At 51.2% G+C, this 1,141,819-nt stretch overlaps 5 protein-coding genes and 3 long non-coding RNA genes across 28 annotated transcripts; 5 read left to right on the plus strand and 3 right to left on the minus strand.

The window, feature by feature from the left end:
* Positions 1–96,517: 96,517 nt before the first annotated feature.
* On the plus strand, positions 96,518–637,497 carry AGAP1 (ArfGAP with GTPase domain, ankyrin repeat and PH domain 1). Of its 16 annotated transcripts, XR_006221027.1 has the most exons (20): positions 96,518–96,703; positions 282,237–282,295; positions 288,323–288,410; positions 289,112–289,123; positions 309,918–310,003; positions 312,399–312,540; positions 317,008–317,142; positions 361,802–361,929; positions 363,154–363,309; positions 370,269–370,361; positions 434,193–434,297; positions 456,084–456,252; positions 477,040–477,198; positions 508,923–509,084; positions 563,325–563,479; positions 567,375–567,465; positions 576,758–576,980; positions 634,713–634,968; positions 636,300–636,553; positions 637,297–637,497. XR_006221027.1 is itself a non-coding variant. In XM_042995745.1 (19 exons), the coding sequence occupies exons 1-19, from the start codon at positions 96,541–96,543 to the stop codon at positions 636,501–636,503; spliced, it is 2,586 nt and encodes an 861-aa protein (XP_042851679.1). In that variant the 5' UTR covers positions 96,518–96,540; the 3' UTR covers positions 636,504–637,497. The 16 variants fall into 16 exon arrangements, 15 of the variants coding, with proteins under 15 accessions (XP_042851679.1, XP_042851689.1, XP_042851691.1 ...); XM_042995745.1 differs by having other exon boundaries at positions 636,300–637,497; XM_042995755.1 differs by lacking the exons at positions 634,713–634,968; positions 636,300–636,553; positions 637,297–637,497 and adding exons at positions 586,160–586,294; positions 592,805–592,846.
* LOC122241075 lies at positions 194,406–195,765 on the plus strand. The gene is made up of 3 exons (XR_006221029.1): positions 194,406–194,495; positions 194,964–195,045; positions 195,338–195,765. It is a non-coding gene; the product is annotated as an uncharacterized LOC122241075 (long non-coding RNA).
* Positions 637,498–668,585: 31,088 nt separating the features above from the next.
* On the minus strand, positions 668,586–670,777 carry GBX2 (gastrulation brain homeobox 2). 2 transcript variants are annotated; one of them, XM_042997769.1, is made up of 2 exons: positions 670,255–670,777; positions 668,586–669,206 (listed from the first exon to the last, which is right to left on the minus strand). In XM_042997769.1, exons 1-2 carry the CDS (start codon positions 670,775–670,777, stop codon positions 668,683–668,685), a joined length of 1,047 nt encoding a protein of 348 aa, XP_042853703.1. In that variant the 3' UTR covers positions 668,586–668,682. The 2 variants fall into 2 exon arrangements, with proteins under 2 accessions (XP_042853703.1, XP_042853704.1); XM_042997770.1 differs by having other exon boundaries at positions 669,016–669,206; positions 670,188–670,777.
* Positions 670,778–687,399: 16,622 nt separating this feature from the next.
* Positions 687,400–729,938, minus strand: ASB18 (ankyrin repeat and SOCS box containing 18). Its single transcript, XM_042997771.1, has 5 exons — positions 729,698–729,938; positions 725,993–726,260; positions 706,484–706,988; positions 689,258–689,371; positions 687,400–688,769 (listed from the first exon to the last, which is right to left on the minus strand). Exons 1-5 carry the CDS (start codon positions 729,936–729,938, stop codon positions 688,584–688,586), a joined length of 1,314 nt encoding a protein of 437 aa, XP_042853705.1. The 3' UTR covers positions 687,400–688,583.
* Positions 729,939–790,673: 60,735 nt separating this feature from the next.
* Positions 790,674–945,499, minus strand: IQCA1 (IQ motif containing with AAA domain 1). Of its 4 annotated transcripts, XM_042995761.1 has the most exons (20): positions 945,225–945,499; positions 935,942–936,266; positions 932,721–932,840; positions 929,384–929,575; positions 926,430–926,501; positions 910,622–910,827; positions 880,009–880,093; positions 867,744–867,869; positions 858,978–859,053; positions 852,699–852,805; positions 852,438–852,539; positions 843,971–844,029; positions 840,635–840,717; positions 831,779–831,886; positions 827,524–827,723; positions 813,443–813,529; positions 803,277–803,454; positions 796,682–796,920; positions 794,090–794,256; positions 790,674–791,272 (listed from the first exon to the last, which is right to left on the minus strand). In XM_042995761.1, exons 1-20 carry the CDS (start codon positions 945,233–945,235, stop codon positions 791,224–791,226), a joined length of 2,592 nt encoding a protein of 863 aa, XP_042851695.1. In that variant the 5' UTR covers positions 945,236–945,499; the 3' UTR covers positions 790,674–791,223. The 4 variants fall into 4 exon arrangements, with proteins under 4 accessions (XP_042851695.1, XP_042851696.1, XP_007083053.2 ...); XM_042995762.1 differs by lacking the exon at positions 831,779–831,886; XM_007082991.3 differs by lacking the exon at positions 794,090–794,256.
* Positions 836,500–837,197, plus strand: LOC122241076. The gene is made up of 2 exons (XR_006221030.1): positions 836,500–836,531; positions 836,847–837,197. It is a non-coding gene; the product is annotated as an uncharacterized LOC122241076 (long non-coding RNA).
* Positions 945,500–945,639: 140 nt separating the features above from the next.
* On the plus strand, positions 945,640–951,144 carry LOC122241077. Its single transcript, XR_006221031.1, has 2 exons — positions 945,640–947,395; positions 950,463–951,144. It is a non-coding gene; the product is annotated as an uncharacterized LOC122241077 (long non-coding RNA).
* A 42,077-nt stretch (positions 951,145–993,221) lies between these two features.
* Positions 993,222–1,004,554, plus strand: ACKR3 (atypical chemokine receptor 3). Of its 2 annotated transcripts, XM_007082996.2 has the most exons (3): positions 993,227–993,305; positions 993,565–993,646; positions 1,002,688–1,004,554. In XM_007082996.2, exon 3 carries the CDS (start codon positions 1,002,714–1,002,716, stop codon positions 1,003,800–1,003,802), a length of 1,089 nt encoding a protein of 362 aa, XP_007083058.2. In that variant the 5' UTR covers positions 993,227–993,305; positions 993,565–993,646; positions 1,002,688–1,002,713; the 3' UTR covers positions 1,003,803–1,004,554. The 2 variants fall into 2 exon arrangements, with proteins under 2 accessions (XP_007083059.2, XP_007083058.2); XM_007082997.3 differs by lacking the exon at positions 993,565–993,646 and having other exon boundaries at positions 993,222–993,305.
* The last annotated feature ends 137,265 nt before the right edge of the window (positions 1,004,555–1,141,819 follow it).

Here is a 1,141,819-nt window from a genome sequence, read left to right on the forward strand (position 1 = left end):
GTATATGTATTCCTCATTTATACCTAAGGATTTACATATTTTTATACGTAATTTTATATTATACGACACATAATATATTATTAAAATTAATTTCACCTGTTGGGTGCCTGGGTGGGTCAGTCGGTGGAGCGTCCAGGTTCGGACCGGGTCACAATCTCAGTTCGTGGGTTCATGCCCCGCGTCGGGCTCCGTGCTGGCAGCTCAGAGCCTGGAGCCTGATTCACATCCTGTGTCTTCTTCTCTCTCTGCTCTTCCCCTGATTGCTCCCTGTCTCTCAAGAATAAATAAATGGTAAAAAAAAAAAAATTTTTTTTTTAATTAATTTCACCTGTTTACTTTTATTTTCTTAACGCCACTATTGGGAAACTCAAATCAAAACCGTGGCTTGCCTTGGTGGTTCCCATTATGTTGCTGTTGGGCAGTGCTGGCCTGGGAGATCGCAAAGACTTGATCATTTCCTTTGAGAGCAACATTTCCCAAAATATGTACCTGAGCATAAGAGACCCAGAGTGTGTTCTACACCAAAAGATTTCCTTGCCTCGGGAAAGGAAGTTTGAGAAGTGCCCTCGATCGCTTCTCGGCCTTTTGGCTAAGATCAAGTGGAGAAGTGCCCTCGACGCCTCCCTCCTTCGAAGACGCACACGTGTACAAAGGACCCTACGTAGTCATGTAACCAGAAGACCTGTCTAGCCCAACATTCCCCAAATAATTGTATTTTTCCATCCTGTCCTTGTACAACCCACGGAACGAGAGTCCCACGGGACCGACGCTGAGATTGCTTCACCAACCCACCGCGGGGAGCACGAGCCCTTAGCAGCGAAAGAAGCTGAAGACATGGCACGAATGCCACATGCAGAATTTATGAGGCTCCGTGGGAAAGCAGCAGAGGAAGATGCGATGTCCCTGTTCCGGGTCAGTAGCGCTCAAGATCAGAACTAATGGCTGCAGAAGGATTGACGCCCAAGCTCATCAGTCAGCGACGAGATCATCCTAATATCTTAATCACAGCCTGTTTTTCATGGGCAAGACAATTACTTGGGGAGGGAGTGAGAATAATAAGCTTTAAACACTCTGTGCTCTCCACCTATGTGGTTCCCGGGCTAACAATCGTGACTATTTCCACTAATTCAGCAACCGTTTGCCCTCGGAGGGTCTGTGACTTAAACGGTGTGTCTGTCAAACTGTCAACCGACTGTAGGAAGTTAGCGATATTCCTCTCTCCACCGTCTTTCCAGGGGGGTCCTGGTTGGGGGAGGGGGCTAGAAATGACCAGCAAGAGGACTGCCATTAACCCCAACAGCTGCTTCTCTGAACTGGGGACAGCAGCCACCTCGGTCGCCTGGAGTGACTTCTGTGTCCTAGAAGAATCACTTGAGTGTCCTCTCCTACGCCATTAACTGAGCCATGGCCTTGGGGAAGCGACAGCGGGACCCTCTTTGGTGTCTCAAAAGGTCCGAGACCTAGGCTCCCTTCTGACAAAGCTGACACGTTGGATCTGCCTGACCAGGCACTGCCTCCTCTCGGGACCCCCGTCACATCAATGGTGCTGCTTTCAGTGAAACAGACCTTTCTTGACATCGTGGACAGAAACCAGTAAAAGGATTTTCTCCGCCCGCCATCCCCTATCAAGGGCGACTTCGTGCTCTGTCCAGAAGCTGCCACACCACCCCAACCTCTGCCCAAAGATAGGGACCTTCGATGCTGGGAGAAGCTTGAGACCCAGAGAGTCGCAGAGTAACAGAGGCTGTCACTCCATGACAGAGAATGGATGAGCCAGGGCCTCATCTGTGACCCCCTGTGAACCCTGCGAGGACCACCAGGGTCCCTTCCAGTACATGCGTGCAGAGCTTCCGAAGCTTTCTATCCTTACCCTGGAAAAAAAGCGACAAGGCCATGGTAAAAGTCTGAGTTCAATTTCCTTCTTCCCTCTTTGGGATGAAAAAGATAAGTTTCTTCATAATCTGTCCATAGAGATATCCATATAAGAGGAAGGAAGAAAAGTGGGTAGAGTGGGAAAGAGGAAAGGAAGGAAGAAAGAATGGAGGGAGAGATGGAGGGAGGGAGGGAAGTAGGATGTGTGATGATTTTTCCCGCTTGAAACACTTCATTTCTGGGATGACCTTATTTGACCTTGGTTGGGATCTACAGCATAAAGCCTGAAAAAGCATAGCAAACTTGACATTACTTGCTTAACAATGATGTTCTTGGGGCGCCTGGGTAGCTCAGTTGGTTAAGCGTCTGACACTTGATCTTAGCTCTTTTTTTTTAAACTTTTAATGTTTATTTATTTTTGAGAGAGAGAGAGAGAGAGAGAGTGGGGGAGGGGCAGAGAGAGAGGGAGACAGAATCTGAAACAGGCTCCAGGCTCTGAGCTGTCAGCACAGAGCCCGACGCAGGGGTCGAACCCACAAACGGTGAGATCATGACCTGAGCCGAAGTTGGACGCTTAACCGACTGAGCCACCCAGGTGCCCCTCAGCTCTTTTTTTTTTAATGTTTACTTTTTTATTTTGAGAGAGAGAGAGAGAGAAAGAGAGAGAGAGAGAACACACATACACATGTGAGCAGGGGAGGGGCGGAGAGAGAGGGAGAGAGAATCTCGAGCAGGCTCCACGCTGTCAGCACAGAGCCCATTGTGGGGCTTGATCCCATGAACCATGAGATCATGACCTGAACCTAAATCAAGAGTCTGATGGGGGGGTGTGGGCGGGGGGGCACCTGGGTGGCTCATTCGGTTAAGCGTCCAATCTCGGCTCAGGTCATCTCATGATTTGTGAGTTCGAGCTCCACATCGGGCTCTCTGCTGTCAGCACGGAGCCTGCTTCAGATCCTCTGCCCCTACCCCACTCTCTGCTCTCTCTCTCTCTCTCTTTCTCTCTCAAAAATATATAAACATTAAAAAAACGAAGAGTCAGATGCTCAACTGACTGAGCTACCCAGGTGCTCCTCAGCTCAGGTCTGGATCTCAGGGTTCTGAGTTCAAGCCCCGTGTTGGGCTCTGTGCTGGGCAAGGAGCTTACTTAAAACAAAGAAAAGAAAAAGAATGATGTTCTTGATAAAAGTCTCCCCTGCCTTTAGAAGGTGGAATCATATACTCCAGGGGTCTCCTAAGGCTCCCCTCCACCACCCCCTGAGGCTCACCGGCAGGAAAGGTTCCAAGGGCCCAAGGAGAGAAGTCAACATGGGGAAGAAGCTCTAGGCCAGCAGGCCAGCTTTCAAGGGAAGGGCTACCTGGCAGGGAAGAACAGCTTCTGGAAGATGCCCCCACCCCAGGCCCAAGAGCAGAGCGTGGACATATACGATAAAGCTAGCTGGAGCCAGCAAGTGGGGGAGGGGATCTGGGACGCTCATGGGTGCCCTTACAGCAGGGCCAGGCACCCCAGACAAGGAGGCCCCCTCTTCTAGCTGCACGGGCAACGGCACCGGCCGCCAAACCCGGGCTCTGCTCCGAGAGCAGAAGGTCTCCGCTTCCCTCTCCAAGAAGCTCCCGGAGCAGAACTGTCCTCTTGGCAAAGGAGCCCCAAAGCTCACAGACAACACGGGGAGTGGCGGAGGCCCCTTTCCACCTGCAGCAGGAGGTTTTCTCAACTCTATCTTCAAGGCAAGTAGGACTGTAGTTATTCGCCATGAACAAGGAACCCGGGAAGATTATAAGAGTGAAGTTCTCCTCTGCACAGAGAAGACTTCTCCCAGAAGGACGCTTGTCTTCCACAAACGTCCTCTTCTCTTGCCATCCATTGGCCATTGAGCCATTGGCCATTGGTTGTCCAGTGAGGGCAGTGAGCTCTTGGCCAAAGGGAAGCAGTGGCATTTGCCTGTTGAACCACAGCCCTGTGGCCCGAGCTACGGAGGATGACAAAGTCCAGAGGGGCGTGGTGGTCAGGAGAACAGGCACGGAGCAGGTGGGCCAGGTGCCCCTTGTCCTTCCCAGCTGGGACACGGGGAAACCACGAAAAAACTTCCTTTACGACGCTTTGCTTTAAAACTAAAGGATGAATACATGGATGTCGAAAATCAGCACCCAAGCTCTCCCCTCGGTCTTATTAGGAAGTGCTGTTAGCTGGGGTGGAAGGCACTGGAACGGGGCGAGAACCCGCAAAGCTCGCTCACACCCCGGTCTTCCATGGCAAATCCACCCGCTCCCCTCCCCCCCATCCACACACACACACTGAACGAATCTTCCAGATTGCTCATCCACTCCAACCGTGCCCCGGGCTCTAGCTCCTGCAACCGTCTGCACCCAGGACGTTGAAGCACCTTCTTGCCACCCGCCCCACTCCCCCGAGTGAGGACGACTTCCTGCCCGCCCAGCCGGAAGCAGAACTGCAAAAGGGACCATTCTGTGGCCTGAGAAGGCGTCAGCAGTCGGGAATGGAAGGCTGGGACCTGGCCTTGCCAACCCAGGGCTCTGTACGTCCTCTGCGTGATCCCGGGTCTCAGTGTTTCCTCACCTTGGTGCTTGCCTCACGAGGGAGGAGATACGTAAATCCATCATCAAGGCCACATTAAGGATGAGCTCATTTGTTGGCAAAGACTTGGGTGAGGGTTCTGCACTGTTGTTATTTTCAGTCAGGGGGTTGGGAGTTGTGATGTGAGGCATCATTGCAGTCGGCTGTGTCAGCTTTAATGAGGTACCCATTTAAGCCCAAGGACGCACACTGAGTCCCGTCCTAGGTCAGGCCCCCATGGGCACAAGCCATTACGGGTCATTGGAGGAAACTGGCAGGGGGCTGGGCAGGGTCAGGAGCTAAGATGTTAGAAATCGTCCCAACACGCCCAATGGCCTCTCAACCACACTGCCGCCCCAACTGTATTTTCCTGCTCTTTGCAGCAAAGCCCTGGGAAGGAGCTGTCCATACACGTGTCTCCAGGTCCTTACCCAACATGCTCTCTGCCCCCCATACCACTGGCATACGCTTCCTGCCCCTCCATCCTAACCACCCTGGTCAAGGTCACCGATGACCTCCCGTTGCCGATTCCAATGGCCAACTGGCTCCTGTGTGTTTGTCCTGCCCCTGGCTTTCCTTCCACGCATACCCAACGGCCTCCTCCTCATCTCCACGTGGATGTCTCGTAAGCATCTCGAGCTCACCTGTCCAGACAGATCTCTCATTTTAGTGCCTCACACCTGCTGCTCCGTCATGAGGGGTGAACCATCCACCAGTCGGATCTGGCCAAAGCAACAGCCTCCTTCTAGAGTCCTCTATCCTGTCCCCCCCCCCCAACTCATCCGATCCAGAAGCAGATCGTGTCGGCCCACCTCCAAATATAACTGGAACGTGAGTAATCGTCACCCTACCTCTCGCACGCCAGTCGGAAACGCCCTCACCTCCCCCAGACCCACAGTACCTCCGTGCCTGTGTGGCATCCAACCAACAGTGTCAGGGGAACGTGGGCAGCAGGGGACATCACAGAAGGACCTGAAGATTTCTAAGTCTCAGATTGGCCTGCTGGTCATAGCAACCAGGACAAGCACGGAAGCACGTGGGTTCTCATCCTTAGAAAAGCCACCGAGGGGTCCCAGCAAGGACACGGTAAGGGAGACCAGCAGGCCCACCAAGGGCCATCCTCCTCTTTGGGCACCCGCTGGAAAACGAGGCACCAAGAGAGTCGACGAGTTCATAATGGAAATCTTATGCATTCATCATTTACAAGGTGATTTGGGATGAGGAAAGTGCCTAAGGAAAAAGCACTTTATCACACGGCAGAGAAAATCTAGATAACACCACAAGGAAAAGCATCTGTCAGTATCTACGGCTAGGGAAGAAAATCCTGTTCCGATTTTTGGAGCTCTACCACAGATGCGTTTTTAAGGGTTCACCATCAGTTGTAGGCTTTCGTTTTCGCAAAGAAAAGGAGCAGCAGACTCAGTCTGTACGAATTTGCATCGAAGCCCGAGGAAACGAAATTCACTAACGCAGGTTGTTACCGTGAAGAGCTCGAAAATCACAGTTTAAACACATCCTGAGCTCAAAACGTGGGCTCTGAGCAAAGCAAATTATCACATTTTCAAGAGTCATCACCAGTGGGAAGGAGAGGGAAGCGGATACGTGTGTGAATAGTTAAGAATGAACAATTTGCCGCTCTGCCCAAAAGTTTATGAATAAAACAAGGGAACGAAGTTCTAGCTGTGTCCTTTCCCATGTAGGCGGTGCTCGGGAGACTATGACTTGGAGGCTATGACATTTGGATTGGGTCGTGAATGCCAGAGACGAGGAGGGGCTCCCGAGAAGCCAGGCCAGCGTGCGCAAAGGCCAGGGGTAGAAAAGCACACCTAGGGGAACGGTGGCTACGCGGCCTGGCTGCTGGGGTCATGCGAGGTGCAGAGCGAGACAGAGAAGGGGAAGGAGGTCTAGAGCAAGGCCAGGCCAGGGCAGAGGAGGCCTTGAATGGCATACCACTAGATTGGAGCTCGATTCAGAGTTTACAGGCCTCATTCTGGTGGAGACTGCTCTCCAAGCATCACAGAGCTGCTCTCCCCGGGGAGAGAGACCCAGAGGCCCCAGCCAACCCCACCTTCTGGCAAGGGTGTCACTGTCACATTTCTGGGTTCACCCTGACGCCCAACTCAGGGGCATGGAGTGGTTTCTTTGGCGAGACTCGGAACGAGCAGAAATCAGCCTCTCTCCTCCAAAGACTATAAGCCATCGTGTTTCGAGGCTTTCGCCACCCCCTGTGACCTTTATGTATCTAAGGGTCAGACTCAAATGAAAGCCACGGTGGGCCCTCACTGTCCCCGGCCACTGCACACCCTCACGGAAGCGCGGGCCCAGCCGTGGGCGTCCCGTGCTACTCCTAATACCCCGGGCCACTGGGTTGTGCCCCACCTTCCCTGCCCCTGGGATGGGAGCAGACGCTCCCATCGGCGGCCGCAAACTGTTGGATCGTACCGGAACGACCTGGGGTACCGGCTCAAATTTGTCAAGCAGAGTACAAATGATCACTCGGAGATTATGTTGCAACCGCAACTCTTGTACCTAGAATTGTCACTTAAATGAAGCCCACAGGCCACTCCACAGCACGCCCCGTGAGGCACGGCGGTCGCCGCGAGGTGCGAGGCGGGCTGTGTGACGTAAGCGCCACCAGGCAGATCTTCTGTCTATTGTCCTGCCTCTGGGTCCTGTCTGCCAAACTTGCTGACGAGCCAGTTTTCCTCTGGTCTCCCTCCTGCTCGTTCATGAGGATGGACGGACAGACGCCCCCATCAACGTCCCAGCTCCGGCAGAAATCCCACCTGGAGGCCACCGTCCTGCCTCTTTGGAAATCTCCCTCCTAGAGGTAGGATAAAGCAGCCCCAGGTCAGAACCTCCCAGAAGCTCGCCTGTGCCACCCACCCCCCACCCCCACCCTCCGCAGACTCTAAGCGGGCACTCAGTGCACCTGCCATCGCTTGCTTCGGCCCCCTCCTTCTCCAGCCAGCTCAACTCGGCACCTGCTCTGCCCACCTGCCACAGCATGGCTCACACCCTCGAGAGGAGCCTAAAATGCAGATTTCCAGGCCCCTCCTTTGTATGCAGTGGAGCCTGGGAAGCACCACAACTGATCCTGACCTGGAGTCAAGCCGGTGAACGCCCGCCATCCTGTGCGTCCTGGCGTCCAGGTTCTGTGCCCTCGGGCATTGCGACAAAACCACAGCCTGCCCTCCTTCCTTGTGTCATCAACAAGGACGTCCTGAGTACCTTCCACGGTCAAGGGCTATGCTGGGTGCAAGGGGCAGGGGTTAATTATGAGACAGTAAGACACGAACTCTGCAACGAGAAAGCTTAGCGTCAACGACAAATAACAGAAATAGGAGTAAATCATTGCCGTCCACAGTGATCACGTCTCCGTTAAAATGACTATCCAGGGGCACCCGGGGGGCTCAGTCGGCTAAGTGTCCGCCTCTTGATTTCGGCTCAGGTCGGGATTTCACGGTTCATGAGATCAAGCCCCGAGTTGGGCTCTGCGTTGACAACATGGAGCCTGCTTAGGATTCTTACTCCCTCTCTCTGCCCCTCCCCCACCACTGAATAAATAAACATTTAAAAATAAAATAGAATAAAATAAAATGATTACCCAAGTTCCTTCAGAGAAAGGAGAAGCTAATCCTTCCTGAAAGCCAAAGGTGGCTGCCCAGGACTGCATCCTGCAGGACAAACGGACCAAACAGAAAAAAAGAGGGGTCACTCCAGGCACCTGGGTGGTTCAGTCGGGAAAGCAGTTAAGCGACCGACTTCGGCTCAGGTCATGATCTCACGGTTTGTGGGTTCAAGCCCCGCATCGGGCTCTGGGCTGACAGCTCGAAGCCTGGAGCCTGCTTCCAATTCTGTGTCTCCCTCTCTCTGCCCTTTTCCCGCTCACTCTCTCTCTCTCAAAAAAATAAATAAACATTAAAAAAAAAAAGCTTTTAAAAGAGGGTCACTCACCACCCCGACCCATTCTCTTCTATAGCTTTTTTTTCCGGGGTTACGAGGATAGCCATTTTAAGACTGCCCCATAATTTATAAAATCAGTCTCCCTTTATTGCACATAGAGTTTGCTTCTAATTCTTTTCTATTATAAATATACTACAGCCCTGAAGAATTAAAAATAATACTTCCCTCAGGAAAATTCCACAACATACAACTCCCCTTTCAGAATACTGAGTTTTAACATTAAAAAAAAAAAAGTCTGTGTAGGGGCGGCTCAGTCAGTTAAGTGTCTGACTTAAGCTCAGATCATGATCTCATGGTTCATGGGTTCAAGCCCCACATCGAGATCTGTGCTGACAGCTCGGAGCCAGGAGCCTGCTTTGGATTCTGTGTCCCTCCCTCTCTCTCTGCCCCTCCCCTGTCTCTCTCTCTCTCTCTCTCTCTCTCTCTCAAAAATAAATAAGCATTAGAAAAAAAACTATACAAGAATTTGTGTCAATTTTTAAAGGTGAAAATTTGATGATTACTTTGATTTCTATCCCTAAGAATATGAATAAAGAAGTATTTAAAAACTATTTATTGGTAATTTTTAATTCTCCACTTGAGAATTTTTTTGTCCTTTGTCTATTTTAGTTGGTCTTTTCTTTTTTTACTGGTTTCGAAGAATTTTTTAATCCTGTAAAAACACTGACCCTTTATTACATATATGAAATATATATTTTGAAATTCTCTTAATTTGTCGTTCATGTCTTATTTTTGAACATGATGTGTTTGGGGATACTAAAGTCTTCATTTGCATAGTGAAAACTACCAATATTTTGCTTTATGATTTCTGCTTTGGGTGGTAGTATCTCATTGCTAAATTACACTTTTTAACTGTTGTGTATTTAATAGCTTCTTCTACGTTGTCCTATATTTTATGTTCCATCAGGCAGGTCCAATCAAATGTCCCTTCCAGGGGCGCCCGGGCGGCTCGGTACGTTAAGTGTCCAGCTCTCGATCTCGGCTCAGGCCATGATCTCGTGGTTTATGGGATCGAGCCCCGCTACGGGCTCTGCGCTGACATCGCGGAGCCTGCTTGGGATTCTGTCTCTCCCTCTCTCTGCCCCTTCCCAGCACACGCGAGTGATCCCTCTCTCAAAATAAATAAATAAACTTTAAAGAAATGTCCCTTCCAACAGCTACAATTGTCATTAAGAGCACACGTCTAGACCAGTCTAACAGAATCTCTGTCCTTCTCTAGTGATGCCTTTGCAAAAGTTCTGTCCCTGTTCAGTTTCAAGTCAAGAAAATGCCATGAAGTAGAGAGTCCCTGCTCCCTCTCTAACCTCCTGCCCCTGTCATCAGACCAGCCTCTCCTCTCTAACGAGAACTAGCCTCTCCCCACTCTTAATTCCCAAACCACTAAACCAAGTCCCCAGTGGCCAGATTTAGCAAGCACGTCCCTGCCCCATCAGTCAGAGCATTCAACTCTGCTATCCTGTCCCATTTCCTTGAGGCCTTTCTCCACTTGGCTTTTGGGACCTGCCCTCTCCGGTTCACCCTCACCCCTTCCATCCTTCTTTGAAGGCTCTCTCCATCCACTTTCCTTTTTTTCTAAGAATCCCAAACTCAGCCTCCTTTGCTCTACCCCAGCTGTTCCCGAAGTGTGGCCCCTGGACCAACGGCATCAACTGGGAGCCCGCTAGAAATGCAGATTCTCAGGCCCCACCCCAGACCGACCGAGTCAGAAATTCTGGGGATGGGGCCCACAGAGGCTAACGTTTGGGAGCCCTCGCCTTGCATAATCTCATTAAAATGTTCCAATCATTTTCTCCAGGCCAAACATTGCTCGTCAGCTCTGCGCCGGCACACTAACCCCTCCACAGGACGTCCCCTGTTCTGAGGTCTAACACGGATGACTCCACATATGGCAATAATGTCACCCTCGTATCCCTCCAGCCCTCCTCTGTCCCCTCTCTCCATGAATAGCACCCCTGCCTCGCACTTGCTTCCAGGCTCTGGATGAAGCCTCACCTTCCCATGTTCCCAAAATTGCCACCTGCCACCCACCCCCTCCCCCAACCCCCCTTCCCCTGGCGATCTTTTTCCCCGTAGCACTTACCACCCTCCACATAGTAACTATTTCCTGTGCTTACTGTTTACTGTCTGTCTGGAACGGAACATCCATATGCCCTTCGGGAGACATCTTTGTTTTGTTCACTCCATACCCCGAGCGTCCAGAATAACGCCTGGCGCATGGCAAGCATTCGTTAAATATTTAAATGAAAGAATGAATCCTTCTGATTCAGTCCACAACCCCCCCCACATTTTTATGGCGTTAAGTCAGACTTACAAAGATGAGCAAGCCATGACTTCATGAGTTTCACAATCTACCGCTGGGTGGAAAAGTAGATTGTAGCGCACGGGCTTGGTACGATTCCCTCTATCTGCAACGTGTGTGCAGAGACGCTACACGTACATGGCCCTAGAGCAACGTCCAAGAGGAAAGTCACCAAAACGTCTGAATTAGTTATTCGTCCCTGGTGACCTCATTCACGCAGGTTTCAGACTCCACCGCGCCACGGGTCACACAAGAGTGCCCACCTGCCCCGACCCCGATGAAAGGCGACGTCCAGAAGCTTGGCTGCTTGGTCGTTTCCTCCTTTGGGGAACTTGCTCTCCACACCCTTGTTCCCTGTGGCATTTTTCCTTCCTGGTTCTCTTCCTTTCCCCCAACACTTCCTCCTTGGCCCCCCACCCCCACCCCTCCCTCTCCACCTGCTCGCCCTCCTCCCCTCCCTCTCGCCTGCACTGGCCTCCAATACCAGCCTTTCCTGGGGCCTCAACCCACTCCTAAGGTCCCTCCTGGAAAAGCCCACCGTGTCTGTTCTTGCTGGTTTGTTCTTCCCAATGAACTTTAAAATCGGCTAGTTTAATTCCAGTAAAAGAAACAAACAAACAAAAAACTGTGGGAATTTTTGCTGGAATTATGTTACAGATGTAAATTAATATCTAAAATCTCTTCTATTCAAGCACATGTGTGTCTTTCTGTGTGCTTACGCTTTGCTTCTGTTTCAGAAGAATTTCACAGCTTCCTCTGGGCAGGTTGTAGGCATTTCTTAAGTGCCTTCCAGCTGTTTGATTTTCTTCCTTGACTGTCATGTTGGATTTTCTCTCCTGCTGTATCGTTTGTCTTGTTTGTATATAAAGGGATGGATATGTATACATTCGTTTCGTAAGTGGTACTTTATAAGTTCTCTTTTTTATGGCTTTCCATCAGTTGTTTCATGTTTTCCAGATATATAAGCATGTCATTTACAAATAGAGATGCTTTTGGCTTTTCCTTCCAGCACTAATGCCTTTTATTGCTTTCCCTTGTCAAAAGGCATGGACTGGAATTCCAGGGTCTTTAATAATGATGAAAATAGAGGACATACTTGTCTTATTGTTCCCTTTAATGGAAAACCCTCGAGTGTTTTCTGATTAAGTAAGATGCTAGTTTGGGGGCCAAGACGTATATATTTTTGATGTATTAAGAAAGTAGTCATCAAGTCCTAATTTATTGACTGGGTATTACCCTTTGTTAAATGCTTTGGCTTATGACATCTTTGGAGATGAGTTTTAAATTTTTATCCTTATTTCTATTAATATAATGGAGTCTATTAATGGATTTCTTAATTTGATTCAACCTCACTGTGTTAGCTATCCATCGCTGATAACAGATCATCCCAAAACTTAATGGCTTAAAATAACAATGCACATTTATTTTCTTATAGTTTCTGAGGGCCAGGGATTTGGGAGCAAGTTATCTGTGTTAACTAGACATTAATCATCAACAGCTGTTAACATCACACACACACACACACACACACACACACACACAGTTGGGTATTATGCAACTCCTGATAGAAGAATATATCATCACTGTTAAAAAATTGAACTCAAATTAATTGATCAATTAATTTACAGGGAATATAGAAGACAGAAAAACATGTAAAAGACATCATAGGGAAACAACAAAGGCCAGGCCACAGGAGATAACCATGTGACAAATTATCTGATTTTCCAAAAAGTAAATTATAAAGAAAAGAGACAGACATACAGAGAGCGGGAGAGAGAAAGATGTAGGGAACATCTGTAGATTAAAACAGATTCAAGGGGCACCTGGGTGGCACAGTAAGTTGGGCATCCAACTTCGGTTCAGGTCATGATCTCACGGTGTGTGAGTTCGAGCCCCGCATCGGGCTCTGTGCTGACAGCTCAGAGCCTGGAGCCTGCTTCGGATTCTGTGTCTCCGTCTCTCTCTGCCCCTCCCCTGCTCACACTCTGTCTCTCTCTCAAAGATAAATAAACATTTTTAAAAATTTTTTAATTAAAAAAAAACAGATTTGAAAGACACACAGTATTCAACCACAATGTATGGATCTTATGTGGATTCTGACTCAGAGAAAGCACAAGAAAACAGAAATTTGATCACTAGCTGACTATGTGATCATATTCAGGAATCATTGTTAATTTTTTGTTGTCATATTCATATTTTGAACTTTTTAAATTTCTCATCTTTTAGAGAGATTTCCTGAACTGTTCATGGATGAATGAGACACGATGTCTGGGATTTATTTCAAAATAATATGGACGATGAAGGCACAGAAAACCTATATTGGCCGTGGCTGGTCATTGTTGAAATTGGGTAATGCGCACATGGGCTTTCATTACTCTCCTCTGTGTGCTTTTGTATGTATGTGACGTTTTACCATATCCGAGCTTTTTAAGCATCTTAACATCTTCTTGTGTCCTGAGCTGCTCTTTTTCTGGAAAGTCCTATTTCAGTTATGACATCACCTTCCACCCAGGTACCTGCACCAGAAAGCTCGCAGACAGCCACCCTCCCTCATCTCCCCCGCTTCCCAGAGTCCATCGAATCCTGCATCCTGAGGTTTTCTATCTCGCACACATTTTCACAGAGGTGAAATTCACACGACCATTCTGATGCGGACGATTGGGGGGCGTTTAGCACACTCGTACCCGTGTGCAGTCGTCACCTCTCTCTCCTTCTAAATTTTTCATCACGCCAGGGAAACGCTCTGTACCCATTAAGTAATCAGTCTCCACTGCCCCCTCCTCCCAGCCCCTGGCAACGGCTAATTGGCTTCCCATCTCCGTGGATCTGCTTACTCTGGACATGCCACATCAAAAGAACCATGTACCCATGGCCTTGTGTCCGGCTTCTTTAACTTAGCATCATGTTTTCAAGGTTTATCCAAATTATAGCAGGATTGTCCTAAATTTTTATGAATCGTTCCATTTCTCTCCATCCCTACCGCCCCTGCTTGACTTCAGGGCTTTAACCTCTCCTCCCCGGGCTGGCTGAACAGCCTCTGAAGTGGCCTCCCCGCCTCCCCAGCCTGGTTTCCCCACGGCAGCCAAAGCGGTCGTATATTTCCCCAACACATCCTGCTCCCCACATGAGCCAACCGCCCTCCCTCCAGGCTTCACGCCTCGGTCCCCTTAAATCCAAACACCTCCTGCGTTGTCCTTTCTTCTCTCGGTCCTTGATCACGTCCATTCGTATCATTCTAAATTGGAAACGCTCCTCGTCACGGTCACGCTTTCGTTAGCCAAACACCAGGGCCAACCTAAAAGCCCATCCGTGGAGGGAGGATTGGAGTCGTGATGTGGCAGCCACGGGGTCGAATGTCATTGTCATGCAGCTGTTAAGAGGACGCTGAGGTGACCCTGGACCAGCCACTGAATCAGAAAACTACACTGCATGTACGGATGTTATTGGGGCCGCTGGTGGAATCTGAATGTGGACTGGACATCAGGGAGTGGTGTTCTACGGATGTTTAGGATTTGTTTTGTAAGCTATCGTCACGTCGTATCCGCTGGCGTGACGGTCTAATTATCTGACCCTTGGTAGAGTGTTTGGGAAGAGTTTGTTAGTGCCTCACTTTTATTTTAGCCAGGGCTATGGTGCACCTGATGGGATTTACCCCTACGGCCATCCTTTTCGTGGTCTCCCGTTACGGTGCGGGTCTCTGAGAGCTCCGGGAATCAGGTCACGCAAACTCCAGGGCCGACAGAGCCGCCCCCGCACCCCTCACTACCTGACTCGGCCCAGCCTGCCGTTTTCTGTGTCAGCCTCTCCCGTGGGGAGGCGCGAAGGGAAACCGGCCCCCGGCCCAGCTGACTCCCGCACACAGGGCGCCTTTGTGCCCCCCGCCGAGGCCGCACATGACCAGAGTGGCAATGAGGGCTCCCGACGTGCAGCTCACCCTCTCCCACCGAATTCTCTTGCCTAATCTGCTCCAGGGGCCCGCTGGTGTTTCTTTCCTGCTTTCCCAGCCATTATGCCAGGCCTGGCGGAAGAGAGGCTTCCCCGATGCTTCCCGCGGTCCCGGAATGTATAATGAAGTCACCAGCCTGCAAAAGAAAAGGCCTCTGTTTCTATGGGTGACGGAGCTCGGTTCCGGGATGTGCATTATGCAACTCGATCTTCAAAAAATAAAGTGGTGACTGTTAGGGGCATGTCGTGTGGCCTGGCAGCTTTGAGAGGGGACCTTTTTATTTTTTTTTAATTTTTTTTTTTTAACGTTTATTTTTTTTTGAGACAGAGAGAGACAGAGCATGAACGGGGGAGGGTCAGAGAGAGGGGGAGAAACAGAATCCGAAACAGGCTCCAGGCTCTGAGCTGTCAGCACAGAGCCCGACGCGGGGCTCAAGGACCGCGAGATCATGACCTGAGCCGAAGTCGGTCGCCTAACGGACTGAGCCACCCAGGCGCCTGAGAGGGGACCTTTCATTTCTTGCTCTGTGAGTTCCCTGAAACCCTCGGATTGCTCTGTGGCCTTAAAACCAAATGCTGGCCCCTTGCTTTTCTGCCAGGATGGTGCACTACCCACAGGGAGGAGCTCTGGTCTGCACTTTCCCCCAGGCCGTGCAAGCCACGGAGGGCCGGTGTCCACTGTGAGCGGAGAGGCTCCTGGAGGCCGTCTGGGCCCTTAGTGGCTCTTAATCCAGGCCCAGATGACATGGCCTCACCCTCAGTGAAGACAAGAGGCGTCGCCCTGCCGGAGCCAAGAGGCCACAGATTCTGTGAGCGCTAAGTTGGGATCGTGGCCGTAATGAAACGAGCGGGGCAAATGGCGGGGGCTAATGCCACGTCCGCCGGACAAAGCCGGAGTCAGGGCCAGGCCCCCCATCAGGCAGCACAAAGCGGACCGCAGATGCCCACCGAACAAGAGCGGCTGAGAATCCGCAGGCCAAACCAAAGCCAAACCCCGCAGCCGTCGTCAGGGAAAGGAAGGGTCCGAACCTGGAGCATGAGGTATGTCTCGCTCAGTTTCTCAGACTGACCAAGGGCCAGAGCGAGCCCGTTAATTCACAATCCTGGTTCTCACCCCAAACCAGCCGAAAAAGAAGCTCCAAGGCTCTAGAAACCGCATTGTGAGAAGAGCTCCAGGGAAACCCCGTGAACTTCTGCAATCAGAGCCTGAGCAAGGCCGTCAGAGCAGGTGCACCTGTTGCTTTTCCAGGGGAGGAGGGAGAGCAGAACCTTCCTGGCTATTTTTAGGATCATCTCCTCTCATCGTATTTATTTTGTCCCCTCCCACCCCTGTTTCAACCACCCCGTCAAGCAACCATGCCGATGGGTTCCTGTGCATCTTTTCCTTTAAATGCATCCTTAACGAGGGCACGTTTCGTGCCGTGTGCCCCCATTGTGACTTCTATAAACAAGGTCGCCTCGAATAGCTGCTTCTTATGTTTTTCATACCGCACTGTTTAACACACCCCCTTGCTGCTAAGTGGGCTTGTCCATCGTTTTCATGTCCTGCTCAGAGCTTCATGGTGTGTGTGTGTGTGTGTGTGTGTCCATCACACCCTACCTCTCCACCCTCCATGGGGTGAGTGCCCCAGGTGGCCTCATCCCCTCACCAGCGACACATACACGTGCATACACGCATGTACACACACATATATGTATACACAAACATGCATGCATACACAGACACATGTACACACACATACACACATGTACACATGTATACACAAACAAGCATGCATACATAGACACATGTGTACATACACACGTGTACACACACGTATACATATATACAAACATGCATACACGCATGTACACATGCACACACATACACATATGTATACACATACATATATACAGGTGCACATGCATATATACACATACACACATACATATACACATATTCACAGGCACACACACATACACATACACTTACGTGCACAGGTACACATATACACACATGCATATACATATGCATACACACATACACATGTATGCATATATACATACAAACATACACATGTGCATACACATATACATACACACTTACACACATACATATACACATGCACACATATCCATACACATATATACATGTGCACCCATATATATACATGCACACAAACATATACGTATACATATACATGCACACATATCCATACACATATGTACATGTACACATACACACACACACAAACACATGCATACATGCACACACACATGCCCACAAGCACACACATATACACGTACAGAACATTTTCTTCTTGATGGGTGTGTGTGTGTGCATGTGTGTGTACCCAGAAGCAGCACTCCGTGGCCATACTGGAAATGACCCAGACTCATCAACTGATGAACCCAGAGCTGATGACGGAGCTGGAGTCCATCAGTTGAACTCTACCAGATTGTCCGCCAAGGATCTGTCCATCCGCTCTCCCACCACCCATGTACACGGGACCCCACCCCCTGTATTCCAGCATTAATGCCATCCAGCTTCTATTTTCCTGATTTTTGCCAGGCTACTAGGTTTGCAGTGAGGCCTCACTGTGGTTTTAATCTGCATTTGTCTTTTTACAAAGGAGTCAGAGTGTCTCTTCATATGACCACTATTCTTTGAGTTTTCTCTTCTGTAAATTGCCGGTTTGTACCCTTTTCTTGTTAATTTGCAGCATCTCCTTAAGTATTCTAAATATTACTTCCTCTTTAGTTTTAGACATTACAAACTTTTTATCTCACTTTTACATATTTTTTTCTCACTTTCTGGGGTACTTTTTAATGATGTATTTCGAAATATTTTCATTGAGGTACGATTGATATAGAGCATTAATTTCAGGTGTATAACAGAGATTCGATATCTGTGTACATTGCAAAGTGATTGCCACGGTAAGTCTAGCTAATATCCATCACTGTACATGGTTATAAAAAACTTCTTTCTTTGTGATGAGAACTTTCAAGATCTACTCTCTGAGCAACTTTCTTTTTTTTTTTTTCTTTTCAATGTTTATTCACTTTTGAGAGAAAGAGAGAGAGAGAGAGAGACACAGAGTGAGAGCAGGGGAGAGACAGAGAGAGAGGGAGACCCAGAATCCAAAGCAGGCTCCAGGCTCTGAGCTGTCAGCACAGATCCCAATGCGGGGCTCGAACCCACAAGGTATGAGATCATGACCTGAGCCGAAGTCAGACGCTTAACCAACTGAGCCACCCAGGTGCCCTCCTCTGAGCAACTTTCAAAGTTACAATGTAGTGTTATTAACCAGGGTCACCATGCTACACATTACGTCTCATGACATACTTATTTTATAACTGGAAGTCGGTGCCTCTTGACCACGCATTCTGCCCACTTTCACCCCTGCCTCTGGCAACCACCCATCTGTTCTCCATGGTGTGCTTTTTTTTAACTACTTAATTGAGATATAAATCACATGCTGTACAATTCACCCAATTAAAGTGTACAATTCAGTGGTTTTTAGTGTATTCACAGAGTTGTGCAACCGTTACCACAATCAATTTTAATAACATTTCCATCATCCCCCAAAGAAGCCGTATATCCATTAGCAGTCCCTTCCCATTACCCACCCCCTCTCCCCCCTCCTCCCCGCCAAGCACACCAGCCCTTCAGCAACCACTAATATCCTTTCTGTCTCAATAGATTTGCCCACTCTGGACATTCCATGTAAATGGAATCATACAACATGTGGTCTTTTTTGTCTGGTTTCTTTCACTTAGCATCGAGTTTTCAAGGGTCATTTGTCGTATAACATGTGTCAGTACTCGGTTCTCTATTACCAAATAATAGGTATAGACACACCACATTTTTGTTCATCCATTCACCAGGTGATGGACAACTTTGGGTTGTTTCCAGTTATTGGCTGCTGCGGCCTTTCATGTATATGAAATTTTGTGCGGACACATGTCTTTCTTTTTCTTAGGTAAATACCTAAGGGTGGAATCGTATGAAGGTTCCATGTCTAGCATTTCCAGAAACTGCAAAGCTGTTTTCCACAGTAGCTGCACCCTTTTACATTCCCACCAGCGACATATGAAAGTCCGCATTTCTTCACCTTCTCACCCACTCTTGTTACCCCTGTCTTTCCGGGTGGGTGGGGCGTGGTATCTCCACTCATGATGCCGAGCATCTTTCCATGTGCTGTTGGCCATGTGTGTATCTTTGCGTTGCAGAAATGTCTATTCAGATCTATTGTCCATGGTCAAGTTGGGTTAGTTATCTTTTTACTATCGAGTGGTACTCGTTCAGTACGCTTTCTGAACAAAAAAGATAGACCCTTAATTTGATGTAATCACCTCAGGTTCGTTTTGTGTTTGCCTTGTATACGGTTTGTGATCTGTTTGTGATCTGATCCCTGGGAAGTTTCTTCTGTTCTCCATCTGTGCCTCTATAATTATTCGCTTTAGAGTTCCTGTAGGACTTGGATTATTTCGGTGCCCTCCAGTTTTCTAGGTTCCCCATAACAGAGCCAAGGAGAAACCGCTGTGACTTTATGTCTAATGCTGTCTTAACAAGAGCCCTTTTGACTGGGCCAATCATTTTTTTTAAGTTTATTTATCTATTTTGAGACAGAGAGAGACAGCGTGAGTGGGGGAGGGGTAGAGACAGAGGGAGAAAGAGAGAATCCCAAGCAGGCTCCACACAGCAGTGCAGAGCCCGACGTGGGGCTCAAACTCACGAAACCGTGAGATCATGACCTGAGCCAAAACCGAGAGTCGGACGCTTAACCAACTGAGCCCCCCCGCCCCGGTGCTCCTTGACTGGGCCAGTCATTTAAATCAGCCAAATCTGTCTTCAAATAGCCAGGTTCCTAAGTCATTTTTTTAGGGAATTCTGTAAAGCATGACTCTATAACGACTAGTGCCTCGAGATGTCAAGTCTGGTTTCATTGTCACAAAGGTTCGTGGCCTCCTGCAACGAGATTGACACCACACTCTTCCTGGGGGTCCTGAGTGTCCCCACCTGGTGTGGATACCGAAGGAGCAATGCCACACCACAGAGTCTAGATAGCGATGGGTCCCCGTGTGGTCTAACGTCCTCTGTCTTTTTATGGATGAGGTATTCAGGTGCTAGGACATCCCTGGTGACATCCCGGACAGCACCCAAGCCTCCAGATTCTGAAAATATCACACTTTACGACTGTGTAACACTGTACAATTTTAGGAGAACATCTCCTCATTACACTAGACACTCAAAGCCCCATCTTGTTAGCTCCATTTTAAAGGTGGGGAAACTGAGGTGCAGAGGTGGTACGGGATCGTCCGCGATCCCACAGCTCATGAGTGATGGACAGAGCTCGGGAGAGACCTCAGCTTTTCTGACCCACACTACACAACTGTATGGGTCTGCTAGGGCCACCAGGGCCAAACCCTCCAGTCCAGGGGGGTGGGTTCAGACAACGGACATGTATTTCCAAGTCCAAGAGCAAGGTCCTGCAGAGTTTGGTTTCCGGCAAGAGCCCTCTTTCTGACCCGCAGACAGTCACTTTGTGCTCACATGGTCTCTCCTCTGAAGGTGTGTGTAGGGGAGCGGGGGTGGGGGAGAGAGGGAAAGACTGTGCTGTGTCTCTTTTATAAGGACACATCCTATCGGATCAGGGCCCCTCCTCTGGGACCTCATTTAACCCAAATTACTTCCTAAAAATTCCGTCTCCAAATACAGTCACGTTGGAGGTCTTATTCGTTAGCATATGAATTTGGGGGGAACACCGTTCTGTCCACGGCCCCACTGTAACAAATTGCCACGAACTTGGTGGCTCAAGCAACACAGTGGCGCTGTGTCACAGCTCTGGAGGGCCAAAGTCAAGGCTTCACCAGGTTTCGGCACAGCTGCATTCCTGCGGGAGGCTTCCGGGTAGAAGCCCTCTCTTTGCCTCTTCCAGCTCCCGGGGGCCACCTGTGCTCCTCGGCTCATGGCCCTTCCTCACGTCGCCCCAGCCACCTGCTCTGTCCTCACATCTGCTCCTCCTGACTCTGATTCCCTGCTTCCCTTCATGATGGGACCTCATGATGACGTTGAGCCCACTCACATAAACCAGGAGAATATTACCGTCCCAAGATGCTCCACTCAGTCCCGTCTGAGGAATGTCTTTTGCCAGTTTAGGCGACGCTCTCAGGTTCCAGGGATTAAGATGTGGACCTTTCTGGGGGGAATTATTCACCCCCCATGTTCACGTAACCCCTCTAGAACACGGAGGTCTCCTCTGTAAAGTGAGAAAGTACAACAGGAAGATTTCTAAGACCCTCACAGACTCTCTCTGGCTGTGGCTTGTGGTTAAGCCTGCCCGGAAGTGTCTGATTGTTTTGTGCATACGTTTCATCCACCAGCCATGCCTCTCTAGCTCGGAGCGCCAGTGAGGTGATGTATCTGTTAGAGCGTAGCGTTTCTCCTTCCATGGCTTCTCTCCTTTCTTGGAACACTTCTGTGCCAACACTTTTGCTCATCAACATTATTTTCCACTTTTAGGAAAACCAAAATGAATACATTTTGCTCAAGTCTTCTTCGACACTGCACTTCTCAGGATTTCTCATTTTTTCCACATACATTACAACGCATACACATTCACTGACTCATTCCATAAATGTTTGCTAACATTTGTGTACCAAGCGCTGTGCTATGTTGCACACGTGCCTGCAAGTCCATGTGCGGAAGTAAGAAAAAACTCGATGGGGATTTGGGACACCTGCTTCCTGTTACCTGGATGCCTCATCTATAAAAAGACCGATGATGATGATGATGATGATGATGATAGTAGATCGCTTAAGGACCTATCACTATTCGGGACACCTTCAGTCCTGAAGATGGCAGGAAACGCAGCTCAGAGACCCCAGTGAAAGGACCCGTGCCTTGCCCAGAGGTGTGGACAGGGCTAGGGGACCACCCGTGGGTTGGTGGGGATCCCAGAGCCTTGCCACAATGGGCAGTGCTGTCCTCCCCAGGGTCACGGGGACAAGGGAGACAGGTGAGAAATGGAAGCCTGGGCGAGGGAACTGTCATCACAAAAGGTCAGAGCGACTATCAGAGACAAGATGTCAAAACAGACGGTGGGTAGGTGAGGAGCCCTACGGGCCCCAGCCCCTCCTTGTCCTGCCCACCCGTCTTATGCCAGTGCCTCCCAGTGGTCAAACCCAGCCAGAAGGGATCCCAGGAGATGCAGCTATCGGGGGTTCGTCTCTTGGTGGCACAGAGAGGACAGAGAAAAGCAGAGAACGGACCCTGCTGGGGTGAATGGAGGGAAAGAACCAAGAAAGGCCAGCTCTCTGGCCCTGTCACCAAGTGACTTTGCCTCCTTAGGCAAGTGACTCCCTCGCTCTAGGCTTTTGTTTTTTTCACCTGAAAATGAACCAGAGGGGCACCTGGGTGGCTCAGTCGGTTAAGCTTGATCTCAGCTCAGGTCATGATCTCATGGTTTGTGTTCAAGCCCCACATCAGGGGATTCTGGCTCTCCCTCTCTCTGCCTCTCTCTCTCTCTTTCTCTCAAAGTAAAAAAAAATTGAACTTTAAAAAAAAATGAACCAGAGGGGCGCCTGGGCGGCTCAGCCGGTTGAGTGTCTGACTTTGGCTCAGGTCATGATCTCACGGTTTGTGAGTGTGAGCCCCACATCAGACTCTGTGCTGACAGCTCAGAGCCTGGAGCCTGCTTCACATTCTGTGTCTCCCTCTCTTTCTGCCCCTCCCCCACTTGCGCTCTGTGTCTCTCTGTCTCTCAAAAATGAATAAATGTTAAAAAAAAAAAAAAGGCTTTTTTTAAGTGAACCAGAGAATTGGAGTCCACTAGTTAAAGGATGATCGCTCCCGTTTATTTCAATTTTAATAATCTCTGGTTCGAGATACAGACATAAAGTCGAAATACAGAGATATGATATATGTTCAATACACCGCCAAGCCATATGTTTGTTTTCTGTAAATATATAAAATACTGTGAAGATGTGGCTTTCGAGGCAGCACTATGTATAAATATATCAACTGGGTTTCCCTCAGTGCTCATAATTCACAACTGACTCGCACAGAGGTAAGAGGCAAGCCAACAAACAAATGCATATTCTAGCATTTGGTCTGGCCTGACTGGGGGGTGGGTGGGTGGGTGGGTGGGTGTTCAAACTCCCTCGGGATTTTAATCGATACATGAGCAGCTGTCATGCAGATAAATGAAGCTTGGGGAGCACAATGCATCCTTCACGGTGGCCTTCTCTCCTTACGAGCCATAAACCCAATGATGGGACAGTTGACCGCGTGCACGGGGGGCAGGATTCTGCAAAGAGCCGGGGCCTCTCCGAGGCAAGGGAGGGAGATGAAAAGCCTCTCAGCCCGGGCCCCAGCTATGGCGATGGCATCTGACAGTGGCCTAGCACAGAGCTCTTTCAACCTGGCTGAGAGTCTGATGACACCTTTGAACAGAAAGAGATGCCCCCGGCAACAACAGAAAATACGGCGATGTATTCAGAGAGGGCAGCGGAAGCCAGCCTTCTGCTGTGTGCATTCTGCTGCTGACCCGCCGGCCCTTAGCTCGGGGCTGCGGCTCTTGCTAGGGCTCGTCCCCTGCCCTGGTTCCATTGGGACGTTTCTTTCTTCGTCCTCACAGTGGAGACGCCTCCGGCCCTCTCCTGGTGCCGAGACCCCGTGACAAGAGGAAAATCACAACTGACCGAAAGGGGCTGGTTGTTACTTCAAAACTGAACACGTGCAAGGAAATTTCTGGAAGAGCACACAGGCAACAGGGGATCCCCTGGGAAATAACAGGGATTCCCTCTGGGAAAGAGAATTGAGGTTTTGCGGTAGGAGGAAGAATTCTGTATCTTCACTACATGTCCCTTACGCCCGTCTAAACCTTTGACTTACGCATGTATATCTTTTTTCATTAAAAAAGAAATTCTCCTGAGGCACCCCACCGTTGCCAGCCCTGGTGCTCAGTTTTCCGATGAGAAGTTATTTACCACAGAATGGTTTGCAGAGAATCTGTGATGTATTCGCGCGAATCACACGACCCTGGGGAAGGCGTGAGGAATGGGTTTGCTCCGAATTCATAGAGTCCAAGCAAATAAAACCAAAAGGCCATAAAACATCTGAAGAAGGGCCATCTCTGCGCGCACTGACAGGCACTTGGCACGCTTAGCTCACAGCGGTGACAGATGCCATCCAAACGGGGTGGAGGGTCCTGCGATCAGCGGACCAGGAGAACGGACGTTTCTCTTTGAAGGAGAGGGTGTTGCTGGGGACAGCGTGGCCACCACCAGCTCTTCCTCTTTTCGGGAAATCGCCACTGGTACATTCCTTTTGGCTTCCATCTTTTTGGACTTTTGTCTGACTTTTCCCCCCAAAAGTGGAAAGAGAGCGGAGACAACCTCTGTGAGCTCGCACTGGCCTGGGATTTGGATGTGGTCAGGTCTCCACCACCTTATGACTCAAGGCTGCTGCCCATGGGGCAGAACTTGATGTCTCCAAGAGCCATGATTCTGTACATACTCCACCTTGACCATTTGACCTTCGGACCCCAGCCTGTGATAACCTGTGCTCTGGTACTCTTGATCTCTACTGTTAGGTCTCAGTAGCCCCTTCGGCGCTTTGTTTCCAATCCAGTGTTCCAACCCCATCCTCTTTTCCAAGCTCTGGAACTTGTCTTGTCCCCAGCTTCAGGTGCAACCATCCCTTGGAGTGAAAGGTCTAGAGCACTTGGGCTTCCCAGCGCCAGCAAATCTGGCCAAGAGGAATTCACTGGAAGTGAGTTTGGGATGTTAACTAAATTGAATGAGGAAAGAAATCTGGGAAAAATGAACCAAAACACTGCTGCAAAACCATCTTTGTGGTGCACAAAATTACCAATACTCAAAACATCATGGGCTCTCATTATCAACAAAACTGCTGTCTCAACCAAATGGTCGCGTTGACCAATTTGCTTTCTATCAAACTGCTTTCATGCAAATAATTTTCAACTTTGTCATTTGTTGCCCTGGCCCCCAGCCAGCTCTCCACCCAACCTGGTCATGCCACACTGTCACCCAGAACACCGCCTCCCCACCCAGCATCCACTCCCACACCTTCCCTGCCATGAGGCACCGTCATGAGGTCAGACATGATCCAGTAATTGGGGAAACTCCATTCCTTTAGGATCACCTGAGAGCCACCTGATAAAGAAAGGGTCAAAGACATTAATAACCTTTTGGCCAATGAACACTACCAGCTAGAGGACCATATGAGCGAAATTCCTAGAATGGCTCCCCTCCTGCCCCATCTACAACCACCCTGCCTCAAGGTGGGGTAAGACATCTGAATCCATTCCTTCCCATGGTCTCCTGCCCCTGTTCCCTTCTTCTAGCCACTTAATAAAAGCTCTGCTTGCCCTCCGCTGAGCTCCCCTATAACCAACCCATCCTACCCCTCTGTCCCGTGTCTTGCTTGATGTCTCATTTTGACCCTTTCCAGCCCTACAACTCGGAAGATGGCCATCAAGGTGCTGCCCCACTTGGGCCAAATCCTCACCCGCAGTGTCCTACGTGGAACATTTTGATCCTACAGAAGCTTCCTCAACGTGGGGGAAGAATCCCAGGATGAGAATTTTCTCAAGTCATGTTCAGGGCAGCCCGGTAGGTCACCATCATCTGACACAGCCTCCTTCTCCTTCTGGTTCATGACGTTTATCTAGGTTTGGAATTGCTCTTTATGAATCGGAAGCCAGGGTGTAAAATTTGGAGAGAAAGGGAGACAGAAAACAACATTGTAGGAATATATTTGTCATAGAAGTTAAGACACATAAATGACCTGAGATATCACCGTCCAACTGCTGCTGGACGTCTGGGTTAGCTCTGCGTCAGCCTGTACTTGAACATGGGGCATGGCAGGGGTTCGTTCACCGGAGTCAACACGAACACTGCGTCTGGTTCGATTCTTCGTGTCTTCCTTATTCCTTTGTTTTTTTTTTTTCTTTTCTGAGAGAGAGAGAGAAAGAGAGAGAGAGCATCCGTGTGGCAAGAGCAGAGAGAGAATCCCAACCAGGCTCCATGCTGTTGGTGAAGTGCCCAATGCAGGGCTCGACCCCATGAACCATTGAGATCATGACCTGAGCTGAAACCAAGAGTTGGACGCTCAACCCGCTGAACCACCCGGTCACCCCCTCTGTCTTCTTTTTTCTTTTCTTTTTCATACTCAAAATGCCTCATCACTTGATTGGTGCCCCAGTCAGGCAAGCCTAGTCCTCCTACAAAATGAAGTAATAAATGGGCTTTGATGCAGATACTGGCCACTGAAACCACCAGATCTATCGAAGAAAAGTTTCCCCAAGTTCAAAACACTCCACCTTTTTCTTCTTCCCCAACAATGATTGAAAATATAAAAACGTCTCATGTTAATTTGGTACGCTTATCAGTATTCTGAAAGTGTCATGAACCAATTCCAACCCTATGATGTAGACACATGGATTAAAATATATCTCTGTGATTTACAACAGTTAATCTTTTCCTGAATCCAATGCTCGGAGGCTCACCCTGGCTTGGTGACATCAGAACCAATTAATGACAAAAAGCTTATGCTGGCTGAGTATGAATATTTCTGTTCATTTCTGCATCTGCCCCCTTTGCCTTTGTCTTTATCAGACACCATCCCCCAACAATTTTCCATTTTGGCGGTGAGATTGGAGACACGTGAGTGTCTACCTTGCACCAAGCTCTGCCGTGTGTGTGTGTTTCCATACGAGTTCTGGTTTATTTCCCACCTCCGTGGGCACTAACCCCTCTCACTGGCTTTCCAAAGGGCGAAGTAGACGTTCTCTCCTGGTAGAGTAACTGAGAACTTTGCCCGGGCCACTTCCAATCAGAAGGAAAGAATGTTCTCCTACCCACGAAAAAAAGTGTGGCATTTTCTTCTACCCATGGATCGCTGCTCAGTAGATTTATATTAGAAACTTGACATTCCTTAGCAACGCCCTAGCAACAAAAGCTCACCTGAAATTTCATAAAGCTTTCCAGAAATTGTTTTCTAAAAGGACTCATTCCCTCCCAACATGTTTACCCTCGAGGAAATAATTTCTCTTTATTGCTTTTCCTGATCACAAAAGTAATACAGACTTGCTTTAGAAAATTCAAGCAATAGACAGATATGAAAGTAAAAACTCCTGGCTGGCACTACTCCTGTCCCCCCCCCCCCCAAGGAAAATCTCCCAACAAATGTTATTTAAAAAGGTTGGTTGGTTGTTGTTTTTAAACAGAGTTTAAGTTACTCTCGTGGGCAGGAAATAACAAAACTATGTTTGGGTGTCAAAAATACAAAGTCACTTTCCTTTCTTTTTAAGAAAGTTACCACCATTTCTGCCTGATTTTGTCACTGTTTCCCTTTCTTTCCTGAACAAAGTTCCCTTTATCCCGAATTTCAGCTTTCTATCCACCTTATTGAATGAGAATAAAACCAGATTGAGTTGATGTAAGCATAGACTCCGTTGAAAGAGTGCGTTCACCCAATCCAACAAACCGGGTTATGGCACGAGGTATAGACGCTGAACTAATTAATGTAAAGGACAAAGATGATATGGTTACTCAGCAGCTATCACACCATTAAGATGAGCCGGAAACTTCTGTGCCTGAAAATAACCAAGGTGCTTTTTAAAAGCTGGGCGAGCATCTGACCTCGTGCAATTTAAATGGGAGGAGAAAATCCATGATCTCAGCCTCACTATACGTCCTAAAACAATCCAGAGTTGTTCTTCTCCTAACTGTGGGAAGTCTCGGCTGACACTGAGAAAATTTCATATTAGCCGGCACTGAGAAAATGTGCATGATATATTAAGGTGTGGCCTCTGTCCTTAGAAAAGCTTAGCATCTTAATTCCAATTTTCTGTATCCAAAGTAAGTCGATGTCCTAAAACAAGGTCATCTATCCTATATGGTATAGACAAGATTAAAGTAATGCTCAAGTCATCACGGATTTCTCAAGAGAAAGAAAAAGCCTGTGTTCTGACAGTCATTTATTCATTCAAGAAATATTATTAAGTATAAATTTTTTGTGTCAAACCTCCCACCCAGACGTGTGAGAAGAATGTGTTCATGAATCTTGCAAAATGAAAGAAAGAATAAATTCTTGATCAGACCCGTTGCTAGGCTTTGAAGATGCCAAAATTCATAAGAAGAGAAGAGGAAACAAATATTAATACCACAAAATGCACCCTACAGTCGAGAGCATCTACAAGGGCAGTGAGTATATCCCAAAAGGAAGCCTGTCCCTAAGACAATGTGAAGCCTCGGGGAGCCTGGTGGCTAGGCTGGTTAAGTGTTGGACTTCAGCTCAGGTCACAATCTTGCAGTTTGTGAGTTCGAGCCCCGCGTTGAGCTCTGTGCTGACAGCTCAGAACCTGGAGCCTGCTTTGGATTCTGTGTGTGTGTGTGTGTGTGTGTGTGTGTGTGTATGTGTATGTGTGTGTGTGTGTGTGTGTGTGTGTGTATATATCTGCCCCTCCCCTGCTCTGTCTCTCTCTGTCTCTGTCTCTCTCAAAAATACATAAATATTAAAAAAAATTTTAAGACAATGTGAACCTCAAATATGTCAAGGAACATCTTCTCACTAGAAACAGCTACGAATCCTTCTTCAAATTACCCACACGGCAATTTTTCACTTCAAAAAAAAAAAAAAGGCTTGACATGTGTTAGTACTCCAGAACTGCTGTGACAAATGACCACACACTGAGTGACTTAAAACAACAGGAATGTGTGGTTTCCCAGCTCAGGAGGGCAGAAGCCCAAAGTCAAGGTGTCAGCAGGGCCACGCCTTCTCCAAAGGCTCTGGGGGGAGGGTCCTTCCTCTCCTCTTCTGGTTTCCGGTGGTGCTGGCAGCCCCAGTGATCCTTGGCTTACAGAGGTGTCACTTCAAAATGGCTCTGTCCCCACACGGCTTTCCCTCCTGTTTGTCTCATGTCCAAATGCCCCTACTCTTTTTTTTTCCAAAGTTTATTTATTTATTTCGAGAGAGAGAGCAAGCATGAGCGGGGGAGGGGCAGGGAGCGAGGGAGAGAGAAAGGATCCCAAAGGCTCTGAGAGCGCAGAGCCCAACGCGGGGCTTGAACTCACAAACCACGAGATGGTGACCCGAGCCGACATCAAGAGTTGGACGCTTAACCGGCCGAGCCACCCACGTGCCCCAAAATGTCCCTACTCTTAAAAGGACAACCCTCATTGGATCTGGGGCCCACACTCATCCAGTATAACTTCATCTTAGCTCAATTTCATCTGCAAAGACTATTTCCAAATAAAGTCACACGCACAGTTTCCAGCGGACCTTAATTTGGGGGGAACGCTAGGCTACCCAGTACAATTTGTGACTGCTAGAAGGGAGCATTTGTTGGGAATTGCCATCTGCACTTCATCGTCAAGCAAACTTGAGATCTATTTTTGGTCGGTTTTCCGCTTAATTTGAAACATTTCTCACACACATAAAGACTTCCAGAGTAAAGAGCAACGTGACCAACTTAAAGTCATTTAAAGTCAGCTACCTCTCAGAAGGAACCCGGGCCCTGATACAGAGGGTCTCAGAAGGGAGTCATGTTTCTGTTCACAGGTTGACCAACCACGCCCATTTGCCTGGCACTTTCTAGTTTCAGTACTGAAAATCCTGCATCCCGGGAACCCCTCACCACCAGGCCGCCTGGGACAGCTGGTCACCGCACCACGCCTACAGACGAGCTACACAGCTTTGAGAAAATCTGGACGTCACCAGAAGGTGAGCACACTCTGGGAAAGCCACCCTACAGATCTGTTTTTAAAGTGTGCTTCTACCCCAACAGATTAAAAGGTGGATTGGAATCTTGGTATGAGCACCAACACATGGTCTGCCCTTAACGAATATGTCTTAGCTGGGGCGCCCGGGTGGCTCAGTCGGTTGAGCGTCCGACATCAGCTCAGGTCATGACAGCCTCGTTCGTGGGTTCGAGCCCTGCGTTGGGCTCTGTGCTGGGAGCCAGGAGCCGGGAGCCTGCTTCAAATTGTGTGTCTTCCTTCCTCTCTCTCTGCCCCTCCTCTACTCGCACTCTGTCTCTGTCTCTCTCTCTCTCTCTCTCTCTCTCAAAAATAAATAAACCTTTAAAAAGAAAAAGAGTCAGATGCTCAACTGACCGAAACACCCAGGCACCCCTTTCCTTTGGATCTTAAAGACAAAGTTCAAAACTCTCATCAGTGCAAACGCCTTCAGAAGGAGGAAACCCTCCAGCCGTAAACTGTATTCACCGAAGAGTTGTCCAGGCCTCAACACCTAGCAAGTCCCCGAGGGAACAGGGCAGAGGCGAGTGGAAGACCGACAGTCTGAGACACAAAGTATTTAGACCAAGTCTTCTGGTACAGATGCTGACATAGGAAGCACATAAAACAGCCCTGCCCTTGTGGAAACAGGCAGGTGAGTTTGTAAATCCCTGGTACGGTGGGGAATAAGTGGGATTTTTATCTCAAATCCTGGCTCCGACACTCATTTTGTATCTTGGTCCAGGCGAATCACTGAATGTCTCTGGGCCTCAGTTTCCTCAACTGCAAAAAGAGGGAAATAATCTGTGCCTCCCGAAGTCACAGGGCTGGTGTGAAGTGTGTTAGGTACTGTCCGTCTCGAAAGCACAATTTCAATATAACATACGGTTAGGAGAACGGCAGAGGAAACGAGGCTTGTGGGACAGCCTGCCCACGGGACTGGCGTAAAGGGACATCAGCTCGTGACTTCAGAAATTCAATTCCACTGCCTCCAGCTGGAATTTTCATTCTGAGATTGTAGATTCCTTCTCTGGATGAAAATAATCCTCACTATACCTGTATCACGTGTAAGACGTTATTCACATGCGGTTTCGTATTAACAATAAAAAAGAAATAGGCTTATCGTAAAAAAATTGGGGGGGGGGCTAGAATACAGGTTAACATGAACCAAGACGAGAAATATTTTCCAGCACTTATCCTGTACCTACCCCAAATTGTATCATGACTCTTAGCCACCCGATGGTTCCTGCCCACTCTAAAATGTGTAAGGTCATGTACAGAGGTCCTTCTTCGAGGGACCGGGGCTGCCCCACGGCCTTTCCTGTTTACCCTCACGTGCAAGGGGCAATGGAGTTTGGACACGAAATCACGCCGCCCTGTACAACCTGCCTGTGTTTTGTTGCCTTTTTTTCAAGTCGTGGCAGAACCAGGTGGAGGGACTCTCGGCTGGGGCCCTTCAGGTGACCGGTGACAGGATGGGTTGGTGACTCATTATCCTCTCGGGGGCCAAGCTGGGGAGGCTGTGTCCCCCCCGCCGCCACCACCCCTGGGCCCTAAACACACACGTGCGTCTCTGCTAAAATTGCGTGAAAACCAGTGTTTGACGTCCTAAACATGCGAAGGCGATCCTTCTAGAGAAGGAATATCCTGGCTGAGAGAGTTGAAGCCTTGCACAAGGACTTTATCCCAGCCTCCAGAAGGAAAAAACAGCATCCCCAAGTTGAGCAGAACCCAGAGTCCCCATAACACGGTCCCAAATCACCTCTCTCCTAGCTGGACCCCCAGCACTGACCAAGAGTGATGGTTTCCGTACATTGCTTTTCAGTGTGTCCCACCCCCCCTCCCCGCCCTCCTCCTCCCTTCCCCCTCCTTCCCCTCCCTTTCCCTTCATCCCCCTCCTCCCCTCCCCTCCCCCATCCCCCTCTGCTTCCTTCCTTCCCCCTTCCTTCCTCTTCCCCCTCCCTTTCCTCCTCCTCCTCCTCCTCCTTCTTCCTCTTCTTCTGTCTTTCTCTCTCTCTCTCTCTCTCTCTCTCTCTCTCTCTCTGTCTCCCCCTTTTCCTTCCTTCCTTTTAAACCAGTGCAACACTTTCTTTAAACGAAATCTTATGTGGGAGCCCCTCACGAGCTTTTCCTTCCCAATCCCCCTTTCTGGACAGATCTCCTTTTTTAAGACCAGAAATCTTGTTGGCCCAAGTCACTAATTTCAAGTTATGCTCTGAGAGCTGGCCAATAATCGTCAGGAAAGGGCTCGTTTGCCCTGGTGATAGGACCCAAAGGACCTGAGGGCTCCTCCAGGCACCCACGAGCCTGAAGGACAGAACACAGATGCCGCAGGAACACAGGGAAGGGAACCGGGAAGGGAAGGCAGAGAGGCGTGGTGCAGAGAGCAGGAGGGGTGCCCTCTCGCTTCCTGGGTGTTGGCGGGGTTGGTGTGAGCCCTGAGCCCGGGGGGAGTCCCAGCCTCCACTCTCAGTCTCTCCACCGGTGCCCCTGGGCAGCTTGCCCCTGGGTTTCTTTCTCGTGATGAACGAACCCTGCGTGCGTCTCCAGATTTCGGCCACAACCAGAGGGTTACAGGCGAAAACTGAGAACTGAGAAGCCGGGCTGCTCTGGTCGCCACGGAAGGAACACAGGTATCAAGCCACTGACTAGCGCCTCCAGACCCCAAGTCTCTAGCCGCTCCCGACACCGGAGGCCGGAGCACTGAGGATCAGGACCAAAGTCCCGCAGAAACTGCTCTCAGGGACTCCTGCGAAGGATAGGAGGGAGGGCACGAGGCCAGGGAGCACTGCGGAGCAGGGCCATGAGGGAGGTCTCGGGGGACGGGGGAGCCATGGGGCACTTCATCAGGAGTCCCTTTCCCGGACTTGCCCTCCAGCCCAAGCAGGCAGGCCGAATGGCCCCCTCCCAGCCTCCCAACCAGGAAGAGACCCTGTAGGCGGCACCATCCATAAAGCCCTTGGAGGAATATAATGCCTGCCCTTTGGGCCCGCAGCCAGTGCTCTGAAAACAACTCTGTGGGTGTTGAATTCCTTGAACTTTGAGTAGGAGAAATGACTCTTCTGAGTTTGAGAATGTTGCCCAGGGCCTGGAGTCCAGACGATCATTTCAGAATAAAAGCTCCCACGGCAGCCTTTGAAATTCACCTACCTGCTTCTCCATATTCTTATCTTGAGAAGGAATAAAAGCAAAAAACAAACCACCCAATTTAAAACGGGCAATGCCTTGAGTCGACATTTCACCGAAGATACACTAATGGCCAGCAGGCACACGAAAAGATACTGGACGTCCCCAACCATGAGGGAAAACGCAAATCAAAACCACAAGGAGATACCGCCTCATCCCCACCAGGAAGGCCGCCGTCAAAGAAAAGCGTAAAATAACAAATACTGGCAAGGACGTGGAGACATTAGAATCCGTCCGCACGGTCAGTGGGAATGTGAAATGGTACAGTCACTCCAGAAAATACATGACGTCTCCCTAAAACATTAAACATAGAACTACCGTGTGATCGCACTTCTGGGTGTCTGCCCAAAAGGCTGAGAAAGCAGGGTCTCCAAGAACTATTTGCACCCGCATTCACAGAAGCAGTATTCACGACAAGCAAAGTGTAGAAGCCACCCAAGGGTCCACCGACCACGAATGGATCAACACTACAGTCTATCCATGGGCCGCAATATTATTCCATCCTTAAAACGAAGGAAACCCGATCCCACGCCACAACATGGATGAACCCGGAAGACGTTACAGTAAGTGAAATAAACCCGGTCACAGAGCAAATACTGTATGATGTCCCTGATGTGAAGGATCCAGAGGAGTCGCATTCTAGAGGCATTCTAGTCTAGGATTCTAGAGGCGGGACATAGAACGGTGGTTGCAGGGGCTGGGCGAGGCGGAATGGAGTGTTGTTCGTCATGGGGATGGAGTTTCAGTCTGGGGAGGTGAAGAGATCCGGAGACGTGTTGCACAGTGTGAATCTACTTAGCACCATTGGACTACACCTCAAGATGGCGCATGCATTTATTTATTTACTTATTTATGTTTTATTTATTTATTTTAAGAAAACCCAAAAATAGGGGCACCTGGGTGGCTCAGTCGGTTCAGCGTCCGACTCCAGCTCAGGTCATGATCTCACGGTTCGCGAGTTCGAGCCCCGCGTCGGGCTCTGTGCCGACGGCTCAGAGCCTGGGGTCTGCTTCGCGTTCTGTGTCTCCCTCTCTCTCTGCCCCTCCCCAGCTCACGCGCTGTCTCTCTCTCTCTCCCTCAAAATAAATAAGAACATTTTTTTTAGTTTAATCAAAAGTAAAAAGGAAAGGAAACCCAAAAATATCTAATTACTACATCTTTTGTTGATGTTGTGTAGCCTGATAGGACGCGACCAACGCTAAACAAACATACTCTACTCAGCCAGGAAGTCTAGTTGCCTAAAGAAATTGACCTTTTAAATGCCAGCTGGGCCTTTAACCCAAGAGGGCCTGCTTTCGAGCAGACTGAAAGTACCCATTCACTTACTACTTCTAAAGTCATTTAAAGCACTTAAATTCTTTTTATTTTTAGCTATTGCATATTGGTCTTCCATTAAGCCACAGGATTGGGCATTATGTTTTAAAATTTTTTTCTCTGCTCACGCATTCAGAAAATTTCCACTCTTTCAAAAAATTTTTTTAGGAAAATGAAGATGGCACATTTAATGTTATGTATATGTTACTACAATTAAAACTCTTTAAATTTTTAAAAAATTTTTAAAGTTTTTGAGAGAGAGAGAGAGAGCACGAGATGGAGAGAGAGAGGGAGAGAGAGAAGAGAGGGAGAGAATCCCAAGCAGGCTCTGTGCTCAGCACAGAGCCCGATGAGGGCCTCGATCCCACAAACCGTGAGATCATGGCCTGAGCCGAAATCAAGAGTTAGACGCTTGAGCCACCCACGCACCCCAAAATTCTTTAAATAATAATATTTTGAAAAGAAAGCTGAAGTCTAATCACATAAAGATAAATAAAGGCACAGCGATTTACAGTAAAAGAGAATATGAGTCATCAACAGTTGGTCCTACTTAATAAAGAAGGAAAATGTGGGAAAATGAGAGGCTAAGTGATGCTTAATGATGAAGAACAGAGGGAATAAATATGAACCAAAGCAAAAAAAAACCAAAAACCAAAAAACAAAAAAAAAAACAAAGGAGAGGGGGAGAAAAACAGACCATGGAGAGTTTCTTTGTTAGTTTTTGAAAGATCGAAATACTGCACACCAGATAGTTGTTCCTGTTTAGATAATGCCTTGTTTGGGGGACATCTTGGGGGGTAAGGAATAGGATTGGGCTTGAGGAGTTTTGAAGTCCCCGAATTCCTCAGGGTAGTCTCAGCTCTGCTTCAATAATGAGTAGACCCTCAGGAAAGGTTGATTTCTCGCAATGCAGATTGGGCAGCCCACCTACTTCGGCGACTTCCTAGGTGGTTAGGGCAGAGGAAGAGAGGCAAGTGGAGAATCCGGGGGAATGTTCTGAGAGGCGGGCTTGCGGGTGGCTCCCGTAACTTCTGCCCACACCCCGCGTCCCACGAGCCGGAACCCCGCCACAACCCGACTTCAAGGGAGACCGGGAAGGGCAGAGAAGAGGACTGGCGTGTAATCACTGACGGCCACAGCCCGGGCACCCTAATGTGTATCGTGACACCTGTACCTGCCGACGTCCCTGTGATGTAAAAAGGGAAGGCGCGTTTCTCCTTTTATAAGACAGCGAGATGAATGGTTTGTTCGGCATCGCAGAGAAGCCAAAGGCCAGGGCGTTAGCGCTGATCATGCGTGCACCGTGTGCCAAGTGCTCGGTGCCAGGGGCTCGACGTAAGTGACCTCGAGCCTCACAAGGAGTTAGTGTTTTTCCCATTTGATGGGCGAGGAAGCATGCTCCGAGGTGGGCCGCTCCTCCAGATCAGAGAGTGCCGAGGAAAGAGCTGTCCGGAGAGCCCAGGTCTCCGGCCCCTGCAGCCAAGTGCTGTCTGCCGTCCCGAGGGGCCAGCCAGCCCCCCGCGGACCCTCCCCCTCTCTCTCTTCCTCCACCATAACCGTCTTGGAAGCCACAGAAGCGGGAAGGCTGCTGCACCTGCCACCAGCTTGGCTTCCCCCTGCACCCCCATCTCTCAGCCAGTCCTGGTGGGGACCAATCCAGCCCCGGCCCTGCCAGGAGGAGGGGGCCAGCACCGTTGTCACTCTCCCAGGACACCCTGCCCCGCACGTGCACCCCGGTCTCCCGATTAGAACTCTGAATCCCATCTAGCCTCAGAGTCTGAAAGCCTGTAAGGATTTGCCGATCTACACCCCGCCGGCCCCCCAGCCCCTGACCGTCCTCTCTGCACAAGGTGAAGACCGAGCCCTAGACTCCCTGGCCCAGCCCTCCTACAGCCTCTGGCTCCAGAGGCCCACGTCCTACCTCCTCAGATGGCCTCACAGGAGAGTAGGGTTCCTGGTCCCTCGTGGGTGTGGTCTATACCTCATGACCGTCTGAGCCCAGGATTCCAGAAAGCCAGCCCCGGACATCGAAGCAATCGATTGTCTGCCCGTCTCCTCGTCCTGTCTTACTGACCAGGTATCCCACCCAACTCCTGATTGCATCAACCAGCGTGCAAAATGCAGGCCTTTGGATGTTGTCAGGGGTTCTGAGGGCTTCAAGCCTCTCCCTCGTTCCTGGACCCTGTCCCCTGTGTCCCACCACTAGCTGGAGCCCTGCCCCCTCCCTCTCAGCGTCTCAATGGAACCTCCACTGTTCCGAGAGTTACCTATTAAATCTTCCATGTTGGAGCACCTGGGTGGCTCAGTCAGTTAAGCGTCCAGCTCTTGATTTCGGCACAGGTCGTGATCTCGAGGTCCGTGGGATCGAGCCCCGCATGGGGGCGGAGCCTGTCCGGGATTCTCTCTCTCTCCCTCTCTCTCTCTCTGTCTCTCAAAATAAATACATACACTTAAAAAGTAAATTAAATAGGGGCGCCTGGGTGGCTCAGTCGGTTGAGCGTCCGACTTCAGCTCAGGTCACGATCTCACGGTCCGTGAGTTCGAGCCCCGCGTCGGGCTCTGGGCTGATGGCTCAGAGCCTGGAGCCTGCTTCCGATTCTGTGTCTCCCTCTCTCTCTGCCCCTCCCCCGTTCATGCTCTGTTTCTCTCTGTCTCAAAAATAAATAAAAAAGTTAAAAAAAAAATTTAAAAAAAAATTAAAAAATTAAAAAATTTTAAAAAAAAGTAAATTAAATAGTCCATATTGCAACGTAAGGATCTATAAATTGCTAGGGAAGCAAAGCACCTTTTTTAAGGAAACAGAGCTGAGTGGAAAAGAGTTTAGAAAAACGGCACTATGGCTGTGGGAGGTGCTGTGAAGCTGCTGATCAAGGGCTGGGCCCTGAACCCTGTCCCCTTCCTTCTGCTGGGACTGCCCACCGTGGCCACGTGGCCCGTCTGCGTGAGCCCCTGCAAGCACCCAGGCTCACATAACAACGGCCACGGGAAGCTTACCCAAGGCTAAAGAACGCTCTGTGCGGGGAGGAAGCCCCTGAAATCCCGATAGTGTTGAACAGTGTTGAACAGGGTGCTTTTAATTCAAAACTTACCAAGATTAAGTCTAACGTATACCTGATCGGGAAGTGAGGTTTTCCGCGTCAGCCTGACAGCTTGTCTTCGGAACTGAGGTCAACACGGGAGCTGCTGGGGGTGCCATCTTGAATTCTGTTGAGATGGGCCTTCCGCAACAGAGGAAGGACTGACGCAGAAACCCAGAGAAGGGGAAACCGGAGGCCCTGGGAGTGGTCTCCTTGAGGGTCCCATCAAGCTCCTGACAAGGGCCTGACTACTTTCCATCCTGAAACCAGTAGCCTCCAGGCCTTGGGTTCTTAGAGGCCCCTACACCTTTCAGATGAATTTCCCTTTGTCACTTCAGCAGCTCACATGACTCTCTGGGCTCTGCAACCCAAATTCCTCAGTAACACAAGGTGTAATTGAGAAAGACCGGCATTAATCGATTAGCAATCAGAATTTCCCATCAATACTCTCAAGAACTTTTATAGAATGCGTCGAAAGTACGAACAAATTTATTTGGCAGCCAGGCGACAGATGTTTAGCTTCCTTGAAATTATTTACTGTTCTGACCAAACCTGCTCAGCATCGGCAAATTACGAAACTAAATCTATTTTGTTTATTGTCCACAAGCCAAAATTCACCGGCAGCACAAGGTAGGTTGCTATTTTTAAGGTAATTGCCTTTGGCTTTTTGGCATTCAGAATCTCTAGCAGGATCTGCCCGTCCTTCTCAGCCCTGGGTGGCCGGGTGGCCAGCTCCCTACATTCCAAACCTGGTTTCTGTTTTGTTTGTTTCTTCACCCACAATAGGAACGTTTATACCTGATCACTTGTCCCGAATTTAACGGGAAGGAGGAAACTGGCTAAAAAGAAATTCAGTGAATTCCGCTCGTGTTTGTGTGGGCACACACAGCGCCACCCCACACCCATCTACCTCGTCCCTGCTGTCTGCCAGGCCCGTGCCAGCTGCCGGGTACTCAGAGATAAAGGGGACAGTGTCTCAGCCCGTCAGGGGCCTCACAGGGTCATCAGGAAGACAGACAGGTGGCCAGGAACCATGATGCTGTGTGACAGGTCCAAGAGGCACACGGTCTTTGGGGACAGAGAAGAGAGTGAGGCCGCCTGCCAGGCCGATCCAGGAAAACCACAGAGAAGTGCGGGCGTTGGGGGGCCAGGGCCCTGGTGGTGGACTGGCTGGTCTGCGGGCAGTCAGGAATGGAAAGAGCATTCCGGGAGGGAGACAAGGACGGACAGAAGCATGGTGTTGAGGAGCCATTCGGAGGTCTCGAGACACTGCTTGTAGGCCGGTTCCCTGAACCCAGGGAACCCATCCATGTCCTATGAGCACAGGAAGTAGAAATGCCTTTGCGTCTTTTTTTCTTCTTTACTTCTTTCTTTTTCTTTTCGTTTGATAACAGATATATGTATATTTCACATACAATTCGCCCGTTCAAGGGTACGATTCAATGGTTTTAGTACATGCACCATGTTATACAGACATCTCCACCACCTGATTTCAAAACCGCCCATCGCCTGGGGCACCCGGGTGGCTTAGTCAGTTAAGCACCTGCCTCTTGATTTCGGCTGAGGTCACGATGTCACAGTTCGTGGGATGGAACCCTGACCGGGACTCTGTGCACTGACAGCACAGAGCCTGCTTGGGATTCTCTCCCCCCACTGCCCCTCTGCTCCTCCCCAACTTGTGCTCCCTCTTTCTCTCTTTCCATAAAAATTAAAAAAAAAAAAAACTTTAAAAATTATATCCCATCACCTGAAAAAAAAATTCTGTACTCAGCAGTCACTTCCCCTCCCCCAGCCCCTGGAAACCCCGATCTAGTTCCTGTCTCTACAGATTTGCATACTGGACAGTTCATATAAATGGCGCAACGCAGTACGTGAGCTGTGACCAACTTGTTCCGCTGAGAATCACGTTTTCCAAGTTTACCCAGGTGACCGCACAGATCAGCACTCTGCTCTCTTTTACTGTCAAATAACTTTCCAGGGTATGGATAGACCACATTCTGTTCGTCCACTGATGGACACTTGGTCTATTTCCATCTTTTGGCTGTTGTGAATTCCATGTCGGTGAACATTCACCCGCAAGTTTTGTGTGGACGTACGTTTTTATTTCCCGTGGGTACGCACCAGAGCGGAATGGCGGGGTCCTTTGGTGACTGTACGTTTAACGTTTTGAGCAACCACCAGGATGCTTTCTGGTAACTTCACTATTTCACATTCCTACCCGCTGTGCGTGGAGGTTCTCATGTCTTTGTACATTTGCTAACACTTCTTAGTTTCTGTGCTTCTGATCAAAGCCATCCTAACAGGTGTGATATGATGTCTCGTTGTGGTTTTGGTTTGTATTTCCCTGATGACTAAAGAGATTGATGATCTCTTCCTGTGATCTTTCTTTTTATTTTGTTTTTGAGAGAGAAAGAGAGAGAGCGCAAGGGAGGGGCAGAGAGAGAGAGAATCCCAAGCAGTCTCCACGCTCAGCATGGAGCCCGACATGGGGCTCGATCTCGCAACTGTGAGATCATGACCTGAGCTGAAATCAAGAGTCAGACGCTTAACCCACTGAGCCATCCAGGCACCCCTCTTTCTTCTTTAAAGTTCTTTCTTAAGGCTCAATAAATAACCGATGTCTGGACTTAAAAAGTGACTCGAAGGAGCCAAGGGACATCACTTCAGACTGGGTAGGTAAAGGACTGCCAGTCCCAGATTTAATTGGGCGGCTTTGGGCAATTTACCTAATCTCCGGGAGGCTCAACTTCCTCATCTGTAATACGGGAAAACAGATATCTAATTCATAGGCTTCTGGAAAGTAAATAATATATGAAAAGAACCTGTTGCTTGATGGTCAATAAATGTTGGTTTCTTTCTCTTTCTTCTAATAGCTGACTGGGGACAGCTGTGTAGTAACACATTGTCAAGAATTTCATAACTGCTAATGTTTCACAGCAGTAAAATGCCCCTGAGGGTGGGAAAGGACTTTCCAACTGTATCTGCTCGGTTGTTTGGCAAAGGCCGAGACCTGGGGCCTGAAGCAAACAGCAAACCCGGCCACGCCTCCCCTAACCAGGTCCTCCACAGCTGAGGAGGCTCAAAGAAGGATCTGCTGGTATCTTCCCCTGGCCTTAAAGACCCCAAAGTCTCCGTGTGGACGGCAAAAGACTTGGCAAGGTGGTCCAGATGATACAGAGAATATGTGCTATGCATGCTCAGTCGAGAGATTCCTGGAAGCCTGAGTTTCCTGGGAAGGTCATGGCGATGTTGGTCTCTGAGCCGAAGAGGGGGAAGAGGGAAGAGGGGGAAGAATTGGATGGTTAAAGAGGAGGGCCATTTCTTCCCCCCCCCCCCCAAAGGGAAACTGATATGTGAGCTGGGCCTAGGCTTGCAAAGTATCTGGGGTTGGAAGGAAGGAGTAAAACTTTGGTTGACTGGATTTCGCGTGGAAGGGAGCAAGAAATCCAGCAGTGAGAAACGGCCTCTCCGAATTCCTACCATGCCACCATCTATGGCTTTGGTTGTTTACGTGTGACTGTCAGGGCTCTCCCAGATGGCTGCCGTGGGTGTTTCCCAGCGGCTGTCTCGTGATCTGTGCTCTCATCCATAGTCAACTCACGGACAAACAGAAAGAGCGTCGTCTTGCTGCTACCATCGACCCCCTTCCACCCCAGGTGTACTGAGCAGGTGCCCCCCAGAGCTGGTCGGAGAGCCGGTGCCTGGAAATACCTGTTACCAGGCCAGGGCAGGCTCCCTGCTGGGATCTTTCCCTTCTGTTGCACTCAGTTCCTGTCTGGCCGCCCCCCTGGCCCTGGCCGGGCGTTCCTGACTTTCCTGGCTGCTGGCTTTCAAGGCAACTGTCTAAAGATGTACATCTTTTGGGTCAATATATATATATGAAAGTCTGTATATTTATACTCTATATGTACAAAATTATGTTATGGACTGAATGCTTTGGTCCCCCTCCCAAATTCACATGTTGAAGCCCTACTCCTCAATGGGACAGTGTTGGGACAAGGGGTTAGATGGAGTCATGAGGGTGGGGGCCCCATGATGCAATGATAGATACCAGAGTTCTGATCTCTCCTCACTTTTTCACAGAGAAGAGGTCACATGAACACACAGCGAGCTGGCAGCTCTCCAGAAGCCAAGAGAAGAGGCTTCAGATTGCAACCTGCTTTGCCGGCACCTTGACTTTGGACGCGCAGCCTCCAGAACTGTGAGAAGTGAATTTCTGTGGTTTAAAGCTACCTGGTCTGTGGTGTTCCATTATGGCGGCCCAGGCTAAGACAACATATATACAAACATATTTACTGCCTGGCAAAACTCTTGACCCCCCCCATTGCAATTGTACAAAAACACCTGTTTCTCTTTATTGTTTATCAGCTTTTTTTTTTTTTTAACATTTATTTATTTTTGAAACAGAGAGAGACAGAGCATGAACAGGGGAGGGGCAGAGAGAGAGGGAGACACAGAATCCGAAACAGGCTCCAGGCTCTGAGCTGTCAGCACAGAGCCTGATGCGGGGCTTGAACTCACGGACTGTGAGATCATGACCTGAGCTGAAGTCGGACACTTAACCCACTGAGCCACCCAGGTGCCCCTGTTTATCGGCTTTTAAAGCAATGGTGAATTTTTCTAAGTTGTTCTCGAAGAAACCTGTGTACCTCGTGGTAAAGACCTCCCCTGTGCCTATGGCACTCAAGGAAGCGATTTCATATTACCAGGATAGCTCCCTGCTCCTGGCTCGAGTCCTCTGGGTCCTTCTAAGTTGTTAGAGAACATACATGCCTTAGAACATTTTTCTGAAGTTCTTACTCTGTGAAACATCGCGTTTGTCTTTATTCCCGTGTAAGAATGCATCAACAGTGAATAGATTTCGTTTTATCATTTTTCAACTTCAAACTAACATCCCAAACACCTATAGTGATTTTATAGTTTGGGACACGCATTTTTCCAAAGAGCGTATTTTTTGTGAGTGTCTTAAAAAGACACGGTCCCCTGGTGAGTCTGTTTGCTGCCCAGCAGGTCTGAGGGATGTTGAGCTGGAGACCAGGTTAGCTCACCCCTTGTGGGGCAAATTGGAACATCCGGTGGGACAGAGGTGCAGTGGAAGCCGGTGTCCCCTGTGAAGCTGTATTGATGCAGAAATATTTTCCTACAGGCCTTGCATATTATCTGAGTGTGAATAATATTGATTTGCCTACCTTGAGCACACCTAATCTTTGGCTCCATTCTGATATCGAACCACTTCATCAGGCCACGGTCAAGTTCACATGTTACCATTCCAAGGCACGATTGCTTTTGGAAGATGCGCTTGTATGGGAGACGTACCAGGCCAAAACTTGATAGAAAAGTCTTCGGCCTAGTCGCTCACACCTTAGGTAATTTTCATAAATGTCTTCAATAACTGCGTTGCTGAACAACTGGAAAAACTCTAGCACGAACCACCCCGAGGGCTTGAGCACTTGAGAAGGCAGGGGGCGGGTCAGACCTCCGTTTGCGCGTCTGCGCTGTGCCCAAACAGCTTCAGTAGCGCCCGCCTGACCTCAGCCTTGGCCCAGCCTCCGCCAGCTATGCCGAGCTCCGGAATCTGTATCCTGTTCCTCTCTGCGCCGCCTCTGGAGCCGAGAACGTTCGAACCCAGAGGAAATCACAGATCCAAAATGTCTGCGATGAAAGGGACCCCCGGGGTCACCCATCCAACCCTTCCGCGGATGAAGATATTGAATTGCAGAGATGCGAGGTGATCTGCCAAGGGCATTCGGCGCGTCACAGGCCGAACTCGGGCTGCCTCCTGGGCTCCTGACTTCCGGGCCCTTCCCCCGCCTCAAGTGGTGGCAGGCAGGTGCCCTCAGCATCGGGTACTCGTGCTCCTGCTGTGTTCAGACTGCAGCCGGTCCCCTGGGGCCGGTTCGCCAGTATTGTTAGTCACCTAATTAAATGGGAAGCCACAGCCACCACCCTGCCCTTAATTATTTCGAGGCATCCTGTTCCCTTGGAGTTTTAACACCTCCCCCCTCCCCCTGCTCCACCCAACGCCCACACCCACCTCTGCAGCCAGGAATTATTGTACAGATTTGAGCTGTTTTCCCAGTAAGAAGGCAAGTTTCAAAATAGGACGTGCAGCCATGAAGAGGAAGGGGAAGGGGAAAGGGAGGGGGAAGGAGAAGGTCGGTTGCACTTCAAGAGGAACCAGAGCCGACACAGACCTGTGAGTCGTGTGGACACGGTGGTGTCGTCCTTGAAGGAGAGTCCAAAAGAGAACAGAATAGCAACGGAGAACATTTCGCTTTGGCCTTCCGGTTCTGTTCAACGGCTGAACTCGGTTGCACCTGCTGTGCCCAGGCCCCTGGCTCTGTGGGGAACAAAGATAAAGCTGTCGCACCTCTGGCCTCAGAGAGCACACAGTTTCCAGGGGGAAGAAAGCGTGTGTCCAAATAAAGCATGTTATTATTAGTGGAAGGCAGGAAGGGTTCTCAGGCAAGACAGGGGCAGCGCCCGCTGTTTTGGGTGCAGGGCCGAGCTCTGTGTCCGCGGAGAGCGGCTCAAGGCCCCGAGGTGCTGGAACACACAGAAGCCCCACGCCAGCGCCGGCCCGTGTGCAGCGCCCTTCGCCAAACCCCCGGTCGCAGTTCGGGTATAACTTGGGGCTCTCCTTGGGGGTCAGATTCAGGGACCACGGGATATCCCGGAGCCTCGTTGGCACGGGAGGTTCTAAATGCCACGAAGGGGGCCCTTAAGGAGGATTTGGAGCTCAGGTTAGTTGGCCTGCATTGAGGTTAAGATGCTCCAAGTCTAAACAGGCAGCAGGGGGAGATGGGCCTAGGCCATCTGTGCTGACAGCTCGGAGCCCGGAGCCGCTTGGGAGTCTGCGTCTGCCTCTCGCTCTGCCCCTCCCCCACTCATGCTCTCTCTCTGTCTCAAAAATAAACATACAAAAATTGTTTTTAAAAAATAAAAAAAAAAACAAGTTATTTAACTATCACAAACTCATGAATACTTACAGAATATTATCACATCTGGCTTAGCAACGGGGGTAGGGACAATTCACATTTGTTGCAATGCATGCGTGTTTAAAATTGTTGGAAAACTCAAAAGGATAAGTGAGGAAGTGCATGCCAGTGCCCAGAGAGAACAAAGAGCCCACAACTTTCCACATGCATTAGCAGAAAGCTCAAATATTGTAACGTACAATTAAAAAGTGAAAAGAGGGGCGCCTGGGTGGCTCGGTCGGTTAAGCGTCCGACTTCGGCTCAGGTCACGATCTCGCGGTTTGTGAGTTCGAGCCCCGCGTCAGGCTCTGCGCTGACAGCTCGGAGCCTGGAGCCTGCAGCCTGCTTTGGATTCTGTGTCTCCCTCTCTCTCTGCCCCTCCCCTGCTCATGCTCTATCTCTCTCTGTCTCAAAAATAAATAAAAACATTAAAAAAATTTTTTTTTTAAATAAAAAAGAAAGGGTAAGTTGATAAGTGCAACGGCCCGGATGCATATCCCAGGTATTAAGCTGAGCACAAGAGGAGGTTTCAGCAGAGTACATCCTGGATGGTGTCATTTATATGAAATCCAGAGAAGCTCAAACTAACCAGGGCGGATGGACATCACATCAGTGGCTACCTGGAGGTATGGGGGGTTGGGGTGGAGATCGACTGAAGAGGGATATAGTGGAACTTTCTGGAGTGACGGAAATACCTTATATTGCGATTGGGATGGTGGTTGTATGAATAATACGCTTATCAAAATTCATCAATATCGCCATTAAAAAACATGCATTTTGTTGTATGTAAATCAGGCCTTCGAGATGCTTCTTTAAAAAAAAAAATAGCTAAGGGGCACCTGGGTGGCTCAGTCGGTTAAGCGTCCGACTTCGGCTCAGGTCACAATCTCCCGGCTTGTGAATCTGAGCCCCGCGTCGGGCTCTGTGCTGACAGCCGGGAGCCTGGAACCTGCTTTGGATTCTGTGTCTCCCTCTCTCTCTTCCCTTCCCCTGCCTGTACTCTGTCTCTCCTTCAAAAATAAATAAACATTTTTAAAACATGGCTAAAATTAGTCACTGTGCTCCGTTGAAGGTCACGCGGAAAATGTACTGGGAAGAACATGTTAAGAAGAAAACAGAACGGCTGCCCCCAAAATAAGAATCTTGATAAGCCTCATGTACACGGGCTTGCTAGAAACGTCTAACACCCGCAGCAGCCAGTTTTCCTAGAAGCCAAGAAAAGGCATCTCAGCACATGCTGGTAACCATCAGTTCCAGTTGCAAAATACTCGTCGCAGAAGCGGCTCACATCCCATGAGTAAGAGCGCACAGTCATAAATCAAACACGAGTCCTCGGGTGTGTCCCCTAGCCCACCAGACACCAACGGTAACTTGCCCGTGGGGACCCCTGTGAGGTCCACCGGTTGCATCTTGCTCAACATCCAGGGTTCACAAAGCACATGTGGGGATCCCTGCGGTGCCCACGCCTCCCGCCGCATCAGGAACCGGGGGACGGCACGCCAGGCCACTCACACATCTGGCGGCGTTGGTCGTGCGTGACAAACCGTGGTCGCTCCCTGCGCCTCACCTGTCTCCCGCCCAGCAGAGCGACAAACAGATGGTTTGCTGTGAGCTCTGTCCTCATACCTCCAGTCCGTCCTGGGCCTTGATGCCCATGACCCGGCTGTGACCGCCCCTGTGGAACCTGGCAGGCACCCAGTCTGTCTCAAGGAAGGCTGTCTGCTGGGCCCCACGTGCCCCATAGCACGGGGACCAGCTTTCCAGCGGGAAGTTCTCTCCCGGGCAGGCTCTGCCCTCCCGTCACCACCCCCCGCCCCAGAAAAGTGCAGCCCGGCCCACAGACAACCACAGGCCCCTTGCCCTGTCTTCTCTTTCTGCACTTAACAGCCCCTGGATCACAGCGAAGGCTTGGGTTGGGGGCCCCAAGTCTGTGCGGTCGGATGGAATGTAGGGGGAAACAGGCATCTGTGAATGAAGCCCCCACCTTAATTCTGTGGACACACAGAGAGGCGGAGGGCCATGGCCCGCAGGTCTAAATGCTGGCAAGTTATACATGAAGCTGCATTTACAATCTGGCCCTCTCCTTGCCCCCCCCCCCCCCGGGACCTTCAACTCTCACCCAAATTCATCCTCGTGACTCGGAAGCTAACCCAGCGACCATGGATCAGCTGTGCCAAACCCAGGACTCCCCGGAGATGACTGGCCTGGTCAGCTCTCCCAGAGCCCAGGACCGACCCACAGGTGTGCTCCCCTAGCGTCCCTGGGCTTGCTGGCACTTGGGGTGGGGGAAAGTACAGCCATCAGGGGGCCAGGCCTGCCTAGACCCCACCTCAGGTGGCTGGTGGGGAAGCCAGGTTGGTACAAAAGCAGCTCCACTTTGGGAGGGGGGGGGCAGGATGTGTGGAGGGGAGAAGCTGTCGCTGCAGGAGAGGGCGGCCACCACAGCGAAAGTCTCCTGTGAAGGCAGAGAAGGTGGTCTTTCCCTGATGACTCTGATGCCGGGGCGGAAGCACTCGCCCCAGAGGGTAGACGGGAAACGGGGCGCCGGGCTGAGCGCTCTGTCTCCAGCTTACCTGCCAGGTGAGCGCATAGGGGAGCACGGCGGGGCAGGGGTGGGATCAGGCGGCCAGCTGAGCTTGGGCCACGGGAACGTGCAGAGCCACTGTGAGTGACCTTCTGCCAGCTGTGTGGAGCCTCCCAGATGCAGGAGGAGAGGAGCGGCCCACGGATCCTGAGCGAAGGGACCATTTCTTACCCTTGTTTACGGACCCGAGAGTAATTTTCACAAGGACATAACTCAAGCAGTGCTTTCTATGTTTGCTCTTGTCGTCATTGTTAAGCAGGTCCTGTCTGGTGCTTTCAATATTGGCATGAACCAACTCTCCGAAAAGAGAAACAAAACTTAACTCTGAAAGACGTTCACGGAAATTATGATTTCGATGCACTTGAAAGCAATGTATTTTATTCTTTATTTATTTTTTCATTTTTTTAACGTTTATTTTTGAGAGACAGAGAGAGACAGAGCATGAGTGGAGGGGTGGGGGCAGAGAGAGAGGGAGACACGGAATCCGAATCCGAAGCAGGCTCCGGGCTCCAAGCTGTCGGCACAGAGCCCGATGTGGGGCTCGAACCCACGAACCGTGAGATGGTGACCTGAGCCCAAGTCGGATGCTTAATTGACTGAGCCACCTGGGCGCCCTGAAGAAAGTGCATTTTAAAACAATGAATGCAGAGGGGGTGACGGTTCACGCTTTGCCCCCTGATGCAAGGACCCCATCTGTCCCCGGTAAGAAAGTAGACCCTGGGGAAAGGAAAGACGGAATGGGCACATGCCCAGCTACACCTCACTGGAGTGGCCACGTCCCGCCAGAGACGGGGGACACATAACCTCAGTGCAACACATGTGACTAAGTACTCTCCAGACATGAAAAGGGAGGGAGAGAAGCTGTGTACATCAGCGAAAGAAAAGTTTACTATGCCGTGCTCAATGGAAATTAAGAAATGCAAGTTTTAGGGGCGCCTGGGTGGCTCAGTCGGTTGGGCGTCCAGCTTCGGCTCAGGTCGTGATCTCGCGGTTTGTGGGTTCGAGCCCCACATCGGGCTCTGTGCTGAAAGCTCAGCGCCTGGAGCCTGCTTCGGATTCTGTGTCTCCCTCTCTCTCTGCCCCTCCTTGCTCATGCTCTGTCTCTCTCTGTCTCCAAAATAAATAAAAACATTTTAAAAAATTTTTTAAAGAAATGCAAGTTTTAAAACACACAGGATAATACATAATGTTTCCCCAAATTGCATATACAAAGATCTAGAGAATAGATCAGAAGGACACACATGAATTACTCAAAAGTAGGATCTATGAAGGGGCAATGGAACGAACCTTGGGTTGGAATGAATAAGGGAATAAAATAAGACAAGATTTTTCTAATGGATTAATGAAGACAGGGCACCCTGAGCTGGAGACCAGGCGCAATCCAGCTCTGTGCACCTAAGATCCAAAACGAGCAAGAAACCGAAGAACTCGCGCGGCCACTGCACAGGAATAGCTGTGAAAGGCTAGAAGCTACTTAGTTATTCAAGAATTAAGGGGCCAATCAAATAAATTATGGTACATCCATATGATGAAATAATATGCAGCCATTAAAAATTACACTGCCCTGCAATATTGTGATTTATGAGAGGTACACACTTGGTCTTCATCCAATTCCTGGCACAAAACACCTAAAACCCTTGGAATTTCTTCTAAGGAGAGCAGCAAAGATGTCTTTTGTTATGTTAATGAGGCGGCTTTTGGAGAGCACCTTTGGAGGGGGCTGGTTGCCAAGGAGACCAACCTTGTAATTAAAGGCTTGCAACATTTAGTACCCCCTCCTCACTCAGGGGAGGAGAGAGGGCTTGAGATTGAGTTCAATCACCAGTGGCCTTGATTTAATCAATCGTGCCCCTGTAAGGACGCCTCCTTGTAAAGGATGGGGTTAGGACAGCGTCTGGGTTGGGGAGCTCTCAGAGACGAGGGGAGAAAGTCGCACTCAGAGCAGGGAAGTTCAATGCCCCTTCCTGTTCACCTGGCCCCGTGCATCTCCTGTTTTGAGTTGTATCCCCTGATAATAACCCAGTAACCTAGTGAGTGAGACTCTTCCCTGAGTTCTGGGAGCTGCTCTAGCTAATCGGTTGAACCTCTGTCCGTGGCCAGTCCATCGGAAGCACAGATAACAGCTTGGACTCATGACTGGCATCGGAAGAGGGGTGGAGAGGCAGCCAATCTTGTGGGACTGATCCATTAACCTGTGGAATCTGAGATCTGAAGCTGCCTCCAGGTAGTGTCAGGGTTGGGTTAAACTGTAGGACACCGGCTGGTATCCGAGAATTGCTTGGCTACAGAGGAAAAACTCCACACGTTGGAACCGGAATCAGAATCGTAGTGGCATAAATAAATTCTTTGACGTGGAAAGTTATTCATGATGCATCGAGAAGTTAAAAAGCAGATTATAGAATAGTATGCATGACTGGGGCGCCTGGGTGGCTCAGCTGGTTAAGCGTCCGACTTCGGCCTAGGTCACGATCTCACCATTCCTGAGTTCGAGCCCCGCGACGGGCTCTGTGCTGACAGCTCAGAGCCTGGAGCCTGCTTCAGATTCTCTGTCTCCCTGTCTCTCCTCCCTTCTCCCTTGCTTGTGCGCTCTCTCGCTCTCTCTCGCAAAAATAAACAAATAACATGCTAAAAGTTTTTAAAAATAGTATGTATGATTGATTCATACATAACATAGAGACCACTCCATAAGAATGTATACAGCAAAGGCTTAAATGTGGTTACTGCTGAGATAACAAGTACTTCTCCCACTTTTTCTCCTGGTTTCCCTGTGTCTTCCCATAGTTCAGCAGTAACATATATTGCTTACATGATAAAGAAATACAACATTTTCGAAAGGGGCTTTAATGCAGTAGGAAATAACGTGCTAACGTGCCAATTCGCACGTGCGACTCCTCTCCCCGCCTTTAGCGTATTGTAGAGACGGCGAGTGTCCAACTATCTTTGCGCCGTTCGGGCATATCAGCCCCTAGAGGTGTTGATTTCTGGAGGAAAAAGAGATCAGCACCTTGAGGTAGAGCAGGAATATGACCTGCAGGTGTTTCCCGCGATGAAGGAAGAGCCTAAATACAGAAAATTCAACTCTGGGAATGAACTCATGCTGTTCCGTGATGTAAACCTCAGCAAGTTTTCTTCCTGTGCCATTCTTCAAGTGCATGTGGAGGGGAGCCGTTTGGGCGGCTGTCGGGATATAAGGTAGTTTTCCGCTCTCTCCTCCGCTCGCCGCCTGTTTCTGCGTCGTTTGGCACCCGTGTGCCCACACCATCCTGTTGGAAGGGGCCCAAGGGAAAGACCATGGTGGTTAAGGGCACAAAATCTGGACTTTGCCAAGAACAACACTCAGGCCACTTGGGCTTCACAGGGTAGGACTCCATCCAAAGAGGCGGGCTCTTCCTGCCCGCCGCCCCCCCCACCCCCGGGAGAGAGCACAGCTGAGAAAAGTAGAATTTGCCCAGGACTTGCTAAGACTTTCCTGGAACTTACAAAAGTAACTTCCAAAGTTAGAAGGGGCATTACTTCGACTGTGTGTCCTACTCCCAACTGAAAATCAAACCACAGCCCAGAACATAATTTCCACTGTGACTTTGAAGTGCTTCCTCATATGTGCGTGGCCTTTTTGCAGGTTTAAATGTTTATAGGGGAAATAATTGTGTCATTGTCAGAAAAGGTTTTAGGGTCAGCCCTAAATAGTCCACCAACATAGTCATTGAGAATGCTCATTTTCCAACCCCACGGGAGTCGTTCCAAGCGTGTTTCAAACCCCGTTAGCTAACTTAGGCAGGATTTGGAGGCCCCAGGTGTGCCTATAAAGAAGCAGAAACTGATTTGGGGAAGGAAGGAGGGAGAGAAAAGATTGATTCCAGGCACCAGAAACGCCTGGAACAAACATCCTAAACGGGAGGGAGTGTGGCCTTTCAGAAGACGGGTATAATTCCGTCCCCCCAAGTCATCCAACATCAAAAATGTGTTACAAAAACCAAATGTGGTGTGGAATATATGAAGGAGATTGGTGTCCCCTGGACACTGAAAGGAGTGTTGAAGGCACAGCCCCTGAAAATGCTAGTTTTCGCAACAAGTTCACTGCCAAAGTAACCAAGGCTGTAAGAAGAACTGACGTGCTCCTTACAGGCTAAGCAACAAGGAAGAGACGATGGGTGCTGTGGACATGTGAGAACTTGGGAGACAGGCCACCTTGGTGTTCATGATTGCCAAGAAGGGGTTTCTGAGCCAAGCCAGTTCCATGGCTGATCTAAGCTACAGAACGGTAGCTAGGACCAAGTCCCTGAAGAGAACAACCTCCCTGCAAATGAGAAAGGGACTTCTGAAAACCCTTTTTAGATTTAAAAAAAAAATTAATGTTTATTTATTTTGAGGGGAGGAGGGACAGAGAGACGGAGAGAGAGAATCCCAAGCAGGCTCCACACTGTCAGTGCAGAGGCCAACGTGGGGACTGAGCCCACGAACCCGTGAGATCATAGGTGGGCTGCTGTTAGAGACGTGAGTTTCTGAACGTGTCATGACAGCTGACCTCCAGGAGATATGCCCTGTGGTGGACAGACTGTAAGATGGCACCCATGACCTCACCTCCTGGAGCTGGCTGTGCAGTGTCTTCCCCTGGAGTATGGACAGGATTTGCGACTTGCTTCTAATGAACAGAACATGGCAAAGATGATGGGGTGTCACTCCATGTCCATGTGCCATTATGTGAGACTCCATCTAAGCAGACCAACACTGGCGACTCTCGCTGATAAAACAAGGGGCCGCACTGGGAAAGCCCACGTTGCAGGGAACATCAGGTGGTCTCTGGGAGCTGAGCACAGCCTCTAGCTGACAGCCAGCAAGAAGCCACGGCCCTCAGTCCCACAACCACAAGACAGTTAATTCTACCAACTACCCAAATGAGCTTAGAAGTGGATTCTTCACCATTCAAGCCTTCAGATGAGAACACAGCCCGGCTGACATCTTGAGTACATCCTCGTGAGATCCTAGGCAGGGGGCCCACTAAGTGGTGACAGAATTCCTGATTTGAATTCATGATAAACGTGGCAGGGGCGGGGGGTTAGGCCACTAAGTGTGTGATAATTGGTATGAAGCAATAGATAACTAATACACACGCCCGGCTAATGTAGGATGGTGGCAGATGAAGTCTGGTGAAGTTGTTGTCCTTCCATTGGAAAATCAGGGCTAGAAAAGCCTCGATATACCACCTTAGTCCACACACACACACACACACACACACACACACACACACATAACCAGCTGTAAATCATTCCTTTTGTCATGGCAGGAAGGGGGACAATAACCAATGACCTAGTGCTGTGGCATTTTCTGCAGGCTGCTCATGGAATTGGAACAAATGCTTCAAGAAGCCCAAATAGAACAAATCAACTCCTTGAGCGCGGTGTTTGCACCAGAAACCAGAAGATCTGCTTTGACCTTATTATATCGGGAATGTTAATCTTTCTTAAGTTTATCTTTAAAGTAAATTAACTAATAGATAAATAATCTATTATCTAACTTACCTAAGATAAATTAGTTAACTAATAGATAACACCCATTGTTCTCTCTTATGGGATAATTTTGAATCTCTAATCATGCAACAAACGTGTCCTTAGACCTATGTCACCGCCAGTGTCCAACTTTGAGTTTTAAAATCAACACCATGAGGGGCACCTGGGTGGCTCACTCGGTTAAGCATCTGACTTCAGCTGAGGTCACAATCTCACAGTTGTGAGTTCGAGCCCTGTGCCAAATTTGAGCTGGGCTGACAGCTCAGAGCCTGGAGCCTGCTTCAGATTCTGTGTCTCCCTCTCTCTCCATCCCTCCCCTGCTTGTGCTGGCTCTCTCTCTCTCTCTCTCCCTTGAAAAATAAATAAGCAAACATTTAAAATCACCTCCATGACTACAAAATGGATAAACATGACCTTGCAACTGTTCATGGTGCAGAAGTTGACCACAAGTTCAAGGGCAGGGCTGTCAGGTGTCCAAATACCATCTTGGGCTGCAACGATTAGAGAACCGCATCCACGTCCGGGCAGGTAAGATGTTTGCTGTGTTAAAGCACATTCATTCCCTGGGGTCAGTCCTAGGAAACCGGTTGAAAGGAGACAATAGGAGGGACCAGCAGTGTTTAAGGGAAGCACGATCTGACAGGTGAAGTCTCGTTCGATCGTGGAAACTTGTAAGAAACCAGGAAAGGACAGGTAACTCTCTTTCAATACTTGCAGAGCTGTTCTCAAAGACAGAATTCTAATCCGTGACAAGCGGTACCCCTCACCCACCCAGGCACCTGCCCCACCATCGCACCAACTCTTTCCTTTGCCTGAAAGTGCTTTTCCGGGAAAGTGGACAACCCCTTCCTCTCCTCTTTTGCATCTCTGCTCAATGCAACCTCCCAGTACAGCCTGTCCTGACCACCCCAAACCTCACAGCCTCCCGACCTGGAACTCCCATCCCTGCTTCACTTTCCTCCACGATTCCTGGCACCTGACATACCAGTGTTTTACTCAGTTGTTTGTTTCCCGTCTGTGTCTCCCCTGGAGTGCACGTTCCGTGAGGACAGGCAGTTGGCTCACTGCCATTTCCCCAGTCCCTCCATTTGTTGAGTACACAGAGTGGACACTCAATAAATATTCAATTATTAGGTTAATTAATTGCTTAATCAGTCTTATTCATATTATTCTGCTCTTTATGGAGACATTTGTCATATCCTTCGTCTCTAGATTATAGCTTCTTAAGGGCAGAGACTCTAAGGGAAACATTTGGATTCCCTAAGTACTTAGCACATTGATGAATGAATGAATGAATGAATGAACCAACCAAGGAACAAGCCATCTAAGGCCTAAAGGGCAAATGACACATTAGAAGAGGACAGGGATGGGGCGCCTGGGTGGCGCAGTCGGTTAAGCGTCCAACTGCAGCCAGGTCACGATCTCGCGGTCCGGGAGTTCGAGCCCCGCGTCGGGCTCTGGGCTGATGGCTCGGAGCCTGGAGCCTGTTTCCGATTCTGTGTCTCCCTCTCTCTCTGCCCCTCCCCCGTTCATGTTCTGTCTCTCTCTGTCCCAAAAATAAATAAAAAACGTTGGAAAAAAAAAAAATTAAAAAAAAAAAAAAAAAAGAAGAGGACAGGGAGCCACCAGGAAGCCTTTGGACGGAGGTTTGGAATTTCTTCTTGTAGCAGAAGTCGGGCTTCTGTTTACAGTACTCGCAAAAGAGTAAGCCCAGTGTTAAATTTATTTTTTATTTATTCAATACGATTCAGAGTTTTTCAAACCAAACAGGAATTAAAAATTTTTTTTTTAATGTTTATTTTTGAGAGAGAGAGAGAGACAGAGAATGAGTAGGGGAGGGGCAGAGAGAGGGGGAGACACAGAATCCGAAGCAGGCTCCAGGCTCTGAGCTGTCAGCACAGAGCCTGATGCGGGGCTGGAACCCATGAATCACGAGATCATGACCTGACCGAAGTCGGACACTCAACCAACTGAGCCACCCAGGCGCCCCCAAATGGGGATTTTTAAAGAAAATTCTTCCTAGAGTCAGATAAGTTTGGAAAATTCTACATCTCACAATGTTGAACACACTTCTTTATAGCAAAGCTTATTCACAGATGCTTTTAAAATGCTAATATTCATTCTGAATAAATCACCAACATTCCCGATATTTTTTTTCCAATTTTGTTTTGTTACTGTTTCACCACAGGGCTCTCTGCCCATGGGATAGCCATGAACACCCTCCAGTGTTTCACAGCACAGTATCTGGGAAATGTCACTTCAATATATAGGTTCAAAATTAACCCTGGAGCCTCTGTCCACCACCGGCTTATTTAACTGGAAAACTCGGCGTTCACTCCTCTGTTTGCAGAAGATCTGACGTGTAAAAGTAAAGATAGTAAGACCCAGAAGAGCTGAGCAGGACCTCTCCGTCTGTCAGGTGATCAGAAAGGATCCAGCACTGTTTTTAAATAATAATAATAGTAAACTTTTAAAAAGTCTGCAGGTGGCAAGGTAAGGACACATGAGGAGGGGAGAGAAAGCTCGACCCCCAGGAGGGAGAAAGACACCCCTGTTTCCTTTGAGGGCTGAGTGTGTCCCGTACGTTGGGGAATGTCTTGCTCTCTCTCGGTCCTCTTCACGCTCAAGCGACAGCTAAGGCGGAGGGCGAGCTCCGTGCCCAGTGGACCAGGGCTGTGCTGCAAACCGCTAGCGACAGCCGTCAGAGCCACCCAGCTCACCTCCAACACTGTGTGGCTTCCAGGACGTGGGTGGCCAAGCCCCGACTCACAAGATGATGGCAGACGGGCAAGTGAAAGAACACCTACAAAAAGCTCTTTTCCTTCCTTCATCAAACAAGCAAGTGCGAAGGTTCCATGCCACCGGACGTCTTTTCTCGTTTCCACGAAGGAAGTGTGTTTGCGGAAAGCTGCTTCCCGTCCAGTGCGTGCCCCCGGCTTCTTCCCAAGGGTTTGAAATATCAGAGTCTGTCACTTCCCTTCTTGTTGGCAGAGGAGACTTGGCTGGGCTTTCCTACCCAAAGCTTTACTCCAAGTAGCACATTCACGTTACATAAGCACGTCTATGTCATATATGAGTGACGCTGACGTCTGGGGGGGACTGTAAACCCAGACGCTTGCCATATGCTGGTGGAGGGTCTAAACCCTGGGGGTGGAGGGGGCTGGTGACGGGCATCCCTCCCTGCACCCGGACTCCAAAACCCCCAGGCAGCCGGACAGCGTTCCCCAGGGTTGCTGTCCCACCCCCGTGGCAGGCTTTCCGTGACGGTGTGCCTCCGAGGTGTGGAGACATGTGTCTCTCTTCTTTCCTGCCCCTCTCCCAGCGAGGATTGTGTGGTTAGCGGTACTTCTGAGCCGGGGAGGGAGAGGCCTTGTTCTGGATTGTGCTTTTTCATCCTCAATGCCAGGCAGGCCCTGGCTCCCTGGGTCCTGGGGGGACAGCCTTCTCCATGATCCGGCCCATTTTCCCCTGCAGATTTCTTATGTCCGGGAGTAGAGGGCTTTTTGTTTTGTTTTGTTTTGTTTTGTTTCCTGTCCCTTCCTCCAAACCCAGTGGGTCTTGACCTGCACCCTTGGGGACCACGGTTTGCTACCCCTACCCAAAGAGCTTCAGGTTTCCCACGTGAGCAGGTCCTGGGTGGGCCTCTAGAGGCAACTGCTCCTGTCCCCAGACCTACACCGTTAGGGAGCATTCCTCCCGTGTCCCTCCCCACCCTGGTCTTTCCCATGAGCCATGCACTGGTGAGATCCATGGAGAAGAGCCAGGAGCCGGCACCAATTTCCCCAGCGTCTGCCGCTCCCAGGGATTCTAACCTCTCAGAAGAGCCCACATTCAGCCTCGACAATTAGTCGAAACTCTGGATGGAGCCTTCCGGCTGCTTGTGTGCCGGCCCCATCCTTCCCACGCCGTGCTCCGTATAAGCTGGCACTCCCGTCCAGCTCCTCGTGGGGACACGAGTCTCCCCCCCGGATCTCAGGCTGGTGGCTGCCCGTCTCGCTGTTAGGGTGCATCACCCTTCCCTCCACCTTCCTACCTCCTCGGCAGAGTCTGGAAGTCCCCTCCCCGCCCCCACCTCTTTCTGAAAAGAATAAAAAGGTTTCAAAGGGATTCAATTTCTTTTGAGCCGATTTTGTTTTTGTTTTGATTTTGATCAACGTAACAACCCTGGGGTGGGGGGGAGACGGGTGGAGTGCTTTGTTTTTTTGTGTGACCTTTCACATACAGCAAACAAAACCCTTGGAATTTCTGCGTGGTGTTTTTACAATTTACAATAGGCATTCTCTTGAGTGCATTACCTAATGATCTTCTCGCAGTAACCCGATTCTCATTCTCGCGCCCCGTCTCCACACTCACACGCCCGCAACGCCAAGGCCTTAACCACCGCTCCCGGGGCCAAGTCTATGATTATTCTCTCTATGACATGCTTATCCTTGTAACAGTTGTGCTCATGTCATTTTAATTAAAAAGAAGCTTCGTTTTCAAGCAATTAGGGCCCTTGCTCAGAGAACAGAACTGAGCCTTTCAGTGCAAGGCTGGCTCTTGAACCCCACTCTTCAATCAATAATGATGTACTGTGTGCCCCGGACCAGCTGTTGTATCAGATTCAGGATTAGTATTCACCGAGACCCAGCCTTCGGTGGGGCCCAGGCTCGACTTGTTCTCTGCCATCCATTTAATTCTTAAGACAGTGCCATGAGATCGAGACCATTATGTCCACTTAAAACATCGTTTTGTTGTTTTTTAATCTCTCAAGTAGTACTCATGGTTTTTTGCTTTTTGTTTTTGCTTTTAAATCAAACTTTGCAGAAGTATATGAAGTAGGGGCGCTTGGGTGGCTCAGTGGGTTAAACGTCCAACGTCGGCTCAGGTCACGATCTCAGGGTCCATGAGTTCGAGCCCCGTGTTGGGCTCTGTGCTGACAGCTCGGAGCCTGGAGCCTGCTTCGAATTCTGTCTCTCTCTCCCTCTCTTTCTCTCTCGCTCTGCCCCTCCCCAGCTCTCTCTCTCTCTCTCAAAAATAAACACACATTAAAAAAAAAGTATATGCAGTAAAAAATAAGGCAAACCTCCTCCATCCCAACACCTAGGCTCCAAAGCAACCACAAGTAGGCTCGTGTCTTGTGGAGGTTCCTTATATCTCCTTCCAGATAATATTTGTCCCCACAGAATCAGACCTATACATGATACATTTATAATACATACTTTTTTTCTATCTATGTGGGCTGACACTCTTAGCTACTTGACTTTTTGCACGAGATATGTGTGTGTACTGAGTATTTATAGATAGTATACATATCTATATAGACATATATAGGTATCTGGATCTACAGGGATGTGTTTATCTTAAACATCTTTCCTTATCAGTAGGTAAATAAGCATCTCTGTTAATCTTCCCAAGCAGCTGTTTGGTATTGCACTGAAGAGCTGTTCTAAAGTTTCTTTGCCAGTTCCCTCATTGAGAGCTATGTAAGTTATGTCTAGGTGTCGTGACTCTGTAATAAATTAGCTGGGTGTTTTGTGGGCAAGGTAATTAATCTCTATCTCAATATTCTCATCTGTGTAATGGAAATAAAAATAGTGCCTCCCAATAGGCTGTTGTAAAGATAAAATGGGAACAAAATATAAAGCACTTAGAAGAGCATTTGGCATGTTGTAAACATTCAGCAACTGTTGGATGTTATTATTACAATAAATTTCTGTGTTCTTTTGCGAGAATAAATGACGCATTTCTGTAAGTAAAATTCACGTGTAAGAGAGTGCAGACACTTAAGAGTTTTGGGAAGCCCAGCCAAATTGCCTTCCTAAACATTTACTCTAAAAGCGTTCAACCTCACAAATAAAAGCAAGTCAAAGCAACGATGTAATTCCATGTCTCACCTACTTAACTACCCAAGACTGAGCAGTTGGAAGGCAACCCGTATTGGTGAGGATTTGGGGAAAGGTGTCTTCAGACTGACCCGAATCATGTTTAAGAAACTCTCTTGCTGGGGCACCTGGGTGGCTCAGTTGGTTAAGTGTCCGACTTCGGCTCGGGTCATGATCTCACAGCTCATGAGTTCAAGCCCCGCATCAGGCTTCCAGAGCCTGCTTTGGATTCTCTCTCTCCTTCTCTCTCTGCCCCTCTCCCACTTGCATTTTTTGTCTCTCTCTCTGTCTCTCAAAAAGAGACAAATAAACATTTTTTTAAAAAAAGAATCTCTCTCGCTAATTTTGCCAGGCACCCTTGGAATATCTACAGGTTTTTTGTGTTTTGTTTTGTTTTTTTTTTTTTTAACAATTATGCAAAGTCTAGTTTGGCCTTCAAGGACCCTGAGGCTGAGGGGTGGTGGGTAGTGTCCCTCTGGTAAGAAATCCCCTCCAGGTGCCATGAGTCCACTCCTGGGCCCACATGGTTACCAGTGAGCGGCTCTCGTTGTATTTCAGCTCCCTAAGTCATGGGGTTAGCTTTTCGGCCGCTCATAGGTCCATATGCAGCACCCAAAGGGATAAAATAAACGATGTAGGAGGAGGGGACCCTTCATTTAAAGTCTCGGAGGCCAGTGGTGAAGAGAGCGAGCAGACTTCTGCCTCTGCCACCTTCCACTGTGTGAGCTGAAGCAAATTACTTGAGCCCTCTCCACCTCTCTCTCCTCAGTAAATGAATGCCACTATCAGTCCCTATCTCCAGGGCTGGTGTCCATGGCTATTGGCCCAAGGAAGACCATAGGACCCACAGAAGGCTGAACCGCTCCTGTTCCGGTGGGTGAAGAGCCACTGTCCTCAGCAACGCGCCTGACTGCAGGTCAACTCTTCCTTCCCATTCTCCCGCAGCTAAAGGGTTCACGTCACGCCTGGCGCAGCAGTGGGCCTCCCCATTTTATCGCTGGAGCCGAATCCATTCCCGATCGAGCACCGCTCTTGCCCTAACGGAGTTGGACCATTCGACTGTCACTCTGGCCTGTTCGTGGAGTCACGGGGGATATTTGAGTGCACAGGAATCGCCCGGCCCCCGGTTCAAGCTCACCACCAATAATAAATTATGATCACAATTGAAACTAAACTCTTAGTGCGGAACAGAGACAGGCAATCCTATCACAAGGTCCCACTCAATCTTCTCCCTGTCTCTAGCTTCTCCGGGGAAGGGATTCCTGTTGGCAGTGTCTTGAAGAGGAGAACAAAGACGGCCAGAGAGTAGAAGGTGGTCCTCATAGCGTGGGACTAGCAAAGGGAAAGGTGGGAAACAGCCAGAAAAGGCTTGCTGGCCAAAGGTCTGGGAGGGGCTGGCTGGGGAATGAAGAACTGAAGGTGGGAGAAAGCCACGATCTCAGTTGAGGGGGACGGCCAGAGGCTGATTCAGCTGAAGGGGTCTACGCTTTGGGGCCATTGGTTTGCGGGGGCCCCTTCCAAGACCCTGGGAGGGGCCGAGTGATGTATTGGCATGGCCGTACATGTTTCTGAAAACTTTGCAGAAGATATTTTAACCACAGTTACTTATGATCTCTCTCTGCCTCTTTCTCTCCTTCCCTTCTGTCAACTTCTCCTCATGTCGCTGGTATTAGAGTGAAGTTGCCTTGATGATATATTTAGTTGGGGCTTAATGGGCATATTTATCTGGTTTGTGGTTATCTTTGTGCATAACTGTGGTCATTCTAGCCAACCCAGCATAGGAACAATGGCTGCCGGGAATAACCCTATCACCCTCCCTGGGACTCCCCTGACGTACGGCCCTGGGAGCCACCTCGCTACACGAAGGTACCCCTTTACGTTCCCAGCATCGCAAGGATGTATATAACAGAGCAAAACTGAGTTTAAAATAAGAAGCAGGAGCTAGACTGTGAAATATCCTTCCAACACTAGGTGTAAAATTACAAGCTGAGAATTCAGTGCTCATAGATGCCTTGCTAACACGCAAGCCCTCTCCTTCCCATCAGGGACGTATCTATGATGCTGTACAGACGGCTGTAAATGGACCGTCTTTTTTTTCTTCTTCACCGCGGAATTGCATAAATAGAATTATCAGAGTCTCTATGTAACTGCATCAGTGGGAGAAACGGTAGGCACATCTGGGTATAAAGATACATAAATCTTAATGCACCCCAGCTCTTGGATCCTGTTTTCGCGTATCTGACGCATCATATCCTTGCAACGTCCGATGGTTCTAGGCGAAATGACATGCGAAGTTGCTGCCCACACAGCAAAACAGCCGAAGCAAAGAGGGTTCTCTTCGAAAACAGTACTTTTCTAGAAGTCTGCATTTGTGGGGCGAGTGCAGTTCAGTTACGAAATTATGTGTAATCAAAAACCTATTGCACTTTCTTTACTCTTTATAAACACTCACTTTTGTGCCTAATTTTATATTCATAGTTTTGTACGCTCCTTCCTAATGAGGCCCTCCAAAGTTGTACAAGCTTCAGACTCCACAAAATCTGGGTCTGCCCCTGCATAAACTCACAGGGGGAGAGAAAATGTGTTCCTTCGAACTCACTGAGTTCGTTTTAGATTTAAAACAAAATCGTCAAAGTAGGACACCCTGTTTCCAGCTTCTGCCACCCCAACCAGAGTGAAATCAAGAACAGGAAATTAGGGGCGGCTGGGTGGCTACAGTTAAGCGTCCAACTCTTGATTTCAGCTCAGGTCACGATCTCGTGATCGTGAGATCGAGCCCCACACGGGGCTCCGAGCTGGCCGTGAAACCTGGTGCACCTGCACACCCACCCACGAAAAGAACAGGAAATGAACTAAACTGCAGACCTTATTAGAATCTCACTGATTTTTTCCTCCAATATCTCTTTTCCGTTCCGAGGTCCCATCCAGGATTCCGCACAGCACTTAGCTGTTATCTCCCGGTTAGTCTCTGTGGTCTGGGTCAGTTCCTTAGTTCTCTACCTCGTGCAACTCTGACGCTTGGGGTGAACGCTGACTGGTTATTTTGAACAATGTTCCTCAGTTAAGGCCAATGTTCCCTCAAGACTGGAGCAAGGTGATACATTTTCAGCAGGAATATGACAAAACGGACATGATATTCTTTCGGTGCGTCTCCTCAAGGAGTTCATGACGCTGGTGTGTTCTTAATTATGACGTTCCTCTTGATCATTTTGGTTCATTTGGTGTCTGCTGGGTTTCTCCATTATAAATTTACTCTTTTCCTCCTTGGTAGTAGATAAGAATCTCGGGGGAGATGCTTTGGGACCCTGGAAACCCTACTTCTCAAACTTCCTCCCTCTAACCTTAGTATCAGGGCTCTTGTCTGCAAACGTTATCACTGAGGTGTGTGCATCGCGGTGATTCTTTATTTCCCTCTTTTCGTCTTTATTCAGCATTTGAAATTCTTTTTCAAGGAAGAGATGTCTCTCCTCCCCCATTTGCTTACTTATCGTTCAATTCTTTATGTACCCCAGTAGGAAGGCATGATGGCTTTGTATTTTATTCTATATATTATTCAATACCGTAGCTCAACTGTTTCAACTTTGGCCACTTGGGGTTCCCTTAGGTTGACTCCTGTGTCTGTTGACAGGCTCTCATCTCTTCTTGAGCTTTCCCTTACTTTTCGGCATCACAAGATGTTCTAGGCTCATCTTGTGTTTTCCCTTTCCCGGTACTGGCACCAACCACTTCCTTTTATTGGAGACTAAGATATGGGCAACAGGTGTGCTCACGGTACCTGGAATGTCACTGCTTCCAGGCTTTCGCAGAGGACAGAGCTAAGAAATATATGGAAGTATAGTCATGCTTGTGTATACCCACATCTGTATCTATCATCTATCTATCTATCTATCTATCTAGCATCTATCTCTACCTATCTCTATAAAATAATGAGCTTCTCCTAGTTATCTTATCTCCTCTTATCCCAGTTCAACACCTTTTTAGGTAAACAGATGGCGGAGGCTACCAGTGTCACAGAAATAACAGCAAAACCCATCCTCCGGAAACCCCCAGTCCATCCCACAGCCCTGGGGTCTCACAGATACTCCTCAAGGGTACCCATTATTTGAGCTCCCTCTGTAGTGTCCAGATGTAAGGGCTCAGCTTCCACTGGGAATAAGTGAATCACCTTGTCCTTCTTAAAACCAAGGACACAAAGCAAAATGAAAATGATCGGATTCCAATTGTTGGTCCTCCAAATGTTATGACTGGCAAAGACTCAGATATATTAAGATGCTTGGATTATGCCAGATTGCATCTTTAAAATTACGCTTTGTTCATAAGAGACTGTTAAAAACTGAGAACAAACTGAGGGTTGATGGGGGGTGGGAGGGAGGGCAGGGTGGGAGGGAGGGCAGGGTGGGTGATGGGTATTGAGGAGGGCACCTTTTGGGATGAGCACTGGGTGTTGTATGGAAACCAATTTGACGGTAAATTTCATATATTAAAAAAATAAATAAATAAAATAAAAAAAATAATAAATAAAAAAAATAAAAATAAAAAAAATAAATAAAATTACGCTTTGTTGACATTGGAGCTCTGCCAGTTCTCAGCACCCAATTGGATCGAAGGTAAAAGAGCTTCATATAATCTGAGTTAACACTTCAACCGGGGTGACTGAAATCACAGGGCTTAGGTGCTCATGTGTGCGGTGCCTTCTGTGTTATGCAAGCCAACACAACACTTTATCAGCAACGACCCCAGAGCAGTGCTAATGCTCCCAGAGGCAGCCAGTTTCTCCTCATTAATAATGTAACAGTAATAGCATTTAGAAGCTTGTCCCTCGCTACACTGGTTTCCACAAGAGGAATTTCCCCTAAACACTCTGGTTCCTGTCCTACCTTTCATTTTTTCCAAGAGAGCTGGGGTCAGTGAGCAGATCGGGAAGTCAGGAAAAGATAGCAGGCATGCACAGCCGGCCCGTCCTCCTCCTCCTGAGAGCAAAGAGGAGACACTCTGGTCTGCTCCTCGCAGCCCCAAGGGCTCCAGGACCACGACCACGTATGTGGAGGGTTATGGTTCCTTGTCTCTGCCTGCGGTTGAGCAGGGAGGTCTAAGCCCGGTGCTCCTGTACATGCTAAGTCGTGATCTGGTCCAGGAGTACCTTTTGAAAAATTTTTAAATGTTTATTTATTTTTGAGAAGAGAGAGAGAGAGAGAGAACATGAGCGGGGATGGGCAGAGAGAGAGGGAGACACAGAATCCGAAGCAGGCTCCAGGCTCCGAGCTGTCGGCGCAGAGCCCGACGCGGGGCTCGAACTCACGAACTGACAGATCATGACCTGAGCCGAAGTCGGACGCTTAACCGACTGAGCCACCCAGAAGCCCCCCCAGGAGTACCTTTTGGACTGCAAAAGACACAGGTCAATCAACACTGTAGTGAGGACAGGTCTTGCAGATTTTTGAATATTGACAGTTTTAAGCTGATTTAAGATCGTCCAAGTGAGACTTGATCTTGGTGCGTCACTGCTTTGGACAGTTTTTTTCTCAATTCTGTTTTTTGTTCCTTCAAAAAGGAAGGACAGCAGGACCTGACCTTGAGCAAGCATAAGCTACCCACACCTTAGCAAATGCTCCTACCCTTAGCAAACTCAGGTGGGTGGTAGAAGGCCACAGAGCCCCGGCCTTAGCCAAGGCGGGTGCTACTGGGACCAAGTAGGTGCATTAGCCAAACATGAGCTGTGTGTGGGCGGCCGCGGTATGCCAGCTGCTACAACTTGACCTTGAGCTATGCAGGCACAGCTGACATTTAAACATGCACACCAGTATCACAGGTGAGGCTAAAGCTGGAGGAGAGCCTCCTCGACCTTGACCTTGACTTCGGTAGGCAGAACATTTTCTGCTTTTAAACTAAGAGGCAGCTGAGTTCTGCGGGGAGTTCTGTCTAGCTTTTATGTGGGTGACAGGCGTGGGGAGATGGGCAGTGATGCACTGGCCGCCCAATCCCATTCTGTAAGCACATCCGAGGAGGAGGCTGGAGGGACAAAGCTTTAATCATGTGGTTCCCCACAGGGCCCTGCGCTGGCTGTACATATGTTCATTACAAAACCTCTGCTCCTGGCTTTGGACTTCAGAGACCTGAACTGAGTCACCTGCACGAGGTGGTGGGTTTTCGTAATAAACAAATAAAAGGAAACGGGAGTCTCTGAAGAAACAAAAGCTGTCATTTTGGATTAAGGTCGAGAAACAGCTCCCCAGAACTGTTGCAAACCTGAAAGCTACAAATGCCTGTGCCTCTAAGGATCACATTTGCTCAGAAAATCTAGGAGAAGCCAGAGTGACATTAAAAAAAAAAAAAAAAAAAAATCTTTAGGCTTATAGTCAGAACAGTCGCCCTGGAAAAGTAAAAATAAAATAAACCAGACTGGGAGGATTGAACTGGAGAGAGAGAGAGAGATTTCTTAAAGAGGCAGCAGAAAGGGCAGGATTTTAGCAGACATCCAAAAGAGTGGTAAAGGAGGAAGTATTGACATCTAAGGCCAGGAAAGACAGATATAAATAGGAAAGATCTAGCTCTAACAGGGAAATGGTGATCTTGGTTGTTCACAGATCAGAAACAGTGATGGAGTCCGATGAAATCTGGCAAATCTGCCCTCTCAGGAGCTATGCCAGGAGGGCTTCCTGGAGGAGGTAAGGAAGAAGAAGGTAAGGAAGAAGCCTCAGAGTCAATGGTAAAAGCAACTGGGAAATCGCCATTAGTGGTCGGGCAGACGTTCCAAGTAATCAGAGAAAATCTGAACAGATTCGAGAGAAGGCCACGCAGACCAGTGTGAAATGCTCAAAGTGGCATCCTCGGGTGGATTTCAGAGTGACCCGGTCGATGTGGCACCAGTGTGTCCTACCCTGTGAGGACAAGCCTCAGGAATAAGCACTCTGAGAAAGGACAGCCAAAAAGCTTTGAGCCAGGAGGACAGTGAGAGATAGGTCAGGTCCAGACCTTTCTGAGATACCCATCCGATGGCAGAATGTCCTCTGGTGGAATGATCCGGCTCAGGAAGGGAGTTGTAGGGGCACGGGCAGTGTGGATGGTTGCCACAGACCTAGAACATTTTTTTTCCTTTTTCCTTACTATGACAGCCTGGCAGTCTGGAGGGATTGTATGGAGGGATACGTTTGAAAAACAAAAGCCACAAGGAAATAGAAGGAGAAAAGGCACTCAGACGAGGCAAACGGTCCTAACCCAACATGCTTGAGACAAGGAGAGGAAGCCATTCGGCAAGTGGCTCAAGCTGCTGGAAACTCAAAGGGCCCTCTGAAGAGTGGGACGCAGAGAGAAGCCCACGCCACCAGACACATCACGATCAGACCCTGGAAAGGGAGCACTCCCAGCAGAGCAGCACAGAGCATGGGCTCAAAGTGCCCAAACCAGAGGTTTCCTTATGGGGAATGGAGATAAGCGTCCAACAAAACTGGGGGTGGGTCTCAGACCACGAATGTCTAAGCTCTGCAAGAGGGTGGCAGTGTTGGGTTGCATGTTAGCAGGTGGATTCTTCCCGGATGAGATGAGCCCAGCTCTGTAATAATATCTCAACAGTATATTTCTCCCGACTGAGTTTAACTCAGAGGTCAAGGACTTGAGCCAACTGACATAGCCTGATGGGCACCTGTGGGGGAGGGGGTGAAAGCAAGATCGTCTCCATGCACACCTTTTGTTCACATGCCCAGGTCACTGCAAGGCTGGGCACTGGCTTGCCTCACTAGGGCCGTGAGCGTGGCATGGGTGCCCTGTGATTCCTGTCCTCTTAACTCTTGGATTATTTAAAAGAGGCACACACGAGAGACTCAGGCACCCTCCTGCATGTTGGAATCACCTGAGAAGCTCTGGGAAAGTCCTGATGCCTGGGTCTCACCCCAGAGATTCTGAATTCACAGGTGTGGGAGTTATATATGGTCTCCAGGTATAGTAGGACGCCCAGAACTCAGCATGTTACCTTATTTGGAAATGGGGTCTTTGCAGATGTAATCAGTTAAAAGTCAAGGTCAGAGCACACTGGATTAGGATGTGCCCTAAATCCAATGAGAGCATTCTTATAATAGAACGGACACACAGAGACCCAGAGAAGTCAATATGAAGACAGAGGCAGAGACAGGATGGCAAGATGGGTCTACGAGCCAAGGAACGCCAAGGATTTCCAGCAACCACCAGAAGCTGGGAGAGGCATGGGCTGGTTGCTCCCTCCAAGCTTCCAGCCTCAAAAGCTGTGAGCAAATGGATTTCTGTTGTTTTAAGCCCCTCAACTTGTGGCACTTCGTTACAGCAGCCCCGGGAGCTAATGCACCAGTGGACTGTCCCATGTGGCCAGGTTGCCAACCCCTGCCCTTTCCAATAGAAGAGAGGCCGGATGCACGAAGAACCTTCTATCCACTGTGCATCCCATCAAGAATGTGTCTGGCTGAGCCAGAGAGGAATTAGAAACGGGAGCTGGATTTCTGGTCTTTCACTTCTTTGACTTTTAACTCACAAGGGAAAAAAAAAAATTAATTCCAAACGCTATTCCTTTGGATTCCCACTTCTTTGAAGTTTCCCTTGCAAGGGGGCCTAATCTGGTTTTATTTTATCCCCAGCAACTTCCTAATGAAGAGAGAGTTTGTATTCAAATTGAGGAATCTTATCACTGCCTCAATTTTTGGAGAACCTTTTCGGATGTCACTTGATCGTACTTGTCCCTTGATCATTGCCGACAGGCAATGTCAACAACGTGGCTGGATAGAATTGGAAAGGCCAAACAGAAGACAGAGTGAATGTGCGGCCTTGGGGAAAAAGTGACCTTGAGCTGATATAACTCGTGCAGTGTTCCCACTGATTCCCGAACTCTCTGGGAGCCGAGTATGTTGCCTCCGAGTCCCTAAGGGAATCTATAATCGAGCAGCGCCCGGCTAGGTGCCAGCATCATGGGAAGATGGGGCGGGTCTGTCCTGACAAACTGCTCATCTCCTCCTCAGAGATGGAGGGCTTGGGCGGCCCTTGCCCCAGTAGGCAAGTCCTATGGGTAACAGAGACAGTCAGTTGGGAGCGGGGAAGCCACCCCTCTGGCCATTGGAGGAGGGGTTTCCCCAGAAGACCCCAGGCCTCCAGGCCTACCCGACTTCAGTAGAGCAAGCTTTCCGTGGCCTTCATTGCTGGGCCCCATGAAAAAAACCTATCGAAAGTTTGTGGCCCTGACAGTCTGTCTTTCCCCCTCTCTCCCACCCAGACCCGGGCAAGGTAGAACAGGATAAAGCCTGTCAACTGGGTGCAGGCTCCGTCTCTGCCCTTTGTAGCCTGTGCCAAATCTCATGTGCAGGCCGGGAGCTAGCAGGCCATATCTTGAACCTGATTGTCTTCGTTTACCATTAGTCAGAAATCAGGAGGGAGGGGAATGCCATTTGCTGACCCTGAAAGCAAACGCCACTGGCCCGTACTGAGGACGGGCCGGATGCTGGGCTCTATGCCAGGACCCTACAGGAATATCGCAATATTGCTCTTTTGGGTTTCGCTACTGCTCTAGAAGGCAATCTTTCATTCCATTTCACAGAGGAGTACACCGAGGCACAGATAGTCTGAGTAGTATTACACAGACCGGGAGTGGGAGAGCTGAGATTTGAAGCCGTGTAGTCTGATCCCCAAATGCCAAAGTTAGTGAAAGAAAAGCAGACCTAGGTAGTACCAAAACCTTTTCTGGCAAGACATAATATATAATATATAATACACATAGGTGTATATATAATACATATGGGTATAATACATTTGGGTATAATATGTATGAATATATATATATATACACTCAAGTAAGAGTTGAGTATATATGTGAGCATATGTAGACTTACTTTTTTGATACATACCTATCTTATATAGTAAATCTATGTATGTGTATCCAGCAATTTCTCTTACAAGAATTTATTCTAAGAAAGAGTCAAAAAGCTGTATAAACATATATGTAGAAGACTGTCCAACATTTGTAATGAGAAAATGGAAATTATTTGAATATCCAAAATAAAAGTTGATTCATTAGGGGTGCCTGGGTGGCTCAGTTGGTTAAGCATCTGACTTTAGCTCAGGTCATGATCTCATGGTTTGTGAGTTCGAGCCCCACATCGGGCTCTGTGCTGACAGCTCAGAGGTGGAGCCTACTTCAGATTCTGTGTCTCCCTCTTTCTCTCACCCTCCCCCACTCATGCTCTCTCTCTCTCTCTTTCTCAATTTCTCTCGAAATTAAACATTAAAATTTTTAATTTAAAAAAGTTGATTAATTAAATATATCACAATAGAGTCACGCAACAGCAGAAGGATTTTTTTTAAGATTTTTTTTTTTTTTTATTTTAGGGGCTCCTGGGTAGCTCAGTCGGTTGAACATCTGACTCTTACTTCCAACTCAGGTCGTGATCTCACGGTTCGCGGGTTCGAGCCCCGCATTAGGCTTCGCACGGAGAGCACAGAGCCTGCTTGGGATTCTCCCTCTCTCTGCCCCTCCCCCCTCCCTTTCTCACTCTCAAAATAAATTGTTAAAAAAGAGTCTTAAAATTTTAATCTCTACACCCAAGGCGGGGCTCGGACTTACAATCCTGAGAGCAAGGGTCATGTGCTTTACCGACTGAGCCAGCCCCGCACCCCAGGAAGGATATTTTAATTTTTTTTTTTTTAAGTTTATTTATTTTTGAGACAGAGAGAGACAGAGCATGAACGGGGGAGGGTCAGAGAGAGAGGGAGACACAGAATCGGAAGCAGGCTCCAGGCTCTGAGCCATCAGCCCAGAGCCCGACGCGGGGCTCGAACTCACGGACCGCGAGATGGTGACCTGAGCCGAAGTCGGACGCTTAACCGACTGAGCCACCCAGGCGCCCCAGGAAGGATATTTTAAAGGCATACAAGTACCACACGCAGAAGCCTAACCAACAGAGGGAAGGTTGAGAATCGGGGAGGCCGACCAAAGAGTGGCAATGACCTAGCAGGGTTGAGACACCTTAAGCAGGACAGGCGAGCTAAGAGCCAAGGAGCAGAGTCCCCAGAAGGTCCAGGAACTGGGGCACCAGGTGCATCTAGTAGTGGGGTGAGTGGGGGTGGCCCAGAGCTGCAGCAACGGGAAGCGGGTGAGGAAATGCCTCTTCTCAACCCCTGCAAAGACTGAAAGCAGACCCTCTGGAGGGAGTGAGCCCCATGACCTCTAGGCTGGCTGCCCCAAGCTTCCTCGAGGGCAGGGCCACCTCTGATGACAGGGAAGCTACGGCGTTTGCCTTCCGGATGCCGAGACCCCAGGCCCTTTCCTCCGACAGCTCCCGGGCACAGCGTCTGGGACCTCAGCTTCGGACAGGATGCTAGCAACGTCTCTGGAAAAGGCCTGAAGATTTCAACATCAGGAATTTCCAACGAAATGCCCAGCCGTTGGAAGAGATTGAAGAGGCGAAGATCGGGATCCGGTTGTGCAAACGGGAGCAGGAGGTGACCCTGGAGGGAAGGCTACTGGCCCGCGTGTGCCTCTTGGGTGACCAGCAGGATTGTCCAGTGTGAGGTTTCCAAACTGAACACAGTGAGAGCCAGATGGAGGAGACAGGATCGACGGAACGTTCCATAAACACTGGTGGAAATTACACCCTATCTGGAGACACGCCCCAGAGTTGTGCTGCCAGGGAGAGAAGATGAGAGCAAAGCCGTTGGTCTGCCAGCACAGGAAACAGCACGGGTGTTGTGGACAAAGCACCAGAATTAAAGTGCCCAGAATTCAAAAGAAATTCATTTCAGATCTCAGAAGGAAATCAATGCACCCGGGGTACAAGCATTGTAATTCAACTAGACCAGAGGCCGGTGGTGAGAAAAATTTGCCACCTGTGGCTAAGAGGTGAAATAGATGAGAGCAGTTCATTTCCTAGCCGTGACCTTCTGCCTTTGTTTTTTATGCATCGGTTTGGGGGTTTTGTGACCAAATGAAAACCACTCATTACAACTGTTGGTCTGCCATTAGCCCCTCAAGAGTGCCGGGGAAGGTGCGGTTGTGCCCAGGCCAGCGGGATGTCACCAGGAAGACAGGCTGAGCCACGCTCCGGCACCAGAGATCTCCCTCCCGACACCCACAGTCAACACGCAAACCGTGGAAGCCAGGGTTCGAGGGTGTGGAAGGTTGAATCGTGTGCCCCTCCAACCACCACCACAAAAGATCACTTCTGGCACCTGTGAATGTGCCTTTATGTGCAAACAGGCTCTTCGCAGGTGTAACGGTCATACTGGAGTGGGGTAGATCCTTTATCCAGTATGACTAATGTCCTTACAAGAAGAAGACGAGAGACACAGAGACACGCGCAAGTCGTGTGTCCCCAGGCGCACAGATGGGAGTGGTATCTCCACAAACACGGGAACGCCAAGAATGGCTGGCAGAGCCGGGAGAGGGGCACGGAGGACTTGACCTTGGAGCCTCCAGAAGGGACACCCTTGATTTTTGGACTTCTGGCTTCCATCCATGAGAGACTGAATTTCTACTGCCTTGGGCCACCCAGTTTGCGGGGCTTTGTCTCAGCAGCCCGAGGGAACCAAGACAAGGAGGTGCGCCCAGAACCAGCACCAGAAGCCACATCTCCCCACGCGCTTCCCCCACCTGCCTCGACTCAAGTGGGAGCTCCTTACAGACACTCCTCCAGGGGCTTGCGGCAGTCGAGACGATCGTCCCCCCCACCCACCCCCACCCCGAGAGAGGAGGCGGAAACACACAAGTGCAGAGAACGGAGTACAAATGGAGTCCTGTCCAGGCGGTCCAGCAGCCCCAAAGTCGGCGGCCTGGCTCTGGTTATGGATTTGTATTTCGGGTAACTTAAATACAAGCCTAAAAGCCCTCCAACTTGGATTTCAAACTCCAATATTGGCAGAGAGGTAAATAAGCCTTTGTTTTCCATTGGCGAGGAAAGCTTCTCTGTCCACAAGCAATTGAGGAAAACGAACGTGGAAACAGACGACACCTGTCTCCCCAAAGCCCGTTTTCTGCCTCTTGACCGCGCTCTACTGTTTTTCAATAAAGGACAATTAGGCCCATTATGGCTGTGTGGTCCCTCAATAGCCGCAAGTCTGTGGAGTCTGTGCACCGTGGAGCACAAATTGGTCCTCTTTAAATTCTTATTAATTAGATACCTCTTATCTGAACGCAGCATAATCTCTGCCTGCTCCCCCAGGGAGACCCTATAGCTGCGCTAAGCGTGGAACTGTGTGCCGCCCGCACCCGCCCCGCGCACCTGCCCTCCCCGCACCGCCAGCCAAGGAGGCTCCTGCCTGGGGAGCTGGGGTGCCCGGTGTGAGGTCGGCTTCTGCCTCCCCAGCAGCACCCAGCACGGAAAGAACTGCCCAGCCGGTCGTAGTATCTGCCAACGTTCTAAAATTTCTCTCCCCCTCCCCCTAACCGTGGTCCTTGTACTTTGTTATAAAAGAATCTGAGAAGGGGTGCTGGGTGGCCCAGTCAGTTAAGTGTCCAAGTCTCACGGTCATGAGATCGAGCCCTGCATCGGGCTCCAAGCTTGAGCGTGGAACCTGCTTAGGATTTTCTCTCCTTCTCTCTGCCCCCACCCTGTTTGTATGCACTCTCTCTCTCTCTCTGTCTCTCAAAAAAAAAAAAAAAAGAATCTGAGAAGCTCTGAGAAAAGAGCTAGGAGACGTTAAAAAGAAGAGAGGGAGGAGGGGAAGGAAATCAGGGAAGATGTAAAAGCCAAGGAGAAAGGTGTTAACGTGCCATCGTATTTGTTTCTTCTCTCTTAGAATTTCAGAGAAGGTCCCATTCCTGAGGGCAATAGGTAATAAGTAACCTCCGGCTCTAACATAGACCTTCAAGACACATGCCTGGGGGAGTTATCTTCAGTTGATGTGGGCTCTGCTCTTCAAACCTACTACCATAAGCAGGCTCTCCAGGCGAAGACTAGAGCATAGTGGAGATAATTGTAGGAATAGAGAATGGTCACGCTGCGGTTGGGGGGGGGGTGTTAGGTATTTCGCATGACTCCCACCTCCAACCCCCAAAAGCTCCAAGACTCAGGGTTGCCTGTCTCCCACCTGGATGAAGACTGAGATGCAGAAACCTGTGGCCATCCTGCTGCCCTGGGCTGGAGAGTAGATGAGTGGGCTTGGGAGAACCGTAACCTGGTCCCCGCTGGAGGGCCCTGACGTGGGGTGCTGACTGGGACACCTATAATGGCAGGGCCGGGAGAGAGGGTACCACGCAGTTGCACAGGCGCCCAACATTTGGTGTAGCGGTTTTCTTTGGGCCAAGCGGATGCAGAAAAGGTAGCTTGGCAGAACCGACTTTATGGGGACCCACCCAAGAAGGCAGTGTTTGAGGGCAGTAAGAGGCTGGGCGTGGACCCCGGGGCGGGAGCTCAGTCAGGGTGCAATTGTCAGCCAGAGAGCCGGCCCTCAAAAGGGCTGATGCCTTCAGAGCTACAAGAGAGCCAGCATTTGGACACCTGTCATAACCAAGAGCTTTGGGAGTGGATCAAGATGGGCGAGGAATCTCTACTCTGTTTGGAGTGGGAGGGCCCACAGATGTACAGCTGAATCCTCTACCCATCACCATGTGCCTTGAGCTGGGTCCCCATAACACTTCGGGGCCCCGTGGGGGTGTGTGTGCGTGCTTGTGTATACATCCATATATGCATTTTACTTCTTAAAATGGCACCTCGATGCCTGAACTCTGTTGCTATAACATCACGGTTAGTGTAGATATCAGATGTTAATCTCTGCCATCACTAAGATATTAGTGCCATCATTAAGATATTAGATGTTCAATATTAAGGTGAAAACAGATGGAAATGAGATAGAGAAGTGTAGGAAATACCAAGGAACGGATGGCCATCTGCTGTGCTGAGGCTGGTGCAGAAATGCTTCTGTTGAGCGAGCCTACTGTTCCGAGCTGCTCTAACTAGAGAAGCTCTTAGTTCTTTGCAGATACAGAGGTTCGGTATAATCAATGGAGCCAAGCAGAGGGTCCAAAAATAGACTCCGATGCACATAGGAATTGAGCGTATGATAATGGCGACATTTCAAATCACGGAGGAAAGGTAAGTTCAGTAGATGATATTGGGACACCTGGTTGGGCATTTAGAGGGAGAGAGGAAGCAATCCTTACTGCAATCTTAACACCAAAGTAAATCCTAGATGTATGTTTATAGGACAGTAGCCACTAGCCATGTGTGGCTATTTAAATCTAAATTAGCTAGAATTATATAAAAGTAAACACTAGTTTATTTAATCGCATTAGCCGCATTTCAGGTGGTCAAGAGCCACAGGGGGTTAGTGACCACCAGACTGGACAGCACAGAACATACCTGTCATCGCAGAAAGTTCTATTGAACAAGACTGTTAGAGGGTTCAAATGTTCAAATGTTACAACTTACCTTATTAAAGCACTAGAAGAAAAATAAACCCAACTTTTTAAAATATTAGAATGAAGAAGTGTCTACAAATGATTCAAAAACATAGATACCAGGGGGTTGCCTGGGTGGCTCAGTTGGTTAAGCGTCCGACTATTGATTTTGGTTCAGGTCATGATCTCATGACTAGTGAGTTCGAGCCCCCAGTCGGGCTCTGGGCTAACAGTGCAGAGTCTGCTTGGGATTCTCTGTCTCCCTCTCTCTCTGCCCCTCCCTCACTCACGCTCTCTCTCTGTCTCAAAAATAAATAAATACACACTTTAAAAGAACGTAGACACCAGATAAAAGTGATTCAACTCGGTAAGTAAAATTTAACCTTTTCTCTGTATGAAAAATAACCTCGTAATCTAAGTTTCACATAGTGAAAAACCAGGGGAAGATTTATAATCCACAAGCAGATAAAGAGCTAATTTCCTTAATAAAATAGTAAGAAAAATGCCAACAGAAAAACGTGCCAGGGGCCAGTCACTTCATAGAACCAAAGCTATAAACGGCCAACAGATAGATGAAAACGTCACATGTAGTTAAGGAAATGCAAATGAAGTAATGACACCATCATTCAATAATGGAAGAGACCACTTTTTAAGTATCATTGATAAAAATTTTAAAGTTCGCCTAACCACAACATCACAATGGCTATTATCAAAAACACAAGACTTAACAGGTGTTGGCGGGGATGTAGTGAACAAGGAATCTCTTGCACTGTTGGTGGGAATGCACACTGGTGCAGCCACTCTGGAGAACAGTATGAGGGTTGCTCCAAAAACTAAAAATAGAACTACCCGACGATCCAGCAACCCCACTTCTGGGACTATACCCAAAGGAAATGAAAACACTGACTTGGAAAGATATCTGCACCCCCCCGTGTTCACTGCAGCATGATTCACAACAGCCAAGACATCGAAACAACCTAAGTGTCCGTTGATGGATGAGTGGATAAAGAAGCTATGCTACTGAAAGACAAATATCATATGATTTCACTCATATGTGGAATTTAAGAAACAGAACAGATGAATATGGAGGAAGGGAAGGAAAAACAAGATGGAAACAGAAAGGGAGACAAACCGTGAGAGATTCTTAAACGCAGAGAACAAACTGAAGGTTCCTGGAGGTGGAGGTGGGCGGGGGGATGAATTCGATGGGGGATGGGCATTAAGGAGGCCATGTGTTGGGATGAGCACTGGGTGTCATGTGTGAGTGATGAATCACTGGGTCCGACTCCCGAAACCAATACGACACTGTATGTTAACTAACTTGGATTTAAATTTTTAAAAGAGCAAAATAGAGAACATTAGAAGAAGAAGGAGGAAGAGGAGGAGGAGGAGGAGGAGGAGAGGAGGAGGGGGAGCAGGAGGAGGGGGAAGATGAGGAGGAGGGAAAGGAGGAGGAGGGGGAGGAGGAGGAGGAGGAGAAGAGGAGGAGGGGGAAGAGGAGAGGAAGCGGGAGGAGGAGGGGGGAGAGGAGGGGAGAGGAGGAGGAGGGGGAGGAGGAGGAAGGGGAGGAGGAGGAGGGGGAGGAGGAGGAGGGGGAGGAGGAGGAGGGGGAGGAGGAGGAGGGGAGTAGGTGGAGGGGGAGGAGGGAGAGGAGGAGGGGGAGGAGGAGGAGGGGGAGGAGGAGGGGGAGTAGGTGGAGGGGGAGGAGGGAGAGGAGGAGGGGAGGAGGAGGGGGAGGAGGAGGAGGGGGAGTAGGTGGAGGGGGAGGAGGGGGAGGAGGGGGAGGGGGAGTAGGTGGAGGGGAGGGGGAGGAGGGGGAGGAGGGGGAGGAGGAGGGGGAGGGGAAACAGCAGCCGCAGCTATGATGTTATCAGCCACGACACACAAGGAAATCCAGCCATTGGTGACAACACGGATGGGCCTCAATGGCAGTATGCGAAGTGAGAGAAGTCAGAGAAAAACAAGTACCATATGATCTCACTCATATGTGGAATCTAAAAAGACAAGAGCCAAACTCATAGGAAAAGAGGTCATATTTGCGGTTACCAGGGCAGGGGAGGGAGGAAGGGGGGGGCAGAAGGAAGGGGGGCAGAAGGTGCACGCTTCCAGAGACAAAATAAGTGAGCACTGGGAACGGATTGCACGGCACGACGGCGGCACGGGGGACGGGGCGCACGGCCCGACGGCCGCAGCTATAACACCACTGGCTGGTAGACAGGAACGTTGCTGAGAGTAGATCCTAAGAGCTCTCATCAAAAGAAGTTTTCCTTTCGGCTCTTTTGGCTTCTTATTGTATCTATGTGAGATGATGCACGTTAACATCATTTCGTGATACGTGATACGTGTGATTCAAACCATCACGCTGTACACATTAGTGGGTCCCTTACATCTCGATACAAATAGAACATTTTTAAAAAGTTTGCGTGCATCATGAGCTAGAATGTGGAAAATCTGGTGAGGTCATACAGGGGTCACACAGAATAAACTAGAGCCACGTCTTGAGAGGCAGTTCCTCCGCAGAAGTGTAAATTTCAAATGCATGTTACCTTTGACCCAGTAATCCCATCGTTAAGAACTTAACCCTACAAATTAACTTGGAAACGTGTACACAGTGATGTGCACGGAATGGTCACTTGCAGCGTTACCTGTTCAGCAAAAACAAAACAAAACAAGACCCTGGATGCCTATTAAACGGTCTATCTCAATAAATCATGCCACAGTCATGTAGGGAGCTATCATGCACCCATTAAAAATATATGTGCTGGGGTGCCTGGGTGGCTCAGTCGGTTGAGCATCCGACTTCGGCTCAGGTCACGATCTTGCGGTCCGTGAGTTCGAGCCCCGCGTCGGGCTCTGTGCTGACGGCTCGGAGCCTGGAGCCCGCTTCGGATTCTGTGTCTCCCTCTCTCTCTGCCCCTCCCCTGCTCCTGCTCTGTCTCTCTCTCTCCCAAAAATGAAAAAACGTTAAAAACTTTTTTCAATAAAAAAAACATGTATGTGCGGGTATGTTAAGATCCCCGAGATACATGAGTGAAAAATGTAAGGCAAGAACAGTGCATAGTGCGATCCGAACTTGGTTTTGTTTAAAGATGTACAAAATATACATACAGATGCTTCATACGTGCCAGTAGGCACAGACACTAGGGTACATGAGAGCCTGCTAACAACTGCTCCCCAACAATAGAACTGGGGTGGGGAAAGGGGACGTAGGTTTATTTTTCTCTTTAGACCTTTTTGTGCTTTGGAGGTTGTTTTTCTGTGGTTTGATTGTTTTTAGCATATGCGTTCATTTGTTTGTATTAGAAACGCATTAGTTTCAAAGAAGGATAAAGGCACGGCATCAATGGAAAACAGCCATCACCTCTTACCTACATTTAAATAAAACATTTTTTTTTATGTTTATTTTAGTTTTGGGAGCGAGAGAGAGTGTGAGTGGGGGAAGGGCAAAGAGAGAGGGAGACACAGAATCCGAGGCAGGCTCCAGGCTCCGAGCTGTCGGCACAGAGCCCGACGCGGGGCTCGAACTCACAGACCGAGAGATCATGACCTGAGCTGAAGTCGGAACGCTCAACCGACTGAGCCGCCCAGGTGCCCCCACCTCTCACCTAAATTTAACTCCAAAATGATGGTATGCCCCCAATAATGTAGACAAAGGGACGAAGATAAGTTGGGAGGTTCTGAGCTCAAATTGCCCAGCACACGCCAAGCTCGGGCCGTAAGCCAGTCACCAAGGAAGCAAAAGCGCCCCGTTCCTGACGTCTCAGTGTCAAAATGCCAGGCAGGTGTCACCTAACTCCGGCTACCGGATACTCAGGGAGAGCATCCAGCTCTGACTCAGAGAAGGATCTAGTTCCAGGGAATTTTGTCTTCAAGAGCCAATCGTGTGATAAGCCAGTAAGAGAAACAGCCAGCCAGTGTAAAGCCATGGAACGCTGAAGTTGGTCCTGGCTCCAGGCTTCACGGAGGGTTTTCTATTAACCAGAGGTGAACTCGGGTGCCAGGTTAATGGAAAGGTGCGGAGCCAGCTGTCGGGGACGGCTGGGACGGTTTACGCTGCTGTAGAGGACACGTCTCTGCGGCAAGTGGATGTTCTATTATCCCCCAGCACCCCTGGGACCGAGGCTCAGAGGGCCTCTTGTGGGTCTGGAAACAGCCTGGAGGAGACAGGCTGGCGAGAGGCACCGCTGAGGATGTAAGCTGACAAGTATAAGCCTTGTTTTGTTCTCTGTAGAAACAATGGAGCTTCCATGATAAGGGAAAATGTTTAAATTTTTCACATTCCCTGACATCCCACCGCCCTGAGTTAACTCCTTTAGTTTGGACGTAGTCTCTTCCTATCTTCCTTCACATGGGTACATATTTTTCACATTTCTAATCAGAACATACCAAAAAAAATAGCATCTGGCCATTTTAAACCATGTGACATTAAATGTATTGTCCACATCTCTGCACGGCAGTCCTAGGTACCGTTTCAATGGACTACAAGTCCATTACCTGACCAAGCGGACACGCTGTTCCTGTTTTGGGTAATTCTATGTTGCCGGACGCTTCTGATTTGGTAACCTGGAGGATGGCGTTCCAATGAGCCTCTTCAATGCATACAGATTTTTTTCCTCCTATTGAATCACTTGCTAAAAATACTCAGGACTGAAATCACAAGACCAAAGCCGTAAGCATTTTTTTTTTTTTTTTTTTTTTGGCAACATGTCGCCATATTGCTTTCCAGGCAGGTTATGACGGTATTTGGTGATCTGACAAGGATTCAGCCACAAAGCCAGGACGGCCTTAGCTGTCCTAGTCAGCTGGGCTGCTACAACAACATGCCATAGATGGGTGGCTTAGAAAAACAGGAATTCATTTTCGACAGTTCTGGAGACTGGAAGGCTGAGACGAGAACGGCAGTGTGGTTGGGTGCCGGTGAGAGCTGTCTTCTTGGCTCATGGATGGCCACCTTCTCATTGTGTCCTCACATGGCAGAGAGAGAGAGGGAGAGAACTCTTTTCCTCTTCTCATAAGGCCACCAATCTTATTGCAGTAGGACCCCATCCTTATGTCCTCATGGAACCTTAAATGCCTCCGAAAAACTTTATTTCCAAATACAGTCACACTGGCAGTGAGGGCTTCAACATATGAACTTAGGGAGAACACAATTCTGTCTGTAGCAGCAGCCTTGCCCACTAGGGAAGCTCCTGGACCATCTGAGCCCAAACCCATTCATGGATACATGATCACACCGCCACTTCTCTGGAACAAAGCCAGAGTGTGGTGTGACATGAGCTCTGACCTTAAAAGAAAGAGTTCAGGGTAAAGTCAACAAAACAGGGGAGTGGGGAAGGCTTTACAATTTCCATACGGAGACCTGGAAACTCATTCCAACCTGGTTTGTTTATAATCAATGATAACCATCGAATGTGAGGTCAGCCAAAGTGAATTGGGAACGAGGCTGTTACATTCTGGACCTATACCTGCTCTCAGGTGCTCCCACCGCCAACCTTTTTGGACCTTGCCTTGACCTGATACCACCACCAGGACCTCCCCAGCTTCCCTGGCATCCCGGGGTAGCTTCACGAAGACAGGCTTCGAGAATCTCTAAAAGCATTTTTGGCCTCCTGACATCACCAGGTGGTACATGAGCTCCGGCTGAGCTCAAGGGAGTCAGCGTCACAAAGATGAGTCCACGTTGCATCACCTTCCCCAGGCCCCGCCCAGTTCAGTCCCCATCCTCTCCCGTCCGCCTGATAAATCATTCCACACAAGCGAGCCTGTTCCTTTCAAGGCAAGACGGAAAAGCATGCCTGCAATGCACTCCCTTGCCACACTTGTCCTCTGCTGGACCTCTGGTATGTCCTGGGCAGTCAGCACTGGACAGCCCCACGGGGATCAACACTTGGGCCGTAGGGACTTTCTTGAAAGCACATATGGTGACCCCAAGACCACAGCTGGTGGCTGAGGCTGCGGAATCAGCCTGGCAAGACTCAGAAGCCCTGCTCTTACCCAACCACACCCTGTACCCGTGGGAGAACCCTGGAGTGTGGCTGCGCCCTCCCCACCCAGACTCATCGCTCCTTCCATCCAAAATGAAAGCTCCATATCTGGGTCCAACACATGTGCAAGTAATGTCGATTTTACTGATTTTCCATGGAAAGAAAAGAATGCCATATAGTTTAAAAAAAAAATCACGTGTCGCATCATAAAATTTAACGAGGCTTCCTTGTGAGTCATGCTGTTTCTCTCTCTAGGTTTTTGACCACAGGTTGCCCAACACCGGGTCTCTCCCTGTCCCCATGTCTTGCCACAGAACCTCAAAAAATCACCTTTTAGCCTCTGAGGCTTTTCAACTCTATTCTTGTGCAGACCTTTGGTCTCTTTCTCTTCAAAACAAGCAATCCTGTCATTTGATAAAACTTGACCGGATTCTGCTCGAGCCCATCCCTGGAGCTTCAGCTCACCTTGGCCCTTAAGGCCAAGGTCAAAGGAAAGTTGAGGAGCTACAGGGTAATAAAAGCACATGAACCTGGGAGAAAGGAAAGCGGAAATCTGGCCCAACCATCAGGCCAGATCCTGAAGCAGATACAAAGCGTAACTTACCTCATGTGCACTGGAACACACACTTGAAATGAGCTAAGTGGCCATGAGAAAGTATCCACTCACCTTCGACCACCTGGACGGCTCCGAGAAGGAAGCGACCATTTGTCACGGTGTCCTAAATCTGGGGCACGCTGCCTCACAGAGTCGGTGCTCAGTACACGTTTGTTGACTGGCTGACTAGCGCCATTTTAATATATATATTTTTAATGTTTATTTATTTTTGAGAGACAGAGCATGAGTGGGGGAGGGGCAGAGAGAGAAGGAGACGCAGAATCCGAAGCAGGCTCCGGGCTCCCAGAGGTCAGCACAGAGCCCGACATGGAGCTCGAACTCACAAATGGTGAGATCGTGACCCGAGCCGAAGTCGGACGCCCAACTGACTGAGCCACCCAGGTACCCCAGACTGGTGCCACTTCAATGCTACCCAACCTAGTCTATGCAGGTGTATATACTGAAAAATAAAAGAAAATTGCCGAGGGCGTATTTAACCTAAGCTCAGTTAGATACGCTTTGAGTTTGAGAATATAAAAAGGCATTCAATGTTGTCGTAACATGGGATTAAATTATTAACTGATGTTACTGATCAGATTGCGGGTGAAGTCAGTTCCTAGAAACATAATCCTAATACCGTATATAGTAGGCATTTTAGTAGCTTCATTACAGATTACAGATTAGTAGCTTCATTACAGATTAGTAGCCTCATTACAGATGAGGGGACCAAGGCCTGAAGATCACAATAAATTCACCCAAGTCACACAGTAACCATGGCAGTGACAGAATTGGAACCAAGGGGCCTGGCAGATCCAAGCTTGTTTGTGGTGAGTTTCGGGGTTCTCTGGAGAGGTCCTGGACTAGACATTTTGTCCTACGGCTGCCTCTGCCGTTGACCTTTGGGTGACTGGAGCCTAGCTTTCAGCCACTGTTTTCTCATCCGTAAGTAAGAGCCATCTGGAGGTGCTGTGCACAAGTCTGGCATGCTGACATCGTAAGTGCAAGGCCAGCGGAATCCATTACCACTTCCAGGAAGAGCAGTTTGGCCGAGAGCGAGTCTGGCCGTGGCCCGGTCTGCTGGCTAGGTGGAGGCAGGTGACCTGCCCAGGGCCAAAATTGCTGCCAGAAGGACCACAAAGTTCTACTCCACCTCTAGGCGGGGGTCACGGGGAGAAAGAATTGGCTAGAACACCAACCTCACCCCAATTAGGACATTATACCCTATAAACCTGGGAGTGATTTTGTGCTTTTAATAACCAAGCAGGCGGTAGGGGGTAATGGCACAGGCAGGACCTTTGGAATCTCAGAGAAATGCCCTTTGAGAGAAAGACACAGGGGTTGCGTTCATTTCTAAGAAACTCCTAGAAATTGCTTTGGTTTTCAAAAATACCATGACTTTCCTGAAACAGAGCTGTGGTCTGAAACATTTTAGAGAGAAATTGAAGGGCAAGGATTAGCATAGCAACAACCAATATGTTTCCACTAACAGCTGTGTAAGTTGTAGGACCCCCCCCCCCCATTCCCCTACAACCTGGTTAACCAGAGATTTTTGGTGGACAGGTGCACTACGGCCTGGCTATTCAACATGAGAGGCGCAGACGAGACCAATGGCTTCACCCGGAATCTGCTAGAAGTGTAGAATCTCGGGCCTTAGTGAGGCCTACTGAACCGGAAGCTGCGATTTTAGTGAGGCTCGGGTGATCTGTGAGCACATTAAAGCCTGAGAAGCGCTGGCCTGCAAGTCCTCTGGGCCATCCTGTGATTTTCAAGTTGGGAGACAGAAGCCCAGGTGAGGAAGTCATTTACTCCGGGGACAGGGAGTTGGTGGCTATGCCGGGGGAGCCCCCCCACACCCGGTCCCTGACAGAGGCAGGATTGCTACCGCTTCCTGGGCCCCAGCCCCTCCTCCCCACTTGTGACACTGTCTTCCCCTTCCTGCAGCCCCAGAGATGGATGGAGCTGGGACCAGCTGGGTGGCCTCCGAGAGCATCAGACTGCGAGGGACACAAAACACTTCTGCAGACGAACCAAGATGGGGGCTGTGCACATCCCAGAATCCTCACGCGGTGTGTGGAGAGGGGGCTGGAGAACATGAAGGGTGCCTCCCTGCACCCTAGGCTCACTGCCCAAACTCGCGGATGGATTTTCCCAGTGGGAACTCGAGGGATGTCTGTGATCACAGGAGCCTGCTAAGCTTGAAATGTCAGGGAACCAACACCTCCGAGAACAGCCCTCAACCAGTGGATCAGTGAATAGATATCTCAGCGTCCTCCCTTTTGGGGTGACACATTTGCACTCTCCTAGAGGACCCTGGGGGACTGAGCCCCAGTCGCCTCTAGAAGCACCCTTCCCGGGAGCACACCCTACACTGGCTTCCTCCCTTTCCTTCTCCCTTCCCAGCATCGCTTCTGGGGCTTCCTGGGATCACCTCTCAGGTCAACTCCCAGCGCTCAAATCCTCATCTCCAGGCCTACTCCTTGAGTCCAACTGGACTGCAGTGAGAAGCCCGAAGACGGACAGTGGCCAGGCTGCCTTCTACAGACGGTGATTCCGGGTGATTCTCCTACCAGAGTCGGATGTTCTCCTGAATGGGTGATGCAGGTTTGGGGCAGAGCTGAACAGCTGTGAATGGAGACGAGGGCTGGTGCGTGATATCCCCCAAGTGCCTTCCCCTTTAGCCTCCTGAGATGCAGCTTTGCAACTGCGTACGTTAATTATTTAGTGAATGTTGGTGTGGATGGCCCCCCACCAAGCTCCGTCCGGCTTTGCGTGATGCTGTTGGTTACACAACTGCTTCAAAGACCAGGTTGGTACAGCAAAACCAGTGACATTCAGGAATGAGCTGCCAAAGGTCGGTGTATGCTATTGACATATTCATAAACTTCCTGTTCCCTCAGTCCCACAGCATCAAGATAAAAGCTCTGTACTGACCTGGTTACCCTCTTCCTTATGGATCCATAGGTTCCCCTGCGGGGACGGCTAAAACCACAGGGGAGTGCCGAAGACTGACTCCCTGACCTTCATCCCAGACCCTTCCCGTGATTTCCTGTGTTCTGTTACCACTAGAGATCTGCCTCTAAAAGCAGGCAGCACCCTCTAAAAGTAACGTCAGGATCAGCAAAACCTCTATGGAAAGGGCCCACCAGGAAATAGTGTAGGCTTGGCAGGTCTTATGGTCTCTTTCGTAGCTACTCAACCCTGTGGTATGAAAGCAGCCATAGGCAGCATGCAAATGAATGGACCTGGATGTGTTCTAATAAAACTTTATTCAGACGCCGAAATTGAAATTTTATGTAACTTCCCTATGTTGTGAAATAGTCTTCTTTTGGCCCCTTAAAAACCATTAAAATGTAAAGATGAGGGGCACCTGGGTGGCTCAGTCGGTTAAGCTTCCGACTTCAGCTCAGGCCACGATCTCACGGTTCGTGGGTCCGAGCCCCACGTCGGGCTCTGTGCTGACAGCTCGGAGCCTGGAGCCTGCTTCGGATTCTGTGTCTCCGTCTCTCTCTGCCCCTCGCCCACTCACGCTCTGTCTCTCTCCGTCTCTCAAAAAGGAATAGACAGTAAAACAAATTAAAAATAAAATAAAATATAATATAAAGATGATTCTTACCTGATAGGCCATAGAGAAACAGGCTGTGGGTGGGATCTAGTCTATGTAGTCGTCCAACCCACAACCCAGTGTTCTGTTAGCCCCTCTCTGCCGTCAGTGGAGGGAATGATGGAAGGAAAACAGAACCCGAGGGTGGTGTGAAAAAGAAAAGCAAAGACTAATCTTCATCGGTTCCCCCTCTGCCCACATCATCCCTTTGCCCTCTCCTTCGATGGGTGGGCAGAGCAAAAACGCCCCAAGCCGATAATGCCCACAGATGATACTAAACACTTAGAAAGCATTTTGATGCCCTGTACTGGTGCTTGGTGCTTCCCAACTTTCCCCAAACGTGAATCCAGTGGGCAACCTCATATATTAAGATAAAGTGGAGGCTTTGATGTAGAGAGAACCAAAAAACTGGGGAGCAGGGGAGGTGGGAGAACCCAGCGGACTCAGGCCCTCCCCACCCACCGCCGCTGGACTTCCTCGGGGGTTCCCAGGAACACGGTTTGACAACCGCCGGTCCCGGAAAAGGAGGAGGGGAGTCCAAACAAATGGCTGCTGTTCTTTTCCAAAGGCGGCCCCGTGTTCTCGGGACACGTGCGGAAAGCTGGCGGCTCGGCCCCCTCGGCAGTGCTCGCTCACACTCTGGGCAGCGTCACGGAGGGCGCGGTGGGAAGGGATCCTTGCAGCCAGTGCGCCAAGCCGGGTGGGTCCCAGCTTAGCAGAGCGTCAGCTCCTGGTCCCAAAACGTGCCTGGTGCAAAGACGAGGGAACAGGGTTAGGGCAAGAAAACGCTCTTTGGTTTCACAGGAAACAACACTCGATCCAGATCTATTTTGTAACGGGCCCGTCTTCCATGTCACAGAAAATGTCTCTGCCATCAGGCTCATGAAAATTCTGCCGTGTTTTTTAACATCAGGAGGGACGCTGCGGTGAGGAAGGAAGGCACAGGGGTTTACACTCAGAAAACAGAAAGCTGGGCTTTCATCGTGGGTGCGTGTGTCTCTTCCGGCGGTGGCTTGGGGTAAGTCACCACCCCCCGATCCAGCCCGCAAGGTCTGAGAAAGGTTAAACGAGATAACTTTGGAAGACGCCAGGGACTTAGTGGCGATTCGATAAATATTTAAACTGAACCTATATTTGGAAACCAAGTGAAAATTGGAGAACAGGAAAGCACTCCTTGGTGGTCGGTGTCGTTTTGCATACATTCAGAAGGTACGCCGAGAGGAACAGATTACCAAATGTACGAAATCCTAAAGTTGAACGAAGCCCCCAAAGAGACTGCAGCAGGCAATCTAGAAAACAAAAAGCGTGAAGGGGCTTTCAAAACTACGTGACAAATGTGATGAGAGATGGGCGGTTGGTAAACATCACAGAAACCGTCCTTTTAGCTGCCTCGGTAGATTCATTCTAAATCATTACTTGGCTTTCACATGATCTGGGAGACGATTATATAATTTCAGAAGTGTCTGTAAACGACTCATTTGCATCTGATTTCTCAATGTCTCATTTGTTCATCAGCCCAAGCCCTGTGTATCAAACCAGCTACTTAATCTGCACACAGAGTGTGTATAGGCAAATTAATCTTGCGTTTTATGAGAGAAAAATTCATACACTCAGAATTATCACGCGTTTTGCACCTGATACGCAGAAGTGATTTGCACAATTGTGTGAGCACGTGTCTCCATCGACTCCTGCCTCTAAAACCATTGCAAATCTAAAGTCAGTGTGCAAATTATGGATGCATTTTTCACACCCCCGTAGCTGACATGAACACTCCCCAGTGTTTTCGTGGCACGCGGGGAATGGCTTGAGGGGGTTGCTAGGAGAGCGAGGCATCTTTGCCTTTTACCTTCGTTCGGGAGAGGGGAGAAGTAACGGCAGCGGAAGCCCAACGGCAGCTGGGCCCGCGGAAACCTGCCAGGGCCACGGGGAAGGGGCAGGGGCATTTCCACTGAGCAGTGCGTTTCTGCCCTGGGGCTGGCACTTCCTCTGCTCTGGGCACCCTGACACCACAAGCCTGCCAGGTCTGCAGCCGTGTGCGGTGTCCCCACCCCTGTGTCCCCACGTGGGGACCTGGTGGCCCTCACAGGCTCAGCACCGCTGCAGGATCTGTTTCTAACAAGCGGTGCGGGTTGGGGAAGTGACTTCATCCGCGGGGCCTCAGTTTTCTCATCAGTGTGTGAAAGGGACTTCGAGGTCCCTTCCGCAGCAATGATTCCATGGCACGCTCAGACTGCAGCCTTCCAGTGCCTTCTTTCCGGCACGAATCTGAGGAGCTGCAGCCCCGCCCTGAAAGCAGACTGAGTTTCGCTTTGACATGCGGTTACAAGGACTTGGCTTGTCCAGCAATCCCTCCTCTGGATGAACACCCCCAAAGGCAATGAAGGCAGGGTCTCCAGGAAGTATTTACACACCCATGTTCATAGAGTCCTCGTTCGCGATAGATGGAAACAACCCAAGTGTCCGTTGATGGATGAGTAGGTAAACAAATGTGATATGAACATTATGTATCATTTATATACATACAATGGAAGGTTACGTAGCCTTCAAAAGGAAGGAAGTTCTGGAGGCCATCACGCTCACTGGAAGAAGCCAGTCACAGAAAGGCAGATCCTGCATGATCCCACTTAGAGGAGTCAAATCCATACAGACAGAAAGTACAATAATGGTCTCCAGGGGCTGGGGGAGCAAGAATGGGAATTGTATTTAGTGGGGATGTTATTTCAGTTTTACAAGATGGAAAAGCTCTGCAGATGGGAGGCACAGCTATGTGAATGTACTTAATGTCACGGAAATATATACTTAGAATGCAGTATTTGCCTTTCTGTGACTGATTCTTTCAGTGAGCATGATGTCCTCAAAGTATGTATATATACATATATAGAACATGACTGTTTAAAAATGTTTTTAGGGGCGCCTGGGTGGCTCAGTCGGTTGAGTGTCCGACTTCAGCTCAGGTCACGATCTCACAGTCTGTGAGTCGGAGCCTCGTGTCGGGCTCTGTGCTGACAGCTCAGAGCCTGGAACCTGCTTCGGATTCTGTGTCTCCCTCTCTCTCTGCCCCTCCCCCACTCATGCTCCGTCTCTCTGTGTCTCTCTTAAAAATAAACACTAAAAACATTTTTAAAATTTCTTTTATGTTTATTTATTTCGGAGACCGAGAGAGATGGAGCATGAGTGGGGGAGGGGCAGAGAGAGAGGGAGACACAGAATCCCAAGCGGCTCCAGGCTCCGAGCTGTCGTCACAGAGCCCAGCGCAGGGCTCGAACCCACGAACCGGGAGATCATGACCTGAGCTGAGGTTGGATGCTTAGCCGACTGAGCCACCCAGGTGCCCCATGACATGACTGTTTATATCACATTTGTTTCTACTGCATTTACAGCATCAGAGGTAAGAGGAATAAAGGCCCCAAAGATGTCCACACCCCATACCGGGAACCTGTGAAAAGTCTATCTTGCGTGACAGAAGGGATTTTGCAGGTGTGGTTAAATTAAGGCTCCTGAACTGGGGCGATTATCCTGGATCACCCCGGTGGGCCCCATGTAACCACACGGGCCTTCTAAGCGGGAGGCAGGAGAGTCAGAGGGAGGTGAGAAGATTGGACACACGGCTGGCTTTGAAGAGGGAGGAAGGCCGGGCAGGCGGAGTCAGTGGCTCAGCCGTTGAGCAGCCGGCTGATTCTCTAGCTTGGCTGAGGTCATGATCTCACGGTTCTTGAGTTCAAGTCCCAAGTCGAGCTCTGTGATGACAGTGAGGGGCCTGCTTTGGGTTCTTTCTGCCCCTCCCCTGATCGTGCTCTCTCTCCCTCTCAAAATAAATAAATAAACTTCAAAAAGAAGTGAAGAGGGAGGAAGGGGCCATGAGCCAGGGAACACAGGAAGCCTTTTGCAGCTGGAAAAGGCAAGGAAACGGGGGCGCCTGGGTGGATCAGTCTCTAAACTTCCATCTTTGGCTCAGGTCACGATCTTGCGGTTCGTGGGTTCGAGCCCCGCGCTGGGCTCTGTGCCGACAGCTTAGAGCCTGGAGCCCGCTTTGGATTCTGTGTCTCCCTCTCTCTCTGCCCCTCCTCCACTTACCCTCTGTCTCTCTCCCTCTCAAAAATAAATAAAACATTAAAAGAAATTTTACAAAAAAATCTTGGAAAAAAAAGAAGAAAGAAAGAAAAGGCAAGGAAAGAGATTCTCCCCTGGAGCCTCCAAACACTTTGATGTCAACCCAGTGACATCTATTTCAGAAAGGTAAGACATTAAAGGCGTGTTGCTTTATACCACCAAATTTGTGGTAATTTGTTACAACAGCCATAGAAGCTGATACAACATGGGGACTCCGGAAGAGTTATGCTGAGCAAAGACATCCAGGTGGAAGGCAGGGTGGGCATTGTGCTTACATGCTTGTCCTCTGAGAGACAGTACTTACTCTCTGCTTTACTGAGTAACAGAAGTTCACCGAGTAACCGTTCCCTCTATAAATAGTACTCACCCCTACCGCCTCTGATGCACTGATATTCTGTTGTGTTGTGCTCTATTCTGTTCCATTCCATTCCATTCCATTCCATTCCATTCCATTCCATTCCACCCTCTTCTATTCTATTCCTTCTATTCTATTCTATTCTATTCTATTCTATTCTATTCTATTCTATTCTATTCTATTCTATTCTGTTCTACCCCTTTCTGCCCTATTATATCCTATTCTTCACTGATAGAATTAATCTTTCAACCTACTGAAGAATCATGACCCATAGAAATCATCTCTGAGTGACAATTACTCCTTAATTCAGGGGAATACAGTGATGGACTTTTTTTTTGGCCCCCTTGGTCTTTATCCAAAGAGGCAAAGTGAGTACCACACAGTATCATGGTTTGGGGCAAATTCCTTCCTGGCAATTCAAGATGGGCGAGGAGAGGAGCATGGCCCCAAGAGAAGGGAGGGTCCTGAGTGGAAAGATCAAAGGTGAGGGATCCCAATGACCAAGGAACTTCTGAGAAAAGTAACATCCAGTGTTCAGTTTTAATTTGCCCTATCCCTTTGAACTCTGATTTACCCTTGCCCTGTGTCTGTTATCCCCAAAACTTTCTAAGAGCCCTTAACAACCATACCCTCATTTTCATGACACGTGGAGGGGTAAAACTTGGATTTCAAGTGGGAACCATTTGCCTTGCTGGTGGGACTTTGAAAATGTAGATAAAAGCCATACATCGTTCATTGAATTCATTTTAAGGCTATCTCTTACATGAGAAAATCTTTTTAAAAGGACCTTACGCAGAAGAGTACTACTGCTCATTTTGTCTACTTTTCATAAGAGGAAGATATTCTTCTAACCCTACAAATAACCACTCACTGACCTAAATATGCCAGCATAAAAGACATAAAGGCATGAGCCTTTAAAAGCCGTGTTCGTCTGTATTTCTGTTTTCCTTCACCTTGGGTTGGGGGCCACGGGGTCCTGTGTGGGGTCCTGAACATGTTAGTGGCAGGTGACTTACCAGGTTACACAGATCTCATGAATCCCAAATAGCTACCTGGCAATTGAGTGTTGTGAGGGGGTCCAAGGCTGATTGTGGCAACCTAGCATTTCCTCTGAAAACTCTTCTGGTTACTCATGGGTTTCAATGCAACTATTACCTGTGACAACACCAAATAGTTAACAACAGTATTAGATATCGCCTATTGGACAACGGCAGAGTTTATTACTGTGATACCGACAGAATAATGTAGCCCCTCCCCAAAGATGTCCGTGTCCTAATGCCCAGAACCCTTGGAGATGTTACCATACATGTCAGAGAGGAACAAAGATTGCAGGTGGAACTAAGGTTCCAAATAAGATGACCTTGAGAGGGGGAAATTATCCTGGATTGTCCATGTGGGGTCAATGTAATCACAGGTGTTCCAAAAAGCGAGAGCCAGCAACAAAGGAGAGGGTCAGGGTGATGTGATGGGAGGAAAACTCCACTCATCTTCGCTGGCTGTGACATCGATGGAGGAAGGGGCCACAAGCCAGGGAGCGAGGACAGCCTGAAGAGGTTGGGAGGCAAGAAGGAAACAGATCCTACCCAGAGCCTGTGGACATGCACGTGGCCATTGACACCTTGACTGCAGTCTGGGGAGACCCAGGGAAGTCTTCTAGAAGGAGAGAATAGCACATTTGTGTGGTTGAAGCCATTAAGTTTGGGTAGCAATAGAGAACAGAGAATACTGCTCCGGAGGATGAGGCATGGCCCTCAGATAAGGGCCGCCTGGAGCTGAGAAGCAGAACTGGTGGGGAAAGTGGGCTCTCTCTCAAGGCGTCCCTGGTTCGGGGTAAAGGCTCAATGAATGATGACTCAAGAACGAAAATGTCTTACACACGTCCTCTCCCATACGCGCCACGATTCTCAGACATTTTCACAGGGTTCAAGGATTGTCTATCAGTATCTATTACTATGGCACAAACTACTCCAAAATGCAGCGGCTTGAAACAGAAAGAATCATTTATTATGTCTCCGAGTTTCTGTGAGTCAGGGATTCAGACAAGGCACAGAGGGGACGACAGGTTTCTCCCCCTCTCGCAGCTGGGGCCTCAGCAGGAGAGCTGGAATCATCTGAGCGATGTCTTATCCACATGTGGCGTCTTCACGTGGCTCGGATTCTTCACAACGTGGTGGCCAAGGGCAAGTGGAAGGGGCCGGAAGCGCCCCTTCCGGGCGAAGAGGAGGAAAAGCGCCCCTTCCGGGGAAGAGGAGGAAAAGACGAGCAGAAGTGGTCCTGCTGTACATGAGCCCCTCTCAGACATCCTGCGTCACTGTCCTTGCTGCATTCGATGGTTGGGAGGTCACGCATAAAGAAAAGGTGCACAACGTCCCTCCATGATTCCCTTAGGGAAGTGGAGTAAAACAGATCCGGACTCAGTCACCTATAATAGCTATGGGAACTTGGGAAAGCTGTGTTTAAATTTTTTTCAATGTTTTACGTTTTGAGGGCCGGGAGGGGCAGCGAGAGAGGGAGACAGAGGATCCGAAGCAGGCTCTGTGCTGACAGCACAGAGCCCGACATGGGGCTCGAACCCACAAACCGTGAGATCGTGACCTGAGCTGAAGTCGGATGTCTGACTGACTGAGCCACCCAGGGGCCCCGAAAGCTGTGTTTTAGGTATTGTTATCATCTATCTTTTACAGCTAGGAAAACTGAGGCTCATGGAAACGCTTACTCCCTTGCAAAGCACCTGACACATAAATCATTTCATGCTCATGACCACCTGTGACATGTCACTGCTTTCCTCCCTGGGCCAAATGACTGACCGATGAACACAGTGTCAACAGAATCACGGGGTTGCGTGGCCAAGGATGGCACGATAGACCAGGCTAGGAGCTGACTCTGTGCTGCCTCCCAGTAGCAGGATTATTCATCCATACCTGCCCAGGGCCATCCCACTGGGAGTGGGCCATGCTTCCTTCCCCTTACTCTGGGCTCAGCATTGTGACTTGCTTACGGATGTTTGAAATACGCTTGCCCGTTGGGGCTTGTTCTCTTGAACTTCCGCTGTTACTAACAGATGTACCTGCCTGGTCTAGCCCATGGTGCCAGGGGGAGAATGAGAGCTACGTGGGGTAGAAGCGAATGGCCCTGCACGGCGCAGCCAAGATCAGCCGAGTGCCCAAACTACAAACGCTATGGGTGTGTTCTGATCTCCATCCCAGAGTCATTTCCCCAGAGGCAAAAATCTGTCCTGGGGGAAATGCAAGATGAGGAAATGTAATGTGGGCACTTTCTGAATCCCCCCTCCTCCTGGTCCCTGCTCTTCTCTCCTACCTCTATACGACTCTTCCCCACCTTCCCCAGGAGCCCAAAGCCTTTATGGGACACTGATTCTCCAAAGCTCCCCACTGCCCTCTGCAGATGACCCCATGAGATGAGTTGACCTCTGTCATATTACAGCCCACACACATGCCAAATCAAAATCTCGCAGCCCTTCAACCATATGTACAAAATAATCCGACGAAATCAAATCAAGCTTGGGCAAATGGGTCAAGCACACAAAAAAATCCAAAGACGCATAATACATCATGAATTTTCTGAAACACTTCTTAGAGATGATTTAGGTGGAATAGCTGGGTGTAAGGGCAGCTCTGTGGGTTGGGGGATGGGGAGCATTTTGATGTTTAAGGTTATGGCTGTAAAATTATTCCTATGGACCACCCAATCTGCACTGCTGTGCTGTGAGAGAACGTGTAGGTCTATGGCAGGTCACCCGCAGAATTGCCCTGAATTCCCACTTTTCATTAGACATTACCAGAATTACTCACCCAACTCTAACTCAGCCACGGGATGTGTTTGTGCATGAACTCAGTGTTCATGTGTGTGTGTGTGTGGAGGGTCTTCGTGGATGCCTTCATCCACAGCTGTCCTCACTTACTCTCTGGTCATGATCTTGGACTTGGATTCACATGCTGAACCCTGAAAGCAGTGCCTCTTCGACACATAGTCTCCTGGAATGTGAGCTCATGAAAGGCAGGTATCATCTTTTCATCTTTGTGTTCCTAGAACGTGGCACCCTGCCCAGGATTCGTAGGTAAATGAACAAAGATCGGTTCAATGAGGAAATGAGACAATGAATGAATGAAGGAATGGGATGGTTATTAGCGTTTTCCTGGATTCTTCTGGTCACAGGAGAAATTCATTACGGTGAGGGCCAGCTTGGTCTCATAGTGAGGTTCTCACTCATAAATAGAAGTCCTTGGAAGGACTATCATATCAAAAATGGCCAGAATTCTTGGCTGTATTTGCATACGATGAATCTAAAGTAACCTTCTGGTGAATGCCACTGGGTCTCGTGTTGCTGGGGAAACTAACTTTCATTTCAATTTGGCTAACATTTGTTGAATACCTACTATGTGCGTGGCAAGAGGAGAGTCTTACTTTTTGAGAGATGTTTGCTCTTTCATTAATTTATTGACTATTTATTGCTCCTGCAATGACCAAGCAACTGTGCAGATGAGAGATGGTCCTGTCTTCATGGAAGTTACAATTTAATGGGGAAGCCATTCGTTTGACAAGCATTTACTGGGCACCTGCTATGTAGGGCACTTCTTACAGGTGCTGAGGATCAAATAGGGAACAAAACACAAAAATCCTGGCCTTTGTGGAGCTTATATTTTAGAGGCGGACACAGACTCTACCTAAGATAAATAAGTAAAGTAAGTATTGTCTCAGCCAGGGAAGTGCTAAGAAAAAAATAAAACAAGTATATTAGTTTCCTATCTGCTGCTGAAACAAATGAGCACAAACTTAATGGTGTAAATACAAATTTACTACCTTATAGTTCTGGAAGTTACACGCCAGAAGTGTGTCAATAACGCTGTGTTCCTTCTGGATCCTCTAGAAAAAGATCCGTTGTGCTGGCTTTCCAGCTTCTAGAAGTTGCGTACTTTCCTTGGCTCATGGCTCCTTCCTCCATCTCCAAAGCCAGCACTGTGTAGCATCTTCCAACCTCTCTCTCTCTCTCTGACCCCCACATCTGTACTTCCATCTCCTTCTCTGATACTGACCCTCTTGCTTCCTTTTTATGAGGACCCTTGTGATTACACTGGACCCACACACATGGTCCGGGAAAATGTCCCCATCTGAGCATCCTTAAGTTGATCACATCTGCAAAGCCCTTTGCCATGAAAGGTAACATATTTACAGGTTTCAGGGATTAGGATGTGGGCATCTTCTTCCTGCCACAGTGAGGAAGTGAGACATAAAGTATTGGTGAAGAGGGACGCCATTTTAGACAGGGTGTCTGGCCAAGCCTTCCCGAGAAGGTGGATTTGGAACAAATACGTGAAGTAAGTGGAGGAACCACATGGTTGCTGAGGAAGCATATTCCCGACAGAGGAAACACCAAGTGCAACACCTGAGGCGGGGATGTGCCTGGTGTACTTAAGGAAAGCAAGGAGGTCCACAGTGTGGCTAAAGAGGACAGACCATCCTTCATTGGTCTCTCATCCTTCTGCCCATCTGCGGGCAGAGACACGGACTGTCTTTGCCCTGAAACACCTCTTCAAGATCCTTCGCAGGGCAAACAGCCTTGGCAGATGGGGATAGTGTTTCCTGTTCACAGTTAAGGGCAGACACGCTTACTTTCCATATAGAAGGTTCTCTAAGCTCAGAGTTGCCTCTAGGGCAACCCACTCAGTGTGCCTCTGGACCTCGTGGCCCTGTGGGAAGGGGGCTCGGTGAAATGGCACATGAAAATGCTGATAATCTAGCTGCTGCTATTGCTGGGGATGATAAAGTCCTTTGTTTCTGACCCAGGAGTCTCTTGTCTTCTGCAGGCATCCATGACATTGCAGCGTGCTAACTTGTTAGCTTACCAGTAGGGGAAATGCTCAGACCCTGCATAGCTTTTGACAGGCACTGGTGCCTATACGGCTTCGGAGGCAAGAGTGAGAGCTAGATTTCACTCTGAGTGGGATGGGAGTCATGGGAGGCTTTTGAGCAGGGGTGTCACATGACCGAACTTAGGTTTTAAAAGGTTCATCAGAGAATAGACTGTTATTGAGAATAGACTGTAAGGGCACAAGGTAAGAAGCAGGGAGAGGGATGGTTAGATCAATCACCTAGCGATAACCCAGAGGCGAGATGATGAGGACACAGCAGTGGTGACAGGGTGTGGTGAGGAGCAGTGGGATTCTGGATCTTTTGGAGTATAGCTGACACCGTCTGGGCCATGAGAGGAGAGGCATCCAGGATGGCACCAAGTTGTTACCCTGAGCAGACAGAAGAGAGAAGTTGCCCAGAAGTGGGATGGGGACGATTTCAGGAGGAGCAGGGGGAAGGGATAGCAAGAGTTCAGCCTGAGATGTTGCACTTAAACTGCCAGTGGGCGTCCCAGAGATGTAGAGGCAGTTGGATACGCATTTGTTATTCAGGGGTGAGGTCTGGGCTGGAGAGATGAATCTGAGGTTCATGAACCTGTACTGTGTGTGATATTCAAAGCCAAATGACAGAGATCACTGCGTACAGAAAAGAGAAGAGGCCCAGGGACAAGCCCCACCTCCCTCCATATTTCAGAGGTTAGGGAAGCAAGCAGGAATCACAAAAGGGGCTGAGAAGCCAGGGAAGTAGTAGGAAAGCCTGATGAGCACGTTATCTCGGCAGCCAGGAGAAGAAGGGGTTTCCAGGAGAGGGAGTGACCAATGCCTGCTGATAGGTTAAGTAAAATGAGGCCACATGCCGGCATCCCGGTTATTAGTTACTTACAATAAGTGTAAAAGCCAGAGGCATATCACAGATGGAGCAGTGAACTCTAAGCATGTCAGGAACCCTGACGGGACTTGGGGACCTGGAGGAGGGCAGGAGCAAAGGCTCAGAATGCCAAAGATGATGGGCACATTTGTCTGGGGGGGGGGGCTTGTGAGCCCAGCGAGGCTGGACATCAAGGTGCAATATGCAGGGTGCAGGCGAACCTGGGGAAGGCTCAGCCGGCTTTGCTCAGGGATGGCTGGGAGGCGTTGTTCGGTTTCCAAAGGACCACTGGGGTGGGTGGGGCGCAGGGACTTGCCCAGGGCGCACAAACCGGGCCCCGTGGGGCCGCCGATCGGCCCTGGTGTTCCGCACGTCCGCAACGACCCCATTTGCTTGCGGGGAGAGCCCTCTGCGCGCCGAGGCCGCTGCTGCAGTGCGGTCCGGCTCCGCGAGGTCCCGGGGCTGGGCTTACGCGGGGGTTGCGGTGGGGGTTCACAGGCAAGGGACTGGGGACCCACTCGGAGCCGGCGGAGTACGATCCGTAGAATCCATACCTCTCAGCCCTTTTGTCTAAGGGGAAAGGATGCCTAGGAAGCCTCCGTGGTACATCATCCCCCCTCGCACCCACGTTTAAACTTCAGTTCACCCGTGGAGTGTGAACTCCACGCCCCCCCCGGGTAAGGCGACTTCTCGCCTTCGCGAAGAAATTTCCCTCATTAAGGGGAAGCACTCAGGTCACTTTCTGAAGAGGCAAAAAGTTAAAAAATGCGGGTGGGGGGCAAGCCAACCCGGCCCGGCCGTGGGACACCGGCGGGTCGCAGCGCCTTCCGGAGCCAGCCGCTGGGAAAGGAAAACGCGGGGGTGCGGAGGGGGGGGGGATCGCGCCCCGCCTCCCGGTCCCGAGGGCACCGGGGCAGCGCAGGGGCCCGCGGGGAGGGCTGTGCGCCCCGCGGGACCGCCCCGCGCCCCCCGCCCGCCCCGGGCCCCGGCCGCGCGCCCCCTGCCTACCCGCGGTCCCGGCGAGGAGGGACGCGGCGCGGCGCGGCGCGGACTACAAGTCCCAGGAAGCCCAGAGGCGGGCGCGGGGCGGAGCCTGGCGCAATTCCCCGGGATCCGGCGCGCTGGGAAGCGCCGCGGAGGACGCAGCGGCGGCGGCGGCCGGAGGGCGGCGAGCGCGCGGGCGGGCGGGGCGCGCGGGCGGAGGCGGGGCCGACGTGGGCCGGAGCCCTGCGTGCCAGGGAGGGGGCCGGCCGGGCAGGCGGCGGGCGGCGCTCGGAGCGGGCTCCGCGGCTTGCGCGGCGCCTGCGGCTCGGTCCCGGCTCGGCGGGCGGCGCACGGCGGGCACGGCGCGGGGGGCCCCGGCGCGGCGGGCGGCGCAGCACGCAGCGCGCGGACCCACGCCGCGGCCGGGCGCCCGGAGCGGCGCGGCCACTGTCCGGGGAGGGGGGCGGCCCTCGGCCCCGGCGCTCGGAGCGCGGCGGCTGCCTGGCTTTAATGGCTGCTCGGCGGGGCAGCGCCTAGGGGTGGAAGGCGGCTGCGGCGCAGGAAGGCGCCCGAGCGAGCCTCCTCCGGGGCCGGCCGCGCCCGCCGCGGCGCGCTCCATGGGGGCCCGCTGACCCGGGGCGCCGGGGCCCCGCTCGCTCGCCGGCCGCGCGTCCCGGCCATGAACTGAGTCCGCGGGCCGGCCCCGCGCCTGCTCCGCCCGCTCCTTTCTTCTCGCGCCTCCTCCGCCCGCCGCCGGCGGGCCCGGCTCCCCGGGGGCTGCGGCGCCCCGGGCTCGGCGGCCCGCGGGCCCCGGGGCGCGGGGCGGCGGCGGCGGCGGCGGCGGCGGCGGCGGCGGCGGCGGCGGCGGCGGCGGCGGCGGCGGGGGGCGCGCGGCTCCGGGCGCGGCGCCTGCACCATGAACTACCAGCAGCAGCTGGCCAACTCGGCTGCCATCCGGGCCGAGATCCAGCGCTTCGAGTCGGTCCACCCCAACATCTACTCCATCTACGAGCTGCTGGAGCGCGTGGAGGAGCCGGTGCTGCAGAACCAGATCCGGGAGCACGTCATCGCCATCGAAGGTGAGGGCCGGGCCGCCGCGGGGCTTCTGGAAAGCGCGGGGGAGCGGGCGCCCCCGGCGCGGCGGGGTGCGCGCGCGCGCGTGTGTGCGTGCGTGTGTACACACGCGCCGGGCCGTGGCACGCGGCTGCCCCTGCTTCCTGTCCTGCAAGGCCGGGCGACGGCCGGGGGGGAGGCCGAGGGCGCCGCCAGCTCGGCCGGGGAGGCTGGACCGGCGGCGTTCATTTGATAATGGGCAGCGGAGTCTCTCCTGTGTGAAAGTGGCTCGGTGCTGCCGCGTCCTGGGCCGCCCTAGTGACCCGACCGGTGGCGGGGCGGGGGGTGGGGGTGGGGGGAGGCAGCCGGAGGGGTTGGTGCCACCGGACCCGTGGCAGGTTACCAGGCCAGGGCCGAGCGTCTTTGCTAGACGCTGGAGACGTTTTGAGAAGTGCTGCTGGGCTGGCGGCTCTGGCCCGCGTGTTTAGTTGGGGCCAGGCCGCCCCCTTCCTGTCTTTGCCCCACTCAGGGGCCCTGTGCAGGCCGCCGAATGGAGCCCTTGCAGACAGCCAGCCCGGGTCGCAGGCTGTGTCACATCCAGGAGCGTGTCCACCTGCCTCTGTGCAAAGGCTGGTCTCCATAGAGTGTTTTCTCCCAAAAGCCTTGGGTCGTATTAGAAGAGGAGCCCTACCAGAAGGACAGGGGGTCCCTCAGTCTCTGGGTTTCACTTTCACACGCCCGGAAGGCCCTTTTCTCTTCCCGCTGGTCGAGGGTGGCTACAGGAGAGGTGCGGAGCTCTGCCTCTCCTGGGCCTGTGTTCTCTTGGGATTAGGGATGGCTTTTATTTCTCCGATACTAGGCTTCAGGATTGTCTCCTTGCCCTGTCCGTTTTGGTCCCGCCGAGATCCACCTGGGGGACGAGGTGGGCAGTCAGTGTCGAGTTCTACCCCAGCCACGCTCAGTCAGCAGTTTTTCCCCCTCGGTTGGCCAGAGATGGTACAAGGCCTGCAGGGTGGGCAGCGGTACAGACTGTCGTAACCAAAGGCCACTAGGGCCGCTGTTGAGGAACACTGAGAATGTTCCAAGGCCTGGCAGGAGATTGTCCAAAAGCCTGGCTGCAGGCAGTCACCCAGCTCCCCTCCATCTGTGAGGGGCATCGACCACAGGAAGGCTTTGCTTTGGCATCGTGCATTCTGTGCAACTGGCCCCAGAACGTCTTGCTTTGACGCTTGGCCAGTTAGATGGGGAGGGTGGATGTGGTGCTGACCTTCTTGGCATTTGGCAGCCTCACGGACTTGAACAGTGCCCCGGCCGGGCTGCTGATTGGCCAGCTATGTCCGTAGGGGACTCCGTAATTCACTGGGAGGATCTGAGCAGTGCTCCAGCCTTGTGTGGGACCTGGCTGTCAGACCACACGGCCGCCTTGTTGGCGATGTAAGTAAGATGTTTCCAGATTCCTCGAGAGGTAGACTCCCCACGTACCTCCGACAGGATTTGTGGGTGGCCGTGGGACCCGCATGCACCTGCCGACGGCCTGGGTGATACTGCATGAAGGTTCCTCTAGAGCCGGAGCCCTGGCTCTGTGGTGGTCAAAGTGAGAGAGGCACTCACTGGGCCTGTTTCCCTGGTTTCTCTGCAGCTCTCTGGCTGCATCCACAGAAGTCTGATGAAACATGATGAAAGCTCGAGACAAGGATTGAATGCACCTGACCGAGAGCACCTAGTGGCTGTGCAGAGACCTCTAGCTGAGTGATTCATGACGCCTCGTTTTCATTTCTCATTCTTGAAGCCAAGCTCTGGGGTCTCAAGCACTCCCAGCAAAGCATCCTGACTTTCTAGCAAGAGGATGTGGTTACATTTTTCTTTTCGCTTCTTTCTCTTAAAAAAAAAAAAAATCACGTGGTTCTTAGATGGTGGTTTTTGGTAGCTTGCTTTGGTACCTTTACCATGTGACAAGTTAAGCCCCTTCTTGGCTGGAATCTTTGTCATTTCTAATAAGGTTCAGAATCAGTGAACGAATCCTAGTTGGGGCTTTGATGTTGCTGTTATTTTTCTGTTAGAAAAAGGAATGTCTGTTTTGCATTTGGCTGTGAACGGAGCTTAGGAACCATTCAAATGCTCTTCTGTTCTTTGCCTTATTATCAGCAATGATACCACCTTTCATTTGTATAGAACTTTAGCAGAAATACTCTTGCATTTGTAATCTCATTGTGCGGCCCGCAGCAACCCGTGAGAATGTGGGGCAGCTTCATTATCTTCGTGTGGTAAAGGATGGCCGTTCAAGGAGGGATAATTTGACTGAGGTCATTCAGTCTGGTCTGAACCAAAGGATCATTTGAATGGAGAGCCTCGGTCTATAGCCTCCCAAAGCACCTTCCACTGCCCCTTCTCACGGAAGGCCAGTCCGTTTGCGATAATGACACGTTCTCCTGCTCTGTGCCAGTTTTAAGGTACGGTTGTGATTTATGTCTGTGCTCTTAGTGTTTTGGAAGTGGAGAGGATTGGTCAGTTCTGGCAGGGCGACATTTTTTGCTATGCAAAGAACACTGTGCAGAAACACTTTTGTGTAGTTGTGCAGGGCTTGGGTTACTCGCTCTTACTGAAACCAAGAGCACTGCCACGGGGCCCAGAGACAACAGCTGTTTGCAGGAGCCCCGTGCTGTAAGGGAGCAGGTGCCTGGAGTGGCGGAGTTAACTCAGAGCATGCACGGATCTGCCCCGAGAGCCTTGCGGGTTAGGGTGATACAGTGGCAAAGTACATGTCTTTCTGAATTTTAAAATAGAGCCACTTCCCAGCAGGAAAGTATGTGTACATCATAGCAGATAGTTTAAAAATCGTTTGTCCCGCCAAACGGAAAACAGTCTGCATCTCAGAGACCATCCAGCTAGGCCTACCGCCACCCCAACCCCTGTGTGTACGTACACAACATCGCATTCAGTTTCAGAGCTTCTTGGTGAACGTGTTGGGAGCACTTTCCACTGTTACGAGAAACTTTGGAGAGACAGTTTCTCGGAGTGATAATCCAGCACTTGGCTGTGCCATCATTTATTTAAAAATTTCCTGCTTTTTTTTCTTTTCTTTTTGGCGTTTCCAGGAATTTTTGCTGTTGGCCTGAGGACTGGCCTTGTCAAAGGGAATGATGTGTAGCTAACGTCCGTTCAAAGCTCATTTCAAAGTGATCGTAAGTGGGTCTGGATCGGAAAAATGTCTCAGTGATGGGCTGAATTGCACGATCTCATTTGAAAGAGCTCACCAAGACTCCCCAATAAGAATGGGTCTGTGACCCTGTTTGTGGGCATGGGAAATGTGATTCTGTTTTTGTTTTAAAGTATTACCTTGTCCAAAAAAAAAAGGTATTTTTTTCCAATTTTCATTTCAGACTCAGATTTATTTTTTCTGCCAGATCTCTGGCTTTTAGGGAAGCATGGCTGTTTTTCACATTTACCTGATCAGATCTGCGGGGTTCCCCACAGGGGTGTGGCGTGCTCTGAAACGCGGCTTGTAGCCTGGGTATTCTCCACACCCGGAAATGAGTTCGGAACCGCTCCTTCCAGGGTGGACAACCTGTTGGGTTCCCCCCTCGGGTTCTCCTTTAGAAAGTGTGTTGGGTTGACAGGGCCGAGGTAAATGAGCCAGCTGCCTTCCTTGTTAAATAAAACTTGTCCTTCTCTTAGGGATAATGCGTCTTTCAGCATCGCACGTTGTGATTCAGCCTGCCAGCGGCCGAGCTGTGGTGGGGAATGACAACACACAGGCTCATTGAGCTGGGCCAGAGGTTGAGCTCCCAACCACCCTTAACAGGTGGCAGATTAGGGGGAACCAGGCTCCACACTGGCCCTGCCGCTGGTTTGTGTGGCTTCCTCTTGAAGGCTTCGGAGAGGCACAGTGGCCCGGTTCTTACCCGCAGAGCTCTGCTCCGGTGAGGGCGCTTTGACAGAAGGCTTCAAGGCCCGAGCGCCAGCAAGGGGGGGACCTGAGAAGTTGGGGCGAGGGACCACTTAATCCCATGGCCCAGCGGCATTGCCGAGCATCTGTGCACAGCAGAGTGAGACGTGCTTCCCCCATGTCATCTCCCATCATGCTGTTGGCGATCCCATGATGCCATCCCTGAGGTCCCGAAAGGGTCGGAAACTTGCCCCAGAGAGTTGACCTGGGTTGGTGTGACCTCCGCTGGCTCCGTAGCGCCTTGTGAGTTGGAGATAGAGGTCCTGGTTCTTGATGGTTTCTGCGGGGTGTATGTGCAAACCGTCCCACGTCCGTGTTCCCTTCGCCCAAGGCGAGAAGGGTTTGAGATGCGGCATGTGGCTGCAAGTATTATGTTCTCTGCAGCCTTGCTTACCACGGCAGAACTTGTAAGAGTTGGTTTCCGTACAGAAGATTATTTAATCTGGTTGTTGCATATGTACGTGTCTGGGGAACAAATACCTTCTTCCTGCCTTGGATGAGTGTAATTTTTCTCTGCCAGTATGGACTGTATTCGAAATGTTTCAAGTTTAATCAAAGGGTGCAGGTATGGGGCCTTTTAGTTATTGATACAAATGTTGAGGTTTCTTCCTTAAAAATAGTTCTCCCTCCACGGGCTGGCGGTTCTGGCTTCCAGGTTAAAGTTCATACCTTACCAGCATCTAAGTCCTCCCCAATCCAGGCATCCCTCCCAACCTGGCTCAGGGCAGTGTCTCCCCTACCTCTCCCAGGCAGAACTCAGGCCCCCTGCTTCGTGTCCCCGGCTTCCTTTGGCTCAGCTCCAGCCCGAAGGACTGGGAGCTTTTCGAGGGCAGAAATAAGGTCCTGTTCATTTTTTTTTTTTTTAAATCTCCTCAGTGATTCAGGATGCCCAGGGGTTGCTTGCCAGAGGGGCTAACATTTTCTCTGGAGTTTGGGTCTTTTTGCCCGTCATTGGTTGTATGAATGGCACTTATCCTCTGGCAGAAGTGGAAGGTGTTTTGAAACCTGCTGCAGGAGTACAGACGTTAGGGCCGGGCACCTTTTGGATCCGACGGGGTTTGGCTTGGGTGGAAATGAGTCCAGCTACATGTGGTGTCTGGGGCAGAAGTGAGCTTTCCTTAGTGTGCGGAGGGAAAGGGAAGGATCTGCTTGCTGAATCCTAACACCTTTTTCAGCCAGGCTCTCCAGAAAACGTTGGTGTTTCTTTACGTTGGGTGTAAGCGAAGGTCAGACGTAGGCAGCTGACATAACGTAGCGTCTTCGTTATAACACAGAGAGCCGCCTGGTTCTGCAAGCCGAACGTGTGAATTACATGGAGGGCTTGGGAAAGCAGATTGCTGGCCCCCAGCCCCTGAGTTTCTAATTCTCTAGGTCTGGCGTGGGGCCCAAGAATGTGTTTTTCGAACAAGTTTCCAGAGGCTGCCCGTGCTGCTGGTGCAGGGACCGCACTTTGAGAAGCGTCACTGTGGATGGAAAAGCTCCAGCAGAAGGGGCGTGTTCTTTGGGCCCTGCTCTCCAAGGCTCCTCTTGTGCAGGTTACAGGTGACGGGAGGGCCAGCTGCCAGGGAGTTGCTCAGGGCCACAGAACTTAAACCTAGTGGAGGAGGGATTTAAAGCTGGTTCCGAATGAATTGACATCGATGTCCACACTACCTCCTCGATGAGGAGTGCCCTGTGAAGGGAGTGGTCGGATGGGGGGGGGATGGGTGGGATGGACATCATCAAGGGGAGCCTGCAGGGAGTTAGGACCACTGATGTCCCATGTCCTTTAAGTCCTAGTCTGCTGTTCTGTGGACCTTCCTTCCTGTCTTCTCGGAGATTGTGGATATTTAGCGTGCGTGCCCTCCGGTGTGTGATGTATTTAGATGGGGTTCCTCAGTATTCCCTTGTTCTGATAATTTGGCCGATGATGCGTTTTGGTATCGCTGGTTTGGAGCTACAAGAACATTTCAGGGAAAGAGGAGAGCTGTGTGTTATTAGCAGCTTGGGGAGGGGGGGGGGTGCTGTCAGGGAGCCTGAAGGAAGTGACTCAGAAGCAAGGAGCAGCCACAGCGGCTGCAGGAACCTTTGCAACAGAACGTGTGGCCCTGTTACGACCACTGTGTTTTTTTGTCCCAAAGCAGGCTTTTTCTTTTCTTAAGACTAAAATCCCTTAGTTTGCATCCTTTTTTCCTGTGTCCCCCGCAGGTGTTTATAGTTTGTGAGTCTCGCTCTGGCTTGTTTTAACTACTGATTTGATCTTGTCTCGTGTTTCTCAACATTCAAACAAACCCGCGTCCCCCAGCCCCCTTCTCCCGACACCACAGATCCTTTGAATCCTTTGCTTTAAGTGATTGAGTTTGGCAAAGCGGATCAGGCTTAGTTATTTTTAAAATCCAGGGTTCGGGGGTTCTGATCTGGTGCTTAGCTGCATAATTCCTTCCCTTTGTTAAGTACCTTTCTCTGAGACGCAAAATGCACTGTGCAGATATTAATCTCCAATCTCTGCAGCATCTGTTATTTTTGTGCAGGGTATGGGGGCAAGGCTCTGCATGTGCAGTGGCGCTGGACCCCCTTCTTCTGGGAGCTCCGTGCCCCTGAGGGGCTGACGGGGAGTTTTGGTTCTTCTAACAGTGTGGGAAGCCTGCTTGCAGGGCTGTGTGTGGAGTGACTTACCCAAGATACAGCGATGACCCATCCAGAGACAGGGCAGTTTGGGCCCAGTCCCTCCACCTCCCTGGGCTCCTGCTCACAGCTGATCAAGGCCAGAAGGGGGTGTTTTGGTTGCCTCTGGGGCTTGTGCGGGAGGGAGAGCAAATACCGCCCCCCACCAGAAGAGGTTGTTAATGGACCCTTTGAATAACCAGCCCAAGAGCTTGTCTGTGTGCGAGGTCGGAACGTTTTCCATGAAGAGCAGACTAAATATAGGCTCGAGGGTGGGGACCAGGGCCCAAGGGGGGGCTGTCATTGCTTAGATATTGTTTCTTCCACTGGTAATCAGAACTTGCCACCAGCCCGGAACAGGTGGCCACCCTAAGCTGTCTGGGAACAGATTGGTGTTTTTGTTTAACCAGGGGCTCATTTGCAAATTTCACACTTCTCCCGCTGTTTGATGGGGATTGTCTTTTTTTGGGCTGCAGTGTTGGAGTATTTGTACAGTGTTTCTACACAAGCAACTGTCTCCTCTTTAAAACTGCTCATGCCGTCTGGTTGTCATTAGCATCGTGGTTAGAAGCTGCTTTTTATTTTTCATTTTTTAAGGGTGGGAAACACTTTTCATGGTTCTGGGAGAAGAATTCCAAATAATTACCGGCCATGTTCACAAGCGATTTATGTTTGGTCTTAGAAATGTCAACATTCAGCGGGCTTTCGCAAAGAGAACCATATTGATTTCCAGCTTAGGACACAGCCTCACCAAAGCTAGCGTTACCATATTCTCAGATGATAGTCTTCAAGGGAGAGTAGCATCTTTAGGAAGTAAGTGTAGTTGAAATTCAGTGAGTTTCACTTGAAAAGGGACTTACCAACAGTATCGGGGAAAGGAAGAAGTTAGTTAGAAAGTTTTGTTTTGTTTTTTTAATCAGTGCCTTCAACCAAATAAGACCCAACTTAGTTCCCTAACGGGCTTTTTACTCCTGAAACACAAGCCCAGAAGCATGCTGTCTGTGTGAGGGTGGTCGGTGGTCCTCAGCAAGATTTGGTAATATAGGTAAGCTAATTACTTGCTAGCTTTTGTACTGAAAAATAAATTGATTTGGTGAGAGCCGATGGCCCTGAGGTTCAGCTGTTTGTGTTTCCAGTTGTCCTTTTCTGTGGGGGAGAGCTGGCATATTTTCCAGGGAGGGCACTTCCGTAAGCCTGCCTGCCCACCCACCCTTTGTTGTTGTTTTTAAGGATCTGGGGTGCTGCTGTGAGCCATGATTCCGTCTCCTGTTCTAACAAGGCCCCTGGTAGCTCAGGCTGGTGAACCTGATTTCAGACAAACAAACAAGAGCATTGTTTTAATTTCGGCATCAACAGGCAAGTCTGGGGCTCTGATTTCCCACGTGCTATTATTATTTCAAGTTTGGGATTGCCGGGATTGAGACCACTTCAAACTCCCTAATTTTTTTGAACTCTTTATTTTATTTTATTTTTTTACATAGCACATAAATACAGAAAGACGCCCGAGTCATAAGGGAGGAAGTTTTCACAAACCGACCATATGTGTGTAACCCGCATTCAGATCAAGAACCAGAAGGTGGTCGGCAAGGCAAGACCTATCTGTGTTGCATGTAGTTAAAGGTCGCCTTTGTTTTTTTAGTCTGTTCTACCATTGATAGGCATTTGCGTAGTTTCCTCCTTTCTGCTGGTACAACAGCGCCTCTGTGCACATTCTTGTGCCTGACTTTTGGTTCCTGTCAGGTGCCTGGGAGTGGAGAGCTGTGTCGTGTTACCTGTTCTCTCTGGTTGGACACAACCAATCATGAAACCACTGTATCTGGTGGGCAGCCCCTATCTGGAGAGACCTTTCATTGCTGTTCAGAGTTCATTACATGACACTCAGGTGGCTTAGGTGCTGCATTCGTCCTTTGATTTTTGTTCTTTCCATTGTTTGTTCATAAACAAATGTTTAAGTGGCTAATAAATTTCCGGCACTGTCTTAGACTTCCGGATTTTCTACGAGCTGTTAAATCCTTGTGAGTTGAATAATTACAGCTCTGTAAATAGGGAGCTGCCTGAGTGAAACCCTTCACCAGGAAGTACTTTTCTTTAAAACGTGAATGGCACAACTCCCCTGAGACCAGAACGGGCCCCTTTCAGCTCTCCCTGGCTCTCGGCAAATTAGTAATCAGTTGGGGTACTCTATCCCGCCGATCCCAGATCCCAGCCTGGCCAGCATTGGTCTCCCCACATCCATCCTGGGTTTTAGATAACCCTTGAATCTGTGTTGGCATTTGAAAGGAAACTCATTTTCTACTCTGGGCCTGAACTGTTCTGTGGTCTTATAGTTAGGTAGTAGCACTACTCAGTTTCTGTTTGTAGCAATTACGCGCAAGGCAGGAAAGAAACAAAAGCTAAGTGTTGCCAACGGTGCTACTCTCAAGGGGTTATTTTCTTTGTTCGTTCTGCTGTGTCCCGGAACTGCCCATCTCCCTCCACAGAGGCCCGCTGAGGCCATACCTGGTAGCTCATAAGGGTGGAAGTGTGTGAGCTTCTCCAGTGGCCTCACAGAGCAAATGTTTATTTTGAGGGATGGGGGTGGGAGGGCTCTGTTTATCTTCCCTGTTTAGCATGGGAAGTGGCTAGTGTGAGAAGCAGTAGGCACAGGATTTTATTGAGCACCTGCAAGGTGGCAAAGGGGAATTTTTTAATTTCAGGTGTGCAGATGTGTGGGACCTGAGCCTTCTCCCGGCACACGCCGGATCTCGCTCAGGAGGCCACAGGGATGCAACCTGAGATCATGGCAGCGTGGGGGGAGGGAGGGCTGCCTCCCAGGGGATGGGATTAAACCCAACCTGGAAGCCGGGTAGGAATCAGGCACCGGAGGGCTTTCCGGCCGGTGGGTAAGAGGACTGAGACATCTGCACTGAATCCTCAGCCTCCAGAGAATCGAGGAGGCCAGGATGAGGGAGAAGAGCCTTACAAGCCCCAGAGAGCAGGTCGAGAGCACTTTGGGCAGTGGGAGACCACTGGTGATGGATTTCTGCGTGGGGAGGGCAGTGCTGTGACGCTCAGCGGTGGCCGTGCAGCCTGGAAGCTGTGTTGGCCGCTGCAGTCGCTGCGGTCGTGGGGAATGGCAGGGAGGGCTCGAGACTGGGAACCGCCTCCTGGCCCTTGTGGCGGAGGGTGGGGGTCTGGGCGGGAAGGTGGGGACACGGAGACCAGGTCCGTGGGATGCTTATGGAGGTGCAGGCCCGAAGCCGTGTGGGAGCCTCAGGATGGGGGGAGGGGGGGCGAGAGACTGGGATTCGATCCTGGGAACGCGAGAGTGGGGCCGCGTGGTGGGGATTCCATCTTTCGATGTCCTGAGGTTTGGGTGGGGGAGGTGCTTGGCCACGCGCGGCAGGTACCCAGGGTTTGTGGAAGAGGACCCTGTCCCTGTGGGGTTGGTCTGCATATGTCGGTCAGGAATCGCCCCGTCTGTGGGACGGGCCCAGAGGCGGGCATCCGGGGTGCATCGCGGCCCCTCCCCCCTCCGCAGACTCTTGGATGGGGGTCCGAGGCACCTGCACGTGAGCCCCCTGGGAGCGTGGCTGTTGTGCCTCTCTGTCCAGGAGCTGAACCGGTGCACACGGGGACTTCTGTGATCGAGCTGTGGCTCACAGAGCCTGGACTGTGGTGGCCCTTGAGGCCCCGCTCGTCCCGCTGGTGGCCTCCGGGCCGGCGGTGCCTTTCTCAGAGTGGATACCACATGATGCTTGAGTGATGCGTCCGCCTGTAGCTACATCTAACTGTCTGTTCCCGTGCATACCGAGCGTATGTCTGTGTCTATCTGTTGGGTGTCGGTGAGTTTCACTCAATGGCTTGAATCCATAGACCCGTGGAGCCGGGTGCCAGGACTACAGAGGGGAATGGGCCGTTTGCCGTGTGTAGACCGGGCAGGTGTGTGCTTTGGCCTGGGTGCGTGGTGGGCTAGGCGACCTAGAGGGGGCGCCATGAAGAGGCCTAGGGGTTCCCAGAGGGTGCCCTGCTTGAGCCCCAGAAGGTGGGAAGCTGATGACATGGGGGAGGGGGTCGTTGACAGACGCGTCATCTCGTGTCAGCAGGAGGCCTTGGAAAACTCTCATCTTTGCCGGAGGGAATCTCACGGTCTTGCCACAGAAAAGTCAGGTTCCGATTTTTTCACTTAGGAAATTTCAGTTTTGAGGAGCCTGGGTGGCTTAGTCAACTTAAGCATCTGATTCTTGATTGCAGCCCAGAGATTCATGATCTCACGGTTCCTGGGTTTGAGCCCGTCGGGCTCAGTGCCGACAGTGTGGAGCCTACTTGGGATTCTCTCTCTCCCTTTCGCTCTCTGCCCCTTCCCTGCTCACATGCTCGCTCTCCCTCTCCCCCTCCCCCCACTTTCTCTCTCTAAATAAATATTTAAAAGAAATGTTTAAAAAGTCATTAAAAAAAGGGAAAATTTCAGTTTTACCAATGTTTCTCAATTTGTGTTTGTCCTCATGCTGGGGAGTAAAATGCAAAGGTTACTTAATCTCATTTTGCCCATCATCTAAATCTAGGGTTTTTTTTCCCTGCTTCAGACTCCCCAGGCCCCACACTGTTTCCCTAGACCCCCAGCTTGCCCGGAGAGGCTTGGGTGCTGCTGAAATCCTGGCCAGGGGTGTTTTGTGCCTCTCCCTACAAGTCTCTGCGGCCCCACCTGGAGGCCAGGTGAGGTCCGGATGTGCTGGCAGCGCAGCTCCTCTTGAAAGTGGTTCAGAATTCCACACTCAGACGTGAGAGCCCGCGTCCTAGAATCCCACCGTCTGCTCCTGATGGCATGTCGGCTGTGGGGCACTCAGATTTTTCATTTCACAGACTGCCTGGTTGGCATGAAAGAATCCCAGAGTGCTGTGGTCTTCCTCGTCTGGGGAGATCGGCACCCCCCGACTTGTTGAGATGAATATCGGGGCTCTTTGTGTCGAGCTGCTCACGGAGTTGACGGACCATCACCCCAGGCGCACCCCCTTCTGGGGTCTGCTTAGGGAGGGGGATATGCCACTAGCCTAGGGTCTGGGATTCATACGAACAAGGCGTTTTGCTACTAAGAGATGAAATTTGTGGCTTAACCACAGCCCTGGGAGGCTCTCTTTTCCCCACTGTTTTGTGATGAACAGTTGGAAACGCACAGAAGAGTTGAAGGAACGTGTAGAGGGAGCTGCTCTGTTCTCACTGCCCTGCTTCTCTACTCTGAAGTGTTGTATCTCTCTCTATCCATCCAGAGGGTTGCTGTCTAGCTCTTTCTATAGGATGCAGAGTTTTCCAAGGCTGGGCCGACGAGGGCTAGGAATCCAAAGGATTTGTAGAAACAGTGCCAGGCAGGGTGTCGTGGTGTCAGGTTCCAGCCTTAGTGTCGGCACAGTGGGGTCAAGGCCCTTACTAAGTGTGGGTCCCACATGCGGGGGTCTCATTCTGCAGGGGAAGTCCGTTTCACTTGTGCTTTGGAAGGACAGCTTTTTGTTGTGTTAATCTTGATTCAGTTTATTTCTTTACGGTTATGTGTGAGAGAGAGAAAGAGAGAGGAGGAGAGAGAGAATCCCAAGCAGGCTCCATGCTGTCAGCACGGAGCCTGATGTGGGGCTCGAACTCACGAACTGTGAGATCATGACCTGAGCCGAAACCAAGTCAGATACTTAGCCAACTGAGCCACCCGGGCACCCCAGTCTTGGTTCAGTTTAGATGTGAACCCAAAAGGAGACTTTGAATTGAACTCTGAGTTGAGTTCTGCGGCTCGATGTGTGTGTTCGGGAGGGCAGCCCCTCCTCCGGCCTCAGTGGTTTTGCGGGGGTGGGGGGGGGGTGGCTCAAAGGACTGTGGTTTTCGACGTGGCCGATGTATTGATGTGCAAGACAGGCATTTTCTTGCTTAACTGGTTTATACTGCGGCCACTTCCCTGGAAATCGAATGATGTCATAGCGGATCACAGCCATGGTGACTGTGGCCTGTAAGGCCTGGGGATCTAAGGCCCCCACCTCAGTGACTGGCCATGGAATTCTTGGCAAATACGCGTCCCTTTGGGCCTCAGTTTCAGAATCCATACGATTGAACTTTGATCTCAGGCTTCCTCCTGTCTCTGGAGTGGCTGCTGCGGCCTCATCCGTGACTCATCGTCCCCCAAAATGACCGGGTCTGGTGGAGGTGGAGGGGGGAGGTGGGGATGAAGGGTGGGGAGGAGATGGTCCGACGAGGCCAGCCTGCCCTAGGGCCTTGTGTTGAATGGTCTCATCTGAGTATCCCTCCTCCAGCAAACTCCCGAGTGAGATTCCACTCAGGAGAGTAATACCCAGCAAAGGGAAGGAGACACACTGGTGTGTGTGTGGAACCCATGGAGCACGTGGAGGGACAAGCACTAGTGTGCCTCGTGTAACAGGGGTACGTCTGCTGAAGGCTTCTGACACCTGGGCGCGTGCCGGGGTGAGCGGACGGAACCTCACGGGTACTGACCTCCAGTGTTCCGAGGTCCCCTGGTCCCCCATACTTAGGGTGGAAAGCAGGTGTGCGGCTGTCTGACCTGGTGATAGTGCGTCAAGGTCGTCACGAGCGCATGGTAAATGTTGCCGGTGCGATTAATGAGTCTATTACGTGCCCGACTTACACGGCAGGTTTTCAGGCACAGCCGAGAAGTGTAATTAAGCTCTCCATCACCTCCCTGGCTCGTGAGTTTTAGGGAGCAGCCTCCAGAATTGGAGTCATCCTGGCCCTGAGTTGGGAGCTGAATTACAGCGTGATCCCTGTCTTTGCCCTGTTAATTGCAGTGTTAATTACAGAACCTGATCGGCCCCAAATTCCTGTTCTCCAGAGTGGACGCAAACGGGGCCTGTCTTCCTGAGTTGTCCGCGAGCCGTGACCTCACAGGGGCTGATAGTCGGCGGCTTCCTCCTCATCTGCCCCCTGCAGTGCTGTCCACATCCTGCCCAGGGCTGGCCAGACCCCGCGGCCTTGGACCCTGCGGCCGTGGACCCCGGCGGCCTTGGGGGTATTGAGTCAGCAGATTCCACAGCCCTCTGCTGCCGCGTGCGTGTCGCCGAGTCCCCTCGGGGCCGGCCCGGGTTCTGCCGGCCGGTCGGACTCCACTGTCCTCTTCTCAGGACTTCAGCATCCCTGCTCACAGCCCCTGCCTTGGTTTCCATGCCAGATTTCTGTTCGAATGGGCCCGTGCGTCCAAAATCTCTAGCCGGAGCCCCGGCTTCGGTTTCCATTTTTGTCACAGTCGTGTGTTCAGCGCGAGCAGGCTTTGAGCTGAGGGGGATTTATGGCAGACCGTGTCTAGGTTGTCACCTCTTTGTCACTCAACGAGGGAAGGGTTGAGTTTCTGAAGAAAGGGTGGTGGCTCTGAGTGCCCCTCCCTCTCTCACAATTACCCTCCGGCCCCTGCAGTGGGAAAAGCTTGACTTTTGAACGCGTCCTCTGCTGTGAGACAGGGAAACTTGGGTTCTTCCGGTTCAGTGTGTGAAAGAACGTTCTAGTCTCGTTCGTGGGTTATCATGGTGGAAGACGTTTCCAGAAGACTTGCCTCGTACGTTTCATCGGGTAGTTTCCTAACGGGCAGCCCAGATTCTCCTTACTGCTTGCTCCCCTCCTGGTACCAAAAAGCCTCTTGTTTCTGGGGCTTTATCTTAAAGGCCACTTTGCAGGGGTGAAGGGACGTCTGCCTTTTCCACCCCTGTGTAGACGGACCCCCTGTTCATCCCTCCCTCTTCTCCTTTGTGTGGTGTGTGTGTGTGTGAATGCACGAGGGAGTCTTCCCCTGTTTTATCCTGAGAACAACCTTGGCCACCTCACCAGTGGCTTGTTCGCAGGAAGGGTGGGCGGTGGAGAAGTGTGTGGACGGTCTACACTGGGGTGTACATCTCCTCCCACTAGAGCACAGTTCCCCACCCTGCTGCAACCACATGTTCCTCCTGAAAACAGTCCCTGCCTGAGAATTCTTTAGGAAGATACCACGTAAAGCTAATTGCGGTGAACTTTTCCAGAAACTTGTGTTTGGAAGGTCCATTTTCCATGGTTACTGTTGCCTTGGCTCTTGTTACATAAGTCCTGTTAGATCCTGGGGTTTCTGGAGCTTGGGTTCCAATATTTAAAAAACATGACTTAAACCTTAGCGATCATGATACTGCCTTTTTGGGGCTTTCTGGACATAAAAACAGGAATCGTAATCAGAAACCTGAGTTTATTTGACCAAGAGTTTCTCTGTTGGTTTGAAAACGTGCCCCTGGGAACACTCCTCAGTGGAAGCCGTCAGGGGCTGCGTCCACGTGAGCAGGGCCACCGAGCCTCGAGGCCACCGACGCAAGCCGGGCACTTAGACTTGTTTTCCCCGACCCAGATCCACGCTGGCCGGTTCCCCCCCGCGCTCCACGGAGATGGGGAGCCAGGGGCCGGTGGGCAGGGGGCTGAATGGACAGGACGTTAGACTGAGGCCCCAGCCGGCCGCCGACGGAATCTGCTAGAGTGTGTTTTCCTGGTATTTTCTCTACGAGCGTTGTGATCTCGGGGAGATTCTGTCTAGGCTTTTCCCTGAGCTCGAGGGAACCCTCGGCGGCAACAGCCTCTTGCTGATTCTTTGGCCCTAGAGCCCCAGGCAGCCAGGTCCTACTGGGCTGGGCCGACTCTTGGAGCCGAGCCCTTCCCCAGAACTTCCTGCTCTCTCGTTCGGGGATCAGCTGGCGGTCACTCGTGGCCGGTTTCCACGCCGAGCTTGCGTACCTGGGAGGCCCCAAGCGAAACGAGCAGCTGCTGGGAATCGGGCAGGCGGTCGGTTCACGGCCACTCACGAGCCGTGCGCTGTGCCAGGCCCGGCACCGGTGCCGACTGGCCGAGCAGCCTCCGCACCCTCCTCCCTGGCGGTTCCGTTCCAGACGTCAGCTCCTGTTCGTTTTTAGGAAGAGGAGACCTAAACGGCCGTTTACCGCCGGGGAGAGGCTCGCACGGCCGAGGCCGCTGCGGGGGTCCGGGTCTCCCCGCGACCTGGGCACAGCTCTGCGCCGGCAGTCAGGCGGGCGGCTCACGGGTTTGCCTTGTAAATGACACCGTTGCCTGGAGGCATCTCTGACAGCTGCTCCCGCTCCGGATTCCAGAAATTTCTACGAAGCATTTCACGACCGCTCTCCCAACTCCTTCCTCTTCTTCACTTAATAAAACCCGTAATAATAGCTCCAGCTGTTTAGTGAACGTGAGCCGTGCCCGGGACCCCGTGATCAGGGCTTAAACCTGCTTTGTGTCATTTTATCCAGGTCCCCCCGGGGACAGAGGTGGTAGAACCCCCATTTTACAGGTCAAGAGCCTGAGGCCTAGAGTTTAAAGCCAGGCCCAAATGCACCCACGCCCAGGAGCTGGCCGACTCAGGATTTGAACTCGGGAGTCACGGTCGTGATGTGCTGATGAAACAGGGCGGAAACCTCTCAGATCAGCCCCAGCCAGGTCTGCAGGGGCACAGGGGGCCTCCCCCTTCGTGGACCGTCTTGCAGCTTCCGGTTTGTGATTCAAAGCTCGCATTCCCACCTCGCCTTTTAATCACTACTGAGGTGGTGAAGAAGGGAGCAGGCGCTGGGTCACTTGTACTCCCTTGCTGAGGTTTGGGGGTGCCCGGGCACTGGCTGGCCGTTTTGATTGCTGGAGGAGGAGAGACGATGGCAGAGCTGGCTGCCTGCAGTGACGGGTTCGCCGCCTGGGACAGGGACGGTTTCCAGTTGGTGTCCGCTGACACTTCACCCGAGCTCAGAAAATCTGCAGCACCTTTAATCTGGGTGGGTTGGAAATACGGCTGTTAAATTTAAGCCCCTCGAATTAGGTGACGTTTTAATAATGGAGATGCTAGCACGCAGTTAATTTTTAACATGTATAAATAGAAGCTGCTTTTCCTGTGGGCTATAATTAGCATAATAGGCAGAATTGATACCCTGAGAATCCAAGGGATCTGCCTGAGGTCACGCAGAGTTAGGTGGCTGAGCTGGCGGGACCGAACCCAGCCGGACCGAAAACAGCGATGCTGTTTTCACGGGGCAGCAGAGCTCGGCACGGGATTTGCTTTTCACCACAGGTGTGGGTCCGGCGGGTCAGACGGCCCCGCCTCTCTTCCAGATCGGCCCCCGGGCTGCAGAGCGAGCAGGGACCCACCCGGGTCGTGCGGTGGGTGGTTGACTTTCCAGGATGGTGTCCTGCGATTGCCGTCCGGGGCTGGCGATGGTCTGGATTCTTGCCATGTTCCGGGCCTGACTCCCAGCACCGTCCGTGCAGGGAGCCGACCGCAGCGTCCTGCCCGGGCCGCGGGCTCCTGAGGGGCGGTGGGGCCTCGCGCCGGGTGATTGCGAAGTCCGGGGCCCCCCTGTCCTTTCCGGCCCAGCAGCAGTGCAGCTTCCTGAGGGTACCCCCCACCCCGGCTGGACGGTCCGCGCGAGCTGAGGCAGGACGCCTGCCCTCACGTGATGGAACATCTCCCGCACTTTCTGTCAAAGCCGCAGCGGTGCTCTTTCTGCACACGTTTCCTTCAGCAATTTCAGAGAGTTAAGATTTACGTCGTGAGAGACACTGCACGAATCTGAAGTTTACAGTTGTGATGAGTTTTGACAGACACACCCGCGAAACCACCATCAGGATGTTGAACACGCGCGTCTCCCCACATAATCGCCTGTTCCCCTTCGCGACCCGTCCCTTTCTCTGCCCCCGTCTGCTTGCACCGGAGTGCTTTCTGGCCCTCCGGGTCAGTTCGCGTTTTCTGGAATTTAAGAGACATGAAATCACGCGGTAACAGACCCCTTCTGTGCTGACTGCATTGACACACGGTGGTGATTTTGAGATTTGATCGGCTTGCTGGGAGCGTCACAAGTGTGTTCCTTTTCGTTGCTGACTGGATTCCGTTATGTGGATTTGCAGCAACTCACCTTCTGATGGACGCTGATTGTGGTGGTTGCAGGGTTTGGCTTTTGCAGATACAGCGCCGTAAACATCCGCGTTCAGTTCTTGTGCTCACATGCTTGCGTGTCCCTTGGTCAGTACCTGGGACTGGCGTGGTAGGTGTGTATGTAAATTCGTTCTTTTTTTTTTTTTTTTTTTTTTAAATTTTTTTTTTTCAACGTTTTTTATTTATTTTTGGGACAGAGAGAGACAGAGCATGAACGGGGGAGGGGCAGAGAGAGAGGGAGACACAGAATCGGAAACAGGCTCCAGGCTCCGAGCCGTCAGCCCAGAGCCTGACGCGGGGCTCGAACTCACAGACCGCGAGATCGTGACCTGGCTGAAGTCGGACGCTTAACCGACTGCGCCACCCAGGCGCCCTGTAAATTCGTTCTTTATCAGGAAGAAAATTTTTAAGTTTGTTTTGAGCCAAGACAGCACGAGTGGGGGAGGGGCAGAGGGAGAGGGAGGGAGAGAGTCCCAAGCAGGCTCCGTGCTGCCAGCGCAGAGCCTGACTCCGGGCTTGAACTCACGAAACCTCCAGATCATGACCTGAGCTGAAACCGGGAATCATACGCTCAACCGACTGAGCGGCCCAGGTGCTCCGGGTGTATATCTGACTTCTAAAGAACCAGCCGACTTTTCCAAATCTGTTGTTTAATCTCATGCTCCCACCCACGGGGTGGGGGTCCCCACTTAGGGTGTAGGCTCGGCAGGCTCCTGGCAGTGACTGCTTGGGGGTAGCACCTGTCCTTCAGGAGGAGGATGCGGAGTCTGTGTGTCGTGGGCGTGTCTTGTACTAACGCGAGATGTGGGGGTGAGGCCGAGGTGGGGAAGAGGCAGAGTGGGAAACGGGAGGACGCCCCAGGGAGAGGAGCTGTGACCATACTCGTTTCATGTCCGTAAAAATCAGACCCATCTGGGTGTTTATAGGAGATTAAAAATTAAAAGCATCTGGGCAGAGTCCACGAGCTGGCTTGTAGGTGCCTCCGTAGCACACACGAGGCGCAGGCGATGGGGTGAGGCGGGCGGAAGGCTCAGGCACACATCGACGGTCCGGTCTCCACCCTCTGCATCACGCTGAGAGCCCCCGGCCTCAATTTCCCTGCTTGGTTCCCGGTGCTTCTGAGGAAGGGGGCAACTTTGCAATGTTTGGGGAAGTTTTGAATTGTCACAACTTTGGAGAAGAGTGTTAGTGGCATCTGGTGGGTGGTGACCAGGGATGCAGCACAGTGCCCAGGGCGGCCCAGCCTCCCAGCCTCTCATCTGCATGCAGAGCTCTGAGCTGGCCCGGTCCCCCCACAGCACACACCGCAGGTGTGTGGACCTGTGTGCTCCCTGGGACCCAGTACTTCTCCACGAGGAAGGAAGACGGGAGGGCGAGGTGAGGGGCTGTGCAAGCCTCTGTCTGCTCCTTGTCCCCAACGTTTTCTAGGAAACTGTACCCCCCCCCGTGGGGATTTGACTTTCCCTCCCCTCCTGAAAATGCCACCCAGCTCTTTATGACTAACTGCCTGGCAGCCTGAGCTCAGGGTCAGGACAAGTTAACGAACTTCTTTGTTGATTAACCTTTGCTTGGCTCAGGGAAATTACTCGTTCTCTGGCCAAAGAGTAAACCTGGAAACTTCTGTCAGTCTTTTTCGACAGCTTCACATATTCTGGAGAGTTTCTTTCTTTTATTTATAGGGAGGGGAGAGAACCCTGTGTGACTTCCTCCTGTAGTGTAGATTTTGCTCCTACAGAGGTTTTTTTTCACCAAAGTGCTCGTGGTGGGGTTCGGTGTAGGGGTGGGAGACGACGGTCAGTGTCCCTGTCGCTTCCTGCCCTGATGCCACATCAGCAGGACGCTGGAGAGCCACCTTTTATCTTGGTGTGTGGGGAGTTTGGGCATGTTTACCTTTTCGGGGGAGGATATACCAAGGATGAGGGGTGATTTCCTGGACGTGGCAAGGAGAAAACAGCACGTGCAGGCCAGACCTCTGGGCCGGACATACGCCCTGGCTCACCGCGGCCCCGCGTGCTCAGCAGCTCCCGCGTCCCCTGAGAGCTGTGGACTTCGGTGCCAGCCGGGGAACCTGCCCTTTGCCTCCGCTTCCAGGACGTAAGATACCTGAGTGCAGATGTCATTCTCTCAGGTGCCTCTGGAGGCTACGAGGAAAGCGTGCCATCCTGGCTGGCCAGGGCCCCCGTGCTGGCTTGTGGGTGGTCGAGGTGGGCGTGCCTGGGCCTGCATGGGGCGCTCCTCGGGGTGAACTTCACTTCTCTCCAGGTCTCGTCTGTAGTTGATGGGCCTCGCGGTGCTTCTCTGGCTCAGGTGTGGCTTCCCTACGGGCTTCTCTCGACACCACACTGTCTTATTAAAGGTTCGAGATCGCGAGTTTGGAAGACGTGTTCACGTCCCCGTGTTCCTTTCGGTGCGTCCGAGGGTGCCATGTGCTGCCGCCTGCCAGCTCGTGTGGCTGGCCCCGCGTCCCCCCCCCCCCCCCACACACCCCCCGCACACCCGTGCCGCCAGGGAGGCCGTTTTTAGTTAAAAAGCCAGAAGGTGTCACCACATACAGCCCTCTCCCGCCCCGCACGTCAGACTTTCTAGAGAACTGTTGAGCTCTTCCAAATAAATATTGATTTTCTAGGGGCGCCTGGGTGGCTGAGTCGGTTAAGCGTCCGACTTTGGCTCAGGTCGTGATCTCAGGTTCGTGAGTTCGAGCCCCTGTGTCGGGCTCTGTGCCGAAAGCTCAAAGCCTGGAGCCTGCTTCAGATTCTTTGTCTCCCTGTCTCTCTTTCTGCCCCTCCCTGCTCATGCTCTGTTTCTCTTAAACATTAAAAGAAAACAATCACTTTAAATAAAACAATGATTCTGTAGCCTTTCAGGGTTTAACAGTGTGATGACCCCCACGATTCTCTCGAGACGCTTTATGCTCAGCCTTACATGTTGTGCGTGGTCCCCTGCATTGTGTGTGCATGCGTGAGATGAGCACGTGTTTGTATCTACAGGATCCAGCACAGGCCATCCCGTCAGGTCACGGGGTCCAGCACAGCCGTCCCGTCAAGTCACGGGGTCCAGCACAGGCCATCCCGTCGGGACATGGGGTCCGGCACAGGCGATCCTCTTGGGACACAGGGTCCGGCACAGGCCATCCTGTCAGGTCTCACCTCCTGTGCCAGCACGTCTGCTCAGCGGGCTCAGATGTCCCAGGATGTTGATGGGTAATTCGTGTTGCATAGCTTGGCTCTCCCGTAAATAGATTCCAAAACAGATCCGGCCAGGCCTTGCCCTGCTCAAAGCCTCTAATGGCTCAAGGAAGTCGGAATTCCTTGACCTCACCCCTCACCCTCTGAGAACAAGTCATGGGGTAAATAAAGACAATGGAGTTACTTTGTTTAGCACCCGGGGCCCTTTGCCTGGGCCTGCCTGGTCTTGCCCGTCCCTGGGGGCACGTCACTTCCAGCTGTCCCTCAGAGGGCCCCCTCGTCCACCTCGGGTTCCAGATGATCCACATCCTGGCTCCGGGCATTCTTCTCTTCCTCTGACCCAGCTGACACCTGCACTGCTCAGGTCAAGTGCCACTGCTCCCCGAGGTCATTCAGGAGGCTCCCGACACCAGTGCCAGGCGTGTGGCCTGTGCCCCTGGTCTAATCGTGGGGTGACCCGTCCTTCCCCAGCAAGGGCTCAGAGAGCTCTGGGACTGTGGTCTTGGGACTGGGCCCCAGGGTCTCATCCAGGGCCTGCGGTGCGGGTGGTGAGAGCTCCTTGGAGCCTGACCGCCTGAGAGCGGAAGGACCGCGAAGGCCTTGTCCCTTGGCTGAGTCCACGGGTGGCAACGAGGAGCGCGCCTGATGTGTGGCGCACATATTCTCGTACTCAGATGTCCCAGAGGAGGGGCCGCCCACGGTCATAGTGATGACTCGGCGAGCCTGTTTGCCCGTAGCTGCCATTTTGGGAATTGTCTTCAGATTGAAGGCGCTAAAAAAAGTTCCTAAATGTAGGCAGTGTTTGCCCTAAGCGGATAGTCTTTGCTGTTTAAGAACAGAATTTGCTTCCTCTTTATGCTGGAGGGCACGGCAAGTTGGTCTGTTTGGGTCCTTGGTTGAAAACATCAGAACCCCATTCTGGCTAATGCAAGCCGATGTGGAATTTACCAGAAGAGTGTGGGGGTGAGCCAGCATGGGAGGCCAGCCTGGGAAGCAGGCCTGGGGATGGACTGGGCCCGGATCCACTGGCAGGGTCCAGGGAGCGGGCACAAGTCGCTGCGTCTGGGACGCCACACTTGTCTTCCTGTTCCTGGACAGAATCAGCCACCTCTTGGCCACCTTGATTGACAGCCCCACCGGGATGGCAGCAGAGGGGCCGGGCAGGCCCACAGACGCCGCCGTTGGAGAAGCTGTGTCCAGAAGCCGGCGTGGATCCTGAGCAGGCGGGGACCGCGCCCACGCCGTCCTGTCAGCAGGGAGATGCTCGCCGGGGGTCGCCGGCGTGATTTCAGGCATCTGCTCAAGTCCACCACTTCCTCGTGATTCCGTGTGGAAAATTCCGTGGAGCCGAACACTTTGTGCTTTTCAAAGAGAATGTGAGGGGCTCCTGGGTGGCTTTTGACACGGATGCTGATCTTTAACATGCACGCACATCACAGGCAAACTCATTGGTGGCCTCAAACATTTTGAATGATTGCTCGCAAATAGAAAGGACAGAAATTAAACCTACAGGGAGCTGGGACAATGCCGGAGGACAGGGTGGCCTTTTAAGCCTTCGTACAAGAGAGGTACTTCGTAGAGCGGGGGTGGCCTGGTGATACCAGGTGTGGGGAGACATGTGGACCGGTCGTCCTGTGGGCCGTGACAGGTGGCTGGGGCCGCTGCTCACGCCGACCGGGCGGCTCCCACGGGCGCGCCCTTGGCCACGCTTCCTTCCTCTCCAGACCTCGTGGCTCTAGCCTCCGGTCTTCCCCGCCCTCGGGGACACCCACTTACGTGCACGCTGTGCAGGGCTGGGTGCCCTGTGGAAGGAGCGCCTTTCCTGAGTGTTCTCTGCTCCCGGATCTGGATATAAAAGAGGGATGCCGTGTGCTTTTCATCTCTCAACCTCGGGAATCTTCTGTTTGAACCTTCCCTGTGGCAGCTCTGCCTCTCCACCGTAGATACTACTGGTCGAGGGACAGCGCGGGTCTCCTGGTGCTGCTTTCTAGCTGTGTGCCTCAGGGAGGTCTCTGGACTTCGGAGCCTCAGTGTCGTCCTGCTTTCCTCGGGGGACATGAGCGTACGTGCGTGGCACCCGGGGTGTCCGGTCCGTGCTGCCACTCTTCCTGGCTGACCTCCCTCCACCTGGCCTCTCCTCACACCCGCGGACACTCGGACAGTTGTCTGCCTGGTGGGTGCACATTCGTTTGGCTCCCCCGGGAGACTTGAGGTCATGTCCCTAGTATGGGGGTCAGTGGTGTGGATGCCCGGCTTGGGGATGCGTGCCGTGTAGGGCTGTCCTCCTCCCGCGGGGTCGCCACGGTGGGATCCACCCTCCATCATGTGATTGACCCAGAAGTTAGCCATGCGACTGCTGTCGATGGACAGGATCCTGCAGGGTCAGATCTGAGTGTCTGGGGACGCTGTGGGGGATGGGAAGGGCTCAGTGTCTGTGTCAGTCTGCAGGGCTTTCCCGACAAACTGTCACAGACTGGCAGGCTTATGCAGCAGACGTTTACTGTCTCAGAGTTTAGAGGCTGGAAGGCTGAGTTCAAGCTGTCCCCTGGTTTGGTTTCTCCTGAGGCCTCTCTCCTTGGCTGATGGATGGACACCTTCTCCCTGTGTCCTCACGTGGCCTTCTCTGCGTGTGTGCGTCCCCCGTGTCTCTGTCCTCTTAGAAGGGCACCAGTCTTCTCGGACGAGAGCCTCACCCTTATGACCTCATTTAACCTGAGTCACCTCCTTAAAGGCCGTGCGTGCAGGTGCGGCCACATGGGCAGTTTGGGCTTCAACATGGAATTGGGGGAGCGTAGTTTAGTCCCTAACAGTGTCTGCCCCTGCCCCTGCCTTTCCTGAATCACTTGGTGACACCGCGTGACGGGTGCTTCATTATTCACTCTGATCGGGGCTTTGATTTCAGCCCTGTCGGATCCTGTCAGTGCGGGTGTAGGTCAGCCATGGGCTTCCAAAGTGAACAGAAGCAAGGAGCAGCGAATTTCCACATGCAAACGGAACTATTTACTTCCTGTCTTTATTATAATTTATTCTTATAATATTTATGCTTATTTTATTATTTATTTACTTATAAATGTTTATTTTTGAGAGAGAGCACGAGAGAGGGAGAGACAGAGAATCCCAAGCAGGTTCCCAGCTGTCAGCACGGAGCCCACCTTGGGCCTCGAACTCCCGAACTGTGAGATCGTGACCTGAGCCGAAATTAAGAGTCCGACACTTAACCGACTGAGCCACCCAGGTGCCCCAGTAATATCTTTATTTATTTTATATATTTAATTGTATTTATGTGATGTCTATATTTTGATATCTTTGTTATTTTAATTGAGGTTGTTTTTACTGGGAAAATGTAAGAGCCATTAGGTTATTATGTCATGAACATTTGAAAGAATGTGTGTTTAGATCTGAGCAATGTTTAAAGGTATAAAACAGATTGTGAAAAAAATTATAAAATGTGGCTAATGACACATGGGGTGAGGCCTCAGTTAGGACTGCCTCTTGCTGTGCCCACAGAGCCTCCTTGCCCCTGCAGGGAGGGGAGGAGTGGCCGACTCAGTCAGGGCTCTAACCCTGCAGTCCCCTGGCCTTGAGCTTGGCCCAGAAGGAATGTCCAGACAGAGGGAAGGGGGTGGACCATCTTCCTCTCCCCTGAAGACCGCAGTGTGGCCACACTCTGTTTTGCAGCTGTGTTCTGTAATCCAAGTAGGAGCTGGGAAATGTGTTTTAGCAGTTGACTGATGAACTGATCCCATCACGAGTCTCTACAGCTTTGGGCAGAGGGGCGTTGAGTCGTCTTCCTCCGCTGACAGGATCTTTGAGTGCTTTTCAGAAAGGGGTTTTGATGAAGAACTTTAAAGATGACAGAAATAAAACTGGCTACAAGCCCGGATCCCAAGCCCCTTCAGTTAACCTTCTGAAGACTTCCTGTGATCATGGCCTCCCTGCCCCCCTCCAGCTCCCTAGCGTGGACTTTGATCTCCTTGTTTTAGGGTCAGCCTGTGTCAGCTGCAGATCAGCCTTTGAGGGGGGTTGGGGGGGGCGCGAAGCTTCCAGAATGGCTCTTAGGCTGGCGTTTTCTGCTGTTGTGCAAAGAGAAGAACGACACGTAAACTTTTGAGTGTTGACTAGGAAAACAACCTTCAACCCACACCACGCCAAGAAAAAGAGGAGTGATCTTTCTCACCCTCTTAAAAAAGTGAGTGATTATTCACTTTTGAAATCGTCAAAATAATACCACTTCTGTATCCTGATGGACAGTGGCATAGCTGTCGGTGACCATCATCCTGAAGTTAACTTTGTTTCCAGGCTGCTGCCTCTGATAGCCCTTCTTTGTGCCTGTTGGTCCTGTAGCTGAAGGGTCCTCTTGGGTCTTGTCCTGGCGGCCGGCCATGGCAACAGGGGCTAAGAGGGGACCGTGGCCGGGGGGCCCCGCCCTGTTCAGGGCAGTAGAATTGTCAGAGCCAAAAACCTTGACACTTGTGAAACTGGCACTGGTAATGATAATAATTTGCAGATTATGTGACATGAATCATGTTAATCAGCTTACACGTATTAATTGGCTTAATCCTCTAGCAACTCAAAGACATAGATTTAATTGCCAATTTATAGGTGTGGAAACTTGAGACCAAGGATATTGAATGATAATTCATCCCTCCCCTTCCCCAAAGGTGTAATGATATGCATAGAAAATACAGAATTCTGTGTATCTGTGTGTATGTGTGTTCGTGTGTATGTATGTTGTAAACTTAAAAAAAAAATGTTTATTTATTTTGAGAGAGAGCGTGTGTACAAGCAGAGGAGGGGCAGACAGAGAGGAGAGAGACAGAATCCCAAGCAGGCTCCATGCTGTCAGAGCAGAGCCTGACATGGGACTCAATCCCACGACCCTGGGATCATGACCTGGGCTGAAGTCGGACGCTTCACCGACTGAGCTACCCAGGTGCCCCGTTAAAACCTGCCTCCTTTGAAACTTGAGATATCAACGTGATCGTAAGCAAATAGCAGGACGGAGAAGGCTGGTTTATGAAGTGGGGGACCGAGTGAGGGCTGCATCCAGATTTCTGTGTTTCGGATGAATCCAGGCACATTTGGGCTCTTGCAGCTGATATACCACCTGCGGGCCGGCCACGACAAGCGTCCCCAGGGCAGCCGTGCGGAAGATGCTTGGTGTAGCTCCGATGCCAGGGCCTGCCTCCTTCCAGGGAAGGCTTGGACCTGGCTGCCGCCTTTGCTGAGAATTCATCTCTGCTTCCTCGGAGACTGTGAATTAGATTTTTATTTTTGCAGCCAGAAAATCATTCGAAAATATAGAAGATCTGTCTTGTAATCCTGTTACATAAAAAGGTTTACATTAAAAAAAAAAATCTCTTGTGGATGAGGGAGGGTAACAAACAATGAATTATTTAGAGAAAAAACGCCCCCCCCCCACCAAAAAAAAAAAAAAAAAGACTCAGAGGCAGTAGGAGCCTTATGAGATCGTTGTGCATAAATTAAAATGGGAAGAAGGTGCTGGTGAGGATGTGCACACTCAGAGTGATGTGTAAAAGGCCATCGCCACCACGAGATTGGAAATCTGAGGCACGTGTTGCTTCTCTAGGTTGAGAATAGTTTGGATGCGTCACGAGCCTGAAAGTTAAAGGAGTCCTGTTTTCCTCTCGCATCCTAAGTGTTTGTGGGTGAGGTTTGGTAGCGTTCGTCCACAAAATAAATAAATACACAGGCAAACTTCCACCGAGATGCCATAGCAGCTCCTCTCGGGAGGCATTTCTCTACACGCTTTGGGGAGGGGGACGGTCCGGTCTTGTTTTTCTCCTGGGATGGAAGTATTGTCACGTTTGGAGCCTTCCCGAAACCGTATCCAGCGAAAGTGAAACGGCGATCCTTCTGCGTCAGCTTCGTATTTTGTTCCGCATGCCACAGACGAGCAGGGACAGGTAGGAGCCGAGAGGTTGCACAATCCCCGAGAAGCAGCACGCGGTGGGTAGCTTGTGGCCACCGGAGGGGGGACCCAGGCTGCCTAGCGAGCCACTGGCCAGGTAGCAGTGGAGCTGTGGTTTGAAGGGACCTCCGTTAAGACATTAATAAGTGGGAAAATGCCTGACAAGTAGCCATCCTGTTATTTTCAAACTGTTACTTTGAACATTTATGTTCGTGTTCATTGTAGAATTATTCAAAGTAGAGACGGGAAAAAAAAAAAAAAACCAACCACAACCCCAGACCTAGCATTTCAAGATGCCATGTGTAGGTCTGGCCCATGTTACGCGCCGTTTGGTCCCGTCTGCCCACATCTCGGGACAGAGGCTCTTGGGAGGTTTTCACACCCAGCGGGTTCGAGTGGAGCCTCTTCGCTGAATTCCACCTGTCGTCTTTTCCGGTGTGTGGATGTTTCGTAGTTGGCCGCTTTGTTCAGTATCCTAAACCGTGTCCTAAAGTGTGCGGCCGAGGATGTTTTCATCGTAACTGCGCTGACCTCTCGGTGACGTTGTCCTAGATGGGTATTGTTGTGCCAAGATTTTCTTCAGTATAAACGGTGTGTTGTTGCATTGACTCCAGAAAGTTTGTACCGATTTACCCTCCGCTGAGGAGAAGGCCCTCCCCCCACCAGGCATTGGGTCGGAAGAGGGTGGTGGTTTCAGGAGGAGTTAATGCTTCCACCCTGCAAGCCCCATGGCGCGGGCAGGGGCAGGGGCAGGGGCAGGGGCAGGTGGCCCCACACACTCAGGTTCCCCCCTCCACCTGAGCCTTCTGTTTCTTAGGTTTCATTAGAATGTTGATTATGGACTTTGGGCTGACTTCAGGTCTGGAATTTGAGAGTGACACAGGGACGAGCCCCGAGCCCCGGGGAAGGTCAGAGCCAGGTGTTGGGGGGGGAGGCAGAGGGGAGAAGCTGGAGACGGTCGGTTCAGCTGGTCCGAGAAAGAAGATGGGCTTCTCAGCAAATCCCGTCTGCCCAGCTTCCTCCATGCGGGAACTTGGGAAAGATGCGTGCCTCCCGCCTTCCCTCGTGAGCCTGGGTGTGTGCAGGCACCCTCGGGTTCCTTCTCGTTCCTTCCTTGTCTGCAGGGCCGATTGTAGCCGAGGGCTGCAAACCACCTGGTTCTCTTGCTTCGGAATCTTAACTCCGCGTGCGGGGAGTGGCTCCACGCCAGCCCTCTGCTGCGGGGAGGGGGGAGTTCCAGTTGCGCTGCGAGAAAGCCTTCGTGTTGCCCTGTCACAGAGCACTGAGCCTTTGTTGTGGGAGGTGGTTAAGTCCTCTCCAGGGAACGAGCATTTCTGCAGCGGGTGCCAGGGGCTGCTCTGTGCCGCTGATCGCAGCGGCTGCAATTCAGCGGGCACCTACCGTGCGCCAAGAATTCGGTGTACGTTGGCCGCCTCTTCTGATGATCCACCAGATCCGTGTCATCGTGTCATGGTGGGGATTCAGAAGCTCAGGGGATGTGAGCCTCACGGGAGGTTCTCCAGGTGGGGATTGGAGAAACCAGGTCTGGTATCCAGGCTGCCCGACCCCAGAGCCCGTGGGCGGAGATAGAACTGGCAAGAGCTTGCAGGTGGCTTGTGTCAGGTGCCCCCGAGACCAGGGAGGGCGGTGCACAGCCAGCTTTAGGCTGCACAGCTCCGGGGAGAGAAGACGGGGGGGGGGGGGGGGGGGGGGGGGGGGGCAGGAGAGTTCAGCTCCCGTGCTGCAGAGTCCGGGAGCTGGAGGGACAGTGGGCACCTGGTTGTTTCTGATCCTGTGTTAATCTGTCCCCAGCCGGCTGATCCCCTAAGTGAGGTGCACACATTCGCATGAGAGCCTTTGGGACCATCGTGCATTTCACCCCCCGCAGGCTGACCTGTGACTCAGGGCTGTTGGCAGCATCTGGAGCAGAGGTGGAGAGGAAGAAGCAGGACAGGCACAGATCCCGCCTGGGCCTGCCCGGCCGCGAGCCTCAGCCTCGGGGTGGGGTGGGGGGAGGGCGGCACGCAGCTGTGACAGCACCGCCTCTGGGGAGAGGCTGTGCGCGCCTCCCTGGGCGATGGGGACGGCTGGAGAATCCTTGCCCTCCGGGGCTTGGAAAGTGGCGGTAAGGCACATCAGTGTGGCTTTGGGATCCTAGGGCCGGGGAGGCAGGGATCAGCACCCGGGCTTCGGGGAAGCCCAGGGCAGCCCGCCGCCCCACGCGTCTCCTCCCGGTGGAGACGTTTAAAACAGAAGCCGACATGCCCGGGGTCGGAAGTTTCTGTGGAAGAAGGGGCGGTAGGTAGAAGTGAGTTATAAAGTACCCGGGAAGGTAAACCGCGCACCATAGTGCTGGATGGGGCCTGCGGGTCGGGGGGGGGGGGGGGCACCTGGGTGGCTCAGTCGGTCGGGCTTCCGACTTCAGCTTGGATCACGATCTCACGGTCTGTGGGTTCGAGCCCCATCTCGGGCTCTGTACCGACCGCGCGGAGCCTGGAGCCCGCTTCGGGTTCTGTGTCTCCCTCTCTCTCTGCCCCTCCCCTGCTCATGCTCTTTCTCTCTCTCTCTCTCTCAAAAAAATAAAAACATTAACAAAAAATTTGAAAAACAACAACAAAAAACACGGGTCAGATTATTGCCGGGTCGCTGAGCTGGCTGAGCCACTGCTGCCCATTCGAGGTCTTGGTGGGTCAGAGTCGCCGAGCGAGGATGTCCGCACACTGCTGGTCCAGCCCCTGCCGAGTGTGGTGTCCCGTTAGACGGTGCTTGTACCTCCTTAGCGAGGGGCTACACGGTCGTGCTCGGGGTCCCTAGTGATCTTGCTGTTAGTTTCCTGTTATCCCAGCTTCGTGGTGCATACTTGTCCTCTTGTGGTTCTGGAGGGAGCACGTCCTAAAGTTAAGGTGTTGCCAGCAGACCTGTGCTCCTTCAGAGGCACCACGGGGGGTGGGGGGGGGTCATCCCCTTGCCTTTTCCTCCCGTCTCTGGCGGTCTCTGGCACACGGCTCTTCTCTGTCCGCAAGGGCAGCGGGGGTAGCTTCCTCCAGGCCCTGCCTGGCCTCTGCTTCCCTCCTCACATTCCCCTCTCTCTCCCACTTCCCCTTCCAAACTCTCAGGACCCTCACGGTTACATGGGCCCATGTGGACAATCCAGAACGAGACCCTTAACCTCCTCACACCTGCAAAGCCCCCTTGTCGTGTAAGGTAAGGTCACAGGATCTGGGGGTTCGGTGTGTGCACATCGGGTGTGGGGGGCACACTTCTCTGCCTGTCACGACAGTCCCCTTTCTCTGTGTTTCTGAAGATCCTGTAGGTGATTCATCTCCCGGACTGCAGGGTCGGGGGCACGCCTGTCATCACTGGGGCTCAGCCGTCTACTCAGGGTGGGGACGGGGCGTGGGCCCTGCTGGGCGTCAGGTATCTGGTGAGTCTGCTAGCTTACAGCACAGTTTAGGAAGTACAGTTAGGAGATGAGTAGCGGATAGTGATTTGCGGCCGTTGGCACAGGCCTGCTAATGTGTGTGTACCCCACGTCTAGTCGCGTGGGGAGGCTGAGTTTGGAATCCCAGCTTCTTCTCCTGGTCCAGACCCATGCCTGTGGGCATCCTTCTCGGCAGGGATCCCCTCCCCCTGTGCAGCCAGCCTCCCCCCCTGCTCATCGTCAGCACCGAGGAGGCCTCCTTACTCTGCCCTGCACAGCTTTCCCCGCCGCCCACTGCTCTGTCCCCTCCTGCATGCCGTTGGGGACACTACCTGCCTTTTGGCCCTGGTACACCCTGTCCGCATCTCCCAGACACTGTTTTTGAGTCCCATCCCTTGTGAGTGGCCCTCTCCCATGTCACCTGCCGCTCTCTGCCTGGAGATACAGTAATGATTTGTGCCTTGTTCACATGGTGTCTCTGGGGGGTGTTGGGAGACCATGGTTCTCTGTCCATGTTTGCCCCTGCAGGAGCCCCAGCTTTGCAGGGAGGGAGGACGCCTCCACTGACCCGGACACCTGGATACCTGGCCGATGCTTGTCTATGCTTGGGATTTTTATTTATTTTTTATTTTTTTATTTTTATTTATTTATTTATTTATTTTTTTAACATTTATTTATTTTTGAGACAGAGAGAGACAGAGCATGAACGGGGGAGGGGCAGAGAGAAAGGGAGACACAGAATCGGAAGCAGGCTCCAGGCTCTGAGCCATCAGCCCAGAGCCCGACGCGGGGCTCGAACTCAAGGACCGTGAGATCGTGACCTGAGCTGAAGTCGGATGCTCAACCGACTGAGCCACCCAGGCACCCCTATGCTTGGGATTTTTTAAACAGGAAACAGGGAAGACAGGAGAAGAGGTAGTATTGAGCCCCAAAAGCAGAATTTGCAGGGAATAAATTCAGCTCTTGTTCTGGTTGCTAATCTGTTACCTGCTCAATACAGAAAATGTGGGACACGAAAAGAAGGGAAAAAATCGCCCATTATCACTCCATGGGCAGGCAACCACGGTTACTTTGAGGGGGCGTGTGTTTTCCCCACCTTCCTGTTTGTTGAGGGGTCCTGGGTATCACGTGCACAACGGCGCGTCCAGTTTCTTCCTACTTAATCTTTGTCAGTGACCTTTTCCTGTGCCCACCTTCCCACCGACGCTGTTTCGGATGGCTGTGTGGTATTTAATCATGGACGGATTGGAATGGGCCCATCCCAAACTAGATCTCTTCGTAAAGCTTTTTGAGTGCTTCAAAGAAAAAAACAAAATGGCAGAAACTGATGTTATAAAGCAGGTAAAACCAAGCACCCCCACCTCAGTTCACCCCTCGTCTCCTGCCCGCCTGCGGCGAGTGGTGGCCGTGGTGTCCCTTCCGCTCGGAGCCTCCTGTGTGTTGGCAGACACATGGTTTGCTGTCCTTGGTTTATGTCCTCAGTGCCTGGTACTGGCATGATGGTGTTTGAAGTAAACAAAAACGTGGATTGCTTTGCTTCTGAGCCTGGAAAGAGAAAAATCCCAGGGAATGTGGGCGGCTCACCCGGTTGGGCGTCCAACTGTTGATTTTGGCTCAGGTCATCATCTCATGGTTCGTGGGTTTGAGTCCTGCGTCGGGCTCCACGCCGATGGGATGGAGTCTGCTTGGGTTCTCTCCCTCTCTCCCTCTCTCTCTGCCCCTCCCCCTGCTTGCTTGCTCGCTCTCTCTAAATAAATAAATAAACGTTTTAAAAAAAAGGCGGGGGGGGATCTCCCCAAAACCCTTAATGGTTCACACTTAAGTGTGAAGGCTGCAGAGCAAACCACGACCAGGTTAGTGAGCATCAGAGCCGTGTAGGGTCATGGGCCGTGCTGTGGATGCTGTGTTCCAGACGAGTTACTTTTCAGTCTACAGGTAGTCCGTTAAAAATCAAACACGTTTAAGTTCGTTAACAACCACAGTCAGCCACCTCCTGATGAAAGAGGTTTTGACTCTTTTCTTTATAAAATAAATGAAGATCCAGATGTTTGCGGTAGGCAGGAAATCAAGTGGATTTTAGTAGGAAATTATGTAAGGAAGCTTAATGATTATTAATGTTCCTGGATCAGACAAGTGTTGAACGGTCTTAGGGAAACGTGTACATCTCTTACTTACGAGTTTACTATCTTATAATTAAAATTGTATAGGAGCATGTCAGATAATTAGAAACTGGGTGGCATTTTGTGCTGAGGATGAAAACAAAGATTTTACTGGGAATGTTGAGCAAAATTACACTGGCTGAGATTAAACACATGGCAGGCGTCCTACTCCAGTGTTTAAAATCATCAGCCAGGCTTTATTATAATTTTTGGGGGGCTTTGTTCTTTTGTCTTTTGCTCTAATGAAAAGGAATGCTCAGAAAATGGCATTGGGAGGCCAGCGTGGAATCAGTGTTGGGGTTTTTCTCACGGCTGGGAACTGTCAGATCTGTCTGTCTGCTGCTCCCCTGGACCACCCCTCCGCCCCTCACTGGGCTCTTTTTGTCTCCATAACCCAAGTGAGCATCAAGGCCGTTTACCTTTTTGGATAAATGTTTGACAAGTAATCAGATCAGAAGTGTACTTACGCACATGCATTCATGTATACATTCTCGAGTTCATCATAATATATGCCCACAGCGGCTTGTTTCTGTAAAACTCAGGGCTGCCCTGTGCCTCAGTTTCCCGGTGCAGTGACGCTGGGATGGTGGTAGTGCCTCCTCTGAGCAGTGTGGGGGGGGTGTAAGCACGGTGACCCCTGGAAACCTGCCTGTGCCCAGGAATAGTGGCAGCTTCCCTCTCTCTCTCTCTCTCTCTGTCTCTCTCTGTCTCCCTCCCTCTCCCTCCCTCCCTCCCTCCCTCCCTCCCTCTCTCTCTCTCTCTCTCTCTCTCTCTCTCCCTCTCTCTCCCTCTCTCTCTCCCTCTCTCTCTCTCATTGTTGGGCATTTGGTTTCAACCTCACCCTGCCCTGTTCAGGGCTCCTTGGATGAGTCATCAGTTGCAGCATTGACTTTTCCCACAAAATAGCGCAGAGAAACTGGGCAAGTAACGATAGGAAGCAAACGCCAGCCTTAAGGGAGCGACCGACCCGGGGGTGCTTCTTTCCTGCAGATGCTTCCGTGCGCTACCCCCCACCCCCCGAGTTCTGCTGGTGTGTCTGCAGGTGGGGAAGGATCCACGGCTGGTGAACACCACCACCTCCCAGTGCTGAGCCCCCCACCCCCCCCAACAGCCTGGGTCCCTGCAGGAGTGCCCTGCGGAGGGGGCGGGTGGCGACCCCAGTGCTGCTGCCTGTCCCCAGGGCTCCCTTGTGACCTTTCAGGGAGAAGTGCGGTCTGGAACAGGCAGGACTATGTGTGAGTGGGGGGTCACAGGCGCCTGGCCTCGCTCTGGGCGGTCACTGCAAGTGCATTCAGAGCTCGGCAGCTCTCCGCGTGGCCCAGCCACGGAGCGGTCCTGGGGGGCCCTGGGGGAAGCCTGAGGCCTCATCAAAGGCTACTCTCTCTGGGGCCTGAACGTCTGCAGCCTTCAGCAAAAATGGTGTTTCTGCCCAATTGGTGAGTTTGTGTGCATAGTGAGCTGTGACGGTCCACTGTGAGGTTGGACTGGTGGGAGGGTGTTGGCTTCGCCTGCCCTTGCGTGCCCCCTGCAGGCAGCGGTCTGCTTTCCAGAACTTTCTCTGAGCGGAGGCATGTGTGTTTGGAGCTCAGGGCCCCAGCTGTCTGGCCTTGGGAGAGCCCTCCAGAGTCTGACCACAGAGGCCTTTCTGGTTTAAGGAGTTAGTTAGGCCTTTGCTTCTAACCCTGTTACTGGCTTATCCCCGAAAATGGCTCATCTTTTAAACTTCTGTTGCGTTGCATTTCCCTTTGCTCTTGATTTTTTTTTTTTTGATGTTTATTTTTGAGAGAGAGAGAGAGAGAGAGAGAGAGACAGTGCGAGTGGGGGAGGGGCAGAGAGAGAGGGAGACACAGAATCCAAAGCAGGTTCCCGGCTCCGAGCTGTCAGCACAGAGCCCGACGCGGGGCTCGAACTCAGAGCTGTGAGGTCAGATCATGACCTGAGCCGAAGTCGGAGGCTCAACCGACTGAGCCACACAGGCGCCCCTGATGGTGCTTTTCATCAAGAAGAAATAATTTCCGTATCCATTAGTGGGAGTCCTAATCGTTCAAGGACAGCTCAATGGATCTAAACGTCCAGTTTTCCATGAAAACTCTCTCGCTCCCCATGGGAGTAGGTGCCCACCTTCTTAGTGGCTCTTTCTTTGGCACGATCGAATGGAACCCAGTGTGGGTGGGTGTGCGCGTGTGTAAACGCGAGGGTGTGGACGTGGGTGCGTGGCTGTGTGTGCCTCATTTACTGGCGCTGCCTGGTCCCCTCTGGCCCCCTGCACCGTGTACCTTGGTGCTTAAGGCGGCTCCAGGAAATGCACCTGCCGGGAGCACTGTGGGCGGAGGGAGCATTCTGGGCGGAGCTCCGTCCGGGAGGAGAGCCCACCCGAGCTTTGCGGAGAAACGATTTGAACTGTGTGCCCGGCTCAGACAGCGTGTCCGCTTCTCTTAGGTCTCCGTGGCTGTTTTCCTCCCTCGTTCTGGTTCTTCGCTGCCCCTCCCTGAGCCTCCCGACACGACAGACTCCGAGCCCCTGGTTTTCTGGCAGCTGGGCAGGTGTGGGAGCCCCGTGGCTCCTTTGTGTGTTCGTGTATTCACTCGCTCAACCGCAGGGTCGCGGGTCCCTGGGGAGCGGCTCCCACGTGCCGGCCCCCGGGCCAGGCTGGGGACTCAGCGGTGAAGGAACCTGGCACGAAGCGGCCTTTCTGTAGCCAAGCCCGCTGTGGGGCGGGAGGGATCAGCGAGAGGCTGAATTCGGTACAGCACACGGCACAGAGGCGGGGAACACGGGATAAGGAACGGGACACAGCGGGGGGGGGGGGGGGGGGCTGTGCGTGTGCAGGTGGGGGCGTGAGAACGTGGTGAGGTCACGGCGGGAGGCGTGGCTGAGAGGGGACGTCTGGCCGCAGGGCTGGAGGAAGGGGGCCTGGAAGGACGGAGACGTCCGGATGGGGTGGTGGGAGCTCTGCGCGGAGCCCCCGATGGGGGGGGGGGGGGGCTTGGGATGTCATAGGAACATCTTGGGAGCCGGGCGGGGCGGGGGGGAGCCGTGACGCTCAGAGGAGCAATGCACCCGCATAGGGCGAAGGAGCGGCAGGCAGTGGTGGGCATCAGATTATGCCCTGGCCTCACCCCCGGGCTTAGGAGGAAACCTCGGCCACTGCGTGTGTGTGCATGCACGTTCCTGCACACAGAGCATGGGGGTGCCCCTGACCCCAGGGGCCGTGTTCTCTGGGACGTTCTCTGTGCACAGGTCTCGTCTGCTTTGCTTCTCCTTGTTGGGTGCACGGAGCAGGATGTCACTGGCGGCCCCTCCCCCTGCAGCGACCGTCCCTGCTTGTGGGTCCACAGTGCCTTTTCCTTTTGGGGACGCTTTGAAGTGTGCCATCCCGCATGGGATTTAGTATTCCAGAGGAGGACCTGGAACACCCTGGGGAACCAGAGGAAGGATGTTTTTTAAATTTGTTGTGAGTTTATTATGGTGTTTTAACGCCATTAAAATAAACGGACGACTATCACTGTTACTTCCTTCTAGCATTTAAGACCAGTTTTTCCTGGTGGAAGCCAGAAAGAAAACCTTGTGTGTCTCATCAGCTACTTTTGAAAGTTTTTCTTTTTTTATTTATTTGAGAGAACGTTCGAGCTTGAGAGAGAGCAGGAGGGTCAGAAGTGGGGGGGGGGGGGGGAGAGAGAGAGGGAGAGGGAGGGAGAATCCCAAGCAGGCTCCGCGCTGTCAGCCCAGGGCCCGACGCGGGGCTCAAGCTCATGAGCCGTGAGATCATGACCTGAGTTGAAATCAAGAGTCCCCTGAGCCACCCAGGCGCCCCTCATCACCACTTTTTAAAGTGCAAGTTTTAAATGGCTTATTTTCTCACAGCAAAGCATCACCTGTGTTTTACATGCAAACTTCCAGCTCCCATAAGAGGGAGCAGCGGGCTGGCGCGCCTGGCGGACGGTGGTGATGTCCGTGGGTCCGGAAGGACGCCTACAGCAGGGCAGCCGTCGGCGTGACTCGCTCTGTGTGCGCCTTCTGCTGGGATTAGGAATGTTACCGTCTGTGGCCGAAACTGGTGATGCGTTGGGAGGTCAGTGTTTAAGAGATGGCAGGAAGGGCATGAAGCAGGAACGGGGCTTTGGAATCTTGAGCTGTGCCAGGCGCTGATTTTTAGGGAGTTTTAAATTGAACCCCGTGCCATCTCTCGAGATACAGGGATGGTGACAGGTCTTGTCCCTGAAGGATGCCGGTCTCTCTGGCCTCCCGTCCGTGGTCCTTTTTAGGGATGCTGTGGCTGCCACGAGTGCTTGTTTCCACGTTGCACCTGCTTTTGTAAGTTTTCTCTCTAGCTCCTTCCTGCATTTTCCCCCGTGGAGTGAGAGGAAGGAGCCCTAGGGGTGAGGCGGCACGGGTCACCGCAGTAGCCCCCAGAGGGCCTGCGCTGGGGACAGAGGCAGTGGCAGTAGGTTTGCATCCTCATTCTCCTGAGGACACTAGTCATTCGTTTCTGAGAAGAGAATCTTAAAGAAGCTTGAAGGCGGGGTTGTGTGGGGCCGCTGAGGGCGAACGTGTTAGCTCTTGGGCCCTCCTTGGGGATGGGAGAGACTGTGGGTGTGGATGGAAAGGAGGAGCCACTGGGGGACACCTGGCTGGCTCAGTCCCTAGAGCATGGGACTCTTGATCTCAGGGTGGTGAGTTCGAGCCCCACGTTGGGCGCGGAGCCTGCTTCTAAAGAATAAAAAAAAAAAAGTTTTACAAAATGAAGAGCCAGGAGAGGAACATAGATTTCCTTCCCTCCAGGGTTTTGGGCGTTGGAAACGAAGCCCTTTTTTGGTCCGGGGCAAGGAAGTTTCTGACGCCTCCATCTTGGCCCTGCTGGGTCTGCGTTCAGCTCCCGCTTCCTCCCGAAGCTTGGGGAACGGGCACAGGCAGGGTGAGTGGCAGCTGTTGGTGACGCTCCGGTTCTGATTGTCCCCCTCAGCCCTTGTCCATATCCTTGTTGAGGACAGAACAAATCATTCTCATTTAACAAGACCGAAAAGAGAGAAGAGCCTGGTTATCAGGAACACAAATGATGTTTTTCAAGACTCCACACGGCTGCTGCTTATTCTCCTGGGAGAAGAGCAGACTCGAGAAAATCTCTACAGAATCTTCTTAAGGAGCCTAAGAGAATAGCTGAGGTGCAAATCCTCGATGCATTCTGGGGGGTGGGGGGATGCAGAGACCATTACGAAGGGATTAAAGGTACAGGAGGAATGGGAACCGTCCGTGGAGACAGGGCGTTTCTCCCTTCTCATCCGGGAGCCTTTTGGCGTGAAAAGGAGGAGGCGATTCAGGCTGGCACAGAGACTTCACAGAGGAATCAACGACTACTGCTTTTGGTGCCATGGAATAAAACAGGTGTGGATCCGGAGAGATGTTTGCAGCCTCATTTTAAACCCAACATCGTTCTTTACGCGATCAGTTCCTTGAACTGCGTGCGTCTAGATAGACGCAGCTTTGGAGAGCATTCATTTAAAAAAAAAAAAAATAGTAATATACGGTCAGGGTTTTTATTTTTGTTTTTGTTCTTTTTTTTTTTTTTTTTTTTTTGCTTTTAAGGAGTATAAATACCAAAAGTAATTACAGAGTTAATTTTCTCTGGAATATTCTGGAAATTTTTGTCCTTATACGCATGGACCTCTTCCTCAAACAGTTCAAAAACACAGTTATTCTGTTTAGCAGTCACAGTGGGACAGGGTCCTGCATCAGGACACGTTTTGACTTCACACAAACAAGCATTCACACGACAAACACGTGCCGCTTGAGGGACAGTAAAATGAACGCCTGCGTGTCCCCATGGCCTTGGAGACACACACAGGAGGGGCCCTGGCGGCTCCGTTGGTTGAGCATCCGACTTCAGCTCAGGTCACGATCTCGCAGTTCATGGGTTTGAGCCCCGCGTCGGGCTCTGTGCTGACGGCTCGGAGCCTGGAGCCTGCTTCGGATTCTGTGTCTCCCTCTCTCTCTGCCCCTACACTGCTCATGCTGTCTTTCTGTCTCTCTCTCTGTCAAAAATAAATAAACATTAAAAAAAATAAGCATTAAAAAAAAGGAACACACAGAAACAGGTGATGTTCTGTGAGTACCTCCCCTCCATGGACTTCTCATCTTCCCTCGTCCCTGGGTAACTACTGTCCTACATTTTCTCCTCGTTAGTCCCTTTCGTTCCTTTGCAGTTGGACCATTTAATCGATGTATCCTCACATAATGTATTGCTCGGTTTTGTCTGTTTTTTTTTTTTTTTTTTTTTTTTTTGTGTGTGTGTGTGTGAGCTTCGCATAAGTGTCATTTATGTGTTTGTGGTTCTGTGACCTGCTTCTTTGGCTGACCGTTATTTTTGTTAGCGAGCCGTGGTTAGTGCACGCAGCTGTGGTTCCTTCGTCCTTGCCCCTGTCGCGTTCCATTTTGTGGATGAAACCGCGTGACCGCCACCGGGCTTCTGTCTTGCTCTTCCTAATGGATGCATTGTTTTTGTTTCTTGGTTGTTTTTTTTTTTTTTTTATTCCTGCTGACGCTGGCTGGTATCTGGCATTTTAAATGGATAAAGGGCCCAGATGGTGAGCGATCATTCTGTGCCAGGAAGGAAGTTGCTGTTCTCTGTGCCGGTGGGGTTACTTTACCGCTCTTCGGGCTTCGGGACTATTCGTGTGCCCTGCGTCTTTCACTTTCAGGCATAGCTAGTCTGTGGAGCTCAGGATCCACCCAGGGAGCAGAGTGCAGTTCAAACAGCGGGGCCTGTGGGCCACCGTCAGGGATCCTGAGGTCAGGTGTTTGAAGGCAGAGAGCAGGGACCCGTCCTGAGCACAAGGGCCAGCGCCAGGCCTGGGTCGTGGCCTTGGCCTTCAGGGAGCCTTCCTTGTGTGGACATGTGCAGCCGAAGTGAGTCCCTAGATGAAAAGGAAGCAATCCGTGCAGATGACTTCCTCCTGTGGTTTCGGGCAGCTTCTCTGTCAGATCAGAAGAGCTTATCGGTCCCCAGCCTCCATCACTGAAAAGTATAGTCTCCTCGCCCTTCTGGTAATTCCCTGTTTGCTGTGGAAAACAAACAACCGCACAAAGCCAGGAAAGACCCGAATCCTTAAATCCTCCCCTCCTGCCTGATACTAACACATGCCTTTAATGTGTCCATTTATAGTTCTAAAAATGATTATAAAACCATGTATGTTATACGTGAGATGATCTTAAAAAGAAAGTTGATCTTCTTTCAGGCTGTTATTTATTTTTAAGGTTTATTTATTTTGAGAGAGAGAGACAGTGGTGAGTGGGGGAGGGGCAGAGAAAGACAGTGGTGAGTGGGGGAGGGGCAGAGACACAGTGGTGAGTGTGGGAGGGGCAGAGAGAAAGAGACAGTGGTGAGTGGGGGAGGGGCAGAGAGACAGTGGTGAGTGGGGGAGGGGCAGAGAGAGACAGTGGTGAGTAGGGGAGGGGCAGAGAAAGACAGTGGTGAGTGGGGGAGGGGCAGAGACACAGTGGTGAGTGTGGGGGGGGCAGAGAGACAGTGGTGAGTGGGGGAGGGGGCAGAGAGACAGTGGTGAGTGGGGGAGGGGCAGAGAGAGAGACAGTGGTGAGTGGGGGAGGGGCAGAGGAAGACAGTGGTGAGTGGGGGAGGGGCAGAGACACAGTGGTGAGTGGGGGAGGGGCAGAGAGAGACAGTGGTGAGTGGGGGAGGGGCAGAAAGAGACAGTGGTGAGTGGGGGAGGGGCAGAGAGAGAGACAGTGGTGAGTAGGGGAGGGGCAGAGAAAGACAGTGGTGAGTGGGGGAGGGGCAGAGAGAGAGACAGTGGTGAGTGGGGGAGGGGCAGAGGAAGACAGTGAGTGGGGGAGGGGCAGAGACACAGTGGTGAGTGGGGGAGGGGCAGAGAGAGAGACAGTGGTGAGTGGGGGAGGGGCAGACAGACAGTGGTGAGTGGGGGAGGGGCAGAGAGAGAGACAGTGGTGAGTGGGGGAGGGGCAGAGAAAGACAGTGGTGAGTGGGGGAGGGGCAGAGACACAGTGGTGAGTGTGGGGGGGGGCAGAGAGACAGTGGTGAGTGGGGGAGGGGCAGAGAGACAGTGGTGAGTGGGGGAGGGGCAGAGAGAGAGACAGTGGTGAGTGGGGGAGGGGCAGAGAGAAAGAGACAGTGGTGAGTAGGGGAGGGGCAGAGAGACAGTGGTGAGTGGGGGAGGGGCAGAGAGAGAGACAGTGGTGAGTGGGGGAGGGGCAGAGAGAGAGACAGTGGTGAGTAGGGGAGGGGCAGAGAGACAGTGGTGAGTGTGGGGGGGCAGAGAGACAGTGGTGAGTGGGGGAGGGGCAGAGACACAGTGGTGAGTGTGGGGGGGGGCAGAGAGACAGTGGTGAGTGGGGGAGGGGCAGAGAAAGACAGTGGTGAGTAGGGGAGGGGCAGAGACACAGTGGTGAGTGTGGGGGGGGGCAGAGAGGGAGAGAGAGAATCTCCAGCAGGCTCTGCACTGCCAGCACAGGGCCTGACACTGGGCTCCATCCCATGGCCCGTGGGATCATGGCCTGAGCTGAAACCGAAAGTTGGACGCTTAACCGACTGAGCCCCCCGGGCGCCCCTTCGTTCAGGCTTTTAAAAAGCATTTTGCGGCATTTGCCTTACATGTCTGCGTCTACGGAAATGTACGTGTGTTTTCTTTACTGAACCATTTGAGGACGAGGACGCCTTGCAGGCATCAGGACACTTCACCAAATACTCCACGTGTGGGTCCTGAGAAAGGAGGAAATAATTCTCAGTAACCACCGACCACGGAACGTTCGTAATCCAGTGCCACCCTCGTCTTTGCTGGCCGTATTTACAGCTTCCAGTTGTCCACTAATGGCCCGGTGGCCTTTTTGAAAGTCTCTGAATTTTATTTTTACCGCTGGGAGCTGGACCGCTGGGATGGGGGGCACCAAACTGCAGTTGGGATTTTGTCGTCCATTTTCGGCATTTGGGGCCGTTCACCTGTTGGCCGAGGGCTGGCTTTCCTTGGGACCTGTTGGGTAAGTTGAGGCACTGTTTTTTTGTGGGCATTGTCTGGCCCCCTGCCACATGGAATCAGCCTGTGGCAGGTCCTGGGGCCGGGCTGGCCTGTCAGGACCGCTGAAGGGGCTCCGTGTCCCCTGCAGGTTTGGAGTGGGGCGGTGAGCGGGCTGGTGTAATTACGATGTAGCCGTTTTCTCCAATATGAGGTATCTGCTTCATGGCTATTAAGTTTCCACTCCTGCGAGCATGCTCTGTGGGAGACTGTTAACTGCATCCTGGCGTTGTGGGTGGATGTTCCCTGTCCGCCAGCATTGGGAGAATTATTGGCTGGGGGTGAAGGGCCCTCAGAGCGTCCAGGTGAGAAGTTGGAGGAAGGTTGTTGGACTGAGCTTCAGGACATGGGTTGTGGCTCCCTGGGGGTAGTTTTTGGGGCCTCCCCTGGGCCTGGAGCTGTGCCCTGGGGTCTGGCAGCTTGAAGGCATGAGGCTTCTGTCCCTACAGGGTCCTTTGTGCCTGCCAGGGCCCCCGCAGGCTGGGAGTCTGGGATGAACCACACCCTGTCACCTGGAAGCTTCTCCGGGGCTGGCCGGGCTCTGCCCCCCCCCCCCCCCATTTGTTTTCCCTTTAACATTTACCCTCTGGCCTGTCCTTCAAGTCTGAAGTGCCTCCCTGGAGGCTGCCTGGAGCATCCCTGCTTGGAAAGGGCATTTTTCCTGCTTTAGAAACAAAGTATATCTCTTAACTCCTAGCTCCAGAGGGTGCAGACCATGTTACAGCAGAGAAGGGCACAGATCTCGGCCACCCTGGAGTGAGGCAGGGCCAGCCACTGCCCCAGGTCGGGGTTCTGGGGGCACCCCCACTCCCGCCATACCTCCTCCCTTGGACATTACCCCCTCCCCCTCCTCAGGGGTGTGGCTTCCTCCTGGGGACGGTCAGTTGGTACAATTTGGCATTTTGTTTCCAAACAGATAGAGGAAGAGAAGATAGGCTCCCCATTTCTGTATCTTTTTCTAGGAGTTTCTTGAGGACTCTTCAGCAGGACGGGATGCCCCCGGGAAGAGAAAGAACTCTCCTGTGAAGGCAGGAAGTATTTTTCTGACCAGATCCTATTAGGCTCCCCCCCCGTTGCTTTTCCAACTCCTGTGAATTTCTTTTGCTGCTCGACACCCCTGGCAGAAGAGTCGCGGGTGTGACCTCAGCCGGGTGCACCTGCGGTGAGCTCAGGTCTCACTCGAGCCTTTGCCTTTGCGGGAGTCGCGTGGGAGCTGGGAAGTGCCACGCTGAGCCCTCCCTGTGCTAAGCAGGTGTACCCTGGGACGTGTGGTGGTGGCCTGTGTGCTCCGAAATAGGCTCAGGAAGATGATCACAGGACGGACGGAGAGGACTCCCCACCAAGGGCGTGGCATCTGCTCTCTGCTGCCACAGACGTGACAGTTCATCTGTCTGCCTCCTGGCTCTGGTCACGTGCGTCTCCTCGTGTCCAGGCTGCCCCGTGGCCCTCCCTTCCCCCCGTTCAAGGAAGCGTGTTTGAATGCACAGTGACGGGGGACATCTTTTTATGAGGCTAACCTTGACTGCTCAGTGCTTACTGAACAGTTAGCCTCGAATGGCCTTCTGAGTGTTTGCTCAGATGTGGGTTCCACTGGTTCCGGGACGGGAATGAGCGGCAGAGGTCCCCAGTCCAGGTGGCCACTCAGTGGCCCATCAGGCACTGGCAGGACGGACGGAACGAAGCTGGCAGATGGACATAGGAAGCTGCGGTTTGCTTTTGTGAAGAATGTGTCCGAACCAGCGAGGCCCGTGTGCCACTCCGTGATGCTTACAAGGTCCTGGTTCCACAGGGACCGTTTCCCCTCTAGATGGGCCCCTGTTTAGTTTCTATTATATAAGCTTTAGAAGGAAAGGATGCTTTTTGGGGTTTGACCAGCCTCCATGGGGTAGAGATAGGATCCTTCCCAGAGTCACGGTGGCTGGAAATAGGCTTTGTTCACCGCAAGCCAAGTTCTCGAAGTACGGAGGCTGAGCTCGTGAGCGCTTTGCCTTAGTTCCGACCGTCGCCCATTAGGGTGGGACAGCGTGTGCCTGGCCTGGTGAAGATGGGAGGCCCCTCTGAACCCCACCTCCACTGGAGATGCCTGGAGCTCCTTACCACACGAAGCCCTTCGCTTCAGGCCCTCCCTTGCTGTAACCGTCAAACTCGAATTTCCAGTTGATGAAACGTGACTTTATGAACCTTTTTTCTCGGGTTTCAGAATTGCTTGCTTTCTGTGGGTGAGACTGAAGACCAAGCCAGGGTCACATTACCACCTTCTCAATGGCCCTGTATTCTGTGGGTGGAAGGTCTTAATAGTTTAGCTTTTACATTTTGGCTTGAGTTAAACAATATTCTGATGAGACAAGCGGTGGTTTCCACACACGGAGGGATCTGTTGCAGCCCGTGGAGTAGAATCCGGTAGAATCAGGCCCTTTCCTTCCTCAACTTTCCCTCTCTGCCCTGGGTTACTGCCTTTTTGTTGTGCGGATCACAGCCCGTTAGGGGCACAGGACTCTGTGCTCTCATTCATGTGGGCACTTCTGAAGCCAACCCGGCGACCCGCCTGGGTTCAGAGGGCTTGTTAATAACAGTGGTGTCGGTTAAGGTCATTTTGACTCTCTCTTCCTTCCCATGTCGAAAATAGTGTAAGCGTTCGAGAACAGCGTCCACGAACACAGCTTCATTTGACCACACGGCCGAGTCTGAGCGCTTTGCTTGTGAAAGGAAGGGACACTTAGTAGATAAGTTCAAGAGAAACACTGCCTCCTTCCTAGGAACAGTTCTGCAGGGCCAGACCCTGCCTCCTTCCTGGGGACAGTACTGCAGGGCCAGGGTATGAAACCTGAGCTAGAGGCTTATTGAGAGGAAATCGGAGACCCAGCTGAAACCTGGTCCGGATCTCTTGGAACTGCAGGTAAGGAAGCAGGGAGATGGTAGGTGGGATGTTGTGCTCCCAGCGCCTGGTTAGATTTAGTCCGACTCAGGAACCATTCCTGAAGCTGTTTGCTCCTGAACACGGAGGGCTTTTGGGCTGTGGTGAGGTGCGTGTCACTGTTGTTAGTGGGAGTTCGTCCCCTACAACCGCCCCTGCGGACTCTGCTTGGGGAGAGCAGCGTGTACCCGCTCCAGGGCCCCTCTGGGAAGCTGGCCCCGTTGCTCCTGCCGTCCTGTGCTTCTACTCTGGCCCTGTTGGATGCAGCGTTGGGACGGACAGAGCTGAACTGTTTCTGCTCTGCTGACGTTGAAAGCGCTTGAGGCCTGGGACCGTCTTTCCCACGCCCCGTTACCTGCCAAAGCACCGGGCACTGGTTGGCTCTCGCCGAGTCCTTGTTGGACACAGAGCACAAGGTGGGGGCAGGTGCGGCCCGGGAGACACGGCCAGGCCTTGGAGGACAGGGTGGGCTGCCGCGGGCAGGCATCCACCAGCTGGCAGAGCGAGCCCCGTGCTTGCTGGCTTCAGCAGTCGAAGCTGCTTGTAATCCCTTTATACCGTGTGCTCTCAACGGGGGTGAAAATCGGTTTGAGAGGTGAAAGAATCCCAAATGCTACGATGGTTTGCGGCTCTCAAAGGCCATAGGACACAAACAGATGTGCAGTATATCTCTGCTGTTAGGGAAAAAAAATCTGAAAAGGAATTCTGTAAAACAGATGAGAAGTAGGTTCAGAAGCACTGCTTTGTACTAAACGCGGTCCTTTCCTTCAGGCCTTGGTTCCTGGGGGGTCCTGTGTGCCTGGATGTCCGCCCGCCGCCCCAGGGTCATGGCTGGACCCTTCTCATTCCTCAAGATACGGCCTTGGCTTCACTTTGTCTAAGTGGTGATTTCTGTACTGGCTGTAATGGTTCTTGACAGAGGGGTCAGAGGGCAGAAATCCAGGGACATGGGGACAGCTGTCGCCAAAGCAGGCCAGACCGATCTGGGCTGACCCCCTGTACCTCAGTTGACTTCTTGCCGTCATACGTGAATGTCCCTCTGAGCCAAGAGTGGGGCCACAGGAATACCGAGGGCATGCCCCCCGCCCACTCTGATGAGAGCCGTCCTGCTTCCTTAGGGCTCGATTATCCTGCAAAAAAGACAGTAAGAAGCTTAAAACTCTTTTTTCAGGGACACAGGGGACAAGAAGAGTGGAGGCTGGAGTCTGGAAATAGCCTGGTCTTGAATTAGCCAGGTTGGACTCCTTGTGATTCCTGGCATCCTATCAAAAGAAGGAATTATGGTTCCAGAAGCATGCCTGGGATCTGCGCATCTGTCCCAGACCTCTGTCGGGAAACGGGGCTGGGGTCCTTCCAAGATGACTTTGGTTTCTGTCCAAGATGCAGGTTATTTAGCAGGGGATGGCAGTGATGGGGGTGGGAGCTTCTGGGGAGATTAGGGGGTGATCATCGGGGGGTGACAGTGACGGCTTGCCTTCTTACCACCGGTCCCGGGGTCCTGCATATCGAGAGAGCCCTTGTGGGGGCGGGGGTGGGGCGGCAGAACGAGGACCTGCTGGCCAGAGACCTCTCCGTCAGCGTCTTCCTCCTTGCCTGGAAGCTTGCTGCACCTTTGTGCTCTTCAGTTTCCTTGACGGAATAGAAGGTTTTGTTTGGATGCTGCTGTGAATCTTGAAACAGATTAAAGAAGGTTCTGGAATATCCTACTGGTAAAAGAAAGCCAAGCAGTTTGAAGCAGAGTGAGCAGGTGGGCACAACTGTGGTCATCAACTCATGATGCCCACGGACCTGCTGAGGTAGCCACGTGGCTGTGCAGAGGTGAGCCACCGAAGGAAAAGACACTTGGTCTCTAGGAGCCTTTGACTGTCTCACGGGAAGCACACAGTTTGAGGATTGTGGTGTAAGATGCCACCAGGGAGGGATGTTCTCTACCCTCAGCAGAGAGCAGAGTCAGACCCCACGTCGCCAGTCCCGGCAGCTAGCTTAGCCATTTGGTACCCATGTACTTTCACTTCTGATTCTAGAAGGCTTTAAGGACTCTGAGCAAATCTTTGCCACATATCTGTCCCCCCCCCCCCCCCCCCGCTTCCAGTACTTGAATAAAACTCCAGGGACTAATATGCTGCTTTTATGGACTTTTTGAACGTTTTCCCAAACTCTTGGAAGCTCAAGAGAATGAGCTTGGGGCTGTCCACAAGCCTCCTGGTCCCAGTTATGTGAATAAGAGAAATGAATCACATTCTTCCAGCATTTTCCGCCAGCCACCCTAGGAAAACTAAATACTGATGAGTGAGACCACAGACTTGTGGGGCCAAATTTCTAGCCTGGCACAGGCAAAAAAACCTGTGGCTGCCGTGAAATCTGTTAGCTCAAAGGTTAGCAAACCCTAGGCATGCGTCTGATGAAGGAGAGTGGGCCTTCGGTGTTCTTGTCTGGTGGGGTGCCCTCTGCCTGCATTGTTATGATTTCTAGACTCTGCCTCCCACGCCCGCCTTCCCAGCAGGGCGTGTCTAGTGTGCGGACTGTTTGAAGTGATGCTATGGAGAGCGTGTATCTTCTGTGCTCGATTTGGAAAGGCATCTGCTTCTGCTAGAAGATACTCAAATCCCTATGAGGCCAAGGTCCCAGGTAACCTCAGCTTGTGTGAGTCTCTTCGGCCGTGGGGATGGGCTTATTTTACTTTGTTCCCCTGAGAAGCTGAATTTGTGGCTGGGGGGGCGAACTTGGGAGTGGAGGCAACCGACAGATGCTTTGGTGGGGGGGTGTCTGTGCACCAGAAAGAAAAGACCCCAGTAAAATTCTCTGCTGGTCTGCGTGTAACAACCTGTTCCTGAAACCGTCTATGACAATGCATATACACTGGCAACAGGTGTGATATGTGCCTGTTAGCGGGACTTGGGGAGGTTAGTCTCTTGTGGCCATTTCTGCCCAAATGTCATGAGAAATAGTTACGTCCATTTAAAAAAATTTTTTTAGTGTTTATTTTTTGAGAGACAGAGAGTGTGAGCGGGGGAGGGGCAGGGGAGAGAGGGAGATAGAATCTGGAGCAGCTCCAGACTCTGAGCTGTCAGCACAAAGCCCGACGCGGGGCTCGAACCCGCTGACTGTGAGATCATGACCTGAGCCGAAGTCGGACGCTTAACCGACCGAGCCACCCAGGCGCCCCGAGTTATGTCCATTTTAAAGTGAGAAAACAAACAGGGTGATTGCTAGGAGGTTCCTGTTAATTCTGGAGCAGAGGGCAAAGTCCAGTGCTTTGGGCACAGATTTAGTACTCAGACAACCGACTTCTGTGTCCCCGGTTATCGTAGTGGCGACCCTGTCCTGGGGCGCCTGGATCCAGAGGCACTCACCTGCTTCACATCTGTCTCCGTGTTCCAGTCGTGCAATTCAGGTGGTGAAACACACTTGCAAGGCGGCCCTTAGTGGGCGTGTCTCAAGATTTCTCTCTCCTCCCCCCACAACTTACTTTCAGAAACCCTGGGGGGTGTGTAGAGGCCGGCAGCCCCTTATCTGGAGTTCAGAAATCTGGAAGCTCCTACGTTTGCAGCAAAGCCTGGGCTGTTCAGCCGGGAGACTAGTTCTGGTCTTCACGTGTTCGTGCATACTAAAGTACACACATTCCACACTCCGGTTTTCTGTGTGTTTGGTTTAAGGCTGCTCTGGAGCCGAGGTCGGCAAACTACGTCCCTCAGACCAAACCCGGCCCTCCATCCCTGTTTGTGTAAATAAAGCTTTATCGAAACGGACACACGCCTCTGCTCATGCCTTCCCTCCGGCTGCTTTTGCATCTGGCCTCCTGCGGAAACAGTGCCTTGACCCTTGCCCTAGAGACAGACCGGGGGGCGGGGGGGGGTGTTGCAAGGTGGTGGTGGTTCAGTTCTGCTGGAAAGCACCGCGTTCTGGGGCTTGGGCCCCTGGGTATGTGGAGCTCACCCAGGTGGCTAAGCGTCCCCCTGGTGTTGTATGTACTTCACCGTTCTCGGAGGAAGTTATGCTAAGTAAATGAACTTTTCCAGGCCTTTCGTGTTTAAGGAATGTGGTCTGGAAGAGGCCCCTGGAGGAGTCCAGCGGGCAGGGCCGGGGAGGACCAAGACAGGTGGGGAAAATCCTTGAATGCAGGCCGACGGGGGGCCTACTAGCTCTCTACCTCCTTCTGGAAGGACAGCATCCAGGTGTCCAGACCGCATAAGCCTCCTGCCCTCCGAGGACTCCTGAGAACGCCCCCCGCCCCAGCCGCCTGTTGGGAGGGCTGCCGTGGCGGCTTAGAGGAGCTGCAGAATATTCGCCAGCCCGCATGATGCCCTCTGTGTTCAGCCTCTATTTTTAGCTCTGCCAGCCTGCCCTAGCTTTCCTGGTACAAGTGGAGTTTGCCCGTTAATTTTCTGCAGGCCTTGTGGGCAGCCTTTGTTCCTTTAAATTAGTTTTCTTGTTGTTAGAGCCCCTTTCCACAGTCTAATTTTTAAAACCGAGCCTAATGCTGTTTACCTTTTAGTGCCTGGGGAATCACGTCAACAGTACGGATATATCCGAGCACTCCTGCGAGTCTATTTTATGAGCGCCCTTAGCAGTTTGTTCTGTACCGGAGCCCTCTTTCATCCACCCAGAATTGTTAATTTGGGAAGCGGGGGTGTGTCTCACAGTGTGACTGGAAGACCAGTGTCCCCTGGGAGCATGCTGGAAATGCAGGCTGCGTGCCTGAATCACAAGCGCATTTGGGTCCCCACGTGATTGGTGGACACGTCGTGGTTTGAGAGGCTCCGGGTCGCTCCGTGAACCCCCCACCCTTACGTTTTGTGCATGGCCCCCCCTGTGTGGAGGGAGGCGGGAAAGGAAACAGTGGCAGCTTCGTTATTCTCTCTGGTCCGTGGTGCACCTGCGGGGTGTCCCCTGTGCCAGAGGCAAGGAAGGGCACCGTCCTGCACAGCATCCCTAGGTCAGGCTGGGTCTGTGAGGGGGAGTCCCCTCTGCGGGCCTGGGAACAGGCAGCTCCTTTTCTCCGAGACCCTCCCTTAGGCCGGGCTGCCTCGTCAGGGGGATTCCTGATGGCACTCTGGGCCACCACAGCTACAGGGACCGTCACGTTCCCCGGGGAAGCCTGCGGTCAGGCCTGGGCCTGTGCTGGGGCCGCTTCATGCAGCTTTTATGCAGAGTACTCTGCAGACCCTTATGTAACCCATTTGTGACGAGTTTAGTCGTTACAGAGTCACTTGCATCTGGTGGCACTTCCGTTGTCGTGAGCTAGCTCTGAGGCTCCCGAGTAGCAGGCTGCCGAGTCGCTGGCTCCCGAGTTCCCTGCTCCCTGGGGAGTTCCCTGTGGCTGGCTGGGCTGGGCTAGGTCAGCTCCCCCTTGCCCGTCAGAGGGAGGGGTGAAGACCGCTGCTGGACCCAGTGGGAAGGCATCGCCCGGGTGCAGGGCCGCGAGGGGCTGTGACCAGAGGTGATGGTTCGCACCTCCATGATGCAGGGGCATCGGCCCTCGGCTGGGGTGGACTCTTGTGGACTCAGCTCATGCTTCCGTTTGTTCTCACGGTGTCGGGCGAACTTTCAGGGGCGTCTCGGGGGGGTGGTGCTTTAGCGGTCGGGTGCACGTCCACGTCTGGGTGGAAGTAGGACAGAGCTTGGTTTTCCAGGCGTGCCGGCCGCGAGTGGGCAGGGCAGGGCCCGCTGGCCCCCAGCCCACGCCCGCGGCCGGCTGCGGACAGCGGAGCGTTGGCCCGAGGCTGTAACCCTCACTGCTCTGTTGGGCCGGCCCGTCCCCACGTCCGTGCCCCAAGCTGGAGTCTCCTGTGCGCTTCTTTTCCCGCCTTTCCCCTTTGAGCCCTTCGCTGCTGGCGGCTTCCCACCAGTCATTCATTCTGCAGAGCTCAGCCGAGAGGAAGTGGCTCCCCAGTGCATCACCAGGCTCTGCCTCCGCGTCCCAAATGCCGCTGGCAGCAGCGGTGGGAGCTGCCGGGAATGGGGTTCCCGGGCCCCGCTCCACGGCCGCTGGCTCAGGAAGCCGGTGCTGCCGGGCCGCCGCGGGCCCACGCCTGAGAAGCCGGGGCTGCAGGCAGGATGCTGGAATGGGATGGAGAACCTGGATCCTTCTGGCTAAAGAGTGCACTCTTGGAGTGTTTCCTAACGGGGAGCGCACGCTGGGGGAAGGTGGCAGGCCTGGGGGCACTCGTCACCCGGTGTGAGTGTGTCCGTCTCTCAGGGGCCTGTTTGCTGCTTTTCCTTCCTTCTGGGAATGAAATCTCCAGGCTTTCCGTCTCCCCCGCTGATTCTGAGCAGGTGAAGGAAGGGAGAGGAGCCAGACAGGTTCTCGGCCCCCTGGTGAGACTCATTCCAAGGAGTTTCTTTCCTGGGCGCATTCTTGGAGGGCATTTGCCGAGGGTTCCTGAGTGGGGCGCCTGTTTTGGGGCTCCTGCCCCCTTCCCGCAGCTCTGAGGGAAGGAGGAGGAAGAACTCTCGTTCTGGTTTATTTCCCGCTGCTTCAGAAAGGTACAGGAAGTTTGCAAAGCTTCCGGAAGAACTCTAGTGTGGAGTTAGGGTATGAGCGGTGGACATCTGGCCCCTGGTGCCCACTTGAAGAGGACTTTGGAGAAGCCTCCCTCGGATGAGTTTGACCCGGCCCTCTGGCCACATGCTTCTGGACGGCCCCGCTTAGATCTGCTTTAACTTGTGCTTGTTGCTGGCGTTGAGAAACGCGGTTACCGCAGGGAGCAGAGAAAAGTTGGCACCAAGAGATTTCTCAAGGGACCTTTTATAACTGGAAATAGTTCAGGAAACCAAGCTTGGAAGGCTTCCCTGGGGTACTTGTAACGCCAGTGGGACCTCGTTGTGTGTTTAATGCTTGCTGTTGCAGGAAGCCAGGAAGGCCAGTGGAGTCGTTTGGTCGGGGAGAACCGTTGGTTCTTTGGATGCGGTGCGGAACCCTGGGGAACGGACCTTCCGGGAAGTGTGGAGTCCTTCCGTCACCGCTCCGTCCCCTCAGCCATTCACTCACCACGCACGTTAGAGGAGCGGTGCCCTTTTGCCAGGCAGTGGGGACGTGGGGGTGGGAGCAGCTCCCTCGCCTGCAGGGGTGATGGGCGGGTGCGGACACCTGAGGTCTGGAGACAGGTGTGACGGGGGTAGGCAGAGCTTATGTGGGTGTGAGTGTGGCAGTCCCCCAGATCTAGTGCCGTTTCTCTGAGCCTCCGTTTTATCGGCAGGTAGCATTGCCACCTGTCTTGCAGTGTCCTTAGGGTTGGTTAAGAAAAACGAGTGATCCCAGAACACTAGCACACGGTCAGTACCTCACAGATGATTCCTGCCGTCACAGTTACCGTCGTCGTTCTCGTCGTCCTTGGTATTAAAAGGACTGGTTGAGCCTTGGTGTGTGAGCACATCCCTCTGCCCTGTTCATTGACGTTTGGTGGCATTGGGGTCTGTGTGTGAAAATGGAGCCTGGTCCCTGGAGTTAGTGGCTAGCCATTTCTATCTGGAGCCACAGCTGGACCCTTGGTTGGGAGAAGACGTCCCAGGGCTTTGGACTTGGAGTCAGCAAAGGGCAGGTGTGGGTGGTTCTGGAGGAGCCAGCCGTTCAGGGCACCTGTGAGCATGTCTGATGTTGCTAAGTAGATCTCTGCAGCGGAAGTAGCATGTTTTCCTGAAAACGGCTCAAATGAGGTCTCTTGGTGGGTATAGGAGCTCAGCGAGCCACCACCCGTGCCACACCCCGACCCCAGTTGCCCCGAGGCAAGGCCAGACCCCTGGTGCCCGTTACTGGGTGGACAGAGGCTTTTCTCTTGAGTCACCTGTGGCCACAAACTCCGGGAAGCATACTTATATCTCCAGGGAAAGTGACTCTCACAAGTGCAGAGGTGTATTTGAAGGTAGGCTTTGGGGAGGAAGAGGTGGGGGCCTGAAAGATAGTTCATGAATCTGGCAGGTAATTAGGAACCCTGATCTCGAGCACCGCGTTTTAATTAGCACGGGTCTGCCTGTGTGTTTATGCCGGAGCCGAGTGTGGCCTGCTTAGTGGCCCTTCCTGATTTGTTTGGATTTCTTGTGTGGGAAGTCTGCTTGTGACTGGGGCTCTTGATTACATGCCCTGGGGTGGGAGTGGGGCACCATCTCGGGGTGGGGGGGCCCTGGGAGGCGCTTGGACCTTCCTGGTAGGGACAGCAAACCAGGACCAGGCTGCCGTATCACAGCCCTTTCACCAGAAACCCCTCGCTACCCTGGGGCTGCTGTTCGGGTGCCTCTCTCCGGAGACCACCAGGGAGGCCTGGAGCTTCGGGGGAGGACGAAGGAGTGTTCCATTTACACGCCTGTGGTTGGAGGTTCCCGGGGCCTCATAAACGTCTTGATGCCCATTTGGAACTGTTTTTTTGAGTCTGCCAAACAAACTTTCTCTCCAGCCAATAAAATCGTAGGGAGGTCTGGAGAGGCGGTTTCCCACGTGTGAGCCCTTGGTTTCTTAGCATTTCGGAACCCCGCGGGGCGGGGGGAGGGTGCCGGGAGAAGTGTGGCGGCTTGGAGTGGCCCAGGGCCCTGGTGCCCCTAGGCACAGCTCTGTGGTTCTTTTCTCCACGTGGATCCTTTCCTCGGAATCTGGGTCAATGAGGAAAGTATTTCTCCTCTAAGCAGCCAGCGGCTTGCCTGCTTTGTAATGGGATTCTCCCATCTGTCGCCATCCCTCTGAGGCCGAGTGCCTGCTGTCCTGCTCTGTGGGCCTCCCGAGAGGCCTGTCGGGTCTGCTCAGCCGAGAACCAGAGGTGACACAGCCTCGAGGAACGGCCGGCTGTCCGCTTGTGCCGGCCAGTCCGCGCTTCCAGTCTCTGAATAAAGGCACCGCTCGAATGTCCGAAGCCGGGCCGCACGCTCGGGCAGATGCTCGTGGTGTCCTGGGTTTGCCAAGTGAGTGTGCGCGTCTCCGGGCGGCCCACTCCACAGGTGCATCCCGGGCCGGGCGGGGGCCAGAGAGCTGGCCTCTGCAAGCCCCCAGCGCCCCCCGGCTGTACGGCAGGAGGACCGGCCGTGTTCGGAGCCTGGGCTGTGCACCGGCAGTTCTGGCCCGCGGTCTTTCTGGCAGGATGGGAGGTGACTCGGGGCAGCGCATGAGCCTCTGCTTTGGTCCCGGCAGCCTGGCTCCCGAATGAAGCCACAGTTGGCCGGGGGAGAGAACTGGGAGGTCTCCACCTTTCTCTGAGTACCTGAGGTTAAGAGCCGCCGGGCAGGTGGCACGCAAGGCGTCTGAGGCTGTGGCCGGTGGCCCACGCCACCGCAGTTTGGGCCGGGACATTTGATCGGTTGCATGACTGGACATTTGATCGGTTGCATGACTGATTGGTTGTTGAGTACTTGGGCCCTGACTGTGTGTGATGTGCCGTGTGAGCAAGGCCACGGAGACTGATGAGCAGGCCGCCCAGGCCTCGCCTTCCTTTGTCCTGGAGTTTGGTTGTGGGCCCGGTGGGAGCCGCCTGTGGGAGGAGCTGCAAGGGGGGTGGTGGTGGGTGAGGGGCTGCAGCCCCCCCCACCCCGAGAGGAGAGAAGGGGGGTGGTGTGTCCGTGGTGAGTGGGGGCCGCACCTGTCCACTTCCACCTGGGAGGTTGCTGTCTCAGGTATCCCTTCCTAACCACCGGCCCCCCTCTCCCAGAGCAGGCCTGTGATGCCCTGGGTCCCTTTGTCCTGGGCCTCCACCTGCCTCGTGCATTCGAGGACTTGGCCGCTGCTCCAGTGGCCACGGATGAGATGCTAGGGGTGCTGCCCCCACAGCGCAGGCCAGGCTGGGCCCCGCTGCCCACACCTGGGCCTCACGGGATGGAATGTGGCCCAGGTGGCAGCCCCCGCCCCTTCCTGTGAAGTCCCGGGTGTCGTGACCCCAGGAAAGGCTTCAGTAGAGAGGCCACCAGGGCCCAGACTTGCACCTTTCCCCTCTGAGGCTGCCCCTGGGTGCCTGGGCCCCGAGCAACCCCTGCCTGGGTGGGGTCCTGATTTGCCCCAGCCCTCCGAGGCCCCCACTGCTTCCTCGGGAGTCACAGGCGCCTGTTCCTCCAGGAGGCTGTCCGGGGTGGGGATTTTCTCCTGGGGCTGCAAAGCTTTAGGGAAGGCGGGGACGGAGCCACAGGCAGATAGCTCGGCAGCACAGAGGTGCTGGCAGGGACATGGGGCCGTTTTGATTCGGTGAAAGGAGCAGCGTCTGGTCTCATCCCAGAGGTTCTGACTTTGGAGAACTAATGAAAACGGGAACCAAGACACGATGGAGCGGATGCTGGTGTCAGGGAACATTTGTTGGCCTTCTCTGTGCCGGGAACTCTAACCGCTGTCCCAAAGGAGCCCACTGCTCCCCCACTGCCCCCCCACTGCCCCATGCCAGAATGTTCCCTGCTGTCCAGATGAGACGGAGGCTTCTCCAACTCACCAGGGACCACGGTACCATTAGGGAGATTGGAGTCCGCTGCTTGTGCAGCGCTGAGCGGCCTGCTGTGGCCCGTGTGCACCGCGTGCTGGGTTCGCGGGTGGGCGTGCCCGTGTGCGCCGCGTGCTCGTGCCGGGGGCCCCGGGGTGGGCGTGCCCGTATGCATCGCGTGGGCGTGCCAGGGCCGCGGGGTGGGCGTGCCTGGCTCAGCGCCATCCCAGGCAGTCGTGATCCGCATTTAACCACTGATGCCACAGTGAGGGTCGAGGTCTGCGCTGGCCCTTCCGCGGGCCCTGCTTCGTTCAAATGAGGTTTTGGTCGTGAGCAGGTTGGCTCACCTGTTCGCAAGGTGACAGGTGGGGCGATGGCCGGGGCGCCTCTGTGGAGGCAGGACTGAGTCCCCGCTGTGGAGGCAGGCCTGCCACCGAATCTCCACTCCGCCCGTGTGTGTGACGGTGGGCCGGGTGCCCCGCCTGCCCAGGCCTCAGCCCCGTTGTCGAGGGGAGCAGAAGGCGTGCCCTCCGGGGGCTGCCTTGTGGGGGGTGAGGCCTGCCCGGCACACGAAGGGTGTGGCTCTGTCCAAGGAGGACACACGGTCAACGTGCAGCTGTAGGCTCGTTCAGGTCCTGGGAGGTCGTGGGCCCCGTGTGTCTGTGTGTGTGTGTATGTGAGAGTGACTGTGTGCGCCTGTGGGTGTGGGTGAGCCAGTGTGTGAGAATCTGTGTCTGTGTGTGTGTGCACCTGCGTGTGTGAGAGAGCCTATGTGTGTGTGCCAGTCCGTGTCTCTGAGAACCTCTGTGTGTGAGACTGTGTGTCTGAGCCTGTGTGTGTGTGTGTGTGTGTGAACCTTTGTGTATCTGAGAGCTTGTGTGTGTGTGGGGGGGGCGATGCCCCTGGAGATGCCCGACTGCCCCTCCCATGCTGTTGCCCCCTCAGTGGCTCTTCTAGACACGCGTAGCCTTATTCCCCATTTCTTGACTTCTCTGTGACGTCGTTCTGTGTTACCCTTGCTGCAAATCTGTAGCCAATGACTTCAGCCACTTCTTTTCTCCGTATTTCAAACTGCTTTTCCTCCCTGAAAATCCTTTCTATCAACTCTTCCTTGTTACCCATGAAAACGTGTCTGCTGTTTGCCCCTGACGGGATTTTGTTCTCTGTGGGCCTCTGTGGGTTTCTCTCCGCCTCAGTTTCCCTCTCCCGGTACTTGTAGCGCATGTGATGGATTCCGGGAATGCCGTCCGCCCAGGAAAATCGCGTGTGTTGAAATGCAGCCTCTCGAGCCCTTGAAAATACTCAGAGTTCTTCCAGAATGTTCTCACGTCTCCATCCACTTCCTTTCTCTTTCTGGTCTAACCCAGCTGCCCTCCAGCCTCTGCCTTCAGGAGAAACGAGCACCCCGAGACTCCAGCCCACTCTCCCTCACACTGAGTTCCGGGAAGCCTCGGCTGGTTTTCCCACGGGAACAATGTGATGATGGGATTGGGGCCGCGTTCCTCACAGAGACGCCGCCTCGGAAGGTCTGATTGGAGAGACGCACCAGCTCGCCACGGCCGTCGTTCATGATAGGACATTCGTGCTCTCGGCCGTGAATACGTTGTACACGTTGAGGTCTGGAGGAGCCCCGAGGTCGGGTGGGTAGAAGTTGAACGTCTACACACGTGGGCTCTGGGAAATCGTGACCGTCGCCTCGGACGGGTCCGTCTGTGATTAGGAAAAAGAAGCTCATCACACATTTCGCTGAAGGTTTTTGTAATTATTCACCACCTTAGGATTCATGAGAATATGACTGTGGGGGTGTCGTGAGCGTCCTGAGACCTTCTGGAAGGTGACCAGGGAGGTGAGCGCCTCAGTGTGCCTCTCGGCGCACAAAGAGGGCCTCGCAGCGAGCACGACTTGGGCCGCTGGGCGCGAGCTCGCCTTGCGTGGGCGGGTGGCGGGGGCACTGCCGGGGTCTCGGCCTGAGTACTGCCCTCTGGGAAGATTTTAAATCCGTTCTCCATCCTGAGACTATTGTGGACTCACTGCAGAAAAAAACCAGGTGGCATGGGAGATAGAACGTTAAAGAACCGCTCTCACCCAGGTCCCCAGAGGGAACCACTGTTGTATTTCTTGGAGATCGTTCCAGAAATTTTCTCCGCCCGTGGAATCTGATACATAATTTTTTATAACTTAAAAAACAGCAGCTTTATTGAAATATGATTTGCATGCCATAAAGTTGAGCCCCTTAAAGCATACTTTTCAGTGATTTTTAGTATATTCGCAGGGTTGTGCCTATTCATAGATGGTTTCAGCACCACTGTCTGATTCCAGAACGTTTTTGTCCCGTCTCCCCCCACCAAAGAGAACTCTGTACCCATTAGCAGATACTCTCGGTTTCTCCCTCCTCTCAGGCCCTGGCAGACTTTAATTTCTGTCTCTACGGAGTTGCTTATTCTGGACACTTTGCAGAAATGGAATCATAGAATACGTGGTGTTCTGTGGCTCGCTTCTTTCCCTGAGCAAAGTGCTTTCAAGGTTCATCCATGTTGTGGCGTATGTCAGTCCCTTTTTAGGACTAAGTTCATAGAGAACGGGGGAGAGGGTGGGGGAGAGCTCGCATTTGCTAAGACATCCATTCACGAACGGACACGTTTTGGCTCTTGCGAACCACTTCTCACCAGCAGTGCACAAGGGGTCACGTTTCTCCACATCCTCGCCAATGCTTGTCATTGTCCGTCTTTCTGATTATAGCTCTTAAGGGGTATGAGTGTGCTGTCTCATGGTGGTTTTGATTTGCAGTTCCCTAACGATCACTGGTGTTGAGCACTTTTTCATGTATTTATTGGCCGTTTGTATCCCTTCTTAGGAGAAGAATCTGTTCAGATCTTCCGCCCGTATTTTAATTGGGTCATTTGTCTTTTTTTTTTTTTTTTTTGAGTTGTAATAATTCTTGGTATATTCTGGGTCACTATAGTCTTACCAGATATGTGATTTGCAAATATATTCTCCCATTTTATAGGTTGTCTTTTTATAGTGTTCTTGGATGTACAGAAGTTTTTGAGGAAGTCTGATTTAGTTATTTTTTATTTGGTTGTGTGGGCTCTTGGCATCCTGTTGAAGAAATCACTGCCTAATCTAAAGTCCTGGAGATTGACTCCTTTGTTTTCCTGTAAGTTTAGTGGCTCTGCCTGTTACATTTAGGTCTGTTTTGAGTTAATTGGTGTGAGGGAGGGGTAATTCTTCACTTTTTCCCTTCCCAGTGTGTTGGATGTCCCTCCACCTCGGGATGTACAGATCTCTTTCTTCTTTAAGGGACGTATGTCACGTATAGCTGTGCCATCACCTGTTTACCTGGACTTCTGTTTAGTGCTGCTTGGCCTGGTCCTCATTTTCCCGTCGTAAACGGTGCTGTAGGGACCATCCCAGAGCCTATGTTGAGATGCATTTTTAAACATAAGGGTTAGTCGGCCTCATCTTTCCCTATTGGGGTGGGCAGAATAACGTCCCCCAAAGACGTGTGTTCTCTAATCCCCAGCACCTGCAATTACATTACCTCGTATGGCACAAGGGACTTTGTAGGTGTGATTATGGTTAAGAACCTTGAATAGCGGGGATTATCCTGGATTATCACATGGGCCCGGTATAATCACCAGCCTCCTTAAACGTAGAAGAGGAAGAGTCTGAGAGGGAGGTGTAACTTGGGAAGAATGATCATATCAGATGTGATGCTGCTGGCTTTGATGTTGGGGGAAGGGGCTGTGTGGCCTCTAAAAGCTGTTGGAAAAGGCAGGGGATGGGTTGTTCCCTGGAGCCTTCAGATAGGAGCTAGCCCCACGACACCCATGTCAGACTTAGGACCTCCAGAACCGCAGCGTCGTTTTAAGCCTCCGAGTCTATGGGAGTTTGCCACAGCAGCCGTAGGGAGAGAGGACATGTAGCTTTTCAGATGCTGTAAACTTCAGGGGTGACGTTTTCTACTAGACCAGGTGATGCTCCAGGAAGTCTCTGGTCCTTGGTAGACACTCTGCCCTCTGTCGGAGTCCCTCGTGTTTTGGTGAAAAATTATTGGAAAAGGTTGGCCGTGCCGTCAGCGCAGCCAAAGGGCCTAAGTGCGTCCTGAAGTGTGCGTGCCGTTGGGACGTTGGGGCCACGTGGAGAAGGGCTGCGGGAGGGCAGGACGAGTCACCCTGGGAAGAGGGTGCCGAGATGGGAGCTGCAGGACGCCTGGGTCCCTCCTTAGGGCCCTCGCGTTGTGGATTTGCTGGCGTGCCATGGCACGGCTTCCTGAGGTCTGTCTTCTTCCAGGAGTGGAGTATGTCCGCTTTGTCCTGGGCCGGAGAGGCCTCGGGGCTGGCTGTGGACCTAGCCACCATTCCCAGTGTCCATTCTCTGTGTCCTGAATTCTGAACTGCCCGCAAACCAGCAACCTGTGGGAACCCTGCAGTTTGAGGGCCTCCAGGGTATGTGGGAGACGAGGGGGACTGTTCACAAAGGTCTGCTGCTGCTTTGGGGGCGGGGGGTGTGCTGGGTCGCTAGAGAGTTTCCCTAACATGTTGGAATTTTCCTGAATCTCCACCAGCGGGTTCAGGTGTGTAACCAGGTGCCTCCTTTATCTTGGGCTTCCTCTGGCTGCCCACCTGGGGCGGGGTGGGGGTGGGATTATGATACTGAGGGCCTGCCTGGCCCCACCCTGGTGACCAGGGACCCTCATCATGGCCCCAGGCCAGTCTCTTTGAGGCTCCAACCATCTGCCTCTGTGGTGGAGATGTAGAGAGGATTAAGCAGCTAATTCAGTATTTGGAAAAAATATCTGTGAGTTTAAATAAAGGCTCATTAAATACCTTTTTCGGATTAGAACTGTAATTGACTTAGTGTTTAAGGCAGAAATGGAGGCCTTTGATTTAAAAACTGTTGACAGATTTGAGCCTGAGCTACTTCTGTTTGCAGAGGAAAGCCGCTGACTTCCAGTCAAGTTGAAACATAACTTCCTTTACGCCCGCCTGAGTTTGACTTTTGTCATATTTTATAAAACACAAGGGTTGTAATTTTAGCTCACATTTATGGCGCTTCCACGAGCTCCCTTAAGGTCCCCCCCCCCCCCAACTAGCTAATACCGTGACATTGTTGAAATGAGTGGACACACAAAACACTCAACAAAAGATGAGAAAATACATGAGCTTAGAGATTGGGGTACGTGTGGTACTAAATGTTTGCACGTAAAAGATGATCTCAAGTGATCTTCCTGAAGGAAATGGGTGTTTAACTTTTACAGCTGTTCCCCACGATTGAAAGGGATTCCTTTCTTCGTCTGTGACATTAGCTGTAATTGAAACGATTCGTTTATGTTCTCATACCATAATAAGCAGCATAGTCGAATCATAACACATTGAGGCCTGTAATCAAGTGGTTATAGCGTATGAGTGTGTTTTTTGCCTCTGCGGGGCTCAGGAAGATCGCTAACCGTGGCAGGGGTGGTCGAAGCTGCCTCTTTGCGTGCGTTCTGGAGCAGAGCGTGTGGTTCCCGATCGGCGTGGACCCCACACCCCCTGGCACCCCCAGCACGGCGGGCGTCTGCTTCTCTTCGTCACCTGGGTCTCCAGCCTTACCCCACCCCCAAGCCCACCTTGCAGCTCCCAGCCTGTGCCTGGAGCTCTCCCTTCTCATGGTCAGACCTGGAGGCTGTCTTTCACTCCGTTTTCCTCGAAACCGTCGTCTCCTGTCGCTTCTGTTGGGGGAAATCCTCCATCCTTACTAAGAGCAAGACCTCTGGAGCCAAACGGCTTGGGTTCCAGTCCTGGCTCTGCTCCTTTGCAGCCAGGAGACCTTGGGCAAGTCAGGGTGCCTCCGCATGCCCATCTGTAAAATGGGTGTGGCAGCAGCACACGTACTTAGGGGTTGCTGTGGGGCTACGTAGGTGAACGTAGGTGCAGTGCCCGGGCGTGTCTCCAGTGCATGATGGAGCTTTGCGGGCCTCCTCTGACCTTCTGTCCTCACTGTCCCAGCACTTCAGGACGGTGACCCCTGCCCTGCCCCTCGCCCTCTGCGTCGGGTTCTGTTGCCTCACCCCGAGCACCCTCGCCAGTCTGCCTCGGTGCCCTCCTCTGTGCGGCTGTGGCTCCAGTCCACACTGGCTTTTAACTCTGGTCCAGACAACTGCTGTGCCCCCCCCCCCCCCCACACCCTGCGTCCTGAGCCCTCCTAATCAGCCCCGATTTCCTCCCCGTGGCCACAAGCTAGGATGTGCTGGCTCCTTCTGTGGAGGAAATTAGTACATTAATTGGATCCAGGGTCTTTGAGAAACGCTGCCCTTCTATTTTTACAATCGGACAGGAAGTGGTGGTTTTATAAGTCTCTCTGTAGAGATTATAACCCTAGGGACTTGGAACGTTATAGTAAAACCATCCTATTTTTGGTAGGGTGATTGTTTGATTTCTGGGTAAATTCCAGGCATTCTCTTAATTCTAATTAACTTTGCTGTGGGTAAGGGGCCCTGCGTGGAGAGAGAGAGGAGAGTAGCGTTGAGTGTCTGGTGTGTGTTAGGCACTGTGCCAGCTGCTTCCAAGTGTCGTTTGATTGAAACCTTGCTACGACCCCCGTGGAGTAGGTGCTGGTGTCGCGCTCCCAGATGAGGAAACCGAGGCTGGGCCAGTTGAGAAGCTTGCTTAGGTCGCTTGCCTATAAAGAGAAGCTGGGTGATCCGCCCAGGTTGCTGGTTTTCAAACCCACGCCTCTTCCTGAGAGCCTGTGTGTTGCTGCTGGTATGCAGGTCCCTGCTTAGGGGAAATGATCTCCAGAGAAGTCAGTAGGGCTTCCTCTTGGCAATTACCTTTCATCCTGCACGCTGTTTTCAGCCCACACAACCTTTTAAAATCTGTTTATGATCTTGACCCTGGCCTCTATTCATCGACTCTTAAAGTGGTCCAGCTACTACTAATGACCGAGATGTGACATCATATGACGCTTTCCTTGGACCGATGAACCGGGTTTAAATTACAGCCTTGCTTTTGAGCAGTCAGACTCTGGGGGATGCTGTTACTATTACGGAGCGTTATTTTGCACAGAGATTGAGCTTGTCTGACATACAGGAGGCCAGGGAGGCTTCTTGGTTCCTCCGTTGGGGAAGGGGTGGGGCGGGGGAGGGGGGCAAGATTTTATTACATTTGCACAGGGCAAATACCTGACACCGGCTTTCTGCAACTTCTGTGGAAGTTTCGGTACTTCTGAGAATGCCTTCAAGTGCCCCTCCTGAACTTAGGTTCTCGTGTTGCACACGCACGTTACACGTCGAGGGCCTGCCTGCTGTGAGCTGACTCAGGAGCAGGCTCCGCTCAGATCCTCACCCAGGGCCTGGCATCACCCCCTGCCGACACTTTAAACCAAGATAGAGGAGTCCCCGCTGAGCTTTGTGCTATTTGGTTTAAGGGAATTAAGGGGATCCTTTTCAAAGGTTCATCTGTTTACCCTGTTCCAACGCCGTGACCGTGGTGGGGGCATCCTGCCCAGCACCCCGGGCGCCGTGACCATGGAGGGGCTTCATGGGAGGAACTAACCGGCATTCGTGTATTCGGATGTTACCATGAAGACGCACGTTTCTTAGTTATTCGCGATGAAAATGTTCTTACGAGGCCATTGTGAAGCATCAATACCCAAGGTCTTCGTGTTGTTGATATTTACAAACTTTCAAAGGATATTATACGACTGAGCTGTTTATTGCCGTGTTTTAGTACTAAAATTTTCAAACACAGAGATGGAAAGGATTTTACGCTGAGTGCTTGTGCACCTGCGACCTGGATTCTACTGACTGTGGACATCTAACTGCCTGCATGTATGTCCCCCGCCCATTATTTTCTTTCTTTCTTTCTTTCTTTCTTTCTTTCTTTCTTTCTTTCTTTCTTTCTTTCTTTTTTTCTTTTCTTTTCTTTCTTTCTTTTCTTTCTTTTCTCTTTCTTTTCTTTCTTTTCTTTCTTTTTCTTCCTTCCTTCCTTCCTTCTTTCCTTCCTTCCTTTTCTTTCTTTTCTTTCTTTGTCTGTCTTTTTTTGATGCATTTCAGAGTCCACTGCAGACTTCAGTCCACAGCCGTCTGAGTACTGTGGTGAGCGTATCACCTGTTATTGACTTGAGTTGCACGCTGGTTACCAGGGGTTTTTCCTTTTGAGAGAAGCGTTTGTAAACAGTGAAATGCAGAGGTTGTAGGTGTGCCGTTTGATGAGTTTTGACACCCGTTTTATTGTACGAAACAGAGGGCCGGGTTGTCAGCGATGTGGAGCGGGGGTGTTTCATCTCCGTGTCTCAGGTTTCTGTCGGGGAGACTCTGCTGGAAGAAGCCGCACGTGGACGGAGACCCAGGCAGGAAGCGGTTCGCGTCGGACATGAGTGGGCCTAGAATTCCCTGCCCACAGGGCCCCCCGCCTTAGTCTCCTGGGGCTTCCATAATAAACTACCATAAACTCGGCTGAGAAAAACCCGGAAATTTATTCTCTCTTAATTCTGGGGGCCAGGAGCCGAAAATCGAGGTGTCGGCAGGGCTCCGCTCCCCGCAGAGGCCTGCCTTGCCTCTTGCGGCTTCTGGCGTCTTGTTGGCGGTCCGTGGTGCCCCCGTGGCTGGGAACTGCGTCGCCCCAGTCTCGGCTCCATCATCCCGTGGCCTCCTTCCCTGTGCATCTGTCAGGTGGAGGGGAATTTTGGGGGGACGTTGTCCAGCCCTGTACGGCCCGAGCCCCGTCTCAGGGGCTGCGTAGCTGTGTGGCCTGCCCCCTGACCCAGGCCCGCAGGCAGCTGCTGGCGGAGGGTGTAAGAGCTTGGGTATGTGGGCTGGGGTCTTGGTCTCTCTTCTTCAGTGTCACAGTTGAGTCAGAAGGATGTTTAGAAATGAAGATCCTGGAAAAAGGTAGAGAAACTGATGAGAGAGGGCCTGCCTTGCCAGGAGCCCCTTGGTCCCAAAGGAAACCCGCACCGGGGCCTCTCTCCGTCAGGTTGTTTCCCTTCTCAAGGCCCCGTGGCTCCCTCCCTCGCCTGGGAGGTGGGCACTGGGCACCATTCAGTTTGGGCGGCTGCCTCTTTGTCTTCCTGTGTATCTCCGGGCCCCGGCCCTCCGCACCCTCCGGTCACCTGTCCCCGTCCCTGTCCCCACACTCCCACGCATCTGGGGCCTTTGCTCCTGTTGTGCTCTCCTCCTGCCCCCCTTCCCCGCCGGGCCTTCTCTGCTGTCCGGGACCTTGCCTGCTCTGTACCTGGGCTGTGTGTCTGCAGGTTGGGGGGCATCTGCCAGCAGACACCGGGGGCTCTCTGCACCACGTTCGCAAAGATCGTGCCCGCAGCCTGCTTGCCAGGCCATCCCATTTTGTGGGACTGTTAAACGAACTAAATTCTCAACCGGAGATCCAGGGTGGGGAGAAGGGAGCCGGGAGCCCGAGCGGAGAAATTTCCAGAAGGTAGCTTTGGAGCCAGCATGCTTGCTGGTGTCCGAGAAGGGCTGGGAGGACGCCCTCTGGGAGTTTGTCCCGAGGTGTACTGGGGGACGGGGTGGATGACATCGTTGGTGCCCTTTGTTCTCTGGTGCTCTGACTCCGGGAACTTCCATACGGACCTTGTGATGGCTCCAGTGCCACCATGGCCCCAGGTGGCATCCTGAGACGGTTGTCTGCAGGCACCAAGGTCAGGTCGAGGCCCCTGTGGGTCTTTGTCAAGTTGGAGGGCAGGGCGGTGGTGACCAACCCACGTGCATTTCCACCCGTGTGGAATCGGAGCCTCTGTGTATTAGCTGCCCGCCCTCTGCCAGCGCTGTGCTGGGCACTCACACCCATTCTCTTGTTCCGTTGACCCAGGAACCCATCAGAGTGGCGCTCTCCCTGTTGTAGTTGGGAAGGAGGCTGAGGTTCACGGGCAAGGGTAAGACGTGTCCCAAAGCCACTAGCACTTAGCGCGTGATGGGCACCGGTGGGTGCGCTTCGGACGAGCGTTGACCCGGAGTGGCAGAGCCATGTCTTGGACACAGGAAAGAGACGTCCTGTGTGTGTACTGGGAGAGAGGATGTGGGTCACCCCCATCACCGAGCATTGTGCCCGCGTTTCCTGTGGCTGCCGTAACCAGTCAGGGTGCACAGGAGTTCTTGAGGTCCGAGGTCCTTAAATGTCCACTAGGCTGCGTTCCTTCTAGAGGCTCTAGGGGAGAGTCTGTTTACTTGTCTTTTCCAGGAAGTTTCTGGAGGCCAGCATTCCTTCTAGAGGGTCTAGGGGGGAGCCTGTTTACTTGTCTTTTCCAGGAAGTTTCTGGAGGCCAGCATTCCTTGGCCCTGGGCCCCCCTCCTTCTTCAGAGCCAGCCTCGTGGCATCCCCCAGGCTGTCTTTGTCCTTCTGTCACATTGCCCTCCCTCTGACCCGGACTCTACTGTTCCCTTGTGATTATAGTGGGCCCACCTGGATCGCCCACATTGGCTTCAAGGTACTTAATCCCACCCGTGATACCCTTTGCCACGTGAGGCGACCTGTCCACAGGTTCCGGGGACTTGGAAGTGAGCATCTCGGGGGCCCGTTACTCAGTCCACCTCACGCCGTGACAAAGGCTCTTAGAGCAGCGACATTCAGGCCAGGCATCCCTGTTCGTATGTTCTCATTTACTCTGCCTGGCAAGCCTTCCAAAGTAGGCTTGTTATTCAGTTTTACGGACAGGGAGACTGAGGCTCGACTCTCGGGGGCCCCCGTGCAGTAAGGGCAGAGTGGAAAGAGAACCTGGTGTCCCGTGCTTCCGAACCCAGAGTTCTGGAACAGCCTGGGAGCAGCGCTTGTGTGCAGATTCAGGGTCTCCGAGGAGGGATGTCGCTGGAGGGTTGTACCTGCGTACCAGGTGCGTCATGCACAGCCTCCCCACCTGAGCGAGGCTCCTGGTGGCTTCTTGGTCACCGAAGATCCTGGTTTCCTCCTGGATCCTGTTGGTGCAGAGACGGAGTTGTGTGCATATTTACTGCCCGGGCTGCCTGCGTCCAGAATCCCCATTGCTAATCAGGACCCCAGAGTGGATGCTCTCATCTTCCAGATTGGTGCTCTCTCGTCACCCCCTTAATCAAGTAAGTGTTAGGTGCTCGTAGGATCAGACATTAAAGCCGGAACTGTACGTGTAAGGGAGCGACTCACCCGTGACTAGAGATCTGTAGGGAACCAAGTCTTCTTTCCTTTGCCTCTGTCAGTTCTGTGTCCCTTTCCTTCCTTATCTCTGTTTCTTTGAAGGGTTTTGCTTTTTGAAGAGGAAGCCAGTGGGGAACTACTTTTCATTTTGTCCAGAACCGAGTCTGCAGACTTCCCTTCCATTGAGCCTTTGCTTTATTGCTGGGCTGAGCCTGATTAGAAGAGTTTGTGATAATCGTGTTCTTCCCGGAGCTGTTTGTTTCAGTGTTCTTCTTGGGGCAGCGATCAGCGCTGTCTGTCCGGTGTCCGTCCTGGGGCAGCCATCAACGCTGTCTGTTTCAGCGTCTGTCCTGGGGCAGCCATCATCGGCGCTGTCTGTCCCGGTGTCCGTCCTGGGGCAGCAATTGGTGCCGTCTGTCCTGGTGGGGAAGGCACATCAGACTCGCAGGCAGCCGTCTTGCTTGTCTGCCCCCACCGCACTGGAAGGCATCTGTGTCGGGCCTGGGTGGGGAGGGACGTTTGTCCCAAAGCAGCTTCATTAAGGCTGGTCTTCGTCTTGTTGGCTGAGAGGAATGTCAGAGCCAGACCTTCATCTTACAGCGCCTGAGAAACCCCTTCTTGCGAAGGATGATGACCTCGCACACACACAAACTTGGGTCCTTTTCAACATGGCACATCGTATGTCAGCACACCTTTCATTCTTGCCTTGCAAAGATGTACGTCAAGAAGGGACTCGTTAACTGAAGATTCTTTTGATTCTTTTCCAGGTGAGTTTGGAGTGGTTTTGCGGCTGCTGAATATTCAGTGCTGACCTTTGGCCATTATGTTAGGGACGAGTTTTCAAAATTGATTTTGTTAGGGTGTCCCATGATTCTTCTGTGCCCAAAGAGTGCTTGGATTCCGGCTTCACTGAACCTCAGTTTCTTCTTCTGTAAAGTGGGAATAAGGGCAATCCTCTGGTGACTTTTTTATCAGGATTGAGCGTGATGATGCATGTAGGTGGTTAGGACAGTGCCTGGTAAAATAGTATTACTCAGGAAGTCTTATTATTTATGGTAGAATATTTTAAACTATGTTTCTGTATTAAGCCTTGCGTCCACCAGTATGGTAGCCATTAACCACACGGAACAGTTTAAATTCAAATTAGAGGACAAATTCAGTCCCTTAGTGGCACTAGCCACGTTTATTGTCCAGTGGCTGCGTGTTTCTAGTGGCTACCATGTTGGACAGTGCAGATAAGAACCATGGCCAGGATTGCAGAGCTCTGTTGCCCAGTGCTGGTCTGGCGAAGGTTAAAGTATTAGCCACCTGAACTTCTTTGTCTGTTCATGAATTTCCTCTCTTCTCCAGTATTTATTTTACTTGGCAAACTCTTTTGTGTTACAGGGGAGTTGTGAATCTTTGTTTTAAAGACAGGCTTGGTTTTTTTTTTAGAAGACAGAAGGATGGATTGGCTTTAAGAGGCCAACAGGGCCCTATGGTGATGTCAGTAAAGGATGTTGGTAAAGGAAAAGTGACCTCCCTGAGGCCTGGCGGGCTGGAGGTCCACCGTCGGCCCTCTCCTCCAACACTGCTCTGGGCTCAGCCTCTGTTTGTGTTTGAATGTCACCGTACTTTGACGGTTCTTAGCGATGCTCTGTGGTTAACGCCTTTCACTGCAGCTGCCGAGCAGTGGGGCGGGGAGAGCTCGCCCTTGGGTGCTCCTTCGCTTTCCCTGTGGGCACAGGCTCTGCCTCCCCCTGGCATCGCCTGGCCCGTCTTCACGGCCGCCCACACCTGTGTGCGCGCTGCACGGCCCCCCTGCTCGTAGTCCCATCGTTCCAGGGACGGCGTTCGGGACGACCTCTGTAAGTTGCCGTTGGCTTAGCATCTCCAGGTGTGTGCCCCCCGACGGGGCTGTCCGGGAGCTCCTCTGGGGTCTGCGGCTGCCACCCCTGCAGGTGTCCCGGCCTCTCTCCACAGTGCCACCTGTGTGGCCTTGTGAACCCAGGACCCGGTCCTACCTGCTGTGTGTGGGCTGGGGTACTTCTCTAGGAGATCGGGGGGATGTCCGTCAGCTGGGTTCTGCTGCTCAGCCCCTTCCTGCCCTCCGGACTTCCCGCACTTGCACCGTTTGCCCCACGGTCCCCGACACCCCAGCACGTGCTGCTGCGTTCCCTCCCGTGGGTGCCACCTGGTTGCGGCCCAGATCTCCTCTCTCTGGGGAAACAGTGACTTCCTTCCCCATCCCCTTGGCCAGAAGTCGCCTCTCAGCCTTTGAAATGCTACCTCGGCCACCTCTCCAGAGCCAGATTATCACATGTGTCACGTTATTGACATCAGCCCTGCTCACAAGGACCTACTGTGTGCCGAATATGTGCGGGGGGGCGGGCAGACCAAAGCCTGGCCCCGCGGGGCCCCCAGACGTGGCTGTGCCGGCCGTGAGCACATGTTCTGCGTGACCTTTTGGACCAGGAACAGATAGATATGCGCGAGTAAGTAAGGAGCCACGCGACGGCTGCCAGTAGACCTTTGCTTTCTCCTCCCGTCCTTCAGGTTGTCCATGTACTTACTTAAACCTTTTTTTTTTTTTTTTTTTTTAAAGCATTTTGTCTTCATCAAGTCTTTCCCAAAACATTCAACTTAATTTTCAAAGGAAAAAGTCCTCTTCAATTCTTATTTAATCAACGTGTGTAATGTTTAACGAAATGATGTAATTATAGATACTCTTATTAAAACTTCCATTGAATCGATGTGTGTAGCAGTAAATTAAGTGATGTAATTATAGTTACAAGCACAGTGGGGATATGGAGGTTTGGAAACAACGGCGAGGGTCTTGAGGACCACGTTCTCCGCTGGTGGGTCTGAAAGGGTGTGGGAAGCTCAGCCAGCAGCCCTCGGCGTGGGTGGGCTTGGCAGGTACGTCTTGGGAGGAAAGGGCCCCTGTGAATCAGCCGTTAACCACATGGCATATGAGTTTCTGAAATCCCGTTCTTCCTGTGCCTCGTCGCTGCAACGGGCCAGCTCAGAGGCTGGGGTCTGTGTGGAGCCCCCCTGCCGAAGCAGCTCCAGGCAGGACCCACCTGGCCAGTGGGTACTCTGTTCAGCTTGACCGCACTCCTGGCGTGGCCTCTCCTTCTAGCCCGACCCTTCCTGTGCTGGCCAGGAGCCCCTGGCTTTGCCGAGTCCCTAGTGTTGGCTTCTCATGAAGATGACCTGAGCAGCTTGGGGCCCTGTTCACCGTTTCGTATGCAGAGCTGGGCCTGGGCTCAGAGGTCCGGCGTCTGCCTGGATATCACTTAGGAATTGTAATCTGCTTAGTAGCGCTCAGAATCATTTTTAATTTTTTTTTTAACATTCATTTTAGAGACAGAGCGTGAGTGGGGGAGGGGCAGAGAGAGAGGGAGACACAGAATCTGAAATAGGCTCCAGGCTCTGAGCTGTCAGCACAGAGCCCGGCACGGGGCTTGAACTCCTGGGCTGTCAGATCATGACCTGAGCTGAAATCTGACACTTAACCGACTGAGCCACCCAGGTGCCCCCCTCTTTTTTAAAAAAAATTTGTTTTAATGTTTATTTGCTTTTAAGAGAGAGAGAGAGGGAGAGCACAAGTAGGGGGAGGGGCAGAGAGAGACAGACAGACAGAACCCAAAGTGGTCTTGTTATCAGCGAAAAGCCTGACGTGGGACTCGAACCCAAGAACCGTGAGATCATGACCTGAGCTGAAGTCGGATGCTCAACTGACTGAGCTACAGAGGGGCCCCTAGAATTATTATTTTTTTTAATGTGTATTTATTTTTGAGAGAGAGCAAGAGCAGAGTAGGGGCAGAGGGAGAAGGGGACAGAAGATCTGAAGCGGGCTCTGCTCCGTGCTGACAGCAGAGAGCCCTATGTGGGACTTGAACTCATGAACCGTGAGATCATGGGCTGAGCCGAAGTTGGACACTTAACCGACTGAGCCACCCAGGCGCCCCGGTAGTGCTCGGTCCATGCTGGGTGTTGAGTATTCGCATGAACGCGTTCTGGAACCTGAAGGGTTTGGGGCTGGATGGACTGTTTCTTGTTCTTCTTAAGCGTGACTGAGGAGTCTCATTCTAAAAACACCTCTTTAATCTCCTCCCTCTGCAACGGGCATTCAGATCTAATGAACGGAGACACCAAGCGTGTTCCTCTGCCTTCACGGAAAGACATAATGGATTGATTTAATTGTATGTGTTGTGCAGTTTTGTTTTTTTGCTTTGCTGAACGCATAAACTGTTTCTCGAAATGTAAGTAGTTATGATGCACGATCTGATAGGGATAACAAATTACAGCCACCCGTGGAGAACCTTTTATGACAGTGTAGCCTCTCTCTTAATAGTGGCTCTCAGGTTATGCCTTTAGATCTCTATAGACACTTCCCACCGCTGAAGACTTAGGTGTCCTTGACTGGACAGTTCTCATTGGACTCTTGGGAAAATGGAGAATTCTGTTTTCAGGTCCATTTGGTGTGACAGTGGTGAATATCCCGGGCACGTGACTCAGGTAAGGGAAGGTCTTTTGCTTTCTGAAGAGACTGTGTCAAGAGCCGTGGCGAGCCCAGGCAACCAGGAGGGAAAGAACAAGCAGAAGGAAAGAAATGAACCCAAACGAGGCCAAGTGACTAATTTTGAATGTTTTCCGAGATCACCGGATTAGGATCTGAACTTTTGAGCAGTGACTTAGAGAACGAAGAGGCCGTTGGAATCGTGCTTTCCCACCCATTCAGTCGTTATTGAATGAAATGTAGCGAGGTGTAACTGTTCCCTAAACCGGTGTTGGGTGCGGTGCTCGCTGATGACTTGCGTTTGTATTTTAATGCACGTTAGAAAGAAAAGCTTGGGTTCCTAAGCGACCATACTTAGGGCACATCTCAGATATGAAAAGTTTGCAGTTGGCTGAAAGGGTGGGTAGCTTGGCTGGCACTTGCCATGAAGGTGGGTTGTGATGCTGGGTGTTTGGGAACAGATCCTGGGAAGCGTGATTAAGGCTGAGCCTTTTAAGGACCAATTTTGATTATAAGCTGCAGAAGAAAATATCGGTGAACGCCCACCTCGCGTTGTCCCTGTCATTTCTCTGGTTTGGTGACCGGAGCTGTCCTCACAGGTGCAGTGACAGCCAAGGCACTTGACCGAGGTGATCCTTAGACATGCTCGTTCCATGCCTCGGCCCTGTCCCTCTAACCCGCGAGATACAGCTGCCTTTGGGAGAGGTGGAAATGCACAGGCTGGCATGTTTGCTATTACGGAAGTTTTGTTTTTTCTTTTTTCTTCTCTCCCTTCCTTCCTTCTTTCTTGTTTATTTCAGAGAGAGAGAGAGAGAGAGAGAGAGAGAGAGAGAGAGAGACTGAGCATGAGTGGGGAGGGGCAGGGGGAGACACAGAATCCGAAGCAGGCTCCGGGCTCTGAGCTGTCAGCACAGAGCCCAGCGTGGGGCTCGAACCCACAAACTGCGAGATTATGACCTGAGCCAAAGTCAGACGCTTAACCGACTGAGCCACCCAGGTGCCCGTATTATGGAAGTGTTCTTTATTGAAAAGGTTATTTTCAGCTCTTTCTTTCCACGTGGACGTTAATCGTAACCGTCTTGTGTTTCTAGTGCCCTTTTTCTTCCTATTACACAACAGCTACCTCATTCCTGAGATTGCGGAGGGAAGTCTGTCTCCTTTGAATGATCTGTTGATATTAGATAAAGCATGCCCTTCTTTCTGTTCTCTTTTCAAGGAAGAAGCTGGGGGAAAGTGGCATTTTATCATGAGGCACGCTGTGCCCTCACGTGGCTTGTCAGGTGCCCTTCCTCTGTCCTAGGGACCCAAGCTCCCTGGTTGTTACTGCCAGTCTGTGAAAGCCCCCGGGTGGCAGAGATTTGCAGTAGATGCTGTGTCTCCCCAGAGGCCTGCTGCAGCCCCCCCCTCCCCAGGGCTTTGGGGGGGACCCGGCTTCCCAGCTGTTGCCTTGGGCTGTGGCACTTACTGATGGGTGATGCTTCCCTCGTGTGCCGGCACAGGGCGGGGGGCTGGTGGGGGGGGTGGCCAGGCAGGCACAGTCCTGGGGATCCACAGTGTGAGTGTGCCGGCCGACCCTGGCAGTGAGCTGTGGCTCGGGGAAGAGGTTTAGGAGGGGCTCAGCCGGGGCGGGGCTGCAGGCCGCTCTGGGGTCTGGCCGAGTGCTAGTGCGAAATGGTTTAGGACAAAGACAGCATAAAGCAAAACGCGTGGGAAAACCGGCAAAGGCTGGCAAAATAGGAAGAGGTTGAAGGAGGCCAGAACGCTTGCTGGTTCGTATGGTGAGCCATCTGGGGCTGGTAGCCCACCCCTCACGGGTCCGCAGGATGTGGGAGACGTGAGGTTAGCTGAGGTGGTGAGTGGGGCCCACGCACACCCCAGTCCCAGCTCGCCACTAAGGCAGGTGCCCTCAGTGGGGAAGGAAGGACACGAACCTCACATCCTTTTCTGTTTTTTCGATCTCTTGGAGACGTCTAGGGGAGGACGTGCGAGGTCACGTTGAGGGGTACCCCGGCCCCCGTTCCTCCAGCCTTCCCTATAGAGACGTGCTGTCGGCTGCTGCTGCCGCGAGTCAGACGGTGATACTGTGATTTCTAAGAAATGTGTGTGTGGTCATTCAGACGACCGAAAGTATATAAGTATATTTCTCATTTGTGCACAGTTCCCCAAACCCTTGGGATTTCCAAGGTTTTCTTGGAAGTGTGGAGTTGATGCCTTTGTTGCCTTAATGAAGTGCCCCCTCCCTGTAGGATGGGCTCCCTGCAGGGGGAGGGGGGGCGGGGGGACCAGGTAAGACTAGAGGGTTGGAACTTCCAGTCCCACTGCCCCCACCTCTTGAGAGGGGATGCGGTCGGAGGTTGGATCAATCAGTCATGCTTATGTAAGGGACCCTTCATAAAGTCCCAGTAGTGTGGGGTTCCCAGAGCTTTCAGGCTTGTGAATATATACACACTGGGAGGGTGACCCCTCCCCCCCGCCGCCAACTCCACTAGGACAGAAGCGCCTGTGCCCCAGACCCCCCTCCCCCACCACCAAGAACTTGCCTTTTATGTCTGTTCATCCGTGTCCTTTGTCACAACTGTTAATAGGCTGGTAAATGTGTGTCCCTGAGTTCTGTTAGCCACTCTAGCAAATTAGTCAAAGCTGGGGCGGGGATGGTGGGAGCCTCTGATCTGTAGCTGGTTGGCCAGGAGCACAGGTGGCAACATGGGCTCACTGCTGGCATCTGAGGAGTGTGTGTGTGTGTGTGTGTGTATGTGTGTGTGTGTGTGTGTGTGTGTGTCTGGGGGGAATGAGCCCCTAATGTGGGATCTGACACCGTCTCCAGGTAGACAGGTCAGAGTTGAGTTAAACCATAGACACTCAGCTGACGTCGCAGAGAATTGCTTGGTGTAGGGAAAAACGTCCCCGTGTTTGCGGACTGGAAGCGTCAGGATTGAAGTGTTCTCTGTGAAGGGAAAGGAGACACACAGGGTAGAAAGACGTAGTGGGGAAGAACTGTGTTATTTCCTCCACAGAAGGAGGGGAACATTGAGATTTTTCCATTTTCCTGGGCTTCCTTTAGATGAGCCGCACATAAGTGGCCTTCTGGTCCCCCCTCTGCCGCACACGTGCACCACTGAGGCACGAGGCCCTTTGCCATTCCGGCCATCCTGGATGGTGCCCACGGGTGCGCTCGCTCCAGTGCTCCCGGTGCCTGGTCCCCTCCCTCCTGTTAGTCCTGCGTCCTGCCGGCCTCCTGCCGGCCTCATCTCCCGTCCCTGGCCTAAATGCATCTCCCTCAAGGAAAGAATTTATATTGTTGCCAAATTTGGGACTTTTTTGATATCACTTAGCGCATGTGTCCAGTGGAAATAGATTGTGAACCACTCGAGTCCTTTAAAATTCTCCAGTAGCCACGTAAAAACTGTGAAAGAGACAGGTGAGATTAGTTTGACTAATACATTCTGTTTAATCCAGCGTATCTGCCGTATTATCCTTCTGACCTGCAATTATACGGAACTTAGTAAGGAGGCACGTTCATTCTTTTTGGCGTTGAGAGCACATCCTGGTTTGGACCAGCCACGTCTCAACGGCTCAGAAGCCACGTGTGGCTGGTGGCCCCCGTATTGCACAGCGTGGCCTCGGAGTTTTGGTTCAGTTGCATTCTTGTGACCCTCTGCCCAGAGCCTCTGCCCGAAAGGACGCTACCTCCTGGCGAGTGCCCTCGTGGACCAGACTCGTGTATTTGCACGGAAGTCGTCTGTAGCTCCCGCATCACTTGCCGGGCTCGGTGGTGGCCCCGGTCCTTGCCGCCCAGGGCACGGCGGTGCGGCCCGTCGGCAGGCGAGCGGTTTGCCGCCCCCGCACCCCCACCGCGTTAATTTTGTGTGGCCGGTTAACTCGGGGCACTCTGCGCGTTCGCCAAGTGGGGAGTGTGTGCTGGCACCCCGTGACGGCTCGGCTGATTGAGCCGTAAACAAAAAGTGCATTCAGCACAGACGTGTCGGCTGCCTCCTCCAGGAGAGAGAGGAGGTTGGCTATTCCTGAAATGTAATCCCTCCTTCAGCCCTGCACAAAAGCCTCATGTCTGCGGGCTTGGGACCTGATAGATTGCCTTTGTACTGATGGAAAAAAACCCAAACCGGGGCCTGGTGTGAATAGGGTTGTTTAGGGGAGGCCCCTGCTGCAGAGGCGGGCGGCACGGCTGGGTGCCTGGCCTGCACCTGAGCCCGTCCCAGGTGTTCCTTGGTGGGGACTTCAGGCTGGTGGTCCCCGCTGTCTGACTGGAGCTCTGGGAGCCCCAGCATGAGGAAGCCTTTGTCCTGGGAGCCGCCCTGCTTGCATCCTGAGACCCGGGAACGCTAACACTAGGCTTGCCGTCCTTGCTGCTCCTGGGGTTTGGTGAGGAGTCAGGGACGAGATCGAGACCTTTAAAGTGATAGCGAGCGCACAACATGTGAATGTACTTCGTGCCTCTGATCTGTGCGCTTAAAAGTGGGTAGAATGGAGGGCGCTGCATGGCTCAGTCGGTTAAGTGTCTGACTCTTGATTTTGGCTCAGGTCATGATCTCAGGATTTGTGAGATTGAGCCTCTGTGTCAAGCTCTGTGCTGACCTTGCAGAGCCCGCTTGGGATTCTTCTCTTCTTTCTCCCCCTCCCCCTCCCCCTCCCCCCTCCCCCTCCCCCTCCCCCCTCCCCCTCCCCCTCCCCCTCCCCCCCCTCCCCCCCCCTCCCCTCCCCCCTCTCTCCCCTCCCCCCCCTCCCCCTCCCCCTCCCCCTCCCCCTCCCCCCTCTGTCCCTTTGCCCTTCCCTGCTCTCCCTCTCCCTCCCCTCCCCCTCCCCTTCCCCTTCCCACTCTCTCCCCTCTGTCCCTTTGCCCTTCTCTGCTTGCACTCCCTTTCTCTTTCTCTCAAAATAAAACATTTAAAAAAAATGGGTAGGTGTGCCTGGGTGGTTCAGTCATTTAAGCTTCTGACTTCAGCTTGGATCATGATCTCCTGGTCCGTGAGTTCAAGCCCCGCATCGGGCTCTGTGCCGACAGCTCGGAGCCTGGAGCCTGCTTTGGATTCTGTGTCTTCCCCTCTCTCTGACCCTCCCCCGCTCACACTCTGTCTCTTTCTGTCTCTCAAAAATAAATAAATATTAATAAAATAATAATAATAATAAATGGATAGAATGGTAAACTTAATGTTATGTATATTTTTGCCACAGTTTAAAAGATTACCATATTTTAAAAATGTCTATGTTAAAGCCCAGTAGTTTTTCAGTGCTTAAGGTCAAAATTATACGCCTGTCATGTATTTGTATCTGCCTCTCTAACAGAAATTTCAACTCTGCGTCTACATGTAGGGACAGATCTGTAAGTTACTTCTGTTTCCTCTGATAGAGTATGAGAAGTGTTTTAGTGTTACTGGCCAAAGTGAACAGGTCCTCAGTTTAATAATCTTGGAGAGAGAATCAGGAAACAAAATTACCGTCGTGAAACAGCTTTCCTCACCGCTTGTCACAGCGATGTGTTTATTTTCCTGGCTTGTTCACTAGCGTGAAACCTTAGTGTCGGGGCACACTGTGTCAGCCTGCCCAGCGAGGCCTTCAGGAGCGAAGGGTTTCCTCTGTTATGACCAGCGGCTTCTGGCGAGCTGGGCTCTGCTTTCTCCTTGCCAGAAGCATCGAAGGCCTTACCGGGAGGTCAGACAAGGAGCGTTTGGGGGCGGTCAGGCCACCGTCCTGAAGGCAGCCATTGTTGGCACTTGAAGGTTTGCTTATTGGCAGGTGCTTCCTGGTTAAGATGACCCTTTACCCTGGCGCCCCCGTGGCCACAGACCTCTTCCTTCTAAACGCCTTCTTGGGCCCGGCACTCTTGCGACAAGAGTCTAGCTTTAGGTCACGCCCCCTCCCCAGCAGGTGAAGTGGCCCTTCTGTTATTGCCATTTTTTTTTTTTAATTATTGAGGTAAAATTCACAGCCCATAAAATTAACCATTTTATTTTTTTTAATTTTTTTTTTTTTTTAACGTTTATTTATTTTTGAGACAGAGAGAGAGCATGAACGGGGGAGGGTCACAGAAAGGGAGACACAGAATCTGAAACAGGCTCCAGGCTCTGAGCTGTCAGCACAGAGCCCGACATGGGGCTCGAACTCACGGACCGCGAGATCATGACCTGAGCCGAAGTTGGCCGCTTAACCGACTGAGCCACCCAGGCGCCCCAAAATTAACCATTTTAGAGGGAGCATTTCAGTGGCATTTTGTGCATTCACAGTGTTGTGCCATCACCATCACCTCTGTGTAGTTCCACAGCAATTCTGTCTCCCCCAAGAGAAGCCCGTACCCTTAGCATCACCCCCGGCCCTTGGTGGCCACCTTTACGCATCCTGGACGTGTCGTGTTGATGGCACCGTGCACCACGCGAACTCTTGTCCCTGCCTTCTTTCATGTAGCCTGATGTTTCTGACTTCCTCCGTGGTGTTCCTTTTTATGGCCGAGGACGACTGTATGTGGTCGATGTATCCACGGATCCGCCGCTGGACGTTTGCGTTGTTCCCACCTTTGGCTGTCAGGAGTGGTGCCGCCCTGTGTGTGCGTGTGTGTATGTATTTGTCTGAGCTACTTGTTTTCATTTCTTTAGGGTGTATTAATAGCTGAGTCATCGGCCCTGTGGGAATTCTACGTTTAACATGTTGAGGAACCACTGCTGGCTTTTCCCATTGTTTTTAATGAGGTATTAAAACAATTTTTTTTAATGCTTGTTTATTTTTGAGAGCGTGTGAGTGGGGGAGGGGCAGAGAGAGAGAGAGAGGGAGACGCAGAATCCGAACGAAGCAGGCTCCAGGCTCCGAGCTGCCGGCACAGAGCCCGACGTGGGGCTCGAACTCATGGACCTCAAGATCATGACCTGAGGCAAAGTTGGATGCTCAACTGACTGAGCCACCCAGACACCTCGTTGTAAAGTGTGTTTTTTAAGTTTATTTATTTATTTTAAGAGAGAGAGGGAGTAAGAGCAGAGGAGGGGCAGAGAGAGGGAGAGAGAGAGAATCCAAACAGGCTCTGAGCTGTCAGCACAGACCGTGATGCAGGGCTCGATCCCGGGAACCGTGAGATCATGACCTGAGCGGAAACCGGGTCAGACCCTTAACCGATTGAGCCACCCAGGCACCCTCGTTGTTTCATTTTTATTAATGGTAAGAATATAGAAATAATGGCCACTTGCCTGTTGTAAGGTCGATCTGTTTCCTTATTTTCTCTCTCTGCCACAGTGGCTTCTGTAGGTATGGCCCAGAGACACTGGGCACGCTTTCTCTCTCCAAGGGTCACAGTGTGGCAATGCCGAATCACTGTCTTGTACACCTAAAACTAAAATAAGCGTGTTAACTCTATTGGGATTAGAATATAAACTAAAGAAACAAAAATCTGGGTGTGCTGTCGCTCTTAGAATACGTGACATTCGTTTTGTAAAGAAGGAGGTACTCGTGTGGCCGTGTTGAAGGGCGTCCTCGAGGACAGGAGTCGTTTGGGTGAGTTGTCCATCTAGGATGGCCTTCGTAATTGATAGCTGTCTTTTCTCTTTGTGTTCAGTCCTTTTGGGCGTCTTTGGCCTCTAGTATTTTGCTGGTGGTGCTTCAGTGATTGCCAACAATGCCAATAATGAGTGAAAGCAGACCGCTCACCTGTTGGGGTACAAGCTAAAAAAAAAAATCAAGAGAGAACCTTCGAACAGGGGTCCGTGTCCGAGGTGATTTCTCTTTTTCCGAGCAGTGAGTCCTTTGCTCTAGGTGGTATCTAAGCCCTCATGCGGTTGGGGTGAACAACGGCACTAACTGCCGTGTTCACAAACGTGCCTTTCCAGTTGACACAGCACGTTCGCGTCTGTTGATCCTGATAATAACCCTGGGAGAGGTGGGGTGAGGTTTTCTTATCAGGAAGCTGGCGCTCAGAGAGATTGGGACTTTGAGCGCATCCAGGCCCTGAGATGTAAAACTTCCGCTGTGACCCCAGATTGACGTAGGATCAGACCATGAAGGACGGGGATTGTCTGGGTTTTCAAAGGCTCGAGTGTGAAACTCCCAGAAACACATTCATGGTAGTAGGTAGGTCTGGAGGAGGGACCTGAAAAGATCCCACAGAAATGCGAGCCCGTGTTTGCTAAATCTATTTTTTCCTTTCTGGAAACTCGAAGTTAAAAGCAGCAGTTGTGTTCGAGGCTGCTATACACACAGCTTTCATCCGTTGGCGTCCCCGCCGGCTGGGTTTCTGCTGCGGGGTCAGCTCACGCTTTTGTGTGCACCCCAAAACAAAGCCAGTGCCCGCGTTCTGCTTACTTGGAGGGTGTCTCGAGGTGTTTCCTTGGAGGGTGTCTCGACGTGTTTCCTTGGAGGGTGGCTCGAGGTGTTTCCTTGGAGGGTAGCTCGAGATGCTTCCTTGGAGGCTGTCTCGAGGTGTTTCCTTGGAGGGTGTCGCGAGATGTTTCCTTGGAGGGTGTCGCGAGGTGTTTCCTTGGAGGGTGTCTCGAGGTGTTTCCTTGGAGGGTGTCTCGAGGTGTTTCCTTGGAGGGTGTCTCGACGTGTTTCCTTGGAGGGTGGCTCGAGGTGTTTCCTTGGAGGGTAGCTCGAGATGCTTCCTTGGAGGCTGTCTCGAGGTGTTTCCTTGGAGGGTGTCGCGAGATGTTTCCTTGGAGGGTGTCGCGAGGTGTTTCCTTGGAGGGTGTCTCGAGGTGTTTCCTTGGAGGGTGTCTCGACGTGTTTCCTTGGAGGGTGTCTCGACGTGTTTCCTTGGAGGGTGTCTCGACGTGTTTCCTTGGAGGGTGTCTCGACGTGTTTCCTTGGAGGGTGGCTCGAGGTGTTTCCTTGGAGGGTGGCTCGAGATGCTTCCTTGGAGGGTGTCGCGAGGTGTTTCCTTGGAGGGTGGCTCGAGGTGTTTCCTTGGAGGGTGGCTCGAGATGTTTCCTTGGAGGGTGGCTCGAGATGCTTCCTTGGAGGGTGTCACGAGATGTTTCCTTGGAGGGTGTCGCGAGGTGTTTCCTTGGAGGGTGGCTCGAGGTGTTTCCTTGGAGGGTGTCTCGAGGTGTTTCCTTGGAGGGTGGCTCGAGATGCTTCCTTGGAGGGTGTCGCGAGATGTTTCCTTGGAGGGTGGCTCGAGATGCTTCCTTGGAGGGTGGCTCGAGGTGTTTCCTTGGAGGGTGTCGCGAGGTGTTTCCTTGGAGGGTGGCTCGAGGTGTTTCCTTGGAGGGTGTCGCGAGGTGTTTCCTTGGAGGGTGGCTCGAGGTGTTGCCTTGGAGGGTGGCTCGAGATGTTTCCTTGGAGGGTGGCTCGAGATGCTTCCTTGGAGGGTGTTGCGAGATGTTTCCTTGGAGGGTGGCTCGAGATGTTTCCTTGGAGGGTGGCTCGAGATGCTTCCTTGGAGGGTGTTGCGAGATGCTTTCTTGGAGGGTGGCTCGAGGTGTTTCCTTGGAGGGTGGCTCGAGGTGTTTCCTTGGAGGGTGGCTCGAGATGCTTCCTTGGAGGGTGGCTCGAGGTGGTTCCTTGGAGGGTGGCTCGAGGTGTTTCCTTGGAGGGTGGCTCGAGGTGTTTCCTTGGAGGGTGTCGCGAGATGTTTCCTTGGAGGGTGTCGCGAGATGTTTCCTTGGAGGGTGTCGCGAGATGTTTCCTTGGAGGGTGTCTCGAGGTGTTTCCTTGGAGGGTGTCTCGAGGTGTTTCCTTGGAGGGTGGCTCGAGATGCTTCCTTGGAGGGTGTCGCGAGGTGTTTCCTTGGAGGGTGGCTCGAGGTGTTTCCTTGGAGGGTGGCTCGAGGTGTTTCCTTGGAGGGTGGCTTGAGATTGCAGGCTGTAGCCACGTGTGTCCCCGGGGATGGTGCACGCTGGACCTGTACGGAGGGGTCTGTTAAATCCTGGGCTCATCAGAAAGCAGCTGGCGCTGAGGAGCGTATCTGGGCAGGTTCTGAGGACGGATTGGATGTGAAACTGGGGTGCAGGGAGGCTTAGGGTCTTAGCGCATCTCATCTGCTAGTCACACACCTGTCGGGGAAGTGGTGGCTGAAGAGAAACACCTGGAAAACAGGAGGTGGAAGGGTTCTTCTGGACTTCAGGCTCAGTATGAGTCAGCACCTCGGTGTGGGTGCGAGAGCTGGGGTGGGGCGAGCCCTCAGGCCGCCTTTATGGGCGTGTTATCTGGAAGAGGGACGGAAGCTGTCCGCACTCACCACCGCCACCCACGTTGATCTCTGCAGATTGCTTCCGGAAGCGCAGGCCTGCCATGGCCCCGTGGGTGTGGCAGGGGGGTGAGGAGGGATGGTGAGCCTGGAGGAGAGGCTGTGGGCGGGTGTGGGGGGGGGGCAGGGACCAGGGGCCCCGGGCACGGAGAGCACAGAGAGCAGGGACGAGTTGCGGTGCCCCACGCCCGGGCCCTTCCGGGCTGAGGCCTCTCGGTGAGGATCCGCGTGCCGTCCGAGCCCCAGCTCCGCTGCCTGTAGGGTTTTGTCCGCCTGAGGACCCCCGTGCGACATCTTCACTGCCCTACAGAGTTTGGTTTTGATACGCGAACGCAACAGACCGCTAGGAGATGCGACCGACTTGTCCTTCCCGCGTCCTGGGGGGGGGGGGGTGCTTGCCCAGGGGGCACGGGCATCCTGCGGTTTGCTGGGGCGCGTGCCCCGTTGGCGTGTAGTTCGCGTCCAGCGCGTGGTGCAGCCTCGTGCGGCTGGGAGAACTCACGCGTGTGGCCGGCAACGGATCAAGACGAGAAAATTAGCGGGGTGGCGGCTGGGGGGTTAGTCCTGTGAAAGCAGACACCTCGCCCTGGTCACGTCCGTCATTAGTTAATTCCCGCGCGGTTGAGTGAGGAGCCGCCCGCTGAATTCTTTTGTGAAGGGATGGATGAGTCAGTGGCTGGAATTGGAAACTTTTTGAGCGCTTTGGAGGGAGAAGGTTCCTACCCGAGGAGAAACTTGGCGGTGACGACAGAATACCTTTTTCAGTTGCCGAGTGAGCGGACACCTCTCACCTCCTCCTCACGGATCCACGAGGCACCAGCAGGTGGAAAAGGAGGAAAGCGTGTCTTGTCTCTTGAAGCAGGTGGAGCTGCCGTGAGCCGGAGGGGACGGAAGTCAGGGACAGCGGCTTTCTTTCCCTTCTGCCTCCTCCTTGGACAGATCACAGGTGTCAACACAGTCGGGGTTCTGAGCTCACCGCTGCCTGAGTGGTGAGCTTCCAAGGACGGCGACACTGACTCACCGAAGAGGGTCCTGGAGGTCCCCGTGGTGAGGGACCTGCCCGAGGCCTCTGCGGCCCCAGGGGAGCCGCCCAAGGACATCAGGTCCTGACGATGCTCCTCCCACAGCTGCCCAGCAGCCGAGTCCAGTCTTCTGCCTGGAGGGTTTTGTTCTACTCTGTCAAATGCAAATTATTATGGTTGTGGGGGGGGGAGTCGTTCTCAGAATTCCTTATGGGTGAAATACAGACCGACGGGAAAACCTAGCATTTCTTTCCCTAAGATCGCTTCTCGGCGATGCAGCCCCCTCCCCCCTTTATTTAATGCCCTCCCACCCCTCACCTGGCACCTTCCCAACCCTCGATGCTGCGAAGCGGGAACTTCGGCCTCTTCAGAGCCCGTGGCTCACTCCCGCCCACACGCCTGCTCGTGCCCGGCCTCCAACACTTAGCCCTCCGTGTCGTGAGATCCTGGTGAAAAGAACCACTGGCCGTTACTAGAGCCACTAACAGTCCTGAGCAACCAGGTCAGGGGTTTTACTCTATTCACTCAAATACCTGAGTTTTGTTCTTGGGAAAATGTCTGAATTTTCTTAAATTCACAGAGTGACATAGTTGTCATTTTTCTGGTTTTTTTTTTTTATTCTAGATTTTATTTTTTACTTTAATTCAGGTAGTTAATATACAGTGCAGTAATGATTTCAGGAATAGAATTTAGTGATTCATCACCTCCACATGGCACCCAGTGCTCACTCCAACAAGGGCCCTCCTTAAGGCCCCTCATCCCTTTGGCCCATCCCCCCACCAGCAACCCTCGGTTTGTTCTGTGTATTTCAGAGTCTCTTACGGTTCGCCTCCCTCTCTGTTTTTATCTTATTTCTGCTTCCCTTCCCCTATGTTCATCTGTTTTGTTTCTTAAATTCCACGTGTGAGTGAAATCATGATGTTTGTGTTTCTCTGACTGACTTATTTCGCTTAGCATAGTACCCTCTAGTTCCCTCCACGTTGTTGCAAATGGCAAGATTTCATTCTTTGTGGTCGCTGAATAATATTCCATTGTGTACATATACCACATCGTCTTTCTTCATCCGATGGACATTTGGGCCCTTTCCGTAGTTTAGCTATTTAAAAAAAATTTTTTTTAAACGTTTATTTATTATTAAGAGACAGAGCATGAGCATGGGAGGGGCAGAGACAGGAGGAGACACAGAATCCGAAGCAGGCTCCGGGCTCCGAGCTGTCAGCACAGAGCCCGACGCGGGGCTCGAACTCACAAACCGCGAGATCATGACCTGAGCTGAAGTTGGACGCTTAACCGACTGAGCCACCCAGGCGCCCCCATAGTTTGGATATCGTCAGTAGCGCTGCTATAAACATTGGGGTACATGTGCCCCCTTCGAATCAGCATTTTTGTTTCCTTCGGATAAATACCTAGTAGTACAATTGCCGGGTCGTAGGATCGTTTTATTCTTAATTTTCTGAGGAACCTCCAGACTGTTCTCTAGAGTGGCTGCACTAGTTTGCATTCCCATCAGCAGCGCAGAAGGGTTCACCTTTCTCTACGTCCTCGCCAACATCTGTCATTTCCTGAGTTGTTAATTTTAGCCATTCTGACAGGTGTGAGGTGGTATCTCATCGTGGTTTTGATTTGTATTTCCCTGATGATGAGTGATGTCTGTTTCTTTTTTAATCCACCTTTTTCTTGGAGATTATTAGTGTAAATAAATTATAGATCAAGCATACTGTAAGCATCTTTACTAAGTAGGTTTATCGATAGACTTCTGTGAATCCACCTGGGCTCCCTGTACAGAGCATGTCGGGGATCGTTATTACCGATGGGACCTTTGAAAGAATCTTCCAGCAGGAGGGTCCTCTGTGGCTTGTTTGCCTAGCTTATTTCAGAATTATAACTAGCCCCTAGGTGATCAGCTGTTTGGATGTCTTGCTGTTTTTCAGTGAAATATGGCCGTGTTTCCTTTACCTTGAATGTGTCGGTCTCAGCTGGCTAGGGTTGCTGTGCAAACATAACCACAGGCTGGGTGGCCCACAGAACATTTCTCACACTTCCGGGGGTCGAGATGAAGGCACCAGCAGATCTGGGGTCTGATGAGGGTCTGCTTCATGGCTTACAGATGGCTGCTTTCTCACTGTGTCCTCACATGGCACAAGGGGCTGGGAGCTATCTGGGGTCTCTAATCCATTCACAATGGTTCCCTGCTTGTGATCACCCCCTGAAGGCCTCACCTCCTAACATCATTGACACGGGGGTTTGGTTGCAACATAGGAGTTTCGTGGGGACACAGTTGGTTAAGCATCCGACTTCGGTCATGATCTCGCGGTTTGGGAGTTTGAGTCCTGCGTCGGGCTCTGTGCTGGCAGCTCAGAACCTGGAGCCTGCTTTGGATTCTGTGTCTCCCTCTCTCTCTCTCTGCCCCTCCCCTCCTCTCTCTCTCTCTCTGTCTCTCTCTCTCTGTCTCTCACATGAAGATTAAACAAAAACAAACAGAAAGCAACCATAATCTCTCCATAGGAGAGATATTATTAACCCAATGGTGCCTAGCCAGTACGCTTTCGTGAATGGTGCTTCCCGGGCATTTGCATATCCTGGTGATGAGGAAGGAGCCCTGTGTCCCCGGCCTGCGGGTTGGGTGCTAAAGCCGGTGATGAGCGACCATGGGCAGGACGGGCGTGAGGCTACCTGTGCAAAGACACGCTGATGAGCAAGGAAGGAGAGGAGCCTGGCCAAGGAGCCAAAAGTGATTTTAGGGGAAAAAAATGTATCTGCTGTTTCAGGATGGGATGCAAAGCGGGCAGACCCCCTGTATGGGGCTGCGCAGGTGATGGAGGCAGCAGAGGCCCCCCCCCCCCCCCCCCCCCCCCCCCCGCCAAGGGCTTTCGTGTCCCCTTGGGCCAACGGGGAGGCGGTGCTAGAGAGGCCTGAGCACAGGGCTTCTTCCCAAGTCACCAGCCAAGCTCCATATCTGCCCTTGGGCACAGCCTGCCCAGGGGACTCCTTTCTTGTAGGATCAGAGACATTTTTGTAGAATTCCACAAACAGAGACAGGAAGAATGGGCTTTGAGATGGAATTGGGTAGGAAAGAAGGCATCATCCTGGCCTTGGGTTTAGATAGAACCCAGCAGCCCTGGTGGGACCTGTCATAAAGGCTGACGGGCTTGGGCTCAGAGAGTCACTCTTTTTCTTAGTGGATGTGGTTCCAGAGGAACAGTGTGCCCCATTTGCTGTGCTGTGTCTGGGGTGGGAGTGGATGAAACCTCTTGGGTTCTGAGGGGTCCAGGCCAAGCAGGACAGGGAGCGGTATCCAGGCAGGGTCACTGAGGTGGCCACAAGCTGTATGTGTCATCCCTGCCCTGGAACGAAGGAGCGAGTGTTCGGCCTGCTCGGCTCTGACCGCTGGCATGTGGCATTTAATCCGGACACCCCACTCCTGAAGGACAAGGAGCCAAACTGTAACTTCCAGAATGAGCACGATGGCGAAGGGGCCTTTGCTTTGGAGAAGACTCTGCCTTCCGGTGGCTCCAGAAGCGGCTGGTTCTAGGCCGATAGTTTCAGAACGAGGACGGTGGTGGGTTTATGACCGGTGGGCGGCCTCGAAGAGAGCTCTCCAGAAGGAATCTGTGCGAGGCTCTCCACCCTGTCGGGTGTGTGGCATTCCCAGCAGGCCTCGGTAGTTTACCGGTGTTACGTGTCCCGGAGGGATGCAGTCATCCCTGCAGAGCTGACGCAAGGAATGCGACCCTCAGCGCCCGTCTGTGCTGTCGAGCCACAGGGGAACATGGAGTCTGGTTTGGGTGTTGGTCGAGAAGACCGAATTTGGCTGAGGTTGTTCAGGGAGGCAGTGGCAGGAATGCCCTGGCCTCTCAGGGCTGAAGGTACTGGGTAGGCTGTTTGCCTGCAGGAGGAGACCAGCTGGGAAATAGAAGATAGGGGCGTGACTCCTGACTGACCCCTGGCGGTGCTGGGTTCCCAGGAAGGCACGCGGTGACGCGGTCTAAGGAGAGGCAGCCTGTGTGTGCCCGTCAGTGATGAGCAGATGAGTGGGTCTCGGGACTGTGGACTGGAGGGTGCCCTCAAGGGCCGCCGAGCTTCTAGAAGAAGCCTACGGCACATCTTCACCTGGCCAGGTGTGTGACGGCTGGGAGGTGATGGGGCGCACAGTGTGGGGTCTGTTAGTTCTGTACTGATGTCAGCCATCCTCACTGTGGGTGAATCGGTGTTAAGCTGTGGCTTGGTCCAGGCCAGCTGTGTCCGTAGAGCCTTCCAGAAGATTCTGTTTGCCACTGATGGGAGCAATGGATGGGTGAGCATGGGCCCTCCTTGTGCAGGGATGGATGGTCCTCCCCACAAGTTTCTCCAAAGACAGAGGCCCTGACACAAGACTGACCACAGTCAGAGAAGCAGCTCGATTTCAAAATTTGTTTAAGGGTTAGTTTCAGAATGAAGTAGAGTGAGATTATTAACTTTCCCTGGGGGGTAGGGGAGAAGTTATGTTTAATTGTTTTAGATCACATGTTTCCTGCCTGGTTTACATTTTATATTTTATTTTATTTTATTTTATTTTATTTTATTTTATTTTATTTTATTTTATTTTATTTTATTATTTTATTTTATTTTATTTATTTTATTTTATTTTATTTATTTTATTTTATTTTTTTAATGTGTTATTTATTTTTTGAGAGAAAGGGTGAACCACTCTAGATTAATCTATGTCATAGATTTATATGTTATATTAATTACAAACTTATTTTAATTGCAGGCTCACATGCAATAAGAAATATTTTTAAGGGATGTAAAGGAAGTGGCCACTGAGCTATTTAAATGGAACTTGGTACATTTTCAGTTCTCAAATGGACTTTCAGTATCCGAGCTTCTTACTGAGAGACAGGATGGTGTTTCCATAGTCTTTAAGATGCTGCCCCCTTCTGGTGATGAAACGTAGTGTGCTACCAGCTCTTTGTAGCGAATTTGCATTCTGATTTTTGTTCCTATTTAAATAATATTTTTATTATTAAATCTGGAAAAGAAAACTGGAATCAGCCATGGTCTGTCCCTCTCCTGCTCCGTGAGACACGGGAATAACTTTCTAGTCTTTGTACCAACCCGACTTTCAAAACGTTTGTATTTTTTCTGTCTAGTGTACGACACCTGGAACATGTGTATTTACGTGCCAGGCACCATGATCGGCATCTCATGAGATACCGCACTTTTGTTTTTGCAAAGAATTGGGAATATGGTGTGTGGTTTTCCAGATCATTATTTTTTATGATACAAACACATGGCAAGAGCATTAAAATATTTATTTTTATTCTTTGTTTTAGAGAGAGAGCAGGAGCATGTGACAGGCAGAGGGGCAGAGAGAGAGACTCTTAAGCTGACTTCACGCTCAGCACAGAACCTGACATGGGGCTTGATCCCACGACCCTGGAATCATGACCTGAGCGGAAATAGAGTCGGACGCTTAACTGACTGAGCCACCCAGGCGCTCCGAGCATTAAAATAATTTTAAAGTTTATTTATCTTAAGAGCGAGAGAGAGAGAGAGAGAGAGAGAGAGAGAGTCAGTCCTAAGCAGGTTCTGCACCATCAGCATGGAGCCCGACACAGGGCTTAGTCACAAACCGTGAGATCTTGACCTGAAATCAAGAGTCGGATGCTTAACCGGCTGAGCCACCTAGATTCCCCAGAAATGATTGTAAAGGAATTTGGTCTCTCTCTATCCAGAGGAAGAGGCTGGAAGCAGGACCCCGGCTTTGAACACTGACGAGGAGACAGAGGCATACCTGTTGAGACTCTTGGGATATGGGGGCAGCCCCGGGGAGATGGGTGTGGGGCCCAGAGGAGCCTTTCAGGCCTGAAGGGCCCTCTTGGGTTTCCCCAGGAAAGGGCTCTCAGAGAATGAGGGGCAGCCTTGAAGCAGTGCCTGGAAGAGGGGCGGAAGGATCACCCAGGGGAAGCGGCTGGGAAACCATGGATTTGTAGGGGGGCCGCCCAGCGTGGTGACGGGCTCAACACCAGCTCTTAGAGTTGACACTTCCCTGGGGAAGCGTGCCCTCTGGGGGGGGGGGGGGCGGGAGCAGTGATAGTGACCCACGGTGTCCCATGCCCAACTTGGATGCCGAAATACCTTCTCAGACCCCGTTACCCGGGTCTAGAATTCGGCTCGTTCTTCCACACTGGACCCGCTGTTGCCTTAATTTGCCGCTCACGTGGTTTTAGTTTTGTGAAATGCGTAGAGCCCTTCAGAGCGCGCTGCCGTTTATAACTGAGCAAGCAGTGCTCTGGAGACTTGTCAGTGGACTTTTTGGGGACTCATTTTCAGCAGCCACCGGTAGATGGAGGGAGTGAGACGTGGAAACAGGAGAGAGCCCTTCCTGCTTGGAGACGGTGTAAACCCGTCGCGGAACCTCACTCGCTGATAAATCCCCCGCAGACGTGGCAGAGGCTCTTGTCGCTGACGACGTATGTGAAATTGACAAAAACAAGCTGTTGAGGGCAATGGGAGGTGGCAAGGTCTGTTTTAGAAGGTTTCTGGTTTTTGTTTTTTTAAGTTCAGAAAAATCGATCCTTTTATTTGCCTCGCTGAGAGCCGTTTAAGAACCCGCCCACAGAAACTGGGGTGGGTTGCTACGATACACGAGGCCGAAATGTTTTCCGGAAGGAAGCAGTGGCGTGCTGGTGTGCGTGCATCGTGCACTGGGCTCAGGCATTGCTCACACTTGGGAGGTTGGGTTCTTGGGGGCGGTCGTAGAGGTGCAGTGGTTTGCCCCGATGGGTGTTGCGCCCTTGACAGGGGCGGTCATGCCGTGGTTCCGTGGAAATTACCCACGAGAACAGCCTTTACGCTGATCTCAACTCAACTGCACGTGGCAGCGCTGTGCGTGAACCCTGTGAACTCTGTACCAACCCCACCTCCGTACTGGGGATTGGGCAGGAAGTCAGCACCCAGGGTAGGTGCTCAAACGGGACGGGGTCCAGAGGGCCGCGGGGCTGTGGCGTCTTGAAATAGACCCTCTTGTGAGTCCCGGGAGTGGATCTGTGTCTGACTGGAAGCCAAGGGACCTGGGCAGGGGCATCAGGCAGGCCTGGCGTGAGGCTGCTCTGATGGGATTGTAGAAGCAGCTATTAACCGTTGAATCGATTTTTAGAGCCGTAGAATTTTAGATCTCGGGGAGCCCTTGGGGACCGGCTCTTCCCACCCCACCCCCACCCTAGAGATAGGAAAGCCAGTGACGTCTCCCGAGGTCCTGCTGTGCACTGAATTGGATGCACACAAATTCACACGTGCAAGCCCTAACCCCCACTGCGATGGCATCAGGTCACGAGCAGAAGAGGTGTCCGAGGCCTCGCTCTCCCCTCGCTCCTCCACGTGAGGACGCAGCGAGCAGGTGGCCACCTGCAGGCCACGAAGGAGCTCTCCCACGGAACAGAAGCGGTGATACCTGGGTCTCGGACTCCCAGACTCCAGAAGTGTGATGAATGGATTTCCGTTGTCCGGGTAGCCCTGCCTGGGGGACTTTGGATTTTGGTGCAGTGGCCTGAGCTGAGTGGCACAGCAGATTGGGGGGATGGGGAGGGAAGAAAGTCAGGGTTCCGGACTCCAGGGGCAGAGGTCTTCCCTTCGGAATGATGCCTCTCCCGACACCATGCCTCACGGGCGGGGGTCCTCTCCTGGTCATCATCGTGCCCCTCTGCCAGCCCAGTGGGGGGGGATACAGTGTGGCTCTGTGTCTACCCTCTTGGAGCACACGTGCATCCTGGGGCCTGTGGAGCACTTTGTCCACGTGACCCCGGCACCACCCTAAGAACCATCCACACCTGAGGGAGCCTCCCGGCTGGGCTCCCTGGCCACGTAGCGGGCCCTCCTCGGTTTGCTGCTCTTTTGGTCCTTCCCCCTCTCCTACTTGTGGGGTGATTACTCCGTGTCCTGGGACGAGAGCCCTGAACCCCAGAACGGTCGGTTCCAAGCAGTGCCCACAGCACCGCATCATGTAAGGAAAGCTTGCAGAGGAAATGCTCCTGTGCCCCTTGGCACGCTCCTGGCTGGTGCCGTTGTTGTGTGGTTACCTGATGTATTGCGCAAAGCTAGGTTTGCCTTCTTATGCTCATCGCTCTTGGATAATCCAACTCTGAATTCAGAATTACTAAACTAAATGCAGTAACACAAGGAACCACTTAATTTTAAATGTGACAGATGATGTGCTTTTGCTATAACTAAGCCACCTTCTGGGGGTGACCCGTTGTAGTCCGGGGGGCCCGGGCCCTGTGTGATGGGGCTGTCATAGATCCCCAGATGCCTCTGCTGCACTTGTGGCAGGCTTTAGTTCCTGGAGATACTGAATCACAATGAAAACCCCCATCAACCCTGAAGGTTTCTGAGGCTGAGTCTGCTGCAGGCCTTTTAGGGAACCCTGTTCAGTCGCTTCTCAGCAAGTAATGCTCAGTCTTTACTTCCCGTGCGTCGCCCATTAAGATCAAGGAACCACATTTAAAGCGTAGACTTCTAGGGAGCTTGGATTTGGCTGCCAAGGACCTTACTTTTGAGCAGAGAGAACCTCATGCAACTGAGTCCACCCACTAGTAAAGATATTGGAGGCATGCTCCTGGGAATTACATTCCGAGGCCCAGGCCGATAACGGCAGCTTTGGGAGGGTGTCACCGCTGCAGCCTTGAGATCAGAGCCCGCTGCCTCCCCTGGAATTACGTGATGCTTAAGGCGCGTGGGTCTGGTCGTCCAGGGTGTATGCGAGAGACCCACCAGAGGACCCTCAGGGTCCCTAGAGAGTTGTTCCTCCTTTGCGAGCCCCAGATCCCTGGGGAGAGGGGGTGATTGGGTTATTTCTCATTTACAGGCAGAGGGGTGAGCTAGGCCCCAATTCTCCTCTCACTTGCGGTGTGCACCAGATTGAGTGCCTTTATTTTATTTTATTTTTTTTTTCAACGTTTTTTATTTATTTTTGGGACAGAGAGAGACAGAGCATGAACGGGGGAGGGGCAGAGAGAGAGGGAGACACAGAATCGGAAACAGGCTCCAGGCTCCGAGCCATCAGCCCAGAGCCTGACGCGGGGCTCGAACTCACAGACCGCGAGATCGTGACCTGGCTGAAGTCGGACGCTTAACCGACTGCGCCACCCAGGCGCCCCGAGTGCCTTTATTTTAAAAGCACGCGAGTAAATGAGTCCTTGGTTCGCTGATCTAAATATTTGGGCTGTGGATGGGCTCAGCTGATTTAAATACTTGGCCGGTGCAGTGATCCGGGAGCCCGTCTTCCTTTTGTGGATCTTCCCTGGTGCGGTAGATGATGCACAGATGAGCTCATTGTTTTCCTCTGAGCAGGTAAAAACGCATTTACTTTGGTGCCTTCGTATACTCGCACTAAATCAGTTTGAAATGCTTCCTCTGTTTTTATTTGTGGAAAACTTGCTTGAAGCCAAAATGTAAACTTGTAGCTGCTTCTAGAAGACATCCTGGTTTCCTGCAGCTGATTCCTTCCCCATATGCTGACAGAGCCCCTGCAGGTATATATTTTTAGCTGCTGAGGGTGTGTGGGCTGGAGTAAGTTACACTTAAGTGTAGTGTGTGTGTGTGTGTGTGTGTGTGTGTGTGTGTGTGTGTGTGTCTTCCTGTCCCAGTTTTGTAGTTGGTGAGGCTACTATGGAAACCGGTGTGTGTGTGTGTGTGTGTGTGTCTTCCTGTCCCAGTTTTGTAGTTGGTGAGGCTACTATGGAAACCAGTGTGGAGGTTCCTCAAAAAATTAAACAATAAAACTGCTATATGATCCGGCAATCCCACTTCTGGGTATATAACTAAAGCAAACGAAAACAGTGTCTTGAAGAGAGATCTGTATCCCCACATTCACGGCAGCCTTATTAGCCACAGTAGCCAACATGTGGAAACAGCCTAAGGGTCCGTGGGTGGACGGAGGGGTAAAGGAGATGGGGGTGTTCGTATACATACAGTGGAATATTATTCAGCCACAAAAAATAAGGAGATCCTGCCTCATGTGAACACGTGGATGGCCTTTGAGGGCATTGTGCTAAGTGAAAGAAGAGAAGACAAATAGTGATCTCAATCACTTGTGGAGTCAAAAGCCGCACTTGCAGAGAAGGAAGAAATTAGTGGTCTCTGGGGAGGAGGAACGGGGAGATGTTGCTCAAACGGCACAGGCTTTCAGTTATGAGGGGAGTCAGTTCTGGGGGTCTAACGGGCAGCATGGTGACGGTCATCAGCACTGTGCTGTGTGCTTGGAAGTTGCGAAGAGTGCAGCTCTGGAATGTTCTCCGCACGAGACAGAAGAGCCTCGCGGGAGGGGAGGCGGTGTTACCTAACCCGTAGCGGGGTGTGTGCGCGCGATCACCAGGCTGTGAACTGCGAACCGGCTTGTGTTCCGTGTCCGTTGGGCCTCGGTGAGGCTGGACGACACTCCTAGGCCGCTCCTCTGTGGATCCCCCTTGTTGCGCTCGGGCCAGAACACTCGCGAGCTGTGCCTCTCCCTGAAAGGGGACCAGTCTTGAGGACACTCCAGACAGAGAGAGTTCCTGCCCTGTGACTGACGGAGCCCGAGCGCCCACACCGCTCGGGCTCAGGGCTGAGGCAGCACCCACACCCGGCACACGGAGGCCGCAGAGGCCACGGTCGTTCTGCGTAATCGACTCCAGGAAGCTCCTGCTTCCGGGTGGAGGTTAAGCGGTCCTGTGAAAATAGCTAATTTCACGTTAAGGACGAATAGGGATTAGGTTCACACTGCAGCCGCTGTAACCACCCTTCTGGGAGCCCCCCCCCCCCCCCCCCCCCCCCCCCAGCCTTTGTAGTCACTCATTCGGCTGAGGTACGGTCAAGTCCCTTGTCCCATGTGCAAAAAGCAGTGAGAATGGGAGTAGTCTCTAGCTCATCTGGACACGGTCGTCTGTGGCCTCTGTTCCTCCCGCTGGGGTGAGGTGCTTCCCGTGGTGCACCGGGTTACCTTTCTGCAGTCCTTTTTTTTTTTTTTTTTTTTATAAGAAACTCTTCTTTTTTTAAGCTTATGTTTATTTTGAGAGAGAGAGAGCACTCGAGCAGGGGAGGGGCAGAGAGAGAGAGGGACAGAGAATCCCAAGCAGGTTCCACGCTGTCAGCGCAGAGCCCTACGTAGGGCTCGAACCCGTGAACTGTGAGATCGTGACCTGAGCTGAAACCGAGGGTTGGACTCTTAACCGACTCAGCCACCCAGGCACCCCCCCCCCCCCCCCCCCCCCGCTTTGTTCAGTCTTAATGCGGCGCTGCCCGTGGTGGTCACCAGCAATGCCAGCTGAGTGCACCCCGCCTAGAGCCCGAGTCCCCACCCGCCCTCCCTCAGCCTTTCCTGGCTCAGCTGGCAGCCGCCGCGTTTTTCCACTTAGGCCCCAAACCTAACACTGAGACATCCTTACTGCCTCTCTTTGTGTCACTACCCCACGTGTCCGGTCAAGCTGGGACCCTGGCTCTACTCTCGGGACATGAAGAATCCTGTCTGTCACCTCCACCTGGGTGGCCACCGTCCCTCTCCGGGATCACCGCAGTGGCCTGTTAGTCATTCTCAGAAAGCTTCTAGGTGACTCTTAAATTCCAGCTCTGGTCATGTTTCTCCTGGCCTTGCCCCCACAGTGACCTCTGTGGCAGCTTACGGCGATCCTCGAGGCCCCCAGGCGGGGAAGGGCAAACTGTGGCCCTCGAGCCAGATCCTTCCTGCTGCCTGGTTTGCATGGGTCTTGAGTTAAGAATGGCTTTTTTAGCTGTAAGTGATGGGATGGATGTCTTGTGATTTGTGAAAGTGATGAAATGGAAATGTCAGGTTCCGTAGATAACACTTGATTGGGTCCCAGCCACAGCCGGTGGCTGATGCACCACCTGTGATTGCTGTCAGGTGACATCCGCAGAGGTGAGTAGTTGGGGACAGAAACCACGGGGTCCCCTTGGTATTGTGTCTTTTGATTCCCCAGACCTAAACTCTGGCCTTTGGCAGAAGTTGGCGGGCCCTGCCCCAGCCTCCTCCCCTCCCTCACCCCCTCGCCTGCCCTGTTCCCTCCCTGCCTCCAGGCTGCCCTCTTGGCTGTTCCTGCAGCGTGCTGGCCTCAGGCCTTTGCCCTCGGTGCCCTTCCTCCGTGGTTTTCACTTCCTTCAAGTCCTGTTTGGCCGGGCCTCCTGGTTGAGAGCCCATGTGTCTTCCCTCCTGCCCCACCGCCCCTTCTCCTCTTCCTCCCCCACCGCCCCTTCTCCTCTGCACACGCTGCCTCTTACTACACTGTTTCTGAGCTGTCCTCCGTCACAGGACCATACGCTCCCGAGCACGGGGTCTTTGTCTCTTTGGGCCCCGATGTGTACCCGGCACAGCTTCGTGGTGCTCAGTCTATGTGTGTCGAGTAGCTTAACGTAGGGAAAACGTCAAGCAGTTTAGGGGCATGGGTTGGTGTGGAAGTCACAGAATGGATGCTTGCAGTCTCCATAGTAGACACCGGAGAAGGCAGTTTTTGGCCCATGCCTCCTCTCGGGTGTATGGAGAACACGCTAGATTCTGTGAGTATGAAACTCTCATTTTTTCTTTTGAAGAAATCAAAAAGTTGGGGCACCTGGTGGCTCGGTCAGTTGGGCCCGTTGAGTCTCGGTTTCGGCTCAGGTCGTGACCTCATGGTTCGTGTGTTCGAGCCCCATGTTGGGCTCTGTGCTGTCGGCGTGGAGCCTGCTTGGGACTCTCTCTTTCCCTCTCTCTCTGCCCCTCCCCTGCTCATGCTCGCTCGCTCTCTCTCTCTCAAAATAAATAAATAAAACTTACAGAGTATCTTCTCTCTCCACAGTGTCTCCGCGTGTCTCTGCATGCATGTGACCTGTTTTCCCGTATCTGCAAAGTCTGTCTGTAGGCGCTGTGGCTGTGAAACATTTCATGGGGGATCTGAGCACTAGGCTCCTTGCTAGGGAGAGAATCAGTTTAGGCTCATCTTACTTTGTCGGGAAGGGACGCGCTGGTTCCCCATCTCTCAGTGAGACGTGGCTGTGCGTGGCCGCTGCACCCACACCATCCATCGGCAGACCACACGTGGCCCACTCTGGCTTCTTCTGGCAGTCGTGAGGCCAAGGCCCTCGTCCAGGGCTGGTGCCCCATCTTGATTTCTCTGTCGCTTTTGGGAAGCTTACTATTAATACGTCCCTTATCTAACAATTTAGATTATAAAACCGTTGCCTGGCAGGTAGTTCTTGTTAAAAGCTCTATAGCCATGCAGTTCGCTCGTTCATTTCTTTCTCTTTTAAGAGAAAACAGTCATTGCCCTCACAATGGAGGCAGCCTCCGTGTGTATAACTTGGCATCAGGAACGGAATGAAGATTTTTTTGTTCAGCTTTGGCATGGCTTCCCTAGGTGTGTACGTCGAAGAAGTATTACTTGTCGCTCGATTCTTTAGGCCATTTTTTTTTGTTCCAGGTTGCACATTCCTATTTCCTCTGACAAATAATATTTAACTAAAGCTATGATACTCATCATAGAAGTCAACAGGCGGGGCCAGCATCGGGTGCTTTTCCTGGTCCATGCTGTGCATTTCATGTTCAGTTCTTAACCTCTCCAGACTCGTCACGTAGCCCCACATCCCTGGGCATCCTGTCATTCTTATCCCCGTCGCTGTTTTCTCCTTGCCGCGTCACCAAGCGAAATGGGGGCACCTAACCGGAGAAACTGGACACCCTCGGGGAGAACGTAAGGAAAGCGGCGTTTAAGAAATGGAAGCACATCTACAGAAATCTCCAAACTCTGCGTCAGAGATTGGGAGTCTCAGAAGACGCTGCTTTCCAAAACTGCCAGTTCTGCCCGCTCGGCACATTTTTGTTGTGCAACATTTCTTCCCAACCAGCAATTAGTTGATGACTCTAGAATTTCTGCCACGGATCTGAAGAGCGTTAGCGGAAGTGGTGCACACCCTCTGTGCCTCGCGTTGCCACGGTAACGGGCACGCACATCATCTTACTCCTGCGGCTCCGGGTCGGCCCATCCAGAGCTCCACACGAAGCTGTGTTGGCCTCCTGGAATCCGATGCTTTTTTTTTTCTTCCCCCTACTTTTGAGAATTCTCTAGACTTTAACAAGCATGTGTTTTACGATGAAAACAAAACAAGGAAATGCGTTTACATGTCTGCAGAGAATTCTTTGGACACTAGTAAATATTGATGAGTGATCACCAAGATTGGCTGTTTTCTAAGCCTCACAAGGTGCAAAATGAGCTTTCTGCCGTGGCCACGTGTTGACTTGCCGACTGTTGGCGTCCTTGTTTGCACTTGCTCTGCCAGTGGCCTTTCTCAGCCTCTTGGTGAATGTGGTGCAGGAAGAGGGGAGAGCAGGCTGCTGTTTTCCACCACAGCCCGCATGAGAGGCTGAGAACTCAGTCGTGTGTTAGGTTTTTTCATTCTAGTTTTTTAGAGAGAGAGAGAGAGAGAGAGAGAGAACATGGCAGGGGGGACGGGGGAAGAAGGGCAGAGGGGCAGAGAGAGAGACAAAATCTCAAGCAGGCTCCACACTCGGCACGGAGCCCCTAATGGGGGGCCCCATCCCACGACCCCAGGATCATGACCCGAGCTGAAATCAGACGCCCCACCGACTGAGCCCCCCAGGTGCCTGCTGGCGTGTCAGTGTTTATTGATAGCAAAATCGGTTCTCCTGAGATGAACACCGTTCACCCCATAGCTGTCCATCCTCTCAGGGATTGTGTGTGTGTGTGTGTGTGTGTGTGTGTGTGTGTGTGTGTGTGGCTTTCAGCAGTTTGGAGACCAAGACCTGCTTTGAGCCGTCAGCCGGTTCCAGAGTGAGCTGTTTAAAGAACCAAATGGGCATCGCTGTGACCCCTGCATGTCACCAGAGGAGCCGTGAGCCGTCCTCGGGGAATAGTGGCAGAATGAGTCACTGGTGCCACGGAGCTTGGACGCAGGGAGCAGCACTTTTTACCATAAGTTATAACTGTTTACAAACCCGTTATCATTTCACACCCGTTATCTCTTTAGCCCATTGAGGCCGGGAGGAAGGAAGAGAGGGTATTAAATCCTGTTTATGTCCTGTGGATGAGAACGAGGGTCAGGTGGGTGAGGGGCTTTCCCAGGTTCCCGTGGAGCAGAGTTGGCACCAGAGTGAGTTCCCATGTCTCCAGGCCCGGTCCCTGCGGTCCTCAGACCATGTGGGGGAGGGGGGGTCCTAGGTGGGAAGCAGGAGACTTCGTGGAAGGACGAGAGCGTGATGCAGCCCGTCGATACTCGGCTTACGGTTATTCCGGCACATCCTGGGCACAGTGTGCTTGTCAACTTCGCCTTGTCACCCACGCCGTCTGGCCAGCCACGCACAGTTGTCTCTGTTCCTTCAGTGCTCCCGCGGGGACAGCGACACCAGCATCCTGGGCTGGAGGAAGGCCTTCTGGGCATGGGGAGGCCTTCCCACTGGCTGGGAGCCCGCAGGCCGGGGAGGGGTGAGGGTGGGGGCCCCCAGCCTTTGCTCCACCTGACCCCTCCCTCCCCCGAGCACTGGGCTCCGAGGCCTCCTTCAGCCGGCACACGGTCGGGGTCCGTTTGGGTCCCTCCAGGACTCTGAAGATCCAGCCCCAGGGTGTCCTCCTGGAGCTGGGGGCACAGCGGGGAGAGGAGGTGGGCGCGCTGCTGGAGGTTTGTGTCCCCAAGTCCCCTGGCACTGCTGGGAATGTTCTCTGAGGATTTATTGGTATTTTAGAGTTTTAAGAAGGATACATGGTATCTAGATGTTGTGTTCCACGAAAACCAATATTGATCTTTTAAAAATATGTGAGACCAAGGGGCGCCTGGGTGGCTCAGTCCATTAGGGGTCCGACTTCGGCTCAGGTCACGATCTCACGGTTCGTGGGTTCGAGCCCCGCGTCGGGCTCTGTGCTGACGGCTCAGAGCCTGGTGCCTGCTTCGGATCCTGTGTCTCCCTCTCTCTCTGCCTCTTCTCCCCATCATAAATAAACATTAAAACTCTGTTTCAACCAAAAGTGCACCCCCATCTCCTTGCAAGGCATCAGAAATGCCTCGTGTGAACACCTGCGGTGTCCCAGGCGCAGGGGAGCCCAGGGGAGCTGGGCCTCTGCTCTGAGGGACGTCCGAGCCTGCAGGGTGGGCCTCTGGGGTCGGGGTTAGACTCTTGTCTCCTGCACGTGGATCATTAGCTCTTAGTTTTCTCCTTGTACTTTCGACATCACAGCTGCCTTCTCTGGGGCGTCCTCTTGCTGACTCCCAGTGTTAGTCTTCTGCCCGGTACACGTCTGAGCTCCTCATAGGGAAGGAGCGCTGGCCAGCCGTGTCACAGACCTTCGGAATCCGAGCTGGCTGGCGGTATTCTGTAAAATTCCATGGTGTATGTTTTTCCCCCTTGTCATCTGGCTCTGGGAACAGAACTGCCAGCTGAGAGGGCTTGGCCAGGACCGCACTGGGTGTGGTCCCAGAAGGGGGAGCTGTCCCAGGCCGGCCCCGAGGTGGGAGTGGGGGGTGCTCCGGGAGGGGGCGGCCAGGCCCCGGATCCCCGGGCCGCAGCTGGCCCTCCCGCCACCGTGGGGCCTTCCGCTGCCCTCCCCCGGTGTGGCCGGCCCTGCCGTCTGAGTGGGGAGGACATGGGTGGGGGGGCACCGTGCTCAGAGAGGTTACATGGTCAGATGGGTCCTCCAAGGTCACTGACCAAGAGCAATTTCCCGGGACATGGAACTGGTCAGTCTGGCGGAGGCCTGGAGGAAGCCAGGGACAAGAGTGAAGGCAGCGTTGCTTGGGATGGAAGGGACTCGAGATTTCACCAGAGACGTTTCCTGTTTAACAAATCAAACCTTTTAACGAGTCGGGGTGTCAGCTGCCAAGTTTTGGAAGGAGTCAAAATGACACCTGTTATAAGGTGGTGATCTGGGGGTTTGTTCTGGCCAGTGCTTACAACAATCTGATTTCTCATTTCCCAGGGAGATTCTGGGCTCCCGCAAAGTACGGCAATCATCATAGAGGAAGAATTAGCAGGAAGATCCCTTGCTCCAGAATTGTATGGTATTCGCCTCACGTGGGTTTGCCCCCTCCTTTTGCGCTTGGATTGAACACACTTTTCGTGTGTGTGTGTTTCCAGAAAACAGAAGTGAATATTAATGTTTTTAAAAGTACTTTTTTTAATTAAAGGCTATTTATATTATAGAAACTCGTTAATGTTTATTTTTTATTTACAAAAAAAAAAAAAAAGGAGGAGGAAGACAGAGCTAGGAAGTAAGGGGAGGTTTGCTCTGGCAGAACGCGCTCTGGGGCGTCCCGTCCCGTCCCATCTTCCAGCTTTCTCTTCACTTTCCAGGTAACCCCCTGGCTCCTCCCAGAGTGCTACCGGCAGTAATAGTAACAGAATAACAGAAATAGGAGAACAGCTTCAAGAGACCACAGAGAAAGGAAGCAGCGGTCCCGTGGGGTCCAGGACGCCACTCAGAGCTTTGTCATTTTGGAGGAATGTCTGTCTGTTTATGACAGAAGGTCTCCTTTCCTTCTTTCCGGTCTTCTTTTTGGGTGGTTTTCTTTTCTTGATGTGCGGGGGTGGGTGGCGGGTCCGAAGCCAGGAGTTACCACGCCTGGGTGGATAACTGGGGTGCTCAGGCCTGGGGCACGGGTCAGGTGCGGTCAGAGAACCTGCGTCTGTGTGTGTTCTCTGGACGGGAGCCCAGGGCTCATCGGGTCTCCTCGCCGGTGAGCAGGAGACGGAACCAGCGGTAAAGGACAGCCGTACAGACATCACAGACTAAAAAATACAATCTTGAGTTTCCGCTAAAATGGAGATTTGGTGTGACTGTCTTTGTTTCTTTAAAGGGCGTTCATCGATTATAAATGTGATTCGAATCTCATACCTTTGTGGGGGTTTTCACCTCGGTATGTTTACATGGTAGACAAAGAAACCCCTCCTTCTTCTGCCCCGGTTTTAGAACACGTGGTGGCCGCATGGTACCTCGTTCGTGGGTGTGTCCTTTAGGGGCCGGAACCACATCTGAGGCCCGCAGGTCAGAGCCCCGGGCAGCGGGGGGCCTCGCCTGCAAGAAGGGCTCTGTCCGTGTTGATGTTGATAATTATGTAAAATTATTCTGGTCTGCAGCCTGCAGACTCACTGGAGAACGATCAGACATGCTTGACTTTCTAATTATAATCATAATCCGAGCGCAATTTCGGGATTTTGTTTCCCAAATTGCTTATTGTTTCCTACTTCCCCTTAGCTCGGGAAGCCCCTCGTCTGCTGCCGGGAGGGAGGGTTGGAGGATTTCAGCCCGGCCTCCCCGCTTCTCCTCTCCCTGGGGCCCCCGCCGGCCCGTTAATTGATCGCACCTTTCCCCTCTCTTCGAGCCGGTGCCCCTGGACGGTAGCCTGTTTCAAGCGGGGCCCAGATGCACCTTCTTGCGGACGACGCGTGTGCGGAATCAAAGGACGAGGGCGGCAATAAATAACTCGTGTCAGCTGGGGCTCTTGCCGCTGGTAATGAGATCTCAGGGGCGATGCCTCGAGTGCCCAGACCCCTCCAGATGATCTATGAATCGGTCTCTGCCTTTGTGTTCATTCAGACCGACAAATACACACTTCACCAGCTAATCACATTCAGGTGCTAAGGGAACGGAGCATGACTTTGGGTGGGTGGGTCTGCCTCTGACTCTTGAGAACCCACGAGGCCATGGAGCCAGGGTAAGAAGAGTTGTGGCTCGGACGGGCACAGTTTGGGAGTTCCCAGCCGGTGGGTCCAGGGCCACGTGGCGGTTGGGTGGGACCCCGGCCAGGGAGCCCGGCTCAGTGGTTCTCCCCGGACGGACGTAACAGCAGCACGTACCGGCTGCTTCCCGGGGCTGGTCCTGACAGCCAGCTCTGTGCTCCTGGGGCCGCGTAAACCACGGTCCCTAGAGTCCAAACTAATGCCTCCGTGTGAGGCTGTGAGCTCAGGGCTTTGCGGTGCCTTTCATCTTTCAAATGTTCCGCCTCCCTCATCATCGTGGCTGGGGGTGCTCTTGTCGTTGGGCAGTGGTGTGGAGGTGACCCTGTTTCCCAAGGTGAGGTGAGCAGATAAGTTAGAAGTTGTATTGAAATAGTTTTACCTTTACTCTTTATATGAGATGCCGAGGCACACAGTCAGGAATACAAGGGCCTTAATAATTTGGCAACTTTAGAAGAAAATGGGTCCCACCTTGTAATCTAAAGTTGTTTACGTTTTTTTAAAGTCTTTCAATTTATTTTGAGAGAGGGGGGAGAGAAAGAATCCCAAGCAGGCTCTGCACTGTCAGAACCCGACACGGGGCTCAAATGCATGAACCGCGAGATCACAACTGAGCTGAAATCGAGAGTCGGACGCTGAAACAACGGAGCCACCCGGGCGCCCGTAAACTTGTTTACATTTAATGTGCTTGTCGGAAGCCCTGTCCCCCGAACCTTTATGCTTCCTTTATTGAGAAGTATTACATCTATTTGAAGAGAAGCTGGGGATTCAGAAATTACCACCACCGTGTTCCTCCGAGGAAGAAAAAGGCCAGGGCAGGAATTCTTAGCTAAATTTCTGCCTATGGCCGTTCCTTTGTCTCCTGCTCTCCCTTGAAAACTACTAGACGTTGTAAGGAAAAGGAAACATGAAAATATATCACAGGTAAATGGAACCACTTTATTGCTTATCACTCCAGGTGATCTCCCGATAAATTAAAAGAAGTATTTAAAATAAACTGGCAATCATTTAAAGATACTCCTTTGTGAGCGAGCCTAATTGGCACAGCCCTCCCCATGGAACAGGCTCTTCGAGGGCATTTCTGAGGAGAGGCTGTAATTAACAGCAAATTAGCATATCGCAACACGGTGCGGTCCACGGGTGTCCTTCCCCATCTGCTGTGTCAGGAACTGAGGGGACACCTGGCCAGCAGTGGCCCGTAAGAGTTCTTTGTCATTTAGGAATGTGCGGATGAATCAAAATCTTTGCTGTGATTTTCTTCCTACGTTAAAAAAAAAATACATATGTAGGTATATATCCTAACATGCGCGTATATATATTCTGGCCAGATGGTCGTGAAAACCCCTAAATTTTCTTTGTTGGTGTCTGTTCATTTACTGAACGCCTGCAAAGGTGCTAGGCACCCACCCCATCGGTGCTGGTGAGCAAGCAAACGAGGTCTTTGGTCTCGGGGTCCTTGGAGTCTAGAAGGGAAGGCAGTGTTGGCCATAGGCCCCCTACTAACCATGAAGTTAACAGTGTGGTCAGTGCTGCTTCGTGGGGAGGTGGCTGCTTCAGGGCATAGATGCCAGAAGTGGGATCGGGATGGGCGTCTGTGGAGACAGGAGCCCAGGAGTCCATAGCAAGCTGCTGTTCTCCTCTGACGTCTCAGTAGAGGTAGGAGCGTGGGTCATCCCAGAAGGGGCAGCACGTGCAAAGGCCCTGCAGTGGGAGGGATGGATTTGAGGACGTGGAAAGAGGCTGTTGTTGCAGGTGCTCTGGGGATGGAGAACGCGGGAGCCATGGAGTGGGGGTCAGGGGCTTTGTTCCTTATACGGCCTGTGAGCAGGGAGACGTCGTTGTCACCGAAGGCTTTCCGGTGTTGGATGTTCCATCGGCCTCGAGTTGGGAGCACGGAGGGTCTCCGTAGGAGCCTGGGTCCGGTTCCCCCGCCCTCCCCCACCCCCGACCCTTTGTAACCTGGCAGGGGATTTAGGATGTACCAGGCACAGGGGCACACACCAGCATCCACGTGGTTGGGGAAGAGGCTGGATTTGCTGCCTCTGTATTCACCATGAGTCCTTTTGTGCAAAACACAACAAAACATCGGGTACCACGAGGTGCTGTCTTTCTCCATTTTCTCTGCCTCTTGGGAATAAATTTGATTCTGTGGCTGCTCATTGTTCAGCTGAGATGTTTGCTCCACTTAGAGCACGTGCCATATGTGATGTTCTTACAACACATTCAGTTCCCTCGGCCTCCGTAATCCTAGGGCCAGCTTCCCAACAACCAAGGCCAACTCCGCGTCTGCCTGTGGGTGCTGTGCGCAAAGAAAGAATTCTGCGCGAGGCGAGCGGTTCATCTGTGGGTAGTTTTTCTAGTAAAACGCAAATGACTGTGTGAAGAGGGTGACAAGGAGCGTCTGGTGGTTCACTTGGTCGGAGGGGGTGTGGCCACTGGCCGGCCCAGCTGTGGGGACTGGCGGCCGGGCTTCCTCCGCCGGTCCAGGGCCACGTGACTGGGTGTCAGAGAACCAGTCTCCATAGGGCATCTGAGCACAGCATCGGTCCTCTGCCTTGCGCTGTCTCTTAGCTGAGGCCACTGGGGAGCCCGCCAGGATTGTGAGAATTGCAGGGATCTAAAATGACCTAAAATTGGAGGGATCGCATTCTTTACTCGCAGCCCAAGATTAGTTTTTCAAAGCGTTATCTCTCTAGTGTTTCTAGGCAGAGACTTTATTACATTTTGCCTAAATTTATCCATAAACATGGATCAGATGTACAGTTGGCACGACTCTCTTCTCCGAGCCATTGTAGCCCTATTTCTTATGCCAAGAGAAAGTATTTTAAGGCAGCAAGGGTCAGCTGTGCTCTGGTCCCCTGACTTCACAGGATAACTATGCATTCTGCCTCTCTTGGGGAGCTGGGTTATTGTGAAACTAGGTCAAATGATTGTTTTTCTCTTTTTGCCTATAGCCGTTCAAAAGACAGAATCATTTCCTCAAAAATGAACCTTCTTGAAAGTCATATAGTCTTGGGATGGCCATCAAAGGCAGAAAACAAAAGAAGTTTGCCTTGACAACATCTGAACAACTGAATGACTTTTGAGCACGACAGACACTTTAGCCAAAGTTAAAGGCAAATAAAAACAAGATAGTTATGATGTATGGCAAACGGTTGTCTTTTATATACAAAGAGCTCTTATGAAGCAATAAGTAATTCCCCAACAGAAGGAATGGGCACAGACTCATCAAAAGAAATAATGGGGCAGATAGTGTGTACATATATTTAGCTTTACTAAGGACCAATTGAAGTGATGAGGTGACTTTTTTTTAAACCCATTGAAGTACAGGGGCGCCTGGGTGGTTCAGTTGGTTAAGCGCCTGACTCTTGATTTCGGCTCAGGTCATGATCGCAGGGTGGTGAGATCGAGCCCCATATCTGGCTCCTGAGTATGGAGCCTGCTTAAGACTGACTCACACTCTCTCTCCCTCTCTCCCTCTCTCCCTCTCTCCCTCTCTCCCTCTCTCCCTCTCTCCCTCTCTCCCTCTCTCCCTCTCTCCCCCTCTCCCCCTCTCCCCCTCTCCCCCTCTCCCCCTCTCCCCCTCTCCCCCCCCTCCCCCCCCACCCCTCCTGCCTTTTCCCTTGTGTGTTTTCTCTCTCTCTCAAGTAAGTAAACATTAAAAAGAAAAGCCTAGTTAAGTACAATCATAAAACAAGAAAAGACCCTGTGTTGGCAAAAGCGTATGGAAATGGGTCCCTGTCTGGTCTGTTTTGGCTGCTGTGACAAAACACAGGTGGGTGGTTGAAAAACCACAGAAATTCAGATCTCACAGTTGTGGAGGCTGGAAGCTGAGATCACGGTGCCCGCGTGGTCGGGTGAAGGCCATCTCCCAGGTAGCAGACTTCTGGTCGTGTCTCACATGGCAGAAGGAGGTGAGGGGGTGCCCTTGGACCTGTCTTAAGGGTATTAACCCTGCTCACGAGGCTCGTGATAGCACCTAATAGGTTAGATTTCAACCTACAGATTCGGGGGAGACACGTGCAGGTCATGTCATTACCCTTTTGCATTAGTGGAAAGAATGTCGATCAGGATAGCCTCTTGGGGGGGGGGGATGGACAAAATGCAATAAAAGCCTTAAAAAAACGTATGTAGCCTTTGAGCACTTGTGCCTGCCAACCCTTAACCCTGGTCAATCCAACCCGTTAAATACAAACACATACGTCCAGTGCACAGAGACCGCATACGTCTATGGCTTCCTGCCCCACGTGGCGCCTCTGCCTCCCCAGCTGTGGTCCGTGTGACCTCACTCCGTGCCTAGCATGGGGTGGCCCTCCGCTGAAAGTTTTTGCCCTGAACAGATTTTTTTTTTTTTTTTTTTTTTTTGGTCAAGATTAATGGTAAAGAAAACAATTTTTTTTTTTTTTTTTGAACACACAATTTAAAAAACCACTTTGCTGTTTAACAAAAGCTTGGGAAAGATGCCCTTTTTGTTGCGTCTTTGAAGCCAGGGGGGACGTATTGTGTAATTTTTAAATGCCTTTAACTTCCCTAGAGATGCTTATAAAATGAGCAAATGTGGATCTTCAGTTTTTTTTTTTTTTTTTTTTTTTAAACTTCGAATGAATTAGAAAGTCAGAGTCACAGATTCTCCAGGGATTGGGCAGGGCCCACATTTTATGAATTTGCAGGGAAGAAGGGAAACATTTGCTTTCATTTTTGGCACGCTGGGGCGGCCTTACCAGGGGATTGTGACTTTAAGGATTCATTATAATGTGGGGGAAAAAAAAAATGTTTTAAAACCTAGAACAGATATGTGCAAATTAGTGAGCGACGGTAATAAAAGTAACGATTTTTAAAAACGAGGTTCACGCGTCCAGAGAAGCAGATTTTGTGCCGTGTGTCTGAAGCGCAGAAAGTTGGTCTTTGTACAATGTTGAAACGCCGGAGTTTCAGAGGAAGGTAAATGGTGGTTGAAATAATTAAGCCCAAATCGGCGGCAGGCCGCTGCTGCCGCCTTGTGAAGAACGTTGGCTCGTGAGTGGTCACCTCTGATCTGTGATGTGGCTAAAGGTTTGGGTAGAAACAGATTTTACCTGTAAGACATGTGCTCCTTTAAAAGATCCTCTGAAATCAGCTTCCTTTTATTGTGGAAGTGAATACAGTGCCTCCTTTCGGCAAGTGCATGAACTGACTTTTGAATCCAAGTCCTAAGACAGTGAATCTGGAAGCCTGGGTCTCTGGTGGGGGTGTGGGCTGGGGGGGGGGGGGAGGGAGTCCAGGTCCGTGGGTTAAGTAACACTTCACGGAGCATCCGCCAAGTGTGACTTGTCTAATTTTGAGAAAACCAGCATTCAGGAGGCTCACGTCTTTATTTGACTGCACGTGTGTGTTTGGAAGGGTTGTACAGATTTTTTTTTTTTTTAATGTGTATTTCCTTTTGAGAGAGGGGGAGGGAGAGACAGAACACGAGTGGGGGGAGGGGCAGAGAGAGAGCGAGACACAGAATCTGAAGCAGGCTCCGGGCTCCGAGCTGTCAGCACAGAGCCCGACGCGTGGGATTCAGACCTACGAACCGTGAGCTCGTGACCTGAGCCGACGTCCGATGCTTAACCTACGGAGCCACCCACGTGCCCCGAAGTGTTGTGTAAATTCAGTCCTCCGGATGCACAAAATTTTTGCTCCTTTTTTTTTTTTTCCCTGTTAACTGCAGTTTTCATTTGTAAACTCCTGTCCCTTAGTGTCACTTCTGATTGTGTTCTGGTTGGAACCCAGAGCTCCAAATTCATGGGATACTTGTGATTTCTGTGTGGTCGATACTGAACCACGGGGGCTGAACATTTCCAGTAGGTTTTTGTGGGTGATTTGGGAGAGCAGTGGCTTTTGTGGGCCCCACCCCTGCTCTGCCGAGCCATACATCATTTTGGGGCACCTGGCCGGTTCTTGGCAGTTTACACCCCGATCTATCCAGTTTAATTGGCTTCCTGCAGCACGTTTTCTTTTCTAACTGAATTTCCTGTAGACCCATTTTACATCGATGCAGAAATTTTGGGGCACGGTTCAGGCACAAGTTAACAAGGTTCAGGGTAAGGATTTACAGACTACAGGGGCTTTAATTATTTTTTTCCTTGTTTCCATGAATAAGATCGATTATTAAGCTCATATTTAGGCAATGTTCCCTAAGTTGGAAGACTTAATTTTAATCGTGCCTATTATTAATAAGCTCTGGATAGTAGTATTTAAATTTTATCAAGCTGTGGTTAAATGGCTTGTATAATCTCACTTAATATTCACCAAAAACAAAAACATAACTTGGGGGGAGGGGTGTGATGAATATATTAGAACAATGAATGGCTCCCAAGGACACCACATCCTAATCCCGCGAGTATGTGACCTCAATCCTGTAAAAAGGATTTTGTAGATGTAGCTAAATTAAGGCTGTTTGGAGGGGAGGTTAGCCTGCGGGATCCGGTGGGCCCACTGTCATCACAGGGGTCTTTGTAAGAGGGAGGCCTGAGGGTCAGGGTCCCCGGAGGAGATGTGGGCGGAGTCAGGAGCCAAGGAATAGGGGCTCCTTCTCTAGGAGCTGGAGAAGATGAGGAAGTGGATTCTCCCCCAGAACCTCCGGAAGGAACACAGTCCCGTGGACACGTTGATATTAGCCACAGCTGATTTTAGGTGTGAGATGCGAAGGCTCTGCGTTCTAAGCGATTCGTAGGTGGTAATTTCTTTACAGCAGCAGCAGGAAACTGACGGGGTGCAGGGACTTACCACCAGGCACCTTGCTCACTGTCACCTTGGCCCATGTCCCTTGTCAGCGTTCAGATGCGGGCGATTCCTTGTGCTCTGCCTCACCCTGTGCCGCTTTGTCCGGGACGCGTGCCCTCGGTGCCGGTCTCGGTGCCCTCCGGGCCCTTCTGATGCGGGCTGGCCGCCTGTGACGTCTCCAGCAGAACAGTGTTGTCCCCCCCGTGGGGGGCGCTGCCTTCTTGGGGCCTCTGCAGCGCCCACCCTTGGCTCCTGGAGCCCTCCTCCATCACACCCGCCGCCCTGCCCTGCCTGTGCCCAGATTCCTCACCTCCTTAGGCACCAGTTCTCTCGCCCTGGCCCTGGGCAGCATCACTGCCCGGTGGGTCACTGCTGGTCTTCTGGCCACTGCTCCTGCCCTCCCTGACGCTTGGCTTCGCGCAGCAGCCAGGGGAGCCCTCGAAGCCCAAGTCAGGGCGTGACCCCCTCCGACCAGAACCTCCCCCTGGCTTTCCAGGCCCGATACAGCCCTCTGGCTCCCCTGGTGCTCGCCTCCTGTCCCCTCCAGGCGCCACAGTACCTCTTCTGCCCATCAGTGTCTTGGTCTGCCTTCCTCTTCCCGGACGGCCTTCCCCCAGTGTCCTTGGGGCGCAGCCCCCACTGTTTTCAGCCTTCACTCAGGTGTCACTGGAAAAACCTCCTGGGCGACCACCCCCACTAAAGCCCCGCTCCCTTCCCCTGCCTCACGCTTCACCATGGAACACAGCCCCAGGCACACAGTGCTCTTTTCTTTCCCTGCTGTGGGTGGAGTAGGAGATCGGGAGGGCTGGTCAGTGCCCAGTGTGTCCCCAGCACTAAGGCGGGGGTCCAGCCCCTAGCAGGTGCCGTATCCGTGGTTGTCCCCAGCACGAAGGGGGGGGTCCCCCCAGCAGGTGCCGTATCTGTTTGTTCCCAGCATGGAGGTGGGGGTCCAGCCCCTAGTAGGTGCCGTATCCGTGGTTGTCCCCAGCACGAAGGGGGGGTCCCCCCAGCAGGTGCCGTATCTGTTTGTTCCCAGCATGGAGGTGCGGGTCCAGCCCCTAGCAGGTGCCGTCTCCGTGTTTGCTAGGGATGCAGGTGAGTGAATCTTGCACAGCTCCGTTTTCCTCTCAGTTGTGGGCGGATCTTGAGCCACAGCACCTGTACTTTCGTTGGTGATGGGGGTTGGCACCCCCTCCTCACTGCTGGGAAGGTGATGAAGTCTGGGGGTCGTTGTGACTTCTGGAGCCAGGGGGCCCCGTTTGGATCTTGGCTCTACTCCCAGATGGGCTGGGTGACTCTCAGTCTCCTCATCTGCTAGTCACACTGGCAGGTTATAGTCCCGCCTTCTCAGAGCAGGTGCGCCGGTTAAGTGACATGGGCGCGTAGAGCAGTGGGTGCAAACCACCACTGTGGTCTTTCTTGCCATCCTTACCTTGGGCACCCCAAGTTCTTGCGTCTGCATCAAGGGATGCCATCCAGCTCCTTAGGGATCCGTCATGTCTCTGGTGTGGTTCCCCTGGAAATGGGGAAAGATCCCCTACCCTTTTTGCTTTGGAGGCTTCTCTGACTTAATGTCAGTGACCCCACTGGTCGCTCCGATAGGAGGATGAGTCATTCCCCGTGTCCGTGCTTATTTCCTGTGTTAGAAATTGGACGGCCTGCTCTTGGCACGGGTTTATATCCCGAGTATTTGAAGACAGAGGAACTGTAGCTGTTACTTTTGACGTGTTCCGGTGCAGTAGGAGGGAGCACGATTATGCCCCTGGGGGCAGCTGTTGATGTCCGGGCTCCATGTGGGACAGGGTGCTGCTCAGGTGGCCATCCATGCCTAGGAATGGTGGCCTGCTTTCTGGACGTTTCCTGTTGCCTCTTATGGACTCGGCCCCTTTTCTTGCAGCAGAAACGCAAATACGCATTCTGTCTAGTGTTTGGCCTGCTGCTGTCCGTCGTTAAATCCTGTTTACTGGTTCAGAATGCCTCGACCTTCCCTTGATGTGTGGCGAATAGGTTACACGGAGACAGCTGTCCAATGGGATGACACATTCTTGGTTGCTTTGGTTTGGTTTTTTTGGCTGCCCCAAAATAAGTTTTAGTAAAATAGTTCAGGTTAACAGCTGATGGTTCTCTTCGAGTTCTTCCCAGCTTTGAGAAAAGAACTTTCCAGAATGGTCCATGCCTGCTGGCCACCCTAGCTCTCCTGCTGGCTTTATAGAGTGTTGGTTGTGGTTTAGCCTGTCAGCAGGTTCCGGAACGAGCTAATGAACTCTCTCTTACACTGTCCGGCCAGTCAGTGGCCGGTGGTATCTTCTTCCTCCAGAGTCACCTTAGCTTCGTGAGACAGGCGCTGCCCTGTCATCTGTGTGCCCACACGTGCCCGGGGTGGCGAACGGAGACTGGACCTTGTCCCTGGACTCATTCTGCAGAGCCAGGTAAGCATGATCTAGACCTTGTCCCTGGACTCGCTCCGCAGAGCCAGGGAAGCATGATCTAAAGATAGGCGTTGGAGAGGACAGTGTTGGCCTTGCTGTGCTTTTTCTGTAACTGAATTCTGGTAGGTCTAGTTGCTCCTGTTCACGGGCTCCCCAAAGTCAACCCCTCGGTCAGTGTCCGTTTTGAAAACCAGACCTCTAACCCTGGGAGCCGGGCCGGGACAGAAGCAGGTGGTTCTGTGGCCACTCACACCGGTCTTAGGAGTCAGTTGGACCCTAATGTTTATTGAGCACTTAGGGGCCAGTCTGTTCTTACCACTCAGTCACGTACCCCACCCCCGTCGTACGGCAAGATTTCGGGAAATGCGTGTCTCTCGCACGTCATGCACACCGGGCAGTCGTTGTAGGAAGTAAATCGCGATGCTTGTGGTCTCCCCTGCCGGTCAGCACTGCTTCAGGGGGTAGGGGACGTGGGAAGGTGCGGGTCTTGGTGGGCTGGGACCCACGCTCCCGGCCTTCCCTGCCCGCACCCTGGAGGGAAGCGAGGGGGAGTAGGGAGGCAACATTAAGGCCCTGTTATTTGAGCGTATTGTAGGGTTGTGCTCATTTTCCGTTGATTGCCCTCGTTCAGAGGCCGCCGTGGCTGATATTTTTACCTACCTGGGCCTTTCTTTTCCTTTGGGACTTCTGACAGAGCTGCAGAAACAGTGCATCCAAACGGAGGGACCGCTCAGGGGACGGATGCACGCTCGGTGGGCTGTGCACAGACAGATCTGCGGGTGGCAGCCTGTGGAGCAAGATGTGCTTTGCCTCATGCCAACTGGTGTCCACACTAGCAAAACATGTTTTGGGGACAGAAAATGAGCTAATTTGGAAATGGTGGGTTATTAGACTCCATTGGTTCTGCACGTGGCAGCTTTGAAAGTCCCTGCTGCAAGTTTCCAGGGTGTGGTGAGCCGTCCTGGGCCGAGACCTGTGTCTTAGCCCCTTCCTCAGTGCCCTTTCTGTCCCCATCCCTGTGCCGCTGGCCTCCACACTGGTGCCCATGGGCCCCCTGCAGGTATGTGGGCCTTCCAGCAAGGCTGGTCACGAATGGAAGGCTAGGCTGCCGTGTTGTAGGCCTCTGAACTTACACTTCTGGAAGCCTCCCAATGACACATTTGGGGTGTATTTCTTGACTTTTGGCTTTTTAACCCCCCCCCCCCAACTTGAGACATTTTCTCTGAATGAATGACACATCTCTGCTTTCTGCCACCCTAGGTCATTCCTTCCTATGCCAGATTTTTTCTTTTTTTGAGTATTGTAGTGTTTTTTAATATCCGTGAGACGCTCAGTATTTGTAATATGGCAAAAGGTCGTATTTAATAAGGTATAGCCCCCAAGAGGAAAATTTTGTTTCCGTTTTGAAGATGATTCCAAAGCAGGCTGCCTCATGGATAAGTTAGATCACACCGAGTGTGTCCATAAGCAGGGCCTTGGGGGAAATCTCTCACCACTAATTACTAACAGAAGAACCCCGAAATAGGGCCGGCCCACTCCGGAGAGCGTGGCCAAGCATTAGCTCTGCAGCCTGCGTCCCGAGTGACATTTTGCTGAGAGGAAACTTTAACTGAGCGAGCTTTATATCCTAACTTTTGAAAGCGTTGAATGATTCCAGTACTCAAGTCCAGAGAGGAGACCAGGTTGGGTGTTACCGTGCAGCTCCCTGATTTAAAAGTTTGCCTCGTTTGCTTTCTCTGTAGAGGGTATGTGTGTGTTTATGCTTTGTTTTTTTTTCCTTAGGTTATTTATTTTGAGAGAGGAAGAGAGAGAGCACGAGCAGGGGAGGGGCAGAGAGAGAGGGAAGGGAGAGAGAGAATCCCAAGCAGATGCTGCACGTTCAGCCCAGAACCCAGTGCGGGGCTCGAACTCGTGAACTGTGAGATCATGACCTGCGCCGAGATCAAGAGTCGGTTCCTCAACTGACTGAGCCACCAGGCGCCCCTGTGTTTATGTTTCTGAAAGAAAGAGCCGTGGACCCACTGGGGGGCCCATCCCTGCTCCCCTTCGCCATTGAAGACAGCCGTGCCTTTACCACCATCTGTGCCTCTCTGAACCGTGATGTGTGTGTCCTCACACGGTGTCTGGCATTCTGTGTGTACCAGGGGCAAGAACCTGCATGCTGAAGATACCCTTGTGCAGTTTGAATGGAAAACGGTGTGTTTTTCATTTTACCTGCTGTAGAATATTCCATTTAGAATTTTACTTGTTTCAGAGTTCAATGTATCTCTTTAAAGACTCACGAAATTTTATTTTCCGTGTTTATTTTTTTTATTTTTTATTTTTTTTAATTTTTTTTTAAACGTTTATTTATTTTTGAGACAGAGAGAGACAGAGCATGAACGGGGGTGGGTCAGAGAGAGGGAGACACAGAATCCGAAACAAGCTCCAGGCTCCGAGCTGTCAGCACAGAACCCGACGCGGGGCTTGAACTCACGGACCGTGAGATCATGACCTGAGCCGAAGTCGGCCGCTCAACCGACTGAGCCACCCAGGCGCCCCTATTTTCCGTGTTTAAAAACATTTTCCTGCCGCGTATGCGCCTGCCTGCGTTAGACTTGTGCTCAGTGCTTGCGTACGTGTGCGGAGGGGGCTGAGGGGGACCCGCGTCCTGCCCAGGGATGAGTTTGTAGCCTCTCAGACCGTTGTGGGTGTGTTTGATGGGAGGGCCCTCAGGATGGCTCCAGCCTCTGGGTAAGGGACTTGGGGTGCCGCTGTCTTCCTCCTCCCTAACCTTGAGGTCTCCGAATGTAGCAGGAAAGCGCACAGACCTGGGCTGCTTCCGGACGCCATCCAGACAGCCCAGTCGCGGGCTCTGGGATCGAAGCCTTCCTAGCAGCAGGGAGCGGAGGTGCTTGTGTGGCGATCTGAGTGCCCTGGGCGGTTGACAGCCTGGCGGGGGCAGCTGGAGGCAACCTGCAGGGGTCCCGGGCAGCTGGGGTCAGGGCTGGCTCTGCCTGGCTGGGAGAGAGGGGTATTCCTCCCTGTGGGGGGGAATCGTAGCCCTGATTGTCCAAAAGAGAGCGAAACTGTGCTGTGAAAAGGCACTGTGAGCAACCCAACAAGATAGCAGTTTTCACGTTTACGAGTCACCAGGTTTTTAATTCGTTAAAAACATGACCTCGGAAGGGAATTACAGGATGACGGCGTAAATACGGGCGCGTGAGCGTTCGGACCGTCTTCGTGCCCCTTTCCAAATGCGCCGTTGGCTGTGACGCTTTGTGCCAGGAGTGAGATGTGTGATCTGAAAGGTGATTTAGGACACTGTCACTGTTGGTAGGAGTGTGCACTGGCCGACCCGTCTGGAGGGGCACGTGACAACCTGTGTCAGAAATGTTCACACGTTTGATGTAGAAACTCCACATGGAGAAAGGCATAAAGCGAGGTCGAAGGTCAGCAGCGAGGGTGTCAGCAGAATGCACGGGGGTTAGTTGCTGCATTTTATGAGTGAAAACCTGGGAAAACGTAGATATTATCCCGGTTTCTGTCTTCGCTGAGCGGTGGGTGGAAATCACCGAATACAGGGTGTGTGCGCTCCCCGGGACGTTTGTTTGGTGGCTTAATGGGGAGACCCCAGGTGGGGCCTCCAGTGTCCCGGCTGGCACTTGGTGAGTGTGTGGCACGTGGGTTAATACCATTATTTTTAAAAAGAGCATTCTGTGTAGAGATCGCGAAGGACGTCCACCAGCCTGTGACTGGAGGTCACGGTAGGTTTTATGGATCATTTTTTCCCCTTCCACTTTTCTTTTTTGAGAGAGAGAAGGCATAAGTGAATGAGGGGCAGAGGGAGAGAGAGAGAGGGGACCCCACAAGTGGCAGAGAGGGAGAGAAGTGGGGCTCACCCAAAGTGGGGCTCGAGCTCACGAACCGTGACATCATGACCTGAGCCGAAGTCGGACGCTCAGTTGAGCCATCCAGGCACCCCTATCATTATTATTATTGCTTTAAATTTTTATTTTCATTTTTGAGAGAGAGAGCGAGCGAGCATGAGCAGGGGAGGGGCAGAGAGCGAGGGGGACAGAGGATCCGAAGCTGGCTCTGCGCTGACATCAGCGAGCCCGACGCGGGGCTCGAACTCACGAGCCGCGGGATCGTGACCTGAGCCCAAGTCGGACGCTCAACCGACTGAGCCACCCGGGTGCCCCTGCACATTATGTTTTTTTGAAGATGTTTGAGAGCGGGTTTGGAGCCTGCCGGCACAGGTACTTTCCCTGTCATGTGGGGTCCCGCACATGCAAGCTCTCCGCACCCTGGATTTGGTGAGGAGCCGGTGGGACGCATCGCGCTTCAGTTTCCACGTGAAGTCCCCGCCGCGGTGCCTCCGGGCTCAGCCCCGGCTTGGGTCGGGGCGCATCTGTCTTCCATCCCAAGGCGACCACCTTCCCCTGCCGCCTCCATGGCAACGCCCTGCCCCGCCGCCTCCGTCTCGTCCCTCCCCCTAATTATGTGACAGCGAGGCCCCCGCTCGGTGCCCGGGCCTGCATAATGCATGAATCCCCGCGACAGCCCGCGCAGCCTGAGCAAAACAAAGAGCCCGCCTCGGAGAGATGGGCAGATTGCGGAAACATATTGTGAACACATTCGCTGCTAACTGAGGATCGTGTCATAAAACGCGTCTCTGGCCTGTCAAAAAATATTTTGACAGGGCCTCCCGTCTAGCTCCTTCGTATGCAAATGTGCAGGCAGTGCCTGGATACCGGGGCCACGCTCCGGGCGCAATCCACAGAGGGGGCGACCCACGTCGTCAGGGTTCACGCTCCTGCAGATAAACACGCCCAGACCCTCTGCGTGTTTTCCTTCTGACGTGTAAGCAGCCAGCTTGATGATGCTAATGCTGTCGGATCCTGGGGCCGCAAGGGGGTTCCCTGAAGATTTGAAGGGTTGCTTCAGGGGAGTTTAACTGGGCAACGCAAGCCTGGAGCCTGGCATGAGCGGCGGGGAGGGTGGACCGGGCAGGCTGCGGGAAATAGCCAGATGGAAGCTGGCTGGGGGGCTGCCCCACCAGGGCGCTGTCGGTCGAGAGGGGGCCTGTGCCCCAGGACCGAGCCACGGGGTCCTGGTTGTTCCTGCCGTGGCTGGCTGGCGCCGCCTGCCAAAGGCCCGTGGGCTCAGGGGGCATCCTTCCTCGGGGTCGAGTCTCCCCCATGCTGCTTCCTCCAGGCAGTGATCCCGGGTTTACGATAATCCAGTGCCAGCCTCCCTGAGCTGGCTTCTGTAGGAGGCTGGCCAAGGGACTTAACCCCTCTGCCATGGTGTCCTCAGCTGGACAAGGGGGCATCCGTGACACATGGTTGTGGAGAAAATTCAGCGAGCGAGGCCTGGAAAAATGCTTGGACACACATGTGGCGCATGGAGACGCTGACAAAGTACAGGTTGTTGTTAGAACCAGCCCTGAGCTGGGTCTAGAATAGATCTTCTCCGCTGTTACCTGTGGCCGCTCCCTGGAGACTCCACTGGAGGTACTACCTGGCAGCTTCTGGTAAATCTCAGTACAAGAGAAAGGGTGGGGCCCTTTGCCCCATCCTTCCCCTTACTGGACCCAGGCAGTGACAGTCACATCGGAATTGGGAGGGTCTGGGGTTTTGGAGCCTCCTGCCCACCTGGAGACTTCACTGATGGGAGAGAGAAATATTTGCCTCTTGTGAAGCCGCTGTTGTTTTGGGGTTTTCAGTCATGTGTGGCTAAATCCAGTTAATCTGCAAGCCGAGAATGTGTTCTCCGCAGGACCCGAGAGGTGAGCTGCCCCTGCAGGTGAATTAACAAACAGATCTCTCGGTCGGATCTTACCTCTGGAGCAGCGTTCCCAGGGGCGTGCCCAGCGGCTGGCCAGGCTAGGGGGGATTGTCAGGGCAGAGCCTGGGGGGGAATCTGGAGCCCCCAGGCTTCCCCCTGCCTATGCACGGAGCCCCCACTTTGTCTCAGTGCCGGCCACAGCCGTGTGAACTCTGCGTGTGCTCCCGGCTTTGGTGAGCGGGCCGGTCTGAAATGCACCTGGGGCTGGCCAGGACCATCTGCCCACGGCCACGGTTCACACGGCTTGCTTTCTGGGCTGGGATCGGGCAGGCACATACAGGTCGTGGCTGCAAGCGAGAACCTTCGGATGCTTCGGTTGTCTTGTTGAGCCTGCCTTCTCCCCGGGGATCCAGGCTCTGTTGTCTCTCCTCGGTTTAGGTGGTCTTGTTTGTCCTCCGAAACCACGCCAGCCAATGTCATCAGGAGACGTGCAAGCAGGCTGACCATCTGCTGTCTTCCTTTTGCGCTTGCCCGATGGCATGTTGGCGCGTGGAATATAAAACGTGCCCTGTAAGTCACCTTGATGTTCCTGTTTATTTATTTATTAAAAAATTTTTTTAAATGTTTGTTTTATTTTTGAGAGAGAGAGAGAGAGAGAGAGAGGGAGAGAGAGAGAGAGAGAGAGAGACAGAGCATGAGCACGGGAGGGGCAGAGAGAGAAGGAGACACAGAATCCGAAGCAGGCTCCGGGCTCCGAGCCGTCAGCACAGAGCCCGACGCGGGGCTCGAACCGACGGACCGTGAGATCATGACCTGAGCCGAAGTCAGCTGCTCAACCGTCTGAGCCCCCCAGGCACCCCTTGATGTTCCTCTTTAGATCGATAGTTGTTTTAGCAGAACGTTCAGGTGCTTAGTGGCTAGAAAACGGAGGGAGCCACGTGGGAAGACCTGGCTGGCCCTGCCTGTGCCGGAGGGCGTCTCTGTTTCTTTAAGAACCGGAAGGAAGCCTCGTGCGAAGTCTTAGCCTCTCACTCTGGATGAGCTCCGCGGCCTTGAGTTCTGCTTTGCTTGAGCCCCTCCCCCAGAAGCTGCAGCCCGGTGCCCAGATTTTCCCAGATCTGTGAGTGGGTGCACCCTTGCACTTGCCTGGACACTGACGGAAAGAGGCCGCTGTGGCTTTAAGACAGGTGGTGGGGCTTTCCCGTCAGTCATGTATCTCTGGATTTTCTTCTTTCCGTTCTGGTAATAATTTATCATGCGTGTTTGGAAATACCTGCTTGAGCTTGCATCGGTGCACTGCTCGATGCCAGTTCTGCTCTTGAGAGCTCTGGGTAGGGACAGGGTAACCATTTGTGTTTGATGCCCTGTCACCTCCGCCTCCTTAGGAGCCTTGACCACAGCAGTGGCAACATCACCGCCGTGATTATACAGCCCGCGTGCGGTTCTGTTCAGAGCAGTAGAGAGCCCAGACGTTGGAAGGTCCCCCTACTTGGGACTGGGTCTCACTGGAGACCGTGCCTGTGGAGCTTCTCACGGGAGCCAGAGCCTGCACACTGTCCATCAGAGAGTTGGTGTCCCAGGCTGGGAACTCACCCACCCCTGACCCATTCTACCACCTGGTGCCGTGACCAGCTGTGTGCAAGGCACTGTGGGTCGCCAGAGGCCGCACCCTCCGGGGGGCTCGGGGAATCTTTCTGGAATGTTTGCAAACGTCAGCAAGCCCTTCCTTAGCGCCCCCACTCCGAGTGGGGCTTTTCTCCCAGGTTTCTCCACGTTCCCACTGTAGTCGTGCAACCGAGAACAAGACTGCTGGGTTTTTATGTTGGTCACAATAATGCCCTCTTTTCGTGGTGTTGAGATGGTCTGAATTGTCGCCGATGGGGGCCACCTGTATGATCTCAAATCCGCGTGGGTTTCCCGTGACGCTTCCTCAGCTCCAGAACCAACTCTCCCTCGGAGGTGGGAACGTTTCTTCCCTGTCAGGGAATCTTCTCCAACCTTCTGCCCCAGGACCTGGTGGTCAAGAGGCGCCTGACGTGTGAGTAACAGGTGTCCCGAGTTTGAGTCTTGACGTTGTAGCCCAGTCTTACGGCAGTAGTTGAGGCATGACACCTTTCTGAGCCTCTCCCTCGTCTGCAAGGGGAATGAGAATAAGTACCCCTAAACTCCTACCCCAAGTAATTTTAGGAAGGAAGTGGTATACTTCCGTGAACACACCGTGTTCACCACCAAGCTCCCCATACATGCAGGCAGTATTTCTTTTCTATTTCCCTTTCTCTTTTCCTCTGCTTGATGGGATTTGTCTTTCATCATGCTTGGTAATAGGCCCGCCTAGAAAAAAAGGTTGCCCTGTGTACTTGGTCGTCCTCAGGTGTGTAAGGTGGATTAACTCTTTCATCCGGCATTCAGAAGATTCCATCAGCTAGATCAGTGACTCTCCTGGTGCAAGCAGCCACGGGGCCCTTTCCGGACTCTGCCATTCCCTCCACAAAAGCTGTGCTGCTGGAGCCACTGTCCCCGGGGGACGTAGACTCTGGTGGGGACGGCTGAAGAATGTCATTCAGGGCGGGACGGTTTTCCTTTCTGTGCTCTAAGAGCTCATGTTCTGGAGAGCAGGCTTCTGAAGAATAAGGTTGGTCCTGAAATTGTCACCCACCTCAGCTGTAGTTTTCTTTCCTTCAGTGAGTGCGTTGAATCTTTGGGGCGTCTTTCTAGGACTTGGGCCTCATGGAGAGACGGGGGTAGCGTCCCCTGCACTGTGCTTTTGGCGGTGACCGTACTAAAGGATAAACACCCCTCCCCCTGAGTTTCGGTGGGGTCACTGGGCTCAGAGAAGGAGTGGGAAGGGAAAGCTCGTTGATTGTGGACGTGGTCATGGCTGTGGGGCGGGAAGTGGATGTCCAGTTGCGAGTCTGGCCGATGCTGGGGGCGTAAGAGGGCTTGTCTAGAACCCTGCCGGCTCAGCGGTGGGTCAGCCTGACCGAATCCTCGTGTCGCCACTCGTTACGGGCTGAGTTGTGTCCCCGCGAACTCCGTGTGTTGAAGCCCTGACCCTTGCTGCCTCAGAGTGTGATCTTGTTTGGAAGAGGCTCCGTTGCAGATGTAGTTAGTGAAGATGAGGCCTTCCTGGAGTCGGGTGGGTCCTGAGAAAGGTGCTCTTACAGGAAGGTTGGAGATTTGGAGACAAACACGCAAACCCCCCTCGGCACTCCACTCCCTGTGTGATTCAGCCCCTTGTATGCGGCCGTTGTTTGGATATCAGCTCCTTTATCTGTACAGCGAGCATTAGTCTTGCTGACAGGGTTATAGGGTACCCAGCACCTCGTCGCATCTCAGAACGTCTCTCTCTTTAAGAGGAACGTGAAGGTAGGTGCTCTGGGCCAGAAGGCAGTACTTTCAGGCCTTTCCACATGGGAAGGTGAAGCAGTGCCACATTATAGAGGCGCGGCCACGAAAGGTAGGCGGTAGGTGGTTGTGTGGCCACGAAAGGTAGGTGGTAACTGGCCACGTCCCATACTAGCCGTGTGGCCTGGCTGTGTGCCTCCTTGTTTCCTTGGGCCACAGTGTCCTTGGCTGTAAGATAGGAAGTTGGACTAGATGGCCACGTTCAGCCCTGAGATACTATGACCACGGGAAGGTGAATGTGGTGGTGTCGTGTCCCTAGGAATGGGAGCGCCTGGAGGTGCCTGTCTGAGTCTTGTCTGCTGCACTGCACGTAGTAGGTGTTCCACGCACAGTGGCTCAAACAGCGAAGGAGATTGGAGCGAGCTCCCAGAAAAAGTTGTGAAGAGCGTAAAGATAAACATCAGCGATGCTAATGTCTCTTTATTAAATTAAAACAAATTGCAAAACAGGTTGGTCTCTCAATTTTGTTAGTGAAATTAAAAATTAAGAAAAATCTTGGGGCACCTGGGTGGCTCCGTCGGTTACGCATCCAACTTTTTATCAGGTCGCGATCCCGGGTTCGTGGGTTCGAGCCCTGCGTCACGCTCTGTGCTGACAGTGCTAAGCCTGCTTGGGATTCTCTCTCCCCCTCTCTCTCTGCCTCTCCCTCACCCCCACCCTCACAATAAATAAATAAACCTTAAAAAATAAAAAGCTTTGTATATACCCAGATAAAGGATCGAACGGAAAAACCTCACGGCATTAATAGTAGCCATCAATGAGCGGGGAGATTACAAGTCACTGGCGTTGCTTTCCAGGATTGGGGGAAGAATAAACCGTGTGATCATGTGTCTGGGAGTCAGATGAGTACCCTGGCTCCCCTATAGAGAACAGTCTGGGCGAAAGCGGAGACAGGAAGGAGGGGGAGACCGGTCGGGAGGTTTGTAATAATCCGGCAGACGGAGGAAGTTGGCCTAAAACACGGTTTCTCAACTTGGGCACGGGAGGCAGTTTGAACTGGATGATTTTTTTGTTTGTTTGGGGGGCTGACCTGTGTTCCCGAGGATGTTAGCAGGATCCCTGTCCTCTGGATCCAGCAGATGCGGGCAGCAGCCTCTTCACAGTTGTGACAGCCAACAGCATCTTCAGCGTCCCCTGTGGAGCAAAATGGCTTGTTGGGAACCACTGTCCTAAGATAGTAACAGTGGAGGTGAAGGAAGGGGGCCAATCTGGAGAGATTTGAGAGGGAGGTTGGAGGACCAGCACCCTCGCTCCTGGCCTGGGGCCACAGCGGTCGGCTGGGTTTGGCACAGGGAACAAAAGGGGGAAGTGAGGCTCAGGGCTGGACGGGGAACCGTGGCTCTCGGGTTCGGGGAGGGTCCGGTACGTGTTCTGCTGTGGCCATGCCATTGCTGGGTAGGAAGTCCCCGTGGGGGCGGCTGAGTGGGGGTTGTTTGGAAGGCTGTTTGGCCGGGCGCCCCCCCAAAGCTCAGATCTGAGCCAGAGCATTTGAAGGTTGTCTAGAGATCGAGAACAAGCCTTGGGGGTGGATGAACTCATCCAGGGTGATTGTGTAGCATGAGAAGTGGGCCTGAGACAGAACCCTGGAGAATCCCAGCGTTTCCAGGGCGGGCAGGGGACGGGGAGGCTGAGGCGGGAATCTGTTTCTCTGGCCAGAAGTGTTGCTCAGTGACCAGACCGCTGGACGGGGAGGCTGAGGCCCCCGGACAGACGTGGATACGTGGCTAGGTGACGTCATGTGTCGTGGGACCTGCCCCCCCCCCTCCCCCCATCTGCTCAGTACTCGCCGGCCTTGCGTTTCTGGGCCTGTAGGAGGTGTGTTCTTTTGTTTGCAGAAGCAGCACAGAGAACCTCTCTCACTGTTGGGAAATAGAGTCTGGCCTGCGACGGCTCCGTCTGGAAAACCAAACGTCATGTGCAGTGCTCCCTGCTGCTGGGCCCTTCGTTGCAGCTTCTCAGAGCTGTGGAAAACACCTGAAGGGCAGGTTCCACTGTCCCAGGACTTTCTTTTGGGATGGTGGGCTGTTGACCTATTCAGGAACTGGTAACGTTGTCAGGAATGGACCGTTTCCCTTTTGGGAAATCGGCACGTTTGCCGCTGTGGTTCGTTCATTACGAACGAGGTTCGGGGGCCCACCATTGCTCAAAAAGCACTCACGGTTTTCCTGGACGTGAGGGTCTCCTCCGGTACTTGGTGTCCCCTTAGGGGAGGGGGTATCAGCCTCCAGAGCAACCTAATTCCGTTTCCCTGTCGGCAGACGCCCCAGCTCTCCTCCCCCCACCCCCGAGGCGTGCCCACACCATCACTCACTGGTGCCATCGGCCCGTGACGCAGGTGGCCGGTTGTGCACAGCCGTGTCGGGCTGGGATCCACTTGGCCGTCTTTGCTGGGTTCCCGGGTCTCACATGGACGTTGCTGTGCCAGCCTGAGATGCTAACGTTTCCTGCCCTCTGCTTGATTCGGGCTGGCCCATCTCCCACGATCCTGGCTGCTTTATTGTGCAGTTACACAAGAGAAATGATTCCTAATGGCCATTATGGCTGCAGGCCAGAAGGGAAGGTGCTATTCCTCCCCCCCCCCCCCCCCCAGGAGTTCAGGGGTCGGAGAGGCTGGCCCGACACAGGCAGAAGGATTATCTTCCAGAAAAGGGACCAACTGTGTGTTACCTCCCAGATCACGAGTCCCCGTCTCAAAAGCCAGAAGCAAGGAAATCCTAAAACTCCAAAGTACCATTTTCCCCACCCGTGTGGCCTGACAGGCTCAGCTTAATTAGAGGCCAGTAAGGAGTTGCCCTTCCTGGTCGGCTGCTGGCTGTTCTAGTCCATAAACAGCGAGGGTCTGTAATTAAGCTGTTTAATTGGGGACCACTGCAGGGGAAGCCGGGAGCCGGGCGGGCTCTGTTACCTGCCACTCTTTCTATCCCTTCGGCACCTTACGAGAATGTCTTGGGAGAAAATTCTGAAGACCTTGGCAGGCCGACTCTTTGAACTTGCCTTTGGTAGTAAGCCCACCCGAGAGGGTGAGGCAGGAGGCGATTCTTTCCTTTCCTCTGGAAGAACCGTCCAGAGTTTGGTGCATTGGGGGAGAAAAGTCCTCGTCTGTGTATCTGGGGGTTGAGGCAGGTTATGGAGTGGCCCAGTCTACCCCTGCGTGTTCTCTGGCCTAATAACAACGTGTCCAGCCTGGCATTTTTGTAATGACCAGTCTGATGCCCGTGCCTACAATAGTGCTTTTTTCCTCTGGGATTTTAATTCAGGTTCTGATGGGAGGGTATTTCCCATAAATCAGCCGAAGCACACGTCCCTGCCCACCAGCCAATTACAGAAATGCAGTCGGGCAGACCTACACATTACCCGAAACAACGTATAATGGCACTTTTGAACTTTAAAAAAATGCTCTCTAATCTTACAGTCAGGCGCAGGCGAATCAAACCATACACAAGCGTGTGTGTGTCCCCAAAACGTGGAGTTTTTTTTCTTCAGATGTGCCCTGGTTGTATTTTAGGGAAACTTGTAATTAGAAGAGAAATGGGGCGTGTGTGTGCACAACGCCTGCCTTCTCATTCCAAAGCAGTCGTGCAGGCGGCACCTTGGTAAATGTCAGAAGGTCGGAGCTACCGAGCTGGCCTCGTCCGCGTTTCAGGGGGTGCGCCGTGCCACTCCTTGTCCCCCACCGGGCTGCCTGCCGCAGCAGTGGCCCCCCGAGAACTCCCTGTGCTCTGTCTGTCCAAAGGCTTCGCTGTCCTCCCTCCTCCTTTGAGTGACGTCGTCTTCTAAACGCAAAAAGTACACATTTTCTTTTGCACACGGCGTTATTGCTGCCCTGTTACCACAGTACAGGAAACGATCAGCGAAGAAGATTCTCCCCAGCCTGATTTACCTGTGCTCCTCTCCCCACGCCATCCTCCAGCCTGGTTCCTCTGCGTGCGGACGTGACCTTAGCGTGGCCCCGCTTGGCCGTGCTGACAGGTGTTCTGCTGCACAACCGAGCCTTCAGGATCATCCCCTTCATGTGGCCCAGGGTCCCCTGGACCGTGCCTGTGCCCCCGCTTCTGTCTCCCTCTCCTTTCCACGAGCCTTAGGCCTTTCCCTACCGACCGGCCGTTTCTGTGCTGTGTTCTCACTCAGCATGCGGTCCCGAAGTGGGTCCCGGGGGGTCTGCGTGCTCCTGTGTTTCCGCGTTGCTTCCCCGAGGGTCCCAGAGCATCCCCGTTCGTGGTCTCAGCAAGTCAGCTCAGCCACCCCTGCACCAGGGAACCCTCTCCTAAGACCGGCTGGCCCCTTGCAGGTGAGGGGGCGGGGCAGGTTTCCCCTTGCAAGGTTTCCTCACCTTGCAGGTGGGGGGGGGTGTGCGTTTCTTTCTTCCCTGCAGTTTGGGGGGCATTTGGTGGGGAGGATTTACCAAGAACCATGTGGCTGGGGCCTTCTGCCTTCCGCACGCACCCTCCCGGGGCGGCGACCACGGACATTGGCGGGAAGAGAGTTTTCCTGACCGAGGAAAGCCTGGCCTGCAGGTAGTGAGAGCCTTTTGCGTTTACCTGGAGGGAGCAAGCCACGTCCTCCGGGAGAGCCTTCCCACAGCAGGGCATGCGCCTGGGGATTCGGGCTTGGGTCAGCCAGGATTTAGTGCACCGTCGTGCTTGAACTTGTCCTTCCTGCCCTCCGTGTGTCCCAGTGGCTGTCGGCAAAGGCATCCGCGGGGGCCAGCTGTCCAAAGACAGGCCCACCCGTGACCTCCGCTTGGCTGATGTGCCGGGAGGTGCATCATTGCGGCTCCCGCAGCCAAGGTCCTTTGGCCTCAGGAAGTCACAGGGGGTGGAGGGCCGTGTTTGTGAGGAAGCACGGACGGAACGCTTGGTTTTCAAAGGAAGAAAATGCGACTCGAGGAGCAGTTTGGCTTTGCAGCAGATTCCCTCAGGAGGGCTGGGAAAGTTCTCCGTGACCGTCTTCTTCCTGTGCCTTCACGCTGCGGGGGAGGAAACCGAGGCCCAGGGAGAGGGTGCCCGTGACCCCAGGGTTCTTGGAGAGCGTAAAGGACGTTAATGCTTTCCTCTGAACGGTCTTTTTCTTTTTTTTTCTTTTCTCATGCTTCTTTATTTTGAGAGAGAGGGAGAGAGAGAGTGTATGCACACTAGCAAGGGAGGGGTGGAGAGAGAGAATCCCAAGCAGACTTCTCACTGTCAGCACAGAGTCCCGACGTGGGGCTTGATCCCACGAAGCGTGAGATCATGGCCTGAGCCAAAACGAGAGTCAGATGCTCAGCTCACCGAGCCACCCAGGCGCTCCTCCCTAATTGTCTTCTAAAATGTGTTTCGTCCTTCAAGAGTGATCATAGTGCCATGGAAGGGATCATCCACTGCGGGAAAACATTATCGAACCAAAGGAAGCGGACGACAGAGCCCCGCGGCGTGCCTGCCCTTGCTTTGTGCCGGTGCTAGAGGAGGGCTGGAAAGGCCGGAGGGGTGGCGCCCCCCAGCCACAAAGTGGGGGTGCTCTACCGCAGAGCGGGGTTCATGTTTTGGAAATGGGGAGTTTTAGAAGCCATGGAAAGTCAGCCTCGCAGATGTCACAGGGCTCTTTGAGCTGCTTCCGCCGCAGGTGGCTGGGAGGTGCTGGATGGAGTCCTTGGAGGCGAGGTGATAGGATGGGAAGAAATCCTGGAGCGCAGCCGGATTTCCTCCAGATCAGATAATAGCGAGGAGGAGTGGGAAGGAGGAAACGGCACGTTGCCAGTGCATTCTCTTTCCCATCTCCCGCTCATGTGGCAAGTCCGCTGATAGGTCTGCCTCCATGGGGACTTCTCCTGAGAGTTTGTTGTTAATGTTTGTCTGTTGGACGTGCTGGTCCTTACACAGGCGTTTCCAAGGAGTGCACGCTTTGCAGCCCCGGAGGAGCACCCCTGTTTATATGAGAGGCTCTTCATCGTTCTCGGCTCTGGAATAAACAGTCTGCTCACAGTGTCTTACTCTCCCCGAGCGGGAGATCAACTGGGGTCCTTCCACTGGGAGGGAATCATTCAGACGTCCACGTTGAAGAAGCACGAGGCAAAGCCGCGTCAGGCATTCGGTCCACAAGGTGATCTGTGAGAAGTTGGCTACGAGGGCTCTGGGGTTTGACATAGTGGACCGTGGTGGGGAGGTCCCGCCAGGTGGCATTGCATCCATTGGTATGCCATGACCTGTTGATTGATATATTTATTTAATTAATTAACTTTGTTTAATGTTTACTTATTCTTGAGAGAGAGAGAGCGTGCGCGAGTGAGTGGGAGAGGGGCAAGGAGAGAGGGAGACACGGAATCCGAAGCAGGCTCCAGGCTCTGAGCTGTCAGCACAGAGCCCGACACGGGGCTCGAACCTGGGACCCGTGAGATCATAACCTGAGCTGAAGTCGGTTTAAGCAACTGAACCACCCGGGCGCCCCAAGATTTTTTTTTTAATGTTTATTGTTTTATTTTTGAGAGAGATCTGGAGAGGGCAGAGAGAGAGGGGGACAGAGCCCAAAAAGGGCTCTACGGTAACAGCAGAGAGCCTGATGTGGGGCTCGAACTCACAAGCTACAAGATTGGACGCTCGACTGACTGAGCCACTCAGGATGCCCCTCGGTTGGGATTTCTGATAGATTGACCTACATAGAAATATTAAAAAAATTTTTTTTTTTTTATTTTTGAGAGAGAGACAGAGAGAGAGTGTGTGGGTAAGTGGGGGAGGGGCAGAGAGCAAGGGAGGCAGAATCCGAAGCAGGCTGCAGGCTCTGAGCTGTCAACACAGAGCCTGATGCGGGCGGGGCTCGAACCCACGAACCGCGAGATCATGGCCTGAGCCAAAGCCAGATGCTTAACCAACTGAGCTACCCAGGCGCCCCATAGAAGTATTTTTTTGATAGTCATCATGTCTGTCTTTCAAGAGTGACTTTCTGCAGAGCACATTCAAGCATAAGGGGGCGCCGCTGACGGGGGTAAGGGCTCCAGATCTTACCCCACAGTGCCTCAAGGCCAGCAGAGTAGAGTCAAGGTTGAACTGTCACTGGCTGTACGTGAAGTGGAAGGTGGGTTCACCAAACTGTGCCGAGTTGCTGACCCAGACAGACGTCGCCAACGTAAAAGGAGGTTAGGGGGGCGAGTTCATCCTGACCTGGAAGGTCCGCGTGGGGTTGGTGTCCTGACCGTGACGGTGGCCCAGCGACACGAAGGGCAGCCTCGTTGGCTTTCTGAAGCGCCAGCTAGTTGGTCACAAGTGCGTGGAAATGAGTCCTGTAATTATCAGGTTGACGACCCGACCCATCGCAGTGTGCCTGCCGTGAAAGCATTTAAGTGATTTGCTGAGCAGGGAGAAGATACTTACCTGAGGGCACCTGAGTAATGTGAAAGTCCCCGCTCTGCCAGGAGGCCTGCGAGCCTGCGTTACGGAGGTTTTCGTTACGGAGGTTTCCAGTTGAGGAATCGCACTGCGGTCCCTGACCAAACGAATCCTGGTATTGACGGGGTGGGGCCTCCACATCTGGGATGAACTTCTGCCACGGTGTAGTCTGATCTCATCATCGTCGTTACTTTTTTTTAAGTTTCTTTATTTGTTTTGGGAGAGGGGGAGAGAGAGATTGAGAATGAGCAGAGACAGGGGGGAGAGAGAGTCCCAAGCAGGCTCCCAGCTGCCAGTGCAGAGCCGACGCGGGGCTCGAACTCACAGACTGGGAGATCATGACCCGAGCTGAAATCAAGAGTCAGACCCTCAACCCACTGAGCCACCCAGGGGTCCCTGATCTCATCGTTAATTTATCGTCCAGGACGTGACGGTGTGGTGCGGGCACCGCCCCCCCCCCCCCCCCCCGCCCCGCCCTATGCCCTGCGGGCACCTACCCCCCATCATGGACCACCACGTCCCCCATCACAGCAGGTTGTTGCCGCTTCTGAAGAACTAAATCCTTCGGTTAATGCCCCCCCCCCCCCCCCCCCCCCCCCCCCGCCGACACACACACAAAATCTAATCAAAGAAGGTTGGGAAGTACCGGGGTGACTGAGATGAGCACGGATGACCTCTTACCTTGAGGACACCCCCACTCCCAGTGTTCTTCGACAGCCACACACTGCTGTGGGCTGGTGCCGAGAAGGCTTCGTCTGGGAAGGTGTGTGTTGTGTCTGCACCAGGCCACCTCCGCTACCGCTGTCTTCTTGCAACGTCCAGGTCCCCCGCCCCCAGGCCTGCCCCTCTCCGTCCTCTGCCTCCGCAGGCAGTGATCTTCAGACTCTTATCTTTCCCTTTGCCCTGTTCTTGTTTGGGCTGTGTCCTGAGACTGTGACAGTGTCCCCCCGTCCCTGTAGCGGGGCCAGGGACGGGCCATCGGTGGGCCAGCCCGGGCCCACGTAGTAAGGTCCCGTGAAGAGTCTGCACGTGGCATTTTCAGAGTTGCCTGAAGTAGATGCCTGAAGTCGGGCTCCAAAGCCTCGGTGGGCGAGGTTCCGCTGTACAAACAGTGTTTTCCATTCCCCTCGTGAACTCAGCCCCGGCCCCAGGAGCACGCCCTCCCCGCACCCGTGCCAAAGCCACGTTCAGGGAGGGTTGCGGTGGTTGGCCTGTGCCCGGCGGCCCTGCTCAGAACATCCTCCCCTCCTGAGCGTTTTCTGGCTCTTACATCAGGAGCTGGCGTCTTGGAGCCAGACTGACTCGAGTTCAGACGGCTCTGCCCTCCCTTCCCGCTCTGCTGTGCACCTCGAGTGACTCTGTGCCCCTGGCCTGTTATGGGAAAAAGTTGGCGGGTAGTGGTACCTGCTTGGGGAGTTGCTGGGGACCAAGTGCCACCGTGTGGGACATGCACGCACCCTGGTGCCTGCAATGCTCTGAGCGTCTGACCTGCGTTAGCTTTCCGTAGTGGTGTTGTTGGTCCCACCTGTCGTCGCCCTGCTGATCCCTGAGCGCTACTGTGCCTCCTCCGATTGGATCTTGGCAGACACAGGGCGGTGTGACGTTTGTGACAGTCCCAAAGGAGGATGGTTAAACATTTTTAAAAGGTTTCTTTTAAACCCCTGTGCTGGATATGCATTGGAACTTAGTTGTATTGCTGTTTAGGGAGACAGGCACAGGGCTCCCTGGAGGAGGTGTCCCCCCCCCCCCATGGGGAGGTGAGTGTGGTCACTGGGCAGAGAGTTCCTGGAGGACTTTGTGGGGCAGAGGGGAACGTCAGTTTTTCCTAAACCACGGAGTGAGTCTAGCCGAGAGGTTTATTTTTCTATGACAGAGTAAGTTCTGGTGACCTTTTTGGGTGCAGCTCTGTCTCTCCTTCCAAAGATTTTAATTTTTCCATTATTCCATCATTGCCTTTGTCATACTTTAAAAACCTCTCACGCTTGTGTATGTCTTTTAAAAATGTGTTACTTTAATGATCTTTTCAATGATGTACCATTCTTCCAAAACTGAGGGGAAGGGGAGGGAGGGTGGGGAAAAAGAGAACATTTGGCTTTTTACTAAATCAGTCATTTTAAGACATTTAGTCAGTTGTTTATCTAAAACGTAATCTGTTACATCTGAAATGTCACAGAAGATATCAACACTCTGTGCCCGGGAGTGGTGCTTTGCACACTTGTGTGGAGATGCATGAGAAGAATCTAGGGGCTTCTTGAAACAGAGTCTGGGGTCCCGCCCCCCGAGATTCTGATTCTGGGGGTGTGGGCCGGGGCCCAAGACTCAGTATTTGTAACACCCATGCCATGTTCTCTGCAGATTCCGCTGGTCCAGGGACCACATGCCAAGGAGCAGTGCCTACAGGCTCCACGATTTCAACTGGCACTGCTCAGGATCACTGCCTGATGTGTCGCTGATGTAGGGACCTGGGGGGTGTGCCTAGGCGTCATGGGGTTGCCGGAATGGAAATCAATTAGAAATACTTCAGTGCTTCCGTTAGATCAGAGGCTAGCTTCTCTTGTTATTTATTCTGGAGTGCCTCTTGTATCAAAGTAGAGGCTTTGTCATTTCTAGCTTGGGTTAATTTATGGAGTTTCCGAAGCAACAGAAGTCAGTAAGTCAAACTAGATGACTGACCAGGCTGGTGGGCGATCAGAAAAATGTCTTTTTGATTGGAGCATGATCTTTGGACGGAGACGATGAAAATATGCATAGAGCAGACCTGAGAGGAGGGAGCCCTTTGCTGCTCTGGGAGCTGGGTGGGTTTATGGGTTCATTCATCCCTTCATCCCCCCCTCCCTTATGCTCCCCTTCCTCTGTTTCCCCATGTCCCATTACCTCATCCATCTGTTCATCCATCCATCCGTCCATCCATCTGTCTGTTCATCCATCTATCCGTCCATCCATCTGTTCATCCATCCATCCGTCCATCCATCTGTCCGTCCATCCATCCATCCATCCATCCATCCATCCATCCATCCATCCATCCAGTGTTAGTTGTTCTCCATGGCAGTTCCAGGCACTGGGGATACAGCAGGCAGAGAAGAAAGAACATGAACTCTGCACACTCCTGTATGCCATGCAGTGTCTTCTGAGGTCCTGGGGCTGCTTGCACACGAGCTCGTCCTCTACCCCTCCCACCCTGCTGCTCTGAAGTACCTGGCAAATAGCACACAGAAAGCTCAACATGAAAACAAGTGCCAGTTTTCAGAGTAGAAAAAAAGTGTGGTTTCTGCAAATCACAAACCTGTGAGCATAGCTGCAGTGGCAGTTAGAAGTCTAGAAAAACTATATTCTAGCCTGTGCCCCAGGCTCTGCGACTCTTGGCCTCATTCAGAGTCAGCCAACACAAGATGGGGACCACTGGATGCGTGATGCCAGCGGGAGAGAGACTTGTATTGCCGAGAGAAGTGCCCCGAATATTCACATCAGCAGCATTCTTCAAATTCTTTATTTTTGATGTACGCTGATCCCCATTTTGACACGGTAAGGAAAACATACTTGCAGTGAATGTCACAGACGGAATGGACAAAAACCAGTTAATCTGAGATACGATTTGAGCAAATAAGCAGACAGTAAAACCCCTGATGACAGTGACATAGAAACCCCCTCTTCTATGGCCTTGCTGTGGGGGTAGGAAGAAGCGGGTGTGTTGGTGGGTGAGGGTGTGCGTGGGCAGCCCTGAACGCCCTCCTCTCCCACCCTCGTAATCATGGAGTTGAAATCGTTTACTTTTTCTAGAAAGCTGTTTGGAAATGTGAATTGATAAAAGGTTTGTGCGCTGTGACCCTGGAACTATGCTTCTAGGAACCTAAGCTAAAGGAATAGAGATTTTCACGGTGCTTGATAGGTCGATTTATATTTTTTACCCTGTCTTGTTTGAGAAAGGATATAAAACAGCCTACAGGGATGGGCGGGTATTTGAAGGCAAGATACCATCTCTGAATATGTCTTCCCTTGATGAAAATTAGTCTTACATCACACCAGGTGTCTTCTGAAATGCTTAAGGTTTAAAGCACCCTGTTTGGTTTTTACACTTGATTTTTTAATCGTTATTTAAATACAGAGTGATAATGACTGTTCAGCATACCAAAGGGGTTCAGCTGACCTTCATTTTACAAAGTACCTGGACTGAGCAAGAGACTCTCTGACCTGCCTCCCAGAAGGCAGAGGAAAGGGTCTCAGTGAGTGCCCCTGTGGACAAGCTCGCCCCCTGGGAGCAGCCTGCCTGACCCCCCCCCCCCCCCCCCCGGGGTCGGGCCCTGTTTCCATGTTTATCAGGGATGCCACCTGGGCCATCTGGTCACTCTCCAGCCTCTGTGTACTGCAGGCTGCGATTCTGTCCTTCCGGCCCAAGGCCCTCCCCGGGGCCCCTGTTTCCCCGAGACTCCCTGTCTTCTACATTCTCCCCGTTGGGTCACCCAACCTCAAGGCACTGCCTTAAGCAAGTGAGCCGGTCACACGTCTGGAAGGTGACAACCCAATCACACCCAAAGAGAACAGCGCTCTACTGGGGGGCTGGGGAGGGGCACACATGGGAAAGCCAGAGATCCCCCAGTGGCCTTTCATAGACCTCGCTGAACCCTCAGGGAAGAGGGCTCAGCTCCCGGCATGAACAAGAGTGGAAGCAAGTACCAGTTCCCCCATTGACAGGTGTGGGATGGCAGTTTAGCCCCGAGAGGGAACAGAGCCTCGCTTTGGGGGCAGCTGACCTGGCTCCACATCCCTCACCATCCACGTGTTAGCTCGCTGGCCCTGGGCAAGTCCTTGACCTCTCAGAGCCCCTTTCTCCTCTGCAAAGAGATAATCGTGCCCAGCTGCTGTGTGGCACACCCTCTTGCTTTGTTACTTAAGGAAAAGGGGCGTCGATTGACTGGTTTCTTCTCTGTGATTTGTCCCAACTTAGCATAGTGTTGGGGGGATGAAGTAGCAAAGGGAGAACTTTCCAAGAAGGATTTTAAGGTGGTTAGCATGAGTAGAACACAGGGGGGTAGATGGAAAGATGCTTGGTTTTTTAAATCATTTAGGGGCGCCTGGGTGGCTCAGTCGTTGAGCGTCCGACTTCGGCTCAGGTCGTGATCTCACGGCTGGTGGGTTCAGGCCCCGCGTCGGGCTCTGTACTGACGGCTCGGAACCCGGAGCCGGCTTCGGATTCCGTGTCTCCGGCTCTCTCTGCCCCTCCCCTGCTCATGCGCTCGCTCTCCCTCTCTCAAAAACAAATAAACTTAAAAAAAAAATCATTTATATTTTGTTCAGAGCATAAACAAACTTGTTGAAAAGCCAGCCTACGTCTAAGCTGAAAAATTAAAAATAACCTTTCTCTTAAAAAACAATACAACTCAGGTTTAGAAAGTACGAAGAACCAGAAGAGAAGTCTTCAGAGTTCCTGGGAGGAGATTATAATGAATGTTCTCTCGCTGTGTATTTCGGTCTGGACTTGGGGAAGTGCTAGATGCAGAGACGGGGTTTTATTCATAACGTGTATTTAATGTCATGTGGGCTCTTTTTCCTTCTTCTCCTTTTCCCTGGGCCTCTCTGTGCAGCATGTGAAATCGTTGACAGGAACCCCAATTGATTCTTCTCTGCCCAATAATGCGTTCATTGCGGTGGTATTTCCTGGACAGCTGGGGTTGCTTAACTGCGTAGCTACGATGGTAAGGAAACAGATTTTCCAATTGAATATCTTAACACATGACGGATTGAAAAGGGTCACAGTAAACCACATCATCACGTACGCTGCAGACCGTGTGAGGAGCAGAAAGATATTAATAGGTTCATCACTGTTGCGCGGTGGAGACCGGAATAAAGAGTGGGTCACCCAGCCGAGGGTCATCTTCAGACGTTCCTGCGTGGGTTTAGTGGAGATGAAGTGATCTTGGGACAGTGACACATTACAAGTGACGTGAACTGGATATTGGTGGTCAGTAGTGCCTCCGGGCCAGTCCTGAAGTTGACATTGGTCCAGTCTTAACCCACAGGGCTTTCTGAGGACCTTGTCTTTTCTTGCCTTCCCGCAGGATAGGCTTGAGGATGACTTCCTCTGAAGAGTCCCCGTCAGAGATCTCTGCTGTATTTCCGGGGAGGCAAATGGTCTCAAGAAAATTAGGATAAAAATATCCAACATATTCTATCCGAGTCTCTGAGCTGCTTCTCACAGCTAGATGGGGAGCAAATTTAAACATTTATTAAGGAGTAAGCAGTGCATTTTCAATCCTTATGTTGTGTCTTTGTCACTGTGATTTGCATTCATATAGGAAGCCCAGCAAACTGGGAAAGAGAATGACTTTCTGATTGAATCCTATAATTTCAAACAAAGCAATTTCATGAATAAGGAATATTAATTACCGAGCCCAGAGTGATCCCCAGTTTTTTCATTTTGTTTTGTGTTTAGCTTTGTGTTAACAGAAACATTTGCGCGTTCCACACAAGGTCAGCAGAGATTTAAAAGCAGACATATGCTTTGAAAATTTATTCATGCTGGAACCGAGAACATGGAATTAATGAAGTGTACAGAAGCCGGAAGATAGAAGAAGGGGGCGCTGCCTCTATTTTTGTTCCGTGAAGCACTTTATTCCACCGGGAGGTCATCCTTGGCTGTCGGGTGTATGCAGTCTTCCCGCTGCGTATTAATAACCTGGGTGGGCGGAAGCCGTGACAGATACAGAACGGGGAAGTGACGTGTCTCGAATCTGTTTCTAGGAATGGTAATCCCAACGATGCCCGGGGATCTCTTTGGGAGTCCCAGTATCCTAGATCTGCACAGCCCCGTCTGTCCCAGCCTTGATGGCCTCACTTCTCTGTGAGTCTCTTGTGTCCCCGTCCCTTTAGTTCACCACTATTGTACTCCCCGCCCCCCGTTTCCAAAGGGAAAGCTGGTGCTTTTACCTGATCGCCCAGGAACAATTAAAGTGTGTCCCCGGCCAGGCTGTGGCCGAGTCTGGTCCCCAGTGCAGGGCAGCTGCCTTTGACAAGAGCGGGTGGCTTCCCTGTGTTCCCCTGGCCTCCCCGGAGCAGGATTCCTGACTTTGTGGGCAAATAAGCTGTAGTGTCTTATACATATTTGTAATGACGTTTCAGAAAGTGTGATTTATTCATGCTTGAATTTGTTCACTGGAGATTTCCAAGCTCCTCTTTTCCACCCCCAGTGAGGCTCTGTCTGTCCTGCATGCCATGGGGGACTCTCTGTTGGAAAAAGGTCCTGGTCTTTGATCCTGACCTGTAAGGAAGAGGGAGGGGCCGGTGCACAGTGAGGCTAGGCCCTTGGAGCTTTGATTCTTCCAGGAAGCGGCTGGCAGGGTGGCACAAACTTTGCTGGGCATCATTTACCCAGAAGGCAGTGACTGTCATGTCTTTTCCTTCCCTGCACAGATGTACAGGTCGTCCTTTAAGACTCCAGTAAGACCCAAGGGGTGTCTGGGTGGCTCAGTCGGTGAAGCATCCGATTTCTGCTCAGGTCATGATCTCACGGTTTGTGGGTTCGAGCCCCGCGTCGGGCTCTGTGCTGACAGCCCGGAGCCTGGAGGCTGCTTTGGATTCAGCGTCTCCCTCTCTCTCTCTGCTGCTCCCCTGCTCATACTCTGCCTGTCTCTGTCCCTCAAAAATAATAAGTGTTAAAATTTTTTTAAAAAATACACCAATTCTTTAAAAAAAAAAAAAAAAAAAAAAGAAGACTCCAGTAAGACCCAAGACTCCAACCCCCGTTTTCCTACTGGCCCAAGCCTGCTGCTGATTGCTAATGAGGCAGGAGAGAATATTGCTGTCATTTATCTTGGGGCCTTATTTCCACCTTGGAGGCAGATATGCTGGTCTGAAAGAGACGCCTTCTTTGCGACAGGGTCATTGGTCATCGTATCCCTGTTTTCAGAGCTACATTCAAAACAAAACCAAACCAAACCAAACCAACGGGGCTGCTGGGTGGCTCAGTCAGTGACGCTTCCAACTCTTGATTTCGGCTCAGGCCGTGCTCCAGCCTGCTTGGGATTCTCCCTGTCCCTGTCTCTGCTCCTCCCCTGCTCACGCTCTCTCTCTCTCTCTGAACACAAATAAAATAAACTTAAAAAAAAAAAAAAAAAAAAGAACCAAGAGCTTCAAGCCTAAAGTCTTGATTTGTGTATGTTAATAACGCAGTTTAACAAAATGGCAGAAAAGAAACCGGAGCATTGCATTCGGCCTCGTGCTGGGGGTCTTCAGGGGACGTTGCCGACCGTGTACATGGATCGTGGTTTAATATGTGAGCGACACATGCTTGCTTTTAGATGAATCCGGTAAAAGTGTTCCAGGGAAAGGCAGAAATCCAAACCGATCCCAACTCTCATGTGTGTGGTTGATTTCCCCGGTTTCTGTAAGAGGATGGCAGGGAGACTGAATGGGGGGGGGAGCCCCCCCGGGGGGGGTGGTCCCCTGCTTCTTCCAGGTGGAGGAGGCTGTACTGGGTCATCATGCAGGGGGAGCCGGGCTTCTTGCCTGACTAGTAACTGTTATTCCAGAGGGAGCACCGGGCAGCCCGGGAGCTGAGCTGTGCCTTGAAGGGCCTGTTGATGGCGGGGTTGGTTTGAGAGCTTACTGGGGGAGGAAAAAAAAAGTGTTTTGTAAATCCAAACGTTATACACCAAATGCTCCCCTTACTTGTTCACATTGTTTCGAATGTTAAAGCTCTAGGCCCCCTGCCCCCCGCCATCCCCCAGTATGTCAGGATAGGACTATTTGGAGAAGGGTCTTCAATTTTTTTTTTAGTGTTTATTTATTTTTGAAAGCGAGAGCACGAGTGGGGGAGGGGCAGAGAGAGAGAGGGAGACACAGAATCCCGAGCAGGCTCCAGGCTCCGAGGTGGCGGTGCAGAGCCCGACGTGGGGCTCGAACTCACAACTGCGAGATCATGGCCTGAGCCGAAGTCGGAGGCTTAGCTGACAGAGCCATCCGGGTGCCTTTGGAGAGAGGTCTTTAAAGAAGTCATGAAGTGAAGATTGAAGTCATTAGGATGGACCCTAATCTGTGACTGGCATCCTCATAAGAGGAGATTGGGACACAGGCACAGAGGGACCGCCACGTGAGGACACAGTGGGGGGGGGGGGGGGCGCCATCTACGAGCCAAAGAGAGAGGCCTCAGAAGAAACCAGCCCTGCTGACACCCTGAACTTGGAGAAAATAAACTCGGGTTGCTTAACCCCATCTCACCCCCCCCCCCCGCCCCCCGCAGTCTGTCATACCCTGTTGTAGCAGCCAGAGCAGACTATGAGCAGACAAATTGAAAAATTTGCCTTGATGGTTAAGGTTATTAAAACCTTGGTGGCCAATGAAACATCTATGGAGATTTTTCCTTCACACTTTTACCCCGATCTTAAAGCGTTTTTGCTCCTTTGTGCGTACTTTTTCATTAGCTGAATGTCTTTGTTGCTAGAAATGAGGTTTTGCTTTAAACATTTTTTCATGCTTATTTTTGAGAGAGAGAGAGAGAGAGAGTGAGTGGGGGCTCTAGGCTCCCAGCTGTCAGCACAGAACCCGACGTGGGGCTCAAACTCACAGACCCTGAGTGAGATCATGACTGACTGAGCCACCCAGGTGGCCCAGGATGTTTTGCTCTAGAAATAATGCTGCTAACGCTCCCTTTGGAGGGACTGAGTTGACAGACCTCAGAAGGTCTCCGTGTTTTCTGCGAAGCGCTCCGTTTTCCAAAAGCCCAGGCCTTTGTACTGATCTCATTATATCCGGAATGTGTCTGATGGTGAGAATTTATGGCTTATTTATAAGTGAGTATTTCTGCTTTGAGGAAGGGAGGTCCTCCGCAATTGGCCGACTTTCCTGTGGCCTTCCAGGGTCAAGGGCGAGAACAAGGAGGGAGAGGCCACTGGGTCGGGATCTGAGGCAGAGAGAGGTGGGGCCAGCAGATGGGCTGGACATGGATTTAGTGAATGGGGACCACTTTGGTTTTCCTGCAAGGCCACCCTGGAGTCCTGGGTGGAAGCAGAGGCCAGCTTGACGCCAGTGCAGGGCATGGGGGGTTGGGGGGTAGAGTAACAGAAGCCTGCTTGAAGCCAGTGCAGGGCTTGGGTGGGGGGGGGGGGTCAGGGTAGCAGAGGGTTTACTCAGTCTTTCCAGGAACTCTAGAAGGAAAGCAGAGTCCTGAAGGGGAATTTGGGGATAATATTAATCTCAGGACTGGGACCTGTCCTTGAGATACAGATCAGAAAAGCAGCCTCTTTTACCCCAGCCTGCCTTGGGCTTTCAGTGTCCCATCCCTGGGAAGTAGGGCGGTAGGGTGAGGGGCTTGTGTGTGTGTGTGTGTGTGTGTGTGTGTGTGTGTGTGTGTGTGTATTTTAACCACCATCTCTGTTTGCTCCCAAAGTCATTTCCACTTTGCACTCCTCCTTTCCCCTCCCCTTTCTCTCCCTCCCTCTCCTCTCCACCCTCACCTTCCCAGCAGAGCGGAAGGACTAGCTCCAGCAAAGCCCTTCAGGATTTTATTGGAGGCACCTTGACTGCCTTTGCTGCCTCCCTTTGCGGACCCGCTGGGCTCTCCCTAGAGGCAGGGCCACGTGGGGTGGGGGGCACGTGTCAGCCTTCCTTCTTGGGTGGAGTTGGTGCTTTTTCTGAGAGTCTGGGGGTCAGGGCTGGGCTCCAGTCCAGCTCCACCCCTAACCCTGAGATCCAGGGCCCCCTTTCCCACCGGTGACTACAACTTTCTCTGTGTTAGAAGAGGGATAAGAATAGTCCTTATGACATAGGAGCATTTGGGGGAATAAGCTGGATTCGCCGAATTAATATCTCTCCAGTGCCTCCGGCTGAGCCTGGCCTTGGCTAAGATTGGAAGGGGCAGCCGAGAGTTGGTCCGGCTGAGCCTTGAGGCCCATCGAGGGGCCCTGGGCTGCAGAGGGAGGGTCAGGGTGAGCAGGCTCCTGCAGTGTAGGCAGGAGGGCTGGAAGGTCTGGCTTGGGGTGGGCCAGCTGACGCCTGGTGCCTTTAAACCCAGGCTACCCCTTTCTGGTAGGTGGCATAGCCCCATACACGTAGGCGTTTTTGGGCCTGGGAATCTCCAGTCAATGTAAAACACATGTTTTTGTATCTCCCCTGAAGCCAGGAGGTGCACGGAAGGTGTGCGTCTCGTGGCCACACCGCGGCTGGACGTTGTTTCTCAGGAACGAGGCTGCCGCCGGCCAGGCTGGCAGAGTGTGGACCCAGGCAACCTGCGTGGTGCCCAAGTGGTGCGAGCGGGCTGGAGGCCCCACGTTTATCCCCTCACCTTGGCATCCGATGGCGTCCTGTGAATGCTGGAATGTGCCGAAGCAGCGGTGGGGAGTCTGGGTAGCCTGCTTGGGTAAATGGCCATCTCGGGTGTTAGATTTCCTTGCGTGTCGACTCCTAATTCCCTGGAGTTCTTCCAGGGAAAAAGACCTTTGTGCGAACGTCCCATTGTACATGCCCAGAAACGCCCGGTGCCCTCTGATGCTTCTCTGGAAATTCTTTGACGGTACAGTGGGGGGTGGTGTTTGCACACACACACGTGCAGCCCTCTTCATGGGGGACTTCTCAGCGTGCAGTCCCCCGCGCAGGGTCCCCTTGCAGCTCCCGACAGCTTTCCGGAATGTGCCATTTGAAAAACGAAAACCCATCATTTTGAGCACTTCCGAAATGCCAGGTGCCAAGGCCCCGGGCCGTTAGATCCTTGTGTTAACTGTGGGTTCACTCGTCATCACCCTCTCCGCAGATGGTTCTAAGTTATTTCAGGTGTTCTAGGTCTTAGTGAGGATCCCGGACTCCAGGATCGATGGCTTGCATTTCCTTCTATCTCGGTGAAGGCCCAGGGCCCGCAGGCAGCCCTTGCTAGCTGAATCTTGGCCAACCAGCTGACCCGCTCTCGTCCTGGCTGTTTCCTCTGCATAGTGAGCGTGGCCCAGGCTGGATGGGCGGGCAAGGAAGGAGCCGCCCACCAGGGGATCCCCCCTCCTTGGAGTGCTTACTTGAGGCTCCAGACCCTGCCCCCTGCCCCCCTCAATTCTGGCCAGCTGCCGGGCAGGCTTTCCCCCCAGGCAGTCACACTCTGGAAACTCCCCACCCCCAAGCATGGCTTCATGTGGTCCATGAAGGAGGGTCACGTTTTCTCAGGGGCGGCCACCCAAGATCAGCTGCGGTGGAGGAGGTTTGTGGCCACGGGAAGAAGTGAATCACCCTCCCCTCCACGCCTTTCCCTCACCTCTGGAGACCTCGAAGATAAACTCGTGGGGGTTGGGGGCTGCCGGGTGGTGTAGCAGTGTAAACGGGCATCAGCCGATCTCTGCTGTTACCTGCAACATGACCGAGGCACCACTGCTCCCTTCCAGAATTGATCTTGAATCAGCCGCCTGGACTGGTAAAAGTTAACCCCCGGCAGCATTTACCAAGCAGAACACTGATAGGGCCCGAGGTTTAGAGATAAAGTTGCTGCTCCTGTCTCAAGGACCCAGGTCTTCTCGGGGAGGTGGTTATGTAAAAAGGGCAAGTGTGAGGTCAGACAGGGGATTGACACTGAGAAGGGGTGGCCAGGCCCCAGCAACGAGGTGGACTTGGCTGATCCTGCCAGCCCCAGCAGATGACCGTGGAGAGACCGGGTGTGGCATGGTCAGGACTAGAAAGGAGTTGGAAAGGCCTGGGAAGGAATGAAGGATCTTGGGAGGCAGCAGGCAGCACACATTTGTTCTAAGCACTGGGACAGATGCTTCATACACATTTCATTGTCACATCTCCCCTGTCTTCACGGCCTTCCTGCCAAATGAAACTGGGCTCGGAGACTCGAGGTCACTTTCCCGAAGTCACACAGGGCTTGCTTGCTTTGCATCATTCTGGCCTAAGAGCTCAGCCCCTTAGCCACTCTGCCCAGCAGGGGTGGCAGGGGGCTGTCCCAGGCCCGGAATGCCAGGTTAAGGAGTGGCCACTTCCTTCTGCAGGTGACGGGGCGTCTCTGAGTGGAATTGTGGCCTGGGCTCCCATCGCTGCAGAAGGGCTGGGCCGGGCTGTCCACTTGTTCTGGAAATCCAGTGAAGGGTGAAGAGGAAGGAAGCACAGTGCACCCTTGAGGAGGCGGGAGGCGCCTGGGAGGGGGCCAGAGGGCACACGGAGGGAGGGGAGGCCTCTGTTTGGTTTTTATTCAGTGGGAGATCACTGAGTGTTTTCAGCGCTGGCTGAGGGAGAGGAGGTGATCGTGGTTGATGGAACGTGGTCCGGTGGCCAGCTCTGAGCAGGAGAGGCGAGTGTGGTTGGGGGGCCCGGAGGACAGCAGCTCCGGGCTGTGGCACCCCGTGTTTTCAGGGCAGCCTACGGGTTTGCGTCGTCGGAATGGGATCGTGGGGGACCAGGGCTGCGGGGCCCCCTCACTGTGTGGGCAGCTGTAGTGGGGCCCCGTGCTCCCGCTGTTGTCTGCTCCGCAGACGCAGTTTGTGGCGCCCTGGTCCCGCGGGCTGGAGTTCGGGTGGACCCACCCGAGTCCACGGTGGGGTCTCGGGCGTCAGGGACCGGCACTAGACAAGGGACGTGCCGTGGCCTCGGCGGGACCGAGGAGGGTCTGCAGGGTTGGGAAGGACACATGTGTCAGGCGAGCCTCCTGAAGCAGGAGTATGAGAGAGAAGACGGATGTCGGGGACGGTTGTGGCCAGGAGGGGAGGGTGGACGGGCACAGTCCTGGGTGGTTCAGGGCGTGACCTTGGGAGGAGGCCTTAGGAAACAGCGAAGGGCAAGACCTGAGTGCAGGAGGCAGTGTGGCCTGGCTCTCCGCATGGGTGCCGTGCTCCCTAGACGCCTCCCTTGGGGTGTCTGCCAGGCAGTGACGGGAGGAAAGGGGACCTGGGGCACGGCATGAGCACCCACTCACTGCCAGGCCACCTGGCGATCCCCCGACAGTAGTGTCCTGAGCTGGATGGCCCAGGGGCCACGAACGTCCTTGTCCGGATTTGAGGACTTCTGTGTTGGTACCAAACCAGCCACGCCGCTGTGTTCGGCACCTCTCCTAGGGACAGAGGTGGCGCTACAGGGGAGGGTCAGGAAAGACGTCGGCGCCCCGCAAATTGTTGGGCCACGGCACTTCTGTCTGTCATCCCTCCCCTTCCCCTCATGGAAGGTTCTGGAGCTGGTGGTGAATTTTTTTTTTTCCCCCAAGGAGGCGAGCTTAGCACAACATACATCAAGGCGCAGGGAGGAGGCTTGGGGGCTGCCGCGGCTCTTTGCCCCCCCCCCCCCCCCCCCCAGAGCAGCATCTTCCCACCGCAGGGACGCCTCCCCCCTGCTCTGTGCCCGCAGGTTGCTGATGAGCCGTGCGTGGCAGGAAGATGAGACGGCACGGATGTTTTATTTCATCTTATTGTGTCAGAACTGGTCCCCGTGACCCACTTCTCCTCTTTCTCAGGAGCTTTTATGCAAATCGTAAGGAGCAAGGGGGTGGCGGCTGCTACCAGCGTGCGTTTATCCTCCGCCCCCCCCCCCCCCCCCCCCCCCGGGGAGTGCGGGAGCTGGTGACACATTGGCTAATAAAGACAGCAGGGTGGTCACGTGTCTCCCACTGCCGACTGGGGTGGGGGTGGGGGGTCTGGGCTCTGAACCCACTTCTTAGTCATGTTGTTTTCCACATTTAGAGGGAAATATATCAAACCTTCAGGTCCCCTGGGCACAGATCAAAGATTTCCAGATATCTCAGCAGCCAAATCCCAAAAGGGGTGCAGAAGTGATAACTCTGCCCAAATAGGCTTTTCTCGAGCTTTGTAATGGTACGGACAGAAATTCCCAGGGTGTTATTTGTGGCCTGGATGTTTTTTATTTTCGTGGAAGTCCCGGACTTCACAAATCTTTGGCGGGGCGGGGGTGGGGTGGGGTGGGGTGGTCAGCGGGTCTGAAAACAAACTTGGTAAGCATCCAGAAGTTGTCAAAGCATATTTAAGTGGCTGTTTGACAGCTCATGGTATTTGCTTCCACTCCTGGAGGCTATTCGGGGGCGTCTCTGACCCTATCAGACCCTCCTCGTGTTTTAATTGTAATGTCTGTAGGAAGATGATTGTGCAGATTGTATTATTAGAAGAATCTCTTCCGGCGGATCCTGCAGAGGAAGTTTCGCGACCCGACAGGCCCGGTCCCGTGTGCACTTGAAGACGGGGCAGATTAGGTAATCGGTAGGAATTTCTTGGTCTTTCTCCACACAAATTCCAGAGCTTCTTTGCAGCTGTTCGGGGGGACAGGTGCACAGCTGAGTGTTACCCTTGATTAAATCCTCCTGATTCTCAGCTGTGTGTCCCCAGAGCACCGAAGACTGGAGAGAAAAGCTGAGCATCCCTGGGGGAAGCTCTGGCCGCAGCCAGTGCCCGGCAGCTCAAGAGTGACCATCCGCGGGGGACCCTGTGGTTGTGACGCAAACCACAGAGTGTGGTGTGTGTATTCGTTTCACCAAAGTGACGCTCAGTATGTGTGCTTTGAATTTCGTCTTGAGTCCCCTTTGTCTGGCGTTCAGCAAGAAGGACCACCAAGAAATTTCTGACGTTTTCCTTTGTTTGGGGAGTGCGAAGCTACTCATGAGGGACTCTTTGGGGAATATTTTTAAAGCCAAGGCTTTTCCCCCTTGGCCTACGGAAGTGCGGGTGAGCTTTCGGCTTGGTTTTCTCTGCTTCCTCTTGGCTCCCTGCACCAGATTGTGTGGAAGAACCTGCCGTATCTGTAAAATGGGCTGGATTAAGGTTGCTTCTAGCCCTCGCTTGCTGTAAGTGGAGGATGCCAGCCTGGCCTCGTGCGGGAGTAACCGGGAGGGGACAGTGGGTCAAGGCAGCTCCAGACCGGGGGTACGCGGGCCGGAGCAGCCCTGCGCACAGGTCCCGGCAGAGGCTCATTGTGGGAGCTCCCTGGAGGGCGAGCCAGCGAGCTTACCTGCGATCACAGGTGCTCACGCGCTCCGTCGACCCCTTGTACGTGCTGACCCGTCTCCCCCACAGGCGGCTCATGGCCCAGAGTGTTCACGCGTCATGCTTGGGGTGTTTTCTGATTAAGAACGACACAACGATGCTTTGGATTTTAAATCACTCATTTTTGGCGAAACTTAGTTTTATTTCCTTTCCCGCATTGTCATCATGTCCATGATACTTACTGATTTAAACCAATGGTAATTGAGGACTCGTCGGTCACCGAGCGAGGACTCCTGGTGGCCTCGTCTGTCACTCTTGCTCTTCTCCCTATTTGGGGAAGGGTTACTGGAAATAATTGCTTCTTTTCTTACAGAGGGACCGTCTAGAGCTTTCTCGTATCATATACAGAGGCAAGAGAGGATGGCTGCGTCAATAAAATAATAAAATGAGAACTCGGAGACACGGGAACCACCCCTTCCCTTTTCACGTGAGTGTGCCTTGCCTGTCCCTTGGGAGCAGTGGTTCTCCCCTGGTGACATCTGGCAATATTTGCACACATTTTTAGCTGCCGTGGCTTGGGGGAGGGGTGTATTGGCATGAGTAGGGGGAGGCCAGGGGTTCTGCTCAGAACCCTACGATCCCCAGGATGGGCGCTCGGCAACAAAGGACCCGAGTCCAGAGTGTCCGTGGCGCTGAGGTTGACCACCCTGTCTGGGTGAAGACCAAATACCGCTCCCGCTTGAAGCCGTTTTTGAATGTTCCAGCAGGAAACAACCGTTTTCTGCCTTCTTCTTACCTGCCTCCTTCCTATCCTATGTAACACTTCCTTCTGGATAGCGGTTACTTAGGACACTTGGGTGTCCCCTCACCTCCCAGCTACCCCATCAGTGATCAGAATGCTCTGGGCACAGTCCGTGTGTTCTACACCATCATCTGGCTGGGGAGCAGAACATGTGCGGGCAGGTGGCCTCGTGCTGTCAGGTTGGGAGGGGGGGGTGTCACAGACCGCCGGGGTCGCCGGTTCTGATTCGCCTTGCAGAATCTTCCGTGAGCAAAGTGCACCCGCGCAGGTGTCCTGCTGAGTGTCAGCGTCTCGTCGTGTTCACCTGGCGCCCAGAACCAGGGGAAGGCTGCCCAGAGAAGCCCTTCGCTCGCGGGCCACCGAGCTGAACTTGGGGTGCCGCAGACCAGGGCTGGGGGGGGTGGCTCTCACTCCCCCTCTGCCCCACCCCTCCCACAGGGGCACCCAACTCTGGGCCTCGTATAAAACAGCCTGATTCTCTGATCTCCAGACGCCTTCCGACGGGAAGCGGACTGGAAAACCCCTCTCCCCGTGAAGTCAACCTAAATTCGGTTTTGATTAAAGTAGTTGCTGACCTGTTGTTCTGGCTCCTTCCATCAGGAGCGTGGTTGGTGCTGCCCATTGAGGTGACACCGTGGGGCCTCCGGTTAAAAGTGAAAAGAGGGGCGCCTGGGTGGCGCAGTCGGTTGGGCGGCCGACTTCGGGTCAGGTCATGATCTCGCGGTCCGTGAGTTCGAGCCCCGCGTCGGGCTCTGTGCTGACAGCTCAGAGTCTGGAGCCTGTTTCAGATTCTGTGTCTCCCTCTCTCTGACCCTCCCCTGTTCATGCTCTTTCTCTGTCTCAAAAATAAATAAACTTTAAAAAAAACAAAAAAAAAGTGAAAAGAGCGTGGAGCCCAGGCACAGCCTCCCAGGGTCTTCGTGTTCATATGCGTGGGACCGTCCAAGGTTGGGGTGGCCGTGGCTGCATTATTGTTGGGCCCCGAGGACAAATGTAGGTAGGGCGTAAGTGCTGAGACCTCTTCCCGCTAGACCAGAATGTCCTGGCCTCAGGGACCGAGCCCACTGGCCCCTCCGTGATTTGTCAGGTTCTTACCTCTTTTGCGTTTGTTTTAACCCCCAGCTTATAAAAGGAGAAAAGTGGGGCCCCCTAATGAGTCCAGTCCAGGCAGGGTTGACCGCAGGGTCGTCCATCTGCAGAAGCCGAACAACACAGTAGATCTGAGAGCGGAAAGCCTTCCTTCCCCCCGGGGTGATCTGAGTTGAGTCTCATGCCAGAAGGTGAATTGGGAAATTGTGGGTTGAGCACAAATGCCTTTCCTTTTGCTTCTTCTGTATCTTTCAGTCAGCCTGCTGCTAGAAACCGGTCTGGAGGGTGCCCCGTGAACTGGGGGAGGGGCTTTGTTGCTGCTGGGGTGGGAGTGCAGAGCCGGGCAAGGTCAGTGGTTGGCTGGTTGCGGTGGCCCACACACGTGGTTCTGCTGTGATGCTGTAAATGTGATTACTAGCTGGCAAGTTCTGTGACTTGGAAAGTCAGCTCCAGGAGCAGACGGCTCTGCTGACTACCAGAGATTCCCTTTAACTAAGGCTTATCAGCTCTAGTAACACTTGCGAAATAATACTCTCATGGAGGATGTTTAATTTATAGATAGCTAGAAATGGCCCAGGCCGGGGGAAGTCATGGGAAGGTGGCCAAAAGATCCCATAAACCTGGAATAGCAGTGCAAAGCCGGCTGCTGGGGGGGGGGGGGGGACGACGATGGAATCGGGGTGTACGTAGGGCCGCTCCCCATTCCTAGATCCCTCTGCACTCCTTCCCTATAAGGAGCCCCTGCAGCGTTGAGGATTTGCCTGCCTTCGATTTGGTTTTGATTGAGTATTGATAACACCTACAGACTTTTTTTTTTTTTAAATAAGCCAAAATGGTGATCTATTCTAAGGCACAGAAAAATTTAAGAAATGATTGTCTAGATGGGTCAGTTTAAAAAGCAACAGAAAAAGAAAGCATAGTGCCACCTGAACATACATAGCATGACCGTTTCTATTTTTAAAAGGCAGGTCTGGCTGCATTAAAAGGGGATTTAGATTTTGGAGTGGCAGGATCTGTCTGAGCCTCTGATTCTTTGCATCGGGCGAGCCCATGTATCCAGGGCAGTAGGGAGAGGTGATTCTCCCGGGTTGTTTCAGCCTAGACAGTCAGGCCTGGTGTGGGATCATTGTGCTTGGTGTGGAAAATAAATGCTCTCCTGTGAGGCGAAAGCAGTGTGAGTCAGTGGGCGTCCCGGGCCGTGGCTGAAAGAGGTCCCCTCATTTAGCATCATCCCAGAGATTCCTGGTCACGTAAGGTGGATCAAATGGAACCTTCTACTCTGCGGACTGAGTCCTCCCACAGCAACGTGCAAACCCTGGGCTGGATTCAGGATAACCCTGCCGGCATCGTGCGAGACCCCAGCAGTTCTGTAGTGGAGTGCTCTAGGAGTGGGGTTTTACTTTTTACGTTTGGCTCTACGAATACCTCGGATGACAAGCAGGGTCTGTGTCTTGACGATGGGCTAATTTCATAGGAAAACCTATCTCCAAACTTGAAAGTTGCCTTGGTGTTAAAAAGTGAGAATAGGTCCCAGGGGAAGTTAGGAGCCCTGGGTTCTGATTACCCATGAGTCCCCCTCCCCCCCGCGCGCGCGCGCCCGCGCAGAGGCCCCTGCCTCTCTGCAGGTGAGGTTTGGGTCTCCACTTAAAGCCGGCCTGACCTTTCTGTCCACACAGCTACAGCCTTGAAAGGGTAGACCCCACCCAGTGTTATTAGCGCTCACCCCGGAGACAGACCGGCAGGGCTCTGCTCTGTCTCCCATCCTTGTACCTCCCACACACCGGCTTTGTGTGAAACCACGTGGCCTTGAAAACACCATTTTTTCCCACAACTTTGTGAGTTCTTTGAGGACAGAGGCCCTGCCTCCTCACTGTGTAGCCTTGCGGTCAGTGTCCGACATGCATTTGATGAATAAATGAGCAAACAGAAAAGTGAATGAGTACATGGAAGCTTGCTAGATGTTGATATTATTTACATCTGATTAGCATCAAGCTCAGCCTTACACATTTCTCTCTCTCTGCTGTTAACAAAGCAAACGGCGATGCTCACAAGGACCAAAAAAAATGCCACGGTGGCATGGGGAATGGGCACAGGTAGTGCGACCCCCCAAAAAGACCCCGGGTTCCGCTCAGGAGTGAGCTGTGTAGCCTCGGGGAAAGCACCCACCCTCTCTGAGCCCCCTCTGCATCCACCTAAGCTGATGGGCTCTAGAAACCTCATTCTGAGAGCTGGTCAGGGTCTGTGTGCCACTCTGGAAGTTGCTGGTTCCTGGGTCTTATCAGAGAGGGCTTTTCATTGAAACTCTGAAGGTAAGCCAGATCTGTTCTGGGGTTCCCTAACTTTGCACTCGAGGAATGTTAGAGGCACTGCCCTTGAACCCTTGAGCGCCAAGAGTAGGTGGACAGAGCTTGCAACGATCCTGTGATTGTGGCAGTCGTGTCCAGGTACAGCCACCGGGGGTGGTCAGAATTGTTTTAAACTTTTGTTTTAATGGATTTTATCTTTTAGAGCAGTTTTTGGTTAACAGCAGTTTTGAATAGAAGGTGCAGAGAGTTCCCGTGTACCCCCCGCCCCCACCCATGCATAGCCTCCCCGCACTATCCACATTCCCTCCAGAGTGGTACGTTTGGTATAATCGATGAACTGATGTTGGCACCTTATTATCACTCAGAGTGTATAGTTTACCTTGGGATTCACTCTTGGGGCCACGTATTCTTTGTGTTTGGACAAATGTGTAATGACACATGCCTACCCTTACGTGGTGTCGTATATTTTCCCCACTCTAAAAATCCTCTGTTCTAAAGTATCTTCTTAAAAGGAAATAGAATCAACCAGCAGTCTCTCTGATCTGTGTCACTAAATCCGCATGTTTAATTTCACTCTGAGTAAAATCCAGATTTCCTCAGCTATAACTTCTTTGCTAAGAGGCCTCGTCGTGCATCTTTGTGTCCTTTTCAGTGCTCTGAGCACGGTGTTTGTTGATAGGCAAGGAGGGGAGGCCAGGACCAGCAGTCACAGAATCCCAGAATGGTGGTGGCCTGCCAAGGAGCTCTCTCCCTCAGAAAGAGCGTCCCCTGTGTCTTTTGCATTTCCAGGCCTCGAGAAGCCTGTGTAAGCATCAAGTTTGATTAGCGGACCCTTTGTGACATTTTCCTTCTGACACTTGGAAGAAGCCAATGGAAAGCCCTACATTCGAGACCTCAGGAAGAACCAACAGGTTGATCTGCATAAGAATATTGTTCTGCATCAGGTCATATCAAGGACCAGGATCTATGTAGCCAGGAGGGAGCAGGCAGGGGGATCTGACGGAAGAGAAACCCAGCAGGCAGGGTTTATTTAGCACTCCCACACACTGCCTGGCACACAGTACCTTCGCTGATTCAGTCCTCACAAGACTGCAGAGAGTTTGTTCCGATTTTCTTCCTCCCCACCTTACAGGTGTGAAATAGGAGACGGTGAGGTGGCGCACAGGCTGGGACACGCACGTTTGCAACACTGTGTTCTCCCGCCTCTTAAATCGGCAGGGGCATTTCCCACGCATTGGGGAACTTACTCCTAAAACAGGATTTCAGGAGTGAAACTGCATGGTCCTTCACTTGGAGGGCAGGGGTGTGAACTGCACCATCACAGGAAGCAAGAAGGTCCCTCCCTTGCCCCCTCCTTCCAGGCCGTGCACTTGCTCCTTCCGAGTACAAGTATGCAAGTACACTTGGGAGGGGTAACAAGCACCTGAGATCTCTCGCTTTTTAAGTAAGTCGTTGTTTGACTTGCAGCCTCCACAGAGCTCTACGGGGAGGACAGATGCTTCAAATAAACTGGTGAGACACGGCCCATGTTTTGTTTTTGCGGGCCACGCCCTGGAGTGTAGGGTTAGTGTAGGGTGAGGGTTCAGGCCCGGTGCCAGGCCTGCCCCCCGGAGGCTCCGGTCCGCGCGGCGGCGATCCAGCCCGGTGCTTCTGCCTTGCCCGCGGGGCCGCGCTCCCGCCGCCGCCGCCGCCGCCGCCGCGCTCCCGGGACTCGGCCGCCGGGCTGGGCGCGCGGCCCGCGGTCGCTGCACGTCGGCCCCCGCCCGCCCCGCCCCGGCGCGCATTTCCATTTTAAACCGCCGCCCGCCCGCCCCTCGGCCGCGGCCGGCGCAGCTGCCCGCGCGGCCCATTTCGGGGAGTGGCGGAGGCTGCGGAGCCGCGAACTGTGCAGAGAAGGCCTGGAGATGCGAGCGGGCCCCGCGCCGTAGACAATGAAGCCGCGGGCGCCGCCGCCCGCCCCGGGCCCCGCGCGCCGCGGCCGCACCTGCCGGCGAGACCGTCCCCGCGCCTGACCGCCCGCCCGCCGCTCCGCCCACCGGCCCCGCCGGCCCATGGCTGGGCGCCCCGGGCCCGGACCCCCGCACTCGGGCCGCGCGGCGCACGGGCCGGCGGGCGCCAGGGGTGCCGTCCCCGCAGCCTGAGCGCAGCCCTCGAGGCGAGCGGGGGGGCAGGGGGCGTGGGCCCACCCCGGGCGCGCCCGCTCTCCCCGCCTCGCCCCGCGACCGCCCGACCGCGCGTCCCGGCCCGCGGCGCGCTGGATGCGGCGGGGCCCCGGCGGGCGGCGCGGCGGCCACGGCCCCGGGCGACATGTACCTGCTGGACGGCAGCGGCGAGCCCGCGTCTCCGCCCGCGGACACGATGCCGCGCGGGACGCCCCCCCGGAAGACCGTCTACCGCATCTCCGTGACCATGGTCAGGAAGGACCAGCTGGCCGCGCCGGGCCCCGGCGGCCCCGACCCGCGCCCCGCTCGGAGGCCCCGGCCCGCGCGCTCCCCGGACGCGCCCGGGAGGCTGGTGGAGGAGGCCGAGGAGGAGGCGGCGGCGGCGGCGGCGGCGGGCGCTGAGGACTCCGAGGAACGCCGGCCGCGCGCCTGGGACTTCCGCACCTTCCGCACCCGCAGCACCGGGCAGCTGGAGCTCGGGCGGCTCCGGCCTTGCGCACGCGGCCCCGAGCCCGCGGACCTGGCCGGCAGCCCCCCGGCCGCGGAGGAGGGGCCCGGCTCGCCCGCGCCCGGCAGCCCCGACGTGGAGGGGGTCCGAGCCGCGCCCCTGCGGCGGAGCCTCAGCTTCAGGCACTGGAGCGGGCCCGAGGCGCCGCGGAGTCGGGCGCTGGGCCGCGGGAGGCGCCACAGCAGCTCCGGGAGCCTGGCTTGGGCGCCGGGCGGCGAGGCCGCGGCCGACCCCGGGGCCGCCCTGGAGCCCGCGGGGGCCCCCGCGCCGCCGGCCTCGGAGAAGCGCAACACCCTGGACGTGGGCGAGGTGCTCAGCAAGAACGACGCGCTCTCGGACCTGGAGCGCTGGGAGCGCAGCAAGAGCAAGAACCGCACGCTGGACAACAGCGACCTGCAGCGGCTGGAGCGCGCGCGGGCGGCGGCCGCGGGCCCTGGCGGCGCCTCGGAGCACCGGCTGCTGCGCTTCTTCAGCGGCATCTTCGCGCGCAGGGATGGCGGCGCGCCCGGCGGTCCCTCTCCCCGGAGCGGCGCCTCGCGGTCCCGCGGCTACTTCAGCCTGCGCCGGGCCCCAGCCGACGCGCACTCGTCCAGCGCCGAGAGCATCGACGGGTCCCCGCGCAGAGGTGGGCAGCGCGGCCGGGGAGGTGAGGGCAGCGGTGGGAACTGGCCTGGTTCCGCAGCGGCCTGCTCGGAGGACGCTGGGACTTGGGAGCGGCTAAGGGGGCCGCCGTCTCTGGCCGCCAGCCGGCGGGTGGCCACGCCGGGTGGGAGCTCGCGCGCTGCGGGGTTTTCCCCGGTAACGCTGCTGCGGTCGGGAAGATCTTGGCTTCCCCTGCCTCGGGCCGTGTCTGGTGGTGCCTTTCAGGGTCTGTGTCGTCCTGGGGAGAGATCACCTCGCCAAGCGGTGTGTTGCTAGGGCAGGCGCTGGCACCGCCTTCTTTAAGCGGGGCCATGAGCTCCGTGGGCTCCCTGGCTGTGGTACCTGCGGGCTGCCTGGGACTTGGCCTGGAAGCCGCCGCACAGGTGGCGCGGCCCGGCCTCCCGGCAGCCGCATTCCTCTTGGTTAATTTTTTCCTCCACCCTCAAGCCTAGTCTCCCTGTAGGCGCTACAGTCTGTGAGTGCGGGTGGTGTGGCCCCCACCGATTGGACGGCGCTCACCTATTGCGATACCGGTAAAGATCGTTCACCCCGGCGGTCAGGGATACAGGCCTCTCCCCACAGCCTCTGGTGTCTTAGCGGGAGAGCGAGTCTGGGACAGGATTCCGTTTGCTAGTAATGTATTCTATGCGGGTAGGATAATCACAGCCCGGCAGCCTGTTCTGAAATTTCAGTTCCCTTTCGCCTTAGGCCCTCCAACAGGGGCCTTGCAGGGAAGGTTTTGAAGGCAGATGTGACAATATTCTCTTGGAAAAATTAGGTAAGCTTGATAGCATTTGGGAGTCAGAATCGTCCAGAAGTCGCCACACACAGATCCCCTTCTCTCCACGTGCGGGGTCAATCACCCTGAAGGGAAGAGGCTGGGGGTGAGTGGAGGGGCTGGGTTGTTAACCCCCTGCTTATGTTGGGGGTAGAGGGGAGAGTTAAAGGTATGGTCCCCATGCATTTCGCCGCCGAGAAATCGGGTGTGCTGATCACCTCACCCTGCTGTTGGTGGAGATGAGGGTAGTTGAGACCCTGCGGTGTGCGCTTTTAATTTGAGGTTTTCAGCTGGTAACTCACCGCCCCTGGAGCGCGGAGTCCTCCCCGTCAGACCTCGTGAGGTACCTGGCTGCCCAGGGTCTGTCTCAAAACCACCAGCACAGAGAAATCACTGACCTCTCTGACGTATTTTGAAGGTAAACTGGAGATAAACCTCGTCAGGTTGTAATGTGCTTCTGATGATTCTCGGAACGTGTTAGAGAATATTTGAAATAAGCACTTGAGCCTGCAGTAGAGTTTAAGTCTGATTTTTTTTTTTTTTTTTAATAGGTGAGGCCGTAATACAAAGTCACTTGTTGCAGGCTTTCTCTAGTTGAACTTGCTGCCCGTACCTTGCGGCGGAACGGGCCTTGGGATATTGGAGAAGGGGCTGTGTTCGGCTCCAGCCATTACCCACCCCTCCCTGGATGCTCTTGAGATACTCAGAAATGATGGGCGTGATTTTGTTGAAGTCGGTTTGTGTAGAGTTGCTCCTGCCGTCGTCTGCGTTCCTTGGGTGGAAGTTCAAATCCACAGGACCGGGTTCTCCCTACGATAGCAGGCCTGCATCTTTGCTCTGGGTTTGGCGAAAATAGTGATTAGCTGCCTGGGTTCCGGACAGGCACCCGTGGAGGGGAGGGAGGGCACACGCCTGGTTTAGAAAGAATGCGTTTCTTCGTGGTCCCTAGCGATACAAGTTAGAAGTATTAGGGTTTGGGTATTTGGGCACCGGTCAGATGGATTGATAATAGATTTGGAAAGTAGAGGCGTAAGGTGTGTTGGAATTTTCCCTCTAGGGCGGCGTAAGATTTTAATAGTAATAATTGGAGTAACATTCGCTCTGTTTGTTTCTCGTGGCCAACCCCTCTCGGTGGAATTGCTTTGGTCTGAGACATAACACTAGCTAGCATTGTGGGTTGAGTAGAAACACGGAATGTCTCTGAGCTGGGTTATGGCACACACAGTTTGAATTCCAGGGTCTCACTTTATTCTGAAGTTCTAGGTAATCACACAAAAAAAGGCCACGTCCCTCACCTGCCTTTGGCTAAAAGGCCTGAAGTGTCCCCATTCTTGGGGTTATTTATTGTAAAGTCAACGTCTGTCACAGGTTAAGATGCAGTCCCCACAGCTTGCAGGCCTTTTCATGTTATTACACTTTGCTACTTTTTGTAGATTTGCTTCCTCTGATACACAGTGTTCAGATTCAGGTGCTATTTAAGTGAAGCTCCGAATTCAAGGTAAAATACTGTAAGGTAACGTTCAGACACAGCAGAACCCCGGCTCACTTTCCCCGTAAACGTCCATAGGGCAGAAGTCCACAAAGTACAAAGTCTTGCCTAAACCAGGTTTGGACAGGTAGGCTTACAAGACCTAGAGAATTTTGCTGTTAGGAAGGTGAGGTGCTGTGTGTTACAGAACGTAGCCAAGTCTGGGGTACTCCCATTTGGAATGAGAAACAGTTTTGCCATTGAGACTCTGCGAAACGTTGCAGCCCCTTTCGATTTCGGCACTGCGGCTAAACCGTCGTGGAACCGAAATGCAGCATACAGAACGAACAGCGCCTCTAGCTTTCTTTAAGTCTTGGCCACACGGTATTACACTTTGAAGTTCTTGGGGTGGCCCGGTGAGTTGAGCTTCTGACTCTCGATCTCGGCTCAGGTCATAATCTCACGGTTCGTGGGCCCCAACCCTGCGTCGGGCTTTGCGCTGACAACACGGAGCCTGCTTGGAATTCTCTCTCTCCCCGTGCCCCCCCTCTCTCAAGATAAATAAATAAACATGAAAAAAAAAATTCGAAGTTCTTTCAAGTCTAAGGGGAATTAGAGGACATTTGTCACCGGGGACAGGTTCTCCTTTTGTTGGACTCTTTTTCAGCCCTTGTGAATTGGCCACGGGAAAACAACTTTAAGAGACAAAGTAACTGTTACATTAAATAGTTTACGTGACTTCTTGGAATTACAAGCTTCATCTTAGACGAGGTACCTATATGCCAGTCGTAGGGAAGGAAGAGGGTTAATCTTATTTTAAAACACAGGTTCACACATCACGTGCATATGGTTTTTCTGTATGTTTTAAAAAATTTTTACATTAGAGAAAGAGCAGAGGAGAGGAGCAGAAAAGGGGAAGAGGGAGAGAGGGAGGGGGAGAGACAGATTCTTGAGCGGGCTCCCTGCTGAACGCAACCTGGTGTCATGACGTGAGCCGAAATCAAGAGTTGGACGCTCAACCTCCTGAGCCACCCAGGCGCCTCTCCCCTGTATTCTTCAGGCTTTAGGGCGAAAGGGTGGGAGCACCCACCTTTGTAGGGTGACTCTCTTGTACTTCTTAATCCCCGTCATGCTCACCTATTTAGGCTTTTCCTCTTCCTCGTTACACATCCGCCTCCCAGAGACCCCTGGCAGGCTTGTCTGTCAGGTTCATAATCATCCTAACCCTAGAACGTTTCAGAGGGGCTCTGTGTCAGATCAAGGGCAGTTTCCTATTACCTGATGCCACATGTACCGGGGCAGAGTCTGTTGACACAAGTATAATGCAAAAAAAAGATCAAATAATAAATGATTAATTACCCTGTAGGGCGTCACCTCCCAGTGTGTGGTCTCTGCACCCCCTCCTGTTTGCCAGGGCGGCAGGTGTCTATAGGGTGTTCTGATGCTGTCCAGGAGGATTGATTACCACAATAAAGTGATTCATTGATAGCCCCGACCGAGGTTAGTTAGCTTTTTAAATTAGTAATTTGCAACTGATGTGACAGCACATTTTTATGAGTGGCTTCGTTCTTTAATTTCTGCTTCCCCTGATTTGTATCTTGCAGCTTGCACAGCTTGATGGACTGTCTTGTGGTTAAAAATAAATAAATAAATAAATAAAATAAAAAAAAACCTTGAAGCACAACACCTTCGTGGAGAAAGAGAGGAGGCAGCAATTAAGTGAAATAAAATTGCTGAAAACACTTGGTACCTTTTTATTTGTTAACTTGCTCTGTTATTGGGAAGGGCGCGCCTGGTTTTAAAGAAACAGCATAATTCAGTGTCTCATGCGAAGCATTTAAAACTAATTAGGTGCTCCGTATTTGGGAGATCGCATGCTTTTTATAAATGACTCTAGATAGTAATTTAGGAAAACCTTCGTTGTTTTTGTTGTGAGGTCGGATTGCTTTCCTGGAGAACAGAGCAGCCCCCGAAGGTCAGCCAGGGACGCCCTAAGCAGGCACCGGAGGCTCGGACTGTGTCTTGCGGCCTTGACTTTCTCCACGTGGAGCCCGTCGTATCGGCACAGTCACCTGTTGGCGCCGGCCGGGAAGATCGTGCCGGCAAAGGCACGTTCAGAAGTCCGCCTGCCAAGGACATCTTCCCGTGTCACGTCAGCCCATTGCAGCAGTCCGGCTGGTCATACAGTTCACAGACCGAGGACTCAGCTATGAGGCAGTGGTAGTGCTTAACCCTTTTGTTAGCTGCTTGTTTTCCTGTTGCATCAACAAATATTTGTTGCGTTTCCGTGGCACGTTCTGAGCGGGAGCAGGGGGCGAGAGCTCCCGTCTTCAGAGACCCGACAGCCTGCTGGGCTGAGAGAGGTTCCTGTGAAGCTTCACGGGATACTTAGGGGAAGGCCCGACTGCATTTCTCTGCACCGCATTCCTCCGTTAGAGCACTGCTAATCCCAGCGTATGATGATAACCTCGTCCGCATACCTGCCAATTCTGACCGTGAGCCCCTCCCGGGCAGGAAACGAAGCCTGTGTTCTTCCTGTCTGTACGGCAGAGTTAAGGGTACTGTGGTTCCACTTGGACTCTTACTAAGCGTTTGTGGCAGGAATTAATGAAAGGGCTGGCGGAAAGAAAAAAGGGAGCAAGGGTCCGTGAGCAAGAGAAGGAGTTAGTGGAGACCTCACCGAGGGGTAAAAGGATTTGGGTCTTGTCCGATCACTAGGAGTTGAACAACTGGAAACGAGGAGTTTCTCCGTGAGCAAGTTGGCTGGGATTTCTGGAGTTAACCTGTAAAAAAATCATTCCTCTTCGCCAACATCAGGCATAAAAGCGGATGTTATGGTTTCCACAGTGAGTTGTTTTGCTTTTTTAGCATAAGGTGTTTGTGTTTCATAGGAAATCTCTTTCAGGCTGTTTCTTTTTCTTTTTTCCTCTGCGATGATTTGGAACAATAGTTCATCAAACTGATGTCACAGTAGGGGCGCCTGGGTAGCTCAGTCGGTTGAGCGTCCAACTTCGGCCCAGGTCGTGATCTCACGGTCTGTGGGTTTGAGCCCCACGTCGGGCTCTGTGCTGACGGCTCAGAGCCCGGAGCCTGCTTCGGATTGTGTGTCGCCCTCTCTCTCTGTTCCTCCCCTCGCTCACGCTCTGTCTCACTCTCAAAAATACAGATTAAAAAATTTAAAAAAAATGATGTCAAAGTGAGTAAGATAATGAAGGAAAGTAAAGCTTTTATTTATTAAGGACAGTGACAGATAAAGTGTCTACAGCTGCCGTTATATCCCCAGGTGGTGAACAGAACTGGTATTAAGGTCAGCAGATTAGCAAAAAAGAAGGGAGATTATTGTCTTTGCATCATTTTGAGAGAAGAACCATCTGCCCGCCATGGTTTCGCTCTAGGTTTTGTTCAGCCCAGATTAGAGTCTGCTGGGGTGTTGATGTTTACTTGTTTGTAGGCGACGGCCTTTACAATTCTGTTTCTTGTGATGTTTTTCAGTTGACAGAGACGTTCCCATTAGTTGTCTAGTCTCTCGTTAATTAAGAATTAATGTAGACGCCTCTGTAATTCAGAATATGTTCACAGCCCACGTCTGGCTGGTTTTCTCATAATCTCTCGTTATCTTCTTTTCTTCTACAGTCTCGTTATTTCTGTTTCCAGGGTTGGTTTTCAGTTCTAACATCACTCCTGGGCCTAAAGACTCAGAGCTTGGGGAGAGATCTGCTCTCCTGGGTTGGGAAGTGGACTTTCCTCCCTCATTCAGTGCCGGGGGTGGGGGGGGTGGCGCACACCAGCGGGAGGCTTGCGGAGGGCTCATTTGGCCTCTCTGTATCTAACAAATGCAGATAATCTTAAGAGGTGCATTTTCAGTTGGCAGGAGGGAGAGGAAAAACGAGGGTCACTTTCCTCCATGGTCCTCTGCTGGGGACCTTACCAAGGGCGGAATGTATCTCTGGTGCGATAGCAGGTCCAGGACTTGGCAGGAGGTAGCATGCCACTTGTGCTGGCGAGGACACGGGGCCGCCCCGCCCCCTTTGTTCAGGGGATTGTCTGTGGGTGCCAGTGGGACGCGAACTCATTCGAGTGGATATCAGAGGGAGTCTTGTGTTCCCCCGTGCCTGTCATCGCACGGGCTGCTTTCGCTGGTCCTGCGGACGGACCCTTGAGAGCGGAGGCCGTGAACAATGCCTCCGGCCTTTCTGGTGCAGCCCCTGCCCTCTCCAGTTCTTAGCCCAGGTCAGGGTCCCGCCGACGGCCACTTCTTCCGTTGATGGGGATGGGGAGCCGGGGCCGTTTATCCGCTTTGTGCTTTTCTGTTCACGTAGCAAGGGCTTTAGAACAACCAGATACCGGGTGGTCTGTGAAGTGCGGGAAACAGGATCCTGACTTAGGGATGCACACCTTTGATTGCTTTCCTGCAACTTACATCCTGTGACCTTAGCACCGGGCAGGTGTGGGAGACCTGAGCAGGGCTGGTTCTGTCTCCTTTGGTGCCACACAGGTAGCTCATCGATAGCTCCCAGATACTTAGAGCCCTTCCTCCTCCGCCTCCTCCTTTAAAAAAACAAAACAAACAAAACTTTTTTTTAATGTTTGTTTACTTTTGCGAGAGAGAGAGAGAGAGAGAGAGAGAGAGAGAGAGAGAGAGAGAGAGCATGAGCAGGGGAGGGGCAGAGAGGGAGAGAGACACACACAGAATCCGAAGCAGGCTCCAGGCTCTGAGCTGTCAGCACAGAGCCCGACGCAGGGCTCGAACCCATGAACCGTGAGATCATGACCTGAGCCGAAACCATGAGTCGGACTCTCAACCGACTGAGCCACCCAGGTTCCCCTGGAGCTTATTCTTCTGATTAGTTTCATTCTCAAACTGGAATCCCAGCCTTCTGAGAGTCTGATATCTCTTGCATTCAAGAGTAGGTGCCTAATCCGCTTTCCTGATCTGGTTCATGGAAGATTCTGGGAGCCAAGTACATTGGAGACACTGGAGATTTTTACTTTGAAAGAGACACCCGGGAGTGTGGAGACTTGTCTCCCGGTATTTGAGAAGTGGACGTAAGAGGGACCCAGTGGAAAAGGATCCTGCCTCACAACGAGGCAGTCTCTTGTCACAAGCCCTCACGGTTTGGAAGAGGCCGCCTTCCGGTGTGCAGAGTTCGCCGTCTCTGGAGGCTTCCACGCCTGGGCCAGTCAGGGAAGGTTGGAAGGGGTGCTGTGTTCGTTGTCTGGGGGTTTGCAGTTGCTCTTTAGGAGCTCATCCCAGTTTTCAGGTCAAGAGCCCCTTCAGGATCGAGGATTTTGATGGTTTTGTACCTGCTGTTCTCCTAGGAAGTGGCTTTCTCCCAAACTTAAAGGGAGGTTTGTCGGTAATTTCTTGATCTTCTTCCCTGCCCCTGCCTGGCTCCCCCTGTGGCTCCCGCTTTGTTCTGCTGGCTAATCTGCCTGCCAGTCAGAAATTGCCTGCCCCCGACTCCACTGTCTCCCCAGCAGCTCCCCGCCCTCACCCCGCCCCCCCTCGGCCCCAGCTAACTCTTCCTGGGCTCCTGTTCGGCCATGGATCCCCTGGAGGTACGGACACCATTAGTCCCTTGGGCCCCAGGGTGCCGGGGGACGTCTGAGCGTGACATTGTGGCTTTTTCCTTCTTGCTCGCTTTCCTGGGTACCTTCGCTGGTACGTGGGGGATGCCACGATGGTGGCGGGAAGAAGTGTCCCGTGCATCCTGGGAGATGGGAAGTTGCCACGTGGAGGAAGCAGGCGCAGGTGGGGGTGGGTTTAGTCTCGGCTACAGCTCTTCGGCTGGCAGATGCTCAGACGGGTCCTGCACCCAACTGCCCTGCGCCCCATCTGCCTCATCCATTTAAGTAAGGGGTTCACCCCGCACCTGGCTGGCGCTCCGGACGACCGGGAGTGAATGGGAGAGCAGGCGCTAACCACGTGGTTCAACGGCATCGTCTTTGATTTACAGGGGGTGCCTCTGTGAAGTTTGCAGGAGACTCCGAGGCGGAAAATCCCAAACGCGTGGCTGTGCTCGGATTTGTACGTGCCGCGGAGAAGGCTGATGGCCTTCCTCAGGCTACGGCAAGGATACACTGACCCCGGGTTTTGTTTCTAGTCTGTCACCCTGTGTTTTCCCACGAGGCTCAGTGTAACTGCAGCTTTTTAAATTATTGGCCATCGTACCTGAAAATTATCAGGCGGGAGAAGACAGTCATCTCTCTTCTTTGGCTTAACCGTCCCCCCTCTTTCTTCATTCACGTCACTAGAAGATTATTGCTTTGCAGCACATGGGTTCGTGTCATCCCCGACCCAGGCCAAGGGCGCGTGCATCTCAGAAAGCTGGTTTCTCGCAGCGCCTTTCCCGCGGCGCTCTCGCTTCCTCCCGGAGGGCCGGTGGCCAGACTGCGCTGCCTGGCGGACAGAGGACCCCGCCTCCTACCTAAAGGAAGACGCCCCTTTCCGTGGCAGCGAGTGGTGACGGATCGTCCTCTTGCCAGTGACGTGTAACCTTCAACGTGATAAGCGCTGGTATTTACCCAGTGTGTTCGGCGGAGTATTTGGTGACGTGTCGTTGGGAGCGCCCCACGTCCTCTCGAAATCCTTCGGTTCGCCAACGTAATGGCACAGGGATGGTGTCACCGGACGTGTGTTGCTCTGGGGCCGACGTTCCCACTCTTCACAAGGAGATTCTCCTGGGCTCAGCCACGGGGTGCGGGGCCGGTAAACCCGTTGTAATTGGAAGCATCCTAAGTGGAAAACGCACGTGAGACGCTGCACTGAACTGGGCACCCTAGCTGGGCCCGGCCCACCTGAAGTGAGCCCAGAACGCTCCCGTCAGCCTGCGGTCGGGCAGAGTCGTCTGACCCAAAGCCTGTTTCGTGGTAGAGTGCTCGTGCTCGTGCTCGTGCTTGTAACGTGTTGAATACCGTACCGGGAGTGACAGAACGTCCGTGTGGACGCAGAGCGGTGGGCCGCGTATTGGTGGCTGACCCCGGTGGTCGCTGGGTGACGGGGGGCCGCTGCCGGCCCACATCTCGAGGGCGGCTTGGACCGCACGTCGTTTCTGCCGAACGCCATTTTCTGGCCCTCCGTGGGCCGGAAGCGGGGGACCCGGGTGGCCTCCCCAAGTCCCCAGTCAGGCACTGCGGGCGGAAGTCTGGCCTCCCCTAGGCCTTGTCTCCGTGTGGCAGCAGGTGACATGCCTCGTGACTGGTCCTGGCGTGTGCCCTGTGCCTTCTCGTGGCGCCCAGGCTTCACCGGGTCGGCATGCTTGTTCTGCCAGTTCTCACGCCTTCGGGTCTCGTGGGAAGAGTGGCCGCGGGCCCCAGAGGCTCTGCTCCGTCGCTTGTGTGGTCCCCGCAGGTGCACTGCTCGTCCGAACGCCGGGCTGTCTTAGGGCCGTGGCGCCGGGTCAGGTGGCCAGCGCCCATGGCTGTAGTTGAAGACTCAGTGGCCACAGGCTTCTCTCCTCCTCCTTTCCCCCGGTCTGTCTGCTGCCTCTCGAGAGCTTCTACTCCTCTCGCGCTCCCCACGGCCCTTCCCCGGGTCTCCCCGCGGGTGGAGTGAGCCCTGGGACAGGGGGCTTTTGAATCCAGCGCTCCGGTCCTGAGCCCCACTCCGCTGGAGTTAACTGCCCTGCCCGCTCCCTTCCCCCGAGACAGACACACGGACCCTTGGGAAGGCGTTTGTCTCTTCCCAGACCTGTTCACGTTTGAAGACTTTGCCTACCCTGTGCTGGAGCTAAGATCTCAAGTTTCTGCCCCAAGAGCGAAAGTCAAATGCAGTAGAACCTAACAGGCTAACGCGGTTGCCGTGAATTTGTGTCTGCCACCTGCCTGGGCCGGCGTGCCTGCGACACCGTCGGGTTATTGGCTTGTGACAGTAGAGAGGCCCAGGTGCAGAAGGACGGTCCTGTGGGTCTCCCATCCTCTGTGCACGTAGAGGGGCGGTGGGACCTCCAGAGGGTCGGACCTGGTTTGCGTGTGTTGCCCTGTGGTGATGCTCTGCTGTGTTTCGTTCACTTGTTCCCACAGAGGAGGAGTGATAAATGTGCCGTGACATCCTTTCAGGCTGGTCCTAGAGCCCAAGCGGCTCCCCGGCTGAGGAGGGCTTCTAGAGCCGGATGTCTGTCCTTGCCATTTTCCAGAATGAGTGTCTTTGAGCAGACTATTTACTCTCTCTGTGCCTCAGTTTCCTCATTTGGAAAATGAGTATTGATAATGACACTTGCCCTCCTGGGCTAGTAGTAGGGGGATCAAGGATATGTGTGGGTGTGTGACTTAGGGCACTGCGGGGTGTATGTGTTTTGTCCCCATTATCTGCTCTGGCCCCCTCAGTGGTGACCCCCCCCCCCCCCATCCGCCTCCAACAACAGGGAACATTCTGGAAGGAACTGCTGCCACCCTGGCCAGCTTGGAAAGTGAGGTTCTGCATGTGTGAGCTCTTCTATCCATGAAAAATAAAAAATAATTTCTTCCCCTTGAGATGGAATGGGTAAAAATAATCCTGTGGTGCCTGGGAGGCTCAGTCGGTTAAGCCTCTGACTTCAGCTCAGGTCATGATCTCACAGGTCATGAGTTTGAGCCCCACATCAGGCTCTCTGCTGTCAGCACAGAGCCCGCTTCAGATTCTCTGCCTCCCTCTCTCTGCCTCCTCCCCACTTGTGCTCTCTCTCTCAAGAATAAACAAACATTAAAAAACAAAAAAATCCCTCAGAAGTAATAGTCAAATCCATTGACTTTTGTATTTTTAAATGTACTTGTCTTTATTTTTATATGTATTTAAAATTTTATTACAACTTACTGTTTTATATAATATTTATGTTATATAAATACAAAAACTTCTACGTTATAAAGTAGTTTAGTTTAATTGAAATCAGTAACTTTTAAATTTTATGACTACCTTAATAGGCAAAGTAGCCCTGAACTGAAAAGTTAACACCAGGGTCTCGAGGCCACTGTGCTGTCCCTTTGGGAAGAACACTTAAATGTTTACGGTGCTCGTTGGGGCATCTGGGTGGCTCAGTCGGTTGAGCATCCGACTTCCACTCAGGTCATGATCTCTCAGTCCTTGGGTTCAAGCCCCATGTCAGGCTCTGTGCTGACAGCTCAGAGCCTGGAGCCTGCTTCAGACTCTGTGAGTCTCCCTCTCTCTCTGCCCCTCCCCTGCTCACTCTCTCTCTCTCAAAAATAAGTAAACATTAAAAAAATAAGAAAAAATATTTACAATATTCGCAGGCAGTTTGGATACAACCACTTTCAAATTCTTGTTCCCAGGAAGGCATTTTGAATAACCGTGTTCCTGATTCCCGCCTCGGCCCAGATCCTGAGGACTCCCCAAGGCTTTGTTACTTACGTGTTCCTTCACTTGACATTCCGTTGATGTGCAGGGTGAAGGTCAGGTGGGTGCAGCTGACAGCATCCCTTGGCCTCTGTGTCCGGAGACATGATTCTCAACAGAAGATTCTAGGGGTTTGCCCTCAAACAAATCCACATTCCCGAGGCAGTTAATTTTCCACGCTGCAGGAGATTTTTGTGGCAATTCCCTAAAATCTTGAGGTAGATATTGATCCCTCGACGGGAGGTTAAATTGTCAGGTTCCTTCGGGCCACGGTTTGGGTTCAGCATTCCTGGGTGGGACCCGCCCACCTGAACCTTTTATTCTCCAGAATTCCATCCCTGTGTCGGCCTTTGAAACCCCACCCTCGTTTGTAGGACACACGCCTTTGCGGGGACAGCGAGGTTTGTGTAGAGAATGCCACGCAAATCCCAGAAAGGTCGTTCGCCCTCGACGCCAAAGCTCTGCAGACGGTTGAGGTGCCCACGTTGTGGGTCCCGCTTCCGTGTGCCTGTGGGGTCCCGTGTGTGTTTTTGTGAAGAACGGTCCTGTCCCGGGAGTCGGCGAGGGTCTCGTCCGCTCAGATGCCTTTCAGGCTGCCAGCCCCTCTGTTTCAGACACACTTCTGGAACCGTCTGCCTCCCCAGGTCTTCAGTGTGCCCAGCCCGCCAGGCCGCTTTCAGGAACATCTCGTCCCACCTCGTCACTCCCCAGGCTTGCTGTGAGCGTTTCCCGAGTCGGGTGGGGGTAGCCGTGGGGACTGGAATTTCCCCCTTCTGTTGAAGTTTCTGTCGTGACCGTGCCTGGGCCGGCTGGTGCCCACACGGCCGGCACAGGGAGTTGCCACTGAAAGGAAAACTGTCCTCTGTTTCAGTGGATGCGGCCCTCCAGGGTGCCCGGCGGGAAGTCACCGTGTGTGGAGGTGCAGGGAATGACCTTTGGGTTGTTCAGGGGGCGGCTCGGGAGCAGAGCCTGTGGGCCACAGGGCCAGGCGTGGGCCCCGTGCTCCGTCCTGCAGTATGGTCCTCCTGCCACCAAGCTGCCACTTGAAGAACAGATCTGGTTGCTGTTTTTAGACTGTTTTTGCTGCTCTGTGTCGTTAAAACAACGACAGCACAGTGGTGGCGGCGACCCCCTCTGAGTGTGTGCGGGCTGGGCGCGAGTCCTTGATTCCAGCGACAACCTCACGAAGTGAATTATTATCCCATAGGTCAGTAGGGTTAGCGGGTCATCTGTGGAGAGATGCACGGGTATACCCAAGGCCCCGGGCACTGGGGCTGGAGTGACACGTGGGAAGGGTGAGCGGCTGCATCCCTCCTGCCCCGTCGGATGGCCCCACGTGAACTTGCTGCCCTTCTTAGGCTCTCCGGATCTCTGATGCAGAATTGGCGCCTTTCGAAGGAATTAAGCAAAAATGGACTACTGGGACCTCATGAAGATAAAAAGCTTCCGCACTGCAAAGGAAACAGTCAACAAAACTACAAGGCGACCGACGGAATAGGAAAAGATATTTGTAAATGACCAATCGGATAAAGGGCTAGTATCCAATATCTATAAAGAACTCACCAAACTCCACACCCAAAAAAACAAATAATCCAGTGAAGAAATGCGCAGAAGACGAGAATAGACACTTCTCCAAAGAGGACGTCCAGATGGCCGACAGACACATGAAAAGATGCTCAACATCGCTCATCATGAGGGAAACACAAATCAAAGCCACACTGAAATACCACCTCACACCAGTCAGAGTGGCTAAAATTAACAACTCAGGAAACAACAGATGCTGGCGAGGATGTGGAGAGACGGAAACCCTCTTGCACTGTTGGTGGGAATGCAAACTGGCGCAGCCGCTCTGGAAAACAGTGTGGAGGTTCCTGAGAAAATTAAAAATAGATCTACCCTATGACCCAGCAATAGCACTGCTGGGAATTTCCCCAAGGGATCCAGGAGTGCTGATGCAGAGGGGCACTGGTACCCCAGTGTTTATAGCAGCACTCTCAACAACAGCCAAATTGTGGAAAGAGCCTAAATGTCCACCAACTGACGAATGGATAAAGAAGATGTGGTTTATCTATGCAATGGAATACTACTTGGCAGTGAGAAAGAATGAAATCATGCCATTTGCAGCAACGTGGATGGAACTGGAAGGTGTTATGCTGAGTGAAATAAGTCAGGCAGAGAAAGACAGATCCTGTCCGTTTTCACTCATGTGGATCTTGAGAAACTTAACAGAAGACAATGGGGGAGGGGGAAATAGTTACAAACAGAGAGGGAGGGAGGCAAACCACAAGAGACTCTTAAATGCAGAGAACAAACTGAGGGTGGATGGGGGGTGGGGGAGAGGGAAAAACGGGTGACGGGCATCGAGGAGGGCACCTGTTGGGATGAGCACTGGGTGTTGTCTGGAAGCCAATCTGACAAATTATATTAAAAAGAAGAATAATTGGTGCCTTTGTTAATGTGCAGAAATGAGCAGACCGCAAGATGTCTCCATGTAGCCCCAGAACCTAACATTTTTGGACTTCAGAAAGGGAGTCTCGTGCAAGAGAATGGGGGAGTGTTCGCGAGCCACGGGGAGCTTACAGCGTGGTGCTGGTGGTCTTGTCCTGTGCAGGTTCGGAAGGTCTCAGGTCTGTTTCTTCCCTGCCCCCTCCCCTGCCCGCACTGATTCCGTTTCAGGCAAATATTTTTTTTTTTCTTTCTAATTTTTTTTTTTAATGCTGCTTTATTTTGGAGAGACCGAGCGTGTGTGGGGGAAGGGCAGAGAGACAGGGAGACACAGAACCCGAAGCAGGCTCCAGGCTCCGAGCTGCCAGCACAGGGGCCGACCGGGGCTCGAACTCACCAGCCGCGAGGTCATGACCTGAGCCGAAGTCAGACGCTCAACCGACTGAGCCCCCCAGGCGCCCCGTCAGACAAATATTTTTCTGATGGGCCTCATACTCTCATACTGGCAGGCTGCAACAGGGGTCTTCCCCATCCCGCCTCCTGCATCTCAGACCCAGTAAGAGATTGGTAACATTTCCACTGCTTTTCAGAGCAGTCCTGGAACTCCTAAAGGGTGTTGGTAGAATCTTCTGCAGGCCTGTGGGCACCTGTGGAGACTTGGCTGGCAGGGCTGGGGCTGCTGTCTGAGCACTTGGGCAGTGAGCTCGAGTTTTATCCTCCCTGCCTGGGAGGCTTTAAAGAGCCGAGGCGTCAGGCTGGATACTTTGTTTTCCGGACTGTCTGGGGGCACTTAAGGACATTGAGTGGTATTTACAATGTTTTGGTTAAAAAAAATCTTTTTAAATGTTTGTTTATTTCTTTGGAGAGAGAGAGAGGCACAAAGAGAGACAGAATCCCAAGTAGGCTCTGCGCTGTGAGCACAGAGCCTGATGCGGGACTCGGTCTAACGATCTGCAAGATCACGACCTGAGCTGAAACCAAGAGTTGGATGCTTAAGTGACTGAGCCACCCAGGCGCCCCTGCCCCCCGGTTGTTACAAGTTTTTGTTGAAGTGTGGTTGACACACAGTGTCGTATTATTTGCAGGCGTACCGCACAGTGATTGGACAAGTATATACATTACTCAGGCGCTCGGCACGATGCTCCCGGGGAGTGGTTACCGTAGTTACCGTGTCACCATACAACATCATTACCGCGTGACCGACCGCTCCCGGTCCTGTGCTTTTCATCCCTGCGCCTTACTTATTTTATGACGGGAAACTTGTACCTCTTAATCCCCTTCGCGTATTTCGTCCATCCCACTAGCTCCCCACCTCTGGCAATCACCAGTTTTCTGTTTTCGTGAGTCTGTTTTTGTTTTTTAGATTCCACACGTAAGTGAAATGCAGTCTGTGTGTTTCTCAGACTTATTTGAACATAGCTCCTTTTAGGTCCATCCATATTGTGGCAAATGGCAATATCTCATTTTTTTTTTTTTAATGGTCGAGTAATATTCCGTTGTGTTTACGTGTGCGTCTTTATCCATTCACCTATCTGTGGATTCAGGCCACATCCGTATCTTGGCTGTTGTAGATAATGCTGCAGTAAACATAGGGGTGCGTGTATCTTTTTGAATTCGTGTTTTCGTTTTCCCAGCAGTGGGATTACTGGATTATATGATAGGTCTATTTTTAATTTTTTTCCTCTTTTTAAGAGAGAACACAAGTGGGGAGAGCGGGACAAAGGGAGAGAGAGAAAGACTCTCAAGCAGGCCCCATGCTCAGGGTGGAGTCTGATGCGGGGCTTGATCCCACAACCCTGGGATCATGATCTGAGCTGAAATCAAGAGTCGGACGCTCACCTGACAGAGCCACCCAGGCGCCCCTATTTCTAATCTTTTTTAGAACCTCCGTATCGTTTCCACAGTGACTGCACCAGTTTACATTTCCACCGTCAACGCATAAAGATTGCTTCTTCTCCGCATCCTTGCCAACACTTGTTGTTTCTTGTGTTTGTGATTTTCGCCTTTCTGACAGGCGTGAGGTGGGATCACATTGTGGTTTTGGTTTGCATTTCCCTGATGATGAGCGACGCCGACCATCTTTTCACGTGCCTGTTGGCCATCTGGATGTCTTCGTTGGAGAAATGTTTATTCAGGTCCTCTGCTCATTTTTAATCAGATTATTTCTTTTTCTGGTGTTAAATTGTATTAAGTTCTTCCTATGTTCTGGATACTAACCCATTATCAGATATGTTGTTTGCAAATGCCTTCTCCCATTCAGTACGTTGCCTTTTTATTTTGTCGATGGTTTCCTTCACTGTGCAAAAAAAATTTTTTATATTGGTATAGTCACAGTTGTTTATTTTGGCTTATGTTTCTCTTTCCTCAGGAGAGCTGTCCATAAATACCTTGCTAAGGTCGATGACCAAGGGATTACTGCCCGTGTTTTCTTTTAGGATTCTTCGGCTTCGGGTCTCCCATTAAGGTCTTACATCCATTTTGAGTTTATTTTTGTGTGTGGTACCAAAAAGTAGTCTGGCTTCATTCTTTTGCACGTAGCTGTCCAGATTTCCCAGCACCATTTACTGAAGACTGTCTTTTCCCCGTTGGATATTCCTGTGTTGTGTGTTGTAGGTTAATTCCCTGTACAGACGTGGGTTTATTTCTCTGCTCTCTCTTCTGTTCCCCTGACAAGTGTGTCTGCTTCCATCCTGTTTTGATTACTGCAGCTTTGTAGTGTATCTTGAACTTGAGGATTGGGATACTTTCAGCTCTGTTCTTCTTTCTGAAGATTGCTTTGGCCATTTGGCTTTTTTGTTGTGGTTCCATATAAGTTTTAGGGCTGTTCTCTTTCTGTGGAAAATACTGTTGGTGACAGCTCAGAGCCTGGAGCCCGCTTCCGATTCTGTGTCTCCCTCTCTCTCTGACCCTCCCCTGTTCATGCTCTCTCTCTGTCTCAATAAATAAACATTAAAAAAAAGAAAAATGCTGTTGGTATTTTGATAGGACGGCATTAAGTCTGTAGCTTGCTGTGGTCGCGTGGACATTTTAACACTGTTGATTCTTCCAGTCCGTGAGCATGGAATGTCTTTGCATTTATTTGTTTGGTTTCTTTCATCAGCGTCTTACCGATTTCATCTCCCTGGTAATAAGTTTGTTTCAGGTGTTTTGTGTGGTGTACTGTGTTTTCTCAAGTGCTTCTTTCTGCCGGTTTTCCTCGGACCACGTTGCTGTGATGTGACGTCCAAGGACCTAATGCTTGGCAGGTGCTTGATGAGTCCGATGCGATTGTAAATGTGTGGGTGACCGGCAGCCCCTCGGTCCTCACTGGCTTTCAGGCTGTACTGACACGTGGCCCTTCTCCTCGTCCCCGATGGTCCCAAAGGCTTCTCTTATCTCGTCCTTGGGTGAGGAGGCGTCTTGCTGCCTGACCCACACCTGCAGCCGATGCTGTGTCGTAGCACTCGGAGGACTTCGGGACACGTTTCTAAAAGACGGCCTGGGAAGTTAGAGCCAGGAGGGACCTTGACTCCCCACCTCCCAGCCTTGACCCCTCCCCTTTTGAAGGTAAAAGCAGCACCTGGTAGAGGTGGGCTCCTGAGGCTGCCGGCAGGTGCAGGCAGCCCGCCCTACGCCCCTCACCTCCCTCCCTCACCTCCCTCCCTCACCTCCCTCCCTCACCTCCCTCCCTCTTGGCCTGCAGGCCTGTGTTCTCTTCCAGAAGCAGAGCCCTAATTGGAGCATTTGATACTCTACATCCGAGACATTTAGGTGCAGGTTTAGTTTTAAATAAAGGTGATAACCAAGAGGCAAAGCGCGGTGTATTCTTAGCTCCTGCCTGGAGCCCTTCCCTTCTGTCCAGCAGCGAGATGGGTTTTGAGAATAAACCACTGGTTTTATTTTCAGAGTTCTAAATCCAGCCGTGTAAACACTTGGAGTCTGAGCCCGAGGCTTTGGCATGGAGTCGTGGCTGCTATTTTAAATATGCCCGAAGCCTTCTTGGGAATCACTCGCTGCTGGTTTTCCTCTGATGAGGCTGTGAGCTTGGGATCAGAGAGAGCTGGAGCACTGGGGTAGGGCTTGTTTCGTAGAAGATTCTTTCCCTCCCTCTAGATCCCATTCCCAGGCCAGGCAGGGCCCGGAGCGGGGAGGGGGGGCGGTGTTCCCCTTACTGAGGGGCCCGGGCTGTGGGGTACTCTGCTGCCCTGTGGGGAGAAGGCCAGTGTCTTCTGCTCAGCCAGGGAGGGGGCAGGTGGGCCTTTCCAGAGGCTGTGCTAGCCGGTGACAGACTCTCCTAGGCAGGAATTTCCACACACTTCCATTACAGTAAACAAAAGTAAACTGAACACATCTTGAAAATCTGCTTGCAGCCTCAAGTTAAAGAGAATCATTCGAGGGGCGCCTGGCTGGCTCAGTCAGTAGATCATGCGACTCTTGGTCTCAGGGTCACGAGTTCAAGCCCCACATTGGGTATGGAGCCTACTTAAAAACGAAAAAAAACGATAATCATTTGAGACGTGCCAGCATCCTGTTAAGGCCTCCGGGGGTCTGTGACTGGCTGTGATTCACCTCTTTCTCCTCCCTGACCCACCATACAGCAGCACTGGGTCTAAAATGGTTAGATAACCACGGTCTGTTGCTGGTGCTGCACGGGGGATGCCACCGGGGACTCCCGAAGAAAATCACCTGTTGTTCTGGGTGCCCCTCTGCACAGGCCCCTTCCCTCCCCTCCCCTTCTCAGTGTGGCCTCCCTCACGTGGCCCCTTCTCCACCCTGCCCCCGATCCACCCTCGGAAATGAAGCACTCACCCGGCTTGGGGACAGTGGCTGATGACCTACAGGGAGCTCGAAGCAAGTTAGGGAGGCGAAGTTGAGTCTCCTGGCACAAACACACGTGCAGTGTATCGAGAAACTTTTCAAACACCATCGTGATAGCTAGTTGCAAGGTAGACCACGTGACCAAGAGTCGTAAAACTTTGTTCAGAGGATGTGAATCAGTTAGAGTAAGTTCAGACACCAGATACGCATATCGGGTTTGATTTTGCACGTCCGTCCGAGGGGCTTTTGTATCCTAAGCCAGAAAGTGAGGGGGCTTCGTTGGCGGGCTCCATGGGTACCAGCCCCTCCGTGGTCAGTGATCATCATGGGTAGGTGTGGACACCTCTGCATAGGTCCCCGCCCACCCCAGCCCTGTGCTTCTAGCCTCTACCCGTATCGGAGCTCGGGGTCCACCTTCCCTGTGCTCTGTCAGCTGGACACCTGGCCTTCTCCTGCCTCAGGTCCCCAGCGGCTCTGTGGGTGCAGCCCTTCCCCCTCCCCCCTTCTCTTCGGCCCCCCACTCCTCTCCCGTCTACTTTCCTCCTTCCATACCTCTACTGCCTGGGTCTGCAGGAGCAGAAGGGGCCTTCCAGCCTGCCCTCCACAGTCAGCCCTCACACATCAGCCAGAACAGAAGGCACGACTCGGGTCGTCTTCCCACCATAAAAGCCACCAGGTGGCTTCCACTGCCATCGTGATAAAATCCACTCTCCGCTCCAACAACCTCATGTCAGGCCACACTTGATCCTGCTCCCCTCCGCCCCCCTGCTCACTGCCCTCCTGAGTGGGCACTGCCCCTCCCCCTCCTCCCCATGCCGGCACCTCAGAGAAGCCTTCCTGGCTAGCCTTCCCCTAGCCCGCGTCCCCCTTACCAGGGTCCCTTGTGTTCCCGCCTAGCGTCCATGTGGTCTTTTCTACGGGTCTCTCTGGGCTTGTCGGTCATCTGCTGTAAATTGGTGCTTCCCAAGGGCGGCATCAGGTAGGAGTCGGTCATGGGTATCGCTCTCGTTCTTGGCCTGGGGCCTGGCTGCAGGAGCTCCGGGTGAACGAATGAGTCAGGAAGTGCACGGGACACGCCGTGGGCGGCAACGTCAGGACGCTGGCCGGGTGCCGTGAGCGGGCAGGGTGCTGTTCTCTGTGTCACCTGTGTCAGATTCACATGCCCCCTGGGTGTGGCTGTGTGGTGCGAGAACCTCCCCGGTAGGCAGCATTTCCCATCAGGTCCGGCCATTGTGGGAGGTCAGCTCCTTAGGAAGCAGGTTCTGGAAGGAGAGCGCCATGTAGGACTTTCCCCGAGGTCTGCTCTCGGGAGGAGGGTGGTGTGGGGCCGCGGTGCGGTCACCAGAGGACTTCAGGCACCCCGAGAAGGTGGGCAAAGCAGGACTTTGGAAGTGGACAGTTCTCAGAGTTGTCCCAAGTTAGGTAAGGGGGCTGGGCCCTTACACCCATGACCAATCTGTGAGCCCTCCGGGGTCATGTCCTTGGACCACACCACTGTCTTCATTCCCAGGGCAGTGACTGGAGGGGTCTCAGCTTGGAGTGGTCAGCCACCAGCGCTCCGCAGGCAGGCACGGAGGGCTGGAGGGAAGGATGGGGCCGTGCCCATATGATCACGTGCAGGTATTTCTAGAAACCCCTTAAAAGCCCATCAGAAGCGGTACTCGCCACCCTACTGCGTTAACGGAAAATCGACTTTAATTAGCTTTTTTTTTACTCAACACGTAGAAAATCATTTATCTGCTAGAAATATTTTCGGTTCCTCTGCAGTAAGAGCGGTCTTACGAGTTGCTCCCTAGCAGGTGGTAATTAATGGCTTTTCCAGTTGGAAAACCTAGCCGTTTGGACGTCTTACTAATTTTGCAAAACCTACCGTGAACGTTTTATAAAAGGTGAAAGAAATCGCTCTCTGGTACCGGAAGGCGTACAGGCAACCGTCCATTTGGCTTTAAGGTTCGTAGTGTAAAGAATGAGGAATACCCAGGTTAGGTGCACCTGCTTGGTTCCTGGTGTAATTACAAGGTCAGCACGCCTCACACTCAGGACATGTCACTAGGAGTGAGTAGGCGTCAGGAGGCGTGGGGACTCAGGTTTCTTCTTCCCGGTTCAACCTGGTCTTGCGTGCGTGGGGTTAACGGGATGCCCGTCAGGGCCCCCCCCAGGCAGCCTGGTTCCTCACGTGGCTGTGAGCTGTACCAGGTGGGCAGAGAGTGTTCATGGCGGGCAGGAGATGGGGACACAGGCCCGAGAATTGGGGAGTCGATGTAGCAAAAGAGTTCGTAGCTGTTACCTTCCTCGGACCTCGTAACTTCATAACCAGGTAAGACTCTCTGACCGTCACAGTCTGAGGAGTAAGGAGCGCAGAGATGATGGAGACCTTCTCCTTGTGTTTCCTTCTTCGTTATGCTTTGTGGTGCCTGGACGCTGAGCCTGACCTTTGAAGGCGCCACGGAATGCCTCCTTGACCACCACGAGGATGGGCCATCTGACACTATGGTTCTTTTTTCCTTTTTTAAAATCTCCCCCACCCCCACCGCCAAGAGAGTGTTGTGCGTGTCTGCGTGCATCAGCTGGGGAGGTAAAGTGGGAGAGGGAGGGAGAGAGTCCCAAGCGGGCTCCGTGCTGAGCGCTAACGCCAGGCTCGATCCCACGCACTGTGAGATCACGACCTGAGCCGAAATCGAGAGTCGGGAGCTTAACCGACTTAGCCACCCAGGCGCCCCCGACACTGTGGTTCTCGGAGGCGTACAAAGAGAAAGTGTTACTGCCTTTTCTTATTACAGAAACAGTACGTGCCCATGGCAGAGAATTAAAGCAGGACCCAAATCGTTAACGGAGATAAACCCCCCCCACTGTGAGATCGGTTGGACGAAACTCCAGACCACCTTCGCGGTTGTTGGATGCTATCAAACCAATCAGTTACCCGGTGTGTGACCCTGGGCTCAGGGGACGTGTTCTGTCACTCCGTTTGGATGCCCGGCGTATTATGCTACATCTGCCATGGGGCTTCTCCATGCACAGCTGGGGTTGGTTGAGGGTGTGGTAGTTTGTCAGGAGAAAGGGGGGGGGGTCTGCATCCGTGCCGTTGCAGCAGCGACTGTTGAGCCGAGCAGGGCGCGGGGGCAGGTGCATGGGGGGAACCGTGCTGGAGGAAAGAGGTCAGAGGTGGGGTGTGAGTCACACGCCACAGGTGGCACCAAGAGAGCGCTGATGTGCACAGGACGCCATGAGCCCTGAGCCCAGGTATCAAGGAGATGGGCAGGGTAGTGACCGTCCTTCCTAGGGGGCCTCCTGAGCGGACTGAGGTGGGCATTTGTAGACACCGCACGGCATTGTTAGGCAGAGGTGCTTGCCACTGATGCCCGTGACCGCTGCCAGCCCCTTTCTGCATAATTCTTTTGTGCGGAGAACAGAGGACGGTGGAGAAGGGCGCGTGCTGGGGTTGGGGGGCGCGCATGATGGGCAGTGCAGGGTGGGGAGGGAGTTGGCGTGCTTGTTTTCCATTGTCTTTTTTTAAGTGTTTATTTTTGAGAGAGCGTGAGCGGGGGAGGGGCAGAGAGAGAGGGAGACACAGAATCCTTAGCAGGTACCGGGCTCCAAGCCGTCAGCACAGAGCCTGGCGCGGGGCTCAAACTCCTGAACCGCGAGATCATAACGTGAGCTGAAGTCACACGCCCAACCGACTGAGCTCCCCTGGTGCACCTCGTTTTCTAGTTTTTAATTCTTGCCCACGGCCAGTAGTGACCCTGAATGTCAGCGGCAGAGGGGAACCCAGGCGTCACATGGGGTCCTGGAGTGCATGGCAGGCGTTTACATATTGATGACGGAGATGACCCTGTGGCTTCTGGACTTTGCAGCTGCCGGTGGAGTCTTGGATGTGAGGCAGGGACCAAGCCCACAGAGAGGCGGATCCGTGTTTGTTGGCCAGCACAGCAGACCGGATTGGATTTGCTGGGCATCGCAGGCTAATGGGCAGCGTGTTAATCCTGTAACACAGCCACAGAACCAGCAGTGGTACTGTGAAATCACTGCCCATTTCCTGTTGATGGGCTGCAGGGGTGCGTGTGTGTGTGGTGGGGGTGGGGGGGGAGCATTCAGGCTAACTCTCAAGACGAGCCCTGTCTCCATCCTATAAAGAGAATATCCCTTTTTTTTTTTTTTAAGTTTGTTTTGGTTTGAGTTTTATTGGCATTAAGTAGAGGATTATTTTATTTTATTTATTTATTAACATTCATTTTTGAGAGACAGAACAGAGTGTGAGCGGGGGAGGGGCGGAGAGAGGGAGACACAGAATCCAAAACAGGCTCCAGGCTCCGAGCCGCCAGCACAGAGCCCCGATGCAGGGCTGGAACTCACAAACTGTGAGATCGTGACCTGAGCTGAAGTCGGACACTGAACCGATTGAGCCACCCAGGTGCCCCTAAATAGAGGATAATTTTAGCTGAAGACTGTTACGAGGCCACGTGAAGGATCCGGGGTCTCAGCAGCCTCCCTGGTGGTCAGGGTGGGCTCGATGAGGTGAGAGGGGTTGGGACCACCCCAGGCGCCAGCAGCTGTGGGTCTGCACGGAAGGCTCTTCTAGAAGAGAAGATGCCAGGTTGTGAGAGTCAGAAAGGACCCCCTGCAGCCCTCTCATTTTACAGATGATGGGACTGAGGCCCAAAGAGCCTAAATGACTTGGCTGAAAGTCGCATGTCTGCTGGGTGCGGAGCGCAGATTTGAAGCAAGCTTCCCACCTGTCCCGTCAGCTCACCTGTCCCGTGTTTCCAGGAGTCCGTCCCCATGAAGCTCCTGCAGAAGTGGTTGACCCCACAGGACTCCTCGCAGTTCCAGAGGGGTGACATTTCTCTGTAGGTGGTGGTGACAGATGAGCGGCCTCTCTGTGCCCTTCTCCCTGCCGTGGGGCACAGGTGACCCTGGTCCCCTGGCTGGGGCTGTAGGGACCCGGTAAATTCTGATTGCTGGTCCCCTATCATCTTCTGGATCCGTTGTCATCTGTCGTCCGCCTATCTCTTATCATAAACATTAATTGCACCGTGAATTTAAAAATGTCACTGACTGTGCCCAATTTTTTGTGGAATTAAAATTGCCTGGCCGCGTTCTCTCCAGCACAGGACTGACTGAAATTCTGCATGTGAATTGCAAATATCTGGGCCTTCTCTCCTGTTTCCTTAGCATTTAATTTAACCAGGGAAAAGTTTGCTTATTTCAGCTTTGTCATAATGCCCACAAATGCAGCGGTTGTTGCCTACCTGGGGCATCTAAACCGCGTGGCAGAAATTCCCTTGCAATCCGTGTGTCCACTCAGACCTCAGTAAGAAAATCAGTTGTAAGTCATCTCGGAAAAATGGCTGTGAATTTAACCTCCTACCAATTTTGTTTTCTCTCGTAATGTCTTACTCCTACCTTTTCCTAAATTGTCCTTATTTCAACGTTTTCCTTTTCAGGGATCCTGCCGCTTCATTTTAGGCATTAACCTGTTTTCGGGAATCCTAACAGTTCTGTTTACAATTTTAAGTCTCGTAGAACGTGGGATTCTGCCTGGTCTGAGCAACAATGTTCCCCGGCTTCTTGGCCGTGCCGGGAGCCGCTGGCAGGAGGCTCTGTGTCCTTGGCTGTGAGGGCAGGCGTGTTTGTGGTGGGGCGTGCTGCCAGGGTCGCTGTGTCGGGGACACTTCACTGCAGCCCCTGTGTCGTGGGCATCAGTAATGTGTCCTAACTGTTGATCGCACCAGCCATACAGTTAAAGTCCTTGCTAACCTACCCACGTTATGGAAGCTGTGACCCGAGGCCCCGACCTGAGTCCTGAAGGACAGTGTGGAGCCTACTCTGTGCTCAGAGCCTGGGATGGCAGTGTCCTGGCGGTAGAGCGGAGTAGGGCGGAGGGCCTGTCCCTCTGACTGGTCTGGGGGCCGCGCGGTGGCCATTGGTGGCCTGGACCACCATGGGCATCCGATAGGCTCTGACCCCCGGCTCATGTGGGCATGAAAGAAGGAAAGAGCTGGGGTAGGTGAGGCGTCACAGAGACCCCACGCCTGGACCCGTGCTCTCCTTGCCCCACAGTTTTCCTTACTCTGCGAGGTGGGGGGGTGGGGGGGGCGGGGGTCAGGTGTTACTGCCTGCGAGTGGGACAGGCTGTGTCCGCCTGGTTTGTGGCCAGGACCAGGGAGACCTCAGGCAGTATCTCCGGTTTGGGATTGTGGTGATGTAGAGGATAAGGTTTTTGGGTGGCAGTAGCTGGATTAGCTTCTGTTTCAGGGCAGGTTGGGGCTGACTTCTCGTAACACGGTAGTTCGCCACCCAGATACCTATTTGATCGTGGGAATGTCCTTTTTCTCCTGAAAGTTTTGCGGCCCCTTTGAATTCCCGCAGGTCAAGTGGGGTTCCCCAGCCCCCGGTTGAGTCTGTCCCTCTTTCCAAAACCTCTGGAGCATTGCACGGCCAGAATTCACGCTTTACAGCCATGAGATGCGCTCCGAGAAGTGAATGACCACATCCAGATTGCATCCTGCTGCCATAAGGCTAGCATAGCTCAAAACCCACATTTGGAAACGGTTTTTGTTTTATTGTTGGTGCCTTAACCGCATTCTTTCTGCACGAGGCTTTGTGGGCCCTGCCTTTCCTGCAACATCTCACTCCCAGTGATGGTGTCTAAGGCTCGTCCCTGAGCTGTCAGGGTTTGGGACTGAAAACTAGGATGAGACCCCGCTGGACTAAGGAGGTGGCAGTTGTGGCGTTCTGCCAGAAGTGCCGGGGGAACGTGCTTCTTTGGGGACCTCCGTGCTGAGACGGGGCCCGTTTTGAGCTTGGAGACAGACCTGTCACCTGTGTATGTTGAATTGCTTGTGTTCTGTCTGAGGTTAGCAAGAGGTGGGACATAGGGTTACCCGGCCTGGGGAGCCAAAGCCGCCCCAGAAAGACGTTTGCTGCTGGAACTGTTACCACCCTGGTTTTGTAACAGCGGACCAGGAATCAGGGCCCAGGCTTTTAGTTTAGTTCTTGTTTATGAATCAACTATCTGAAGCAGCATCAGCAGTGAAATACGTGTCCTTCTGAAGGAAACAGAGAACTTAGAAAGGCCCAGAGCTGCACAGAGGACCCTCCCTCCCCCCCTTCCTGCCTGGCTCTCCTGTTCTCCTTGAGGCTGTTGACGGGCATCTGTTTTCATGTTTCAAGAGAGAAAGGAGACTTCTTCCTCTGCGTTCTCTTTCCCAGGTCCTCATAACCCTCTACTTTTCTTATCCTCAGACACATCTTCCAAGCTGTTCTTTGCACACCAGCCACAACAGTGGTGTCCTCAGGGTTTTGGAACAAGGTGCGCTGTGATACACTTAGGAACCCTGTTGGGGACAGTGTAGGGAAGGGGGAGTCATGATCCTCTGAAAGGTTAAAAACTTGGCACATTCCCTGGAGTTCATCTGGGCAGGCACCGTTTTGCTTTGGGGGCCCTTTAGGAGAGAAGAAAGGGTCCCACTAATCGTGAATAGCGCCGCGAAGGGTTTTGGGTCACATCAGGGCTCGGGGGAAGGTACTGGGTTGCCTTGCAGGCCGAGTCTGGTGGTGGGATGGGGGTGTCTTGGTGGCCCCACTGGTCACCCTGCTTTGGGAGGGGCTTATGAAGGGGCGGCACCTTGGCAGGGAACGGGGGTGTGGGAAACTGTCTTGTTCGTGAATCTTTGAGGCCACTGAAGAAAGCAACCTGAACTTCCGGGGAACCTTAATACAAACGTGGCATCCCAGTGGTTTACGCTTTATCCCATTTACTATAGAGATTCGGAGATTTTTAAGTAAGAAATTAAATCCTACTGTGGCAAACGGTGCCAGTGAGCTTCTGTTAAGTCCTCCATTTGCGAGACATCAGCATATTATGTATTAGCCAGTTTGCGGCGTGGCTCTTTCCTGCTGCACTGAAATGGAGTTCTTTATTTTATTAAGGACGTGCATGTCCTTCCTCAGCACAGAAATGATGCCACAGTGGGAGCCACGGCCTCCGCCCGCGCTCCTGTTCCGTGTGGATGTGCATGCTGTTTCCCATTGTTCCGGTTTATATTTTGGGATTACGAATGCTTTAAAGTAAAAATAAATGCTCCTTCATTTTTCTGTTGCTCAAAAGAATTTTTTTTTTTTTAATAAAATCCTTGTGAGATATAAGGTTTTTAAATAAGCATCTCAGTCCCTGAGGTAATGCGTTATTTGTAAAATTTCACCCGCAGTTTCAGGTCCCCCCCCCCCCCTTTTTTTTAACCCTTTGTGTATCATTTCACAAGTTTTGCCGGGAACCTGTATTTGTGGCCACTGGAGCCGGATGGGATCGCAGGGGGAAGGAGAAACCATCAAGTCATTCTGATTATGGCCACATGCGGTGCTTTCTGGTTGATCATTTGGAAGAAGAAATGAGAGTCCATAGCTCTGCTGGGGATTGAGCCCACCAGCCAAATGATGGCGAGTTTAATGTAGGGAAATGAGGTTTCTTCTCTGTTGTCCAATGAAGGTCACTGGCGAGCCTTTAGCTGCAGGCTCTGAGCCCCGAGGAAGGGCTCAGGGCCAGGAGAGGAGCTGGAGCCTAAGTGGGAGCTGAGCTCCTCTCGTCTCTTTGGTTCTTGGGTAGGTAGGCCCGTTCTCATGGGCTGGGGGGCGGGGCTCAGGGGGCGGGGCTTAGGGGGCGGGGCTTAGGGCGGGACTTCATCTCCGCTCAAGTCCCTTGGAAGAGCTGTTGCTTCAGCTTATTAGTGCTCCTGCCCTGTTGCTCTGAATATAGGTATTTTCTGGATTTTAGAATTTGGCAGCATTTCCCCTCTATGTCAGTAATTATGCCACACGGATATGATTTTTGCCTGTGCATTCGTGGGCTATAGGCTGAACCATGTGAAGTTGCCATTTGTCACCCCCTTTCAACCCCAGTTACACCTGGTTCAGTGTCATGGCAGTTGGGCTGGGGTCAAAAACTAACCGACAATACCTTTTAGCTGGTTTTACTCACTTTAGACTTTCAGGTTGCTTTGTGCTGTGATAGCTGTGGTGTGAGAGCTTTGCCAGTGCTTTTTGAGCCACGTGTGATTTCGGGGTCCCCCATGGCTCACTGTCACTTGTGGCCCCAACACAGCTAGCGTGCGTCCACCCCAGTGGCTGCGGCACTCCCGGAAAGGGGGCACCTGAAGCCTTGTCCTTCATCCCACACCCAGAGGCAGCAGGAGGGCTTCCCCTGGGTAGTCAGACCCTGTGCTAGACACAGGCCACATCATCTCTTAGGTCATTGTGGAATTCACAGGGGGGAAATACCTGCATTTTACCAGTGAGGAAACTGAGGGTCCGACTCAGAAGGTCACCTGGTTTGAGGACACCGCCAACCGGGACTCCTGTCTCTGAGGCTCTGGCACTGAGTTCCCTCTGCCCTGGGACCCTGGACGTCGGGATGACAGCCAGGTGGGAGAAGCCGGGCTCCCCACCCCCTCCACGGTCTGAATTCCCAACGTTGCAATTCTACGTTTGCTACAACTGCCGAGCAGATTCTGAAAAGCTGAAGAACTGGGGTAGCGGAGCAGGGAAGTCCTGCGGGGAGCTTGTTGGAAATGCAGACTCTGAAGTCCTTTCTTCTTTTATTGAAGTGCGTCATTGCCACACGATGTCACACTAATGTCAGGTGTACAGCCTAGTGATTCGGCAGGTCTGGGTGTTACTGGCTGCTCTCCGGGCTAAGTGTGGTCCCCATCTGTCCCCTTACGTGTCACTACAGTGTTACCGACTTACTCCCGCGCTGTACGTCTCAACCCCTCCTCCCCGTGACTTGTTTATTTTATAACTGGAAGTTTGTACCTCTTTGTCCCCTTTGCCTGTCTCACCCATCCCCCACCGCCATCCCCTCTGGCAACCACCAGCTTGTTCTCTGTACTGGTAGTGATTCTTGTCCCTGTCTTTTTGTTTTCTTTTTTTTTTTTTTCATTCCACGTATGAGTGACACTGTATGGTATTTGTCTTTCGCGGACTGATGGAGCACCAAACTTCCAGGTCTGTCTGTGTTGCTGCAAGTGGCAATGTCTCGTTCACGCTCACGGTGGCGCAATATTCCCCTGTGTATACATGGCACATCTTCATTCACTCACTCACCTGTCTGCGGACACTCGGGTTGCGTCTGCGTCTCGGCTGTTGCAAATAATGCTGCAGTAAACACGGGGGTGCAGATACCCTTTTGAATTAGCGTTTGCGTTTCCTTTGGGGGAAAATACCCGGTAGTGGAATTACCGGCTCACCTGGTATTTTCGTTTTTAATTTTTTGAGGAACCTCCACACTGTTTTCCACGGTGGCTGCACCGGCTTCCCACCGACGGCGCACATCCTGCCAACCCATATTTCCTGTCAAGACCCTGAAGTTCTGAGCTGGAGTCTGAGGCAGAGCGGGTGGGGGGTAGACTTTGAGGAACACCGAAGGTAAAGAGGGAGGGAGTATGAGATCTGCCCCTTGCGCGGAGCAGCCGGGAGGAGGGAGAACCTACTCTCGGCCTCCTGGGCTGTTTCATGAGCTTGGATCATCGCAGGTGCTCAGGAGATGGTCATCAGTATCACATGTTCAGTCGTAAAACACGAGCGAAATGCTGTATTTTCTTTTCTCTGTGTGCTTCGTTCAGTATGGATGTACAGGGTTGATGGACAGTGGGAAAGTCACGTGTACTCTGGGCAACGTTCTTCTAAGTTTGTTTCTGTTTTTTTTTTTTAATGTTTGTTTATTTTTGAGAGAGAGAGACAGAACGTGAGCAGCTGAGGGACAGAGAGAGGGAGACACAGAATCCAAAGCAGGCTCCAGGCTCTGATCTGTCAGCACAGAGCCCGACGCAGGGCTGGAACTCTCAAACTGTGAGATCCTGACCTGAGCCAAAGTCGGATGCTTAACCAACTGAGCCACCCAGGTGTCCCAGGTTTTTTGTTTGTTTGTTTGTTTGCTTTTTTTAAATTACTGAAATCACTTGTCTCAAACCAAATTAGTTGTGATGGAAAAATTGCATTGTTTGCCTGTATCACAAAGAAATGTAGTTGCATTTTGTAAAGAAGACTTGCGTTTACTCATTTCTGTGCTCCTCAGAAGTCTTTCCCAACGGTGTCACGGGCGAGACAGAATAGTCTGTGTCAGTGGGAGAGGTAGAGGCAGGAAGTCCAGGAGAAACTCAAGCGTGTCCCTTTTTTATTTTGGCTTTAGCCCCACCCCCACCCCCGCCTGATATGCTAATAAGATTGTTCTTAATTATTTTAAATGAGATTTACTGTTATGCCAGTAGATTCGTGTGTTTATTCCTACAGAGTGCTCGTTTTCAGCATGCAGGAAGTCACAGTACAGCTTGATGTTTTTCTGATGTCCAAGTGTAACTGCTTGGTCCAGGCTCAGCAAAAATAAGACAAACGAAGGGGTAATTTCACCGGTAGATTTTACCCCCAGCATTCCTGGTTATTGCCGGAACCGAAAGGTTAATGTGGTCTGTGGCCATCTTCACTCATGCCCCGCATTTAAATTAACTCGGAGGTGTCGGAGGAAAGTGCTGAAGGACAAGGTGTAATATCTTAGCCAGTTTGCAAAATTCTGTCCGTTTCAGGACCTGAATTTTTGCCTTCAATACGTCAAGAGCGTGGAAGAGTCTGGAAGGGTCGGTGCCCCAGTGGTACCAAATACAATGGCACAAAGGGGGAAAGCGGGTTGTCTGAAGTCTAATACGGAATTGTCATGCTTCCGTCTGCTTGCTGGGTCCTTTCTTCACGTGCGTTCCTACCATTAGGAGTTAGATGATCAATCTGGGAGCCCTGATGGGCAGCAGGGAGCTGATGAAGTCGTTGGGACGCAGGCACGTGACCCCACAGCTCCACCCGCGCCCCATTGTGCGTGCTCTTTGGTGCACAGGGGGGTTTCCAAAAAGGAATGTTTCTGGCTTTCAAGTTGGAACATATATTTTTGGTGTAGTATAATGAGGGCCTTAAAATTCCCGGTTAAATTGGTGGTTCTGCATATGAATATTTTTGAGGACAGACCTAAAGCCGTGTTCCTCGGTTACTGTTCGTAGCAAGCAGAGAATAAAGGGAGTTTAGTAGTCAGGACGAATTTCAAGAAATTCTGGGCAAGGGGGACCTCACCATTCTTCCTGGAGTAAAAATATAAATGAACGACCGGGTGGTTTCTTCCTGTGGCTCCCTGTTCCAGATGCTCTTAGGGCTGTCCCCTTACCTGTCAGCGTCTGTGGGTGTTTGCATTCCTTGGGGTCCAGAGTCTTGTCTAGGAGTGTGGCTGGACAGGGGAGGTTCTGGAAAGACAGGCTCTCTGCCCCTTGGCTTTTCTCTAGTGCTTTTCTTAGAAGAGCAGCTTGGGGGAGGGGCCGCGCTTGGTGGCTCAGTCGGTTGGGTGACCGACTTCAGCTCAGGTCATGATCTCACGGTTCATGAGTTCCAGCCCTGCGTCGGGCTCTGTGCTGACAGCTCGGAGCCTGGAGTCTGCTTCGGATTCTGTGTCTCCTCCTCTCTCTGCCCCTCCCCCACTCGTGCTCTGTCCCTCAAAAATAAATAAATGTAAAAAAAAATTTTTTTTTCAATATATGAAATTTATTGTCAAATTGGTTTCCATACAACACCCAGTGCTCATCCCAAAAGGTGCCTTCCTCAATACCCATCACCCACCCTCCCCTCCCTCCCAGCCCCATCAACCCTCAGTTTGTTCTCAGTTTTTAAGAGTCTCTTATGCTAAAGAAAAGCAGCTTGGACTCTGGGGAGAGGAGCTTTTCTCTGAGATCAGCTGCACGTCTTCCATAGCGGGGTCTCTTAAAGGAACAAGGCAGGACTTTGGGATGTCTGGGGGCACGCGCGGAAGATGCTTTCCTGAGACCCACCGAGGGTCCCGGTCTGCGTGTGTGTCGTCTGCAGAGGGTCCAGTCTGTGTGTTTCAGAGCCTAGCAGGACGCATGCGGTTGTGTTGTCGTGCAGGGGTGCGGCGAGGGACGTGGAGGCAGGCGGGTACCGGAGCCAGCAGAGCAGGGCAGCTCCCACCTGGAGGCTCCTTTCTCTGGCACGTGGATGCAGGCTTCTGTTTGCATTTCCGAGTTGTCCGAGCTGTTCTTGGACTCGTGGGAAGGCCCTCGTCTTGCTCGCAGCCTGCAGATCAGACCCGGTCAGCCGGCCCTGCACCTCGGGAGGAGGAAGCCAGATGGACACCGGTGCGGGGACGCCTTGGACCTCTGCGCCCTTTCCTGAGAGGGGGGAGGCCTGCCTGGAGGGCAGGGGGCAGGGCCTTTCCCCTCCGTGTTTGTGTGACCGCGTTCCTCCGCACCACCAGCAGCATGGGCTCAGTGCTAGGAAGTCCCGAGTCACGCTCACCCCTCAGAGGGAAGGAAAGGAGCTTAGGGGGTGCTGAGCAGGGCTGGTGGCGGCCTGGTGGCCCCTGTGCAGGTGCCGAGCGGTCCTTCTCCGTGTGGCACCTGCTGGAAGCAGACGGTGAATGTACTTATTATTAGCGGGAGTGTGGGCAGCCTTTCCGCTCTGACCCTGAAGCCGCCCTCCATTGGTGTCTCGTCCACGTCCGTGCCACGTGTGTGAGTGCCTGTCCCCTCGGGCATGCGGGGGACCCAGACGGGAATAAAGCACTGTAGTATAAATACGCTCCTGTCTCAGGCCGCCTCGCCCAACATGGAATGACAGTCCCGGCTCAGACCTTGCATATTCAAAAAGATGATTAAAATGAAGGAAAGTCGACTGTAAAAAATACACGGAAGCCAAAGCCACAAAAAAACCTGCTAAAGATACCCTGAAATTGATCAGATACTTTGAATCGCACCTTTCTCGTGAGCGCGAATTCTCCGAACCTCCGGGACCTCACCTTCGGCAGTGCTGCTGGGGCGGCCTCTCCGCTCGGCATCGTGGTGATGACCCTGATCCGGTGTATTCCTGTGGTTACCGAGCATCCTCACAGTCTGAGGTGTATTGGACTTGCTATGTCTTAACACGAAGTTAAGTTGGGAAGGAACTCTGCTGGCACGCACCTGTAGTTGTTGAGAACTTTCTGGAACACCAGAACAGTAATCCGCCATGGGTATGGGCTGGGGAATCTGTGCCACTTTGACAGCGGGCATTTGGGGTGTTTTCCTTCAGTTTCACATATTTTGGTTATCAACTCAGAATGAGGAGGGCTAAGAATTTCTGTTTAATTGAAAACATCGTTTCCCCCTGATGTTGAGAAACTGGTTGTCTGCCTCTTCATGTAACTACCGACCCCACCCCTGTGACTCTGCATTAACCATCCCCCTCTAGGGCTGTGTCCTCGTATGTCTGCCTTCAGAATTCTGTTCCAGAGAAGCTAACAGTGTTTTACTCCAAATGAAAGTTCCTTATTACTTTATGGTCCCTAATCTTGGAGTTCTTTGAGAGTTTTCTTTTTAATATTATGACTTAAATTTAAGTCCCGTAATTTGAATTGGTGCCTTGTTAATGGGAAGACATGCTTTCACGTCTTCTTTTCCTTCAGTTCTTCGACTGTGTTGGGATCCCCCACGGCACCAAACAGCTGGGGCCTTTCTGCCCCATAGAGACGGTGGCTGAGGGAGCCCCACTGTTGCCCACAGGCTGAGAGCCGTCCATCGGGGGTGACCGCTGTGTTTTATCTTAAATTCAAATTGCGTAGCATTTAAGCCGGCGTGTGAGAATGCATTTTCTTAGTCCTGTCTATCCAAGAGGGGGGAATTGAGTGGGGCACAGAGTGGTCTCTTCTGAAAATGAGATGCAGCTTAAATGACTTTTGATTCTAGTGGTTTGAAAACACACACACACACACACACACACACACACACACACACACCACACACACACACTCTCTCTCTCTCTCTCTCTCTCTCTCTCTCTCTCTCTCTCTCTCTCGTGCCCCCAATGCATGTTCATTCTTCTAATGTCGCTGCCCTGGGACCTTGAAATCGGGCAGCTGGCTTGGTCTTGGCCTGCTCACCATGAGATGGACCAGCTCCCCCAGGAGGGGCCACAGCCTCCAGCCCTCAGAAAGGTCTCAACGGAGGAGAAGGATAAAGGCTTATCCTGGGATGTCCATTTTTGCAAATCTTTGGTTATTTTTCGTTTAGCCTTGCCTGAGGCAGCATTCTGTTCTGACCAGCGATCAGGGTTTTTTGTTTTTTGTTTTTGGTTTGTTTTTAAGTTTATTTGTTTCTTTTGAGAGCGAGAGAGAGAATGAGCCAGGGAGAGGCAGAGAGAGAGGGAGAGGGAGAATCCCAAGCAGCTTCCACACTGCCAGCACAGAGCCCAATTTGGGGCTTGAACTCACGAACCGTGCAATCGGGACCTGAGCCGAAATCAAGAGTTGGACGCTTAACCAGCCGAGCCACCCAGGCACCCCCGTCTAATGCCTATTTAATATTTGTTGTGATGAACACAATCTTAGGTGGTGGGTGATTTAGAATCAGCAGTTCGTTCGTGAATTACGCTCCTTTCAATTCTCATTTTATGCCTGTTGCTTCATTGCTGTGGTTCGTATTAAAAACTATGTTGTATATATTTTTTACATGCCAGATGGGATAAAGTTTAACAGGGTTCTGAGAGGTACCAGTGCAAAGATTCTCCTCATTGCCCTTGCCCCCAAGCCACCCGGTTCCCAAACCTTCAGTCAGGAACTGTTGACCGGAAATATTCTCGAACAAGCCTGTGTATGTATTTTACACGTGTAGTATCCCCTTACGCTGGGAACGGTTGCATTTCTGCATGTTGACGCTTCGTTTTCCCAGCCACTTAGTATTCCATTATGTGGATATATCTAAATCTACCTAAGCCAGCTTTGGGTTTGTTACAAGTGACAGGAACAGGGGGACTCGCTGGGACGCTCTTTGAGTGTGCAGTTCATCTTGGGAGCGTCACTGTCATTGACTCCCCTGGATCACTGGGGTCACCCTGTAGATCTATAAGGCCACATCCCCATTTTTTCCAAAAAGAGCAGTCGGTGACGGAAAAGACGCGTTCTGCAACTTGATAAGTAATGCTGTTCACTAGTGAGGGTGTTGGTTACCATTCGCCCACTGCCTACCCGGGGTCATCTCCGTGCTGGCTCCATTATTGTTTATCTGTTTGCAGGCTGTGTTTTCTCTGGGGGCTGCTGGGCTCACCAAAGAGTGGGCGTTCAGGTGCACCCCCCGTATTTAGCCCCCAGTGTGCTGGCTCCATTGGGGGGAGGGGTCAGAAGCAGTTCTCGGTTTTCGTTTTCACGAACGTCTTTCCTTCTGAGTTCCTGCCGATGTACTTCTGTCCACCGCTCTGCCTGCCGGCCAGGCACTCGGGTCCCCAGGGGTCCAGTGTCTCCAGTGTTGAACACCGGTCCCTTCCAGCTTCCAGCTGAGGATTCGAGGCACATGCATCAGCCTCGCGTCCCCATCTGCTTGTGTCCACCCGTCTTCTCCCGATCCACTGACCCGTCCTTTCCTGAGCACAGGGTCCTTTGTGATGGGTCGTCCCACCTCCTAAGCGTCTTTGCAGGGCCAGCGGAGTCTGGTTTCTTGGGCGGCCACCCGCCTCGTTTTCGTGTCACCGTGGATCGGGTTCACCTTGCTCCCTTCAGACACATTTCTCGTCCTTCTCCGTGATACCCCCCAGCAGCACTGCACGCTTATGCCCTCTGCTTCTATCCCGGCACCCGTGTTTATTTGAAACTGATGGCATTGCTTGACTTTTAGGTATTTTGTGAATCACGTTACTACTTCTTGGACGTAGCATGGAGTGATGAACGTTTCTGAGTTTGCGGAAAATACATAGAAAGTGAGAGGTGTTTGCCCTCAGCTGGTCATAGTGGGAACGGCTGTCACCTCCTTGTGACTCACTCCGTCTGTTGATGAGGGCATAGTGTGCATGGTGGTGTGGGGTCTCGTCCACAAGAGATGGTGAGCGGGAGGCGTGGGGAATCCGGTCCTTTGTATCTTCTGTTGTGGTTGGGCCCACCTGACCTGCACCCGTGATGGCCACCCCGGGTGTTCTGGCCAGGGTGGGACTGGCTCTGTGGAGTCCCCACGGCGGCTGGGGACCCCTCGTCTCTCGGACGTATCGTACAGTCTTGACTGGATCTCCGCTGTGTCCTGTGTTTGGGAGGACCAAAACCCCAGCACGGTCTTCCGAACTGTAAATGGCTGTTGTATTGTGCACATGGGGATTTTCCAAGCCCAGTCATTCTCTGCATGACTTTGTTGGTGGGATTTCAGACAAGACTACCTTAGTGAAAAACAGACCAGAAGTTCACGGACAGCTATACGGGCAGTTCTGGGAAAGCCTGGGACCTCCTCTGTCTTCCTGATGGCAAATGAGCGGGATCAGAGGGTCTCAACTCACCCCCGGACAGTGTGGTCCTGTGGGGCTCGGGCAACGGGGACATTCGAGGTGGGGAGGGACTAAGTTCTAGAAGCTCCTTGGGGTTGGATGGAGCGTGCGTTATGGTTTAGGAGACGCAGACTTGGGAGCAGGAACGGGGCGGGAGTAGGATGAGAACCTGGTCTGCACTATCCTCGGTGTTGTTCTGGCTGGGGAAATGGCACGTTGGGGGCATTTTGACTCTGCGCTGAAGTGAGTTGTGGCACCTGACTTTGCTTTACCTCCTGTTTTACAGATGCCTTTGTGAATAGCCAGGAATGGACATTGAGTCGATCTGTCCCGGAGCTCAAAGTGGTGAGTGGTCCTTCCGGCCTCAGTGGCTGTCCTTCCTTCCTCACCTCCTCACCTCGCAGGAGAGTGGGGCTCTGTAAGAGGCAGGACGTGATGTGCGAGCACGCTCGGCCTGCATCCCGAGGGGGCCTGCTCGTCCCCGGAGCCCAGATGGGGGGGGGGAGGGGCACGCTTCTGGGTATGTCCCTGGGAAGGGCCAGGTGTAGCTGACCGTTGGGGACCGGAGCCCTGAGTGTGCCTGGGATGGCCACACCCATCCGTCCATCATTCTGTCTCTCCTGCCCTTGTGCACACGCGTGTGAGAGAGCGTGTGACACACGCATGCACCAGTAGGGCTTTATTTGTCCTCTGCCGGGATGTCACGGGCGGTTTCTGTGATGAGCCGTCAAGCTTGGGAATTCATCGCTTAAACCACGCGACTGGTCGTTCACCGTGTTACAGAGGAATGACATAAGATCAAAAGAAGAGTTTGTGTTTTAAGAACTTTATTCTTTCAGTGAGATTATTTAAAGCTTCAAATTGCCTTCTGTAAAAAGTGACTTGGTTCTTTGCAACCACACCTTGGAGCACCTGAAGTCTACACATTCCCCGTGTTAGGATGGAGGGAAGGGACCAGTATAACTTTTAAATAATCATCTTCTTTGTCACGTAAGCAGCATTTGGGAGAAGTATCTGTGTGTTCGTGTGTGTGTGTGTGTGTGTGTGCGCGTGTGTATTTACACGTATGTGTGTATGCGGTGTTCGTGTGTTTATATGTCCATGCAAGTATACATACCTGTATACACATGTATATACCTTTGTGTATGTGCACGTATTTTTGTGTGTGTGCATGTGTGTATGTCTGTATACACAGATGTGTGTGTATTTGCCTGGGGCATTTGTGTGTGTGTGTGTGTGTGTGTGTGTAGACACGTATATGCATATGCGTGTATAGGTGTGTGCTGTGCGTGCGTCTATATGTTTATATGCAGACACGTGTAGTTGTGTGGTATACGTATGTGTTTGCACCTGGGTGTGGCGTGGGCGTCCACTTTGAGCCACTCCAGCGTGGGGCCCTGATGATAGAACGCGGGCAGGCAGGCCCTTCTCGTCCATTCCCACCAGTGACGGGTGGCTTGGGCACAGGCCCGCTCGCTTCTCCCTGCGCCTCGCACTCAGCCTTTCCCTTCCTGTGCCCTCTGTCCCGAGTTCCGTGTTGCTTTTAGCAGCTCTAGCCTGTGTGCCAGCAACCCCCCCGGAGGCCCTTGGACGCCTTCTCCCCCTGGGCCCCAACCTCAGGGGTGCTTTGTGGGTGAGCCAGGGCAGGGGCACAACCCTTCGGGTGTCTCACTCCTGAGATGAAGAGATGGAGCCAACAAGGAACATTCTGGACCTGGAACAGAGGCTGTGTAACTTTGGTCACCAGGAAAAACACGTTTTTAAACCGAAGAAACGAAGGATGACGCGGGAAGGCATGCTGAGATCTGTCCACATGGTCTCCGTGCCCTCCTGTCCCCTCCTACGTGCCTGTCCCTGCTGCCACCGCTGGGTGTCCTGGTCGGGGGACATCTTGTCCCCGCCGGAGCTCTGACCTTTCTCTGCAGCACCTGCCAGCAGGTTTCCTTCCTGGTGGGAGACGTCAGATCTGTCGGTCCCACCCCCTTCCCGAAGCCGGGCTTCTGCCTTGAAACGGCCACCTCTTTCTGCTTCGCGTTTTGTAACCACGGTACCTGGCACAGGATTGGTCCCACCGGGCGCCTTCAGGAGACACCTGTCGAATGAAGTTTGTTGGCGGCACTGTTGCTGGGAGGTTTGGGGGAAGATGTACCAGTTGCAGATACGCCCCTACTCCCGTGAAACCGCCAAGAGCCCCTGCATGGTCCACGATCAGAGCGCCAGGACGGAGCGATGCTGGGGTGACAGTGACGCGGGCCGCGCCAGGAGGCGCTTGCTCTGTGCAGGGCATGTTGTGAGGGCGTCACACGAGCATCTTGCGCTCACCTGCCTGCTGCCCACGACTCGGGTACCGTTGTTACCCCTGTTTCAAGATGAAGAAACGCCCTCTGAATCCTGAGAGTTTCCCCACGAGCCGCACACAGTCAGCAGGTGGCGGGCCTGGGATTTGAACGCGGTTTGCGCTTCTGCACCAGCGGGAACCTCCTCCGTCTTGCTGCCCAGGCTGCTGGCCCCACGTGGCCACTGGGCGCTTGCAGGGTGGCCCGTGCGACTGACGAGCTGAGTTCAAACTTTTCGTTGACGTTCAGTCAACTTAAATCGAAGGAGCCGAATGAGGCCGGCGACTCCCCTCGTGACGGTGTTACAGTCTGACTGTGATCCTTGAGTATCGAGCTGTCTGATTTGGGGAGTTGGGGGGGGTTCTGCCGGAGCCCCCATGTTCGTGCCGGCCCGTAATTGAGAATGGTCACTCCTAAAAACTGGTTTTCTGCTGGTGTTTCAGAAGCATGTAATTTCCTGGAGTGAATGCCTAGAGGTGTAGGAAGGGTTATGTTCGGAGGCAGCATGGATCCGTGCTCCTGAAGGGTGACTGTTTCGAGGCTTGCTAGAACGTGCCAGAGGTTGACTACGTCCCGTGGATGAGGAACCAGGACTCTGCCTCCATGCGGAGGAAGTTCTCTTTGTCCTGCCCTGTGTGTGGATGGACAGACCCCAGCGGGACAGCCCCGCTCTGGTCAGGGAGCCCTCCCGCCGAGCAAGGGCAGCTGCCCGTCCTCAGCAGGTCCCTTCTGTGCCGAGGAGTTCTCCGCGTCTCCAGAAAGTGCTCCTTTGTTCAGAGGCAGCCCCCCGTGCACCACAGGGCCGCCGTTGTTCCGCGCCCTCGCACGACATCCCCCGAGACAGGTGGCCCCTTAGGTCAGCGCCTCCGGGATCCCTGACTTCTGTGTCACAGACGCAGCAATTAAATGACATAATCGCAAGCCTCAAGTGGACTCTTTATGTGATATTTTGCAATAAATCTTCTGGAATCTGTCAGAGAAGAGAATCTCAGTGTTGGCTTTCTTTTCAAGCGTGGTGGTACCATGCCTCATGTTTTCTCAAGTTGTGTTCTGCTTGGGTAATCAATGATCAGTTGCTCTTGGATCCGAGCGTGGGTCACCGTCCTCGGGCGGCAGGCAGTGGGTGCTCCCTGCTCACATCTGGGCAGAAACAGGAAATACGCCCTCAACATCTCGCCCGCAGAGGGAGCGTTAGGCACTTGTCACACCCTCCTGTGGGTTTTCTTTGGATTCCCAGCTGGGATTTTTATTGACGGCCTTGATTTTCTTTTCAACAAACTGCACTAAGTTTGGCAGGTAAGTGGTGAGGTTTAGGATGACAGAAAAATCCGTCTAAACAGAGACGGTGCTCTTTCCCCTCTAGTCACTGGAGAACGTGGAGCAGTGGCCCTGACGGTCGGGGCTCCTACCCAGGGCGCAGGGCCCGTGGCACCGTGACGGCGTCTGTCTGCCGTCGAGTCATTTGCCGGACGCCTCACCTGTGCTCCTGAGCGGCTCCGTATGAAGCCCGTAGGCGAGGGTGAGCTCTCCTCCTTTTATCCAGAAGCGGTCGTGGAGCCCGGAGGAGCTTCACAGCCTGAAAAGCATTTTCGTCCCTTTTTATTTCCTCCTCACAGCCGGCTGTTTGTTTCTGCCTGTGGTTCAAACTAACACAAGGCCCATGGGGTGCCAGTAGAAGGTCTCCGGGGTGGTCTTCCCCCCGCCACCCCCAAGACTCATTGGTTTTTCTCCTGAAGGGGAAGCTCGTTCTCTGCAGAGCACTGTTGTGTGAGGAGGAAGGAATGTGCCACACGCAGGAAGCACAGAGCGAGCAGTGTTTGATTTTGAGCGTTTTCCTCCTCGGGAAAGAGAAAGTCTAATCTTAATTAAAAATTTAATTTTGCGGCCCGCTGGTTTGGGTTTTCTCAGCATGAGCTGACAAACAGCAGGTGCCCTTGAGCAAAAGAATAATTAATAGGTAGAGATTCTCAGCTTATAGAGGCCCCAGGTAAAAAGAAGACAGGAGTCCCCTCGGAAAGGGAAACATCTCTATTTCGGGTCTGCCCACGTCACCTGGCTTTGTGCCCCGGTAACAAAGCATCTCTGTTTGTCCTGGTGCTGGAGCCGCTCGCTCGTTTGCTCATTTACGCAGCGGGTGCCGTCGGGAGACTCCCGGGCTGGGTGCAGCGCTGGGACCCAGGGGACAAAGACCCAGACCCTGCCCTCGGAAATTGTCAGCGTCTCCGACAGACCTGCATAGTGATGCTGGTAACACAGAGGTCACGAGACGGCATTGTGAGGAGGGCACTAAGGGGGCTTTGAGGAGAGGTTCCCGGTTGAGGCTGTGCTTTAGGAAGGCTTCTCGGAGGAGGTGACCTCTGAGCCGCTTGCTGAGCAGTGAGCAGGAGTAGTATTTCAGGAAGTGATTGATGAGGAAAGGTCCAGGTGTCTGGAGACAGGTAGCAAGTCCTGTCAGGGCGAGGCAGTTTCCAGGAGTCTCTCTGCTATTCCTGGGATGAAGGGGGGAGCCTGTAGACAGACCAGCTAGCGTCTGCCCCGGTGACCCAGTGTGACTAGGAAAGTGCTTAGGAGCACCAGGGCTCCACGGGAATCTGGGATGGTTTCCACGTTTCCGGTTTGAGAAGCCTGGTGAGGTGTGGCCACAGAGGGTGACGAGCAAACCGGGGCGAGGATGCGCGATCTGGACGTGCTGGGGTTCGAGCACCAGCTTGGGTGGCGTGGGGTGCATGCGGACGACTTGTGTGGTGGGGGGGTTGGAGAACGAGATTTGGGAACAGCAGGTTGGTCCACGAGGGCGGGACGTGGCCAGGCGCACCGGGGCCCGAGAGTCGAGACTCTGGAAGAAACTAGGAGACCTGGAGAGTGTTCACGTGGGCTTAGCAGGAATTCCAGGAGGACGCTCGGGCAGGAAGTTTGGAGAAAGCGCGTCTGGTCTGTGGCTTCCGGTGATGGGCTGGGTCAGGAGCAAGAGGGAGGCTAGCGCTTTTAGGAATGAGGTAATCTCTGACCTCAGGGCCAGCGTCCCTGTGGCTCTTGGATCAGCACTTGACATTGTGAGGGTCGAGGGCGGGACCAGGAGGGCGGGAGCGTAGCTGTGAGCCTGGCCCTGGTGGGAAAGGGGAGGCAGGCTCGTAGGAGGCCACCTGCGTCCGGAGGCAGGGCTCTGGTTTTGTGTTTCTGAAAGAATTGATTTGGGCGTGCTTAAACGCAGAGAGGAGAGATCTGGTGGGGAAGGTACAGTACAGGAGGGGGGTCGCTGATGGGCTGCTTGCGGAGAAGGCAGAGGGCGTGAGGTCCCCAGCACAGGCGAAGGGAAGCCTTCCCAAGGGGCCGGCTGCCCTCAAGTCCGTGTCTTGGCTGTGCTAACGGGGAGCTTTTCCTGAAGAAGGTATCATGCGGGCCACACTGCCTGCCGGGTTCCTGGTGTTTTACTCCATTTCAGCCTGCTGTCTTGCCAGAGAAGTGGCCCTCCTGACTCTCGATGGGCATTTTTAACCCAGTCCGGACCCCTCTGATGCCTTGACCGTGGGCCGAGCCCCTGCAGCCCCTCCCCCACACCGTCCTTTCTCAATGTTTCTCAGCTGGCCTGGCTCCAGAACCACCCCCTGAGTCTGGTGGAATGTACCAGAATACCCTTCTCACTCCCATTTTACTCTGTCCTGGACCGCGCCCCGTTCGACACAGCAAACCCCACCCGGGACGGTGAGGGTGCACAGTCCGTGTCGACGGGCCGACTCAGCCTACGCTCTCCCGATAGACCCGCGGCACACGGTGTCGGAAGAAGGCCGCTGTCTGTGGGTTCACACGGCGTTGACGCCCTCTGAGCCGGCAAGGCTGATGAGAGCAGGAGGTTCAAACGGAGGGCACGGGAATCTCTTCCACTTGCGGAGGAGAATTTAATGAGCCGGGTTCGGGCCCTCCAGCCGCTGCTTGCCTATGGTCACGCTCAGACTTACGTTTTCCCCTCCCCCTGTTTGCAGATCGACGAGCAGAGTGATGTAATGATACTGAACGGTCATCCGATTCTTTGTTTCAGGGAATCGTGGGTAACCTGGCCAGCGGAAAGTCGGCCCTGGTGCACCGGTATCTGACCGGCACGTACGTCCAGGAGGAGTCTCCCGAAGGTACGCTGGGTGGCAGGCCACGTCAAGCTCAGGAGCGTTTAGCTTACGAAAGTTTTCTGTAGCGTATTCTAAGTCGTTACTATGATGCATCACACGTTTTGAGAAAGAATAAAATACCAGGCAGTGAAAGTCCTTAGGATGTTGTTTCTTTTGTAGTATTTTTAGCTAACTGATGATATTCTCTTTGGCATTTGGAGCCGTAGAGTAGAGCCTTGAAATGCTGTTGAATTTATTTCTTATCTAGCAGTCCTGGCGTTTCAAATGTTAATCCAGGGTCACCCCTTTAAACGTGACTCAGACATTTGTCTGTTCCCGATACTAAGTTTGTACGTAATCTGCACGTACTGTTACGTAGTGGTAGATAGGAGCCTCTCAGGTTACCACCACCGTATGTTTGAGTATGTTTCCCCCATATATTGTATTCTGAACATTTAAGAACCATTTTGCATGAGAGTAAGAGATTTCTTTTGCCATTAGGCTTTTGCCTCTTCAGTTAACACGTTCACATTTTATTTTTTGCTTTACGTAGAGTTAAGGCAGTGACAGGAAGTCACGTAATCCCTGTGTTCTTTAATCCACGTAGAGTTCACAGGAAGTTTTCTGAGTTATATTTTCTCTCCGTGTAAGCTTTTAAAATCCAACTCTGAGACACTGAATTTCTGGTTCCTTCTTTTTCTTACTGGCTGTTCCATTCTTTGCAGATATGGACGCAGGTAACTATACATTTTCTTCATGGCAGAACTTGTCTTGTTGGAAGAGAGAGGAGAGACACAACTTCGCGCTGTAGTGTTCCCTTGCCTCCTCGTTCTGTGTATCATCCGATTTTGTTTCATTTCATCCTTTTATTTCAGTTAAACATTTCACCCTGTTTTGTCCCTTAGATGTCTTCTTAGCAGTAGTCCTGAGTAGCTTCCCATGTTTCCTGTAACACCTGTTCTGGCATTTAACTCTTGTCCTGGATCCCGTGTAACCATTCAGAAGAGTCTGGAAGGCTGGCGTTCTGGGGCCCTTCAGGGCTCTGCCGTCATTGGGCAGAATTTTGCAACCCTGTCATCACGGCCTCGTGGTGGTCACCTCAGGGAAAGGCCCTCTTTTCCGTTACCCGTGTGGAGAGGAGGGTTTAGGGAGGTGGGTCGTGGAGGCTCCTGGGCGGGGATCGAAGGGAAGCAGGGTGTCTATCCGATGGAAAACGTATACACATGCTAGAAAATGGCATGGTTTGGAGACAGGGGTCGGGGGGGGGGGTGCGGGGAGGAGAGAAGGTTCCAGGTCTTTCTGACGTCTTTCCTGGGACCTGTGCCTGAGCCGTGCTGGTGTTGGATTTGTTCCTTGGTATCTGAGCGTGGAATGTAGCCATGGTCGTTTTGATTCCACCTGGAGAGTCAGAGCATTTTTCTCGGGCTTTCTACTCACTTGTCGAGGTTAGGCGTTGACCCCAGATGCCGAGGGACTGGCTGACCTGACCTCAGATGATCCCCTCCTCCAGTAAATCCACTCGCGCTCTCCTCAGATGCTCTGATTTCCACCAGGGGCCGCCGGTGACGTGGTGTGGGCCCCTGGCTTTGCTGCCAGTGCTCTGGCGTTGGGTTCGGTGTCCCGTGTGGTTAGTGCGGGAGTCCCTGAGCCGTGGACGCCGTTCTCGTCCCCACGCGGTGCTGTTTTGTCATTATTGTAGCTTCTGCTGTTTTCCCGCTTGCTATTTTCGGTCTGTTCCATCACATTTGGGCCTGTGGTTTCTTTGCCGGGGCCCTTATGTTTTGATGAGCATGAAGGCATTTTTCTTGAACGTTCATACTTCAAAAGTAAAATTTGTACCCGGTGGGGTGACTTAAACCGTGGTCTCTAATGAACCCACTTCCTTGACACCTTTTACTCTACTAAAATTTCATGACATCGCATACACTTATAAAAGTACGTTATTTTAAAGGAGAGCGAGTGACTACACCAAAGGCCGTCCCTGTCCTCGTCGGCAAAGTCTCATCCCCCCTCCCCTCCTCCAGTGGCGCCTGTGCCCAGGGCCCCCCGGACCAGGGGAAGGACTGTCAGTGGTCTTTTCTCAAGGGCCCAGCCCACCTGTCTTCTCACGTGACCCCAGGTCATGGGTGGGGCTGCCAGGTGGCCCCAGTGGACCTGCGTCAGGGCCTCTGGCTGCAGAAAGAACTGGGGCAGGTGCCCCGTGTGCCTGGAAACCCCATAGGCCCCAGTGAATCTTTGTTTCCCAGGAGCTGTCTGCACGTGCCTTCGTGGAACCAGGCATGTGGCCATGTCCTTGCCTGTCATGCAGGGGGACCAGGGAGCTGCCCCCCACTTCCTGTCCACTTGCCTGGGCCTCTCATGCAGGGGGACCAGGGAGCCGCCCCCCACTTCCTGTCCACTTGCCTGGGCCTCTCATGCAGGGGGACCAGGGAGCCGCCCCCCACTTCCTGTCCACTTGCCTGGGTGAGTTTCAGAGCTGCAGGAGAATCCGGTTGTTTCTGAAAGGACACGAACAAGGAAAGCCTGGGTCTCTCGCCGTCTGGCCACACTGAAGTTCTTCCTTACCACCAGGGAGTCTGCACCTAGAAAGTAATTATAGTTCTTGTCGAATGTGTTAACATCGACCGAGTGCCTGTGCCCGCCTCGTTGAGAAGCTTTACGTTCAGAACGTTCTGGAGTCGGGACGTACCAGAGTCGTTGCCCAGGTTTACGGAGCATGTCCGAGCAACGGAATCCCGTCCCACGAGTGTGGACGGCAGGTGAAGCCGATTAGAGCTCAGCCCCACCTGCCACAGCTCACAGAGACCAGAGGTCAGGTTCGAGGGCAGCTAGCTGCTGACGGGCATCTCCATCGCCACGCTGGGGGCGGTGCCCTTCAGGTGAGCTGCAAGGCCTGTCCACTGCTTCTGGTTTGTCCTCCTTTTCCTCTCGCAGCTGCCGGGGGACCAGCTGCCTCTGGCCGCACGCGGGCAGTGACTTCAGGCACGAGGATTGTTGCTGCCGGGACTGTGAGGTCTGCTTGCGCACCTGGCGCCCTCCTGGAGCTCTCCTGTTCCCACCTGGTTGTCCCTTGATTTAATTAGCGTGCAGTGTCCTTTAGCGTCACTCTGACCCGTCACAGGATCTGTAGGTTGCTGGCTGTGTGAGGTGGCGAAGGCCTGCTGTTTTCAGGCGAGTGCTCTCTCCGTAGAAAACTCTGGCATGGGATGACCCCAGACGTTTGCCGGAACGTACTTTGCATCAGACTGGTCGTAGCTGGGTTTCCGAGGATAACAGCTGTTGTGTTTTAGTCGTGTGATTCCTTCTCGCTGGTATTTTATCCTCGTAGCAGAGAGAGTTGAGTAACACGATTTGGGTAATTTTAAAGATGCAGTTTAAATGAGAGACGGATTTAAATATTTTGTGTATTTTTTTAATTAGTAAATTAGCAATGCAAAAGTGGGCACCTCAGCAGGGAGCCAGTGATTCCATCAGAGGAATCCAAGGAGTAAAATTTTGTGCAGGCAGATATCCGTTCGGCCGTGTGTGTGCGTGTGTGTGTCTGAGTCCTAAGGCCGCCCTGACAAATTACTACAGACCAAGTGGCTTAAATCAGCAGAACTTCACCGTCACGGCTGTGCGGACCAGAAGCCTGCGATGAAGGTGTCGATGAGGTTGGTTCTTTCTGGAAGGCTCTGAGCGGGAGTCTCTTCTGTGCCTGGCTGCTGACAACCTTCGGCTGCTTGGCTCGTAGACCCATCGCTGCAATCTCTGTCCCTTTCATGCGACGACGTTCTTCCGGTGTCCTTGTCTCCGTGTCCAGATTTCCCTCTTTTCGTGGGAACGGCAGTCACTGGGTGTAGGGTCCCCCCCTCACCCCCCCGTTCTCTAGTCTGACCTCATTTTCATCACATCTGCCAAGACCCTCTTTCCAGATGAGGCCACGTCACAGGTGTCGGGGGCCGGGACTCGAATATCTCTCTTGGGGGCTGGGCTCCAACCCACGAATGACCCTCCGTGTTTTGCACAGAAGCTGCAGTCAGGGCCGTGAAGTTGCCCTGTTCCCTCCCGGGGCAGGAGGAGCGAGGGGCGACCCCCGCTCTTCGCGGAGCCTCACGGGCACGAGATGAGCGTGTGTGTGTGTGACCTTCACACCTCTGATGGGAATTTCACGGCTGCCGTTCACCTGCAGTAGAGACAAGATGAAAATGACCCCTTTGCTCTCAGCGCCCTATTAAAGGCTGCAAATTAGAATTGTGAATGATGTTTTGAGCATGGAATTGGAGTCTCCACCTCGTGTATGTGCTTAATATTCACGGTGCACCCCTCCTTCCCCACCGCAGACCTCCGTGACCGCCATTCGGCATTTAACTCTCTCCCCTCAAAACTGAGAAAAGGAAAAAAAGGAGGGGAAACCAGGCTGTCCAGGGTTAGTGGGAATTTGACGGACACTGTGGACCTGCCCCGAGCCACTTGACCCCGGGCGGGCTGGAAGATTGTGACACTTGGAGCTTTGGAACGGAGTCGTTCCCCTGAGACCCTGTCTCCGTGACATCCCTACGTTCTTCTCCCTCATGCCGTGGGCCCTGCCGAGCTGTGCGGATGGCTCGTGCAGAAGCATCTGGAGCCCGGGGACCTCACACCCAGAGCTGCCTTTGTGTTCGTGGGGTAGGGGACGGGCCCAGAGCTGAGATGAGACTCAGCTGTCCAGTGGATTGAGTGGGAGATTATAAGGTTGGTGGAGACAGGCTTAAGAATGTCCATGGACCCTCCTTCCTGGGATAATAAGATTAACTGCTCTTCGCTAATTTTTCAAGGAAGTACCAGAACTAAACAGGGCAGAAGGTGCCAGGGTGTCCGTCCCTAGTTGTGGGTATCACGTGCAGGTGGACAGTTCTCTGGTACTGCCCCCTGCCGCAAGGGCTTGCTGGCGGTAAGGTCCCCGCGAGCTGGCCATCCCTCCCCCGTTCCTGCCCGCAGGACTCTGCCCGCGTCTGTCTCTGGGCAGCAGCTAGGTTCTCAGGAGCACATGTATCCAAAATAGTTTTTTAATGAATGTTTACTTAGTTGCTTAGAAACAAACCATGTGGTAAACACTTCGCCATATTTTCTGGGACACATGAAATGCGTTTAGGCCGTCTGCCCCCAAAATCCTTTCCAAATCAAATAAACGTGAAAAAAAAATTTTTTTTGTCCACTACCACTGCTCAACAGATGTTAGGGCTTATTTCTAAACACGTCCTTTTGTGCTGTTTAACGTTCCAATGAAAAAATCTGTAATCTCTAATAAAAGTTGAGTTGTTTTGAAGCCCAGCCATTTAAATGTTTTCAACATAATTTTACCATGTTACTCGTAACCAAGTGATTATGTGTACATGATAATTTTTTAACGAGGATTATCTGTAAACCTTCAGATGACGAGCAGCCCGCCAGTAGGTTGGTTTAATAGATCGAGCAGAGGTCCGGTCTTTCACATTCCCTAACTATTTCAAAGCAGCCTCTGACTGTGGAAGTTTCACTGAGCTCTCCTTCCTTCCGTCCATGGAACAGTCTGTTAACTCTGTCCTCTCCCAGCTAGGCCATAGGGAGGCTTAGGTGATGTTGTCCAGAGTAGGTGAAGGCTACTAAAATTCTTAGTAGAGCCACCAAGAAACAATAAGAGAGGCATATTGTCTGTGGAAGAGAAAGCTGTAAAGGAAGAATAAGGAGGGGGGTGCCTGGGGGGCTCAGTCGGTTGAGCGTCCTGCTTCGGCTCAGGTCGTGATCTCGCGGTTCGTGGGTTCGAGCCCCGTGTCGGGCTCTGTGCTCATGGCTCGGAAACAAGAAACTGCGGGGCTACTGAGAGTCGCTACCTTCTAGATGGAGAGCAGAAGAGCCACCTGGGTAAACAGCTATACTTCACGGCAGTGACCGCCGCGTGGCCGGGTGAGTCTCTGAGCACCCAGAAGGGGGCGTGCCGGCTTGTGCCACGGGGCTCAGAGCCCCCACGCGGTCCAGTGCATGCTGTCCGCACAGCCTCTGCCTTCCTGAGACCCCTCTTGAAGTCACACGTTGTTGTTACCAAAGCGTTCCCTTACTAGGAAAGAGGAGAGGAGGACTCGTTTCAATGTTGCAATTACGATTTTTTCCCACGAGAGGTTAGCACCAAAGGTGTTTTTTTAGGGCTTTAAACGCGTGACCTTTGCACTGCAAAGGAGAAAACAGTCACTGGGTCTGTCAAAGCTGAACCCCCCCCCCCCCCCCCGCCACTTAGGTGCCCTCGCCCTCGACCTTTGCCACATCTGTCCCCGTCTTGGGCCCAGATTCTCGTCATCTTGGCAATCGACGCCCATCCCAGGGAATCCAAATGGCAGTGGGACCGACTGCCACTGGCCCGGGCGGCGCCTGCCCTGGTCTGGCAGCCACGGGGTCCGTGTGTGTTGTATTAGCCTAGACCCTCGAGCGGAAGGGACAGACTAGATGAGCAAGTTCAGTGTGCCTAAGTAGAGCAGAGATTGATTTACTTGAGGACCGGGAGCAGCGGAGGGCATGGGTTTAGCTCTGGAAAGTCCCTGCTGATCCACGTAAGCTCGTGAGGAACCGCCTCTCCCACTTCTTGCCCCCGTGGGCTTCGTGCTCAGCTTGGTGGCAGGCAGTTCGTGGGTGGCCTCGTGACCCCGTGATCCTTAGTGTTCACAGCAGATGGGGGAGGGTTGATTGTTTCTCTCCGTGGCTGCAGCAGCCGGTCAGACGCGGCCCCGGCTGCCTTGCTGGAGCCCCGTGCTTCTCCTGTGTTGTAACCACTGGGGGGCTCGTAGCTCTTCTCCCCTGACTCACGGGTCGGGCGTCTCTGTTTGCACTGTGACAACCAGGTGCCCTGGAAACGCCGCGGGCACGGTTGAACTCACCCCAGCGCTGCCCCTGGCGGATCTCTCCCTGTGACTCCTGCAGTGTCCCTTTGGCTGCGGACCTGGGGCTTTTCAGGCATTGCTTTTCCTTCTTGGTTTTCAGGGGCACAGAACTTTGGAATGTTAGGCATTTGTTTGGATCCTAAGGTAGCAGCTCTCAGAACCGATTTCCTGCACCCCCCTCCGCACTGTCCTCTTAACTCACCACCTCTCCTTCCCCCTCGCTCTGTTTCATGGGTCCTGGGAAATGGGAGAGATCACATACCTGTAACCGTTCCTCGGCTGGGGCGATCTGACCATCAGGGCGGAGAGGTTTTCTGTGGAAGGCAGTGCAGAAAGGGAGAGATCCCGGGCCGAGGCCAGCCTTGGGGCAGAGAAGAGGGTGAGGGACACACCGTGCCGGGGCAGAGAGGAGGGTGCGGGAGAGGGAGGCGGGGGTTGGGAGAAGCGCCCTGCGTGGTCGTGGGTCAGGGTGGAGAGGAGGCTGGGAGTGAACTTGAAAGTACGGAGCTGACCTTTCAGTCGTGGCCGATCAGAGGTGGAGCTGTCGGCGTCGTCGGCAGAAAACGTTGCATCCCGTGAGACCGCACTCGCTTGACCTCACGGCTCTGAGTGCGAGCTCCCCTCTGGGGTCGTGGCCAGCTCCAGGGGCAGGACTCGGCGAGAGGGAGGTAGAAGTCAGCAGCCGTGAAATAGGCCAGGTGCCAGGAAGAATCCCTAGGGGAGTCTGTGGTATCCTGAAAGTGCCCTTGAACTCGCCTCCGGGTCCTGTGCTCCTACAGGAGTCAGGCGTCTCCGGCCTGAGGGCCGGGCATCCGCAGGAACCGGCCGTGCGCTCTGGGAAGGACCGGGGCCGGTCGTGTGTGTATACACGCGTGCACACGTGCACAGCTACCAGTGACTAAAGGTCACAATTTTGTATGGTTCACGTGAGTTCGCAGACGACCGACCCAGGCCAGAAGTGAAAACCAGATTCTACTTCAATGATGTTTTATCGCCCTCGACCTCGGGATGTTTTATCCATCCCGGCCGGCTTCCTGGAGGTGGTGTGTTGGGAGACTCTGAGGCAGGACCTAGTTCAGGGAGAGTATGAAGCGTGATGAGGAGGTGATGCCCGTCCTGGGTCTGGAAGCTGCTTGTGTTCTGTTCCCGTGACCCCGGGGAGCACCGGGTGCGGCCGGCACTCGTTACCCTTTTCTGAGCCCCGCCCCCCCATTTTTCTTAAAAGTGTTTTGCTTATCTTAAGCCATGACGTCACAAACAAAAGAAGAAAACAGCTCTTGCTCTTTGAGGGCCACTTGAGTCTGTTCATGGTGTGGAGAGTGTGGAACCCCTGGGCTGGCGGACAGACCGTCTCTCTTCGTACTGCAGGACGAGGGGGGCGGGTCCGGCTGCACTGAGCAGGGGGTCAGCGCCTGGCCCAGCATGGGGGTGGGGAGGGGAGGGCCTGTCAGAGTGCGGGGGGCGGGGGTCCCTGCATCGCCTGGCAGTGGGTCAGGGCAGTTGCTCTGTGAGTCTGGGGGCCCTCGTGGGAAATGGCTGGTGTAGGAGCCTTCTGGAGGCAGTTGGGGAGGCCCACCCCAGGCTCCTGACGGGCCATTGCTGGAGCCTGGCTCTGGAGCGGGGTGTGGGGACGAGCTCTGGAGATTGGAGCTGACAGACGGATGGATGGAAGGAGCTGCGGGCACCGTACGTCCAGGCCCCCCGTGGCCCCGTCAGGGGTGCTGGCTGCTCGTGGTTCGTCCGGGGCCCTGCGCCCTGGCACGCTCTCCGGCCCGGGCCGGCGCCCGACTGTGCCCCAGTGGCCGCTGCAAGCTAATCTCGTTCCGGGATGTTCCAGACGCAGCTTCCTGGGCCTTGCGAGGTCAGCTGTGGCCTCAGAGGCAGTGACACGCAGGGACCCCCCCCCCTCCCCCATCAGTGAGGGCGCCCGGGGCAGTCCTGTCTCCCGCCAGGCCTCGGTGCAGCCCCACCCACGCTCCGTGCTGGCCACCTCAGGTGTTCTTGGGGACGAAAGCCTCCCTCTATCCAGGATGGAGACGGGCCTGGACGCAGAACCTCCTGGACTTCTTCCACTTAAGTAAATACACTGTTTCCATGGGACTGTAACAGTTCCAGAGAGAAGCTGGAAAACAGCCGTCTGAATCATAACGTGGACACTGTGCAGGCGTCGGCATCAGCGTCAGAAACGGCAGAGGTGAGACGGACTCTCCAGCAGGGCTCCCTCACCCCTGCTCCGGCTGTTACGCCCATGAGCCGAAAGACTCGTTGCTTTTTTAAAGCTTTGTAAAAATAAGCCAATAAACACCCAGCAGGAAAGAATACGGCCCACAGCGCCTGATACGCTTATTACCTGGCCCTTTACGGAGACAGTTTGCTGACCCCTCACTCTGCAGAGCGTAGAAATGACGTCAGTTCGTTAAAACGTATAGGATTTCTTGGTTTCTCCGTAGGGTCCCATCTAACAGCAGCCTTTTTTAATTTCTTGAAGCAGATACCTGGCTGATGATCAAAGAATGGTGAGGGAGCGTTCCTTAAAGATACTACTTTTACGTATTCGGCTCTAGGATTGCGTATTTTAAAATAGGGTTTACGTGCCGACAGCTTATGTCTTTAACGGGAGGTTATTTTCACACGGGTAACGCTAGCTGAGAACAAGGAGTCTGAGGGACTGAGAGGCCAGCAGCCAGCGCGCCGGGAGCTGTGATCCCCCGCTTGCTCTCGCTCACGTCCTGACCCTCCAGCCCTCGACACGCACGTCAGGCCCCGGGGGTGTCGCCAGTCCAGGAAGCCTTGTTTAAATATTCCGGGCGGGGAGTTTGTACCCAAATCTGCAGTGCTCTCTTACCTTTACCTTTTCTTAATGCCTAAAATAAATGTGCAAAATATTAAAAATAAAGCAACCACAAGTATATTTTACCCCAAAGAAACCAATGTGCAAGACTAAATATACTTTGTTAGGTGTCACCACACAAGCTATTTCAGGGGCAGCAGTGGATGCTGGAATGTTCAGGCATGACCACAGCGGTGGGTACTGGAACATTTGTAATAAACAGTTTACTGATTTGCTCATAAATCAGCAGGGCCCGTCATTATGTGACTGCTCTCTCTAGACGGCAGATTCGGGACCGGGCTGCCCAGCCCCAGCCCCATCCGCTCTGGGTTCTGGGGGCAGGCTCTGCACCTGCTCATGGTGCCCATCCCCCTCCCCCGCCCATCCCCCACCAAGCCTGGCCCTTCTTACCCGCTTCCTGTCCTGCCCGCTGTCCTTGACAGTAAGTCCGTGAGGGCACAGGTTCTGTCTTGTTCCCTCGCTCCCCGGCACCGACACCGTGCGTGGCACCCGGTGGGGCTTGCTCATCAGTGCTAGTGGTGGTTGAGACCAGGGTTCGGTCCACCCGGTGCCGGGAGGAAACGCAGAATTGGCCAGGAAGCAAGTCCCAAGTGGAGCTGAAGGAAAGGATCACACATGGTGACACCCGCGACTCGCCTGCTGCTATGAGAACCAGAGTGTCGTCGGAGTGCAAATCGGATGCGTTCTGTCCCTTCGTTCCCTTATCACTTGCTCACGTGGAAGCCTGGCCTGAGGTTAGAAACACAGCCTTATGCGTAGGTGAGAGTCTCTTCTGTTGGGAGAGACTTGCAGCATCTTCTCTGTCGCGCATTTGGAGAAAGGCTGTAGAGGACTTGCTGTTTCGTGAGCTGTTTCGACTTTTGTTCCCCCGGGTCTTCTGGAACACGTGGAGTTAGGACCATGTACGGGGCAAGTCTTGGTTCTCCTGTGCGAATCGGAGCACCGTCTGCGGCCGCCTGGTTGCCGCTGCCTTGGTGCCCTCTGGTTTCACCGAGTTTGCAGGGTGAGCCCCTCTGAGTGTGAGTTTGCCTTTGGAAATCACAGAGCTGTCGTTGTGACGTGGCGGTTTCTAGCTGGTGTGTGCGAGGCCCCTGTGACGTTTGAGGACCCTGACGGGCAGCTGGCGTGACCTAGCCGGTGCCCCCTCCCCATGGCCGCGGGGGCTGCCATTACCTGAGTTTTCACAGGAACCACTCAAGGTGGGGGTTGGCCTCAGTGGCGGCTGTGCGTCTGTTCCCCTTTGTTGCCGGAAGCACCCGCACCCAACCTCACGACTTTGCAGATCGCCGGCTGGGCTCAGGGCGCTTGGAAGGAGCCGGGGTCCCTGCGTGTGCTGAGCTCTGCCGTCTGCCGTCCACTGCAGGTTACTGACCCCTGGCACTGAGTTACTGGGGAAAATACCGAGTTCATGGGAGGAGTGCAAGTGAGCTCTGGGCTTTGGGTCCTAGTTTCTCCAAATAGGAAAATCCCGAGTGTGTGGCGCCAGGGCGGACTGAGTAGGTCCGGTGAGGGGGGTAGGAGGGGTGGGCTCTGAGCCCAAGGGCCAGTCGAGTGCCGGAGGAGGTCTGGCTCATGACGCCAGGGCTGGAAACAGAGGCCGGACCCAAGGCTAGAGGCCCGGGTGGTCGGCATTATGCCTGGAGCGTGCGGTGAGGGCAGGCGGGCGGGAAGTCATTCGCATGCACGGCGTTCCCTGCATCTCAAAGCGGACCCCGGACACCTGCAGAAGGAGACCAGGTGCCTTGGGCTCTGTGGCCCCCTGCCTTCTGGAGTTGATGACAGCCCAGAGCTTACCTTCTGGTGCTCTTATCGCAGAGAACTTTGGGGGGGGGGGTGGGGTGGAGGGATAGTACTATCATATTCTAGAGAGTGCTTTTGTGGGGTAGGGGGAACCAATAAAACTCAATGAGAATGCTGCCGGGTCTGTCACCAGATCTTGAAAATGGGAGACTGGCCGGGGCCACCCACCCCACACACCTGCCCGGAGTTGCTAGGTTTATTTTAGCCTTAAAAACGACATCAGCTGGGGGAGAGAACTCTCCCGTAGGTTTCATATATTACACTGCTGGTGTACGTATTCCTCAGAGCCCTTGGAAGCTAAGAGTGAGGAAACGAGAACTTTTGAGTAGCAAAACCGCTTCCACAGACGTTTAATTTTCCACCTTCTGCTCGCGCAGCAGCTGCGGATTTCCACAGAGCCCCTGAGTGGGGCCCGTGGCACGTCGCGCGGGTCCACCGGTAACACTGCTCGTCAGGGGCGGCAGAGGAGCTCTGTGCACACGAAAGAGTGCCTCAGCTTCTCCGGTTCCAGCGTCCTGTCTGCCTTTCCGGCCGGTTAATTTTGGTGCTGTGGGCGTGAGGTCAAGAAAACCTGAGCTGCACGAGTGACACTTTGAAGAAGTACCTTAGCGACCTGTGTGCTCTTTCAGGGTGCCCTTCCAGTGACTAGATCCCGGAGTGTTGAAGGAAAAGGAATGGCTGTATTTTCACAGCCCCCGCCTTGCAGTAACCAGAGCGAGTGCTCTCCTTGCGCAGAATCGTCCAGACGGGGCCCCCTACGTCACGGCCAGCACTGAACGCACCGTGACCTACCCCCGAGTCAGCCGGTGAACTGTTCAGTATTTTCAAGTGACTTCTGTCTCACGGAAGGCTGTCACCACACGTGTGCCCGGCTTGTCGGTCATGAGAAAGCGGGGCGTGTCCCGTAGCGTAGCAAGGCGCTCGTCCGCATAGATTTTAGGCGCAGACACGTGCAGGACGAGGTTTCTAAAAGGCCAGTCTGAAGCCACCGCTCTCCTGACATTCCAAAAGGTGGGTGTCTGAGTTTACATCGGAGTTTGCTGGACACACTCAGATCTGTGTGCACCACGTACTTGATTTGTTGTGAACTGTGATACGGTTCCAGAACCAGTTGTGCGTATATGAAAATGCTCATTGAATCGACCATGTAACAAACATTTGTTTTTAATGTTTGTTTGTTTTTGAGAGCGAGAGAGGCAGAAAGAGAGGGAGACACAGAGTCCGAAGCAGGAGGCCCCAAGCTCTGAGCTGTCAGCACAGAGCCTGACATGGGGCTCGAACCCACGAACCGTGAGATCATGACCTGAGCTGAGGTCAGACATTCAACCGACTGAGCCACCCCGGTGCCCCAAATTGACCATTTTTAAAAGCCTGGCAGCCTCTCTGGACAGAAGGCCTTTTGAGTAGCTTTGAAACCCTGCTGCTTGCTGAGAAACCCCACCTTTGCCGGCAGGGGCAGTTTTTTGCCAGGGCTCCTGTTTTCTTACTTTGTTTTTTGTTTTTAATGTTTGCTTATTTTTGAGAGAGAGCACATTTGCACAAGCTAGGGAGGGGCAGAGAAAGAGGGGGAGAGAGAGAATCCCAAGCAGGCTCCGAGCTGTCCGTACAGAGCCCAACACAGGGCTCGAACTCACAAACCATGAGATCATGACCTGAGCTGAAACCAAGAGTTGGACGCTTAATGGACTGAGCCACCCAGGCGCCCCTGTTTTCTCATCTTTAAAGTGACGTGGAGGGTCTGTGTCACTTTTTCCTGGAACATCCTATGGTCTCTTGATCAGCAGATTCAGATCTTTTCTGCATTTGTGGAAAATTCCTTTGCATTTTATCTCTGAAGGGTCTCGTAGTTCTTTCTGGAGGAATTTGTTGTTAGCGGCCATATTTATCCTTTTGTCAGACTGGTGTGCCTTCCTGTCTGCTCACTTGTGCCCAAGGACTTTATCTCCAGCTTGCTGATCTCACCAGCTGTTTTATTTCAAGCTGTCTCTGTCAGAAACTCAGCTTTGAGCAGTGTCTCTTCTGTTCCGTATGTTTTTCAAATCTTACTCATTTGTTCCAAAATGTTACGCTGGTTCTCAGTTCTAGAGGTTTCCATTTCATCTCCTATTGGAAATTCTCACCCCTGGCATTCGTGTCGTGTGGAAAGCCTGTTCTTGAGCTGTGTTAGGGAAGCACTCATGATGGGTTTCCTTCTGCTTTTTGAGTTTTGTTTTCATCTGCATTGGCTCTTGTGTTTTGCATGCTTCCTTCCCGTCTCCCTTGTCGCCTCCTCCCGTGTTTCCCCCCAGTAGTGTCTTTGCATGATATCCTTACCATCTCTCCAGCCACCTGCTCCTTGGGCGTCTGCCCACACCTTCTCTCTGCTGAGACTAGTGCTGTCCTGGCTCTGCTCTGGGGTCCCCAACACTGGCTGGGGCCACTGAGAAGGCTTCTCTCATTCCAAGTCAGGTATGGGGTGTGGAGAGCCCCTGACCATCTGGTTTCCTGTGGTGGGAGTCACTCCCAGTCTGAGTGTCCTGCACCAGAGGGCTGGACAGCTCTGCCCACATTGCCACCAACCAGACCTCGGTCCTGCACGCAGATCCCCTGCAGGGAGGTGCTTCGGCCACCTCCCTGAGGCTGGATGTTATTTTCCTGGAGAATACAGTATAAATGCATCATCCTGCCCTTCCCGTCCCTTTCCTCTCCCCTCTCGGGGAACCACCTCCAAACCACGGTCACAGACAGGCTCTGCTTTTCCTGTGAATGTGCCAATGTCCTGATCCGGGCTCTCTGCACTCATGGGGTGGTGGGGGTGGTGGGGGTGGGGGGGGACATGGAATACATATTGTCATTCCCCAGGGGCCCCCTGCATCCTGGAGTTCTTTTTGCCTCCAGAGAGCCTGAGGGCCGTTCACATCTGTGGCTGTGCTGCCACATTTCTTCCTCTGCTTTTTGGGGGGGCTGTTGACCCCTGGGGTGGGGAGGGGGGTGGGAATTAGGAGCCCTGTCCTGCCCAGCCCTGGAGTCTTCCTTCTCATCTTAGGGCCACTGTTTTCGAGGTTTTATTATGAAGCTACACCTCTCTTCCTCCTGCTGCTTCGTTTCTTCCCTTTGTTTTATTAGGAGTAAAGAGACGGAAATTCGGTGATCGCGAAGTTCAAATCTGCCATGTTAATCTAGAACTTCGACTTCTTTCCTGATCTTCCTTTGTTATTTTACTCAGATCTGGGTGAAATGAAGTCATGGGAGACCACGGCCTGCCCAAGGAAACACCCATGTCCATGTTTAACCCTCCTTTTCCTGGAGTCCTGACCCTGAGCGTTTACCCAGGGAAGGACTTACCAACCACCTCAGTCATCCTTGTCGCTGGTCTGTTTCTGTAGTTGCTACTTTTTTTTTTTTTTTTTTTTGTAAACAATGTAGGTTTTAAAAAAAATTGGCAGAGGCAATGAAATCTGACTCTGTTAAATTTTGTAAACTAATACATTACCAATGGAACTTTTTTCCTAGCATAAAAATAATACACGGTCCAAACAAAATTCCTTTTAAATGTCACAGTACAAAACCTCTGTATAAACCTCCATGTTAATAAGTTGCTGCCTTTGGTATCTTCATCACACTTCAAAAGACAAAGTTAACTTTAAAAAATTTCTGGCATGTTCACGATGAATTTTTTTAATGTTCTCCCAGGGAGAAATAAAATCCTAGTCTTTTTCAAAGTGTCCCTCTCATTCCACTTGTCTTAAATAATTAGGAAACAATAAAATTTGCGGATATTCGTTCTGTCGGGGCCATGCGGAGAAGAACACTTCAGGCGAATGTTAGGAAGGTTTTCATGGCCGAGAGTGTCTACGTGGTGAGCACAGGGGGCTCAGTCCCTGATGTGTGTCCCAGCCCCAGCCACATCCCGTGATTGCTGACCAGCCCCGAGGCCAGCTTGTGCCTCCAGGAAGCCTCGGATCCCAGCCACGTCCTTATCAGAGGCTAGGACGATGCCCCTCCCCTTTCCCTTGGAAAAGGGAAATGATATACTCTACAGATGCAGATTGAAAGTCAAAAATCATTTTCATCTTTTGCCAAAGCATGAAAAAGTGAAGATTAAAATCCACAGGAGAAAAACAAACAAACAAACAAACAAACACGGTGAGCAGTTTTCTGTTTAGTGCTCTCAGTACAGGGCTGATCTTGGAGCTGTGGGCAGAGCAAGGACGGGGCCATCCCCCGTGTTCCCAGGTGGCCCCTGGGTGCTGGGAGATGCCGCAAAGGCTGCGAGGCTCATCTGTGGCCTGAGTGGTGTCACGTGCACCCTGTCTGAGCAGAATCTCACGTGGGAGAGAGGAGTGCAGGGATCTCTGGGCACATCTGGGTTTGGGTTTCCTTCCTGCCACGCGCTGGCCTGGGGGCTTGGTCAGCGTCTGACCTTTCCCTCCCCAGGGACACGAGGATGTCAGCAGTGATGTTTGTGTCCTCGGCAACAGCGGAGACCACGTGGGAAGAAGAGTGCTTTGTGATCTATCGCGTGTTCTAGGTCTCTGTTATTAGCATTGCTTTCTCTCGCTCAGAGAACTGTTAACGATACATTAATAGCTTTCAGTCCCATCAGACAAGATGATAGAAACAGAAATGTCAAATATCTGTTGGCAGTGATCACTCCCAAGAAAGCTTCTTTTTAATAGGAAAATTTAGTTTGCTTCCCCACCCCGCCTTAAACCAGAATGACAACACAGATGAGCACTTAGACCTCTCCGTGTAAATCGCCCTCCACTGTAGATCGATCCCACCTACCGTGAATTAAATATTAGAAGGAACCCAGGTCCTGCTCAGGACCAGTTGTTTTACTCACCCTAAGCATCCCAAATTTAAAACTGGTTGCCAGGATTGAGAGCGGGACTCAGTTTCAATCTTGAGACCTTTAGAGTAATTGATCACGTTGGATCATAAGAGACTTCCTCGAGTCTTTTTGAAAGACGTTTAGAATTGCCATGTTCCTGGTGTGCTGTTCACAGCACACGTACATCCGCGTCCCCGTTCTTGGGAGGTACGGTCAGGTCCGCCTCTTACCCGTTTTGGGAAGAAATGAAGGGGACTCGCTTAAGAACGCAAGCTCAAGGGCACACAGAGGCAAACAGGGAAGTTTTCTGGGAAGCCTGAAAACCTGCCTTTGGGTGAACCAGAGAAATCACTAAATCGCACGTGAGGTTGAGTTCGGACCAGAAGAGCCGCACGTCTCTGCCGAGTGCTTAACGTGGTGCCGCTTCCCCCTGGTGGCCTCGCTACATCTTTGGAAGGAATGGACATAAGGGACGAGGGGCATCAGTTTTCTGTTCTCGTGGAGATGTCCTCACGGGAACGGGGCCCTGGTGCCACGGTAGGGCCGGCAGATCAGCAGCTGTGTGTGGGCTCTGTGGCCCCCGGGGTCGGCTCTCCCCTGCCCCCAGCGCCCTCTGCACCTGTAGACAGGTGTGCCGGGCCAGACACCTGTTGATGGTTTCTACTACGAGGTCAGGTTGGGGGACACTTTGGAAAAGTAACAGTAACTTGATGTGACATCACGATACCCGGCAGCCCCAGAAAGCTGAGCGGCATCCGCATAATAAATTTATCGTGTTGGCTGCGGGGAAGACTGGGCACTGAGTGCTAGGAACACAGAATTGGGTCGCGTAGACCTGTAGGAAAGTAATTGGAAATTGGAATATAAAACAGGCATCAAAAATCTACATGAAAAGCGAAGTAGGTTGTAGCGTTGGTGGTGCCCTCTAAGATTTTGGGAGGAAAAGATCTGATGCCTGGGACCGGGCGGTGTGTTCGAATGTAAGTAGCAAGAGTGGTGGCCTCTGCTGAATGCGGACCAGTGCGGAGCAACACGGTTTCCTCCTGAGGCTTTGCCCCTTTGTTTCTAAAGTAAACGGTAGAGGGGTGCCCGGCCGGCTCAGTCGCTACAGCTTAGGACTCTTGATCTCAGGGTTGTGAGTTCAAGCCCCACATTGGGTGTAGAGATTACTTTAAAAAAATAAGATAAAATCTTAAAAAAAAAGAAATCCGTAGAAAATGAGCTTTATTTCCATGCCAGACCACGCCTCCCCAGTACACAGTGGCCCCATGCTAGTCGAGTCTGCTGAGGATCAGTGGTAGGAGCTTATTTATCTATCACTTTTATTGACCCCATTCTTAATGCTTACGCACCTGGCTGAATTTTATCTAATTGTTAAATCTTCAGGTTCATGGCAAATGCATAGGAGTATTTAATCTCTTTTCCTGAGGTATGTATAGATAGTACCAGGAAAAATAACATAAGCCAATCACGGTAGCTAATATCTGTAGTTGTAAAGTATTGAAAAGACATACTAATTATATATCGGGGGGGGGGGGAGATGTAAAGTGATTTTAGAATTGGGAGGGAGGGGTCTTTCCGGGTGGAAGAAAGGATCACCCCTCCTTTTAGAAAGTCTAGAGTCCTTTGCTGAGGTTACAAAGACAGAGATTATAGAGGAACAAACAGAGGGGTCAGTGCAAACCCTTCTTGACTTGAATACGATGATTGAACCATCATTTGTGAACAAGGCTCCACAAACACACATGAAGAGAAGAGAACGAAAGAGTTGGTGTGAAATTCACCCCGCAGGTGCCGCAGAGCAGGGCGTCCAAGGGGGAGGTCCTCAGTCAGCCCCCCGCCGTTCCGGGAGGACTGGGTGCTGACGCCCAGTGAGTTCTTGCTCCCTGGAGAGGTGGGGGAGGCAGCTGGGCGGCGGAAGGATGCTGGGACTTGGGGAGCGGGTGTGGTCCCAGGGACAGGCTCCGCTGCTCCCTTCCTGCCCGGAGACGACCCGGATTAGTGAGGAATCGGGTGTGTGTGGCCAGGACGCCCAGGGCAGGCCTCTGTGCACTTGGGTGCTGGGGGCTCAGGGCCTGCTGGTGGGGAGGCAGGGTCCCAGGGCGAGCGTGGGCTCAGGGCCAGCTCTGCGGCGTTGTGCGGTTCCCTCAGGTTGTGGGGTGCTGTGGGGTGGGCCTGAGGCTGAGAGCAGGTGTGAGGCAGGCAGGAAACTCGTGCGGAAACCTAGCTGAGAAGCCTAGGTGATTTCAATGAATATGGACAGTTGGGATGGAGAGAACAAAGGGGGTTTTGAAATGCTCTGGGGATAAGCTGGGTGGAGAGAGAGAGTGTGCGAACTCATTCTGGGGGATGGCGGACCACCAGGACAGAAACTTGGCATCGGAGGATATTTTAGCTTGCCAGGGCGGCTGTAACAATGGGCCACGAACTGGGGCGCTCGGCACAACGTAGATTTGTTCTCCCGCCATACTGGAGGCCAGAAGTCCCAGCTCACGAGACAGACCTGTTCCAGGCCGGTCTCCTGGCTTCTCGTGGTTTGGGGGCATCTTTGGTGTTTCTTGGCTTACAAAGCCCCTGCCTTAATCTTCACCAACATTTCCCCTTTCCTAAAGGCACCAGTCATTGGTTAAGGGGCCCATCTTGTGCTAGTGTGAGCTCTTAATGCCTCACATGTGCAGTGGATTTATTTGCAACTAAGATCACATTCTGAGGCACTGGGTGTTAGGACTTCAGCGTGTGAATTTGGGGGTGCACAGCTCCACCCATAATAGCAGTAATGCACTGCATGAAATTGATGTGGCTCTTTTAGGATGTGATAATTAGCCACTTGCAGATTGCAGGATGCTTGATGACCACCGGGGTTTTTAAAATACCCGCTGGGACACCCAAGGGTGCCATGCCGCTCGGCCCCCGTGCCTACCAAGAAACCGCTCGTCTCAGTTTCCCTGAGCACAGGCAGAACTCTGTGGCATGTGGACATGCAAGGTGCCGCCCAGACCAGTCCCTCCCAGCAGAGGGCCCCGCTGATGTGACATCACATGACCTGCCTTGCAACCACTCAGCTGCGAGCACAAATATTTTCCTGTGATGTGAGGGCTTTAAAAACGTGCATCAGATCTTCTCTCGGCAGACTTGGTCTGAAGTGCACTGTTAGCTCAGGCAGGTTCGCGGTGACTGTCACCCTCATTCAGGAGCCTGGATCGAGGCACCAGGAACCAGAGGAGAGATTTTTGAATTTGTAAACAAATACCTGTTGGTTTTCCCGTGTCGCTCTCAGTATGACCTGTCAGACCTCTGGCAACAAGAGGGGAAGAAAAAGGCTTTTCCCCCAGTACAGATTTCCCATCTAACATTGTGTTTTCACAAAAGGCTGAATTCAGTTCATCTCACCAAGAAATAGCAGGTTCTTTTAAGTTGTAGAAAATACAGAAGTGATATTACTATTGCAACTTGGGCTAACTTTTCTATTGTAAGTAGGTTTATTAAACGTTAAGTGTGTCTTTTATAAAAGCGCGTGATGACCCTTGGCAGAAACTTTGAATAACGCTAGTAGTAATTGCCAATGGCACTGCCCTTCAGGTGGGCGCCTGCCCGCTGGATGAGGTGGTCCCATTTTACAGCTGGGGACACTGAGGTAGAGAGAGAGGTGAATAAGGGAGGCCGGGTCCCCCAGCATTGCAGTCTTGTGGCCGTGTCGCACCGGGGGGGTCGGGGGCTTCTGTGCCACACGCTTCCTGGCTCACCTTGTAGTCATGACAGCTCAGCTGGGAAAAGGGTGCCATACTCGTTTACCTACAAGGAGTCTGTGATTTGGGGACCGGAAGTCATCGGCTAGTCTTCCGACAGGCGCAGACATGCCTGTTCCCTTCTCTGTCCTCTGCCCTCTTTCTTCAGTGTCGTGCCCACGCAGGGGATCAGAATGGGAGTTTGTGTGTTTGATCTGAATGTTGGAAGGTTTTCTTCGGTTTTTCTTATGGGAGCAGACTGAACACCAGATAAAGCAGGTGTGTTGTACGTGTTGCATCGGTGCCCGGGAGTGGGTGTGTGCATCTGTGTGCATGTGCGTCTGTGTGCGCGCACATCTGTCTGTGCACACACGTGTGCTCACTTTGGAAGATGAGCCCACCCGGAGCCGATGCGACCCCTGGAGGCGGAGGGCGGACACACAGCCTCTGGGCCGGGGAAGCTCTGCCCCCCTGGTTCTCCAGGGGGTGGTCATTTGGGGGTGTAGGTGGCGTTTCTGGAAGGTGTCCGTGCCAAGGCCTGAAAATGAGAGCAGGCAGTGATGATGTGTTCCTCTCTCAAAAACAAGAAATCAGAATCCTGCTGAGGGTTAGCTAGAGTGGATTCAGAGCCCGGAATCTCGGAAGGTAGTTTGTCCTTGGAGACGGCAGAGGGACCCAGAGGCGCGCGCACTTCCCTCGTCCACCCGAGGCGGCCCGGGGTGCCGCGAGGAGCTGCACGGGACACTTACATGTCCCGCCCCACAGATGTATACGCACGGCGCCCCGGCAGGGTCCCTGGTGGTTCCCCGCTAACACAGCGCGCTCTCTAACCCCACCCCCCTCCGCCAGCCAGCTGCCCCGCTCTGTCTCGACCCGTGGGGAGATACCATCCAGTAGTTCTGTCTAACACGTGTGTAGTATCGAGCATCCTTCCCTTACTTGTGCCCCGTGAATACGGAAACACCATTCCCATGTTCTGTGTTTTCCTTTCAAAAACTGGGTTTCTCTTGAGGAGAATACAGGTTCTCAGCCCTTGAATTTACCAAAATCTTGTACACTAGGCACCTGTTCAGCATGAAAAATTCGTTCCCGTTTTGCAAAACCCAACAAGAGAATGATCATTTCCATGCTCTCTGTTTCTGAACTCTGTGCATCGTGTTCCCAGTGAGAGACGATTCCCGAATTTACAAACAAAGCCTACGTTAAAATTCTTCCCTTCTCGGCCACGGGTGATCCTGGCACTGCACGGGAGGCTGTGCACTCTAATCAGAAGTGAACACGGGTCCTTAAAGACAAACACGTAAATCTGAGTTCAGTAGTTGTTTTAAAATCCAGTGGTTGCTGGTCCTAAATACTGAGAGATGCCTCCAGGGCGACAGCCAAGGGTGTATTTTTCCACAAGCGAAGCCCACGTCTATTTGCCCTCCTCACTCCCGGTCTTTCTTGTATAACGAGATTTTTTGTGTGTGGCAGGTGGCAGATTCAAGAAAGAAATCGTCGTTGACGGACAGAGCTATCTGCTGCTGATTAGAGATGAAGGGGGCCCCCCAGAGGCACAGGTAAGTATTACAAGCAAGCGGTAAGCAGCCTTTTCTTTCACGTTTGCTTCAGCGTTGAGGTTCCGATTCAACAGAAATGGCTCTGGAAATCAGGTGTGCTCAGGAAAGGTGATGCAGAAGCCCCACGAACCTGTTTTCTCTAAGAAACGAATCCTGTTGTTCCTTCAGACAAAATCCTAGAGCGAAGTCAGGTCTGCGTGGCTGGTTTTCACTTTGTGTTTTTAAGAAGGAAGGAAAGACACGATTTGCGCTCATTTGTCAACTCCGTTGATTCGACTTCTGGAAAGACCCATAGTCCTCTCCCGTTCCCTGTAAGCGGTTTGCTCCCTGGAGCAGCAGGAGCATTGAGAAAGTGGCTGGTCCGAAATCGGGAAATCCGATGTTGGGGGTGGGGGATTCTGCTCACTGGGCTTCTTGGCACAAGTCTGCCTCCTCTGAACACCGGCGTGCAGCCCAGTGTGGTGTCTCCGGAAGTTCCCTGAAGGCTGGGCATCCTGGAAATACAAAAGCACAGGTGGCGGTTTACCTGATCTCCGGGGCCTTATTTTACTTGCATAATAATTTACTGGCCAAGCGCATAGTGGTAGCTGAATCCAGGAGCGGTGGGCGAATGCCTGCCCCGTGTGGGTCGGCTCATGTAACCCTCGAGACGACCCTGCGGGACGATGTGCTGAGGAGTCCCGTCTCCACCGCGGACGCCGAGGCCGGGACTTCTTGCCCAAGGGTGGACGTGGTGAAGGGGCACAGACTCCGGGGCTCTGCCTGTGAATGGCACCAACCTGGGGGTAGAACCATGACTCCCCCCCGCCACTGGAGTCTCAGTCTGGGCGTCTTGCCGTGAGAACACATTTACTCGGTTAACTGAGGACCAGTCCTTTATTCCGGACGTACTGTGTTCAGGGCCGTTATTTAGCCCAGCGGCTTCCCCTCATTAAAGATTTCTACCATGGGGGGCTGTCAGTATGAAGCCTTTTACAGCTGCCCGACAGGATTTTGTACACAATTAGGCAGAGCGTGCTTGGATATTCAAGGGGGAGAAAGTCCTGTTTTTAAGTTACTGTTCCCAGGCACGTGGAGGCGTGATCTTTGTTTTCATTGTTTCCGAATATTTCCTGGAGCTTACCCAAGCATAATGGCTTCACGAATGAAGTCGTAAGACTTTTTTGGGGCTACTAATGTCATCCTAGGGTTGTGTAAAAACTCTGCCAATCAACTGGCTTTTGTGTGTGGCAGTTGCCAGGGGAGCCACGGGGGTGGGTTGGGGGGGTTTACGGAGTGCTCACCACCTACTAGGCGCTGGGCAGTGAGCGCCCCCTTGGGAGAATGCGGTGTGGCGTGCACTTCCCAGCCTCGGTCTGGTCCCCGGGTCCACGATTGCTCTTCAGATGCGTGGGGACACCTCACCTCACTGCTCGGAAGAGAAAGGAAAAACATACCTCCAGGTAGAGAGAGGGCAAGGTAGGTGCCCTGTGTCAGCCTGGGTCCTGGGTGCTCTGCTGGGGCGGCGGGCCTGTCCCGGGATCCGTTCTTCCCAAGATTTTGATCTCATCTCAGTTTTTCATTTGGACTTCACGTATATTTACATTTTTATCACGTATAATTTCCACATATAAGCGAATACGCTTATCAGTTAACACATGAAGTCAGAGCTTCCCCCACCCCGCCTCCAAATTCCCCCACGTATATCCGAGCTGGTACCTTGGCTGTAAAAACTTACTTAGGAGCTGTGGCTTCTCAGAGAAAGGAAACAGGATTAACGTTACTATTACTGATTTTTCCATTTTCCCTTGGAAAGTGGAGGATCTCTGGTGCCGGCCTGACCGGCTCGTGGTTCTGCTGTCGCAGTCACGTGCGACCCTGGGAGGCCGCTGAGGGTCCAGGACCTTCCGTTCCGCTGCTCCGGCCTTACAAGGCGGTCATGCGCACTGAACAGGCTCGTCCGCGCCTGGCAGCGCAGTTGTTCGCCCCGAGGCACATTTGCTGTAGCTTCCCCTGGATGCGTGGAAAACAAAAACAAAATGGCCCAGAGTCAGGTGGTTGTGGAGTTGGAGAGGCTCTGCTATGAGGCTGGGTTTGCCTCACATTTGTGGGACCGCCCTTGGCTGGATCAGGACGGAGGGTAGAGGGTTCCACGGGGAGGCATGTCTGGTTTGCAGTCCTCGGAGACGGGGTGGCCTGGGTGGGAAGGGGGGGAGGGTCCTGTTCCAGGCTGTTACGAGAAGAACGTCAGCGACGCCACAGCAACGTGTTACAGCCAGAGTCCGGCCTCAGGCTCGGCCTGACGGAGGGGTCTGCCGGCCACGTGTCCTCTGCTCACGAAGATGCCGTTCCCACCCTTTCTGTCCCCGAGCCTCGTCACTCAGTTTCTTCTCTCCTCCCCTTCTTCTCTCCCCAGTTCGCCATGTGGGTGGACGCTGTTATATTTGTCTTCAGCTTAGAGGATGAGATCAGCTTCCAGACTGTTTACCACTACTACAGTCGGATGGCCACCTACCGGAACACGAGCGAGATCCCTCTGGTTCTGGTGGGGACCCAGGGTGAGTGCCATCTGCACGCAGGTTGAGTTTAAAGGATTCCAACACTTGAGCAGTGAGTGGAGTTGTGGCCTCTGTTTTTGGTGTGGAGGAATCTGAAAATGCTTCGAAGAAGAAATAGTTTCCTCCTGAAGGCTTTTTCCAGTGAGAATCCACGAAACTGAAATTGTCACATTTCCTGAATTGATTCTGTGGAGAAAGCACTTGGTCGGCAGCCTCAGAATAAAACCCTCCCCCAGTGCCCTAGGGAAAATAAAATCTGTTTTCTGTCATTTTCTGTAGGAGGGGTATCTTAATTCTTTTGGTTACATAAACCAATTAATAAGCAATTAAAAGGTTTATTTTACCTTCTGGTGCATCTTTAAAATTCTACCAATCTCTTATATACAGCAGAGTTTTGTTTTATTTTGCTCCGTCTGTTATGTGTCATGATCTGTAGCTAGTTTTTTTTTTCACCTAACAGGCCCCTCAGAGTCTAGAATTAACCCTGTGTGAGTACGTTTCTTCTTTTCTTCTAGGTCACTTAAAACTTGGCCTCTTAGCAGAGTGCAGCCCTTAAGTGTCCTTGTTCTCAATCAGATTCACTGATGTACCGGTGTCTGCGTCTGGGTCTTCAGTAAGAGGCCACATAGAATGTTTTTAAGACCCAGATGGCAGGTTGACTTTAAAAACTGCTTTGTCAGCAACGGGGGCAACTTAAAACATAATCGTGTCAAGAAAACTTGGATTATACCTTCATTTTTGTTGTTATTCACACACTGTTTTTGTTAGAACGTCCACATCTGGTCTCCCTTTCTCCAAGCCCTGATGTGACACTTTTCTAAACAGGCACTAGGCTGTGTTGAAGAAGCTGTTTGTGTGCTACCGGCTCTAGTGTGCGGAGAGTGAGCTCAGGCAGATGAGCCCCGGGCATGGGACGGGTGTGTGTGTTGCAAGAATGGAAGTAGCAAGGAACCAACTGAAAGCATCATCTGTGTGCTAGATATGAAATGTTAGAGTCAGGGTTTCATGGGGAGCCCCCCCCCCCCCCCCCGCCCTCTTGCAGCCGATGCTGCAAGTGGTCCCAGCCCTGAAGCCTTGAGAGCAGGTGGATTCCACCTACAGCCCGATGGGAAAGACGTTCTTTATGCCTGAGCGCCCCCTAGTGGTCCCTGGGAAACAAGGGCGCGCCAGTACGGAGTTGGCATGTTTGAGGTGGCATCCTGAAAATTCTTAGTAGTGTTTTATAGTGGGTGGCCCGTCTAGAGCAGATCCTGCTTTAAAGCTTCCCTGAAGATGCAGCGACTCCTTCCCAACGAGTACCACTCCGGCAGGCCAGCCCAGGGTATTTCTGAGCAAAATCAGAGGCCGGGTGTGGTCATCTCCTTAGTGCCTGCCCGAGTTAAGGGGTTTCTATTTACGACTCAGAATGTCTTTTTTTCTGGGGACTCACTGTGAGAGGGAGCAGGGACTTGTTCAGCCCAGGCCAGAAGGCTGTATGTGATCATTTGTTGTCGTCTTACACAGCCAGGTTTTGGGTAGTGGAGAGTGGAGTGTCCTGTCCCTGGGTGTTGGGGCCACGCAGTCCTGGCATCGGGGCATCCTGGCTGTGTGACCTTGACTGCCACCTCCTGTGGCTGGGGTTAAGTGGAGGAACTTCTGTAAGGCACCGGAAGCATCCGTGGGCACATACACGTAAGATAAGTGGTTGCTGTTATAATTGTTACAGCTCAGTAATTAGCTTTAGTGAGGTCCTGGTTGGGATGCCAGAAGCCCGTCTCTCTCTCTCTCCCCTTCCTTGGGGATGAGTGGGGCCGTCTGTGTCCCACCTCAGCCGAAGGAGGGCATATCCCTGTCCCCCACCAGGATGGTCCATGTCTTTGTAGAGGAGGCTGACGGAAGGCTCCGTAGAGGCTCTGGGGACGCCCTAACGTGGTCCCTGACTGCAAGGACCTACCCCTTTCTATTCCTGCTGGCGGTAGAAGCATCTGTTGAGTGAGCGCATTTTGCCTGAAGAGGCCCCGGGTGAGTGAGCGCCTGAGCCAGGGAGCCCGGGTGGAGGAGGGATTCCTGGCAGTCTCCTCACACTCGTTTGTGAGACGTCGTTCATACTTCAGCATAGCCCCGTCCCAAACGAACGGGACGTGAGTATTAGCAATTAGGCAAGTTCCCCTTGGTCCTTGATCAGACCTTTAATTTCCACAGTGCCCCAGACGCCCCCCAGTGGCGAGATGGTGGAGTGAGTGTGGGCTTTCTGGAAGGTTCCACCCCCAGGTACCTTTTACTGCTCACAGACTTGCTTTCTGTGAAGCCTGCTCGTTTGTTGTGCTTTTGCACAGGTTTTGTGGGATGCTGGAGATACAAGGTGGGTCAGGTTATAGATGAGGGACTCTGAGCTTCTCTCCCCGGTGTTTGGGGTTGGTGGCCTGGAGGTAGGAGGTTCTGGAATGGGAAAGATGAACAATTATGTTCATTCTTTAAGGACGCCTGGCATGTGGCGCGGCCTCATCCACAGGCGGGAGGAGGGGCTCTGTGGGAATACGTGTCCACTCGTGGAGCCAGGGAGCCTGTGTGAGGGTCCCGTCAGGGCACAAGACATTTCCGAATGAGGCGGCTGTGTAACGTGTGACGAGCAGGTTCTATTTTAAATGCCTGCAGATTAAATTTATTTGAGAGAAAGGCACGAGCCCTGAAAGGATACAGAGTTAGGGTGGAACGAAAAACAAGGCTTGTGTCGCCCTGACTGAAACGAGGTGCAGATACGACACGGCCACACCCGCGACGTGTCGCTGTACCCGGGAAGGTGAGACGGGACAGAAGCGGGGTGGGCATCCCACAGAGGAAAGGGGGCCGTGGAAGTGTCCGGGACTCCAGGTGGCGATAAATCATCAGCCGGATTGACAGATTTCAAGCTTTTTTCCCTCCTGTTTCCTTAAAAGATGTTTACACCTTTAAAAAAAAATACATCTTTTTCTTAAGTGTTGTGAAATTTAAGTCAAATTTGTTAACCTGTAAGGCAAGACAGGGCAAGATAGATGTTCTTGGAACAAATCCCTGTAACAGGCCTTGCCAGGGAAAGTTCTGGAACATCTCTCGAGATGGTGCGGGTCATTGTCCGCAAAAGAGGTATGAATCAGAGTCTTGATTTCTCTGAGGGAAACTGTCAGGTCAGGCCTGTTCCATAGGGCTGAAGATAAAATAGGAAGAAAAGTAAGAAAAAAGAGAAAGAGAGGGAAAAAATGAATAAATTCTTCCCTTAAGATGGCCTTTTTTATGCACTTTCTGCCCCCAAGTAAACAAAACATATAAGGTTGTGGCTGCCTCGTAGGTCTTCTCTTGTGCTGCACTTCCTCTGGGTAGTAGGGAAAATCCCACCAGTGGATTTTTGTTTAAAGAGCAGCTGGGCGTTTCCCGTAGCTCGGGAGCCTTTATGCCGCTGAGAAAGCTTCACGGCAGGAAAAGTCCCTGAAAAGTGCCTGCTGTCTCACACCTAGCTCCGCGGCCTTAACATCTTGGCCTTCCTGCGTTGGCGTGTGCCGGGCACGAGGCTGGCGCTCAGCAACTCCCTGGGAGCTCATGATAGGACGCATCTGGGACGCTGAGCTAATAAGGGCTGAGTCTTCCTTTTTTAGGGGACTGGTGGCAGGTGCCTGACATGTCTGCTTTGCTGCTCAGACGTCCCCATCTGTACATAGATCCTGTAGGAAGTGGGTCTGCCCAGGAGCGGCTGTGTTAGAACTAACACCCCTCGACTGCCCCACCTCCCTTCCCACTCCTGCCTCAGTCTCCCTTAAACACACCAGGCGCTCTCCCCCGCAGGTGGTGGCTGGTTGGCCCTGCCGCCTTCCTGTAGATGGGGCTGCCCTGAAAATCACACCGAGCACACGGACCTTCGACCTCCTTCCCTGCCTGACGTGGCTCTGGTGGCCACACTGTATGGTTCAAGGTTGCTCCCCGTCTGCGCCCCCGTTCTCTGCCTCCCTCCCCAGCTGACCCCTCTCTCCCCGGCCCACCTCTCCCTCCCTGGCTGACCTGGTAGCCCCTCCGTGAAGCACAGATTTTTGTGTGTTCACTGGGGTAGCCCTGTGCCTGGAATAGGACCAGACACCTAAGGGCGGCTCCGTGGACACGCACCGAACGGGTGAATGGCTGCACCTGTAGGAATTATGCTCCTAGAACGCATTTCCTAGGATGCTTCTTGCACCGAAAGTCACCTGCAAATACCGAGCGTGGGGTGGCTTTTTCCCTTTTATTTTCCTCCAGAGCCACATTTAACTCTCACGCCTTCCTTCTGGTCTTACTAGGCGTTCTTTTGTCCCAAATTTCAGAAGCAGGATCCTCTGAAACGGATTTTTTACAAAGGATGACTCTAATAAAATGTTTGAGATTATTACTTGGAGGGTAAGCTAGGTTTTAAAAACCCCAGGTCCTTAAGTTGCGGGAAGCACCCGAGCTACTCGTGGTCACCCTGTCTTTGCTCGTCTGTTCCAGATGCCATAAGTTCCACGAACCCGCGGGTCATCGACGACGCCAGGGCGCGGAAGCTGTCCAGCGACCTGAAGAGGTGCACGTACTACGAGACGTGCGCCACGTACGGGCTGAACGTGGAGCGCGTCTTCCAGGACGGTAAGCGCCCCCCGCGGCCGGCTTGGCACCGACCCACCGGTGGGCGGGGCCCCGTCCACGTGACCGCTGGCCCCGCCCCCGTCCAGAGGGGGCTCTCGGCTGCCTGTGCGCATGTTCAGAAGCCGCAGCCCCCCCACCCCGCCGCCCGCCCGTTCGCAGGCGCTCCGTGACCTTGGCGTTCAGGGTCAGACGTTTGCAGGTTTCTGCGCGCGGTGTGTCGGACTGTTTGCCGTCTCTTCTCCGCCGTGGCTACTGGTTCTTAATTCAGGCTTGTTCCTAAAAACGGCCTATGTATCGCATGTTGGGCTTTGAGGAGGATAAACAGAAAGAGTAAAGAGAGCCAAGCGTGGACCGAAAAAACCCAAAACAGAACAAAAGCCCAATCGCACATCGTTCCGACTCGTGGCTGGGAGCCAGCGCCACGGGGCAGGAATTGTTTCTTTGTGACTGAATTCATTAGTGACCCCCCTGCTAATCCCGGACCCCCGGGACAGGGGGCGTCAGACAGGAGGCTCTCCAGGAGCAGCGCAGGGTTCCATATGGGGGGGGGGGGCAGCACCCCGGGCACAGACTCCGATGCCAAGTGTGGGCTGGGAAGGGGGTGGGGTGCATGGAGACTTGGTTTCTCTGGTCTAGGGGGGAGGGGGGCGACGGGAAGGTCTGGGGGAAAGCCGCTTCCCCCGGAGGGTCCCGCTTCTGGTCGCGGTCGTGGGGAGTAAAGGCCGGGTCACCCCCTGCTCGGGCTCACATCCGCGGCGGCAGAGCAGACCGCCCGAGCAGCCGGGTCACCCCGGCCTTGCCGGGCACCAGTGCGAGTCGTAGTGACAGGCCTGCGCTTGCGGGACAACGTGCGAACGCTCGTCTAAATGTCCGGATTCGTTTTCAGTCGGGGCTGTAGGAATTGCACACTGTGACCTGTTTCATTACATCGCAAAGGTGACCGTTTTCACACAGCACGTTTTCTTCCCCTTTCCTTAAGCACCGCCATGCTCTAGGCTTTTCGCCTCTTTTCTTCGTGCAGTGGCCCACCCTCACCCCTTCTCACAACGTGTGTTCCAGAGACCTTTGTACCTGCAGTCTTCACTGTCTCCCCAGGGCCCGCTCGGAAACCGCAGCATCCCGCCGAGGGCCCTGGGGTCTCCCGGCCCTTCCTCCTGCTCCGCACGTTTGGGGGCCCCCTCGGGCTGTACCCATCCCTGCTGGGTGGTGGGGCCCCCGTGGAGCCCGTGCGGGCCCGTGTTTGCAGCACCTTGAACGGTCGCCCGTGAAGAGCCCCGCACAGAAGCGTGTGGGGTCCCGGGAGGGTGTCCCGCGGGGCAGGCTCGCCGTCTTCCACCAAGCAGCCCAAACCCTGTGCGACCAAACTGTCACACGTGAAGGTCCCCAAGCTTGGGCCCACGACCGAATCTGGCCAACAGCCTGTTTCTGTAAGTAGTGGTTTCGGTGGCCCCGGCTGGGCCGCTTTTGTTACCACTGCTCAGTTGAGGGGTGGCAACTAAGACGTCAGGGCCCCACGAAGCTTGAAACGGGGACCCTCTGGCCCTCGGTGGAAAGCGCGTCGGTCCCTGATGGGGATGTTCGGAATTTCCTTGTATGGGTGAGCTTATTCTCCGCAATGATTGCCTCACTTGTGCGTTTATCGCAAACGTGAACTTCCCGTAAGTAAGTGGACGCATACACCATAATCCTAAGAATTAGTAAATAGTAGGGGAGGCCAAGATTGTTATGCATCCCTGCCCTGCCTCCAGAGTGTGTGCAGAAGCACTTTGTTGTCTGCAAGTTGGGATGCCAGCAAGGGGAGGGGAAGGGCCTTTCCAAACATCATCATCTCACGTAATATTAAGGTGTTGCTGTTGTTGGGATTTGAATGGTGAAGCACGTTACGCTCTTGGGAGTTTTCCCAGGCTTAGGAGGTTTTCAATACGTTTGTTTTGTTACTTCTGCTTTTAGAAATAATGCCTTCCTGTTAAACATTTGGATTGTACAGAGTCAGAAAAGGAAATAAGGCTCACGATATGACAGCTTCTGTGACTATTGTGATTTTGTCCTTAAAATATCTTTATATGAAGATAAGTTTGAAAAATAAAATTAGAGTTGGGGCACCTGGGTGGCTGAGTCGATTAAGCAACTGACTCTTGGTTTTGGCTCAGGTCATGGATCTCGTGGTTTGTGGGTTTGAGCCCTGCGTTGGGCAGAATCTGCTTGGGATTCTCTCTTTCTCTCTCTCTCTCAAAATAGGTAAATAAAACTTAAAAAAAAAAATAAGGGTTTACTCTTATTTTGTAGGGTAATTATGTGGTATATCTTTTTATTAGGTCATACATAAACCCCTTAATTGTTACCAATAAAAGTTATTGACTGAGTGGAGATTGTGCTTGGTACTTAGAAATCGTGAACGTTAAGAATCTGTATTAGTCTTTAAGGAAAAAACACCCCGTAGGGTTCAGAGTTCAAGAAATCAAGGCTCAGAAAAATGACGTAGCTGGACCAAAAGCTTTGGGCCTGGATTGGACGCCTGTCTTGGGACCAAGAGCCCAGAGCCTTAACCATCCTGTCATTACACAGCAGGGACCTGGGTCCTGCCCACTCACCTGGGGGAAGGCTGGGCAGAGTGGCTTCAGGGACGCAGGTTCACTGCACACTCACTGACACTGTTCATGTGGATTTGTCTTTCGGTTTTCTGTCAAGCCTTAGGACTTGTTTTTATTTACGCACTCTTTATCGTTGCATTGTAGAAAGAGAAAGAAGGGGCACGTGGTTTCTTTGTAAGGTTTAGCTTATTGCTGGAGAAAAAACAGGCTGGACTGTTACCCCAGCAAGACCTTATTTGTACCTGCCCCTGCCGGCCAAGCATTCTAGTCCCCTGGCTCCCCAGGTTTCTTCTTTAAGATACCGGGGACTTTTAGTCTTTGCTTCTTTAACTTCGCCTTCTTAGTGTCCTAAAACTGAAGACAGAATGTTTACTTTTCTCTCCGTGGTGTCGTTTTCAAATGGCTCTCGGAAAGTAATTCAGGAGGGAGCATCCTTATGAGCCCCAGTGGGGTCAGGAGGCAGGGAGGTAGATGGATCCATTTGTTCATTTGTTTATTCTTTGAGTCCCTCACCTGAGCACCAGCCTTGCCTGCACCGTGCCTCTGGTTCGGGGTAGAGAACAGGGAGGGCCTTGGCGAGGTGAAAATTCAAGTACCCAGAGACCTAAGCTTGCACCTTGCCATAGGGTGGGGGGGGGGGCGAGTGACGGACAAGGTTGCTTTCTGTCACCTTCTCGCAGAGGTTCGGGATCACCCTTGACCCGACTCCTGCCGAGTGTGTGTGGCTAGCACAGCAGAATTATCTGGCCCCCACAGGGGGTCTTATAAATAAGATTCACCTTTGGAGAATGCACGTGCTCACCGGTTCTGCATCTGGGCTGCCGGGTCTCGTGGAGGCGTGGTTACCCATCTGTTTGGAGAGCCCTACAGGAGCCCTGGGCCACCGAAGTCTGGACCAGAGGGGATTGAGGCAACCTGGGGCTGCACGTGCCCACCCCCCCACCCCCCACGTCTCTCAGTCTGTCTAGTTCTGTGCAGTTCTGTTTGCCCCCGGTGTGTCTGGGAGATCAGCAACAAGCTTTTGTATTTTTAACATTATAATGGTGATTTCCGGGTCGGCATTAGATTTTTCAGAAGCCCCGGGTTGTCTGTTCTCTCAGGGCCTGGATACATGAAGATACAGGATTACAGGAGAATAAAGTTCGTTCTCTGTAGACGTCATTCCTCTGATGTTAGGGTTCTTACTGAAGAAGGGTTTCCCTCACTTCCTGAGGCAACGAGCTGAGTGGGAGAAGGCCTTGCAGCGACACATCTTTTGTGCCATGTTAGTTGAGCTTCTGGCTAGGGGTGGTGGGAGTTTTCAACGTAGATGTTCAGGGACAACCTACGATGCTTAGGACTCAGTGACAAAAATAAATTCCTCCCCTCGAAGGCCGAGCAGTGCTGAAAGGTAAAAACTCATGTGTGTAAGCGGTTGAAGGGCCCCTTAGACCATCAACGTGCGCCATCTTGGGAGGAAGAAAGTGGACCCTGCCGCCTTATCCTCATGACAGAGCGTTGGGGATTCTCGTTCCCTCAGAGTGGGTTTTTGGAAATGGTGAATTATTCTCTTTTCTTTTGGAAATTTCTCTTTTGGAAATTTCCTATCCTACGTGAATGTCCTCGCTTATAGTTTGTTTTGCTTCGACGACGGTGCTTGTGTGATGGCCGCGTGTCGGGTGTAGTGAACTGCCACAGTGTAGTTCCCTCCTTCCAACCAAGCAGGAGGTAGAATCAGTTTGTTGTTTGTTTTGACATTTTTTGGCATAGAGCCAATAGAACCCCTACGTTTTTTTGGGGGGGGGAGTATGATGGGATCTGACTAGTATGTGGTGTTTTAAAGATCGCTGATGTCTAAAGAAAAGTGGTTCCCCTTTCATACAGAATGAGTAGACCTTTGGTGGTAGTACAAAAGAATTTAGTTTGTCACCCAAGCCCTTTTATGCCCTTGCCCTCTCTCCCTCGCTCCCTCTCCTGAAATGAGCTGATAGATTTGCCTGTATTGTAAAGCAGTATCGTTTTCTATGTGGGTTTCCTGTAACGCATCTGGACACCAGCTGTTCTGTATACCGAATTCAGTATTCTGAGCACGTATATTCTGAAGTTGTAGTCATTTGTTCAATCCCACCGAAAGCATCCTATTAGACGTTAAAGCACACTCCCCTGGAAAGCTTAAACTCCCTACCTTCTTCAGCTTGTATTCGTAGGACAATAGGAAAGCCTGTCTGCAACCTATTCTGCTCCGACAGTAATTGCCAGACCCGGTCAAGATCCGTACTGACCAAGATCTGGATAAATTATAAATTACCATCTGTCAGCTTGACTCTCCCCAGGGCTGCCGAGTTTTGTCACCGTGTCATCCGGTTACGAACTGGACACTGTCCAGTTCGGCGATCCCACGTGGAAGACTGTTCACTCTAGAATAGATGATCTGCGTTGCATTCATAAGAAACGGTTCGGTTTTAGGTGCGTGTGGGTGGAGAGGCTGGTCGACGGCATTGGAGGGCTCTGTCTGCCCATTGCTGGTGCTGCCATAACCCGGGCTTGCGCTCGGGCTTCCGGGAATTACACGCCGACGTGCGCTGTCCTGTGGACGGGCCTCTGTCTGACGGCGTGGTCCCGTTCTGGGAGGACCCACATCAGGCTCCCGGCACCGTCACGCCAGCTCTTTACAACCGTGTGGCGCTTCACGCTCTGGAAAGCACCTTCGTAAGAAGCTGTTCCCTAGGTGCCCCCCGGCCTGCGGACGGCTCACCTGGGCGCGGGGACCCCCGTGCTACGGGCTGAGCCAGGAGGGGCTGTGTGGCTGGCCCGGGGGTTTTCAGGAAGTCAGGGAGCCTCCCTTTGCTTTCTGGCCTTCGCTCCCAAAGACGGAAATCCTGATGTGCACAGAATCCCATTCCTCATGAATTGTATGCGGCTGCCTGGTCCTCATTACGGGAGCGTCCGGCATGGGAGTAGCTGTGTTCCCGAGCCTGGTTTGTACAACCTAATTGCATGTATTAGAGCGTCATTAAGTGGGAGCAATCTTCGGGGACTTTGGTCCGAGTGCCGCGTGGTGTTCTGCTGACGCCGCCGTCTTTTGTTTGTGCCGCTAAAGGATGTGTCAATTAGGCCTATTCCATGCTTTCTGGGAACCGGCGTAATTTCCATCGTGGGGGTGGCCTCTTTTATTATTTGTGTTGTGGCTGCTGTTTTTCTCTTTATTGTGTTGAGATTAGATCGGAGTCCATTTATTTTTATGTCTGGTAGATTTCTTTTTCCAAAGGAGTGCTTTCAAAAGTAAGATTTTTCACGTTTAAAGGCAAGCCATATGTCTGTGTACATTGGCATTTAAGAATACATACTGAAAAGGTGAACTGAGTCCTGAAGTGTCTGTTCGTTTGTATTTTTTTTGTCATTTGTAATAATGACTGATATTTATGTCACACTCCAAGGACTTGATGTCAAATAGTAGATCTTAATAGGCCCTGTTTACAGCCGACGTCAGCCTGCGTGTCCTTTTCTGACCATGGCTTTGTCTGTGCCTCTGTGCCCGTCGCTGGCCCCGTGTCCCCATGCCCCGCCCCCCCCGCCCTTGGAGCATGCTCACTGCCCCCCCCCCCCCCCCCCCCCACTGCACCGAAAAGTTGTACATTCAAGACTTCCCGGGACAGATGGGTGGGTAGTTAGTTTATATTATGACGGGGTAAATTTCAGCTGCTTAAATTACACTTTATTCAGGGGCGTTCATATTGAAAGTTGTTTTTTAATGTTTATTTATCTTGAGAGAGAGGAGCAGAGGGCAGGCAGAGAGAGAGGGAGAGAGAGAATCCCAAGCAGTCGCAGTGCAGAGCCTGACACAGAGCTCGTACCCACGAACCGTGAGATCATGACCTGAGCCGAAATCAAGAGTCGGACGCTTAACCACCTCAGCCACCCAGGCGCCCCTAGGGGTTAGTATTTTAGAACTTCCTAAGAACAAGGGTGAGAGTTACGTACATATGGCCCAAACGGGAGAAAGGAAGAGAAGGAAAACACTCAACAGGTTCCTCTACAGGGAATTCATTGAGTCCAGTGCCACGGGCATGGCCCCAGTTTGGCCGTCGTTCTGCTGTCATCATTAACCACAAGTGTCATTGCCTGTCGCTGCCTGGCGGCTTCTAATGTAGTCAGATCCCATGGAAGTTAGAACCTGCAAGTTGATTCCAAAAGGGCCATGTCTGGCCCATGGTTTATAACCTCTCATTAAATGGAAGAGATACCTAGCTGGAGCTAACACGAAGCAGACTTTGGGTCGAGGCTGTGGGTGGGAAGCGTATATGTGCGGTGAGGAAGAATCTGTAGCTTTGGGTGGGTCTTTCTGTTTCTGCCGTAGCCCTCGGTTATGTTTGGATGGGAAAGTGCGTGAATGATTTACACTGATTCGTTGTATGAAGCATGACGTTGTCAATACCCTTTATATACGTGCATTTTTTTAATGTTTATTTCTGAGAGAGAGACAGTGCATGAGCGGGGGAGGGTGGAGAGAGAGGGAGACACAGAATCCGAAGCAGGCTCCAGGCTCTGAGCTGTCAGCACAGAGCCCGACGCGGGGCTTGAACTCACGGACCACGAGATCATGACCTCAGCCGAAGTTGGACACCTAACCGACCGAGCCACCCAGGCGCCCCCGTATGTGCATTTTTTTTAATGTTTATTATTTATTTTCAGAGAGGGGAAGAGCATGAGTTGGGAAGGGTCAGAGAGAGAGAGGGAGAGAGTGAATCCCAAGCAGGCTCCACGCTGCCAGTACAGACCCCAATGCAGGGCTTGATCCCACGAACTGTGAGATCATGACCTGAGCTGAAATCAACAGTCGGATGCTTAACCGACTGAGGCACCCAGGTGCTCCTGTATGCTACAGCACTTTTAAATTTGGTTTATTTCTTACAGAGATGCTTTCTCTATAACGAAGTTAAATCACAAAATGAAATAATACCAAAGCTGAAATAATCAGCGTTAGCTGTAGTAAGTCGTATTTTCAGGGGCTAAAAAAAAGCAAAAGCAAAACCAAGAGAATAACAAAAGAAGTTTTGAATTAGTATTTTTAGGGGAAAAAAGTTTGAGTTAAAAACTTCTTGGAGTTGAGAAGCTGTGAACATACATGTTATGGACGAGCCAGACATCTGGCACTTGATCTGCCTGACAAACAGGGAATCTGTGAAGTTAAGCTGTGAAGTGACCGGGTGACAGTGAACACTGTCGGCTCATTTGAGAACTTGTTGCAGGTGATGACCTGGGAATAATCTGAGTGTCTGAAGATATTGTTTTGAATTGGACACAAGTATGATATCAGCTCGTTTCTTGTTTGGAGTCTCTTTGTCCAGAAACTCCGTTTTGAGAGTTTCTCTCTCCCCCGTTGAACTGAACAGTGGACCCAGAGGCTGGACTTTTCAAGAGGGATTATGTCCTTTGAATATCAGTTGATTTGCCTAAAATCTTATATCCAAAGGGAAAATGTTTAGGTAGGGGGCAATATCTCAATTACGGGTATGATTCACCGACTGTAGCTGCTGGCCCTTACGATACAGTTACGTGTGAAACTCGATAATTTAAAAAAAAATTTTTTTTTAACGTTTATTCATTTTTGAGACAGGGAGAGACAGAGCATGAACGGGGGAGGGGCAGAGAGAGAGGGAGACACAGAATCTGAAACAGGCTCCAGGCTCCGAGCTGTCAGCACAGAGCCCGACGCGGGGCTCGAACTCACGGACCGCGAGATCGTGACCTGAGCCGAAGTCGGCCGCTTAACCGACTGAGCCACCCAGGTGCCCCGAAAGTCGATAATTCTTAAACTCATTTATGGTGGGGTGGAGGGGAGCATTACAAGGAAAAAGGCATTTTGATTCTTTCAAAAATAACATCCAAAGAAGTCCTCTTGAAGTCTTGATACCAAGACTGATGTTGTTACAAACAACAAGAGACCATAAATAATCTTCTGTTTCACAGTTTTGTGGACTTACCGTGTTACTAGAGGCTTTGCTGCACCCTGGTCGGGAACATGTTGTGCTGTGTTTCCCTTACCGGCAGCCTCGTGCGGGCACCAGTCCCCACACATGCGCACATAGACGCCTGCTTTAACTCACACACTGCCAACGCTCCTAGTACGTGTGCTTTATCCTGATTTTCACGTTAAGACCCCTCTCTTTTGCTCCTGGAATTAATTTTATCAATGACACAGAAAACGGTCGTGTTAATACTTGCCTGCGCTGTGGCCTCGGAGCTGGGACGTGCCCCAGGATTCTGTTAACGGCTTGAGCCAGCTTGAATTAGCTTGATGTATCATTAATGCATACAAATGGCTTTTATTTTTGTTCATAATCTGTTCACGATGCCACGGGATTCTGCTCTTCGTAATGTTTTTAAAATGACGAAGCGGTGATGTACTTTTTGACCTATTTAACCCTCCGCCGCCTCTGATCAAAAGGATACAAAAATATTACTTAAAAAGCATAGTCGGAAATTGTTGTACTTCGTAGCTGGTGTTTCCAACTTATTTTGAAGTCTTCTGTTAATTTTCTTTCTTCTTTCTTTCTCTTTCTTTCTTTCTTTCTTTCTTTTTCTTTCTTTCTTTCTATATTTTTAATTCACATCGAAGCTAGTTAGCGTGTAGTGCAATAAAGATTTCAGGAGTAGTAGAGACCAGTGACTCATCCCCTGTGTATGACACCCAGTGCTCATCCCAACACGTGTCTTCCTTGGTGCCCCTCCCCCATTTAGCCCATCCCCCCACCCCCAACCCCTCCAGCAACCCTCAGTTTGTTCTCTGTATTTGAGTCTCTTAGGTTTTGTCCCCCTCCCTCTTTTTATATTATTTTTGTTCCCCTTCCCTTACGTTCTTCTTCTGTTTTGTCTCTTAAAATCTACATATGAGTGAAGTCATATGATATTTGTCTTTCTCTGGCTGGGGAGTCTGGTTTATTTTACAACATTATTTCCCCCTAGAGAATACGGACATAGCCAGATTCTGAGGAGCCTCCATTCACTGAGGAATTGTCCGCTAATGACTGGAGTAGCAGCCCCGATGTGTTTGTTCACGAGAAAGAAGGAAGAAGAATCCTCCAGGGAGGAAACTTGTGAAAGTCTTTGACACCGGAAGGCGTAGCTTTACTCCACGGGCGCCGATACCTGTGCATACTCCTGAGCTGGGCGGGGGAGGGTGCTGGGCAGTGTCACCTCCAAGAGTGCCCGGGGGTCCGACTCGGAGCAGGTGCCGGGCCTCCCCCGAGGCAGGCCTGGGGTCTGCGGTTGGCCCGTGTGGTTCACGCGGCGTCACTGCAGACTTTGTGAAGAGAAGAGGGCGCAGCAGCAGGTGTATGGAATCTCCCGGGCTTCAGGGAGAAGTCCGCCGTGCGGAGCGGGTTGAAACCGTGTTTGTGTGAAGAAAAATAGGCTAAAAACTTTGATGACTAAGTTGGATTTGTGCGATTTGCTAAAGACAAGGTTTTTAAAGAATAGGAGATACGGAAGTAAAGACGGCCCCCAACGCCACCGCCCGGGGGCTGTCGTTGTTACGGGGTGGGGTGTGTGGCCGCGTGCATGACCGCGTGTTCAGAGAAAGTGGGGTATCGGGCCTCACGACGTTGGAGAACCTGCTTGATTACATCCGTACTTTTTCTACAAGTTTTCTCATTATTCCATTGCATTCCATTAAGTGAATACAACTACTTTTTTGGTCCAATCGCCTAGTAGGTATTTGGTTGTCCCCCCTCCCCATTTATGTGTTTGATTCAGGTTCAGGGCCTCGGTGGAGGGCTCTCTGTTTAAGTCTTTGTCTCCATCCTTAATCCTTTCTTTAGGAGACCGCTCTGGAGGGGAGACTGCCGGCTCAGTGGCCCACGTGGCCTCATGGCTGTCGGTCCTCACTGTCCCCAAATCGTCCAGGGAGTCGTCCCCGCTCAGGCCTCCTTCTTCTGTACCCTGGCCACACTGGGTATTTTCTGTTTAGAAACGTTCATCATTTATAGATAGAAAAGAATCATAGTGGTATTTTTTTTTTTTTTTTTTTTTTTTTTTTTTATTCTTCAAAATACTGTTTTCACTAAGTTTGTCTCTCGGTGTAAAAAGCAGCTCCTCTTTGGCAGGCAGGAGTTTGGTCAAGAGATGGGGGTCGGAGGTCTGGCGTGGCAGGTGACGCGTGGGAGCAGATGGGCCTCGCTGCTCTTGAAGACGTGGCCTCGGTGCTTCCGGGGGGTTCTCTGCGGCTGGAGCGGCGCAGAGACCGCCCCCGATTCCGTGTGTGGCCGCGATGTCGGAGCTGGGGTTCCCTCCCCCGTCCGGCCCTTCTGGCCCCGCGGTGTTACCTGTGCGCTGCCGCGTGTCCCCTCCGAGACAGACGCCCGCAGCGGGGTGACTTCTGAGGGGAGTGGAGAAAACCCTTCCCGGAGCTTCGTGTCGTGTCAGTGCCCCGGGGGGGTTTGAGGGGCCCCGGAAACCCAGCCTCGTTTCCACCCAGGACAGTTCCCGAGAAGGGCCGCGCCCGCCCCGGGTCCCGGGACTGGTCCGCCGTGCCTGCGGCCGGAGCGCGGGTGCACTGCCCCGGGGGTCGTCCTTCTGCAGTGGCGGCCGGGGACCCCCTCTAGACCAGTTCCCCGAACCCTTGAAGCACATGTCCCCACTGGCGAACGTGAAGATCTTACCTCATCGTTTCACATTAGATGTGTCAAAATCTGGGAAGAAGACCATTTCATCTTTGCACTTTCTGCAAACGAAAGCAGAAACGTGCATCCTTTTTCCTCCGTCACATCCTGAGTCGCCTCGCCGGCACCGGCGTCAGTAACTCGAGCACGTGGTGGTGTCCTTACCTTTCAAGGCTGCCGTTCAGATGCCACCCACTTTCAGCCACCATCGTACGCTGGCCCCTGGCCCCTGCCTTGGGCCCGCGAGCAAACAGCAGCCCCGTCTGACAGAAAAGGGAGCCGTCTGGGGGACCGTCTGGCCAGCTGTCGCATGGTCAGGCCTGGCGCCGTGAGGAGAGCCGGGCGATGGCACCTTGAGCTTCTCTGTCCCAGTCCCCGCGCTGTCAGGTGGCGCCCCCCTGAGGCGCTCTGCAGTTCTTCCTCTCGTACACGTGCCTGCCTGCAGGGGGCGCTGCGTTCCGTCTTCCCACAGCTGTCCTGCAGTCCAAGGGTTTTTTTGGTCTGAGTTTTGGAATTTCAGGAAGCTCCCTCACATTTTACTTCGTGTGTAAACCGTAAGAAAAAAATACTGAACACTGACGCGGTCATCTGGATGCTAGAAATACTCCTGTACCTGGGCCAAAATTTTGTTATCAAATGCAGCACCAAGGCGCCTTTTGCATTTAAATTCATCTCTTGCCTGAACTGCACACTTGTAGGGTATCATGTCTGGAAGGACGTGAGAGCCTGGCTAGCCTGGCCCTTCACTTTGCAGATGAGCAGGCAGGGCCCATGAGGCCATCCTGCCAGAGAGCACCGTCAGAAGTGAGAGACTAGGTGTGTCTGTCTCAGCCACATGGTCTTACCTTTGTTCTGGAAGTGTTAAAGGCCACAGATTACATTTTTTTAAGGTTTATTTATTTTGAGAGTGAGTGAGTGGGGGAGAGGCAGAGAGAGAGAGAGAGAGAGAGAATATCCCACACCGACTCTGCCCTGTCAGAGGAGAGCCTGACATGGGGCTCAATCCCACGAACCATGAGATCATGACCCGAACTTAAACCAAGAGTCAGACGCTTAAACGACTGAGCCACCCAGGTGCCCCCGCAGATTACATTTTAAAACCTGGAAGTGAATGAAGACGCTCCTTTAGTTATTTTCAATAAAATTGAGCCACATCCCCACTGGGGAATTTGGGGTTACCTGTGCCACTGTAATCAACATATGAATTATTTGCGATAAGCTGTGTGATAAAAGTTCGTCTGCACATACTGTCTTCACGTAATAGAATATGTGGGTAAGAGAACGTTGGATCTATAAAGAGGTCTCTGAGACTCCGTGAAAATATGGCAGAAAGGAAATGTTTGCTTTCAAGTACTTGATTTTGTAATTTAGTGACTTGCCACCAGGGGGCATCAAAAGAGCTCGTAAGGATGGTTCTCGCTGGCGTATTTTTTCCCCTTTGCTGTCACTGTGGAGAATACAGACATAATAAAACTAACACAGTGGTTTAAGAGATCATTTAGGCCTGTAATAAGATACAGTCCATAAAGCGTGTGAAGTTACTGGATCAGCAGTACAGGAATACAGAAGTAAAGTTTCATTCATTGGGATGGGGAGGAGGACAAAATAAAGATGAAATGATATATTGTGCGGTTAAAGGGACCCAAATCCCTTCTTGGTTTTTTGTTTCTTGGGTTTTTTTTTTTTTGCCTTGTATCTAACTTAAGACTTCGAAGAAAATTTGTCAAAAGATGTGTACTTTTTTTACTAGAGTATAATAGACATTTATTATTTAGTCTGTCATATTATTTTTTTAATGTTTTTATTTATTTATTTTTGAGACAGAGACAGAGCCAGAGCATGAGCAGGGGAGGGACAGAGAGAGAGGGAGACACAGAATCCGAAGCGGACTCCAGGCTCCGAGCTGTCAGCACAGAGCCCGACGCGGGGCTCGAACTCACGATCATGACCTGAGCCGAAGTCGGTCGCCTAGCCGACTGAGCCACCCAGGCGCCCCTAGTCTGTCGTACTCTTAATGGAACTCCCCAAGAGTTCTTTTGGCCTGATGACAGCCCGGGTGTCCCGCTCTAGGGTCTGCGTCCTTGGTCCAACACCAGGTCTGAGCGGGTGGCCATGCAGGTCTGGGGTGAGGCCACTGCCCTCGGTCTCTCCGCTGGGCTCTTGCCCCCCCACTGGGTGGGACGCCGTGGATTCTCCATGGGCCGGAATTCCTGGACAGAGGGAAGGGAGTCAATCGGTTTTGGGAAATGTAGATACTCTTGTGGAAGTGAGGCGAGGTATGGTGAGGAGTGGCTATGATCCCTGAAGGAGTTGAGGGCCCTTCAGAGAGCTCCCATCTGCTGCTTCTCTGTGCGCCCTGCAGTGGGCTGGGCACGTAGAAGAGCCTCACTTTTGGGGTTCAGGGTTTTCTTTTTTCCTTCCTCTACTTTCCCAAGGTCGAGGGCTTCTCACTGCTGTTTTCCTCTTGTTGACTTTTTTTGGCTTTTACCCTTTATTTTCTCCCACTACATAAATTCCATTAGAAATTGTAGCAGCTCAGCTCATGACTTTTTTTTCAAAGATTTTTAAAAAACATTTAAGGGGCGCCTGGGTGGCTCAGTCGGTTGAGCGTCCGACTTCAGCTCAGGTCACGATCTCGCGGTCCGTGGGTTCGAGCCCCGCATCGGGCACTGGGCTGATGGCTCAGAGCCTGGAGCCTGTTTCAGATTCTGTGTCTCCCTCTCTCTCTGCCCCTCCCCCATTCATGCTCTGTCTCTCTCTGTCTCAAAAATAAAATAAATGTTAAAAAATTAAAAATAAAAAATAAAAAAAAAAACATTTAAGAGGGGGAGGGCAGAGAGAGAGGGAGAGAGAAAACCCCAAGCAGGTGCCGTGCTGTCAGCACAGAGCCCCATGTGGGGTTCGATCTCATGAACCAAGAGATCCTGACCTGAGCCCAAATCAGGAGTCGGACACTTAACTGCCGGAGCCGCCCAGGTGCCCCTTTAGATTTTATTTACGTAATCGCTGTGCCCCACGTGGGGCTCCAACTCGCAACTCGTAGATCAAGAGTCCCGCACTACCAACTGAGCCCCAGCTCATGACATTTTCAATTTCTTTATGTGGTCAGTGGGACTTCCTCCCCTTTTTGCTACGTCACATGAGAAACCTGTCACATCACAGGCTCTTCTATACAGATGGCGTCTTTTATCAGATTACTTACGAACTGAGTGTTTGGAATTTATAAGGAAGTAAATATAACTCCCAGAGCTCTACAGGCCAGTCCCCGGCGTCGGGTAAACACAGCCGGACACTGAGCAACAGGAGAAGTGAGATAACACGGGGAAATTTCTGCTGTGGGACAGCAGGTTTCACAGTCTAGTCTTTCAGCGCCGTGGAAGGGTGTTGTACCAGCCCCTGAAAGACGAGAATTTGGGGGAAGGGGCCGTGTAGGCGGAGCCCTGGCCCAGGCTCTAGATGCTGCTTCCGCTGCATTTAGTAAAGTCTGCATTCATCCATTTGCAAGGCACTGAGGCGGGTGCCCGGGACCCGCAGGAAATGAGCACGGCTCTGAAGCCAGACGCTTGTCGACCGCTGCGGTGGGATCGTTCTTCACCAGAGCTGCGTGATGGGATTTTTTAGGGAGCAAGGAAATCCTGCTGCAGAAGTACATTGAGCTCCTAAACGATCCCTGATGATAGACCTCCGCACGTAGCCCAGCCAGTGCGGCCACTGAGAAGAGCCGTGAGTGCAAATCCCCGTCACATCCTAAACGACAACCCCGGATCTTTCCCCGGGGGCTCCCCTTCCTCGGGTTCTTTGTCCTGCGTGCGTGCCGTCAGCCTGTGCCTGGGGGCTGGTGTTAGGGGCATGGTGGCGGGCATGACGCCTGCTTTTGTTAGCTACTCTCTGTCCTCGACAGGCTCTGCCCCCCAAAGGGTCTTAAAGAAATGCAAACAGGTAGTCCGTGCAGCTCACACTGTTGTGCAGCCTGAAGACGATCGGGAAGCCCTTGGAGACGTGAAGCGATGTGCAAAGGGAATCTTCTGGGTAATCCGCAGCTAACTTAACTGCTAGGAAATACGATGGCTCACGTAAGGAGGGACCGTTGGAAAAAGGCAGTCAAATGCACAAGGACCACTCCTTGTGCCACTGCCGTGTGTTCCTGCTCAGGCAACGGTGTGGAAGCCGAAGCTCACTGCTAGCGCTTTCTGTGGCTTGAGTGAGTCTGCCCCGTGAGGCAGGAGGGCAGGACCCTCGGCTGCTAAAATAGCATCACATCCTGTGTATGGATGTTGCTTCTCAGAGTTACGTTTTCAGGTCCGCTTCCGTTAAAATATACAGTTGTGCGTGTTTTATATGTTATCTATTTACATCTATTTAAACATTTTAGTATTTCTCACTAGAATAACAGCCGTTTATAAAAATACAGGAAACTGTAAAGGAGCCAGTTAAAATTGCCTGTGATCCCACCACCTAGTAAGAAACATTTTATTGAATGCCCGTTGAGTCGATTTTCAATACTTTCAAAACAAAATTGGGACTTTATTCTATATTCTTTTAAATAACCTGCCTTAAAAAGACCCGAAAATAGTTACTCTGTGTTGTTTCGTTTCTTCTAAAGTCTGTTTTCTGATATGACACCACCGCATTCCTCCCTCAACTTCTGTTTTACCAGCATGGATTTCCAATCCAGAGACAGAAGGCTGGTCTTGAGGCCCACCTTCCAAGACCTGCGTAAAGAATTCTCGGGTGCCTGCCGGCTGGCAGAAATGCCCACTTGCGGCTGAGAACGTCTTCGACTCTTACCTTTTAGATCCCGGGTGCGGTCAGCTGTGACGTCCTGCCCGGAGCACCGGGTGCACAGGGACGCGCTCCCGCATAGGCGTCTGTATCTCCCCGCCGTGTGTGCATGGGGCCCCCTCTCCCGCATCCTGGGCCGTTGCCCTGCGGCCACAAACCGGCCTCCAGATAGTCGTTGCCACCAGAAGTCACTGGCCCGAAAACCTGGGAGTCTCTCTCTTTGCACCGTATATTTCTTATGGGAAATAAAGGAATTGGTATCGTTAAATATACATGAGACAAAAATTACAAAGGACCGGATAGGCCTTTTTTGTCCCCGTCCACTTTCTGGCAAATCAACAGAACTAGGACAGATTCTGTAAAGATCCATTTCTAAGTCTCATGTATCCATTTATCCAAACATAAACTCAAAAGATTCAAATAAAACAGAGGCTCAAATTGAAGGGCAAGTCTTAGAACACTCAGCAGCATTTCGTAATTTTGTTAAAACTGCTCAGAGGGGCTCCTGGGTGGCTCGGCCAGTTAAGCATTTTGGCTCAGGTCATGATCTCAGCAGTTCGTGGGTTCAAGCCCCACATTGGGCTCTGCGCTCTCAGCTTGGGATCTCTCTCTCTTTCTCTGCGCCTCCCCGGCTTGTTCGTGTGCTCGCTCTCAACAGAAAAAAAGAAAAAATATATATAAACTAAAAAAAAAACCAAAAACCAAAAAACTACTTAGGAAAGCTGGTAGGTTTGAGTAAAAAACAAAACAAAACAGAATGGCTTTGGTGGGTCATCGGTCCGTGTGAGGGTACTAAGTGTCGAAGTAACAGATTCCAGGGCCCAAGGGTATCTGAGCCACGGCCTGAGACGTGTGGTGGTGAGCCCCTGGTGGTCCCCCCACAGACAGCCACAGCCTCACCCCTGCAGCCTTATGGCAGAATCAAGGCACTTGCAGATGTGGTTAAAGATCTTCAGACGAGGGGCTGGGCCCTGAGCCACAACCACGTGCCTGGTAAGAGGGAGCAGAGTCGTGGCCGCACACGGGGAGAGGACAACGCCGAGGTAGAGACGTGAAGGTTGGGGCGACGTGGCCACACGCCAGGGCTCGCCGGCGGCCCCCAGAACCGCCTCCAGGCGGTTTGTCCCCTGGAGCTTCCGGGACCAGCACGGCCCTGCCGGCACCTGGCTCGGCCAGTGATACAGATTGGGACTCGGTCCCCAGAACCGGGCCAGGCCGTTTCTGCTGTGTTGTGCCCCGGTTTGTGGGACCTTGTTAGGGCGGCCCCGGGAAGCTGCTGCAGATGGGGTACCGTCATCTAGTTCCCACCCCTCGTGAGAGCGGAGAGCTCCGTGATTCCTGCTCCCCACTCCTCCCCTCTCCCCCCACGCCTCGCCCTCCTCGTCAGCGACCCTTCTTCCTGGATCCGGGAGCCACGGTCAGTCCTCATCCTGCCCTCCCCTGGCGGCCTTGACCCACACGCACCCTTTCGTCCTGTCACACCGGCTCCCCATCCCTGTTCTCGTGTTGTTGTAACTCCCAGGGCAGCCGCGCTCTCTCCTCTGTGGGTTGTTTTTTTTTTTTTTTTTTCCTGCACAGCCTTTCAGTGATGAACCTCACGGAGACCTGGTCCCAGGCCACCACGTGTCTGTCCACACTGGTCGCCGAATCCAGATCCGTTTCCGCGACATGTTATGGGCAAGAAACTATGTCAGGTGCTTCTGCCGTGCAGCAGCGAGAAACTGGGGGGTCAGGCTGACCGCCCCCAGCAGGGATTTGCTGGGTGTCGTGTGTGGACGTGAGCCTGCTCGTACGAGACGCTGGAGCCCTGTCCGGTGCCCAGAGGTGCCGAGGTGCGTAACCTCAGGTCCGCACGGCCCCGACCAGCTGGAGCGGAGACTGGCCGTACCCTGCCCGTCAGCCTCACCAGCGCCCAGCAGCTGGGTCTCTGCCCCAACTGGTCTTTTCCAGAACAGAGAAAAACATGTCGACAGGAATGCTGCTGCTGTGGGAGGCTGTGGGGACCGTTAGGAAAACACCCGAGTGGAAGTCTGAACACTTTCTCCTTTTTGCTTTATTGTGTTTTGTGTTTTGCCGTTCCGGCCTTTTCTGTTCCGAAACGAGCACCAGAGAAAATGAAACCTGTATCCGAGGTTTCAAAGACAAACCACAAAGCCCGGACGGAATTATTCAGCCATTGTGTTTGGAACTCGGTCGAAGTAAATGAAGATGCCGGAACCCAGATGTTTCCGGTAACTTTGCGAATAACCAGACAGGCCCAGCCGGTGCTGATGACGTGACGTGCTGAGAAACTTCAGCTCCTGTTGACAAACTTCCTGTTTAATTCCGTAAAGACAGCTGCTACGGAATATCCGCTCGCCCACAGGCCTGTGAATTCAGATCATTGAGTCACAATCTCGTTTTCTTGCCGAGTCAGTCACCAAGGAAGCGTCACTCCCGGACGCCCACGGATAAACGCAGGGCAGCAGGCCGAGCTGGGCTCCGTCTTTATCTTCTCAGTCTGCTCCCCTCAGTTTACCCAGCTGTGAAATGGGTAGGTCTTCCGTTGATTACTTCTTGGGATGCCTGTAACAACCGAAACACAGCTGTCACGTGCTTGGAGGGCTTGAAAGGAAAACACCCGCCTGTTATAAAGTAACGGAAAGCCTGGGAAGGTGGAGCGATTCGGAGCAAAAGCACATATTCACCGTAGGATCCATCCACTCTACGTAGACTCCTTCCCGAGGGAGGCCAGTCTGGCTCGGCCCTAAGGGAGAGTGCCCTTCTGGGCCTTTCCCTCCTCACCTGTCCAGATGTAGGGCAAAACACTGAACTTTTTTGTAACCAGCTCTTCCCCTTGTGTTCTGGAAGCAGGTTAACTCAGCATAAGCTCTCACCCTTCTAAGTAAGATGGACTGACGCCTTCAGAACTGCTCTCCGGACCTGCTCTCCCCTGGCAGTGTCCCTCGAGATGGTCGGTTACTCATTAACTGAGCAGTGACGCTGGTTTCCTTTCTTGTTTTGGCACCTAAGAAATGTGTCTCTTGACAGAATTACCAAAATTCATCAGAGAGCGTCCCTCCCCCACCCCCCGCCCCTGCTTAAAGGTAAATACCTTCTTACCTGCTGCCATTTCCACCAAGTTCTTTTTCGGGGGTCCTTTGCACAAATACACGGCATTGACAACACTTACAAGTTACCACTGAACAAAAGCTAAATTCTTTCGTCTTGCTCACACTGATAGATGGTCAGATGGTCCTGCAATTAAATATCCAGACCCATGAACTTACTGTATTTTTTAAAAATTTTTTTCAGTGTTTATTTTTGAGAGAGAGAGACAGAATGCAAGCCAGGGAGGGAGGGAGGGAGGGAGGGAGGGAGAGAGAGAGAGAGAGAGAGAGAGAATCCGAAGCAGGCTCCAGGCTCTGAGAGAGAGAGAGAGAGAGAGAGAGAGAATCCGAAGCAGGCTCCAGGCTCTGAGAGAGAGAGAGAGAGAGAGAGAGAGAGAGAGAGAGAATCCGAAGCAGGCTCCAGGCTCTGAGCTGTCAGCCCAGAGCCTGAGGAGGGGCTTGAATTCATACGCCGTGAGATCATCACCTGAGCCGAAGTCGGACGTTTAACGGACTGAGCCACCCAGGTGCCCCCACGAACCTAGTATATTAAATTCTGAAAAGAAAATTCAAATAATAGGTAGCTTTTCTCTGGGAAGGACACACGTTTCCCCCCACCCCAACCCCATCCCCAGAATGTGGGATCCACCTGATTAGGAACCCACGTCTGGCAAATCCAGAGAACAGAAATGACCTTGCTAGGAATCTGGTGTTTGTTATCTCCCTTCTCTGGGTGAGGGGACAGGAGTGTCTACAGAGGACGGGCCGGGCCTAGACGGCGCACCTGGGGCTGCCGAGACGTGGGCACTGCCCCTCCGGTCACTCCAGCGCCCCCCCCCTGTCCAGTCCGCGCGCAGCCTCGGGCGCCACACGTAGGCCAGTGGGAACACAAGAATAAAACCTCGGAACCTTCGAATGTGCAGCCTAAGCACTGCTGATAGGGAATCGATCAAGGATTGAGAAATGAAGCGTTTAAAATGGAAATAACGCCAGGGCTCTGAAGTGGGGCCCGGTTTAAGTGCAGTAATTAAAGTAGTTGCTAGGCTGCTCCCACTTACCGTCGCTACGGCAGGCCGCCTTTATCTTTATGGCGGGGCTTTGATTCCAATCAGAGCTTTCGAATGAGCGGATTCTGGTGTTTTCAGTCAAGTTGCAGAGTAGGAAACAGATGTAGCCGTAAAGTAATTAGAATCGTTTCTCATCCCGCGAGAGGGAATGAGAATGAGAAAGAGAGAGATGTGCACGCCGTGGGGGGGACGTGCCAGCCAGGTGACCCGAGTGGTGGCATCATCCCGCTGTATCCTTTCACCCGTGTCTCCTGGCCGGTGTCTGGGCCACAGCACCCCGAGGAGGCCGCAGTTTACGTGTGACGGTGTCAACCTGGGAAAATTCAGAGCCGCCTCCTTCTGAGAGCCCCGTTTGTTTTCTCGTGGAAGGGGTTCCCTCGGCTAAAAGTCTGGGGGAGGTTGAGGCGCGGTTGGAGTCGCCGTGGTCTTGGGTTAGTGCCGGTGGCGGGGGAGGACGCACCGGCGATGCACGGTGACCCCGCGCAAATCTGCCCGGTCCCAGCTGTCTTTGCCCGCCGCCGGGCACAGAGCTGTTACCTGGAGGGTCACCCTCCGTGGGAGGAGACCTGGATTGATATCACCCTCATCTGGCGTCCTGACGGCTGAAATTGACGGTCATGAAAGCATTTGAAGCCAACAAAGACACAGTTCTGTCGAGAGAAGGATGAAAACTGTTCTCTGAAAATCGTGGACGTACTCACATCTTTCCGTCGGAACAAGAAAACCAACGGCTTCGGGATCGATCTTGTCGCAGGACAGGACGGGTCACCACAGAAAGCTCAGCAAAACTTCCTCGGCCGTCACCACCTGGGTTTTCCGTCCTCCGAGAGGTTCCCGACGCCTTCGCTTCCTCACCCTCCTCCCGGGGACCAGGGTTCAGAGCCAGTCTACTCCGCTCGCTGTCCGACCCCCTGGCTGCCCTGTGCTGGTCCAGGTTTTCCCTGGGGACCTCGGACAACGGAAGAGCCATGCCTTTGGCCGAAATTGTACACCTGTGTGATCGATCCAAAATTCGATCTCCTGGAAGTATTCCAAGGACAGAGAAGTGTTGGAAACAAATTTCAGGAATTGGGGGCATTTTTGTTTTCCAAGGTGGCGCTGTCCTGTGCCATGTAGACGTACAACCTAATTTAAAGACTGCCCGTTGATTCCTTTTGAACTTTTAAATTTGCTGGTGCTCACGATACTGTGTGTGTCTGCTAATTCCAGTCCTTAAATGGTCCTTCTGTGGTATTCCTTCGGTGCCTTGGAAAAGTATGGACGAGGGGCGCCTGGGTGGCTCAGTGGGTCGTGATCTCAAGGTTCCTGGGTTCCAGCCCTGCGTTGGACTCTGTGCTGACAGCACAGAGCCTGGAGCCTGTTTCAGACTCTTGGTCTCCCTTTCTGTCTGTCCCTCCCCTGCTCTCTCGCGCTCTCTCTGTCAAAAAAAAAAAAAAAAAATTAAAAAATGTTTTAAGAAGTATGGATGTGGGGCATTGGACAGCTAAGGAGAGTGCGTTTTGTTTTGTTTTGAGGACGTACTGGACGTGAGATCCTCTTTAGAGATGATTTTACTTTGATAAGCTCTACGAGAGCAGGAAGTGGGTCACTTTCAAAATTTTGGTCACGGGGTCTGGCACGGTGCCGGGGCCGTGATGGTCTCGCATCCAGCCCACCTTCCTGATCCAGACACGTGATCCTGCCCCTCATCTCTCTGGGGCCTAGATTGCAGCTCAGGGACGAGTCTGTCCTGCTCACGAGTCTCGGCCACTTCCTGGCACCCACCACCACCACCACGGTCTTCACACTTGCTTGTGACTGTGAGCCGCTCTCTGGGAAGGTTTCTTCGATTGAAGAGCAGTATGCAGAGTTGATGGCAGGGACGGGAGCCTAAGTTCCCAACTGCGACAGCCTCCACCCCCTCGGGCTTCATGCACTTGTCCCGCAGCTCTGCATGGATGGCACAGCGCCTCCGGGGAGCTGTCCTGTTCCCCTGGGGGCAGCTCGTCGGGAGCGAGAAGCTGAGGGTCCTCCCTGCCCCATCCCCTCCTCTGCACACCTGTGCTCCTGGCGCATCGGGCTGCCTTACGGGGAAGGCAGCTCTACCTGGGAGTAAGTAAGGAGCGCCTCACTTGGTGAGTTCTCAGCACATTTTATCCTGCATGTCCACTCTCTGGAGAGGATGTGTAGACAGAAGGGATTTCCTGAGCCGTTCGTCCTGGAGAGAGCAGAGAGGGGACAAACAAGAATAGGAAAAACAGTTGCGACAAGCCCTCCCGGGGTTGAGCTCTCCCCTCCCTCGTCCTCATCAGCGGATACCCTTGCTCTCTGGGGACAAACGGAAGCCACTGTTGCAGATGAGAAGCTCCCAGGTCTCCTCCCCCAGCTGGTGGTGCCCCCAGAACTGGACAGAACCCGCCTGTGACTGTTCCCAGCATGTCACCTGGCGGGCAGGAGCCACTCCCACGCACAGGTACGGACACTTCCAAGTCGCCAGTGGCGTAGTGGCTGTGTCGGCAAATGTCCTTATTTTGAGAAGGAACGTGTTGAAGTAAATATTCAGGGAAATAACGTCTGTGACTCAGTTCATTCGGGTAACAAAAAAACCAAACACGGGAAAGTATTTGCATTTGTCAGAAGTGGGTGGTGGGTTCCTCGCTGTTCTTTGTACTGTTGGTTAAATTTTACCGTAGGCTTAAACACGTTCCTGATAAAATGGGGGCTGGGGGGCAGGGCTTTCTGTGGCCCCTCCTGGCTCCGTGCGGGGCTGGCATCCCTCCTTCTCTTTCCTCTCCGAGCCAGGCGGCATCGTGTGGCCTTGAACCAAGGCTTCCGGGTCCCTGTCGGCTGAGAGCTTCTCGGAGCTTGAGACAGTCATCAGCTGTCTCCTTGGCATCTCTTGGGCATCTTAGAGGCACTTCCTGCTGAGCACATGCCCCTTCCGTGCCGGGGTCCCTGTGCGCCTACCCCGACACTCAGGCTGGACAGCTGGGCCACGTTCTGACTCCTCTCTCTGCCTTCCTGCCCGGTCACCGAGGTGTGTTGGTTTGACCACGTGGCTGTCTGGTCACGTGTCTCGTGTGGCCACCAACCCCCGTGCCCTGGCTGGAGCCACCGCCCGCCGACCAGGTTTACTTCTGCTTTGTACGCTTGGTAGGTGTCCTTCCCCTAGTCCTTCTCCCAGTGTGGCCAGAGGGGCTTTTTAAATTCACGTGTTATCAGGGGCAGCTGGGGGGCTCAGTCGGTTAAATGTCTGACTTCGGCTCGGGTCATGATCTCACAGTTCCTGAGTTCGAGCCCCGAGTCGGGCTCTGTGCTGACAGCTCAGAGCCTGGAGCCTGCTTCGGATTCTGTCTCCTGCTCTCTCTGCCCCTCCCCCAGTCACACTGTCTCTCTCTCTCTCAAATTAAACAAACATTTAAAAAAAGTTAAAGAAGTTTAAAAAAATAATACATTCACATATAATCAGAGGGTGCCTCCTGATGTCTTTTCAGCCTCCCGGCTTTGCTGGGGCATAGACGCCTCCCCCTCCCCCCCCCCCCCCATCAGTGACTGGTGTCTGCATCTGGGCTCCTGTGTTCCAGGCTCCTCCCCTTCCCCATTCCAGGCTCCTCCCCCCCCCCCCCCCCCCAGCCTTGCTTTCCTTTCGTCCTGGAGGCCAAAGCTCCGGTGCCACTTTCTCAGGAAAGTTGGGACCTTGGATGGGAACCCCGAACATCCAAGTTGGGACCTTGGAAGGGCAAGGTGCCAGTTTCCTCAGCTGGTAAACGGGGGTGACACAGAGCACCTGTGAGTTAGCCACGGCAGAATGCCCAGAGCAGATCCTGACAACGGAACCAGGGTCTCGGCAAGCTCAGTGCCGAGGATGATCTGTGCGACGTACCTACTGAGGCCAGGGTGAGAACAGGGTCCGTGTTCGGACTCGAACCCGTGTGCCCGGTGCCACGCCGTCTTCTTGGCACCATGGTGGTCCTTCTGCCTATGGCACATACAGATAGAGAAGCCGAGTCACCGAATGGCTAGATCGCCCGCCGTGGGTCCAGGGCCTCAGTTGCCGAGCTGAGATGGACACCCGGATGTCTGGCTCGGACGCCCATGCTCTTTCCTGTGGCACTTACCACCTTCGTTAGGGATCAGTAATGACTTACCAAGAGTGCGAATGGAGTACATTACCAAAGAATCATCGGGGGCCTAATAAACAGTCTCTGCGGCACTGAGGAAAGGAAATCCTTCCAGAAACATTAAGGGATTGAGTTTCTCCGTCCCTCCCTTCTTTCCTTCCTTCCTCAAGTCACAGCTTTACTGAAACGTAAGTCACCTGCCATCAGAGTTACCTGCTTGTGTCTGGTTTGGAGGTTGGTTTTTGGCTTTCCTTTTCCGTCACGTCTTCTCTTGGGGTGTTTGTAATCTGAAAACGCTTGGCGATTAATACGGTGTACTCTTCATCTCTTCACACCGCGTGAAGTCGATGTTTCTCGTCCTGGCTTCTCCGCCTGAAGTTCTTTCAGTAGCCTCATCGGCTGCCCTGGAACAGGCCAGAACTCCGCGGCTTTCTGCGGGTCTCCAAGGTTTGTGGGCCCAGAGCCCAGGCGGCTCAGGGCACCGCTAGGTGGCAGCAGTGTCCCGGCTGGAGACGCCCGCCCCGGGCTTCCTGCAGGTGAAGTGATCCACCCGTGGGCTGTGCAGGCCCAAGGTGGGAAGTTAACGCGCCACATCCATTTTAACTTGAAAGGCACGGTTAATTACATGAGGCCTAAAGTGGACGTGATAGGGAACCGGGACCTCGTGGCAGAAGCTCGGTCGGCTGCTGGACGTTCCGACTCCTCGCCACGGGCCAAATACGAACCCTGCTCCGAGTGGTACGGAAAAGCACTCCCGTAGCCTGTGTTTCGTGACAGGTTTGGACTACGCCGTCTCAGTAGAGACTGCTTGACAGGGCAGCTCACGTAAGGCTCAGGGTAAAGGTGTTGACACGCCAGCCTGACAAAAAGAAGCTAGCGGGTCCCGCGCGGTAGGGGGCGGGAGGTGTCCCTCCCAACCCCCGTGTCTCCCATCTCTCGATACGGTCGTGCCCAGCTTTATTTCGAGATTTTTTTTTTTTTTTTTTTTTAAAAACAGCCTTCGAAGTAAGTTGAAGAATTTAGGCCTAAAAAAATTAATAGCCACAGGTAACCGCGCAGGATATTATTGGCAGGTACAGCGAAAAATATATTTCCACAGAAAATTGGATTTTGCACATAAAACTTAGTAATACTAATAAAGACAGGTCATTACCGGTTTTAAGCCAAATAAGCAAACTCAAAGAGACCCGCTGTCAGTGTGAATCTCGGTGGTTTTTTATTTTTTTGGAGACGTGTAAATCAGCTTTAGTATAGCAAGTGCACCACGGATTTGCTGAAATCATTCCCACCCCTTCTGACGGTGGGTAGAGTCGCGCTTGCCGAATAATTTACAGTCCTGTGGCAAGGTATGTTTATATTTAAGCCGTGCAACGGTGTAGTTAATGAGAAAGATAAGAAATTTATAGTCCTTGGTGATTGATAGGATTACTGCCTCGGCATTAATTGAAATCTGAGGGATCACAGCTGTGGGCTTAAGTTAGGGGGAAAAATTACTTCGAGTAAAGGAAAACTTTTAGATTTGCTTCTGAACGTTTGAAAGATAATTTGCCTGCTGACAGTGTGGTTGGTGGTAGAAACGGTCGCTCCTTGCCAGGGCGTGGGTAATTACACAGAGATAATTACGGCATTTCCTTTGTGACCTCCCTATGGTGGGTGGTTATGAGTGTGGAAACAAAAATTAAATACTGTGGGGTTTTTTAAATGGCTTTAAAATTTTACACGCGTAATAATAAAATTCTCTCTGGCTACCCTTTGCTAAATATTCTCTGAAATATTTAAGACGTTAGGGGGAGAAAAAAAACCCATACTAATAACGATAGAGGCAAGTCTGCGATCTGAGTCGTCGCCTTAAAATTTCCTCTGATTGTATTTAATCTGGGTATGTCCAAAGTAATCTCACAGAGCCCTTCCCGCCTGCCATTTTTAAATGCACCATTCTTGTTTAAGCTCAGTCTTGTGAAAATGTCTAAATTTTCCCATTAAGTGCTTAAAAAGTAATAAAACTAAAGTCATTAGCCTTCACTCATCAGAGCTATATCAGGAGAAATATTCTTTGGTGCAATAAATCTGACCGAGGGTTCGACATTCATATCCCTTGGATTCATTCCCTGGAAATGGACGTTTGAAGGTAAATTGCTTAAGTAGGGCAGTTTAAATTTTTAATACAATCTTATTGTAACTGTTAGCAAATGATTGAAGTGCAAAGGGGCCTTATATGTTCTGTAAGATTTATAATAAATGCTCTATGATGCCTTTTCTGGGCTGAATTATAGATGTTATGGCAGCTAAACGCTTAGAAAGGCCAGAAAGTCTCCAATGCAGAGTTGAGTCTTTATAGGAGACTAAATCATGCTTTCCGAATGCAGACATCTTTCCCGTGGACACTTGTTAATCCCAGTGTTAATGGGCTTCAGGCACCTGAAAGCTGTCTTAAGAAGGGTAGCATCCAGTGCTCCCGAGCCCGCCGCGCAGCGGTTTTGAAAACTACAAACATAGCAAATTACGGCTCCCATCACCAGTTTGCTTTTGAGATGTAAATTAATCTCATCAGATGTCTTTTTCTCTGATGGAATGCCTTTGATTTAGGACAAGTTCTGGCCTTGCTTTCGTAGGATCAAGGAGGCTCGTATTCGTGAATCATGGCCGCTGTGATACTCTCCTTGCCTTCTAGACCCAGGGATACAATGAGATTCCTTTGGCTGTCTGCCGGCCAGCTGTTGTCGGGCGTGGATTTGTCGTTGGAAGGCGTGTGACTGGATGGCGGGACTGGCTCCTCCCGGAGGGTCTGGTTGCAGCCCTGGAGAGCCACAGGGGGTGGGTGGGGTGTCCCCGTGGACAGAGTCGCCAGTGCAAGGTACAGGGCACAGTGTCATCCTCTGCCTCCTGTGCATCTGGTTCAAAGCCTCTGTCAGGTGCCTCTTTAATACGTTTGAAAGATAGAGCTCCCTGCTGTACGCTTTATATTTTTCCTCATCTTTTTGGTGTGTTTTTGCCCATCAGAAAGAAATCTGGGGGCGCCTGGGTGGGTCAGTCACTTAAAGTGTCCGACTTCGGCTCAGGTCATGATCTCCCGGTTCGTGGGTTCGAGCCCCGCGTCGGGCTCTGTGCCGACAGCTCGGAGCCCGGAGCCTGCTTCAGATTCTGTGTCTCCCTCTCTCTCTGCCCCTCTCCCGCTCATGCTCTGTCTCGTTCTGTCTCCCTCAAAAATACATATTAAAGAAAAAGAAATCTGTTTTTTAAAGACGAAAGACAATACTGTTATCTTTTCTCATTTATATTGTATTTTTTTGGAGGAAGGAAATAAGTACCCAGATTTTCTAAACTTTCTTTGACAGCGTTACCATTTAGTGTTTTTAAATTTCCTGGGCTGAAATTTGCCTCTTGCTTACATCTCTCGTTCACAGATGTATTTTGAGGGTCTTCGGTGAAGAGAGGATATTCCTTTTAAATTAAGTTCTCTAATTCTGGAGGTAGATATTAATGATTTGAGTTATTAACCAGTATACACTCGAGTTCTTTTTATCTATCTGTGTTGGGTTTTTTTTTTTTCCTCTTAAAACGAATTCCCAAAAGCTTCACTAGAAAAGCTTGTCTGAACACACCTGTTATTAATAGATACGATGTGATGTGTACCAGGATCAGTGGAGGGACCTCAGACCCCAGGGGTAAAGTCTGCCTTCTTTGAATAAATAAGTCACCATCACTTCCTTTCTATTTTTTTTTAAAGTTTTTTTATTTACTTAGAATGGGGGGCGGGGCAGAGAGAGGGAGCGAGAGAAAAAAACCAAGCAGGCTCCACACTGTCAGCACAGAGCCCGACGCGGGGCTCGAACTCACCAACCTTGAGATCACGCCCTGAGCCGAAATCCAGAGTCTGAATGCTGACCTGACTGAGCCACCCAGGCGCCCGCCATCACTTCCTTTCTCTTTAAATACTGCCCCTGAATGGTGCTGAAGCAGCAATATTGTGGATTTAATTTTCATAATTTTTTTGAGCCTAAGATAAACCTGGGAATGTGTTGAAGTTTAGGTGTGCCTTTTGCTTGTGTTCTTAAGCGTAGGATCCGTGCATCCCGAAACAGTACAGTAGGTATCGGACAGGAGGTGACTGTCTCAGCTGTAAGTGCCATGGCCGTGTGGACTTCCTTTGAGGTTTTAACCTCTTAAACTGTTGGGATCCAACTGATAACTTCTTGTGACCTGCTGGTTGCCATATGAGAATTGAGTCTATGATTCTGTGACTTGTGTCCAATGTGTCCACCATGCGTTTTTCTGGCGCCATTTTTCTTGGTGAGTTTGATCCGTGAGGACATCAAGGACGGCATTCCTTACTTTCGTGTTAGTGAAGGATATGTTCTTAGGGTGGGGTGACGCAGTACTTTTGAGTCAAGGAGAAAGGGTGTTGAACTTAGGACCTAAAGGGTCATTTTATAAACTTTTCTCTACAGCTAACACATATCCCCCAGGTCAGATAAATTTAGAAATAGGTTTATTGTTCTAAAAACATAGGTACTTTTAGTCCCTTTCTCCTCCTAGCTGGCCCAGAGAAGTCGATGATCATCAGGTGTCATTTGCGGTAGGAGATCACCATCTTCTCTAGGCACCTGTTTAAGAAGGGAGTGAAGGACCATTGTGTCCCGCTGGGACTCTCTCAGGACTCCAGTATGTTGGCACAACGGTGACGAAGTTAGTTGGAAAACGTGTGAGTGTGGATGGATCCACAGAACGTGGAGAGCCACCAAGTGGATGATTGCATTTATATCAGGTTCCACAAAAGGCAAAACTCCTCTCTGGCCAAAAAACTCAGAAGGATGGCTTTGGGGAAGTGAGAGTAAAGGACTGCTTTGGGTGGAGGTGCAAGGAACCCCCCCCCCCCCCAGGGGATAGAAGCCTCTGAATCTTCATGGTGATTTGACTTCTATGACATTTGTCAAAACTCAAGGAATGGAACAACCAAGGTTTCTGCATTTTTACGGTACATGTGTTTCATCTCAAAAAAAAAAAAGGAACCCTAACCAGTTAATGAGTGAGTTAATTATGCGCATGCTGAAATGCATCGGGGTGAAGTGAACTGATGTCTGCAACGGATTAGAAATGCATCAAAAACTAAGATGGATGGCTCGGTGGGTGGGTATGTAATAAAGCCGCGGTAGCAACATGTTACAATTAGAGAATCCAGGCGGTGTGTGGATGGGCGTTCAGGCATTCTTTCGACTTTTGGGGCAGGTTTAAAAATCTGCATTAGAAAAATTTAGGAGGAAAAAAGCAAAACACAGGTTGTTCCATTTAAAATATTATTGCAGGGGGACGCCTGGGTGGCTCAGTCGGTCAGGCGTCCCAACTTCGGCTCAGGACGTGATCTCCCGGTTCGTGAGTTCGAGCCCCGTGCCAGGCTCTGTGCTGACAGCTCAGAGCCTGGAGCCTGCTTCGGATTCTGTGCCTCCCTCTCTCTCTGCCCCAGCCCCACTCACACTCTGTCTCTCTCTCAAAAAATAAACATTAAAAAAATATATAAAATATTATCGCAGGTATTTTACGTTAAGATGGGTCCAAAGAAACTAAACTTCATGCGACGTACTTTCCCGCCCACAGATGGAGGTGTGCAATGTCATTGTGAGCTCTCTCTCTCTCTTTTTTAAGATGAATTAAATGGGTTTTTTAGTCTGGAATTAAAATGCATGTATGATTCTTTGAAGAATTTCAATAATTCATAGAAACTGGCGGTAACGGAGAGGGACAGTGTAACTTCCTCACGGTCACTAAATCACGGCAGGTTACAAATTCAAAATCAATGCGTATTCTCCTCTGGACTCTAATTAACGCTTAAACATTATTAGTCACAAACGTGAAATCTTGATCGGCGATGACCTCAGGTATTCTAAATGTAAATAAAATTAGATTTAGATCCTTTTTAATTACCTGAGGTGCTGTGAGTAATTACAATGGCAATTGATAAACTTAATTTCTCGTTAGAGAAAAAACAACAACAAAAAAAAACTTACACAGAAAGTGTCTCTACGTGATACGCTTAACTCTTCGGTAGCCATGATCTGTGGGAAAGAATTCTCCAGAATTCTCTGCTAATTAAATAAAACTGTCATACCATTTCTTTGTCTGGGCCCTCGAAGGCATGTAACTGAAATGCCTAATACTGCTGTGGTATCACAAAAGGCAAGACTTGCCGGAAGGAATCTTGCACATTTGAAAGGGTGGGTTTCCTGGGTGGTGGTCCTAGTTACATAATAATAATTGATGGGCGGCAGGGAGAACGTTACAATGACTTAATGCACGAAGCCCCGTTGAAGACCAAGTGGAAATCCGTTTTGTCACATCATCCTTCTTCCTAATTGCATCACACTACATTGTATAATTCAGCCTGTGTGTCACTGTCACTTGTTTGAAGGCCTCTTGTGCTGGGCCCACCACCGCTGGCTCGTTATTAACGGAGCCGGGGGAGAGGAATAATTTTCTCCGGCTCCAGCCAAGACATCGCCTCTCCCACTTTAAGAGGGAAATGTCTTTTTTATGGAGATTGTTGTAAGGATAATTATTTCTGGAAATAGGAAAACAGATTCACTTGTGATAGAGAAGTCCATTTTTCTTGAAAGTTAAAAGCTCTCCGATGGAGAACGTGCTTGTGGCAAACCGGGAGATCAGAGAGATGTCTAAGCTCCTTTTTCTTTCTTCCTTACACCTGTATCTCCAAATAGGAAGCAAATTAGGCCCGATAAATTGGGCGAGGCCACTATTAATCAAACTCTGTTAACTTCGGGAAAAGAAACCCGGTGGCAGTACGTCCCTGTGTTCGTCTCGGGTTCCCTGGTCGCAGCGTCCGCACGCGGCCTGGATGTCGTACGCGTTCTCTCGTTTGGGGCCCTTTCTGTCTGGTCCTCGTTGCCCCTCCTCTCCTCTTCTTTAAACTGTGCTGCAGTTTCTTGGGCCTGAGTAACAGCACGATCAGTTCCATGCTTTTCTCATTTTTTGGGTGGTGTCTTCCCCGTGTCCGTGTTTTAAAAGCCTTTCCTGCGGTCTCTGTCCTTCTCTGTCAGTCCTGCGTGGGACGCTGCGTCCTCGGGTGTCCCTGCTTTACCCGCTTTCGCCCTGAGGCTGTCATGAGCACGCGAACCGTGTTCGGTCTGTCTCGTGGCCCGTCATTTGGTTTAAAAGGGGGTGGGTCTGAACGGTGAGTCCCGCCGCCGTCCCCGGTGCCGCAAGCGGGGCGCGAGGCTCGCTGGGCCGGGAGAAGAATCCCAGGGTGAGTGTTCACCTGCAGGGGGTGTCAGAGCCGTTTCTGTTCCGGAATCATCAACTTTCTCTGCAAGACAGCTTGATGAGTTGAGAAGAAGTGACAGGCTCATTTTTCCCCCCTTTGTTTAAGCCATTTATCTTGGAGGCCCTTGCCTGCCATCTAAATTGTATTGCCAATTTATTGGGATATTCACTGGCCTCGTCTTGAAAGACGCTGATTCGCATCCAACGTGAGGGTAAGTGAGAGAGAAAGTTAATCATCTCTTGGCCTTTTGAACGGATTTGCACCGGCTCTAATTGTAGCATTTGGAATGTTTTCTAATCAGAGTCTGTGTTCGGTGCTGTGTGGACCGAGGTCCGGGGGGGAATATCCTAGTGACCCAGTCCAGAAAGCTTCCCTCTTTGGAAGGTCTCTAGTTTATGCTTTTGGCTCCTCTGTTCTGTGTTTCAGGTTAACCTAACCTACATTAGCTACTTTCTGGCCCGGCTGACTTCTGTTAATGATCAGGTATTCGATTAAGTGGAATAATAATAATACCGCATGCCAGATGGACGCTGAGTGAAATGCCGCTCAGCCTTGTAGTCTTACGGCCCCACGATAGCGCAAGAGCACAGTGCTCTTGTGAGCCGCCGAGGTCCTGAAGGAGAAGGCCCTCTGTCCACGAGGGCCAGGTGACCGGCCGGCATCCCGGCCCCCCTGCCCGAGTCTCCACACCTGCCGGAGGGACCGGCTCCAGCCACCTGGCATCTCGCTCCGGCGATGTTCCGAGAGCAGCCCTGGGACGCGTGGCCAGCAGCGGCCCCCTCGCCCCTCCTGGCTGTGGCTCATCAGCACCCAGACTCTGCACGTCCTGCTGGCTGAGCGCCCAGCCAGCGGCCCCACACCGTCCCCACGTCTGTTGGAAGGCGGGCTCATCCCACGCTCCTGACCGCCCGCCCCGCGGGTGTGATGCTTCTGGTGGTTGGTGCCTTCTTGGCCACCTTCTCCGGATTCTTCCTGCTTTTTAAGGATTCTTCGGTGTTCCTGCAGGATTTGTAATTTCTCAGGATTTCCCTTTTGAGAATGATCCCGACGTTGTTTCCACTCTCAACATGGGCCTTCCTTCAAAGCTGTTCGTGCTCCCACAGCTGTCAGGGATCTGACACTCGGGTGCGCGGGGTGCCGTGCCGAATTCTGGAACAGGGATTGGGGGGGGGGGTTCAGGGGTCCAAGGCCAAGACCTTCGAGCTCTGCTTCTTGACACCTTAGTGAAACGTCCTGGAAAGTTGCCTGAACGGTCTCTCCGCCGGGGGTGCTCTGACAGGGAGGGCACAGGCCGTGCTCGGTCACCGCTGTCGTTGGTGGGGCCAGCGGGTGGCACGGCCTCCCCCGTCCCGCAGGCGGCCTGGCACATAGTAGTTGCTCTGTGACGTAGCGAAGGAATAAACAGAGAGTGAGTCGGGATGCCGTAGAGCCTGGTGGGGACGCCTCCCAACCCCCCAGAGCGAACGTGGCATGGTCAGTGCTCGGGCATCAGCGGGGATGTTTGGGGGCCCTCCTGGGTCACTGGTGTCCATGCCACACCCTCCAGGTCACGCGTGCCTCTCGGGTTTCACCCCACCCTCGCCTGTGCCCTGAGGGGTGGGGCTCACCCCCCCAAGCGTGAGTGATTGGCAGAGGGGGTGGCAGAGGGCAGTGGGGGGGGGGCGGGCGGAACTGGGATGCCTCCTTCCTCCCTTTGCTCCTCCCGAGTGACCCCTGGGGTCCTCGGTGCTCATTCCCGTTGGGGGACCCTGGGGGCCCCGAGGAGCTAAGCAGCGCAGTAGCGCAAGTTACTCTGCGTGGCCGGCGCTTTGGGGGGCGCGCGGCCATCCCAGCCTGGTGCCCCGCTTCTCTGGGCATTCGCCGAGCACCACGTTCATGCCAGATGCCGGGGGTGGTGGTGTCCCTTCTAAACCCCCTGTGCTGGCCCGCCGGCCGGAGACACAGGAGAGCGCCCTCCCGCTGGAGATGGGCTCGGATGAACACCCTCCCGTATCCCTGAGCACAATGCAGACCTGCGGAAGCTCTAAAGTGGGCAGGTGCGTGGAGAGGAGAACCAGCCAGCCGCCTGCACAGGGACTAGGGATGATGTGGTGAAGGTCTCAGACCAGGCTGCTGGAGGGGTCCGTCAGCTGGAGAGAGCGTGGCTGCGAGCGTGGGGCTGACGGAAGACCAGACGGCACGTGGCGAGAGGAGGACAGAGCGGCCGGGGGATCCCCCAGAATGTCCACAACTAACCTCCTGTTCTCTTGGCACAGGGGGCAGGCCAGAGCCTGAGGTGCGGTCTTGGGGGCGGGGGGATCTCCAGGCAGTGCCGTTTGGAATGCCCTCCTTTTCTCCTGGGGCCAGATGCCGATAGGAGCACATTTGAGCCCCGGAAGCCCCATGCTCAGACTGCCTGAAGCCAACACCAGCTGGAAGACATTTGACGATACGGTGTCGGGATAGATCGACACTTCTTTCTCAGAGAAGTGACTGTTTGCGGTCCGTGGGGCTGGACACGGGGGCCCCGAGTCCTTCGGAGCCTAGAACCCAGCGGGCGGTCAGCGTGGTGGTTCCCGCTGCCCACCGGCCCGGTGTCCACGGCCCCCGTGGGGCTCACGTCCCCGGTGTGCGCGGCCGCTGTGGGACTCACATTCGCGTTGGCAGGTGCACATTGGGACTCGCCTTTTAGTGGACAGTTGTGTTGTGAAGAGATGCGTAAAAGAGAGGCGTGTTTCCTGCGGGAGGATTTGATGTCCCCCTGGCCACAGCTGACAACTCCATATGGAGATTACATATGTGTATAAAAAACATTGAATGGACCACGTTTATTTCAGCATGAGCTTCTCTTAATCTGTCCTTTCACTTCCGGTGAAACGAGAAAGGCAATCCAGCTGCCCTGGACACGGTAGAAATTTCCCCCCTGGTTCTGAAATTCTGAAATTAATGTCGGCAGCCATGACTTTGCTCCGTCCTGAAGGTAACTGTTTATTACAGTCGGCGTTTAAATCCCCCTGTTAATAGGAGCAATTAAACAATAGCTTCATTTCCAGCAAATTAACAAGCCTAATAGGTAATTGCGACATAAATGAAGATAAATTTGTTTTAATACAACGAGATAAAAAGAATACAGACAAGAACTGAATCTCAGATTAAGAATTCAGAGTTCATTACTTCATGGAAAACTTGAGAGCTTCACCAGAAGAAACAAAAGTGAGCTTGGCTTTTTAGGGGCTCAGTCGGGCGTCCGACTTCGGCTCAGGTCATGATCTCACAGCTCGTGAGTTCGAGCCCCGAGTCGGGCTCTGTGCCGACAGCTCGGAGCCTGGAGCCTGCTTCAGAATCTGTGTCTCCCTTTCTCTCTGCCCCTCCCCCGCTCATGCGCGCGCTCTCTCTCGCTCTCTCTCGCTCTCTCTGTCTCTTTTTCGAAAATAAACATTCCAGGGGCGCCTGGGTGGCTCAGTCGGTTGAGCGTCCGACTTCAGCTCAGGTCACGATCTCACGGACTGTGAGTTCGAGCCCCACGTCAGGCTCTGGGCTGATGGCTCAGAGCCTGGAGCCTGCTTCCAGTTCTGTGTCTCCCTCTCTCTCTGCCCCTCCCCCGTTCATGCTCTGTCTCTCTCTGTCTCAAAAATAAATAAACATTAAAAAAAAAAATTTAGAAAATAAACATTCCAAAAAAATTGCAAAAGCGACCTTGGCTTTTTAAACCACGGCCTGTTTTGGATTTGCAGCATTTCTTCAATATAATAGAGATATAGTCATGGTTTGTGCCGAGGAGCACATAAGGTAAGTCATAAAGGATCCCCCCCAACACACACCCACACCCTTTCTCCTGATGACTCACTTAGGGCACAGCTGCCAGCAGGTGATTCTTGTCCAGAGCCTGTCCTGTTGTCACTGACAAGGAAACAGAACAAGTGTGTAGAAGGGCACGTACTTTGCACGCACCCCTAAGTTACTTTTGTGACCTGCTCAGTTACAGGGTACCTCTCCTTCCTTATTAATATTTGGTACGGTTAGAAAGCTCTCCTGGTGGTTTGTGGTTTGTTTTGGTGGAACGTGGAAACCATCGGCCTGTTTACGGAATGACAGGTGTAGTGTCGGTGCAGGTGGGTGGCATGGGACACAACAGCCTCCGAGAGAGCAGTGGGGTGGTCTTTTTTGTGGGCAGAAAAGGTGAAAGCCTCGCTAGGTTGAGGATAACCAGTTCCCCTGTGGGTCACCCGTGCCACCGGGAAGATCTAACGTATGTCAGAAAACAGGAACAGGGTCCAGGCTGTCTTTCTAATTTTTTTCTACGTTTGTTTATTTTTGAGAGACAGAGAGAAACAGAGCACAAGCAGGGAAGGGGCAGAGAGAGAGGGAGACACAGAATCCGAAGCAGGCTCCAGGCTCCAGACACAGGGCTCGAACTCACCAACCATGAGATCATGACCTAAGCCGAAGTCGGGCGCTTAACTGGCTGAGCCACCTAGGCGCCCCCAGGCTGTCTTTCTAAAGGGAACAATATACTCACGTTTCAGGAACCGTAACTTAGAGTAGTTCCTGTGTCCCCAGCTGCTTTGAAAGTTTTTAAACTGTGGAGGTTTCCCTAAATCCTATCGCCGAGCTTAGATCCCCTTAGGAGAGCTCCTTCTGGTAGCTTTGAATCGCGATAGGATGCACGGCCAGCCTGGAGTTCCGTACCCTGTGAGAGTGTTAACCAGGTATAAGGAGAGCGGCAGCAGTTTCGGGGAGGAGTCTCAAACCAGAAGGTCCACGTGCCGCTCCGAGCCTCGGGAGCCAGGCTCTTGCGTCCTGGCCGCAGCAACTCTGGCACAGCCCCTCACCCACCGCACAGCCCCACGCTCCCTTGGTCACGTCCAGACCCACAGGACCCGAGACTTCCGTTCCGCACCATTTGTCCTTCAAACACAGATCCCGTCACCGCTCCTTGAGTGTTTTGCTGGCCCCTGTTGCCTCAGGGATAAAGTCCACACTGCTCACTCCTCTTTGCATACGAGACCCTTAAAAATGTGTATCCGGTTGCCCCTTTGAGCTTTGCCCCCACTGCCTTCTCCTAACGTTCTCACCCGCCATGAGACTCGTCTGCTCGCTCCTTGACCCGCTTGGCCGGTGCTTGTCGCGTGTCGGGGACACCTTGGCCCTAGGAAGGTGAATGGAGCTCGGTATCCAGCATTTCCGGAATAGTTTGGAGCCCTGTGGAATTGATCCACTGTCTTAGAAGGTCTCCACAGGTGTGCCGGTACCAGGCCAGGCCGTGGATCTTGCTGGTTCGTTAACGTCGTCAAGCATCCGACAACCCAAGAGGCCTTCAAGAGCTCACGTCTCCCTCACTGCCCTCCTCCCTGTCCCCCCTCTCTCTTTTATTCTACTTGTTTTTCTGGCATAGCTTCACCTCTACTCAAACTCAGATAACGTGAAAACAAATCTAAGAGTTGGGAACAGGGACACCAACAAAACGGAATACACACCTCCGGTAACATTCACCAACTTGGAGATCTTCACAGTGAGAAAAATCCCACCCCCGATTTCTTTTCATTCCTGACGAAGTCACAAATTCAGAACTACATAGGTAATTTGGTAATTAATTTCTTCTTAATTAATAAGATAGTTTAATGATCACTGAACTGTAATTTAACACTGAGTTGAGACATTAGAGGATCTTTTATTTGTTCCTGGAAGATTTACGGTCCCTGGTGGTTTCCATTATTTATGGGGGTTCTCCTCACGGTTCCAGAGGAACAGCCGTGAACGGTACAGAAGACATTGCCTTGGGGTGGTAGCACCAGGGGCCAGGACGAAGCCCCGTCCTCACACGGTGCTTTTGAAATACTTCTCCTGGAGTAGAATTAGAACCTCATGCTAGTTGATTTTTTTATTCATTTGTTTAGAGCACAAGGGGTAAGGGCAAAGAGAGAGAGGGAGAAAGAGACTCCCAAGCAGGCTCCGCACTGTCAGCACAGAGCCCCGCGCGGGGCTCGGACTCCAGAACCGTGAGATCGTGACCTGAGCTGAAATCAAGAGTTGTCGGACACGGGCGCCCTGCTAGTTAAGTTTTGTAAGTGTGTCTGTTGTAGACGTTTTAAAGACTATTCTTACGAAATGCATCGTGCGTACTTGAATTCCCGTCTCACATTGCCTCCTCAAATTTGGCTCAATTTCTACCAAATATCCACGTGGCATCTCACTGGGGCTCTTCAGTGTCCGTCAAATCGACGTGCTTTCCAGGTGCCGTCCTTGGCTACAGCCCCCAGTGCTCCCCACTCCCTGCTCCCCAACATAGCCCGAGTGCGTGGCGCCCACCCCAGAGCCCCGCTCACTCCAGATTGACGGCACTCAGGTAGCAGAAGCGACGTCGTGAAGGACGTAATAACGTAGATTTAAGAGCAGAGCTTTGTGAGATCAGTTGGCCGGTTGCTCACCTAGCAATCGGGGTGAGGGGAGGTGAAGGGACCCCACCACCTTGGGGCCTGGTCACTCAGGACCTCTGCTGGGGGTCTGAGCGGATCACGAGTCAAGAAGGGACCAGGGACGAGGCTGTCCTCAGTGGCCCTATCTCTGGTGGGAAAATGGGAACCACCGACGTGGGGTGACGAGGTTCCTGGAGTGGGGAGCTCACTGAGGCGAGGGGCCAGGTCATCCTCCTCTCCCCCTGCCTCGGTCCCTAACTTTGCTGGCCTGTAGGTGCTGCCTGAAGCGTTCCCGTTCATTGATCAATTCAAGCAAATCATCTAAACAGGGGGAGATATTTCAGTGATTAAATTTACTAACACATATTGGACTATGCCAAAAATGTCATAATCGTCAATGAAACAAAAAAGCTTAATTTAGGTGCTTAATTGTGGATGTTGCAGAAGCCAGGCGGTGCCGTGCAGGGAGCTCACGGGCGGCCCCTGGCCCCCGGAATCTCTCTACAAGTGGAGAGCAGGGGGCCAGACTTCGCTGCGAAGCATCACACGCCTGGTTCGGGCTTGCTTATTACACGGTCGTCTGTTGACAATCCCGTAGGCCAGGCGCTAGGGATCCAGGGGTATAGAAAGTAGGGCCGCAGCCCTTTAACTCGGCCCTGACCGCGTTCACGTGAGTTGTGTGCGCGTGCGTGCGTGTGCATGCCGCTGCGCGCTCGGCGGTGCTCACTCACGGCGTGGGGACCCTCCCAGGAGCCACCTGGGCACTGGAGCGTATTGGGGGTACGGGCCTCCATTGACCATCTGGATGGTTGGAAGAGGCAGGCTCCCTCTGGGAGGGAGAAGGTGTGGCTTCTGAGAAGGAGTTGGAGGAGGAGGGGAGCCGTGCCCTGGACGGTGGCGACAACTCGTGCAGCGGCCTTCCGAGCCCCCAGCGCCTTGTGACCTCTGTGGCGAGCCCTGCGTGGCTTGGCTGTGAGGCTGGGGAGGTGGCAGCATTGGGTTTTGAAGGGATCCTTGTCCTCCCTCGGGTTCTGAACTTGAAGAAGGTTAAATTGCTACCTTTTACTGGTAAAACTGTCCTGGGAAAATGAGGCTCGTCCTTCTGTGGAAACCAGAGACAGACTGTGTTACCCGGCAGGTTCCACGCCGCACGGGAGCCCCACACCCCTCCCCCGAGCCCCAAGCCCACAGGTCCCCAGATTGGAGGGTGGAGAAGGGACAGCTTGCTGCCAGGGGTCGGGCGTCTCTACAGGGGGGCCCGTTCAGAGGCCAGGAGTGTTCGGGCAGTGGGAATCTGTCTTTGTGGGAGGAAATAACTTGGGAGTGGAGAGTCCTCTCCTCAGAGACACCAAACAGTCCCATTTTGCTAAGGAATTTCGGTTATAATGTGCGTCTGCCGGGAGCTCTCGAAGAACCGTAAACAGAGCAAGGCCAGGGTGAGATTTGCCTTCGGAACAGACGCCGTGTAGTGTGTTTGGGGGCGGGGGGGGGGCGGTGCTGCAGTGAGAACAGGACTGTTGGGGAAGCTGTTTCAGTAACCAGCCACGGAAAAGCGAGGTCTTGGACCAAGGCAGTGGCCATGAGGAGTAGGAGATTCCGGTGGTAGAATCCGTAATCTGCCGTGTCCCCTGCGGTGGTGGTACAGTCGTGGAGTCTGGTGGAAGGAGCGTGAGGCTCAGGTTGGGCCATGCGGACCCTCCCGGGGAGAAGTGCAGTTGGTAATTGGATACGCCGTTCTAGAAAGCAACGGGGGTTCAGACTGGGGAGCCTTTGGCATTGAGGTGGAGGAGACTGCCCCGGCGGAGGGCACGGAGGGAAAAGAAAGCTAAGGAAGGCAGTCTGGAGGCACCCACGTTTAAAGAGCCAGAGAGGGAGGCTAAGAAACGGAAGTTCCAGCCGGAGGAGGACAACTGGAAGCCGGTGTCCTGGGAGGATGCAAATGGCTCAGGAAAGAAGGGAACCTTCAGCACTGCCGAATGCTGCCCGGAGGTCAAGTGAGACGGCGGCCTCTGGTCAGCCAGTCACCGGTGGTCTTGGCAGGGGGGCAGGCTCAGCCCCGGGGGTGGAGACGGGAGCCGGGTTGCAGGGGTCAGAGAGCAGAGGGACAGTCCAGAGAGCTCCCTGCCGGGGGAGGGCTGACTGGAAATGGAGCTCGGCCAACAGCGCGATGAACCAGCCTCGGCCAAGCAGCTCCCGGGTGCCAGTCACCACGCTGGCTCTCTTTTATCTGCCATCCAAACAAAAAGCGAAAGTTGTGGAGAAAGTGAGGATGCAAAGTGAAAGGATGCGTAGACTCCGTCCTGGGAGAGGTAGAGTCTCGTGGGGATGCCGGCGGGTAACGCGTTCCCGTCGCCAGGCGGCATTGCCACCCGCCGTGACACGGCCACACCCGCCGCACCGGAACCCCAGCTCTGCCACCGGCTCAGCCCCCTGTCTGCCTTATTGACCTCATCTGTGGAACCAGGGCCTGTGGGCATTGAGTGAGCTCTCGGAGGGGACTGCCCGGTGCATCGTCCAGATGGAAGCCGCCACGGCAAGGAGGGCACGCGGGGTTGCTGGACCGACTCCCACGGTGACCGGGCATTCGTCTCCTCGTTCAGTGCGAATGATTGAAAAAATAAAGTCAAAGCAGAAATGGGGCATCATGCCAGGATTTAATGAAGTCTTATTTGGGAACTATCGGAGAGTTTTATTTTTATCGCTAATCAGAGGGTGCCCTTTATCATTTTCCGACAAGAAATTTTAAATTTGTGGAGAAAGTTAATGTGTCACTCACTTTTCTTGTTCCTTAAGTTGTTTTTTTTTTTTAAGTTTATTTATTTTGAGAGAGAGGGAGGGAGGGAGGGAGGAACAGAGAGAGGGAGAGAGAATCCCAAACAGGCTTCACACTGTCCGTGCAGAACCCGACACAGGGCTCCGACTCACGAACCGTGAGATTATAACGTGAGTTGAAGTCAGATGCTAACCACCTGAGCCACCCAGGTGCCCTGACCGTTGCTGAAGTTCTTCAGTAAACATCTTTTTATACTGAAGAACGGAAATACCTGTATGAATGTCTGCGTAAGAGTGTGGTTTAAAAAGTGACCTCTGGGTGGTCACTCACATCGAGCAAGAGCCACTACCAGCCCCCGGGAACTCCTTACGCCCTGATTACGGGTACCCTAGTTAAGGGATATCTGTGTCATCCAAATAAAATTTCCGAGTGATGGCAGAAGTGACTTTTAAATTTTTTTTTTTTTAACGTTTATTTATTTTTGAGACAGGGAGAGACAGAGCATGAACAGGGGAGGGTCAGAGAGAGGGAGACACAGAATCTGAAACAGGCTCCAGGCTCTGAGCCGTCAGCCCAGAGCCCGACGCGGGGCTCGAACTCACGGACCGCGAGATGGTGACCTGAGCCGAAGTCGGCCGCTTAACCGACTGAGCCACCCAGGCGCCCCAGAAGTGACTTTTAAAAACAACATGGAGCCTTGGTACTGAAGGATCAAGTGGTTAAGGAACTTGGTTAGCAGCGTCTGGTGAGAGAGCGAATGTTTCACTACATAGTGGTGACACTGGTTAGGACTCAGGTGTAGCTCATGTCACCAGGGTTGGTAACGTATGTCACCGAAATGGAGGAAGCATCACTTCCCAGTGACAAAGAGTCCGGATTCATAGCTCAAGTGATTGTTTTATCCTTTCATTCACACCCACGTATTTATTTATTATTAAAAAAAATTTAATGTTTATTTATTTCTGAGAGAGAGAGAGACAGAACATGAGAGGGGGAGAGACAGAGAGAGAGGGAGACACGGAATCCGAAGCAGGCGCCACGCTGCGAGCCGTCAGCACAGAGCCCGACGCGGGGCTCGAACCCACGGACCGCGAGATCATGACCTGAGCCAAAGTCGGACGCTTCACCGACTGAGCCACCCAGGCGTCCCCACATCCATGTATTTATTTAAAACATGTAAGATACTCCATGTGTTGAATAAGCACACGTAGACAAAAACTCAGTTCAAAACTGCCCAGCCACTGTCATCTGGGGTGATACTCATGTTTTAAATCTGTTAACACTTCAGTGTGGTAAACGTCACAAGTAGTTAATGACGGCAGTTCAGGAGAGTGCTGCCTCACTCCGTCTGGTATTCCGTTGCCTTCGGGAGGGGGGCTCATCCACTCAGATGGTCCATCCCGGCTACCCTGGGGGTAGCTCTTGTGAATTCACCCTGACTTTGGCAAGGTGATCCGAGGGATGGACCGTCTCACTGTCTTAGCAGACAGTGGTCACTGTAGCTTTTGCACACCTAGATGATTCACCTGGCAAAGTATTGAAGCGAGGCACACAGGGACATTACCCCTCGGGTCGCATCCTTGGGACATTCAGCAAGTAACCGTAGGAGCAGTTAACTGTAGGGTAGATTTTGCTTTTCAGTATGGAGGGGGAGGATGGCCGCACCTTACGGGACCGTCACTGCACCTTCCCCTTTCCCTCTTGGTGTTCTTCTGAGTCACCTGCTTTCATTGTTCAGCATTCAGTTTCCGCCCTGTTTTTTATGGGTTATCCTAGGCTCTGAAGCAGTCTATACTTCAGAACAAAATATTTGTAAAGCATTTCCTTTTGCCATTTGTTTACCGAGGCAGGAAGGCCACAAAAATTATGGGGAAATTGAACAACCGTGAATAAAAGTTCTAGTAAAGAAAAAACAAAGGTGCTACAGTTCTTAGAAGTCGTAGCTTCAGTTTGTGTAATTAATGTGGTAGAACCACAATTAAATGGACAGAAGAATTTTAGTACCTAATGTGTGGCTTTGGCCTCGTACAGCCATCCAGCACTGGGGGAGAAGCCTCACTGTAGAAATGTTCTTTTTGGCCACGAGCTCTCTCCCTCCAGCCTCCAACCAGAAGAGGCAGAACACTCATTTGCACTTGGATTTTCACAAAATGAAGATTTTGTAACATACTTGACTTGTCTTACAGAGTTTCTCAACTCTCCTCTTAGCATAGAAATCACCTAGAGAAAATGTCTACAGAGCTCTTCAAAGAGCTTAGCCCTTAGCCCAAAGAGCCCTTAGACCTTTTGTGGTCATCCAGCTGAACAGCAACTCTGAGGCCAGGAAGAAGACAAAAACGCGTCATCGTTGATAATCAGTCCCCCCCCCCCTGCCCCCACACCTTTTGCTTCCTCCCCTCAAAAAAAGAAGGACATTAGCAATCACCCAAACAATCGTGATTTTAAGTCTGCTTACTTTTGGTCTTTGGAAGTTTATTTCACCCAAATGACACATGTTTTGCAGCTGTTGGAATATGAGCTTAGATTTTATTTTTGAGTTCACGTAATGATTTTTAAAATGTTCTAATATATGTCTTCAAAGACCCCCAGATCAATACGCCAATGGTTTTGAAATGACAGAATGCTGCGATATTCCTCTGTAATTTAAACATGATTAGCTGATGAAGGTTATGATCAATACACTGCGGGAAGATAAATTAATTGATATCATCCTTTCAGGATAGGAGGCCTCTTGGAGGTGGGGTGTAACTAATGAAGCTGCGGCTTCGTCTCCAAGAGCCATTTTTTATATCCTGCACTTTGACGTAATCATATTTACACGATCGTTCATTTCCACGAGAGCCACGAGCGGTGGGCAAACCAGTTCCTTATTAAAATTTTGTTCAGAAACTGTCTGTGGCCACTCCGTGTGCTCCTTCAGTGTTAGAACCCACCCCTAGGGACGAGGGCTGTGTTCCTTTGCACGGGTGGCTTTAAAAATAGCCACCCTCCGGCCCAAGACAAGGATTGAATACCATTGAACTTCATTACAGCCAGTCCCCAAAGACACCCATCTATTCAGACAAAGGCTATAGTTATTCTGTACTGACACCTATTGGTGTGGGAAGAGTTTTCTTATTGTTGACTTCCTTTCCAATTAAATCCGGCATGCTTTATCAGCGAGCCCATTTGCCAAGAGAGGCTATGGCTGGTTGAATTTAGATTTGTATTGATTAAGATAAACTCCCAATGTGTGAGGTGATGTATTTAAATAAAGTCTTTGATATAATTACGTGTCCGCGGAAGTAATTCTGTGCCGTAGCTTATAAAGTTAAGAGTAATTCTTCAGGCTGTGCAAAAAAAGCCCCACAAAACCCAGTTTTTTGATTCTCCAGGTGGGAGGGGGTTCATTGCATGATCCTATCTTACTTAGCATCACTTTTGCTGCAAGTAACTGGAAGAAATCACGTCAGAATAACTTGAACGGGACACGTGCGTATTTTTGTTGGTTTCGTTGTAACAAGGTGGTCTGGGCAGGGCTGTTGAGGCCTTTGGTGTAGCCAGGGGGCCAGCTTCTGATATCACAGTTTCTGTCCCCAACGTGGCTGCAGGGGCTACAGCTCACACATGTGCATTTTAAGCAGCAAGAAGGGAAAAGATGTAAGGAAGAAATGGGCCAAGGGCAGCCCTCTGAGGGAAGACTCTTGGAAGCTGCCCCATGCCCCTCCAGCCGTCACCCCACCGGCCAGCGCTGGCTGGGACGGCCGCCCTTAGTCGGGGGGCGGCAGGACAGAGTGGAGGAGGCTCTGGGAAATGTGCTGTCGCCGCTGCCAGCCGCGGCCCGGAACCAGGGGCCTGGCTGCTGCGGAGGAAGGGAGCGGCGGGCCACAGGGACAGCTCGCGGTCTCTGCCACATCCCCCGTACTTGGAAGCCGGCCTCACGCTGATCTCTTGTGTCTCCCATCCACTAGTTGCCCAGAAGATTGTGGCCACAAGGAAGAAGCAGCAGTTGTCCATAGGGCCCTGCAAGTCGCTGCCCAACTCCCCAAGCCACTCGTCTGTCTGTTCCGCACAGGTGTCCGCCGTGCACATAAGCCAGGTACGCTGGGGGGGGGGGGGGTGAGGGGGGAGGCAAGTCCGAACCGAGGGGCGCCTGGCGGTCCCTAGAGCGCTCTCAGCCCGTTCTGAAGTGGATTTCTTTCTTCCTCTTTTTTTTTTTTTTCTTTTCCACTTTATGAGTAACAGCATGTTGGTAATTGACGGCACGTCTCCTTCGGAAAGTGCCGTGGTCAAGTGGGTTTTATGGGCATCATTCTTTACCGTTGCCTGTCTTCACGCTGCCTGTGTTATGAGGCCTGCTGGCTTGGCCAGAGACCCGAGGTGTCCAGGGCGCCCCGCGGTCTTTGCCGGTGATCTAAATTACCCTGCGTGCGTCCTGCTCCCAGTCCGCTTCTGGGTTGAACGGTTGTGGGTGAGCCTCAGCGGCTGACCCCACTACGTGCTCGAATGTGGTAGCCACCCTCCATTCTGATTGCCGTCGCCCTCGGGCCCTCCAGACACCGCTGTCTCTCCGTAGTAACCTTTCGGCAAATCGTTTACTTGGAAGCAAACGAAATAACGGTCACTTAAGAACCAGCCCCACCGCCCGCTCAGGATCCCGTGGACCCGCTTTTGCCTGCGTTAGGTGTCTTCGATGAACGTTTCTTGGGCAGGCGTGGCGTTGGCACAGGCTGCAGCGGGAGGGTCTGGTAGGGCGCTTTCAGGTTCCTTGGGAAATCAGGAGGTGATTGCGTTTACAGTAGGGGCCTGTGGAGTCACGGATGTTGATGGCCCCACCGTAGGCCTCTGTCATTTTCTGCGCTTCTTCACACGTCCTCCCCAGAGCGTTCAGATTTGCAGAGTGCGCGTTGGGTTCTGTGGCACAAAACCACGCTCTTTCAGCATCTGATCTATGAGGGAACCATAGGGCCCACTGTTTCAGCCACGCCCTTCATTTTTCAGAGGAAGTAGAAAATAATTACATTTTCACTGCCCACCCCCCGCTCCCCACCATTTTTAAAGCAAATGACAGAGACTTCTCTTTCTGAAGTCACTTACTTTTCTTAGGAAAAAACGACTTCACGAGAAGATAGGGATGTTCTAGAGTTAGGCCGTGTTCTACGTGATGCTCATCAACTTGCCACGTCTGAGAAGCCATCTGACCTGTCACGCGGGCGTCTCTTCGGCGTGACGTGCTGACCTGTCGCTTATGACCCCGCCGAGGTGGCGGCGTCGGGCTCCTGGAGCGTGCCGTTAGTAAAACCCTGGTGTTTCATTGTTGCAGACGAGTAACGGAGGCGGGAGCTTAAGCGACTATTCCTCCTCCGTCCCGTCGACGCCGAGCACCAGCCAGAAGGAGCTTCGAATCGACGTCCCTCCCACGGCCAACACGCCCACACCCGTCCGGAAGCAGTCCAAACGCCGGTCCAACCTTTTCACCGTGAGTGTCGTCCCCGGGAGGAGGCTGGAGGGTGACTCCCCACAACTTCAGTTCCCGTCCACCTGTTAGTTGTAGAATCCACACTAAGCGTTTGTAGAATCCACACTAAGTTAAGGAGCGGAGCACTGATTTCTGTGAAGCCTAGGAAAATGATGAGAGGCAGAGGCTGGGGTACTGAGTAAAACGTGAATGTCGCGGGGCGCGGGGCATTCGGGTGCGGGTGTCCCAGTGAAGAGTGAGGACTTGTGGACAGTATTTATGACCTCGTGATCGTCTCCGTCTCCAGAGAAAGACTGGTCACATTGGCTACGAGGAGGTGACAAAACTGTGCCAGAATTCCCAGACGTGTGCCTGTAACCTGCACATGAGACACATAAGCCATTTCGATGCACAGATCCCCCTCCTTCTCAGGCTGTAGCGCCTGAGAATCTACCACTGGGGGTGGCTCTCGGCACCAGGAGCCTCGGTGTTTTTAGAGGCTCGTGGACGTGAGGCTCTCCTCTTGGACTCTTCTTCAGAGTCACTTATGGAGCCTTTTAGAAACTGTAAATCAGCTGTCTGGGCTTAGATTTATGAACTCAGAGCCTGTATGCGGGCCCCAGGCATGTGTAGTTTTTAGAAGCTCCCTGGACGATTGGGAGGCAGAGAACCCCTGAACTAGGGGGGGAGGCAAAAGTGCTACTACTGAATCCCTTCCTGTACACACGGCAGACATTACCAATCAATCGTGAAAGGCTCTGCAGTTGAGCCCAGAACTCCAGGCAGAACTACTGTCCTGTGACTGGAGTCGTTTGACTTGAGAAGAACATTTTTCTTTCTTGGGACCAGGTCTGTGCATTACAAATACGTGCTTTTGTTTATTTTATTTTATTTTATTTTATTTTATTTTATTTTATGACTATTTTTGAGAGAGAGACAGAGTGCGAGCAGGGGAGGGGCAGAAAGAGAGGGAGACACAGAATCCGCAGCAGGCTCCAGGCTCTAGCTGTCAGCACAGAGCCCGACACGGGGCTCGAACCCACGAACTGTGAGATCATGACCTGAGTTGAAGTCGGATGCTTAACTGACTGAGCCACCAGGTGCCCGAGTATATGCTTCTAATGTAGTGGTTGTCAACCAGGGTGTTTTTGCTTCCTGGGGATATTTGGCAGTTTCTGGAGAAACTGAGTTGTGACAACTGGGAGCCGGTCGGGTCGTGGGTAGCACCCGGGGTTGCTGCTAAATATCCTACAAGTACCAGCCAGCCCTACACCAGAGAGTCACCCGGACCCTCATGTCAGTTGGTGCCCCGTGTTAACCCACTGGACTTGTCCTTTTGGTGGATTGCTGCTGACCGAGGTGCAGATAAGCCCAGTGTTTCCTGTCTTGACCTAAAGGAGGGCTCTGCAGGGGTGGCTGGGGGCCCTGCTCACCTGCTGCCCTTATTTAGAGATGGCGTTCTGGTGACCTGTGCGGCTGCCGAGCACGGCAACACCCTCTCCCCCCGCCCCCCCCCCCCCCCCCCCGCACCTTTCCTACCAAGTTCGAGGCCACTTTCCCACTGGATGGTCATAACCGCCAAGGTCGGCTGCCAACGGGCCCGCCCCTTTTCTGTGCGGGTACCGCGTCGGTTCTGGCAGATGCTGCTGCTGCGGGGGGCACAGACCGAGGACCAGATAGACCAGGCTCTGACCCCAGCCTCCACTGCTGGCCGCTGGTCCCCCTCGGCGAGCTGCTTAGCCTCTCTGAGCTGCAAACTGCAGCATTCTCTGTGGACAGTGCTGCTGGAGGAATCCCCCGTGGGGGCGAAGGGCCTTCGTGGCCTGGCCTTTGTTCTTCTCTCGGTGCTGTTGCAGTCAGAAAAAGGATTTCGGACGGCGCGAAGCAAAAGCAGGTGCAGGACCACGTGACAGCCTGGGAGGGAGGGGAGGCGGGCGTCCAGTTCGCTTAAGTTCCTTCGTGGCTTCAGAGGCCGCGTAGTGAAATTACACACCCAAGAGTGATAGCAGTCCCCAGCTCGGCCCGACACTGGAGGCCCCGTGCACCCCAGGCCAGGGTCTTTGGCTGGGGAGATGTCACCCACAGACAGGCTGTGTGCTCACTTGGGACTCGTGGACTCGGGACACCAAGTCCCGAAGGCGCGGGGAGGGTCGGCGGTGAGCGGGACGCCACCCGGGCGTGAGGGAGGGAGCAGTGAGGGCTTCGAACACGGACCAGGAAGTTTTCTGTATCCTTGCCACACCTGTTAGGGCCCAGCAGGAAGAAAGGACACTCAGGCTCACCATCATTTCCCAGGGTCGCATTTACCGGTCACTGGCTTTGGTCTCTATTCCAAGGAAAGAGGTGAGAAGCCAGGGAATATCGTTAAAAAGGGGGCTGTCGATAAAGAGAGCGGTGGCCCATCCCCATTCCTGCCCCTTACGAGGCTGGCTCTGGAGTTGGAACGTGCCAGAAAATCTTATCCCGGGCCCTGCCCACTAGGTGACCATGACAACCCCGGTCGCTTACAAAGGAGAAAACTTTAAGGCAGGAAGAATGCAAGTAATAATAACTCAGTTAATAAATACTTCCTTGCCGTCTGCAGAGACTGGTTTTCCTATCCGTCAGGAGGAGTTCTTGCCAGAGTCAACCCGCGTTCAAGGGAAAGTGTTGTGGAGAAGGAGGGGCGAGAGAGAGCAGAGAGGTGAGGATATGGTCCTTTTGCTGCTGCTTTGGGCCGTGCGCGCGTCCGAGAGGACGCCGGACCCCCAGCTGTCCCGGCCAGGCGAGGAAGGTGCCAGAGCCAGCAAAAGTGCCCCCTGAGGGCTACTGAAAACCCCCTTTCGTCATGCCAGGAGCAGCATATCTGATAACGCAGAAGCCTGCCTGTGAACCTGTTAGTTACTCCCGCCCACTCTCTCTTTAAATTTGGGAAACAGTCTGAGAGTAAACCGTTTCAGAAATTGAGTCCAGCTGCGCTGCTGTTCTTGGCGGGAACAGAAACTTGGGGTCATGAAAGAAGGCAACGCCACGGTGGGTTTGCGTCATGGTGTTTAAGGAGAAAGGCTGCGATCCCAGGCGGGAGCCAGATGTGGGCCATTACTGGGTTTGACGTCGAACGAATCCGTGGCGGTGGTGATGGTGACGTGTGCGTATTTTTAAGGTGAAGAGCTTAGAAATATTAACTCCACTAGATGTCAGTGTCATCCAAGGAATGAAAAGCGGCAAATTAATGTTGAAATTGTAGCAATTAGGGAACTAGATTCTCATTACTAGTAGCGTGCACCTATTTTTAAATACGTAAAATTCACAGGCTCTTCATACCTGGCAGTCGTTGGTAATTATGGGCTCAAATTGGCAAAACGTGTATTTATCTAGAAGTGTCTAGTAGGAGGACAGATGTGCCTTATGGCGAACGTCTTCGTGAGTAAAGATCCCTACAGCCGGGAACTGTAACACCCGGGTGAAGGGGCGCTGTCCACCTTATTTATTAGACCGTCATAAAGAGGCCAGAGTTAATTAAGTAGTACACACATCATTTTTCAAATACCATGCTTATGAATTTCACAGAATAGACCTGTAACGTACCCACCACTCCGGGCTCACGTTTTGCAGTCACAGATGTTTGCTTGCATATACGTGCGTTTTTAGACAGAAATCACATGCACTCTAAAATAAACTGGGATAAACACACAAGCTAGAATAAACTTAAAATCGCTCCTGTGGTAGCCAATTCGTGTTGTATTTGCAGAGGGATCCATCAGAAGCTAAATAATATCTTAACTTTGCTTATTGCTTTGGAAAAAAGAACCACGGTTTTGAGAAGAAGTATTAAAAGGCTCCGTCCATTCAGTGTTTGGTTTTCTAATATGGGTTCTTAGGACAGTTAATTCCGTGTCGTTGCACTAAAGTACATGTGGTTAAGATGTTGTTCAAGAAAATATTTTCATACAGAGGAGTAAAAAACACGTGCACATACGTTCCACCCAGCTCATCAAACACAAGCATTTTGCTGCCGCTGCTGCTCCTACGAAAGAAATAACACGTCTTGGGTAAAAGCTGAAGCCCTCCAGGTGTGTGTCCTGAATACAGCCCCCAACCCCCCCCCCCCCCCCCCCCCGCGTGTCTGAGGATCAGCATGACCTTGAGTTTGCTGTTTATCGTCTGTATCCGTGTCTCCAACTAAGGCATGTGTCCGTGACTGCGCGCTGCCTTGCCTTGCCTTGCCTCTTTTCAGATGTTAAAATAACAGTGTCATTGACACGATCCTTTCAAAACCTCACCCTGTCACGCCGATCCCATTAGAACAGAGCCAGGCGTACCCAGTGACCACGTTGTGAAAAGACTCCAAGAAACTCTCCGTAAAAACAGGCAGCGAGGTTCATGGTGTGAATAGACGCGTTTGTGTTTTGTGTGTCATAGAGGAGAGTGTGGGTCCTGTCACCGTGTGGCCCGGCAGCCTTTGACTGGCGATGGCTTGCGGGGGAAAAGCAGGCTTCTGTCCGGCGGTGAGGGCTCTTCAGCGATGCTTCCTGTCCCCGTGCGCAGCTGGCGACAGGGGTCCCCTCCATGGCTTCTTGCATCATGTGGGGAAAGGTAAACATTTTTGCAAAGGCGGAGGTGGCGACGGGGCTGTCTCTCTCTTCCTGGCCCCCGTGTTCGGGGTCGGCGAGGGTGGAGGTCTCTCTCCGGGCTGCTGCCGACCCCCTTGCGGAGTGTGATCAGTCCTTGTTGGGCGCCAGCTGTGCGCACCTGGCCGGTCGCGTCGCGCGGTCACTCCTGACACGCGCAGCTGGCGCCCGCAGCCGCTCTGTACCGGAGGCTGTCACGGAGCCGTTTCAGCACGAGCACAAGGATGCACTGCGGCTGGTGTCGTCTCAGGGATGGCGGATGGCTCAGGGGATCTTACTGCAGATACGTGCGTCGTGGTGCTTATGTCCGGCGGGTTTGTCTCCGTGTGGCCCTTGGGTCTCTGTCCTGTTGGCGGGTACTGCAGCCTGCTGGGGGACAGCGGTCGTGGGACTGAGGATCGCGGTCCCTGAGACGTCCGTGTTCTGGCCGTCTCCACCAGAACCTTAGAGCCGTCCGGGAGCCTCTGTGGCATTTTGGCGGTGGAGTCTTACTAACTTTCAGGGCCATTCCCCTCCCAGTGCATGATCAGACACTGAGTTTGGTTCTCCAGAACCCTGCTTCCGCAGGATCTGGAAGTCTCCTGCTCAGAGACAGGGGGACTGTGGGGACAGATGTGCTGCCTTGAGGAAGATGTTAATTTTTTGTTTGTTTTGTTAATTATTCTGGTTAATAGAGAATAATGAAGGTGGATTTTTCAAATTGGGAAATTTGGAATTAACCAGATTTCAGCAGTATCATTAGTGATCTCTGTTGATTTTATCACTGGGAGCTTTGAATCTTACTTTACAAATAGAAACCTCGAGTTCCGGCTTGCCTGAGCACGTTAGGATATGGCAAAAGGAGAATTTAGGGCTATTTCATGGCTGTAACTGTACGTTATTAATTAGAGAATTAATTAGAAGAGTGAGCCCCTACCCTGTGGCTAAAATTCATGACAAGGAATGGGCTCCCTCTTAGCCCAAATGGACAAACTTTCTTCTACATTTTTCTTCAACTTTCTCTTTGCTGCTGGTTTTATGTCCCGTTACCCCATGCCAGGCTTCTAGCCTCCTAAAGCAAAAAGGTGCACAGTGCCTGGCACGTAGTAGGTGTTCAGTAAACACTGGCTCTTACACCAGCAATGTGGCATGTTCCCTAACGAGCACACATGCTCTTTGAAGCGCCACATCTGAGTTTATCGCGGGGACTTGTGTCTCTCACCCCATGACGTTGCCCCTTTTAATATTTAAAAAAACTCGGCTGCCCTGTCTTACACCCCTCGGAAACTGGATTTCATTAGCCTTTCATCGCAGCACTGGACACTGCAAAGTCTATTCATTTCATATATCATCTCCGATTTGAAAAGCACATGAAAATGTTTCTCCATTTTCAATATTGCGTGAGTAATGTTCCCATTGAAAAGTAATGGAGTGAAGTTGTCACTTGTCAGCACAGTTATTAAGGAGGACGAGTTTCAGATCTTTCTCTCATAATAAAATAAATCTGTCAGAAAATCATTGTGCTCACACTCTCTCTCGTGCCATCGAGAGACGGAGACTGAGCCGCGGTGCGCCTTCCACTTGCCGAAGTCACAGCGTGCGCGGGGTTGCGTCTTCCCTGGGCGGCACGCGGCCACCCTCCCCGCCGGTCGCCCGCGCCCGGGGCCGTTCACGGAACGTGGACGACTCCACCAACAAGGCTGTTCGACCGACCTGGCCGACCAAGCTGCTCGTTTTCTCCCAAGCGCCGATATTTTGCCAGAAGAGATACTTTCAACTTTGTTCCCCTCTGTTATGTTTTGCGGTGTGGCAGGCCAGTTGGGTGTTGAGGGTGTTGCTTTCTAACCGTCCAAAAGCAACACTAAAAAAATTAAAAAAAATAAAAAACATTAACGGCACCTAGATACGAATGAACGATGTACTGTTCAATCGCCCAGCTCCGTCGTTAGCAGAATTTAGAAATCCTTCAGACGTTCATTAAGTATATACGTTTACGTGGTCGGTTTCTCAACCAAGCTGCAAGGAAGGAGGTCTCTTCTCCTTGGCCGTGTTAACCGCAGGCCCAGAACGTGTTTTCCTGTTGGGTGTTGCTTCGCTATATGGTCCATTGGTTTCCAGTAATTGAATTTTGAACTCTTTTAAAAAAAGAATTAAAAGGTAATTCTGCAGTGGAAAAGTAGGGAGAAAAGTTGAGAAAAGCCTGTGTAAAACGACAGATCAGTGGAAATTCACAGTACTAAACGGTCTGCTTCTCGGACGTGCGTGCATACACGCGCACGCCGTCCGTGGCTTCTCCGTATGGGTGTGCAGAAACTATTCAAATAAGGGCAGACCTGCAGATCCGTGAACCGCAGCCCTTACCCAAATGCTAACTTTATTTTTGCTTTGCAGTCTCGGAAAGGGAGTGACCCAGACAAAGAGAAGAAAGGCCTGGAGGGCCGAGCAGACAGCATCGGGAGCGGTCGAGCCATCCCAATTAAACAGGTACGCCGTTGCCCCCTTTCTTCCCTTCCTGGCGCTGGAGGCACACCTCGGGTCTCTCCTTGCTATGATGCTGGCTCGTGCACCAAGGTTTGTTTGATGTGCTCTGTTGATGAATGTAGAAGTCGCTCACTTGACATCAATTAGAAGAGGTTCCTGTGTGTATTAAAATAGGATCATTAGAATAAGAAGAGGGAAAATGTGACAACAGATCTAATGAAGTACAGTCTGCCCGCTGCATATGGAGAGTGTTTCGAGGCTGAGCTGGCTTCAAAGGCCGCCTTTGTAGCTCGGCTTTGATTGGGCCGCCGGCCGCCAGTCGACAGGGGTAAATCAGATCGCTGTACAAGAGCCCCTTGTGATCACAGGAATAGCCCGATGTGGCCCTAATTTGCTCTCGCAGACGGACATCTGAACACTGTTTCAGGCTGGTTTGTAACAACGAGGCAATTAGTTGTGATAATCATAGCCGGTGTGTCAGCTGCGCGCTCTTGTTTGTAATTTGCTAATGAAGGAATTGTAACTTTGATTAGGTTCAGTTTCATTTAGACCTTATTATATAAAGGAACATTTACAGCTGTAATGTGGGGCCTTAATTAAACTTCCTCATTACACAACAGGACTTGAATTCAAGCATTTGTTTTGGCCTGTGTTGCTAGCCTGGAATAGGTTTTCATTAGCCCAGAAACTGGGAACCAAATGACTCCGTGTCTCAAGTAAAGTGGGAATTCACGTGACGTATTTTGCTGTTATGTTCCCAAGGAAAATAAAAATAAAGACTTCGACCCAGCGCTGTGGCTCCTGGAAATAGCGTCTTTTACTTTGTGAAAGTATTTGCGAAGTCCAGTTGATTTAGAGTGAATTCTGCTTGAGAGAGCGAGGAGGGGGGAAAAAAAAATCTGTGGGCAGAATAATAACTGCCTCTTAAGAACACGGCTGTGACCGGTTTGTCCCTCTGGGTGATCGCTCTCTGTCAGCTTCTACTGCGGGCACCTAGGCCGTTTCCCAAACCCTTCGGCAGCCCGGCTTGGCCCCGGCTGCCCTCACAAAGGGCCAGAGTCTGTGCGCACACACAGCTTTGCTCCCTGCGCGCCATCAGGCATGCAGCCGCAGGGGCCGGGCAGGTTCGGTGTGGACGTACCGGAACAGGTTGGATAGAGCCCTGGCATCCCGGGTGAGGCCCGAGCAGGCACTCCACGGGGTGTTTTCACAAGAGACGTTCAGCTACTTTTCTTTCTTTGTGTGCCTTCATTTATAAACGGAGCCGTCTAATAAGGCGATTTTAACGTGCGATGTTTCTGCCACCGACGCCGTTTCAACCAGAATTATGAAAACCGTTTAACTCATTTTTCTCTCATTTAAAACATAGGTCCTGGGACCTTTCCTTTTGGGAATATTAAAACTTAATTCTAGACTGTTTCCTTAATTCACGCCTATTGCCGAGGAGGGGGGTGCTGTCCTCTGCGCGAGCCGGGCAGGCCCCCGGTGTAATTGGAACCTTCACTCAATCTGTACCCGGCTCATCTGCAGCGGGCGGGGGGTGGGGGGTGCTTTACGGGCCGGGTTTTCAATACGTGTGCCGATTGGAGTTGACCATCAAGCGTAAAATGAGTATTATCCAGTCCTTGGAAGCCTTTCAATTGTGAATGTTCAAAATAATCACGTCAAAATCTAAATCATGGTCTGATTTCCCGAGGAATCGTAGTTGGGGAGCACGTGCAGTTCTCTGTCCCCCGTAGCTGCCCCCACGTGCAGCCACGGGTGGACCCCTCCCCGGAAGTACACACCTGTCAGAGCCCCCCGCTGCGGCAGAATGTTCCAGGCCTCAGATTCCTCATCTGTTAAATGGGCTCTGGATGATACCAGCGTCCCCCGTAACGCCGGGATGCAGACATTCCAGAGAGAATTTTTTTTAATTCCAGCAACACTGGATTTTCAAATCCGTCCTGCTCGGGGTTCTTTCGCTGGAGCCTTTCTGTGGGTCACCGGGATTGATGTGGGTCCAGAGACGGTCATATAGATTTGTCTCCCACGCCCGTGTGTGCTGTGTTTATAAAGGAGCCGAGATCATTAGAGATGGTCTGAATTCCTAACCCTCCCAGCGTCGTGACTCCAGCCAGCGGAAATGAGGAGCCGGGGCTGCGGAGGAAGGAGCCAGTGGCCGGCATGTTCTAGGAGCTCGCCAGATCCGTTGTCGAGGAAACAGTATAAAAGAGCGCTTACGGTTTACGCGCTTTTCCCTTCGTGTCCCCTTGAACCCTCCACGTTGCCGCGTTGAGGTGGCCGTGTTGCCCTCACTTTGTGTCTCAACCCAGACCGGGCGGCTTAGGGAAGCGAGGGGGCCAGGGTTTGGAGCCCAGCGCCTCTGCTCCTTGCGCGGCCTGTGGATGAAACACCTTCAGAAAGCTTAGAAAGCAGAGTGACGTGTTTTAAATGAAACACGTGAGCCCTGACCTCAGACAAAAATGCCTTCTGCCCAGGGGCGCCCGGGGGGCTCAGCTGGTTAAGCGTCCGACTCTTGATGTGGCTTGTGTCCCAGTCTCACGGTTTGTGAGATCAAGCCCGACATGGGGCTCTGCGCCGAGAGCGCGGAGCCTGCTTGAGACTCTCTTTCTCTCTCTCTCTCTCTCTCTTTCTCTCTCTTTCTCTCTCTCTCTCTCTCTCTGCACCTCCTCTCTGTCTCAAAAGAACGAACAGACCTTAAAACAAAAAAACAAAAACCTTCTGCCTACGAAGAAGAAACGTCCGAGACTTCCAGAGGCCACAACACATCTCTCCGGGGACGACGCGGCCACGCTCGCGCTCCGGGCTTGGGCTTGGGAGGACTCACTCCCCTCCCCCCTCTGCCGCGCCCCCCCCCCCCCCAACCCCGGTGGTGGCCTGTGCAAGTCCCGCCCTTCTCCGGGCACCTGGTCCTCACGCACAGCCGTGTTCAAGACTCGCTCTGCCCGGGGGAGCTCGTGGGCCCTTTGCCCAGCGGCAGAGAGATGGCCCCGGAGCCTCCGTGATCTGATCCCCACCCCCCCCCCCACCCCCCCGAGGACGGTGAGGCTGGTGGGTGTCGCTCCGGCCGGTGTGTTTGATCCAGGCAGGCTCTTTCCTGCCCCTCCTCCTGGGGATCCGGGAAGGCCCAAGCCAAGGCGGTCTTCAGCCCGCGCTGCAGCCCGACTCGTGTTCCTGTGGAACGCTCACGTTCCAGTGGATTATTTTCTCCATGTTCTGCTCACGTTTTACAGCTCGTTCATTGTGGGAACAGCGGCTCCTTCCCCCAGCGTGGGAGCTAGCTGCATCGTGACAGGCGAGGATCCCTTCACTTCCCCTTTTCCGCAGTTAAAGATTCCTCATCAAGAACATAACTGATTTTTCTGCAAAGTAATTTCGTTTTTCGAGGACCCGGGCCCACCTCTCCTTTTTTTGTCCTTTCTGGGGCCTTAGAGGAGAATTGGTTCAGAGAGTTCTGTTTTTCCTTTTTTTTATTCCTCTCTCTCTCTCTCTCTCTCTTTTTTTTTTTAACTAATAAGATAAAGTCTGTTGGAATAAAAATTAAAAAGCAAAGCAAGAAAAAAAAAAAAAAAGCCAGAGGCCCGGCTCAGCGGCGAGTGGGCTTGTCACGTATTAATTTTTCATTGCTGTGGAGAGTTGTACATACATAATCACTTGATTGCAGTGGGAGTTAGGGAGCTCCTATGGTGTCATTTGCATAAATCTTGTTAAGTCAATGGCAGTTAATGAAGTACAAATGAGCCCGGAGAAGGTGACATGGAAATCGTGGGTGGCAGATGGGAGGTCTGTTTGGGGGACGGCAGCTGTGTGCTCTCCTTTCTTTCTTTCCCTTTGGCATTTTTTAATCTCTATATTACGGTACACATACACAGCCTCGGCCCTGGCCTCTCCCCTTCCCGGCAGACTCCTGGCCGGAGCCGGGCCTCACCTCGCCTCCCGCCCAGTCCCGGGCACTGTGGTTGGTTTCAACATCCCCGACCTTGGGCCGCTTGTCTTGTGCTTCTTACACAATTGAAAGACATACACGTGTTTTATCTGGTGGGACACACGAGCCCCTCGCTGAATACTTTGAGAGTATGTTTGTCTCCTGCAAGACCTCGAAGAATCACGAAGAGTAAAAACCGTCCTTGCTTCATTATGCATCTGTGTGGAGTCTGGTCTCCCCCCGCCTTGAGGCAGGCCACCAGTGTTTCTCTGGCGTTACTCTCCCGCCCGAAGCGGGGTAGGTATTCCCTGGGATGCCCGTTCTCCGTCAGGAGCGAGAGGTTCTGGAAGTAGGGGGCCGTCCGAGTCAGGCTGCGGCAGAGACCCCTCTCCGTCAGTGCAGACCCCTCCCGCGGGCCCCCGTAGCCTGTCTCTGTCATCACGAGGGTGTCCCTGGCCCACTGGTTTGTTTTTCGAAGCTGTAGGTGCCTGCAGGCCTCATCAGGGACTTAGATTCGTGGGCAAAACACAGCGTCTGCTTCCTGCTCGAAGAAGCTTTTTTTTTTTTTTCTTTTTTTTTTTTTTTTCAATCTGTTTCATCAACTGGTTGATATTTTGAGGGGGAACTGGTCTCTGTGGCTTTTGAAGAAAGGCAAGCAGAGAGGTGTCTGCGGGCAGGGTGCGTGTGATGGCCGCAGTCACATGGGAGTCGCCGGGCCGTGGGCTCCTGGTCTGCGAATCCGGCTGAGGCCCTTTCCCGGTTCCGGGGCCTGCGGGGTACCGCTCCGGGCCGAGGTCAGCACACTTCAGTTTGTGACGCCCCACGGATACACCAAAGGCATGAAGTGTCCTCAGAACACCTGCTTTGAAGTCTTAATTTTGACCTTGAACCTGGTTGTCACGGTCCCCTCCGGAGCGGACAGTCGGCCGGGGAGAGTGGGCACTTGCCAACGGCCGCCCGGAGCCGCCAGAAAACCCTTCCCGAGCCTTGAGCGGAAGCGCTGACCGGCGTGGAACTTTCCGGTAGCACTCCGCCGACAGGCATGGGAACTGTTTGAAGCAGTGCGCGGTTTTGATTCTCAGCTGAGTAGAAAGAAGCAATTGTCGATGGAGTGAAAGGCGCCTCTGGAGTTAATCCCCTCGGCCAGCCCGCCGCAGGCCGCTGACCCGTGTTGTCTGGTACCCGGGATCAGCACGAGGGGGTGGAATGCGTGGGGCTGACAGAATAAAAGCCCCCTGATGACGCTCACTTTCACCTCTCAGAGTTGGACACCGCTCGCGGCCGGTTGGTCGACTGCCAGCCGGTGCGTCGGCAGAGGGAACACGCTGGAGACCAGGCTGAGACTTTGGGGAGATTGAGGGAGGGGGGGGACGCCGTGTTCTTCCTCCCAGGAGCACAGGACAGAGGCCGGTTCTGGGGGCCTGCGCCGCCCTCTCCACAGCGTCTGCAAGGTGTTCGCGCGATGGCTCACGGCGGTCAGACCTGACCACAGAGGAGCCAAGGTGAGCGAAAGGCGCCCTGAGAATACGTTGTTCACCCATGTGGCAAATCAGGTCTGCGCGGGCATCAGGGGCCCGGTTAGTTCCCCAGAAGCAGATAATTTACTGACGTGGACCCCAGTGCCCTGAAAGCTAATTTACCTCACTCGGGTGAACAACTCCCTGAGAGCATTGCATCTGGCCTGGTTCGCGACAGACTCAGCCAATTACGATTATTAATTTAATGGGTCAGGTGGGTGCGTCACATGCTTTTAATTTGACTCCTCAAATATCACACCATCGTTGGAAAAACAGTGCAGAATGTCTGGATGCCTCGGCAGGAAGTTACAGTCGTCTGTCTTTGACTAAATGGGACACGCTTCCCCCCCACCCCCAGACCCCTTTGTGATAATGTAGGGGGACGACAATACGGTCTGTACAAAATGCTTGAAGAAATTACATTAACCGAAATACCGAACCCATCATTTAAATATAAATCTGCGAGGCAGTTTCAAACGATACCTCCCTGGTCTTGCTGGCTGGGCTGCAGGAGGGTAGGTAATACAAAGCCGTGTGTGCCTAAGTGCTTTGTACGTTGTAAACTGCCGTGCAGACATAATGTTCTTTCCAGGAAGACTCAATGTGTCCTCTGTGTATCCATAATCCAGGAGCTGGGATAATATCTGACTAAGTGATTCATTTCGGCAAAATGTTGTTTATTTTCTCTAAAAGTTCAACGGTGATGGTGAAACCCAATTCCCAACGAGCTCAGAAACATAAGCTCACACACGAGAAGAGGAACGTTCCCCAAAGCGGATGTTGGCAGGCATTGCCAGAATTCGGTTTTGTCGGGACGAATCAGTAATATTTGTTCTGGGCATTGGTTCTTCTCAGGCACAGTCAGCCTATAGCAGTCACGTGCTCTCCTGTGTAGACGTGCACCGGGTTCCGTGCTGGGGAAGATGTCCACGACCCAGGCTGGGCTCAGATGCGCGGTGAAGACCGCAGTCCTGGTGAATGAGTGTGTGGAAGGGACGCTGGGAGCCCCAGGAGCTAAGGAATGATGGATTCGACTGAGCCGGAAAGGTGGGGAGGAGGAGGGGGAGGGGGGTAGAGGGTAGCGGATGGGGAGGCAGCCACCAGAGGCAGGAGGGGGACAAAATGAGCAGAGTGGCGGGAAGGAGGGGTGCCAGAAGAGGATGTGAGGAGGGGACTCTGGAAGGGCTGGGGATGTCCTGTGGCCAAAGGCCTTGGCTGGCCTTAATGGGATGTTGGGAGGGGTGCTGGTTTCCCCGTGTCCGCTGTGGGGCATCCTGCCGTGTTTCCGCGCAGTGGCAGGGTGGGGGTGGGAGACTTAGGACAGCATAGAGCTCGGGGCTCCAGGCTCCCCATAAGGGGACTGCACCTGCAGGCAGTGTCCCCGAGGGCCAACGTCTGCAGAGCGATCATGGCCACTGTGCTTCCTAATACAAGGGTCTCCTCCCTCTTGCTACTTTATCCCGTAAGGTTTATGATGCCGGGTACTTAAAATCTGTAAGAGTATCGGCAGTGGCCAACGCTGACTGTTTCTGAGAGCCAGAAACTCATTCGACAGATGAGAAAAGGAAGGCCCGAGAAAAAAGTAACTTGCCCAGCATCACACAGTGAGTTAGCCTGCGAGGGCTGTGAGGGCTGGGGTGACAGAGACCCCCTCGACAAGGGGATTCAACAACAGACGTTGGCTTCTAGAGACTGGAAGGCCGCAATCAAGGGAATGGCAGGATTGGTTTCTGGTGTGGCCTCTCTTCCCGGCTTGCATATGGCTGCCTTCCTGCTCTGTCCTCACACGGCTTCTCCTCTGTGCAGCTACTCCTGGGCTCTGTTCCTCTGCTGCGAAGGCCACCAGTCATACTGGAATAGGGCCCCACCCTTGGCACCTCAGTTAACCTCCATTACCCCTCTGAGGTTCCCTGTCTCCAAGTATGGTCCCACTGGGAGTTAGAGCTTCAACATCTGGATTTGGGGAGCACATAAATCAGCCCATAATGTGGGGCCGATCATAGCAGAGCTGGGACAGGAGCTCAGGTGGGCGTGACCACAGGGCCACCTGCAACGGTCTTTATGATATTCTTCTGCCTTAGGCCTTCCAGATGTTATGAGGTAAGGCCACCGTATTCCTGTCCGTATGTTGGAGAATCGAAAGAGCCCACTTTGTGGGGCTCCGTGTCCTGGTCAACAAATACAATATTCAGAACGTCCTGGCTTGAGAGTTTCAGCATAAATCCTCTTAAGTTTCAGTAAACGGTGGTCGCTTGAAATAAGACGTAGGGGAACGCGTGCTGTCACCAAGCATGTAGCTCCCTCTGTGTGTGGCACATCTCATAGTCGCTGAGGCAGTGGAGACCCTTCAGATGGCTTTTCAAAAGAGACACTGAAATAGTCCGTGGTTTCGGTGGATGCTTTCCCGGGCAAAGGTAGCTCCTTGGGACCATGAGCAGATGTCAGGCCTGTGGCTGGGGGTGGCCAGGAAACGCTGGTTGAGTCCGCGAGTGCCTGTGGTTCTGGGGTTTATCTTTCAGCTCCCCTGCTGGCCTTCCAGACACACACGATCAGTTGTGTCCCAAGTCACCTGACCTGCCCCTTTGATAGAGGCCACAGTGCTGTGTGTTAGTGTATCCCAGGTAGAGGGGAGGCCCAGAGAGACGTACATCTCATTCTTGAAAGGGGCGGCAGGAACGCCAGGACCTCACCGTGAAGGTTCAGATCCCGACGCATGACGCGTGGCTGCGGACCCTTCACCACAGTCCACACGTTTGCAAACGCCGCGTGGAAACAGAGGGTTTACGACGCCGCCTGAGGAAGTCCTAGCATCACAGTCTGACTTCATTTCTGTTCCGTTGAGCAGCTGTGAATGGAAGATGCGGGGTCTCTGCATGTGAGAACCTCGACCACAGACAGGGACTCCTCCCAAGCTGGCTTTTGTCCTTTGTGAATAGAACGTGGACACCTGTCCTCCAGAGGAGTCACACCGGCTATCAAAATCGCACATTTTGTGTAAAAAACAGCGAGAGCGGAACCCCGTGGGGCGTTTGGCTGCTGGACTGGACACTTTCCCCCCAAAATGGGGGCGGGGCCCAGGCCTTACCTGCTGGTACCCCAGGCGTCCCGGGGCCACCGTGGCCCCAACGCGTGCTCTGGGCCCACGGCGGGCTCCTGCTTGGGGCTGGCTCCAGAGCCTCTCGCCCCGAGTTCTAGAGAAGGGGTCCTCTTCTCAGGAAAGACAGCAGGCAGTGACATTTTCACCAGGTAGTTTTGAGTAGCAAAAGCACCCTCTCCTTTCCCGCATCTCGCCAAGGGGACCTCTTTCCAGCTGACTTGGCGATGACCAGGTTTTCAGAGCCTTGGTACCAAAGCTGGCAGCTGTAATTACATAAGTAGGTATTTGATGAAATAGTATAAAACAAGCACGGAAGGGTTTAGGCACGGGAAGTATATTTGTACATAGACATCTTTTATAAAGTACCGAATAATACGGTTATGTTTCTAGACAGGCACAATAGATACAGTGAACATCTCAGGGCCTCCCCAGACCTAGTCTTCCCCGATTCCGTGAGACCTGCACCCCGCTGTATTTACCTGCTCCCATTTCCACCTGCTTAGGAAGTCCGCACAATTAGGCAGATTATTGCTGTGTTGGGTTTAGAACAGCAGTGCAGGCCCCCGGGTGCCTGTTGCGCATCAGTTACTGTACTAGAGGCCGTAATGAGATGAGCTCATTTAATTCCCCGCCGACCTAGGGCAGCACTCCTGCCGGCAGCAGACGAGGAGTCCAAGGCTTTGGGAGGTCAGGTCATGCCGTAGACGAGGTCTCCGCACTAACAAGTGTCAGAGCTGGGATTCAAATCCAGGAGTTCTCTTGAGTTTCTTTCTAGAAAAGTCTTCCCTGCCCCATTCCCACTGACTGAAAGTGTCCTCACAGCGACCGTCTTTTCTAAACCGGATCAAAATTCAAGTAGATGGTAGCCTTGCCTTGTGGGGTTCCATGTTTCACACGGGGCCATCCTCGAAAGCGTGTGCCGTCTGGCACTTAGACCGACCCTGGTACCCGTGTGGCAGCATGACCCAGGGTCACCTTCAGGCCCCGAGGTTGACCGATTGATCAGGGCTGGCTCGTGAGAGATTTTCACCCGTCTAGGCACATGGGGTCACTTGGGGCTCCTTCCCTTCCCTCGTTGAACCTGCATGGCTTTGGTTGCTACTGGTCCCTTTAATCCTCCTGTCTTTGGGGCCCAAGTGGAATGCCTTCTGTGCCACAAAAACCTACCTTGTCCTCAAGGAGGGTAATGTCTCTTCGCCCTCCTCCTTCCAATGACGCTTCATCAGGTCTTGGGATCTTGGCCGCCATCTTGTCTGATGCATCTGCTGGTGCGCTTCACACATGTGCTCCCCTGCCTGCTCACACGCTTACGCGGGGGTGCTGGCTGGCGGAGCTCCTCTCCTGCAGTGGTGAGTAGGGGGAGAGTAGAAGTAGTAGACGAGTAGGCCGCTATTGTAAACTTTGACGTTTGCTGTGAAGAGTGTGTTCCATTGGAGAGGTTGTACTCAGCGTTGGTCTATGTTTGAAAAATTGCGTAAATTTTAATTCAGTGTTCTTTATGTTTGATTCTTGCATGTACCTAGAATACTATATTTAGGTGTGACACGAGAGGTACGTTTTTAAAAATTTTTCTTTTAATGTTTGTTTATTTACTTTTGAGAGAGAGAGAGAGAGAGCACAAGTGGGGGAGGGACAGAAAGAGGGGGAGACACAGAATCCAAAGCAGGCTCCAGGCTCTGAACTGTCAGCACAGAGCCCGACACGGGGCTTGAACTCACGAACTGCGAGATCACGACCTGAGCCGAATTTGGGCACTTAACTGGCTGAGCCCCCAGGTGCCCCAAGAGGTACATTTTTTAACCTTCAAAGAAGCAAACCATTGTCAGTGACCAAAATGATTTTCAAAAGCTTTTTTTCTAGAACCTCTCTGCTACTGTTTATCATTCATACAGAAGAAATTCCATCTAAGTATCTTCATTATGTGACTTGGTTTGTAAGAATTTTTTTATGTCAAACCTGCAAATTTTCACAACACTGGAGTGTTCTGTAATTGCCAGGTTCTTACCCCATTTTTACCCCAGATTTTACCTCACTCTACATCAACTACAGCCTTCGTGATTGTAATTTGTGCTGAAACAAGAATATGTTTATCCTCACAATGTTATTCTATAGGGAAATAATTCATATTATTTTTAATGTGCATTAAATTTTATGGAGATACATAAATATATCTGTTGTACAGACATACCACTGTGGCTATAAGTAACCCTCAGGAGACGATTCAGAAATGAAAAGCCACAAGAAGCAAATAAACATGGATGGATATTTGGCCTTTCTTTGCTAATACCTAAAGTATTGGAAATTTAAAACAATGAGAAGTAATTTTATGCTTTGTTTTATAACTAACAAAGCATGATAAAATTCTACTCTTAGCAAAAGTTAGTTTAACAAGAATGTTTAGGGGCGCCTGGGTGGCTCAGTCGGTTAAGCGTCTGACTTCAGCTCAGGTCATGATCTTGTGGTTCACAAGTTTGAGCCCTGCATCGGGCTCTGTGCTGACAGCTCAGAGCCTGGAGCCTGCTTCACATTCTGTGTCTCCTTCTCTCTCTGCCTGTACCCTGCTCACGCTCTGTCTCTCTCTCTCAAAAATAGACATTAAAAAAAGAATGTTTTAGAAACGCATTGCTGTGTTACTGAACATTGGATGATGTAGCAGTACATAAAGGATGTAAAAAATCCTATTCACTTTGTCCTATTAATCTCTCTGCTAGAAATCTATCCCAAAGGAATGAATGATTCACCAAGAGAAAGGGACAGAATCTTAGATGTACAAAAATGTTCATAGCAGAGTTATTTATAATATCAAAACCCTGGGAACTACAGATGTCCCACAACGAGGACTTAATTAGTGATGGCCACCTAATAGTGCTAGGTAGACAGCATCTGGAACTTTCAGAGACCATTTAGAGGTGTGACAAGTGTTTGTGAAATAATCACGGAGAGCGTAAAGCTGTGTATTTATAATAATCAGATCACCAAATGTATACTTGGTTTAAAGTTGGGTGAATAGGAAGACAATGAGAAACAAAGAAGGCCTTTAATATTTTCAGCTTCTGGTTGTGAAATAATTTTGCAAAAGCTGCAGCAACAGCGTCCCCCAAGCCCCGCGCCCCGCGCCCCCTCAGGCCGGCAGGTGCGCACAACCCCAGCGCAGCGATCACCGCCGGGCGCAGACGGCGGCACTGTGCGCTGAGCTCCTCCGCAGACCTCGTTCTGACTCCATACCTGGCTGCAACCCGGGGTCCCCGCGTGCGTGGGGTCGCTTCACCCCCTTGGCCACCTCGGTCTTCCGTACCTTCCGGAGCTTGCTGCCGTCTTAGGAATGCCGATCGGGGGTATGTCGAGTGCCCTTCAGCACGCCCTGCCTGGAGTGACTGGACTGAGGCTGTGCCTCTTGGGCTGGGGTACCGCAGGAGCGTCGTGTCCTGGGTGCCCTCAGCAGGGGGCACGTGAGAGCCACGCAGCTTCCTGTCGGTGGCGTTGACCTTGGCCATTTGGCTAGGGTGGGCTCTGTCAGGGTTCCCTGTAGGAAGTGATTATTTTTCCCTTTGCTGACAACGAATTGATAAATATCTTGGGGAAATACTTTGAGACCACGGTGATAGTCTGTAAAAACGTTTTTAACGATAGAAGTTGCATTCGATAAGTAGGTTTTAAAAAATGAAGACAATTTCCTTCTGATCAATGTGCATTGTCTTGAATAAAATGCCCTGGGTGCCGTGTGTGTGTGTGTGTGTGTGTGTAAGTAGACCAAAGCTAAATTTCCCCTCCTTCACACGGAATGAGCTAGAAGTCTAAATACCACGAAATGCCTCTTCCGATCAAGGAAATTTCAACGTCAGTAGTTACATATACACTAGTACTTTTAAATATTTACTGGCCTTTTAGTAATATGCACCATGCAAAATTATTTCACAGCCCAAAAGGACAGCTAAGGGGAGCCCCAGGGTGAGGAAGAGCCTGGAGGGGGTGGGCAGGGTGGGGGAGGTGAGGAGGAGCCCCAAGTGGGCGGGAGGAACCCCCAGGGCAAGTAGGTGCTATCAGCACTGGGAGTGTGAGCGGACCAGGTGAGAGTGGAGAGGCAGTTTGCAAACTTACAGGGAGCCAGAGGCTGTGGGCCTTGAAGGGTGAGCACACAGTAGGTTCTCAGCGGATCCTAAGAGCGAGTAAATCTTTGACACCACTCTGGCCCAGGTGCGATGCCAGGTTGGTGTAATGCAGGAGACTTCATGCAGGTCCTTCTGCCAACCAACATGTGTTGGGTTTCATCTCAGATCTTTTTTTTTTTTTTTGCATGAAAATTGAAGTTCTATTTGAGATTTCTCCTATTTTTTTTAAGTAATTCCTTACGTATTCATCTATCTGTGTATTTATGTAATATATTAATAGAAACAAATGCTATGTATTAACCGTAAGAGGTTTTTTTCCCCTCCCGATCATTCCATTTTTACCCAAACAATCATGTGCTCTGCTGGTGTTCATACTGGACTTACAGTGGCCTCGCGTAACAAGCGTGCTGTTTCCAAAGCCGGACGAGGTCCGCGCTTTACACGTGGGGAAACTGAATCCCCGGGAAGGTTCTGTGACTTGCCCAGGGTTCCACCTCATTATGTGACAGGATCCAGGACCCGTCTCTTCAGACGCTCACTCCAGCGCTCTTTCCACTATTAACGCAGACATCCTGGGCATTCTCTTCTCCCTTGGGCTTAAAAATAGGTAGAAATAACAAATATTGTTTGCACATACCCTGATTATATTGCGACTGGCCACTTTTTTCCTAAGTTGCGTCCTAAAGCTCCCTACTGTTTGATCTCACTATTGTGAAAACGAGGAAGCGAATAACTAAAAATGATCACGTTTGCAAAGACCTGGCTCCTGTGCCGTTTATTTATCCAGCAGGCTCGCCGATGCCCCCACCGCAACCCAGTGAGACTCGGGGGTGCTTTTCTTTACGTCTTACCGATGATCAAGGTGAGGCTTCGCTCGCACGATTTCCTAAAGCCTGTAGGAGGCAAAGACGGGATTCAAACCCACGTCTGCCTCTTTCCAAAGCTCCCCCCCCCCCCCCCTCCCCGGTCTTCGCATTTAACGGCCTCACCTCTGGCTGAGCTTGCCGTGTGACTCCCTCGGTTACAGTAAACATCCAGGCACCGGGTAACCCAGAGGCCGCTGCAGCCGCGTCTCCTAAATGACGCCGGCACGGCGGGGCCTTCGGCTGGGGGCACCCGCGCTCCACGGTACAGCCAGACCTTCCGCGACAACTCCTTCCCGCCCCCCGCCCCCCGCCCCCGTTCCAGAAACCCTCTAAGTATATTCCGCAGCGGTTGTTTGTAATTGGAGTATCTGGAATTCACTGTGGTTTTAATTAGTTGATTACTAGTTCTTTAAAATGTACTGTACTCACTGTGGGTCTTGCAAATTGGTAACTGGTAGCTACCAGTATAATTAAATATTTCAGAGCACTTGGCTACAGCGGCATTGAACTGTGAAGAAATAATATTGTATAGCCAATCAAAAAGAGATCCTTGTAAACTCATTTACGGCGGCAGTGTGTGTTAGGGCCATCATAGAGATGCTTACTGTAGGAGAAATTAAAGATACAATTTTGTGCTAAGAGGCAATATAGAAATTAGTTCCTGAATTACTTGTTAATTGATTTGGTAATTCCCTTGGGTCTGTATCCTCTTCTCCCCCCCCCCCCCTTTTTTGTTGTTGTATTCAGTTAACGGTGACTGTTCCCAGAGCAATAAAAATATTTTTCACACTTAGATTAGCTACGTCCTTACATCAGACTGCTCGCATTCATATTTGCAGAACCAAAAAAAAAAAAAAATACCTGCCTTAACTACAACCAGCATATTGTTGTTTTATGTGTTCTCATCAAGGTAACCAGCGCGTGCATTTGTGGGACTGGATAATTTCAGCAAAAAGGAAGCGCATTTTTATGTCTCGTGTTTGAGGAGGTTTCTCTGATTTTTTTTCCCCCTTTTCCTAATGGAAGCCCTCATTTTATTATCAACAGTGGAAGAGATTTGGCAGACTTGATTTATGGAAGTCTTATTGTTTGCAATTCAGCAAGAATAACCGTACAAAAGGCCATTTGTAGGAAAGTGCAGATTGCTCCTAGAAATGATACTGGGAGAGGATGAGGCCTGTTTCTCCTGTGGCGATTGAGGGTGGGTCAGAGGAGAGCACTGTGCCCCACAGGCTGGCAGGGGGAGCCCTTGGGGCCCGGCTCCCTGCCTCGGGGCTACCCCTTCCCCTCCTGCCGGCTGACGGACGGGAAACGACATTGGGCTTCGTGTACGAATTTATGCTGCTCTGTGCGGGAGGCAGCGACCGTCGTCCTTCGGGACTTTTGAGACCGGACACGGTGGCCTCATACACATTTCTCGTACCTTTTGGCTGTACTTGGGGCCCAAAAGGGGATATAGAAGACTCCTTACCAAATAGAGTTACCTTAATCTGAGGCCAGTCAGTTATATTTTCTGTTGCCCCCCCCCCCACCATCACCAACGTGTCTAAGCATCATTATGCTTTGGCTAAATTCAGGGTAGTGGATGTGCATTTCAGCGTCTGCTCTTAAAAACCTGTGATGATGATTTATATTCAGTGGGGCAAAGCAGACCGTGTTTGCATTCAGCCCTGTCTCTATTAAAAAGTACGAAGGTACGGCAGTAAAAGGTAACTTTGATTCTGAAATGTGAAAGCCCTCCCAGTTTTAAGAGGCGTCCTCCGTTGGGCTACTGTTGAGCGTGCCCTTTGGCAAAAGAGCCGCCTGGACGGTCGTTGGCTTTGGTGGGCAGACAGGGAATACTTGTGTGTGCCCTGTGCTCGAGAGGGAGTCCTTCTCGCTGCCCACAAATGGGGTGGCTGCTGTTCCCCTCATTTTCGTGGTTCATTTGGGGCCCATAAGGCACAATGCAGCCTCTGCCAGGAGGTAACTGCTTGGGCACCTGGCACCTGACTAAGGCTAACAGGTGTGTGCCCAGCCTCAGCGTCGTGCACTGTGGTTCTGTTTATTTCTAACTCCATCTAAGTCCATCCACTCCCATAACCCCCCGTCTTCAATCTTTTCTCGCACGGCCAGCCATCTTGAAAGTTCTTCGTGCAGGTTCCTCGGGAACTTGACCTTTTATCACTTTCCTCCACTGATTATTTCAAAATGACCCGAATTTAGCTTAGCAACCCCAGAAGCCGTGGTTTTATAGCCCCCTCCCCAATGCCTCTGACCTTGCTAGAGTTAGAAAACTGCTTTCAGTTTTCAGGTGGCACAGTTGGTGGCTCCCTTGTTAGAGAACTCAGCACCAGGTCCCACCACTGACCCTGAAGTGGGGTGGGGGCAGTTCACAAGCCTGGGCGGTTTCGTAGTCTTGAATTGTGCCTCTCTCCACACTGCAGAGAAGAAATACATCCCCTCGAGGGATTAGAAGGACACAGCTCTAAACGTTGTATTTTTTAAATGTATGTGACTTTTATCTCCAGCTTCATAAGTGTATCTTACACTTGAGTATGTTTTCTGTGGTTAAATTGCTGATTGTCTCCCAATGTTTGAGTGAAGTTCATGCTCCACTAAAGCTCACCTTGCTTATTTACCAGGGCCCTGACCTGAGCTCCCCAGTGTTTACCGGGGCCCTGACCTGAGCTCCCTGAGGTTTACCAGGGCCCTGACCTGAGCACCCCAGGTACAGACCATAGGCACATCTCCTGCCATGCAAGGACTGAGGGATTTGGAGCAGGAAGTGAGGGCTGGCAGTGAATCTCCAAGGTGATGAATATTTCTCCATGATATTTCTCATGATATTTCTGCACTTTAATGACTATTTCTACTAACACTTGTACTAATAATTTTTAATGGTTCACACTGAGTAGGTGACATTTTGATACATTAATGAACCTTATCAATGACTTTTAAAAGTTCTCTGGCCTGCCAAGAGGCCTTGCCCCGGCCCCCCAAAGGAAGGGTGAGAGTGAAGTGTCCAGAGTCACGACCCCCTCGCGGGCTCTCTGTGAGCTGTAAATAGTGGGTGCCACACCAGACACCGGCTTTGAGAGTCAAGTCCGTCACCACCTTGGGTCAGAGGCACTGACTCCCGCTTCCAAGGTCTGTCGCAGAGGATCTCCCTTCAGAATCATCTGCTTGCACTGAACGGTCTGTCAGAATACTTGAGAAGCCTGAGCCTCATGAGCGGAAGGGCGTTGCACAGCGGTGGCTGTGTCTGGCTGGGAGGCAGAGGGCCCATGGGGGGCCTGCGGGTCAGGAGAAGCTTCAGGAATTGGAAATGCTGGAGATTTGGACCAGGCGGCTCAGGGACACTCCCGCTGTGGGTACACAAGGCCTCCCGGGGACCGAAGCTCGCCTGGGCCACCGTGGGTCCCAATCATGGGGAGTGTTTGCGCTAGAAGGTGGGGGTGATTGGACAGGATCATGACAGATATCCCAAAGAGAGGACAGTGCAGATAATCGTAGTGACTTTTGCTTTTTTGGGGACGAGGGTTTTCTGGTTTGTTCTTGGGTTTCCGGGAAGTAATGGACATGACTCTGGTACCTTCTCGGGCGCAAGATTTGCCACAAGAGGAAACCCGTTGAAAACAATGAAATAAGAGCCAACCGATGCTGTGACCCGTGCCAGGCCCTGGGGCTGACCCGTCCGCGTGTCAGCCTGCTCGAACACACACACAAGGTTTGTTTGGGTTTGTTTGTTTTTTTAAACTTTTTGGCAACTGGTGTATCCCAAGCCTCTAGAACAGTAGGCTCTCAATAAATAGTTACTGAATGGAAAAAACCCTCAGTGGTCACAACCACCTCATGTGGGTAATAGCGTACTTCCCATTTTCCAGACCGAGCGAGCGCTCAGAGAAATCAAGTCGCTCACTCAGTGTCACACAGCCTGGAAATGGTATCGCCGAGGCTCGGGCATTATGTGACTTCCCAGGAGTCACGTTTGTTCTGGAAGGACCCGGGGAGGCTCGGCGAGGACCCGCCCGCCCAGCGGAGGGTGCCTTAGCTGATAAACTTCTGGAGCTGGAGGGCTGGAGGACGGGCCAAGGTAGGATTCAGGCTCGAGCTTCCCTGGACAACGAGTTGCCCTCAGAGTGGAAGGTGGAGAGAGTTCTGGGAGCTTTCGCTCACCTGGGCAGTGTCCCAAGTGCACTCGAAGACTGCGGAGTCCGCGCGTCACGTGCGTGTGACGTGCGTGTCACGGGGTGGCGCACGGCTGAGCACGGGCCGGGCCGCGCCAGGGTAACGGGTACCTTCTCCCGGGGCTCACGGCACCTTTACCGCTCTTCCCCCTGCGGGTGCCTCCGAGAAAGGGCGGAGCTCGTGTCCTCGTTTGCAGGACACCTCACTTGGGGCTCGGTCCTCAGTCTTGGAGAATCAGGTGTTACCGTTTGGAGCTGTCGTTCGACGGGCTGCTGGGAAGAGGTCGGTCTCGGGTTCTGGGGCGGCGTGGACCGGGAGGGTGGCGTCCGGACGTTCCCTACAGCCCGCGTGTCTCGACGGTTCGCCACGCCGCGGGCGTGCAGCGGAACCTGGCCGTCCTCGGCCAGCATTGTCCTGGGGCCCGCAGAGGACCGCCTTCCGCTGCCCCCCGTTCCTAGTGGGTTCTGACGTTGCGGGGGGGGGAGCCGGGCCACTCGTGACCTTTGTCACAATTCCATTTTATTGGTCACGGATTAATTTCCTTCGTGTCCTTTATAGCACGGGGCAGCCTCCGCACCGTGTCACCTTGATTTCCGAAGGCGGACGTCTTTTCAGGACGGACACCCTGTGCTGTGTTAACCAGGTTCTGACTGTCTGAGAACTCTGAGCAAGAAAGGGCCGCGGCTGGGTGTCGAGTCAGTGTTGGCCAAATAGGCGCTGACTGCCGCAGAGGATTCATTCGCGTTGCAGGGGTCTGGTAGTGTTCCTTCCCTTCTTTGGGGATTAATCGTGACGTTGGCTTTTTACACATCGTAAAGAGGTTTCTTTCTAACGTTGACGATAAATGCTTTTTAGTTTTGCAGACCACATACATAATTTCTCCATCTGTGTCTTTGTGGGAAATCCCACGCACGTGGGAGCGTTTGGTGTCCAAGCACGACCGTGACTTCCGTCCTTGCAGTGCTGGGTCGTGGCTTTGTGCTGGGCTGTGCGGCAGGCGTGGGACGGACAGCAGGCTCCCTCGGGCCAGTGCCGGGGGCAGGAAGACCTCAGCGTGGGGGGCGTGTGACCCAGAGCTGGGGCACGCTCTCCCAGGAGGGGGGAGGCGGAAAGGGCAGCGTGAACAGCGTGCCGTGGGCAGTGGGTGCGTGGTGGGGGGCAGGAGAAGGGGCTGCGGGAAATGACAAGTTTATGGTGACAGACAGACCTGTGGACGCTCTGCAAATGGCAGGAAGGGTCAGGAGTGGGTGATGCAGGGCTTGGATGGCGGGGGGAGCGCCACCTCTGGAGACACAGGTGGGACCTGAGGCGGGAGCTTCCACAGACGTGTGATGACCCCACCCACGAAAGAGGTGGGAGAACCGAGTGGGGACGCCCTCGGAAGGCGTGGATGGGAGCCGCCTCGGCTCTGTGAGTTGTCGTGATGATGTCAGGTGGCTGGCACCGGCCTTGGCTATTTTGGTGGCCGTGGCGCGTTGGTTGGCTTAGCAAAGTAGTTGTGTTTCACCAGGCCGCTTAGTTACGTGGTAGCTTGTGTTTCTCTCTGCACTTCGGTGATGTCGGCGAGGGAATGTGTGCTCTCAGGCACCAGAGGGAATCTATGCCGTCAGGCTCGGGCAGAACCAGCCACCGAGTCTCCTCTGGTTGTGAGGCCATTGAAGCAGGAGACACGTTCGTTGGTTTTCTCTCAAAGGATTCCTTTCCGTGAACGTCCAGTGATTCAGAAAACCCCCGCTAAGCATCCTGTCCTCAGGGGAGTGCAGGTCGGGAAGCTGACCGTTCAGAAAGGTGAAGGTTCTTCACGAGATGCTTTGCAGGCCGGGGGGGACTCGGGCTTCCTTTTCGGAGAGCCGGCCTGGGCCGGGGGCAGTCCCCAGGCAGTTCCCGAGGGTCTCCGGGCCCCGGGGACGTCCCCCCGCGTTAACAAGCTGCCCACACCACCCTCCTCACAGCAGGTTGTGAAGGTGTTTACAGATCACTTCTTCCGTGGGATTTTTCGCTTGTCTTCCATCGGATGCTGAGAACGGTCACGTCCTTCTCAGATGCACCCGTCAGTGAGTCCAGCGGGCAGCTCTTAAACATCGGTCATTAGTTGTCCACGACCAGAAAGGGGCGGGGACTCGGGAGATGTCAGTGGGGAGTGATATTGTCGCCACGCGTTCCCAGTAGGTGAGTTAAGGCATTTGTGTGAGGCTAGCATGACGTATGTTTACAGGGTGTCTCGTGGCCAGGAGCGGGCACAGGACTCGTGCTGATGCTGGCACCTCTCAGACACTCTTCGCGGTGATGAGAGCTGTTGGTGGCTCTCTCCTCCTCCCTCTCCTCTTCCCCCCTCCCTCTCTCTCTCCCCCCCCTCCCCCTTCTCTCTCCCACCTTCTTCTCTCCCCCTCTCTCCCCCTCCTCCCTCTCTCCCCCTCCTCCCTCTCTCCCCCTCCTCCCTCTCCCCCTCCTCCCTCTCTCCCCCTCCTCCCTCTCTCCCCCTCCTCCCTCTCTCCCCCTCCTCCCTCTCTCCCCCTCCTCCCTCTCTCCCCCCTCCTCCCTCTCTCCCCCCTCCTCCCTCTCTCCCCCCTCCTCCCTCTCTCCCCCCTCCTCCCTCTCTCCCCCCTCCTCCCTCTCTCCCCCCTCCTCCCTCTCTCCCCCTCCTCCCTCTCTCCCCCTCCTCCCTCTCTCCCCCTCCTCCCTCTCTCCCCCCTCCTCCCTCTCTCCCCCCTCCTCCCTCTCTCCCCCCTCCTCCCTCTCTCCCCCCTCCTCCCTCTCCACTTCCTCTTTTTCCTCTTCCCTCTTCTCCGTTTTCTCCATCTTCTCCCTCCTCCACCTCTTCCTCTTTTTCCTCTTCTTTCTACTCATCATCACCAATAGATTTTCATTTTTAGGACAGTTTTAGTTGCACAGCACAATCAAGCAGAAGAGACAGAAAGTTCCCCCAACCCCCCTCCCCAAACACACCCAGCCCCCTCCACCGCCAGCACCCAAACCACAGCAGCACCTGCCTGCATTGACACAGCAGTGTCACCCAGAGTTCACAGCGTCCCTCGATGTGTACGTCCTGTGGGTTTGCACATACGTACGGTGACATGTCCCATCGTTACGGTGGGTTTCACCGCCCTGAAAATGCTCCGTGCTCCCCCTGCTCGTCCCTCCTCCCCCACCGCTGCAAACGCCTGACCTTTTTATTGTGACCGTACTGTTGCCTTTCCCAGAACTGCGTGTCGCACAGTTGGAATCCTAAAGCATGTTGCTTTTTCAAAGTTGCTGCTTTCACTTAGTAACACGCATTTAAGGTTCCTCCACGCCTCTTTATGGCTTGATAGCTCATTTCTTTTTAGTGCTGGATACCATCGCGTTGCCTGGCATAACACCGTCTGTGTATCCGTTCACCTACTGAAGGACACATCTTGTTGCTCCCGAGCTTTGGCATTTTGAGTAAAGCTGCTCTCACAGACATTTGCGTGCGGGTTTTGGCATGGATGTAAGTTTTCATTCATTTGTGCAAATACCGAGGAGTGTGGTTGCTAGATTACACGGTAGGAACATTTTTAGTTTGGTGAGAAGCGACCAGACGGTGTTCCCGAGCGCCCACACCCCTCACACCCCCCCCCCAGCAGTGAATGAGCGCGTCTGTTGGTCGACGTCCACGCCAGCGCTCCGTGTCGTCACTGCTCAGGACGCGGGCCGTTCTCGCAGGTGTGAAGTGCTATCTCGCCGTCCTCATCCGCAATTCCGTAGTGACCTGTGACGCTGAGCGTCCTCGCTCAGCTTGCTTGCCATCCGTGCATCTCTCTTGGTGAGGTTTCTGTCCCGATCTTCTCACTTCCCGGCCGAAGCGGGTTGTTTTCCTCCTGTTGATTTTTAAGAGTTCTTTGTACGTTTCGGCTAGCGCTCCTTTATCGGCGGTGTCTGTGGCAGCCTGTGGCTTGCCTTCTCGTTCTCTGATCTCCCCTGCTTTCCCTTCTAATAATCATCCTTCCGTGCTCCCCACCGTCAGTATCAGCGTGCCCCTTTCCCTGTGATGTTGGGCTGGTTCGGTTTGCCTGTAATGTTTCATCAGGTGTTTTCTTTGAGAGGTTAGTAGAATGCTTGCATGCATTTCAGCCACAATACACGGTATGGAAATGCGTCCTCAGAATCCTCAACTCTTGTGTTACATAACTGGTCAGAAGCCTGTGCAATTCGTCCAAGTTCTTTATTACACATTGTGCCACATTTAGAAGGGTGAAATACCTTATAAGCAATATCTTACAGGCGTTCTAAACTTAATTCTAATTAATAAGCATTCAGGAATGTGCAGAGGTTCTTATGAAGAATGACTCTCTCTGTCCCATGTCACTGGCAACATCTGTAATTAACAGCTGGGGGAGTAACCAGTTGCCTGTTTGCTTCTGTGTTTATTGGCTACAGTAACCCTGTGCAAGGCGGAACACACCCACCCCCAGATAAGAAGACACGTAAGCCCCAGCACACAATGCAGATCAGTATCCAGGGGGAGGCTGGCTGGCCCTCCCCACTTTTTCACAGGCATATTATGGGAAGCCGCACCTCCCCAAAAGGCAGGATCGCCTTTGGCTGAGACCCCGTCACATCTGATTCTCGAGGCATGGACCTAGTCGCAGGTAGTGAGGCTTAGGGGTGCCGATGGGCTGGGGATCTAAGCAGAAGGGGACAAGGCAGCTTAGAGCAGGTGTCTTTGGAGAGAGGGAGGAAGGATTGCTGCATTCAGCAGGCAGGCAGGCTGCTGGGTGCAGGGATTCTCAACCCCGGGCAGCACTGCAGAAGGACCCTTGGCCTGCAGCCAGGGTGAGGGCGTCAGCAGGAGCACCTTCCAAGCCTCGGAGACTGGAGGGAGGCCGGGAAATGTGGGGGGTTGCTTGGCAGGGCTTGGAGCTGGGGTGGGGAGAAGAGGCTCCCCTGAGGGTGGAGAGGAGCCACAGATGGCCAGGATGGGGGAGAGCGGGAGGGCTGGGTTTAACTGTTGCAAACTACAAAAAGCCCGAAAGTAATACGGGCTCATTGTATCAAAATTAGAAAACACACATGGTGAGAAAGAAGAAAAGTCATCCGTGTTGCTAACCCCTGAGCTGACAGTGGTTACCACTTTTTCAGACACCTGTTGGAGTTTCCTGCCCCCTGCACCTGTGCAGACTCGCCCCTGTCTCCTGGCCCCCACAGAACATCTGTGTCACCCTGGTTGGTCCCCTCTGCTCTGGGCTCCATGAGGGAAGGAATGGTGACTGTTGGTTATGGTTAATATCATAATGGTGCCCAGTAAATGCTTCTTGAATGCATGGATGGAATAGTAACTGGTGTATCTTCACTTGTATTTCTGAAACGAGATCGCACCGTGTAGGCCATTTCCAACCTGCTTCTGGTTGCCAGCCTTTGGGCCTCGGAGGCGTTCTCTGAGGCTCATTATCCACAGATCCATTTGCCCTCCTGGCTCCTGTTGTCGGGCAGCAGAAGGGGTGCAGGGACATCCAGGCAGCTGGATCGCGCCTGTGCTCATTCTCCCCAGCTTCCCTCGTATAAGTTTCCAGCAATAGATTTGCTTGGTCAAAGGGCATAGGGATTCGAATCTTTAGATATGTATTTCCAAGTTGTTCTCCAGAAGAAAAAAAAAATTTACTCTTTTATGAGCAATATTTCTACATACGTCTACATTTGGGTATTTTGTGTGTGTGTTTTTTCATCCAAATGGGTTTCTAAGAATTGTTTAGTATTACATTTTCCTGTTTGAAAAAGACAAGCTTCCTTTATTATCCATCTTAAAAATTATTGTCATTGGCTCCCTTTATTTTGTGTGTGAAGTACATGTCTGACTGTCGGCTCAATTTTCTACTGGTGTTCTCATCATTGGCCTGTTAACTCACTATTTGTTAGCTGTTTCAGCGACTTGTGTGTGTGTATGTGTGTGTGTGCGCGCGTGTGTGTGTTTAATATTTACTTTTGAGAGAGTGCGAGTCAGGGGAGGAGCAGAGAGGGGCGGACAGAGGATCCCAAGCAGGCTCTGTGCTGACAGCTGGAGCCCGATGAGGGGCTCGAACTCACGAACCGTGGGAGATCACGACCTGAGCCACAGTCGGTCACGCAACCGACTGAGCCACCCGGGTGCCCCAGCCGTTTGCTCTTACATACTTTTCACAATTTCTTCATTTACCTTTTGGCTTCCATTTTATCTGTGGTAATTTTTGGCATTGTCCAGTTTTTCCAGAATTTTGGAGTCAAGTCTTCTTAAGACTGTGTTTCCTCCTTTATTACGCTTTAAAGGTCTTGTCTTCTCCCAAGTCCTTCTAGAACTTCATCCTGTTCCCGCTGACCTCTTTGCTTCCTTCAGCTAGTTAACCTTCTGTCGATGGGGAACATTATCCACTTTCTGCTCGTCCGAATGCCGCCTTGATCACATTCCGTAAGCTCTCAGAGTCTCGGGAACTCTGTCTCTGTTCCGTTGGTGGGGTCCACGCTGTACTCCGTCAAGTACGGGTTTTGAACTAAGCCTTAAAATCTGTAGGAGAGGGGCTTTTATAGAAGGGTGGGGAGGAATGGTTTGTAGGTGACCTTGAGAGGGGAGCCAGTGCTGTCCCACCCCTTCCTTCTGTCCCCACAGAACTGGTGCTAGTTATCAGGAAGGCCGTCGGTTTGCAAGGGGGTCAAGCGAAGAGAAGGTTAGGTCGCGAACGTGAGACAAATCGAGAAGTAACACTCATCACCGGTTCGGAGGGCGTGCTGTAGGCCGGGTGCCGGTATCAGTTTGCTTCCGTTGTGTGGCCTTGCAGAGCTCCAAGGCACCTGTACGAGGTGGTGTCGCTTGCCCAAGGTCCCCCAGCTCATAAGCGCTGGGGTCGGGGACCCCCAGGCCAGCATTGTAAACTCATGCTGTGCAAAACAGCCAAGGCGGCAGGGATGTGTGAAGCTGGGGTCTTCTGGGTCCCTCTGGGGTTGTGGTCTGGACACAGTCCCTGTGGCCTTGGTCTTCCAGTGACATCACACCTGGGCTGAAATGCTATTTGGGCAGAGGCCCCAGAAACCTGGTCTCAGGAGTCTGGTGGCTGAACACTAGGGGGTACCTAGGCAGAGGGGAGGAGTGGCCTTGTGGAGGGAGGTGACTGCCTGGGCCCTAAGGTCCCGCGAAGCCCTCGCTCCCCGGGGCCCGCGGTGCCGAGAGCTGCCCAGTCTCCGGAGGCAGTGCAACAGCCCTGAGGCCCAAGTGCCTCCGTGGGCCTCTCCCGCTTCTCCTGCTGGAGGCCGACCGACGGCCAAGCTTCCCGAAGAGTCAGCTGCCGGAGAAGCTGCGGAAGGAGCCCCGCGGGCACCACAGGCCGAGACTTCGGGAGCGCCTGGTGTTTAATCACATCCCTTTGCTTTTTCAAGTGAGTTCCCTCTCCGGGATCTCAGTGGCTTGACTCTCGCGTTGCATTTTCATGTGCGTTCCACAGTCCAGAATATAATTAGAGCGAGGAACCGTACGAGCTCATTTTGGCCACGTTCATATGCCGTGATGGTTACAAAAGTCATCACAAAGCCAGCTCTCTTTGACACTTTTACCCGGTGCTTCAGAGTTTGTTTAACACAAAAATCAAGGGTTGAACACTTAACTGACTGAGCCGCCAGCCTCCCCATTTCTGTCCTGTTTTTTATTTAATTTAATTTTTTATAATTTTTTAATTTTTTCTTTTTTATTCTTTTTTAATATGAAATTTATTGTCAAATCGGTTTCTATACTTCTTTTTAATGCTTATTTAGTTTTGAGAGACAGCACATGAGTGGGGAGGGGCAGAGAGAGGGAGACACAGAATCGGAAGCAGGCTCCAGGCTCTGAGCTGTCCGCACGGAGCCCGACGTGGGCCTTGAACCCACGAACTGTGAGATCACGACCTGAGCTGAAGTTGGTCGTTAAACCCACTGAGCCGCCCAGGCGCCCCCGCCCTGTTTTTTAAAGAGTGCTGCTTACGGCTCCTGGTGGGGGTTCCGTGGCCTGCTGTTGGCATGAGTCACGTGTTTTGCAAACACCGTCCTGATGGCATTGGCTCCAGGGCCCGTGTTTGCCCTCCCAGCGTGCACGGTCCCATCTTTCCGTGGAGTCGCCCCTCACGTTGACTTCTGACCCGCCCCACTGGCCCGGCAGAGGGGCGCCTTGGCGGATGAGTGCCGGGGGACGGAGCCCTCCTGTTACCCCAGGGCTGCACCCCCACTACCACCTTTAATTCCATGCCCGCCTTGCGTAGAGCGTCAGTTTTGGGGGGCAGTTTTGGGTCTGCTGGAGCTGGGATGGACTTTCACCGGTTCCTCAGCAGACGGTCCCGAAGGAGGTCTCCACGAGAGGACAGGAAAAGGCCACCGAGAAGGAAACGCTCTGAACTCAGGCAGCTGGCGAGAAGGCTAGTGAAGGAGGCTGCTCTGTGGGGGGCTTGGCGGGACGCCGAGGTCCTGCCATGGGACCCAGGGCGCAGCGTCTCTCTCTGGAGCCCCGTGGGAGTCCCTGTGAGCGAGCAGGACAGACTCCAAGCCAGGACACTTTTATTTTTATTTTATTGTGTAATGTTACTTATTTGTTTAAAGAGAGCTCAAGAGCGTGCATGCGGGCGGGGGATGGGCAGAGAGAGAGGGAGACCGAGAGTCCCAAGCAGGCTCTGTGCTGATGCGGGCTAGAACCCACAACCCTGGGATTGTGACCTAAGCCGAAACCAAGTGGGACGCTTGACTGACTGAGCCCCCCAGGCGCCCCTAAGTTACAACAAAGGCCACATGGGAGCCTTTGATTCATTAATTGTGCGAAACTTTTGAGAAGCTCCATGGAGAAGGGACTTAAGACCTTGCTGTCACCGCACCCCCCCCCCCCCCCGCCTCCAGCCAGCTGTGACCTTGCTTCACGCCTCACCAGGGAATGCCTCCCCACCTTCTCCCGTCTTGCGGGACAGACTCCCTGGAGGGACGGCCCGTCCCCCACGTTCCCCCTGCACCGGAGTCCCACGCCGGGGCCAAAGATTGCTCTCAGAAAATGCCAGTTTGATTCTGTCACCACTTAGCTTCGGGTCTTCGGCGTCTCCTCTCTTCGTGCACCAAGGGGTCCGGAGCCCTCCTCCACCGGGCAGCCCTGATCTGGTTTCAGGCAGCCTCCCCACCGTTTCCGGTTTCTTAACACCCTGTGCGTCTGGAGCCTCCCCGCCTTCCGCAGAGAGTCTCATGAGCCTGGAGCGTGCGGCCTCCTTCAGCCTCACCCCTCACCTAAACACATCTGTAAGATGCTGCCCGCGGAGCCCCCCTCCTTTGGAACCTTCCGTATTTATGGATGTCCCCACCCCCGCTGTCCCTCTTCGCACTTTGTGCCTTCATTAAGGCACCTGGCACATTGGGCTAACTTTTCCCTGGGGACACCATGGGGGGTGGGGGGGTTACATGTCTGGCTCCCCGAGGGACAGGGTGTTCCTGGGGGGCTCTGGGTCCTTGACTTCAACCGCGGCTTACACGTCGAAATGCAGAAAGTTTGCTCCACATAACACATCGTCTGTGTGGTTTACCAACCCGTGTGTGTAGACGTTGAAGGCAGAAAGGAACGACTCAGCCACCACATCTCAGCGGGACAAAAGGACGCGCGGCTGAGAAGAGCCAGCCGGTGACTGGAGAGTCCTTGGCTGTCACCGCCATTATTAATACATTGTAAAGACGTTTTGGGGATCCCGCCATATTTTGTATGGTTGCCAACAAAACGTTGACAGTTGTATTGTGGTTAATAAATTCATTGAGATTTATAAGCATTGTTTACAGAACCTGTTCGCCTGCTGAAACTCTAGCAGCATCTGTTCCTTCTTACTAATTAACTGCTAATTACGAATGAGCTTTGTGTGTTTGTCAGTATAACTGGCTCATGCATTTTGTAAGGAACATTAACAAATTGATTTACATAGTCGCAAAGCAATCAAAAAAGTAAACTGAACAGCAAGCCTCTGAAGCCCTTTAGCCGGTTTCTGAACGAAGCAAACTTTTGATGCTATGTGTATTGTCAATTTCCCGTTACCTTAATTCTTCGCTGAAGGTGCGGCGATGGGAAGCAGTACTCGCCGAGTAATAGTCGAATTAGAGCCCCGCAGCAGGTGACGGTGACCCCCGGGGGGGGGGGGGTCTGGTGGGGATGCCACGGGGGAGAGGTCCTACAGAAGCGGCCCCGTGGGAGGCGGGTTCCGCTCCCTCGAAATCCTCGCATCGGAATTCTGCCGCTTAATAATGCTTCGCGTCAAAGAAGCAAAGTCAATGTTGAGCCCACGTGCAGCAAGGCGGCTGGCCGGAAATTTGAAACCTGCTGTTCGTCACACTCTTTTCCTTCTCTCGGATCCTCCCAATTTCAGACCGCATAGAAGCACAGCATGCTTTTAAGAGCAGGCATTTAAAATTCACCAGTTTAGATGGCTGATTCCAGCAGTTCTGGGCTCATCGACTTTTAAGTCCCCTGCCTCGCTGGTGCGACGGGCATGTTTGCATCCTGACAGCTCCAGAAGAATCCAGCCCCTTGGGGTTTTCTCTGCAGTTGCCTCCTTGCTTAGAGCTAAGGGACAGAAAAATAGAACCGAGAGGCAAGGGAGACGTGAGCACAAAAAGAAGGGAAGAAATGTGTTGCACCAGTGACCATTATTTTCACGGTTACCTCTCCAGATTCTTTAGAATGTTGGTATAAAACTGGAGAGCACGAAGCAGGCAGACAGATGGATAGTGGGGTCAAGGGTTTGCAGACTAGCTCAGGTTAGATATGATCACAGTGTTACGTTAAAAAAAGGAAGCAGCACGGGTGTTTACTGAGATGGAATGTTCGGTATAAAGGATCAAAGTAGACCGTGCTGGTGTGAGCCACGCCCCCCCACCCCCAAACCCGAGTCACCGCCTATGTAGAATAGGAATGACAGAACGGTCCCCTTGCAGGGTCACTGGGTGGATTAAGAAGAGAATAGGTAAGCTTTATAAGGCAGGTGGCAGAGAGTAACTGATCAGGAAACACTAGTCCTCCTCCTCCTCTTCTTGGAGTTCGTACAAAAGCAAATGTACGTAAGCACCATATATTCAACTTTATCAGATCATAGTCATTACCTGCGGGAGGAGATCCTTCTTTCTCATCAATAAATGTATTGCTTTTAGTTTCAGATAAATGAAAAAAGTTTAAGCGAGCATAAAAATGGAAGATGAGGAATACAGGCTCCAAGGTTGTGTTAGGGGGGACTGGCAGAGTTATTGTACAAAGCCGTAAACATGTTTGACAGCCGACACAGCCGACGGATGCCTTCGGATGGCACCACGGATGAAGATAGGTCTGTGCCTCCAAAGTAATTCTGTTAAAAGTGAGGAAGAAATTACCCGACGCAACATTTCACATACTAGAAGGAAGGACAGAAGCCGTGCTTTCCAAAGTATTCATTCTTGCGGTTTTTTCCCACGTATAAGTTAAGTTTAGAAAACAGAATTAATTCAAAATAGCCTGCTCCAAAGTATCACGAACGAACTCACAACCTAGCAAGAAAGCCAGGCTTTTGTCAGCGTCTGTAGTATGCATCAGACTCTACCAGGCGCTACGACAGAAAGGGCCGGGGGAGCCCAGAAGGGAGCATTCGCTCCGGCTCTGCATTTTATACGGGCTGTCCTTAGCGTTTGAGTGTTTACTTCCCACAGATGACGTTTCATGAATAGAAAGCCTTTTCTCTTGGAACTTAAGTGGTTGAAGACTTCTTTTAAAGCATAAATTAAAATTTAAAGCTTTTTTTTTTTTTGGATTTATAGTAGAAATCCAGTTTCTAAGACTTTCTGGTTAAATGTTGCCTCTCAGGAATTTAAGTTGGAAACATAAAGCCATCTTTAAGCCGCCTCTAGTGAACATGGGATTGGTTCGGGAGAGACACTGTGGATGTTTCAGTATTTAACAAATTAACCGTGCTGGGTATTTAATGTGACACAGGTCTGGAAGCCACAAGACGTGCACGTGGGTATTTCTCTCTCTCCCCCAGGACCTTAATCTGTGCTCAGCGTGAAGCAATCTTTTGTGTAAAAAGCTTAAGAACGATAGGATGAGTTTGGAATACAGTGTCTGAGAACAACGGGTAGTTCTTTTCCATTTAAATATTGCACAGGGGACTCGGAAAAGCCTTTGGGCCAATCGTTTTCTATCTTGGAGACGTATCTGCGCCCATCTCTGTGCACACATGCAGAATCACACGTACGCTCCATCAACGTAACGTTGGGGGAGCCAGGCGGGCTTTGGAAGTGGGCTTGTGGGGTGGGGGGTTTGTCGGTTACCAGTTTTCATAGCCACCCTACCCCGTTGAGATCTCCCTCTTTAGGGGAATCCTAGGCAGCGACGAGGAGGCTGCTTCGTGCCTCCTATCAGGGACTCCTAGGAGGAGGGGTATTTCTGTTTTCGCACGTGAAATCGTTCCTTAGTTACAGATTATCATCGTTTGAAAGACATTTTTGTAGCTTGATTGCCACTCAGAAATAGATGTCACCAACACAGGATGAGAGAAACTTATAAAGAATTACGAACTTCTTTTTAAAATGAGAAAGTCAGTGAAGAGAGGCAGCGTAACCAGAAAGGGGGAAAATTAAAATCTGAAATAATTTATGAGCAAGATAATTCTCCAGCTAAGAGTATATTAGCTGTTTACTCAAAATGTTTGAGAGGAATGTTTGTAATCAGACCGTATTGTGGTCTTTGGGGGATTCACGATCCCCCTGCAGTCCGCGGGTGTGGTTTCTTCCTCGTGGACTTACAGGCAGGCGGGCATCAGGCAGTCTCCCCGGGGTGACACACCTGTGGATGGCCAGTCTTTCACGACAGTAAGCCGCCAGCCACCGGCAGCCCTTCTGGAGGCTTCCGCCATCGAGAAGAAATGGTTGGAAAACAGTTTATAAGGAAAGAAATGGCTTAGTGACGTTTACGTAGGGAGAGAGAAGACACTCCTCGTCCTCTGCCCTGTTTTCCCCTTTGCCCTGAAGTTTCTGGAGACACCCCCTCTGTCTTCTGGCCTCCTTCTCCGCTCCTTTTCTGACTCCTTCCTTTGGAAGCCTTGCAAATGAGGGGTCCAGGCTCAGCATTCATTGGCCCAGGTCTTCCTGGCATAGTAGCAGTATTCAGACGTGATGTACTTCAGCGTTGCCCTTCTGGCTGCAGGATGAGGCTGGACCGGAGGGAACAGGAGCCCAGTGAGGAGGGAGGCAGAGCAGCAGTCCAAGTGAGAGAAGCTGGCGCAGCCTGGGGAGGGCTCGCGAAGGCCGTGCTGCAGGAGTAGAGGGAAGGGGACACATCTGGGAGTTTTGCGGCAGCGGCTGATAGATGTGCAGGATGAGGGAGAAGGAGGAAGAAGGATGCCACTGAGGTCTCTGGCTCAGTGAGCGTCGTAGAAGACGGTCCAGTCGCGGGATGAGAGAAGACGGTGGGGAGGGGAGAACGGGTCCCCAGAAGAAGCAGCATCACGTGGTTTAGACATCCCACGTTTGAGGAGTCCCTGGAACAGCCAAGCAAGCCCATCTGGTGGATGTTTTGCAGCTGGGGGAGACCTGGGCTGAAGTGTGTGTTTGGGGACCGCACGTATGGACGGGGAAGTCGTGGACCTAAGAGGATACGACGTGCGGACTCGCACAGAATGAGCGCAGAGGGCTGGGGCGGCATCTCAGGAACACGAGCACGCTAAGAACAGGCCGACTGGGAAACAGGACGAGAGAAGTAGGAGAAAGCCTCCGAGACTGTGTCGTCATAGGGAAGACAGAACGTGGCTTTTGCAGACAGAAACTAGGAAGAGGACTGGAAGGTTTCGGTTGGCTGGGGGTGACGAGGTCTCCATCAGTGATGCCGTCAGTGACGTCAGTGGCGCCATGGAGAGGCTGTTGAATGACGAGCAGCAGGGAAGATGCCGGACAGCGAGTGTGGACGACCTTACAAGCAGCCTGATCCGTGAAACAGAGAAAAATAGGTCTAGGAGTTACCGCTTAGCGCGTGGTGATAACGTGGTAACAAACTGCTGTCAGCAGCCTCACTCATTCAGAAACCCTTGAGTAGAAATACATGTATTTTTAAATAGTTATTTGCTTACCATTTAGCAACATACGAATAATCCCCAGTGTTTACGAAGCACCGACCACGTGCGAGGCTTTGTGGTTTGGCTTCTCGTTTCCGGATCCAGGGGCTTTCCTCCACAGGCCCGTCTCTCCCCGACAGCTGTGACTTCCTGGGGTCTCCTGTCGGTGCTGAAAGAACCCATGATTTCAAGCGTGCATCCCTCCTCGCAGCCTCGTCCTCGCCATCCCTCGTGATTTCCCGTGACCTGACCCACCCGCCGCTACCCTCTTCCTTCCCCCAAAGCTCCAGGCGCCGCTTTTTCCCACTGTTATTTGTGGCCTCACCTACGCCCTCACCAGTGAGTAGAAGGCCTTCGAGCACCGTGTTGGGAAGCATCTGCATCGTGAAAAGATACCTCGTGGTCACCAGCCCCCGATGATGGCGGATAATATTACCGCGCCTACTCCCGCAAGGTGCCACTGGAGGGGAGGAGGTCCTCTCTCCGGAAGCAGGAGCTCAGCCGGTGGTCAGCCCTCCCCGACGTTCTCCTGGCGCTGGCCGCCCTCCTGTTCTTCACGTTCAAGAGCACAGCCCACACGGCTACAGCAAGGAAGGCATGCCAGCTCCCGAGCCAGAGTCCCTAACGAGCGCTCTGCAGAGACCTGAGGGATCTGAGAACACGGACGGGGGCAGGGGGGGCGTTCATCTCTATGCGTCCCAACCTCTAGGGACATTAGCATTTCCTTCCGAATGTAGGCAGCAACCCGCAGTAGCGATAACACAGCCTGTGACCTCGTCACCCACAGAAATCGCGAACATTTCCCCTTCACGTGGTCATTGTCACGGACAGTTTGAATGGGTCCCTTACACGCTCACCGTGTGGAAGAATGGCCAGGCTGCCGCTAGGTCTTACTTGAAGTGTCAGTAAAGGGGCGCGCTGTTTACCTGCCGCCGATCGGTGTTAAGTTTGGATTACTGTATTCAGGTCGAGTTGGTTCTTTCGTGTTCCCGTGAATTCGAAGATGGTGTTCTTACAAGAGGGCTTCTGGGAAGTACCTCCCAAGACTCCACCGGCTGGGAGCAAGGCTGCCGGTGGATCGAGCTTTCCTGTCAATTCTGTAAACTGAAAACATTTTCATCTCATGCACAAAGTTTCGTGTAAGACGAGGGGTACGGTGTTCAAAACTCAACGGAGATGTTTGTTGTCCTGTGATGCCCCTTCTCAGTTTTACCCCACGGAGCCCTTCAAAGCCAGAGGAATCATTCGGTCAGGGTCCCACCCCGTGGCTCAGGCACCTGCCCACCCCTCCTGGCGTCTCGCTGCCCTGTGTCTCCCTTCCCGCCCCACACCGTCTCTCCCATCCTTTCCTCGTGGACCTGTCAGAATTGCTGCTTGTGCCCCACTCTCCCAGTGGAACTATGTTTGCTGGGGCCAGTGGGTGACAGTCCCGTTTCCAGAAAAGCAACGCCCCTTCCTCCTGCAGCCTGACGTCTGCAGCATGTGACGGTGACATCAGATCTCCTTCCCGCGTGACTTTCCTCCCTGGGGTTGCTATACCTCCCCTTCCCGACGTTCTCAGCCTCCGTGGCAACCTTCCCCTGCCCCGTCTTACCGGGTGCCCTCCATCGTGTCTGGGCTCCCAGCCCTTGGTGCCTCGCTGCCCTGAATCAGAGACCTCTGTTTTAAGCCTGTCCACTCCAGGATCCATAGCCCTTGGAGATCTTCCCCATCCCCTGAGTACTGTTTCCTCCACCACCTTTCCACCTGACCCCAGGGTATCAGCGGACAGCTTGGACTTGGGTTGTGTGGCCAAATGAATAAAAATATTTAATGCAGGAGTTGTAAGCGTAATGCATCATAGGGGCCAGACAGAGGCACCTTTAAAGAGCATGTTCGGAGGTGGGGCTTAAGCATTTGGCTCACGGGCAGGGCATCTCCTACCTACGGCAGCCGTAGTCACCCCCACACTCCTTATTCTGCGGCCCGTGTTCCCAGATGGGCCTGTTTTGTTTTTTGTTTTTTATGTTTATTTTTGAGAAAGAGAGCCAGCAGGGGAGGGGCAGAGGGAGAGAGAGAGAGAGAGAGAGAGAGAGAGAGAGAGAGAGAGAGAGAGAATCCAAAGCAGGCTACGCACTGTGAGCTCAGAGCCCAACGCGGGGCTCAAACTCCCAACTCACGAGATCATGACTTGAGCTGAAGTCAGACGTTTAACCGACTGAGCCACCCAGGCGCCCTAGGTGCCCCAAGTCTTTAAAGGAAGCCAGGAGTCTGGGTGTGCGTATCAAATGTTGCCATTTTTCAGCATTGCCAACTGATGGCACAACACGGGAAGCGCTCGTAGGGACTAATGGAAGCACGTCAGTAGACTGGAAACAGCCCCGGACCTCCCGGGGCTGGATCTCAGCGCCAGGCCCTCCCCACCGTCCAGAGGATGTCCTGCATCTAACTCGGCATCGGGCCAGCTTGCCCTGTCTCTGCCCTCCAGCTCCAGCCCAGCTGCTGCGGCCCAGCCGCACCACTGCCCGCATCCGGGCCCGCGTGCTGCGTCCCGGCTGACCACCACTCGTCCGCCTGGCCCGGGCCCGCGTCCTCTTCAGAAGCCTTCCTGGCTTTCCTCTCCACGGCCCAAGGAGATGCCCTTTTGTGCGCGTTGCCCTATCCCTTCATTCCCTAAATGACCCTCTGCACACAAACACCACAGCGCTTGTCACGCTGCGTAATGACAAGGCACGATCTTTTCTGCCTCCCCCGTTGGACTGCACTTCTCGTTTGGGCCCCAATTGCAGCTTACTGTTTGGGGTGTCCCCAGGACCTCGTGGGGACCGGACAGCCGGGCTCTGTTGGCGAACAGGCAGCAAGGAGCTTTCGAGCCGTGGGCTCTGCTTTGTGCCAGGCAGGTTACCTGACCAGGGACGGACACGTGTACCAGGCTGGAGCTTTCTCCCAGGAACCAGGCATGTTGGGGAGCCGCGGGGGCAGTTAAAGCCAGGCCATCGCAGGATCTCAGGAAAGGGGCCGGCAGAGAGTGCGGGGGTGGCTACCACATCCTGAGTCAGACCAGGCCATGAGGCTAATTCTGTGATGCGTGCAGCTCAGACCACATTTGAGATGTGTTCACCTGCAGCCGAAACGACTTGGTGCCCACATCTATGAATGCAGGTATTTAACGGACAGGGGCTCAGAAAGTCTTGCTGTGCCCAACGCTTCCTAACAGGAAAATGGTCTGCGGGGGAAGGTCGGGGAGCTGGGCAAGCCCTTCGCCCGAGGACACTGTTCTTAGCCGTGGCTCATCTCTCGCCCTGCTGATCTCCGTGGACCCTTTTCTTCTCACCCCTCTGTTCCCAAGCCTCTAGCTCTCCTTGTCTTTGCATCTCTGTCGTGACATTCTTGGAGTCACCGGGTCAGGAACCAGGGACTGCCCCTGCTCTTGTATATTGTCCTTCCCTACTCATTCCTGGACATTGACCATGTCCTGCCCACTGGTCGACCCGGCTGCTACCATTGGGAGAGCCTGCTTGGGAGGTGGCCCTCGGCTGGCGTCTGGGAGCTTTGGGGGCTTCCCAGCATCCCCAGGACTGACGAGAGTGGCCAGCTGTGCCCACACTGTGTGCAAACAGCACGGTCGAGGCCCAGCACTCGCTCTCCTCCTGGGGGGCTGGAGTTCAGGTATGTGCCAGGCAGAGGGTGCCTACGGGACCAGCCCCCCCCCGTGAGGTCCCCGGCGCCGGGCATCTAATGAGCGTCCCCGTAGACAGATGTCACACGCATCGTCACAGCCTGTGGCTGGAAGAACGAGGGGTGTCCCGGGACTCCTGGAAGCCTCTGCCTGGTTCCCCCGGCACTTCTCCCTTTGCCGACCACTCCACGTCTTGGCACTGAAATAAACCACAGATGCACACACGGTTGCAGGCAGTTCCTGCGGCCCTCCCAGCGAGTGAGCGACCCCAAGGGCAGTCTTGGGGACCCCCCCAGCACAACAACTCTCAAGACTAGATTTCACCACCTCCTTTCTGGAAACCTTTGTTTCGCGATATGCTCAAACTTCCTTTTCCTCACACTTAACCATTTCTTATCAAGAAAAAATATAAAAAGGTGAGCTTCTGTCTGGAGGCTGGTGAGTTTATTTATTTTTTTTTTTCAACGTTTTTTTATTTATTTTTGGGACAGAGAGAGACAGAGCATGAACGGGGGAGGGGCAGAGAGAGAGGGAGACACAGAATCGGAAACAGGCTCCAGGTTCCGAGCCATCAGCCCAGAGCCTGACGCGGGGCTCGAACTCACGGACCGCGAGATCGTGACCTGGCTGAAGTCGGACGCTTAACCGACTGCGCCACCCAGGCGCCCCATAAAGAGGCGTCTTGTTAAACACTTTACTGCCTGTTTGGAAATTTGGATCAAGGACTCAGAGGAAAAAAGATTTTGAAGAAAGCCATTTGTAGGCTCTTTCCCTGAAGTTCACAGACCCCCTGAAACCCAGGTGGAGTGTAAGAGTAGGTGTCTCTCTTCTCAGAAGGAATCCTGCTGCTGCCCAGCAGGCAGGAACCTGAGAGCCACAGACCGGTGGCATTCCCCAGGCTGACCATGTTGAGCCACATGAGGGGAGGAATGTTCCCGAGACGGCTGACCTGCACGCACTCCAGAACTCCGTGGCGTCGTGAATCTCGTGTCGAAATAAGGAGCATCTCGTGAGACCAGGTGCCCGTAAGGATGACCGTTCTATTCGCAAAATTGGAACCTGAGGAAGAAGAGACCATTCAGATAGTTTCTTGGGCTTCTGGTTTGGGCTAAGATCAAATGAAAAAGATGGCTCCGTTCAGAAAAAAAAAATCACTGCTCTTGAAAGGAAGCTGGGACCAAAAACCACGCGATCATCTTTTGTTTTCCCGCAGGCACGGCCGTTCAGACTTTTATACAGTCCCCAAATCCAGAACCCTCTTTCCATTCATGTGACTTATGTTTGCAACTTGGTCCAAAAGGAAAACGGCTCACTGTGGAAAGGCTTCCGGGCACTGTGTACATAGGCTGTATCAAATTCATAAGCAGTGTGAACCCCTTCATAAATTATTTAGCTTCAAGTTCATTCTCTGTAGGAAATTACGCCTTTGAAAAGATACGACGGGGTTAAACTGAATCAGATCTACCATAAAACTCTTCTAAGCATAGTAATTCGATCTGTCATTTATCAAATAAGAAGCATTTCCATGCTTTTGAATACTCATGACTTAAGTCGTAGTGCTAGCCCAGTAAAGGGATCATATCTACCACTGCAGGCATGTTTCCAGCCGTGAAATGGGCTCTTCCGGGTTTGCTGGACAAGACCGTGACCCTCACACACGACGCCTGACCCGTGGCGTCTCGTCCACGGGGACCAGCCTGAGCTTTTTGCTTCTTTTACCGAGTAGGGCAAGATTCCACGGAGTTGCTTGGTTTGTGGCGTACGTTTTACACGGTCAGTATGAGAAGTTGGGCTTTACCAGGTGCCTTTAAACTCCATTCCCATCCCAGGGTTAGAAAGTCTTCTAGTTTCACAGGATGGTCAGTACAATGGGGGGGGGGGGGCAGCATTAAAACCTTTAACATAAAACAGTTTCTGGTCAATCCTGCACAATCTTGTACATGTGTGTTCACCTACCAGAGTGGCTCACAGGTTGAGGGAATGGCCGTGTCTCCACCGCCTCCCCCAGCTCAGCCCCTGGGGCAGAGTCTGCACTTGGTAAGCGCATGGCAGGCAAAGTCATGCTCATGGGCCGGTAGTTGGGTTCTTACACTGATGTCTATGCCGTCTCAGAGCGTGGTTAAGGAAAGGAGGGAAATAATCACTGTCTCAACAAAGATTTGGATCTCACGAAAGGACAGAACAGTTCACGGTGAAAATAATAGTCCACTGCCCGTCATGGCCATGATGAGATCATTGCCCACGAGCATACGGATAACGTCCACTTGTAAGGTGCTGTTCTCAGAGCTCTTTTCCACTCCCCGCATCCCCCCTCGCCGCGTTTGTGCATCGACAAGGGCACGCACCGCACACAAAGTTTCTCTGGTCTTCCAACAGAACTCACCGCTGCGTCTTACTAACTTACTCAACTTTTTGCCCCTTCTTGTAAATATTTGGAGGCATTTCTGTCATCTGGGCTCTTCGTGCTTTTGCAGTATCGGAGAGGGTTTTGAGTTGCGTCCGTGGCTGAGTTCTCCTTGCCCGCCGCCTGCCCCTCGGGGCCTGGGGTCTTCGGTGGATGGAACCCCCCCCCCCGTTCACGTGTGTTTTAGGGTTATGCTGGCCATGTTGCTCCCCAAAGCTCTAAGTAAAAATGACTTTGTTCCATGGCGCTATGTTAAATTGGCTGGTTAATTCTGGTGTTATTTACCCTGTAATTCATTAGTTTCACCCCACCATTGGCAGCTGACAGGCTGTAATTTCACGCCTTGCAATAAAAGATGTCTCATAATCTGCTTCATTTAGCAGCAAGAGAATTTAATGAAATTAACTGCAGTCCTAATTATGCCAGTGAATACTAAAGACTGCCATCAAGTTTTCTCAGAAAAAGGACGAGGCCCACCTCGTGAAGGATTTAGAATATAATTTCCTGGGAAAAGTTGCAAATGTCTCCCTGCTATTGGCCAACAAGGGCCAATTATGACCACGCATATGACTATAATTAACTGGTTTTTCTCTGAATGCCTCTCCAAGTATTCATCGTTTCCAATCAAATTTAAGAGTGATTCCTCTACGGGAGCGGTGTCGATGATGTAAACAAACTGACGTTCCATTTAGCGTTCGTGATCTTTCCTCCTGTGGTATAGGGCTTCCAGAAAGTCATCGTTGGGCAACAGGTTTTCACTCTGTGACCCTGAGAGCTCTCCTGAATACACCATCAGCTCTGCCCGTTCCAGGCGCTGGAGGGTGGGGACCGCCCACGGCAGGTGGCTACCTGTGGGGCTTGGAGGTTCCATGTGACCTGCTCCCTCGCCCCGCCCTTTTCCAGGACACCTGGAGACGCCCTTCTTCCTGCCTCACCTGCCAGCCCACTCCCTGCCCTCCAGGTGGGGGGAGATGTGTTCTTGGCACCTGACGTCCCCAGTACTCTCGCGCCTGGAAATGCTCTGCCTGCTCGCGCGCACCCTTCCTGCCCTGCCCTCACTCCTACGTCTCCTTCGCTGGCTCTCCCCCTTCAGCGGAGGACTAGGAGGAGAAAGGAAGGAAGACCAGAGAAAGCTCCCCTGCCACCCCAGCCCAGGCCCGCAGGGGCCCCTGTCCCTGCCCTGGGGCTGCGTCCCTCAGCCGCGCCTCCTTGGGGCGCAGAGAGAACACAAGCATGACGTGAATTAGTACAGTGACCACGAAGGACACGCAGATTGGGACACAGGAGCCAGAGGAGTGGAGACGCACGGAGGAAGGGCCGCCCCTTCTCACCCGCACGGAGAGCGATTCAAACGTGTATGTGAGAAATTCTGTTTTATTTAAGTACGATAGAAACATCAATAGCCACGAGTTATTCACCGCTGCCTGTCTTGTAATCACACTTACAAATGAGTGACATTTCTCATGTTCTAAAAGTAATCACCTGCCTGGGGGCGTCACCTGCTCCTGTGGGGCCCCCGCACCTGTGCGTCGTGGGCTCTGCGTGGAACTGTCCGCGTCACACGTCAGCACGCTGGCGGGGTAGTCCTTGTAGGCGGCTTTCGTTTCGGAGGCCGCGTTTGAAAAATGATGGTGAGGCTTTTCTTTACCTGGGGCTGCTGGTGGGCGGGGGCGGCGCTTTGTGGAGAACCCCCCCCGGGGGCACCTCGGAATCACCACTGTGTGTGCACGATCACCCTGATCTCGCTGTCCCTGCCCAGCGGGCCGTATGCCAGCACGCACGGCGCAAAGACAGCGATTGTGCTGCAAAGTGAGGCCCGTCCCGGCCAGTCCTGTCCAGTCCAGTCCTGAGGGTCTGCGTCCACTTGGGGGCCCCGGGCGGGGGGGAACCTGCCCAGGGGCATTTAGCAGGTCAGTGGCGGTGCTAGGCCCCGACCCAGGGCCTTCTGCCCCCCACGGCCTCCTTCACTGGCCACCGTGTCCCTCTCCTCCCCGACCGCGGGGTTCCCGGGCAGCGTCCCCCCGGGGTTGGAGCTGGCGCTCCACGCGGGGGGCTCTGAGCCCACAAGGTCCGCACCGCGGCCCATGCCAAAAGCCACCTGCGAGGTCGCCCGAGAGGGGCAGGTGCAGGGGCACGTGGCCAGAGGAGGGCGGGCGTGGGAGGCGCGCCCCGAGAGCCCCAGAAAAATAACCCTCCGCCTCCGCCGCCCGGGGTCCCGGCGGCCTCCCGGCCGGGAAGGAGGGGAACCGGCTGTTTGGACGCGCCACGAGCACGTCTCGTCTGCAGCGCGCCAGCGGCAGTTTTGGCGACAAGCAGCAAGGAAACCTGAAGTATTTCTCTCGCGGACCCTCCCAGCTTATTAAAAGAACTTATAGACATGAAAATACATTAAAGGGGGCAAAGCGGAGAGGGTGAAAGAGATTAACAACCCTCGCTGAATAGAGCCTATTGATGAGACAGGCCTGTGGGCTGCCGCCGGCTCTGAAACAAGGTGTTAGGAGCTGAAAAAGGAGGTCAGGCCTGTCCAGAATCTCGAGGGGAAGCGGGAATTTAGATTTGAAAATCTTACCCGCCTGCGTGCGCGCCGCTTCCCCCCCCCCTGCACCCCCACCTCCTGCTTGGGAGCTGCCCTCGGGAGGAGGAAGCCCCGCGACCCGGTTTTCGCTCCCACGCCGGAAGGCCCGCTCCAAGCGCAGCCGAGCCGGGAGGGCCCGCGGGAAGGGGCGCGCGTGTCGCGTCCGTCGTCTGGCGACCCGACCGGGCGCCGCGGTTTCCTGCCGGGCGCGGCGTGTGCGGAGGCGGGGGGGGGGGGGGTGGGCGTTGGGGGCTCCCCCCGGCCGGGATCGGGGGACCCCGCGTCGGGCCGGCCAGCGCCGGCAGGCTGTGGGCGCCCCCGGAGGGGTTTGCAGGGGAAGCGGGCGCCGGCGAGGGTGCGCGGACGGGAGCCCGCCGTGCGCATCTGCGTGCGGGGAGAAAGTTAGCCGTCAGTCAAGTTTTATCTCTTAATGAATAGAGACTGCTGAAGTAAGGGTTAGGTAATTGAGTTTATAATTAATTAGCCATAACCCTCATCAGATAAAGCAGTTGTGAGGAATCTTTTTTTTTTATCTCCTCTCTCTCCCCAGGGCCTGCCCTTCTTTGTCCTTGCGCTGACAGCCCGCACTTATCTCGGGCCGCCGCGGCCCCGCGCCGCCCGCCCTCCCCCGGACGGGGCCCAGGGTGGTCAGCCGGCCCGCATTGTGCTGGCAGGGCCCTAATCAGCCCAGCTGTCCGGGCCGTGATGAATTAGCGGCGGGAGTCGCACAGAGGTGGACTCCAGATCGGCCCGATAGCCCGCAGATTGCCGCGCTCTGTCCTGACTTGGGCGCGTCTCTGATAGACCTTTGACACCTTCCAACAAAGAGGTTACAGAAGGTAGAGCCGGAGAAGCCGAGTGCTCTCCCAGAAAGTTGGGCAACTTACAAAAGACCCCTTAATTTCTATAGCCCGGCAATTCCCGGCACAAAGGGAGGAAATCAAAGAGCGTTTGCCCTCTCCCTTTGAGGAGCCCTTTAAAAAAAAAGAAATCCCATTTATCGGAGCTTTGCGTGTTTGGGGTCCGAGCAGCGGTGAGCACGTAAGGCATTAAAATCCGAGACTGTGCAAGGGGGTCGGTCTTCGCTGCATGTCGCACGCTGAGCGGGGCAGCGTCCTCCTGCCTTCCCTGCTGGAAGATTAGAAATCTTGCGTTCAGGCAGGTTAAGTGAGGAATTTTTTTACAGGACAAGGCCGTGGCCCTCTTGCTGCTGAGGATACTGAATTAGAAAAACTCTGGGCTCGTAATGCCACTTCCTTGTGATTTTAGGTGTTTCTGATTCACCCCCGGGCAGGCACAGGTAAGCCCCCCAACACCCCAGGGGGTGCGGCAGGTCAGAAGGTGTCCTCCTCCTTGCCGTCTGCGGTCGCTGTCCAGTGTAGTCCGGGCGAGAGCTACGGGTATGGGACCGGGTACCAGTCCTTATTTGGGGACTCGCAAGCCAGAATGTTTTAGCAGACGATAGGACTGAGTAATGATTTTGAATGTTAATGAAAATTTAATCAGACGGAATATATTATTCAACCTCATTTAGGGAGTAAAGTATGATAAGTGCGTTTACAAGTGCTGAAATTTATAGAACAAACGAGTTCACTTTTGTGGGGAGGAAGGCAGGAGACCCACACACTGACGCGCGGTCATTCAGGACGGTAGCTGGTGGTTCGTATTGGGTTTGGTTACAAATACAGACCGTCCTCAGGAGTCGCTTGGCCAATGCTGTTCTTGGCGAACATTCCTGGTAAATGCAGACTCAGACGGCATACACGTGCTGGATGCTACCGTTGAGCCACGTGGAGCGACTCATTTTTAAAGGAACCAAATGTGGTAAATACATCAGTTCTTCGTGTTCTGTGGAAGGAGCAAAAGGAGTCAGATGCACAGGCTCCGGGGACAGTTTGCCACCAAGATGCAGAATCACTCGGCTACAGCAAGTGGCACTGCCTTGCTGACCAGAGTTCTTGGGATCACCTCCGGCACACCCAGTGTGGAAACCAGTGATCAGGCCCCATCAGCTGCTGTCCCAGCTGGGATAGCGTAAGCCCGGTTCCTTGTTCCAGTCCTGATGACGGAGGGCACCGCGTACGGGAGCCCACGTTCCTTCTCTGCCTGCAGTTGAATCGTGCGTCGCGGCCCCGTGCGAACCACAGGCGCAAAGCGGACAGCTCTCACACGTCCCGCCCCGCTCCCGTCCCTTGGTGGTATGTGAGGTTCTCAGTGGGGTCCGATGGGCCACCCCGTGGATTTCACTTCCCAGCTGGCTGCTCTGCCCTTCCTCACGGAGACGGGCCAACCGACTCATGGTTCTGCCTTCAGCCGCTGGGTTGTTGATGCATTGACAGCCTCCTCGACCTCGATTGGGATGCTTCGGGGGCCGGGAGACTGGCGGGAACAAGGGGCCTTGAACCCCCCCCCCCCCCCGCCCCGGCCAGCCTGGCACCCGGTCCCTGCCGCTTCTGCGTGTCAGCCGTGATTTAGGGAAGCGTCTCAGCCCATCTGAGTTTCACCTGCATCGTGTGTGGAACTAGTGAAGTTGTAGGCGGTCTCATGACAGCGTCTTGAAAACGGCTGGTTTCTGCCCTGCGTTTCCCTCTTACCGCTTCTGTTGTTCTTTCCCGTCAAGAAGTTAATGGGACAAATTTCAAGAAACAGTTCTTTAGACGTCCTTAGTTTTGGAGCCAGTGTTCTGGGAAGCATCCTTGACAGTCCAGGTCACTTCCAGGGCCGAAGTCCCACTGGGCGGTGGGCAGCCCTCCCCTCGGGCCGTGCTCAGTGGGATCGAGTCACTCGAAGGAGGTCCTGCCTTTCAGTCCTGCTTTCCAGGGATGTCACCTGACTCCTCAGCCTTCCTTATTGTATTGTATTTTAGAAGTTTGTTTATTTTGAGAGAGAGAGTGGGGTAGGGGTAGAGAGAGGGAGACAGAGAATCCCAAGCAGGCTCCTCACTGTCAGCTCAGAGCCCGACACGGGGCTCGAACTCACGGACCGTGATGTCATGACCAGAGCCAAAATCACGAGCCAGGCACTTATTAAGCCACTGAGCCACCCAGGCACCCCTCAACCTCCCTTATTTTAAACTGGGATCACTAGTGAACCCTTTCCAACTGTGTGAAGTAGAAGCAGAAAAGGTTTAAAGGAAGAAATGATGAAGGTAGTCCTTTGGGACGTTCTCAGGCTGGGCACATAGAAAGTCAGCATTGCTGACATCAGTTCCTCTGTTCCTTGGGGGCAGCGGCACGAGGGGGAGTGAGAACAGGGGTCTGAGCATCTCAGAGATAGCGGCGAAAGTCCACCTGCAAAATGGGTTCTTGGAGGTGCAAGGAATTAATGGTAGCGTGGCAGGCATTTCCAATTCAGTCAGCAATATGTTTGATTCAGAAGTCGACATCACCTGAAATTCTAAATTCCCTTTGCTGTCCTTTGTTTAAATAGCATCACTATTTTTTAGACGTAGTTGTTAAACCCGTAGTTATTATGGGTTTATCATTTTTTGGACCTGATTCTAAGCTCATCTCATCTTAGATATATTTTTGAAGCTTTAAAGTTGAGTTACACTAAATCAAAAACGGTGATTCCAGGTTTAGATATAAATAGAGTCTCAGTCTTGCTTTCCTTTAGATTCGTTGCCCTGAGTTTTGGTTCTCATAGCGTGAGTACACGTTTACTCAAACCTCATCCTCTTGCCCCCGCAATGCTGGCAGCACCAGGAGACCCGAGCTGCCTCTCTTAGTTCAAGCCTGGGGATGCCCACTTGAGCTGGATGAGTCGTGGTGATGGCAAATGGACGATCAGGCCTCCGGGTGGAGAGGAGAATTCCTTGACCATCGTGTAGAGACGTGGGGTTCTTTACCTTTTGAGGGTCTTTCCGTGCTTAGAGGCGGCCGCGTTTCTAGGAAGCCAACCTCGTCTCAGGAATACCAAAGACATTTACGTTTTTCACCTTAAGTTAGCCTTTCTGAGGCTGTCGCTCCTTGTCTTAGATGTGTTCAGGGCCCCGTTGGCTCACCCAGCATTACCTGGGTGGTGTGTGTGTGAGAAAATGCACCTTTCCCGGTGTCCGCAAGGAAGGGTTTGTTGGCTCACTGAGGTGGAAGGGTGACCCCAAATAAGGGCAGCGGGAGGCACCCGTTGGCTCTGATCTTTGTGGGTGTGGGCCCTGCACATTCCTGTGCTCCGTGTGCTGAAACCCAGGCCCGTGTGGTTCTCGTATCCTTTGCACGTCTGAGCTGGCAGTAGACTCCAACGGAAGTCCCAGAAATGGTTTTCGCTAGTTGTGGGCATCCCCGTGTGGACCCCCCTGCAGTCTAATACTGAACTAGTCCCTGTGAATTCGGGCCTGAAATGTGCAGCGGCCAGGCAATGACCTTGATGTAAGACCTCATGTTGGCCCAGAGTACACAGGCCAGGATGGGAAGCGGCCAAGTTCCCGTGCAAAGTCAGATACCTGCAGCCACGTGAATTCGGGGTAGGATGTAGGACAGCCACCAAAACACCCATCCCCTGCCCAGAGCTACCATTAAAGCTTCAAAACATCGGGTAGTGCTGCCTGCTTGAGGCTGAACCCGGAAGACCTTTTGCTGAGGGTCAGCTCGTGCCACGAGCTCTGGTATGTGACAGGCTACTTGGTTTCTGTGGTCTGGTTGGGCGTCGTAAGTGTGCGAGCGGTGCCTGAGAGGACATGGCTGTGGGTGAGCAGAGAGGTACACAGACGCCACTGCTCCTTATCTAATGGGCCCGGGTTTGTTTATGTGGCAGCCAGGCGTTCCCGGTGACACGCCCTCATTGGAGTCCCCTAGATTCTGGCTCGGCAGTCAGTAGCTCAGTGGGGAGGCGCTCCATCCGTGGGATGCAGCTCTCTTTGGAGCCTTCCCAAGCATCCCAAGGAGGCCTCAGACACGGTGTCCTTCCCCCCTTCTGTCCCCCACCCTCCTAGGTTGCCCAGAGCACGTCCATCGAGGAGCGTGCGCCCTTCTTGCAGGCATTCCTCTTAAAACAGACGCGACGAGAGTGGGTACACACAAAACTTGACCGTGTGACACATCACACACAGACCTTGCGTTTCTCCCCATGTGCACCGTGCGTGAAGGACACAGAGGAGCCTACCAGCTTGTAGATAGCAAACACGAGGCCAGTTAGTGATAAGGAAAGACGAATAGACAAGCATTTTCTATGTGTGTCTGTAACTGATTTCCAGGAATTCAGCACAGAAGTCATTTGGGAATCAATTGAGTACAGAGACAGGTTTTCCAGTTAAAAGCACCGAAGAAGCCAAGTCTGCTGAAGTTCCTCCTGAAATACGCCTTTTGATCTGGGCTGCCGTGCATGTTTTTTGTTAGACCATTTGTAATGCATTAGGTGAGCATGGCTGCAGTTGGCCGTGGTGCCTGGTTGATCGCAAGGAATTTTCACCGACAGGGCACCATGGCTGTACGGGCATTTAATTTAGCATTGCCCTTGTGGGAAAGTATGTCTCTTAATTGCTAAGACCTTTAACTTTGTATGAATTCACACCGAACATAATTCAGGCTGTATGGCGATCCTTAACAAATTCCATTGTCAACATGACTACAGGAAGGGAGCCTAAGTAGGGCATGAAAGATGATAATTCATTTATTTTTCCTTTGGCTGGTAAGCCCATGACTGCTCACTGCTCTAACGCACGTTACCCAGCATTTTGGTAGAGTTCAAAAATGAAAAGGTGCTTCTGTAGAGTATGAATGTAACGTTTTTGGAGAAACATATGTATCTAACTTTATAGCTGCAGAGTTCTAGAGGGCTTTTTAGCAACAAAAAGTGTTTTTCCTTAAAAAAGATAAAGTTTATTCTTTCTTTTTCAAAAGACATTGAGCCTTCAAGTTGGCAAATTGATGCTCAGAACATATCCGTCTACTTGAATTGATTTAAGATACAGTGATTTAGGAGGAAATTATTTAAAACTATGTAAGACTTAGAAAGCAGACCTTTTAAGGAGTTCCTAAGACTCTTACCCCAGAGATGATAAAAAGTAATGAATAGGAATTATTTCACAATGAATTATATTTTGTGTGCACAATTATATGTACTCATTACTTGGTGTGTACTTCCCCTTTGTCAAACGTTATAACGTATCCATCTACCATGAAAGGTCCATATAACATGAAAGGTGGTTTCCTTCCGTGCCTGTGAAATTGATGAACTGATGAGCCGGGAAAGACTTACTCATATTTTAATGCCAGCAGTAACAGTCCTCACACCCAGAGAACAGGGGCATCAAAGTTGGTGGTAGCAGGGAGTATTTGCTGCTGTAATTGACAAATAATACCCCTCATAAATACTGCCAGTCTTTTCAATTAGTTTTCATCTAAAATTCGGGCTACAAAATGATGGCCTGTCAACTGACAATGAATGGCAAAAATTAATAAATTGTCTTCTAAATAGAATGGACACTTAAGAAAAATTGGGCAGCCAATTTAGCACAGCATGAAGCGAGGGGAACCTTTTGTAGGGATGCCGGGCACTACGGTCGTCTCCGTCTTTATTAATGGTGCTCGGCGGCTGCTGACAGTTTTGTTGCTACTGGCAACTTTCTTCATTAAAATTAAAGCCAGCATCAAATTCCATTAGCCGTTCTCTGGGCACCTTGCATTTTCTTATACACATTGTTTCTTTTATTAACTCCCTGTCCGCCCATGAGAAGTTTTAAAGGAAGTTAGATGGAAGGAATTATTTGCCAAGGCCAGAGAACCATTGTCTGTTCTTGGTTGAGGAATGACTGTTACCTGTCCTATTAGAGGCTGCACCCTAAAATCTACAAACCCGTTTTTGTTCCCTCCGCTTTCAAAAATGGGAGCACATTACCTCTAAATACAAACTTTTAGGGATCTTTCAAGCTTTCAGAGAGGAATAGCCTATTCTAGTTCTGATTTTTTTTCTGAGCCTTTTTTTTGTTTTTTTTTTTAACTTCTGGCTTCCCGTTTCTAACTGTATTTCCATAGCAGACTGTACCCTGACACAATAGTGGGTTGATGCTTGGAGACACTTGCATTTGTCACAGACGCCTTAGAGTTATTTTCCCCAAAGGCATTACTTTTATCTGTAGAACAAATTTCAACCTTTGAAGGAAAAAAAAAAAAACCCAAGCTTTGCTGAACAAGTTCTCAACTATTGTCTGAAAAGCTGTTGCCTGCCCAGCACTGCGCGCAGTTCAAAAGCATGAAATGCCTCTGCCCTGGAGCGTAGCCTCTTTGGGCAGAAGAAGTCACAAACAGCTCCGATTCTAGGACGGCTCGGGTCTTGCCTGTGCACGGACGCCCGTCCACCACCCCCGAGCAGAGGTCGTGTGTCTGCTGGGGTCGGCTCTCAGGAAGGCACGAGGCTGGGATCACCCACCACTCAGGTCAACTTCCCTTCTCGAACCGGCCTCCTAATTGCTTTCTCGTGCCCTGAGTCACGGTAAGCTGAGGGGCTAACCCTGCCTCTCCATTGTTTTTCTTCTCCTCTTCCTTCTTTCAACTTCTACCTTACACCGAAAGAAACCCAGATACTCATTAAAACAATAGAGAGTTAGGCGCCGGGCCACGAAGGAAAAGGCAAAGGCATTATGCCGGAAAACCTGCACTCTGAAACACAACCGGGGTGCGAGCATCCGGGCACCGGAGGCAAAAAGGAAACCGTTGGCCTGAGCTCTGCTGGAAGCGATTGCTACATACGAGCCCGTAACCTTGTCTTAACCGACTTGTAACCATAGGTTACAGTTACTTCCCCCGCCCCGTACCTCAAGGAGAAATACAAAAGAGTTAGCGTTCTCTGATTGCACAGTGTCCCGTCACCACGGTCTCCTTGTACCGCCTCCTTTCCCATCATACATAAATGAAATAGTATCTAGGGTAGCGTTAAATAAAAGAGAATCCCAGCAGGTGAAACACGTCCTGTCTTATTCTCTATTTTGGGTTTTGTTTGTTAATGTAAGAAGTACTGAGATTCCAGAGTGTACGTGCTTTTGCTTTGCGGACAGGTGGTAGCTATGGCAATCTGTTGTTTCTAGGAAGTATTTCTGACATTTTATTTATTTTTATTTTTTTTAATACTTTTGAAAATTTATTTATGTTGAGAGACAGGCCCAGAGCGTGAGTGGAGGAAGGATAGCGAGAGAGGGAGACACAGAATCGGAAGCAGGCTCCAGGCTCTGAGCTGTCAGGACAGAGCCCGACACGGGGCTCGAACTCATGAACCATGAGATCACGACCTGAGCCGAAGTCGGACGCTCAACCGACAGAGCCACCCAGGCGCCCCTATTTCTAACATTTGAACGGTGAAGTGAATCAGTCAAATAATTGCAGGAAGGCTCTGCTACCCAGTCTTCTTTTTGAGTAATTTTAAGTAATTAAATGAAGAGCAACGTGTCCAATAGTATTTCAATTAGCTGCGTCTTTAAAAAAAAAATGAGTATTCACCAAGATTGTGTTATTTGCTGAAATGTAGGCGTGCAGTCATTTAATAATGTTGCGAGGCCTCTAAAATGAGCAGGACCGAGTCTCTGTACCCGCGGATAGCCATCTGCAACTCCAAGGGCTATTCTCCCCCTGGAGACCCCCCTCCCCAGTATCTGCACCCACTAATATGTTACAGCAAATGGGGCATGAAATACAACACTTTATATATAGTATGTACTAAGTGATTCTTATATGGAAACAACGAGGCCATTTTTAACATGCTGACACAATGTTTGCAGTGTTTCATCATTGGATTGTCCTGATTAACAGTCAACTTCTCTAGTGGGACCCCTGGAGTAATTTCTTTTTTAACGCGATGAATCCGATTTGTTGGACACTGCTTCGTCCCGTCGCGTGTTTTAAATTGTGACCTCTGAGGACTTGGGAGTGGAGTAAGCAGCTACAGTGTGCTCTGTGGGCTCACTTCCCTTGCTGCATTTTTGGCCAGTGCTGAGAAGTTGGGTTCAGACGTTTTCTCTTGGTAAGCCGTCAGAGGCACCGTTTGATTTTGCTGCCTGGTTGGGGCAGGTCTCCCTTGTCTGTGGCAGCAGCAGCCTGCCTTTGTCGCGGCCTCGGAGCTGGCACAGAGGCGACGCTCGCGGGGGACATTTGGTAGAAGGGAAGCACATCCGGGCCGCCCACGTTCCGCGTCGCCTCTGTCACCCCGATACACTACGTACATTCGGCAGGGCAGCCCCTGCCTGTGACCCAGGGGGAGGGGCGGCCCCTGCCTGTGGCTTGGGGGGGGCGGTGCGTCCCCTACCTGTGGCCCGGGGGGGGGTGCGGCCCCCACCTGTGGCCCGGGGTGGGGGGGAGGCAGCCCCCGCCTGTGGCTAGGCAGGGGGGGGAGGGGGGGCGGCCCCTGCCTGTGGCCCGGGGGTCGCGGCCCCTGCCTGTGGCCTGGGGGGGTGCGGCCCCCGCCTGTGGGTCAGGAGGGGGACGGCCCCTGCCTGTGGCTGGGAGGGGGGTGCCAACACCTATCTCCCCTCTCCTTGGCTGCAGAGGCATGCAGACAGGCCGGCTGGGTTTGTTGTCTGTGAAAAGACCCACTGGGGTCCCTGGTGGGCAGCTGGTGGTCTGGCAGCAACACTCGTTCCTACTCAGCAAGAGAATGACTCTGGGGATGACCCTTTACCTTCTCCACCCGTGTCTGTGTAGGTCCGCGTTCGTGAGCACAGACGTGCGTGCCCATTTTATCACGATTTCCGTCAGCCTGTCATCTCCTCAAGTGGAAGGGGTGGGGAAGACCCTGGAATCTGTAGAAAAGTTCTCCCTGACACCTGTGCCGTTAGCGGAACTTAAAACGGACCTTCTGGGGGAACAGAGCCATTCCGAACCCTGCCCTATTCCTTGCTCGAACTTACTCCTTTAGGCAAAACATCAGGAGCACGGATGCCCCCTCCAGCTGGGACATCCTGGGGACCGAGCACCTGGCGGGTGGCCGTCTCAAAGAGGAAACCAACCTCGTAGCGTATTTGGGCCACCAGGGACCCTGCTGTCCTGGCGATAGCTCCATGGACAGACAGCCCCAGAGCAGGACACTGACTGGATTTGTTTTTCCAGACGTACAATCTCTTTTTTTTAAAGAATTTCCAATCTGTTGGTGATAGCATTGACTTTCCCAGAAACTAAGTAGCCGCAGCAGTGGGGGTCATCATCTCGTTGTTGTGATCGGACTGGCCGCAGAAGGAAATGTTTGTGCTACTCATACGCCCACGGGAGTTTCTGCAGGTTGGGGCTTGGCGTTCTCAGGGACCGCCGTGGGACTCGTTGTCCGTGCCAGCAGGGACAGACAGTAGAGGCCACCGGGAGCACTGCGTTGACAGCTTCTGAGGCTCTTCATGACGAGTGCCACGTGCCATCAGTCCAGGCGAGGGAAGTGGGAGCCCGTATGCCAAGGGGATGCCATCCCTGGGTAAGGACTGGCCTGAAATCGAAACACGGCTGTTGGCACAAACCTCGCTCTTGTCCTTGCCCAGGAGGAAAAACGAATCCTTCCCTCCTCTGGTTTCTGCAGTAGAAATTCCGTCCTAGGCTTAACCTGCCTTCCACTCCCTACGGCCACATCTTAATTTCCATAAGGGAAGAATCCTGAGGGCCACACCCTGGGTCGTGTTTCTCGGCATGCCTCCCCACGTGCGAAGTCGTGGTTTACACTTAGGGTGTGGGCAGTAAGACTGTTTGTATTGCTTTGGTCTCTGATGAGATCGCTCGACGAGCGTGTCACTTCCGACCCGTGTCCCCACACAGTGCAGGGCATACGCGCGTGGTGACAACAGGTGTGCAGGTGGAGCCCCACAGACGACGTGAATTCGGAGTTGGGCTTTGCGGCTCCCTGGTCATGTTGCCTTGCACAGTTATCTAATCTCCACGGAACCTTTCCTCGCTCGTGCTAATGGTTCTGCCCCTTCAGCTACTTGTGCGTTCATTCAGCGGGCATATTTTGATCACTTGCTATTTGCCAGGTGACAGGAAACAAATGGGCAAGACGAGAGTGGCCCCTGCGGTCGCCCCGCGAGCGAGGCAGAAACGAATGGCTGGCACCGTCTGGACAGCACTGCCCGACAGAAACAGAATGTGAACCACGTGCCCCATTTCAATTTTAATTTTCTTTCGGCAGCCACGTTAGAAAGAGCAAAAGCAAGGGGCACCTGGGTGACTCAGCCCATTAAGCACCCTACTCTTGATCTCGGCTCAGGTCATGGTCTCACAGTTTGTGAGTTGGAGCCCCACGTCAGTCTCTACGCTGATGGTGCGGAGCCTGCTTGGGATTCTCTCTCTCCCTCTCTCTCTCTGCCCCTCCCCTACTCGTGTACTCTCTCTCTCTCCCTCTCAAGATAAATAAATAAACTTTAAGAGTTAAAAAAAAAAAAGTGAAGTTTTAATGTGTTATTATAAGCAAACATATCCAAAATTGATTCAACGTATAATCAACATAAAAAGTTATCTTTTTCTCTAAGCTTTCGGGAGTGGGTATGTCGGTGAGAACTGACCACGGGTGGAATCTGGTTGTCACGTGGGGCTTGCGGTGGCCCTCAGAATGGAGCTGGTCCAGAGTGAGGGGCCGCTGACGCGGACAGGGAGGCACCAGCCGAGGAGGAGGGTGTTCTGGGCTCCCGTCTGCACAGGCTGAGGTCGCACTGGCTGTGGGACACCAGGTCGTGCTGTGGGCAGCCATGGTGAGGCTTTGCAGGGCAACAGTGTAACCGGTCGAGAGAATTAAGCTCTGAGCGTGGCAGCCGTGGAGAGTCAGGTGGGTGAGTAAGTGGCAGAAACACAGGAGAGAAACTTGGAGCAGGAACAGGTGCGTTCCCAGGAAGAACATAGTATCCACAGTCGTTGGTGGACGGATCTCCCGTGCAGAGAACTTCCAAATAGCTTCTGCCGACGTGAAGTCTTCTCCACAGCTCGCCTGATATGTCGGCTTTCGACTCTCGTTCTGCCCGACTTCAGCGCACAAGCCTGGCCCTCGGACGTACGTTAACGGACAGTTGCCAGAGCCTGTGCAGCGTGTGTGGAGACGATGGCTCAGGGATCGTTTGCTCGAACAAAGAAGCCGCTGCAGGCTTTACGGGAGTCCCTCTCTGCGGTGCCCCTGTGTCCCCATGCAGGTGCGCACACCGGGTTTTGTGAAATGCCCACCGTGGCCGGAAGGCATCGGGCCCCTCCATCGCTAGCCTCGCTGGGACTGCCTTGAGGGGGCGGGTGCCCTGGCTTCCTGGGCAGGTGATGGAGTTCAGGTTCTTCTCTTTTGTTTTCTTTTTTTAGCTAAAACAGAACTCCCCCCGCCACCACCACCGGCTGCACAGAGCCACTCGCAGGCAGTGGCCTGCTGGCCCCCGGGGCCCATCGGGGCGGGAGGAGAGGCCGCCACCCAGGGGGTCGAGTGGCTGTGCCCCGTGGAGCCCCAGGGAGCCCCCCACACTCCGGTCGGTGTCGGGGATGTCCCCCCGCAGCCATTAAGTGCAGATACCGTCATCCCTGCTGCTGAAAACCTGGTGACAGGAAGGGGCAGGTTTGAAAGGCAAGAAAAACGAGGTGATCAAGAGATAATATTAACTGGAAAAATCAAGAAGGGATCTGTCAGTCCCGGTGCAAACACGTTCCTTTCTTAGCGGCCTCTCCTTTTCTGTGGCCGAGGGAGGTGTTTTGTGAAGGTGGTGGTCGCGGTGGGGGGGCCCAACACGGGCGGCTTCGGCGGGTTTTTTCCCCGCCCACGTTGAGCATCCATCTGGTTCTCTCTTTGGGACTTAAGAATTCCAGCCAGAGCCAACGTGAGGCGGAAATCTCCGCGGCCTCACGGCCGACGCGGGGCCCCAAAGGGGAGAAACCCAACAAACTTTTTTCCCCCGCTTTGCCGTTTTGTTACTCCGTGGACACGGTATTAAATCGGATTCCGTGTCCATCATTATTAAAATGTGAAGTGTGTCGGTCACAAAGCATCCATTCCGGGGCAGTTAGCTGAATAATTCCTTTCTTTATTATCCCAAATTACTGCTGAGCTCTGGAGAGGGGATCGGTTTAGCCAATTATTGCCATTTGAGCTGGATTTGTGGGTGATTAGCTCCTGGTCGAATCCAGTCCGGGCCGGCGCTTTGAAGCCCGCGCCGTGTGATTTTCTCAGCAGTGAGGTAGAAATAGACGCGGCTAATGACAGCAAGGTCGCGCGGGTGAGCTGACCTGTGTGTGGCGCGGGCTTGGGTTTCACAAATAGGGCATCCACAATAACAAGTGTGGTGCTAACCCTGCCGTGCATAATCGGGGCTTTCTAGGATTGTCGGAGATGCTGACAGCTCAATTACAGGGTAACCCTTTGTACCCTACAGCCTGGCAGAATAACGGGAATATTACTAACCAGCGAGGGGAGGGGGTCACCAGGGAGCTGGTGAGAGATCCAGAACCCGCTCCTCTGCCCCCTCCCCCACGCCTTCCCGGCAAGAACAAGCTGGGAGAAAAGCCTCCATTTGGGGGATAATAGATCCTCTGGAGGAGAGAAAGGGGCACAAATATTACGAAAAAAGCAAACAAACAAAAATTCAGTTGGGGGGGGCGGGGGGGAATCCTTCCTGTTGTTTCTATGGAAACACTTGAAACTGGGAAGAAAGTTAAGATGGTCTAATTGTGGCCGAGCTCCCCTGTGCTGGCCAAATTGGTGGGTCTCCTCCTGCCCAGGCTCTCATCCAGGCATCGTGTCTGTGGATTTGCTGCAAGTTTTCCATTTGAGGAGAATCTGGGGAGACCGGTTAATTGGGAGTATTTTCCTACATGCGGTGAATGATTATGTTATTGATTTCCTGCTGTCACCCAAGATCAGCGTTTTCTACACCTTGAACGACAAGCTGTTCTGACCTGTGGCGTGTCTGGTGTCTTGTCATTGTTGCCACGCTCGCTTTTTTCCTCTTAAACCCTCTTCTCACTCGTCCAGGTTTAACTTGACAGCGTTTTTTTGTTTTTTGTTTTTTGGTTTTTTTTTTAATTTTTTTTTTTTTAACGTTTATTTATTTTTGAGACAGAGAGAGACAGAGCATGAACGGGGGAGGGTCAGAGAGAGGGAGACACAGAATCCGAAACAGGCTCCAGGCTCTGAGCTGTCAGCACAGGGGCCCGATGCGGGGCTTGAACTCACGGACCGCGAGATTGTGACCTGAGCCGAAGTCGGCGCTCAACCGACTGAGCCACCCAGACGCCCCAACAGCGTTTTAATTGGATGGCAAAGATGTTACTCTTCCCCCACGTTTTAATTTTTGGTTTTTAACTGCTTGCATGTTTGGGGACACTTTAGATTTTTGGAGGCGTCCTAAGACTAGGGCTGGCTTGTAAATTCGGCTAAGTATTATGGGGACTAACCATACACGGGTACTGAGAAGGGAATCTGGGAGCCCACGCCTGCACGGACGGCCCAGCCCCCCCTAGAACTCCCAGGCACTGGAGGGACCTGACCCATGTGTCCCATCTGTTTGGGGACCAGGGGTTAGAGGCACCTCATAGACCCTCGGGGAAGGACATCCTGTTGGGACTGAAAAGCAAGACTCCCGTGGGAGCTGTAGGGACTCCCCCCTTCTTCTCCTGAGGACACTAACCATACTGGATTAGGGCCCTTCCTCACGGCCCCATTTAACCTTAGTTACCTCTTTAAAGACGCTGTCTCCACACGCGGTCATATCATGAAGCATGGTGGGCATGCTAGGACTTCCACACATGAAGTTCAGCTCATAACAGCCAGTATCTAAGGGTCTGGGTGACGCTGGTTTCAGTAGAGGTTATGAAGCCCGGGACCCAGGACCCGCGCCTCGGGGCTGAAGGGTGGGGCGTGTTCACCTGGACGGTAGGGAGGAAGGGGAGGAGCAAGGAGGGCGTTTCAGGGAGAAGAGAATTTGCAGTTGAAATTCCAAGTGACCCCCGTTGGCTGCTTTCGCAGTTTCGTGTCCTGGGGCTGGGCTCCACACCCTTTTTCTGTAAAGGGCCAGAGAACAAGTACTTGGGGCTTTCTGCAAGCCCTGAGCTTGGCCAGGTGAAGGCAGCCACACCTGCGAGTGGAGGTAGCCTTGTTCCCGTTAGAGCTCATTTGCAAAAAGAGGCAGAAGGTTAGATTTGGCCCATAGGCCAGACTTTGCAAGCCCCGGTCCTGTGGGATTCCCAGCACCAACGGCTCATGTTCGAGTGTCCTGGACTGGGAGATCCTGTCGAACAGCAGTGCACAGAGGGCTCAGGGTCCCCCATCACGACCCAGACTTTGCGGCCATCGGCGCTAGGCCCGTGTGTCGGTGATGGGGGGCCGCGGGGGGTGAGGCCTGGGGAGACTTTACAATCACATCAGGTGCTACGTGTGTGACTTTCCACTCGTCTGGGTCCAGGCACGCTCTCAGACAGTGTGCATTTGCTGTTTGCAAGGGACAGCTTAGCCTAAGGGGAGAGCGGGGGCAGGACAGGTAAGTTTTCATTCTGGAAGAGTAGCTAGGTATTAGGAGGGACAGCAGGGAGCCTTTGACGTGGAGGAAGAATGTCCCTGCTCCTGGTACCACCCCTGTGCTTTCCTCGGTGTAAAGATGAAATTCCGTCCACCTTCCACCCACCCAGATACGGTTTTCTAGGTGGTTCGATGTTTAGTGCGCTCTGTGCCCAGCGTGGGGCTCGAACTCACAACCCTGAGATCGAGAGTCGCATGCTCCACCGGCTGAGCCAGCCAGGAGCCCTTCTAGGTGTTTTGTTGTTGTTGTTGTTAAGTCAGTTATCTTAAATAAACCACAAGTTTAATGCGTGTTACAGGGAAAAAAGAATCTCGACTAGAATCAAAGTAAAAAACACAAATGTGAAGACAGCGATTGGAGTTCACACTCAGTGGGTCTCCGTTACACCAGCGTTTCTCTGCAACGTTTTGGAAGTACGTTGAAAGCTTTACCTGCTATAATGCGAATTTGTTCAGCACTGTTAAGAAGGTGAATCATACAGAACCAAAGAAGTACTCGAACGTCCCTTTTTTTTTTTTTTTTGGAAGTATAGAAACATTAAACCTTTCTGAACTCGGGTGGAAAAACTTGCGTTTTTAAACTTGGTAACTTAGGAAGCTGTCGGGACCCCCCTCAGTGCAGCAGGATAATTCCATGCGTGTCACTGCGAGGTCAGGCACACGCTCCCCTCCATGTTCAGTCACAGACGTGTGCGTGGCCTCCAGCCGCTGTTCACACAGGTAGAGAAACGCCACCTCGGGAGAAAACGTGGTCTAATCTTCCCACGGAGCAGCCCGCAGCCGGCTAATGCCCCCTTGCCACGTGGCACCTCGGCCGTTAAATGTCCCCCCGTGTCGTGATGAACCCTGTGCTAACAGACCCCAGCGCCACCCGGTCCCTCGGACTTGAAACAAAGACCGATCTGCCTGGCTGAGACCCCCAGTCTCTAATGCAGTCGGTAAATCTTTGTTGGTAAAGAATTGCGATCGAGCAGAGTTTTAATATAAATTTATGGGTGGTGTCTTATCCCAGCTCGGGGCTGCGGCAAACACTAGGGATGGATTTCAGACGGCACTTGCATTCGTTACGTTAACTTTGTAAGTTATTTAAAGCTTGTCCGCTTAACGTTGCTTTTGGCTTTCAGTGACCTCTTGGGACGCGGCAGACAATACACGTGACGAATAAAGAGATTGCGGCCAAAAGACAATTCTACCCTTTGCTCCACCACAGGAAGAGTTCCTTGAGCAAAAAAAAAAAAAAGCAGGAAGTGCCTGCCCGGAATCCCGGTCTTCCGGCCGTAGATCATCAAAACCACAGTCTTTCTGATGCGCCAGCAAACTAATTAGGTGGTGCCAATTAGATCAACACGTGACATTTCCACATAAGATGACAGGAACGTTTGAGCGGTCACAAAGCCCTCCGTTGCTTACTGTGCAAACAAGTAAAAGAGATCGAAGCTTTAAAATCGGTCTGGGAGGGCAGAGTGATTCACAGAGAGGCAGCCTGGCATTGGGGTCACAGGTATAGACCGCTGCTCCTGGCTCGTCCTACCACGCTGGTCCCCTACTCGGGCAGTTAACCCAAATCATGGTGGTTTGTCTAAAACCATAACCGTTTTATTATTTCTCAGGCTCCTGTGGGTCGGGAATTTGTGCCAGGCGTAAAGGGGACGTCCCTGCCCCACGGGTGCTTTCGGCCAAGATCGTTTCTTCGCTGACGTCTTTCGTGCCTCACCAAACGTGGCTCAGAGGTCTGGGCACGGAGCCAACAGCTCAGGGGCAGTCTTGCAGCTGGGACCTCGGCTTCTCCTCCCCGTAGCCTCAAGATCTCCCTCTTGCCAGCCTCCCTGGCAGGATAGTCTGAATTCTTACCAGGCCAACCCGGGGCTCCCAAGCAAGTAAAAACAGGAGCTTCCAGATTTTCTGAAGGCTTTGGCCGGAACGGGCCCAGAATAATTTGCACCACGTTCTGCTGGTTGAATTGAGTCAGAAGGCCCGGGGACCACACAGCAGCAGTTTTTTGAGGGTCATCTTTGGAGACCAGCGAGTTCAGTCCGCCCTCCCACGTGCAAGGCACCTTCACGCTGCCCCTGGATTCGCAAACCTCTCATCCCACCATGGCCTCTGGCTCAGGCTCGAGGTTTGGGGTTGTCATTTTCATCAGGGGCACGTTTGGAGGAGGCTCTTTGGATACGATCCTTGCCATCTGAAGACCTGGGGACTCCAGAGACAAGATGCCCTCCACACACGTGCACACGTTCACATCAACCCAGTGCTGACAAAAGACAGAGCTGAAGCAGGTGCCCTTTCATCCAAAAAGGAGGAGAGAGGCGGGACGCCCGTAGCAGTTACTGATCCGTAGCGGCTCTGGACGCAGCCGGCACATACTGCCGATCACCCTGCTCTGGCTACAGGGTGTGTGTTCTCCCCCTGGGGCCTCCTACTGGGTCCGGGGCTCTGCTGTCTCAGCCGACCTTCCTTTTCCGTAAGAAATGGCCTGTTTTTTTGCAGCTGTGTGGCTTTTCAGCCTGCTTCCTGCTGGTCTTAGTTGGAGGGTCAGGGGACTCTTTTCATTTCAGACTTTGTCTCTATGCCTTGTAGTCTAACCTGGTACAATTCCTTTAAAATCCTTGTGGGTGTCCTTTGTATCAAATTGTAATTTATTCCATTAGACAAAAGCCAACCCACAGATCCTTGTCTGTGGTCCACACGTGCTCTCTAATTGGAAGGGTCTGAGAGGCCCTGCCTTAAGTCTTAGAGTTCTTGAGATGGGGGTCCGACGGCCACAACCTTGCTGGGTCTTCATTTGGAGATCACATCTCCTGGCATCCCCTGGGTTAGATCTTTGTTCTGAGGCGAGTTCTTACCCTGAGTTTTCTGCTGGCAGAAGAAGCCAGGAGTAAGAAACGATTTTCCTCCTGTTGGTGTTTAAATCAGGAGTATTTTCTCTAATTCTACCGAAAACCTGCCTTAAGCAGCCTTGATTCCCCTCTACCCCCAGGTTCATCAGAACCAGTAACACAGTGGGCACGTTCTGCTCGGAAATGTCCTCTCCCGGCTCCGTGCTCCCCAGGCACCCCGGCTGTGCTCCACGTTCCTGCAGGGAGCAGGTCTGCTGTTGGCTCGGCCAGTGCCCAGCTTGGGCACCCTTTATGCAGACTCCGGTAGCCTTTCCCTTCCTGTCCTTGTAGCCTCTGTGAATAGCTGTTCTGTTCCTGCCAGCCTCAGCCAACTGCCTGGTTCCGAGCCAGTGCCACGTGTTTGTGGATTTTATCAAAGCAGTAGAAGGTACTAAGTCTGTGTTTCTTATCTGTCGTTGCCTAAGAATCTGCCCCAAAACTTAACGATTTGAGAAAACCATCATTACTTCTCATAATTTCGTGGCCCAGGACCACAACAGGGCACAGCGTGGCTGCTGTCTCCGACCTCCCCACAACAGAAGCTGCAAGCTGCCAAGATTTCCGAACGTGCAAAACCAGTGTAGACAGCGTCTCTACCAGTTCTCTTGGTTAAAGTGAGGCTCAGGCATCCCCAAGTCAGGGTGGGGTGGTTCTCACGGGGGCACGTGTACCTAGAAGCAGTGCATTGGGAGCCATCTTTGGAGACCAGCCGCCAGGCCAGCTGTGCAGGGAGGTTACAGAAAGTCTCTGTGCCTCATTGGCCTCATCTGTAAAATGGGGATAATCATAGCAACTACTTGCATCAGGGTGTGAGCTTTCGGTGGGTTAATACTTGTAAGGCCCTTAGAGCAGCACCTGGCTCGCAGCCCAGGACTGTTTTGAAAGTGAAAACTAAACAAAAAAAACTTTTTTTTAATTGAATGTTTATTTACTCTTGAGAGAAAGAGACAGAGCCTGAGCGGGGCACGGGCAGAGAGAGGGAGACACAGAATCCGAAGCGGGCTCCGGGCTCCGGGCTCCGAGCCGTCCGCACAGAGCCCGTCGCGGGGCCTGAACTCAGGGACGGCAAGATCGTGACCCGAGCCGAAGTCAGACGCTCACCCGACTGAGCCACCCAGGTGTCCGGAAACTGAAAATTTTAAAAACAGATGCATAAGCCACATAAAGGTCAAATGAAACAGTAACTGTAACTGATGTGTACAGCGCGATAGCTGGCCAACGAGAAGCGGTCTTAGGTAAGAGGCGGTTTTTGCGCCTGCAAAAGTAGCATCTGAAGACCAGTGTGCATCTTGACCTTCGCCCGTGCGGTTTTGCCCTGGGTCACACAGCGCCAAAGAGGCTTAGAATCATAAGGGCCGTTTGCACTGGCTGACGAGGACTGTCCCCCGTGTGGCTCTGGCAGAGAGCCTTCTGGCCTCTGGCCTCTTCTGGCTGGTGAGACCATGGTTTCGTGCCCTTTAACAGCTGAAAATGGACTCTTTTTACATTTTCCATCTTCTTGGTACTTCGGTGGACAGCGTGTAAGTTCGGGACGGCCGAAGCTAAGAGGTGAAGCCTGAGGGGCTCAGCCTGATGCCGCGAGGGGGCTGCTGGGACAGTAGTGCTTGTTTCCTGTGCGTAGAACTCCGTCCCAAAGGTGCATGGTGGGTTTGCAGTCTTTTCTTGGGCACGTTGGTGGGCGCCGTGTTCAGAGGAGGGCCCCACACTGGTAGAGCCACCGGGACCTTTTGCTTCTCGAAGAGTCTGGGACTAAGAAGGCGTTCCTGGTGTGTAGGCACGTGGTGGGTGGGGTCTCTCGCTGGGACTTTGTGGTGGCTCCCCTTGGTTCCTGCAAGTGAGGGCAGGACTGCAACTGAAGGGGGACCCCCCCGTCTCGTGTAGCTGCAGGGCCCAGAACCAGGCTCGGCCTCACCCCCCCCCCCCCCGCTTCCCCCTGGAAACAGACGACTCCTCTGCCAGCCCCAGCTGTCCAGACCCACAGGCCCCCTGGCACAGTGCTGTCCAGGCAGGACCGGGTGAGTCCGGACACGGATCGTGCAAAATAGTAGTCTAGCCGACTCAGGATCGAGTGGTTTAACTTCTGGTGTCTGCTTAGACTCCGAAATGCCCTGACTTTTTCCCTTGGTACAAATGCTCTTAAAAAATCAGTGTTTGGAATTAATTGTCAAGAAAAAGAAAAAGAAAAAAGGAAGGGGGAGAAACTGAGAGAAAACGTGCTTTTGATCCACTGAAGCTGTTTGCAGCGTCTTGTCATTCGTCGTCCGATCGAGCCTCTGATTACAAAGCCTCGCCTTGCAGCCTCCTTGGCTGCTCATCAGAGCGCGCGTCTCTTGGCGCCTCTTAGGATGGGCCCTTGCTGACAGTCGCAGACAGGTGGGGTGCGGCGACCAGCCCCTCCAGTGTTCTGGCTAAACGTGGAGGCTCACACAGTCCAGGGCTGGCGGGCCCTAACTTGGGGGCAGCGGGGCGGCCGGGCGGCTTTGTCGCCACAGAAATCCCGGGGGGTCGGGCAGTGAACCCAGCCGGGACCCAGGCCGGAGGACAGAGGCACGGCTCCTCGGACGCCGGGGTGTTCTTCAGCCCTGCTGACTCCTGCAGCATTTGAACCGTAAGCAGAGAGGATCACCCTGCAAGGTGAACCATAGAATTTATTTAAGATTGTCGAGACGTGCGTTTTCTAGCTTTCCCAGCCCCAAGATCAGTCCACCTGAGGTAGTTCCCCGACGATGTCATCTCTTCTCGTCACCTCCTGGTTGGACTATTTCCCTTTACCCCCTTAGGAGGAAGTCCCGACAGCCCTCATTGGGGAGAGGATAATCGTGCGTGTAGGATCTGCTCACAAAAATACCACAGGCTGGCCAGGAGCGGTGGGGTCCGTGTGCACGGAGCCCCGGGGACGGGGTGCCTCTCTGTCTTTGTCTGCATGGGGCGGGCCAGAGCCCACTGAAGCCCAGAACCGCTCTCAGCTACCAGTGACACCGAGGTGACCCCTGCGCCTGGTATTAGAATTACACCTCAAACGGGCGTTGGGAAAATGTGAGCCCACAGGAGAGCCTCTGTGAAGTTCTGTTGAGCTAAGTTTAAAAATCTGAGAAATCCGCCAGAGAGGGAAATTTAATGATTTTAAGTGATGGCTTGTTGACCATCGAATCACCAATAGTGACTTGCCCTCTGCCTGGTGCTCACCGTGCAGTGGGACCTGAATCGCCCTGGTTTGTCACCAGCATCCGGCTTCTGTTTGCTGATCCCCGTGCCATATTTGGATTAGGTTGGTTTCTCGTAGGGTCTAAGAAATCAAGGTACGTTGAGCTTTGCCTTGTGTTTTCTTCAAATAAGAAGAACCTGCAAAGAAATGACCTTCCAGCAAGGTTCCCTTGTGCGTTTCTTCAACCTTAAGAATACTTTCCTCCAGAAACGATGTTTGACCAGTGTCCGGCTCAGCATCCATCACTCACGGTGGCGAAATATCAGAGACAAAGCAGTGTTGTCACAGTATCGGGAATTATTTGGAGCTCGAACCTAATTATCGCCTAAAAGTGCTTACGTGATATTTTCTTGGATTTTTTCTTGCGCTGTGGCTCTGGGGGGATAGCGGCGTCAGTTAGGAGGTCAGAGGAAGCAGGCCCCAGTTCCCCAGGAGACTCGGGCGTCTGCTTCTAGGAGACTCCATTTCATACCGAGAACCGGCCTTGGGCCTTGGTCCGGGTGAATTAACTCGCACCATGCTTGGGCCTTCTCAGTCGTGGTTTCCATCCTGTGAGTTCCACAATGGACTTGGGGAGGAAAAGCAAGCCGGGAGACTCTCCAGTCTTCCTTGTTCCACGAGGTCAGGAGCCGAACGGTCCCAGTGCGGAAGCTCGGGTCGAGATAGTCCGACCCGGGAGGGCGTGAAGCCCCACCAGGGAGGGAAAGCGCAAAGTCGAGGCCGAGCTCAGCGCTGGCCACCGGTTTTCAACCCAGAGAGGCCAAGAGAAGACGTGGGAGGTTCGCAGGGAACTGAGCGTTCAAGCAGGAGGGAGCTCCTTCAGTCGTCCGGGGAGCCTTCGTTAACCATGCTTCAGAGCACAAGGGCATCAAATTCCGAATGGTTTTCAGGAAGCCCTAACATGATTTCATTAAAGGCAGATTGATCATACACGATTGTTCTATTAAATCCTGCCACTAAATTTACAAGTGGAATTTTGTTTTTAGTAAGTTAGAAATCCGAAATGAAAAACTAGAAAACAAAATGTTCTTATTTGGGGGAGCCCGGGTGGCTCAGTGGGTTAAATGTCCGACTTGGGCTCAGGTCATGATCTTGTGTTTGTGGGTTGAGGCCCCGAGTCGGGCTCTGTGCTGACAGCTCAGCCTGGAGCCTGCTTTGGATTCTGTGTCTCCCTCTCTCTCTGCCCCTCCTCCACTTATGATCTGTCTCTCTCTCTCTCTCTCTGATAAATAAACATTAAAAAAAATTTTTTTAATGTGCTTATTTGTAAATATCATAAGTTTCAGAATTCAGTTAATGTGTTATTTTTAGAAAAAAGAACTTAGGTTTCCTTTTTTAAAACATACCTTGGGGCACCTGAGTGGCTCAGTCGGTTAAGCGTCCAACTTTGGCTCAGGTCATGATCTCACGGTCCGTGAGTTCGAACCCCGCATCGGGCTCTGTGCTGACAGCTTGGAGCCTGGAGCCTGTTTCGGATTCTCTGTCTCCCTCTCTCTCTGACCCTTCCCCGTTCGTGCTCTGTCTCTGTCTCAAAAATAAATAAAAACGTTTAAAAATTTTTTAAATAAATGAATAAATAAATAAGTAAATAAATAAAACATACCTTTAGTTCCAAATGTGCTTAGTTATGGGAAGGGTGTGGGGCACATAACATCACGGTGGCTTCATGGCGGTTGGTATTGTATTTGTTGAACAAACGGTCCCCTCTGCAGCACTCATGAGATTCCCAAAGCGAAGTTCTACACGCACACACACAAACTGGTTGAACATATGTGTTGTGCGTAAAGGAGAGGAGAAAAGCCAAATTGCCAAGTGAAAAATAAGTGTAAAGTTTCCATTTTAAGATGACAAGAGAAATGAATGTTTCAGATTTTTAACGTTATCTGTCTGCTTTTTAAGAAAACTCACACAAGACTTTATGAATTTATATTTGGCTCCTTTTGCTTCAGGGCATGCTGCTGAAGCGAAGCGGCAAATCTTTGAACAAGGAGTGGAAGAAGAAATACGTCACCCTGTGTGACAACGGCGTGCTGACCTATCACCCAAGTTTACATGTGAGTATGGCCCCTTGGCTCGGTCAGCAGGCCCAGAACTCAGCTCACACGCTGGGCGTGTGTGTGTGTGTGTGTGTGTGTGTGTGTGTGTGTGTGTGTGTGTGTGTGTGTTGGGGGCTGGGGGTCCCCACAGCGTCAGGCCTCTGGCCCCCGTTTGAAGTTAAAGTAGTATTGGGTCTCCTACTCCATCACGAGATAAATAAAATGCCCCTCGCTCTCTCCATCGGACCACATGTCTCTCTCTTCCCCTTCCTAACAGCCGATCTCTGGCTCTCTGATTCTGCGAGGAGTTACAATAAAAGGGACAGGTGAAGTGAAATTTTAAATGGAAGTAAAAAGACAAGAGCAGGTAGCAAGAGAGACAAGAGAGCTTATATCTGCAAATCTAGAATAAAGGAAATGATTGCATTGGAACCCAGGAATCGGCTCTGAGCAGCTGAGAAAAACAGTAAGTTAAGCGCAGTTCGTGACTCAGTTTTTATTGTCAGACAAGAGCACATATTGTAAGGTAAGAGCCCCCTTTCTACATGTGTTCATGTAAAGTGCATTATGTTGGCGATTTCTAGAAGATGGATTAAAAAGCAGAATCAATGTCACTTTGGGGGGAAAGTGCAAGGCTTTAGAAAGCTTTGATAAAATCTGAAGATGGGGCGATAATGGTATTTCTGTAACAACACATGCCATGAATCTTGCATGATTATCTGTCTTGAGGTAGGTCAATGTGGAGATTAGACTATATAGCTCATTTGGTTATATCACTGTGTTAAGCTTTGCATTGAAAAATTACAGTTATGAACCAGAAGTTAGACATAAGGGCATTGAAGAAGATTTAGAATCATTCCCAGAGGGCCACCTGGGGAACATGACTGCTAGCATTTGGGGTATACACTCCCCGCCATTTCTATGCGTATGTGCTTTTTCCTCCCACAACCACGCAGTCACCCTGTGTTCGCTGTCTGGGGTCCACCTTCCTAGATGATGACAGATCATGTGCACGTCCCCACGTCAGCAAATACACTCGTGTGCCACCATTGTTGACGGTTACGTGACATCCGTCGTGGGGATGTGCCCTCATCGGTCTAACAGTGACTCCAAAACGGACATGTTTACTTTGAATTACTTTTAATGTTTTGAGTAACTCTAATCAGTGTCCTCTGTTGACATCTCTTTGCCTTTACCTGTGTTCCCCCTGATGCCCAGCAATAGGCTTCCTTAGTTGAAGAGTCTCACCCTCTCATGGCTTTTGGGCATATGTTGCCAGACTCCTGGAAAGAGTTATCAGTCTTTCTCCTCTGGCAGGAAACCAGAGGGCTTTTACCCTGCACGCGGGTGATCGTTTACCTTCACAGTAATGTATCTCTGATATTCCGCTAGGATAAGTAACGAGTGGCATCCTTATTGTTTAATTTGCTTCCTGGGGTGAATTCCTTTCTTCTCCTTTGTGTCCTACAGCTCTGCCTTTACCTTTCAGGAGCGTGTTGAAAAACGGGTGTTCGTTAGGCATCTCTGACTTATTTCTGATGTTGATGGGGTCGCCTCCCATGCTTTAACCATTCCAAAGACTCCAGAGCTATAAATTCTTCATTGTACTGAGGGGATTCCCTTGTGCTTGCCTTATTTTGGCTTATTTGGGAATAGATTCAGGTTGCTTCTCCGGGTGGCCTCCCAATCAGAGGGACTTCGTGCCAGTCCCCGGAGGCCTGCCTGTGACCATTCCCGTGTCGCCTGCAGCCCGCTGCCCGCCTGCATGGGAGCGCCAGGATAGTGCTGGGTCTGCCCCTCTCTCCCCAGCACGGCCCCATCCGCTGGGGAGCTGCCCTCTACCTGGCTCCCTTCTTCTGGAGACCCTGCCAGGGAGCACAGGGGGTCCGACTGTTGCCCCAGTTGCTTTATGTTAGTCAGAGAGAGAAGAGTGATCCAAATATCCTTCTTGCCGCGGACTCACCGACCAGTAAAAAGTGGGGTCTGACCGATGAGCATTTCAGGCCACCTTACGCTCGCCAGCCAAGCTCAGGCTTGGTCAGAGGGACGTTCGCTCCTCCTTGCCAAGGGGGAAACGTGTCACGACGGTGTGTCCCTGCCCATCCCAGCCTCTCCGTAAATGTCATCACCATTCCGTCTTCGAAAATATTCCCACATGGGCTGCTTCTCGTGGTGCCCCTCCGTGTTTGCCAGTTCCTTTCTTTTCTTCAATACGTGTGTATGCGCGGATGTTGTCGGAGTACAGAAGAGGAGCTCAGCAGGGCTTTGTTTTATAATTACATGGCAGGCGAGAGCCAATCACTTTAAAGTGCAATTCCATTAATGCCGGTCTCCCGGGAACTGAAATTATTGATGCAAATACACACGCCCCGCCCCCCCCCAAGGGGGCAGGGTCACCTAGGGATGGACTTGAATTACTAGAGCAGGGAGAGAGGGCACGGCCTTCGTTGTAACCCTCCTCTGATCTTGTCACCACCCAGCTTTGGAAATTTGGACAGGAAGTGAGTTCCGGGTAGGTGTTTCCTTCCAAGTTGCTAGCGAGCTGCAGATCCCTCACGGCGGAGCGAGTCTGGCATTCTTGGGCTCACGACGGGAAGACCCATCGAGGCAACGCCCACGGGCAGAGGCCAGACTTTCTCTCGTAAGACATCGGGGAGCACGCGGGATGTGTCGCAAATTCGAGTCTTAAAATTGCAGACCGTATAGAACGTCCCCGTTATTTCCGTGTAGGAAACGTCAAAAGGTGCTAGAAGGCAGTGATACCCGTTAAACTGATCACGCTGTAACACCCGCGTTCTCAGTTGCCCCCGGGCTGTACTATGGCCGGAACCCACGAAGGATGCTTCTGCTGCAAGTGGGTGAAATATTGGAGAAATCTGCCCAGATCGGTGGCTTCGGGTTTCATTACCGTTGACCATCACCCCTATTACTGGTCCCCAGCAGGGCGTCCGCACTGAGCTGAAATAGCGTAGCCTACAGCCCGCGTCTCTCCAGGGAGCAAAGGAAAAGAACCCGGCTAAACCGTCTGGTGTATTTAGATAGAGTTTTCTAAAAGATTCGGTGTTTCTCAGCAGTGGAGTCACCGGGCCAGCTGCTGGCGTGTACCCCTGACTTTCGATGGTTAGGTAATTTATTTACCAAAAAGGAACCTGGCATGTTTTTCTGCGCATGGGATTCTAATAAGGTGATGCTTCCATAATGGGGTGAGCCGTGGGGGTTTGAGAGCACCGGGCTGGAGGATGCACGGAACATGGGGAATTCAGACAGGTACCGGGCAGGGCCGCACAGCTGCCCCTTCGCAACCCACGTGTCGCCCTGTGGCTCTCGTCACTGGCACAGACGTGTGCTTACAGTGTGCGTGTCTGCTGCTCACGCTCCCCTCAGGCTGGACCCGGACTCCAGCAGCAGCCGCCTTCAACTTGGTGATGGTGGTTAACCCAGGGAGCCGGATGGGGGTCTTGCACCCAGAGAAGATTGGAGCAGAGTAAGGGACTGAATCGAGTTCAAAGGGAAGTAGGTCAGCATGGTGAGGGCCCTAGTCATTTCATTAGAAGTTCAGATTGTGAGCCCCTGCGGGGCTCAGTTGGTTGAGCGTCTGACTCTTGACCTCCGCCCAGGTCGTGATCTCGCGGTTTGTGAGTTCGGGCCCCACGTCGGGCTCTGCGCTGACAGCTCGGAGCCTGGAGCCTGCTCTGGACTCTGTGTCTCCCTCTTCTCTCTGCCCCTCCCCTGCTCATTCTCTCTGTCTCTCCCTCTCTCAAAAAAAAAAAAAAAAAAGATCTCCCAGAAGAAGTGAGTTATAATCCTTAAAGACGCCGATGCCATTTGCTTATGACACCGCTGTCCGTGGAAGTGTTTACGTAGAAGATCATCCTTCAGACACGAACCCCGAGTTTGAGCCCCAAGGAGGGGTCCTGTGCACGCTGGTGTGGTGGAAAATGAAGGCAGCCCCTCAACAGAACACATCGTCAGTGCGTGGTCCCCGGCTGTGGGCCGAGCTTACGGGATCCCGGTGGAAAGACGAGCTTTTTGAAACCGTGGCTTAGGACACAGGCTGCGGGTCCTGAGTTGGGGGCCCCTGGCCCCGCAGCCCTCGGTGGGGTTGGCGTGAGGCCGACGGGCTCGCCGTGTGCCTGGAACGGGTCAGCTACTGGGGAAGCTCCTGGAAGCCGGTCTCTGAGGACTGCCTGCCGATCTCGGTGCTCGGGCAGGTTCTACAGGCACAGGGACATTAAGCAGGGACCTCTGTGGGGTGGGGCCCCCAGGGTGTCATTTCCCACCAGTCTCAAGGCTTCACATTCCTCTTCCTTCCCTCCCATCCTTTTCCCAGTCAGCTCTTCTTCCAGGCCTTCATTCTTCCCAGGGTTGTGGCATCATCCCTAGAAGGGTCTGTCTGTCCCGAGCCCCAGGCTCAGCCCCGGTGCCCTGACACACAGCATGGCCTCCCTCCATCATTCCTATGGCGCGGGCTTTCTCTGTGCTGGAGGTGGGAGTCATTGAGAGGAAGCCTCTCGCCCCGGCCCTGTTTCCTGCCCTTGGAAACCTTAAACAAGAGACCCTCTTGTCCAGAAGCAGAGGGTGGAGTTGCGTGTGCGTGGCCAGACCGTAGGAGGCGACGGTCGCTCTGGAGATCAGGCGCAAACAGGGAAAGGACTGACCCAACCCAGACTGAGAAAGTGTCCCGGAAGTCGACCGCAGCAGTATCTCCAGGCCCCGGACTTGCTCGCTCTGCGCTCCGTGAAGTGTGGACCCACCTCACCTGCTGCCACACCTCCTCTCCTGTTCGGGCTCGTCCCCAGAGGCTCAGGAGCCGTCAGCTGGACTGCCTCCCGCCCATGGGTCCCTACACCGCCCACGTCACGGGGAGCCGTGGGAGGTGCGGCACAGGCGACGGGAGTGACCGTGAGTCTCGGCTGTTCCTCAGGACGGGTGGTTCCTGCACCGGCTGCCCTCAGCCGTCGCAGGTGCCGTGACGGGGGCCGGCTGGCCGAGGAGGCGCTCTGGCCAGCGTGGGGACGGCCACAGGTGCGGAGCGACGGCTCGACGCCTGAGCGTGGCCACAGCTGCTCGACGGTGGGCCTGGGCCACCCGCCTCTGCACAGGTTGGAACCTGCCCCCGGACCTTCTGAGCCCACATCCGTGTTGTTCGGCATTCCTTCCGGGCCGTGCCTGTTACCGTGGACATCGAGGACCCGGCCGGCCGGTGTCCACCCCGGAAATCTGGAAGAAGAATCCCCTGGGTGGAAAGTTGGGTGACAGTGTCTTCCAAGGTCACTTCCGATTCCAGAGGTACACCCCCCCCCCCCCCCCCCGGCCAAACCTCAGCAAACTGAGGCCGATGGAGTCAGCTGGACTCCCGAGGTCGGAGCTGCTGAGTGAGATCAGGGAGTCACGTGGGCAGGTGTGAAGCCCGGGGCCCAGGAAAACCCCGTTCACTTCATTCATCCTTCTCAAGATGCTGCCTGTCATTAAATTAAACCTGCAGCTCGGTGTAGATAACAGGCGGAAGGCTCAACCAAAATCATGACACTGCTCTGGGTTTGTGGATGCTCCCGCGGGGTGATCAGCCGCACAGGTTAGCCCAGGCCGCAGGACTGTCCCTGCTGAGACCTGGCGGAGGTCCAGGCCCCCTGGGACTAGTGGCCACCCTCCCTCCGGAACTGACCAGCTTAGCTCCCCCCCCACCTCCACCGGGCACTCTACAGACAGCCCCGAACTCGTAAGATTAAACTGTGCGGGGGCAGGCTTCTCACGCTGCTCGGTGGTCGGTGTTTTCAGGTCTCTGAAAATTGGTACACGTCCGAACCTTTAAAAAGCCCTCCCTGCCTAACTTTCTCGGGGGAGATAGGGTGCGTGTGTCTGGTGTGTGACACTTGGCCGGATCGCGGTCAGGCTGGGCGAAGGACGGCCTGTTGTGTGGACTTAAATAGGAGCCTTAGGGAGCACCTTGATAGAAAAACGGAGGGGATAATGAGATAGAACTCAGACCTCGGGGCTCCACATCTCAGCATCGCTGCCTATTCATCTTCCGTGTCGAGAGAGCAGCCGTCGAGGGCACGGCTGACAGAGGTGCACGCGCCGGGATTCCGAAGAGTGAGCTCGTGGCCACACGGTCAGGCCGAGGACTTCACGGGGCCCCGCCCGGGAAGGCTGCCCCGGCTTCCTCTGAGGGCCCGGGGTGGCTGGAGGAGCCCGCCTGGCTGACGTGGGCTCAGATAGCTCACACTTTGGAAAACCTTCTCCCGGGATTCCTTTCCCACTCTGCACGGGGCCCGAGTTGGAAGCAGCCGTGTTTCTGTCCGCCCTCCCTGACGCACAGAACTCGACTTGCCCTTCTCACGGCAACACTGCCCCCTGAGCGGCTTAGGCCCTCCCGCTGCACAACACCTCTGATTCTGAATGCTGTTGACGTTTGTTTGTTTTTTCCGTGTCGGGGAGAGTCAGACTTGGACTCTTGAGTTATCATCAGGATGCTGATTTCTGCACATTTTCAGGTTCTGATCAGGTGGAAAATCCACCTCTTGACGGATGCAAAAGAGACGAAAAGATCCGGGGTGATAGTTCCTAAGTGGGTATTTATCTCAAAAGAAATAACACGAGAGAAAAAGGAAGATATTTACGTTGTGAGAACAGCAGCTCTTGCCTGTACCCACTGCTGGTGATCACCATTTAAAATACACACAACCTTCCCATCGAATAAGGACATTTTCCTGGAGGACTGAGGAATCGCTACGAATCCGTGATCAGCCCCTTCAGCTAGCTTTGCACACCTGCTCAGGTGGACCTCAGATTTCCCAAGGCCGTGAACACTGAGTCACGGTCAAGAGAAACTCTTCATTGGTTTCCCCAAAACATTGCAGAAGTCAGACCAGCCTGAGTCTAGATGATGAGGCAGATCAGTCCAAAGCCCAAATTTCTAGATGCGCAACGTCTTGAGCGATAGAATGACTGATAATCTTGAGGACAGTGTCCCCCGTTCTTTACCGAGAACAGCAGCGTCAGACGCGCCCCGTCTGTGACACGCTACTCCACGAAGCGTGACTCCTTCTGTGATGAACAGCTATTTGGTCTTGCTTCCCCTTTATAAGCCGCAGTGCCACAAGCTGTCTTCCGGTCTGTGTGTTCTCTTCCAGCCTGGCTTCTTCTGTTTCCAGTGTGCTGTCCATCCCGCGGGGTCGGGGGGGACCCTCATGCCCTTCCTCCACAAGAAGTCCTCCCTGATTGCCTGGCAGACCAGCTGTTCTGGTGTCTTCCGGCATCTGTACTGCCCCTGTCTAGCCTGGTCTAATTGAAGGCAGGGACTGTGCCCTGCTCCCCACTGTCGGCCCAGGGCTAGTGTGGGCACGTGACCCCTGCGATGTCTTTGCTCCTCTACGGCCTGGGCTGAGAGCCTCACGGGTGATGATCCTGGCTCTACTTTGAAAATCACAGCGAGACTGGGGCGGAGAAGATGAACCGTGTTGCACAGCCGTACCTCCCTGGGTGTAGATTAGCTTACGGCAGGTGGGGGGAGGGGGACGCACACTCATGGTATTATATACAAAAGCCACCATGAAATCTTTAACCAGTGCTGGAACCCCCCCCTCCCCCAAACAAGCCATTTTAAAGTGGATTAGGAAAATAGGTAGTTACTGAGGAGCAGCGATCTGGAGCTCTGGCTGCAGGTGAGCCTTTCTGTTCTGGTCTGACCGCCAGCAAATGGGGATGGGTTTGTAAACTGGGTGGAAGTTTCTAGAGTGGCTGGAGTCAGCCCTGGGGAAGCAGAAAAACCCCAAGTTTGTTGTGATGAGGGTAAAGGGATACCCCCCAGGGGGATACGGTGCAGCTTTGTTGAGGTTAAGGTAGAAGTTGGGAGCGTTCTCTGCCTCCCCCGGGAATAACCGCTGTCGGGTTGTCCTATGTGAGTGGTTTCACCGGCAGACCCGGCCCTCCAAGCCCGAGGTGGGAACGTCACCTCGAGGAGCTCCATGTGTAGGTTTTGTTTGCTTCAAATCGCACTTAATGCTTTGCCTCTTTCCAAGAAAGGCTTTCAGGCAGCTTAGGACAGACCGTTGACAGGAAAGTAAATTAAGAGCATACATCTGCGGGGGCGCCCGGGTGGCTCAGTCAGTTGAGCGTCCAACTTAGGCTCAGGTCATGATCTCACGGTTTGTGGGTTTGAGCCCTGCGTGGGGCTCTGTGCTGACAATGCAGAGCCTGCTTGGGATTCTCTCTTTCTCTCTCTCTCTCTCTTTCTCTCTCGCGCTCTCTCAAAAGTAAACATTAAAAAACCCACCACACATAGTCACCTAAGAACATAGGCCATACTTGTACACACAGAACTTCGTTTGAATTTGTTTTACGTAGAGAAAGAAGTCATGATATGGTGGGTCTCTGGCCTTCAGAACACCGTTACCTCCATTCATCTTAAAATTCCTTCTTTCCTTGATTTCCTTCCTTCCTTCCTTGATTTCCTTCCTTCCTTGAGGGGTTCCTTCAGTTTCCTGTGCTGATTCCTTCTGATGCACAGGTGGGAACCTGCACTTGTGATTTCCACACCGCGATGGCCTGGATGTAGCCCCGAGGAGCACCAGGACTTGGGGGCCCTCTTTGGGAACCCCCGAGCCCCTCATTCGAGGTCCAGGACTCTGGTTACTCCACCATCACATGGATCTCTGCCTTCACTGCTCCCTGGGAGCTCAGCTGGGAGGACCTCTGCCTGCAGTCCCACCGACAGGTGGTTTCCGAAACCCCACGTCTCCCAGACTTTCAGACCTGCGTGTCTGCTCCATTTGGCCAGCGTGGTGTCCTGCCCACCAGGGTTTCCAGAATTCAGCCACTGTCTGCTATGCAGGGAAGGGCAGTTCTCCCTGTGATTTTTTCCACATCACCTTGTGCTTTTCATCATATTGTTACTTCCTTCCCTCTACTTGATTCTGTTAAATGTTTCCATGGTGGAGAAGATCCCCACTCTGCTTAGGATGGAGGCCTCACCCCTTATTGAGACCTCCCCAGGCCTCGCCTGGTCCCCCCCGCCGTGTTCTCTGGCCTCCCGACCCTAACAAATACAGCCGCTTGCGCCAGAAATGCTCGTTCCTGTCCCTCCCCTTTGCCAGACAAACTCTGCTCATCGGTCCAGACTTGAATGTCACTTCTCCGGAGTTCCCTCCACCGGGCGTGTTGGGGCGCACCTGCTGTGCGTGCCCTCCCCTTGCTGCGTTCCGTCGTTCCTCTGTTCTCTTGGCTTATCTCGCTGCCTGATTCTCCCACAAGACTGGGAGCCTCTTGGAGCAGAGACCCCTGGGGTCCTGTTGCCTGCGTCTCCTGCACATCGGCGCCGTCTTGTCGAACGAAGAAGAAGGCACGAGTGGCCACACGCGTGGGCTGTCCTCACACCTGCAGGCCTGCGGTTCCTGGAATCAGAAGCAGAGGAAGCCGCCTCCTGATGCTTTCAAGCCACAGAAATAAGGCACAGCCGTATCCAGCCCCCACCTGCTGCAAATAGAAGAAAAGGTCCCCACGGTGGGAGAAGAGCTTAAGGTTTTGTTGTGTCTTGTTTTTTAATTGTAAAATACACCTCACATAAAATTTACCATCTTCGCCGTTTTCCAGCGTGTAGTTCAGCGTTCGGTGCATCCTCCTTGTGCAGCCAGTCTCCAGAACCTCTTCATCTTGAAGCACCTGAACCCCTGTGCTTTTCACGCCAAATCCCCGTTTCTCTCCCCGCACCCCCGTTTGCTGTCTGTCTCTGTGAATTCGTTCTACTCTTTGATTACCTCCCGTGAGTGGAATCGCACGGTATTTGTCGTTCTGTGACTGACGATTTTCATTAGCACAAAATCCTTGAAGTTCATGCACATGGTAGCAGGGGCTAGGGCTTCGCTCCTTCCTAAGGCTGAATAATATTCTCTTCTGTGTGTAGAGAACATTTCGTTTTATCCGTTCATCTGTGGAGGGATGTTTGGATGTCTCCCTCCTCCGGGCCGTTGTGAATAGTGCTGCTGTGCACGTGGGTGTGCAAATGCCTCTTGAGGTTTCGTTGTCTGAACCACAGCACGCAAACACTATAGAGGATGACTGAATTTCGTAGACGTCCAGCCTTCTCCAGGGCCTGCGGTGGAATGTGCTGGGTGCGGTCCTGAACAGAGTGAACTGGGGAGGGGTCCCTGGGGTATGAAAGCAGCGGCCCGGCCCTAGTCATATGGGTTTGTCAGGAGCCCTCTGAGCGTTGGGGAGGCGGTCCCCTCTGTGCCTCCAATGACCTGGGACCTGTCCCTGGCATTCACCCATCAGTTTCAGATGGGGTGATGAACCGTTTTTCCCAGATGGCAGTGCTTTCAAACACGTGCAATGATACTGCCAAGGTATTCTAAGTATTTTCAGGGAATATCGACAACTTTTGTTAAAAAGAACCACTGCAGGGGCGCCTGGATGGCTCAGATGGTTAAGCGTCCGACTTCGGCTCAGGTCATGATCCCACAGTTCATGAGTTTGAGCCCCGTGCCAGGTTCTGTGCTGACAGCTCAGAGCCTGGAGCCTGCTTTGGATTCTGTGTCTCCCCTCTCTCTCTGGCCCTCCCGGCTCACACTGTCTCTCTCTGTCTCTCAAAGGTAAATAAACCTTAAAAAATTATTTTAAACAACAAATTTATTTTTTAAAAAAATGACTACTGATACACTCCTACCTTTTGCATATAAACCAAAAAGTTAGATTCTTTATCAAAGTCTTATTTCTGCCTAAGTAATTTCTTATTTATTTTGTAGAGCCCTGAGGGTTTGCAAAGTGTTTAGATTTCCAAATAAAATGGCCAAAATGCATGCTCGCTATGGAACAGGTTCCTCGTGTTGATCACACAGTGTGTAGGGCGTGAGCAGACAAAAAAAAAAGTCCTCTTTCTCTAGAAAAATTAAACCACCAAATATCCTAGATCCTACCTAACCTATTTTTTTCAACATTGAAAAATCCTTCTGCCTTCTTTTCTAAAAAAAAAAAAAAAAAAAAAAAAAAAAAAAAAAAAAAGTATATGTGTGTTTCTGTAAATACACAGATTTAAATGTAGCCTGTGGATTGGAGTCTTGAAAGCTTCTAGTAGAGTCGATGGGACATTGTCCTATCATACACAGCATGATATTTCATCCTTTGAGCCCAATCTGTGTCATTTTGTTTTCCATCTTTGGTCTTTTTAGTACTCTTAACCATAGCCAGAATTCTCGCGAAAAGGTAAATAAATCAAAACCATTGGTTTTCTTCAACTGACAGTAAGTCACAGCCGCGGACTCTGCGGGAGAGGACGGACGTGGGGGGTAGCGAGGAAATCTTTCACTTCTACTAAGAAACGGAATCCCATTATTACATCTTATAAATATTTTCTTCTACGGCTCGTAACCCAATTGCTGGCTTGTCGCTAAGGTCTTGCAAGGAGGAGAGGGGTGGAGGTGGAGGCCCGCCGCTTCTCAGGTGTGCCTGTGGCCCCAAATGGAAACCAATCAAGGTGCGATTTATGTTCATTAAGCGCTTGTCAAAACTGAAAAATTTTCTAATCAACAGCAATCTAGCCGCGGCCCCCTCAATGGCTGGGAGTGCTACCTCCTCGGCGTCGGCTGTTTGCCTGTTACAACTCTAGGCTAAAATCCGCTGATGATTACATTAGGCTAAGCTGCGGAGTAAATGAACCACATCTTATTTAGGTGCCACTAGCTTCACTGTAGTCCTGCCCCGCAGGGCACTTGATAGCGTTTTATGGCTTTAAAATTAGTGTAGCTTCCCATTTGCTGCAGGGCGCTGCATGTTATGCCTTTGAACTCAATAAGCAAGGGGAAGGGGGCCTTTTGTTTTCCCCCGGATTTTTCTCCCTTGCATTTTAGGCAATTTTGTTTTGCATCTTTTCCAGACGGCATTTTGCAATAAAAATGTCTGACTACCGTATACAAGCCTCCCCCACCACAAAAAAAAAAAAAAAAAAAAGAAAGAAGGAAAGAAAAGGGGAGAGAAAAAGAAGGAAGGAAGAAGGGTGGGGAGAAAAAGAAGAGAAAGTAGAAACCGTCTTGCGTTTGCGTTTGCAGAGGCCAATTATTTTTTTTCCTATGCTGGGAAGTGAAAAGTCACTTTGAGGGTCCCCCCAATGACTTTTTATGTCAGAATTGCTACCCCAAGTGGGAACAACACCTTTTTAAAAAAAATTTTTTTTTAATGTTTATTTTTTGAGAGAGAGAGACAGAGTGTGAGCAGGGGAGAGGGGCAGAGAGAAAGGGAGACAGAATCCAGAACAGGCTCCAGGCTCTGAACTGTCAGCACAGAGCCCGACGTGGGGCTCAGACCCGCAAACCGTGAGATCATGACCTGAGCCATAGTCGGACGCTCAACCGACTGAGCCACCCAGGCGCCCCTGGAACAACACGTTTAACTCAGGAAATGCCCACATAAAATCAGAGGGCAAATATTCCAGAATTTTTACTGGACACAGTAGGCAGAACCATCATTTGCTGAGGGCTTTGACCCTCTCGCAGACACTTCGCACATTATCTCAGGTGATCCTCGCACATGAGGTAAGAACTGTTCATCCCTCTATTTTTAAAGATGTGGAAATGGGGACCAAGCATGATTAAGTAGCAGGTCTGAGGACACAACTCCAAGGTTGGATCCTGGGCTTGGTCCCCAAGGCCATCCTCTGGCCAGAAGGAGGCTGACTTTGTCCTCGGCAGACGTGTTTAGTTTAGGAAATCAGAATGTCTCAAGAGTCAATGAACTGACTGCTCTTCATTGGAGATGAATCTGCTCGAATCACTGTAAACCACCATGGCAGCAGTAACATCAGGGAAATGGATGAACTCCTGTTAAAGCAAGGCATCAGGAGGAAAGAAGCGATGAGCCTTCCGTACGGGTGTGGTGAATGTTTCAGAACTAGAAGAAGTCCTGGGGCGCCTGGGTGGCTCAGTCGGTTAAGCATCCGACTTCGGCTCAGGTCATGATCTCAACGGTTCATGGGTTCGAGCCCCACGTCGGGTTCTGTGCTGACGGCTCAGAGCCTGGAGCCTGCTTCAGATTCTGTGTCTTCCTCTCTCTGTGCCCCTCCCCTGCTTGCTCTGTCTCTTAAGTGTGAATAAATTTTTAAAAATAAAAAAAAAAAAAGTCCTTACATTTTGTGGTGGGCAACAACGGATATGGGAGATTTCTGTCCTACTTTGGGTCAATTGGTAGAAGAAAAAGCATAGCGATCATTAGTGCCCCCCACCCCCCGAGGACAGACCATGTCCTTAAAAATCTGCTTCTTTAAGAGCTGAGTATTCTGGCAAATTCATCGTGAGAAATCTGGAATCTTCAAGAGCTTCAGATCTGATACCGTTATGACGAGCATTCCTATCTCATTCTAAACTTCCCAGATCTAACTGCCGGTCCAGTTGTTTCAAGCCATGATTAATTATTAAAGTACTCATATAGCCAAGGAAAGGCGCTAGCTCCTTCGAGTTCATCGTCATGAAATTTCACTCATGCTTGCCTTTCGAAGAGGCCTACAGTGACTGGGAAGACAGGAAGCCATTTCCATACCAACACATTCATTTTGTACGGGCTGGGTTTGAGCACGCATGGGTTACAACTGGGTAATATTCAATTTAACCTAAAATGAGGAAAATCTTTCTTGCAGTGGAAAGCTCAATCGACTAGGTCAATCAAGACAGATACAATCAGGGAGCAAAAGGTATATTCATTATTCAATTTAGAGTTTTCTGCTGTTTTGATTTCTATTATAATAACCCACCCCCCTGGGCTAACGTTGGACTTTAGCCCACGCGTGTTGGAGGCTGGCCACCAGACTGGAGAGGTGGCCTGCTTGGAGCTGTCCATGGTGCGTGAAGTGCACCGCCACCGATGCCCCGTGACGCTTCACCAGCCTGCCCTTCTACCCAGTCTTATGTCACTACCTGGCCCTGATCCCCCATGATGTCTCACCAGCCTTCCTACCCGGTCTTATGTGACTCCCTGGCCCTGTAAAGCCTTTATTAACTAAAGAATTGGATGTCATAACCGTGGGCTTTCGTCTCCGTCACCAGTAGACATCCACTTCACCAGGTACCTTCTTCCTGTGGTGGCCACACGTCACGTTGACGTGCGCTCACAAGCTTTGGTCGAGTGGTCTTCACAAAGGCAGTTCCGAAAGCGAAACCCTGCAATTCTGTTGGCTGTCTGGGGAAACAAAAATCATTGCTCATAGGGTGTTTCGCTTTGAAGCTGCCTCCTACCTCGCTATTGTGACTGGTCCTTTGGAGAGAAGGAGAAATTGTCTTCTTTGAGTTATGTGATCTGAAAGGACACGGCCAGAAGATTTCTCATAGTTTTACGATATTTCCATAGTATTTTTAGGGTGTCGGTTTCCTCTGTGCCCATGACTATAGATGAGGCTATTGTTTATTATTCAGAAATGTTGGACTTGAACATTTGCTCAGTCTCTTTGAATGGACGGTATTATGTGTGTCTTTATAGATTAGTTTCCTTTGAAAAGAGTATTAAATGGAGTTGGGAATAGCAGTGCATCTAACAATGGGCTCTCTTACATACTTTTTTTTTTTGAGCGCAGAAGTAAGGATTTTTAAAAATAGAACTTATACAAACTACAGTTCCTCTTTGAACCTGGACATTCATGAAGTGCAGTGAAAATCAGGAGAATGAGTCATTCCTTTCCTCCAGGAAAAGGCAAACAATCTGAGGAACATCTCTAATATCTCTGCGTAGATCCGGCTCTTTCCCCCTGTATGCTGTGCGCATAAAGTCACGTGTGCGTAGCCGTTGGCCATTTTGCAAACATTGAACTGGACGAGTGGTTCTTGAGCCTTGTGGCTTCAGGACCCCTTTGCCTTCTTAAAAAATAACTGAGGAATCCAAAAGTGCTTTTGTTTCTGTAGGTTGTATCTAATTGATACTTAGCACATTACAATTCAAAACTAAGGAAATTTGTAAATATTCACGTAACTCATTTAAAATCATAAACCACCTGGAGTGCCTGGGTGGCTCAGTCAGTTAAGCATCTGGCTCTTGATTTCAGCTCAGGCCATGATCTCGTGGTTCTTGAGTTCAAGCCCCACAATGGGCTCTGCACTGGCAGGCAGAGCCTGCTTGGGGTTCTCGGTCTCCCTGTCTCTCTGCCTCTCTCTCTCAAAAATAAAGGAACATTTAAAAAAATAATAATAAATCGCCCTTTTGTAATATGATTACATAAATCACATTTTTATGAAAAACGCCTTTTCCAAAATGAAAGAAAATCTTGACGAGAGAAGATTGTTTTCTTGTTCCCAAAACTCATTGATGTCTGGCTTAATAAGAGAGAGCTGGGTTGTCATACTGTCATCTGCCATCAGTTCGCTATGTTATGTCATTTTGGTGCGTAAGGACCCTCACCTAGTACAGACATTTCGCTGGAAAAGGGAAGAGTATTCCAGTAGACATTTCTGATCATTGTGGGTGTTCTGTTTGGTTGCACCAAAACGCAACACGTGACAGTTTGTCAAAACTTAGGAACGCAGCACAGAATCTGAACAGTTACCACTAAATCTTCCCTCTCTGCTCCCTTAAAATTCATTCAGCCTCACATGTGTCACCGTGCATGCGTCATTTCAAAAATATTGTTTAACTGAGGTATGCAGCTTTCCAAATGGTGACACTTTTCATCAGATGGTATCCAGAAGCTGCATTCATTTATATCACTGCCCATCTTATCAGCAAAGGCCTTAAGTATTTGGAAAGTGTCAGGCACACGGTGAGAGATACAAGTCTCCAAGGTTCTCATGCTCACTGGAAGCTCATTTTATACTTTATACGCTGGGTGCGGATACTGTGTGCTATTTTTCTTGCAGTGCTCACTTTGTTCATTTTCAAGAAAATACCTGCCAAAGACCCAAGGCCGAATAAGCCTAGTTCGTGTCTGACATGGTCATTCTTGCAAGTAAAAGTGTGTCCCAGCCAAAAAAGTGGCTAGTTCAGCTTGCAACTCCAAGCAATTGCAGAAGTGCATTTCTGCAGGACGCTGTCCAGCGTGTGTGTGTGGCACAGACACTCATACGTACTTTCCGTGTCCCTTACGCAGAAAATTAAAAAGACATGTATGTGCTCACGGTTGAAATATTGATGAATCTGTAGCTTTTTGGTTGGTTTGGTTTTTTTGCTTGTTGTTTTTTGGGGGTTGGTTGGTTGATTGAGAGCATTCTTAAGTGCAACTTTTTTTTGTTTTTATTTAGAGAGCATGGCAATGAATCGTATGACAGCAACAGGGACTAATACAATTTGGTGCCACAGCCTTGGTTTGTGCTCTGGGGCCAGCAGTTCTATCCACCATTAAAGCAAATTTCAACACAGTGAAAGAGGCAAAAAGTGCCTTGGAATGTTTTGAAAACAGTACTGAACCTGTGAACCCCTTGATCGCGTATCAGGGACCACGCTTTGGGGACTAACAAGCTAGCTTATCCAGAGAGGAAAAATCCGATCCAATGGCTGTGGCCAGTCATCAGTCTGTCCTAACAATTATCTACCCTAGAGAAAGTGTTACATGTTAACATAAAATAGTAAATCTCTGAGCATTTATGTGTACTCAGAAACCAGAACTTACTGGGAAAACCTAATTGGAACAAAAATTTCTGTGATTCTTTTTGCATCACTTAATTATGGAAATGAAGAGTCTCCATGCTTTAAAAACAAAAAACAACCCAGTGTGTAAAAGCAGAGTGGCATCGATTGCATCATCTCTGCAAGGAGAGTACGGTTTCAAAGCCATGGGTTTTTTTTCAGATGCTCTCATTCTGGGATGCCAATCATACCGTTTCTGCATCTTGGGTTAGCTTTCAGATCTTGTTAACTGCTTTCGGTACCCCCGTGAACACATAGGGCAAACCCATCTTTCAACAGACAGCCAAAGGTGACGTCGGGATGGGAGGCAGGGAGAATCAATACAGTAAGGGTATTTTTAGGGACTCTTGATGGATTGCTGTATTTTGAGCTTAACTTCGAGTGCCAGATGCCCCAGAGCTGACTAAGATGAACTCACCATTTGCTGAGAACCGTGGGGCCGTCGTGCACGCAGAGGGCTCTGAGGTCACCAAGACAAGACGCACCTTCTTCTCCGCCCCCCCCCCCACCCCGTGCAGTTTTGGGGAGAACCCCTGTGTCATTCTAGCAGCCTCTCGGTGGCGTTTGGGTGAGGGCTTACTCTCCTTGCAGGAGCACAGCGTCACCGAGCCGATGACCTCCAGGTCCTGGTAACGGGTAGCTGTGAGCTTTTAGGACAGGATCGTATGGCGGCAGATCAAATGAATCCTGCGTACCGGGAGCGATGGGAGGCACGGCGGCGCTAATGACTCCGCGGCCCTCCCTGAAGGCGGCCCCCCAGAAGGTGGGAGCCGTGTTAAGCTGTGCTTCCGTCAGCAGGCTGAAAGCTGTGGGCCTGACACGGCTCCCAGTCGCTCGCAGGTTTCTCTCATTGCACCTCATTTGCATCTGGGACATCAATTAGCATGTTTGTTGAGGCTAATTGAATGAAACTCAATCATAGCTCTTAATTGCTTGACTATGTGAAAAGAAATCACATTAATGCAGCTAATTAAGTGTACGGCAATAGATGCAACATAATTAGGAGCGAGAGGTAAAAAACAAGGGTTGGCAAAGGTGTGGGAGCCGGGTTGCGGGGGGACCCGGTGCACAGTCACCAAGGCTATCGACACGTTCAGGAACGGGTCCCTCTGCTCCCGCGCCTGCTTGGAGAAAAGAATCCGCGCGACAAGAGCGCGGACAACTTGAGAAGAAAAATGCAAATAGGTTGGCAATTACTACTTTTTCAAGCTGTTGTGGGGCGGGAGATGGCGCCTCAGAGGGGCCTGGCTCTTGAGTGGGCCCCGGGGACTTGTTACGTGCTGTTTAAAAGTACTTGGCTTTGAATTACCCTCATGCCTCGTTAAAGGGTTTTTTCCCCCTTTTATCATCGATCAGCATTTTCTACGAGGAGCACAGGAAGGGTAGTATCTGAAGCATTTGCATATCAAAATCAAGCCTGCCGTCTTTATTTTACCCGGCGAGGTCCCTCCCTCGGGCCCCGCAGGGCCACATGTCCCGCTTCTGAGGCGGCCACGTTGTATACTGGTTCTGGCTTTAATTCCTCAACTGCCAAGCTGGGGAGACATGAAAAGGGATGGATTCTTTCAAACACGGGAAACTCAGCATCGTTTCTCTTGGGGGAACCCAGAAGCCACATACTCAGGCCTCCTTGCCTTCCACTGTTTCTGAAGCGCCACCTCCAAGGGCTTTTCGTGGATTAGGAAATGCATCTTGTAAGGTCTGTAAAAAAAAAAAAAAAAACAAAAAAAACAAAAAAAAAACCACAGTGCTTGCAACGCAAGAATTGCCAAGTTCATATTCTGGGGTTTTTTTTTTTAGATCTAGTTCCTCTGAAGTTTCGACGCCTAACTCAAGCGAGGAAACAGATTCCCTGGCCCATGCTGAGCCAAAGATAAATGTGTTCCCTTGCCGCGTTCACATCCAAAGAGCAGACTCTTGGTACATTTCTATAATAATTTTAAATAAAATATCCTGGTTATTGTATGTTAAAACATGCCTATTAAAAGAGCCCATGCTGAGGCTTAGTCACTATCTGATTAGCCTCATTTTAGAGCCCATAAGCAATAAATGCTCAATTACACTCCTGTTATTGTATTTTAATTTGTTAAGAATTGGCATTAAAGAAGAAAGTTATAGCAAGTTGATATTTTTGAAAGAGCAAGTGTGGGAGAATGAGGTCGTTCTGTACAAGCCTTGACTTTGGTTCTGAAGCTTGGGTTTGCCCATTTTCGTTGGATATTAATGGAAGTACGTTAAAGATGTCTAAGAATGACCTTTGTTTTTTCTTTAATGACCTTGACACTTTGCCCTCCACTAAGCAAGGATGGCTTCCTTGTTGCTTTTTGTTCACATCCCCAAAACCTTGAGCTCAGTCATGAGTCTTCCCGTATTCCTTCCTGTCTGGGTCTGTTTGCTCCTTCACTCTGCCTTCGTAACCACCGTCTTTCTGTCTTTGGTCCATATCCTTCCAAAACCACAGCTCTTTCACGGTTGATTATATTTTGGGGTGTTGCCCAAGCGTCTCGACTCCCACGTGGAGTCTTCGGTCTTGTTGGGATGGCGGAGACTGACTCCAGGCAGCGCGTCCTGCGGGGTCAGCAGGCCTCGGGACCTCTGCTCCTGGCCTCCATGGCTCACGGGAGGCTTGTGGGTGCCACTACCGCTCTCCGGATGGTTGGTTTTACAAGTGCTGATGAAGGCCCAGCCTCGCCACTGCCTCTGAAGAACTGGTCTGTATCTGCCCCACTTTGGTGCAGCCCCGATCCTTTCTCTGGCCGTCTTCAGTCCCAGGTTCCTCCTGGCTCTGGCCTTGCTTGGCCTTGTGAGTGTGTGTTTGCCATCAAGAATTGGCCATTTGAGTTGTATCCTTAGGAAGTCATTAGGGACCCTGTGGCGTCTTTTCCTTCTGGGTTGGTACTTTTCCAACTTTCTAGAGTTCTGTGTTTGCTCCATCAGAACGTCTCCCCCCCCACCGTGGCCAGGCCTTCCCCTTCTGGGCTTCTTCTTCCTGCCCTTCCTCCTCTGCTGAGAATTCCCACGCCCTCTTTCCTGAGTCTGGGTCAGCTCCCGCGTGCCCCCCTCTAAGTGCTCTCTCTCTCTCTCTCTCTTTTTTTTTAAACAATTCTCATTTTTTTTAAAGCATGGCAGAATAGGGATTTTTGTTTATTTTGTCTTATTTTAATGTTTATTTTTGAGAGAGTGCAAGTGAGCGAGCGGCAGAGAGGGGGGACAGAGGATCTGAAGTGGGCTCCACGCTGGTGGACTGACACCAGCAAGCCCAGTGTGGGGCTTGAACCCACAAACCGTGAGAGCATGACCTGAGCCAAAGTCGGACACTCAACCAACTGAGCCACCCAGGTGCCCCTCCTCCCCACCTTTTTTCTAAGTTTATTTATTTACTTTGAGAGATCGAGAGAGTGCAGGGGAGGAGCAGAGAGAGAGAATCCCAAGCAGACCCTGTGCCGCTAGCACGGAGCCCGACGCGAGGCTCGATCTCACGAACCCTGAGATCATGACCTGAGCCGAAATCAAGAGTCAGATGCTGAACCGACTAAGCCACCCAGGGGCCCCGTAAGTGCTTGCGTTGTGGGGTGAGGTCTCTGCTTTTAACACTCGAGGCCGACCCTCCCTCCAGCAGACTGCGGAGGGACGATGCCTCTTCTCGTGCTGTCTGTCCTGAGGAGCCGCGTGCGGGTTCCTTCCCCTGTGTTGGAATCTTGTGCTTCTGGTTCCTTTTTTGTGTCGTTGCTTCTGTCCGCAACCGTCCTGCTGTTTGATGAGCCAGTGACTGCTTCTCAGCCCCTTCACCTGCTGGCACGTGAACTGAAAGGCTCCGCAGCCTGCTTCCCAGAAGCCGGGGATCCTTGCCTCGGCTTCCCTGCTGCTCTCTAGGCCCCCTTTGCCTCCCTTGATGGACTTTGGCCGACTTTCCTCATCCGCAGCCTGGGTCTCTGTCCCTTGTGCTGTCCTTCTAGGACTTTATCTGGTTCTCTCTGCGTCACTTGACCCTACGGGTTAGCAATTACAACTCACTTTTCCAGCCTCCCTGGGTCCCTGGCGGCCCACACCCTGGTTTATTTGGCGGATCTTCTGAAATTACATTGACAAGAACTTCATTGTTCATCCTAACTACAAATTTATTGGCGTTTCCCCTTTATATTCTGAAAGGAATTCTACCAAGATTCTGCCAAGGAAGGAATGCATTTGTTTCATTTCATGCTTAGCCTTAAAACACTTGACGTGCTATTTGCCCAAGAATGTTGTAGAATATGCCCTTTCTTAATGTGCGAGGTCGATTTAACATGTCTACGTGTTTGGCCAGGGGGCACTTTGCCAAAAAAAATGCATTTTGAAGGGTCAGTAATTCCTAACTCACCAGTCGGCCCCTCACCCTCTCAGCTGCTTCTCCTCTCCCCCGACCCGACAACCAACTCTTAGATAATGTTTTACTCTGCACGGAATTGTCCAGCGACCCCCACAGAGACCATCCCTATCTACCTAGACATCCCTGTGGCTCCCTGTTAACTGGGTCATCCACCTCCAGCATGAAGAGAACACAAAGATGCTTTCTCTGGGCACGGTGAGCCGCTCGGAGAAACACGATGCTTGAGTACCAAAGAACGTTCTTTCTTTTTCCACATCACATCCGGCCATTACACACCCATCCGCGAGCTCCACGTTTTCTCGACACCGTACCACCGACGCCCTCAGACATTTTCCTGGTCCTTATTAGTAAAATGCTTGGCCTTTTATTTCAGGAGTTTCTACCTGAGTTCCCAACAGACCGCTTCATTCTTATCTAGAGGCTTAGTGGTATTGCCATCCAAGGCAGAACAGTTGTTATAAAATAGCTCCCTACTCCCTGGAACTTTACCTGAAACTAACAGGAAGACCCCGGGGTCCTAGTGCACTTTCTATAAGCAGCAGTTTATAAAATACGATTTCACGTGGACACTTGTTTTCTCCAGCTGGTTTCTGATCCCCCTGATGGAAGCATTTCCTGTGTCTGCTTGGATTTGCGGGGCCTGGGTTAGTTCAGGACAAAGAGACTGTGGTTTCAATATAACGATGATGCCACCATAGTAGACAGATCAAAACCTCATTATTTTTAAAGTGCTTGCCACAGTGGAAGGGTCATAGGATTACAACTCGTGGTATCTGATAGAACCTTGTGTCCTAGATTGTGAAAGGTCTTCTTTTTAATATCTCTTGGATGTTTAACATTTTGAACAGGATTACATGCAGAATGTTCATGGTAAAGAGATTGATCTTCTGAGAACCACTGTGAAAGTCCCAGGGAAGAGGCCACCCCGAGCCACGTCGGCCTGTGCGCCCATCTCCAGCCCTAAAACCAATGGCCTGTCCAAGGACATGAGCAGTTTACACATCTCCCCAAATTCAGGTAAGCTTGCAGCGGACGTGCTGAAGAATCCAGCGTGACGACGGCAGTAGATGTCGCTGGTTGCAGGAGAGTGCGGAGCCCTTGCGGTCAAGTGAGATTTTAACCATTAACATTGTACGTTAAGGCTTAGAAACCTCTTCGCTTCTGTGGGTGGTTCTGTGACTGCCAGCCAGCGCCTGGTGCCATTTTGAGTCACGGCCGCCCAGACCAAACCACGAGGTCCTCCCAGAGTTGTGTAGTTGAAAGTCGAGTCTCACATATGATCGAGGATTCGAGGACCTTCTAAAATACGTAAATTGATCGTGCAGATATCAAGGGTTGGTATTCATTTGTGGCGACCAAGTGGATAAAAGTAGGAGAGCTATTTGGAGCAAGATTTCAAGGAAACCGTTGGACCTAAGATTTCCGTTCTCTCGGTTTTGTATGGTAACTGTCGGGTCATTCTTTAACACAACTGTAATTTTTCCTGTTCTCTTTCAAAGGAGAATTTGCTTTTTAATTTGGGATCTGAGAGCGTGTTTTCTCAAATTTAGATGTGTTTAGAGATTCCTGGCCTTTGTGTGCAATTGCAAGCCATTCAAAAAGTCCTGGTTCGCTTTTGTTTAAGAATCTTTGCAAATGACTGCCCCCGGCTTTAACCTTCTGGTGATTATTATCAGAGAAAAGGCTGGAGTCCTCCTTCTGACACGCTTCAACACATGGATTTGTTTTCCCCAGCAAAAAGCCCCTTTCTCCCCTCTAACCTACATCCAGCCTTCTCAAAATAAATTATGGCTATGCGGCACTTTCTAGCATATGTCTTTGCTTCTTAAAAATGCTGCATTTTCCCCTTTCTGAGATGTTAAGTGCCTTTAAAGAGGGATGATGCTAACCCCACGGTTCTGTGGCATAAATATGGCGTTGGTTGGTGAAAGCAGGGTAGGAGAAAGGGGCCGGAATTGGAGGCCATAGCTTGGGCTTTACTTCATGATGCCAAGTGGTGTTGGACAGCTCACTCAGCCAGGTTTTACCACCACATCAGGTCGATCTTGCCTGGCCTGCCTACCTCACAGAGATGTGATGGCAGGTAAGATGACACATACGACAGTTTTGGGAAACTCATAAAGTACAATACAAGCAGCAGCCGTTATTACCAATCAAAACAAACCTGGGCTGGGCTTGCCATCAAAGGAGACATCGGTTCATTCCAGAGTGGTGACAAGGTCTCTTAGGACCTGCTGACCTTCCTTCCAAGACATATATGAAGTTTCCCTCTTCAGGGTGGTGTGCTAATGCCGGGATTAGAAGAGAGAAAAGAACCACCCAAGGGAAAACAAAAATTCTGTATTGAATGAAAAGCTAACGTCTTCACCACTTCGTATTTATTAATTTACTCAAAACATACTTACTGACCACCTGTTCTGTGCCAGGAATGGTGTGTGCGGTGGATACAGGGTCCCTGATCCGCAGAACTTCTGCAAGAGGCAGGCCTCTTCAAACCAGCTGATTTGCCACTTGCCCTTGTAACCCATCGTGTCAGATCCACGCATTTATTTCTTCAAGTCAACAAACGTGTATGGCATTTCTGACGTATGCCAGGCCTGGTCCCGGGCCCTGGGGACACAGAAGGTTAAGACATCATCTCTACTCTCCAGAATCTCAGCCTCTGGTGGGGAAGACAGACGAGCAGACAAGTAAACGCAGTGCCACATAGCAGGCCACGACAGGAGTACGTACGGGGGCCCGCAGGCCCAGGGGTGACGTGTTCAGCGCTACCCTAGGAGACGGGGCAAGGCCTCAGGGCCGGGGCACCACCTGTGCTGAGTGTAAACAGAGGAAGGGAATTTGCCAGGCATTAGGGTGGGAGAGGAGCCTCCGAGGTGGAGAAGTTGTGGATACGTAAGGTTTGCTGTTTAAATTCCTGAATATTGAGACTTGCATCCCATGGTGCACTGCTCGTTTTCCTAAGGAAAAATGTGACATTTGGTAAACAGAAAGTACAGAATGCCATTTAACCATGTCCTGTCCCATGCAGTAGGTTATGTATGGCCTGGGCCTGGGTTAAAGGAGTGTTTTTCAGTGCCCCCATTTCTTTTTAACGCCCCTGCCTTGGGTGGACGGGAGGGCGCGGGGAAATGCCGAAACCCCTTTTCCACGCTCCCAAGCCCAGTTGGTTACAGCGCATTCTTTCAGCCCTAAGCCAAGTTAATTCCTTTTTTTTTTTTTTTTAATTTTCTTAGTGTTTATTTATTTGTCTAGAGCAGGAAGGGTTGAGAAAGCACATGAGTCAGGGAGGACAGAGATAGGGGGAGAGAGAATCTCAAGCAGCCTCCACACTGTCAGCACAGAGCCCGAAGTGAGGCTCAGACTCACGAGCCACGAGATCATGACCTGAGCCAAAATCAAGAGTCGGGCACTTAACGGACTGAGCCACCCAGGCGCCCCGCTAAGTTAATCTTTCTTAAAGGGAGCCCGCTTGGTTTTTCCTCTCCTTTGCATCACAAGTGGGGACGAGGAAATGGGGGTGTGACATCTGCAGGATCACAGTGCCCCTTTGGGGGAAGAGAGGGTCTCGTGGTCATGGCACGCTTGTCTCAGCGTGCAGGTGACCTCATCGGCAGGCGGCCCTCCATTCCCTGCTTCCCAGGTGCTCTCTCACCTGAACACAGCAAATTTACCTGGCAGTGAATTGGCGTTACACTTACGGGGTGGACTTCCGGCTAAAAATAGTATTACTGTAACTGTTTTAGAGCTCTTTGCCCAAGAACTTCCCATGTGCTTAACAGTATCCTTCTTTACAACTCCTTTGAATTTTGCCGTTTTGTTCTAGAGCTCCGAGTTAACTGGTCATGGTTGTTTCTTTTTATGCTGTTCCTTTTTATTTGTTTTCTTACCTCGGTGCTGTTGGAGTAGATAAGTGTCTTGTGCGCCTTCCCTTCTGTAACTTTTTCATTTTGCACGGACGTGACACTTGCGTGTCCCTAAATCCTTGTGCATAACATTTCTTGTCTTAGAATAAAGGTCCATAAGTGAAGCGATTCAGCCAGTGAATATAAACACTCATGAGATTCTTGATGTACATTCCAAATTAATTTCTGGAAAGGTTTTGTTATACAAATACCCTACCACCTATTAAGCGAGGTCCCATTTCACCCACACACACTTGTGGCATTGCTATTATCATTTTTAGAATCTGTAGTAATCTGATAAGCAATAAAAACATCTCCTGCTTTATTTGGATTTCTTCAGTTAGGACTAAGGTTGGCCATCTCACGTTTATTGTCACAGGTATTTCTTATATTGAATTGTTTAGATGTCGTCTTTTCCCTTTTTTGTACTAGGTGTTTGTCTTTTTTATTGATCTGTAAGAACTCTTTATATATTGAGGATATTAGCACTTTATAATACATTCTGCAGATATTTCCCCAGTTTATTATTTGCTTCTTTTTAAATTTTATGGTCTTATCTGCAGGTAGAGGTTTTCCCCATTTTTAACATATGATCAAAATATATACGCAGAATCAAATCAGAAGTCCTTTACTTCAGTGGTTTCTACTTTAGATGTTTAGAAGGCCTCTTGAAATCCTGAAAACAGTTAACAATTGACATATGTATTTCTGAGTTTCACAATTTTATTGCCTGTTTTTGAAAAATATTTAGCCTTTAATCCATCTTTAATCTGTTTGGGTCAATTATGTGCAAGAATAAATCTAATCAAACTTTTTATTCAAATAGATAACGAATTGTCCTTTCTGTGTTGAACTGTTTTCTTATAATTGTATGCATCACCTTTATTGTACAACTAATTTAATCAAATCCACCATGTTTCTGGCCTTGAGACTCTATTCAGGTGACCCACTGTCTCCACATGATGTTATCATGTATGGGTTTACCACAGTGTCTCAGATTCATGACTCAGTCAGTTATCTGGCAGTAATATGACTCGTCCGTTTTATTGTCGTTCTTGACTGTTGCCACTCGTTTATTTTTTCCAGTAAACTTCAGAGTAACTTGAGACCTTCCCCTTCTGCCCAAAAAAGAATCCCATGGTGGCTCTAACTGGCATTGCTTCTAACCTATCAGTTAACTAGAACAGTGACTACTACGTTTGAGTTTCTTGCCATGGAACACAGGTCTTGCCCAACTTACTCAAACTTAATACACATCCCTCAGTAAAGTTCCAGGACTTCGTCGAGATGTACCGTGCGGATCCGTTCTGTCCGTTTTTGGTGACGTGTGAAGCTGATCTTTTTGGGGGGTGGGGGAGGAGAGTGAAGGGGGCTGTCTACTCTGTCACCTACTTGGCAAGAAATAAGAAAGCTCCTAATCCTTATACTTTATCTCCGGCCATCTTCCTGAACTCTTGTTAGTTGGAGTGTTTATTCAGATGTCTGTCTTCATTTTCTAGCATACGGTCATAATGCATCTTGCATTTCAAATATTACAGTGCCTCATCGTACGTCAGTTTGCTTTTTAGCCTTTACATCCAATGTCACGATTTGGGCACTTTACTGCCTCGCTTCTGTTTCCTGTACGCTTCATCTTCCGTCGTTGTTGGGTCTGCCGTGTGTATGCCCAGTCCTGATGAGTGGTCTGGAGACTTGGGGGCAGTACAAGGCCTTCCCTCCAGGGGCCTCGTACTCCACAGCGGTGGCAGAGGAGACAGAAGAAACAGAAACAGATAAGGCCATTGAAGTTGGTGATCAGTGCTCAAAGGACAAAGGAGGCAAGGGGCTAGAAGATCACTGGGGGGGGGGGGGGTGGGCAGAGAGGTCCTATGTTATTCCTGGTGTTGGGAAATGCTTAGCCAGTCTTGGAATGTTGATCACATTTTGTACACGAGAATGCTGGAAACGTGATGATCGTGATGTAAGGTTTTGCCCTGGGCTCGGGAAAGAGGAGAGAAACATGTCAAAGCAGCTCCCTTGCGTACTAATAACTGAGCTCACCAGTTAAGCAGAGTAAATGAGCCTTCATGAAGGTGGGGTGGCCCCACGCTCCTGTCGGGCAGCTGTGAAATGCAGGCATGGCGGGCTCAGGGACACATTCCGGAAGAGCCAACCCTGGGCATCCCCGCCTCCAACCTGATGTGGATGCTGATGCTTGAAAGAGAAGGGAGCAGCTTGGGAAACTCAGAGCTCTGCACAGTCACAGAGAAATGTAAATAAATGGCAAGGAATGTCCCCTTTGACCGTGAGGGACATAACTGAAGGGCACCAGCCTGCCCGTGAACCCTGCACTGTCGATCTGAACTGAACCTACCCGTCAGCGTGTGCCACACCCATGTCCAGAGGCCACAGGGAAACCCCTGCATCGGCCTGATCGACCCTCAGGCTCTGACTCATAAATACCAGTACAGACAATCAAGAGGTCTGTGGAATCCAGCAGTAAAAGCAAACAGGGACCGAGAGAAACAAATGGACTAGTGATCCTAGAATAAAGGGAGTGACACTGAGGGAGAAGGAAGGAAGAGATTAATTACTGTTTTCATAAAATGCAACAAATTAAAGATTATATGAAAAACATGGGGGGAAAGACTTCTTGCAAATTAAAGAAAAAAGATGACAAAAATAAAAAATTCCGTAGATAGGTTAAATACTATAAAGAACATGGCCAAGGATACCATTGGTGACGTAGGTGTGCAGAAGAAGACATATGTTGGCGTCTTCTTGTCCGAAGAGCCTGGTATGAAGCTGGAGGGGACAGGAGGCTCTGAAAGCACAGAGAAAATCCCAGAAAGCATCCCAGGTAGGAGGAGAGAGCGAGGTTACCTGCCAAGAGACGGAACTCTTCTGGCCTGTCGCCTTCTCAGCACAAACGCCACGTGCTAAAAAGTAACGGAAGAATTCCTTTCTAAGGACCAATCACTTAGGGGTGGCTGGGTGGCTCAGTTGGCTAAGCGTCCGACTCTTGATCTCAGCTCAAGTCACAATCTTGCTGTTTGTGGGTTCGAGCCCCGCATCGGGTTCTGCACTGACAACGGGGAGCCTGCTTGGGATTCTGTCTCCCTCTGTCTCTGCCTCTCCCCCACTTGCTCTCTCTCAAAATTAAATAAAAATAAACTTAAAGCCACTTAAGTTAAACACTAAGGGCCAATCATTTTGAACGTAGAAGTCTATATGCAGGGCCAAACTACTATCAATCAAGTATGAAGATAGAAAAAAATGGTTTTAGATGACATATAGGAATACAGAAGCCAAGTGACTTTTTGGAAAATCCGCTTGAGCATCTACTCCAGCAAAAAAGAAGAGGAGGAAGAAGAAAAAGAAGAATCCAGAAGATACTTATTCAGGCCTGATGAAGTCCCCCCCCTCCCCAGGGAATCCTCCCCCTCCTCCAAGGTCACTCACGCAGGATGTCTGTGGCATCATCTGTCTTTTCCATTGCTTTGGCTTGGAACCCACTCGGCCGTTCTAATCCAAGGCCACATTTTTGAGAATCCACCCAATTGTAATTGCAGATATGCTTCCAGAGAAGACCGTCAGATGTCCTGTTTTCTGACCTGGGTCATTGGCCAGGCTGGTGTGGTAGGTAGAATGGTATCCACCGATGACGGAACGCAGACTCGTATCAGGTCCTTAAGTTCCTTTGACATTGAAGTAGACAACAGGATAATGTAATGGCCAGCGGTCGGGCCCGGGGAGGCAGAAACACTAACTTGAGTCCCACCTTCACCATCTCGGGACCTTGAACAGGTGTCTCTGCGAACGTCAGCTTCTTCCTTATCGTTACGGTGGAAAACGGGCCCACCTCCGCTCTTGTGAGGGTAACACGCCGCGTGCTGCCTTTCCAAAGCGTGGCCCAGGGCGAGTCTCCAGAAGTGTCTCAAGAATCCGTCATTACAGCTGTGCTTGTCCCCGGTGAAGAAAAGGAAGAAATTGTGGAATTAATTTTTCCTACATTTTTTTAACATTTATTTATTTTTGAGAGACAGAGCATGAGCGGGGGAGGGGCAGAGAGAGAGGGAGACACAGGATCTGAAGCAGGTTCCAGGCTCCGCGCCATCCTCACAGAGCCCGACGCGGGGCTCGGGCCCACGAACCGCGAGATCATGACCTGAGCCGAAGTCGGACGCTTAACTGACTGAGCCCCCCAGGCGCCCCTGGAATTCATCTGTTTTCTTGCCACGCACTGTTGTTTCTGTAGCCTCTGTGTAGTCGTTGTGGGTTCAACACCGTAAACCCGTGCCGCCTGCAGACTGCGTGCCCCCTGCAGTGGCAGAGCGGTGGGCAGAGAGGCGCTCTGCGGGCCTTTCCGGGATCTCCGAGGGCCCTGGGCTCGCGGGCCGTGGCCCAGCATCTCTTTTTTCCTGCCACATTTGGTTCCGAGCTGCCACATACCTCCCTGTCCTGAGAGGGTGTCTTTGTTGGGTATTCGGGACCACGACTGTGCTTTTACCCGCACCGGGGCGACGCGTGGGCCTTCGTAGCGGGGGAGACCTTGCCCCTTTGCCTCCCTCCCTCCCTCCCTCCCTCCGCTCCTGGCCCCCGGCGGTTTCAAAATACGAAAGCCGTCGGGAGGGTTGAGGCTGCTTTTCCGGGGTGGGGGGCGGGGATCTGGATGTGTTTTGAGTATCGAGCCGCCGTTGACATCTAAAGTCTCCGCCATGCTGTTTTCCTCCACACTTCAGTAATCAGGACATCCAGCAAACCCATAAAAAACCAAACTAATAGCATGAATATTCAGTGACCTAGAATACTAATTATTGTCATGAATATTAATGTGATCGGACTTGCTTTTTCCTCTCCTCTTTCTCTCCCGTCCTCTTTCTCCCTCTCTCCCTCTCTCTTTTTTTCCACTTAGCCGGCTCTAAAGATGGGTCATAATGAGAGCATTTAAGAGGGAGCGCGCTCTCCGCCGTGACAGGGACTGGGGTAATAAGGAGAGCTTGATTAACGCGGTGCACTTGGGGGAGAGATGAGAGGCTTCACGTGGGCCTGTTCGGGGGAGGCAATGAGACACCGGCGGCTCTGTTACTGCTCCCGGAGATTAATGAGGCCTAAGAGTGCATTAGGAACAGTGACAAAGGTTTGATCTAATGGGCTCAGTCATTTTTCCTTTGAGTGACAGACGCACAGAAGTAATTGGCTGTGCAGAATGGCAGCTCATTGGCGGTACTTAAGGATACATTATCCCCGTTGTGTGGCCCACAGAGGCTGTTTATCAAAACCGCTCACACCGCAGACGCCGAGCCGCTAAGCTGCTGTTACGGCGGTAATAGCTATTACCAAAAAAAAAAAATAATAATAATAACGCAACATCAAAACCCGATCCGTTGTTGTCTCATAGAAGCAAAGTTTTTCTTTGTTTAGTTTCACATGGTCCGGTGCCGGTCACGTGCGTCTCCCGGTCTGTCGGGCCGCCCCTCGTCAGCACCCCGGGGCTCGCCTCTCACCGCGTGCCGGCCTCCGTCACCCCTTCCTGTCGCACACTTTGGACTTTGTGTACCACGTTCATCCTCTGATACATAAATCAGGCGCCGCCGCTAAACCCCCTCCTAGCCCCTTGGTAGAACACTTGCCTGATTGGCTGAGAATTATTTCTCGAAAAAAAAAAAAAATCCAAACGGCAGCATCCCGTGATATCTGCATCCGTGCACTAGGGTTTACCGGGAGTGGGTTTTGATGGCTATTTAACAACCCATTATTTTTAGGGAAAGGAGAAAACATTTTGTGGGGTTTCTGTCAGCTACATCTGTAACTAAAAGACGCGAAAGTTATTATTTTATCCTTTAGAAGAACCCGGACATCTGCAGCTTCTATGAGACATGCATTCTTGTTGCTAGCTGTTTCTGTGTTTATACGTTTCTCCCACTGAGGTTTAGGCAAATACCCGTTCTGTTGCTTCTGTCATTCTTCCAGGCGTGGACCGTTAATTCTCTGTTATCCCCTCCCAGTTTCGTGAGCTCACAAATTGTGTTTTTGTTGAGTCCACACTAGTGCCCGTCACGCGCCAGGCGACATCTAGGAGGTAACCATTGAGGACGAGCACTGTTTGGTTTCCCCCACCCAGCACCCTGTGGGCAGGACCACTGGGGACAAGTTCAGGTGTAAATCAGGAGCCTGCCTTCCGTTTTTTGGAAGCCGTCTTCAATTATTTGAACTCTACGTGGGGTGTTCTTTTCTGTAAGGACTGCCAAAAGCACCTTGATCGTGATGATTTCAGCTAAAAACCCTGGAAACGCTGAGCTGTCCACCACTCTGGGGACAGACACACCCGTAAGTAAAAGAACAGGTTCGGAAACTTTTTCTCCCTTTCAAAAGTGTGTGTGTTTGGTGATGAATAGTGTTTCAAGCTGGACCAGCAAATGGTTGGCATTTGAGAGAGGCGGGGGGCGGGGGGGGGCAGGGCCAGGAAGGACCTCAGCCATCAGGAAGGCGGCTGAGTGCCGGCCTGGGCCTCGGGAAGGAGCCGTTCTGGGATAGAGGGGAGGCCACGATTAGCCCCCTTACTACGTCCCCATCCCCACACTGGCAGAGGAGGATCTTCAGGGAAGTCATGACGCTTGCCATCTCCCAACCTTGTGGCCCAGTGTTTCATGGCTTCCGCTCATATGGAGAACATTCGCCTTTCTGGAGTATTTCTGGGGGGTGGTAACACCCAAGGACATCCACAGCCAAGCAGTTCACCTCCACGCCACCGACGTGGTTTCTCTGTGAGCACCGGCTTCACGAGGACTGGAAGGGAGAGGGAAGGGGGCACTTTGAAAGTAGACCCACATGACCACCTCGGCCTCCTCCCTGAAAGGGAGAATAAATGTAGCGATAGCCAGAGAAATTGGCTCTCAGAACGGTGCTGGCGAGTCAAAATGGATTTTGTGCAAAGCACATACTGTATTTCCCAAAGAAAGAAGAAAGAACATCTCAAAGACAGAACCGTTAACAATCACCAAGGAAGAAAGCGAACGGTGGAATGTAGTGGTTGGGAGTATGGAGGGCAAGATATGGACGTCTCAGGCGCTCCGTTTCACAGAACCCTATTACACGAATGCTGTCATCATATTTTGTTGCTTAAAAGAACACCTTAGTTTTGTTTTCCTCCTTGTGGTGGCGCCATACCTCGTTACCGCTGCATCGCACGTGAACTTGGCCGTGTCACCCGTAGGAGTAACGGGTCGTAGCCAAACAAGCACGAGGTGCGCGTTGCGTTAGCCAGCGCAAGGAAGCATGGTGACGCAGGTCTCCATCAACACCTAGGAGTCTGTAGCAGCAGTTGTTCTGAAGCAGAGAAGATTGGGCAAGATGCAAAGAGTGTTTTTGCAGTGACGAGCGTGGTGCCTGATGACTGGGATAGACAGACTTTGCCTTTGGAAAAAAAATGTTTAAACTTATTTCTAAGTACAGTCACTTAAGTGAGAACTGACCTTCTGGTGTGCTTAATATCTTGGTCTTGAATTGTCCCAGACAGCAATTGGGACGTCGCCCGGGGTGAAGCGCTAGCCCGGAAGCGGGGGGTGAGCAGGCCCGCGGGTTCCCTGGTTCCCCTTTCTTCACCATCAGGTTACACCAGCATCCACACGGCTTGCACCGTGTCCCAAGCACACGATCTCGTTTATTCCTTTCCTTTTATAAACTGTGCCTCTGACCCCTTGGGCGTAACTGGTCATAATGCTTCGGGGATTTTGGAAGACCGAGGGTGGGAGGCGCGTGCCTGCATTGCCCGAGCGCTGAGCGTGCACTTGGGCTCCCGCATCGTGAGGAGGACGATACCAGCAAGACACAGGCGTGAGCAGGTGACCGCGAGGAGATGCTATCACGAGAAAAACGTGAGGGAGACAGACTCTTCAGAATTTAGAGACAGGCAAGTTTAGCAATGTCACCATTTTAAGCTTTTATTAAAAGATAAACGATAGAGGGGTGCCTGGGTGGCTCAGTCAGTTAAGTATCCAACTCTTGATTTTGGCCCAGGTCATGATCTCACGGTTCGTGAGACCGAGCCCTACGTCAGGCTCTGTGCCGACAGTGCGGAACCTACTTGGGACTCTCTGTTTCGCTCTCTGCCCCTCCCCCACTCATGGTTGGTGTCTCTCTTTCTCTCTCAAAATAAATAAACATAAAAAATTTTTTAAATAAACTACAGAGAGAAGGAAGAGTCACCAATGGTGAAATTAACAAGTGCTCCTGTCTGCAGAAGCTTTTCAGTTTACCCAGCGCTTCACACAACGCGATCTTTGTATCATTCGGCCACGTGAGGTATATTCGTGTCCTCGTCATTAGTATCACCGTTTCTCCTTCTCCTCCTTCCTTGTCACCATCGCTGTCATTACATCCATTTTACAAATCGTGAGCTGAATTGTTTTCACGATGCCTGGGTTCCATCTTCTTCTAGCCCACTGGCCTAAGAAAATCAGCAACATGTGTCAGGCCACACGTCACAAGCCAGGAAGATATTAATGCTGTTTGACTCTGTGATGACTCTCCTGGGATTTTATCCAGAGGAAAAGTGTGAATAAAAGATGTCCTTTGCAGTGTTGTTTACACCAGTGAGAAATTGGAAACGAAGCGATCCGGAAGTCAGAAAGTAGCAGTGGAAACTGCATTAGATCGGCAAGATGTTACGTATCTAAAATTATTCTAAAGATTATGGGCCCACATGCGAACATGGTTAGAGAGCCGTAATTAAGTGGAATGGAATCTAAAATCACACCATTTCTGCAGCCGCCACTAAGAACATTTGATGCTCGTGTTCAACAATGAGTTGATCTGTTACATGAGATTTCGGTAGACTTCTCGTTTATCTCACTCACTTTTATCTATATAATTTTGCCAGATAAGTTTTAAAGACAATAGAACGGACTCATTTGTTTTCCCCCTTGGCATCATAAGTAGAAGAGGGAGAAGTCAGAGTAACATGAGCTCTTTCCACATTTGAGGAGATAACTGTGAACTGATCCCAAGACTTGTAGTTCTGAGTGTGGCCACGCGGTTGTGTTCGGTGGCAGTCACACTTGCTGTTACCACCCAAGTGTGGACCCCGTACGTGCTTTCTTCCCTGGTGTGGAAAACACATCACAAAAAAAGATACTTGGTAATCTCAGAAACCCACGATTCGGTCTCAACAGTAGATGTGTTGAATGCACCCTTTCACAAAACAAGTGTCATGTTATAACAATGCAGAATCCTGGACGCCTGCATCTTTAAGACACCGAATGTGTCCTTGGAAAAAAAAATCCTCTTAGCCTGAAGTCTTGGTTGCCAAAAAGGAGGGCAGATTTCCAATGCAAATAGTGAGGCGAACGGCCCTGCTCATAGGCACTTAAATCACCCGTATCTCACTTTTTATGGTAGTGTTGTGAATTATATTCTTTTTGGGTTTATAATTAGAGGACGAACAGATGGCGAAGGCCTAGTTTGAAGTGGCGTGGCCGTTAGAGTAGCCTCCGCCGTCCTGTTCCGGTTCCAGCAAACTGGTCTCCCCGCCCACGCGCAGCGGGGGTCCACGCCCCAGGAGGAGTGCAGGGCAGCCTCACACCCAAGCTCCCAAGCTTTTGTAACATCAGAAGCCAGGTAGGAATGAGAATTGACCTAAGAAAGCAACCTCTATGGGGACTCCTGGGTGGCTCAGTCGGTTGAGCATCTTACTGTGGCTCAGGTCATGATCTCTCGGTCTGTGAGTTCGAGCCCCGCGTCGGGCTCAGTGCTGTCAGCTCAGAGCCTGGAGCCTGCTTCGGATTCTGTGTCTCCCTCTCTCTCTGCCCCTCCTCTGGGTGCATGCGCGCTCTCTCTCTCTTTCTCAGAAATAAACATTAAAATAACTAATCCCTGTGTGTTTCTGAGGGTGAGGACTCCAAGGGGGGAGGGGGGAGCTCCCATCAGTCCTGTCCTGTAATTATCATTTGTTTTTAAAAGGTATGAGACTCCACAGTGGACATAAAGGTCTGGTTTATACCCACGCACTCAGAGACCCCTCCGTGGCTCTCGTGCCCCCCTCGCTCGATGCGCAGGAAACTTCAGTGATCTATCACCTGTCGCCAACTGCTGCCCTTTCTCTGGCTGCGTAACCGATCATTCGGACGCCAAGTGTTCTTTTTCCAGTTCGAGCCTTTGGGCAGGCCAGGCTTGTTCGTGAAGACGAACCAGAACGGAAAGCGCAACGAGCAAAATTCTGTATTTCAAAGAAATGACTGTTGACGAATCTTTATTTGAATGCTGTGAAAGACCTTATATCTCAGAGTATATTTTTAAAAAATCAGAGCAAGCTACTTTTTATGTAAGAAGCCTATAGCTTAAAAGAGGAATGCTGTCTTTGATGTCATTTGGCGGACGAAAACATCCGCGTTCAATAGAAACCCAGCGTCTTTTTCAGGCTCGTTTGAGACCAGTTCAGGCAACACACTGATCTTCATTCAGATATAAATGCCGTAGTCACTTTGAAATGCAAATTGTTTTCAGAAAAATAGCATATGGTGGAGGTAAGTACCTTTTCAAATCAACTCTTACACTTTAGGGATGTAAGTAAAGCCAGAATTATTCTTTGGGAAGAATCTGGCGCTTTTGACACATGGAAGCTCGCGCTAATCAGGCCGGCCCGTAAGCACACGCATATCCATATCAAGGCGATGGGGCCGAGGCCCCGTGGATTAGCATGGTAATGGAGCTGCCCCCTGCTAATCAAGGCCAGCAGCCAGCTGATCCGTAGATGGGGCGTTGGAGGAGACCCTCCTTCTGAGTTCAGAATGGGCCAGGTAGTCGACCCTGTGTTTCCTGGTAATGCAGATAATATTCGGGGGAAAGATACTGAGGCAGATCGTCTCCTCCAGCGAAGGGCTGGGCCCCTCTTTGAGGATTGAGGCCAGTGCACCTGTCTCCTTGTCCCACTCAGCTCTGTCTCTCATGCTCGCTGACCTGACCTGTGTATGCACAAGCCATTCAGATGACCTACTTTTACCCTTTCGGGGGGTTGGGGACACGTCGCATCACGAGAACGTACACAGAAAGCGCACGGTGCTCAGTTACAGCAGAGCCTGTGGGTGGCCGCCCTGCTGCCCCTCTTCACACACGCACGCGCCCGTGAGGTGGGCACCGCGCTTTCTCTCGCCAAGGCCCGCGTTGCCTGTTGGCCGTGGGCCGTCGGGCGGGCGTCCCAGCAGTCGGTGCCTGGTCTCTTCCGCACGTCCTTTCTGTGAAGCTCGTCCTGTGGTGGCCACGTCAGTAGCTCATCCCTCCCGCCCGGTGTGTGGGGCTCCCGTGGTGGGCAGACACCCAGCCAGCCCCGGTGCGGGCCGTCCCGAGGGTGACGCTGTGAGCGTTCTTGAACGTGCTCCCTGATATGTTTGGGCACGCCTCTGTGACTTCCGTCTAGACTGATGCCAAACACAAAGAGCCACCTTGAGAGAGAGAGAGAGAGAGAGAGAGAGAGAGAGAGAGAGACTTCGTATCAGACCATTCAGGGGACACTTCACGTGAGGTGAGTCCGTCAGAAGGGAGTTTGGGTTGTCCTGGGACAGTGCGAGACCCCTCTTCCCATACCATTCTGGAGAGAGAGGCCTCCGTTTCCCAAATCTAAAATAAGCCCACAGTGTCCCGCGGAGTCTGTCCGGAACCTTCCAGCAGGTGTTCTCTCCCGCCCCTCATACCTTCTCACGGCCCTTGTGTTCCTTGGCCTTGTGTCTTTGGCCACGTGTGGGCTGGCCCGGTACAGCCGTGTTCTAAGGCGCAGACTCTGTTTCCTTCACTGTGCCTGGCACACGGCATCCCGCGGGTCCAGGGTAGGGAGACGGGGAGGCCTAGGAGGTCAGTGCTAGGACGGGCGGCAAGCCTCCACCCCGCCGGCGAGCTAAGGAGCCAGCCTGCCTGTATCCGAGATGCCGAGAGTCCTGGCCTCAAGTGAATCCTCGCGGCCGTAGCAGGTGCCCAGAGCATCGGCCTTGTCGTGCACCAGTTTCACCGAGGGCCAGGGAATGCCAGCACGCACACTGGGTTGCATTACAGCAGAGGAACCCCAAGTTTAGGAAACCCCAGTCTTTTACAGTGGGAGACACACAAGCCTGCCCGACCCCGTGCCGTGGAAGGCGATGCCGTTACCCCGGACGGTAAACAAACCTGCCCTCCTCTGGAGGCAGACGTGTATCCCTATCGTCCAAGTCTGTTGACTGTACAGACGTCCCTGAACAGATCACCCACAACAAAAGGGCGCCAGTGCCTGTGCCCCACCACTCGAAGAGACGGGAGATCACGGAGCAGTCTACCGGCAGTGGTGGGGCGGGGGTCTGGTCGGGCACTGGGGCATGGAAGGCGGGCATGAGGCGGAGGAAGGGCAGGAGAGAAGAGACGGCACCCCTCCTCCCACCCTCAAGGAGGCCTCAGCTCTGGTGCATGTCCCTGGGAGGAGAGGGGAGTATCCCATTGGCTTCCTTTTAAGCCCTCTTGTCCGTTGACCCTGGCTTAGAGCTTAGCGAGACCTGCCTCTTGTCCCCAAGAGAGAGGATGTTCCAATCCAGCTTGTAGAGTCTGTCCCCTCCAGGGACACGCCGCCATGGCCACCAGACAAGTGGTTCCCAGCCACGTGCTGAGTTCTTCCCCGGTCTGATAGCCACACTCCCGGTTTCTCAGCCACACTGACGGGATTCTGCAGCAAACGGACGTGCGTCGAGGTGGGCGCCTGCCGGAGCCACTCAGCCTGCCCGAAGCCTCGTCCTGCACTTGAGGCCCACTCTGACTGCGTTTAGCACAGTGCTCAGGCCACACTTGCATCTCAGGTGGTCTCGGTCTTTGATCCTTAACTGCCAGGAAATCCGAGAAGTCATGGGCGTCTTTCCCAGCTGAGAACCCCAGATCCTCAGCCTTAATTAATAACTTGTTAACGTGAAATGAATTACCATCCATTCAAAGATGCAGCCCTCGAGTACTTGGAGAGAAAATAAAGTGATTTTAAGCATAGCATCTCCCTTACATGCTTCAGAGGTATTTTCACAAGTGGTGAAAACATCTCCCTGTGTGGTGACACACAGGGCAGACGTCGCTGGATGTGTATGTATGAAAATCTCGAAGCAGGAGACAGCGTTGCCTGACCGGAGACAATTAGTGACATTTACTCAGGAATAGACGTGAAATTACGCGTTAGCCTTTGTTGGATGGCGTCAGTGTGTAAAGTGACCTATGATGCCGTAATTAGATTTTGAATCTGTATAGTCATTGAAGATATTCAGGAAAACACTTGGGGGTTGTCGCTTTCTTGGACCAGCGGACTCACGCAGAGCAAGTAGAAAGGCCTCAGAGAGTGACCACTGGCCCAGGACCGCTCACACGGGGTGAAACGCTCCACGGGCCACAGCAAGCCAGTGAGACTGCTTTCACGGGGCCGTGACCAGTCTGCGGGCCACTGGTCTGCCTCAGAGTTAAAACCTGTGTCTTCATGTATTTACATTTAAAGGCACGTGCCTGCTTGTGTCGATCCCCAAGCTGTATGCTTAGAGCAAAAACAGTATTTTTTTTTTTAACCCTTCATAACTTTTTTGTTATGTCACACAGTTCATGGATCTCTCTTTTTTTTTAATGTTTTTATTTATTTTTGAGAGAGAGAGAAAGAACGAGAGAGACAGAGTGTGAGCGGAGGGAGGAACAGAGAGAGAGGGAGACATAGAATCCTAAGTAGGCTCCAGGCTCCGAGCTGTCAGCACAGAGCCCAGTGCGGGGCTCGAACTCCCGAACCGTGAGATCGTGATCTAAGCCAAAGTCAGACGCTTAACGCACCGAGCCACCCAGGCGCCCCTCATTGATCTTTTGTTATTTGATACTTGGAAAAGTTTTCACTGATGTTAAAATAGAATGTTTATGAAAAGGAGGTTTCCTCTCTTGAGAGAAGATCGGAAATGTTTTACTTCTGAAATGAGATTCTTCTTACGTGTAACTGTGAAAGATTTCATAGCTCGCAGTTGCCAAAGATGAGGATTAGATGGGCTGCGGGGGAGGGCGGCCAGGTGCCGTGGCGGCCACCTTGTCAATTCAGAGAGCTCGGGCACGATCCCATTGCTGCCAGATAGTAAAACAAGTTTTCAAACAATGCCAGAAACCGCATATTTTTAGAAGAAATCTCCCCAATTCTACTTTAAAAAAGAAACCATTGCGTACTAAGCAGAAGTGCGTCCGTGAACTCACCCCAGGCTCCTGGCCCCAAGTCTATGGATCTGTTTTAAAACGTTACTTTTGTGATTATGTGTCCACAAACATGCAGTCCTGTGGCCAGAACTCAGTCATGGGGTTTACCTGTAGTCCCAACAGTTGGGACTTGGGTGTGGTTGGGACAAGGACCCTCACAGGCGGGAGGGCCCTAAGGTTCAGCTTTCTGAAGAATTTTGTACAGCTGCATTGGGTCTCACACCAACTCCACAATCAGACACCAGGAGCGCACAGTCTTGCCAGAAGGTTCTTCACCCCATAGGCCCCAGTTTGGTTCCTTGGGGGGTCCCCTCAGGAGCCAAACCCCCAGCAGCTTTAAATACTGAACCTGTGCTTAAAATTTCATCTGACAATGGGGCGCCTGGGTGGCTTGGTCGGCGACTGAGCATCTGACTTCAGCTCAGGTCATGGTCCTACGGTTGGTGGGTTCGAGCCCCACGTCAGGGTCTGTGCTGACAGCTCGGAGCCTGGAGCCTGCTTCAGATTCTGTGTCTCCCTCTCTCTCTGCTCCTCCCCTGCTTGACTGCTCATTCTCTCTCTCTCTCAAAAACAAATAAACATTTAAAAAAAATATTTCGTCTGACAAACAGCCAGAAGTTTGAAAACCAACAGACCAGCTGCAGATACGTGAGCAGCACCATCAGGTAGACTGGCTTTAGTGTGTCCATTTCAAGGAGTCTCCTCTCCGCCTTCTACAGTGGCTGTTTGGCCTGGAGACGAAGAATTTGTCGACCCGAGCAGCTCTTTGTCACATACCCTCCGTGAGAATACCGCCTGTGTTCCTGTCAGAGGTCAGACCGACTCCGCTGTGCTTGTGCGTGCAGGGCCCTCTGGAGTCCCGTCACGCGTACGCAGGGTCAGACGCACTTGGAGAACTCCCTCTGCCTTTGCAGGGAAGCGTGTCCGGAGCGGTTTAGGCTGGTTGTGCTCTGGGAGCCACACTCCCGGGAAAATGAACAAGGGAAGTGTCGTCCTGGCGTCGTCGGCAGAGACTGTGATTGTGTTGGTTTCCCCAGCTGCTTTGGCCTCGTGTGCGGAAAGCTGGTGTAAGGTGATGTCTTGGGGGCAGCTTGCACACTGGGTCGTGACGCGTCACAGGTGTGAATGGGCAGCATAAGGGCGAAGGATCATCTCCTTGTGGGTTTCGGCAAACGGCAGGCGCGCCTGCGGGCGGTTCGGGCTCGGGGGGCCTGGCTCAGCAGTGGGGTGGGAATTCGTGGCGTCCTCCCTCTTTCCCTTTCCCCCTACCGCAGAAATGTTGGCAGTGTCCTTGAAGCCCCTGTCCGCTGAGAATTCACGTGATGACGGGGAATGGCTTCAAGGGCCCCTGGGGGGTGGGGGTGGGGTGGGGTAGTCCCAAATGTGGCTCATCTTGAGTGGAGGTGTATATGAGGGTACCCGAATGGAAGAGAAGGCCCAGGGTCAGAAGGTGTGGGCACCAGGACTGGCAGAAATGGCACAGAGACCAGGCAGGCCCAGTGGGAGCAGGAGAGGGGTGCCCCAGCAAGCCTTGGGGACAGCCCACCCCCCGCGGCAGCTCACAGAGGAAGCCTGGCTCTACACACGCCATTTCACACCCCTTGCGTGCACCTGCTTCCCACTGGTTGAGGCCAGTGGGTGCCTTCCCAGGAGAGCAGGGCAAAGAAAGGGTGCGGCAGGAAGGTGGCAGGTGGACCCGGGTGTGGACATGGGCTGCCGGGGGACACCCAATGGGAGCAAGCTCATCGGCTGCCCAGACGCTGCCCTGTTGTCATAGGGATCTGGCCAAGGACAAGCACATCCAGGAGACAGCTAAGGGCACCCTGAGTGTGGCGGATCCCGGGAGGAGCGTGCGGTCTCCCCTTAGCGCCACCCCCACTGGCCTGGGCTGCTCCTCTGTGTCTGAGATGCCGGACACCTGGCCCCCCTCCCCAGGCTGCCGTGGGGATCAGTGCCGGAGCAGGTGCAGGACTGCTAGCCAGCGCCGTCGTTCGGGATGTGTTTCCAGGACTTTAGGGACTGAGCGAGCCTGAAAATCAGAACCTCGGTGCTTAGGAGGGACGTGGTTAAACTGGCTCCTGACCCTGTGGGTAGACAGAGGAGCCCGGACGGGGGCTCTTCCCTCGGGCATCTCTGATACCAGGAGCCCGAGGTGATGAGGAACTCTGGCCGTCGGTGTTGTTCCACGTCCATAGTGATTTCCGGGTACCTGAGCTCTAGCAGGTGAGCTCAGAATTACCTGCGGATCTTCTGAAAAGACAGGTGCCGGGGCCGGGCCTGGGAGTCTGCATTTCTAACGTGCTCCTGGGCGATGCTGCTGCTGTCAGGCTGAGAACCACGCTTGGGAAGATCTGGGTCCGTCTTTTCTTCCTTTCCTGAGGTGTTGCTTTCGGCTTTTTTTTTTTTTTTTTTTCTGGAATCGGGCAGTCCTGCCTAGGAGTAATTTCCCTTATGACTTTCCAGATGCGCCCAGTTCAGATAACAGCCTAAAATCAGCCTCCTTTCTTAAGGTAGAAATACACTTTTTTGAAGCAAAATCTTTCATGTGCCTTGATCACTGGCTCGTTACGTTTGAGTAGATGATTTTGTGACTTCGCCGTGCTCCGTGGGGTTATGATCAGGGTGGGGTCCGTTGTTTGGAGTGGAGCCCTGGTCCCCACCTCCAGTGCAGCAGACGCACCAGAAGCACCAGGTGCCGTTGGAGACGCGCATTCTTTCAAGCCCCACCCCCCAGACCTCCCGAATCAAAATGCAGACATTTTGAAGCCTCTGTGTTCAAAAAGCTCCACAGGTAATTCTGGTAATTGGCCAGATTTGGGAACTACTAATCCAGCCTATGTATTTAAAATCCTGTGCTATGAAAACCTTCTATTAAAGCAATCGAGAACTTAATTGGCTCTAAACTAAAACAATCAGGGGAAAGTCGAAAACAAAACAGACCTAGCGCCTTTGAAAGTCTGCATAACCCGACAAACGACTTCGCTCCCAGCAAGGTGTGATTGGCCGGGCTTTCGAGAGAGGCACTTAATCATGTTTTTGAGTCTAAAATTGGTGTGACCAGACGATCATTCATTCTGATGCTGAGCACCTGTCTCATATCATTAAGCGTATGATGGGACCCTTTCCATCACAGCCCCTCTGTGCCGTGCATTCGCTGAGGCTGTTTTTCCTCTGCTCGGTCTCTTCAAGGATAAGAGTAGACTTACCTGGTTTAAAAGAGCCTGCGTCTCCTCCGATGTCACATTTAGGAGCTTTGATTTGTGCTGATCATCCGGCACAGCTTCACCACGAAAGCCGTCCTGTGGCATCAGGCAGTTGGCTGCCTTTCGTGGTCGTTTTCATTCCGGCTGACGCGTCGCCACGGTGGGGCTCCTGTGGGGTGCGTCTCGCCGGCCTGCTGGGACTGTGGCTCTTCTTCTGTGTTCACCCCTGCTCCGCCTAGACGTGACGTTGTGTCGGCGTCTTCGCTTGGGACCGTGCCATGTGGCTAGGCTCCTTTACGGGGCGTCATCAGGCCCCCGAGACTTGCTCCCCCCGCTTACTTTCGTCTCGAATACCGTTTTGTCCGACGCTTCCGTTTTCCACTTAGGACGCAGCCGCTCTCGGTGCCGGGGTGCACTCGTGTGTAAGCACGTAGGCCTCTAGACTAACTCGTGCTGGCTTCTGGGGTCTGCAGTCCGAGGTGGTGTTCACCTGACTTGTTTATTCCTAGGGAATGTCACTAGTGCGTCTGGGTCTCAGATGGCAAGCGGCATCAGCCTGGGCTCCTTCAGCAGCCGGCCGGACAGCATGCAGCAACGCTCCTACTCTGTCTCCAGTGCCGACCAGTGGAGTGAGGCTACGGTCATTGCAAACTCGGCCATCAGCAGTGGTAAGAGAGGGCGCGGCCCCCTCGCGGTCCTCGGTCGCGAGCCGGGGGCTGGACGTGGCGCCCTGACCGCCCGCGCGCTGAGCGCGGGCCCCGCGGGGCAGCTGCGGGAGCAGTGCGTGCGTCCCGTTCCATCCGTGGAGCGTGGGGTCCTTGACAGAGGTTGACAGAGGCGCCACCCACGTCGCCCCACGTGTTCCAGTTGGTCAGGGAGGAGCGGATCGCATCCCCGCCTGACAGCTTTGGGAAGCGGGGCTGCAGACAGGGCGCGTGGCCTCCCCACGGCCACGCACGGGAAGGCGGCGGGACCGGGAAATAACGCAGAATTTACGGCCTCGTCACGCTTGCCTGTGTGACCCCGTGTGCACTCTCACCACCGGTGCGCAGTTTACGTTGTGGGGGCGTGGGGGGGGGGCGTGTCTGTCTCCTGTTCTCGTCAAAGGAAAACACGCAATTCGTGCTCTTTATGACTTTCCCCCAATTCCTGATGCACCCTCTGAATTTTGGAGCGTTCCCCTCCCACCCTTTTTTGGGGACGGCGGGGTGGGGGGAACGTAAGTGTGGACGTCGGAACCTGTCTCGACACGCGTGTGCAGACGTGCATTAGGTGCTGGCCTTGCTGCCACACGCTTTGCCCGTGGCGTTTTGTCGACGGCCCGTTCACCGGTATTTAACGGAAATCCCCACTGTTGGACGCTATCTATCAGACAGGGCTTTAAAGTAATTTTAGCACGATTTGTGCTAATTAAAAGATTCAGCATCAGGTCTTCCCTGTGGACCCAACAGCTGCTGCGGCAGGACGCTTGCCGTCGGTAAACCTAATCCTGGCTTCCAGTTGCCCGGCTTCCTCTGGCATTGTACCATGCCAAGCGACCGCTGTAAACGAGGACGTCTCAGCCTGGGCACGGGGGAGAGACTGAGTCTGTGGGGGGGCTGCCGGAAAAGCCTGCGGCTCGCGGGCCCAGGTGGAGCGTTGCCCCCGTGCCCAGCACGCACCCGCCCCAGGGCCCCTTCCTCATTCGAAGGACGATGCTCTGGCAGGTGCATGTGCCTGCTTCCTCGTCTCCAGGGACTCTTCCGGGCGTTCTGCCTCTTGTCTGAACCGCAGCCAAGGGGGTCCTCGAGTCCCTGAAAACTAACCACCTACGGTCTCGTCCCTTGGAACGTGCCGTCCGTGCACTTACAGCTGCCGCCTGCCCGGGCCTTCTCATCGTACAGCCCGTGCTTCGGCCAGAACACCCCTCCCCCCGCCCCACCGCCAGGCAGCCCTCCCCCCGGGAGCGTCTGTCTGGCCCGGTGAGTGGGCGTTCTTCCCCTGCCCCTTGTCATCCTTGGGCTTAGAGCACAGGTGTGGTCCGTGGCCTCTGTGACTAAACGCCTGGTCTTGTTCTCGCAGTGACTTTCATTTCCAGGAGGAGCAAGCAGTTCACATAATCACCGCGTTCTCCAATATTCGGGATCCGGTGGCTTTTCAGTCAGTATTAACCAGCGAGTTGGGTTTATTCCGTGGCCGCCTTTGTGCAGAGGTGTTTCCAGAGCCCAGTGTGCACGGCACCTTGTCGGGCAGCGACCTTCTAGAGCGTTCCTCCTCTGAGCGCGTTGTGGGCCTACCAGCACAGCCTGCACAGAGTGACGGGGTTTAAGTTCTGCTCCTTATGTGCAGCGGGAGTTCTGTCTGGGGCAAGGCAGCAAAATAAAAGAGCTAGGTTCCTGAGAGAGACCATCGCCCCCAGCTTTGCCTCCCCCTACGCAGAATGTTTTCTAGGAAGGGCATGGGAAGCAGCATATTCGTCTAAATCCGTTCTCCGCAAGCTTTCTTCCGCACAGTTCTGTCTCTGGTGGTCGCCACGGCTCTCTGCGTCTGGCTAGGCGTGCGCACGCGGGGCGCTCCGCCGCCCCGAAGCACGGGACTCCGTGATTTCCAGACCCTCGGTTTGGCTGGGAGTGTCGTTCCGCAGGAGATGATCGCATTGGTCTGCACACACACATTTGTAAAGTCCCCGTAAGAGCCTGAGATCACCTACGTACGCACGCTGCTCTTACCCCCACAGAGCGGTCCCTCCTGTGTTCACGCCCTCGAGAGTCCGTTTTTCCTCCACGCGGCACGCCTGTTAGTGACTAGCTAGGCTCCCTGACGCCACGGAGCCTGGACCCTGAGCACGGGCGATGGGGCGCTCGAGTCCGCCCCCACATCCGTCGTGCCGGGGGATCCGCCGGGCGAGCTCGGGAGGAAGCCCGGGGCTGGAATGGTGCAGGTCGTTTTAAGGGTTGTTGGAGTCCGTCAAGGAAAACTTCTCAACGAGAATGAGACTTGAGCAACGCTTGAAGGACCAGGTGCATTTTTGTACGTGTGCGGCCACACCGCAAGAGGAAGTTATTCTAAGCATCGAGGAAGTTTGGACAAAGGCTCAGAGAGGAGGAGAAGGGGAAACGAAACAGGCAGGGGGCGGCAGTGACACGGGGTCGGCGGGCACGCGCGTGGCTAACTGGGTGCAGACAGGACGAGAAGACCATGGGGAGGTCAGAATGGCAAAATCAGTTAGCGTCTCAATTTTAAGCCTTAGAGCTGGCGTCACTTTAAATAGCAAAGATCCGGAAAGACAGCAGAGTGCTGCCGGGGAGTTAAGATTCCTGCCGTTTTACACGATCCCTCCTTATTTCCTGCATCTCCTAGGGGTTGGTGGCACGTCACAACCAAGATTCGGTTGAAAAGGGGAACAGTAGCAGTGATGATAATAATAATGAGAGCTACTATTTATTGAGGGCTTCACGTGGGTTATCTCATTGGATCCTCGGGGAGCAGATGCCTTTGATGGGTGGGGAAACTCTGGTCCCGATACATACCGCCTGTCGAACGTCACACCCCGGCAGGGGCCGGGATGAAAACCTGGGTGGCCTGATTCCAGGTCTGAGCTCCACGCTCCATCTCCAGATGGGCTTTCCGGGCCAGCAGCAGCAGCAGCCCCCGGGGGACTGGTTAGAAGTGCAAATTCCTCATCTCATCGTGGACCCACTGGGCCAGGTCCCGGCACCCCGTGTGCTATCAAGCCCCCCGCCCGGGGAATGATGTTGCGTGCCAAAGTTTGAGAACCACCGCTCCGGCTAGAAACGCAGCCACCCAGACTCCACCGAGATTTGCTGGGTGGCGGGTGGGAGCCGCGTGTTCCCGGGACCCCCGGGGTGCTCGGGTACACGCAGGAGAACCCCCGCCCACCTCCAGCGAGGCTAGCATCACGACTTCCTGCTGGTGAACATCATCCCTGCCTTCCATGATCTATCAAGTGGCCAGACCCAGAGCAGTTTTTAATGAACACGAGGGCACGGGCTCTGACAGGCGACTTCAAGAAAACGCGTTTATGAATGGATTTCCAGACCTCAACCTGGGCATCAACATTCTGTGCTGTGTGGGAAAATAATCACAAAAGAAACAAACACGATTAAGAGCTCTCTCTCGTGCTTTTTCTGAGTTGTAGTCGATACAAATCCCACCCTCTTTTTTTTTTTTCTTTTTTTTAAATTTTTTAAAATCCTTTTATTTTTTTCCCCCTCAAGTCTCTGGTGTGGATGTGAGAGTCATGAAAGCTTACGCTGCGCTAGCAGCAGGCACAGGGAGAAGGTAAGCGGCTTTTGAATCCAGATGCCCCTGAGTTGGTGAACCCGCCTTCCCATTGTCATCCACTCTTATTATCAAATATGAGAACAACAACATTGGGAGTCCATTTCTCTCTGCCCCCTCGTCCGCACTGAATTAAGACTTTGGCTCCAGAGAAGTTTTCAAAGGCTGACCCTCTGCACCCATAGGTACCCCGGGGGGTTTTCTCTCTTTTAAGCAGCTGTGAGCAACTCCTAATTAGATAGATTACTACGTAGTGTGCAAAACCACAAAACAGGAGGCTCCGGTGAAATTAAGGTGGGGGGGGGGGGGAGAAGAAGAATCCATTCTGTGAAATGGAATGCCCCACTGCTTTATGACTATTACTGTTGTAAGGTTTTACATTAAGTACCTGAGGTTTAAAATTAAACGTCTAATATAATTTGGCGTCGCTAACATGAGACCCGCATCTGCCCTTAGAGGAAATCCAGACAGCTCAGTTCAGGGTTTCAAATTGCTGTCGGCTGGCTTGCGAGCGGCGCAGAGGATTGGGTCCCTCTCCGGCGGTACGCCACATGCTGCTCGGCGTAATTTTTTAAATGCAGGAACGTATTCATCTTGAGCCCCTGCATTGGAAAAGGCTGTTCCAGTAGTACATGAAAAATTAATTTTTTTACATTTTTCCTCACTCTCCTAAGTGTTTGACAGAAGTAATTTTTGCAGCAAGAGAGAATAAAAACTGGTGGCTGTAAATTCCTGTCCTGGAACCTGTTGTGTAGAGATTCTTTATGGACCCAGAATTGATCTACACGTCAGACCCTGTTGTGGTTTAAACTGTTTATCACCGTAATGGCAGCGGTGAGCCTGTGAACACCAACTTATAATCCTGGGTGAAAGAAATGGTTGTTTGCAGTCAATGAAGGGGCAGCTCAGCCATATTGATAGATTCAGAACAATTATCTCAGCAACAGCTATTGGCCGAGAGTTTTCTTGGATCCGATTGGGAGCCTGTAATTTTCGGGGGGATTAATCATGTTCTCTATAGGTAATTTTCTCTAAAGCGTTAGCCAAGAGTTCGCATTCCGGTGGGTAGCGGTGGGGGGCTGAGGGGGGGGACCCCAGGGGGTCGTTTGTAGATACTTGGCTGTCATATCCTGCTGCGGGGCAAAATGTACTTTCAGATGAATCACACCTTTGCCGAGGGCGCAGGCCGGGCAGGCCTGCCACACCGTCTCTGCCAGTGCCAGCCTTGGGCCGAGGGCCGTGACTTGCCGTTGCCACGGCCACGCGCAACCCCTTCCCCGTCCCCCCAACACCCCTTGACTGTCAGGTTGTTCAGATGGCTCTACCCCGTCCCCCGATTGCTCTATTCCAACAGTTCATCTTTGCTGCTCTGGCTGGCCGTCCCCTTGAATATTGCGCTGCTCCAAACGACTCTCTTCCCTTCAGCCCTCCCTCAGCCTGCCTCCACCCGCCGCCAGACAGTCTCGTCAACGCCAGGTCTAAACCCCACAGCCACTCGCACTGCCCTCCACAACGGTGTGTGTGTGTGTGTGCGCGCACATGTTTCCTTCCAGCGGTTTATTCCTCTCTCTGCCAGAATCTGCTAGAATCTGTTGTCGGACCCCTGATCCTGAACCCGAAGCCTTTGGGTTTTTTGTAACTTCTAACCAGTTTTTCTCATTAGGAACATTTTGTTTCTTTGTTTGCCTGGCTGTTTTAAGGATAGAGGTTGGAAACAAGTTTCAGCGCTGCTCCCGCCTCCTACACTTTCCTCTGTTTTTCCCATCCCCGGGGCCTGGCCCGAGGGTGCTCAGGCGGCCCCGCGTGTGCCCTGACAGAGAGGGTGCTATAACGGGGTGCTGGGATGTTTACGTCCCTCCGTCTGTCGATTTTGTTACAGTTAGAGCTCTTTTTTTCTCTGCTTCGATATTATGCTGACAATTTTGGCATGTCACCAGCAGGTGGTGGTAGTGTGCCACGGCCACTGGGACCAGGAGGCTTCATTTGTAGGAGGATTTTTGAGGGAAGGAGAAGCCCAAGGTGGGGACCGCCTTTGTTGTCAGTGGCCTCTCTGTTCCGGCAGCTTGACGTCCAATGTGCATTTTCTGAGAATCACTAGTGCTGTTTGATGACTGAGGTTCAAAAAGGCGGAGAAGCCCAAGACCACACTCACGATAATTAACCAAAATGCAAACCCAGGTCTTCCTGAGTCTAGAGTGGATAGTTTCCTCCTGTGCTGTTTAGTGCGTGCGTGCGTGTGTTTAAGGGGAACGGATGCTTAATATTAAAACATTGCATCATAAAAGTTGTTTATCTTTATAAAGCTTGCTTTTAAAGGAAACAGCGTTTTCCCTTCTCTGGTTCTCCTGAACTTTTCCCTTTATCATTAGTTCCTCCCGGATCCTGGCTGGCATTCAAAAACCATTCCCTGGGGTTTGTCATCAACCTTCAGCTTCGCGCAGTGTTAAAGGGCCCGTGGGCTGTCATCTCTCAAAGCTGGACAGACACCCTGTCTCAGCCGCCGAGGTCTGCCCCCCTCACTGGGCCGGTCGGCCTAATTAAAGGGATGACCCGGGCCCCTCTGTGCTCCGAGCCTGCTTTCCTTTCTCTGCATGCGGCCAAGGAGAGAGCAGAGGCTTCCTAGGGTGACTGGCCACAGGGGGTAAAAGGTGTATTTTTTTTTCCCTCTCAATCAAAACGCTGTTACTTTGTACTTTGTCTCCTTAGTTCCTTCCTGCCAGCTATTTCTAGCAGCGGGTGCTGACCAGAGAAAACACTGCCCCCGATATCAGGACGGGGAGCACTGGATTTCATGCGTAAAGGCCAACAGTTGCCACTTTGCTTAAAGTCTAGGAACCATTTTAGACAGACAGTAGGGAAGGATACTGTTGCCAATTGCCTTGGCACCTGGACTAAGTCTTTTAGCCCCTCTGGCCCTCAGTATCTTCATCAAGACCAGTGGTTCTCCACCAGGGGTCATTCTGCCCCCTCTCCCCACCCCTGGGGACATGTGGCAACGTCTGGGGACGTTTTGAGTTGTCCCAGCCAAGGGGCAGAGGGCTGTGCTACTGAGACCTCGCGGGTAATAGGCTACCAAGTACAGCGCACAGGACAGCCCGCCCACCTCAAAAAGTGATCCCACCCCAGAGGTCAGCAGTGCCAAGGTTGAGAGACCCTGACCGAGGCAATGACAACTTCAGGTCTGTGACCCCCTCCCAGCGGGCCTGGCTGTACTCCACCATGGATTAAGTTATCCTTCCCCAAAGGGAAGGAAGCCCGTTTCCTTACTCGAGGGAATTACAGCCGCCAACCCAAGGCAGTCCCTCATCCCAGCCAGACTTTGAGCTTGGTCTCAGACCATCCCCCAGGCGGAAGACTGAGGCTAGCCGCGTCCCCCGGAGTCCTGCCGCTGCTGTGCCCGCCAGGATGTTCCCTGGCGTCCAGCAAACTCTCTCTGCTCTCCAGGCACCAGGGCCCCACAAGATGAGGACTTGGTGCGATCCCCATTTTATTTTTCTTATTGTTCTTAATGTTTGTTTTCGAGAGAGAGAGAGAGAGAGCACGAGCAGGGGAGGGGCAGAGAGAGGGAAGAGACAGGATCCGAAGTGGGCTTCAGGCTCCGAGCCATCAGCACAGAGCCCGGTGCGGGGCTCAAACCCACAAACCATGAGATCGTGACCTGAGCCCAAGTCGGACACTCAACCGAAGGAGCCCCCCCAGGCACCCCGCGATCTCCATTTGAGATGAGGCAGAGAGGGCAGCTGTGCGGCAGGTACTGGCCAGGCTGGATTCCGTCTCAGGCACTGCGCTGTCCTCTTAACCACCCACTCAGCTGCCCCCGGCAGCACTGTGTGAGGGAGGGAAGGTCCGCAGCTGGGCCATCCTGGCCTTGGCTGTTGGCGGGTCCGTCTGCTACCTGTGTGGGGAGGCGTGGACAACACACGTTGACAGGCATGATCCTGGCACCCTCCAGATTTAGACGCCACAAAGTGAGTTAAGCTAACAAAGTGAAACCAAGAACCAGAATCCCGAGTTCGGGTTTGGCACGGCATTTGTACAAATGGGGTGACCGACCTTGGTGGGGCCGACCTAGACGCTGCTCGTCAGCCAAGACACCGTTGAGACTTGGCTGTGCCCTGAGAATGGGGGCCCTCGGACCACCTCCCGTGCTCACCTCCGCCCAAACCTCACCGGGCCTGCCGGAACCTTCTGCGGGGCCACGTTTCCAGAAGGCCCCTGGCATACTGGGAGATGTCCAGAGCAGTGGACGGGGAGGTAGAGAAGAGTCTGAAACCCACATCAGATAGAGAAGACAGGGACGGGGAAGGGGCCTCCGGGGCGGGGGGTGGGGGGGTGTCTCATACTGGGCTCCACATCTGAGGCTTGAGGCTGTTTTTTAGAAATCTCAGTTCCTGGGGCCGAGGGCTGGTGATGGGCTCCCCTGGCCTGGGGTGAAACAGCACCAGAAGGTTCCCCCAGGGGTTTCTCACGTGCAGCCACGGTTAAGGTCCAGCCTTCGGTGGGGGGGAGGAGGGGGGCGGGTGTGAATAGGGTGTGTGCCTCACGGTCACGATGAGCGACGTGAGCCTTACTCTGTAGACATCCCGAGAACAGAACCAGGGGCAGTGACTCGTCACAGGAAGAAGTGTTGTGACAGTGTTGACACAAAGTAGCATGAAGTAACGTGACGTCGGTTCCGGCTTTCCCTTCTCGCCTCTTACACTGTCTTGCTCCCCTGACGACCCTCTCTGTGCTTTACCAAGGGTCTAGGGCAAGGGGCTCACTGGCTCCCCCACCCCAGACCCACCCGGGGTACAGGGTCTGCCCCGCTTCCCTCCTGCACAAGGGGCAGGGTGTCTCTTCCACGTCTGGACCCGCCGCCTCTCCATTGCAAAGGACCCTGCTTCCGCATTCATCCCGTCTCCTTCCTGTGTCCCCAGAGGTGATCAGACCCCGCCCTGGAGCCTGCAGACCCGACCTCTCTCCTCCCGGAGCCGGCCAGGACCCTGCAGCTACCAGGACTTGGTCTCTTTGCTTCTCGGCAAGCTTTCCCGGGGTGGGGGGTGGCGGGGGGCTGTCTGTCCTCACCGTCTCTGGTGACCCCCGGCCCCTTTCTCTTTGACCCGTCCGGGTCATCCTGCTTCCCAGCCCCTCGAACCCTTGTGTCATCCATGGCCAGCCCCTCACCCTGTCAGTCCCAGGGCCCTCCTTGGTTCCCTTCACCATCTACTCGTTGAGACTTTTTTCTCTTGGCTTCTCCAATGACACCTTCTCTGCATTTCCCTGCTCTTTTCTTGGCTCTCTCTCCGCATCGTCCTCCTCCACTCCAGACCTCAGATCCCCGACGCTGCTCTGGCCACAGCCTTGTCTCCTCCCTGCACGCCCCCCTTCCCCGAGTGGACCTAGACGTCTGTCCAGACACAGAGGACGCCCACGTTCATACGCCCGGCTGGACCACACTCGCCTCCGTTGAACACACATAACCAGCCCGCGACTGGAGGGGCTCTTGAGTAACTGACACTTAGCATTTCCAGAGCAGAACTCGAGATTTCGTTCTGCAACCCTCCACTTTGTGCTCCTGGGAGCTCAGGCCACACGGCCTCTTACCGTCACCTCGCTGAATCCGCTCCTATGGCCGGTTCTCTCTGCTCTCTCCCCAGGGGCACCCCAGGCTGCCCGCTGAGCTGCCTCTCCTCTGCCCACGGGTCCCACTGTGGCTCTGCCTTGTCGGCCTCCTTTCATCCCCTGCTGTGTGTTTCTGCTTCCCTGAGGTTGGCCAGACTCATCTTCTGGAAAAAAAAAAAAAAAAAACATGAATCAGATTGCCACTCCCCCCACATGACACTGCAGTGGCCCCCCCCCACCCCTGCACACGGACTGTGTTCCTGATGTTTTATTTCTGGCTGACAAGGCCCCAGCTGGTCTGGCCCCCGATGCTGCTTTATCCTGTGTCCCACCCGCCCCTCCCACGTCCCCGTCCTTGTCTCCAGCCCGCTGCTCTGCTCAGACCTGGGTGAGCTCACGCGTGCCCATGTCACCCCCCTCCCGGTTCCTCTGCTTCCCCTCCAAGCCCTTCCCAGGCTTCCTTCTCCTTGGGGCTTTATCGGGACCTGGCTGACACGGTGCCCCTGCTTGTCAGTCTCCTACCCCATCAGAAGGTCTCCCTGCCCTGCCATTTCCTAACCAGTCACCACGTTGTATTGTCTGAAACCTCCCTGTCTTGCTTTCCTGTTTGTTTTGTCTTCTGCAAGAAAGTAAGTCCACCAGGAAAGAGTCTTCTGCGTCTTACCTCTGCGTCCCCGAGTCCCAGGGGCCACGCCCTGCACGCCGTCCCAGTGTTTGCTCCCTGCGCTGCTGGTTTTGCTCACGAGTCCTTGAAGGAACTCGCATGGTCACCAGCAGAGCTCCCCCACCCCCAGAGAAGAACGGGCCACACGTGCCGGGGGTGGCATAGTGGGCTTGCAAGGAGGAGCTCCGAGGCCTCTACCAGTCCGATGCGACAGAATTCCTTGGATTTTCAAGATGTTTCTTTCTAAACGAAAGGCTTTGCGTGGTGCTCTGGAAACGGCTGACCCACAGAGTCGGTGCCCCTTGCCCAAGACAGAGCACGGTGACCGAGGCACACACACCTGTCCACAGAGAACACTCGCGGGGGACCGCCGGGAGCATGCCATACGCGTTTTTAAAGTTAGTTACCAGTTAGGTTTAAAACTGAGTTTCCTACCTTCGGTTATCTCAGCCCGTTTCGGAATCGTAAGTCAGATCCCTGCTGCATTCAGGAGGAGTAATCTAGGTGCGGCTCCCAGTCGTTCTTTAATCTTTCACCTAACTTCATCTCCCAAGTATCTATTGACCCCTTACCTTGTCCCGGCCACTGCCCTGGCCCTGGGGGAGAGCGGGGATCCAGGCAGAGCTCCTGGGTCTGCGGAAGGGGAAGGGAAGAGACAGAATGGGTGAGCGGACGCCCCAGTCCGGGCAGCTCGCGATTCTCCAGGAAGTCTAGAAATCTGTGGTGGAGACGACACCCGGAGACTTGAGTTTCTCGCCCCCTGAGTGTTTTTAGTAACAGGATTTCTCATCGGCCGCCACACAACAATGTGTTACATTTTCCAGCTTCCTAAAACACCGATGTCTAAAATGTTATGAAATGGTTTAATGTTTTATTATTTTTGGTGTCTGGTCCCTGCAGCTTTCATTGCAAAGGTTCATTTTGAGAGTAAATTTTTTTAAAAATAGAAAAGCATCATTTACCACCCCAGCATCCAGTTGTATGCAGGTAGAACAGTAGAAAAAGGTCTGTCCGGTGTGTGTGTTGCTACTCCAACTAGAAAGAAGACTTTAATTGATCTTTTGTGCTGGCACCATGAAAACACCTGATGTAATTTTGTGGTATATTTTTAAGCAATATAGGACTTTTTCTCATGGTTTTATATCACTCTTGAGCCAGGAAAATACTCGTTTTGTATTTCTGTGTTTTGCTCAGGTCGTCAGCCTGGGAATCCAGTAGCTTATAAAACTCCAGTGATACTATCTTCCTGGTGACTGTCCATTATTAGAATAAAACCTGATCAGAATTTTTTCAGTGCCTTCCATGCTCCCTGCTATCAAATTAACAACTACATGCAAGAACAAAAAGACCTAAAGGGCTTAAAAAATTTTAGGTGCCAGGAAGAAAGAAAGGAGTAGAAGTAAGAGGGAAGGAGGAGTGGCTATAAAAATATAAGTAATTGTGAGATGGTTAGAAGGAGATATGTCAGGTAGAGTGGATGGATGGATTGGTGGGTGGATGGATGGATGGTGGATAGAGGGATGGATGAATGGTGGATGGATGGATAGATGATGAAGGGATGGATGGATGGATGATGGATGGATGGATGGATGGATGGATTGGTGGGTGGATGGATGGATGGATGGATGGTGGATGGAGGGATGGATGAATGGTGGATGGATGGATAGATGATGAAGGGATGGATGGATGGCTGATGGATGGATGGATGGTGGATAGATTGGTGGGTGGATGGATGGCTGAGATAGGTAGGATGATAGATAGATAGATAGATAGATAGATAGATAGATAGATAGATAGATAGATAGAGTGGATGGGTGGAAGGATGAGATGGGTAGGTAGTGGGGTAATAGATGGTAGGCGGACGGGTAGATAGACGACAGATAGAGTTGACAGCTATGTGTAGGTGATCAGCACCATCCTCAAACCCTCTGTATTTCTTCCTCTAGCTTTTGTGTATTGCTTTGGTTTTGCATTCTTCAACTTCCTTCACTGAATACATCTTTGGTTACATCTTTTGCTTTATTATCTGACAGAAAAGATTATTAACAGAAAGTGGTATTAATATTAATTATACAACGATACTAAAAATTTTATATCATGGGGAAACAGATGGTTATTTTAAATGACTTAAAATTTTATTCTTTTACATGTGGAAACATTTTAAACATACGTAGTTATAAATGCTATTTTAATTGCTACATTATTTCTGCAGTGGGGTTTTTAAAAGCCTACTACATTTGCAGGGAAATGTTTCTATGTATATCGCAGAGTTTCTTAAAATGCATTCTTATTTACAGGAAAATAATTATAATTGCATTTGAGATACAGTTTGGGGTTGGGGGGCAGGTGTCACGGATGCATGGGCCATGAGGTTCCCACACCCCGGCTTGCCATCTGGTCCTGGTTCAGGACCATGGTTCCTCCCATGTGAGGGCCGGTCTGCATGTGCCCAGGCTCACAGCCTTGCCAGCTTTCTTTGCAGATGGGCACTCTTCTCTTGCAGACCGTTTGTAAGCAAGTAGTTCCCCGCTGGCCTCCAGAATTGCAAGGGAGATACAGCACCACTACTTTGGAAGTATTTTCCACGTGTAATGTAACGAGAGAACAGAATTATTTAATGCACTTCAAAACGTTGAGCTCATTTTTCCGAGACTGGAAATCCAGCTTTTCAACCAGCTGTTGAGTCTCATTTCGCACCACGCTTTGCATCGGTGCCAGAAGCGAGCGTCCCGAAACAACCCGTCAGAAATCTCGGGAGCGCTTGCCTCTGGTCTCAGAGCCTGTGGCCAGAAGCACTGCTCCATGCAAGATGCCTTGACGGCCGGGAGTTCAGAGGGGAGTTGAAGTCTGGGGGCACGTCAGCCCCCATCAGTCAGGCCAGCCGGACACGCGGGTCAGGCCCCCAGATGAGACGTATGTGGCCGCAGCATCCATCCAGGCCGCACATTCTGGAAAAATTATCATCATATGATACCATCTAAAGCTGTCAAGGTGTGGGTGGTTTTTACCTGAGCCAGCGCCTGGTTTTTATCCACGACTTCCTTCCCGGGGGGCGCTGGCAAACTATAAACCGGAGAGTTCGCAAGCAGATCGCATTAACACAAGTTCCTGAACAACTCGTTATTTTTTAAAAAGGAAAGTATTTGTCTTTTCATACAACATTCCTTTCTTTTTTCCTTAAAATTGTATTACTTATGCTCTGTTTTTCATTTAAAAGATTCTTTGAGGGGCGCCTGGGTGGCTCAGTTAAGCGGCCGACTTCGGCTCAGGTCACGATCTCGCGGTCCGTGAGTTCGAGCCCCGCGTCGGGCTCTGTGCTGACAGCTCAGAGCCTGGAGCCTGTTTCAGATTCTGTGTCTCCCTCTCTCTGATCCTCCCCTGTTCATGCTCTGTCTCTCTCTCTCTCTCTCTCAAAAAAATAAATAAACGTTAAAAAAAATTAAAAAAAAAATTATTTGATTCCTAGACACACGGATAGTAGATGCACTATTGTAAAAGAGTCCCGTAAGTGGACGGGACGCCCGTCCTGTGTAGAACACGGTATGACACTGGGGTGGGCGAGCCATACTTCAGCGCGTTCTGGTAAGCTTGCCTCCTTCTCTCCGGCAACTGGCTAAGTACCATTTTCCTTCATTAATTTTTGCAATAATAACTTTATGTGTTTCCCTAACTATAAAACATAGTTTAGAACTTTTTTTTAAGCTTATTTATTTATTTTGAGAGGGAGACAGCGAGCGAGCAGGGGAGGAGCAGAGAGAAAAAGAGAGAATCCCAAGCAGGCTCCGCACAGAGCCTGACCTGGGTCTCGATCCCACAAACCGTGAGACCGTGACCTGAGCCGAAATCCAGAGTCAGACGCTCAATGGACTGAACCCCCCGGGCGCCCCTCGAAAAATTTAAAATGCAGAGAAGCTTTTTGCTTGAAAAACAGACTCGCCACCCTGAGTTACAGCGTTGGAAGTCCACACCCTTCCAGTTGTGTCTGTATTCTTACTTATTTTTTTTACTTATTCTTACTTATTTTATTTTGTTTGCCACGTGGTCGCCCTGAATTGGGTGCCTTTTGCAGATTGCTGGTTAAATTTACCGTACAGCTCCGTGAGAAGGTACTGTTCGCCCCCTTTTTAAATGAGAAAACAGAGTCTTACAGGGTTTGAATAACTTGCCCCGGGTCACACAGCCAGCGAGGGGCATGTGTGATGCAGGCATAGCACAGAGCTATGGGCCCGGCCAGACCCTCACGCGTGTGTGTGAAAAAGCCACCTCGGGGCGCCTGGACGGCTCAGTCGGTTAAGTGCCCGACTCGATGTCAGCTCAGGTCACGATCTCACGATTTGTGAGATCAAGCCACGCCTTGGGCTCTGCGCTGACAGTGTGGGGCCTGATTGGGATTCTCTCTCTCCCTGTCTCTCCGCCCCTCCCCTGCTCTCTTTCCCTCTCTTTCAAAATAAATGAATGAACTTTAAAAAAAAAAAAAATTTAGAAAAAAAAAAGTCACCTGAATGGAAAGAATAAGGAGTCGTGGATGATAGTAAATGTTTTTCCCTGTTCTGTTTTCATCTTTCAGTAATGAGTATCTCCTACTTAAGTTAAAAAAAAAAATGTTTTGAAGAAAGTTATCTCACATATGAATCCTGTAGTTAGAAAACGCATATTAAGAGGTAAACATTTGAGGTTTTCCACTTGGACCTTGTCAGTAGGTATATTCCATGGGACTCTCTCATTTATCCAAAACACAAGAGCAGGGAGTCTTTCTTGGCGATAACAGAAAGGGGTCCTTGACTAGCTGTGGAGGGGAGAAGACGGGGGGACACTGGGGACCCTGGGGGCAGCAGTGGGCGAGCCGGGACACCGGCGTCCCCGCCCCCATTCTACCACCTGCCACGCAGTGAGAAAAATTCCAGATACAGCGATGCCAGCCGAACGTGGAACAAGCAGCCGAGATCATGGGGGAGCTCTGCAGACCCCGCCCGTCTGCTGCCCGGCAGACATCGTTCCAGAAGTGGGATTGTTCACACGCAGGAACTGGCCACGGTGGGATGCATCGCGGCTCGCAGTTTCCAGAGCAAATTGCGGGGCTTCCTGGCCAGTGGATATGGTCGCCTGCCTGGACAAGGAGCCGGGTCCTGACTTCCTGCTGGTGCCTGGTCCCCTTCTCCCTCGGCCACGAAGCCCGACTCGAACACGTAGGCCTGTTTCTGAGAAGCCGCAGATGTGAAGTCAGATACGAGCAGACCCCTGCTTTCCTGTGCAATTTCCTTTTTAATGTTTTCGTGCAAATGTGTATCGAAGCTGAATTCATACGAACTGAAGCCGTCACACTTCGCAAGTGGGCCATGCTTTCCCAAAGGAGCCGGAAAATACTATGAAATTCCCAATTATGCCTCATCCCAGCCCGTTCCTCTGCACTGTGTCTCCCTATCATCGTTCTGTGCTCTTTCTTCACAGTGGAAGAGATCCGCTTAAATCCCCCAAGCATCCAAGGCTGCATGGACTTGTGACTGTGAGGACGGCTCGCAAATTTCATTTCTGTGCCCGTTTTGCATTAAGCGCGTAAGTGGCACACTCTTTTCACTAATGCCAGCGTCTCCTTTTTTCTGTTTCCCACTCAGCCTCATAAAGAAAATGAGAGCAAAGTATCTGTAGCTGCCTTAGCTGCACACACGCGCGCGCACACACACACACACACACACACACACACACACACACACACACACACACACACACACCCTGGGAGAGCTGAGCTGGCCCGGCCAGGCTGGATCTCTCGGCCAGTGGGACATTCTTGTCCCTCAGACAGCTGCGGCTCCCGAGTCTCCGTTCGTGCAGCGTGACAAGGTGTGCCCAGAGACGGGACTCGGCTTCACCTGTGAAGAAGTGCCCTGGACCTAGAATGGGGAAAATGTGCTCGAATTTCACAGAAGAAAAGACATAGACCCATTTCTTCCTTTTTTTGTGGCCAGAGCCAGGGAGTCAGAGAAGACACTAGAAACTAGTGAGGGGGCTGCTCCCTAGAACCCTTGGCCGCCGGGAGGGGGGGGAGGGGAGGTGTTAACTGATGAAAGCCAGTTGGGGTCGGACACGTCCTCGCCAGAGCTTGTGGCCGTGGAAAGTGGGGTGAGTGTGCGGGCCTCAGAAACGCGGAGTGAGAGACTGTCTCACGCCCAGAGGACCTGGGGAACCCTGCCTCCCGGCGACAACTCAGAGGCTCCTGCAGCCCTAGACCCCCAAAGACTGGAGATGGCCAATCCCGGCCACCCTGGACCGGGCGCCATCCCAGGGTGTGTGGGCAGGGATGAGGGGCAAGAGCGTAACTTTCGGGAGCAAGTTACCTTCTGCAGAGGTGGGGGGAGAAGGGGAAAAGAAATGTATTCTTGAGGAAAGGGGTGGGCAGAGCCGCAGAGGTAGAGGAGGCCCACATCCTGGTTGGGGAGGCTGGTGGCTAGTTGCTCCTTTTAACCTCGCCCCGGGGGATAAAAGGCAACAGTAGGGAAGAATGGGAAGGAGCGAATCTTTGATGAATAGCGAGCGGCAGATTCTACTTCTCCGCTGGGGCTGCTGCCCCTTCCACTGACCCTTCCGTCAGCCACAGGGGGCTGGGCTTCTGCTTCAGGAAAAAGAGAAAAATGCCCGTTACTATGTTTGGGGACACAGTCTTATCCTTCACTTTATTTCATAGCAGTTTCCCCCAAAGATCAACCATAGTGTCTGATTGAACCAGACTGACAAAATTTTAGCCACGATGAAGAAAATGCTTTAAACCCAAAGCCGACCCAACTCAGAATCTCCACCAACACTTGAATTTTGTGATGTTGCGTTTTATTTTATTTTTGCCAGGACAGAGCCTGTATTCCAAGACAGTGGTGGAAGGACTATTGCCAAAAAAAAAAACCAAACTGTTGCAGTAGCAATGAAGTCCGTTCTTTTTTTTTTTATCTTAAAAGAATGTTCTAGAATTAATGCTGAATTATTAACTACTTTTTGTGCGCAGCAAGCGGAATCTTAGTTTTTAAACGCCATCAGGGATTTTAGAGATGACAGTGTTTTCTTGCTTTTGCGGAAAAGACAAGAGCCACTCACTTGACCAGTGGTGTTATCTGTTGAGGAAGGTTGTACTGCACACTTCAGAAACGCAGGGATCTTTGGTCTGTGGTTGTGAATGAAGATATTACTCACGGTATCTTTATCCATGGGGTTGTTGGTGGAGACAGTTATTCCGGGTATAATATTTGACAGATTTTCAGTCAAGTTAAAATTATCTGTCATGTTACAAACTTTCCCTACCCTTAACCAGCGCAGGCGGGTTTCTTGGCGATTGACGTGAGATTCTCATGAGATTCAGTCATACAGAACACCAGAATTTAGGGCAGGTTTTCAGAGCGGTTCATGCGTTTTCATGAAACCCCACACTTGCCCCAAAACTTAATAGTCATAATTATTAGATATCCTTTGTTCTTGTTTTTTTTTTTTTTTTTCTCATTTTTGGAAATGATTGCAGAGGGGGATCAAGATTATGGTGCCCACGTGTTAATAATCATGGTGGGGAACAGGCATACACAGGATTGTCCCAGGCAAGTCAGGATGAGCGTCACCCTAGTTAAGGTGGCTCACATGGGTACCCTTAGGTAGCCTCGGATTCTCAGGGGTACCACCCATGGGAATCCCTCACTTTATGCTGGCACAAAATCAGCATCCTTTTCTCTCAGGATGATCAGAATCTTGGCAGATTCGATCTTGGCCAGATGCATCACACCATGCCAGCCTCCCAGGCCCTCCGTGGACTGAGCCGTGTTGACACCCCTAGAACGTAGAGCTTGCCACACGTAGGCCACAGGCTCCTCTGCAACAGGGAAAAATCTTAACTACAGATTTTGGATGGAAACAAAACCGTCCACTCTGATCTACTCGTTTGTCATCTGGTTTAGGGAACCTTCTATCGTCCTCCCTGCTGCATACTTGTGACCTGGTAAATATCTTGAAGCCAGTGTTTTTAATAGCTGTGTCAAAAGTGAGAACTCATTAACCTCATCTTCTCCTTAACGTCATACCAGATGGATTCCGGTATTCAAGGAACAGATGACCTTAACGTCTCTCACTTCCTTATTCAAGTGAGCGTTGCCACAGTTGACACTAGTTACAGACTTGAGTGGGTTGGTGATACCTAGTTTTCAGGCAGAGGAGGTAGAGATCAACCCCAGCCTTGGAAGCAACATAAAATATGTAGCACAGTCATTAGGCATTAGCCGCAGGTTAGCAAAATTCTGAAACAGCAGGAAACAGAAATAGTCTCTTTCAGTGGCTGTTAAGGGGGTCATGTCACACTTTTCAAAAAAGAAAAATAAAAACTTTGTGGGGCAAATCTTCACATTTAAATATGGGAAGTTTTTTTTTCCCTCTATTTTCCTCAAGAAATGCTTATCTTGTTAAAAGGTTATTTGGATACAAAACAGGTAACCAAGGCAGCTTGTGATGCAAATTTAGGTTAATGTATTTTGACGCCTTCTGCCTCCCCATAAATGGACCTGTAGCAATGTGGAGTGTACAGTTGGATCAGTCTGTTAGGGTTTTGCACGGTTAATTGTTTCTGTGTTCCTTTAAACCCCTCGTACCTTTGTTTGGTTCACTTCTTTCCCCGGGGCGTAAAACAGTACACCCCTCAAACCAGGCACTGGGTAGTTGTTTGTTGAATCTGTGAACGTCTGGCGTCTGCACACACACAGGCACGCACTCCCTGAATGTATAGTCAAGGTCAGGCCCCTCTGAGTGCTGAACTCCATCATCACCTGTGGTCCTGAGTCATTGCAAGGCTGCCCTCCCGTCAACTCCAGGGTTTCCTGTGGCTGGATTACCGATGGAACCCAACCCTTCCAAGATCCCCCACGGGCTGAGCGGGCTCAAGAAGCGGGGGAGTCCCGCTCAGTAACCTCAAGCCCGTTGACTGGAGCTATTGTTAGGGCCCAGGTGTGGCGGAAGGGAATGGAGTTTCTGAGGCTTGTAGGGCCTCTTTTCAGGTGGCCAGGCTTTCCGTTTGAGCCACCTGATACCACAGTACAATCACTGACTCCTCTGATGGCATGCCACCCACCATCAATAAAGGCGTGGGAGCCCTAAGGGTCCCTTTTCATAATCAAGCTGCCTGTCCCCCGGCTTAGGAGAGAGTAGTGGAATTACATAGAGCAAGAAGTTTTTCAAGTACTCTTTTAGATGGCGACAAGACATTGTTTCTCTGACTTTGCAAATTAGCATTTGATTTCATTCAAGAAGAAAATAACCACCATTGACTTCAAACATAACAAAATGTTACATGGGATGCCTGAGGGGAATGGAGATCATTTTAAGAAGATCCAATTTATCATCTTTGCAGAATAATTTATTCTGCAAAGTGCTTAAAACTGTGAGGACAGTTTCAGCGGGCATTTAAATAATATTTAAAATGCCCGGGTGTTAAAGGCACAGCTCTAGATAGACTGATTTTTGTTTCCTCTGGCTTTCAAAACAACTTGACTCAAATGTAGGTTCTTTGTACTACCATTTGTGTCTTGAGACGTTCTTTTTTTGAAAGATCTTTTTACTGAGTACCTATTTTTGCTCGTTGGTGCCTACTGGCTACTAGGCACACGTGAAGAAGTCAAACAAATCAGAGGGACGCTACCGCCTAAGGGAAACACCAACAGACTAAATCACAGTTCTCAGAAAGCAAAGCTAGGAGGGCCATGTTGAAAGGGGGTGGGAAGAGGGGCCGGGAGGTCATGGTGAAGATCGTCTGGCCCTCTCCCTGCCTGTTTCCAGCACTATAGTTTGTCTAGCTTCAGTTGTGGCATTTCTCAAAATAGATCTCCCAGGATCCTTTCAAATAGCTGCCATACTTTCCCCCCTACATTTGTAATATTTTGGTATCGGGGGTGTGTGGTTTTCTGTGTTGAGAGTCCTTAGTTTCAGCTTCTTGGATGATGATTGTTCTAGAAAACTTGACCACCCTCTGTGGCCATGCTAGCATGGTTTTCAGGATTTAGAGCAGCTAGAGGTGTGCCAGCGACCCCCCCCCCCAGCCTCCGCCTAGGTTCCGCCTCTGCCCCTGTGTTTCGTCTCTGTCCACAGCACCTACCACCATTCCACTGATGTGTGTGAATGTGTGTGAGTGTGTTCTGTGTGTGTCGGTAATGTTTTTGCACTGAAACGTAAGCCATCTAGGACAGGAGCTGTGTTTTGCGTACTTGTGTTGTTACAGTTCCAGAAGAGAGCCTGATGATGCTGCTGAGCGCTTCTGCCTGTCCGTTTGCTTGGCACCTGCCTGCCACCACACGGAGCACAGGCCAAAGTACTGTGTGGTGCTATGTCCTCTTGGGTTGGGGTGGGGTGTAAGAGGAAGGGAGGAGTCAGGGCAACCCAGGGCCACTGTGCTGAACAGCAGGAAGGTGGAGTTGCTATCGACCAAGACAGAGAAAGACCAGGTTGGAGTATGACGGACCAAGAGCAGGTGTTCAGGGGGCTGTTTTGCCCATTTGACTTGTGAAGAAATTGAGACTGATGGAAATGAATTTCCCAAAGTCACATAGCCAGTGGCCAGGCTAGGATTTTGAACTGCGTTTCTGATTCTGCAGCTGTGCTGGTTCCTCTTCATGGAGCACATTGTGGCTGTCCCCCTGCCCTCCATATGCTTCTGTCTCATTCCACTTGGTGTTGGCCATTCTGGAGTACCGTGAGCATCTTCGTGGAGGTGGGCAGGGGAGGAGCTGAAATGCAAATTGGCCAGCAGACAGTATGCAAGCTCAAGGACTTGGTGGTCTGGATGACCTCACGCACAGCTAGTGAGAGAAGCGTGGAATTTCCAGAAGCGGCTTAGCAACACATATCCAGAGCCCCACAGATACTTATTTTCTTATGCCCACACCTTGAAAACTGTCCTAATGTAATAATTCCAAAGATCAAACTGTATGCAAGTGTTGGTTTTGATCAAAACTTTGAAATCCATCCTAGGCAGTAGTGAAATAATTAAGCAAAGTAAGAGACATACTCTGTTCTTTCTGATGTTTTTGTTTTTGTTTTTAAAGCTGTAATTGACCCTGGAGCAGTGGGATAGGTCACGACCAGATTACCTCCTTTTCTAATCTGGGCATCTGTGTATCAGGTTTTCTTAAAGCTGAGGACACCAGGACTCTTACTTTTTTTCAAACCACATGATGTCAGCAGGTTAAGAACAGAGATGTGCCCTGAAGAAGCAGCCTTAGTTTGGTGCCTTTCTGTACCTTGAACAGACCGGGTGGATGGAACGTGTTCAGGACCCTGGACAGAGGCCTCCATGGCCTTGCCTAACCGAAAAGCTAGATTTTTCTGCCTCAGGCAGGGACACTTCCCTCGTGCAGCAGTTGGCAGTTTGACTCCACATCTCTTTTAGGAGAAACTGCTAAATTCCTAAAGAGGGGAATTTACATTATCAAAGAGGGAGCGCGTCCATTTAATTAACTTCTCTAATTGAGTTTTCTTCTAGACACGCAAGTCTTCCCCCAGTCTGCTTGGCCGGCCGGTAGACCCTCCCACGTGAAACAGAATCTCTTTTGTAACTGACTAGTCACGACCACCAAATTCGAGAAATGGTTGTGGCTGATTATGTAAAAAGAGATAAGGCTGGAAAGAAACAGGAACCTCTTGAAATGATTTCATCTCTACCCAACGGCTCAGAGCGCCCTTGCACCCCTCGGAGTGAGCTGGATTAATTTAAGCTTTATGTTGCATTCAGCTCAGAATCAACCCGAGAACAATTTGATTTTTGACCCTCGAGTGCGAAATCCTGACTTGCATTCCCTAGTCTGCCCCTTCCCGGTGTGTTCCCAGCATTGGCTCCCTCAGGCCGTCGGCCTTGCCCGACCACTGCGGACCCTGCCTTTCATCCCCTAAGATGAGATTGTGATATTTCAGCGCAAGCTGGCCATCCGGCATGAGAGAAAACCAAAGAGACTTGAGAGGAACGAGGCCGTCCTGCCCGCACACGAGGCGTGTGCTGTGCTCCGTAGGATGACGGGGAAACTGGGACAGCTCCCTCAGGGAAGGACAGAACATTCCAGGGCCTACCATTCACCTGAAGCACAGAGCCGGGTCCTGTCAGGTGGCTGGAGGCCCAGACCGGCACATCGCTCCCCCGTCCCCCACTCAGCTTTGAGGCCCAAGTCCAGTGAATGGCGACTCTAGCTGAAGTGTGTGAGTGTCCCCAGGCCCCCGTCCTGACCTCATTCTGATGTCATCTGCATCTTGCTAGACTGTGAAGTTGACCTTTTTTGTTTTCTTTGTCTCCTAGCCCTTGACACAGTGACCATCCCCCCCGCCCCGCTTTTTTTTTTTTCTTCTTAACAGCTTCATTGAGATAAAAGCCACGTAACGCTACACTTCACTCGTGTAAAGTGTACAATTCAGGAGTTTCGGCGCTTTCCCAGAGGTACGCCACCATCACACGGTCCTTCCTAGAACGTTCCCGTCACCTCGGGGAAAAAATCCTGTACCCTAATTAGTGATCAGAACTTGTATCCTTAAGGCTGTCACAGAAACATATCTCCGTAAGTAAGGGCTTCACGTAAATGAAGATCGCGTCCCACGCTTCAGCTTTATTTACAGAGCCGTGTTGGGGTGACTGAACGCGGCCCAGGTAGGAGATGGTTCTCCCCCACATTTTCTCTCCATTCTGGCCTCCTCCTATTGTGTTCCTTTCCTCCCCACTTTGTAACTCCGTCTAACACTGTGGCGTCTCTTCCTTCCCCCAACACCTGTCATCTTCCTCGAACCCCCATCGTGTCCCCGCTGCCCCTTCTTCTGACACCGTGTACCTCTGTGTGAGCGCCGTGAGCGGCAAAGGGAACCGGACAATATACCAGTCTCTGAAACATCTTCAGAGATTGGGATTCAAGTAAACCTCCTCCTGTTGAAAGCTCCCGTCAAAAGGACTGTGAGAAGGGGCGAGGTTTTGAACTTCACTTCACACTCACCTTTTAACAGAGGCCGGGATGTTGTGATTTCCTTGGATGGCAGAGGTGGCCTGTTCTTTATTTACCAGCCTGCACATCTCTCTGAGGTTCAGAAAGGACAGAGCCCTTCTTAAAGATCCAAATTAGCTTCATATCGTTGGCCTTGTCTCGAAGGAAATGTGTTTTAATTCACTGGCTCCTACCTGCCCTCATCTTGAGTTGTTAGAAGGTCTTAGCCCTCAACTGATGCCCCCACCCCCAACCCAGCCCCGACAAATAGCCCTGCCTTTGATCATTTTGAATTCTTTTAATACCAAAATACAAAGGATTTCTAGGAATATCTCGTACCTAATACTGCCAAACGAGCGAGTTAGGGTATATGTGAGCGCGCGTGCGCGCGCGAGAGGAGGGCTGGTATCCGTCCACCTATGCTCTTCCTGTTTCCTGTTCCTTTGTGTTTCTACAGATCCGTATCCTCCTTTTGAGTATAAACCGTGAGGTGTGTTTGTCTCTCTTCAACGCCTGGGAAATTCACAGCCAGCCAGCCCTTGGGACCACCAGCAGCACGTCTGCTGGTGTGGGTGGCTTCCCGCAGCAACTTCTTGGCGTCCCTTCTCCAAACCAGGCCCACTAAGGCAGAGTGGGGAGAGGCACTGCTTCCAGAGTCTGGGAACGGCCTGACCTCTGACCGCGCTGGGGACCGGGGATGGGTGTTGGGACGGCCAACGGCAACAGTGGTAGCAGGTGGCGGGTGCGGTCACACAGTCGCAGGGGCACACCGCCCCTCTCCGGCGCGGGGCCGAAGGACGCCTCCCCCAAGGCGGACACGTTTCCAGATGCTGGGGAGCAGCAGGGCCTTGGAAATCACATGCATGGAACCCCCGTGTATGGGAGTATCAGCTGGGATATCAAAAACCTATCTACACCCACCTGGCAGTGACAGCTCTCACCGAGGCAAGCTCCCTGCAACAGTTCATCAGAAATGGCCCAGCTAATGATCGGCTGGGCAGATAATCGGAGGAGAGTTAATTGTAAGGTTCGATATGGCATCTTGTCAGCAGAGATAAGTTGTCACGTTTTCCACTTGAGCTGAAACTAAATGATTGTAAAATAAGTTATGAGTGTCCTTGGGCCTGTCTGCCGGAATGATAGCTAAGAATACATTCCTGGCCATCAGTCTCCAGCAGGCTGCTTGATATTTATGCGAACGGAATGTTATTTTATTCCCCTCTGGTCATGCTTGTCAGCTCCCCGAGTGAAAAGTGAGGCGCGTCTTGGACTCCTACTTCACATCCCGGAGCCTGGAGAGACTGCAGATTGTTATCATTATTGCTCATATTATATATTTTTTGGGGTGTGCGTTGAACATTGATGCCCGATTGGGAAGAACTAATGGCTGGCATTGAGCACGCGGGATGCCAGCGGACCAGCCCATCCCGGCCCCGCGCCGCGCATCCTGGGGACTCCCAAGGCCCTCCGTCAAAGCCAGTTTAGATGTGGAGTAATGAGGCGCTCGCCTTTTTTAATTTGGCATGCCTCCCTTCCCTTCGCTTCGACCCGCCCGCACTTAGCGCTGTCGACTGTCGACGGCGCCTGTCCCGGTGCCCAGTAATTGATACAAAATAAAATGCATTATTTGTATTCAGTCAGGAGGAGCGGATTGCGTTCCGTGGGCTGTGGCTAGAGCTCATTTACAGTGTCTGAGGCTGGGCTTTCCGGGCCTCTTTCACTTTGAGGGATACCTTGTCAGGCAGGAAGAGTCGTCGGAAATGGAAAAGCACAGCATGGAAGCCTAGTACGTTTTGATTGCTCATATTTTAAACCGGAGGAATGTTACACAACTCCTGTTGAAAGGGAGTTTTCAGGATCTGGAAGCCAGGGGCATCGATACGGCAGCTCGAGACCCACTTAACTAGAAACCGGAGCTTTCTCGGCATGACCCAGCCCCAGCCTCGAGAACAGGCTGGCCGGCCGGAGTCCTGTCTCCTGCCGCGGCCGCCCTGACCCAGGGCCCTGCCCCTCCTCGACCGCTGTCTGTTGGCCACCGGGATCGGCTCCTCTGTGCCGCGGTTGTGGCCCCCTCTCGTCCACTCCTGAGCTGCGCCTGCTCCCGCTGACCCTGGCCCGGATCATCTGCTTTTTCCAGGCACTTGTGGCCCCGCCCTGCCTCGGCCCACCCTCCGGAGACACCCAGCCTCCAGGTGGCCGCTACCCGTGCAATGAAATTTCCAGGGCCCGGGCCATGGGGCGTTGGGGCATCGACAGAGGCGGGGAGAGGACGGTGGACAGAGGCGGGAAGCGTCTACAGGAGACGGTGGACGGAGGAAAGTCACGGCCCCAGCTCGTCAGCTCTAAATTGGGGCACGGATGGCACTCTGTGTGGGACCCGGCCCCTAGGAGCAGCAGGTCAGGCGGCGGATGGGAAGGTGGACTCGCGTGTACTGTGTGCACATCGTTTATTCCTCGTCTGCAGTGGAATGTACGGGGCTTACCGGTGCTGATCCTGCTTTTGTGTTCTCATTATGACAACCCTGTGTCCTCTCAGACGCTCGCCAGCTTCGGGCTCGTGTTTCCGGTTTTCCCCCCACCGCTCCCCAGAGCCTCCTCCTGACTCAGTGCTCCTTTGTCTCCCTGTCGCTCTCCATCTCTGAGTCCTGACGGCCCAGGCAGGGGTCCCGAGTCCCATTTCTGTTTCTCCAGGGATGCCACAGGGCTGGCCTGCCTGCTTGACCCGGGAAGGTGGGCGTTCAGACGGCTCCTTACCTTACCTCCGTCTGCGTGCTGGGGTGCTTGTGTTAGCCCACCGTTACACCCGTGCAGCTGACATGCTCCCTGGACACACGATCCCTCTCTTCGTTCTCTATCCGAGTAGCGTGGCCCCAGAAAAACACTCTTTTGTGAACGCACCAAGCAAGAAATCAGATCGGCATCCATTCGCTCCTTAGAAATTGGCTCCGCGGGGCAGGGGTTCCCCCCTTTTTTCTTTGACGAACCCCAGGTGCCTGGATAGAGTTGGCTCATAGAGTACTCGGTGCCCGTGAAGTGTTTGTGTCACCTGTACGGCTTCTTTAAGGGAAATACTCTCGCGGCGTAAATAGATTTCATTCCGGGTGTTAGAAGCTCACCGAAAATTAGGTCCCGGACTGCTGGACAGTCGCACGGCTGGCTTGACACAAGCGTGCTTGTGGTTTTAAGACGAAGTCACAAAGTTGATCGCGCTTCTCGGTTATCCTCCGGGAAATAGTACCATCCACCTGCGTGAGCATCTCCGGAAGGGAGGTCGTCAGTTCTGTATCAAACTTAATCCCACAAATATGCGCAGAAGTCCCATTTTCATCCAGTGCCTCCTCCAGTCTGTGTCCCGGTAACGAGGTTGAGCCCAAGTCCCTGCCTTCGTGAGGCTCACGCACTCTCCGGGAAGGCGTTTGTCAACGAGGAGACGCGTGTGTGGGTGATGCGGTGTCACACGTGGTGAGCGCCACCTGGCACGTGAGGCGGGTGGGGCCGGATGCGAGGCAGCTGGGGGCCGTGGCCGGACTGGGGGAGCCTCTCGAGGGGACTCTCCTTGGGCTTCTAAGACCTGCACCTTCCTGGTTCCCCTGTAATCTGACAAGCGTCAAGCTCGCTTTGGCTTCCCCGTGAAGGAGGGGGCGAGGAGTTAACGTGAGGTGCTCCCAAGACCCACACAGTCCCTCTGTGGCCGGTCCACTGCTGGGGCTGGGGCAGCGGCTTGACTGGAGCAGGGGTCGGCCATGACCAGACACAAACAGCAGAGAGGGGCTGTGCTTTGAAAAGGATCAGAAATCAGGTGGTGGCTGGGCGAGGGCATGGGGTCATGGAGGGTTTTGTTAGAAACGAGAGACAATACGATAATACAGCACGTTTGATGCGGCCCGGGGAGGGTAGGAAAGGCTGGGGGCCAAGTCACTCCAGCGGCAAAATGGGGTGGAATCCAGCTCCCAGCTGCAGGGAGGTCCCAGGTCCACCAGGGACCGGCACAGGAAGGGGAATGCTCACTTGCGATTGCTGCTTTTTGGGGATTTTTCTTTTGTCTTCAGCAAAATGAAAAATGCTGTCTCTGTGGGGGATGGAGTGAGGTGTGGGGCATTTAAGGAGAATGGAGAAGGTGTGTTACAGCCTCTTGCAGAGCAGGGAGTGGCTTTATTCAGTTTCCTGGTGCATCCCAGGGCAGGCCAGAGGTCTGGCCTCCCGTCCAGCCTGGCCCAGTTTGGGGGTCGTAAAGATAGGGGAGGCCAGTGGGTGTGAGGCTGTTTCCTCCCTCCCCCCCTCCCCACGGGGCCTGAGTACAGGTGCTGAGCCAGGTGCAGGGTGGAAACTAGCAGACAAGTCGGGCTAAGGGTCAGGAAAGGCAGAGGGAGGAGAGTGTCACCAGCATAACCCTCAGAGTGTGGGTCCCGGTGTAAGTGAGCTGGGAAGACAAAAATAAGACCCAGAACAGCCGGCTCGTGGTGGTGGGTCTGGGTTAGAACCATGAGGGCTGGATGGAAGGAAAGAGCTTAGCAAGGGGGAGGCTCGAGAGGCCGGGCCGCTGCAGTGGGGGGGCACCTTGGAAGATCTGGATGGCATCACTCGTGAGGATGGGGTGAGCGGCTGCCGGGCAGTCCGTGAGCCAAGGGGCATAAGCCAGGGGTCGGCGTGGCGGGTGTGAGCGGAACCGTCCAGGGAATGGCGTCTAGGAGGCCGGGGCTGGAGGAAGAGTGGCTTGCAAGCCGCACCTGTGTGCCCGGTTGGGGGGGTGGGGGGGGGCTACCAGTGCCGTCACCTGAGAGGTGTGTCCCCAGGGGAGAGCCAGGTCCTACCAGCTGAAGCGAGCGTCCTGAGGAGTTTGCTCGTGCGAGGGAGTTTGCACGGACAGCCCGTAAGTCCCGGACGAGTCTGAGAGGGCGATGAAGAACAAAAGCGCAGTTCTGATTCCGCACTTGTCTCACCATGGCCGTTTTAGAGCAGGCGGGTTTTTGTGGCGGGAGCCGTCTTTTGTGTCCTGGCGCATTCTTCAGCGTCTCTGGCTTCTCCCTAGTCTGTGCCTGTAGCGCCTCCACCTGTCCCTGTCGAGAACCCAAAGTGTCTGCGGGCGTGACCAGATGTCCCTGGGCAGGGGTTTCCGATGGAGAGCCAGTGGCTTAGCGGAAACAGGGAGCCACAGGCGGATGACGCGCTGGCCTTGAAGCTTCCCCGTGGAAGAGAAGGCTTGCGGTAAAGGCTGCCGCTGGTCCCTCGGGGGAGGGTGGGTGTCACGCCTGGCGTGCGTCTCCTTCTCAAGACTGCCGCTCAGCTACTTGCTCCAAGCGAGTCAGCCCGAGATTTCTCCCTGAGTTCCAGATATCCCAAGATGCCCAGATAACTCGGTAATGAGACCGCCGTGTGCCTGGCAATGATCTCTAGGAACAGTTTTCTGAATCTGGAATGGAGGGGGATCCCTAGAAACAGACGCCTGTCGTTTTGTTCCACGGGAGGGTGAGTTATGACCAATATACCCGTGAGCGCAAGGTCATTCCCAAGTAGGGTTCTAAAGTACACTGTGAGAGGGGCACCTGGGTGGCTCAGTTGGTTGAGCGTCAGCCTCTTGATTTGGGCTCAGGTCATGATCTCGAGGTTCCTGGCATCGAGCCCTGCGTTGGGCTCTGCGCAGATAGCACGGAGCCTGCTCAGGATTTTCTCTCTCTCTCTCTCTCTCTCTCTCTCTCTCTCAAAATAAATAAAACATTAAAAATAAACAGATTGTTAGAGAAGTGCTTTGTATATATATAGAAAAGGGAACAGCAATTTAATTAAGCAGAATAGTTCGTTGAGGAGAAAAAACATTACATAGATTTCCCTTTGTTTTAAAATTGTCAAAAACATGACTAGGTTGGACGCCCACCTACAGCCACTCTTGTATTTGACAAGAGTGTTTGGTGGTTTATCAGCAAGTCTGAGGATCCGGGAGCTGGCTTCACAGGTGACCTGCCGTACCCGGGTCTCGTTCGCCGGTCTCCCTGGTGCTTCCAGGTGTGGATTACCGCCTCTGAAATTTGGGGCTCGGTTTGGACCCCTCCCTCTTTAATGTCTTCTCTGTCGCCTTGGGTGGATGTACGAAGTTGTGTGCTCGAGGCAGCGAGGAGTAAATAGGCAAGGCAGTCGTGAAGGATAGTGATGTGCAGGGCCCTGCCCTACCCTGTGAGGAACCAGGATGGCCCAGCCGTCGCATTCCAGATCACACGCTGCTGCCATAGAGACAGAGGGGCAGAATGTTGGAAGAGCCTAGAGAGCCCAGAAATAGATCCACCACACACGTATGGAAGCTGTTCTGTGACCATGCACAACTCGCATGTGTATTCTGAGCATCTGATCCAGAAGTGTTGATGCATGCCTTAAAAAAGAACTGGGGCGGGGGGGGTTGCCTGGGTGGCTCAGGTTGGTTGAGAGTCCAGCCCTCGGCTGTGATCGTGAGTGTTTGTGAGTTCGAGCCCCACGTCAGGTTCCGTGCTGCCAGTGCAGAGCCTGCTTGGGATTCTCTCTCTCTCTGCCCTTCCCCAACACGCTCGCTCTCTCTCTCTCACTCTCTCTCTCTCAAATAAACAAATAAATAAACTTGAAAAGAAAAAGAGAATGGGAGGGACCTGGGGCAGCCGCTCCACGCTCAGTATCACATGGGGGCAACGGGCGTCTAACTGCCCTAGGGAACGGGCGTGCCACTTAGATGCAGGTAACTGACAGCCGTCCACGTGCAGAAAGCCCGTCTTCGGGGTCAGTGGTTCAGGGATGAGAAATGGTAGTTTGGGAGAGAGCGTCACAGCAGTGGGGGCGACATGTGGGTTGGAACGCACAGTTGGGAATGGAAATGGTGCGCTGAGTTGAGTGGGTGCCCAAGGGCCAGAGTGAAATAGGAAAAGGGCAGTCGTCATTGCCTGTTTTCCTCATCCACCTCCAGGATGGGTAGTGGGGACGGCCATTGTGACAACTGTGCTCCTATTGTGGGGACGGTCATTGTGACAACTGTGCTCCTATTGTGGGGACGGTCATGGCGACAACTGTGCTCCCGTGCCTGACACAGGGTAGACTCTTAACCCTTAATGGTCGGAGAGTGAATGAAGACTTTTGAAATCTGGGAGGAAAATAGGTGAGATGGACAGAAATTAAATCATGATAAGGTGTGAGTGTGGAAAAGGGTTGGACCAGCTTTGGGAGGCTTAGAGCCTCCTAGAGGCTTTCGGACCAGCTAACGCTCTTGTCCCAACACCCCTTAGCAGCACCAGGCGGACCCCGACCTCTCTGAAATTGTGTGCAACGTGTTAATTAGAATAGCCTTTTTTTCTGGGATATTTACAGTTTTCATCTGCTATCCAGTGGGCTCTAGTATTTTTAAAATATGTAGAATTGCTGCTTTTAGAAGATGACTATTGTAGAAAAAAGTCTGGGAAAAGAAGGCAGAACGCCCGAAGAAAAGAGACACATCAGCTGCTCCGTCCAGGCCAGGGGGGCAAGGACGGGACCGAGGGCAACTGTGGCTTACATGGAGAGCAGGGGCGAGCTCGAAAGGCCATACCAAAAAGAAATGGTGACTTTGTGAATAGAGACTCCTCTTCTAGCCCCAGCCTTCTCAAGCCTGTGTCCCTCACCCAAAACAGGGACAGAAGCAGCCAAGAGGGGACTCAGGCCTGCTTGCTACTCCTTGGGCAAAGTTACCCAGTGAGGTTTACCAGATGTCTGGCCTGGGAGGGCAAGTAGAGGGAAGTCAGTTTGGGGGGAGGGCAGATCCCTGAGACACCCAGTTGTCACTCTTCCTGAGACTCCTTAAAATGGTTACCAGTGTCTCAGTGGACCCTGTTGACCAGTCTCCGGGGTCTCGTGCCATCAGATGTTCCCAGGTTATCCTGCGGGAACTTTGGGGTGGCCCAGCCTCCGTGCAGCCCTGCTCCTTTTCATGATACTTTACCACCTTGTAATGTATCTGGGGAGGGACTCTTTTTCTGTCTTTCTCAGTGACGGATCCCAAGCTTCTACAAACATGGCCCACAGTCGGTGCGCAAAACGTACTAGTTGAACAAATTAAGTACTTTGCAGCGAACTTTCTGTCTTTTGAGCTACCGAGATGCTGAATCATGAATCCTTCAGGCTTTGTGGGTGTTTGGTTGGTGTTTCTACATCACTTTTTCAAAGCACTTTCTCCTTCTGGTTGAATTACATGTTCATTCCCTGAACAAAGAGAACTACTCTGCTGTTCTCTCTGATAAAGAGGAAAATGGACATAAGAAATTGAGTTTCCCCTATAGTGAATTATCGCATCTGGGCACTGGTTTTAAAATTGTATAAATAGCTTCAGTGGATCAAGAATCAGCGGGCCCGCCGTGGTGGGAGAGTGAGGTGGCGTGCCATTTCTCGATAATAATAAACGGGTGCCGCAGTCGTGTTAATGTTGAGGGTGGAAGTTACGAGAATCTGGAATCCCTCCGTCCTGTGTGCACGCACAGAACCAGACCCACCCACGAGGACGCCTTCTGTGCATTCTTGTACATCTCTAAATTACTTTTAACGTATCGGTGTAATTATGGGAAGAGAAAAATAAACTAATGAAACGCATGAACTCCCCACTTTCCTTTTCCAGGACACCAGTCGGGCAAAGTAGAGAACTTTAAGTTCTCCACAGCCTACAGATGATCCAGAAATAAAGGCCTTTTTTTTGAATGGCAGGCGGTACATGAGAGCAGGTGGCCCCGTGACGTTTGAATACTGGACGCTCTGGGCCTCCAGCCCGGGGATCTCACATTAGCGTAGTACCTGTGGGGCCTGATATGATCTTGGAGGAACATTGCTTTCATATTTTTGCAAAGCCTGCCTTTTTCCGCGTGTTAACTTTTGCGTTCTTTTGCCTTTTCCGGTCTGATGGCAGACACGGGGCTGGGCGACTCCGTGTGCTCCAGCCCAAGTATCTCCAGCACCACCAGCCCCAAGCTCGACCCGCCCCCCTCCCCTCACGCCAACAGAAAGAAGCACCGAAGGAAGAAAAGTACCAGCAACTTCAAAGCCGATGGTCTCTCCAGCACTGCTGAAGGTAAGGCTTCCCGGGGACTCCAGGGTGAGAGTCTGCATTTCGGAAAATTAAGTTTTCTTTTCCAAATGGGCGAAGTCGCATACCCTCAGAACCACAGATGCCGAGCAGCGCGGGTCACCGCGTGTGCTCTCAGGGCACTAGTGGGGCCCTTGGAAGCTTCTCGTCGCTGACTGATTCTCGAGAGTTTTCAGCCAAATCGGTTGTCTTACCTCCTGGCAGGCCTCGGGTGTGAGGCAACTCTGGTCTCCCTGTCACACGCCTGGCCGGGTTCTCCGTCTTGCCCTCCCTCCGCACCCTGGGGCGAGCACGTCCACTCCAACTGGGAGGTACGCCATGTTGTTTTATTCCAATAAAGACTGTTGCCTCTCCTACTCTAGGAGTCTTTTCTGATACCGGCTGGTCTCAATCCTTACGAGACAGCTGCCTCAGTTTCCAGCTTTTGGCAACCTGTTATGAATACACGCTCCTCCTGTGAGTGTCTATCCACTCTTTTTGTTTTGTGGCCTCTATTAATATTCCAGCTGTCACGGTTTATCACGGTTTGGCTCGATTCTCCTTTCACTTACGTCAAGTCCTTCATTTTCGTTCTCAGTGATGGCCAGATGTGACCTTTCTGAAGTGGCTCCTTCAGATGGATTTACATGTTGTTATTCCAGGGATACAAAGTGGCGATACACACACGCACATACATCCCATTATGAGAGGCGAAATGAATGCAGTTGTAAGAAAAAACAAGCTGAAGAAATACTTCAAAGGAAAATTAAAATTTCATAGCATTCTTGTTGACCACGAATTGTTACTTGTGGCGCCGTCCATAGTGAAGGGGTCTGTTTTCAACAAGGATTCCACACACACACCAGAAATACTTTTATAACTTCTACTCTTGTTCTTTCCCCATTTCTGCCGTGCTTTTTCTGAATCCTCTGCCTGTTGGTTCGGAGGTACAGTTTGCAGCATTCGAGAAAGTGGCTTATTCCCTCCTAATAGCCAGCGATGAGCCTATAAGCCCACAATGCATCCACTAGTAAGGAAGGAACAGAGTTTATGGTGCACGCGCAGAGTTTGATGTTTACGCGATTCTGGGAGCTGAGTGGCGGTGTGGTTTCTTGCATAATGAGGAGTCAGACGTCCAGAGTGGCCAGTAGCTTGCTCTCATGGCGGCCAAGTAGGGAAGAGCCTGAAAGCCCTTTACGTTTCTTACCGTTTTGCCTGCCCGTTTAGGCTCCCTGCTAACAAGTTCAGCCGATAAAAACCGACTTTTTCCTGTTATGACAAATGAGGATGATTCTGTTCTATCAGCAGTGGTGAAAAATTACGATTGTGGATCACAGCACCCACCCAGACGTTACTGACCTTCCCACTGGAAAAGAATCGGCCCCAGATGCTGAGCCTTGCTGAGACTCTTTCAAACAGCCCTTTGGCAAAGGCCCCCCTCCCCCCCACCCGGCCATAGCCAGGGGCGTGTGGACACGCCCCACCCTAACAGGAGGCTTAGAGCAAAACCAGGAAGAAGCCTGGCCTCTCATGAGGGTGGGTGACGTGTGCCACACATACCCAAGGGCAGAGTAAGATTTGCTTTAGGGAAAGGCTTCCTGTCCGGGTCACAGGTAAACACCTTATTGGGTGTGTCGTGTTTCAGATTGATGACTTTTTTCCAGGAGGGACACTTGGCGGACACTGATTATCAGGTCGACCACACGTCCCACTTTCCAAGTATCCCACCTACCCACCTGACAGAGTGAAAGCCATGCGAATAAGATACAGCCGTAAAGTGAATTAGTAGTTCCATGTTTGATTGGACTCCTGCTTCGAACCAGTGTCCCAGTCAGCCAGTGGGGAATGGAAGGAAGTTTGAGAAGTGTCCACGAGCTTGTCGGACACCTAAGAAGCTTCCAGCCCATTTCGCGCGTTACCAGGGTTGTACCCTGCGCTCTGAGCAATAGCGTGTAATAAGGCTGAGACAGATCCTCGATCCAAAAACAACCACGGACCCTTTCATCAAAAGGCGTTACTGCTGAGGTGATGACACAGACAGAAAGACAGACTTCCAGGCACCACAGGAACACCCAAATTAGAAGTCACAACGGTGTCGAGAGGATAGATGATGAGTAATGGTTGACGTGTGTTCACAAATTGAACACCAACGATCAGAAGGGAAACTGTGCCCCTGACTTCCTAGTTAAGAGATTATTGTACCTGTAACGCCAATGGCCATGACATCTTTTCAGTAGAAAATAAGGCAACAGGTTCTCTATAAAAAGAAAACGTATCATTTTTCCCTAGGAGAGGTTACGCACAAAACAGTAAATGAGTCATTTTTGTGAGACACGCTATATTGCGTTATTTCTAAGGTACGCTTTTTTCCCCACGTTGTAACATCTCTGAAGTCATAATGCAACCTGCAAGTGAGGTCATTTTAGATTCAATGATACACAATATTTTTTTAACAGTCTTAACAAACTAGTAGCTCCTTTAAGTGGTATAAACCGTCTAACTGAACCATCTGTTTTTGAAGTTAAAGCTAGCTGTATTTGTTTGCTTTTTAGAGGGTAGTGTTTAATTTTAATTATATCTCTATAGGGGTGGTGTGGAACCCCAGGGGTCATTGGGGGGGGGGGAGGGCAGTTATCAGGGCCCAGAGGGAGAGCTGTCTGGAAAACGCCTCCGGTCGGGAACAACGACCCTCAGGAGAGGGACGTATGCAGCCTTTGGGGAGGGACCCGAGAGGATCACCCTAACCTCGTTCCTCTCCCTGATTTCTCCGATCCCCTTCCTCCCCGCTTTGACTAAACCCAACTGGAAACCAAAGAGCACCAGTCACATAGGTCCAGGTTCAAGGCAGAGACAGAAAAGGCAGAGACGAGGCAACGGAAGCCAGGGACTCATGCCTCTTACGTGCCTCTTAGGAATCCCTGGGGAAGTCCGTGCCTCTGACTCTTGCAGGAACGTAGGAGACCAGCAGCCTCTTGCGCAGGGGCGTGTGCTGCCCAGCACGTCTCCCGAGGGCCTGACCGAAGCCCGGCCAACGGGGCGGTCGGAGCTTCCTAAACGCACTTCGGTATCATTTCCCAGCCGGGTGCAGGAAGGAGCGTACCACACAGCCTTCGTAGACTCCCAGCCAAGCACAAATATTCTGGTGCCAGATGTTTCTCGACTCGGCGGCGTGTGTGTTCCCAAAGTATGAGCTAAAAGTGTGTATCGTCAGTACTCATGTTGCCGAAGAAGCCAGAAACCCTCTGTCCACACGGGGGCTCTCGGTCTACCTGATAGAAATAAGGACCTCCCTTCTAGCCAGGTTTTTGCAGCATCAGCATTCGTGGTTAGTTATCCTAGTTCTCTTATGCTGAAGAACAACGATTAAACTCCACACTCAGTGGCAGACGATGCTGTACCCAGGGCGCCTGGGTGGCTCAGTCGGTTGAGCGTCTGACTTTGGCTCAGGTCATGATCTCACAGCTCGTGGGTTCGAGCCCCGTGTCGGGCTCTGTGCTGACCGGCTCAGAGCCTGGAGCCTGCCTCGGATTCTTTGTCTCCCTCTCTCTGCCCCTCCTCTGCTCCTTCTGTCTCTCTCTCTCTCTCTCTCTCTCTCTCTCTCTGTCAAAAATAATTTTTTTAAAAAAGGTGCTGTAACCTGTCAAACAGTCATTTACATATATTTATAACTTAAAATGAATGGGGTGAAATCTAGTAAGTGATAGGAGCAGATGCTCTGATCTTCAGAAGTATAAACATAAAACAATTCCTTATCTTTATGTATATTTGGAGTTCCAAATCGCAACTCGATTGTGTATGTATATGCATGATGTATATGATGAGCCCTAGAGCAGGTGTTTGGATGATCAAGCCAGTCACTGGGCTCATGTATAACTATTCGTGTCATTTAAAGAGTCAAAAATTAAAAGCGATCGAGCCCCCTCCTTGTGGCGTGGAGGAAATGTGAGGTACAAGCTAGGGCAGTGTGCTCTTTGTGAGAGTGACACCGTGTCTCACATAAAGCAGAGTACTCCGGGAGGGTGATGGATGCCTGGTTGCTCCCAGTGCTGATAGCTGAGGCTGCTAACTTTGGGCGGGCATAGGACACCTTCTCACTGAGATTAACTGTGAGAAGAGGGAGCCTCTTAGAAGCCAACATCCTCTAACCACCAAAAAAGAGGGGCAGGTGGTTACCACGTTTTTTTAAAAAAAATTCACGTATCCCATCTCGACCCGTACTCCTATTTAATAGACCGTTGGGAACATTGGATATTAAAGTATTGGTGATCTTGATTTTAAATTGGATTTGATTTGCTCAGAATTAATTACATTTCGGAAAACGTTGTACGTTCCGATCCGGGCTCCGTACGCTACAATGGTTATAGAGCGATGAAGGTCAATTCAGATGTGGGCAGGGAGCCCGGGCGTGGGGACAGCCCATGTCACGGAGCGAACCTTTGAAGTGAGTGGGAGAAGAGCTGCAACAAAGGACAGTGGCAGGACAGACACGAACTATGTTCACATAATGGAAGGGACCCTTGGCTGGCCCAGGAGTAGATTTCTTTGGGGCCGCCGGGCGGAAGCTTCCGGAAGCTGGATTTTGGTTCAGATATTAAAAGGGAAACTTTGTGAGAGTCAGGGCTGCCCTGAGAGGTGGGGGCACCATCCCCCGCAGTGGGCACCGCACTGGCTGTAGTGGATTCCGGGCTCTAGAAGGACGCCCCGGGCTCGACAGAACCAAGCTGGAGGGCACGTGCCCAGAAACCCCTGGGCAGCGGGAACCACGCAGACCGTTAACGACTTGCCGTCTTTTGGCACCGTCTTTGAATGGCGATCCTGCCTTGGCCACTTCGTACCCGGGGTCCAGTGGGGACTCACCATCACTGAAACGAAACCGTGGACCCCACGGTCTCGTTCTCTGGTGCCAGCTCTGGTGGTTCTCGTTAGTTTTGCAACATGCATGCAAGTTTGCATCAAGTGCTAATTTCCCTGTTTCCCCAGCGAAAAGGTGGAAGGAGAGAGAGGTTAAGTGGCTTTCTTGTGCAGGGTCAGGTTGCTGGTAGGTGACAGAACTGTCTCTTGATTCTCTGCCTCAAACTCTTTCCACCAGGCAAAAAGCAGGTCTTTGAGGTATGTGGAGCGGCTTTTGAATCTAGGAGTGGGGCAGACAGAGTCGCTTCCTCGACATTTCTTAGATTCCACGTAAAGATCCTTTCATATGGACCGTGACATCCAGAAGTTGCGTAGCAAAGACCTTCCTTTAAAAACTCAGAGCCAGTCTGGATTTGCCCAATCTTAGTATACAGGAGGGTATGCAGAAATCCTGACGGGTGTCTTTCCCCCTTGGGTTCGCCGCGCTCTGTTCTGAAAGTCTCAGAAGAGAATTTATTTTATCCCTTGGTTGTTCATTCTGGGTCTTTATAGAACCATCGTGTGGTTGATCCTGGATGGATACTGAAATATTATCTTGTGGAGGAAAAGTCACAACGGCCTGTCTCCGTTTAGGATAATTAAAAAAAAAAAAAGAAAGAAAAGCCGTCACAGCTGCATTCGCTGAGCAATCGGAAGCGAGGCCCGAGCCTGTGTACAAATCTCATTAACTCTAAGTTGCAAAGGTCGGGCCAGACCGAGTTTTCCTTCCCTCTCTCACAGAAGAACCTGACATGGTGAGTCATTTTATTCTTCATCAAATACCAAGCAGCCAGCAGCAAGGAAGCACTGTGTGTTGGGCTCCATGAGACCCACGAGAAGTGAAACTCAGTTCCTCCCTCCCCTCTCTCTCCCTCCAGTCCTTTAGAGCCTTAACTTGAAGATAACATTACACAAGAGACCGGCTACCTTTTAAACCCATCTTTAAAGAAGCCTGGGTAGGGGCGCCCGGGTGGCTCAGTCGATTAAGCGACCGACTCTTGATTTTGGCTCAGGCCATGATCCAGTGGTTTGTGACTTCAATCCCTGCATCAGGCTCTGCTCTGACAGCTGATAATAGCGTGGAGCCTGCTTGGGACTCTCTCTCTGCCTCTCTCTGCCCCTCCCCTGCTCAGCCTCTCTCCCTGCCTCTCTCTCAAAATAAAGAAATAAAAAAATTTTTTTAATTAAAAAGAAAAAAAGAGGCCTGGGTAGTTCCGAAGCGGTACAAAATAGCGAAGTTAGGAAAAGGTAATGTGCTGTAGAGCTTAGTTTTACCTTCTGCAGATTGGGTACCCGTGATTCCTTCATCTAATAAAGTGCTGCAGAAAGCATCACCTTTTCATCAAATATCCTCTGTTCACAACAACTTAAAGCCCCACCGGTGATGATCGGATTTGGCGCAAAACGGACTTTGGCCTTCACTGAGCTACTCCTAAGAGGACGGGTGTGGCCGTACCTGACCAGTTACCTTTTACCTCAGGAAAAAAATTGTTTTTCTTCAGTAGCTGAGGTTTTGGAAGGCACTTTGGAGAGAAGATAAAGAACTGTGCACGAGCCTTGTCCAGGCTTCTTCCTGGATACTTAGAATTACCAGAAAGCAGTACCCAGGTGCGTGAAAGCTCGCTTAGCCTGTGACCAGCGGGCTGCGTTGACTGTCCCGCAGTTTGGGGCATTGCGGGGCCATTGGGGGCGCCTGGCACCTCGTGACTGGGGGGAAGTCTGTTTCTTTTGTCACAGAAGTGTCTCGTCCCCATGACATCCTCACTCTTCCTCTCTCCTTGGCCACAGCCAGCCACTCCTTGTCACCTGCGATGGCACACACGGCCGGCATGGGGTCAGGGCCGAGGAAGTGGTTCACGCCTTGCTTCCTGTCCGCAGGGTTTTCTCATTTAATTTCGTGTTGTCTCGAGGTCACTGGAGGGGGAGGGAGGGGAGGTTTATGAAAGCCACGCAGGCATTACTGTCACACGTCACGTTGGGTTTGCGCCTGTTAACCTTCAGGAACATTCCCGCAGCCCCCCTCATGTCCGCTCCTTCTTTTAAGTGTGGCCGCCACCTTGCGTAAAAGGAGAAGGCACGAGAAGCCCCCATAAACGCCAGCGATCTTCTGTCACGATAAGGACTTCCTGATGGAACTTTCTCATTACTTAAACTGGTTTAGTGCCTCCGAGTCGTTGAGTTGAGCAGCTGATCAGACTGAACGTGGAAAAGCCAAGCATTCAAACTTCTTCCGGGAAGACACTCCTAAAATACAGTAACTCGGACAGGGGAGCCAGGGTGGCTGTGTTTCGTCGCCCTCGAGCCGGAAGTTAGAGGAGACGCCACATACTCGGAGGGACTTGTTACTCCCCACAAACCGGATTGTTTTACCAAAGAGAGTTCTCAGGTCGTAACCCCGGCTCCCACGAGAACAGACTTTCTGGAACGGAGTAGCTGTGGGCTCACTCTAGACATTGACGTTACAGATGGGGCACAGTGGACTCAAAAGCCATCCTGCAGGGCACAGACCTCCCAACACACACGAGCCGGAGGCACACACGGATCCTTTGTGGAAGCCGGCGGGTCGGAAATAAACAAAGATGAGTCGACCACAGCAGGAAGAGCCAGAACAGAGGATCCCCATCATGATGCGCTGACAACAAGAGAAGCATTTTTGATCATGTTTTTTTTTTCAAGTACACACAAACCAAAGAGTTAGATTCAGTGCCTGGAAGTGCATTGATCCCCTGCTGCACGGCCAGAGCTATGCCTGGTGCTGATGTAAAAGTGAGTGGGGTGGCCCCTGCCTTCAGGATGCCCACTGTCAGGTGCAGGTGGCGTGTGCACGTCCGGAAGCCAGCCGTGGCCCCCGAGCAGCCCATCCAGGAGCCCAAGGCACCCGGCGCCTTGGGGCCCCCAAGGGAGGCTCGGCGGCAGAGGTGAGCCGTTCATCCGCCTCCCGCCGCGTAGAGAACCATCTGCTGCTCCAGAAAAGGAGGGGGAATACGAATAGCGGATACGTGATAAATCTTGTTATGAGGCACTTTGGGGGTCCAGGCGTCGCAAGGAGACTCCTCATGGGACAGGACAGCTGGACCTCCCCCGTCTCCTGCCACCCACGAGCACGGGCTCCCCTGTGAGAAGCACGAACTCCTTTCAAGGTCCCTGTCCTAAAATACAGGCGCGTGACCGACCTCAGTGCCTCTTCTTTTCCCCAAACTTAGGGGTGCTGGCGTGCAGTGGGGTTCAGTCGGCGGGAGCCGCCCACGGCCTCCAGCATCCATCAGTCGATCGGGAGACCGCGTGTTTCCTTCTGGGCACCCTGGGGTTGGAATGCTGCGGAGATTTGGGACGCCGGGTCACGTGACCCTTCGGTGGGTGTCAGGATAACCCCTCGAAGTCCTTTGCTTAATGTTCTCAGGACGTTAGAGCTGTCAGGGCCTTCGATTGTCGCTTAGGTCTGCGACAGAACTGAGACCACAGTGTGATGCACTGTGCTTCCTGAGCTGGGCAGAGTCAGCACTGCTCAGCCCGGGTGATCCTTCTCGGTTGTCCGGGCACTCTACGCTTTCGCTTTGCCGCGTGTATCTTGCCACAAAGAGCACGGGCTGCCAACTGAAACTGATGTTCAGAAGAAAGAGGTGATGACGTGTGTGCAACTCCCGTGTCTCGGCCTCGTGGGGGCCGCAGACGTCGGTGCGTTCCGCATTAGATGCTTACACCCAGGGGACTTGGGGACGTGGTGGCGCCTGTGGGGTTTCTGTGTCAGAGGTTGGAGCGCAGTTCGCGGCGTCTTCCCTCCCGGAGCTGGCAACGATGGAACCCATGTGTCCAGAGGACTTCGTTCCCGAGGATGTAAAACAAAACAGAATAAAGGTGGCGATTAAACCTAAAACTTAGTCTACGTAAAGACAAGTTGGGGGGTGCCTGGGTGGTTCAGTCGTTTAAGCCTCTGGCCTCAGCTTGGATCATGATCTCCTGGTTCGTGAGTTTGAGCCCCGCGTCGGGCTCTGTGCTGACCGCTCAGAGCCTGGAGCTGCTTCAGACCCTGTGTCTCCCTCTCTGCCCCTCCCCTGCTCACACTCTGTCTCTTTCTCTCTCTCTCTCTCTCAAAAATAAATAAGCACTTAAAATAAATTTTTTTAAAGGCAACTTAGTAAACGGGAAGTATAAATAAAATGCGCATACACCTTGTATCTTAGTCCACGGGGGCCGCCAGGACAAGATAACACAGACTGGCGGCTTGGGGGGTAGGGATCATTTCTCTCAATGCTGGAGGCTGCAGTCCAGGAGCGGAGTGAGGCCCCTCTAGTTCCTGGGGAGGACCTGATTCCCGGCTTTTCGCCGTGTCTTTGTGGCCTTTCCTCCTTGTGGCTCGGGCTTCCTCTTTGTAGGAGGCCACTCCCTGCATCCCGAGGGCCCCGCACTCTCCACATTAACCCTCGTCACCTCCCCAAGCCTCCGTCTCCAGAAGCATAGCCTTCAGAAGAATTTTGGAAGGGCACAGACATTCAGCCTGTACAGCCTTGTAACCTTCTGTTCCTTGTGACTGACTGTGGGTTGACTGTGCCCCGTCGTGCCATTTAAAGAAGGTGTTTCATGGACTCGGTGAGTCCGGTTGGAAACGGGTCTGCCGTCCCCGGGGCCTCGGACCCTTGTCAGGACACGTCGTTAATCCTGAAGGAAGGAACCCAGCATTGATTCACCGTCTGCTCTTCAACACGTGTTACGTCATCGCGGCCTTCAAACGCCCCGGTGGTGTTGGCCGGCGGGACGGGTGCCTCCATTTTCGCGGGTGAAGGAAAAGGTTCAGTGAAGTAATTGCCCAGGATCTGAAGGTGACGGGAATCCGGGGTCTGCCTCGGGCCTCTAGGACGTGTGCTGGGGGCCTGTGCTGTCCATCTGTCCCCAGCACCCCTGCTGTGGCACAAGCTTCTCGGCACACTTGTTTCTTCTCTCTCGTGTGTGCATGCCTGCACGCTCTGGTGCATTCACGTGCAATTTGGCTGTCACTGCTTCAGCTACTTTGCAGGATTAGAGGACAGGCTGTCTCCCGGCGGTGACGAGGGGAAACTTTTTGGAACTTCGGTAGGGACGTGTAACTGCGATGCCATGAACCTGCGTTTTTACGTTCGTCCTGAGGACGGCCCCCTTTTTGGAGGGGGGACGGGGCAGTGAGGCGGTTTGAAGAGGGAGGATGGAAGCTCGTGGATGAAGCCCCCCCCCACCGTCTGCTCGAACCCCGCGTTGCCAATTTATGTATTAATCAAATGTCTGCCTCGCGGGCTCCCCGGGTCTGACCGCGCGCTCCTGCGTTACCGGAATGTGCCAGGGAGGCTCCGGAGCTGGTGTGGTTTGAGGCCAGCTCTGTTTGTTTCGTAATCTGTGCTAATGCATTACCTCCTGCTTTCAACTCCACCCCCTTCGCGTGTCAGCTGCGCCGTGGGCGCCAGGCTCTGAGCTCGGGGTGTCCTCACCAATGAAAGAAGTAGGCACCGCGAGCCCTTCGGCAGGCATGGCCGTTCACACACACACACACACGCGCACACACACACACACACACAACTTATCAAGGGCTCCTTTTGTACTCGGGACATGGAGAAAATTGGCCATTTGTCTGTGGGGTAATGGGCTTTGCTGCAATATGAAAATCTCACAAATGGTTAAATTCAATGTCATTATACCAGAGTTCATGAAAAGTGACAAACTGCACACAGCTTAATTCTATTTAATTTTTTTTTAAGGGGGGAAAAAAGCAAAGGGAAAATGTTTTAGTTTCTCTTAAGCTGATTTCTCTCTGCTTTTCCTTTAAAAGTGCCTTTCTAGTTGCCACACAGTGATGTGATCATTATCTGCCACCTCGTCGCCTTGCTGCCTCTGCGTGCAGTAAAATACAAAAAAAAAAAAAAGAGAGAGAGAGAGAGAGACCAGGGGAGCTTGTGAAGTATGACTTCCTATCCCAAGACTCATTGCCTACGATTCGTAGCGGTTGACAGTAATGATCTTATTACAGTACTCTGGACCTTGAAGAGATTTCATGAGGAGAGAGAAAAGGACAAGCCTCCATGTAATCAAGTGGTGCTGAATATTCCACGCGTTTTTGATCACACACTGATTGGGCACAGTTTTAGCCCATCTTCTAGTCAATTATGCATGGCCCCTGTGCTCCCGGATAGTCAGAAACATTGATGGTGTTGTCTGGGTTTTGGCAGGCAGCCAGGGGTTTGAAGTGCCTTGCACACCATCATCCCAGGATAAGTGCTTTTTAGTTGGAATTGATTACCTTTCTTTGGGTTTTGCTTAATAGCAAAACTGCATTTGGAGAGGGCTTCAGGTGAAAAATGGACGTATTAGCCATTTAGAGCATCTGAACTCCCCGTCAATCTCTGGGCTTCCCTTGTTTCCGTCTAATTTCTGTTTAATGATACAACGTTTGATAATATTTAAGATATTCTGTGTCGTCTGCCTCCAGGCACACATGTTGAGCATGGAAGACAGGTTCGATGACACGGCCAGCGTGTCCGGGCTCCCAGGCTGGTCCAGGTGAGGCTCCGGGCTTCGAGGGGATGGGTCTCCATCTTGGCCGGAAAGCACTAATTACCCAGAGATATTTTCACGGGCAGGGAAATAAGGTAGCAGGCGCAGCCTACAGTTGACCGGCCGGTCGCAAGTAATGTGGGGCGCGCATCGACGCGGCTGGGCCCGGCGTGCTCACTGCCTGGTGCCCAGGAGGGCTGTTAGCACATAGTTCATGCTGTCGTTTCCCTCCCGTTACTGATCTCGAAGCCAAGTGATATGTGAAAAGATGGGATTTCTCCTACCAGAATGATCACCGAATGTTGTCCATTGTGACGCCAACGCAATTAAGCGAATGGTAATATGCATAAGAGAAAATGGTTATAAAATAAACCGGGATTTTTGCTTCCTCGTGTTACACTCTCAATTCAGGTTCTTGGTGGATAGATAGGCTCAGAATCATCGGATAGGGAAACTTCAAAGTTCTTTTTAACATGTGTGCAAGACTGAGAAATCGGACGTGGAAAAGCCAGGGGGTCGGTGTGGGATGCTTCCAGAAATCTATCTTGAATCCACCAAAGGCTCGGTGTTCAGTGGCCCCCAGTCCTTGAGGTGACTGACACCGGAGATGGGAACCATACCGGTTCACCACTGGGTACCTCAGTAACCTGACTTGACTCTTCTTAATTGAGTAAATAGGTAGCTTTGTTCTTTTACTTGGTTTTCATTTAGAGCTTTCTTGCTTTCTGCAGGTGGGAATAATTTTCCTCTTCAGTGGCTCTCTGCAGAAGCCATGATTCACTGTAGGCAAGGTTACTAAACAGCCGTAGGAGAACTTAACAGAATCCCTAACTTCATGTTTTCTGAGCACACAAGTGCGCGCGCGCACACACACACACACACACACACACACACACAGAGGGCTTTTTCCTTTCTCAATATCATGAAAATAAAGTATTTTCTATCAGTGTAGATTTTAGTGATGATTCTTTAAAAGACAAAATCACGAACAAAATCAAAGTTGACCATCTTTTAGCAGCAATAATTGTAGCCGGTGATTGCTTCCTTGCAATGTGTGGGTGATTAAACCCGGTCTGTAGCCTCTCAACCCCCCATGGGATCCTCTGGGTTCACATCCTCCACATCCGTGGCTCTCTAGGACTTCTCCTAAGGAGTAAATTCATATTAAATAAAAGATCTTGTAATAGGCTGTCAGAAGGATATTCCTTAATTTAATCATTTCATATTCAAGCCATTAAAGACTATTGTCATTTTACCCATGGCTGTGTTTCAACAGGTTGACAAAATGTATTTTTACAACTGGAAAATATCAAATCCACAATTAGCAAATAATGCAAGTTTTAAAGGACATAATTTTAGCTGGCATACAGTATGATCTCTTTTCGGCCTCGTAAGTTTACCTGAACAGGTGAATCTAGTACTTATATTTAAAGAGAAAGAGTCAATAAATGTATACAGTTTCACCAGTGAATGCAGACTATGTCTTGTAATTAACATGTAATTTACCCTGAACAGGCCAATCAATTGATGTAAGCAATTTAGAATCATCTACTTTCTTGAATCCTCCTCCCCCACCCCCAGATGTTGATTCTTCTCGCTGTTGGGAGATCAGTCTCTTGAAGCTAGGAGACAAGAAGGAGGGAGGGATTCACCTGCCTGTAGTAACCTTGACCATGTGCCTGGATTGTCAGGAGCCACCACTGGGGTGGGCCTGACCGTTTGGGGCCGTCTTCTTGAACAACTCGTAACAACGAATGTAACCCGTATTGTCACTGGCTCTCGGGGCATGCTAAAGACAGATATTGGCAAATTTCCCCCCAGTTCTGCCATCCGGGGGGAAACGGACATAGCCATGGTTTGGCCATTTTGCTTTGAGCAGCAAAATGGGGGGGGGGAACACCCCCACCATGAGTACTCATGGAAAGGAAACAAAGCCAGCGCTCGGCCGCCGTCTCCTCGAAAAGAGCACCTCCAACCCACACATGGTTCCAAAATGGCGGTGAAGGGGGCCATTGGTCTTCTTGCCTTTGGAACACTTGAAGATGAATATGTTGCTGGTGTCAATAACTCATTCCCTCATCCCCTTTGTTTTCAAGCTTCTTTTATTTATTTTGAGAGCACAAGTGGGGGAGGGGCAGAGAGAGATGGAGAGAGAGAATCCCAAGCAGGCACCACCTCTCTATCAGCGCAGAGCCTGACACAGGGCTTGAACCCACGAACCATGAGATCGTGGCCTGAGCCAAATTCAAGAGTCAGACACTTAACCAACTGAGCCACCCAGATGCCCCAATAACTCATTACCTTCAATTTCTGATCACAACTTCTCAGCTTAGTTGACCCACGGAGGACTCTGTCCCAAGTTCCTTTGCTTGAAGAATTCTAAGACCAGATTTGAGAGCCATTAATGTATAGGCCAAATCTAGTTCCTGGCCTAACTTTGTTTCCAAACCCCAGAGTGTTTCAAATTCCCCCCTCCACACCGTCGACAAGTACCTTATGTGAGTGTGATGGAATGTTCCGTAAGCGCTCAAGGTCTGCGTAGAGGCACTCACCGCTGCGGGGCCGTTTGCAGGTGGTCTCCATGGAAAGGATGGGAGAGGAAGCCTGTGTCAGGGGAAACTTGGGGCTCCCGGGAGGCTGGGGCTGCATGGGGGTGGGACCTAGGGCCCGGCAGGGAAAGCTGGAGCCTCAGCGGAGATGTTGGGGAAGGACCAGGGCCAGGAGGGCGTCCGTCCCAGCAGGGCTGCGTCGCGGGTGACCGACCGGTGGTCACGTCTGTCGCCTTTCCCGTGCCTCCGTTCTTCCCTTCTAGCTCTTGTCTCCATTGTCCCTCATTCTGGCGTCTCCTCTCCTGTTTCTTTCTTTTTCCATCTTCCTCCATCCGGGATTTTCTTGCTGTTTTCTCTCTGTTCCCATCCACACCTTAATCTACTTCTTTTTCTCCCTTGCTTTCTTACTCTCTTTCCTTATGTTTTGCTATGTTTTGAACATTGGTGTTTTTTTTTTTAATTTAAATCCAAATTAGCATATAGTGCAACGATGATTTCAGGAGTAGATTCCTTAGTGCCCCTTACCCGTTTAGCTCATCCCCCTTCCCACAACCCCTCCCGTAACCATCAGTTCATTCTCCATATTTATGAGTCTCTTCTGTTTTGTCCCTCTCCCTGTTTTTATATTATTTTTGTTTCCCTTCCCTTATTATGTTCATTTGTCTTGTCTCTTAAAGTCTTCATATGAGTGAAGTCATATGGTATTTGTCTTTTTCTGACTAATTTTGCGTAGCATAATATCCTCCAGTTCCATCCACGTAGTTGCAAATGGCAAGATCTCATTCATTTTGATTGCCGAATAATACCCCGTTGTATATACTTTTTATTGTGAGAAAATATATAACAGGAAGTTTGTCACATTTGAGGTTACAACTCCCTAACATCGGTTACATTCACAGTGTCGTCCAGCCATCACCACTGGTGATTTCCAGAACTTTATCATGGCCCCAAAAACCTGCATAGCCAAGCCCCGTCCCCCGGCCCCGGGGAATGTCTACCTACTTCCTGGCTCTGCGGATCTGGCCGAGGTAGATGTGTTCTGTCAACAGGTGTCGGTCCTTCGTGACTGGCTGCTTTTACCCAGCGTGTTTCCAAGGCTCAACCAGGCTCTAGGAGGTGGCAGGGCTTGACTCCTTTTTAAGGCTGAGGAATGTTCCGCTGTGTGGACAGACTACATCTTGCTTACCTGTTCAACTGTTGAGGGACACTTGAACCGTTTCCACATTCGCCTGTCGTATAGCATTGCACTAAACATCGGCATAAAATATCAGTCCCTCTTTTCAGTTTTCTTGCAGCGGACATGTAAGAGCACATTTAACTTTTCAAAGAGTAGCCGGATTCCATCTCTTCTTACATTTTGCTGTCTACTTTCCTTTTTTTTCCTCATCTGTAACGTGGATTTGAAGGCTCTCCCACAACTGAGTGCATCAGCTTTTGTTTCTCTTAATTACAAAGATATATATGACTTTGACGTGTTTTAAAATCTTTTCTATTTTACTTTTTTTAAGATTTTTTTTGATGTTGGTTTATTTTTGAGAGAGACAGAGCACGAGTGGGGGAGGGGCCGAGAGGCGGGGGCGGGGGGTGGACAGAGGATCCGAAGCGGGCTCTGCACTGACAGCACAGAGCCTGACGCGGAACCCACGAACCATGAGATCGTGACCTGAGCCAAAGTCAGACGCTTAATCAGCTGATCCATCCAGATGCGCCCCTATTTTCCTTTTTTTAAAAAGCCCTAAATATTTTTAGTTAAAAGCTCCTTTCATTGGTACGTGAGTGTTGATTGACCCCACGCCTGCCTCACAGCTCGGTCACACCCTGCGGGAGATACTCCGCATCTCCCTGAGACCACAGCCTCCTCCCGACCAGTCCGGACTCCTGGAGCCACAGGGCATCGTCCCCAGAGAGCGCACTCCTGTGTCCGCGCTCCTGTCGCACCTGTCCCTTAGTGTGGATGCAGGCATTGCTTCACCGTGAGAGCTCATTTGCAGAGGCCAGCTTTTTCCCTTCTCTACCTGGAGCCTTAAACGCAAGAGATGATTATTCCTCACTTCTGCGGATTCCACTTTGGCGAAGACGAGCTTTGACGCTTCTCTTCCGAATTAGTGACTTCACGGCTATCCGCCTGTGTTTGCCCACCGATCTCGCTGTGGCCGACGCCTCCGTGCTGCGTAGGGTGTCCCTGTGATCACCTGCCCCGTCCTCCTCAGAAGACTCCCCAGCGCGTGATTTCTGCGTGCTTTCTGCCTGGTGCCAGTCACTTAGTTTTCAAGATGACTTTGGGCTGGACAGTGGCGACCTCCTGGGTCCTGTGCGTCTCTGCCTATAGGTCGTTACAAAGTTCAGCGTGGGTTTTCCTGAGCCATGTGTCGGGTTGCCGTGAGCTCCGTGTTTGCGTGTTCCTCTCTGCAGTCGTAGGGCTTTTTATCCTTCTGTCCTTCAGAGTTTGCGTCCCCCGAGGCCTCCTCTCCTCTATCTTTCAAAGAAAACTGTGGGATTATTGTCATTATTAGTAAGAGTGACTGCGAGATGGAGACAATAGCAGGTCTGTACACCGGGTTGTTCCAGCACCCTCCGTTCTGTCCTTGGATTGTAAGAATCTTCACATTCATAGCGAACGCTTACTACCCGTTCGCTACCGAGAGGACGCTGTTCTGTGCTGCTTCCGAGAACCAGAGATCGTCCCATCGGGACCCTGCATCCCACAGGCGCGTGGCCCTTCCGGGACTTTGTAAAGTCACGGGGGCCTGGATTAAATCCAGATCCCTGAAACCGCATCTCAGCTGGTGTGGTGGGTCGGAGACAGAAATGCTGATGGTGACGTCAGGTCCGTAGCTACACCATGACGCATCGAGGGACCTGTGGGCCATCAGAGAGGACACACTGAGCTAAAGGAGCGCGACTTGCAGGGCAGAGGCCCGAGGGTGCGTCCTGGGCCGGTGGTGGTGGTGACAAGGAGAGCCCTGTGTGACCGTGAGGGCATGAGCTGTGCAAGACTGCCTGGGCCACGGGAGGAGATATGAGAGACACGGAAACAGAACCAGGAGAGTTGAGGCTGTGCCAGCCTCCGGGGTGCAGCGGGGAGGAGGCCACGAGGATGGGGGTCTGGAGTCCGGGAGATCAGAGACACACATGACAGTGTCCCCACGAGAAGGGCCTGGAGGGGTGGGAGGGTCAGGTCAACCCACAGTGGCTGCCGCGGGCAGGGGAGCCGTGAGATTCCTCTGACCCACAGGCGGCCGGAGTGGCCGGCTCCCTGGACAAGTTCTAGATGTCTGCTCTAGAGGTGGGGCTGGGGAACCGGCCTGAGAGAGCCCGCGCCCCGGGTGACTCACGCGTGCCTCCAGGGTTCAGAGCCAGTGTTTAGGGAAAGGCCGAGTAGGCTGTGTGTAGGACAAGTATCACCAAGGGTCAGACACCCACACAGACACACGGTCGCATGCCAGGACCCGGCCGGCCCCCGAAGACGTTCTCATAGTGTCTGATGATTAAACCGCCCCACGTGGCTCGTCATACACATCCTCTGTTCGTTATGTTTTTATTTTTATCCTACTTATTTTACTGGTTTCAATCAAATATTGAACCTATAAAAGCTCAAATATCGTTATCTGTCTTGCCAGAGGCTGGAAACCTCTGGAATATTTGTCCATTACTTGTCGGTGCTGCCTGTTAGGACTTCAGCCGGGGCTGTTGGCCAGCACACCTGCACGTGACCTCTCCACGTGGCCAGGACTTCCTCCCGACACAGTGGGCAAGCGTTGTAGGAGAGCTGCGTAGCCAGGAGGAGGCCATCCATGTTTCTTTCTGTGCCTAAGCATCAGGGGACACAGGGTGTCAGTTCTCCTGTAACCTATCAACAAAGTCCCACCTTGGTTCCGGGTAGAGAAAGAGACTCTGTCCCTTGCTTGGAGTGTGGCAGGGTTCTAGAAGAGCCTGTGAACCCCGAATACTGCTGTTACCGTTATGGAAAATTTGCCGCAGATAGTAAATAAACACGTGATAGTGATCGATGCAGTGGAAAGAGACATAGCAGAGCGGGAGGACTGAGGACCTCCGGGGGCAGGCAAGGTTATTTTCTATGATGGGCAAAGGGGCCAAGAAGGCTCGCTGAGGACATCTTGGAGCAGAGACCCAAGAGGAGAGGCTGGGAACAGGTGGCCCTCTGGGGTTGTTATGTTCCTGGCAAAAGAATCATGTTCTCACTATAGTTACAGTGGCTTCATTAAACACAGCATTTGTCCCCAGTTAATGTAGGGACCTATATGCATTTTATGTTCTATATTGCTGAAAACAAGCTGACTTTTACCTTGATCTCCGTGTTGCAATTATTTAGTGGTGAAAAGCTGTGGGAATATTTCACTGTCTTTTAAAGAGCGGTTCTCCATTTCTCTCTCCATTCTTTAAAAGAAGAGTCAATATAAAAGTATTTCAGTATCTCTTAGCTTGTTCCCCCACATACAATTGTCATCCAGTATTATGGGATTTATCCTTCCCAAGTAGCACTACGGAATCAGGAAACGTACCATTTTTAAAGGTGGTCCAGAGACCCACCAGATACAAAGGGATACTCAAGAAAAAATGGTCATTTTCGCGCATATGGCTTTCACGGCTTCAAATAAAGAAGACGAACTACAAAAAAAGTTTTTTAATAATTTAATGCTGCGTAGAATTATTCTCAGAGTTTGGTCAATGGCACTGGGCGTTTTCCAACAGTTGGAGAAAGACACGAGCACTTAATAGTGGGCATTCTCCATTCCAGTGCACTTAAAATGAAGGCAATCACATAAGGTTCTCTTGCTTCATGGGTAATTAAGGCATTTCACTCCGCCATTCCTTATTCTAATGAAGAAGAAGAAATTTCTCTTTTGCTGAATTATCTCGCCGAAGGGTTTTATTTCCCCTCGTTGCTCTGACTGTGGAAAATGTTCCTTTTACTTGTGATTGTCTGCTATATGAATTGTGAGTCAGGGGGAAAAAAATGTGAAGATTCTCCATGGCATCAAACTTCTAAAAAAAAAAAAAAATGCTTAGACACTCACTGTCCGTGGAAACAAAACAGCCGGGACCACCAGCGTCCAGATTCCTCTCTCCTCCTCCGGGAACCAGCGAGACTCTGCTCGCCTGTTTGTTATCTTCTGACTTAAGAGACCACTTTTTTTTTTTAATATGAAATTTATTGTCCAGTTGGTTTCCATACAACACCCAGTGCTCATCCCCAAAAGGAGACCCACTTGTTAAATGGCACATTTCAGATATCACGGATGGTAACGACAGCTTATCCGCTAAATAGCATTGACCAGAATTGTTAAGCTGATTCTTCCCCACACCCAGGACACCTGCCTGCGAACCTTCTCCCCGCCCGTGGCAGGCACCAGCAGAGAGTAGCCACCCCGTCGCCTTTTGGGGTGGACAAAACCACGTCCACGTGGAACTGGTACGTTCCTCAGCCTCCTCTCGGCCTCTCGTGGTGGATCCCCGGTGCAGACCGTGCACCGTCCCCCGCCTCCTCCAGGGAGCCCGTCCCACCACACAGGCGAACTGAAAACCGCGCCCTCATGACTGCCATTAACATTGGAACTTCCCGAATAGGATAGTGGCCAAAGTACATCAAAGGTGGGGGGAAAGAAAAGGCTTAATGTTCAGGCTTAGGTCTTCGTTGGTATGGCCTGCGAAAGGCTTTAACACCGACTCCACCTCTCAGAGACCCCAGTGGAGTTGTTTGCCTCAGCACTGTCGACAGGAGCCCTAAAAGGCCCACAGTTCACAGTCATAGAGCCAAACAGGCTGGCCCTTTCGGGGTGAGCACAGGGGAACACGCTGATTTTTTTCCTCATTTTTCTACACCGTTCAGTTGACAATTCCTTTCTGCCCGGGGCAGTCTTGTCTTCTGTCCACGACGTGTTTGTTGGAAACATTTCACATGGGCTAATCTTGCTCTTCCAACTGTTTTGAAAGCCTGAGAAGACAGGACACACATCAGATACTTGCTGTGTCCCCCGAAAGCCCGGCACCATGCACGCGTGTGCTGTGCTCCAGGCATATGGCAGTTCACCAGGAAGAGGAGGGAGGGGACCTCCCTGGGCCCACATGGAGGTACTAATTGGTTTTCCAAAGTATTTCTTTTTTGAGAGACAGAGTGTGAGCAGGGGAGGGGCCGAGAGAGAGAGAGAGGGAGACCCAGAATCGGAAGCAGTCTTCGGGCTCCGAGCTGTCAGCACAGAGCCCGATGCGGGGCTCGAACTCAGGAACTGTGAAATCATGACCTGAGCCGAAGTCGGACGCTCAACCGACTGAGCCACCCAGGCGCCCCTGGTTTCCCAGAGTATTTATTCTCTATGGATTGGCTCTATGTGATATAAACCAGTGTTCCCCAAAAGTGTGTGTTCTAGAATATGAATCCAACAAGATGCACTGAAGGAAAAGTTTTGGAGAGCGTGGCCTAGTCTGTCTCCCTGTTGGGAGTTGTAGAGACCCCAGCAAGTCGAAGTCTCTTGGAAGCCCTCCATTTAAAAGAAGAAAAACAAAAGCCTCATTTAACTTGTTTAAACTGTGGTACCAAACACGTGTGGCCATACCCATCTAAACTCTAGTTTAGTCCTCACGACCATTACTCTGTTCTGGAACACATTTTGGGAAATTTTGAAACCAAAGAGTACAGTGTTTTTTGGGTTTTTTTTAAGATTTTTTTCTAACGTTTTTAAGTAATCTCTACACCCAACATGGGGCTTGAACTCACAACCCCGAGATCAAGGGTCGCAGGCTCCACCCCGTGAGCCAACCAGGTGCCCCAGGAGAAGTGTTTTAATTGTTTATCCAACAGCCGTATGGGAAGGCCTGTTGGATTACAAGTGTCCTCACTTCTAATTTGGGAAAGAGCACGTGGGATTTCACCCGTGTGAAAACCCAGAACATTCTCAGAAGCACAGAGGTCTTGAGTGCTTGTTTAGCTCTGGAAAGCTGCCCTCCCAGGACTGCTCTGGTGCGGGCCTGGCCCCTGGCTCCTGGCTCCCAATTCCTATGGAGCTCTGGGTCGGAATTAGAGCTCACATTTCAAATCTGAAATTACACAACCCGCTTCACTTTTGTGTCCTTTTTCATAACTGTGTGGTTTCATTGTCTCATTTCAGGTAATCTTAGAGAAGGCTTATCTTTGCCTGAATCTCTTACATTTAGCATCTTTTCCACACATATGCTTTTGATGCACTCCTGAAAGCTAGTTACATTTAGGATTCTTCTCCAACTTTTTCACTGCTGTTCAGTAGCGGATGGAGATAATATTGTCTTTCAGTTCTGGTGCTTGTATATCTTGAATGTGCTGATTGACATGAGAATGTTATAAATGGAGGCTCGCTTCTTTCTGTTTTGGAAGTCGAGAAATAAGTCATTATCATCATCATATTTAATATTTATTATCTACGTTCACTACGTACACTAATTGCACTCAATGCATGATCTTACTTAATCCTGACTTTTGTCCAACCTGATGGTACAGACATTAAGCAGGACTAGAAGGCTCAACACGCTAAGTTGCGTTGGCTTCTGTGTTAACATGAATTTCTCGGGAGTGTGTTGAATTGATTTCACTTTTATCAAAGTTAGGATGAGACTCGGCATATGATGCCATAGAAACAACTGTGTTATTTTCTAATAACTTACTTTTTTGAATTTTTTTTTTTGAGAGAGAGAGAGAGAGTGCAAGCAGAGGAGGGGCAGAGAGAGAGGGACAGAGGACCCGAAGCAGGCTCTGTGCCGACAGCAGAGAGCCTGACGCGGGGCTCGAGCTCACCAACCGTGAGATCGTGACCTGAGCTGAAGTCGGACACTTAACCCACTGAGCCACCCAGGCGCCCCCACGACTGTGCTATTTTGAGCGTCGTTCAGAAGTACAACTTTTAATTCACTTAAAGCCACACTACCTACCCCCTCCCATTGGGGGGAAAAAAAAAAAAGGAAAGAAAATCGACCTAAAGAAGAACCATACATACTCCATGCGACGGGGACAGGAGGCAGGCTGGCTGTGCACAGCAGCTCCGCACTGTCCAATGACAAACAATCTTGACGGGACACTTTGATGCAACAGATCAGACTCTGCCATTGAGAAAATCTGTGAGCTCTCCCGAGCCAATCGAAAGCCCTTCTGCTCTCCTGACGATCCCGTGCCTCTGTGTCAGGACCGTGCTCTCTGTGCCCGGCTTATCCATCTCTGTTCTTGTTGTGCTGCTTCCTTTCTTTCCCCGGTCTCTCCTCTCCCCTGCCCGTCGCCCAAAAAATCCATTGTGCAAATTGATTCGGAGATCGGGCTTGATAAAACACCAGTGTTTCGCCCTCGCAGCCTCCGCGCGGTGGTGTTATTAGCTCTTGCTGATTATCTGGCTGTGCGAGCCGAAGCTGCCACAGCGGGCTTGGAGGTGTGCCGAGATTAACTGGGGGCTTTGCAGCCGTTTGTCACACAAATAGCGGTGCCAGTAAACTGAAAAACGATCAATCATTTTTCTCAAGATTGAAACCTTTTATCAGCTGTTTCAGCTTCATTATTCGATCAACGATTAGCAGCCAGCCATTGTCAGTCAGTCACCCACGGTCACCGGTTTCAGAGCTGCTGCCGGCTCAGCGGCCGCCCGGCACCTGTCCGCAAGGTGAGGGCGCCTTCCTCCCACCTGTCTGCCTGCCGGTCGCTGCCACTTGGCAGATTAGAGATAGGTGTCCGACGGGCATCTCCTGTTTTCGTTGAAGTCGTGCTTTGACACATACTTCGTTTCTAGGTGTGAGATCAGTAAATGGGGGGGGGGGGTATTTTTCTTTTACGTCCCCGTGGGTGTTTCATTGAAAAGATTTTTGCCTTTTAATTGAAATGCCAACTGTCTTGATTGGAGCAGGGAAGAGGTGTTCTTGTCCACACCTGACTCTTTCATGTCACTGTGAACGTGTGATAGAACCCTTTGGCTACCCGCTCCGGACTGTTCTGGAGCTCAGAGCCCAGTTCATCCGGAGGGAGGAAGGAGGACGGAGCCATGGCTCCGGCCTGCAGATAAGCAACCCTTCGTAGACTCCAGCGGCTAGAGTCCACAGGTGGGCCTGCCTAGACGGAGTGAGTGTATGCCGATACGATGATTCCATGGGAAGCAAAGTTACTCTACGAGGTTGCCAAATCGTGGTCATCAGAAGGGGCCTGCATATTTGTTTAAAAACAGGACCCCTGAGGGGCGCCTGGGTGGCTCAGCTCGTTGAGCGTCAGACTTCGGCTCAGGTCACGATCTCACGGTTTGTGAGTTCAAGCCCCGCGTCGGGCTCGGTGCTGACAGCTCGGGGCCTGGAGCCTGCTTCGGATTCTGTGACTCCCCCTCTCTCTCTCATCCCCTCCCCGGCTCATGCTCTGTCTCTCAAAATACAAATAAATGTTAAAAAAAAAAAATAACTAAAAAAAAATAACACTGAGAGATGGATCTTTGGCCTTTTTCTTTTTTTTTTTTTTTTTGCTTTTTTTATTCAAATCTATCAGAAAATACAATTCTACCACTACATAAAAGTAGAAGAGGGAAAAAAAAATCACTTAGTTTATTTCTATATCATCGAGACCCTACTTGATTTTTCAGCCAGAGCTCTACTTGGCCAGGAGCGGAAGGGTGTGTGTGTGTGTGTGTGTGTGTGTGTGTGTGTGCACCTGTGTGCATACATCATGTCTGTAGTGGAGACTTCTAAAAATATTGTAATTTTACAAATCGTTCTGAATCGTGTTTGTACCATTTTCAAAACTATTTCCATAGCATCTTGAGATTAATCTTCCGCGGGTTTTTCCTTGGTAATATGTTTTCGTGAGGGCTGGGACTTACCTTGTGCCTTGTGTTCTCGTGGCATCCACCTCAAGATAACCGCACACAGCATATGGTGAGCGGTTGGTCGCGTGTTGACACCTCTCGTCCAGTTTGTTGTTCTAGAAGACATAGTTTGGAGAACATCTCCAGCTTCCTCAGTGCGGTCGTCTCTGAGATAACCAGTAGAAACCCGTCTCCTTGCTAACTGAAACATTGAAAGCCCACCCAGATGGAAGGTTCTGGTCTCCCCTGTTGATCATACTGGTTCAGTCCCTACTGTTGGGATCCCTCTCCCCCGCCCTTCCTTGTTGTCTTCCTCACGCGCGTGTGAGACACTGTGCGTGTACAGGCACCCCACCCCCGCCCCACAAGGGAGTCCCCGGCTCTTGTTAAATAGTTTCTTGGTGAAAAGGAATTTCATCTGTATTTCTCCGTTAGAGGCTCTTGGTGTTTGAGGGTGGACCTTCTTGCCTCCTCCTGCCCTTCCTGGGCGAGTGGCTAACTGGAAGAAAGGGGTGACGGCCCTTAGAACGAATACACAAGTTCGCTAGCAAGTTATTCAGATGGCACTTCACACTTCAGCCAGCTGTTTGAGATTTTCTTTCTGTGGATGCGTCTGCTTTGAACTGTCTCGATCTCGCTTAGGCGGTAAGGGGAAGACGCCGGCATGTACTGACTTTGTGCCCCCCTTGCTGAGGTGGCTCCTTCACCCCTCACGGCAGCCCGGGGTTGGAGGCGGAAGGGGACCATGGGACACGGACCCGAGTCACCCCTTGGCCACCCTGTGCCTCTGCCAGGCAGGGCGGCCTCGGTTCCCGAGCGCCAGCTTTCCCGCCTCCCCCTCTTCTCTGTTGTCCATGACCTTCCCTTGCACCTGCAGCACTGGGAAGAGGGCGCACGTTGCCACGCGGGTCAAATTCAGCCACTGGCCCACTGAGACCCAGCAACGCCCTGCAGCCACCTCTCCTCCGTGAAGGAAGCGGCTCATTGCCATCCTGACACTTTTTTCTGGGCAGTTTGCATGTTCTTCGCAATCTGTAAAATATCATTTTCCCCCCAAAAGAATTAGAAAAGAAATAATAAAAGAAAACCTTCAAATAATGCATATTTGGTACAGTTTCATATGTTCCATATTCATTCATGAAACTGATGGTTGGAAACCATAAGGCCATGAACTCTGTCCTTCTGTGGAAGGAGCCAGTTTAGTAGTTCTGTTTCTTGCGATTTGTTTGGGGTTTTTGCATATGAAATGGGCTTTGGTGAGAATAGCCTCACCTCCTATCTTGTGCCCAAGTGAACTTTGGGATGGTATTTTGTAGATGAACTCGTGATTACAAACTTGCTTTTCATACACAATTTTATCAGTACTCATTTTTTTTTTTTAATTTTTTTTTAACATTTTATTTATTTTTGAGACAGGGAGAGACAGAGCATGAACAGGGGAGGGTCAGAGAGAGGGAGACACAGAATCTGAAACAGGCTCCAGGCTCCGAGCTGTCAGCACAGAGCCCGACGTGGGGCTCGAACTCACGGACCACGAGATCATGCCTTGAGCCGAAGTCGGCCGCTTAACCGACTGAGCCACCCAGGCGCCCCAGTACTCGTATTTAAGAACGGTGCTGATTCTGTCCCCTGACCCTTGTGAGTCTGAGTTCAGACCTTCCCCCAGAGCAGATAATTCACCACAGGTGTGTGCCTCCATGAATCTCTTGAAACCAGAGTAGCCATGACTCGGGTCTTTAACTTCGTTAAGCTCTTTTGCTTTTAGTGAAGAGGTGGATTGTTGTGTGTGTGTGTGCTGATTACAAGCAAAGATCTAAATTTCAGCACGAGGACAAACATTTTTTTTGTCAACGGCTCAGGCCCATTTTCTAATTCTTATAAGCTAATCATGGAAGTTAACTAGAGAACTCATACTTGGTACGCTTTTTAAAAATATACGTTGTAATTCACTGAAGGGGGGGAAACGTAATTGCAAGTTCAACAATTCCAAATGAAATACAAGGAGACAGCATAGTATCCAGAAGAACTGGCCTGGGTGGATTGCTGCCTCTAAAGAACATGAGTTCAAGGGTGCCCAGGTGGCTAAGTCGGTTAAGCGTCCGACTCTCGATTTTGGCTCTGGTCATGATCTCATGGTTTCGTGGGTTTGAGCCCTGTGTCAGGCTCTGTGCTGACAGTGAAGAGCCTGCTTGGGATTCTCTCTCTGCCCCTCCCCGACTCGTGCTGTCTCTGTCGCTCTCAAAACAAATAAATAAAACTTAAAAAATAAAGAGGGGCGCCTGGGTGGCTCAGTTGGTTAAGCGTCCAGCTTCAGCTCAGGTCCGGATCTCGAGATCGAGTCCATGAGTTTGAGCCCCGTGTCGGGCTCTGTGCTGACAGCTCAGAGCCTGGAGCTGCTTCAGATTCGGTGTCTCCCTCTCTGTTCCTCCCCCAATTGCTCTCTGTCTTGGTCTCTCAAAAATGAATAAACGTTAAGAAAAAAAAAAGCAAGGAAAGGGAAAGGACGTTGGTTCACAAACATACCATGAAACCTACATTCACAATCATAAATTAAACAGCTCGTCTCTCGGCACCACTGTCCGATGTAGCAGGCATTCGCATTGTTAAGAGCTTCTGTTAGCACATGTGACACATACTGTTTAGGCCACACGGAGATTTCAAATTGCCTTTAATTTGTAAAAGTTGATTTAAGGAGAAGAAGTGATACGTTACGACCAGGTAAGTTTTCCTCTGTACATATTCCAAGCTACAGGATAATCCTTTCATATGGCAGTGTTACGGTGGGCATTTCATTCTGAGGAAACCATTAAAATGACTGGAAGAAAAAACACTCATACTCCTGCCCAGAGGTGCTTATTACAGTATTTTTAGTAGACTTCATTTTCTAGAAAAGTTGTAGTTTCTAGAAAAGACTTCTAGAAAAACTGAGGAGATGTTCTAGGCAATTCCCAAATGACGTCCCCTTACACACATGTGTGCACATGATTTCCCGTTACTGTTTACATCTCTAATTAATATGGTATGTTTCTTACAATTAATGAACCAGTTTCTTACAATTAATTGATAACCTTAGTATTAACTTAAAGTCTATACTTTTTTTTGGATTTCCTTAGTTTGGACCCACTGCTGTCTCTGTTCCAGGATGCCATTCAGGGTCCCATATGACATTTAGTTGTGACGTCTCCTGAGGCTCCTCTTGGCTGGGATGTTTTCTCAGACTTCCCTTGTCAAATTTCCCTGACAATTTTGAGTAGTACTGGTCAGGTACTCCTGACCTTGTAGGATGCCCTTCTTTTGGAATTTGTCTGCTGTTTTCCTTAGGATTAGTCTGGGGTCGTGATTTTTGGAAGGAAGGTCACAGAGGCAAGTGCTGTTTTTATGACAGCATGTCAAGGGAACATAGTACCACCGCCATTTATGACTGCCAGTGCTGACCTTGATCACTGGCTTGAGGTTGTGTTCCTCAGACTGCCCCTCTGTGAAGTTACTTCTGTCCCCTCCCCGCTTCCACGAGGTCCTTTTTGGGAGGAAGCCTCTGTGTCCAGCCCTCACCTAGGAGGGAGGAGTCACGCCCCTCTTCCTCTCGGGTGGGGTATCGACATAAACTATTTGGGAAGCTTTGTCTCTTCTCCCCATTTATTAATTTTCTTCAATCATTTCTTTACATCTGCATGGACTCTTGGATTATTTATTTTATACTTTAGGCTATAATCCAGTACCACTGTGTTTATCTTCTTGCTGGAATTATTCTGGCTTCGGCCACGGGAAGCCCCTGCCCCCATCAGTGTAGGGCAGGTCTGTTTGTTTATTTTAGCAACTTCCTCACTGCGGGGGATCTATGAAATGCCCCAGGCTCACCTCTACATTTCCTGCCCCGGTCCCAGAATTGGCCACCCCCCCCCCCCAAGGAGCCCTGGATCTTTTTATTGGAGAATGGTATTAGAAACTGAGCTCTGTGGGCTAGATTACTAGCTTGTCATTCCTCCTTGGCTCTCAGCAGACAAAGCAGAGAAAAGGAATTCATGTGTGTGTCTGCACACGTATCTATAAATATTTCTATATGTGACCACCTGTATCTATATTAAGTTCAAGAGAAGATAACATCTTCAGTAGCATGAAATTGGCAATAACTCAGTGCTTAATGATAAGGAACTGTGATATGCTGTCTCCACGATGCCACTGTTAAAAAGGATAATTTTGAAAACGAACGTAACCTAACACCTTACATTTCGAAAGTATTACAGGTCTTCATAGAAGCCATACTCGTAAGTGTGGTCATTATTCGTGTATATGGTTAAGAACTTTAAGAGGAAAATTGAAGGGATAGTTAGATTGGTCATGGTGTATTCTTAATAGTAAAATAATATGAAATTAACTTTGCTTCTGCAATAATATTGAAGCCGTGTTCCACTGTGTTCTTGCCTGAAGCTGAATAAAGTTGGCGTATTTAAGTTACTTTTACAGAAAGAAATGAGACTTTCGTTGTTGTGCTGTGTGAGTACAGCACTTTCCTGGGCCCTCCTAGGATAATCGTGACCTTGTTTAATTACTCAAAACAGTAAAAAGTTGTGAAGTTACGGTCAAAGCAGTTTTATGGGAAGAAGTCTGTTGGTCTTTCAAGGCGTGTATGTCCATAATAGCAGAAAAGAATCAAGTGATTAGAATTCTTTTGTTTTCCACTCTGATCTTCGTACCCGACTTTGACTCAGTAAATACCCACGTATGTTAAAGCCTCCGAGGTTTCTGAAACTGCAAATCAGAATGCTATCGGGAATTTCCGGGGAGGTTCTCCTGAAATGCGTAAGGTTACAAATATTTTCTAGAAGCTAATTTTCAGTGGTGTTCCCCGACTCAGATGGCCACGTATAAGGGGACTGTGGTTGACTGAATAACCCTGAAGTGTCCCATTTCACTCAGGGAGGTGTAGGAAGTCAACTAGAAAGATGTCAGATCAAATGCAGTGTCCGCCATTGTTGAGGCTGGTGGTCCAGTGATCACAGCCCCTCAATTACAGCCCCGGGAGGGAGCACGAGCAGCCATCATTACATAATTATGCCTTTGATTAGTTGGCTTTAACTGGTCATCGCCTTTGAAATATGATAGCGCGATTTAAAGTTTTATTAAAAAACTATCTTTTCTGGAATTGTTGGAGAAAGATTTTGTGTTAAAAAAAAAAAAAATCCAAAGAAAAGCCTGCAATATATTCCTAGAGGAGATTGAGAAGGAAGAAAATGAAGAAGAAAGGGAAGGGGGGGTAGGGGAGGGGGATAAATGTTTCCCATTATCACTCCTTTCCGGGGTAAGAAGCTCAGACACCCCGGTGCCCAGCCTCCCTCTCCCAGCGTCACTCGCCCCTGGCCTGCCGCCCACCTCCCCGAGCCCTGAGCTGGCCCTCGGAGAGGGGCCAGGAGATACGGCCAGGGCAGGACAGCCCTTGCTTTGCTGCAACCTGCCGATGTGAACCCGGATGAACGGATCTCACACATTTCGCACACATCATTCAGCTTGGAAAAACTCGTTTGAACCTCGTTTTTTTCTTAAGTGAGAATTTGGTTTGCTTCTTGTCTCTGTCTGCAATGCCAGGTGCCCCAGTCCTGCAATATTGAAGCCCTGTTCGGGGAGTAACTAGACCTTTAAAAAAAAAAAGGCTGGGGACCCACTCCCCTCCCAAGTCCACAGCATGCTTAGTCTCTGTTCTCGTGTCCTGATCATGTGTCTGGAAGAGGGTGAAGCCTAGAGACCGAGGGGCCCCTGTATCAACATCCTAACAAGCCACCTCCCCCCCACCCCCCAGCCAGAAAGCCCTTCCTTCTCAAAATGAATAGCTACTCCATGAAGACAGGGCAAGAAGTTAACATTAAGCGTTCACGTATTTCTAATCTCCATCTGAGAACATGCCCGACCTGAAATCTACATTACGAATGTATCACAAAGGTATATTCGACTTCAACTCCTATTTTATTTTAGTCCCTGTTAAAAGTTACCCTCTTGGCATCGTACTGAAATACCCAATTAATTTTGGGTGCACTTGAACCCTTGCTCTGCAACACAGTGTGTTTCTAGGCCAAGAGGAAAACCAGCCCTCCACCTAATTGGAACTTCTGGTTTTTATGGCGTGTCCTGGAGCTTTCGCTTAGTTTTTATTTTCACTGTTTTCTGGGGTTAATGGTATTTTCTGTGCACGTCTACATTAACCACTATGCGGAAGCCTTCGGCGGCTTCCAAGCCTTCGCAGCTTTAAAGAAGCCGCCGATATGGAGATTGTATTTGCTGTAAAGAAAGCCATTATGGGTTATTGGAAAGTGAATTAAAATTTTATAATTAAGGGTCAGTGACTTCTTTCAGGGCTTTGTTGAGTTGGGTATTTTAGCTCCTGCGTTCAGGAGCTTCAGGTTACGAAAAGATTATACCAGTCTTGCCAGAAACTGGTAACGACGAAGTTATTTTGCTTCCTGAACATATGTCCTATATTTGCTTGGCCTCGGGTTTTGTTTAATCCTCTCAAAGGCCCTTTTAATGGACGTTTCAACGTGACTACTTCTCTGTGTGGCCGCCTCTGGGAAGCAACCATTATGTCAAGCCCCTTTACAGCTAAAGTAGGGAGTTCACATAGCGTAAGAATCTTTGGGGTCGCATCTTATGGGGAAAAATAAAAAAAAAAAACAAAAAAAAACCACTGCCTCTTTACAAGAGAACAGAACATTTGCACAGTCTTGTTGAGCAAATGAAGGTTCAAATGGCCAGCACAACAGAAATCTCCAGTCTCTAATCTCACAATGAAATCACCACCAACAAAAGATTGCGGGGTACTGGGGACGCTAGACTGGAAGTGATACGGAACCACAGTGTGACCCACCCCCACCTGCTGGGGGGCTCCTGGGGGGACGGTCTTTATCTGGCCTCTCTGTGGAGCAGAGACGGTCCCCTCTGCACGAGTGGCACTTATACCGATGGCATCTTAAAAACAAATAAATACCCGTCTGGTGTGGACAGGGAGTGGGTGCTATCTGACAAGGTTATCATTCGCCTTCTCTAAGAGGTACAAGTTTGCAATCCCTCGTGTGAATGGAGAGGGTTATTTGTTTCGTTCCGAGACAAGACATTCTTAGAAATGAGTGACACGCCTTCTCTGACCCAGCCCCTTCCTGCGTGTAGGTAAAAAGATCCTATTTGTTCTCATAATTGATTGTGAGGGCTGCAGCGTGCCTTACTTAACCAGCCCTGTTCGCTGCACGCCGCGGATGTAATTCATGCACACTTGAACGTCCAACATGGCTGACAAGGCTTGGACATACAACCTCACAGCTGCATCATTTTTTAATCAGCTATCTGAGGAATATTTATCTAATCAACAAAGAGCGCTGTCAGAAGGAGACCAGAGGTGACATTAATATAAGTCTGTGGTCTCCTGGCACACTGATGGAGGAAGAGTTCAGGAGAAAACCAGGCTCGTCTGAGCACGCCAACGGACTAAGGTGCATTTTTATTCCACTTGCAAAGAGCTAGTCGAAAGATTCTCACCTTGGAAATTCGGCTGGCTGTCATCAGCTCTTAGCCATTCGTTTGCATGCGGTAGTTAAAAATACAAGAATTTTGGTTTTTTACTTTTTTATTTATTTATTTTTTTGCTTAGAGAAACAAAATAGCAAGTGTCCCTTTAAAATAAAATCGTAAGTCCCTCACGATCATCGTGTGAACTCGGATGAAAAGGCAGAGCTTGCAAAAATCAGGAGACGTGTCATAATTGGGAGTTGTTAACTCTAAATGATTCCAGCTACCCTAACTTCGTGGAAAGCCATAATTTGCACATTTTCCCCCTTTGCTCGCTGTCCTTTGAAAAGATCATGCCTGTCTGTTAGTAATTAGGAGTCGGGTGTGTTGTGCCAGACCTCATTTTGGACACAGGGACACAAAACGCATCTAACTATCATCAGATACCTTAAAGAAATATTCTGCGAACTGAAGTTTATAGCAGCGTCTTTTCTTTACGTGAATGACTCAGGATGAGCAGCATTTGAGACCCGGATGAGCTGGGTCACAGCCACCCCCAGCTGTCAGTGTGGTCACCCGCTACCCAAGAAAATGAGTCACCCTCCGGATGTGAGTGTCCACGAGGCAGCTTTCCGGAAGGGGCCATGTCACTAGATAGCCAGAGCACACGTGCAGGTGCACTTGTCAGCATTAGGATTCGGGTACCGGGACTACCGCTCACCTGTCTTTTCCTTTCTTTGTAATCCAAAGATTACAAGGTGCTCATATGCAAGAGGGCTCTTGGTTAATTTGAAGGGGAAGTTAATGATGCCACTGGCACTAAAAGGCAGTAAGCTTTTTGTGTTCGTAGAGGTTGGAGGAGGAGTCCCTACTATCTTACCCTGTCTTTTTCAAAATTGTGATCCTTTCAATCGTTAGGAAAGACATTCCAACCCGTATAAGGATGAGTTCCGCGTCCCTCTCTGTTTTAATTCTCGAGCATGATTCGTGTGTCCCGTGCACTGCCTCTTGCTTCGGTATTCACGTAACAGTCTGGTATTGAACGTGAGCTCACGGTTCGCATTTTGACACCATTATGGGGAGAATGGGGTCCTGCTAATGGCTTCCTGTCCCCTGCTGCCCCCCCCCTCCCCCACCCCGGGCCCGCCGACTTTCCTGCCGAGGTAGATCGGGGTTCAGAAAGTTCCACCTAATTTGCAGGTAGTGAGAAGAGCTCCCTCTCCCCACCTAACATTCGGGCTGACAGTTAGCTTCCATCACATCCGAAATTACACGATGTAGGGTTGTACACCCGGGGAGATTGGAATTTGTGCTGTCGGCATTTGAGACTGCGCGGAGACATCGGGCTGTTGAAATAGCTACGTAAGGCACCCGAAACTGTTTAGAGAAGAGACTTGCTTATCCAGTAAGCACAACAGCAGTGTGGAAACTGCTGGTGGATTGCTCGCACCCCGCTGCCTTTCCTCCCGGTGATGTGAAACTCCGTAGTTTTGTGAGAAGTCACACTGGTGACAGAAATCAAAATAAGTTAGCCTGGGTTGAAATGGAAGAAACTGTATCCCTGAAATTAAAAAAAAAAAAAAAAAAAAGTAAATCGCGGTTTGTGGGTTCAAGCCCCGCGTCGGGCTCTGTGCTGACAGCTCGGAGCCTGGAGCCTGCTTCGGATTCTGTGTCTCCTTCTCTCTCTGCCCCTCCCCTGCTCGTGCTCTGTGTCACTCTGTCTCTCAAAAATAAACGTTAAAAAAAAAAAAAAAAAGTAAAGATTGCCCAGAAAATGTAGCATTCTGAGCTAGTCCGCGTGAGGCAGCCCTCAAGCGTCACCGCTGTTGCGAAGGTGGCGGCCGCGGCGTGTGATGCCCGTGTGGTTGGGGAACGAGGCGCCCAGCCAGCAGCGTCGGGATGCAGTGCCCTTCCGTTTGGCACCGTGTCCCCATTTCCTGCAGAAGGGAGCACGGGCGGCAGCACCGTGCACAACCTGAGATGTTACCGATGATAATACGATTGTGTTTTCTCTTTGAGAAGCTTCGAAACAGGTGGACCTAGAGCAGTCGATGCCCCAGGAGACAAATGCACGTGTCGGGACCTTGGTATCATCCCGAAAAAGTCCATTTGTTTAAGAGGAAGGAAAAGACATGGCATTTTACACATTAAAATTGATTATTTCATCAATAGGTTAATAGAAAACCAGACTGCGAGCTCACTTCTTACCTCTACATCCAAACGGTAATGGGAGATGGGAGCATGAAAAATGCAAGGCATATGCAGGTGAGGGAAGAGGTTTGCACTAGAACTCCCCCCACCACTCCCTCCAGAAGGGTGCCCAGCCTCAGCTCTGCCTATTTATATGTAAATGTTTGAGAAAGAGGTAAGTTTCCAGGCTGGGGAGTGCAGCCTCTTTCGTGGCCACCGCTTTCTGGAACTTGTAAAACTGGGGCCAGGACACCAGAGCATCATCTATTGAGATAATTAAACACGCAATTAATTCTGCAAAAGCGTCCGCTGTACCCGAGGGAGCGGATAAATATTCATTGAACGTTTCTAAAGTAAACATTTGAAAACTGTGACTAGTTTGGTTTCCTTTGTCTCGGGCGCCTGGTGTTCGTACCGGTGGGTGCCGGCCGTGACGTTACCTGGGACAGACACCCTGTAGGTAGTTGGTACCTCGAGGATGCGGAGGTAAGGGGAGCTTCTCACCAGGGCGAGACTAAATTCAGGCCCATATACGGTAGAAGGGCCTGCATCCCCAACCTTAAATGCCCACTAGTTTCGAGATTAGATTTCCTAGTAAATTACCGGTGGGTTTTCAAGCTACCAAGTAACTCTTCGGTGTGTTTAGTCATAGCTTACTTTTTCCCGGTTTTAAGTCGGGCAACCACTAAATTACAGCTGCTTTCTGCTTTCCTCATTAGCATAAAATTTGCATCCCGGATATACACTGTTTCAGAATCACTGCGCTTGCTTCCGTAAGTGTCCTTATTTCTCACACGTAGTTCCTGTTGCCACTGCAAGTAAACCCCGTGTGCACAGAAGTGCTTGGGATTCAGCTCAGCAGCAAAGCTCCTCGCAGAGCCCTGGTCGTCACGGGGGCTCCTTTCGCGACCACCGGGCTTGGCACAGCTAGAGCTGAGCCCACACTCTTGGAGACTGAGCGTCTGGGCTTTAACACGACAGCAGGAGCCAGCACCGTCCTGAGTCCGGAACGTGCCGGGGTGACCCCTGGCCAGCGTGTTCCTTGTCTCTGCGTCAGTCCGTGAACCAGAGGGTCGGCCTGGCTTCCCCAGGAGCGCCTCTTACTCCCCACGTTAAACGGTTAGCCCCAGAGAGCCTGATGGCGGGTTTGACCGCTTTCTTCTCCTGGCCGTGGAGGTCGAGAGAGAGATGGCCAGGCGTGCCTCTTCTTCAGAAACCTGGGTGACCGCGTCCGCCACGGACACGCTGGCGTGCCTGCCCGTGTGGTGGCCGTCCGGCCCGTGGATCTGTGGCTGTGCCTTCAGCCAGAAGACTTGCACCACAGGAGGCTCCCTACTTAACCTCTGCTCTTGATGAAGTGCGTCCTCCGAAGGGCTGACCGGAGCCAGCCTCTCCGCCACAGGTGTCTCGGCCCCGAGTGTGCGGCTGGGAGGGTGGGGGCCAGGTGAGGCGAGAATGTGTGCCCGGAGAAGAGTGCCTGAGGAGGTCGGGGACCCCTTCCCGCCCCACTCTGCACACGGTGGCGGGTTCATGCTGCGGCTCTCTCCCAAACCCAGGGTTCTTCGTGGGTAACTGGCCATCTGTCTTTTTTTTTTTTTTTTTTTTCCCCTCGGATGCTCTCTTTGATGAGTTGAGAGCTTGGGGCGTGTGCTCTGGGCCCCTCAGAGCTCCATTCAGAGCCTCCAGAGGCCCCCATAGGAAGGAGAAGGGCCTCCACCCTCTGACGACAGCAAGACGATAGCCGAGTTTTGCCGGTGCAGGCTGCTGTCCAGATGAACGCGTGTCGGGGGGGAAACAAGTCCAGCGTTAAGGGCTCCGGCTATTCAGGGCCTACCTTGTGCAGCATACACGTGAACCGCGAGTCACCGGGGTCTCTTTTGATTTGACACATTCCCAGCGTTCTGCCAAATCAAAGGGCTCATGGCTGCTGGCATCCTAGCTCCTTCAAAAGATGCCACCCGTCGCCAAGAAGGCCAGCCTGGCACTGTTTGGAGTGGCCACGTGTCCAGCCCAGCAGGGCGGGAGCGACGCATGGGCTTCCTTGCCCGGGCCTTAGTTTGATTTCACGCCAACCTAATGATGCCGGCTGGCACGCCTCCCCCACTCTCGATCGCCCTGTGCCAGGAGCAGTGGGGGGAAGGGGGGTGCCGGGGGTGGGGGGGTGCGGGTCTCCCTCCCCTCCCCCCCCCCCACCCCGGTGCACACCTGCCTCCCAGGAACCGCTGGCTCGGAGGTGACGTCACGAGCTGCTTTGACATTTCTCCCCTTTTCATTTGTTTTATTTTCCTTTTTGTTTTCTCTCTTTCCCCCCGCCCCCTTCTCTGCTCTCGGGATGCAGCCAAGCGCAAGGCATGGAAACTAAACCGTGTTGGTAGCCTGCGAAATATATACAGCAGCAGCGGCACCAACACCGAAGGTAACGCCGCGCCCCCCGCCCTCGCGCCCGCGTGCAGCCGCATGCCCCTCATTGTGTCTGCAGACTCATCCCCGCGCCTCCATCGCCCGTCCGTGTGCTTGATTTTGCCATTCATGTTACTTTCAGCTTACTTAAATTTTGACCTTTCGCTTCAGTCCTAGAGTAGTGATGTTTAAATTACTTCAGAAACCTATTTTCTCCTCTTTTTTTTCTTTCCCTTTATACATGCGGGCACTCGATGTAATATTTCCCGAGTTATTACAGTTTTTAAAAGTGTTAGTATCAGGTGTAATGATCTGTAGCCAAACACAATAGTGTGCCGTGACATTTAAGTAACAGTCTTAATTTGTTTTGTGGACGCATACTCCATAATGCCGGTGCAGCTCTAATCCAGAGGCAGCCAGGCCCGGGTCATTTGCATGGGGCTGCTGTTGCTTGTAAATTCAGTACATTGTTGCGTTTCTAAAGGTCGTCTGGTGCCAAAGTTCACAAATTGACTCGCGTTGCTTTTTCCACCGAAGACAGCCGCCCCTGCTTTTGTATAATAGCAGATTGAATTTTTCCCACCTTCGTTGGAACAACACAATTATAAATTGCCTCTTTTTTTTTTTTTTTTTTTTTATGATTGCAAATGTCAAGGGTCAGAATTATTTTGTTGCCAGGCAAAGGAAAACCAGCGTCAGCCCACGTGAGTGTGTAAGGGAGGCTGGTATACAATGAGCACGATGCAAAATAGGTCACAATCCAGCGATCTTGGTATAATAGGGGGACATTTTTTTTCACTTAAGTGCAAGCCAAATGGGTCAAGTAATCGCCAGCTCGTGCCCTAACACTAATTGACTTATTTGGGGATGATTATAACTGTAATATTTTTCTTAATGTCACTGTTTTCTGGGCTGTTGATTTTAGCGATTGCCAAGCAGTGGCATTAAATCTCTTGTAAATTTTAAATTGCACGCTATTTCTGTAAACAAGTCCCTCTCTTCACATCCTGATCATTAACCTTTGCTGATTTATATCACCATCCTCTTTTCCTTCCTTCCACAATTACTCCTGTCTTGCTGCTGAAAGGCCTCTTCTCAGCCAGGAAAAAAAAAAAAAAATGAATCTGGAAAACAAAACTACATTTTCTCGATGGCTTGTTAAAGGCCTATTTTTTAATCATAATTTTTTTCATTCCTCAAGGGGACGTTGTCGTCTGTGAAGGTACCAATGGAGCTTGACCCCCTTGGTATCTTCTTTCAAAGCATTCATTCCAGAAAGACAAAATGAGAGAGAAAAATAATAGAAGGTTAAGAACACTCACACGCAGCCTCATTTTTTGTTGTGTTTTAAAGGGTGTTACATGTACTCCGTCCCTACTCTCGAGTATCAGTTTTTCAACTTAGGCCGCATATCATTTCTTCTCCCTGTGTCCTTTTCAAATATGTTTTCCTCTTGTGTGTGTATGCGTTTGTCACAACAAATTTGTTTATTGACTTCCAGCCTTTAAAAAAAAAAAAAAAAAGGTGACGTCTGGTTTCACGTGTGGTTGTATACAAAGCTGGGGGACAGTAAGGAGGCAGACAGACAGTTCCCCTGGGACCTGCTCACGGGCCTTCCTGGAGACTGGCCGACAGGTGTGACAGGTGTCACGTACGATGTGCAGAAGTGGGAACTTCTCACCTTGACCAACCAGGTAATCTGTGGTGTCTGCCCCGCCCAGTGCTCCTGGCTGGGGAGGGACAGTGACGCACACGCTGCTCCCTGAAATCTGTAAATGCCAGAAAAGGCTGCATCTCGGGGTCCCACAGTCCGTTGCCAGCAGGTCCTAAAGGCAGGCAGTCCTGGGCGTATCGGAGTAAATAACGACCACAGAGCCTACGGTGTGTCCCGTTTTCTCTCGCTTCTGTTCAGTGTCGACTTACGTGTGTGAATCTCTAACTGAGCGGCCTGGTCTTTCTTCATTGACTTTGGGTCTCAGATCCATTCTGTATGCATGGTCTCATTTCATACCACTTTTAACTGTACGTTACCAAATTCGTGTAGTCCTACGAATTATCAGGACGCCCTTCTGATTTCCAGTCTTTTGCCGTGTGACATCAGCATGTCTGTAAAACGATCTTTGATGAAACTTCGTACCCTGAGCATTGCACGTCGTGTGGTCACCTGAGGTCTTGAGCATTCCATTAAATGTCCCCATCCCCAGGTGGAGTATTTTTTGAAGGGGTCCCTTGCGTGATATACACAGAGGTGCCTCTGGACACCCGAAGTGCAGTTGACGGCCAAGTTTCCTGGGGAGAGAGTTAGAAGCTGAGTTTCAGCAGTTTAGGGGAGGGCACGCACCGTGAACCAGGCACCGTCCCAGGAGCACATCCACTCCTATGAGCGGCCCTCCGTGCGACCCGGGACGGAGGCGTCCGCACCCCCCCCCCCACCCTTTCCAGACCCAGAGCGCAGCTCAGGCTGCCTGGAGCTTCAGGCTGGCGAGAGATGGGCAGGACCGGGCTTGGACCCCGTGACCTCTCTCCAAAGCCCTTTTCCTCCTGCGTCCACTCTTTTCCGACCTCTGGGCTGCATGATTTCAGCTCCCGTACGTGCCACCCTGCCGGTAGGTACCACAGCGGAGACGGGACGTTGGAATCCCGGAGGCAGAGTGTGCGTCCGGATAGCTCAGCTCCGGGACCTGGATCCTCGTGGAGGGGCGGTGCACCGACGTCAGGAGTGGACCAACACGGACCACCCAGAGCTAGTGAGGGAAACACCCAGACGAGGTTAGACAACAGACAAAAGTGTGCTCTCTCCTCCTCTTTTCCGTCCGTTTGGGTTCATTATCTCCGAAACCGAGATGGAAACTTGATCTTTGATGTTGGACTACGTTTTACATCTCTGTTACTTTACAAAAACTCAACTCTTTGCCAGGGTTGGTGAGATTTACGTTCTTTCAACGAGAATGAGCTTGAGTTTTGCCATCTCAGAGGTGCGTGAAATGGGGGTGGAAGGTGTGTCGGTGATTGGATTCCCCGGTTCGTCGCTGCCTCCGAGCCCAGAGGGAAAACACCTCCACGCCAGGCAGCTGAGGGCAGACGTGGGAGCGTTCGCCTCCGTGGTCCGCGTCTTTCCGAGGAAGAACAGAGAGAACTGGGCAGAAGGTGGACGCTGCGTCTGGGAGACGTGGAAGGAAGGCCTGTTGCATTGTGGGCAGCGGGTCCCCCAGAGCAGGGGCCACACGGAACCCAGGCGCTGCCTTCAGGCATCAGCTTCCCTGCACACCTGGAGACAGGTGCGATTGTCATCCCTGTGGGACGAACAGAGGGAACAGAGAGTGTTCCGGGACACGTGATGAAGCATTAATGTGCAAAGGCGAGATGCATTGGGGAGCAAGGGGTATTTCTTGGGGTGCGAGGCCCACGCGCATTTTGTGAGCTGAGAAAGCCACCTCAGGCCACAGATGATGCTCTCACCCAAGTCCCAGCCAGGTTCAGTTTTAGCCTGAAGTCCCAATCCAGCCTTGTCTTGGGTGCATTTCCGTGGATCTGGAACTTGCCCCAGAGACAGGCCTGTGAGCCCTGTTTGGACTGCCTCCCCGCGCCTCAGTGGGCCAAATGGAGGGACCCAGGGGTCCCAGGCACTGTGATCGCAAACAGTCCCCACGTGGAGAAGCCCAAGCTTTTCGGAGACCAGCACAGCTGATCGCGTTGGACCTGTGTCCGGGCCCCTCCTGCACCGGATGGCGGGGACAGTCCCCACTCACATGAGCAGACCTCACCACCCAGCGTCCCCGGTCCCAGTGCTGAGGCTTCCGCCCCATTCAGTTTGAGGCAAATAGATGGCAGGCATATGTTTACGCCTCACCCCTGAGGGCGTGACAGGCTTGCTGGGGTCTCAGGTCCCTGCCTGGGTGGGTCCCGGGCAGGGGGACAACGGAAGGGCTTACCGTCAGGTCAGGAGGTTGGGCGAAGACCCTGGCACGGAGGGAGGGAAAAGAAGTTCCAGAGGAGGCCCTGGGCGCCCTGGGGGTCCGTGGAGAGCAAAGCTCCGTGCAGTGGAGGGGTTCAGGAGCAGCTTCACCGTCCACGGGATTCAACAGGAGCCACAACTGAACGCAGCTCTGAACAGCTTCCTGGCACCCCGCCCCGTGACTCCCAGCCGCCCCCGAGGGAGGCCATCTCCTCCACATTTTACAGAAGGAGAAACTGAGGCGTGGGGAAGGGCGGTCCCGTGCCCCTGGAAAGCACCTCGGCAGGTGGAGACTGGGCTGGGCACTGGGGTTGAAGCCGCAGCCCAAACCCTGGACGTGGGCTCAGCCACAAGCACGGAGCACACGTAGGCTTGAGCGGAGAGGTGCAGACGCCCTGCTGGGGCCGCGATGCTCTGTGGACAGCCGTCACCGTCACCTCACCGTCACCTCACCGCAGCGAGGGAAACGGCGCTGCCCCTCCTTAGCCGGTGTGACGGGTTTTCTCCTGTGGTGTCTGGACCCAGCCAGGTACTTCCAGTCACACTTTGATCCTTGGTCAGAAGTTTTGCACACCTCGTGTTTGTGAGCAGCAGCGTGGGCAGTGCTTGTGAGCCCAGACCCTTGAGCCAGAAGGTCTGCGTCCAGTTCTGGAGTCCCCACTGTTCCTCGGTTCCCCCCATCTGCACACTGGGGGGACGATGGTCCCTACGCAGGCGTGGCGAGGAGTCGGCACGTTAACACATCCAGGGTCCACGCGCGCCCCTGCCAGTCCTTGTCTCGTGTCCAGAGTACCTCAGATTCTCTCATTCACAGAAAACTCGGAGCTTGAGAAAACGTTCACGTGGCGAGGAGCAGAGGTTCAGCAAGAGGTGTTGCCCTGAAAATGTAAGAGCCTCTTTTTTCCAGACTTTTAAAGCTACCCCTTCCCAGTTGCATCACTGTCCTCGTCAAAGGAACCATCAGACGCAGAAATTTGGCGTCGGGATCAGTCGTGCCTGGTCGATCCCGGCTGTCCTGCCCCCGCCTGGCTTGCTTTCTCCAAAATGAAGACACAAAGCCTGCCTCGAGGGGTAATCGAGGAAGACAGACGCCCACAAAGCTCTCGCCACAGAGCTCGGGCCCCTGGTCAGGGTGACCACAGGGCTCGCCGTTAAATTGTCATAAAGACTTACTTCATAGGAAAATAACTCCAAGAATACAGCCCGGGGAGAGGATCCAGAGGACCATTTTTTTAGGCCTGTTGAATGTATTAGTGAAAGGCGGAATCGGCCAAAGCAGGCACTGGCCAATGGTGAGTGGCCCAGGTTAAGAACTCATCCAGATAAATTAAGATTTGGGAAACCCTTTCGTGGGAAATAACTCCAGAATTGACTTTTGGGGGAGAGAAGCAAGGTTGCTTGTTTTTTCCAGCCCTCGACTTCTAAAAGAATAACAATACTATTGGCCATCCCCGTGGTGAGCAGTAGCTGGGGGGCTGGGAGGGGGGCACCCCACACGGGCAGTGCACGAGCCGCCCAGCACGGCAGAGCCCACGCAGTCCTTCCACCAGGAGATCGGGGACCCTGGAAAGTGATCGATGTAAGTTGGAATGAGTGGCAAATGGTAACTGCAGAGCACTGCTTAGGGACCAGATAAATTACAGCAGGTACCTCTGGGTTTTCCTTCTCTTTCTAAACCAAGAGCTTGGACCTTTAGCTTTCCTATAGTGCCTGGACCGTGAGCAAGCACCAGGAATATGTTAACACAACCTTCCCCCCCCCCCCCCCATCGAAGTGTTGTCGGTTTTGGATCGGACCGTTTATTTTTTTCAGGAGCTCTGTTTTAGATACCCTCCTTGATTTCAGAAATGCCTCGTGTCCCACGGTTCTGGAAGCCCAAGCTAATAGAATAGAGTTCCGTGGTGCCTGGCTCTCAGACTGCCCTCCCAGCTCTCTCTAATGTGTTTGGAAAACAGAAACCTCCTTTGTGTTTCACGAGAATCTTCCTGTGACAACAGCGGTAAACATCCCTAACTTTGTGACCTCCCTCCGGGGGCTCACTTATTCACAGAATTAATTCCGTTCTTGTCCTAATTTAAGCCACTGTACAAAACCTCTGTGGGACTCTGGGCTAAACAAAGATATTTACCAAATTCAGAGCTTGCAGAAATATTTACCTGAGAACCATGAATCTCATGTGTTCATCATAATGACCAGAAATCACGGGTTGGTTTTTTTTCGTTCCCCTTTCTGCTTAAAATTAACTCCTCAAGCGGGAGGAGGGAGTGTTTTCTTATGTATTATTCTGTTGCCATGGGTCTCAATTCTTCACGATCCTGGACCATAGTCTTTAGGCTTTCTTCCACATTTATCGTGTCCTACGAAAATGGGAGAAATATTGAAAATAAATAAAAACTGACTTTTTATATCATGGTGGGTTTGGACTGAAACCTTGAACGTGTGGTTTTCATAATCGAGTAAAATATCTAAACCACATGCCTATTTAATATATGCTTTGGAAGCAGAAACGTTGTAGTATTTTACCACATGTCTGGCTCAAAGATTAGCATAAAAGCCTGGGGCTGTGTACCACATAACCTTGAATGATCTCGTAGCGCGGAGATCGTGGTAGGCCCGGAGAGGGGGCCGAATGGCAAATGCGTCCCCTCTCTGTTTCCAACATCAACGAATTGATAATGGCGGCACGGGGAATTGCGTTGGGAAGGATTCTGAGGCTGTGCCGGGGCTTTGGGAAGTTGTGGATGTCTCTTCTGGCAAAAGGAAGGGAGGGACAACACACCTTCGTCATCCTAGTCCAGCCTAATGCCTCCCTCCCAGTTGATGCTGAGATCAGAGTGGGGGACGCTGAGATAAGAGTTGGGGGGCAGGGGGCGGGCAGCTGGCACCTCCCAGTCCGAGGGGAGCAGAGCGGGAAGGGCGGTAGAGGGAAGCGTGTTCCCAGAGAGGGCCCCAAAATCGGTAGGACTTGAAGAAAAGACAGCGTGGAGTTTCGGGCAGAAACTGGGGGAGACCCCTGGCTATACTCGCTTGATAATGAGGAAAAATGACTCGGCCAGACGTTAAAGTCGCTATGAACACATGAATCGGGGTGCTGCGGCATACCCTAAAACAAAAGTCCTAATTCTCCAACAACGGAAGCCTGAAGTGGAGAAGACCGCCGTCTCCCTACAAGTCTTGGCTACTTTATCATCAGATCACTTAAATGGTGACCACCCGGAAGCCCCTGGGCTTTGTGGACCCCGGCCTTGTATCAGCCGCCTCTGGAAAGCGGACGTGTCTCTCCTCTCTGCTGGACGTCTCCTCACCGCACGGCTTAGATAACACACTCTCATCCTGTCCGTTGTCAACTATGTCAGGAAGGATGCTTGGCCTCCCGGATACCGCCGAGCATCAGGGGTCTGGGGTCCAGCTTTGTAGGGGCTCCCCAGAAAATGGACTCCGATTTCCCGCCTGGCCGGTGGAGACAGCTGCAGACACCTGAGCCCTTCTAAATTCGGAAGAGGAACAAATCTGCTCGATATCGTCACTCGCCTCACCCCTGCATCTCAAGAGACATTTGAGCCGTTGTGCATCCATTGGGTACAAGGGTCCGGATCGCCTTGGCCCCTGCGTTTAAAACAGCGCGACTGCTGTGTTTCTTGGAACCACCGCTGAGGACAGAGGCGCGCATCCATCCGACTCCCCTCCCCTCTGACCCGCTCGCCCAAAATGCACCCCCGTCAGCCATCTCCTGTTGCAAACAGCTTCCAAATGTACAACAGTTGAAGCTGCTTTGAGTCCTTTTAACCCTTTGTCTGCTCAGGCTCCGCAAAAATAATTGATGACTGATTGGCCCATTAACCTTTAAAAAAAAAAAAGTTTGACAGCCCAGACTTGTGTAACGAGGAGGGATTCCTTGTGAAATCGGTCTGATGGCTGACTTGCTTGCCCCTAAGGAGGCAAAATTAGCCCCACGGGGCCTCGTCTGCATAGAAACTGGACGCAATTAGTGTAATATCCGGTGTTATTAATGTCGTTTGGAATAATTGGGCAGGTTGATTTCGACAGGTTCATGGCGCTAAAATACTATTATAGTGGACCTTTCCGCAGCTAACTGTTAAACACGGAAAACTGTTCAAATCCCTGCGAGCCCAATCACAAAACTTTATTCAACAGCTCAGCCCCGGAATGTCATGCAGTGAGACAACACAGTTCTTCATCAAGGGCTTCGGGGTGTGGGTGGCGCTCTGATTTGTCCTTGTCGAGGGGCCGGGGATTGGATTCTGCCGATGACGTTGTGCATCTGAGACCAAGAAAACACGCTCGTAATGTCCGTGCCCTCAAGACTCCTTGCAACCTGAGTTCTATTTTTACAGGATGAATTAAGTGTGAGCCGCCATAGTCGTCACAAACAGGCGGTTTGTATTAGCGAAATGAAACCACTCGAATGGAAAAACGGCAACGGTACCTTCCGACGGCCCAAGTGCCCACTCTGCACATTTTAAATGAGGGTGGCAGGGGAGAGTAATGTCCAGTCTGCCTCCCTGACTGGCCTCACACTGCCGGTTATTCTTGGTATGCATAAAACTAAAATGTCACCGTCGTCACTTCACGATGTGATGGAATCCTTCTGGCCTGGCGGCGACCTGAATAAGCCAGTATCATCTGGTAGAAATTCTCTTCTGAACGTGAGGAGGAACGTATTAGTGTTTGTCCCTACAGAAGAAGGGAGAATGTGGGGGCCCGGAAATCGGCTGTTTACTTCATCGGTGCAAATAGTCGCTTGCCGTGAGCGAGGACCAAGTCCAGAGATTAACCAGGCATTGACCTAACAGGATGGCCGGTGGGCAGGTCGGTGCCCCCCACCAGAGCGAGGCCTTTTCTCCCCTGGATTGGTCAGGACTGGCTTTGGAAGCGACAGAAATCCAATTTAAAGGAGCTTCAACCAAGAAAGGAAGCAGGCAGGCTCACGCCAACTCCAGCTGGCTCCGGGGGCCCCTGCACCCCGGAACCGGGAGCATATTGGGCACTTTCATTCTTCTCACTGCTAGACAGCGGCCTTCTCACGTTTCGCGGGCAGGGACTTCAGTCCCAGAGGTTTTCCTTGACGTGGAGGCGCAAAGGCTCCTGTACCCGCAGGGCGCATCTTACCAAGTCCCAGGTTAGAGAGGAAGGTGCTCTGTGGCCCCAACCCAGCTACGGAAACTTGGAGAAGGAAACGTGGCACACGTGACCCCTACTAGATCAGAGAAGAGCAGCCAAGAGCACCCTGTGCTCGGATCGTCCTGGCATAGATGGGACTGTCCCTCCTCCCGGTGCTGACTGATCACCAAAGATGTCAGCTGGACAGTCCCCGGCTCATGACTGTCACATCAGGACCTCATGTCACGGGAGCTGTGACCACAGCAGGGCAGATGAGATGGCTTCTGCTAGCCGGTCATCCTGTCCCTCGACCTTTTCTAGACAGGACCAGGTTCAGAGTCGTCACTAGTGACAAGCTGGGTAGAGAGTTCTGGGAAACTCCTTTCCAAAGACCCACTACCTTGGGGTGCCTGGGGAGCTCGCCCAGTTGAGCTTCCAACTCTTAATTTCAGCTCAGGTCCTGATCTCCTAGTTTGTGGGATCGAGCCCCCCTTGGGGCTCTGCGCTGAGCATAGAGCCTGCTTGAGATTCTCTCCCCCTCCCCCCGACTCATGCGCTCTCTCTCTCCCTCAATAAATAAGAAAAAAGTAAAAGACACACCACCTTGACTTTCTGACATCGGTAGCAGAAAAAGGCAGTGGGAAGTAGGGAGCCCCTTCTGTCTCCCACCGGACACCTCATGAGAGTTCCTTTCCTTTACATGTTGGTTATTAAAGGGCACCTGGGTGGCTCAGTTGGTTAAGCATCCAACTTCGGCTGAGGTCATGATCTCACAGTTTGTGGGTTTGAGCCCCTCATCGGGCTCTGTGCTGACAGCTCGGAGCCTGGAGCCTCCTTCGGATTCCGTGTCTCCCTCTCTCTGTCCCTCCCCAGCTCGCGCTTTCTCTCTCTCTCTGTCTCTACTCTCTCTCAAAAATGAATCAATGTTAAAACGTATATATATTTTTTTTTTAAATGCAATTGCTCTCTAATCCTTGTTCTTTTTTTTTTTTAATCTTGGGAGGCAGAGAAAAGCCATACAACAGGTATAATTCAGTTCTGAAATTCTAACTATATCTGTGAGTGTTAACATATTGCTCTCCCTCCAAAAAAAAAAAAAAAAGAAAGAAACACGTAAAGACAGTAATATCTGGGGAAACGCGGGATGCCGTAAGCGTAAGCTGGGCGCCTGCGGCGGGTGGCGGGTGTGGACCACAAGTAGTAGACCGCGTGCCCAGGTTTCAATCCCTTATTCAGGAAGCGAGGCATCCCAGCTACCCAGCTTCTGATAAAGACCTCTCCCCGCCAGGGCCCAGAATCTACAAGAAGGCTGAGTGGCTCCCCTGCTGGGGGTGCCTCTTGCCTGAGACAGCGTGGGGTTCCATCCTCCTTGTCCACAGTGAGCTGGACCCCTCTCCTCCGGGCGGCCCACCTGGCAGAGGCCGGGCCCGGCATCAGAGGCACCGCCAGCTTAGCCCTCGGGAGCCTTGCTGGAGCCCACAGGGGCAAGACCCGAGCGTCTGTCTTCTGCCAACTCTAGGCCCGGGGTTCAGCTTAAAACGGAAACAGTCGCTGCAGAATAGCCTCGGGGATGAGTCCTGACGTCCACACCTGCCCCGTGACGGAGGGGGCCTCTGTGCGTGCTCCCATACGCCTTAAAAACAGCACACACGCAGACCGTCACAGTGATCAGTCACGACGCTCACTGTGGCCCCACCTGCCGTCCCTGTTCGTGGCTTCGTTATTTCTATAAGCGGGTGCCTTCCGAGGCGGACAGGCCCTCCCATGTAAAAAGCACGCTGTCTCAGACGCATCGGGGTTTTGAGTGTGGGTACAGTTGGGTCTGAACTGGGTCGTGAAAGTTCCTCGTGCTCTCCAGGGTTCTTCCGGCTGTTCGTCGGCCTTTCCTCAAGAGCGCGTGTCCGCCAGGCCCGGCTCCCGGGATGTCCTGCATCCGTTTATTTGCTCTTTGCTCCGTTGAGGCTTATCGGTGCTTCGTTATCATCAGCAGGCCCCGCCAGGGTCTCAGCTACCAGGAGGCGAGGCGTGAAACCCGCCCCGGCCGCTTGCACACTCTGACCCGTCACCTCGAAGCTCGGGACGGGGTCCGCTCCTCGCCACCTGTGTAATGAGTGCAGGTTCCAGGCGATCCTTTATATTGTTGCTTTTGGGGAGTTACCCGCTGTTCTCTATATCTCTCCTTCCCAACCTCTCAGATGGAGAGAAATGTATTTATAAACAGATATATGCAAATATGATCTCTGTTTTAGGGTACAGAAATGCCACCAGCCTGGGTTCAGGCCCTGCAGCAGGCAATGTGCTAACAGCTCAGAGCCTGGAGCCTCCTTCGGATTCTGGGTCTCCCTCCCTCTCTGTCCCTCTCCAGCTCACGCTCTCTCTCTCTCTCAAAAATGGATCAATGTTAAAAAAAATATATATATATATATTTTTTTTTTTAATGCAATTGCTCTCTAATCCTTGTTCTTTTTTTTTTGCTGGTGGCATTTCTGTAAACTGGTCTTGTATCTTGTCCATGTTCTATGTTCTTATGTCTCAGAATTTGTCAGTTAGTTGAGGTTTCCTACATAAACAGTCTTGTAATCCACGAATTTGTGTCTTTCCAGTCTTCAGATCTTCTATTTCTCTGTCTTGTCTTACCACATTGCCCCGCAGGGTCGAACAGAGGCTGTTACGATGAGCTGCTTTGCCTCGATCACCCTTTAAATTTTTTTTTAATGTTCATTTATTTTTGAGAGAGAGAGACAGACAGACAGATTGCAAGCAGGGGAGGCACAGAGAGAGAGAGGGAGACACAGAATCCGAAGCAGGCTCCAGGCTCCGAGCTGTCAGCACAGAGCCCGACGTGGGGATCGAACCCACGAACCATGAGATCATGACCTGAGCCGAAGTCAGATGCTCAGCTGACTGAGCCCCCCAGGCGCCCCCACCTTGGGCACCCTTTAACTGATGTGAAATGAACTCTTCTAACATTTCATCGTGAAGAATAATGACGCGGTGGGGTGCGGATAGGTGCGCTGTGTCCAACAGAAGGACAAAGCGTTCCTAGTTTGATAAAAGATTTCGGTCACGGTTATTTTCTTATTTGAGTGTTTCCCCCCCTCTGATTCGGAAGGTGCACATTCTGCTGCTTTTCTCATCAAGGTCGACCCTCATGTTCCATCACGTGAGCCTGACTTGCCCAAATCCTACGTCCGTTCTCGGCCTCCCTGCAGAAGCATGTGCCGCCCTTGGACACGTCGGCTCCACTCGCGCATCTCTGATTCTTTCGTTTTCCCTAAAGGAGACGTTATTGTCAGAAGTAGTTTTTGACACAGTTTTTGCTTACACATATCGACATATCTGTCTATTCATCTATACACCAGTCCTTCCCTAGCTCTCCCCTTCTTTCTAGAATCTTCTGAAGCTTATCTCAGTAGTTCCTTTAGCGAGGATCTGTTGATAATAGGCTTTTTCCATAGTTCTTTTTTTTAATGTTTTATTGTTTTATTTATTTACTTATTTATTTAGAGCGCACACGCACACAGGAAGGGACAGAGGAGGGGGAGAGAGAGACTCTGAAGCAGGCTCCACACAATCAGTGCGGAGCCCCATGCACAGCTTGGTCCCACAGCCGTGAGATCATGCCCTGCACCAATACCAAGAGTGGGATGCTCAACTGACTGAGCCACCCAGGCATCCCTGTTTTTTGGGGGGGGGTATTTTTGGTTTTTTTGTTTTTCTTCCTGTATAAAATATATTGCATTCTTTTTCTTCACGGAAGGTTCTCCTGGGTCCCAAGTCTACACTGACGTTATTTTCTCCCGGGACTCTGAGGATATTATTCCTCTGTCTTGCAGCTTTGATTGTCACTCTTGAGATGTCCATCATCCATATGGCTGCCAGTTTGGTTTTTTTTTTTAAGAGCAATCCACCCTTTCTTGCTTTGTGTTCTTAAGGGCCTCTTTTTGTCTTTGGTTTTCCACAGTTTCCTAAGCTTTTGGTGTGGTTTTCATTGCTGTGATCCTTCTGGGTGGATGTCATTTCCGTGTCTAGAGCTCCGATCGTTTCACAGCCCCGCGCGCCTCCCACCGTTTGCCCGGCAGTGAGATGTGTGTGTCGCACCTTCCCCGCACCCGTCATTTCTGACCCACAGGGTCCTTGCTCATTTGTCTACCGTTTCAGCCAGTCCCTCCAGGTCTCTCCTCTCTGCACTTACTGCCCCCCCCCACCTCCTTCTTCTCCCCATCCCTGGTGGGCTTGTTTCGTTAAAACCGTTATAATTTGAATTTCCAAAAGATCTACCTTTTTTTAACGATCTGCCTGATCGGTTTTCATGGTCTCCTTTTTTTGAAAATTTAGGATCCCGTGTTTTCATTTCTTTAAACATTTTACGCATAATTACTTTGAATTCTGTACCTGAAATCCTCTGGATCTAAATCCGCTCCCCCGTCTCCCGTGTGTTCGGTGTTTTGGGTTCTGAGTTCATACGCGGGGGATCTTTGTGGAATGCTTTCCCTCCGAGGAGGTGCCAGGAGCCAAGGAGCTTCTGCAGACCTGAGCCCGTATCCCCTTCCTTTCCGGATCACTGTTGGGGGTGGGGGGGGGGAGGCGTGGGGGTAGCACTCACCTGCAGGCGTTTAAAACCCAGTGCTCGCAGTTCTGGTTTATTAATCCCTGGGTGTGATTTGGGGAGGGGGAGACAGGGTAGGCTACGGGCTTAGAGGTGATGCCTTCCTACACGTCCATCGACGCCGCAACACGTGTGTTTCCTAGGAAAGCCCCGCACACGCACACGTGTCTGCCGCATGACAGGAAGGTTTGGTGGGAAGGGGCGGGGTCACACCCAGGGGTGTGGAAGCCACGCCCAGGCCGATGCAGGAGCACTCACCTGCTGGTGTCGGGAGTGCGGCGCGCGTGTGTGGCATAAGCTCAGAGGGACCGTTCGGGCCGAGCCACGACTGGTGAAGTGGTCAGGTGAGGGCCGAAAGGAGGAGGTGGGGAGAGCGGTACAGAGCCGGCCTCCGTAAGCGGTGTTGAGCTGATTAGGGAGCAGTGGGGAGAGGGAGAGGATGGGATCTGGGTGAGTCTGAAGGCTTATGACTAGAAATGGCGTCGTGAGCATCGACAGAAGTCGTGAAAACCAAGGAGGAGCCTTCGGAGATGACAGCAGACGTGTTTCCACGCGTGCTAATTTGATGCGAGGCCAAAGTATCTAAAGAGTGTCTGTAGGCAGTTTTTTAAACCCCTAAGTGACTGGATTTGGGGGTCAGAGATACAGACCTGAGAACTGTCCGCATAAGTGAGAAGTGACTGTCTAAGCGTTCGAAGGAAAGGAGCCCTCAGAAGTGGTGAGGCACGGCCATGAAATAAACCCCCAGGGTATGTATTCACACCTGGCCGCGTGAAGAAGGGCCAGGGAAGGCAAGAAGAAGCTGTGATTTAAAAGATAGCGGAGCGCCTGGGTGGCTCCGTCGGTTGAGCCCCCGACTTCGGCTCAGGTCATGATCTCACGGTTTGCGAGTTCGAGCCCCACATCGGGCTCACTGCTCTCAGCGCAGAACCCACTTCAGATCCTCTGTCCTCCTCCTCTCTCTGCGTCTCCCTTGCTTTCCTCCCTCTCAAAAATAAATACACATTACAAATAACTTTAAAAAAAAAATAAAGAAAACTCTAGCTGAGTATGAAAAAGCTATGGCAGGACGGTACTGAACCCACCCATCCCTCCTTCCCCCAGGGCAGACGTTGCTAGTTGATTGTCGCGCTCGTTCTCCAAGAGCCTGGAGCCAGCCTTGGAATCCTCAACACGGATTCTTGGCAGCTGCCCAGAACTGTTTCAAAAAAGTTGAGAACTGTCCTGCATCCCTACCATAGCATCTCAGGGTAGAAAGGCCCTATGGGTCGCCTCTGAGATGCCAAATTTCCACCAGGCTCCCTTAGAAGAGGACACACAACAAGGGATTGAACTCCTCAAGGGTGCAGAGACCCAAAGTTGGCTGTTGCATCTGTGGACAGCCCCAAGGGGGAGAGACTCTTCTGCAAGTACAGACAGGAATATTTTGCGACCTAGAAGGTACTACAAAAGGAAACTTGTATCCGGTATAAGTAGACAGAGAAGACAGGTGGTGGAGTTGACCGTTGAGGTGATTGAGAAGCCACAGAGGACATGCTGTGGGGACAGTACATTTGGAAACTTGCAAGAAATGAACTCCGACGTCCCTGTGAATGCTTAAATGTATTTGTGCCCGAGAGGAGAGCTCACCTGCACAGGTGAGCCTTGTTCACGTAATTAAATAGGGCAAAGCCAAACTTCAGCACTTGAATTTGAAAGTTCTGCCTTCACATGGGGTATGACCAGCATATTAGTGGAAACGCTCAGTGCATTGGAACATACGCATTGGAACGCTCATACTGCATTGGAATGAAACACGAAGTGTCGATGTCCCTGTGTCACAGACCACATCCCTCCCCCCCCCCCATCATTGTTTTCACTGCTTTGTATTCAATCATCAGCTTTGTATCAGTGTGTGTGTGCCCGCCCTCCCGGCTCCGGACCGTGTGTCCTGCATGCCAGAACCCTTGCCCCCTGCGTGGTAGCCGGCAGCCATGCGACTGAGCCCCAAGGCGAGCTCAGTTCCCTCCCTTCGTTCCAGAAGATGTAGCCTGTGATTCAGGCTAGAAAGCTTTACGGCAGACCAGTTGTGCAGAAATTTAACTGGGAAGCTAATGGTTGTCATTTTTTTTTTTTTTTTCTCACTGAAAGACCCAATAAATCCTGATCAGGGGGCACTTCTGTCACGCACTTGAATTTCACATATTCAGAAAAGCGTGAGCCTGTTGAGTAGATCTAATGAGCGGCTGTCACAGTCCACCCGTGAATTAGCACGTGTTCCTGACGGCCCGGCGGTGACTTAGCTCGTTCTTTCTTATCTTGCCTACCAGTTCCCTGGGAAAGTTTTGCATAAAATGCATGAATTTGGGGCTCTGTATTACAAAATCCAGTGTGGAAGACGTTGTAATTTATAGCGTTAGGGACATAAAACCGTGTGGATCAAAACGCTGGACGTTTAAAAATCCACGGATATAGGGTCTCAGCCAATAACCGCAAAGGTGTGCTCGCGGGTCAGTCATGGACAAACCTGTTGGAAAGTCACAGCTGGTTTTGAAAATGAAAATCCCAACAAGGCCGTGAGTGACCGGGGGCGGGGGTCCTGCGGACGCCCCGAGGCTTCCTGCCCCACCTGTCTTTCCCACAGCAGGGGCGGTGTTCCACTTCTGCCTAAACACGGGAGTCGGTTGTTCTCTGACTCGGAGCACAATACATTGGGGTAAAATTTCTGACGGCCCCCCTCACTTTCTGAACTCTTATCACTAGCTCTCCAGAACTCAGGAGCCAGAGAGACCCAGGGAGTGTGGGATGATGCTCAAGGACCGTGCAAGCAAGCAGAGGACCCCCTGAGGCTCCACTGTTGTGTTCCCATGGCCCGCCCCTTCCCCTTCCTGGGACATCCCCACCATTCCTTCCCCCAAGCTTTCCTGGGTCTTCTCCAAGCAAAGCCCAGCTTGGGGGGGGAGGGGGGATGGGCTTCAGCCAGGGCCCGTCCTGACCTGCACTCAGCCCCGCACCCCGGCACACACCCTCATCACACGAGCCTTTAACGACTCCAGGATTGTGGCGGACCTTTGAGAAGCTAGGGGAAGCCGTGGGCCTTCTTGCCAGACGAACCTCATTCACGTGCCCTAAGGCCGGGCGCGTTAATCGGAGAAGGCTTTCAGCAAGTTTTGCCGATGGACGTACCTTCGGGTGCTGTTCAGAGCGAGGTCCAGCTCCCCGGCGGGCTGAATCCGAAAACTGCAGCAACGGTGACTTTACTCAGAGCACGATACCGTGAGTCACCAGAACGTGTCAAGATTTTGCGTAGAAGCGTCACGGCCCTGTTTCCGAAGCAGGTTGTGGTCATTTAGGGGAGTGGTTCCCCAGAGCAGGCCATGCATTGAGAATCCCCGGAGAGGGGTTGGTGGCATCGAAGGGTCAGGCGGAAGGGGTCTCTCCGCCTCAGTGGCTGAGGCTGCTCCTCTCCTGACACAGAGGGAAGCAGGGAAGGGTAGCTGGAGAAGTCTGCGATCGCCCTCCAGAATGGAATGGCTCCCTTATCTCGAGGCTCAGGGGCTCCCGGGGAGGCAGGGCTCTGGGAGGGAAGCCCAGAGGAGGCCGGGCTGACCCGGGCAGCAGGGAGCCGGGCAAAGGTCAGGGGCTGTGAGGGCTGCTCAGGAGCTGGGCTAGGGGAGCTGAGAGCGTGCGAGATGGGGGGTCTGGTGCCGTAGACGTGACCGCGTGCAGAGCGGTCATCGAAACCATGGTCTGCCGCACAGGCCATAGGTGGTTCTCATCACGAATACCACCTTCTCACCGGGCAGTTGTCATGCAGCTTCACGAGCTTGGTGACTGGAAACCACAAACCAAATGAGGTGTTGTGCCTGTAACTCGTGCTCAAGATTTCTTCGTGGCTGCTGGTAACTGGTCACGCGGTCCCTTTTTTCTCTGTGGCAGTAACGAGGGGAGGGGGTGAGAGAACAGAGCGTCTCCCGTGGCCCAGGCCCTGTCAGCCTCAGTGGCACACGTCACTTAGCCGGTGGGTGACACTATGGAGTAGGTGACCTCTCCCCCCATCTTCAGGGTAAGCAAGTGAGCCTTGGAAGAGTCGAGACTCTGTCCCAGAGACCCCACTGCGGCAGGTGCTACAGCAGGGTTTCGTGGCAGGTCCCCCTCTTCTCCGTGCGGACGGTCGCCCCACGGCAGCCGTGAAGTCGCCTCCCAACACCCGGAGTCCCGCCCGCTCTCCAGGTGGGAGGCGATAGGACGAAATTCCGCCGCAGTAGCTCTTGTCCCGTCAAAGAGCAGAAACCCGCAGGCATCCCCGTTTGCCGCTGCGGTATCCGCGGATCTCCACGCAGACGCTAAGAGAAATCAAGAGTGTACCCCGACATTAGCGGGTATTAACTTAATTTTCGCCCCACAGATACCTCGACGGTGCAGCGAGCTGCAGTGTTATTTTTCCCGCAGTCGCTTCCTCCGTGCCCAGCACAGAGACGCTGACATCACTCACTGGTTTTCATTTTTCCTCACCCCCTGAGCATCGATTGAACCCCAGCTAACCCACGCTGGCTTTAGGAACCAAACCTTGAGTGTTTGGAGGTCGGCGGATTCAGATCTCCGCCGCGTGTGCTGCTGGCCCCATGCAGGCGCGATTGAACCCAAAGGCGCTTTTATGGCCGAGGCCCGGCAGAGGGGCCGCGGTCGCATGAAAGCTAAAGTCTTCATCCCCACCACTCTGTGTTTCAGAACAAGAAGAAAACTTTGAGTTTATCATCGTGTCCCTCACTGGCCAGACGTGGCACTTTGAAGCCACCACTTATGAAGAGCGAGATGCGTGGGTCCAGGCCATCGAGAGCCAGATCCTAGCCAGCTTGCAGTCCTGTGAGAGCAGCAAGAATAAGGTAAGACCCTTAGCATGCCGCCCCCCGAAATCAAGAGCCGCTGATCGTTAAAGGGAAGTGAAGGCCCCGGAGTGATGCCCCAGGGAGGGGAGGCGTCATGTGATGTGTGTGATGGGCAAGACCCAGTTATCCTTCCTGAGCCACAAGCTGAATAATTGAAAAGATAAAAAAAACACTTTGTGTCGACATGTGTCGCGTGTTAGCATCCTCGCTCAGCCGCGGCCACGTCCGTGCGGCGGCACATTCTAAACCTTCTCTCTCTCAGCGAATCCCAAATGTAAAGCGTTGACCTCCTTGTGGTGCACGATGGGATCTTTTAGTTAGGCTCACGCAGCCACATTGATTTTGTTTTACGCAGAACATGCTCGGGAGAAGAGGGGCAGACTTAAAACTTTAACCTGTTCCCTCACAAGTGCGCCAAATTCAAACCCATGTCAAGGTGGAAGACCCAAGTCATTACAGATGGGCGTCCGGGAGGAGGAGAGGCGCGTATGCGAGCGTCCGGGGAGTTTGGCGAGGACACCGTGTCTGTCGCCTAGACTCTGCTGATGACGCCCGATACGTGTTTTATTCGGTAACCCAGACGGGATTCTTGGCAGTCATTGAGCCAGAAAACAAACAAACAAAATTTAAGCTGCATTTTCTAGATCCCTCCGGCGATACTCCTCCGAGAGGACTCATCTTTCCCATGAGGGCTTCCCTCCGATTCCTGATTTTAGTGGCCTAGATGCTTTCAAACCCTTCTCTGGGACATTTTAGAGTCTTGAAGAGCATTTCGATTGTTCAAACTACGATCAACCGGAAACCGAGAGGCAGAGGCAGAGTATCGCCACCCACCTGCGGTTTCACTCGTAACCATTTAAGGAAATTTCTGCCGATGATTTATGCTCAGCTTTGTCATTGAGAAGGGAGTCTGTCTTTCAGGAAGGTGGCATGTCCTACTTGATCACCCTCTTTAACCAGGGTAAACCAGGCCACAGCCATGATTATTATAATGCGATTTGCTTCACTTCTGTAAAGATGTTTTTTACCCAAGGTGGGGAGAATCACCGCCTTTCCTTTCCAAGACCCTTGGCTTTACTGAGTCACATCCACAGATGGGGACTCCTGAGGCGAATGCGGGGAAGCTTCCGGATCTCCTCGAGGGTGGGGGTTGGTGACACACGTCCCACACAAAGCATGGGAGTCTAGTTCCAAAACCGGAGCGCAGAGGGCACGTGGCTACACAGACAGACGCATCCCCAGGCTTTGTACACAATCACAGTATTTCAGGTTAGGCTCTGAATCCAGCCCACATCGTCCAGATTCAGGAAGAAGCGAATCTCCCGTTGCCTTTTTTTCCATTTCACACACTTGCCAGACCCTTACCAGCTCTTTGGGAGAAGAGACGGCGTCACTTCTGGGCCTGACGCAGACACCAGCCTAAAATGCTGTCCCTTTCTTCTAGCCGTGTGCACCCGGGCAGCGGTCTCCCGGGGGGCGGGGGGGGGGGGGGAACCCATGGAGCACCAGGGGGGACGAGGTCGCACCTGTTCACCTTGGATATTTGAATGTCAGAGTGCCCAGCATGGAAATCCTGTCCAATTTCCCTCCCAATAGCTGGAGGGAAAATGCAGACCTAGTTGAGAATGAACTCTTGAGAAATTGTAGCTGCCTGTGGGTAACTCAGAGTTGGTGGCGGGCATAGGCATACACACACACACACACACACACACACACACACACACACACTGCGGAAGTCGGACAGGTAGACGGACGCAGGTAGGCACATGTACACATAGTCCAGATGCCAACGCAAATTGTTAAATACACTTTGAATACTTGGGTGTCTAACCAAAGGGATTAAAATCCTAGTGCATTGTGTTAATTACATAGTAGAAGTGAATAAATTAATAATTCATGTTGCTAGGTAGTGAGCACTCAGTCGTTTCCCATCAAACAGGTGACATGAGTTGGTTCAGCTTATGCATTCTGACATGAAAATCAAGCTTATTTTAAGTGTCCTCTGAAATTTGTTTGGGTTTATCCCAAATTAAACTTATACACCATAAGCCTTTAAAAACAGTACGTAACACCATGGGGGAGGGGAAGGGAGAAAAAAGGAGGGGAAGGAAAAAAAAAAAAAAGAGAGGGAGGGAGCCAAACCATAAGAGACTCTTAAAAACTGAAAATAAACTGAGGGTTGATGGCGGGGGGGGGGTTAGGTGACGGGCATTGAGGAGGGCACCTATTGGGATGAGCTCTGGGTATTGTATGGAAACCAATTTGACAATAAATTTCATATTTAAAAAAATAAAAACAGTACGTATCCTGGGGTGCCTGGCTGACTTAGTCCATAAAGCATGCAACTCTTTTTTTAATTTTTTTTAATGTTTATTTATTTTTGAGAGAGACAGAGACAGAGTATGAGTGGGAGAGGGGCAGAGAGAGAGAGAGAGAGAGAGAGGGATACACAGAATCGGAAGCAGGATCCAGGCTCCAAGCTGTTAGCACAGAGCCTGACGTGGGGCTCGAACCCATGAAACATGAGATCATGACCTGAGCCGAAGTCAGACGCTTATCTAACTGAGCCACCCAGGTGCCCCAAGCATGCAACTCTTAATCTGAGTCCTGAGTTCAAGACCCGCATTGAGTGTAGAATTTACTTAAAAAAACAAACAAAAGTTAGCTTAAAAAGACAGTACATATTGTTTCTCCGAGCACCTCTGCTTCCAAAAATTTGTCACTAGTAAGTAATGACAAAAGCAGGCAAAGTTTTAGCAATAAGCAAGTTCTTTACAGCACTGTTTACCCTGGAGAAAAATTGGAAGCCACTAAAATGTCCATCAAAGAAAGCTTCATAAAGAAGTTCTTGTAAGTGGAACAACAACTTCAGATGATGACATTGGAGGACAGCATGGTGGCATTGAGAAATGACAGTCATTAGGCTAAAAGGCAGATCTAGGGGTACGTGGTTGGCTCAGTGGGTCGAGCGTCCGACTTCGGCTCAGGTCACGATCTCGCGGTTTGTGAGTTTGAGCCCCGCGTCGGGCTCTGTGTTGACAGCTCGGAGCCTGGAGCCTGCTTCGGATTCAGCAGTCTCCCTCTCTCTCTCTCTGCCCCTCCCCTGCCCACACTCTGTCTCTCTCAGTCTCTCAAAAATAAACATTAAAAAAAAATAAACTTAAAGGGCAGGTTCTAAAGCAATATATGCCGGCTTTTTCAATAAGTACGTGTGTGTGTACAGATCGTGCTAGAAGAATAGATATCAGAATGTTAATAAAACCGAAGTATGGACGATCACATCAACATTTACAAATTTTATATTGTTCCTTTCTCCCTTCTGTATTTTTTTTAACGTGTTGAGGGAAGACAGTTACGTATCTGTTTAAAAACAAACGCTGCTCCCTGCCCCCACCCGCATTGGTGACCTAGTTGCTGTGGCAGCCGAGATAGTCTCCATATGGAAAGGGAGTCTCCAAGGGACAAAGCGTGGTTTGGACGTGGCTTCCCGGCGAGGAGCCACGGGCTGTGTCTCACAGCGCTGACTGAGCCCCGACCCACGGCTTGTAAAGCGGCTTCTCATTCTCTCACCTTTATGGAAGCAGGCACCCGGCAGGGCGTGTTAACCAGCGGCAGCTGGTCTGCGCCGACTCTCGAATGACCCAGAACTTCCCTCCGTCCTCCTTTCCGGTGGAGTCCTCTCATCTGCTAGGTCTTGACCCGGTGCAGGAAGCCTTCTCCATCAGTTACGCTTTTTGCCCAGAGACCTCGGGAGAGGAAGGGACGGCTCGAAGTGGCCCTCATCCTGTATCTGCTGACAGACGGTTTGGTTTTTCCCCGACGTCTCCAGCGGACGTGGAAACGTGTCCCGGGTTCTTACCTCTTGCATTTGTGTGTCTTCCTCCATGCACAGTCCCGACTGACGAGCCAGAGTGAGGCCATGGCCTTGCAGTCGATACGAAACATCCGAGGGAACTCCCACTGTGTGGACTGCGAGACCCAGAGTAAGTGTGGGCCGGGGCGGGGGGCTGGGGGGCCGGCAGAGGGCAGCGGGATGGTCCGGCAAAGCCCCCATCACAGCAACCCCACTTCTGTCGTTTGCCGTGTGAGGGTTATTGTGTCACGTAAGGGCTTTTAAGGAATTGACACATTCTCGCTTGGATTTTACTTTAACACCATATCCTTCTCCCGGAAGCCCCACTGATGGCACTCCAGGTCTCGCTTAGGCCTCAGGCCTCGGCATTCCGAGGAACGGCAGTCACCCCACGCCACGGGTTGGCCGCGCGCCCGGATTTCTGTGCCAATCCCAGGAATTAACCTTTTGCTTAATCAATCATCATATGCTTGTTTGCTTTTCCATAAAAATACAGTCCGTTGTTAATTCCCGCCCAGAGATTTCTGGAGTTTGGTTTTTTGTTTTGTAATTTCAAAATCATTTTGGCATCAAAACAGTTCTCTTTTTTTTTTTTTTTTTTTTTGCAATGTTAAATTCAGTATACGCTAAAGCATCTGATTGAACTCCCAGACTTCATAATTACTTCTTGGTGCCTTGGAGTAGCCCAGTTTTACTTCGTGCTTCCTGCTGTCCAGTACGGAATATGCTTTTCCCTCTGAGAAAGTCATTTTGTTATCTGTATCCTTGAGGTTAAAGACCGACTTCTAATTCTCTGTACCCCCAGCCCTCAGCACAGCACTGGGCGCATTCGGTAGAACTTTCTCCGGCCATGTTTTGTGTCATGAAGGTGTGTTTTGATGAGAGGGAAATGCAGGTGAGACAAGGTGAGAGGCCTTGGCACCGGCCGTGGTGTCACCTGGGAATCACAGGCGTGTGATGCGGTCCTGGCCGTCCCCGAGCCCGAGCCCGGTGGGCGAGGCGGGACCCAGAGACCACAGAACCCACCACCGCGGAGAAGGGCTGTTTCCGGACGCCCAGCACCTCCAGCCGCCTCTGTGCAGAAGCCGGGGTTTGCAGGGAGCGCGGGGCGCCGGTGGGACGTGAGCAGGTGGCCGCAGGAGTCGTCATGTCCGGGGAGCAGTGGGACAGGCAGCGGAGTGGCGCTCACACGTTTACGACCAGCGTGTCTGCTGCTGGGTTGGAAGCTGGTTGGAGCTGAGGGGGGTGAGGGTGCTGAGTGGAGAACGTAGGAGCCTTTCTTCTTCATCCGTAGACACTGGGAACTCCTTCCCGGTGTGAGAGCAGAGGTGAGATGTGTTCTGAGCCGTGCGGCTTGGAATCGAGCCATGGAGGGAGGCAGAGGCTGCCGCGGGGGGTGGTCCCGTGCACAGAACAAGCAGACGCGACCTCGGGGCTGTCACAAAGGAAAGGGGACGTGCTTGGGGCGCCTGGGGGGCTCAGTCGGTTGAGCGTCCGGCTTCGGCTCGGGTCATCATCTCACTGATCGTGGGTTCGAGCCCCGCGTCGGGCTCTGTGCTGACGGCTCGGAGCCCGCTTTGGATCCTTATCTATCAAAAATAAATAGATTTAAAAAATTAGAGAAAAAAAACAGGGGGACACATCTGCCCTGAGCAGCCACTGTGTTGCAAGGCAGGGACGGGAAAGGTCCTGAGGCCAGCGTCCACAGCCCCCACGTGAGAGAGGGTCTTGAAGCACTTCCTTGAAGCATCTTTTGTTTGAATTTTTGAATTTTGCTTTCAAAACGTGTCGGGAGATGAAGTTCCAAGAGAGTAGTTATTTGACCTGTGTGTTGTTATCAAAAAGTCTTTAGAGTTAGAATTCTAAAAGCACAAAATCTGAAAGCTGTTAGAACCTCCGCTAGGAAAGGCACCTACGATTGCTTCTGCCATATAGCTAGAGTCCTTGGAAAGGGCCGATTCCGTGGCTCACAGGTTCCGTGGTATGTGGTGCATTGGAGGCCAAGAGTCCTTTCTGAGAGCAGGTAGGTCACTCAAGTGCCAAGGTGTGGGGGGTGAGACACAGAGCAGCGGGAGAAGGGAGGCTGGTGCGGGGGGGGGGGGCGCCACCCGAGTTGGGGGGGGGGGCGCCACCCAAGCAGATATTCAGGGACAGAGGGAACAAGGAGAGGCTGAGTGTGACAGTTGCAGAGGAAAAAGAGATCACGGGATCCCATTCCGCAAACATCTGGTCTCCACCAGGCCCGCACCTGTCTTCTGTGATGCTTGTGACTGTAAATGCTGGTGTTGCCGTGGGCCCCACGTACAGGGGAGGAAATGGGGCGTCTGAAAGTCCGAAAATAGCCGATTTTGGTGAAAGTGCTGGGAAGTGCACCACCCACACCCTCATGATGAACTGTGAAACTCCCACAGGGCAGTTTGGCATCGTACATAAAAAGCCGTAAGCAAGTGGCCGCCCCACACTCCAGCTGTGCCCTCCAGGCGCCAAGCCCGTGGGGATGAGCAAAGGGCCTCAAAGACCTGGCTTCGAAGGTGTTCGACACAGTGCTCTTTATAGAGCAAAAAGTTAGAACATCCCACGTCTGCAAAACCGGAAGAACCGTTCGTGGGGATGTCTTCTCGGTGAAATAATGTGCAACCTGAACAAGTCGTGTAAAAAATACACGAATGGAGATGGAGACACTTGGGAATGTACTGGAAACGAAAAAGTATTTAGGCAGTGAGTCAAGGAGAGCCCAGTGAATCATTTTCGGTATTTAGGCGGAAAAGATCTGTAAGGATGCATTCCAGAACGTCGACCCCACTTGTCTCTGAGCGGTAGGGTCCTTGGTGACGGGGGTTGTCTCGATTATTTTATAAGTGAGCGCGGATGCGGAGGAAATTGCACACTGGGTGGTCTGTGTTTTGGTGTGTGCGAGTACGAGGTCAAACGTTAAACGTGAGAAAAGGCTCTTGTTTCTGGGTGTTGGAGAAGAAAAGCTGTCAAGGTTGCAGCTCTCTGCGCCCGAGAGAGCCTGCTTGCTCCTCACGGGCTCCTGTCCAGGGAGCTGGCCCTGCCTGAGCCTTCCTGGGGACCGCACAGGACACCCCCCAGCGCCCTGAGCATCCGAGCTGAGAAGTCATCTCTCACGCTTCCAGGGGGTCTGGCGGGAGGGGGCGGGCCTGCCAGACCACAATTGTGGCTTCCTTGGACATCACGGGGTCTGGGCTCCTGTGTTCTACTGATGCCATAATCCCCTCTTCAAGGGGGGCCTGGGGACTGGGCCCCGGGGGACTGTCATTGGCATGTAGCCGAGGCTGGTTTTTATTGTTCTTACTGACTAAAGGGCTTTCTTTTCCATTTTGTTTTCTTTTTTTTCTTTTCTTTTTTTTTTTTTCTTTAGTTGAGAAAAGAGAAATTGAGACAAGACAGACAGTGACTGTTTCTGGTCCCAGGTAGCTTTGTGCGTTCTCCGCTCTAGTCTCGCCATGCTGTGCCTGTCAGCTCCTTTGACTTCCAGAAGTTCTTATCAAACCACGATGCAAAGGAAGAGGTCCGTATCCGCCCCGGCGAGTCGCCTTCAGGACTGTGTACCATCGGCGACAGCATGGCTGTGCCTCTCTGGGAGCCCTGGAAGTGGCCGAGCCCCTCCACACAGCCCAGTGGCACCCCCGTGGCACTGCGGGCTGGCACGGAGCTTCGCTGGGGGGTGGCTGGTCACAGAGGGCCGACATGGGGCTCCGTGCCGGTCTGCAGGAACAGAGCGGGCCCTGCCTGGCATGTCCCATCAGCTAGCAGTGCCCAGGGGGTTGCCTCCTGGTTCCCTCCGTTGTCTGAAGGCAGAGACGCCCTAAGGGGCCCACCCCGCTGGGGTCCCTTCTCCCAGAGCTTTGGCAAAGGGCCTGGCTCTCGAGATAACGGTGGGTCAGTGCTGATGGCCGCAGGAGACACGGGCCACCCGGACGGAAGACTGTCAGTGCCAACGGTGCTTGATCTGTGGCCAGAGAGGGTACCGGTGCAGATGTGACGCCCACCTCGGAGAGGGACAGGATCAAATCCAGGGAAAGCGGCTGCCCTCTCACCTGTGATGGGGCAGGGCAGAGGCGAGAGCAGGGCACACGCTCCTGTCCTCCACCGCGTGGCTGGAGACAGAGGTGGCAACAGCCTCCGTCACCAGCAATGACGGTGACTACACAATGAACTGTCACAACATGAAGAATTTTTTTTTTCCACGTCCGGTTGCTTACTTTGAGAGAGCACATTTGCATGGGAGAGGGAGCAGAGAGAGAGAGGGAGAAGGAGGGAATCCCAAGCAGGTTCCACGGTGTCAGTGCAGAGCCCAGCGCGGGGCTCTGTCTCACACATCGTGAGATCATGACCTGAGCCAAGATGGAGAGCCGATGTTTGACCGACTGAGCCACCCAGGCTCCCCAAGCACTGTTTTCAATAGAAAGTACTTATGGATATCGTTAAGTGCGCAAAAGCAAGAGAAAGCTTTTTTCTTGCACGTGAATATGCACAGGTCAAAAAAATGAGTTGACCGTAACGGAAGGGGGTGGTAGTTCTAAAGTTTTCTTTCTTTGTTCTCTATACGTTTCTTTAAATGAGCTTATTGTTTTTATAATTATAAAGGGGTCTTAAGATTGAGAGGGACTTGAGGATGTGGGTTCCCCCCATTGGCAACTTATTGTCCCCTCTGAGGGTGGGGCCCAGTGGTCCAGTGGTGTCCAGTGGTCATGTGAGAGGAACGTTGTGGGAGGACCACTGTGTCCCGTGGTCAGTGTGGGAGGAACGTTGTGGAAGGACCACTGTGTCCCGTGGTCATGTAGGAGGAATGTTGTGGGAGGACCACTGTGTCCCGTGGTCAATGTGGGAGGAACGTTGTGGGAGGACCACTGTGTCCCATGGTCATGTGGGAGGAACGTTGTGGGAGGACCACTGTGTCCCGTGGTCAGTGTGGGAGGAACGTTGTGGGAGGACCACTGTGTCCCGTGGTCATGTAGGAGGAATGTTGTGGGAGGACCACTGTGTCCCGTGGTCAATGTGGGAAGAACGTTGTGGGAGGACCACTGTGTCCCATGGTCATGTGGGAGGAACGTTGTGGGAGGACCACTGTGTCCAGTGGTCACATGGGAGGAACGTTGGGCTCCAGATGCCACATCCCCTTCTCTGGGTGATCCCCCCTGGCTTGTGAACACAGTACCCCCCCCCACCTCCAGTTCAGTTGTGTCCCCGTAGGGCTTGGGGATTTCTGTGTCACTTGGGATTTGGGGCTGTGGAAACCCCCACCCACTTGTTCTTCCTGAGAATGTGCCAGACTGCGTGGAGACACTGTCCGCACAGCTGGTAGACCCCGGAACCCTGTTTCCCAGAGTGGGTGCCCGTCTGTGGAGGGAGTTTGGAAACCCACAGCATCCACCTCTTGAGGAGCCGCGGCCTTAGGATGTTTGTGCTTCTGGGAAATCCTGCGGTGAAGCTAAGTGTCAGACAGGGTCCGGACTCATCGGATGGCGGAAGCCTTTGTTTAGAACCCCTGCTGCCAACCGTCCACTGGGAACACGCTAAGGAAAGTCTTACCCCTGAGAGCCGTTGAGAACCCCAGAACTTGGAGCCCTGGCGTGGATCTCGCCAGCATGCCTGACCTTCATGGACAGGCTGGTAGAGGCAGCTCAGCCCCTCCACTGCCCCAAGGCCCCCTCATCCATGATGCCTTGCTGCCTACTCGGTCAGAGCTGACCCCTCCCTCCTGGCTGGTCTGCGACGCCCTGGATGGAAATCACTGGCGTGAACTCCTCCCGCCGTGTTGTATTAACGTTGTCAGTGCCTTTCTCTCTCGTGTCCCCCTGGATCTCAGGGACCGCCTCATTTATCTTTGTGGACCCCAGGCCTGCACACAGGAAGGGACACCAGCCCCAGTCCCCCATCTCTAGATGTCCCAGAAAAACCTAAAGTAGGAGCACGTTCAACCTCCGGCTTCTGTCGCTTGCTCTTTCCTGCAGGCATAGACAGGAACTGCAAATTACGTAACCGTCAGCCTGACATCCTTGGGTCTTTGCCCAAATGTCGCCTCAAAGAAGCCTTCCCTGACCACCCCTGGGTTTAAATCACACACGCGAATCCGGCTCCCTCTTCTGCTCCCTAGCGGGGTTCTCTCGGGGCACGCCCTTACCAACGCGTTGTGTGTTTGTGTGTGTTGTTCTCGCTTTTTCACTGTCGGTCTGCCCCGGAGAACCCAAGTCCCACATTTCTGTTTCCAGGGGTGTTTGTGTTCCGTTTGCTGCTCTGTCCCCCGAACCTGGCACGGAAACAGTGGTGGATTTGTGAAGGAATAAACGTAATTCTAGCCAACACGGAGCACTGCGTTTCCATGTGTGGTCACCTCACAGCATTTAACGCTCGGACAGCCCCACGGGGACGGGCCTCATTAGCCTCATTTCCATCCACGGCCTGGAGAGCAAGAGACACTTGCAAGGGGCAGACGGGGCAGGAAGGCGTGTGCTGACAGGCCCGTGGGGGTCCCTGCGCTGGACAGGGAGGGCCCTGAGGCCGGAAGTGGAGACAGGAGACGATTCAGAGCTGCCAGGCCGTGTGGCCTCACCTGTAGGCCTAAAGCGGCAGCCCAGGGCCGCGACACCCCAACACGTCCCGGGAGGTGCGGGGGGTGTGACTGGTCCATTCTGCTGGCGATGCTTAGCTGCTGACGCCTGCTAAGTTGTCGTTCTCGTCTGTTGGAGCAGAGGCAAGGCCATCCTTCCTGTGGCCCCAGCGGCAGGGCGCTCAGACAAGGCCACGTCCCTGTAGCCCTTGGACTTAACTGAGGTGACCCCAGGTCACAGCCATGCTTCACTCCCCTCCCGCCCTTGGTATTTCTGATTCTCTAGCTTTCACGGAGGTCCGCGTGCGGTCGTTGACTTGTGTCCTGTGCGTGCTGTCCTCCTTCCGGGGACACCACAGCAGGGAGGCCTCTGAAGCTCATGGGGGAGGGCAAGGCGACAGTGCATTGAGTTCTAAACCGGGGGTCGGGGGCGGTGGGGTCCTGTGCCCATAGGAGAACTTGGAGAATGGTTGCGGTGGTGGGGCGGGCAGTGGCACCTGGTGAGAGACTCTTCCCACGGCTCAGGTGAGCGGCATGCGGTGACCGTGGGGACAGTGTGTGAAAGTATTCACCAGCGGTGCTCGGTGATGGGTGGAGGTGGGCACGGGAACCTCATGGCTTCCTAGGACGTGCGCCCCGCCTCACGCCAGCCCTGGGGACAGGTCCCTTGCTGTCGTTGGGCTGTTCTCTCCACCTGAAACTACACACGGGGGCAAGCTATGCGGAGAGGTCACGAACGGGAAGAGGTTGGCGCCCCTGACCCTACCCCTTCCGCAGGGAAGGTGCTGTGAAACGGGGCACGTGTGGGGAGCACCGGGGACAGGAGGAAGGAGACGGACATCGAGAGACTGAGGTGCTTGGTGGTTGGCTGGCTGTGGGAGCGATGGAGAATCAGGGTCGAGTCCCAGGATCCCGGCTGAAATAAGTGGTGAACCGGTGCCACTTGCTGGGATGGGGTTGCCCCTGGCAGGAGACGACGTTCAGTGAAACGTGGACAGGGAGGTCCCTGCAGGATTTCCAAGTGGAAACGTATGACGGTAATCACATGTGCAGCACGGAGAGAGGAGCGTATATCTGTGTTCACTGAGGCAGATGGTATCTGTGGATAGTTGTTAACCATTGGGTAACAACGAGATCTGTGGGTTGCATTGAGTTGGCTTAGGAAAGAGCATAGAATCAAGAGACAAGCCTACAGGACCCCCTGAAGTAAGGGGCGGGTTCAGGAGGAAAAGTAGGGAAGGAAATCAAGATGGGGAGCCAGACGAGTGCTAGAAAGATCCAGGGAGGGTCTTTCTTTTACCGACCAAAAAGGCATCTGAAGGCAGTGTTGTAAGGAGGGCTAACCAGAGATCAAGTGAAATGATGGTTAAACACAGCCCTTCAGATTTTGCATGACCTGGTGACTTTGGCTGCCCTGCTCCAGCAGAAAGGTGGGGATAGAGGCCAGGTTGGGATCGAGAGGTACAGACACAGAGGTGGTGGGTGTAGAAGTAGGGCTGTGAAGAGGCGCAGCAGGGGTGTCCCGCAAAACATTCCCCACCCCACCCTCCTCTCTGATCATCCCACAAGGCCCAGGCCAGGCTTCCTCCATGCAGCCCTCCTTCTTTCACCTGTTATGGCCAACCTCTTCCTTCCCACTCTGCCCATACATTTACTCTTTAACTGTACCCTTCAGTGTTTAGTCTGCATTTCCTTACTCTGTTTATTTTTATGGTTGACTATTGCTGTCATTAGTTGGGACGTACGTTTCCTCTTCCCGACCGCAATGTCTCTGAGTCACGGACCTCTCTTCTCTTCCATCTCCCCCATGGTATCCATCACCATTTTCCATGGTGTATATGAGATACGAAACAAATGGCTGGCTGATTTCTGGTGAATGAGTACAAGGCCCCTCGACTCTTCAAGGGGACCTGGAGTAAATACCGATTATTCCTGGATGACTTAAGCCTCACTTGATTCTGTCGGTGGTGAAAGCCATTGGCTGTCAAGGTGAGAGCCATATTTGCAAATCCGCCTCAGCTCTAGAATCTGGCACGCAGCCAACCTGGGGCCTGCCTTCTCAGTCTTCCAGTGCTGCCAGCCAGTTTCACACTGGGAGTGACCCAGCTCAAGGGTTCAAGCTGTATCCCCTAAACTCATTCGTTGCCCTTGGTGCATCATCACAGCCTAAAGCGCTGCCATTCACTCTGCAGGTCAGGGTTGATCCAGCGAGGTCATCACCTAACCAGTGGACCCTGCCCACCATCTTGCCAGCAGTAGTAGATAAGTTGGAGTTACTCCAGTGGTCCCCCTTATGTAAGGTCGCTGAAAACCATGTCTTCATTGTAGTGTGCCTGCCTGCCTTTTGTCTTTGAAATCTGCAAATGCGTCCATCTTATGACTATTGAGAACTCAGATATGCCTGTGGTTGCTGAGGTAGTTGTTTACAAGGGATACCGTAGCGCTCTCGAGTGCTCTCTTTCCTTCCGTCAGCAGCCGTCCACAGTAGATGCAAGTCGTGTATGGTTCTTTTCCACGTGTATCTGCGCTCTCGAGAATGCTACTGTCGGGGGACTGGGAAATGCATTTCTCTGTCCAAATCAGTGCCGGCAGCTGTTTTTATCATGTAGGGAAATCCCTAGGCTTTGGCCGAAGCCAGATTGTTAAAAGGCGCCCCCAACATATCAAACCTTCTGAGATGCCTAAGACCCTATGGAGTCCTGGCCAGGGAGCATTTATTTCCAGGCCACGTGATTCCAGGGAGGGACTGCTGGGTGTGAGGTCTAGTAACTGGCCTCTTTGTTCCTGAGATCCTAAGGGCGGTTGGAATGAGTGGTGACGGTCTGACCCCCTGTTCCTCTTCCCACAGACCCTAACTGGGCCAGTTTGAACCTGGGAGCCCTCATGTGCATCGAGTGCTCGGGGATCCACCGGAACCTAGGCACCCACCTTTCTCGAGTCCGGTCTCTGGACCTCGACGACTGGCCCATCGAGCTCATCAAGGTGATGTCATCCATCGGGAATGAGTTGGCCAACAGCGTCTGGGAGGAGAGCAGCCAGGGGCGGACGAAGCCCTCGCTGGACTCCACAAGGTAGGGACGTGGGAAGGTGTATGGCTCGAGGGCATTCTGCCAACAGTTAGACAACTGGAAATGACCTTACTGCTTACCGACAGGCTCAACATGGATGGCCCTGGCAACCTGTAGGAATAGTGAGGAGCCCGCATAGAAATGTCTGTGTTTAAAATTGGTGTTCAGCAGACGTGGATAATTCAGACTCCTTAATTTTTTATGTTTGTTTTTACACCTTGGGGATTCCTCTCTCCCTCTTAGAAATGTATTAAGCTTCCGACCTTATGAATATATCACTTTAATTAATACATTTCTAATAGGTGTAAGCTGTGCTGTTAACACTAATTACGAATTTTTGATTCTTTAATGTTGTTATTCTTATATGTTTGATAAGCATCTGCTCAGTTGGTTTCCCTCGCCCCTCCTACACATACACACACCCACAATAAGTGAGTTTATAGTAACAAAATATATTTTATTTTCCTAAAATATATTTCTAACACATTTAATCAGCCAAGTTCGGCATAACGTATGGTGAGTCCTCATTAATGTTAATTGTTACGCAGTGTAAAAAACGCATTTATTTTGAGCCCATTTATTTTCTCATTTTTCATTTACAGCTATTATAAACCGTTTTTGAGTACACATACATATTTAATGTACCTAAGAGGTGATAAAATGGCATGTCTTCCGAGAAAGCCTGCTTCATCGAGGAGAGTGGGTCATTCCATTTCGGCGGGCGGCTGCCCCCAGGAGGAGGCGTCCAGGGTCACGTCTCCACCTCTGACGGAGGGGCAAGGGGCTCGCTTTCCGCTCTGGCCTCTCGGGTGTGTGAAAAGAGGGACGGAGAGAAGGGGTCTCCCTTCATTAGCACGTTTTAAAGCCCTGTGGCTTGTTTTGCTGGGGATGAGACCGTGTGCAAGTGCCCATGGCGGTCTGCGGTTGTGCCCCACTTGAGGCGTGAGAAGGCGGTTTCTGCCGCTGAGCAACAATAATTTGCGCAGCGTCGGTGGACTTTGTTTTACGAACGCTGAAAAATGAATTTGTGGTGCCACCTTCGGTTCACTCTAGAGAATGAAGCTCTTGTGTTATTAACCTGCTCTTCACGTCAAGCGTCCTGTGGGGAGGGGGGCAAAGGGAGAAAGAAGCACCCAAAGCGTATTTGTCTGGCGTTGCCTCAGTTGGCTGGGTGAGCTGCTCATGGGTGAACTCCACCACACAGTGCCTACGGGGACAGCTTAACTACAAACTGAAGAAACAGTACCCTTTTCTGAGTTTTTTATCTTGACCTGTTTAACGCTAACATAGAAATTAGCAGGCCGTCGAGTAGGAGCATTCTTAAAAGACAAATTTATGTATTATTAATATCTATTTTTTCATAGATACGGTTTCCTTAGGGGATAGTTAGGTCTAAAAGCGAAATATGATTGGAAATCAGATTGAGCTTAATGTAGGAGTGCAGAGAACATTGAGATAAGTTGGAAAAAAAATTAATCATGCATTTTATTGTTTGTGTGTAAAAGGAGCAGATATGTTATTTGTAATACCCTGAATTGGAAAAGTTTGTTTTTCTAAATCTATCATAATTAGCTACTGTTTAGAGTGTTCAAAGATATGGGTTGATACTTTTAACTGATAAGTGTTTTATATTAATTTCATCTTCATTCATAAGTGAAGGTTGTGTGCGTACAGGGACTTGATCTAATTTGTATATTTGAGTTAAGTTCTTGAGTGCATAACTTTCTCTTCTCTCCAGCATTGTACACATCCCATGATTATATTTTGGACACATTTTATAGTCTTCCTTTCTCACATATGAAGTGACTGCAGCAAAATCCCAGCTTTTCTTGGATCCCATTTGCTGTTGGCTAAGAGCCGCTGAGTTTCAGCCCTCTCTCTAAGGCTGTGGTGATGGTGATGTTGCAACGTGGTGTTTCCAAAGGGAGCTTTGGAATATCTAAGAGGATGAACAGCTTTGAGAATTGAATGTCTCTTCGTGCCTTTAGTAATTCTCCCAGGGAGTTTTGTTTTTAATTTATATTCAGCTGTTACTCAGCGAGCGCTTTCTTATAGAAAAGAAGCGATAAATGGTGATTTCGCACCTACAGTGATTTGTGAATGTTCCGGGGGGGCCAGCTGAGGGTTCCAGGACTCAGGAGAATTCACAGTATAGAGGGATTCCTATAGCCGGTGTGTCCCAGGGAAGTTTCACTGGAGAAATGGCACCTGAACTGGACTTTCAAATGTGGGGTGACATCCAGGCCTGGGGGGGTGGGGTGTGTCGGGGAATGAGCATGGCCTGGGCAAAGTCAGGGCCTGTGGGGGAGTACAGAAACTGGGGAGTCACCACCCATGGAGCTGGGCCACCAGGTAAATGAGGAGGAGGGGGGATGTTGGGGCCAAAGCAGAGCAAAGACTGGGGAGAACCTTTGAGCTGGGGTGTATTAATACAGCACCTCCGGAGTGGCCAGAGGGTGAGGGTTTATGGGTTCACGTGTGATCCGCCTGATCCAAGAGTGCTAAAGGCAGCTAGCAACGTTGTTGGACGGGATGGAGAAGAGGCAGGGAGGCCAGTTGGAAGGCTGTGGTCCCGGCAGGTTATACCTAGAAAGCCGTAGATACACACTGTCAAAAACAAAAAAACAGCTTTGCATTAGTGGTGCACCAATGATTCAAACCCTCACCATCTTCACTGCCTCGTGCAGTTTCCTCACATAGAAAGGAAAAACGCAAAGTTGGGGCTAGAATCTCCGCGTGGAATTCGGTCTGTGAAAGGAGAGTGGATATGGAGCCTGGATCCCGCCGTCCCGGGACAAGGAAACGTGCCCCCCCCCCCCCCGACACCCACCACCTGTGGTCTCTGCAGAGACCGTGATCGTTAGTCCAAACAGCAGGGGGGAGGGGGGAGGTCTTCTAACCTGGCCCTAAGGTAATTTCTAAAAAGAAATACTTTAATAAATTTTTATTCCCATCCAAGGAAAGGCCAAGTGCCATGGATCCAGCCTTGGATCTCTTTGGAAAAGAGAATCTTCGGAATTCTTGGGAAAAGGGCCCAGCTGCGTTCCCAAGCAGCCCCGTCCATTCCGTCTTGTTCAGAAGATTCATTCTGACAGTGGAATATAGTTAGAAATGGGCCGTTCTTCCCCAAACACACACGGCGCGCACGCACACACACAGTTAGGACCGTGAGGAAGTAGAATACAGCCCATCTTTCTGCAAAGAAACAACCAGTTCCCCGAAACCACCTCGTACTGGCGTCACCCAGGCCTGCGGGTGAGTTAGGAAAACAGGCGCCTTTGACCAGCTGGCTGGCCTTCTGCTCGCTGTCCCTGCACCCCTGATGAGGGCAGCTTCGGACGGCTCGTAATTGGTTCCAGGGATTCTCAGCCGCCCTGAGAACTGCCGTTCAAGCTGGAGCAGCGTTGTGATCAATCGAAGCTGACGGCGGTGAAGCGGTATTGACTTCCCCTTCCTAAACCGGGGAATCATTAGTCAAGAAAAGCATCTTTTAATTACTCCCAGGAAGAAAAAAAAAAAATCTTTTTGGATGGATTCTGCAACAACTGCCATTTTTTCCCAGTGCATTCGATATTAAATTTATTGTCTCAGGAGGGGAGAGGATGCCCTTCATCCCCCCCCCCCCCCCCCCCCCGGTAATGGAGGTTTAATTCAGAGAAAGGAGCAGGGTAGAGGATATCGATGCCACGACAATTAACTACATCTGGGGTGGAATCAGAATTCCCCTCTCTAATTGCTATTGATATCATTTAAGCACACACTTAAAATATTGATTTTAAGTGCAGATGCTGAAGTAGGAGAGCGGCGGTGACAGTGGATGGAATTTACTAGATTTTAGGGGCCTAAGGAGGGGCAGCGGTAGGCTGTCTGTGGGGCGAGGACTCCGGGACGCCTGGCGTGCGAGTTGCGTATCGCACCATACGCTGTGTTGTTGTGTGCGGTTGGGGTGTGGGGCCTACGGCAGCCAGGCAGGACTCTGGTCCCAGTGTTAGCACGCACGTTGTGACCATCGGGCGAAGTCAGGGAGCTCTTTGGTGACCCTTTCAAATCAAGGAATCATAGGCTCGGAGGCAGAGACATCAAGTGCACGTTTCTCGAGTGAATGAACAAACGAGCAAACGAGCGCATGGGGCAAAGCAGGAACGGGTCCGCTTGGAACCCACGTGTCCAGTGCTCTTGCTGACCTGAGCGTCGAAATTCCTCGCGCGTTCGTGGAGGAAATTGGGGCTCCCATGTTCGCCAGCACGCGGCAACGGCGTCCGTCCCTGCAGACCTCTGACATCTTCCCCTCCCCGGCCACGCGGTGGCTACTCTGCCTCACTGTGGTGTGTCCTTCTTCTCTATTCCTATTCCCCGTTCCACTTTGGAAGCTTTCCGGGTTGACTGCAGTGATGGCAATTTCCTAGCAGGGCCGAGCGGAGCCCTCCGGGACGTGGTCCTCACGGCCGAAGCTGGACTCTGCTCGGCTGCCTGGTTTGTCTTCCCGACTCCCGTCTTAGGGTCTCAGCATCGAGGCATCTGGCCCGCGAGGGTGTGCAGGGACCGGTAGCCGTTTGCATCCCGGGGCAGGTAGCCTATTTACACGGTGGTCTGAGAGCCAGCCGATTCGGTCTCGGAAATCAAAGGAGCCTGGACGTGTGTTTTCGGTGCTATAAAGAGCCCTTGGGAGAAGCTTGAACCCCAACTGAAATCCCCCTTCCTTCTGATCCCACTTGGAAGGGAGCCGCGTTGCTGATTTAGTATACACTCTGCTGCCTCTCTGAGCGTTCTTTTTCCTTCTGTCATTGTCACCTGCATGCCTCAACTCCCCTCTTGTCTTTAACCTATAAAAAGATGCCACCTTCGGGAGGAAGATTTGGGGCCGGACGTCAGAAATCTGCGTGGGAGAGCCCGGCCGCACACTTCCAGACGGAGCAAGTCTGCCCAGTGACACGAGTTCCGGTCCTTTTTGATTTGGGAACACGACTTTCATCTTATTTATGCACACGGAGATATTGATAAAGGGGAAATGTATCCAAACTGAAAATAATTGGATCCCCACCGTTAACTCTGAGATATTAAAAGCAGTACCACTTGGCCACGTCTTTGTCTCGTTAGGTTTGATCATAAGATCACAATGTAGTAATCTCGAGCTCAAATTTCTGGCATAAAGATGCACTGTTCCAAATGTGGCCTCAGGGAACACGAGTCCCCGCACAGCCCCAGGATTATCTCATCTTATTATTTTTCAACAGTTCTTGGCCCGCTGAGGTCAGTGTTTTGTCTCTTTTGAGTGTTCCTCTATGCTTGACACCTTTTCCTATTTTCTTTCTTTAAAAAAAAAAAAAAATGGGCAGGGGGAGGAATGGGGGGGGGAAGAAAGGACTCTGCCGTGATGACCAGAACCCATCTGTACTTGGGTGGCATCTGCTCCCCACATGTCACTTCCCTCATTAACAAGCAATTGAATTAATTAAATGCTACTCAGAACACGCATAACAAGCTACCGGCAGTGTCCAAATTAGCACTGATAATCAAGGATGATTTCCTTTATTATCCTGCTAAGTGGTGCACAGACTCTGATCTCCCTGTCTGCCCTCATCTATTTACATACCCCCAGCTTCTGCCTTTGGAAGCGGAGGTTATCTTACCTAGTTAATTTGCCACGATCACCAAGCATGGCGGATTGATGCCCTGCCCCCGCCGCCACCGCCACCGCGCGGCCCCCTCCCCACCTGCCCTCCCCCAACCCCAGCCTTTGTATCTCAGGCTCACTGATAAATTAAAGGCCACCCCTGTGGTCTCTCAAGTGAGTAATAGAGGCAGAAATTTCATTTTGCAACTGGCTGATTTAATGATCCAAAGGGTAATTAATGGCCTGATTATCTTAATGTTAAATATGTCCGGCAGCAATTACTGTGACCTCCCGCTTGTCAAGGTCCGGGCTGTGCTCTTCCTTCAATTAAGTTCTCTGGGGCTTAATGGTATGAATAAACTCCTCTGATTCTATCATCCCGGACGGACGCAGAGGGTTCAGGGAGCTGGGGGCTCGTTTGGAGTTTTAATCAGCCTGTCTCCTACTCCGGCGATCAGAGTTAACAATTAGAGCAAGGACAGCTTAACTTTCTTCTTCCCCGTGCCCAGCGCACCACCACCACCACCCCCCGCCCCCCAACACCACGACGCACGCACTTTTGGGTTATTTTATTTTATTTATTTTGTCTTATTTGTTTCAGCGCTCTCAGGGAGAATCCTGTTTGTGGAGGAAGACGTTGCATTGCATGAGGCTCGTCTCTTCCGATATAAATTATCATGTGAGCGCTGTGGTTTTGCTGTTTGACAGGCTTAATTAATTGGCAGGAGCCCCCGAAAATGACAGTGCCAGTAATTGCAACTCAGAGTGAATTTCTGTCATCGTGGTGCGCCTGTCAGCGGGCATGCCCTGGCCCCAGCCGTCAGAGCGGCCGGCCCTCCCCGTCCAGGCGGGGACAGTATCCCCAGCGAGCGAGGACACAGGCACGCCGTCCGCGTGCAGGGGCGACGTTTACTGCCAATAAAGTTTATGTGGCCACAGCTCTGCAAACCCAACAGCTGCTTGGGGACCTCGGATTTTACTTCAGATGTTTTAGCGACGTCCCCCTAGCAGGCCGGCTTGGATTCAGACTCCGAGCACCATAACTCACTTCGCACCCCTCCAAGACTGGACGGCCCTCATTAGCACGTTGCTAAATAATGCCTGAGTTTACCCGAGCTTTCCCCAGATCAGAAATATTCCACCGTAAATATTAAGCCAATTAGGAAAACGTACAAATGAGAAGTGCTTTAACACTGCCTCAAACATAAATACCTATAGATTACAGTTGACAACAGATACAGCAGATCATCCAGTAATCCGCGGTCGGGGAGCGTGGCGGGAATGTGCCCTTGGTGGCAGTGGTCTCCGATGAAGGTATCGTTAAGGGACCGGCTCCAACTGTAAGAAAGGGGAATCGAAGAAGATTCTCCCGACGGCTAGGTGAAACGGGATCTGCTTTTCGCACGATAAGCGTACCTTACGTTTGCCTTTGAACCCAGGTGGACGAGAGACTGCTCTTGGCGTCTTACGGCCGCCTGCTGCACGTGATCCCCGGCTCTTTATTCGATCCCGCGGGAAACCAAATGTGTCCTGGGAGCCGGTTTTGCTCCCAGGGAGCTGTCTCGAGCTGAAAATCCCTATCGTGTACTCACTGAAATGTAGCAGTGGAGACAGTTAAGGGGTTTTTTTATTTCTAGGAAATGTCATTACCGCTGCCACATGAAAATGCAAACCCAGCAGCCTCCAGGTGTCCTGGGCACGCCTGAGCCTCTGTCCATTTGTGAGCGGATATAAGGGAATGGGATGTTAAGGTTAGCCTTTCGGGGTCTGAATTGCAGACCACAGAAGACATTCTAAACGTGGGCCTGTAAATACTTTCTAAAACAGTTGCCTCTGCCTGCATCCCTGCAACAGCAGAGCGTTTTCCGAAGGGTCTTTTCTTTCAGTGTCGTTTTGATTATTTTGCACCGGAAACTTTCTGGCCCCTGAGAAACCTTTCTGCTTCGCGGCGCTGTGTGCTTTTCCTTAGCACGGAGCCGTCCTGTGACACATGACGATCACCGTTTTCCAAGTTGAGGAAAACGCGGAGTTACTTACCGCCTCGAATCATCTGTGCAGGGTCGCACACAGGACTTCGGGAAAGATCTCTTGAATTCACGATCTGACCACTGACACCTGCTCGTGGTCCCTTCTTGCGACTCCTGTCTTTGCTCTCTCAGCCTCATGTGGCCAAATCCGGCGGCCGGCTGTGGCATCTAGAGATACTGGTGTCCCCTTCCTCTCTTCCCTTGGGCCCGGCTCACAGTCTTAAACTAGCGTGGTGTTTCCGTGTGTATGTGTTACTCATGTAAAGGTGTAATACATGATACTCTAACTGCCATTTATCTCCACTCCTGAAGTCCAGTGGCCTTGCTTACGTAACTTAGGTATAAAAAAGCATCATCCACTTTAGTTTTTTGCATTCATGTGGCAGACATGATCTCTTAAGTCATGCAGCCATGATTCTAAAGTCTTAATTCTCTGCAGTTGGTGCTAATCCCAAGAGCTTCTACAGAAAACAGGGCTGAGAGCTCCAAATATCAGAATCAGCCACCATAGATGTGTGGTTCGAGCCCTGCCTTTTCACGTAACTACATCCTCTCCCTGCCCAAACCTCCCTCTGTTCATGCCCCTGCCCCAGTGTTGCCTGTTGAAAACGTTTGGCTTGTATTTAAAGAAACAAACAAACATGGGGCGCCTGGGTGGCTCAGTCGGTTGAGCGTTCGACTTCGGCTCAGGTCGCGATCTCACAGTTCATGAGTTCGAGCCCCACGTCGGGCTCTGTGCTGACAGCCCAGAGCCTGGAGCCTGCTTCACATTCTTTGTCTCCCTCCCTCTCTGCCCCTTCCCTGCTCATGCTGTGTCTCTCTCTGTCTCAAAAATAAGTAAACATTAAAAAAAATAAAAATAAAAAAATAAAAAATAAATAAAAAAACAAACAAACCACAATCCTATTTGTTATCTGCATGATGAAATGCACAGGCAGGCCAGAAGATTTCTGGTTTGGGTTCCATGACCGGCATCTTCTGAGATTTTTGATTTAAGACAAAACAAGAAGGCATGTTCTCATTTCTAAAATGAAACTCGTCATTATTTCCACCCACTTGGTCATGTACATTTAATGCTCAAAGAAAACAATATTTATGAAGTCTCCTGGGTTCCATTTTATCTGGAAGACAGAATCAGCTTTATACCTGGGTCCTACGGGCTGATAGAGACAAGTGGCCCATGCCCTCTCGGGTGCTGGCAAGGGTCTGCTGATGTAGAAGATACGGTTCATGTTTATTTTGCTTTATGTCTATAGAGCGGTTTATTGTAGCATCGATATCACCCAGAGGTGCATGTCTTTGGACCCTGCCCCACACCTACCCAATCAGTATCCCTGGGGTAGGGCCCAGCGATGTGCTTTCACTCTCTAGGAGATTCTTATGCACATTAAAATTTGAGAAGCATCGGTCTACACCTCCACCAAGCAGCATAAGTAGATATCCACAACCCTGCCTGGAGTCCACTCCCTGTCTTAGCCCAAGTGCCTGGAATTCATTCCTTACATCTTGAGACCCAAGTGTCTACCCTTTTTCTTTACCAGATGCTTGTCTGCTCTAGCATATCCAGTATGCCAACCCAGCAGATGCTACTACCCAGGGAGAAGATCTCTGTGTCTGGCCCCAGTACAAGAGGATTATACACTATGATCAAATGTCATTTTCCCCAGAAATGCAAGGTTGGTTCAACACACAGAAATCAGTCGAGGTAGGGGCACCTGGGTAGCTCAGTCGGCTAAGCGTCCGACTCTTTATTTCAGCTCAGGTCACGATCGCACGGTTCATGGGACAGAGCCCCACGGCGCAGAGACTGCTTGGGATTCTCTCCCTCCCTCTGCCCCTTCCCTGCTTACGCTTTCTCTCCTCTCCAAGTAAATAAATAAACTTAAAAAAAAATCAATGGATGTAACACACTACTTTAATAGAATAAAAGACACAAAGTACATGATCATCTCAAGAAATTCAGAAAATAAATCCAACAAAATTCAGTACCCTATCATGATATAAACACTCAGCAAACTGGGAATAAAAAGGAACTTCCTCAGCCTGCATCTGTGAGAAGCCCACACCTAACATCCTGCTTAATGATAGTGTCCTGAAGGCTTTCCCCCTAGGATCAGGAAGAAGGCAAGGATGTCTACTGTCTCAACTTCTGTTCAACATTTTGCTAAAAGTTCAACCCAGGGAATTAGGCCAGAAAAAGAAACCAAAGCCATCCGGATCATAAAGGAAGAAGTAAAACTACTTCTCTTTGCAGATGACATGATCTTGTATATAGGAAATCTCAAGGAATCTACAGTGAACTATTAGAGCTAGTAAGTGAGTTCGGCAAGAGTGAAAAGTACAGAATCAACATACAAAACTCAACTGTAATTCTGTACACTTACAATGAAAATCCAAAATAAAATTAAGAATAAAATTTCACTTATAGCATCAAAAAGAATAATATAGTTAGAATAAGTTAGCCTGTGTACTGACAATTTAAAGAGATCATTGAAAGAGATTAAAGAAGACCTAAGTAATTGACAAGATATCCCATGTTCATGGACTAGAAGACTTAATATTCTTAAGATATCAATACTCCTCAAATTGATACATAGATTCAACTCAAAATCTCTGCTTTTTTTTTTTTTAAAGAAATGGACAAGCTGATCGTATAGCATATATGGAAATACAAGAGACCCCCAGACAGGCAAAACACTCTTGAAAAAGATAACAAAGTTGGAGGACACACACACCACAATTTCAAAACTTACTACAGAACTAAAGTAATCTAAGGCTGTGTGATATTGGCCTGCGCATAGACATACAGATCAACAGAACAGAGCTGACTGTTTTGAAATAACCCATACATCTGCGATCAGTTGATTTTTTAACAAAGGTGCCAAGAACATTCAATGGAAAGAAACAGCCTTGACAACTGATTATCCACACACAAAAGAATGAAGTTAGACCTCTGTCTCATGCCATCTACCAAAAAAATTAGCTCCAAATGAATCAAAGACTTAAAACTGAAACTATAAAACTTTCAGAAGAAAACATGGATAAATCTTTGTGACCGTGGATTTGGCAGTGGTTTCCTAGATACAACACCTCTAGTACAAGCAAAAGAAGGAAAAATAGATTGGACTTCATTGAAATTAAAAGTCTCAAGCTTCAAAAGACAATATCAAGCAAGTGAAAAGACGACACACAGAATGGGTGATGATATTTAAAAACCGTATATCCAATAAGGTCTAGTATCCAGATCATATAAACAATGTTTACAACTCAACCATAAGAAGACAACCCAATTTTTAAATGTGCAAAAGACTCTGAAGAGACATTTCTCTAAGCAAGATAGACAAATAGCCAGTAAACTCATGAGAAGATGCCAGACATCCTCACTTCCTAGGGAAATGGCAATCAAACCCATACTGAGATATACTTTACACCCACTAAGGATGACCTTACTCAAGAAGATGGACAGTGGTGGGTGTTGGCAAGGATGCAGAGAAATTGGAACACTCATACACTGTCGGTGGGAATAGTCAATGGCACAGTGCCTTGGAAAATAGCCTGGCAGTTTCTCAAAAAGTTAAACAGAAGAGTTACCACGTGACCAAGCAGTTCTTCTCCTAGGTGCGTACCTAAGAGAAATGAACACATGTCCATACAAAAATTCGTACATGTGTGTTCGTAGAAGCGTTTTTCATAATAGCCAGAAAGTGAAAACACCAAAGGTCGGTCAACAAAATATGGCCTGTCTATACAATGGAATGTTATTCAGGCATAAAAAGGAATAAAGGACCTTACGTGCTACAACTTGGGTGAACCTTGAAAACATCGTGTTTGGTGAAAGGAGCCAGACAGACACCAGAGGCCATGCATTAAATGATTCTGTTTATATGGGACCACCAGAATGGGCCAATCCATGGAGACAGAAGGTAGCTTCGTGCTTATGGGGGGTCTGGGTGAGGCAGGGCAATGAGCTACAGGGAGTGACTTCATTTGGGGGATACTGAAAAGGACCATGGTGGCGTTGGCAGTATAACTTTGTAAATATACTAAAAAACCACCGGATTATACACATTTAAAGGATGAATTTGATGGCATTGTAAATTATGTCAATGAAAACAAAAAGATGAGAAGGAATTTCACAGGAGACAGGCGGAGCAGGACCTTCCACAAAGACTGTGGGCCAAGGTGCGGAACTACCTGTGGGGGAAAGGTTGGCCCGGTCGGTACGTCGCCCCTCGTTTGGCACAGGGTCCCGTGGAGGAGTCTGTCCGGTGCAGTGCTCTGGGCAGTGGTCATACTTCAGCCGGAACCTGTGCCCATGGAAGGATAGTCCAGAGGTGAGTGAGACCAGGTTGAAGAAGGCGGTGCCTCGCGTCCAGGTGCACGAGTGAGCCGGAATCCTGGACCATCCCTGCCAGGGCTCCGGGGGGGAGCCTGTGAGAGGCCAGGCCCGGCCCGGCCAGTGCGTCACAGAACCCACACGACAAACCGACATCATTCTCCGTCATGATAGACGAGGAGCTGGCCTGAGTGCAGGAGCCGGAATCTGGCCCAGGTCCCGCTGGTGGCAGGACCCTTCCTGCGAGGTGGAGTCAGACCAAAAGGACCCAGGAGGGTCCCGCCATATGCACTCATACCCAAGCTGAATGTGGGTGCTGGGACGGGCAGGCATACACAGTGCTGACTAGTTTTCTTCCTTGGGCTGTAGGACAATGGCCGAGGCCATTAATGGACTAGCAGAGCAAACAAGGTAACTTCAGTCACGAGATCCCGACGGATCGATTTCGTGCCAGTAAAGGTAAAGCTGACCAGGTGGTGGTTAAGCCAGGGACAGGGCCCAGCCAGGCCTGTCCTGTCGTGGCTTTGGAGCAGGATCTCTGGGCTCCGGGGGCCACACCCTCCAAAAGCAGCAGAACAGAGTCCTGATTTCTCCCGAGAAACTGCTTGTGGTCCCAGAGAGTGGGAATGGCAGTGGCAACACCATTAAATCTTCAAATAATGAAATTGTCATTTGTAACCGATACTAAATTTCACCAACCTGGGGGTCCAGAAGACGAATGTTGTCTGAAGTACACATCACTCCGTCTTAGGGACTCGCTCCTATAAAAAGCATCCCTAATGCTGATGATCTGATACAAATGACCATGGAGAACAAATACACAATCATGGTAACTTACCCGTGACTTTCTCCTCAAGGACCTCCAAGTGCTGCCCTGTATGTTTTCACATGGGTCCTCACGATCTCAATGAAACTGGAAGATATCTGCTTAAAATCAGAGAAGAGGAAAAAACTGGGGCACCTGGGTGGCTCAGTAGGTTAAACGTCTGCCTTCAGCTCAGGTCACGATCTCACGGTTTGTGGGTTCGAGCCCCGCGTCGGGCTCTGTGCTGACAGCTCAGAGCCTGGAGCCTGCTTCAGATTCTGTGTCTCTCTCTCTCTCTGTCTTACCCTCCCCTGCTCACACTCTCTCTGTCTCTCTCTCTCTCTCTCTCTCAAAAATAAACATTAAAAAAATTAAAATCAGAGAAGAGGATCCCCCCCCCCCCGCCATGTGTGCAAAATGGCTCATCTGTAATCTGATCCAGCCTTGGAGCAGGACTAGCTCACGGACTTGACATCTGGAGGCCCTGTAAGAGAAGTCTACCGCATGGCTTCTGAGCGTGGAATGCTGTCAACAGCCGACCACAGCCTCAGGCCATGCCTTCCCACTGCTCCAGTGGTTTTCAGGCCAGGAAACATTTGGAATTGACCATGGGGCAGGGTATAAGGCTGGGGGGCTGGGATGCTAAAGTCCGAACAGGAGGAATTGCTTTACCCACAGTGACTGTAGCCCCTGTGCTGAGGAGAATGAGGAAGAGCCAGCCGCAAAGTAAATCCGCGCTGCTCAGAGGAGCTGAAGCAGCCCTCCCCTGCAGACCTTTGGGGTTCTTTCCAAGCCCTCCAACAGCGGGCTCCAGGAAGCCAGCACCCTTCCCCGGAGATTTCTCCTCCGTGGGGGCAGTGGATGAACTGACAGAGACGAACACGTTTTCGTTCTAGAAGGCCAAACTGCACCTTTCTAAATGCATTAAGTGAAATGAGTGTAATCGCGTGATGATACTCCATAAAGTTCCAGAGAAGCCATAGTAGGTGAACAGTAAAAAGGAAGTGGCCACCAAAAAGCCCCAGGGAGTATCCGTCCAATGGAAGATTCCACACGCACAATAGAGTGAATGTCCGTTCTTGGAGAAGGAGACACGGCAGAGTCGTGTGCCCCAGCTACGTACAGTTGTGTAGAATGCAGACTCATTTAAAAGCTCAGAAGACAGTTCAGGGAGGTGTAAGGCATAGAGCATCCTGAGACTTGTGTACGAAGCAGTGTTTCTGGGACAATAGGCGGTAAAAGTGGAATCCAGATTCCATCAAGGGGGCTCTAATCTCGTGGGAACGGCGGACCCCATGCAGCTAGAGTAACACGAGACCAGCGAGCATGCTGACCAACCACAGCACAAATACAGATCAATGTACAGTTGCTGACATTTGTAATAACAAGCAGACTTTGCCCCGGGAAAAGAGGTGGGATGTTATGTCATTCTCTGTCACAGGTGGCCTTACAGCTCAAAAAAAAATTACTTGTGATTTAAAAGTTCTCGTGCCCTCGCCGCAGTCCTGTCTACGACAGTTTTGTTTTTTGACGACCACATTTCATCTTGAGGGGTTTTTTTTGAATCCCCCCTCCCCCCTCCGGGATCGACCCTGTTTTCCAAAGTGCAAAAGCCGGTGGCAATGCCATGTAGGGAGCTGGCATCGGAGGATGATTTCGCCACCTGTCCCGGAGGCGACGGCTCCTCCCATAGGGAGTGAGGACGCCCCTTCCTGGACCCGCTTATAACAGAGCCGAGCACCCCGTCCAGATGGAGTAAATGCCAAGGGGGTCCGTATCTCTGCGAGCAGGAAGGTGGTGGTGAGGGCCTGAAATGGAATCATGGTGACGCTGAGGAGACCGTTTTCAAGATGGCAAGGCACCAAGTGCTAAGGAGCAGTGAGGAGAAACGTGCAGGAGTCGAAGGGCCGGGATGTTCTGTGAAGGAAAGAAGATTCAAAATGCCCAGTCAGGGGCACCTGGGCAGCTCAGCCGGTGAAGCATCCAGGGTAGCTCTTGATCTCAGCTCCGGTCTTGATCTCAGAACCATGAGTTCGAGCCCTGCGCCGGGCTCGGAGCTGGTCGTGAAGCTACTAAAAATAAATAATGAAATAAAATGCCACCCAGCCGGGCTCACATGTTTGGTGATGATCGTGAATGTGTGGTCATATATAAAGGCCACTGCTTCTTACGCGGTCATTGGGCTTACAAGAGTCTTCCCCAGGAAAGATCCTGTGGCCCAAAGCAAGGTTACTTCCAGGGTGGGCTTCATCCCCTCCCCCACACACAGACCGTGGCCTCTGGCATCTCACCTCTCAAGTTCAGCACACCGAAGGCATCGAGGTCAGAAATAAACTGAACAGGTCCGAATGGCCTGGGGTCACCTGGAGCTCTGACCTAAGTAGGTAGGAAGGCTGGTGTTCATATACTACCTACAACCACCGGGAACGAGACCCATCGATGCCACAAAGGCCAGGTGCGCCCGGCCATCCACAGCCTTCTCACTTCCGGTGGCTCCTGGGGCAGGAGAGGCTGGCCCCTCGCTCGCTGTCCTAGGCAGCACTCCTGGCAGCCGGCACCTGGTTCTCCCTGTGGCCATGACACGTGGCCTCTGTAGGTAGCACTTTACGCGGTCCTGCTACTTAGGTCTTGATGTTGTCCCTCTGTTACAGCTGAGAACACACAGGCCGCACGGCAGGAGTCTGTGTCCAGGAACCCACAGCCCACGCTCTGAGCCTCAGTGCTTTGCTGCTGGGCTTTCGGGCTGGCGACTGAAAGGTGACCGCGTGTGACGCTGGACGGCAGTGAGACACGGTGTGCCGGCCGTCCGCGTCCACGGGACTCAGGACGTCAGCGAGGCAGGCGGTGTGTCCGTGCCTGAGTCCCTGCATCCCGCCCCCTCCAAAACGGGCGGCTTGGGGCAAAGGGCTCACTGCTTCCCACGCCCATCCCTGCCCCCTGGCACACCATCTTCTTTCCCATGCTTGGCGACCATAATGCGTCTGAGCACCACAGACAACGGGTGGCCAAAAACACATCATCTGAAATGTTTATTTCATCTTTCAGGCTTAGCAAAACCAGACACGAGTGGTTCGTCTCAGAAGTCAGCATGTCGTGCGGCGTGTTCTTACTTCCCCAGATGCCTGTGGGTCACACCTCCCTTCCTCGCGGTGAGGAACCACAGGTGTGCTGTGCAGAGTTTGCCTGGATGCCCACGTCCGCTTTGGGGAAGGGGACACGGGTCCTCCGAGAGCTTTGTATGAGGAAAGAGCAGAAAAGAGGAACATTTCGTGAAGTTATCGCAAATACTGATTTTGCTCAGAACCCCGGGCAAGGATGCTCTTCTGACAGCAGGTCCTCGTGGGAAGAAAGCCTCCTGCGGGGCTGATGGAGTCGAGGAAAGGCCGGGAGACGTTGCGTGATGCCAGGAGAAGCTTCTGGAAGGCGATAAAGATACAACCAAGATAACGAGCATAATGGCTTTTCTCCTCGGTCTGTCGTAGACGCTGTAAATGGCAGCTCGGGAGGGGAGGGGACAGAAACAGTAAGCGGCTCTGGAAGAGGCCAAAGCTGGGTTCTGGGTCTCGAGCTTCCCTGTGCTGGCGGGTTCACAGACCAGACTCACACTCAGTCTTGTCGTCTGTAAGCTGGGAACCAGAGCGCCCGCCTCCTGGGTCGGGAAGCTCCGTGTGGAAGGGACACAGAGGTTCTGACTCGTCTCCGGTGGTGACATGGGATGTTGGTCAGATGACCTGTGGAAATAGACCAGTGGTTCTCAACGGGGGACAGGCCGAGGTGGGGGACATTTGGCAGTGTCTGGAGACGTTGTCACACTGGAGCAGTGGCCGGCGGGGGGGGGGGGGACGGGGCTTCTGAACATCCTACGACATGTACGAGGGGCCCCACCACAGAGTTACCCAGCCCCAATGCCTGTACCACCAAGGCCACCACGCCCTGAGGACAGAACAGAGGCAGGCCGGGTTCCCTGTCCCGGCACCGTGGAAGGCTTTCTGGGAAGAAGCTTGTGCTTCTGAGGACCAGCCCTCAGAGCCTGGGACAGTCACTGCCTTACAAGTTTCTGTGGACTCGAGGCTGCCCACCCTTGACGGGCTCCTGTGCAGGGCGCGTGAGCGGAAGCAGGACCAGCACTGGGCTCAGCAGGAGAGGGACCCGGGCAGGATGAGGGCCAGACCAGGCACCTTCGACCGTCCCTCCAGCCCGCCCTCTCTGGCCGCCTTGCTGCGGCCTCTAGCCTCTGGCTTGGTTGGTGGAAGGGTGTAAGTGGCCTCCAGCTCTTCCCCTGGGGGTAGGTCTAGGCCACCTGACCATCCCTTGGGCTGGGTCACCCAAGACACTGGGCATTTTGACGGCCTCAAGTGGATAAGAGCACCGGCCCCTCCCGGCGGACCTACAGCTCCGAGATGGGCAGAGAGCATGTCCGAGGGGTGGCCGAAGGGGGACAGGAGGGGGCAGGCCACCCCCAGGTCATGGGCCACGCTCCAGGGGGAGGTGCTACAGCTGCAGGTGGGAGAGGGTCGTTTCCAGGCAAAGGGAAGACCAGGCTTTGCTCCACAGTCCCTTCCGGCCCTCCTTTCCAAGCCCCCTGGAGTGCAGCCATGTTGCCAGACGAACCATATTTGCGAAGACATGCAGAGTCTTGATTAACCCCCCCTTCCTCCCTTGAGTTCTCCAGGGGGGCAGCTGGCCAGCTGCCAAGGCCCCCGGAAAGGTGAGCTGGGCCGCTGCAGAGCCCTGCGTGCTGACCGCTGGCCGGGGCTCCCGGGCCACTCCTCCCGTGTTCTCCCCAGGGCACCCGTGTGGGTGCCCTCCACCCAGGGCAGCCCGTGTGGGTGTCGTCCCTGAGCCCTGAGCCCTGAGCCTGAGCCCTGAGCCCTGGGCCTGCCCTCCTCTGTAAGCGCGAACTGCCCCTGTTCCTAAAGTCCCCAAGGCCCCTTCCGACAGTTCCCCTCACCTAAACCCCAGAGCGGGTCCCCGCAGGGAGGGCCTCAGATGACGCCAGCCGAGTGCCGACCCCCGTGCGTCCCTCAGGGCGGCCGGGGAGAGCGTCAGATGCCCCGGCCTGACCCGCGGGCCCCGGAGCCGGCGGAGACCGGAAGACAAGCCCAGCAGCGGGCTGCCTTGCCTCGGTGGCACCTTCTCGAGACGAGTGATGCCTGCAGACCGACAGTGAGAGGGCTCGTCCCCTCGAGGTGGCTCACATTCAGGTGAGACGGGCACAGACGTTCCAGGCTGATCGCAGGCTCCCCAAAGAACCCCTGGCTTCCTCGGTGTCGAGAAGGCTCTGCCCCTGATGCGTTGCACGTGTGGTTTGGCGATCGCCGAGCCAGGTGCGGCGGAAGAACTTATTCAAGCGCAGGGGGCACCTGCATGGGCTTTGAGTTAGGAGCGCCGGCCACCCTGTTGTGGCGCGGGCTTGTTACTCCGCGATCCACTGGCTGAGCTTCGCTTCTGAAATGCTCTCCCCTCGTGGCCAGTTTTCATCTGGCTGTGAAGCAGCCATCAAAGAACGCTACCCTAAATGTTCTGCTCTCAGCCCGGAAGCCTTTGCTGACACGTCGCTAACGCCCCGTCGGCCTCTCGGGGACGGGGATGGTGTTTGGCCGGCCCGTGGGCAGTTGGGTGCTTATGGACGGAAGAAAAGGAACAACGCTTTTAACGCCCGTTATTTACAGGGAAGCCCTGTTTCCCGGAGCGGGGGAGTGGGTCCAATCGTGGCCGGAAGGGTTCACCTAAGTAATCCTTTTAAAAGGGGCAGAGGGGGGGATCTCTGAGGCACCTGGGTGACTCAGTTAAGCATCCGACTTCGGCTCAGGTCGTGATCTCACGGTGCATGGGTTCGAGCCCCGCGTCGGCTCTGTGCTGACAGCTCAGAGCTTCTGTGTCTCCCTGTCTCTCTGTTCCTCCCCACCCTGCTCGCTCGCTCTCTCTCTCTCTCAAACATTACAAAAATTTGTTTAAATAAGTAAGTAAAAGGTGGGATCGTCCACGACTGCTTTGTGTTGACTTTGAGAGCCCTGTCATAACCAGCTGGGCCACCTGATCTGTGAAAACCCAGGGCCCGTGTTCTAGAAGTGGTGTTAGCATGGCCTTCCAATGCCGAAATACTCCTCATCAGCTGCGATACTCCCTTTGCTGTTGAACATGAACTTTCAGGTCACTGTGGCTCCCCCCCCCCAGCCCCCCGGTGTCTCTCCCCCTGGGAGTCTGTGCAGTGGCCGTCATGTGGGTGGTGTGCAGCCAGCAACATCCGTGTCACTGCTCGTCACCTCAGTGGGATGTGCTCCAAAGCTTGGCTGTGTGTCCTGAAAATCCGCACTCCGAGGAAGGTCCTGAGGTCTGAGGGTCACATTCGGGCCATTACTTCCCTGCATTTCTCCCCTGGGGAAAGAGGGATCCTCTCTGCCTTCTCCGTTTCAATCACATGGCCGCCCTCCCAAGCTCAGGGGAGGGCACCCACTTTGCAAATCCATTTGCTGAGACAGAGCGCACGAAGCTTTGACGCGCAGGCTGACGCACGCGTGTGCAAAAGTCAGAAATATGAATGCCTTACTCTAAAAATCCAAATATAAACCAGAGACTCCCCCAAAAGCCATCCTTTTCAGGTTGTTGAGTTGAATCATGAACTCTTGGAATCATTGGATTATTTAGTGAGGCAGGGGAGGGGTCATTTTTTAAAGACTTATTTCGAGGGGTGCCTGGCTGGCTCAGTCAGTAGAGCATGTGACTCTTGATCTCAGGGTCGTGAGTACAACCCCACGTTGGGTGCAGCGCCTACTTAAAAAAAATTTTTATTTTGATGTAAAACTTTGCACACAGTGCGTGGCACACATCTTGAGTGTGTGATCAGGTCCAGCCGTTTAAGGGTCCGGTTAAGGGTCCGGCTTCGGCTCAGGTCATGATCTCACGGTTCGTGGGTTCGAGCCCCGCGTCAGCCTCTGTGCTGACAGCTCGGAGCCTGGAGCTTCCGATTCTGTGTCTCCCTCTCTCTCTGCCTCACTCTCACTTGTGCTCTGTCTCTGTCTCTCAAAAATAAATAAATGTAAAAAAAAATTTTTTTTTTAAGATTTTAATTCTAGTATAGTTAACATACAGTGTAATATTAGCTTCAGGTGTACAATACGGTGATTCAACACTTCCATACATCACCTGGTGCTCATCATGACAGGTGCACTCTTTAATACCCGTCAACTATTTCTCCCATCCCCCAACCCATCTCCCCTCTGGTAACCAGCAGGTCTCTAGAGTTAAAGAGTCTGTTTTTCGGTTTGTCTCTCACTTTTTTTTTTTTTTTTTTGCCTTTGCTCATTTGTTTTGTTTCTTTAATTCCACACATGAGTGAAATCACGTGATACTTGTCTTTCCCTAACTGACTTCTTTCTCTTAGCATTATACTTTCCAGTTCCATCCATGTTGTTGCAAATGGCAAGATTTCATTCTTTCTTATAACTAAACAGTATTCCATCGTGTGGGTGCATGTGTGTGTGTGTGTGTGTGTGTGTGTGTGTGTGTGTGTGTGTGTGAGTGATACCACATCCTTTTTATCCATCTATGGATGGTCACTCGGGCTGCTTCCATAATTTGACTATTGTAGATAATGCTGCAGTAAACATAGCAGTGCGTGTATCCCTTTGATTTAGTGTTTTCGTATTTTTGCAACAAATGACCCAGTAGTGCCATTACTGGACCATAGAGCAATTCTAATGTTAACCGTTGGAGGACCCTCCATACTGTTTTCCACGGTGGCTGCACCAGTTTGCATTCCCACCAACAGTACATGAGTCTTTTCTCCACATCCTCACCAACACCTGCTGTTTCTTGTGTTTCTGATTCCAGCCATTCTGACAGGTGTGCCGTGATATCTCTTTGTGGTTCTGATTGGCATTTCCCTGGTGATGAGTGATGCTGAGCATCTTTTCATGTGTCTGTTGGCCATCTGGACGTCTTCTTTGGAGAAGTGTCCGTTCTTATTTGGGTTTGTGTGTGTGTAGTTGTGTTGCGAGTTCTTTATATATTTTGGATACTAACCCTTTAATTGGTTAAGTCATTGGCAAATGCGTTGTGTTGTGCAAGTTCTTTATATTTTGGATACTAACCCTTTAATTGGATAAGTCATTGGCAAATATCTTCTCCCATTCAGTAGGTTGCCTTTTATTAGTTTTGTTGATTATTTCCTCTGCTGTGCAAAAGCTTTTTATTTTGGTGTGGTCCCAGTGCTGGATCTTTGTTCTTATTTCTTTTGCCTCGGGAGACATATGTAGAAAAATGTTACCACCGCCAGCGTCAGAGACATTTCTGCCTGTGCTGTCTTCTAGGATTTTCATGACTTCAGGTCTCACATTTAGGTCTTTCATCCATTTTGAATTTATTTTTGTGCTCGGTATAAGAAAGTGGTCCAATTTCTCTCTTTTGCATGTCGCAACTTTCCCAGCACCATTTGTTAAAGAGAATGTCTTTTTCCCTTCGAATATAATTTTCTGCTTTGTTGAAGATAGTTGACCATGTAATTGTGAGTTTATTTCTGGGTTTTCTACTCCATTCGATTGATCTATGTGTCTATTTTTGTGCCAGTACCATACTGTCTGAATGATTACAGCTGTGTAATAAATATAGCTTAAAGTCAGGAATGATGATGCCTCCAGTTCTGCGTTTCTTTTTCAAGATGGCTTTGGGGGCGCCTGGGCGGCTCAGTCGGTTGAGCATCTGACTCGATTTCGGCTCAGGTCATGATCTGACGGTTCATGAGATGGAGCCCCCCACGTCGGGCTCTGTGCTGACCGCAGGGAGCCCGCTTGGGATTCTCTCTCCCTCTCTGCCCTGCCTCCACTCTCATGCACACACATGCACACTCTCTCCCTCTCTCTCAAAATTAATAAATAAGCATTTACTTAAAAACCAAAAAAAAAAAAAAAAAAAAAGATTGCCTTGACTATTCGGGATCTTTTGTGGCTCCGTATCAATTTTAGGATGATTTCTTCCAGTTCTGTGAAACATGCTAGTGGTATTTTGATGGAGGTTGCATTAAATGTGGAGATTGCTATGGGGAGTCGAAACATTTTAACAATATTTGTTCTTCCAACCCATGAGCGTAGAATGTCTTCCTTTTTTTGTGTGTCATCTTCCATTTCTTTCACTGGCGTTTAATAGTTTCCAGAGTATAGGTCTTTCACCTCTTTGGTTAGATTTATTCCTACACATCTTATTTTTGATATATTTGTCAATTGGTTTTCTTAATTCTCTTTCTGCTGCTTCATTATTAGCGTATAGAAATGCAACAGATTTCTGCACATTGATTTTGTATCCTGTGACCTTACTGAATTTGTTTATCATTTTTAGTAGTTTTTTGGTGGACTCTTTAGGATTTTCTATATACAGTATCATGTCATCTGCAAACAGTGACAGTTTTACTTCTTCCTTACCAATTTGGACACCTTTTATACCTTTTTCTTGTCTGATTGCTGTGGCTAGGGCTTCCGATACTATGTCGAATAAAAGTGTGAGAGTGGACGTTTTTGTCTCATGCCCGATCTTAGGGGGAAAGCTCTCAGTTTTTCACCATTCAGTAGGATGTTTGCTGTGAGTTTTCCATGTATGATCTTTACTATGTTGAGATATGTTCCCTCTAAACCTACTTTGTTACAACAAATTGGACAACCTGGGAGAAATCGATAAATACCTAGAAACATATAACCCACCAAATCTGAAGCAGGAAGAAATAGAAAATTAGAACCAGCAAGGGGATTGAATCCATAATCAAAAAACTCCCAACAAACAAAAGTCCAAGACCAGATGGCTTCCCAGGGAAATTCTCCCAAACATTAAAAGAAGAGTTAATACCTATTCTTCTCAAACGATTCCAAAAAATAGAAGAAGGAAAACTTTCAAATTCATTCTGAGGTCAGTATCACTGTGATCCCAAAACCAGATAAAGACAGCACAGAACAAGAGGACTACGGGCCAATAGCCCTGATGAACATACATGCAGTCCTGTCATTGTTGACCACTACATACACCTGTGTGATTCATACCCCAGGACGTTCACTGTCATAATCCTTCCAGCTAATCTCTCTGTTATAAGAAGCAGTCATGGACTTGATCTCTATCAGGACAGAATAGTTTTTGCCTGTTCTAGAGATTTCTGTAAATGGTATTATATGGCATGTACTTTTTTGTGACTGACTTTTATCCCTCAAAAACTACACTGAAAAGTATTAGGGCTCTATCAGTGGTGGGTTTTTGTTTTGTTTTGTTTTTTTTTTTGTATGCTTTATTCTTTCAAAAGAATATCTGGAATATAGTTGCTCATCAAGCATGGTTTTTCCCATTTTGTAAATGTTTAATCGCCAAGATCTAAGAGCTTAGTGTATGTCGGATGCGTTCCTTGTGGATCTGCTTCAGAAGCTGAAGTCCAAGTTCAGACTCAGGTTCACCTGACCAAGGGTCAGCCCTTAGTTTATACTGACTTGTCATGTATCCTGGGCTGCCGGACCTCTTCTGTCCCTCAGTTGCCCTATCTGCAAGTAGCAATAATTATAATAGCTGCCCCATTGGATGGTTTTGAGAAGTAAGCGAGAAATACAGGGCTGAATACCTAGTCTTCTAAATACAGGTCAAAATTGTAGACAGATGTCATCTATTAGCTTTTGTTAGAAACGGGGAAAAATACTAAGAGTTCAGATACTTCGGGGTCTAGTTCAACAAGCTCATTTGAAAATTACGGTTGTGCACACAGTGTATTTGCTACAGTGTGCTGAGTCAAGTGATCAGCACGCTTCGTCAGTATCTCCCGTAACACCCAGTACTGCGCCAACCCCTTTGGGACAGACAAGAATATGTCTGAAAAGACAGTCCAATGACTTTCTTATGACATAATGTAAAATCATCCATGTTACTCTGTGCCGAGTTCTGTGTCTAAGACTCCAAGTGGCACGTATCTGAAGAAGAGATTAAAGTGACGTTTCTTCTCCTGTTCTGGGGAGGCAGCCTTGTCTCTTAGACATCCTTCTCATCCTTTGCAGCCTGCATGTTCTGAACCTATGAGGTGGGACTCAGGAATCACGAGTGATTTTCCCATGTGGTCACAGAAGCCAAGGAGCAGTGGCCACTTGGGATGCAGATGTTCCGGATCACGGCCACCGGTCTTTCGGCGTCAGCCGTCGGTCTTAAACGCTGGCTGGTCCAGCGAAGGGAAGGGCGTGTTGTCTGTGTTCCTGTGAAATGGAGTGGCTCTTACTGAAATCACGTAATTAGCTTTCACATCAATGGGTAACAACTTACGGGTAAAGAAGATAGTTGCATTTTTTTAAATAATAATGCTTAGTGTTAGCCAGGGTTTCATAGACATGTACCCATGTTCCCCCCCTTCTCCGCCGGCAAGAGTGAAAACTGGCAAAATCTTCCTGGAAGGAACTTGGCAATATGTGTAAACAGCCTTCAAAATGACCTACTTCGTGGGGCACCTGGGTGGCTCAGTCGGTCGAGTGTCCAACTTTGGCTCAGGTTATGATTTCACAGTTCGTGAGTTCAGGCCCCACATTGGGCTCTGTGCTGACAGCTCAGAGCCTGGAGCCTGCTTCCGATTCTGTGTCTCCCTCTCTCTCTGCCCCTCCCCCACTCATGCTCTGTCTATACACGAGAGGAATGAAAACACACATCCACATGCCAACTTGTTCACCAGCGTTCACGGCAGCGTCCTGCATGTGGTCAAAAAGTGGAGACAAACCACATGTCCATCGGCCGAAGAACAAAGTGTGGTCTGCCCGCACAATGGACTGTTTCTCAGCCATATAGAGGGTGATGTACCGATTCATGCTCCAACATGAATGACCTCGAAAACACCATGCTAAGTGAGAGAGGCCGGTCACAAAGACCCCATATTGTATGATTCTGTTCGCATGCAACACCCAGGATAGGCTGCTGCACAGAGACAGACAATAGACTGGTGGTTACCAGGGGCTGGGGCAGGGGGAGGCAGGGGGGAGGTGGGCAGTGACCCGTACTGGGAACAGGATCCCTCTGGACAGGGCGGGGGCGGAGGGTGGGGGGGAGGCGGACGAACGTGCCCTAAACTTGATTGTGGTGCTGGTTGCACAGCCGTGACAATGTAAAAACCCATTGAATTGTACGCTTTAAATGAGTGAATCCCCTGGTATGTGAATTACATCTCGATAAAGCTGTCAGTTAGATCAGGAAAAAAAAAAAATATGCCACACATTTGCAGTGGGGAGAAAAATAAAAGGCAGCAGGTTCTGAAGTTTTCAGTGAGGCCAGAAAAAAATCACGTTTCCCCGGCAAACAGTAACCGTTGACAGAGCACCGGGCATCGCCAGTGCAGAGACAGGGCCAGGCGGGAACAGCCGAGCCGCCGGGCTCTGAAGGCAGCACTGCTTAACGGCTTGGCGTCCGTGGCCTTATCCCCGCGGAATCTGTGCGGAAGGTCGGAGCGCCACTCAAGGTCAACACGCGGGATTTCTGAAGCGTCCCGTGGGGTTCGGTTTGCGACAGCAGGAGGGACCTGCGAACCCTCTGGCACAGTCGTGCCCGAGTCAGAGCCCAGATGTGCGTCCAAGTGGCTTCCGGCTGCTCACCTCCCACCCTGGCCTCTGCAGGGGGCGTCCGCCCTGCACAAGGACAGGCTGAGGCTGCCCGGGGTGGGGGTCTGCCGGTCCAGCCGAGGAGACGGCCGGGATGTCGGGGCCTGACCGCGTGGGTGTATACACCCAGAGCCTCCAGACCCGCACTGGAGCCGTGTTATCGAAACCCTGGCGTGTGTCCTGTTTGCGCTGGGGACACCAGCTCAGCGAACGCGGCGAGGCTCTGCTACGGGCCGGGGAGCTTGTGAGCCGAGCCACTGGGGGTGAAGCAGGAAGTACCACATCATCCACAGCTACCTGACTGCTAACGGCTTAGTGAGGCCATGTGCGTGAAGGAGTCCGGAAGAGATCGATTAAAGGTGAGAGTTTTAGTAACAGAATTAAGAAGAAAACCTGGCAGGGGGCGGGGGGAGGGGTGTTTCCTGACATCTGACATCGCGGTGGAACTTCTCCGCTGTCCCGCCCTCCTGGGCCTCCTCCGAGCCCCCGGCCGCCTCCGCAGGCAGCGCAGGGTGGGTGTTGCGGCTCTGGGTGTCGGGGACGCCAAGTCGGAGACCTCAACTTTGAAAGCCAAGCCGGATTCTGGAATTATCCACCTTTGCCGAGCGAGAACTGAGAACTGGCCATCAATGCTGGTGCTCATGGCCTCGGTGATTCTCTTTCCAGTGGGCATCCCTGGCCATCTCTAGGAGCAAACTAAATACATACCCACAAGAGGAAAACAAAACAAAACAAAACATAACCTGTGGTTTTCCAGTGCTCAGAAACTGGTTTCTTCTCTCCGAGAGAACAGCCTTCCATTTTGCCCTCAGATTTCTCATGCATCATCACCGCTGTCTCCGCCAACACTCTCCAGACATACAATGTGAGCTACGTAGCCTTTCGGATTTCCAAGCAGCTTTAACTGCTGTCCCTTGATAAATTGGTTGGAGCAGTGCGGTGCAAGCCTACCAAGAATTCTGCTTCTGCAGACTGCCTGTTTCTGAGTGCTGGCTCCCTCGCTCACTAGATGCGTGGCTCTGGGCAAGTCCGTTAGCCTCTCCAGACCTTGGTGTCCTTGTCTGTACCCTGGAGAGAAGAACGTCTGCTTCATAGGGCTGTTCATAGCTCTAGAAGCGTGTAAAACCCCTTTCGTAATACGTGGGTCCATAAGTTGTATATATGTATATCAACACCACCGGCGATCTCGAGGCCTTATAGGCCACCTGCCCGGACTCGAAGTCCTACGTGGCCACGGCTCTCCTGGGCCAGCAGAGCCTCCTCCCTCAGTCTGTCTGCCCCTGACGACCACCACCTTCATTCCCCGGCCCCTTCCCCAAACACAGACCTGGCTCCACTATTGGCCGGGTGTGGTATGTATCTGCTGAATCGTTTCCGGGAAAAGTCAGAGCCACCAGCTTCCCGAAGGAACTCACGGCTGTGCCCAGAGAAGCCAGAGGGAGATTGTGGAGAAGGTTACAGACCTCCCTGGGAAGAGATGGCCCATGATTTTGGACTTCCAGACGGTCCTTTAGAATAGACCCTCCTTCCCATTAAAGATCCAGTGACGGTTTTCATTAGAAGTTTGCCCTGACGTCCTTGATAAGTCCGCCCAAACTAGTCCTTCCGTAGCAGCAGACTGAGAGGGAGCGTCTGGAGGAAGTGGAAACCCCAGACTTCCGGTGAGAATCTGCAGGTTCTTGGCCCGTTTGGGCCGCAGGTCAGTTAACTTCGGGTCACTCTGAAAAGGGAGGCGGTGAGCGGAAGATCACCAGGGAGCCCCCTTCCAGCTTGAAGAGTCTGCGGACCTCTCTCCTCTCCCTCCCCAGCCGTAATCCGCGACAGAAGGCTTCGACGTTTCTTTGGTGTGAGTGTAGAACAAGACACCGTGAGGGAGAGACTGTTCCGTGGCTCCGTGGGAAGCCCGTAACACTCTCTTCCGAAGGGGACAGCTTCTTCATGGGGTTAGCGCGCAAAGACACTGAGGTGCCCGCTCGCTGCACTGAGGTGCAGTCTGGAACGTCCCCGATCAGTTTCTACGTGACACGGCACAGGCTGCTCCTGACTTTCAGAAGTTGGAACTCGGCGACTTCAGGTTCATTTTAAATACCAGAAAGGTCCGTTTGCTCTTACTAAGCGATAGTCGGCACAAAACCTAATGCCTACATGCAGTAGATATTTCTGAGCCACACGAAGCCAAAATACACGTGTAGAAAATTTGCGAAGCATAAACCAAACGACTTGAACGGCGGCCGAAACATGACTTTGGTGCAACCCCTTCTCTCAGATGGGTTTTTTTGTTGGCAGTTCCTGTTTTTCTTCGCCTGTCATCTCTGCCACGCACGTCAAGACTCGAGTCCCCTGTGAAAGGAGCCAGACGGAGAAGACCTACACAGCATGTCCGTTTCCGTGAGATGTCCGGAAGAGGTGAACATGCAGACACAGGAAGCAGATGAGTGGGGACTGGGCGTAGGGTCCAGGGCGGACTGCAGGCAGACCCGGGGCATCTTTTGGGGGCAACTGAGATGTTCTAAAGCAGTGATCGTCGCCCAGCTCTCTAGGTTTACTAAAAATCGTTGAATCGTATCCTGAACACAGGTGAATTTTATGGTTTGTAAACTACACCTCAATAAAGCTGTTGGGGGAGAAAAAAAAGCCTTAGCACTGCCCTCCCCCACCCCGGGGGCTCTTGGTTTATTAAGAAAACCCAAGACAAAGAGGCAGCATCAATGAGGGCAAAGCCACAAAAGGGTCCCCTGCTGCAGTCGTAATAGTGACCCACATCCCAGCCTGTGATGAGAGGAAGGATCTCTTTTCCTTGGTTTTCAAAGCCTCTCGTGTAAACATGGAAGCTGCTGGGGGCCTCTTTCTTCAGTGCTGGAAATGGCCTGCTGTCCCTCCGCGGGACCCCGCTGGGAACTCCCCACAGCACACTCTCCCCAACCTCGCAAACGTGCCTCCCTCTCTGACCGCTCCCGGAGGGGCCTCCACCACCAAGAGCAGCCGTGCAAATGTCCTGTGCGTCAGGAAGACACCACCGCTGACTCTAGGTTTGAAAGCTCATGTCAGGGTAGGTGGTTCAGAATCTGAAGTGTATTTGGGGAAGGAAAGCCTCCCAGGGGAGCCTCAGTGGGAAGGGCACAGCCGTGGCCGTGGGGCAGGTGGAGTCAAGGCGTCTTACGTGCACACACGGGCCTCAGGACACTGGGGGGGGGGGGGGGGCGGGCCTCTGCTCTTCACCTAGACCCGTCCTCGTATACATATCACAGAAAGCTCTAGAAAGTGGAAATAAGATTCTTTTCACAATCATGAGAATATCATTATGTGGGGGTTTTTTTGTGGGTTTTCTTTTTTTAAGTCTTGAAAACACCTATTTCCTGAATGCTTCCAACACGGTCCATAAATCGGCCCAACCTTCTCAGCAAAGAACCAGGATGCCGTATCAAAGCCCTCTGATTTCCAAAATACACTCCTGTGAATTTTAATTCCAGCAAACGATGATAGATGTTTCTGGAAAAAGAGTTGTGTTTGACAACTGAAGTAAACGACATTCGAGCAGCTTCTTTACGATGCCTACAGCTTCCCAAACCAGTAAAGGGCGGAGGCTCTGGGCTGTAACATCCCAGCCAAACCCCCAGACTGCCTGGACAACAGAACACTTCCTGAAGAGATAACCTACTAATGACCAAGGGCCGCGTTTTCGGAAGTGACGGTATTCTGTGGAGAGCTGAAAATGCAGACAGCCACATCCACACCTCTGTGATTCCATCCCCAGTCAAGGTTCACGTGTGACGTATACCCTTCGTGTGTACGTTTTTCTGGAAAGAATCCTTTAAAAACCACTTTAAAGCCCTTTTCAGCCAGGCATCATGTCACGTACCTCCTTCCACGTCACCTATCTCTTTGAAAGCACTATTTAACGGCGTCACGGTAATCCATCTGATGGCTGAGCCAGTCCTTAGCCATTCAGCTGTGGACACTGGGAATCCTTGTAATGGGGTAACTGGAGTATGCGGGGGTGGGGGGAGCACACACTGTGTGTGCGTCTCAGGGGCTTACGGCTGATCCTTTCCTCTGGGTGGCTTCCTAAAAGGAGCCCAGCTACCTCAAGAGTTGTGGACTTGTTGGGGAACGTCACAGTGGCACTGAATCGCTCTCCAGGAAGGTGGTGGTGCCCCGCCCCACGCATCCCTCCTTACCCGCGTGCCCTCACCCCGTGAAGCTGGTCCGCGTAGCACCTCCAGGCTCATGGTCCCACGGCACTGCTTTGACCACGTCTGCTCGCTCACCTCCTCCGTCGTCAGGGTTCTCCAGAGACGCGGAACGAACAGCACGTGTGCGTGCATGCTCACGCAGAGAGCGAGATTTATTTTAAGGGATTGGCTCACACGATTACAAGAGCTGGCTGAGCTGCAGGGCAGGCCAGCGGGCTGGAAACTCGGGCAGAAGTTAACACGACAGGCTTGAAGCAGAATTCCTTCTTCAGGAAACCTCAGGTGTTTGCTCCTGAGGCCTTCGGCGGCTTGGCTGGGGCCCACCCACGTTGTCGAGGGTGATCTCCTTTACTTAACGTTGTTAACCGTTCACAGCGACACGTAGGCAGGTGTTTCATTCAGTCACCAGGCGCCATGGCCTGGACACCTTGACACATGAAATTGACCATTAGACCTGCCATGGCTCCAGCTGCCCAGAGAATTCCACCCCAGCAGAGCCACAAGCTGTCCGTCCTTGGGGAGGACGTGCGTTTTATTGGGCCCTTCCGCCTCTTAAAGGATAATCTCCCCGGATGTGTGTGACCACGAGATGACACCTTGAACAACTTAATGGCATCGCCTGATACCAGACAGGCTTCGTACATTTCTGGCTCCTGTGACTTAGTGCTTTTGTGGACCGGACGCGGTCTGCCGTCCAGCCCCCTTCTCGCCGTAGAGCCCTGCACTTGAGCCTATCTCCTGCTGTTGCCCGGATTCTGTCCTCCTCTGCACCCGGGCCACCCCGCATCCCTTGTGTTCAAACAAGTGACCACACCCCCCGCCTTTCCTTCCTCACCCCCAGCTCAGCTCTTCATTCCAGCGGGAGGTCTGGCGACAGATGGCGACCCGCGGGCTCGAGCAGTGAGGTTCCAGTCCTGTCCTCATGAGGCCTGATCCGTGCTGCCGAGGCACGCCACGCCTGCCCCCCAGGGTCTCACAGACACGCTGAAAGTTGTCTGATGATGTGACCCGGGGAAACAGTGAAGCAGGGCAGAGGGGAACGGAGAAGTCCAGGGGGACTTCACCGAGGAGAGAGGGCACAGGAGGCAGGAAGTTGGTGGGACTGGGAGAGGCTGGTCCAGCATGAAAGAGGGGCCCAGCAGAACACACATACGTGCATCCCGGGCAGGTTATAGCAGGGAGAGAGAGAGAGAGAGAGAGAGAGAGAGGGAGCGTGCATGGTGGGTCTGAGACGGTTCCTGACTTTCCATGGAGCCAGCCAAACACATCCAACTCCTGGGTCTGAGACAAAGAAAAGCTTATCAGCCAGAGCAGCTGTGTGGGTGTCCCAGCCCTCCCTGCCCAGTCCCTGTGGGAGGATAGAACAGGGCCCGTGCCACCCGGGCACGCAGTGGACTGCCCTGAGCTCAGGGAACCCACGTGTGTAATGGTGGACAGGAAGCACCTTTGCCTCCGTTCCGATGGAGACGCTCCGGTGCAGGGAGCCTGTGCAGACATTCCCGATAGAAGGATAATCAGCAAACAAGGGCAGGGGAGTCTCCGCTGGGAAGACGAGAGAACGTGGGAGCGACCTCTGAAGACCCGTTTCCCGACAAGAGACAGGCAGACGGGGTCAGAGGGTCTCTTCCATCGTGTCTCCGGTCTAGAACGTGTGAGAGTCCAGAACCTTCCTTACTCGGGCAGGAGGGGAAGCCCCGAAGAGATGAGGGCGGCTTGCGGCCCGATAGGGCTGGGGGCCTGTGGAATCCCTGGGCCGGAGGCAGAGGGCTTCATGGGAGCACGTGGCCGCGAGGCCTCCTGCTGCCCAACGTCAAGTGCCTCGTTGAGCTCCAAGCCAAGCTGTGTTGTCTGCGTGTTTCGTCCACGCCTTTCTCCCCGGTGATGTGGGTGCTGGATTCCCACCGCTGCTGTGACAAATGGCCACGAATTCAGTGCCGTAACACAACAGTTGTGTTATCTCGCGGTTCGGGAAGCCCGGAGTCCAAAACGGGTCCACACCGCCGCGTCCCTTGCATGCGTTTGCTCGCGGAGGCCACCCCCTCGCCCTGCCTCGTGGCCCCGCAGCCCCGGTCCTCTGGTTCTGTCGTCACCTCTTCTCTGACTCGGTTCCTCCCGCCTCCCGGTGATCTCGCCCGGTGGGGCAGTGGGTTCCCAGGAATCAGGACGTGGACCTCTCTAGGGACATTTTGTGTGTCCGCCGCATCCTCGTGTTGTCTCTAGATGCCGCGGCCCCCACCGTCACGCCCCCAGCACGCGCTCGACCCCGTCTGCGTGTTTCTCTCCACCCCGACGTGCTGTCTGTAGGCATAGCTCAGTCTGGGGTGCAGAGCCAGCCATCTGTTGTAAGGAAGGTCACCGAGAGTCAGGACAAGGAGCGCCCCAGGCTCGAAGGAGGGCATCGGGCAGGACGGGCTGGGTCAGCCTCTGCCATACTGTGGACCACCCAGAGCCTTAACTTTCTTCACAAAAGCAAAAAACGAAAGGAGCCCAACATCACTTGCCCTCCCCAACCCACCAGATGGTCGTAAAGCTCCAATGAGAACGGCCCAGGGATGGATCTCTGAACTATACCACGTTGAAAATGTTGTCACCTTTTCTGTTCTCTCCATTGAACTGAGAGCTCTTGTATGTCAGGGGCGGGCAGGGCGCCTGGGTGGCTCAGTCGGTTGGGCATCCGACTCTTGATTTCAGCTCAGGTCATGATCCTAGGGTTGTGGGATCGAGCCTTGCGTGGGGCTCCATGCTGAGCGTGCAGCCTGTTTAGGATTCTCTCTCTCTCTCTCTCTCTCTCTCTCTCTCTCTCTCTCTCTCTCTTTTTCTCTCTCTCTCTCTCTCTTCCTCTTTTTCTCTCTTTGTCTCTCTCCCTCTCTCCACGCCCCCACCCCTCCCCCAGTCCCTCTCTCTCTCTCTCTCTCTTTTTCTCTCTCTCTCTCTTCCTCTTTTTCTCTCTTTGTCTCTCTCCCTCTCTCCATGCCCCCACCCCTCCCCCAGTCCCTCTCTCTCTCTCTCTCTCTTTTTCTCTCTCTCTCTCTCTTCCTCTTTTTCTCTTTGTCTCTCTCCCTCTCTCCACGCCCCCACCCCTCTCCCCCAGTCCCTCTCTCTCTCTCTCAAAATAAAAAGAGTAGGCTACAATGTTGACCAACTGCCAGGCAGATGCCACACCTCTTGGTCAGAAGCCACCAAGGTATGAGTCGATGCTTCTTTAGTAGAGATCAGTGACTTCTGCCTTGAAATAACCTCCTTGAAAATATGTGGTTGGTAGAAAATGCAATGTTTCCATCTACCTAAAGTTCTGCAGGGTTTTGCTGGGCAATTATCTGTATGAAATACTTTTTTTTTTCCCCCCAAGTAGAATCCTATTGCTAATGAAACCGTATTTTGAACATGAAATTGTTACAAAGAGGGAAAAAATGTCATTATCCAGAAAAGCAGCAATAGCTCTCACATTTGATGGTCTAAATAGAATATTCCTCTTCCGGGGACATGAAAGTCACCCCCCTGTATCAGCCTGTGAAATTATTTTAGAATTGAGTTTTAATCCCTGGAACAAGGAAGGGAAATGGAACCCTAACCCAGGTTCCATGCATGGGAAGTCACATCTGAAATTTAGAGACAAGGTGTGTAGGGTAGCAGGCCTCGTCACTAATCCGAAAGAAATATGAAAAAAGGGGGCTGTTTTAATGTTGGAAAAAGGCAGCTTGAAAGGTAAGGCTTCCTTCCTGCAGTTTCCCCTGGTGCCCTTTTCCCCTGATCACATTTGCTAGATGTCCATTTCTGTAAGTTTTCCCTCTAGAACAAACCTATCATTTTTCACCACAGGATATTTACAGCTTCAATCAGTGCCAAATTCAATTGGCTTCTGATCTCATCGCTGGAAGTTATAGATGCAGATATTATTTGCACTGCGGTTAATTATGGAGCAATCAAACTTTGGCTTTTCCACTGTAATTTCCTCTGCCAGCTAATTTAATTAATCACCCCCAGCTCAGCTCTTCCAGCTGTGACCAGCAGGGCCATTAATTAGGCATGTGGCTGTGGCTCACCGACCAGGTCCCCCTTCCAGGCTGCTGCCCATGTGATCTCTCCGGGAGGGAGAGCCCTTCCTAAGCACCCAGGCAGGATTAGGGGTGGGAAAGCAGACTGCTCCGTCCCCTCCAGAAAGGCAGACAAACCCCTTAAGGACCCGTCGGGGCGAAGAGCGTGCCCGCAGTGGTGACGCGTCAAGCTGAGCGGAAGAAGGAAGGCCTCACCTTCCCTTTCGCCTGGCCCGTGAGCTGGGGAGCGAGTGGCGATCGATGGTTGGCCCTGGTCTTGGGTTTTTCAGTCAGTCTAGGGCACTGCCTGTACTGCTGCTGTCCTTGTCACACAGAAGTGTCGCTTTGCCTCCGAGGGTTCGTTACATCGATACCGTGGCTTTGGAGGCTGACTTTTTTCCCTGGAGGAAAGATTAAAGCGCTGTTTTGCTTATATCATAAGGTGGCGACTTTTCTGGTCTGTACCCATTGAAATTGACGCCTCGGTTAGATTCAAGGGATTCTCCCATCGCGGTGCGTTGAAGAGCCGGTTCATTTTCAGGCAGGTTCCTGCTTCCCATTCTCACATAGAGAACACTCATTATTACTGAGAAACCGTTCCTAGAATCCCACACAATTGTCTGTGTGTGTGCGTACATGCACAGAGAAATAATCGCCCAGATACGGGAGGCTTTCTTACGGTTATTCTTAGAGTTTGTTTGTGTTACAATTAAGTGAGGGGTTTTTTTTCCCTAAATATATTACATAGGAAGATTTTTTTTTTTTTTTTTAAGGACTGGTTAGGAGGTCTGAGTTTTGTACAAAAGGATAAATTGATGAACAGGTGTTTTCAAGAGCTGTAATAAATCATCCTAGAACAAGGAATGCCTCTTCTGAGATCCCATCCAGCGCCCTGCCCTCAATTAAATGAATCAAAGAGATAAATGTGAGCGTGCGCGCACACACGCACACACACACTCAAACACACACAAAGGTTCGACTCGAGAGGGAGCGGGGCGGTCCAGCTCAGTAATTAAAAGGATAATCAGGACGCATTCTGTGCAGGTGGAAGAAAACGGGGAGAACTCACACCGTCCGTAGGGTTGGACCTGTGTGTTCAGCCGGACAGGAAGCACCCCCATCATAAAACCCCCGTGGCCTGTAAACACCGCATTTCCCTCCCACCAGGGAACAGGGGCTGGGAGGCCCCAACAGGGTCTGGGCTTGAGCGGGGGCTGGTGTGAGTTGTGCCTTCCTGGGGAGGCGGGGTCTGCACGGCCCTTAAACAAGTGTATTCAGTCTTGAAGGCTGGGGCCAGCCGTGGGACCCGCTGGCACGTTAAAATTTAAATGCGCAGCACATGCATTCGTCTTGCGCCGTGAAGATGGTTCTGGAATGCGGTTGCAAGTGGCAGTTTCTCCCTGACATTCGCAGTCTGCTGTTGGGAGCATGGGAGATTCTGGAGAATTGCAAAACAACCATAATGCAAAGGTCTTCTGCAGACTTCTGGTCTCAAAAAAAAAAAAAAAAAAAAAAAACGTTTTTTAGTCATTCTCTTCCAGAGAAACCTCTCTTTGGGTTTAAAGATTTGAAAATCCTGAAACCAATCCCGTCTCCCTAGTGATAACGCGAGGATCCGCTGTAAGATGCTCACCCATTTCTGTTGCTGCCTGAACCGGCCTATACGAGTGGAGGGCAGGCAGAGACACCTGACTCTTCCTTTTGGAGCACAGATGTAAATCCCAAAGTGCTCTATTCCTATCCGACCTCCCCTCCACCCCCTCACCCCCCAACTGGTACTGGGATCTGTTTGGCAGAGAAACACTGTACAGGGCTACTTTTGTTCTTGCTGCAGTGTCTGTAATGCTAACCTCACAGCCCGGGCCTCAGTTTCCCCACACATGGAACAACAGACCCCCTCCCGTGTGGGGGAGCCAGCCAGTGTATATCCCAGAGGCCCAGAGGCTTCCTTTCACTGCTTCCTTCTCTCTTCTCTCTGCACCAGCCCCTGGCGGCCTTCACTGTCAAAAAAAAAAAAAGAAATGCTACCCTAGAGGGAGCCGAGGGGAGGCCTGCTGAAGAGGGATGGGCAGGCCCCTGCGGTGGCCCCCGCGGGCACCCTGTGGTTTTCCAGGCCTGGGGAGCTGCCCTGCTCCACGGGCCACCCCAGGATGTGGCCCAGCCGCCTTCCTTTGTAAAGGCTTGCCACCCTCGAGGAGGGCTCCTGGCGGGGACAATGGCTGTCCGTCAGAGATAACAAACCCCGTGTCCTGGTCTTGGGTTCATTGGGCCCGACGGGGTGGGGTGATGGCAAAAACCCTGATCACTGTTGTCATTTCTCTGCTTTTATTGCAGCCTTAGAGCAGGAGAGGGTCCATTCCATTCACTGCGTCTTTAAAACCCGCCCCAATCTTCCCCCTTTTTTCCCTCCTGCTTAGAAACAGGCTCTGACAGTCTGAATGTTGGAAATAATTGGATTCTAAATTCTAATTCATCTGTAAAGTATTCGGTGATTAAATTAGCCTAATAGATATTATTTCTTACGTGGCTGCATAATTTTACCCTGCTCGGATCTCAGAGGCCCTGACGTGCCCCCCAATTTACTATTGACGTGAAATTCTCAGAAGGGCGAGGTGGAACTCTGCCTTCTTCTGTTTTCCCAGGTTAAGAGTTAAACTGATTTATGCTTAAAAGGTATTACCTTACTGCCCCAGCGCAGTTGCACAATGTGTGTTATTCTTGAAGAAGAGCTGGAGAGGAGAAATATTATTTTATATAATTTTCGATCATCTTTTTCTTTTCGGAGACTAAGAGACATTACGGACCTTTTAAGCGTGGTGGCCGGCCCTTTTCTTACAAGTTGCATGGGTTTGGTGTTGTTTTTTTTTTTTAAGTAGTTGGAAACGTTATCACAGTAGAACTAAACTCGTCAGCTCGTTACATAGACCCTAGAAGTGTGAAGACAGTGCAAAAACATTTTAGATATCCCGGAGATACATTTCAGCTGGGGCCTCTTTAACTCTGCGGAAACGAGACAACAGGAGAGAGGCCAGAACCCCGGACTTACCTCCGAGGAGGGCATCGCTGCCCTCCATTCTTCTGCCTCGTTTTCTATATTTCTTCACCTGAATTTAATTTCTTCAAGTATGTGCCTCTCCCCTCCCCTCCTCCACCCCCCTGCCCAGCCTCCCTCCAAACATCTGCAAATAAAATCCGCAGCTCCCTCCCTGGTTCAGTAGCTGGAAACAGCTGGCAGGTTTTGTGCGGTAACTGAGCCAGTGGGGGGGACAAAGTTTTGGCAAACACTCGGGAAACCCGGGACGGAGGAGGCAGGGTAAAGTCAGGAAACTGTTTTCATGAGTAAATGAAGGAAAACAAAGGCCGCTCAGCAGGAACAGAAGGGACACACACTCCCGTCTGAATAGCTCCCTAAAAGCAGAGCTGAAAAGGAAGAAGGCCCGTTTGCTTCTGGGGATCCAATAAATTGTTTCAGGAAGTGAAAGTCTGTCCAGGCTAATGGAACCGAGATTGACAGCGTGCTTCTCATTATGGAGCCCATCAGGGGGCGGGGCATTCAGGGCCGTCCGGGGGCTGGGGCGGGAGTGAGGGGGCCAGAGCCCCAGGTGGGGGGTCGTCCTGTGCTCACTGAAAGAGTCGTGCACCCCCACCACCCCCCCACCCAAGAAAAGACCACAAGAATAGAGAACCTCATCTCGCAGGAGTGGTTTTTTTTGTTTGTTTTACCTATTCTGTCACAACACATCCTGTTTGCCACTTGTCACCCCTCTACCGGAATCTTCTGCACCCTCTTCCCAGAGACCCTGCTGAAGCGGCAGGTTGTGGGATCCGAACCCCAGAGCATGCTCCTCCAGGGACGGCCACCTCATGGCTTGGACCCACCTGGACCAATTTGAGGTTCTGGACGAAGATCTTCCCGTAGGTTGATAACACGATCGTGGACATTTTTAAAAGCTTTTTTTTTTTTATTTTAATGTACATGTGGTGCCGTGGCCAGTTTGTTGAGGCCAGTTACAGGGCCGTATCTGTTAGACAACCAGAGACCGGCCATTGTTTTCTTTGTCCACGTAGGACCAAGCTAAGGGAAAGTTGACCTCAGTTGAACAGGATGTGATCGGTATCCAGGACTCTAGAACGGGCTCTGGGAGGTGAGGGTCCGGCCACCTCTGCGGGGAGGGGCGTTTCCACTGTCTGGTGCCTCACACCCTCTACCTGCTCGGAGGTGTGGAGAGACCTCGAGGGCTGGTCAGCCTCCCCACAAAGGTGACCAGACGCGGCACGTCGGGTTAAACGTCACCAGGCACAGGCCAGGGTAGGGAAGGCAAGTGAGACACATGCTCGGTGTCCCTTGGCCCGAGGGACGGGTCACAAAGGCTTGGTTGTCCAGTTCGTCGATGTGCTGGTCTGACAAGACTCCCCTCTGGGGCAGGAGAGACTCGGTGACAGTCCTTCCCAGAAGTAGTGTAGCTACTGCTCTTTTGTTTTGAACCTCACCCACGCTGGGCACCGCAGGACCTCCAGCTACATTCCCTGCCTGGGTCCCTGTCCCAGCCTTGCCGGGTCTCAGAGAGTGCCACCCAACTCTCTCTTCACAGGGGAAAGGGAGGGGAGAAAGGCCACTCCAGGGAGAGCAGCTGATGTGTAGAAAGGATAAATGGGCCCGTAGGAAAATAGATGGGAGACCTAATAGCCTGTGACAGGGTTTGGGTGTGGAGCCCATTTCTCTCCGGTGGTGAGAGTCCACCTTCCCTGGTTGATGGACCTCTCGGGGCAGAGATTGACCACAGTTGAGTTCTTTTCAATGGAAGACCTATTTGTAGGCAGGTAAGAGTCATTCAGAGAAGTCCTTTTCCTACATTCGTTGATTCTCGGAATGTTCTCGGGCATGCGTTGACCATTTTGAGTCCTACACAGGGCATTAGGTGTCCTTGGACAGTGGTGTCCTTTGTTAACCGTACCGAGAGTCCATAAGCACTTTGCCTTTGAAATTAGCAAAGGAGGAGTTTTCTCGTGTCGTGCTTTGAAGGAGTTTCTGTGCACACTGAAGAAGACGCTACGTGGCTCCAGCTCCGCTGGAAGATGGAGGGGACCACTACGCAGCACGCGCCTGTGGGGTGTGGGTCTGGTGCCGCCTCTCTGTGCCTCCATCTTGAAACATCAGACGCTCCAGTACACCTGTGAGTTGGCCGGCATTTCCAAAAAGGCTGCACTTACTGTTGAGTGAGCGGATGATAGGTCTATCTTGAGGTTGATGGCCTCTGTGAACTTAAATATTGGTCTTAATGATTCACAGGCTGTCTGCAAATTATAGATCCGCTGACACGAACATTTTATTTTGGAGTAATCTCGACACCCAATGTGGGGCTCGAACTCAGAACCCCGAGATCAAGAGCCACACGCTCTACCGACTGAACCAGCCAGGCGCCCCCATTCTGTGTTCTCAGCCTGCAGGAAATAGTGATCTTTTCTCCTCTGGGTTAGCTGCACTTTAAATTTTGTACCCGAAATCCAGGGCTGTCCACGTAGTAAAAACCAAGAGGACAAGGATTCTGTCTTTTGTTCAGCATGTTTTGTTGCTGTGAAATTACAGCAGCTTATACCGCAAATGCGGCTCTTTTCCCCTCGTGTTTATCCATCTGCCTCTATTCACCCTGTAGCCCAGAACCTAACACAGTGCGGTGCCTAACTCCTAGTGAGTGCTCAATTGATATTTCTTGAAAGAATGAATGCTTAATAGGGCATCGGATGATGGCGGTAATCAAATCAAATTCCAAGAACTCACTTCAGCTAAGAGAAAAAAAGAATTATATGTTTCAAAGTACAGAGGTAGAAGGGATGTCGGCATCCATCACTTGGAGAAGTGGGATGAGAAGACGGGGGGACCAGATTTGGGGTGCTGTACAGAGCTGAAAATGCCCACGAGGATAGGGTGCGAGCCAGACCACTCACATGGGTGGCCGCATCCAACCCCATGTTGTATGCTTCTATGCACTTGACTTTTTTCTCTTCTTTTTAATATATTTTTTAACGTTTATTTTTGAGAGAGAGAGCGCACAAGCAGGGGAAGGGGAGAAAGAAAGGCAGACACAGAACCCGAAGCAGGCTTCAGGCTCTGAGCTGTCAGCACAGAACCCAATGCGGGGCTCGAACTCACTAGCCACGAGATCATGACCTGAGCCGTGGTTAGGTCAAGCGCCTGCTTAACCGACTGAGCCCCCCAGGTACACTTCGCTTGACTTTGTCTTAAAGATCACACACTTCTTTTCTGATTTTTTTTTCCAAAGAAAACATACAAAATTAAAATCAGTTTAGTCCATTGCTTTAATGCGAAGAGAGAATTTCCACGCTTTTTCCTTGGGCAGATCTGAATGTTTCCTCGCCTTTCCAGAAAGGGCAATATTACCTCTGTGCCTGTGGGTCTTCCGATTGCCAGGACGCTGGCTCTGTCCAGACAGAGGTGCTTTCCAGCAACTCTGTGGCAGAGGTGAGCACCTACCAGACCTCAGATCCTGGCGGAAGGCTATGTGATGCCGGACTGAAGGTAGTGATGCCACCAGACCAGAAGGTTCCCTGATGGCTGGCCCCCAACAGAAGGAAACCCACAAGGTGGAAGTGACTCTTGTTCCGCGTCGATTTCGTGCTCATCTCGGGTCCTTGTTTACCCCTCGAGAACAAAGAGAAGTTTGCATAGAAGAGGGAGGTTGTTTAACCGGAAGGGCTCTGAAAATTACAGATTCCTGTACAGTCAGCATTAATATGCTGCTTTTCAAACATATAAATGGGGGATTGAATTGCAAGAATGTCAGCAATAAAGAGTGCATTTGTGGAATGACGGCCTGATTGGTATCCCTGCCTTTTGAATGGCTGACGAGGTCTAATTGGCATATAACGCCCTATAAATTTATTAGCACGTCTCGCCTGTCATTGGTGGACCTGCTACTGTTAACCACCAAGAAATTACCAATTTTCAGGAGTTAGTCACTCAAGTCGCACTATAACTGGGTTTCAAAAAAAAAAAAAAAAGTGCACGCTGCTCATGTTATAAATCAGGCTGATGCCTCGTACGGCACGGCCCTCCAGCTGCAAATTATCCCCCGGACAGGGAAGTTTGGGACGAGGGGAGTTGCAGGGAAACCCACCGCTTCTCCGCACCCCTGCTCCACAGAGCTCTCCGCCGAGACCCCGGTTGGCACCGTCTTGCCGACCTGCTTGCCAGCCCCCCGGGCTCCAGCTGGTCAGGCCACCGACGGGCTGGCTGGAAATTGCAGTTCGTGGAATCACAGTTCGGGGGTCGCTCGCATCCAAGGCTTTGATGTTCTCGTGGATACATTCAACCCTCGGGCGCATCATGCAAAGAGGATTTTTTTTTAATTTCAGGAACATAATAGAAATATTCAGGAGCAGCCGTAATTATTTCAATTACTTCTCTCTGGTGTTTGAGACACACACTCAAGAGTCACAAATTAGAAAATAATATTCACATGTGTCTTCTAATTGGTAACAGATTAGAGGCATTTTATCTTTTTCAATAATTTCCAAATGTGCCCCAAAGAGAGTGGGAAGGAGCGGAAAGAAAGGTGTGGAAAAACAAACACAGCTTTCCCAGGCCAGCGAGAGGCCGCCGTTTCGGCCGAGACCTCAGGACGGCGAGGTGTGGGAGGCCCTTCTCCTGCAACGTGTTTTCAATTGTGCAGGTTTTCGGTCTCGTCGCGTTTTTGGCCCTGTCGAAACCTGGCTTCACGTGTTTGTACCGACCCGCCTTGGAAACGTCACGGTCACGTGTAACGTATGTTACGAACACGCTTTCGACCGCTGCACCTCTCGTCTTCCACGCACACGCGCGCACTCGCATCCCTGCGCTCGTTTTTAGGTGCCGCCGGCTTGTAGAAATTCGGAGTCGCCTGTGCCTCTGCGTCCGGGACTCTGGGAGGAGTGAGGGGTGGGGGTTGCAGTGGTATCTGGTCACCCAGCCCACCCTGCTCTGGTTTAGATGCAGGCGATGTCACGTTCTTCCGAATCGTAGGGCTCCCCACCGTTCACGTTTCACAACGGAATTTAGTTTTTTGGAATAGCGCTGTTAAAAACCCGTCGCTCCCACTCTGGAAAACGCTTTGGCAGTTTCTCATTCGACGGAACATGCGGCTGCCATGCAGCCCAGCGACTGCACTCTTGGGCGTGTATCCCAGAGAAATAAAGACTTCCGTTCACACAAAAACCTTGTGACTAATGCTCATGGCGGCTTTATTTCTAATAGCCCAAAACGGGAAACAACCCAGAGGTCCCTCGGTGGGATCGTGAGACAGGCTATAGTCCACGGAACACCACTCAGCAACGAAAAGGTGTGGACTGCTGACGAACACAAGCTGAGCCTGGAGGGATCTGCGGAGTCCCGTTGAGTGAAAAAAGCACATCCCCGAAGATTACATGCCGTATGATTCCATTTATGGAGCATTCTTGAAGCGACAGGATTACAGAGATAGAGAACAGATTAGTGGTAACAGGAGGTTAGGGATGGAGGGATTGGGCAGGTGGCTGTGGTTATAGAAGGGTGAATGAGAGGAACCCTGGTTCTGGAAATGTCCCCGACCTTGGCCGTGACGGCGGATATAGGAACGTGACACGGGAGTGTGGTACGGTTGCGTAGAACTAAGCAGATACACACACAGGTACAAATGACTCCCAAGTAACACTGGGGAGATCTGAACAAGCAGGTGGAATGTGTCACTGTCAAAGTACCCTACCGTTTCATTGCACTGTGGTTTCTCAAGATGTCACCATTGGGGGAAACCAGCGAAGCCGTCTCCCCACGTTAGGTCTTCAAACTACAGGTGAATCTCGAATGTTAAGTAAAAAGTTAAATAAAGCAAAATAAAGGGTGGCTTTGGCAGAAAGATCAGGACTCCTGAGGGCAAGGGCTCTTCCCAGATCTGGGAAAGGATAAGGTCAGCCTGGAGCATGTTGCTGTTGCTGTTGCTGAAAGCCCAGCACCGGGCAGGGACTAGGGGTGACGCGTCACATACAACAGGGGCAGCTCCAGGAGGCTCCCGTTGGCCAACCCTGGAATAACATAAACGTCAGAAAGAATAATGGTGGTAGTAGGTTCTAGGACATGTTAAATTTTTTAAAGCCTGTGGGTCTATGGTGATAGTCCCAAAAGGAAGCACAAGGTGGTGGTGGGGGTGGGGGGTGGGGGCTCTCCTGGACAGAAAATGCCAACGAGTGATCAGAACTGGAAAATCTCTGTCTTGGGCATCTGGGTATCTCAGTCAGTTAAGTGTCTGACTTTGGCTCAGGTCGGGATCTCGCGGTCCGTGAGTTCGAGCCCCGCGTCGGGCTCTGTGCCGACAGCTCAGAGCCTGGAGCCTGCTTCAGATTCTGTGTCTCCCTCTCTCTCTGCCCCACCCCCTCTGGTGCTCTCTTGCTCTCAGAAATAAACATTAAAAAAAATTTTTTTTTTTAATCTCTGCCTTGTCCCCGAGGACACAGCAGCTGACCCCACAGGCATCATCAGCCCATGCTGTGGCGCTTTGGGGAAAGGTCTTGAGGAATAGGAGGTCTGGCGTCCAGAGGAATCAATCCCCGGTCACTTGTTAGTTACACAGGGGAGGAGGTTCTGGACAGAGGACAGGCCTAGAGGCCACTGCTTTACCTGTGCCTCGACTTGGTAGTGGGACCACCCCCCAGTCTACCTCCCGATGTGATGATGTGACATGGGGGGGGGGGAGCGGTGACACGTGTGTGGTGTCCTCGCCGATAATAAGTGACCCGAGTTGGATCAGGCAAAATGAGATTGGGGGACATTGTGCCATACTTGGATGCCTCAAAAATATCCATATAATGGAAGACCCAGAAGAGGGGAGGGGCTTGGGAGGTCTGTCAGATTAATGGAGATGAACGTGCCCAGTGACCAGACGTGATAGACATGGCCCCACCGATTGACTCCTGGTTGGAAGAAATCGGCTCTGGAGGGTGTCTGGGATCACGTGGGGAAAACGGAGTACGGACCACGTGTTGTCAACAGTAACACTCTACTAACGTTAAGTTGCTTGGCTCTGACGATAAGGGCCATTGGGATACGGGCACGCAAACTGAGGGTCACACAGCAGCGTCTTGTGCAGGACACGATGGCACTTAGACCCTGGAGTATTTTCTCACTGTGAGGAAATACACATAAAATTTAGCATTTTAATTTACTAAGTGCACAGTTCGGTGGCATTAAATATGCTCCCGGTGGTTGCACGGCCGTCACCACCATCCATCTCCAGAACTTCCTCATCGTACCAAACGGAAGCTCGGTACGCTGACTCACGTCCCCCTCCCCCAGCCCCTGGCGCCCACCAGCCTACCTTCCGTCGCTATGGCTTCGACTAGAAGAAGAGCCACACGATAGTTGTCTTTCGGTGACTGGCTTATTTCACTCAGCATAACGTCCTCAGTGTTGACCGGCGTGGCAGCACGTGGCAGGATTCCGTTCCTTCTTAAGGCGGGACAGTATGTCATTCCTTGGATGTACCACGGTGCGTTTCCCCATTCATCTGCTGACGGGTGCTTAGGTTGCTTCCGCGTTTCGACCCTTGTGAATAATGCTGCTGTGAACCCGGACATCCAAAAATCTCGTCAGTGTCCAGCTTTCAGTTGCTCTGCCTGTACACCCCAGAAGTGGCTTTGCGGGGTCTCACAGTAGCACTGCGTTTCATCTTGTGAGGGCCTGCCATACTGTTGTCCCAGTTTCTGGATTGTTGACACATTTAAACAGTGCTGACTGTCTCAAAGAACTCCTTTTTTCTAAGGAGCCTGTTCTAGAGGGCCTCAGACACCCTCGTGCAGGAGGACAAAGGGGAGGGACAAGCTCTCAGGACCACAGGGCTGCAGCGAGCAAGGCCTCTTTGGGCGAGGCCCTCTGCAGAGAGGGGCCGGGTGGGTGGACAGGGCTTCCCAGGTAACATGGAAGGTAGCTGGTTGCTACCTTTGTCATGCAGAGGACACATGATGAATCGTCTGCTGTCACCGTCATTTCACAAAAGGGCGTTTTGCATCCAGACGATAGGAAGGACCTACCCTCAGAAGCGGCAGTGCCCTGTAAACTTACAAATTTAGCTTCGCGAGATCCCCACTGCACGGTTTGTGTTCTGCCATTTCTCGGTGGACTGGAGGTGGCTTTGCCACCAACTGATACTTTAAAGCAACTGGACTGTCCAGGACCAACCAGAGAATTTGTGAGGCCCAGTGAAGAATCAATGTGTGGTTTTCTGTTCGGTAACCATCAGGAATTTCAGAACAGCGGAACATTAACCCAAGCGTGGGCTCCTTCTGGGTCAGGGGCCCTGTGCGTCTGCACCCCCATGAGGCTGGCCTGGGCCAGTGAACCCAGTGTCTAGTCCCCCCTAGTACCACTGTTTCGGGATTCCCTCTCCAGGAAAAAGCCGGGCAGAATTTTAACGTGGCGTTATCAAAGACCATGACGTTGGGCAAGTTAAACGCGGTGTCGGTTGTGGAACATAAAACATCTGACCGGTTTCTGCCTCCTGATCCCAATTAGTTAGATAGATGTTAGGTGATTTTCATGAAAGAATTAACTTTAGCTTGTTAAAGAATCATCCTGTCCCTTCTCTACAGAATTCACGTATACGCTGTGGAGAGTCATTCCCAAGATGACCCACTCACTGTGGGACCAAACTTAGGGAAAATAGTACTTGGTGGGGGTGTCGATCGGCTCTGATCCTGTCACCATTTGAGACGGGTTAAGAAAGAAGAAACAGCCATTATTCATCTGTTGGGTCTTCTCTAAGAGGGACGCCCAGCCTTTCGTACATTCTCAGTTGTCGTTACGCTGGGAGGAGTCCACGTTGACTGGTGTGGATGAAGACCGCCCCCTCTGTAGCCAACGTGTCAGTCCAGCTGGCTGCGCATCGGCTTATGTTTTCAAGAAAACTAACGTGCACATTCATTTTAAATGCCTTTTCCATTCACATGCCGTCTGGAACGTGTTTCCTCTCTTAAAATCTGTTTTGTTTTTCTTATTGCTGTTTTGGTTTGGCCGTTGAGAAACCACGTGAGAAACCAATCCCCACCTTCCCCCCCCCGCCAAATTAAAAGGAAAACTACGTGAAGAAGATTCTTTAGGGGCGCCTGGGTGGCTCAGTCAGCTGAGCGTCTGACTTTGGCTCGGGTCATGATCTCACAGTTCGTGAGTTTGAGCCCCGCGTCGGACCCTGTGCTGACAGCTCAGAGCCTGGAGCCTGCTTCGGATTCTGTCTCCCTCTCTCTCTGCCCAACCCCCCACTCGCACTCTGTCTCTATCTCTCAAAAATGGATAAATGTTAAAAGTTTTTTTAAAAAAAAGATTCTTTAGTGTTCAAAATCATTAGGCTTTAAAAACATAATATTACTGGGGCACCCAGGTAGCTCAGTCGGTTGAGCGGCCAACTCTTTTTTTTTTTTTTTTTAATTTTTTTTTTTTCAACGTTTTTTATTTATTTTTGGGACAGAGAGAGACAGAGCATGAATGGGGGAGGGGCAGAGAGAGGGAGACACAGAATCGGAAGCAGGCTCCAGGCTCTGAGCCATCAGCCCAGAGCCTGACGCGGGGCTCGAACTCACGGACCGCGAGATCGTGACCTGGCTGAAGTCGGACGCTTAACCGACTGCGCCACCCAGGCGCCCCTGAGCGGCCAACTCTTAATGCTGGCTCAGCTCATGATCTCAGGATATGTGGGATTGAGCCCTGCATCAGGCTCTGTGCTGGCAGCCTGGAGTCTGGGATTCTCTCTCTCTCTCTCTCTCTCTCTCTCTCTCTCTCTCTCTCTGTCCCTGCTCTGCTTGCATACATGCGTGCACTCTTTCTCTCTCTCTCTCTCAAAATAAATAAACATTAAAAAAAAACAAGAAAGAAACATAGGGGCTCAGTCGGTTGAGCATCCGACTTTAGCTCAGACCACGATCTCACAATTTGTGAGTTCGAGCCCCGCGTCGGGCTCTGTGCCGACAGCTCGGAGCCTGGAGCCTCCTTTGGATTCTGTGTCTCCCTCTGTCTCTGCCCCTCCCCCGCTCACGCACTCTCTCAAAAGTAAATAAGCATTGAAAAAAAATGTTTTTAAGCCCAAGGTGCTGTATTGCTGAAGTCTGTGGTCCCCAAAGCCGCTTGTCAGCCCCTGCTCAGAGCTCGTATCGCTCTGCAGCTGTCGCCAGTCCGTAACCTGCAGCCTCCTCTCTCTCCTTATTGAACAACCACGTAGCGGACAGGTCTCCGAGAAGCCACCAGGTCATGCTTGGCCCTCTGCAATTACTGCGTCTTGCCCCCTTGGTTTCTCGTTTAAGAAGAGCCATGGAGTGTCCGCTCCCTGGTGTTTAAAGGGCACTGGTGCACGTACAGCAGAGGCTTATATCCATTTTACAGTATTCCGAGCGGAGGAAAAGGGCCATTTCTCTTCCCTTATCTGTTTATGATGCGATATGTTCCAAAGCGGATCCCATCAGCCACTGTTATGGCGAACTTAATTCGCTGTGATGGGGGTCCTACCACCGGGGCTGACGCGAGGGCTGCCCAGGCGCGTCCCGTTTCGTGACACATTACGCGGGATCTAGGACCGCCTCACCTGACTGGCTCAGGCCCCCTCCGACTTGGCACAGATTTATCGGCATTTATGCTCTAGAATGGTTGCTCACATTTTCTCTTAACGTTGAAGCCCGGAGACGGCGACGTGCGTGTGGCTGCTGTAGCTTAGCCGCGATTCCAATGTGAAAACACTCACTCAGTTTGCAAATTAATTCACAAACTTAATTTGTCAGACTAGCTTTGCAGAGACTAATAAAGGTGTCTGCTAAAGTTCCAACAAGATAATATGCCTGGGAGCGAAACGTGACCCTGGAGCACAGAGACGGTGAGAAGTTTGCCGGTTGAGGTGTCTGTACCTCCGGTGGTTTTTCCTTTCACGTCCCACGTTTCGCTGTGTTGTTGGACAATAGGTCAGAAAATGAGGGCCAGGGGGTGGGAAATACTGAAAATAAAAATATTACGGCTGCTTCTGGAACAGTCTGGGTGTCCCGCCCTTCTCTAATAGCATAACGAGGTTCCAAAAGGATTTCCTTGAACGACAGACTTGCTCTGAGTTGCCCTCAGTGCCCCCACTCTCTGCCCCCACTGCCTGGGCCCCCCCCGGCCCCAGCTCTGTCCAGGGGTCCAGGCAGACAGCCCCCCAGGCCCTGCGTCCCCTTCCACCCACACCCACCCTTTCGAACTGGCCGCCTCCCAAGTGGGCAGTGAGAGGTTTGGAGAGGATTGGGCTCTGGGGTCCGTGCTGTGGTTCCAGGGACCAGAAAGTAAGCGTGAGCAGATTCTCTCGTCCTGGGACTCGTTTCCTGTGCAGGGAGCCTGAGAAAGCACGTGGGTCACTCTCAGCAGATAGGCGGGAGTCGCTCGTGGAGGGCCGCAAGCCGGGGCGGGGGTTGCGCCTTCCTCGGCCACGGTGCTGGTGGCAGCACGGCATCCACAGGTCGGACAGGAACGGACAGGAGAGGCCCCCCGGCTGCCTCTGCCTATGGCAATGGGCGCGTGCCGGGTCCCCAGCGGACGGTTGCCACGTGTTCTAGAGGCGGCGTTTGTCCACACGGGAAGCCAGGCTGAGGCCTCCCGTTGAGTGGACCCGGCGAGAGGAGGAAGGCCTGGGCGGGCTGGGCTCTCCCAGCCCCGTGACTCAGCCCCTGCCTTCGTTCCATCCTGGACCGCTACCTCTCAAGCGGATGTTCCTGTGGGACCTCAGTAGGCCTTTAAATCACCCAGAGGGGAAATCGAGGCCCAGGCTCTGTTCTCTGTGAGTACCTGGTGCTTGGTAGACGACCAAAGGGTGTGAGGCTTGAGCTGGGTCTTGTCCACGATTAGCCGAATGTTTCCTCCTTCCCAGGCCAGCTCGCGCTTGTGCCTGCTTTGAGGTTTCCAGGTAAAATTCCTACAGGTTGCCGCAGAACTTTAGAGGGGTGATGTTGTATCTGCCCTGTTGCTTGTAGCCTGGTGCGTATTTCTGCTCGGCCTGGCCAGGTTCCAAACAGACAGGTGTTGGGAGGTGCCCAGCGCTAATGACAGCAGAGCCCCAGGAGCCCCAGGACTCAGCCTGAACCCCGGACTGAGGTGTGGCGGGGAGAGCCAGCTCTGCTTATGGCTAGTGCTCTCATCCGCTGCCGTCTAGGTGGAAGGGGACCCGAGGGGGCACTGGCCGTGCCGTGCCCCTGAGCACGTGATCCCGCCTCCCGGGCTGCCCCGGGCCGCACCTGCGCACTGAGCCACCCGCCCCCAACACCTACAGCTGGGCACCGCTAACTATGACTCACAGAAGTAATAAGCCTAATATAGTTGGCTTTATTTAATTAATAATGATTCTGTTCCGTTCCTCGGAACTCATAAAACACCCTGCAGGTTGGCAAAAACACTCATAATATTGATCAGAAGTCAGGCGGGATATTTATTTTGTCTTTGCCCCGTGAGCATAAATCCTTGTCCGTTGCCTCCTGCTCTCTGCATGCGGGATTTACAGTGGCCAGTTTCTTAAAAGCTTTCGGTAATTAAGGAATAAATATCCATCGGTCTTTGTTGGCCGTCCTTCCTTAGCAACGCGGCCAGGGGAGAAGGCATGCGTGCCAGGGGCGGCCTGCCGCGGGCCGGGGTCTTCTCCTGCAGAGAGAGGAAGCCCCCTGTTTTCCTAACATATTGTTCCGGCCCCCCTTCCGTGCCTCCCTCCCAGTTCCTGCTTTGCTCGAGGCAGAAAGACACTTTGGAAATTCCTTGCTGCTAGCTGGCTCTTTCTTTCCTCTCCTGTCGCTGTCCCAGTCACCATGTAAGCCACACAGGCCTCCTATCACTGCTGAGGATATTCCTTTCCTCCGATATACTTTGCTACAGAATCTCCTTTAAAATCAGCATTGACGAGGGCGCCTGGTGGCTCAGTCAGTTAAGCGTCCAACTTCAGCTCAGGTCACCGTCTCACAGTTTGTGAGTTTGAACCCCGCGTCGGGCTCTGTGCAGACAGCTCGGAGCCTGGAGCCTGCTTCGGATTCTGTGTCTTCCTGTCTCTCTCTCCCCCTCCCGGCTCACACTCTGTCTCTCTCTCTCTCTCTCTCTCTCTCTCTCTCTCAAAAATAAATAAACATTAAAAAAAATTTTTTTTTTTAATCAGCGTTGACAAATCCTCTCCCAGCCCATCGAGTGGGAAGAAAGATGTTCCCGAGAGGAACATTGTGACAAGTGACAGGCACCAAAAAAAGTTCTTGGCCTTTTAATGTTTGGGGGAGGGGTTCCCAGAAAAATGAACACATTAGACTTGACACAGGGCTTTCGGGAAAGGCCGTTGTTGGCCAGTGCCTTACACAGGCATCCGGTGAAAGCCTCGTTTGTGGGGAGTGGAGGGCTGCGGCCAAAACCACCGGGGACCACTGCTCACGACACCCTCGAGGACCCAGTGGGGCGTCCGGTCACCGTCCAGGGTCTGCCTCCCCCCACGACTCGTGTCCTGTAGTGCCACAGAACAGTGCCGAAAGCCAACCCAAAGCTTTGTGGTTATTCGCCGAAAACGTTCTTTTCTGCGAATCCAACCCATTAACCTCGTTACCCCTTGGCAGCCTGCTGAGCCCTCCCTGCCAGACTTGCGACGCGGCCGGTGGCGTTTCCGTGTGACGGCATCCTCGCAGCTCGCCTTCGGATGCGCGGGGAGCGGAGAAAGGGGCGCCCCGTCCAGACGATTCTCTGAGGACCGTGGCCTGTGCCTAGCGTGCTCTTCCTTTGCTCTCCGGGTCTCCCCGCGGGCCCGTGAGACTTGCCCTGCCCTTTGCTCCTCACTGAGTGCCGGGGTCGTGGACACTGACGGTGACCCGGGTCCTCTCTGGGACCCAGCTGCCCGGGCACCTCCCCTCACAGCACTTCCGTCGCGAGTCCTGGTGTCCGAGTCGTTTCCTTCGCGCTCGCTATCCTCGAACATCTGTGGTTTCATTTCTCTTCATTCCGTATTTGTTTTTAATGCCAGAGCATTTTGGTAAGGAAAAACTGGGAGGGAAGAAATGACCAATCGTCTCCATGGGCCCTATCTGCAAGCAGCAGGGGGAACGTTCCAGATCACGTGCACCGTCCGAGATGGCAGCTGCCGGTGCGCCTGGGGTGTGTGAGGCCTGTCTAGAGCAACAGAGCAATCTTGTTTTACTCGGATTAAACTCAGACACCAGCACGTGGCTCATGCTGCCCCTTGGGGGGGGGGGGGGGGGCGGGGCTCAGCTCTCGATTCTCTGACACGAGTCACATCGAACCGTTCCCCACAGGGAGGATCCGGTGTTGAGATCGTCAGAGAGGGGCTGTGACCGCAGGCCCGACCGCGACACCCTGCCGGGGCGGTGGCCTGGGATCGGGGCTTCCCCTTCTTGGGAAGGCAGCAGAGCCCAGAGGAGGAGCTGAGACAGTGACCACCGGGGTCAGCCGCTCCCCTTCCCCCCTTCTAAAACGGGGCAGGACCTACCTCACCGGGCGTCGTCAGAGTGAAACCACATAACTGACGAAAGGCTCAGCCCGATGGCCGGCGCATCAGAAGTCCTTAAACTGTAGCTGTGACATCGGCGGTCACCTTCCTCGTCTGGGTGACAGAGTCAAGACAGAAGCGCGTGCCCGCAGGCGGATCACCGCAAGCCCACACGTGGCTCAGGCAGAGTAGTAAACAGCGGTGGAAACAGGGTGCGGGGTCAAGGCCGGGTGAAAAGCAGCACGCGTGGAGGGCGGCATCCTAGGGACTTCACGTGGGAGGCCTCTGCTCGCAGGGATAGGAAGGCGCCAGCCCAGTGCTGGGCGGCTCGAGGTGCCACGGACGCCCAGCCCTTCCCGGGACACCCCTTCAGTTACTGGGGACAGATGACCCTCACACTCGGGGCCTTTGTCATCGTGATCGTCAGCATCGGGTGTGGCTGGTCTCGCCCTGGTGGCATTCTCGGCTTCCAGACACCTCTGGCTGGCCGGTCGGAGACCCTCGTGTCTCCCCTGGAGCTGGGCACTGCAGTGGACTGCCAGGACCGGGCACAGTGGTCCTCACCCCACGACCGTTCCCGTGACCCAAGACAGAGCCCGGGGCAGCCCACACACCTCGAGCCGCCCCATCCCCGGGTCCTCGCCTCAGACACAGGGGTAAAGCTCTGCTTCCCACCACCCCGACCCAGCTCGTTTTCTCTGCGAATGTAAATGCTCCTTTCTGCCCCTCCCCCACCTCCTCTTCATCGTCTTTTCCTGACTCTTCACCTTGATCTTGCCATCCGCTGAGTTAGCTGTCCTTGCCGGGTGTGCATCATCTGGCTCATTTTAATAGACCCTGAGCGTTATTGGTGCCGCACCGGCAGGGTGGTACCAGCGTCCACACCCTTCCGCCCTCTCCGTCCGGTCCCCGGGTCGGCCGAGGGGAGCGGGACTGTGGCCCAACCCTACCGAGCTCCCGGCTGCAGCTGGTCCCCAAAGCCCATCTCGAAGGCCAGGGCTGGTCTGGGAGCCTGGCTCTGCCCTGCCTGCCGGCAGCTTCTTCCTCCCACATTGCAACCTGCCTACACGACCCCGGACCCCCCTGTGTGTTCACGGTCCAGCCGCCCTATTTCAAACTCGGAAAAGCCGTCCGTTGCACACCACCCACACTTGCGCCTTCTCTGAAACTTGGAATGCAGATGACCCGTCTCTTTTTCTTTTGAAGCTTTTCAGGAAAAGACCTGTCCTTTTTTTGAGAGTGAGAACGAGCAGGGCCAGACAGAGGGGGGCAGAGAATCCGAGGCGGGCTCTGCACTGACAGCAGAGAGCTCGATGTGGGGCTCGAACTCACCAGCCGTGAGATTGTGACCTGAGCCAAAGTCGGACGCTCAACCGACTGAGGCACCCAAGCACCCCAAAAGGCCTTTCCTTTTAAAAATGTCATAATTTCTCTCAAAATATGGCCATGACTCTGCGATCACATGTGCATTTTGCTCGGTGTTTGACATGTAGCTCCTTTGTAGGAACGGGGACCATGCTCGGGGGCCCTTGATGAGCCCAGCGTCACTGGGAGTTCCCAGGAAAGGTGGTTTCCCTCCTCCTCGTCGTCATCACCCTCAGGATCGCCACAGCAGGTGCTCCTGGGACCTGCGGGCGGTATTTACTGGCGCCTGGGAATGATGTCATTTCCGTCTGGCAAGCACTGAATGTGCAGGTGGCAGCTGGGATGTGTCCCAGACTCATCTTCGGGGGCCACGCAGAGCCTTGGCCACATCAAGGTCAAGTGCGGCAGGGCCTGTCTGTCGGGCTGCAGGACCAGAGTGCATCCCAGCCCTGCAGACCCTTCAAGACTCTGCACACACGGTGCTGGGGACAGCCGGGGCCCCACCTGCTCCCTGACCCCCAAATCCTGTGCTGGGTACCTGACCGGCCCACAGCGCACCCACCAGGCGGTTTCCTGGCTCAGGGGCCGGTGGGGGGTGGAGGGCCACCTAATAAAGGGGCTTCATTTCAGGCCGGAAGGGAAGAAAATATTTACTACTGCACCTTCGATTGTGTCTTTCCTTTTTATTTTGGGGGGACTGGGTCAGTGTCTTTCTTCTGATTAGTCGTCTGTTCTCTCATTTTCTCTCACTCCCGTGCGGTTGATTTATTTAAAGGTGTGTCAGCACGGGGCTCAAATGAGGAGCTGGGCCGCCTTCTTTCTGCTGACGGCCGGCCGTGCCAATAAGTCATTTTTTAGCTCATTAGCTAACGGAGGCTGTGAGCAGCGGGCCTCCAGGGGATTGGAACGAGGTGAAGTGATCTGTTGCCAGCTACGCTGCTCTTGAACTGGCCTTCCTTGGGGAAAATGAAAGGCTCGGCCAAGACAAGCTGGGGATCCCGGAAGGAAGATTGGGACATCAGAGTAACAATTAGAGTATTTGTGTGTTGGCATCCTGGCTTCGTAGGGCAAACGGTCTTAGAATGTTCTCGTAGAAAAGGAAACACTAGCGGAGTGTCCGTTTTTCGCGTGTTACGTGTCGGCACGGAAGCCGGAGGACGATGGTGGAGGCCGTGGGTGTCCAGAATGTTACGGGTCAGACTGGGCTACCCTAACGAAATACCGCAGATTGGGTGTCTCCAATACATAACTGTGTTTTCTCTTGGCTCCGGAGGCAGCAAGTTCAAGGTCAGGGTGCCAGGGCTGGTTTCTGGTGAGAGCTCTTCCTGGCTTGCAGACCGTGCCTTCTTGCCGTGCCCTCCCTCGGAGAGAGATCCCTGTGTCTCTTCCTCGTCTTATAAGGCCACTTTTTATGACCTCATTTAACCTCAGTTACCTCCCTAGAGGCCTGGCCTCCAAATACAGACACACTGGGATTAGGGCTTCAGCATATGGATTGGGGGGCGGCGGGGAGGGGACACAATTCAGTCCAAGAAGACTTGGGATATCTCAAGGCTGTGGACAGGGGCTAACCGCACTTGGCCCCAGACCCGCTGACAGCCATAGGGTCCTTTACGCCGGCTGGGCACCCCTCTCCCAGCATCCCGAGCCCCTCTGCTGCCCGTGGTAGGGTGTGGGGGGGTCACACACACCAGGGACGCTGGTAGAGTTGTCGGGGCCCCTGGCCAAGAGTCCCCACCTCACCCCGCCGAGCACGTTGACGGCCCGGACTTAGAACCCTGAGCATCCAGCTGGCGTTTGGCCACCACGGCCACCTTTGTCACGCACACCACCCCCGCAGGTGCGTTCTCAGGTGCTCGATGGCAACTGTGCGTCATTAGAGCTGCTGTCTGACTCCATCGTTGCAGCACCAACAGCTGCCACTTGCAGAGCGACGGCTGGGCCAGCACATCCTCCAGACATGCGGCCTCAGCCCCGAAACCACCCTGCCTTCTGTAGACCCGCTTTATGGGCAAGGGAGGGACGGCCCGAGAAGTCACTGAAGGCGTGGAAGTCTACACCGTGGAAGCAGGCACATAGATCCCGTCTCTCCGTTGCCAAAACCAAGGCCTGTGGCCCCACCGGCCTTGGGGCGATTCTCTTCTCCCGCCCTCGGCCACCGCGGAAAGCACACGGGGTAAAGCTTACCCACCCCCGCCCGGTGTATCGGGGTGCACGGTGACCACAGGACATGGGTTCTAAACAACAGCAAGTGCTTGAGCAGAAGTAGGGGTTCCTGAATTCACAAAACCCTCACACGCTCTTGTCTGAGTTCTCCGTTCCTACTCGCTGGATTTCAGCCGCGAAACAGAAGCATTCCTGATTCAGACATGAAGTGGCCTCGCTTAGCGCTCCGGCCCCTCCCGGTATCCGGAAAAACAGCGAGGGGCCGAAGTCCTGTAGGGCCCAGAAGCCGGCGTGGAAAGCTTCTGCTTTTAAACGGCAAAGAAGTTTTGGTGAAGAGCCGTGTTTCCGTCACGTGATGAAGGCCATATGTTAAACAGCTCTGGGGGCCTGGTGGACATGGGCTGGAAGAGGCAGTCCCCACCAAGAAGGCCACGTGGAGGCTTCGTTCTGTCTCCTTGCAGTATTCCTCAGGGACAGCCCCCAGTATCAAGCCTGTTTTCTGTATTTGAGTCGGTGGAGGCCGTGCAGCCCTATTGGTAATACTCCCCTTGCTCTGGCTTCTGCAGGGTCACAGGTGGACCAGCCGTAAAGGCTGCCAACCGCTGGCCTTCCCTTGCGGGAACCCTCTCCAAGACCCTGTTCCTAATTTTATAGACATAACAGTCGAGTCTTCCTTCGAAAGAAGCTCCCAAACTGGTATTCAGCCCCATGAAATCTGGACCCACCTTTGTTCCGTAATTATAAACAGCACTGACTTTTAAAAGCGAGGAATGGGGCGGGGTAGGGGAGGGTGCCTGGGTGGCTCAGTGGGTTAAGCGTCCGACTTCAGCTCAGGTCATGATCTCACGGTCCGTGAGTTCGAGCCCCATGTTGGGCTCTGTGCTGACAGCTCGGAGCCTGGAGCCTGTTTCGGATTCCGTGTCTCCCTCTCTCTCTGCCCCTCCCCTGCTCCTGCTCTGTCTCTCTCTCAGAAGTAAACATTAAAGAAAAAAATTTTTTTAAATAAAAGCAAGAAGCGGTTTAAACACAATCATTCAGACACACGTCGACTTCAATTTCAGTGAATTCAGGCGAGCTTGTTTGTGGGGTGACCAGATCCCAGGACAGAAACCCCCCTCCCCCCCTGCCACCCCACTTCCCCAGGAGAGCACACCGCAGGAGAGGACTCAGAAGCTGGGGGCCTTCTTCATTCTTGGGCTGGGATGTCCGAATATTAGAGAATTGGATAACTACAGCTAGGACGATAGTTCCAGTGTTCAGTTCCCTGTTTTATCCCTGGGTGATTTGGCAATGCGAATTAAAACCAAGCAGAGCAGAATAAAACAGCTCTGACTTTAATGCCCACCAAAAAACGAGAGCTAGCAAGCGGGGACTTGAAAATCTGGATGCACCCTTCACCCTCGTCCCTTTTCATTTCATTCCCGTTTTGTTCTTGCTGTTTGGCGGTTTATGAAACGCACCAACGTATGTTAAATACACGTTAAATGCGGTTTTTTCATAGCACGAGAAACACGATTTTGTTGGGAGTGTGTTGTCTCTCGCCTGCCCGGCACCCTCGCGTTTGTATTTTGGCCCAGGCGGGGACAGGGTGCGGGCCGCGTCCAGCTTCAGCCTCATCCGGGCTGCGGGGGTGGGTTCTCAGCTGTAGCCAAGTGTTTGTCCTGGAAATCTCCGAATGAAAAGGGTCGGGGGTCACCCTGGGGTCACTCGCATGGACCAGGAAATGAAGCAAAACTAATCCAGATTTGCTCCTGGAAGAATCTGTTTGCCTAAGTATTTAAAAACAGATTAGGGCCAACCCGACACTAGATCACTGGGAGCAGTGTAAACACGAGTAAAAGGTGTAAACAAGCGTCTTTTCTGTCCTTCGGAAGAAGAAATGTCATGGTTAATGAGTTTTCTTTCTAGAGTGTCACGGAAGCCCTAAGTGATTCTCTGTGTAGTTTGTAGCTATGCACCCTGATTATTCTCTTGGAGAAAACGCTGGGTTTTAGGAGGGGTTAGTTGTGAACCAGTGTCTCATTTAAGTCTCTGGGGCATTAGAGTCCCTCTTCTCTGTAGGGCTTTTCTTTTCTTCTTTCATTAAGCAGCCACAGACCTTTGCTTCGGGACGGTGTGAACACACTTTGCTGTGGGTCTCTTCCTTTCTGTCTCCTTTTGCCCATTCTCTTCCCATTCTGCCCTCTCCTCTTCCTCCCCAGCCCTCCTTCCAGATGTCACAGGCAGCATCCTGTGCCGCTTGGACCCTGAACCCCGCCTTCCCCCAAAGTTCAGGAAGCACATTCTCAGCAGGCCCAGTGCTGCTGGGGGAGGGACGCCTGGGGCTGCTGTCTGCATCCCGAGGCCCTTCCCCGCCCTTCCCCAGTGTCCTCCCCTCCTGCACCCCTAGCTCAGCTCTGGCCTCGGGCCGCCTGCCTTGTCTCCTGGGCTGGGCCCTAGAACATCTTGGTGTTCCCCACGTATCCAGAGAGATTACGGAATCACGTAGGAACTTAGTTTGCTTGTCTTTTCTAGACCTCCACATGGGGATCTCTGCGGTTTCATCCATGGGCCTGTAGTAAGATTTTCCTCAACCGAAGGATGTGGAGATCCCAGGGGGATCACATACTCCCTTCCGTGGGGAGGAATTAAGAGCTAAGCGTTCAAGGTCACACCCAGGTGCGGGGAGCCCACTGGCCATCCTGTCCGCTGTGCTCCGCAATGTCCTCCGATCCCGACTAAACGCTGTCATTGCTTATCCGGCCTGTGGCATCCACCCTGCATCGTGCCAGACCCTGGGCAGGGGGGTGGTTCCCGCTGGCCGCAGCTTCCGCGGCATCAGAACCCCCGCCTACAGGCTCTGCAACCACCCCCCAAGAGGTTCTGACTCCGGAGGTCCGGGGCGGAGCCTGAGATTCTGCATTTCTAACAAGTTCCCAGCTGCTGCTGGTCAGGGACCCCACTTTGTAAAAAAAATAAGCCCGTCCCTCAGGGGGCTTCCTTGCGAAGATAACTCGTCTCCTGCTATCTCGCTTCCTCCCCGATGCCCCCGGACCACGTGGGTTCTGGAGCCAGAGGGGTCTCGGCCTCGGCCACCCTTCCTGATTGCGACTGCACCTGTGTGGGGACTCTTGCAGGGAAGAGAAGGAGCGGTGGATCCGGGCCAAGTACGAACAGAAGCTCTTCCTGGCCCCGCTGCCCTGCACGGAGCTGTCCCTGGGCCAGCACCTGCTGCGGGCCACCGCCGACGAGGACCTGCGGGCCGTCATCCTGCTGCTGGCGCACGGCTCCCGGGACGAGGTGAACGAGACGTGTGGAGAGGGGGACGGCCGCACCGCGCTGCACCTGGCATGCCGGAAGGGGAACGTGGTCCTGGCGCAGCTCCTGATCTGGGTAGGTCACCGCGCACAGGACAGCATAGCCGCGGGGGCCTCGCTCTGCTCTGCGGGCATCTCTCTGGTGGGAGGCGGCGGGTCTGAAGATGGGAAGCATACGAGTAGGGAATTTGGAATTGAGGCGCGGAGACCCCTGGCTGCCGGGCTCCCCTGTGTGAGGACACCGCTTGAGGACCGATCAGAGGGAGGGAGGGGGTCCGCGGGGCTTGCTTTGCCCAGCCCTCCCTCGCTGGGTGTCTGCAGAGCTCATCTGTCTCATGACCCCTCTGGGTCAGGTGCGGGTGGAGTGTCTGTCCTGTTCCTTTTACAACCAACTGCCGTCCTCTGTGTTTGGGAGGGGGGTGGAGGGGGAGGATACAGCTAGTTTATATGGTTTTCCCTTTACCAAACCCAGAAATACTGGACCCAGAGTTTGATGGTAGGACTTTGTCAAAGGGCTTCTTCTGGACTGTTCTGGTTAACTTCCACTAGGGAAAATTATTCTGTTGTTTGTTTGTTTGTTTGAGAGAGAGAACGCAAGTAGGGGAGGGGCAGAGAGCGAGGGAGACACAGAATCCGAAGCGGGCTCCAGGCTCTGAGCTGTCAGCACAGAGCCCGATGCGGGGCTCGAACTCACGGACCGTGAGATCGTGACCTGACACGAAGTCAGACGCTCTAACCGACTGGCACACCCGGGCGCCCCTAGGAAGAATTATTCTTAGATTTCTACGGACGCATTCGTCATGAAGCCTGAATGGCGACAAGAGGGGGACAGTGTGTAGAGCCGCGGGCACCTGAGCAGCCCACACCCGCGGTGGCACGGCCCGCACACCTCTGGGGCTCAGCCACCGCGCGTCCCCACCGAAGGGCGACAGAAGGCAGCCTGCCGAGAGGTCCCCGGCGGGGGCGGATGGCGGTGCTTACCCATAGTAGGACCTGAATAGGGGTAACAGAGGACTTCTCTGCACCCTTGTGTTTTACATACAGATTTTCCCCAATGAAAGAGAATCACCTCCGAGATCAAGAAGTGCTTATTTTTTGTTTTTACGATTGGAAAGGCAGAATTGAACTAACAAAGCCAGGATTACCCTCGGTCTCCTGCAGAAAGGAGGGCCTTCTGGGTGTCAAAAGCGCATGGTTTCTTTCAAAGGACGCGCCGTGGGGCCGGCTGTGGCCTCTGGCCATCCGCGTCCCTAGCCACCTCATCTGTGGCCCTTCCCGGGGTGGTCCGTTCCCCCCCCCCCCGCACGAGCTGCCACACGGCTTGGAGAAAGGCGCCTGGTCCCCTCCTCCGGCGGCACACCCCCCCCCACCCCGCGACCCTAACGGCCCTCTCCGTTGCCTCCGCAGTACGGGGTGGACGTCATGGCCCGCGACGCCCACGGGAACACGGCGCTGGCCTACGCCCGGCAGGCGTCCAGCCAGGAGTGCATCGACGTCCTGCTGCAGTACGGCTGTCCGGACGAGCGCTTCGTGCTCATGGCCACCCCCAACCTGTCCAGGAAGAACAATAATCGCAACAACAGCAGCGGGCGGGTGCCCACCATCATCTGAGGGCCGCCGGGCCCCCGCAGCCTCGCGCCCTCGCCCAGAGGTCACGACACGTGAGTCCCGTCGCGTCCCCACTCCTCCTGGCGGTCAGCCGCCCACCCGCCCTCACCCCGCGCGCAATCACAAAAGCCTGACCGTCCTCGCGGGGGCGCAGCGGAGGCCGCGAGGCTGCAGGACCGACTCCTTTTCCCCCCTGAACTCCCCCCCCCACCGCAACGAGCAGGGGCTGCCCGGGGGGGGGCCTTGGTTTCTTGATAGCACACCGCGAGGTCCCCCGGCCCGGCGGCCTGTGGACACAGAGCACGGCACAAGGGACGGGGACGAGAGGGGGAGGGGAGGCGAGGAGCAAGGAGAAGGGTAACTCTCCTTAACTGGCAGTTAAGCACATCAGTACATTTCACCTCTACCAAACGGAACCACTCGGATTTCATCTCTTCTCCGAGGAGCTTGACGGCATAAATCAGAAGCAGGCAGAGTTTGTCAGGTTTGAAGCCCCTATGATGGTATGTGTCAAATCAGTTGTAGCTAATCTGTCCGGGGAGAATACTGGCTTCATTACACTTGTATAGTAGAGTTCTTCCAGCATTACCGCTGTTTAATAGAACATGATTAGTCATCACCGAGAAAAAAGCATATTAGCCGAGGAGGTAGTTACACAGCACGCTCCGATGCTTGCCACGATGTGATTGTAATACTTCTTAGAAGCATCATATCATCTCAGACATGTTCTTTCGAGCCCTTGGAGCCCTTCTTTCTAAATTCACTGTCATAATTTAGTATCTGTTTAATTTTTCAGTCCAAAGAGAGGAAATCAGTTGCTGAGTATTATTTGACTGCCGTCGCTCTCCTTGGTGCAAAAACAAAATGGAAAAAATAAATAAGGGTAACTCGGAAATTCAAAAGGAAATCACGGATCCAAGCTAATAATAACACTTCGAATACATGCAGTAAAGTAACCGAAGGCATAAAAGGCTATTTTTTTTTTTTTTTTTTTTTTTTTTTTTTTTTTTTTTTTTTTTTTTGCCCCAAACGGCAGAGATATTTTACTTCCATTTGCCAAGGTGGAGGTCTTGGGTCCTCAGTCACTCCTGGGCCACGCCGGAGTGTCACCCAGGCTTCTGTGTTATGTCTTTAGATAAGATTGTGAAAATCTATTTGAATAAAAGGAGTTCATAAATATGCATTGATTTTTGTACAGACAAATGTCACCTCCGTTAATTTATAAACTGAACTAGATGTGAACTAATAATGTGCAACTAGTTGAGATGAGAGGGTTACAGATCATTGTACATGGAAAACACTCCCAGCAGCAAACACTTCCATTAATGTGATAGACAGCTTTGAAAAAGGAACACATCGGAAGATGGTAGTACAATTTGCTTATTAAAATCGAGAAAGGGGGAAAAGAAAAAAAACCAGACACTGAAGCATTTTAGAGAAGAGGAAGGCGGCATGTGATTTCTCATCATTTCGATCTGATGGCACTTCTGCCGACCCAGAGGAGGGGCCGTGGCAAAGCAGGGGGCGACTGTGCGAATCCCAGACCCACGTGCTCTGCACGGGCAGGTCACGACCGGCCGCCCACGGCTCTGCGGCACCTGCCGGCCGGCGAGAATCGCTAAGGCTTAACTTGGCGGCCAGGCCCTCCGTTGGGGTTATCAGCACGTCCCCTGGTCTGCCGTCACTGTGTGCCATCGGGGCTGCTCTCAGACGTTAGCCACCTTCAACGTGGCCAGGTTGTGACACCCTGGGTTAAAAAGGAAAGGGGCGGCTTTGCCTGGAGCGCTTTAGCAGTATGTGGGAGGAGAGGGTCGTCCAATGGGAAGGCGCCTCTGGGCTGCTGTAGCACAGAAACCAAGGCCACGCCAGGCCAGTGCCCCCCTCCCCCCCCTCCCCGGGGAAGTCCCCTGCTCTCATATATGAAACCTTCTATTTTGTAAGAGTTGTCCCTCTTCTTTCACTTTAAAAAAAAAAAAAACACACAATTCAAGTAGGTGGGGACAAAATAAAGCTTTACACAGAATTTATATGTGGGTCAGTGTTTCATGGACATTTGCAACCTTGCTTCCTCTGCGTGGAGCCCAGCGGGCTCCGGGAATGGAAGGTTCAGAAGGCTGAGAGCCCTGACCACAGGTCCCTGATCCTCCCCCTGGTTTTTAATTCTGTGTTTCATCACTGTGCAGTTATTTTAAATGTGAATGGGGGGAAAAAATGTCACTGCCTATTTTTGAAGAACTCATTACTGTTCTATTCCACCTGGACACGTTCTCCTCCTCACAGCCTTTAGCATAGACTTCACGTAGTGAACGCAGATATAGTATAAATGAAATTCTTAAATTATTTCATTGTAGTTAATTCCCACTATAGGAACGCCCTATCATATAGCGAAGCCTCGTTTTGAAAAGAAACAGAATTCCTTGTAAGGCTTCTCTTTGAGATGTATATGAGTGTGTACATATTATTATATGTGTTTATAATATAATATTTTCCCAAACGACTCCTTTTTTCACTTAGCCTTTCACGACCTGAATGCTAGACCGGTTTTCCCCCCACCCTCCCACCCCACCCCTTCCCTCTCTCCGGCACGGGGACTTCATTGATTCCTCCTCAGAAAACCTGACCCTTCTTCTGCTATTTTTAGCCATGCTTCGGGAGGCGGCCTGCTTTCCTGAGCCCGAGTTTTGGCAACAGAGGAAAGGCAGTGGTGGTTTTCGAGGGTTTTCCTCTAAAATAAAGCGACTGATGGCTAATCTGTTTATGTTTCAGTGTCAGACCAGAAGGGCTTTCTTTGCCAGCAATGCTGCCATTCCCATCTTAGAGCCTTACTTAACGCCAAGGCCAGGAAGCCAAAACCCAGGGCTAGTGTTAGAAATAACCAATTTGGGAAGGGGGTCGAGTTGTGTTCGTTGGTTCTCGTGGACGTTCTGCGAAGTGACCGTGAGGACACCAGTGCATAGTCCAGCCTCTTCTGTTCAGAAGTAAAACTTCCCTTACCGAGAAACCACGTGCTGGGGAAGACACACACACGCACGCGGTCACGGGTTAGGGTAGCTTCACGATCTGGCTGGATTCCTTCTGTGCCCCAGAAACCCTGCAGAGAAAGGAGCCTTGATTCTGACCCCGTGAGAGCAGATCTCCGGTACTGGGCGGAAAGGTGGCTCGCCAAGCCCAGAGCCCCAGTCATGGGGCCCCGGCCCCCGCCCGTCTCCTGTCATCCTAGGAGAGGAGCGGCTCCAGGGTGAACGGGTGACAGATTCCCGAGTCTGTGGCCCCATGAGCAGGTGCAGTTGTGGGTCTCCCAGTGAACGCACACCGCGCGTAATTATCCCGGGAGGCAGGGGGTGCTCGCTGATCACGCGGCGGTCGGGTGCTCTCGTTGGCTTACTCTTGACCAGGATCCTGAAAGGAGCCCATTCTCTGCCCGTGAGCCCGGGCAGCGGCCCTTCCAGCACCACTGCCTTCTGAAGCTTTGTCTAGCCTGATGGGGTCGCCTTGGACCCAGCCTCTGCCATCGGGCCTAGCGACCATTCTTTGCAGTTTTGTAACACCTGCACGCATTCAGGGTCATTCTCTACATCCTCAAAGCAGCGGCCACTAACTTATAGGGGAGAGCGTGGTCCAGTGAGAAAGACAGCCCTGGCTCTCCTGTCCCTCCTGTGTGGCCTTGGGCAGAGGCCCCCAGCTTTGGGGATCTTTTTCCTCATCTGTGAAACCGGGGTGGCCTTGCGGGATCTGACGACCAGTCGGTTGCCAACCAATGTGATAAAAGCCAGCCAGACACCCAGCCAGAGGCTGGATGCTCAGGAAATGGGATTGTTCATTTAGAACAGAAATGCCGAGAGCAGAAAGCCAGAACCCAGGCCTGGAGAGCTGCCCCCAGGCTGGCGGTGCGTCCCCCAGCCAGGGCCCTAGGGAGTCGGTGACGGCCCCCCCTTCCCGTCTGAGCCTCTGGGCCTCCCCTCTGCAGGGCCAGTCAGTGCCCTTCCCCACCCCTGTGTGCTGGGAGCAGTGTCAGAGGAGGGGCCTCGCTGGAGCGGCCGTCCCTTTCAGGGCTGGCATCAGGCTCGGCTTGTCTAGTCCCTGCACTTGGGGAACACATCTTCCCCATCAAGGGTGGCCACTGGGTCCTACCCGGCCCCCAGCCCGAGCTCTGCTCGAGGATGACCTGGGTCACCGCGGCTCCAGCTGTGCCCACCCTTCCTCCTCGCATTTAGAATGTTCCGGAAATAAGAAGTCCACATTCCCGCCTAGGGAGGTTCAGAAGCCTTGCAACAATATAGAGCCTCTAAGAGTAAGTATGGTCAGGCCTCAAAAACTTCTCAAAAGGCAAAGATAATTGGAAAGCAAATCCATTACCCCTCGATGGGCCCTTCCCCCCTCCCCCCTCTGTGCTATTTCCATCCCTCACGCGCCCCACAAGGTCGGCCTGACTTTCTAGAACTCCCCTGGATTGTATTTATGTCCTTCAAGCAAACAAATTGAAAAGCAGTCAGGAAGGAATTCGAATAGAAATGTGCTGAAGAATCACATCTTTCTTTCCCGGGAAATATAATTTATTTCTCACTGGCCTCCTCAAATGGGGGTTTCACACCTTGTGACGTCCTGTCTTCAAGTGATTCTCACCCCCATCCTTCACCAAAAAGCTAAATAAGGGCCTTTGGCATCCAGACTTGGATTTTTCACTTCGGGCCATTATCGACACGTTTCCTGTTTGAATTCCCAAGTGGCTTTCTTCTGGAAGCCCTGTGGTCAGTGAGCCCTCGGTGTGGGCCCCCGCCCGCTCCGTGCCCTACACCCTGATGGCTCTGTCATCGTTCAGGCATCGAAATCAGGTTGCCTTTCAGTCAGAATATTCAAAATTGAATATTCAAAATATCCAACTCCAGTTACGCAGAGGAGAGAAGGTGGGGGGCAGGTTAGATGGAAACAGACTTTTATTTCCGTCATTGCTGGGAAGTTGTCCCTGGAACCCAGAATGGCCAGGCCCCTCGCGAGGAGAGAGAAACAGTGCCACTCAGGGTCAGCACGCCCCCACTGACCCCTCAGCTCTCCCTTCGTGAGGAAGAAAGGACAGGTAACAGCTTAGAATTCATATTTCAAAAACACCCTTGGAGGAGAAGGGCTGTCCTTACATAGATTTTTTTTTAAACAATATTAACGGACTTCCTGTTTAATTTTGGATGTCTGCTGCTTTTTAAACATACATTGACACTTCTTTCCTGTTCCGGTTTTTCGGTTTGGGCCAGAGTGGCAGGCAATTAGAGGATGAATTCATCAGCCATCAGCACGGGATTCTGCAAAACCAGAGAGTCTGTTTTTTAGTCTGTGATCTTCAAAACGCCCAAGTTCTAGAAGGAGTTTGGTTTCACCAGTGTAGGAAGCACCATCCCAAAGCAATGAGTCAGGACCACAGATTTGAAAACTGCTCTCACCGCGTTTCACTAATGAGGCCCTCGTTTTGTTCTCATGTGACGGCATTTGGTTCTGGGGCTTGCACCCGGTTGGTAAAAATGCCCTTCTCCGAGGCCTTCCCGTCCAAAGGGCCTGCGGTGCCCGGGGTACGTGCAGGGCAAGCCACCTTGGTCAGTGTGCGAGAGGTCAGCTCAGGGCTTGTGTTTTATTTTGGCCTGGTGTGTGTGGCTTCTGTAGAGAAGGTCCTCCGAGGGTCACGTTGGAGCTGTATGCTAGAGAATCGCCTGTCAAAGTCGAGTTAGGTCCCCTCTAGAATATTCCCTGGCGGCAGGGATATCCTGTCTTCTGTTTTGAGACGCGGGTAAAAGAAAGGAACCACACAGATGTGAGAGCTTTGGGGAATCTTCCAAATGGAACAGCCCGGTGTTGGGAGCGCTTGCCCCTAAATCAGAGTCTGCCCTGACCTCCCCGTACCTCCCCAGATGGTGTCAACACTGGCCTGGGAAGCTAATATCTGAGCTGGCCCAAACTCATGTGAAGAAGATGGGGCCCGACCCCAGAAGCCCACACAGTTAGGGATTCCTCGTGTAAGATGGCCAGTGTCCGGGCTTGATGAAGGACATCCTGGGGCTTTCCAGCTCTGGCCTAGCACCTGGATGTTGAAAGCCTGAGTGGGCAGCCCAGCCGATGTCCCCTGCACCCTGCTCTGCACCTGACATGCCGCTGAGTGGCCTGGGGGACATGTGCATCCTGCCCGGGCCCTTGGAGGGTCAGGGGACAGGCGGGACCAAGGGTGCATGGGCCAGAGCCGGGAGTTAGCTCACTGACCGCTCTCAGGAACACATCACGCCTTCCAGCCCCACCCCCGGGCGCCCAGGCAGATCTGAGAGAGGACTGGGCTGTCACACGGCTCATGGGCAGCAGATATGCTTAGAAACTGCTTTGCGGCCGTTCGCACATCTCGAGGTTAGAAATCCCGTCTTCTCCAACCCTTGAAAAGATCGCGGTTCCCCTCCTGCAGCTGTGCTTTTGTCTAAAATCTGTCGAATTCTTGAGGTGGCACCCCTGCCCCGGTCTGAGCACCCGCGTGCTGGGGAGGATGCTGCGTGCCCTTGACCAAGGGCGCTCCGCAAAGCCTTGGGAGGCCTGGGCCGGCTGCCCCGGGAAGGGCTGGAGGGGTGGGCCACGCCAGCCACGGGCACGGCCACGTGGGTTCCAGGAGAGCGTCCTGCCCCAGACGGCCCCCTCCTCTCCTGCCCATGACCTCGAATGGGGTTCTCGTGTGGCCACGGGTGTGTTTCTGAACGGGAGCCTGGGCGGGTCAACGGTGGCAGCCAAGAGGCATTTCTAGGAGGGAACAGGGAAGGCCGGGTCCCTGCCCACCTCCCACCACGTCTTGCTTCTGTAAATAGCAATGTACAGAAGACGGAAGAGTGGCCCAGGGTTTATCCAGAGACGGCTTTGGTTTCTTTGGGTTTTTTTTTTCCTTTTTTTGGTTGTTTTTATATTACCTCATTCAGCAAGTTTGTTTCACGAGGACTCAATGACGCTTTATTTATATTGTTTGTACTGTAATTAAAACCATTGACAGACATTTCACTTTGCTTGTTATTTCTTATGATTTTGTTTTGATTAAATATGCCAGTTTGTATTTTCCTGCATTGGGATTTTTTTGTGTCGGCTGTACAGTATTCTAAGGGGGGAAAAAAAGAAAGAGAAAAATGTGTAAAGTAATGGAGAGAGGTGGCTATAGTGTAGAGGCCTCTTTCTAATAAAGAAATGAAAATATGTCTACACTGCTTTCCGTGGAGGTTTTGTTGGGCTTTGGGGGGGAGCGGGGGGACGTGTTGGTCATTTGTCACGACTAATTGGATTTCGGCGCTCAGGCGAGGTAAATCCGAGAGAAGAGGTGATTACAGAAGGGAGTGTGCAAGGCCCAGGCGGCCTCTCCCATGAGGAAGTCGGCACGCGGGTGTTGTGGTCGTGGCTCGAGGGGACGTTGAGGAGCGTCTCTTCCAACTTGTTCGTCTACGAGCCACTCTAAGGGCCCGTGCGTGGTTTCCCCAGCCCGAGACTGGCTGGGCCACACCGCCCCAGACGTGTGAGGAGGGCTCAGCAGGTGGCTAGGGAGTAAAACCATTCCAGGACGCTGTTATGAATAGTGTTGTTATGAATAGTGTGACGTTCTTCTCATACAAAATACATGTTATCTTTACCACCCCCCCCAGCGCCAAAATCAGAAAATTAAAACACCCAAATGCCGCCACCCAGGCATCCCCACTGGCAGCAATTTGGCAAACACCTTCCAGGCACTTCTTTCTGCAGATGGCCTCCCCTCACCCACTCTTGCAGATTATAAATATGCAGACACATGAGCCCGTTACATTTCCTGCAGAGATTTTCCCACCGCAGAGGGAGCCAACAGCATGCCCCCCCGGGGGGAGCGTCCCACCCAGCCCCAAGGTCACACAGCCCCCTCGGCAACAGGGTCACAACACCCCAGCAGACCACATGCACAGTGTTACGGGAGTTATTTGTCTTCTAGGAAATAAAAGAGGGAGGACGAAGGAAAGTTTTAGGAGAAATCAGTTCCACTTGCACGCGTGTTGGTCCTCTTGTGTCTGGTAACGTAGGGCTTAAGTAGACCGAGGGGTTGTGTTTCCTCGTCAGAGAAGATACCCAAAGAGAGCAAGCCAGGGCCGGCTTGAACCAATCCGGAAGGATATCCGGGCCCAGCCTCCTTCTGGCCATCTGGTCAACCGTCGTTCGTGGGTGGGCGTTACCTCCCGGCACCCACATGAGGGCCCCTCCACTGCTGGCCTCTGCATTCCACACGTGGAGGAGAGAAAGGACAAGGAGAGAGGCATCTGAACAGGCCTCTCCTATTCAGTGTTCCCCGAAGCCCCACTTAGGACTCTATTGACGCCCCATCACATCAGCCACACGGGGCCGAGGTCAATCAGGGCTGCAAAGGAGACTGGGAAGGAAACGTGGTGGCTCAGTGGGGCAGGGTCTGGCTGTAAGGAAGAGGGGGGCGAGCGGTCCCTGCCCATTCACCCTTTGGCTCCCCAAAATACCCTCTGTCAATACCCAGAACGGTGGCTCCCCCAGAGAGATGCCCGTGGGCAGGCTTCCCAGGACTCTGTCCCCACCTTCCATCCAGTGCTCCGGAGTCAGTCTCAGAGTGTCCATCCAGTCCCAGCAGGTGACGGCTTCTCCAGCCCACTCAACCTTTGCAAGCCAAGGCACTTGAGCCAAATGCCCTCCCTGAAAAGCTCGGTCAGACCGGCAAGGTAGCAAAAGCAAGACTGAATGTCTGGATTTAGTAGCCAAGATTGTGAGAGTCGTGGTACCCAGCTGCAAAGGGATGGCTGGTGGAGACGGAGTGAAATAGCGTTTCTGCAAAGCAATACGGAGTTGTGTACAAAGGTTCCGAAGACCTTCCCTCTGGCCCAGGAGCTCAGGGCCTAGACAACAAGCCATCCCGTAAATTTGTGTTGATTACATGAATGAATTTGATGCCTAGGAATCTGGCCGAGGAGAACGTGGCTACTTCCCCATTTGCATAAAAGATGTTCGTGGGGCGCCCGGGTGGCTCAGTGAGTTGAGTGTCCGACTCTCGATTTCAGCTCAGGTCATGATCCTAGGGTCGTGGGATCGAGCCCGACGTCGGGGTCCATGCTGAGCATGGGGCCTGCCTGAGATTCTGTTTCTCCCTCTGCTCCTCTCCCACTCATTCTCTTTCTCTCTCAAATAAAATTAAATTTAAAAAAAAAAGATGTTTGTGGCTGTGGTATTTATATAACAAAATACAGGGAACGAGCCCAAAGTCTAACAGGAGGGGGATAGTTATATAAAGTACCGTATGGGAACATCAGTCATTCCAAATGTGTTTATCACATGGAGTAATGACACCATGTAACTTAAAAATTAGGATACGGAATATATAATGGACTCCGCTAGTAAAGAATGTAAGGTCTCTCAAAGGTATTTTTATATGCTTATTTCGTATTGAGGGGGAAAAAAATCCAAAATGTAGGCAGCGCTGTCTCTCTACAGGGAGTTCCGGGTTGTGTCTATTTTCTTCCTTATACTGTCCACCTTTTCTCCATAAGAAAGTATTTTTAAAAAGTTATTTCGAGGTACATTTTGAAAACCCATGGTTTGCCACTGACTTTGAAGACAGTGGTTGGGTTTTTTATGAATATAATTTTTGCTTATACTAAAATCGGAGAAATGGTTAACTGATTCATAAAAGGCTGAAACGAATTGATTAAAAATTAGGAAGCATTTGGGCTAGGAGCACACCATAATTCACAGACTCCGGAGGAACAAGGTTCAAAGAGACCGATCACAGCAGTCCCAGCACACAGAACCTTCCAGAAGGCCAGGCTGCCCCAGGTCCCCAAGCCTCCTCCCCCCCACCAGGTGCTCTCCACCCTCCCAGCCCCGCCCCCAGGGGACCACAGCAGCTCCCCTCCTCTGCTCTCCCTCCCCCCCAAACAACCCTTCTGGGAATCTGATCTTGCCCCTCGGTGCCAAGACCCCTCACCACTCCCCACTGTTCTGACAGCAAGCTCTGCCCCTCACTGTTGGCCCCAGCCCAGTCCCAGCGTCCCCCTCTTAGGTCCACCTTTCCCTTCCCCTGGGAGGTCCCCACTCTTTGTGGCCAGCTCCTTCTAAACTTTGGGGTCTCAGGTGAAATGTCCCTCCCTCTGAGGGAATCCCCCCCACCCCCAGCCCGGCTCAGTCAAGCCTCCCTGCACGTGCACGGGCGCCCTCCTTGCCCTTCCCTGTGCGCTTCTCTGAGGGACAACTCTTCCCCTCTTGAGCCTCACTTGGATCCATGGCTGGGTGTGTCTGGTCTCCCCCCGGGCCCCCGGAACCTGCCCAAGTGCGTGAGAAAAGGAACAAACTCTGACCACCAGTGGCTGCCCCGCCTGGGGCACCGGGGCACTGAGGGCCCACCTGTACCAACATTCTGACTTTCAGGACACCAAGCCTCCGTGTAACTGTGACAGGTCTGAGGCGTGCCCCGGGTCAACACTCGGGACGGTCACGTCCCCACAGCCACCCCAAGGTGCCCCGGCAGAACCTCAGTGGTGGTGGGTGCCGGGGCCCTGGTCCAGTGGTCCATGTGTCTCTCGGGCCTCCCTCAGGCGCGTCCCCTGGCCTGCCCCCCCCCCCCGGAGGTGCCCTCTTGGGCCCTGGGCTGCCCCCTGCCGTGGGCCACAGGGCTCGGGCATGGTTACGGCGCAGTTGCTCGAGGACAAAAGCCTCTCGGCGCGTGCCAGCAGTGAGCACGGAGTTCCGGTGGCCCCTCGTCTCCTGCACGTTCCAGAAGCCGCCGAGCCACAATCCATCACCACTTGAGTCCGGTAAGGCGCCTAATTGGCCCATAAATGTGGTCCAATAACCGCACCTGACACCCAAAGACACTGCAGGCAATTAGCACTTATTTATTTGCATACGGTATTGACCCATCTCCGGCTTCGCTGGCTTTCCACACCCGCCTTTCCCCGGGCCGCAGGGAGAGGGGTCTCGTTTACGGCACGGGACGGGTTCACTGGCAACACACACGTGCACCGCGCGCACACAGGTTCACACACATCACACAGCCCGCACACGCCACGCACACACCACTGACCCCCGGGGACACACCCCACACGTGCCTGTACCGCACACGCGCCCCGCCCCCGCGCACACACCAGCAGGGGTGATGGGAAGCTGGCCCTGCCCTGGCCGAGGACCTCGGTGCGTGCGGGGCCCAATCCCGCCCACGCTCTGCAGCGGAGGCACCTGCGCGCCGCCCGCTGCTGTGCGGCCCGTGCGGGTGACTGTGCACTGCGCAGGCCGGGGGACGCCAGGACGGTCGAGGCCCAGGGCCTGTGCCCCGCTGGCGCGGACCTTCAAAATGCACAGAGATTTGGTCCCTTTGTTCCGTGGAGTTCATCTGGGCATCGCCAAACCTCACCCAGGAAAGCGGCTTCCAGAAAACAAGCTGCTGCCCAGAGGCCGCGCCTCCGGGAGCCCCGGGGCCGCGCGCCCTTTGTCGTGGAACCCGGAGCATTGCCTTCAAACGACAGAGAGCCACGGTCATTGCCAAAGCCACGGACTGGGCTGGTGAAGGCGGGGCCGAGCACCCAGACAGCCTGGGCTCCGAGGCCCTCTGAGCGCACGTCGGTGACATGGGTGTCGTCTTCCATGTAAGTGCGTAATAGGGAGGACTTAGAAGTGCGCTGGGTCCTTAAAGAGCCCACAGGAGGTATTAAGACTCATGGGGGCGCCTGGGGGGCTCAGTCATTAAGTGTCTGACTTAGGCTCAGGTCATGACCTCCTAGTTCATGGGTTCCGGTTCCGCACCGGGTTCTGTGCTGACGGCTGGGAGCCTGGCACCTGCTTCGCCTTCTGTGTCTCCTCTCTCTCTTCCCTTCCCCCGCTCTGTCACTCTCTCTCTCTCAAAAACAAGCCAAAAAAAAATTTTTTTTTTAATTTTTTTTTTTTAACGTTTATTTATTTTTGAGACAGAGAGAGACAGGGAGGGGCAGAGAGAGAGGGAGACACAGAATCTGAAACAGGCTCCGGGCTCTGAGCGGTCAGCACAGAGCCCGACGCGGGGCTCGAACTCACGGGCCGCGAGATCATGACCTGAGCCGAAGTCGGACGCTTAACCGACCGAGCCACCCAGGCGCCCCGCCAAAAATGTTTTAAAGAAAATGAAACAATTACCAACCCCGCCCCGCCCACTGGCACTTGAACGTGAGCCCCGCAGCCTTCTAAATACACACTTACGTGTGCTTTCACTAAAAACATAAAATAACATCCTTCCAACTATGTGATAACCTACTCGTCCCTCCATATATTCGTCTCGAAGTTTCACAAGCCGACAGACAAGCTGAAGAATGGGAGACTTCAGCGAACGCCCGGAGAAGCCCCATATGCATTCACCAGTTACTAACATTTTCCCATCTTGGCGATCTACAGACAGATGATACGGAGAGGACACATAGACGATAGATCGATGACAGTGTGCGCACACACACTAGGGTGAACCATTTGAAAGTAAATTACCAACATCATGATTTTTCACCCTTAAATAAATAGGCACAAGGACGTTCTGTCGTAACTACAAGACCATTATCCCTCCCCAGGCAGTTACCATTGATATGATATAATATGCCGTCCATATTCAAATCTCCTCAATTGTCCCAATAATGTCTTTTATAGCTGATTTTCCTCTCATCCAAGATCCAATCAATAATCACACAGAGCCCTTAATTGTCACGATAACCTACTTCTTTAAACTTAAATGAGCATATGAACAACTTTTCATGTCAGAAAAAAAAATAGCTAATATGATTTAAACACTCACCAGCCAGGGAATGAAGCTGCCTTGTTCCCAGCACTGCACTAATATGGGACTAACATTTTATTGAAGTTTTTTTCCCCCAATTTTAAAGGCAAAAATTAGGATCTCTTGGCTTTTCTGCATTTCAACACGGCTGGGTGGCAATATTTTATGTTTAATGACACTTTGTATTTTCCTGTTGCTCCCCTGGTGTATTCTTTGCTGGCTTTTCTTTTGGCGGATTTATCTTTTTCTTAATGATGTGTGAACTTGGAGGGCACTCGCCTTTGCATGTTACATGCTACAAAGTGTTTCTCATTGTTTCATTTTCTTTTTAAACTCGGCGATTTTCTAATGTGCAGAATTTTGACACTTGTGACCTCAAATCAGTGTTTACTTTTATGAGTCTTGGCCTTGTGCTACACTTAGAAAGTCCACAATTGTATAAACCTCCATTTCTCTTCCACCACACTCCCCTTGTTTTCTGCTACTTTGTTACAGTTAAACTTGTCATCCCTCTTCCATTTGTGAAGATTTAATTTTCTCCAAATGGTTAGCTAATCAGACCGGTTCCATAATTTTTTTTTTTTTTACCAAGTCCATGTATTAAACAACAGGATGAAAGTCCTTTTTTAATGAATGACACATAAATTGTGGAATTTCCATGTGATAGAATGGTAATTGGCCATTAAAAAGAATAAGGTAGGGGGGCGCCTGGGTGACTTGGTTAAGTGTCCGACTTTGGCTCAGGTCACAATCTCGTGGTTTGTGAGTTCGAGCCCTGCACTGGGCTCTGTGCTGATGGCTCCGAGCCCGGAGCCTGCTTGAGATTCTGTGTCTCCCCTCTCTCTCTCTCTTTGCCCCTCCTCTGCTCGCTCTCTCTCTCTCTCAAAAATAAACATGAAAAATTTAAAAAAAGAATAAGGTAGACCTATAGGTTCTGACAGGGGAAGGTCTCCAAGATACACTGTTAAATAAAATATTCAAGTTGCAAAGCAGTGCACAGACATGTAGCATGTGACCCCCAAAACAAAGGTGTATTTGTGTGAACATACACACACAAGTCCAACGATCTCTTCTCCCTCTCGGTCTCCTTAGCTGGCTGCTGCACCTTCTAGTTTGACTTCCAAATATTGGAAATCCCAGGACTCAGTCCTTGACCTATCCTGTACCTCCAGGACCTCCCTAAATGATCTAGGCCCGAGGTTTTCAATATTTGCCCCTGACTTCCAAAGTTTTCTCTAGCCTTCCCTCTCTCCTGACTTCTAGACTCTTCTTTCCACTGCTAAGTAGATATTTGGATGCTGTAGAGCTTGGGATGATTTTGGCTACAAATAATCAAATACTAGGAGAGAGGAGAGAGGTGTAATTGTATCACAGAAAATATTTTGAGGCAGACAGCCGGGGCCGGTGCTGTGGCTCAGCAGTGTTATTAAAAAAAGAAGAAGGGGCGCCTGGGTGGCTCAGTCGGTTAAGCGGCCGACTTCAGCTCAGGTCATGATCTCGCAGTCCGTGAGTTCAAGCCCCGCGTCGGGCTCTGTGCTGACAGCTCGGAGCCTGGAGCCTGTTTCAGATTCTGTGTCTCCCTCTCTCTGACCCTCCCCCGTTCATGCTCTGTCCCTCTCTGTCTCAAAAATAAAAATAAACGTTGAAAAAACAATTTAAAAAAAAAAAAGAAGAAGAAAAAAAAATCAGGTTCCTTCATGCTACAATTGTTAGCAAGATGGCTGCCACAGCTCCAGACATTGCATTCACATCCCTGGGATAAAAAGATGGCAAGACCACATCTATCCTTTTTATCAGGAAAACAACGACATCCCCAGATTTCCCACCACTCTCCAGCAAATTTTCCCTTCATGACGGTCTCATTGGCCAGGACTTGGTCACATGGCCATCTTCAGACGGGCCGCAAAAGCAAGTCGAGTACCTTGTCCTTTCCAGCCTCTGTCCGGTGGGTGGGAAAGTGAAAATAAAGGCTGGGAATAGGTGTCAGCCAACCATAATTGGCCTCTGACATCTAACAGTCACCCCAAGCGCACTTTTTCAAAACAAGAATCCGCAATTCTGTCCCCACACAACCCACCCACATGCACGGGAGCCACCGGGACTTCTCTCTCCTTACCAGCCTGTCCTGCCATCTCCAGAGATACATCCTAGCGCTGACCACGTCTCACCCCCGCTGGGTCAGCACCCATACCCAAGCACCCGGTCCCTCCCATGGCCCCAAGATGCCCTTCCCGCTTCCTCTGCCGGACCCTTTGTCGAAGCTCCGTCTGGAAGCCAGAATAACGCTCTTAAAAATGTAAGTCAGCACCTGAAAAAGTGCTCTCAACGCTGATGGCTTCTAGCATCCCCGGAATAAAGTCCGGCTGGTCACCTTGTCTCGCTAAAGTCCCACGCGATCTTGCCCAACTCTCCTCTGACCTCCGGAGGACCCCTGGCCTTGCTCTTTCTTGAATGTGCCGTTTGATTGCCTACCCGTCTTTGCACAGGCTGTTCCCTCTCCCGTTCTGTTCCTTGTCCTATAACAAATAGATCAGAGTTATATCTAGGTTCTAGAAAATGAACCAAAAAAAAAAAAAAAAAAAAAAGATGGGAACTTAGAATATGACAAAAGTAGCAATTCATATCAGTAGAAAATATGAACCATTTAATAAATGGGGAGAATTTTTGTTAATGGTCTTAGGCAGGTGATCGTTTCAGAGCAACATGGGCCAATGTCTTTATTCTCAGAAAATGCACAAAGGTTTCGAGTAATTCAACAACAAATAATAATAAAAATAAAATATTAACCAGTGGACAATGGAGGGGCAAAGGCTGTACAGGTGATCACTTGCTGTCCTTTTAATTTTTCTGTATATGTTTGAAGACTTTCAAAATTAAAATTGGGGAATATTTATAATTAGATAAAATGTGATAATAGAATGGAGTAGCTATTATAAGCCATGAAAGTGAAAAATTAAATAACCCACCATCCCGGTGCCTCTGCTGAAGGTAACCACTGTCTTGCATTTATGCTAATTGTTTTCTTGCTTTAAAAAAAGAAAGTTTAGGGGCACTTGGGTGACTTATTCGGTTAAGCATCCAACACTTGGTTTCGGCTCAGGTAATGATCTCACAGTTCGTGGGATTGAGCCCCACATTGGGCTCTGCACTGTCAGCTTGGGATTCTCTCTCTCCCCCTCTCTCTGCCCCACTCCTGTGCTCTCTCTCTCTCAAAAAAAAAAACCCTTAAAAATAATAATAAATAAAATAATAATAAAAATAATAATTAATAAAAATTTAGTCTGATACCACATTGGCTTTATTTGCTTCTGAGTTCTACAAATCTGGAGTCCTATATTTTTCCCCCCAACAGATTTTCCAAGATTTCTCTATGCCGTGTGTCACTGAAGTTCATCCATTTGCACTGTTCCAGAATGTGAATGGACCACAATTTATTCTCCTGATTTTCATTATTTCTCCAGTTTTTGCCATCACCAACCAGGCTGCCGAGAATATCCTCACACGCTTTTCCCGAGCAGGTGTTCATGAGTTCCTGCAGGTCTATGGTCTCTGAGTTTCCCCTTTTGTACTCTCTTAAATTAAATAAATTTGAAAAATTACGTATCCTTTCCCATCCTTTAGAGTTGAAATCTCAACTTTTATCATGAGCTTAAGGGTTGAAAAAAGAGGGGCGCCTGGGTGGCTCCTTCGGTTAAGTATCCGACTCTTGATTTTGGCTCAGGTCATGATCTCACGGTTCAGTTCATGAGTCTGAGTCCCACATCAGGCTCTGTGCTGAGCCTGCTTCAGATTCTCTCTGTCTCTCTGCCCCTCCCCCATTTGTGCACGTGCATGCACACAGTCTCTCTCTCTCTCTCTCTCTCTCTCTCCCTCTCTCGCTCTCTCAAAATAAACGTCAAAAAGAAAGAAGAGTTGGAAAGGACATAATTTTGGTACATTGTAAATATTAACGTTTTAAAATAATGACAGGGGCGCCTGGGTGGCTCAGTCAGTTAAGCACCGACTTGGGCTCAGGTCATGATCTCGCGGTTCGTGAGTTCAAGCCCCGTGTCGGGCTCTGTGCTGACAGCTCGGAGCCTGGATCCTGCTTCGGATTCTGTGTCTCCCCTCTCTCAGTGCTCCTTCCCCACTCCTGCTCTGTCTCTGTCTCTCAAAAATAAACGTTAAAAAAAATTAAAAAATAAATAAAATTAAATTAAAATAATGGCAGTAGTTTTGTAAATAAAGTAGTTTTATTTCATTGTATTCCAAGTGTACTATCCTTAACATCATTCCTATTTTATAAGGAAAAGAGAAAAAATAAGGAATTTTGTCAAAGTTACGAAGAAGGATGACTACATCTAATGTGATGGTTAATGGCTAATAAATACATTGTTTTTGTCTCATTTTACAGCCAGCTCTTGTAGTTCCTCAAGCTACCCCATTTTAAAAAACGTGTCCGGTGTAGATGGTGACCCTGCTTATGGTGGTGAGTTCTGAGGAAGGGATGGGATTGTCAACTCGCTGTGTTGAACACCTGAAACTAACATAACATTGTATGCTAATCACTCTTCAATAAAAAATAAGTAAAAATAAAAATGCGCCCACTGGGAATGCAAACACCATGACAATTTCCTGTCGGTCATCACCCCCTTTAAAATTACATGACTGAGGTCCTCGAAGCTCAGAAATTTTCTATTACCCCCTCTTTTTTCTTGAAGTTGTACTTCCATTCATTCTCCCCACAAAATGTGATCCTACTGCTTGTATCCTGAACGGTCATTTCTTGGTCATGCTATTACACGTCTCTGCCATGCAGATATGTATATAACACAAATGTTTATTTTAACTTCCTGTGACCTTATTTCTCTAATTGTTAAACATTATTTTTTTTTAATGTTTTATATATTTTTAGGACCGAGAGAGACAGAGCGTGAGTGGGGATGGGGCAGAGAGAGAGGGAGACACAGAATCTGAAGCAGGCTCCAGGCTCCAAGCTGTCAGCACGGAACCCAACGCAGGGCTTGAACCCACAAACTGTGAGATCATGACCTGAGCCAAAGTTGGACGCCCAACCGACTGAGCCCCCCCCCCCCCCCCCACCAAGCGCCCAGCATCTGACTCTTGATTTCAGCTCAGGGCATGAGCTCAGGGTTGTGAGACTGAGCCACAATGAGCATGGAGCCTGTTTGAGATTCTCTCTCTGCCCCTCCCCTCCTCATGCTCTCTCTTTCTCGAGAGAAAGAAAGAAAGAAAGAAAGAAGAAAGAAAGAAGAGAAGGAAGGAAAGAAAGAAGAAGAAGAAAGAAAGAAAGAAAGAAAGAAAGAAAGAAGAAAGGAAGGAAAGAAGAAATAAAGAGAGAAGAAAGAAGAAAGGAAGAAAGGAAAGAAAAAAGAAAGAAAAGAAGAAAGAAAGAAAGAAAGAAAGAAGAAAAGAAGAAGAAAGGAAGGAAAGAAGAAAGAAAGAAGAAAAGAAGAAGAAAGGAAGGAAAGAAGAAAGAAAGAAAGAAGAAAGGAAGAAAGGAAAGAACAAAGAAAGAAGAAAAGAAGAAAGGAAGAAAGGAAGGAAAGAAGAAAGAATGGAAGAAGAAAAGAAGAAAGAAAGAGAGAGAGAAAGAAAGAAAGAAAAGGGGGATAGGGAAGGGAGGGGAGGGGAGGAAGGGAAAGGGAAGGGAAGGAAAGAAAGAAAACGAATTAGAAACGACTTGACTTGCAGAAGTTTTTATTCGACAATCACTAGTCATTCTCTTTTTACAGCCTTGACGCCAGAATCTCTCATTGCCCCTTTGCCTGACAGCCCAGAGTATTTTCTTACAACCTGGGGTGATGCACCAAAGGGAAGACTGGGTGTGGTGGCCGGAAAGTGGACGAGGGGGTCTCGGTGAAAGAAGAGAGAGGAAGGAGGACATTAGGAAGTTTGACTCAGGTTTCCTTAAAACCATCAGTTTCTCGTTCCTCCTTGGACAGTCTTTGCACCACTGTTCTAGAATAAATACTGAAAAGTAAAATTGCCACGTTGGCTCTGTACATGTTTGACTTCACAATATAATAGACAAATTGTTTTCCAACGTGGTTGTGTGAATTTACGTTCATATGAGAGGGTTCCAGGTCTCCATACCTTTGCTCCCACTTGGTATTATCAGGCTCTTAAATGTTTGCCAATCTGCTAGATGAAAATGATATTTCATAGTGGCCTTAAGTAAATTTCTCTGGTTACAATGGAGATTGAGCATGTACTTATAAATTTACTTGCCAATCTGGGGCGCCTGGGTGGCTCAGTCGGTTAAGTGTCCAACTTCGGCTCAGGTCATGGTCTCACAGTTGATGAGTTTGAGCCCCACCTCAGGCCCGCTGCTGTCAGCACAGAGCCCACTTTGGATCCTTTGTCTTCCTCTCTCTGTCCCTCCCCCACTTGTGCTCTCTCTCTCTTAAAAATAAACATTTGGGGTGCCTGGGTGGCTCAGTCGGTTAAGCGTCCGACTTTGGCTCAGGTCATGATCTCACGGTTCATGGGTTCGAGCCCCGCGTCGGGCTCTGTGCTGACGGCTCGGAGCCTGGAGCCTGCTTCCGATTCTGTGTCTCCCTCTCTCTCTGGCCCTCTCTCTCTCTCTCTCTCTCTCAAAAGTAAATAAATAAACATTTAAAAACATCATTCTTTAAAAAAAGAAACAATATTATTCCATAAATGTTTCTAGTTTTTTTTTAATTTTCTCTTTTACACCAATATCTTTAATCTATTTGTAATTTGTGTGTGTGGTATGTGAGGGAAGCATCAGTTTCATTTTTTCTAGGGAGATCATCAATTGCTTCAGCACTATTTATTTAGAATTTTCTGATAAATCAGGTTTCTGTATATACATGGGGTGTATGCACCAGGCTTTCAATTCCCTTTCACTGTTCAATTTGTCTGTTCCCATGACAATACTACATTTCCTTAATTACTGAACTTTATAAGACTTTATATCTTATAGGTTACCCCCCACCATCACCTATTTTCATCTTCAGGCATGTCATGGTTTTTCTTAACCCAAGTTCTTCAAACTTCCTCCTAGAGTTTTGATAGGAATGACCTTGAATCTTATAAACCAGTTTGAGAATAATTGACACATTTATGACACTGCATCTTTCCATCCACAATCATTGTGTCTCTCTCCATGTATTTTTATATGCTTCAATGTCTGTCAAGAAATTGTTGCAATTTTCCCCAAGTATCTTATATTTTTATTGTTGTTAAATGTACGCTTTCATTTCCCTCCCTCTTCATCCTTATGCCTTTTAATTTTTCTTATCGTACTGCTTTGGTTTTGACCTCTAGTTACAATGCTGACTAAAAGTAGTAACAATAGTCTTATTTGTTTTTTGATAGTAAAGCTTAAGACATTTAAAATACACTGAGAGAAGGGCGCCTGGGTGGCTCAGTCGGTTAAGCATCCGACTTCGGCTCAGGTCATGATCTCGCAGTCTGTGAGTTCGAGCCCCGCGTCGGGCTCTGTGCTGACAGCTCGGAGCCTGGAGCCTGTTTCTGATTCTGTGTCTCCCTCTCTCTCTGCTTCTCCCCTGTTCACACTCTGTCTCTCTCTCTCTCTCTCTCAAAAATAAACATTCAAATAAATAAATAAACAAACAAACAAACTGAGAGAAAAAATGTGCTCCACGTCCTGAGCCTGGATGCCTTGTTTCTCTTGTTCACAGTCACTTCTCTGGCTCCTTGAAGTCTGTCTGGCTCGCGGTGGCTGCCCAGTCATTATTTATTGAACGGATGCTTTTCCTCCAGCCATGAACGAGTGTCCCCTCACTGTGTTGTGTCAGTGTCTGGTCTTGCAAACGTTTTATATTACCAATTCTTATAATATTTTTATATTATAAACTTCGCTAAAGGATTACAGTATTGCTTCATTTTGGTTTTAATTTACTTCTCTTTGAGTTTGACCAATTTTGTGTGTTTATTAGCAATTAAAGAAAAAAGTATGCATTCTTCTGCTCTAACCCCTCCAATGGCTTCTTGTATCCCTTGAAATAAAATCCAAAGTTCTTCCCAAAGCCTCCAAAGCCTTCCATGATCAAGGGCCTGGCTACTACCTCTACGACCCATTGTCTCACCCACCAGTCTCCTCCTTGCCAGTTTGCTCCAGGCACAGTCGTCTTATTTCTGGTCCCTCTGCCTGGAATGTTCTTCCCCCACATTTGTGCATTTCTTGCTTCCTACTTCTTTCAGGGAGCTACCCACTTTCACCTTATCAGCAAGGTTGACCCTGAGCCTCCTTATCTAAAATAGCACCTGCCGGTCTACCCAGCCTTGTTTTCCTTCCAATCACTTAGTTGTCTGAATAACACCTGATATTATATTGCATTCACTTACTGTTCTTTGTAATGTCACACCCCCTAGAATGCCAGCTACATCCCAAGACCAGAACAGTGTCTGACATAACGTATCCCCGTACATACTTGTGCGATCAGTGAGTTTGGTTTTCACCTTCCATGAAATGCCCATTCATGCCCCTTCCCCTTTCACTCTAGCCATTGGTGTGGAAACAGATTAATCCACCTTGTCCTGTTTCTGACAAGTATTTTTCCCGGTCGTTCCTGATATTTTAATTGTTTTATGATCTTTTTAATGAACAGGAGCTTCCGTTTTCTATGTAGACAGCTTTGCAATCCTTTCCTTGCGTCCTGCCCCTCAGCAGGTAATTATTTAGCTAATCCTCTTTCCTAGGTTTCGAAGGTTTCCTCTCATACACCGAATTCTGTAATCCATGTGTAATTGATACCTGGTTAACATGGGAGGTAAAGATCCCTTCTTTTTCCCCAATTAGCCGGTTTTAGCAAATCCCCGACATGCAATAATTCTTCATTTTCCACAAACTCACAGGCCTTCCTTTACCATAGGTTAAATCTTCATATATTCTACAGTCTATTGCTGAGTATGTAGTCTGTCGATTATATAATGGAATGGTTTTTGTTAAGTTTATGTATTTATTTGGAGAGAGAGAGAGCAGAAGCGGGCGAGGGGCAGAGAGAAGGGGAGACAGAATCCCAAGGAGGCTCCATGCCATTCACGCAGAGCCCGATGCGGGGCTCGAACTCCCAAACTGCTCAGATGACTCAGATCATCATGACCTGAGCCGAGATCAAGATTGGCTGCTTACCGCACGGTGCCACCCAGGCGGCCCGATTATATCATGTAATCTTATGAGCACTAACCCTGCAGCCAGCCTATGTGGATGTAAATTCTGAACCTACCAACTGCCAGCTGTGTGAACTTGGAACCCTACTTAACTGCTCTGTGGCATGGCTTTTGTCATCTGCAAAATGTGGGTGACAGTAATCCAAAGTGGCCACTTTGTAGGTCCCAAAGGCTAGCAAACACCAGCCATTTCATACGGTTAAACACAATACCTACCTCACAGGCTTGTCGCGGGGATTCAATTAATTGATGAAGGTCAAGTGCTCAGAAGAGGGCCCATCGCCACGGACATTAGTTGTTGGCTCATATTAGAGCAAGTACCCCTCCTCGTTAGGATTCCCTCTAAAAATCCCCCAGCCACATTCATATTTTTATTCTTCCAGATGTACGTTGAAATCACGTGCTCAGTTTCAGATCAGTCTTCTGGAACCCGGGGTGGCAGTGCATTGAGGGGATCAGTTCATTTGGGGAGCCCTGGCGGCTTTAAGACTCCTGTTCTCTCCAGCCATGGGCTGGTCTCCAGCTGACTCCAGTCTCTTCTGATGTTTCTGCACAGAGTTGAGGGGGAGCAGGGTGAAGCATCTGGGAACTCTCCTGCCTGGAGGGAGAGCCCGGGGGAGGGAGGGGGGGTTCTGACCTCAGGGCTGGGGGGGCGGGCGCAGAGGGGGTCATCTTACTCAATCATCATTCCAAGACCAAGGCACCCCTGCCAGAAAGAAATCACGCCAATGAGAAAATTTCCTGAAAGCATCATCAAATTCCCCCAGCCGAAACAGTGGCAGAACAGGGGTGTTGGCCGGCTGCAGGCTTAATGTGCTGAATTGCTTGGAAAACGAGGGCTCTGACGTCACCAAGGACTTGGCTAAATGTCTCCAAATTAGGTTGAAAACCCCTCCATTTACTTGGCTGTCAGGCGGCTGGAGCAGAGTAATGTGGGTGGAAGGACCATTATCTTTAGTAGTAGTTATTAGTATTGTTAGTATTCACTCATTTTGAGAAAGCTCCCCAAAGGCCCAAGTGGCTCGGGGGAGAGCAGGGCCAGCACAGCCCCCAGAGCTCAGGGCTTCCCAGGCAGACCACCACGGAGGCCCTCGTGTCCCCGAGACCCACTGAGGGCATGGCGGTCCTCAACGCAAGGCAGAGGGATGCTGAACCAAGCAAGTGCCGTCCCAACCTTTGCAGAGAGGGAGGTGTCTCTGAAGAGAGAGAGACAGAGACCACCCACGAAGGGGGCTCCTTGCCAGCTCTAAGCGTGGGTGCCCTGCCAGCTGCGATTCCACAGTAGCCACCCCAGCGGCTCAGCTCAAGTGGGTGACATTGTAGGCCCTGGGGGCCCAGTCACTCCTCCACAGACCCCTGCGGAGCTGGGAGAGGTGTTCGTGAACGTCCACCCATCCGTGGCCTCCGCCCAGGCGCCCTCACCCTGTGTACTTTTCTTGCCCCTGCTGGAGGGGAAGAGGGCCTTGCCGTGAGCCTCGGGGCGCCCTGGGCTCCCCATGCCGGAAGTGGCCGTCTTGCCTGGACTCTGAGTGCCCAAGGGTGTGTATGGCCCCCAGGGGCCTGTTGGGTCCCCCATGCCCAGCGCAGTGCCAACAGACCCATTCTCAACTGGCGGCTGTTCCCATCTCCTCGAGGGCTCTTCTGTCGCGTGTACCTCTGGCATTCGTGGGACAGTCCCGTACCACAAGGACCGTGGTCCCACCAAGGCCAGTCTGGGTGGAGGCGCTCTGCAAACAGGTGGTGCTGGAGTCCGCAGAGGGCAGCCTGCAGAGGCGCTCTTAGGAGCCCAGGGCGTTGCTACAGTCTCTCCTCTTGTCCCCGGGGGGAGGCCTCCACTCCAGTGCACAACTGCCTTCTGGAGGGAGAGAATAATTAGGGGGAAGAATGGAAATCTCCCGACTTTACAAATGTGACTTTGCAAAATGAGGCAGGAAGACAGATCTGTCTTCACTATTATTCATTAAGGAAAGTCCTTTATAAATCCCAAATTAACAATTTCTCATTTAAAGATGGGCGATTATCATTCTTTTCTGGCAATTTATAGCTTTCAAAATGCCGAAATATGGAAATTATTGGGGAGAAAATTCCAGCCATGGTCATGGAAAACGGGGATCCGCTTCAAAACTATTGATAAACATTGAAAACAGGATCAATACTCTGAAGTCTAAGAGCAATAATCACATACCTGTACGTGGCACGGCTGTCTCGGTAAGTTCCAAACGACCCCACGGGGGTCAACAGTCTGGACGGCACAGAGCCCCCACGTGACTGGAAAACCCAGGGATTCACGTAGCCAGGTTTTACACCACTCGGAGCTCCTTTGGCCAAGGACAGTGGCACCACCACGTTTACAGTCCTTTTCTCGGTTTTGCAATGTTCCTACCGGCTTTCCAAATAATCCCACCAGACACCTCTGGAGGGAGACGGTGTCTGTGCAAAGGAGTCACTGCACATATTAGGAATGATGAAGGCCTTTCTGAAATGCGACTTCATATCATTTGTCATGATTTACGCATCCACGGAGCCCTTGCCTGCTGTCGTCTCGCTGAGAACTAAGACAGAGCAGGACTCCCGCGTCGAGCTGCCGTCAGCCCCGCGGGCTGCCAACTCTGGGCCCAAGGTAGCATCAGACGTGTTGAGGTGGTCTTCGAGGGCTAAGGAGGAGTCGCCTTACTGAGGTCTGAGTCCCAGGCGGTCTGAGTCCAAAGCCGTGCACCCGGCCAGAAGTGGGCTCTCCCATGGCCCTGACGTCACCATGCACCTCACCTGTGTTACGTCATTAACCTCCCCAGAAGACATCTTGAAGGCTGCACCCTGAGGGGGTCATCGGGTGAGGAAACAAAGGTTCAGATGGGTGGACTGGTTTGGTCCAGTTTAGCTCACGGGAGTCTCTACCAAGATCTGACCGCCCTTCCTGTGCCAAGTTCAAAGAGACATGCTGGCTTCTGTTAAGAAAAAGGGAAACTTGAAACAGGACCGAGCACCCCCAGCCCCCACCACACCACCCAAACGCTTTTCCTCCCCTGGCCTCCACCTCCCACCCTCCCCCCAGCAGACCGGTGGCTCCGCCCCTGACAAGGGGGCCGGTGGTGGTGTCCTCAGCACCCAAGGCTTGTGGAGAGAGAGATCCGGGTTTGGAGTGATCCAGAACAGAACCCGCTGCCAGCTCCACCTTGCTTGAGGCCCCTTTCTCGCGGGGTGTAGCTGCTACCTCTGCAGACAGGGGGCCCCACCCCTGCCTCCCCAGCGGCTGCGAACTGAGAGCCCGCAGGGAAAGCGCTGAGTACAGAGTCCCGCCTTGCTTCTAGGCTAGCTACCTGGCTGGCGCGGCCAACGAGGTGTTCTGGAAGCTTCGACACAGAGCCACCAGCTCGGTTTCAGACAATCCGGGCTACACCGACCCCTGCCCGCAGGGAGGCGAGTCCAAGGCCTGGTGGGGTCACCTCCCCTCCTCCCACCCCCACCCCGCGCGCTCCCAAACCCCTTGTCTCTTTCCATGGTGTGGCCGGGCTCGGCTTTTGTCATTCAGAGCCAGGGCCGCGCTCCTACCCCGGGGTCAGGCGGCCACTTCCAAACCCCCAAAGCGCTCTGCTCGCTGCAGGGTCGCCGCACCAGGTGCTCAGGCCGCAGTCGGGCTGGGGGCGGGGACAGAGGGAACGCGCGGGGCATCTGAGTGACCAGAGCCCCGGCCGGGGGTGGGGGTGGGGGGGGCGAGGGTGGGGGAGGGCGGCTTAATGGGATCAGGTTGGTGTAATCCCATTTCAGCCTTTGTCCTTCTGACGGCCGCGGAGACCGAGCTGGGGGGGCGGGCCCTTTAAGAAGACGCGCGGCCACACCAGAGACAGACCAGCACGACAAAGGCCCCGAGGGATCCAGTGGCGGGAAACCAGGAGATGAAGGCGGGTGGAGGAGGGAGGGTGGGCGCCCAGCGTGACGTCGCCTCCAACGCTGGGCCCTGCCTCAGGCATTAGCCTGGACCCCAGGCCTCTCTCTCTGGCCTTGGGCGCGCCTTTGGGCAGGGCCCCCGACTGCGGGCGCAGGACCCGGGGTCGTTACCCCAGCCAGGCCGCGCGGGCTCGTGAATCGCACGCGGGACGGGCGGCCGCGCCCACCGACGGCCTCCCTGCCCCCTTCGGGCTCTGAGCTGCGGGGCCGGGGGGGGGGGGGGGTGCGGGTTCAACCCCACCTGCTCCTCTGTCCCTTGAGGCCCCAGGGGCGCACGTTGGTTCGGGCAGGGCAGACCCTCCTCGCGCCCGGACGGCCTCTCCCTGAGCTGCCCGGGCCTCAGCTTTCCCCTCCCTAGCCTAGCGCGTCTCCAGCTCCGGGGCTGACACGCGGAGTCCTCGGGGCCTGTTGCAGGCAGAGCGCAGAGGGTGGGCCTGCGCGCGGCGGTGGGAGAGGGTAGGCCAGGGCCCGAACACTGGTGCCGCGGCTTCCCGCGGGGGAGGTGGGGGTGTTCGTGGTGAGCTGCGGAGGGGGTCATCCCAGAGACCAGAGTGGGCGTGGGGGGTGCGCCCGCACGATGGAGGTCGGGGGTGTGTGGGGAGATCTCAGAGGCCAAACGGGGCGAGTGGACACGGACCACGGGGTGGGGGGTGGGGGGTGGGGGCCGGAGATCAGACTCTGGGCCTCCACGCAGTGGAGAGGAAACAGGGTGGGGCACAGAGGCGCAGGCCCCTCGAAGGGGCGTCCGGCGGTCCACGAGTCGGGGGAGCCCCGAGGCGCAGACCCGAGTGCGCAGTGGGCGCTCGACTTCGAATGGCACCCGGAACGGCGTCTTGGGTTGCTCCAGTGGGGTGGGACTCTGGAACCCCTGAGCCCGGGATCCGGGAAAACCGAGAAACCCGGCGGGGCCGGGCTAGACGGAGCCGGTTAAGCGCACAGCTGCAAAGACGCTACCACTGCACGCCCACACCCACCTGTGCGCACACATCACACCCGTGCTCGCCGTAGAGCCCACCGCGTGGGGAGGGGGAGGCGCTCTCAGGGACCTTGGGGTCGGAGCTAGAAGGCTGAGAGCCCTCGGGGCAGTACCACTCGCCGGCCGGAGGGGCTGCGATTGAGGGGCAGCCTCGCTCGGTCTGGGGGCAGGGGTTCCTGAGACCCAACTCGGGCGTTGACCGTGGCGCTCTCGCCCCACCGGCGCAGGCCTCGCCGGGCATCCACGGCTGCGGGCCTGTCCCCTCCTCCGGGCGCGGAGCTGACGGGGCGCGCCCCGCGTCCAGTGCGCCGCCCACCCCGCTCTCCCCCCTCCCCCCCGTGCCACCAGGCTGGGCCGCAGCGCCGGCAGGACACTCTAGGCCCAGTCACCCCAGTCCTCGGGCCAGTCGGGAGCACGCGCTCCCTGACCTTTCCCCCAAAGCCACGGAGGGCGGAAGTCAGCTTAGGTCTCTCACTTCTGAACTATTCAAATAGGCAATCAATTTTTATGATGTAATTTATAATTTATGCAGGCTGTCTTCATACATATGGTGTTGCTTTTGTGTGTCGGGGTTTAGGTGCTTTATTACTCTGACGGTGTGATTTGCATTCATGTTTGGTTACTAAGATCATATTTCTCCTGTTTGCACCATAAGGGCCCAAAATGAAGATGGATGCCTCCTCCCTTCTCCCCGGGGCCGCTCCCGGTACACCCCAGACCGCAGCTCCCCCCTAGACCCCCGGAGCCCGGCTACCCGAGGGCCCCGGCGCGGCCGAGCTTAGGGGGAAAGAGGCCCTGACTGCCGGGGCCTTCCAGGAAACCCTGGGACTCCAGAGGGTCCAAGCAGGCCGCCTGCTCAGACTGCCTGCGCTTGAGCAGAGGCCTGGGGTCTCCGGGGACAGAAACAGAGGCCGGTGTAAGGGAGCCTCCTTCCCAGGGAGGCCGGGGCTGGGCGCGGGCAGGCCACTCAGCTGCGTTGTCACGCGAGTTCCCCAGAGGTGAGAGGAGAGCGAACGGAGGATGACTCTACTGCAGGGCCTTCGGAAGCTGGGCTCCAGCCTTTTGGGGATGGCCACTGGGGTCCAGGAAGGCCCAGGATCTAGGAAGCTGGTGACCAGATCCTGAGGCCCATCAGAGTGTCGTCCCACCCCTCCCCACACCCCCCCCCGCCCGACGGGCTTCCAGAGCATCCAGCACCCCCCTGCCAAGGGGGTGGGCGAGCGACTCCGCTTGGGACAGGCCGGGGGCAGAGGGAGCAGCAGCGGAGGCCCGGTGCTAGCCAGACACAGCCGAAGTGATTAAGCCAATTAAGCTCGAACAAACAGGCGCAAGGCTAAGCGAGCTTTGACCCCAAGAGAACCAGCGTCTTGGAATGCAGGTGCTCGGGCCAGCAGCAGGCCCAGTGCGAACTGTGCTCAGACAGCCCTAGACTCAGGATGATCTCGGGAGGCACACCAGGCCTGGAGGGCCCCCACTCCACCCCACCGCATGCTATCTAGTTGAAAATGTCCTGCACAGAACCATCCTGGGGGCTGAAGACTGGGAGGAGAAAGCTGGGTGTAGAAGCAGGTGCCACATCTCAAAAATTCCCTCGTGGGCTGGGGTTGGGGAAGATACAAGGGCTGGTCCAGGTCCAGGCCGCTCCAAGGATATCCCCAGCCCCTGCAGGGAGGGGAGGAGGAGGTTGCTTGGGGCCCAAGACCAATCTCAAGAGGGCTCTGCTCGAGGACCATACGGATCTGGCTTTGAGTTTTCAAAGTACCCTTGGTTCTCCAAAGGATGGGGGTCTCCCAGCTCGCAGGAGAGCTAGGGCAGAGGGTGGGGTGGCTGTTCCTTTGCCCCCCTCCACTACATAACCCTGCTCAGGTTGGTGGACCGGGGTGTGGACAGCCTGGGGGGGGGGGGCTCTAGCGGATGGTTGAGGGCGCAGGGCCGTGGCACTCCCAAGCGTAATTATTTGATCTGCAGATGTAAGTGGAATTTATTGTAACAACAAATATAGTGATGTCAAAACCCAACCTTGGATTAAAGCCGGCAGCCAAAGGGGAAGTGTATTAATTTCCAACAGCATCTCAGGCCAGAGCCTATTAGAACAAGCTATTCTTCAGGCCCCCCCATCAGAATTAATCATTGGGAGTTAATTTGAAGCTCAGACAAGTTGCTGTTAATTTAGTGCAGGGAGGACGGGATGGAATAAAAAGCTGAGGTGCTGGCCGAGCCTCGTGGGTCTCATTAATCAGCCAGCTGAGACGGCCTGGCTTGATTACAATTTGCAAAAAAATTCATTAGGGCCCGGGCGATTGACAATTTTTCTCTCTGCCTGTGATGTGACTCATTAGGCAGCCAAATGAAAGCCATGATGACGGCCATGATGACAGCGGCCATCAAGCTCCCGCTTGTTTATCTTCCTCCCCTCGGCCTGTCTCCCGGGCCTCGGCCTCCGCACCGGGCTCTCGGGGGCGCCCCGGCATTCAGGGGTTGGGGAGGAGGAGGGGCAGCTTCCCCAGAGGGCAGAGGGGCTGGTGGTGGTGCCACCTCTGCAAGGCTGGGGGAGCCCCAGGCCCTCTCCTCCTGCTCCCAAAGTGCAGCTAGGGAGGGCGGGGGAGCGTGGTCCCCCCGCACACACCCCCCCCGGGGGGGGGGTGAGGATTCCTGAAGGTGGCCCCCAGTTTCTAGGGAACTTCACTTCCCCGCAGGGTTTGTGTCGCCAAGGCTCTGAATCCCTCTGTGCCCTCCATCCGTACCACGGGCTTTTGGAGAAGATGGGTAGGAGTTACACCTGTTACCCTGAAAAGGTATATGGGAGGTGGGGGCCCTCCAGAATCTGCCGGGGGGGTACCCCGCTCTCGAGATCCAGCGATCTTCCCCCAGGCCAAGAGTGCCGAGTGGGGGCGCCCCCGCCGGGGAGGCCGCCGCTCCCCGGTTCTGCGGCTGGGACCCTGCACCACCAGCCGCTGTTCCGCCGGGGCGCAGATCCATCCCGCCCAGGGACCGGCTGGCTCAGGTGTGCGGGGTGGGGGCGGGGGAACGGGATGTGGTGGGGGCGGCGTCTCCGCGGGCCTCAAATGCACGGTAGCGGCGTGTGGCCAGGGGAAACCAGCCCCAAGCAGATGACGCTCACGGGCGATCAGGGCGCGCTCACCGGCGGGCCACTGGAGGGATCGGGGGGAGCGGCCGGGCCTCGCGGACCAGGCGCCAGGGCAGGGAAAGGCCCCAGGGCTCTAGGTGGGGGACAGGAAGGAGCCCCCAAGCTCTCCGCGCCCCGCAGAGCCGGCCGAGGCCTTCGGAGGACCGGCCATTCCGTTTTATTGTGCTCAAAACCCAACTCTGGGCCATCTTCCGCCGCTGGAAGTCTTGGGAACAGCGGCGGGAAACGGTGACTTGGTCGCGTCCGTCCTTCACCTTGTGCCCGGAGTGCCGGTGGAGGCCTCGGTCCCCGCGTAAATTAAGCCAATACGAGTATTGACCTAGGGCGACGAGTCCCCCCTTCTTGGGCTGAGAGAGCCGCGGTGGGTACCGCGCGCGGCGGCTTCGGCCCCGCTCCCCACCGGCAAGGCCGAGGCCGGGGAAGCCTCTGGCTTCTCTTCGCCCTTCGGGCTGCAGGTTTGCTGGCCGCGGCCAGGGCTCTGGAGCCGCGATCGCTCACTCTCGCTCGCCCGCTCCACGCCCCCCGAGCACCCCGGGCCTGCCCACGACTATCTCCAGGGGGCCTGGCCCGGCGCTTCGGGGTCGGGAAAGGAGCGGGCGTCCCGGGCTGGGCTCCGGCGGTGGGGGCGGGGGGGGGGCGGGGGAGCGGGCCAGGGGGTCGGGGCACGCCCCGCCCGCGCCCCGTGGGCCTCCGGGCCGAGGCGGGGAGCCGCCCGGCTCTCAGGCACCCCCGCGGGCCCGCCGCCCACCCGCCGGCCTTCCTCTTCCCTTCCCCCGCTTTGTGCAGCCGACCGCCCCGGCGCCCTTGGGGTGGGGCGGTGGTCGGGTCCCGCCCCTCCGACCCCGCCCGCCGAGGGAGGTGCCCGGCCCGCTGGCGCTCACGGCCCGCCTCCGCCTCCGCGCGGAGCGCTGCCCGGAAGCCCTGCTCGGTTTGGTGGGTTTCTGCCCCTGTCGGAAGATAACGCCCGGAGCCTGATTTATGGGCCCTCGGCCCAGCCTGGGGAGCGAGCACCGCTTCTTTTCGGATCGGGGATGTGTGTGGGGGAACGCGTCTCCTCCCTGGCTGTGGTCGATTTAGAGCATCGGGAGTTAGTGGAAAGCCACCAGTACCCGCACTCGCTTTCCCTCCTCCGGGCGCCCGCCTCTTCCTCTGGCCCAAGTTTGCCAGCCTCCTAGGTAGTGGTTAGACCATGCAAAAGGGGGAGATGTCAGCTTTCTCAGGTGAAAGTGAGGCTCCCTGAAATTTATAACCCAGCTAGAGCTCTTGCTCGCCAATTAGAAACCTGGGAAGGCGCGGGGTGTGTTGTGTCCCGCCAGCCTGCGGAGACCAGGACAGGGGACTTTTATCCAGTGCTGGTCCCAGACCAGCTGCCTGGCCATTCTCCGGTGGTGCCCTGTAAACACTCAAATCTGGACACACTCACGAGACCCAGAGATTGGTCTTTTTTTTTTTTTTTTTTCCTTCTCTCTCTCTCTCCTTTTTATTATTCACAAGACTGCGATTGTTTAAATGTCATAACTTATAAGAAAATAAGCTACATTGAAATAAATTAAAGACAACAGAGACGTGCTTCCAAACATGGCTCAGATAGGATGTGCAACCCCAGGAAAGAACGCCAGGCAAAACCAAAGCAAAGCAAATTTCCAGGCTGCCCCCAAAACGTCTGCTTTTCGGTCAACTTAAAAACAAAAACAAAAACAAAAAACAAAACAAAACAAAACAAAAAACCAAAAGAGAAACAAAAACGAGGGTTTGTTCTTCAGTGTTATGTTTACCTTTGGAAAAGTATGGAAAGGTGGCTGCTATCCGTACAGCAGAGGTTCTGTTTTCTTCTGGAATGTGAGTGGAGAACATTACAGGGCAGTTTGGTCCTCTAACTTTCAAAATACTGCAGCTGAGATCCAGTTTATATAGATATCTATGTACAAAGTAGGATAGTATAATAAATATTTACTGTGTCATCAGGCATCAGGTAGAGCTGTAGCCCCTTCGAAAGCAGTCTTCAGCCTTCTGAAGGAATATACTCTCAGTGTGCTTGGGATGTCCAAAGTTGGGTGGGTGTGTGTGTGTGGGGGGGGGGGGGTGACTTTGAGTTTCGCTTCAAACATGGCAGAGGCCACCGTGGTTTCCTTCCAGAGCTGTAGCTTCTCCAACGGCGGTCCAGGCCCTGGCTCTCCCTGGGCCCTCAGGGTCGGGCCTGCTCCAGCTGCTGATGCTGACTTCTGATCGCGAACCTGCTGACGTGGACGGGGATGGGGACGACGATCTTGGGGTTCCTGGAGGGCTCCCCTGTCTTGGAATTGGCGTTGCCAGCCTTCACCCGTTTCCACTTGGCCCGGCGGTTCTGGAACCAGATTTTCACTTGCACCTCGCTGAGTTTGAGGGCGTGGGCGATCTGCGAGCGCTCGGTCAGCGACAGGTACTTTTTGCAGTGGAACTCCTTCTCCAACTCCAGCAGCTGCTCACTGGTGAAGGCAGTCCGCCGCCGCCGGTTCTTGCCCGTGGACGTGGTGCTGCCCGCGGCGCCGCCGCTCGGCGGGGCCTCCTCCAGCCCGTGGCCGGGGTCTTCCTCCTTGTGAGCCGCCTGGCCGGTCAGATTGTCATCCGAGCTGTAGTCCAGATCGCTCTCCAGCGAGAAACTCTCCTCCTTGCCCTTCGGGTCGTCTTCCACCTTTGACTCGTCTTTCCCTTGCCCTCTGACAGCCCCGACTGAAAGCAAAACCAAACGGCGTTTTATTACATTTCGCACACTGGCCTTCTTCCCCTTCCCACCGCCACTCGGGCCTCCCCCGCCCTTAGCGGATTGTCTTTCTATGACATTAACACATTGTGATTTCCTGGCCTTTGAGGGGTAGAGAAGGGGGGGGGGGGGCGTGAGAAAGCTCAAAGGAGGAGAGGAGACAGGACAGGCGACGGCCCTTTGCCCACAACCATCACTCAAGGGGCCGCCAGGCCGCGTCTGCACCCTCCCAGCCTCCGGCAGCTTAAGGCAGAAGTTAACAGGAGGCGTGAGGCCCAAGACAGCAGCATCCTCTTTGTCCCTGGGGTGGGGGCTGGGTGAGGACTGAAGGGGGAAATTCACGATCCATCTTGCCTCCCCCCACCCCCCAGTGAAGATTCAGTGAACCTCGATTTCATCGCAGCCAAAGTGGGGCCACAGGGAGGTGGAGATCCCAGACCGGGTCTTTTTTTTTTTTTTTTTTTTTTAGGCAGATGATGTTGGCGAAAGGGAAGTTTTGTAGCCTTAGGAGAAGTTCCCACAAGACACCCCAACACACACGCAGACGCACAGCCTCCCGGGAATCGGGTTCTCCCGGGCAAGCACCAAGCCCAGTCAAGGGGGTTAATAGGTCTGGGCGCCCCTGAGCACACGCACGGTTGAGACGCGCAGCCCAACCCGCCAGCCCTAAAGGCTGAAACTCATCCAGGACCCCAGGTCACGGCGCGCGGGAGGGGGGACAGACTCCTCCAAACTCGCCGCCGGACAGACGAACAGCCGCCCGGCACAGCAGCTGGCCCCGAGGGCTAAATGCTACTACCCCTAAGCCCTAGCTTGTTGCTCGGCTCTAAATGCCCCCCGGAGGCCTCGCGGCACCGCTCGGCCGCGTCCTCCCGCTGCTCCGGAGAGGGGGGCCGGGGCGGGGGGTCGTGTGGGGGCCTTGGCCTCGCCCCCTCTGCGCCCGCGGGAACCCGGAGCGGGCTCGCCCCCGCCCCCCCTCCCGCCCCCGCGCCCCGGCCGCGCGCGCCGCCGACTCACCGAGCGACGCCTGCACCGCCTCGGCCGCGGAGAAGGCGAGCAACGAGCCCTCCTTGGCCAGGAAGGCTTTGCCGTCCTCGGTGTCGGCTTGCAGCGCCTCAGCCTTGTCGAAGTTGCCGCCACCCGGCAGCGGCTGCGGCGCGAACTTGCGGGCGGCCGCCGCCTCCTGGTGCTGGGGAGACGCGGAGAAGCCTCCGGGCAGCGTAGCCATGAGCGTGGAGGTGAGCGCCATGCCCTGCGCCAAGCTGGAGCAGAAGCCGGTGGGCAGGCTGGGGATCTGGTGGTGAGGGTGCGCGGGCGGCAGCGCGGGCTGCAGCGCGGCCTGGGGCAGCGCGGGCGGCGGCGGCGGCGGCGGCGGCAGCACCACCGGCCGGTAGGGCATAAACATGGGGTAGCCGGTGTAGACGAAATGGCCGGGGCTGGGCTGCGGCGGGCTGCCGATCAGCGAGTCTATGCTGAAGGCGGTACTACTCCCCAGCGGGCGCTGCATCATCATCAGCGACGGCGGGAACGCTGCGCTCATAGACGCGCTCGGAAGAGGCCAGCGAGAGGCGAAAAGTCCCCGCGCCGCGCCGCCGCCAGGAAGCCCGCCGGGCGCCGGGAGCACAGCCGGGTGCGCCGCGCAGGGGCCGAGCCGGACCCTGAAAGCAGGCGCCGCCGACCCTCAGCCCTGAGCGGGTTGCATGCCCGGCGGGAGCGGGTGCGGGCAGCGCGCGGGGTGAGGTCGTGAGCTCCGGAGTGGAGAGGGCACCCGGGCCCCGCGGGCTCGCTGGAGCCGCTGCCCGCCTCTTGCCCGTCGGAGCCCGCGCGCGTGTCGTCTGCCCCCCTCGGCCCCGGCTCGCAGCCGTCAGTGCGTCCGTCTGTCCGATCCGCAGTCCGTCGCCTCCCGCGGGCCGCTGGGGAGCGCGCGAAGCTGGCGCACTTGTCTTCGGCGGGCGCCGCCAGCACCTTTAAATCGCGCTCCTCTTTCTCATTCACATTTTGCCTGCTGCCCGGCCGGGCTTACGTCACGTGGGGCCGGGCGCCACCGCCTATTGGCTGCGCCGGGAGGAGGCGGAGCGAAAACGGGGCTCCGCCCCTTCCACCCGGGCCGGCCGGGAGCGGGCTGCGGGCGCCGCCGGCGGAGCGCGCGGGCCCGAGAGCCGGAGCCTGCGCGCCGGGCCCGCGCCGCGCAAACTTGAAAGGGGCTGTTGCCTCCAAAGCTCCAAGGCTCGAGCCCCGTGGCCCGGCAGCCTCGTCGAGGCCGCGTCCAAGGGCAGCTTCCGGGGCTAGGACCTACCGCGGCTCAGCGGTATTTTATTTCTTCCTCCTAGCGCTGGAACAAACCTGCCCGCGGCTCACCCTAGCGTTGGGTGCTGCTGCTGCGCTCGTGGTCCAGAAGAGGTTCCCGGAGTTGGGAGCAAGGTCCTGCCCCTCCACAGCCGCCCCCAGGGCGCTGGTCGGGAGCCGGAAGGCCCTAGCCACCGGCGGGAGCCGGCCGCGTCTCTGAGCGCGCCCCCCCCCCCCCCCCGCGCTCCCGGGCGGGGCGAGGAGGCTGCTGGTGCCCCCATCCCGAGCTGGGCCCTCCTGCGAGCGATCCCTTCTCATTTTTCATGACGTTCTTAATCATCGCACCTATTTACACACTTTGCCTGCGCGCACCAAAATAACAGCCACGATAATTATGATAATAAAGCGAGTGCTTTATCTGCCCCATCCTCGGGGAGGAAGGGGGAGTTGCTGTGCCTCCAGATTGTATAACGTGAGATGATCCTGATGAAAGCTTTATGATGTTTGCTCAAATAAAAGCTGCGTTTTGTAAATAGGCGCTAATTAAGCACGTTGAGAACGGAGGGAGCGCTCACCCCGGCGCCGCCACCCGGTTTCCTGCGCGAGGACTCGAGGGCGCGCGGGTCCCCTCCGCCTACTGCCGGACGGAGCCGATTCCCTCAAGATGTTTCCCCTGTGTGGACGATGGTAACACCCCAGAATTTGGGAGCGAGGGGACTAACTGGCGGGGAGGGAGTGGGAGCTAGGGATGTTCTCATCCCCTAATCTGTGACAAAAAGACCAACTTCCAATTCTTGCGTTCTCTTTAAAAGGGGAATCTATTCGTGGCCGGGGCAGACGGTGCAAAGCGCGCCAGCGCGCGCGGGGCTTCCACGCGCCTCCAGGGCCTCGGCTCCAACTTCCTGGGTCTAGACGCTCGCCGGGAACAGCCGACAAGCACCTGGCTTGCGAGGAGAGCCCAGAAGGGCATTGTTACATCAGTCATTAAAAATCCGCTCACGCCGAGGAGCTAGTGGTTGGGGAGTTGGCCCGTGTTGGACGTGTGTTATGTATCACTTACAAGCACATTTAATTGGGAGATAAAGATAAATCGATCTTTATGAATTTATCGACCCTATTCTTTGAAGCTCCTCTTTCCCCCGCTGTAACCCCAGGGCCCCCAGGGGGACGTCTTAATTCCAGACCACCTCTTCCGCCAGAAACCCACTGCCCACCCAAAGGGCCCTGGAGGAAAGAAAGAGAGGAGGGTGCATCCCCGGCGCCCCTGAGTGCTGGGAAAACTCGCCGGCCCCGCCGCCAGCCGCCCTCCCCCTGCTCGCCTCCTCCCCATCCCCTCCCCACCCCCCCACCCCCCGCCCCACCGCCACCCGGACAAAGACGTCTCGAGCGCGAGCGCGTTTCCCCACTCCAGGCCGCTGTAATAGATGGCTCCGGCGGCAGGCGGTTTGAAAGGAATTCATTAGGACGCTGCTGGCTGTTCTGCCTCCACTCGCTTCACGCCCAGACCCCGAGGTGGCTTAGGCGGTGTGCAGGGGGGATCGTTGGAATCCACGGGGAAGGAAGTGCCTGTGGGGTCTCTGAGCTCTATCCCTCTTTCTCCACTCCTACAAAAGAAGAAAGAGAAGAAAAGGAAAAAACCAAAAAACAAAAAACACCAAATCGAAGCCCAGGGCAAAAGGCTGATTTCTTTACGAGCATAATAAATACTCCCTCTCATTATGAGATAGTTGCAGGCACACAGTCTCTGGTATGATTACCGTGTTGTTTGAATACTAAGAAAAAATGTTCGACTCCCTTGCTTGATTTACGTCGCTGCAGTCGGGTCTCTTCGCCGCTTGACAGCGGCGCGCGAGTGTAACCTACTCATCTCACCTAGGCCGATTTGCCATCCACTTTGCTATTTCGCCGAAAAAATACTGTTCTAGGGACTTCCGCCGCCTGATTACCCTCCGAGAAACCGGGATTCCTTTGATTATTTCGGTGATAATTCTACATTTAAAGTTCAGCAAGAAGATTTAGGTCCGTTGAATTATAGCTACACTTGAAATAATTTGATGGCATATTATTTGCATCCATAAATTGCTCTGGAAAGTATTGACTGCGGGGGTTATAATACTAATCTTCTTTTATTAGTGAGTTCAGAGAATTCTCATCAATATGAATTTTATTTACTAGTGTGCTTTTTCTCGAATGCAGCGCAGTAATATTTTCTCATCTAATGCTTAACTACTTAGAAAACGACTGTTCGCGTCATAAAAGGATCCTCGTGTTTCGCCGTGGTTAACAAGATTCATTCGGGGCACCTCAGCTACCTGCAAAGCGTGCGGAGCGTGGGAGACTGCGACTAATAAAAGCCTTTAGAGTTTCCCCCCGTCGCCTCGGAGAGATTTATGGGTAGCGAGCGACAGGTACGCGGTTTGCCCATCCTTCGGATTCCTACCTGCTTACCTCGGAACTGCCTCACACCGCACAGCCCTTGGGGTGACCCAGCTCGGCCCAGGCTGCGCACGAAAACCGGCCGGCACAGACCTTTCCAACTTTGCCTTGAGAGGTCCTCCACCAACAACTCCCTGGGATTAGGAAGAAGGAGGGACGCCACCGAAGGGACACCTGGGTCCTCCAACTCTAGTTAACTTCCGCGAACTCCCCCCCCCCGCCCCCCGCCCCCAGGAAAGCTCCGGCAAAGAAGTTGGCCCACCCCTCGGGCACTTTCCTCGGCCAGTGCCAAGCTCGTATTAAGCCACTTAAAACCCCAGACGTCAGTAAAAGCGGTGGTAATTAAGTTGTCTCCGCGCTTCGGGGCTGTCCCAGGCAACGCTTGCACGCAGGTGCATGACGGCTGAGGACAAGGTGCTAAGTGTACAAGTAGATGAATATTCACGCGGCAAACTTGCGTCGGCCTGGCGAGTCCAGCCCGGAGGAGGCGGCGCGGCGAACGGCGGCGTGTTTCCAGGCAGCCGCCAGGGTCGAGGTCGCGGGCGGTGCAGGAGAGGGGGCAGCGTGGGCGCCCCAGGTTCTTCGTGGGTGCGGAGAAACCCGCAGACCTCGCCGGGCCCGGCGCGCCCGCCCGCCACCCAGTCCCAGGAGGCCGGCTGGTTTCTCTGGCAACCGTGTTGTTTTTATTTATAGAGACTTTGAGTGGCCTGATCATTCGGTCATTGCACTAGCTCTCGCTCCTGGCAATAGTTGGGAAATAGCTTGGGATGGCTTTTATTTGCGGAAGAGCAATTGAGATTCACACCCAGCAAACTCACAACAGTCCCTCCCAAGCCCAAGACGCACTTACAAAGGGGTGCTTGTGTAAAAAATTCCCCATCAGACACACCAATTTGCAAGTAGCAGAAAGCATTGAAGTCTCATCTTTTTTAACTATTTTATTCAGCTTTTTTTTTTTTTTTTTTTTTAATCTGAAAGCCCAAAATAGACTCCATGTGGTTCTAAGTGAAGTCAGCCCTTGGCTGGCTTTGAAATAGCTCCTGCAATTATGTAAAAGAGCCATTCACTAACAGGACGGAATTAAAAGGGATCTCGCCCGCTTCCCTTTCATTGCCAACCTCTCCTGTTTGGCTTTTCAAAGCACTTCCAACACGATGTCTTTCTCCAGGACAAAAGGCAGAACAAAAAAAGTCCCCAAACTTGTAAATTGAACGTCAAGGGAACTTTAAACAATTTAAAGCCCATAAATAATGATAAAGGGGACCTGGCAAAAAAGGCAAACCCATTCAATTAATAGAGTTTCCCAAGCAAAGATCAAGTGGTTTATAAAATGAAAGTCTTTGGTTTCATTATTCTGCTCCTTGACCATGCAGAAAGCAGGACAGGGGGTTTTTCTAAAGCGCCCTGAAGAAGAAACACTTTTCGGGGCTGTGTGCCGCGACATTCTTATGTAGAAAGTTTCGCTTTTTGTCCCCCACCCTCAAAGTAGCAGCAACAAAACCGCAAACACCAGAAACGTGAAGGGGAGGAGACTTTTGTTTTGTTTTGTTTTGTTTTGTTTTGCATTTTCCTGGGGTGGGGGGAGGAGGTTGGAAAATGTTCCCCTCAGGCCTGAAGGGCGGGAAACGTGACCCCTAACACCTGCGCCGCCCTCCCCACCCCAGTGCGGAGGAACCGGCGGGACCACGGCCTGGTGGCCCGCGACCCGTGCCCTCGTGCGATCTGGGGGCCGGGATGAGGCGTTCTTGCACCACCCGGGAGGCTGGGGACTGCGGGCGTGGCCGCGCTGACCCGTCACCCCACCTCGGGCTCGGGCTGCAGAGCCTGGGCCTAGGCGTCCGAGGGCGCAGGCAGGGGTCCTACTTCCTTTTCCGAAAAGCCCTACAGGTTGGAGCGGCGAGTGCGTGACCCACTGGGGGTACTGGATGGACCGAGAAGCCCTGCGCCCGCGCTCAACGCTAATCGCCCAGGCAGCACCCAGCCCGGGCGGGGGGGGGGGGAGGGTGGTGGCGGGGAGCGGTGGCAGGGGGATCCTCTGCGGGGACTGAGCCGGTCAGCCCCGGTTTCCCAGGCTGGCAAGAGGGCGCGAGCCGGGCCGGAGGACTGCATTTGGGAGACGGAGGCTGGGGCGCGGGCGGCGAGGGGCAGCGAGGGCCCGGGCCGGGCAGGGTCTGGGAGGCCGTGCGGTCCGCGAACCCCCGGCCCCGGGGCGCTGGGGAGGGAGGCGCAGGCCGCGTGGCGTTTCTCACCTGGCTCTGTCTCCTCCCATCTGCGCCCTCGGATTCCCGCGGCCCCACCTTTCGGGGACTTCAAACGGCGCCCCCGCCACCCTGCGCCCGACTTTCATCTCCCCGCACAGCGGGCATTGTTTGCGGGACTTCACAGATATGCTAATCCCGGGGCCGCGAAAACGGCGGCCTGGGAGGCGGGCAGAGGGCACGGAGGGGTGAGGAGGGGCGCAGCCAGCACTGGGGCCTCGGGGACCGCCTGAGGAGCAGGCCTCCTGGGACGCGGGGATCCGCTACCGTCCCCGGGTCCCGTCCTGCCCGCTGGCCACGGCCGGCGTCTAATGGATGCTGAAGCGGGAAGCGTCGGGCTAGCGACCGTGGCCCGGGCTCAGCCGTGCGCCCTACGCGCTTCCACCGCTCGAGAGGAGACCCGGTGTCCGGGCGCGTCTCCCCGGGTGGCTGGGGGTCTCGAGACCCCCGGGGTCCTCGCAAACCACGGCCCCTGCCGCCACCCCTCGACAGCCCAGACCCCAGCAGGCGAGTCGTCTTTTAAAAAAGAAGCGGTTCACCTCGACTTCACCCATTTAACCCTTTGGAAACCACACCGGAGGGAGCCGGAGAGCGTTTGGAGCGACAGCTACCCACATCGGGGGCGCCGCTCCAGCTTGAACTTCTGCGGGTCCGGGTGGAAAGCAGCCGTCGCTTTTAGGCAGAACTCCGTTTCTCCTCCTTCCAGAAATACTTGTAAAGCAGAGCCCGAACTTGCTTTGGTCACTGCTCCTTCCATGAGAAAACATCGCCTGCAGAGGATGTCACAGGGCAGGGGACAGGCATTGGGAGGGAACGCTGGGGGAAGAGGGGTTGGCTAGCTGGGGAGGGCGCCTTAGGGTGGCCTCCCTCACTCCTGGGATTTCCCGGAAAAGGCCATTGTAAAATTTCGCTTAGCCATAAGCTAAGAGAAACTCCAGGTAGGTATGTGTGTAACTGACCAAACTGGCTCCCTTGAGCTGTCCCCAAAGGACGGGTGTTGGCCGGTAGGGACAGCAGCTCATGGAGGGCCACGTTTAATGTCAGGCTTTCCCAAAGAGAGGGCAGAAGGGCTGTGTGCTGATGCAGGCGGGGGAGAGCCCTTCCAGTGGCCCACAATTCAGGGAAGATAACAAGCGATGCCAGTCCCTTCTAGAAAGGCAGACAGGGACACTGCTTACTACAGAGCGCCCAACTTTCAGAGGCAGGGAAAAGAAATGGCGTGCTCCAAAGGCACTGGGATGGGCGCACCCCGCGCTGGGGAAAGATCTCAGTGTAGATCTCTGACTCTTGACTCTTGTTTGAGGGGCTGAAAAGACACTGAGCACCGCAGTCAGCAGAGGCCGGCCACGGGACTCAACTCCCCTTCCTGCTCTCCTTGAACCCTTCACCCAACCCCTTTGCTCAGCGACCTGAGGTCAGGTGTAGGCCATGGGCCACAAGGGAGTGAGCCAAGTGCCTTCAAGTGAGGCCTGAGAAGTGACGCGAAAGCAGGCCCCCGTGTTTGCTGGGCTGGGACAATCCAAAGCCATTCCCCAGTCAAATCATACACCCTCACTGTTATCATTCCCTGCTACTGCCCGAGAAGAGGCTTGCAGGGGTACCGGAAGGAGCGCATCCTTGCTTTTAGGTCTCTTTATTGCCCTGCTGCCCTAAGTATACAGCCTCTCGTGGGAAATGCTGACCTGCCAGGCCTTTGAAACGGAAGAATCTTGGAATTTCCTGCACCTGTCGTCTGAAAAAATACAGGGAACTGAATTTGCCTGATATTGCCAACAGTGGTCTCCCTTGTGGGTGTAGCCTGAAGTCCCCAAACTTAAGGGAGAGAAGGAGCCCAGAGCAAGGGTAGAGAGCAAGCTGTGACATCCCGGAGTATTTTCTTCTAGGGTCCAGCCCGTAGGTCACACAGAAGAAAAAGGGAATGAGGAGAGAGGAGCTCTCTCTCTCTCTCTCTCTCTCTAGTGGGGCATGTGCACCGTGTGTGTGTGTGTGTGTGTGTGTGTGTGTGTGTTGACAGTCCCTCCCTTCTCTCCCTCCCCTCCTTCCTTCCTCCCTCCCTCCCTCCCTCCCATTCTTTCTTCCGTCATTCTTTCCTTCCTTCCTTCCTTCCTTCCTTCCTTCCTCCCTCCCTCCCTCCCTCCCTCCCTCCCATTCTTTCTTCCGTCATTCTTTCCTTCCTCCCTCCCTCCCTCCCTTCCTTCCTTCCTTCCTTCCTCCCTCCCTCCCTCCCTCCCTTCCCTTCTTCCTTCATTCCCTCCCTTTTCCCCTCTTTCCTCCCTTCTTTCTGACGAACAGGTTAAAGAAAGGGTGTTGTTCATACCTTACTATCTAGTGTTTATTCTGCACAGTGACTTTGAAACACCTTCGAGGGGAAGTTACTCATGTGGGTGACTGCACTGAGGTGACTGCTGCCTGCAGGGACATTGCCATGGACACCAGGAGAGCCGCTTGGGGGCTGCTTCTGCTCCCCCCCCCCCCCCCCCCCCCGTGGGTGTCGGTTGCCTGTTCAAACCAGGCCTCTGCCTCCAGCTCTCCTTCTCCAGGGCATGTGCGGGGAAACTAGGCTCAGCTGGGAAATGAGCCAAAGCCAGAAGCAATCCTGCTCGTCTCCACCCGGACAAACCTTCTGTTCTCTGAAGTCTGGGACAATAACCAACGAGAAGCTTCAGAAGGAGCAGAAATTGATCATGATGGCTCAGAGAATGAGGGTGATTGACATCATGTGACCAATTTGATGCATTCACTGAGTTCAGGCACTTTCCCCTCCCCTCCTTGGGCATCATGTCCCCTCCTTTTATTCATTTATTTCTTTGAGAAGAGGAGTATTTTAGAATCTGGTCGTTATCGTGCTGATAGACCTAGCTAATCTTTTGGTTATTATCATTTCCCCTTGTTAAGTTTCTCTCAGACCCGCTTAAATTGCAACAAACACATAACAGCAACACCAGACACCCAAGAAAACCCCAAGAAACTTAAGAAATGAGAGACTTAAAAAAATTCCTCTCTGCCCCTCCCCCACTCATGCTCTGTCTCTCTCAAAAAGAAAATAAACATCAAAAAAAAAAAAAAAAAAAGAGAGACTTAAACATTCAACCTCATTCTAACCCCAAAAGCATTCAAATTCAGTTCATTCAGTACTGTTGAATGTTATTTGGAAATTTGTACTTTAAAATGTAATAAACTGAATAGTTTATTGTATTTTGCAACACAAATTTTACATTGCATGTTTTAAATTTATAATGTAACCAAGTTATTTCCTATCTGTAAACAGAACTCAAATATGAATTATATATTTTAATAAATTAATGAGGGAATGACAGGAAACGTTTTTATTTAAGGCTTCACAATTTCAAAAGGATTAACAGCCTGAAAAGTGACGCCGGTATGCAGAGCGCTCAGGGACCCGCACCGCCCCCTATAGGCCATGGAAGTAACGGCATCTGCTTTAGAGCCTGTTTGGGCTGCGAGGTTCCTGGGGAGCAGACTCCGCAGATCCCAGCTCCCCTTCTCGGGGATAAGACGTCTATTTTTTTCATGCCTACAATTGCATAAGAAACAGATTCCCAATTTCTTTTCATTATAAACGTCTAGGACACAAGGGAAGCCGTTGTCATAAACGAGGGTGGGGGGAACCAGACCTCCATGATTGCACAGAGTGAAATACGATCCGATTTTGGATGTGGTAATAGAAACCCCACCTCGGCTCTCTTTAAATCCCGTGTTTTCCTGACTCTGACTCATCCCGAGCAGCCCCATCCTGGAAGTGGATGGATAAGAAACCCTCTGACATCTGGGTTTGACCATCGTGGGCGCCGGCCTCTCCTGTTCCATCTGCGTAATGGGCGGGAACTCCGGGATCTCTTCCACCAGCCTCCTGATTGCGTTTCTAAAATGGGGGTAATTAATACAGCGCTTAAGTCACGGGTGGTCGCAGGAACCGCTTCAGCTCACGTAGCACTCCCTGGCAGGGGGCCTGGCCCAGAGCGGTTGCTCGGTAGGGTAACTGATTCAGCGCCGACCGCCAGCCCTGGGCGTTGCAGAGTGCCGGAAGGATACCGGGGCAGCCTGGGACGCAAGCCTGTGCGCTCGGAGGGAGAAGACCAATTTGCGGGCGGCCTCAGATCACAAGACTCTTGAGCATTTAAAAACAAACCGCAGGCCACGAGTGGAACTGGATGCACTGTAGTGTGTAACGCACGCGACGCCTGGGGGTGGGGGTGGGGTGGCGTTCCCAAAGCGCCGCCCCAGGGTCGGCTCACCCTCGCGCCCGGGGCACGACTGGAGACCGAGGCTCGGGGCGGTCCCTGGCCCTGGGAGCCACCTCTGCAGTGGGCTCTCCTCGCCAGGCTGCGCAGGGGAAGGGCGCAAAGCACTGTCTTCCCAGGGAAACGACTTCTGAGTCATTTCAGATTATTTTATTTTCCATGAAAGCTCGGTAGACTCTGTCAACGTGCTAACCGAACTCTCTGGGGGAGGGGACGGGCAGCCCGTGCACTTTGGCCTCGTTTTCCCCCAGACGCCCCGTCCCTAGGGCTCCCGTCGCGATCCCGCCGTCGGAGGTTTGAACGCGGCTGGGGGCACCGGGACGGACGAAGCTGGGGCGCCGGACGCGGGGGCGCGGCCAGGACCGAGGGCTGGCCGCCCCTTTCGTCTCCTGGGCTCGGCGGTGGCGGCGGGACCCTGGCTCGAGGGCGCCCCCTGCGGGCCGCGGCCGGGATCGGTCCTTCCGAGCCGGGGAGCGGGGCTGCGGGGACTCCCGCCCCAGGGGGCGCCCCACCAAGGTCCCCGCAGCCGCCGATCCCCAGCACTCCCTCACTTCCGGTCTCTGAGCAGCAGGGGCCTCGCGTTTTGGTTTCGGGTGTGTGTGTGTGTGTGTGTGTGTGTGTGAGGGGGCGCTTTTACCGCCCCCCCCAGCTTTTTTTTTTTTTTTTTGGAAAGGAGCAAACATCTCCAGTTTTAATGTGGCCCAATTATCTCGCTTAAACGACTTAAAATGTTTCTCTTTAACTCATTTCAATCTAGTAAATATGCTTCAGCAAGTAGCTAATTTCTCAGGGATGGCTTCGCCTCGCCATTTGCATATAAAGCGCGTCGGGGGCCGGCCCCCTCTTGGGGTGCCCAGGTCGCAGGCAGCTGGGCCTCCTCCTCCGGGGGGGACGCCTGGGTTTGGCCCGGGAAGGCGGCCCCGCGACTGGGCCCGAGGACCAGAGCGGCAGCGGGGACGGAGCCCCCGGGCACCCCCCACCCCCCAACCCCCGCCCCGGGGAGGGGGCAGGCCGTCCCCTGAGCCCCGGACCCCGCCCGCTCTCATCCGAGGGAGGGGCCGCCCCCCGGGACGCCACGCGGGCGCGAGGGTCGGGGGCGCGTCTCTCCCCAAGTGCGTTTATTGAATCGCGCCTGGAGATGGATGGACGTGGGTCCAGGAGAGGAAACGGCAGCGCTCAGTTGAGCAATCTTCTGGCTTTAAATTCCGAATAAAAGTCTCAAATATTCCCGGGTCAGGGGGGCACCGTCTCATTAAAACCACTCTCGTCCTGAAACTGCAATGCAGACATTAAAGTGCAGTATTTTTCAATTAGAGCTGACGAATTCAATCAAAATTCCATAGATTAGGATGAAATGAGGCATGGGTCATTTACAGGGGAATTTAATTGCCGAGCCATTAGACAAATAGTATATTTGCCGTTCCCGCGTTATCCATCATTTTCGACATCAATACCGGGGCCGTCATCTCCCCGTCCCGCAGCCGCCCGGCGTCGGCTGTAAACACTCCCTTCCCTGTATCTCCTGATTATATCTGATTTCATTTAGGGCCATGGGGGATTATAAATGTTCACGCAATCAAGTTCATTAGGACTTCAAATCGCATTTCTGATTGGGATCGCTCCGCCGCTGTCCTCGGTGCGCCTTTCAAACCCCAGGACGAGGCTTTCAAAAACATCTTTTTGAATTTAAAGCTGCACATCCCTTTTGTCTTCCGACGGCCCCTCCCGCCCCCCCCTCCCCCCGGGGCGGCCCCGCGCCCCCTCTGTCCTCCCTCGCGGGGGAGCAGTCCCGAACCCCACTGCCCCAGAACGGGGCTGGGCGAGGGTGGCTGGACCCCCGCGCCCCCACCCCCACCCCCGCCCCGCCCTCGAGAGCCCCCAAGGCTGGGCGGCGACCCCCAGCGCGGCCCGCGGGGCGCTCGGGATCGAGGGCAGGAGCGGGGCGCCCCAGGGGTCGGGGGGGGGGGGGACGGGCCCCAAGCGCTAGGGGGTCGCGGGTGGGCACCAGCCGAGGGGAGAGAGTGCAGCGCAGGGCATCGTTGGCTCTTGAGGCTGCAGGCCTCTGGGGAGCGGTTGGGCCCGACCCTGGGGACTGACACCCGGGACCCCTCTAGGGACGAGGGCGGGGGCGGTACCCAGCCATTCTCGCTTCCTATCAGCAAACTCAAGAAACAAAGGAGCAGGACGCTTCTGGGGACAGCTCTCCGTACGACAAAGGCTCCACACATCCCTTCCAGGACAGTTGAAAAATAATAGCTTAATATTAACTGCTTCTCATAAAAATATACTCTCACAGTGACACAGTTACCAGAAGAAACCCTCATTTTACCCCCGTACTTTGTGCTCATCGCTGTTAGCTGCCTCAGTAATTTAATTGGAATGAAACGTGAGAAATGTGTCATTTTTGAAGAATTTACACATCACTTCCTAGAAATCTCATTGTGTTAACTAGGAGCCTACTGCGTTCTGTTTAGAACCCATAATCACATTTTTATGTGTCTGTATTACGAGTTAATGTGACCTCCTGTCTTTAGCAGATTAAAAAAAATATTCCTTTTCCATAACATCTGCATCGAACTCTGGTTTGCACACAGTACAGGGAGACCCTGTCTGCCCAACGTTCTGCAAACTTACCAACTTTCTTTAGCGCAGGACAGAGAAATGTGAATGGAAAAAGTACCCACTAAATGAATAATTACACACCAAATTAAAACCCTGCATTAAACATAGTCGACAGCAAATACCGCATTCTCAATCATGTTTATTGCTTACAAATTGCATTACAGAGAAATCTACTCTTTTTATTGGCGTGATTAAGCAGAGTGTTAGGACGGCAGAAAGACCATTCTGTTAGATTAGATGGAGGCTGGGAACTGGGCGAGTTACATTGCCTCGGTGAATGTACAATTTTGTTAAAGAACACGTTTAACACACAAATGAGGATCGGGCTGTCATTATGGCATCATAAAAGAGTCATCTTAAAATTATATTTATTTATAAACACATTGCCTATAAAACGTGCATATTTAATACAAACGGGAGTAGGCCATTCCATAATCAATATTTTAATTACTGAATTTTTTACTATAGCGGCACAATCCTATATGATATGTCACAATCCCATAGGTTTCCTATATTCTCCTCCCCTTTATGGTGAGAGCTAAAACCTTGTTTTCTTCTAGTTCTGGGGAGAGCAGGTCGGTGGATGAGGGTAACACCGTTTGCTTATGGCGCCACCTGCAGGACTCTATGAAAATGAGTTTCAATGCCGCAATCCTCTGCTGGGCTCCAGAAATTTAACCTCAGGCTTATTTTGGCAATTTCATGAAATTAATTTTTGTTTTCAAATAGGACGATGTTGACATTGGGAGACAAAGTCTTGGGGTTTGAAGAGTATACCTGAGTCCACAAACAAGACGCAGTATTGATCACAGGTGAAACTTTGGGGGTTTCTGAATATCCCAAGTGCGCACCGCAATTTTGAGGAAGGAGTAATTTATTCTTGAAATAATGGAATTAAAGGTTGCGATATTCCTGCTTTATCACTTGGTCCTTGGGCAGCCCTTAAGAGATGAAAAGCACTTGGCAAGCTAGTAATATCTGCAATTGTAGTGATTAAGCTTCCTCTCAGTTGCCCCGCATCAGGACCGGTCACTGGAGCAGACCAGCTCATTCTCCAAGCCTGTATTTTATACCGTTTTTGTAGAGGGTTAAGTGTTCTTTGCAAAAGTTCAACAGCCTGCCCCATCAGCGTGTGTCTAAAGGGTTATTTCAGAGATTGGAAATGTGACAATTATATATATAGTTCCTGGGATTAGCAAACGCTTCCTAAAGAGTCAGTGGTTTTGATTTTCTTCAAAACCCGCTGAATTGATGATTATCATGTATCTTTTTAAAATTAAAAAGACGCAAATACACTACAGAGAGGCCCAACGCCGTGTTCAGAATTTTAAACCTAACAGGCACAGGCTGCCACGTCCGGGGACTGCCTGCCTGTGCCCTGGGGATTGCGTCTGGCCATCCCGCTGTGCCGGGGGCGTTTTGCCCTGTGCAGGGCACAGCCAGGACGCAGGGAGGCGGACCTCCTCAGGACCACTCACTTCTGCATTTAAATCCTCAGTGGTCAGATGGCAAAGTAGTATCGTCAGAGATACTCCGTGAAAGCGGAAGGAAACGATTCTTGTTATCTTTTTTTAGTGGAAGCGGCATTTACTCTTTTGTTACCTTCGGCTTCTGGAACCATGTGAATCTGTCATTAAAAATGAAATACGAAGTTAAAAAAAAACAATTTAGGTCTTAGGGAATCGAGTTTATGTAATATACTCAGAGAAAAGTAATGATGTCCGATATGAACCGCCTAAGAATGGAAAACATTTTTAGATCCTTTAATAAAAAAATGCCAGGGTACATTTTGTTCACTGGAAGGGAAGTCAGCCAGGATAATTCTCGCTTTGAAGTAGAATGTCTCCGGGTGCCGGGCTGGCTCAGTCGGTGGAACCTGTGACTTTTCTTGATCTCACGGTTGTGAGTTCGAGCCCCACGTTGGATGTAGAGATTACTTAAAAATAAAAACTTTAAAAAAAGGAAGGGAAATGTCTTTTTTGATATTTATTTCACCTAGCTCCCCCTCCCCCCCCTCTCTCTTACCTATGTGGAATTATGCAAGTCTCCTTGATTTGAGAACTTCTGAATACATGTAGCGTAGAACATGGCTGGACACAGTCGTCAAAACAACGGGACGCGCAGGTGGTACTGGCTGGTGCAGTGGGCTGCGGGAGCTTGTCCCGGAAGCCTCACGACTGTGCACGGGACACAGTGAGGACGGTGATGGATGGAGAGGTGCCTGAACTTCCACCTGCCCCCGGGAATAAACAGGCGTCCCCCGTTCGATGCGGCGCCGAAGCCAGATCGAAAGCGCTTCCTCTCCGCAGCCCACCCCGCCATGTGCTCAGGTCTCTCCAGAAGCCTTGCTGACAAATGGGCCCTCTTTGCTTGGCTGTGAGCTGCCCAAGGAGGAGGAGCCCGTGAGCCTGTCTGGTTGGTGACGGGCCCTCAACCCCAAGTGCTGGGCTCGGTGGCCAGCAGGCTCAGTCAGAGTTGGTTAAAGCAAAGAGCAAACAGCTAAATGGACGCGTGAATGACTAAACCCGAGGAACTTTAGGGATTAGCTATTCTTGGGCACGCCTAAGTTTTATTTTGTTTATGTATTTTTTAACAAGCTTATTTATTTTTGAGAGAGAGAAAGACAGCGTGTGCGGGGGAGGGTGAGAGAGAGAGGGAGGGAGAATCGCAAGCAGGCTCCAAACTGTCAGCGCAGAGCCTGATGTAGGGCTCGATCTCACAGTTCATGAGATCATGACATGAGCCGAAATCAAGAGTCAGACCCTCAACCGACTGAGCCCCCCCCCCCCCCCCCCCCGGTGCCCCGGCAACCTATCAGTTGATCATCCTCTATCAGAGTTTTGGAAGTACAAAGCCAGTATGTTTTAAGGGAGTTCTACTTTGTTCCAGGACTCTAAAACATTTAAATTGTAATGCATTTCAGAAATACGGCCGAACTGTTTTCTCGGGTGGCCGGGATGGAGGGGGGGTGGCTCAGGATTACATCCTATAAGGACAGTATGTTTGCTCAGATTGTCATTTGCAAAATCCAGTGAGGACAGGGCTCCTCAGTGGCTGCACTTCTTACCCTGTATTCTTGCCCTTCTTATTCTTATAAATGGCTTGGCTTTTCCACTTCTTATCCCTCGATCAGGCTGTTTTCATCTAATAATGATGCAGTCATAGTAACAGAAGGGACCATTTACTGAGCTCCTTCCCTGGGCAGGCTCTGGACCTGGGGTTTTGCGGTCTCTGCACTCAGTGGGGCCGCCCCCGCCCCCGGGAGCAGGGCTGTTATCCACGCTCTTGAGGAACCCTCATGTTCACAGACGTACACGATCCAGGCCGTAGCCCAGACCTCCAGAGTCAGAATCTGCAATTCAACAAGATCCTTTTCCAGTTGGAGAAACCTACCTTGTGATAGTTCTCTGGCCGAATCCTGACCCCACAGGAGGTGCATGGACACTTTCACCGTCCAGTTGAGACAATCACATTTGACTTCGGTTAAGTAGCTATTCTTGCTTGGGGGCGCAACCCTTTCCCTGGGGTGTCACTGCGGGCTCCTGCCTGTCCCGCAGCGTGCTGTCTGCCTTTCCAGGACAAAGCGGTCTCCCGAGAGTCCCGTGGTGACCACATCTGTGCACCTGCTCCGTGGAGCCTCACGGCTTCTCCAGGGAAATTCAGAAGCCCTGGTCTGGAAGCCAAGACCCTCCCAATGTGCCCCCATGCCGTCCACTCCTTCCTTCGTCCAGCTGCCAAAGCACAAGGACCCTCCCCTCCAGGAGGCCGGGTCTCTGTTCCTCCACCACACCCTGCACATTCCTGCACCCTGCCTTCGAAACAGTGGTGACCGCCGAATGTTTACGGAGGAAGGGCTTGGGGGTGGGGGTGTGAGGGTGGGTCAGCTGAAGGTGCTGGGGGACGCCGTCCTATCACCCCCTTGGCCCACTGTGTTGAAATCGAGGCTCAGCCCGGCTACCTGCTTCAGGATGTCTGCCCTCACGGTGGGGGGGGCCCGGCTGGTGCCCTTCGCAGCTCCCACAGTAGGCCTCATCATGGCGCACACAGCGGCCCATCTATGCTGCAGGTGCTGCCGAGGCCGTGCGCTCCCTTCCAGATCGGCAGCCGTGGGAGCCATGCCCCGCCCCCCAGGCCCGTCTCAGCACACCCATGCGCTGGCTCAAACTGGAAAAGATGGAGCCACTGCTTATCCCCAGAGGACGGTGGCGAAGAGTTCTTGTTTCGCAATCTGGTGTATCGACAGAAACTTTGAGGGCTTGTTAAGGCAAACAGATTAGGGGACATCTACCATCGAAAAGATCGTTTATTACTCACCATTCCCAAGAGAAGGGACACGGCATGCCATGGGGTGGGCACGTGGGGAAGCACCAGGGTTGGTCAGGAGGTTGGGGGAAGGGATGTGGACAAAAGCCTCTCTTGTGGTTTCCATGGAAGGAACAGGGCCAGGCGGGACAGACGGGCTTAGGATCGGCTGGTGGGAATCATTTCAGCAGGCTCTGGGGTATAAGGGCTGTCCCTACCTGTCTGGCACCTGGCCCTGGGACCGTTAGGACAGGTGGACCGTAGCCCAGAGTGTGACAGCCCAGTAAAGGAGGTGGGTGGGGGTGAGAGCTCTGGATTGGTGGGGTTGCATTTGAAAAGCGTGCTTGGGGGTGAACGGTTTGCTGTCCTCAGGAATCGACCAGCCCTGGAAGGGGCAGTCCCTCCAGGGTCAGCCAGGTCCCAGATATCAAAAGCACCAGAATACAGAAAATAAGGAATGGCCTATGCAGTCCTGACACCTTGAGCAGCTCTGTGTGTATGTGACGCCCAGGCTGGGTTGATGGCGACCCTTACCAACCCGTGTCTATTCCTGGCATCCGGCTTCCTGCAGGTTGCCACAGCTGAATCATTTGGGGTTTGGTGAGAGTGTCAGAAGACTCACACGGGACCAGAACGCTGGGCTCGCCGCCCCTCCAATGTCCCTTAGGGACTTCGGGACTGTGATGTGCTGGGAAGCACCAGGGGGCTCCAGAAAGGCCCTCTTGTTACGGAAACAGGTGTCCTCTCTCAGTACGTACCCCTCTCACGTGTTGGGCACAGAGCCTTTGCAGGCGGCCAGGCTCCAGGAGAGGTGGGACAGTGCCTGTGAGGCGGATGGTCTGATGGCTGAGGGGGCAGCATGGAGGCTGTTAACCCACCGCAGGCAGGACACAAGCCTTGGGAAAACAAGTGTATCTTTTCGTTCAACTTCTGTTGAAAAGTCCTCTCTGATGCCAGTACTGTGGCACTCACCACCTTGACCCTCACGAGCAACCCTGAGAGGCAGAAAGGCCTTTTATTGCCAGTTCTGTTCCAAAGTGACCGGGAATCTGTGAGGTCCGTGAGTCCGCCAGGGGACGTGGCAGGTGCCGTCCGGGTCTGCCCCTCCTCCCCCCTCAGCGCACCGCCTCTACGGAAGGCAGCAGTGAGAATCAGAGCCTCAGTCCCAGCGCTCTGGTTTTCAGTACAAAACACCTTCCGGCTCCAAAAGGAGGTAATTTTGCAGGGACTTTGGGAGGGGCAGCAGGGGCGCGAGGTGGAAACACTTCTTGCCAAGTAACTTCCGAATGGCACAACGGCTCAGGTGCTGCAGACAGCGGGGGGCGTGGGCCAAAGCAAACAAAGACCGGTAGAAGGCCTGGTGCATCTGGAAAGAAGGCAGGCGGGAGATCAACCCTGACAGCCGGCAGCGCCCTCCACCAAGGGGGCGCGGGGATCTTCCCGAGGTGCCGTTCTAGGGGGTCTGAAGGAAGTCCGTTTTGGGTGACACCCCAGGTAACACAGGTATTCTCCTCAAATCCTGCTCTGCTCCCCCCACTGCACGGTGCACTCGCTGTTGGGCGATGTGCACAGAACTCAAGTCAATGAGACGTGAGGGGAGAGCTTCTGGAGGCTTCTGGGGGCTGGGGCGGGGGGAACGTCCTCACAGTTTCTTAATCGACAGTGACTGTAGACTTTGTTGGGTACCTAGATACACCTCCACTTTGCCTTCTCTGTCCTTTTTTGATGCTTTGCGCTTCCCTGGGTATAGTGTGAGGAAACACACACACACACACACACACACACACACGCACGCGCGGGTGAGCAGAAACCCAGCGATGCTGTGCTGAAGGGGAAGGAAGGGCGCTCCCTTACCTGAAATACTTCCTCCGGAATCACCTCCCGCCAGGACTCAGACACGCGGAGCTGAGGGTAGGAGTTGAAAAGCGTCTCGATCACCGTGGGGGCTGGCGCGCAGGTCTTCAGCACCTGGTCGGAAGTGGGGGGGACAGAACTTACGTCGACTGGGCTCTGGGTCCAAGTGGGGAAAGGGCCAGCAGACGTGGGGGGGTGTCTGGGTCCCACTTCGGCCACTCCCTGGCTGTGTGACCCCACTCTACCTCAGCCATACCGGGGATAACAGCCCTGGAGGGATCAGGACAGCAGGGCCACGGAAGTTAGTTCCCAGACAAGCGCAAGGCGAGTGGCCCGTCTTAGCCCCGTGATGGCAGCACATCCCCGAGTCTGGGTCAAGTGCTTACGCATTCACTTTCCCGGGAACAGGGTGCCGATGGCTCCGTGGGCTCTCCTGGCCTCCGGATTGCTACTCAGAGAAGAGGAAGGAGGTTCTGTTGGTTGGCAGTCTGGTCCAAGGATGGTGTTTACAAATTCTTATCTCAATTTCCTAATGTGTCAGGACACTGAGGGAGAAGGATCGCTTTGCCGTTGAATTTCCTCCCGACTTGGCCTTTCCATTTTATTTCCAGTCTCTGCTGGCAAAGGAGTCCTGTTTTCTTATTTGCAAATTTTACGATTGAAATGAGAACACTATTTGCTTTTTAAAAATCAGCTTTTTCTTGCGATTGTGACATGTGAATGAACACAAAAATGATAGTCCCTATGCACCCCCCCCATCAACACATGGCCAACCCTGCCCCATCCACACCCACGTTACCTCCGATTATTTTAAAGCAAATGCAATGTATCCTATCATTTCATCTGTAAATATTTCAGTGTGACTCTTACAGGATGCTTTAGAAGAAACCACATCATTACACGACCTGAGAAATTAACGAGTTTCTTAGCATCATCTAATATATGGCCAGTGTTTAAATTCACAAATTTCTCTTCAATTCTCTTCAATGCCATTATATAGTAAAAAAAAAAAATTGTTTGTCTGAATAAGAACTGAAATAAGGCCAACAGGGTTGAGATTGGTTGATATGATGTATTATCAGATCTCTTATTTGTGTATCATGTTATAGATTATTGAAGAAACTGCGTTCTTTGTTCAGCAGAGTCTCTCAGTGTTGGGATTTTGCTCACAGTATTCCTGTAGGGTTTGGGGACACGATGTTCCTCCTCTGCTTTTTGTAAATTAATGGTTGGGTTTGGAAAATTCATCAAATTCAGATTTGATTTTGGGGAAGGGCAGGGCAACATCATAGCTTTCTGTTTTTGAGGCTTAAGATTTACCAAGGGTTGTAAAACTATTCTTAGTATTTCTTCATTGAGAAAACTGAGGTTAAGCAATTTTCTTAAGATCAGGCACCAAATATCTACAGCAGGCAATTAACAAACAGGGCCAAAGGCTGAGCTCCCTGGGGCTCTCTGAACTGAGTCAAATAGAAGAAAGTACTTAAATCCCCCAGTATGGTTGCTCCATTCACAACTTACTGAGCTTGGCTCAGATATGAACCCTTTTTAAAATATTAAGACAAAACAAGAAATTAGTGTATCTTTGTTTAGAGATAAGCACTATTAACATTTTAAGTATACTAATGTTTAATGCATTTGGACAAAAAATTAATATATACAATAAGAGTGGGCTAATACTTTGCATATTATTTTGAAACTTGATTTTTGTCCACTCAAAACAGATTGTGCACAATTCAGAAATCATAAATGAGCACTTCAACATTACTTCAGTGACCATATAATATTTTATTTGATGAATATATGAGCATATTATAATGTATTCAATGAAACGACTACTGTAAACTGATGTTACAAACAACGAACACTCTTGAATGCGATTCTCTTTCTGCCCCTAACCATTCTTATTTAAATTATTTTTATTTTTTTCTTTTTTGAGAGAGAGAGAGAGAGAGAGTACAAGGGGGGGGGGAGAGGGGCAGAGGGAGAGAGAGAGAATCTTAAGCAGGCTCCACACAGGTCTTGATCCCATGACCCTGGCATCATTACTTGAACTGAAATAAAGAGTCGGACGCCCAACTGACTGAGCCCTCCAGGCGCCCCTTTATGTAGCTAAGATAATTCTGCCCTCTTCTGACATTGAATTCCTGGAAGCAGAAACGTAGGGTCAAGGAGTCTGTACATTTTAAAGGTTTTAAAACATGCTGTCAAACTGTGAGTGTGCAAATTGGCACACTTTTTGAAGAATGGGGTATGAGAGTATCTCTTTCTCCCTACCCAAATTATCTCATTAGTTATTTAAATTTGATAGGTACAATATGGAATATTTACTTCTGTTTTGGTGGACCATTTGTGTTCTTTTGTGAATTGCTAAATTATGTTTTTTGCTCAATTTTCTATAGTATGTTTATTTTTTTCATTGATTTGTAAATCTATTTTATATTTTTGCAAATATATCTTTATATTTGCAAATAATGGTATTTTCTCCTCTCAATATAAATATCTCACATTTACTTTTCTTATCTTATTACATTGGTGAGAGCTTTAAAGTTCAATGTTAAATAACAATATTGATAGCAGGCATCATTATCTTATTCCTGATTTTAATAGGATTATCTGTAATGTTTCACTAAACCATATAACCTTGGATATTAGTTTCAGATAGACTCTCTGTTCTAAATTCAGGAAGTGTCTTTCTGTTCCTAAGTTACTGTAAATTTTAGGATTTCATTTTATTTTTTGCCTTTTTCTAAGCAAGTTGATACAAGATTTTTCAATACCGACCCATTTTTGTCTTCACAGAACAGACTCTATTTGACTAATCTGAAGAAAATGCCAGATTCAATTTGCTAAGATTTCTATATCTCTTCTAAGAACTAAATGTGGTTTGTTGTTTCAGTTTTGTAAGCTATTTGTGTCAGGTTTTGATATCACTTTATGTCGACTTAGCTTAGAAAATCTCCTGTTAGCACATTCCAAGATTTTGAAAGTGCAAACTTCCTGGAAGCGAGAAGGCACGGATCTGGCATTTAACATTGTCTATGCCTGGTCTTATGCTGCAGGTAATATTTTTCACTTTCTTCCTCGGTTATTGGTATTTTTTTATATTTTCACTTTCTTCCTCGGTTATTGGTATATTTTGATTTCTTCTTTTTTTTTTTTTTAAAGATTGTATTTATTTTTTATTAAAAAAATTTTAATGTTTATTTATTATTTTGAGAGATAGACAGAGTGTGCGTGGGGTGGGGCAGAGACAGAGGGAGACACAGAATCTGAAGCAGGCTCCAGGCTCTGAGCTGTCAAGCACAGAGCCCGACGCGGGGCTCCAACTCACAAAATGCTAGATCATGACCTGAGCCAAAGTCAGACGCTCAACCGACTGAGCCACCCAGGCGCCCCAGATTTTATTTTTAAGTAAACTCCACGCCCAACATGGGGCTCAGACTCACAACCCCAAGGTCAAGAGTTGCACGCTCTACTGCCTGGGCCAGCCAGGCGGCCCTTGATTTCTTCTTGAATCCATTTTGTTAATCTATATTTTCCTGGAAAACAATCTCATCTTATTTTATTTATTAAAACATGTTTTTTAATTCCAGTATGGTTAACATACAGTGTTATATTAGTTGCAGCTGCACAGTATAGTGATTTAACAATTCTAAACATGACTCAGTGCTCATCATGGTAAGCGTTCTCTTAATTCCCTTCAGTTACTTCACCCATTCCCCACCCCGCTCTGGTAACCATCAGTTTGTTCTTCTTCTTCTTTTTAATGTTTATTTTTGAGAGAGAGAGAGAAAGACAGAGCACGAGCAGGGGAGGGGCAGAGAGAGAGGGAGACACAGAATCCGAAGGAGGCTCCAGGCTCCGAGCCGTCAGCACAGAGCCCGACGCGGGGCTCGAACTCACGGACCGTGAGATCGTGACCTGAGCCGAAGTCGGACGCTTACCTGACTGAGCCACCCAGACGTGCCACCAGTTTGTTCTTTATAGTTAAGAGTCTGTTTTTCTGTTTGTCTCTTTTTGTCCTGTTTGTTTTATTTCTTAAATCCCATGTATGAGTGAGATCAGATGGTATCTGTCTTTCTCTGAGTCATTTCACTTAGCATTGTGCCCTCTAGATCCATCCATGTTGTTGCAAATGGCAACAATCTTCATTGTAAAGAAACTGAGCTTTGCAGGTGTATCTGTCAGAGTTCCAATAGGACAGAAACAGCACACTGACGTAGGATCGTCCCGGGAGGGTTTACCAATACAGGAACTATTAAGCCCGGTGTGAGTACAGGGGAAGTCAAAGCACTAATGTGGAGCTGGGAGCTGGGAGCTGGGAGCAGGGCCACTTCTGCCTCTGGGACTGAAGGGTGGAGACTCACGTGGGCTATCAGGAGTAGTGATCTTGGGTTGGGGACATGCAGCCAGCCTGAGGCACAGAGGGGGCCAAGCAGAGACCTCCTCTGACCTCGCCCTCCTTCTCCCACTGTCTGCTGGGAGACTGCACTGGTGAAGCCCAGGAAGGCAGAGGGCCCAGGGCCTTCTTGATGTATCTATGCAGGTGGAGAGAAATTCTGGATGGGAGATATCCCCACTCTCTCTAGGAACAAGCACCCCTTTTCATTTGAAATTCTGTAATTGGGGGCACCTGGGTGGCTCAGTTGGTTGAGCGTCCGACTTTGGCTCAGTCATGATCTCACGGTTCACAGGTTTGAGCCCCGTGTCGGGCTCTATGCTGACCGCTTGGAGCCTGGAGCCTGCTTCGGATTCTGTGTCTCCCTCTCTCTCTGCCCCTCCCCTGCTCGCACTCTGACTCTGTCTCTCAAAATTAAACATTAAAAAAAAAAAAAAAGAAATTCTGTAGTTGTATTTCCAATGTTTTTCCTTGTTTAGTCTTACTGGAATTTCACTAATTTGTTTTTTCAAGGAGTCACCTATTGGATTTTATTGACCAGTTCTTTTCAAATATTCGCATCCATTAAATTTTGCACTTATTGTTATTAATGCCTTTGTTCCTCTTTCTGACCCCTTGGATTGACTGCTCAGTTAATTTAGTAACATTCTTTTCCACTTGAGTCATAATAAAAGCAACTTTTAAAGTGGTGTGGGTACGGTCACAGCCCTAAGTTTTGAGGCACAGGGTTCTAACTCTCTCTCTTCAATATTCTGCGATTCTGTAAGTATTGATGCAATAGTTTTTTGAGAGTGTGCTATGCAATTTTCAAAAGGTTATTTTTGAAAAGTAGCTGTTTGCCGTTGATTTCTGATGCATTGTATTACAGCCTTTTTTAAAAGTTTACTTATTATTTTGAGAGAGACAGAGAGAGAGAAAATGCGACTGGAAGAGGGGCAGAGAGAGAGAGGGAGAGAGGGAATCCCAAGCAGGCTCTGCACTGTCAGCACAGAGGGGGAGTGGGGCTCAGATTCACGAACCGTGAGATCCTGACCTCAGCCGCAGTTGGACAGTTAGCCGCCTGAGCCCCCAGGCGCCCCTCTATTACAGCTTTAAATGATATCTGCCTTGGAGTACCAGAAGTTGTATTCTGTTGGCAGGGTGCAAAGTTCAACATGCACTTGTCACATGTATGATTGGAAGCTTCTACTCCCCCCTCCCCGCCACTTGATCTATGAGAGACTGAGATGTGAACTTAAAATCACCTAGAATTACTATTTTTCAGTTAGTTTCTCCACTGTAACATCACCTTTCTTTGGCACATAGGCTTCTGACGGTGTGGACCGTATTCTTTATCTCACCGTCAGGGCATCTCGTCCCTTCAGTTGGTGGGAATTCTTCTATGTTGCGTGTTAGTATCAATGCATCGTTTTAATTTTTCGTTTGTTTTTGCTAGAATTAGCAAAACAACTGTTTTTGTTTCTGTTAACCCTCTCGTTCCGGTTTTAACGTGTTTTGAGTCTCTGTGTTGGTAACAGGGCAGTTTAAGAAATGTACATTTATTGTTATCAATAATCTATTTGGGCTTACTCTGTCTTATTTTATTCTTTATGATTTTTCAAAGGTTTATTTATGTATTATTATTATTTTTTATTTATGTATTTAGTAATCTCTACACCCAATATGGGGCTCTAAACTAATGACCCTGAGATCGAGAGTCTCCCGCTTCTTTGATGGAGACAGCCAGGTACCCCTATTCTTTTATGATTTTTTATGCCCGCTCCTTTGTTGTCTGATTTCTGTTATACAAGTTTGTGGTTTCCTTGTGTTTATTCTTATATTTTGGAAGTACGTGTCCTATTTAAAATTCTCCTAGTCGTTACCTTCAAGATAAAAAATAATGGCCCATATTTTCTAAACATTAGAATGGCATTTTTTGCGTTCTAGATGTGCCATTATCCCTGGCACATCTCTAGATGTGCCACTGTCTTCTCCTAACCAATTCTTCTCCTTCCTTAATAACATCTGGAGTTTTGGTTCCAGATCATGATTATTACAAGGTCATATTTTATGTTGCGTACTTCCTTCAGAGATAGCTTTTGGTATTAGCGTTTAGTTTTACAACCTGCCTTACAATTACTCGAGTTGTCTCTATTTTCCCTGAGTTGTATGCCCACCACCTGTCCATTAAGCCTTTCACCCCAGATATTTACCGAGCTCCTCCGAGAAGCTAGGGACCGTGTTATGCCTGCATGCTACAATGGCAAACTCTGCCTTCCCAGAATTTTACAGCCCCCAACTAGATGGTCCCAAATAAAAGTAAAATCAATAATAGACAACAGGTGCCATAGCAACTGTGGTGGGGGGATCACGAGGTGCTAGAAGTGGGACCTAAGTCAGACTTGGATTCGCAATGGGGGCTGAGTTGGTCAGGGGAAGACCAGCTCTGTGGAGTAGGTGACACTGGAGTTAAGACCTAGTTAAGGAGTAGGAGTTACAGAAGGCAGGGCGGGTTCAGAGGGTAAGCGTGTGCCGGGTGGAGAAAACAGTGGCCAAACCTGGGAGGTGAGGAGATGCTGAAAATGTTGGCCGGGGCGCAGAGCGTGACGTGGGGCATGTGAGCCAGAGACTGGGGAAGGAGGCAGGGCGCCGTCGGGCCGAATGCCGACCTCCAGGATGAAGCTGGGCGACCTGGAGGGCACGGGGGAGCCCTGGGGGAGTGACACGATCAGATTTTCATTTCAGAAATAGCACCATGGCTACAACGTTGTGAACAGTTTCCGGGGGCCACATTGGAGGCAGGGGGCCCAGTTCAGGGGACGTGTCCAAGGGCCACGGGAGAGATGGTGGCGGCTGAAACTCAGCTGGTGGCCGTCAGGATGGAAAGAGGAGGAAGATGCTGAGACACAGGGAGGAGGCAGAGGGAGGGAATCTGAAGACTTGAGTTTCCCAACCCCGAGATGCTTTTCGGTCTTATCCCTTCGTCCGCTGGAGTACTCCCATCCCATTGGTCTTCAGCCCCAGATACTGCAGACACCCTGCCCTTGCTATGAGCACCAGCGGGCTGCCACACCCAGTTGCGAAGTGCTCCCCTCTCCCTGTGCTGTGTGGGCCACATCTGATGCGGTTAGTCAGGTCCTCCTCTGTGACATTCTTCACTTGGCTCCCAGGAAGCCACGCTCTCATCCCACCTCCCTCACCGGCTGCTTCTCCCCAGCTGCCTTCTCCTCTCTCCCTCTTCTTGATGTGAGAACACCCCTGCATTCATAGGTCCTTCCCCTTCTTCTTCTTTTTTTTTTAAAATGTATTCTCACTTCCTGGTGATCCCATCTGGTCTCCTGGCTTTCAGTACCATCCATATATAAATAAGATGCGGTCCATATATGCAGTGGAATATTACTCAGCCATAAACAAGACTGGACTGTTGCCATTTGCAACAACATGGATGGAGCCGGAGAGTCTCCCTGAGCAAAATAAGTCAGTCCGAGAAAGACAGATACCGTATGATTTCACTCATGTGTAGAATTGGAAGACACAAAACAAATGAAGAAAGAAGAACAGAGACAAACAAACAAAAACCCGGAGTCTCAACTATAGCCCTCTCAAACTCTGGGCTTGGACAGTCTACTGCTTACTTGGTATCGAAAACAAGCCCCCAGTTCTCTTACTCTACCCACAACCTTCCATTTCAGCTGATGGCAAACCCATCTTTTCAGCGTCTCAGGCTGAATGCCTTGGAGTTGGCTTTGACTCCTCTCTCTCTCTCACATCGCTCATCCAATCTGTCAAGAAATCCTGGGGGCTCCGTCTTCAAAATATGTTCAGAATCAGAGAAGATCCTGGCAGCAGCCTCCTAAGTCGTCCCCCCACTTCTGCACCCCCTCCCCTGATGTATGTTCTCAGCACGGAGGCCAGAAGGGTCCCCACCAAATGTTAGTCGGGTCCTGCCACTCTGCTCAAACCCCTCTGATGGCCAAAGTCATGACAGTGTCCCGCAAGACCCCACACCATCCACGCCCCTCCCCTACCCCTGGTCCCATCTCCTGCTGTCGCCAGCTCTCTCTACGGTCAGCCACACTGGTCCCCTTGTTCCACACACAGGTCAGGTTTACTCCTGCCTCAGGCCACAGGCTGGCTGCTGGTCAGCTGGCCCCTTCCCCCCAGACACCTGCACACCTGCACAGCTGATGCACTCACCTCTCAAGTCTTGGCTCAAAGCCACCCACCCTGGATACTGCGCTTAAAACTGCAACTGCCCCCCCCCCCCCACTATAGTTTTTATCATTTTATTGGCCCATTGATGATGCTCATTGTTTAAAGCTTGTCTTCCTGTTCGAATGTAAGCTCTATGAAGGCAAGACTACTTTTTTGTTTTTTTTTTCTGAACTACACCCAAAGCACTTAATATGTTGCTGACGCATGGCTGGTGCTCAGTAAATATTTGTTGGATAAATAAATATGTAGAACTGTGTCTTTTCTTTTCATCTCTCTCCTTTCCTTCCTTGTTTCCTAACTTCCTTTTCTAGCTTCCTTCCTTCCTTCCTTCTTTCTTCTTTCAAATGATTTTAAGTAATCTCTATACCCAAAGTGGAGCTCAAACTCACAACCCTGAGATCAACAGCATTCTCTAATGAGAATGAGCCAGCCAGGAATCCCAAGTATATATATGTTAAATGCATTAGGAAGGCAAGGTTGATAAGACACAAGTGTCTTACTTTTACCACCCAAATGAAAAGCATCTTGGCTGAGTCTAAAATTCTAGCAACCAAACTTTTCCTTTAAAAATCTGAAGATGAGAGGTGTCTGGCCGGCTCAGTCAGTGGGGCATGTGACTCTTGGTCTCAGGGTTGTGAGTTTGAGCCCCACCTTGGGTGTATAGATTAAAGAATCTGAGGATGATATTTAATTGTCTTCTGATAATATTGCAGCAGAGAAATTGGAGCCTAGACTGATTTTTATTCCTTTATGAATATTTTCTACTCAGATACTTTGCAAGATTTTTCCATGCTTTTCAAAATTAAAATTTTTTTTAACATTTATTTATTTTTGACTGAGAGAGAGATAGAGACAAAGCGTGAGCGGGGGTGGGGGTGGCAGACAGAGAGGGAGACACAGAATCCGAAGCAGGCTCTAGGCTCTGAGCTGTCAGCACAGAGCCTGACGCGGGGCTCGAACTCCCAAACTGTGAGATCATGACCTGAGCAGAAGTCGGACGCTCAACCGACTGAACCACCCAGGTGCCCCTTTCCATGCTTTTTTAGAACACTTGTGCTAGAATGTATATAGAAGTGTGACTCCCATCACTGATTTGCAGAGAATATCCATTCGACTTCTATGAGTTAAGATTTCTAGTGCAGCTAAGTTTTCTTCTATTCTGTCTTTGATTACTATTTCTTGTTTCTTTTTTAGAGAGAAACAGTGTGTGTGTGTGTGTGTGTGTGTGTGTGTGTGTGTGTATGTGTGAGTGGTGGAGGGAGAGAAAGAGAATCTTAAGCAGGCTCCACACCTGACTCAGGGCTCGATCTTGCAACCCTGAGACCATGACCTGCACTGAAATCAAGAGTTGGATGCTTCACCGACTGAGCCACCCAGGTGCCCCTGATTACTATTTGTGATCCATTTGTTCTAGGCTCTTCTTCAGCAACATCACTTATCTGTGGGTTGGCTTCTACCCTCTGTCCTTCATAAACACCACTTTCTTTTCTAGTTTCTTGGTTTTGTTTTTTTCTTTTGCACTTAGGAAGAGCTTTTTAAAATTGTTTTATGTTTATTTATTTTTGAGAGAGACAGAGAGAGAGAGAGAGAGAGAGAGAGTGAGTAGGGGAGGGGCAGAGAAAGAGGGAGACACAGAAGCCAAAGCAGGTTCCAGGCTCTGAGCTGTCAGCACAGAGCCCGACGCGGGGCTCAAACTCACGAACCACAAGATCACGACCTGAGCTGAAGTCGGACGTTTAACCAACTGAGCCTCCCAGGTGCCCCAGGAACAGCTTTTAATGTTAATTTTCCTTTGTAGCTAACACACTGTGGTTGACTTTCCAACACTCCAAAGGATTAGTTTAATTCAATCGCTATAACTCCATTCCCCTTGCCATGACTGGTTTGGGGAAGTGCAGGTTTAAGTCAACTGGGGCCAGTGAAACACAGGGGAGCCTCCTCGGGGCTTCTAGAGAAAAGCAAGTGGATATGAAATGAGGAAGCGGGCTGGCCCAGTTGTTGCTGGAAGCCATTTTCCGACCAAGAGATGAGCCACCCTGAGGACGAAGCCAAGTCACGAAGGTTGGAAAACATCTGGTTCCTTGGGGACCTCCTGGGGACACAGAAACAATCCATCCCGAAGCCTGCCCTTACTTCTCCATTTCTTGTTATATGAGATACGACAGAGGCTGGAACCAAGTCTGCCTGGTGGGGGCTGGGAGTATGGGGAGGAGCCGTCGAGGGTACCGGAGCCTTGGAAATGCAGGCTTCTTCCCTCCCTTTCATGGGGTCTCCTTTCGCCGAAGCCAGCCAGCAGCCGGCTGGTATGGGACTCTGAGTTCGAGGGGTCTAGCCGCACTGTCCCCAGCCCTCAACATGCAGAGCAGAAGGCAGGGACGCCAGGGAGTGGATCTGAGGTCACAGGTGCCAACAGCACAGCTCCGTCACTTACGTCACCGACGTGGTTCCTTTTATGAATGAATACTGCTTTTTGCTTCCCTTCAGGCGCTGTCCAAGCCGCCGCTGTATAACCTTGTCCCCACCCCACCCCCCATCCCCCTTGTCACATCATGCTACTGCCTTGTTCCCTTAACCGGCTCTGTTTTAGGCACTTAAAGGCTATGTCCTCTTGCGCTCTGTAGATGACAGCACACAGTTTCTCAGATTTTCTTCTGGATCTTTTCATGAGAGGTACGGATTTCCTTTCTACTCCCTGGATGCCGTCCCTGCATTTTGTTGTTGTTGTTGTTTTTCTGCCCCCTTTCCCCCCTCATGAGTCTATTTATATGTCTGCCTATTTGTCATTGATTAAGGCAAGAGCCAGACAGGAGGTGTGTCAAAATGCGGGCGAGGTCCGTGATGCTGTATTTCCCGGCGGGAGACCGGAGGGGCCGTGTGGAGGAAGGCTGGCGAGGACCATGCCCAGCCCTGTTCCGCCTGCACGTTCACCTGGTGACTGCGCCCCCCGGGAGCCCTCTTCTCGTACCTTATTCCCAGCACAGCTCGCAGGTTGCTATGCAACCCAGCTTCCTAGGTTTCCACCTTTGCACTTTGCCCCATCTCCGAGAATGCACTGTATCTCCAAAGGCATCCCCTACTGCCTGGTCGACTTTAAAAACAGTTTTGTAATGTGCGCCTGACTGCCTGAAAACTTAGGGCAGTGCTGAGGATTTGCTTTCTCTCCCGGCTCCCTTTCCCGTCTCCCTTCCCTCCTCTTGTCTTGGCGGCTCTTCTAGTACGGGGACAGGAGCAGTTGCACTTTAAAAGCTGGTCATCGCAGTGCTACTGTAAGAATGATCATCTCTGGGCCCCGTCCTACCCCAAATTTGGGTTTTGTCCCAATCCATTACTCTTACGAAGTCAGAAGCGGGCGTTAGAGAAGGAGAGAGATGGTGAATGCCGGAGACGGAGAGGTAGAGGGAGAGCCGGGCAGGCAGACGTCTTCCCACCCGAGCCCCGGAGCCCGACTTTATCCCTTCACCAGCACACAGCGTGCCCCTGGCGTGAGGGTATTTCTGGCTTCCAGAAGCCACCACGAACATGCCGTTTCCTGGAGCACGGTGGTCTCCGATTTTGACCGCCCTTCTTTTGCGCTGGGAGAAAACCGCACCATCAAGCTGAGCGGTTCACACCGGACCCCTCCGGATCTAGTCTGGTGACACGTATGTGGTGTCCTATGCAATGCCTGCTTCTTCAGACCCTCCCCAGGCTAACCCTATCCCTCCGGTGACCCTGCGATTGGCCCTCAAACTTACTCTCTGCAAAACGTTAAATGGCTCCCAGCGACTGCAGGCGCCAGGGAGGCCTCCCCACACCGTCCCCCCGCCCAGGATGAGCTGCCCTCCCTCAGCAGAAGCGCCCTCTCCTCCGGGCCCCTCCTTCCTGGGTCACAGACTGTGATCAAGTCTTATTGCCTGTCTCTGGGAATTCATTTCCTGTCTCTCTGTTCCACCTCTCTGGGGCTCCCCGGCCCTCCCCAGTCCCCCAGCCCCGTGCCCCCTCACGTCTGCCAGGCAGCTGGCTGCCTTCATTATTTTTACGCCAACACAGTTTAAAAAATCTCCGCTGCCTCCTCGCTGTCTGCGGAGATGCGGCTGCCACACTGCTCTGACATCCCGGTGTCATTAGGGCCCACGCACACTCTCCTCGGCTAATGAGGCGGCAGAAAGAAAATTAAGGGGGAAAATCACACAGGCACATTGCTCTGTATGTAGATGGAGAAATAAACCAAGAACAAGGAAAACAGAGGTGCGCTCCTGGAGACAGCTCACCTCCCTCCTCCCACCGGGGACGCTCGCACACGCACACACGGCTCCGTGAAGACAGGAAACGGGAGTCTGGTTTGTGGCTGCTGCTACCCCGGGATTCTCCCACTAAACCTCTGGTGCAGCTGGCGGTCCTGTGAGGTTGCTTTGCCGCCTTCTGTCATCAGGCAAAAAGAAGGCACCAAAACTCTGGGTCCACACTTTCAGTGTGGTCGGGGCCCAGAAGGTGAGGCAAGGCCAGAGATCTGCAGATGTTTCTAGAATCTGCCATTCTCGCCACCAACCTTCTTCTCTCCCCTCGTTCACGCTACCCGCATGCCTCGCCTGGATTTTCCACCAGTCCCCTACTCTGGCATGTTCTCCACACTCGAGCTGAAATATCATCCCAAAGACTCATTTGACCGTGTCACCTCTGCTGCTTAACATGATGCAACACGTTCCCATTGTTCTCAAGACAAAGGCGAAAGCCCGTAACCCTTAAGGCCCCTGCCTCTTGCTCCCTCTGGCCGGTTTCCTCCTAGCTGCCAGCTACCGGGTCACCTTTCAACTGCATACATCCCAGTGCTCTGTCTGCCCCAGGACATTTGCCCGTGCTGTTCTTTCTGCCAGGAATGGTCCTTCTTTTATCCTTTACATGGCGGCGTCTTCGGCCTTCAGGTCCAGGCTCATTCCGCACCTGCCCGAGGAGCCTCTTACCGCTCCCCCCCCTCCAGCCACGTCAGGCCCCCCGTTTGGCACTTTCAAGGTACAGTGGGCCTCGGTTTAGCAGCTTTCTGGCCGTGGCGACTTCACCTTGAGTGTGTCGTTGTCTGAGTCAAGACTGTCCTCCACTCTCTTAAGGCAGCTCTGTGAGGACAGGAAATGCACACGCCACAGTTCAACACTGACTCCAACACAGAGCACGGTAGTTCCCTGAAATGTCTGTCGAATGAGTAAGTAAGTGCTCAAGGGCTGCCTGTGGGAAGCACAGCCTACATCTGCGGTCAGATGGCTCATTGCTGGTGCTGTCCCTGTGCTTCCCGCGCTCCTGGGCTGAGTCTGACTGATTTAGGCCTCCCGGCTCAGGGGCACAAGGAGAGAGAGACGTGAGCAAAGCCCTTCACTGCAGACCAGGCCTCCTCCGACCCGCGGTCCACTGGTGACGGCTGCAGAACAAGTCGGGTCCACATGTGTGTGTTTAGAGAAACACTCCTGCCTACTCTCCTGCGGGCCGGGCCCCACCTGTCCCGACGCCTTCCCGAATTTAAACCTGGTTGCGGCCGGCCGCCGCGTCTGCACCTGCCCTGGAGTCCCGCCGTCTGACTCTGCTGTTAACTAGCGGGCAGCCGGGCGGAAAGTCCTGGCTTCCTGTCAACATGCTTGCTTCCTAAGCTGTGACACCACTTTGATTTTCGGGGCAGAGCACTGCGCACGGCTCCGATGGATGCTTCGAGTCCGCCTGCCGCGGCGACGGTGCCTTTGTCTGGGCCTGGGGGAGCTGTGATTTATGTCATAAGCTCGCTGTGAAACCTTTGCCTCAGTAATTCTGAGCTCCGTGGGTGTCTCTTTACATCTATTTAAAGCACGGCTGCTGCCCACGGACCGCGTGCTCTGTGACATTCCCTGGTGCCTCTGTATACGCCCCGCCATGGTGCTGAGTCTTGCCTGCAGAGTCGTTTCAGCGTTTTGCTGCGTGCTCCACGAGTCTGCTGAGCAGAGTCGGGTCTGTCCCTTTGATGTCCTGCGTGGCGATCAGACCCCTTCCCCGGCGGACCGACCGCTTGCAGGGGCCTGGCTGCAGGAGCACGCTGCTTCCGTGCTTTGCCCCGCTGTCCTGGGGCAGGGCCACAACAACACAAGCGCTTGTGTCTTTGCTTAGAACATTCTCAGTGGGGTGGTAAACGCGTTCCCCTTTGAAACCTGCTCCTGACCGCAGTGCCGGGAGCCGGGGGCTGCGGACCCCACCAGTGCTCCTTCCGGGGGCGTCCCCTCGAGGTGTGGGGAACAGCGCAAAGAAGTCAGAGCCCCGTGTCCAAAGGTTTAACCCACAGGCCGCTGTGGCCCGGAGTCGCCAGCATCCCTGCACTCATTCATCAAACAGGGACTGAAGATGTGCGGGTTCGGGCGTGGTGCTCCGTGCAGGGGAGGCAACGGCAGTGCGGCTGTTTTGTGAATGCCTCCGAGTATTAAGATTCCTCAGGGAGGCTCCGTTCCTTCGCAGATGGCGTGAAATTGCAGACAGATCGTCACTTCTGGGAGCCAAGCACTTCCCAGGGCCTCTTGGTCCCTGCTATAACAAACAGCCTCCACATTCAAACCTACCTGCGGCTTGCAGCCCGCTGACCATGCTACATTCCTGTGGGGCTGGTGGAGTGGGGGGCGGATCCCAGGAGAGGGCCCAGAGGGGGCCCAGAGGGGGCGCCCTGTGCCTTGTCCTGCATCTCAAGGTCGAGGTAGGGTACTTACAGCTCTGAAGACAGAGTTCAGGCGCTAGACGCCCTGCCCCCAGGGATGATGCCCAGTGAGGTCGTGCCTGGGACTTGGAAACCCACAAAGATTGCGTGATTCTAAGACCAACAAAGGAATATTTATTACTGGTCACTACTGAAACCAGTGGACCTTTTTTTTTTTTCTTTTAAAGAATTTGCCGCAAATATTTTTCACTTTTGGCCCGAAACGTAAAGTCACTTCTTTTGTCTTGCTTGTTTCTTTTTCCTTCTTTATGCAGTTTCACGCCCCGAGGGCTGAAGTATCTTGCTGTAATGCAAACGCAGTGTGAACGGGAGGGACAGCAGGTGGGTCTTGATCCCATTTTATTGGTCGATGAACTAAGACCAATAAAGGTTGGGACCCATTACAATGTAAATGACGACTCAGAAATGTAAGTGTTATAGAATATAAAAATGTGGGTGTTCCTTCCCTGTCAAGAGCCTGCCATACTGGGATCCTGCCACAGTGGAGTGCCACTAGAGAATTACTTGTCACCGTGATGGTGAGGTAATGAAACACTCAGGGAGTCCAGTGGGTGGGTTTTCCACGTTTCACCTACGTTTTGATAGACACACTTGGCAAAGTTAGCCTTTGAGAGAAATGTGTGAATTTTACTATTTCAGCCCACCTGGAGTACTGTCCTTTATTTATTGATTAAAAAAATTTTTTTTAACGTTTATTTATTATTGAGAGACAGAAAGACACAGAGCGTGAGCAGGAGAGGGGTAGAGAGAGGGGAGACACAGAATCCCAAGCAGGTTCCAGGATCTGAGCTGTCAGCACAGAGCCCAACGTGGGGCTCGAACTCACAAACTGTGAGATCATGACCTGAGCCGAAGTCTGTCGCCTTAGCCAACTGAGCCACCCAGGCACCCCGAGTACTGTCCTTTAAAAGTAGTAGCTTTTCAGCTATTCGTTCAAAACTTAACAGGCCAAAGTATGTCTCTTGCTTATGACTGGCGAGCCTGGGGATAATTTTTAAATCAAGCATGCTCGATTTGACATCTAATGGCACGACTTCCCTTCAGTGAAGTCTTTTATGGGGAGGACAATATCTTCTTATTCCAACCAATATTTGGGGAACTTTTGGAAACATTTTCCACCTTCTAAGTATTTTCTCTGATGGGACATCTTTCGTCGTCATCTTTATCATTTCGGGGTAGATCTGACACGTGGGAAAAGTGACAAGCTGCTCAGAGTGAAGTCTGCAAAGCGGGGTTGAGGTCCCAACAGAGCCCTGACCCAGCGAGGGGCATTTCACCTGGTTGAAACGCAGGTAGGAGACCGTCATGAGCCTGGCGTATTTCCCAGGAGTGTGGTGTGGACGATATGGCAGAGATCTGCAAACAGTGTGAAGTGCTTTCCTTAATCTCATCGGTAAGGTAGGTGGTCAGAGTGGGTATTTCGTTTCAGATCCCACAGGAGACCCATACCTATTGTTTACCAATTACACCAAGAGGTAACCTGCCAAAATATTTTGGGCCATGATGACGTCGTGGAACTTGGTGCCTGGCATCGCCAGGTAACTACTATGTACGGATACAGTCAGGTTGGCAACTTAATTTTCCTTTTTTCTTTTTTAATGTAGGCTCCCCCAGGGTGGGGCTTGAACTCGCGACCCTGGGACTGAATCCCATGCGCTACAGACTGAGCCAGCCAGGCGCCCCAAACAACTTAATTTTCTAGTGACTCCGGCCAGGAGGCTTCTGGGTCCTGCTCTTCTAAGTGTGGTCCCAAGACCAGCACCCTCGGCCTCACCCGGGAGTTTGTCAGACATGCACACCCACCCCACCCCCCCCCCATCAGAAGTTGCATATGGCCGGGGGGGGGGGGCGCGGGTAGGGCTGCTGGGCCCTTGAATCTGAGAAGCGGCGCGAGCCCCGCCGCAGGCCCGTCCCCGGGGGGGGGCCCCCTTACCTTGGGGAAGGCGTCGGGCCACACGCTGGGGGAGCCGTGGTTGAGCAGCGCCTGCACCGTGCGCTGCGACGCGGCCTCCGCGGCGAAGGCTGCGGTCTGCAGCGCGCGGGCCAGCGGCGAGGCCCCGTCGTAGTCGAGCGCGCCCGCGTCGGCGCCGTGCCGCAGCAGGAGGCGCGCCAGGCCCGGGAGCGCGTGGCCGCAGGCCTTGTGCAGCGGGCTGCGCTCGTCCTCGTCGCGCGCGTCCGCCGCCGCCCCCCGCCGCAGCAGCAGCGCGCACAGACGCAGGCGGCGCGCGTGCTCGTCGGGCCGCCGCGCCGCGCCGCACGCCGCGCTCAGGGCCGTCTCGCCGCGGCCGTTCCTCGCGTCCACCGGCGCGCCGCGGCCCAGGTAGAGGCGCGCGTGCTCGTCCAGGCCGCGCTGGGCCGCCACGTGCAGCGGCGTGTCCCGGCCCGCGCCGCCCGCGCGCTGCACCGAGGCGCCGTGCTCCAGCAGCGCTTGCGCGCACCTGCGGGGAGGCCAAGGCCCGGTCAGCGCGGGGCGGGGCGGGGGCGCGACCCCCGAAGGCCCCGCCCCGCCCCGCCCCCTGCCACGCCCTTACGCCCTGTCCCCACCCTCCCCACCCCGCCCCGCCCCACCGCACCCTGGCTGCCGCTGCCACCCAGCGCCAGTTGACTTCGTGGGAAGCGAGGGGCGGGGGGCGGCCCTGAGAGAAAGGACCCGAGTTCGGCCGTCCGGTGCCCAGGCTATGGGAGTCGAGACTGAGCTGGGGAGAAAAAATGAGATTTTGGCAGACCGGGGTGGGGGTGGGGCCTACCCGTTGCAAATGGTGGAAATAGCTAGCAACGTTTCCTCAGGATCCACGTGCTACTTTGGAGGGTAATGTGGTTCAAACGACAGTGCCCGAAGCACTAACTACCTGGGCTCTTTGTCATGGCTGGCGGTCACAGAGGGCTTGGGAGGCCTGGTGCTAAGGAGGGTCCCCTAGACCGGGGGGCTCTTCCGCAGCAGCCGGCAGGTAACCCTGTAAGCTACGCAGCTTTGGTGACCGTGCGAGGCAAGGCTCGCCGCGCTCCCGCAGAGGGAATCCATCCGTCCCTCAAGGCACTGACACGGACTGGCACTGGGGGGGTCCTCCTACAGGGCTGCAAGCGTAGGTGGCACATGCCTAATTGTGGGGCTACCTTTGTTTCAATCAGACTTGCCCTTGGAGACTGTGGATCTTGGCTGCACCCATGTGAGTGCAGACCCCAGTGGTCTCCTGGGGACTCGAGACGCCCACAGGACACTGCGGTCCCCCCCAGAGGTGGGTGTCTTGGGCTGCCTCCACGTTCACCGACTGGATCCCCAGAGTGTCCTGTTACCCAGGCATCAGTGCCTCTCCCAGGAGAGAGAACCCCAGACTCCTACCTAAGCGGGGACGGCAGGCTGATGACCAGGCAAGGCTCATGCTGGACCTTGGGCCTCGGACGCTAGTGGGAAGCTCTCCCCGAAAGCAGGAGGCCAGTCCTGCATTGTGCTGACCTTTGTCCCTCGTGGACACTGCCAAAACACCAGCCCCACCTCAGACACCTGCTCCCAGGTCAGCTCCCCGACCTGGCCGTTAATGTGTTTGCCTCACCTTTGGAGTCAAACACTCCAGCATGCCAGCCTCAGGCCAAGCCTCCGCTCCTGCTGGCTGGTCCAGGCCTGTGGGTCCCCTTCTCATCCCTGGTCTGCCGAGACTTGAGTCCTAGGCCCCTCATCTCTCAGCCCTGCCTGGCTTCTTTCCTTCCTGGGTGGGGCTGTGGCCACTCCCTTGGCATCCTGGCTCCCTGGAACCGAGGGGACCCAAGGGGCCGTGTCTTCCACGTTGAGCCCCACGGTCATCCACCTGCTGTCCCCCATGTGGCTGCTGGGTGCCACTGGAGGAGACCCGGTTCTCAGATACAGGCCCCCAGGCCCCCTGGTCCTCGGGGAGCTTGTGTTCACCAACAATTCAGTGTTGGAGGCGCTGTTTCTCCTCTCCTCCCCGTCAGCCATCCAGTCCTGCTTCACTCAGAGCTCGGGCTCTCTCAGGAGCGGCCACCCGTCCTACCTTCTGCCCGTGAGTGACACACATTTGCCAGAACCCGTTTCTGCAACGATCTTTCTGTCCTTCCTCCGTGTGTCTGGCGAAGGGAGTCCTTCTCGACCGTCTGCCCCCAGGTGTGGTCCTCTTCTGCCTCCGTGGGGGTCTCGCTCTGTAAGTGATGTGTTCTTTGCCTTTCCCTTGTCACCCAGCTGTCCCACACTTCCACCGGTCGCTCAGCCCCGTGGACTCCACCTCTTTATCTTCCCCTGAACTGCTTCCTCCCTCCATTCCCCATCTCACTGCCCTTTGTTGAGGACCATATCATTTCTCGCCTAGGCCTTTGCCACAGACTCTAAATTTGCCCCCTGCTCCGTTCTACCCAGAAAGAGCCTTTCAGGTGCGAGCCAGTGGCCTGACCCAGCTCCCGTGGACCTCACCAGCTTTAGTCCCTGGTGCTCCATCCTGTGCCGGCCAGGTGTGGTTCTTAGGACACATCTGCTGTGACAGGACCCTCATGCCTTTTGCACAGGCCCCTCCTTCCTGGGAGGCTGTGCCTCACCGGATGGCGCACGCACTCCTCTCTTCCCCTCCTCTTCCTCTCCGACGCCCTCCCGGTGCTACCAGCAGAGGCTCATACCTCTGTGTTGTCATTTACCTCGGGGCAGAGCATTTATCACACCACGTTTCCAGTGTTCATCAGCACGTTTGGCTCCTCTCTTGAGGCCGCCGGCTCCTTGAGTGTAGAGATGGGGGTTTTATTTGTCTCTGCTCTTTGGTGCCCGTTGCAGAGCTAGCCCACGATTGGTATTCCCTGAAAGCGCGTTGGACTAGTGCATCTCGTTAATGAACATCTTTTACGTTCCTTCATGGCGCTGCTGTTTTTTCCTGTTACGTACTTAGCTGGGGGGCTGAACCGAGATCATCCGTCGAGGGTTTCCAGGCTGGACGTGGCTGCCCTTAAATCCGTGTATATTTCTACCCCGGGACCCTCGGCCTTTCTAATTCCTTCTATTTCTCTAGCCTCCGTATCAGCAGTTATCTTGAGGGGTGGCCTGTCTTGGGTGAAAAATCTTTACAAACAAGTACAATTTGATGTGAAATGTCCTTGGGGACAATAACCAGCTAAGAGAGGATGCAAATTTCACAATCAGAGTGCTTCAGATCAGCTTCCTCTTTGCCTCTCTGGGAGGCATTTTGAACACTGCAGCAGGAGGTTAGAAATCAAGGGTTCCGTCTCATTTTGCCGCTGAGCCTGTGTGCGCTCACAAACAATGGCAAAAACATTTCCTTCTACTATTTTTTTTTTTTAAAGCCGCCCAGCCTCTCCAAAGAAGTCCACCGGGAAATACAACCCGGCCTCTCTTCCACATCCAGAGCCTAACTGGCTGATGTCCAAGTTGCTATTTGCAACGAAGATACCTTTCAGAAGAACGAGGGCAACCAGCCCATCCTCCGGAGGGCTGCGGGTGCCCTTTTCATTTTTAATGAAGAGCTCTAATTGGCTAAATCTGGGCACTTCCTTCGAGCAGGTAGCGGGGTAAGTTGCAGACCACACGCACGAGAGAAAACAACACAAACAATTGACTGAGGCACACATCTCTGCTGGCGCTCACTGGGCAGTCATCGAAAATGAAGGTGTGGGAGCCTGTTTAATGACACGGAAAGCTATTTGCAGTGGTTATGGGAAAAGATTAGGTTACAAAACAGCACTGAACGGTCTTGTTTTTTTTAAAAACCAGATACATACAGGCACAGAGAGAAACAAACCTAGAAATGTATAGGCCGGTGTGTGTTTACCTGTGGATGATGGGGCGAGGGACGCTTTTCTTTCCTTTTTGCCTGCCCGTATCTTCGAAATTTCCATAATGGATCAGAGTTATGGCTCGAAACAGGAACAACGGAGGTTGATGATAACAAACCCATCCCCCACCAGCCACAGCAACAGTTCACGGAGTCTCAGAAATGGCTAGCATTCCAGGGTCCCAGAACGCGCTCAGATTTTCCATTGCCCTGTCCGGGTACAAGCAGCGATCTCAGGAAGTATGTACCGAGTACCTCCGAGAGGGTGAGTCTGAAGGACAGGGCAGGGGTGGTGATAAAGTGAGAACAGTCTCGGGGGCCTCCCGGACCTGACCTTGTACGTGTCAGTGTCTCTAGTGGAGAAGAAATGGCCCAGCGAGGACAGCAGCACCTAAGCTTTGGTTCGACTGTGTGGGCAGCCCAGCTTCGGCTGAGTCCTCTCCTCTGAGGGCAGATTCTTGCTGTCCTGACAGGCGACTCACGAAGGCCTGGGGCCGGTGTAGACGGCCCCTGTCAGGAACCAAGGGTACATTCTCATCTCGGCCTGCCAGAACGACTTGTCTCTGTCTTACGGGGATTAAGGAGACACTGTATTGTCTGAACAGCCTCTGATACAAAGCAGCTTGGGCAAACACTAACACCCCCCATCCCTCATCGCCGTCTTTGATGATGATTGTGGTGACAGGCTGTTACAGCGGCCTGAGGTTGGCAGGACACAGAAAAAGGAGCTCGAGCCACAAGGCAGGAGTTAATAAAGACGAGCCCATCGAGGGCTGTTGAATTAATGTCATTTTAACTTATTTCTAAGTGGGGAAGTAGGACTCTGAGCCCACGTCCGACTCACGGCTCCCATCTACCTTCCAGCATCTTCCTGAGGCACCGCCTGGCAATCTCCCAGGTGCAGAAGTCCACAAGAATGCTTTTCTGCTGTTTACTTGCTCTCTTCCCCGTTGACACGACCCGCCAAGCCTCGCTGCATTTTGTGAGGCCGGACCTGCTCAACGCTGGCCGTCATCTGCCCCCCTCCTCCCCATTACTCGTCTTTTTATTTATTTATTTATTTTATTTATTCTTGAGAAAGCGAGTGTGCACATGAGTAAGCAGGGGAGGGTCAGAGAGAGAAGGAGAGGAGAGAGCATCCCAAGCAGGCTCCACACTGTCAGTGCGGATCCCAACTTGGGGCTCGAACTCACGAACCATGAGATCATGACCTGAGCCGAAATCAAGAGTCGGACGCTTAGCCGACCGAGCCACCCAGGCGTCTCCCCCACCCCCCCCACATTACTTGGTCTATACAAAGCTTTCAAAGGAGGTATTTCACAGCCTCTGGATCTGAGCTGAGAGGTCTCTAGTACTTGATCTTTGAAGTTATTTTTAAAAAAGGTTATCTGTAGTTTTTGCGACAAATCTGCATGGTAGGTGGAATTTGCAGGTGGGAAACTTGAGGCTTAAAAGACCAGTGACTTGCATGAGGGCCATCCGGGCAGGAAGCGGCAAGGCGGAGATCTCAACTACTCTGGCTTCAGAGCTGTCCGTCAGGCCACCCGCCTGCCGTATCATTTGTTAAACTCTCTCTCTGAGCCAGGCACCGTGCTAGGCATTTTCCAGAAGTTACTTCTGAACTTTTCATTCAGCCATGGATCCACTCGTTCAGGAAGTGGAGAACATCTTCCAAGCAGCCCCTCAGGGCGGGGAGAAGTGTGTCTTCTCTGAGCGCTTCACAAGAATTTCTGGATAAACTTGCTGCAGGACCCAGAAGGCAGGACAAGGCAGGGGAGGTCACCAGCCTCGTGGACTTGGTCCGTGGGGCAGGTAACAGCAGCCTGCTTCTCACCCGGCCACGCCAGCAGCTCTGCACGCAAGCTCCCATTTTCCCCAGCTGGATTCAGTTTTTGAGGTCTGGGCAATGATCTCAAGGTTAGGGACGTGGGAGATGACGGTGACCCCACAGCCAGCACACCCCGCTTGGGATGGGAACCCCAGCTATCACTGGACAGCTTCATGATCCGGCAACCACCAAAACATGGAACCGTGTTTCCTATCGCCGGGGGTCGCTGAGGTCCTTGGACAGTCCCGGCTGCCTTCGCCCTTCTCCTTACGCGATTGCCGGCCAGTCCCTCTGACAGGCAGAAGGGGTTTCATGCGAGATGACATACGCAGGGAGTGTTATGAAGCAGTCTTGTTGGATCATCGTTGCTGCTCCGTTTCCTCCTCAGGGTTGCCATGCGGGCTGATGGGCTGGAGACACTTCCCCGGGGGCAGGGTGATTGGAGCCCCAGGGCGGGGTCCATGGGTGGGGGTGGGAGCGACTGTCTGGGTGCCGGGCAAGTGCCAGCCTGTGAGGGGCAGGGGACGCGGGGGAGAGACTTGGGAAGAAAATACAGCCGTGTTTTCTAATGAAGCCACTGCAAGAAGTTTCCCTCCTGTGGATAGACTCCCCAGCTGGCTCCGAATGAGGGACGGGGAAGCCACTGCCCCAAGACTTTGATGGAGGAGCTGTTCCACTTTATTTCCCTGGCCTTCTGCTGAGGCTCTCCTTTGGGGACCTGCCACCTGCCCCTTTCTGTTCTGTGTTTTCTTCTCTTTCCCTTTCTTCCGAGATGCTAAGCTGCGAGACTATCAGGCATAAATGTTTACAGTTGAAAGGGCTGACGTGAATGGACAAATCCTTAAGGGTAGGGGGGAGATTGAGAGAGAGACCAGCCGGCCATTTCAATCCTTACGGTTTCTCTCTGAGCAATGGCCACCACTTAAATTTTTTCTGAAGTGACGGATGGTTGTGGCTGGTGATGATGTTGTGGGCACATTCTCCCCGGACTGCAAGCGAAACCCTGCATTTTGGCAAACTGAGAAATGATTTAAGGAACAGACTTTGTGAAGTCATCTCCACTGTGTGCCCCACTTGCCCCTGAAGTAGTATCTAACTTTCTAGAATCTTCACCAGCATCCCTTCATCAACACCTGGATGAGAGAAAAGTTTTATGTCTGCAGGTATGTACGAATTTTTAAGGTGAGGTAAACTTTGCATATGGAGGATGGATTGCACAGGTCTTAAGACTACAGTTGTATACATTTCGACAAAGGAATGCACCTGTGTAAATGACATTCCAATGAAAATGTAGAATATTTCGCTGTCTCCGGAAGTTTCCTTGCGTTGGCTGCCACTCTTCACCCACAGGCAATCACTGTTCTGATCTCTCTCATGGGTTAGTTCTCTAGAATTTTCTCCTTTTTGGTGTCTGGCTTCTTTTGCTCAGCATAATGTCTTTGACATTCATCATATCGTTGCGTGTGTGAGTAACTCGTTGATTTTTTTTTTTATTTCTGAGTCATATTTAATTGTCTGGATATACCACAATTTCCAAATTCCCTCTTCTATTGATATTGATGGACATTTGGGTATCTCTGTTTTTTGGCTATTATGGATAAGGCTGCTGTGAACATCCTTGTGTAAGTCTTCTCGTGGACATATGTTCTCGTTTCTCTTGGGTAAATACGTAGAAGTGGAAGAGCTGGCAGGTGTATATTTAACTTTAAAAGAAATTGCTGAACATATTAGTGAAGTGGTTGTATTATTATGCAAAATACAAGAGTTCTGGCTGATCCACACTCTTGGTGAGATTCAGTATTTGTCGGTGTTTTTGACTTTAGCCACTCTGATGGGTGTGAAGCAGGAAATTTTTCCTCGTGGTTTAAAAAAAATTTTTTTTCAGTGTGTATTCATTTTTGAGAGGGAGAGAGAGAGAGAGGGCACGAGCAGGAGGGGCAGAGAGAGGGAGACACAGAATCCAAAGCAGGCTCCAGGCTCTGAGCTGTCAGCACAGAGCCCGACGCAGGGCTCGAACTCAGGAGCCGAGAGATCATGACCTGAGCTGAAGTTGGACGCTTAACCGCTTAACCGACTGAGCCACCCAGGCACCCCTCCTGGTGGTTTTAATTTGCATTTCCTTGATGATTAGTGATGTTGAACGCCTTTTTGTTTGCATCTTGGCCATTTGCATATCGTCTGATCAAGGCTTTTGCCCAGAGGGTAAAGGTTTGACTTGGCTTCCATTGCCTCTTCTAATTCCTGACAGTGGGTTGTAGGTTTTCAAATGGGACTTGGCAAGTGATCCGAAAGCTGACGGATCTACCTGAGAGGCCATCAAGGGTCAGGGAAGGGGCATAGACACCTGTAATAGAACATGTCTGGAAGGTGCTGGCTGGAGATGTGCAGGGACTTCCCGACTGTACAGGGTGTGTGAAAAGAACTTAGGTGAACAAGGGAGAGGTGATCGTTCAGCATTGGTGTCTCTTCCAACACTTGGCTTTTGGCAATTTCCACTGTGTGCCACCTTACTTGCAAAACATGGGCCCTCGATGGGACTCAGTTTCCTGGTCTGTAGATTGGGGATTCTCATGCCTTGCGGGCTTGCTGGAGGACCATCGGAAGTAAGACCGTTGGAAGTGTTCAGGAATGCGTGAAGTTCAACCAATATCAAATCGCCCGATGGGGGCGGCCCCTCTATGACACCTTGCTCTTTAATATCCTTCTGATGCCTCAGACTCCTGTTGAATCAGGCCATGTGTCCTCCCCTCAATAAATCAACCACTCCTCTGGGGTGTGGAAAGAGCACACAGTTTTCCGGATTATGTATCAACACCCATGAGCCTGGCACCTTGTGTAGGTAAACCTCCTGTGGAGACATTTGGAGTTGGTGCGGGGACTTTGAACAGTTATCTCTGCTTGAACCTGGCCAGAGAGTGCCTTTCTTGCCTCGGGAAAAGTCATACTTTCTTCCTCTCTGCCTGGATTTCAGCTTGCCTCGTCTGAACTAGAAAAGCATTGTCCAATAGTTCTCTTCGGTGATTGTTAAGGAGATTAGCTGCTTCCACAGGTCTGGCGCTGGATTCTGAATGATTTTTTTTACCAAGTTAAATTAATCCAACCGGGACGAAAAAAGTAAACATGCATGCTTTTTACTGATATGCTCATGAGGGAAGGAAGTCTTCCTCACTTCCGTTTAAAGCAAGTTAACTTCAGACAGGGGGGAAAAAAGAATCAAGCTTCTACTCATCCTTTTCTCATTTTAATTATCTCAGATTTAAAAAAGAGGGTCAAGGAGAGGAGTCTGATAATAAATAGGGCGAGGCTGACAAGCAGGCTACTAACGTGAAGAGAGTAACTTTACTGGAACTTTTCTTTTTGGGAAAATCTCTTCAAAAGGCTCCTAGATTAAAGCTCTGATATCCTTTTTTGTGTGTTGAATTCTGAATTCTGAAGCTTGCTGGTTGGAAGGAAGCACAGATAATTTTTCTTTTTTAATCCCAGGAACTCAGAGACTCAAAGGTTTTAAAGTCCTGCACCCATGGTGAATTGCTGACTAAAAGGGGTTGGAGCAGAAGTGGGTCCCGAGGTGTGGAGACCATTGTCATCAAGAGTAAGAAAATGAAATGGCTCTGTATGTAGGTCAACGACCCCCTCTCTACTGTAAGGTAAAAAAATTAAGGATGACCTAAAATCTACTATGTATAAAAAGATTCTGGAGAAGGTAGCTCTTTCTTGTCAAAGTGATAATATGTTTATACTACCTGAAGCCAGACCTCCTCGGAGTCTAACTTTAGGGGGACTCTTTAGAGCTGAAAAGCTGTGGTCGAAACCCCAAGCCCTTTCTGACATCTATTACCTTTTTATCCTTCAAGGTAGTTGGCTATGTTATTGTAGAGGTGTTCAATGGAATCCGCAAGCATTTTCCATTATAATCATTGATATCGAAGGGATTCTAAGTCAGCTGTTGCATAGTTCTGCCTGAACTTCTGGTATATTCATCACTTATCTCAAACTTTCCCCCAAAAACCAGGATTTAAATAAGTCAAGACTGTCAAATTAAATCACCAGGGAGAAAGATTCATACGGAGAGACACATAGAGGCGGACGAGGGATGCGAAGAAGAAGAAGAAGAGGAGGAGAAAGAGGAAGACAAAAGAAAAGAGGTTTAAAAAGCTCCATGTTAATACAAAGGCATTTGAAAAGTCCTTATTAAACAATGTCCTGGACCTTTATGATTTCTGAAAAACCACCTGAAGCCAGGAAATTAGTTTCTATCACACAGTGGATAAGCTGTAGCCCTAACGGTCTGCATATATCTCAGCTCTTTATGACATCCAGATGTGAGCTTGTTGGCTTGTCAGAAGAGCTATTGATGGAATTCACAATATTTTGTGCTCTGAGTAGGTGTTTCTTTCTCATTTCTTAGTAAAAAGCAGTATTTTTCTGATACTGTAAAGCGGGAGGCTGGAACCTAAGGTGTGACGCAAACTTAGTTTTTAAAACTCTTTTTATTTTTAAATTATTTTAAATTTATGGAAAGAGTTGCAAAGATAGCACAGAGAATTTCCAAATGCCTTTCACCCAGCTTTCACTAACGGTAAGCTAGAAAGTAGAGAATGCCTGCAGCTGAGGACAGAAATGGATCACAAGGTTTGAACTTACCAACATGATTGGCAAACACTGAATTTCTTGACCTCCCAAAGGGACTCTGAGCTCCCAGAGTGGGACACAGTGAAGAGGTCCCAGGCAGAGCCCAGTGACTCTCAGAGTTGAGGAGATAGATATAGGGGTCTGGGGAGGCCAAGGCAGGTAGAGTTTGCCAGGCAGAGTACTGGGCAGGGGGTGTCTTCACAGAGAAAGAACTTTGCGGAGTGTCCCCTTGCGTATTCAGTTGAGTATTGATTACTGTATGTGTGTGAGGGAACTGCTCAAGACTGGAGAAATGGCACCCCAAAAGAGAGGGAATCATACCCATGGTATGTAGAAGTTCAGGAATAGTGTCTGTTCTCAACAACCAGCGTTTAAAACCGCATATATAATGGGGCATGGTTAGATTACTAAGAAGGGTGTGGTCTCAGTAGTAGGGAAAAAATTAACTTTAGTCTTAACACTGCTCTGATCCTGCCTAACAAAGCTTAAAAGCAAGACCCAAGAGGATCAAAGTGTTTCCAAGTAACTTTACATTTCAGAGTAGAGATCAAAAATATTGATAGGTATAGAAAAATATCCAGCACCTGATAAGATAAAGAGAAAAAACAACAACAACTCAGTCAACTAAAACTGACCCAGATGATAGAATTAGTGGACAGGAACTTTAAAATCGTTATTAAGACCATTTCCGTATGTTTGAGAAGCTAAGAAAAGGTTGAACATATTAAGTAAAGGTGTGGAAGATACGAAAAAGACCTAAGATTGGACTTCTAAAGTTGAAAACCATAATGTCTGAGATGAAAAATACATTAGATGGGAATAATGGCAGATCAGGTATCTTAGAACAAAAGATAAACCAATTGGAGAAGAAAAAAAAAATGACAGCACCAGCGAGCTGTGGAACAACTTAAAATGGTGTCATATATGTGTAATTGGAGTCCCTGAAAGAGAGGAGGGGATCATACAGAAGAAATGTGAGGAAATAACTACCAAAATTTTTCCAAATATGATGAAAATTATAAGCCCTCAGGTCCAAGAAACTCAAGGAATCTCAAGGATAAGAAACATGAACAAACTACATCAAAATACATTATTACCAAACTGCTTATAATCAGTGATAAGGAGAAAAATTTTAAGCTGGGAAAAGGACATTATTACAAAAGAACAAAAATAAAGAAGACAGAAGACTTTTCACTAAAAAATGTTAAGTTGAAAGACAATGGAGCTATGTGTTTAAAACACTGAAAGAAAAAAAAAAAACCCTGTCAACCCAGAATTCTCTACCTAAAAAAGCACTTTTCAAACATTCAGGTGAAATAAAGACTTTTTCAAACACACAGACACTGAAAGGATTCATCACTATAAGAAATGTTGAAGAGAGTCCTTCAAGCAGAAGGAAAATGATACTAGGTGACATTTTTGATCTCTACAAAGAGATGAAGGAAACTGGAAATAAGAACTACCTGGGTAAACATACAAACTTTTTTCTTATTATTTCAATATATTTAAAAGAGTATGGGCTATTAGAACAAGACAAAATTTATTGCAGGAATTGTAAGTAAAATATGTGATACCATTAACACAAAGGCTAGGAGGAGAGAAATGGAAGTATGCTGTTGTACTCTATCTGAAATAGTATAGTTAATACTTGAGAGCAGGCGGATATAGATGTATACACTATAAACTCCAAAGCAACCACTAAAATAACACAACAAAATTTTTATAGAATAAGTCAAAAAAGGAGACTAATGGAATCATAAAAATTCCTTAATTAATACAGAAGGTAGAAAAAAGAAGATACAGTAAACAAAGAATGGATTGAAAAAAATAGCAAGATGTTTGATTTGAACCTAGCCATATCAAAATCACATTAAGTGTAAATGATGTAAACATCCAATTAAAAGGCAGACTATCAGATTGGATTTTAAAAAAAAGATCCAATTACAGGCTGCCAACAAGAAATCTACTTTATTTATTTATTTATTTTAAAAAATTTTTTTTAATGTTTATTTTTGAGACAGAGAGAGACAGAGCATGAACAGGGGAGGGTCAGAGAGAGAGGGAGACACAGAATCTGAAGCAGGCTCCAGGCTCCGAGCTGTCAGCACAGAGCCTGACATGGGGCTCGAACTCACGGACCATGAGATCATGACCTGAGCCGAAGTCGGATGCCTAACCGACTGAGCCACCCAGGTGCCCCAAGAAATCTACTTTAAAAATAAAGGCAAAAACTGAGGTTGACCTTCAATCATTTGTCAGCAAGAAAACCTTCAGTCCACAGTCCCTGAAGAGCTGAATTCTGCTGATGATCATATGAGTTTGGCAGCAGATTCTTTCCCAGTTGATCTTCATATGAAACCCTGGCCCTTGTTGACATCTTGATTGCAGTCTTGTGAGTGACTCTGAAGTAGAGAACCTAGCTAAGCAATTTCCAAACTTTCACCCACAGAAACTTTGAGATAAGAAATGCGTGTTGTTTTAAGTCTCTAAGTTTATGGTGATTTTTTATGCAGCAATAGATAACTCATGCAGATGGAAAAATGTATACTATGATAACACCATTCAAGAGAAATCTATATTAACATCAACTAGATATATTAATAGGGGACTTAGTAGATTTTAGAGCAAAGAATAAAACCAGAGATAAAGATATCTTTTCATAATGATAGAGGTCAGTTCTACATAATAATGCTAAACATCTGTGTACTTAATAACAAGGCTTCAAAATATTTGAGGCAAGAACTGATAGAACTATAGAGAGAAATAGACAAAATGATTATAGTCAGAGATTTCAACACTTCTCTTTCAATAACTTGTAAGACAAATAGGCAGAAAACAGAAAGGAATAGAAGTCTTAAATGACAGCGCTAGGCATCTTGACTCATTTGGCATATATAGAACACTCCTCTCACACCCCTCTCAATAACTGTGGAATACAAATTCCTGTCTAGTGTGCATAGAACATTTGCTAAGACAGAATATATTTTGGATAATAAAAGAAGACTCAAATTGAAAAGGAGTAAAGAGATACAAAGTAAGTTCTCCTACCACATGGAAATAAAATTAGAAATCAATACTAGAAAGATATCTGGAAAATACCCAAGTATTTGAAAACTAAATAACACACTTCTATATAACTATGGTTCAAAGAAAAAAATCCACAGACAAATTAGAAAGAATTTAAAATAGATCGAAAATGAAAATATAACGTTAGCATTGCAGGATTTAGCTAAAGTAATACACAGGGGGACATGTACAACACCAAAAGCACGCTTATACTAGAAAGTAAAAAAAAAAAATCATCAAATCAATGACATTAGTTTCTATCTTCAGAAACTGGAAGAAGAGCAAATGAAACTCAAGGTAATCAAAGAAGGAAATATAATAAAGACCATAGTGGAAGTTAGTGAAATAGAAAACAGTAAACAAACAAACAAACAAAAAAACAATGAAATCAAAAACAAGACTGATCAGGGAAGAAAATAAAAGAAACAATATAATGAATTCCAATATCATAAATGAGAGTGGTGATAATACTATAGCTTTTAAAGATTAAGGGGCACTGGGTGCCTCAGTCGGTTAACCATCCAACTTCGGCTCAGGTCATGATCTCGCGGCCTGTGAGTTTGAGCCCCTCGTCAGGCTCTGTGCTGACAGCTCAGAGCCTGGAGCCCGTTTCAGATTCTGTGTCTCCCTCTCTCTCTGACCCTCCCCTGTCATGCTGTCTCTCCCTGTCTCAAAAATAAATAAACGTTAAAAAAAATTAAAAAAAAAAGATTAAAAGGATAATAAAGAACAACTTATGTCAATAAATTCAACAACATAGCTGAAAGAGATAAATTTCTTGAAAGATACAAGCTATCAAAGCTCACCCAAGAAGAAATATTTTCAGTAGTACAATAGCCATTAAAGAAATTGAATTAATAGTTAAAAACCTTCTCATAAAGAAAACTCCAGGCCCAGATTGCTTCATTGATGAATGCTACCAAATATATTTTTAATTTTTTTTTAGAGAGGGAGTGTGTGAGTAGGGGTGGGGGGGGGGGGAGAGAGAGAGAGAGAGAGAGAGAGAGAGAGAGAGAGTGAGAGAGAATTCTAAGCAGGCTCCATGTTGAGCATGGAGCCCAATATGGGGCTCAATCCCATGACCTTGGGTTCATGACCCAAGGTGAAATCAAGAGTCAGATGCTCAACCGACTGAACCACCCAGGTGCCCCACTACCAAACATTTAAGAAAGAAATAATGACAATTTTATACCAGCTCTTCAAGAAAATGGTTGAGGAAGAGACACTTTCCAACTCATTTTTGAAGCCAGTGTCACTCTGATATGAAGACCAGATAAAGACATTACAAGAAAAGAAAATTACAGACCAATATCTCTCATGAACATAGATACATAGTAAAATTTTTCCAGCTAATCAGACCCAATAATTTATTAAAATGGATAATATTCATGATCAAGTGTAGTTTATCTCAAGATGGCGAGGTTGGTTTAACATTTGAAAAACTATCAATATAAATCATTATACTAACAGACTAGGAAACACACTGTATGATCATGTCTAAATATGCAGAAAAGGTATTTGAGAAAATTCGATATCCATTAATAATAAAAACTCTCAGCAAGCTAGAAATAGAGGGGAGCTCTCTCAATCTGAAAAAGTTCATCTACAAAAATCCAATGTCTAATCTCTTACTTAATGGTGAAAGACTTAGGCTTTCCTCTAAGATCAGGAATAAGAAAAGTTGTCTGCTGTTACTACTTCTCTTCATCATTGCCCTGGAGATACTAGCCAGTGCAATAAGGTAGGATAAAGAATAAAGTGCATCAGCTGAAGAAGTAAAGCTATGTTTATTCAAAGATCACATGGCTGCCTGCATAGAAATCTTATGGAACTTACAATGAGTTATGAGAACAATTAGTGAGCTTAACAGGGCTCCAAGATACAAGATCAGTATGGAAAAATAAATTATTAATTTTGTATAATAGCTACACATGATCAAAAATTTACAATAAAAAATAGCATTTACCAAGCACCAAAAATAAATATTTAGGGAGAAATCTGACAAATATGTGCCAGCCCTGTACACTGAAAAGTGAGAAACACAGCAGAGAGAAATTAAAGACCTAAAGGAACTGAGAGCTTTCTTGTGTTTATTATGTCCATTCTCCCCAAATCTATAGATTGACCTATGGGTCAACTGGGGAGATTCAAGGTTGATTCTGACCCCAGTCCAGAACCCTGCAGCTTTTTTTTTTTAAATAGAAATTGACAAAATGGTTTTCAAACTTACATGGAAATGCAAAGGAGCTAGAATAGCCAAAACATCTTTGACAAAGGACGACACCCAAGAACCTACACTACCTGACTTCGAGGTTTCTTATAGAGCTCTAGTATTCAATACAATGTGGTACTGATGTCAAAATTGACAAACAGCCCAATAAAATAGAAGACAAATATAGAGGAATGGCTCTACCACGGAGCTCTGGTAACCTTGTGTGTATCCACACAGGCTGTGCAAGCAAAGGTCTTGAAGCCCTGCTGATCTAAATCTTGGCAGGAGTTGTCCTTCTTGGTGTGTGGGATGAGGCATTGGCACCATTGGCCAGTCCTCTTTTCACGGTGTACATAAGTGATAAATGGTCTGAACTTAAGAGTGGCTCTTTACCAGTTGAATCAGTCAGGCTTTGTCCTGTGTGTACACTTCAGAGAGTCCAGAAATAAACCCATGCACATGTAGTCAGTTGATTTTAGACAAAAGTGCAAAGGCAATTCAGGGCAGAAAGGAAAGACCCTTTGACAAATGGTGCCGGGACACTCGGACATGTGCATGCAAAGAAGAAAGCTTCGATCTATACCTCACACCATATGCAGAAATTAACAAAAAAATGGGTCACAGACTTAAATGCAAAATGTAAAATTATTAAATTTATAGGGGAAAATTTAGGAGGAAATGTTTGTGACTCTGGGTTAGGCAAAGATTTTTTTATTTAAAGATATTATAACCCAAGGTAATTTCTAAAGAAAAAAATTGACAAGCTGATTCCACCAAAATTAAGAATTGCTATTCTTTAAAAGGCATTTAAAAAATGTTTATTTATTGTGTGTGTGTGTGTGTGAGAGAGAGAGAGAGAGAGAGAGAGAGAGAGAGAGAATCCCAAGCAGGCTCCGTGCTCAGTGTGGAGCCTGAGGTGGGGGTTTAATCTCAGGACTGTGAGATCATGACTTGAACTGAAATTGAGAAGATGCTTAACCCACTGAGCCACCCAGTCGCCCCTAAAAGGCATTTATTTTCCTAAAAGGCATTTTTAAGAGAAGACAATACAACCCATAGGTTGGGAGATAATATTTTCAAATTATATGTCTGATGAGGGGCTTGTATTCAGAGTATATAAAGGAATCTCAGATTTTAAGAAAACAACCCCATGTAAAAAAAAAAAAGGAGGGGGGACACAAGATTTGAACAGGCACTTCACTGAAGAAGACCGATGGGTGTCAAATAGGTACATGAAAAGATGCTCAACATCACTTGTCGTTAGGGAATTGCAACTCAAAACTACAACAGGATATTTCCACACACCTATTAGAAGGTCTACAGTTACAGAGTTTCCATAAGCAACCACTACCGAGGATGTGAAACAACCAGAACATTCGTACCCTGCTGGTGGGAGTGCAACTTGGCACAACCACTTTGGAAACAGTTTGGCGGTTTCTGAAAAGGTTATCTTTCAATCGCATGCAGGCCAGCCATTCCACCCCTAGGCACACGTCCGGGAGAAATGGAAGCAGACACCCGGACAGAGGCTAGTACACAAATGTTCATAGCAGCTTTATTTGTAATAGCCCCAGACTGGAAACAATCAAGTGTCTTTCAACACACGAACGGATGAACACATTGCGGCAGTCCCATACCGGGGAATACCACTCAGCAATGGAAAGGAGTGAATTATGGAACCACGGCACAATATGCTGAATCTCCAAGTAATCGCGTTGCATGAAAGCAGCCAGACAAAATGTAAAACACTGGCAAATTCAGACTAAATTATAGGGCTAGAAAAGCAGATTAGTGGGATAATAATGGAGGAGGGGAGGGGCATAACAGTGGGGCAGGGAAACATCTGCCGGTGATGGGTGTGCTCACTCCCTTGATTGTGGGGATGATCTCGTGAATGCATATTGTCGTGAATGCATAGGTCCAGATTTATCAAATTGCGCACTTAAAACAGGCGCAATCTGGGGCGCCTGGGTGGCTCAGTCGGTTAAGCGCCTGACTTCAGCTCAGGTCACGATCTCGCGGTCCGTGAGTTCGAGCCCCGCGTCGGGCTCTGGGCTGACGGCCTGGAGCCTGCTTCCAGTTCTGTGTCTCCCTCTCTCACTGCCCCTCCCCCGTTCATGCTCTGTCTCTCTCTGTCTCAAAAATAAATAAACGTTAAAAAAAAAAATTAAAAAAAAAAAAAAACAGGCGCAATTTACTGTATGCCAATGACACGTGAGGAGAGCTGCTTTAAAAAGTATATGTTTAGGGGGTGCCTGGGTGGCTCAGGGGGTCAAGCATGGGACCCTTGATCTGGGCTCAGGTCACGATCTCGCAGTTGGTGAGATCGAGTCCCCCGCAGGGCTCTGCCTCTGACTGTGCTGAACCAGCTTGGGATTCTCTCTCCCTCTCTCTCGGCCCCTCCCCCGCTCCTGCAGGTGCGCGCTCTCTCAACGTAAATAAACGTAAAAGAACATGTACGTATAGTTGGCATATTTTTTCCTTCAGGCACCCTCGGGTGGTTCTCCCGTCTTTCTCAGTCCCTGCTCTCATCTCGAGTGACACTGGTCGCTGGTGGCCCCGCCTGGGTCACCGAGAGCCCAGTGGCCCCGCCTGCTCTCCAGACGGCGGTTTTGGTTAATCCCCACCACCGTGATAGAAGGCCAAGAAATCGCAACCCCGAGGGCAGCGACCAGACCATTTTGGCTGACGGAGTGTCACGACGAGCAAACGCCAGCCGCCTGCCTCTCCCGGGACTTTGCGGGCCCCGCGGGGACAGACACCCCGCGAGGGGAGCCGCGGGGGTCGGCCGGCAGCTGCAGAACTTCCCGATCCCCGGGCCCCGGGCGGGCGCCCGAAAACGCGGGGCACAGCTCGGCTTCCTGTGGGACTCCGAGGCCCCGCCCGAGGAGCTAACCATTTATGTCACACTGTGACAATTATTCTGCATAAAATTATCATTAAAAACCCTAATTTTTCAGCCTCCAACGCCGCCAGTGGCCTTTTAGCATTCGTCAGCGCCGGCGTCTGCAGGCCTGTGATCACCCCGCTCATTACCTCGGTGCGGCGCCTCCCGCCTCGCGCTCGCAATCAAGCGCTAATTACACCCGCCCGGGGGCCGGGGGGCCGGGGGAGCCGGGGTCCGGGGTCCGGGGCTGCGAACTGGGGACCGGGGCTCCGGGGGAGTCGGGGTCCGGGGCTGCGAACTGGGGGCCGGGGGGGCCCGGGGAGCCGGGGTCTGGGGCTGCGAACTGGGGGCCGGGGGGCCGGGGGAGCCGGGGTCCGGGGCTGCAAACTGGGGGGCGGGGGAGCCGGGGGAGCCGGGGGAGCCGGGGTCCAGGGCTGAGAACTGGGGGCCGGGGGTCTGGGCCGCAAGAAGGATCCAGTACTTTGCCGGGCGCGGTGGGGTCTGGGTCTGGGGTCCTAGGGGCTCCGGGTGTGAGTCGCGACGCAGGGGCTGGGGTAGGCGCTCAGGTCGATCCGGGGTCCCGGGCCCGGGGTCAGAGGCTTAGGGTCTGGGGCTGACGGTGGGGGCTGACGGGGTCTGGGGCGGGTGGTGGGGAGTGGGGACCGAGGGCGGGTCGCGGTCCGGGGTCAGGGCGGGGGACCAGGTGGAGCGGGCCGTGACGGACCGCGGGGACCCCGGAGGTGGCCGGGGCCGGGGCGCGAGTCTGGGTGCGGTGAGGGCGCGAGGTGTGTCCCGGATTCTGGGACACAGGACGAGGCTGGGTCCAGGGTCCAGGGACCGGGCCGGGGACCCGTTGGGTCCTGAGGATCCGCGCAGGCCTTGGGGATCTGGGGGCGGGACCAGGGGCGGAGGCCGCGGGGTCTGGGGCGGAGCCTGGAGGCGGGGCCAGGGGCAGAGGGCGTGGCCGGCCTCTGGAGCCTTGGCCCCGGATGGGGTCAGGGTCTGTGGCCCCCGCCCGGGCCGCGTGTCCTTACCCGAGCGAGGCGGCGGTTCGGCAGAGGTGCAGGGGCGCCAGGCCCTCGGCGCTGAGCAGGTCGGGGTCGGCGCCGTGCTGCAGCAGCAGCTGGGCGCAGGCCGTGTGGCCCCCCAGGCAGGCCTCGTGCAGGGCTCCCTGGCCACCGGGGCTGGCGTCGGGGTCCGCGCCGCGGCTGAGCAGGTGGCTCACGCAGGCCGTGTGGCCGCGGGCCGCAGCGATGCACAGAGGCGTGGTGAGCTCACGCTTGTACTCCAGGGTCCAGAGGCCTGGGGGAGAGGAGAGGTACAGTGAGTGGGGGACCGGTGGGGGGGCCGTGTCCCTTAAGGCCCAGCTAGCGTGAAACCATCTCTTAGAAGTAGCTACCGGGTGGACACGTAGGTACATAAAGAAAGATAGACGGTACAGAGGTATGTAAAGACGCAGACGGTTGGGACCAAGAACCCCAGTGAGTTCCAGCTAGAGGCACAGATCTAGCTAGGCGCACAGAGAGAGAAGAGAAGACAAGAGAAGAGAAGAGGAGAAGGGCCATCTCCCACCCTAGGGTGACAGGTGCAAAGACAAAGGCAGAGGGGCAGAGAGAGATCTCCAGGAAAACTGAAGTGGAGGAAGAGGGGAGGAGAGTCTCACAGGCCCAGGAGAGGGAGATGAAGACCCAGGAGGGAGAAAAGGAATAAAAAGAAGGTTAATAGGGTCTGGAGGGAGTGGACCGCATTGAGAAGCAAGAGGGGTCTTGCCAAATAGGGGGGCGACTGAGGACGAGGCGAGGAATTGAGGAATGGAGAGCCGGCCAAGTAGGTGGATGGTGGGAGAACGTAAGCCAGGAGTTCACATTTCCCAGGCTCTGAATTAGGGACAGCCTGAGGGAGGAAAGCGAGCTGTGGATTTTTCTGGAATCCAGCTCTCTCTCGTTGAACCCCAAACTTATCCCTTTATCATTAGCGGGAGAAGACAGTCGGCGAAACAAACTGACCCCCTGCACTAAGGTTGCTCAAGGAAAGGCCTTAGAAAGTTTAGTCCTCTTGGAAGCCACTGGGTTTCAGAAGCTCCCTTTGATGCGCTGTCCACATTCAGCACCATTCTGGTTTGTTTCTTTGCGCCTTTTAGGGTTGTGTGTGTGCGTGTGCGCGTGTGTGTATAGGGTTGCTCTTTCTTGACGGATGAATGGAGCAGGTGCTACACATTGTACTTCTCTGAAAACTTTGGGCTTTCAAAAGGCCCATGGAAGGTTGTTAGCGGCCAGGAGCGCTTGTGGAAATGGGGGAAGCAGTCCCTGGTGAATACACTTCAAGGGACAGGATTTCACATGGCAGGAATGCCTTCTGATAATGATGGAAGAATCGATACCATGGCTGTAATGAGCGGCAGAGGAGACCCTTTTCACAGGCCACCTCCTTCCTGGGACCCATGCTGAGCAGGTTTTGAAAGACCACTCATAATTACCTACCTGCATGTGGTGCAGGGTTCCAGCCTGCCCTGTGTCCCCGAGGCCCAGCCCGAAGGTTGTTGCACACTTAGGTGGGGGATGTGCCTGTCATCCCGGCAGTGGATGGTGGTGGCCAGCTGGGCCCTGGCACGTGGGCCCGCACAGGTTTGGTCTGCCCTTCCCAGTGAAGACCGGGCGTGATTCGGAGGGGGATAGATGCATATGGTCCCTGATGGTAACGGTGGGCTACATTCCTGCTCCTGGTTCTGACTGGACTCGTTTTCCTGAGCTGGGAAGTCTACTTCCTGGGCCAGGGAGGGCAAGGAAGGGGGGGAGCGCCCAGACTCCATCCTCTGGGGCACACCAAGTTCCCAGCCCAACTCCACCCACCCCAGCAGCTCCCTTCACCCACCCCTGGATTCCTGAGTCTTCCCAAGGACTGAAGGAAGGAGTCTGGGCTGGGCGTTGAGCTCAGCCGGAGCTTGAGGCCAGCACCTCCGTCCGGGTCCTGGGAGATGGTGGTAGGCTTCCACTTTCTTGAAGGTCTTCAAGAAAACCCGAGTTCTGAGGCAGCTGTGTGGACCACAGAGCCTGAATCAGCTGCCTATACCGCCCGCTCCCCGGTCCTGGTTCTGCCACCGGGAGGAACGTGGACACAGGCTTCTCCCCACGTGGCACATCCCTCCAAACGTCAGGTCCTCATGCCAACGCTGTCCTTGGACTGCGGCTGGCATTCCTTCCTGGGTGCACCGAGGTACTGGGGGGCTGGCCCTGTGAACCTGCTGGTGTACTTCCGTCCCCATGACTCCCTTCGGGGGGGCTGGGATTGGCCACCAGGAAGTTCTCATGTGGGAGAGGGTGCTGTTCGCAAGCCGTGTTTGGTCATCTCTGCCGCGTGGTCAGCTGCAAGGAGCGTCGAGTGGCTGAGCCCAGGGAGCACGGACAGCCGCAGCCCTGAGTGCCACCCACCCTCTCTTCCCGGTCCGCACGGAGGCCGTAGGCCAGCACTGGCACTCAGGGCTGCCCCATCCACGGTGACAGCTCACCGCCTTCTCCGTCAGCCTGCCCTGACTTTCTGTTGTGTGGGCGTGCCACACCATAGAAACCCAGCAGAACTCAGAGGTGGAAAGATTAAGGGAGAAAAAAGGAAGACGCCATTGGATTCAGACCATGGGTTAACATCAACACTTCTTTGAAACTGCAACGTTTGAGTGTGGTTGAGTGTGTCCAGGGCTGGGTGGTACGTAATTAAAAAAATTAGCATGAATCGAGCATTCAACAATTCACCGAGCCCTCCCCGACCCCGTAAGTAGACTTCCTAGCTCAGGAGGACGAGTATAGCCCTTTGGCCGTGTTTTGGGTTTATTTCCCTCTCCCTGTGTGGGGTATAAACAAGACCGTGTCCGTTCTTTGGAAACTGACCTTCCGCATTCTTTGCCTGCCGGAGCCCACAGGTCAGACACATGGGACACGGGACGCTGGCCGTTGGCCCACTGACCGCAGCGTCTCAAATCCTCTTAGTCTGGCAGAACTGTTGTGCCAACGCGTGAACCCTCGTGGTAAATGTGTTGCATCTGGACCCCCTGGGAAAAGGGTGCCCTAGGCGGAGTGCCAGCCGAGAAGGCCCTGGCAACAGCCTGGTGGTGAGGAAGTCTCATCATCCCGAGTGGGGTAAAGGGGTGTCTTTCTCCTTGGCGGGGGGGTCTCTTGCCGGCCCAGCACATAGCAGTGTTCAGGCTACAAGAATGCACTCAGACATATGACTTAGGGACCTCTGATTTCTTCCCCTCCCTCCGCCGTTCTCCGGCTCCCTTGGGTTCCGGGCAGAGCACCTGCTAAGGGCTCTCCCTCTGCTGATGCTGGCTGTGCCCCAGCCACCCTGCTGTAGCTGTGGTGCTCACAGGTTCCTAGAAGGCCCTCAAGCCGAGCTACAAGCCAGGGGACAGCTCCGGAAGCACTCGGACGTGAGGCGTTCCTTCTCCGTCTCCTGCCTCCCCGGATTGCAGGTGCAGGCACTGGTAGACGAGCACCCAAACCGATGCCCTCTTTGAAAGACAAGAGACGCTTCCAGCATCAGATGGGCACTTCTTACCATCCTTTTGGCCTTTCTAATTTGATTTCTCGCATCTCAGAAACCAGATGTCACTTATAAACATCCTTTGCTCGAGTGTGTGAAATGTGGTGGCCCCGTGAGCGGTCTACACCCTGGACTTACATGTCCAGCGGAGTGTTAGTGGCTCCTGAAAAACAACTAGCCGAGCTTTAAAGGAAAAGGGGTACCTGATAGTCCGAACGTGGCTGGGGATTTCACCTGCCACTCCATCTCATCCTTCTTGATCTCGAACACCACATTGGCATCCTGGAAGAACTCGTTCATGAGCAGCTCAAGACGGCTCAGGTCTCCCGTGGCCAAGGCAGCATGGTACTCGAGCACTGGGGACCCGGCTCTAGCTTGAAGCTCTTCCTCCATCTTCTGAAAGATGTGAAGCTCTCCCCTAACCGGCTCTGGCCATCTCTCCATTGCCAGGCTGCTGATTTCAGAAGAGTTCTTCAGGAAGGGGAAAGATGGTCCTATGGAGTGTGAGCTATTTCTATTGTCATTACTCAATTGTTATCCAGTTGGGGCTCGGTGGCGGTGTATTTATAACTCCTGCGGGCTCCGCTGTGATCACGGTTACTTGATATGATCAGCATCGTGTGACCACCGGGATGCCAGTGTGCTCAGCCAGCGCCTTGTGGTTATATAGATTCGACTCCCGGAGAGCGACACATCCATTTATCTCCAAGACAGCTCTGCACCCAAGGGCGGACACCCTCAAGTGGGCGGGGCTTCTCTCTCCTGCTCTATAGGATGTCTTCTTCCTTTTGACCTATCACTTTCTCTGCTGCGGTGAACAAGGGTGGGTGGATGTGTGCCCCGAGGGCTGTGTCAGCCCTGAGCACGTTTGAAGGAGGCCCAGCTGGACGCTACAAAAGACTAGGCTCTAGGCAAGCGTCCCTGCGTGGGTGGCTTCATAGGGCACACCAGAGATTCCCAGAGGCATCATCTGGGGTCCCTGGTGGCCTGCGAGTCTCTTCCAGTTGTTCAGGACTGACCCCCTTGCCGCAGACGGGAAATGCCACAGTTTTCTGGTTTTTAAATGAATGGTAATAGCTTTTTGTTAGTAGCTTCGTAATTACTCGTTGAAGTTTTAGTGAAGGGCTTTATTTTCTCGCCTAAAAATTAATGAAATCATTTTTTCTTATAATGTAGGTGAGACGCAGTTCTTACATCTTTTTTTTTTTCTTACTCTTGTTTTTTCCCTCCTACTAGGAAGTTAGAATGGGCCACTGTCGTTGAGTGGTGCCATCCTTCGCCATCACTGTGTGAGTTATAATAAAACCCTGTGACCAGAGGCTCGAGGGAGGACGGAAGCTCAGGAGGGTGCTGTCCGGATGGGCAAAGCGGAAGCGGTGGGACACATGCCCAGGACAGTTACACACACAGGGGTCCCGAGGGAGGGATAATAACAGCAGCCACCATCCAGTGGGCCCAGCGTTGGACACACACCCGTGGGGTCGAGTCGCTACGTGGATCCTGAAGCTGTAAACACCACAGAGACAACAGGACTTCTTTCGTACTGTTTTCCGCAGTGGTTGTACCAATTAGCCTTCCTACCAACAGTGCGCAAGGTTTGCTTTTTCTTCACATCTTCGCCAACACTTGTTGTTTCTTGTGTTTTTGATTTTCGCCATTCTGACAAGTGTGAAGTGACATCTCTTTGCGGTTTTTTGTTTGTTTGTTTGCGTTTCCCAATGATTAGCGATGTTGAGCATTTTTTCATACGTTTGTTGGCCATCTGAATGTCTTCTTTGAGAAAATGTCTACCCAGGTCCTCTGCTCATTTTTAATTGGATTATTATTACTGTTTACTTGGTGTGGAGTTATCTAAGTTCTTCATATATTTTAGATATTAACCCCTTATTGGATGTGTCATTTGCAAATACCTTCTTCCATTCAGCATGTTGCCCTTTTGTTTGTTGATGCTTTCTTTTGCTCAGCAGAAGATTTTTATTTTGGTGTAATCCCAGTAGCTTAATTTTGCTTTTGTTTCCCTTGCCAAAGGACACATATCTAGAAAAATGTTGCTATGATTGATATCAAAGAAATTACTGCCTATGTCTTCTTCTAGGAATTTCATGGTTTCAGGTCTCACATTTAGGTCTTTCATTCATTTTGAGTTTATTTTTGTGTTTCATATAAGAAAGTGGTGCAGTTTCATTGTTTTGCATGTAGCTGCCCAGTTTTCCCAATACCATTTGTTAGAGACTGTCTTTTTCTCATTGGATGTTTTTGCCTCCTTTGTGGAAGATTAATACTCTGTATAAGCATGGGTTTATTTCTGGACTCTGTATTCAGTTCCATTGATCTATGTATCTGTTTTTGTGTCATTACCATACTGTTTTGATTACTACAGTTTTCTAGTATATCTTGAAATCTGGGAGTGTGATATCTCCACTCTAGCTTTGTTCTGTTTCTTTTTTTTTTTTTTAATTTAATTTAATTAAAATTTTTTTTAATGTTTCTTTATTTTTGACAGAGAGAGAGACAGAGCATGAGTGGGGCAGGGACAGAGAGAGAGGGAGACACAGAATCCGAAGCAGGCTCCAGGCTCTGAGCTATCAGCACAAAGCCCGACACGGGGCTCAAACTCACAGACCGTGAGATCATGACCTGAGCCAAAGTCGGCTGCTCAACCAACTGAGCCACCCATGCACCCCGCCTTGTTCTTTTTCAAGACTTGCTTGGCTATTTAGGGTGTGTGTGTGTGTGTGTGTGTGTGTGTGATTCTCTGTACATTTTAGGATTATTTGTGCTAGTTCTGTAAAAAAAATGTTGTTGGTATAGGGATTGCATTAAATCTGTAGACCGCTTTGGGTGGTGTGGACATTTCAGCTGCATTGGTTCTTCCAGTCCATGAGAATGGATCCGTGAGGGCTCCTTAAAACCTCATTTCACATGTTTTAAAGTTTACTTCCCTTGTATCCAGCAGCAGCAGCAGCAAAGACAGAATCAATGTCATCAGTGGAGCAGCAGCGATTTTTTTCAAGGGTCCCCTCTGTGCCTAAAACTCTGCTGGGTGCTATAGACAGTGCAGTGGTAAGGAATATATAGACCATGTTTGCAAGGAATGGAGACAATGTGTCATTGGACACAAGAGGCACGTGCATGCAGAAAATGATGAAAGGCGACACTACGCGACCATTTCCCTTATCAACTACACGCTGGAATAAAGCCAATCACTCTCCCCACTTCATCTACCTACCATGACGTTGCTCTGTCAGTTTCAGTAGCCATATTAATTCTTCAGACTTTTCATTTCTCTAAGCTTAGTCATGTTGCCATGTTATTTTTCTCAGACTGATTGTGATTAGTTCATTTCTAAAGGACTTATTCATATACAACTATAATATGACCCAACTTGTACTTCACTTTAAACTGAAGAATTCCTTTGTTCCTGATATATTTTGTCATGGGTTATTTTTAAAGGGATGGGAAAACTGGAGGTGAGTGCAGGGATAAGAGCCATTCTGGCCCGTATCCTATGCTAAATTTAGCTTTCCATGCGTTATATTTGTCAACAGTGCCCTAAATATCCAAGCTTGATTTCAGTGGCTAGGGAGTAGTAGTCCAGAAACAGACGTGGTTCTTTATGAGAGCTTCAAAAATAGCTCATGGGAGACAGCATTGGTTTTACAAGTAGGACATGTAGATTGTTTCAGGAGAATGCCAGAGGTGCCTTAAAAAAACAATAGCCATATGTGTGATTATTACATTGAAAAACAAAATAGGACAAAGTAAGAACCAAAGACCCCACTGATACCTGTAAACAAATTCATTCGTTCATCTATTCATTCAATAAACATTTGTGGAATATTATGCTCTACGGCGTGTCATTCAGTTTTGGGGATACAGAGACAAAAAATACAATAACCCTGCCCCCGAGAACCACACAGGAAAAAGCAGTGACCACAAGACCCCAACCCACCGGAGTTCTTTAGTCTTTCCTTCCCACTAGCTGAACAATGTCCTTTAGTTACAGGTGAACAGCACTTTTCCTGACCCAACGTTGGGCTCCTTCTTGCTCACTGTAGTTCTGTCCATCCACACCTCGCTTGGGTCAGGCCATTCTAATTTCATTTTCGTTGTCTTCACCCTACTCAGCTTAATCAAGCATGGGCTTGAAGATGCCACTCAAACCTTACCTCCTCTGCCTGTTTCAGTCCATATGAAAAACTCAGCTTCTTCTAAGAATGACTTTGTGTATGATGTTGCTGAGCAAGTATCGAAATCCTGGAGGAATTGTGGTACAACAGAAGGACCAGAAAGACCAGAGTTTTAGTTTTCAAATAAGTAAAGAATTTGATTTTCCAAAGTCTGAATTGACATCAGTGTTGGGCAAGATCTCTAAAGATGAAAATGGTTTGGGTACATTTAGAAAAGGGAGTGGGGGTACTTGGAACTCTGTGGGTCACTATGAACAAGTCAGGTTGGACAAAATCATTTTCCTTGGTGACATGGTTATTTCATTGATATGTAGACGGCACATCGGCATGGGTCATGTTTCAACCTGCCATGGAAGGTTTCCTGAAAACCTTTTAGAGGAGGTGGACAAAATGTGGGTCTTCTTTTAGGAAAGTCCTGCTAAAAACTCCAGCTGGAGAAGTAATACACTGCCTTCAGAGCAGTGGTTCCAGTCTTGACTGTAAAATGCAACCACCTGGAAAGCGTTAAAAAGATGTGGATGCCTGGATCACAATTCCAAAAGATCTCAACAGGCCAGAGCAATGGGCCCGATTCAATCGGTGCCGCACGGCAACATTAAAACCCCAGGCACGTAGGATCCTGTTGTCCTTGTGGGTCAAGTGGCTGAGACTGCCGCACACCCTTGGGGGCTCCTGTTTGTGGCACTAGAGGGTGCTTTTTCTTGTTTTTAAGGCCAGAGGTTAGTGGTGCTGTTGTCGATGTTTGTACGCAAATTTAGGCGACATAAATGCAGCAAATATTTGACATTATTTTAAACCATTCAGAGCATCTTGGTGCAGAGTACCTTGTGTCGGTCAGGTGTCAGGTTGAGTTTCCTTCCTCCTTGAGACCCTGGGCTTTGTAGGACCTGGACTCCCCCCCTGGAACCCTGGGGGGTGGGAACCTGTGCTTTCTTGACCTCTCTGTTTGCTCAGACTGTATATGGTCTGTCCTGCCCCCATACTGGGGCATAAAATTTGCTCCTGAATTATTATTTTTTTTTGTTGGTTTGTTTGCCATCCCACTAACAGCATCACATGGTGAGATTGGCGACTCTCCTGAAGATACGAAGTGTCCATCACCACGTGCACAATCTTACCCCACCTCTCTCCTCTGTCTCCATTTCTTCTGTCTCTGGCACAACCACTAAAGTCCCCCACCTGCCCCCTTCACTGTGGCTCCACCCATTCTCAGGCCCTGCGGTTTCAGCTTCTACTCCAGGGACCTGGTCCAGGAAATTCTTCTGAACAAATATGGCGCCCTTCTTGAAAGAGAGGGATTCTGGTGAAAATAACTTTCGCCAAATCGGTGTACTTACCAGTTTCAGTCCTTCAGAAGAACTGGCAAACTTCACTTGTATCTGTGGACCATTTCAGAGAACTAAGCAAATTTAATTGTGGTGGACTTTTATTGCATACGGTGGAGAAAACTTGGGAAAAGAAGGACAAAAATCCAAATAGGAGTGGATACCCAGCTTCTATCTCAATGACTCAGTGAATGGACCAAATCTCTCTAACAACTATCCAGGTAGTCAACTGGATTTGAATATGATTTTGCAAAGAATATTTTCTGGGACTTAAATTATAAATGTAAAATTTTGTCCATAGAAGACACAAAAACTGGCTCTCTATATAGAGTCTTAACGTGTAGATAGCAGTGCGAGGGAGTTTTTGCCTCAGGATCACATGAGCTGAAGAAGTGAAATCCACCTTGAAATTATAATGAGATATACATATGGTAGTGCTTGAATGAATGGTAATTATTATTTTCAAGTAACATCAGGATCTTTACATCCTGCCATTGAATTGATGAAGGATCTTCTTTTCTTCAGAAGTGTCTGAGGATGAGCCCTGCTGGTACTCGGTGGAAGAATCTAGCTGAGCCTGAAATGTGGGTTTCATTACAGGGTCAGGCTGTTTCTCCAGGACAGCGACTTTCCATGTGTTCAGGCCCCAGGGTAGAGTTTCCCAGGCTGCAAGATACCCTGCCATTTCCTCATGTTCCTGGAGAGACCCAAATGTGTAGATTCTTTCCTGGGCCATTGGGCAAATGTCTGCTTCCTTCTGAGGTCAAGTGTCCAAATAAATGGGCAAGCTAGGGCAGCAAGTAATTTCCCATGTGGCCATCGTGGGATTCTGAGCACTCTCTCAAATATGCCAATGTATATTGTTAGCCTGGTCAATTTCATACTTCCTACATGAGTTGTTTCTATAAATGGCCACGTACTAAATCCGATCAGACCCTAGGATACTCACATTTACTACCGCTTGGCCAATAGCTAAGGTCTTTCTCTCGCTGTAAATCATTTTTATCTTGTTTTGGTCCTCACTCTCTCCATTTAATTTTAAAGGCCACTCCTCCTTCATCCCCACTCCCTGTAGCTTTTTCAAATAAAAAAAAAAGTTTTTAGAATAATAAGCTGGGTGGGTGTGTATGACTCTGCTTCTAAGAGCACATTCACCCATCTACCAGAGTTCGTCACACAGACATTAATATAAAAAATGTTAAAATACCTCAACCTTTTCTCTGAATAACAATGTTAGCACAGCACACCTCATTTAACAAAACATTAAAACATCTTACTTCTTCAGATCAAGTGTATCTATTAATAATGACTTAAATTGTCTGTACTGATTTCACATTATTAAGAAATCTCATTCTCATCCTGTGGAAGCACACAATATGGTGGTGGGGGGAACACCCCGCTAACCTATTTTCCTGACATTGCTACCCAACGTGGATCGTGCAAAACAACAAAGTCGCTTCTCATTATGAATGCGATCTCATCCAAAGGTCAAGTGCTGCTTTCATCCATAGCCCAGGAGGGCTTTTTTTGGAAGCTCAGAAACAAAGGTGCCCTTGAGTGGGGCATACCCACTGTGGAACAGAGCAGCCAGATCCTTGGCATGCACAACCACGAGTAAATAGCCCTGGAAGGACGTTTATAGACTCTCGGGACGTTGCTGGAAAGCATATTATCGAAGCTTTCCCTGATAAAGGTGACGAAGTTTCTTTATGACTGTCATGGGGATTTAATTACATGATAAAATAGCAGCTCCTGCCTCTTGAGACAAATTGCATGTTAAGACTGATTGTTTTTTATGAACCTCACACAGGGAGCAAGATACTTCTCTCTTGAAGTTGCTTTGATCTGCTCGTTATGTCCTGTCACCCTTCATATCCCTTCTAGAAACGAGGACTTTACTGGTCCTGCAGTTGTGGAGGGAGGGCTCCTGGTGAGCTCACGTGGGTGCTTTGCAGCCCTGCGTGGAGCAGAGCAGGGCCAGTTTTGTCTGATGGTTTAAAGTTGGCTTTACTTATTTTTCTGTTGGTGAGAAATGAGAACTTTGGGCTTCCAACAGAAAGATGGGGGAAAAGACGTTATCAGAAATGTAAAGGACTATTAAAAACATATGCAATATACACTTTTATTAATTTCAAAGCAAGTTAAAATAACAAGATTTTTAAAACGACAGATTTTGGAGAAGTTTGGTGAATCCGATGCTTCTTCATTTACAGGTGGAAAGATACACTTCTGTGCAATTTGGAAATATTCTACGGAGGCAAAGAGTAGAAGTCCTTGCCTCTGGGAAGTGTTGTGCTTGGTGGGAGAGACAGGTGAGACAACCAGCAACTAGTGAGAGGGACGAGATCACTGCTAGAGGCACAGGTCCGATGGGGAGAATGCATCACGCAGAGCATTAGGGTGACAGGAAGTAGGGATGGAAGAGGCTGGCTCCACAGGTGGCATTGGAGCAAAGCACAGAGGTTGTTGAGGGACCAGGATGGCTCATGTCCCCTGGAGGGTGTCTCTTTCCTTCCCTTGACGTCTGGTGGGGGTGAGGAGCTGTACCCTATTATTTTTGGCTGAACCAGAGCCAAGGTGTAGCCTCAGGACTGTGTTAGATAGGGCCGTGGGTGTAACCGGGAAGGGAGGGCCTGGCAAGAGGGGCATGTGGGTAGGAAAGGGGCCTACGGGTTGGAGCTGAAGTAAGTGGCAGGGACGAGACCTTTGGTGGACATAGAGATGGGTTGCCCAGACCCCACTGTGAGGGAGGACTTGTCGTCCCAGATGGCAACCAACTCCTTCAGGGTTTGCCTCAGCTGCAGAGAGCTGCCTCATCCCAAAATACATCTCCTGAGGCTGCCAGATCCCAAGATCCATCAGGTGTGGGGAGAGGTCCTGCCATCTTGACCCAGTGTGGGAAAACTGGGAGAGGGTCTCAGCTCTAGAGCTCCCCTAGGGCTGGCCATGCATGGCACTGTGGGGCCTGTGTCACAGAGTGGCTTCCCCTCTGCCAGTCTGATATTCTTTCTCTCTTCACAGGGGTTCATGCCCAGCAGACATCCTGTGAGGCCAACTCTACTCAGTGTCAGACCGTGAGCCCCCGAGGCTCCTGGGCCACCAGGAAAGATGAGTAGATGTGTCGTCAGAGCAGGATAGGACAGGAGAGCAGAGAGATGGCCTGCCCAAGAGCCAAGAAGGGTATGAGGGATTGATGGTGTCATTGGGGTGTGGTTTGGACCAGAGTTTCTCAAACACCTTGAGGTGAAGGACTGGGGATTTTTGTTTGTTTGTTTCAATTTGCCATGGACTGAGTCTTTGTAAAGACACAATTAAAATTAATTACAAGAAAAAAATACAATGGGAAAAAAGCCCAGTAATCACACACTGTTGCATTCATTGTCAAGTTGCTGTCAAAGTTTTTGAAAGCTAACTGTCAATTTCCATGGCAAACACTTGGCAGACCATCACCTGCCTCCCGCCGTGCTCTGAGTAGTGCTGTTAGCTGTTATCTATCACTCACTGGAGTACAAGGTGGATAAAAGGATGCCGGGAGAAGAGGCAGCGTAAGTTAGCTCATGGCACAACTTTCAGGCCCTTGAGCACATGCTATACAATTTGAACTGGAAGCTGTTCGACGGGGATCATCAGACTTTTTCTGTAAAATGCCAGATAATAAATATCGTAGCTTTTGTGGGTCTTTGTGGCAACGACTCCGCTCTGCCCTGATAGCGTGAAAATCGTCATTGATGATATGTAAATGAATGAGCACGGCCGTGTTCCAATAATACTATAAAGAAACAGGCAGCCAGCCCTCAGGCTCTAGTTTGCTGACCTTTGTGGTAGAAGTAGGGAGCCACTGCTGGTTTAGAGGAAGGGGAGAGACGTGCACCTCTGAATAGGAAACTGTCATTGCATCCTTTTCTCTGTGTGCCGTGCCAGCTCTCACTCCAGTGAACCTGCTCTTTACTCTTAAGGCAAACTTGACTTAACAAAAGTCAGCGGAGCAGGCAGGTTCCCGGGCACACAGTTGATTTATTTCTCTTACCTACATCCTGCTTCTGGTTTGCTGAACTTTTGAATCTGTAAACTTATGTCTTTCATCAAATTTGGGACCTGTTTGGTAACTATTTCTCTAAATATTTTTTTCTGGCAGACACTTGGCAGACCACTACCTGCCTGCCACCGTGCTCTGAGTAGTGCTCTTAGCTTCACTGTCTTCCTTCCTTCTTTCTTTCTTGGACTCCAGTTGGATATGTGAGTCCTTCTAAATTGCCCCCGTTCTTTTTATTTTTTACCATTTTGCTTTCTGTTCTTCAAATCGGATACTTTCTATTGATCTATTTTCTGATCGATGGACTTTCTTCAGTCATCTTGGATCTACTGTGAAGTCCATTGTTGACTAGAACAAGGCCAACTCTAGCTTCAAGGGAGGTGGGAACATCGTATTGCCTCAGGGACTCAATTAGTAAAGAAGGAGGCACCTTCTTGGGACCGGTCTCTTCACCTCCATCTTTCTTATGTAAAAGAGTTTTTGTTTTGTTTTTCAAATTAGAGGATCTCCTTCCCTTGCTGACTGCATCCCCACTGCCTTTCTGCATAAGTGTAAACACCTATGTCTAGGATTTGTGACCTCACACAATACTATCAGCCTACTCGCCTGGAGTCCCTCCCTCTGCTCTGGTATACACACTCTCATTTTTAGATGGGTCCCTCTTCCTTGCACAAGGTGGCATAGGACAAGGTGGCTCCATGTTGAGCAAACTGTCTTTATTTTGATTGCCTTCCTTTCAATCACAGCCTGGTAGGCACATGTTCATCTATCAAGGGCCAACCCAAGAGGATTTTAGTGTCCTCCATATGCTATTTGGTGTGTTAATGTTATGTGCCTACTGTGTGCCAGGATCTGGTATCTAGGACAAACAAACCCAGTCCAGGTTCATACCCAGTTGCTGAATCTGGTATCGGAAGATGATGGACGATAGGACGGGGAAGTAGAACCAGGCTACAGTTGCCACTTCCAATGAGTGCCTTAGGGTGATTTTTCCTGAGCAGAGCACACCGTTGCAGGAACCATCATCATCCTGGGAAGGAGAAAAGCCTGTTCGCTCTCGTCCTCATTCCCTTTTTGTTCTTTTGAAACTCTCCGGTGTGCTTGGGAGTGATGCTAATAGAACTATGTCATCAGCATACATTATTTCCTTATTAGCCTGTTTCTCAATTTTGATGCTGAAAATATCCTGATTTAGCCTAATTGCAATTTCACCGTGTTCCACAGGCAGTGACAATTCATACTGGGGGAGGGGGCCAGCTGAGACATGACCCTGTAGGATTTTTCTCCCTGCCCCGTCTGCTGTGAAGCTGGACCATTAGCTCTAAGACATGCATCTCATCTCGTAGTGATTCGACCTGCTTCTGGGAAAGAAAAGAGCCTCGGGTGTGTATCTGGTTGAAAGCAAATAAATACCTTTATTCTGGGTGGTGGGAGATATTTTTCTGTATCTGAAGCAAAGGCTGATGCTGGAGCCATTTCATTCCTAAATAATTTAACTATATTCAAAGATAATCCGATGTTATTGTAGGAAAGTGTATTTCTAATAAATTCCACTTGATCTGGGTGAATCAATTCAGGCAGCACATAATTGAGTCTGTTAGCAAGGACTTTAGCAAGAATTTTGCAATCAGTGTTAATTAAGAAGATGGGACAATAATTTGTGCATAATTCCGGATCTTTCCCTGGCTTGTGAATCAAAGTAATAAGAGCAGTGCTCCGGCTGGTGGTGGGATAGTGTCATTAGGTGCTGATTTATAAGTACTTAGAAAGGTTTAATTTCATTTTGCTTCGAGCAGGGTCTCCCTGCCCCCACCTTCTCTGCTCAGGGTGTGCAGCCGAGATGGCTGAACGCTTTCGTCCCTATCCTTCCCTGTCACTGCTGACCTCCTGCTTCTCATTTCTTTTTTTCTTCTGCAGCCGAGCACCCCACTCATTCATCCATGTTTTTTCTTAATGCTCTTATTTGCATTATTTGAAGCCAGGGACTCCATGCTATTGATGTGTGTGTGTGTGTGTGTGTGTGTGTGTGTGGAAGGTAAAGTCAAAGGGTTGTACACAACTTCAGTGGGGAAATTTTTTCATGGATCTTCCTGCAAAATGTGTCTGGCGGGGGGGAGGCATCAACAATCAACAGCCCTTGATTAAAAGTCAGGAAACATCCTGGTTTACACACTGAGGCTAACTGGCTATTGACCAGTCAAAGAACAAATGTGAGCCTCGGTGTCCCCATCTGTAAAATGCGGCTATGGCACGAACTACAGGCATCAAGAAGGACCAGGAAGAGCATTAGATTCACACTTTCTACAAGCTGGGGGACCCCAGGGATGAAATTCAACTTCTTAGAGTCTCGTTTCCCTCAGTGGGGTAAGTGGGAAAGACCAGCCCTTGGGAAATACATACCTCATGAAGGTCCTCTTTATCTGTGATTCCTCTCTCTCTGCCTCCACTTAGGTCTGGTTCCAGTTGTAACATGTTCTGGTTTGGAAACGTATTCTCTCTAACAGTTAGAACAAGACAGGCTCTATTCCAGCTCGCTGCTTATTTGGTGCATTCAAGTTCATAAACCAGTCTCCCACCAGCCTTCCAGGAGATCCCTTCCCTTGCCGGTTGGCGTGGAGTGAGCCATCCCTTTGAAAGCAGGGCCTGGTCTGCACAGGCCTCGGTTAGGACGCACCACACTTCGAAGGCAATGGAGTGTTGTTAATCTCCTCCAGAAGCACAGGTCATTGCTCTGGAAACCTTGGTTAGCCCAACTTTTAAAGACCTAAGAGATGGCCTGACCAGTCCCATTGTTTTTTTAAATGACGATATTAAGGGGCACCTGGGTGGCTCAGTCCGTTAAGGATCTGACTCTTGATTTTGACTCAGGTCATGACCTCACAGCTTGTGGGTTCGGGCCCCTCGTCAGGCTCTGTGCTGACAGCGCAGAGCCTGCTCGGGATTCTCTCTCTCCCTCTCTCTCTCCCCCTCTCCCGTGCTCTCCGTCTCTCAACATAAATAAATGAACTTAAAAAAAATGAGCATATTAAGGTTCAGAGAGATGGACTGACAAGTTCAAGATCACACGAGCAGTGGTGGAGCAAGGCAAGAGCCCGGGTCACCTCAGTGTTAGTCTCTTGCCGCTCCCAACATCATGTCTCAGGGCCCCCAGCCGTGTGCATGCTCCTGTCATTAGTTCGAATATGACTCCTATAAGGGAGGGGCTGTGCTCATTTACCAGACATGTGGCCATTCGGTTTTCCCTGGGTGACATCCTCCTCCACGCATAGGGAAGGAGCGGTGGATGCGGCCCTCATGTGATGACAGACTCAGTGTCAAGCCCGTCGGGGGTGCTGGTTGGATGAGAGGTTGAATTCCCCAAACAGACCCCACCTTGACGTGTATGCACATGCCTAGCACACGTTCCCCACCCTCATTCCCCACCTATACATGCTGCTGGGCGCGATCTCTTAATAAACACCCAATTAGTATTTCTTTAACTTGCCTCCAGATGCTTAAATACCATTACCCCAAACACAACATAATGCCTCCAGTTTTCTATTTCAATCAAGAATTCAAGTAGCATCTTGACTTGTATATAATGTATCAGCAGCAAAATCATGGAATGCTGACATCCTTAATAATAGCAATTAGTAATCAGTTGTTTCTTAAGTAGTTTGATTACGCCAGTTACCAAATTGTACAGTTGATGCATTTGGGGGCAAGAAGGGTCTCGCCACCCCGCCCCCCAGCCAGTCTTTCTTCCTTCCCGTGTTCTCCGTGGTTAGGGAGCTCATAGGCATTGAAAAAATGCAAGGGTAGATAGCACGACCGTCACTAATATTAAACAGTAAAGACTTGGTTTTAGCAGAAAGTAGAATTAAATATTTCTTTGGGGGAAGACTAACCCCAATAGTATCTGTGGGAAAGCAGTCTGTGCCCGCCCACCTTAATGTCAGCAAAGGAGCTCGGCCTGTCCCTGGTGGTGCCAGGCACGACACTCAAAATTTGGGCTCCTTCTCAGTGCAAGGACCTTATACTAGGCTCTGGATACCAAGTGTCAGGCAAGGTTCTCACTCCTAAGGAGTTGCTTTGAAGTCTGAAATATTTGGGGCGTATAACAATTAGCCCAGCAAGGCCAGGGGTTTCAATAACTAATGGAGACTGAGGGCATTATGCCGTCGTGGAGCGATGGAGAGGCTGTGGGCCAGGTGAGCAGGGGTGGCCTTCCAGCGAAGGCTGTCCCCTATGTAGGGTCTGGAAGGAAGGGGTGGCCTAGGGGAGCAGAGGAGGTCCTCATGTGGCTCAGAATTTGGGTGCAGCCCTGGTGGCATGCTTCCTTTTGGAATGGGGCGGATGGCACAGATAGGGGAGCTGATTATGGGGGAGCTGTGTGCTCGGTCCTGTGTAGCTAATCAGGGGAGCAGGTGGCTATGTGAGGACACAGGTGCATTGTGTTCAGGGGGATCCCAGTTGATGATCATTCCCCCGCCTCTCTGCGGGCCGTGCGGGGAGGATCCATTCTGCACTTTGCCCCACGATCGGCCGGGGCTAAGCTGTTCCGTTCCCCTGATTTTTGTCCTTCTCAAGAGGGGACACGTGCACCTGGGGAGACTTCTGAGAAAAAGCTGTACCCACCATTTTCTCAGCTGGTGTCTCTTAGTCCCCATGCGTTTATTGTGACAGACGTAGAGGCGTCAAAATAAATTATTATTATTATTTTTCTGTTCCATTTGGTGGAATAACAGGTTCACAGAGCCACAAACATGGGGATTTCACTGACAGCTACAAGGTCCTGGCGTGTTCATACTGACAAGCAGAGAACAATGATTACTTTTTCTTAGTTTTGCCAATTGTCGTCTTGGAACGATGCTCAAAAACCTGCCAACCAAGGTTGTCCTTGGGGTGGAAAGTTTCCCCATCTTCCTCAGATGCTCTGGCCAGCATGCTGCATGGCTCCTGTGTCTCCGGGGCCTGGGTGGGCATTCCTGGCCCACCCCTGCTGGTTTCAGCCCTGTCTTCCATTTTCTTCCTTCTCTCGAGGATTTAAAATTTTCACAGTATTCATTCCCGGTATGGGCTGCATTTCAAGGTATTGCCATAGGTTCTGGCCACTCTTCAAGCATCCTAAACACCTACATATTTGAATCCAAACAGCTCTCGTTCCCACCAAGGATGGCCCCCAAGGACTCACAGTTACCTGGAGAAAGAGCCCAATTGCTCCTGTGCTCAGCAAAAAGGAACCCGTGCGCCATTTTAGGCTGTGACCATGAATCTTTGGGATCGCGGCCTCAGAGAAGCATGGAGATGGCCGGGACCTCAACGCACCTCCAAGCTGGCGTTTCCCAAAAAGCGTCTACAAACTACCAATTTCCCTAGTGGCAAAACCACACAGAGCTTTTCACATACCGTTGGGCAATCCCTGAGCGTGTGATTCAACAAGGATCATCTCTCAAGCTCATTCCACCGTGGACTTCTGTTTGGGAAGCCTTAATCGAATCTCATGTACTAGCTAATATGTAAAGGCACTGGCCCAGAAAGGGAAAGCTACTTTCCTACAGTCACACAGCTCATTGGTGGCAGAGCCCAAGCTTCCCTCTGGAGCGTCCCACCCCATGGCGGGAGCTTCTCCAGACTCCTGATAAGCACCCCGTGGAGAGGGCTTCGAGCCTGGGAGGCGGTCACGCGTGTTACTTCTGTTTACATTCTCCACTCTCCACACTGCCAGGCACGCGGCACAGGCTCAGCACCTCATGACAGTCAGGTCCCTCTGTTTTCGGTCTCGGTCAGTGACACTAGCTTCTACTTGTCACCAAGACCTACCCATGGACCCACCATGCAGTTCTCCTGTTTGTCATCTATCTTTGCGTTTATCCTGCTCTCTTGGTTTAGACCCTTGTAATCCGCCACCTGGAAACTGCCTTCAGTCACCTCTTAAGTAGGCTCGCCTCCCCTTGCTTGTTTCCTTCAAACGCTGCTTTTACATCGCATCCGGAGTGATACACGGAACACAGGTCTGAGCATGTTGCACTCTCTGCCCTCAGGTTCAAGGCCAGCCTGCCTTCCCTATGATAGAGTCACTGGCAGCAAGATGTGCCTTGGGGTCACACGCTGAATCATTCAGTGTGTGATCGTCTTGAAATGAAAACAGCCCGGAACTCACCCAAGTCCTTAAAACGTGTCACAAGCAATGGACTGTTCTTGCCCCTTTGAATGGTGCCGTTTGGTGGAGAGAAGTATATACGTATATGGTATAGAATGGAGGGGGTTCATCGTGGGAAAGAATGACACTCGTCTGACGCAAATTTCATTGCTTTCAAGTGTTCAGCCAAGTCGGGGTGGGGAGGGGACAGTGAAGACTGTGCAGGGCAGTTAGTAATGTGAAAGGAATGCTCTTTGAAACTGGGGATTGCGAATACACAGCTCCCCAAGCAGCTGGGATGGCTTGGGAAGGCGGATGTGGAAAGGGGGCACTTGCCTTTAAGTATGGCAGAAAACGGTGTGACCATCGGTGTAACAAAGGTAGGCAGGGTTCAGGGAGACCAAATAGAGGTGGCCGCAGTCAAAGTGGGACTCCCCGTCCCCGGGAGCTGAGCCTTCGGCGTAAAGATGAAGCCAGATTATAGCAGAGATCTGGCAAGGAGGGGACGCCTGGGAGCAGGTACCCAGCCTTCCCTGTGCTTCTAGCACCTTCCATTAGCTGCGCCCAAGAGGAGTCAGAGAGCACGCGGCAGATGATGTGGTTCATAAGGTCAGCCTCGGGGCAGGTCGAGTGCAGGGCAGCTCTGAGGGCAAATGCAAAACACAGAGCTCAAAGCTCCCGGACCCGAACAGCAGGTGGTGACCACAAGGTCCCCTCCCTGCACCCCAGGGCAGTCTCCTGCACCGGTGAGTGTAATGGGTGCTGGCTTGCTGAGGCTGCAGGACCTGTCTATGCAACGCTAAGGTCGGAGCAAAAGTGTGTTGTTCTTTGGGCTCGTGGCTCCTGGGCCTCGCTCTGGCCCTGATCATGGCCTTAGATAGCAGGAAAACCAGGGAAAAGAGGACGTAGGAGATAGTTTCTCCCTAAAGCGCAAAGCAGCTTGCTCAAGTCTCCAGTGAGACGCAGCACCGGAAGTACACGGCACCCATGTCACGAGGGAGTGGATGGGTGGTCACCGCCTCGCGTTCCAAAACGGATCTCCTTCTTCACCCCATGACAGCCCCACTAGCTGGCACCAATGTCCCACACATGCTCCCTTTCGGCATACCTCCTGCATGTGCGAGCATGTGTCTGTGCGGGTGTGTGTGCCCGTGGATGTGAGCACGTGCACAGGTACATGCGCGTGCAGGCACACGCGTGTGTTGGGAGCGACTCTGTCTAGTGCGTGGAGAAAAGCCTTGTACATCTCGCAGGGGCCAAGTGCATGTGACAAGTTAGAACACAGCACCATGCAATTAGAGTAAATCTTGCATGAGGGAAAATATTCTCATGCGTTATACACGGAAGTTCCATGAAATGACGGAAAAAAATACAAAGAAACGGGGAGAGTGCGCCCCAGGTCCTGAATAGACAAGTCACGTGGGAAGGGGTCTACGAAGAAAGACAAAACCCTACGGATAAGACTTTGTCCTGAGCGGTAAAGAAAGGATAGGCAGGCGGGCTGTGGACGTGACCAGGGCACACTTGTGTTGGTGGCTTAAGGATAGATATTCGTCACCAGCAATGCTCAGGGTGCAGCGGGACACCCTCACCGGCAGGGGGAATAGACACCCTTTCAGGAAATACTTCGGTGATTTTTCTGTCCTTCTTCCAGTAATACCGCTCCCAGGAATTTATTTTAAGGATATACCCTGAATAAGAAAAAAGCCATCCGGAGGCTACTGAAGATGCCAGTTACAGCATTATTGACAGTAGTGAAAACGGAAACAAATATTCCCCTCTTGTAGGCATTTGGTTTAAGCATTTTGGGATTCATCACCTCAATAGGTGATCGAAATTCAGAAGGCTATGCAGCGCCATGGCAAATACTTTAGATATGGTAACTCAACAGAGCAGAAGGCAGTCATGCCTACCGGCGTGGTCATAAGTCGGGGAAATTTACACATGCAAAGTCAGGGCAAAACTGAAAACAGGTGCCTTGTGAGCACGGGGGGTGCCATGGATTACTTTTCCTCTTTCTAAGTCCTTTGAATCGTGTGCTAACGGATGCACAACAACACACACAGACACGCACAGTGTGCGCAGCGTGTGTGTATAAACAGGAACCAGGCGACCAAGCACCGCTCATGTGCCTTTTTCAAGCCCAGCCCTCCCACGCGCTCAAGAGGCGGAGTTTAGTTTCAGATGCACTGAGGTTACCTACAAGCACACGGTGGGGTGGGGGGCGGCTGGGCCGAGGGGTCTTCCGTCCAGTTCTATCACCGCGTCCACGTGCCTCACTTCAGCACAGACCAAGTGGCTCACTCTCTCCTCATCCCTGGCGTCCAGGGCAGACTTTAATCTCTTCACTAAATCTGAGTTGAGCGGGTGATCGGGAAGGCCATCAGGGTTGGACGTTGTCGTGCGGTTTGCGTATTGACCAGACTTCTCTTCTTCTCAACTGAGTCCAACGTAACAGCTGTTTTCGCAGAGGACTGTGGGCGTTGCTATAAATAGAACAAACCTGGCTCCATTGCAGCTGCTGGGGAGGGCCAGTGGCTGGCAGCCTCTTCCTTCACGGGGTGCTGGGAATCCGTCTTCCCTGAGGGCCTCAGTTAAGGGTTATTCTAGAGGTGGGGCAGTAGACTTGTTGGTAAGTGGGGGAAGAGGGAAAAGGGACGTTATTTTATTTTATTTTTATTTCTAAATATAATTTACCGTCAAGTTGGCTAACACACAGCGTATACAGCGCGCTCTTGGTTTTGGGGTAGATTCCCGTGATTCATTGCTTACATGCAACGCCCAGTGCTCATCCTGACAAGTGCAAAGGGACACTATTTTAAAAGAGAGCTCTCGTAGGTCCTGTTGAACAGCGTCTTCTTTTAGCAGGAGTGAGATTCTGTCCTGAAACTGGTTGAAAGGAGAAGCGGTAGCGGGCGCTCTGCTTTCCTTCTTCCCTTGAACATGGATATGATGTGTGGAGACGTGGCCGCCGTCTTAACAGCCAGGGGGCAGTCATGAGACGAAGGAACCCCTGAGGGGAAGGGGACAGGAGGGAAAGAGATGGCTTCTCGATGACATTTCTGAACCTTTGCCTCAGCTCTGGGCCGCCAACCACCAGACTTTCTGTCTTGATTCCTTACGCGCTCTTCATGAGTGGCTTGCGGCTGAAAGCGTAGGTAGTGTGTTCTCTCTACCTTTAAAGTCACGGACATGTCCCGATAGTCTAAACAGATGGGACAGAGGTGGCTCAGCCTGTAATAAAGACTGTGGATGAACCCCCTGAGCCTTCTGGTCTTTGGCAATTGAACTCTTGCCTTCCACGATAAAATCTCACTGTATGTTGAGTGAGCAGCTCAACCACAGAGCAGTGGCATCGTGGGCTGGGGTCCTCAATGAGCAAGGAGCCACGGCCACTCGAGGGACTGCCATCCAGTGTCACAGGGACCGAAAAAATGGACCCTGATGGAGACATCTTGGGAATCCCTGGCAATGGACTTTGCCCAGAAGTGAGATCTTCACTCAGCGGATCAGCCTCGGGTTCAGATGTCTGACCCAAGTCACAGAGAGTGTGGTTGGCCCCTGGCTCCTTCTTCAGCCCAAGAATTGTGGGTTTTTGAGAGAGACTTTTGAACCTGAATCTCCAAGCACAGATGCTTGGCAGCCTCAAACGCCTTACATTTAGAAAAAAATTTAACACCAGGGCCGTTTGTGTTAATACAAAGTGAAGGAGGGTAGTGGCCAGAGAGAAATTACTGGAATTTGGGTGAGGCGATTTAAAGAAAAAAACCCGGGAATTATTAGAGATTGCTATCAAACTTCAAATCAGAAGGGAGGTAAAAATGAAGCACTCGTTAGGCAGATAATACGATGACAAAGCTCAAAATACGGCACTCTCTGATCTTAATTACCACGCTGTCTGCTGGGTGTTTAATCAGTAGCACATACACTATGCTAATTATTCGGGCTAATTTTGTTATAATGCAATTCTTTATCAACCCCGCCATGTATAAATTAGGGATTGAAATGTAACTAACACAAATTGTATTTAAGGCAACACGAATTTCTTTATTTCAGTGTGAACTCTTCTAATCTGGCTTTATCTCTCCTTTTTTGATTAGCCCATGTGGCCCACCCCCTCCACTGCCCACCCTGCCTCAGTGCCCCACAGCCTGACATTTGAGGAGGAAGGAGCCCAGAACCAATACTGCCCCCTTCACTTCTTGGAAACCTTATACGTGACTACCTCCTTCAGTGATTGTCCTTGAAAGGTGCAGAATGTGTTTAAGGAATCAGTGGTAGACAGATCCTGGCTTTCTCTGAATCAGATAAAGGTCGCTCCGTTGTTCTAGTTTAATGTTTAAATAAGCATCAGAGGGCACCACAATTCACGTATTTTCAGTGATATACTGTATGTGACTTACGTCAGTTTGTTTACAAATGTGTTTGGTTGGGAACTAATAACACAGGTCCTCACAGAAAAGCACAAACATTATCTGGAGATTTCCACGTCATGCGGGTCTGCATCCAAATGAGGTCAGGCTCGTGCAGAAGTTGGACGGTGCAGAGCCCCCCTGGCATGCCTTCAGAGACCGCCAGCCATAGAACTTGAAACAAAAAAAATCGGCTTTTGGTTTTGGCTTGGTTTGTAATTCTTTTGCAGCAAAATAACAATGCTTAATAAGTAAAGGGATGCAGTTTGGGTGCCATTTGGTCTCAGCACCGTGTGAGGGTTGAACGTCAGCGAGGCTAGGTTGCCAGTGGAGGGTCACGGTCTGGGAGAAACGTTGGGCCCCAAATACTCAGACCTCCTTGCGAACTCAGGGTAACACTGGGCATATCCAGATGCATTCAAAGTGACCCTGACACGGATGCGCTTCTGAGACTGATTTCTCCTTTGAGCCTGAAATGCCCCCGCTATTTCCTGAAGTTCTAGAGAGCCGCTCCTCTGACATGCGTGTTCCCCACATTAGGTCCCCACCTCCCTTGGTTCATACCTCACCTTTCAATCCAGCTGTGGATGCTCCCAGCTCGGGGTTGCCCTGGGGCCCCCTCCAGGCCATGCCACCGTCCGTCTCCCATTCCGTTCTGTTCTCTCTCAGGTGCCTGCAGCCTGACTCCACGGTCTCCGGCAACGCAGATGCCTCTCCCTGTGGTCAGAAGCCTTTTAATTTGGCTGAAGTTTCCTCTGTATCCCTTTCTAATGGGTTTTTCATAGCTTTTCGGGCTCGATGGTTTCAACCAGGACATTTGTGTGAATGTATTTACCGTGGTGTGGCGGGACTGGCTTGCCCATCAACCTACTGGGACACGGGGAGCCACTTTGTAAAGTGGCATTGTTATGTGGTCTTTATGGGCAGCTCTTTGTGCAAGGGGAAAACAGAGGGCTCTTTCATTCCCTTTGTGTTTTCGAAGGCTTGAAACAACGCAATGGGATATGGGCACAAACGAGATGTGATGAAAGCCATTTACAACTTTTGCGAGGGTTTTTTTTTTTTTTTCCTGTTGGGGCATGATTTATGATGGCACAAAAATGGGGTTATACAATTGGAGATGCAGACGTTTCCATTAATGTAACTCTCAAAGACAAAATAACAAACAAACGAGTTTCATTCAATAAACACTTTTTGAGCCCTAGCGTCTGCCAGGCACTTCTCGATGTGCTGGGAGTCTAGGGGACTATATACTCCACACTGATGATATTGTTCGTGACACACACCAGGCACTCGTCTAAAGGTGTTGCATGTATAAACTCGTTTTCCCTTTGCAACAGTCTTGCACGGCAGGGGCTACCATTATCACCACCCGGCAGAGGAGGAAACCGAGTAGTGAGACAATTTTCTTGGAGTCCCGTTGTGGCTAGGTGGCAAAGCTAAGGTGCAAATATGTGCGGTCTATGGGTGCTTCTTCTTTTTTTAAAAATTTTTTTGAGGTTTATTTATTTTGAGAGACAGAGTGGAGGAGGGGCAGAGAGAGAGAGGGGGGGGAGAGAGAGAATCCCAGGCAGGCTCCATGCTGACAGCAGGGTGTGGGGCTTGAACTCATGAACCATGAGATCATGACCTGAGCTGAAAGCAAGAGTCAGACGCTTCACTGACTGAACCACCCAGGCGCCCCGTCTAGGTGTGTTTCTTAAAACTCCCTGGTCGAGCATCTTGGCTGTCTGACCCCCTCCCTGCAGACCCCATTCTGCTCTCTTGTAGTCTGTTTCTCCCTCATCTTTCCTTTCTGTTCTTTGGTCTTTTTTCCAGATGGAGTCTTGGGAGAAAAAATGAGGAAACAGTGGGAGGGAAGCAGAAATACACAAGGGCAAGGCAGGGACCAGGAGTATTGGGGGAACTTTGGGAGAAGAAGGTCTAGGAGCAAGTATCATGTATGTGAGAAGGGGATGAAGAGAGGCATCATTTAAAGAAAAAAGAAAAAAGGGCAAAATCTTTGGTTGCCGGATGGTGTTCCCCTAAGCAAGAGACTGGACCACCAGGATCACAGCTTATTAAGTCTCACAGCTAATTATGTGCATCAGTGTCATTGGCCGGGTGACAGTGATGCATCTGTCAAGCATAATGATGGCAAGTGAAAAGTTTGCCCTCCGAGAAGTAAGTGTGAAAATCAACCTGATGGAAAGCGGACAGTGTAAAGTCACTTTGAGGGCGCGGAAGGGCAGTTTGAGACAGTAATCTGCTTTCAAATTTTAACTCCTCCCATCTCAGATAATCTTAGACATGAAGGAAAAAGGAGAAAAATGGAGAAGATCTGTCAGTGGTTGAACTTAGGGCAGAATGCATCACGAGGGCAAAAAGTTTGAGCGATTCCTGCGACAAGTCGAGCAGGCAAGATTGAGGACGGGCTGGCCAGCTCATGGTGGGCGTGAGTGGAAGGGAACGCAGAGAAGGAGCCCTGGGGTGATCCTGCCTCAGCATGTTCGGAGAGGGGCCCTGAGAACAAGAGTGCACCCAGAACACCAGTGTCTCACGTCACCCTCTGTTCCTGATGCCCGGCACCTGTGGGCAGAGTGGCTTCTCAGGAGGACAGTCATGCCTGCTTCAGAAACGCTTCCCACATCAACCATTTCAAACTAGGAACAATGCAGATGTCATCCACAGTAGAACAGATAACATGTGGTGTATTCCTGAAAGGGACATGTAGAGTAACGAAGGAGGATACTCCACAGTTATTTGGGACAAGCGCTTGACTCTCACAACCATAATGTTGAGTAAATGAAAGTTGCCAGATATAAAAGAACAAATACCATGGGACACCATTTACATAAAATTTGGAAATAGGCAAAGGTAAACTATACAGATGGAAATTAAGACAGTGATTGCTTTTTCTTAAAAAAATGTTTTTTTTTAGTGTTTATTATTTATTTTTGAGAGAGAAAGAGAGAGAGAGAGAGAGAGAGAGAGAGAGACAGAGAGCAAGCAGGGGAGGGACAGAGAGAGGGAGACAGAATCCGAAGCAGGCTCCAGGCTCTGAGCTGTCACCACAGAGTCTGATGCGGGGTTCAGACTCATGAACCACAAGATCAGGACCTGAGCCGAAGTCGGACGCTTAACCAACTGAGTCACCCAGGCTCCCCAGTGATTGCCTTTTCAAGAGAAAGAGGAGGCAGTGCTTGGGAAGGGGCATAGAGAGACTTCAGGCAATGTTCTCCTTCTTGAACTGCTTGGTGGTTACAAGGGTGTTTGTGGTAATTCATTGAGCTGTTATGTTGTGTATGTGTATGTGTGTGTGTGTGTGTAACTTTTCCATATGCATCTTGTACCTCACAATATAAAAAAGATAGAAATGGACTGTTTCAAAGAAAAAAGCAACTGAAACACACACAAGGCAGAAATATTCCCAAGAGCTTTTGTTGAGAGTTTATTCATACTTTGAAACCAAAAAACGATGGGCTGGGAGAGGTGGAGTATGGATGACAGTATTGTCCACCCGAGACAGATAAAGAACACTGGGCTTTCCATTATGAATACCAGGAATCTCCATGGGGACGGATTCAGGGCTGAGGGGTCCCTTAGGTCATCTTGTAGACCCCATGTTTCAAAGGTCAACCTGTCAGCCAACGAGCATCTGCTTTGGGTGATATTTGGGGTTTCCAAGATTGTCCAGTTCTCTCCTTTCTCTCTCATTGGCTCGTAACTTGTGGGAAACTCACTTGTAGTGGTCTGAAATCTCAAAATCCCACCACAAAGGGAGACCCTGCAAACCAGTTAGCAAAAGGTAGGCAGCCTAGTGGAAAAGCGGACACGAGACTTTGTGATGGAATCGCGGCGTGAAGATAAACACTTCTCAACCAGGACGAGACTGGACAGTAATCAGTAGGAAACTGCCCAATGTTCCAGGCAGTCCATTATTATTTAGTAAATAGATAGACATAGTAGGTCCATGTTGCACTCTGCGGTATGTAAATCGACAACACGTGGTCTTTTCAAATGTCCCTGCAACACGTCTTGTTGTGCAGACATTTGTTCACATCCACGGAAGGCCATACAGAAAACATTAATAGATTTCCAGAGACGTGTGTTTATATTCTCCGACCACGAAAGTGGATAAAATGAATATATGACAATATCTTTAGGACAAGCAAAGATGGTCGTAGCACTTGGGTATTAGAAACAAACGAAAGCATTTGTTAACGAGTAGCTCACAGGTTATAAGTCAGTGATGAGAAATTGTTTCAGATGGATGACAAGGGCGAGGTATAGCAGTTTACTGGAGGTGGCCAAAGCCATCCTCAGAAGAAAATTTCTAGCCTTCAATGCTTTTATTATCAAACAAGAAAGAAGGGAAATCGGACTAAACATTCACTTCAACACCAATATAAAAATAAACCCTGAAAAGCAGACTAATAGATTTAGAAGAGTATGACGCAAAATAAATAGAAGAGTAATGAAGATAATTTAAAAACTCAACATTATTTTGAAGAGACAGTATTAAAAAGTACCTCTTGGCAATAAAATGCCAAGAGGACAAGTGCAAATACATAATCTTAGGGAGAAAGAGGCTATATCCAGATATAGAACATAGTTTTATATCTTCAGGAAGAATATATTTTAACTCATCTGAGAGTCTTAATGCAATGAATGATTTTTGGGGGAAAATGAAACGAAATAAAAACGAAATTAAGGAGAGGGTAGAGAACCAAAGCACGTCAATTTTGTTGGTGAAACTAAAAATATTCTGTTAAAGAAATGCTCACAAAAGGCCGAGATAAAGCACCACAAACATGATAGCAATCATAACAGGAATAACAAACAAAGGTAGACAAACATCAATTACAAATATAATTGTAAAAAATCCAAGTAAAATGTCCACAGATCAAATCCACCAATGTATTGAAAGAATGATACATAAGACCAAGTGGGGTGTATCGTGGACTGCAAAATTTGTTTCACTTAAAAAAATCTATTAATACACTTTACTTCATAATATGTCAAAAGAGAAGCGATATAATGATCTCAATAGATGCTAAAATAAAGTTTTATGGCATCTAACACCCATTTCTTACTAAAACTTTTAGTAAGCTAGAATTAAAGAACATTTGCCTATGTGGTAGGGGTTATTCTTCTAAAAGTAACAAGCAGCCTCATGCGTGATTCTGGAACAGAGATATTTTTACCATGGTCAAGAACAAAACAGGCAAGCTTGTTTCATCACCTCTTCCCTGTCTCAGTTTGGAATCAGTTGAGTGGCGACATCAAAGAGATACGGCTCAAAATGTCAGCTTCATGATGATAAAGCCAACTGAAGAAGGTGGCTTCAGATCTGAAGCCAGAGAAGCTGGCTGGCGATCCCCGAATTAGGCAGGATGCACAGTCACTGGCCACTCGGACCTTCCTTTCTCCACCCACACCCAGGTGGCACTGACCTTCCCAGGAAGCAGAGAGGTCAAAGAGCACCCTCTCAGATAGGCAGACCCAAAGAGAATCCAGAAAGGGCTGAGCTATGGAAGCGAGTTCTTCTTCCCGAAGATACCAATAAAATACTCCCAAGGAAAAAGATGTGAGATGAGAGGGAGGCCAGCAGCATCTCACGAGTTCAAGTTTTGCATATGGAAGCACGTGGCCGAGAAGACCTCTGACAGTATTCTACATTCCTCGAGAAGTTTTAGCCAGTGTGATGAGCAGAAAAAGAAATAAGAACAATAAATACCTTTAAATAGATCAGAATGACCAATTATTATCTGCAGATGATGCAGTTATTTGGAAAACCCAAGAGAGTCAACTGAAAAAATATTCACTTGAACTGCTGGAAATGTCCAGTAAGCTGGTCTATTGCCCTTCCAAAATGAAAAAAAAAATAGCTTATTTATATTCCAGCAAAGTTAGAAAATTGGGCAGGGTATGGAGGAGAGAATCCTGGAAAAATAAATTCATTAGAATGTCCAAGAAGCTACGGTAATTCTTGAAATGTGGTATTGGCAGAAGATTCTACAGAAGATCAATGGAAGAGAATACAAAGTTTGGAGGCAGAACCAATAAGTGGGTTTGGAATATGAAATACAGGCACTTAAGGCATCAGGAAAAGAAGGATTTCAATAAATAGAATTGAGATAATTAGAAAAGCAAAACATCAAGTCTGTACTCTGATACACCAAAAGAAACTCCAGATGATTTAAAAGTTTGAATAAGGAAAATGACACCCAGTGCTCATCCCAACAAGTGCTATTCTCAATGCCCATCACCCATTTTCCCTTCTCCCCCGTCCCCTCTATCAACCCTCAGTTTGTTCTCTGTATTTAAGAGTAAGCGATGGGGGCGCCTGGGTGGTTCAGTCGGTTGAGTGTCTGACTTTGGCTCAGGTCATGATCTCACAGTTGGTGAGTTCAAGCCCTGCGTCGGGCCCTGTGCTGACAGCTCAGAGCCTGGAGCCTGCTTCCAATTCTGTGTCTCCCTCTCTCTCTGACCCTCCCCAATTCATGCTCTGTCTCAAAAATAAATAAACATTAAAAAAAATTAAAAAGAGTGAGCGATAAATCCCGGGAATCTACCCCCAAAAGCAAGAGCACCTTGTACACACTGTATGTTAGCCAATTTGGCAATGAATTATATTAAAAAATAAATAAGGAAAATAAAACCATGTGACCATTAAAGGAGATTATAGATACATATTTTTATTACCTTGAGATGAAGAAGGTCTCCCTAAATATTAAAACGAAGGTAGAATCTGGAAGAAGATAGATTTGCCCAAACAAGTAGCATTAAATTTCTAAATATCAAAAAGCCCTAAAAACAAATGGGAAAACCACTTGTGGGAAATATGAAAGACAAACAAACCTTCATATGTAAAGGGCTCCTTAAGAGTCAATAAACACAATCCAATCTCCAATGCAAAAAGAGCCAAGAATATTTATGGACATTTCACAAAAAATTAGTTAAAATGCCAATAAATCACTTAAAGTGATGTTAAACTTCATGAGTATTCCAAACAATGCAAATTAAAACATGATATTAGATTGGCAAAGCTTCAAAAACTTGCGTGTTTGTGTGTTGAAGTGACTATAAGAAAAGGGGCATTTACAAACACTTCCAGTGGGTAAAAAAACTTCTGGAGGTCAGGACGTCTAGTGTGAATTTATTTTTGATAAAGTATGTATGATATTATCCTTAGAGAAAGATTGGGAAGACGGAATTCAAGCATTCACAGTGGTTATCTCTAAATGAGATGTTTTAGATTTTTATCTGTATTTTCTGTTTTCCATAGTGAGATGATTGCTTTTGCAATCATGCTGAAAAACTAATTTTTTAAAGTTTATTTATTTATTTATTTTGAGAGAGACAGAGAGACTACAAGTGGGGAGGGGCAGAGAGAGGGAGAGACAGAATCCCAAGCAGGCACAGAACCTGATATGGGGCTCGATCTCACAAACCACAAGATCATGATCTGAGCAGAAATGAAAAGTTGGACGCTTAACCAACTGAGCCACCCAGGCGCCCCTGAAAAAGCTATTTTTTTAAAGAAAAAAAGAATACAGGGATGAGCTAGTTTAGAAGACTTCGAGGGAAGCATAAGAAACAAGAGCTTCCCCAGAAGGTACAAAGGGACAGCGTAATTAGAAATGCGATGCTGTGTGGGAGTTAAGACCAAGGGAACAGGGGAGATGGCGAAGAAATAGTCCTCAGTGGATATTAGACCTTAAAATTGTTGAAGCTGAAATAGTGTCACTTGGATAATTGCAAGCCATTTCTGTAGTGAGATTTCTCTTTGGGAGGGTCATTGGAAATAGCCCAAATAGCCAACAATAGGGAATTGGCCAAATAAATTATGGTACATTGATTCGTAGAGTTGTACAAAGCCATAAAAATGCTGTGACGGTAGAGCATTTAATGGCATGGAAATTCATTTACAGTTTATTGTTAGTGAAAATCTTGTTTCAATGCAACGCATATGGTGAACCGATATTTATAAAAATACGCATTTATTTAAAGACTTGAAGGATGCATTTTATTTTATTCTGCTCACTTTGTTGCATGTTTTGGTACAAACACCTATTTCTTTCAGAAGAGAATACACAATAGCTATAGTTTCCATAAAAATGGTTTTCCGGTCAGCAAGATTAAGCTCTAAGATGGCTGGATGGAGGAATACATCCCAGAAGGAGACAGAAGGGGGTTGATCAGCGAAAGACAAGAGACAAAATGCTAACGCCAAACCCTGCCCCGGGGAGAGGACTTCTGGTCTCCGGATTCCAAATAGTAAAGACCCACAGGCCATACTGTCTACTTGGCGAGACGGAACCTTGATGGTGCCCTTGCCCAGTGCCATGGCACATTCTAATCACCCAACTAGCACTTTAGAGTTATTGCAAGGAATTGGCTCATGTGATTATGAAGGCCGAAGAGCCCTATAATCCGTGGTTGGCCAGCTGGAGACCCAGGAAACTTGGTGCTGTGTTTCTAGTCTGAGTCTAAAGTCCTGATAACCACTGGGGCAAGTTCCAGACTGACAGGTGGGGGGTAGGCGGGGTGACCAATGTCCCAGCTCGGCCACTCGGGCAGAGAAAATAACTTCTCCCTTCCTGGGCCGCTGTGCTTTATTCACGTCCTCAGCAGAGCGGAGGAAGCCCGTCCACACTGAGGAGGGCAGCCTTTACCCAGCTTCTGGGTTCAAATGCGAATCTTGTCTGAAAACACCATCAGAGACACACACAGGAGTAATGTTGAACCAGATATCTGGGGCCAATCAAGTTGGCACATAAAATTAACCTTCACAAGGATGGACCTGTAATTGTGAAATGCAAACATGTGAGCATTTTATATTCTAGGAGGTAAAGCCTTATATAGAGAGAAATATTGAAAATACTCCAGAAAGGGGACATACGTGACGGACATAGGGCTGGTGACAGAGCAGAGGGGCTGGTGAGGGGCTGGTGAGAGAGGATTGGAGAGATGCCCCAAAGATGAGGTAAGCTTGTCCCTGGAGTCTGGATGCATGGGGGCAGAGCTCTAACGGTGTCTTGTCCCTGGGTGAGATAACAGTGAGAACCTGTGGCTGAGAGAGGGGGGAGGAGGCTGGGGAGGGAGTGTGAACATAGCATGAATGTTAGAAATATCTGTTGTGGCCAATGGGAGAGGTTGATTAGGAGCAAAGAGAAAATTGGTAGAAGACACCGCGAGCCCGTGGGTTTTTGTGGCAGCTACGGTGGAGGAAACATCCCGCTCGGAGCCCATCACATCTTACTCTCCTCTGGTCTATCAGGAAGGAGTAAGGAGGGACATGGCTTCTTTTTCAGAAATGCTTGCTCCAAAAGCATCGTCAGGGAGCCCCTACTGTAGGCCACGGAAAGGCTTGGAGAGCAAGGCTCCTGGTTCCGGGGCCAGCTAGGTAGAACGCATAACATAGAACTTGATCAGCCCAAGCAGGGGTGGTGGTGGGGCAGGGGCAGATGACTTCTTGTTGTAATTATCGGAGGATTCACAGGCAGGTGGCTTTTTTTCATTAAAAAGATTCTTATGGAACGGGCAGGATTTGGGTAGGTAGCAGGGCTCCCTCCCAGAGGGAGGAGGAGAGGGAGCAGAGGGATGTGGACGGGCCACTAGGTGTGTAGACAGGCCGGGGGATGGGGGATGGGGATAGGTGTGCGGGGATGTGGTGCTACGAGAAAAGGGCTTGGGTCCCCATGCAGGGTCCTAAGTGCCAGCGATTGGCTATTAGGAACAGCTATTCAATTATTGAGAGGACGTGTGTGAAATGACCAGAGTGGGGTTTTAGGAAGATTAATTTGGCCTGGTTTATAGAAAGGAGAGGAAGAGGGGGCAGGTCCCCGTGTCACAGACATCTAAAAGGGTTGTGGCTCATGCGTGGCAAAACAATGAGATTAAACAATCCATGTGATTATGCATTTAAACTTCTAATTTTAAATCCAGCACCTTAATTAAGCATAAATTATTTTGCCATTCAAATGTATTCTGGCTCACAGCCCCCCTCTCCGTTGGGGGCGCGAGGGGAGGAGGGCGGAGGGGAAGTGAGAGCAAGTCAACAATCAGAATTATCTGTACTTTCTACCATAGACCCCCGAGGCGAGCAGCCGTTCCCCACGTAGCCTATCTTCTAAATCGGCTCGCCATTTGCCGTCCTCACTGATTCCCACCTTCTCTGAGAGGCTGCCATTCTTGGGTATGGGCTGTGTCCTCAGCTGCACCCCCATGTCTGCTGGAGGAGAGGATTGGGGGGGCTCCAGCTGGAGTGCAGTATGAGAGGTCCGGGGCCTCCGCGTCTGGAGGCAATTAGAAAGCCAGAATTTCCAGGCACCAACCAAGGTCACCGAGGACATCTTTTGGTCAGGGAGGTGGATGTCCACACCCAGCTGGGCAGGGAGAGAGCAGCGCCGCGGAGCCTCTGTGGGTGGTTCAGACTCCCCGAGGGGAAAGTTGGGTGGGATCAAAGAGGGGACACAGAAAGGAGGGGACACTGGTTTCATACAAAAGTGTAAGAGTAGCCGGTGCACTTGGGAGCTTGTAGTTCTGCTGATCTGTTCCTTCCCTGCAGAACGATGGGCCACGGGGCTAGTCCATCACGCGGTGGGAATCCCGTTGCCTCGGCGGTTCTGCCACTGTGGGGAGAAATGGGAAAGAAGAGGGGGCTCGCTCTCCCCGGAGCCTTGCCAGACGGCCCGGGGTTGCAGGGATCCGGGCCACTCATTGCTAAGGAGGACTCGCCCTGAGTGGGAGTCCACCCCTTCTGGGTTTGGGACTTTCCATGTGTGGAGGGCAGGACAAAATAAAGAGTTATCACCTTTAACAAGTGTGCGCTCTGTGTTCCCAACCTTTGACACTTGATCTTGGCCAAAAGGCCGAGAAGCGATGTGTTCCCAACCGCTTAAGAGCGTGGAGAGAGTACAACCACACAGTCTCTCCTCCCTAGGTTTTATGATGTGTCGACAAGACAACTAGACCGCTCGTCATGAATCGGGAGAGTATTTTTCCTGGACTACGCCAGAGCGACAGGTAGTAGAAATGGAAGGCAGGTGAAGGAGTTCATGGGAAGGAAGATCAATGCGGTTTGGGATTTATTCTGAGGACTTCCTGGAGGAGGTGAGAGTGAACCTGGCCTTGGAGCAACTCATGATTTGGAGAGACAGAGGGGCGGGCCTCCTAGCAGGGATGCTTGGGCAGCAAGCCTCCCCAGGGGGAGGGTAAAGGAGTGATGAGGACTGATCAATTCATGAACTCACCCGGTGACCGTCTGGTGCAGGCCCTGGTGGTGGGGGCCCGGCAGCGAACCAAAGAGGCAAGGTCTCCACACTCGGGGTGAATGTACGTGGCGCGGGGAGACAGGGAGCCGACGAAGCTATCCGAGGGTGCGGTGTTTTCCGAAGGAAAACAGGAGGACGGTAAGTGCTCGGCGGCCGTTTCCGTTTGCTGCGGGACGATCGGGAGAGCTCCTTTGTTGAGGTGACATTGAGCGACACAGAGAGAGGAGACAGCCATGCGCACAGCGGAGAGAAGGGCATCCCAGGCCAGCGGAAGAGCAGGTGCGCAGGTCCCTGAACAAGGAATGTGCCAGGTGTGTGAGGACCAACCAGGACGTGTGTGGGGGGGAGGGGCGGGCTGCAGTGCAGTGAGACAGAGCGAATGGGGACTATGTCATGAAGGGGCTTAATGGTCACTGGAAGGACGCTGGATACTCTGCTGGGGGAGATGGGATGTTACTGGAGGGTGTGGAGCAGAGAGGTGAGCTCAGCGTGGGCTGTAGGGATGAGGACAGAACCAGGGAGACGCGTAGGAAGCTGCTGTAACAATTCAGGAGAAAGCCGATGGCTCGGGCCAGGGCATCGGCGGGGGACATGATGGCAGGGATTTGGAATCTGGACATATCTGGAAGACAGAGGAGATGTGCGTGGAAACCCTCCCCCGGGTTGAAGGAGAGCTCCCGTCCAGGGCTCCCTCAGGGGCTGGGTGGGGGGTGGGTGTCTTCAGGGGGCTGCGAAAGCCACTCATAGCTCCCTCACCCATGCCCTGGCAGGCCACGGACCAGCAGTGGGGAGGGGTGACCCCTCATCGCTGGCTGTGCGCAGACCTGCCCACGGCAGCTGCCTGGGGTTGGGGGCCCCGTGAAGGGAGTTGCTGAGCCCAGGCCGTCCAGCAGGGGGCAGCAGCGGCCAGCGGTCAATCCTCTAACTGGCCCGCATTGTTCACTCACACCCAGGCCGGGGACACTGGGCACAAAGGCCTGGGAGAAGAGGTGGTGACAGGGCACCCCCAGCAAGATGCTGTCTGTCCGTCTGAAGGAGGAGTGGGGCTTGCCGTAAGAGTTGGAATTACAAGGATGTGGGATTTAAATCAGTCAATTGGAGATGGGGCGGAGGCCTTTGCCAATTTAGCCCTTGGAGCCAGTCTAGGTTAACGATTTACCAGCCACGTGCCTTGGGCAGTTACCTGATTTTGCTGGGCCTTAGTTGTCTCATCCAGAAAATGGGAGGAATGTCGTGCTTCTGGTGCATTGATCCATGAGCAGTGCTGGTCTGTGAGAAGGGCTCAGTGAACGTTCCTTTATGATTTTGTGAACGTTGTTCAGGAGTGAGCACGGCACCCTGTGCGTACAGAGGGCATTTCGGGACCTTTGAGAGCACGGGAGTGTCTCTCCTTCACTGCAGGGGACAGTGGATCTGTAGCTAATAGCTCGTGTGCATGTCACAGCTCGGCCCTTACCCTGGGTGGCCGCAGGTAAGAAGTCCAGCCATCGTCCTCCCATGGCTTCTCCATGCAGTGACAACCTCTCCAGGGAATGGTGTTAGCAAACAAAGCACAAAATATTGAAGGCCGGTTGTGGGGCAAAGGGTGGTGGCCTGGGTCTGTCCCTTCCTGCTGTGATGTGTGGTCTGTATCCCCAAGTGGCCTTCGATTAAATGATCCCTAGGGCTCATCGCAGTTCAGTAGCCCCTGATACCTGAACCAGCTTCGCATCCCCCAAGGCAGCGTCCGCCAGGTATGGTGAAGACAAAAAAAGGAAAAAAAAAAAAAAGAAAAAAAAATCAGCAAATATCTCCTCTGCCAACAAGACCTGAATTCCCGTTAAACCCCTGCTCCAGACACAGCCTTTCCTGCTGCTCCCAAGGCCAGAGGAGTGTTGCCAGACCTAATCAAGCTGGACCCAACGGCTGGCAGAGAGGACGACAGTCTTTGCTCCAAAAGGTAATGAGAAGCGGATGCCAGGTTGTTACGCTTCGCTCTTTCCTGGAGGTTTGGGGAATCCAAACAAGGCTGTAACCAGGAAGAACAGATCGAAGTGCGTCTGAAAGTCAACAGCACATTCAAACATTACGGTAAGACGGACATAACGCAAAATTTGTCACGTTGACCATCTTTCAGCGTGTGGCTCAGTGGGTTCCAGCACATTCACAGTGTTGAGCCACGTTGCCGCTATCCTCCCCGGAATTTCTTTCATCTTCCCAGACTGGAACTCTGTGGCCAGAAAACTCTAGCTCCCCGTTCCTTTGTCCCCCGGTTCTTGGTGACCACCTTTCCACGTTCTGTCTCTGTGACTTTGTTCCGGGGGGGTCTCATGTGAATGGGATCATACAGTATTTGCCTTTTTGTGACTGGCTTATGTCGCTGGGCGTAATGTCTTCAAGGCTCATCCATATTGTAGCACGGAACAGAAAAAAGGAACGGAATCTCCTCCCTTTTTAAGGCTTAATAGTATTCCGTTGTGTGGATAGAGCACCTTCATCTGTTGACGGGCAATCGGCTTCTTCCACGTCTCAACTATCCTGAATAATCCCGCTGTGAACACGGGTGTGGACGTGCCAAGAGCCCGTTTTGTGCCTTGCTTCCATCGTGGGCCCGCCCCCCTGCCCAGAGGGCCCGAGGAAGTTCCCATCCCCGGAGCTGGGGCTTCTCTCCGACCAAGCAGCTCCAATCTGTTTACTTTCTCGAATACCCAGGTGTCTTCCAAAATGCTGCAACGCGGAGCAGAGAAGAAATGATTGTGGTCCGGGAAAGCGCGAAGCCAGGAATTCCTTAGTGTCCATTTCTCCAAAATAGAATCTTAATATGCTGCTGATAGCACCGTGTGTTAGAGTCGGCACAGGGTATTAGGATTAGGACCGCATCCTAATGGAGCCTCCAGGACCCATGAGCTGCGTTGTGAACACCCACCCCCCCACCCCCCGCATAAGTACAGACATTAATCTGTTAAAGAGCATTGTATAGAAATATTCTTCCAGAACCTTCAGAAATCTGGCAGAAACAACTGAGCTTTTGGCTTATGTGTTTGGACGCTTTTCTTGACAATAGTTGTTCCGTAAGTGCGGCTCGTTCTAAAGGCTGTTTCTGTAGGTCTTTCTGTAAATGTTTGAGGGTACACGTCTCCTGACAATGTTTTTTTTCTGGCAAGGATGCATGCTTCCTATGCCTCTGAAAGCAGCACTGAGTGTGTTTAGTTAATTCAGTTAGTTAGAAGGAGGGAAAGTGGGCAAAGGACACGAACAGACATTTCACCGGAAGGGAGATACGGATGGCAAATAAGCATGCGAAAAGAGGTTCGACATCATTAGCCGTCAGGGAAACGCACATTAAAATCACAGTGAAGGATCGCTGGGCACCTATCAGAGTGGCTAACGTAAGGAACGGGGACGACACCAGATGCTGATGAGGATGCAGAGAAGCCAGGCCATTCTGCCATCGCCTCTGAGATTTTAAAATGATGCCCCCACTCTGGAAAACAGTATGACAATTTTTTTAAGTTTGTTTTTATTTATTTTGAGAGAGAGAGATAGAGAGCAGGGAGGGGAGGGGCAGAGAGAGAGAGAGAGAGAGAGAGAGAGAGAATCCCAAGCAGGCTCCACACTGTCAGCTCAGAGCCCAACGTGGGGCTCGATCTCACAAACCACAAGATCATGACCTGAGCCAAAATCAAGAGTTGGATGTTTAACCAACTGAATCATCCAGGCTCCCCAACAATTTCTTTTCTTAAAATGTTTATTTATTTTTGAAAGAGAGAGAGTGAGAGAGAGAGAGACAGAGAGAGAGAGAGAGGAGAGCACAAGCGAGGGAGGGGCAGAGAGAGAGAGGGAGACACGGAATCCGTAGCAGGCTCCAGGTTCCGAGCTGTCAGCACAGAGCCCAATGCAGGGGTCGGACCCACGGACTGTGAGATCATGACCTGAGCAGAACTCGGATGCTTAACTGACTGAGCCACCCAGCCTCCCCAACAATTTCTTATGAAACTAACCATGAAATTTTCACAGACCCAGAGATTTCACTCCTGGGTGTTTATCCCAGAGAAGTGAAAACTTAGGTTCACACAAAAACCTTTACAGACATATCCATAGCAGCTTTTTTGTTTTTGGATAATAACCCCAAACAGAATAACCCAAGTGTCCTTTTAACAGGTAGGTGGTAAGCAAGCTGTGGCCATCCACACCACGGAGCACTTCTCAACTGTAAAAAGGAAAGGTCTGTCGATACAGGCGGTAACGTAGTTGTTGATTTGTTGTTGCCTGGGGTTAGCATGGAGGAGGGCAGGGGGGAGGTGGTCGGGGTTACAAAAGGGCAACCCCACGGATGGCCATGGTGGAGATACGCTGGGTCCTGAGCGTGGCGGCGGATGCAGGAACACAGATGTGAAAAAACTGCACACACACGTACACGACACCAAGTGAAATGCGACATCTGAACAGGGCCAGTGGAGTGTGGCTTTACCCATGGTCTGGTTGGGACACTGTATATTGTCCTATACTTTTGCAAGGTGCTACCATCGGGGGAGACCGGGTGAACGGAACACAGGATCTCTTGGCACGATTTATTACAACTGCATGGGAATCGACACTTATCTCAACATAAAATGGTCAATACTAACACGAGGGGGCTGAGCTGTCAGACTTGTGTCCTCTGTTTAAGATGGACATTCGCTCCATCAGAGGGCGGTCCCCACGCATTCGCTTTTTAAAATTTTTTGGAATAACTGGTCACGTTAGCTAACATACAGTGTGCTCTTGGCTTCGGGAGTAGATTCCTGTGATTCATCACTTACATACAACATCCAGCGCTCATCCCGACAAGTGCCCTCCTCAATGCCCACCTCCCGTTTTCTCAGCACCCTCCACCCCCCCCCACCCCCATCAACCCTCAGTTTGTTCTCTGTATTTAAGAGTCTCCTGTGGTTTGTCTCCCTCTGTGTTTGTAACTTATTTTTCCTTCCCTTCCCCCATGGTCTTCTGTTAAGTTTCTCAAGATCCACATATGAGTGAAAATATATGGTATCTGTCTTTTACTGACTGGCCTATTTCACTTAGCATAATACCCTCCAGTTCCATCCAAGCTGTTGCAAATGGCAAGATTTCATTCTTTTTCATCACCAGGTAGTATTCTACTGTATATATAAACCACATCTTCTTTATCCATTTGTCAGTTGATGGACATTTGGGCTCTTTCCATAAGTGGGCTATTGTTGAAAGTGCTGCTGTAAACATTGGGGTGCATGTGCCCCTGTGGTTCAGCACTCCTGAATCCTTTGGATAAATTCCTAGTAGCGCTATTGCTGGGTCGTAGGGTAATTCTAGTTTTAATTTTTTGAGGAACCTCCACACTGTTTTCCAGAGTGGCTGCACCAGTTTGCATTCCCACCAACAATGCAAGGGCTTCCCCTTTCTCCACATCCTCGCCAACATCTGCTGTTTCTTGAGTTAATTTTAGCCACTCTGACCCATGTGAGGTGGCGTCTCAATATGGTTTTGATTTGTATTTCCCTGATGATGACGATGTTTGGCATCTTTTCATGTGTCTGTTAGCCATCTGGATATCTTCTTTGGAAAAGTGTCTATTCATGTCTTCTGCCCATTTCTTCACTGGATTATTTGTTTTTCGGGTGTTGAGTTTGGTAACTTTTTTATAGATTTTTGATACTAACCCTTTATCTGATAGGTCGTTTGCAAATATCTTCTCCCATTCCGTCACTTGCCTTTTAGTTTTGTTGATTGTTTCCTTTGCGGTGCAGAAGGTTTTTATCTTACAAGGTCCTAACAGTTCAGTTTTGCTTTTATTTCCCTTATCTTTGGAGACATGTCAAATAAGAAGTTACCGCAGCTGAGGTCAAAGAGGTTGTTGCCTGTTTTCTCCTCTAGGATACCGATGGTTTTCTATCTCACATTTAGACCTTTTATCCATTTTGAATGTATTTTTGTGTCTGGGGTAAGAAAGTGGTCCAGTTTCATTCTTCTGTGTGTTGCTGTCCAGTTCTCCCAGCACCATTTGCTAATATCCTTTTTCCATTGGATACTCTTTCCTGCTTCATCAAAGATTAGTTGGCCATACATTTGTGGGTCCATTTCTAGGTTCTCTATTATATTCTGTTAGTCTATGTTTTTGTGCCAATACCATACTGTCTTGGTGATTACAGCTTTGTAGTACAGGCTAAAGTCCGGGATTATGATGCCTCGAGTTTTGGTTTTCTTTTTCAACATTACTTTGGCTATTTGGGGTCTTTTGTGGTTTCATACAAATTTTAGGATTGTTTGTTCTAGCTCTGAGAAGAATGCTGGCTCTGTTTTTGATTGGAATTGTATTGAATGTGTAGATTACTTTGGGTGGTATCAACATTTTAACAATATTTGTTCTTCCAGTCCATGAGCACGGAATGCTTTTCCATTTCTTGGTGTCTTCTTCAATTTCCTTCATAAGCTTCCTATAGTTTTCAGAATACAGATCTTTTATTTCTTTTGTTAGGTTTATTTCCAGGTATTTTATGTTTCTCGGTGCAATTGTAAATGGGATCAATTCCTTGGTATCTCTTTCTGTTGCTTCATTATTGGTGTATAGAAATGCAACCGATTTCTGTACATTGATTTTATATCCTGTGAATTTGCTGAATTCATGTATCAGTTCTAGCAGCTTTTTTGGGGGGGGTCTTTCAGGTGTTCCATGTAGAGTCTAATGTCATCTGTAAAAAGTGAAAGTTTAACTTCGTCTTTGTCAATTTGGATGCCTTTGATTTCATATTGTTGTCTGATTGCTGAGGCTAGGACTTCCAACACTATGTTAAACAACAGCGGTGAGAGTGGACATCCCTGTCGTGCTCCTGATACCAGGCGGAAAGCTCTCAGTTTTTCCCCACTGAGGATGAGATTAGCTGTGGGGCTCTCATCTATGGCTTTTGTGATGTTAAGGTATGTTCTTTCCTTCCTGACTTTCTTGAGGGTTTTTATTAAGAAAGGATGCTGTATTTTGTCAAATGCTCTTTCTGCATCTATTGACAGGATCATATGGTTCTTATCCTTTCTTCTGTCAATGTGATGTATCACGTTGATTGATTTGCAAATATTGAACCAGCCCTGCAGCCCAGGAATGAATCTCACTTGATCATGGTGAATAATTCCTTTAATATACTGTTGAATTCGATTTGCTACTATCTTGTTGAGAAGTTTTGCATCCATATTCATCAGGGATATTGGCCTGTAAATCTCCTTTTTAGTGGGGTCTTTTTCTGGTTTGGGAATCAAGGTAATACTGGCTTCATAGAATGAGTCCGGAGCTTTCCTCCTGTTTCTATTTTTTGGAACAGTTCGAGAAGAATAGGTATTAACTCTGCTTTAAATGTCTGGTAGAATTCCTCTGGGAAGCCATTTGGCCCAGGGCTCTTATTTGTTGGGAGATTTTTGGTGACTGATTCCATTTCTTCACTGTTTATGGGTCTGTTCAAATTTTCTATTTCTTCCCATTTGAGTTTTGGTAGTATGTGGGTGTCTAGGAATTTGTTCATTTCTTCCAGGTTGTCCAGTTTGCTGGAATATAATTTTTCATAATATTCTCTAATAATTGTTTGTATTTCTGTGGTGTTGGTTGTGATCTCTCCCCTTTCATTCATAATTTTATCTATTTGGGTCCTTTCTCTTTTCTTTTTGAGAATTTTGGCTAGGGGTTTATCAATTTTGTTTATTCTTTCAAAAAACCATCTCTCAGATTCATTGATCTGTTCTATTGTGTTTTTTTGACTCTATATTGTTTATTTCTGCTCCAATCTTTATTATTTATCTTCTTCTCCTGGCTTTGAGCTTTCTTTGCTGTTTCTAGTTCCTTTAGGTATGAGATTAGGTTCTGTGTTTGGGATCTTTCTTACTTCTTGAGATAGGCCTGGCTTGCAATGTATTTTCCTCTCAGGATGGCCTTCGCTGCATCCCAAGGGGTTTGGACTGTTGTGTTTTCATTTTCATTTGCTTCTATATATTTTTTAATTTCTTCTTTAATTCCTGGTTGACCCATTCATTCTTTAGTATGATGTACTTTTTTTAAAAAATGTTTTTATTTATTTTTGAGACAGAGAGAGACAGAGCATGAGCAGGGGAGGAGCAGAGAGAGGGAGACACAGAATCTGAAGCAGGCTCCAGGCTCTGAGCTGTCAGCACAGAGCCTGATGCGGGGCTCGAGCTCACAGATGGTGAGGTCATGACCTGAGCTGAAGCCGGACGCTTAACCAACTGAGCCACCCAGGTGCCCCTAGTACAATGTTCTTTAACCTCCATGTATTTGGAGGTTTCCAATTTTTTCTTGTGGTTGATTTCAAATTTCATAGCATTGCGATCTGAAAATATGTATGGTACGATCCCAATTTTTTATATTTGTTGAGGGCTGTTTTGTGACCCTGTATGTGATCTGTTTTGGAGAATGTTTCATGTGCACTTGAGAAGAATGTGTCTTCTGCTGCTTTTGGATGAAAAGTTCTGAATGTATCTGTTAAGTCCATCTGGTCCAGTATATCATTCAAGGCCATTGTTTCCCTATTGACTGCCTAGATGATCTGTCCATCGTCCTAAGTGGAGTATTAAAGTCACCTACAATTATAGTATTACTATTAATAGGTTTGCTTATGTTTGTGATTAATTGATTTATATATATTTGGGCGTTTCATGTTTGGGGCATAAACATTTACAATTGTTAGCTCTTCTTGATGGATAGACCCCTTAATTATGATATAATGCCCTTCTTCATCTCTTAGTTTAAACAGTCTTTGGTTTAAAATCTAGTTTGTCTGATATAGGTATGGCTACTCCAGCTTTCTTTTGATATTCTGTGGCACGATAGGTGGTTCTCCATCCCCTCACTTTCAATGTACAGGTGTCCTCAGGTTTAAAATGAATCTCTTGTAGGCAGCATATAGATGGATTTTGGTTTTTTATCCATTCTGATACCCTATGTCTTTTGGGCATTTAGTCCATTTACATTCAGAGTGATTATTGAAAGATACGGATTTGGTGTCATTGTGTTATCTGTAGGTTTCATGCTGGTGGTGGTGTCTCTGGTCCTTTGTAGTCTTTTATGCTTTCCACTTACAGAGTCCCCCTTAGGATCTCCTGCAGGCTGGTCTAGTGTTATGAACTCCTTTAATTTTTGTTTGTCTGGGAAATCCTTTATCTCTCCTTCTATTCTGAATGACAGCCTTGCTGGATAAAGGATTCTTGGCTGCATATGTTTTCTCTTCAGCACGCTGACTATTTCCTGCCAGTCCCTTTTGGCCTGCCAAGTTTCAGTGGACAGGTCTGCTACTACCCTTATGTGTCTACCCTTGTAGGTTAAGTCTCATTTGTCCCTAGCTGTTTTCAGAATTCTCTCTTTATCTTTGTATTTTGCCAGTGTCACTGTGATATATTGCGGTGTTGACCTGTTTTTGTTGATTTTGAATGGGGTTCTCTGTGCCTCCTGGACTTGGATGTCTGCTTCCTTCCCCAGATGAGGGAAGGTCTCAGCTATAATTTGTTCAAATAAGCCTTCTGTCCTTTTTTTTCTCTCTTCTTCTGGAACTCCTATGATATGGATATGATTACATTTCATTGAATCACTTCGGTCTCTAATTCTCCCCTTGTGGTCTAGCAGTTTCCTGTTCCTCTTGTTCTTGGCTTCATCATTGTCCATAATTTTATCTTCTATTTCACTTATTCTCCCCTCTGCTTCTTCCATCCTCACTGTAACTGCATCTAGTTCATTTCTCATCTCATTCACAACATTTCTTAATTCATGGTGACTATTTCTTAGGTCCTTGCTTTCTGCAGCAATAGATTTTCTGCTGTCTTCTAGGCTTTTTTTCAAGCCCAGCTATCAGTCTTATGACTATTCTAAATTCTCGTTCAGATATATTATTTATTCCTGTTTTGAGCAATTCTCTACCTGTCTTTTCTCCCTGGAATTTCTTTGGAGGAGAATTCTTCTGTTTTGTCATTTTGGCTACTTTTCTGTCTTTTACATGTTTTAATAGGTTGTTATGTGTCCTGTACCTGTGAGTACTATGATATTAAAAAGGCGTAATACACCGTCCATGTCTTGGCACCTCAGGAAGTGTTTTTGGAGTGTGTTGTGTTCACTCTGTGGTCGCATCTATGGTTGCTTTCTCTATCCACTACTCATAGTGGTGGTTCAGACCTTCCACTAGGTGTGCTTTGATTTGTTTGTTGAAGTAACCTTGGAAAAATGGAAAAGGAGGAGGGCGGAGGAAGCCTTATCCCATAGAAGTAGAGAAAAGACAGGAACAGAAAAAAAAAGACCAAATAGATAATCAAAGAAACTATAAGAAGGCTTAATCCAGAAAGATAGAGAGGAAAACAAAGAAGAGGTAGATACAGAAAAGGTGTAAAAAGAGTAGAGTAAAAATGCCTGATTAAACAAACAACCAGAGTAGAGGAAGAAAGATAAAAGAGGAGAGAAAAATATATAATAACAGTTGACAAAAAATCAAATCAGAAAATGCTAAACTGCAGGACAGTTGTCTGTTGGATCCTGGGACTGGTGGCTGTGCTGGTCTGGAGGAGAAGCCGTCTGGTTTGGTCAGTGCCAGTCTCATTCCAGTATATAAGCAGTTACCATGCATGGAGGGGTGGGGTTTGGTGTAAGGGGGTCCTGCCTCCGCTGGGGCCTGCTATCCTGTTCCCTGAAGCCCCATTGTATGGTTGGTGGGGGGAAAATTTGCGACACCCAATCTCTCCTTTCCAGACTGGGTGTCTCAAACCACCCTGTTCAGGTGGCCCTCACAGAGCAGTGCAGGTGACTGGCTTGTCCTGCTCCACAGTCTCTCGAGCCTCCCAGGCGCTTTTCTGGGATTCAAACCCTGATGTCTTAAAGGATCCTGCTCTGCACAGACCTGGTTCTGGGGTAGCACCACTCACCCCGCTGACAAAGGGCCTCTGGCTGGCACCTGCAGGGTCTTTTGTCCTTGGGGGGGGCAATATACTCTCTTCCCACAGTATTGGAGGGAGGGGACTGCTTTCTCCCAGTGCACCCCCGAGATTGCTACTGTGCTCCAGGGCTGGCTCCTTCCCCCTAAGGGACACACAGTGGTGGCCCCGGCCCGGAGAAAGTCGTGGAATCCTGAAAACTCCAATCTTCTCTCCTAAGGCTGTTTGCAAGGTAGAAACTGGCTCTCTGTATTTTTCATTGTTTGGTCCATGGTCTGGAGAGCTTTTTCTCTTGTCCAAACACACCCCACACTTCCACAGCCTCTCTTTCTCTTCCTTTTGTCTCTCCACCTAAGGGGTTCCCCTCCCCTCTGTGCCTATGCCTTTGCCGCCCTTTTTACCTTTCCCAATTTGCACACACACACCTCTGTCCTCCCAAGCTGTCTCTCTACACAGGTGGAGATGCTTCTGTCACTGTGTAGCCTGGAATTCTGGAATTCCAAGTTGGCCTCCACCTATTCTGATGCTCTTGGTGCCTGTAAAGTCACCAAGTTATCGGGACCAGCCTGGTCAGCGTCAGCATTTGACTCAGTAGACAAGGAAATGCTCATGGGTGGATTACACCAATGGGTAAAACTTCCAGGAATGGGGTCTTTCGTCTCTGGGATTTGCAGATGTTTAGGGAGAAAGGGACATGTAAACCCATCCACCCGCAAGCGTGGCATGTAGGGTCTTGAATGTATTATAATTTGAAAGTGAAGCCATGTGACTTTATTTGCGGTCAAAGCTCCAGCATGAGTCTGGTTGCCTAAGCAAATGCTTAGATTAGAGAAGTAGGACACATAAGGATAGGCGAAAAGACATCAGGGAAAGCACATGAGACAGTAGTGTGGGTGTTGTCTTCACTGCTGTTTTATGCAAAACAGGTAAACGCTCCAAACACAGACATGTGACAAGAGCAGGGGTTTATAAGGGTTGTGGATTTATCACTTCTGCAGGGACTGGAGCCCTTTGGTCCATTTCTTTAGCCTTTTGATGACCTCGATTAATGAAGAGGAGGATCTTGGAGAACCTTGGGGATCATTTCATGTTCTTGGTGAAGTTGTTTTTATTCCTCTACCAGTTGGGGTTGGCCATAGACTGCAGGTTCGTGTCCCTTCAGCATCCCTATGTTGAAATCTACCCCCCAATGTGACGGTGTTGGGAGTGGGACCTTTGGGAGGTGGTTAGTTCATAAGGGTACTGTTTATAAGCCCCTGAATCTGTGATATCTTTGTTATAATAGCCCAAATGGGTGAATGCAGTGTTAAAAAAAAAAGAATATGGCAGGGGCGCCTGGGGGGCTCAGTTGGTTAAGTGTCTGACTCTTGATTTCAGCTCAGGTTGTGAGATGGACCCCCATGTGGGGCTCTGTGCTAAGCGTGGAGCTTGCTTGGGATTCTTTCTCTCCCTCTCTCTCTTCCTCTCCCCTGTGTGTGCATCTGTGCTCTCTCTCTCTCTCTTTCTCTCAAAATAAATAAACATTAAAAAAAAAAGAATATGGCAAATAGTAAGCCACCAGAAAGGCTCAAAACAACAACAAACCACACACACACACACACACACACACACACACACAAAATCCCAGTGTAGGTGAGAGTATGGGGTACGTGAAACTTAGGTACTTTGCTGGTCAAATGCAATTGGAATAACCACTTTAGAAGACCATTAGGTAACATCTATGAACACTGAAAACATATAATAAAACATACATCCAGCAATTCTACTCCTGGGTGTGTGTCCTTCTTCTACACACACGCTTTAACCAAAAGTCTTCTACAAGAACATTCTTTCATTGTCAGGGGAATACAAATCAAAGCCACAATGAAATATCGTCTCACACCTGCCAGGATGGCTGAAATGAACAACACAGGAAACAACGGATGTTGGCGAGGTTCTGGAGAAAGGGGAACCCTCTTACGCTGTTGTGAGAATGCAAACCGGTGCAGCCACTCCGGAAAACGGAATGGAGGCTCCTCAGAAAGTTAAAAATAGAACTACCTTATGACCTAGCAATTGCACCATGACATATTTAGCCAAAGGATACAAAAATACCGATTTGAAAGGGCACATGCACCCCAATGTTTATAGCAGCACTATCAGCAATAGCCAAGTTATGGAAAGAGCCCAATGTCCATCGACTGATGAATGGATAAAGAAGGTGTGGCTTATATATACAATGGGATATTACTCAGCCACGGAAAAGGAATGAAATTTTGCCATTTGCAATGACGTGGATGGAACTAGACGGTATAATGCTAAGCAAAATAAGCCAGAGGAAACAGATATTATATGGTTTCACTCATATGTGGAATTTAAGGAAAAAAAACCAGATGAACATAAAGAAAGGAAAAAATAGAGGGAAGCAAACCACAAGAGACTCTTTTTTTCTTTTTTTAAATATTAATTAATATTTTTTTATTTTTTAATTAATTAATTAAATTATTTATTAATTAATTATTTTTTTATTTAATTAAATATTTTTAATTAATTTATTAAATTATATATATATAAATATTAAATTAATATTTAATTAAATATTTTTTAATTAATTAATATTATTGTCAAATTGGCTTACATACAACACCCAGTGCTCATCCCAACACATGCCCTACTCAATGCCCATCACCCACTTTCCCCTCTCCCCCACCCCCTATCCACCCTCAGTTTGTTCTCTGTATTTAAGAGTCTCTTGTGGTTTGCCTCTCTCCCTCTCTGTAACTTTTTCCCCCCTTTCCCCTCCCCCATGGTCTTCTGTTAAGTTTCTCAAGATCCACATATGAGTGAAAACATATGATATCTGTCCTTCTCTGACTTATTTCACTTAGCATAACACTCTCCAGTTCCATCCACGTTGCTACAAATGGCCAGATTTCATTCTTTCTCATTGCCAAGTAGTATTCCATTGTATAGATAAACCACATCTTCTTTATCCATTTATCAGCTGATGGACATTTAGGCTCTTTCCATAATTTGGCTATTGTTGAAAGTGCTGCTGTAAACATTGGGGTACAAGTGCCCCTATGCATCAGCACTCCTGTATCCCTTGGGGAAATTCCTAGCAGTGTCACTGCTGGGTCATAAGGTAGATCTATTTTTAATTTTTTGAGGAACCTCCACACTTTTTTCCGGAGCGGCTGCACCTGTTTGCATTCCCACCAACAGTGCGAGAGGGTTCCCCTTTCTCCATATCCTCGCCAGCATCTATAGTCTCCTGATTTGTTCATTTTAAGAGACTCTTTTTTCTAAGTTTGGTTTTTTAAAATTTATTTTTGAGAGAGCGATAGAGAGAGAGTGCAAGCACGGGAGAGGCAGAGAGAGAGGGGGACAGAGGATGTTAAGTGGGCTCTGTGCTGACAGCAGCGAGCCTGATGCAGGGCTCGAACTCATGAACTGTGACATCGTGACTTAAACTGAAGTCGAACACTTCACCAACGGAACCGCCCAGGTGCCTCAAACCATAAGAGACTCTTAACAAAAAAATAACAAATTGAGGGTTGATGGAGGTAGATGGGGTAGATGGGTGATGGGCATCAAGGAGGGCGCTTGTTGGACGAATAACTGAATTCTACTCCTGTAACTGATATCACACTGCATGTTAGCTAACATCCTTGCAACAAGTAACAACAAAAAGAACGCTCTTTGTGACATGAAGAAGGGACTGGGAAGCACACGGACACACTAATGGTAGCATAGATACACGAGCAGCGGCGTGTGCACACAACGGGTAGTATGGAGCAGCGGGAATGAACGATTCTATAGCTCCGTGCATAGAACGGATGAGCCCGGCAGAAAATTCGAGTGCAAGAAGCCAGGGCCAAGAGTACATAGACTGTGATTCTTTTTTATATTAGGTTCAAAACAAAGCGAAAGGAAGTGTTAGAAATCATGCCAGCAATTACGCTTGGAGGGGAGGGGGACTAGAAAGGGACAAGAGGGGCCTTGGGAAGGGGGGAGCTGGAAAGGGACAAGAGGGGGCTTCTGGGTATTGCCTACACAGGGAACTTCAGTTTGTGAAAACTCACTGAGCTGTCCGTTCACCATATGGCTCCTTTCTTGTTCATTATGTGTTACGTGTCAATATCGAAGTTCAGAAAATAAAATATAGGGGCACCATTGGTTCATTTATAAATGGCTTTATTGAGATATGTTTATTAGTACAAATAGATAAATGATAGTATATTATGAAAACATTGGGAGAAAATGCACCGCAATATACTGGTGATTACCTTTGACCGTGCATTGTTACATCTTGTTTAACGTAATGTTTTAATTGGCGGTGTTATGGAAGTCTGGCCTTTTCCCGACACTTTACCTCTTTGGTGAGGACGGGGGAAGGGGAAGGATGCTTCTGCGGCTTACAGAACCTGTTCAGTCCCGTCCTATGAAGTCAGTGTTTTCGTAGGTCAAAGTGATTGAGGATAGCCCATACATTAGGGTTCAACCTAATAGGTTTGTATTTGCACAGTTTCCAGCTATAACTATTACTTGATCTTTGAGTGAAGTGTATAAAAAGAGATTTATAAATTATACCTATTCCCAGTAAAATTGTCCATATTTTTGCATGTTACCTACAGGCCGTTAGCCATACTCAAGTTAAGACTGTGCACTTGGTTTGAATATTGAATGATAAAAAATGTGTTATTGAGATGCAACCAGGAGCCAAGAGGTTGTTTTCGAACCTCTGACCTCGTGTATTCCCAGCTGGGAGAAAGACAAAGGAGGGAAAGATACCGTGGGGCATATCGCGCATGGGAGTGGAGACAGGTGACCTTGGGCCTGTAGTGCAGGGCTCAGGGGACAGGGCATTTTGCCGGCCCTGCAGCTCTTGTGCCGAGGTGGAGGCCAAGAAGAACTGTCCCCTAAGATTCCTTCCTCCTCCTGCTCCCTCCTCATTCTCCTTCATGAGATGTAAGTGACATAGAGCATTACATTCAGGCGTGTAACATAATGATTTGATATTTGCAAAATGGTCACCACCACAAGACTAGTAAACACTGATCACTCTACCTCGTTGGAAAATCTTTTTCTTTTGATGAGAAAGATTCTAAGATCTAAGATCTGCTCTCTTAGCAACGTTCAAATATGCAGCACAGTCTTGTTAACTAGAGTCACCTTGCTGTGCACTACGTCCCCAGGACTTACTTATTTACATCTGGAAGTTTGTCCGTTTTGATCCTCATCGCCCATCCCCCCCACTTCTTGCACCCATTCAGTAACATCTTCCAATCATGAAAATAATCATTAGCTCTTAGGTCCACCAGGCAGAACCACCGAGTCTCCTTTGAGCCGTTGGTCTCCAACTGCCACCCAGGCCAGTGGCCTCTAGCAGCTTGTCACCTGTCCCAGCCTGCAACAGTGCCCCACCTGTTGTGTCCCCCGCAGTGGTGATCTTTGGGAAGATCTGAGCATTCCAAAGTTGCTGGTGGTGTTTTGCAAGCCAGAATCTTCCTGAGCGGAACGTCAGTTTCCTGGAGGTCCCGTCGCCTGGGAAACTGGTCTTAAATGTCATGTGGTAGCAAGGTTGGCAGAACCCACTTCTTCTTGGCCACTGATCCATTTCCATTGGGTTCCAGTTTGTCTTCGGTCTGGCAAATGCCTTAGCACCCGTGACTTGGTCATCTTGAAACAAGCAAACTGTGGGACCATATGGAGTCATCATCTTGGAATTTCTTCTGTCAGGGAGTGAGCCTATCATCCCCAGATGCCACCTGGCAGATGGCTGTCTAATTAGACGTGGATAGGCACTTTGGGAGACAGGGCATGTGGTAACGTACTTTGTCTCAGGTTCTCCTGGGTGTGGCCCACTCATGTGGTCATTTGGCTATTTAACTAATGGCAACAATACCCACAGCCTTCTCTGATTTGCCCCCTTTCTGATTCTCATGCATAAGTGGTGCCCAGAACAGAACTTCTGAAGTTTCACGTGCATTTGAGTCGCCTGGGATGTCATAAACTACAGGTTCTGATTTAGTAGGTCTGGGGTGGAGCCCAAGATGATGTATTTCTAATAATGTTTTTGGGAACCAGCTGCATCAGTATCGTCTGAGAGCTTGTCATGAATGCAGAATCTTGGGCCCCGATCCTGACCTGCTGGTGAATTATCTGCATATTCACAAGATTCATAGGCGATTCAAGGGCACAGCCAACATCCAGAGGCACTGCTCAGGGACACAGCAGCATAGGCCACGGCAGGACACCTAGGCTGCAGGTGACCATGTACAGACAGCAACTGCGTTGGGCTCTGGGGAGCCCTCTCGAGATGCACTGGTGCCCTTGCCAGTTCCTCAAGACCAGTCTGGACCCTTCATCCTTTTCTCTTTCAGGTGACTTTGATGATCCACCACCCCTCCCTGGTGGTCTGTTTCCTATCGCATAAACACTTTCCGACTCTGCTGTGGTCCACGAGGCACTCTTCCTACTCAACAGGCATCTGTTTTGTGCAGTGGGCCTTATTTTCCCCCTTACTATCTGTGTTTCCTAAAATCCCAGGGACGTCAGGCAGAGACGGGGGCAGGTGGGCAGGGACTGAGGACATTTTGTTGACCTCTAGCCACCCTAAGGCACCCTGGAGGCAGTCACGTGACACCAGCACCTAGTTTCAGCTGCCAGCACTCCCAGGCCCCCGTTCATAGAAGTCAGGCCCTGGTCTTCAGGGATGATGTTCAGGAAGAAAGCTTACGAGAGTTTATTGACCTAACAATGCTAGCGTGACACCCGTATGAAAGCACTGTGGGGTCCCCTACATGTCTTCAAGGGGCCAACTTTCAGGAAGATCTTCTTGGCCCCAATTCACCAACAAGTCCCCCCACTGGCCTGGCTTGGCTCCTTTCTTAACCACCAAGACAACCTCCATTTTGTAGGGATTCATCAAGGCAACCAGAGGAAGGCTTTGAAAAATGCGTCCTGTTCCAGGGGACTCAGCTCTTCCCTCCACGCGTGAGGGAAGTCGTTAGGTTTTAACACTTCCCAGTTACGTACGCCGGCTGAGACGTACGCGTGTGTGCGTGTGCACACACTTGTGCACAGGCGTCTGCGTAGGGCAGGGACGGTGGTGTTATCAGATAAGGGCGGCTGTCATACTCCAGTACAAGTGGCCAAGACAAAAAGACAATCGTGTGTCAACACAGTTATTTAGCTTTGGAGAAGACCCGTCCAATCCTAGCTCCCAGAAGAAGAGAAGAGGCCGGCCGATGTCAAGTCTTCTACTCTTCTGCATATCTTCGAAATCTGTTTGAATAGTAAGCCTGTCCGGTTAGGGGCGCCGGGGTGGCTCCGTGGTTAAGCTTCCTGCTCTTGGTTTTGGGTCAGGTCATGATCTCACGGTTTCACGAGTTTGAGCCCCACTGTCAGTGCAGAGCCTGCTTGGAATCCTCTCTCTCTCTCTCTCTCTCCCTCTCTCTCTCTGCCCCTCCCCTGCTCATGCTGTCTCTCTCTCCAAATAAATTAATTAATTAAAAAAAAAAAAGCCTGTCTGGCTAATATTACATCTCTTGAAATATCAGGTCTTTGCAACCTTAATTACTCTATGTGTAAGTTATCATTGACGTTAAAATGGGTTATATCCCCTTCCTCACTGAATTTCCCCTCCCGTCCAGCACCCTGTTCTCTCCACCACTAAAACGCATGCCCCTGGAATAAAGTGGGGCGTCTTTATGAAGGGTGGGGACTGAGCTTGCAATGGGGTCTTCACCTATCAGAAGCGTTTGTTCTCAGAGGTGAGTCTTGTCTTCCTGCCACCTGGTGCCTACGGTCCTGCCGACCCGAAGCCCCTGGTCCCCGACGGTGTTCGGGCTCAAGGGGAGATGTTAGTATGGATTCATCTATTCCTGGATTCTTGGTGCTAAGGATTTGCCTCTTCAGCATCTAGCACAGGAAGAGTGCCTGTATCATCATCTCCCGCACCCCGTCTCTGTCGATGGAGCACAGCCGTACCTGTGCGTGGGAAGGTGGGGCCCCATGCAGGGAGGGGGGAAGGGTAAGGGTGGAGTCTGGTTAGTGCAGGCTCTGCCCCTTGAACTAGAGCAGTGCTTACAAGTCTCCACTCGAGGGCACTGTGATCCCCGTGTTGTTCCGGTGTCTCCTTCAACTGGGGCCCCTGGCCCGGTGACCCGCTGGTCCGCTCTTCATCAAACTCTCAACGTGCTGGTTGAGAAATGAAAGGAGGTTCCATTTTCCTCAAGGGTGGAGTCCCTGAGGCAAGTGACCGCCACGACTGCTGTCCCCGCACAGAGACAGCACTGGGGGTCCTCGGCCGCGGGGGGCCACGTGAGTGGGCAGACGTGGCCCAGTCTCTGCAGGGGTGGCCAGTTGTCTGGTGCTGCTGCCTCAGGGGTGGCTACCCCAGGTCGATCTCTTACTGGTGGGAGACAGGCTGGATCCACCTTCCTCATGAGGCCGAGGGCCCCGGGTGGGGCGCCCAGCCCAGGAAACCAGGCCCAAAGTGACAGTGGGATCCCGTGTGGTCTGGGGTCAACTCAGCATCAGTGGAGGTCTGGAAGACCGATTGCTCCTTCCTTTTCTGGAGAGAGGAGAAAGACCCGGAATGGGCCTCACCAAGGCCAAATGCAACCCCGATCCAGATTTGGGGCATTTGGAGGACGGCACAGGCCCGCCTCTGTAGGAGCAAACGCAGACCCCGCAGCCCTGATGCTCTCTCCCCACCGAACATGGCACCACCACGCTCCAGGGACGAACACAAAACCCATTTTCCATCAGCTCATTACCATAAGCGTTATTTAATCCGACGGCTCCGCAACCCTTCCCTTGTGTGTGTGTGTGTGTGTGTGTGTGTGTGTGCATGCATATGTAGTCGCTCGATGCCACGAGGAAAATAAAAACTCTGCATAGGGCAGAAATAATTTGCAAGGCTCATTTGGGTTCGCGCGTTCTCAAGCCGCCCTTAGAGGTCCACGCCAGCCCCCCCTTTGAAGGGCTGCGTAACAAAAAGGGCCTGGCTGGGTGCATTATAATTTGCTGCAAGTACTTCCAAAGTACTCATATTTTCAATGCCGCGAAGGGAAATACTAATGTCACAGGACGTGGGCATTGTGCTTAGAATAAATACACACACAAAAGCTGAGCGCGGGTATTTCGGATGTCTCGTTGGGGAGGATGTAATTACGTTTCCCTTCGAGAACGCTTTGAAGTGGGAGGCTAACTGTTTCCCATAAAGGCAACATTCCCCATCAGCTGAGCTGCTCGTTGGAGAATTCAGGCAGGATCAGTTAATTTCCAGGCGGAGTGAAATCTATCTTTCAAGAGGGAGGATGTCATCCTTTCTCTGGCCGTTTGAAATCAAGCGCCGACTCACCTGTGGGGATGATGTAGTGTGTTCAGTGGGTCCTGGGGGCTCCCAGGACCCCCGCGGGTCTGGGCTGCTGAGCACAGCCCCTCCGGGTGTGCTGCGGGGAGCCCTGGGCGTCCGGCTGGTATCAGCTTCTGTGCGGGTCCTCTGTCTCTGACCCTCACCAACGGTGGCACCTGGCTGGCAGGGTGAAGCCCCTCGTCTCACGGCGGGTGGTTGGCTACCAAGGATAGAAATGTTGCGGCACGGTGCCTCCCCGTCCCGGGTCAGAGGGCTCAGAGTGGGTGCCTCGCACCTGTCTCCCGGCTGGCTCTCCCTCCCAGCCTTCTCGTCAAGGATGGGCTTGCCCTCCATGTCCCCCCCCCCCACATCGTTCCCATTTCTCCAGGCCACAGGTCAACCGGCTCTGCTTGGCACCCAGTATTTCCACTTTCCCAGGGGTCCCGGAGGCCCGGGGGCTGCCGTGCAGCTGACGGAGGTGACAGTTTAGCTGGTCTGTGGCTACTGGGCTCCAAGCCAAGGGAGCGCAGAGAACAAAAGGAATGAACAGGGCCAGCTGCACCGTGGGGTTGGCATCTGGGGAGGCCGGGGGTGCGGGTTACTGGGGCTCCCCTTTGGCCCACGGGGTCTCTTCTTTGGGACCAGTTCACGCTTGGACGGCCAACCACAGGCCTTGGAGAGCGACACAATGCCAAAGGCGGGACCCGGAGGGGACAGCGGCTGTTACCTGGGGGTGCAGGTGGGGGCTTCCAGGAAGCTATGTAGCCCCGCTGTCCCCATTTCTTCTCTAGAATTTCTGCTCTGTGGATCTTTTCGGGTGATTATGCCCCTTACTCTTCTTTTGTTTTAGAGACACAGAGAGAAAAAGAGAGCAAGAGCTGGGAAAGGGCAGAAGGAGAGAGAGAGAGAGGGAGGGAGACAGAGACAGAGAGAGAATCCCAAGCAGGCTCTGTGCTGTCAGAGCAGAGCCGGGAGCCTGCTTACGATTCTGTGTCTCCCTCTCTCTCTGCCCCTCCCCCACTCACACTCTCTCTAAAATGAACAAATGTTAAAAAAAATTAAAAAAATACTTTATTCTAATCGCAAACACATTAGTTAATTAATCGTGGTGTGCACTGAATGAGAGAAGCCTGGGAAAACGGGAGAATGTCAAGGGCAGAGCCACTGTTGTAATCCCACTTCCCGGGGGGGCCCACTTTTCTCATGCCACCTGTCCGCGCTCCCACCCTAAAATGCATCACCCTGGTCACAGTTCATCCTTGGCGCTGTTCTTTTAAACATGGTAAATACCAAGGGAGATTTTCAGAGGGAAATTTGTAGCTCTAAAAGTGTATATTTAAAAGAAAAAAAAAAGGCTAAGAATCAATGAGATAGTTGTCGTCAAAAAGTTAGAAAAAGAGTAGCAAATTAACCCCTCGGAAGTGTGGAACGGAGGAAACGGTAGAGATAAAAATTAACACAACGAAGACCTTGCAAGAGCTGATTCTTTGAAAATGACGAAGCCCTGAAGGGGCTGGCGAAGGAAAAGAAGAAAAGGCATATATAACCGACATCAGGGGTTAAGATGGGATTCCTTGTCAGACCTTCCAGACCTTAACGATTGCAAGAGGATATTGGGAGCAACCTTATGTCAGTCAGTGTGAACCTTTGGACGAATTAAATGCAATCCTCAAAATACACAACTGCCCCAACTGGTACAAGAAGAAATAGATTTTGAATCGTTTTCTAACGCTTTAAGAAGTTAAATTGGAAACTGAAATCCTTTCCACAAAGAAAACTCAACTCGCCCGGAATGCTACCAAAACTTGAAAGAAGACGCAATGCTGATCTTGCAAAAATTCTTGGATAGGCTAGAAAAAGAAAGAATTCTTTCCTACTGATTCAATGAGGTCTTCACATGAAAAGCCAACAAGTACGTTGCAAGAGAAGAAAATTATAGAGGAGTTTTACTTAAGAGCATAGGTGGAAATGTTCTATGCAAAATATTACCAAAGATAATATGCTTATCAAAAAGACACCTCGGGGCCGCCTGGGTGGTTCCGTCGGTTGAGCGGCTGACTTCGGCTCCGGTCACGATCTCCCGGGTTGTGAGTTCAAGCCCTGCATGGGGACCTGTGCTGACAGCTCAGAGCCTGCAGCCTGCTTTGGCTTCTGTGTCTCCCTCTCTCTGTCCCTCCCCAGCTCACACTCTGTCTCCTCTCTCTCAAAAATAAATAAATATTTAAAAAAAAGGACACCTCAAATGCAACCTTTTATTTGAACATGCAAGGCTGGTTTAACACTCAAAACACCAATCACTACACATGGTTCAGAACAAGTAAATTAAAGCATGATAACAGGGCACAAATGTGACAGCAAAATTATAGCAAAGGACACAAAGAACAAACTAGCTGTTAAATAGGATACAAAAAGGTGTAACCACAAAGAAAAAATTGATAAGCTCTGTTACATTCACATTAAGAACTGTTCATCGGGGGCACCTGGGCGGCTCAGCTGGTTAAGCATCCGACTTCCGCTCAGGTCATGATCTTGCGGTTGGTGGGTTCGAGCCCCGTATCAGCCTCTGTGCTGACAGCTCGGAGCCCGGAGCCTGCTTCGGGTTCTGTGTCTCCCTCTCTCTCTGCCCCCTCCCCCAATTGTCCCTCTCAGTCTCTCAAAAATAAAATAAATTAAGAAAAAAAAGAGCTGTTCATCAGGACACCACGAAGGCAGTGAAAGCATAAGCTGGAGAGTGGGAGGCAGTATTTGCAGCCCACGCACCTGTAAACAGCTTCCTTCTAGAACACAGAAAGAACGCTAAAGCTGGTAATGAGAAGACAGAACGTGGCAGAGAAACGGGCAAGACACTCACCAGGCATTTGACAAGAGTGGCTCCAAATGGTCCCTAAGCATATGAAAAGGTGAAGAACCTTGGCAGTGGGCGGGGAGAAGGAAGTTAAAGTCACAGTCTGACGTCTGGACACCCGCTCCAGAGCGGCGACCACCCCGAGGGCCGGCAGCGCCACGTTGGGGGAAACTGGCGCTGCCTTCCACACTTGAGGGTGCTCTGGGGTGAGCAGCTCTGAGCTCCAGCTGTTTACCTTTTCATAAACACCGAGTCTCACATCCCTTAGGATAAAAGCCTTGGTGCCCTGGAGCCATGTGCTGGGTGGATGCTGAGCCTTCGGTGGCACCTGAAGGACGGGGCGCTGTGATATTCTGGGTGCCTTCTCAAGGCTGCCTCTGGAACTCCCCGGTTTGGGAGGAAGGGTGAACCGGGCCGTGGTCCTCTTGTCACACGTGTCCCTGATGACTGTCACAGCTTAAGGGTTTACAAATCCCTCCTCTCTGGAATGCTTCCTTCCTGAGGCCACTGGGAACTCAGAGCTGGAAGGATGTTTACGGAGTTCGCCCAGGGCTTCAATGGAGGGGGAAACACACATGGGGCTCAGCGGGCGGGCCCCAGATCGCCCCTGCTCGGTCTTCATCTTGCGTGGTCACGTGGTGTTGGGGGGCAGCCCTGTGACTTTGGGAAGACCGTGAACCTGTCTGCGCCCTGCCTGGAAAGTGGGGTGAACGCTCCTGGTTTTCGGCGGAGGTGCACTTCCGGCAGGTGACCGTCCCCGGTGTCCCCCTGGCCTGCAGCAGCGGGCCCTTCCTGACCCCTCCCTGCTGCATGTGGGAGCCGTGGGGTCTGCGTCAGCCTTTCCTGTGGTGAGGGGCAGGAAGCGGATGTTTTCCCTCCGGGGCCGGGCGCACCTGCCTGGTCGTCTCCCCCATTTGCCGCTTCCGGTCCCCGCCCCCCCCCCCCCCTCCCGCAGCTCCGGGCGAAGTCTGAGACTCAGGGAGGTGAGGGCCCCGGGCATCTGCCGTCAGCCTTTCGGCGGAAATAGGGGCTTTGGGAGGTGTGTGTGTGTACGTGTGCGTGCGTGTGGGTGTGTGCGTGTGGGGCACGTGTAGGTCCACCTGCCTGTTCACATGTGTGGGGTGGGTGAAGGCACGTGTAGCTTTGTATGTGTGTTTGCAGGTCTGTAGGTGTGGTGTGTGTGTGGTGAGCTGTGTGTGTGTGTGTGTGTGTGTGTGTGTACATGTGCTGCGTGTATGTGCACGCATGTGCACGTGTGTGTGTGTGTGTGTGTGTGTGCGCCTGTGTGCGCGTGGCTGGACCGGCCCAAGGTCACTCAGCTGGCCCGTGGATTTGGGCCCCGCCCATCTGGCCCCACCTGCCCCCAGAGAGGCCACACCCCTTCACGGTGCCGCTGGCTGGTCTTCCTTCCCAGGCAGGCTGGGGCGAGGCCTGGGGAGGGTTGGAGCGAGGCCAGCCAAGGACTCCAGTGGCGGAGCTCAGGTAGGGCCAAGAGGCAAGGCGCCCAGGTCTGCCAGACCCCCCCCCCCCAAACTGGCCCCCAGCGAGGGAAACAGCGTCGAGGGAAAGGGAAACGGCACTGGAGGCAGAGGCTGGTGGTGGTGGGGGACCCTGCAGAGAGTCCCGGGTTTCCCACAAGACCCTTGCACCCTGGCCCCAAGGAGGCAGGGGCTCCCCGACCGCTCTCCCCTCCCCCTCCTTTGTCTCAGCACCACGTGCTCACGATGGTACACGCCGGCTCTGCGGGTCTGCTTTGGGCATCAGGAGTAATCGAGCCGCAAGCCACGTTCACCGAGAACACAGGTGGTGCCGGGCACCGTGACAGGTGCACCGGTCATAGCTGGGTCTCCTCCTCGCGGCGGCACAGAGGGGCAGAGACTGAATGCGTGCCCTCTGGGTTCTCGGAGCGTGCAGAGCCAACAAGGGCAAGAGCTGCGAGAGACTCTGCGCTTGGGCCTGCCGAAGCCTTTGCTCTAAACCATCGTTAGACTTGACTACAGGGACTTGATTTCTAGGATCTTACTCCTCCGGCCAAAAGAAAGAGTGGGGCACTGCGCCCGGCAGGCGGAGGAACTGGGTTAGTTGTTGGGGCCAGAAGACAGTGATTTGACAGCAAACTGGAGCGTGGAGGAGGCCACAGTGCCTCCCCCCCACGCCCCCCCCCCGGCCCCCAACCCCCGACTCCTGGGCTCCCTTTCCCTCCCCAAAGCCCACTGGGAGACGTGTATTCCGGAGTAGCTACAAGGCCATAAACCCTTACCGAGAGCCCCTGTGCCAAGGCCCCTCAACACACTGTCTTCGGTAATGACACCGGCCCCAAGCGCAGCCGTTCAGAAGAGCCACAGAATCCGACAGTCCTGCCACTTCAGGGAGTCTCCATCCGAGAAGGGTCCCCGCAGGGGTGAAGCCAGGCAGAGGCCAGCCTGGTCCCAGGGACTTAGCCCAGGTTCTCGGTTACACACACCCGCTGCGCGATCTGGCTTCGCACATTCGTCCTGTGACCATTTTATGAATGTCTCCTCCCCGAACCGACTGCGGAGCAGCTCGCTCTGTACCCCCGTGTCGTACCCAGAAGGCGCTCGATACAAGACCTGGAAGATGAGCAAAGAAACCCTGTGCTGCCGCGGCTGTGAATTCTAATGAGGTGGAATCGTTTCAGGACCGCGCATTAAGGAATGATTCTAATGGAGGGGTTTCGGGGGCTTGGAGACACCGTTTTGGGCCAAGGGCCTTAAGGTTTTCCAAATCTCACTGCTTAGGTCGCTGCTAGCTCGGCTCAAGCCCACTGCCTCTTATTTTCCTCTGCCGTCGTTAACATCACCCCGTGCATCTCCGGAAGTCTTGACTTTCAAGGACATAGGAAGCCACTTCTCTCAGACATTTGTGTCCCCTAGTCTCATTAGTGGCTGAAACGAAGTGTCGCTCTTGTGAAACAGCCCTGTGACGCCTACCACAAGTATTGCCTTTTTGTTACGTGTGGACCTATGCTTAGGAAGAGATTTCACATGGCGTTAGGGTGTTCTAAACCTGTCGTTTTAAATGGAGGTGCCTGCGTAAGCCCCGGTGGTCTCGGGAACACCTTTTAAAAAACGCCGTGTCATCACGCACGGGTTCTGAACCCGAAACCTTCTCATTCCTCAGGGCAGGCCAAGTGCAGAGCCACCAAGAGCTTTAATTCCACTTTAATCAGATTCCATTCCATAGAACACTCTCTTAATGAGGGTTAATGACATTAATTACTGTCCCCTTCACTTAGGAACATGCTCAAGAGGAGCTAAATGCCACATAATGGCCCAGGAATAGCTCAGGCCCCAGCAGAACTCCCGAGAAGAATCTACTGCCCTTCTTTCCGCCAGCCCCCTCTGCCCTCCATCCCACACATCTCCTTATTTTCCCTTCCTCACCTCATTCCTCCCGTGTCCGTGTCGGAAGCACACGATGTTACATCACCTTTCCAGGGGATTTGGGATTTCACACACCTACCCCCGATGGGCTCAGAGTTCCAGAACCTGCCTGGTGGATGAGGACGCAAATGGGCATTCTCCTGCAGGACAGGTGTGCTGGGCACCTCTTCTGAGGGGAACCCAGCAAGAGCTACTCAGATGAAAATGCGCAGGTAATTTGACCTGCTGATGTCCCTTCTAAAATTTTATCTCACAGAATTTTCCCCCCATACAGGCCCACCAAGATGGATGTATGAAGGTATTCCTTGAGGCATTGATGGAACACAAAAGACTGGATGTAATCTAAATATGTGTCAAAGACTGGGTATGCTATAAAATAAATAATTATGCTATCTATCTCATCAATTTTTTTAACGTTTTTTAAATTTATTTTTGAGAGACAGAGCACGAGTGGGGGAGGGGCAGAGAGCGAGTGAGACACAGAATCCAAAGCAGGCTCCAGGCTCTGAGCTGTCAGCATAGAACATGACGCGGGGCTCGAACTCACGAACTGCGAGATCATGACCTGAGCTGAAGTCAGACGCTTAACAGACTGAGCCACCCAGGTGCCCTTATCTATCTATCTATCATCTATCTATCTATCTATCTATCATCTGTCTATCTATCTATCTATCTGGATTACACTATATCCATAAAAGTGGGGCATTATGTAGCTGATATAAAATGAGGCCAATCTATGTGTGCTGATATAAAACAATACCCCAGGTATTGAAAAGAGCAATGAGAAAAATATATGTCTGATATGTAATCATTTGTGTAAAAAAAGTGTGTATGGGGCGCCTGGGTGGCGCAGTCGGTTAAGCGTCCGACTTCAGCCAGGTCACGATCTCGCGGTCCGTGAGTTCGAGCCCCGCGACGATCTCGCGGTCCGTGAGTTCGAGCCCCGCGTCAGGCTCTGGGCTGATGGCTCGGAGCCTGGAGCCTGTTTCCGATTCTGTGACTCCCTCTCTCTCTGTGCCTCCCCCGTTCATGTTCTGTCTCTCTCTGTCCCAAAAATAAATAAAAAACGTTGAAAAAAAAAAATTAAAAAAAAAAAAGTGTGTAAAATTGTGTAAAAAATATCTATGTGTGAGTATACGTGCCTGTCTCCATGCATTTCCTGCCACACACCCAAAGCAGGAGGGCTCCTGTGGAATTGGCAGGGACATACAAGGGGTCTGCTTGTGCAGAGCAGAGGGCATCTGTGAGTGGGGCAAAGCTCGCTGGGGGTGAAGGGGAGGAAGCGTCGTAGCTCTCAAGGAACCAGGAGGTAGAGCTGGTTGAGTCAAGCCACGGGGAACTCAAGTGAAAATCTAGCACCTTGAAAGATGGGAGGCCATAGTTTGGGAGAAGATGGTGTGACCAGGAGAGATCACGTCTGTGTGCTGTGGGAAAGAGCAGGAGACACCGAGGACGGAAGTTAGGTCATCCTTACCAATCACTCTAAAGCTGGGCTGTTCAATGCATTAGTCACACTGGCTACATGAAGCCATTTAAATTAACAGTGGGGTAAAAAATCCAGTTCCTCAATTGGACCAGCCACGTTTCAAGCGCTTAATAGCCATGTGTGACTATTGGCCACTCCTGCAGGTGAGCACAGACCTCAACCACCATTTTGATCGCTGCGGGAAGTTCTATTGGATGGGGGCTTCTGCCGTTCAATTATTGTTTTGGTTTTTTTTTTTAAGTTTATTTATTTATTTTGAGAGAGAGAGAGAGAGAGAGAGACATAGAGGATGTGCAGGAGGAGCTGAGAGAGGAGAGAGAGAATCCCAAGCAGGCTCTACGCTGTCAGTGCAGAGCCCAACCCGAGCTCAAACTCAAGAACCCTGAGATCATGACCTGAGCCAAGATCGAGAGTCAGATGCTTAACTGACTGTGCCACCCAGGTGCCCCCAAATTGTTGTTTATTAAGCTTTACCAACACAGATTTTATGAGTTATGACCAAGTGCGCTGGTCATGAAGAGAAGACCAAGTTCCATGGTACTGTCTACTTGTAACATTTCAATAATGTTTATTTCTTTACAGCCCTCGTGATTTTCATTTCTTTACAATCCCGATCCCATTCGTTGGTAATGAGCATCAAGTTCTAGAGCCTTGAAGTCTCTTCTTGAGTCACAGCCAAGGGTCAGCTTCCCATGTGACGTGATAGGAAGGGTCTTGGTGCAACCACTCAGGACATGTGGAAGTGAGGTTGGGTGGCCACTGCCCAACTCTCCGGCCACTTTGGGCTTTGGCCAGACACAGGCTGATGCGGGTAGTGGGGGGCAGGCCCACAGTCTGCGGAAACTGGGGTTCCTTCAGGAAGAGGAGGCAAGTCTGTGGCAGGCCAGTTGGAAAGCTGGGGTTGTTGATGCGCACAGACCGGGAAGCTGCCTTTCTGTGTGTGCAGGGGACATCCCCAGCACACGGGCCCATGGCCACCTCTCTCTGTCCTACTTTGTGCCCGTCTCCTGTGCAGACACAGGCTGAGGGGGTTGTGCTGGGGGCCGGAAGACACCCAGAAAGCACACGTGGTCTTAGGCATTGAAAAACTAACTTAACCAGGAATCCGGGAAAACCCAGAGAGCCAGCTTGGTCTATAGGGAGGGAGATTCTACAACTTTCTCTGGCGGGACCAGAACCATCGGATAGGATATTCTGAAGTTTCAGATTAAATTCCTTTCAAGTCTGCTTCCTCTGATGGCGTTCTCACCACAACTCTGAGGTGAGTTACTTACTGTCTTCCACCAAATCACCTTTCATATTCAAACAAAATTTAAATTTATATCTTGATCCTTATTTTTCTATTTTTTTCAAAGTTAGAGAGAGAAAGAGAGAGAGTGAGTACATGTGCAAGCAGGGGAAGGGCAGAGAGGGAGGGAGAGAGAATCCCAAGCAGACTCCACACTGTCAGCATGGAGGCAGAGCTGGATGTGGGGCCGAACTCACAAACCATGAAATCATGACCTGACCCAGAGCCAAAAGTCAGATGCTTAACCGACTGAGCCACTCGGGTGGCTTTAGTCTTTCTTGTTCTCGTTTAGCATTTCTTCCTTCTTCATTCAGGTTTCCTCTTCTCCACATTGACCCAATGTTCCCACAGTGCTTTTCGCCGCCATTGGCCTGCCCAAGTTCCCATGCTTCCCAAGAGCAGCAGGCTGGGAGTGAGGAGAACTTTGGTCCCGTTGTCCCAGATGTCCGCTGTGTGACCCTGGGCCCTAGTTTCCCCACCTTCAAAGTTAGAAGATGAAACTTGTGAATTTTAAACATCGTTTTTTGTCTTTTTTAGCTTCAGCCACCAAATTACGGAGTCAGTTCAAAGAAAATGGTTTTTATTCAATTATTTAAAATACATTAATAGAGCAAAGACTTAATATATCAAACTATGTGCAAGATAATATGCGGTATATACGGATTAATAAAAAGCTGGAGTGCTGGTGACAGACTCAAGGTACCTACTAGTTTGTCAAATCAGTGGATTTTCTAAATATCACATTTTAGTTTTGGTGACTGGTATTGATGAGCTGGAAAGATTGTGGAGTGTGTAATGAGTGGATTTCGGTTATATAGAAGCTTTACGTAGATTAAGAGACAGTTACAAGCTCTAGAAACAATTGCTATGGACGTTGAACTTGGTGTACAGCCTGCAAAGATCGGAGTGAACGCAGGGGCGGACGAACTCGCGGCGTTGGCCTGGGTCTTCTTCAGACAGGCGATGGTGAACCTTTTCCCTGGCAAGCCAGGACCGCCTCCATCCCTGAGACACTTGAGGATGGTTCCTCAGAAAGGCATTACTTTTTTGTCTTCTCCTTTTTTCCTTTCTTTTCCTTCTTTTCTCCTTTCCCCTTTTCAGTGGTCCCTCCTGTTAGTGCCAAGGCTCGCTTTTTACCCATAGGGGTTTTGGCATACCAGTCCTGAAATAAAACAGATTTATAGGAAAATATCAAAATGACACTCATGCACCAAAATAATTCTTTTTTTTTTTAAAGTTTATTCATTTTGAGAGAGAGTGTGAATGAGGGAGGGGCAGAGAGAGAGGGAGAGAATCCCAAGCGGGCTCCGAGCTGTCAGAGCAAAGCCCCACGTGGGGCTCGAACCCACAAACTGTGAGATCAGGACCTGAGCCGAACCCAAGAGTTGGGTGCTCAAATGACTGACTCCCCCACCCCCCCCCAGGTGCCTCCCAAGGGAATATTCTTAAAAACAGAGAAAAACTTGCTAAGAAGGAAGGGGCAAGCAGCCGTTAAACTTTGGGCATTTAATGTATATTTAATACAAATTCTTTCTCAGTGGGTTTTCCAACCTGTCTTTTAACTTCCACCTCAAGGAGTTAACAGTTTCAGAGAATCACAGACCAAATCTGACTAGCAGCCCTTCCCAATTAGTCTCCTATCTTTCTGGGGAATCTTACCCTATCCTGAGGGCATGGGCTTTCTTGGTCATGTGAATGGCCCTCCATGGTTTACACATGGCCACCAGAAGCTAGACTGCTGGCTACGCGGGGGCCACGGGGAGGCCACGTAGACACGCCAAGGGGGACTGTTGAAAACATGGCAGAAATACTGGAGCCAACATGCCAACTAAGCGCCTTGTGGTTACAACTGGTCCTGAGAATGCATTTTCTCAACCTTCACTTTTCATTTGAAAGCTAAGAAACATTTTAGTTCATAAACTTTATGGTAGTAATAGTATTTCACTGAGTGACTATCCTACAAGTGGTTTCTCAATTCTCCTATTAATGGGCACATAAGTGGTTTCCAACTTTTTGTGAGGAATGATGTTGACATGCATAATTTTTACATATCTCCTTGTAAACTTATGAGAAAACTCTGGAGAATATCCAGAGAAGTAGGCTTCCTGGGATGGTAGGGCACGAGCATCTTCAATTTTACTGAATATTTCTAAATTGTTCCCTGGAGTGGCTGTGAGGGGGAAGATAGCTCAGTCTTTGTAAGTCTTAACGTGTCTTTATTCCTTCCTGTCTCCTGGGTGCTAGTTTAGTTGGGGATAAATGTTGGGCCTACAGTTACTGTTCCTCAGCACTTTGCAGAAATGATCGTACTGTCTTCTGGTAGGGATTGCTGTTAAAGAGACGCCTGGCCTCTCCATTGTTGGCTTTTTATAGGCAACCCGGCATCTTTGAAGACTGGCTTATTGTCTTGTTTTTAGGTTCACAATAATGTATGTGAGTGTGGATTTATTTTTATTTGTCCTGCCGGTCACTTGGAGTTTGTTTTCAACCTAAGAATTCATGTCTTTAATTCAAGAAAATTTTCAGCAAGCATTTCTTTAAATCATTATTCCTCTGATATTTCTTTTATTCTCTTCCTCTAGAACTTCTGTTAGCTTGGGTGTCAATATCTTCAAGGTTCTTATTGCAGTTTATAGATTTTTATCTTTATGTTTTCCTGTGCTGCTTCCAGAGGGAGCATCCTCCAATCCATGAATGTGCTCTTTGACCATGTCTAGTCTAGAGTTCATACCTCTCTTACTTTTCTTTGGCCATTTAAGTTATATATTTTTAATTTTTTTCGAAGACTTTTATTTTTAAGTAATCTCTACACTCAATTTGGGGCTTAAACCCACAACCCCAAGATCAAGACTCACACGCTCCACTGACTGAGCCAGACAGGCAGCCCTATATTTTTTATATCTAAGCTTTCTTTTTGTGATTTTCCCCCCATTATTATCTCTTATTCCATTTCTGCCTGTCTCTGTTTCAAAACTTTGTGTACATCTCTAATGGAAATGAGGCCTTCATTTATTATTTTGAACACCTGAATTATATTAATTTAAACTCTTTGTCAGGTTGCACTAGATTTCCTCAAATGTTTTGGAATTTTTATTTTCAGGTTCATTTTGAGTAGGAGGCTCTGTTTTGGTTGTATTCGTTGTATCTCCCTTATTTCTCCCCCTCTCACAGTGCTTCTACACAATTCTGTGAAGCCAAAATCCGGAAGCACGTCTTATAATGACGCTCCTCGGTGACGTCGACATACCACAGACCTGGAGGAAGGAGCAGCAGGTATAGTCTCTTTTCGTTTCCTAGCCCTGATTTTTCTCTATGCTGCTTGCCTTGTCTGTGTGTTTGAGATTTATCTTTGTTTCTGTCTGGCACTTGGGGATGTTTCTCATCTTTCTTTTAGCTTTGGCTCTGTTTTCCATGTAAGGTGAGGTGGCCACGTATTTCAGGTGATGAACTCCTACTAATTTATTTACATACAGTATTGGGGCATCTGGGTGGTTCAGTCGGTTAAGAATCTGACTCTTGATTTCCGGTCAGGGTTCATGAGATGAAGCCTGGCGTCGGGCTCTGTGCTGACAGTGTGGAACCTGCTTGGGATTCTCTCTCTCTCCCTCTGCCCCTCCCCAGCTTGATCTCTCTCTCCCTCTCTCTCTTCCCCCACCCTTGCTTGTGTGCTCTCTCTCTCTCTCAGAATAAATAAATAAACTTTATAAAAAAGAATATGGTCTTTGTCTTTGGCCTACAGTTTGAATTTCAGCTCTGCTCCTTTTTAGCTATGTGACTAGAAGCAAATCATTTTGGCTCTTTTTTTTTCTGCTGTAGCAAATTACCACAAACTTAGTGATGTAAAACAAACCATTTATTATCTTTCAGTCTTAAAGGTCAGAAGTCCAAAATGGGTCTCACTGGGCTAAAATCTAGGTGTCTGCAGGCTGCGTTCCTTTCTGGAACACGAGGGGGAATCTATTCCCTTTCCCAAGACCACCTGCTGTCTTGGCTCGTGGCCCCTCCTTCATCTTCAAACTGGCACCGCGGGGCTACTTGGAGTTCCAACGGATCCTTCCCAGGCTGCTGACTTTCTTGTTCTCTCTTCTGATTGCTTCTTCCGCTTTTTATGATTACACTGGACTCACCAGTAGAAGTCAGGATAATCTGTTTTAGGTTCAGCAGATTAACAACTTTACTCCATCTCCAACCTTAGCTCCCCTTTGCCGTGTAACCTACTGATAGGTTCTAGGGACTCAGATGTAGACGTCATTGGGGGGGGCACTATTCTGCTACCACAGAATGACTCTGTGACTCTATGACTCTCTATGACTCAATTTCCTCATTTGAAAACTGGAGGGATTATGAGGTCTAAATGAGTTAACAGAGGGCCTGGTACATAAGTAGTCACAAGTATTAGCTAACATTATTAGGATTATTACTAACATGTTTTTAAAGATTGTTTATTTTGAGAGAGACAGAGATAGTGCGAGTGGGGGAGGGGCAGAGCGAGAGGGAAAGAGAGAGACTCCCAAGCAGGCTCTGCACTGTCAGCACAGAGCCCAATGCAGGACTTGAACCCACAAACCATGAGATCATGACCTGAACCAAAATCAAGAGCCAGATGCTTAACCGACCGAGCCACCCAGGTACCCCTAACGTTATTAGGATTAGTACCATTATGATCCTTAAATATTTTTTCCATCGTGTCCACGGGGTAGGGTATGATGTGTTTGGAGCATCGCCAGGACCCTAGTCTGACACGTCAGAAGCACGGTTAGGTCAAATTTCTCAGGGCAGAAGTGATTGACTTGATCACCAGCAGCTACAGCCACAGCATCACGTTATTCAGCACTGTGACAGCGCCTGTCCATCTATCCATCTGTTCAATAAATTTGCCACTAAACGATTTCATTGGGCCTCTAGTTGGAGCCTGGCACTGTCTCAAGCTCTCGAGCTATTGATAAGAAGCAGAAATTGAAGGGGCGAGGGGGCTAGTAGTAAATGGTGGTAAAAAATGATTTCGTTTCCTCAAAAAAAATGAATAAAGTGATCAGATATGCCAAGAATGGAAGTGAAAAGCATGTATGTTCTCATCCAGGTTATACAATGGTGGCGTGCCCTTCTCTGGAATAAGTGTGATCACTTACAGTTACTGGACCTCAGGCACCTGTGACAGAAAAACGTCTACAAATCACTTCGGACAGTTAAAAAGCCAGCTAAGAGAAAGCATAGGTTCTGCTACCCTAAACCCAGCTCCTCAGAACAAGGAGGAAGGTGATTATTTCAGAAGGGCAAATAGAAATTGGGGATTTCAGAAGAGAACGCGACATATCACGTGCAGAGGATAAATATTTGCAATTAATTCTAACAAGGTGTAAACAGTTAACAAGAGCCTTGGCTCAAATCCTTGGCAGGAATTCTAGCTTGGAGTTGGAAATATTTCTTTTCAGTTTTGCAAACTATAGCTGCCAAATCTGGCCTGCTGCATGATTTTGGAATAAAGTTTTATTAGAACGCAGCCATGCCCATTCATTTACGTACTGTGTGTGAACGCTTTTGTACTGTGATACAGGATTGAATACTTGTGACAGACACTGCAGGGCTCTCAAAGCTTAAAATATTTGCTATCTGGCCCTTTATAGAAACATTTACCAATCCCTGCGCTGGATCATTATTTTGGCGATCAGTATTGTGACTATTTTCTACCTTGGACTGAAATGTTAGTGGCAAAAGCAGGAGGGAATCATGGTTTTCAGAGTTGGTGGACAACTATTATATTGCCAAGGGAAGTTTTCCTAATCTCAAGCAGGCTTCCAGACACAATAAGGCTTAGGCGAGAATTCTGATTCTTTTTCCGATGATTGCAGGGCCAATGTTGCGGTGGGTATAATCACACAGATATAATTTCCCTCCCTTGTTTTCCCAGTTGGCCAAGGAAACTGCCTCCCGGTCCCGAAAGTGGACACAACTATATTCACTTTGATTAGGAGTGTGAGGTGTGCCCGCTGGCCTGGGCACCCAGGACTCTAATGTTGACTTGCTTGCATAAGGCACAGAGCTCTCCACAACTTCCTTTCCTCCTGTAAAGCGGGGATTTGGAAGAGCTGGTTCTCAGTTTCCTCCAGATCTAAAAAATTCTATGAACGTCACAGAATGGGATAAAATATGGGCTAAAACCAGCATGGGCTTGAGATGCACCATTTAGGGAATAGTATTCTCTATGCACAACTTGTTCCATTACATGAAATACAAAGGGCGCGACACATGTACGCATGGATGTGTGTGCATGCCTGAGAGTGTGTGTGCATGTGTGCGAGTGTGTGTGTGTATGTTTAAATCCAGTGGTTTTGAAGCTGCTATTCAATTCTGCAATTCGGCTGTTAGTTTATAAGATCACAGACCACATTTTTTCCTAAAATCGGGAAGACACATGTTCACGGGCAAGACTGGAAAGAATGTGCGATCGAAACATTTCGAGTTTCCAAATTTCATTGTGTATGACACATTCATGAAACTCAGGAACCAGAGGGAGGGGGTCACGTGACAGGTGTTTGTGGCTGAGACAGGGCCACACGGGTGTTCCATTTACCTTAAAGCTCTCTTCTTCCTCCTGGTACACCGGGCTCATCCTGGTTAGCGCTGCCACGAACTCCGCCGCCACAAGTGGTTTGTAATTTTGCCGGTGGATTCTGCGGTCCGTGAGCACGCCTTTAACCACCTGGACTATGTGTCCTTGGGTGAAGCCATCGGTGACCTTCGCCAGGCAACTAATATTCAAGGCATTAGTAATGATGCCTCCATTGCGTTGAATGATCTGTTTCCACAGAACTGTGGCGTCCAAGATGGCGGAAAAGACACAGAGAACCAGGGTCACCACAGAGAAAGCAGGATTTTCTAGTTCTTGGTACAAAGTGGCATCTCACCAAGAAAGGGATGCACAGGAGGAACACTTCATTTTATTTGTAATTCAAATGAGCAGGAAGCCATAATAGCTAAATACTTTTTTTCCCTCTGAGTGATTTGCAACCATAAGGCATACATATTGATGGCCCTGAGGTCCTAGATCCGCAAGACAAGGAAAAAATTAAACCACATTCAGTATAGTTTTAGTGTGGTACCTTCCAAGATGTTCAAGATCTTCCAGAATTGGAAATTCAGATAAGGGTATATATGAGATCTCTGCTCATCAGAATATTACATTTTCCAAAGTGTTTGAATGAGTAGGAGCTTGACCTTTAAAATTTTTTTTTTAGTTACAAAGGCTTTGTACATTATTTTTATATGTGGAATTGGAATGCAGATTCCAATCTCCATTCGTCACCAGTGGGTTCAGTTCCCTCAGGGTGCAGTTTGACCTGTATTCTCTCCCCCAACCCCAACAGCTGTAAATGGGCAGAGGTTGACTGAAATCCCCCCGGTTGGGTGCCCGGTTGTTCTCCGGGTTAGTGTAACCTGGGGAAATAGATTTCACTTAGAACATAGGGAGGGTGTGAAAATAAGTTATGAAATTACTCAACTTTAGATATAGACTGGACTCCCACACAGCATTTCAAATATTGTAACACTTAGAGTACTACATCCTTTCCACATTAGCTGTGCCCAGTGAGGAAAGGTGACGCATTGCTAAGACCACATGTCTCAGAAAGACTCTCAGTGCTGGAAAGATCTGGTCAAATGCCTCCCGAGCATTGTGACCTTCTTTGAGGAATATTCGAAACAGTTTTTTAAAAAAATGACCAATATTGGGTCCCCGGGTGGCTCAGTCGGTTAAGTGTCCAACTTTGGCTCAGGTCATGATCTCATGGTTCATTGGTTTGAGCCCTGTGTCAGGCTCTGTGCGGACAGCTCAGACCCTGGGGCCTGCTTGGGATTCTGTGTCTCCCTCTCTCTCTGCCCCTCCCCTACTCACGCTCTGTCTCTCTAAGATAAACATTAAAAAATGGAAAAAAATGACCATTATTATATAATCTGAGCACTGTCAGGTCTGGTAAATGACTAGCTCATCCAAATACATTGATCCAAAAACACTTGATAAAATGAAAAAGTCTAATTACTGTCCAGGAATAGAATGACCTTCAGCGTATCTATGAGTCACATCATAGAGTCGGACTTTGGGTCATGAGTCTTTTTAACAATCCAACTCCACCGTCCTCTTTGGTGGCGAGGTGGGGGGGGTCGTCTTTGGCCTTGATGTCAGCTGAGTTGTTGGAAGGGGTGCATGTCCCCCTGGGGTCTGCAGTGTCTCCCAACTGTGCCAGGTTGGGTGTCATGGACCATACGGACCGCCAGGTTGACCTAAAGCAACATCCAACCCTCTGGATCTACTCTCCTGCCTCCGTGGTGGGTTTGTTTGGGCTCTAATCCATCTTTGCTCGCCTGTAAAATGGGAGTTGATTTACTTCTCAGGCTGCTGTGAAAAATACATACAAGAATTTAGACAAAGCACTGTTGTAATATATGGTGGGCACTTTATTTTCTGTAGCTGTATTGCTGTTGTTGTTGTAATTATAACTATAATTATTATTTGTCATTCCATTTTGTACCAAAGTTTCCTAATGCTCATTAAAACGTCAATTATAAAAGATAGCATGAAATAAATACAGAACATGTCAAAGAATGTTTATGTAAAACAGATCAAGCAGGTGAGGATTACCCTTAGCTAGATATAACTGAGGAAATGTTAGAAATCAGAAGATACAACCCATAGGAAAAATAAGAACAATGACCAGATGGCATCATCCCTTGGGATCTAGTGTGTCCCCTGTCAAGATTTATTAGAACATCGAAAAAAGGTGCGAACAGGTCGGGACGGTGACTCTGGAAGCTGAGGAGAGGGCATGCTTTATGCGGAGTCACAGGATATAGCCCCTAAAGCTGAGGACCCAGTAGGTACCCCAGACAGGAAACTCAGACAGCTTCAGACTTGTGCACCCGGGCAAACTTCTTACCCGTGGCATGGAGTGGACCAGTCAGTAAGCAGTCGGTAAACGCAGAGGGTCTAGGATCCCAGAAACCAAACCCAGCTCTCATCCCTGCCACCCTGCTAGGCTATGACGGTCACAGCCTATCAACACGAGGGGCCTCTCCAAGTAAAGATTCTTCACAAATGGAGCAAACAACTACAATTACTCTGGTCCATTAAGTACATGTGAACACACGATTGACTCTTTAAAATGTATGATACTTGATATTTATGTAGCGTTTTGGTCAAGGTACTCCCAAATTCACAGATCGTTGATTTCCCCCCGATGCTCACCATTTGTTGATGGAGGCACAGTAAGGGGACTCGGGAAGCAGTCACAGCTACGGCAGGACATAGCCACAGCCTTCACAGGAGCCAGAGAACGGGAAGGAAAGAGGATCAGTTTGACTTCTCATATTGGATGGACTAGACTTGCCTTTAAAAGAACGGCTTCCACTGCTGTTACAGAGCCACCAGCTGTGGGGCTAAGAGGGGAGTCAGATGCAGAGTAAGTCACAACCTGAGGGGCTCACTGAGATGGGAACCCCACAGGGAGCACTGCAGCCACAGCTGCCGAGAATCTGGCCCAGCAGGTGCAGGAGGAGAGGACAAGAACACAACAGACACAGGGCTGGCGGTGGGTGTGGTGGTGGGGGGGCCAGACCAGTGGAGGAGCTCACTGAGGGCCGCCGAGGTGCTCCCCACACTGAGATGCTCCCCAGACCAAGTCCCATATTTGCCTTCCTTCTCCTGGATGTGAAAGGCTCCTCGCTTCTTCAGATGAATCAACATTCTCTCTCCCTTCTTTAGGCTGAAAAGAATCTGGTCTCTGAATCCCCTTCTCTTTTTCTGACGTTCCACACGGATTCTACCCTGGCTCCCAACTGCGTGCCTGGGATGATGTAGTGTCTTAAAATTCATTGTTTAATTTGTGGTTTTACAAAAGCACAGGAAGGGATAATATGATTTGGATGAGCTTCTGGCCTCTGAAGACTAGACTGCCAGAAAAATCGGAAGACGTGGACTGGACTCATCTGACTAGACACTGGGTCTGGGGTGGGGGCCTGTGATGAATTGGGATATTAGTGAAACAGATCCCTGGGAAGAGAGGCCAGAGAGGAAGGCATTAGGAACGTGGGGAGAGGAGGCCCAGAGGGAATTCTGGGGACTAGTCAAGGCATTAATCAACCTTGCTGGTGGATTTTCTTTACAGACATTTAGAAGGAAACAGCTTGATTTGGAGAAAGAAGGTAGATACTGAATTCTACTTGGTAAACATTAAGGACTGTGTTTCCTCAAGCTGACCCACCCTTCCCTCCCCAACCCTGCCTAGAGGGATCTGAGAAGCAGGATCATGAATGTTCCCGAACACCTTCCACGCTCTGCTGCTGGTAGAGAGACGGCCAAACAGAGGCCCAAGTTATAGATTTGCAGTCCACGCTTTATGGGCTGGAAGAGACCACTTTTTGATCACTGCAAAGACAGGAACAGTTTTTCTTTAAGATGGATGCCCCAGCCACTGGGGCTATGAAAACTTCAAGGTCACCAGAGGAAATGCCAGACGGCATTGATGATGTCAGCAAGAATGGCGGCCTGAACAAATCACCCACCATGGGAGAAATATGTGAGAAGCACGTGGTTTAGTGGACAGAGCCCCGGGCCTGAGAAAAGTCCTGCACGCAAGGTTCTCATCTGCCCACAGGTGAGGGGATGCTTTCTCCTTCCTCCCCTGTGATGCCGCCACGGGGAGATTCAGATTGGAAACTGCAATGTGATCTGTGTCCTAACACATGCCCGGCATTCCATCAAAAAAAACCCCCCTACAACTGTCCTTGTTATAACACCGACAGCTTCATTTTTAAAGGGCCTATGGTTTTGTCAAACAGTAGAAACTATTCAATCCGAAGTCAAGAATAACGCTCTGGTGCCTTAAAATTAATAACACCCTACCTTATTCCATTCAAATGGCTTAAGATCTATACCTACCATCCAAAAGTCTGTGGAATTGGGAGAGGAGATCTGACCAACCAGAATGAGAGCGGGAAAGTTCCGAGAAGGCCAGGAGGATGGGACGCTCTGCGCTGACTCACGTGCTGCTGGCACCCACCGCGTTGTGTGAGTCTTTCCAGGCAGGGCCACGCATCCCTGTGTGCTTGAACTTCACTGGGGCCATGGGAGTCATCCTGGCCGATGCGACATGAGTGAAACGACAGCTGGCCCTTCTGGGCCCCGTCCCTAAAATCTCCTGTGAGATACTCTCTAGTGTCTTCTCTATTTTCCTTTTGTGCTAGCTGAACGCGAAGGTCCCCGTGGAGGGCCTGGTGGCTCTAGAAGATGGAGATGCCACTAAGATGATGAAGAAACAACCGAGACCAAAGTCCTCCTGTACTTTGTGGATAACATTGATGTGTGAAGCCAGGATCCCAGTTTATCAAGATAGAAATGAGCGCAAAGGGCACATGGAGTGGCTGAGAAGCTGGAAGTTTATTCTGTGTGGGGGCTAGAAGGTCGTCCTTTAGCAGGTAACATGGGCCGGGAGCTTAAGACCAACCGGAAAGGCCCGCAGAGCCCCTGTGTTTTGGGGATGCTATTGTGACTGGGGAAGGACGGATGGAAACCAGGTTTGACCTGGTCCTTTTCATGACTTCTCTTGACGTTTAACTGTTACCATATAGCCGCTGCCTCATCCCCACTACTACTCCACTGGGAGCAATTTCCTGCACATTCCATCACCATCACCATCACCACCGAACGTGCCCATGTGCCCACATTCTTGTCCATTCCATCACCACCACCACCTCTATTCCAAATCTACTACCGTGCCCATCACTGCCACCACCATGAGGGGTAAAGATGACCCCTCAACGGGCCACACCGCATTATTCACACCCTTGTATAGTCCACTGCCCTTGAATCTGGGCTGGCCTGGGACTTCCTCTTGACCGGTAGAGTCTGGTGAAAGCGATCGTGTGCGACTTCTGAGGCTGAGTCACGAGAATCTTTCCGGCTTCTGTCAGAACCTCTGGAAACGTTTGCTCTCAGGACGCTCTCTCTTGGGACCCAGCCACTGTGCTGTGCAAAGCCACACGGAAAGGCCAGGTGTATACCCTATCTGGTTGGCAGCCCCGCTGAGCTCCCGGTCAACAGCCAGCATCGGCCCCAACCACAGGAGTGAATGGCCATAGCTGTCCAGCCCAGTTGAGTCTTCAGATGAAGTCCAAACTGACACCTGGCTGCAATATCCCAACATACTTGAAGGAGAACCTTATGGCTGAGCCCGTGAACCCTCTGAACCATGGGATGGAATGATCTGTTGTCTTAAGCCACTAGGGCGGTTTGTTACACAGCAGTAGATAACAGAAAACACCAGCACCCCACCATGGCCACTTGCTGCCTGGTCCTGTACTCCTTCTTCATAACCACGGCCACCATCTTTGTTCCCTTCGTGCCCGGCACCACCCATGCTCTCGCGGGAGCTGGGACGGTGCTGTGTGTTCTGCCGTCCCCTCAGATAAGGGTCACGGCGGTCCTGGAGACTAAACAGTCCTCTTTATAGACGAAACAGTGGGGGCTCAGGAGGTCAACTGAGCCGTCAAGGTCACCGGGCCATCCGGTGGCAGAGCTGGGACCCAGAACCGGGTCTCCTCAGAACTCGTGTCCCGTGGCCCTCTACGGTTTCCCTGCACTGTCTCCGGGGGGCACTTGTTTCGTGTTATTCCCATTTAGAAATATATCTCAATACAAGTAGGTCTTGAATTTGTCTATTCAAGAGGAAAAAACTGAAAAAGCTCTTGTTAACTTCAATGGTTATTACAAGTAAGTCAACAGGCTCTTGGACTAATACTTTGAGCCTGGAAAACTTAACAAAAATCAATCTGTGGAAAGAATAATGCTCTCTGAGAAAGACGCCATCACTGTGGGTCCAAGACAACCGGTGTTCATCTACCTGTTGGAAGAAAAGTTAGCACCTGCAAGGACTTCTGTCCCCTTCGGGGCCCAAAATAAGTATCCCTGTCCAGTTTCCTTTTGTCTTGGGTAAAAAGGACGAAGTTAACAACAGAAGAGACATGCACGTCTTGTCCTCGTGACCGGGCGGTTTGTATCTACGGCCCAGGCTCTGTGGACATCCCAGGGCCCCTCAAGGGGCACCCACCTTCCGGTCAGGCCCCCACCCTGGCCCCACCCCAGTCACGGTGCCCGGGAAGGGGCTGGAGGTACTTGCCGAATCTGGAAGCATAGTCTGGTCTGGGAACCAAGATAATTTTTTGGTAAACTTTGCAGAAGGATTGAAGTTCCGCATCGAAAGGCCGCTGTGTGGTCCCCACGATCAGAATCCTGTCATCCGGTTTCAGGAGTCTCAGGAGTTTCGGAAGCTGTTTTTTCAGGCGTTTAGGTTCCATCTGGGAGAAGGGGAGAGAGGGGGAAATGAGGCCACGCGCAGAGACAGAATCCAGGACGGGAGGACACTCACTCTCGGAAGCACCACGGCAAGCGTGGGTCACAGGGGCCTCAAGGCCCCGATTACACGATGCTCCCAGTTGGTCCTGAGCCCAGGCCATGATGTTTTTCCTGGCCTGGGTGGTTTGAATCCAGACCCTTCCTTTCCTCCACATCTGGCATTGGGACTTGGAAAGGGGGCAGGAAGGAAGCACCTGACCGATCTTTCTAGCCCCTTGACCCCCAGAATGGGACGCAGGGCCGATGTGCAAACGGAAGGAAGCTGGCTGGTGCCGGGACTCCCGGCGGTGACGCGCGTCCCTCCGAGCGGTTCTGAGGGTGAACCCGAGGCCGCCTTCACCGGCGGCCCTCACGGCGAGCCACCACAGGTCTGGATCTCACGTCTGAAAGACACCTGGTTACAGAAGAGTGTGAAACTTCTCTGAAGCAGTTTGGAAAGGGTTTGAACCTGTATCATTTTAGTAAAGGCCCAGCACTAATGAGGGAGAGGAGCAGGACGTGAGGTACCCCAGGGAGGAGGACTTCAGCTGTGGGGGTCAGATTTGGCCACGTCGCCATGGCAATGCACCAGCTTTCAATCAGCTCCCACCGCACAGCCACACGAAGAGGGAGGAGGACGACGACGCTTGGGGTGGTGGAGACAGTGTCCATGGGGGAGCCCCGGGCACGGTCTCGGCCACTTTCGCTCTCCCTTGGCGAGGGGTGATGGAGCCAATGAGACCCTGAAAGCTGAGTGGGAGCGAAAGAAGCCCCCACGTGGCTTTTCTGGAGCAGAGCAGACCCCAGCTCTCACTGGGAACAGCCAGCAGAGAGCGGTCCTGTGCGTCCCTGCGTGTCCCTGTGCAGCCCAGCCCAGAGACAGCCCTGCAGACAGGGAGGGCCGGTAACACCTGGGGGAGAGCAGGTGTCTGATAAATCCCGCTCTCAGGAATGAAAGTGAACGGCAGGGTATTGGAGCCACAGCTGGCTGATAGCGTTGGGTATGGTTTGCGGGACCTCTGGGACAGGGACACTCCTGCTCCCCAGGAGGCTCTTGGTGGGCCCGGCAGAGCTGGGAGTCAGGGACGGGCCCACCATCTGCTGTGCACAGGGGAGGGGGAGTGAGGTGCGACCGAGTGCCGTGGAGGGCAGGGGTGCCCAGAGGAGAGGGGTGGGAGAGGAGTCCTTCCGGGCAAGGGCAAGGGGCTCCCCGGGGGCGCTGCACAGGGTTCTTCTGAAGCCCAGGGGTGTCCTCTGTGTGTCGTGGGGCTGTTGGCTGTGCAGTGCCCACAGCGGTGGTTGCTTTTGGTAGTGAGAAGGCCAGGTCCCATGTCTGGACTGACAAGGTGCAGGAGGGAGACAGTGGGAAAAGGCAGGAGCCTAGAGGCCACGGGGCCATTAGGAGGAAAGACTGGTAGGAAGTTGCATGAACTTGGGGAGCTCTGGTCCCAACCAGGCTTGAGACTCGAGGCCTCCGTTGGCGTCCAAGGACAAGGCAGGGAGCTGGTCTTCTCCAGCATTGACCCTGGACTCAGCACTTCTACGTCCAGGCTGGTTACGTGTCTTCCAGCTGAGTAATCCCAGGAAGGAGCAGCTCGTGAGAGCTTACTGTGTTCTAGGTACTTCTCTCTGCTCAGCATGGACTTCTCCACCTGGTCCTCACAACCTCCCCAGGAGGGGACAGTCCTCAAGACCCTGGGCCCAGAGAGGCTGTGTGACCTCCTGAGTCCCGGAGTTGATGAGCAGGACCCCGACTTCCAGACTGGCACTCCTCCCTCTGCTCTGCTGGGGTCCCCTTCCTCCCAGAGGGGACATGCTGGGGGCTCGGGTATCCCCCAAGTCTCCTTCCTGGGGAAAGGGCCTATCCCACTTGAGGGCTGCAAAGGAGACCTAAAATATATGTTTATTATTATTATATTGTATTATATTGTATTGTTAGGTTTAGATCATTATTATGATATATCCACATCAGCTTTATTAAGGTACAATTCACTTACTCTACAATTTATCTATTTAAACTGTATAATTTAGTGGTTTTTAGTACATTCATAGAGTTGCGCAAATATTGTCCCCGTCAATTTTAGAACATTTTCATCAGGCCCAAAAGACTGTACCCAGGATTAGGCAAGAGGATATCTACTTTCTGTCTCTACAGATTTGTATATTCCGGATATTCTACATAAATAGACTCATACAATGTGTGTGTGTGTGTGTGTGTGTGTGTCCGTGGCTTCTTTCATTCTGCCTATTTTGGGGGTTCCCCCACGTTGTGGCATGTGTTAATACTTCATTTTGATTACTGAACGACAGCCATTGTCCGGAAAGGCCAGATTTTATTTATCCATTCATCAGTTGATGGGTATTTGGGTTGTTTCCACTTTTTGACTACTGTGAACAGTGCCACCGTGAACATTTCTCTTGGGCACACACAGGAACTGAGTTGCTAGATCATATAGTTACTCTATGTGTAACGTTTTGAAGAAATGTCAGACTACTTTCCAAAGTGGCTGTGCCATTTTATAGTCCCAGAAGCAGAGTGTAAGGTTTCCAATTCCCTATATGCCCTTGTGAACACTTGTTGTGTATTTTTCTTTTCGCTTTCTTTTTCCTTTTTTAATTTTTTTAAAAAATAGTTTTTAAGTTTTATTTATTTCTTTTGAGAGACGCAGAGACAGTGCCAGCGGGGGAGGGGCAGAGAGAGAGGGAGAGAGAGAATCTCAAGCAGGCTCCGCACTGTCAGCGCAGAGCCCCATGCGGGTCCTGAACTCATGAAATCACGAGATCATGACCTGAGCCGAAACTGAGAGTCGGACGCTTAACCAACTGAGCCACCCAGGTGCCCCTCTTTTTCCTTTTTTTTTTTTTTAAATTAGGTATCCTAATGGATGTGAAAGGGTATCTCATTGTGGTTTTGATTTGTATTTTTCTGATGGCTGATGATGTTCAGCATCTCTTCGTGTGTTTATCTTCTTTGGAAAAATGCCTATTCGGATCCTTTGCCCACTTTTTACATTGGATTATTTGTCTTTTTATTATTGAGTTGTAAGAGTTCTTTATATGTTGCGGGTACAAGTCCCTTATCAGATAGATTCATGATTTGCAAGTACTTTCTTCCATTCTGTGGGTCGTCTTTCCTGATGATGTCCTTTACAGCAAAAAGGTTTTTAGTTTCGATGAGGGGCAGCTTATTTTTCCTTTTGTTGTTTGTGCTTTTGGTGTCATAGCTAAGATATCATTGCTTTATTTAAGGTCACACAGATTTGTGCTTCTATTTTCTTCTAAGGGTTTTAGAGCTTTAGTTTTTACCTGTAGGTCTTTGATGCATTATGGGTTGATTTTTGAATCCTGTGTAAGGTAGGAGGTCCAGCTTTATTCTTTTGCAGGTGGTTATCCAATTGTCCCAGTGCCATGGTTTGAAAATATTATACTTTCTCCATTGAATTGTTTTGGTACCTTTGTCAAATTGAAACTGGGAAGTGTTGAATACTCCAACTCTGTTCTTTTTCAACATTGTTTTGGCTGTTTAAGGTCCCTCGAATTTCCTTCTGGATTTTAGGGTTAGCTTGTCAATTTCTGCCAATAAGCCCGATGGCATCTGGATGGGAATTGTGTTGAATCTGCAGGTAGTTTGGGAATTCTTGCCATCTCAACAACATTAAGTTTTTCAGCCCATGAGGCTGATGTATCTTTCCTTTTATCTAGGTCTCCTTTAACTTTTTTCAACAATGCTTTTGGAGTTTTCAGAGTAGAAATCTTGTACTTCCTTTGCTAAATGTATTCCCAAACATTGTTTTGGATGCTACTATAAATGGTTGTTTCTTAATTTCATTGCACGTGTATGGAAGTAAGTTGCTTTTTGTATGTTGATCTTGTATCTTGCAAGCTTGTTGGACATGTTTATTAGCTCTAATGCTTTCTTTGTGGATTCCTTAGAATTTTCTCTATATAAGAGCATGCCATCAGCAAATAGAGATAGGTTTACTTCTTCTTTTCCAATATGAATGCCTTTTATTTCATCCCCCCCCCCCCCCCACTGTCCTGGCGAGAACCTCCAGTAAAATGCTGGAGAGAAGAGGTGACATTAAGTGAAAAGCCAAAAGTACGACATGACCTGTAGAGGTTAGTATGTGCCCTTTATCATGTGAGGAAGTTCCCTTCACTTTCTATGTCGCTGAGTCTTTTATCACGAAGGGGTGCTGGGTTTTGTCAAATGCTTCTTCTGAACGTATTGGGATGATGTGATTTTTGTCTTTTCTTCCAATGATGCGGCATATTACACAAACTGATTTTTGGATGTTAAACCCAGGGTAAATCCCACTCGGTCATGGCGTGTAATCCTTTTTCTATGTTGTTGGATTCAGTTTAGAGGGGACTTTTTGTAAAGTAATTCACAGCAGAAGAGGAGATGGAATTTTTATGGCAAAATGAATCCCGTAGGCTGGGCCTGAGGCCAGACCACCAGGCATCTTCCTGTCATTTCCTCCTGCGCCCACAGGAATCCAGAGCCTCGACCAGGAGGAAGCAATGGCCCTGCGTGATTCCACCCAGGAGAACAGAGGAGCTTAAAAGAGGGGAAAGCACAAGACAGGCATGATGGAATGAGATTTCCTGGAATCGTAGAAATGGCGCTCTGACCATGAGGATGAAGACCCGCTCATAAAGGGGCTGCTCCTTAATCCCCACCCCAGGTCTTTGCAGAAACGTGTCATCTCTCGGACCCAGCCTCCGGGCTGGCCTGGGACAGGGAGGGGTGTTTGTTGGGCCTTTACTTTGATACTGAGCCAGGCTGTGCACCAACCCCCCAATCCCCCCACCCCCCACAAAAGCCCAAGGAAGAAACTCCATAATAACAGGCAGATAATATAGCAAATGGTTAAGTGCACAGATTTGGGTTCGACATATTTGATTGCAGTTTTGGCTCTGCTCTTGACAGCCGTGTGTCCTTGAGCAGGTTGCTCAGTTTCTCTGAGCTTTAGTCCCTACGTCTGAGAAATGGGGGAAATCAGAGAGCCTAACTTACTGGGATGCTGTGAAGATTGCATGGCATAATGCGTCTGTCTGACAAAGTGCTTGTTAAGGGATGATTTGTGTTTTCTTCTGCAATCCAAGTGCTGGTGGGAGACAATGCCGTGTCCACTCTGTTGAGGAGCAAGGTTTTTAAAGGGAAGAGACAGAAAAACTGGGGCCTTTGCAATTTGGAGGAGCCTAGCAATTTGCCAATAGAGCTCAAAATGACTGTGTAAAAAGCTCCCATCAGTTTCCATTATATTAGATGATAAGTCTTCCTCTGCTCAGCCCTGAGAAACTGCCTTCTGGGCCCCATGCCACTGAAGAAAGCTCTCTGCTGAGATTCTGGAAGGAGAGACCTCATAGGAATATCTACACCCGTGCCAGGAAATAATCCAAAGCGCTTAGATGAGGCTTGGAGAGTTTGGTGATATACGGGGCTCATTTTACCAGAATGAATCCAAAGCCCTCTTATGAAGAGTGGTTAGATTAAATAAAACCAACTTTTTGAAAATACAGGAGCAGCAGTTTGGGAACGGGTAGGGGGGAGGAGAGTTTGGACAGGCTTTGCAGCCCTGTGGAGGAGGTTTCCCATGGATGTTTGCATCTGAGCACTGGGGAGACCATGGGCTGGGGAGACAGTCATTGGTTTGGGTGTGGTTTTTCAAGCCATGAGACGGTGCCCAAGGAGGGCCAGTAGAGAGAAATGGGCCATGGGCCTGGGGTAGAAACTCAAGGAGACACAGAAGGCACAGGAGGAGGAGATACAGAAAAAGGTGTTGGTGGGGTATGAGGAGGCCAGGGCTATGGAAGCCAAGGGAAGAGAGAGTTTTACAAAATGGTGGAATGTAGCCATCTTGGACATGGCATAAAAGGAGAGCAAGGGGACCAAAGTGTGTGTTGGCAAAATGGATGTCAAAGAAGAACTTTTTGAGAGCAGTTTCTGCGGAATTGGAAGGCAGCAAACAGACGAAGGCGGGTTGAGGAGTAAGTGGGGATGGTGAGAATAGATCGGTCTTTTGAGAAGCTTGATGGAGAATAAAGTGGGTGGCAGGGGGTGACTGGGATGTAGGTGGTGCATGTGGGAGCTGCCCAAAGGCTGGTGGAAGGAGGACTGATCCCAGGGCCCCAGTGACGCTGGAGACTGCCACTCTGTGGGGAAGAGGCGTGCTTGTGTGGTCTGAGCCCATCCCCAGCAGCCTAGTTGCCATGGTGATGGCAGTGCCATCCGCCTGTTCTGAGGCAGATGATATTGCTACCTGCGTGTCCCGAAATGGCAGGGACACCTGAACTTAATTAGCCTGTTTGGATAACAAATGTTGTTCCTGGGCCGCATCCAGAGTGACATCCTCGCTGATGGTGAGGTGTCGTCCCATTAGGAGCGGATGAAAATGAAAGGCAAGTCCGTTCAATCAGCACTCCCTTGCACTCGGGCCACCCCTGTTCCAGTTCAGAGGCCTGTCCATTATGCACGAGACCCTGGCGCTCATCCATCACGCCAGCCAACATCCCCACGGTCACCTGGCAACCTCCGCAGCCACCGCCTCTACGGCCGGTCCCGCCAGCCCCCACACAACTGTGTTATTGTGGGCAATTTCGAATCAGTGCTTAGCATCCGCACAGCAATTCCCATTTGCTTTTCTGCAGTCAGCTCCACAAAGCCACACGGCCGCCAGCTCCAACAAAGCAAGAGATTCCCTCATGGAGGCCTCTTGCGACGTCGGGAAGGCTGCTAGACGAAGTAACGAAGGCTAATGGTGCAGAAAATGCAGCCGCAGCCTGTCTTGCCTCATTCCTAACGCCTTCGCCGCGTCCACAGACACCCGACTGGCTGTGTTGGGCCGCAGACGGTGGAGATGATGGGTCTGCTCCCAGGAGGAGGAGAGGGGAAGGGGGCTCGGCCCAGGCGTCCGCCTGGCTGGGGGTTTGTGAAGGTGGCAGGGCTGGGGCATACTTGGAGCTGGGCCATTTCTGAAGGTCTCTGAAGGAGAAAGGGCTTCTTGGGGTGTTGGAGATGACGGGAAGGGACAGGGGTGGGGGAATTCTGGAGCAGGGCACTTTGGGCTCTAAGGCCAGAGGGCCCCACGGGCAGTTTCCAGGATGTGATCTGGAGCGGCCAGGGGTAGGGGAGGTGTGGCGGGTGGATGCGGGTGTAGCTGAAGGCCGCGTGGTGGGGGGCTGGGGGGGCGGGCAGCATGGCTGGCACTCCGTGGCGTCCCAGCTGGGAGCACCATCCAGACGGGGAGCAGGACTTTCGGACACACCTTCTTCTGGGTCCCAGCGCTATCCCCAATCTGCTGTGGCTCTCTTGGAGCCTTTGTCCTCTTGTGCCAAACAGGGCAAGGCTGCCTCCTTCCTAGGGTTGCCGGGAGCTTCCCCGACAGAGGCGTCGTGCCCCCGGGAACCTCTTCTTCTTGTGCACGGCGGTCGTATGTGTGAGGCCTGGGGTCCCCGCACCAGGGAGCCTGGCTTCCCTGGGCAGAGCCAGGCTCCGTAGCCATCGCGGCCTGCCTGGACTTCTTCCTTGCTTTGCTGCTGATGACGGGGTGATCCTCATGTATTTTACCACCTTGGGAGGCCTTACCCTAAAGGCTGAGGCGTCTAGCGGGGGAGTAAGTCACCGTGGGTGAGACTTTTTTTCAGGGGGAGATTCTGGGATCCCTCGGGTCTAAGAAGCAGCCACTGGAGTGCCGTTTGTGCTGTAGCTGAGGGTGGTGGACAAGGCAGCCTCCTGCTTTCTTTGCAGGTGGACTTTCCTCTCCGAGCCTCAGTGCCTTTGGGACTGTGGAGCCTTTGGGACAGAGGCTGGACCACGGCGGAAGGAAGGCTGCTGGGTTTCCCTGGCGTGGCCGAGTGACCGATGAGACTGATGAGAAGCTGGCTGTGATGCCTCCCAGGTTCCTGTCCCCTGTGGATGCAGCTGCTGCCCTTAGCTTTCAGTGGTCACCTTCAGAAGGTAGGCGGCCAACGCTCGAGGCAGCTCCGGGCCCTGGTGGCCGAGGGACTTGAGAGCGCAAGTCAGGGGCTGGGTGTGGGGAAGAGACAGCACAGCTGGACCAGCCTTGGCCCCAGATTTCCAGGAAGACAGTGGAGGCAGCACGAGGGACAGGCCCAGGACGTGGGGGGACACACATTCCCACGTACGTTTGGGGGATCACACAGCGATTCCCTCTCACCCCTGCGGTCTCCTGCTGGGTGGGGTGTGCACGCCCCCCGCGGCTCTGTCTGGGCCTGGGATGGCCCGGGCCACCCGGCCAGCCATGGGGACATTCTGCCTCTTGTCCGTCAGGTGTCCCGGGAGTTATCTGAGGGCCTGGTCCATTTTCTCCAGTGCAGTTAATTCCCCGGACAGACGACAGACTCTTCTAATGCAGAGCTGGACAGAATTAAGGTCTGATTTATCCGTCGCAAAGACTCTGCTGCCAAAGGTCTTCATTTCCCACTGGAATCAAATCAGTCCGCGGCTGTGTTTGTGGGAACCGGAGGTCGTGCTGTGTCCCTGGGAATCCGCGACAGTAGGGCCTGTTCAGGAGAGAGGTCTGGAGACGGGCTTCTGGTCTCTCCCCTCTGCCGGCTGCCTGCCTCGCCCACGGGATGTGTCTGCTGAGCCCATATTTCGTTCCCCGCCATCAGCCCTTCCCCCAGTGCTCCTCTGGCTCTCTTACAGGTGAGCATTTCACCGTCGCCCTGTTCCCCACAGACTCAGGTGTGCAGGTGAGCCCATGGCTATAAGCACTCAGAAGGGAGCCACAGCCCGAGGGGGTCATGGCAGAGAATGCAAGGGGCGCCTCATGAACCCGGAGGCTGTGCTCGCTGGAGCCCTGTAATTAAGTAGGCACGGAAGTGGATGCCCAGAGAGGTTAAGTGACTTGCTCATGGCCACACAGCCAGCTACGATGAACGGCGTGGTGAGCCCAGAGCCCACGTCTCCTAGTCTCCAGGCCGATGTCCAGCGGGAGCGTGAGAAGCCCTTGCTCTCTCAGGACAGAGTTTCTGATGACGTCGGGTGTGTGACACCTTGGGTCACACGCGCCCTGCGTGTGTCTTTAGATCTCTGATCTGGCCTGTAGTTAACTCCTGTCTCGACGCGATCGTAGGTGGGGACTTTCTTCACTGCAGCAGAGTGGCCAGCAGAGGGAGCTAGCTCCCAGATTCCGGTAAATCATGAATGAGTCCTCTTAAGAGTTTCTAAAATGACAGGGCAATCAAGGCTCATTTGGGGGAAGAAAAGATTGAGCTTTCATTCTTTTTCCAAATCAGCTCTACCTGCTAAAAATGATGTATAATGCATAAGGATCGAAAGTGATTAAAATCCTTATGAATTTAATCAGAAATTCACAGTTAACCACTATTTGCTTTGTTGCAAATTGATGTCGAATAACAATCATGTGTATCTGCAAATTTTTTTTAACTTGTGGGAAATTTGCTGGTGATTTGTGGGGGGAAGTTCGGGGGAGGGGGGGCCGTTTAAAGGAGAGAAAAGGAGGAAGGAAGCAGTTGAAAGCCGGCTCCCTGGAGGCCCCAAATGCAGGCACTTAGCAGTTCTATAGAAGGCCTTTGTTCATAAATTTCAGGCCCTTGCTATTTATTATTATGAACAATAGGAAATCCTAATAATAACTCCTCTGTGTGCCATTTGCTTTAACTGAGCAAAATTCTCTGAATTGTTTCTTACCTCTGCGTCACATGTTTGGGTCCAAAGCTCTCCCTCCCCCCTCTTTCCACACTTTCCTTCTTCGTCTTCTTTTTTTTTCCCCAAATTATTCCTCATCAAAGCAGACCACTGAATTTTTTCAAATGCAGACATGTATAGGGCAGAGAGAGACTGCCCTTTCATTTCCTTCCTCCCGTAAAAAAGACCTTGAAAAATGGAGACAGTTCCTGGTAAGAGTCCCCTCGGAGGAAAGAAAAGGCCAAAGGAAGAAATGCTCGAGAAGCCCTTACCATCCTTTCTGCGCTGGGAACTTTCTTGTAGAAGGTTTTTTCTGTGTCTCTGATCCAGACCACGGAGGGCTGGAGCTGCCGGGCCACCTGCAGGGGGAAACGTACATGCTTGTCTTTCTTGGTCCCCGACCACGAACAGCAGGGCCCCCAAGACGGCTCTCACGGGGGAGCGGGGCCCGGAGGGGCTCCACTGCCCGACCCTGGCCCTCCTGCACGACAGGGCGGGGGCCCCCACCGCGGCCTCCTCTCCCACCTTACGGGCAGGACACCCTTGAGGTCTGTGCATTTGGCTCTAGGACCCGGAGCCGTGAATCAGTCTGGCTTGAAATAAAATGACAGTTTTCTGCTGCAACAAAATCAAGGGGTGTTTGGGTCTCAAGCTGTAATTACAGCCTGCTTGCAGCTCCCAGGTTTATTCAGACCTGCTCCTCGTGAGAAAAGCTGTTTCAGCACAAGGGCCCCCGGAATGCCTTTTGTTCTTGGTGTGGCTGTGCCTTTGTGGCCCGGGTTCTGTCTGGGAAGTGGCTCTGAGCCCCTCCACGGTGGGCGGGGCTTCGCGACAGCGCTGGGACCGCGAATCACAGCCACACACCTAAGGATCTCTTCAAAGCGCCCCCATGACAGCAAAGTTCGGGTTTTTTTGCAACAACCTGTGCTTTGTGCAAAATTGCGACAGATGAAAGCCGGCCTCCGGCCGCAGCGAATGTAGTGTTATCTACTCCTATTTTTATATTTCTTCAAACCTCATTGAGGCAGCGGGCATGATTTTTAACCAAGACAGGCATCTAACAAATGATGGAAAAGTCACTAGGCTCGCTGCGGCCGTTTCCCCAGTGTTACGTACCTAGTGAGGCAGATTATGCACGCTCTAAGACAAAAGCCGATGGAACTTGATCCTGGTGCCAGCGTGACACCTGGGCTGTGTGCATTCACGGTCCCCACTTGCCAGCACCTTCAGCGGGGAAGCACGTCTTGCCAACCACTGTTCGGTACGCATTAGTTTTTAGACCCAGAGCCACAGAGGTTAAGAACTGCAAATTGTAGCCCCAATTCCTAGGCGGGGCGGCGGGGTGTGATAACCGCAGCGAGTGCCAGCAGTTAGTGAGCAGCCGTGTGCCCGGCCAGGGCCACACGCGTCGCACACGGCAGGACACTCACGGTCAGGGCCAACACTAACCCAGCACGTCCTCGCTTAATACGTGGTTCACGCCACAGCCCTGCGAAGCAGGTGCCGCGATGCTCATCCAGGTTTGCAGACGGGGAAACCAAGGCTGAAAGGCGCTAAGTGAGCTGTCCAAGGTCACACAGCTCGAAAATGGCAGAAGCAGGATGTAAGACCGGGCTGCTGGTGGCAAAGTCTGCCAGGCTCTCGGGCCCCGTCGCCAGTTGTCGGTTCTCTGGGTTCCTTGCCGTAGGTCCCCCGACTTTACAACGTGGCCTGCCCCCTCCCTCGCTGCAGACCGAGGGCGGGCTCCAAGGAAGCATTGTTCTGCTGAAAGCTATTTTAAGTCCAAAGCTTCGCTGCTTCCAGCCCCTAAAGAAAATAAGAAAATGAGATCCTGGGTTTCCAGCTTCTTAGAAAAGACACACTTTATAATGACAAAGGCAAAATCTTATTCTTTTTCACTCCTTAAAAATCGTAGCTTTAGAACAGAAAGCTGTTGGAAGAACACCGCACAGAAGCCGTTGTCTCCCGTCTCTGGCTAATGGTGAGCTTGCCGAAGGAGCCGGCCTCTCCCCTCCTGTGTCCACTTGGCAAGCGACAGCCTTTCCAGTCTTTGCGTGTCTCCACTCCGCCGATCCACGCTTCTCAATGGCAATCGCAGATGTGAGCACAAGCCCTTCCGGAGGCTTCTGCTTCTAACGAAGTAAGCTGCTCCAGCCGTCTTGAAAGGCAGGAGTCTTGTTAGCTTGGGATAATTTGAGACCAACGGTCTCTGGTCGTACCATTCCATTCAATAAGAAAGTCTAACAACTGTTCCCGAACTTGTGTGCGTTCGGGGCTGGTGGGGAAATTCCAAGCTTCCTGTGTTTGTCACCCGCACCTGTGAAGGAATGGCTTTGCCGGGACCGTTCACCTGCTGCGGGGCACACGGGGCTGTGTGGGGGACCTTGGTGGTGACGTGGTTTCTGAGGGTTCGGTTCTTATCAAATGAAGCAGAAAATGTTTCCCCAGCGATTTCTCTGACAATAACAATACAAGGAATGATCACTTGCAAGGCGCCTTGATCTCATGGCACCACTTCTCCTTCGCTCGCTGAGTGCGTACTGTGCCCTGCTCGTCCCAGCATCTCCCCTTTACATGTGAGGTCACTGAGGCAGAGAAGGGGTAATATGCCCCCCCAGCACTGGAGAAATGTTGGAGTCAGTCTGCCCGGAGTCAGACCTGGGTCTGCCTTTATTAACCAGGCGTTAATGTCTGCCCTGTCTCCATGGGAGACAAGATGCCCGTTCCAAAGCATCTCACTACCCTTGACCTGTTTCCTCCTCTACCCCTTTTTATTCCAGCAGGGAGAACTCTAAAGCCGTCACTGCCTTGTCCTCCTCAGTGGGGAGCTGGCCAGAGGACATCTGGTGGCCAGGCTCAGTTCCGGACAGATGAGAGAGGCATGGAATCCGGGACCCCCACGCGGACAGTGTCTCCCACCAGGGAGGATCGAAGGGATGAGACTTGTCTCGGGAGAAAAGAAGACTCAAGGGGGTAAGCTAGCTGTTTTCAAATAGTCGAAAGGCTCTCGTGGGCCAGAAAGACTGGCTTTATGTAGACTGAGAGCTGTTCTCACATTTCTTCATTCGTTAGTGCTTCCCGAGGGTGTCCCAGGCGCTGTGCTCAGTGCTGGGGTCCCTGCCCTCAAGGACCTGCCCAGGGGAAGGGAGGGCAGCTTGTGAGGGTGGCCCTAGGAAAATGGGGTGTGGGCGAGGGCCACCAATGACAGAAAGAGCGAGAAGTGGGTCAAGCAGGTGACCAGGAATGGAGACTGCAGACAAAGTGTTAAAGCACACAGAGCTTCCAGTGGTCTCTAGAAGATCACAGAGCCTGAAGATGGGGATGCGTCGGCCATGCAGGGACGGGAGCCAGGGCACAGGGCTACGTGTGCCCTCGTGGGGCTGCTCGGGGCCACAAAGGCGTCACAAAGGCTGTGGCCGGGCTGCGGAGTTTGCTTTTATCCTGGAAGCTGTGGAGAGTCTGTAAGGGACTTTAATCAAGAACTTGGATCCTAGTTGCAGTATGGAAACATCCCTCTGGTGGGTGTGTGAAGCATGGCGTGCTGGGGGGCTGTTCCCAGGGAATTGGGAAGTTGGCTGGTGGGCATGTGGGAGTGGAGGGTGGGAGCTCACCAGTGGAGGGGGAGAGTGGGTGAGGCCCGGTGACGGCTGTGGGTGAAGAGCCTGACGGGGCAGGAGTGCTGCGTTGGGGACAGCAAAGGGCACAGAAGAGGGGGCTGTCGCCACTGCCCAGGGAGGTCAGTGGTGCAGGAAGGGAGTGGGCAACAGCGGCCAGGGCTGGTAATCTGGAGGTCACTGGTGGCCTTGGTGGGGCGTGGAGGGGAGAGAAGCCAGGTGACGGGGGCTGAGGGGTGAAAGGGTCAGAGGCTGAGGCAGGGAGCATTCTTTTAGAAGGATGGGGAGCCCGGAGCCCGGAGGTGGCGTGGGATGGGAGGGCGGCCAGCAGAGGACGACCTCGGAGGGAGAAGGGCTGTCCTCCTTCCCCAGGGAGCAGGAGGTAAGGACGGTTGCTGGCCCAGGCTGGGCATCTGTGACACGAGGGATGTTCGCAGATACAAAGGGTGGACAGGCCAAGCTTTGAAAACATGGAAATTCGTGGAAATTTGGCCCTTCCTTATTGTTACTGCCAAAGCAGTATTCATCAGCAAAGTTTTCAGGATACGTATTCAGACACATAAACAACACTCTTTGCCTCCTCTGTACGAGCGAATTGTCATGTATTTCCCACCTTTGTAGACCGTCTTCGACACCCATATTTGCCAAAATGAGATCGTTCCTCATACACTGTTTTGCATTCTGGTTTACCCCATATGACATTTATTTCTCCAACATCATTTTAACATGATGTCCCATAATTTATTGATCTAACCTTCTGATTTTGAACGTTTGGAAGGTTTCTGCCTTCTAACAAAATCAAACAGTGCTTCGATGAGCTTTGGGGGCCCATGGCGAGGTCATTCCCTTAGAACGGGGCCAGACCCACAGCTGCTGGACCTCAGGGCTTATGTTATTCTTGTTTTCGCCCACGTTGGCAACCTGCCCTCCCAGAGGTTCTCTGCTTACACTCTCTTCAGCTGTGGATAAGCGAATCTGTTTTTCCACACCCCCTCCTTAATGAGTATTAACAATAAAAAACTCTTTGCCAATTTGTTAATGAAAAATGGTATCCTTTGCTCTTTTAATTTTCATTTAGCAATGATAAGCCTTCATTTAAATTACTCACAGAGAGTTTGAGGTCATGGGCAATTAGATGTAATTAATTCATAATTGAACTTTCCAGAAGTTGCACGGGCCAGTTGACTTCAGCTGCCAGTAGAGGGCTCTTCAGTCCCATCAAATATAACTACAGGTTTTCAGTTACATGTCAAATCTGGAATCAAAACGAATTTCCACCATGTGCTTTTTCAAATTCTGGGAAGCTCTATCAAACAATTAAAGACTTCTTCCATGTGCTTTTTATGGCTTTGATCTTTTTTAATCCCAAAAGAAACGCTATCAACATTCTCCATCAAAATTAGATTCTCTTGGGTCAGGATATAATGACTCCACGGTGAAAACTTGTTTGTGTTTGGCACACTTTAATTACTGATATGATTTGCCCAAATGACTCCTGGAAGCTTTGGAAGTTCTCTCCGAAAGTGTCCTATTTTGCTTGCCTTAGAGAAACTGATGAAAAACGAGGTTACTTTTTTCAGTGGTTGAGTCTCAGTTTACCAAACTGAAAACACCCCGTGTCCATCCATCCATCCACCCACTCACCCTTTCTTCCTTTTTTCTATCGATCCATCCATTTACCTACCACCATCCATCTACAGCCTACCATGCATTCATCTAGCCGTCCATTTAGTCACCATCCATGTATGCACCCATCATCCGTCTATTCAGTCACCTACCCACCCCCTGCCTTCCTTCCTACCACCTATTCTCCCACCTGTCTACCCACCCACCCACCCACCCTCCATCCATCCACCCATCATCCAACTATTTACCCTTCCGTCCTTTCTTTTATCTATCTATCCATCTATCCACCCATGTACCATCCATCCATCTACTCACCCACCCACCCTTCCTTTCTTCCATCCATCCATCCACCCATTCACCCATCCATCCATGCATCCTTCCCTCCATCCATCCATCAAACTACCCACCCCATACCTATTTGCCAAGCATCTGTGATATTCCAAGCTCAGTGGGGGGAGGCAGGAGAGACATGGTGGAGAGTGTATAGTTTCTGTGTCTGAATGAGAGTTGCTGGGCACAGGCAGGCAACCACCAGGGAGCTGTCATGCTGGGGAGGAGTGGAGAGTTGTGAGTTACTCAGGGAGAGGGGAGGCTCACGTTCTGAGACTGTGGTCACTTGGCTTCTGTTTAAACACTTAAAACGTGAAGGTGTTTCGTTCTGCATCCCACTATTTAAAAATAGTGTTTAAATTTTTGATTTCCTTGAATTATAGTCTTTTACAAGATGGCGGAAACTACTTCAAGTCCTCACTGGGTATGAGCTGGGCTAAACCGTAAATTGATACTCAAAGGACGAGCCGAGTTGTACTAAAGAGTCAGGAGACCGGCTGGGCTGGCCCTGTATGAAAAGGAAGGGAAACTGAGGCAGAAGAGAGGACCAGGAGGAGCTGGGATACAGGCACGGTTGATAGACTGTGACAGGTGGGTGCCGTTGGGGGAGTCAGGTCAGTGCTGGCAACACCAACATGTTGATGCTCGGCCGATTATCAGGCTGTAGTCAAAGGGAAGGTGTCTGCATGGTGACAGGCGTCAGGCTTTCAAGCCCTCTGGAATTCTGTCTGGATCCCCTTCTCCTCCTCAGCTCACTCCCAGCCACGCCAGGGCTAACGGCTTCACGCCAGGCTGCACTGACCGAGCCAGCCTTGGGCAGCACAAGGGTTAATGCCTACGTGCAAGGCCATCTACAGTCTCCACTAACATGTGGCACGTTTTAGCCACATTCAAGGCCTTCCTTGCTTTACGTGTTTCCAAATTGGCTAACGATTCTTTCACGCCTGTGGGTGGACCCTGGTCAAGAGCAGACGGACCCTAGATTTACGGTGATTTACAGCCCACAGAATGCCTGCACGTCCCTTACTGACAGACGACGCTTGGGGCATCCGCGGTCTGGGGCCCCTCTTCCATGGGGATGTGGGGACGCTCTGGGGCCTCTGCTCAACCTTGCTGTGAACTTAAAACTGCTCTGAAATACAAAGTTCACGCTGAAAAAAAAAAAAAAGTTGTGATGCGCATGTGGACTCCCTTCTCAGCCTAAACTGTCTCCACAACAAGTGTAAGGTGACCCATTCAGGATCAAGGTCTCCAGCCCCTCCCTTCCTTCATTTTCATACCTGGTGCTCCACCGGAGCTCCTAGATTCTGATTCTCTCTCCCACTCTCCTCCCCTGCCCTCTCCCCCTCCTCCCCTTCTCTCCCGTGAGCAACTCTGCGTTTTGGGGTCAGGTGTCATGTTTGCTTTATCCGTATTGAATTTCACCTGACGACGGTGACACTCCCACATTTATTACATTTATTATATATCCGTGTGTTGGGAAAAAAAAAATCATCCACGAATAGCAACTGTGTCTTTGTTTGCGTTATTCACCAGGAGGAATCTGAGCTTCCATGAGCTACAGAAACATAACTGGCTGGGGTCTCCGTGGCCTGACTCCTGGACCAGCTGTTTGTACCAGCACATCTGGGCGAGATCCCTTGGCAGGCGGCCACAGGCTGTTGGCTGTGAGCCCAACGAGGAGCTCCTGGCGAGTGGTGCCAAGGCACGAACAGCATCACGGCTTCTTTTTGTCCAGACACGCAGGCCGGTGTGGGCCACGTGGCCTGGACCGGATGCGGAGTGTGGGAGGCGGCCTCGCTCTGAGTCGGGCCCTCACTGGAGGACAGGGAGGGCTCAAAGACCACGGGGAAGAGAAGCCATCTCTCCCCAGACCCAGAGCACAAGACAAGCAGTCCTCTGCCTGGACCTTCCAAGCTCTGCTGGCCTCTGTTCGGCCTTCTCGTGGGAGGTCCGGAGGCTCAGGAGAAGGGGGATCCGGAAGACGTGGAATCCTGCCGGGGTGCCAACAGCACGCAATAGTTTCCGGTTCTTCACCTTCTCACGCTGCAACGTCCCCAGCTGACACTCTGCCCCGGGAATGTCCCTGCCCTTGGGTCACTGGGCGGGCATGGCTGCCACAGGCCGGGCACGACGGAGGCTTCCCTCCCCCAGAGGCCAGTCGGGAGCCGCGTGACAGAGCTGGAGTCGGACGTGGGCTTAAATCCAGATGCCAGCCTCTTTGTTCTTTTGTATTTTGGGTCAAATGAAGCACTCTGAGCTTCGTTGTTTTTTGTTTTGTGTTTTTTTTGTCTGTAGAATGGAGACTTTAGTTCCTGTCTCATCAGGGATTGGTGCAGTTAAAAATGCAAGTGTGTGTTACACTCCTTAGCACGTGGCAGGCTCCAGTCCCGTGGAGTCTTTGCTGTTCCTCCGTCCCCTGATTATAAAGACCCGAGGAGGCCGGTGCCTTGCCGTGGTGACTTCTTTCGTCCGCGAAATACGTATGAAATAGTAATCGTTTATCACATTTCTGTCCTTCTTTCTTCTCGAGAGAGAAAGAGAGAGTGCAAGCAGGGGAGAGGGACGGAGGGAGAGGGAGGGAGAATTTTAAGCGGATCCCATACTCGGTGTGGAGCCCGACACAGGGCTTGATCCCGCGACCCTGGGGTCATGACCTGAGCCCAAACCATGAGTCAGATGCTTAACTGACTGAGCCACCCAGACGCCCCCACTTATCACATTTCTTAATTGTTAGATACATTTCTAATATTTCCCTGATAAATAGATGTGTATTCTTTCCTGCATATAACTTTAGCATAAGAGGGAATTTTAGCTAAGTTGCTTACTCATACAACCAACTCAGTTCTTCAAGGAATTCGCTTATCCAAGCTGTTAATCCATGAGAAAGACTGTATATTTTACATTTGAGAGAGACAGAGCATAAGCAGGGGAGGGGCAGAGAGAGGGAGACAGAATCCAAAGCAGGCTCCAGGCTCTGAGCTGTCAGCACAGGGCCTGACGCGGGGCTCGAACTCACGAACCGCGAGACCATGACCCGAGCTGAAGTTGGACGCTTAACTGACTGAGCCGCCCAGACGCCCCTAGAAAAACTGTGTAAAACAAAGGAACCCTCCAAAAATAATGCTAACAGCACGGATTGGAATCTGTGCCCGTGCAACAAACCAGAGACGCATTTCTGCAGAGTTTTCACGCATGTAGAGTGTGGTAGGAGGAACCCAACAACAGCCAGAAGTGCAGTTATGAGTGGCTTCCTGAGAGTTGCATGCTTGGCTTTCTAGAGGTTAATTCAGGGATGGGAATTCTTTAGAAGGAGGCATGATAAGTAACAGGGCTTCTGTTATTTCACCTTCTGCAGCAAATGCAGAAGAGCCAGATTCTGCTGTGTGCAAGCCACAGCCCATTCTACGGCTCGCGGACCACAGGCATGCATTATGGCTTCCTGGCCTAGATCTTCTGGCACAGGTATGATTTCCCGCCTCTTTGGCTAATTAAAGCCACATACCTCTTTGCAATGCAGATAGCCCCTCTGTCAGTCATGCCAGGACACGGTGGCCTCACCACACAGGAGTTTTCATTGAGTGACTCCTACTCCCGAGACCTTCGTGTCTCTCAGGGATCAGTGATACACACAGTAAAGGTGAGGCTTAACGAGGTGTGTGTCAGGCACAGAGTGCCCTAGGTGGCTAAATACACTGTTTTCCACATTCTGATAGTTTGACGTTCGGCCTTTTGTGGCCTACACAATGTCAGTACGCGATGGTTTTAATAAATGCGAAGACAGCTTACCCGCTATCAAGACAACCTCTCAGTAGCAGAAGAAATAATGTCTTGAGCGAGAGAACATCATGATCCTGTCATTGGCTCTGTCCTAGGGTCATGCCAGGAGCAGGGGAGCCATGCGGCAGGAGGGAGAAGAGGCTTACGTCAGCCCTACCTCCGTCAGAGGCAGATGATGCAGTCATCATATCTGGAGGCTCACGTCGCAGCACGGCAAGCCAGGAAAATTACTTAAATGCTTGCGCCTCAGTTTTCGCATCAGCGAAACGGGGATGATGATAGTGTCTACCTCACAAGGTTGTTGTGAGGACTGCACGAATTAATACGAAACAAGATGCTGGTGAAATGGCGATAGTTTAATATTTATGTGCTTCTGCCTGTTACTTACAATGTCAACGCAGTTAGGTGTTGAGGATGGATGTATTTAGGTGTTTTTGGGGGGCTGGGCAAGAGCGTAGGTTTCTTTTACTTTTCCACGGAAGCACTTGGTGTGTAGAGCTTCGTGGGTAAGTACAGGAGGCCACAAGCCAGGCTGCTGGGCTTTAAGTTCCAACCCATGTTCAGAGCCTTAGCTAACCTCAGAAAGGTGCCTGCATGCTGGAAGATTCCGGGCTCAGTGGAGAGCAACAGCTGGAAAATTACTAAGCATATACCTTAGCCTTTGCCACAATGAAGGCGCTTGTTAAACACCTCAGGCTTTCCATCTAAGGTTCGTTCAAGTGAAGATGATGTTCTAGGACTCAGAGGTTCACCTTAGGCTAAGGGCAAAAATCAAAATAGACCCACAATCACAAAATGGAAAACAAAACCTCTGCAAGCTCAAGCTGATCAGCCAGTAATTTAACTGCCGGTTGGAACAGAGCCAGCGCATCAACAGCATACCATCCACAATGTCTAACATGCAAAGAAAAATTACTAATGATATGAAGGAACAGGAATATGTGACACATGGTCAGGGAAAAAAGTCAGATAGAAAGAAACTCCAAGGTGCCTTCGTATTGGAATTGGTAGATAAGAAATGTAAGCCAACCGTTAAGCTCGAAGACTTAAAGGAAAGGATTGTCATCTTGAATGAACAGATGGAGAATTGCAAGAGAGAAATAAAAGGCTGTAAAAATAAGCAAATTTAAACTCTACAACTGAAGGGGCACCTGGGTGGCTCAGTTGGATAAGCGTCTGACTTCGGCTCCGGTCATGACCTCACGGTTTGAGTTCGAGCCCCGCGTCGGGCTCTGTGCTGACAGCTCGGAGCCTGGAGCCTGCTTCGGATTCTGTGTCCTCCCCCTCTCTCTGCCCCTCCCCTGCTTGTGCTCTGTCTCTCTCTCTCTGTCTCAAAAATAAATAAACATTAGATTCTATAACTGAAAAACAAAATATCAAATACAAAAAAATATACCCACACGATAGACTTAAGAGCAGATTGGCACCAGTGGAAGGAAACGTAGGTAAACTTGATTACTGACTAATTGTAATTATCCAATGTGGAAACTAGAGAGAACAAGACCTGGGTGACTTGTAGAACATAATATATATGTACTTGGAGCATCCAAAGGAGAGGAGGGAGAATGAGGCAGGAAAAATATTTGAGGAAATTGTAACCCAAATTTCTGAAATTTGGTTTAAAACATATATCTGTGGATTCGGTGATCACAGTGAGCCACACAACAGTTTAAGTACAAATAAAAACCGAAAAACACCCAGACCCATTAGGGTGAAACTGAGGAAAACCAGAGTAAAGAGAAATATTTAAAAGCATTCAGAGAATATGACACATCACACCCAGGAGATCAACAATTTGAATTTCTGATAACTGTTAATGAGAAATATGGATGTAAGAAGATGACAGAATAACATCTTTAAAGTGCTGAAAGCAAAAATATAATCCAGAGTTCTGTATCCAGCAAAATGCACCTTCAAAAATGGAGGTGCTGAACAGACATTTAAAAATCAATCAAAGGAGGGGCGCCTGGGTTGCTCAGTTGGTTAAGCGCCTGCCTCTTGATTTTGGCTTGGGTCATGATCTCACGGTTCGTGGATTTGAGCCCCGTGTCAGGCTCTGTGCTGATAGTTCAGAGCCTGCTTGGGATTCTCTCTCTCCCTCTCTCTGTCTCTCTGACCTCCCCCTGCTCTCTCTCTCTCAAAAATAAATACACATTTTAAAAAATCAATCAAATGAAAGCTAAAAAATATTTGTTGCCAGCAGACCTGCACTGAAAAACATGCTAATGAAGTCCTTCAGCTGAAGGGGAAATGACAGCAGGTGGGAGCTTGGATTGGCGAGAGGGACATACTGGATGGGTGTAAAGTACTTAATTCCCCCCACCTAGTTTCTTTAAAAGACAAATGACTATTTAATACAAAAATAATACCACTTTTTTGTGGTGTTTATAACACCACAGAAATGTAAAATCCATGAGAAAAATGTAAAATCCATGAGATGTAAAATCCATGAGAAGAACATAAAGGACAAAGGATAATAAATGGATTCTATTTTTCTCACATTTTAGGTAAAATAGTACAATATGAGCTCTGTGTCCACGGTGCTAAGTTGAAAATACTATTGTAATCCATAGATTAAGACAGAGGAATCGTTAAAAAGACAATACAGGAATCTAAATAAAGTAACAAAAAGTATTGAGTTAACCCAAAGGAAGGCAGGAAAGGACAAACAGAAGAATAAAAGAAGAAACGGGGCGATGGGGAGCAAAGAGCAAAATGGCGGACCTAACACAACTGTCTGAATGACGCATTTAATGTAAACGGAGGAGAGGCTCCAATGAAATGGCATATGTTGTCAGATTGAATAAGAAAGCAAGACTCAACCATGGGCTCTGCACAAGAAATGTGCTTTAACTATAAAGACATTTTCAAGAAAGCTGATGTGACTCTATTAGTAACAGGCCAGGGAGCCTTCAGGACAAGGAGCACTTCCGGGACAAAAAGAGGCATTTCATAATGATAAGATAACTAAACAGCTGGTCACACCAATCCTAAATGTGGGCACATCTAACAGCACTTCAACGTCCATGCAGCACAAGCCGACAGAACGGAAGGGAGAAATACAGAGTTCCATGACCACGGTGGGAGGTTGTAACACCCTAGGTCAGTAACTGATGGGACATGTGAACAACAAAAAGATTTTAAAATGAGCACGCAGATCACAGAACAAGAGACAATATTTGCAATACGTATGTCTGGCAAAGAACTTGTGTCCAGAACGTATAAAGAACTCTTGCAAATCGCAAGACCAACCGTGTAGTGAAAAGTAGGCAAATGCCTTGGACAGATATTTCAAAAAAGAAGTTATACAAGGACCAGACGGTCACCAGAAAATGGCGGCTGTAAAGTTGTGCACAGTTTCCAAAGCTTGCACTTAAAATGTATTAAGGTCTGTGCATTTCACCGTATACAATTTTGACCTTGATAATAATGGTGCAGGAGGGCCAAGAAGAGAAGGACCCAGGTGACCCCGGCCAAGCCACGTGACTCGGTGGCCTTGGGCAAGTTGCTGCCCCTCTCAGGGCCCCAGTTTCTTTATCGGTAAACGGGGAGGGGATGACCTCCTCGCGGGGCCACTGTGAAGGTCCAACGTACGACACAAAGAGGCGAGACAGCTGGTCCGAACGAGGTGCCCTGTTAAATCCCTTAGTGGTCTTTCCTCCCCACCCACCTTCTTCCTCTCCCGTCTCCCAGCTCTGGACAATTCTCTCTGTGAATTTCTGCAGGACAAGCGGGGGAGAAAGGGAGAATGGGAAATGTTCTGACCCGACCTACCGCTGGGGACCACGAGGCCGAGAGAACAAAATCCCACCACGATCACGTCCTCCCTATGGCTGCCAGCGTGATGCGGAAAAGGCACCATCCCCTTGGGCAACTTTATGGGTAACCGTGCCTCTGAGCCCCCGAGGGCTGAGGCACAGCTCGTACCTCACCCCAGGTATGGGGTCGCCGTGCTGCATGGACACCTTCCCATAGTTAAACCTGGCTTATCTGGGATGCTCACAACTACGAGTGAATCGAGCAGCATAAAGACGACCTCGAGGTAGTCCACGAAATAAAAACAAAACCCTGTGTGAAGTTTTAAAACTCAATAGAAATATTCGGTACCAAAATGTTTGAAAACTTGCTAATCCTTGTCTGTATATATGCATGTTTTCTATCTCTCTATCTATCTATCTATCTATCCATCCATCTATCACCTACCTACCTACCTAGCAACATCTATTACCACCATCACTCATATCTAAATTATATCCGAGACTCATCGCTTTTAGGGCTGACAGAACACTTCAGTACCATTTGGTTTGACTGGTTCATTTTGGTGATGTAAGACAGAGACTGGGGGAGGTGGGGAACTTATCTAAGATCACAGAGCTGGGTGGTATATGCATCTTTTAGGAAACCCTATCCTCCAGCCAGATATCATGGAGCATTTGCTGGCCCCCCCCCCCCACCGATAACAGTGTGTGTGTGTGTGTGTGTGTGTGTGGCGGGGGGGGGTGGTGGGTAAATGTGTGTGGGGGGTAAACGCTCCTGCAGGTTCCTCCTTGTTACCTGTGTGAGAAGCGGACGTGCCCAAGGAACCGGGCCTTGGCAGTTCACGCCACGTGTGGAAGAATATCCCCCCGAAACGCGAATGACTGATGCCATTATCGAAGGGAGGTGGGCCGGAAATAGAAGTTGTGGCTTTCAATTTCAACGACGCACGCAGGCATTTCAGGAAGGACTCCTGCGGCAGGAGGAGGCCGGTCTGGACGACACCGAGGGTGTTTATGCAGAGAGAGCAGCTGTTTCTACCTGTCTGAGGCTCGGCCAGAGGCAACGACGAACTAATTTATAGGAGGGCGCGACGGGGGAGTTGAAGAGAGATGTGCGTGTCAGCCTGAGGAAGTCATCTGCGAGGGTCCGCGCTCGCCGGCTTACGGAAACGAGCTGCAGGATTTGACACCGTGGTTTGCACAAGGGAGGAGTATTAATTAGGAGCCAAGAACTGCGGTAAATACCTTGGAGACCATATGCAGCATCATTTGGAGGCCATCTTTGCCAGGGTATTTCCCGGCGATGTTGGCTGCGGACAAGTCGAAGAGGTTGGCTCCCGTTTCGGTGCAGATGGCATGGACCAGCATCTTCTTCCCTACCCCAGATGGCCCTGCCAGCAGCAGGGATTTCACCAAAGGAGCGTTCTCGTGCACTGTTGCGGAACCTAAAAAAGTCAGAGGCACGGGCTCTGAAATCCCGCTTCGGCGGTTCTTAGCCCCTCGAGGCCGCCCCTCCACTGCGTGACCCCCGGTTTCTGCAACAGGGAAGTGCGTGTCCAGAGCATTTCTACCCGGAGGCCCACCTTCTGTCTTAGTTGGGCTGTGACACCTTCGATTTGTACGTCAGGGCTCGAGGAGGGGCCAGAGGGTCTCGGTACGTGGCTTCCCTGCTGCCCCTCACCCTAGAATACCTCCCCCTCGCCCCGGCCCCAGCTCATCATTTTAAAGGACATTCCTGCAATAACTCACCTCTGGCATTTTTTTAGGGGGGGCGGGTGTGGATTTCTCTGCTTGTCAGCAGTGGCGCTGCATTCTTTGAACGCTTGGGAAAAAGAATGTGGACACACAGCCGCTAAGGAGGGCTGAGAATGTTCATGAGTGATCCTCAGAAGGGAAAGGGGGAAGCTTCCTCGTTCTGTCCGAGGTTCTAGCCTGTAGCAGGGGCAGCCCGACACTTGTTGCAGTGACCCGAGTTCCATGCAGGCATCAGGGGCCCCCACACTGTCCGTCTCCCCCGGGCCAGAGCGGGACTCGGTTTGACCACCTGCTGTGGTTCTGAACACGCGTAGAGAGCACGCTGGCACTAAGTGATTAGACCACGAACGGAATGAATGTGATCAAACCATCTCCTATCACGTGACTTTGCTTCGGTCAACCTCTGGGCACTTTTCGATCAGCCGTAAATAGACCCATATTGCAATTATTATTGTGCCTTTTTTTTTTTTTTTTTTTTTTTTTTTTTTGCCCCTCGTGTCATTGAAAAGATACAGGGAATTTACCGAGTAACCAGAAACATTGTTTTATGGTTACCTAACATAAACTTGGAAACCAGTTTTGAGCAAGTTCTGTTCAAAATGCAATTACAGGGGCCCCTGGGGGGCTCAGTCGGGTGACCGTCTGACTTCGGCTCAGGTCATGATCTCACGGTTCCTAAGTGTGAGCCCCACGTCGAGCTCACTGCTGTCAGCATAGAGCCCCCTTCACGTCCTCTGTCCCCTTTCTCTCTGCCCCTCCCCAGCTCATGCTCTCCCTCTTCCAAAAAAATAAATAAATAAAATGCACTCACATAAGCACGTGTTATTGGTGGTCAGTGAGGGGTACGGTAACATAATATGATAAAGGAGATGCTGTTTGTCATGCTAGGAGAGGGACACCATTCCCGGGGTGGTCCGTTCAGCACCTGGTATTGGGGGCTGCTGGCTGGGGGCTGGTGGGGTTCCCATGTGGAAGAGTCAGGGATCGCTGCAGAGGGTTATGGCCAGGACGGGAGCTAAACCTCACTGGATGTAACCAGGATGGGAGGCAAATAGTGCTGAGATCCGTGTGAGCCACGGAGGGTTCAGAGAAGAACTTAATCCCACCTTGGGGGATGGGGGGCTCAGGCCTGACTTCTGGGAGAGGGTGGCCTTGGAAGGGGCCGAGCTGGACCATGTAGAGACGGGGACATGTGAGGCGAAGCCAGGCGAGGGGGGGCCCCGTAACTGCAGGCCTGGAGTGGGACTCGGGCAGGTAGTTCTTAATAGCAATGGGGCAGGGGACAGCAAGGGGCTGGGGAGGGAGACTGTGGCCAGCCCTAGGGGTCCCTGGAAGGTGGCTGGCGGCTGCAGGTTTGCTAAGGTTGCTGGCTGAAGCCAGGGAGCAGGGAGAGGTCTTGGAAGGGGTGGAGGGAGGACAGAACGGTGCTGAGGGCAGACTCTGAGGAGGGGCAGCAGGAAGGAAGCCGCAAGGATGGGGGAGACCCAGGAGAACATGTGCTGCTTACTCTAGGGAAGCAACCTGCTAGAGGAAGAGGGTGGTCACCAAGGTCACTCAGGGAGGGGAAGGCGGTGGTTTGGGGAGGCCTCTGCAGCCAGGGCTGGTCCCTGGACAGCCCACCCGATGGGCGGGCACGCCTGCCACGGTGTTCACGGCCCTTCCTGCTTATCGCCTTTCAGTGGCAGTTTTTTAAAAATACGCAGAATTCCCAAGAGACAGAGACGTCCAGGCTTCTGTGCATTCACCCTTTCCAACTCTCAGAGGATGCGAGAATCACAAGGAGGCCAGTGTTCCGTGCCCTTCCTAAACGCAGCTCTGTCACTCCCTACCCCTGGACCCTGAGAAGGTTCCTCAGCATCCTGGAAAGGCTCACTCAGCTGCAAAAGCGGGGACCGAAACGACGTGTGTAAAACTCGTCAGCATGACGTTTCTGCTCCGGGAGCGCCGGCCCCCTTCCTTTTCTCCCTCTGTGTTCTGAGGGACAGTAATATTTCTGGGAGGGTGAGTGGTGGAATGTGACCAGATGCGTCCTGGGAACTCCCTTATCTGCCCAAGGGGCTTGGAAAGCTCACGCCTCGCCCCGGGATCCCTGGCGGAGGCTCTGGGTGCAGAGAGGCCTCACGGTGGGTCCTCAGGGCCTCTGCAGTGGCCCTATTGGCCAGGTCCGGTGGTGACCTGAACAACGGGCCCAAAGAACACACTCCCTCTTGTGACTGGCTACTATTTCAGATCCATGACATTTAAATGAAGCTCTCGAAGGCAGATCTGCGAGCGTACTTGCCTGTCTGGCCTGTGTGTGCCTTGCGCACACACACACACACACACACACACACACACACACGGGTCACGAGGACAAACCCCTGCCCGTTCTGGGGCCCGGGGAGGTCGGCAGCCCATGGGGACGTCAGGCTCCTCGTTGACAAAAGGGGGTTCGGTGGGACGCTTCCCGAGCCCCCTTCTTCCGATGCTTCATCGCCAGCTTGCAGGCGACATCTATCCCCGTGTATCCTTGAGCCACGGGTCGAACATACCTCCCCTCATTTGTTAGGAGACCCGTGAAAACAACGCGCTGCTCCCTGCTTTCCTGTTCTTGGATCACAGCACGATGAAGCCGGAGGGCTCGAGATGTTATTTGCAGGGGCCTCGTAAGTATGGCGTGTTCATCTTGTTGGCCCCACATCAGGCTGACCCTCCAAGTATACATGCTTATTTAGGACGTAAATTTTATGTGTGAAATTTATGTTGACTCCCCCAATCCCATTTACTACTTCTGACAGAGGAACGAGCTATTTCTTCCCAGTACATTTAAGTCAAGGTGGAACAATATTATAAGTGCCTAAACCACCCCCATACCATTTATTTATTTATGTATTAAAAAAAAAATTTTTAGAGACAAAATGAGTGGGGGAGGGGCAGAGGGAGAAAGAGAGAGAGAGAGAGAGAGAGAGAGAGAGAGGGAGAGAGAATCCTAAGCAGGCTCCAAGCTGAGCTTGGACCCCAACTCAGGGCTCCATCTCCTGAACCGTGAGGTCATGACCTGAGCCGAAATCAAGAGGCGAAGTGACTGAGCCACCCAGGCGCCCCTCCCATACCATTCAAAAGCCAGTTAAATGAAACGTGGTTTCTATTTCGGAAATATCATCAGAGCAAAGCCTGGCTGGGGCTCCGACCTCTGCCCCGGATGACTCAGGTCGTGCACATAAAAAAAGTCATAAAATAACAACAGTTAATGAGAGCAGCAGGTTTCTCTGTTGACTCGCCTGCACCTGTCGGCACACCGCAGGACTCTGGTCCGCCGGTCCGAACAATCACGATCGAATCTTAGTTAGCCGTTACAGCGGCCATCAGTGGAAACCGGCGGAGCCTTGATCCTTCGGATCCATGAAATACACTTTTCACTGACTCAACAAAGGCCGGCTTTGTTAAGGACCTCGTAACGGAAGCCTATGTCTAGAAGGCAAGCCTGATGTTAGCCCTTCGTCTAATTTGATTAATTTTAATCGCAGATGCCGGCTTCGGCTTTTATCTCTCCGGATGACTGCCGACAGGACCTTCAGCCCAGAATGTCAAGCAGGCACCCCAAAGCGGTGCCGGCGTGTGCTCTCCGGGGTGCACTCTCGCAACAGAGAGACCCTCGGTCAAAATCCTCAGTAGGAAGAGTTCAGCCAGGAAGATGCTACCCAAGTCACCAAGCAGGGCGTCCCTGCTTCTAAGAGAAGCATAACGGGGCGTGCAGAGTCTTTACCTAGAGGCAAGATCCCGTACAGGGCGATGAGCTGTCTCACATCCAGGAGGGAAGGCATGGGCTCTATGGATACCCGGCGAAGAGTGGTCCCCAAGTAACTGTACTCTCCTGGGGGGAAAGAGACAGAGGATAAGGACCTGGGAGGCTGTACTGCTCTGAGCCGCATCAGTTTGGCCCTGGTGAAACTAACGCAGAATACACGCTCAACATGTCGGGGCAAATACAATGGTGTTACGGAGAGTCGTGATGAAGAACACCTCTTTTCTCGGACGGAGGCTTGAGAAAAGCCAGGCCTCCCGGCTGCAGTGACCGGGGAGTCTCTCGAGTCTGACGCCAGCCCCCTCGCATTTCTAAAGATTACCTTTGCATGTTGAACACGTGAGGTGGCACAGAGGTCCAAGATGCGGGACATACAAAGTGCGCAAGAATGTGGTGGCTTTTTATTCGGTTTCTAGGCGGAGCGACTGTGTCTAACACTTGCACAAACTTTAAAAGTAAATTATTTAAGGTCAACGTGGAATTTGTACTGGAGCAGGTGTGCATCTGAACTGAAACGCAATCCTTGGAAAGGAAGGAGTCTAATTTAGGACAAATAGAAACATCTCCTTTGGAGGGTAATATTCATTTACATTTTTATCATTTGCAAAGGATTACCAAAGGAATAATAATAGAAATAAATCTTTACAGGTTTAATTAGAAGGCATCAAAGGTCTTAATTGTAACTCGTCGTAAATCTGAAGTGTTATCTTCTAACTAATTTGGATAAGGTCACCAAGAAAATTAGTTTGCCCGTCTCCATTTGTCATGAGGAGGGACCTTTACATGCTTGTGCGGTTCTCTCTTGATGTGTACCAGAGTCTGAAGGAAAAATATTCAGTGCATGAGTCACAGTGTCTCGATCGTTTTTGTCTCTGATATTTGCTTTCGATAAGAAGTAAGGATCTTGCAGAGCTCTGCATGTGATATGCGTGTGTCAAATATAATGCACTTTCATGTGTGTGAAGGAAGAGAAGCTTTAGACAAGCATTTTCGAATGCTAAGAAAATTAGAATTAAAACCCAGCTAATGATGGCTGTTTTGTTGTGGAGGGCAGGCTTTCAAAGCTTCCATGTGACAAAAAGTCCTTGGCAAGGACAGTGGGTATTGGTGGAGAGAGTGAGCGATAATGAAAGCTTCTACTGTGGCGTCCGATCCCCATGCTTTTTAATGAGCAGGTAATAAATAGAAGAGCGGTTAATTTCGCCTTCACTAGAGCAGGAAGAGATCCTGTAGCCACCATTAAACCCAGTGCTTATTGCTATAAACATGACATCAGAGGTGATCTGAAAGTGACCCCAATTTTCCTGCTTAAATAAATCCACATTAATATCCAGATGCACCACATTTTCTAGAACCTCACAGACTTCATTCAGACACATCATATTAAATTGAATTAGTGAGGGGCGCCTGGGTGGCTCAGTCGGTTGAGCGACCGACTTCGGCTCAGGTCATGATCTCACGGTTCGTGAGTTCGAGCCCCGCATCGGGCTCTGTGCTGACAGCTCGGAGCCCGGAGCCTGCTTTGGAGTCTGTGTTCCCCCCCCACCTCCTCCACTCGTGCTCTGTCTCTGTCTCACAAATAAATAAACATTAAAAAGAATTTTGAATTGAATTAGTGAGCGTTGGTTCTGATGGAGAGAAGGACACACTAGCCCCGGCTGCCTGCCAGGTGTTGAGACTCAGCTCGAAAGTGTGTCGCTGAGTTTTGCTGTTGCCCAGTGTGGAAGCCATAAACGCTCCCCATCTATTCAGGCAGAACTTGGAAACTTCAGGATTTCCCTGCACAGATAGCAGGTCTTCTGCCAGAGAGGGAGGAAGGAAATGGTGGATGAAAAGGTGTGTTAGGTACAAGGCATGCACGAGGGCAAAAAACCTACACCAGTGGACGGAGAAGACACAGGGAAAGGGTGTCCTTAAAATTCCTATGTTGAAATCCAGATCTCCAACATCTCCGAATGTGACCCCGTTTGGAAATAGGGCCGATGCAGAGAGAACGAGCGAAGGGGAGGTCGTAGGGCGGATCCCAGGCCCATATGGCGGGTGTCCTTTATAAACCGGGGAAATGCGCACGCGGACGCACACTCAGAGAGGGCGCGTGAAGATGGTCGCGGGGACGGGAGGGCAGTGTGGCAGCCAGGCGGGAGGGCTGGCAGTCAGGAGCAGGGCCGACGCGGGGCTGGGGAGGGGTGGGCGCGTGGAGGCCCCAGCAGAGCGCCAGCTTCTCGCGTCCTCGGGAGGAGACAGCCCCTATGACATCCTGATCTGGCACTTGTGGCCTCCAGACTGGAGCGGATACGTGTCTGCTGTTGAGCCCCTCGGCTTGTGACAGCTGTTATAGCAGCCGCAGCAAACCAGTGTGGAAGGAGCAAAATAATGGGAGAGAAAATGGGCATAATAGCGGTAAAAGAAAATCATGAGAAACAAGAAAATATTTAGGGTGGATCAGCCTCTAAAATTTCCACTTTACCCCACACAGCATTAAAAAGAGTATGAAAGGGGCGTCTGGGTGGCTCAGTCGGTTAAGTGTCCGACTCTTGGTTTGGGCTCGGTCGTGATCTCATGGTTTTTGAGTTTGAGCCCCGTATTGGGCTCTGTGCTGACAGTGTGGAGCCTGCTTGGGATCCTTGCTCTCTCTGTGTCCCTCCCCTGTTCTCGAGCACGTGCTCTCTCTCTCCCTTTCAAAATAAGTAAATAAACTAAAAAAAAAGAGTAGGAAGAACAAGAACAGAGCAATTTATAGCAAGTACTAGCTTCCTAAATGTGTTCCTCAGGGACAAGGAGTGGAGGCCTGGAACAGACGCTGCTGGCCGGTGTTTGGGGCTCCCCCCAAGCCCCGAGCACAAGGACATCCTGCCACCCCCACCCCGACTCTGTCAGGGCCGCACACGGCACCATCTCCCAACGACAAGGATGGGGACACGGGCTACGACGCGGTTAAAATTCAGCGGTGCTGACTTGTTTATGAACGTTACGTTGGGCGCGGGCCACCCAGCTTCCGGAACGAGGTCAGCAGACAGACTGCTGCAGGTTGACTTTGTGTTGCGACAGGCTGGCCAAGACGGTGCACCTGCTGGGTTATCACCTGTTCTGAAGCTTTGGGGGGGGCGGCGTTTCATATGTAAATATTTAAGTCATACCTTCCAAGATGGGACGTGGAGAGCCTGCTGGGCGTTCTCATCTGTAGGGCAGGCTCTGAACTCCAAGGAGAGTTTGAGAAACACTAACTCTGACTCTGGGTCAATGTTTCCCCCAAATGCAGTTATCGAACCAGGACGGGACAGGAAAACTTAACTTAGGGGAACATTAATTTGCATTTTTTCTTCCTGTATTTGGCCCTTAAGCAGTGGCCACCCTTTCGGTGCTCTGTGCTTCTGTGACGTGCACTGGTGGGGGGAGGGCCACAAAGACACCATGAAGTCATCAGCCCTCCGAATGGCAACCCCCGAGCGTGCCAGAGACGGGGCGAGAATGCCACCACCACCAACAGCAGGACACTCTAACTCTGTGCCAAGCATGGCCCCAAATGTCATCACCCAATTCATTAAACACTCACAGTGATTTGATGGGGTTGGAGCTGTTAATGTTCCCACAATTGTGGAAACTGAGGCACAGAAAGATTACAGAAAGGACACGTATCCTTCAGAAGGTGAGGGGTGGGGGAGGAGATGTTTCTGTCTTTCACATTTTTTTTTCTCTTAAAGCCACATGTGCTGACTTTTTAAAAATGTTATTTACTTATTTTGAGAGACAGAGCGAGAAAGGGCATGCCTACACGTGCGCCTATGGGGGAGGGCCAGAGAGAGAGGGAGAGAGAGGATCCCAAGCAGATTCCCTAGGTGGGGCTTGATCCCACGACTCCAAGATCATGACCTGAGCTGATATTAAGAGTTGGACACTCAACCGACTGAGCCACCCAGGCGCCCCTTCTGTGTTGACTTTATTCATTCTTGTATCATTATAATTTATTTTCTAAAATGATTTTTTCTCTTTATTTCTACTATTCCTTGAGTTTTGTCATCTGGTTTCTGAGTTTTTCTAATTCCATGTTATGTATTCTTACATTTCGTCTGTAATTTTCTTTTTTTCTTATAAAAAATATAATTTATTGTCAAATTGGTTTCCATACAACACCCAGTGCTCATCCCAAGTTCTTAATGTACATTAGCTTGCTTGAAAGAGTGGGCTCCATTTACGCCTGCTTTACGGGGGCATGTCTTTAAACAAAAAAAAATTATTTTTTAACAAAAAAATTTTTTTAACGTTTATTCATTTTTGAGGGACAGAGGGAGACAGAGTGCAAGTAGGGGAGAGATACAGAGAGAGGGAGACACAGAATCCAAAGCAGGCTCCAGGCTCTAGGCTGTCAATACAGAGCCCGATGCGGGGCTCGAACCCACGAACTGTGAGATCATGACTTGAGCTGAAGTCGGACGCTCAACCAATGGAGCCACTCACGAGCCCAGGCATGTCTTTTTGTGATGTTCATTTGTTCCTTATTCTTTCTTTTTGCTAGAAACTTTGCATGGGCTTTCACCTTGGACGTTTCCATTGCTGACATTTATGTGAGTAAACATTTCCATACTTTTAGAGGGAAGTTTGGCTCAGGATAGCTTTTGAAATGTCACAGAGCCCCCTCTGTGACATGGTGTGCTTGTTTTGAGGTTGGCAAACTGGCTCCGGCTGTGGTTGCCGGCTTGGCCCCCTGCGCGTCCCCGTGAGTGCCCGCGGCTTATTTTGGCATTCGTCTCTTCTGTGTCCCTGGTGGTTTGTACTTTGGGGTTGGAGGGGAGACCTCGTCACTTAGTTTTGATGTAAATGTCTGTGGGTTTTTGTTTTTGCTCCCTGGCTGCTATTTTTATGTGGGGATTTGGGACCATCCGCTGCCATCTTTCAAGCTAAAGATCGCAACTGGGAAAAAATAAGGAAAACATGGAAAAAGCCCTTGTGGCATTTGACTGATTTTGTTAGACTGTGTCACCGTCATTTGAGGTCACTCTTAAGTGTCTGACTGCATTCACTTTGGCCTTAGGTGTCATAAAGATGTTGCCCGGAAACTGACAGAGAGATCATTGTAAAGACGGATAGGAAATCATCAAGAAGAGGAGAAATATTTCCCTTAATTTATTCTTGGAGACTCTGCCTTGTGCCACTGTCTAAACTCTGGAAATTCAGTGCTGAACAGAAAGACACAATGTCACAGGAGAAAGCAGACAAGAAGTCAGAGATCTCAACAATAAGTAAAGAGGCAGGGTTATGTTAAAAACATCATTTTTTTGTATTAATGGAATTAACAGAACACAATCAAGGGAATCTAGGAGAAGACCCTTTGGTAATCGAACAAGAAATACACAAAATAAACAGAAACCCAATACACATTTCAGTATATATTCTGGTAAAATTCTTATACTATTAGGAAATACAAATGCCCCCCCAAGCCCTCTTTCTTTTCTTTCCTTCCTTTCCTTCCTTCTCCCTCCCTCCCTCCTGCCTTTTTCTTTCTTTCTTTCTTTCTTTCTTTCTTTCTTTCTTTCTTTCTTTCTTTCTTTCTTTCTTTTCTTTCTTTCTTTCTTTTTCTTTTTCTTTCTTTCTCTTTCTTTCTTTCTTTCTTTCTTTCTTTCTTTCTTTCTTTCTTTCCTCCTTTCTGCCTTCCTTCCTTCCTTCCTTTCTCTTTCTTTCTTTCTTTCTTTCTTTCCTTCTTTCTTTCCTTTTCCTTCCTTCATTCCTTCCTTTCTTCCTTCCTCCTTTCTGTCAGTCTTCCTTCCTTCCTTCCTCCTTTCTTTCTCTTTCTTTCTTTCTTTCTTTCTTTCTTTCTTTTCCTTCCTTCCTTCCTCTTTCTTTCTTTCTTTCTTTCTTTCTTTCTTTCTTCCTCCTTTCTTTCTCCTTCCTTCCTTCCTTCCTTCCTTCCTTCTTTCCTTCCTTCCTTTCTTCCTCCTTTCTGTCTTCTTTCTTTCTTTCTTTCTTTCTTTCTTTCTTTCTTTCTTTCTTTCTCCTTTCTCTCTTCCTTTCTTCCTTCCTTTCTTCCTTCCTCCTTTCTGTCTTCCTTCCTTCCTTCCTCCTTTCTGTCTTTTTCTTCCTTCCTTCCTTCCTTCCTTCCTTCCTTCCTTCCTCCTTTCTTTCTTCCTCCTTTCTTTCTTCCTTCCTGCCTTCCTTCCTTCCTCCTTCCTTTCTTCCTTCCTTCCTCCTTTCTGTCTTCCTTCTTTCCTTCCTCCTTTCTTTCTTTCTTTTTCTTTCTTCTTTCTTTCTTTCTCTTTCTTCCTTCCTTCCTTCCTTCCTTCCTTCCTTCCTTCCTTCCTTCCTCCTTTCTGTCGTCCTTCCTTCCTTCCTCCTTCCTTTCTTCCTTCCTTCCTTCCTTCCTTCCTTCCTTCCTTCCTTCCTTCCTTCCTCCTTTCTGTCTTCCTTCCTTCCTTCCTTCCTTCCTCCTTTCTGTCTTTCTTTTTCTTTCTTTCTTTCTTCTTTCTTTCTTTCTTTCTTTCTTTCTTTCTCTCTTCCTTTCTTCCTTCCTTTCTTCCTTCCTCCTTTCTGTATTCCTTCCTTCTTTCTGTCTTTCTTTTTCTTTCTTTCTTTCTTTCTTTCTTTCTTTCTTTCTCCTTTCTCTCTTCCTTCCTTTCTTCTTTCTTTCTTCTTTCTTTCTTTCTTTCTTTCTTTCTTTCTTTCTTTCTCTTTCTTCCTTCTCTCCTTTCTTTCTTCCTTCCTTCCTCCTTTATGCCTTTCTTCTTTCTTTCTTTTTTCTTTCTTCTTTCTTTCTTCTTTCTTCCTTCCTTCCTTCCTTCCTTCCTTCCTTCCTCCTTTCCTTCCTTCCTTCCTTCCTTCCTTCCTTCCTTCCTTCCTTCCTCCTTTCTGTCTTCCTTCCTTCTTTCTGTCTTTCTTTTTCTTTCTTTCTTCTTTCTTTCTTTCTTTCTTTCTTTCTTTCTTTCTTTCTTTCTCCTTTCTCTCTTCCTTCCTTTCTTCTTTCTTTTTCTTTCTTTCTCTTTCTTTCTTTCTTTCTTTCTTTCTTTCTTTCTTTCTCTTTCTTCCTTCTTTCTCTCCTTTCTTTCTTCCTTCCTTCCTCCTTTATGCCTTTCTTCTTTCTTTCTTTTTTCTTTCTTCTTTCTTTCTTCTTTCTTCCTTCCTTCCTTCCTTCCTCCTTTCCTTCCTTCCTTCCTTCCTTCCTTCCTTCCTTCCTCCTCTTTCTTTCTTTCTTTCTTTCTTTCTTTCTTTCTTTCTTTCTTTCTATCTTGAGAAAGAGAGTGCACTGAGGGGTAGAGAGTGGGGTGGGGGGTGGGGCAGGAGGAAGATAGAGAGAGAATCCCAAGCAGGGTCTGCATTGTCAGTGTAGAGCCCAATGCAGGGCTCAAACCCACCAAGTGTGAGATCATGACTGGAGTAAAAATCAAGAGTCGGATGCTTAGCCGACTAAGCCACCCAGGTGCCCCATGTGGCTTTATTTCAAAGGGATCACATTAATCACTTTTTGATCAGAGGGAAATATCAATCTCCTTGTTCCTACGGGCCAAACGTAGGTCAGTGTATAACATCAGAATGAATAAGATGGAAATTGATTATAATACAATAAAAAAGAGAGAATCCACATTTCTACACTGACAGCACAACAATTTCAAAAAGGGGTAGGAAGGAAATTTCTTCCTAGAGGAATGGCACCTTCTAAACATAGAACAGAAGACAGAAATAGAACATCCCCGTTTTACAGCTACCCTATCGATAGCTGCAGCTATCGACGTAGGCAAAACTCATCAGTGGTTGATAAAACCTTTAAACCAGTTGGGGACAGAATCTCCAGAGCCTCAAAGACTCCCCCCTACAGGCTGTTCATTAACTACCAGGGGGAACATGAAGCTTGGCAGTGGAGAAATCTGGGGAACAGCACTTTGGCCAGTGATGAAATGTAACGCCCCCAGAGATGGGACACGACGGGCCCTCATCGTGCAACTCTGAGGACACAATATCACCTATGAAGTCTTCCTACCAAAAACAGTCTCCCCCGATTCAAGTCATGAGGAAACCCATCAAACCACCTCTGTTGAAAAACAGTCTGTAAAACAGCCCAGACTCTGACAGGGTCAGCGGCGTGAAAGACGTCAGGTTGGAAGGTGTTCCAAATTAAAGGGGCAAAGATATGAACACCGCATCCACAGTCCTTGACCGGATGTTGGATTCAGAAAGACGAAAACTTACGAAGGCATCACATCTCAGTGATGCCAAGTTGTCTGAGTGTGATTATCCTTTCGTGGTTATGTGGGAGAATGTCCTAGTTCATGGCATGTGCGAGAAAGTGAAAATCATACCTGCGTTAGGGTGCTGGCATTTCAAATAGTTTTAAGCTTTAAGTGTGTTTTCAGGTCATCGTGTTGTTTTTTAAAAATTAAGAGAAAACTCAGTTGAAGATGGTGTCAGCAAATGTCCCTCCTCCTTCCTTCCAGTGACCTGTGTGGCGGCCCCTTCTGGAAGGAATTCCTCCCGTAAGAATTGTGCGTTCAAGTTCCAGGTGCTGCCCCCTGGGGCATTTTGTTTCAACACGAAAATACGAACAAGTCTTCATTTCCTCAATATAGCTTATTCCAGACAGAATGCCGCAAGGAACTTTGCGAGTAGGTTCAAAAACCTCCCTCCACCACATGAGGGGGGAGAGCTGGACCTATTAGCTCACAGCACGGAATGAATTCAAATCCATTCCATTAGACAAAAATCTACTCCGAGCCTTGGGCCAGGTTTTGGTTTGGGCAAAAACCACCAAGGAAACCTAATTCCAGCTGTTGGGACCTCAAAACCCGAGGGGCGACACATGCGACCCAGACGTGCGTAATTCTTGGTGTACCTTACCGATGTAATCGGAGAGGTTAACGTTCAGAGCCCGGATCAGCAACCCTTCTTCCACCAGCTCCTTGTACAGAGACTCGATGGTCCTGGTGACAAAGCAGAGGAGCTATTCCATGAGCAGACACATAAAGTCAGCATTTCTGTTAATCATCACATATGCAGAGAACTTTCACCAGACCTATTCCTATGCACATTTGTGTCTATGCAACTAAGCTGGCGTTTGGAAACATTGCTACAATTGAGGGACACATCAGGCTTCGAAAACAATACTTCTGCTCATCCACATGCACGTCGGACGTTTCCCATTAATAAGAATTATATCTGTGGGCATCTGAGACCAGCTACAGCTTCTGCAGTCTGCCCTTTCATGAATCCTTGGGACGGCACAAATATGAATTAGAAATTGCCCTATAATAGCAGTGCAATGGGCCCACGATTATATATTCAGTTAGCATCTGCAAGCCACAGCAGATCATTAATCCTTTGTGCAACTGATGTTTCCTTTTAACCCAATAGCATAAGACTTCAAAAGAAATACCTATAAAGAACAAAGGCTCAGAGGGGAACTAATTCTATTCCGAAAGATGAAATGTCTAACGCAGTGGGGGTGATGATTTTTTTAGGAGGATATTATACTTTTCCACAGTGTTTACAGATGTCAACCCACTCCTCTAACAGGGCCTTGGGCATACAGCCAGTGCACTGGTAATTTAGACTAATTGAAGAAAAAAATCAAGACAGTATCCCACTTAGTAAGTGAACGTCCCAGTGAAATTAACTGGGGTTTGGCTTATAGGAATTCAGGTAGGTCAAGCTCAAATATTGAGTACAGTCCTTTGAGATGTCTCATCTAATCCCTTTTCGTTTCTAGAAGCTTTATTCTTTAGTTCTACCCTAGTCTTTCTTTAGAATGAGGAATTGTAAATATAACTATATTTAACCAGTTCTTTGTTCTACGATCCAGGTTAGGGTGATAAAGAATTCTCAGTTATATTTAAGCCAGATACCATTCGGATACATGTTAATTCAATGACCCCAATCTTTGACTGACTGCAATTTTGTTCTTTCAAATATATTTACAATAGTGTTTAAATGAAAAGTGTTTAAAATTCTGCTGTGAATTAAGGCTTAAGTTGTAATGGTACTTGGGATAACAGTATCTGACCTGTATCAAGGAGGCACTAACTGTAGTTTTCCAACTAGAATACTTATTTGATATAAACATATAATATATGCATAAAATGTTTAACGTAACATTGAAGATTCTCCAAAACAATCAGAACAAAATATATTAAGAAGCCCGGGACACAAACCCGTATTTCGATCTTTCCAGTGAAACGAATTCTGTTATGGAATAAAAAAACATTTTCAACTTTAAACCTACCTTAAATATGGTAAAAACACTGGTTTTGGGTTTACATTAACTTCATGAGAGAAACAGAAGTTGTCTTCCTGTGTCTTGGCAGAATTAGCCCTAGTCTAGAGACACAGGGTTGTCCAAAATTGAAGTGAAAAATCTTCCAGGAATGAGACGACCAGCTCCTTCTGTGCTTTCGTGTCAGGGCTCCAGGCACGTGCACCAGCTCTGGCCTCCACTTCCTTCTGGATGGTTCTCAGGGCTTCCTTTCTCATGGGTCTTCTCTCAAACAGAGTTTGGGAAGGTATCCCTGCTACCCAGGGGAGGACTAGGAAACACCCCAAACAGGGAGCAACACGTAGTATCCGTTGACTAAACCCACGGGAAGAAAGGTCTTCCTTCAAAATGATTTCTTTTTCTTTTAATGTTTATTTATTTTTGAGGGGGGGTGGGCAGAAAGAGAGGGAGACTGAGGATCCCAAGCAGGCTCCGTGCTGTCAGCCCAGAGCCCGATGTAGGGCTCAAACTCACGAACCTTGAGATCATGACCTGAGCCGAAGTCGAACACTCAACCGACTGAGCCACCCAGGAGCCCCTCAAAATGATTTCTGACATTCACTTATTAGGTATCTAATTTAATTCAATTTTACTTTTATTTGCTTATTTAACTGAAGTATAATTGACATATAATATCCTACTAGTTTCATATGCATTTCATAGTGATTGAATATTTACATATGTTACAAGATGATCGCCATGATAAGTCTAGGTACCATCCATCACCATACGAAGTTAGTACAATATCATTGACTGTACTCCCTGTGTTGTATGTTACATCCCCGTGGCTTATGTATAACTGGAAGTTTGTACCTCTGGATCCATGTTACCTATTTTACCTGACCCCCAACCCTCCCCCATCCGGTGACCACTAGCTTGCTTCCTGTATCGATAGTCTGTTTCTGTTCTGTTGCGTTTGTTTTGTTTATTTTGTTCCTTAGATTCCACGACATTCCTTGGAAATATCTGAAAACCTAAGTCCTATTTATTTCCAATGTTAAAGCACCGAAGGGCCATTTCAGCTTAAAAACGAGCATTTAAAATGAATCATGAAGGGGCGTCTGGGTGGCTCAGTGGGTTTCAGCTCAGGTCATGATTCACGGTTTGTGGGATCGAGCCCCCTGTTGGGCTCTGCCCTGATGGTGCGGAGCCTGCTTCAGATTCTCTCACCCCCCGTCAAAATAAATTAATAAATAAGCTTAAAAAATAAAATGATTCATGAGTATCAACATTTGGCCAGTGGAGCTCAAGGAAATGGAAATATCCCTTGATGAGACAAATCTTCTTCCTTTCCTTCAATGAGCGTTTAGGAAGCGCCTCAGTGGGTGGGGCCCAGGACAGGGCAGGTCACAGGAACTCTGCCCTGAAGGGGTCTAAGTATTCCCTCAAAAGTTGGATCAGGATGCTATTTCTTAAACAAATTCTTAAGAACCTCACGATTTTAATTTTTATTTTGTTTTGTTTTGTTTTATTTTATTTTAACATTTATTCCGTTTTGAGAGACAGAGAGAGACAGCATGAGCGGGGAAGGGGCAGAGAGAGGGAGACAGAATCTGAAGCGGGCTCCAAGCTCCAAGGTATCAGCACAGAGCCTGGTGCGGGGCCTGAACTCACGAACTGTGAGATCATGACCTGAGCCGAAGTCGGACGCTCAACCGACTGAGCCACCCAGGCGCCCTAAGAACCCCACGAATCTTAAAAGCTTAAGTCGTATGATCTCAGAAGCGATGGGGCCTGACCTTGGCAGACATCTTTCCAGTGTAGGAGGCCAGAGCGGTCCCAGCGCCTGGAGGATGAAGGAGGTGCGGGGTACAGGGAGGGGTGCCTTTCCGGGACGGGGGCCGCCGACTTCGGCTGAGACCGGCGCGCTGCTCTGGGGGGTGCCCCCTAGCCGTGCAGAACAGCAACACTTGTGCACATCTCACCTGTCAGCTGTCAGATCTGTATCCTTCTTCCCTTTTTTGCCTGTCTTCCCTTTCTTTTTCTGGAAAAAAAAATGAAAAGAGCCAACAATTTAATACAGACAAGCGAGCAAATTATCTCTAGCAGTTAGCAAGGGAAGCTGTTTTGGTAGTGGTGGTGGGGAACGGGATGAGAGTGTCAATTGTGGTGTGCCGAGCGTGTGGGTGTAGCATTTTCCTGGACATAGGGTTTGGCCCGGGGACCCCCAGCTTGCTTGTGTGGGCATGTCCCTGGCCGGGTGGACAGTGAGGTCACCACTGTGAAGCTTGCGTGGGGCCTGATTCCCAGCAGGCGCCCAACACTCTGGCTCTCATCTACAGAGGAGGAGAGCGCCGCGTGCCCAGGCCATCACGTTGTGCTCGTCCTTAACGCCCGGTGTCGCGCTCTGTTAGCGTCCGGCCCAAGATCTGGTTCCCAGAGGGCTCTGCGTTCTGATCACTGGGACAGCTGGAGGGAAGGGCTTGGGACGTGATCTTTCAAAACAGCGCCGATCGCTTCACTCCTCTGTCTACAGCGTCCATCGGTATCGCCCCATTTGCCCACAGGGTGAAGTTCAAGTTCGCCAGCACGGCGGATGACGTTCTCCCAGCCTGGCTCTCTCTTCCTTCCCCTTATCATCTCAGGCCTCCTCGGGCCACCCGTACTCCTTGTCACGCAGACTGAACGTCGGGCACTTACTGTCCCAGCATCTCACTCCTCCACGTCCACGTCCTCATTCACTCGTTCGTTATTTTTGTCACATATAACTTATGTGCAGTGAAGCATCACCCGCATCCAGGCTGACTAACCTTTGCATTTAAAGTTTGCATATAACCATACAAACACCGCCTCGTTCAACATCTAGAACATCTTCTTATCCTTGACCTGTCTCTCAAGCTGCTGTGGAAGCCGCTCCTCTGACGTCACTGTGGACTCATGTTGCCTATTCCTCTACAGGTAATCATACAATACAAACTGTATGTCTAGGGGCTCCCGGGTGGCTCGGTCGGTTAAGCGTCCGACTTCGGCTCAGGTCACGATCTCACGGCTCGTGGGTTCGAGCCCCGTATCGGGCTCTGTGCTGACTGCTCGGAGCCTGGAGCCCGCTTCGCGTTCTGTGTCTCCCTCTCTCTCTGCCCCTCCCCTGCTCATGTTCTTTTTCTCTCAAAGAGAGAACTGAATGTCATTCAATACTGTGATTGCAAGATTCACTTATGTGGTTACACTTGATGTTTCTCAGGATTTTTTAAATTAGAATTTTTATTTTGAGAAAACAGTGGATTCACACGCAGTCATAAGAAATACTACAGAGGTCCTGCGTCCTCTTCACCAGGTTTCTCTCAATGGTAACATCTTATAGAACTATCTTACAAGGTCACAACCAAGACGCTGGTATTGACATTGGAACAGTCAAGATACAGAACATTTCTGTCTCCACCAGGGTCCTCAGATGGCCTCTCCCAGACCCACTCACTTTCCTCCCACGAGCACCCCATCCTTAACCCCTAGAAACCACAAGAGTCTCCCTCCATTTCTGTAATCTTGTCCTTTTGAGAATGTTGGATCAGCAAAATCACAGACTGGACTTTTTTTTTTTTTTTTTGGGTATCATTTTGCTTTTCATTCATTATAATTCTCAGGAAATTTGGCCAGGTCATTGTACGTATCGATGATTATTCTTTTTTATTGCTGCTTTCAGTTTTGAGTTATTATGAATCAAGATGCCATAAATGTGTGCGTGTGTGTGTGTGTGTGTGTGTGTGTCTTTGTTTCTCTGGGATAAATGCCCATGAGTGCAACTGCTGGGTTGTAGAGTAGTCTGGTTTGCAAAGAAAGTGCAAACTCCCTTTCAGGGTGCCTATACCATTTCACATTCCCACCAATTATGTATTAGTGATCCAGTTTCTTCCCATTCTTTCCAGCAACTGGTGTTGCCATTATTTTTTATTTGAGCCATCCCCATGGGTGGGTGGTGACCTCTCATTGTGATTTAAATTTGCATTTCCCTAATGACTCATGGCACCGAATGTCTTTTCCTATGCTTCTTCCTCCCCATCGGCCAAATGCCTCTCGTCTTTGGCCCATTTTTTCTGATGGTTTTTTTTTTTTAATTTTTTTAAAATCTTATTTTCAAGAGAGTGTGAGAGAGAGCGGGAGAGGGGCAGAAGGAGAGAGAGAAAGAATCTTCAGGAGGCTCCACCTTCAGCACGGGACCTGACACGGGCTCGATCCAACGACCTTGGGATCATGACCTGAGCCCAAATCAAGAGTTGGACGCTCCACCAGCTGGGCCACCCAGGTGCCCCTAGGTTGTTTGGTTTTTAACTGTTGAGTTTTAAGAGTTCTCTGTATGCTGTATGCACCAGCTTTTCCTCAGATATGTGGCTTGCAAGTTATTTTCTCCTAGTCTGTACTTTGTCTTCTCACGCTGTTAATAGAAATCTTTCACACAGGAAACGTTCTTCATTTTGACAAAGCCAAAATTTTCCTTTCATGAATTCTGCTTTGGCGTTTATTCTAAGAACTCTGCCTAGCCTTAGATCCCAAAGATGTTCTCTCTTTTAATAAAAGTTTTACAGTTGTACATTTTCCATTTAAGCCCATGATCTAGTCGGAGTTAATTTTTGTACAATGTGTGAGACCTAGGTCCAGGTTCGCTTTTTCTGTCTGTGGACATCTAATTGTTTCAGCACCGCATATTGTAAAAGTTATTATTCCTTGAATTTTTGCACCTTTGTCAAAAATCACTCTGGAGTATTCCTGTGGGCCTATTTTGGGAGTACACATTCTGTTCTGTTGATCTGTGCATCTAACTCCCTACCAGTAATTAAATTTAACTCTATTATCTTTATATTTGTCTTCTAATTATGCAATCTGTTCTTTTTTTCCTTTCCCTTTCCTGTATTCTTTCTAATCAATCATGTATTTTTCATCTTTCCACTTTATTTTCACTATTGCTTGTTATACATTTTAATATCAATTAGAGAATTGCAAAATATATTATTAACTTATTACAGTAGACCGGCATTTTACAGTGCCCTGAACAATGCAATAACCTTACAAGTCTACTTACCCCTGCCTACCTTATTGGTTGTGGCTGTCATATATTTCATTTCCGTGTGGTATAGACACATATGACTTTGTTATGATTCTTGCCTTCAAAGCAAATATTCTAAAAGTGGCCTTTTATATTTACCAAAATATTTCCATTTTCAACAGCGGATCTTTTCTTCTTACGTGTCTTTGTTTCTATCTGGGAGTCTTTCCCTTTCGCCTGAGAACTATCCTTTAAAGTATTTCACGTTGTGGGTCTGCTGCTGCTAAGATCTCCAAAATTTTGTTTGTCTGGGAACACCTCTATTTCCTTCCACTTTTGAAGGATGTTTTCACTGGGTCTGGAGTTCTAGGTTGGCAGTTAGTTCTTTCGAATCTCTAAAGATGCCATTCATTGCTTTCTGGCTCCATAGTTTCTGTTGGGAAAGTCAGCATCCTTATTCTTGTTTCCATGGAGGAAATATATCTTAAAAAAAAAATCCAGTAAGATTTTGCCTTTTACCTTCGACTTTCAGCATTCTGACTCCTATGTGTCGAGATGTAGTTTTCTTTGCTTCATCCCAGTCAGACCTCAGTGACGTCGCTGAACTTGCGGCTTCGTGTCTTTCATCCGGTTGGGAAAATTCATGGACAGTACTTTTTCATATATTGCTTCTTTCCCATTCTCCTTCCTTTTTGGGGGATTCCAGTTACACATGCGGTACCACTTTCGACCGTGTCTCAAGTGTCTCTTATTCTCTGTTCTGTTCTTTACATTCTTGTTCTTTCTGTGCTTCAGTTTACATTTCCTACCGACCGGTAAAAGCTCAATCTGTCTTCTGCTATGTCCATGCTGTTGTCAGACCAGTTCCAGGAGTTTTTAATCTCCGATACTGCATTTTTCAGGTGTGGAATGTTCATTTGTTTCTTTTAAATTTTTTTTTAACGTTTATTTATTTTTGAGACAGAGAGAGACAGAGCATGAACAGGGGAGGGGCAGAGAGAGAGGGAGACACAGAATCTGAAATGGGCTCCAGGCTCTGAGCTGTCAGCACAGAGCCCGACGCGGGGCTCGAACTCACGGATCGTGAGATCGTGACCTGAGCCGAAGTCAGCCGCTTAACCGACTGAGCCACCCAGGCACCCCTCATTTGTTTCTTTTAAAAGTAGGTTCTCAATTTATTTTTGTATATGACATTCCTCCCTCCCCCACTTATATATGCTGGCACTCTGGGAAATGCAAGAGAGTCAACCAAGGATTTTACTGTCAAGGAGTTTCTTAGCTTCTCTAGGAACTCCTATGTCCTTAATATTTCTGTGATTACAACAGGAGAGGAACTCAGGAGAGAAAGGGCCCCTGAGAGGCAGGACCTCACCCAGTGGTGTCATCATGGGGATGACAGCACATCCAGAGAGACCCAGTCCTGCAGACCTAGAAACCTGCTGTTGCCGGCACAGATGCCTTGTGTGTGTTGTTCTCTTCTGTACCCCGAATGCCTTGAAATGTTCCTGGCATACAGTGCTCCGTAAATACTTATTGAATTAAACAGTTAATAAAGACAATCTGTTCCTCAAGCCTAATTTTGGATCTGCAAATAACAGGAGAAGGTGGAACAGACTGTAATGTAAGTAGATTAATTTAGAATGACACACACACTTGCCAAGAGAAACAGACCCTGTAGACTTCCAACTTAAGGAAAATCAATATGAAACTATAATAACTCATCGGAAGGTTGCTTGGTGATTATGGCATTACTACGGGAGGTGGCTGGATGCTGTGAATCACTCCTGATGCTATCCTGTGACATCCTGAAGCACATCTTTAGCTTACAGGGATCAGTCTGCATGGGGTCTAGATCTGACAAATTAATTTATTGGATAATATGTGCTGAGGACTTGCTTTGTGCCAGAAAGGGTTACAATGGTGAGCAATCAAAAAAGACAATCACACAGTTTCTGCACTCACAGCTCTTCCGTAGATTCAGAAAGGCAGATACCAACAAAATGATCTCACTAGTAAATATAATATTAAAACTCTGGCAGAGTACCAGGAAGATATAGTACACAGTGCTATGTGTATGCAGAGAAAGACGACTTACTATGGATGGCCCAGAAGGCTTCCTTGAGAAAGAAAGGCTTGCACTGAGACCATAGGGATGAGTAGGGTTAACTATGCGAGGAATTAGGGGAAAGGGAGTGAAGATAGTTCTTGAGAGGGAATAGCATGTGCAAAGGCCCTGTGGTGGGAAGGAGCATAGTATGTTTGGGGGACAGAGAGGAAGGTCAGAATGCTGAAGATCATGAAGAGGGCACTGGCCAGGTCAGACATGGCCTTGTAAGCCTGGCTGAAGATCGTCTTCTTTATCCTTGGGGGATTAAGATACCATTGAAGGGTTTTAGCATGGAGTGATAACATCAGATTTGTATTCTGAAAGGACTGTTCAGGCTGCTGTACGATCTCTGATCAAGTCACTTTCTCTGGATGATGATGGATTAATACTGCCCAATTCTATCCCTCTGAGTCCTTTTCTTCCTTCTTTTCTATGGTTGAGGTGGAGTATTTCCCTTCTGCTAATGGTCTTCTGAAGGATGGGATTTGGTAGAGTTAATTAAGCTTCAGCTTTCAAAAAACCACATTCAATTTAGCCACTCTGATAGGTGTGAGGTGGTATCTCAGTGTGGCTTTGATTTGTGTTTCCCTGATGATGAGTGACGTTGAGCATCTTTTCATGTGTCTGTTGGCCATCTGGATGTCTTCTTTGGAAAAGTGTCTATTCATGTCTTCTGCCCATTTCTTCATGGGATTATTTGTTTTTTGGGTGTTGAGTTTGATAAGTTCTTTATAGATTTTTGATACTAACCCTTTTTAAGGAACAAACTAAGGGGTAGATGGTGGGTGGGGGAGAGGGGATAGTGGGTGATGGGAAGGGAGGAGGGCACTTGTTGGAATGAGCACTGGGTGTTGTATGGAAACGAATCTGACAATAAATTATATTAAAAAATATGCTCAACAGCATTAGTTATCAGGGAAAAGCAAATTAAAACCACAATGCAATAAGTTTTTTGATGTAATGGGAAAAGAAACACACAGTCAATTTATGTCTCCGAGGTTTATGCCTAGGTCATTGAATTGGAGTTTGAGGCACGCAAAACTCGATAGTTACAGATTTACCATCAAGCTATTGGGGTACCCTGAACACAACCCATTTAATCCCAAAAGGGAAATTCGCAGCAGCCCCTCCTTGTGACATACTGTGAGTCATTCCATGGACAGGGCAGCCACCAGACTGCAGGCAGTGAGACAGGGCAGTCGTGCGGGAGGGTGAGGAAGCCCATTGGCCTTGGGCTTGGCCAATGGTACTTGTTGGGTAAAACGAGAAAACCTATTTTCAGCCAGAGGGTGTACAGCTACCTCCTGTCTTCATTTCCCATTTTGTCTGGCTTGAATTCCACGTTCAGTCACTAAAACATCAATTTTTTTCTTTTTTTTTAACAAAGTTAATTAATTAATTAATTAATTAACAACCAGCGGGGGAGGGGCAGTGAGAGAGGGGGACAGAGTTGCCAAAGTGGGCTCTGTGTTGACAACAGACAGCCCCGTGTGGCGTTTGAACTCATGAACCATGAGATCGTGACCTGAGCCAAAGTTGGAGGCTTAACTGACTGAGCCACCCAGGCACCCCTAAAACATCACTTTTTCATGCAGGTATGCAAGGCATTACTAGAGTCCGTGGTCTCCTCAGTCAGTGCCCTCACCTACTGATGAGACCATGACCTATAGACAGTGACCTCTCCGGCTTCAGGGATGTATCCTCAAAGAGGGCCACGAAGGACATTCAGGTGTCGCACCGAAAAGTCAAGGTTAAACTGTGAAACTGTAAAGTCAACAGAAGACGGATCAGGAGAGCGTCATCCTCAAGGGGCTGGAGGAAGTAGCCACTCGTGTAGCCGGATGTGTGAAAAGCTCCAGGACAGTTTGTGAATCACAAGAAGGGCCGAGGAGCCGGAGAACCCTGAGAAAGCCATCGCGGGGGCAGAGGTTGCCTACGCACCTGCGGACATGGCCAGGGAGGGCAAGTGTGGCCTGCCCCTGGAGGGTTCTGGCCCCGGTGGCAGGGCTGGATCTGGGATGAAAGTCAAAGTAGGGGTCTAGGTGAGGAAAAGGCCAGTTCTTCCCTCCTGTGTGTCTCCTTCGTTCTCATGTGACTGCCACATGCACAACACTTCCGACACCAGATGCGTGTGTGTGGGGTTCCCCCACCAAGCGACGCCAGCCGGGTGTCCTACAATTTGGGTCAGGTCTGCCACTATCTACCGAGAAATGGCTTCGGTTTCACACGACCACTCCCCCACCCCCGCAGCGGACGCCGGCCTCAAGTCTGGGTTGTCCCCTGTGCTTCCGACCCACTGGTTATAAATCTGAGGTTCCCGTGACCCCTCCTCAGGTTTGATTAATTTATTACAGCGGCTCGAAGCACTGAGGGAAACACTTGACGTTTATCGGCTTATTCGAGGATGTGAGAAAGGGTACAGACCAACAGCCAGATGAAGTGGTACGTAGGGTGAGGTCGGGGAGGGTCCTGAGTGCAGGAGCGAGTCGGGGTGCATCAACCCCCTGGTACGGGCCCGTGTTTACCCTCCTGACATTACTGGGATTTCACGGAGCCTTCCTCACACGGGCATGATTCATTACTAACTCCACTGCCAGCCCTGCTGCCCTCTCTGGAGGATGGGGGGTTGGGGCTGCAAATTCTAAGCTTCTCATCCTGCTTTGGTCTTCCCGGTGACCAGCCCCCAGAGAGGGGCCACCCAGGAGCCCACCCAGAGTTGTCTCAATAGAACAAAAGATGCTCTCAGTGCTCTCATGACCTCAGAGTTTACAATGGCTTCAGGAGCTCTGTGCCAGGAGCCGGAGGTAGGGACCCATATATATGTTTTCTATGATCTCACAGGGCCCTAGGAAATGAACGTCGAATATAGGGATCTAACTGGCTACTCCAACAAAACGCTGTGAGATGGACTGCTGGCACTTTAACACCGAATTCACCCGATCCCCCTGCTCCCAAAGCGCTTGGTCATTGCCGCTGGCCTCCCCTAGATCTGGGCCCATCGCTGGCTCCCCTGATCGTCCTCATTATATCTGTGGGGTTTGGGGAACGTGAATCTGCAGCGGGGAGGGGCAGGGTGGGTCACTCTCAGACTGTTGGATTTATCCCATTTAAGAGCCCGTATCCCCGAGGGCCGCGTGGTGGAATGAGGCAAAGCCACCCAAGGAAGGCGTTTCCATGCACGGCAACCCCGGGCCCGGCCGGTGTGCCAGGTGGCACCCGGGACTCAGCACCGGGCGCCTGGACAGCCGTCCTGGGCCTGGTTTGAATCTGTATGCGCCTCAGCCCTCCCGTGCTCGCTACTACTCACCTCTTTGCCTCCTTTCTTCTTCCCTGCTTTGACTGGTTGCTCCTTTTCTCTGTTCACGGCCAGTTTCAAGTTTTTCAGTTCCTGCCTCATCAGCTCGTCCACCTGGGTGAGGACAGAATACGCCACTTTCGAGCGACTGTGTGCCTTGTGTAGTTTAAAAATAGCGTCAAATCTGGGTCGGTCATTGACGGGAAACTGTGAAAAAGCCCTGTGGCTTTTCTTCTGCTGACTTGTCTTCTGGCAACGTAAGTGCCGTGTTACCTGTATTCTGATCTCTGACTCCAGCTCCTTCCGTTTCTCCTGTTTGATCAGTTCCGGGTCATGGTCCTGGGGGAAATTCCACGACTCGTCTCTGTTCCTCCACATGTCTGCAATCCAGAAGGATAAAGAAAAAGAAAAGGAATTTGTTTTTTTTCAACATGAGGATGGGTGACAAACGGCTAAAGCAATATAAAACACAGGTTTAATTCTCTATCCTCTTGCGTGGAACACAAATTCGAATAGAAGAATCAAGAGATTATTGATGGGAGAGTGATGTGGCTCTGTGTTCTTTTCTTCCACTTCCCAAACGGGAAAAACGTGCTCGTATGATGCCTAAAAGAGGAAGAAGGAAACTGCTAATGTGAAAACATAAAAAATAAAAAAGTACGATGAAATGGTATTCTCCTAATGATTATAACCATGTAATAAACAATATATTAATTGTGGGATTATACAATTATGCAAATGTGGGATGGCTGTTTTTGCAATATGTTTTAGATTACTTTCATTATTCAAACAATTCCCTAAAACACGAAAGATTTTATTGCTAGCTGAACTCGTGAGTGATTTACCCCAGCCCCTTGTTAAAAGACAACACTGAACGTACAAACACCCATGACTGTCCCCTGAAGGGTTATAATTTTGAATTACTTTTTGGATGTGTTGGAAACCATACGTGTTTTATGTTTCCTTTTTGCCTTGTTCTGAGAGTCAAAAGGATAACTGGAGAAATGTGACCTTAGAGGAAATAAGGATAATTTAGTATCACCGGCATAAGCTGAGCTGAAGCCCACTTCTCAGAGGGGGAGTTCCAGATGTGTGCGGAGGTGTGCAGGTCAGCTGGATCCTGGCACTGGGGCGGGGGGGGGCTCCCCCCATGGGAGCTGAGACGGTCAGTCTGGGAAGTGAGGTCTCGTCCCAGGATCTGTGTTCAGAATGTGATGGAAACTTGCCAGAACCCGGGCTGCAAACACCACCCAGCAAGGCCACTTCGCCAGGACCTCGTCCTGAGATGCCCTTCAACTTGGGGAGTCAGCTGAGGGCCCCGGGGGCCAGACGGAGGCTTCCCCACACGGGTCAGGTGATGGCTCCATGTGGGGAGAAAGGCGCCCGTGTGGGCGGGTGAGGGTGTGAATGAATGGGCAGAGGCTGAGAAACCTTCCCAACCTCCGTCTCCCCTATGGGCACAGACTGGGGATCCTGAGCTTGCCTGGGGGGTGTCCCCCTGACGCAGCTGCCTGAGAAGGGAGGGACAGTCACAGTCACAGTCACAGACAGGAACATATGTCTGGGTGCCGCGGAGACCAAGAGGTGTCAACCTCGAAGACAGAGGGCAGAGCAGGTGCCTGGAGAGACACCTGGGCAAACCAACGAGAAGGGAGTCAAATGAATCACAGGGGCCCGAGGTCGGCCAAAGAGGTGAGAGACGAAGGAAGGACACGGCGGTGGGACCCGGGAAAAGCTGCAGATCCCGAAGAGAAGGACAGCAGGGCCAGAACACGTTGGCCCATGACTCAAATCTGGCCAAGGGGCAAAAAAATTGCCCGAGGGCTTTGTCCGTCCCGTGCCTGTCCGGCCCTCGTGGCGGGTCAAGTGGAACCCCCACGTGACCACTCATTGGCCCTTCATCCGCCTTATCGACAAGTCCTACTTCCTGAGGGGAGATGGACCTTGCAGGACAACTGTGCCAGAGCTAAGCGGGAGCGATGGAGGCCTGAGGGCCAGTGAACGTCAACACGTTCCAACACGTTCCCAAAGCGATCAGTCGGGACCCCGCGGACGGGAAAAGTGTACAGGAAGATGGGACAGGGAAATGCAGCTCCAGTTTTCCAAGTGTGTTAGCCCCAGGCTGGAGACCCTGCGGTGCTCCCAGCGGTTGGCGTGGGCACTTCTGGAGGCAGAAATGGTCACCGCAAGATGTTGTCATGAGCAGGTTGGGCAGGCCCACCACACTCCCTGGCCGTACCGTGGGAGTACAGAGCATGGGCCAGAGCAGAGCCTGTCTGGAATCCGGGTCCAGCGAGGGCTCTCAGCCTTCCCAGCCTCCCACCTGGGAATCGAGGGGAGTGCACAGGCACGACTCTGCCGGTCGCTGGCTGGCCAGGGTCTCTGCCACGCGTTCTGCAAATTTGGGGGGACAGACTTTGGAAAACGAGGGTGACGATAAGACCCCAATTTCTTCTGGGGTGGCTACTGTAGACGTACAGGAGATAGACAAGAACTAAGTCACACAGACGGAGCAGTTTTCACAGAGCTGAGTCACCTCGGTGTCTTTCCCCATCAGGGTGGCCGTGTGACAGGTGGCCCTGCTTTTAGAGCAGAGATGATGGCAAGGAATGATGGGTCCGGGACGGGTTTGGCACGTGTCTCCCGGATGCCTGCCCGGCAGAGGGTGACCCCAGAGGTGAGGACATCGTGGGATGTCATCACCCGGGCGGGGCAGGTGACCAGGAGTTCACACTCCTTTGAAGACCAAGAGGGAGAAGACCCAAAACAGACGGACGGAGGCCACTTGTGGCAGCAGTGGGCACACAGGAAGTTGCTGGAAAGCTAGGAGCTGAGCTTTTATTGTTTTAAATAATCAATCCTGCAACTGAGTGCCAGCCCAAGAGGCCCATCCTGAGTTTTACAGTTAGGGAATGAAAAATATGCATTGCATACGTGATCTAAATCAGCCCGTTGACGTGTTTTGTTGTTTTCAGTCAGTCCTAATTTGGAAGTTTATTCTTAGCCCCCGACCTCCCTACAAGGTGGGTTTTGTGGCTGGCGTGTGTGTGTGTGTGTGTGTGTGTGTGTGTGCCCAAGGCACATCTACTTCTTCATCTGAAGGTAACTGTTCCTTCTCAGTGCATTTTCTGAAATGTTCATGAGCTTAAAGCTTCAAAATGTAAGAATATATAAATGCTTCTTCTTAAGTGTTTGAAATTGCAAACTTTCCCCCTTGAAAGTCCTAGAAGAGGCTTAAATGTGTCAAAACGTGCCAACCACTGATAACTCTTGTCTCACGGGTGTCCCCCTCGCACGATCATTAAATCTCCAACAACAAAACTCACCTGTTTCATTAAGACATTTTAAAGCGAAATAGCTTTGTTATCGCCAGGAAGCTACTGTGCTGTTTTTCACTAGACAGGCTTACTAAACTCTGGGAGCAGCAGCGTTAACTAAAGAAAGAGACACAGAACATTGAACAGAGAGGAACACGAGGTGATTATTTATGGAAAAGCAATGGCACCTCGTAACAAATTCTCATTCTGGGCTTGTCACCGTGGTTCGCAAGTAAACGGGCGCTTAGTGCCGAGTTCACCTCCACCGCCATTCGAATGGTCCTGGTTTTGCGCAGAAACTTTGCTTTTCTCATGACACTTTTGCACAGGGCACTCTCAATCCCTTCAAGAATTTCATGGACATTTACAAATGCAGGAAGCTATTCAGGGCCCTCAAAGCACAACAACTGCCCCAAGAGCTTTCATCCTGGGAATGTGAAAAGCAGTCGGGTACAGTTTCTCACATGGGGGTGGGCAGTGATTAAAATGCTAATGTTTTATTTGAAAAGGAAAACCTTTGATTTTTGAGAAAAGAATTCTAAGATGAAGACATTGAATTTCTTTCAGTTACCAGAGACCTGGCAGATGACACAGGAAACGCCACAAACCCAGAGAGGAAAATGGGACTTCACGGTTCCTCTCCCAAGTGACCGCGGCTTGGGCTATTTTTTTTCCCCCAGCCTTAGAGGAAACAGATATTATACAAACAGCGTCATGGAAACAGATATCACACAAACGGCGTGGAAAGTCTCAAGAGCTTTCCTGAGTGGGTCGGCAGGTACCAAGACTTGGCTTCCCACGGCAACGTTCGATTTCCCCCATATTAACGTTTGCTTATATCAAAATCATACGCCCACATCGTTTTAGACAAAGTCGGAGAATAGGGAAAGGATTATAAACAAAAAGCTGTCTGACCCTGCCTTCCGGTGACACTGCCCAATGGCATTCATTCCTTCATTTAAAAAATGCGTTGAACAGATTCAGATTTATCCACAAATGTGATTTACTCGTAGGTTATTTAATTCAGAACTTGACTGAGCCTGATTATGGGGCAGGCTCTGCTATCAGACTAGGCAGACGGTGGAAGGCCCTGCCTTCTGGGACCCGCGTCCTCCTGTGGGGAGACAAGGAACACCCACATCCACGTCAGATGGAGGTAGGGAAAGCAGGTTGGGGACAGGGTGAGGCTGGAGACTGTTACCCGACATGGGGCTCAAGGAAGGCCTGCAGGGACCAGCATTCCTGGCAAGGGGAACCCCCAGCACAAGGTCTCTGGGGAGGGAGGGACTGGCCTGCTGGTGGCAGAGCACAGGGCCCACGAGAGGAGGGTGCGAGGCCATCTAGCTGCTTCTCTGTTGTTCTGTGTCTGTAATGTGCACATACTGCTGTTTTTTGGTTTATTAGTTTCAGACTTGAGCCCCTGACCTCCTGTTATGGCAGATGAGGGGTTGGCTATCTCTCACCTTCCTTTCCTTCCCCCTTATTTTCTCCTGATAGTTAATTTCGGAGGAGAAGAGAACCAGGCCTCCCAAATGCCGAGGGAAATGGTCCCGCTGAGCGTAAGTGTAAGACCGTATTTAGATGTATTGGCCCCTAGAGCCGCCCTGCGGTAGCTCCTTCTCCAGACACCCTGAAGGGCGGGCTCCACCAAAATGAGAGAGTGACAATCCTGAAAGGTGAAGGGAGGCCCAGGATGACAGGTGACAGGGATCCAAGAGGGGGGACTTCAGCAGAACACGAGGGGGCAAATTATCTGATGCGTTGCAAGTTGCGAACAGTGCTCTCGGAGGCTGGGGATAGACATGCAGAGTAGGACCAGCGGGGGTGGCATAAAGGCCAAAAGAAACGTCCCCAAGTAGCAGCTGTTGTTGCAGACACACCGAGTTCTGGTGGCACCCACAGCTGGCCTGTGACCCAGCAGTGTGACGCGCGCGCTTCCTAGGTCCCCAGGGAGGCCTTGGATGCTGCTGCTGCCGGCCTAAGTTGCGGAAGCTGCTCGCTCGCTCTAGGCCACTGTCCCCACCCATCCACCTCCACCACGCCCGGTGTTTCTGATGGTGATTGCTCTGCACTGCGGTTTGTAAAGGACTCGATGACTTCTCAAACTGGGGGGGGGGGGGGAGGGGCAGAGGCTCCTTCTCACAGGGGGATGGCTTTGTTTGCTCCCCCTGGTTGTGGGGAAGAGAAGATGAGAAGGGCACAGAAAACACAAAGCCTCGCGTGTCTTGGGCACCTAATACCATGACGGGGCTACTGCCTTGACCTCCTCCCTCCCCGATCAAAGTGGATGCCAAATCCTGTGGACGCCACCTTTCCCCCCAAGCTTCCGCCTTCGTTCAGCATCCCACGCGGCGTGGGACCCTTGCCACTGGCGGTAAGTGAGAGAATTTCGGGTGGCGCATGGACGTTTTTATTTCATGTGACTAGCATCTCCAACCCGAAATGACATTCGGGTTGCTGGCCAGGATGAGGCTCAATTTATCGCAGGGTAAAACCCACAAGTCAATGAAAAAAAGGTGGTAAGTAAATAATAGGACCAGTGCTGTCCGGACAAGACCAGAAGTGGGAAGGAACCACGGGCATGGCCGATGCTCGCAAAAACTCAACTTCACAAGCTTACTGCATTTTTCAGGAATTACCGAAGGGCACCAATGACCGGGGTCATGCTGACGGGTCATTCTGTGTTGGGGATTCATCCTGAGGGCGGAGGGGAACCAAAGGAATTGGGTAATTGTTCTTGTAGATTGTACCAGAAATGCTTGAAAGACGAATTCATACAGGTGCAGGTCTAGTCAGATTATCGCTGGGCTAATTAGGCTGAACAGTGGACAGAAGAATTATGTGTGGGTTTCTGGAGCACCTGTCTTGGTCTAACAGGATTAAAACATTTTACTGGACACACGGTATTGATTTTCTTCATTGAAACGGTCCAGGACAAATCCCTTTCATTCCCAGCAAGAGGACGTTCAGCTGAAGTCCCAGGGGTTCAAAACCAGCATGGAGGTTTAGAGATTATGTTCTCGTGGTATTCATATCTGGCTCTTTTACTGATTCGATGCCTTTTAAGCGACTCAAAGGAATTTTGCAGTAGAGACAGACAGAAGATCTGGGCTATGAGCCGCATGTTTCCAGCCTCTCATGACTGAGCACCTCATTCTTCCCCACCCAGGCAGGGTGCTAGGGCTGGGGGTCATGCTGGGTGGACAGGGTGACACGTATATTCTCCTAAACCAACCTTTGTATATGTTATTTCCTTCCTCCATCGTAGGAAGAAAGACACTCGGTGACATTTTCCACCCCTCATCTTCTTCCTGTTAAAGAAGAATGGTATTTTGGTTAATTACAGCCCCACTTTACCTGTTGAGACTAGAAATACAAGTGCACACATCCTGGTGACTGGGCTATGATAAGGCACACAGGCTCCTTCCTAGGTTATGAGCAAAGGTCCAGCCCCTTGCCCACCCACCTGGGCAGTGTTCCAGCTGGCCCGTCTGAGCAGGCAGTGCTGTGTCCACAAACTGGGTGTGGATGATTCTAGAAACTGAGCCCATCCCAGGGTCATTGGATGGAGCCTTGTGTTGGGTTCCATGATCCCAGGGTCATTGGATGGAGTCTTGTGTTGGGCTCCATGCTGAGTGTGGAGCCTGCTTGGGATTCTCTCTCCCTCTCCCTCTGCCCCTCTACCCTGCTCATGCATGCCCTCTCTCCCCCCACCTCTAAAAAAATGGGGGTATGCATTCGGCATATACCTCTTAACATATAGGTTCAAATGTCAGATTGGTCACTCAGTGGCTATCAGATAATCTGATTATTTTTTTAGGGTCTGTGCCCTCAGGGTAGGGGTGGGGGTAGGGTTACTGTGATTTGGAAGAGACTGATTATTTCCCACTCAACGGATTCTCGACCCACAACTGAAAATCAGCCCAAGAGCTCTCATTGCTACTAACCGTATTTTAAAATAAAAAGGCACCAAAATAATATGAGAGCTCTTTGCAAAAAAATTAAGCATCTCATAACTATTTTCAAGCTTGAAGGTAACTGAGGATGCCATTTTACTTTTCTGCTCACACTGTTCTCTCAATTCCATGGAGATTCAGAAACAAAATGACTCCTGCCTTTTCAGGCTTCAGACTGCCGTTCCTTCTTACATGGAAGGTATTCAGCCCATCTGAGATAACCCACAACGTGAAGTCAAAAAATGGGTAGCTGTGTTCTAAGTACATCGGTCCTGATTTTCTCTGGTGGCACCTATGCTTCATTTTTGTCAGAAAAGTTGTCCTGGCCATCATGATGGTGGTAAGAAATATGCCACGTTTCTCACAACGACCCTCCAAACCGCCAGCTGATGTCCTCCCCCGAGGCCCCTGACCACCGTCCGGGCTCCACACCTACAAGCGATGCTTTCCCAGCGGGGGCCCTCTTTGCCGGGAAGCCCTTCTTACCTCTGTGCACCCGGCTCAGCTCCTTGCCCTTTAGGAAGACTTAACTCAGGGAAAAGCCCAGCTTTCTCAGCCTCCAGAGGGTTAACTTAAATACTCCTCTTTGTCCCTAACCTTTATCCTGACTTCAGCATCCCATTTCAGGATGCCACAATTAATGGTCACTAGAAACATGCAGCGTACATCGATGCCTAAAGAAGTGTCTGGAAGGATGTACACCACCATGTTAATGATGATGGGTGACGGGTTCCACGCGACCTTTGCTTGTTTCTCTCTCTTTTTTTCTTTAAATCAATAACCCGATTTCTCCTCCTCTACCCTGAACTTGTGGTGCTTGAGTGATAATTGTTATATATTGCTTGATGGGGGTAATTAGATGAGCATTCAGGGGGATGGGTCTGGGAAAACCAAGTCCTAGGGCCAGCAAAGGACTATCCAGGGATTCTCCTGTCTTTATTTCTGACGCTGAATGGAAGGAATCTCCGTTATCTTTCTGGAAACTCGCATTAAGGGAAATCAGGGTCCAGTGAAAATGCTCAACCTGAATTATTCTGGTTGATTCAATCAATCAATCAATCAATCAATCAGTCAATCAAGCATCAGTCTGGTCCCGTCTTCTGGTTCAGCGGGTAGCGGTAACCATCGAACCCTGCACCGGTCCCTGTGTGGCTGTCTGTCCTTCTGCCGGCTGAGCAGAGTCACGTGGGTTTTAAGCCTTCTTGATGGAGGCCATTTGGGTGAAATGGTTTTCCTCCCCTTCACACTCTCCTCACCCCTGAAACCCTTTGCTTCTCCTGGCTTCTCCCCCAGCATTCTTTGCTGCAGAGAACCCTGGCCTTACTCTATTGGGCAACATCTCTTCCCTGCCTGCCGCCCTGGGACCTCCCCCAGCCCACACCATGGGTGCATTTCCTCCGTCCCTGAACACTTAGCTCTATCCCTTCGTAAAATCCTTTCTCGACTTTATTGATCATTTGGCAATTTCCTTAAGAAGTATGTATATGAGCTGCCCTCAGGTCTCAGCCCGAGTCCGTCCGCTGCTGGTGATCTGCCTTCTGCACCTGCTGGCCCGCGCTCCTCTGTAGCCGAAGGAGCTCTGCGCCCATCAACGCACCTTTTCCTCAAGCATCCTCCTTGGCTTTTCTGGAACATTCCACACAGTGGTTCCCACCCTTCAAAGAACCTCCTGACTTGCCTCCGTCATATTATTAGTTCTCACTTCTCACAGTAGCCGGGCGGAGGGGACAGAAGGAGAACCTTCCTTTCGTCCTTCCGGAAACTCACACGGTTGGAAAAGGAAATGGCAGCCTCACTGTCTCCAGGGTGCCGAATGTCTCCCTCCTCCCAGGCTGCTGCCTTCTCCCACTGGTTTCCCCTCTTCCTCCTGCCCTCCTCTGCGGACGCCATCCAGATTCTCCAGCTTAACCCCACGCTGGTCTTCCCACAGCCCATCCATTGTCCTGTCCTCGATGGGGGCTTTCTGCGCAGGGGGGCCTCTTGAATCTTGCCAGAGTCTGCCTGGAATTTCCACGAACCATGTGATGCATCCGCGCGGGTGTCCCACCCTCCAATCTGTGTCATTCTGAAGCCAGCTCCTGGCTTTCCGTACCTCATCCTCTGTGGCATCTCAGCGAAGACACTTGGCGTCCACCTCGACTCCTGACCTCCCTCTCGTCCTCCAACACCGAGCCCAGGCCAGTCGCCCTTCTTGATGTCTCTAGCATCTGGTGCCTCTTTGTACCCCACTGCCTCCTTCCAGCACCTTCAGGCGAACATCCAGCATTCCTTTGGAAAGAACCACCGCCCAGCTCTTGAGCCCCAAGCACTGTTTGGGTGCTGATCGGAGTCCTGGTTTCATCAGGTCGCTGGCTGCTGGGGTGGGTGACAGGTGGCAGAACGGCAGGACGGGAGGAGGCAGTGGCGGCCACGAGGCTGTTGTGGTTCCCCCACCCCAGGGATGGGGAGACCCAGGCAGACCTGGGCTATGAGCGTGAGCTCCTGAAAGGCTGCTGACAGGCCATGTTCTCGGGGAAGCCTCCTCCGTTGTCTCCAGGGCTGGTGGACCCCTGCTCTTTTCTGAACCAGCGGCGCTTTCCTTGGCCCTTCTGCATAACCAATGATGTCTTTTCTGGAAATGGTGATTTTTGAGCTTTTTAGATAGGAGGAAACATGAAAAAAACTCACACACCTCCTTCTTGGAGGGATACGCTTTCATGTAAAAGTTTACGTACAATTGCAGGGAGTCTATCCTTGGGGTCTCCGTTTCCTGGGTTACGGCTCCTGTCCCCACAGCTCGAGGCTTCTTATCTTCCTCTCTCGCTGTCCTTCAGTGGACACAGAGGATGCTCGATACAGACATTTCCACGATGACACCTTTATTCCTGATACCAGCCTCTGGAAATTCACTCACTTTTACATCCTTGTGAAGGAGTACAAAATTTAGTTTGAAATACCCTAACATAATAGAAGAGGGTGGTTGGCTCCATGGTTCACTGTGGAGCACCTCCTTGGGCCAAGCGGTTGGAGAAGAGGCGCTGTGGTCACGGAAAGGCTGGGCGGCCCTGCAGACAAGCAGAAGCTTCTCAAGCTAATGGTGCTGCATGTGGGTACCAGGCTCTTCCCAGGATTTAGCACAAAGTTACGTGAATGCAGAGAAGACTCTTTAGTATCACATGACCGTGTGGTCTGGGCAGGTAAAATCCATTTAAGATAGTTCCAAATGGCTTAACATATGGCTTGAAAGATAACAAAGAGAAAAGGGTTGTAAGGATGGATCGCATGGTGGTCCTTCTCTGGGTTTTTGTTTCTAAAGCCAACGTGAAGTCCACACGGACGACTGTCAAGCGAATGGCGTGATTCTGACATTGAAAGCACATTTGCAAAGCTTGCTGTTGGCTTGCAGAGAACGTTCTCCCGGCCAGACTAGCATTGTCCTCTATTACATATTCTTAACAGGGGATGTCCTCGTCTGCGATCCTTAACGCTTTTAGAGATGATTTTCAAACCAAAGATAGAAAGGAAGACTAATTTTTTTTTTTACTGTTGAAATTTTGAGAATTCTTTATGTATTCTAGATGTTAGTTTTTTGTCAGATCTATAGCCTGCAACCATTTTCTCCTTGTTTCTTGTCCTCTTCCCAGAGCAAAAGTTTTTTTATTTTTTTATTGCTAGTTTTTTAATGTTTGTTTATTTATTTTGAGAGAGAGCGAGCGCAAGTGGGAGGGGGAGGGGGGCAGAGAGAGAAGAGGAGAGAGAATCCCAAGCAGGCTCTGTGCTGTCAGTGCAGAACCTGACGTCATGAACTGGGAGATCATGACCCGAGCTGAAATCAAGAGTCAGACGCTTAACCACCTCAGCCACCCAGGTGCCCCTATACTTAAAAACAAATTTTTTATTTTGATAAAGTCCAATTTATCAATCTTTCCCTTTGTGGATATTTTTGGCGTCAAATGTAAAAACTGTTTGCCCAGCGCTAGATCCTGAAGATCCGTTTTCCCTCTTTTTACCTAAAGGTTTTAGTTTTACATGTAAATACATGATCCGTGTTGAGTTAATTTTTGTATAAGAAAAGGTACAAGATAGAAGTTCGTTTTCTTCTCTAGGGGGTGAAACGACTAATTTTTGGAAGCTCATTTTTGAAGGTGTCTATGGTGCTTTTATGTTTTCCCTTTACTCGCGCTGGTGAAGGTGAACGAGCCATGAATCAATCTCCTTGCTTCCGTCCTTCAGCATCTCAGCAGAGAGGGTCTCCAAATGGATCCAGATAAGAAATGGAAAACTTTCATGCTTTAAGTGTTAACTTGTCTGTGACGTTTCTTGATGAAATGGTCAAGTGAATGTAGGACCACCTGCCACAATTGTTCTAAAATGCTGTGCACGATTTATGGAGGTCCACCCTGATGGCACTCTCTCTTCTCATGCCATCAGCCCTCCAGGAAATTGGAAATCCAAGCAGGGACACCCAAACCCCTTAAACTTCCTTCCGGTCATCTCCAGGTTCAAACATCTCAATATACCACAGGGACACTCACTAATCCTCAGAGTCCTGAATGACAGAGTGTCTAAGGGGAGCTCTGCCCCGCTGCACTAGGGTTGCGGGAGAGGTGTTTTGGGCAGGGCACTCTGAGACAGTCTTAGGCAGATGGAGGGGACCCCAGGAAGGGGCTGAGGAGGGAGGAGAGGCAGTCATGAAAGGATGACCATGGGTATTTGTGAGCCAGGCCAGGGTGTCACCGTTCTGCTCACTATGAGCCCCGATCTTTGTACCACCAGCTGGATGTGCCTTTCCTTCCTCATCATTTTTACAAAAAATCAACAAGACAAACAGAACTCACTTCACTCACAGCCTTGTGGATGATGTCTGACTTTAAATGGGTTCTCCAATGGAGATGGACGCAAACTTCAGAGGAGCTCTGGCCCCTGGCCCACACTTGCCCTTGGGTGGAGCCTGGGCTTGCACGGACCCTGCTTCCTGTCTCCTGGGAGTCCCTGCCTGGACCTAACAGCCTCCCTGCCTCGATCACTTCCCCACCCACAGGCCATCCCAACCACGGTCATGAACCACAGACCTTAGACCACAGCTTGCACAGCCTAGGTCTGCTCAAGTCACTACCCCAGGGGTGACTCTCATCTTCTCCAGAAGGTTCCGCCAAGCACCTGGAGGCCACGCTCCAGGCTTCCCCAGCCCCACACCCCACACCCTCCCTGGCCTCTGTCTTCCTTGCTCTGAAGTTGTCCTCTGGTTCTTTGGCTCAGCGATGGCCTGGAATCCTGCCTGGAGCCCCTGACCCCCATGCAGCCTTCTGATTCACTCGCCTCCAGACCTTTGTTAACAGCTCCTCTGTGGCCACATATGCTCATTTGTAGCCTTTCTATGGACTGACGAAGCTTGTACTTGTGTGATATGTTGACAAGAGTCTATTTTCCATTTGTAGAGGTGAGTGGAAATATTCAGATAATCCTCAGGTTTTTCTCTTTTTAATATGCGGTCTTTCTCAAGTTTTCTGACCATATATATGTATTGGCAATAGAGAAACGTCCAGGTTTACAAAAATACCTGAGGGATAAGCTCACAGCTCTGCCACCATGAAAGAGTTAGGGGTGAGTCAGCACGAACGCAAGCGAAGTCAAACCAGTTTCCCCTCTCCCCTGCCTTACTCTTGGACCAGGATGAATGCGAGATGTCTGTTTCTACAGGTCAACATGCCAGTTCTCACACACAGGAATGCTTTTAGATGCTTCGGGGTTGATTCTAAATTAAGACTCTTAAAAGTCAATACAAAAGGTCACCGGGTAGACCTGTACTTTTCATGAATAGATTCAGTTCTAAGTAGCTCTGAAGGATTTTTCCCTTCATTTCCAGCCACTTCATAAATGCTGATGGATTCAGAGTTTGCTTCCTGGTCCAAACTGTTCATCATGAAGTGACTCTTTAATTGCCAGTTAATAAAATACCTTCGCTCAACAAAGACCAGATTGTATAGCTGATAATTTCAGATTTTTTTTTTATGGAACACGCTTCATTAACAGTGAATTTTTAATTTGCAAGTGTCAAACTCCCTAATGCATATTTAGAGCAAGAGAATGCTTAGAATAAAATTGAAATCCTTCCAATTGTCCTTATTCTCAGGCACCGCTTGAAAAGTATCTTGCAGCGTGTGAGGGGGGGCTTTAAAAATTAACTGTAGCAAGTAAGCTCTCTTTTTCTCATTTTATTTATTTTTAAAATTTTTCTTCTGCAACACGTTAGACGCTTTGGGACCCAAGCAGAGGAGTAAGGGACAACAGGTGGCCTCGTGGGTTGGGTTCCCTGGAAACTCTCAGATGGAGGCTGAGGGGGTGATCTACTGGGAACACCACCCACCGGGAGGGGAGCAGCCCTGGGAAGAGAACCGGATGTAGCTGAGCTATGCTACCTCTGGACGTGAGCGGTCAGCTGACCCACAGGGAGCCTGGGAGCTGGGACAACCCTTCAGAATGGCCCCACGGAGGGGGCTGGCTGTCCCTGGGTGGCGTGGCCTTGCAGCAGCAATTCCTGGGGCGGAATCAGATGAGGGGTCAGCACAACATGCTGGGTAGCTGGGGACTGAGCTGGGGTTGCGGTGGAGCGGGTTGTGCCCAGAGCGAGCTGTAAGAGGTCTCTCTTCTCTTCAAAAGAAGAGCACACAATGCAACGTGGTGAAGGAGAGGGACAAAGACGGATGGGGGCAGGTTCTGTCAGCCACGGTGCCGGAGAAGGGGAGAAGAACCTGGCAGAAGGGGCAATTGTCTCCAGCTGGGTGGCTGCAATCGTGCAAGGGAGATTTTTTTTAAGTTTATTTGTTTATTTGAGTGGGGGAGGGGCAGAGAGAAAGGGAGAGGGAATCCCAAGCAGGCTCCGTGCCCTCCGCGCAAAGCCCGATGTGAGGCTCGAACCCACACACCACAAGATCGTGACCTGAGCTGAAATCGAGAGTCAGACGCTTAACAGACTGAGCCACACAGGCGCCCCGTGCAAGGGATTTTTAACAAGAGGTTGGCCTTCATCACCACCACCCAGGCCTTGCATTTACGTGGAGTCTGGGTATTGTCATTGTACATCCACCAACAGTCTCCTTTCTCCCTGCTCATAGTTTCTGACTCCTTGGTCCCATCACTTGTCCTGGACTATGCAGCCTGCCCCGTGTCTCCCCTGAATCCACCTTTTGGAACAGGAGGAGTGTGGCCGCTGCTACCTGAGCAACAGCTGGGTCTCTGCCCCTGGACAGGGTCACAGACGGACCATCACCCTTGAGGATCCGTTCTCTTGAGTCGACTGAGATCAGGGTTTTGGTCAGCTGTGAAGAAGGAACTGTCTATGCAGAAATGCTTCTTTGAACATAATCACGCTTCAGGATGATGCCAGCTTCCAGCCTGAGCTCCGCCCCCCATAGAAGGAGTTTCTGCTGGGAGAACACTGCCCTGGGCGCCCACCTCTCCATGTGCTTGAAGGTGAAGACCCCGCCAGTTACCCGCCCCAAGATAGCAGCACCTGGTGAATCCAGTCACGGCCACCACCTTCCCCCTTGCACGAGGGGAGGCCTGGCCCAAAGTGACACTGTTTGAACTCTGATTTCCTTTGGATAGTAAGAAGGAAAAACTCCCATTAAAATGTAGCCACCACGTCAACGTGAAGGGATAAATTTGAACGAACACACTTCGGTTAAAGCAGTTAAGATTATTTTGACTTTGCAGTGGTCATCTGGTTCGTCAGCATCTTTCCTGATGTCTACCTTTGAGGAAAGACCGGAGGGATCACTGATTTTGAGGAGTAAAAAATTCAAAGGTATCCCATGCATGAATAAATACGTACAGGGTCCGAGTCCCTGAAACCACTCTTTATCCTAATATTTATTTACTACAAGTCACAGAGAGGATGGTGACGGGTGATGGAGCAAGCATAAAAAAAATACTGAAAAACAGTTGGTAGGAAAGAACGGTTGCCTAGGAAACGAATGTCTGCCATCTCCGGAGGGGACCAAGCCGCGGATTCAAAGCAAAAAAAGTCACTTAAAAGAAAATTTCTAAAATTCCAAATTCCTTACCTTGCTTTTTTCCCTTGTGCTTTTCTTTTCCTTATCTTCCTTAGGTTTCTTGGGTTTCTTTGCCTTCTTTTTATTCTTTTTGTTTTTCTCCTCCTCTTCTTGGCTTGCAAGAATATCTTCAGTAACCTGGTAAGGAACACAAAATGAGCATCGTGCTTTAATGGAGCCCCATCGGGATGAGGACTGGTTTTCCCGTCTGGAGGAAGTATGTGTGCTGATCAGTGGCCCCTCCCTCCTTGCCTTGCTCTGGGGCTCAAGGCAGACCCTCGTGGGGACATCGCTGGCTGCTGGCTGCCTCTGGCTGGATTTATCGGGCAGCCGTCGGATCTTGCGGGCGGTTGAAAGGGAGGCTGGACATTTCTGAACCCAGTCCCGACGCAGGGGAGCTCACGGCTTCCTAGTGCCAGACCTGCTCACACTTTCCCCAGTGGAGCTGAGGCTACCTTGGTTTCCTGCCTGGACTCCATGGGACAGGCGCCCTTCCAATAACTTTTCTTTTCTTTTTTTTCTTTAATTTTTTATGAAAAATTTTGAAAAAAAATATTTTGAGAGAGAGAGAGAGCGCGCGCGAGCAGGGGAGGGGCAGAGAGACAGGGAGAGAGAGAATCCCAAGCAGGCTCTACACTATCAGCACAGAGCCCGATGAAGGGCTTGATCCCACGCACCGTGAGACAGGCTCCAGGCGCTGAGCTGTCAGCATACAACCCGACCGGGGGCTTGAGCTCACGAAACACGAGATCATGACCTGAACCGACGTTGGACACTTAACTGGCTGAGCCACCCAGGCGCCCCTCATGATTGGTTTCTTTCACCTGTGACTTCATTTCTATTTCCTACAGTGACAAAACCCCATTGATTCTTCCCAAATTTTCAATATCTTTTAAGAAGTACCTGGTTCACATCAGATTAGCTTCATCGGAGAATTAGTAAAGGTTTGTGAAAAATCACACAATCCCTTCTGTACAACAGATGTCTGCTGAGCTCCCATTTGCTGTGGCCGAGAGCCATGAATTCTGGGAGATGTGAGGGTGCCGGTGATAGGACCCATTTCCTGTTAGACCCTGGGGCTCCGCCCATCACTGGTCATGTGACCGAGACAAGTGGCATGACATCCCTGGGACCTAGTTTCCGAGTTTCATTTTCTGAAGTGAAGTCGGTACTCGCATCCATTGCATGTATGATAAACCAGGCAGGGTCCTAAGAGCGGCACAAAGACGAACTCATTTACTGCTAAATGCAGCCCAGGGATGGGAGCTGTCGCCAACCTGTTTTATCGGTAAGAGAACAGGGCACAAAGAGTTCAGTCATGTGGCCAAGGACACACAGCTGGGGGGTGCAGAGCTGGGATCCAAAGAGGCACTAACCGGGATGAATTTCACAACATAGAAAGGAACGAGGCAAGGTGTGCCCAGCGTATGTCGATTTATCCTATCATACAAAACGCATATAGTTCAATAAAAAAAAAAAATAACACTCTCCAGTTTCAGGATCCATACATATGTCGTCCAAGCAAAAAAGACATATGAGGGAACTCCCAATGCCAAATTGAGGACAGTGGTTTCTTCTGGATGGCAGGGTATGCAATTAAACCAAAAGGCTGGTAGCATTTCACCTCTACTACGTTGTACTAAATCATCCTCCTGGGACCAGGGCTGCTTGTTACGCCTTATTAGTGATTTACGACACTGCTGACGTTTATTTTCTAGTATTATATTTTTGTTATTTATACCTACGTGGCTTTTAGGAGCTTAGTTCAAACCTTTAAAAATATAAACGATACAGCTTTATTGTGAACCAAGCAGGATATTCTGGTCCCATCTGGACTTAAAAACAACACCACCACCATGGTCATTAGTCATGTACCCTACTTCCCTCTATCCAGAGGTCTGCCCGTCCCCTAGGCTCTAGTGAAGCTCTCGGTGGGATGAGGCTCACAGAAAGGGTGCTGGGGAGGGTGAGAGGTGACGTATGTGTTGCACACATTATATGGTAATAAAAAGGGTGTCTTTGGATGGAATTAAAAGTCTCTTGTCCAAGTAGCAATGTTTTCCTTGGGGATCAGGCTCGCCTCAACTCAGAGACCCAAATCATGGCCGCTCAGGACTTTTACGTTTGGAGCACTTATGGAGCATGAATATTTTTTTTGGTCCTTGGAAGTCTGGAAGCTTTCAGAAACGTAAAGACAATTTTCAAAAATAGCCCAACGTATAAAATGTGAGCGGCTATACAAAATGGTGAAATCCTTATTTGTGGAACATACAATTCAGTGTATCTTTGAAAGCCTTTTCCATTGTATTATTTATTTCCTCCATATCCTTAGTTTATTAATTTGATGAATAAATACATTCACATGGCCCACAATTCAAGAACGACAGAAGAGCATGTAGTGAAATGTTCCATTCCCATGCTGTGAGCCAGTCAGCTTTCTAAAGCCAGCCTCAATTCCTTGGAGATACTTCTGGAGACATTTTATATAGCTGTATGCAAATATATGTGCACACACACACACACATTGCTGTGTTATGTTTGCCAATGGTGTGAAATGGTGTGTGATTGGAGTTTGTCTTTTTTTTAAGCCAATGTTGGATTTATTTTGTTCTTGGTTTTTTCTTTTTTTTTTTTTAAGATTTTTTTTTTTTGAGTGAGAGAGACAGTGTATGTGCTTGAGAGTAGGGGGAGAGGGTAGAGCGAGAGAAAGAAGAGAGAGAGAGAGAAGGGAGAGAGAGAGAGAGAGAGAGAGAGAGAGAGAGAGAGAGAGAGAGAGAATCTTAAGCAGGCCCCCTGCTCAGCCTAGAGCCCGACGTGAGGCTTGATCCCCTGAGCCTGGGATCATGACCTGAGCCAGAATCAAGAGTTGGGCGCTCAACCAACTAAGCCACCCAGGTGCCCCTCCTCTTGAGTTTCGACCCTAGCAAAATCTTCGAAAGTACACAAATGTGTACACAGGTATACACACAAACACATAATATAAACATAGACTGGTCATTCTATACAAACGTCAGTGTATCGTCCCCAGTGTCCTTGTGAGCTTCTCTCCTGATAATGTCCTGGCCGTCCTTCCTTCGCAGTGCGTAAAGGGCTTCCTTGTTCTTTTTTTTATAGGTGTAGTGTCGATTATCTGGCTGTTCTCCCACCGATGGAGTTAGGTTGCTCCCCATTGTTTGCTTTCACTAGCAACGTTGCACGAGTAAGTGCATGCACATATCATTTGGCAGGTGTGTGGGCCTATCTGCAGGATGAGTTCCTAGTAGGCTGGGTCAAGGGTATGTCCATTTGTAATGCAGTCCCACTGCCCCCATCGGGCTGCCAACTTCTACTCTGCCAGCAGTGCAAGGGGGTGCTTCTTTCCTTGTATGCTCTGACATGGTGTGGCCCCGTGTATTTATGTTTGCTACCCGAACGGCTGAGAAAATGGTATGTCACTCGAGTTGTTCTCGATAGCAGTGCTGAATTTATCTTGCTCACGCTCTTCAACTTTAGCAAAACCTCCCAAAGTCAGAAGGACCCTTTGTTCCTTTGCTAAGGCAGCCGCCATGTTTTCAGGAAACTGTGGGGCCCGAGGGCCAAATCTGGCCCCACCACCTGGTTTCTTTCACAATAATATAATATATCATAATGTAATTTTTTTGAGGCATGTTTCACATAGCATGTATTCACACATTCCAAGGGTACAATTCAATTGTTTTTAGTGGATACACCAAGTTGTGCAACCATCACCATGAATCCGATTTAGAACATTTCCATCACCCCAGTGTGAGCCCCTCATGTCTGTGGTCAGTCCCTTTGCTTTTCCTTCACCCCTTGACAGGCAAATGCTAATCTCCTCCCTGCCTCCATACAGTCACTTTATCTGGATGTTTCCTGTAAATGGAATCATATAATGTGTGGTCTCTCATGTCTGGTTCCTTTGCGTTTGCATCATGTTTTCGAGGTCTACCCATGTTGGGTGTATCTCAATTGATTTTTCCTTTTTTATCGCCAAATAATATTCCTTGGCATGGATGCACCACATCTGCCCTATCCAGTTACCGCATGATGGATATTTAAGTTGTTCCAAAGTTTTGGCTATTATGAATAATAGTCTCATGAATGTTCATACATAAACTTTTTTGTGTGGACATATTTTCATTTCTCTTGGATAGAAGCCCGAGAGTGGGCTGCTGGGTCATTTGGCATGTTTATATTTAACTTTTTTTTAAAAGTAGGCTTCAGGGGTGCCTGGGCGGCTCAGTCAGTTAAGTGTATGACTTTGGCTCAGGTCGTGATCTCACAGTTCATGAGTTTAAGCCCCGTGTCGGGCTCTGTGCCGACAGCTCAGAGCCTGGAGCCTCCTTCAGATTCTGTGTCTCCCTCTCTCTGCTCCTCCCCAGCTCAGGCTCTGTCTGTCTCTCTCTCAAAAATAATAAATAAAAAAAAACCTTTAAAAAAAAACTAGTGAAGTAGGCCTCATACCCAGTGTGGAGCCCAATGAGGGGCTTGAACTCAGGATCCTGAGATCAAGATCTGAGCTGAGATCGAGAGTTGGACGCTTAACAGACTGAGCCACCCAAGCGCTCCTATATCTAACCTTAAAGAAACTGACAAACTTTTCTCAAAGTGGCTCCACCATTTTCTGTTCCTACCAGCACCACAGGAGGGTTCCCTCTTCTCTGCACCCGCAACATTTGTTATTGTCTGTCCTCTTGATTGTCACCATCCTAGTGGGTAGGAAATGGTCTCATTGCAGGATTTATTCATTCATTCATTTATTTATTATTTATTTATTTAAAGTTTAGTTAACATACAGCGCAATATTGGTTTCAGGAGTGGAATTCAGTGACTCATCACTTACATACAACACCCAGTGCTCGTCATTACAAGTGCCTTCCTTAATGCCCATCGCTGATTTAGCCCATCCCCCACACACTTCCGTCCATCAATCCTCAGTTTGTTCTCTATCATTGAGTCTTCTGTGGTTTGTTTCCCTCTCTTTTCTTCCCCCCCCTTTCCATATGTTCATCTGTTTTCTTTCTCTCTTTTTTTTAATGTTTATTTATTTTTGAGAGAGAGACACACAGAGTGTGAGCAGGAGAGGGGCAGAGAGAGAGGGAGACACAGAATCCGAAGCAGGCTGCAGGCTCCGAGCCGTCAGCACAGAGCCCGATGCAAGGCTCAAACTCACGAACCGTGAGATCGTGACCTGAGCCGAAGTCGGACGCTTAACCGACTGAACCACCCAGGCGCCCCTCATCTGTTTTACTTCTTAAGTTCCACACATGAGTGAAATCATACGGTACTTGTCTTTATCTGACTTCTGACTGACCTATTTCACTTAGCATAATACATTCTAGCTCCATCCATGTCATTGCAAATGGCAAGATTTCATTCTTTTTGTTGGCTGAGTAATATTCCATTGCATATATCTATATGCCACATCTTCTTTATCCATTCATCAGTTGATGGACATTTGGGCGGTCTCCATAGTTTGCCTATTGTTGATAGTGCTGCTCTAAAACATTGGGGTGCATGTATCCCTTCAAATCTGTATTTTTGTAACTTTTGGGTAAATATCTAATAGTGCAATTGCTGGATCATAAGGTAGTTCTATTTTTAGTTTTTCTGAGAACCCTCCACACTGTTCTCCAGAGTGGCTGTACCAGTTTGCATTTCCACCAGCAGCGCAAGAGGGCCCCCCTTTCTCTGTATCCTTGCCAACACTTGTTGTTTCTTACGTTGTTAATTTTAGGCATTTGGACAGGTGTGAGGTGGTATCTCGTCATGGTTTTGATTTGTGTTTCCCTGATGATGAGTGATGCTGAGGATCTTTTCACGTGTCTGTCGGCCATCTGGATGTCTTCTTTGCAAAAGTGTCTATTCGTGTCTTCTGCTCATTTCTTCGCTGGGTTGTTTGTTTTTTGGGTGTTGAGTCTGATAAGTTCTTTATAGATTTTGGACACTAACTCTTTATCAGATATGACAGTTGCAAATATTTTCTCCCATTCCGTAGGCTGCCTTTTCGTTTTGTTGATTGTTTCCTTCACTTTTCAAAAGCTTTTTATCTGGATGAAGTCCCAATGGTTCATGTTTGCTTTTGTTTCCCTTACCTTAGACGACATGTCTAGTAAGAAGTTGCTATGGCCGAGGTCAAAGAGGTTGCTGCCTGTGCTCTCTTCTAGGATTTTTTCCTGTCTCACATTTAGGTCTTTCATCCATTTTGAATTTATTTTTGTGTATGGCATAAGAAAGTGGCCCAGTTTTATTCTGCAAGTTGCTGTCCAGTTTTCCCAGCACCATTTGTTGAAGAGACTGTCTTTTTTCCATTGGATATTCTTTCCTGCTTTGTTGAAGCAACTGTATGTTGACCATACAATTGTGGGTTCATAGCAGTTTTAAATTTTATCTCCCTAGTGACTAATGGTGTCAAGCATCTTTTCCTGTGCTAATTAGCTATTCGTATACGATCCATTGTGCGTTGTCTTCAAGTCTTTTGCCCGTTCTTTGACTGAATAGGCTTCTTATTGAGATGTTAGAGTTCTTTGTTTATCCTGGATATAAATCCCTTTCCAGGTATATGCCTGAAGACATATCTTCCCCCAGTCTGTTTTTGTCTTTGCATTTTTTTGATGGCATCTTTTGAGATGTAAAATTTTTGAATTTTGATGAGGTTCAATTGAGCAATGTTGTCTGTTAGTTTAGTTCTAATTTGCGTTTCTGTTATAGGCATGGGGTTGATAATCTTTTCATATTCTGAACATCTTTTATTATGTTTCAAACCCATTTACATTGTCTTTTCTGAGAACTGCCTGTTCATATCCTTTGGCTTTTTAAAACATCAGGTTATTGATCTTTTTTTTACAGACCTGCAGGAGCTCTTTATATATGAAAACAATGACCTCCTGTGTGTGATGCTCATTACAAGTAATTATCCTACTGTGTCATTGGTCATTGGACTTCACCTGGGGTTGGTTTTGCCACGTGGGTTAGAAACTGTGTGTGTGTCATTTAAAATTTCATTTTTTTCTTCTATGACTCCTGGGTTGTGCAGCAGAGGTAGAAATGTCTTTCTCACTCTGAGCTTATGACAATTTCTTCTTTGGCTTCTTCTAGTTCTTTTGTGTTTTTGTTTTGTTTGACGTTTACATCTTTGATCCATCTGGAGGCATTCTGGTAGAAGCTATAAAGAAACAGGGATTTAATTTCCTTCTTTTTTTCAGATGATGACCTGCTTATTCTAATACTATTTATTAAGTGGTCTTTTCTCCCCCTTACCCAAGAAAGGTGAGATGCCATCTTCATTATGGACGAAATTTGCGTAAATCTGGGTATATTTCTTGATTTCCTATTCGTTTCCATTGACGCGTCTTTTTAGTTATTTGCCTCTTTCAATGGGCTCTTTAAAAAAATTCTTTTCGGGGCGCCTGGGTGGCTCAGTCGGTTGAGCGGCCGACTTCAGCTCGGGTCATGATCTCGCGGTCCGTGGGTTCGAGCCCTGTGTCGGGCTCTGGGCTGATGGCTCAGAGCCTGGAGCCTGCTTCTGATTCTGTGTCTCCCTCTCTCTCTGCCCCTCCCCCGTTCATGCTCTGTCTCTCTCTCTGTCTCAAAAATAAATAAATGTTAAAAAAAATTAAAAAAAAATTCTTTTCAACCGACTGAGCCACCCAGGCGCCCCTAGGAAAAGAAATTAAAAAAAATTTTTTTTTTTACATTTACTTATTTTTGAGAGACAGAGAGAGACAGAGCACAAGTGGGGGAGGGGTAGAGAGAGAGGGAGACACAGAATCTGAAGCAGGCTCCAGGCTCAGAGCTGTCAGCACAGAGCCCGACGCAGGGCTCGAACTCATGAACCGCGAGATCATGACCTGAGCCGAAGTTAGACGCTTAACTGACTGAGCCACCGAGGCCCCCGCAATGGGCTCTCAATGACACAGTTCAATACTGGGTAGGGCTAGTTTCTTCTCATTACATTGTGCTTTTGGAATTTTATTGGTTATTCTTGGGTATTGACTTTCTATTTAAAGTTTAAAATCAGGTTGGTCATGGGGCATCTGGGTGGCTCCGTTGGTTGAATGTCTGACTTTGGCTTAGGTCATGATCTCACAGTTTGTGGGTTCGAGCCCCACGCCCGGCTCTGTGCTGACAGCTCAGAGCCTGGAGGCTGCTTTGGATTCTGTGTCTCCCTCTCTTTCTTCCCCTCCCCTGCCTGTTCTCTCTCTCTCTGTGTTTCTCTCAAAAATAAATAAAATAAATATAAATTAAAAACCAGGCAAATCAGGTTGGTCACATTCTGTGAGGCCTGCCCACCCCACCTCCACCATAATGCCACTGGTATTTTTGTTTGGATCATAGTACACGTACAGATGAAGTTTGGGAGAGCTGACGTATTCACGGTGCTGTGTATCTCTGCCTAAGAACACAGGGTGCTTTTATCTCTTGTCCTCTGCATCCCTCACAGTGTTTTGAACTTTTCTTCACATAGAACACACATTTATTATTAAGTTTGTTCCTGGATGCTTTATTGTTTTGTTGCTGTTCCTGCTGAAAACGGGCCGTTTTGGTCTGCTTTCTTTCCAGCCGCTGTTTGCACACACGAACGCTTTTGCTCTCTGTAACTCCCCGTCTTCCTTCTCGTACTGTGTGAAGGGGCTGTTCAGTTTATTCTCATTGCTTTTCTACGTGTAGAGCAAACCTGCAAAAAGTGTTCGCTTTGCCTCTTCCGTTCTAATTTCTCTATCTCTACGTTCTTTCTCGTGTCCCATCGTGCTTGATAGATCCTAGGGAACAGTGGTAACAACGGCCACCCTTGTATTTTTCATGACATTGGTGGAATTGTCGCTTGTGAATTTCATTAAGCGCAATATCAGATCTTGAACCAAGAAATACTTTGTCACGTTAAAGAAGTATCCCTATATTCTGATTTTTTTTGTTTTGTTTCATAATATCACAAACGGCCGTTGAATTTGTTTTTTTTAAATATTTATTTATTTTAACATTTATTTATTTTTGAGAGAGAGAAACAGCACGAACAGGGGAGGGGAAGAGAGAGAAAGACACACAGAATCTGAAAGCGGGTTCCAGGCTCTCGGCTGTCAGTTGTTCTGGCGTGCTGATATTTCGGTTTGAATTTTTGCATTGAAACTCGTAACGAAGACTGGTCTGCGGTTCTGTTTGTCCTCAGTCTTTCTGGGGAGCTGGTAGCAACGGGATTATGCTCACTTCGTAGCAAGTGTTTGCACGGTTTTTTACAAACGTAAAGTTGACTCTTCACGTACATGCTACCATGCTTGTGCTTGGCCTGGCTCTTCATCCTCCTCCTTCCGTTAGCGACAACTGTTACGACCTCCTGCAAGATCTCCACGTGCGCCGCCTGAGGTACACGATGCACGTCACCTCAGCTAACCATCACATCAGCCCCGGGAAGGAGGCACCGCTGGGATGTCCGTTTGCGGAGGAGAAAACTGAGGCGCGAGGGGAGGCTGCGGACGTAGCGAGTGCTGGGACTCTGGTTCATCAACACTACGCTGTCCCCAGTCTTCACTCACCTACGTTTAAAAGTCACGCTGCCTCGGGGCACCTGGGTGGCTCAGTCCGTTAAGCATCTGACTCTTGGTTTCAGCTCAGGTCACGATCTCGTGGTTCATGAGATCGAGTCCTGAGTCGGGCTCTGTGCTGACAGCGCGGAGCCTGCTTGGGATTCTCTCTCTCCTGCGCTCTCTGCCCCTCTGGGGCTCATGCTCGTGCTCTCTCTCAAAAATAAATAAACATTAAAAGAAAGTCCTGCTGCCTTGCGGCTGGCCTCCTTTGCTTTATTTTAATGTATTAACTGGAGATCCTCAGTTTCTTTCGTTTTTAGTAGACATCAGCCCTACTTGTGAACGTCTCTTGTACACGATTTAGACACGGCACCAAGTTTCTTCATCCTGAGATCACTCCCTTTCTAAACTAACACGAAATGCATTTGGGGCCTGGCCGTGGGCTTTCAGGACACAGCGTGTGCCTGACAACATAGCTGCAGAGACAAGACCTAACCGTGTAAAAACGAGAAATGGCACCAAGTCGAAATGCCAGCCACTCAAGGCAGGGTTTGATGGGCTGGGGAGGTTATGTGGTCGCTGGGTTCCGAGGAGGACAGGAGTCTGCCGGAGGGCGGAGCGAAGGCTGGGGAGCTGAGGTCAGCTTCTGATGGGGGGTGGGGGAAGAGCGCTTCCCTTTGACCCCGAGGGCTCACTCAGGGGAGCACAGGGGGGTGGGAGGTCAGTAGTGCTGAGGGTGAGAAACCCTGACCTGTAGCATGGCTTTTACCTCTGCGTAGTGCTTCGTGTTCCTTAACTGGGCCCCTCCTAAGGAGTATTAGTCTGTTTTCTTCGTCAGTGCCACAAATGGGGCAGACACGGGCAGCTGGTTCAACCACGTGTATGGCAGGGGGCAGCGAATCACACCGCAGGGGCCAAATCCGGCCTGCTGCCCAGTTGGTAAATAAAGTTTTATTGGAACACAGCCACGCCCATTCATTACCTACTGTCCGTGTTCACTTTCATGCTACGATGGCAGAGTTGAGCAGCTGTGGCAGAGAATGCTGTTCCATAGCCTCAAATATTGACCATTTGGCCCCTTATGGAAAAAGCTTGTTGGCTCCGATCTACGGCAACTTGTCTTATGTGCTTGGAATAAATTCCTTGAATAGCGTTTATGGGTCAAAGAGTATACTCATTAAACATTTCATATTTACTTGGTCCACGTCCCTCAAGCATGTCATGCTAATTCACGCATTTATGTATCCAGCCACAGTGGATGAGAGCGGCTTTTCTCTACATGCTCACCAACTCCAGTGATTACCATGACTTAAAATTTTTACCAACCCTATAGGTGAAAAGAGATATAGTGACATTATTTTACATTTAAGTCTCGATGCTAGTGAGTTTTAAAATTTTTTTAAATTAAGGTAACATTGTTCCCCCTTCTTTTCTACTGGGGTGTTTAGATTTTTCTTACTATTTTCTAAGAACTCTTTATGTATGAAAGATAGCTACTGTCACCTATGTCGCAAATATTTTCTCCAGTTCATCATATGATTTTAATTTGAATTATGCTATATATTTGTTTGCCATTTGAGCTTTATGTAGTCAAGTAAACCAGCTTGAGTGTATCAGTATGAGTTTCACTTTTAATGGCAATGCTCATAGTACTCTACTGTTGGGTATGATGCAAATCTTCTCTTGGTTTCTATGATAAATACGCTGAGGTTAAGAATGGTTTTCCTATTGGGGCGCCTGGGTGGCTCAGTCGGTTAAGTGTCTAACTTCGGCTCAGGTCATAATCTCGCGGTCCGTGAGTTCGAGCCCTGCGTCGGGCTCTGTGCTGACAGCTCTGAGCCTGGAGCCTGCTTCGGATTCTGTGTCTCCCTCTCTCTCTTTACCCCTCCCCCACTTGTGCTCTGTCTCCCTCTGTCTCTCAAAAATAAATAAATATAAAAAAAAGAATGTTTTTCCTATTTATAGTTTATTGAGACATCTCTAAAAATAGCTCTAAGGGTGCCTGGGTGGCTCAGCTGGTTAAGCATCGGACCCTTGGTTTTTGGCTCAGGTCATGATCTTGCAGTTCGTGAGTTTGAGCCCCATGCCGTGCTCTGTGCTGACAGCGCGGAGCCTGCTTGGGATTCTCTCTCTCTGCCCCTCCCCTGCCCATGCATGAAATAAATTTTAAAAATAAATAAATTAATAAAAATAGCTTTAGCAGTCAATTGCATCAGTCAATTGCACTGGAGTATCTATAGAGATGTTTCTCTGAAAGAGTGTCAGTATGCAAAGCGCTGAGTCCGGACGGATGAGCAGAAACTAAGTGGGGGAAGAGGGGCAGAAGGCCACCCTGGGACGAGAGGAGGGCACGACCCACACAAAGGCACCACGGATGCCGTGACGCGAGGCATGAGGACGGTGGGCGAGTGGCCGCTGGAGTCCGTGGCAGGAAGATGGGGGCAGGAGACGACCCTGAGAGGCGAGCAGGGGCCAGAGCATAAAGGGGCCCTTGAAGTCAAACTGCTCAGAATTTACCAAGAAAGTGAGCCCCCCGCGTTGTCACGTCTCTTTGAAAGGCGAGATGGGAGAAAGGAGGAATTCATTTTGAAATAAATTTAAAAGTACGTCGTTGGTGAAACCCCAAAAGTAGTTCCCTGTGAACACGTGTAGGGAAATAACCCAAACCTAGTAACACCACGAACCCATCCAGCTTACGCTTCAATAGAAACGCGGCTGCAGTATATTTAAGTTTCATTTCTCAAGCGTGTTTGTACCTGTTGTGGGGTCTTGTTGGAGAAGATAATAGCTGACCCTCCTTCTTCTACATGAGGGTAGTCAGGAAACGTGCCTGTTAAGTTCCTGAGGAAGCAAAAGAGGGAGATTAAGTAGAAATGAACTCCGTAATTCAGAACGTAATCCAGAACTCCCCTCTGTAATATTTCCCACTAGCTGGCTCTGCTTACGCTTATTTATTTATTTATTTATTTATTTATTTTCAACTTTTTTTTTTTATTTATTTTTGGGACAGAGAGAGACAGAGCATGAATGGGGGAGGGGCAGAGAGAGAGGGAGACACAGAATCGGAAACAGGCTCCAGGCTCCGAGCCATCAGCCCAGAGCCTGACGCGGGGCTCGAACTCACGGACCGCGAGATCGTGACCTGGCTGAAGTCGGACGCTCAACCGACTGCGCCACCCAGGCACCCCTGCTTACGCTCACTTAAATGAGTGACGGTTGGGGAGCCTGGGTGGCTCGGTCGGTTGAACGTCCGACTTCAGATCAGGCCATGGTCTGGCAGTTCGTGAGTTCGAGACCCGCGTCGGGCTCTGCGTTAACAAACAGCTCGGAGCCCGGAGCCTGCTTCGGATTCTGTGTCTCCCCCTCTCTCTCTGTCCCTCCCTGCCCACGTTCTGCCTCTCTCTGTCTCTCAAAAACAAACAAAGGTTAAAAAAAAAATTAAAAAAAAAAATAAATGAGTGATGGTTGTCAGCGTGGAAGCTCCCCGCCCGTTGCGGCCGGACACGCTGCCTCCGAGGAGTGGAGAGACCTGGGAGACGTTCCTAGAGGTTTGCTTCCTCCAGGTAATTGTTACTTGGAGACAGACACCCCTCTCTTGAAAACAGATTTTTAAAATGATTGAGACACTCTGTGCTTAAGTTCGGAATGAAGACAGAAGCACAAATCATTTCTTCCTGTTTAAAATTTAGAATAAACACAGGGTTTTGAAACTAAACAGAAGGATGGAGCTGTTCGGATGACAAATTTACTAACAGTGCACGAGATACGCGGGCAAGCTCTTAAGTTTCCATAAGGCTAAGGCTCCATTTTGTACGGGCTCCAAATAGTTTTTTGTGTCACCGTGTAATTTTTACCTTTCAAAAAGCAGAGTTTGCAATTTATTAAAAAATTTTTTTTTAACGTTTATTCATTTTTTGAGAGACAGAGAGAGACAGGGCATGAGTGGGGAGGAGCAGAGAGAGAGAGAGAGAGAGAGAGAGAGAGGCAGACACAGAATCCGAAGCAGGCTCCAGGCTCTGAGCCGTCAGCACAGAGACCGGTGGGGGGCTTGAACCCACAGACCGCAAAATCATGACCTGAGCCGAAGTCGGCCCCTCAACCGGCTGAGCCACTCAGGCGTCCCACAGACTCTGCAATTGAATATTGAGGAATTTTGCGAGGGGTGTGTGTGGTTACTATTTCTACGTGCCTGGGGGTCTACTGAGGCAGAGACACTAAGGGTTAGAGGAGACAGCCGTGCAGAAGATGAGTCTACAACAGTGGTTCTCAAACATTTGCCCTTTGGAGCCCTTTATACTCTTAGAACTTTTGAGCATCTCAAAGAGCTCTTGTTTATGTGAGTTCTAGCTACAAGTATTTACTGTGTTAGATACTAAAACGGAGAAATTTCTAAAACTTGCATTTTAAATTCACTTAATAACAACACTGACAAACCCCTTATATGTTCACGTAAATAACATCTTTAGTACATGTCCGAAAACAAACAAACAAAAATAGAAGAGTGTTACTGTTCTGCATCTTTCAAGCCTTTTTAATGCCTGGCTTGGGGGTTCGCTGGCCGCTCCTATCTGCTTCCGTATTCGTTCTGCTGCAACACGCTGTTTCGGTTGAAGTTTGGGAAGAAAACCTGTCCTCACGTTCGCCACATTTCGTCATTCATTAACAATTCCACCGATCTCAAAACCAAAAGCCTGAGTAATGGGAAGCTCTCAGGCTCACGGGGGTGATCACAAGAGTTCCAAAAATTTAATTTCTGCCATGTCAGAGGTTTCCCTTCAGGCTCATTTGGTTCACTTTTTTGAGAATCTGGCAGTTGTTTGCTCAATTAAGAATGATGTTCCATGAAAAGTGGCTGGTTCGGCTGAAAGCAGACGGCTCCACAGGTGTGCGTCCAGATAGCCAGCACACTCGGCGTGCGGCCAAAAGCATTCAGCGCACTTTGATTTCATCATGCAGAATATTAAAAAGCTGTGTAGTCAAGGGCTAAGTCTTTTTTTTAAATGTTTATTCATTTATTTTTGACAGAGAGAGGGTGTGAGCGGGGGAGGGGCAGAGAGAGGGAGACACAGGATCCGAAGAAGGCTCCAGGCTCCGAGCTGTCAACACAGAGCCCGATGTGGGTCTCGAACCCACAAACCGCAGGATCATGACCCTGAGCCGAAGTGGGACACTTAACTGACTGAGCCACCCAGGCGCCCCAATTGCCAAGTCTTCTTAATACAATTACTTTTTACTGTGTCCTCAAGGATACTGTTAAATGAAACCTTTTTTTGAAAGGCACACGCATGGTGGTGAGGGCTGACTCTGAGTTGGGGCTGCTGCTTGGTTCATGCTTAGGAGTCAACATCCCTGCTGGCTGTTGCCCCAGTGTTTCCACAGGGTTACTCTTAAAGCATTTTAAAACAGTCACATCATTGCACAAAATATCTCAGGTCTCCTGAGCCTTTTCTTTGGGCTCATTTAATAGGAATATGACTCAGCTCCTTAGCTTTGCTTTAAAAAGCACTGAACACGATGGGGCATATGTGGCCAAATGAAAGGGCAGGATGATGATAGGAGATCATATGCTAAGTGACATTGACACTAAGTCACATTGCTTAGTGACGTTGTCACTAGACTAGACTAGACTATGTCTAGTCTAGACATAGACTAGACTATGTCACATGCTAAGTGACATTCTGTCATTGTAGCTACCTTGGTGGACTCATGTACTCATTTACCCATCCATCCATCCATCCATCCATCCGTCCATGTATCCATCCATCCATCTAATCTATCCATCCACCCATCCATCCATCCATCCATCCACCCATACATCCCTCCACCCATACATCATCCATCCATTCACCCATGCATCCATCTATCCACCATCCCTCCATCATCCATCCATCCACCCACCCATCTATCTATCCATCCCTCCGTCCATCCATCCATCCATACATCTATCCATCATCCATCCATCCCTCCATCATCCCTCCATCCCTCCATCCATCCATCCAATCTATCCAACCATCCATCTATTCATATGGTCAATCAACACACACCTGATTGGTACCAATGAGATTCTGGATGTAGTGATGGGAGACAGTGATCTGAAGATTAAAATGTCAGCCGTTGCCCTGATGCTCTCACCTTCCACAATCACATGGCTGATGCATGTATTTGACTTCAGACACTGCTTGTTCACAAGACTCAAATCTCAAATCTTATTAAACTGCCTGACCACACTCTATCTTGTTCTGTGCTTCACTTGGCCTTGACAGGTTAAAAAGTATGAATACATTTGGGGCACCTGGGTGGCTCAGTCGTCCCACTTCAGCTGAGGTCATGATCTCACGTTTCGTGGGTTCAAGCCCCATGTCGGGCTCTGGGCTGACAGCTCAGAGCCTGGAGCCTGCTGCAGATTCTGTGTTTCCTCTCTTTGCTCCTTCCCAGCTCACACTATGTCTCTCTCTCTCTCTCTCTCTCTCTCAAAAATAAATAAATATTAAAAAAATTAGGGGCGCCTGGGTGGCTCAGTCGGTTAAGCATCCGACTTCGGCTCAGGTCACGATCTCGCAGTATGTGAGTTCGAGCCCCGCGTCGGGCTCTGTGCTGACTGCTCAGAGCCTGGAGCCTGTTTCAGATTCTGTGTCTCCCTCTCTCTCTGACCCTCCCGTGTTCATGCTCTGTCTCTCTCTGTCTCAAAAATAAATAAATGTTAAAAAAAAAATAAAAAAAAAACAACAAAAAAAACCCAAACAACAAAAAACTATGACTACATTTTGATTAAAAGCTCGAGCACTCTTGCTCTGTGCACCCACCCACCCATCCCTCCGACGGCCACTTTATAGGCAGCTCCATTGTCTAATTTTAATTCCACATTTTAAAGCTTGAGTGTTTTGGGGGACTCAGAACAAACCTAGAAACTGACATAAACTGAACACAAACAGGATTTACATGTGCCATTTCTAAAATAGAATTCATAATTATGTTACACATCAATTGTCATAGTAAGATTTAATAACGCATGTATGATAGTTTTCATAGTTCTTTTTGCAAAAACAGGATCGAATATATCTATTTTTAACAGATAAAAGGACATACTTCGTTTTTTTTAAGTCACGTTAGTTTAAGTAATTAACCATAAACTGAAATTGGATGTCTTGGCCTTAGAGACTGCACAAACTGTTGTAGGGCACACATTTAAAAGATAGATTTTAAAATTCTTATCTAGACGTGACAGCATAGCCTGATAGCTCTTTCTCACCTCCATGCACACACGTGCACACACTTGCATCATGCACACACGCACACACGCACACACACGCTGTGCTCACACCATCCCCATGTTCTTCCTCCCTCATAAGGAGTCCTCTGGCCCCAGAGTGGTTGTTTCCCAGCTTTGGGATATTCTTTTTAATTTTTTTTTATCGTTTATTTATTTTTGAGACAGAATGAGACAGAGCATGAATGGGGGAGAGTCAGAGAGAGAGACAGAGACACAGAATCCAAAGCAGGCTCCAGGCTCCGAGCTGTCAGCACAGAGCCCGACGTGGGGCTCGAACTCACGGACAGTGAGATCGTGACCTGAGCCGAAGTCGGACGCTTAGCCGACTGAGCCACCCAGGCGCCCACCAGCTTTGGGATATTCTAAGTGCGCCCTGGGTGTGCACTGATTGGGATTCTCCCTGTCCCTGTCGCCCTGTCCTGTGTGTCCTGTGACTCAGTCACTTAGAGCATGCTGACAGATACTGAATTTTACTCTGTTTCCTTGGTTGCTGGGTTTCACCCTCACATTTTCAGCTGTGGGGCCATGGCCTCCCCTCTCCCGAGTCAGGGTGCTCAAAGCTGGGACACACCTGATCTCTCCTGCTGCTAATCATAAGGAAGCTGTAAGGTGACGAGCTGTAAGGTGTCGCTCTGGGCTCAGCACACTGCAAGGTGTGAAAACTGCAGGGACCGTTGGCCTTGACTTGGGGACGAGTAAAGAGAATATGATTTTGGCTCCCACTGTGCTCCTGGCAGAAGCAGCTGGGGCTGACAGCATCGGCTGCAGGTGAAAGCCCATCTGGGGACTTCTGGGGGAGTAATTCCAATGACACAGTGTCAGGAAGGATTACAGGTGGAAACAACACGCCTGGTTTCTGCTGGACTCTGCTCCCCCCACGGGCACCTCGTTCCTGTCTTCCTGGGACTGTGCCCCTTCTCCACAGTCCCAGGATCACTGAGGGGCAGGCACTGTCCTCTCACTTGGGTACAGACGTGCTGTCTGGTCACCACCCATGGTGTCTGAACACCACGGGTGCCTTATCCAGGCCTCCTGTCCCGAAAACCCGCCACTGTGCTTAGGGCGGTGAACACATGCTGTGAACACTGGCAGTAGTCAAATAACTGGAATTACAAGATGATGGGGTCTCGGCCTGGAAGATTCTCCTCCCCATCCCTCCCGGGGACTTTGCTACTCGTTGCCTGAATGTGTCCGGGGAGGGGAGTGGGGAGCTGCAGAGACAGCTGGTCCCCTTTCTGACTGGTGGAAGGGACCACCACTCCCCAGACGGGCCGGCCTGATCCTAACCACCAGGACCTGAGAACGTGGCCTCATTTGGAAATAGGGCCGTTGAGAGGAGGTTATACTGGAGGGGGCAGGGTGGGCCCGCATCTAATGTGACTGGTGTCCTTATAAACAGGGGGCAACTAGGACCCCAGGACAGACACACACGGACTATGTGAAGACACAGGGAGAAGGTGGCCATCCACACGCCAAGGAGGGGCCTGGAACAGCTTCTCCCTCACAGCCTGTGCAAGGAACCAACCTGGCTGACGCCACGGTGGTCTTGGACCGGAGCCCCAGACAGTGAGGGAGTGAACTCCGGCTGTTTCGGCCACCCAGCTGTGGCACTTGTTAAGGTCACCGTAGGAAGCTAATCCACGAGCCTGGCAACAAGTTTGCTGCTGGCGACTTCCACGGTCATTCTACCGCTCCCCTCCACTCTCTCTGGATCTGTCAGATGGCCGAGTCCTCTTTTCTGGAAGGTTCTCTCTCTTGGCTTCCTCTCGTCTCTCTCCCCCCTCCTCCATCTTTTTAGGCCGCCCTCCTCTGTCTCACACAGAAGGAGCTCAGATGGCGAGGCTTATCATCGGCGTTTGAGCTCTTGACTGTCCCTTCATTTCAGGAGGAAGGTTCCGTCTAGGCTCTGCTGCCCCTGATGGCCACCTGCTCAGCCTTCCGGGTCAGGGTCTCCTCGGCTCCCGGACTGTAGGTGCTGGGGACCCAGGGCTCTGCTCTTGGGCTCTTCTCTGTGCATGTGCATCAGGGTCTCATCTGGTTTCTTGGCTTCAAATAGCACCGCGCACGTCACCCCTCCCAGCGCCGTGTCTCCGGCTCGTCTGTCCCCCGGGCTGCAGACCTACGTTCGACGCCTGCCCACCACCTCCGTCCGAAGTGCAGCGAGTTCCTCAAGCCCAGATGTCGCAAACTCAGCCTCCGTCCTCACCTCGTCCCCCAAACCCCCTCCTCGGCCTGCATTTCCCCATTTCAGAAAATGGAAGCACTCGTAGTTGCCTCCAGGGGCAAAAACCTAGAATCGTCCTCCAGCACGTTCCTCCTTCGTGCCTCTGTTCAATCCGCCCGCAAACCCTGCATCCGACCCCCCGTCATTGCCTGTGCTGGTCCCGGCCACCGTCAACTCTGTGTGCGTTACTACAAGGCACAGGATGCCCTGCTGTCCCCCCCACCACCCCCGACCACTCCTGCGTTGACTACATTCCTTGCAGCAGCCAGAGCGAACCTTCTAAAAGAGAAGCCGCATCGCATCACGCCCCTTCTCTGCTCAAAGTTTGCCAACTCTCTCACTCAAAGTGAAAACCAATGGCCTTCGGATCAGGTTAACTTAGGTCCCTCCTTACAGGTTCTGTCACATGCAATTCATAACGGCACCCCCTTTCACTCTTAAGGGTCCCGGTGTGGACATTTAATTATATGGTTCCTCCACCTGCAGTGGCCTTCGTGACACTCACCTGCTACCTCCCTGGCTTGGCCCTCACCACCTTCCCCCTGCTCACCTGCTTCCAGCTGCTCCCCGTCTACTGGGGGTTCTCCCTCCTCAGAGACAGGTTCTCCCACAGAGATAACGCACATGCTCAAACAGCATCGCATCAGAGAGGTCTTCCCCGACCACCCTGTATAAAATAAGTTTTTCAGCCAAATAAATACATTCCCTCTCATCTGACAGCCGAAGGTCCCGCCCAGGTAGGTACGTGTGGGGTAGGGAAGAACAGGATGGAAAGTTATTTTTGGATCATTACTTCGGTTTCTCTTTACAGTTTGGAAAACCCTTTCACAGATGCGGGGATCTTCTCCACTTAGATTGTAGCACACAAAACACCCCTGCAACGTTATCGTGTTCAACACGCTGCCTCTGTGCGTGATGATTGAGATCACAGCGTTCCCTCAATTAGACTTTGAATCTTGATTCCAAAGACATTTGATGATCTTTCATCGTTTTGCTGATTTGCAAAGTTACCGTGCTGCACATGCTTCGGCGCCATTCGCGGGCCCCCTCCGACTTTCTATTTGTCCCCCGAATGGGGGCAGCAGGCAAGCCCAGAACAGGTGGCTCAGCTGGGCAGTCGGACCACCTAATGGGGCGAGTGACGTACAAAATGGCACGGGGCCGCATGGAAAATCACCTGAACCGCACAGATGAGGGCCCTCTCATTTCGCCCAAGTCTACAGAACACGACGGAAAAGGAACACCAAGAAAGGAGAAAACCGTCCAAGGACACGATGCACGAGAAAGGCACATGGAGCTTGATGAGACTGGATTCATCAGGTATTTCTGAGCTCTTACCATTCAGTCACCTGCAAACAAATGCTGGCATATCCCATGGGGGTTATGTTCATTTAAAAAAGATTTTTTTTAACGTTTATTCATTTTTGAGAGAGAGACAGAGCATGAGCGGGGAAGGGGCAGAGAGAGAGAGGGAGACACAGAAGACGAAGCAGGCTCCAGGCTCCGAGCTGTCAGCACAGAGCCCGACGCGGGGCTCGAACCCACGAACCGTGAGATCATGACCTGAGCCGAAGTCAGACGCTCAACCGACTGAGCCACCAAGGTGCCCCTACGTTCATTTTAAGGTAAGAATTCAGCTTTGGGGAACAAAGTATAATTCGTATGAAATTAAGTACAATTTCCAAAAGATAGAATTTAAAGTTATTCATCTAACCCTTTGCCTAAAAATATTCAGAAAGATCTGAATGCGATCGCTAGATGTGCAATATATCATGTACCAAACCCCAGAGACACTTGCGTATCACTAAGTCCGATTACTCTTGGACTATTACAAAAGAAAGAAGCGGGAGGGGCCACCAAGTCCCCGTCCCTGCCAGAGAATTAATCTCCGTGATGTTGTCTTGTAGTTGTTCTGGGGTTGGACATCTGCAGTCGTTGGACATTTCTTCCAGCTTCTTCTACCAGTCCTGCTCTTGACTCTGTCTGCACAATCAGGATTATTTAAGGGGACGAGGCCTGCACCCATCACACCTGCTCTCCCCTAACCGAGCTCCCACGTGGGCTTCACATGTGTAAAGCCATCGCGCTGTTTCGTCCTGGCCCAACACTTAATTCTCACTCTGCCATCCAAATCCTTGGTCCACGATCCTCGCTCACAATCCTGTCTTTGGCCCGACGCTGTGCCCAAGCTTCTCTTAGCCTAAGACAGAGGCTCCTGCCTGAGACACATGGACCCCAAGCCCCGAACCTGGCCCGAGGTCAGGGGCGGCTCCTGCCCACTCTTGACCTCCACAAGGGCAAGTGGGAAGTATCCTGTATTTTCTTTTCTACAGATAGTGTTTGGCTGGTATGAGGTGGCTGAGGCAATGGCATTGCCATGTCCTTTTTTTTTTTTAAGCTTCTTTATTTATTTTGAGAGAGGAAGAGAGGGAGGGGGAGAGAGAGAGAGAGGGAGGGAGGGAGAGAGAGTGAGAGGCAGACTAGAGGGAGAGAGAGAATCTCAAGCAGGCTCCATGCTATCAGCACAGAGCCCGACGTGGGGCTTGAACCCTCGAACCGTGAGATTGTGACCCAAGCCAAAATCAAGAGTCAGACATTCAACCGACTGAGCCACCAGGCGTCCCAGCCATTTCCTCCTTGTTCCTGAAATACTTGCCCACCTGGGCTTCGTGGCGTGGCGGCAGGGCCAGAACTGGGGTGGAGAACTTGCCCGGACGCCCAGGCCCCGACGTGGCCTGTCCAGAGCTGCCACGCACTGTGACCCAACTCAGCTGGGGCCACCTCAGTGCGCACCTCACAGGCGTCTCCCGCTAACAGCCCCAACCCGTTCTGGAAAATGAGAGGCTCCACACAGGATGCCCGTGTCTCCTGATCTTCAACGGGAAGGATTATAATCTGTGACAACCGTGACCCCGTGCCCCCAACTGGTTGTTCCCCCGGGGAGGCAGGGTCATGGCAGCACGCTGGGAAAAGCACCCTGTCGTTTCCCGAAAAGAAGAGAATTCACGCTCGGACACGCCAGGCGGTGCCGGTTTCCCTTCGCAGTCTGTTTTCCCGAAGCAGGAAATGGAAAAAGATCTTTTGTCAGCCGGGAGCCCTGTTTGCTGAGAAGATGTGGTTTTTCCAGACTTAAAATAACTGCAGGGTGTGTACTTACAGGTCTTACAAATATTCTTTTAAATATTTCCTCATGCTGTATTTTATCAGTGCGAGGACTCTGCTCCTGGACATGTGCTGGTTCTCCGGAAGATCTCCAGAGACCTACTGCCGACAGGAAGCCCTGGGCCAAGAGCCGAGAAAGGAGACTCAGCCCGACGCTGGCCGCTCCGCCCGTGGGAGGCACTGGAGACCCGCTCACCCGTGGCGCCCACACGTCAGCTCTCCTCTTCCTCCCATGCCTTCACCATTTTGACTTTACGGGTTTTGACCAGTTTAGGTGAGGAGTGGAAGCCAGATGCGGACTTGAATTTCTTCAGCTGCTAGTGAGGCTGACACTTTGCCATGTGCCCCGTGCATCTGCGTCTCGTCCTTTCTCGGATCCACGTAAGTGGCAGAAATGACAACAGCTCACAAGACGCGTGTCGCACGGAGGTTTACACCGCGTTTTCACACCTGCCTTTCACAAAGTACTTTCTCATTTCGTCCCTACAGAAATTCTGAGATACGCATTTCCCTCCACTTGGCGAAGGAGGAAATTTGAAAATGCGAGAGTTCAAGCGATTTAGCCTAAGGCAAGTGGTTCCGGAGCCCGGATTCCGACTTGAACTCGAACCTGTGTCTGGATGCGCAGGGCGTCCCCACTCATCACAGCCACTTGCTGTGTTTGCGTGAATCCTTAGACAATGGATTCCTAAGACTTACACGGTTGCCCTGGATACCCTTCTGCCCCCAACGGTTCCGCTGTTAGGAATCCTCGCAGAAGTGAAGGCAGAGATACTCTGCTATGCACTGTCTGTACTAGTAAAAACTGTAAATAACAAAAGCTACGATCAAACCCTGCAAATAAGCACCCCTGGGGATTGGCTATATAATTATGGTGAAGCCTCAAGGTAGAACTCTGCTTCTGGGCCCGACTTTGCCTGTTCTTTACCTGTTCGCCACGGGCACCTTATACACACTCAGAGCTCTCGCAAAGACCAGCTGCTCTATAGCAATGGCGGAGATGTTAATGGTAGAATATTAAGGGGGAAGACCAGGCTGGGAAGTGATATGCGTTCTAGAAAGAAAAGGGGGTAGGCGGACAGCCTCAGGTGTGGGTGTTTCGGTCCGCAGGTGCGTGGAGACCGGCGAGCAGTGACACAGGCTGTGTCCCTGTGTGCACCTAGGTTCACGCACAGCTGTGGGAATGGATGGGGGAAGACCAGTAAATTCTGTATGCACTTGAGTATTGCTTTCCGTGCCACAGCGTATAGGAATTACGTTGGTAATTAAATAAAACAACAAAGTAAAATAAATTACATTAAACATACAGGTCGTATTTGGCTGGTTTCCTTTTTTTTTCGAGTTTTTTTCTATTATTTATTTATTTTGAAAGAGAGAGAGAGAGAGAGAGAGCACCAGAGAGAGCAAGCAGGCTCCGTGCTGTCAGCGCAGAGCCCTACGTGGGGCTTGAACTCACAAACCGTGAGATCATCACCTGAGCCAAAATCAAGAGGCGGACGCTTAACCGACTGAACCACCCAGGCACCCCTGGTCGGTTTCCCTTTCTGTCTTATTTTTGGATTTGACTAGGATACACATTTCGTAAATTTTACCGTGGAATCAGTCCAATTTTCTTTGACAATATTTTTGTTTCCAAAAAGTCAGAAAATTGTGACCTGTGTCTAGGAGAGTTAAGTTCTCCATTCTGCTTTCTACTTCCTGTTGGCCTTAATAATTAGGTCAATCTAGTTCTTGTAACTATGTCGTTTGCAGTCTTATTACTTCTGGTCACTTAATTTATCATACACTATTTCCATCTCTGTCTGTCACTTCCTGGGCTCTCCAGTTTGCTCTGTTGATCCACGTTTCTGCTCTTATATTCATAGAATGCATTCACCTTATTTTTCTTTATAATAATATACTTGAAAACAGAGTGCCATTTGTCCTGCCCTGTTGGTGTTCCCTTCTTGTTTTAATCCTAATGACTTTAATAATTATGTTTGCAAGTTCAATAAATAATCCTGTTGGGATTTTAATTGGAATTGCGGTCTATCAATTACCTGGAGCAGACACGTCGTCTTTCCGTTGGACCAGGAGCATGGTGAGTCTGCCCGCTTATACAAGCCTTTTTGTATTCCTTCCTTTTAACATTTACAGCCTTCTTAGACTTTCACATATTTTTCTTTCATATTTAGTCTATCGCCGATTTAAAAACCACGTTGTGCCACTTTCTTTAAAATACTTATTTCCTTTTAATGTCATACTGAAAATAATTTATCTCATGGAACTAAGTAATATTAGGGGCAAAAGCCATCCATACTGTCCTTTCCTGAGAAGGCCTGCAGCGTTTCTTCAAGTGCATGGCCTTCTTTTGGTTTAAAAAATCCTGGATGTTTCACTCATTCACGCACTCATTTAGAACTTACTCAAGTGAGTTATCTACAATGTGCCACAGACACTTTGAGGCACTGGGAAAAAGCAGTAAACAGAACATATGAAAGTCTTTGCTTTTATTCAGCTTACATTTTATTATGCTAAGAATTAATTAAGACACAGAATCTGAAGCAGGCTCCAGGCTCTGAGCTGTCAGCACAGAGCCTGATGTGGGGCTCGAACCCACAAACTATGAGATTATAACCTGAGCCGAAATCGGACGCTTAACCCACTGTGCCACCCAGGTGCCCCTCCGTTTTTAAATTTTAAAATAAGAAGGGGGTATTTGATTTTATGAAATGATTTTTCTGCATGAGCTGAGACGATCACATTGCTTTTATTGGTATTACCCAACACTGAATTTTCTTAGCACTTAACTATTTACGTTTTTGGGACTAGACACTGGCGGTCTGATTTCGAGCCACTTGGAAATCTAAAAAGTACTGTCTGAAATGACAACTGAATCAGAGACAAAAATCAAAACGCAAACGGGTTGGAGATGGACAAGAAAATCACGACGTGTAATTCAAAAAAATTTTTTTAAATATTTATTTTTCAGAGAGAGAGAGAGAGAGAGAGAGAGAGAGAGAGACAGCAATACAGAGTGTGAGCAGGGGAGGGACAGAGAGAGAGGGAGACCCAGAATCCAAAGCAGGCTCCAGGCTCTGAGCTGTCAGCACAGAGCCGGACGCGGGGCTTGAACTCAGGAAATGTGAGATCATGACCTGAGCTTAACCAGATGCTTCACCGACTGAGCCACCCAGGCGTCCCACGACATGTAATTTTTCCAAAGTCCTCCAGAATAAGGGTCCAGCACCCAAATCGCATGCCCCTAATTTCCCTTCCCCCAGATCCTGCTGGAAGCCCCCACAGAGCACACACCTAGGGCAGGTCTGGGAGCTAAAATTCCCAGGGAGGGGGCTCCTGCCACGAGGTCACAGCACCTGCCCTGGGGAGGAACAGGTCCCTGGGCCAGGGAGCCCCAGAGTGACAAAGGAGCCACTGCAGGGTCATGACCCGCCTTCGGATTTTAAAGGACGACCCTTCCTCTGTGTGGTGGACAGACTGTATGCAGTCCCTGTGTTCGCCGTCTCCCCGTGTTCACACCTTTGTGTGTTTCCCTCCCCTTGAGTGTGGGTCGGACCGGCCGCTGGCTCGTAACCCACGGGACACAGCAAGCAAGACGGCGGGATGTCACTTCTGTGAGTGCCCCACGTGTCTGTAGACTCCCTCCCTCGCTGGCTTTGGTGAGGCAAGTTGCCAGACCGAGGGGCCCACCCCCCACAGAGCGGGGGGCGACTCTGGCCAACAGCCAGCAAGCCCTGGGGCCCTCGGTCTGGCAGCCCCCCAGGAACTGCACACCGCCAGCTGCCACTGGAGCTTGGAAGCCGAGGTGACCCCGTCTGCAGCCCTAGGGGACCCAGGGCAGAGGACGCAGCTAAGCCCAGACTCCGGATCCACAGCAGCCGCGAGACGCTCAGTGGTTGTGGTTTCCAGCCACCAAGTCCGTAAGCCAGACTGATACGGTTCTGCAGTGATAAAGAGCGAATGCACTGTCATCACGTTGAGACAGATTCGGAGAGCAAGGGTGGTCACAGGAATGAGTCAGGGGGCCACGCAGTCTAGGTTAGGGCTGACGCGGCTCAGACCAGGCCCGGTGGCAGCAAAGACGGAGGCCTAGACGTGGTGGGTTTGGGGCATATTGTGAAGGTGAAGCCAATGGAATCTTCTGACGGACTCGAATATGGGCTCAGAGAAGGAGAGGAGTCAGGGTCATGCCTCAGGGACGGGCAGGGGGGGTTCTCCATCCGCTGGGGTGCGAAAGGCCGTGTGGGGACAGCTCTCAGGGGATGAGGTTCTGGGCACATGGACCTGAGAGGTCCCCCAGCCAGCTGATACCAGGCGGGACCTCCACGTCTCTCCGGGCGGCGGACTCACACTTGGGAGTCCACGCAGCTCGGATGGGACGGAAAGCCACACGCCGGATGAGAGTTCCAGGGAGACAGGGAGGGGACGGGAACGCAGGCCTGGGCCCTGGGCCTCCGCTTGTGAGGAGGTGCGAGAGAACAGGAGGGAGAGCAGCTCGTGGGGGGCTCCTAGCAGCTGTTCGAGCCCTGGACCCTCCCTCTCTTATCAGATGATGGCACGGCCACTTGTATGATGTAACCTCATCCTGACCAAAGTGAGCCTCCACAGACGGGGTGGGGGGGGGTATTGTTGGACAAAGCGGATGATTTCACGGAACCAGCAGAGAAGACTTCAAGTCAGACAGACTTTCCAGCTGGAAAAGATGGACTGCCCGGCCCTCGGCAGGCGGGTGTGTTCCCTACGTCGGCTGCTGCTTCTCGCCCGTACCCTGAACGCCTTGAATGTGACGAACTAGGGTGGTTGAAAATGCAGTGTAATTTCTGGATAACCCGATCCAGTAAACGTACCGAGATGATTTGCAATGAACCTTCCATACTAGTGGAATTACTATTATTCTTTTTAAAATTTTTAACGTTTATTTACTTTTGGGAGAGAGAGAAAAAGAGAGAGGGAGACAGAGCATGAGCAGGGGAGGGGCAGAGAGAGAGAGGGAGACACAGAAGCCGAAGCAGGCTCCAGGCTCCGAGCTGTCAGCACAGAGCCCGACGCGGGGCTCGAACTCACGAACCGCGAGATCGTGAGCTGAGCTGAAACCAAGAGTTGGATGCTTAACCGACTGAACCATCCAGGTGCCCCAAAGGAACTATTAACACTCATGGGCTCAGAACTTGATATCATTGCCTCTTCTAACGCATCCAACAGTCTTACGAGGTAGGTACTGTTATTGTCAGTGGTTTTCGGACGAGAAAACCCAGGCTTTCGGTGACTTGTCCACGCAGATCCGCTCCAGAGCCTACGGGCTCAGCTCCACTGAGGGAGCCACACGCGAGCCACGTGGAGCTGGGAGGTCACGGGAAGCAACTGTTGGTTTAGGTCCCAGTAAGAAAAACATAAAATAAAGCTTTGGACCCAGTAAAGAGGCATCTGGTGGCTGGATGTATCGTGAAACCAGTATTTTCCTGGAAATGATGAAAGTCGGGGCCACAGCCGCTAATTAGCTGTGTGGCGTGAGACAAAACCCCCGTCACTATGGGGACCTGTTTCGCTCGCTCTGCCACACGGTGTAGCTGAACTGGGTTTGTCCACTCGGTTGTTAAAAACAAGCATGGTGTGCCTCTTAGACCATTTCTAAAGTTCGTCTCAGCTCTAGAAGCTCTATGATTTATAAGTGACAGGAGTTGGCGGCGAAAGGCAACGCTAGTTTCCTACAGAATCTATTCCGTGATTGATGTTACTTTCTTATAAAAAGATACTTGACGTAGCGATCTGACTTTATGTGCTTTTATTGAGGAAGCTTGAGGAGAAAAACACCCGTGCCTAGCAAATGGGGTTTGCAGAATCTTTGGTAAAGTTAGGGCCTATTAAAAATTTATGCATATTGTCAACAATTCTTGCACGAACGGGAAAATGACCAGTGCTACAGTTTGCAGTGATTTAGAAAGGAGAACTACGAAAATGATAAATATTTCCCTTGAGGTCTGACACTGTGCTTCAATGGGTCCCACCGTTTCAGACTCCCAGGACAGAGATTTATCTGTGTTTCATCAAGTATGAAAAATATATGGGTGGAGGGGTTTCCGGCTGGTACTCCCCCCCCGCCCCCCCCCAGTCATCCAGTTACCTCCATTAATGTCAGCAGGCTCATAAATTTCTCCTGTGTTCTAAAGAAAGCAGCTTGTACCCCTGCACAGAAGCCTCCAAAATGTCACTTGCTGTCTATAAATTCACTTACACTCAATAAAGGCAATTGGCTGCACATGGGCCTAATTACCACGGTCCTCCTTGGGAAACTGAGGGGCTCACCATTTCTCAAACGAGAGGGGGAAAAAAGTGGTGTGCAATTGCACAGTGGCACATCGCGAAATCTGATTTATTCACTGGTGTTTCTCCTTGTTAGCGGGATATTACAAGCAGTTATCACTCAAGACGGAAGTTTCCTTCCCGATTCGGAAGTAATCCCTTTGCTCGTGCTTGAATCCTATAGGAGCCTCCCTGCCCAACCCCCTGCCCATTTGTATTTTATCGAAAGAAACAACATGTTAGTGATCACGTGATGGATCAGTCTGATTTCGGTTACTCTCCCGTTGGGGAAATGACCCCACGTGGCGTCCTTGCACCTTTCTGTCTTAAATATTTGCAAAGGAATATTTACAAACACCTGGGCAAGAGCAGACCGCTTGAGGAAGGAATGGAGAGATTTCGCATTCAGATAGCTGCCCTCAGTTTCTGTTCACACGCTCCTGGTTCAAAACCCTGACCATGTTCATCCACATTCCCTTATCTATTTCAAGAATCCAGAAAGCCTGGGAAAGTAGTCATAAGAGGAAGAGTGTACGTTAGCAGAACAGAAATGCATGGTTTAAACTCATTTCTTATGCGTTACTTTTAAAAAGAAATAACCACGTACACACAGCAATGGAATGCATTACAGAAAAGGGTAGCTTTAGGGCACAAAGGTTAATTCTGCGGGTTCTCTGACCTTATTGGATCAAACGGAAAATATAAATTTATGAAGCATGAAGGCAGGATGATTTCTGTCCGGAGCAACACATACATGGTGACATATGTCACCGTAAGACACAGAAATGAAGGGCTGGCTACAACAAACCTAAAGGCTCTGTATCCAAAGAACAGTCAGTCCTCTGTCATGACGTATTACACGCACCATAAAGCAGACGGCCCAAAGTCGTCTGACTTTCCCGGGTAATAGAGACTCAGTAGACCTGAGGGCTTTCACATTCCCAGGATAATTTTGGTTTTAATTTTTTCAGTGGTGCTCTGCCACTCCTTACGGGGGCTCCCTACACGTCCCCCTTCCCTAGGCAGAGGGTGGCAGTAACTTTGGCCCAGAGCCACTCAAAGTACCGTCCCAGGAGCAGAAGCATCAGCATCCGTTTGGAGCTTGTTAGAAACTCAAAACTCTACACCAAAAACGCAGGCAACAAAAGCAAAAATAGACAAGGGGGATGACATTAAGGTAAAAGGCTTTGTGCAGCAAAGGAAACAATCAACAGAGTGAAAGCCGACCTAACAAAATGGGAGAAAACGTTTGCAAGTCATCTATCTGACAAAGGGTTAACACCTAAAATATATGAGGCGTTCCTACAACTCAATATATATTAAAAAATATGTACCCTGATTTAAAAAAATGGGTGAAGGAACCGAACAGACATTTCTCAAGCAGAGACCTACAGATGGGCGATAGGTACATGAAGAAATGCTCAACATCACTCATCGTCAGGGAAATGCAAATCAGAACCACAATGAGATAGCACCCCGCACCTGTCAGAACGGCTGGACTCAGAGATGAAAAAGACCAAGAAAAAGGAGGCCTTGTGCATTGTTGGTGGGAGTGTAAATTGGCGTGGCCATTGTGAAAACACGTTCCCACTTTTGGGAAACGAGCTGAGGACGGCACGGTTATACGCACACGAAAATAATAGAAAGTATATGCGTTGCTCTCTGCCCTCAGTTCCCGGCATGGACTCGTAAAACCCTCGTAATTTCCTAATTGATCAGAGCACTAAGAGAATCCTTTGTTCTAATATTTGGTCTTTGACCCCAGTTCCTCGCACAGGGCTCGTAAATCTCTGGGTGACAGGAGTGCCTTTTGTTCTGCTGAAACAATGTCTGGGGGGGGGGGCTGCTGAATGGGGGCTCGTCAGGAGGAAGACCGAGCCATGATTTGAGGCTCGGGACTTTCAGTCCCGCTGTCTATTCTCCAGAAAGCAGAGAAGGGATGGAAATTGAGTTAATGATCAATCGTGCCTGTGTGATGAAACCTCCACAGAAGTCCTCAAAGCACAGGGTTTGGAGGTCCTCCGGCGAACACGCGGAGGTCCTGGGGGCGGTGGTGTCCCTTCCCCGGTCCCTTGTCCCATACGTCTCTTCCATCTGGACGTTCATCTGTCTCCTTTCACAATAGACCAGTAGACCTCAGGGTTCCCCGGAGTTCTGTGAGCCATTTTAGCAAATTATGGAACCCAATGGGGAGTCCTCGGAACCCCAATTTACAGCTGATCAGTCAGAAGTACATAGAGGTGAGAACCAGAGACCTGTGACTGGCACCTGCAGGGCAAGAGCCTTGTGGGACTGAGCCCCCAGCCTGCGGGCTCCGGCACCGTGACCGGGGGACTGCGCTGAACTGTGGGGCGCCCAGCGGGTGCTGAGGAAATTCCTCCACATGTGGAAAACCCACAGCCCTGGTGTCAGTAGTGAACGAATGCTCGTGGGGGTGATAGTAGTGTGTGGTAGGGGAGAAGCACACAGGAGGAAGTGAGTTTTTTTTTCTTCCCCACCCCCGTGTTCACTGCAGCATTATTCACGGAGGTCAAGATACGGAAACCGACTAAATATCCGTTAAGCGATATGTGGATGAAGAAGGGGGGGCGGGGCGCCTGGGCGGCTCAGTCGGTTGAGCACCCGACTCTTGATTTCGGCTGCGGTCCGGATCTCACGGTTCGTGAGTTTGAGCCCCACCTCGGGCTCTGGGCTGACAGCGCAGAGCCTGCTAAGGATTCTCTCTCTCCCTCTCTCTCTGCCCCCTCCCCTGCTTGCTCCCTCCCTCCCTCTCTCTCTCCCTCTCTCTCTGCCCCCTCCCGTTTGCTCCCTCCCTCCCTCTCTCTCTCCCTCTCTCTCTGCCCCCTCCCCTGCTTGCTCCCTCCCTCTCTCTCTCTCTCCCTCTCTCTCTGCCCCCTCCCCTGCTTGCTGCCTCCCTCTCTCTCTCTCTCCCTCTCTCTCTGCCCCCTCCCCTGCTTGCTGCCTCCCTCCCTCTCTCTCTCCCTCTCTCTCTGCCCCCTCCCCTGCTTGCTCCCTCCCTCTCTCTCTCAAAAATAAATAAATAAACTTAAGAAAAGAATTGGTGGTATATACATACAACAGAATATTATTCGGCCAGAAGGAAGAAGGAAGTCCTACCATTTGCAACAACATGGAAGGACCTGGAAGACAGTCTGCCGAGTGAAGTGAGCCATGCACAGACGGTCAAAGAGCACACAATTCCACCTACATGCGCGACCTAAGATAGTCAAGCTCATAGAAGCAGAGAGAAGAATGGAGGTTTTCAGGGATGGGCGGGGGGTAAGGGAGAAACGGGGTGGGGTTGGGCAAAGGGCACAGAGTTCGGTTCTGCAGACGAGCAAGCCCCAGAGACCTGCCGTTCAGCCCGCAGCTTGTGGTTGCAAACGCTGCATTGTATCCTTGAACATTTGCTACGAGGGTAGATCCCATCTTAAGTGGTTTTATCACACGTACAAAATGATTAAGTAGCAAGAGTGGGAGGTAATTAAAATAAAAAAAAAATGCAGACCATCAGTTCCACTTCGCCACTGGTGGTGATGCAGGCTCCAGCTTGCGAGGCAGTGCGGTCCGGCCCGATCTTAATTGTGACAGTTAGCTGGACCTTCAGGCACTCTCTGCCTATTAGCTCAGCTCAGCTCCGCAGGTGTATTGCACCTGCTGAATGCCAGGCCCTGTGCTTGGTCGGGAGAGGACCAAAGGAAGACATCACGGCCGTGTCGCCGAAAGCTTGCGGTCTAGCGGGACAGACGCAGAAGGACAGCACAGTGGCAGGCACAGTGGGGGCCGGGAATATAAGCTGGAGTGTCCGTGGTCCACGGAAAGGGACTCTGTCCGCCGCACCTTCACCAAAGAGCCTCAGGGCCCGTCTTTCAACATGACTCAGCACCTGGACAGACCACGGGTGCCCTTGGCTGCTGGGTGCCCTTAACTTGATTTAGCGTGACGACGGACATATTACACACGATGTCACATGGGGGGCGCACCTGTCCCCGAGGCCTCGGTGGGCAATGCCAGGCGCTCAATTTCTCATCCCACCTCTTCTCACGCCCTGTGCTCGACCTAACATATTTTCCACCAAAACAGGTGGCAGGAAAGTCATTCGCCTCCTGCTATGAGTAACCTACACGTGTTCACAGCTCCTCTCGGGACCACGGCTGCCCCTGAGGATTTGCTGAAGAGAGAATTCCAAACAAAGAGCCCCTGACGCACCCCCCTGTGTGTGACCCGCCCTTTCGCCGTCCTCCGGAAACTTCTTCCAATCTGAAGGGCATGTGTGCTCCAGGTTGGACACTTGGGAGTGTGAAGGGAAAGAAACAAGCTGTGGTCCCACTACCCAGACGTATCTGCCGTGCCCACTCTCGTGGTTTCTCTTTGGACGCCTTTAAAAGTCCTCAGAGGCGCCAATTCCGAACCCCTGCCCTGAAACCAGCTCTGCTTTTACAAGGTGTTCACGCTTCTGCAAGTTTCACACAGCCGGGTTTCAGTTCTGCCAGCAAACACCCAGGTTTTAGCCTACTTCTCTGAGCCCCCTCTGACGCCACGGCTCTCGGGTCCCACGGTTCCTGTCTCTCTTTCTCCCCCCTCCCTACACAGAACCATCACTGCGCTCACCGTGCAGGTGAATCGGAGGAGAAGAAAGAGAAGGAATCAGAAATAAGGAAAGCCCTGGGGTTTCCGGGTGGGACCTAATGAGCCACACGGCCTCGGACAACCTCCGTCGTTTCCTACAAAAATGACACTTAGCTGCACGATGCAGTCAAGACACAGAGCAAGGTTTCTGCTTCTGGAATGCTCAGAACAAGGAGACGCGCTTGGTGTTGTGGGAGCATCATGGCTTTGGGAATTCGGAGACCTGAGAATGAATTCCAGCACCCCCCCTCCTCCCGCCATGAGCCATGGGTCCCGAGGGAGCCACTGTTGCTGCCTTTCCAGGGCTTGGGATCTCAGAAGGGCACCCATGGGAAGCAGCCGGTGTGGTGTCTCTTGTAGGGACAGTGGAGAGGCACATGGGCTGAGCAGAGAGGACCTGCTTCTGAAGGAGTCAATCCTGGTGGAAGACGGTGTGGGCCCAGGAGCTTAGGATATCTGGGGGGTGGGGGGGCACCGGAGGCCAGAGTGGGAGAGACCCGCACTGCCCTCTCCGGGTGGGCAGGACACTCACTTTACCAGTTTCTGCTCGTGGCCTCGGGCTCTGCTGGGCAGAGGGTATGGTCACACCAGTCCTAGAGTCCCCTCCAGGGTGAGTTCCCGGAGCCTCGACTGGTGTAAACCAGGGTGGGGGGGGTGCGGCGAGAGAAGAGTCTCTCTGGGTCCACATACCTTCAAACAACCAGGCTTAACTCGCGGAGCTGTACGTGAAAGGGAGGATTTTACCGCATTTCAATCGTATCTTCATTTTAAAAAGGAAACAAGCAAACAAATAAAACAATCCCCAGAACGAAGTATCCCAAGACCTCTTCCAGAAAGAATGCGCACTTGCTGGGGCTCTGCAGGCATGTCACCCCCGCGCCCTGGAGGCTTGACACGCATCCCACGCGGTCTAACTTGTGTTTGCCTGCCCTGTCATGACCCCCTTAGCCTCGTCCCCACTCCAGCCCTCGCAGCCCTGCCTCTCCCTGCTCCGCCGCTGGCCAGGCTCTCTTTCTAGAGCTTCCCAATGCAGGACTCTTGAAAAGACGCCTCCCGCTGTGACGACAAAGGTCCCACACCCCGGGATGAAAGCTGCAAATTCTGTGTCTGGAAAGTGATGGCCTACCTCTGTGCTTGAAGTAATTCTGGCGGGGGTAGCGTGTGCCACACAATGTTGCAAGGATTCCATATGTATTCATCCGTGTTATCCTGCCTGTGAGGTGGGGGCTATGAATAGCATTTTAAGATGAGGAAACGGAAGCACAGAGAGGTTAAGTCAGTGGCTCAAGGTCACGCAGCACGTAAGTGCCATAGCTGGGATTTGCACCGATGCTGCTTGGCTCTCTAACCTCTACTCCTGCATACGTGGGTAATGTGAATGTACATCATCGATAACGCCACATAATAAGGTCAAAAGGTAGTGGCTGTGTCTGCCACATTCCCGGCCTGGCTCACCCTGCTGAGGATGGGGATCATCCCAAGCCCCCAAGACCTCTTCTCTGACTCATCCCTTCTGATTGTGTGTTGGCTTGAATGGTGGGGTAAGGCTACCTAATTTATACTCTTCTAGATTCCCTATTATTGTCATAATCGTGACATGTGGAGCGCCAAACCCCAAATCTGAATGCATTAGAATAAATAAAATTATTAGAATGAGAAAATTCACGACCCTGCACGTGCTCGAGAGCTCATATGCGGCTTGCGGCCACCGCCCGGGACCGCGCGGATCCAGGCCGTCTCCAGCACTGCAGGAAGGCCGACGGGACAGCGCTGGTCTCGAGGGACCCAAGGTGCACTCTGTCCTTCATCACGAAAGTCACCGGTGAATGCAAAGCAGAGTGCTTATCTCACAGCCGTTGAGGGCTGTGGTCGGCTGAGTCACGGTTCCCAAAGATACTGGGTCCTGATCCCTGGAGCCTGTGAATGTTACCTTATAGGGAAAAAGGGGCTCCGTAAGTGTCACTGAATCAAGGATGTGAGACAGGGAGATGATCCCGGGTTACGCAATCAAAGGTGTTCTCAGGACAGAGGAGCGCGGGGAGATTAAGCACCCGGGGGAGAGGTGGGGGCGGTGAGACGTCACAGCGGAGAAGGGACAGAGCCACAAGCCAAGAAATGCCAGCCGCCTCCAGAGGCAGCAAGAGAGGCTGAGAAACAGACTCTCCCTGGGGCTTCCGGATGGCGCACCGCGGACCCCTTGATTTCACACGTCCGATTTCCAGAAGCGGGAGAAAATAAACTCGTACTGGTTTAAGCCACCGTGTTTGTGATCATTTGCCACAGAAGCAATGGCAGGTTAATGCAAGGGTTAAATGCGTTAGTGTGTAAAGTACTGAGAATTCCGGGCACTGAACGGACGCTCAATAACTGGGAGCCTCTGATTGTTGTTGTTATCATTTCAGATGAATAACACACCTCAGGTACCCAGTCACCAAACGGTTCTAATTGCAAGGGAGGCCAGTGGTGAGTTAGGGCAAGGAGCGCTCGCAAGGGCAAGGGCTCTGGGGGCAGGACTGAGGGTTAGGTGGAGGAAGCCGTGTTCCCTGGATGAACAACCAAAGCACCCGCCAGCTGAGCCCGTGTTTCCAAGATTGCGGTATTTGCCAAAAACTGCTATTTCGAATGGTTCGGCCTGCACAGAGGACTATAAACACAAGTGGCTCAGTTTCCAGAAGATTCTCGGCTCCTGGAGCCCAAGTGTGAAGCGACGGGAAACACAGCACAGGAGGGGGCGTCAAGGTGAACCCTCCCCCCTGCTTCACGGGTCGGGGAAGGAGCCCGAAGAGTAAGTGGGGGAGGGGGAGACAGTAGCAGCCACATTGTTCCCATGACTCCGTATCTGAGAAAATCCAAGAGAGTCAAGTAAAGGGCTGCTGCAAATAAGCTGAGAGTTCACTCAGCTAATGGCGCAAATTATATAAAATATACGACTAACAGCACGGAGAACACAGTGAGTAATATTGTAACAACGCTGGGTGGTGACAGATGGGGACCACACCTGTGGCGAGGGCTGTATAATGTACAGACTTGTGGCATCGCTGTGTTGCACACCAAACTAACGTAGCGTTCTATGTCCACCGTACTTCAGTAATAAAACAATAAATCAGTAAGCAAAATATACAACTAATAACAGTAGAAAATACTACTTGGAGAAAATCTGATGAAATACAAAAACACCAAAAAAACCCCGTAACTCTGGGGCCCCGGTATTGCCTCTGTGCTGCCTCATTAACCCCCACAACCCCAGGCAGCAGGGGTGGTGACCGCCTCGTACAGGTGGCCAGGGTGGGGCTCAGGGGCACCCGGGACACAGAAAGTGAGCAGTGGGATCTTTCTTTCTTTTCTTTTTCTTTCTTTTTTTTAACATTTATTTTTTGTTGAGAGACAGACAGAACACGAGCAGGGGAGGGGCAGAGAGACAGAGGGAGATGCAGAATCCGAAGCAGGCTCCAGGCTCTGAGCTGTCAGCACAAAGCCCGACGCGGGACTCGAACCCACGAACCACGAGATCATGACCTGAGCCGAAGTCAGATGCTTAACTGACTGAGCCACCCAGGCGCCCCTATGAGCAGTGGGTTCTTAACGCTGCATTATTTATCATTTCTCTCCTTCCCTGTCTTTCCTCCTCTCTCTTTCTAGCTTTCTTACAGGCCAGCTACAAAAAATCAAAGGCAAATGGTAACTCAGAAGTCATTATTGCAATAATGTATCCAAAACAGCTTTAGTATCAGTAACACACATGACTACATTTTAGAAAATCACTTAAAAAGATGATGTCACAGAGAGAAGCGGATACAAGTCAGGGGGGTTCACAGAGAGGATGCTGCTGAGAAAACCCCAGTTTTCAACCCCACCCCCCCACCCCCATTAATGACATAGGTGCAAATGGAAAGATTACCAAGAGCACTTTTCTTTCCTCAATTTGACAAAAGATTAAAAAGGTAATAATCTATGTATTCACTAGTGTGCCCACCTCATAGAAGGCTAACCAAGCGCTAAAAACATCGTCTGGCAAATATCTTAAGGACGTGGGAAAACCCAATGTTACCTTTTAAAAAATTTAAAAAGATTCGTAAAGTTGAAATTAAGTACACGTGTGAGGGAAAAAGACGCAAGGAGATTTAGGGAGAACTTTTACAGTGGCGACCTTGGCGAGCCGGGATCAGGAACAATCTAAATCTTCCTCTTTAAGCCCCTCCCCACCTGGCACATTTTCTACACGAGCATGTGTCACTTTTAACGTTGGAAAAACAGGATTCCTTTAAAGTAATGTGAAAACTGAGTGAAAAAACAGATCCTAGTATAACTTGGCAGCTGTAAGTATTGATGAAATGAGCTCCGAATACATATTCCAAATCGTGGGCGTATATATAAACTGTAACTTCTGGTAATTTTTCAAGTTGTCATTTTCTGTCCTGTTGGAATTTTGCTTGAGGATGGGTCATGTTTCATGCTTCAAAAGACAATATTTGCTTTTTATTTGTCTTTGATTTAAAAAAGCAAGGAAAAGGATTTTTATCAAAGTCAATCAGTTAAATGTAATCCAATTAGGAAAATAAATTTGCCCTTGACCTTACGTTACTTCAAAAAGAGGGGTCTTTATGTCTTTGGGAGTGATGCTCCCCATACCCGTGGGACCCTAACTCGGTCTCCAAACTGTCAGGCCAGTGACACCCGGGTGAACTGCTCTCAAGGACTGGCCAGCGAGGGCTGGGTCTCCAGAGGAGCCACGTCCCTGGGAACAATGGAAGGGGCCCTTCCCCCCTTTATTTATTAAAAAAAAAAAAAAGGATTCTAATTAAATTTTTTTTTAACGTTTATCTATTTTTGAGACAGAGAGAGACAGAGCATGAACGGCGGAGGGTCAGAGAGAGAGGGAGACACAGAATCTGAAACAGGCTCCAGGCTCCGAGCCGTCAGCACAGAGCCCGACGCGGGGCTCGAACACACGGACCGCGAGATCATGACCTGAGCCGAAGTCGGAAGCTTAACTGACTGAGCCACCCAGGTGCCCCAAAAGGATTCTAAATATAAACCAGCATGATATCACCCAAAGACTCAATTCTTTTGAAGTTATGCCTTTCTACCCAAATGTGCACAACGGCACAAAATCATCCCAAGTGTAGTCGCTCCGGGCACAATTGTGTAATTGGCCAAGCACGGAACCCGGCGATCCCATCACCTGCACAATTCACCTCTTCCACGTGGAATTCGTACACCGCTCCCTTCTCAGCGCCAGGCAGGTCCTGACGGGGCTCGCCCGGTGGTTGGCGGAGGGCCATGTGAGCGAGCAGGTGGTCACAGGACGGGAGAAGCAGTAATGACCTGATGTCCAGGTCTCGGCGCCCCGCGTCTCTAAACAGCCCCGCGAGGTAGGTGTGAGTCTTGTCCTCATATCACAGATGAGGAAACTGACCCACGGAGACGAGGACTCAAGGCTGCACAGCCATCTCCAGTCTGTGTTCTTAATCGTCCTGCCAGCCGTCAGGGGCAGGGATGGTGGGTGTGGGGCTGGGCAGAGCTCAAGCGGGAGACAAGGAGGAACTTTGAAGGGAGACCCCTCAGGGAGGGTTTCGTGGAGTCTTGGCCCGAAGGAGAAGTTAGTGAGGCAGAGGGGAAGGGCGGGAGGAAGCAGGAGAAGGTGCGTGAGTGGGGACACCGCCTGAGTCCTTGAGGCTCACCCTTTAAGGGTCTCCATGAAGGAGGGGGGCCCACGTGGAGATCCCAGCAGGTGGCTGAAGAGAATCTGGGAACATCTGCGTGGTGCCTGTCTTCCTTCCCGTGCAGCTTGGTTGGAGGGGGTTGGAGGGGGTCGGAGGGCAGTGAGGAGGAGGGGCCTCGGTGGGTGAGGGTCCGAAGGAGCCTGCCCGGGCCCTGAGGCTTGGGCAGGACACCACTCGTGCTCCGGGGGACACGGAGTTCCCAAGAGAAGCGGCATCCCAGCGAGGCCACGCTCAGAAATGAGAGGCCAGGATTGCAGGTGGCCAGCGATCGGGGGCGTGTGGCGGAAACCACAGGCTGTGGAAGGAAGTCCCGGGGACCAAGCGGGTGGTCATTCCTCGTTGGACCAGGTGACTACGCTGCGAGCCTATGGGACAGGTGACAGCGCTGACCACAGCATGTGCCCAGACGCTGTCACACTCGTCCGGCCCCTAACTGTCAGCATGAGGGTTGAGCTTCCCTTCGTGGTCAGGTGCCCTAAGGGGAAGAGAAGTGGGAAAGCATTCTTGATAGGCATGTGGACGGGCTCCAAATGTACTCAAAACAGCCCAAAAGACGCTCTGTTAAACCGGAAGGCTCGGAGTCACCCACACCCGGCAAATTTAAGCTTTTCTTAGACTGTGTGCAGGAGACGGGGCGTTCCGAGGGCGAGGTTAGAGGCAGGAATATTGGGCTTTGCTATCTGGAGAACAGAAAAACGTGCCTTTTTTAAGGACTGAAAACACTGGTATCTCTGCTGATGGAATGCCGTTACATTTTTAACAGCTTTACTGACGTATAATTGATACATGACAAACTGTCCCTTATGTGTACGGTTTGGGAGGTCTGGGCTCTATATATGCCCATGAAACCATCACCAGAATGGAGAGTAAGGAGGGAGCCCGATAAAGAAAGGAGAGCATATGTGCACATATGTACCACCCTCTGTTAATAGCGGTATTCACTTCTTTATGATCATTACCGGCACAGAATTAACACAGCCTCAAACTCCGCACTTTAAATATGCTTTCACTGAAAACGCCCCAGTTTGCTATAACGTAGCCTTGGTCAATAAGGTATAAAAGGACAAGTTCACAAATTTATTCAATTTTGAATTTTTAAAAATCATCAGCATTTTCAAATTGTATTTCTTTTCATTTTTGAGAGACAGAGAGAGACAGAGTGTGAGCAGGGGAGGGGCAGAGAGAGAGAGAGAGGGAGACACAGAATCCGAAGCTGGCTCCAGGCTCCGGGCTGTCAGCACAGAGCCTGACGCGGGGCTCGAACCCACGAACTGTGAGATCATGGCCTGAGCTGAAGTCGGCTGCTTAACTGAGACACCCAGGCTTCCCAAATTGTATTTCTATAATAAAGGACAGAACTTCCCAATCAAAAGCAATTGATTGCTTCCTTTGTTTTAAAAAATGCTTGGGGCGCCTGGGTGGCTCAGTCGGTTAAGTGTCCAACTTCGGCTCAGGTCATGACCTCATGGTTCACGAGTTCGAGCCCCGGTCAGGCTCTGTGCTGTCAGCTCGGAGCCTGGAGCCTGCTTCGGATTCTATGTCTCCCTCTCTCTCTGCCCCTCCTCCACTCATGCTCTGTCTCTCTCTCTCTCTCTCTGTCAAAAATAAATAAACCTTAAAAAATATATAAAAAATAAAAAAATGCTTTATTTATTTTTGAGGGAGAGAGTGCGAGTGGGGGAGGGGCAGAGAGGGAGGGACAGAGGATCTGAAGTGGGCTCCGTGCCGAGGTCAATGAGCCCGACGTGGGGCTCAAACTTACAAACTGCACAATCATGATCTAAGCCGAAGCTGGACACTCAGCTGACTGAGCCACCCAGGCGCCTCGAGCATTAAAATAATTTTAAGAATTATTTATTTATTTCGAGGGAGATAGAGAGTTAGGGAGGGAGAGAAGGAGGGAGGGGCAGAGAGAGAGAGAGAGAGGGAGGGAGAATCTCAAGCAGGCTCCGTACTGTCAGTGCAGAGCCCAATGAGGGGCTCGAACTCACGAAACAGGAGATCATGACCTGAGCTGAAGTTAAGAGTCGGATGCTTAAGTGACTGAGCCATCCAGGCACCCCACTGAATTGCTTTCTTTAAAAAAATTTTTTTAAAGTTTTTAAATTTATTTTGAGAGAGAGAGAGGGAGAGAGAGTGAGAGAGCGAGAGAGAGAGAGAGGCACAGAGAGATAGGAGAGGGAGAGGATCCCAAGCAGGCTCTGCACTGTCAGCACAGACCTTGACATGGGGCTCGAACTCACAAATCAGGAGATCGTTACCTGGGCCAAAGTCAAGAGTCGGACGCTTAACTGGCTGAGCCATTCAGGCGCCCCTGAATTGCTTTCTTTGAAGAAAGTTTGTTATGAAATTTAAGTGTTGAGGAAACTATCGGAATGCCATACAAATTTAACACGAGTAGTTTACGACGGCCGCGTATCTCTAAACCTTGATGTACGTGTGATATCTGGTGCTGCAGAACACGTTACATCAGAACTTAGATGCACGTGTATGTCGCCACTGTTTCTGTGGGGAGGGGACCAGACGTGGCTGCCCTGGGTGCCTCTGCCTCCAGGTCTGCCACCAGGCTGCAGACCATGGGTGTGGTCTCATCTGAAGGCTCTCTGGGGGAGAATCCACGTGCAAGGTCATCACGTGGCTGTGATGGAGGTTGGTTCTTCCCCGACTGCTGGATCGAGGCCCTCCATTCCTCCCCGTGTGGGACTAGCCCACAACGTGGCCGCTGACTTCTCTCAGAGCAGCGAGGGAGAGAGCCAGAGAGAGGGCAAGAGAGGCAGGCAGGAAGGCAGTGACACCCCATCACTGTGGCTCTGTTCTTCCTTCAGAAGCGAGTTACAGGTCTACGTCACAGTCAAGGGAAGGACATGACGGCAACAAGAGGTGAAGTCGCTGGAGGTCATCTCAGAGGCTGAGACATAAATACCTTTTAACGGGATTCTCTGTTGTCAACAAAGTCTCCGGTTCTGAGAAGCCAACCAAAGTTGGTGTCTGAGCGTCTCTGAACCCGGTACGATGCAGCACAGCTCCCCGTAAAGGAAACAGATGGCCAAGTCTGGCCTCCGCAACTCCTGGGACGGAGCACTACAATCTGCCCTCTTTTTCTCCACCCCCCCCCCCCCCCCCCGCCTTGAAATAAAGCAGATTTTAAAACTGCTCGAATTAGGCTGCCTGCAAAGTGTTTGTTCCGCTGTGTGGAAACTTCTGTGCTCCACGAGTGTCTGTCCTAACCACGTGTGATTCTCTAAAAACGAAGACGTTTCAAAAACCCTCTTTCGTAAAGCAAGCCTTAAGTCAGTTAACGTTTCACGCAAGGGCATTAAAGAGGACCCTTCACGCAGACCCTGGGGCCTGGTCCCCAGAGCTGCTACCCACCCAGCATTTCAAGGAGGCCCAGGGCCCCGGTGTCAGGTCACCGACGCAGCAGTTGCCTCACAGAATTCTGACAGAGAAGGGCTGTGACTGAGAATCCCAAGCTCATACAAGGAGACGGGCTGGCCAGATCCCAGGACCTGCTTGTGACTGGATCCCTCGGCTTCCAGCCACACGTGGCCCAGGAAGCCCCACAGCGTGGGGCTGTGTCATCTACCCATGACGTTCAATTCCATGTGGTCACAAAAGTACCATATGGACCTTATTAAAAAAAAAAAAAAAACCCAAAACACCAGCACAAAAAGCAATCTCATTAAAAGAAAAAAAAGTTCGTTCCTGAATTCTTAGCCCTGACATTCCGCTTTCTAAAATGAAGCTTAAAACTCCATGAATCAGGGGGGGCCTGGGAGGCTCAGTCGGTGAAGCTGTCCAACTCTTGGTTTCAGCTCAGGTCGTGATCTCAGGGTTTGTGGGTTCGAGCCCCGCATGCTGACAGCATAGTGCCTGCGTGGGATTTTTCTCTCTCCCTCTCTCTCTGCCCCTTCTCTGCTCTGTCTCTCAAAATAAATAAATTAAAAAAAAACCCCATGAGTCTATCTACAAGGACATGCTTCTGTGCTTACAAACATACAAGAACCTCAACCCCTACAGAAGAGACCATCGGGACACATCACCGGGCCGCTCGCGCTTACCTGCATTCGATGAACCAATGCCGAATCTGGTCTCGAAGGTTCTCCTTGATATCTGGACCTTCTATTAATTTCAGATCATCCTTGATTGTGACCAAGGCTTCCCTGTATTTCTCTTCATGCTTCATCTGCACCTCATTCCTCAGGGAGGTCACCTTTTCAGCCTGGATTATGGTGGCACTGACTTCATTAAATAGGGGAGGTGGATTCTGAAAACACAAGATCATAAAGGTTCTCATGCCAAAGAACACCAGACACTCGTGAAATATGTCGATGTCTCTGGTGGCGTCTTATCAAGGCATACAAGACATGCACACAGAACGAAAGAATCATGGCTGGCGGGCGGGTCTTAAGAAGTGATTTACCACCGTGGGGAGGAAAGATGGGGATCACTCCGTACCATCTGCCAGCTGGGGGGCGGTTAGCTGGAAAAAAAGCATATTCAATAAATACGACAAAAAACTGTTCACACTATGGAAAGTCACATGTTTCCAAATCTTGGTTAATGGGACAGCAAAGATTATAGAGGAAGAAAGTATTTGAAGCAAGTGGAAAGTTTGGGTGCTCCGATTGCAAGAAAAACTACCCCCAAACCAACTCTGCAAACATCCCTTCGGTGGTTAAAGACCTCCCAGGGAGGAAGTTCTCCGCTGACTCCGGACATTCACCCTGATAGTACATCTTGTTGCTACAATGTTCTGCCTTAAAATCTGCTGGTTAGCAAGTCAACAGAAGTCTGGCTAGGGAGTGCCAATCAGATGCTCAGCACTGCTCCAACATCTATGGGGTGGTGGTGAGAGAAAATACACAATCACCTTGAGGGGAGCCTGGCTGGCTCAGTCCATAGGGGATGTGACTCCTGATCTCAGGGTCGTGAGTTCAAGCTCCCCGTTGGGTGCAGCACTTACGTAAAAAAACCCAAATCATTTTGAGACATAATTCCTGCTCTTTAGGGTCCTCTAAAATGGAATTGGCAGGAGTAATGGATGACATGGTAGGGAACAATGCCAGCCGCCCTAACGACGCTTTGCAACATGGGTTTGGATGGAAGTTTCGGACCAAAAAGGGACTTGGAGAAGGAAGACGCCACAGGGCAGTGGTACCTGCAATTACATCCCTGAAGCTCTGCTTCCTTCACAGATAGAGGATCTGAGCTCTAAGCAGTTCAGAGAGTCAGCTCAGGCCAGAGAGCAGATAAAGGGCACACTCAGTGGTCTGCGGGAGCCAGCCCGCGACGGCTCATGAGAGCCAATTGACCCATTTTCTAGAATTTTGCAAGCTGGTTGTTACATGCATTGTTCATTGTGAGCATTTTAGAATGCTAATTTCTATAAACTTATAATTAAGTAAATTGCGTTACAAAGCCCTCAATACTCAAAACTCATCACTTCCTAATGGTCTGACTGGGTGTTACTGTATCATCTGCGCTCTCGGCATTATGTATGTCTGCCCTAGCGCCACGGTGAAAATACCACATAAAGTGTGCCACGGCACCGACGTGCCCAACTGCGCTGTATCGGTTAGCGGCTCGAATGGGCGATGGGGATATTTACACTGTGGAAATGAGCAAATGCTCCCGAAGTTGAAGCAGAAGTTGCTCTGATTTTTGTTTACTCTTTTTTCTTGTGTTCAGTTTTCATTTTGCCGAAACACGCCCATGAGCGTAACTTGCAGACTGGAAACGTGCAGCCGTGAATCTGCTAAGTACTTGCACTTTGGAGGTGTTTCCTGGCGTCCCTCCCACCTTTGGCAGCGACCTTGGAGGAAACTTCCAGCACGCAGAGCCGCCCGTGACTGGCTTGTCGGACACGGATGTTCCTCGTACATAAGTTCTTCTCCCTCCTGCTTTACCCTTGGAGCTCTGAACGTTTATCAAAATGCGTCCAGGCGGGGACACTTACTCATTCATCACACTCTCCATTTGGTGGGTCTATTCACTATAAAAAATTGCGTCTCCGACTCTGAACATTTCCCTGCTATTATTGCCTCTTCCCCCATTTCTCTCTCTGCAATAAATGTTAGATAAAATTGCCAGGCCACCAGATCTATCTTCTGCTAGGCTGAACTTTTCTCCTGTATGTTCCATTTCTCCTTTATCTATTTGTGTTGTGTTATCAGAGGTTTCCTGAACATTATCTTCCAGAACTAATTTGATTTTCAGTTATGTCCATTGATTAATTTGGATTTATTTATAATTTTTTAAAAAGTTTACTTAGAGAGAGAGAGCATCCTGGGAAGGAGGGAGAGAGAGAGAGAGAGAGAGAGAGAGAGAGAGAGAGAGAGGGAGAGAGAGAGAGAAACCCAAGCAGGCTCCAGGCTGTCAGCACAGAGCCTGACGTGGGGCTCGAACGCACGAACCCTGAGATCATGACCTTAGCCAAAGTTGGATGCTTAACTGGTGGAGCCACCCAGATGCCCCTGGGGAGGTTCTTTTAGAGGCAACGTATCCTCAAATCTACTGGTGACTTATTTATCCACATTTTCTTTTTTTCCTCAAAATTCTGGAGAGCTTAAAAAAAACCAGATTCCCAGTTTAATCCTGGGAGTGAGGAAGAATCAAGAAACTAGCAGTTTTGGAAAATCCTCAGGTGATTCTGATAACTATCCAGGCCAGGGTTTGGTAACCTGTAGCCCGCAGGTCAAACCTGGCTCAAATGCATGTTTTTGTGAGTAAAGTTATCCTGGATCACAGCCGAGCCCATTTATTTACATATTGTCTGTGGCTGCTTTCGTACTACGAGGACAATGCTGGATGGTTTGTGCCAGAGACTGTCTGGCCTGCAAAGCCTAAAATGATGACAGAGAAGGAGGAGGGGGAGGAGGAGGACGGGGAGGGGAAGGAGGAGGAAGGGCTGTTTAAAAGAAGCATCACAGAAGATGATGCACGTATCATTTCCTGAATGAGTACACCCTCACTCTACAGAAGTAATCCCTCAACTCTTAAAATAATCCGGCCAGGCGGGTATTTTTATCATATAAGAAATGGACCACAGAGGCTAATTAACTTTCCCAAATTCACACAGCTGGCAAATGGGAGAGGTAGGAAACAATCAATCCCTGGCTTATCTGATCCAAAGCCATGGTATGGGGTTTGGGACAGAAGCCTGGATGTAAGTTGAGGCTCAGCCATTTGCTACCTCTAGGAGTTTGTAAAAGGCATTGACACTGTTAAGGTTTAGTCTCCTCCTCTTTAATGGGAACAGTATCACACTGCGAAGACTGAGTGAAGCGCCCTATGTGAGATCCTGTTACAGAGCCTGGCATCACGTGAGCCCTCGGTGCATTCACTGTGGCCGCCGCCATATCAGCAGGTGCACCGACGTCTAAGTGTGTGAAACCCAGGAGTGCTAGGGGATTACCATATAAAGAAAATTTCAGGGGTAAGAGAAAAACATTGAAGTTCATTTCAAAAGCTTCAAAACAAATACAGGATAAAATTCAAACATGGAACAAAATTTTGCCTTGTTTACAAAAGACATTAACAACATTACAAATTTAAATTAATTAGTTGGAAAAACATAATCTTAAACACTCAATTGATGCTATATACTAAAATAAGCTCCAAATGGGTGAAATAGTTAATTGTAACACGTATGCACATAAGTGCGCACACACACACACACACACACACACACACACAATCTCTGAGAAATACCTGTGAACCTCTGGGAGTGATTTGTCAACTAGAAATACAATCAAGATGCTGTTAGAATACAGCACCCACTCAACAACACAAAGTCAGTGAAAAAAGATGAAAGAAATTACACATATAACACTTTAAAAATATGCATTGAAAAGTCTAAGGAAATAATCCAATTGTCTGAGTTAAGTATAATGAAAACATACTTTTATGGTAGGAAAAAAAAACCAAACCCAAAACCACTTTATAAGTGAATCTGGAATGAAAATCATAGGATCACTTTAAAGAACAACGTTAAAAACAAATGATCTAAATTTCCTTGCTACGCGTGTGCTCAAATGCCTGACTCTATATTCCATATCTTGTGCCAAAACAGATAGAAATTTCCTTTATTTAATCATTTTAAAAAGTACCCAATTCTTGTATTTTCCAGGTGATATTTTTTATTCCTAGTATGTATATTTTCAACGTATGAAGTAGAATCTTACAATTCACATATTTTTACCTGATCTCTTCAATGACTATTAAAAAATTTTTTTTTAATGTTTATTTATTTCTGAGAGAGACAGAGACAGAATGCGAGTGGGTTAGGGGCAGAGAGAGAGGGAGACACAGAATCCGAAGCAGGCTCCAGGCTCCGGGCTGTCAGCACAGAGCCGGATGTGGGGCTTGAACTCACAAGCTGTGAGATCATGAGCTGAGCCGAAGTCAGACGTTCAACCGACTGAGCCACCCAGGTGCCCCACTTCAACGACTATTTTAAGTTCACTGTGTCCGTGAAGAGGTTAAAATAGATCTGTACCCCAATTTTTTTTTGTCTGCGATGAATGTGTAAAATCGTTTTGAAGTCTTGCATTAATTTTCTGATTCTCTATCAGCCAATCATAGGATCTTGCTTTACCCTCCCTTACAATGTTCTTATGGTAATTTACAGATTTCTTTCATAGATGTACGCATGCAAAATATATTTTTAGCTCGTCTTTTTCCCTTTTGTCTCTAAAAATGAAACATTGAGGAGGTGACTCTGATTTGGGTCTTGGCAATAGCTCCAGAACTCTGCGAAGCGTTCAGCCAACTTCCTTACACTTGCATGATCTTTGAGCAAAGCAGAGAAATTTCTCAGCTCTCACTGGAGTTTTGCAACAACCCCAGTGGTATGCACTCCGTCCTGAGCGTTCTTCCTCTACGTTCCCTGACTGGCGTCCACGTCCATTTTGGAGGCAGATACGAGGATGTGACTATCCCACTGAACAGACGAGGACCCTGAGGATCATACCTAAGTGGCTCTCCCAAGTCGTTCTACATTAAGGAAGAAGCTGCTAGTAGGGTTTCCCGGTTCCTTCCGTTCTGTGTTCCTCCCGTGACACCATGCTGTGCCGTTAATACGTGTGTATTCATGCATGTTTCTTGATATAGACTTTCTCTGACGAAAAATACATTTGGGGTCATTTGCAGCTTCTTTCTCTAGTTGCTTTTGAATTTAAAGGTTATAATATATTTAGGTCCTATGTTAATGAGCAGCTTTTCCTTTGGGCTAAGATATCTTTTCCTCGTTAGCAACTTTGGTCATATGGAATTCAAATTTGTTAACTCACCGCATAAACAGCAACTCATTTAAAAATAAATTACAAATATTAAAGGGAAAATAGAGAACATGATAATATAGTATATATTGAAATACATCAGCTGTAGAATAATGCATCTTAATGAAGGCTTCCCATGTGAATAAACCATTATATTTACAAGCTTTCCACAGTTAATGACCCGGAACCGCATAGCGAAACCTACGTTTATAGCAAGGTCCTCTGTCAGCAAAAATATACATATTAATAATTGATGTTGCCGTAAACATAGGACATCTGATGATGCTTCCCGGGTTTGCGGGGAAATAGGACTCCACGGTCCATTAACTTAAAATGCTTATCTAATGTTTGATGGGCTTTGTCTTTAAAAATCCTTGTTCAAATTAGTCAGATAAAATGGACATTTGTCCACATGAAAATCTGTTCAATTTGTCAGTCACAAATACACTTGCAGATAAGTGATTTAATGCTGGCAACTTTCTCCAGAAGCTCATTGTCTTGGGGGGGTTGCGTCTTTATGGTGCTTTGTTGTCACTGAAGGCGAAGCCGAAACGGGTCTGGGGGAGGGAAAGAGTCCACTCTGAGCAAATGACCATCCCGTGAAATCTCTTGCTGTCATCAGTGCAGAGATTAATTAGCTCCAGAGCCTTCTGATCGCAGCGTGTGCTGGTGTTCATTAGGAAGCATCTAGAGGCGGGCTCAGTGGGCTCCCTGCTCCCGCCTCACGCTGTGGAGGAAACAGCTCTTCGGTGGATCCATTTCAAGATGGTGTGTGCGCGTGCGTGTATGCTCCTCAGTTTATGAAAACAAGCCATTTTGTTCCGTCATTTCGTTCCAGAGTAACAGACCTATATTTATATGTGTGTGTTTATACAAATACACCTACTTAAAAAAGAGGAACCCAGCAGAAGAAGTGGAATAAAATTGTAAGCAGACCCATAGCCGACGGTAGTCTCCTGCCCTCTGCCCAGAGTAGTTATGGTAAGGCCTTATTTTAGGATGCTGCAATTTTAGTGCGTGCAAAACTATTAGATAATAAAACATTTTCTAGCTCGTTAAGCCTAACTTCTAAAAATTGTTTCGTAGATTTAAGATTTGCTTCCTTAGGAGCTGGGCTAGGACAGTCACGTTGAGTTTACAACTGATAAGTGATAGAAGCTTACTCAGCCACATTTGTGTCCTACTTTCTTTGAAATATATATATATTTTTCTTGAGAGAGAGAGAGAGAGAGAGCGTGCACGCTTACGTTGGGGAGAGGAGCAGAGAGAGAGAAAGAGAGGGAATCTCAAGCAGGCTTCATGCTCAGCATAGAGCCCGACTCAGGGCTCAATCCCACGACCCTGGGATCATGACCTGAGCAGAAATCAAGAGTCAGACGCTCAACTGACCGAACCACCCAGGTGCCCCTCTTTAAATATATTTAAAATAAACACTTCGATGCCACTTGTAGGCTGTGAGGCACTAGTGTAAGTGGTTTACAAATACTAATTTATTCCTCCTAATAACCTTATGAGTAGGTGGCATTATTATCTTCATTTTATACAGGAGGAAACTGAGGCACTGAAAGGTCAAGAACTTGGCCAGGGTCACACAGCCATGAAGCGGCTTTGGCCCAAGGTGTCTATTTCCGGCACCTCTGCTCCCACCCTCTATGCTCAGCTGTGTCTCTCCAGTGACAGGTTTCTTCCAGCTTAACCCATTTTGTCTGAAAATGTTAAAAAAATTTTTTTTTTTAACATTTACTTGTTATTGAGAGACGGAGAGAGAGAGAGAGAGACAAAGCACGAGCAGGGGAGGGGCAGAGAGAGGGGGAGACACAGAATCTGAAGCAGGCTCCAGGCTCTGAGCTGTCAGCACAGAGCCTGACGCGGGGCTCGAACCCGCAAATTGCAAGATCGTGACCTGAGCCGAAGTCAGACACTTAACCGACTGAGCCACCCAGGTGCCCCTGAAAAAAAATTTTTTTAAATGGGTATGATAGATCATACTTTAAAAAATGTTCATTTGTAATTTTGGTAGATACTGCCGATGCTTTCCCGCAAAGACGTTGCAAGATTTACTCTTCGCACAACAGTGTACAACAAAGCCCATCTTTCCATACTTAAATAGATAAAAAAAAAGTTGGGCAGTTTAGTAGGCAATTTAGAATCACGAAGGATGTGAACATCTAAACCCACGATATTAAATCATTTGAAGAAAAGGAACAGCTGGTGCTCACATAGTGCTTACTGTGTGCTCTAGGTGAGACACTATCTTAAATGCTTTCCAGAGAGCAGTTTCCTTAGAAATTAACACGAAATCTACGAGTGTGGTGCCATGGCCATCTCCATCCCGCCTATGTGGAAATCGTGGCACCCAGAAGTCATGTCACTCCCGGAAGTCCCCACAGCTGGGAAACGGTAGAACCAGATCTGAACGCGGATGGGCGGGCTCCTGAATTCATGGCCTTCACCACTCTACCTGCTACATTAACAGACTGTGTAACAAGCCCAAATCTAAGGTAGTTGAGGATGAACGTTCTGCCCTTGGATGTAGGCTAAGAAATTCTGGGATCAGGGGCGCCTGGGCGGCTCAGTTGGTTAAGTGTCTGACTTCGGCTCAGGTCATGATCTCATGGTTTGTGAGTTCAAGCCCCGCGTGGGGCTCTGTGTTGACAGCTCACAGCCTGGATCCTGCTTTGGATTCTGTGTCTCCCACTCTCTCTGTCCTGCCTCGCTCATGCTGTGTCCCCCTCTCTCTCAAAAATAAATAAACGTTAAAAAAAATTAAAAAAAAAAAAGAAATCTGGGAACAGGCTACAAAGGAAGGATAAGGAAGAGAATTCTTTTTGTCATGTAATTTCTGATGGTCTGGGGACGCGGAACAAGAATAAAGCAGAATTAAAATAGTAATAACTTAATATCAAACGAAAGGTTTCTGAGTAGGTAGGCTGTAAATCCCATTTAACAGAAAATGGTGCCCTCCCTCAAGCTCTGATCTCTCTGCCCAGCCTAAGAGCCTTTCGCGTACACCTGACCCAGGGTCACTGCTTTTCCTGGGTTGCGAACTTTTTTCTGGTGCATCACACACAGTGCGTGTGGCTTGTGGGGGCAGCGCTTGCTGCCTTAGGGGACTGTCACAATTCTCCCCCCGCAGCTACATGGGGTGGTTGCAGATCAGAGTCAGACCGCGTGCGCTGCTCCAACTCCATTACTTTCTGAGATCCTACTTTCAACAGGCTAATTTCAAGTTCATTAATCTGAGTAGCAAATAACAAAGGCCAGGAGAGTGTGTATTTTGAAATTAGTGGCGTGGGTATTTTCTGCAACAACTTATTTTGGAATATACTGTGTTTCATTACGTAGACAAGTTATCACACTTCTTCATGATTCAGTTATCGCGGCAACGTACTATGCTTTTCCAAGATGATTCATGTTGGCCACTGCTCCTTGAAGGCCTATCCTACCCCAAGCTGTAGGTCAGGCCCTTTGCCTGGAATCTCTCTGCGAAATAGGTGGCAGCATCCTGCTCTTACAGCAGAAGAAACTGAGGCTCAAGGGAGGGAGGGTATGCCACCCAAAGACCTCCCACAGGCTCCCGTGTAGAACTGGGTGCACAAGCGGGCCACCCAGAAACCTGTCTTCATCAACATGGCAGAATAGACTCTTTAAGCTGGTGCCTAGAGACATGCGCTCATTTCGAAGATGCTGCCTCCCCCAGGGACGCTTAGGAAACAGTTCTTTTGCCTTCAAAAAGTAAACTAAAACTAAAACTACACAAAACCCCCACGAATCATGACAAATCTGTTTTTTTTTTTTTCTGAGAATAAATTTCCAGAAACAAACATCATTTGAACTGTAATGAATAATATATATGACCAAGCTGGATGATGTCGGTTTTGGTTGGAACTAAAGAAGTGACCACAAAGAGCACGTCCTCTTGGTCCTTCTCTCCTTTTGGCTCTGAGAACAGTTCCCAAGGAAGAGCCCATGACCACCGATGGCTCCTGACATACATACAGGCTTCCCAAGTGGGGTTTCTGAGGGGGCTGCGTTTCAGGAGCTTACTGGGGGCCCAAGCTCCAACTTTGGGTTATTATTCTTATTATCATTTATTTATTTATTTTGAGAGAGAGAGACATAGAGAGCGAGCAGGGGAGGGGCAGAGAGAGAGGGAGACAGAGGATCCCAAGCAGACTCCGCACTGTCAGCGCAGAGCCCAACATGGGGCTCGATCTCACCAACTGCAAGTTCATGACCAGAGCTAAAACCAAGAGTCAGACGCTTAACCGACTGAGCCAGCCAGGTGCTCTGGGGTTATTTGTTAATAAGGAAGACCAGACTGACCAACAGATAATTTATAATACAGCTTGTTTGATGTTAGAATCTGAAGGTGAGCAGGGTTTTATGGTGCTTTGAAGACTTAGTTGACTCATTTCCAAGCGATGGCTCTTCCTCTTTAACAACTGTCCCCCAGCGTTATTATAATGAAAACATTGCTAGCTCCAGGGTAACATAAAATATACGATGGGCACGACCATAGGACAAATTATTTCAAAGGGATCCACAGAATGAAATATATTACATTCATTAATTTTCCTTCCGCTCGATTCACCCCATTGGCTCTGCCAATTAAAGTAACTGCACATGAATTTTTAGAGTGCTATTTATTTTCTTTTGTAGATTTTAGAATATAAATATTTAAAATGGCAATATCAAAAAAATAATTTATATGACAATGGTAAAGGAAACATTTGGTCAGGAAAGGAAGGCATAATGATGTCTGTTGCTCTAATTCTGGTTTTAGTTACTAAATACCTGGAAATAGGCCAAGCTTCCCAAAACATACAAATACTATTTTGATCAGATAAGTCAACGGCTTATTCACTGGCGTGATGGAACGAAATGAAGTTATGGAAAAATGAAATTTTAAAACGAGTGGACAATATCTTCATTAGTGATATAGTGGAAAATATATTCAATTGAAAACATTTCTTGGATTTGGGGTAATGGCTTTTTATGGTTATCAGCCAGAGGACAGGAGATACCATTCTCTTAAAAATTGAATCCATACATTTCTCGATGGTGTCAAATTTCAATAGAATACACACTACCAGCAGGAGACGTACTTGGAAGAAAAAAAAAAAAAAGGCAAACCAGAGAAAGTCACATTTAACGCAAAACAGACAAGTTGCTCTCTTTATGTTATCCAAACCCTGAACTGCTGAAAAATTAACACAGACTTCTTTGATTTGAGCTGAAAAGATATAAACTCCAAAGTAAAACAGAAAAAATACGGTAATAAACACGTAATTCTGTCTTTGTGTGCTATCAGTGTAAGCAATTAAGATTCTCGGATGAAAAAGAGTGCTAGGCTCTTCCCGAGTTTCTGGCTACGTGTTACACGTAATAGACATCCAGGACATGCATGCTGAGTTAAATTAAAAGGAAATTGTTGAACCAAACTGCTAATGTAAAATTTCATGTCAAACTTAGATGATCTTAGATTGAATGTTTTGACTGCTAGTTAAGTTTGGAAAGTACAAAGTTGGAGTGAACCATTGTTTTTTTCACGATATCGTACATGTGTCTGCCTCTTCAGGGCTGGAGAGAGAAACAGATTTATATCTTTGTCTGTCTCCCCATCCATATGCACCAAATGATGTGGAGGTCTTAGGAGAAAAAAAATTGGTATGATTCTACACCCACTTGCTTTCATTTTAAATGTGTACTTTCTCCCAGTTAATGAAGTAAAGTTTAAGCATGTTGAAAAATACAATGACAGACAGAGAAACAATCTTCCAAAGTCCCCACATTAAAAAAAATGAATGCTATTGTACACGGTATCTTTTCTTTCTTTTGCAAGTGCATAGATGTGTGTATATATTTAGTTGAAATCATATCAAATTATATGTGTAATTCCAAACCTTGAATTTTTACTTTGAGCGTTTTCATGTCATCAAAAACTAATCATAAACATAGTTCTCAAAGGTGACATACGACTGCATTAATGTGGGTCCACTAGAAGTTATTTAACTACGTCCTTACTCTGAACCGGCTTTATCCCCGATTTGTCATTATCAAAAAGAACCCTGGAGGAGACTTCCACGGGCATAAATCTCTATTTCGGATGGTTTCCTCAAGACAGAGATAGAACGTTGTGGGGACAGGATGTAAACATCTTAACCATCGTGCACTTTGCTCATCGTCTTTTAGAAAGGCAGAGTCCACGTAACTCATGGCGTCGCCTCCCACCCTTGCCAATAAATACAACTTGAAAAAAATTTTTTTCTTTTGCTTATAAGATAGAAACAACTTAGCTTATTTCACTAATTCTTTTTTTTTTAATGTTTACTTATTTATTTTGAGGGGGGCAGGGGGGAGAGAGAGGGAGAGAGAGAGAGAATCCCAAGCAGGCTCCACGCTGTCAACACAGAGCCCAATGTGGGGCTCGATCTCACAAACTGTGAGATCGTGACCTGAGCCGAAACCGAGAGTCGGTCATTTAACCGACTGAGGCGCCCAGATGTCCCATATGTCACTAATTCTAAGATGCATGGTTTTCATAATTAACGTGTCCAAAATTAGGGATGGATGTGGATTACAATCAAGGTGGTGTTTTGTTTTATCTGACAGTATTCTCTTTAAGAGCATGTAAAGACCACGATGCGTCTTATAATTGGTGACATCTCAGATTCAAGGAAACGCAGTATCTCATTTAATTTTTGATTTGTGTTTTTTGACCACTAGCAAATAGTCATGATTCTCATAGAATCATTTCAGTATACGCTGCAATGTCCCAGTGAATTGAAAAACAGGTTTTTTAATTGTGGCTAAACAAACAAACAAACCCATAAGAGGCACTTTTTAGGGATACAGTTCAGCAGTGTTCTGCGTCTTCACACTGCTGTGAAACAGATCTGTAGAACTTTTTGATTTTGCAAAACTGCAACCCCACACCCACTGGGCAATGACTGCCGGCCCCCCTCCCCCGCCCCCCGAGCCTTTGGCAGTCATGATTCTGCTCTCTGTGTCTCTGTTTCTGATGACTCTGGGTGCCTCATACAAGTGGAATCGGGCAGTATTTTTATCTTTTCGTGACTGCTTATTTCACGTCACACGATGTCTTCAAAGTTCGCCTGTGCTATAGCATGCGACAGGCTTCCTTTTTACGGCTAAATAGTATTCCACCCAGTGAACGTGTTAAATCGTAGACATCAGCAACGGCTGGCCGGGACTGCTCACCCACGTGGCTCTTTCAGCACACCCAAGCAGGTGCACAGCAAGAGATGGGCTGGGGTCCCAGGTGTCTCGATACCAAAGAGAAATGTTGACTCATTTTTTTTAAAACTCAGAGATCAAAGGGAAATCAAGAGAATAGGTGATGAAGATTGAGGTATTTCTTAAATCGTACATACATACTGTATGACTGATCGTATTCTTTAAGACAATAAAGGCTGGATGTCACCATTTAGGCTTTATAAACACGTGCAGTGGCATCAGACCCCTCCACCGGCTGACTACACCCTTCCAAGTGTCTGGAAGATGGGCCTGAATTCTTTCCACAAGCAAAATAATTTGTATTTTCAATTCTGTGCTGATAACGGAGGTGGTGCACAGGGGTCATAGTGGCAGGGTGGAGTGGTTGGTCCAGGACACAGGGCCGAAGGGAGATACAAGATATTCCAACATCAAGTGTATTTACCCCGCCATTGGTTACTTAGAACGTGCCATCATAACACGGATGAAAATTATACAGCAGTAGCCCGAATGTGGGGCTCAATTACAGCTTTTCTATATTTAATAATATCGCTGATACGATCTCATAATTTATTTAAATCCTCAAGTCCCAGAAAAGAAACTAATATTTTTATATGAGAAGACCTGATAGAAATATGGGTGAAAGGAACACGTCGATGGTTGATCACAGAACTGAGAGAGCTATTGTGCCTCACTGTGCTCGTATCACCCACACACTGGTCACCACCTGATTTCTCTAAAAGTGAGAAGGTGGAATGCAGTCTTAGAAAATATAACTTAAATACAAAAAGGAAAGAGTAATATAATGAAACCCACTTTCCTACACTGGTTACAAAAGTATAAATAACATTTGTTATTTTTTTACTTCTCACGTTATTCTTTGAGTTCATATATATATATATATATATATTTAAAATTTTTTAATGTTTGTTTATTTTTTGAAAGAGAGAGAGAGACAGAGTGCAAGCGGGGGAGGGGCAGACAGAGGCAGAGACACAGAATGCAAAGCAGGCTCCAGGCTCTGAGCTGTCAGCACAGAACCCGATGTGGGGCTTGAACCCACGATCTATGAGATCACGACCTGAGCCGAAGTTGGATGCATAACCTCTCTGAGTATATTAATTGTTAAAAATAGAAAGCAAGAAAAATCATAAATCCTGATTTTTGTCCTATTGAGATATACATTTGGTAAGAAGTACACAGACGTGGGAAAATGTATTGTGAATCGGTATTATTTAAAGTTTCGGGGCACCTGGGTGGCTCAGTCGGTTAAGCGCCTGACTTCAGCTCAGGTCATGAGCTCACGGCTTGTGAGTTTGAGCCCCACGTCAGGCTCTGTGCTGACAACTCAGACCCTGGAGCTGGCTTCGGATTCTGTGTCTCCCTCTCTCTCTGCCCCTCCCCCGCTCATGCTCTGTCTCTCTAAAAAATAAATAAACATTAAAAAAAATTTTAAAGGTTCAGTTAAAAAGAAAGCTACAGATTGTCTAAACCATGATTCCTACCATTTTCTCCTGGGATAAAATTTTGAACATGTACTTTATGTGTAATTTTTTAGACATAAAACACACGTTTATTGTAGAAAAGTGTAAAAATAAGCGAAAGCATTAAAAATAGGATCACGGGGTTCACATTTTACACTTGGCACGTTACACAGAAACTCTAAACACACTTCTAAAGCCACACAATGGCACGTTTTAACTGTGTGAACTGTTTCTGGGCACCTGTCTACCAAGTATAAAACTGCTCTGATACGAATAATTATATATCGTAAATGTTGCTCACATTTTTTTTTTTTTTAGCATGGAGATTGCAAGGGTCAGGATTACTGAGCAAACAGGCCTAAGTGTTTTTTTTTTTTAAATGTGTTTGATGTTTATTTATTTTTTGAGAGAGAGACAGAGAGACAGAGCATGAACGGGGGAGGGGCAGAGAGAGAGGAGACACAGAATCCGAAGCGGGCTCCAGGCTCCGAGCCGTCAGCACAGAGCCCGACGCGGGGCTTGACCTCACGAATCGCTAATCATGACCTGAGCCAAAGTCAGATGCTTAACCGACTGAGCCCCCCGGTCTCCCTTGTGCTTTAATGTTTATAAGGAGACCAACTGTCCTCAGAAGGGTGGGCGCGCACTTAAACCCTGGTTATTGTCCCCGGGCTGCACCTGCCCCTGGGTCCTCGCCCAGTCCGGGCATCGCCATTACTGGCTTTCTTTTCCTTTCTTAGCAGAGATTTAAAAAACATGGTGCGAGAGCACTGCCGGGCTGGCTCTTCCTCTCCACCCCTCTCCTGCCACCGCCCCCCCCCCCCCGCCCCGTCATTCCGGCCTCCCTGTGGGGCTCCCCCAGCCTCCCCGCCCTCCCTCCCTCCGCTCCTCCCGGTAAATCCTCTGGCCATCCAACTCCATCCTGGCACCTGCTTCTCACAGGCCCCAAGTGAAAGCCGGGATGCGGAAAATCACTTGGCATTCGCTGCAGTGATTAGTTTGTTTGGGTATTTGTTTTTTTACCTCTTTGGTCTGTTTCGATCTTTGTACTTCCCTAGATCACCTTCTCTGTTCAGTATTTTCTAATTTATTACCTTAGTCACTCAGGATACTATTTAATAGTTTTTTTTTTTTTTTTTTTTTTAAAGCTTATTGGTATTTGTGGTTATCTGTGTTTCTTTTCTTCTTTTAGACCCACTCGAGCTTGGTGCATGATTAGCATTTTCAAAGCCTCAGCCACAGTATCTATCAATGTTTTTATCCCGGCATTAAATATGGGGCACTGAACTACATCCTGCTCCCAACCGCACAAGTTTGGGAGTGGATTTTACCCATGTGGGCCTCAGATGACAGCTGCCTGCAGCCTTGTGAGACCCTGAGCAGGAGACTTAGCTAAGCCCAGACTCCTGACCCACAGAAACTGAGCTGATGAGTGTGTGTTTAAGCTGCTAGGTTGTGGTCATATTGTTACGCGGCAACAGATAACTAATACGCACACATTCAGCTCTGATTCAGTCATCCCCACGGAGATCTGCCCCCAAAAGCCAGCTAGCTCAGTGCAAACCCATTCTCTTGACCACAAATACTGACGGAGGGCAGGGCAGACCTCACGCAGGAATGGCGGTTTGTGAGCAATTCAGAGCTTATTCCCAGGCCCGGAACACTCCGCGTATTCCAAGGGAGATGTGTACACGGACACGTGACTGCTCTGTCCAGATCCCCCGGGCACACTCCCGTACAGTGCGGGCCGCTCCATTCTCTTCAGTCACAGGTTACCTATTTTTCTTTCCTCTCTTCCCACAAAAACTCTCTAAGACACAGTCTCAAGAAAGCCACATGCGCATCCTGCCTGTAAGAGAACTTACCATACCCAGGAATATCATCTCCTCCTGCCTCAGTTTTTCGGTTTTCTTATGTTGATGGAAACCTCGCCAGACCTAAAAAGAAATAAATGGTTATTTGTCTAATACATTAAAACAAAAACAAAAACCCTGTCCTACCCTTTCTCCCGTTTCAAATGATACAATGACTATGCAGTCAAGGCCGTGCGCGTGTGTGTGTTCATGGAATATTTTTTCTTCTGTGATCACAGGCAAAAAATTTAGAGAGAGAACAAATGGCCTATTCGCTGCCTGAGCACCCAACTGTGGACCCAGAGCCACCCTACTGAATAAGGGGGGCGGGGCGCCGTCCTGTTGACCCACGGGCTGGACAGGATCCACACTCGCCCAGCACCCTGGAAGCAAATCTGCCAACCACACAGCCCACCTGCTGGCCCAGACATCCTCCCGGCTGCCAGAACGGCCGTCATCCACAAGACGAGCGACAACAGGTGCTGGCGAGGGTGAGGGGAAAAGGAACCTCCCGCACTGCCGGTGGGCATGTGAACCGGGGCAGCCACTGGGGACACGGTATGGGGGTTCCTCAAAAAATTAAAAATAGAACTACCCTACACTCCAGCAATCCCACGTCTGGGTACATATCTGAGGGAAATGAAGTCACGGACTTGAAGAGAGATGTACGCGTTATTTCAATGCATGTTCATCGCAGCATTATTTACGATTGATACGATGATGGAAACCACCTGTCAGTGGATGGGTGAATGGATAAAAAAGGTGGTATATACTATATACACACAACGGAATATTATCCAGCTAAAAAAAAAAAAAGAAGGAAATCTGAGCACCTGAGTGGCTCAGTCGGTTGAGCATCCGACTTTGGCTCAGGTCATGGTCTCAAGGTCTGTGAGTTCGAGCCCCACGTTGGGCTCTGTGCTGACAGCTTGGAGCCTGGAGCCTGCTTCGGATTCTGTGTCTCCCCCCCTCTCTGCCCCTCCCCTGTTCATGCTCTGTCTCTCTCTCTCAAGATAAATAAACATATAAAAAATTTAAAAAAAAGGAAATCCTGATATTTGTGTCAACATGCATGAATTTTGAGGGCAGCATGCTAAGCGAAAGAAGGCCACATAGAGAAGGACAACTACTATTAAGATCTCACTTGCATGTGGAATCTAAAAACCCTGACCCTGTAGAAACAGATGTCTAGTAGTTTGGGTATCTGAGTAGGTTTGGGATCGCTAGGGGCTGGGAGTTGAAGAAAATGGGGGAAAGTGGCCAGAAGGCACCAACTTCCAGTTGTCAGATGAATGAGTTCGCCTCATTCAACAACACTGTGCTGTGTTCTTGAAAGCTGCTTAAAAGAGTTGATCTGAAGGGTGCTCACTATCGAAAATGGTAATTATGTGAGGTGATGGACGTTTTAACTACCCTTACAGTGATAATCACTTTGCCATATATACATATATCACATCACGACATCATACATCTTAAACGTACACAATGTGTACATTTGTACATTGTACAAACGTACAAACGTACACAATGTGTACAAGATGTGTACATCTTAAACGTACACAATGTTTTATGTCAAATGCATCACAATAAAGCCGGGGGAGGGAGAGGAGAAGTGGCTTCTAATTCTCATTAGTGAGAGTCCCCTACCCAGGTTTCTTCAAAAGAAACTTCCAGATTGCAGAAGCGTGGGGCTAGATCTAAGGGTGGCACTTCATAGTTTTAAAAGAAAAATTTCCACCGCAATGGGGGGAGATATAACACGGTCACGTCCAAGATTGATACGACTCAAGCTCTGAACTCAGATGCTTGTCTAGAACTTCATCACAGGAACATAAAGAACACGGTCTGTTAGCGGTCCCCCTGCACCCTTCTGCCCGCCCCCATCAAGAACCCAGAGGGAGGGGGTCCTGACCCTCCCGCTGGGGTCTGTGTCCTCATGCTCTCTTTCTCTCTTATCTGGTTCCAATTTGCCTCATGTTTCCATCTCCTGAATTTCCCGTAAGCAGCCTTGGCCTCCATTTGGAAAAAGGTGTGGAGCAGACCCCCGGTGCTCATCCAACAAAGCAGGGGGACCTCAGGCCCGCTTCAGAAAGGAACACTGGGGTGCCCGGGTGGCTCAGTCGGTTAAGCGTCTGACTCTTGATTTCAGCTCAGGTCACGGTCTCACGGTTCATGGGATTGAGTCCTGCATCGGGCTCTGCGCTCATAGCACACAGCCTGCTTGGGATTCTCTCCCCCTCTCTCTGCCCCTCCCCTGCTCTCCCTCTCTCTCTCTCTCTCTCACAACAAATAAATAAACATTTAAAGGAACGAGGATGTCCCGGTCACTGGCCAGAGGGGTTGACCTTTGTTCCCCTTCTGTGATTACGTCTGTGTGTGAACGCGCTTTTATTTTTTATTTTTTTAAATTTATCATTTTTTTTAACGTTTATTTATTTTTGAGACAGAGAGAGACAGAGCATGAACGGGGGAAGGGCAGAGAGAGAGGGACACAGAATCGGAAGCATGCTCCAGGCTCTGAGCCATCAGCCCAGAGCCCGACGCGGGGCTCGAACTCACGGACCGCGAGATCGTGACCTGAGCTGAAGTCGGACGCTCAACCGACCGAGCCACCCAGGCGCCCCTGAACGCGCTTTTAAAAATTCACTAGGGATTGACATCCTCACTGAATGTTTCACAACACTCTTTCCAACGATTATCAATGATCTTTGAAAATATTTGAATAAAATGCCCTGCAGGTTACACCTATTTATAATACAATTAAAAACAAAATAAAACAACACGTGACCAAGCTTACTTAAGGGTTGTCCCCAGGGTAAGATAATAAATCTTTCCAGCATTTAAAATCCAGTTCCCTTAAAGGCAGAATTTTGGAATTTTGGGTTCCAGAGCTCACCCTGACCCTGGTGTGCATTTCTAGCTGTGTCAAGGCACCTGCCCCCACTCCACCGGCACCCTGCCCGCACCTTCTGAATCTGCAGCGCTGCGGCCTCCAGATCCGCTACTTTCTCGCTAAGGAACTTGGCTTGTTTCGCTCTGTACTCTTGAAGAAAGATCTGCTTCATGAACATGGCTCTTAGACGACCCTGCCGCGCCCTCTCAGCGATCTGGATTAGTTTCACGGCCTCTTCTAGGGGGATACTCTTCACAGAGTATTTCTGCAAAAACATTCAAGGTAAGTCAGTGTTTAAACATGTTCACTACATCAGTTGATCCTGGGAGCCTCACAAGCTGACTTCGAACACAACTTTGCTGAAAGTTCGATAAAGAGTCTGAGAGTTGTCTCGTTCCATCATCTTACTCTTTAATTATGTGGATTTTGATAACATGCCACGCTGGTGCTCTGGTCCCATATTTAAGGATCCCGTAAGCTTTCCTCTACCATTCCGAACAAAATCCTAATGAGTTCCACAATATTTTAGGTTGGCAGAAAATTATACCAGGAATGCCAATAAAATGGATTCAATAAAACTCAAAATCGCTATCAGTGTTTGATTAACTTAATAGTGGAAACATATAAATTAAAAACACATCTTTAATACGAGACCTTGAAACGTAAAATACACAGGCAGTAAAATGCTGGCTTCAAAATCAATTACGGGATGATGTAGTGAATACGAGTAAGGCTAAAATCATTTCAGGAGTATTCAATTTATGTATGAAACGTCTTCTAGTACCTACGTGTTTGCATTTCAGAACATCCAAATGGGACGGGAAGATTATGTCTGGAGAAAAATCAGAGCTCGTGCAGGAAAATGCTGCCTTTGGAGACGTCAGGTGGGGGTTGTGGAGGCACCGCCGGGTGAGGGGCTGAGCCATTTCCTGAGGAGGGTCCAGGGCAAGGCTGCTGGGGCGTCCAGAGCCCCGTGTCAGCTCTGAGTGGATGCAGGGGTGAGGCTCTCTGCTGTCCTTGGGGCGAGGGAGAAGCTGGGCACGTGGCCTGGCTTGGGTGGAGCCTCATGCAGGGACAGAAGCAGAAGGGAGAGGCCTTTTGAATCTGAGAAACACCCAGTCGTGGGCTGAGCCCTTGCTCAGGTCTCAGAGGGCAGCGTGGCCACCTTATCAGGACACGGTGCCAGACGCTGAGGTCCCAAGTGTGGGCTCCAATTCATCCCCGGGGCCACTGTTTCCCGCGATGGCCTCTTCTCTGCGTAATGACTGTGTGTGTCGGGGGCCGCGGTGCCCAGGAAGGAGCAAGGGGTGGGGAGGGGCATTCACTGAGACCCCGGAGAGGCCAGATGCTTTTCTTAGATATCCTCAGCAAGTTCACAAAGCAACCTCCAAGACAGGTATTGCTGTGACCGCTCAAGAGTTAAGAAGACGGAGCTCGATAGAAGAAAAATAATTCACACGAGCCCCCGCGGTTAGTACGGGTGGAGCCAATCTGAGCCACGACTGGCCATCTTCCTGACCAAGCCCCCACTGTGCCTCAGCCTCGGCTCCCCTTGAGGAAGCTCATCCACATACCAATCCCTCCAAGTTTTGTTTTCAGTGACACCTCATCATCTCAGATGTGCAGGGAGCACACGTTTTCAATAACGCACTTGGCACGCCAGAGTAGAACGGAGGCCGTTTTGGTACCGAATTGGATGAGGCCGGTTCAATCACTGGAGCAGAGAGCAGGTGTCCTGCAAACATGAGCTATCATTGTACTTATTTCCTTCAGACATCATCACTCTGAAAATCGTTGCAGCCCTTACTGAATACTTCTGAGGGTTGGCATGGTCTATGCAGGACGACAAAGATTTCTGAACATTTATGGAGGGCCCAAGACTAAATACGAAGCATGAGAAATGGAGGACCGGACGGTGACATCTGTCTCCCAGAATTCTTCTTGGGATCTATATTGCATGTACGTATATCTTTAGGAAAGAGGCAGCTTAAGGTGCAAATGGGGTCTCGTGAGGCACCGAAGGCCAAGGGAAAGTCACACAGGTGTCGCGTGCTGCTGCCCGGAGCCCGGTGTTTCGCGGACGTTCAGCCCGTCTTCGGACGGGGCTGGGACAGAGATGGCCGGGACTACGTAGCAGATCCAGTGGGGCTGGCTGCTGGGAAAGAAAGTTCCCTGCCGTCGACCCCGCACAAGTGAAGAGGGACAGCAGAGAGGGTAAGCAGGACAAGGAGCAGAGAGGGATCTTTAGGGCTCTACTGTAGCGTCTGTGATGTCACCTCCCTTCTCGTGTCCCCTGTAAAAAGCCCTCAGTGAAGTCTGCACTGCTGGTCAGTGCTCTGTGCCTGGGGATTCCTCTGGGGGGCGCCAGATGGTGCTGAGGGCTTCCCTCTGAATGACGCATGGGCTGAAGGCAGGGACAGGTGCAAGGACGGCTCGATGGCCCCCACTCTAAAAGGCCCTGGGACCGGCCTCCGGGAGTGTGCAGTGCAGAGGAAGGGCCGGGCATCTAAGGGCGAGGTGGAGGAAGGAGGGACAGCCTCGAGTTAGCGGGGTCAGGACAGGTGCCGGAGGGTTGCTGCATCAGGCTGGGCTCTGCTGAACGAGCACCGTTTCGACAGGCCGAGGTGTAGGGGAAAGAGCGAGCCCTCCCTGCAGCTTGAAGCACGGCCATGAATGCCAGAGAGCAGAGACGCCTCAGACGGTGCGTGTTGCCCACCTGCTTCTCCAGGCAGGCAGACAGGCCGCATCCTTCTCTCTCCCTGCTGCCATTCTGGTTGTGCTCGGAATTTTCCACGGTGCCGTGACCCAACACCCAATGGGGCCTATCTGCGGGAAGCCCGCACATGCTGGTTTCCCCTCGCATAGTTACCGAGAGCGCCCCTTTCACCCTGAATTGTCCCAGTTTGGACACACGACTGCAGCCTCCCTGCTTGGGCCGTGACCGGCCAGGGGCACGAGGCACTGTTTCGGGAGGCAGCGAGGGTCACCGAAATGCGTGACTGGCCAGAAGGCGGATATGGCAGTGCCACGTGGAAAAGTCTGAAATGAAAAGACTGCCCAGTAGGTTATCTTAGCAATTATTTCCCGTGAAACACTCAGCTTCTGACTTTAGGTTAGGTGAACCTGAGTTGAAGAATTACAGAGTCAATGATCTGCCTAATCTCAGAGACACTGACATCCCCAACAAAGCATTAGGTTCTGATCTCTGTTTCTAAGTTCTTGAAAATAATGGTTATGAATTGTCAAAGACACATCCTGAAGGTAAGCAACTTCTTACATACCGAACAGCACGGGGGACGGGTGCTGCTTTCCTCGCCCTGGAGACAATCTGTCTCTCGCACAGTCAGGAGCCACGGGGAAAGGAGGTTTTATAGATTATGGAATGATGGTGGTTAAAATGGTTTACAAACCTTTTCAGCCATATCTAATCCAGTGTCAGCTAATATCTGAGCCAGGATTTTCTCTCTTCCTTTGATTACTTCCAACTTCTCCTTCAAAAAATACTTGGGGATGGGAATATCTAATTGTTGCTAGAGAAGAGAAAAAATAAGCAAAAGGGCACATTTGTCACAACTTAAGGACACAGTTCAAACCCATCTAAAACATACAGTAAGGACCGTATATCAAAGAGATGCATTTTACCTCCCATCCTTATTCAAGAGGTGATGACACCAGTGGCATAAAAACAATTCATTACCGCTAAGGAAACGCAAATAAAGTCATAAGGAAAAGTCATGGCCATGGCCCTTATTTTAATCGTTATGTAAAACGTAAGAACTCACATCAATTAATTCACAATTAACTCATGATAACTTCATGAATTTCTTTAAGGAAATAGAATATCATCTCAGCCTACCTCAAACAATAATGCAAATTAAGATAGCAAAGTATTGCGACGGAGAGATCTTTGAAATAAACCTAATGATTTATCATCAGCATCGTTAACTATTTGCCTGTAAATGATCACAGGTTTTTTTCCCCTAATACTTTGGTTGGACTTTTCCCTAAACGACCCCAAATTACAAAAGTTATTGGCAAAGTTCATTTGCTTTATTAGGAAACTTGTTTTTTATGCAATAAATATAAACTTCTGTTTTTCACTTGTGCAGATTACCAACTAGTTCAGTTGCTGGAGGTCACGCGAATATTTACGAGCCCAAGTTCAACCATCAGAAGGGTAGAAGTGCTATCTGGGGGTGCGGGGTGGCCCTTGGCCACCCCCCATGAGGAACACTGTGCTAGACACTCTTTCAGACCCTCCTGGCTGCCCCCTGGTAGACCAGTCGGCTGGGCAAAGCTAAGGGTTCGGTCCTCGGGGTCAGTTCCCCTTTTCCCTATTCTGGCATGACTCTCCACACCCTCTCCCCTACCCGGGGAATTCTGCTGAACAGGCCTTCCGTTAAAGAAGCATTGTAACAGAAAGGGGTGTCCTTTTTTAGGACTTGGTGAGATTGTACCAATACCAGACGGCAACTGCTTTTGACAGCCAAACTTTTCTTAGACGGATGGAATTTTGGGGTGAACTGAAAGTGGGTTTCCAGGATGCAGTGAGTGACTGTGGCCTGGGGGATGGAGCAAAGTCAGAAGAGAGTGATTACGCTTTTATTTAATGTGGAGATTGTATTTATTAGTAGGTGTGTTAAAGCATTGTGCTTTTCCAACTGTGACGACAACGTGTTATTGACACGGCTCCGCGGGGTCCGAGAACGAAGAGTCTGAGGGTGAGGGAACGGAGCAGCGGAGGAAGAAAGAGGAGGGAAGCCGAAGACAGTTGCTCGGGTTCGCGGCTAGACCTCCATCCGCAAACCACTTTATGTCCAACCCAGATGCTTTGGGGTTTCCCATTCTCTAAGGGACCTCTCTCGTGTTCTCTGGAGAGCGGCTTTCTCCATTCTTCTGAGCATCTGATGAACTCGCGAATTTGGGGCAGCACAGTTCTGACTCGAAGACAGAAACCAGTCTCTCGGTCTCAGTTTCAGAATCTCTCGGGGAAGGATCGCCTGGGGCAGCCACCAGCACCCATCCCTGGTCTGATCAGCTGTGGCCGGGCTGTGGGTCACACCGCACACAGATAGCTGGGTGCTGGCCCGATGGAATAGCGGAGCCGTGTGCCATGTGGGTGGCGGCCACAGGGGCCCAGACTCAGGGGTGCTGGCTGGTCAGGCTTCCACTGGGAACTGCAGGGCTGAGCCCCACAGGATTCCCAGAGCTGGTACGTGTGCGTGTCCCTGGCCCGGCAGCGCTCCCGGGGTCCGTGCCGCTGCTGGTCCCGCCTGGACCCCAGTGTCGTCACGTGGCTCAGTGTGCCCACCCCTGAAGTGCTGGACCACACAGTTGACAGTCTCCTACCGGGAAGGCTTCCTGGACAATGTCACTCGTTCTTCGCCCCTTTTAGTGCTCATGAACTTTGAAAAGATGAACCAGCTCAACCAGAGGGGTGACGACTGAAGCAGGAGGAAAAGCAGGGGAAAATCTGAAGCAGCCCGCCACACAGATTTCATAGATGTCTTACTCTTCAACTTTGAGCAGGTTATTTAATATTCTCGGGATTAAATTAATACATTTAATACTACTTCACTAATTCGATTTAGGGATATGATTTAATGGCTGTTGATTTCACGCTTATCCTCAGGGGTTCTTGATCTTTTCACACGGGTGGAGTAAAGTACACCTGACCGAAAAAAATCCAGGGCTTTAAGCCATGCTCTTGTAAGTGAACGCGACAAACATGAAAGTTTCGGAGTGACCTTCAACACTTTCCATCATTTTACTTACCCTTTATAGTCCTTTCTAACAAAGTGCAGTAACAATGCTAGAAAAACCTATTCCGGAAAGAAACAACCTTTATAGAATCTCGCATGTTTTCGAAAGGAAGGAGCATTACACACCAGGTGGAAAATTGAACACTGTCTCCTTTTAATTTTATTTTAGGGAAATGTTCCTTTTGAAACGAAGACTGAGCTCACAGGACCGTGACACTGCAAGGAGCTGTCCACTGGCCTCTGGCTGACTCGGCCAGACAGAGCGTCAGAAGAGACTCTGGGCGTCTGGCAGTGGGGGTCGGGAGGGCGGTGGCGGGGAGACAGAAGGTCCTCAGCTCCAGGGCATCAGAGAGAGAGAGAGGAGGCCCTTCTTTCTTGTCTGAGCCTCAGAGGCCTATCGCCATAAATCCCCAAGTCACCAAAGACCCAAAGGAGAGGAGGAGACACATCCACCTGGTAATAAGGAACCAGCAGCCAATCAGCCCGAAGAAAATGGGGGTAAACAAAGGCCAGAAGGAGATCTCCCTGGGCAACAAAAGTAGGGGCACTGCTACTGGAAATTGGGAGGGTTTGTGCCACAGGATATTTGCGAAAGGGTTGGCCTCCTCCATCCAACAGACCTGGGCAGACACCATGGTGACCAAGTAAGACCACAACATTGGACCCAAGGACTGTGAAAAGATTTGTCTGTGCCCACAACTACAGGAACCCAATCCTTGTCCATGGCAGTATGGCCCAACCGAAGGGCAAAGCTTCACCTTTTCATACAACAACCAGTGAATGTGCCTAGGAAGCCTAGAGCATTGGTTACGGACCTACATATCCGATTTAAAACAAGACGCCGAGGAGAAAAGAGGCTGAGTACTTACAGGAGCCAACTTTAGGTCCTGTAGGATATCATCGAAATAATGAAACTCGGTTAATTCCAATTCAACCATCTCATTCTTCAGTTCCAGGATGCGACCCATCACCCCGTCCAGTATTTTTCGGATCAGCAGTCGCTTCTGTGGGTGGACAATCTGGTCGTAGACATTCTCCAGGTTTCTAAAGATCTGCACATATTTTATGTAGAAGGTGGCTAACATTTGGAAGATGAAACCTTGATTTCTTTGTGATTCCGTCATAGTCTCAGACTCTTTATCAAGCAGGGAATTGAGGGCTTCTTGGGTCTGATGCCATATCTTATTATACATTCTGAGGGAAGACAGAGAATAAGCAAAAATTCCTTCATAAGCCACACAAAATGGGCATCTGGTATAACAAACAGTAACGCGGCATCGAATGAGAGCTAAGAACATGGCATGTAATTACAAGGCCCTTTAGACCATTTGTGTCTCATTTTGAGGTGCATGTGATTTTTGGATGTGACCACGCTGTTATCATCAAATACGTAGATTAAAAGACTTTTCACCTAAATGATATAAAGCGATTCCTCAGTAGGCCCATAAAACCTGCCTCATTATACTCATTTAATAGACGAAGAAGTTGATAACGAGAATATTCAACCGATCTGTCCAGATACACAGCTGGTGGGGTATAAACTGGAACAATGACATTGGAAAGTCATTCCACACTATCTTATAAAGTTGAACGTGAGCAGATGCTATGAATGAACAATTACACCCCAGAGAGACTCTTGTAAATCGTCATCAAGAATGAACAACTAGCACTCAGAAGGACCAGGCCTTGCGCTCTCTCTTCCCAGGGCTCTGCCGGAAGGTGGGCTTTCCCTCGCCGCCCCCCTGCTGGCGTTCCCTAGCCTGCCTCTTCCCTCTTGTCTCATCTGTTGTCCCTCCTTCTGGGTTTTTGTGATATCTCCTGTCAAATGCTCGAATGTTCCCTTGGCCCTCATGCGTGTATGGCCTTTGAAGTCCTCTATTGCCATTTTGGAGGCGATTCAGGAAGAGCGGGAGATCGAAATGCTCATTTGGTCCACCTTGTTTACCTGGGAGTCCCCCATCGACCTTCCCAAGGTCATTCCCAGGCACGCCCTCTGGGTCTTCTGCTCTGGCCCCACTCTCTGCTCCTCCTTGCATCAGCCCTGTCCTCTGAGAACCGTAAACATCAGGTCCCGGAAGTGACCACGGGCCGTGACCTGTGTTATGTGTGATGTTGCAGGGGACGCTCCCTGAGCAGGGCTCCTGTGCCTCTCTGTGCGGTGGGAGGGGGAGGTGGCCTGCTCCTGAGAGGGAGGTGGGTGTCTGAGCCCAGTGCGCGTGAGTCTGAGCTCCGGACCACAATTCAACATGGTACCGCCACCTCTACCTTGACCAAAAACAGAACCACCACCGCCAGAAAGTACACTCCTAACTCTTGCCAAGGGGGGTGGGTGACAAACTGGACCTCCCCCTTTTATCATCCGTTCACTTGATGGCAAATGAGACTGAGTATCTCCACGCACTCTGGTCGTTGGAGGTTGTTTATCCATTTGCTTTGCTTCGTTTTTTTTTTAATTTTTTTAAATGTTTATTTATTTTTGAGACAGAGAGAGACAGAGCATGAACGGGGGAAGGTCAGAGAGAGAGGAAGACACAGAATCGGAAGCAGGCTCCAGGCTCCGAACTGTCAGCACAGAGCCCGACGTGGGGCTCGAACCCACGAGCCGTGAGATCATGACCTGAGCCGAAGTCGGAGGCTCAACTGACTGAAACACCCAGGCGCCCTTGCTTTGCTTGTTTTTATGTCGGATTGTTTTTCTACTAATTTCTGGGGGTTCTTTATACATTCTGAGTGTCTACGCCTTCCTCAGCTTGCCTCCCAGCCGAGAAGCTGGTGTCTCACCATGCACGGCCCAGCGAGGGCACTGCCGGGAAGGGCGATCCCACCCGGATTCACGGGGGTCCAGCCGTAGCCCTGCAGGCTGGTTTGCAGCCAGGCCCCATGGGGGCAGCAGTCCCAGGGCACAGAGCCCGTCCCTGTGCCAGGGCCCAGCCACTGCTGTGCACTCCCACTCTGCTCCTGGTGCGGACGTTTTCACCTTGCATTAAAAAATTCCAATTCTTGGATTTTTCAAGTTAAAATATTTTCATTTTATTTTAAAATGTGATAGGGGCACCTGGGTGGCTCAGTCAGTTAAGCGTCCGACTTCGGCTCAGGTCACGATCTCGCGGTTCGTGAGTTCGAGCCCCGCATCGGGCTCTGTGCTGACAGCCCAGAGCCTGGAGCCTGCTTTGGATTCTGTGTCTCCCTCTCTCTCTGCCCCTCCCCTGTTCATGCTCTGTCTCTCTCTGTCCCAAAAATAAATAAACGTTAAAAAAAAAATAAAATAAAATGTGATATTACACTATTAAGCATAATAAATACGTGTCAGTATGTTATCGGTTCGTATAAACTTAACAACTGAAAACATTTTTAAAAATAAACATTAAAAAAAATAAAACATTAAAAAAATTAAACATTTTTTACTTTTTATTTTCTTATTTTTTAAAAGGGAGAATATGGGGAAGTGGTCACTTTTAAAGTTTATTTATGAGACAGAGAGAAAGAAAGAGAGAGAGCGCATGCACAAGTGGGGGAGGGGCAGAGAGAGAGGGAGATACAGAATCCGAAATAGACTCCAGGCTCCCAGCTGTGAGCACAGAGCCCGATGTGGGGCTCGAACCCACAGACCACAAGATCATGACCTGATCTGAAGTCAGATGCTCAAGCGACTGAGCCACCCGGGTGCCCCAAAACATTTTTTAATCAATTTTTTAAAATGTTTTATTTGTTTTTAAAAGCAAGAGAGACAGAGCATGAGCCCGGGAGGGACAGCGAGAGAGCAGGAGACACAGAATCCGAAGCAGGCTCCAGGCTCTGAGCTGTGAGCACAGAGCCCAACGCGGGGCTTGAACCCACGGACCGCGAGATCATGACCTGAGCCGAAGTCGGAGGCTCAACCGCCACCCGGGCACCCCATTAATCCGTTATGTGTTTGTTCCTGGGGCAGAGATGAGAGACGTTCACCTTCCTGGCCACAAGTCAAAGCTTTCCTTGGTGCCAAGTCTTTCAGGTTCAGATGATGGCGATGGCGATGACGATGACGATGGTGATGATGAGGGTAACAGCTCACCAGGACGGCACGTCGGTCACCGTCCTCAGTGCTCCTGTAAACCCGACAACCCCATGGGGCAGGTGCTATCGTCGCTGCGGTTTGCAGACGGGCGGACGGAGACACGGCAAAGTTGCCCAAAGCAGAGCGATCTGCACGCAGGGCCCTCGCCCAGGCAGGCTGGCCCCAGCGCCCATACTCTGAGTGCTTTGTGGCTCCCTGGTCTTCGGGGTGAAAGCAGACGAAGGTGACGCCTCGCAGGGCATAGCTCTGATGGGAGCCACGAGAAAACACAGATTCACGGTTGAAAACACACGGCCCCACCCCAGCACTCCAGCGAGGTTCATACTGAAGGCTGCCTCGGGCGTGCCATCCGCGGGCACCAACGTCCCATGTCTCCAAACGTGGCCATCTTTAAAAACCATTGTCAGTGGAAAAGTCTCTGCCAGACGACTCGATGAAGAGAGAACGTTTTCAGGGGAAAGTTAGATTCCGCTCAGCACAGGACCTGCCGCTCCTTGCAGAAGAAACGGCTGTTTGTCGGACACTCTGCCCCGTAACGGCAGCAGTAGCACCTTCTGCCCGGTCCCAGCGTGGCGCATGGGGCCACTCTGCCTGCCGGGCCTTTAAACGACAGGCAAACGGGACAGGGGAGGCGGAGGAGAAACCAAGGGGGCTGCTGTGCAGCCGTCCAGGCCAGCTTGTCACGTACGTGCCCAGGGGAGCTGGTGTGGGGGGGGGACCTGTCCAGGGTGTCGGGGGGCCGAGCACGTTCTCAGTTCGCCAGAGCCCAGACTCGGACACTCTGAGGGGGGACGGCAGACCCCGGCGTCCCCTGACCTGATGGGTGACGCCGGCTGCAGAGAAAGTGTCCACATAAAACAGAAAACCGCGTGGTTTGTTTCGTGGCCTACACCTGTCAGGACGATACAGAAGACAATTACAGGCTAATTTTGTTTAGAACCTGGATCTAAAGTCCCAGTTAGCAAACAGGATGTAGCCAGCGCCAGATCAAAAGAGTGGTTCCTTCTGACCAGGGAGGGGTCATCCCGGGAATCTGCGAGAATTTCACATAAAGAGAAGCAGAGCTAAATACAGCAACAGAACACTACCGACCGAAGACTGTTTCCACAGATGCCAAGAAAATGCTCAATAAATTTAATTTACAGCATACGCCTGATGCAGAATACTGTCCACATACCCAGAGAACAGATGTTGTCAGCCCCTCAAGACGCTGAACACCACAGACCAAAAGTATTTTCAGGAGACACACTAGAAATCTGGAAGGCAGGAGTCAAAAAGGACGAAGCGGAATGAAAAGGGATTAATTAATACGAAAGATTTAAGAAACTGCTTGTAAATGACACAGCTGCAAAATGCAAGGAGGTCGGTGACAAATATAAGAAGTCAACTGGTACAGCAAAGCCTTTTGGCGAAAGCCACAAAAACTAAACGCGGAGAAAAGCAGGAAAAACGAGACCTCGCTCCCAGTACCGATGAAACATCTAAAAATGAATATGGTGGGAGCCCCACAATGTCACTGAAGAAAATTCTGGAACGCTAGCTGCAGAGGATCAGAAGGGGCAGAAGGCAGGAGAGACCGGACGAAAAGAAAGCAGACTCCTGAGACTGACAAGCAGATTTAATATTACCAAGAATTTGGGGATAAGATCCTGGAGGCTCTACAAATGAAGCCAGTTGAGATTTCTAAATGGGGGGGGGGCGGGGTCATCAATAAAAGATAAGGGGCGCTTATCAGACTTCAAAGCGCTTACCACACCAGTCAGCACCAAGGTTGTGCAACGCTCCGGGGAGGCTGCCTCCGTGGGGTGCAGGTGGGGTGACCTGAATCCCACGAAGACCCAACCCGTCGTGAGCAAGGGACGTGAAGGGGGGACTTCCACTGGGGTAAGACGCCCAGATTAATGGCAGAACACAACTAGAATTTAAGAAAGCCTGGACCCTGCTTTGGGACAGACCCAGCCCGGGGAGGCCTCGCTGCCCTAGCTCACTCACTGGCTTCCATCCGGGGTCAAGGAAGCAGAAACGCCTCCAAGGCCATGGCTGGGCGGACCCCTCACTGGGGCTCTGGGCCGCAGATTCTCCTTGTGGCTTCAGCCTTTCAAGTCCTGCCTTTTGGGCGGCAGCCTCTTCCTCCCTCACCTGCTGCGTGATCTTGGCTAGAAAGACCAGGCAGAGGTCATTGGTTGATGGCAAACATTAAGTAGCCGTGTGAGCAGGCCAACCTCCGCACTGTCAGCCTTTTCTCTGGAGACCGACCTTCGCTTCACTGCCCTCCAGTCTCCCTGCTGTCCTGATGTTCCTCGACGTGTGTCCACTGGTCACAGCCCGGCCGCTCTCTGGACTGCCAGCAGCCCGGCCACGGTGCCTTGGCCAGGCCAGCCTGGAGACCCCCCACGTCCCCTGGAGACCTACGCCGCCTCGCTGCCCCACAGTCCCCGCATCCTTCCGCTGAACCAGTGCCCGGGCAACATCGTGTGAGACAAGGGATGTGGCAAGATGATTTTGTTTTTTAATTCTTTTTTTAATGTGTATTTTTGAGAGTGAGAGACAGAGCATGAGCGGGGGTGGGGCAGAGAGAGAGGGAGACACAGAATCCGAAGCAGGCTCCAGGCTCCGAGCTGTCAGCACAGAGCCCGATGCGGGGCTCGAACTCACGGACCGTGAGATCATGACCTGAGCCGAAGTCGGACGCTCAACCGACTGAGCCACCCAGGCGCCCCAAGATGAGTTTTTAAATAACAACATCAGCGAACTACAATTCATGTGCTGTGAATTTATCCCTTAAAAGTGCACACATCAGTGGTTTTTGTGTATTCACAACCAACACCTCTAATTTGAGAGCATTTTTTTTAAGTCTATTTATTTATTTTGAGAGAGAGAGAGACAGAGACAGCGCGAGCAGGGGCGGGGCAGAGAGAGAAAGGGGGGAGGGAGAATCCCGAGCAGGCTCTGCACTGTCAGCACAGAGCCCAACATGGGGCTCGAACCCACGAAGCCGTGAGATCATGACCTGAGCGGAAACCAAGAGTCGGACACTTAAGCGACGGAGCGACCCAGGTGCCCTGAGAACATTTTCATCTCCGAGAGGAACCCCGTACCCACTCGCTGTCACCCCCAGCCCGCCTCCTCCTAGCCCCGGGCAACCATTAATCTAGCTTCGGTCTCTATTCGCCTATGGCGGTGGGCACTTCAGGTAAGGACCCACACAGGAGGGGGCCCTTGCCGACTGGGTCCTTTCACTCAGCACAACGTTTGCCAAGTTCACAGGTGCTTTCACGTGGTATCAAGACCTCCTTCCTGTTTGCCAAATACGTTCCAGGCATACACACACCCCACTCTGCTGGCCCATTCTGCAGGGGAGGGACACAGGGGCTGTTTCTGTCTTTTCATTATTGCGGATGATGCCGCTAAGGGCATTCCTGCACCCGTGTTTGTGTGGACCTGTGTTTTTAGTTTCCTTGGTCATGGCAAGGGGGGTTTTAAAGGTAAAAGTGCCCCATGTTTAGAATCAGAATCTTTCTCCTGGGGTAGCTGGTCTGGGGCTGGTCACTGAACCTCCCAAGTGGCAAATCTGGGTAACAATGCTTCCTCTCTGGATGCCCCCAGGGATTGCTGTGGGACAGGATAACAGATGTGAAAGCGTTCTTGAAAGCTTAACACGCGCCTTGTAAAGAGAAGGTGGCATTTTATCCGTGAGACTGCGTAGAATTTTAAGTACATGACTGGTTTCAGGGTTGAGCGTATGACCAAGAAATATTACAGATCTTGAGGTCAGGAGGATCGTGGGTGGAGAACACGATATGCCAGTTGATAACGAGCAGATTGTTATTTCTAGATTTTGGCAGTTTTTCTGTGACTGGGTGGGTGGGGGAGGGGAAGACTTGACCATTCAGACCTACCGCGTACTTCCATGGAAAATCTAAAGCTTGTAAAATTGGCCGTTCTCCCCCAAATATTTTATTCAGGGTGAGTCTTCAAGTTCTTCTAGCTGTTTGTCCTCTTTCCAGGACATTCCCTCGGCTTTCTTGCTTAAGGGGGGCTCAGCTGTCCTCCCCTGCAGCCTTCACAAAGAGAGGCTCCTCTAACCACAGTGGGGACACAGGGTCAAGGTCCCTGCTCCTCACTGCCATGTCTGGGCCATTCGCCCCGTTCCTCCCACCACCCCACTCCCTAGCTTTGAACCTCATTTCATCAGGTGGTATTACCACGGCCCCTCAGTGTCTCCATCGTCTGTCTGCCACCTACACCATTTTTCCAGGCCCCCACAAGACGCCTGCCCCGAGAACAGCATTTGCGGACAGACTCTACCCTCCTCACTTCCCTGGGATAAGTAACAACGCGTCCCTGGAGGCCAGGACCTTAGGCCACCCGCTGGGGCTCATGCCCCCCCACTAACATCACCCCACTTCTCCCTTCTCCAGGCCCCACAGCCTTTCACCAGCGTATAGCAAAACATTTTTTTAAATGTTTATTTGTTTTTGAGAGAGAGAGAGAGAGAGAGACAGGGAATGAGCAGGGGAAGGGCAGAGAGAGAGAGGGAGACACAGAACCTGATGCAGGTTCTAGGCTCCCAGCTACCAGCACAGAGCCGGACGCAGGGCTCGAACACACGAACCGCGAGATCATGCCCTGAGCCGAAGTCAGACGCGCAACCACCCCGCCGCCCCTTAAAGCAAAACGTCTTCAAAAAGTTGGCGGTGCTCACTGTCTACAATGTCTCCCCCTCCCACTCCCGGCCACCTCCCTGCCGCATCCCCACTGAGGGTCAAGGGTACCACCTGACCCCCCGCTGCTAAATGGATGGTCCTTTTCGGTTCTCCTCTGACTGTCCTCAGCAGTGTCTGAGTCTGTCACTCCCGGCTCTGGGAGAAACATTACTTCTCGTTCACCTGGCTTCCGGGGCCCCGCGAGTTTGCTTCTTCCTCACTGATCACACCTTCGATCCCTTTGCTGGTATCTGGTCCCCAGTCTCTTGCCACCGATGATTCAAAGCTCAAGGCTTCGTCCTCAGACCCCTCTCTCTGTCTACCCTCATTCCGTGTTAATAAAGCCCGTGTACATACCAACACCTGTCGAGCTTCTATTTCACACGCAGACCTCTCTCCTGAACTCGAGGCTTGACCCTCCAATGGCCTACTTGACCTCTGTGTGATGTCCAACTGGCTCTTCAAACTCAACACCTGCACGACAGAGCCCCTGACCTTCCCCACCCGCAACATCTCAGCAGGCCCTTGGCCTCTCTGCTCTGGTTTTCTCACCTAAAAACAGGGTTAGAAATAGCAAGCATTGGGGCGCCTGGGTGGCTCAGTCGGTTGGGCGTCCGACTTCGGCTCAGGTCATGATCTCACCGTCCGTGAGTTCGAGCCCCGCGTCGGGCTCTGTGCTGACAGCTCAGAGCCTGGAGCTGCTCTGGATTCTGTGTCTCCCTCTCTCTCTGACCCTCCCCCATTCATGCTCTGTCTCTCTCTGTCTCAAAAATAAACATTAAAAAAAAAAAAAAAGAAATAGCAAGCATGCACGCTTGAGCAATGGACCCTGGCCTGGCGTCGTGGACGCGCTGTGTATGAACTACTTGCCTATTTGTGCCTGTTTCCTCAGCTGTAAAACGGGAAAAAAATAAAAAACAAAAAACCAACAACAGTAACAAGTCCTACATGGTAGGGGTGTGGTGAACAATGTGGTACCACAAAGCTTCCGTAACTCCTTTCTTGACTTAATATGGGCCCCGCGTGTTTTCACAAAGCAATCCATTTACTACTGAGCAAGGTCAAGGAAAAAGCAGGCCAAGTACCGAACCTACTGAAGGTACTGCTTCCTCGAAAATACAGCGGCGAGGGCTTAGCAGACACGAGCAACGGGCTTGCGGGGGCGCATCTTCATGGGCGGAGAGGGTGGTGGGCCCGGGAGGAGGGACACCTCAGTGGATGGCCTTCCGTGTCCCCAAGAAGCGGACACTCTATACTGGGCCCATGTTTGGTGCAATATAAGAAGGAGGGTGGGAGAGAGAAGAAAAGAAAAAAAGAAAAGAAGCAGAACAAGCTATCCTTCCGTCTGAAGAAGCCCACCCCATGCCTCTAAGCCGGCAGCCCATAACTTACGCGTTCGACATGGCTGGCTACTTTCCCTCTTTCCCTCGCCCGCCTGGAAGCTCTTCCTTGTCCCTCCGAGGGGCGGCCGGCTAGCAGGGGTCGGGACACCGCCAGGGGCGTCCACGGAGAGGTCCTTCCGGAGGAGGGGGGACAGCGATCGGAGAGTCCTCTCACTTTGGGCAGGAAAAGGCGACAACCTGCAGATACGCGCAGGCACCGAGGGGGATTCGAACGTTCCCGTCGCCACCCCGAGGCTCCGGGACCTTACCGTAGCCACTCGACGCGACGCGAGGCGGAACCTAGCAACCGAGACGCTGCGCATGCGCAGTGCCGGCTCACTCCGGCCCGGCGCGCGCCCCGCCCCCTGAGCTCCAGGCGCCTGCGCTGCTGCCTGGTTTCCGTGGCAACCGCGCAGGGGCGCCGAGGGACGCTGGTCCCGCGGAGGGGAGGTGCCGCCCGCTAGGGAGGCGGGGCTCCCGGAGGGCACCGCTGGGGACCTGCCTCCGGGGGCCACCCCGGGTGCCTCCCACCGGCTCGTCGTCCTCCGCGTCGTCTTCCCGCTTTCCTGTTTGCCCCGTTTTCATCCACCTTCAGATATGTGGCCTTGGACCAGGTCCTTGATTGTAGCCTCAGTCTCCCATCTGTAAAATGGGATAACAGCCGTTCATTTGTTCCAACCTTTACTGGGCTTCTCTGGGCCAAGCGCAGACTTAGGTTCTGGGGATACAGGACAAGCAGTCCCGTCCTTCTGGGACGGGATGAAAACGAGGCGAGGAGCTAGTGTGTTGTAAATGGAAAATGCTGTGTGGATGTTAGTTAAGAGCAAGTCGCCATGAGGGTCTGCGTTCATTGCCCTTCTTCCTTCTTCTTTCGGCACTATTGAGATTTATTTGCAAATTCTAGAACCCGCAGTCCCTGCAGGAATATATTCAGGACCAACGCGGCGCCGAGAGCCTGGAGAAGATACCCACCTAAAAAATAACAGCCTGAGTCTGGATCACAGAACCTGGCTCCCACCATCGCTAATGAAGGGAACAAAAGAGTCGCATAAATCAGCAAAAGAAAGAAAGAACTAAAAACTTAAGCACAGCTTTGTGCTACAAATGTCAAAAACGGTACTCAGTGAACTAGAAGCCCGCTGCCGATCACGGCATCTGAATCTCATTCCCATTCCGCACAAATCCCTACCAGGGAAGGAAACCAAGTAGACAAAATACCACGAATTTTTGGTGACTCCACCGAGCGGGAGGGTGAGCACAGAAGCAAACCACCAGGGAAACGCAGGGGAGACAAAACTATTGTGAATAGAAAGCGGCCCCTGCTGCCCCAGGACCCGACCAGAGCTGGGAAAAAGCACTAGGGCTTGCCACTTTCTAGGCCTTTGCACCGAGTTGAGGCAGAGATTCAAAGTCCAAGGACATTTTTGTCACAGGGACTGGGTAGGCTTCTAACAAGGGTGGGGGCAGGAGTTTAGCAGAATCGCACTCTTGCACACAGCCAGGGGGCCAGCCCTAGTCCTCACTGTATATACATACAGGTCATGGAAACATGGGTAAAAATGCAATCTTCCAGCTCTCAAACTCGTTCAGGTACAGTGAGAAAGCAGCCGAGGAAAATCTGTTCACATATTTGAACAAATAGAAGGTTTTACAAAGAGCAATCCATTTTAACATGAACAAGACGGAAGCAGTAAGTCCACTACCCAAGCTGAAGGCTTTCGTAACAGGGGAAGCAATAAAAAAAGAATTACAGTGTGGGCGAGACAGATGAAGAACCTAGCCCGGAAGAAAATGTAAGCAAAGAGAAGAAAATTCGTCACATGTGTCCCAGGTTCTAGAACAAATTAATATGACCATTAGCTGAAGAGAATAAGGGCTGAAAGAAATGATGCAATGGCACAATGAGAAGAGAAGGATTCTACAGCTAAGGCAACGAAATGAAAATCAGAAACACCCACCAGAGAAACCAAATTAGAAAGACCAAGAAATAGACTGGGCGGCGTGTCCGTCCTCTGGAGTAACGCTCAGCCACACGAAGGCATGAGTGGCCAACACCTGCAGCCACGTGGAGGAACCCTGAAGACCTCAGGCGAAGGGAGACAGGCCGGGTACCAAAGGACAGATCCTGCGTGGCGTCCCTTCGCATGACATCCCTATTGTGGCAAATTTACAGAGACAGAGGTAGGTTCGAGGTGAGCAGGGGCCGGGGGAGGGAGGGCGTGGGGGTGTCAGTGCCTAATGGGTGTGGAGCTTCCGGTGGGGGTGATGGGAAATCTTGGAAATAGTGCCGGTGGCCCCGTGGCATTGTGGACATGGTCCATGGCATCCAACCGCACGCTTAAAACGGCAAGTTTTATGTCATGTGTACACGAATTAGGACCTGGGCGTTTTGAGCAGGTGGCCGAGAGCAGAGGAGACCATGTACTGAGACCAAGTACTGAGAAAGTGTCATTCACAGGAGGCGTGGTGTGGCGTGGAGGGAAAATCAGAGATGACCCTGAAGGCCCAGTGCCGGTGATGGGCAGGGAGGCCGGCCTGCTGGCAGAATGGGAGGCGGCTTTGGGCTGCTTCACGTGGGGGGGCACCTGCAAGACGGGAGCAGAGGGCACCGAGACACCATGAGCTGCAGCAGCCAAGGGTGACCGCTGGCACGGCTTAGTGAGGAAGACGAGGCAGGACAGCAGCCCCAGAGGGGCCACCGGGACGTGCAGGCTTGTTGTCCCGGGTCCCGGGACCCTCCTGGGTCCAGTTCCAGATTTCCTGAAAGTCCCCCGGCCGCCCCGCCTGGGGATGCTGCTCATCACACCCCCCACGTCCTCAGAGCGTGGTGTGGCTCCTTGAGTGGTTTTATGCTGCCGCGTGCTGATAGCTGTCGTTTCCTCACGGGCTCAGGTAGAGGAGTCCCCCAACGATGCGTTTACGCGGGGTGCGACTTCAAGGCTGGGGGACAGGAAGCGCCGGCCTCTGGGTCAGCTCCCGTAGGTGTCTGGGGAGACCCGCGGGTCCGCAGGCGGCGAAGGCAGGACAGATAAGGAAGGAAAGGTGTAGGGTTCAAAGTGCATTGGAAGGACTTCTCTCAAATGTAAGACACGTTTTCTAGGCTTCTAAGCATAAAATGTCATTCCTCCTAAGAGGCGTATTTTAACCTGTCAGATGCCAAGCCCTCTGCCGTGACATGCCCCCTTTTACGTCTGATGTTATGTCTGCACAAAAGCTAACGGGTGGCACAGGGACCCTTTTACGTTTGCATACAGAACTGGAAGTGAAGAGAGTATTCATTTCTTCCGATCATGGTTCTGAAAGTAAATGTTGGCAGACCCCTGGTGTCCCAAGACCCGCCATTTACACTCTTGACTCCTCCTGACCAACGTCCGATGTCAGCGACATGTTACAACTTATAACGGGGGCAATTCTCCTTACCTCAAAGGATTATTGTAAGAATTCAATGAATAATGGATGCAGGGCACTTGGCACACGTTAGGACCCACCTGCTGTTACGTGGCAGCTAATCCCTTAAGCTGCTGGGGTTGCCAAGGTGTCCGCTCAAAATCCACATCTCAATTAGCAGCATTCCTGATTTGGGGGTTTGCGGTGATCGTGGGAGGAATCCCAGATGTCGAGGATCTGGTGCATGCAGGTTTTTCCGTGGGGTGCGCGTAGCAGAGATATTGGCTTAATACCAGTGATAGGTACACACTCGACCCTGCAGCTGAAATCTACGTGCCCGAACAGCAAAGCATTTAGTTGTGAAACTTGGCTTCTCTCCAGTCTATCACAATAACATATCAAAGGATATCGGACTGGAAATTAGTCTTATTTGATGGATTTTGTTGAGCATATGCTAGGAAACAGATTTAAAATGGATGTTAGGAATCCGAGCGTTATGGTCTGGATGGAATTCAGACTAATGATACAAACAGCAAAGTTATTTTACGTCAAATAAGCATCACTTCCCCTGGGAAATGAGTGTGTGTGTGTGTGTGTGTGTGTGTGTGTGTGTGTGTGTGTGCTTCTTATAAGCTGCTGTATTATCTATAAATAAAACTGTCCAGCGTGAGAAAAAAATGAAAAGGAACTAGCCAAAGACAGGATGTTTTTTATTATTATTATTGTTATTATCCTGGTTTTTTTTTTTCCCACAAACATTGAGGCAGCTTTTGTAACCCAGGTGCAAAGGAGGTCACTCCTCATTGTTTTAACACCTGCTGTCTTTTAAAATGAACATGATTCCCACAAGCCATTGATAAATTCAGTCTTAAAACTGCCTCAGAAATGACTGATCCTACTTCCGAATAACTAGCATGTGCCCGTCCAATTTGCTTTGTTTTGTTGTGTTTCTGTTTGACTCTCAAACCGTTTCCCTCCTCTTATGTGATTTTCACAATGCTCCTAGCAAAACAATAGCTCTTGATACCCAGGGTAGAAAGCTAATTGCAATTAAAAGCCGCGTGGCGCATAAAACAAAAGCGATAACATTAATGAGAGGTGTTTCGAGACTTAAATTGCCAGGGGCCCTGAGTGCATCAGTAAGATGCAGTTTAACAGCAGAGAAAATACTTAATCTGCTCATTTATCGTAGTCCACGGCCGGACTTAATAGGAATAGAATCTCCGTTTAAAGAAATCGGGCAGAAGCCTAGTGAGACGTTCACGGGCGCGTTCGAACCCCGTCTGTCTTCCAGCCGTTTCTCTGCTGCTCCTTTGTTTATCCCTGCTCCCTACAAATGCCACACCTCTGAGAAGCGGTGCTGCCCTGTAGCAGGGCAGGGTGCCAGGGACCTCACGGCACTCGGCATGGGCTCATCGCAGACCCCACGGGGTGTCTTCCTGGTTCAAATACCCAGTGCAGCCTGTTGATGCTGGGCTGAGCCTTAAACGGTAAAGCCATCCTGGTCACGTGCCTGCCTCCTGTCTTCCCAGCGGGTTGCTGACTTCTGCGTTTCTACGCTGTGGATACGATTGCAGACTTTTTAGTTGTCTGACACATGAAATGCAGATGAACATAGTAAGAGCTATGTTGATGGGCCCCCGGGTGGTTCCGTCGGTGAAGCGTCCGACTTCTGCTCAGGTCACGATCTCGCGGTTCCGAGGTTCGAGCCCGGCGTCGGACTCTGCGCTGAGAGCGCAGAGCCTGCTTGGGATTCCCTCTCTCCCTCTCTCTCTGCCCCTGCCCTGCTCACGAGCTCGCTCTCTCTCTCTCTCTCAAAATAAATAGATAAACTTAAAATAAAATTACCTTTTTATTACAGTCAATGCAGAAGAGGACGCAGCTCTCCAGCCTACTGCTCGAGGAGTTTTCCCAGTCCGCAAACACTCATAAGTACATCGACCGAGACACAGACGAGCAGGATCCCCCAAGTGCTCTGTGCCCTTCCTAATCGCATCCTGTGTCGTTTCCCCACAGGCAAGCATTACCCGACTGATGCCAATGAGTACTTCTCCCTTATAAAGGAAGACTTTGTGAAGTTCTCCTGAGGAAGAGAGAGAGAGAGGAGAGGGAGAGGGAGAGCGAGAGCGAGATCTCCAGTTTTCCGAGTAGCAGTTTTTGTTGTTCCACATGCTTACCAACACTTGGAATTTCCTGTCTTTTTTCTTTGAAATCGTGGTGTCGTCATCTCCTTGTGTTTGTGATTGGCATTTCTCGGATGGGTCACGGTGCCGAGAACCTTCTCACGTGCCCGTCTGGCCCTTTGGATATCCTCTGTTGTGTTTTCGTGAAGCACCCGTGGAAATCACTGAGCAAACTTTCACTAGAATTCCTGTCTTTTCCTTACCCACTTTTAGAAGATATTTGCACATTCTGACATCAGCCCACGTTTAATATATTTATTGAGAATAGCTCCTGTCACCACACGGTTTGCTTTTTCTCTCTCTTCACGATGTCTTCTGGTGAATAGCATCTCCTAATTTTAATAAAGCCTAACATATCCATCTGTTTCTCTATGATTAGTGATTGTTTTGTGTTCTGTTTAAGAACTTGTTTTTGCCTACTTCAAGGTGATGAAATATTCCTCTGTGTTTCTGTGTTGTCTTCCCGAAGCTGTACTGTCTTACTTTTCACATTTAGATCTATAATTTATGTAGAATTAGTGTTTTGGGGCGCCTGGGTAGCTCAGTCGGTTGATTAAGCGTCCGAGTGCAGCTCAGGTCATGATCTCACGGTTCGTGGGTTTGAGCCCCGTGTCAGGATCTGTGCCCGGAGCCTGGAGCCCGCTTCGGATTCTGTGTCTCCCTCTCTCTGCCCCTCCCACACTCATGCTCTATCTCTGTCTCTGTCTCAAAAATGATATGATATATCATTAAAAAATTTAAAAAAAGAATTAGTTTTTCCATGAAGTGTGAAATAGAGATTAAATCTTGTTTTTTGTTTTTTTTTTCCCTGTAGGAACTTCCAAATCTACCAGCCCTGTTCACAAGAAGACCACCTTTCCCCCTGCTCTTCTGTGGTACCTTTCTCATGAATCCAGTGTCTGGATAAGCATGGGTGTCTTTCTGAAAGGGTGTTGAACTTTGCTGATGTTTTTGGAGTCTTTGATAGGATCATATGATTTTCCCCTTTATTCTGTTAATGTAGGGAAGTACATTGTTTGATTTTTGAATGCGTAGCTGGGAGAAACCCCACCTGATGGGTTGTCCTTATCATGCACCTGCTACACTTTATATATAAGATATTGTTGAGGAGGTTTGCACCTGCATTCATGAAGGATAGGAGTCTGTGATTTTCTTTGACAGCTGTGTGAGATTTTGCTCTCATGGTAATGTTAGCTTCATAAAATAAGTTGGGGAATGTTTCCATTTTTCCTGTATTTTTTAAAAAGTTTGCATAGGGTGGTGGTTATTTCTTTCTGAAAGGTTTGCCGGACATGATCTGGACCCGAGGTTGTCTTTGTGAGAAGGTTTTTAAAATTAAGAACTCAATGTCTCTAATAGATATAGTGCTATCTGGGTTTTCCATTTCTTCTTAGTTTTGGAAGCTGTGTGGTTCAGGCTACCTGATCATTTTATGTAACTTGTGGAACTTATGATAGTAAGTTGGTTGTGATATTCCTTTACCATCCTTTTAATACCTGTGTGATTGGTGATGATATTTCTTTGGCCATTCATAATAGTTTCAGTTTATGTTTTCTCTTTTTCCCTGATGAGTCTTGCTAGGGGTTATCATTTTTATTAATACAGCCAAAGAAGCAAACTTTGGTTTTAATAATTATCTATATACTAACTATAATATAATATAATATAATATAATATAATATAATATAATATAATATAATATATATATCTTTATTATTTGTTTTCTATATTAGCTTTATATTGCTGCATAACAGATTATCCTGACCTAGTGTCTTAGAACAGTATACATTTGTTATCTCAGCATCTGTGTGGATATAAAATCTGCTCACAGCACAGTGGTGCCTCGAGCCATAGGCTCCTCACAGGCTATACTCACAGGGGAAGCTGTGATGTGGTCTCATCTGAAGGCTCAGCCGTGGGGGAGTTGGCGTCCAGCTTACTTAGGACTTTGTTGGCAGGACCAAATGCAGGACCAAATTTGTCCTGAGCTGTTGGACTGGAGAATTCCATTCTGGGTTGGCTGTCATCTGGAGGTCTCCCTCTGCTCCTTCCCGTAGGGGCCTCTCTGTAGGGCGGCTCACAGAACAGAAGTCGGCTCCACCAGAGGGAGCAAGAGAGAGAGGGTAGGCAGGACGGCAGCCAAAGTCTTTCTTCGACCTAATCTTGCAAATGATTGCATCACTTTTGCTTCTGTCTTCTCTTGGTTGCTGTACCACGCATTGTTTGAAAATGCCTGCAAAATGTTAACACACAACTTTTGCCCGACTGCGTAGTTGTTCACCGCAGGAGGGCTGGCACAGTACCAGTTAATTCATCAGGGCTGGACAGAACTAGGGTGATTTTTATCTTAATAAATAATTGCCTGTCGCCCGGCTCTCTCTGCTGAATGTCGTGGGACTCTGAAAGTGGTTCTGGTTCCCTCATGGTCAGAGTCTAGCACAAAGGCCTTGTCCTCACTCTCACGCTGGCCTGTGTGCCAGCCTGGACGATCACCTACCAAACCCAATCGCGTTCTCTCATCTGCGGAACAATGCAGGGATCTCTGGTGAGGAGGAAATTCTATTTTCCACGGAACCAGCAGTGGGGGTGGGGTTACCTCTATTTCTGCTTGCTTCAAGGCCTGGATGAATTGGCAAGAAGCTGAATTAAGGTCCTCTTCCCCCCTCCCCCTTTTCTTTGTTTTTTTTTTGTGACTTGTAGGCTGTAATACCATTAAATGATATCCTGGGTACAGAATTCAGGCAGAGGTAACTGGAGAAAAGAAATGGTCAGATGTGAAGAAAAGGAAACAGAAACAAAAACAAAAACAAAGAACAAAAAAAGAGAATTAGATAAAAGTCCTAGAAGATGATGGGGTGCCTGGGTGGCTCAGTTGGTTAGGCATCCAACCTCGGCTCAAGTCACGATCTCCCAGTTCATGAGTTTGAGCCCCGCGTTGGGCTCTGCGCTGACTGAGGGGTCTCAGTTGCTGCCTGGGTGGCGTTCGACCTCGGCTCAGGTCAAGATCTCACCATTTGTGGGTTTGAGCCCCTCATTGGGCTCTATGCTGACAGCTCGGAGCCTGGAGCCTGCTTTGGATTCTGTGTCTCCCTCTCTCTCTGTCTCAAAAATAAATAAACATTAAAAATTTTTTTTTGAAATCCTAGAAGATGAGTCTGTATTAATTTTCTATTGTTGTGTAACTCATCATAAACTCATCATAAACTCAGCGCACACTCCCCTCAGTATCACAGTTTCTGTTGGTCAGAAATCCCAGCCCAACGCTGCTGGGTTCTCTGCTCAGGGGCTTGCAAAGCTGAAACTGAATGCTGGCTGGACCGCATTCCCTTCCGGAACTCTGCCTCCTCCTGCAAGCTCATTCAGGCCGCTGACAGAATTCAGTTCCCTGTGGCGTGGGACTGAGCCCCCCAGGACTCAGATCCTAGAAGCAGGGCTGAGGGCCCAGCTCTGCGGCTTTCTCCGTTGCCCGCTGCAGCGCACCTCTGCAAAGCCAGCCGGAGAACTCGCTCGTGGGCCGCAGTGGGAGAGCCGATAGCTTGTAACCTGATCAAGGGAGCCGCTAGCCCATCTCGGGTGTGGATCCACCCTCGCTCAAGGGGAGGGGATGATGCAGGCATATCTACCAAGGGGTGGGCATCTCTGGGGCCTTCTTAGAGAATTCTACCTGCCACAGGTTATGAAGTCAGGTGGCTAGGAAAAAACCCACTTCTGCTAAGAGAGGAAATAATCAATAGGCATTACTTGAGAGGTGGGTCTCTTAATGCCCAGCCTCCAAACATGGAGATATGATACCAAATCTGTGTCGTATCTGGGGTTGCTGCAGGATTGGTTACGTGAGTCTTACGCGCACATGTAAGGCTTCTGCAGAATTGACACTGCTCTGGGAGTGCAAGAGAATTAGTGTGTGAACGCGTGCGTGCAGTAAAATATCCCGTATCGGATGCCTCCCTCTTCCTCGCTCAGAGATCAATCCATCACTCTTCCACCTTTGCCTCTTTCAGGAAGTTAACGCCTTCCAGCCTGCCTCGCAATTTCTTTTGCGCTTTGGAGCGGCTCCCCGCCAGTTGGGAAACCGTCCTGCTAGACAGTTTGTTTGCCCTTTGCTCACTTCTGCGTTCAACTTCCGGGTCACCAAAAAATAGAGTGAAAACGACCCATCACGAACGCAACCCAGCATAAGGCTGAGCGCGGCCTTCGTGCGGCGGGAGCCCTCCTAAGCAGATGGGGCCAGATTCCCTGATCGAGCATCGACTGAGTGCCTGCAGTCTACCAGGAAACCTGTCCTTCAAGTGGGGCTGTCCTCCGGGGTTTCTGCCTTCCCAGAGACACTTCTGTGTTAAAACAAAACAAGACAAACGTGTGCTGAGCAGCGGTGTGTGAGGTTTTCATAATGGCACAAAATACCGCTTTGAACTACGTTTGCTTTACCGGAAGAAAGGAAGGTGCTGAGATCAGACACACTTTCAAAGTTCACAGTAGTAACCAGTGACCTTTAGGGGGAGCCGCACGGGTCCTTAGCTGCTGACTTCACAAGCGGAGGTGCATCTGGCTTGCCGGTAAATCCAGGGGTGCAATGATCCTTTGGCAGAAGCAAGTGGCGTGGGGTACAGAGACCCATCAGCAGAGCCAGGGGTCGCTCCCCTGGCCCAGCGAGGTGGCGGGAAGGCTTGCGGTTCGCGGCATACGATAAACACGAATGGCGGAGCAAACATAAATCAGGAGAAGAAGGAATTATTAGTGGCACGTTGACCTGGTATGAACTTGTAACAAGTTAAGAGGCGTGATTGATAGCTTTCCTCATTCTCCAGGCCCAGAGAGAGTCACCTTTTACTGAAATGTAAACATTCTAGAGCACTTCTAATAACAATCGCCAACCATGTCTCAGCCGAGGCTCAAAATTCCCGCTTGGTTGGCTTGTTGGATGCAACGATTAAGACTCAATTTATACCACGAATTCCTGCAGGATGGCCTGGAACCTCCAGCTGTTTATCAGACTGGGGCTTTCTGGAATCTCCTCTGTGAAAGCTCAGCCAGTGCATGCACCAAGACGACCACGTTTTCTTTCTCAACACTGACGCCTCCTTCCCAGAAAATAAAATTTCCTGTTCTGTCTCTTCTTCAGCAAACTGCCTTTTCCTAAGGGACACAGGACTGACCAGCGTCCTAAATGATTTCTCGTGGTTTATTTTATTATCTTTTCAAATTTTTCATCGAAGTATAGTGGATGTACAATCTTAGATTAGTTCTGGGAGCACAATGCGTTGATTTGACCGTGCCCTGCACACTCCTCAGGGCTCCCCAGGGTGAGCGTGGTCCCTTCTGTCCCCATCTGACGTTATCGTGACGTTAGCCGCTATCTTCTCTTTGCAGTTCATCATCCCCATGGCTTACTTATTTTATAACTGCACATTTGGGTGGCTGGTAACGTCACAGCTGAGAGCTGCTGTCCCCTCTCTGCTCCCTCCCTCCATCCACCTCCTCCATAGGGGACCCTATGGATCCCACAGGTGTCCCAGACCTCCACTCCGCCCGGCCCCCGTCACAGCCACCCCTCCCTCATCCGACCCCCTGCAGGACTGCTGTTTATTTATTTAGTTTTTGGTTGTGAATGGCCGAAAACCAACTCACATGGGCTTTGCGGAAAGGGACGCGCATCGGCCCCCACACCGGAGAGGTCGGGGTCAGCGGTGACTTCACGCAGAGCCGCGCAACGCCAGGTTTGTGCTCCTGCTCTCATCCCACGTGCTCGGTGCCTCAGCCTCTGTGACCGAGTCCTCAGTCCCTGCGTGGTGGTGAGCAGCGAAAGACTCTTCCTTAGCCACGTTTCTGCCCAACTCAAATAATTCAGAGGGCTCTAGGACCCACATTATTTTCCTTTGGACCACTTTCTTCTTGCTCGTCTGGGTCTGTGCGCAAATGAACCCATCTTGCCCCTCGTGTGAGTGCAAGGTGTGGGTGCCAGAGAATCTTTCCTGTTTCTCCAGGCCCTGGGACGCGCGCCAGGGACTTGTGGCTGACAGTGACCCTGGTTTCGCTTAGAACTTATGGCTAATGGACATGCCGTACTTTAAAGGTGCCGTCGCGTTTCGTTGAGAGGCTCCAGCCTCTTACTGAGCTGACTCAACCGCACTGGGAGTGTGTGTGCTTTGTACCTCTTGCCCGTGAGCCTTCCCGGCCGGTTCACACGCACAGTGTCCTTAACGCACGTGAGTGTGACGACCTCACCACGATACACCCTCTGAAACGCGCACACACGAGCTGGGCTGGAGTTTTCAAATTCCCAGGCGCCGGGTCCGTTCAAACCCCGCGAAGTGTGGTGTTTTCGCGTATTTGCAGGATAGCCCCTGATCCATGGTGAGGACAGCCCGCCTTTCCCCAGTTTACAAGGAAAAAATAATTCACTTTGTTGACTTTTTATAAATATTTAGTTTGCTGACACGCGTTCAGAGCCTTTGCCGAAATCACATGTTTCCCATGTAACCAGAAAAACAGAACTGACAGCCACGAGTCGAATAATTGAGACCTTTCTTTTTTACTAATGTGAAACGTATCTCATTTCAGCTTTATCAGATAAACTCCGTTGGGGCGGCAAAGGGCAAAGTGTGGGCGTTCTGTGTTTTGTTTGAGTCCTGAGGTTCTGAGGACTCTTCGTGGGGCACCTCTGTATCGGAGGCGATTCTGCTTTTGGTGTTCAGGCTTCTCCAAGAAGAGAAGGGGAAAGAGACAAAGTGGAGAACGTAGAAAACGCAGAACAAGATGGCGGACGCCAACCCAACCATACTGATAATTGCACTAGACGCAAACGTTCTAAACGTCCCGGTCAGAGATAGGCTAGAAGTGCCTTGAATCTCTGCCTGGAAGGGTCTGACGAGGGACCCTGGGCCATGTCTACGAACGACTGTTGTGTTTGTATTTTGTCCAGAAAGGAAAGCCCCAAATGACTTCAGTCATCCTCACTGTCTCCATTTCCCTTCTAATGCCACCAGGGTGGATTTGTAGAAATAGCCTGCACCTGGGCCCGGCCACCCTTTAGTGGACCAAGCTCTGAGCTAGGCCTGGGCTCTGTGCCTCCCTCCTTCACGACACTTGGGTCCTCATCCAGCAAAAAGCTGTGGGGGTATTTCCCTTACAAAACATTCAGAGTTGTTTTGACGACAAAATAACATCAAAACACTATTTGTAGTACTTTATTTATTTTTTTATTAAAAATTTTTTAAATGTTTATTTTTGAGAGAGACAGAGAGAGAGCGCGCGTGTGAATGCACACGTGGGGGAGGGGCAGAGAAAGAGGGAATCCGAAGCAGGCTCCAGGGTCCGAGCTGTCGGCACAGAACCCGATGCGGGCCTCGAACCCCTGAACCTCGAGATCATGACCCGAAGTCGGATGCTTAACCAAGTGAGCCACCCGGGTGCCCCTATTGGTAGTATTTTACACTTGGTAAGCACTCTACACTCATACGCGTGCGCACACACTCGCACTTTAGGCCTCATAATGAAGCAAGCTTTATTGTTGCTATTGTGTAAATAAGGAAAATGAAAGTCATGTAACTTTGTCAAGACACTGAATCTGTCAAGAAAGCCTTATACAGTTTCCACTTCTTCCCACGGTAGAAGCAAAAGAATCCCACTCAAATTGAGTTACACAGAAAGAGGAATTTGTCGAGAAGATTCAGGGACGTCCCCAGAATCCAAAGTTAGCTGGGCCTTACAAGGGCCAGAGTTCCAGAAAAACTGCCAGCAACAAGGACCGCTGGATTCCCCATCAAGCTCGGTTTCTCCATGGACATGCTTCCCTCTGCCGATCTGTTCTGTCCCTCCCTCTGTTCTTTTCTGTCACACTTCGAGTCTTTCCACAAGTGAATCCGCGCGAGATAAAATACGGTACACGTTCTAACACATTGTGCGCTAAAGAAAAACACGACATTACCTGATGAAAGGGAAATTATTATATGTTAAGTTGAAATTATTAACCATTTTTCAACAAGGCGAAATTATTTTTCACATAGTGCTTCATACCAAATTGCATTTATACATTGCCATCTGCGTTACTCAAAATTTTTCTTAAGAAATTTTTTTTTAACGTTTGTTCATTTTTGAGAGACAGAGAGACAGAGCACAAGTGTGGGGAGGGGCAGAGAGAGAGGGAGGCACGGAATCGGAAGCAGGCTCCAGGCTCTGAGCTGTCAGCACAGAGCCCCACGCAGGGCTTGAACTCACAGACCATGAGATGGTGACCTGAGCTGAAGTCAGACACTCAACCAACTGGGCTACCCAGGCATCCCCCAACCTTTTTTTTTTTTTTTTTTAAATTTCACATACATTTTAGAAGGGTGGAGCCGGGAACAAAGGTTTTGTGGGCAATCCGATGTGCCCCTCTCTCGTCTGCTTGGGCCAGGTGTCTGTGCCTCAGCTCCGGCTGCTTGAGGAGCGTTAGCCAAAAGGCAGGGACAGCTGCTGTCCCCGGCTGAGATCGCAAGTCACCCGTCCCCACTCCCAGATCACACGTGGCTTCTTAACCACTTCTTTACGGCTGCTGTCTCCCTGCTTGGAGGTCAAAGAGTTGTCCCCCACTTCCCCATCCCCTTCCGAAGCCCTACAGAGCCTCATCCAGATGTCCAGACTCCAGCTGTGGACAGGGGCTGTGGCAGCCGCTACAGTTCTCTTGGAACCAGAGGAGATGATAACGTGGAAAATCATCTCCTGACGGTGTTGCGATGCTCTTGCCGTGCACCGTCCCCACTCGACACCCTCCCAGGCCGAGCCCCCAGAGGCATCGCATCTGAGGTCAGCAGATGTCCGCCGCTGCGCCGATAGGTAGGGCTGTGCAAAGACAGATCCGACCCGAGGCAGCTCCCAGGGCAGGGGGTCGCAGCCCAGGTGACCAGAGCCCATGTATTGGGTCTGCTGGTCGACCCGCCCATCGCTGAGGTTCCTTTTGAACGTGAATCTATTAGTTCCTCTTCCGTGGCCAGCCACGGGTGTTATGTGAGCTGCACCTGTTCTGTGCCACCCCTTCTCTCTCCGCTAGGAAGGAACATGGGCCCACGGTCCATTTAGTAGATGTTCCTGGTATGCTCTGCCTCAGCCTGGGTTCCTGAAGTCAACTGTGAGACAAGTAGATGATTTGGGTGGTGATCCCAGAAAGCGCCAATAAGGGCGTCTGGAAGTGAGATGGAGAAGAGAAAGAAACCAACAGAGGCGCATTTTCCAGCGGTTTCCACTGTGGCGATGGGGTCTCCCTACGGTTGAGGGGCACCAGAAGACCCCAGAGCCACCTGCTCATGGGGTGGGAAGCCAGTACTCTTCCCGGTGGCCGTGCTTCGAGGCACTGCCTGCCCCAGTCTGGGAGCCCAGAGAGATCTCTTGGGCGGGGGGACAGGCCTCTGTGGTAGGGACACCCCTGGGCTCCTCGGAGATGATCCCAGCCCTGGGTGCCTCCTTGAGCACCAGCGTGAGTCTCGGGTGAAAGACAAAGGCGTAGACCCCTTTGCAAAGGGCAAAGGGCCAGCAGGAGCACATCTTTGAAGAAAGGCAAATTAAAACCGCTGTTACTGTTTTCAAAAATATTCTCAACGGCAAAGTCTCAGTGAAGGGCAAGGACATAACACTCAGGAACTAGCGAGGATTCTCGAGAACCAGCTCTGTTATACTTCGGTGGTCAGAGTATAAATCCGTATAAAATTTGAAAGACGCGTTGGCGACGTGTACTTTTAAGTGATTCTCTTTAGCGAAAGTAACATGGGCATGTCTCTTCTTGCCTCATGTAAATGGTCTGGGGTAGAGAAGATACTTAGAACTATTTTGCTGTATTCTTCAGGAGAGGTGAAGAGCCATTAAAAACTAATCGAGGACTGATACTTATCCTGTATCCCCACCAACCTGCCCTAACTCATCGTTTTTGCCATTATCACCCACTGAAATGATGTCACGTGTAGTTTTCAACCGGTTTAGTGTCTACTTCCTTGAGATCACATAAGCTTCATGACGGCATCACTTGTCTTGTGTATGAGTGCCTAACCTGTGCCCAGCGGAGCCCAGTGAAAGCAGGTTGCATCAGTGAGTGAGTATACGAATCGGAGGTTGAGCACATCTTTGCTGACCTTGCTCTAGGGAGACGAGGAGACTGTGGGCAGGTCGGGGTTTGGCTTCGGTAAAGCAAAGTAAGGCCACCTATAGGTTTGGGGCATTGACCCATTCACCCAGTCTAGTAGGGTTCTTGGTAGGATGTCTTGGGGACACCCCCGGGGCCCCTTACACCTATCAACTCACCAGACAACCATGCTGTGAGCCCCAACCCTCATCCACAGAAAGATTCCATTTCCAGGGGCACCTGGATGGTTCAGTCGGTTGAGTGTCGGACTTCGGCTCGGGTCACGATCTCCCCGTTCATGGGTTCAAGTCCCACATCAGGCTCTGTGCTGACAGCTCGGAGTTTGGAGCCTGCTTTGGATTCTGTGTCTTCCTGTCTCTCTGCTCCTTCCCCCACTCATTCTCTCTCTCTCTCTCTCTCTCTCAAAAATAAATAAACATTAAAAAATTTGGAAAAAAATATCCTGTTTCCTTAATTCATTTTCCTCAGTCAGCTGCTTCTTTCACATAGAAACTGCCTTCCCGGAAAACCTGGCAGGGAAAGCCTGGAGGCTCTTCCAGTCCCGGAGCACTTGGAGGTGATGCTGAGCCTCATCCTAACCATGGCAGAGCAGACACAAGGTATTCAGGAACTTACGACCTTAAGGGACATGGCTGCCTTTGCCTGCCCCTCGTCTCCATGGCACCGAGTCCTCCTGATGACTGGACGTCTTCTCGGAGGAGCTGGAAAGAGAGCCTCAGCAGGGACTTGGGTTGGTGTCCAGAACGGGGAGGTTAAAAGTGACACAGTACGTTGGGAGCTATGCCAGGCCGCCATAGTTCTCATTCATCACACTGCTGGGGTTCCATGGACCACACGTGGCACAGGGTGTGAAGCAGGTGTCCGTGCAGAGACAGGCCAGGCGTTAGGACAGTCGGCCGGGACGGGCAAGCCTTGGTGTGGGAAAGTGACTGGGACCATGCACGTAGAAGCACCATGTCGCCAATGTCAATGTCGCCAAGGACCCAGCCATCTCAGACCCGACTCCAGTCCCGGCTGGGGACCAGAGTCCAAACCAGCGTCAGGGGACCAACCGATGGTCAAGGCACGGAAAGATGGACACCAGTAGAAGCTGACGGAGGCTGCTGGCTTCTCCGGCACCCCTCCTTGCGTGCTCTTGGGATGCGGCTGAGAGGCGGCGCTTTTGTCCCCCAGCGTTGGATTGGCCATGGCCGAGGAAAGCCCGGCCTCAGCTGGGACATCTGGGGGAAGGGGAGGCTGAGGGTGCCATCTCCGGCAGTCGGGGGTCTTGGGGTCTCCGTGTTGGAATCCAGGCCCTTTGGAGGGAAATCTTCTAAGTCCTGAGTCACGGCAGCCTCTGTGAGAGCAGGTGTGCTTGGTGGCCAGGACGCTCCCCAGGCTGGGCTGCCGGAAGGAGGTGGGCACAGAACAGAAGCAAGGTCAGTGTTGGGGGCTGGGGACCAACACGGGGAAGGGGGGCAAGGTTACGGAAGGTGCTTGCTCACGCTGGCCGCCACCGTGGGCTGTGGGATTCCATTCACTGGACCCTCTCGGGAGCCACATAGAGTCTGCCTTCAAGGATGGTCTGCCCGAGGACGGGAGAAGGAGGAGTTATCCGGGGGCTCCTGTTCTCCACTGTCAGGGGCCACTGTGTGGGCGTCCCTGCCTTGTACGCTCCAGCCCTTATGTATGGGTGACGGGCAGGTGTCACCGGCACAGGGCGGCCTGGGGCCGTGGAGGCCAAGCGCTGACGGCTAGCACCTGCAGGAGGCCGGTTGTCGCCAGAACGGCTCCAGTAGAAGGTGGGTGAGGAGGATGTGAGAAGGGCTCCGGGGGGAACTTTGATGCAGCTCCAGGGCCTGACCCCAAGCCAGGCCTTTGCTATCAGGACAGAGAAGCCTCCTGGGCTGCTGTGAAGTTCATTGGTAGCATGTGGGTGGCCTGTGCCTTTTTATCTAGGGGAACGTGGTGACCTTCAGTCCCGGGTGTTTGCTCGCTGGTCTGGCTCTGGAGGCACGTCCCAGCCTTGGGAATGAAGAAAAACAGCCCTCTTAACCTGAGACTTAGTTTTCTCACCTGTGAAACGGGAACCATAACTTTGATCGAACCACCTCGTGGGCGTCGTGGGCTAATACTAAGTTCGCAATAATGAGTTTCCCGTGGAGGTGCTTTGCCCTTCACAAACCACCGTCCGCGTGTGAGATAACACTGAGAGTCACCGGCCAGCGTCAATGCGTCTGGACTGACCGTTGGAATAGACACATTCTTCCGTTTTCCAGAATGCCTGCCGCACGCCAGGCACTTCGTAGGCGTGGTGATATGGAGTCCTCACTGCAGCCCCTGAGGCCGTGGCTACTCTCTGGGTGAGGGCCCAGAAGCTCAGAGAGCACAGCCAGGCCCTCCCCGCTCCAGTCTCTGCCTCCTGCCCCCAGTCTCTCACCGCATGGTGTCATGGGACACCGTGACAAGCATCCTAGGGTTCGTGATCAGACGAGAAGCAACCCGTGGGCTGTCCAAGCTGCTGGCTGCTGCGTGGGAGGCCAGAGGCGACGGTGGTCCAGGGCCGGCAGCCCGCCTCGGCTCCAAGAGCGGGGCCGGAGAGGCCCGTCCCAGGAGGCAGGCAGCGTGAAGGACGCTGGTGGGGCTTCGCTCAAGGCCTCCTGACCTGGGCTCTGCGAGGCAATCCGGGGGCGGTGTCTGAACCCCTTGCAGTGGTCTGCAAAGCTGTGCGCACACGGGGGTGTGTGCATGTCGCAGGAAGCGGGTTCGTAATTTTTATGAGGATCTTAATGGTCCACGACCCAAACGTCCTAAAACCACTTCAGCCGGACCATCCCGATATAAATTCTGAAGGTGCCGGGCCCCCAGAGCACCCCCGGACGCGGCGAGGCTCGTCCGACCCGTCCTTTACGACAGTTTAAATTCCTCCTTTTGCTTTCTTAATGCATACGCGTTCTACTTTCAAATTCCAGGTTTTCCTCTTTTTTGCCTGCTACTATTTATGAGCCAGGGTTAGCCATTTTTCACAGAGAGGTGCAGGGAGGGCAAATGCATATTAATTTTTCGATCAAAGTGTTCCCTTCCACCACCTTTACTGTTTTTTGCACTTTCCCTAAAAGGTGTAATTTTCTTGTCAAATTTACTTTCTCTCGCTGGTATATATTCATGTTCTTTCAAGCAAGTGAGTGTGCGTCTTTTAGGGAATCACCTCTTGCAGATTAATACCCTTTTTTGTTGCCAGGCTAGGAAAAAAAAAATCCCTATTGAGAAAGTGTTTATGTTCAAAGTAGGCTTTCTAAAAAAAAGGGGGGGGGGTTCTTTAAAAAAAATAATTCCCCGAACAACTCTTAACAGGTTCTCCTTCAAAAAGCTCTTTCTGTAACCGGTGTGAAAAGCAGTGTAAACAGATGGGGCTTCCCTTTGCTTGTTAATATCAGGCTGTCACATCTGGTATTTGGCTTCTTGGAAAAGGGCTAAAAATCCCGTGTGCTGTAATCCCCTCTTTGATTAGCTGCGACGGAGCGTGTTCTGCAACGTAACAGGAGCTGCAGACACGGCCGGAAAGGAAAAAGCAAGACACAAAGAACCGAAATAAAACGGCCACACAGTAATGACACATTTGCACAATTTGAAGTAATGAAAATGTGGTCCGAAGGAGTCATTCAAGCCGGAGATTGGGCTCGGCCCCGCCCCGCCCCGCGGGAGAAGCTTGGTGCCCTCCCTGGGGTGTGGGCCCCCCACCTTGTAGCCCCTGCAAGGCTCGGACTCCTGCACCTTTGAGAAGTGAAGGTCAAAACCCGTACAGCGTGACAGGGGCCTGCGTGCCGGAAGGGGCCTGGGGGAGACTCATTTTCTGTCCCTTTCTCTGAGAAGTGACTGGGGGTAAGACCAGGCCTTGCGGACCTTCTGGTCAGCAGAGGCCTTGCCCTTAGAAAGGCCACAGGAAACGACAGCGTTGAGCTGCCAAATAAAACAGGATGTCTAGCTAATTTGGATTTTGCAGAGGAACAATGCATGCTTTTTTAGAAAAAGTATGTCCAGGGCCTGTGTGTGCCATGTATATCCCACACAGTGCATGGGACATACTTATACTAAAACAATTACCTGCGGTCTATCTGAAGTTGAAGGTTGACTAAGGCCTGTATTCTTACTTGCTGAACAGGCAACCCTCGCTCAGGGCCAGGGAGGCCCAGACAGGCTGTGCCGGCTTTCCCGACTGATCAAGCCTCTAAGAATCTTTAGCAAGCTTTCGGGTTTTAGAACCTCACGTAGATGGAATTGGGCGGTATTTCTTCTTTTATGTCTTCTCTCCCTCCGAGAGAAGGACCCTTGACTTGTTTCCATGTTTCATCTATCATGAGTAAAGCTGCTCCTGTGTGTTTTGGTGTGCAACATTTTTTTTTTTGTGGACACACACACTCTCATTTCTCTTGGGCAGAACCCCGGGAGCGGAAAAGCTGGACCTTCTGCGAAGTGTATGTTTAACTGTGTAAGAAGATGCCAAATCGTTGTCCAGAATGGTTGTGCCATTTTATTCTCTGACCAGCTGCCTTGGTCCGTTCAGCCTCTGTAACAAGATCTCAAGACTGGGTGGTTGATACACAACAGATTTTTTTCCCCTCCCCCAAGTTCTGGGGGCTGGGAGGCCAAGATGAAGGCAGCAACATGGGTCCATGCTGGCGAGCGTTCTCGTAACGGTTCATAGCCAGGTCCTTCTCTGTGTCCTCAAGGAACAGAAAGGGCTACCAAACTCTGGGAAGTCTCTTTATTTATTTATTTATATTATTTTTTGTTAAAACAATTTTTTTAAATGCTTATTTACTTTAGAGAGAGAGAGAGTGAGAATGAGCGAGGGAGGGGCAGAGAGAGGAGACACAGAATCTAAAGCAGGCTCCAGGCTCTGAGCCGTCAGCAGAACCCGACACAGGGCTCGAACTCATGGACTGCGAGATCGTGACCCGAGCTGAGGTTGGACGCTTAACAGACTGAGCCACCCAGGAGCCCCTGTGAGCACTCTTTTTTTTTTTTTTTTTAAATGAAATTTTTTGCCAAGTTGGTTTCCATACAACACCCAGTGCTCATCCCAACAAGTGCCTTCCTCAATGCCTGTCACCCACCCACTCTTCCCTCCCACACCCCAGAATCTTTTTTTTAATTTTTAAAAATGTTTATTTATTTTTGAGAGAGAGAGAAATGGAGAATGAGTGGGGGAGGGGCAGAGAGAGAGGGAGACACAGGATCCCAAGCAGGCTCCAGGTTCTGAGCTGTCAGCACAGAGACTGACGTGGGGCTCGAACCCACAAACCATGAGATCATGACCTGAAGCTTAACCAACTAAGCCACCCAGGTGCCCCTCTGAGAGGGAGAGAATCTTAAGGAGGCTCCAAGCCCAGTGTGGAGTCTGACACAGGGCTGGATCTCACGACCGTGAGATTATGACCTGAGCTGAAATCAAGAGTCAGACGCTTAACCGACTGAGCCACCCAGACGCCCCTGTGAGCACTCTTCTTTGTTATATGAAATTTATTGCCAAATTGGTTTCCATACAACACCCAGTGCTCATCCCAACAAGTGCCCTCCTCAATGCCCATCACCCACTTTCCTCTCTCCCTCACCCCCCATCGGCTGTGCCCTCATGACCTGCTCACCTCCCAAAGGCCCCACCTCCCAGCACTGTCACGCGGGGCGTTAGGACTTGAGCATATGAATCCCAGGGTGGACGCAAACACTCAGCCCACAGCACCAGCAGCGTGTGAAAAGTGCACCTGTTCCACATCCTTGCCAACACTCGGGACTGTCTTTTTAAAACGTCAGTTTTTCTAGTAATTGTAAGATGCTATTTTATTGTGGTTCTGGTTCCTAATTCTCTGATGATAATTTGGTCGAGAATCTTCTCGGGTGCTTACCGGCCATTCCTGTCTCTAAAAGAATTGTCCGAGTCTTTCGCCCACGTTTGTCTTCTTACTGCGTTATTTGTTATGTATACATTCTGGACACAAGTCCTTTTCAGGTACTTGCTCCCCATCTAGGGCTCGCCTTTTCATTCCCTCAATGACGTCGCTGGAAAAACAGGAGGCTCTATTTCCGATTAAGTCCACGTTATCGACTATTTTCACGTATGGTGTTTTTATGTTCTCAGAAATCTGTGCCTGATTCAGAGTCACACAATTTTCTTCTTATTTTCTTGTAACACTTGGCATATATAAAACAATATATAATATATAATATAAAATAAAAGGTTTTATGTTTAGGCCCATGCCCTGCTTCAAATTAATTTTTGTGTTCTGGTCTAACGTAAGGGGGGAGCCTCCTTCTGTCTTGTGTGATTATCCATTCTTCTCCAATGCTTTACTAAGACTTGCCTTTCCCCAGTGGATCCCATTGGTGTCTTGGTTGAAAATCAATTGAGCATGTGTGTGTTTCTAGCACATTCTGTGTCTTTGCAGACGCCACACTGTTCTGATTACCGTAGCTTTACGGTAAGTCCTAGGAGCACCGGTGCCTGAGTTCTGATCACGGATGGCTCCGCCTTCTGGGGGAAGCCAAGGCGGGACGGTTGGAAGAAACCTCTCGCCCAGTGCTCTATTGGCGTCTGTCTGTGCTTTCATCTACACCTTTATCGAAACCTGCATCGTCTCCTGAGTTTATCTCGGACTGGTAGCGTACCAAACGCTGGCTTTGTCTGTCTTTAGGAGGGTCGCTCCAGCATGCTTGCTTCTTTACCCTTACTCCCTGCAATAATTTTTTTTTTCCTCTTTACATGATCCAAAAATACAAGTTGTTGAAGGTTCTTACCAGTGAAATTTACTTGGCATTTTTAACTTCCTACCTTCCAGTCTTCTCTAACTTTTGCTGCAGAAACATCACCACAACAGACAAATGCCGGTGTTATGTGTCAATCCCAGCAGTTTTCAGCCTTTTTTTTTTTTTTTTTTTCGGCTGTCGGTGACCTCGGGTTGGCGGCTTGCGGTCCGGAAGGGACGGGGGCATTTGCACCCTGGAAACAGGCAAGCGCTACAAATCAGGACTCTTTTCCTAACGTTGTTGAACGTTGACGAGCACATCGTTGGGTTCAACCTTCCTGCTGGTGGGGAGACAAGGCAGCGACTGAATTGTCATATGTGCTGTCGTGTGGGGTGAGAGGAGGCGCGCATGGCCTCCGGCAGTTGTCTCAGGGACGGGGATCTTCCTGCTTTACAGAGTCGCCCGCGCACACTGTGTTCATGGAGTGCACCGGGTTAATTTACACTAGCCCCAGAACAATCTTGGAGCCAGTCTGCAGAGGGGGCTCCCCTGGAGATGGTGTCTAATCAGTGGGCGTGACCAACAGGGCCACCCTTGGGCTGTGTGTCCCCGTCCACTCCCGCCTTCACGCCATTCATTTACTCCAGCAATTGCAAAAGGTAAGGACCCCCTACTTTCAACATCACAAAGTCTGTTTACGCAGAGGCACGCTGTAAAAAAGGTGTTGGAAAACTCCCCGTCCTGTTGTAGTTCAATAATTACCTCCCAGCGTTTGGACCATCCCTCGGGTCTCCGATGCCATGGAAGCAAATCGACGGTGAGAGACTTGTCGTCCTATTTACACGAGTTCGGGTCAGGAGGGAGTGGTCCGGGTTCCATCCCGAGCAGCATTGCGGTGGTTTAAGAGAAGTAGCATTCAGCTTGGGTCAAGTTTAGGCGTAAGGGAGCAAGTACGCGACGTTTCCTGGACACAGTGCAGACCCGAGAGGAAGCCAGCATTGATCTGGGACAGCACTCGTGGATGAGAATCCGGCGTGGAATTTCTTCCCCCGCATCTTGAGAGAGTCCTGTAAAAACTCAGAGCAGGCCGTGACGCTTCGCACTCTTGGCCACGGTTTCTGTTTCCGAGTTATCCACGAGGGCCCGCTCGTCTAATACCCGGTGGTGACCGTGGAGGCTACGAAGAAGATGGTTCTAGGCCTCCGGGGTCCAAGACTTTTGGGGAAGAGACAGAAATTAGACAGTCTAGTGTGAGCAATGCTTTACCGAAGCAACAGAGAAAGGACGTTTTTCTGCATGAGCTGCTGTTGGGCGTACAAAACGGTGGGTGGCAGTTATCCTGGCGGACGGGAAAGGGAATAGCTCTGGTAAGAGGGAGAGAAAGTGTGCAGGGAGAGCCTCGTGCCTTCGGGGATCTTGCCAGGGCTCCAGACGTGGAGCAGGGGCAGGCGCCCATCTGGAAGACAGGGCTCCTGCGGTGCGGACCCTCAGAGACGGATGGAACCACTTTGTTTCAGTTTCAACGATGACCCGGGTGGCTTATTTGGAGAGGGGTGTTTGAGGCCTGCGTGCGGGGGGGGGGGGGTGAAGACGAAAGCTGCCTTGCTTCTCTTAACTCTTCAGCCGCACTGAGGTTACAGCAAAGGAGTTGGAGACGGAGAGACGACTTTGGGGTTATTCACGTGTTGTGTCGTAACCGCACCACTGGGGGCTGCGTGGGTAAATACACGCTGTGTAGAAAAAGCGATGAAGCCCCCAGCCTCCCAAGGGGGTAGGTGCCCAGCCAGTAGTAGGTGCAGGTTGGCGAGGAGTAACTTTCGACGAAACCCCACGTTTGGTTAGATCGCCGCACTGGGCATTTTAATTACGGACTGGTATGGCCACATTCATTGGTTGGAAGTGACCAGAATAGTGATTGTTCTAAAGTTTTATGACCTGAATTCCATCCAAGGGCAGGGTAGATTTGAAGGGACAGTGGCACCCAAAATAAAATTGCTGTGTGACTATCCATGAATTGTGCTTGTTCGACTCAGTGGTTACAGACTGCGTGTGATTTTTCGGTCTCCTGGGGGAAAGGTCTATAGCGTCATGTAGACACGGAGGGGCCCAGGATTCAGAGAGGTTTTCACTGTGGGTACGGAGGCCGCTCGGGTGTGCTATGGGCCATCACAGGGGAGCTCTGTCATTTCGATGGCTTCCTTTGTTGCCAGGGCGGCTGTCCGATGGATGCCAAGTCTGGAGGCAGGCAGACCAGTGAGGAGGCAACTTCAGGGCCCCCGAGTGGGGAAGACCTACCACTGGGGGTGTAGACCTGAGGGTAGATAAGAGAGACGTAGGGAAGGCTGGATGGGAAGAGGGTCAGTGCAGACGTTGAATGTGAACAAGACGGGGTGAAGGTGGTCCCAGCATGTGGGTCGTGCACCAGGATAGCTGAATTACGGGCTTACGACCGAGCGGGAGGAGCAGAGGGGAGGAGCAGATTTTAGGTGGAGGATGATTGTCTCAACCCAGGCATCTGAGGTACATCAAGGAAGGGGTAAACGTGGGCTCGATGCTCAGGAGGGAGAGAGACCGGGGCTGGATTTGGGAGCAAGCAAAGGCACATGGAGCGTAGGCCATTGTTTTAAGGCCCTTAGGAATCAAGGCAGACATCTACGAGACACAATGTGGATCTTGTTTTATTTTAACTGGAGACATTTGGACATACTTACAGGGGAATGGGGCCACTGGTCTTCACCCCAAAGAAGAGGAGTCTGGCGTGCAGATGGTGGCAGGCCACCAGAGCTGAGAGGAGGGGACACATGTGACCTCTGGGAAGCCCAGCACCTCGGGGGGCCACGTTCCTTATTCGCTGCCGTCCTTCAGGATGCGTCTTTGCTTCCTGTGAGTTCCACGGGACGCCCCGGGTCTTTTCCATACGTTCTTCATTGATGGGAGCTTAAGCGAGGCGGAGAGCACCTTCATTTCTTGCAACTGAAGGATGTAAGAGAAAGACCCTGATCTGCGGGGGCTCTGCCCCCCACCCCACATGCTGGGGATTCCTGTGTAGCATCACGCCCAGCTCCGGAATGCCCACCATGCTGGCTGTTCACGGCCCCCCGCTTCGTCCCCCTGCCCGGAGACACAGCCACCCCACGTTTTCCGCTTTACAGACCATCTCGAGGTCCTGCCGACACTCCGTGTTTCTATGTCGTATTTCCTTAACAATTCGTGCATGTCTGTAGCTCCCTGGAAGCTTCCATCAGTGCTGTAATTAAAGAGGAAGAGGCTACGTAATACCTCTGACCCCCCACGATCACGAAGCCGGGGTGCTGTGGGCATATACTAAATACTTTGAGAACGATGTTCAAGATACGGTAGTAAGGGGTGGACAGAATGCGTGGAATCCGTGCAAGCTGTCCGTCCATAAGAGAGAACTTGGCCAACCGAAACAATCCATTTCTCTTCGGAGTGTGGTTCAACACCATTCAAGGTCAGGAAGTTCGGCGGGGCCTGGTCTCCTACTTCCCTTTCCTCCTTGGTGCTTGTCTGCACCGGTGAGCAGGGGACGGGGGAAATTCCCTATGGACTCGCGTCTCAGGACGGCAAGCTTTTAATGCTCCGCTTTGCAACTCGGTTATACAACCGGGAGATTTCACGGCATGTAATCCGGGATCTCCTCTCTCTCGGGGGATGGAAACTAAAACCCCTGGGAATGTATTTTTATAAGTTCACGGTGTTTTCCGAGCCAAATACTTTTAGATTACTAGAAAGAGAAGTCATGTTTATTTATGAAGCCATTTGCATGGGGTAGTCTCTCATTGTTGAATTTCACATGCCTTAAAACTCACAGTGTGAGGAGAACCGAAAAGCCCCAAGTTGAGAGCATATGAGAAAGGAAATGAAGTTCTGGAACAGCTGTTCTCTGGGTTATTTTTCAGCCCGACTACAAAGCGGGGAGCTGTACTTTGACCACAAGAGTTTTGCTTCCTTTTCAGAGGCGCACTGCGTGTGTGGCTGGAGGAAACGCGAGAAAATTCGGTGGCGGGCCTTTGTGAATTGTGAAGCACCAGGCGACAGAAACGTTTTGCTGGCACAGAAGAATTTTTGCAGGTCTCGGGAGACACTGGGTAACTGGTGACGTGCAGACCGATTCCTGCTGAGCAGCAGGTAAAGTGGGCGCTTTGGTAACTGGCATATGCCCACAAGGGGACTCCACCTGTGGCTCATTCTGGAAGGATGGCCCCTCAGGGCCCACCTGCCGAGGCCCCTTGGCTTCAGGGGCCAGTGATCTCCTCTGTGTCTCTTAGTCTCTGTGCGCCCGGGTGGGGCTATTCTACGTGTGACTTTAATTCACAGTTACTTTTCCACTACAAATGTAATAAAATGGGTCAGTCCTGGGCGGTCACAGTGAGAGCCTAGGTTTAAGGGAGTAAGGGTGTCTTGAGATCTAAGCTGTAACGGGCAAGGCCGGGCAGACGCCCTTGACACTGGAGAGGGCGCCCAGGCCCGCCAGCACGGCCACCCTCCTGAGTCAGGATGACCCACACTCAAGGGAGGGGAGGCATTGGTCAGCCTGGGGGCGTGGGGGTCCAGGGGCAGAACCGCAGTGGCCGTGCAGCCGCTGTGCTGGGGATAGGGAGCCTGGGATGGGACACTGTGGGTCGCCTGGTCCCGGGGCGAGCAGGATTCCTAGGCTATGTTGGCCTTCAGCAAGAAAGCAGTGTGCTCGCCTGACCTCCCTTTGCTTTGGATCCCCGCCCAGTAGGGAGACCTCCTCGTTATGTTTTGGCTTCTCTCCATGAGTTGCTTGTAGGGAAAGAAAGCGCTCTGGCCCTGGAGATGGTTATTCTCACTGTAAATTAATACCGCATCAGTTCCCTGGCTTTTCAGGTAGAAGCCTGCCCCCCCCCACCATTGCGGTGGTTCTGGGGGTGCAGCTTCTGCAGCCTGAAAGCTGCGGTTGGTAGAGACATGTTGGTGTCCCTCCCTCGGGGAGAATCCCTTGCCACCGGCTGCAGACATGCGCTGTCATTGACAAGGACGTCTCCTTTCATCATTTCACCCCCCAGCAATGATGAGTCTAGAAAACATGGGAAAACTATTAAAGTGTAAATAAGGAAGTAAAAATTGCTCAGAGCATCTCCACAGTGAGATAATGACTCTTTAACAATATACTATTTTTTTTTTCCCTCTCTACTACATTTCAAATCATAGGCTATCAAACTATAAACACAGTTACTGAAGTTTTGGCCTTCAATGACTGGTGCTCTGAAGAGAGCCATTTTGTCCCTGTGTTTATCTACAAAAGAATATCTATTCCTCATGCATGAAGAATACGTTCCACAAATACATGATCAGAATTTGAATAGATTTACCCACAGGTTTATTATGTTCTTTGTTCATCCTTTCTTCTTGTAGGTCAGATCTTTTTGTTTTGTTTTGTTTTTTTCTGGGATAATTTTATTTTGTCTTTTAAGAAGGCTTTGTTGGTTTAAAAGAAACTCAGTTTTTGATGGCTCCAAAGACTCTTTTTTTTTTTTGAAGTTTTTATTTATTTTTGAGAGACAGAGAGAGACAGAGCGCAAGTGGGGGAGGGGCAGAGAGAGAGGGAGACACTGAATCTGAAACAGGCTCCAGGCTCTGAGCTGACAGCACAGAGCCCAACGTGGGGCTTGAACCCACGAAGCGCGAGATCATGACCTGAACTGAAGTTGGTCGCTTAACCGACTGAGCCACCCAGGCGCCCCTCCAAAGACTCTTCTGATGGTTTGTATATGTGATATGTTATTGTCAAAGTGCTCTTTGGAAAATGAGTACTTGAAACCAATTTTTAAAATTCAATGCATCTTTTGGGATGATGGGAATATTCTGAAATTGGATTTTGGTGATGGTTTTGAAGCTTTAGAAATGCATTAGAGATCACTGAACCGTATACATAAATAGATGAACTTTATGTAATTCAAGAAAGCTTTATTTTATACTCATTCTTAAAAAAATGTTTTAATGTTTTATTTATTTTTGAGAGAAAGAGCACAAGTGGGAAAAGGGCTAAGAGAGAGAGGGACAGAGGATCCTGAGTGGGCTCTGTACCAACAGTGGTGAGCCTGATGCGGGGCTCGAACTCACGAACCACAAGATCAGGACCTGAGCTGAAGTCAGATGCTCAACCAACCGAGCCACCCAGATGCCCCAATTTTGCACGCGTTCTTAATAGATAATTATCCGGAGTTTACAATTCCAGATTCAGAGCTATTTTCTTTCATCATGTTGAAGATATTATTCCCCTGACTTCTGTAGGCCATTCTTCTGGCGTCTGAAAAGTCAGATTTCAGTCTGACTGCCATTTCTTTGTGCAACCTGTCTTATCTCTGGGGCTGCCTTGAACATGCTCACTTTTGACTTCCATGCTCTGAAATTTCTTTGTAATGTACCCGGGTGCTGAGCTTTGTAATGTGTGTTCTGCTTGAGGTTCGTTGTGCTTCCTGACCTTGAGGATTCGTGTCTTTCATCAGCTCTGGAAAATTCAGTACTGTTTCCCTCCATTATCGTGTCACCCCTATTTTCCTCTGTCTCTCCTGGATTTTCCATTAGATGGCAGACACTTCCCCTGGCCCTCCTATTTTTTCATCTGTCATTCTTCTTTTCTTTTTTTTTTTAATTTTTAAATGTTTTTTTTTTTTATTTTTGAGAGAGAGAGAGAGCACGAGTTGGGGAGGGACAGAGACAGAGGGAGACACAGAATTCGAAGCAGGCTCCAGGCTCCAAGCTGTCAGCACACAGCCTGACGCGGGGCTTGAACTCATGAACCGCGAGATCATAACCTGAGCCAAAGTTGGATGCTTAACTGACTGAGCCACCCAGGTGCCTCTGTCATTTCTGTTTTCCATGTCTGGGGTTTTCTACCCCCGATTTTCTAGTCCATATCCAATAGCTCCAATATCTGTGTCTTTGTGGGTTTGGATCTGCCATTGGTTGTTTCTGCTGACTCAATGTTCACGATGTCTTGTTTCCTCATGAGCTTGGTGATTTTTCTAAGTTTATTTTGATAGTGAACTCATGATGGCGGTCTTCATCTCAGGAAGCCCCTGGGTCGGGAGTGCATTCTTCCGGGCATTTGTACATGCTTCAGTCGGCCTGCTGCAGGAAGGTCTACTTTCTACCAAATTCTCCACCAAGATGTCTTTGGACCGCACAGGTGGATCGAAATCAGTCCCCGAACCTGCATAAGGTCTGGCCCGTTATTATAAACTGTCAGGGAATATTTTTTTCTCCCTTTAACCAGGACCGAGAGCCTTCACCATCCTTCTCAACCTTCCCGTGGAGGCTGTGGCATCGTGCGTGGAGGTCTCCGCTCTGACCTCTCGGCTCTGGCCCTTGTCCCACCTTTCACGAGCAAGCCAACCCAGCGAGAGGACAGATGTGAGTGGACATTGCCAACCTCTGGACGGGAGCGATTGCTCAGCTTGGAAATAGATTTCCAAACCACCAGGGCACACACATTTATGCCATTCTTAAAGCTTCAAGTTGAACATCTCTTGGTGAAAAATTAGAGTCGTTTAAATATAGAGCCTTGGTTGTCTCAGTTCTACTTTGAGGGGAATTTGAGATTGCTGTCGGGAGTCACTAGGAACCCACGGCAAACTGACAGATTTTGTTTCTATAAAATGAGATAAGCTCTTTGCTTTTCCAGCAAGATTGAGCTGAGATGTTTTCAGAGGGTGAGGCATTTCTGCCCCCCTTCTCTCCCTGTCTGACGGGGCTTTGTCTGAGCCCACAGCTTCCATGGAGGAAGTTTCTCCTGTGGGTCTAGCTCTGCTGGGCTCGGGGTCTCCTCTCAGCCCTGCCCTGACTCTTCAGGCTCGAGGGGCTGCACGAAAGGGGGTGCTTCCATGATTGCTGGCCCCAGCCTGCTTTGCGGTCCCTGCTTGGTCTCTGGAAGGCTGCCCTTGATTTTTTGTGGGTCCCCGCTCGGCCACCCTTCTGAGTGTGTCCCCTGTGCTCGTCAGGAGGGTGATGACTCCAGGTACCCTGTGCTCCTCCTCAGTGAGAAGGAGGAACGTGGCGGTGATACAGGCAACAAGTCTCAGATGATTCATGGCAAAAATAATATTATGAGTACAGAGGGGAGGTGGGAAGGGCAGAGAGAGGCCCAGATGAAGCAATGCTAACAAGAAACAGGTGGATCTGAGTCCAGAACATACAGGTGTTCTCTGTACTCTTTCTTGCATCTATTGTGTAAGGTCCAAGTTCTTTTATTTTTTAAATTTTTTTATGTTTATTTATTTTTGACAGAGAGAGAGAGAGAGAGAGAGAGACAGAGTGTGAGTGGGGGAGGGGCAGAGAGAGAGGGAGGCACAGAATCCGAAGCAGGCTCCAGGCTCCAAGCTGTCAGCACAGAGCCCGACACGGGGTTTGAACCCACGAACCGTGAGATCATGACCTGAGCCGAAGTTGGATGCTTAACCAACTGGGCCACCCAGGCGCCCCAATAGGTGTCGTAATGTTTAGGTAGATTATAACAGAACGAATATGTACAACATGGTAGCATTCTTCTGCTTGGTGGCATTTCTGGACGTGAGAGCAGGAGCAGGGTGGAAGCTGGGGCCGGGAGATCGGTGCATGGTTCGTGGTCCCCCGATGTTTGCTGTGTCTGCAAGGGGGCCGCCTCTCAGGGGCCCTCATGTAATGGCGGGTACAATTACTATAGTCCCCAGGACTTCCTTCGGGAATATGGACATCGTGTCTTGTGTTCGGTCGAAGAAAATGGGCCGTGGGGCAGGTCTCAACGCACTTATTTCCAGAGGATCGGTGGGTCAGTAGTGTTCGTGAATCGCCGATTTCTCCAGTGGGACTGAGACACTCCCTCCTCTCTAGCCTTCCTGCAGGTGTGACTATGCCGGCGGGGACTGGCTGTTGGAGGCCAAGTGCTAGCTACCGGGGATGCTTACCGGCCTGTCGACAAGTGCTCCTTGAAGGTGGCTAACGAGGGCCCCAGCTTTGCAGTAGGGAGCCAACCCGCAGCGGTGTGGATTCTTCCTTCATACCCCATTTTTTTCTCACCCCCATGGTCACGGAGGGGCTGGCCTTCCCCCAGCGATGGAGGGGTGAGGGGAGATATCCATAACATCCTCCTCGTGGCCCCGGAACGCCAGGACGCATCTTTGCCAGACAAGCTCCTGGCAGGAGACGTTGGGGGTGGGGTCGGGGGTGGGCACCCTGCCGCCCCTGCACCTGCCCGGCCGGGGAGCCATCCGACCGAGCCGGGTTAACAGCATCTCAGTTTCCAGGGTCGAGTCGACACTCTCCGTGTCATCGGGCAGTGAAATATGCGTTGCCTGATGGCATTACCTTTTGAGGGAATCCGGGCCAGTTTGACTGCTTTGCTATGTCTCAGGCGAGTGCAACCTGCTAAGGGGGAGACTGAGGGGGAGCCCGCAGCCCTAGACCAGCTCCAGGAGAGGCCGGTCCTCCCACAACAAGAGACCCAGCCTCCCTAACCAGGCTGTGGCCTGAATGACGCCTAACAGTTGATGACCAGCTCCCTGCTTCTCCTTCGTCTTCGAGGCACTCAGGCCTCCTCCTGGGGCCCCGGCCAGGATGCTGACCCCTTGTGCCCCAGCGCCCTAGTGCCCTTCCTGCCTGGCCAGGTGAAGTCCCTTGCTCAGGTATCTGGGGACCTTGCTGGTGACGTTTGAGCTGAAGCTGGCTGCCCCTGAGGCCAGCCTCGTGGTTGCAGGATGGAAAGTGTGCTTCTGCACCCGCCCCAACCCCAGGAGGAACTCAGAAAGCATTTCCCCGTGAAACTCTGAGGCGCGCGGAGCCAGGGTGCCCCGTTGTGAGCTGATCGTAGGGGGCTGTCCCGTGAGCTTACCTCCCGAAGTGCACTGTCTCTGTGGGACAACGGGATCCAGGCCCCCGCCGATTCAGGTCCTAACTGACCCCAACATCGAAACAGGTTGCATTGGGACTGTTCACCTGCTCTCTCTCCACCCCCCCCCCCCCCCACCCCGGCCCCAATCCACAGAATGATGGCTTCTGAAAGGCAAAATGGGATATTTGCAAACAAGAAAATGCGCTTTGGGCTGTCAGAAATTATTTTCCCTTCATCTTCAGAGTTCACGAGCGCTGAAGTGTATTTGAGCACAGACCTTCAAGACCGTCTGCTTGGATCCTGTGGCCCGGGCCCTCTGATTCTTGCAGCTGAGGCCCCAAGGCCGGCTGGCTCCCACCTGTCTCTGGGCCAGCCCTGTCCCGACATCGCAGGGCACCCAGGCCGGTAACTGGGAGGCCAAGGGTCCCGCCTGCCCTGGGACTCGGGTACCAGTATTTGGACTCTGGCCTTGATTCTTGTTATCAAGCACCTCTTTCTATCCCCATGTTAGTAACTGAACCTGGTCTTTTCCCCTGGTGGGACTTTCTGCTGGGTTTCCTGGCCGATACCCTGATTCAGAGTATTTACATTTTTGTAGGGAAGTCAGGGGGATTTCCCAGAGCAAGAGAAACCCCGAGGGGGGAGGGGGGAGGAGGGGGGACAGCTTCCTGGTAGGTGACACCGACCGTGTCCTTGAGTGTGTGCGGGGGAGGTGACGGGGGCAAATGCAGGGAGAGGGAGGGTCTGTCTCCACCTGGCTGTTGGCCATCTTGTTCATTGACATTGCTTCTGTTTTACACAGTGAACAATTGGGGAAATTAGTAAAATCAGACCTAAGGGAACATCAACATTGGCCCCACCCCCCCCAAAGAAAACCACCTTGAGAGTTTTGGGGTGTTTCCCCAGACTTTTCCTCCTCTGTTTTATTCTGTACACAGTGGTGACCGCTGGGAGTTGCCGTGACCCAAGACTTGTGTTCTGGTGGTGGAGGGGTGATTTTATTTGGAAAAAAATTGCAGATGTCGGCTCTTGTCAAAAAAAAAAAAAAAAAAAGAAAAGAAAAGAAAACCTATACTGTGAGGGGCATCTGGGTGGCTCAGTCAGTTAGGTGACCGACTCTTGGTTTCTGCTCAGGTCATGACCTCACGGTTCATGGGATCGAGCCCCGCATCGGGCTCTGTGCTGACGGCCGGGAGCCTGCCTGGGATTCTCTCGCTTCCTCTCCATCTGCCCCTCCCCTGCTCATGCTCACGCTCCCTCAAAATAAATAAATAAACATGAAAAAAAAAAAGAAGAAGATGGATACTGTGACGACACTATCAGAACGGGGAGATCTGAAGTATGTGTCCCCACAAAGGGGGTACATAGCAAGGTAGTGGGTGACACGGGCCAGGCAGCCTGAGTGGCCCCCAGAGCCCTAACTTTCTATTCCTTTTCTTGTTAAAAAATGTTTATTTAGGGGCACCTGGGGGGCTCATTCGGTTGAGTGACCGACTTCGGCTCAGGTCGTGATCTCACAGTCTGTGAGTTCGAGCCCTGCATCGGGCTCTGTGCTGACAGCTCGGAGCCCGGAGCCTGCTTCCGACTCTGTGTCTTCCTCTCTCTCTGCCCCTCCCCCACTCATACTCTCTCTCTGTCTCAGAAATAAACATTAAAAAAAAATTTAAAGAAAATGTTTATTTACTTTTGAGAAAGAGAGAGAGTGAGCGCTTGAGTGTGAGCAGGGGAGGGGCAGAGAGCGGGAGAGAGAGAATCCCAAGCAGCCTCCGTGCTGTCAGCGCCGAGCCGATGTGGGGCTTGAGCCCGCAGACCATGAAATCATGACCTGAGCCAAAATCGAGAGCCCGACGCTCAACCGGCTGAGCCCCGCAGGTGCCCCTCGTATTCTCTTTCTGAAAGGGGACCCCCTCCAATATTGTGTCAGCCCCACAGCCCCTGGATCCACCATTACAGAGGAGACAGAGTTGCGTGAAGTTGGTGGCTCTGTGAGGCACCCCGGGATGAGGGTGGAGAACAGGGTGACATTCCCCTCCTATTTGCTGCAAAATCCCACCGGAAACCAGAGTGCCCAGAGCCTGTGGACGCGTCCAGTGGCTCGGCCTCCCGGGTGGGGAGCAGGTAGAGGAGGGCGGGGCCTGGAGCTAAAGGGCAGGTGAAGGTCTTTGGCACCCCACTTGCCCCCCCCAACGTAAAGACAGCCGCTGACGACATTTGGGCGTATTTATGCTTTCGATCCTTTACAGAGAGCTCTGTGGAGGTGGAAAAGACCAAGACCTTGAGACGCCGATGAAGATGAGCCACAACAGAGAAGACGGCTTCCAGAGGGTCTCCATCAAGGAGGCCACACTGGCTGAGCCGGCATATGGCTCAGTTGCTGGGAACAGAGTTGTAAGTTCAGTAAACTAAGGCCCAGATAGACATAGGGAGACCCCTCACCCGTGCGCATGGTTGTGAGTACTTATGTGGCCAGTGCGTGAGGCACGGATGGTCGGAGGGCTGAGGGACAGGTCGCTCACGGTGGGGACCCCGGGAGGCCTGTGTTCACAGCGGGTTTGTAAGCACCTGTGACGGTCACAGGGGTGGGAAGGGTCTCAAAAAAATACGACCTGCGGAAAAGGAAAGTGTTTCCTTTGGTGATGTTTTAATTATTTCATGTCAACTTGTTCCAGCCATTGCGGGAGATTTGTCCTGCATCGCTATTCCGTTTGTGCAGGTCTTTGGTCAGAAAATTCCTTCATGCCCGCTCTCTGCCCTGTTGCCAGACAGGGTCCAGGACAGAGGCTCACAAGGTGTCTTTGTTTCTGAAGGGCAGGACGCCATGCCCTAAAAGAGCAACTCGGAGCCACGGCTGGGAGTCCGAGATGGACTTCATCTTTTTTTTTTCTTTTTAAATGAGTGGTTTTTTAAAAACTTTTTATTTCTTTTTGAGAGAGACAGAGGCAGCCTACGAGTGGCTTAGGGGCAGAGAGAGACACAGAATCCGAAGCGGGCTCTGAGCTGTCGGCCCAGAGCCGGACATGGGGCTCGAACCCACAAGCCATGAGATCATGACCTGAGCTGAAGTCGGACGCTCCACCGACTGAGCCACCCAGGCGCCCCATGAGACGGACTTAATCTTTAGTGGTTCTTACGCTCCAGGAGGAAAGCGCAGTTGGGAGAAGCTTCCAGGTGATTCTGATACCTGCCCCTTCTCCTCTCTTCCATTCTGGGAAAATAGGTGATTAAGAAACCTTCCCTTGCCCTTGAGGGGTTATTAATCCTTTGTGCGTTTTACATAAATAATGTGAGTTACAATCTGTGCCCACAGATCTATAGAAAAGGTCTCTGGATCCGTGAGGGTCTGATACACTCTGAATGGGAGGGAGAGAGAAGACACCAGGAGGAACAAGGCAGATGCATCCATCAGGGGCTAACAGGAGAGAAACCACACAGTAACCTGAATAGGGAGGTTCTAATGTAAAACATTATTAACTCTAACAACGGGTTAGAGTAAGGAGGGAATGGCCAGCAAGAAGTAAGGGGGCTCTAAGGAAGAGAGGATTGGGAGATAGAGAGGCAGACATCACCGCCAGGCCGAGACCCAGGCCTCGTGGCAGAGGGCATGGCCACGGCTTCCTGGATGCCAGGGATGTTGCTATGGTGACTCATGGTCAGGACTTAACCGGAACTCCGTCCTCTAGAGCACCGGGGAAAGGTGTTCGTGAAACGTGTCATCAGAGGCAACATGGATTTTGCGCAAAAACCACCCAAGTTTCTGCCACAAAACCAGGTAGGGGGCCGGGGGGAAGCTGGTGGCTGCTGTGGGCTTCCACGTACACAGGGAACTCCGTAAGTGGCACAGCCAAACTGGGAAGCGAAAGGCTTCCTTCTGCCATGCCCCTCCGGCCCCTCCACTGACACAACTAAACATCACGCCAACTGGCCCGGTAAAAACATGCAAGGGGCTCACGCCCCTTGTCACAAGACAGTAAAAAAAGGGTGAATTTGTAGCTGAGAGGCAGTATGTCAGTAAGCGTACAGCAGGGTTTCGCTGAATGTCGAGTTCGGAAGGGACTTTAAAAGCCCTGCTGCATCCTAGTCCTACTTGCAGGGCATCCGCAGCAGGGCGCGAGCCGCGACCTGCGGCGGCCAGAAGGATGAGCCCTCTTCCGTCTACCTTACACCCGCCACCTGTCTTGAGGGGAGCTCTTCAAATACACGAACTCGGCCCTTCGGCTCTGCTTCTTCCCCCAACGCTTCTGTCTCTTGTAAACCAGACACCCGATGACCTCTCTGACAGCTCAGAGCCTTTTCACTCTACCAAGCAGGGCGATGAATGCACATCCATGTGTGTGGGTCTCTTTGCAAGACTTGGCAATATCTGTCCCCAGACACGTTCCAAGTGTGCTCCGATAGGGCAAAATAGGAGCGCTTGTAACTGACCTTGTCTTGGCCACAGTGATTGATCTACGGGGTGACTCCTGATCAATGTCAGAAATGGGACTTTTCAAAAATGGTGGCAGGAAAGAGAAGTCTCTGTTCACAGAGAAGCTAAGACCTTATGAACGCAAAGGGCTGTCTGCGACCCTGACTCTAGCTAGAGAGAAGGCATCTAAGATGAGACGGACGCAGAGACGGCAGAGAGAAAGCGCCTGATGCCATCGGAGTCCCTGGTGCCCACCATCCCTGAGGCCAGTCCTGGTACCTCTTTGCCTTGGTTTGGTTATAGAAGCCAATAAGTGCATCTTCTTTGCTGAAACTAGCTCAAGATGGGTTTCTGGCGATCATCAACAAAGAACGCCAACTCCAGCTTTCCCAACATGAAAAGAGAAAAATAAAGAGGCAAGGGTACCTTTCTCTCACGTCTTTGATACAGGGTTTCTGTAGAAAGCGAATATAATTTGAAATGGTCACTTTGGGAATTTTTTGTTAGCGAGTTTTAGAAAAAGTGTGTTTCGGAAGTAAGATCTTGCTGCTCCCTGCTTCTTCCTTTTTCTTCCTGAGCAATTCGGTCCTAAAGCAATTGTGTGTGGCCCACGGTGGGAAGCCAGGGAGGCTCAGGTTGGGATAAGGAGGGCATTCTCACAGGTCAGTCCTGTGGCGGGTGTCAGGGACCAGAAAGAACGAGGACGACATCCACACGGGGGAAGAGGGACAACAAGGCGCCCCAAAGATGTCCACATCTTTGATCCCCAAACACATCTTTTGTTGCTGCAAACCTAGGAGGGTTACCTCTATGGCAAGATGTGATTGAGGTAAGGATCTTGAGATGGGGAGATTATCTGGACTATCCACATGGGTCCAATGTCACCACGAGGTCCTTATATGGGGGGCGGATCAGAGCCAAGAGTAGAAGATGTGAGGACAGAACACGATTACGGAGCACGTGAGAAAGGGGCCAAGTCAAGGCCTGCAGGTGTCCTCTTAGAAGCTGGAAAAAGCAAGAACATGTCTCCCCTGAAGCCTTCCTAAGGGGATTCTTACGTCCGCTGGCACAATGCTTTTAGACTTACGATCTCTAAAAAGGTAAGAAAAGGTTATTTGTTACAGCAGCAACAGGAAGCTAAGAGGAACGGTCAAATACACTGCTATAATAAGGATAATGGAGGCTAAGATTGTCACTAAGGAGAAGAGAGTTACAAATATGGAAAGCGAGAACACGTGGATGAAATCTGTCTCTTGGACTGGAATCAGAGGTGCTGGTGTGAACCCACTGTTACACACGTGTGTGCACGTGCATGCATACACGTCTTGGCTCTGACCACCGAGCGAGCCTCGGAGTTGCAATACACATTAACTGCGAGCACACTTTGCACCAAGATCTTGGCTTCTAAATATCACAGTTTAGTAATGCTCCTTGGAAGGGTGATTCTGAGCTGGGGTAGAGGAAGTACGAGATGAGCCTGGACCACATTCTTGTGCCAGGAAACAATGGAAGCTTCAAAAAATGATGAGGGTGTTTTAAAAGGATACAAAAGCCAACTACCGCCGGCCAAATCAGGGGAAATCTGAGCTGCAAAATAAATACTCAGAGTAAGGGATTATAACTCCCTAGATAAGACAGGGAACCACAAGTTCAGGCAGCTATAAATAAATGAAGAAACGGAAAGTTTGAGGAAGAATTACATTTTTTTTTTTTTAAATTTTTTTTTTCAACGTTTTTTATTTATTTTTGGGACAGAGGGAGACAGAGCATGAACGGGGGAGGGGCAGAGAGAGAGAGGGAGACACAGAATCGGAAACAGGCTCCAGGCTCCGAGCCATCAGCCCAGAGCCCGACGAGGGGCTCGAACTCACGGACCGTGAGATCGTGACCTGGCTGAAGTCGGACGCTTAACCGACTGCGCCACCCAGGCGCCCCTAAATTTTTTTTTTTTAAGAATTAAATATTTGCACAGATTCAAACTATCTCCTCTCGAAATCACATAGGAGAAAAGAGTAACTGTAGTGGAATAATCTGGCAGACAGTCCCTAATCAAGAGATCAGAGAGAACCCTGTGGAACAGACTGACATTGTTCACCATCTGATGGGTCGCAATGAAAAAACACCCTCACTCCTGGAAATTCTCACCAAAACCACATAACTGGAGTCTAATCAGAAGGAACCATCGGACAGACTCAAATGGAAGGACAATCTATAAAATAACCAACCTGTTATTTTCAAACAGTGCCAGGTCATAAATGTCAAGGAAAGGCTGAGAGAGTGTGCCGGACTGAAAGAAACGGAAAAGACCCAGCAGCTCAAGGCAACCCACAATTCAGAGGATCCTTTCTCTGCAAAAGGTGTTCTTGGGATAATTGGCAAGACTTGAATGGGATCTGTGGCTTGGAGGTAGGAATGTCTCAACGTTAGCTTTCTGATTTTGGTGGCTGCATTTGGGTAAAGAAAGAGAATATGCCTGTTTGTGAGCAACACACATTGAGTATTTAGGGGGTGAGAGGGCATCATGTCAACAATTTACTCTCAGTTCAGAGGGGAAAAAAAGAGGTTTTGTGCTTCGCTCGAAGATGTTACAATTATTTAAAAATAAAAAGAAGGAAGGAAGAAGGAAGGAAAGGAAGAAAGAAAGTAGGAAGAGTCTCCCTTAGTAGCTTGACCTTACATGGTGTTTTAAAGTCTCTACATACATTTTCAAGCATTGGTGGAAACGGAAATGTGTGACTCTATTAGCATATATGAAATTTGTACTTTCAAAACCCATATCTGCTGAAGGAATTTTATTAGCTGTGTGCAGATATTTCTTCATGATCTTCAGGTTAGATATTTTGGGGGCTGAAATCATGTTTAGGCTTTGAAGCTACGATCTATATATTGAAGTTTGAGGAGTGTGAAATCGCAGTGCTTTAGAATGTTGCCAAAGTTTCGGGAAAATGAGACTTAGGGTTGACCCGACACGCTTGGTGTCTCATTAGGCCCCTCCGTGCTTTGATATACTCTCGTCGAAGAAGTTGCCTGGACTCACTCAGAGATCAGAAAAACATTCTTCTCGGTGTCAGACTTCACAATGAAGCGGAGAGAAAGCGATGCTTCGCTCAGAACTTTCCATTTTTCCCCCTTTTCCTCAAATGTACAAGCTGAAATGAAACATTTCAAACACAGAGAACAGCAAGTACTGTAAAATATCTCCTTGTGCTCAACCAATAACATCCAACAAATGTGAATATTTTGCCTAAAGGACTAAAAATCCTGTAGAGACTGTGTAGATACTTCTGTGTGTCCCGTCCATCCCCTGTCTCCTCTCCCTCCTCAGAGGTAACCCCTGTCTTCAAGTTGGTTTATAGCCTTTCTTACCTCTAGGTGGGCTTTTTGTATATTTCCATAAATAATAAGGACTTTGAGTGCTTTAAAACTTTAAATAAATGGCGTCACTTGATATGTACAGTCTGCAACTTACTTTTTTTTTTTAATGTTTATTTTTGAGAGAGAGACAGAGGGGGGCAGAGAGAGAGGGAGACACAGAATCCGAAGCAGGCTCCAGGTCCGAGCTGTCAGCACAGAGCCCGACGCGGGGCTCGAACTCACAGACCGCGAGATCGTGACCTGAGCCCAAGTCAAATGCTTAACCGACTGAGCCTCCCAGGCGCCCCTACAACTTACTTTTTTTTTTAAATTGAGGTAAAATGTAATGAAAAGCACAGATCTTAAGTGAACAGGTAATGAGATATGATAAATACATACACCCCCTGTAACCCCCGGCCCAATCGATATCTAGAACACTGTCATCACCCCAGAAAATTCCCTCCCCGTTATTCCCCACCCTTACAGACAACAATTATTTGATTTCTACTATGATACAGTAATATAATTGCTCTTAACTTTTGCTAATTGATATAGTCCCATCGTTGAGTATCAGTCAACTGTGCAGTTGAGTCTACTTTTGAACTATCTTATTCCCTTGCTCTGTTTGCCTAATATGCCAATACCACACTAGATTGCTTGCCCTAACTTTATAGTAAGCCATGGAATCATGAACTGATTCCTCCAACATTCTTCCATTTCAGGACAGTTTTAGCTATTTTGAAGTCGTGTGAATTTTCATAAAAATTTAAAAATCAACTTGCCAACGCCTCCAAAAGAAACGTCTGGGATTTTGATTAGAGTGGCATTGACTGGACAGACCAATGTGGGGAGAATTGGCATATTAACGCTGTTGCATCCCCCAATCCATGAACGTGGTGTATTTCTTCATTTATTGTGGTCTTCCTTCCCTCAGAGCCGTTGTTGTAGAGGTCTCATGTGTTTTTTTGTTAAATTTATTCCAAGGTGTTTTATGGGTTTTGGTGCTATTATAAAGGCATCTTACAGTTTTATTTCTAATTGTTTGCTGCTGATACATGGAAATACAATTGACTTTTTTTGAGAGAGAGAGAGAGAGAAGGAGGGAGGGAGAGAGGAAGCATGGGGGAGGGGCAGAGAGAGAGGGAGATAGGATTTGAAGCCGGCTTTGCATTGACAGCAACGAGCCGGATGTGTGCTCGAACTCACAAACCATAAGATTATGACCTGAGTCGAAGGCAGACGCTTAACTGACTGAACCATCTAGGTGCCCCATCTGGGGCCTGAGTTCACCAGCTAGTTCTAGAAGTTGTTTTGTATATTCATCAGGACTTTCTATGGAAATAATCATATCAACTGTTAATACAGGTGATTTTACATGTTTCTTTCTAATCCGTATCTTTGTTTTTTTATTTTTATTTTTTTATATTACATAAAATTTATTGTCAAATTAGTTTCCATACAACACCCAGCGCTCATCCCAACACATGCCCTCCTCGATGCCCATCACCCACTTTCCCTTCCCTCCCACCCCCATCAACCCTCAGTTTGTTCTCAGTATTTGAGAGTCTCTTATGGTTTGCCTCCTTCCCCCTCTGTAACTTTTTTTCGCCCTTCCCCTCCCCCATGATCTTCTGTTAAGTTTCTCGGGATCCACATAAGAGTGAAAACATATGGTATCTGTCTTTCTCCATATGACTTATTTCACTTAGCATCACACTCTCCAGTTCCACCCACGTTGCTACAAATGGCCAGATTTCATTCTTTCTCAGTGCCAAGTAGTATTCCATTGTATATATAAACCACATGTTCTTTATCCATTCGTCAGTTGATGGACATTTAGGCTCTTTCCATAATTTGGCTATTGTTGAAAGTGCTGCTATGAACATTGGGGTACAAGTGCCCCTATGCATCAGTACTCCTGTATCCCTTGGGGAAATTCCTAGCAGTGCTATTGCTGGGTCATAGGGTAGGTATATTTTTAATTGTTTGAGGAAACTCCACACTGTTCTCCAGAGCAGCTGCACCAGTTTGCATTCCCACCAACAGTACAAGAGGGTTCCTGTTTCTCCACATCGTCTCCAGCATCCCTAGTCTCCTGATTTGTTCATTTTAGCCACTCTGACCCACATGAGGCGGTATCTCGGGGTGGGGGGGGCAACACGGCCGAGAAGTAGGTGGATCCATACTCCCCACGTCTCTCAAAGAAGTGCAGAAGCCAAATGTCTTTATTTTTTTAAATCTCCCTTATTGGCAATAGCTAGGACCACCATGCTGGAGAGGAAGTGGTGAAAATTGATATCTTTTCCTTTTTTTCAGTTTTGGAAGCATTCAATTTTCACCATTAAGTGACATTAGATTTAAGGATTTACACACACCAGGGCACCTGGGTGGCTCAGTCAGTTAAGCATCTGACTTTGGCTCAGGTCATGATCTCATGGTTCACGGGTTCGAGCCCCACATCGGGCTCTGTGCTGACAGCTCAGAGCCTGAAGCCTGCTTTGGATTCTGTGTCTCCCTCTCTCTCTCTGCCCCTCCCGTGCTCACGCTCTGTCTCTCAAAAATAAACATTAAAAAATTTTTAAGGATTCACACATGCCCTGTATCAAATTCATCCATGCCCCTGTATCAAATTGAAGAACCAAATATAATCAAAGTCATTCTATTTTTAGATTGCTGAAGGGTGTTACTGCAAATCGATTTTGAATTTTTCAAATGCTTTATTTTGTTAACTTAAGTGAATTATATTGACTTTCAAATGTTGAACCTGCCTTGCATTTCCAGGATGAGCCCCACTCCGTCATGATATACATTGTTCCATTTGGTTTGCTTTCGTTGAAGGAGTTTTTGTCCCTATGTTCATGACGGATATTGATCGGTAATACTCTTTTCTGCTAATGTCAGGTTATTTCCGGTTTGGAGTTCTTACACAGAGTCCTACGTAGACATTCTTGTGTGTTTTATTTGGTGCAGTAGGTTCACCTTTAAGCTGTGCCTTGCAATGGAAGTGCTAGGTCATAGGTATGCGTGGGTTCAACTTTAGCAAATATGTTGTGCCCAAAAATACTTTAGTGCCAAAATGGCTGGGCCAATTTATGCCTCCACCATTGGGGTACAGCTGTGTCCCTCCAAGTGTGGGCTGTGAGCGATCTACCACTAGTTGGCAAAGAAGTGAGGTCAGAAATGGACAGTGAGCATTTAGAAAGTTTTAAAAGACGTGACATTGCTGAGACACACAAATGCATGGTCAGCAGCCTCGTATGACACGGTATGTTGCACACGTGTGATGACACATGGGGGCAGGAGCCCCTCACCGGTCAGTCTCAGTAGGACCACGGCTTGGTGTGCAATACATTGGGGGGAAAAAAGAGAGGACACTGGTCCTTCGCCACACGGTCTGCGAAGCACAGGTGCGCGAGCTTTTTGGAGGGTCCGCATCCTTGCAAGCATTCACTGATTTTCATTTTAGCCTTTCTGGAGGCATCCGGTCGTTTTAACGTGTAGTTGCCAGACTAAGGAAGTTGCTCCCTTTTCACATTTTTAGGGGTCACAATGTTGTGGGAAGTACCTATATAGTTTTGCCTACTTTCAGTGTCTATATTTTAAGACTCCTTAAAACATTTTCTTGAGCCCTGTCCTAATTGGCACTCCTCCCACCAAATCATTTCTATGAGGCGGAAGGTGAGTGAAATATGGGGGGAGGGGTCAAGAACCTGATTCAAGAGTGAGCTTCTTCTGAGCTTCTTCGTTCCGTTAATATTTATGAGCACTGCCATGTGCCAAACACTCCGGGTGACAACAGGGATACAGCACAAGACAAAACAGCAACACTCTTGCTCTCGAATTTATGCTGTGGTGGGGAAAAGACAAACAAGAAACCGGAAACTTTGGATGGTGGAAAGTGCCATGAAGGAAGTAGGATAAGGACAGAGTAATTGGCATGGGCCAGAGCAGTCAAAGAAGGTTCTGCTAAGAAAATTATACCTAAGTCACTATTTGAATAAGAAGGAGGACATAACCATACAACGGTCATTGAGAAGAGCATTCCAGGAAGAGAAAATGTCAGGTACAAAGGTCCTGAGGTAGAAACAAGTAGGTCTGAGTATTAATTAGCGGATATTCTCTTATTTGGGTCAAAATTGCCCTAAGAGGTACCACTGATGCCTAGTACTGTGGGCACTGGTGGCATTGTTCCCACAGGCTGCTGACTTCCTTGTATGTCTGTGTGTCTATCTAATGGGGGTTGACCGTCCAGGCTTGTGACCGGAACGCATCTCTGCGAGACTGACGTCAGGCTACTGGAGCTGCGTTGCCCATACGGGGTGGGAGCGGGAAGTAAGGGGAGGTTACGTTCCCCACCTTCCCACCCAGCAACCCTGACCCAGGCTCTGAAAGGTGTAGGAGTATGAAAGCCAGCATCCCTGCCTGCAGTCGGGACAAAATCAGGACACAGGCTTTGGAGGCTCCTGAGGGGTCAGGCTGCCGCTGAGACTTGGCCAGAATCCTAGCTCGGCTTGTGTCGTCCCTTCGCTTGCTAGTTTCCTCTGGAGCACTTCTTTAATTCGTGGGTTGCCCCTGAATTCTCATCCACGACCCTGCTCTCAGGGACCCCCGCTGAAGACAGCCCGACATATATTCTGCAATGGCTTTTCCTTTTTTCTTTGAAAAGTACGTCTTCCTGTGGCACCAGACGGGATGGCGAGTGCGGGGAAGCCGGACACATCTGGGTTCGAATCCCCTCCATTCACGAGCTTGGCCGGGTTACCCCCTCTCTGTGGGTCTTATCTTCCTCAATTACAAAAGTGGGACAAAACACTTAGACGGGCCAAGAGCAAATGTTCAGACTCAGCTATTGTCATGAAACCTGTCCAAACCTTATCAAAGTTCATAGAACGCTGCAAGCCTTGGGTTACATATCTGTGTTAGTTCTTAAAACAAACAAACAAACAAATAAACAAAAGCAACACACTGTGTCACTGGAATTTGACTCAGCCGGGGATGGGGACGGGGACGAGGGGAGGAAAAGAAATCGCCACGATGTCTCTAATACGCGTCCTTTCATTTAATCCTGACAAGAAGGGTCTGCTATACTTACTTGGAAGATAGGAACCTCATGTTCAAAAAGGCTAAGCTGCCTAAGGAGACACGGTGTGTCAGTCGGGGCTCCAAGTCAGACCTGTCTGGACAGAGCCCAGGCTGGGGACCCTACCTCCTTGGGTGTGGGGCTCTGTCTTTGCTTCTAGGCCCTTCCCCCACAGAAGGGCCTTGCGTCCGATGTTCAGGGGGCACGTCCAGTGCCAGCTGAGACGACTCTCACCAGGCCAAGGCACTAGAGCATGAAGCTTCTTCCAGGGGCATGACTCCAGGGATCTGCAATGCCTTGTGTGACAGTCTTCAGGCTGGAGTGGAGACCGCCGTTAGGCAAAGTCAGCCTTGTCTTCAGGCCCACCATGCCGTTGAGCGTCTCTGGGGCCACCAGAGTCCAGGCTGATTCTATTGTAACGGTGCTCAGGAGGAGCCCGGACCCAGCCTACCAAGGCTCAGATGGGGTTTCAGGCAGCGAGCGGGTTCAGGCTTCCAGAGCCCAGCGAGAGTAGAAGGATCTATTAGATTTATTTTATCCGCAGGCAAATTAAGTCAGAGGGGAGAGTCTGCTCTGTGGAGTCTAACATCTCAGGTTCATATTATACACAGGGAAAGAGCCCAGAGCTGGGCTGAAAACCCCTTCACCACCCTTTCCAACTAGAACTGAGTCCTGAGGCAGCTGGGACAATTTTAAGGACAGATGCCCATTCCTGCCTGCTCAGACGCTCCCATTGGGGGTAACCAAACCCACTGCTACCAAGTTAACCATGAAGTGTGACCCTCCCTTCCAAAGGGATCTTTCCACAAAGCTGGGGCAGACCTTGGGAGGGTTCCCAGAGACATTTGAGGGCCTGGGACGCTGGAATCTGGTTCCCTTTCAAGGCAGTGCCTCCAGAATTGGTGGCAGGGCCCACGCAGCCGAGCCACGGTGGCGGGGGTGGAGGGGGGGATCCCGGGTACCCCTGGCCCAGCAGCCCTCTGCCCCCCAGCAGGTGGGGGCGAGGTTCCTGCATCCCCACCCCGCCGGTGGGGAGGGGAGTGCGGGCCCCACCCTCTGTACCCAGGAGGGTTCTTTTTTTTTAATTTTTATTTTAACAACGACTTTGCTTTTTCCTCCCCTCACGTTAGCGACTGCATCCTGCGGCACATTTCTCACCAGTGCATATTTTCTTTCAGAGACAGCACGCGCAATTCACAGCCGATTCCAGCCCACCCTGTGCTTAGCTCTTGCGCCAGGACCCTGGAGCCTCCCTAAGGAGAAAGGCGTCCTCCAAAGTCGATATCTCAAGTTCACGGAGATACACAGTGAAGCAGTGTGCGTCAGTGTCACAGAGGAGACCTCTGCTCGCTGGCCGGTGCTTACATTCCCATGCGGCTCAGACACAGGGTCACGCACAAGAAGAAACCAGGATGGGAAAGTTAGGAAAAAGTATTCTTGCAGTCTGCCCTCGATCCTGGGCGTGCGCACCCAGAGCTGCCCGCAGTTGCCTTTACCGCAGCTTTGTCCCCAGGCGCCTGGAGGTGGAGTTTGGGTCCCCAGGCGACAGGGGGACCGGGCCGGGACGGGCGGGAAGGGGCGGGCCGACGCCCTCCGCGATCCCGGGGTGGGGGTGGGGACGCTGGTGGGGGGAGGCGGGGCCGGCGGCGGGGAGCAGGTGTGCGCTTGGCCCTCGCGTTTGGAGTTCTGGCACCGGAGGAAAATGGGAAGCTTTTATCTGAAAAGAGGATTTCTTTTGTTAAGAGCTTTCTCCACACCAGGGCCTTGTCGCCACGGGAGAGTTTGACCTTTCCGATTCTCCAGGCGCAGCGTTGGGCTGTCTGCTGTTATTTTTAGGGAGAAGTATAAAAAGAATGGCAAAAAGTTTTAGCTGGGGAGAAAGGGGGAACACGCGGGTGCCTCCACGCATACGTGCCCTTAGGGAACCCCACAAGAAGCAGAAAGCAAACCAGAGTCACACGCTGTTGCACATTAGGGGGAAAAAAGCTCAGTGAGCATGGTTTTAAAAGTGAAAGTTTACGTCCTTGTTCAATGGTTGGTTTTTCTTCGGTTGAATTCCCCATGGGCATAACTTAAGCTCTACGCTTTTTGATGAGAATGCGGATTTCAGTAATCATAATAAAGCACTTGCTAAACTCACTTCAGAAAAAGACCTTATCAGAAGACATTTATTATACCCCTAATGTGTGCCTGGCACTGGGTAGGCACTCGGGAACACCATTTTGCTTAGAGTTTCAAGGACTCTGGACCTAAAATCCTTCACAGACAAAACTATCCGAATAAATTCTTAAAATCTATTTCAAAAGCCCTTTCCCCCACTCCGGGGGCACAGAAAATGGTGCTGATTAATTGCTCATACCCAAACTGTTACTTCTGTTTTGGAGGAATTAACAAAGAAAACCCAGGCCAAATAAATCAACACCGAAGTTCAGAAGGTCAGAGCAATTTGTCTTGGGAACAAAGTCTTCCCTAGGGCCAAGAGGCATTCAGAGGAACTCTTGGTGGTAATGGGATTATTAAAGATATACCTGAGACCAGATAAATATTTGACGATTTTGCAAAGCGCTGGGGTGTCTTTGCAGTTTTCCTTTTGCTGACATATGTTTCCCCGTGGGGTCCGGACCTTGTGGCCTCCTTAGACTTTGCAAGTCAAGGACGGCTGGGGTTTCCCAGGAGTGCGCCGGAGGGGGTGGGAGAGCTGCGCCCGAGATGGGCGGGGCGGGTTACGAGAAGGGTGTGCGCGCGTGCCTGCGTGCATGCGCGTGTGTGTGCGTGTCGGCGTGCGTGTGTGTGTCCCTGCACGTGTGTGTGTCAGGAGGGGGCGGCGCGCGCGCCGGGAGGGAGGGAGGGAGATGCGGGTTACAAAGCTGCCACCTAGAGGCGCCTTCCTGCAGTGTATATAACGCAGGTCCGCAGCCGGCGAGCTCAGTCCTGCAAACTGCTCGGCCCGGAGGCGGTGAGCGCGGGGAGCCGTGAGCCGGAGCCCAGCCCGGAGGTAAGGCAGCTGCTCGCGGCAGCCCTGCCGGGAGAGGAAGGGAAGCAAGGCGGGCAGGGTTTCTGCTCTTCAGCCGAGCGGTCTTTTTACCGAGGACTCTCTTTGCATCGCTGTGACTGACGGTTGCCCGGGGCGTGCAGGTCTGGTCTCCGAAAGCACGGGCTGCATGCTGCACGGGCTGCTTTTTTTGCAACGCGCGGTGCTAACGTGGGGCTTCACCTTTGGGCTGCAGAAAGTAAAAAGGGCCGTTTTCCCTCAGGCACTGGTGGACGGCGCGCTCCGTGGGTGTGTTGGCTTTAGGAATCTGGTGTTGATTTGCTGCTGTGGGTGTTGAAGCTCGGGTAAGTGGAGAGCTTAGCAAGAATGCAGACCGTCCGCTCGGCTGGCTCCGAGTTGGCATAGGGAACAGCCTGGCACCATCGCTTAACCTCTCTCGTGCCGGGATACCAGTGGGGAAATAGAATTGGCAGGAAATCTGTAGTTCCAGAAAGACGTACACTTTATTAAGAGGCATCCTCAAGTGAAGCACTGAACTGTGGGATTCCAGAACGTGCTCGAGTTCGGTGCTTTGGGGGATTACCAGATCCTGTAAGCGGGGAAGCTGGGAGGGTGAATGTTAAATGCAGCCCGGTCTTCTGGTGTCTTGATTGCATCCTCGCTGATCTAATCTGAGTAGGTACCGTGCTCTCGGAAGGTAAGTCCAACTTCAACTAGAGAACAATAAAGACACACACAAAAGTCTAGGATTTTGTCGTTTAAATGTACCCTTCGGGTAGAACATGCGTGCTGTTCTATATTGTTAGCTTGCATAAAGATTCAAGGGGTGACTGGCAGGCAGAACTTTGGAGTGAGGTCAAGGGGTGGGTGGTTAGCCAAGACTTGTAACTTCCAGAGAGAATGAGAAGTTGTAAAAGTCAGACTGGCTGTCTCCCTCCCCTCCTTTTCTTTTTCTTCTCTCCTCCTCTTTTTTCTTTCCTCTTCTCTTCTTCCTTTCCTTTCTTTTCCTTTCCTTTCCTTTTCTTTTCCTTTCCTTTTTCTTTTCTTTTCTTTTTTCTTTTCTTCTTTCTCCACCGCCCCCCCCCAATTCACTTGCTCACAACAGGATCACTAGGTTTTCCAGGAGTGGCAGAGGGCCCCCCTGACATGGTTTATGGCTCTTTGAAGGGATTCGGTGAGCTGACATCCCCTGAAACTTCATTCTGCAAAGTCTCAATGTGGTAACTTTTTCTTTTCTTTTTGAACGCAGATGCTGCCTTTGTGTCCTTTTATTTATTCCAGGAAAATGTGGAGGTCGAATAGGCTTGCCTAGAAAAGAGAGGGCAGGCTGCTGGGGTCTGTGCTTAACTTTCTATAGATTTTTAAATGGATAAACTGCCTGTCCTTTCGTCAGGAGCAAGCTTCCCCAGATGCAGAGCCTTTCTCTAAAGCAAAGTTGCACATAGGCGCTCTAGCTTGGGAACAATTTGCTCTTTTTCTCCGGGTCTCTGGCCATGCACACTTGAATGTGCGGGAGCTGGATGCCACACAGCCTCCTGGGGCTGGGGGGGTGGGCGTGGGGGTGGGGTGGAAGGGCGAAAGAAAATTGAGAAACGCCTGTGTTTTGCTGCCTGTCTGGTTTTTTAGAGGGGCATGCATTGCAGTCATAGTTTTAAAAAAGTTCCAGAAAGTGTGGCCAAGGCAGCATGACGGTGCTTAACTGAGTCAGGACTTTGGAGGTGAGTTTTTCCCTTATTAACGGCGAGTCCTGGGAGAGTTGAGAAGGTATTATGGTTTCTAATCAGACCCAGAACAGGCAAAGTATAGGCTTTCTGGATTGGAAAAAAAAAAAAAAAAAACCCAAACAAAAAAACCTACTTCATCAGGAACAGTGGCTTTTTGTGTGATCATCGGGGCAGAGGGGTTTCTGTTTTCGGGGAGGCATGTGGGAGCTGGCTGAGGTTACTCGGACCTGAGGCTGGCGGACGGACACTCTAGAAACCCTAAGAGTAAAACTGAGCTGAGGAAAAAAACCCTTCAGGACTTGAGGACTTTAGCTTTCTCTCCGTGGTTTTGCAGGGCACAAATGGAATTTGGAACTGGAAAGCACAGCGTTTGAACTTAGTTTTCCTTTTCGGAACAAGAATGGTGTCAGAACGCCTTCTCGTTGAGTTTCCTGCACGTGGGTAGAGCGTAGAAAGAAACCCAGAGGCTGGGTCACGTCCAGTGTTTCTCACGTCTGGAAAATCAGAGCCCTGGGACACACATTTTCTATTAAAGTAAAAACAAGCAAGCAGAGATAAAGAGAGAGAGAGAGAGAGAGAAGACTAGGAAAGGAACAAAAGAGGGGATTGTCTGATTTTGAACACTTGATGGATTTCTTGAAGGGTAGAGGGACTTGAGTATCTCAGTGGTGACTTTGGACAGCTGTTGGCCAGGGACAGATCAAAGAGCAGTGGGCAGCGTGGGGGACCGTGTCGGCCAGACAGACAGCGTCTTCCAATTTTCTTGCTGTAACAGATACCTTTGTGGGGATCTTCCCTGAGTTTTATTAGCAGAGCCTTAAGACTGAGTCGCCTTCTCCTGGGAACCCTATTGTGTCTGGCCGAGGGCCTGGCTGACCTCCCACTGCCTCGTCCAGGTCCTGAGCTGGGTGGGAACTAAGGCTCTGGTTACACCCGGCCAACCCAGACGGCAGCCTTTGTGACGTGGGGCTCTCTGGATCTGCCCTTCTGGGCACAGCCCTGTTTCCCTGTGGGCAGCTGAGCACAATAGACCAGATGGGCTTTCTGGATGTGGGGGTTCATTTTCTCCCCCAAATGCTTAAAGGTGGATGAAGATACCCCACCCCGTGTGTTAACAGGAAGCATGGTGAGGACCCCCCCCCCCCCCCCGCCAGGGGTAGGTGGCCTAGATCTGAATCAGGGTAGGAAGCTTTCTTTCTCCTTGACTCTCTCTTTATGACCTTTGAGTTTCCTGCTGACGTAGAGCAGCCCCTTACTTGTGTAAAGTAAGTATTCGTCTGAGACTGAATGGGCAGTCAAGACAGCATTATTTTTGTTTGCCTGGCACTGGGGGACCCACCAGTCCCCAATCTGTTGTCAGCCCTCGCAGATGGCCGCGGGGAGCCTGCCAGGGCCGGAGCTTTCCTGGACTGCCCCGTTGGATGTAATGCAGCATCGGTAAAAACACCAAAACCGAGGGGCAAACAAAACCCAAACCTCAGTGCTGGGCCGTTGCCTCACGTTTTTAGAGGTAGTGCGGGTTCTCCTTAGCGAACCACGTGCTGGCTGTGCGGGAAGGTGGGGTGGGGGGGGACTTTGGCAAGGAGGCCAGAGCACAGCTCCCGCTGGATGAAGTCTCTGGAAAAGTTGCAAAAGGGAAGAGAGCTGATGTTGAGCCACAAACCGAGATCAACTGGTCCCTTGGCCTGGCCTCGGTTTGCGGAGGTTCAGCAGAGAGGGAGGCTGAACAGGGTGATAGGATCTGGACGTCGCGGACTTGCTCTGTGAAATTCTGTCCTGGGGGGACACAGATCCCAAATTGCAGAAAGCCAATAAAAAAGGTCACCCGTAGGCAGAGGTCTCCCAAAGAGCCCCGAGGGCTGGAGGGTCCCCCTTAGGGTCCGAGCTGCTGCCTCCCAGCCCTGGCCTGGCCTGTGAAATCGTACCTGCACCACTGGGGACTTCGGGGAGCGCCTTCCTCCCGCCTGTTTGCCCCCGGCCACCAGAGCACCCGGCTGTGCGCCTTCTCCCGGCTTTGTGGCACCCCTGCCCTCAAAGCCTTTTCTGCCCCAAGCCACTCCCTTGCTCAAAACCCCTGTGGCTCCTGGTGGACTGGCCCAGCCTGACCCCCTCGCTCCCTGCACCCCTGCCCCAGACGGAGTCTTGCGCCAGCTTTCGTGTGTGGGGAGGGTGGCCTCAGCCAAAGTGAGTGATGCTCTTCGTGGTGCCTCATTGGTACACGCCTTCCCTTCTCCTTGAAGGCCCCCATAAGCCACTTGAGCGGAAATCCCGCACCTTGCTGCCCATCTCAGTTACTGGCAAGTTCTTGGGGGGCGGGGCGTGGTGATTCTGGTCTGTTATGCCCCAGAGCACTGCCCCTCGCAGAGGAGGCTCCACAAAGATTTGGGGGCCTGGACAGCGTTGATGTTTGTCTCAGTTCAATGAGGGGCTCAGAATCTTCTGGACTCCCATTCCTAGGGATGGCGTCGCATCACTGGGCGTGGCGGAGCCTGCTGAACCCCGCTGACTTAATGACCGTGAGTGCGTTGAGCCCCTGCATTGTGCTGGCCGTGGTGGAAAAAGGTGAAGACGTCGTCGGGGTGCGGGACTTGGGCAGGAAGAATGTGGAGAGAAGTGAACGCAGTGACACAGAACGGAGACCTGTGGCCTGGGTGGCGGACGAGGAGGGAGAAGCGGGATGCGTTCATTGGGACAGGAGCAGCCAAGGGGTGGGTCGGGAAGAGTCTTCCTGGTCTGGGATGGGAATTTGCAAACACACAGGAGGCAGTTTTGGCGAACGCCAGCCGGTTGCCGGAACACTTGGCAGTCTCCGTCGTGGAGGGACTGACTTTCGGCCAAGGAGAGGACATGTTTACTGCAGGCTGACCGCCACCCCTTGCCTACTAACCCTGGGGACTTCTAATTCTGGCTTGACCCCCCAGCTCACCGGGTGAGCTCAGGAGGACCATTTGGATCCAGACGAATGCCTCGGGCCGCTTGGCTGTAGTTCACTCGTTGTCTGGGATACTTGGTTGATGAATAATAAGCCTGAGATAGGAGAGGCTCATCTCCCAGAAAAGTCTTCCAATCGACAAAGAGGAACCTTTCCACCACTAGCGAAGAGGAGTGGTGGATGAGGCCCTTTGCAGACCCCAGGCCGGTGGGGAGGCCCAGACAGACACCGGGTCCTCCGCAGCCATAGGGAAATGGCAGAAATGTGATGGTCCCTGAGTACAGGTGTGGGACAGGTGACCCCCAAGTGTCCATAGAAAGTGACCCCAGGGGAGAGGAGCGGTCAGTTAAGACTCAGTGAGTGCTGGGGACAAGGGGACGTACAGTGAAAAGTCCGGCTTTTTGTTGTCAGTGGGGTCTCCGTGGTCCAGGAGAATGGAAAGGGAGCCTTTACTGGTCTGTGGAACATTCCTGAATGTACATAATTCTCGAGGTCAAATTTCAAGTGGCACAGAAGTTTAGAGAGTCAAATCGACAATCCCCCCTCCGTCCCCTCCCCCTGTGCTGCCTGCCAAAGTTTTATACTTATCCCAGATCTTTTTTCTGTGGCCTTTGTGCACGTGTATTTGCATATAAAGACACACCCACCTTTTGCTCCTGTTTTACGTAAATGAGATTATGGGACGCAAATGAGATTATGCGACGCGTAGGCACAGGCACGTCGCCTTCACTTGGGCTACCTTGTAACTTTCCGTGTTCCTAAAGGAGGGTCCCTTTCGTTTTTCTTAGAGCTATGTTATATTTCAGAAGGTGGACCCTTTGACAAACCAGCCCCTGCTGATGGACATCCACGCTGTCTCCAATTTTCTCGCTAACAAATAGTGCTTCAGTAAACATGCTTGCTCGTGCAGTTGGGGACTCCTGAATCTTTCGAGAGGAGCAACGTGTGAACCTAGGTGTCGAAGTGGGTCTCACCCTCCGGCCTCGGGGCTCTGAGTCCGCAGGGAGGCGGGCAGTGTGCAGGTTTGACTGACCCTGGGAGTTTTTCCCAAGCTCTGGCCCCCACGCTGGCGGGAAAGGACTTGCTGGTTTGTGCAAAGCAGAAGGTGACTGGTCCCGGTGGGATGAGGGGTCTCCTGCAGGTCCGGGTGTCATCAGACCTCCGCTGCCTCCCAGCACAGACAGACCAGAGACTGGCTCAGAGGCCTGATGCTTAGACGGGGAGCGCACATCCTCTGGGGTTCATGTAGAATGCAGTCTGTCTGTCTGTGTACTGGCCGAGGTGACCTCCAGCTTTTGCTGGAGGGCAGCTGAGGAGCTGGTGTGGGACACGCTGGGCGTTAAAGTGGCCCCTGTAGTTCATCAGCACCCCCCCTCCCCGGCCCTCTCCACCCTCAGATTTTGCCGGGAGCTTTGTCATCAGGCCTTGCGGGGGACAGCATTTGACAGAAAATGCAGACTTTGTCAGATCATATTCTCTTCTGGAAACGGCCCTTGATTGTTTCCAAAGCCAAATGCACGGAAGATACCCGCATGACCAGAGGCTAAGCTGTGGTGAGGCCTTTTACTCTCCTTAGGCCCCGTTTAGATTCGTGGAAGGCTTGATTCCTAGTTGGTCTCACCTCCTTGCTGTGCTTCCCTGCTTCTCTTGACCGCTGGGGCCTCCTGCCCTGGGAGGCGGGTGCCCCGGAGGCGGGTGGTCAGGGCACAGGCCCCGCCTCCAGCTCCTGGGCCTAGTGGTGGTGGATGATCGGTGATGGACGGGCCAGCTGGCTTTCTCGCTCTAGCCAGGGGCCTCGAAGCCTCTGCTGTGCCCTTCAGCCCATCAACCCTTGCTGGAAGAGCCCTACTGTGTCCCCCCAGACACAGGGAGAGGACACGTGGGTTGGGTGGTGTACCCCACGAAGGCCCAGGAGGACCCGTGATCGCTACAACAGGTTTTCATTGCTCAGAGGGCAGAGGCAGAAAAACCCGGGATGGGGCCCGCACTCTCTCTGGCCACAACTCAAGCTCTGGGAACAGCGACGGTTGGCAGGAGCCCCAGAGGGTCCAGAAGAGCAGGGCGTGGGAGGCAGGTGGCTTCTCATACGCTCCCGCCCTGTGTGGTATGGCTGTGCACGCTAAATAGTGCCCAGCGCCTGTCCACTGGACGGCACGGGAGCCCACTGTCTCCTTGTGGTGAGCAGAGAGGTGGGGGGGCTTGGACCCAGTCACGGTGACAAAGGCTGGGGCGCATCCCTTCCTTTCTGGCCCCCGCCGACAGTCCAGATCTGGGGCTCCGGGGCGTGTCTGCTGAGGCCCTGCAGGGCTGTAGCGGTGAAGGTGGAGGAGGGAGCCCCACCCGGCTCCCGCCCTCCTCTGCCCTCCAGCAGGGGTCCTCTGCTCTGCAGGGACTCTGGGGTCAGATGAGGTCATGAGGCGAAAGCACCTTATAAACTAGGCCGTGCTGCAGAATGTGTTTCATTTTAGGGAAATGGGGGGAGAAGGGGTCACCGCCTTGGAACCAGGAAGGAAGCAAAGCTGAAATCCTTGCTTTGTTCTGTTCTGGAATCGGGGGCTTCAGGGGTCGGGGTGGAGAGGATCAGTCCCGGGCAGGTTAGTGGCCAGGGGGACGTGGCAATAGTGGCCTCAAGGCACGGTCTGGGGCTGGCTGTCCACCCTAAGGCCAACCCAGTGGGTCAGGGACCCCTGTCTCTTCTGCTGCCCCGTGTCCCGTGGGGGTCCTCGAGCTGCCTCTTAAGACAAGGTGGTCCGGAGTCTGGTCACGCGAGGAGTTTCTTTGTCTGAAACTTGGTCGTGCTGAGTCTCCCGGGATGCCGTCCTCTGCTGTGGGTCTGGTCCTGCACAAGTTGGTGGTCGCAGGGCACGGGGACCCTCCTGGTGGGCTGCTCCGAGGACCACCAGGCTTCCTGGCTGCGGGCACTTCACGGGGGGCCCAGCCTTCTCCCCTCAGCAGCAGGGACACGGGGGGACCAAGGGGCACTTTCAACCTGCAGAGGAGAAGTGCCCGGGAATCTGCTGGTGATCTCCACTAACTGAGATCCACCTGCTGTGGGTTCGAGGCTGAGGAAGTAGTCAGTCCTGGGAGGCAGTGGGATGTCTCATTGTCAGGGACTCTGTTCATTTATCTGGAAGGTAAACCTATCACCCCGCCCATCTCTGTGCACCTTTGCCTTCCCTTCCAGGCAGGGACGGGCAATTACTTAGGCGGCAAGAGTTAGTTTCAAACGTGGACCAAGAATTAAGGGAGGCTGTGACCTTTGCTAAAGGGTTGGGGGGGGGTGGACTTTTGCAGAGCATGTCCCCTATGTGCTAGACTCTGCACTGGGCCCTTTGGTGCCCGGGTGACTCCGCGAAGGCTCTGGTGCCCTGACAGTGCAGCGGAAGACAGGTTAACTAGTCTCAAGTTAACCGCCCATGAGGGGAGCGTCAGGATTCCAACCCAAGAAGGTCTGGTCTCGGGATGGGTGCTTTTCCCGGCTGTGTGTCCTCATACCGTGAGCGTAGCCACCTGAGTACTGACCTGTGCATCCTCCAGGGAGATCACCTAGGTGACCTGGAGTCCACTGTAAATGAACTTGGCACAGAGGCTCGACTCGGGGTGGGTCATTACCCATGACATGCGGGAAGGAAGCACAAACACCTTCCTCTGTGAGGTAGCTCTCAGCAGGTCGCCCTTGTTCCCACGGTCACACAGTGGGGCTGCCGTCCCGGGGCTGGGTCCTGGCGGGATCTCAGCACCCTCAGGTTTGCAGGGGTGGGGGGGGGTCACCCATAGAAGACAGCCCCTGACAGCTCTCACGGTGGGTGCATTTCGGGAGAAATCACGTCTAGGCACCGTGGTACCTGGGAGCGGGATTCCTCTATGGATGTGCAAATGGTGACGATCCCCAGGTCAGCAGGGAAGACGGTGGAGACAGGTGTCTGCCCCTCCAGAAGCGTGGCCCGTGGTGACTTTTGTGCTCCGGGTCTTGGCACAAGCCGCTCCCGAAGCAGTTGGATAAATAAAAGAAGGGAACACAGCCGGTTGGTTGCCCTTAGTTGAAAAGCGTGCGGCCCAGCCGGGGACGGGGGGTGCGGGTTTGGGGTGCACCCAGGCGCCCGAGCTGCAGGACGTTGCGTACCGAATGGTCGTCAGGACCATGGGGCGAAGGCGGCCTGAGACCCGGGCCGACACACACGCGTGCTGCAGGAAGGTCAGAAGCACCGAGTCAGTCACACTTCTGATGCACACTGGGGAGGGAATCCGCAGCGCTGTCATTAAGACCCCAGCACAGGACCCTGGTCATGCAGCATTGCCAGGGACTGATCGACTCTGCCATTCTTTGGGACGTGGGGAAAACGGCTCCGCTGTCCTCCGCGGAGAATGAGGGAGCCGTCAGCGTTGCCTGGGCTGTCAGACGCTTCGCTGGCCCCTGGGTCGTGTTGATTTCGTCGGCCGGGCTGCTGACGTCTTGAGAACACAGCCGTGAAAAGACAGAGACAGCGGCCACCCTTGCTGTCTTTAGCACCACGTGGGCTTAAGATTCCGGGTAGGTTTTTCTTGGCGGTGGTGCAGAGCTCCGTCACGGCGGCGGCTGGCTTTTGTCCTTTCTTTGGGAAGCCGCCACCGAGCCCGAGCGGGACAGCCGAGCTTACGGAGCGCCGGAAAAGCACGTGGGCTGGCGCTCCGGCGTTCCCTAACGAAGCCGCTCTTCCGCTCCATCTCTCTTTGTGTGGTTTTTGTGTAGGCCGTCTGCGTCCTGCCCTCGGCACCATGGATCTGCACCTCTTCGACTACTCGGAACCGGGGAACTTCTCCGACGTCAGCTGGCCGTGCAACGGCAGCGACTGCATCGTCGTGGACACGGTGCTGTGCCCCCACATGCCCAACAAAAGCCTTCTGCTGTACACGCTGGCCTTCGTCCACATCTTCATCTTCGTGATCGGCATGATCGCCAACTCCGTGGTGGTCTGGGTCACCATCCAGGCCAAGACCACCGGCTACGACACGCACTGCTACATCCTCAACCTGGCCATCGCCGACCTGTGGGTGGTGGTCACCATCCCCGTCTGGGTGGTCAGCCTCGTGCAGCACAACCAGTGGCCCATGGGGGAGCTCACGTGCAAGATCACGCACCTCATCTTCTCCATCAACCTGTTCGGCAGCATCTTCTTCCTGACGTGCATGAGCGTGGACCGCTACCTGTCCCTCACCTACTTCGCCGGCACGTCGAGCCGCAGGAAGAAGGCGGTGCGCCGCACCGTCTGCGCCCTGGTGTGGCTGCTGGCCTTCTGCGTGTCCCTGCCCGACACCTACTACCTGAAGACCGTCACGTCGGCGTCCAACAACGAGACCTACTGCCGCTCCTTCTACCCCGAGCACAGCGTCAAGGAGTGGCTCATCAGCATGGAGCTGGTCTCCGTCGTGCTGGGCTTCGCCGTCCCCTCCTGCGTCATCGCCGTCTTCTACTGCCTGCTGGCCCGAGCCATCTCGGCGTCCGGCGACCAGGAGAAGCAGACGGGCCGCAAGATCATCTTCTCCTACGTGGTGGTCTTCCTCGTGTGCTGGCTCCCCTACCACGTGGTGGTGCTCCTGGACATCTTCTCCATCCTCCACTACCTGCCCTTCACCTGCCAGCTGGAGAACTTCCTGTTCACGGCCCTGCACGTCACACAGTGCCTGTCCCTGGTGCACTGCTGCGTCAACCCCGTGCTCTACAGTTTCATCAACCGTAACTACAGGTACGAGCTGATGAAGGCCTTCATCTTTAAGTACTCGGCCAAAACGGGCCTCACCAAACTCATCGACGCCTCCAGAGTGTCTGAGACGGAGTACTCGGCCTTGGAGCAGAACACCAAGTGACGCGCCCTGCGGGGTCCCGGGGACCGAAGGTGCCCGTTTTCCACGCGGCACCGGGATGCGTCGTTTCCCGAGCGCGCGGCCAGGGGGCTTCGGGGCCGGGCGCCCGAGTGGCGGGAAGAGGGGAGCGTGTGCCACGGGCCGCCGTGGCGGCTGGCACGCGGCCGTGCGTCCTGGCGGTGTCTCCTCACGCAGCTGTGACCGGCCTGTTGGCCCAAGCCTGCCGCGGGGATGGGCTTGCCTGCACTTGTGTAACATAGGACTTTCCGTGCTCCCCGAAGGTTTTCTATGGCGATTTGTATTTAAATCTTAAGACTTTATTTTCTCACTATCGGTGTACCTGATAAACGTATTTGAAAGTTTAAATATATTTTAAATGTCGTACGGGAGGCACAACGCTGACTTGTATTCAGAGCGTGGTAGTTTGAAGACTAGTTTGACTTCCGTGTTGACTAAGGATGACATTAATTGTTAGCTGGTTTGAAAGGATATATCTATAAATATATAAGTATATAAATATACGCCAGTCTTGGCGGAAAGGCTTTATTTACGATAGTTTTATATCTGTGTGGTGCTTTGGGGTATGGAACGACAAAACGACTCTGTCATGCAGTCTGTGATCTTATGGGTGTTGTAAAAATACGTGAAAAAGGCTAAACAAAGCACAGCTGCCCCGGGCTGCGACGCTGTGCACAAAGCGAGCGGTCTTATTCCAGAAAGTTCTCTCCGTTTGTAAGTTATTTTTTTTTTTAATAAAGTTTTTTTTTTTCCCTAAGAAGGCATTTGAGTCTCAGTTTTAAAAGCATGTGTGACATTTAAGTGGCGTGTGTGTGTGGTAATAACGACACATCTGTGCTGCATGTTACGTCGGCCTGACGTGTTTAAAACAAGAACGCTACCATAAAGCAAAACCAAGGGGTCAGCTTGGAGGCGGTGATAGAAAAGGAAGAACATTTCGTGCTTTTTTTTTTTTTTTTTTTTAATGTCATGTGGTATATTTGCGGGAAAGGAGATGCTGGGTCAGTGTAGCCTTCGAGGCCACGTGCGTGCCGGAAGATTCTCACCTGCCGTCAGCCCAGAATTGTCCAGAGCCTGGGACTTTGTGTGTGGCTTGGTGTGTGCCCCCAGGGCCACATGTCACATAGCCCATTGACACTTCCCTGCGAAGTTTTTTTTTTTTAATTTTTTAATGTTTATTTATTTTTGAGAGGAAGAGAGGCAGAGCGTGAGCAGGGGAGGGGCAGAGAGAGAGGGAGACACAGAATCGGAAGCAGGCTCTAGGCTCCGAGCTGTCAGCACAGAGCCCGATGTGGGGCATGAACTCATGGACTGTGAGATCATGACCTGAGCTGAAGTTTGACGCTTAACCGACTGAGCCACCCAGGAGCCCCTCTGAGCATCCAATTTTTAAAAAAAAATTTTTTAACGTTGATTTATTTTTGAGAGAGAGAGAGACAGAGTGTGAGCCGGGGAGGGACAGAGAGAGGGAGACACAGAATCCGAAGCCGGCTCCAGGCTCTGAGCTGTCAGCACAGAGCCCGACGCGGGGCTCGAACCCCACCAACCATGAGATCACGACCTGAGCCGAAGTCGGACGCTTAACCCACTGAACCACCCAGACTCCCCGCTTTCTGTGGTTTTAGGCCCTGCTTTCTCTTCCTGTGTACAGGGCAAACTCTTCATTTAAAAGACAAAACCAATCTGTGACCCTCTTGAGACCACGCGATGAGTGCATTGTCGGCTTGTGCGTTACCAAATAAACCCGCTTTACGGGTGGCTTGAGAGAGCACTTTCAGAATGGCCAGTTCTGCTGTGCCCTCACCAGCTCTCTATGGGGCCACAAGAACGGTGGGGACCTCAGCAGGCAGGTGCGTCTGGGCAGGACCTGAGAGGGGGACCCGGCTCCCCAAAGCTGCCCTTTCCCCCTCCAGCTGTGCTAAGGCTGATTTGCACAGAGAGCTGTTTGCCAACACAAGGAGGGACCCGGGCCACGAGCCCCTGTCTCACCTGTGAGTTTGGGGACTGCTACCATAGAGGAGAGCCCCCTGGGCATGTCGGCTCACCCAGACGCTCACGATGGACTGCCCCCAGCAGCCCCCCCCAGGTCCCATAGACTCAGCCTGCCACAGGAGGGCTCCTAGTTCCTCAAAGGGCTTTATGGCTGAGAATTTTGAAACCAGGGTTATAAATCACTCTAAATATCTATGTGACACACACACATGTTCTCAGGTGCATATGTGCCTTGAGGGTTCTGATTGGGTAGCAATAATATAGATAGTGGGACCGCGGCCAACTATGGGCGGAGATCCCAAGAGCAAGGACAAGGACGAGCACAATGACAGACAAGTCAGTAAATCATGACCAGAATATGTGTTCCTGACAGTAGATTGCAACTTGCGCTGAGCTTCCTAGCAGCCTAAGCGCAGATAGAAACACGCTCGCCGAGCAGCACATTCAAGGCGGGGGCATACCTGTAGCCACAAGCTCGGCCGTGCAGTACGTGTAACATGAAAACGATTTCAACTTAATTTCTTCTGTCTCGAGTCCCCATCTCCGTCAATTCAGAGATGCTCCCCGCAAGTGCCTAATTTTTCCGAAACCTTGGGTGAGCTCTGCCGGGGGGTACATAGTGACGGAGGTGCAGGGGGGTGGGGTGGGGGGCGGTCCTGGCCGTCAGTTCCTGCCAGCATCTTCGGAAGTGTCCACTGACACCTGCCAGGTTCTTACGCAGGTCTCCTGCGTGTCACCCTATTTCAGGGTCTCTTTCTGCTGTTTGGCGCCACGCTGGGTCGTGGGGTGCTCGGGTGCTCGGTGCACCGCCTCGACCCTTTCTGTATTCTGGCCACCCTTAGCCCCACGAGAGTCACCAGCTGCTGCTCTGGCACGGAGGGCCGGTGGGAAGGCGGGCAGACTCTGAACCGACTCTCGACTTACCACGCGGCCCTTGCTGCTTTGTGGGGATTCCCCATCTCCCCACAGACCCCAGGACATGGCGCCCTCAGAGCTCGGTGGGGTTTCTGGCGTGCAAACTCCATCTCAGGGATGCTCCAGTGGCCAGACTGTTTCCGCTCCTAGAAATCCCCTTTCTTCGCCCTGCCTGGGGCTTGAAGACTTGCCCTGATTCATCCCTGGTTATCCAGACCCCAGAGCCTGTCCTTTGATCTGTGGCTGTAACACTGTTCCCGGGAGCAGTGACGCTGGCCTGTGGCTCTGGGGTGGGGCGATGGAGGCACAGGCCGAGGGGTACAGAACTCCGTGGGGGTGGGGTGGGGCTAATCAGCTAATATTAAAGAACTTCTGTCCCTGTCCCACCCACGTGGATATCGATGTATAGTTGGGAGAAGTTGTGTGCCAGGTTTTGGGTACGGGGTTGACTGGGGTGAGGGGCGGGGGGGGGCGGTGGAGAAGGTTTGGGGCAAAAACCCCTGACTCTCCTCAAATTCAGAGTCCGGAGAGCCTGGCGCCGAGATTTCTACCTTTTGAGGTTCATTCCTTTGGCAGCCCTTCTGATGGAAAGATCTTTGAAAATGCCAGATGGTAGTGAAGCTATGCGTTGTTTAGTGCATGATGGCATGTGGACCCCGGGAAGGGTTACTGGGGCTCCAGCAGAGGATGGGATGTGGATGGAGCCCCCCCCCCCCCGCCCCCACTGGAGAGAGGGGAAGGCTTTTCTGGACCTCTCCCACCCTGTGACCCTGCTCCGAAGGTCAGCGTACAAACAGCGGGATAATGTCCTCTGGATAATGGACTTCAGCCTTCCCGGTAGACTCCAGACAACCTGGGATGAGACCCCACGGACGCTGGTGTTCAGCTCTCTTCCTGGGTAACAAGACATTTAAAATCACCAGGCTCGCTGTTTCTGGAGGTCTCCCCAGGAGGCCGCGGCTCGAGGACGTGGTCTGTTTCTTTGCTGGGCTTCCCCACCCTGGGTCCAGGCGACTCCCTATCCATGCTAAGCCCCGTATCTCAGGACCCGGGGACACACGAGGAGCTGTGGATGTGTGCCGCACGGGGTCGAGCGCATTGGCTGATGAGAGCAGGTAGGTCCCCAAAGTCCCCTCCCGGAGGTTTGGACTCTGCTCCTAAACCCCAGCGATGTCTCCGGTGGATGTGTGCCTCTACGGTTTCGTTCCTCCCAGGGGGATGGTTTCCGGGGAGCGGGAGGGTCACATGCTTGGAAAACCGTGCCAGTGTTACAAAGCACTTCTTCTCCTAGTCCCGGAATATCCTGGATGGTGCACGTCTATGCAGTCGCAAATTTGGACACTGGCAGCGTTTGATAAGGAACGACAGTAGTTTGGGTCAGGCATGAAAGGAAAGGAGCTCACTTACTGTAGGCAGTTTGTATTGGCAGCGATGTTTCCAGTTGATCGGGATTCACCCCTTCGTAAGCTGGGGAAGACCCGTGTATCAGACCTCCGTGACTGTCACGCTTCTCAAGCTCGTTTGGTGTCCACGAGTGGGCTTCTGTTCACCTGCGCATGGCCGTATGTCACGGTACACGTGACCTCCGTCCAGAGTCCCCGGGACCCTGCTTTCCAAGGACCGAGACAAAAGGCCACGCACAGCTCTTGCCAAAGGAGGAGATGGCTATCGGATCGGTATGTGAAGAGTGATGGGCAATTTTGACATTTTTCTTCTTCTTTTTTTTTTTTTTCCAAAAGCTTCGTTTTTTGCTGGCCTTTCATATGCTTATTCGCTCAGACCTTTCCATGCGGGATTCAGAACGGCTGCCAGTCACGTCATTCCTCCCGACGCTCTGGGGGAAGAGCGGTGATCATCAGCCGTTTGTCACAATATGATGTTCAGAAGCAACAGAATGGAAAAATCTGAATTTCCATAGTTATTTCCGGAACTAAACTGATTAAAAGCATTTCCTAGGTAGGTCGGAATCTTCCCTTTAACAAGTTTTCGAAGGAAAAGCAAAGAGGGAGTCATTGTGGCAATGGCATTACATCTGCTTGGGTGACTCAGAATGTATGTTGGCAGGGCAACGTGTCGTGGGGCGAGCCGCAAACACGTCGTGTCGGTGGCCGCGGTACGTCTGAAAGAGCCCAGGGCTTTGCTCTACCATGCCGGATTTGCTTCCTTTTAGCGGTTCACATGAAAGTGTTTGAAGCTAATCTTTTCATCCCCCCCCCCTTTTTTTTTTTGCAGAGTTGTAATCAATGGGAAGAGTGCATTAAAGCTTTCCCCACCGCTGCCTTTCTCAGGGTCGTTGTTGAAAGTGCGGATTGTGTTTTGTGCGGGACCGTAATGAGAATTTGAATTCCGTGTGGCGCCTGAAGGGTAAATGAAAAGTCGTCAGTTGCCCAGCTGTGCCACCGATGGGTGTCTTTCTCTGCAATTTATTCCACGCTTGTTTCCGTTAATGTATTCATCCAGCCGTGCACTGGTTCATTCAGTCGCCGGTTCGGCCGAGCTTTGCTGAGTGCCCACCGTGTGCCGGGCACTGTGCTGGGCTTTAAAAATGTCAGAGATGGCCAGGGCTTTGTTTCTTCTTTTCATCGCCTCCCAGCCTGGAAGGGGAGATCGATGGACAATGGAGACATAGGGAAATGGTTACGAGGCTGCGTGGTGAGAAGGATCCCGGTTGGCTTTTCTGGAAATATGCAGAGCCGATGGGAGGGAGTGATCCCTTAGAGAAGGCGTCGGGGAAGGCTTACAAAGAAGGGATCCTCCTCTCCCAGCCTGAGGATGGCCAGGCTCCAGGAGGCAGGTCCAGAGCACATGGTGTGGGACAGAGAGTCTTCAGGATGCTGTCACTGTTAAAAGTAAACGTGTTCAGGAAAAGTGAAGGCGTCTGAGAGGTGGCCACGAGTTCATGAATACCGACAGCATTCGTCACGGTGTGATAGGAGCGTTTTTTCTAAATTGGGAATGGAAGGTCTTAATGGCCATCCCCACCCTGAGGACAGGAAATGAGGCTTTAGGACAAGAAAGTCGGGGGAGCGGCCGGAGAGGCTTCGTCCTCCGGCTTCTCTGGGTTTGTGGGGTGCTCCAGCTCTGTGTGTGCACGCGACCTTCTCTTTGTGCACAAGGCGGGGCGGGGGGAGCAAGCTCTTGGCATCTCTCCTTATAAGGACACCAATCCCATCAGACCAGGGCTCCACCTTCAGGACCTCATTTAACCTGAATTACGTCCTTAGACTTCCCACCTTCAAACACAGTGTGATTACACCGGGCAGGGGGCTCAGAGCTTCAGTATCTGAATTTTCATGGAGGGGCACAAATAATTATTCGGGCCGTAACGGACAGGGTGTAATGAATGAAACACCATGCTTGTTGAGCACTTACGGTGTGCCCGGCCCCTCATGGGCATTCTCAAAATTCAGCTGCAGAAATGGAAAGGCGCCTCCGTGGGCCCCCAGGCCCTGTCCCAGGTAGGCGGGGCCGGCCTGCAGGTGTGTGGGCACCCCCTTTCTGGAGAGAGGGAACCGGGGTCTGGGGGCTGCAGGGGCGTGTGCGGGCTCCGCCCACCTGCCCTCCAGCAATGGATCTGGGATCTGAATACAGTTCAGCACACCGCAGCCCTGCACACGTCCCCCCCTTAGGGCTGCCGTAACAGAGCATCACACACTGGGGACATTAGGACCCTAGAAATTGACTGTCCCACACTTCTGGAGGCCAGGAGTCTGAAATCAAGTTGTTGACAGGGCTCATTCCTCCTGAAGGATCTGAGGACAATCAGTTCCTGCCCTTCTGGTTTCTGGGGACTCCAGGCTTTCATTGGCTTGGGGCTGCATGGCTCCAGTCTTGGCCTCGGGCTTCATAGGGCTTTCTTCTGCGACTCTGGGTCTCCTCCTGTTCTTACGAGGACCCCTGTCATTGGATTTAGGACCCTTAATGATATCTGCAAAGACCCTTCTCAAATAACACGTGCTGGGTGGACGTGTTATTTAGGGGACACTTGTCCGCCACCTGCAGGGATGTTCCTGCACGAACGGGGTGGGCAGACAGGTGTGCACAGGGTCAGCCCGGCTCGTCGTTCCCCACCCAGCCCTGCACGCACAAGGCTTGCATCGACCGGGCTCCAGCCAAGCCTTTCTCCTCCTGTTTTCCTGTTTGCAGGTTTTGGATTCTATCTTTCACATCGGGGTTTTTCTCAAACAGCTACAGATCTTTGGCGATCTACTCACGGTTCACAGTGACATCTTTTCCCGGATCCTTCTATCTGTCTGGGAGGTGCGACCCTGATTTGTGGCATTCTGGAAGGGGAGAAAGAGAAGAGGATAGGGCCCCCCAGTCACGTGACTTTTGCTTAATTGCCCCAAAGTCAGCCTTTACCTTTCGCCACCGGCTGCTACGCCTGAGGCCCCAGGGCCCAGACTCTGATGGAGTTTCTCCGCGGGATGCGTCTAGTTTCTTCTTTGGATAGGGAAGGGTGGTCTCCCGATTGTGAAGTAGGGGTCGGGTTTGAGGGTCTAAGATGATCACAGTGTTTTCAGATTCATCCACTGCCGTCTTGGTAAACGGTCAGCAGCTGGCTCCCTGGAGGAAAGAAAAGACGTCCCGATTTCTAGAACCTGTTGACTCTGGTAGGGTCAGTATTCCCACCGTGGCTGGTTCCAAGCTCGCCGGGTTGATGCCCCTGGATGCAGAGTTGAGGAGAGAGGCTCCGTGGCACACGTCCTCACGTGGCACCTCCAGCAGGTAGACACAGTCACGTTGGTCACCTCAAGAGCACAGGGAGCGGCGAAATGTAACAGAAGACTCAGGAAGTGATGCGTTCTGAGTCCTCGGTACCTCCGTTTTTCATACAGTGCGTTTAACTGAAGTTCCTATAATTTAGGTTTGATCACGGTTGTGTTGGATAACCGACGCAGGGAAGTTCTGGAACGTGACAGTCGGCCCTTGCGAACCGGCATAAGCTGACTGGCACACAGCGCCCCTGAGTCACGTCCTGCCCTCTCCCTGGCACCTGGTAGCTCAAATTTCTTGTGGCTCCTGGTAGCTCAAATTCCTAAGGCTTTCTGGGGTTCGTGGCTCCAATAAATTTGTTTCTTACTGGTCTGTCTCTCTCTTCTGATTTCATTACGGGTTTGGGAAGATAGAAAGTGAAAGACAGTACGCACGCACATGCATGTATCGATGTTTTATTTTAACTCTCTCTACTGCCTTTGTAGGGAGGGTTTGGGGAGCTACGCCGGTTAGCGCTTGCTGTGGTTTATGACCCTTGATATTAAACTTTTCGCCGTTCAGGTTTCCTCTCCTGATGGGGCCTTGACCGATCCGGAGTGCTGGGGGGCAGGGCAGTCTAGGTGCCTGCTGTGTTCCACCGGGGAGGTCAGACGAGCGTCTTCTGGGTTTGCCCCCCCCCCGCCGCCCCCCACCCCGTCGGCAGCCACACAGCCATCAGTCACTCTCCCACGAGGGCCATCATCTCGGTTTCATCCCTTCCTAGGGATTCCTTTCTTTGTGGGTTGGCCCCTTACCTTGTCTCTGGCCAACCAACTCGTCCTTCATACGAGCACCCAGGACAGTGGGCATCTTCTCCTCTTCCTCTGCTTCGGTCAGCATCTCTGCAGTGGTCCTGGTTTTCACCGGTGGTGCCTGGCCTCAGAGCTTCTCCTGCTCCACCAGGGTCCCGCGGGCCCTAGGGGCGGTGTCCCCTCCCTCATGGTGACCGCTGGGTTGCCTCATTGTCCTCGAACGGCTTTGCAGTGCTGTCAGCACCTTTTACCAAGGTCCACGCGCTCAATTCTCTCCCTTAGTGACCGGCGTGATCTCCTTGTTCTTGGCTGAACTCTGCGAGACTGAGTGAGTGAGTCCTCTCCTCCAACCTGACCAAGTCTCCTGCCAAGGGCAGGGCGGGTGTGGGAGCACCCCCCGCCTCCTTTGCCCTCCGTATTTTTCTTGTCTGTTTTCTTTTTAATACTTTATTTCTCATGCTGCCCATGCAGAATCCTGCGACCCCAAACGCCTCCTTGTCAGTTAGCACTCAGGGGTTAACATCTGCTCAGTGGGGACCAGAGGCAGTGGTGCTAACAGAAGGGGCCCGGCCATCTGGGGCCGCTGCCTAGCACGCGTGCTGGGGGAGGAAGGACGCCCCAGCTGCCGGAGCAGGGTGAGTGATTCACGAAGGGAGAATCCCACCAGGCAGGCCCCCGGTGGCCAGTGAGTAATTAGGTGTGGCCACCGGTGGCCTGCCTCCAGGCTGACTTAATCAGTTCATCAACTCTGGATCTCTAGGCTCCGCGGGCCCTGCCTGGTCGTCGCCCTGTTTCGTAACCAGCCCTGAGCATTCAGGCTCCCTGCTCACAGGTTACAGGCTCTGCCATCTCAGATGTGAGACTGTGGGCTTCAGGCAGCTCTGTTTTATGGGGAAGAAAGAGACAGAGCGAGTGCAGGTGTCCTGGTTGAGGCCAGGGATTGTCGGGATTGGTTTTGGGGCTAACGGATCGATCCGGGTTCCGCGCCGAGCAGCACGGGCTCCGAGGACGCAGATACGAGCACTGAGGATGATGTCTGGAGGGGATGCCTGCTCCTTCGTGTCCCTGCGTCATTTCCCCAGGGGTGCCCAGCCCTGCCGGAGTCCCGGGGTGTTCCCTGAGAACGAGGTTTCTGTGGGCAGACAGGTTGAGGACGCGCTGCCTTTGCACCTGGGCAAATCCGAGGCTCGAGAAGTCCCGGCGTGAAGAAATCTCTGTGGCTTTGTCGGTCGTGGAGCTCATTCCTTGTAGAACTTGGACTTCTGGCCTGCAGTGCTGATGTGGAACGTGGCAATGTTTCCAAGCCCGGCTGCAAGGATGCTCCCGGGGAAGGATTTGAAACAAAAGTGGTTCCCGGGGTCCACCCGTGGGTGTTTTGCTTTAGGAGCTCCAGGGTGAACCCCGCAATTCACGCTCTTTAAAAGTTTCCAGGTGGTTCTGATCATCAGTGACCTCGCAGGCCCACGGAAGCCTTTTAGTGGCCACGCAGAGCCCAGCGGCTGAGTTTTTCCTCTGTTTTGATTGAAGGCTGAGCATCCCTGGGACGAACGGGGGAGAGGAGTCAGTGTGGCACAAATTCGTCCTCAGACTCATCGTGTGGGTGAGTCTTGGAAAATGTCGTCTCAGGACAGATCTATGTGGAGCAGTCGTGCCTTTCGAGGGCTGGGAAAGTTGGCCCTGGGGGATTCCCTTTACCCCAGGGGCTAGCCCTGATGTAGGGTGCCAGGAAAACGTCTCCCCCAGAGGCACTGCCCTGCTAAATGAGCAGCTCTCCCTTTGGGAAGCAGCAGGAGGAGACGATCTCCTCCGTGAATGTTGATTCATCCTCGGCTTGTATGGCATCCAGGAAAATGCGTCACGCACATTTCCACCCATCCCGGGAAATGTGTTATGTGTTCAACATGACATGGAAGCATCACGTCATGGGGACATCTGAGTAGTGTGTGGACCCATTTGAAACCACTTTAGGAAGAGCCCAAGGCCATGGGTTAGAACTGATCCGCGAAGTACCTCTTTTTTTTTTTTAATGTTTGATTTATTTAAAAAAAAATTTTTTTTTAACATTTATTCATTTTTGAAAGGCAGAGAGAGACACAGCACGAATGGGGGAGGGGCAGAGAGAGACGGAGACACAGAATCCGAAGCAGGCTCCAGGCTCCGAGCTGTCAGCACGGAGCCCGACGCGGGGCTTGAACTCACAGACTGTGAGATCATGACCTGAGCCGAAATCAAGAGTCGGACACTGAGCCACCCAGGCGCCCCCACCCAGGCGCCCCCAACCCGGCGCCCCCTCTTAGTAGCGGGAAGGCAGTTAGCCGTGCCAACCCCTCTGCGTGGGGGAGCTTGAGCGCCAGGCCCGGCTGCCAAATCAAATATCGATGGATGCGGCCTGCAAAAATCGGGGCTGTCCGACCCTCATGGAATGGAGCTCCAGTGAACGGTGATTTCAGTAGAACCAGAAGGCCCTGGGACAAGCACCTTGCACTGGGGGGACCCCGCGGTGAGCGGCAGCCAGGCTGGGAGGGGCTCCGTGCCCCCCTGACGAGCCTCATGTGGCGAAGCGTGGCTGCACCAAAGAGTCTGAAAATCAATTGAATAAGTTATGTTTAGTAAGTGGCCGTATCTCATTCTCAGATTAAGTTTCAGCGTTGCTTAAAGCATCAAGCTCGTGCCCAGCTCACCAAGCACTGCCTTGCACAAAAACTCAGGAGTATACTAATATTTCACAGGTGTGTACTTTTTTTTTTTACCTCCTGCCCCCCACTATCAAGGCACCTCGGGGGTTTGAGATAGCAGACAACCCAGAAAAAGGTGTGGATGGCAACTCAGAGGTCAGAGGCGAAACCCATAGCATGTGAAAGAATTGTCACAGACTCGAACTTTGCTCTAGTAGGTCTGATCTGGGTTTTACTCCCCACTCACCACCGTGTGACTTGGGGAAAGTTACCTAACTTGTCAGAGCTTCAGTTTCTATGACTACAATACGGGGATCCTGGAGGTATTTTCTTCGTGGGCTTGTTTCGAGGGTTAAATCAGAGAAAGCGTATGAACTGCATGCACCGTGCCTGATAACTGGATGCCCTTCGGGCACGTGCAACCAGCACAAGTTATTTGTCCCTCGTGCTTCCCTTGGGCTTTGACCTGCCTGCCTTTGCTTCCTGTCTCCCCGACGAGACGCGAGGGCCCTGGACCGGGAAATCGTCTCTGCTCGCTGGGCCTGGCTCGGTGCTGCCTGCTCAGTGCACAGCTGTGGAACAGACACGTGACCAAATGGCGGAACAACGCTGTGAGCTTTGCCCTCCATTGTATTGCTTGTAGGGGGGAGGTGATAGATGCGCTGAGGGGCGCCTGGGTGGCTCGGTCTTGATCTCGGCTCAGGTCACGATCTCACGGTTCACGGGATCGAGCCCCATGTCCGACTCTGTGCTGGCAGTGTGGAGTCGGCTTGGGATTCTCTCTCTCCCTCTCTCTCTCTGCTCCTCCCCTGCTCGAGCTTTCTCTCTCTCCCTCTCTCTTTCTCAAAATAAATAAGTCAACTTAAAAAAAACCCAGAGGCAGTGAAAGCAGGAACATGATGGGTTTAAACAGATTAACGGATGGTCTCCCGCACGCTGGCCCGTGGCTACATTCAGAAGGGACAGCAGATAGGGCATCGGAGTCCACAGGCGCTCGTTTTAGCAGGAGGGGCCTTTAGACTTGATCTTCCCACAGTGTCAAATGGTTTCCTGCTTAGAGACCTGAAACCTAAGATACTGAGCTGTATCTGGATTTCCTTTTCTCTGTGCAACAGCACGAGAAGTTTCTCTACGTGTTTTGACTTACACAGTAGTACAAAGCCCACACAACTAAAAACAAAAAAAAACACACACACACACACAACAAAAACAAAAAAGCTACTGTGTTCTTAGCGTACAAAAGCAGGGGTTCCCGGCAGTTCTGCTCAAGCTTCGGGTGTTTGGGTGGCTCTGGCAGTGAGTGCCACGGGAGCGGCCACTGCAGGCGGTGGGGTGGGCACAGTCTGAGGTCTGAGCTCTTAGCAGCAGGTGAAAGGTGCAAACTCCAGTCTAGGTGTTCAGCGCGGGGCTGAGCCTCTCACTCGGTCCCAACCTGGGCCTTGGAGGGGGGTGTCCTTATCACCCCTGTTTCATGCACAAAGGCGCTGGTACAAGGAGAGTAAATGGAGGAGGCCTGAATCTGAACCTAAGACTGGCCCGGCTCCGAGCCCCCCACCCCCAACCCCCCGCCGCCAGGCTGCACCCAAAAGAAGGACTGAGTCCCAGCAGACTGTATCAGGGACCCAGGGGCATTCCGAGACCATCAGCCCAGCGGTCCAGAGCAAGCCCCGGCCCTGCCAGAGACCCCAACCCAGTTGACAAAAGAATTTCATTTTTCCTGCCTTCTCTCTGAGCGATGGATTCGAGCATAAGTCCTTGATGCTTTGTGTCCAAGGGCAGATCCCCTGATGACATCCAGGTTTAGTTTACAGAATTGGCCGAAGTCAGTAGTTATCCTAAGGCCGAACCAGACTGCAGTTCAGGAGTAGTATTTGAAAATAGTAAATTGGGCCTTTGGGGTTCCCCTCGAAAGGAAGGAAAGATGAAGTAGGTTTAAAACTAAAGCAAAGTACATCAGTTTCTACTTCGAGGCTCACTTTCCCTTCCTTTCTTTTTGATTGTTAGACTTGGTCTTCTAGGGTTACTCTAAGGTTGCCAAAACTGATGATGCATCCTTCTTCCGGACAGTGTGTAAAAATAATATCGATCGCCGTACGGGTGGGAAGCTTATTCTTAGAAGCTGGATCGCTGCCATAAAGGTAGGGCCGGCGAGGAAGGCAGAAACCCCAAACCGCGTGGCGTATTTTTGGCGTAAAAAGCCTGAAAGGTCTGAAACTTGATATTGTTTTTTAGGGGAGGCCAATCAGCGGCTGTGCTACTTTGTGAAGATCCTTCATTGAGAGGAGGCCAAGCTTTCTGCCACATCTTTGATCCTAAAGCAGGGCTTTGCGTCAACAGTTCAACAGAGAGTCATTTCTCTAATGAGCTATTCACTTCTGTGCAGTGCCTTCTTTGGGTTACTTGATCTAGAAAACATCCATACATTTGAATGGTCAGCACACAGAAGGTTTCCGTGTTTCTCTGTGGTTAGCTGCTTCTCATTCGGTTATATTCCAAGAGACGGCCTTGCTGGGGAGGCGGCTTCGGTACCCCTGTAGCTCTGGGGTCTCACACGATGCCTGGCAACATAGCGGGTCTCGGGGAGGCTCCATTGACTTAACAGGCAGTTGCGTGACTGCTCCTTCTGGCAACTCTTCCTTCAATTAGGGCACATGCAGAATGAGTGGACCCATTTGGATTTTAATGCAAGCTCCAAGAAGTTGGCCAATATTGAGAAGATAATGATCGTTGGGAGTCAGGTCTGGCTTTGGGCCAGATGAAACGTGCTTCATGGCACTTTGGGTCGCGTCTCTCCAAATGTCCCTGGCTTTAGGGCGGGCCAAATGACCCCCGGGGGCCAGTCCTCACTGGATTCCTCCAGCTCGAGTCTTCGAAGCCAGGAACTCAACGAGTCAGACTTGCATTTCGGATTTCCTGGGATGGACCACCAAGCTCACAGCTGGGCTCTGGAAGCAAGCATCACCCAAAGCTGGCGTCCTCTGCCCGCCAAGCATTTGTTGCTTTCTCTCCGGCATGTTCTGGTTCAGAGACGGCATCCATCAGAATTTGGGAATCAGACACACGTAGGTTCAAATTCTCCCTCTGGACAAGGGACACAGTCCTTCTGAGCCTTGACTCTGTCCTCTAGAGTATGGGCTCCACACTGGTATCCATTCACAGTGTGTAGTAAGAATAATAGAGAGCGTTCTGTGACTGCCCCTACCCCTCGCACTCGCCCGTCAGCGCTGGTTCCCCTTCCCCTCCCCTCTCTGCCTCTTCTTCCATTCTTGCTGCAATGTTGAACGTGATCGTGAGGGGATAGCTAAGAGAGTGTGTGAGCGAGCCTGTGACAGGCAGGCTTGGACCATGTTGGGGACACCTGTGCCTGCAGGCGGGTCTCGGAGGTTATCGGGTGATCCATCCATTAGCTGGATTCCCCCATCAGCAAACTTGCTGATTGACCGCAGTCTTCTTGGTCCTCTCGAAGAATAATTCTTTTCATACCGTCACTCTCTTTATATAGATTTACTAGAGGTTATTTGTTCTAACATTTCAAATGTCAAGTTCTTTTCCATTTTAATAGCCCTTAGTGATTAGTTTCTGAAACCCCACCCTGTGGTTATGTGCATGATACTTGAGGAATTCACATATTTCCAAAATTTGCTAACCATGGGGGAAAATAAAAAACAAATTCTTGATCCCACCTAGGATGACTCAATTCATGTAAACCCCGGTCTTAGCCAGGGCCTGAGTAATTGATGGTCAGCAGACATAACTCCCTGAGGTCAGCTAGTTCGGTTTGTGGAACACCACCAGCGAGGCAAAGGGATGGGGCCCCAGCTTGCCCGATAGGCCCTCGAGGGCTTCCTGGAGGAGGCAGAATTCCTCGAGGGCCCTTAATCAGAATCTACCGCACATGCTCTTTCGAGGCAGCTGTCCACACTGTGAGTCCTCGGGCACTCAGCACATCCAATGCTCCGTCTCGATGCAATCTCGGGGGTGGCAGAGAAGGGACAGCAAAGATCGGGCACCTGTGTCCACCTGTGAGCACGTGACACAGAAGAGAATGGCTCTGGGTTTCGTTTCACTTCTGTGTTCTCCAGCGTCTGCTATATTTTTTTGCCCTGAAGGGCGTGGGGAGGAGGGCGGTAGAACCGTTAGACGGGACACTGTCCTGCTCCTCTTCGTGTCTTCGGGTCCTCAAACGTGCCCCAAACACAGAGGAGCCCTGCATGCCTGCTGGGGCAAGGAATGAATGAATGAGACCCGTGCCCTTTGAGGGAACAAAGACTTCACTCGTTCAGCCCCAGCCGATTGATTCATGCGCTTTCACGAAGATCTCGTCAATTTGGCCAAGACTTAACCACATCCGTCCTCGGGGCGCGCGGAGGTTTTGAAAGCAACTCTCTGTAGGTTCCCTAATGAAGACCAAACAACGTAACTCGTGCCAGGACTCACCAGCGACAGCCCCGGGGAAGCAGGCTCCTCTCTAATTACCTGCAGTGTTTCTGCCGGGAGCAGCCTCGGCGGGTGGTGGGGCTGAGCGTTGGCCAGACCTGTAAATAATACCAGTCATCGCGACGGACCCCGCGTTGCCGATGCTGTGCCCTCCCGCGTCCCAGGAAGGTCGTGTGATGGGGACGTTGCTCCAGGCGGATGATGGGGAAGCCTCGAAACCAACGTCAGGCTGCTCCCCACTCCCACCTCCACCCCTGCCCCTGGCAGGTAACTTTCGGAAGGAGAGGGACGCGCAGAACACGATTTTGAGTAGTTTCTCTTTCCTACGGAGAGCGAAACTCACAAGCCCAAGTAAGGGACTTTTGTTTAGCTCTGGAGCTCGTGGTGGTGTTAGCTGTGCTACCGAATGTTCTATCTAGAATGACTCCACTCATCACTAAACCCTGCTGTCCACGCTGGCGCTAAAATGGATTTTTACCAGCAGGAGCCAAAGGCGAGCTTTGGATGTTGCTTTAGTAAGAGACACCCTACGTGCTGTTTGGCTAAAGAGAAATATTGCTGTTTTGGTCACCTGTGTACCGGCCGGCCAGACCGTTCCCTCTGAAAACATCACCCGGGGAGACTCATTTTACTGAGATAACACCCGAACTTCAAGAGGTGAGGCCAGCTTTTGAAAAAGAGGCTGTTTTCCGAAAGTCCCCCAATGACCTCATCACCGCTGCATGAGAGTAACGACGACAGTACTTAATAAGGGTTCTCTGAGTGGATTTTATTTTATTTTTTTGTCATTTATGTTTGAATAAATGGGAAAAAACAATAAACTAGAGCACCGAGGGATGGAAAGAGCCACAGAGGGGTCCCTGAGCTGCTGGAGCCGTGTGGCTCTGAGATGGGCAGCCCCGGGGCTCGTGATGGCAGAGTCCACAGCCGGCCGAAACAAAGGGTCAGCTGGTATTTTTTTTTTTTTTTTTTGTCAATCCCGGAAAAAATATCGTGTAAGGGAAGTTTTCATTAATCTTGAGAATTTTATCATCGGAAACACCTGGCACCACCCCCCCCCTACCGCCCGCCCCGGGGGAGATTTATGATGACCGGTCACTGGCATCTGGGGAGCAGAACATCCCCCGGGGGCATGTGAGCCATGGAGCTGGGCCTGTGGCCGCGCTTCCTGCTCTCCTAAAGGGACCGTTTATCAGCCGCTCTCATTCGAATCAGTGTGACATCTTTCCATTGTCGGTACACGTATAGATTTCCCAACACTTATTTTTCTTCTGCACCTAGAATTCTTTCGCGTGGCGTCTCTAAGACGTTCTTTTTTCCCCCCTTGCGTCTGAGCAAATACCGTGGTGGAAATTTTATGGAATTTTGAGACAAGGGGTGAATTAAAGGTATTTTTCTTTTGACTGGAGTGCCTAGGAGGTGACATCACGTAGTGGAACGGGTCTGAATTGCGAGTTTGGAGGCCTGGGTTGGGCCCTTTCCGCCCGGAGACCACGTCCCAGCCTGCTTTTCTGGAATATGCCTGAGGAGCGTGGCTCCCCCAACTAAGGATCCAAGAATTTATGGGGGGTGAGCCCAGGTATGGAGGGAAAGTGCCACGTCTCCAAAAATGCGTTTTGGCGTCTAGAAAACCAGTGAGAAGTTTAGTGGATGATACAGTGTGGATAAGTATGTTTCTCCAGACCTTGCAATTCCTGTAGAGACTCCTTTATGGAATATCTGTAGCTTAATAAGGCCCAGGAGAGGGCAAATAACTTATCACACAGTTTAATTAACCAACAGGTATCTTATCCCCTCTAAGGGATTTCTTTAAAACGTGGGGAGAAGGATCCAATGATAAAACAAAGCACCATGAAAGTAACGTGCCTACAACTTCTCTGGGGCACATCTCCTTGGCGCATCTGGGGAGCTTTTAAACATTTTGGAGAGCTGCTCACATGTAACAGAAGCCCAGGATACTTGGAGGGCACAGTGACCTGTGTCAATTGAGAAAAGAACTATGACTTCAGGGAATAACCATACTTTCCAGGATTCATACCTCAATACAACTGTCACCCTTAAAACATGTCCAAGGGGTTGCCCACCAACTTCGAGGCCAATGCCAATTTCCTCCTTGAGAAGTTTAATAAAGAAAGACTCGAATGGCTCCAGGCTGTTCTTTTGCCTGGATGAGCCTCCAACTTGGCCTCCGACCCTGTGGCCCTAGCGCCCTGAGTGCACTCGTTGGTTCAAACCGACCTTGCCTTCCCTCACCTGCTCTGCAGCATGCTGAATCCAATATGGTAGCCAAGAGCCCCTGTGGTTATTTCCATTTCCGTTCATGAAAATAAAGCAAATTCCGTTGGTCGGTTGCACCGGCCCCAATGAAAGCATTCATGGCTGGTGGCTCTCTCACTGGACAGTGGAGATTTAGAGAATATTTGCTTGATCACAGAAAATCCTATTGGGCAGTGCTGCCCCCCAGGGTCCACACTGCAGGTCCCCTGCCTGGGATTGGTACACACATCCCCCATCCTGTCCTGTACCAGGCTATTTGCTGTGGAGAAACCTCCTGGGGTGCCTGGGTGGCTCAGTTGGTTCGGTGTCTGACTTCGGCTCAGGTCATGATCTCACAGTCCGTGAGTTCCAGCCCCACATCGGGCTCTGTGCTGACAGCTCAGGGCCTGGAGTCTGCTTCGGATTCTGTGTCTCCCTCTCTCTGCCCCTCCTGCTCTCATGCTCTGTCTCTCTCTCTCTCCACAATAAATAAACATTAAAAAGAAAAATCCCTAGACTACATAGACAGGTGTCAATCATATGGATGGTTCTCCAGACCCTTGAAATTATGTCCTTTTCCAGAAACCCCCCTCTCCCTTCCCTGCCAGATAGATGCCTCTGGCTCTCCCCTGGCTCCTCAAACTCCTACTCCAGCCCCCACCCCTATCTCAGGGCAGATGACCTCACCCGCCACACCCTGGAGAAGGCAGGGGTGGAAGGAAGGGAGTGCCCTTAATTCCCTTCCCAGCATCCACCCCACACTCTGCCCTCTCCCTCCCTTCTTCCCAGGAAGCTCACTTAATGCCTGTGCTCCTGACCCTCCAGTGCCATCAGGGGCTTTGCTCATCACGTTCCCTGAAGATGCTGGTTAGCCTGTCCATCACCCTGTAGCAGCTTCCCAGGGCTGCTGTCACAAAGTACCACAAAGTGCACGTTAAAACCGCAGAACCTTGTTGTGTCAAAGTTCTGGAAGTCCAAAGTCAAGGTGCCAGGAGTGCTGTGCGTCCCCTGGAGATTCTAGGGGAGATTCTGCCCCTGCCTTTCTCTTATCTTCCATCCTTGGTGCTCCTGGGCTTCTGGAAGCATCCTTCTAATCCTGCCTTTCCCCCGTGTTCTCCCTGTGCTTCTGGCTCCACACAGCTATTTTTTCCTAAGGACACAGGTCATGCTAGGTGAGGGCCCACCTCGTCCAGCACAACCTCGATTAATTATATCTTCAAGGACCCTATTTCTAGATAAAGTCACATTTTGAAGTAAGGGGTAAGGACCTCAACGTACCTTTTTTTGGGAAGACACAGTCCACCCACAACATCCTCCAAAGCCATGATCCCCTCTGCTCTGGGCCCCGGGCCATGACCCCCGTGGCCTGGGTCCTTTGCTGCGCATTCTTGCCCTCCGTCTTTGGCTGGGTTTGTCTACAGGAGCCTCCAGGCGATGGGAAGTGAAGGGAGACCAGCATCAGGCCTTTCTTTCCGTCCTTCCCTCCATCGATGCTGTGGTTCTGGAAGCAAAACCATGTCCCCTAATGCACGACTTCTGCTGGGCACCCGCCCCTCCGTGGTTCCCACCCTTGCCCAATGGGGATATCATGGTTTCTTGCTCTCTTGCTTTCGGGTCTGAGTGTTTAATGACTTTGCCCTTGGGTGTCTCAGGGGCCCTTCTAGTTCCCTTGAAGCAGCCCAGAGTTCTCTCAGTATATTCCCTCCTTAAGTTCTGTCCACAGTCCCAGCTGGGTGAGGTGGATCTTGTAGGAGACGTCATATTTCAGCCACGCTCTGTGTCCCCTCTTCCACCAAAGCAGTCTTGAGTATCTCACAGAGTAGACATGCTCCTTACCTCAAAACAAAAGAAAATTTTAGAATCTTCCCTGGATACCCGGTCCCTCTGACACTGCTGTCCCCATCATTTCTGCCCTTCACCCGAAGCCACTCGTAGGGCTTTTCCTCCTGTCGTGTCCATGGGCCGCCCTCCCACTGACCCCATTCAGTCCAACCCAGGCTGCGTCCCTACAGCTCACAGAGGCTCGCTTGCTTCTTGCCCGTGAATGGCCACCCCCAGTCCTGCCTCCCCAGGGAGAATCTGCTTGCCGAGGTGCCTCACGGAGGTTTCCTGATGCTTCTGTGGTGCTTCACCGTGGCCCTCATCCGTTGCTTTGATTTACACTCCACCTGCGTTCTGCTTTCCTGCGGAATCCCTTGGCCGTCCGTGGGGGACGTGTCACTCCGCCCGGGCCGCCCGTGACAAAGTACCGCAGACTGGGCTTGACTGACAGAAACTCACTTCCTGGTTCTGGAAGCTGGAAGTCCAAGGTCAGGGCGCTGCCTGGATTGGATTCTGCTGAGATCTTTCTCCTCGGCCTACAGGTGCCTGTGTTCCCGCCCTGTCCTCAGCAGGCCTTTCCCCTGTGCTTGTGTGTCCCTGGTGCCCTTCAGGATGTCTAGCTTTCTTCTTCTAAGGATGCCGGTCAGACTGGAGCAGAGCCTACTCTAACGGCCCCTTTTAAGTTATATGCCTCTTTGAAGGCACATAACTGTCCCCAAATACGGCTACATGCTGAGACACTGGGGCTGGGGCTTCAATTTACGGCTTTGGGCGGAGGCACAATTCACCTGTAACAGGTGATGGTATCGTGTGTTGGTTCCGAGTTCCTTCTGTGGGTCCATGGACCCCTTGCTCTGTGTGTCCGGTCCAGACCTGCTGTCCGACACCAACAGCTGTGTTCCTACCCACTCTCTGGCCACTACGTATGGTGCCTTCTCAGGAATTCAAGCAAAGCAGCCTGCCCACGCCGACCCCCTCCCTCCCCCTGCCCCCAGCCTGAGGAGTTGAGATGTACCTCCTGGCCCTCTCCTGGCACTGGCCGGAAGAGGAGGGACAACATCTGCGACACCAAAGGCACCTTTCAGGCCTGACTGTCCAAGGAGGCTGTTAGGACGCCGGCTCTGCCCTTGACTCTGGGTCCCTTCTGGGATGGCCTCTGACCTGGCAGGGCTGGCTAGACTCTCGCGGCATCGCTGAGTAGGGTCCGGATCTCCAGCTCACTTTTCCTTGGGCAGGAGTGGGGCCCACTGCCTTGCAGCCTGGCTGGGTGGCCCGGCAGTGGACTCTGTCCCAGATGGGGAGCGCCAGGCCCGGGCTTTCCACATGTCCTTGCTGTCCGGCCCCAAAGCGGGCACCTGCACGGAGCAGTGACCGCACAACCCCACCCCTGCCTGTGACACGCACGCCTCCACTCTTGTGGGCTCTCCTTAAGAAAGGGCCCTCGTCCTGCTTCCTGGACACCTGCCCTTGGCCTTCTAAGGCCTTTATGTCCAAGTCAGCTTGGGCTGTCATAGCAAAACAGGCAGACACAGGGGCTTAAGCAATAGTTATTTTTCTAGGGGCGCCTCTCTGGCTCGGTTGGTAGAACATGCGAGTCTTGATCTCAGGGTCCTGAGTTCAAGCCCCACGTTGGGTGTGGAGCCTAGTTCATGAAAAAAAAAAAAAAAAGAAAAAGAACTCTAAGGATAAAACAATAGTTATTTTTTTCAAGCCGGGAGTCAGGATCAAGGTATTGGCAAATGTGGTTTCTGGTGAGAGCCCGCTGCCTGGCTTGTGGACAGCCGCTTTCTGTGTCTCCTCACATGGCCCTTCTTTGGGGCACATGGGGTGGTGGGGGCTGAGGGAGAGAGAGAGAGAGAGAGAGAGAGAGAGAGAGAGAGAGAGAGAGAGAGATTATCTCTGGAGCCTCTTCTGCTTGTAAGGCCACAGCCCTATGAGATTAGGGCCCCGCCTTGTAACCTCATTCAACTGTAAGTACCTCCTTGGAGGCACTGTCTCCAAATACAGTCATGTCTCGGGTGAGGTTTTCAATGTGTGAGTTTTGGGGAACGCGATTCGGCACTTAGCAGGGGCATTGGGGCTTGGGGGCTGTGGAGGGGGTACCGAGAGTGGTGCCCTGAGCCAGGAGCCCGAGGAGCCGCGTTCTAGAACGAGCTCCATCACTTCTCAGCTGGGTGACCTCGGCCACGACCATCCACCTGTCTGACCCGCCGAGAGGCGCCCTGCCCATCTCGTGGGGCTGGGGTACCATGGACGGAGGCTGGCTTACAGCGGGGGCAGGGGTCGCCCGCATGAAGAGTTGTTGCATATCCCACATCACTTCTGAAAGTGAGGTTTGTTGTCAACAATGTGGATATGGCGAAATCACCAGAAACACAGACTTTACCATAATAGCACTTCTTTCAAGAAAACCCTGTCCCTAGAGGTAGGGCCTGGTTGCTGACACTGGAATACCTTCACATTTCCAATGAATACAGTTCTTTTTTCCATCTGACTGGAAGCTTAATAATCTTACAGTTTAATGAATTCCAGATGAGAGGTCTGAAACACCAGGGCTGCGAGCCCGTCCTAGACGTTTCTCGGGTTTGCTTGGTCTCACAGGGTACGCGTCCTGACATTTCTGCATATCAAACAGGAGATAAAAACCCCAGTTTTAACCATTAAGAGAAGTCACAGTCTCCCGTAATGGATGTGACTGACGTTTCTGGGTCTTGCCGTTATGTGGAAAGTCTAGCAGAAATGAAAGGCCTCCGAGAACCCAGCAGATCCCAAGGGCCATGCTTCTCCATAGGCTTGTTTGTTTTGCATGTTGTTCTCTGAAACAATCTAAAAGAATCTAATATCTCCTTTTTCCATCAAGTCCTATGAGGGCTACGTCAGGTCTGCCTGGATTGTGTGATTCTGCTGTGATAATACAAGTTTTATGTTGTGATAAAAACACCCAAGGGGCGCCCGGGTGGCTCAGTCGGTTAAGCGTCCGACTTCGGCTCAGGTCACGATCTCGCGGTCCGTGAGTTCGAGCCCCGCGTCGGGCTCTGGGCTGATGACCCTGGAGCCTGTTTCGGATTCAGTGTCTCCCTCTCTCTCTGCCCCTCCCCCGCTCGTGCTCTGCCTCTCTCTGTCAAAAACAAATAAACAGTAAAAAAATTTAACAAAAAAAAAAAAATAAATAAAAGCACCCAATGTGACGAAGGGCCAGCCAAGGACGATACGAGTGAGATCGATTACAGAGCTGCAGGGCAGCTCAGATGTGTGGTGGCTGCCCGATGTTTCGGTATGGGTCTCAGGTTAGGGTTAAGAGCTGCGTCCTGGGATTGCCTGGGTGGGTGAGTCGGTTAAGTGTCTGATTCTTGATTTCGGTTCAGGTCATGATTTCGTGGTTGTGGGATCGAGCCCCACGTCAGGCTCTGTGTGGAGACTGTTCAAGATTCTTTCTCTCTCTCTCTCTCTCTCTCTGCTTCTCCCCTGCTCGTTCTCTCTCTCTCTCTCTCTTTAAAAAAAAAAAAAAAAAAGAGTTAGGTCCTGGGACCTGCCCCATCGGCGACATACCTATGGGCAGTTCTTGTCATTTATTACCCACGGTGGCACCAATATTTTCCAGCTCAGCTACAGAATTTCTCTCCTATTTTCAAAGAAAATTCAATGGGAATTCTCTTTTTTTAATGATAATTCCCTTAAGTTCATTTTATTATTTTATTATTTTTTAAATATAATCTATCGTCAAACAATCAACAAAACTAGAAGGCAACCGATGCAATGGGAAAAGATATTTGCAAATGACATATCGGATAAAAGGCTGGTATCTAAGATCTATAAAGAACTCACTAAACTCCACACCCGAAAAACAAATAACCTAATGGGAATTCTTAAGGGTGGAGGGGAATGAAGTCCATGGGCTCCAACTGCCATCTTTAAATGCAAGGCTTGGAGCCAGGTCATAATTAATCCCGGTCATTTTCTTAGCGCACCTGACTACTTTCCTTTCTCATTCCTGCTTGGTATTTTTTTCTCAAATCAGGTTTATTGTGTATATTTGAAGCTTTGGATTTGTTGTAGAAAGAAATGGAAACATGATGAGAAACAGAGCCAACATGGTCCCCCCATTTGTTTGAGTGATGGTGATTTTCAAAATAAAACGAGGTTTGTAGATGGCACCTCCTTCATGAGATCTCTAAACAAGAGATGTGTCCTGAGTGCAGGTAGGAAAGGTCTGTGCTCCCAGGCATAAAGAGAGGGGAGAGGGTGCCATTCCTTTGGGCCACCAGGCCCCCGGGGATGACAGCCCTAACTCATGGGCTACCTGTGGTGTGCCGAGGTGACTTGTCACTATTGTCCCTCACGTTCTTGGGCCCTTTGCAAGATGGCGTGCCTCTGATTTCTCCACCAGCGTGCCCGGCGTGATGCCGTTAGCATCGGGCAACACGTCTGCTTAATTCCACGACCTTCGTTTCTTTCTGGTAGAGTGGGATGGGTTTTCTTTTTGATGGGACCTGGGACGAATTAGAAAGAGGTGGTTTGTGACTGGCTGATGAAGGTGTAGACCTACAGGGCACTCACTCATGGCCAGGCACTCTTGTATGTGCTTTACGGACGAATACGCACGAGGTCACGTGAGAGTGGAACCCAGCTCCTCCTGTGGATGGCATTAGCACATAACGCATGTGGAACGCAGGTTGGCGGATTCCATTCTTCACGATGCATGTCCAGGGCTGTTCGGGAGCTTGGAACTTAGCCCTGTATCACACACACTCATTTTAGAAATTAGCGCCCAGGGCCAGATTTCATGTTCTCGCAAACAGAGCACACCCGCAAGTACACAAGCAGAATCCACAAGCCACGGACCACCTGTGGTCTTAAAGGGGCAGATTTAGGGAGACAAGTTCAAGGGGCTTTCTTCTGGTCGCCGTGCCAAAAGCTACTGGTAACTGCAACAGCTGATGGGAAGTAGGGCTCCATGGACGCATCAGTCTTAACAGTAAAGAGACAAGGAGCCATGAAGGGACAGCAGCAGCTAGAAGGCCGCGCTGGAGGGCCAATGGGAGAACCAGCCAGCGGAAAGTGTCCCCCCCCCCCCCCCAGACGCAGCTGTTCTCAGTCTTGGACTCAGCATTGGGGTTTTTCTTTTTTCTTGTTTTAAAAAATTTTTTTGTATGTTTATTTATTTTTGAGAGAGAGAGAAAGAGAGAGACAGAGAAAGAGAGAGACAGAGAGACAGAGAGACAGAGCATGAGCAGGGGAGGAGCAGAGAGAGAGGGAGACACAGAATCTGAAGCAGCTCCAGGCTCTGAGCTGTCAGCACAGAACCCAATGTGGGGCTCAAACTCACAAATCTTGAGATCGTGACCTGAACCGAAGTTACACGTTTAACTGACTGAGCCAGCCGGGCGCCCCAGCATTGGGGTTTTTCAATAAAGAAATCCTCATGTGTTGTGATTCCACCAAGGTTTTATTAAAGCCACGTCAAGTTGACCGTGAGCCTCTGGTCCTGGACTTGGTTCAAAGGCAGGTGGGAGCACGTGGGAGTTCAGCGATACCTACTAGCCCTTTGAAAGTAAGCCTTCCTAATGCTCCGGTCCTGCGACGTAAGCTCCATGGAATTACCGTTCCGCTGCCCAAAATTATGTAACTCGTTACCTCCAGCATCAGTCACCATTATGAATCAGCCCGGGCCTTCTGGCCTGTTCCTTGGTGGTAGGTGGCTTGAGCGAACCCATTACGTCCAAATCTATTCTGCCAACAACCTCAGGCGAGCAGTGCCCTGGGGCCAGACAGGCCTCTTCTCACACGCTCAGTGGTGGGTCGGGAGGGACAGAGGCTGCCCTGCTGTCGGGGTCGCTGTCATCTCGAGTTGGAGGAACTCCTCAGGAGTTGGGCCATTCACTTGGGTGAAGCTGGGGAAGTGAAGCCGGTTGAACAGAAATATCTGTAGATGGGGAATGAGCGTGTCGCATTGCCAACACCCTTGGTGGTGGTTTCACCACTTATCCAGCCTGGTTCTCTCCTCCACGGAGTCTGGCAGGCTCGGCTTGAGGTCCCGACCCGGTGCTCACAGAAGCTCTGCCAACCAGCTGGGGTTGGCTCCAAGGGTGAAACTCGTCAGCCACCTTGCCCTTAGGGGTCCAGCACTAAAGCAGTCTGAACTTGGGGTGCCCAGGTGGCTCAGGCGGGTAAGCATCCAACTTTGTCTGAGGTCACGATCTCACGGGTTCGTGAGTTCGAGCCCCGCGTCGGGCTCTGTGCTGATGGCTCGGAGCCCGGAGCCTGCTTCGGGTTGTGTGTCTCCCTCTCTCTCTGCCCCTCCCCCACTCATGCTCTGTCTCTCTCTCTCTCTCAAAAATAAATAAATGTTAAAAAAATTAAAAAAAAAATAGGAGCCTGAACTTGGGGGTGTTTCTCCCATTGGGTTATGTGAGGGTGGGGACTGGGGACCAGACGGCTTGGCCATTGCCTGCTGATCATGTTAAAGTCTGGTCTTAGAAGCACATGTGGCCGAGTGTCTGACTGGTGGCCATGTGCTGTGGTTCTCCTTCCGTGTTAGACTGCATGTTCCCCGAGGGCAGGCTTGTGCCTCGCTCCCCTCTCCACCAGCCCCAGAACCTGCACTCGGCATGGGGATCTCAGGACACGCACATTGAGGGAATGGGCTGGAACGGGAGGCCCACTGGAGACGAGGTGGCCAGTTTACTCGAGGGAAAGCCTCAAAGGATCATCATTTACTGAAATTCCCGTCTCCTTTTGTATTACAAAAAATGTTTTTTGAAAAGATGTTCAACGTCGCTCCTTATCAGGGAAATACAAATCAAAACCACACTCAGATATCACCTCACGCCAGTCAGAGTGGCCAAAATGAACAAATCAGGAGACTATAGATGCTGGAGAGGATGTGGAGAAACGGGAACCCTCTTGCACTGTTGGTGGGAATGCAAACTGGTGCAGCCGCTCTGGAAAACAGTGTGGAGGTTCCTCAGAAAATTAAAAATAGACCTACCCTATGACCCAGCAATAGCACTGCTAGGAATTTACCCAAGGGATACGGGAGTACTGATGCATAGGGGCACTTGTACCCCAATGTTTATAGCAGCACTCTCAACAATAGCCAAATGATGGAAAGAGCCTAAATGTCCATCCACTGATGAATGGAGAAAGAAATTGTGGTTTATATACACAATGGAGTACTACGTGGCAATGAGAAAGAATGAAATATGGCCTTTTGTAGCAACGTGGATGGAACTGGAGAGTGTGATGCTAAGTGAAATAAGCCATACAGAGAAAGACAGATACCATATGGTTTCACTCTTACGTGGATCCTGAGAAACTTAACAGAAACCCATGGGGGAGGGGAAGGAAAAAAAAAAAAAAGAGGTTAGAGTGGGAGAGAGCCAAAGCATAAGAGACTCTTAAAAACTGAGAACAAACTGAGGGTTGATGGGGGGTGGGAGGGAGGGGAGGGTGGGGGATGGGTATTGAGGAGGGCACCTTTTGGGATGAGCACTGGGTGTTGTATGGAAACCAATTTGACAACAAATTTCATATATTGAAAAAAAATGTTTTTTTTTTTTAACATTTATTTATTTTTGAGGGACAGAGAGAGACAGTGCGAGCGGGAGAGGGGCAGAGAGAGGGAGACACAGGATCCGAAGCAGGCTCCCGGCTCCGAGCCGTCAGCACAGAGCCCAACGCGGGGCTCGAACCCACGAACTTCGAGATCATGACCTGAGCCGAAGTCGGACGCTGAACCAACAGAGCCACCCAGGTGCCCCATCCCCAATCGTATTTTGATTGTCCCTTTCAGGCCTCCCAAACGTAGCAGTTAGACTCTGCTTCCTGGCACGCCTCTAATTACCAGTACCTGTTTTCTGCTGGCAGGTTAGTCTGCGTTCCCAAGGCTGATAAGGAAAGCTTTACCAATCTTTGTTGGAGGCCAGTGTCCCGATTGGCGGGCTTTCTGCGTCCGTGCGTCCTCTGTGGAATCCCTCTGGGAGGGCTCCGCCTGGCACCCTCACGCTCGTGGAGTGCACGCCGGGGGAGGGCTGATGTCTGGGCCTCCAGGTGACGGAGTTCGGGGATGTGTTAACCACTTCCTGCTTAGGGACAAGCCGGCGCTGCTTGAGAGCACAGGCGATGAGGCGGCTGTCGGTAGAAGGCATCCGACCGCAGGGCAGTGTGTGTCCGGTGACCCTCAGCAGAGGAGGCCCGGGCGTCAGGACACGTCGCGTCCTTGCAGCGATCCGCACGGAGATAGCACGGAGGTTTCCGCTTTGACCAAAAAGGAGAAGAAATGCTTTTCTGATGACACACAGAGGACAGGGCTGTGGACGTGTCGGATGACCTAGGTCAGGGGAAATGCCACGTCGCACCTAAAGTGATGGTGTTTGATAAGCAAAAAGGACAGCCTCGAAAAACCAGTCACGTAGGAGCAGGGAGGGTATGTTTGATGAAGGCAGGTGTATTAGAGGCTGGGGTTCCGGGAGGCTGGGGGCACGGATTCGGGGGCTCGGGGCTCGGCTGTGGATGCATCCACAGAGGGGCGGTGTGGGGAACAGAGGCTGTGTGGCGATCCTCTCTGGACGCAGCTCACTTCCTCAGAACTCAATGGAAGAAGTGATTTCCAAGGAGTTCCGTTCTATTGAAAGAAAGAACTTTCTTTTTTTTTTTTTAATGTGTGTGTGTGTGAGAGAGAGAGAGAGAGTATTTTTGAGAGAGAGAGCACAAGCCGGGGAGGGGCAGAGAGAGAGGGAGACACAGAATCCAAAGCAGGCTCCGAGCTGTCAGCACAGAGCCCGACGCAGGGCTCGAACCCACGGACCGTGAGATCATGACCTGAGCCAGAGTCGGATGCTTAACTGACTGAGCCACCCAGGCGCCCCCTCAAAGAAAGAACTTTCTAACAGCAGGAGTGGTCCTAGGATAAAATGGGCTTCTCTGTAAGGGAGTGAGCTCCCCATCACTGGATGTGTGCAAGCAGCCTCACGGCAGGGAAGCAACTCCACAAGCCAGGCCCGGGGGCTGTTGCTGCCACCTGTGCTCCCCGTGGCAGCACCACGCCTGACTCACACGTGCTGCAGGGTACTTGCCCCGGCAGTGATCTGACGAACAGCACATATCTGGAGACGCATCTGGTGGCCCGGGTGTCCCTTCCCGGCCCGCCTACTCTGGCACCGTGAAATCCAGCCCCTGACAGAAGAGCCATGCATTAGTTCCCTGTGGCTGCTGCAACAAATTACCGCAAACTTAGTGGTTGAAGCAACACACGCTGAATGTTCTGGAAGTCACAGGTCTGCCTTCAGTTTCATCAGGCAGAAGTCAAAGTGCAGGCGAAGCGGCCGCTTCTGGAGGCTTCGGGGAGAGTCTGTTTCCTTGACTTTTCAGTGACTAGAGGCCCGTGGTCCCTCCTTCATCTGCAGAGGGCATCTCTTCAGCCTCGCTGCCTGCCCTGCCCTGGCACGGTGACCCCTCTCCTCTGTGACCAGACCTCCTCCTGGCTCCTTCTAGTAGGAACGCTGGAGGTGACATGTGGGGCCCCACGCAGACGATCCGGGAGAATCTCTCCATCTCCAGAGACAGTCACAGATTACAGGGATGAGGACGTGGGTGTTCTTCTTGGGGGAGAGCCTCGCACGTTGTTTAGCTTGCCGCCGGGATCCCTGACCACGCGGTGAGCGGCGGTCTGGGGCCGGGGTGGGTATGGGAAGGGGACGCTGGTGGCTGGGCTGGAGAAAACTCAGGGTTTGGCCTGACTTTTCCACCGCGGCCGTCCTCGGTGCCTCAGACGTGGCTACAGTGCCTGGCGCGACGTAGGCATCCAAGTACTTTTTGAACGAGTGAATAAGTGAAGGAGAAAATAAGGCGCTTTCTACTTACCGTGAAGAGGGGACCGCTCTGGTACCCCGGGCTCAGCATCTTCCCCGTGCTGGGCTCTGTAAATCCCCGTGGGAACCCGGGGCGGGGGGCTGGGCATGACCTGTGCCAGAAGTGGGAGCTGGGCCCCGGCAGAGGCCCCGGCACCTGCTCTGTTTCAGAGGCTCGGGGCCACCCCCCAGAGCACGGGCTTTGTGCAAGGTTGCATTGAACCCAGAGAAAAGGTGAGGCGTGTGGACCGCATACTGATGGGGATTTGGCAGGCAGAGGGGACAACACTGTGAGGTTCAAGGCTTTGGGTTTCGTCCCACTTTCTGAAGGAGAAGACGAGAGCCCTAGCACTGAGCATTCATTCCTGTAAACCAAGGAGCGGATTCCACGCCAACAAGCAAACTCTTTACTATTCAGAAAACAGTCCCCCTCTCCGAGTCCTTCCTGCTGCTGAGACACAAACAGAAAGTCCTTGCGTTCCAGCTGTAACCCGCGCCTTGCCGCCGAGGAAAGGGCAGACCTGGGGCCTCGCAGGGCGAGCTCCGTTCCGAACCGTCTTTCCTGCCCTCTCCACCCAACAGGCTGTTTATTCACTGGAGCCGCTGGAGCCCTTCACATTTCGTTATGTTTGCTCGCAAAATAAACGCGCAGTGAAACGTTCAGCCGTCCCCTGAGTTGCCCCTGCGGCAGGGGCCCCGATGAATGGCAGCACTGTCCCCGCAGAATGTTAGGAGGGCTTTGAGGCTCACACAGACCAACGGATGCTGTGAGACCCAGGGCTCCTGAAATTCCTCCGTCCGGTCAGCAACACGCACGTGTCGGCCCCCCATTCAGGGCTCCGATACCGGGGTTCTCAGAATTCCGAGAAAGTTATTTATTTTTCAGGGCCTGCAAGTTAGTGCCAAGTAAGCGGTCTGTGAGACTTCGTTTACGCTCCAGCGGGGGAGAGCCCAGGCTGTAGGTTCGTTCACCGAATCGATGCAGTACCTGGGGGTGTCCCCCGTGTGCGGGGGCCCCGTGAATGCAGAGATGGAACGGGTCCGGCCTCCGTCGGCCGCCGCTGGTGGGTGCACGCGTGCAGAGGGCCCGCCTCGGGCTCCGTGCGGGAGACGAGGTCTGCACAGAGCGCCCCGGGTGCACGGAGAACGGAGTGTCTGTCTCCCCGGGCGAGTGCAGGAAGCCTCAGATCTCGGGGCATTTGGTGGGATCTCGAAGGAGGAGACACGGTTTGGCTTTCCGGGAAAGAAGTACGGGACGAGTGGGGCCTTGGGCCCAGTGGGAAGGCAGGAGGACCCCTGCCCTCACCCAGAAGTGTGTTCCCCGGTCCCTGTAGGGCGCCTGGTGGGCAGGGAGAGGGGAGAAGCAGCTGGGGCAGATGGGGAAGAGTGCCAAAGGTCGGCTTCTTGCAAGAAACAGGTGGTAGTGGAGATGTGTAAACAAAGAATAGCCTGACCGACGGGGGGGCAGCGTGGCCGGTGAATTGGGACAGGAGAGCCTGGAGGTTGGGAGGCCCGGGAGTGGTGTTCCAGCTGCCGGCCGGTGCTGGGGGGGGGAAACCACGGCTCGGCAGGGGGGATGCCGGACAGGATGGCCTCTCGAGGTGCTTGCTTGGAGGGTGTGTTCCGGGCTGCGTTGTGTCCCCCCTTGATTTATACGTTGAAGCCATAATCCTCAGTATCTCAGAATGTGACTGCTTCTGGTAACCGTAAAGAGGCAATTAAGGCACGGTGAGGTCTTCCCAGTGGGTCTGGTCCAGTTTGACTAGTGTCCTTGTAAGAAGAGGAGGGTAGGGCGCAGACACACAGGGAAGATAAGCCAAGGAGCCTCCGCGGGATTGAACCCCACTGGCGCCCCGATCTTGGACACTCGGCCCCCAGGACACTCGGCCTTCATCACATTCAGCCTCCAGGACACTGGACTTTCAGGACACAGGACTGTTGTTGACAGCCGCTCTGGTTCTTTGTTTCAGCGGCTGAGCTGACGAGCGCAGGGTGGAAGGGCTAGACTTGGGTCCTGCCTGTGCACCGTGGGGGCACCTCTGCCATTTCTGAGACAGGTGGTGAGCTTTGCCGTCGTCTCAGGGACACAGGGAGAGGAACTGGGTTTAGGGGGGAGCGTGGGGTCAGGTGTGAGGTCTGGGAAATGGATCTAGGAGGAGAAGGAGGCTCCGAGAGGCTGGGGGTGTCCAGAGGAAAGGGCTGCAGGGGGCAGGGAGTCACGCAGGGAGCTGGAGTGGCCCAGTGACGTTGGGGACGGGCCGGGGCGAGCACCGAGGGCAGCACAGCCGTGGGTCCCGTGTGCAGAGCGGCAGGATGGACTGAGACCGGGCAGCGAGGTGACCAAGTGAGGGCATCGGGAACACTCTCTTCTTCCAAAGGAAGGAAAGGGAGCACGGCAAGAGCCCTGAAGGAAACAGGCCACAGGAAGAGCCTCTTCAAGGTGTTTGCCCCGGGCTCTGTGAATAGGGCTGAGGAGGCTCAGCTCAACTCCCTGGCCCCATCCCCCCGCCCCCCACCTCCTGCCTGCCAGGGGCTCATCCCCCGGCTACCGCCCTGTCCTCTCTGCTACCCAACCCGCAGGCCAAAGCCTATCTTGAATCCCCGCCCTCCTCTTCTGGCCAGTCCTATTTTCACTCTTTCAGGCCTATGGCCTTTACGCTTCTGTCCCTGATTTTGTCACCTTCCTGCCTCCCTGCATCATCACGGCCCAGTCTCCAGGGGACTCAGTGCATCTGGTATTCTCGCTGCCACTGCTCAGACGCCTGGGCGGGAACGGGCCCACCAGCACCTGAAGCTTCTCGGGTCGGGAACGGGGATAAAGGTCATGCACTTTCCCGAGCATTCGTCCGAGCTCTTTCCCGCATGGTGTTAGTGCTCCCCCGGGGAGGACACAGCCTCCAGGGATGGGATGATACTTCCCTGGAAGGGGCCTGGGTTCTATCTCTAGTCGTAATGACAGATGCCACCTCTTGTATCTAGCTCGGGTAGGACTCGTGGCAGGGCGTTCGCAGGCGGACTCATTCTGCAGCGAGTGTGAATAGACTGTGCCCCCCCCCCATGCACAAATGAGGAGCGGGGCTCAGAAGGGCTCGTGTTGTTGCCTGAGAGCACACGGGGGCGGGGAGGAGGGAGAGCTGGCACGAGCAATCCAAGTCTGCCTCGTCCTGCAGCCGCATGAGATTCCGAGATTCATCGCCCAGCAGGTGCATTGACACATGGACAAGATGGGGAGATACAGGCTGGTGAGAGGGCAGATCCGACCTCGAGAGCTGCCGGAAGCATGCTGGCTGGAGGGTTTCACGAGGCCTGACCGATGTCCCCTGAGCTCACAGGCTCCAGGTGTGACTGGATTCCCTCTCAGAGACCACGTGGCGCCAGATTGGGGACCAGAAGCACGGCTGCCCCGGCAGGACCCACGCACTACCACGGAGCTGCTTCCTCGTGGGTCTAGAAGGTCATCGAATCTCCCAGGGATCCACCACTGAAGGTGCCGGAGGCTTCATCCTGGGAGGGGAGGGATGGAAGGCTGTCCGGGGGTGACGGGGGAGAGTGTCCTCACCCTCCTTCCTGCCCACCTTCCTTGTAAATGAAGAATAAAAACACTAAAAATAAGGAGCAAATAATAACTCAGAGAAACACAAGAGGAAACTGAGCTCGGAGGAAAGCCGTGGCAGGGTGAAAGCTAGGAGAAGGGGCTGGAACAGGACGGCTCCAGTGATCTAGGATCTACTCAATACTCTGAGGTGGTCCGGGGGGCCCTGGAGCCTCTGCCTGGTGGGATGCAAAGCCAGCTGGGAGGCTCGTGCGTTCAGCTGCAGCCAGTTCCGAGCGAGGGACGGGCACCTGGGCCTGGACGTCCCCTCCTGGCCCCTCGAGGCTCCTCTCTGGCCCTGGTGGCTCTGCCTCCACGGGGGGCCTGCTTTGTGCTTGGCCGCACAGACGCCGGTCAGTCTGAGGCTGCTGCGGCAGGGGCGCAAAGCCCCCGTCTTCTGGGCCAGGTCGCACAGTGCCGTTCCCTCCAGCCCTGCCCTGCTCCCTGCCGCCAGCGTCACCGGTTGCAAACTCGGACAGCCGATGGTTTACGCTCTCCCGTGACACAGGCCGTGTGGGACGTTCAGTTTGCTGGACACGACACGGGACCCAAAAAGCTTCGGCGGGCTGGACCATGCAGTGCCCCGTATGTGCTGAAACGTGGTCTCGATGGGGCCAGGGTTCCCCCTCATGTTACCAAGTGGCACTCGCATAAGCAAGTAGGCGAGGCACATTTCTTTCATTTGAACTCCCACCAGGAAAAAGTGGGTCTTGACGCTTTCCCACTCTGCCTCCTTTCGCCTGCCAGTGGAAACCTGTCGTTTTGCATTGTCTTCTAGGAGGCGCTGTGCAAAGGCTTGCTCGGACGTAAACGTCATCTTACCTCTAGGAATGGGCTGTGCCTTTCTTTTATATTCTTGCAGCTTGTCCATTATGTTCGTGTTGTGTGTTGTTTCACGTGTCTCTTCGTTATAGGATACTCCAGTATCTGGAGAGATAGACAACAGTGGTTATTTCAGAGTCTTACGCTAGGGGATGGAAAAGCCCAACTGGGTGAGGACAGGTGGGAGGGTCATGTGGCTGTAAATATAGAGCGAGTCAGGACAGCAAGAGAGGCGGCCCAAGTGTCCTTGGGCCCCGAGACGGAAATAGCCTATCACGTCAGGGCCCTGGCTCCCTGGAGCTGCGCCCTGTTCTGGTCACATTTGCCGTGTGACCCTGGGTCCCAGGGCTGGACGTGATGAGGGGACGGGAGTGGCCAAGCTCATGGGCAGCCCTGTCAGGGAATGAGAAGCCTGCTGGAGGTGGTACATGGGGACGTGGGGTCGACTTGGATGAAGGGGTCCAGGGCGAGGAGCCAGAGGCTGGCTCAGCACAGAGGAGTCCCAGGTCATCATTCACATGCCTGATGTGAATTAACGGTGACGAGCTCCCAGTCAAGGGAGGCATCCAAGAGGAGGCACTGACTGGCCCGTCTATCTTGGACGGTGACCAGGATGTGCATGGACTGGGGCTGAGCGTCCAGCCTCGAGAGTTGGTTGCGCCAACTCTCCAACGTCCTCAGGACGTGGGAGACCTCAGCAGGTCGGCCTGGCCGCTCGATTCCCAGTGTCCAGCACGCCACCCCTCCCCCCACCTGCCCCGTGTTCTCCTTTTTTTGGGAATCAACATTTTGCCCCGCAGCCTGCTGTACAACTGCTCCGCGTGGGTTGGGGAGCAGGTTCGAGGACTTGGAAAGCATCCCGGGGCACGTTCAGGGGCAGGAGGAGGCGTGCAGGGGCCGTGGAGCTGGCTGGCTCCTTGCTTCTCAAGTTGAGCCTTTCTTGACCTGTGGCGATCGTGTCTGCGGGAAACGGCAACCTCGGGCGTGTTCTCCAGCTTTGTCCTAAACGTCTTCTGGATGGCTTTGGCCTCAGAAAGCTTTCTATTTTTTGTATGTTTTAGCTTTTAAATTTAAAAATTCAAAAAAAATTTTTAGGGGCGCCTGGGTGGCTCAGTCGGTCAAGCGTCCGACTCTTGATCTCTGCTCAGGTCACGATCTCAAGGTTTGAGCCCCACATCGGGCTCTGCATTGAGAGTGCAGAGTCTGCTTGGGATTCTCTCTCTCCCCCCTTTGTCTCTGCCCCTTCCCCGCTCATGCTCTCTCAAAATAAAGAAACTTAAAAAGCTTTTTTAAAATGTATTTTTTCCAATTCAAGTGAGTTCACATACAGTGTAGTGTTGGTTTCAGGAGCAGAACCCAGTGATTCATCGTATGGCACCCAGTGCCCATCCCAGCAAGTGCCCTCCTTAGTGCCCATCCCCCATTTAGCCCTTCCCCCCCCCCCCACCTCCAGCAACCCTCAGTTTGTTCTCTGCATTGAAGAGCCTCTTCTGGTTTGCCTCCCTCTCCGTTTTTATCCTAGTTTTCCTTCCCTTCCCCTAGGTTGATCTGTTGTTTCTTAGATCGTTAACATGGTGGCCTATTCCAGTTGGTGACTTTGCCTTACTGGCTACGGTTTGTAGGGGGTGAGGAGGGAGCGCAGTGGATTTGTGGGTGCCGAGTTCAGGACTGGGCGTCTAGGGCTCGAGGTGCACCCAGGATGTCACTGTGACATTCCACAGCTCACTGTCACAGACTCTGAGTGAGCTCCTAAGGTTCAGAGCTAAGGCAACCATAGCCCTTTGTCCCCAGGGAGGCCCCAAGGCCTCAGGCTCAATGGTAGCAGAAGAAAGGAGGAGTCCCATAATAGAAATGTTGGGGGCTGGGGTCCAGACAAGCCCTGCTGAGCTCCCACTGTGTGCCAGGCTCAGGTAGGTATTGGGGCACGAGGGCGAATAGGACGAGATTCCTGTGTTTAAGGGGCTCAGGTCGAGAGGCTGGGGCATTGCAAGGAGGCCAATGTGTACCCAGGTAACTGTAAGGTGTCCCCATTCACCCACAATGTGAAAGGTCCCTTGGAGCTGTGCCACCAAGGAGCCCCAGCGGCTGGGATTGCGGGTGCGTGGCATGAAGGGTTGGGGACAAAATGAGGACGGCGAGTCTGTGTGTGTGTGTGTGTGTATGGGGGGGTCTCAAGGAGGAGGTAACACCTGTGTCCAGCAGGAGAATCAAGACCATCCAGGCAGCTGGCCACCTGGTCACAAGTGTCCACTGTGCTGGTAGGGAGACAGACGCCTTCCTTTGCTTTCGGCCTCCCTAATGCCGGGGTCCCCTCCCGTTTGTTAACAACTGGAAACCAGCACAGACGGAAACAGGCCTCCTGACACTGATTTCCCTCTAACAGTTTCCAGCTTTTTAATCCAATTCATCAGCCATTGTAGAGTGAGCGCTTAAGGTAGTCCAGGAAAGGAGCTGGTGGTAATAAATACAGCTCGGAGGAAGGAGAAAGGGGGCAGAGGGACGCCAGCTTGCGGACGTAGGCAGGTTGAGGTAAACCCACGAGGGAACCGAAGCAGGCGGGGAGCCCTCAGACGGGGTGGGCTTCTTCCTGGCAGCGGGCAAGTGCAGAAGAAGGGGTGTGCTCTTGGCTGCCTCCCCTAGCTCGAACCCCTGACCTCTGTGTTCCGCTGCTCAGCCTCCAGAGAACGCAGGATCAAAGCCTTCCCTTAAAGTCCCGAGTGAACCCGCTGCCTGCTGCTCAGGAGCCAGCCTCGCCTACCTCGTTGCCCCTTGACTGGATCTGTCTCCACTGCAGGAAGATAATGGATGTGTGAATAGAGGCCGAGGGAGGCGGTCCGGACGGCCCCCTTTCTCAGGACCCTGCTAATGTGGCATGGCCCGGGTGCTCACCATTATGGGCGTCTGAGCCTCCTAGTCAGAGGGCCATTTGTCACCGTCACGGGTTTCCGGGAAAGCACCCTGGAGGGGGCCCCCTTCCCTCACGGGGTGCCAGGATCCGGGTGCCTCCCTCTTTTATGGAGGCACCTCCGAGTGGGTAGAAAGGTGGTCGCGGCGGGCGGGGGAGGTGGGGGACAGCCCCCGCGGTGTCACTTAGGGAATCTGGCCGGCTTCCGAAGGGGGGCCTGCACGGCGGTGGGCCTCAGGGACTGCCAGCCTCCAAGGTCCTCCTGGCCGGGCTCTCAGTGGCCAGCTGATGTTGGGGTGGGGCCGTGGAGTAGAAACAAGCCACCAAGCTGAGAATAGTCCCAGCCACTGGACTGAATTTCCCTCTGCGATCCACAGATCCCGATGTTCCCCCAGAGGGACCTGTGGCTGGGGGTGGGGGTGCGAGAGTACAAGGAGGGGCACGGACAGGACCATTCTTCTCTCGTTACTGCTAGAGACCCCTTTGGAGTAGTTTTACCTTTGCAAAAAAAAAAAAAAGGTTTTTGGGGGTCTGTGCCAACTTCTCTTTGCTCAGGGAATGTTTGAGACCTTCAGGGTGGCAGTCGAGGCACTCGAGCGCCTGCACCTGCCGGGGGCTTCGTTACCACTCTCGAGGAAGGCTGCAGGGAGGATGAACGATTTGTCCTGGTTTGCCTGCTACTTGGCTGGGTCAGAGCTGAAGGTTTTGTGTCCCGGGAGCCCCTGCAGCCCCGGGCTGGCTGCGACATTGGTCGCGTCCCCTGCGCCCCCTGGTGCGGATAGCTCAGTGCTGAGCTCCGAGCTTCTGGATGTAGCCGAGGGGACCTTCGTGTGAGGAGCTGGGGACAGAATCCTTGGCTGCAGGAACACGCACCCCAGGAAAGCTGCAAAGACCCTTTTCCCCAAACCCGGTCACGTCCCGATTCCAGTACGTGGACGTCACTTTTGGGGTACCACCGTTTGACCCACAACACTCAGCCGCACACAAGAGTTGGGGTGTTTTTGGCTGGAGCCGCGGCCTGCCCGAGCGAGGACTTGTCCCAACCACCCAGGAGAGCTGGGCGCGTCCACGTTCCCCGCTGTCCTGCCTGCCTTCCCCAGAGTCCAGGTGCTGGGGTCCCCGGCCTGATCTTCAGCCCGGCCGTGGTGCGTTTGCTGGTGATTGAGAATCTGACAAAAAGCTGTCCTGCTGGAATCTGGAGTGGCCCGTCTGGTGACACTGCTATCTTAGGTATTTGCCTAAGCCAGCGTCTCTGGGCAGAGGGAGTCATTCTTTCTTTGAAGCTCTGAGTTCAGAAGTCAGGCAGCTCGGTGTGTCCAAGGGGGCCCTGGCCCAGGGTGTTCAGGGCTTTGAGACTTTGGCCCTGAGCCCCCTGTCTTCACCTGCAGTCTGAAGGGTTAGAAGCAAGGACCCCCAGTGTTCCCTCTGCTCCCACGATCTCTGGCTCTGCTCAGGCAACGTGGGCTCGGGCTTGGCGGCCGGTCACGGCGAGGAGCCAGCTGTCCCCAGCGAGCCTGTGTGCACACACCGGGCAGCAGCACTGATCCGACCCTCGCGGAGAGGGATTCCCCCACATAGCTCTTGATTGCCGTGCACAAGGCCCCCTCGCATCGCAACGATCCTTCAGGAACGCCCCAGAGCCCAGAAACAAAGCCGTGCCACGTCTCTCCGGCAGGGCTATGTTCTCTCCAGGCCTCTGTGCCCTTTTCTGGGGCAAATTGCTGTGTGACTTGCCTTTTGTTCCTGGGCCCGGTGGTGCCAGGCCCGGTGTCCCTATTCAAGGCCTCGCCTCCGTCCCCAGTGCGTTTGGGGGACTTCAATCTCTCCCCCTTTCTGCACGCTGTCTCCCCTGACAGACGTTTGTCCTCACTACCATAAATTATGCTCTTCCCACCGTGTTACATCGTTTTTGGGTAAGTGGTGTAATTATCAGTAAGAAAAGGGCTTTTTCCTTCTGCAGCGTGGCCAGGGTAAGCTGAAAAGCCGAGACGGGATTGAGGGCCGAGCTCTGTGGTCTTAACTTCCGCCCTCTTCGTTCTCTGTTCAGATTCGCCTTCTCCTCCGATCCTTCCTTGGACCCCAGCCTGCTTGCACGGGTGACGGTGCCGCTACCCTTCCCCTCGGGGCACATTTACAATTTACCTTCTATTTTCTAACAGCAGCGGGAGAGACGTGTGCTTCAGCCTGTGTTGTTATAATCTTTTCAGAACTCAGAATACGTGGGAAGGGTAGAAAGTTAACATCTTTTTTTAAAAAAATGGGCTGTTTGGCATGACTTAGGGTAGAGATAAAACACGATCGTGGTGGAGTTGGCTTGAGACAGGCTTTAAACAACGCACACTGTTGGCTTAGCCATATCTTTAAAAAATTAGGGGCTAAGGAGCACGTGACTCCAGTCTTACTTAATCCTGGCAACCTTACGAAGTGGTGTCTTTATCTGCTGTTTTTCGGGGAAGGAGGTTCTGCGGTAGATACCCTGTCTCAAAGTCCCACTTCAGATCCCTGCGTAACTGGCACCAGAGTCTATACGGGCTTTCCGTGACGCGTAACCGCAGACGGCATCGTGCCTTCGCCCCTTCTGTAAGCATCCGGGAGCCGTCCGGCCCTGGGTCTGCTGAGATCATCTGTGATCCCCGCCTGCACGGGGCCTAGGGTTCGGTGGGGCTGGCGGTCAGCAGGCAGGACATCATAACTGAGGGTGGCGAAGCCCCGCCATTGGAGGGACGCCGGTGTCCCCCGTGGGCAGAGCGGCTGCTCCAAGGGGGATTCAAAAGGAGGCCTGGAGAGTCAGAGGAACAGGCGTGCCAGCCCAGGGGAGGGCGGGCCAACAGGGCAGGGTGGGGGGTGCCTGAAGGATGGAGGGGGTTCGGCGTGGCTGGCCACGGCGAGGAGGGAGGGGAGGGAACATAACTTGCAGCAGCCGCAGGGCCACGCCCAGCAGAGCCTTTCGGACCAGAGTGTGGACCCCGGGTTTCTTTCCAAGGGTGGAGAGGAGCACTGGGCGGTTTTGGGTGGGGAGTGGCATCCAGTGACTCGGGGAGTGGCAGGGGGGACAGGAGGCAGCTGGGTGGCCACACTTTTCGTGGTCTCTACCCCCTCCCCATGCCAGAGAGTCCTCACAGCCAGCTGGCCCGGAAGGACAGAAATCCTAACCTGGCCACAGGACCAGGGTCCAGGCTCACAGTGGACATTGTCTCCCTGTCCTCTTCTGCCTGGGGGAGGACTTTAAGGCCCCTGTCGGGGCCTCCGTTTGGGTTCGTCTGCTGGTTCGACTGGGGGTTTGGAGGGAGCCCACAGAGCTGGAGTGCCCTTCTTATGACGTCGTATCTAAGGTGCGTGCCATCAACATGACGTGTCCCCGAGGCAGGGCGGGGGGACTGTGGCCCACACACACATCCATGCCCGGCAGAGCAGTGGGCTCTGGGGTTCGGAAAGGCGCGAGGCAGGCGTCTCTCGAGGAGCTCCCGGCCATGGTGTTGGCAGACGACCAGGGCAGGTGATGAGTGCAGGGGCATATGAGGGGGAGGGGCAGGAAGGGGGGCAGGGATAAACTGACCGTGGGGGGGCGGGCGCTGTCCGAGAAGGCTTTGTAGACATCAGAAAGGGTTTTCAAGGATGAAGTTGGTCAAGCAGGCAGTGGGGAGAGGGGCTGTGAAGGGGGCTCAGCACAAGGGTGGGTGCTGGGCCGGGACTGGCATGGCTTTGCGTTGTTAGGGTACAGTGTTGAGGTGGCGGTGGACACGTGGGACTGTGGATGGCCTGCGGGTCACGCGGGGACCCGCGTAGGCTCAGGGGCTGTGGAGGGGCTCAGGCCGGCACACGGCCACCCTCGCAGAAGCAGCTTTTGGGGGGGGGCAGTTAGGAGCATACGGCCAGAGGCTCCACAAGGGGCGGGGAGGGTCTCAGTGTCGATGGCACAATTGGGAGGAAAGGACCAAATGAGTTAAGACATTAGGAGGGGGAGACACACAGGGGATCAAGTGGACACCGGGTCAGCCTGAGACCTGAGGGGTAGGACAGAGGACAGGGCGGCTATGCCCCTGGGGACCACAGCCAGGGATGGGCTTCCAGGTGACGGGAGGCAGAAGGGATCAGGTCCGTCTGTGGAGCTGGACACATGCGGCCAGAACTGGGACCTGGGACAGAGACTAGAGTCTGTGGGTCGTCCATCTGAGCGTCGTGGGTGTGGGGGAGGGTCCTGGGGCAGGAGCAGAGACCCACGGGGCCTGAGTGTTGGAGGGTTCACAAGCTCCACACCAGCAGTACTAGAGGTTGTAGATAAATATCATTACCGTGTCTTTACGTTTCTGGAACATTCGATTAGTAGGATCGGAGTCTGACTCCAGGATGTTAAAAACCAGCTTCTGGGCTCTCTGCTTCCTCATGCTGGGGTGTCTTTGCAGAAGGAGCTGTGCCGCTTAAACTGAATCCTAGGTTCTCTTCGACGCCCCTTGACCCAGCCGGCCTAGCCTGGTCCCCGTGCTTTCATCTGTATCCACCCGTCCGGTGGCCTCCCAGTGCTTTGGGAAGAAAGCGGTCCTAGCTGGCCACAGCCACCAGGGAATCAATGATGGGAAACCTGTGTTTTGGTGTGATGGGGTGAGCTGGTTCGGGAGCCCCTACCCCAGGCTGGCCTCCCGATTTCTCTGGTGTCGCGTGCGCACGGCCAGCATCGGGACAGGGAGGGATGGCTCCTAAGTGCTCTCTGCACGAGGGCCGAAACTGTCCAGTCCTCCCCTCCACCCTTGGAAAGAAACCCAGGGTCCTCCCTGCCGCCGTTCTCTTCTGGGCTCTGAAACGCGGGTGAGGGATTATCCATTCAGCAGGTTAATTAACTTTCCGTATTGTCCTCCCCACCTCCCCCCCCCCCCCCGCCTTCCTCTAAGCGAGTGGCAAGGGTGCACTGACGTGGCATCCCGCCACTGTCACATCTTCTCCTGTAATTCCCTCAGTCTGGGATCAGTGGTCTGGAATCTCAGATGTCTCTTCCTCGATTTCTGTAATTTTTCCAGAGGTTGGTTCGTGCGCCTTCTCTCCAAGCATCAGGCTCAACTCACCGGAGGAGGAAAGCGAAGCCTCTGGGCGCTTGTGACAGCTGACATATTCCCCGCAAGCTGAGGGATGGTTCCCATTAAATGAGGATTTATGATCAATCCCCGCAAATTAAGGCTGCCTCGTGAGCTGCAGGTGAGACCCTCGCCAGTGAGTCTTTGTTAATTAGCATCCTGGCTCGCTCGGGAGAAGAAAAGCCAGAGTGTGTGTTTGTTGAAAATGTGTCTTTCCGTTTCGGGGCAGCTGTCTCCGGTGCCGACGGCACAGATCGGGGACGGGTGGGCAGCTGCCTGCTGTGGGCCACACTTTGGGTGGCCCTTGCCCTAGGGTTAGACAGTCTGTTCGAGCATCCTGGTTCTAGAGGGATCAGAACCAATACCCCTTCTGGGTACTCAGTTTTGTGTTGGGATACAATCAGAGATCAAAGACGTCTCTCTCTTCCTCTGGAACTCACACACACTGGCCCCTGCACACACCTCTGCTCTGTGCTCTGTTTCTTATCAGTCCCGTGCCCTCGTCAGCTGCTGAACTTTCCCTCGTATGTCTCCGTCTCTGAAGAGGGGTAGCACGGTAACACCCCTGTAGCTGGTTGGATCGTGTCTCACTCCCACCAAAAACATGTCGGTATCTCAACCCCTGGTGCCTGCGCATGTGGCCTGATTTCGAATTAGGTTCTTTGCAGTTGTAATTAATTCAGGACCTTGAGAAGAGGTTATCCTGGGTCAGGGTGGGCCCTACACCCACAGGCTGGTGTCTTTATGGGGAGAGGAGAGGACCAGCAGACATGCAGAGAAGAAAATGATATGAAGATGAGGCGTGAGGTGGCCACAAGCCAGGGAGCCTCCACGTGCTGGGAAGCCACATGAAGGATTCTGCCCGAGAGTCTTTAAAAAAATTTTTTTTAATGTTTGTTTTATTTTTAAGAGAGAGGGACAGAGCGGGAGCAGGGGAGGGGCAGAGAGAGAGAGAGGGAGACACAGAATCCGAAGCAAGCTCCAGGCTCCGAGCTGTCAGCACAGAGCCCGACGCGGGGCTCGAACTCACAAACTGCGAGATCATGACCTGAGCCAAAGTCGGACGCTTAACCGACTGAGCCACCCAGGCACCCCTCTGCCCGAGAGTCTTTAGAGAGAGCACGATTCTGCCAACAGAGTCCAAGATTTTGGACGTCTGGCCTCCAGAACTGAGAGAGGGAAAAAAAAACAAAAAACAAAAACAAAAACGCTGTTGTGTGAATCCACACCATTTATGGTGCTTTGTTATAGCGGCTGCCGGAAACTAATACGCACTGTCCCATCCCCCATCTGGATGGTGTTTGATAAGATGATGTGAGACAGTGCCTCTGGTGCAGGGCCTCGAGCCTCCTGGCTATTATTAGTTTTTAGTCTTCCCTCCCCTCTGCTCCCAAGCAGGTGCTTTGCCCCCTGCCTGGGGCCTTACCGAGCGACTGGGGGCTCCCCTCTGGCTTTCCCCTCGGGGACGTTGCTGGCTTGGACTCTGGGTAATATGAACCAGGCAGCAGACCTGAGCCAGGAAGGAGAAAATTATTTTCAGTTCTTCACTATTTTACTCTTTTACTGTAAAAACTTTGGGGGGGGGTATTTGATAAATCATGTCAACTCTTTTGTGGGATGAACTGGGGTGTCTGTAAGTTCATACAGTAATTAATTCAGCCCCCAAGCCAGCAGGCAGCTTGAAACAATACACCACGCCGACACCTTGACATCAGCTTCTGTCTTGCTAATGTGCTAGAGTGATGTGCTGAGGTCATGGTTGGAGTCAGAATGACTTTTCCCGGGCACCTTTTATCAGAGCATGACCTGGCTGGACAAATGGGGCATTTTAAAAACTGTGGACTCCTGAGAAGTTTCTCAAATTCCACACACAAGTGAAAACATGGTATCTGTCTTCTCTGACTTATTTCACTTAGCATAACACTCTCCAGTTCCATCCACCTTGCTACAAATGGCCAGATTTCATTCTTTCTCATTGCCAAGTAGTATTCCATTGCATAGATAAACCACATCTTCTTTATCCATTCGTCAGTTGATGGACACTTGGGCTCTTTCCATAATTTGGCTATTACTGATAGTGCTGCTATAAACATTGGGGTACATGTGCCCCAATGAATCAACACTCCTTTATCCCTTGGGGAAATTCCTAGCAGTGCTATTGCTGGGTCATAGGGTAGGTCTATTTTTAATTTTGGGGGGAACCTCCACACTGTTTCCCAGAGCAGCTGCACCAGTTTGCATTCCCACCAACAGTGCAAGAGGGTTTCCGTTTCTCCACATCCTCGCCAGCGTCCGTTGTTTCCTGGGTTGTTAATTTTAGCCACTCTGATTGGTGTGAGGTGGTATCTCAGTGTGGCTTTGATTTGTGTTTCCCTGATGATGAGCGATGTTGAGCATCTTTTCATGTGTCTGTTGGCCATCTGGATGTCTTCTTTGGAAAAGTGTCTATTCTTTCTTCTGCCCATTTCTTCATGGGATTATTTGTTTTTCGGTTGTTGAGTTTGGTAAGTTCTTTATAGGTTTTGGACACTAGCCCTTCATCCGATATGTCATTTGCAAAATATCTTCTCCCATTCCATCAGTTGCTTTTTAGTTTTGTTGATGGTTTCCTTTGCTGTGCGGAAGCTTTTATTTTCATGATGTCCCAATAGTTCATTTTTGCTTTTATTTCTCTTGTCTTTGGAGACATGTCGAATAAGAGGTTGCTGCGGCCAAGGTCAAAGAGGTTGTTGCTTGTTTTCTCCTCTAGGGTTTTGATGGTTTCCAGTCTCACATTTAGATCTTTCATCCATCTTGAGTTTATTTTTGTGTCTGGTGTAAGAAAGTGGTCCAGTTTCATTCTTCTGCATGTTGTTGTCCGAGAATGTCTTTGTTCCCATTGGATACTCTTTCCTCTTTGTCAAAGATTAGTTGGCCATACATTTGTGGGTCCAATTCTGGACCATGTGGGAAAGGAGGGAGAAAAATAGTTTCAAACAGAGAGGGAGCAAACCATAAGAGACTCTTAAATATGGAGAACAAACTGAGGGTTGATGGGGGGCGGGAGGGGAGGGGAAATGGGGTGACGGGCATTGAGGAGGCCACTTGTTGGGATGAGCACCCAGTGTTGTCTGGAAGTGATGAATCATAGGAATCTACTCCCAAAGCCAAGAGCACACTGTGTATACTGTGTGTTAGCTAATTTGACAATAAATTATATTTAGGAAAAAAACACAAAACTGTGGCCTCCTGAGTCCCACCAGACTAACTGAATCAAGATCTTCTGGATTGCAAATGCTTTCTGGGAGTCTTTGAGAGCTATGGGAGTAGCCTGGGTGAAGTTGGCCATCAGCTCAGGTCACAGGAGCTCTCTGGAAGCAAGTCAGGGGTGGGTAATGCCTTCACACAGAAAGCAGAGGCCACGGTCTGTTCCGGAGAGAGAAAGGACCTGTATTGCTCCTGAGCCCACAGGGCAAGTAAGAAACCTCCACTTTGTAGACTTAAAAATATTTTTTAAAATGTTTATTTATATTTGAGGGGTTAGGGGCAGAGAGAGAGGGAGACACAGAATCCGGAGCAGGCTCCAGGCTCCGAGCCATCAGCACAGAGCCCGACGCGGGCTCGAACCCACGAACCGCGAGATCATGACCTGAGCCGAAGTCGGACGCTCCACCGACGGAGCCACCCGGGCACCGCAACCCCCATTTTGAAAAATTCTCTGGCAGATTCGAGCCTTGTAGAAACCTTCAAACAAAGAACGAATTCAAATGGGGATCGGGTCAAGGCTTCAGATCAAAGTCTGACCAGTTTGTTCATATAGTGAATGAGGTTGATTTCGGTGCAGGTGGCCCGGTATCACGGGAGCCCAGAGGCATTAGAATGAGGGCCAGAGCAGCACGGAGTCCACGGCCACCGGGGCTCAGTGGGGAGGCACTAGGATATGGCTTCGTTATCCGTATCACGTAAGCACATACAGTTCTCATTCTCATGTGATGGCTCCTTTCTTCTTTTCTCGACAGACCTTTCTGCCACACGCCGAAAACCCTGCATTTCAAAAGGCCTCCGGAAGGCACTTGCTGGGAGTGTGCTGGGGACCACTGTCAGGCCTGTGCAGAGGGCTGTCTGTGAGAGACTTCCTCGTTCCTGTGAGCACAGGCTTGGCTCAGGAGTGTCTGCTCTTGGCGAGGCGGGCGGGGTCAAGAGAGCCTGCGTGTCAGGAGGGCCTGGTGTCTGACAAGCGACGGATCTGTCTGGGCCTCATCGTTTTTGTTTAGGACGCAGAAGCCTAGCCCTTCCTCCAGGAGAAATCGCCGTGTATGCGGGGAGCGTGTGGGATGATCTGGTTTTAGTACCGGGCGTGGCGTTCGGCCCAGAAGCGGCCTCCTCGCGGCCACGTCTGACAAGCCTCCTTCGAGCCCCACATTTCTTGGTGCGCACCTCTCTAGACACACCCTCCCCTCCATTTCCTCCCCTCTTCTCATTGCCTGTGTGCATTCCTCCTCTTTCTCTCCGGCTTCCTGATGGACTCTGCTCTTCTCCCTGCCCCCAGCGGCTCTGTCCGTCCTGAGCTCTCCTCCTGCTCTCTCGGCCACAGCCTCTGTGTCCTGGAAGGCTGAGCCCCACCATGTCTGTGCAGACTGTCCTGTCTCCTGAGCTCCAGACCCGTGCATGACCCAGGATTCTCCACAGCCACAGAAGACTCGACTTTTCTAAAATGCAATTCCTATCATGAAGCCAGAGGCCCTGGGAGTGACCCGGGCTGAATCCTCTTCTCTTGGCGTCTTGTTCCCCCCTCCCCAGGTCCAGCATCTGTTCACCGCCAGCGTGGCTGTTCTCAGGCACAGTGCACCTTCTTTTGTCACCTTCCGAAAGCGTTTTGCTGGGTCCCCTTCTCAGTATGGCGCGCAGGGCCTTCTCTGTTGGTCCTTCCTGGCCTCTGCCGCCATGATGCATTTACGTTCTACTCGCACGGTCATTCCTGACACCCATTCTCTGGTGCATCCTTGGCCTGGTGGACTTCTAAGCATCCTTCAAGACCCTGCTCAAATGCATCTGCTTTGGAAAGCTTTCCCGAGTCCCTGGCAGAAGCCATACGTCCCTGCACTCTGAGCTCCGCCTCTGCCTCAGGAACGTCTCCCCGTGCCGAGGTGTTCCCTCCTGGCCTTTCTCTTCCTGAAAATTGTGTACCTCTTGCATGGATACATTTTTTGCTTATCTTCTTGTCCCTTGCCTGTCCCCACTGCCCCACTCCAGCACCCAGCGGCACCCAGACAGGTACATCGGCCCTGGCTTGGTGGTCACCTGGCTGCTGAACACAGAAGCTTCGAGGTGGCTTGGGGCCAGGTGGAGGGGCGGGATGTTCACGTTCTGCTCACGTTCTCCACTCCCAAGTGGTGACGGCCACTCTGGTCACTCCCACAGCACTGCCACACCTTCTTTTCTCTCTTCCTCCAATTTCATTGTTTCCTCTCTCTCCAGCTAAGACCCAGGCGAGAGGGGAAGACATCGTGGCCAGTTTGGGGTGTGGACAATGAGAACATGAGAAGAGGCAAGAGAAATGTTATTCTTCTTGCCTTCTTAGCCTGTAACGTAAGAGAAGATCCAGATACAAGTCACATGCTGTACAATTTACCCTTTCAAAGTGTACAAATCACTGGGGTTTTTTGAATATTCACAAAGCTGTGCACACAGCACTATTCTGATTCCAGAATGTTCTCATCACCCCAAATAGAAAGCCATTAGCAGTCACTTCTCACTCACCCCTCGCCCATCCTGTTAACTTCTCATGTAGCATTACACACACACACACACACACACACACACACCCCTACACTTTGGCCTGGATAGCATAAAATTAAGAACAAATTTTACTTCTAGAAAATTTTCGATTATACATAGAGCCTCATCTTCATGGACTTAACTCTACAAGGTTATGCTTCTGTACGTAGGGGTGTCTGCCATAAGAGCTAACATTTGCAGTGTTTAGAACTGTGTCTGGCACTTGCTAAGTGCTATAAATGTGTTTGCCAACCAACTAGCTGAATGGCGGTGTTATTGGAAGAGGTAGGATTTCGGGATTCCAAGGTCTCTCTCAAAAATCTAACGGAAAATCCCATCTGTTCAGTTGAGGCCAAACACCAGATTTGAAACACAAGGATGTCCTTAAGAAGGGGATGATTCCTTATTAAATATTGGAAAATATTCCTAACTTCCCTCTAGAGAGAAGCCATGGCAAAAGACCAGTTACAAGAAAAATACAGTCAAAGGAAAGTGGAATTAGAACATTTTGCTATAATTTTAAGTAAGTGGATTCTTTCCATTTGTTATTAATTGTTCCCACTGGATGCCTCAGTCTCAATAATGTTTATTTACCTATCAACATCAGTACTCACAAAGTATTCCGGACCTGCTGGGCATCTCCTCTGTAGGATAGAGCACTTTTAACAACGCGGGCATATCACACAAAGTTTTTAGAATGACGTAAAAATAATACTAAACTCTAATTTAGCTTTTGGCATTAATTTCTCGATTGTAAGAAGGGCCCATGTCATAGCCTTTAAGGACATTATGCATCTAAAGACAAATCTGAAGTGCTGTTGAGAACGGCAGACCCAGCTGGAGGCTCTGGGAGCTGTTCCATCTGGAAGAAACCATGGCATGTCCAGAGGGCAGGGTGGTCTGATGGAGTCGATGCTGGAGAGGGTGTGTGTACAATAGCCAGGCTCTGGACCAGGGTTGGAATCCGGGCCAGCAGATGGAGAGGCTGAGGCTGAAGGCTTCCCGGGAATGAGCCAGCAGGCAGGAGTAAGGTCCAGGCAGATGCCTTGGGCACAGGGCAAAGGAAGCAGAATGCAGACCTCTATGGGGACCCAGTTTGCAGAGGTGGGTAAAGGTGGTGACTTGGTCACAGGAGGGGCTGGAGCTTGCCAGAGCAGGGCTGCCCACTCCGGGCTCAGGTGAGCTGAGGACTGAGCAGCCTCCTCGGCACGCTCAAGCCCGGTGATGTAGACGCTGGCGGGGGGAGGCTGCGGGGGCCATGGCTGGCCGACGTTGTGAGAATAGTCTGAAAGAGCCCTGATTGGCTTTGCAGTGATGAGGTTGTGGGTGCCCGTGACCATGTGGTAGGCCTACTCTGGCCATGTTCCCACTTAGTCTCTAAGTAAGGTCCACGGGACTAGATATGGTGCATCAGCAGTGGCCAGACTGGTGAAAAGCCGTTCGATGCTGGCTTCGGCCTGTGGCTTCTGGAATAAGGCAGGTGTGGGCTCGAATCCCAGCTTTACCATTTGCCAATGTCATGGCCTTGGGGTTGTTATTGATCCCTCTGGGGCACGGCTCATTAAAAGCACTGTTACAAGGATGCAGGAAATAATGTATGCCAAGAGCATCCGTGGTTATTACCGATGAAGCCCAGGAAGGTCATTTTCACTGATTGCATTGGCTAAGTACACTCAATCCGATGACCACAGCCATCTGCTCCCCCATTAGTTTCCTGGCCCCCACACCAGTGTTTCTGAACTTTTAAGATGTTTTGAGTCACAAACTCCTTTCAAAACCCGACGAAAACTCTGCATACTTCCCCCCACTGAAATCCACTCGGACATTTTGCAAGGGATTTCAGAGGGTTCCCAGATAACCCGAGTTGAGAATCCCTGCTCTTGAGGACAAGACTGATTTGTAACGGTCATTTCACCTGTCACTGTGCCATAGGTGTGTGCAGTCCTGCACAAATGCTTTAACGTTCCCATTTGCAAAACAGACTTTCTTTATCTGATACACATTGCCCCTTATGCGTTGATTAATCTGCTGAGTAAGACCATGTCTTTGGCACAGCCCGTGGAACCCTGCTACTCACTTCTGGCAACTGTCTGGACAGTGTCTGAGTCTGTAGAAAACCCTGTTGCTTGGACATTATGGGACTCCTTCTCCTTTTTGTCCTGCTGAAACCATCTTTCCACAGAGAAGGGATGCTGTATTGGATTCTATCACAGGTAGACGTCATGTTACTATCCGGACCTGACCTGCCTCTAGTCTCTGGTCTCCCTTCTAACCTCCTCTTTCCGCAACCTCATCGAGCCCCACGTTGTCCTTCCTAGTTGATGTTTTGTGGAAATTTTGCATGAGGGAGGCAAAGACGTGGGGTGGCTTGACAATTAATTGAATAACGTGATGGGTAAAATTAATAATGGGGCAGACCTTTAAGAGTTAATATGATGCAATTTCCAGATTGAGGACATATCGTTAAGACTGTTGGGAAGGAGGAATACAAATATATGATCGTATTTGCATATTTCTGCAAAAAGAGACACAGAAATGATAATGTAGAGGTTAGTCAAAGTGGTGACCTTTGGGGATTGGGTAAGAATGGGGTAGAGAGAAGGGCTGAAGATAAGTGGCTTGGGTATAATTTTATATATAATTGTGATTTTTGCACCGTATATATTCTAATGTTAAGAAATAGAGTTTAATACAAAATGGTAAAAAAAAAAAAGCAAACTCCGGTATTAAAAACATAAGTTAAGTTAGTTGTGTGACAAACCGATCATTCTAACAGCACAAGAGAAATCTTAATGCAGATAACTTTGAACTTTGCTAACTAGATTTGTTCTTGATAATGGCATGGCTGCTGTCATTATGTCACTTTTCAAATGTTTTCCAAGTATCGTAGGATAGATGAAGTAAGTGGCTGTATCCTCTTGCCGGGGTCCAGGGCTCTCACTGTGGAAGAAGGAGCCACAAAAACGGAATGGGGGAGGTGGGGAGGAGTCTTTGGTGTCGGGTTGAGTCAAAGGAATCAGAGTGGAATATGTACTTATGTATTACCTGTCACCGACAGCGCTAAGGTGCAGTGACATCCCAGTTATGGTGGGCACGCCTAGTGCCCAAACTTTGGTTCCTAAATACCATTCTTCACTAAAGGGAACTAGGGCTTTTGGAGAGACAGCTGATGCCTGTAGGGAGCCACAAATTGCACCTGGAACATCTAACTTTAGAAACCAGGGTGTTGCGTATGGGCTGGAGGAACGCACAAAATGACACAAGAGCTGGCAAGGAGGGGCTCCCGGTGGACGGACCGTCTATCAAAACAGTAACTATGTGTGGCAACAACACCTGTGTGGCATTCTTCCCCAAATGTTAATAAAGAGGAAATGATCAGGCAAAGCAATGCCAGACATCCTGCAGGACAACCAGCCTAGGCTCTGTTCGATGTCATGCAAAACAAACAACTCAAAGGGTGGTAGATGGGGAGCGGTTGTAAAATAAAATAAAGTAAAAAAAACAAAAATAAAAACAGTAAAAATGCAGTGAAAGAAGCTTCATGGGATCCTGGGGCAAAAAAATGCAACCTTTGTAAGAGGCATCGTGCTGGGACGACTGAGGGTGGTGAGTGTAGCCTCAGTGGATGGGGCTTTTCCATTCCGGCTTCTATTTGCAGGTGTGCTCACATCTGTGGTCGCCCCGGGAAGGGGGCTCCCAGGGCTGAGCCTTTAGCCCACTGGAGTCCTGGGGCTTCCTCCGTCCCCATCGGCTGGGAGGTCTGGTGACTGGTGAGGGTCCCAACCGCTGGCTGCAACCTGCCAGAAGTCTGCATGCCCTGTGCTGCCCTGTAATCCTGCCTAATTGAGAGGGTCTAAGTCATTTTCCTGCTCCTTCTTCTGCTCCAGCTCTGGTGGGTGGGACGAATCTGCTGTATTCAGCTGTCCCCTAACCTGCCCCTCGGATCCCTGAAATCTACGGAAGGAGATTTTACTGGTGTATCCGCGTCCTCCTGGCCAGGCCACAACTAATTCTCAACGGGTGGGCCTCTGCCTCGTAAACCGCCCTCACGTGTTGGCTGGTTGTGCTTTTCTCGTTTCCAAACAGCATCGCCTCTTCGCTTCCTCCCCGGGGCTTGGATCATTGTGCCAGGATGAATCAGGGATTCTGAATTCCCAGACACCTTGGTGTTGACTCTCCCCCAAAAGGGCCGTGGGCACGTCAGTACTTGGGGAGTTAGGGATTGGGGTCTTTGTGAACTCATCGTGTATCCTTGGGGCAAAGCAGTTGACTGCCGGGGGACTCCGTGTCCTAACGGTCACTTCGCGTCGGAGGACTCAATGCTTCTTAGCAAGTGGCCAACATCTGAGTCACTTGTGGAACACCAAAACAGCACGAAAATCAAAACCACCAAACACACGGCCGGCTCCCACAACCGGGGGGTTCTCCTTCCGCAGGTCCGGGTGGGGCCCGAACACGTGTACTTTTCAGAAGGTTCACGGAGTCTTCTGACACATGTGCTTGTTGGAGAACCACCCGACCAGAATGACGTCCATCAGAGCTCTTTCCAGGGGAGGGGCGGTTCAGTGGCTTCCAAAACGTTTCTGAGGTTCAGAAAAACAAGGCCGGAGGAGTGACTCAATGCTTGGGCCATGCACATTCTTGCCGAGTGAGGCTGAGCCACACCAGAGCCCCTGTTCTGCACTCACATCTGCTTTTCTCCCAGATGTGGGGCACCTCCTCCCCTCCAGAGAGGGATGTTTTCGTGTTGGCCGGCCGGCCCTGGGCCTTCTGAGGGGTCATTTGAACCCGAGTGGCGCAGTGAAGGAAAAACAGCCAGTGGGATGACAAATGGGCTTGATTTCAAAGAAGTGTGTTTCCAGCCGGAGGAAGGGCGGTCTTAGTGCCCCGGCTTTGCCTGGGAGTGCTGAGTCACGACCGCTCGGTCAGCAGTGTTTCGCAATGGGCCTCAGGGTTTGCTTGGATCGTGCCCTTTCCAAGAAAAAGCCCAAGCCTGACCCAGCAGTGTGCTTTTTTGTGTGTTAAAACGCAAAGAGAAATCTGTTCAAAATATAAGAGAAAACAGTCTTGGAAGTGTTCTGGGCTGGCTTCCTCAGGATTCCTTGGATCTTGGGGCCTCATTTGTTTTCTACGGTTCCATCAGTTTAGGATACTGTAGTCCAACTAGTTAGCTGCCGAGAACACATTAATTAAGCTCCTAGCGGTTGCCTGCCCGGAATCTCATGTAAGCACCTAACATCTTCTGTCTGGGCCCTTTTCTGAGAAGCCCAGGTGAAGGTCATCACGTGTCCGGATGCTCCCATGGTCCCCGGAGCGACTTGATCTCTTGAGTGACACCTCCCAACCCCCCCCGGGGCCTGCCAGTCCTCCTGAACAGGAGCCTGCAGCTGACGTTGACATCCATAAGAAAGAAGAGTGAAAGGTTTCATGAAAATAAGGGCTAAACAGGCGTATGGGTTGAATGGCGGCCTCCACAAGGTATGTCCACTCTTTAATCGCAAGTGTCTGTGAGTATTACTTCAATAAAGAGTGTAAGGGAGGCGCCTGGGTGGCTCCGTCGGTTAAGCATCTGACTGTTGACCTCAGCTCAGGTCTTGATCTCGGGGTTGTGAGTTCAAGCCCCGCGTTGGGCTCCACGCTGGGAGTGGAGCCTACTTTAAAATACACACACACACACACACACACACACCCCCTAGCAAGCAGGCTATACACACAGGGGCCGGACTCCTGATGGAAGCTGGAGGACAGCTAAGACAGCAGGCGCAGCAGACGCCAGGATCATTTCCTCCTCGGACCCATACCTCCCTTCCATCCAGGCTCTGCTGTTTGCCCAGCAGATGCCCGCCATTCGGCCTCGGCCTCCAGGTTGCCGCCCCAGAATGTCCTGCCCCCAGTTCTGCAGCTCGGCAGACCCCCACGGCTGGAGGGGTCAGCTGACCTGTCTGAAGTCCGGTGCCCTGATCCCCAGGCCAACCCTTGTGGGGGCCGCCACCCTATGGCTCCAGGGCCCTTCTCCTTCTGGAACCCGCTCAGCTGTTCTGCTGTGTCTGCCCCTGAGGGCCCCAGGCGGCCCGGAGAGGCCCGGGCTCAACCCCGCCCTCGATGGCTCATCCACTACCCGTCCCTGTCACACAGCCATCCTCTGTGACTTTTTATTTCTTCCCCGGAAATACGTTCTGTGACTCCTTCCTTTCCTGGTTGGATTTTAAAGATGATTTGTGCCATTTTGGATTTCAATGAAGAGTCTTGACGATTTGCCTTCTCCCCCTTTGGGTGTGTGTTGAGTTTGAGACAGCGACCGTTTTATGGCACAGGCCATGCCAAAGTCCCTGTCCTGAAACTGAAAACGTAAAGGTTTTCAGTACATTAATACAGCGAATAATACATTCCGAACATTGTTCTGAGGGGAAAAAATTCAAAATTTATCCTGTGTAACTTTTCACCGTGACTATTGATCTAGAATACTGATGTTAGTCTCAAGAGATCATGCATTTTGTCACTATTTTATCCCTTAGCCTCTAGAGTTGGACATTCTCTGAAATGTCAATTTCTTTTATTTATTTACTAAAACATTTTTAGTTTATTTTAGAGAGAGAGTGAGGGGGAGAGGGGCAGAGGAAAAGAGAGGGAGAATCTTAGGCAGACTACAAGGCTCAGCATGGGGCCCGACACCGGCTTGATCTCACAACCCTGGGATCGTGACTTGAGCTGAAATCAAGAGTTGGACCCTCAACCGACTGAGCCATCCAGGTGCCTCTGAAATGGTATTTTCTTTTAATATAGTTTTTGATAAGACGGCCCTATATAGGGCAAACATTTCTAAAGAAATATAGAGAGGTAAGTAAGCAAGGCATGACTTCACAAGGTGTCAGATGACCTCTGACTGCCTCTTTTGTGTCTTCACATTAACTCCTATCGTGACCATCCATTGAGAAGAGGATGCTGGGGTTTTCGCTTTCTCTGCTCCTCTGTGATAGCATATGAGGTCCTGTTTTTGGCCGGATAAATCATGGTTAGCCTCACGATGCCCCTACTGTCCAGAGCAGTGGGGATTCTCTTCATTCCAGGCTGAAACTTATCTTCTGATTTTCTGCACACTCCAAAAGCAGTCCCTTCATCCCCTTCCCCATCCATCATGGTGGAATGCTCCCGTCACGGGCTCTGATGAGAAAGGTCAGACAGCACACCTGTTGGACACACGGCTTTTGTCAAATAATAACCAGAGAGAAAATAATTGACGGAAGACAGACAGGAATTCATTACTAATTACAGAGCCGGGCCATCTTGGCTTCGGATGCAGAGTTCAGGCTAAGTATATTTGCAAAGCGAGTAGTATTAAAAAAGTTCACGTTTACATGGTGGCCATAGTTCGTATGTTCTGTGAGACGTCAGAATTATAAGCCATCGAGGGGGGGCTAGAAGAGACCAAAGATAATTTTACTTTTCATCATGAGTAGCTTCACTCTCAAAATAAAAGCTTCCCAGCCGTGATGTCATCTAATTACTAATAAAAGCAATTATATTCCCATCTTGCAATGTTCTCAAATAGTTATTATTAGAGCCCTAAAGCCGATGGAATTCACCGGGTTACTTTGGGCTGACTGCAGAGTCCTGACATCGACGGCCAAACTTGTCCTTTGAAACAAAAGGGCATCAACTAAAGGCAGGTCCCCCGAGGGCGGCTGTGGGGACAGGCTGGTGGGCACATCCAGAAAGACAGATACTACCTCTGCTCCAGACCCTTCCCTCATTTTATGACTTGCCCCCGCCCATGGCCAAGGCGTGTTGCTAATTAGCGGTTTATGGTGTGTTTACCTGCTTCCCCACTCCAGCTTTTAGGAAACTCAGAGGCAACTTTACATTATTTCACATCAACATCCTATGCTCCTTGAAGATGGTCTCTCTTCTGCTTTGGTCTTTCATTTTAGGTAACGTTCTGCAAGGGCTTGGGGACCCCCCGGGGCCCCGCTAGGAGCTGGGCATCACGCCCTGACAGAGAGGGGTTGAAGCGGGCCAGCGGGGACAGGGAGCTTTGGCAGACAGGGCTGCTGCAGAAAGTTCTAGAGATGGAGGGGGTTGCACAGTAAGCATTGTTGGCAAGTCTCCCCCGAAGTAACCTCCAGTTCTTCCAACATGCCCTCCCCACTCCCACGGCACCCCCACGACCCCCGCCCCAGCCTCCCGCACCCCCTCCGCCCCTGCCCTGCTCCCAGGATTACACATGGAGACAGCTCTTGTCCCCCCCTGCAGAGGGGCCTTCTTGTCTCGCTGAGGAACCCTGGCTGGGCTGGACTGGGGCTGAAACAGAAAATAATGTGTGGTTTTATTACCAAATTCTTGAACAGTTTTATATATATTCATAACTGGAGATAAGGTGAGTAAAATAACCCCATGCCCATAATTCTTCTGAAACATCTGTTTTCAAAATATTGTTTTACCCAGAGGGTGCCACCTTCAAATAGTTGAAGCAACTTCTAAAAGGACCAGGCTGTCAAGCTGGAGTTTAATGCATGAATTGTGCTTTAACCCTTCAGACAACCCTTCAAACCCTTCAAACACCCAATTGCCGTTCTTTGCTTAATGTCTGTGTTCTTTCTTTCTTTTTCTTTCTTTCTTTCTTTCTTTCTTTCTTTCTTTCTTTCTTTCTTTCTTTCTTTCTTTCTTTCTTCTCTCCCTCCTTCCCTCGCTCCCTCCTTCCCTCCCTCTTTCTTTCTTTTTCTTCCTTCCTTCCTTTCTTTTTCTTTCTTTCTTTCTTTCTTTCTTTCTTTCTTTCTTTCAGAGAGCTCGAGTGGGGGAAAAGGGGAAAGGGGGAGAGAGAGAGAGAGAGAGAGAGAGAGAGAGAGAGAATCTTAAGCAGGCTCCATGCTTGGTACAGAGCCTGACACAGAGCTCAATCCCACAACCCTGGGATCGTGACCTGAGCTGAAATCAAGAGTCAGACACTCAACCAACTGAGCCACCCAGGTGCCCCTAATGTCTGTATTTCTTAAATAGCTTTTCCCAAAAGAGGTCCAGAAGCCCTTGCTTTAGGATCCTCTAGAAATCTGTAGACTTTTCTTACTCAGTTACAAATTTTCTGGATAGGACTTGAATTTAATAGGCTCCAAAAAGATATTAGGTCAATATAAAGCTTGAGACCCTCTACATTAGGGCGTTGGCAAACGTTTTCTTCAAAGGGCCAGATAGTAAATATTTGAGGTTTTGTGGGCTATAGGTCTTTGTGACAACTAAACTCTGCCATAGCAATACACAGATGGATGGACATGATGACTGTATTTCAATAAAACTTTATTTACAAGTAAGTGGTAGCCTGGATTCAGCCCCTGGGCTGTAGTTTGCCAACTCGTGCACCAGACCGTGAGTTTAGAGAATGGAGACCCTGTCTATCTTGTTTGCCACTGCACAGAATCCAGCCAAGTCTGCATAATAAAATAATCACATGGTAAACATAACCGAGTGCATAAACGAATAGATACTTAACAATGGACCTTGACTTTTTAAGGCTATTTGAAAATTTACAGAAGGTGACAATCATTCTTTTTGGTGTGCAATTCTACGTGTTTTGGCAAATGCACAGTCATGTAACCGCCACTGCAGTCAGGATAGAGACTTTCTCTCTCTCTCTCCACCCTGACCCCCAATGCCCCCCCTCTCTCCACCCAGACCCCAAATCCCCCCTAGATACTATTCACAGTCACACAGATCTGTTCTCTGTCTCTATGGTTTGGTCTTTGAATATTTGCAACTCATTCGTGTTTTTGCGTGTGTCAACAGCCTGTTCCTTTCATTGCTCAACGGTATTCCGTTTTATGGATGTACCTCAGGTGTTTTTTTTTTTTTACACATTTGGCCATTGTGGGAAATTTTGGTTGTTTTTAGCTTTTGCCAATTAGAAATAAAGCTGTTTTAAACACTTCTCTACAGGCTTTTGGGGGGGGGGCGTATGTTTTCATTTCTCTTGGTTGAGAACTTCAGAACGGATAGCTGAATTATATGGGAAGAGTATGTTTAACTTTATTGGAAACTGTCACATTGCTTTGGAAAGCTGTCCTATTTTGATTCCCACAAGCAGTGTGTAAGAGTTCTTGTTATTCTGCATCCGGGCAAGCACATGGTATATTCAGTTCAAAAGAATTGCAGTCATTCTGGCAAGCACGTAATGGCAACTTATTGTGGTTTTAATTCACATTTTCCGAATGAGGAATGATGTTGAGCATCTTTTCTTGAACTTACTTTCTGTCTGTGTATCTTCTTTGGTGAAGTGACTGTTTAACTTTTGCCCACTTTTTAAAAATTGGATTTTTTGTTTTATGTTGAATTTTGAGAGTTGTTTATATATTCCTGATACAGGTTCGTAGTCAGTAGGATGACTCACAAATATTTCCTCTCAGTAGGTAGCTGGTCTTTTCTCTCTCTGCCATAGGACAAACGTTCTGGAATTTTGATGATGTCCACTTTATCACCTTTTTATTTTATGGATTATGCTTTCATTATCTCATCTAAGACTTTTCTGCCCAACAGCTGGTCACAGATTTGTTTCCTACATTTTCTTTAATAACTTTACAGCTTTACATGAAACTTTTAGGTCTATGATCCACTGAGTTAGGTTTTATATGAGGTGGCAGATGTAAATCAAGACTTAACATTTTGCATATGGGTGTCCAATTTTTCCAGCCCTATTTGTTGAAGATTATCCTTTCTTCCTTGAATTGCCTTTGCATATTTGTTGAAAATCAATTGACCATAATCATGTGGGTCTGTCTGAGCTCTCTCTTCTGTCCCATAGATCTATATATCTATTTAATTTTTTACCCCTCTTTCATTCTTGTATTAATAATTTTTGTCTTTCTTTTTTCCTGATTGGCCTAGCTAGAGGTTTTATTAACTTTATGGGTCTTTCCAAAGAACCAGCTTTGGTTTCTTGATTTTCTCCACTATTTTACTATTGTAAATTTCATTGATTTCTGTTCTCATTTTCATTATTTCCTTCCTCTGCTTGCATTTAGATTTTATTTGTTCTTTATTTTCCTAAGGTGAAAGTTTAGATTATTAATGTTAAATATATGTCTCTAAAGTATGCATTTAATGCTATACATTTTCCTCTAAGTGCTGATTTCACTGCATCAAACACATTTTTATTTTATTTTCATTGTCTCCTAGTTCAAAATATTTTTTCTGACTTCCTCGAGACTTCTTTGATTCATGGGTTGTTTAGCAGCTTATTGTAGAATTTCAAATATTTTGGAATTTTCCAGTTATTGTTCTTTACTGATTTCCAAACTAATTTTGTTACAGTCTGATAATGTATGAGTTCTTTGTATGAGTTCTGTTTTTAAAGATTTGTTGAGCTGTGTTTTATGCCCCAGAATGTAGTCAATATTAGTGAATGTTCCGTGCACTGTTGAAAAGAATGTATACTCTAATGTTGTTGGATGTCAGTTAGGCCAGATTGATTGATAATTCTGTTCAGGTCATTTACTTCCTTCCTATTTTCTATCTGCTTTGTCTATCAATTACTGAGAGAGGGATGTTGAAGTCTCCAACTATGATTGTGAATTTATTGATTTCTCCTTTCAGTCCTATAAGTTTTTGCTTCATAGATTTTGCCATCCTGTTGTTATGTGCATACATGTTTAGGATTGCTGTCTTCCATAAGAATTGATCACTTACCATTATATAATGTCTCTTTTTGTTCCTGATAGTCTTCTTTGTTCTGAATTCGGCTTTGTCTGAGATTATTGTGGCTACCCTAGCAGTTTTTGAATTATATCTATGGTATATGTTTCTTCATTTTTTAACTCTTACTGTGTTTGAGTTTTATGTTTAAAATGTGTTTCTTATGGAGAGCATATAGTTGAGTCCTTTTATTTCCTTTAGATCTAATTTGACAATCTCTGTCTTTTATCTGTTGTGTTTGGACAATTTGCATTTAAAGTGATTGTTCGTAGGGCGCCTGGGTGGCTAAGCTGGTTGAGCATTGGACTCTTGAATTTGGCTCAGGTCATGATCCCAGGATTATGGGATTGACCCCTGCATCAGGCTCTGCACTGAACATGGAGCCTGCTTGAGATTCTCCCTCTCTCTCTCTCTCTGCCCCTCCCCTGCTCATGAGCTCTCCCTCTCTCTCTGTAAAATAAAATAAAAAAATAAATAAAGAGATTTGGGTCACCTGAGTGGCTCAGTTGGTTGTGTCTGACTCTTGATTTCAGCTCAGGTCACAATCTCACAGTTTGTGAAATTGAGGTCTGCATCGGGTTCTGCACTGACAGTGTGGACCCTGCTTGGGATTCTCCTTCTCTCTCTCTCTTCCTTTCTGTCTCTCAAAATAAACAAATAAACTTAAAAAGAAGTGATTGTTCATATACAGGCATCCTTGCTTTGTATAGTTGCGTGGGGCTGTAGAAATGACCATGGAAGCTGAAACTACACAGAGCGATCTCGATAATCAATGGGAAAAATGAGATGGTTAAAAATATTTTGTCAAAACATTAACAACTCTCCCGCTGTTGTTTCCTAATGTATAGGAAAATGAAAAATAGTAAGACTAATATTTACTTAGAACACTATAATGTAAAACATTAGAAACATTCATTCTTTGTAAAAAAAAAAATATCAGGTGTGTGATCATTGCTTGCCTTCTCCTCATATACACCTTCTGTGGGTACTGGGCATCCTCTCTGTGCTTTGGCAGGCCGCCATTTTGATCAGCCTCCAACATTGTCTCCTTTGCTGTTATGTCATGAAATATCTCTGGGAGTTCCATTAGTGTGAAGCTGATCCGGCATCCCTGGCACTAAGGAATCTTTCTCCTTTTTGTCAGAACGAATCTCCCCATGTGTGTTGGGCAGGGTGGCTCACGAAGGTCCTGGTTCACATGTGGAGCCCCTTCATGGCAGCCGTGTCAGCATCGCCATGGTCATCCACTTCATCTACCAATCTGGTTATGTTCAATTTGAACTTTTCCTGAACAAACCGCTTTTCACTTATTGCATGCATGCTTATGTATGTTGGCCAATGCCCTTTTATGATTCTCCATTCATTGTAAACATCCCATGGTTTTATTGCCAGGACACAGGCAACAGAAATAGAAATTTTGCTGTCCATGACACCCTGAGTAAGAGGGTGACCGTCCAACAACAGACTCTGGAGGAAGTGATGGGATTAGTGACTGAAGTGATGTGCGTCATTACTTGCCTCATGGTCTATGGATTGCAGAGCCAGTGGTGAAGCTGTGCCTTATGCAATTCCTCACAGTTAATGTGCCATGGTAGCTGAACCCCGAAAGGTGTTGTTGGGGGCACTTTCATCACTGACCTCAATTGTTCTTGTCTCCCTCTGTGCTTCTCCTCAGAATCTGTCTCTGACAGTAACTCTGTTGTCGTCCAGCATTATTGTGATTGGAGCCCTAACCAGGTGGTGTAGAGAGTGGGGAAGGGGGTTGGATCACACATAGTTCCCTTTCACTGGCTGGATGGGTGTCACTGCTACTATTTGGAAATGTCCTTCCCAAGATGAGGGCTTTGTTCTGTAAGGAGGATCACACAATGGTTACTCCTTCCTTCCTCCTATCAGGACCATGGGAAGTGTTGGGGGGAGGGTATTCCCTTTGCATTCACCCAATCCTCTGCTAGTTGGAGTTCCTGAAGGAAAAGGCTGAAGAAGTGTGGGGACTTCTCTAAAACTGTGGCCTCTAAGAGGTTCTCACTCAGTATCCCACACTCAGAGTCTAGCAAATTCCTCAAAATTCCTACCTTAATGTTCCTATTGGCTTGTGGCATCTGGTGATTTCTGTTTCAGTTTAGTAAATATCAGGTCCTCTGTCTGCTCAGGGCACCTATTTTTTCAGATGTCAGGGTGGTGGTCTGCCTTGAGACCTCAGTTTTCTGAAGGGTCCAACAAAAGTTGTCAGTATTCAGTTCATCTGGCTTTTCTTATGGCAAGGATGGAGTGCTGGCATCTGAGTTCTTTACATGTCCAGCTAAAACCAGAAGCCCAGCAAAGTCATGCTGGAGTTTCTGTCTCAGCTGTCCAGTTGTGAGGCTCACGGAGAGAGGGAGGCCACAAGTGGAAAGCCATTAGTTGCAAGTCAGAACAACCTAGTTCCCTCATCAGACCCAAAGTGTTCAAGAAGGGCTAGAGTCATTCCCTGTCACAAAGCAAGGTCGTCGAGTCTTTCCCCAAAAGGGATGGGAACATCTACAGGACACTCAAGCCAAAGAAGAGACACTTGGGGAACAGAGCAGACCCATTTTCTAAGACTGGTTACTGTCTGGGTGTCAGACACCGTGCTATGTCCTCTACATGGATAGGGCAAGTATGATACTCCCAATCCAAATTCACATGCCTTGTTAAACACCTACAATGATTGCGTCTCACTATATCTACCTTTCCAAAAGTGTGCCCTGAAATGCTATTTTTTGGAAGATGTTAATCAGAGTCAGGGGATGTTGGGGCAGAGAAGGGTGCTGTAGGAAGCTAGTTTGGGAAACTGGGTTGCACCTTGCAGACAACTCTGATTCCAGGGCTCTAATCCTTGTACAGAGCTGGATTCTGGGACTGAAGGAGGAAGGTGGCAGAGTCCATGGAGGCAAGTTTCCTCTAAGCCATTAACGAGGGATTGATCATGTTGGTGAATCAAAGGGTTCTGAAGCCATGGATTGATGTAGCCAAGTTAAATGCCTAGTTAAAAGCTCTTGAGGAAGAAAGAATCCAAATGTGCACGGATTAACTGAAGCAGATGAAACAATCGATGCCCTTAAAGATCACACAAGAGGTCGCTACCCTGGGAGAGCTTTGCCACAGTTAGAAAATCACAGTCTGAAGGAGGAGGCAGCATCCTCCTGAACTGCATCAAGGAAAAGAAAGAGTGTTCGCCAAGTATCTGATTTGGAGGGGGTTTACCTTGTCGGGGTTCAGGAGAATCTTCCAAAGCACATGATAGGATCAGTCGCACATGTGAAGGTGTCTCATATGACACCTATACAATACAAGCCAAAGTTCTGTTGGAAAAATTTGAAGGACCCACTGGCTATTATCCAAGACAGCTTATTTTCCACGAAAGTAAAAGCTCAGAATAATGCACTGAGTGCTCTTTTGGCTGAGAGACGCCCACACAACTTAAAAACCTGAGACCAGAAATACTGAGGAAGAATCTTAAAGGTTTCCAAAGTATCCTTTTGTCCCTGCTGTTGCCGATGGACTTTTGGCAGACCCTTGGCCAAGAGCCTCCACCAGGTCAGCCCCATCCCCACATGGCGGCCTTACACTGAGCATGAGAAGGAGGGGCTGGCTTTGATCCAGCCTTGCCAAGGAACCGAATGTGGCTGGCCTGGGCTCCATCTTGCTTTGTCAAATGGTGTAGGTTCCAAGGGCTCTGGGGTGAGGGGCAGCTCCTGTGAAGTGACTCTGTCCTTACCCACATTCTAGAATGAGAGGAAAAAACTGCCTAGAGGTCTTCCCTACCTAGGGGGTCACCTCGCCCAGCACATCTTCTCCTGAGGTGCAGAGAAATATGTCTACACCAAGCACTGGCCACACAGCCTAAAGGCAGAAATGAATTGCCTCTGAGTTGCCTCTGCTTTCAATGAGGCTGCTTCTGAACATCCAGAACCACAGCAAGACCCTTTTGTCTCTACCAAAATAATTTTTCTTTTTTTCTTTTTTAGTTTTACTTCTGTTAGTTTTTATTGGCCCAAATGGAAACTTGATAGGATTTTGTTATTCTTAGATAATGTTTTATAACTGCAGATTATTTAATATGACTCATAAATTACTTGATTCTATTTTATTTGTAGATAGTGCAATGATAGTATCTCTACTGTTGTTAACAAGTCCACTAAAATCTTCCAAAAACATGGCAAGAATTTTGTTTTGTCTTCCTTCTAGAATGATTTTGAAATTTTTCTACTTTGTTTTTACTCTGGTTAAGGAATTATACAATATTTCAAATGGAGACTTGATGCCTAATTTTTAGGTTAGTGTTTTATAAATATATTTTATAGAAGTGTGAATCTTGTTAGTCAATTGTTTCCATCTTATCTGATTTCTAGACGGTACAACAGTATTTTTATTACTGCTATTGAACAATATCTTCCGTTGATCCAGAAGATCTTTGGTAAATTTTGGTCTCTGTTTGAAAGTAATATTAAATTTTTCTCATTTGATTTTGCTGCAATAGTTGAGTGATTATACAAATGCTCAAATGGAAGCTCAATAGAATTAAAATTCTTCGGATGGGGTTTAATAAATATAGCTTATTTAAAAGTGATTTCCCTGAGTGCACAGACTCTTTCCCCTCTGAGTGCTTCAGCTGCTGTTCAACAAAGCCCATAGCAGGAGTGTGTGAGAATTTTATGTGAATTATCTTATGTTTGGAGATACTTGAAACTCAAACATTTATTTTTGTTTACCAAAGGAATCATTCACTCTATTATAAGATTAGCTAAATAAACTTTGGTTTTAAAAAATAGCTTTGGAAGCTTTGAATATGGCCAAAGATCCCTACTTTAGTATTCATTGTGAATATTAGGATGTATGTGAGGAGGGGCATGGGCAGGGTTTTGGGGGACTCTACAAAGGGTTGGGATTTCTTCCCCTGTTTCACCCTTAAAACTGAAGAAGAACAACCTGAAAGAGTCAGTGCTCAAAGCTAGAAGAATTTTGGCAATAAAATAGATAACGTAATATTGAATGATAAGATACAGCATAAAGTAATCACATATAACTCCACACTGATGGAAATGGACCTGAAAATTCTCTAAAAAAAAAGTATGGAGAGGAAAAAAATCCTAACACTCCAGTGGAGAGGCCTCACAGATGCCACCTTAACCAAGTGATCAAGGTTAGGATCTCCTGTGATAAGTCACACTGATGTTGTGTCCCTCCTGATATGAGAAGGTCACTGCATCTCCATAGATTCTACCCCCAAACCTATGATTCCAGTGAAATCATGAGAAGCTATCAGACAAACCCAAATTAAGGGGCCCTGCGAAGTCCCTGACCAGCACTCTTCAGGTATATGAGGTCGTTGAAAGGAAAGATGTACTGACAGAGGATTGCAGACCAGAGAAGACTGGAGACATGATGAGTAAATGCATTTAGGAAAAGGGTATTAGTGGAAATACTGGTGAAATCCAATAAAATCTGGAGTTTCGGTGATAATGGACCGATAGTTGGAGTAATGCAGCAGTGGTAATTTCTTGATATTGTTTGGACAAATGTGTCCTAGTTATGCGAGATATTAAGAAACTAGATGAAGGGCATACAGGAACGCTACTGTATTGTCTTTTCAACTTTTCTGTAGATCTAAAATTATTCCAAAATTAAAAGTTTGTTAAAAAAAAAGTTTGTTAGGGTTACCTCGGTGACTCAGTCAGTTAAGCGTCAAGTTCTTGATTTCGGCTCAGATCATGATCTCATGGTTTGTGAGATAGAGCCCCTCGTCGGGCTCTGCACTGACAGCACGGAGTCTGCTTGGGATTCTCTCTCTCTCTCTCTCTCTCTCTCTATCTCTCACTCAATAAATAAGTAAATAAACTTTTTAAAAAAATAAGAAAAAAAGTTCGTTAGACTTCTGAGTCTGGAAAAGATGGTGGAGACTTATCTCTCTGCTACTCCTGCTAAGTACAGCAAAACCCTGGACAGAGGCAATAGACAATTGATCCTAAGATGACTCTTAACATCAAAAGGACTTGCTAGGACCCTCAGGGCTAGAGGAATAACACGGCGATACATTCCCTGACTTCTTATTTTTTATTTTTTTTTATGTCCTATTTTTCCCAGACTGCATGCTGGGGGAGCCTGAAACCAAGAACTGCCGGAAGGAGTCGACAACAAAAACACCAAGACAATCTTGCTCTTTCTGGTCCAAAGACATTTCAGTCGGACAGAAAACTTTTTTGGCAACATCAACTCAACATCAACTCAACGCCATGGCCCCAACTCAACGCCATGGATGCCCCACGCCACCCCACCCCAAGGTGATGTCAGCAGAGCCTGAGAGGGGAGTGCAGACACCCACCCCTCTCCCCTACATTGGGCAGAGGCACTCCTTTCCTGTTTCAGTGTCAATGAAGACAAATAGGAGACCCTGGGCTTCCTCTCCCAGGGCAGCTGGTGCCCCTCCCACTCCCAGCGTAGAGACTGACAGGAGAGTTTCAGATGGGAGCAGGCTGAAGAAAGGGATTCTTTCAACTTACATAAGAAGTCCTGGGCAGACACCTAACCGCTCACATGTGAAACTGACCTGAATAAACATGCTGTGGCCTCTGGGCACTGTACAAAGGAGACCAGAATAGCGCTGCAAGGATTCCAATCCAAACTGTCACCGGACCTACAGCCCACACCTGTAGTCAGGACCTGTGCCGGCTGTAGCCTGAGTGACCGCTGTTAAAATGGAAGATTCATAGAGGATCCAGATTGCCTAATATACTACCCAGATGTCTAGGGTATGATAGAAAATCACTCATCATAACAAGGGGGTCTCTGGAATGTGCACTGCACGGACTTACACGATCACACAGGCGGCTCTGAGATAGGGCACCTACCTGTACATCAACGTTCTAAAGTTTCAAATGTCTCTAAAGAGTGCCCTTGGGCACCTGTTTGGGCAGTGAGGAGACCCTCATGACTCTTTGTGGGGTATGGGGGCAGAGGACTGGAAAGGGGGAAAGAGAGTCAGGAGGGAAGGGAAGGGCGATTTGGAATGGGGAACACACACCAACACCTTCCAACGACGTTGAAATAGGGTCCTTTCCTTGGGTTCATCACACGATTGACCATTTTCTGTTGTAAGTGCTCTGGATTTATGTTCATGGCCAAAGGCAATAAACAGACACTTGATCGTTTTCTGAGTTGGTGGAAGGATGAATGATTTGTTATTCCTAAAGAACTAAATTCATAGAGTTCCCTATTAAGTTTCAGGCCAGAATGTTGCTGTCCCGCTCCCGCGTCTGCAGTAAAACCTGTGACTCGTGCCACTTTGACTTGCGCCATCCATTCTGTACCTGCCTCAGCTTTGCCTAAGAAATAGGATATTTGGGAGACAGATCTTGTCTATTTTCTTTTGGAATGAGCACACTCGCCAAACACTGTTAGATCATCAAGAAGCAAAATGCCTTGACCACATGACCTCAGTTATCCCCCTCAGAAATGTTTCCATTCAGTGATGAGAACAGAGGGGCCATACAAACAGTGTGGAAACAGAATACGGCTTTCGGTTTAGACTACCTAAGACTGGTTAATGCCCTTTATGGTTTACAAAGCACTTTCACGTACGACAGTGTCTTGTTTGAGCCATACGTTACTCCGTGTTGTGCCCCGTGGACTTGCAGAGAGGTTCATTAACGCCCTAGTCGTGATGAATGGGTTTCCCATCATTAGACAAGGATTGAGTTAAATCCTTGGGTGTAGCATCAGCAGCTCTCTCCAGATGTGTTCTCACGGCACCTTTTGTCTAAAAATGCCAGTTGTGCCCCAAGTGTTTCCCTTTTGACTGGCTTTTAGGAAACTTATAGCTAAAAGTAGTGTTAACTTGTTATAATAAGCTCATATCGAGACACTGGGACACTCGCCCCTTCTGCTTCTTTAAGATGGTCTCTAATTGTACTACTTTTCATTATGTTCCATCGTGCTTTTAGGCATGAAAGGGGCTTTGGATGTTATCCAAATGGCAGTGGGAAGCCATAAAAGGGTTTGGCAGGGAGGTGACCTGATTGAATAAGGATTTAAACGGATCATTCTGGCTGTCACATGGGGAATGGAGTGCAGCGGGCAAGCGTTGGGGGTGGGGGGGAGACCAAGCGTGAGATGAGCGCCGGGGCCTGGAGCAGGTGGCCGCAGAGGAGATGGACAAGGGAGACTTGTCCGGACTCCAGGCGGTTTTGGAAATAGAATCCATAGAGATGTGGTAGGTGGTGTGGCAATGGGGATGAGGCCACAGAGACTGTGTGATGGACGGCCGGATAGCAAGAAGGGAATGGAGGGCAGGAGAGAGTGGGTGGAGAGAGGGAGCAGCAACCATGGGCGCCCTACTTTATGTCGATATACTAGACGTCTGTTACCTGTGAAATTGCAGGGAGAGGAAGGCAATGGATCCGAATGGGAAGGGAGTCTGAATTTTTCAGGGACATCAGGGACCCACACAAGAATAGTGCTGCTTGTCGAGTTGCTCTGGTTAACAGTGTGTGCCCCTTGGTGAGGGATTTCTTCTGTTGAGTTGTGGCTGGGGATTCTCCCACTTATGACCCGGAAAGATAACCCCTTGGTGGTGGTGGGAGGGTTGGGGCAGGTGTTACCCTCTGAGGTCTATCTTGGTTATCAGTCACCACTCCCTTCCTTTTCCCTCCCAGGGTAAGAAGATAAGGGGGCCCACTAACTCAGCGTCTTGAATGTTGCTTCTGCTGGCTTATCCCATTTCCCCAGCATAGGGATCCTCCTCTGTGACTTGCTCCTCTTCTAATTAAGTGGGAGGAAGTGGCATCCTGGCTGGAGTTAGGGATTGACCGCCATGTTGCTTTGATACGAGGATGGTATCTTCTCTTTCCCTGTGACGATGCTGCCTCCGCCAGGTTCGTTCTGTGGGGGACTCCTGTCCGTCTTTTGCCTGGTGTAAGTCCAAGGCTGCAAAGGAGGTGGCAAGAACAGGGTGCCAGGCAGCCATGACCTCTCGCACCACATTTGGCTGGTCCCAGGGCAGTGCAGTCGTCTGCCATTAGACAGAAACCTCTGAGTTAACAATTAGGCAAGCGAGTAAAAGGATGTTCCAGACTCGAGCATCTCAGGGCCACGGCCACGGCCGCGTGGCACTCACCCAACAGCATGAGTTGGATAAACATCTGTTTCTATAAGAATCCGTCTACGGTTTCACTTAGAGAGCTTTTCTAACCTAATTATGTGTGTCAGCTCCGTGGCTGTAATCAGTGCTCTTGGGTTAACCTTCATAAACAGTCAAATTTAGATGGCTTTATGGGCTGTCTCAGGGAGTCCTTGGGTTACATTAGACATGACGGATTACCGCGCGGTGTAACTGAACTATGCAGCCCACTGACCTTTAAATATGCACATTAATGGTGATTGAGTCTCGGCACCACCTTGCCGTTTTGGCTCTTGGGTTGCCTTTGTACATTAAAGTATGGATAATAGCGGACATGTCTAGCAAATTAGAGTGACCTGAACTGGTTCCAAGTTATGAGTGCTCGGTGAGTTGGCTTAAGAAGGAGCCCAGCAATTAGCTCTGAAGTCATTCTCATCTCCCATTGCCCACCCGTCACCTCCCCCCTGCCCCAGCCCTGGGCTAAGTAAAGGGATTACAGATTTAACCCAGTTGGGTTGGCCATCAAGATAAAATCACGCACGTTGTCTCTCCTTGGAAATCCTGAAGAATGAATGGCCATTGTTTCTTTCCCCCAACTCTTTCCAGCTGTTTGTCATTTGGAATAAACACGAAGGCACAATGCGGGGAAGAAGGGGGCTTCGGGTTGCTCTGGATGTTTATTCGAAGCTCTGTGATGTGTTAGAGTCAAGGTCTTTCCTAACCTTTCCAGGTTCCCACTGAGTGTCTTTTATGCTCATACAACCGTCTCTCTTCCCGATGATTGGCCCTGGAGCTGCCACTTGCTCAGCCCCTCTCTTTGCCCAGGGGGATTCTAGCAGAGAACACCCTGCACGCCTGTGGTCACCATGTCATCAGAAGTGGTCAGTTATTTTCAAATAAGGAAGCGATGATCCTAACGTGGCAAGCCAATCTGTGAAGCTACGTGAGTTTTGTTACTCCTGTCACTAAAGGGCAATCTAAAATCATAAAATCGTTTTAGGAAGGCGGGAAAAGCAGAATGAGTTGTTTTGGGAGACACCATTAATATTCAACCGTAATAAAAGATTAGTGGGTAAAAGCAATCCTGATATATAATAAAGATTAGCTTCATTTTATGAGGCAGTCTACTCCCTAGTTGAGTAGAGTTGAAGAAAAATAAATCACCTTTCCCTCTTCTGGGAGATAAAAATCTGCCTGCGTTTGATGTTGGGTACAGTGTGTGTTCTTCAGGGTTCGCGGTCGAGAGCATTAAACTTTCTTACTCTCTTTTGCAGCTACCATGCCTCTTGTAAAAAAGGCGAACTCGAATTTACTCAAACTCCCCTTTGTCTTTTCCAGAGCCAGATTGTCTGGCTCTCTTGCCAAAAATGTTTTTAATTCTTCGGCATTTATGAGACAAGACTAAATAAGGTACATCGGAGCGCTAAGCGAGGTGGTGTTGCAAAGGGGAAACAGCCCCAGACTCCGTGGCGTGCCAGAGTGGCTCGTGCTTGCTTGCAAGAACTGTTAAATTTTCAGCCATTGGGAGAACTAGCTGAGTGCATGTGGGTAGCTTAAAATTGGCCATGGAGGGATTATTGACTTGGCAAGAGCTGCAAATTAGGGCTCTCCACCCCAGCCACCTATGAGGCTGTTAGCACATACCTACAAAGCACCGCTTCGTCTAGAATAGACCACAAGCTGGGTGCAGAGCCCTCCTCCGCCACTCGTGGCTCAGATGGCAAAATGGGTCATTTATCAGGTGCTCTGGAATACACTGAGGCTCCGGAGGGAGAGGTCTGGGACTGGGGATCTGGGCTGTTTTATCGGCAGCCTTCATAGCTGGGATTCTCTCGCTCACACCCTGGTTCCGTTGAGTTCTGGGAACAGAGAAGCTTCTGGCTGTCTCTGCTCGGACTTATCAAGCATTTAAAAGGACACAGGTGAGCTCCTGGGCCAAGAAGCTGTCCTGAAGTGCAGCAGGTGTGGAAGCCGGACGGCGCTCAGTCCTGATGCCTGGTCCTAATTTTCCCCCCTCTGTGGCTCTCACAGACAAGGTCCAGGCATATCTGTTTTAGGAATAGAAATAGTGTAGGAACTCATTTAAAAGCACTTGTTTCCATCCTAGCCGCCGATCTTACCCATATTGAAGAAGTCAAGCTAAAAAGATGTTTTCGAGAGACCTCAGGTGGGCACCAAGGGGAAGGAATCATGTCCTCGGCGTTATATCCAACGTTCAGGGCTCTGATAATGAAATGCCGTGATGTAGCAGATGTGGGAGGCATGGAGCTTCTTCCTGTAGATTTCTGGGTTCCCTGCAAACCAGAATCAGATGCTCTGAAATCTTGGGTCAGGCTTTCCTCGGCACCCTTAAACCACTCTGCAATTCTGGCCGTCCTACAGCCAGCAGCGAGGCGTCCGAAGCCCGGCTCTCAGTTTTTTAAAACCGGCCTTGTTTCAGCCAGTTGGCCATTTGTTTGAAGAAGTCAAGCGCCAGCTATCGCATTTCGTTTCATTTAAACGTGGACTCGTTTAGCTCCTCCCCTTCCAGGGGCTGGAATGACTGGAAACCGTCATCTTCAGGCGGAAGGAACATTTTGTGAAGTTCATTTACGAAGCTGCCTGCTGTGAGCGCTCTTGGCCCAGAAGGAAATCCCAAAGGAGCCCTGTTGCTGTGGCCTCCCCTCCGCCCAGCTCACTACCCTCCTGTTCCCGCATCGTGCGGGCACTGGGCATGTTTGCAGCCTCACTTTCGCCATCACGATCCTTGTAATACTCAGCGAGGACTTCCAAAACCCCGAGTTTTTTGTTGCTGTCCTTGCTGTCCCGGTTAAATTCGTCTTAGGCTCTTAGTGGGTTCACAGTCTGAACGGAGCCGATGATCTGGGGAAAGGTAGGAAATTAATGGAATCGTTAAGGTAAGGATCTTGCAGTTGGAAGGATCCTCATCAGTATTCCACCCCGGTGCTTCTCGACCAGGTGACTTGGCCTCTCAAGGGACATTAGCAACGTCTGGAGACGTGGTTTGCCTGTCACTATTGGGAGGAGGTGCCACTGACGTCTGGTGGGTAGGGGTGGGGGAGGGAGTTACACACATTGTACAGTGCACAGGGCACCCCTCCCCTCCCCGGTACAGAATGAGCCAGCCCGGAGAGTCCATAGTGCCAAGGTTGAGGCACCCCAGTGTCTCCCCAGTGAGTGAATCCCTTTGATCTCGGATTGGACAGCTCCAGGGATAGAGAAGTTCAGGAAACTGTGCACAGGAGACGCCCCCCCCCCCCCCCGCCCCGTCCCACCCACGTCTTAACGAGCAGGTGGCCTGCTGTGAGAGCAGGAAGGGCCAGAAGGCCCCCGAGGACCCACCTGCATGCAGGGAACCCCCGGGGGGGTGGCTGTCTTCTGCGCACAGAAGGGCACACATGCATTCGTTGAAAGAGATGGGCCTTTGTCTGTGGTCGCAGAGGGAGGTTTGGAGCGGTGACGTGGTGAGGTCAGATCTGGCTCCACGAGGATGGCTTACTAAGTCTCCCCGGAGGAAGTTTCACGCGAGCCCCGCTGTTGCCTCTGCCCGAGTTCACAGTCAACGAAAATCCCGAGGCTTCCTTCGTGCGTCTTGTTGACTTACGTCTCCGGCCCCTGCTTCATCCCGTTCCTGTGCAGTTGATATTTTTGGCCCGAGCGAAGTTCACGCTGGGCCGGGGGACACGCGGGGACAGTGAGGGTTGAAATTCCAGGAGCAGACCTGCGGGGCGCTTCAAGGCCCCGAGCACCGTCTCCCTGGCCGTCCTCCTGCTGGAACGGCCTCCGCGTCCCGTCAGCGGGGACAGGCCATCGCGGCCAAACGCCCGAACCTCGCCTGCGAGGGAAGAACAGAGAGACACAAGTGGGGGAATGAGCACGTGTGTGCGTGGCTTATAGGATGTCCCTGGCTCTCCCGGAAAGTCTGGATGGCCCTGCGATCCACACGCGGAGCGCCCCGCTCTGGGCTGAGGCGGGCTTGGAGTGTCTCCTGGGGGCGTCTTTGAAGGGCTGCCCAAACCGCAGCCCTGATCACCGAGGCACGTGGCTGACGTTTGAGCAAGCCTGCCGGGACCCCGCGCTCTCCCAGAGCAGAGACTGGGGGATCCTGTCCCTCCAGAGAGCCGCACAGCTCTCCCTCTCCTGCCTCGGGTCCGCCGGCTTGTCAGCGGACACCCTCTTTGGGCAGCAACTGTGTGGGACCACACACAGCAACGGGATGTTGCTCAGGGACAGCGTCGAGCTGAGGGTTTCAGCGGAGACCCGGAGAAGCCCGGCCTTGGCCTGAGCTGGAAAGTCACGGGGGCCGACGCTGTTCCGTTGTACAGGGAGTGAGCAAGGACCGAGATGGACTGATGGGCCCGGTGAATGGTATCATAGGTGATAATCAGAGAGGTCTTGTGAGTGGTCTGAGGTCACACAGCTAGCAGCTGAAGCAGGACCGAGCTGTCGCCAACCAATGGCAGGGCCGAGTTCAGAGAAAAGGGCAACTTCCTCGGGGCCAGAAGACCGGCTTTCTAAGGTTTTCTAAGGAAGGCCACTTCCCTCTTCCCCTAAGCTGGAAGATGGATCCTGAGTGGGGCGCCTGGGTGGCTCAGTCGGTTAAGCGTCTGACTCTTGATCTGGGCTCAGGTCACGATCTCTTGGTTCATGGGTTCGAGCCCCGCGTCTGGCCCTGACTGACATCACAGAGCCTGCCTGGAATTCTCGCTCCCTCTCTGCCTCTCCCCAACTTAGGCTCGCTTGCTCTCTCGCTCTCTCTCTCTCTCTCTAAATAAATAAGCTTAAAAAAAAACACAACAATGGATCATGAGCAGGGGGGCAGGAAGTGGTTTGGGCCTCTGCAGGATCGACGTGGGCTGAGCAAGCCCTGGGGGGAGTGCAGATTTGAAATCCTCTTTTGTGGCCTCTGTGGCAAGCCGGCCAAACCCGGTGACCACCGAGTGCTCCACACAGCTCCGGGGCAGGGGCTAGGCGAGGCACCCACGCGCCCCTTCTCTTCCTCTCGCCACACCCCTGCGAGGAGGCCATTCGCATTTCCGTTTTGCTGCTGAGGAAGTGGAGTTTTAAGGAAGTGGAGGGATTTGCCCAAAGACACCCGCCCTGGAAGCTCTGCCCTTCCCACTGCCCTCCCACTGGCCGGGGACGGAGCGTGGCTTCCCCGCCAGCCCTCATGCGCCCCTCGCGCGGCCGTGGTCCACTTATCCTCTGACCCCGAGCCCCCATCACGGCACCTAACACGTGGTGAACGCTCGATGAGGGGCCTTTGGCCGGCAATGACAGCATCCCGTCTGCCCTTGAAGACTGACCTTGACTCTTTGGTTTGACGTAAGCCGTGATTGCATTTGCTCTAGGGAGGCGTCACCAGGATGAAAATCCCGCAGGGGGGACTTCCGTGGCATCTCACCACTCCCCGGCCACATGCCTGAGGCGTGCGTAGGAAGACTCCCTCCAGGATGTCCCCATCCTCCTCCCTGGAGCTGGTGAAAATGTTAGGTCACATGGCAAAGGAGAACTCAGCCTGCTAATTAGTTGACCTTAACTGAGGGAGATCATCCTGGGTTATCGGGGGGTCCCCAGTGTAATCACAAGGGTCTTCAAAGAGGAAGTGTGGGGACCGGGCCAGTTCTGGTCGCTGTCGCTGCTGGCCCCCAGGATGGGCTGTGATGGAGGGAGGACCCTGTTGGCCAGGGCAGGACCTGGCCCAGGGTGAGCTGGCCACTGCCACCTGTGGGTTTCAGCTGATTTCCCAGCGGATTTGATGTATGTTTTTTATAAGCGAATGGCCCGAAACACGGGAAGGAGGCTGAGCTAAGGGGTTAGCCCAGGTGCCTGACTCAAAGGCTCAGGATGTTTCTCGATATCAGCATTCATTCATTTATGCATTCATTCATTCACTAGGCAAGTATTACTGGCCTCCCCAGGACTGGACATGATTCTAAGTGCTGAGGTTGGGGTTCAGGTGCCCGGATGCATTCCTATGTCTTCATAACACACACCCTCCACCCAGGGGCCACGACCTTCGATGTCCTGGGGGCCAGGCTCCATGTGACTGCTTCCTTGCAGGGGCCAACGCCCGGTGGGCTGGGATCCCTTGAACTTCCAGAGGAAGCCAGATATCTGAAATCTCGAAAATGTGAAATATCATATAAACATTTAAGATGAGATGACTTTCGAAATGCCGGCGACGAATTCAGTTGTAAAAAAACATCCCGGAGACAAACAGCACCCTGGGGGGCTGGATTCAGCCCGCTGGCCGCTGGTTTCGAGCGCTGGTCAGCGCTGGGTTGGCTCACACTGGAGCGAACTGCAAATGTCCCCGGGGAGGAGAGGTCAGGGGTCGTCGGAACAAGTGGGCACCGGCCTGGAGGGAAGGCTTTGTGCGGCTCCCGTGCAAGGGGCAGACGCAATTACAGACAGACACGACCGCGTGGCTGGGAGTAGTGCCTTGGCGAGGAATTTCCACATTTACTGATAGAGCTGGGCTGCTGTTCTCAGTGGAAAGAACAAAAAAGATAACGGCTCAAAACGAAGGAAATCTTGCTCTGGTTCCTCACTTACGGACTTCTCCTTAGGAAATCAAAGATGAATCATTTTCTCTTGAGTTGAAGTTAGAGTTGCCGTTGCCCGTGACCTGCGGGTCACAGCGCTCAGTCTTCAGTAAATCCGCCCTCCCCGGGACCAGGTGGCAGGGTTTTCTGCTCTGGCTCAGCCAGCCACACAGCGTCACTGTGTTTAAGGTCCCTGTGTTCTTGGAGGAGCCCAAGCTCTGTGCCCTGGGGAACCTGCCTCTGCTTTCGGATGGCGCTGTCCTCTGGAGGTTGGCTTTGCCTTGTCCCTCTATGGGTTCAGGGCTGGGAGGAGCCGGGTGGCCGGGCACACGCTGGGCAGCCTCTGGCTGGAATATGGAACAGGTGTGTGTGTGGGGGGTCTGCCAGAGGAATCTCGCCCCTCTCCGGGGTCCCTTAGGATCGCACTTCTGACGCTCTCCCATGTGACCCGTCTCGAGTTGTCAGCAGAAGTGCATTCTTTCCAAGTGGCGCCTTTATTGGCCAGGGCGAGACCTGCCAGGGCTCTCTGTCCCTGAGCCCAGATTGAGGCACAGGCTGCTCCATTAGCCTGGTTCTCAGAGCCCCCGGTTGTCCTGCGTGTAAGTGAGAAATAACCCTTTGTTGTTCAGGCTCCTAAATGGGATGGTTCACCAAGAGCGTAACCTGGTCTGTCCTGACAGACACGGGGACCGACTCTGTTTTCCACTGCACCAAACTCTCCCTGGTCAGCGGCCCATGAGACGATGGCAAGATCTCCCCAGTTCCTGGAGCTCCTGTCCGCCCCCCAGAGCCACATACTCAGGCCACCCAGGTGGCCTCTTAATGACCAAATCACAAGACGTTCACGCTTTGTCCACCCGCCGCGTTCTGGCGGTCCCCAGTGATACAGTGACCGTCCTGGTGGTCACTTGCACGGAGCCGGCGGTGTCCCCTGAGCCTGGGCTCACTGCCGCTGCAGGTTCCATGTGAGCATCTCGAGTCTGGCTTCCTGTGCACCCGGCCTCTCCCCAGTATAGACGCGGTGCCGTCTATTAATTGCTCAAAGTACAGCAGAAGTGGAGCGGTCGTGACTCGCGCGGCCTGACTGAAGCCCGGGCTGGCAGGGAGATTATGATGCAGGAAAGTCCACTTAGCAGGGACTTCCAGCCATTCTTGTCCCCATCGGGGGCCCCGCTGGCTCCATCTGTCCTTAGCTCTCGTTCTGCTGCCTCCCGCTTCCCGGACACCCTCTTTTCCCAGAGTCCACACTCCCAGGTACTTTGAGGGACAGCCGTGCTGCCTCCCCTCCCCCACGGCCCCCCTGGTATCCCTGCCTTGACATCTCCCGGTGACAAGCACGCCAGCCACAAAGGCAGCCTTCGACATTCTTCCTGCACGCGGCGGTCTGGCTCCCGGGTGTCTCCCGTGTTCCCGCCCAGGAGGATTCTGGCTTTCTCTTGCACGGTGATTATCAGACTGTTTTACCGTTATTTTCCCCCAACCGGAGCAGCGGTCTGTCCTCAAAGATGAGGCCAGATGGCCACCTGGAGAGTCAGGGATGTTCTGCCACCTTACACGGCTTCCCCACCTTTCTAGCTTGTCAGGGCTTCCAAAGCTTGGTACTCGCCCGACTCTGAGCGACGTCTACCCCAAAGTTGTCACGCGCTGGCCATCTCCTCGGTCATGTCACACAGCTGAGCTTGGCGGGGGGGGGGGGATCCATCACACCGGGGTCCCCATCCTTGAATCAGGTCGCGGTTCCCTCATCATCGGGCAGCAGGTGGGGTCCCCTCACCAGCCAGGCGGCCGTCATATCAGGCAGATGCTGATGCCATTGTGCTGTTCATGGTCCCTCACGCCAGGCTGCTGGCCCACAGGAGGGCCTAGATTTTCATGACACAAGACAGCCCTGGGCCGGAGGGAGAGCATCCAGTTTTATACCTTATTGCCTTCATCCAGCACGTTCTACTCTACGGCCTGAGGACAGATGTCCTGCTCCTGGACCAAGGATGCCGGTGCACAGACAGCAGGACCCCAGACCTCCCGGATCTCCTTGTGCAGGTGGCTCAGTTGTAGGAAGACGGGGCACCTTTGCCACCCCAGCTCCTCCCCGGAGCAGAGGTGGGGCCCCCGACCATGCACACGGCATCTACTGTGCCTGACGCCCCATGGACACCTGGTGGCATTTGCAGCCTCTCGAGAATGAAAGGAATGTTTGTGTGGCCCTCACGCTTGCTCTCAGTGCAGGGGACGGGTGGGGGCCCCGGCGTCCAGTACAGTAGAAGACTGCACATCGTGAATGTGATGGAGCCTCACCAGGTGACACTTAGAGAGCGGCACGAGGACAGGATCCCTGATGGACTTCTGGCCCGAGCGCACGCCCTGTTCTCATGTCTGTATTTTCTCCCCGTCTCCTCCTATATGTCATTTCCTATCACAACCCAATCATATCGACGTAGAATGTTATTCGCCACCTTCTAATGGCTGCTAAGTTACCACGACGGTTGAGAACTCTGTGTGGCGTGCGTGTGCACCTGTGTGCACTTGTGTGTGTGTGTGCACTTACGGGCCTACATGTGTGTGCACCAGTGTGTGTATGTGTGTGCGTGTGTGTGTATATGCCCGCATGTCTGTGCATGTTCTTCTTTAAAAAAAATTGTTTTTAGTGTTGATTCTTGAGAGACAGAGAGAGACAGAGCGCAAACAGTGGGGAGGGGCAAAGAGAGAGGGGGACACAGAATCCGAAGCAGGCTCCAGGCTTCGAGCTGTCGGCACAGAGCCCGACGCGGGGCTCGAACTCATGAACGGTGAGACCGTGACCTGAGCCGAAGTCGGACGCTCGACTGATGGAGTCCCCCAGATTTTTCTGTCTGTGCATGTTCTTGCACATGTGTGTGTAGGCACGTGCAGTCTGCTGGGCGGGGACCCAGGTCTCAAGGTCCGAGGGCTCAGTCAGGGTCACCCTCTGCAGCAACAGTGACTCCAGGCCGGCCCGCTGGCGGGGCTGGCTGTGGAAGGCTGTCCGGGCCAGACTTCTGTCCTCCACAACCTCACGTAGCCAACGGGGTAAGTCCGGCGAAGACAGGGACAGAGTGGATGATTTCTCGCCCAGTAAGTCTGTATGTTGTCAGCAAAAGGCATCCACGAATACGCTCTTCTGTGACCTTATTCACAGAAGGTTCCACAGACTGTAGTGGTGATGCCCCTGGTACTGGGATTTGGGCAGGAGCCCCGTGCCGTCAGGTCGCAGTTGTATAGGCTGGCGGTGCATGTTTGGGCGCGTTTGTGTTTGTACATGTGTTTCCGAGTATGAGTGTGTGCAAACCTCTGCCTGAGCGTGCGCGTGTGAGTACGTACAAGTGTAGGTGTGCACGTGTGTTTGATTGTACACACGAGCGTGTGAGCCTCCGGGCGTGCACACCTGTGTAGTACAAGTGCGCGTATGCCCGAGTGTGAACGTGTGTGTACGTGATCGTGCGCCAGGGTGTGAGCGTGTACGTGTGAATGTGGGGGCTTGTTGGCTGTAAGTGCTGTGACGCCCCACCGCCCTTCCACAAGAAGGAAGAACATTCCAGGTTGTAGTCTCTCGCATTCCTCAAAAGTTCAGACGAGGGCTAGAAATCGCCATGCCTTGGCTTTGCGACGAGGACACTCTGACCTTTCTGGGCAAGGATGTGGAAAAGGGGATAAGTGGTATTTACGCTGAGATTAGCCCACGCCAGGACCGGTGGGAACAATGAGGTGGATATTCTACATTTCCTCCCGCGGCCCGGGGAAGTTGGGAGGACAGGATGCTCTCGGGAAGGCTTAGCGCACACAGGGAAATGGGACAATTTCCCCCTCACATTTTAGAGTTCTTATTGCTTACCGCAAAGCTCCTTGAAGGAACTCGGGTTGAGAGTTTAACGTTAAACCCTGGTGGGTCTGCTGACTCGAGTAGACAGGGCTCCCGGATTATTCTGCAGCTGCTTCCCGGAGCGAACCCGGGACGCCCGGCGAGATGCAGCGATGTAGAATGTGTGGGGTGGGGGCGGGATCACAGAGGGCGCGGGTGGGAATCTGCATCTTTAGCCAGACAAGTAGGCCACATTGGCCCAGAGCTCCTTAGGGCCCAGGGCTGAGTACCTGAGTGTGCGATCTTGTTCAGTGCTCACCGTGAGCCTCTGTCGGAGTTGCTGCTCGGGCAGGCTTTGGGTCCAGCAGAGCTGAGTGTGGCTCCCAGCCTGCAGCGGGGCCCTGGGGAAGGGTGGGCCTCTGGAGGCCCCTCTTCTTCATCAGGACCCGGGATGGGACTCAGCCGACTTTCGACTCTCCTCCGGCAGGAGGGTGACGCCTGCCGACCTTGGTCATTTCCTCAGACCTCGGCTTCACCAGGCAGAGAGCTTCCAGAAGCTTCCCAAATTCGAGCACCCGTGTCCGTTTTCTCTTGCGGATGGTGCGACTCTGCAGACCGCAGCCAGCAGGCTTTCCCGAGCCTGGCAGCGTGGCCCACGCTCGGACCCCAGTCCCAGCTCAGGCTTGCCATGTGCCATCCAGTCCCCCGTGGCTCGGGGCAAAGGGAGCTTGGAAAGTCGGGTGGGTGCAGTGAGGGGCTGGTTGTGTGTGAGGCTCCAATTCCCGTATTTTGCCGAAGGCCTTGTTGGCGGGTGTTTATTTTCCGTCCCAAAGATAGATTAGAGCATTCAGACGGTCTTCTCATTTGCTGAAAGTATGTGTTCAAGACGAAAACCTGAGTGTGCCGTTTTGTTCAATCGTCTTTTGGACCTGGCATTTCCCCCCCACCCCCCGACTTAACCACCCGGAAAATATGCGACTCATATTTTCAATCCAGAGGTCTTTCTCTGGTCACCGCTGCTATCCATCACAGGGGAATGTAATCTCCTGGTAAGCGTATCTGGAAACATACCGCCCAGGATTTATATGGACTCAAGAATACGTGCTGAGTTTAAACACAAGGACACACAGGCAGTGAGGTCTGCTGCTGAGCCTGTCCAATGGTGTCTCCACGAACATGACACCGTTTTCTTTCTGCTTGTTAAGCAGGTGAGGGAGGAAAAACTTAGACATTGGGTCTGCTTAAAGAGTGTTGCCCCCAGACCTTTGTCCTTGGGTACGAGCGAGGGTTTGAGCGTCCGTTTGGGGCAGTTTCCTTCCGGACACGTGTCCTTCGACGGCACCCTCACTGTTCCATGCTGTGGACCGAAGTGGCCACGAGAGAGGTCGTCGAATCCATGCCGTCGTGTTACAGCTAAGGACGCGGAGGTGCAGGGTGGGGATTGACTCTCCCACACAACTAGTTCATGACAGAGGTGACGCCAGACTCCAGAAGTCCCGACTCCAAGACTGGTCGGGGTTTTCTCTGCACCCTGCTATCTCCCCTGATTGATCTCCTGATGGAGACCGAATGCCCCACTTCTTAGTAATGGTAATTGCCTCATGTTGTGTCTTTATAAAGACTCCAAAATCATGATGCACGCTTCGAGGCAATGCAGAAGTTTTGAATTTGCAATTCTCAACTTCCTTCCAGCTCGTGGAAAGTCATGATTTCGTTATAAGATGCGAGACTTTAAAATACATCTAATTTGATGGTGCACATAGCTTTCTCTGATCAACTCAGAGAAAATCGTTATTGCCATGCAAAGGGAGTTTAGTACCAGTCTAGTTTTTGCTGTGGGAACTTAAAAAAAAGGGGATCTTGGTTTCTATCCATCTCTGTCAATCAATGTGGGGGTTGATTCTGTGATATTTAAACCAAATTACGTTCAGTCACATTAATTGTAGGAAAATGCAAACAGGCTTAGGGAACTTTTATTTTTATTTTGTGCTCCTTGCTTTCCTCTATACTGCAGCAATTTAAAGACTAGAACACATAAATGAACGGTATGGAAATTTAGCTAAACAGTTGGCTGAAAATAATAGAACCCTTTCATGTTCACTGCAGAGATCACTATTCATGTATTGTGATGCCAACTTTTGGCAAATAAGCCAAGTTTGGATTAAGTTACAGCCAAGTATGTTGGCTTTGCCCATTCAATTTATTCTTGGCAAACTTCAGGGAGTATTTATAATAAAGTCCCATTTCGAACATTCTATTGCCCCAATGGAGTTCTAATAACACTGGGTATTTATTTAATGTCTAACTCAAGGAGTTCAAAGCGCTTTATAGACATTCTTTGACGGATCTTAATATCCCTGCAAGATTTTACAGATTGGGAAAGTCAACTGAGGCATGGAAACTTGCTTGAGATCACCCAGGAAGACCACGGAATACTTCAAATTAATCACACACCTCCTGACATTTAGAAGTTCCTGTACCTCAGATGGTGATGCATTCCCAACTTCTTATCTAAGTGTTGTTGAATAGAAAAGTATTTGTTTGTTTCTCCATGGAGATCTTTAATTAAGGAAAGTAAAAACCCCACCACACTTATGTTTGTATGTCACAGCATTCATTTGGCAAACCATCTTTTAAATACTTTGATTCTCTGGCAATGAAGTTAGCATTTTGGTAGCTAGAGAAGAAACAGTTTGGGAGGCGTCCCGTTTGGAGAAGGAGTGAGCAGTGATTTCTCCATGGCTTCTAGAGTAAATCCGCTCTTGCCTCGAAGGTATGTGCATGTGTAGTGGGGATCGCAGGGCTGTGGTGTGGACGGTATCAGAGGGATCTCTGTGACATCTCCAGCTAGTAAAAGCATCAACCTGAATGTTATTACCGTGCAGCCGTCTGCTGTTCTCGGGCCCTGGCGGGAAGATGGCTAGTTAGCGTTTTCTTCACCTTTCTTACCTTTGCCAAGTTATGCTTCTGTTAATCTTTATATCGTGTTTGAGTTGGAGACCATGCCACGTCGAGCCTGTGTAAGATGATTAAAAGAAGGAGCGACGTTCCGGTCCGCGTGCTGGCTGACGGGCCTGTGCACAGGCCAAGAGCTTGTGATGTGCTCTGGGCAGAGAAGCATCGGTTATTCTGCAGCCGCTTCTCTGATGCATGGTGTGGAAAGGCCGGCTCACGGACTTGCCCTGATAACCGCAGACTGGGCATCTGCTTCACCAGCCCTGGCACAGGGGGGCTCGTGTAGGGATGGCTCCTGCCCTTGCTATCTGTTTATCTGACAGCTGACGTGTGGCCCGAGGTCCTCGCTGGGACTGCTGGTGGGGGCCAGAATTTAAAGGTTTTTTTTAAACATTTATTTATTTTTGAGAGAGAGAGAGAGAGAGATAGTGCGAGCAGAGAGAGAGGGAGACACAGAATTGGAAGCAGGCGCCAGGCTCCGAGCTGTCAACACAGAGCCCCACACAGGGCTCGAACCCACCAACCGTGAGATCATGACCTGAGCTGAAGTCGGATACTCAACTGACCGAGCCCCCCCCCTCCCGCAGCTGTGTGACGGGAGAAGTCATTCCGATTCGGTGTGCCTTAGTTTCCTCATCTGTAATGTGGGAACAATAATATGCCTCGTGACGATTGGGTGGGTTGGTATATGCCAGATGCTCAGGACTGTTCTCGGCCTCACCGGAGTGCTGGCTGTTCTTACTATCCCTAGAAACATCACGGAGGAAGACTAACCGCCCAGCTTCTCTCTCTCTCTCCTTGGAACCGAAGCCAAAGGTTGGCGGTAAGACAAAAATAGGTGGGGCAAATACCATCGGTGCTGAGGGTCCCTGGCCGAGAGTGGTGAGGGCATCCTGCTGGATGTGGCGTAGGCGAGACAGCAGCAGACGTCCCAGAGGCACCTCATCCGTCCCCAGAAGTCAGCGAGGGCTGTGGGTGTGGCAGGTGGTCTTCCGGAGAACCGTGCCACAACCCGGTCTCGGGATACAAGTCTCAAGCTGACCCTGGGCCCAGGCAGAGTCGCCTCTTGTCTTCCCTTTGCCTTGACCCCTGCGACCCCCAGGGAGGATGAATGGAAAGCTAGTTGATGCGGAGCTTGTCTCTGAGTGGCTCCTCCCGTCCCCAGGAGGATCACCTGATCTCTCGGGAACGTTCGTGATCCATAGTCTCATTTGAGGCGGGAGGTAGCAGTCCTCCAATTCAGCAGGTGTAATGCCCACCAGCTAGGAGGCCAGCCAGAGACACCCTGGGTGCTGGAGCGGTGCCCTGGCTGGACAGCCAGCCAGGCGTGGACACCTGGGTGTTGATGTGAGGGTTTGGCCAATGAGAGAAGACGTCAGGCAGAGACCAGGGGACGAAGCAGGGCCACACTCACTGTCAGCCCCGGAGACCCAGCACCTTCCGTGGAAATCTACACCTGTCTGCTCTCCAGATCGGGGTGGGTGACGTGTCTGGAGGAAGGAGGGCCCAGAGGTGCCGTTCTGATCAGATGGCATCCTGTGACGGCCCAGGTCCATGCACGCACCCATGAGAGGAGTCTGCAGAGTCACAGAAGGAGGCAAACCCATGTTGCAATCGATGGGAGAAACACATTTAAAAGAACTTACTACAGGAAACGGATGGAGGGGAAATTAGGGGAAATTTAGACATCATCTTCTTTCCCCTTTTCCAGACTCTGCACAGGCAGAGGGGAGTCATGACACGGTCCGGCAGAGATGAAAAAAGAAATGGCAGACGTCAGAAGAAGTAGAGACAAAGAAAATGGCAACAGAGTTTAAAATGGGTTAGAAAAGGTAAAAGCCAGTAAGAATTCTGAAAATTGAGTTAGGCGATGTTTAGGATCTTTTCTTAGAATGAGGTAAAAACACGGCGGAAAGACGTCAGAAAAAAACATAATAGCTATGGATGAGAGACGGCGGTGTTTCCATGTACTGATGCCCTCTGTTCCTCGAGAAAGATGTGTAACATTTGGAAAGATGGGCTTCAAGCAGATGGTACAAGTCACCTGCCGTGGACCTTCAGGCTACACCCAATGGCAGCCACACAGCACTGTGACTTCACATTAGTGAGAGGGAACTTGCCGGAAATCAACACTAGTTTATTAATACACACTAGGTTCTTCCTTGGGTTTTAAGAGATCGCGTAAGCAAAACACAACAAGAGTGAGGACTTGAATCCTGTAATAAACAACTTTGAATCAAGAGCTAAGAGTCCAATGGTGTGCTCTCCAAAGGGAGAATCCAGCACTTTCTAACTGCCCCGGGGACATCTGCCAAAACTGACCTCACGTCTTAGCTAATTTTTTTAAACAAAACTCCATGAATTTCAAAGAGAAGAAACAGTATGAGCCGCATCCTTTGACCGCAACTCAGGAAAACTTGAGAGAGGTAATGGAGGCATAAACAGGAAACTTCAAACCCTGGAAAATTAAAACAAAGCAGGACAACATTGAACAGCCCTATGCGACTGAGGGGTCAAAGATAAAAATCAGACCACAACTACAAGCTATGAAAAGATTTCATGCTTTGCAAAAATTCAGCATCAGTGATGATAGATGCCTTTGACAGCATTGATTACAACAGGGAGAAAATGGGACATCCAGAATAGTGAACAATGAGTAGGCTCGCCCTGACGGTAAAACGCCATGTGGCTGTGAAAACATCTTTGCTGATGTGGAAAGATGCCCATGTTTTGTGTAAGAAAGCTGGGGGCTATAGAATCCTCCCACTTAAAAAATTCTCTTAATGTTTATTTATTTTTAAGAGAGAGAGAATGCAAGCAGGGGAGGGGCAGAGAGAGACAGGGAGACACAGCATCGGAAGCAGGCTCCAGGCTCCGAGCTGTTAGCACAGAGCCCGGAGCGGCACTCGAACCCAGGAACCATGAGCTCATGACTTGAGCCGAAGTTGGACGCTTAACCGACTGAGCCCCCCAGGTGCCCCTAGAACCATCCCCCTTTTTAGAACTGTGCTTATGTTTTAAATGTGGGTGGTAGAGTAATGCACATGCTTTTCCCTTTCTGCTTATGGCTACCTTCCACTTTGTCTCGATGGGCGTGTATTTATTAGGTATCAGAATAGACAAACGTACCGACAAAAGGGGGGACTAATGTGAGGATTTGGCATACGACAGCCGAGGGACCCATCCAGGGATTTTATGTGGGGCTGCGACAGTATGGAATTCACCATGTGGACTTTGCCTCTATAAAATCTTCAGAGAATTTATATTTAGCACACGATCATTTAGATACATTTTCATGAACAACTTTATGGCGTTCTGACCAAGTCCCGGTTGATGATTTCCACTATTTGCACGGTAACCATAACCCACTCACTAACTGGTAAATGGTTTAAGGATCCTGAGACCAGTTGGTAATGTTTAACTTTATTTCCAGAAACGCAGTGGCATGTGTAGACAAGACAAGTTGCTCTGAGCCATGTGCCACATGATGGCTTCAGGGTACAATCGCCCAAGACACCCAACACATGCTTCGGTCTCCAGGATCTAACTGCCAGAGATTCTGACTGATAGATTAGGTGCTTCATATAGATTTGGAAGCTATCCTCCTCCTCCAACCTCGTTTTAATAATCCTCGTATCACCCTTGCCCATGTCCAAGGTTACTGCTGTCAACAATTCAGAACAGTGTCGGGATTCCGGTTCACATACCAACCACTGAACGGCCAGGCCAAATGCTTCGTGCTGGAAATTGAACAAACTCAGTTGCCACATTGAGGAGCACAGAGCAACGCGCAACAGCCTAGACATGTCGGTGACACGTTAGCACTCCTCAGGGTTTTCTTCTCAAAAGCGTAACAGTGTGCCAACCTTATGGGCAAATTGGAAAAAAACACACCTTTCTATAAAGCACAAATAAAACGAAAAACAAAAACCCCAAGAATAGGATAGATTTATGGGTTTATACAATTCAGCAATTATTTACGGGACCTGATCACGATGAATCGTTGATGAATCATTTCTGGGAGGGTCGGTGTCATGAAGCAAAAAAGCTGACAACAGAGCCATCGAGTTGGAACTGTAACACGTACGAGGCAGCAGCTTAAACTGAGAACAGATTGCCCATGCGTACAAGGAGCGGTAAAGTGGCTGGATCCGGGGAAAGGAGGTTGCTCCAAGATGTTATTGTCAGAGGCTCCACCTAGGGTTGTCAGTTAGCAAATAAAAATACAGGGCACTCAGAGGTGCCTGGGTGGCTCAGTCTTTTAAGCGTCCGACTTCGGCTCAGGTCATGATCTCACCGTGCGTGGGTTCGAGCCCCGCATCAGGCTCTGTGCTGACAGCTCAGAGCCTGGATCCTGCTTCGGATTCTGTGTCTCCCTCGCTCTCTCTGCCCCTTCCCCACTTGTGCTCTGTGTCTCTCTGTCTCTCAAAAATAAAGGAATCTTAAAATAATTTTAAAAAACACAGGACACTCAGAGACATTTGATTTTCAGATAAACATTGACTCAGTTTTTTTTTTTTAGTGTCAGTGTTTGACCTGTTACCTTAGCAGCCCAGCTCCTTCGCGACCTGTCGCGTTGCCGTGAGAAGACGCACCGTGTAGTTTCCGACCGGGACTTGGCCCCCGGGCCACCCATGCCCTAAGAAACCAAGTGGGGTTACGGTTCTAGGATTATTTTCTTCTGAGTGGTTCTGGGATTATTTTGTGCAAAGACTTTGCTTCGCCTTCCTGGTCCTTATTTTCTGGACTGTACCAGAGCTGGCTGTAGGCACTGAGCCGCCAGCCAGGTCTTTGGGGCTGCGAGGGCAAGGCCAGGGCCATCGATTGCACGCCATGCTGTGTGATGAAAAGGTAGCAGTAAAACACCTTCTTCCAGGCAGTGGAGTCCAGTGAAGGAGGTGCTTGGTTTAAGGGTCTGGGACACATCGTGTCCCTCCCGTACCTACGTGTCTGTCAATCCGTGTGCCCAGGGAAGGACACTTCACTTCTTCTGTCTTGGGCCTGATCATCCCCTTGGCAGCAAATGTACCCGTGAGCATCCCACCCCCCCCACCCCTGCCTCCCTGCCACCAGCCACTCTACAGCTGCTCACTCCTCTCTCCCATCGGAAGCCACGCTTGAGTCAACGCCAAGCCAAGTAGTACTCAGTCACAAAAACAAAATGGAGGTCCCCTTTGACTGGGATGCAGGCCACCACTTCCTCGGGCTGGCAGAAGAGTCCGAGAGGGAGATCGGATGGCCGGTCAGGGTCGTCATTTACAGGAGGCTCAAGCCCGATGCCCCGTCTCCAGCACCCGGGCGGGTCCTGCGCTTGCCCTGTTGATGTGGGAGCTCGCTGCATGGGACACACAGCTGAGGAGCGCCACCAAGGACCAGAAACCCACCTCCTGAGGCCGGGAAACAGGTTCGGAGGGGGAAGGTGGTAGAACTTCACGGCCGCAGCCCTGACATTTCTTTCTCTTCCTTTTCAAGTCAGCCCAAAGGATCCCTCATCCCCAACAACCCGTTGTGGGCATAGCAGCTCGTTGCTAAGAATCGGTGTAACTTCCCCGGGGTGATAACGCTCAGAGAGGTCAGGCTGGAGCTCTCTTTGTCTCTGCATCCGAGCTACAGGAGATTCTGGGATCCCCGGGCCAACGATTTTGGAATTACATGGGCCATCATGGGATACGCATTAATTGGAGACTCTATTGTGTTTTCCCCATGTGGTTTGTAGCTAAGAAAATAGAGGTCTCTGAGCTGTGGCTCTAAGGTCCTCTGTGCTCCCTGGACAGTTACAAGAAGGAACTCACCCATGGGACACCTGCTCTGGTCACCCACCTGGTCTTCTGCAGCCCCACTGGCAGCATTTGCCTGATTTCTCGGGCGAGAACCAGGAGGAGGCAGGTCAAGGGCGAATCAAGGTTGCCACTGTTCGCAACAAGGCTGAGGTCCGGGTCCTCGTGGCCCTCCATCCCGAGACTCCTGGTGGGGTTTCCAGCACCACTGAGACCCCAGAGATCTGCAGATGGTGTGGTTTCTGTAATCAGAGAATTCTGTAAACCAGCTTCTAGAACACACCAGAGAGAGAGAGAAATAACCAAAGAGCACTTTCAGGCCATTATACATCTCAAGCCCGTCAGATGCTGCTACTTTGGGGCATATTGTTATTTGGTTTTGGTTTACTGGAACTGACCAAGCAGAAAGCGGGTGTGGATCCCTTTTAAATTTTTTTAACATTTATTTATTATTGAGAGACAGAGAGAGACAGACCGTGAGTAGGGGAGGGGCAGAGAGAGAGGGAGACACAGAACCCGAAGCAGGCTCCAGGCTCTGAGCTGTCTGCACAGAGCCCGAGTTGGGGCTTGAACCTATGGACCGTGAGATCATGACCCGAGCCGAAGTCGGACACTTCATGACTGAGCCCCCCCACCGGGTGCCCCCAAAAGGGGATTTTATTCTTGTCTCCTTGGACTTGAGAAAAAAAAATGTGGTTACAGAGACACCTTGATCTGCCAGTTTCTGGGAAGCAAGTGCCTATAAAACTCAGTTGGCCTTGCTTCAAAAAGAAAACAAAACAGATTCATAAATCCTGGCCCTCGGGCTGGGCTTGTCATGGACGGGACCGCGCTGCTCCCCACCAGCCGTGCCAAGTGCCAGAACCTTCCGCTCAGCGCGGAATGGAAGCCGGTGGGGGGCAGTCCTCACCCCTCGGTCCCGTGATGAGCAAGCTTGGCCGGAGCGGTGAGGCCACCTGCCTGACATCACGCGTGCGGTGAATGGCAGTCTGGGAGGCAGTTAACAGGGGCCCGTCTCCAAAAATCTTCTTCTAATTTCTCCTCAATTAGAGGCAAGAAGGTGAGCCAATGTATTCGCACTTTGCCTTTAAATCTCTCCCCAGTTATGAGTCTTGCCCACCCAGGCGCCCTGCAGCCTGCGCTCCCCAAGCTTTTCTGCCACAAGAATAGAATTAGGGCTTTCTGGGTGCCACTCCCCGAGCCGTGGACCCCGGCGCATTACTCATTCCCACTCACGTGGTGGAACGTGGGATCTGGGGTCCAAGCAAGTGTTTGAACCTTATCCCTCCTCTTCAGAGGTAAACCCTCTGAGCTTCTTTTCCTCCTCCCCAGCAGAGGGGAGTTCAGGCTGTCCACCCCTTGGCGTCTTTGTAGGGATGAGATGAGAAAATTCTGGAGGGGCGCCTCTCGCAGCCTTGTTGCGAATACCTCATGATCTCGCAGTCCGTGGGTCGGAGCCCCGCGTCGGGCTCTGTGCTGACAGCTCGGAGCCTGGAGCCTGCTTCGGAGTCTGTGTCTCCCTCCCTCTCTGCCCCTCCCCTGCTCACGCTGTCTCTCTCTGTCTCTCAAAAATAAATACATATAAAAAAATTTTAAAAAGAAAATTCTGGGGAGCTTGGGCATGTACCAGGCACACAGAAGAATTCAGTGATTGCTAGACATTAGTGATAATGCAGCCATTATTTTCCCCCAACCAGACATGTGCATTTTGAACCTCTCTCTTCTACCAGGGTCAAAAGACCTTCTGCATGTGACCTGTGGGCACTGGCTACCACGTATGAACAGAGGGGCCCCAATATCACTCTATGAATAAGGCCAGTTTTGTGCTGATAGTCAAATGGCCGCATGGCACCATCACTGACCTGGCATGGCCCCAGTGGAATGGAAGCCTGGTGGTAGGGTGTTCCGGTACATTCCAGCTGGATAAGAAGCCTGGGTCTAGCCCAAGAGTCAACTTGGTGGACAGAAACCCACTTCCTTGTGCATCTTATTAGGTGGAGATACCAGAAGCCTGCCTGTGTTGGCTACAGGAAACCTAGTTCCAGAAGCTTCTGAGGGTGGAAGAAGGCCGTTCTCTAATTTCAGAATCTCCGTCGGTTATAACCCCTCCCTGGAAGGCTCAAGGCGTAAGGAGAAGGTCTTTTCATTCTTCCATCGCTTGGTCTCTGCCCGGGCCTGCGCCTGGCCAGCCTGGCCAGTTTCCAGTGGCCCCTGAGCCTCTTCCAGCCCTGGCCTCCACCTGCAAGGCCCCCCCAGGCATCCAGGGTGGGTGGGGGGAGGCCAGCCTCCTACTTGGCCAACGTCTTCCCGGCCCTCCTCAGGCCCCGAGCGTCTCCCAGACCAAGCCTCTGGGCCTGAAATTCCCTGCATGTGGATGATCTGGCATCTTCCTCCTCCTTCTTGCTCTGTGCAGGTCCCAGGGCAGAGGACGTTGGCTATGGCTTCCTGCCTGTGTTGCCCTGTTGTCTTCCCCAGCACCTGCCCCCGCCCCCTTCCACTCAGCCGCTCCAGCCAGACATTTCAAAACCGGTGACCTCTCCGTCCCTCCCACCCTGCCTGCGCTCCCAAATGCATCCTGCGTGCTTCTGCCCTTCCACTCTTCTCCACGTCCCCGGGACCCTGGCAAGAGGTTGCACTTCCTGCTCTCAAGCTGACCCACTACGTCCTGTCTCCACACAGCAGCCAGGGTGATGCTTTATAAAAAATGCTATCGTCTCCTTCCTTAAAGCCCTTTAAAATGTCAGCGGTGCATTTAGAACGAGTCCTGGCCAATCCTGGCCCCCAGGACCAGAGGGGTCCTGCCCTGTCACCTGAGCATCCGTGGGTCCCTCTTCCCATATTTTCTGTGTTTGTCTTCATCACTACTCACATCAAGCTCTTTCTGGCCCCAGGACCCTTGCACATGTGGGAGGCACTCTGCCTGACTCCCTGCTCCCCACTCCATGGGCAGAGCCCATTCCTTCTCATCCCTCACACCTCAGCTTCGTGGCTGATCAAGCTGTCACCTGCCACGTGACTCCCGCCTTTCTACGCAGCATGGAGCAGATTCACTCTCTGCCTCTGCCGTGAGTGGAAGGGCCTCAGAGGCAGGGTCAGACCTGCTCACCACCGCGTGTGTCCCCCAGGGCCTGACCGCGGGTGGGCATCCGCTTCCACACCTGGCTTCCTGTGTGTGTGTGTGTGTGTGTGTGTGCACCCGTGCATGTGAGCCATTCTGCCACCAGATCCAAGAGGGACCCTCTACTGAAATGACCTGAAGGAAGCCAGGATTTCTTGCATCTGACCCACAGAGCAGGCCCCGGCCAGAGTGCTGGCACCTCGGGGCGGCTGACTGGTTTGCACGGTGGCCGCAGGCTGAGATGTGAGTCTGCATTTGTGCTGTGACCTTCCCTGGCCCCAGGCCCCGGGCCCCAGACCTACAGCAGCTCCCGCTCCAAGCTGGCCTTTCTTAACCAGCTATGGAAGCTTCTTCTCTCCCTGCCAGGCGTAGATGTGAAGTCCTTTCCAGACAGAAAGGGGAGAAGGTACGCCTCTGGGGTCACGCGGGCTCTTCTGGGTGGGGTGCCCTCCCCAGGAGCTGATGTCACGGGGTGGTGGCCGGAGCTGGAAATCAGGTGGACGGCAGAATGTGCAGGGGCCGGGCGGGAGCCAGGGCCTCAGGCCCCACAGTGCTGGGTCATAGCAGGCCTCACCCGGTCGTTTGTGGGGAAGGAAGGGACGATTTGGGATGTGGGGCCTCAGGGCTGAAGGCAGAGGGCAGAGGACCCAGGTGGAAGACTGGAGTGGAGGGCGGGGCGTCAAGGGTCAGGGGACTCGTTGGTGTAAGTGGGTGGACAGCAGATCCCCCGCTGTGCCTATTCTCGGGGCTCCGCCTGTGCCTGGGCTGAGCCCCCCGGAGGCCTGGAGAGCTGACGCTCTGCTGACCAAGACACCTCCTGGCCGGGTCGCCCACACACCTGGGAAGTTTGGTGAAAGAAGACAGAGGAGCTTGTTCCAGAAGATGACACCCTCCCCCTGGGGCTTTCTGCTTGCAAAGCGTGGAAATAAATACGCAACGGGATCCGGAGGGTTTTCGTTTCTCGTTGCCGATGGGCTGGCATCAGAACCGTGGGTTTGTCTGGGACTCCCGGGCCCTCCCTCTACCGCTGGCTTCCGTATCAGACCCGAACATCGGCCTGCTGTCTGCTGCCTCCCGCCCTCTCCTTATGTGGCCGGTTCTCCAGGACGTGAGGTCCAGGGGCTGTGGGTGTGCTCCCGTCGCCGGAGGGGGGGCCGTGCTTTGCCTTCTCGTGGGCACCGGGAAAGCCGTCCATCGAGATGAAGCCCCTCGTGGTTCCTTCTGCGAAATGGTCAATAGGCTTCGAACCTGTTCTGAGAATTTCGGTTTGCACTCTTCCAGGTTTTTCCTAAGAGCCTTAGCTGTAATTCAGCCCGTCCTGGAGCCCGCCGCAGAGAACGTGCTCACTCTGTCTTCCAGCCCCTTCATCTGGAAAAACAATCACAAGGTCCCCACCTATCTCCACAGAGAGTTCCTGAAGGCCCTGGGAATATGATGATGTTTGGGGAATTGTCACGGTTTCCACGGCGATGTCTGGGCCGGGAGGGGCCGTGACATGCGCCTGGGGTAGGGTGGTGCAGGAAGGACCTGGAGGTGATCCAATTTTTCAGGCAGGCCTCAGCCGTGACCTCGCAAGGAGGAACAGCTGTGCCTGATAAAGGGTCATACCGCCTTTCTCCTGATGTGACAAGGTGCATCTCTCTCCTGAGGCTCGCAGGTGTTGGCCCAGCGCCCTCCCCTCTCCCCTACGTGGCAGGGCTCCAGGGGACCCAGGAGACCTGGGGTGGACGCCAGCCTGGAGATGAGGCCCTGCCCTGCCCGCAGAACCGGGGGGTGCCGAGGACACTCCTCTAGAGGGGGCTCCCAGGCGGGGTCCGTGGGATCCGCTGGGGAGAAGCAGATCGTGTTCCCAACCGAGAGGGCCCAGGAATGCCGCTGTGGGGTCGAGCATGTTGAACTGGTTTGAATCCAAATGAAGGCATATCCAAAGTATGACAGGCATTCCTGTTACAGAAATACACATGGGAAAAGCCAAGTAGCTCTGGGACCACCCTGCAGACAACCAACAAGAGGCAGTAGATACTCTGTTCACTGCCCAGCTCACTTCTCCAATTCTGGGAACTGGCGAGCTGTCTAGAATATTCTACTTAAAAGTCAGCGTGTTCTTCACAAGCAGACGGCACCCCCGTGGCCCTTTATAACTCCCCACTGAAGCAACCGGTCCTGTGCGCATATCCACCCCGGCTGGCACCTGCAGGCCCCTCTCGGGTAGAGGGGGGGAGTCCCCATCTCCCTCGCTCTTGTGCACTTAGTTCAGAATCGGAGATCTCGCTGGGGCATCCGCTGCTTTGGCCAAAAACCTGCTCCTTAACCCTTTGATGCCTGACCCTTAGCGATTCCTAGGGGAAGAAGGGAGGTTTAGGGAGGCGTTGGAATCAGGAGATTTGAGCTGCCCTGTCACTGAGGAGCTCGAGCGGGTGCTGCCCCTCAGGCGTGCAATGCTTCCTCCCCCCGTGGCCGCACCCTCAGGCTGCAGGAGGTCATTTCCAAGGTGGCTCTCGGGGGCAGGGTGGCCGCAGCGGCTGTGATCTCCCCGCTAACAAGCAGAGCCGGCAGGATACAGGGCATCTCCCTGCTGCAGGGGGGCCCCCGCCATCCCTGGAAGTGAGACCCCTCTGCTTCTCGGAAATAAAGCAGGACGTTTTCCGGGGATCAGGCGGGGGTGGGGCCTGCTGAGAGCTGACCCAGCATTCACTTCCTGGAAGTGAGGCCAAAGCATAATTCGGAGGGTGGTTACCAAGTGGTTAGTTATGTGAGTCTTGTGGGTGCTCCATGTTCAAAAATATTTTATTAAATTTTTTTTTAAGTTTGTTTATTTGTGTTTGAAAGAGACAGAGAGAGAGAGAGAGAGAGAGGAAGAGAGAACATGAGCAGGGGCGGGGCAGGAGAGAGAGAGACAATGGCAATCTGGCTCCTAGCTATTAGTGCAGAGCCCAAGGTGGGGCTCGAACTCACTAACCAGGAGACCGTGACCTGAGCTGAAACCAAGAAGCAGATGCTTCATGAACAGAGCCACCCAGGCGCCCCTCTAAAATATTTTATATACATATACATATATATAATATTTATATACATACAATGAGGCTTCGGTAAGGTAGCAGGTCCAAGGCTGTGGAGTTCACAAACGCTGGGGACGTTGTGGTCGAGCGCTGGGTCAGTCTGAGCCCAAAGCCCTTGCCCGTGGTGATCCTGCTGTCACAGGCTTGGGAGATCCCAACAATCCATGCGCATGGTGGGTACCGGGACTCGTCCCGTTCTTGAGTAGGACAAGCTCTCCCCGGGCCATGCCCCTTGCTTTCCCCGGTGACTCTCTGCCCTGGGCTCCTGTGGCCACCACGCCACGCCTGCTGTGTGCTTTCTGTCCTCAGACGGAAGGACAGTGGACCCTGCGGGCAGTGGAGCAGGGCCCCTCTCCCTCAAAAAGTGAGTTTTGCACAGCACGTAGGGGTGTTCGCTTATGTGTGAATAGTACAGTCTAGCTCTGAGGGGACCATTTGGTTTTCTTTTTTTATCCCAAGTTTTGGTGGAATGTTCTGCCTCCTTCATTGGCCGTGTGGTTGGAAAAGGTGGTCCTTACCTATCCTTCAAATTTGAGTCCGCTCGTCTATGAACTGTTATAAGATATATGCTGTAGGGATTAAAAAAAAATTATGTTTATTTTTGAGGGTGAGAGACAGAGTATGAGCAGGGGAGGGGCAGAGAGAGAGGGAGACACAGAATCCGAAGCAGGCTCCAGGCTCTGAGAGAGCACAGAGCCCGACGTGAGGCTCGAAATCACGGACCGCGAGATCGTGACCTGAGCCGAAGTCAGACGCTCCACTGACGGAGCCCCCCAGGCGCCCCGTCCTGTGGGATTTTTGCATGAAATGAGAAAAGCACCATACTGAGACGCAGAGGCTCTCCGCTTTGCGTCTCCAGCTTTCGACTGCAGGAAGTAAACTTGCAAATTTCCTCTGGTCAGACTGCAAAGCGTGTTGCGCGTACCAGCCTTTCTGCAGCCTCTCCCTGAGGACGAGGAACCGCACTGTCACACCGAATTCGCAGGGGGAGGGCCTCTCCGCTCCCCGGGGCCAGTTTTGGAATGTCTTGCTCAGAAATTTCTGCATGTCACATGGGCAGGGGGGAGCCGCACAGAACCCGTCCGTCAGTGGCGATCGGGATTGAAAAGGTAGACTGTTTCCTCTTATCTCGGATTTGAGCCACGACATGGGAATCTGGCAGACTGACCACCTCCACCTCCGGCCGGCTGCCCGTCGGACCGGCCGTCCCCACCCTCCATCCCCCACCCCCCCTGCCAGGCCCAGGCATTCACTTGTGCAGTTCGAGCCCCTCTGGGCTTGTCAGCAGGGAGACACCTCACACAGGCCCAGCCAGATAGCCTCCGTTTCCAGATAAGAAAACGTGGCCCAGGATAGACGGGAGCAGCACTGGCAGGCCGTGGGCCCCGAGGCTGGGTCGGGTCTCTGTCTGTGACATTTCCCTCCGTCCCTTAGCCTGAGGAATTATTATCTGCATCTTACAGATAAGCAAACAAACAGATACCAGGGAGGTGGAGGGATGTGTCCAAGTTGAAACGCAGTTTTTTGGGGCCTCGGGTTCAAAGGAGGGCCCTCCAGGGGCGCACGGTTCATTCGTTTGCACGTGCACGCGTTCATTCGTGCATGTGCGGCAAGTGCCCGCAGGGACAGCGGGGCTTGGGAAACCTCTTCTCCACGAAGACGGGGACAGACGGCTGCCCTCTTCTGCACCCCCCAATATGGAGGTTTCGTGCAGTCGGGACCCTCGTCTGTTTTGCCCTTCTTGCCCTATGCCCTCTCCCCTGGGGAGAAAAGTCACGCTCTCCGATGGATCGGCTCTCGGCAGGGCACAGGATGATCTCCAAGTCTCTACCTTCCTGCGCGTGTGTCTGCTGCTCCTCCAACCCCCGGGGTGTCCCGTAGGCGCCCCCCAGCGTGCTGACCCCCAGCCTGCTGGTTTCCCGCCACACTGCAAGAAGGATTTCGTGCCCAGCATGTAGCAGATGTGTTCCTTCCCCCTTCACCTTCCGACTCTGTTCCGGGCTTACGGGACTGATGATGGTGCTGTGCACCTGCTCCCTGGCCGCGGCCAGGATTCGCCCCCGTCTCCCTCAGCCTCTACGCTTGATCCCCCCATCCCCGATTCTTGCCCTGTGGCTGCTGCAGCTTCCTGGGTGGGGAGGAGGACCTCGCCAGCCTGGACACCCGAAGCACGTCCCAGCCAGGTGGGACCTCACGGTGAAGAGGGTTGTTCTCCCTTCTCCCATCCTGGCCTTGCCCAAAAGAGAGTCTTTCTCTTTTACTGTACCGGTTCATGGGTGGTGGGGGCGGGGGGTGTCGAAGGACTTGGATGGGCCCTGCCTTCCCTGGGTACTGCCCTTCTGGGCCGTCAGAGCTGCCCCTGCTTTCATCAGACGGTCAAGAGCGTGGCGTGTGACATTTCTACAGCCATCCCACTTGAGTTGGCCAGGGGCTGAGGTGACCCACTCGGCCAGAGACAAAAGGTGGGCAACCGCCACTGTGACCAAGCTTCTGCCCCAGAGACACTTTGCTCTGACACACTTTGCCCCCCAACTATAGGTGCCCTGGACACCCGACATTCTACAGTCTGGAGCAGCCTGTGGCTCAGGGCCACCAGGGCTCGCCCTCTGTTGGCCCTGGTGTGGACTTCCCCACCTGTCAGTGCCTCTCTCCAGGTCCCTCTAGTGAGATATTTCTAGGTGGGAGGACCTGGTCCTCCTGACATGGGATTCTTGACCAAGGCAAGAAAGAGGGAAGGAAGTGCCTGAGAGCCACAATTGTCCCAGCAGAGTTCTTCTTTGGGAGGCCCCAAGGACATTCAGCACCTCTGCATAGGAGCCCCGCACCGTGCTCACAGTCTAGGGGCTCGGCAGACCCAGAACTGCAGGGTCCGTGGAAAGAAAGGCCTGGGGAAGCAGGATTTGGGGGACGCAGAGAGAAAGCTCTCCTTGTTCTGTCTGCTCTGACCAGCCAGGATCTCGTGCCTCCCTGCTGCTTCTCTGTGGCCTTCCTTTTTGGGTCTGTGCACTGTCCTGCTGTCCCTTAGCAGAGGACCGAGTGGATTTGAACCTGGACACCCCCACCCCCCACCCCCCGCCACCATTGCCGTTGGACCTTGGTTGTTTAATTCTGTTTGGTGCATCTGCACAAGGCACAGCCAGCGTGAGAAATGCAGGAGATGAGGCGGAGATGGGTGTTGCAGCCTCAGGCCGGAGGGGGTGCCCATGTCTGGGAGTCCCCACTCCTGCAGCCCTCTCTTTATTCCCCTCCCTGGGCCTCTCAGCTCTTCTCATCCTGTAAGCCAAAGGTCTTCAAACTAACGCCCACAGGCCAAATCTGGCCATGGCTCATTTTTGTTAATAAAGTTTTATTGGAACAGAACCATTTGTTTATACATTGTCTATGGCTGCTCTCAAGCTACAGTGACGGTGCTGAGTAGTTGTGATCACTCCCAAATCTTAATTTCAACCTTTCTCTCAAAGTCCGAACATACAAGGAATCACTGACTAAACTCAACATGTTTCAACTGAAACTGCTTATCATTTCCCCCAAACCGGCTTCTTTTCTGGATTACCCTGTTTAATTACCCAGTTTCAGTCCCCAGAGCTTAAACCCTGTAGTCAGTGGCCTTTGCTGGGTTCCTCATACTATCCATACTTTGTCTCTCTAATGTGATAAAGTGCTTGTCACCTCAGGAGAGGAGAAATGTCCTCTTCATAGGGTTGGGAAGTAGAGACAGAAGGGGTTGATGCTTATAAAACACTTAGCACTGGGTTGACACAGAGGAAGGGCTCCTAATCCATCTGGATGGATGCATGGATGGATGGATGGATGGATGGATGGATGGATGGATAAATGGATGGATGGATAAATGGATGGATGGATAAATGGATGGATGGATGGAAGGATGGATGATGGATGGACAGGTGGGTGGGAGGGAGGGAAAGTGGATGAATGGGTAGATGGGAGATGCATCAACAGCTACATGAGGTTAGATATGGCTGATAATGTCACAAGAACTCTGCTCCGTGAAGCTATGGCAGCAGTGTGTCAAGTGGTATAGAGGAGGAGGACTTGCAAGACCATGTCCGTGTCCCAGGTTAATAATGGCCTAGGCACTACCCACGATGGCAAAAGTGTATGAGAACAAGCCAGGAAGATGCTGTTGGGGGACTGGATGGTGACCGGAGCTGTATCAGGCAGAGCGGAGAAACAAAGCAAGAAGAGGATGAGAGACTCATCAGAGGTGATCACGGCATGTTTGAGCTCTGGGGACTGGATCTGTCATTATCTAAAATAGGGTAATTCAGAGGAGAAGCAGATTTGGGGGAAATGATGAAGGGTTTGAGTCCGGAAACACTGAATTTAGTAAACAAGTTCTTGTAAAGGTATCGAATGTTCTAAAAAGTGATTTAAGGCAGCTCACCAAAATACAGGCTGTACCAGTGAAGGAGGTCAGGAAACCAAGGCCAAGGGAACAAGATGAAGCTTGTAAGCTTCCTGAATGTGAGCCCAGGCTTTTCTCCTGGTGTTCCAGTAGGCAGACTGAAGAGGAGAGCCGTCCATCTCCCAGGGCTTGTGGGAGGGGGGCCCGAAAGGATTCGTGCTTACAGAGCGCTCAACCCCGGGTGGGGACAGAGAAAGGCTTCATAAACACTCATGATTCCTTGCTGTTATCTTGACTTCCTTCCTTCCTTTCTTTCTTCCTTTCTTCTTTCTTTCTTTCTTTCTTCTTTCTTTCTTTCTTTCTTTCTTTCTTTCTTTCTTTCTTTCTTTCTTTCTCTTTCTCTTTCTCTTTCTTCCTCCCTCCCTCCCTCCCTCCCTCCTTTCTTTCTTTCTCTTTCTTTCTTTCTTTCTTTCTCTTTCTTTCTTTCTTTCTTTCTTTCTTTCTTTCTTTCTTTCTTTCTTTCTTTCTTCTCTTTCTTTCTACATACATACATACATACATGCATGCATTACCAGCCTGAACGAGTGTAAGATCTCTGAGGGTAGGAGCTGTGTCTCATTGTAATCATCGCCCCCCCCCCCCCCCACCTCCACCCCATCACGGCTCCTAACACACAACCACATTGGAGCAGTGAGGCCGCTGGATGATTGAATGAGTGACCTGGCCCCGCTTAGGTTGGCTCCCGTCTGCACATCTGGTCCTTCTGGTGTGTAAATACAGTGCCTGTGGTGACGAGGACCCAGAGCCGATCCAACCCCCTTCACCCTCCGGTCCCCGTGTGTAGGCGAGAGGCTTGGTGAGTGGTGGGGCCAGGAATGAATGGGCACTCTGGGGGCAGAGGAAAGATTTGAAAGGTTTGTCGAATGTTTCATTTAGTGTGACATAATTTCTCACTTGAGTTATTTGGGTGTTTTCCGTAGCAGTTAAGTATTGAAAGCCATGCTTAATTTAATACTGTATTTGCTTATTACATGCTGTGATTTCCAATCATAATATCTCCCAGGATTGTTGGCAGAGGTAAACTATCGTAAGTAATCCCTTCAGAACTGGAAATTTGGGGTGTCAAGTAATGGGTCGTTACATAAATTTTATTATTATTACTTTTGTTATCCCCTAGGGCATTTTATAGCTGGAAGTTAGTATAATTTTTTATTTGAAAAGATCTTTGGTTCCTTAAAAAATACACCTCATTCTATTTTTAAGTTGCTCGAAAATTTGATTTTTGAATAGTGAGTCCGTGCGATAAATTCCTTACCCTTTTCCAAAATCTGGGGTCAACATTTTTGCTGAGGAGTCAGGGGAGACGGAGTTAGGATCTTCATTTCTGTGCAAAGATGGGGAGACTTATCTGCCACCCTAGGAATGAGGCCTGTGTATTATTACTTGGTCTGGAACGTCCAGTTTGGTCTTTGATCTTTGGGCCATTGTTAACTTTATGGTTTACACAACTCGAAGTGTCAGACAACTGTGAAGTGTTTGCTCAGGAAAGAAAACCAGAGCAGGACGCCTCTGCTGAGCCGCCCTCTCTAACACACACCTCTTGGGAGGCTCCGAGCAAATATTTGCACAGCCAATTGCACATTCGAAGGCTACGTACTCAAGTGGAATTCTCTTTCCAAGTGCCCGAGAGGCTCCCGCATCCTGGCTACTTCCCTGGGAAGGTAGAGATGGGTGACCGGTTCTCTCTGACCGGCCTTGAGTTGCTCTGTAGGCACAAAGTCAACACCCAAAAGTGTCTTGCACGCTGCAAGAAGCACGTGGAACTGTGCTCTTCCTGGAATACATTGGCGATCTCTAGGGTTGCTTGCGGCAAATGTATTCCTTGTGGGCTGCGTGCGTGCGCACGGGTAAGCACGTCTGTATTCACGGCACACATGTGCCCACGCGTGAGTGCTTGTGTGTGCACTTAGGTGTGCACGTGTGTGCGTGGGCATATGTACGTGTCTGTGTGTGTGTGTGTGAAATGCACCGCTTCTGTTTTGGTCCCGAGGTTACTGTATGTTTGGTCTTAAGGTAGGAGAAGCAGACAAGTGACTGCGGTTTCAAGATCCAAGCGAGTGTCCACAAACCCACCAATGGCTGTTACTATTATTGCTGTCATCATTTATCAATGTATTTGTAAGGGGAGGAAGAGAGAGGCGAGGGGGTGAGGCTGTCAGGGCGGATTACGGCGGGAGGGCCTGAGCGCGAGGTCTGTGGGGAGCGGAGCAGGATGCAGCTGAGGTTAGCCTGAGAGACGGCTTTGCCTTCCCTGTGTCCCCCTTAGGAGAGACGGTGAGGGGACTTCAGGACAGAGTGCCGAGGGGAGGCGGCCCTGGAGGCCTTGTTTACCTCCTCGGGATGCAGAGGGGAGAGGCAGGTGCATGACCCTTCCTGCGTCTCTTCCTGCAGACCCCGGGGACCACCAGGGAGGTCAGGACCAGGAGCTCTGAAGCCGCTAGGGGGTTACCTCGCTCACTCCATCCAGAGCCCTCCCGGTGCCCACAGGGGATAAGGCTATGAGAGGGGAGGGAACCGGGTCCAGGGTTTGCCCGGCATGGTCACCGACGCTTTCCTGATCGCAGGTTGCTAATTTCCCAGAATAATCCTTGATGGGCCGTGTGATTTGGGACTGAGGAAATCGAGGCAGGGAGACGATGCGGCTTGACGGGGACTGGACAGCCTACAGAGAATGAAGCCTCGGTGTGACTCTAGGCCGAAGCCACCGCCAGGGGCTTTCACGACGTCCCAGGGCCGATGTGCCCTTGTGAGACACGGGTCTGTAGCTGTGTGTTGGGGCAGCTCAGGGAGCCGTGTGGTGGGGACTTGCTTTCGGGAACGACGGGGAAGAGGAGGAACGTTCGGGGAGGGCCAGTATGGACATAAGTGAATTTAGCTACTCACTTCATTTCCACAAAAGCCTGTCAAGGGCCAGAACTTCCCCTTTCGTGGCCTAGGAGTAGGCGCCTTGCCCGAGGCCACATGACTGGTGGGGTGTGTTCAGGAACGTCTGGGTTACCACTCGCTGTATTTTGCACAGTATCGTGGCGTGGCTGTGAATTGCCTTGGTCGTCGCACAACGAGTCCACTCCAGCGGCGGGTTGCCTGGCCCTGCGGTTCGCGGATGGGACTCATCTCTCTTGTAATGGTGGGTCCTGTGGACACGTGATCTGGATCATTCTTCACTGGAGAGCGGAACCTGGGGGTCACTACAGTCCTCTGGCCCCTGTGGGCTGGCCAAGTGATGGGTTTGGGAACCCTGCCCGAGTCCTAAAAACTTGAGGGCAGCCTTTGATCCAGGCTGTCCTTGTACAGTTCCCTTCGGGGTGACTCCCGGTGGGAGAGAAGTGTGTGACTTTGTCAGGGGTACAAAAGGAGGTGGGTGTGCCTCGTATGACACTTTCGTGCCTTTGATGGGACCGGGAATGGTTTCGTTGCCGAGGCCTCATGCTCTGGGTTATACGGCAGGCCCAGGCCAGCAAGCGGTCCAAGGCCCATAGAATTTTATGGAGTCACGAGGGAAAGGCATCTCTTAAAGCCACAGAGCTAAGAACCGCACGCATTTTTCAGGCCAACAGTTTCTGTGGTTACTAGAATGTAACTCATGGGTGTTTGGGGTTCAAGTCTACTGTTAGAATCTAGTCCTGTCTCTTTGGAACTCTGTGGACAATCCAAATTGTTACATGGTGTTTCTTTAGGATATCAGTCTTTGGAGAGTGGATAATGGAATATGGTTTGAGTTATCTGTTTTGTTTTTTTTTTCTATCAGCTATTGGCTTTTTGGTTAATATCAGATGTGTATTTCTTACTTGAAGCTGAAAAGAACATGGCTTTATATGGACATTTTTAACTGACATTTCACTGGACACCTTCAGGTGTCAAAATGAAGCAGAATTAACCTTTCTGTCCCATTCACACATTATAATTACTACCACATTCCAATATTTGTGTGCACTGCTGGCTTCCCATTTCTAGAAGGTCTTCATCAAATGGTTGAAAAAATACGTCCTGCCTCAGGTCTGTCAACTGGCCAGTATTTTCCTATTACGCACAGTAATGACATGTACCATTATTAAAGCAAACCTGACCTTTCTAAAGGAAGGCCCAATCAAATGTCATATCCAGTATTCCAAAATGGCCTTGTAAAAACGCGTGAAAGCAATCTCGGGAGAAGCCATTTTCCAAGAAAAGCCAACTCAGGATCCCGTGAAACCTTGCTGGGTTTTAGTTTTCTCTATCAGATTACATCCTGGGTTTCCAAGGGGATTACAGATTACAAACCAAAAGGAAGGCCTTTTTTGAGTTGGAAGAAAAACAAATGAAATATGCAAGATGTTTATATTTCCAGCAGCTCGAGTATATACACACATACCCGCACACACACACACATCCCCACACGCCGCTAAGAACATAAACTTTTTAATGAGCACCCGCAGTCCTATCATTTTATGTGCATGAATCTTTAGCATAAAAATCAGATTGCATGTGGAACAGATCAGCAGTGGAGAGGAGCTAATGGCCCCGGAATCTCCCCGCTTGCTTGAAACCTGTCCCAGCTCCTTGACAGTGACCGTGACCTCGTTCCCGTGCCTGGCCACCTCACCTACTTAGGAGAACTCTCCGGCTCTCCCTCACTTTCCTGCCCCAGGAATGCATTCCCCTCCCAGTGGTTACGCCTCACGGATGCAGGTGTGTCTGTGGGAGAACGGAGCGAGTGGGCTTTTCCCAAAGGGGGTGACCTCTGCAACCCTCAAAAGATAATAGCTCCTGTGGACATTGTATCGCACATTCCGCTTTGCAGATCGGGTCCCCTGTTGTCCTTCTCAGTCTTCACTGAACTCTGAACTCGCAAGGACACTTGAGACTGCTTGTCCTCTGGGTTGGATATTAAGGAAAAGGTGACTTCAATGGTTAAGACCCTGGCAGATGAGGACAAAGGACCTACTTACTTCATAAAACTATTTACGTATGGATTTGAGAGTTGCCTCTCACCTACCCACTGCCTGCCATCTTCTTCTGGGATTCTGGGCCACTGCCCTGCTGCCCACCCACCTCGCAGAAATGCTCTCCTTCTGCAGGGCTGACCCTCCCACCTGCCCTCCCACCCCTCTGCCTATTTTGTTCTTCCAACGCCCTTGCCAATGTGAACCGACTGTGACTGGTCCTCCAGGCAAAACCCATCTCACCCAGATGAGGATTGCAACCCTACACCCACCTCCCTCCCTGTCCCCTGTCCTGGCAGAATCCCCCGCTCCCCCAGGGGACCTTCTGCTTTGAGTCACAAGAACATAAATGACTTGAATGCATTTAAATGGTATGCGCCTACCTTCTCAAACTAGACCGTGAACATCTCGAGGGTATTTAAGTGTTTTTTTTTTTTTAATATTTCATGTCTCGCCTAGCATGTGATTGTTACACTTGCTTGATCTTTGTTGGTTGAGTAAATAAAGGAGTGCATCGCATGGATCCTGTTCCCAACTCTTAAAAATGTGGGGCAACCTCCATTTTATTGATTGTAGATATGACAACACGCATGCCGTAGATTCTTCTGATGATGCGATGAGATAGCGTGGGCAGGACATTGCATCGGCCACTCAGGAGATAGCAGCTCCCTTTTCTGGCCGCATTCAGCGTGTCTTTATATACAGCGTTTCACTGTCCGCTGGGGGCATAGCTCTCTCTTACCTCCAGGAGAGGGACTATGTCCCGTCTGTCTTCCACTTACTCCCCAGTGGGGGTTCCAAGCACAATTCCAGCTGCTTGAGGAAGGAGGTGGTTTCTCTGAGCTGGCTCTATCTATTTCGTCCGGGGCAGGGAGGGCAGGGGTAAGCCTCTCACCTGGTCACTCCTGAGCCTCACCTTCCATGGTCCCACACCGTGGCCTCCCCCAGGGCCTGGACGATGGCAGGGCTCCCATCCAGGCCGTCTGGAGGCTGAGTTTCATCCACAGGTCTGACCCTCCCATCCCATGGGCTGGGCTGCGACCAGAAGCTACCGTGGTGACGTCTGGTAGGTCGTTATCATCCCCCAGAAGCTGGCTGCTGAGGGGAGGAGCCCCCACAGGGGAGAAAAGCGTACAAAAACCCCCTGTATTCTGAACCACCAGACTCAGCATCCAAGCCATGGTGTGCCCAGAGGCAGGTTGGGACAAGATAGGGACTGGCCAGGTGCAGACCAGCCGGCCGGGAGGACCAGGTATGTCCTAGCCTGTGGTAAGAAACACAGTTTACATCCAACCTGGTGCCTGCGTGAGTGTATGTGCACACCCCCCCCCCAGCCCCCCACACACCGGAAGCAAGCATCTTGTGAAAAAGTCCATGAGACGTATTCTGATATTCTCTTGTTTTTATTCCACTCCAGGCAAGTCTAGTCTATTTCAATTTTTTAAATGTTGGCCGTGGCTCTCTACGTGGATTTCACACCAATTTACATTAGTGGCTTGAGACCCTCCATTTGGCAAAACGGTGTCTTAGTCAGTTACTTCCAAGACCAGAGTTGGGGGGGGGGGGGCGGTGGCGAGGGTTCATGCCTTTAAGGGCATGAGGGTGTGCAGGTGGCTGGGCTCCAAGCAGGGCTGGGACTAAGGTGAGGCCAGAAAGCTGCCTGGTTTAAAGGCACAAAATTTAAGGAAGTGCTTACTCCCTAGACCTGCAAACCTGAGGGTAGCTCCTTACATTTTGTACCTTGGGCACCACTGGCCCAACCCCGATTCCTACATATAATCGTTCTGCTTTACATATGAGAGCTGTCAGCAAGGGGCCAAGCCGTGGCCTCGGCCATGGTGGCTGAGGCAGGATTTGAACCCGGATCTGTCTGACTTCCCCGGATCTGTCTGACTACCCCAGCCCTGTGGGGACGCTAACAGCGAGGCAATAGACGACGTGTGGGGAGGCTCAGCTTAAGTGGGGCAATAGGGAGCCATGTCCAGAGCAGCTGGAGGAGAAGAGGTTAAGTTTCTGAGGATCGGGTTGGGTGTCTTGGGTTTGGTGGTTTCCGAAAACACATCATATTCCACAGCCTTCAGGCTGGACTGGTTTAGCTCTTTGTGCTTGCTAATGAGTCATCTCCCACCCACCACGACCTGGAGTGTGGTTGACAGAGGAGAGAATCCGCCGGAACAGCTGGACCGAGTGCCCAGGAGGAAGGTCCCGGAGGAGCCGGCTTGTGGCCCCTGGGCTCAGCTGTCACACAATTTAGCGTGTCCTGGGTTAGAGGTCACAGGTACTGTGGGAAGAACACCGAGCACCCCCACGGGCATTTCTCTGCCGGGCACCCCTGCTCCCCTCCCTCACCCTTGTGTTCACCCCTCCTCCTGCTGTGGGCAGGCTGGGCTCCGTGGCAGCGAAGCTCCCCTTCCTGCTTGGCCAGCTGGAATGTTCCGGCCCTCCCCGAGTCAAGGTAGAGCCTGTCTGCCCGGCCTAGGTTGTGACAGTTGTGGCTAAAAGAGCCTGAACTTGCCTCTGACCTGTGGGCTGCCAGGTCCTTGCGGGCTCGTGAAGGACTCATGGCTCAGACGTGGGGTCCAGACACAGGTCTCCGTGGCTGGCCCATCAGCTCCTCGTACGAGGACTGGGGGCTGTAACGCGTACGGAACACCTTCTAAAGCCCCCACCCCAGCCGCGCGTCCCAGGGGAAGTAGGCGTGCGACAAATGCTTGCTGAAGGGCTAAAAGTCCCCACGTGAGGACAAAGCCAACCAAGAGGATCCAGGCGGCGACAGAAGAAGTGGTATTGAGGCCGGTGGAAGAATGGAGGCCGGGAGGAGAGGCTCCGTTTGTCTCTGCTTAGGGGTCGAGAGTTTCAGGGGGGATGGAACCTAGATCCAACTCCTGGTGAGTTTACCAAAACGTTCCGACCTTTAGTGTCCTCGTCTGTAAAATGAGACGACGTGGCACTGTCTTTGGTGAGCTTTGAGGGTTTAATGAGGTGGTGAGTGCGAGACTCATCCATAACGATGAATGTCAGCCACTAGTTCTGAAACTTGGCCTTGGCTGTGTCCTTGGCAGAAGGCAGGCGCTCTCCCACACCCCTTTACAGGTAGCCAGGACCAGAGCAGCTCAGGGCTCCCTGTTGGTGGCCTGCCCTTCCCTGCAGGGTGGCTCTCGAAGACCAGGCTGCGGGCCACGTGCCGATGCCCTTGCCTGCTGCTGGCAGCCCAGTCTGAAATCCGCCGGTGGCTGTGGCTGGACCTTTCACAGCCTGAAGTCGAGGTGGGGTTCCGACACCAGAAGTTTGTTTTTTCTTCTGACCTCAGAAGTTTTAACCCGTTAAAGTCTAAGGCAGCCTTCGAAGACGGGGAAGGTGTTTATCTCCATATGATTCCCGTCCAGGGAGCCATAAGTGAAAATCAGACGAATTTTCTCTTGATCACCAGTGTCATACTTGCTTTGAAAATTTAGAAAATAGGGGCACTTGGGTGGCTCAGTCGGTTGGATGTCTGACTTCAGCTCAGGTCGTGATCTCATAGCTCATGAGTTCGAGCCCTGTGTCAGGCTCTGTGCTGACAGCTTGGAGCCTGGACCCGGCTTTGGATTCTGTGTCTTCCTCTCTCTCTGCCCCTCCCCTGCTCACACTGTGTCTCCCTCTTCTTCAAAAATAAATAAACATTAAAAAAGACGGAAAAGGAAAAAGAAAATTTAGAAAATATAGAAAAATGAACACATACATACACCCACACACTCCAGCCATAGTGTTGCTAACCAGAGGGGAGACTTTGTTAATATCTATCTTATTATAATCTGTCTCTTTGAATACACCTTTCCTTACGTAAATGAGGTCCCTATATAGGTAATTTTAAATCTTTTTTTGGTTGTGGTCGTCTAACAGTATAATATGAACATTTCCTGGTCTTAAAGGCACTCAGTAAACAAACTAAAGTCTGCCCTGCACAGCACTGGCTGTATGTGTCATGATCTATTCACGTTGCCCCATCATGTCGGACACAGATCGTTACAGAATTTTCTCTGTTATAAATACTGGTGGGGTAGACGTTAGAAATGTATTTTATATCAAACACCCCAACATGTTCTCTGCGAAAAGTTTTACTTAGGTCTGATGCTGCTCCTAAGGAGAGAGAGATGTTCACGTGTTGGCCTTTGTCATCTGATGGTGTTGGTGGCTTCCTGGGCTCTCTAGTGTTGGCTGTAGATTTTCCACACAGAGAGGAAATGCCAGTGTCCTAAATCATGGGAAGCGGTGCGCTTGTAACAATAACAATGGCCGGGGCCTGCAGATCACTGCCTTAATCCTCACTAGGGCCCCACGAGGTGAGTGTGCTGATGGTTTTTACAGATGAGCAGACAGAAGGTCAGAGACACTCCATAACTCACCCCAAGTCTTGGAGCTGGTGAGTGGAAGGTAAACTTGGAAAGAGCCGGGCACACACTCCCTGGGGAAACCAGGTCCGGAGGAAAGAAAACAAAACCAATTGCATTGGCCCAATTGCCTCGCCTGGAGACGGGAGCCGGGGAGAGAAAAGTAAGGATGGGTCCATTTTTCATGTGTGAGGCTTGGTATTCGAGGACGCACATTTCCCTAGCTTTCGTGCATGTGCTCGTTCTTCTGGTCAGGGACTCATTTAGTGATTAACTTGATCGACAGATACTGATTGAGCCTCCCCCGGATGCCAGGCTGGGAACATAAGGGCGAGGTGCAGGCTGTCCCCGGGGACTCATGGAGAGGCAGACAGTGGGTCACCTCACACGCACGTGCGCGCACACACACACACGCTTGAATCACGTCTGTGAGAACGGCTCTAAAAGACAGTAGCTTTTCTGAGGAGCCAGGGAAGATTCTCTGGGCAAGGGGTATTTACTGAAACCTGGGGAAGAGCAAGAATTAGCCGGGCAAGAAGGGAGAGGCCACACCAGCAGCCGCAGGCGTGTGCACCGGGCCCAGAGTCAGAAGAGCAGGGTCAGCAGACTACCGGGGCTGGGGCATCAAATCTGGCCCACCATCTGTTTTGTCAATAAAGTTTTATTGAAACGCAGTCAGGCCCATAGGGCTGTTTGTGTGCTACAGCAGAGTTAAATGGTTATGACAGAGACCCTGTGAGCCACCGATCCTAAATAGAAAAGGTCCTTAACAGAAAAGGCTTGAACAATCTCAGCTCTGGAGAAAATGGTACGGTGTCTCTGGGACATGGTGAGCGAGGGGCCACTAGCCCAGCAACAAAGGAAGGGTGAGCCTCTAGGCCTTATAGGTGTGGGAGGCCACAGGCGGGAGTCTGACCCTTTCCTGAGCAGAAACAGGGAGACGTTGAAGGTTTTGAGCAGAACAGTGGAAGGATTGGGTTTGTGATGTCACAAGATTACACTTTCGGGGGCACCTTGGTGGCTCACTCAGTTAAGCGTCTGACTCTTGATCTCAGCTCAGGTCGTGATCTCAAGGTTTGTGAGTTTGAGCCTCATGTCGGGCTCTGCTCTGACAGCGTGGAGCTTGCTTGGGGTTCTCTCTCTCTTCCCCTCCCTTGCTTATGCTCCCTCTCCCAAAATAAATAAATGAACGTAAAAAAAAAAGATTACACTTTGCATCTAACAGTCCCTAATGCTCAGCTTTAAGCTTCCTTTCCTTGGTTTGTAAATATTAAGTGGTCCCTTAATAAATATTTGCTAAATGAATGAACAAATAATTGTAAAAGGTTTCGATGGTAATCAGATGTAATTGGAATACAATAATATAGTGAGGCCCTTCATTATTTCAGACGTTTACTTCACGCAACTTTTTTTTAGAAAGTACACATCCTGTAAATAAATGAACAATCCTTAAATATTTTTATTAACACTATTCACAGTGCTGTCCTTTTTTATAGCGATTCTGTGTTTCAATATTTTAGCTCAAAGCAAATTAAGTCTATGGAAGGAAGAGAGTTATAATGACAATTACAGACCACAGTTACATTTTGATTTCAACATGCCAGGTTTCTTTTGATGAGAAGCCCAGTTCCCCAGCTGAATTGGGTGTGAGTCAGAAATGTAGAGCTTTAGGAGGAAGTTTGGTCTGATGGGTTCACCTGCTTAGTGGGAGTGAGGTCATATTTATGGGTCAGAACAAAAGTGTTAGTTACTTTCTGGAACCAGGATGTCCTGGCTAGATATCTAGAACATCTCAGTCTGACCATCTGGTCAACCTAAAAATTAACTACTCTTGCTGGAGTGAGCCCCAGGGTCCAAGGAGCTGCTCTCTAAACGTGCACGTGCACACAAACACAAATACACACGTGCATGCACGTTCAGACACACCAGATTTCTTGTGTTTTATTGGTCAGTGTGATGGTTAATTTTATGGGTCACCTTGACTGGGCCACGAGGTGCTGTGACGTTTGGTCAAACATTATTCTTGATGTGTCAGTGAGAGTGTTTCTGGATGAGATGAACATTTGAATAGGAGACTGAGGACAGCAGATTGCCCTTCGCAATGTGGGTGGGCCTCAGCTGATCAGTGGAAGGCCCAAAGGAAACAAAGAGACTCAGTGAGGGGAACTCCTGTGGCCTGATTTCCTTGACACGAGACATCAGTCTTTTCCTGATTTTCAACTCAAAGTGAAAAATCAGCCCCCCTGGGTTTCTAGCTTGTCAACTGTAAATCTGGGCACTTCTCAACCTCTGTAATCATGTGAACCAATTCCTTATAATAATCTCTTTATACACGTGTCTCTCTGTGTGAATGTATGTGTCCATATGTAGATGTATGTATGTATGTATATGTATATGTATATGTGTGTGTGTGTGTGTGTGTGTGTGTGTGTGTGTGTGTGTTCGGTTCTGTTTCTCTGGAGAATCCTGGCTAATAAATATTACCATCAATTGCCACCTTCCTCAGCTTACTCTTTTTTAAAAATTTTTTAATGTTTTATTTATTTTTGAGAGAGAGACAGACAGACAGAGTGCGAGCAGGGGAGGGACAGAGAGAGAGGGAGACACAGAACCCAAAGCAGGCTCCAGGCTCTGAGCTGTCAGCACAGAGCCCGACGCGGGGCTCGAACTCAATACACCACGAGATCGTAACCTGAGCTGAAGTTGGACACCCAACTGACCAAGCCACCCAGGCACCACTTCCTTAGCTTACTGTTTGCATTATTGTTTTCTTAGTGTTTTCCTTGAAATTGACTTATTTTTTGTAGTATGTTAGAAAGGGGACTTGGTATCCATGCTTGGAGTTGAAAAGCACCACCATCTGCCACGAATAGAAGCGGAGGAATGTTGTGCCCCGTAGGTTTGTCGCTGTGGCCGGCCCCGGGATCAGCCTTGGAGGCCTCCTGTGTTTCTCCGTGAAGTAGGGAGATTAGCACGTGTTGGGTGTTAAAGACAGACTAGCAACAAAGAGAGCTGCGACACCAATAAAGTTCTCACCATGTGATTTATGATTTGATGCCTTAGGCTTGTCCCCCATTGCCAGAAATGGCAGCTGATCCTGGCCCCTGTGAGCTGACCCATAGCCCTGGCTTCTCTCGAGGATGGAGGTCAGGAGAAGGCTGGCCAGTGGTTTTCCACAGTTTAATAAAAGTCACCGGGCGGGGGCGGTTATTAGAAATGCAGTTCCTGGGACTCCCATCCCCAGGGGTTCTGATCTGGGGGGAGGTTGCGTTGGGAGCTGACCCGTTCCCAGGTCCCCCGGGCAATCTCGAGCCTGTGGCACGTGGCTCCTCCGAGAAGCATGGCTGAGGTCCGATCCCTGAGGGGTCTGGGGCAAGCACGGTCCTGGATGAAAGGGCTCCAGCCAAACAGCCGTAAGTAGCTCTCAACCAACCTGCGGAAGCTTTCTGGCTTCCTTCTCGCAGGGATGGTTTGGAAAAATAATCCCTATGCTACAGACGGGACCAGAATTCCACCTATCTCTAAGAGTGATTCTGGCTCCAGGCACTTTATTTCTGAATTCCTGGAATAAGAAATTGTTAGCTATTTAGTTAAAGCAAATGAGAGTTAAGTAAAATGCAGAATGCATTAAAAATTACTTGAAGGCAGAGCGCCTGGGTGGCTCAGTCGGTTGAGCGCCTGACTTCGGCTCAGGTCACAATCTTGTGGTTCGTGGATTCATGTCCCACGTCAGGCTCTGTGCTGACAGCTCGGGGCCTGGAGCCTGCATCGGATTCTGTGTCTCCCTCTCTCTCTGCCCCTATCCCCCTGCTTGCTGTCTGTCTCTGTCTCTCTCTCTCTCTCAAAAATAAACAAACATTAAAAAAATTACTTGAAAGTAACAGGGACATATGCTCTCTGGCTTCTGGGATAACAGATACATTCAGGCGGTGAGAAATCGACAGTTCCCTTCTCCTCAGGGATCCCGACCTGGGGTTCATTTTCCCTCCCTGTAATGGGCTTAATGGTGACCCCGAGAAGATATGTCCACGTCCTAATTCCTGGAACCTGTGAATATTACCTTATGTGGCAAAAGATTTGTGATGAAGTCAAGGTGCCTGAGAGGAGGACCTTGTCCTGGATGATCCAGATGGGCTCCCAGGAAGGGTCCAGAGCAGCACTGCCCGGTAGAAATACAATGTGAGCCACGTATGCGACCTTAAACTTTCTGGAACCTATATTTAAAGTATTTTGAAACTAAGGTTCATAATATGTTTTATTTCCTTCGGTATATCCCAAATATTATCACTTCAACGTGTACTCTGTATAACGATGACCAGGGAAATATTTTACACTCTTTTCTTTTCCTCTGGTACGAAGTCTTGGAAATTCGGTGTACATTTTGCCCTTACAGCGCATCTCAGTGTGCCCTGGCCACACTGCAAGGGCTGGAGGACCACAGGACTAGCGGCTTCCGTGCTGGGCGGCGTGAGGTTAGGGCTCAGGCAGCTGGGAAGGAGTGGGTCCCAGGGGCTGCTTTGATCACTCTGTACCCTTCCACCGTGGCGTTTGGTCCACGTGCTCCCTGACAGCGATCCCTTGCAAGTATTTCCAGGAAGCTAGCCTGTGCGGTTGTGGTTTGGGGCTGGGGCCACGCAAAAGCGAACCAAGGAAGATGCTGTTGAGAAGAGGCCGAACGAGGGACACCTGGGTGGCTCCGTCGGTTGAGCGTCTGACTCCTGACTTCGGCTCAGATTGCGATCTCACGGTTCGTGAGCTTGAGCCCTGAGTCAGGCTCGGTGCTGGCAGTGCGGAGTCTGCTTGGGATTCTCTCTCTCCCTCTCTCTGCCCCTCCCCTGCTTGTTCTCTCTCTCTCTCTCTCTCTCTCTCAAAAAAAAAATAAATAAATAAAAATAAAAAAGGAAGTAACAGGACAGCCATGGTCCAGACATCTGCGGTTCTTTCTACCAGTTCTGAGTGAATTCCTGAGCACTCCAGGATTCGATGTGGTTGAGGTCCTGAGTTCTTAGATCATGGGATCTTCTCGAACAAAATCCCCTCATGTGGCATCGGCTCGTGAAAGTGCTGGATGTGTCAGACTTGAAGCGTCTTTAGAGAGAAGATAGGAGGAGAAATGGGTTTGCCTCCCTTTGAATGGGAACTTAATTGCTTTTTGGAAAGTTGTTTTCGGCCAGATGAAGACCACACAGAAAAAAGCATGGCCCTCCGATGGGAGCTGAGCCAACAGCGACAATAGCCGCCTGCTTTTCTGAGTCTGACGGACATTGAGGGCGACCCAAGGAGGGACCATTGTTCACACTGACAGCTTAACAGCAGGCTTGAGGAAGAAGAGGCTGTGATGGCAGAGGGGAGCCATAAACACTTAATCCGTCACAGAAACTTTGAGGGAATCAGGCGCCGTGGAGGCCAGACCCAACCCTTAATTGTTGGGTGACTGGCCGTCTGGGGCTGCGTGTCTGCGCCCGTCCGATGCCTGTGATCGGGCCGCCCACGGAGGGCGTGAGGGTGTGGTGGCATCCATGCCCGGGAAGTGTGGGAGGCATGATGGCCACCCACCTGTCCACGGCGCTTGTCTCATTCATTCAAATCACCTGGTGCCCAGAGCTGGAGAGAAATGGATCTGGACCCCGACAAAGATGAATTACGGCAGAAATGAAAGCTACAACCCAGAACACCAGTACATCAGGCCACTGGGATGTTATGAGCTGATCACGGCTGTGATCCTGGGCTTCTGGAAACGCTGCTGTGACTGAACATTCACCTCGTACCCGTAAGGACTCTTCCGGATTCCTGCCGAGCAATGCGGGAGGGAGCAACACGTACGGTCGCGGCCGGCTCCCCACCCTGTTCTTTTTCTAGCATTTTCCTTTGTTGCCCCGGTACCATAGATGTTTCTGCTACTGACGACACTTCGAATCATAACATCAGACCTAAGCGGGGGGCCCCCACCCAAGACCAGGGCCCGGCGTTATTTGGATCTCTCAGGGATGGCTAAGCATCTCCTACCAGGTACGAGGTGCTGGTGCGTTTCAGATGCAGGCAGTGAGTGCCTGTGGCGGCTGTCGCCAGCACCTTTGACCTGTGCACGTTCTGGGTTCCTGCTTTTTGGCTTTTCCCCCCTTGGCTGCATCTTTCACCACTTGGCTCAGGGCGTCCACTACAAGCTCTGACCATTTTATTCTTGCCGCCCCTGCCATCCCAGCCTGTGCTCCCCTGTGCCTTGGCTGTGGCTTCCAAGCCTACACTAGGGGACTCACGTCCCCCTGCCCCACCCCCCCCACCGTGTGACGTCCTCACTGGACAGCCCCCAGCACGTGGGGTCTTCCATTTTCTGTCTTTCTGTCTGAGGCTTCCCCAGCGGACGGACTCTGCCAGGATCCTACTGGACCAGCCAGGAGTGCCTGAGGCAGTGAGTCTCAACCACTGGGGGAAGGAGCCAGTGGATGAATCCCTTGCCTGATTCCCCAGAGGGACAGTTCCTGAGACATTCCGCGCTGTTCTCCGAGGGTCCCACGCAGGATCAAGGCCCCGTTCTCCTGTCTGAGTGGACCCCGTAGTAACAGCCTTAGGCGGCCTTCCTGCCCTTTCTTGCTCCCTTGCCTTACTCCAGCCCTCCCGCTGTTGCCACGGTAATCTCGCTGCTCAGCGGTACCTGTCTCAGATTTTTGCTTTTTGGGGGAGGTGGAGGATGGGGGGCAGCCCCTTGAGTCCAGGGTCTCACCAAGGGCATGGAAAATTGCCACCATTGGTGACCATTTTTTTTTTAATGTTTATTATTTTTGAGAGACAGAGAGAGACAGAGAGAAATCAGGGAGGGGCAGAGAGAGAGGGACACACAGAATGCGAGGCAGGCTCCAGGCTCTGAGCTGTCGGCACAGAGCCTGACACGGGGCTCGAACTCGCACGCTGCGAGATCATGACCTGAGCCAAAGTCGGCCGCTCAGCCGACTGAGCTACCAGGCGCCCCACAATTAATTAGTTTTTAAAAACAAATGAATTCGCCTTGTGCTCTTTGACCCCAGGAGTGTGCCAGGCTGAAACACTGAGTGGGGCTCAGAGACTCGGCAATCCAGCCCCTGCCTGGAGGCAGTGAGGACAGAAAAGGAGGAGACCGGGTCTAAATCAATATGGAGGAAGGGTTGGCCTGCTCGGTGCCCGCAGTCTTGTAATTTCTTAGGATAATTAAAAATGGATCGAAACGCCGAAATCCCGGATTCCCTGCAGGACGTAGGCTTCCTCCCGAGGCAGCATATTAACAGCCCTGCTGCATTCTTTCTGTGTAATTTGATGATGCTGATAAAACCATTCATCATCTCATGAGCTGCACTGACTATCTTATTTGAGAATATGACTGCAGGCCCCGAATTTGGCGGATCCTGACACGCCTTAATGAGGGCTTCCCAAATCTGGGCACGGGCTCCTGTCGGAAGGTGGGACTCCACAAGCGTTTCACTCCTTCCCCGTCCCCCACGCTCCCCCGTCAAAGCAATACAGAAAAAGGAGAAATTCTACGTCTTCCCTGGAAAATAGAAAGGCTGCCATCAACAGGCTGGAATTAGGAGAAATTTCTGCAGACTGGAGGCACGGAGATGTTCACAGCCTAACGAGGCAGAATTCCTACCAGGCGTCCCCTGGACCCTGGCTCCACTGTCTTTGCTTTCCCGGCTGTGTTCACAGTGCAGTGTTTCTCCGAGTTTAGCCCGAAGACCAGCGTGGTCATCTGATTATAATTGTGACCAGTCTCGGAGCACCGCCTCGAATGCCAGAGTCCTTAGGGGCAGGGTGCCAGGAATCGGCTTAGTCCTTACCTCCCAGGGGTCCTCTGCACACACAGGACAGCCTAAGTGACGCGGGTGCACAGATTTTCCTGTCCCATAGTGATGGGAACCGTGGGTCTTGAACACACACAATTGGAGAAATGCAGCTGCGGGGGGCCAGGGCTAAGCATTGGGAGCTTCTCTGTCTCATCCCCGGCAGCCAGCAGGGCGCTGCGGTGACTCAGAACATTTCTGGGCTTCTCCTCCGATGAGCTCATCTTGCTCCCTGGTACTTCGGCCCCCAGAAATCAGCAGGGGCCAGGGGCGCCTGAGTGGCTCCGTCGGTTAAGCGTCTGACTCTCGGTTTTGGCTCAGATCATGATCTCATGATCGCGGGTTCGAGCCCCTCATCAGGCTCTGCTGACAGTGCAGAGCCTGCTTGGGATACTGTCTCTCTTCCTCTCTGTCTGTCGGGGTTGTGTTGGCATGTCAGGGGCAGGTCAGAGTCAAGGCCACTAGGGCCTCTGTTTACAGCCCACAAGGCAAAGGGCGGGGGGCATAAGAAGGAGGAACCAGGGGCCAGGCCTTCAGCCCAGGCAGTGGGGGCAAGTCGGGGTCAAGGCCAGAGCCCTGGCTGCTACCCGGGTCATGGAGGGGAAAGCATGGAGCCCGGGGGGGGGGGGGAGACGGGGGTTGGAGAAGCCAGCGTGGGCTGCTGAATGCAAACCCTAAATTCACAGTAGGTTATAGGGTTCCCAGGAGGCCCCCTCAGACCTTACGAGAAGGGTGAGAACCCAGAGCAGGAAAAGTCTCCTCGCGGTTGTTTCTGTCTGCCTTCCCTCCCCCACTCGCCCTCCACCCCTTTGCTCCTCAACTTCTTCCAGCTTCTCTGACTTGCCCTGCGCAGTCTGAGAACCGACCTGATCTTCAGCAGTTCGAGTTTGGCCAGGTTTCCCTGCCGGAGTGTACCTGGCTGACTGCTGGGTGCCCCAAAGTAAGGGGTTGCTGGGAGCCGCGAGAACCCCCTCACCCAGGGTGTCTGTGACCAAGATAGGCTGGAGCGACCGTGTGGCGGGAAGGGACAGTGCAGCTTACGGCCCTCAGCCCTGCCCCCTGGGGAAGGGCTCCCGCAATCGGGGAGCAGCAGGGCGCCGTGCAGTGGGGGCAGAACCCTGTGCAACGCTTTATCCCACCCCCGAAGAGCTGCAATGCCCTGTGACCTTCCCTGCGGCACGGAGAGGAGGTTCCCTCCCGCCCCCCTCAGAGAGGATACAACCGTCCCGCAGTCCAGGAGTCCCAAGATCCGTCTCGTTCCGGCAAAAACAAAAAATCCCAAGAGGTGTCAAGGCCGAGCTGCTTGGATGAGCCCACCTACCTTGGCGGGCGGCCTCCACGCACCCCGTGGCCCTCACCTTGTTGTGAACGCTGCCTCTCCCTTACAGAACTTTTGCAGGCCCCTGCCGGGCACCTGATCATAACAAGTACCCCCAGAAGAGTTGTGGGTTGAATGAGCGGAGGGGCAGAAGATTCTGCAGCCCTGAGCAGCCAGGACCAGGCCGGCCGCTGTGCCTCTCGGTAGGCCTGTGTCCTAGAGCCTTATGGTGCACCTGCAGTGGTTTCTGGCCAGAGCTATTGACTGACAGATCTGTCTTGCCAAAAGTTAGTGAGCTCTTTGGAAAGGGCCTAGGCCTTGTTTGTCTTCGTAGAGACAGCACTTGGGCTAGGGGCCTGGGGTCTCTAAGCGCTCACAGAAAGAATGGATGGATAATGCATGACAAGTGGGTGGGTGGATGGACAGATGAACGGATGGATGGATGATTAAGTAAGTGTGAACAGAAACCTGATCTGGAAACATTCGGCCTATATGTTGATGTTAGAACTCAAGGTATGTTTGGGTTGAAGGTTATGTATTTTTGATTATGTTTTGGGTTAGTTTCTTCTCATTTCAACTATAAAGATAGATACGATTTTTCTTAATCCTCCGTTCATGTATTCATTCGATAAATATTTGTTGAGGGATGCAGCTGCTCTTATTATTTAACTGAAAAACCTGAGCATTAGCCAATAAGAAAGCTTGGTTCTGATTTAGCATTGTGTTAGGCTTTCTCTGCAGAATAAAATTCAGGATGGGGTGACTCATACCGTCTTAGAGATTTTTTTAAATGTTTATTTTTTGAGAGAGAGAGAGAGAGAGCATGAGAGCATGAGCAGGGGAGGGTCAGAGAGAGAGGGAGATGCAAATCCAAAGCAGGCTCCAGGCTCTGAGCTGTCAGCACAGAGCCCGACGCGGGGCTCGAACCCACCAACCGCGAGGTCATGACCTGAGCTGAAGTCGGATGCTTAACCGGCTGAGCCACCCAGGGGCCCCTAGAGATTTTCAATAAAGCAACGCTTTTTGAAAGAGAGTGACTGTCACTCTAGTAGAGCAAAGTAGATAATAGAACACATTTCATTGTGGTTTTACTTTTTAGAAAGCATAATGTACCTTTCTCTTTGTGATTTATTTTCCCTATTTGTTTCTATGTGTGTATGTATGTATGTATGTATGTGTCTATCTACCTATTTTCATCCGTCCATCCATCCATGCATCCATCCATCTGTTTAGACTACTCATTCTCACATTTATAGACACACAAGTCTTATTCTGTCATATGCTGCATAAAATAGTCAAACATGTAGGGGCACCTGTGTGGCTCAGTCAGTTAAGTGACCGACTCTTGGTTTCATGGTCAGGTCTTGGAGTCAGGTCATGATCTCAGGGTCGTGGGATCTAGCCCTGTGTCAGGCTCTGCACTGAGCACGAAGCCTGCTTGGGATTCTCTCTCCCAATCTCTCTCTTTCTCTCTCTGGCCCCCCGCCCACTGTCTCTGAAAACAAACAAATGAAAATTTAAAAAATATTCAAACACATGTATAACCACTCTCTAAATACACAATATTATATTTACATACATAAAATGCACGTATAAAGCATACCACATATACACCTTGCATTTTTAAAAGTGAACACTGAATTTTATCAATAAACGAGTTCTGGTGACTTTAGATCGAAGTCTCCTGTTTGGGGGCTTTTACGATGAGCTCACGTTTAAGTGTTTAGGCGCACTAAATGTACTCTGGGCATGCGTGGAGAGCCATCGGATGCCCCGTCAGCTTGGGTCTGGCCCCAGAGCGCCAGAAAGCCCCCCCCCCCCAGCCTCGCAGCACCTCTGCAGTGACACGTGATGATGTATGGCTGTGCCATGGCCCGTTACGTCACCTCCGTTGATAACTCTGTATAATTAATTTGATTCCATCTGATGCGGCAGCAGGTTAGACATTTAAGAAATAAAAAGTTGTCCATGCCCCACAGAGCACATCTGTTTAATGGCATAATTCAAATTAATATCCAACAGTTCCGTAAAGGCTCCCGGAGCGGTTCTGCATTTCTGCCTGACGTCCTCCCAATTGCCGTGAACGAGGCTCCTGTCGAGCCCCTCAGCTTGGCAGCTCCTGAGCCTGTCCACGTGAAGCACGTTTTGAAAACGTTTTTTTTTTTATTTTTAAAAAAGTTTAGAATGACGAAATTGTAAAAACAGCACACAGACTTCCTGAATGCTCTCCCCCACTCGCCCAAGGTTAAGTCTTACAAAGTCATACTGCGGATGTCAAAACCAGGAACTTGCTGTTGATACGACCCTATTAACTAGCATGCAAAGCTTATTCAAATCTTACTAATTGTCCCCCGAGATCCTTTTTCTGGTCCAGGATGTATTGTCATGTTCCTGAGTCATTTCCAGTCTGGGACATCTCTTTCAGTCTTTGTCTGTCACGACCTCAATGTTATTTCTAAGGGTATTGGCTCGTCCTTTTGTTTGTATTTTGTTGAATGTTCCTCATTGTGAGTTTCCCTACGTTTCCTCATTATTAGATTGAGATTATGCACTTCTGGCAAGAATACCGCAAGAGTGCTAATGTGTCCTCAGTGAATCATAGCGGGAGACGCATAGTGTCGATTTGTCTCGTTATTGGTGTTGTTAATTTGGATCATTTCGTTAAGGTGGTATTTGCCAGGTTTCTTCACTGCCAAGTTATTAATGTGTGTGTGTGTGTGTGTGTGTGTGTGTGTGTTTAGTAGGTATTTTGTGGGGGATAATTCAAGACTATTCAAAATCCTGTTTCTCATTCTCCGTTGGCCCACTACGATGTGTATACATCAATGATTCTGCAAAACGTGGATTTTCTCTATTTTATATTCCTTCTGCATGCATTCATCCGAACTCTAGCATAAGGAAGAGCTATTCTTTCTCCCACCTAGTGATTTATGCACTTACTTCTTTAAATCGGCATGAGCTGACAGGTATTTGTTTTATTCTGTGGGTTATAAGTCACGGACGTCATTAGGTATTGTTCAACTCACGCCCTTCCAGATCTGGCTCTTGGAAGAGTCTTCAAGATGATGGCCCTGTTTTCCCGTCTTTCTTTTTCCACGAAGCTCCGTCATTTTTCAGCACTCCTGTGAAGCCTATTTTAAAACTCCAAGGTCTGGGAATGGTGCTACTCTAGGTTGAAAATAAATTAAGAGGAGACAATATGGCATTTTTCTTAGAGTTTGAACTAAGTTGGATAACAGTGTCTAAATATAAGGTCATTATACTTTCTTATTGGGTAATTACTTTTTCACAGCCGAGAGGATTTGCCGTGTTGCCTCACTTTGAGTGCAATGGATTCTAGGCGAGAGGCTTGTTTCCACATCATTTGTGTTCCCAGAATCTAGCAGAACATCTCACACATGGTGGACACTCAATACCGTGTACTGAGGGAGAAGGAATGAATGAGGAACTTCATATGTGGATGAGCGTGTAGGAGAGGAAGCCCAGTGTGGGGTGGCCCAGGCGGTGGCTCCTGGCACCCGACTCCTGGGACGGCTTTTCCCTCTTTAGGGTGTCCCAAATCACCTGGCATCTTACTGAAAAGCAGATTCTGATTCAGTGAGTCTGGGTGGGGCCCAAGACTGAGTTTCCAACAGACTCCCATGAAGCATAGGTTCTGTTGGTTGAGGACAGGATTTTGAGGGGCAAGGTGCCCAACATCAAGTCTAACCACATGTACTACCTGCTAAGTAGGCAACCTCACGTGGGCCGTTTAACCTCTTCTGATCTTGGTTTTATCATAAAGTGAGAATACCCGTGATAACACGTCCCTCAGAAGACTTTGGCAAGGGGGCGCCTGGATGGTTTGGTCAGTTAAGCGTCCAACTCTTGATTTTGGCTCAGATCATGATCTCATGATTATGAGATCGAGCCCTGTGTTGGGCTCTGAGCTGGCGTAGAGACTGCTTAAGATCCGCCCCCCCCTTCTCTCTCCCTCTGCCCCTCCCCCATCATTCTCTCTCTCTCTCTCTCTCTCTCTCTCTCTCCCAAAAAAAAGTTAACTATGGCAACAATCCAGAAAGATGGTGAACATGCCTGCCATATAGCAAGAGATGATTGATAATCATATATTGGTATGTTTTTGTAGCAATAATAAACTATAATTATTTCTGTTTTTGCTTCTTCTCTGAACAGTGGCTTTCGTTAGCCTTTTCCCCTCTCCTGCCTTCAGATTTTCTCATGGCGCTGGAATCTGGGGACTCACCACTGCGTTCTAGAAGCAGCTGATGGGCAGAGAATCTGTTAGAGCCCTAAGCTCCCTCGTCCTGGCAGGCGTACCTGCTTGGAGCCATCTACTCGGATCATGGGGCATGGGGTCAAGCTGCACAGGTGGGACCTGGGGTGGATGGCAGCATAGAAATTTACTTCCCTCCTTGGTGGCTTGAGGGACAGTCTGGAGGTACCTAAGGTCGCAAAGCAGCCTGATCCTCTCTGCTCCTTTCTTAGGCACTGGGTACCTCGGCTGTGTGAAGGGGGTGGTTCTCTCTGCTGGGGACTCAGCAGGGAAGGGGCGGTCACTTGACTGTCACCCTGTGCAGGAATTTGGGCTCCGTCTCTCTGACCCAGCATGAACTGTTTACTCTGAAGAGCAGAGAGGAAATGTGGTCGTTTGTGGATCTGCCCATCTCTGGCTTTTCCACAGGTGCTTTATACCTGGGGAGCAGATTAGGATTGGGTGGTCACGTCAATGACCCCGGTGACGTGATCTGCACACGTTTCTCCACTTGGTCAGCACCACGCGTCTCGGGGTGGGGGGTGATTATATCACCCACCCAGCAGAGGACGGAGCTCCGGCTCTCCGAAGGTGGAGGAAAGGGTCTGGAGCCACACCTCCTGTGAGGGGCAGAGTCAAGATATACCCGGTTTCACCGGGTCCCCAAAGTTCGCTCTTTCTGCTACACCAGCTGTCACACGAAGCAAGTCGGTCACACCTGTGCCTGTCCTCCAGGTGCCAGCAGACACCCCAGGGACAGAAGCCTCTGGCAGAGTTGGTGCCTAACACCCCGGGATGTGACCTCCACGTGGCTTCTGGGAAATCCTGTCCCAGCACGCCCACAAGCACTAACCCGAGCTTGGGCATTCTGGAAGGTGGGAGCCGCCCCATCCAGGCCACATGCTTGGCGTGTGCCGTCCACACACATGTGGTGCTTAATTACAAACACTCGTGTGCTGCCGACGGGGGGGGGGCTGAGGCATCGCTCCCGGCTAGGAGGGGTCCCGCGTCTTCATCTGGCACGATGAGGAGCAGGGTCTTGCCCACATCCTGGCTCGAGGGTTCACTGCCAACATCTCACTCCCCGTGTGCCCGTTTACTAGGGCGAGAAAAGCAGAATGCCCGGGATCCTGGACCCGAGACCCAGGTGGAGAGGGAGGCGTGGCCTGGATTAGCATTGCCTCAACGAGAGGGGCCCAAAGGCCACTGGGAAGGGTGTCTACGTACATACAGGTGGTACCCCAAAAGCCTTGCACGTAGAGCGGGCAGCGGGGGAGAAACCGACATGACGCCCATTTATTTAGTAAGCGTTCGGGTTCCAGGGGCTTAAAGGCGAGCAGGACCCAGACGCCCCGCGACCTCATGGAGTTTATGTGGATGGTTCAGACGGTTGTTAACAGCAGCGGTGAGGAAGAGAACAGAACAGGGTGATGCGATGGAGAAGAAGGCCAGGGCTCGGAGGGCATCCTTCAGGATGTGACGTGTAAACTCAGCAGTGCGATGACAGGCGCCTGGCCACGCAGAGGGCCGGGAGCCGGAGCTCCCACGGAGACCGAGTTCCCAGGCCGAACCGTGTGCACCGGCCGGGTGTATTTCCCTGGAGTCTATCACCACGCCTGCCGTGCCCGTGACCTACTGATCGCTCCGCGAAGGCGACGTGGCCCAGTGGAAAGGGACAGGCCGTGGGTCACACGGAGGGGCTCCCGTTCCTACCTCTGTCACTAACTTTTCGGGCGACCTTGGGCAAGTTACTTAACTTCTTAAAGCCTCAATCGCCTCATCTCTACAACAGGGATAATATCATCTTTCTTGCAGAATTGGGAGGAACGTGGGAGGACTATACACATAATCAAGGGCAGTGCCCCGTACACAAAACATGCCGAGTACTCGAAACAGGTACACATGGCCCCATTATATCCGTGGGTGCTCGTTGCATACGCGTTCGTAGGACTACACGTGCACGCGTATCTGGTGCCTGGTGCGTGTATATACGCACACATCCCTGCAGCTGATTCACTCTTGAACCACAGATTCAACCAGGATTTATGAAGGAAACAAGGCAAAGGAAACAAACATTCATTAAAACCTGATCATTTCTTGTGTTCTGCTTAAATGCTGCTTTCCTGAGCCATCTGGGAACAATTTATTGAAAACCGTAATTGTGCCGTAAATATTGCGATTTGTTCCAGACTCCGTCGATGGGGGAAACCATAGAGAGATTGATTATACACTTGGCACGTCAGGAGGCCCTGCAGCCTTTGTGACAGAGGCACGTTTCCTCGTCGCCACGGTCCCCTCCCGTCTTTCAGGACCCCATCAGAAAACGAAACGCCGGTTCCAATAAACATCGTGCAGGCAGAGACCGGCTGCTCCAGTAAAGGCGTTTCTGTGAAGATGAAGGCCGCTCAGGATGAGGTCTGCTGAGAAAGGCGTTTCCTCCTGGTTCGGGTTGAAGGTCCCGGGGCCCCCCAGGAATGCTGCAGCTCCTCGCCCGGGAAGGAGGAGAATTGTCTAAATGGCACCTGGCCATCAGGACAGGCCTGACCTAGGTTGGCTTGGCTTCTGGAGCGCCAGTGCCCGTCTTTCCCACCAGCGCCGCACACCCACCCCTCCCCCCGCCCCATGGGTGTCAGCAGAGGAGAAGGTGGGCTGTGGCAGTGTGGGTCTCTGGCCAGGATGGAGGGACCAGAATGCTGTCGGCCACGTGGCCAGGGTTTAGCTGAAGAGAACGGCTTTCGTGGCCCTGAACTGGGATTTAAGTAAAAACACGAAGAAGTCGTCAACGCTGAAAAGCTGGATGGAAACCGGGAGTAGGTGAACTTTGGGGAGATGCGCACACGAGGAGGAAAGCGACAGGGCCGTGAATTTCGCTGTGATGTCCGTGAACTCAGGAAGAGTCTCGGCACCCCCGTTGGCCACCTGCAGATGCCAGCATCCTGAGGATTTAAAGGACTTGCTCCTCTGATTCTCCCACCAGCAAGTCTCAGGGTGGGACTCAAACCTGAGCGCCTCGTTCCATGCTGGGGCGTCTCAGACACTCCGGGTACAGAGTGCTCTGCTGGGACCCCACCTGCCTTTTTGGGCTGCTGTCACCTGCGTGAGGGTCTCCCTGCGGGGGTCACCAGGGGCCTCCCTGAGGGCAGGCTCGGCCCTTCCCCCCGCAGCTGGGCTCCACGCCCTGGACACGGTCCGAGCGGGTGGGTGCGGGGCCAGAATGAAGGCAGGGATGAGCCGGGGGCCCAGCAGCCCTTCCTGTGTCTCTGGTCACTTGGCCGAGGCAAGCTCTTTATACTGAGAAGCTTTTCCACCCAGAGCGGCTGAGTGGTTCCTTTCCTCTTTGTCTTCTCTCCTCTCCTCTCCCACCCCGTTTGTCCTGGGATCTACTTTCTGCTTCTCGTCAGCAAAAAGCGACCCTGGCCTAAGGCACTGCAGAACAAGCATGGGAACTGGGCTCCTGTCCACCGCCTGCCACCGTTGTCCCCATGACCTCCGGCCCACCAGCACCAGGGCGGGACAAACGAACATGCAGTCTCTGTGACCTTCCTGTACAGAGGTTGCTGGCGAGAGAAGGGGCCGAGAAGGGGGACGTGAGGGTCGGGGGCCGAGTGGGCAGGACGGTGAGCCCCGGCCTGTGCTGGGCAGACGTTGGGGAAGGGAGCCAGAGGCAGCACCTGCCTCTCAGTGTCAAGGTCAGAGGAGACCTCCGTGATGCGGGGGCACAGATCCTGGGGATAGAGGAAACAGGCCCAGAAAGGAGCGGCCAGCTGGCCAGGCGGGAGGAGGAAGCTGGGAGCGGTGGCATTATTCCCACTGTGTGCTGTCCCCAAGGCCCTGCCTCCCCTCCCCCCGACCTCCCTGCCTGCAGCACCTTGGGCTTGGGGGGATTGCAGACTCACTTCTGCCCCGCCAAAGCTCAGGCATGGTGTTAATACAGCCTGGCACCAGGATGAGGACTGTCCCAGCCGCCTGGAGCTGTGTGTTCACAGAGGGATGTGCCTTTAACAGGCCCCGGGTCTTTGCACTGCGTATCCAGAAGTAAGGGCGCGTGGCTCCGTTCTGTGAAGTGCATGTACTCACCCAGGGTTTTCGTATTTACACGCGCACGTACGTGTGTAGGAAACACTCCAGAATTATCCCTTCTCGGCCTTTTGGCTACGATCAAGTGTGGAAACACTCCAGAATGTAATAAAAGTAAGAAACCGCAAAGTTAAAGTTCTATTTGGTGGTAGTCTTTCCCCTTTATTTCATGTTTTAAACATTTTCCATAATAATCAAAGAAGCAAATGGCAGGGTTGAAACAAAGTCTCAGGAGCAGGATACTGTATTGAAAAGGATGGTGAGCCTGCCGAGACAGCTTTCTGAGGGTGTAGTGTGGTGAACCCCTTGAGTTCCAATCCTGCCTCTCCCACCGTCTGCGTCCACCTGTGCACGACCTTTCGTTGCCCGATGCCTCAGTTTCCCCGACTGAAAACTGAAAACCATAATCGCCCGTCCCTGACAGTGTCGCTCTAACAGCGAAGTTAGTTTTTATCCTTTTGAAATGCGTTGTTATGCTTTAACTCTACTGACTAGCGTGTTTATAATTCATTACGTTCTTTTAAATTTTTTAATGTTTTTTTAAATTTATTTTTGAAGGAGAGAGAGCATGAGCGGGGGAGGGGCAGAGAGAGAGGGAGACACAGAATCGGAAGCAGGCTCCAGGCTCCGAGCTGTCAGCACAGAGCCCGACGCGGGCTCGAACTCACGGACCATGAGATCGTGACCTGAGCCGAAGTCGGCTGCTCAACCGACTGAGCCACCCGGGCGCCCCTGTAATTCATTATGTTTTAAACATTGCATTTTCACCCACTTACACAGCACACTGAAATAATTAGGTCAACACTAATGGAGAAGATTAAGGAGGGACAGTAAGAGTGCTCATGGCACTTTTGTTGCTAACAGAGCACGGGGGGCACGCTGTTACACAGACCAGAGCCTGGTCTGGGCGGGGAAGAATACGGCACAGCAGACCCGGGGCAGCGCTCAGGGTCATTTGAGGCTGTGGACCTGGCTGGCCGGCCTGGCTTGCATCCCCAGGACGATGTCCCATGAAGTCACAGGGGCTGGAGGCTGAGCCCTGACCTCCCACATGGACGCTCCCTCCCCCCACCCACCACTGATTTTTAGCCCTGCTAAATCCGTGATGATACTGTTTCGTGCTGCTGCCCAAATCGAAGTGATGTGTGCCGAGGGATGGCTGGTTTCGCAAATAAAAATAGAAGATGTCCAGTTAAAACTGAACGTCAGATACACCACACATTCTCTCTTAGTCTAAGTATGTCACATGCAATGTGTGGGATATGTATATACTAAGACAAATTATTGGTTGCCTCTCTGAAATCCAATTTTAACTGAGTGTCCTATATTTGATCTGGCAGCCTGGGCACCTACTAAGAGATGTATTTGGATAGCACAGCCTGGCGTGTGGTTAGGAGGGGAAGGGAAAAAAATATCCGCTTCAGGGAGAGGTAGTGAGTTTATTTAAGGCACGGGGTGGCAAATTACAGCCTGTGGGCCAAAGGCAGCCTGACCCTTGTTTTTATAAATAAAGTTTTATTGGAATGGAGCCATTTGTTTGTAAGTTGTCTATGGCTGTTTCCAAGCTGCACCGCCAGAGTTGATTAGTTGCTTTAGAACCTGTAGGGTCCAGAAGGAGCCAAAAATTTGTATCGTGTGCCCTAAACAGAAAACGTGTGCTGACCCTTGATTTAGGGCAGTGATGGGAGGAAGTAAGTGATGGTAAGCACAGCCGCGGAGAGCCAGCCCTGTTCCAAACACTGTGTTAGGGCTGCAAGGACCCCACCCACTTCTCAAGCTCGTCTTTTCCAGGACGGAAGGACTCTTGGCCTCCAGAACCATGGGACAATACGTTTCTGTTTTAAGCCACCCAGTTTGAAGTACTTTATTACAGCAGAGCCGGGAAACGAATGCAGTCAACTATGGTGCTGGCCTCTCTCCCCAGTTTTGCACCCTCTACCGATTTTGCAAAACTCCATGTCCCCTCCCATGGCCGTCCCTGCGTTGGTCAATGTAGAAGTTCTTCTTGACAGGCTGGGGCTCACTGGCGTTGGTCTAGTGCTGCCCCACTGGCCGTTAGCCGTGAGAGCCACAGCTCCCCCTTCTGTTCTCCACTAAGAAAAGGGAAGCTTCTCATGTATGTTGACAGGTACCCATCATGCCTTCCTGGGAAAGACACGTAGAGGCCATGGCGGCCAGGTGAGTTCAGTGGGAACACTGAGTTCAGTGTCACTTTCCCGGGTTCCAACCCTGTGCATGGCCCTGTAGAGGTCCCAGGGGTGGGAGGAATACTCTGAAATGCATTGTGAGAAAAAAACCAGAACCGTGTTTCTTTGCACCACAGGTATTTGAGACACAACAAAAGGCAAAGCCCGAGTGCAAATAATGCCATGTGAGGTTTACAACATCAGTGAATCGGCCCCCTCCAAACAATGGAGTTATATGGCATGAACTATGCAATCACATTTAAAAGCAGAACGGAGGGGCGGGCTGAGCTACAAACACCGGGAGCACGAGATCTTCTGCCCACTCCCTGGGAAAGTGTCATGAACTTGAGCCACGTGCGGTTTCTGCCTACCGGTGCGTGATACAGAGTTAAGGTGTGCTCCGAGAAAACGGTCCCCCTGGATGTGACCTCGGTCAATGTCGCATATTATATTCTCCTCCTGGAGGTTGATAATTCACATTGCAGTATTAAAAACTACAGAAAAAAATCTGCAGTAAATAAGCCTATTTAAACTGCGAGTAATCTGTGATTTATAAGCTCGTTTGTGCACACGGCTCTTTTGTTATTTAATACCTGTTACCGTCCTATGGAATTACCACTCTAAGGGATATTCCTTGGGAAATGTCGTGGTAAAGTTTTCTCATGGATTAAGACCATTTCCTTTGTTTCCAGATTGCTCACTTTCCTTGGGGCAGTTAGGTTTCAGGTGGCCTTGGTCACTGCGGGACCGTGCGTGAGAGCCCCAGACGACATTCCTTTGTAACTTTTATCAATACAAAGAGATTAATATGGGGCACCTGGGTGACTCCATTGGTTAAGCGTCCGACTCTTGATTTCGGCCCAGGTTATGATCTCATGGTTCATGAGTTCGAGCCTCGTGTCGAGCTCTGTGCTGACAGTGGGGAGCCTGCTTGGGATTCTCTCCCTCTCTCTCTCTCTCTCTGCCCATCCCCCCCTTGTGAACACATGTGTGTGCTCTGTCTCTTTCTCTCTCAAAAATAAACTTAAAAAAACATTAAAAAATACAAAGACATTAATAGAACCGGAGATCAATTATAAAGCTATCTTTAAAAAATTTATCAGCATTCATGGTTTAAGGAAACATGAGTTTGAGTTGATATTAAAATCCTGAAATTTTGAATTCCTCTTGCAAAATAATTCATTCAGCAATCTGCTGATTTTCCTCAGGGAGGGTTACAAGCGAATACGTGGTTCTGAGAGTGCCCACCTGCCCCACCATCCTCTGCCACACGCTGATGTCACAGGTAGATGGAAACGCTCACTGTGCTTGTCTGTGGTACCTGTAACCTCCATTTCTCCTCCTGCCTGGATCCGCTCAGACCTCATCCTGGTATGGAGCTGTCATTCCTCACCTGTTCTGGTGAAAACATGTGCTGATGCTTCAGTATTGCTCATTCTTTCTTGTCTAGAGGGTGTGTAGGTGGCCTGGGGGTCGGGTGGTGTGGGTCAGATGGGGAAGCCCACTTTGCTGTTTATCCTGTGGAGCTGCGTGCATCTTTGTCTGTGTCCTTAGTATGTCAGTCAGGGGAACGTCAGGGCTACCCCAGGCTTACATGCACGACAAGGGGTTTCAGAAGCAAGAAGCCTTGAGGTGTGAATTGAGGTCCAAGGAAAGAAGAGGAGGAGGGGTGTCAGAAAATGGGGGATGGTGAACACGAGCGAGGTTTGGCAAGATCTTGAGATGGGGACCAAGACACAGTGGGAATCTAGTGCGTTGTCCCTGTCACGCAGCCATGCTAGAGTCCCAAGGAAGGCTGAGAACTGTTGGGCATGATGCCCGCAGTAGAGTCTGAACCCACTTCTTCTAGCCTATGGAATCTGTCAGTCTTGATCATCCCTGGGACATCACTCAAGACATATCTATGCATCAGACCATAACCAGGGTTGGTGAGGATGTGGGGAAATCGGAAACCTCCATATACTGCTGGAGGGAATGGCAAATGGTACAGCCAGTTTGAAAATAGCCCAGTAGTTCCTCAAACGATTCAGCTCAAGTTACCATATAAACCCAGCAATTCCACTCTTGAGTATTTTACTCAAGGGAAATGAAAACAAACGTCCACAGAGATACTTGTGCGTGAGTTCCGTAGTGAGATTACCCATGATGGTCAAAAGGTAGAAAAAACCCGAATGTCCATCGGTGGATATATGGATAAACAAAATGTCGTGTATACATACAATGGCACGTCATCAACCACAAAAAGGGTGAAGCACTGACACATTCTACAATATGGATGGACCTTGAAAGCATGCTGAGTGAAAGAAACCAATGACAAAAACCTACACGTTACATGATTCTGTTTGTACGAAATGTCCAGAATCGGCAAATCTGGAAAGAAAGAAAGTAGACCGGTGGCTGTTTAGGGCTGGAGGCATAAGAGGATAGGGTTTGAGAGACAAAGGATACAGGATTTCTTTCTGAGGTGAAGGAAATGTTCTAAAATTAACTGTGGTGATGTCTGCACCTCTCCGTGCATATGTTAAAAAAAAACCCATTGAATTGCACACTTTAAATGGGTGAATTGTATGGTATGTGGCTCTCAGTAAAGCTGTTTCACTAAAAACAAAACCACACATATCTGTAGTATGCCCTCAAAGGCCCAGGGTCCACGAGACACCAGCCCTTAAAGGGTTCTGAGTCTGAGCTGTAGGGAAAATATCTTACCATGTACTTTACGTTTTTGATTTTTTTTGAAGTTTATTTATTCATTTTGAGAGGGAGAGAGAGAGATAGTGTGGGTGGGGAAGGGGCAGAGAGAGAGAGAGAGAGCGGGAGACATTGAATCCCAAGCAGGCTCCACACTCAGTGCAGAGCCCGACGCAGGGCTCCAACTCATGAACCATGAGCTCATGACCTGAGCTGGATTTGGACACTTAACTGATTGAGCCACCCAGGCGCCCCACCACATACTTTAATAGTATTCATTTACTCTGAAATCATAAAAAATGTCTGCAGGAAAGTAGGTTAGGGTGTGTATTTTGAAGTCCAGTGTGTTCTTTGGCAGGATAGAATGGTAACTTGGCAAAGGGTTGGAAAACAAGTGACATAGGATCCCAGCAAATGCACACGAAGCCCAGGGCATGGAGTGGACACTGGACCCCTGGTCAGGGCAGCTCCTGGGCACCCTCAAGCCGGGGCTTGGCTTCATCAGATGAGGATACAGGGGGCACCCTGCTCTCATGCCCCTGGCCTTGAGAGTTGGATGTATGGTGACAGGGAGTCTTCTGGGGGGACAGTTCTCCAGGCTGCTAACTCTGCTACCGCAGAAGAGGCTGAGGCTGGCAAGGACGACACCCAGGCCGGGGCTTAATCATCACCCCTCGGGGACCTAGGCTTTTTCTCTGAGTGACCCAATAAGGATGTTCCTCCCTTCTGTATAGACCCAGCACTGCCACCCCGAGCTTCCTGACGTGCAAACTTCTCCACCCCTGATGTCTGTGCCACTCGTTTGCACCCTTCCCCACCTCTTCTCATGCCAAAAAAAATCCTTTATCTCCTTCTGACACATGAAGGCTCTTCAAGGGTATGGCTTTTACTTTTTGAGGTTCCCCAGAGTATGCAGTATGGGATAGAGAGAAAAGCATGTGCTTGTAACCGTCTACGGTAAGTATCTGCAGAGGATGCTAATGGTTTTTATTTGTCCTTTCAAACTACATTTTGTGTTTTTTACCAATCTAATATTTAATTAAAAAGAAATTCAGACATGGAATACATTTGAAGGCATGGCCAGTTCCCAAACTGTACTTGAAAATATGCTACAATTCCTCTGTGCTTCCCATACACCAAATGTTAGCTCTTGTGTTTCTTGCCTGGTAGCATCTCCTGTTGGTTTGTTTTTCTGTCCAGTCTTCTGTCATCTTGAGTTCCAAGTTATTGGTAGAGCTAATGGAGTCGTCAAGTTCTGTTCTTTGAGTACAAAGATGCCACCAGGATGCCAGCAGGGTATGCACACTGAGCGGTTTCTCTGATTGGACAGACGTATTTTATTAAGGCTTCACTAAATAAAGTTCCTCAGGTCAACAGGTGACAGAATGGATGGGTGGATGGGCAGATGGACGGGTGGATACACAGGTGTGTGGTGGGCAGGTCAGTGAATTGGTGGATAGATGGATGGACAAGTAGGTTGGCGAATGGGTAGATGAATGGATGGGCTGGGGGTGGATGGATGGATAGATTGGTAGGTGGGTGGATGAATGGATAGATAGGTAGATAGATAGATAGATGGATAGATGGATAGATAGATGAGTTGGTAAATGGATGGTTGAGCAGAGAGAAATTCTTATGGCTAGAAGGGATGTTAGCTCAAATGCCTCTTTCCCAGGGAAATTGTGTTATCTAATAACACTTGTGTGGACGATGGAGTACGACTGTCTTTGTTTCAACCCCAGCTTTGCTGCTGCTTTGCTATGGCTCTTTGGTAAAGGACTTACTGTCTCTCAGAGCTCAATTATCTTATCTGTAGGATCAGCATAATAATAGTATTCACCTCCTATGCTTCCCACAGGAACCTCAGAAGGTAATCAGCACGGTGTCTGATACATGAGCGAGTGCTCCAAAGTGATAGCTGTGACTGTCTTTATAATTGTTATTTACAGTTGAGTGAGGATTTGAGCGGGGAAGTTTGAGGGAATTACCTGAGTCTCATAGAGTCGGTGAGATCATGAGAAATGAGGTCTCTCTGATTCTCAGGCAGTGTCTTTCCATTCTAAAATGGTGGCTCTCCTGGCCAAGAGTGTTCAACCCAAAGAAAACGAATAGAGTGCCAAGTGGCTAGCCGCAATGATGATAAGCATGTGCCCGTATATCTAGGGTCTACAATAAGTTCATTCAACAAATATTTCTTGAGTGCTACCATGTTCTGAGCATTGTTCCAGATGCTAGGAATTCAACAGTGAGGGGAAAAAAATGAAAATAAGGTCAGACAAAATCCCTTTCTTCATGGAGCTTATGTTCCATGGGGTTGGGGATATAAAATAAGCCAAATAAACAAGTAAGATATGTAAAGCGTTGTATTGTGCTAAATGCTATGGAGAAAAGTCGAGGTAAGAAAGCAGAATCTGTGTGTGTGTGTGTGTGTGTGTGTGTGTGTGTGTGTGTGTGTGATTTTAGACATGGCAGCCATGGAAGAGGAAGTGATGGAGGGAGCCATGGGAAGATCTATAGGAAGGGCATTCCACGGAGAAGGAAGAGCAAATGCAGGTGCCTAAAGAGTGGGGTTGACAGGGACGCCTGGGTGGCTCAGTCGGTTAAGCGGCCGACTTCGGCTCAGGTCATGATCTCGCGGTCTGTGAGTTCGAGCCCCGCGTCAGGCTCTGTGCTGACTGCTCAGAGCCTGGAGCCTGGTTCTGATTCTGTGTCTCCCTCTCTCTCTGACCCTCCCCCGTTCGTGCTCTGTCTCTGTCTGTCTCAAAAATAAATAAACTTTAAAAAAAAAAAAAGAGTGGGGTTGACAGCAGAAGTCAGTGTGGCTGGAGAAAAGCAGGAAGGGAGAACTAGGAAAGGGTGAGGGGCTGACAGAGGAGTTGATAGTCTTTGGAAAATGTTTGCCTTTTACTCTGAGCGACGAGGGGAACCATCGGAGGCATTTAGGTTTTAGCGGGAGATTTGACCTTTATTATTATTATTATTAATTGAATCGTTTGTTGTGTGTTACCATTCCTTCCTCTCTCCTTTCCTTATAAAGTCACTTTGAAGTGGGGCAGGTATTTGGAAACCAAAGGCAGTAAAGGAGACTTGGTCCAGTCCCCCTGGCCTGTGTCACATCCATTCAGTTTGATTGTGACTGGCATCAGCCCGGTGCTGGCCTCAGAGCCTGCCCACCCCGCTTGCTGGGCAGAGGGAGCTGTGACCCGAGGCCCTCCCTCCCTCCCCTAAAGGCCTGGGAGCTCCCCCTGAGGCTGCTGTTCAGCGATCACCAGGACAGGTGCGAGAGCCGATGGAGGGTGGACACAGCTGTGAGGACGGTCGGGACCGGGGGCAACCCATCAGGACCTCGCTCCCAACACCCACCGGGCCACCTAACTTTCTAGGGTTTCCGCTCTTCTCCCCAGAACAGTAGTTTTGTTTGCAAAGTTGCCCGCCCCTGAGTACAGAACATGTAACCGACCTGCCCAGCCCCGACGGGGTGAAGCTTGGGAACCTGACCTCCTCAGGGTCCCCCTCGAGCCTTTTGCCGCGGAGTGGGGGCTTCATCCTCTAAGGGATTTTACGTTGCGATTTTCTTGCCTTCCAGCGAGTGAAGACGGAGGGGTAGGCTGTCCTGCATTCTCTGTGTTCACACCTCTCCGTGCTGTGTCGTGAAGCCACGAAGGCTCACGTCCGGTGTCTTCATCTTGGGTCGTTCACTTCATCCGTACGAACGGACCCAATAGTGTCTCATACGTGTTGGTATCGCCTCTCCTTTCCCTTCACTCTACTTAAATGACTGATACATACTTTTGCTTTTCCCCTGTTCCGAGTCATCTTGGTTAATGGGTCTTGGAGGCAGCGTTTGGTTGGATTTATTGTATAACCAAAAATACGTTCTGTGACCTCTTCCACAGACACACTGGCTCTCTCGGAGGCGAGGAGAGCCTGAGCCGCTGGGTGAGTTTATGATCCTTCAATGTGTTGTTGTTGTTGTTTTCTTTCCTGGTTATGATATGTTTGCTTTTTTCCTGCCTCTGCCCTCCTGGAAACTTCATACACATTTTCCTGGAATGTCAGTAGAGGTTGCCCTGGAGACTGACTCCATTTTCCTCCTGAATTTTCTTGGAAAATACTTTTGTAATTACACACTTAGCTCCAAGGCATTTTTCATAGTCTGCTGAGAATGCAATCATTGTGATGCAGTTTACTAACAGTAGTATTTCAAGGGTACAACATTTCAGTATCTTACAGAAGGATATCAGTGGGTCTCCACAGACTGGTGTCCTACTGCGTGCAAGGATCGGTCACTGCATCTGAGTAAGTGCATTTGCGGGAAGCAAACGTGCACTCCTGTTCTCCAGCATGAATTCAGCTCGAGGAACAAAAATGACCTTAGCTATGCTTTGGGCATCCGTGAAGAAAAGGTAGAAAGAGATCAGGTGAGAGAAGGAGACACAGGAGAACCTGAGAGCAACAGAGAGGGCTCCTCTGGTGGACAGAGGGCAGATGTGCTTCAGGAAGAGGGAGGGGGGGTTCCTCCAACTCATTTGCCTCTTTCTCCCCACTGGGTACATAAATCTAAGTTGCTGTTAATGACCATCTTTCAAAATATAGTATCCACTTTCAAAACAGATGGTCTGTGATGTAGGGTCTCTATCCCCCAAAGTTAACAATGGAGAAAAATAAATTACAAAGAGGAAGAAGAAAACACTTTTGCAATGAGCATTAATTTGGTTCTGAGCATTCCAGAAGATAGAGGGAAAAAAGTGGGGAAAAATTGTGTCATGGTCTCTATGATCAGAAAACAGGAAATATTTCAGTTCCTTGGGACTGACCAAATGTTTTCTGGCAGTTAATTATTAAAATAAAATTATGTTGGACTTCAAGTGTGGGAGAATGTTTGTAACATAATGAGAGGAAGCCTAACAGTGTTTTTACAAGAAACCCAGGGCTATTTTCTTATGACTATTTCTTTTTATTATTATTAAGTTAAAAAAATTTTAATGTTTATTTCTGAAAGAGAGAAAGAGAGACAGAGTGTGAGCCAGGGAGGGGCAGAGAGAGAGGGAGACGGAATCCAAAGCAGGCTCCAGGCTCTGAGCTGTCAGGGCAGAGCCCAGCATGGGGCTTGAACTCACGAACCATCAGATGATGACCTGAGCCGAAGTTGGATGCTTAACCGACTGATCCACCCAGGCGCCCCAAGTTTTAAAAAAATTTTTAATTCCAGTATAGTTAACATACAGTGGTCTGTTAATCTTGGGTGTATAATATAGCCATTCAACACTTCTATACAACACCTGGTGCTCATCACAAGTGCCCTTCCTAATCCCCACCCACCTGCCAGCCTCCCCTCTGCCAACCATCAGTGTGTTCTCTAGAGTTAACAGTCTGTTTCCTGGTTTGTCTCTCTGTGTCTTTTTTGTTTCCTTTGCTCATTTGTTTTGTTTCTTAAATTCCACGTATGGGCGAAATCATATGGTATTTGTCTTTCTCTGACTGACTTGTGTTACTCAGCATAATACTCTGTAGCTCCATCCAAGTTGTTGCAAATGGCAAGATTTCATTCTTTTTGATGGCTGAGTAATATTCCATTATATGTATATATCTTCTTTATCCATTCATCAGTTGATGGACACTAGGCTGTTTCCATAGTTTGGCTATTGTAAATAATACTGCTATAAACATAGGGGTGCATGTATCCCTTTGGATTAGTGTTCTTGTATTCTTTGGGTAGATACCCAGTAGTGGGATTCTTGGATCCTAGGGTAGTTCTGTTTTTAACTTGAGGAACCTCCATACTGTTTCCTGCAGTTAGCTGCACCAGTTTGCATTCCCACCAACAGGGCAAGAGGGTTCCTTTTTCCCCACATCCTCACCAACACCTGCTGTTTCTTGTGTTTCTGTTTCTAGCCATTCTGACAGGTGTGACGTGATATCTCTTTGTGGTTTTGATTGGCATTTCCCTGGTGATGAGTGAAGCTGAGCATCCTTTCACGTGTCTGTTGGCCATCTGGATGACTTCTTTGGAAAAATGTCGGCTCATGTCTTCTGCCCATTTTTTAATTGCATTATTTGTCTTTTGGGTTCTTATGACTACTTCTTACAGTAAACCTAGATGAAAGGACAAGGCATGGCCTGAAAGTGTAACTGAGTAGTGAGGACTCTGGATGAGGTTAAACTAACGTGGTTCAGGTACGTAGCCTGATATTCTAACTGGATTTACATTTAATTAAATGTAAAAGGAGCAAGAGGAGGGAGAGGGCAGGCTACGCCCAACATGAGTCCTCACTTCTCCTAGTGGTGGGGACTTGTCTATCCCCCCAAAAGGGCCTGAGCTCTGCAATTAAGTAATAATTAACTCCATGCAGCTGACAGAGAGCAAACCCATGAACTTGGGAGTCAAGAGATTGGGGCAGCAGGACTGATCTTGCCTCTCAACTCAGAGGAGGGGGAGGCTGCTGTCCTCAACACGAGGAGGCCTTCACTGAAACACATTTAAGATTTTATTCAGGGGGCGCCTGGGTGGCTCAGTCGGTTGAGTGGCCGACTTCGGCTCAGGTCATGATCTCATGGCTCATGAGTTCAAGCCCCGCGTCAGGCTCTGTGCTGACAGCTCAGAGCCTGGAGCCTGCTTCGGATTCTGTGCCTCCCTCTCTCTCTGCCCCAACCCACTCACATTCTGTCTCTGTCTCTCTCTCAAAAAAAAAAAATTAAAAAATGTAAAAAAAAAAAGATTTTATTCAGGAAATATCTTTGGAATTGGTCTAACTTTAAATCTTGTCTTTAATGAGAGCCCAAGTTCCACCCTCAATAGCGTCTGCCAGAGATAATTTAGCCTTCAAATGTCTGCAGAGAAAATGTTAGCACTTGCTGTCATGGGGAGGCCCAAGAAGACTTTGGAGAAGCCCCCTTTTATGTGGTTGGGGCAGCTAAGGACCCTGAGGAACTCGCCATGATAGCTGAGCTTTACATGTTGACTTGCTCATGAACTTACTGAGCCACAACCCATTGAGCTTTGGAGAGCGTCTGCTAAGACAGTGGCTTCAGGTCTGGGGTGATTCAACTTGAACTATTCTTCCTGGTTGCGGTTAAATCCTTTGAGGTCATTCTTGGTTCATGGCAGTAAAACTGTGTCATCAGCAGAAAAGAGAAGATTTATCTTTTTCTATATTACTACGCTGGGGACACACATCCAGTTCTTTAGAAGCTATGTTAGGCTAACAAGACACAAGTTCATGGGTGAAGATAGGAGGAGCATGGAAAACTGGAGCCTGGTCTCATGCTGACCCCCTCTGCTTGTCCCCATTCCTGATTATTCTTATCTGTATCATGTTTTGTTTGTTTGTTTTTTTTTTTTAAGATCTTGCCAAAGCCCTCAGGGCTGATGAATTCTATAATTGTTTTGTTGCATTTGTTAACCAACAAAATTCCAATGGAGCAAGCCTGAAGATCAAATTAGGTTTATTTAGCAATTTATGAATCAGGCAGCATCCCATTGCGCAGTAGAAGGGAGTTCTGCCAAGCTGTGGGAAAGGTTTTCAGAGGTGGAAAGGGGGAAGAACAAGGGACTTATTAGCAAAGAGCGTGTTGTTTGAGGCAAGGTCACCCTACCGAGGGGAGCGGAAGTGCCTAGGGGTGGATTACCTCACCGGTGCTGACCAGGTAATTCCCGGTTGACTAGTTAAAAGTCACATTCCTCAAGTGGCTGAACCTGCACTTAGGTTAGGTATTAAGTCTTGGTTGCTAACTTAGCACAAGTGACTCCATTTTGGGCCTGTTGTCTCCTTTTTAACAATTCCCCTCTTTTGATCAGACTCTCAGCGTAACTGAAAATGTGATCAAAATTTAAGGCATTAATGCCACTCTCAGCTATGCCCTGTAGTGCTGGAAGCTTCTGTCCACCCTCTGTGTGGTGCCCACGGGTCCTGACATGTTTTGCTTAATCTTTGTGATCTTCACAGGCCACAACTTCAAGGTCATAGTTTTTAAATTAGCCATTCTCTTTGCTCTTTTTCTGACGTTCCATTCTTTAGGGAGATCAATGTTTGGCGGTTAGTGGCTGAAAGTGTACATTTAAACCTGAGAGAATACAACACACCAGGGAGGTTACTGTGATCATTACAAGCAGGATAATTCTCAATGTGTGGACTACACTTCGGAGCAAAGACCCAAACCAATCAAAATCAAATAAGTCAAAGAAAGACCTTGCTGATGGAGTCACTTTTTTACACCAGTGGCTTGCTCCCCACTTTCCCCCGCACCCCGCCATCCACCCTCAGTTTGTTATCTGT

This window comes from Panthera tigris, chromosome C1 (assembly GCF_018350195.1).
Source record: "Panthera tigris isolate Pti1 chromosome C1, P.tigris_Pti1_mat1.1, whole genome shotgun sequence".
Taxonomy (NCBI): Eukaryota; Metazoa; Chordata; class Mammalia; order Carnivora; family Felidae; genus Panthera; species Panthera tigris.

Coding starts and splice junctions, on each gene's coding strand:
- AGAP1 (XM_042995745.1), top strand. CDS start 96,541: ATGAACTACCAGCAGCAGCTGGCCAACTCGGCTGCCATCCGGGCCGAG. Junction 282,296..288,322: donor CTGTCCCGGAGCTCAAAGTG/GTGAGTGGTCCT, acceptor TCTTTGTTTCAG/GGAATCGTGGGTAACCTGGC. Junction 456,253..477,039: donor ACACATCTCCCCAAATTCAG/GTAAGCTTGCAG, acceptor GTTTATTCCTAG/GGAATGTCACTAGTGCGTCT.
- ACKR3 (XM_007082997.3), top strand. CDS start 1,002,714: ATGGATCTGCACCTCTTCGACTACTCGGAACCGGGGAACTTCTCCGAC.
- IQCA1 (XM_042995761.1), bottom strand. Junction 852,540..852,698: donor AGTCAGAGATCAGAATACAG/GTAACACGGCAC, acceptor GTCCTCACCCAG/GTGGACGAGCTGATGAGGCA. Junction 840,718..843,970: donor ACAGATCTGACAGCTGACAG/GTGAGATGTGCA, acceptor CTTTGTCACCAG/GACCATCGAGTCTCTGTACA.
- GBX2 (XM_042997769.1), bottom strand. CDS start 670,777: ATGAGCGCAGCGTTCCCGCCGTCGCTGATGATGATGCAGCGCCCGCTG. Junction 669,207..670,254: donor GGCGGTGCAGGCGTCGCTCG/GTGAGTCGGCGG, acceptor TTTTGCTTTCAG/TCGGGGCTGTCAGAGGGCAA.
- ASB18 (XM_042997771.1), bottom strand. CDS start 729,938: ATGGAGAGATGGCCAGAGCCGGTTAGGGGAGAGCTTCACATCTTTCAG. Junction 726,261..729,697: donor AGCCACGTTCGGACTATCAG/GTACCCCTTTTC, acceptor CCTCTCCCCCAG/GCCTCTGGACCCTGGAGTAC. Junction 689,372..706,483: donor GGCCCGACGCCTTCCCCAAG/GTAAGGGGGCCC, acceptor ACTTCCGACCAG/GTGCTGAAGACCTGCGCGCC.